An 829,292-nucleotide genomic window follows, 5' to 3' on the forward strand; every position below is an offset into this window, starting at 1 on the left:
GAGTGATAGGTTCCTCTGGACCATCCTCCAGACTTTGGTTTTCTAACAACCTTTCTATTAGCTCTATTTTCTTTCCTTTAGTCATGAGATTCTTATGCTTACAGAGAAGTCTTAGACAATCAGCAGTTTTTGTAGCAAGGGACTCTTGACTATAACTTTCCATAGTAGACAGGTTAAAAATGACTTTTTCTTTCTTGTGCTTAAGCTTTGTGGTTAGTTGCACTAAGGTATCTCAAAAGTACTCTAAAGTGTATACTCAATACAGATCCCACCGCTGTACACCAGTGTTAGGCAGAAACCTGTGCAGTTCCCTCTGGGACCACTGCAAAAGATTTAAGACTACAGGTGTTGGCAGCAAACCCACTTGGTAGCAGTCTGCACCGCACAGATTCACTGTGGTAGCTGTGGCTGAGCAGTCAGACTTCCCTCAAGAAGAGTTAGGCAGTATACAGAGGATACATAATAGGTACAGAGGTACAATAGCACAAGCAAACACTGACCAGAGCTAGGTGTAAAAGTATAAACTTATTTATTAAAGGTACACTCATAAATTACACTAGCACATTAGAAAAGATAAGAAAGTCAAACACAGTTACTATCACTCATATGTACATCCCTAATCGTTTGTTGGACAATTCTAAGTTAACACCACTTATTTCCAACCAGAGGTGAGCGCTTAACGTTAGATGGTACTCCAACAAGTATTACCAAAAGGGACGGAAAAGGCAGAAATAAAGAGAGCAATAAGGTAAAACACTTTTCACATAAGGCTAGAAAAGACAGTCAATAGTGGAACAAGGAGAATTAGTTCGGGGCCCGCATTAGTGGGAGCCAGGCGAAAATGTGCCCAAGATCACACAATGTCACAAGTCTTTGCAGGTGAGTAGAAAACGGTTTTACTATGGTTCTGAAAAGTTTAGTTAGGGTGTCCCAGGCTTACCCGGGTTCGAGAGCCGAGGGCTAAATCTACCCCGTACAATCGGTGGCAAGGGAGGCCGGGCGGAACACAGTACCTTTAAAAGTGGAAAGATTCCTCCAGCGGTGGTAGTCGTTCCTGGTAGTGGGTGCAAGTCACGGCGTCGTCCCGAGGAAGAGGTGATCTCGACGGGGAGGAAGGCTGCAGGTCGTTGCACTACCAGGGATGAGGCCAGCCGTGGAGTTCTCCGGTCACAAAGGATTTTTACCCCTCTTTCGCGGTTGAGGTAAAAAGTGGTATCCCGGTTGCCGGGGTGCTTGGCACAGGCAAGGCGGCCACGAGATGCTTCGGGATGGCGAAAAGAAGGCAGCAACTGGTTGTCCCCACCAGTTAAGGGAAGAAGACTCTCCGGCGGGAGATCTCCTCTGTCGTCGGGAAAAGTGGTGAGACGATTCTGCAGGGCTTCACCGGTGGTGTCGTCTTGGCAGGTCGGCTCGGCTTCTCCCTCTTCGGCTTCTTAGGTCCTGTGGCGACTTCTGAAGAACCAGTCCCAAAAACCCTGCTTTTATGCAGCAAACCCCCATTCATACAGCCTAGCTGTCACTCAAACATGCTAAGTGGTGAGCGGGGTGGCTCACCACTGGGGCCAATCACACTAGAGTGTGACCTGAGTTGGCAAGGCAACTCGGTCCAGGGTGCCTAAACCCCCTCCCACACCCCCTGTGGTACCCAGACAGAATGGCACCACTTTGGAGGGCTTCTGTGCAGAAGCCCGCCAAAAGTGGAACAAAGGCTCGACTCGGGTTCAGGGTTACTGCAGTGAACCTAGACGCCATTTTGGCGGCGAGTTCCGGCAAAAAATCCCAACCGGTGGATTTATATTAAATAAATAAACCGGCGGTATCTTTAACATTGCACCAAAAAGTGGTGCATCAAAAACCAATGGGAAATCCCATTGGGAAATATTCCGGTGGAATATTTCCGTGGTATCCACTGCCACCAGCCAGAACTCGGCGAGGGGGGACGGGACAGTACCCCCTCGACAACAGACCCAGGGGCAATCTAATTGCCCCTACCAGTACTTCCACAGTAAGATGGTCTGTACTGGTTAAGTTCCCAAGTTAAGACTAGTAAAGTCAATGGTAACTTTACAGACCCAGGGAGACAGTAGTCAGTCCCAGGGTGTGGAGTCTATGTTTGGGGGTCTCTAAGACACCCCTGTGCTACTGCACTGAGGGTGCTGTGTAACACACATTCAAAAACCAATGATGGCCTATGGGGAAAATTACCCCCTAGCCCATAAGCACATAGCAAGTCACAGAGAACACTCTCAAGTCATGTCCAAGAGTGAGGATAAAAGAGTCTCACTCTTGGCAGGAGAAAAAAATAAACCCCACAAAATCCAGCAAAGCTGCTGGGGGACTCACTAGGTTAGGAAATGCAGCCTAAACAGAGAATTCTTCCTAACACAAGCTGAGAACATTTGCCAGCCTCCGCTGCTCTCTTGGGGGCCCAGAAAGAGCAGGGCCCTCACACCTCTCCAGCAGGATCAGTCACCGCCTCCATGGAGGCCCTGCTCAGCTTGCGCGGGTGCCACATGGGGACCTCTCCCCTCCCTCTCAACTAGGCGCAGGGGCATCCCATCTGCTTTTGCCCCGGAGGCCCCCAGCCTCCTCCAAGAGCCGCCCAACCACAATCTGACTCCCCCCGGGGGACCAGGCCGCGTTGGGACAGGGTCGGGTCTTTCAGGGCCCACAAGACCTGCCCCCCGTTCCCCCAGAGCCTCAAATACCCCTGCCCCGGAATTCTGGACCTTCACAGCAGCGTCGGCTGCCATTGACTCCTCCCTCAGTGTCCTAAGGCACCCCTGCCCACCCCCCACCACCAACAGAACAGAGAGGCCTGACCCCTCCACCTCCACTCCGGGAGCATGCAGCAATCGGTGAGTAGCGCACCATTGGCCATCATATGCATAGGAGCCCCTCACGCCTCCCTACTCAGGTGTTAACCGCTACCTCACCGCAGCAAAGGACCTGTCTAGCCTATCCTGCCTGCCCACTTCCTGGGACGCCCCAGCCCACTCTACCCTCCACTGCTACCACACTTAGACAGCGTGGCCCCTTGGCTGGCAGCTTGGGACCTTCAACGGGTAAATTAACACCATACCCGCCAGTAATACCGTGACCTTGTGTAAAACCGGCTGGGAGTCGTCCTGCACCCTGGAACTATGGTCAAGTTGCTGAAACCTCCTAAATCAGCAGACATCTCCACCATGCTGTTGGCCTCGGAGAAAGGGAAGAAAGCAGACCCTCCAAAATTCACGCCACAAAAAGCGTCAGATGATAGATGGACCCTCGCAACCAAAGAAGACCTTCAAGCCTTCATGTCCGATATTAAAGCAGAATTCAGATCCTGCATGTCGGAACTTACCACAAAGCTAAAACAAACAGAACAAAGGATCGGCGAGGTTGAACACAGGATGGGGGAATATGAAGACTTGGCCCAAGAACACTCCAACGCGCTGGCGGAAGTGCAACACACCGTCAGGTCCTTAATGGACAGAGCCGAGATTCTCGAGCACAAACTGGAGGATCTGGAAAATCGCTCCCGCTGCAATAACCTGCGCATCCGAGGTGTGCCCACTTTCATCCCTGACAAGGACCTCCCCGAATACGTGAGCAATTTCTTTCAGACACTGCTGCCGAACCTAGAGAAATCCCAACTTCTACTTGATCGCACCCACAGACTGCGCCCACGACGAGGATCCGACTCAGACCCCCCCCAGATGTACACTAAAATTCTCACACAAGGGCACCCCACACACCATCAGCCACCTCGATGATGCAGTGTCAATCCTAGACCCAGACTCCCCGGGATGCACAGGATCTCCTTCTACAGGCCGAAAGAGTCCCGACCCAGGCATAGCTTCTCCTAAGCCTGGACGTGCCCCCTGGACAAGGGTCCAGAGATGCCGTAAACCCAAATGAAGTCCAGTGAAATACCCGAGGAACACATAGCATTGGAATTATGCTTCCCAGTGCCTGCTGCGGGCCCCATGTGGTCCATACCCTCCTCCAGGGCGGATGTCACCACTTTACCCTTGAGTGAACCTCGACAACATTGACAGCCTGGGTGGCTAGGGGAGGCACCGACAGTTCAAATTCGGTCCCCCTGGTCACAGTTTGGGCCTCCCTCATCTCAGCCTACGCCCCGAACAAGCACCAAGAAGGGTTTTATCAAGACCTAGAAGAATCCATCCTTCCATTCATTCATTGAGGGGCAAGTTGTCATAGGAGGAGACTTCAACGGGGCCCCGGACCCCCTCAAAGATAGATCCCACCCCCCAACATCCAGGGACCTGAAGTTGTCAAAGGTCTTGTTTCATCTTTTCCGTACGCTGAATTTTGTTGACACCTGGAGAGTGCTATCTCTGGAAGAGAAAGACTTCACCTTCTATTTGTATGTGCACCGCACCTTCCCTAGAATCGACTTGCTGCTGGCCTCCCCCCAGATCCTGGCCTTCACGGACGCGTTAATATTGGCCCCCGGGTCCTCTCGGACCGCGCTCCAGTCTCACTCACCCTGCGATCCTACAACCCAGACCCTCCTCCCCGCCGCCGATGGAACTTATATGACGCTATTTTGGGTGATATGGCAGTAAGAGACTCGATCGCCAGAACAATAAAGAACTTGATTGCCCAAGGCGCAGCTTTCCACAAACAAAAGTAGGTGACCCGCGCTACTTTGGAAGCAGAAGTCTGTGAAGCCGAGGCCACTCACAAATGGAAGGGCTGGTCGCCGAAATCCTACAGGGTCGTACAGATGGCAAGAAAGAGGCTTGACGCACACTATGCCTACGCCACAGCAAACCTACTAACCAGAACCAAGCAATGGTAGTATGTCCATAACAACAAAGCTAACAAGCTGCTGGTAAACAAGCTAGCCAAGGAGAAGAAAAGGAACACCATCCTAGGTCTCTGTGACTCACAGGGGGTGGTCCATTATGCGGATCATGAGAAGCTATGCCTAGCGGTAGCCCACCAGTCGGAGATAATGATGGCAGTCCCGAGGGACCTAAACGAGCAGCGGTCCTACATCCAGGAGGCGGCTCTCCCACTCCTGACACCCACGGCGAGAGAAGAACTTGAAGCGCCCATCACAAATGAGGAAGTGGAGGTAGCCATAAAAAGCTTGAAACCTAGAGCTCCAGGCCCAGATGGGTTCTCCACCCAATTCTATAAACTCTTCCGCCCCAAATTAGTGGCCCCTCTAACTCATCTCTTCAACTCATTTGCAGCCACTGGAACTAGCACTCCAACTATGCAGGAGTCCATCACAATCCTCATTCTCAAGCCTGGAAAGGATCCCCAAGACAATAGCTTGTACAGACCCATCTCCCTATTGAACTTGGATGCCAATATATACTCCAAGATTCTGGCCAATCGCCTTGCACCTATTCTCCCGAGCATTATAGACCTGGATCAAACTCGGTTCATAAACCACAGGTTGACAAAAGACAACATTCGCAGAGCACTAGACCTAATAGAGGTCGCCAGCCAGGACACCCAACAACTTGCCTTGCTGGCGCTAGATGCAACCAAAGCTTTTGACAAAGTGGACTGGTCTTATCTGCGCCTCACCCTCGATGCTTTCAGCTTTTGCCCGAACTTTAAGAAAAGGGTCCAAGCGAACTATCAAGCCCCTAAGACCCGGCTGAGAGTTAACTGCCACCTGTCGGACCCAATCCCCCTCACGTGTGGAACGAGACAGGGATGCCCACTATCCCCCTTGCTCTTTGCCCTGGCCATGGAATCCTTGGCTCAACGAATCAGCCGAAACCCTCGGATCATTGGCCCGCAGATAAGCCCTGCTCAACTCTCTACGCAGACAATGTGCTGTTAACTATCACAAACATTAAGGCTTCCATGAGTGCGGCCCTGACCGTAATCCTGAGTTTCGGGAGTGAAGCAGGATTCACCATTAATTTCCAGAAATCAATGGCCCTCGGAGTGGGCCTGGGCCCAGGCGAGAAGGAAGCTCTGGAGAAGCAAAGTCAGTTCCAATGGAGCACCCAATATATTCCATACTTGGGGGTCCAGATCCATGCCCACCCAACCAAAAGTTACCAGGCAAACTTTTCCCCCTCTGAGGAATTGGAAAAGGAACTTACACGTTGGCAGACGCAGGAGATCTCTCTGCTGGGCTGCATTTCTACATGCAAAATGAACCTCCTCCCCCGGTTCCTTTATGCCTGCTCCTCCCTCCCAACCTTAATCCCACCCCCCCCTACAGCGGCTCCAAAGGAAAATGATTGACTTTATCTGGAGGGGCAAGAAAGTGCGAATCCCTCGGAGAACTATGATGGCCAGCACGAAACTGGGAGGACTAGGGGTGCCAGACCTCCGCAAATACCAAATAGCAGCGCAGCTGGCCCACTTTCAAGCATGGGGAATCGCCATAGGGTGCCCAAAGTGGGTAGAGATCGAACAATCCCGCCTTCCTCTCCCCCTACGCTTCCTTCCGATTATCGCAGCCGGACTACATGGCGTGGGACATAGGCTCACCAAAGCATCATCCATAGTATTACAGTGCTGGTAGTTGGCACATATTTTGATGTCTATGAGTTTTAAAATACCCCTCTATATATGTATTAGGTGCATACCATAAGTACATGTCCATATTGACTCGCTCTCACTACCGTAATTATGTCTGCTGTGTAGCATGGAACATGGACTCACTTCAGCATCATCTATAATTTTATGGCGCTCATTGCTGACAAATATTTTCATACCCCTCTATATGTATGCACTATGCGCATCCCCTGGGCACACGTCCATATTGACTCACTTCCGTGGTGATATCTGCTGCATGGGATGGCTACCATAGTCCCTCCACTATAGATATTTATTGCAGAACCAGTCAACTCCTGTGCAATATATAGTTAGTATTTTGAGTATTGTCAGTGTTTTAGTTTCGAGTTTTAATTAAAAATATTTTTAGAGTCAGCACGGCCTGTTGCCTGTGTCTTGTTGACATCGCCATATCGGCTCATGGTGTTATTACTCATGGAATATCGTACGTTCTCTGCACCCCGGAAGTGCCTGCAATTGCTGTTTGGCTGGGCTTATCCTGAGGACCCTTTTGCTCCTGCTCCAGAAACAGTCTATTGAAGCGGCGTCGGCAAGAGGAAGCTATTCTGCAAATTTGCCACCATGCCGTAACTTGGAGGGTCTCACTAGCTCCTGCGCATAAGTAAATATTCCTAGACTTTAGCGCTGGGATTTGTGCTGGGACACTGTTATGGTCTTGCGCTGAGGCGCCTTTGTCCAATTACACCCGAATCCTTTCTTCTCTTTCCCTAGTTCAACGTTCACGACTCGCCCAGTCCATTTCCCGCGCCCGACTGCCTACATAACAGCACGGGACGCGCACCGGTGCGCGCACCCCAGCAGTGCCTGCAAGTGCTGTTTGGCTATTCAGGTGGCGAGTGAGTGAACGTATCCTACGGTCTTTGCTCGATTATAGCATTATGCAGTAAAAATGCTCAGAGTCCGGAACATTATAATATGGTAAAAAGAGATACCTTGTGACCATTTAGCTGGGTCGACAAGTTGGTGATTCTTTGATTAGGACGCTGCATGGAAATAGGAAGCCTAATGTGGGTCAGATTTTGTATCTGATCAGTGGATTGCCCTACTGTCTAGTCAAATATTTACTGCAAGTACAGTCACTAACGTTTTTACCGGCTTTTTTTTCCCCCTTTTCTATAATTCTGTTATATTGTGTTCTATTGTAATGCCTATTGTCTTCCTGTATCATCTCTATACAGGGTATATAATCACTGTGGGTAATTACCTCTTTTGTGGAGTTAACGATTGTGTGTTATTGGAAAGACAGATACAGTGTTTAATCTCACTTCATTAGTATGGCCAGTGGCCTAAGAAGTGGAAAGTGTACTGTCATGGCGACCTCCCCATGTGTGCCAAACAATAGTACAAATAACCCTATTAGTGATCTTGAAGCTTTGCCAAAAAACATCGACGGCTTTGCTAATGATGGGAAACCCATCGACCAAAGGCTAAAAATCTCTAATGACCTTCCGAAGTATCAGGATGAGAATGGCACTGTAACAATTACAGAGTCCTTGTCTACATCCAATGAATCTCCCTCGTCAAGTGGTGACTTTGATATTAATGCAATGGCAGACCTCGATTCCCGCATTAGATTCTCTAATGGTCTATTAATCCCACTGATACCTGAAATACGGGACTCAAGTGAACTCGGCTATGGGAATGGATTTTTCAACCCGCCCAGTCCAGCTCTGTTTATGTTGCAAACAATACACCGAAATGTACAGAACCTGATAATGATCCTATCCAGGACCCAGAGATAAGTGTTCCCTCCTCTCAGATTATTGGTAGGGGTGTACATTCACCATCTACACCAAAAGAACAGGACCCATTTACCTTTCCTGTTATAATTAGGATTTTGGACTTACTCGACAAAGGTCATGATATTACCCATTCGGAATTACGAGATATTAAACATACCATGATTGATATCATGTCTAAGCTAAATAGGTTAGAAGGCTTTATATTTGCACATGAAGGGACACAGTATGGTTTAAAGAATGCAGAAGTGGCAAAAGTCAAAATCACTCATGAACAAGGAACCCAATCGATTGAGGCATATATTGTCAATACATCTGGACATGAGACCCTACCATTAAAAGGGATTTACATGTTGTTACTAGAGCTAGGGACCATAAACTCTTCTCTAGCTGATTTTAGGAATAATCTATGCCACTCCATGGCCAATGAGCCGACCCCAAAGAGGGAGGTTCTTGCAGCTAGCCCTACAGTTCTAACCACTATTATTGAACAACAAATGAATGGGGAACTGTCTGAGGATTATGTCATGAAATACGCAGGTTATACCTCCAAATGATATTGTAAAAAACCAAAAACACATGATAAAACGTGCAAAAAAAAAAGAAGATCCGTCAATGAAAAAAGCTAAAAAATAGATATCGGCGGTCTCTGATAGTGGAGGGGGAGGATGTGATCGATGTTGCCCAACCCTCCAAGGAAAGTCAGGTGCATCTTGGAACAAAACGCAACAGGGAACCAGCGTCAAATGACAATAAAATAAAGTCAATATCTTGCAGTGATGAAGATATAGCTATTGTGGAGATCCACTCAGTGTGTACTAATCCACAATTTAAGTGTGAATCTAAAAAGGCTTCCATTATTGTGATTGAATCTGAAGGAGATGTAGCAAAGTACAAAAATTCCTTCCAAATTATTTTCAAAGTGATGGGAGGAAATGTACCTCTAACAGGTCTTTACTGTCTTTTAATCCTACCACTGATACACCCAACCTATGTATTCCTCACTCTTCTCTGATCAACACCATAAAGGGATTACCATTGCTATATTCTGAAACTTGTAGCCTCCCAATAAAACCCGACAGAAAACTTCAGAAGAACATGGATAACAATTCCATTGTTCTTAACGGGGGTGGGAAATGTAATCAACTACCCCACGAAACGATAAAAGCAAACCATACTCCCCTTACAAATTTGGATGCTAACGGTCCGGTGCCTCCTGCCCAAATCCCATGGAGACTGGGAATGCCGAGCCCAAATCATGACTTATTAAATGCAGCAAATGGTGCAGATGTCTCCAGGACCGATGTACCTGCTCGCGGTTTAGAGCATAACGGTTTACAAATAAAGAGCTTCGACCAAGATTCCTTGGTGAACGCTCTAAAGGCTGGTCCTCTATCGTTGGAAATTGTTAAACAACTACTAAACCCCGTAGCAACAGGGACTGTGACAACTGAGCTCCAAAGAACTACACAACCCCTAGTTAGACGCCACAATGAAGCATTAGCTAATTTGAAGAATGTTCTAAATTTAGACGAGACAATAGCTAGCAGGAGTAACTCTGTAATGTATCCTCAAGGTGTTAGAAAGACAGAGGAATCTTATAATAGCGCTGGTGAAAACTATGAGCAGATAAATACAAGTCTCAAGAAAGGTATAAACATGATGGGGGTGGAAGGCCAAAGGGAAATTCTAGGAAGCTTGTGAATTAATCGCAGGTACTTACTTGACCTCCTATATGCAATTCCTCCCTTAAGAATTTTGGCTTCTAATGATATTGACAAGATCGCACTTGCCCCAATGAATAACTATCAGATGACATGTCATTTGTTCTCGGAACAAGTATTGAAGCTAATATGGTCCTATAGAAAGGAGTTAGCTGAAATGGGATTTTCATTATTCACCTTTAATGATATAAAGACAGCAGAGGAGTTTCTATATGCCAATCAGATCTCCAAGCACCCAGTCAATGGAACGAAGGAGGACATGGCAGCTAGCGCAAACAATGAAAGATTCTGTATCTCTCAATTATTGATGATTGCTCGTAACAACGACAAAATGGCATGGATTGAACCACCATTGAAAACAATATACAATTGTTACACCTCGCCCTCGGCCGCGCCATGTTTCCAGGGTTCTGCCTCGTTGCTCTCGTATGAGCAAGAACAATTGGGGAATTTCGGTTAACACTAAAATAAGGGACAGGAAAGTGATCGCCCTTCATAAAGGGTTACGGCGCCGGCATGCGCCCTTCCTATCGCGCTGGCAGCTGCCATGGCAAATTTCTACACGAACTACAGCATCCAGAAAACCTGCTACGTTGTAGTGCTCGGCGTTGAGAGGGGAGCCTCATTTTCAAACGATACGCCTCTTGTCGTTATTTATTCCACCGCGGCATACAGAACGCTGCTTCTGTTTAAAGTTACAACCGGCATACTTTCCGAAGTGCTCTCCCTGTATCTTGAATTGTGAAGTCCTTGTTTTTCCCGTGTACCGACCCTGCCTGCACACGGACTCCTTCTTCTGAATCTCCGATTGAACTGTTTTCTGACCACCCGTGTACCAGACCCCTTGCCTGCTTTCCGGAACTCTTGGACACTGATTCTGCTGTGTTTTGTGACCGCCTGTGTACCAGACCCCTGCCTGCTTCCTGGACTCTGAGATAGGAACTTCTCCGGTAAGAAAGACTCTAATTGGAATCCCTTAATCTGTGGAATTCGACTTCATTCCTAAGTGCATCTTTTGAACGCTTTGCTGTGGTGCACCATCCCGAAACCAGTGCGACCCTCGTTCCGTTCGGGGATAGTTACCCTACTAACCTCCCTATTTTTTATTTTATACTTTCGTTGGTTCCCAGGACTCTTTACGTCAATCCTATTTCCATCAGGGGTAAAGTATAGTTTTTCTTGGTTTTTCCATACTACAGAATATTACATTAGTCATATACTAAGAACTCTCTACTTTATAGGTTACTCCGGTTCCTTTGGCTTAAGGGGAGAATAAACCAGGTACTACTAAAGGGGAATAGTCTTGGGAATAACCCAGTTTCATTATTGGCAGATTATTAACTTGTTATCCTTTCCTTTACAGCCTGGGTTTGAGACGGTCTGTTCTCCCCGCTTTTTTGATCGATCGGTCCCCTTGTCTGTACAGTTCAGCAGGTGGTCATATCGGTTTAAAGAGCTCATTCCCTCACAGAGAGGAGGCTTGGGTAGGAGGCTCCAACCCTAGCTCCTTCAAGCAACTCCCCAGCAATAGAGGTCCGGCCTGTTTACGTATTCTCCATTTCGGTGAGTAACAACAATTCATCCACCTTATAAATCAATGTGAAGCCCGTACTTGACATATACTCATGGAATTCTTGTGGCTTTAGTATCATTCCAATATGGTTATCAACTCATGATAAGAATAAACTTCCATCCATTATTCTCTTTCAGGAAACAATGAAAACCGAGCCATTAATTATTCCTGATTATTGCACACATTGCTCTTTTGCCACCAAAGGTGTGGAGGGTAGGCCATATGGAGGACTTGCAAGTTCTATTAATAATGCTTTAGATTGCAATTTAATACGGGTGTATTCATCTACTCATGTGTTGGCTGTCCTCTTGACTATGAATAAGTGGTGCGAAATCTAAAACAATTCACCTAAACAACAATTTAAGACTATGATTCAGGCAGAAACATGGATAGCCTATATTAAGAATAAATATGCACTGCCGACACAATTTGCTCAAATGCATGAGTTTGTAGATTTGTCTGCACCGTCAAAGCTATTTGCTTGGACATTACGTGGGCTATTAAGAAATTATCAAACGCTCATGCACCAGGCCCAGACGGTATTCCATCTTGTGTCTACAAGGCCGATCCTATATTTTGGAGCATGATTCTAAAAATCAAGTTTGATAATATCATAGCCATGGGGACTATCCCTAAGTCCTGGGTGACTTCTATTCTGATCCCAATTTACACAAAAGGGGATCCCGGTTTGCCGGAGAATTACAGACCAATCTCTCTAACAGACGCAGCAGCCAAAATTTTCTCAATCCTAGTTATCTTTGAGCTCGATAAACATTTGGATACATATAAGATCTACTCCAAATTTCAAGTTGGATTTAGACGTAGGATGCGCACTACTCTAAATGCGACAATTATTTTGCATTTGCTAGATGGCATAAAAAAGAAAGAACTCAGCACATTATATATTGCATCGATTGATATGTCATCAGCATTTGATACAGTGGTTAGTAATGTGATATGGTAAAAAATGTATAAACTAGGTATCCCAGAACACCTTATCTATTGGATTATAACATTTCTCACCAACACATCCTATAGAATCCGGATTACCCAAGGTATAGCAATCACAGACCCAGTATAATCATTCATAGGGCTAAAGCAAGGATGCAACTTTGCAGCATTATTGTTTAATATATATCTATCCGACATGGACAAACTTTGGTAATCATCATAATTTTGCGGCAAGGCTATGCTCATTAAGATTGCATTGGCTAGCCTTTGCTGATGATATTATTTGATTTGATTTGACCCCGATTGGTTTGCAATCAAAATGTAATTTGTTCTCTGAATTTGCCTATCAGCACAATCTCAAACCTAATCCCTCTAAAACCAACATTATGATTTTTAAGGCTGGCAACAAACCCAAGAAATTTATTTGGAATATTGATGGCGAAATTATACATCTATTGCAAGAAACTATTTACTTGGATATCGGCTAAGTAATGTGATAACAATTAAATCATGGGTTGACTAGTAAAGCAGAAAGTAAGACCTTTAAAAAGTCAAATGAAATTCATTTTTGCAAAATATTGCACATTTTCCGTGATTCCACTTACCTTAAAGGTGGAACCGGTACTTCTTTATGCCTTGGATATTTGCGTATGTGATTGGCATAAAAAACTTGATTCTATGCAGGGCAGTTTGTTGAAAGTCACCCTACATATATCTCTGTCAAACCCGAACTGTATTATTAGGCATGAAATGGGTCTGATCTCTCTATCAACTAGATGGGCATGACGGACACTATCAAATTACAGTAAAATACTTAATTTTCCTGGTAACTCTTTATATCAAGATTTTTTTGAATTTACAAAAGGATGCTCCTCCAGCTCTTTCACCCCCTACTATCTAAGAATGGCTAAAATCTTGAGGGATTTGGGAGTGGATCATGACAATCTGTATATTCGTCCGGGTTATGTAAAACAGAAACTTTTTGAACTGGACTGGAGTAAAACCATAGATGAAATAATTGCATTGAGTACTTATAAAGAATATGCTAAATTTCGACACAAAAGAGATGGTTGTTGTGCATATCTCGACATATTCCTGTGTAACAATGCTAGAATGCATTATCTTAGATTTAGATTTAGAGGCCGATTCATGGAATAATTAGCGCGGCGCAAGTGGCCAAAAACGTGCGATTCGCAGTGGAATAGCGAAAATCGCAGTGCAAGTGCGAAATTCGCACGAAAAGCAGCGCACATCGATTCATGGAAGGCCGTGCGCGAGAAAACCATCTGATGTGCGCTAAAAAAGTATGCGGCGCACGTTGGCGCACAGGCCATCTAACGGCGTGCGCCAGGTCACAGCGAAAATCGCACAGGCCACAGCGAAAATCGCACATAGCGCGGCGCACACAACAAAAGTAGGCGGAACACGGGGCGTAACACTCGGAATGGAGAACAACTTGCCAAAATGTGGGCGTCACGGGGGAAGTACAGGGTGCAAGGGCGCGGAACGCCCACACGCTTGCCTACAACACGTATTCATGGAATCGAATAGGGCAAAACAGCGCACGGTCAAACCAGCGCACAGGCACAAACACACGACCGCCACAAGAAAGCAGGCGGTAGCGTCCCTGCGCCTGTAATAAATGTGCGCAAAAAGGTGCGCCAACAAATAGCACCTATATACAGCTATGATGAATGTCCTATACTGTGGCCCTCCAGGACAAATGACGTGCAAATGTGTACCCACAAACACGGACACCCGCTGACTGAAAAATAACGTGTGCGTGTATTTCGGGGTGCGCGGGAAGTTTCACACGCGATTTGGCTGGGTACGTGGATTCCAAGGGTGTGCGGGAAGTTTCACACGCGATTTGGCTGGGTACGTGGATTTCAGGGGTGCGCGGGAAGTTCCAAACGCGATTTGGCCGGGTACGTGGATTTCAGGGGTGCGGGGGAAGTTTAACACGTGATTTGGCTGGGTACGTGGATTTCAGGGGTGCGCGCGAAGTTTCACACGCGATTTGGCAGGGTACGTGGATTTCAGGGGTGCGCGTGAAGTTCCACACGCGATTGGCCTGGGTAGGTGTACTACGGGGTGCGCGGGAAGTTCCACACGCGATTGGCCTGGGCACGTGTACTACGGGGTGCGCGGGAAGTTCCACACGCGATTGGCCTGGGTACGTGTACTACGGGGTGCGCGGGAAGTTCCACACGCGATTGGCCTGGCTAGGTGGGGTGCGCGGGAAGTTCCACACGCGATTGGCCTGGGTACGTGTATTCCGATGTGCGTGGAAGATTCACACGCGATTTCTGCAGGGTACGTGTATTTCGGTGGTGCCGGGGAATGCTACACGTGATTTGGCCATGTGGGTCCCCCCAGGTGTTCCCTCTACACCCTCCACGGCCCCTGCAGGCAGCCCACACCACAGGGTACTACCCTGCACCCCTGCTCATGTCCCACAGGCAACCCATCCACCATGGCCATGCCCACCAGCCAACCCACATGTCACCTTGCACCACTGATCACCAACACATGTCTCCCACCACCCCCACCCCCCAGCAGTGCAGGGGCAGCCTCCACCAGGCCCCCACTCATGTCTCCCACCACCCCCACCCCCCAGCCACCAGGGGCAGCCTCCACCAGGCCCCCACTCATGTCCCCTATTACCCGCACCCCCCGCAGTGCAGGGGCAGCCTCCACCAGGCCCCCACTCATGTCCCCTATTACCCCCAGCCACCAGGGGCAGCCTCCACCAGGCCCCCACTCATGTCTCCCACCACCCCCATCCCACAGCCACCAGGGGCAGCCTCCACCAGGCCCCCACTCATGTCTCCCACCACCCCCACCCCCCAGCCACCAGGGGCAGCCTCCACCAGGTCCCCACTCATGTCCCCTATTACCCGCACCCCCCCGCAGTGCAGGGGCAGCCTCCACCAGGCCCCCACTCATGTCTCCCACCACCCCCACCCCCCAGCCACCAGGGGCAGCCTCCACCAGGCCCCCACTCATGTCACCCACCACCCCCACCCCCCAGCAGTGCAGGGGCAGCCTCCACCAGGCCCCCACTCATGTCTCCCACCACCCCCAGCCACCAGGGGCAGCCTCCACCAGGCCCCCACTCATGTCACCCACTACCCCCACCCCCCAGCAGTGCAGGGGCAGCCTCCACCAGGCCCCCACTCATGTCTCCCACCACCCCCAGCCACCAGGGGCAGCCTCCACCAAGCCCCCACTCATGTCCCCTATTACCCCCACCCCCCGCAGTGCAGGGGCAGCCTCCACCAGGCCCCCACTCATGTCCCCTATTACCCCCACCCTGCACCCACCAGGGGCAGCCTCCACCAGGCCCCCACTCATGTCTCCCACCACCCCCACCCCCCAGCCACCAGGGGCAGCCTCCACCAGGCCCCCACTCATGTCCCCTATTACCCCCACCCCCCCCGCAGTGCAGGGGCAGCCTCCACCATGCCCCCACTCATGTCTCCCACCACCCCCATCCCACAGCCACCAGGGGCAGCCTCCACCAGGCCCCCACTCATGTCTCCCACCACCCCCACCCCCCAGCCACCAGGGGCAGCCTCCACCAGGCCCCCACTCATGTCCCCTATTACCCCCACCCCCCAGCCACCAGGGGCAGCCTCCACCAGGCCCCCACTCATGTCTCCCACCACCCCCATCCCACAACCACCAGGAGCAGCCTCCACCAGGCCCCCACTCATGTCTCCCACCACCCCCACCCCCCAGCCACCAGGGGCAGCCTCCACCAGGCCCCCACTCATGTCCCCTATTACCCGCACCCCCCGCAGTGCAGGGGCAGCCTCCACCAGGCCCCCACTCATGTCTCCCACCACCCCACCCCCCCAGCCACCAGGGGCAGCCTCCACCAGGCCCCCACTCATGTCACCCACCACCCCCATCCCCCAGCAATGCAGGGGCAGCCTCCACCAGGCCCCCACTCATGTCTCCCACTACCCCCACCCCCCAGCCACCAGGGGCAGCCTCCACCAGGCCCCCACTCATGTCCCCTATTACCCCCACACCCCCGCAGTGCAGGGGCAGCCTCCACCAGGCCCCCACTCATGTCTACCACCACCCCCACCCCCCAGCAGTGCAATTTGCCTGGGTACGTGTACTTCGGGGTGTGCGTGAACTTCCACACGCGATTTGCCTGGGTACGTGTACTACGGGGTGCGCGGGAAGTTCCACACGCGATTGTACGTGTACTTCGGGGTGCGCGGGAAGTCCCACACGCGATTGGCCTGGGTACGTGTACTTCAGGGTGCGCGTGAACTTCCACACGCGATTGGGGCTGTGAGAGTGGGTACATGTATTCCAGGGGTGGGCGGGAATATTTACCCGCGACTGTGCCTGTGAGAGCATGTTACGTGTATTCCTGGGGTGGGCGGGAAGATTCACACGTTCGCCTACGACGTGCCGAAAAATGGTCCAATCCTGAGACACGTACGCCAGCATGAAGCAGGCGTACGTCGACCCGCGCAGCATAAAAGTGCGCGCAAACAACAAACAAGCTCATACGCCAGGATGAATATACCATTCCTAGCAGCAGTGGCCGTGGGTTACCAAAGGAGGAGGAGGAGGATAGTGAGGGCCTGAATTTTCACTCCCAGAACCAGCCTGTTTGGGATGCCTGATGACCAGGTGTATGGGAGGTACAGGTTTCCCCCACACATAATAGTGGACCTGGTCAGTGAGTGGGAGGATGACCTCACATCACCCACCCTGTGCTCCCAAGCACTCAGCCCCCTGGAGAAGGTCCTCAATGTACTGCACTTCTTGGCCACAGGATCATTTCAGCGGACAAGTGCCATAGTGGGTGGGGTGTCACAGGCCACGCAGTCACGCTGCCTACTCCAGGTCTTGAACATCATCACTGCACGCCCATCAGTCCGTAGGCACATATACCTGCCCAGGACACCTGCAGAAAGGCAGGCTGCCACCCTCGATTTCTACGGTGTGGCACAATTTCCAAAAGTGCTAGGTGCCATTGACTGCACCCATGTGGCACTACGTCCCCCCAGGGCATCAGAGCACATCTATAGGAACCGCAAGCACTGGCATTCCATCAACGTGCAGGTAGTATGTAATGCTAAGGGAATCATCACCTCAGTATATGCCAACTATCCAGGGTCCACCCACGACAGCTTCATTTACCGAATGTCTACCCTAAGCCGGGACCTAGAAGCTGGCCGGCATGGCGATACATGGCTGCTTGGTGAGTATGAATGCCACTGCACATGCATGCATGTCAGATGCAGAGTTATGTCACTACCCCACTAATGATACCCATCACCTCCTCACCAGGGGACAGTGCCTACCCTCTGAGCACCCACATGATGACGCCAATTCGGAACCCCATCACGCCTCCAGAGGTAAGATACAACACAGCCCATATTGCAACCCGGGGCATAGTGGAGCGCACATTCGGAGTGCTCAAGTCACGCTTTCGCTCCCTTGACCGTTCTGGCGGGCAGCTGTTATATGCGCCCCCAGTAGTGTGCAGGATCATAGTGGCAGCATGTGTCCTGCACAATGTTGCAACACGCCGGGGCCTGACCGTGGACATGGTGGTGCCCCCACATCCCCAACCACATGCACGCCTGCTGCGCATGGGAGGGGAGAGGGCACGGGGTGCGGCAGCCTGTACGCAGCTGGTGGCTAATTACTTCACATAGAAATCACACCCCAGTGGAGTGCACACAGGCCTGGCACATACCATCTGATAAGCAATGATGACTCAACCTGACAATTAAGACGAACAAAGGGACTGTCAACTGTCAGAACCATAGCAGCCTGAGATTGTTCATGTGGAAGTGTCACAATGTGTGCATCCCTACCTACACAAACACCACCAATGCAGTGTCATGAAAAGACACTTCCATGCTGCAGAAATGAATACCCACTTGCAAAATACTACATGAAAACAGTGCCATGTCACCCACCCCCTCCCCGGCACGGCCACACAACACACCATGGCATGTCATGCAATGTGAGAGGAAATAAATTAATCCCCACAACATGCCCCAAGTGTCAGCAGCTACAGTGTCCCTAATGGAAACCTGTCCACACATGAAATGCTCACAGTAATGCAGGACCTACAACCCACATTACCAAGTACTTACCAAGAATACCAATCACCTACACAACCTCCAACCTACCTTAAACATGACATTACAGACTTAAAAATTAGCTAGCCTCACCAGCTGATGATGACAGCCCTCCGAACACTTGCAAGTATACAGTGTTAGCGCCACGCAAGAGTGTAGGTGCACTGCTTACAACATGGACTCCAGTTCCAAGGTGGACCGCATTGTGAAGACATGAGAAATGGACCTGCAAATATGGAGGATGAGTTGGATGCAGAGGCACATATCAATACACCACGCAGTGTACAATACAACAACAATATGCACTATGAATGTATACACAGTATTGACTACAGACTGCCCACACAGCTCATGGGAGTCCAATGTCACCATGTACGTCAATGTCACTTGGGCACACCCTTTGCAAGCCCATGGAAACGGGAAGCAGGAGGGGTGTGTGTGACAAAAACCCAAGCATCTGAACCAAATCCATGACAAGCCTGCATGTGCCCAGCCACAATGCAGCGTATGCCCACGGGAGCCACACAAGGCAACACACTGTGCCCAAAAAATAAATAAATAAATAAATAAATAAATAAAAATCTAAAATGGCCATTAATGGGCCTGGGGGGGTTGGGGAGGCCACCCAGGAGGTCCGAGGACAGGGTGCACACCAAAACCCACCTATGTGGATCTTGCGAAAAACAAAACACCTCCATGGGCTCATGGCCTACACGGCTACCCTATTGTGGGAGTATCACTGCTGTCGCTATTCTCACCCTCTGCAGCTGCATCCGGAGGTGGTGGCACTATGGGAGGCAGCCCACGCAAAGCCCTAGTCTGTTCCTCCATGGCTGCAAGCATGCGGGTGTGGTAGGTCTCGTTCTGGAGGATGAGTGTGCGGAGGTCCCCATGCAACAACTCACGGGATGCCCGGACCTCCGCCCTAGTTGCCTGCATCTCAGCTGAGAGCGTACGGGTGAGACGCTCCAGCTGCTGTTCTGTCCTTCGGTTTGTTGAAGCCTCAAGCTCAACAAGAGTCGTCCTGAGGTGAAGGAGTTCCAGCCTCAGGGCTTCCCTGTGGCCCTGGGACTCTATGGAGATGGCTTCCTGCAGAGTCGCCAGTGCCGCCCGCCTGTCCCTGTCAGACGCCAACATGTCCTCCCTGTGTGACTGGCAGATGGAGTCGGTTGCCTGCTGTAGTCGCTCCATCAGCCTTTCGGGGGGGACAATGGAAGTGGCCACCCTATCCATGGCCTGAGCCATCATCTCTGATGATGCTGCCTGTTGGGTTGCCATACCGTAAATGGATTGCTCCCATGTGGTATTGCCAGGTGGCGTACGGCCACCACGTCGGCGGGCACCACACCTGTCTGGGGCAAGGCGAACTGCGCCTTGCTGTGCCGGCACTGCCTGAGACTGCAGGACTGCATTCCCCCTCTGATCTGCTGGCCCAGGAACAGGATCAGATGTCGCAGAGTGTGACCCTGCATCCGTAACCACCAAAGGCGTACCTGCCAACACTGACATCCCCATTGAGGGTTCTAACCCTGGTGCAGGTGGGTCGGACAGAACAGAATCCCTCCCAGGAACACTCACCTGCGACGGCACATAGGTCTCATCATCCGAATCAACACCTGAGTACAGCTCGGGGGAGGTGCAGCCAGAGACACCCCTTGAGAGCACGACCTGCAGCAGTTGTGGGTTCTCACCCACCACCACACCACGTCCCTCACTGGTGGTCGGTCGGCCCTCAGACCCCTCCTGGGTCTGCACCATCTCCACAGCCCCAGCAGTATCAGGTGTGTCTTCCCCTGCAAAGACATAAAAGAAAACAAATGGAAACAGTCATTAGCACTATGGCACACAATGAGGGCTGAGAGGCTACAGAAACAGTACTTGATTGACACATGTCCCACATGACTAAAACACTCCCATGCATGCACTGTCACTGCGTGTGATGGGGAGGCAGATGGCACACATTGATGACACCAAGATGGAAGATGAACACATTTGCTGCATGCTGCCTAGCAGTGGCATCACACATTGGCCAGTGATTGGCAGGTCAAATACACATGCCATCACACAGATGGCATGTACCCTAGCCATGAAGTGAAGAGGGAGAGGTCACCAATTGTTCATTCAGTCCAGTCTGTTCATATGATTGATTATTTTCATTGTAATGTTTCTAATGTTTAACATGCAGCTGCCAGTCAAAAATGGTCCTATAGCACAGGGACATGTCCAAACTAATCATGTACACGAAACTGAGCCAGTCCACTGTACCATAGCCATGTCAGACATGTGACAATAGGACTGAGAAATCCCGAGTAAAAGTGGTGGTATGCAAACAATCTGCCTGAATAAACAGAGGTAAATAAGCAACAGTGTAGTGGCAAGATGACACTCCAAGGGCAACTGGCGTGGTGTTGGGCTGGATGTCTAATGTTAGCTGAAGGGATGCTGCTATACCCAAATGCTGTTGCCAAGAATGTTTAGGAAGAGGCACATGGGTGAGCCGAACCACTCAGGCACACACACCCTCCCCTGGCACCCAAACAGAAGCCCTCCCACACACACCATGCACATGGATGACACACACGTGCATGTGCACTCACCGGACAATGCCTCGTAATCTGCCACTTCTCCCACGCCTTGGATCTGTTCCTCCGTGACGTAGGTCCCAGCAACCTGCTCATGTGGAGTGAGTTCTATGTCGTCTGCTGGAGACCCACCTCCAGTCACTAGAGTTGCGGCATGACTTGAGGCCAGCTTATTCTTTGCCCTGCGCTTCAGGTCATTCCAGCGCTTGTAGCATTCATTAGCTGTGCACCTCACGATTCCAAGGGCACTTATGATGTCCGCAATGGTCTGCCAGTGTGCCTGACGTTGTGCAGGTGTGGTCTTGGATCCTGCAACAATCACCATTTCGCGGTCATGTGCTGACACATACTCTACAAGTGCATTCAGTTCGGCCTCATTGAAGCTGGGCTTCCTTGACGGGCCGGACTGTGTAGCCATGTCTGGGGCATCAGCCTCTACTGGACGAGCACTCTTCCTCTTCCGCTTGGAAGGTGGTGGGGATCCGGAGTGTCCTGCGCCGCTCTGGACACTAGGGGCAGGAGCGTGGGATTGCACACTCAGCATGGGAGTTGGTGCAGGCATTATCTCAAGTGTGATGGTGTCAGGGCGAATGTCAGCATGATGGACTTGGACCGACACTGTCCTGGATGGGTGTGTGAGAGGTGGGGTGGATGGAGCCGCAGCTGCCCCTGCAGCCTCCCCAGCCTGCCTACGCGGGGCAGCAGATGACCTAGCTGCCCCTGATCCACGTGGCCTGATGACACCAACGTTCACCGGCGCACGTGGCCTAGACCTGCTGACCTGGAAGTCAGCCATGGAGTCACCCTGTGCCAGGTCTGGTTCCACAGTGGGCTGGTCCAACAAGGGCTGAGCATGGATGGTGTCAGCCACGGTAACCTCAACCAGGGGGGGGGGCATGGGTGTCCCTGACTGCTCCTCCACATATGGGGGGCTAGGGGCACCCTGCAAGTCACGGCCACGTCCCCTACCAGATCCAGCACGGCCACCACTTGGGGCTCGGCCACCTTTGCCACCCTTACGGCTTGTTTGCCTCCCAGCCATGGCACTGATGTTATTGTGCGTATGGGAGTTGATGTGAACTATTGTCCTGGGCAATTGGGGGTCAAAGGGGTTGGGTACCAGATGGTAATCGTACCCTAGTGCTCTAGCAAGGCTGTATGTCACCCCTGGGGAAAGATGACGGGTCACGCAACGCACAGGCACCCCAAAAAAGCAAAGTAAGGTGCACGCAACCCCTCCTAGACCACGTGCGTAGAAAAATAAACCTGCACTACGCTGTGGCACCCAGGAACACAAGAATGAACGTATGCGTGTCACACGCAGCCTAGAATGACCTCTGAAGGGGTACGTGACACACAGGGCAAGCACAGATGTTAGATACGTGCGCGACTCACCGTCCGCCAGGAACAAAAGCGTGAAAAATATGCACGTGTGCGCGTTGGCAACACCCCCGCCAAAAGAAGAATTGTACGCTGTCTGAGGAGACAGGACAACAGTAGTAGGGAAGCTGTTTGAGGAAACAGGCCCAGGAAAAAGAGGAAAAGAGAAAAAGCTGTCAGAGGTAACAGGGAGTACGAACTGGAAACGCTGTGAAGTAAATCGCGTGTGAACAGACAAGAAGTACAGATTTCACCCACTCGCTCTCCACGAAAAGCACGTACAAGGAAATGGCGTTCTACACGTACCTTTTATACACACGTCACAGACGCGCATACGCAATGAGGCCATTTCCACCAATTACGCGCTTTGACCCTCGGACGTGTATCTCTTCATTTTTACACGCGCCATTCTCTACGGCCATGCGCGTGACGTCACAGCTGCGCATGGTGGCCTTTGGGCCAATGAAATCGCATATGCGAGCACACGTGGTAAAACTGCACGTCCGAGTGTCATCGCGTGTAATCGGAGGGAAGTGAGCGTACACGCGATTGACCTGGGTACGTGTATTACTGGGGTGCGCAGGAAGTTCCACACGCGATTGGTGGAAATCCACGTGTGCTCTGTCATCACGTGTAATGAGGGAAACACCCGCGCGCCTCACGTCACAGACACGTTCACGCGCTAAGGGCCTTTGGTCCAATGAAATCGCATATGCGTGCTGACGTGCATACGCACTTAGGGCCTTTCCTCGATTTACACGCAGACGTGCAGGATTTTCATGTGCCAAATCACTCTGTATCAAGCTGGCCACGCGTAAGCACACGGAAGACCACGCTCCTGCCCAGAAGGCCGAACTACTGCCCCCCAGAGCCCCGAGCACGCTCCCACCTGACATCTGCTGCTGCCTGACTGCCTGCTGCCCACGTGCCCTGCCATTTGCTGCCTGCACATCAGCCAGGGGTGCTGTTGCTGTGACCACCCCTGCTGGAACCGAAGACTCCCGACTGGGATTCCATCGCTCCACAGCCCAGCCCCAGGACCCAGTTGCCCACCCACTCCTGCCTCTGGGGTTGTCATGTCGGGGCAAACACCATCTGAGACCACTGACAACCCCCGGCCAGAGAGGCAGAGGGGCACCAGCTTCAGTGCCACCGAAGTTGGTGTCCTGGTGGAGCAAGTCCTGGGGCAGTATGATGCCCTCTTCGGAAGTTCCCGCGCCGACAAGGAAGGACGGACTCGGATCTGGACTGACATCGTGACTGCCATCAACGCGGAGGGGGTGGCAGTCCGCGACTTCCAACATGTCAAGAAGCGCTGGGAGGACTTCAGGTCCAGGACCCTGAACAAGGCCCGGCGCCTCTTGAAGGCAGCGGATGCCAAGGGGCGCCGGGGCCACTTGTCGGAAGAACAGATGAGGGTCCTGGAACGCATATCCCCAGCGCTCCACGTCCAGGTCCTTGAGAGGCTGACCCGTCTGGAGTCGAGCGGTAAGTGTACATGCATCCTGATTGTGAGCTGTGCGTGTGGTGATTTTTCAGTAGTGTGCAGGTTGCACATCTGTTTGTATGGGGTCGAGTATGGGTGGGGGTGTACAGGGCCGTGGGGCTAACACATGCGAGGGCTGGAATGTGTGAGACATGGATGGTGCTTGTGTGTGTAGGCTTGCATGCCAAATGCAGTTGTGTGGGCAGACATGTTTGGATGAATGTGTATGTAAGTAAACATGTCCGTGATGTCACGCATGTATGTTGTTTTCAGCTGCATGAATCAGCACTGTGTACATGTGCATGTGTGTGTATTTGACAAGGGTGCAACAGTGATGCAACATGGATGCATGTGACAGCGGTATGTGGAAGCCTGATGGGCAGATGTGACATGGATGCCCATCTGAACACTGCGACACTTGGCAGAGGTGTACACATGCATGCAAGTGTGGTGGTGTGTGTACATGTGTGGTGCACTTCCTGTGTTGCATGTGATGTCTGGCTCAGCTTTGCCTGCTCATGCTGTTGTATGTGTATGGATGGTGCTGGCAGTTGCGATATGGCTGTGGTATGGCTCATGTGTGCGAGTTGAAATGACATGTGTGTTGGGGATTGTGATGACATGTCTGAGGTTTGCCAATGCCACTCATGTACAACTGTCATGTGTGTATGTGTCCATTGTACAGTGCCCTGATGCCTGTGTTTTATTTCTCCCTGTCTGCAGCGTCAACTGATGAAGAGGGCGGAGAAGGTGCTGTGGAGCACAGCGGCGGGGATCCCACCGCCAGCTGGAGACGCAAGGCCCGGCTCCCCTCCCATGTTGTCATCTCGTCGGGGAGTAAGGAGTCGGGTGCCGCGTCCCAGCCGCAGCTGCCGGGGGGAGGTCCAAGAGGCGGAGGTTGGAGTTGGACTCCTCGGCAGCAGAAGGGGCAGCTGGGACCCCACAGGGCCCAACGGGGGAAGATGGCACGGAGTCATCCAGGTTGGTGGGGGGTTTGGTGGAGGAGGAGGCCGTGCAAGCAACAGAGACGGGGTCTGGAAGTGGGGATCCCACTGGTGCTAGTGGTGCAGTGCAGGACCAGGGACAGGAGGCAGCACAGGCCGCCGCGGAGGTGCCTGTGTGCAATCCTGTCCCTGATCCTGTCCCTGCGTCATCTTGCACCAGCAGGGATGCCTACGCCCAGACCCGTTTTCAGGCAGGGGATGAGCTCACGACAACTGGCCTTCCTCTGCCTGCGGACGTGGCTATCCGGGTCCGGGTTGAGCCTGTTCTGAGTGGTGTGGCGTTGCGTCAACGGGCCATGCGAGGTGACCTGCAGTCTTTTCATGAGGAGACTGCACGTCATCTGGAATGGCTCGTTGACCACGTCAGCCTGCTGGGACAGGTCACCCAGGCCGGATTCCTCCGTATGATGGGGCTTGCTACGACCCCCTCCTCAACTGAACCCCCTACCGCCAGTCGTCCTCCGTGCCATCTTCCCACCCATCAGTCACCTGGGTGCCCTGTGGAGCTGCCTCTGACGGTGCGGCCAGGCTGGGGGAGGAGGCATCGCTGCCACAGTCAGGAGTCGGACGTCCAGCAGGGGTGGCCACGTGCACCCCAGCCGGCGGAGGATGTGCAGGCAGCAGGAGGCAGTGCACAGGCAGAGGCACAGCAGCAGCAGCAACGTGGTGGGAGCCATGAAGGCTCGGGGCCTTCAACATCGGAGGGGCAGGCATCGGCCGGAGGGCAGGAGGACCCAGGACAGAGAGTGTCTTGCGTGTGGCAGCGGTTGGGCCACGCCGTAGATGCGGAGCGGCAGCGGGCGGAAGAGGCACGACTCACAATGGTCAGGGCGGAGAACTCCATGCGGAGGGCCCTGAGGCGGGCCGAGTGCCTCGAGGCAATCCGCAGGGCTTTGGAGGTGGACACGTCGACGGCCCTGCGGACCCTCGGGGCCATGGAGGAGGACCGCCTCCGGGACATTGAGCAGGAGTTCGATGATGCCCTGGCCCGGGACATCCACAAGTGAGCCGTCAAACTAGCCCGCTGCCCTTGTACATAGTTATGTAGGTAGTGTTAGGTTTCATTTTTTTTGGATTTATTTTGGACCTTTCGGACATTGGCCACATTTTTGTATATAGTTTATTTTATTAGTCAGTGTAGTTTGATAGGTTTCCTTTCTTTTGTTGGGATAATGGACCCTGGCTTGTTCGTATGTACATAGTTCACTGTTGGATTGTATTTTTCTTTCACATTTTCACCATGGAGCAATGGCTTTCTATTTTATTTCCCATTGGATTTTGTTTTCTGGACAGTGACTTTGGACACCATTACTTTGGATTTTGATTTTTGGTTTTGCTTTTTTTCACGGACATGCATCTTTTCATTTTTGTACATTCCCATTTCTGTTTCTTTATTTTTGATTCTATTTATGTTTCCTTCAATACATATTTTTTTTATCAAACTTCAATGTGTAGTATCATCTCATTGGTTTAATGCATATCATGATATGGCTTTTGAGATTCACTGACACCCATTGGGTGTATGTGAGGGAAATGTGTTTGTTTCGGAACTTGCAATTGGTGTTCTGTCATGTAATTGCCAATTATGAGTGGGTGGATGCAATACTCGGGTGGGTGTTTTGCATTTGGAGGCTGACCATAGGGACCAGGGATCTAGATTGTGATGACATGTTGGCTGGGGAACATGAGTTGGACATGGGTGGGGGCCTGCTGGCAGGTGCCCCACAGTGCTGGGGGTGGGGGTGGGGGTGCAGGGGGACATGAGTTGGACATGAGTGGGGGCCTGCTGGCAGGTGCCCCACAGTGCTGGGGGGTGGGGGTGCAGGGTTACATGAGTTGGACATGAGTGGGGGCCTGCTGGCAGGTGCCCCACAGTGCTGGGGGGTGGGGGAGCAGGGGTACATGAGTTGGACATGAGTGGGGGCCTGCTGGAGGCTGCCCCTGGTGGCTGGGGGTTGGGGGTGGTGGGAGACATGAGTGGGGGCCTGGTGGAGGCTGCCCCTGGTGGCTGGGGGGTGGGGGTGGTGGGAGACATGAGTGGGGGCCTGGTGGAGGCTGCCCCTGCACTGCTGGGGGGTGGGGGCGGTGGGAGACATGGGTGGGGGCCTGGTGGAGGCTGCCCTTGCACTGCTGGGGGGTGGGGGTGGTGGTAGACATGGGTGGGGGCCTGGTGGAGGCTGCCCCTGCACTGCTGGGGGGTGGGGGTGGTGGGAGACATGAGTGGGGGCCTGGTGGAGGCTGCCCCTGGTGGCTGGGGGGTGGGGGTGGTGGTAGACATGGGTGGGGGCCTGTTGGAGGCTGCCCCTGCACTGCTGGGGGGTGGGGGTAATAGGAGACATGAGTGGGGGCTTGGTGGAGGCTGCCCCTGGTGGCTGGAGGGTGAGGGTGGTGCGAGACATGAGTTGGACATGGGTGGGGGCCTGGTGGAGGCTGCCCCTGCACTGCTGGGGGGTGGGGGTGGTGGGAGACATGAGTGGGGGCCTGGTGGAGGCTGCCCCGGGGGGGTGGGGGTGGGAGACATGGGTGGGGGCCTGGTGGAGGCTGCCCCTGCACTGCTGGGGGGGGTGGTGGGAGACATGAGTGGGGGCCTGGTGGAGGCGCCCCTGCACTGCGGGGGGGTGGGGGTAATAGGGGACATGAGTGGGGGCTTGGTGGAGGCTGCCCCTGCACTGCTGGGGGGTGGGGGTGCTGGGAGACATGAGTGGGGGCCTGGTGGAGGCTGCCCCTGCACTGCTGGGGGTTGGGGGTGGTGGGAGACATGGGTGGGGGCCTGGTGGCGGCTGCCCCTGCACTGCTGGGGGGTGGGGGTGGTGGTAGACATGGGTAGGGGCCTGGTGGAGGCTGCCCCTGCACTGCAGGGGGTGGGGGTGGTGGGAGACATGAGTGGGGGCCTGGTGGAGGCTGACCCTGGTGGATGGGGGGTGGGGGTGGTGGTAGACATGGGTGGGGGCCTGGTGGAGGCTGCCCCTGCACTGCTGGGGGTGGGGGTAATAGGGGACATGAGTGGGGGCTTGGTGGAGGCTGCCCCTGGTGGCTGGGGGGTGAGGGTGGTGGGAGACATGAGTTGGACATGGGTGGGGGCCTGGTGGAGGCTGCCCCTGCACTGCTGGGGGGTGGGGGTGGTGGGAGACATGAGTGGGGGCCTGGTGGAGGCTGCCCCTGCACTGCTGGGGGGTTGGGGTGGTGGTAGACATGGGTGGGGGCCTGGTGGAGGCTGCCCCTGCACTGCTGGGGGGTGGGGGTGGTGGTAGACATGGGTGGGGGCCTGGTGGAGGCTGCCCCTGCACTGCTGGGGGGTGGGGGTGGTGGGAGACATGTGTGGGGGCCTGGTGGAGGCTGCCCCTGGTGGGTGGGGGTGGGGGTGGTGGGAGACATGAGTGGGGGCCTGGTGGAGGCTGCCCCTGGTGGCTGGGGGTGGGGGTGGTGGTAGACATGAGTGGGGGCCTGGTGGAGGCTGACCTGCACTGCTGGGGGGTGGGGGTGCAGGGGGACATGAGTGGGGGCCTGGTGGAGGCTGCCCCTGGTGGCTGGGGGGTGGGGGTGGTGGGAGACATGAGTGGGGGCCTGGTGGAGGCTGCCCCTGCACTGCTGGGGGGTGGGGGTGGTGGGAGACATGAGTGGGGGCCTGGTGGAGGCTGCCCCTGGTGGCTGTGGGATGGGGGTGGTGGGAGACGTGAGTGGGGGCCTGGTGGAGGCTGCCCCTGGTGGCTGGGGGGTGGGGGTGGTGGGAGACATGAGTGGGGGCCTGGTGGAGGCTGCCCCTGCACTGCTGGGGGGTGGGGGTGGTGGGAGACATGAGTGGGGGCCTGGTGGAGGCTGCCCCTGGTGGCTGTGGGATGGGGGTGGTGGGAGACATGAGTGGGGGCCTGGCGGAGGCTGCCCCTGCACTGCGGGGGGTGGGGGTAATAGGGGACATGAGTGGGGGCTTGGTGGAGGCTGCCCCTGGTGGCTGGTGGGTGGGGGTGGTGGTAGAAATGGGTGGGGGCCTGGTGGAGGCTGCCCCTGCACTGCAGGGGGTGGGGTGGTGGGAGACATGAGTGGGGGCCTGGTGGAGGCTGCCCCTGGTGGCTGGGGGGTGGGGGTGGTGGTAGACATGGGTGGGGGCCTGGTGGAGGCTGCCCCTGCACTGCTGGGGGGTGGGGGTAATAGGGGACATGAGTGGGGGCTTGGTGGAGGCTGCCCCTGGTGGCTGGGGGGTGGGGGTGGTGGGAGACATGAGTGGGGCCTGGTGGAGGCTGCCCCTGCACTGCGGGGGGTGGGGGTAATAGGGGACATGAGTGGGGGCTTGGTGGAGGCTGCCCCTGGTGGCTGGGGGGTGGGGGAGGTGGGAGACATGAGTGGGGGCCTGGTGGAGGCTGCCCCTGCACTGCTGGGTAAGACATGAGTGGGGGCCTGGTGGAGGCTGCCCCTGGTGGCTGTGGGATGGGGGTGGTGGGAGACATGAGTGGGGGCCTGGTGGAGGCTGCCCCTGGTGGCTGGGGGTGGGGGTGGTGGGAGACATGAGTGGGGGCCTGGTGGAGGCTGGCCCTGCACTGCTGGGGGTGGGGTGGTGGGAGACATGAGTGGGGGCCTGGTGGAGGCTGCCCCTGATTGCTGTGGGATGGGGGTGGTGGGAGACATGAATGGGGGTCTGGTGGAGGCTGCCCCTGCACTGCGGGGGGTGGGGGTAATAGGGGACATGAGTGGGGGCTTGGTGGAGGCTGCCCCTGGTGGCTGGGGGTGGGGGTGGTGGGAGACATGAGTGGGGGCCTGGTGGAGGCTGCCCCTGCACTGCTGGGGGGTCGGGGTGGTGGGAGACATGAGTGGGGGCCTGGTGGAGGCTGCCCCTGGTGGCTGTGGGATGGGGGTGGTGGGAGACATGAGTGGGGGCCTGGTGGAGGCTGCCCCTGGTGGCTGGGGTGTGGGGGTGGTGGGAGACATGAGTGGGGGCCTGGTGGAGGCTGCCCCTGGTGGCTGGGGGTGGTGGGAGACATGAGTGGGGGCCTGGTGGAGGCTGCCCCTGGTGGCTGGGGGGTGGGGGTGGTGGTAGACATGGGTGGGGGCCTGGTGGAGGCTGCCCCTGCACTGCTGGGGGGTGGGGGTGGTGGGAGACATGGGTGGGGGCCTGGTGGAGGGTGCCCCTGCACTGCTGGGGGGTGGGGGTGCAGGGGGACATGAGTGGGGGCCTGGTGGAGGCTGCCCCTGCACTGCTGGGGTGTGGGGGTGGTGGGAGACATGCATTGTTGATCAGTGGTGCAAGGTGACATGTGGGTTGGCTGGGGGGCATGCCCATGGTGGATGGGCTGCCTGCGGGACATGAGCAGGGGTGCAGGGTAGTCCGCCGTGGTGTGGGCTGCCTGCAGGGGCCGTGGAGGTTGTAGAGCGAACACCTGGGAGGACCCACACGGCCAATTCACGTGTAGTACTCCCCAGAACCCCTGAAATACACGCACCCTGCTGGAATCGCGTGTGGAACTTCCCGCGCACCCCCGCAATACACGTACCCTGCTGAAATCGCGTGTGGAACTTCCGGCGCACCCCTGGAATACACGTACCCTGCTCGCACGGGGCCAATCGCGTGTGGAACTTCCCGCGCACCCCTGAAATACACGTACCCTGATGGAATCGCGTGTGGAACTTCCGGCGCACCCCTGGAATACACGTACCCTGCTCGCACGGGGCCAATCGCGTGTGGAACTTCCCGCGCACCCCTGAAATACACGTACCCTGATGGAATCGCGTGTGGAACTTCCCGCGCACCCCTGAAATACACGTACCCTGCTCGCACGGGGCCAATCGCGTGTGGAACTTCCCGCGCACCCCTGAAATACACGTACCCTGATGGAATCGCGTGTGGAACTTCCCGCGTACCCCTGAAATACACGTACCCTGCTCGCACGGGGCCAATCGCGTGTGGAACTTCCTGCGCACCCCTGAAATACATGTACCCTGCTGAAATCGCGTGTGGAACTTCCCGCGCACCCCTGAAATACACGTACCCCGCTGAATTTGCGTGTGATACTTCCCGCGCACCCCTGATGCACACGTACACAGGACAATCGCATGTGGAACTTCACGCGAACCACTGAAATACACGTTCCCCGCTTGGCGTTTGCTGTTTGCCAGCCCTGTGAACTGGTCCAGGGTTAGCGCAGCCCTTTGCGATTATTTGGGGATTATGAAGGCTTTTCCTTGCGCGAGGGCGTTCTTGGGGGCGTAACTGGCGCTGCTGCAGGGTCGCTGCGCCATGCTGCGCCACAGCTGGTTTTGGATGCGAAAATCCATGAATACGCTGTGTGCGGAAATCGATTTTAGCGCACGCGGCTGGCGCAGACATTCGCACGGGCATGCTGTGCGCCAGTCGCGTGCGCCAGTCGCGTGCGCCACTTTTGTGCGAATTTCTATGAATTACCCTGTCAATCAGTTCCATACTATGGAAAGAATAAAGCATTGGAGAAATTCCTGTTACAATAATGGTGTTACAAAATGTCGATTTCCAAAATGCACAGAATCCAATGAAACACTAAAACATTTGATTTTAGAATTATCACATTTTAGAGATGTCAGAATGAAACTCCTAAAGCGATTTGTAAACTTGAACTATGAAGATTGCATGGAATCTCTTTGGAATCAGCTAATACAAGGATATGATACAGTGTTAATTTTTGCATTAGTGGCATTTTTAAGAATAATTAAAAAAGAGATTTTAGAACTTTAGCAAATCTTATAATTGAAGATGTGATTGATTGTTGTTGGTATATTTTGTTTACCATCTACTTTTAATTTGAACTGTGTTTGTATTTGTTATATGTAAATTTATGATAGATGACTATTTTTTATAAAGGTTTGTTTGAACCATAAATAAATTTAAAAAAAACAAATTTAAAAAATAGGATTTTCGCTTTACAGGTGAGACCTGAGACTTGAGGTCGAACCCTGAAGGCGACTGTGGATATATCCCTGGATCGAGACTACCTGCCATCAAATTGAATGTGTAGGTGAGTCAGATCAGATGACTAGTGAAAAGTCATTGTGCAAAACATTAACTGGATTGTATAACAAGATAAGGGATGACATATTGGATTTTATTTCTGTTTTTATAGGCAGTGTGGCTCACCCTACCATTGGGAATAGGAAGAATTATTCCTGTTCACGGTCCTGATGAAGGTTGCGTTATTTAAAGGGACATTACTGTTTTGGAGTCCATGTTGACAACGGAAACACATGTAGACTACAAAAATCTATGAGAACATCTACATACAGATTGTGTCACCTGATAACTGAAATAGGGTACCAGACTTTGTGAAATATTCGAGCATGTCAATTGGTGACTAATATAGACAGTCACATTTTTTATGTAGTGTGGTGAATATATGGGGAAAGAATGAGAGTTAATGAATGACTGGTAGTGAATAGAGGTGTGTGAGCAAACCAGTAATTGATGATTTTGTCTATTAATGATGTAATGTATTATTGCAAATTGATTCAAAGAAATTGATTTTTATAAAAAATACAGAATAAATACTTGTAAAATTATTGTGAAAGAATAGTTTATCAATATAATTAAAATGATAAACTAAATGTAATGCATCAGCCATGGAAGATATGGAGCCGATGGAGACACACCTAATATGGAGTATGAAGTGCCATTCAGCGGTCTATGATACAGTTCCAATATGGCCGCTGCGACCTATATACGTCACACGCACCAGAGTACCAATGCGTTGTATCGTCGTTTTTCTTGCAAGAACTTCTAACGCTAGTTCCCTGTGTTTTATTTCTACTTTTAACTACTTTCCTTCCTCCCTTATAGCTTGGATTCTGTAACTTTCCATTTACTCTCGAGGTGATGTCTCATTTCTAGGGTGTGGTTATATCAAGCGCTGTTTAGATTTCACCGAGGAGGTAAGAGTTTATTTTTTTCTCTCTTGTTTACTTACCTTTCTCTTTTATTTACCTGTCCTATACTCTATACCAGCCTCTGCTTAATTTCCGCTTCGATTCAAGTTTGTTCTATTTACTTCATTCTTACCTTTCTTTGCTGTTGCCTTGCCGATTCAATCAGGCAACGTCCGCTCGTTCCATGAGCACTTCGTCTCTTTCCCAGTATTCCGCAAGACACCTTACCTTTACACCTGGCAGTCCTCCACTTTTGGCCAGGCAGCGGATTCCCACGGCTGAACTTCTCCTTCATCCAAAGACTCCTGCGGCATAGTTTCACTGTTCCTGTCTACCAGCCCTCCGATATCTGCATTCAGGATCTTAATTTGGACCCTTATTCAGAGGGCAATATCGAACAACTCTTGGAACTTATACTTACCAACGTTCGGATCTCAGCCAAATCATAATAAAGAACATTCCCAGCACTCAGAGTTTTCTGCCAACCGGCTTTTTCCCTGAATTAGGGCTGGCTCCTTGGGGGTCCCCGGGACTTGGTTCCTTCCGGTCACGACGGCCTCTGAGGAGTCACACCCCTATTTGCATCACAAAAAGGAAAGAAAGGAGAAGAAGACAAGGAAACCCCGCAGAAAGAAAGAGACTGAACATTCTACAGATTCAACAGAAGAAAGAGGTGAAGAGGAGTTAAGGGAAGGGATCAGAAGTGTTGACCAGCTTGACACTAAATGTGAAGGGTCGTCCGTGGTGCTCTGGTTCATGTTACTGTTTTTGCAGAGGGTAAAAAGGCAGCTAGGGGAAAAAAGGCACTGTTTTAGTCAAGTTCTTACTAGACCGCCATTCTGGGTTTAAGGAGGAAACCCCATAGTCAAGCATGGCCGGGGCTGTCATAGAGACTACCACGTAGTCCCCCTCCGCCCATTTGGTTTCCTTTCCCACCCATGCTAGCCTTCTAGCCATCAACAAGATGCCTCTTGGATTAACCTTCATCCCTGGAAGTCAGGTATTTATCCATTGTGCAGTTTTGTTTAAGAGGGAGATCGTAGTTTCTACCGTGCCATGATCTGGTCGAGGGAGACCTGTGATTACTCCCACCAAAGGTGCAGCTTCTGGGGGCAGATTAAGAGCCACATGTTCTGTAGGGTTTCCATGGTACTTTGAAAACATGTGGGACCCTACTGCAGAGACCACACTTGGGCCCCTGGTGCCCCTCCCTGCACGCCCCTCGGTAGAGAGCACACTCTGGCAAGCAAGGGCAGGAGTTAGATGTGCGGATACATGAGGCTACAATTCGACTTGCCCTTTCACAGGGAGGGTGTTAGCAATGGTTGACAGTGGGTGGGCTGTGCATGTTGCCACCATTCTATTTACAGGGGGATTATTTTGTTCTACAACCAGACTTTTAATTTCCAAAATGTCTTTTTTTAGGCCTCTGATTAGGTCATCTATGATACAAAGTGAGGTGCTCAATGTATTTTTGAAGGCCCCTATTCTAGAGAGGACTGGTGCCAGTTTGTTATCCAGTACCTCATCCAGTATTTTAAAATCACTAGAGGCTAAGTCCAAGGAGTCGTTCACAGAAATAGTAGCAGGTGAGTTCTGTTCTATGTCCCCCAGACCACCTACAGCGATTCCGCAATCCGCAGGGTTGGGTTCCCTACCCACAGGTCCATCCCCCTCAGTACAGTCCCTTTCAACAACACTGACATTGGGGCTATTATCTAGACATTGTGATAGGTTTGGCGTGAGATGTCTGGGGATGGGAGCAGGGGAATTATATTTTCACAGTCTTTACTAGAGTGGAGAATGGCAACCTCTATAACCCTTTCTGTATGCTGGAGACGCTCTTCTATTTTGCCAGCCATTTGTTTAAGATACTCATTTAGGGTTGGTTGGCCCATGGGCACCTGCCCACTTTTGGCCCTTCTTGGATTAATTTGGGGGCGTTGATGCTACCATCAGGGCCACAGGGACCAGAGGCTAATCTAGACTTGCTTTTTTTGTTTTATTAGCCACCAAAAGTGCAGCTTTAGCTTTACGTTTAGACATGGTAGAGCGTATCAAACCGCTAGGATTCCTATGAAAGTACAAGTGTAATACCAAATAGTGGTAATAAAGTGCAGGTGCAAATGTGCAAGATTGTCAGCCAGTAGGGAACAGTGCAAATATATAAGCACAACAACCGATAGAGCACAGTCAAGGGGCTTAGCTTCAAAAGCACTAAGGCAACAATAGAATAAAAGAACACATGCCCTTTAAAAAAAAAATCACATTTCAATTTATCAAGTATTAATGGAGACAAGACTGTAATATATGAAAGCGGTGCACCAATACAACAGAAACGTGCCCAAATAAGACTACTTAAAACACATGGCCCACCAGCATGGGCCCCCCCAATCAAGTGGAAGGGGGAGAGGGCAGAGAAATACTCACAGCCCCTTCCCCTAGCTACAGTACAAGCTGACCACTTTCCAGGCCCAGCTACCCAAATAGGAGAGTGGGCTAAATCTCAAGGAGTAATTACACAAAAGTCATAGGGCACCAATGACCCAGAAAGCATAAGTGCCCAAATGAATCAGATGCACGTATAGAGACAGACTGAGGACAGGGCACGCCTGACCGCTCGAGGAGCTGCCTTAGTCAGACTCTCCCACCTGTCCCTCGGGCTGCAGGATTGCACAGAAGTCTTGTGAGGCAGATGTTAGGCAAATATCGGACACTGTGTAATGCGTGGAGCCCCCAAAGACCCGCATATGAGGGGAGAAACACCTCGCAACCCCTCAGCCAAAATGCAGTCCCCGGCACAAGACCTAGGCTCACTGTTTTTTTTGTGTTTTTTTGGCTGAAGAAAAGTTAAACTTCCCCAGTAACATTCCCGTAATGCAGGGTCTAAAATGCAGCTCCGAGGACAGGGCACACCCGACAGCTTGGGGAGCTCGGCCTGCTAACAAAACAAAATAAAGACTGTGCGGGAAGAGCAGCCAAATACAATGGCACAAAGGCACAATAACCGCAGTTTAAAGTTCCTGGGGAGAGGAGGGATCCAGGCAGTAGGTGATTGCTCAGGCTCACAGGCATACCAAACAAGACCCCAGTTGACTGATATATGTTAGCATGGTTTTGGGACAGCACTGGGGACAAGTAGCAGGGGACACTTACAGTTCAGGAGTTTCCCGCGTTCCCCTGCGCAGCTGAGCAGACTCTTAGTGAGCCCAAAGGCACCCAGGGGTGCAGGCTCGGATTATAGAAGCACACTGCACTATGGATTAGCGATGAACCGCTGAACCGCGATTCTTCTGCGGACTGCCGCAAACTGCAGGATGACTCTGATTTGACTCTGCCATACTCTGCTGTGAGCAGGAGAGTTAGTAGTGTACCTCAACCTCCAAACAAACAACATGGTAGAGAGACTCCCAGGGACTGCCGCAGACTGCAGGATGACTCTGCCTTGACTGTAATCGATCAATAGCCTCAAAGATATCTCTGGATCTCTGCTGCCACCCATTTTCTGAAGCTTGAATCTTGGTGTGGCGAGAAGGTGCGTGTAGGCTGCTCTAGTAGGCCTTTCAATATGGGGTTTTGATATTTTGTCTGACAGGTATGCAGGGGCCGACCGGTGAAGATATTTATGTGATAAGGTGAGTGTTCTGAACATGATCCGTTCTTGTACCGGTAGCCAATGGACATTCTGTCTAGTTGGGGAAATTTGTGTGGCTCTAGGGATGTTAAGTGTGGCTCTTAGGGTGTTGTTTTGCAGAACCTGTAGTATTCGGATGTTATGGATCTTAGTGCCGGAATAGAGGGTGTTGCAGTAGTCCATTCGAGTCAGGATGAGGGCTCTAGCCAGAGTAATGCAGCTGTCAGGTGACAAGAATGGTCTGCAGGGATTGATGAGTTTGCAAGTGTAAGCTGTAGCTGATGCAGTGGCATTTACTTGTTTTGATAGTATGAGCGACGAGTCCAGGTAAAATCCAAGGGTTTTTACCTTGTTGGAGACTTTTATGGTGTTACCATCGATGTTAAAGTATTTGAAGGCGTCATTTAGTTTGGATAGCTGGAATTGTGATCCTGTAAGGAGCAACTCGGTCTTTTCATCATTCAGGCCTGGACCGTGATGAGCCATCCATGCTTGGATGGTTAGGTAGATGATATTGAGTGTGGCAGTGTCAGGGGCATGGTCTCCAGTGATAGGGATGAGGATTTGGGTGTCGTCTGCATAATTCGTATAGGTGACACCCAAGTCATCGAGGCGGTCGAATAGGGGTTTAGTAAAGATGTTATGTAATGTTGGAGATATGCACGATCCTTGAGATACACCACATATTTAAGCAGTGGGTGGTGCCTCAGCCGTGGGGGAGAAGACGCTCATTGTTCTGTCTGTTAGGAATTATTTTATCCATTGAGTGGCGTTTGGGGAGAAATGTACTGCTGAGGCCAAATGTTTGCAAAGGATATTGTGGTCAACGAGATCCAAAGCAGCCGAGCGGTCGAGGAGGAGAAGTAAGGCTAACATCCGGATCATCCATTTGGATTTTGAAATCCAGGAGGGCTGTTTCCGTCACATGTCTCAGGCGGAATCCTGACTGTTGTAATGCAAGGAGGTTATTAGCTTCCAAATAGTTCTGTATTTTACAGTATGCTACCATGTCTAGTATTTTCAGTAGAAAGGGCACTGTTGTGACTGGGCGGTAGTTGGTAGGTATGTTTGGGTCAAGCGTTTTGTTTTTTCTGTAGAGGTAGCACCCATACGTTTTTGAGGTCAGTCGGGACGCAGTTATTTTGAAATGAGGCTTTGATAAGGTTCGTGATGAATGGGATGAGTAGAGGGGCGCAGACTTGAGATGATTTGGAAGACTTCTGTATTAGTGACCTTTGTAAATTCGAATTGTTGCACTTCCTTGTTAGCTAAGGTGTTAGGGTACTTGCTGGAAGGTACGGTAGGCCGGACTAAGGTTTTTTTTGCTTCAATTTTCGACTGAAGTCGTGTGATTTTGTCTTGGAGAGCATTCCGGATGTTCAAACACCAGTTTGCATCCTTGTTGCAGCTTTCTGCTGGGGGAACCAGGGATTCTAATTCTCTGAGGATAGAAAAGAGTTCCTTTGTTTTTTAATTGGTCTTGGTGAACTTTTTGTCAGGAGGTTTGTATTCAAGGGCGGCTATGGAGAATTCTAGTTTATTTGGAGCATTAGGATGTTTTTTCCAATGAGATTCAGCTTTTCTCTTAGCATTTCTTTTTTTTTTTTTTTTTTAAACTTTATTTAACAATCGTGGTGGTACACTTACTACACAACATAACATACCATAGCATTTCACATTACGTTTCTCCAATATCGGAACTTGGTTACAGTGGAACGATTTTACACACTTGGCACAGTAACAGTTCCCCCGGGGCTGTTTCCAGCCGACCCCAATTCACACAAGTATACCCTGAATGGGCCCCATATGTCCTTGGGTTTGCATGTACCTGGCAAGGACATTATGTAATGTTCTTCACATTCGTTGACATAGGCCAGCTCTTTAAGGAAGTGGTTTGCACTCGGGGCGTTCGTGCTTTTCCATTGTTGCAATATACATTTTTTGGCCACTGCGCACGCAACGTTGAATAATCGCCGGGCCACTACTGAGATCTTACCAATGTCACCAAATATATATTTCTGAGGAGCTAGGTCCGCTGGAATCTGTGTAATATCTTCTAGGATGGATGCCACTTCACCCCAGAACTTGTATATGAGTGGGCACCTCCAATACATGTGGAATGAGTCGGCCTGTTCGTCTCCACATTTCAGGCACCTGCTCGATCCATCTCGTGTAAATTTCGCTACCTTCTGAGGGGTATAATGTAACTTATTTAACACCTTAAATTGGATTTGGCGGAGACCCGCGTTGATGGAGACTCCTTTTGTCAGAGCACAATATTTCTCCCATTTCTCGTTCGGGATCGTGATCCCCAGGTCAGATTCCCATGTCAGTCTGATCCTGTTTGTTGTGGGTGTGTTTGCCTGCATAACTGCATATAGCCCCGAGACACTAACTCTTTTAACACCTTAAATTGGATTTGGCGGAGACCCGCGTTGATGGAGACTCCTTTTGTCAGAGCACAATATTTCTCCCATTTCTCGTTCGGGATCGTGATCCCCAGGTCAGATTCCCATGTCAGTCTGATCCTGTTTGTTGTGGGTGTGTTTGCCTGCATAACTGCATATAGCCCCGAGACACTAACTCCCCCTTGGGCAGTCAACACATCCAGGCATGGATGGGTGGGTGGTTCCTCCGGGAACAGAGGCCATCTAGCTTTAAAAGATAGTCGCATGCGATGGTATTGCAATATTTTCAGCGGATCTCTTCCCATCCCTACTTTAAATTCCTCTAAAGTTATGAACTTGCCATTAGGGTATATGTCCCGGAGTTTAAACTCACCATCTGGGTCCCAGTTTGTGCGGATACCCGGATCGTAGGACGGTGCTATACCGGGAAAGTTCCAGAAGGGTGCTTCCGGGCAGTAAGGGGCTACTATTCCAAGCCTGCCGAAGAGTCTAGACCACGCGTGTACTGTAACGCTAACCGGGTGGAATGGGCAGTCATCCTTATGTTTCTTATTAAAGATTATGGACCTTATATCGGTAGGGAGAGCGGCGTGCTTTTCGATAACAACATGTGGGGAGGTGTCCAGGTCGTCGTACCAGTATTTGATAAATTGGGCCTGTGCTACAAGGTAATATAATTCGAAATCCGGGGCAGCTATTCCCCCCTTGTCATAAGGTTCCACCATCTTTTCCCATTTCATCCTGGCCGTGTTCCCTCCCCAGACAAATTCCACCGCCAGTGATCGGAGGGTTGCAAAAAACTGTGCCCCCGGCCACAGCGGAATGTTGGTGAATATGTATAGCAATTTCGGGAGTATTACCATTTTTAGTATGGCCACTCGACCAACGAGAGAAATGGGGAGCCGTGTCCACAACTTAAGTTTAGTAGATATGTTGTCTAATAGCTGATCATGGTTGTCAGCATAAAGAGAGGCTGCTCCAGTGGACACCACTATTCCCAGATATCTCAGCTTGGCGGGGGACCATTGCAAACCATATGTGTTGGTTGGGCATCTCGTGGCGGGGGTTAAGGGGAATATCTCGGATTTAGACCTGTTGGTTCTGTAGCCCGAGTACTCGGCAAACTCATGTATTGTCTCTATCGCAGGGCCTAAATGTACATCTGGTTCTCTAATATATAACAGTGTGTCGTCTGCATATAAGGATATGGATTGAGTCAGACCTGCCATTTTTATGCCCCTCTGCCCCTGATGCTCCCTGATTGCTGCTGCAACCGGTTCCATCGTGAGGGCGAACAATATAGGGGAAAATGGACATCCCTGTCGCGTGCCCCTGCCCAGCTTAAACCAGTCAGACAGCACGCGGTTGGTTAGCACTCTGGCGCCCGGGTCCGAGTATAACAGCCCAACACATCTTAGAAAGTAGGGACCTATACCAAATTTATTTAGCACCTTGAACAGGTAAAGCCATGACACCGTGTCAAACGCCTTTTCAGCGTCTAGTGAGACTGCCACTGCCTGGGCCTCCGGTTTTATCTGGGCCATTATACCAAACAGCCTCCTAAGGTTGAGGGCCGTCGATCTGGTAGGGATGAAGCCGCACTGATCAGGGTGTATCAACGTGGGCATGTGTGGGAGAAGTCTAGTGGCCAGGATTTTAGCAAAAATTTTTGCATCACAATTAAGTAAAGAAAGGGGGCGGTAAGAGGACATCTCACTGGATGGTCGCCTGGGTTTCAGCAATACTGTGATTATGGCTTCTCTCATTGATGGCGGGAGAGTACCCACCTCCACAGCCTCCTCCCACACCGACAGCAACACCGGGGTTAGTTCCTCACTAAGCTCCTTGTAGAATTCTGCACCAAGCCCGTCCGAGCCCGGCGCCTTCCCGTTGGCCAAAGATTTTATCGCATCGGCGATTTCCTCAGTAGTCAAGGGTTGGTCCATTGCCAGCTTGTATTCGGAGGGTAGCGACGGGAGGGTGATGCCACGGAGGTATGCCTCCACCTCCTCGGGCGTTTTCGAGTCGTGATTAGAATATAGATTAGAGTAGAACCGGGTGAATTCCCTATTTATCCCCTCCTCACTAGTGACCACTGAACCGTCCTCCAACAGTATGCTGGAAATCGGTGTGTGTTGCCTCTCAGCTTTCAACAAGTTGGCTAGAGTGCGTCCCGCTCTGTTGCCCTCACCATATCTACGTGCTCTGTTGGGGGTTGACATGTACAATAATTCTCTGTTAGCCAGTTTGTTGAATTCTAGCAGGTTACGATTGATGTCCGAAAGGGTTTCTCTATCGTGTTTTTTAGTGTATCTAGCCTCCAGGTTCGTCAGGCGTTTCTCCACTTCCTCGAGCTCTATCCGAACCGCCTTCAACATACCCGAGGACTTAGAAAGCAGTATACCTCTCACCCAAGCCTTAAAGGCCTCCCATAGAGTGTGGCAGCTATTCACTGAACCCCTGTTGGTGTCGAGGAAATGCCCCACCTCTATATGTAAAGACTCCACTACCTCTGGGTCGCTGAGGATATTTGGTGGCATCCTCCATCTTCTGGCGGGGGGTGTTATGTTTTCTAGCGTGATTGTCATCATAACAGGGGAGTGGTCTGAAAAAGTACGGGGAAGTATTTCGCAGCTGTCTAACTGGTGTATGAGGCTTAGAGAAACCAGCCAATAATCTATCCTGGACTCTGAATCATGTACCGACGAATAAAATGTGTATTGTCTCCTACATGGATGCAGTGTTCTCCAGGAGTCAACCAGTGCCATTTGTGACAAGATCTGCGACAGCATCTCTGCCGCTCTGGAGGGTGTCCGGCGTTTTGTGCTGGAGCGATCCAGCGTGGTGTCAAGGATGGTGTTGAAGTCTCCCCCCCACAAAATGTGTTCATTACCCGTGCATCCTATTTCAAGTGCCACAGTTACATAGAAGTCGGGATCGTCCAGATTTGGCCCATACGTGTTCACCAGCACCACCTCCCTTCCCGCTATACTCCCCCATACTATGACAAAACGGCCCAACATGTCCACTTTACTTTTCCCACATCGAAACCCAACCGAGGGATGTATGAGGGTTAGGACCCCTCTCGCCTGTGTGGAGTATTCCGTATAGTATCGGTTATGACCCCAGTTCTTCAAGAAGGCCGTGTTAACTTTGCGAAGTGCATGAGTTTCTTGCAGCATGATCACTTGTGGGCAGTGTCTAGTAATATAGGCTCCCAACTTTCTTGATTTAGCTAGATTGTTCAGGCCCCTAACGTTCCAAGTAAGTAGCCTCAACTTCAATCTCTTATCTTTTACTCCGTTACATGCCATCTCTGTGTGTTAGACTCATCATATTCGTTCCGATCGTCCCAGAACGGATGTCCTGTGTAGCGTTGTGTCCACCACTTTTAACTTGAAACACCCTCCCAACTGAGCTCCCCCAACTCCCCAAGCTCCTTACATGAGTCCCGTATATCCCAACATAAATGGTTTTATCCCACCCTGTTGGATCCCTCCCCACATCATCCACCCCAACTTGACGATGTTGCCCAATAACATTCGGGACTTCCCCGATGGGCATACCCCTGAAATAACCTTGGAGCTTTCCTGAGGGTAGCTGCCGTCGCTGTCCGACCACCCTGTCGGGGGCTCACGGCCCGGTCCTACCTTAAGTTTGTGTCCAGGCCATTCTTTGTGTTGAGACATGTTTCCCGGCGGCATAGTACGACAGTGCAGGCCTTTCAGTCTGCCGCATCCAGTCCCTCTGCCCGTGGCTGGTTTCCGGCGTTTTTATCGTGTGTTCTGTCCCTGGGAGGGAGAGGGATAGAGGCCTCCACGTATGCCATGGCTTCTTTGGGGTTTTCGAAGAAATGGGCCCTACCTCCATGTTGAATTCTGATCTTCGCGGGAAAAATCAGGGCATAGGGCACATTCCGCATCCGGAGTTGTCTTTTTACCGGCTCATAGGATCTGCGTTGAGCCTGCACTCCAGCGGAGAAGTCAGGGTAAATGTGGATCCTGTCATGCTCGAAGTGCAACGTGCCTTTCTCCCTGGAGAGCCGGAGGATTGCGTCTCTATCTCGATAGTTGAGGATGCGTGCTATAATGGTACGCGGTGGTGCTCCGGGCTTCGGCGGTGGCGCCAGGATGCGGTGGGCCCTTTCGACCAGAAAATGTTCCGAGAGAGAGTCAGAACCAAGGATAGTTTTCAAAAGGTGTTCCACCTGCCGCTCCATGTCCCCTTTGCCGAAGGTCTCCGCTACTCCGACGATTCGTATGTTGTTCCTGCGGGATCTGGATTCCAAATCGTCGCACTTACTCTGGGTTCTCCGCAGTTCAGATTGGAGTAGGGCTATATCTCGGCCATGTTGGGATATCGTATCTTCGCTTGCACTGATTCTGTTTTCTGTATCCGTTATTCGCGCACTCTCCTTCTCTACTCTGGCCTTCAAGGATCCGATCGTTGCCACTATGTCATCCAGCTTGACATTGACGGCCATGAACCCGTTCTGGACCATCGTCGCCAGGCGTTCCAAGGGGTCCTCTTCCTGCCTGTCCGGGGGGTGCTGCGACCCACCAGACACCCCGCATGCTTGAGAATTAGCAAAGGAGTCCATTGGGCCCACCTTTTTGCCTCCTGCCCCCTTCCTTTCAGTGCGGCCCATATAGGATGGTGAGCGACCCTAAAGTGGGTTATGTCCTCCCCTGGAGGCCAGTTGCACTACGAGTTGTTTTCTGCGACGCGTGGCTACTTCCGTGTATTTTGAGCCACGTAATGTGCCTGTAGAGGATGAGGGAGGCGATGGGGGCCCGTACTCATTTACGTCGCCGGAACGGCGGTATTATCGGCCGCGCTCCTCACGACTCCGGAAGAGGCCGCTAGGCAGAAGGTCCGGGTCTCGTGCCGCTGTGCTCACCAGCACTCCAACGGCGTGCCCCCAGTCGTGCCCCCCTCCTCCCTTGAGCACCGATCAGCAAAACCGGGCCGTCGTTGGTTCTTCCAGGAGGTTCCGCGCCTCTCTTCCCTCTCCGCCGTGCCCCTCCCCCACTGCGGCCTGTCCCTCCTGCGGCCTCTAGTGGTTCTGCCGCGGAGCCGTCGGCCGGCGACGCCGCCTCTTCCCAGCCGGTGCTTCTTTCGATTCAGGATTTCTCGGCCGAACAGCTGCGATTTTGTCCAATTTTTGGAGGGTGTCTGCAGGAGATCTCTCGCCACTGGAAACTTCAACTTCTTCGTGTGTAGAACGGTTCAGGAAGGATATTTATTCAAAGGATTTTCTGGCCGAGCCGGAGCTCTCCCTTCAGGCGGCCATTTGCTTTGCGCGCAAGCCACGCCTCCTCTCTTAGCATTTCTTAATGCTTTTAGGTTAGGAATGAACAACCCGTTTAGGTGTGTGGTTTGTTTGGCTTTGCGTAAGGAGAGAGGAGCTAATTTGTCTATAGCTGCAAGTACAGTTTCATTGTACTGTTTAGTCATTTTTGTAGGGTCATTATTTCCAGTGTTTTGTAGTGCTAAAATCGTTTGCATAAGGGGAGGTAGATTATTAGTAGTGATATTTTGTTTGTTTCTTGACAGAGCAGCCGGAGCCAGCAGTGGGATGTTAGTATGGCTTAGCTTGGTGTCGATATTAAATATTATGAGATGGTGGTCAGACCATGGACAGGCAGAGTTTTAGATTATGGCAGACTTGCAGTTGAGATTGGCAAGCCAGTCTAGGATACAGCCTTTTGCATCTGTAGTGTTCTGTATACGGTGCGAGAAGCCAAGTGCTGAAATAGTATTGGCAAGGGATAGTGCTTTTTTTTACTTGGTTTTTATTGGCATTTATAACAAGAGACAGACATTTTCAACTTAATCGAATCATGGGTGTAATCCAAATTAATACAAATAGTCTAATTCTCCCAACTCCTTCCTCCCCTGCCCCCCCGGAAATCACCCCCATCCCCTCGTCCAGCTCCACTGTTATCCAATGGTGTATTTTCTCTCTGCTATTGTCTCAGGTGTGAAGGTGCTCATGTTGTCTGTACACATTCTGTATCTGCTCCTCTCCGAGGCCCTTTCTCTACCTCCCCATTCCCCCCTTCCTTCTCTCATTCCGAACCCATCCCGGGTGGATCTAATGGCTATTTCCCTCCAGCCCCCATTTAAGGAATAGGGCAGCCCACTCCATATGGAATCCCTCCAGTTTATCATTCACCACCGCTGTCAGATTTTCCATGACCATCATGCTTTGCACTTTCCCTTCCCATACCTCTTTCGTGGGGAGCGTCTCGTTTTTCCAACTTTGGTCGATGGTCAGATCTTCCCTAATATGCTCCAGCATCCCCCTAATTTGTGCCGCCTTATAATAGAGGCGGATATCCGGGACCCCGAATCCCCCCTTATCCCATGGGAGGGCAAGGGTTGCCATCTTCACCCTCTGGGTTTTATTGCCCCATATAAATCTACGAAGTTCCCCTGTGACTTCCAGAAAAAACTTTTCCGGGAGCTGGCTCGGGATGGATGACAACAGATATAGCAGCCTGGGGAGGACATTCATTTTTATGGAGGTCATCCTTCCATACCAGGTCAGTATCAGCAGGAGCCACCTCTTTAAATCAGCCTTGAGTTGGGCGCGAAAGGGGTCATAATTAGCCGCCACCATCTCACCTAAGTTCATTGTGACCATAATTCCCAGGTAGCGTATGCCTCTCTGATTAACCTTCATACCCTGGTAGCTTCCCACGTCAATGAGGGGGCTCCCTGTCATTAGTGGTAAGATTGCTGACTTCCCCACATTAATTTAAAGGCCCAATTGGCGGCCATATTCCCCTATTTGAGCCATGAGCGCTGGGAGGGAGGTTGTTACATTCGTCAGGTGTGCCAGTATCTCATCGGCAAACAGTGAGATTTTACATTCAAGCTCACCCACCACTATGCCCTTAACACATTCATTAACCCGAATTGCAATCGCCAGTGGCTCCATGGCGAGGGCATACAGAAGCGGGGAGAGAGGACATCCCTGGCTGGTCCCTCTCGAAAGTTCGAAAGCTCTGTGAGTCCACCATTTATCCGGACCCTTGCCCTGGGTTTATTACACAGTGCCGACACCCCCTTCAGAAAATTTGCTCCTAGCCCCATCCACCCCAGCACCTTCATCATGAGAAGTCCACTCGCCCTATCAAAGGCCTTCTCCGAGTCCAACGCCACCAAACATGCATCCAGCCCGTTCATCTGCGCCCCATTGATCAGGTTGATAGTCTTCCTAATGTTGTCCGACCCCTGCCTTCCCCTAATGAATCTCACCTGATCCACGTGCACCAGAAGTGGCATACCCCCCTCCAGTCTCGTCCCGAGGACTTCCACCAGTATTTTCACCTCACTATTGAGGAGAGAAATAGGTCTATATGAAGAGCATCTAGTGGGTCCTTCCCTTCCTTCGGGATTACAGCTATAATCGCTGCCATCATCATTTGGGGGAGTGATTTGTCCTCCAGGTAAGCATTGAATACCTTCACCAAGTGCTGGGCTAACAGTGATTTGAATCATTTGTAGAATTTTACTGTGAATCCATCCTCCCCTGGGCTGTCCCTGACTTCATTCCGGCAATGGCCCGCTTGACTTCATCTATGATTATGGGTTCCCAAAGGTTCCTGCTATATCTTCGGGAAGTCCTAGAACCGGTAGCCTATTTAAACATTTGTCAATCTGGGCCTCATCTCGTGCCCATTCCGACGAGTAGAGGGTCCTATAGAACTCCACAAATTCCTTCCCTATACCCGTGCCGTTGTGTAAGCACCTGTTATCCTCGGTCCTAATCACCCTGATTTTCTTCCTCTTTTTCTCCTCCCTCAACCTCCCCGCCAAGATCTTATCCGCTCTGTCCACCTTCTCATGGTATTTCTGTTTCAGGAACAGGAGTTTCTTTTCCATATCCTGGATTAGTATAGCTTTCAATTCTGTACTGTATCGTCGAAGCTCCACCGCTTTGGCGGGTGAGATATATTGCCTGTGTACTCCCCCCGGTTGGATCTCCTTTATTTTCCTACATAGGTTCACCTACTTCTCCTCCCGCTCCCTCTTTTGCTTGGAACCTGTTCTTGTCAGGTTCCCCCTTATGGTAGCCTTAAAGCCGTCCCAAACCGATTGGATCCCCACCTCATGTGTATCGTTGAAGAGGAAATACTCTTTTATTTCTCTAGGTAGTTTCTGTTGCACCTCTTTTTCTTTCAGGAGGAAGTTGTTACATTTCCAACTTCCCCGCTGACCTCTATGCCCCCCCCGTCAACATGTATCATTTCCATTCGGTGGCCGACCACGTGATCGGCAATACTCAGGATTCAAGGACATGATGTTTTAGAGTCTCATTCACCAGAACCAAATCCATGCGGGAGAAGGAGTCATGGACCGCAGAGTAGTAGGTAAATGGAATATCGCTCGCTGAGACCGGGGGAGGGAGTCACACAAACCCAGAACCTTGTTTACTTCTTTAAACCGCTCTGAATTGCCTGGATTAACCCTCCTCGTTTGCTCCTCCCCCATCTTCTTACGATCTCTCAGTGTGTCTAATACCATACTGAAGTCCCCCCCACCACCTGTTGCCCTTCCACAAATTGTATGAGTTTATCTCTCACCCGTCTCCCAAAATTCACATTGTTGCACATTCGGGGCATATATCGAGTCGACCGTTAGCTTCACCCCCAGCGAGTGGCCCTTCACAAACACATACCTCCCTTTGGGGTCGGTTGGTACCTTTTCTTTTTCAAAGCTCATTCGGGCTGAGACCAAAACCGCCACCCCCGTCTCTTTTTTACGTCGGGTGCCACAATCACTTCCCCCACCTCCAGGGATCTCATTCTGCCCCCCCACCCCCCTGCTTCCAGTGCGTTTCTTGTAGGCTCAGGCAGTCAAGATTGGACCTCCTGAACTCCCGTAGCACCATAGATCATTTGGAGGGCGAGTTCAGGCCCCGGACATTTAGGGAGCCTATCAGTTCACCCTGGCCATCTCCCTGAGTCTGAAAGAGCACTCCACCACCCCTTCCTCTGAGACTGTACCGGGACTGCGGCCCTCCTACCGGATCCCTACCCCACACGATTGCTTTATCACTTTCACACTCTGGACACAGCTCGTCTTCCCCTCTTCCCCATCCCCACTCCCCTCCCATCCTGTTCCCTCCCCTCAGCAACCAACCCCACCCGGAGTCATTTCCTTTGACGAGATTGAATCACCAGTGGTCATTCCCCATCGGCTCAACCAAGCACACTAAACCGAGCCCCTGTCATGATCTCTGCTTCCAAAAGATCAGGACTTGCCCGACTCCCTTGGAAGCAGACCCATAACCCCGGTTCCGAGTGCCAGCCAGTCCCAATTGGGACCTTTTGGACCCTGTCCTGGCGCCAGTGGCACCAGGCTCATAAAGATGCCCAGTCCCAGCGCTGGAAGCGCCGGGCTCATAATGCTTGGGTGGACTTACCTGCAGCAGACCATGCTGCTTACTTACCTGCCAGTTGTACCCCTGATCCTCTTCTGTTTGGGACTACTTTTCCTGTTGGGTGGGGCAGGAGCCACTCCCTAGGTTCAGAACACTGGAACTCTTCTGGAAAGCAGGAACTCTTTTCTTACCTAGGCGTGGCTGTGGAAGGAGACACCTAAGCACTACAGGAGGCTATTTAAACCACACCCGATGGATGAATCTTGCTTTGCGTTATTCTGCATTCTCTGCAGCAGAACGCTCATCGTGTCTTCTGCTTCTGATCCTGGGCCTAAGGGAACAAAGGCTTACCATCCTGGAATCCAGTCTTCAGCAGCACCTGTAAAGACAAAGAAAGAAAAGGTTAGCACTACGGTCTTCAGTGGCAGCGCATCTCTTACCTGGTCCATCGGCTGTCACCAACGCCTCGCGCTGCATTCCGGCATCTGAAAGACAAAGGCTTACCTACTCTTCCCATGCTCCGGAGGTCTTCGCACTGCATTCCGGCATCTGAAAGACAAAAGCTTACCAGCTCTTCGCACGCTCCGGAGGCCTTCGGCGATGCATCCCGCATCTGAAAGACAAAAGAAGGTGCGTTTAAAGACATTGGGCAACTTTATTACTCACGTGCCATTATTCCTTCCCACGCTGAATCCAGTGGGTATTCCAGCACCCTTCAGCTTCTCTAAAGCTCCGAACTTGTACCTGCAAGATAAAAGGGACAGTTAGTGCGCATCGTGAAGCAGGCTACAAGCGCTTACTTACGTGCTTCCAGGTGCTGCTATTCCTCACGCGGGTTCGATCCTCAACTCTCATCAGCCCGCCATCCGCCATCGCCGGAACCCTGCAAAACAAGAGATATCATTACAAAAGACTTTTAAGACATTTGAAGTGCCCAGAACTTACCGTTCGTGCAGTTAACGACGGACAGCAGTCCTCTGAGGTCAAGAGGCCTGCACCCTTATCCAGTGAAGAAACTGGTTACGGCACCCTGCCCCGAGGCAGATGGAGAGCTTGGCGTTCCCTTACCTAAGACATCTTACTCTTCGAGTCAGACATACAGTGCACAGAGGTCCAGCCCAAAGAGCCAACCGTGTGTTACACATCACCTTTGAAGATACGGCATTCACCCAGTCAAGACCGGCGCCTCTGCGGGAATCAGGTGAGCGTTACAGAACGCAAAGCCTATCGCAAAACTCCCACCCAGGCGCTATGGAAACCTCGGATACCGACCAGCTAGCCCAGTTACTTGGGGAACTAAGAGCAGAAGTGCATGCAGCCCGTCAGGAAACGAATGCTCTAAGAAGGGAACTGATTATTTCCAAGGAGCGAACAGACGATCTCGCTAGACAATTGCTACAGTCACAAGCCGGACAAACTCCGTTACCCGCATCAGGGGCAAATCTTCCTTCAACATCCTCTACGAACCCAGTGCAGATCAACCTACCTGGGAATGTACCTCTGGCTCCGCCCGAACGATTTTCTGGTGACTCAAAGAGGTTTGCAGTATTTATTAATCAGTGCCGGTTGCACTTCTTATGCCGGCCAGCAGCCTTTCCAACTGATCAAGCTAAGGTAGCTTTCGTGCTTTCGTACCTTAGTGGCAATGCGGCAGACTGGTCGATCCCTCTAGTTAATCAAGATGATCCGGTTCTCCATGATTTTCAAGCTTTTCAGCTCAGTATGGAAAAACTGTTTGCAAGACATTCACAGGGGCAGGCCTTGGACAATGAGCTCCTTTCATTGCGACAGGGTAATCAAGACCTTTTGGCTTATATTGCGTCTTTCAACAGACTGATAGTGGAAACTCGATGGCCTGAGGACAAAAGGATTACGCTGTTTTATAGAGGTCTACGTGGAGAGCTCAAAGATGTGTTAGCCCAAGTAGTGAATCCCCCGCAAGACTGTTCGGACTATATTGACTTAGTCGTTCAAATTGACCACAGACTGCAGAACAGGAAGGCCGATCGTTCCAAGTTTGATGCTCGAGTATTTTCCAAACCACCAACTCCTACCAAAGGAGTAGACTCCGGGGAACCCATGCAAATAGGGGGCCTGAAAGGACCACTAACACAAAAGGAGCGGGAAAGGAGAAAACAGCTGCAATTATGCCTCTATTGCGGAAACTCGGGGCACTTTCTTCGAGACTGTCCGGTGAAACCAGCCAAGAAGGCAGTAGGAGCTGCAGTTACCAGGGTCACAAACTCTGAGCAGGGAAACGACCTCGCCCGACAAGAATAGAGGTCCTCTTGCCGAGCGTTAAAACCAGTTCCGTGACCTCGCATTTCGTGATACCTATGGTCCTCATTAGCCCTGAACATCCGGATCGATTACATGCGATTGAAGCTTACGTCGACAGCGGTGCCATCGGCAATTATGTGGATCATGAAATGGTTTTGAGGATGAATCTGACTCTTTGTCCAAAGGCTGTAAAGGACGTCATTACTACGGTGGATGGTACGGAGATAGCCTCCGGACCAGTAACGCATACCACCCAAGAAGTGACGCTAGTAAGTCAAGATGGACACCATGAGAAGATCGTGTTCGATGTGATCAAGGCCCCTCAGTTCCAGATTATTCTAGGAATTCCTTGGTTAGAGAAGCACAATCCTCAGATCGATTGGCGAGCAAGAACGGTTCAGTTTCCAGAATGTGTCTCTACTTGTCACCCTCGACCTGGTGTTGCACTGGCAGCAATTTCCTCAGAGGCTCCCCAGTTACCTCCTGAATACCTAGAATTCCAAGATGTTTTCCGGAAGGATCAGGCTAACTCTCTACCTCCTCATAGGTCTTATGACTGCCAGATAGACCTGATACCTGGATCTACTCCTCCTTGTAGTAGAATTTATGCCCTCGCCGAGCCTGAGAATCTTCACCTCCGACAATACCTGGATCAATACCTAGCGAATGGGTTTATTCGTCCTTCCAAGTCCCCTGCTTCCTCAGCTTTGTTCTTCGTTCCAAAAAAAGAAGGGGACCTTAGAACTTGTATAGATTATCGCGCCCTGAACCAGATCACTGTTAAGAATAGATATCCGTTACCTTTGATCCCTGAACTCCTGGAACAAGTCAGAAAAGCATGCATATATACAAAGCTGGATCTTAGAGGAGCCTACCACTTGGTACGAGTAAAATAGGGCGATGAATGGAAGACGGCCTTCCGCACCAAGTATGGGCTATTTGAATATCAGGTCATGCCCTTCGGACTTTGCAATGCCCCGGCCGCCTTTCAATATTTTATGAACGATGTCCTCAGAGAGCTCATAGATGTGTGTGTTGTTGTTTACATTGACGACATCCTCGTTTATTCTTCATCGGAAACTGAACATCGGAAACACGTGAAAATGGTCCTCGAGAGATTGCGTCAACACAAACTTTTCGCTAAGTTGGAAAAATGTGTTTTCAACGTGACTGAAGTTGAATTATTGGGATTCATATTATCACCTAGCGGAGTGCGTATGGATTCAAAGAAGGTCGATGCAATTCTCAAATGGCCATCGCCATCCTCCGTAAAAGGTGTTCAAAGCATGTTAGGCTTCGCTAACTTTTACCGCAGGTTTATCCCCGAATTCTCTCGAATAGTCCAGCCCATCACCGCCTTGTTAAAGAAAAACAAACGTTTTGAATGGTCTACCGAGGCGGAACAAGCTTTCCAGAATTTGAAGACTTGATTTATCTCTGCACCGATCTTAAAACATCCTCGCCCAGAACTCCCCTACATCGTTGAAACTGATGCTTCGAGCCTTGCCATGGGGGCAGTTCTATCACAAAAGGACCCAGTAACCAATCAGTTGCATCCCGTGGCATTTTGGTCCCGCAAATTCTCGCCTCCTGAAATCAATTACACTATTACTGATAAGGAACTTCTAGCTATCAAGTCCGCCTTTAAGGCTTGGCGGCATTATCTTCTGGGGGCCCGACACACCGTTACTGTGATTACAGATCACCGAAACCTGCAATATTTGAAAACCGCAAAAGCTCAATCCTCTAGGCAACTCCGTTGGGCACTATTCTTTGCCGAGTTTGACTTCATAATTACCTATCGACCTGGTACAAAAAACGGTAAAGCTGATGCCCTTTCTCGGGTGGGAGTGGAAGAACATTTGATCAATCCTAAACCTGTACCTATCATTCCCGAACAAAGAATTCTAGGTGTAATCGCCACACAATCCATAGAGGAAGTTAAGGATAAAGCCAGGCTACTGGTAACTCCAGCAGACATACAGAATTGGCATCTGCAGGGAAAGGACTTTACGGTGAAGGACAACCTATTATATTTCCAAGAACGGTTATACCTGCCCAGCACAGATTTACAGAAAAAGGTAATCTCTTGTTATCACGATTCTTTTTTTTTTTTTTTTAATTTCTTTATTGGTTTTTCAACACATATAAACAGTGGTTAGACAATGCAACATGTGTGGATCAAAAACAACATGTCTTAACGTACCCAACCTTCCCGCCCCACCCCCCTCCCACCGAGACCGCAGTAAAGTCCTCAGATATCCTTTGGCACGAGCCGGGCCGGGACTGGCAGTGCTGTTCGAGGCGCCGTCCTGCGTTACTGGGTGGAGAAGTGGCACCGTTAGCGCCACCCATCGGAGTAAGTCTGCGCTGGAGTCCAGCCTTTGTGTTTGGATCGCCGTTTCCCAAGCCGCAGTCTCGGCAGCTATCCATCTCTTGAGGTCGTCCCACCAAAGGGCTTCGCTTGGCCCTCCTGCGCTCTTCCAACCCATGGCTATGCGCCTTTTTGCTGTTATATATATCAAGTCAGTGAGTCTGTTTAGGGGCTTATTCTTGCTGTTTCGCTTGTAACTCCCCAATATGCAGGCTGCTGGTTCATGGATCATCACCTCAATTTCAGCAGTCGCTACTTTTTCTTGTACTCGGGCCCAGAACCTCTGGACTATCGGGCAGCTCCAGAACATGTGGGTCATACCCGCCTCTGGCTCGTGGCATTTGGGACAAGTCTGGATCGTGGCTCCCTTGAACTTTGATATGGCTTGGGGCGTGAGGTAGGCTCTGTTGGTGATGTACAATTGAATAAGTTGGAGGCGAGCATTTCTGGAGACTCTTTTATGGTAATGGGTTATTTCCTCCCATGCTTTGTCCTCAAATTCGAGGCCCATTTCACTCTCCCATCTGCTTTTGTATTTCAGTGTGTCCTTTGTCGTGCTCTGCAGCAGGGCTTCATATATTCTGGAGGTTTCATGGCCTCCTTCGGCAGTGTCCAGTAATGTTTCGATGGTTTCGGTCTGCGTGAGTTGGTTGACGGCCTCCGGCCATCTCTTCATCAGGGCCTTCATTACTGCTCTGTGGAGCAAGAACTGGCCCGTGGGCAGGCCCGTGGACTCGCTGAGGTCAGTAAACGTCATGAGCTCCTGTTCGTGGGTGAGGTCTCCGAGTACCGCCACCCCATAGGGTTCCCACTGAGTGCGCGTGTCTACATGACCCCATGAAGTTTTCACCATGACGGCCGCAATGGGGATCTGCGGGGAATATGGGTCTGTTACCCCCACTGCCTTGCAGGCTCGCCTCCAGAGCTGAGTTCCAAGTTTGGCTAGGTAAGGGTGATGTTGTAGAGCCCCTTTCTCGACCCAAAGGAGGTCTCGAAGTAGCAATCGCGGCAGGGCCGGTTGGAGGAGTCGGGTATCAGTGGTGGCTTCATCCGCCATCCAGTGCGTTACGTGCCTCAGTTGACTAGCCAGATAATACAGTTCGAAATTGGGGACTTTCAATCCCCCCTTCTCATAGGGTCTTTGGAGAATGTCTAGTGCCACTCTGTGCCTGCCCCCCTGCCACAGGAATCCTCTACAGAGCTTGTTTAGGTCTCTAAAAAAAGCAGGGGGGATGTTGAAGGGGACGTTAGTAAAGCAGTGTAGTAGGCGTGGAAGCGCTACCATTTTGAGGAGTCCCGCCCGCCCAGCTACAGAGAGAGGGAGCTTCCCCCAAAACTCCATGGATTTTGCGAGAGCGTCCTTTGCCCTCACCGTGTTAAGAATGTGTTCGGTGCTCGGGTTACGGTGTATGGTAACGCCAAGGTATTTAAAGGATGTTGCTTGCCACTGGAGGTCTAGAGGGGGAAGGGATCCGTACTCCCCGCTATGCAGTGCAGCGAGGGGGTAGAGGCAGGACTTATCCCTATTAATCTGTATGCCTGTGTGCGTGTGGAAGCAATCCAATGTCTCCAGGATGTAGGGCAGACGGAGCTCGGGGTCATGTAGGTAGAGCAGCATGTCGTCTGCGTACATGGAGATAAGATGTGACACCCCGTCTAGCTCAATGCCTCCGTCGCCATATTCCTGTCGGAGATATGCGGCCACCGGCTCTGCAGCTATGATATAGAGCATGGGGGATAGGGGGCATCCCTGTCGTGTGCCTCTGTGGAGGGGCCATTTGTCAGAATAAGTCTTGTTGGTGCGCACCCTGGCAGTGGGATTGGTGTAGATCAATTGAGTCCATTTAAGGAAGGCGGGTCCGATCCCCATCCTGGTCATGGTGGCATACAACCATTCCCATCTAACCGAATCGAAGGCCTTGGTGGCGTCAAGTGATGCTACGGCGTATTTCTGGGATTTCCCCTCGGTACTATATATGATGTGGTGTAATCTACGTAGGTTTTCAGTGATAGAACGCCCGGGCACGTAGCCCGTTTGGTCCTGATGGATTAGAAGGGGGATCACTCTGCGTAGTCTATTGGCAAGCAGAGCTGACAGTATTTTGCTGTCTACGTTTAACATAGAGAGAGGTCTATACGACCCGCAATCTGTCCCATCTTTACCAGGCTTTAGTATGGGGATTATTATTGCTTCACTCATGGAGTTCGGGAGGGAGCCCCGCTCGAAAGCCTCGTTATATACTTGTGCAAGCAGGGGGGCGAGGGTCTCCTCATATGTCTTATAGAATTCCCCAGGGAGGCCATCCATGCCCGGCACCTTTCCGGAGGGAAGTGATCTAATTATTGCCTTCACGTCATCAGGGGTAATCGGTTCGTCGAGGGCTTCGGCCAGTTGTGGGTCTAACCTGGGTAACTTAATGCAGTCTAGGGCGTCGTCGATCCCAGTGTCGGATGAGGGAGGGGTCTGGGAATAGAGGTCCCGGTAGAACTCAGAAAAAACTCGGTTAATCTCTGCTTGCGTGTACGCGGTGGTGCCGTCGGGTTTGCGTATGTGGCAAATGGGGGTGCTAGGGGTCTCCCTTTTGTATAGCCAAGCTAAGAGTTTGCCGGGTTTATCTCCCAGGGCGTGTGACCTCTCTCTATGTTTGGCGAAATTTAATTTCCCCAGCATCTCCCAGTGGGATAGACAGGCTTGTCGCAGTTTAATTATTTCCTGTAGACTCTCGGGGGTCACGTCTACCCTGTTCTCCCGCTCCCCCAGCATCTTTTCTGCGTCCACCAGGGAGTTCACAATGGATCTCAGGGCCCCTCCCCCCGATGCTATCATGTCCCCTCTCATGACCACTTTATATGCCTCCCATGCGGTGCCAATACAATCTACACTGCCTAGATTGTCTTGCCAGTATTCGTCTGTGCTGTCTTGGATGTGATCCCGGAAGGCAGCATCCAGCAGGGCCTCGGCTCGCAGTCTCCACGTGGGGACCGGGGCTCTGGGTGGATATACCTCCCATGTGACTATCAAGGGGGAATGGTCTGATAGTACTCTAGGTAAATACTGTGCATCACGAAAGGTGGCTTGCTGCTCTTGACTGACCAGCATGTAGTCCAGCCTGGTGTGGACTTTATGCGGTGGGGAGAAGAAGGAGTATTCTCGTCGCTCTGGGTCTAGTTCCCTCCACAGATCACAGAGTGATAGTTGGGTCATTAGTTTGGACAATATCTTGGCTGGGGGGGATGGGCGGGAGTGTCTGGCATCGGATCTGTCTTTGAGAGGGTCAAGGGTGCAGTTGTGGTCGCCGCCCCAAATCACAGCACAATTTACATATGGGCCTAGTCTGGGATAAAGGGAATGGAAGAAGGGAGTGGCATCGTGATTGGGTGCATAAGTGCTAACCAGGCACAGGTCTTTCCCCTCTATCGTACCTTGCACAACTGCCATCCTGCCCTCGTCATCCGTCTTGGTGCTTGTTATCTTGAAGGGGACAGCTGGGTCGATCCAAATCAGGACCCCTCTTGCGTATGAGGAATAGGCGGATCCGATCATGGTCCCTCGCCATGTTTTGGCTAGCGCCTTCAGTTTCTCCTCCATTAGGTGTGTCTCTTGGAGCATAGCGATCCCGACCTTGCAGCGACGCAGGTATGTGTGGATCCGGCGTTGTTTTACGTAACTGTTCATGCCTCTGACGTTCCACGTCATTATTTTTATCGTTTCAGCCATGAGCGTGGTCGTGCCCAATGTTCCCCCACTGACTCAATCGGGGTCCTATTAAAGGTGCATCTGTAGTGAGGTCATTCTGAGGTCTCGGTATTTCTTGTTGAAAAGTCCCAACGTGGGTGTAACTCCCCAGTATCCCCCTCCCCCCTGATAAACTTCCCCAACATAGAACTGGTCCAACGGGGGGATCCCCGTCATGACTGTCCCGTTTCCGCTCCTTGGGACCAAGCATGGTCTTCGGGTGCCCTACGGGCGGGTAATTGTACCCTGAGAAGAGAAAAGAAGACTCCTGGGGGTTGAGGGAGCTGTTGCTTCGGTGTTCCGCGTATTAAGATCAATTCAGCTGCTCAAAGGGCTCAATTTATGTTGCTGCGCGCTTGGGGTAAGAGCCGTTCCTCTGTAGTCGTGGAGAGTGGTTCAATGCGGCTTGCGTCTTTTATCTTCGATGTCCGGTAATTGCTGCTCGTCCATCCAGTCCCGAGCCAGCGCCGGGGTGTCAAATAGCAGGGTTCTATTTTTATATATCACCTTCAACCTAGAAGGGTACAGAAGCATGTACTTCACTCCGGCAGCTTTCAATCTAGCCTTGGTGTGTATGAACTGAGCTCTGTCCATCTGTACTTGGAAGGTATAATCAGGGTAGATCGCTATCTTGGCAGAGTTCCTCAGGATCTGGCCCCCAGAGCGCGAAAATGCTAGAATGATCTCTCGGTCTCTGTAGTTTAATACTTTAGCTATCATAGGCCTGGGTGGGCCGCCTGGTGGGGGTTTCTTAGCGAGAGATCTATGTGCCCTTTCGATGGAGAAACCCTGTGATAGCTTCTCTGCTCCAATCTCCTGTAGCAGGAGGTTCTCTACGTAGTTGGTGGGGTCTGGGCCCTCGATGCCCTCAGGTACGCCAAGCAGTCGGATGTTATTCCGGCGAGCCCTCCCCTCCGCCTCCTCAGCCCTGTCCTCCAGGTTCTTGACCCTCTGCCGCAGGCCATCCACGTCGTGCAGGAGCTGGGTTTTCGCTTCGGTGTTTTCTCGTACCTGGGTCTCAAGTGCCTCGGTCCTGCCTGCCAGGGAGCGGACGTCCTGGCGTAGGAGGCCCAGGTCTATGGCCACCGCATCAATTTTGTTTACCATTGTCGCCTGGAATAACGTGATAGCCTCCAGAAGTTGGGTGTTGCTGGGTTCGGTTGGTGCTCCAGTAGGGTCCGTCCCCCCACCAGCCGCCGCCGTGCCCGGGCACCCGGGGTCAGGGGATTCGTTGGCTGTATAAGCATCCAGGGTGGTCTGTCGCTGCTTGGACTTAGCTCCCCTTCCCGATGATCTATCCTGGCCAGACATTCCTGTGGTTTGTGGGCTTCAGGCTCCGGGGCGGGTTCCACGGTAGAGGCCTCAGGACGTGGCCCTGGGTGTGGTCTCGGCCTCAATATGTGAGGGCGATAGGTGCGCCCAGTTCCCGGTTGGTGTGCGGTTCTGCACCGCGGGGGGACAGTCGCCAGCTCCCCCAGTCTCCTCGGGGCACTTCCAATCCGCCTCAATGCCAGCGCCGTCTGAAATATAGATGTATTGCGCGGAGAGGGGTGCGGTGTTTGGCCTGGCCCGGGGCAGCACTCTGCTACGTGTGGGGGGGGCTTCTTTCCTAATGTCTGGCGATGAGGATATGTCCCAGTCGACCCCCTCCTCTCCGGTCAGCGGCCGCGGTCTCACTCGGGTCCCCAGGCAGGCGGAGGGGCCAGGCCCCCAGACAGACCGCTCCGGTCTCCGGTCGGGCCCGCTCGCCTCCGGGTCGTCAGCTCGGAGGGCGGACGGCCCCAGTGGGTCCTCCGGTGGGACAAGTCCAGGAGCAGGCGTCCGCACCTCCACTCTCCTCTCTCACCCCAGCGGGCAGGGCCAGTCCGGTCTCCAATCTCGCCGGTCACCGCTGCGGGATCAGCGGATGCCCCCAGCTGCTCCGGCCGATGGCGCAGGCCCGGCAGGGCAGGCAGCGCCGATGAACCCCTCCGGCGGGGCTAGTCCGGGTGTGGGGTAGCCAGCGTCCGGTCCCCCGAACTCCACTGGTCTCCGCTGCGGGCCTCTTCAGCCGTCGGTGCGCCCCAGCGGCGCAGGCAGTGCCTCTGCTGCATCCGCTTCCCGCGGGGCTCCTCAACCGCTCTTCGATACTCCTCCGCTTCAGGCGCTGTGAAGGTTCGCCGCCTCTGCGGGTCGCCGGGCCAGCGCAGGCCTCTCTGGGCTTAGCAAGGGGAGGCCGCCATCTTGGCTTCGTGTTACGCGGTTTTTTCCGCAGCCGCGTTCAAGTCTCACGGACTGCAACCTTCGTGTGTGGGGGGTCCCAGAGCCTCCTCCAGGCTTCAGCAATACTCGTGATGCCCCGGCGGGCTCGGATGAGACTTCGGTGTCCCGTATGGCAGCTTATCGATGTTCATCGAGCGGAGCTCACCGAAGATGCATCCACTCTACATGGCGGTTAGCCACGCCCCCGTTATCACGATTCTTTAATGGAAGGACATCCCGGTATGACCAAGACCTCGGAAAAAATCAAGCGCTACTTCTGGTGGCCGTCTTGGAAAAAAGATATCAGAGACTTTATAATGTCCTGTGGAGTATGCGCCCAAAACAAGAGTCAAAAGGAAAAACCAGCCGGCCTCTTACGCCCTATTGACATCCCGCCTCGCCCTTGGCATACACTTTCTATGGACTTCATCACCGATCTACCTCCATGCTCCGGATACAATACGATCCTAGTAATCGTGGACCTATTCTCCAAGATGGCGCATTTCATTCCACTCAAAGGCTTACCAACAGCAGCAACTCTGGCCCGAGAATTTCTCTAAAACATCGTCCGACTGCACGGTTTTCCTTCAGTTCTAATTTCGGATCGAGGTAGTCAATTTATTTCTCATTTTTGGCGAAGCTGCTGTCGGTCGGCTCAAATTGATGTGAGACTTTCGACCAGCCACCACCCTCAAACCGACGGACAAACCGAGAGGACCAATCAAACTCTGGAACAGTATTTGCGCTGCATGCTACAACAAACTGAAAAAACTTGGAAAGATATCCTTTGGATAGCCGAATATGCCTACAATAACTCTGTCCACTCGGGAACTGGGAAGACCCCGTTTTTTCTTTTATACGGTAGTCACCCTCGAACCTTGGAGTTGGATCCACTCCAAGATCTTGGAACACCAGCAGTAGACCACCTGCATTCTACAATCACCCAAGCCTTTAAGGAAGCCGTTTCTCACCTTCAAAGGGCTAAAGAACAATACAAGAAAGGAGCAGACCAACATCGGAAGGAAGCCCCCCAATATCAAGTAGGAGATCAAGTCTGGTTATCCACCAAATATCTACCTCTAAAAGGACCACGCACATTCAACCCAAGATACCTTGGTCCCTATTCCATCACTACCATAGTAAATCCAGTAGCGGTCAAGTTGGACTTGCCCCCTCACATGAAGATACATCCGGTCTTCCACTTCTCTCTATTAAAACCCGTGCAACCTCAAACCCGACTAACTACATCTCCAAAACCTATTCTAGTTGATGGAGAACTCGAGTTTGAAGTCAAAAGCATCCTGGATTCCAAGATCTCCAAATCTAAACTATTTTACCTGATTGACTGGAAAGGCTACGGTCCCCAAGAAAGATCCTGGGAACCTGCAGAATATGTCCACGCGCCTCGTCTAATCAAAAGATTTCATCGAACATTTCCTAACAAGCCCAAACCCCCGGAGAAGCCCGGTTTGGGAGGGGCCTTGAGGGGGGGTGCTGTCATGATCTCTGCTTCCAAAAGATCAGGACTTGCCCGACTCCCTTGGAAGCAGACCCATAACCCCGGTTCCGAGTGCCAGCCAGTCCCAATTGGGACCTTTTGGACCCTGTCCTGGCGCCAGTGGCACCAGGCTCATAAAGATGCCCAGTCCCAGCGCTGGAAGCGCCGGGCTCATAATGCTTGGGTGGACTTACCTGCAGCAGACCATGCTGCTTACTTACCTGCCAGTTGAACCCCTGATCCTCTTCTGTTTGGGACTACTTTTCCTGTTGGGTGGGGCAGGAGCCACTCCCTAGGTTCAGAACACTGGAACTCTTCTGGAAAGCAGGAACTCTTTTCTTACCTAGGCGTGGCTGTGGAAGGAGACACCTAAGCACTACAGGAGGCTATTTAAACCACACCCGATGGATGAATCTTGCTTTGCGTTATTCTGCATTCTCTGCAGCAGAACGCTCATCGTGTCTTCTGCTTCTGATCCTGGGCCTAAGGGAACAAAGGCTTACCATCCTGGAATCCAGTCTTCAGCAGCACCTGTAAAGACAAAGAAAGAACAGGTTAGCACTACGGTCTTCAGTGGCAGCGCATCTCTTATCTGGTCCATCGGCTGTCACCAACGCCTCGCGCTGCATTCCGCCATCTGAAAGACAAAGGCTTACCTACTCTTCGCATGCTCCGGAGGTCTTCGCACTGCATTCCGGCATCTGAAAGACAAAAGCTTACCAGTTCTTCGCACGCTCCGGAGGCCTTCGGCGCTGCATCCCGCATCTGAAAGACAAAAGAAGGTGCGTTTAAAGACATTGGGCAACTTTATTACTCACGTGCCATTACTCCCCACGCCGAATCCAGTGGGTATTCCAGCACCCTTCAGCTTCTCTAAAGCTCTGAACTTGTACCTGCAAGATAAAAGGGACAGTTAGTGCGCATCGTGAAGCAGGCTACAAGCGCTTACTTACGTGCTTCCAGGCGCTGCTATTCCTCACGCGGGTTCGATCCTCAACTCTCATCAGCCCGCCATCCGCCATCGCCGGAACCCTGCAAAACAAGAGATATCATTACAAAAGACTTTTAAGACATTTGAAGTGCCCAGAACTTACCGTTCGTGCAGTTAACGACGGACAGCAGTCCTCTGAGGTCAAGAGGCCTGCACCCTTATCCAGTGAAGAAACTGGTTACGGCACCCTGCCCCGAGGCAGATGGAGAGCTCGGCGTTCACTTACCTAAGACATCTTACTCTTCGAGTCAGACATACAGTGCACAGAGGTCCAGCCCAAAGAGCCAACCGTGTGTTACACATCACCTTTGAAGATACGGCATTCACCCAGTCAAGACCGGCGCCTCTGCGGGAATCAGGTGAGCGTTACAGCCCCCCCTCCATTCCCTCACACAACAGCTCCTAGTTCCCCAATAAGAACGCCCATCTGCATCTAGGGTGCATACGGACAAAAGGTACTACAAATAACTGAAATAGGGGTCAAAGTGGTGGCCCATCTAAGAGCAGTATGTGTAATTAACTGTAATTCCTCATCCGACACACAAGATTCTGTACAATTTTGTGACGATAGCGGGCTGTTGGACATATTCAGAAGTATTAGTTGCAGCTTCTAATTCCAATCGAGCTTTCTCTAGTCCTTTTATTTAATCAAATATCTCCCAAAATCCTTTAACATGTGAAAAAGCATCCTTCTCCGTATGACAAGAGAAGGCAGCTAAATCTAAATCTTGCAATTCCCTAGGAACTGCTGAAGGCAATTTTTGTTCCCACTGGATTCGAATCTTGTCACCCAAACATTCTAATAAAAATTAGTCGCTCAGGACCTTGAGTTTCAAGTACTTCCTCAACCACATTCTGTCTGACTCAGCTCAATACTAACTGAATAGCCTACTCCATCAATTTCCTTCGTTGGGTAGGCATTAAAGTGGCTCATGTATTCCTAATAAAGGGTTCTAGTTTCCTTGCCTTTTCTTTAGTAAATGGGCCATCTATATATTCACTGGGAGGATCTATGCTGGCATCTGATATGTCATCTTCTTCTAGGGGGGGAGATTTTGTGGATTGGGAAGAGTGTGAGGGAGTTTAGGACCTGGGGGCCCTAATACTAATGAGATCTGTGGTTGACCACACGGAGGAGGGAGTGCAGAGGGAAGAAGATGTTGGCGAGGGTTATTGAGAATCTGTTCTATTACAGGATCTTGGGTAGTAGTAGGTATAATGGGGTAAATTCCTGTTCTTTGTAACTGTCATTCTCTGTCTATCTCTCTAGTATTTTGTTGGTGTTTTTGCTGATCATGGACTAAAGCTTTATCAGCCTGTGACATATGTCTGTCATCAAGCAAATGTCTGTTCACGTTTCATCTTCTGCAGAGCTTCCTTGCTCCAATCGTGGCTAACATCAAAGGTGTCTAGGTCTAGCCTTATTCTTTACTAACACAGTTTCTAAATGCTGAATTACAGATACATCAAAATAACCGTGTTCTGGTCATCTAAAACTAGGTGCATTTTTAGTCTGTTTGTGCCATGTACTGTTGAATACTATCACCCCTAACCCATATTTGACATACAGCTCGTATGCCGGTGTACCTTCTTGGGGTGCAGGCTGAGCAAATTCTAAATTGTTCGCTGCACGAACACAACAAAGTCCGGACCAACAAATTCAAAGCTTACTGGGTCCAGGCATCATAAAGTTTGATCCTGGCAAAGAGGATATCTGCTAAATACCGCCAATTTGACCCAACCAATCAAGTCTTACCTGCCAAGACAGCTATACTTACTAACAAAGTTCTGTCTCAGTTGCTCTGGGTGAAATATTGCATGTAGTTCAAAGGGCCCCAGCTAGGAGAGGGCGTCTATGGAGAGAAGACTGCTGAGGGAGGACAGTGGCAGTTGCGAGAAATCAAATCTCCATAATAGTAGGGATCCCTGAAACCAAGCGATCAGTCGGCTTATTCCTTTCCTTCACGTCTAGAAATAGAGGTGCCCTCATCCTCGGTGGGGCCCCACATTCCCGGGCATCATTTGAGACTTCTAAGCACTATAATTCAAACAAAATAGAACATCTAAGACATGGTTTCAAGATTGCAGGTCAAATTTAATATACAATCTACATAAAAATAAAAAACACTCAAGCAAACTTCAGTTCAAACCACTACCATTGCATAGCTGTCAGGAAGGGCCTGAGGGTAGAGGCGTGCCAACTAAGCCAAAGGGAGAAAGGCACACAAGAAGCTGGACTACAAGGAGTCCTGTAGACAAGAAAGGATAGGCAACAGATGCTCTGAACAAAAAGGAGCAGGGAATACAAAGATACAAACACGCTGGGTTCCCTCTTGGGGTGTACGCAGAATGGGGAAAGAGTGTTCCACAGACCTTGGGAAACTCCAGCCTTCTGCACAGATTGCTATTACAGGGGCCCACTGTGAATGCTCATGGCTGGGAGCAACAGCAGTGGGTGTCTGTACCTGAACCCTAAGGCACGAAGAAGGTAACAGTACTCACAAGACTGATGCCTGTACAGGTCCAGCAGGAACCGAACAATGACTGCTTCCTGAAATAGGAACCAGTACACTGTAAACAATGGCACGAAGTACAACACTGAAACGCGACAAGGGAAGGGGCAGAGATTGCCTGCTGGAATCCAACAGTCAAACTGTGTACATAGGATTTACATAAAACACAGGTGAAGACAAGAACAGAAATATCCAGGGAAAAGGAATTCAAAGAGAGCAAGGTTCAGAACAGAGAACCGGAAGAAAGGAAGGGCAGAAACCTAGTATCTAAATGCAGGGAATGGCAAACGGAAACTGTACACGGGAATCAAGAACAGTAACTCAGGGCTGGAAAGACAAGAGGAAGCTAGCAGAGGGAATTTAAGGAAACAGTATAACTGAAGTGGATAACCAAAGGGGAGGACTGAAGACTCAAGGAAGTCAAGGACAGGAATCATGAACAGAGGGCTGCAGGCAAGGAAGAGAGCAAGGGAGCAGTAGCCAGGAAACAGAGGGCTTTAAATAAGAAAGGGAGCAAGTGGGCTGTAGCCAGGGAACAGAGGGCTGCAAACAAGGAAGCAGGGCTGCAGTATGTAAGGCACAGAGGTTCAGGCAAAAGGCAGGGGAGAGAGGGCTGAGAAGCAGGGCAGCAAGGCAGGAAGCACAGGGCTCTGGAACAAGAGCAGGAACTGGAAGCCAAAGGACACGGCAAATATCCAAGGAACAGGGCAACAAAGGGCTGGTAGAAAGCTCAATGCAAGAGACCTGTGCTCCTGCAGGCGGCTGCTTAAATACTGAGCTGCCCTGTGCTGAAGTAGGCTAATTAGCAGCACCTGGAGCAGCACACCTGATTGTAATTGGCCTCCGCCCTCTCTAGTCCTGGGAAAGTGAAAGCTGCACTGTTCTCTAAGGCTTCTGGGGATTGTAGTGCTACAACTGCTGTATAGGAATAGCCAGGAAATGGGAACTGCCACAAGGTGCATTATGGGACATGTAGTTTGTAAAAGTAAATACAAAAGTTCCAAAGCCTTGCAAACAGAAAGTAAAGACAATAATATGAATAGGTGTTGTCCAAGGAGTATTATGGAAACAATGAGTCCCAAATAGTCCACAATGGGTGCCAATTGGTGCGCCAGTGGCACAATCGTGACAATGGCGAGTGCAGAAGTGAAGTACCTGAATGGTACATCGTCTCTCCATTTATACAATTTGAGCATGCACCAACACAGTTGGTTCATCATTCATTTACAAAAGATGATAAAATACAAACATGTTCAGCATACATACTCCGCAATTTGACCAATGCTTATCCAATCTCAAGTGGGTATGACAAACTAGGTTTTTCGCAGATGTTCCTGCTATGTCAAGAATCTTCAATTTACTCATGGCTCAATTGTATATTCTTTACACCAGTTTTAAGTCATTGAAACATAACCCCATCTGCCTTTTGCATCAATACCAGTAATCCTTTTCAAGCAGGCTTCAAGGGCTGTATTTCATGGATTTAATAAGACAGAGCACTACAATTCAGTGTTTTAACTAAACTTGGTTTAACCCGGTCAGCCTTTACATAGCATTAACCCACAGCATGGGCTATGTTGAAACAAGGTATTTCTTTCCCTGCTAGATGAGAGGACACACCTTTATCTTATTTAACCTAGGTTGTATCAACAAGGGACAAGAGACCAGAAACACACCTTTCTGTACAGATCCAGTTTTTTCAACACCAACATGTTTTGCAATGACTAGAGCGAAAAAGGCCATGAGTACATTTCTATTTTGATTCATTTGGTGAAATTGACAAATGTACTCCTTTTAAACCTTGCAGGAAAACAGGGTTTTGTTCACAGAAATGGATTAGTTTAGGGCTAATTAACTACATATATTTATTATTATATTCTAACACTCTCAGCTATGGAGAAGCAATACTCACAGATTTTGCGAGAGAGGCATTGGCGGTTCTTTGGGGTTCTCGCCGCTACCATCTGTTCATCTACGGGAAGCCAGTGTCCATCGTCACTGACCACAAGCTGCTTGTACCAATAATGCCATGATCATCGGCAAGGCCCCTAGCCAGAATTGAAAAGTGGTTGTTAGAGCTGCACGAATACGACGTAACTCTGATTTATCAGCCAGGGAGCGATAATGCGGCAGATTACTTGTCCAGAGACCAGTCGCCAGGTGATACCCAGTCAGTGGAGGAAGAATGCAACACTGAAGAATACATCTGTTTGGTGACAAAACCGTCAGTTCTGAACTCAATGTCAATAGACAAGGTTAAAAAGGCTTTGGAGGAGGAGAGGAGTTTCAGTATCATGCACCAGGCGATTTCCAGTGGGAAATGGAGGCAAGTCCTCACCAACCTGGACAAACACACTGATCAGGCAAAGGTGGCTTTGGAACAGCTGTGGAAGGTAATACATGAGCTGAAGTTTACTGCGGATGGGCTTCTGTTACGAGGTTCAAGAATGGTAATTCTCACCAAGCTGATTCCAAAAGTGATCAATCTGGCACACCATGGTCCCCAGAGGACAGCCAAAACAAAGGTGAGAATCAGGCAGAAGGTGTGGTACCCTGGCCTGGACGAGCATGTGGAAGAGTTTGTGAAGTTGTGTGTGGTGTCAGGCTGCCATACCAATACAGAGGGCACCTGTGATCCAGTCCATGGAACGAAGTGTCATGATGCCTACCCCCGGGGACCCAGACCAAGTCCAGCAACCCCGGCAGCAGGCATCAAGTTACCCCAAGCAAGCCCAACAACCCCTGCTAGGGGCAATTTGGGTGCAGTCCTGGTGCCTATGGCGCCAGGCTCATATGGAGAGTCAGTCCTGGTGCCATAGGCGCCAGGCTCATGGATTAAAATTCACCCGATGCAGACCATGCTGCAAACTTACCTGATGTAGACCATGCTGCAAGAGCTCCAAGCCACACGAGGCTTGGAAGGGACTATTTTACCTAGGGACTATTTTTTTATTCGGATGGGGCTGGGGAGGAATACTTACCTGGGACTACTTTGGAGGCTATTTAAACCACGCCCGAAGAGCAGCACACGCATCGTGTTATTCTGCATCCAGCAGCGTAACGCTCACCGTGCCTGCAAGTCTGCATCCAGTCTTCTGCCACGCCCGCCTCGAGTTTGGAGCTCCTAGAAAAAGGGAGAAAGAAGGAGAAAAGGTTAGAACAAGAGCAATACCTTTGATCCTTACCTGAATTCCCGATCCATCGCGCCTTCGAGCTGGAAGAAAGAAGTTATTTTATGCGCATCGCCTCGCCTGCTGCAGCGCCACGCTGAACTCACCGGCCTTCGCAGCATCTTCACATTTCACCGCATCCTCCTGCATGTTCCCGCCGCACTCCGGCACCTAAGGAGAAGACAAGAAGAGCAAGGTGAGCCAAGGGAATACACAGAGGAATACAACCCATAGACTTACCTGATTTTACCACCAGCAGTACTATTCTTCTTCACGGGTCGGCGCAGCTTCCACTGCATCCTAGCCGAACCCCGGCCCCTAAGGGGAAACAAAAGGACAGCAAGGTGAAACAAGGGACTAACCAGGGGAACCCTCCTCACCACAAAAGACTTACCTGATTTTACCGCCGGAGGTATTATTCCCCGAGACTTCATACTTTCTCTCAGCGCCTGAATAAGGGAGAAAGCAACAGGTTACATATCGACATTATTTTATCGAACTGTGTTGGATAATACTAATCCTTACCAGAACATTACCGGTTGCCACGAGGAACTCTTCAGTAGGGTCAAGCTGCAACCTGCAAGGAATCGGACAAGAGTGAAAGTCAGGCATTTGAACTCTTATGAACTACATACTTACGGCGTCTTGCCGGGAATATCGGAGTCAATATTGTCCTGGAACTCACCAATTCCTTCGAGCCAGTGAAGCAACTGGTTATCTACGCGCCGCTGCGCTCAATGCAGGATGAGAGCTCATCTTTTCAAATCATCAGCTGAGACTATAAGAGGGGACATCCAAGGTGATCAGTGGGGAGAACAGCGGGGTGGGGGGATTCACGCTCAACTCCACGGGTGGTTAATTCCCTTTCTCCATTTGCAGAAGAATATTCCTATGGGCCAAGCAAACGAAGCTAGGTGGCCCAGTCCAGTCCGTCATCTCAGCCCTACGCGTCACATTGGTGGAGACCGCAGCAGTCCAGTCCAGATCGACGCCTCTGTGGGAGCCAGGTGAGCGTAACACGAAGCTGCAAGCCATGGGACTAAGTGCACCTGTACTTTGGATCTACGGGGAGGGACTGCCACTTCCTTGTGATGATTGACCAGTGGTCCCGATATCCCAAAGTAGAATTTGTAAGGTCATTGGCGTTGGATGATGTAGTACCAGTGATGGAGAAAATGTTTGCAACACATGGGTACCCTGAGGAGATTTGCACGGACAATGGGCCACCATTTCAAGGGGAAGGGTTTTGCACGTTGCTGCCAGAGAGTGGGATCCGACATTGGAAAATAATGCCTCTTTGGCTGAGATCAAACAGGGAGGCTGAAAGCTTCATGAGAACTTTGAAAAAGGCATTCAGGATTACCAGTAGGCCAGGTAAATGACTGCGCAGAGCTCCATATCAGTTTCTATTTAATTACTGCCTCACCCTCTTACGACCACCCACAAAGGCGGAAGAACTAACCTGTTTCCTGGTGAGGAAGGTCCACAGACCGGATTAATGGTAGGAGTGGAACTGTTCCCAGTGAGCCCTGTAGTGTAAAAGGGCAACAGAGGAAACCGTAAGGGCAGAGCCACTAAAATGGGAAAAACCCTGTAAAAGGGAAAAAAACCCACAGATGTAGTTGAAGGTTTCCTCGGTAGGAGAGTGCTGTATCCAGATAGTGGCACAGATGAGGAAGATCCAGTTGGCATTGAGTGCAAGACAAATGGAGACGATTTGAGCTGTGTTAAAGCGGATGCTGGTGTCACTGCAGTCTTGAGACAGTAACAGACACAAGCGGCGGCCGTAGCCATGGCACAGCTGATCGAGTGTCGGAAGCAAGCTGCAGCCGAGGAAGGCAGCAGGCTAAAAAGGGAGTCGGGAGTGTAAGGAGAACAAAGCGGCAAAGCCGCAATTTAAGAAATGCTTTCGTGCGAGCTGCGAGGAAGGCTGAGGCGGCAGTGCTGCAAGGAAAAATGCAGAAGTGGCCGAGCCGCAAGGTAGATGGAAGAGGAGGAGGGGGAGCTAGGACTGGTGCGGTAGCCGCAAAAGTATGAAATGAAGTCTGTAGCCTGAGCAAGCAGATAAGGGCAACCCCAGAGATGGCGGCCAGATCTGCAAGCGGGAACAAGGAAGGAGGAATAGACAAGGGGAACTAGCATCATGCTTCGGGTAGCAAGAAGCAACGTAGTGGGTTTACCGATGTTGAGTCATTAAGTATAGGAAGTGATGATGAAGCATCAGGTAAGCAGGCGCCATCTTGGAAGACTGCTGGGGCGTTGACTGCAGTTCTACAAAGGGTGCAAACTCGTGGCTATCTTGGGCGACTAGCAATACCATAGGATGGGTCTTTCTCCACTTGTGCCAAATGGACCAGGAGTTGACCGTGGTGGTCCGAACACACCCCTCATTGCTTCACTGTCGTGGCATCGGCAGAGGCCCTGTTTCATGTCCAAGGTGGCTGATTCCAGCACATGAATAGAGAGCAACTGTGAGGATTGATGACCAGGCAGTAATGGAAGAAAGGAAAAGAGCGAATGAGAAGGAGATCAAGAGAAGGAACTTGTAGAGCAGTCAGCTGATGCTGGGTGACTCAGTACAGGTGCGAACAAGAAACCACATATGGAAGATATCCCTAACATAAGAACCCCAGCCATTTTGTGTGGTAAATCAAAAAGGATCAATTGTCACCATTTCTAATAGGAATGATACACTGACAAAGAATTTGTCTTTCTCCCAGAAATGTGAGAGTGTGGATAAGGAAGGGCCGTTTGTTGGAAGAGGCGACAGGGTGTGCCCACTTGAGGATCCAGCGAGAAGTACCAGTGAGGGAGACAGCAAGAGGTTGAAGATGAAGGAGTGAGGAGGAGAGCCCACGCTGACGGTGCTGACGGGATGATAACAGCAGGTGCCCACTGCGCACGTCAAGAAGTCAGCCAGCGCATGTGAAAGTTTGCTTAGTGGATGGATGATCCTCGTTTATGAACATTAGTGGGAGGGGGTGATGTAAAGTCATTTATTACATATTTTGTTGTTATGAAAAAGGAGTGTTATGATGCCTTTAAGAGGATGTGCTGATACGCCAGCACATCCAGTGAATAGATAGGTGTCACGCAAGGCATGCAATCAGTAACAAGTGGACCCCGTTACTAGCATACTGGTATCCCGTGTCTGTGTTCGGGTGGTGGGGACTCAGGCCTGCATTGGGGACTCGCCAAGCACGCAACAAATATCAAACATTGCTAAGATCTACCATACAATATCAACCACTTGTGAAACTGTGACATGTCTCTCGGGTTTGATGGTTTTCATAGTATAGTGGGATTGGGCATTGGTCTAACAATTGGCATGCACGGTAATGCATCATAGACATGTTTACCAAAAGTGCATGTCATCTGCATGAGATTGCATGTTCACTATTGTGCATGTTTTTGTATGTGAATTGTTGCAGAGCCCTCAACTCTTGGCAGTTGCCCTTGAGATTATTCTCGCTTCTTCTCGCTTCCTACTCCTATGCAACTGCCACTTTTGGCGGGTGTCACCCGCATGGTGAGTTCACTCACCTGCCAATCCCCTCGCTTGTCCCTAGGCATCATCGGAGCTCGCACCCACAAAACCGAAACCCTGTTATGACCCGCCGTGGCAACTCAAAAGGTTGACAGGTATGCATTCCATATTTTTAGCGCAGCGCCCCATAGAATACGGCTGAGCCCCCCTGACCCCCCCAAAAATATCTGTCCAACAGTAACGTATTCCCTGACACAGCAATCCACGCTTGTTTCGTACACTATACATACTACAGCTAACAAAATGTCTATATGCTATGTATCTCTGTTAACATTGGTCATTCTATGGTCGCATGCAATGTAGTTGCTCTGTTTATTTTCATGTATATTCACCTATGACCTGCTTGTGGGGCTGCCCCTTTAAGGGCACATGCACGTGGTGGAATGACGTTGCACTCCGCCGGGTGCAGTATAAATAAAGTAGGCGTTCCCGGTCGAGGTAGTGCGATCGGGAGCCCGACCCAGCAACAAGTGTATGTGCGTGGCCTTTGTTGGTGGGGGGAGGGGCTCACGGCACTCCAGTAAGAGAGACCCATCACAGTGGTGACGAAGCATGCGATTTGACGAACACGGGCACGGCGGTGAACTTCTTTTGTTTATTTTTATCATTATTTCACAGTTCTGAATGCTGTCGAGAGGTGAAGAGCCACGCGGTTTGGCTGCCATTTTGGGACACAAGTTCAGGATGGTTGCGGCTCTTTATTAGAGAGCCAGTGCGCCATCCGGGCAAACCTTTTGGATACTTCATCAGCGGGACAGCTGATGATACACATGCTGTGCTATTGAAGTCATTTTTCTTAATTTTCACATCCAGTATGAGGTGAGGAGATGGGGGTGGGCCTGCAATTTTCTTTGTCTGTTTCACTAGGCCCACCATGCTCAATTTTCGGAGCCACTGGAGTGGCTAGGAGGTCCCTGGCAGCAACATCTGCCCAATCTGCGCACTGCTGGACTAAGTGCATGCCAGGTGCCCCAATCTATTATCATTTTGGCCATTTTTTCCAGGGTGCCTGGAAGGCAGTACATGCCTGCTTGTTGCACGGTGGTGGTGGAGTCATCAGAAGTTTACAGGAGCTGGGTATCATTAACATTGTCACACTCATCTGTGTGCTGCAACATCAGTGCCTGACGGGCATTGTCACACATCTTCTGAGTGCAGTGTGGTGAGTTGCAGCCCCGCCTAATTTGGGTGGGGTGCCTGTGCGCTCGCCATCATGCAGGATGGTCAAGGTGCGGGGGTGGCTCTGGTACCCCAGACTCCGGTGCTCCAAGCACCGCTTGTGATGAGACAGCAAGGGGCGCTCCAACCTATGCCCAAATTTGACATTTCCGGTGCTCCGTCCAGTCTGGGGCCAAGGTGAAAGATGTGGATCGACAGACTGGACATGTACTTTAGAGCCACTGGGGAGACCAATGATGACAGCAAGGTGGCGACACTGCTATATTCTGCGGGGCCAGCCGTGCATGAGGTTTTTCAGTCCCTGCAGCCTCCCAATACCTCTTATGATGCTGCCAAGGCCGCCCTGAAGGAATACTTCTTGCCTTTGGTGAAACTATGAGCGCTTTGTCATGGGCTCCACTGGCCAGAAGGATGATGAGACTTGGGACACTTTCTATGGCAGGTTGTGCCGGTTGGCTCTGCCATGTGCGTGGGACAATCCGGACACTATGGGGGTCATTACAACCCTGGTGGTAGGGGGTTAACGGGGCCGAAAGAGCTGCTGGCCCCGTTAACCCCCTACCGCCTCATTACGAGTTCCGCTCGCGGGACCCGCTAAGGACGCCTGGTTTTACCAGACGTTCTTAGCAGGTCCCGCGAGCGCTCCAGCATGCTAACAACAGGCCCGTTATTAACGTGCCCGTTGTTAGCATGCTCCACATTCCCATTGAGCCCTATGGGGGCTTGAATGGGAATGGGGGTGGGTTCCTGGAATGGGGAAATACCGGGCCCTCCAAGGTCGGAATGGCCCGGTATTTCCCCATTTCTGGAACCCAGACCCTGTACCTGGAATGAGGGTAGCCATGCCGCAAATAGCAGCATGGCTACCACCATGGTCATAATGACCGCCTATGATCCGCAACCAACTTATCCAAGGGTGCATGTCAGGCAAGTTGCGCAGGCAGGTGCTGCATGAACCAGGAATTCTGCTGCCTCGCATTTTGGAACTGTGCCGGTGTCAGGAAGTGCCTGAGGTGAGAGCATCCAGAATCGGAGGAAGTCTGTGCAGTGGCCCGTGGCCAGGGCGGCAGAGGTGCTAGATGTCGAGGTGGGAACCAACATGACCGCGGCACAAGAACAATGGACTAATGCATGAAGTGTCGATATGACCTCCCACCAGGGGCGTTGCTAGTGGGGGGCTAAAGGGGCTATAGCCCCTGATCTTTTGGTTGTAGTCCCGGATAGAATCTCAGGCGCTACAGCCAAAAGACTAGCTAGCCCCCAGTCCCAACAGTACCGACATCAGCTTAGCCCCGGGTCTTTTCCAGACCTAGCAACTCCCCTGCCTCCCACAGCCCGCAGAGTGCCCTGCGCAGGGGAAATCATGTGGCCGCTGTGGGGCGGCAGACCACTACGCCAGAATGTACAGAGCTCCACTGCCGGTCATGGACCCGAGGGGCCCGTTAGAGCAGGCTTCTTCCGGCAACAACGTCCGCCCAATGTTGCCCAAGTCGATCAAGGGGAGGAAGGTGCCCCTCTGGATGACGGTGACGAGGAGGAGGAGAACGTGTTCTTCGTGTCAAGCGTGGGAGTTCTGCGGTCCAAGAACAGGCGACAGCCATGGTGCATGGTGCAGGCTAACGGGTCATCAGTTCCGGTGTTGGTAGACACAGGGGCATCAGTGAATGTCATGGCGCGGGAGCACTATGGCGCCATGGAAAGCCTGCCGAAACTAGTGACTCCCAGGGAACGCATCTTCACGTTCGGTGGGGCACAGCCCATCTCTTTGGATGGTGCATTTGTAGCCAGTGTGGGACATGGTGATGGATCGATCAGAGCATATGTTACGACTGTCAGTAGTAATACCATACTGAGCTGTGCAGCGGCAGAGGCGCTTGGCATTGTCTGCTTTGCCTACTCTGTCTACAAGGAGGATGTACAGGAGCTCCTGGCGAAATACGATCACCTGTTTGAGGGAATTGCGTGCATGGCAGGTGACCCGTTGAGGCTCTACATCGATGAGTCCATCCAACCGATTGCGCTGAAGCATTGCCGGGTCCCGTTTCATCTGTGGTACTTGGTTGACAAAGAGCTGGACAGTCTTGTCAAACTGGACATCATTGAGAAGGTGGAAGGCCCGACACCCTGGGTCTCCCCTATTGTCATCACTCGGAAACCAAAGCAGCCGGACTCAGTGCGAATATGTGTGTAGATGCGGCTTACAAAGCCATTAAAAGGGAACGCCATCTTACCCCCACCATAGATTACATCATCGCTGAACTGCAAGGAGCCTGGTTCTTCTCAAAACTGGACTTGAGGGCTGGATATCATCAGGTAGTGCTGCACCCAGAGTCGCGGTACATAACAACGTTCACCACTCACTGTGGTCTCTACCGCTACAACCGCCTGAGCTTTGGGGTGTTGTCAGCAGCGGAGGCCTTCCAGAATAGCATCCAAGGGGGCCCTCGCTGAACTGGATGGAGTATTGAACATTAGTGATGACTTCTTGGTGTTTGCACGATTGGAGGTGGAACACCTGGGCAGGTTGGCGAAGACCCTTGAGTGACTTCAACCTCTTGATCTGACACTACACAGGGACAAGTGTGAGTTCCTGAAAACTAAGATTGAGTTCTTTGGTTTTGTCTTCCAAGAAGGGGGCGTGTCACCAGACCCTAGGAAGGTGAAAGACATTGTAGAGGCGCGACCTCCGGAGAACGTGTTCGAAGTTTTCTGGGAATGGTCAAGTATTGTGGCCGGTTCATCAAGAACCTTGCATCCCGGTCGGAGCTGCTGTGGGTGCTGACTAAGAAAGATGTCACCTGGCAGTGGGGGCCCCTGGAGCAGGCCGCTTTTGAGGACATAAAGGGGGCCCTGACGGCAGAGGACACCATACCCTTCTTTGATACGTGACTTCAATCTGAGATTGTGGTTGATGCCAGCCCATTTGGCCTGGGTACGCCCACTCTAAGGTCCGGCCAGTCGCGTATGCCAGCAAGGCCCTGTCTGAAACAGAGCAGAGGTACTCTCAGATTGAGACCGAGGCCTTGGCAGTCCTGTGGGGCTGTCGTCATTTCCGGCTGTACTTCCTGGAGAGGCCAGTGATGGTGGTCACCGATCATAAGCCCCTTTTGCCCATACTGGCAGGGTCATCCTTGAAGTCGCTGGCAAGGATCGAGCGGTGGATGCCGGCCCTGCTGGAGTACAGGGTGTCCCTCGAGTACCGGCACGGTAATAACAATGCGGCCGACTACCTGTCAGACACCTGAGCGAGGAACCAGAAGGGCCTCAGTGCGGAGGAGGCCGATGAACATGTCCGGCTGGTGGTGAAGGTGGCCACCCCAAACTCAGTGCCGATCAGTGAACTGGAACAGGGGGCAGTGGAGGATGAGTGCTTCATCATCCTGAAAGCGGCCCTGCAATAGGGCTTGTGGAGGTCCGTGGTGGACACGTTGGCAGTGAGGACCCAGGTAGCGAAGGCGGCGTTGGAACAGCTATAGAGGGATGAGCTGGGATTCTCCGAGTCTGGACTGTTGCTCATGGGTGACCAGACTGTGATCCCTCAAGTGAACATCTCGCAGGTGATTGAGCTGGCACAGCAAGGACATCAGGGCACCGCCAAGATAAAGTCCCGCCAGCGAAAGAAGGTGTGGTTTCCGGATCTGGAGAGGCGGGTCGAAGAGTTTGTGGTAGCCTGTGTGTGGTGTCTGGAGGCGTCCCCCACTCAGAGAGAACCCATCATAGAGACCATGCCGCGAGGCGCCAAGCCATGGGAAGTTGTCCGCTCTGACTTCAGGTCTACTGGCCGGGACACACAGTTTCTCGTGGTCGTGGATGAGTTGTCCAGGTACCTGGAGGTAGAGTTTGTGGAGGCGGTGTGACTGTGTAAGCTGCAGAACCCCTTCTTCTTCCCGTCCCTCCACACTCTCCTCACCTAAGTCTTCAGAGTCGTCTGCGTTCCGTAGATTCCGCCGACTCAGGTAGTCCCGTTCTTTTTTAGGTAGCACTTGCCTGTCTCGGTGAGAAGCCACAGTGACAACTGAATAGACAGCCGTCCTGGGGCCCCGTTACCGGGAACAGGCCGGAATAAAGGGAAAAAACCCACACGTGGGAAAAACCCTTAGGATACTGGCAATGAGGTAGGTGAAGATCCAAGCGTGTATCCAGAAGGACTGGAAGCCGATGCGAGGTCCACAGGGTCGAACACAGGAGAGAAAACAACGGACAGAGAAAACAAGGGAAAACTGGAGAGCCGCGAGTGAAAAGAGCGGCAAAGAGGAGAGAAAAAACACGCCTGCCGCCGAAGCGGCGAGACTAGAAGGAAAAAGCGAAGTAGTGCCGAGGGATCGGCAAGGAAGAGGCTGCAGAAAAGAAGGCCACAGCTGAAACTTAAACGGCTGTCAGGTAAGTAGAAGGAACTTATCCCTAGGAGAAGGGAAAAGCAAGCAGAGAAAACCCGCCACACGCCGAGGCGAGCAGAGGGCAAACGCTGGGAGCGCAAAAACCAGAGCCGCTGGTGCGAGAACCAGCAAAGGGTTGAAACGCAGCGACTGCCGGGCTAGAAGGGCAGATAAGCACCCGGCAGTGCTGTGATTGGCCATGACTTGTTGCCAGACACAAAAAAGGGACTAAAACCTCTCTACCTGCCGGTTAGCCTCCAACGTGGAAGGAGCCGCCACCCGCGGTAGCGATTGCGGATGACAGTATGACCCCCTCCCCACCTAACCGCCCCAGGCTTCCCTGGATAGCGGCGGTGAAAAGTAGCCAACAATCTTGGTGCATGAACCTGAGAAGCCGTTTCCCATGAGTCCTCCGAATCAGGGTATCCCTTCCAAGACAGCAGGTACTCAAGACGTCCGCGATAATACCTGGAATCACGGACCTTAGATACCTCATATTCATCAGGCTCCGAGGACCGTGCTAGGATCGATCTGGGAATGATTCTATGGTGAAGATCGGGACAGTAAGGTTTGAGAAGAGAGGAATGAAAAACCAGGTGAATGCGGCGAAGAGAGGAGGGAAGCCGAAGGCGAAAAACCACAGGATTGACTTTAGAGAGAATAGTGAAAGGTCCAATAAAGCGAGGAGACAGCTTAGAAGGCCTTGTCCATCTGGGCAGAAACTGGGTGGATAACCACACCTGATCTCCTGGCTTCCATACTGGACATTCTTTCCGATGCTGATCGGCACATGATTTTGTCCGTTTTCTGCTGACCTCTAAACTCCGCATGGCTGAAGTCCGGGCTTCCTTAATATTCCCTAATACCTCTTCTACCGTCGGGGAGTTGGTGTAGCTGGGAACCTCTGGAAACACGGCACGAGGGTGAACCCCGTAAGTGCAAAAGAAAGGAGAGAGTCCTGTAGCGGAATGCCTGGTATTGTTGTACGAGTACTCTGCCGTGGGAAGCAGCGAGACCCAGTTGTCTTGATGTTGAGATATATAACACCGTAGGTATTGTTCCAGGGTCGCATTCAGGCGTTCCGTTTGACCATTGGTCTCCGGGTGAAACCCCGAAGACAGAGCTCTTTCAATGCCCAAACGGTTGCAGAAGGCAGTCCAGAACTTCGAGATATACTGACTTCCCCGATCCGAGATTATCTTGTCGGGGAGACCGTGTAGCTTGAATATATCTCGAGAGAAGACCTCCGCCATCTTAGCCGCAGTGGGCAGACCTGGAAGAGGAGAGAAATGTGCCAACTTAGAAAAGGCGTCTACCGTGACCATAATGCAGGTACAGGATTCCGATACCGGCAGATCGACTATGAAATCGGTAGATATGAGACCCCAGGGGCGCGTTGGGAGTTCGACCTGAGTGAGTAGACCCAACGGTTTTCCCAGGCGATATTTGGCTCTGGCACAAATTGGACAAGCCTTGACATACTCGTATGTCTCCTTTCTAGCGTTTGGCCAAAGAAACGTTCTAGAGAGGAGCTCAAAGGTATTCTCGGCCCCTCTATGTCCGGCCGAGCGAGAGTCGTGACTCCACTTCAGGATTCTAGAACGAAGAGGACCCTTGGGAATGTACATTTTCTGTTTGTAGAAAAGCCAGTCACCTCTTTGTTGAAATGGAGAGGTAATACGTAGGGATAGTAGAAACTGAGCTTTCCTTATTCCTTTTCTCCCTCTCACCTTTGTTCTTGTCTTTTTTCCTCTAGGCGCCGGGGCGTAGCTGAATCCGGAAGATCGCTGCTGAAGATGGAAGCGCCTTGCAAAGGTGAGTAAAATGCAGCGCTGCAGCGATCGAAACAAAATGCCTTTAAAATGATGTCTTCCTTTTCAGGGCCGTTGGAGAAATGACTCCGGGATGCAGATTTAGCAGGTAAGGGCCTATTCTCTTCCTTTCTCCCCTTGCAGGTGTTCCAGGGTGCTGGCAGGCGTGGCTGAAGTCAGGATGCAGGAGCTGACACGGTGAGCGTCCAGCTGCTAGGTGCAGAACAACGCGAAGCATGTGTGGCTGTTCGGGTGGGGTTTAAATAGCCTTGGAAGAAATTCCTGGTATGCATCCTTCCACCAATCAGGTATGTATCCTTCCCCGACCACACCCGGGTGGTGAAGTAGTCCTACAGGTTAAGTAGTCCCATTCAGGCCTCAAGAGGGCCTGGATGAAGCAGCAAGGTCTGCATCAGGTAAGTGTGCACCCAAGCACTTAAACACATATCCTCTTCTATGAGCCTGGCGCCTAAGGCGCCAGGACTGGGGTCCGCTATGAGCCTGGCGCCTAAGGCGCCAGGACTGAGTCCAAAGGGCCCCGACTTGGGCCCGCTGAGACTTCCCTGGGGAAAATGATGTCTGCCTCTGGGGTTGCTGGGCCCGGCCTGGCTCCTTAGAGGTAGGCATCATGACAGTACCCCCCCCTCAAGGCCCCTCCCAAGGTCTTTTCCTCCGGGGGTTTTGGTTTGTGCGGGAATCTTCGATGGAATCTTTGAATTAATCGTGGTGCGTGAACATAGTTACTGGGTTCCCAAGATCTTTCCTGAGGTCCATATCCTTTCCAATCAACAAGATAGAAGGGTTTCGACTTAACTATCTTGGAATCTAAAATGTCTTTCACTTCGAATTCTAATTCTCCATCAATTTGGACAGGGCCTGGGGGCTCAGACAGTCTGGTTCCAGGTTGTACTGGTTTTAGAAGAGATGCGTGAAAAACGGGATGAATCCGCATGTTGGATGGTAAATCGAGTTTAAAGGCCACTGTGTTGATAATAGCTTTGATGGGGTAAGGCCCAATGAATCTGGGATTAAAAGTTTGCTGACCCTTGAGGGGTAGATGTTTAGTTGCTAGCCATACCTGATCTCCTACTTGGTAAGGAGGAGTTTTACTTCGGTGCAAATCAGCGTTTTCTTTATACTTTTTCTTGGCTTGCTGTAAGTGGGTTATAGCTTCTTTGAAGGCTTGGGTTATTGTGGAATGTAGGTGATTTACTGCAGGCATCTCCAGGGTCAGAGGTGGATCTAGGTCAGAGGTCCGAGGATGGTGACCATACAGGGTATAAAAAGGAGTCTGTCCGGTTCCAGAATGCACTGAATTGTTCTATGCATATTCTGCAATCCAAAGGATGTCCTTCCAATTCAACTCGGATTGGTGTAACATGCACCGCAGATATTGCTCGAGAGTCTGATTGGTTCTCTCGGTTTGTCCGTCGGTCTGGGGGTGGTGGCTGGTGGATAACCGCACGTCTATTTGTGCTAGTTGGCAACATTTCTTCCAAAAGTGGGAGATAAATTGACTTCCACGGTCTGAGACTAATATGGAAGGGAAACCATGTAACCGCACTATATTTTCCATAAATTCCTTGGCCAAGGTGGAAGCTGACGTCAATCCTTTTAAAGGGATAAAATGGGCCATTTTGGAGAATAGATCCACTATTACGAGAATCGTGTTGTAACCACCACAAGGAGGCAGGTCAGTTATAAAGTCCATTGACAAGGTGTGCCAAGGTGCTGGTGGAATGTCCAAAGGTTGAAGTAGGCCGGCTGGCCTTTTCTTTTGACTCTTATTTTGGGCACAGATTCCGCAAGACAACACAAATGACTTTATGTCTTTTCTCCAAGAAGGCCACCAGAAGTGGCGTTTGATCTTTTCTTCTGTTTTCGCGATACCGGGGTGCCCTTCCATTAATGATTCATGATGACGGGTAATGACAAGTTCCTGCAATTCTTTACTTGGCAGAAATAACCGCTCTTGGAAGTAGGGTAAATCATCCTTAACGGTGTAGTGAGGACCCTTTTGACTCCATTCCAGTAAGGCAGAAGAGTCAAAAAGCTGTTTTACTTGAGCTTGGATGTCCTCAATGGTTTGCAATGAAGTCAAGCCCAGAATTCTTTGTTCCGGTATGATTGGCACAGGTTCTAAACTCGAATTGGGTTCTTCCATGCCTATCCGGGATAAGGCATCTGCCTTACCATTCTTGCAGCCAGGGCGATAGGTAATTACAAAATCAAATTCCGCAAAGAATAAAGCCCATCGGAGTTGTCGCGAAGATTGAGCTTTGGCCGTCTTTAAATACTGCAAATTTCTGTGGTCCGTAATTACGGTGATGGTGTGTCTTGCACCGAAAAGATAGTGACGCCAAGCCTTGAAAGCTGATTTAATAGCCAGTAGTTCTTTGTCGGTAATTGCGTAATTGAGTTCAGGTGGAGAGAATTTTCTGGACCAAAAGGCTACAGGGTGTAGTTGGTTAGTTTCTGGGTCTCTTTGCGACAGGACAGCTCCCATGGCCGAACTGGATGCATCGGTTTCCACGATGTAAGGGAGATCTGGGCGCGGGTGCTTCAATACAGGTGCAGAGGTGAATTTGGTTTTCAGGTCCTGAAAGGCTTGTTCAGCCTCAAGAGTCCATTCAAAGCGTTTATTTTTCTTTAGGAGAGCTGTGATGGGTTGAACAGTTCGAGAAAATTCCGGGATGAACCTTCGATAGAAATTGGCAAAGCCAAGCATGCTTTGCACTCCCTTCACAGAGCTAGGAGATGGCCATTTGAGAATGGCGTCCACTTTCCGCGAGTCCATTCGGATTCCTTGAGGTGTCAGGATGAATCCGAGAAACTCCACTTCTGTGGTATGAAAAACACATTTTTCGAGCTTGGCAAATAATTTGTGCTGGCGCAATTTCTCAAGAACTGCCCTAACATGGTTTCTGTGATCAGATTCTGAGGAGGAATACACCAGGATGTCGTCAATATAAACGATGACACAAACATCGATAAGTTCCCGAAGAACATCATTCATGAAGTACTGAAAGGCGGCAGGTGCGTTGCACAAACCGAAGGGCATTACTTGATATTCGAAGAGCCCAAATTTGGTGCGGAATGCAGTCTTCCACTCGTCGCCCTCTTTTATACGTACCAGGTGGTAAGCTCCTCGGAGATCTAGCTTGGTGTACACACGAGCATCTTTTACTTGGTCGATAAGCTCAGGTATCAGGGGCAAAGGGTAACGATTCTTAATCGTTATCTGATTTAGGGCGCGGTAGTCAATACAGGCCCTAAGGTCTCCTTCCTTTTTAGGTACGAAGAACAAAGCGGAAGAGACTGGTGACTTTGATGGGCGAATGAAACCATTGGCCAGGTATTGATCCAAATACTGGTGCAAATGCAGGTTCTCAGGTTCAGTAAGAGCATAAATCCTACTACAAGGTAGTTGTGCATTGGGTACCAAGTCGATTTGGCAATCGTAAGATCGATGGGGAGGTAAGGTGTTAGCCTGCTCTTTCTGAAAAACGTCTTGGAATTCTTGGTATTCAGATGGTAGCTGTACAGGGGTGGAAGTTACAGAGGCTAGACCCATAGCTGGATTCCTTGGGTAACAGGTTGGTTCACAATCAGGAAAAGTTATCTTCTTTGCTCGCCAGTCTATACTCGGATTATGTGTTTCTAACCAAGGGATTCCAAGAAGTACTTGAAATTGTGGGGCCTTGATCACATCAAACACGATTGCTTCCCGATGTCCGTCCTGACCCACCAGAGTGATTTCAACTGTGGAATGCGTTACAGGCCCTGAGGCTATTTCGGTTCCATCAACTGTAGTAATTACATCTTGGGTTACTTTCGGGCGGAGAGGAAGCTTAATCCTGGAAGCCAATTCACGGTCTATGTAATTTCCAATAGCTCCACTGTCTATGTATGCTTTTATAGCATGCAACTGCTGAGGCTGTTTTGGGTTCACAAGCACCATTGGCATGACAAAATGCGAGGTCAAAGAGTTTGTTTTCAAGCTCGGCAAGCGGACCCCTACGCTTGTCGGGCTAGGTCGTTTCCCGAACCAGGTGTCAATAACTCGTTATCAGTGGCTCCAACCACCTTCTTGGGTGGTTTAACCGGACAACTTTGAAGAAAGTGACCGAAAGTTCCGCACTACAGACAAAGTTGCATTTGTCGCCTTCTCTCTCGTTCCTTCTGCGTTAATGGTCCTTTAACACTGCCAATTTGCATAGGTTCGGAAACGCCAGTACTCTTGGAGTTAACGTGGGTCTTGATAGGTACTCTGGTTTCATACTTGAGCCGATCTGCTTTTCTATTTTGAAGTCTGTGATCAAGTTGAACCACTAAGTCTATGTAGTCTACGCAGGCCTGGGGTGGATCTACTATCTGAGCTATAACATCTTTAAGCTCTCCGCGCAGGCCTCGATGAAACAATGTGATCCTTTTATTTTCAGTCCATCCGGTTTCCACAACTAGTCTATTAAAGGTGGCGATATAGGACAAAAGATCCTGATTACCTTGTCGTAAGGATAGCACTTCGTTGTCAAGGGCCTGTCCCTGCGAGTGTTGAGCGAACAATCTTTCCATGCTGGCCTGGAAGCCCTGGAAATCCCGGAGAATGGGATCATCCTGATTTACCAATGGAATAGACCAATCGGCAGCACAGCCACTGAGGTAAGATAGTACAAAGGCTACTTTGGTCCGGTCGTTGGGGAAGGCCCCGGGCCTGCATAAAAAGTGTAAACGGCATTGGTTCATAAAAACGGCATATTTCTTGGGATCCCCCGCAAAACGTTCCGGCGGGGCCAAAGGCATGTGTCCAGGTAGATTGATTTGTACCGGGTTATTCGAACCCATTGTTGTAGAAATATCTCCGGAAACAGGTAAAGGAGTGTGCTCTGCCTGGCCCTGCAATAACCTTTTGGCCAGATCATCAGTTCTTTCCTTGGATAGGATTAGTTCCCTTCTGAGAGCATTAGTCTCCTGGCGGGCTGAGTGCACTTCTGCCCGTAATTCCCCTAAAAGATGGGCCAGCTGATCTGTCTCGGAAGTCTCCATAGCGCCCAGGTGGGAAATTGTGGTAAGGCTTTGCGTTCTGTAACGCTCACCTGGTTCCCACGGAGGCACGGCGTCGAAGGCGCAGAACTCTGAAGATGGACAGGAAGGGCCCCTCTATTCTGGCTTCCCTGGCTCGTTGGATACCCTCCTATGCGTGAAAAGGGAGTATTACCAACTGTGGAACAATGCTCAAGCCTCCCACTCCCTTCCAACCCTCCACGATACCTCCTCCACGATTCCCCGTGAAGCCTCACCTTAGGGTTTGGAAGGATGAGCTCTCCATCCTGCTTCTGATGCAGGGGCGCGTTGAAACCCAGTTACTTCACTGGATTGAGGATTGATGGGAGTTCAGGTAAGCTTGACTGTTCAGGTAAGGCGCTGTAAAAGTTCTGTTCAAAAGTTCAAGCTTAATAATAATGTTCGTTGTCTAATTGCAGCAAGCGCTAATGCTTATGTCTTTTTCCCCTTAGGGGCCGGGGTTCGGAGTGCCGGAGATATGGCGCCGACCCGAAGTGAAACAGTTCTGGATGAGCGCTCAGGTAATGTCTTTGCATTCGCTCATTCAATGTCTTTGTCTTTTTTCCCCATAGGGGCCGGGGTCCGGAGATGCCAGGAAGCGGCAGGACCCGAAATGCAGTGGGAATAATCCAACAGGTAAGACTTAAAAGGAAACTGAGCTTTCCTTATTCCTTTTCTCCCTCTCACCTTTGTTCTTGTCTTTTTTCCTCTAGGCGCCGGGGCGTAGCTGAATCCGGAAGATCGCTGCTGAAGATGGAAGCGCCTTGCAAAGGTGGGTAAAATGCAGCGCTGCAGCTATCGAAACGAAATGCCTTTAAAATGATGTCTTCCTTTTCAGGGCCGTTGGAGAAATGACTCCGGGATGCAGATTTAGCAGGTAAGGGCTTTTCTTCTCCTATTCTCTTCCTTTCTCCCCTTGCAGGTGTTCCAGGGTGCTGGCAGGCGTGGCTGAAGTCAGGATGCAGGAGCTGACACGGTGAGCGTCCAGCTGCTAGGTGCAGAACAACGCGAAGCATGTGTGGCTGTTCGGGTGGGGTTTAAATAGCCTTGGAAGAAGTTCCTGGTATGTATCCTTCCACCAATCAGGTATGTATCCTTCCCCGACCACACCCGGGTGGTGAAGTAGTCCTACAGGTTAAGTAGTCCCATTCAGGCCTCAAGAGGGCCTGGATGAAACAGCAAGGTCTGCATCAGGTAAGTGTGCACCCAAGCACTTAAACACATATCCTCTTCTATGAGCCTGGCGCCTAAGGCGCCAGGACTGGGGTCCGCTATGAGCCTGGCGCCTAAGGCGCCAGGACTGAGTCCAAAGGGCCCCGACTTGGGCCCGCTGAGACTTCCCTGGGGAAAATGATGTCTGCCTCTGGGGTTGCTGGGCCTGGCCTGGCTCCTTAGAGGTAGGCATCATGACAGGTAATACGTAGGGATAGTTGGGGCTTTTCCTGAATGAGGGCAGTTTTCACCTCTTTAAGGAAAGAGCCAACAAAGGCTAGGATTTGGTTGCGTTTGAACATGGACTCCCTCTTGATTTCCAGGCGTTCCTTGTTGGAGTCTTTGCGGGATAAGGCATCCGCTAGACTATTCTGCGATCCCGGGATATACGAGACTTGGAATTCAAACTGTGCAAAATGATGGGCCCATCTGGCCTGCCTGGAATTCGAACACTCCAACTCTTGTAGTAACTTGAGGTTCTTATGGTCGGTCCTAATCAGAAATGGATGTCTGGCTCCTAGTAGGAGATGGCGCCACTCTTCACAGGCAAGTTTCATGGCCAGGAGTTCTTTCTCCAGTACCGAATAGTTGAGCTGGCTAGGAGAAAGAGTTTTTGACATGTATGCCATGGGGTGTTCTACTCCTAGGATGATCTGGAGCAATACCGCTCCTACAGCTACCGCAGAAGCGTCGGTCTCCAAAACAAATGGTTGTGATTGATCAGGATGCTGGAGAATGGGGGCAGTACAGAACAATCTCTTGAGAAAGTCGAAACTCTTCTCTGCCTCATCAGACCAAAAAAATGGAACGGCCTCCTTCTTGAGTAGGCGCGTAATCGGGTATACTACCTCCGAAAAGTTTGAGATAAATCTGCGGTAGTAATTCGCTAATCCCAAGAATCTCTGGACCTCTCGGACTGAAGTAGGAGCTGGCCAATCAAGAATGGCATCAACCTTGGTTTGGTCCATGGCCACCCCTTCTTCGGAAAGAATGAATCCGAGATAGTGAACCGAGGGTACTGCAAATTTGCACTTCCCGCCCTTGACCAGCAACTGATTTTCCTGAAGACGAGACAGAACCTGTGTGACGTGTTGAATATGTTCCTCCATGTTAGGGGAGAAAATCAGAATGTCGTCGAGGTATATTATAACCGAGACCGACAGCAGATCTGAAAATAGCCTGTCCATGAACCTCTGGAATGCAGCCGGTGCGTTCACTAAACCGAACGGCATCACTCTGTACTCAAAAAGACCGTATGGCGTTCGAAAAGCCGTCTTCCATTCGTCCCCTTCAGTGATGCGAAGCAGATGATATGCGTTCCTGAGATCCAATTTGGTGAAGATTCGAGCCCCTTGTACCGCCTCAATAATGTCGGTTATGAGTGGCATGGGATACCGATCACGGATGGTAACCTTATTGAGGCCCCGGTAATCGATACATGGTCTGAGATCAGTCGTGTCTCTTTTCTTGATGAAGAACAGGGAGGCGCCAGCTGGTGACTTCGAAGGTCGAATAAGACCATTCTCCAAGTTGGTATCCAGATAGACTTTTAATACCTTCTTTTCGGCCTGAGAGAGAGAGAACATGCGCCCAAATGGAACCAGTGCATTAGGTTCGAGATCGATAGAGCAGTCTTCTGGCCGATGAGGAGGTAGCCGAGCGTGAAGATTCTCTTGGAATACCCCAGAGAATTGTGCACAAAAATGAGGAAGCGCGTGAATACCTACAAGATCTTTGGAGAGAACTCTAACTGACTGTTGATCTTCCCTGGTATTGGGAGGAAGACAATTGACCGAACAGTACGTAGAACAAAAACTTAGTCGATTTTCCATCCAGTTGATATACGGGTTATGCCTGCGCAGCCAAGGAATGCCTAGGATTATGGGGAAATGTGCGGCTCTAATAATGTCGAACTGCAGGGCCTCTGTGTGTTGGTTGATGACCACAGAGAGTTGTTCGGTGGTATGTGTGATTAGTCCAGACGACAAAGGTGTACCGTCCACTCCTTCCACTTTCTGACCCACCTTCCGAACTATCCGAGTGAGGCCCATCTTGTCAGCCCACAGTGTCCACAAAATTCCCTGCCACTCCACAATCCAATAAGGCTAATGTTTCCACCAGTCTTCCGCTTAGATTCAAGGTAACAGATAGTACCATCAGTCTGGTATCCTCTTGGGATTCTGAAGCCGACACCGAGAGTGTGACATAGGGACGCTGAAAAAGATCGGAGTACCCCCGGCTGCCCGTCCCTATTGACGCCGAGGGTATTCGTTTCCCGCCTTCCTCTCCGGAACCTCAGAGCAATCCTTCAGTACATGTTGATCAGAACCACAATAGGCGCACAATCCTTTTTCTCTTCTTCGCCTTCTCTCTGCTGATGACAGAGGTGCTCTGGTAGCTCAGATTTGCATCGGTTCTTCGCTCTGAGTAGAGGAGAAACGTCCAGAGGGAGAGTGTGAAGGAGGGTTAATGGGATTTCCTGATCCTCTTTGCTTTCTGCGTTCTGTCCTTCTCTCTTGGAGACGGTACTCGATGTGGAGAGCGGCAGCCAGTAAGTCCGGAAATGTGGGAGAGCGTGGGGATCTGGCTAGCTCATCCTTGATCTCATCTCTCAACCCTCTCCGGAATACCGCATATTGTGCTTGTTCGGACCATCCCGCTCCTGCTGCCAGAGTCTTAAAGGAGGAGATGTACGACAGCACATCTAGAGCACCCTGTCGTGCATCCAGCAGGTCCTCACCTGCAGTAAAAGATAGTTCGGGTCGCTCGAAAGTCTGTTTCAGTAGGTTCTGAAAACCCGAGAAATCTTGTAGAACAGCATTACTGTTAGTAACTAGCGGAGTAGCCCAGGCTAGAGCATTCCCTGTCATATTTGAGACCATAAACCCTACTCTGGCTTGGTCCGTGGAGAAGGTGTGTGGTCTGAAGGTAAAGTACACATTGCAGGCCTCCAGGAATTCCTTTACCCTCTTAGGAGAGCCATCAAATCTGCCTGACGAAAGAGCCATAGGAGGCAATTCCGGGGGATGTGAGGGTTCCCGGACCGCTACCATCTGTTTTAGCAGGGCATTCTCCGTCTTGACCCCCTGTAATTCCAGAGACATGGCCTGAAAAGCCTTCCATAACTCCTGAACTTGTTCTTCGGCTGACATCTTGGTCCTTAATGGCGTTTCAATCTGTGACTGTGTAAGCTGCAGAACCCCTTCTTCTTCCTGTCCCTCCACACTCTCCTCACCTAAGTCTTCAGAGTCGTCTGCGTTCCGTAGATTCCGCCGACTCAGGTAGTCCCGTTCTTTTTTAGGTAGCACTTGCCTGTCTCGGTGAGAAGCCACAGTGACAACTGAATAGACAGCCGTCCTGGGGCCCCGTTACCGGGAACAGGCCGGAATAAAGGGAAAAAACCCACACGTGGGAAAAACCCTTAGGATACTGGCAATGAGGTAGGTGAAGATCCAAGCGTGTATCCAGTAGGACTGGAAGCCGATGCGAGGTCCACAGGGTCGAACACAGGAGAGAAAACAACAGGCAGAGAAAACAAGGGAAAACTGGAGAGCCGCGAGTGAAAAGAGCGGCAAAGAGGAGAGAAAAAACACGCCTGCCGCCGAAGCGGCGAGACTAGAAGGAAAAAGCGAAGTAGTGCCGAGGGATCGGCAAGGAAGAGGCTGCAGAAAAGAAGGCCACCGCTGAAACTTGAACGGCCGTCAGGTAAGTAGAAGGAACTTATCCCTAGGAGAAGGGAAAAGCAAGCAGAGAAAACCCGCCACACGCCGAGGCGAGCAGAGGGCAAACGCTGGGAGTGCAAAAACCAGAGCCGCTGGTGCGAGAACCAGCAAAGGGTTGAAACGCAGCGACTGCCGGGCTAGAAGGGCAGATAAGCACCCGGCAGTGCTGTGATTGGCCGTGACTTGTTGCCAGACACAAAAAAGGGACTAAAACCTCTCTACCTGCCGGTTAGCCTCCAACGTGGAAGGAGCCGCCACCCGCGGTAGCGATTGCGGATGACAGGCGGGGGCTTCTGAGAACGTGTCTGTCGCAATGTAAAAGATCTTTGCCACCCACGGACTGCCTCAGGTACTGTGCTCGGATAATGGTCCGCCCTTTCAAGGTGAGAGCTTTGCCCACATGATGGAGGAATATGGGGTCCACCACCAAAAGGTCACGCCATTGTGGCCCCAGGCAAACGGTGAGGCGGAACGGTTGATGAGGACTTTGAATAAGGTCTTTCGCATTGCTCAGGGCCAGGGTCAAAGTCTGCAGAGGTCCATCTATAAATTCCTACCGGAGTACCGTGCCACCCAACACACATCCACGGGTGTGGCGCCGGCTGAGGCGATGTTCAAGCGATGCCTGAGGGGCGTCATTCCTGAAGTGGGTGAGCATGAGCCAGCAGTCCTCAATGATGAGCAGGTGGAAAGGAAGAGGATAGTCAGGACAGAGTGGGAGAACATCCAAAGAGGGCTTCGCCCCCAGCAGTTCGCCCCAGGCAATGAAGTGCTGGCCAGGAATCGTCATCCACAAGGAAAACTGTCTTTGACTTACTAGCCTGGTCCATTGGACGTGGTGGCAGTGTACGGCTCGATGGTAACGGCGTCGGATGGGACTGCTTCTGTAACTCGCAACGCTAGCTTCTTTAAGAAGCTGGGAGAATCCAGGCCGGAAGTGGCGCTGAGAAGGGACATGACTGATGTACCAGACGAGGGCGGTGACTTGGTCCACCCGCCAAGCTCCCCGGCCCGGGAGGGCACAGGTGAGGAGGGCCCGATCCAGGAGGTGGGCAGGAGGTATCCACAAAGGGTCGGGAGCTGGAAGCCTGCTCACCTGAGTGACAATGTTTTGGACCTCTGAACTGGCGGGAACACTGTGTGGACTGGAATTTACATGCGGGGCGGGGTGGCTGTGATTAAAGGGGTTTGTTATTCTGTGTGCAATGTGTTCTTATAACTTGTAGGTAGCAATTTGCGTTGTTCTTTGTTTTGTTATGAAAAAGGAGAGGTGAGGTGCTGCCCCTTTAAGGGCACATGCACGTGGCGGAGTGACGTTACACTCTGCCAGGTGCAGTATAAATAAAGTGGGCGTTCCCGGCCGTGCGACCGTGGAGCTGAACCAGCAACACGTGTATGAGTGTGTGGCCTTTGATGATGGGGAGGGGCTCATGGCACTACGGTAATGGAGACCCATCACACTGAAGGCCACATCCGCCAAAGAGCTTTGAAGCCTTAACAGTGTCAAAGTAGTAGGTGCTATACAAGGATACATTAGAAACAGTGATTTCAGTACAAGGGACCCTGCCAGTTGCATCCGCAAAAACTTTGCTGTCAAAAGAGTGCACATGTTGCAGGACATTTTACATACACAGAATATCATGACATGTACTAAAGTTCAATACGCAAAACAAGCAAAAGTATCAGTCAAAAGGCCGTAACAAGCCTCGCCCACAAAGAGACAAATACAATGTAAATATTGAAAAAAAAACGGATCTTCTAGCAGCACGCTTATTGGAGGAAACACCAAAACACAAGTTCAACCAATGTTAACGGAGCTCTTTTTGATTACGTGAGTCGCCTAGCTAAAACCATGCCTCTGATTGGAGGAATATGTACCAATCAATAGAAAAAAGCCAGCCCTAATTTTGATTGTCTGGCCCTTATTAATTAATAAAGACGGCTGAATTGTATGTTCGCCAGGCTAAAAGTAAAAAGCCGAAAACAAAATCCAGCGGCCAACAAAACGATAATAGCAGAAAGAAGCCCAACGTATTGTATTTTAAGTTCGCTATCTCGAATATTGTGTGCCTACGATCTTGTACCGAACATGCGTTAGAGAGTGTTTCTTTCCTCTGAGCATGCGCACTCTATATGGGCTAGCTAGCGGGTTTATGAGTGTTTATAGGCTAGAATAACGGCTCATTAAACTTATCGTCTTTTTCTGGGGTGCTGGAGGTTGCTAAATTTTCTAATTACAACACTATCATTAAGCAGGGATCTTTTTGCCAGGCCCGCGCCCGGTTGCAGCCCAGAAACCAAACTTTGAACTGAAATATTACAATGAAAATTAGAAAACCAATGTCCCAGCAGAATATAAATAAGGTGAGTAGGGCGGTGTGTTGTTCCGTTTTATTCAAGATAGCTACTACACAAAATATGTAATCCTCTCACTTTGTGTAATGTTTCCATTGCTAACTGATTTCCATCATATTTTTATAAAAACGGAGCTAATCTGAATATGCCACTAGCTTCTTAAACAGTCTTGTTCCTTCAGAATTTGACGTCAGTTTTGTAGATGAATATTATTAATGCCCGGAGATGTAATGCACGGAGAAGGTTTTGGGTACATTTGATTTTGTTTTTGGTTTGATTACATGTCTAAACCTGTTACCGTTATGTTCAGGTTCGTTTTTTTAATTTCGACGACTCTAGGCTTTTGCATAGGAAATGTTAAGATAGCACTTAAACAAGGGAGCACATCATGATTACAATTGCACATTTTTGTATTTGTATTTCTGATTAAAAACTTGAAGGGACAGTGATGACATGGTGTGCCAGCAAGGGACCAGTAGCACACACATGGAAAAGGACACTTCAAAGTATTTTTGCTGATTACTTACTGGAAATCTTTTTTTACTCCTGCTATTCCTCCCAGTACCTACGAGTGAGGAGACTGACCTTACAAGCAGATACTAGGACGAGGAAAAGGGTCGCGGAGGTAATGCTTGGCTTACTTATCTGTAATCTTCATTATTCCAATGTATTATCTTCCTCGTCCTAGTACTTATGTGTGAGGTTAACCACCTTACACGTAAGTGCTGAGACGAGGAAGAGGAACGTGGAGGTAATGGGCCTCCGAGACATTCCCAGTTGCTGCGATGCTTGGCCAATAAAATTGGGGAGAGAGGATTGTAATAATTTGGTACCTGGAGTAACACCCGGACCAGCAGGTAAGTTATTTGTAGGTTTGTGCCAGGAAGACACCGGCACGTCCCTTCATGCCAGCTTAGGTCTCCAACTGTAAAATGATAGCACCTGCATTCAGAACATAACATGCCAACACTCCACACACACTGACATCACTACATTCCACCATCAGTGATGTCACCCACTCTCAGAGACACATTACAACAAGGATCTTGGATCTTGAGTTTTTCCCAACAACCTATACAGCGTACCTAACTAGAAAGGATAGAGTGACTAGTTGGTAACTGACACGTTATTGGCTACTTTTACTGGGGACTATAGCTTATATATAACTGTGATGGCCGTGTCTTCAGATCGTTTTTTGTAATGGTTTGTATTTGCAGGATGTATCTTAGTCTTATCACATCCTTTCATGTCCACTATACAACATTATTTGCACATCCTACTCCTCTATTATTAGCTTCGTCATATCATGTTTTCACTTATTTTATGAGGCTAGAATGATGGCCCCGAATTGTTATAGCTATGGGTGACAAGAGACACTTCAACCTGTGGAATGCACTTTATAGAGTTTATTATTATTCTATATAGTGCAACAGTGCAGTCTGTTAAACCATCCATGTGTCTCTCTGTCGTGCATACCGTAAGAATCGCTTCAAGGAAATACAAATTTTGTCAGATAAGGAAACTAAAGCCTACTGCTGTAAACTCATTTGGCCAGAATCACATACCTGGTCAATTGGAGAAGCTGGTATTTTAGGCCAGCTTTCCCAGTTCCATAATTTGTAACTCAGATACAAGATTATGGGGTTCATTAAAAGTAAGATTGTACAGCAAAAACAGTTCTGGTAACAATCCCACCACATTTACAGCACTGCCATAATGAGTTCGCAGGTGAAGGGTATTTTCTCCACTATACCTTCAACAAATGGGAGCCTTGCTGCAGGTGGAATTGCCACCTGATGTAATTCCACAAGTCGGCAATGGTGTCCTGTGGAACTGCCTAAATGGGGACCAACACCATGTTACCACCGTTCGTAATCAGGCAAATTTACTGTTGCTTTGAGTGACAATAACGGTAGACTACTATGTCAGTATATCTGTGGGAAATATTGTCATTCTCTTAATGACCCTCAGTATCTCCTCCCATCAATGTTTAATGCTTTCTGCATAGTACTATGCATTTAATAAAGCTGATTTGCAATGTACACATGATTAATCGACCTGCCAAAAATGTATGATTGCCTTTAAAAGGGCACAACAGAGGATATGTATTTTCAAAACGATCACAAGGCAGTCCATCAGAGAAGCTGGATTAAAAATGTATGTGTTGGATACTACAGTACAAAGGAGGGAAACAACTGTGTACGTTTTAAATTCAGTGACCCACACAGTTTTGCCATGAGTAACGATTTAAGAAGCTGACAATCTTGGAAAAAAACATATTTTATTTAGTGATTTATTAGTGTGGTGTGTTTGGTTATATGCACCAGTGTAAATCTATTTTAAAAAATGTTTTATTTTTTTTGGTTTATAGGGACATTTTTACAAAACTTATTTTTATCAGAAAACACTACATTACGATAAAAATTAATAATTGCAATCCAAAATCAGGAAACTAAATTTTTGCAATCCGTGTCGAAACTAAAAAGAGAGAGAGCAGTGATTCATGCAGTTTTGCCACTCAGTACATTGATCACTCTCAAAAATTGGATGATTTGAAAAGTTAGTGGTTTATCTTCTCCGCTTAAGATTCGTGACCAACGCTGTTTGGCATCAAGTTCAATTTTCGTGGTCGGAATCCTATCGCTGAATAAGATTTGCTTTTCAGAGCTTGCTGGGCAGATCATGAATATATGTTCAATCGACTCGAGTTGGTCCTTTAGTAAACAAAACCTATAATATGCCATGGTTTCTGCTAGTTGTTTAGTCTTTGTCACTACCTCTTAGGTTGGTAAAAGATTGAGGCGAAGTCGCAAAAAGCTGTTTCTTATCGATTTGTCTGGACATTTTTGTAGGAATTGGTGTGGTTGATGGAGGACACGCACATCCGTTACACATTTCTGATCGAGTTTATATTTTGCTTTTTTTTCCATAGTTGAAATCCAATCATTATTTTGTAGTCTTTTCTTTGCATGCTGTGGGCTGTGAACTAGCATGTCTTCGGAGATGCCTTCAGACTCCATTATTTGTTTGCATGAGGTCTTCCACATGTTCAGGACAAATTGCTTTGAGGATGATTCTTTTTGACGCAAGATGTCAATTGCAGGGATGTCCTTTTTGGACAGGGTCTTCCTGTAAAGCATTAATGACGTCCATTTCTTGATGGATTGAAGCGATTGAAGAGCAAGCTCAAAGCGTATTCTTGCTACCGGGAAGGCAGGGGGCAGGGATAGAATCTTGCGCCATAGCAAACCTTCTAAATAGTGCCATAGATCATCTGAGGTGTTCAACATGGTTTCACAGCCACAGGTTAAGATCGCTGTTATCTTATGCCTGTAAAAGGTGATGATGGGACTCATTGAATACGATCCACATTTTTTGTGTAGGACCCTACCCTGCCGAGCTAAGGAAAGTGCTTTTGATTTCATTTGCTCTACCCATTCATTTTCAACCTGTGATTGATTCAACAGCACCCCCAAGATATTTGACTGTTTTGACTAGTGCCAGTTTTTTCCCTTCTAGAAAAATTGAAAGGGAGGATTGCTTCTTGGTTGATAAGCGTGTTAATGACATTATTTGTGTTTTAGATGCATTAAACTGCAAATCGTTATCTAATGCATACATTTCCACTTGTCTCAATCTTTTTTGTAGCCCAATTTGGCTATGGTCAAAGATGGCTAAGTCATCAGCATACATCACATATGCAATTGTGGAGTTGTTCAATTTCGGTGGATTAGCTATAATGTTTCTTTGATTTTCTGCAAAGTCCACTGTATAAAGGTTGAATAGGGTAGCGGCAAGAGGGCAGCCTTGTTTGTCCTTTCCAAGTATGGATTTTTTCACATGGATAACCTTCTTGGAATAATCTAATTCTTATTGTTGTATTAGTCTATAATTATTTTATTGGCTCAAGTATTTCAATACAATTTTCACCATAGTTTACCTCTGTTAACCAAATCATAGATTTCAAACTCGAGTTTGAACGCAGCATAGATTGTTGACTTGTCTTTATATGCTTTGTGTTTCAATTTAAGGATGATCAGGTTAATATTTGTACCAGTATTTTTAACGAACCCGGTTTGTCTCGGCCCGATCTTCCTGCTGCTTTTGTCCATTTGTTTAGGTTTCTGAGAAGGAAGGAAGCAAATACCTTGCCCAGAAGATCAAGCAGTGCAATGGAGCGATAGTTTATTGGTAGCTTTCTATCGCCCTGCTTGAAGATTGGGACTAGAATGGCCATCTTCCAAGTCTTCGGGATTGTTCGATTCTTTTCAATTATCGCCAAGATTTGTAAGACGAACTCTGTCCATGCTTCTGGGTTCAGTTGTTTTATCTGTTTTAGGATGTCCTCGGGATCGCTACGGATGTTCAATTGTGTAATTATGTCTGTGTTTGTATGGTTTTGGTGATTATTCATCTTCTGCAAAATAGTTGTAAAGTGTAGGATCCACATGGCTTCCGGGACATCTTATATCAGTTTCTCATTCTGTCAATAATTTTCATTCAATAGGCTTCATAGGTGTCTACTGTTCTCATTTCGGAGTGCCGTAAACAGGTTTTCAGCATCATTCTGCATTAGTATGGCCTGGATAGATTTATGCCAGTTTCTATATTGTTGTTTGAGATGTTTAATTAACGTCCAGCCGTCTTCTAGCTTCTAGCTTTGCCTTGGTAATTTTTCTTATGTTCTTAAGTAGCTCCGTTTTTTTAATTGCAATTTGGGTGTTATATATATGATGGTGTTTAATTTTCTCTTTCCTTATTAGAGGTAAATGTGTAGTCCAGATGGGCCGCAGTCAATCCTCTCAACCAAATTGGTTTTGAATGGATATCCTCGGGCATGTACCCATTCATTAGTGTTAGGCCTCTTTTTTCCATTTCTTTGGACCAGATTTGGGCCCTCACTGGGAGATTCCCCATTTCCGTCTTTTGCCCTTTTTTATCAAATAGAGGGAAGTTGAGGTCTCCACATACTATTAGATCTATTTTGATGTAATTGTTATAGATATCATCAATAGCTGTTAAAACTGAGTCGATGAGTAGATGAGCATTAATCGCAATCGGGTTCCAATAGATGTTAAGTATCCCTAATAGATTTCTTTAATGTTCCTCTCTGGGTCTTTTCCTCGTTGTCTTCCGAGGGGTGCACTAGGTTCTTGTATTCAATTATGGTATATTGTGTCCATGCATTTGGATTTTATGTTTTGCAGAACTTTCTTGATGCCATATATCTTGGCCAGCGTTAAGAGACCTGCCGAGTTTCATCCATTAGTCTATTTTACAGCTGGGTAATATACAAACTGTATATCCATCACATGTAGGTGCCTCCATGAGCCAAGTTTCTTGTAGACAGATAATTTGATGTTGGGTTAGTGCATTATTTTCCCATCTTAGTAGATGTCCAACACCTCTACCAGTGTATATCTACATGTAAGACTATGATGGCAACATAGCTCAGTTGGGTGAGGGCCTACTGCAGAGATGTATGTGTGATCTTGAAGTCGCTGATACAAATCTTAGTAGGAATGACATGTATCAAGCTCCTGAGGCCAATAAAACAATTATCATATCAAGCAGTCATAGCACCTATTAATGACATGGAGAGAGAATTACACTTTGGACCTGTTTATAATGTGTACACATTCTGGCACTATACTCCTGCAAAAGGCTTACTTTCCATAAACTGCCATCTCCTAGATCCAATCATATTTGCTCCTGGTGAAGCAAAGGAGCATAGATCCCAGTCTAATGAGAGGGGCATACCTTAATTTAGAGGTGTAACTATGCTGAGATTTCCCGCTAGCCAACGTATGGAAGTGGTATAAATTAAATTGTTTAGCCGCATAATGGTAGTCTACATGAAAAGTAACTTCTGAGTAAGAGTATTGTGAAGGCCAGTAATGTTGACAAACTAATGGCCACTTTTTTTGTCCGCTAACTTCATTCACTAATCTCTGAAAACTATGCAGAACTAGAGCTACTGTTTTGCCCAATGGAAGATATGTGATTTTCTGCCAGTCTTATGTTTTTGTAGTTTTTACCATTTTGCTCTCTAAACAATATTCAAGTTTATATAAATGCTGATCGACAAGAAGCATGTTTTCAGGGTGAAGCAGGACTAGTATATAACACTTGACATTGCGATAACTTGAACGTACCTCTCAACTCGCCTGTGTTTTGTGGGTATCGCCCACTCTGGACTCATTTCACAGTCACAGGCAGACCCATACGCCCCATAGACGTTAGTGGGCTCTCACAAATAATGTATTTCACCTGCCTTGGGGTCTGAATACTTTGAGAGGCAGGAGATCCACAGAGGGGGATCTCCATTCCAACAAAGCTTTAAGTATTGCTAAGTGGCCCAATGGCATGTCTGCCCCATCCGCCCGGCCCTGGCTGATCGGTCAACAGCAGTGTGCATTCTCAGACTTGAAGTTACTTTCCCACCACTACTTACTTACTCCATAGGGTGTTTTTGCAGAAGAGATATGTATTTCTTTGAATGTTTGTACCAGAGGGGTTTGTATGCATACACTATGCTTAATAAGTTCCGACCTACAGCAACCTGAATTCAAAGAAAACACAACATATGGATAGTATGGACTGCCCACAAGTGACGTTGGGCAACTTGAGTTTTCTATAAGATTTGTACAAAAAGGTGCAGAGAAAAAGGAAAATTATTGTGTCTGCAGTTTGATTTATATGACGCTGTACACAACACTCTCTTGGAGCGCATAGAGCTCTAGAGTGTAACTACCTAACCTTCAAGTCGTGTGTGAGTTGTGCATCTTCTGCTGTGTGTTTATCTGCATTTTGGTTCCCATACTTTTGCTTTTTAATTATAAATGGAGTGCTGCAAGTGATAGAATACAAGAAGAGGAAGGGATCGTTGTCTTAATCGGCTGTGACAGTTGTAGATGACAATATAGCCTGCTGTGGGTTTGTTATATTATAAATTGAGGTTGTTTGTTTTATTCATTGGTTGTGCTCGACAGACATGTTTTGCGTTGTGTGGCTACAAAGTGCAGCTGTGCAAATAATCCTTTATGCCAAACAACATTTTTCAAATTATTCAATTGATGCTTTCTTTCACAGTTAAAACGTTTAACTTCTGTAAACTGTGGTGGGGACTTGGCTTTAAAATGCATACAGCTTTTCACAATCCCAAAATTGGCACCTTTCCTGGAGAATTGGAATTTTGCATTTGAAAGGGTTGCCAAAGATGAACGTACCCCCATGTCTTATTTTGCAAAAATTGGTTTCTGCTGGGCAGCACTTATCTGACAATAAAGCTGTAAATCACAGCTCCCCGTAAGAAAACTGTACTTGGTATTGTGAGAAACCAGAGGGTGTCTCACCCGCTGGTCCCCAGTGATCGATCTCTCCCTCTCTCCCTGGGCACGGTCATCGTCTTTGGATCCAGACCCTGGGGGTGGACCAGTGTGGCAGGATCACCTGGGGAGGGGTCTTCAGGGAGTGGGGGTGAGCTAGCCAATGGTGAGACGTGGTATTCCCCCCCTTTTGTTCATCTACCTCATCCTATTGCTTAGGAATTTCCTAAGTCCCAACTCGCCCACCCCTCTCTTTTTACACAAACACTGGGCAGAGGAAGAGGGTGACGGAGAGTAACCAGTCTAACTCTCTCACATCATACTGGATATGTCCTGTTCGGGTCAGGAAAAGTCGGGCACTTTACCCTAAGTGCATACACCTGATGCCACTTATCTCCCCTGCTGGAGCAGAGCAATGGACCAAGGAACGAGAGTTGAGGGCTGAAAACCCCAAGGCTTACCTACTGGAAGTCATTGCCTCCGACAGACCGCAAAAGACATGTGGAGAAGGCCAGATCTCACAAGTGAAGATTGCATTGTGTTTCAAGGACGCCAGCATCCATCCCAGGTGAACGGCAAAGTTGTGGAAACGAGGACAAGCCTGTGGTGCTAACCTTGACTCGAAAATCGGAAAACGCAAAACAAGAGACAATCGCACACAGCTGATGAGTTGGCAAGCGACCTGAGAGACCGGTGTATGTTAAAGGGAACGAAGTAGCAACATCATGTCACAAATGAAGGCTGCACGTGTGTGGATGAGACGCGAAAAAAGGCAGACCTGTGAATGAGCTTTAAAGTAAAATACAGCTGCAAGATCAGCGAGTAACGGAGTGGTCCGGTGAAAGAAAGTAGCCCATTTGAAAGGTGCAGTGTTTGAAGCTAAAGGGCGAACAAACAACAAGAGTGAAAGTACATGGTGAACTTTGAGTCGAAGTGGTCCTGTGGTGGTCTGTAACAAAAGCCATGCACACACATTCGAAATACTTCGACATCTGAAAGTGGTCTGCAGCTGGTTGAGGGAGATCAAAAATATGTTATGCTTGGGGAAGGGAGCCTCTTGCAACTTTGTGTGAACTGTATCGTGAGAGGTCTGTGCCCGGAAGAGGGGGTGGGGGGGGGGGCGGCTATGAGAACTGTGTGAAAGGTCTGAGCCCGGCAGAGGGGAACTTTTTTTTTTTTTTTTCAAATTGAATTTTATTGGGTTTTTACATCAAAAGTGAATAGTCAGGCGAACACATAACTGAGCAAACTTGGTTATATCACAAGATCATCGCGATCTACTTCAATAACAAACCGATAGTAACATACATGTCCACTCTCGATGGATGTACAGTACGAACCCCCACACCCCCCCTCCCCATGTCCAATCTTTGACGACTTCCGGCTATCGGCGTTAACTGTAATTGTCTTAAGTGGCGGTGTGACATTGATCTCTGTCGGTGTCATAGGTTCTATGCGAAGGTTGTGACAGGGATGGCTATTAAGCAGTACGTAGATCGCTATTCGTTTTACGGATATGGGCCGTTGAGTGGCGTTATGGTTAGAGCTGTGAGTCGGTATCGGCCGTACTTGTAATATATTGTTCAGTGAAGTCCATCCAGGCTTCCTCCTGCCGGGCGGCCTTGTCATGAAGGGCCGCGGTTATTTTCTCCATTGTATATATATTTATAGTGATTTGCAGCCAGTCTTATTTGTCAGGTAGGCACGGGGACTTCCATTTGATGACTAGGGCAGCTCTTGCCGCCAACAGGAGGGGAGATATCAATCCTTCTACACGTACCACTCTGCCTTCTTCTTCTTCAAGGCCAAATAAGATCAGGAGAGGGGATAGGACTCTTTCTATGCCATCTAATTGCTTAATCCATCCCAGGACCTCTTGCCAATAGATGTGTACCTTGGGGCACTTCCACCACATGTGCCAGTAATCAGCGTCTATGTCAGTGTCTCCAGCATTTTGGGCTAGATGTTTGGAACATTTTCGAGAGTCTGCAAGGATCATGCTGCCAGCGATGGAGCAGTTTCAGAGCATGTAATTTGTACTGGGTGGCGATTGATACTTTGGCTGGTGTTTCGCAGATTTTCTCCCACGTGTTTTGTTCAAATTTTCTGTTAAAGTCCTTTTTCTATCGCTCTTTGAGGTGAAGACTTGGAGTTTGATCTCTGGTGATGAGGGCCTTGTACATGCGCGCTATTAAACCTTTCGATGAGTTGGTCGTGTCCAGTATCGATTCGAACAGTGTCAGCTCTCGTCGTGTGGTTTTCTTCCATTCCTTCTTTGACATGACCCCTTTTAATTGTAGATACATGAAGATTGGAATTGGATGGATTTGAGGGGCCTCCTGCAGTTCTGAGGTAGAGATGAAGTTCCCGTTTCTCCACAGTTGGCCTACTCTCTCCAGGCCGGCATCAAACCAGGTCTGGTATCTGGCGTGTTCGGGGAGGGATTTCCTCTCGGATCCCGGGGAACCAGAGATGACTTAGTGGAGTAGGCCATGTCGTGATTCCGGTCATCCCTTTCCCCTTCCTCCAGATGTTCCACATGGTGCCCAGTATTGGGTGGTCACGTAAGCGTTTCGTGAGTTTTGCTCTGGGCACCCATAGCCACTCCGCAAAGGTAACATGGAGCAGGACATCATTATCTAGTTGGACCCATTGGAGGTCCTTTCTATTGCGCAGGTGTGGGATCAGGATCCTAAATTGGGTCGCCTGGTAATATCGTTCGATGTCCGGGAGGCCCACTCCGCCCATCTCCTTCGGGAGTATCAGGATATCATATGGTATCCGGGGTTTCTTTCCGTCCCACAAGAATTCCAGTATGGCTTTCTTGGTCTGTTTGAAGAAGTGGTCCGGGATAGCGATGGGGAGGACCTGGAAGGGATATAGGAAGCGTGGGAGGGTCACCATCTTCATTGCGTTCAAGCGGCAAACCTTTTTGAACGTTTTGGATGAAACATTATTTTGAAAGTCAGAGAGAGGAACATTAAACTTGGAAGGCCAGGCAGGCCTCGATTCTCCATTGGAAGCCGAGCAAGAGTGTGTCATCCTGCCTACAAGGATCGCCTTACGCCGTGGGGCCTAATGTGGGGCGGGGAGCTCATTCTGCCACATTATCATGTGACTTTTCCTTTTGCATACATTTTCTCCTTTTTACACTTTTTGTACAAGAGATGGGGCATGCATTAGGTTTTTGTTAGCATAGGCCATTTTGATTTGACTGAGTCCACTAGGACTGTTTTGTTTATTGTTTGATGGTTGAGACTACTGCCATCTTAGTTATAGGGCAGAGTAGGAGTTTCTCCAACCCCAACATTTTCAATAAAGCATTACAAACTGTATCCATTGTGTCGGTGTCAATACTTGTGATACTTTGCCTTCCCTAGAGTATGCAGACGGGAAGCTTGTTCATGACTGCTCTGGTTTCAAATCCAACAAAGGATTTAAACATTGAAGGGAAGGGGTGGACCACCCCATACAACCAGTCCTGAAGCTAAGCCCCTGGATGCCCCCACTGCACTGCTCTGGTTCCCACCTCAGGGCTCCCAAATCATGCCGAGGAGCCTGCTGAAGAACTGTGCTATCTCCCAGTCCTTCCAGCGCTCTGCATTCTCATTGCCTGGTCTGATAGCACAGCACGTAGAGCGCTCGCTTTGACATATGTGCAGAGCCTGCTGACGCAGGTTCGAATCCCGGCAGGGCCAAACTCAGCCTTTCATCCTTCCGAGGTCGATAAATGAGCACCACACACCTTGGGTAATAATAAGCAGCGCTCAGATGCCTGAGGGTTCGTAGCGCTATATAAATGCTAAATTATTATTATTATTAAGCAATCTATGCCCCAGTGCCCTAGGTTGATTTTGGTGCCTGGGCAGGGACAGAAGTCTCCTGAGGGAGAGCCAGAATTCTAAATTATTCGGGGTCCATCGTACCTGGTGAATATTTTTCATGGAAGGGCACAAATATTTCCCCACATTAGCCATAGATGTCAACTGACCCGTGAATCTAGGGTTTGCATGCAATAAAACACCAAACCCTTAAGGCGCCAAAGGTGTCGGGGAAACCCGCGAGCATGGCAGGCTGAGTAACAAGGTCATCGCGTTATTAAAGTGCTGACCCTTTTAGATGCAAAACGAAGAACTATGAACACTTAACTGATGTCTGCTTTAGTCAGACAGCCACAACGTATTGACCTTCTGTGACCTTCCAGGATGTCACAGGAGGGAGTTTTCCTAGCCCAGAAGTGTACAGCCTTACTGTCTCCTCTCCCAAATAAGTGCTTTTGGGCACAAAAGTTTTTGGTGGGGCTAGGTTGAAAATTATGCATCGAGGAGCCCGATATACACGTGTTTGACGATTTGTTTAATTTTAAGTCCACATAATTATGTTGGCGCTATCTAAATGTATTAATTACGGCTTGCAATATGACAACAAAGTCACTGATGGAGAGCACATATTCACAGAACAGTTTTGCCCAAGTTTTAAAAGGCAATCCCGTGCCATCAGCCACTTCTGAATGCCTATTAAAGGTTAACTCCATGCAGTACACACTTACTGAGTGATGCAAATAAGAAGTGTGTCAAACTAATCACAGCTCATTAACAAAGTCACCTTTATTGGGACAAATACGTTTTCCACTATTACAAATGGTTAAACGTAAGTGAACTGTGCTGGTTTCTGATTCTAATGCAATTGTCAGCAATGTGGTGGGTTACCTGAACATTTTGTCCTTTTAGTGAGGGGCAGCGCTATGCAAATTATATTTTTGGAGTGTGAGCTTGGAAGCATGGGGAATGCAAAAGTGACCCCCGAGCCCACTGTGAAAAGTTGCCATTAATGACATTGGTGTAAGCAACCAAGCCTAGAAAGGGAGCAAAAAACAATAGAGCGGGTTTCGTTCGGGATTTTCCCTCAAGAAGTTATTTTTTAATAATGTTTTGACATGGTGCATTTGACAGCACAATGTTTAAGAAAAAATGGGTAAAAGGGTCATACAATTTCTCGGGTAACAGATGAAAAAATCCATTAGAAGCCGTTGAGGGACAATGTGATTGTATAAGCGATCCCATTGGCCGCAGCCGAGTCCTTCCTTGCCTGACAAAGCCTTTCTCCCAGTGATGTTCATGTTCGAATGGCTGCATAGAAAGGGAGAAGAGATTACATGTAGTCCCTTCTCCCGTTCCCTGGTGGCCATCTTCTTTGTTGACCTTTTTTTCATCCCTTTTAATGCCCTCCATGGAAAGGGAGAAGGGACTACGAACGGTCCCTTCTCCCCGTTCCATGGTGGCTATTTCTTTTTTGTTCTGTTATTCAGTTACTAAATGCCGAAGGCGTCTTGCAACTTAAAAAAAGACACTATTAGTACCCCGGTTTTACGGGCCGGCATACTAATAGCAATAAGCCCCTCGCTGGGGGGTGGCATTTTTAACTAGAATTGTAACAATTGCATTCTTCTTTCTGCTGACATTGTTTCAAAGGCACTAACTGGCCTTAAAAAACTGCTGGTTATGTTTTGTAGTCAAGGTGGAACATTTCAATTTGAAAGCCACCAGCCTCACAAGTCACTTGCCCCCACTTGTTAACGAGGATCAGTGCATTAGGTGACCAAACGCAAACCAAACAGGCCTTCAGCAATAATGTGCAAGCGTATACTGCATCGAACCAGACAATTACATACCTCTAATTGCAAACTAATAATAAAACCGAACAAAGAAAGATGAAAGTATGTTGCATCCTGTCCCAAGGTTGAACAAATATAATATTGTCAGTCTTTTTAACTAGTGCACAACAAATATATTTGGGTAAGGGGGCTGTCTGGTAAGTCAGACTTCGGAGATGGACAAGCCGTCATGTTTACAACTTAGAATTTTTATTAAAAGAAAATCAGGCCTGTAGGCAACATAGAAGTAGACCTGTCCCTAATTCTATGATGATTTGTTACCCTAACGATAGAAAATAATAAAAGGGTGCTTGTCAGGATGTCTTAAAACAGAAAAAAGTATTTTGTCCAAACCCTAATCTACGTACCACTACTGTATAAGGTTAACATAATCTTGAGCCATAAAACTCTACAAGGACATTTCACATATTCTTGGTAATGGTGGTTGGTTTCTGACCCCTGCCCAATGTCTCTCTGGATTCTCTCAGGCCATGTACCTGATTAGTTCATTCAAGGGTCTTTGTTCTTGTCTTTCTCTTTTCCAGCTGATGCTTGCTCTCCACAAAAATAACTTGTCCCCAAGCGGTCCGCCTGGTGGGTGTGAGAAACTGAAGGTGTCTCACCGCTAGTCCCTGGAGACCTATCATCCAGGTAGCCAATACATGTCAATCGCTTTTGGATCCAGTTTGTGGGGGTGGACCAGTGCGGGAGGATCACGTGGGTGGGGGTTCTTCGGGGAGTGGAGGTGGGACAACCGGATGGCGAGACGCAGTATCTCGTTCCCTGTAACACCATTACCCCTTTATACCAGGTAGGATACTTAGGAACTCAAACCCCCATGCCACTTTCACAAAACAAACACTTTCTCACGGACAGCCCGCTGTGAGAGAAAACGGACTAACACCCAATCCGTATACCTGACATGTCCCAATACAATGGTCAGACAGGGTCAGGCGATCCCTGACCATTACACACACGACTTCCATCACACTTCCCCACACGGATAAAAGGCGGAGCACGAAAGCACACTCTGAGCAAGGAAAAGCATACGAGGAAGCAGCGGTTCCAAGATGGCAGTTTAATACAAGGCGAAAGATGACCAAACCTCAGAGGATTGCAGGGAGGGAAGTGCCCTTTAACTTTTAAACGAAAGACTGTTGCTTTCAGGAATCTTCGAGAATAGGAAATCTAAGACTAGGAATCGAGGCTGAAGAACGCTTCATTGTGTGTCAGAGGTACCCAGGGTTCTCCCGTATCGATGGTAAAGGCGGGGATAATCATGTCCCACCATGGTACTGTCCTTGGCTCCTACAACAAAACAGTGCCAGTGAAGTCAGCACAGTCAGTGAGTTGGGGAGACTGATACCAGATCGGTCTGTGTTGAAGCCAAGGTTACAAGCAGCAACCTTGTATAATGAAACTGAAGAGAACAGTATATGAAGCGTATGTGGCAAGAGAACGATTCTGTAAACTGAGTGGTATGGCACCACATGGGTGCTCATTCGAAAGTCCCTTTTAGGTAACCAGCTGAAAGGTGGCAAATGTGAAAAGTGTTAATTGTGAAATCAAAGTGGTCCTGCAGTGTGTCAAACAAAACCCCTGTGCACATTCGAAAGTCTTTTGATAGTTGATGAAATCGGATAGAAAGTTGGTCTGAGACCAGCAGAGGGAGACCAGCTAAAAGCTTTTGGTTAAAGCAAGTTTGTGTAAAGTTATCAACATTGTGCTAAAAGGGATCTGAGCCTGACTGGGGGGGGGGGGGGGGGGATCCGGGAATCCGAGCCTGACTGGGGGGGATCCAGGATCTGAGCCCAACTGAGGGGATCCGAGATCTAAGCCCAACCTGAGATCTGAGCCTGACTGAGGGGGATCCGGGGTGAACCGTGCATCACCCGAGAAAGAATACCCTATGAGGAATTAGATGCATAAATAATGTACGAACATTGTGGTGAAAGGATCTGAGCCTGCTCGGGGGGGGGGGGGGAGGAGATCCGAACTGAATAGCGACTCACCTAAGAACTTGAGTACTTGTGATAATCTTGGAAAGGCAACCGGTTGTTCGTCGCATCAGGGCCACTGAATGAAGAGACTTTGAAAGGAAAAGAGACTTGTGCACGGAAGGCACTGATAATGATTGAACTGTATCCTCGTGCTGGAGAAGCCAGAGACTGTGCTAATCTCGAGTATAACGCCTTGTCCAATGCGGAAAACATGGGTAAGGGAGGCCAACGTCCTGAACATCCTGACATATCATTTTGTGAACACTTCTTTCTTTTACGTAACATTATTTACCACCTTATTTGTATTTAGAAGTAGGAATTGGCAATAGGTTTATTAGTATAGGCCCTTTATTTTGACAAGACCCTACGAGGACTGCATTATTAGTTGATGGTTTTAGCTTGCTCCCATCTGTAGATTTAGGATTAGATAGGCATTTTTCAAACCCTTTTTGAAGTTCAATAAACACCCTTGAACTGTGGTAACTTGTCTGTCTTACTGTTGATACCATGCCTTCCTTACATGGGGCAGTTAAAGTCTTCGGGTTACCCAATGTTTCAGTATTCTTTCTCGCCACCTAGGATGGCAGTCTGTAGGCATTTGGGTCCGCCTTGGTTCTGTACGACAGTATTTCTCATCCTTGCTTAGGGGTACCCATCTCCCTGCCTAGGAGACATGTGATTTGCATCTTGCCTTGGAGTCCAGATTATCACACCCCGCCTAGTGCTATTTTGCATTTCACTCCGTCTGGGGATAGTGTGTAACGTATCCCTTCTGGGATGTTCAGCTATCTCACCCCCTCTTACCTTGTCTGTTATCTCACCCCGGTCTGGTCTTCTGGCTTTCTCACCCTTTGTTTGCTCATCTGATGTCTCGCTTCGCTCTGAGCTTCTGGCTTTCTCACCCTTTCTCAGTATCTTGCCCTGTTCGGGGCTTCTGGATTTCCTTATTTTTTATTTTATTTATTTTTTTATTTTTTTTACTTTTATTTATTTGTAAACATATCAGAGTACAGCGGGTTATATGTGGTTATCAAAGCAATCGGGAAGACGGGCAAAATATTTTTACAATAGATTTTGGTTGTGGGGCATCTAGCATACATACAGTACTTTCACCATGGAAACATTTGATTAATGGCATTACCTTTCATCAATTGTACAATTACACTCACTGGGGGAGGTTAGACAGGTATGTTTGAAACTCATACTGTATGTTCCTGGGGCGGGATGTGGGGTTTAGTGAGTTAACATGCTGTTCCTCATAGCCCTGGGCCCAGGTTAGTGCAGCCTTCGATACTTTGTTGTTGGGCAGAGATGCAGGTTTCCATTTCTGTAGCAAACATCTCTTAGCAATGATACAACCTACTTTTACGAATGCACGTGTTTTCTTGTTCGGGATATTGTTCCAGACACCGAACAGAACTCCCATTAGGGAGCGGTCGAGAGGGATGTTCGCTACGTCACAGAAATTTTTTAACACATTGTCCCAGAAGGACTCTAGTTGAACACAATACCAAAACATGTGCATATGGTCAGCTGAGTTAGACGGGCATCTGGGGCAGAGGTGCTCTGTGCCCTGGGAGATTCTGGTGAGCTTTTGAGGGGTGTAATACAGTCTGTTCAACAATTTATATTGCATACATGCGTTCATCGGAACCTAAAGTTCAAAGACACCTGCTTATATAGGCTATTTGGACGATGCAACATCCTTATGCAAATGACTACCTTGGTCAGAGTATGCTTCTGATAGGTCCTCTTAGTCCGAGGAAAAATCCTCAGCTTAATATCATTTGATGGCTTATCTGGTGTACACCAAGCCCACATTAGCATAGCTGGCATCCACAATTTTCTCTGACACAAATCTGATAAGCTTATTTTAGACTTGGCTGGACACATTTATGACAATTCGCAACTCCTGCCAAAACACCTTCATCACATCAATGTCTACTCTTTATCTGATTTTTGAGGTCCTGCCAAGTTAGTTAGTGCCTTATACTGTAGAGAAATAGATCAACTCTATTATTTGTTGCCAAATATTATAGCTGGTCTCTCAAATGGTCTGCATGAAGCACATTGGTCTATATTCTTAATGAGAAGAGCACATTGTATCCAAGTTTCCCTTGCTTTTATTTGGCTTCAACATTAATCTTTATTATTAATTAATCTCGGAAAGAAAATCCAGAGAGTACAATTTAAAGATACAGTGTCAAAGGATTTTATTAAACCTGATACATTTTCTAATATGAGTTGAATCGCGATTTAATCTGAACTTGGGCAATCGTTTACATAGCAGGAAAGTTAAGATCACATCAATTAAGTAAAATTCATACTATTAAATCATTCAACCATTCATCCACATACATCCATCATACATCAATCCACTCATACCAAAAACAATGGTTATAAGATAAAAGCCTATAAAAATCATAACAAGCAATTCATCATCAATGTAATTGTTAGAGAAAAAGTGTGCAATCAAAACGCATGGCCACAGTAGATTATATAAGTGGTCAACAGTTGAGATGGGTCCCAGAAGTCTTCAAATGCGACCTCATCTCAGGTTTCTCTATCGGTTTCGACGTGTTTACGTTATTTAAGTAACGTCTTCATCAGGAGATAAAGATGACATTCTTAGCACAAAAGAAGGGGAGCAATCCATAGCTCCTTTTATGGTGGTCTGGAACCACTGACGTAGGAGTTGACAGCGTCCAGGTATAACTTCCTGCACAGCTGCTTGCTGAGCTAGCAATAGAACTCCAATCCAATATGTCCAATTGTTGAAAGAATGGAAGGGAGGATGTTCTAACTCCTCCGAAGATCTTCTGACCAACCGTGATACAATCACAGGGTTACCCGGGTGTATTGCGTCTCTGCAACAGATGCTCGAGGTAGCTCGCTGAGCGGCCCGCAGATGGAAACCTTCAAGCGGACAGACTCGTGTAGAACTGATTAGCTTATTTTAGACTTGGCTGGACACATTTATGACAATTCGCAACTACTGCCAAAACAACTTAATCACATAAATGTCTACTGTTTATCTGATTTTTGAGGTCCTGCCAAGTTAGTTAGTGCCTTATACTGTAGAGAAATAGATCAACTCTATTATTTGTTGCCAAATATTATAGCTGGTCTCTCAAATGGTCTGCATGAAGCACATTGGTCTATATTCTTAATGAGAAGAGCACATTGTATCCAAGTTTCCCTTGCTTTTATTTGGCTTCAAAATTAATCTTTATTATTAATTAATCTCGCAAAGAAAATCCAGAGAGTACAATTTAAAGATACAGTGTCAAAGGATTTTATTAAACCTGATACATTTTCTAATATGAGTTGAATCGCGATTTAATCTGAACTTGGGCAATCGTTTACATAGCAGGAAAGAAAGTTAAGATCACATCAATTAAGTAAAATTCATACTATTAAATCATTCAACCATTCATCCACATACATCCATCATACATCAATCCACTCATACCAAAAAACAATGGTTATAAGATAAAAGCCTATAAAAATCATGACAAGCAATTCATCATCAATGTAATTGTTAGAGAAAAAGTGTGCAATCAAAACGCATGGCCACAGTAGATTATATAAGTGGTCAACAGTTGAGATGGGTCCCAGAAGTCTTCAAATGCGACCTCATCTCAGGTTTCTCTATCGGTTTCGACGTGTTTACATTATTTAAGTAACGTCTTCATCAGGAGATAAAGATGACATTCTTAGCACAAAAGAAGGGGAGCAATCCATAGCTCCTTTTATGGTGGTCTGGAACCACTATAGCTGGTCTCTCAAATGGTCTGCAGAAAGCACATTGGTCTATGTTCTTAATGAGAAGAGCACAATGTATCCAAGTCTCCCTTGCTTTTATCTGGCTTCATCATTAATCCTGCCTGTTTTCTGTCAAGTTCCATTTTAAACCTACCAAACCAAATTAGCTCACTGCGAGTTGCTGCCAAAGACTATCTCTTACGTATCAGCCTCTGTTGCTTGTCTAAAAACTCTTGGAACGAGTCATAGTTTTTCACACCTGGCTTAGAAGTGCAAACCATTTTGTACTTTCCATTTTGAAATATATTGTTGTCTGACACAGTATTCATTCTTCATGGAGCCATTATTTATTTAAGCATTTCTCACTTTGTATCCCTTATTCATGATATATCTTTATTCTTTAAACACTTATGTTCCGTGTGTGATATTTAAAGCACTATTCGCTTCCTGGGTCATTCTAACCCATTGCCATATGCACGTTTTACCTTAAATAAAGGCACTATAATCCTGATTTCTGCAATAATAGAACAATTTGATCTGCCTATCACGTTATCTATATTCAGTTGAGGGGGGAGGGGTTGGCACCACCTATACATTTCTCCCCTCTGGTTGATATTCAACCAGTGTTTAATATTCAACCACTACACCCAGTGTCCACCCTCCCCCATATGCAGTGTACCTATGCATCCCTATCTCAGTCACCCCCTCAATGTAATGCTTTATCTCAACATGGGAGGTATCATAAGATACTTCTAAACAATCAACAATGTCTTCAACCATATTGTATTCTCCTAATCTATATTTTTCTTTCTCTCAAAAGACCATTGCATATGTTTCACCCTCTTTTAATCTTCGTATGTATGTGTCCCCTAACAATAACATTGTTTGCTTCTGTCTGGTTCCCACCCCTGTTACCCAATTAAATATTAAAATAACATGCACAAGTGATTTCAGCCACCACAAGAATCCAGAGAGATCATTTAGGACATTTAGTCATTCCTGAGGGAACCCACAAGCCCATTTTCTACTGTCCTTTCCACATGCAACTTTTTATTAATGTAATACAACCTCTTCCTCCCACCCCACAACATTTCCTTGGTCCCTGCCCTCTCCCCATGCACATTTAGTTTTGTCTTCATCTTATTTGTCTTCCATCTGCACATCTTCCACCCGATTCTTTATTCTCCTTATTCCAAGTCCGAAGACTTTCTCAATTCAGTCCATACTTTATTATATTTGTCTTTTGGGCTGCTTTGCAGCAAGTTCAAGTGCCCCTTAACTCATAGGCCAGTCTTTTTGGATTCACTGTTTTGTGACCACAGAGGACTCGAACTCTCCATCTTCTGATTTGCATAAAATAGTCAGTTGGGGGGCATTAGATTGTTTCTGAGGAATACAAGGATAGGGGAGTTTCATAAAGAAAAGTCTTCAATTTTAGTTGCAGCTGGGCATCTGGCTGGGTCCCTCACAATCCTTTTGACGACAATATGGGTTTTTCTCTCTGCTCACAGAATCGGTTGCCATAAATCACCTGGAGTGCAGGTACCCCTCGTCCATCTGTAATATAAAAACTGCATTTGTTTCTTGAAGAATAAGTACATTTTTATCATCAGTACTGCCTCCTCAAGCCTAAACCTTCAAATAACCGTGTCCTTTTCCTTGAAGCACTCCTACCTACTACTGAATTTTCTCTTTTTCTAATATAGAATGGCTGCTTCTTTCACCCTTTCCTGCATGTCTTAGTCACCTATGCTTCATAAATGCTGGCTGATACCTGGGTGTGGCTATGCCATGAGACCATAAAGCACATGTATATGTGCTTTCTCCTTTAATTGCCCAATTTTTTCATTTGCTTAAATTCCATTCTTTTTTTTTTATTAAGTGTTTATTTTCTAAGTGACAAAGGAAACATTTTCTCTGTGGTTGTCATTCTTCCCATTTGTGGAGTTTACATGTGCTCCTTCTTTATGATAAAAATAATAAAAGACAAAAAAACAAATGAAAAATGAAAAATAAAGAAAAGGATGTGGTCTTCAGCCGCTCCCTTTCTTTCTTCTTGGTGTATCCGTAGGTGATAAGGTTTCTTGCTGCCTGTAGAAACCAAAAATAGAGGCACAGTCATGAAAGCTAGCCAAGCGATCAGCCTTAAAATAGGCCTTTGTTTTTTCTTTAACATGATGTTGCTGAGGTCATCTCTTGGTATCCTCAGGGGTACATGTTTAAAAGTGCAAGCAGTAGTGTATGTAGGCTTCCTGCTGCCATATTGTCCCCCCGCCCCCAAGTCCCTACAAAGTGAAGGCAACCCCACGCCCTCCCACATCCAACTTTACTCTGCCTCTTGGCCAAGCTCCTTCCTTTCCTTACTTATCATAAAGACGTGGAAGCATGAACCTCAAATTCGAAGTGGAAAAGCATTGTATCCCCTTCATTGTTTCTTTGCATGTGTTTCTCACCACTGTGAATAAGCCCTCATCTGAGAGTGAAAGGTCTGGCACTGCATTCTGGGAAATTCTAGGGAAGAAAATGAAAGTAGCAACACACCCAACAGTCAATGTAAGAGAGAGAGCAGTCATCATATTGATAAAGTGCATTCTGGGATATGGAGTGCATTTTCCCATAGAAGCACAATACACTATGACCAGAAACACCATTCTGACAATTCTGTTTCTGTTATAGAAAGTCCATTCTGAAAAATTAAGGTTACATTCATAGAAAATTGCAACAAGTATGTGGATCCTAAATGGTAAATAAAGTAAATGAAGAGTGCTCTTTTCTGTCACAAAACAGCTCCAGTTACCTACTTAAATCGGTCATCTCTCAGTGCAGTTAAGAGTCAGAAATGATACTTCACTTTTGAAACCATACCTTTTTCATTAGTGCGTACTGGTTGGCGCAACCAAAAAAGGTTTTCTTCACCTTTAACAGCGATGCATGCCTGTGCAAAACAATAACTACAATCAAGTAACCTTTAAGACTGCTTGTTGGTCTGGTTGGTACACATATGCACTTCTCTATTTGGTTCAGTACGTCATTTCTGTACAGTGTTCGTGTTAGCTCTTTTATATGCATTCTTGATATATGGTAAATTGTCAAAACTTAGACAGGCTTAAAACCCAGGCTTCGCTATTTAACTAACGGGTGTGATCCTTGGCAAAGTGTTCTATTTCACTGTGCCTTATCTTGGAGGTACGAATAGATAGAGTGGATACACATATAATAAAAACAGTGATAATTTATTGCACATTAGATTAATATTTGTCTCTTGGCAACTTCTTGTAATACAATATCCCATGATACCTTCTAGTATCAAAGAATGATGTCACTGTCTGTGAAGCGACTTCCAGTGATGTCAATACCCATGCAAGTTAGGCAGCCACACATGTCTTTCACGGAACAGGCCTGCGCCAATCCTAGAACTGGTCCTGGAGCCCAAACAAGGTACATGTTTCCATGAAGAACGAAAGGAAGAGCTTCATTACTTGCATACATGCATGCATGCTTCGACGGATGGAATGCAGCAGAATGCACTCAGCAAGATATTGCTGTCCCTTTCACATCCTCATATGGACAAATGATGAATTGCATTTGGGGAAAAAGCTGAAATGCAGAGACTTTGAAAAGGGCAAGTGGATGGATGGTGGGAGGGGAGTTTAAAAATAAAAAATGTTAAAGTTGTGAAATGTACTAGGGTATTTTGAAGCTCTAAATTGTGCCTGGGCTTTTCCCCATGCCGATGGCAAACTGCCATACAGAGCTATTTCTCTGGCGTAAAACAAAACCTGCTATGATTTCCAGTGCCTAACCAGCACACACTCCAGTTCTGACCTCCCATGAGCAGAGGGAAAGATAGAAAGCAACTCTGTCGACATTTCAATGTTGCAAGCAGAGGCGTTGCTAGGGGGGGGGGCTAAGGGGGCTATAGCCTCTAGTCTTTCGGTTGTGGCCCCAGATAGAATCTCAGAAGCTACAACCAAAAGGCTAGCTAGCCCCAATAATCTGTTCATCTCGGGCAAAATGCTAATATGAGATATTCTACACAAACCTGCATCACATTTCCATGTGGTCCTGTGGGTAAGTGTCTTTCTTGCTCGAGAACCAGATCACCTAGCCACGAATCTTGTCTTAACCCAACTCGAGAAATGATACAAGACTTTCAGTTTAAACGCATTCAACTGATGACAAACAAACATACCGATATGAAATTAACTTTGCTATTTCGGGATAATCTGTAAATGAACATTAGGACACATCTATATGGCATTAAGGGCATAAGAGGTCATTAATAATGGGCAAAATGTTAAGTTTGCATTTTATGTGGAAGGTTTTCTTTATATATGTGTTTATGCAAAATCAATAACCAAACAGAGCACTCAGTTACTTTTACATGTGCAATGTTCTATATGGTGTCAATCAACAGCCACTTACTATCCACGGATACACAGAAATATTCCAAACATCAGCAGCAGATGCTTAAGTCGAGGCTGACTACATGTATTTTACATAAGGGCCCCATACGTCTGGGGGGCAGGCATGCAACATTATAATCCGGATGAACGCTACATCTTAAGTCATAACAATATGCAATATCTTCTAGCCACATTTCCCTTTTCGGCAATGGTCCCTTCCTTTTATGTGGAAGTTAGATTTGTGGAACACTATCTAGTAGCTCGCCGTTCCCCAGTGGTAGCTTCTGCTATCTGGTTAACGTTGGATACCGAGGAGCTGCTTTTAGCTCCCGCTTATCCAATCTTCATTTTGATCCCTGTTTCTAGCCATTGGTTATGCTCCTGGTGCCAACACTGCTCTGTGTATTCTTCTTTACAAGTGTTTGTTTCTGTGTGTGTTTATATCTAATTGGACAAAATGTTTGCAAGAAAATGAAAGACTGAGTGATTGTAATTGTTTCAGTGGACGTGCCATCTCTTCGGATGTGGAGCTATATGGAGCCTACTCAGTGCCCACCTGTTTGTGGTGCTGGAATGTGGGGTAGTTCTGTTAGGGAGAATTCTCTCTTTAGGCTGAATTTCCTAACCTAGTGAGTCCCCCAGCAGCTTTGCTGGATTTCTGGAGTTTGTTTTTTTCTCCTGCCAAGAGTGAGACTCTTTTTCTCCCACTCTTGGACATGATTTATGGTGTTCCTTTGACTGTTAATGTGTTTTATGGGCTATGGGGTCTTTTACTCGATAGGGTCTCGTGTTTTTACTATGTGTGTTACACAGCACCCTCCGTGCAGTAACAGAGGGGTGTCATAGTGACACCCCACCATAGACTCCGTACCCTGGGACTGAATACTGTCTCCCAGGGCATGTAAAGTCACCATTGACTTTACTAGTCCCAAATTATTAACAGAAACCAGTACAAACCATCATATTGTGGACGTACTGGTCGGGGCAATTCGATTGCCCCGGTGTCTGTTAGCCGAGGGGGCACGTCTCCATCCCCCCTGATCGAGTTTTGGCTGGTGGCAGTGGATACTACTTTTTATATTCGACCGCGAATATTTCCCTATGGGATTTTCCCATTGTTCGAGGCTACCAACTTTAATTATTTAATTCTCATAGCCTTGAACATACCGCCGGTATATTTATTTAATATTAAATCGCTGGTTGGCATTTTTTGCCAGGACTCGATTCTAAAATGGCGTTTGTGTTCTCTTCTGTGACTCCAACCTAAGTCGAGCCCTTTGTTATACTTTTTGGCAGGCTTCTCCACAGAAGCCTCCAAAAGTGGTGCCACTCTGTCTGGGTACCACAGGGGGTGTGGGAGGGGGTTTAGGCACCCTGAACTGAGTCACTCTTGTGGGATTGGCCCTTAGCATGTTTGATTGAGAGCTAGGCTGAGTGAATGGGGGTATGCTGCATAAAAGCAGGGCTTTTGGGACTGGAACTTCAGAAGTCGCCACAGGACCTGAGAATCCAACGAGGGAGAAGCTGAGCCGACCTACCACAACGACACCACCGGTGGAACCCTGCGTAACCGACTCGCCACTTCCCGGCGACAGAGAAGATCTCCCGGCTGGAGAGGCTTCTTCCCCTGCATGGGGGTCACAACCAGTTTACCTTCTTCTTTTCTTCGCACCCCAGACCGGTTTGTGGTCGAACTGCCCGTGCCAAGTACCCCGGCAGCCGGATAGCCACTTACCACTGAACCGCAAATCAACGGACCGCGCCTTGTACCTGAGAAACTCTGCAGCTGGTTTCTTCCCTGGCAGTGCAACGGACTCCTGTCTTCCTCCCCGACGAGATCCTCTCTTCCCCTGGACGAAGCACCGACTTGCATCCGCTGCCAGGAACAACTGCCCCCGCTGGCGTGTTCTCACCACTTTAAGGTACCGTGTCCGCCAGGCCTCCCTTTCTAAAGATTGCTACAAGGTAATAATAACCCCTTAACCTTCTGGACTGGGCTGGCCGTCTTAACCCTCTAACTGGTCCCTTTCTTTGATCCAACTCCTTTTTGAACTGTTACAAGACATTTGTGCACTGAAACCGTGTGACCTTGGACACATTTCGTTTTGATCCTCTTAAAGCGGATCCGGCCTACTGACTCTGAATTCATGGTGATACTTTGCCTTCCTCTCTTGTTGTGTTCGTGAAAAAGTGTTGGGATCTATTTCAATTTATTCTCTGCTTTTCTGTCCCTTCTTAAAACGAATTATTAGAGTGCCATCTACGTTTAGTGCTCACCGCTGTCTGAACATAAGTGGGGCTTTACTTAAGACTTGTCTAATATTCTTTTAAGGGAGTGTATATCTTTTAGTGGCCGTGTTTTTGAATTGCTTACTATTAGTGCCTGTGTGTTTTTCTAGATGTGGTTTTAAATAAATAATTATCTCTTTTACACCAAGCCCTGGTCAGTGTTTACTTATTCTATTGTTTTCTCTGGACCTATTGTGAATACTCTGTATACTGCCTAACTCTTCTTGAGGGAAGTCTGACTGCTCAGCCACAGCTACCAAGTGAATCTGTGTAGTACAGACTGCTACCAAGTGGGTTTACTGTCAAACACTTGTAGTCTTAAATCTTTTGCAGTGGTCCCAGAGGGAACTGCACAGGTTTCTGCCTAACAAGTTCCAACACTGGACGTTTGGCTTTTACAGAAAACGAGTTGTTTAAAGAGTATTGGGCTGACCGTCAAGCTTCCCGAACATTCTTGTGGCCATGGATTTGGGGTGGAATCTCATTCTAGCTGCTGCTGATGTAAAACCTCTCCTGTACTGGGGCTTGTTGCTTCTTGTTTAATATAAAGAGGAATTGGGATTTTTAGAACTGCACTCCTGCTTTTGTCGATGTGACTCTCTCAGGTTTGTTTCTGGTCTTCTCCTGCAACCAATAGAAAATGATCATAAGGGTGGGTTCTCCTTAAATATGTGACATACACTGTCACAAAGCATATGCATATTTCCTGTTATGTATTCAACATTACGTATCCCTGGGCGGGATATAATGCTTGCCTCCTTGTCTTTAATAGAATCAAGACTGTCCAGCGCTCTCAGCATGGGCAGTCTTCATTCTATGTCGGGGGAAAGGAGGCGAGCATTATGCTTGTTCAAAGCTGTCAATCACTGTATTCTCTATCTGGGAGATAGGTTTAAAATAAAAGTTTCTGAATGTGGATTCATTCGACCAATCGGCCGCTTTCATAATATGTTGCAATGGGACCACTACTGAAAACGCTCTAGAAGCCATCGCGCCCCTTACAGAATGAGCTCCAAACTGAGATAAATCAATGCCAGCCCAGTGCATCACTTCTCGAACTTCTCGAACCCATTTGGCGATCGCGGCCGTCGCTACTGCGTGAAATGGTTTCCTACGTGCAATCAACAACTGTGTAACCCCTCTGGGCCTAATCTGCCCTGTAGCTGCTTCGTAATCTTTAATGCATTGTGCCACGCTTAACTTGTTATTATTGGGAAAATACGGGTACGATCTTATTGACGAATCTGACTTTGTCCTATTTGCTACATTAAATGCCACTCCTTCCGGGTAGAATATCTTTCTGTCCACCTCTAAGGCTTTCACGTCTGAGACTCTCCTGCAATCTATGAGGAAAAGAATCCTAGCTAGTTTCCCCGATAGTTGTAATCGGGAAAGATCCTTATTATGTGGCCATGATAGGAACAGCTTAATAACTGACTGTACGTCCCAAAGCGCCGAATACTTGAGCTCCGGTGGTTTGCGCACCTTAATACCTTTTTAGGAGCTGTAAAATATTCAGTGTTCTACTGGTTTATCTTCCACTTTGCCATGTCCCGCTGAAATAGCGGACCTGTACACGCCAATCGTCCTATATGCTGCTCCTTCAGCAAAGCGCTGCGCTAGGAAGTTCAGTATTTGCACTATAAGGGTGAAACGAGATCAGTATTAACTTGTGCGCAGAATGCGTTCCACCGCTTCCACGTTGCACCATAGCTCCTGATGGTCGACGGCGCCCATGCGTCTCTAATACACTCGGAAGCGAGTTGTGAAATTCCTGGCAGCTGCCATCTCCGCCTGAAACCCTGCAAGCCATCAGGTGCAGTGTGTCTCCCAGGACTGGTGGATGAAGCTGCCCGTTTGTTCTGCTCAATTTATGCTTGGTTTAAAATGGCGCGGGCGCGCAATGCATTCTGGGAGCGCTCGCAGCCATGTTGGATATTTACTTCACTCCGCAGTGAAAGGCTGCACACATTTTGCTGAAGTGTTAGATTCACAGTGCTGAGATAAACAAGCTTTTTCAAACTTGGTATGCAGTCAAGGCCATTTCTGCTGGGAAAAGCTAACGTTGTTATGACTTGCTACTGTTCTCCATGGAGCATGTTTTTAGAGCAGGGAGGCCCTGCGTTCCTTGGGGAGAGCTCTCGATTGACCCAGCTGGCAACCGACGGCTGTTCCTCAACTGCGCAGGTGCAATTCCAGAAGGTTTGAGAATTAACTCCTTTTTTTGGAGTGCCTATATAGGCGGAAACCTGGAGGGGTCAGGTGAGACTTCAGCCAGAAAAGGACGCTCTGTCTGGCCTTCCTGTGAGCTGTGGCACTCTCGTCCTGGCTGTCCCCGGGGTCTTCCAGCCGCAAATGGGCGAGATGAGGAATGATAATACGCTCACGGTGTTGTATACTTTTTTTGACTTCTTTACTTTTTCTGCGATCTATGTCCATGTTAGTTTTAGGAGTTATTTCTATGTACTTGTAATCTTTGAATAAATAGCCAGAAAGAGCTGATTATCTTCTAAAGAGCGCGTGGCTGTGAGTTATTGTCTGTCTGTTTTTGGGTTGAAGTATTTGCTCTATAATTGCATTGGTGATTTATGGTAGTTCCGTGCACTTTTCAGAGGAGAGCAATACACCATTCGGACTCCGAAGGATGTTGGCCCTGTGAGGAATCACTCTCTGGAAATCCGTAGGAAGTTCCATCACTACTGGAAACCATGGCTGCGACTTCCATATCGGGACTACTAACACCAACTCTGCTTGCTCCCTGCAAACCTTTGCTAGTACTCTTGTTAACATCACAAACGGGGAAAGGCGTAGTGGACTGCTCCCTTCCACTGTTGCAAAATCGTGTCCGTCCCCGCTGCCACGGGGTCTGTCCTCCAGATGAAAAACTTGGGCATCTGTGCGTTTAGCCTGGATGCAAACATGCCGGTATCTAGGGGACCCCATACATTTTGGAACCACTGGATAATGTCTGGTGGGAGACTCCAGTCGCTGGAGTCTACCAAATACCACACATTCCAGTCTGCTATCGTATTCTCAATCCCTGGCAAATATTCTGCTGACACAGATATTTGTTGTCTCAGACAATAATGGCAAAAATATTTTGCTAATTTGGCCAACATCTTGGAGGAGGTCCCTCCCAGTTTGTTGATATAGCGGACTGCCGAAATATTGTCCATCTTGAGAAGGACGCAGCATTTGGCACGGTCATTGGTAAATGCTTGCACCGCGAAGGAGCCTGCTAGAAGTTCTAAGCAGTTTATGTGCAGAGACAGCTCTTCCTCCGACCATTTCCCTGCTGTTTCCAAGGAGCTGCATCGTGCTCCCCACCCGGCTCTGCTCGCGTCTGATTCTATCACGAGGTCCGGGGTGTCTTCAAAAATGGCCCTGCCATTCCAGGCTTCCATGTTTTGTAACCACCAGTGGAGTTTGGTGACGGCTTCTTGGTCTAGTGTCACCAATTGATGATACCCTAGACCCCCTCTGAGGTGTCTTATTTTCTGCCTCTGAAGAGCTCTGCAGTGCAGAGGGCTGGGAAAAAAAGCTTCTATGGAGGCTGCTAGCAGCCCGACCATCCGCGCTAGACTGTGACACAACTTTCTTCGATACTACCGCTCTCATCTCCTTTTTTATGGCTTTTATCTTTGCCGCTGGGAGCTCTAATGTAGCCTTCCTGGTGTCCACTACGAAGCCCAGAAACTCCATCCTCTGAGATGGGTGTAGCTCGGATTTTTCTTCGTTCACGACGAAGCCGAGAAAGGATATGAGCTTGCACACCCAAGCTGCCTGTTCTTGGAAGCTTACGGCGCTCTGTCCTAGGATGAGGATGTCGTCCAGGTACAGGATAATCCTGATTTCCCCCCCACCCCCACCCCTCTCTGGAATGGCTGCTGCCACTGGGCACATGATTTTGGTGAACGCTCATGGCACGGATACTAGCCCGAACGGCAGGCATGTGAACCTCCAAATGTCCATCCCCCATCTGAACCGAAGATACCTCTGATGATGTACTGCTATCGGGATGGTAAGATAGGCGTCCTTGAGATCTAATCTGACCAGCCAGTCTCCTGCTCTGAGCAGGTCTCGTAGAAGGTGAATACCTTCCATCTTGCAATATCTGTACACCACCCACTTGTTCAAGCCCTTTAAGTTGATGACTGCCCTGACTTTCTCTCCTCTGTGTACCAAAAACATGTTGCTGAGGAAACACTGGTCTTCTGACCTCTCTCTCTCGCCCCTTGTCTGCTAAGCTGCGCAGTTTGCTGCATAGTAGCTGTTGCTCCTCTAAGGGCATATGTATCTGCGCTGGCTCTCGCGCTTGCGTGGGGGTGCCTCCAAATTCTAACTGTATGCCTGAAACTGCTTGCAATACCCATGCATCACTGGACAATTCTCCCCATGCACTCAAGAATCAACGTGTTCTGCCTCCGACTATCGGAAGAGTGGTGTGTTCATCTGTCTGTAGGTGCCTCTCCCTCTGTGGTTCCTGGGGAACCGGGCTCTGGTCGGGAAAAAGTTGTCTTGTTGGCGATTCTCCCAGTATTGGTCTCTGTGTCCTTGAGGTCTTCTGAATTGCCCAACCGGACGCCCAACCTCTTTGCCTCCCGGTCCCTGCAAAAAGTCGCCCCGGAAAGATTCGTCAGATGGAGCTTTGCGCTTTCTCAAGTGACGAATATGTCCCAACAAACTGGGACATTTCTTTTTGCTAAAGTGTCCCCAAATAATAGGCCTTTTGCCTCTCTGCCTGCCTTATAAGAGGACAGATCGCTCAATTTACCATCGATCTAGAGCAACACTCCATGTGTCCTCTCCACCGAGAGGGCGCAGTTAGCGTTGCCCAATAGGCACACCGCTCTCTGGGCCCAATTTCCCAGGGCCACGACGTCTACTGGTTCGCCAGTGTCTGAGGCTTTTCCTGCCAGGTCCATTATTGTGGCGAGCGGGCCTGCCAGGTCCAGAACTCTGTATTAGCATCCCTGGCACGCTCTATCCACTCCTTTCCTTATGTCCTTCGTCGCCTTTGTGACGAATGCCATTTTAGGATCCAACTCTGGGGTATCCGTGACTTTCCCTGGCTGCAGCGGTCTGGGGCATTCCGCTGTCATTTTTGCTCTGACTTCCTTGTCTACCGGCTTTCGCAGTTGTTGTGCCATATATTGGGCCACTCTGGCCGAAGGCACCCATTTTGAGGATCTCAGATGTGCTATCGCCTCGGGGTGAAACATCTCTAGAAGCCCTTCATCATCCTCATCACGAGGCTCTTGTCGGCTTGGGTTGAGGCATAACAATGTCTCCCTCGCCCTCATCATCTGGCAAATATCCTGCACCCTCCTCCTCCTTATAATTCTACGCCCCTGGGGCAGGGGGTCGAGTCCGGCACTGCCGCCCTCATCATAAAGGCTTTCTTTAGCCTACTTACTGGGTCGGCTGACTCTTGGGGTGTTAAGGCCACCCCTTCAGTGGTGCTCGGGGGCGTTAAAGAGGTGGTCCTCTTCCGAGCTTCTTTACAGCCCTGGTCAACCCCTGCATCGGGGTGTTTCGCTAATGTCCCCTCCACCAGGCTCCATGCCCTTTTCCTTTTGGGTACCTCATCATCTGCCTTTTGTATAAAGCATGGCCTCCAGGTGGTCTAGCCTTTGGGCTAGGGGCATCATGCCCTCTGTTACTGCCTGAGACAGGGAGTCTCCCAGGACCCTCTTGAAGCTGAGGGAGAGATCCTCCTCCTCTGTAGCAGGTTGGTCTCCCCATTCTTCAGCACTCCATTCTGGGGACATGCTCTCAGAGGCTGTGTGGCTCTAATAATGTGCAATTGTACTCAATAAGCTACTGTGAGCTGTTGAAGGGGACTTCAGCAGTTGAGCCACAGGGAGCGTTATTCTCTTATTTTTCTTTTTAAAAAAAATAAAATTATGTTTGCCGGGATCTGAATTGTTTGGGAAGTCAGCCGCTTGACATGCACTTTCGAAATCTCTTTCCGGAGACTCTTTGTGCTAAGCAGGACGGGAGGGAAAAGCCTCCTTGTTTGCTGGCGCCCACGGGGTCCTAGAGACCACCGTGCGCCGATCCCTATGCTGTGAAGTAGGAGGCGGGGCCGGTTGCCTAACGTGGGTGCGTTTGCCTGCGGCTCTGAAGGCTTGCTGAGAAAATATCCTCTAATCTGAGGTAAAAGTAAGTGCGCTTGCGCGTATTGTCGACAATTATTCCCTGCGCGTGTTACCCTGAACAGTTCTATGACCACTCGTATTTCGTTACACTTATTAAACATGCGCTTTAACGTCTGTCAGCCTTCATACATTTTAACTCCTTTTAACTCCTTACCACAAAAGGGTGCTGACAATCTGTAAACTGTAAGCATTCATACGCTTTAAGCAATCATGTTATGGTATGTTATCTTATATAAACTTAGTAAAACACACGTACATCCAAAGGCATCTTGGTGCTGGCTCCTAGAAGGGAACCAATGTCAGAAACCAATAGCAGAGAGAAGAAAAAGCAGCCTAAAAAAGAGTGCTTTTCAGCAGCCTGCAGAATGTGAGGTGATCTTCAGTAGCACGGAGAGCAGTAGGAAGCTCATTCCATGCTCTGGCATCGGCCACAGAGCAGGCACGACCTCCCTTGCATGGCAGGCGATGGCGGGGAACTACGACAAGAAACGCAGACTGAGATCTCAACAAACGAGTAGGGACATAGTGAATAAACTTGGCTTGAAGGTACTCGGCGCCCATGCCGTAGAAGGCACGGTGCACCAGACACAGAGATTTAAACAAAATCCGGCTGGCCACAGGAAGCCAGTGCAATTCTTAAGCAGAGGGGAAAGGTGAGATCCAAAAGGAGGGCGAAGTATGGAACGAGCGGCAGCATTTTGCAACAGTTGAAGCCTTTGGATCAAATAACGAGGCTGGGCCAAATAAAGAGAGTTACAGTAATCAAGAGTGCTGAGAACCAGGGCTGCCACTACCAGAGCTTGACATTCAGCAGGAATAAAGGGCAGGACTTTCCGCAGAATGCAAAGTTTGAAGTGCCGGCACTTGTCAGTCCAGTCGTGACAAAAGGTACTTTATCTTCTCATGCAACAACAAAGAAAGAGGAGGATTGGTAGAAGAGAGGACTACATATAGTAAGGAGCAGAGCCTGATTGGACATTTACAAGAAAGCAGAGACTCATGGGGATTAGTAGCCCTTAAAGAAACATTTTAAAGGGGACACAAACTAACAACCCTTTTTTAGTTCCAAGCAAAAAATGTTTTATCAGTTTGAAAATGTTAAAATGTTTACATTTGAAATTGCTGATTATGCAGTAATGAAGAAAGAAAAGCATAATGCTCGCCTCCTGTCTTGACATGGAATAAAGAACTCAACGCGTTTTGAGATTTCATCTCTTCATTGGGGGTATAAATCAATCATATTTCTGAAAATAATCAAGACAGAAAATTCCATAAGTATGTTGACAAAATATCAGGTAAACATAATTTGTACCGTAAGCATGATAATTTACCTCCAAAAAGTTCTTGGTCCAATCGGCACCAATGAGTGAAATAAAGCTAGGCAAAAGTAGTCGGTGGAGATCATTTCACTGGGATTAGTTTATCCGCTTTTGGGAAATGAAAATAGAAGAAGATATGTGAGAAGTATATCCCACTGTGGCTTCTTAGAAGAAGTGGGGTCAATGTTCGTGGTAAGAGGTCTTTCCTTGTACACGTGATGACAATGGTAAGCACAAACTTGTAAGGCCGAAAATCCTATTGTGGAGCACTGTTCCAGACACTGAAACCTAAGGGTTCGAACCAGTGTGTAAATGGAGTATGTAAAAATGTATTTATTTATTTATTTGTGTTTAATTGTATTAACAATTTTTACAAATTCTGTCCAGATTTTCTTGCGTTTTTCACAGTTTCCCATTGTGGATATCGTGCAGTTTTCTGTTTGCTTGGACTACCAAGGAAATATTCTTTTATAGATTAATTTCCTCCAGCTTCAGTTTTTCCAAAATATTCGCTGTAGCCACTGTCCAAGATGTGGAATTACCACACATTAGCATATTCCACCAAGTTTCTTCATTTGTGGTTAGGTTCCGAACTCTGTGTGGATTGAGATAGGTGGTTCGCAGGTTTTCCGTTCCTGAGCAATGAAGGAGGAGATGGCGTAGTGTTTCGGTTTCCACCTTCTTACAATAGCGACAGTTTTTGGTAGTTGACTGTTTTCTACGAAAGAGAATCTCATTGGTTTTCAATAAGTTTAACCTTGCTCTTAAAAAGGTTGTTCTCAGTCGTTTATCTGGAAACTTTTTTAGATAGTTTCTGACTTCGTCTATTTTTTGCATGTTCATTGTATGGTGTGTGGAGACTGTGAGATCTTCTGCTTTGTCTAGAGTCTCAATCCAATCTTGTATTTTAAGTTTTTTCTTTATTTTTCCCGGGATCCGTTCTATGTCCCATTCTGAACATCCGATTTTGTCCGCTTGTTCCAGTAGTCTACTGTACCAGCTTGTTATTGTTGGTTTTTTTTTCACTCTTCAACTCTTGAAGTATGATGTCCAGGATTTTTGGTCGTGGGTTCCTTATGATTTTACCCAGGAATAATAGGCTGTTTCTCGTGCCCACAGATTCCAATGATTGTAGACTCAGTTCGCGTCGAATGATTGCAATGGGAGTGGAGTTTGGAAGTCGTAGTGCTCTGCGTCAAAATATACCTTCAAGTTTAGCCCACAGTGTCTTCGGCAGATGTGGCATGGCTTCGGCTCCGTAGGTCAGAGTTGGACAGACCTTTGCTCTATAAAAGTTTATGAGTGGAAGAATTGAGAATTTCCTATCCAAAGACACTGCCTGTGCTGCTAAAGGTTTTGTTTTGGAAAACAGATGTACTTGCATCGTTTTATCAATTTTACTGGACGAGAGTTTCACCCCTAGGTAAGTTCAGCTTTTGACTATTTCTAGTTTCTTCGAATTTGCGAACCATTGCGATCTTGTGTTCGATCTCGTCAGTTTTTCTAAGACCAAAATGTTAGTTTTTGATGTATTAAGCTCCAGGTCATTTTTCTTCGGATAGGCTGTGAGACTGTCTATTTGTCGGTGGAGTCCAATTGCTGTTTGATCTATTTGTAGAATGTCATCTGCATACAGCAATCTTGTCACTTTTGAATCGCCTATATGCGGAGGAAATGATCAAGTGTTGTTTTCGGAATCTGCTATGTCAGCCATTAGGCCTTATACAGCGCCAAGGGCAGCTTTGTTTCACACCTCTGGCCGTTTTTATGCTTTCAGACATCAAGCCTACTTCGTTGAGCCGGATTTTGATGGACGTTTCGCTATATAGGGCTTTCACTGGATCAAGAATGGATGGTGGACATTTTTGTTTCTCCAGTTTTCTCCACAGTTTTTCCCTATTCACGCGGTCAAAAGCTTGGACCAGATCAATTGAGGCAATGAATATTGATGGTTGCCCCTCAAACACTTTTGATTTTAGGATGCTAATCGGCATAATGTTGACTGATGTTCCCAAATTATTTTCGAACCCTGATTGGAAGGGGTCCCTTGTTTTTGCCTCTTTCTGCCATATCTGGGGTTCGTCCAACAGCAGTAATCCGAAAAGTTTGCCGAGAACATCTAATAGTGTGATCGGCCTATAATTTCTCGGGTCGTCCCTCGGGCCCTTCTTATAAATTGGGACGATGTTTGCTGTCTTCCACGTATCAGGGATGGATCTCGAAATCCTCGATCTTCTGAAGATTTCTGATATTAGTGGAGCCCAAATTTCTGCATCCTGTTTCAAGTGGGCATTGGAGATGCCATCTGGACCTGGGGCACGGGAGTTGTTCAGATTCTTGATCTTTATCAGAATATTCTTCTCTGAGCATACTATCCATTTGGAGTGGTCTTGAGTGGTTGATGTTGTTTCCCCTGGGGTAGGATCTTTGTATATGTCAGTGTAGTGCTCACTCCATTTTTCTTCTGGGACACTGTTTATGGTTCTTATGTCCGTGGGTGCGATTTTGTGCTTTGATTGTCCAGAACTCTCGTGAGTTTTTTTTTTGCACACTGCTCTTAGCATGTTCTCTGCATCCACTTGATATAGTTTCCATTGTATCCACGTCTTTTGTTTTTGGTTGCCGAATCTATATTTGTTTGTGTTGGATTTGTTCGTGCAAGCCGAGTAGCCTTTCTTAGGTTTGATTTCTTTATCCTCAGTTCTTCGTTATGAGTATGTAAATGAGTTTTGTCATAAGTTCTATTGCGTCGTGGATGTAGGTAAGGGATCAAAAGAGGACGGTAATCCAGTTTTTCTTTCGAAGTGTTTCGGTTTTTTTGTCCGTTGTAAGCTGCCGTGATACAGACTATGCCTTCTGTCGTAATTTTCAATCGGTTTCCTTGTTGGTTTATTTCCAGATTTTTCGGCATTATCACTGGCGTCTTTTTTTTTTTTTTTGCTGGCCACTTTGCAGTTAGTAAATTGTGATCGCTGGCTGTGGTCTTCACTACCTTGAAACTTTTGGTTTGGAGATATAGCTCTTTTGAGGCAAAGATGTAATCAATTGTGCTTCTTCTGCCAGCACTTTCCCATGTTGGAATTCTGTATTTGGCTGATTTGAGGGAATTTAAGTTGTACAGATCCCGGGATTCCATCAGTTTTGCCCATGCTGTACCTCTCGCTATTGATTGTGCACTACCCATGTAATGAGGAGTCGTTTCCATCTCGAGTGCAGGACAGGTGGCATTAAAGTCACCGCATATCAAGATGTGATCCATGTCATACATTTCTGTTGCGTCTGTTAGAATTTTTTCCACGTTATTTAGGAATCCCTTGGTCTTTGTTATCAGTGGATTCCAGTAGATATTTAATAATAGGATAAGATCCTGCCTGGATTTTCTTTGCCTAGAGTCCTCTTTCTTCCATTCTAGCAATGTTGCCTGAATTGCCAGAGATGATATGATACCAGATTGTGGACTATACTGAGAGCTCCGCCAGTTCTTACGGCTGTCAGCAGGCCTGAAGTAGGACGTCCTCTATCTCCATAGGCCAAGATTCACCTCTCCTGGTTGCGTCAGGTGAATGTGGCCTCTTGTGTTCCAAGAGCCAAGGATGATGTTTTGCTCTGGTTCTTGGGCTGCGTGTTGCTCCTTTAACGTCTCTCCTTCTAGGTTGTCAGAGGGACGATTTGGTTGCTATTTCCTAACATATCTTGTCAACGCCGAAGGAATCCATGTCCATTTGTTAGGGTTCTTTTCTGTCTCTTTCGTCTGATTCTGCGTCGAGGTGTTTTCACGAATGGTACGTTTTTCTTTTTCTCTGGTGATCTGGGAAAGAAAAGGACCTTTAGGCTTTCTTGGAGATGTTCTTTGTGATTTCTTGTTGTTGTGTGTCCAGCTATCTTGGGAGAAGAGCTTTTCTCTGGTCTTTACTCTTTCCTTGTCACTTTTCATCTTTGAATCGCTTTGATCCAATAATTCTCGTGATTTTCGACGTTGATCTTCTTCTTTTCGGTCATCTATCTCTGATATTGAATTGAATTTCCTCTTTGTTCTAGTTAGTCTTTCAGTTACAGGTGTTATTATTAAATTATTATCTGTGTGGTTTTCCTTATTTCTTTTTCGTTTGTTTCATAATTACGTTTTTCTCTCGTTTTGTGTGAATCATCTCTTCTGTACCCTCTTTCCTCTGTTGTAGTCTCTCTTAAGGTATATCCTCTTTTGGCTAGGTCTCCTGCCACTGATAACAGGAGTTTTTTCACTGTTTGAGATGTAATATGCAGGAAGATACTATCCGTCCGAGCTTTGTGTGCGAACTCTACTATGTTTAAGTCCATACTTCTAATTTGGTGGTCTTTATGAACTTTTTGTAGAAGTCTCATGGTTGCTCTTCTGTTTAGTAAGATCTTTTCTCCCTTTTTGTCACTTCTTTCTAATTTCAAGGTGCGTGATGAGTTACTCTTGTGAGTAAAAATTGCTGATGTCCGAGTGGGGTTTGGCTGCATGGAATAGTCTGAGTGTCTTCTGTTTGATCTAGTTCTTCTTTCTGAGTGTCTGTCACTTTGACTAGTTTTTTCTCTTCTTTGGTTATTATTTCGCTTATCTGCTATATCTGACTTTTCTATATGGAGATGTTTCTGGTTTGTTTTGTCGTGCTCTTTGGTTATGTTGATGATATTGTTTGTGACGAGTTCCACTATTCGGTGTGTTATCAAGCCTTTCGCCCTCATGTTTTTCCTTTGCACTCTGTGCGGGGCGGTCTTTTGGGCTTTCATGTTTGGTTTTATTTATCTTTGTTAGCCAATCGAAACAAAGTTTTCCTTTCTGGAGTTATCCGACTTCTTCTGTAGTTTAAATCGTCTATTTTATTTTTCTCTTTTTCTGGTGCCTTTGTTTGTTTCTGCTTGTATTTGTCCCAATGCTGTGTTCTTGAGGAGTTATCCTCCGCAAAGGACACCTTTCTTTTCTTTCCACTCGGTCGAGGTATTTCCGACTCTGAGTTTTCAAACGAATATGTACTTAGGTCCGATAAGTCAAGCGAGCTCTCCTCCACAAGTTTATGCGTTGCTTTCGTCTTTGTCTCTTGTAATTCACTTTCTACGACTTTTATTTTTTGGTCCATCCCAGATATCCACTTGGACATGAACAAGTTTGCATTTTTTTCCATACGTTGTTTATCCTGTGCAGTGGATGCCTTTGTGCTCAATTGTTCTTTCTGAGTTGAGCTATTTTTTGCGATCTTTTTTCTCTGAAGTTGGTGATTATTCTTGGGTTGGACCCTCGTCGACTGGTTTTCTTTTTTGATCCTCTTTCAAGCCTTTTTTTAGTTTCACCTAGGTTCGTATCTATTTTATCTTTAATTGATGACGGTCTCCAGTTAATTTTTGCTGTGGTTGCTATTTGTTCATCTTCGTGTCTGGTTTCCTTATACTCAATCTGTTCGGTTTGAGAACTGTTGGATACTGATTTCTTTTTTTTAAACTGGAACACCTCCATTTTATCCATCATAGTACCTTGTTCCTTTGTGGATGCATTCCATGCCTCTAAAGCTGTTATATACCCTTCCAAGTGGGTTAATTTCATGTTGCACGCTGCTAATAGTGAAGTATGGTCTTTTAATGTTTTGTTTATTGTTTCATATAATTTCCCAAAAGGTGCCAGTGCGATGGTCACAGCTGACATGACGGGTAGTATGTCCACGTTTTTAACAGGTGAGTTTTTTTTCTTTTTTCTTTGGGGATTCACTTTCTATTTTTGCTTTTTGTGGCGTGGAGAACAATAGTCGTAAGGCATCCGTCGAGACATCTGGCTTTTTATGTTGCGGCGACTGTTTCCAACCCGGTTTGTTCTCTCTGTGTTAGCATTTTTTTATAGTTCAATATTGCCTCTGCCAGTTTTATTTCTTCTTGGTTCCACTGGTAGCTTGCTTTAGGTTGTGCCAAGCTGTCTATTTTTTTTCCCTCCTTCTCGGCTTTACTTTCGTTGAGTGAAGTCTCGCTATTATTTTTCCCTAATATATCTGGTTGTATAAGCAATGGTTTTTGATTTGCGTTGTCTATTGCCTTTGTTGTTTCTTTGTTTTTGTTTTTTCCCCCCATCTGGTCAGAGTTTAGTTTACTTTCTTGTTGTTTTCCTTTGTTCTCTCCTGATATTACTGTTTTCAATATTGAATTATTCTTCCCATCCTCATAGCACTGAGATCTGTTTTCTGTGATTTCGTTGTCTGTACCAGTTTTGGTTATTTCTGACTTTTGGCGTGAGGAAGGTTGGCTTGGGTGCCAGCGTATTTGCGCTTGTAGGCCTCCCCCCTCAAAAGTCTTTTCTGGCTTTGGTGAAATGTTTAGGTTTCTTTGAGGGGATGGTGGGATTCCTGCCAGAATTTCTAAGTCGGAAAGTTCAAAACGATTCACTGTGGGAGTCTTCCCTAGTTTTTCAAAAAATCTTCCAATCGGGTTGTTAGATGGGAGTGTCGATTTACCCGTTTTTTTCGTTTGTAGTTTTGGTGGTGCTCTGTTATTGGTGGTCGATGAATCAGTTGGGTTGTGTTTTTGAATTCCTTGTCTTTTTGGTTGTTGATCCAGTATAGATTCATTTACTTTATATCCAGGCATTGTTTGTCCTCCTTCTTCATTTTCTTTGGTCCTCAAATAGGTGTTTTAATTCTGTTTGGTGAGGCTCCTCTTCTTGGTTTTCTGATTGTGAGTAGGTGTGTATTTTAGCCCAATTGTGTTTTCTCAGAATGTTTAATTCCTCTATTTCTCCCATTTCCTGGTCATCCGAGTATGATAGGGTAATGTTCTGACAACTAGTGTCTTTTAAACTGTTTGGTTCCATTCCGGGCTGGGTAAGTCAGATCACACTGTCACTGGATGAGAATCACTTTCGCATTTTTGTGTGTCGTTTAGAGCAAGCCTCTTGTTTATTTTTGTCAAAATTTTGCCCGGGAGCTCTATTGAGCCCTTTATAGAACTTTGTATGTAGTCTTTTTCATTGGTTTTCTCCGTGACTTTGTACTTTTTCGTTGGACCACCAGGGGGCGTCTCCTCTGCCTGCACGGCGGCGGGCCCGCGGGCTCCGTTCCCCAAGAGCTCCGCGCTCAGCCCCGAAACCGCTCGCGCAGGATCTGTGACTGGGTCCGTGTCCTTGTTCGCTTTCGTTGTGCCACCGTGGGTCGGCTCCTCAGCCTGCACGGTGTCAGGCCCGTGGGCTCCGTTCCCCAAGAGCTCCGCGCTCAGCCCAGAAACCACTCGTGCAGGGTCCGCCCCTCTTCCTCTCACCTTCTCCATCTTCCTACAGAGATCGCTTGTTCGGTCGCCGCCGGCCCTACCGACCGAGCCCGGCCCCTCAGGAGCAGGAGGCAGCAGAGCCGGCCTCGATCTCTCCGGGAGATCCCCCCCCACCTCCCTCGTCGCCGGGCCCCCTCCGCAGAGACCGAGGCGGGGCATACCCATCTAGGGATGCACACCCTCCCAGGCTCTGCGATCGTACACAGCCGACGGACTCAGGCTCCGGGTCCATTTCCTCTCTCCAAGGTGAGTCGTGCTGGTGGGGGGATGTAAGGGGGGGTATTGGAGGAGAGAGTGTACCCTTTCCCGGGTTCAGGGTCTCTGTTGCTTTGTTTGTTGGTTTCTTTCGTGCTTCACTCAACAGTGGTACTTTTATAGTTTGTACGCCGCTCCTTAGCATGCGGCCCATGTCTTCATAGTCGTTTGGCTGAGGCTTACTGGCCCCCGTAGCGTCCTCCATTATGCCGAAATCACCGGCACTTTAGGTGTTTTATTTTTTTTTGTTTTTTTTAGACGGTGAATCAGTTGTGATGAGTTAAGGTTGGTAGGATAGTGCACAGTGCGCCAGCAACCAGACTGCCAGACTGCACCTCCTCGCAGCTCTCCGCAGCCGCTCCGCGGCCAAAATGGGTTTTTAAACCCAGTGTAGCAATGGACACTGTAGACAGACTTCTGAACGGGTTTATGATTCATGCGGCAGGTTTGCCTCGTACGTGCTGCTGCTGGCAAATTATTTATTTATGGCATTTGTTACACGCCCAAACCCTTTGGTATCACGGAGAGGTTACAGACAGTTTAATTAAATATTTGTCAAAAGACCATTTCAGTGTAGATACAGCGGTAATAGGGCAAAATCAGTAATACAAGTATAGAGGTATTTGCAACAATGCAGAGATATAATACAGGTATATAAGCAGATTACAAACTGTTTACTACAGCAGGATTGCAACACAGGTACAAAGTTATTTACAGGAACTGGGTGGCAGCTTTATTGGTATTGGTTAAATAACCAAGTTTTTAGCAGTTTTTCTAAAGCACATAAAGGATTGGGATGTTTGGGGGCTAGATATTGGAAGCTACTACCACCTGCTCTGGTATTTTTGTAGCGGGGCGTTGCTAGGAGCAAGTGGTTGTTCGATCTTAGTGATCTATAGTATTCTTTTTTGGCAATGGTGTTGTTCAAGTAGATGGGGGCAATTTGATGGAGGCATTTAAAGGTGATGCATAGAGTTTTGAAGATGACTCTAGCTTTAATAGACAGCCAGTGGTGTTCCTTTATGGTCTGGGAGATAAGATCCGATTTTCTTATTCCAAGGGTTGCACGTAGGGCTTTGTTTTGTAATAGTTGTACTTTATTGAGGTTGGCCGCGGATGTACCGAGTAGTATTGCGTTGCAGTAGTCGGGTTTTGATAAAATCAAAGCCCTGGCCAGAGTAATGCAGTTAGTGGGAGTCAAGAACTGGCGGCTTAGTGCGATTTAGTTTGGCAGTATAGGAGGAGGTGGAAGATGAGTGAATTGATGTTTCACCAGTGTGAGGTTCGTGTCCAAGTAAACTCCTAGAGTTTTTACTTGTTTCAACACAGGTATCGTAGTGCCGTCAATGTTGATGGCAGTGTAATCTGGATGAAGTGCCCCAATTTTGGCCTGGGACCCTACGATGAGAATCTGTCTTCTCATCGGCATAAAGTATTTAGTGCAATCCAGTTTTGATAATGGCATAGATTTTGTTAATAGTCTGTGTATCTTGAGTATAGTTCCCTGAGAGTGGGATGAGGATCTGGGTGCAAAATTGGTATAGATGACACCCTTATCACCTAGGGCTGAAAAAAGTAGTTTAGTGTATGCGTTATAGAGGGTGGGTGAGAGACAAGAACCTTGGGGTACTCCTACGGGGACTGGGATGGGATCTGCGGCTTCTTTGCCTATAGAAACTCTTGAAGTTTGTTCCGCTAGAAAGGATTTTATCCACATGGTGGCGTCGGTCGAGAAATTGAAGTCTTTAGCTAGGGTGGCACAGAGTTTGTTGTGGTCCACAAGGTCGAACGCTGCGGAGAGGTGTAATAGCAGGAGAATGCAGAGTTTTCCTCTGTACCTGATAGTATCCATCTGGATTTTCAGGTCCAAGAGGGCCGTTTCCGTACTTTGGTTCGGTCTGAAACCGAATTGTCTGGTGCCAAGCAGCTGGTTGTGTTCCAGGTGAGCTTGGACTTGATTATAAGCTATTTTGTCAAGTATTTTAGTAAAAACGGTACAGTTGTTATTGGCCTGTAATTGGTGGGAACCGAGGGGTCTAGAGTAGGTTTTTTTAAGAGGGTTGTGAACCAGGCTGCAACCAGTTTGGCGCTGAAAGAGGCATTAACAAAATTAGTTACGATTGGTGTGAGTGTGTGGTCACATGACTTAACTATCTGTGCTGGGACAGAGTCTCCTTTGCAGTTCGAGGCTTTGAGTTTGGATATGGTGTCGAACACTAGTTCTTGGGAGACAGGGGTAAAGTGGAAGAGGGGGTTAGTGTTTTTGGATGCGATTGAGAAGTGGTCACTTGTGGCGGATTTGTCAGCTAGTAGTAGCCTTTTAGTTGTAATTTTGTTTTGTAGCAGCTCAATCTTAGCAGCTAGGGCATCTTGAATAGTGGTACACCACTCTTTACTAGAATTGGTAGATCTTGTGGCTGGGGTGGGATTTTCCAATTCTTTTAGGATTGAGAAAAGTTCTTTTGAGTCAGATGCAGCATTTCTGATCCCGGTATTATAGGCATTAGCTTAATAGGTGATAATAGCTGTTTTGTATGATTTGTTAGACTCCTGTAAGGCTTTGGCATTCTCTTTGGTGGGGTGTTGTCTGAAGACAGGTTCGAGGGAACGTTTAGTTATTCTGAGAATGACTAGGTCATCATTGAACCAAAAACATGACCGTTTGTCGGTACGTTTCGTTTTGGTGGAAAGAGGAGCTACGGCGTTGATGGTAGAAGTGACAATTATGGTAGGCATCTGCTAGGATGCAATGAAACCTAAACCCAAAATGATTTGCAATTTTACAAGAATTCACCTCCTATTAGGCATGTTCTTAATATAGTCAGTGGCCAAGGAGGTCCTGAGATGATCAAGAGCTCGGGAAGTTCATGTTCTGGCCCATGTGGTCCCCAGCAATACAATGGATGTGGTTGCTCTGGAAACAGATATATAAAGGAAATAAAATACATCCTGTAAGAATATGTCTAAGGGACAACAGTTGTGTCACATTATAATCTTAACTAAAATGTCTGCCTAGTCATGCTGAATACTCACAAAGTAGAATAAGTGGATGCTGACATCCTATGTAGTGACGTCCCGCATTGCGGGTAAATTTGAAGCAGCTAGATTACCGGCTTGCCAAAATGGCAGCTACTTGATATGGCGTGCATGGCGACATGATGATGTCACATCGCCTGATGGCGCTGACCTCATAAAGCTAAATATAAATGTTGCTGGATGTGCAAATATACCATGCATCTATCGTCACAGATTTAGCATTAAAGGTAGTCTGGGCAATCGGCGTTAGTACCAAAAGCTCTCCACTTATCAACGGGAGGTGATTTAAGAGACAATAAAATATATGTAATCAATGTATACACTCAGTCGAATGGCAAATATTCTCAATTTTGGTGGATGCTTGCGGTTGTGGTACGACAGCTGTTCTATAAAATAGGAAGTGTACAGCGTAGTGCAGGCATAATGCCTGTGCTAAGCAGACCTAATACTAATGTAATGAAGGTGATGCTCATAATATGTATTACAAATGAATAAAGCAAGAAAAATAGGGGCTTTGCCTGTCTCTAAGGAAAAGAAACGGTGCAGTCCTAAGGAACTGCTAGAGCTGTCTAAATCAGCGGTACATTAAGAATGTATGCTCTGGGAGTAAGGAATACAAGTCTTCACAGAGAGTCAATTGACATTTTATTAACGTTGTATTAGATACAACCACATTATATGATCGATACTGTGAAGTAGACGCAAACAACCTAAGTGAAGTTTGGGATTCAAACTTTTATTAAACGTAAAAAGGGTTGGAAAAAGGCCTATCTTGCCCTATGCTAAGGTGGGATTTCCCTACCTAACTGAAACTAAGGATAGTCTGTCAGGAAGTCCAAAGTAAATGTCTGTCTGTGTCCAGTACCTACACTTGCCCTCACATCTGCTTGTACATAAAGTGTAGGGATGTCGGCGTCAAAATGAAAAGTGTTCACCTCCAAGTTCAGAGATTCTTCCACCTCTGGGTTGGAAAGGGATTCTCCTGTCCCCCAAGATTCAGGACAGTTCTCTTTATAATTCACAATAACTGTTCAGAGCTTCTTCCAGCACCTGACTTGCAACAGGGTTCCCCAAGCGTCAAAACAGTTCACAATGCACAAAGGAGTTCCCTTCCCCAAGCTTCAAGACAGTTCACAAAATAAGTTATTTTCACTTGAAACACAAAAATTCCAATATCTTTGATTTGGCGGTTTCTTGTAGTACAAACTTCCTTTTTTTTTCAATAGACCTGTGTCCTTGGTTTAGGCACAATTGTCGGAGGGCACAGTCCTCCCATTACAGGTCATGCAACCGATACGCATTATTTGGTGCTCCTCATCAGTTCCTTTAAGCACATGATGCCAGTGGAACCTGTTTTTTTCACCTTCCAGTTTAAAAGATTTCTCGTATCCCACTTTCACATATAGTTTCTCCATAGGTGGTGGGCCACCTTTCATCTGTTACGGTTTTCCTTCACCCACAAAATTTGCATCAATATTAATTTTCAACTTTTTCTCAATCTGGCCATTGTTTGCGTTACGATGTTGCTTTGGGCCACGTTTATAAGAGTTCAATGTCTTTCAAACACATTCCGTACTTTAACTTTCTTCTTTACTGAGTTTTCAATCTTTCATGTCGGTATTCAAAATTACTTAAAGTTCAACAACTCGTACCGGCTTAACTGCCCCCTCGCCGTGCCCGAGCACCCTTCTCTAGGCGGACTCACCAGATTATCATCATCAAGTTTATTCGGATTTGCATATAAAATCCATAACACCATTATAAAATACATAAAATTAGATCACAATAAAAAACATACCATGTCAAGAACACAGGAGAACGATCAACAAAAGGGAAAGTAAAAAAAATTACAGATTCAGTTCATTAGACCGTATATAAAAATGCATTAACAAAGTAATGTATCAAACAATCGTTACCTCTGAGAGAGTGCTATTTTTAAATACGAAAGCAGGGACCAGCCAACTTGTGGAGAGTTTACCCATAACAACTACGTTAGAGCTGGCCTATAATGCACAACACCCATTTCACACAGTAGTGGCAGTACGATCTGTTTTCTCGCATGTGCATATGCAGGGTAAAAAAGAATTCGGTGTGAGAAGTCCTTGTATGGAGCTTTACAGGTTGGGCAAGATCTATCTGGCCTTCTCACCCCCCGACCCCCCAGTTCCCCTCGTTGAACTCCCGGAGAAACGATGGTCATCAACCCTCGATTTTATTGGCTTCCTGATTTCACTGCCTTCTCTATCCAACTGCACAGTCTCATAGAAACGAGCAGTCCAATGATTGATTTCTCGTCTAGACAAAGCACTGGGGGGTGGGTACAGGTGAGTGCAGTTTATCCACCTCATTTGTTTCCTGATGTTGGCCAACCACTGGATCTTACCTCCTGTGTCCTTGGCTATTAGGAAATTAATAATTTCCTTAGCTAGTGTCGCCCTACTATTCCCCCACAGTCTGAGCCAGTGTAATACTGGCTGTAGGGAAATCATATCACCAATTGGAGTACAACCCAATTCCATCATCATTCCAAAGTTGCGGGCAGAGGTCGGGAGCCCCAACAAATTCTTCAAAAATTGATTCTCCTGTGTCTGTACCGCACTGATGGTAGAATAACCCCACAACTGCATCCCGAATTTAGCAACCGATGCTGCTTTCCCTTAATACAACTGGAGCATGGGGGGGGCTGTTGGCTTTTCTTTAAACATGTGAATAGCCCTATAAACCCCACCCAAAGCCGGCTTGAACTTCAATGCCTGTTTGTTTACATGGGCCATCACCTCCATATTTGCAGGGAATCTGACGCCTAGGTAATCGAAGTGGTCAACCCTGGGAATGTCATTATTCCTGCAATACATGACCCTAAGGATTATCCTTCCACTCCCCTTCCAACAAGACATCACCGTTGACCTGGCAGCATTTACAACCAGGTCTAGATCCTCCATAAAAGCAGCTGACTCCGATATGAGTGCCTACAAGGCTCTTGGAGAATGGGCCATCAATACGGAATCACTTGCATATACCGCCAGTGGCCGGCCAACCAGCTTTGGAACATCGGGGACGGAGTTTAGTAGGTGCTTATAAAGGCCATTTATGTATAAACAAAATAAGAGGGGCCAGGACACATCCCTGGGGCACCCCAAATTCTACTTTGAAAGAGCTTGTGCAGCGCCCATTAATCCAACTCCATGGAGCCTCGCCATAAGGTTCGCTAATGCAATGCATGCGGGCAATGCATGGACATGAGCATTCCCCAAAGCTTGGTACGGTTGATATTGTCAAATGCTGTGCTCCGGTCCATAAATGCCAAATATATTGGTTCCTTCTTCAAAAGAAGTGAGTGTGTCAATACCAGATAAAGGTTAAGTGCCTGCTCTGCTGAACCCAGCCCTGGCCTGAATCCCAGCTGAACCTGAGAAAGCACTCTTACTCACCACCCAGTCCTCCAGTCGGGCCAGAATGGCACGGCCCAATATTTTAAAGGTTGAGTCCAGGAGTGAGATGGGTCAGTCTGAGGTAGTTGAAGCCCGGGATCCCTTCTTGTAAATAGGCTGAATTACCGTCATAGACCATGATAATGGAATAGCTCCTCCCGCACATATAGCATTAAACCCTTGGGTGAGCACTGGTGCCCAAAGATCTGGCTCCGTGATGAATAGGGCTGCAGGGATGTTATCAGGCCCCACGGCTCGATTGCCCCGTTGGCTACCAATGGCCTTCCTTATTTCATCCACTGAGAATGATACTAGCCTCAGTGCCCCACTCATCACTATGTTCCGGCCTGCCCCTTTCTGGATGACCATCTCCCACCTCCCTACTCTCCACACTAAAGAGTGAAGAGAAGTGGTCCAACCAGGCCTTATCTGTAACATTATTCATTGGAGATTCCATATTCGATTTATAATGAGGGTCCTCTGGGGCTATTTCCCAGAACAATTTAGAATAATTGTCCCTTTAATCTATTTCTTTTTTTCTAACGGCCAGAACCTTCTTATAGTGTGCTCTGGAATTTACAGTGGTAGCTTTGGATGCACTAGTATTACACAAAGCACATAATAGGTTCTTCTTGGCTCTGATGCAGTCAGAGTCAACCCAGCCTCGCCTGCTTTTCCCTCCTTGCTTAACTGCAGGACAGGAAAACACCCAAGAGAGCTGGCTTAGCATACTTTTGAGCTCCTCCAGTATGCCTTCTTTCTCGAGGTTTCCAGAAAGCAAATTTTCTAGCTCACACGCTACTGCCTGTTTTATAAGTTCATCCTTCCTGTCCTCCCTCCATTTGAGTCTACGCCGAGTTGCATCAAGAGATACCTCTGGCGGATAAGCTTGGATCAACATGTCTACCCCTACATCTGACTTGATCAGGAGTTTAATGGGAAAATCATTGCTGCAAATATCTACCAATACCTCAAACCCCATTATAGGTCCCCAGTGCATAACCGGCATAGAAAAAAAATAATCTATTTTAGAGCTACCTAATGCTGAAGAAATAGTAGCTCTATGGGAAATATCCCTGGCAGACCGCCCATTTATGGACTGTAATCCCCACTTGTAAAGATAGTGCCAAAGGCTCAAGCCTTCTGCACAAAGCCTATTGCCCATCATGACGGGAGGAGATATCCCTGCTACCGCATCTTCTGTGTTAAATGATCCATCGCCCCCAACTTTGCGTTGAAATCACCTCCTAGTATATAACACTTGTTGCCCCTGGGTAACTTTGCAGCGAGTTCCTCCAACGCAAGGGCTGGAACACCCAGACAGTTTTCTCGTAAAGTTTGTGGGAACTATAAAAATTCACCACTAAGAGATCCACTAGGCTTGGACTATGAATCCGGAACATCAATATGAAGGTCACCGGAGTTGTCGAAGCCACCTACGCACTCTCCAAGTGTGTTTTTAACCAATATGCATAGCCCCCCATAATTTCATTCTCTCATTTTTCTCTGCCACCCACTGATATGAAACAAAGCCTTCTACACCGATCTCATCCCTGGACCGTGTTTCCTGCAGTAGCTCAATGTCTGTTTCACTAAATACCCTCTGTGACACTGTGCACACTAATTTATTTTTTATTCCAGACACTTTCCATGACAGTGTATCTCCCCCATCCATGTACTCCACACTGGGGATGCCCTGTGTCGCCTCTTGTAGCCGCTTTTGGTCCACCCACGGGCACAAACATCATTCAATATCGTCCATATCAGTGAGACAAGCAAACTGGTTTCTGTACAGTACCAGGTCTGACGCTCTCTCCTCCCGGTCAGTCAACCCCCTTTCACCAGGCAACACACCATATGGGTTTTGAACCCCTTAGAGGGGGGATCCGACGAGGACCTAAGGACCTGTTTGGTATGCCTCTATGTCCTACCCCTTGCTTCAGCCTATCTTGGGGATAGAAAATTGTAGCATGATAAAGTTACCACAAGTGATAGAAAAGTAACCACAAGTAGCAACATAGTAACGCGACTAAGGGAAACAGTTTCCCAGTACTGATAGCCTTAAGGACATATCAGTTTCCCCCCCATAACATGTGAGCAAAGGCCAGTGCAGTGAAGCTTAAGGCATTTCTAATTAAAAATCTAGTGCAGCTTTACCATTGGGCACTCCTTTTTAGATGTATGCAAAACTTCTTTTGGCCATTAGGCTTGGAATTATAGAGTTATAGGTTTGTCTAACCAGATGAAGCACTTGCTTGAATGCAAATGCGTTACCAACACTGTATGCCATTACAAGAGCCCATATGAGCTGTGTGTTCTGAGCCATTACAAGTATAGCAGTCCAGATGAGATGTGTTGGTTAGCCATTACATGTATAACAGTCCTCGTGGGACGTGCTGCTTCTGAGCCATTACAGGTATAGCAGCCCCGATGAGGTGTGTTCTGAGCCATTACAAGCATAGCGGCCCTGAAGAGTTGTCTCCTGAGCAATCACAGGTATAGCAGCCGTGATGTGTTCTGAGCCATTACAACTAGGGCATCCCGGGATGAAATGTGTGTTCCGAATCACTGAACATTTACTGGTCCTTTTGATAAGTTTAAAGTTAAGTCCACTCTTATAATTGAATGTTACCTGCCTCTTAAATGCGTATCTCTGATGCAGACTCATTAACTCGCCTATCGACGGGATTTAAACTAGAAGGTTACACAATAATCTCTGCAGCAGTGTTATTAACCCACTGAGTTGCCTTTCCCAACAGGCTGTTAACATTGAAAGGCACATAGGGTTAGGGAATTGACAGTTGGACGTGAGGCTTGCCTGACATAAATGGCTTGTGAAAATCTCTAAACCTGTATGGACTTTCCTACATTAGTCGGGAGATTCATAATGAGGCTTTGAAATGTGATAGATTTTTGGCAGTGGGACTGAGGTAATCTGACATGGGAGAAGCAGAGGTTTTGAAAAGCACAAGACCGAATAGAAGGGATTGAAGTATATGACAGCAATGCCATCTTCTCACACTGCGGGAGTTTGGTGGGAAGAGCTCAGGCATTGTTCTTGCTCAGTAATTTAGCTTGTTGCAGAAAATGCCAACACAAGTTCATGCTTTCTTAACGGCAGCTCTGTTAAGAAATTCAGGTACTGTCCCAAAACATAGCAGTCCTGCTCAGCCCTGCTGTGCATATTTACCATTGTGCCATGACATGCGTATATCAGCTCTGTTGATAAATTAAGCTACTTTGCCTGAATATATAGCAGTCCTGTTGAGTTGTACCATACAGTCTGTAGTCACACTTAGCAACACACAGTTTCTTTGCTCGGGTGGGTTAAGGCAGTGTGTATCTTGATCTTGGCCCACAAGTACATGTGGGTGCATTGTGGCATGCTAATAAACACAAGTTCAGCCACTCGGGGCTGTCCAAGTGTCTGCTGCTTTTCGGTTGAAACAATTCTTAGGATTTTAATGGGTGTTCTCCGTCTGGCAGGTGCAGATATGTTTTAAAATTCTGGAGGGTAGACACTTTCTTCTCCAGTGGATTCCTCTTTTTCAAATTCACATTCAATACAAATTGCAGAGTTATCTTGGGCCCTTAATGTTCAATAGTAAAGGGTCCTAGTTCGGAAGAGCAATGCCTGTGCTTGATCCGTACGCACTAGGTCAGGTCTTCCAGTAGCCGACCGGTTTCTGTGGTAAGAAGTATTAACACCACATTCCTCAGGGCTTATTAGAGGCAGCTATGTGGGTGCCTCCTGAGTTACAATAGCAGCGTGGTCTGCATAATTCAATAACCTCTCCCTGTAAGGATGACGGGAGGGGTGGGGGGGGAAAACAAGAGGGGGAGGGCAAACGAGTGAATACAATAGTGCCCGCCTTTCTGGTTTTGACTTGTGGTTACTATTAAACACACTGCACATGAGTGATAAAAAGTAAATGGAAGGGCTCTTACCCTATCCATGTAGCTAGTAGATCTGTGCACAGGAAGGAGAGGCAGCCTGAGACCTAGGGGCCAAACATAGTTGTCAATATCAGCTTAAAGTGCGTACACTAGCATTTGTAGGCATAGGCATGATGCATATTGGCATCCTGACATCTTATTGAAAGTACTTCATTAACCAAGATTGCGAGTTATTTGCCGTGGAGAGATGGCCGTACACTAACGTGCCATCTCTAACAGCAAATATACCAAAAAGACTGGTCCCGAACGTGCGGTCCCGTCTGTGTCTCTATGAAAAATATATGCGCAAGTCGGTCTCCCCCCTTCGGCAGATTTCTACGGCCAAGGGCTTACCTCTTGTTTGCATCTGAAAGGGGTCTGGCAGGCCACGCGCGAGCTGTTCTATGCGTTGCGGCCCTCCAGCCCTCTTTGTTTGTAGTTTCCATGGCGCCGCTGCGCGCGTGGCGAGCAATGGCCGACCTGGGGTGACCCATGGGCGGCCATTTTAGGGTCAGGTTGCTGCATAATTTAGGCAGGCGCATTACTACTGGGTTGCCATTCTCTGTTTATCGTTGGCATGGTAGCTGCCAATATGCATCATGCCTATGCCTACAAATGCGAGTGTACGCACTTTAAGCTGATATTGACAACTGTTTGGCCCCTAGGTCTCAGGCTGCCTCTCCCTCCTGTGCACAGATCTACTAGCTACATGGATAGGTAGGGTAAGAGCCCTTCCATTTACTTTTTATCACTCATGTGCAGTGTGTTTAATAGTAACCACAAGTCAAAACCAGAAAGGTGGGCACTATTGTATTCATTAATTTGCCCTCCCCCCCTCTTGTTTTCCCCCCCTACCCCTCCTGTCATCCTTACAGGGAGATGTTATTGAATTATGCAGACCACGCTGCTATTGTAACTCAGGAGGCACCCACATAGCTGCCTCCAATAAGCCCTGAGGAATGTGGTGTTAATACTTCTTACCACAGAAACCGGTCGGCTACTGGAAGACCTGACGTAGTGCGTACGGATCAAGCACAGGCATTGCTCTTCCGAACTAGGACCCTTTACTATTGAACATTAAGGGCCCAAGATAACTCTGCAATTTGTATTAAATGCGAATTTGAAAAAGAGGAATCCACTGGAGAAGAAAGTGTCTACCCTCCAGAATTTTAAAACATATCTGCACCTGCCTGACAGAGAACACCCATTAAAATCCTAAGAATTGTTTCATCCGAAAAGCAGCAGAGACCGTGGTCGGACAGAAGTGATTGTCGGATCGCAGGCAACGCGAATGGCGGAGGCACATGCTGCAGTTTAGAGAAGCTTCATCCCTTCCCCCAAATAGCCCAGGAAGGATCGGAACTTGCCCACGCCTTCTGGCTCAGAGTGGCGCTCCCAAGATGGCGGGCGGAAAAGGCTGATCCCGCCGGGCAGAGAGGGACGTGAAGGGAGTCCCTGCCCGAAAGGCATCAAGACGGATACATAGCCCGGAATGAGCCTGCAGTGCCGGCGGTGTTGTGGGGGTGAGCCTCCTGCTTCTTGAGGCGGGGAGAGGGTGAACGTCGGGACGGGGCGGCAGAAGGCCCCCTCCCCCTCTCTGATCCGGTGTGAGGGCCGCTGCTCAGCCCTGAGGAGCCGTAATTACACCACTACAAAGCGACGATAGTGAGGGGGAGAGCCCGCCGATCGGGAGAAACGGACCAGCTGGGGGGGGGGGGTGGCGATCTCCACTTCTGCTTCTCGGATCCGGCTGGCGCCCCCGGGGCTGGTCCTGGCTCGGAGCTCCGGAAGCCTGCTGCAGAGCCTCCTGTGACCGGCTGCGAGCCGGTTCCCCCAGTTTTCCTCCAGCTGCGGCCTGGAGGCCCCGACGAAGGGAAGGTGAGGGCTCTGCAGTGGGATCTGCACCCAGATCCCAGGCTCCCCTAGTCAGCGTGTGCCTGGAGCCTGCACCCCGCGGGGCTCGCTGGGGCGGAGAGGCGGTGGGTGAGAGCCCTGCAGCGGGACCTGCGTCCAAACCCTGGATATAGCGGCAACACTGAGGGAGAGCTCCAAGGGTGGCCGGAGCGGTGGGAAGAGTTTAACCCACAGCCGCCTGCTGATCGGTGGATCCTTCAAGTGGCAGACGCGGCCAGGAGCGTCGAGCGGCACGGTCACCACTTCGGCGCGGAGCTCATTGAGACCCTCTGACCCGACTACCTCCTGGGGCGCCCCGGCCCAATTCCCCTGAACTAAAGACAAACTAAGACTTACCATCAGTGGCAGTATCTTCGGAGCCTTCCTCCGGGGCACTCCCCAAAAGCCTCTACCTCGCCTCCACCACCCAGCCAGCGCTTCGCTGGAGTGCCTGCACCGTGACTCTTCGACTCCAGCACTACCCCAGCCCGCTGATCGGGCCTTCTCACGCTGCTCCTGGTCAGTTGACCCTTTAGGTGGCTGAACTACCCAGAGCGTCTAACGGCACGGTCACCTTTTGGCGCTGAGCACATTAGGCCCTCCAACCCGACTGCCTCATGGGGCGCCCCGGCCCACGTCCCCTAGAACACAGACAATTCAAGGCCCACCATCAGCCGCAGAACCTTAAGTGCCTTCCTCCGGGGCCCTCTCAAAAGACTGTAGCTGGCCTGCACTACCCAAACAGTGCTTCACCGGAGTGCCGGCACCGGCGACACGACGGCTCCAGCGTGACCCCAGCCTCGCTGAGGCCCGGGGTGTGAGCTCCCACTAAGCCTTACAACCCGGCTGCTTCCTGGGGTGCCCCGGCCCACTCTTCTCTCCTCCCCAGCTCATATAAAGGGGTCCTCAGGGTCCGGCTGGCCTCCCCAGCGGAGTCAAAACAGACGCAAGAATCCCAGAGTCATACATTAAGCACTATGTCGAAGCTCGTTAAAGCAACCAAGAGCTCGGACATTTCCACCATGCTGCTGGCGGCGGACAAGACAAAGAAACCACCCCCTCCCCCCCCACTAAACTAACCCCACAAAAGACTCCCGAGGAGCAGGGAAAGCTGGCTACCAAAGAAGACATCCAGGCGTTCATGCGAGACATTAAAGCGGAGTTTAGATCCTGCATGGCAGAGCTCTCTACGAAGATGCAACAAACGGACCAAAGGCTCACAGAGACTGGGAGAGGTCGAGGACCTGACCCAGAGTCATGATGCAACACTAAAAGAAATGCGGCGCGAGATCCAGGCGCTGCAAAACAGGAGCAAAGTGTTGGAGTTCAAGCAGGAGGACCTGGAAAACAGGGCGCAGCGAAATAACCTGCGCCTCCGAGGAGTCCCATCATCCATTCAAGACAAAGAGATGCCAGAATATATAGGCAACTTCTTCCAGGCCCTGCTTCCGCTCACGGACAAGGCCCATCTTATCCTAGATCGCACCCACAGGCTGCGCCCGAGGCGAGGGGTAGATTCGGATGTGATCACTAGGGTCCATTTCTATGCCACTAAGGAGGCCATCTCAGCAATAAGCCGCTCCAGGGAGGAGCTGTCATTCATGGGTACCCCGCTCCAGATATTCCAGGACCTCTTCCTGATAACCTTGCAAAAAAGAAGAGCCCTCAAACCCTTAACCGTATTCCTGCAGAACCAGCAGATCCGTTACCGGTGGCTGTTCCCCACTACTCTCCAATTCACCTACCAGGGAACCCAGCGCGGAATAAGCCATCTGGAAGACGCACAGTCCATTTTGCACCCTGTCTCTCCGGGGAGTTCGCCCACTCCCAGCCCTCACCGCCCGCCGGAGGAACCAGACCAGCTCCCCCAGAAACAGCTACAACTGTCCTGGTCCAAGGCGCAGAGATGCCGAAAGATGAGATAGTCCTACCACGACCAACGGTCGCGAAACGACCGACACCGGAGTGGGCACCGAGCGGCCCATCCCCCACTCCAAGGAGTAGTCATCAATCCACCCTTGGAGGCGAACCCAGTTATATTGTTTGGTCCTAGCCCCGTTGGCTGGGAAAACCGATATGGCCATGTTGGCCACGGGAGAGGCCGAGCTGGAAAAAACGGCTCCCCCCACATTCTCACAAGTTTACCCTCACGTTGGAGAGGATACGAAATGCAGCCACAGGGAAACGGCGCCGACGCTAAGCCTTTAGATGATGACTGAGAACCAACACCCTCGCCCTCGAGCGGCTCCGCATGCCGGAGGATGCCCGGGAGACCCCCCTCCTCACCAAAAACGGAACTTCTTGACGGTAAACATCAGAGGCCTGAACGCCCTGCAGAAGAGGAAATCTACACTGCAGCGCTTACAGAACGAGGAGGCCTCTGTGGTCTTCCTCCAAGACACTCACTTGATCCCGGCGGACTTTACTCGGCTCCGCGATAGACCGTTTCGGCTACAATTTTTGGCATCAAACGGCACAAAGAAGGGTGGGGCGGTGATTCTATTTGCCAAGGACCTCAGACCGCAAATCCTAGACTCCTTGCTTTGCCCGGAGGGCCGCTTCGTAGCAATAAAATGCCGGATCTATGGCCAACTCTACACTCTTATCTCGGTTTATGCTCCAAATGACAAGCAAGAGGAGTTCTATTTAAACGTAGATGGGGTCCTCCCACAATTTGCTGCGGGCCAGACTATTATCGGGGGAGATTTCAACGGAGTCTCTGATCCACTGAAAGACAAATCGCACCCTCCGGCTCGTAGAGATTTCTGCTTGGCAACAGCTTTACTTCAATTATTCAGAACCCTAGATGTGGAGGTCGAGACTATTCGTTCTATTCATATGTGCATAGAACGTATTCACGCATTGACCTCCTACTGGCCTCTCCGCAAATCTTAGCATTCACAGATGAAGCAGTCATTGGCCCCAGGATCCTCTCAGATCATGCCCCAATAACGCTAACGCTCGGAGCCCACGACCCTGACCCCGCCCCGAGACGCAGGTGGTCCCTCTATGATCCGATCCTGGGAGATATGTCACTGAGAGATGCGGTGGCGAAATCGATATGAGTTCTTTAAGGAAAACAAAAATGAAGATGCCTCCCCAGCCAACACTTGGGACGCGATGAAGGCGGTGGTGAGAGGGGTGTTAATCTCCCAAGGAGCAGCCTGCCATAAACAAATGCGACAAGTCCGCCAGGGCCTGCTAGACAAGGTACAGGAGGTGGAAGCAGTGTGTAAAGCCAGAAACTGGACCCCGAGAGCCCACCGAGCCCTGCAGGCAGCCCGAAAGAAATTGGAGGCCCACTATGCGGAGGACACAGCTGAGCTCCTAGCCAAAACAAAACAAAGCTATTACGCTAAAGGTAATAAGGCAAACAAATTCCTGGTCGAGAAATTAGTGAAGGTCAAGAAGCGGAATACCATCCTAGGCCTGCGTGACCATTTAGGTAGAGTTCAGTTTGCGGATCGTGATAAACTACAAATTGCAGTGGCCCACCTCACAGACACTATGTCGGTGGCTCCAAGATCCAGCGAAGAGCAGCAAGCCTACTTGCAAGGCGCAGCCCTACCGCATATCGCTACCGTGATGAGAGAAGAACTAGAAGCCCCGATCACATGCGAGGAGGTCGATGCGGCCATCAAGAGTCGGAAACCAAGAGCCCCCGGACCAGACTGGTTTTCGACCTGATTTTATAAAATCTTCCGGCCCAGCTGCTGACCCCCATGACGACGCTCTTCAATTCCTTCGCCACCTCTGGGTCTATCAACCCGTCAATGCAGGAATCGATCACAGTTCTTGCCCTCAATCCGGGGAAAGACCCCAGAGACAGCGTGGCATATAGACCCATCTCGCTGCTAAACCTGGACGCTAACATCTACTCGAAGGTCCTGGCAAACCGGCTTGCGAGAATCCTGCCGGACATCGTAGATCCAGACCAGACAGGATTCATATTGAATAGAGCAACCGCAGACAACACACGCAGGGTCCTCAATTTGATTGAGATTGCTTAACGGGACTCACGAAAATTAGCCCTGCTAGCCCTGGATGCGACCAAGGCCTTTGATAAAGTGGACTGGTCGTTTCTCCGACTCAACTTAGAATCCTTCCATTTTGGGCCTTCCTTTGTAAAACTCGTCCTGGCGGACTACCAAGCCCCAAAAACTCTCCTCCGGGTTAATGGCCTGCTATCCAGCCCAATCCCTCTAACATGTGGCACCAGACAGGGATGTCCCCTCTCCCCCCTGCTCTTTGCCCTAGTGATGGAACCCTTGGCCCAACGAATCTGCCTTAACCCCAGAATTAAAGTAGGCCCCTACCAACACAAGATCGCGTTGTACGCAGACGACGTGATGCTGACCATAACGGACACTTCCCAGTCACTGACAGCTGCTCTCGCAGAAATTCTGATTCAGAAGGGTTTCGGGATTTTCCATTAACTTTGCAAAATCAACAGCCTTGGGGGTAGGATTGGATCTAGAAGACAGTCCTTCAGATCCCATTGCTTGATGGAACTAAGTGAGCAATCAATCCCTTACATCGGGGTCCAGATCCTCGACCTCCCGGAAGATACCTACCGGATAAACTTCCCACTGCTATTCAAGAGCTTGGAGAGAGACCTCGACCGCTGGCAGGCACAGGAGATTTCACTACTGGGTCGCATCGCGGCCTGCAAGATGAACCTCCTTCCTCGATTCCTGTACGCTTGCTCAGCCCTCCCCATCATGATCCCACACCCCCCCCCCACTCCAGCGCCTCCAAAGGAAGGTATTCCGCTTTATCTGGAAAGGCAAAAAGTAGCGGATCCCACAGAGAACTATGCTGAGCGCCCCAAATATGGGAGGTCTGGGGCTCCCGAATCTCCAGAGATACCAGATAGTGGCGCAGATAGCTCACACCCGAGCTTGGACCATCGCATCGAGGTGCCCTAAATGGGCAGAGATTGCACAGTCTCGACTGCCCCTCCCCCTCCGCTTTCTATTGCACCTGCCGGCCTCCCTGCGAAGGACATGGCCTGCTACCTTGTCGTCAACTAAACATACATTAAGAGCATGGGATTGGGCGTGTAAACATAGAGGCATCCCGAAGGACTTGAGCCCGTCAGCCCCAGTGTTCCATAACCCGGCCTTCTCACCCGGAGCCTGCCCCTTGAACTTTAAAAATTGGATCGCCGGGGGTCTTAACTCCCTAAGTCAGTTATTCGAAGGGACCCAACCGCTGACCTTTGAACAATGTAAGAGCGCCTTCGGCCTGGCGGAGACCGATAGGTTCTCATATGCTCAAATTTGACATTGGTGCTTGCACCCCCAGACCCGCTTGGCGGCCACTCGGGAACTAGATCCCCTCAAGCTGACAGCAGCAGATCCACCGAGCCGAGGGAGAATCTCGACGCTATATAGACTATTGCAGACAAACCCTCTCGTCGCTAAAGCAACCTATATGTAACAGTGGGAAACAGACTTAGGACACCCGATACAAGACTAGTCCTGGGCAGACAGTTGGTCCCGAACTCACTTGTCGTCCTTCTGCATTACCAATCGGGAATGTGCGCATAAACTCCTGTTAAGGTGGTACTATCCGCCGCTCTGGCTACACCATTTCAACCAGTCCCTGGACCCCCTATGTTGGCGCCGCTGCGGCCTTCCGGGCTCCTACGTGCATATGTGGTGGACATGCCCGGTGGTGGCGAACTTCTGGTCCCAATGTATAGCCACAATAGCAGACATAACCCAGATAACGCTGCCACTGGAGCCAGAACCTATTCTGCTAGGAGCCCCGATCCCAGGCATATACCCGAGATCTGGAAAGCAGGCGGCCCTCATAACACGGCTGCTCCCTGGCTGCTAAGATCACAGTGGCGCGAACCTGGTCTTATAACCTCTGTGATCCGATGGGGTACTCACGGCTCTTCAGGTTACGACAGATGTGAAGAGGTAAGAGGCGTCCCCCCAGAGGTTCAGAGGCCAGACAATCTGTGCTCTGTGCTCCCAGGGGGCCGCCCCCTGGGAAACCCTCTTGGGGAAGAAAACCCAGATCCTGCAGGTCTTGAGTAGGATGGAACTCCCAGTTCGTGGTGGCAGGTAGAATGATGGAGAATTCCCCGACAGAAGCAAAAGGGGGAAGAGGTACTGAAATAGCAGTCGAAAGCAATCAGTGAGTACCAAGGGGTAAGGAGAGAGGAGACGAAGAGAAAGAGCAGAGGACCGTCGGAACCAGGAAAAAGAGGAGGGGTAAGTAAAGGCTAGAAAGAGTGAAATGAAGGCGTAGCAGAGCCGCGAGCGGCTGCTAGTATCAGAAGCTGCTGGCTTAGGAAGACCGAAGCCGGAAGGAAAGAAAAGGCCGAGGACGGCAGAGAAGGTAAGCAGAAGAAGAAGCCGCAAGCGGCAGAAAATAAATAAGCCGCGGATGCGGAAAAGGAAGGAGGGAGCGCTCCTAGAGGAGAAAAAACTGGCGAAGGCAAGTTTTACGAGCGAGCAGCTACAAGGGAAAAGCTGAAGAGCAGAGTAGCAACGCAGTTTACCTGTAAGTTCGCGGTGTATAAGTACGAACAAACGGTGGAAAGAGAGGAAGGACTAAGGTGGAAGAAAAAGACTAGACCTGCATTGTTAGTTGATAGAAACATTATCAAGGAGCCGCCGTCTTGGATTCCACTGATTGTATCGTGGTTGATGTAGCTTCCATTGTCTCCATAGGTTTCTACGCGTTCTTGTAACACCTGGAAATCCCCGGAGGCCCCCTGCTGATCCTCTGGTGGCTAAAACTCTGGGACATCTTCATAGTGGAAAAAAATCACGGCGGCAACCAGGGGGTCACCTTCACCGCTTCACAAACACTTGGTTGCCCGTGATAGACTATGACCAGAGCTACCCAGCACTAACATATAAAGCACGCTCAGTGGTGAACGCTGTTAGGGAGAATTCTCTGTTTAGGCTGAATTTCCTAATCTAGTGAGTCCCCCAACAGCTTTGCTGGATTTCTGGAGTTTGTTTTTTCTCCTGCCAAGAGTGAGACTCTTTTTCTCCCACTCTTGGACATGATTTATGGTGTTCCTTTGACTGTTAATGTGTTTTATGGGCTATGGGGTCCTTTACTCCATAGGGTCTCGTGTGTTTTTACTATGTGTGTTATACAGCACCCTCCGTGCAGTGACACAGGGGTGTCGTAGTGACACCCCACCATAGACTCCATACCCTGGGACTGACTACTGTCTCCCAGGGCATGTAAAGTCACCATTGGCTTTACTAGTCCCAAATTATGAACAGAAACCAGTACAAACCATCATATTGTGGACGTACTGGTCGGGGCAATTCGATTGCCCCGGGGTCTGTTAGTCGAGGGGGCACGTCTCCGTCCCCCGTGATCGAGTTTTGGCTGGTGGCAGTGGATACTACTTTTTATATTCAACCGCGAATATATCCCTATGGGATTTTCCTATTGTTCGAGGCTACCAACTTTAATTATTTAATTCTCATAGCCTCGAACATGCCGCCGGTTTATTTATTTAATATTAATTCGCCGGTTGGTATTTTTTGCCAGGACTCTATTCTAAAATGGCGTTTGTGTTGTCTTCTGTGACTCCAACCCAAGTCGAGCCCTTTGTTCCACTTTTTGGCGGGCTTCTCCAGAGAAGCCTCCAAAAGCGGTGCCACTCTGTCTGGATACCACAGGGGGTGTGGGAGGGGGTTTAGGCACCCTGGACTGAGTTACCTTGGTAACTCAAGTCGCACTCTTGTGTGATTGGCACCACTTAGCATGTTTGATTGACAGCTAGGCTGAGTGAATGGGGGTGTGCTGAATAAAAGCAGGGCTTTGAGGACTGGAACTTCAGAAGTCGCCACAGGACCTGAGAATCCGACGAGGGAGAAGCTGAGCCGACCTACCACGACGACACCACCGGTGGAGCCCTGCGGAACCGACTCACCACTTCCCGACGACAGAGAAGATCTCCCGGCTGGAGAGGCTTCTTCCCCTGACTGGTGGGCACAACCAGTTTACCTTCTTTTCCTCCCATCCCAGGACGTCTTGTGGTCAAATTGCCCGTGCCAAGCACCCCGGCAACCGGATAGCCACTTACCACTGGACCGCGAATAAAAGGACCGCTCCTTTTACCTGAGAACTCTGCGGCTGGTTTCTTCCCTGGCAGTGCAACGGACTCCTGTCTTCCTCCCCAACGAGATCCTCTCTTCCCCCAGACGAAGCACCGACTTGCATCCGCTGCCAGGAACAACTGCCCCCGCTGGAGTATTCTCACCACTTTTAAGGTACTGTTTCCGCCAGGCCTCCCTTTCTAAAGATTGCTACAAGGTAATAATAATCCCTTAACCTTCTGGACTGGGCTGGCCGCCTTGACCATCTAACTGGTCCCTTTGTTTGGTCCAACTCTTTCTGAACCTTCTCAAGACTTTTTGTGCACTTCAACCGTGTGACCTTGGACACATTTCGTTCTGATCCTCTTAAAGTGGATCCGGCCTTCTGAACTCTAACTTCACGGTTTTACTTTGCCTTCCTCTCTTGTTGTGTTCTAGTGAAAGTGTTGGGATCTGTTTCAAATTATACTCTGCTTTTCTCTCCCTTTTTAAAACTAATTATTAGAGTGCCCTCTGCGTTAAGCGCTCACTGCTGTCTGAAAATAAGTGGGGCTTTACTTAAGAATTGTCTAATATTCTTTTAAGGGAGTGTATATCTTTTAGTGACCGTGTTTTTGAACTGCTTAACTTTAGTGCCTGTGTGTTTTACTAGATGTGGTTTTAAATAAATAATTATATCTCTTTTACACCAAGCTCTGGTCAGTGTTTACTTGTTCTACTGTGTTCTTTTGACCTATTGTGAATACTCTGTATACTGCCTAACTCTTCTTGAGGGAAGTCTGACTGCTCAGCCACAGCTACCAAGTGAATCTGTGTGGTACAGACTGCTACCAAGTGGGTTTACTGCCAAACGCCTGTAGTCTTAAATCTTTTGCAGTGGTCCCAGAGGGAACTGCACAGGTTTCTCCCTAACAAACGCCCTACTGGCAGTGGATAGGGAACCGGTTCTACCATCAAAAGAGCAAGGACTGGAAGGCGGTCAAGGGGTACAGGGAAGGGGGAAAGCTTAAGGAAATGTGTATACATGGCTTAATATGCAGCTTTTTCTGAAATATCTGTAATGCAATGTTCTCCTGTGTGCTGATCAAAAAATAAACAAGTTTAAAAAAAAAAAATAATAATAATTAAACAGACCAGAGCTCATCCCAGTTGCTTCTTTCAGGGAACTGTGTGGATTGCTAAAGTAAAGAGTGAATTTGCAAAGTGCTGCTGGCCAGGCTGTCACTAGTGAGTTCCATGATTTATGGGGGTGCTGCCATAAATAGCCTGTGTAAGTGTTACGCAAGGAAGAATTAAAAGGGCCGTATTTACAAGGTTTCTGTGCGTCATATGCACCTTATCTGGAGGGCTGGTTGAGAGACCTCAGAAATGGATGCCATACGAATGAATCCTACGTAGCGAGGGAAAAACAAATTGAATATAGCTTCAAACATTATCTTAGGAGTACTAAACTGAGCCGCCTAAATAGGGATAATCGGGGTATGCTGGAAATATAAAAATCACCTAATGCAGTGTCCTTTTGGCATACCATCAATGCAAAGATGGGTATGTGTGAGCCTGAGCTAGCATCGTCAATTGTAGAAGAAACCTGGGTTGAGCAATTTTTATTGAAGTACTCCGCCCCGGTTGGTTCCCCAAGTTGGGACCCGGATATCGGGGAAATACAAGATTGCCATCCCATATCCCTGGACAGAGGAGGAAATAGTTTGGGCTATTAACAGGACAAAGGCCTTGTGTGCGCGGGACCCAGATGGCCTTGCACCTGTGGTATTCAAAGTTGATCCTCAACTCTGGGCTACTGTCTTGAGCCCCTTATTCAAGTCTATCTGGGTTTCCTGTATCATACTGGCTTCTTGGTGAGAATCGCACATTATCCTATCTTCAGGAAAGGCAGAGCTGAAGACCCCAACTACTATCGCTCCATAGCTTTGCTTGACGCCTCAAGTAAAATCTTTGTGACGCTCTTGATGAGAGAGGTCAATAAGGTCTTCTTGAGGCATGTAGTGCTTTCTCGCTTTCAAGTGGGTTTTCAAGTCGGGTTGGGTACTTCTTTGATCACAACGGTACTGGCACATTTAAGGGCATTGATAAAGAAGGGTCAACTGGGTAGCGCATGTATGGCTTCTGTGGATATGTGTTCTGCCTTTGAAGCAGTCGATCACAGTTTATTGTGGAAGAAGCTGGAGAATTGGCAAATGCCTCAAGTTAATCATACTTTACACATTGGACCGCACCAGTAAATGGAAGGATAATGTAGGGAGGGCTCTAAACTGTTGTTTGTGTAAACGTCCTTCCTCTTTTGAAACACTGAAACATCTTATTCTCTTTTGTCCTAGTTTGAGGGAACGCAGAACAATCTATTTTGAGAGGTATAGGGGCTTAGAACTTGGGGCGGATCTGGTTTTATTTATGGATGATGTAAGGATAATTGAGTTATATATTTTATGTATTACCTTTTTGTGTCTTCTTTTAGCATTATGTGAAAGGCTTGTAATATTCGTGTGAATTGTTCCAGTGCTGTAACACAATTAAAAAAAAAAAAAACTAGTTGAAATAAAAAAAATGATTACAGAAACGTTTCTGTTTCCCAGTTTAAACATATGTTTACTCGCTTAGAAAATACTCCCTTTGGGAATTGGGTATACATTTTTACTGCCTAAAAAATAATTTTATTCCAAATCTTATAAAATATGGAGTAAAATACACCCACTTCAAATTCTTATCTGTAAGACTGGCTCCAGAAATTAAAAGGTCGTCCATCCAGAAATGGGAGTCAGGAAGAGGCTTTAAGGTGAATTCCCTCCGTTTGGGGTGTAGTAACCACCATGGGTCCTCTAGATCTAGAGATTTCTTCAATTCTTTTTTTATTGGCCTTTCAAATTTTTTATAAACAATAAACTTACCCCCATATCACTTTTATCCCACTCCCTTCCCATGTCCTTCCCCTCCCACCTCCCTTAACCGCAGATCAAAGAAGAAAACAGAATGTTCTCAAAGTAATCAAGTCTATGCAATGCCAAGTATTCTCAGTTTGTGCGGGCAAAGTGTCACATCATAGTCTTCTTGTTGGAATCTCAATACCATTCTCCAGTCTTTCAAAAATGCTGAATGCATCCCCTGAATACCGTACGTCAGCCATTCTAAAGCAACAAAATTACACATTTTTAAAAACCAATCATGTACATCTGGGGGTTCTTTATCCTTCCAATGTTGAGTGATTACTACCAAAGCTGCCACCCTTAACACCGTCTGTGCCTTACGTTTAGATTTTGCCATTTACTCTCTTCCAAAGGGCCAATCCTTAGCAAAGTGTCTTTTGCTTCTGGCAGCTAGGTTTACCCAAAGAGTTCTTGGATATGCTTGTTGATTATTCCCCAATAGTTCGCCAGTTTGGGACAGTTCAGCCACGTGTGCATCCAATCGCCTGTGCCCTTAGTCTCTCCCACCATTTATCTGTGTTGATTAATTTCATTTTATAGAGTCTGTGTGGAGTGTAATGCCATTGCAACATAGCTTTATGCCAGGCTTCCCTGATCTGCAAAGAGCGTGCTAGTTTAGGAATTTCCTTCCAGAGAGTCTGCCATTCTTCGTTGGATATTGTTATCCCCAAAGTTCGTTGCCAGGTCTGGACATACCTCAATCTACCTATTATGTGCTCCTCTTGTATTAACTGGTAAACATTAGAGATTTCTCTCCCGGGTTCAATATTAGAAACTTCCGAGAGCTGTCTAGTGGCCGCAGTCCTACATGTGTAGGAGGGGTTGTTAACTGGTAAACATTAGAGATTTCTCTCCCGGGTTCAATATTAGAAACTTCCGAGAGCTGTCTAGTGGCCGCAGTCCTACATGTGTAGGAGGGGTTGGGGGGGCTAACAACCAGTGTCGAACTATATTAAAAATCTCTCTGATTCCTTAAGCCTCAGTTCTTTTTTACATTGATCAAACAATTTGAAGTGCATTCCCTGAAACAAGTCCCTAATTTCATTACAATTCGCTTTTTTCCCATTAGTTAAAGAGCCTTTCTCCAGGCCTGGCATGAACTGTGGGTTATCAAAAATCGGCTTTGGAGCACCACCTTATCCCATATATTTTCAACTAGCTGCGCAATCTTGCTGGCATGCATTTTATTTGCGCGGTCCTGTTTAGGAAGCCATAAAAGTTCTGCAATATTGTGCTGCAAGTCGCCCATTCCATTATAACCCATATTTTTTCCGACTCTGAGGACACCCATTCTTTCACCACGCGAAGATGCGCTGCTTGATAATAATATTTTACAAAATTTGGAAGTCCTAAACCCCCTTTAGAAGTTGGCTCCATTAGTATCTTCATTGCTAAATGGGGGGTTTTATTGTTCAAATACATTTTGATACCAAGCCCATTAATTCCATAAAGAAGATGTGCGGTACGTGTATTGGAAGAGCCTGGAAAAGATATAGGATTTTAGGGAGAACTGTCATTTTTACTGCGTTAATCCGGCCCAACCAAGATATCGTTAATGGGCCCCAACACTGCATTAAGCATCGAAGTTCTATCAGAATCGGAGGAAAATGTACTGCATACATTGATTGCAACGATTTCGTTAGATAGACACCCAGGAATTTAAATTTCCCTCCCGCCCATGTAAATTGTGTTTTTTGAAAGACCTGGTCAACCAACCCTGGAGTAAGGGATGATTTCTTCAATTCTAATACGTCCATTGACCACCTGCCGATTTCCCTCCCAGCAGAGGTTCTGTCCAGTGTGGCGACATGTACTATACTGTAATCTCCTTCCAAGCAGGTTGTATTGTTTATTTATAAAGCACTTATACACAAAATGAGTGCTTCGAAGAGCTCCAAGACGGGAGGGGAACTTGGGATACAGTCATTCATATGGGCCTGGTCATTTCAGAATGATATACAATAATAATAGGCATACTAGGCCTGACAACATTTCTGCTCATTCAAGTGCGTCACCAGGTGGTCGGGGGCAGGGCGGGCGGGGAGCATAGGGGGGTACAAGCATAACAACTGACAATAATGCAAGTGGGTGACTAGCAGTTAGGATAGGAGGGGATTTGAACAGGTAATTGTGCCTTTTATAATGTGCCCCTAACACAAGTGTTTCAGGTGCACAATGCAAAGGGGGGGGCGAGGGGAGGCAAAGGAACAGGCAGACAACGAACTTACTGGGTAAGGTGCATTCAGATTGTGTAAGTGCCAGACAGGAAGTGCGAGTGATGCGCGAAGGATTGCGCTCGTCCATGAGGCCTGGTTAGTTCAGAGGGTTATCTCTTAGGGAAGTGCGTAATGCTGCAAGTAGTGCGGGGGCCTGGAGGCAAGTGCAGGGAATGATGGTTACCCTTCAATATCTGGAGGTCCCCAATACATTAGTTCACAATGACTTACAATAGCAGTCGGGTGCATGTTTATTCTCCCACCCACCACTGATCTACTAGGAGAGGGATCTGTAACCTTTGGCTCTCCAGATGATTTGGACTACAGCTCGCCTCATTCCTAACCAGCATAGTCAATAGGCAGATATTATGGGAATAGTAGTCTGAAACATCTGCAGAGCCAAAGGTTGCAGACCTCTTTACTAGGACACACTTTTCCCCCTCTGTATCCCTAATGACCAGTCCAACTGAATAACAATTTTCTTAAAGTGCCTTTATACAAATTCCCAATCCAAACACACAAAGTGAATGCCACATAGATCTATCTGCATTGCACTAGTTGGCATGAGGAGTTGAAAGCATTCCTGGCAGTATTGGATGTTAAGCTAACCAGGCTCTACTAGGCTAGAACCAGGAGCTAAATAGCCCTCAGCAATTTTGATTAATGAAGTGGTAAGATTTAAGGATGGCAGTGCATAAACGGCTGCAGTCATGGTTAAGCAGAATGTCGTCAGGTTGCAAGCCTTATCCCGACATGAGTCTCTAATCCTCTGGCATAAATGCCAGTTCGCCACATTCACACAGCCCGCTAATTCACACTGGCCAGGAGTGAATTATTACTTTCCAATGGCTGTTGGTGAGGGCAAATATTGTGGCATGGTTAAGCAATAATAATGTTTCGAGGGGATTGGGTCCTCCGACGTATTCCATATCTATGACATGTAATCACCACAGCTGTGCTGCTTCGGAAACTTTTTCTGCGCCCTGCGTCGATGACGTCGATGCGCCGTCGTCGAGGACCTCCTCCGACGTCATCCGATGTGATAAGTAGGACGCACGACGCCCATAGCCTCAGTTCCGTTTTTTCCGCGAACGTGTTGCTTCGTGTTTCTCGGTTCTAAGCCTCGACTCTTTGGAGTTCTGTTCTTTCTGGTTCTTCGAACCTGTTCGTTTGTGAATTTCCTTCGGCGATGTCTTCCACTTCGTCTTCAACCCCGCGTCCGGGCTTTAAGAAGTGCGGGGAGTGTGGGTCCAAGATGTCGGTGACTGACTCGCACGACGCCTGCCTCTGGTGCCTCGGGGAGGCCCACGACACGGATGACTGTATCGACTGCCAGTCGCTCACGTCCAAAGCCTTACGCGAACGTAAGAAGAAGTTGTCGGTAGGTCGGGTGTCCAAGCCCCGGAAGTCGAAGTCGGCGGGGCTTTCGACGGATGATTCGAGGGGTGACTCTCCGCGTCATCGTCGGAAGTCTCGTCGGTCTTCTTCTAGGAGTGGGTCTCGCCACTCCTCAGCCTCTTCGAGGCATTCCCGGAAGCGCCGTCACCGGTCGCCTTCCAGGTCCTCTTCCGAGGATTCTGCACGGCACGTCGGTTACCCCACCAGCCGTGCGACGCCGGAGGAATGGGCTTCCTTCGGGAAGAAAATGTTGGCGATTCTTGAGTCGCAGGGTACTCAGCCGTCCGCGCCCCCGAGTGGGGTCGGCCGTGTGAGGTCGAGAGACGCCGCTCGCAAGAGAGGTCGGCACGAGTCACGGGAGCGGTCCCGTTCGGACAAGGAGGCTCGTTCTCGCCGTACCCGTTCCAGGTCCCGGTCCTCGACGCGTTCGAGACCGTGTGCTCCTGTGCAGTCTTCGAGGAAGACATCGACGTCTGAGGCGTCGAGGGCGTCGACAGGCTTTCTCGAGGCTCCGGCTTCGAGGACGTCGTCGAGGCCGTCGACGATCAGGTCGTCGAGGGACACGCTCGGGGCTCCGGCTTCGAGGGCTGTGTCGACGCCGCCGATACTGGAGGCGCTGCATCTGACGTCGACGCCGATTTCGTCGACGCCGATCCTCTCGGCGCCGTTGCCGGTTTTCTCGGCGTCGGCGCCGATCCGCTCGAAGCCATCGACGCCTTTCGTGTCGGAGGTGCCCCGTGTCACAGGTGTACCCCCTAGGAAGGCTCTGGTTAAGAGCAAGCACTCTCGGGTGCCTTTTCGCCACCTGGAATATATTTCGGAGGCGGATGAGGATTCTGATGGCCTGGTTCCTAGTCAGGTGCCAGATGAAATTGTCTCGGGCCATAGTCAGTTTGACGATTTGAGGCAGTCACTGCATGATGCCAGTGGACTGGACACCTCTCCGGAGGTGGAATTTTGTAGGCCTGAGCCTGGCTCCCATGCCGATTCCTCGTACCGGCGCCTTATGGCTAGGGTGTCTGAGTATCTGGGATGGTCTGCTCCCCCAGGGGAGTTTGTGCAGGATGATCTGACGGACATCCTTGATGTTGGTCCCCCAACTGACCCGGTACTGCCGTTCCATATGGCTTTACAGAGAAGGGTGGCGGCGGCTTGGACTGCTCCGGAGAGTCTCCCGGCGGTGGGCAGATCCTTGTCGCGTAAATACCGTCCAGCCAGTAGCGACCCCTGCTACTTGACCAGGCACCCCACTCCGGAAAGTTTGGTGGTGCAGGCGGCCACGGCCCCGGCAAAGCAGGCGTCGTACCCTACCATCCCTCCTGATAGGGACGACAAACGTTTTGATGGCTGGGCGAAGAAAGTGTTTTCTTCTGGTGGTATGGCGCTTCAGGCGGCCAACTCCATTTGTGCCCTGTCTCGTTTCACACACACTCTGTGGAACTGTGTTGCGTTAGCGGCTGAACATATTCCCGAAGGGGATGAACGGGATGGTTTCCTTGCTATGGTCCAGGATGGTAAGGATGCCATGTGTGAGTCCGTTCAGTCGGGTCTGGACTTGGCTGAATGCGTCAGTAGGTCCATGGCGGCGAGCACCGTGATACGCAGGTTTGCGTGGTTGCGGAAGTCGGGGTTTGCTCCTGATGTGCAGTCCCGGCTCCTCAACATGCCCTTTGATGGTGAACACCTTTTTGGCAGCAAGGCTGACGAGAGCCTTGAGAGGTTGCAGACCTCAAAAGCTGCAGCGAAGTCGTTGGGCGCTGCAGTTCGCCAACCTCCGCCTTTTCGTCCTAGGGGACAGCAGTGGAGGGGTGGTTCCTTTCGCTATTACTCATCCTTCAGTAAAGCGAGAGGAGCTGGCAGTCAAAGAGGCCAACGCAGGGGTACCAGAGGTGGACGACAGGGTACCCGTGGTGCCAAGGCCGCTCGGGCAGTTGCCTCTTTGCCCTCAGGTAACGCCGCAGCCGCTCCCACTCAGTCGTGAGGCCATGTCCCATGGTTCGCCGGTTGGGGGAAGGCTGGCGCAGCATCTTGTAGAGTGGCAAGCCATTACTTCAGATGTGTGGGTTCTGGAGATCATAACCCACGGCTACTGGCTTCCTTTTCGGCACAGGCCTCGCGACAATCCACCGGGGAACCTCTCTTTGCAGAGTCCGGATCCGCTCCTTGCGCAGGAAATTCAAGCCCTGCTGGAGAAAGGCGCCATAGAACTGGTGCCTGTAGCGGAGAGGAACAAGGGATGGTATTCCCCCAATTTTTTGGTTTCGAAGAAAGACGGGGGATTGAGACCCATCATGGACTTGCGCGGTTTGAACAAACTCCTCAGGAAGGACAAGTTCAAGATGGTTACTCTCTCTCAAGTCCTCCAGGCCCTTCAGCTTCAGGACTGGTTGGTGTCACTCGACCTCAAGGATGCTTACTTCCATGTGCCGATCCATCCCAAGCACAAGAAGTACCTGAGGTTCGCGGTTGGCGACTCGCACTTTCAGTTTCGGGTCCTGCCGTTCGGATTGACCTCCGCCCGAGGGTTTTCACCAAGCTCATGGTGGTGGTGGCAGCGCATCTCAGGCAAGGGGGGATTCACGTCTACCCCTACCTGGACGATTGGTTGATCAGGGGGAGCTCTCCCGAGCAAGTCCTGGATCATCTATCGATCACCTGTCGCTCCCTTCACAGGCTGGGCTTCTCCCTCAATTTAAAGAAGTCCCATTTGACACCAACACAGCGGCTCCAGTACATCGGAGCAGTGCTCGACACTTCCCTGGGGCAGTGTTTTCCTCCCCAGGTGAGGGCTCTTCACATTCAGCAGATGGTGCACAAGTTTCAGCATGCCCAGACGCTCCCAGCGTTCGAGTTCTTGAGGTTGCTCGGCCTCATGGCATCCTGCATTCTTCTGGTGCCAGAGGCTCGCCTGCGGATGAGATCTTTGCAGTGGGCACTCAAGACGCAATGGTCGCAGTCCTCCGGCAGGATGTCGGACTCGATTCAGGTGCCGTCCTCGGTCGCCCGGGACCTTCTGTGGTGGGCCGTCGAAGGCAACTTGATGAAGGGGGCTCCATTTTGGCTTCCCTGGCCGGAGGTGACGATCGTGACGGATGCATCCCTCACGGGATGGGGAGCTCATGCCAACGGGCTGACAGTCAGCGGTCGTTGGTCTCCGTCGGAGTCCAGACTCCATATCAATCTGTTGGAGCTGAGGGCCGTCAGGCTAGCCCTGAAGGCTTTTCTGTCGTCTGTGCGAGGGAAGAATGTCCTGATCCCGACGGACAACACAGTGGCCATGCACTACCTCAACAAAAAGGGGGGGGCAGGGTCACTTCCTCTGTGTAGAGAGGCGATGCAGCTCGAGTTCTGGGCCATCCAGCAGGAAGTTTCGATCTCGGCAGTTCATCTGGCCGGAGCCGAAAACGTGACGGCGGATGCTCTGAGCAGGCAGAGCGCAATCTCTCACGAGTGGGAGTTGGCTCAGGAGATTCTCCTGGAGATCTTCGCCCTTTGGGGGACCCCTCAAGTGGATCTCTTCGCCTCCAGTGTCAACCGGAAGTGCGAAAGGTTTTGCTCGCGGGAATTTCCTCCAGAAGGAGCCTTAGGAGACGCGTTCGTGGTGGAGTGGTCATTCCCGCTGCTGTACGCGTTTCCTCCAGTCCCCGTCATCCCGCAAGTGCTGCGGAGGTTACGGAAGTTCGGTTCCCGGATGATCCTCATTGCCCCAGCGTGGGCTCGGAGGACGTGGTACCCGGACCTTCTCGACTTATCCATCTGCCCTCCACGTCGTCTTCCCTACCGAGACGATCTGCTCTCACGGGAGGGGGGGTCAGGTTCTCCATCCAGAGGTCAGATCCCTCAACCTTCACGCTTGGCTTCTGAAAGGTTGAGGTATAAGGATTGGGACCTCCCTGAGGACGTGATGGAGGTGTTGCTTTCGGCCCGAAGGCCGGCAACAAAGTCTCTGTACCGTTGCCGTTGGCGTAAGTTCTGCGACTGGTGCAGAGTTCAGAATGTGGATCCTTTTGCATGTGACATCCCCATGGTTCTGTCCTTTTTACTTTCTTTGGCCCACAGGGGCTTGCAAGTGGGTACCGTTAAGGGTTACCTGGCGGTGCTGTCCATCTTTAAGCGCTCGCCTGAAGAGTGTTCTTACTTTAAAATCCCTTTGATTTCACAGTTCCTGAAAGGGCTCACTAATGTGTTCCCTCCGTCACCTTTCCTGGTGCCCGGTTGGGATTTAAACCTGGTTCTTAAGTTTCTTATGGGTGCTCCGTTTGAGCCTTTACATTCTTGCCCTTTGAGGCTGTTAACTCTGAAAACTGTGTTTTTAGTTGCGGTTACTTCCGCTCGCAGAGTGAGTGAGTTACAGGCACTTTCAGTTAAGCCTCCCTTCACTGTATTTCACAAGGACAGGGTTGTCCTTAGAGTTCGTCCTTCTTTTCTTCCGAAGGTAGTGACGGAATTTCATTTGGCCCAGAAGGTTGTTCTTCCGGCATTCTATCCTCCTCCGCATCCTGGTAAGGAAGAGGAGAGGCTCCATAGGCTTGATCCTAGGAGAGCTTTAAGCTTTTATGTTTCACGCATGTCCCGGGTCAGAGTGGATGATCAACTCTTTGTTGGTTACGCTGGAAAGCATTTGGGGCAAGCTGTGACGAAACAGACTTTGTCTCGCTGGATTATTTTGGCCATCTCGGAGTGCTACCGTTTGGCGGGTAAGGACCCACCGGCTGGCTTGCGGGCCCATTCTACCAGGGGTGTGGCTGCGTCTACTGCCCTGCAGAGGGGTGTTCCTATTCGCAACATCTGTGATGCAGCCACCTGGGCTTCAGTGCATACATTTGTACGTCACTATTCCCTTGATTCCATCCGAGCACAGGATCTGGCCTTTGGCAAGGCGGTCCTTTGCTCTGCTATTTGATTGGCTATTCTACATTTTGATTCTAAATTCTTTCCCTCCTCCTTGCTTTGGTACTGCTTTGGGAGTCTGTCATAGATATGGAATACGTCGGAGGACCCAATCCCCTCGAAGAACAAGTTACTTTCTTACCTGGTAACGTTCTTTCGATGGGATGGTCCGACGACGTATTCCATATCGCTCCCGCCCGGCCTTCCCCGCTGCAGAATTTCTTTTGCGATTGCAGCTTACGTTCCGCAAGGCTTTGTGTCTGACTGGCAGTTGACTTATGTCACACGTTCTGGGGGAAAAAACTACAACTGAGGCTATGGGCGTCGTGCGTCCTACTTATCACATCGGATGACGTCGGAGGAGGTCCTCGACGACGGCGCATCGACGTCATCGACGCAGGACGCAGACGCCGAAAAAGTTTCCGAAGCAGCACAGCTGTGGTGATTACATGTCATAGATATGGAATACGTCGTCGGACCATCCCATCGAAAGAACGTTACCAGGTAAGAAAGTAACTTGTTCTTTGTTTAGAAATTATTTTTCTAAAATGGCAGATGAATTGATTGATTTCATGTGGCAATGGCATTCCCATACTTTAAGTTGACAGTTTTGCTAAAGAAAGCAGAAAAACTCCTTGCAGAAACCGTGATATGAATTATGAAACAAAATTGCATTTTATTTCACTGTTAGGTGATCTGAATTATATAAAGGGTGCAGTGTTTTTTTGGTAGAAGCTGTGTCACTGGCATTTTGCAGGGAATTGTTACCTTGCCTAGCAAGCCACAGGATCCATGGCAATGCGGGCAATAGAGAACATTTGGAGAGAAAAATACTCCCATTGAGAAAGGAATGTATTGTTTGACTCCCTAAGAATAGTTTTACACTCGACTACAAAACATATTGAGTAAAATACTCCTACATCAAAAACATGTCTGCAGTAATTGCGAGAGTAAACCATCCTTCCTGCCCCATCTTTTACAGTGAATGCATACCCTTTTTAAACGATGTAGCATAACTTTCTCATGTCCTTCAACATGCTGCAATTGTAAATGCATAAAGATGCATTAAGATGTTCAATTGTCTGTTGCAGGTACCAGTCTCGTTTCGTGATGTTGCTGCCTGTTTCTCCGAAGAGGAATGGAGCCTTTTACACGTGTGGCAGAAGGAACTTTATAGGACGGTGATGAATGAAATTCACCAAGCCTTAATCTCTCTCGGTATTATGCTGCCTTTATTTATTTCATGATGGCATAAGCAATTGTTTAATAATGCCTTTATATTTCATCCCTCCATCCACTGGTTTTGCTTGGAGTGTATAATGCTTTCATGTTCCCTTGCAGTTCAATCGTTTCTTTTCCAAACATATGAACATTGTTTAAATCTCACAAAAAAATGAATACAAAATTATCTCCATTTGACTTTTCTTAAAATCGCTCCACAAAATAGCCTGCCCACATTTCCTTAGTCCGGTGGGCTAGGCACTGCTGGCGTAGCCTCGTCCTGGATGAGCTCGTGGGCGGGCTACTGCTTCACTCTACCCCACCTACTCATCCTAGCCCACTCAGGTATTGCGATTATGCAACGAAAAGGCGCCGAGCCACACACGGGTCAGGGAACCTACAGCCACCCATGTTGACACTCAGAACAGAAAGACACAGTCAACTATAATTAAAGAGTTGGTGCTCGAAGTTGTTTTCCTTCATTAGTTGCATTGAACCTTGGCAGTTGGGCAGTTCTCTTCCTCACCAGCAGGAAACGCTGTGCTCGTCTTTGATTTACTGGCAGCACATGTTAAAGGTATTTGTACCGCGCACAGTCACCAACTGAATTGGTCCTCATGCCCTCACATGCTGGATCCTTTTAATCATACTGCCAATTTAATTTTGTGACGCCCAAAACAAGTTGTCCAAAGGGATGGATGTAATCATTGTCAAGATAGTTGTATCTTGAAGAAATGAAAGATTCTCCATATTATTTCTAGTTCTTAAATACACTCTCTGGTAGGGGAAACGCAGTGTAGCTTTTGATGTTGCTATCAAAATAAATCTCTCCTCTTGTGGCCCAAAATACAAGTCTTTGTTTTAAATAAAGTGTGTTTGCACTTCAATGGAGAGAAGGAAATGTTCTAGCCTCGAGTTAAGCAAACCTAAGAACAGTTCTATAAGCATTTGGAAAGAGCCCTAATGGCATCCGGCTGAAGAGGCATTTGCAGTCTTTAAAATGAATTCACTATAACATCCATTATTCTTGTCTCATTGATTTAATAAATGTAATATAGGTAAATTCATGTGCGTGGATCTGCTCCACACCACAGCCACTTTTTTTATTTTTCCAATTAACACCCGGAAGGGGGTGTCATTGGGCCTCCCAGCCAATCAGGAAGCTTGGAAGGTGGACTATACATCATAGTATTGCCACTTTCTGAGCCTTCTCAGCATGTGGAGTCTGCTATCTTCCCTCCAGGACAGTTAATCCTTGCTTCCCCATGCCCTTTTACCCTCCGCATTTCCACCTCTGCCACCTACTTCCATCCCCATTTACCTGCAGCCACCTCGCCGGCTCCAGGAACACCCACTGTTCGGCCCTTCCCCATTACAGCAATGGCCACCACGGAAACGGAGAATGGACGACATGTAGTCCCTTCTCCCTACATTCGTGGTGGCTATTTTATTTAGTAGTTTTTCTGTAAGTTGGGCTCTGGGCCGTTAACCCTCGTTCCAGCCTTTGGAACGGGGGCTTAAGGCTATTAGCATTGCCAATATTGGGTTGCCAAAGCAGTAACCCGGTGGTCTAAAAAGGAGGATTTTCCTTCGTTCAACAGGAAGCCGCGCCCATCCCATTGAACGAAGGAAAATACTTTACAATGATGGCCGCCGTGGAAAGGGAAGGCGGGGCTCCTTTCCATGGCAGCCATTTGGTGCAGAGCGGATGGTACAGCAGCAGTTTCCAGTGTCGCGGTATACGAAATAAGGTAAGTTGGGGGGCATGGGGAGGCAGAATAAAAGAAAAACGGGCGGAGGGTGGGGGGAAGAAAGCCACAGGGGTTCAAGCCCAAGTTCCTAGCCACCTGATTGACTGACTGGCACCCCCCCCCCCCAACCCCACCACGGTGCTAATAGATGTATAAACCTCGGTAGGGGTCATTGATTTGGATAATAACACGCCTCCCACCCCCCACATCCCTGACTCTTAGCCCTCAGCTTCACCTTGGGCAATAATTTAAGGGTGGGTCACTACCCGCAATGTAATCACTCCTACGGTTTATAAGGCTTAATTAAAACCATGATCCCACTCCTATCACTGCACGATTCATGGACTCTTTATTGAGCCCAACACATCACAAAGGGGTCTTGTCGACCACCATTTTGTATCCTTGACTTGTGTACGTGCAGCAGCCACATTTGTCTGGCAATGAATCTACTGGTTGAATTTATTTATTTATTTTTGCATTTGTAGCAGCACGCTGAACCCTCGGGTATCTAGGCGCTAGTTACATTTGGGAAAGGGGAAGGTGTGTACAGGTAAAAGTAAACGGGGAAGTAGGAAGCATATGTTCTCGACGTTCAGCAGTAATATAGTGTCTTGGATCTGAGGAGCTTAGGAGAAAAGCCAGGTTTTCAAGTTTCTCCTAAATGACCAATAGGAGGGTTCCATTCTCCAGAACAAGGGGAGATTGGCGATGACGACAGGGAAGTTTGAGCCTCCTGCAGATTGGCGATTGAAGCTGGACACTTGAGCAAGGGTTCGTGTGAGGATCTTAGTGGGCGAGAGGGGGTGTACTTTTTCACATGCTGAGAAAGGTAGGCAGGCGCCGTTTCGGAGAGGCACTTTTAAAGAACTCATGGTGGCAACAGTAAATACAGACACTAGTGATCACAGTTCAAGGGTGTTTATTGAACTTTATAACGGGTGAGATAAACACCTAATCTAGACCTAAATCTAAGTTGGGAGCAAGCTACGATCATCAAATAATAATAAGGCAGTCCTTGTCAAATAAAAAGGGCCTATACTAAAAAATCTATTGCCAATCCTTACTGCTAAATTACAAAAAGAGTGTGGGATAATGTTCACCAGAAAAGAACGTTTTTTCACAAAATGAAAGTCAGGATGGTATGGCTGGGTCTCCCTTCCCCACGTTTGAAGCATGGTACAAGGCGGGGCTCTCGAGCACAGCACACTCCTTGGCACGAGGTTCACAGTTCAGTTCAACGATATCAAAAACCTCCAGAGGTTAAGTCTTCTTCTTGCAAAAGTCTCTTGCCTTTAGAAGGCTGGCTGATTCAAAGAAAGAAACAGACAAAGCAAAAAAGTTCCCTAGATACTCTTGTACCTTGGGCGATTGCTTTTCGCCCCTTGGATCTGCCTCCGCCGGGCTCAGATCCCTCTTGCAATTCTTGCAATGTGGGCCTCCCTCTGTCGTGTTCACTACGGCCTTTCAAATATTGTTTGTCATGTTCAAATGTCCTTTTTAAACAACTTCCCACTGTGGACAACCCTTGACCGGGTTCACTCTTGTCGGCGCACTGTTCACAGGGTTAACACTCTTATTCACAAACAATCTAACAAACAAAAGTTCTCTTGGTGGTCTTGCACCTTGAGCGATTGCCTTTTGCCCCTAGGATTTCCCTCTGTCGGGCTCAGATCCTCCTTGCAAAAATGGGCCTCCCTCCATCGGGTTCACTACGGCCTTTCTTTAACACAGTTCATGTATTGCTCATTTACATCAGAAAGCAGGGTTTTCCTTCTCCCAGCTTTCTTTCAGCATCCCTCTGTCGGGTTCACACCTGCCTTTTCTACAGTCCCCAATCCTATTGGAAAGCAGGGTTACCTTCCCCTAGCTTTCCTCTGGCAACGGGGTCAGAGACTTTCTAACTCTTGTAGGATCACTCTGACGTCTCAAGCCAGCCTTTCCTATAGCTTTTGGTTTTTGTAGTTTCAAAGAATAGGTCCTGGTCAGGGTCTTTCGAATGAGCACCAACGTGGCGCCGGACCCCTCTGCACCCCTCTGCACCTGGACCTCAACTGGGCTTTCTTTAAAGCTCAAACACATAAACAAGTTCTTTCTCTTTTGGATTCCTTGCGTTCAAAATGTTGCCACTTGCAACCTTGGGCTCAACACAGTTCGATTTACTATCAGCTTCCTACGACTCACCGGCTGTGCTGAACCCCTTGGCTTTTTTGTTCTCTGGAGTCAAGGATAGTACCACGGTGGGGCGTGGCCAACTGCCAAACGATGTGCAGGTGAAGTCCTGGAGCTCCCAGGCAGCCGCTGAAATCCGGTCGAAATCCTGTGTAAAACTCCCATGGATGGCGTAGAAGCTACTGGGGAACGAAGTTGGAAGTGCTGGGGTAAAGTACAGTTGGCTTCAGGAGGGATAAGGAGCGAGGTGCAACCCCTGACACTTCCCGAAAAGTCTGGCGCCTCGGCGGGAAGAGACGTTTAAGATGGCCCTTGTGGTGCTGTGAGATAGAAGAGCGGGGGCCGTGAGGAGCTTGTGGACACTGATGACATATTGAGCCCTCCGGCAGTAGTAGAGGTCCTGGTGAGCGTGGAGGTGTCCCTGGCAGGGGTGGAGATCCGGATCCTGCCTGGTGAGACACGGAGAAGAGCGGTCTGTGAGCGGTCTGTGTGGAGGACAGTGGGACGAGCTGCCGTTGGGAGCCGCGCTCCAACTCAGTGTGCGGCGTGGGACGGCTCATGAAGACAATGGCGGGAGGAGGCTCAGCAGGGTGCCGAGTGCCGTTGTCCGAAGAAGAGTGGCCAGGTGTGCACGCCGGAGCGGTGCCGGCGGACCCGGCGGTTGGATTCGCCAGAGCGGATCGGCAGAGTGGTGCCGCGAGGAGGGAGCCTGCAGAGCCAGGTGTCCGGACTGGGGCACTGCAGGTGTGGCCGCAGGGGTGGGGATTGTGGGGCTGTACTCCCGGACGAAGGAGTGAGCGGGGGCCCACGCGGTAGGGCCAGCGTGGGGGTGTCGGCCCGCGGGCAGAGGCATTAGCAGCTGCGCGGATCTGGAAGGAGGAGGGGCCCAGTGACTGAGCCTGCTGAGAGATCACGGATGCTTTGGAGGACATTTTCCCTTTGTCAGTGGGGAAGATAGGACGGAGCGGTCACTCCCCCCCAGCGGAACGCTTGGAGGCGGTCTTTGGAGACAGTGGAAGCACCAGTGAAGGAAGCCTCTGGGGTGGAAGGTAGGGGGTGTGATCTCCGACTCCCCACCCTCCCCCCCGCCTCCCCTCCCTCCCTTGCTGGGCGACTCTGGGGGTCAGCGTGCCTCCCTCCAGGTGGCCTGAACATTCTGCTCCGGCTGGAGTTTACCAAGTGCAGTGAGGGGAAGAGGGGCCCTGGGAGTGGGGTACCCCCCTGGAGCTGCTGAGCGCAGTGAACAGAAGGGTCCTTGGAGACTGGACCCCTGGGTGAGAAATAGGGCTGGCACTGGGGACTGCTGCGAAAGAGGGGGGCGCCGGCTGGAAGATTCAGGTGGAATCGGACATTTTGGGCACGGGGGCGGCAGCTGAGGACACAATCAGCGGGAACTGAGGACTTTGGAGAAAGAGGTGGGCTCCTGCAGGAAGATTCAGGCAGAATAAGTGATTTTGGGCACGGGGGTGCCAGCTGAGGACAGTTTGCAAGATTCGCGCCTGAGGGTGAGCCATTAAGAGCTGGTTTACCATGGGCAAAAACCAACAGCGGATGGAAAAATATACAGAGGTAAAGGACAGACCCCAGAGACAAGAAGGACCAGACCGACAGGGGGGACCCCCCGGGGAGGAAGGACACTCTGTGACCATCGATGCGCTAATGGAGGCGATACAGGTCTCCAGAGATACTCTTCAGGAGAGCATCAAAGAGGTAAGAGTGGATTTCTCACTGGTGAGAGTGGACCTCTGCAAGGTGTGTGAGAGAGTTACAGAGATGGAGCAAAGGGTCATTACGGTGGAGGACGATGTTCAAAAGCTTAAGAATCAGGTGGCGGGCCCGATAGGCGCAACTGGAACACTGGAAGTTAGAGCTGAGGATGCCGAGGGGCACTCCAGGTGCTGTAACATCCGTCTGGTGGGGGTCCCGGAAAGGGAGGAAGGGCCTTGTGCGGAGCTCTTCGTGGAAAACTTGATCCTAAAAGTCCTGGGGATGAAGGGCCTGTCCAACCTCTTCACTGTGGGAAGGGCGCATAGGGTCCGGGGAAGATCTCCGCCGCCAGGTGCCCCGCCGAGAGTGCTGGTGGCCAAGATAATGAACTTCCGAGACCGAGATGCCATTCTACAGGATGCTCGCAGGGTGGGTCATTATGCGATTGGAAATGCAAAGGTGCAGCGTCAGAGGAGATCTTACGATGCGGTGGGGAGCCGTCTGCGGGAACTGAATCTAAAATACATGATGTTTTTTCCCGGCGAAGTTGAAAGTGCTGTCGTGGGGGGAAGTTGTGGTTTTTCACCTGTCCGAGAGAGGTATGGGACTGTTTGGACACGAGGCAACATAAAGTGGATCCCTCTCCGGATGGTCCTAAAGTGGGGGCGGCTCGGGAGGCGGATGAGTGTGGGTAATTGATGAAGGAGACTCAGGAAGAAATTGGTTTCCTGGGAATGTGGTGACACAGGGGAAGAAGGGGGGGGGAATGTAGGCGGGGCTGCATGGGGCAGATGATGACGCCCCTAATTTAAACAACGCTACTAACTACCAACCCCAAGGGAGGGGAGGAAGAAGGGTGGAGTAGTTTAGTGGGTCTGCTGTCATGGTGGAAGAAGGGGACGGAGGGGTGGAGGAATGGGTCAGGGGGGAGGAGAAGTGGGAGGGGGGAAGGGTCTGGGAGGAAAGCACCAAGTTGGGGTTCGGTGCGGGAGGGGGAGGTAGTTGGATAAGACAAGTGGGTGTGAGATTTGGCACAGTAGCTAAGTGTTGGGGGAGGGAGACGGGGATGGTGACTGATATATGGGAGCAGGGCTGATGTGGGAGAGAATTCTGATATATTGAATTAGTAAGTCAGGAAGTTTAAAAATTGGGACATGGAATGTGAACTATCAGAAGAGGAGGAGGGTGGGGGAATATTTGAAAAGGCAGGGGATACAAGTGGCCCTGTTACAGGAGACACATGCAAATGCTGAGGTACTGGGGAGGCTGGAGCAGTTGTGGGGAGGCCAGGTACGCGGCACAACATACTCAACCCAGGCGAGGGGTGTTCTTATCTGGGTGGCAAGGGGGGGGTGCCCTTGAAGTTGGAACGGGTGATGAAGGATAGGGAGGGTAGGACAGTCCTTGTGTGCTGTTTGTGGGAGAATAGGTCACTGTGTTTGGTTAACTCGTATGCGCCAAATGCAGATGACAGGGAATATTTCCCCTCGGTGCTGCGCATGATGGGGGCCTATAGAGGGGAAATGATAATATGGGGGGGGGGAGACTTTAACTGTCACTTGGATGAACGGTTGGACGGGTGGGGAACCAGAGGGGGGGGGCCAAAGAAATATATGGCGGGGTCACTACAGGAGGTAATGCGGAAATTGGATCTGGTAGAAATTTGGAGGCAGAAACACTGGGAGGAAAGGGGTTACTCCTATCATTTGAGTGTGCACGGTTCATACTCTCGTTTACACTATATGGTATCAGGAAGGGAATATTGTCACTACTTTGGAGAGACGATGTACTTGGAGCGCATTCTATCGGACCACTCCCCCCTGGGGACGATGCTGTGCGGGTCAAGTGAGAACCCCCCCCCCACGGCGCTTATGGCGGATGCGGAGGGAGGCGTTGCGAGACGAGGCCTTTGTGGTGGAGCTTAGAGAGGGGATCAGGTCGTACTTTGAATTGAACGAAGGCACAGTGAGTACTAGGAGTGTTATGGTAGGCCTTCAAGGCGACTATGAGAGGGAAATGCTTGGCCATGACAGTTGGGACGCGGAAGCGTCTCCTAGAGACGTTGCAACGGACAGAGACCCAGGTTGCGGAATTGGACAGGGAGGCGGCAGGTGGGGGTGGAGGTGGGAGAGACCCTGGCGCGAGCACTGGAGCTCCATCAGAAGACCCTGTCGGAGCTGTCACACTTTGATGACAACAGGCGGGATGTGAGACTCCACGGGGAAGGGGACAAGGCGGGCAAACTTTTGGCTTGGCTAGTTAGTAGGGAAAGTCAGAGTCGAGTCATAACTCAGCTTCGGTCCAATACAGGGTAGGAAGTTGGGATGCAAAAGGAGATCAATGCGGCCTTTGTAACATATTTTAAGGAGCTTTATACGAGTGAGAGGGATATGTAGAGGTGGAGGTGGAAGATCTTATGGAGATGCTCCAGTTGCCGAGGCTGGATGAAGACCGCCGGGAAGAGCTAGAGGCCCACATAGGGGAAGAGGACATTCAATGGACGATGCGTACTATGAGGAGGGGAACAGCGCCGGGCAGCGACGGGCTCCCGGTACAGTTTTACGAGGAGTTTGCTGATCTTCTGGTCCCGCAACTTCATAAGGTTTATGAGGAGGCATTCCAGGGGAGGTGCCTCCCAGAGTCAATGAGGGAAGCGGTGATCCTAAAAGAGGGGAAAGATCTGAGGGACTGCACAGCATATCGGCCCATCTTGTTATTAAATGTAGATGGGAAAATCCTGGGGAAGATTTTGGCGGCTAGGCTGGCGGCGGTTGCACCGAATCTGGTACACCCTGATCAATGTGCGTTTATAGGAGGCTGGAATACGTCGGGCAATATCTCCCGGTTACATCATGTGATGGATCAGGTGAAGTCACAAGGGCGAGACATGGCGATGATGTCATTTGTTGCCATGAAGGCGTTGGATTCCCTGGAGTGGAAGTGGCTGTTTCGGGTGCTGCAGGAATTTGGGTTTGGGGAGAATATCCGTAGGTGGTTGGCCTTGCTGTACACTAAACCTCTAGCGATGGTGAAGACTAACAACTGGGTGTCGGAGACATGGGAGTTGGGAAGGGGGACAAGGTAGGGGTGCACGGCTTCCCCAATTTTATTTGCGTTGGCCTTAGAACCACTGGTGGCGTTTTTGCGGCAGGAAATGGGGGAGGCTGGAATTGAGGTGGATGGGCAGAGACATATTGTTTTCCTCTACGCGGATGATATGTTATTATATGTAGGGGACCCCAAGATATTTCTTCCAGACCTTTTAGAAATATTGCGCAACTTTAGAGCTATGTCGGGGTTCTGTATAAATCCGGAGAAGCCGGTTTTGTTTCCGCTGGGGGGGCTACAGGAATACCCGGTGGAGGAACTGCCAGAGTTGGGGATCAAGTGGGAGAAGGAGTCATTCCGATACCTGGGGGTGCGGGTGTTTCATGAGGTGGTAGACAAGTTTGTGCATAATACAGGGAGGGCATTACCTAAAATAGGTGACTCCATCCAGTTCTGGAGGGTCCTTCCCCTTTCGCTGATGGGCAGGGTGGCGTTATGTAAAATGGTGATCCTCCCACGCTTGCTCTACTTTTTTACGAATATACCAAATGTGGCAAAGAAAGTGTTTTTTAAAATGCTGGACATTAAGATAGGGAATTGTTGTGGGATGCAGGGAGGAGACGGGTGTCCTTACAAACTTTGCGAAGGACTAGGGAAGGCAGGGGTCTGGGCCTTCCGGACTATGAGAAGTACTTTGTGGCGGCACAATTACAGTCGGTACTGGTGTGGGATCAACCGCAGGCAGAACTTCTTAAGAGACTGGTAGGGCCCCTGCAGTTGGGTTGTAGGGTGGTGGAGCTCCTGTGGCGCCCGCTGGGTGACACAGGGACATCGGTGATCTTTGAAGCAGTGAGGAAGACATGGAGGAAGTAAGGGGGTTAAGGGGGTTAAGGGTCGTTATGAGAGTAGTCTCCCATGGGGGGCCGACCAGAAACTCTGCCAGGCAATTGGGAGGGTGGGGATACGGAGATTACGGAAGAAGTGATGTGAAAAGATGGGGGATCTTTTTGGGGGTGGGAAGATCCTTACTTGCAGGGAGTGGTGTGACAAGTTTGACTTGCCACAGGGAGCTTTTCTGGCATATGGGGCGGTAGTTCGGAGGATGGCGGAGCTATGGGAGGGAATCCCTGAGGAACCGCAACCATGCCCAGTGCTTCAAGTACTACTTGACCAGACGGGGGGTAGGGCGCGTATCTCGCAGATATATGTGGCTCTTGGGGAGGGGACAGCAGAGAGGGAGTTGAAGGTCAAGGAGAAGTGGGAAGTGGATACAGGGCGCTTGATATTGAGTGAGGCATGGAAGCAGATCTGGGACTTTGTCCGGAAGTCATCGAGGAAAGCCCGCTTCCAGTTGGTCCAATTTAACATTTTGCATAGGGTATATGTTACCCCGTTGGCACTTAAGGCGATGAATGGGGATCAGCCGGGCCAATGTCCCAGGTGTGGGTCTGAGGAGGCGGGGTTCTGGCACATGGTGTGGGAATGCGGAGTAATAATAGAATACTGGGACAAGGTGCTTAAGGGAGTGAATGAGCTACTGGGAACCAACCTGGAAAGACGCCCAGAGATCAGTTTGTGGGGGAACCTGGCGGGCGGGAAGCCTAATAAATTACGGAACAGAATGGGCCGGTTTCTACTCATATTGGCAAAACGCCGAATGGCGATAGCGTGGAAATCGCCCCTGGGTCCGACAATCAAGTCGTGGCGGAAGGATGTGCGAAGGTGGGGATTAGCGGAGTTAACGGTGCTGCAGAATATGGAGGTGGGGGAGGACAGGGGGGAGGTGACGATCCATTGGTCCCAACTGCTGAACGATCTGGCAAAGGACAATGATTTGCGTCCGCCGTGAAGTAACATGTGCAAGGGGGAAGACGTGAACGAGTCACGAGGGAGGGGGGAGTTTGGAGATGTGGGTGGAAGGTGGATCGGCCTAAATCTCATCGAACAGTGGACACTAAAGTTGGAGTGCTGTGACCAATGGAGAAAGGAGGAATTAGATGGGACATTGGGAGGGAGGGAAAGAAGGGTGGGGGGGCAGGAGTGGATATTGGTTGCATTGTTGGGCAAATCCCGATAACGTGTGTGTGGGGGGGTTAGGGAGGGTGTGGGGGAAGTTGTGGGATTGTTCTATGAAAATACTAAAAAAAGGATGGTACCACGGTAGCCAGCTTGCATCTCCGCCTACGTTATCAAAGCGGGTGTCCCCTGTGTACCGTTGACATCTACTTCGCACGCCAGCTGTAGCTCCCGGTTTTATGATTTCCCTTTCGGAGGCTTTGCAGGCCTGAGCGGAAAAGGGCAAGGGCAACTCCCCCTTCGTCGTCATTCCAGGTCTCGCTGCCTTTCTTCTCTGTTTGAACTGCCGGTTTGGTGTAGCTGTCTCTTTGTGCGTTTGCCCTTGCTCGAAGTGTGCTTTCGTGCTCTGCCTTTTATCCCTGTGGGGAAGGTAAAGGCCATCAGGTGTGCGTGATTATTGTATTGGGACATGTCAGGTAAACGGCTCTGGTGTTAGTCCGTTGTCTGTTACCGTGTAAGGAAGTGTTCGTGTGGGAAAAGGGGGCGGGGTAGAGCTTCTAAATATCCTACAGGGTAGGATGGGGAAAAGGTGTTCAGGGAAGAGGATACTGCGTCTCAACCCTGTGTGTCCCACTTGCACTCCTAAAAGACCCCTCGCCCAGGTGATCCTCCCCCACTAGTCCACCCCCAGGAACTGGATCCAATAGCGATGGCCATGTCCTGGCCACCTGGACGACAGATCCCTAAGGACTACTAAGTGAGACACCTTTGGGTTTCTCACACACTTGTGAACGTTGGATAGGATCTTGAAGTGGATCTGCTCTCTGATGGGCAGCCAATGGGCGTCTTTTATGGCTTCTGAGACGTGGGCATTTTTGGTAAGTCCGAGGGCAGCTTGGAGGGCATTGTTTTGGATGATTTGTAACCTTTTCAGTTTGTGTTCCAAGGTGTTGCAGTAGTCCAACTTGGCCCCGGTGATGGCTCTGGCAATTCTGAGGCAATTGGGTATGGAGAGGAAAGGCTTACTGGCGTTGATTAGTTTGGCTGTGTAGGCGTCAACGGAGGAGATGGCGTTAACCTAATGTGAGAGGTCGAGTGAGGCATCTAAATAGACACTCAAGTGTTTTGGCAGCAGGTGAGATGGGGATAAGGTTGCCGTTGATGCTGAAGAAATTGTAGGCCGGATCCAAGTTGTGGAGAGTGGTGGGGGAGCCAACAATGAGAAGCTCGGTTTTATCGTCGTTTAGGCATAGCACATGTGTTGCCATCCAGTTTTGGACGATGTTGTAGACTGAGTTGATGGTGATGGTGTCTTGGTGGTAAGAGCCTGAAAGGAGGAGGAGAATTTGGGTATCAGCGAAGTTCGTGTAGGAGATGCCGAAGACATTGGTCCTACTGTTATTTTATCTCACATGTAATAAAAGAGGTCAGAACTTTAAATGAACATGAAGCACAAATGCACATTCTAGGACTACGGGTACCGTGCTATTCCAGAATGGTTAAGTAAATGATCAGAGACTTCAGAAATTGTGTGGTGGTGTGTTGTGAGCGAATCTGCAATTATTGGGCGTACCAGAACAGAGTTTTTTAATTCCATGAATAATTGTTGCTTGGAGTAATATAAAGGCAGTCTGCGAAGCAAAATCAATAACTAAAACAATCAAGGAAGGTTCCAGTAAAGTAGAGCGCAGCTTCACTTTAAGAGGGATAAAACTAGAAAGCCTCCTCCCCGAGATGTCAGAAAAAAGACAGGTGGAGACTTTGGGCCTCATCAGGGATTGGGCGAAGCAGTACAAATGCGGCGGTAATGCTGTTACCCCCACATTACCTCTCCGCCCAATCCAGAGTTTGGCCAGAAAGCTGGAGATTTACCTCTGCTTTAAGCTGGAGGTAAATCTCCAGATTTCCGCCAATTTGTGGCGCTGTTACCGCCGGCAGTAATGGCATTGAAAAGCCCCATAGAGTCCTATGGAATCAAAATAAATGGGGATTAACAGCGCCACATTGTGCTGGACCGAGTTGCGGTAACGCTAGTAGCATTGGGCAGTATCCCGACGCATTAACCCCCAGGATACTGCCCAACTCGTGATGAGGCCCTTTGACTTTTGTGTGAGCAAAGAGAAAAGCAGATTTTTTGCTCCAGCTATATACCTTCTGTGGTGTCTAAACATTGTAACGGATCTGATGCATGTTGACTATTCGTCCCTTTCTCCCCTGAGAGGAGCCTCCCCCTTTGATGCTAGGGAGGTGAGCCCGATCAGCAAGACCCTCCCTATGGGTCTGGGAAAGTGGGACCTCCTATGGAGTGACTCCCCTCTAGGGGACAAGGACTCCCATTCCTATGAGGTTTTGGATTCAAATAGCGTGGCATTACTTTAATCTAGGTAATGCTGGATTCCCCCTGAAAGTCAGAGGAACAACACACACCTTTCGTAATTGGTATAGAACATACAGATACGAAGAACCTAATGGAGGAGAGAGAATCATACGCAGAAGCAAGCCTCTGACAGGGAGACGTACTTTAGGGGCTGAGCCACGCTAGACCACAATGCCGGCGGTAGCGTTGAGAGCAAGCTGACCACTAGCAAGATGCCGAAATCCTGGCATCCCGAGTGGCAACTAAGCCAGAGTTGCGAACGAGATGGAGGCGGTGGAAAAACCATCTTGTCTGGTGTTGCGAGCACACCAGAGCTGTGCTGGGCCTGGGGCCCATTAACTGATGCCGAGACCAGACCGCTGCTGAGGGATTGGATCACCAACCTCTGCATTAGAAGTGTGCCGACTGCTGAGATGGGCAGGAAAAGTGAAGCGGGTGCTCCCAAGAAGGTAACACCGGGGAGAAGGGCGAGTAGATGTGTCCCCGAGAGTTGGAAAAGCCCAAAGGATAACGGTAGCCCAAAAAATCCAAACGCTAAACATCGGCATACGGCCAACTGTGGCCACGCTGCATTAAATTTATCGGAGGGCCAGAGGGCTTTGGGGAGCCCTTGAGAACTAAGTGAACTTTACTTCTGAGGCTGGGGAAGCCTAGAGGGCTACAGGAGCCTGAGAAACCCGAACGCTAGGCATGGGCTGAGGCCCAATAAACTCCCTGTTGAAACAAGCATGCCAAAGGGCAAGAGGGCTTCGGGGAGCCCTACTGTCATGCTGCCCAGGTCCAAGGCGCAGGAGCGATGCAGAACCAACCACCCCCTCAATGGTCTCGGTGTCTGCAAGTCGAGGCTTACACAGACCTCCTCGACCAGAGTGGGGAAGGAGGGTTAGGGTCTCGATGTTTGGATAGGTAGGGGGATTGTAGGGTAACCAGATTGAGGGATAGGGAGAGGTTATGGATGGGACTGGGGATTTTAGGATAAATGTGATGATTGCACACTTTTGTAAAACCAGTGTTTTGGCTAGCACATTTAGAGGGGCTAATGATCCATCACCTTTACATGTAAAGGTGTTCCCTTTCACACACGATTACAGAATCTAACATGAACCTGTTAACCTCAACATATGGGTTCACTTTACTGACACGGTTGAGTATCAACCACAGTTTTTGAGCCCATATATATTGGCACAAGAATTAGTTAACATGCACTTGCACACTTAGCTTTTTTCAGTGTTCAAGTCCTGTCCTGCAAGAGCTGTCGAGTCCTGTGCCACATCTCTGAAGTCTTTGGGTCCAGTTCAAACTAAAACAAAAACAAAAACAAGCATTAGCTTAGGCCTTCGAGTTTGGTGGTCACTCACTCCTCACAACACTTTCAACATACACACATCCTCCACTCGACGTGCGTTAGGCTCCCAGATTCCATTGGTGTGCGCTGCCGCACGTGGCTTGTGACCCCTAATAATGGCTGTTTCCCAACACGGTCTTCCTTCAGACCAACTGTACATAAACAACGTGCTTTCGTTTCATGCGCCCACTTGGTGTAAAGTTTCACTAGACGAAAACACGCGGAGCTTCAATCATCACCAAGTTGTCTTGGTTTCACTTATCCTGAGCTCAAGCAACAATCTCCCGAAACATCCCGCCCACTTAGCTGTGCTCGGCTGCGCAGGGGCTCTGGATAGGCTGGTACATGCCCCCTGCGCTTTTCCCCTCTCTCCCACAGACTCCCAGGGCCAAGCGGTACTTCTCTTTCATCTGCGAGGGGCCGGATCGCTGCTCCGGAGGCTCTGTGCCCCTCGCGTGTGATTTTCCTGGAGCTGCTGGGCGCACGTCTTCTCCCTCTGGTTTCTCGAGCACAAGCCCCGTGCCTCGGGACTTGCGCATGCGCGTTTGCGTGCCACACCCGACCCGGCTTCCCATTGGCTTGCAGGCCCGCAGGGCACGCTGGGTAATGTAGTCCTGGTGTGCCTTTTGCTGGATCTTGTAGTTTTTAAGTGCCTTCCGTCTGCAAATAGGGCACAGCAGCCGCCTATAAGGCTGTAAGCCCTCAAACAAAGGTCTCTAACGGTTCACGCCCCACAATCCCAATAGTCCCTGGTCCATGCCCAATCCTACCCCTGACGCCTACAAACACAAACAATAAGGAAAAAGACTGTGACCAGAGAGAGAACCTGGAGGGTTCCATGGCATACACTCTAAACAAGAACACTATCAAATGGAAGAGAAAAATCCCTTTTCCCTTTAAAGAATGGAAGGTGTTAGAGGTGTGCGTGAAGATTTACGACTTGCCCTGAAAAACCTTCAAAGAGGCCAGAGAACTGTACTTTGAACTTTGTACATTTTGAAAAAAAAACCTTCTTTGGAAGTAAACCCAAAGAGTTTGCCTAAGCAAGGCTGGAGTGGAGAGGCGATTGCGCTGGCCTATTTTTGCTATGTTTTTTCTCAATGATAGGACCAGATGGCAAGTGGTTTTGGACAGAGGACTATATTGACGTGCACCCATAGTTTAGTTTATTAGGTAGGAAATTACCCTCCTAGCAATAGGGCTAGATAGGCGTTTTTCTTTTTATTTCAATAAAACCTTTTTAACATGTTAAGTGCTAGTCCGACTCCTTCTTCTGGTCCCCCACACTGAATATTATGAACATTTGATGGAAGGGTGTTTTAAGATGCACATGTTGGAGGAGTGCAGGGAGCAAGAGCAGAGTCTGGTTATCTATTTGCATATGTCTGAGTTTAAGACACTGCAAAATCATGTACTTCCTTCTGTGATGAATCCTCACAAAATCCTTGCCTAAAGTCTCCTCCCAGGTGGCCAGGGGAAGGCAGCCGCTACTTGATCCTAACCCTGGGAGTGGTATTAGCTGGGTGGATCACCTGGCAGGAGAAGGCTCCCAAAAGAACAGGAGGATTCCGTTGGGAGAGATGCAGTATTTGTCTTCTTCAGAGAGAGAAATTTCTACAGTGCCTGAATATTTAATGGCTTGTTGCCAAAGCCAGACTCCACTTCATACAGTTCCCCCATTGATGGTAGTGAAAGCTCTTGTAGGCAACAAGAGAACAATACATGTGGAAATCGGAAATTTAATGTTCAGACTTCAGATTAACATAACTCTCCCTTAAATCGGGGCCAACCCTTGATCCCTCTGACCCCCTTCTTTAGAGGTCCATTCAACCCAAAGTAAATCCAGTAAAGTCGAAATTTGCATTCATAAAGGAAAAGGTAATCAGAACATTGGGGACTTCAAGTCCCACAATGCCCCCAAGTACTGCAACGTGGAAGAGAGACTCAGCAGCGCTAAACTGCAAGATGTAGTCTAGTGGTTCTAATGACCCACACTGGAGTGGGACTTTTGACTATATAAGTCCCTCCTCAGGTGCAGGCCTTTTGAACAGCAAGGAGGAGTTGTAGAGGTCGCCAGCAGCAGTGGCAGGAAAGGAAGAAGGTAGCCGCTGGAGCCGCTGTGGTTTATGCGGCTGTCAGTCCTGAGAGGGTCTCCAAAGCTAAGGGCCTTGAATGCAGAGGCTGTGCAAAAGGTAGGGGCATGGTAGCAAACTTTCCCCCTGGAGAGAGAGGCTCTTTTAATTGCGCACTGTGTCCTGGTGGCTGGCAAGCACCGGCGTGCGCTGGGAGCAAGGGAAGCTCCTTTCCTGGTCAGTGTGGACCGCAGGAAACCCAAAGCAGTCTGCAGTGTGAAAGGCAGAAGAAGCAGAACAAAGCGTGGTGGCGGATCGAGCGGATGTGTTTGCAGACACCAGTGCGTTTACCATTGACAGTTAATCCCGATACGCTTGGTGATTGACCGCTGGCCACTGAAAGCATTTTTGAATACTGAACGAATAGAAGGAAGTCACACTGGCATATGGAGAACTTGTTAAACAGACAAGAAAGGAAAGGTTATAATCAATGCAATCTAACCCAATACTATTTCCAAGACAAAGAGGGGGCAATACTTAAGCCAGCTAAATATAAAACCCATTGCCAAAGTAAAAAAGTGGCAATAATGAAGCCTGCCAGTTACAACCACCATTGCCAAAGTAAAGCGGGGTTAATACTTCAAACCGTTAGTAGACCATATTGGCTAACAACAAAACAGCATTGTTACAAAGGGATTATAACCATTGTCGAGTGAGGAGGAGGCAGTAGTAGAAAAAAAAGCATTGCCAAAGCCAGTGAAGGGCATGTGTGCCAGAGAAATATTGTCAGCAGTTATTTGATGTAAAAGTGGGAAAACGAGTGGCAGGAGAGGCACCCTCTGGATAGAGATTATCAAGGAGGAGAGGAGCATAACCTGCATTGCATGTGGCAAATACAACGATAGAATAAACAGCAGCAATGCGTCTCATGTCCTCCCAGAAGAAGTTGTGAATTTTGCTGCTCTTGAAAGTTAGACTGTTTTCTAAAAGGTTTGAAAACCCACCACAGAGTACTTGTAGTAGTGTTACATTAATGTTAATTTAATTCATTGGGTTTTTATAATGCGCCTATACACAATGTATTTCAAGGCACAACAAGACAAGGGGGTGGGGGGGCGGGGGCAGGGATGACAAAACAAAAACGGTCCTACTTGGCCTTGTGACATTCGGATCGTGCAAGTGCAGTAAACGGAAGGGGAGAGGGGAGGGGGCATGAGTGCCGGTGGAAGGCGAGTGCCAGGGGAAGCCAGGTGGATAGAGCCCAGTGAGAAGAGTGCATGGGCAGAAGGTCCACGTGCTAAGTGTGAGGAAGGGGCTGGAAGGGCTCAATGGGTGCAGGCCCAGCCAGGCTAGTGTGGGGGGGGGAGCCCAGAGGGGAAAGTGGTTTGGGGTGGGGTGGGGTGTAGGGGTCAGAGGATACCCAGTACAGGGGTAGAAGAAGGCCTGGTGCCCTGTAAGACTCTGAAGGAACCAGGCAGCCAGTCAAGAGGCAGAGGGGGAACATTAGCAGGGGAGGGGGAGAGGGAAGGCAGAAGAAAAAAAGGGGGTCTGGAGAAGCTTCCGGAATCTTAAGGAGATCAGCCCGTCCAGAGCCAGGTCCCTGATGCCAAGGGTATCCTGGAGCCGATTTATAAAGGTGGCATGATTGACTGGATCAAAGGAAGAGGAAAGGTCAAGAAGGATGAGAACGGAAGGAGAGTTTGAATCGAGATTAGAGAGCAAGTCTTCACGGGTGTTCAGCAGTTTCCGTGCCTCTGGCAGCTCTGAAGCCAGACTGGTGGTCGTGGAGACAACCAACAGATTCAGTGTGGTTGATAATCTGGGAGATGGCCTGCTTCTCCAAGAGTTTGCCCAGGAAGGGGGTAATGGAGTTAGGGCAGTAGTTAGCCAGACAGGAAGGATCGGCATAAGGCTTTTTGAGGAGAGAGTTCCCAAGGGAGTTCTTGAGTGACAAGAAGGATCCAGTGCCAAAGGAGTGATTGCAGAAATCAGCCAAGGCTGGGGCAAGGGACAAGGGAGACAATGTTGTCCTTGATAGTTCTGTTAGGAGCTGTTAGTCCTGGCAGGCGAGTATACCAGGGCAGGAACCTTCTAGTAGTAGTCCTGGCATACTTTTGGAACACGTTTATAATCCAAACTTGGCTACAAAGAGGCGCTTGTTTATCTAAACTTTTGAGTAAAAATCCTGCTTTGAATCTGGGGGAGGGGAGACGACCCAGGTTACAAGGATATACAGTTAATAGGTCTATGTTGAACTTAACTGTTATTTCTGTTACATTTGAATTTATATATATTTCCTTTATAAGTTTGTATAAGTGTGAGGGACGGATTCCTTTTGTTAGTGTTTTCCTTTAGTTTATTTGATAGGCATGGAAAATTCTTGTTGGTTCAGGATAGTAATGCATTTGTACAACCCTTTTGAGTTAATAAAATGGCTTCTTGTGAAAAACCTTTACCAAGTTGTCCACCTTATGTTTCTGACCCCTCACACTTCTTAGCAGCTATACAAAGGCATATGCTTTGTTACCCAGTGCATTGGATTGTGGATACGTTGTTTTGCTGATTTGGCCCATTCCTAACAGTGAGTCCTTGTGAGAATAGGCACTGTGGTTGTACCTATATTCTTTTTAAGGCTGTAGGAAACTGATTCTTTACAGGTACTGTTTGTAGTTGGGATTAGAACATGCAAATATTTTCTGATCTGTCTTTCCAACACTTTTGCCGCTCGCAACCTTCTTTTGACACAGACCGGTATCGCACAGTTTCTTCTGGCTGTATTGAAGGCTTTGTCTGTGGCCTCAATCGTGGAGCCAAGGACAATACTCCGGTGGCTGCAGCTCCTTCCTGGCTGGGTTAGCCGTGCAGGAGGGCCCCGGACATTGTGCACGGTCTATGTAACAATTCCTGGTATCCCGCTTCAACCAGACTTGCGCTACTTGCCACGCTCTCTGAGACTTATGATCAGCCGGGATACGGGGCAAAGGCTTCACCCTCCTTGCATGCCGCCTTGGTTCCGCTGTCTCTCTCTATGGGCTCAGCTGCTGCCTTGGAAACCTTGCTGCACTGTGTGCTCTGCCTCGCTCCTGCTCCCTGAGTGCTTGGGTCTGAGGTAGGGATCCTCTGCCGGACTCTGCCATGCTGCCTCCCCCCTGACTTCCCAAGAGCTACTGATTTCTCTCTCCTTGCAGGCTCCTTTTAAGCACCTGTGTGATGTTAACAGTCTGCAGGTGTGTGGTTAGGGTTGGGCCTTCCTGAGTCTGCCTAGCCTTGTTAGTGTGACAAAATGACAGTCGTCCATAGGAGTCAATGGTGAGGATTATGGGAGTGGTTTGTATAATGGAGTGGAAAATGAGCTTGAAATGGTTTCAAATAGAATGAACCTTTCGGATAATGTTTCTTAAGGTTCTGACTTGGAGTGGGGGGGATTGGGAATAGTGAGTGGGGGACTTCGTTTGGATGTATGTGGGAACGGTTCTGCATCGAAAAGGACATGTTCGGGATGAGGTAGAATTACAAACTCCTACGAAAGCTGAGGGGATTTCGGGTGAGGGCATTGGAAGTGCGGAGGGGGAATACCATGTCTCGCCTAATGGTGTTCTCCCTAATGTCCCCAGAGGTCCTCCACCCAGATGATCCTCCCTTGCGTTTCATCCATGAGGGTTGGAATCCAACAGCGATGGTCTGCCCCTGGCCACCTGGGTGTTGGATCCCCGGGGTTTCAAAGGGAGGAACACCCCTCAGTTTCTGAAAGGGGAAACGGGCAGAGCCTCCCTGTTGCCTCCCCGCAATGGGGGGAAAAATATGATGCCACCCGGGAAAGGGCCTCGGGTGGCTGGGACAGCGGGCGGTGATTGTGTAATCCCGCCCGCTGTTCCAGTCACCTGATTGGTTGATCGCCCTTCCCTGGGCGAATGAGATTTGTTGTCTAAGTCAAGGAAAGACTGATGTTAAAGAAAGATTTGTGTTTCCTAATACAAGGAGAAAGAGGCATTGACGAAAGACGGTTCCAGAATTTGTTGCACAAACAGGAGTATTGCGAAACCACGCAAGGAGCAAAAGAACTGTTGAGCAAGAGACTATTTCATTTCGCTTAAGAATCCAGGGGAAGGGAGCAACCATCTGGAGCCAAGGTCTTCCACCTTGGAGAACAATTTTGTTGGAATTATTCTTGCCTTAGTTGTGAACACTTGTTGCCAGTTACCAATTGAAGATATTTTTCCTTAGACATTTTTACTATTTTTGTTTTGTAGTGAGAGGGTCCGGATAGGACGTTTTGGATACAAGGGTTGCTTTTCAGTTATTGACATCCTGACACAGACAGATCCTTAGTTTTTACTTTATAGGTGGGGAAACTCCTCTTTAGCATAGGTTCATGGAGGCATTTCCTAACCCCTTTTTCATTTAATAAATGTATTTGGTAAAAACATGACAACCTTGCGTCCGGCTCTCATTTCTGACTCCTCACAAGCCCCAATAACATGTGTTGCTTTGGCTGGTATAGCATACCATTTTTATTTGTAGTTGGATATGTATTGTTGGTATATGGTGTTGATGAGTTGGACAAACACTTTAATTCACTTGTTATCATATTACATCAATACTTTTATTTCCTACGACTATAAAAGTGTAAAGATTGTTAACATTTAATAAAAGACTTGTGCATTCATAAATGCAATGAAATGTAGAGTTTGTGAAACAAAGAATTTGTTTAGAAAAGACAAGAATAAGAAATGCATGCCCCTCCATAGAATGCAAGTACTGAGTACTTGGGATTGTGACTTTAGGGTTTTTGCCTTGTTGTTGGGAAACATATAAAAACAACTTGAAACTCTTTACGTGGGTTAACATTAAAAGTAAAAACTTGAGATGAAATGCACAAACTTGAAATTATTAGAAAGTAAACTATTCTAAGTTCATATATTTTTAATGAAATTAACATTTTTTTGATAAAATATTTTATTCTTTTATAGATACAAACAAGACGAAACAAAACGCATTAACACTCAGTCAATACTTTGTAACATACAGGTATACAATTCTTCCCGGCTTTGGATCTTTTCCGCACAGTCTGTGAATATTGTTGCGCTATGCGGGGTTCTAGGCTCATCACAGTCGTCGGGATTAGCCACTTCCAGCAGTCCAGCAGGTTTTCAGTCCTTTGCCACATTTCTTCAGCTATCCTTCCATGTTTGCCATATCTTGGTCGCCTTCCCTGGGCACCCCCTTGTGGTATACACTCTCCTTTCCATTGGTATGCTCATGTCTACATCCATTACCCATTTTTCGTATTGTGGGGATGAGGCCGAGCCCCACAGTTGGGCTATGTTCCTTTTTACACGACCTGTGGATGTTGCAAACATAAGCTTTTCAAATCTGGATAACTCAATATCTTCATCTATCCCCAGTATTAGCAGTTTGGGGTCCATTGATATCTCTCGGCCAATCACTATTGCTAACCTTTCGCAGCATTTCTGCCAGAATATTTGGATTGGTGGGCATTCCCAGAGGATGTGGAAAAAGGTCCCTCTCGTTTGGCGACATCGTAAACAATTGGGATCCGTTGCTCTTCCCCATTGATGCAAGGTCTATCTGGGATAGTATATCCTGTGCAGGATTTTCAGTTGGATCAACCTAATTCTAGCAGAGATTGCGGTTTCCCTGGAATACATGAGGGCTGTAGTCCATTCCTCTGGTTGGATTGGGCCCATGTCTCTTTCCCATTTCTCTTTCAGCCCTGTGAGTTCCGTTGTGGCAAACAAGCAGATTGCATTGTACATTGTAGAGGTTATTTTATGGTCAATTCGCTCAGTCACTATGTTCCTTTCAACCGGGGAGCACTCTGGCAAGTTGGGGAGGTCTACTTCACTTGTGGCAAGTGCATGTCTCATTTGCCTATAGTGAAAGTGTTCTGTAGCGGGAAGATCGAACTCGTCCCTTACGGCCTGGAAATTCTTTATTTCTCCGTTCTTTATCATGTCTTCCAGCCTTCCTATTCCAGCTTCCTCCCAGGCCGCCCATTTGGGGAGCTCTCTATGTTGTGGAAGATGCTTGCTACGCTACAGGGGTTGTTTCAGTGTAACCTTGCCTTCCCAACCCAGGTGTCTATGCACATCTATCCAGATCCGTGTTCTCTGTGCATCCATTGTAGGTGGGAATGGACGCGTTTCTTTTTGATAAAGCCTTTCTTTCGGCGTGATCCCCTGCTCTACTTGAGTGTCTGCTCTGTTGTGCGGTAGCGATGGGTCGTTTTGTAGGATATCATTTATCACTGACATTTGGGCTGCCCAATAGTATGTTTGTAGGTGTGGGAGACTAATCCCTCCTTCCCATACTGAGCGCTGTAGAGTTTTAAGTGTGATTCGAGGGTGTCCTCCACTCCACAGGAGTTTCCTAAGCATTTCATCTAGTTTACGGAATTCTATTTTGGGAATATACTCTGGTGCATTCTGCAGGATATATAGGAACCTGGGTAATGTCAGCATTTTGAACAGGGCAGCCCTACCTAGGAGAGTGAGCGGGAGGGACATCCAGTGTTTCACATCATTAACAAATCTATCTCTTATTGGATGCAGGGTTTTTTCTACATATTGCGTTAGGTCTGTCGTGATCTGTATCCCAAGGTATATAAACTGCTCTTGCACAATTTTATATGGGGAGTCGTCTAGCGCCGCTGTTTCGATTCCTTTGAACAATAAGGATTTAGTATAATTAACTCTTAGTCCGCTAAAGGACCCATAGTTATGTAATATATTTGTGACAATGGGGCATGAAGCTACTGGATCGCTTAGATAGATCAAGAGGTCGTCCGCGTATAGGGACACTTTGTCCTCCCAGTTCTGTGACCATTGAAATCCCCTCCAAGCCCGTGACTCTCTCAGCATAATCGCTAGCGGTTCAATTGCCAGTGCGAATAGCATCGCAGAAAGGGGGCATCCCTGTCTGGTTCCCTTCCCAAGCTTTATACTGCGTGAGGACCAGCCATTTACCCTGATTTCTGCAGTCAGGGCATTGTACAGTAGTTTGACCCAATTTATGAAGTGGACCCCGAATCCCATTTTACCCATTATGTGCCATAGAGCCTCCCAGTGGAACGAATCAAAAGCTTTCTCAAAGTCAATAGTGAGGAGTGCCAGTGAGTCCTGTAAGGATGGAGCTTTCTCAATGGCAGCTTGGAGTCTGTGAATGTTCATTCGCGTGGATCTCTGTGACATAAAGCCGCATTGATCTGGATGGACCAGGGAGGTTATCACTGTCTGCAGCCTGTTGGCCAGTATTTTTGCCAGTATTTTCGCTTCAGTGTTTATGAGCGAGATTGGTCGGTAGGAGCAGCATGCGTCCGGCGGCTTGCCTTCCTTGTGTATCACCACTATACTAGCCTTCCTTAAGTCTGGCGGAAGAATTACTTTTTCCTTTGCGAACAAGAACATTTTTAGCATGTGAGGTGCCACCTCTCCAGTGCCAATTTTCTTCCACACCTCCACTGGGAAGCCATTGGGTCCTGGGGTTTTCCCATTTTGGAGCTGCGAAATGGCTGTTGTCAGCTCTTCTTCAGTTAATTCGGCTTCGAGTTTCGTTCTCTGTGTTGCATTTAACATTGGGATGGTTAGTGAGTCCAGTATGCTGGGATCCGTTGGTGTCGTAGGCGGGGCGTATAGTGTTTCATAGTAGGTTGCGAATGCCTCCGCGATGTCTGGGTCTGTTGAGGCCCACTCAGTGCCTGTGGTGCTTATGCGGCGCACTTGATGGTGTCCCTCTCTTCTTTCCAACCAGGCCAGCATTCGTCCAGCTTTATCTCCTGTCTCATAAAGTCTGGCACGCATGGTTCTATGCGCCTGTTTCGCACATGTCAGCGCGACATTATGTAGTTTCTTTTGTGCAATTTGCAGAGACGTATTGTCTACCTCCGCTCCCGTATTTGTGTATTTCGTCTCGGCGCGTTTCATCTCTGCCTCGTCCACATCCTTCTTATGCGCTTTTTTATGTGCATTCGTCCAGCTCAGTATTTTGCCTTTTAGAGTCGCCTTGTATGCTTCCCATACTATCCCCTTGTCGGCCACTGATTCTTGGTTCAGATCGAAATAGTTTGTTGTCGCCTCCCTGATCTTTTCTGTTAGTTCCGGAAATCTTAGATAGTATGTGTTCAATCGCCACCTCAGCGGAGGCTGGGGTCTCTCTGTTTCTAGAAGCATCGTAAGTGGGGAATGATCTGAGATCCCGCGGGGATGTAGAGTTGCCTCCGTTTCCTTGTGTATGTTTTTTGCCGGGGAGGAAGAAATAGTCTAATCTACACATCGACGCGTGTGCGCCTGAATGGAACGAGAATTCTCTCCGTTGGGTGCAGGTCTCTCCACGCATCTTTTAGGCCTAGTGCTGACGTGAAGGTGGCAAGTTTGGTAGGAATCGACTGATTTCTCCCTCTTATGTGTACGATCAACTGTAATGTCCATTACCTCATTGAAGTCTCCGCCCACCACAAATGTATCTGCCGGATTATTGGCTATTAACAGAGTAATTTCTTCCAGCAAGGCTGTCATGAGTGCCGGAGGCGAGTAAATCGCCATTATGGCTAAGGTTTGATTCCATAGTGTGCCTTGCATGAAGACAAATCTGCCGCCAGGATCTTGGATTATATTGGCTATGTCGATTGGGGTTCTTTTGTTTATCAAGATTAATACTCCTCTCGAACCCATGGAAAAGCCTGCGTGGACTGCCATCCTGTACTTAGCACTCTTAAACAAGTGGCATTCGGTGCCTGCCTAGTGTGTTTTCGGTGAGCAGCACTATATCTGGATCATGCCGATTCATATACTGTACTACTAGCCTTTTCTTTATGCTGTTCCCTAGGCCATTTACGTTCCATGTCATGAAGGCTAGTTTCCTTTGTAGTTAGTCTTATGTGAGGATAGACATCTCTCGCGATCTTGATGTGTACTGAGCTGGCTATACTCCCGCTGCGCCAAGAGTCAATTGAATACCTGTGTAACACTCAACTCCCCCTCCCCATACTCCATCCCCAACTGAAGCATCGAAGCATCTGTCGCCCATTGAACAAAATGTTTTTTTTTTTTTTGCTTTTATCAATTTTATGATTTTCCAAAGTGGTTTATTTCATTTCTCTTCAATTCTGTGTTTTTTTAGTTTCAGTTTATCATTTCGCCACCATTACTTTAGGCGGTCGAGTTTGCTGTTAGGAGTTCTGTCTCCTTTTTTGCGCATTCGTCCAAGGCGGCTTTCAGTATTTTTGCCGTGGCTATGGACCACAAAGTCCTTGACCCACTCATTAAGCGGGACCACCACACTTCTTCGTCATACTGAGGGAAAGGTTCCAGTAGAGGGCCGAGAAAAGCTCTTCTCCATTTGATGGTCATTGGGCAGTTTAAGAGGAGATGTTTCACTGACTCCTTTTCAGATTGAATTTGGCACAGACGACAATGGTTTATGGCAGAAAGGCCCCTTATGGCCCGGACTTCGTTGGTTTGCAGTAAGTTCAGCCTAGCCCTGAGGAGGGTTGAACGTAGAGCTCTGTCCGGAAATCTTTTAATTATTTCGGGCGTAGCATCCAATTCTTTTGGTTGAGAGGACAGGTGTTTTAGGAGTTTGTTTTTTTCCGCAGTTGTTTGGGTTTCAATCCAGTTCTCCTGGTCCATTTTCTTTTTTACTTTGGTTGGATTACCGATCAGTGTCTCTTCTGTGCATGCGATGCGATGTTATCTAGGGTAGTTCTTTGTTTGTATGCCCATATGGTCAGCATCTTGCAGGTGTCGTTGTTCATTTCTGTATTTATCAGGTTGTAGAGCTGGGGCGATTCAGGCATAAGTAAAAAACATTTAACTAGACAAACTAATACTAAGGGCTAAAGTCTCTTTGGTATTAGGAATACCTCAGTATGCACTTCGTGTTGTGGGGGGTTGTACTATGCTGGATTGTGGGCCGCCAGCATTCATTTTGCCAGTTGCTATAGTTGTATAGGTGATTGTTGCTTAATCTTATGCCTTGCAAATTTTCATCTTTTGTCCGCTCTTGCATTTAATCATCTTGTCCTTGTGGTATCGCTTCCATGGCTTGGTGTGGTAGTTCTCGTGGCGGCTCATTTAGCCTCGGTGTGTTTCCTCTCGCTTCTCGTCTTTTGCGAGGGCCCCAGTCTCCTTTCAGATTGGTCTCCGACCAGGTCCATGCTTCCTTAGGATCTGTGAAGTGCGTTGTCGTACCGTTGTGGTATATTTTTAGCTGTGCTGGGAACAGGAGGCCATATTTCACGTTCAATGTCTGTAGGCGCTTTTTAAGGGGATCAAAAGATTGCCTCATTTTCTGCACTTCCCTAGTGAAGTCTGGGAAGAAGCCTATTCTGGAACCGTTATGTTATTTCACCCTTTGTCCTGGCCATGCGCAGCACCGCATCTCGGTCTCTGTAATTTAGGATCTTTGCAACCACAGTTTGCGGCGGTCCGCCAGGCGTTGGCCTGCCGGTTGGGACTCGGTGTACCCTTTCTATCGAGGAGAGTTTCGACAGGGTCTTGGGAGCAAATAGATTGGTAATCCATTGCTCCAGGAACAGTTCCATACTCTCCCCTTCAGCCTTCTCAGGCAGGCCAAGTATACGATGTTGTTCCTCCTTGACCTTTCTTCTTCTTCCTCCACCCTGCTCTCCAATATCTTAATGCGTTCCAGTGCTCTGTTCATCTGCCGGCCCACATTTCTCAGTTCATCCTCTGCAACAGATATTCCGGTTTCAGCCTCTCCAGTACAGGATGAGAGTTTCTGAAGGTCATGTCGCAGTAGGGAGACTTCTGTAGATATGCCATCCATTTCCACTTCCATAGATGTTCGTGAGTTGGAGATGGCGTTCATCACATCTCTTAGGGAAAGGTTCTCTTTAGGAGTTTGTGAGTCTTCAGACCTGCCTGATTCTGCTGTCGGGGGTAGCGTGGCATTTGTATATTGTTCCATTGTGCTTTGGTTGGTCACCTTTTTGGTCTTATCTTTGCCCATTGTAACAGGTGTTTGTTGGCTTGGTATTGCTGTGATTGGTGTATAGTTTGTTGATGGGGCTCGCCGTGCGAGGGTGGTTCGCTACGTGGAGTTTGTGTCTAGAGGGGGGATTAGTATCCTGGCCGTATCCCTCGTCTGTATGGCTCCCTGCTTAGCTAGCTCGATTCTTCCCTTATTGTTTTTTGCGGATGTTGTTTTAGTGCGTTACGCGCTATGTGGGATTCTATGTAAGTGGGCTAGCCGCTGCCGCTGTTCAGTTTTACTTTAGTGGTTGTGTGGGTTGTTGCAGTCTGTATTTTGAATGCTCCTTCGGAGTGTCCTGTACCTCCTTTATAGGTGGGTGAAGGATTCCCCTTGCCTCTCGCTTCCATGTCTGTTGGCAGTTCGTTCAGAGTTTCTGCTGCCTGCGAGTTCAAAAGTGGGGGCACCTTCAGTAGTTTCACCACCACATGCGGGGACAGCAAGGAGGGGACGGTCAATGCCTTGTCTCTGACTCTAGAATTCCAGCACCCTCTACCCTCCACTCCTTACCGCTATGTATCCTCGTCGACAGCAGAGCAACAGGAGCGCTACTTCAGGATCTATGAGGCCATAGCGTGCGCTCCCCGCCTTCCGGAGCGCTGGGGATCTCGATGCAAAGCGGCACTGCCACAGGAGCGGGCGACGGCAGCCCTGTCGCCCCAACCAGCGCAGAAGGAGGTACGCTGATGGGGATCTGCACGTAGCACATTCACCGCGGAGAACAGTTGTTGCTCACTTCTCTGCTCACTCTGGATGGCATCAGCGTCTCTCAGTCATTCTCTTCGAGTGACGCATTTCTGTAGTGCCCATTTTGCGAGTTGGATGCAGGGTAGCATGACAGCAGTTTACCATTAGATCACATATTGGCCCATAGGATTTGCGAGCTGGATGCAGCACAATAACAGCTTAACGTTAGATTTCAGGCAGGCCCACAGGATTGGGCAGGAGATACTTTGTGGTCGTACATGGAGCCCTTTCCGGAGATGCAGTGCACTAGTTACCTCCCTTCCCGTTACTCGCAATTTGTTTTGGACAGTCGGATGACCTGCAGGGCAAACGGGAAGGAGATCCGCCCGGCAAACTCCGATCCTTCATCGGGCCCTTGTCTTTGGGTATGAGCGCGTCCGCACCAGTTCCAATCCCGCCCCGGGACGCAGCGCCAGAGTGCACCTCGTGCTCCGCACACCCCGGGCGTCGCGGTTCCTCCGAGGTCAGGTTCCCCCGGCAATCAGCTCGGCACCCCACCAGGAGGTCCCGCTGTGTGTGGGGAGGCTGGGTCTCGCCCTCGCCCCGCTCGCCTCCAAGTTCGCTGTCGCCGGTGCCCTCAGGCTGGATCGGGCACGCTGCAGTGGATCGGAGGTCGCCAGCGGGCGTCCGCATCCGTGTCCCTCCTCGCTCAGCTCTATCTTCTCCCAGCTGCAGTGCCCAGCAATCGGGCCGAGCCACAGGCGACCACCGCTGTGGCGCGTCAGCCCACTCGCGTCGCTTCCCTCTTCTCCTCAGTAGTGGTGGCCATTTTGGGCTTGGGCAGCCCGCGCACGCCGTCTCCTTGAGCAGGGCTTTGCTCACTACTCGTGCTCCGGTTCAGTCTGCTAGCACAGTGCTTCGAACGAGCAAGGTTTCACCACCCAGGAGGTGTCGTTCTGGTTTGATAACTGCCCAATTACACAGGATTAATGCAGGATGTAGCTGGCGGCCCCGGGAGCTCAGAGGAGTCACGTCCTCATCGTAAGCTCGCTGGCCACGCCCCCGAAATTAACATATTTTAATAAAAACAGCATCTTTAAAAATAATGTGAATGTAAAACAAGCTACAGGTTATATTGTAGAGGGATTGGTAGTGCCTGTATAAATGCAGTGTATTGCATTCTTCACTGATGGATCTTACGACAGTCGTGCATTACACGGTGAACGCGGTGTCCCAGTATTTCATGACTCCCAACATGTAAACGCATTATAGGCAACCCGCTTGTACCATCTGTGTATACGATAGATAAATAATTTTGTTGAATCAATTGAATAATTGTATTTATCTTTTTTGGCATATCTGTGAAAAAATAAGGCACATATAGAAACTCAAAAACATACTTTGTGAGTTCACAGTCAAATATTTTTCAAATATAATCTAAAAATGTTACATGCTTAGAAAGCAAAAAACTAGACGGATGATCATTTTATCATAGCTTGTAATTGAACTTTTTTTTTTTTTTATTGACTCTCAAAATAGTATGGAATCGTCTAGCATGACCAAAGAGCAATACATTTTTCATTCTATCTAAGTCTATAGCATGAGTGAACCCATGAAATCACATTGGACTTGGAAACCAATATAAAAGGCTATATATAGTGCAAGGTTGGCACAAATAAAAGGGATGGACACAAACTTGTTCATTGCTAAGAACACCATGGTGAACAGTTTCAATAAGTTGGTGCATCAGCACCATCATCATTCTCAACACTGATCGTGTAAGACAGGCTGCCCTGAAGTCTTGCTGCTGGTCCACGCATAGTGGTGGAGGTTCTTATACAGGTATGTAGACCAAGCAGCCAGAGTTTTCTCGGCAGCAAGTGTGCACCACCAAAGTGAGCATTACTTCACATCAATGGCACGTACACCAAGTGGAAATGTCTATCATGCGGCGAGGGGCAGGATCCTGCGATTGATCGTCACCACTTTCACTTGTTTCATCATCTTTTTGCTAACTTAGTCTCTCATGCATTTCCTCATTCTGTACTCCGGCTCATACAGGAAATGTTGAATTCCGGCCATAATGTTTGAGGATTGAAGGTGGACAAAATGAACTGTGTGAGAAAAAAATTATATTTAGATGTTTAAATAAACGAATGCATTGATGGTTCTGTTTAAAATGGTATTTGTAAGAAAAGTGAGATAAGAAGCCAAAGTCATGTTACCAACAACCATAGTGCAAAGGCAACTGAAGTAGGCCTAAAGATGGAAAGTATGTACAGGGCATGAGGGCAGAGGCGTGCCCACAAAGCCAAGGGGCGAAAAGTGCACAAGATACAGTAGTGTAAAAGTCCTGCAGACAAGAAAGGATAGGCAATAACTACTGACTGGCAACAAAGGCAGTGAACAGAAAAGGGCAGGGAGTACAAGTAAGATAAACACGTTGGGTTCCCACTTAGGGTGTACACAGAATAGGCTCTAGCCTTCTGAGATGGTTACTAGTACAGGGCCCACTCTGAATGCTCATGAAAAGGAGCAGAAGGAGTGGATGTCTGTGTCTGGACCCTAAGGCACGAACAAGGAAACAGTGCTCACAAGACTGAAGCCTGTATGGGTCCAGCAGGAACAATGACTGCCTCCTGAAAAAGGAACCAGCACACTGTCAACAACATGGCACAAGGTACAATACTGAAATGCGACAAAGGAAAGGGGCAGAGATTCACTGCTAGGAAGCCAAACTCTGAACATAGGAATTACACAAGCACAACTGAGGACATGAACAGTAACAGAAATACTCGGGGAAAGAATAGGAAGTCAAAGTGAGCAAGGTTCAGGACAGAGAACAAGAAGAAAACTGAAAAGCAAGAATACAAGAATCTAAGTGCAAGGAGAACTGGAACTGCAGACTAGAAACTAAGGACCGGAGTCAAGGAACAAGTAAACCAGGACGGAAACTCTGGACTAGGATAACATGGACTGCACTGCAGCCTCGTAACAAGGTCCTTTAACTCTGTACTGGAATAACAAGGGCAGGACTGCAGAAAGATAACAAGGAATCTCAGGACTGGAATCTAGAAAACTAAAGCCAGGTAACATGGACTATGGGCACAGAACAAGGAACTGCACACGGGGAACAAGCACATTGCTGGTAGAGAGCAAGGGGCTGAAGAGGGTTGCAAGTGCAGGAAGCACACAGTTGCACAACGCAGGGGAGTGAAGGCAGAGTAGCAGGGGTGCAGGACAGGGAGCCAAGGGCTCAACAAAAGGAGCAGGACACAGCAGAAATGCAAGGATCAGTGAATGCAATGCAAGAGCCAGGTGCTCCTGCAGGCCGCTGCCTAAATACTGACTTACCCTGTGCTGAAGCAGGCTCATTAGCAGCACCTGGAGCACCACACCTCAAAGTAATCTGCCTCTTCCCTCTCAGTCCTGGGAAAGTGAACGCAGGACTGAACTCTAAGACTCCTGGGGATTGTAGTTCTAAGACTGCTGCATAAGAATAGCCAGGGAATGAGCACTGCCACAAGGTGCATTATGGGATTTGTAGTTTGTGAAATGATATAAGGAAGTACCAAAGTCTTGCAAACAGAAAGTAAAGACAAAACTATGAATAGGTATTGTCCGGAAAGGATTATGGGCATGAGAGTCCCAAGTAGTCCACAATGGGCGCCAATTGGTACTCTGTGGCACAGTTGTGACAAAGTAATCATTTTCACATGAAACAGTCGACTGATCTAAGAATACAATTTTTATATCTGGTTTAACAAAGGCATTTGTCAATTAAGTAATAGAAACACAAAGGGCTTGTAGAGAAAAGTTATTGGAGCTAGTGCAAGTACCTTTTTGTGTTCTGTACACCGCAGTTAGCTGAACAGAGCAAAACGGAGTCGTGGAATCTCAGAAATAAAATAGACTGACACGAAGACAGGATAAAATTCAATTTTGTCTGATCAGAAAGGGTTGGTTGATATTAATAAAGCAATGATGCATCTTGCGTTTTCCATGGAGACACGTGAATAGATTCTGCACAGAGATTGTTCTAAAATGTGCACTGGCATGGTGACAGGGGGGTGAGATTAAAGTTAGCGTCTGCTGATGTCAATTACAGGGGCATGTGTTATGATGTATTGCCGCCAGATATCTTGAAATTAGGCAATTGATCAACTGATGGCGGTTTCCGACTTGTGCAGTACAAATTCCTATATGTCAGAAAATTGAAGGTAAGATGAATTGGGAAAACAATGTGATTGATCGATATAATCTCAAAATTACTTTCCCTATTGAATGCGCCAGAACTTCTCCTTTAACATGGAAAGCAAAGCACTTGTCGCTCCCAAGAAATGAGTGTATCATGACTGAGGAAAATCAAGCCTTCATGCAAGAAGTTTAATATCTTAAAGATGCTGGATTGTAGTGCATAGTTCAATCTTCATTTGTTTCTTTAACTTTAATAAGGGTTGTATTCGTATACACTACTGAGTTTATAAATTCTAGTAATCTGAATACCTGTATTTTAAAGGTGTAATGAAATCAAAATATCCTTTGATCCAACACTGCGTTTGATTTATCCACATCTGCTGGCATGGACGTCATTCGAAAGTAGATGGGCATATCGATTACTACCTATAAATTGATGCTTGCTACCCCTATAAACTGGGTTTTAATCCATTTGGATTAATTTCTCTCAACACAGATGTATAACATGTAATAATGTGCATTTGAGTAAGTGCTTTGTGCAGGGGCTGTTTGCTGTCCTTGCTGCTCCTGCTGCCATGCTAGAAGAAAGGGTAACTGGAACAAAGAAAGACTTTGTGGGCTCCCTAATTATCTAAATCGTTGTCACCGGCCTGCACAACTGGCGTTTGTGGAGGAGCTGGAACATCCTCCATTAAAAGTTCCATCACGTACATCATGAACATGCATGCCCGTGCTAGACTTTTTCCTTCAAGCCGGCTTAAGAGCAAGCTCCGCCCCCTTCCCAGCACATTGCAACCTTGTTACTTTTTGTCCCACTCGGTTTGCACACGCTAGTTATGGCTTGCCTTTCTGCCCTTTGCTTGGCCTTTCTCCCCGAGACACTCTCGTCTCCTCCCCTTTCTGCAGGCACTCCCTGTCTCTCATTCTCAGTTTCACGTCTCCTCCGTAATTATCCCTTCCTGCATTTTCACGGCTCCACCATGATTTAGTGCGCCCATTGATTCCCAGCTGCTCCAAGTTGTATCGGCTACGCTGCGGCTCCTCCTCCCTCCGAATCTCGGCAGCCGGTTACTGTTTGTTTGCGCACAGTGTGCTTCCCACGGTCTTACCGCACGTGGCTTTACGTCATAAGCCTTTCAGAAACACTGCTACACATTGGAAAGTGTTGTCCTTTGGGGGCTCTGCTGCATTCTCCAGTTATAGCCACATTCCTTATGTGGCAGAGATACCGCCCTCATTATCCCGCACACCACTTCCACTCCTTGCCTTTCCACCATGCGGCTCCTCCACGTTCATCTATATTCTTCCCGACTGTTTGGAAAGGCTGTTTTCAAGTCGGTCCTGTGTCCAGCCACTATTCTCTTGTCCCTCTGGTACATGCTCTGTCATACAGCTGCCCAAATTCAAGGATTCAGCTTCCTTCCCTTGTCAAAAATACCCCTTTTAGTGCTCCTCCTGGCGTCTCTTTTACCTACCTTCTCTTTGGTACTTTGGGCTCAGACCACCATGCACCGGATCCAAGGACGCCATCTTCCACAAAAGGTTTTTTATGTCTCCAGCTTTTTCCCTTTAGTGATTCTGGGAAGGTTGGCCCTTTGTCTAGTCTGTTCTTTCAGCGGACATAGTGGCTTTCTCCTGGGGTCGGCCGTATCTTTTCAAGGAGAGGAAGACTTCGAAGAAGAAGGGAACCAAGACTCCATCAGATGAAGAGGAACTTTCTACAGAGGATGAATCGGGTGAGGACGGGGGTACTAGCCATCACCGGTGTCAATCATGGTCAACTTGTTATATAAGATATTTCTGATGCTTGCATATGGTCCGACATCCAGTGGTAACCGCAGAGTATTGCATCTGGTCTTTCGGGGACCGAAAAGGGACGTCGGCATAGGCGTGTCGGTAACACTATCCCTATCATGACGTGTAGTGTACCCAAAATCCCTCACGCGCCGAGGTCCCTCAGATTGTTTTTTTCCACCCAGATTACTGGTCACCCTATTGCAGAGCTCTTTCATAAGAGACACTGTTATCACCTTGTTTATCGACTTTGTAGATTATCCCCAAAGTCATTTTGACGGTGCTTCCTGTACTACACCGAAGGCTGCAGTGGACTTTCAACGCCTCTGATTCGACGGCAGAGCCGTCCACGTGGCCGGGCCCTCTGGCCAGCATAGACAGTAGGGAGAGTGGGGTCAGAGTGGCCATATCCTTTCAGCTATGTCTCTCCTCTTTGCCCCTCTTTTTCCCTCTAGGTCTGGTCATCGCCTTTATTGCCTTTCGCTATGGAAAGGACACCATTTAGGTTTTGCTTCTCTTGCAGGGCCAAATACCCTTGGAAGGACGAGCACTCTAAGTGCCCAATTGTCTACACCTTGACCACGACGAAGTGCAGTGCGTGGCCTGTAAACTCCTGCACCCTAAGACGCTTAAGGAGCGCCGTGTTAAGCGGTGGGAGGCCTACGGCATGTCGCGGGCTGTATCTTCTTCCCTCACCGCCGCACCCGCCGAAACTGACGAGGGTACTAGTGATGACCAAGCATCCGTGTCGGATGCCATCAACCTCACGACGCACACTCCTAGGTCCGCCATGCCCATCCCCGACCCCGCTAAGCATGACGCAAGTCACGCTATGGGGATAACACCCGGTGACAGGGGCGTACAAGATCGCTACACTAAACGCACAACCCCAGCCCCGGTTTCAGGGGTACCGTCGAAACGGGCAAAAGCGCCAACAGGACCGCCGAAAATGTCGACGGGATCCTCAAGATCACAGCCTTCCCTGCATCCGCAGCAGCGTCTTGCGACTGGGCCTTCTAAGCAAAGGGCGCTACCTCCAAAACACATTTGACCGTCGAAGCGCACTTATTTGACGCTCCGACGCCCCCTAAGGTCCCGGTAGGAGAAAAAGCTACCACTAGGCCTCTTAGTCAACCGGCATATCGCCCAGTTTCACCGAACATCTCCAATAGCATCGCTAGGATTGCTTCGGCAGTGGGGCTGAAGGAGAGGTCTAAAGAGACGTCGAAGCGCAAGGAGCGGCCCGCGGACGCGCCGAAAGACATGTCACAGCGCCCCGATGCTCGCGAGGACTACATAGAGAGTCCTGTGCCTTTTTGTCTAGCTCTATTGGAGACAAATTTCAGCGCCAGAGGGAGGAAGATGAACATTTTCCACCCCTAGCCCCTTCTGGTTCGTCTAGATCGACTAGAGAAAAATTCAAAGGGTGTATGGATAGATTGGAGAAGTTTGTCTCAGAGCACCCTACCCCCAAGAGACCTTGGGAGGACCCTCCCTCTGTGCCTGCTTCTAAATTTCAAAGAACTTAGGACCTTCTCAGGAAGATTACACTTCCATTCTCCCTGAGGACGAGATCCAGATGGACACGCATCAGGACATTTATGATCAGGAGGATATCACCTTCCTACAAGACTACACTGTGGATGACTAGGAAGATACCACAGGAGACTGGGAGGACAGTCACCAGGTTGAGGCTGAACCATGGGCGCTCCCTTCTCACTACCAGGACCAGGATGTCCTATGTTTGGATTCCCCTCCCTCCACTGGACTGGACTGGTGCTGTAGTGAATGCTAGTTTCAACTTCTGGAAGGCTTCTTTAGCTTCTGTCTACCAATGGAACTTTTGATTTTTCTTTAACAAGGAGGTAATTGGATGTACGATTTGTGAAAACCCAGGTATAAACCGACGGTAAAAGGTGGCGAATCCGAGCACGCTTTGTGCTCCTTTCGTGGATGTTGGTGAGGACCATTGGAGGATTGCATCCACCTTTCGTGTATCCATATGTACGCCTTGTGGTGTGGGCAGGAAACCGAGAAACTCGGCCTCGGTTACCTGGAAAAAACATTTTTCCAACTTGGCATACAATTGGTGTTGTCGAAGCTTCTCTAAGACTGCCCGGACATGGCCTACATGTTCCTCCATGGAATTTGAGTAGATAAGAATGTCATCAATGTAAACAAGAGCGCAAACGTCCAGTAGTTCAAGGAGTACATAATTCATAAAGAATTGGATAGCTGCTGGGGCATTGCATAGCCCGAAGGGCATGACCTGGTATTCAAAGAGGCCGTACTTCGTGCGGAAGGTCGTTTTCCACTCGTGTCCCTCTTTTACTCTTACGAGATGGTATGCTCCTCTTAAATCCAATTTTGTGTAGATTTGAGCATCTTTCACTTGGTCCAGGAGCTCTGGTATAAGTGGTAAAGGATATCGATTTTTTTGTAAACATTTTTTTTTTACTGTGATCTGATTGATGGCTCTATAGACGATACAGGTTCTTGAGTCCCCCTCCTTTTTAGGCACGAAGAATAAGGGCGAGGAGGCAGGGGACTTGGACGGGCTAATGAAACCGTTGGCCAGGTTCTGATCCAGGTAAGTTCTAAGATGCTGATTTTCCTGTTCTGTCAGAGTGTAAATTCGGCTGCAAGGGATCTGGGCTCCGGGTACAAGATCTATTTGACAATCGTAGGGTCTGTGCAGGGGCAGAACGTTGGCTTGCTCTTTTTTGAAGACATCCTGGTAATCTTGGTATTCAAGCGGTAAGGAGCTGATGAGGCCCAACACGATTCCTTTCTTTGGTTTCAGATTGGTGTCCTCTTTTTTTGTAACATGTGTCGGCACAATCATGAGGAAATGTCGGAACTCCTTTTCGCCAGTCGATCCTAGGATTGTGGGTCTCCAGCCAGGGCATTCCCAATATCATCTGGAACTGAGGAGCACCAATGAGATCGAAGGTGATGTCCTCTTGATGCCCGTCCTGACACAGAAGCTTGACTTTCTCTGTGTATTATGTCACCGGGCCAGATGATAGCTGAGAACCATCCACAGCAGTGACGTTTTCTGATTTCTGCTTCTGTCGGAGAGGAAGGCCTATTTGGAGAGCCAAATCTTGGTCAATGTAGTTACCCACAGCTCCACAATTAATATATGCCGCCAAGGCATGTATTTTTGATGGCTGCTTGTGATTTACCAAAAGCACTGGAAGGGGTAGATGTGAGGTCTGTAGGATTCCTTTTTCATGCTCGACAAGATGACCCCTACACTTGCCGTGCATTGGCGTTTCCTGGGTTTTGTTCTTCATCAGTTTTGTCGGTTGCCCCAACCGTTTTCTTGGGTGATTTTACCAGGCAGTCACGGAGGAAGTGACCTGCTTGTCCAAAATATAAGCAAAGCTGTTGTTGTCTTCTTTTTCCCTTTCTGCTTTGGTAAGGGGACTTCGTAATCCACCAATTTGCATTGGCTCAGACTGTTCATGTGGTTTAGTCTGATTCTCACAAGGTTGTATGTAAACTGACCGTCCCTCTGATCTAGCTTGATCCATTTTCCGATTCTGTAACCCATGATAGAGTTGCACCGTCAGGTCTATGTAGTCCGCACACCTCTCAGTGGGATTCACCACTTGCGCCAACACATCCTTAAGTTCTCCACGTAACCCTCAGTAAAAATGTAATCCTTCTCTTCTGGCCAGTTGGTCTGGGCTATGAGACGATTGAAGGTTGCAATATATGTTAATAGATCTTGACTCCCTTGTCTGAGTGACAACTCGTTGTCAAGAGCTTGTCCATGAGTATGACGGGCAAACAATTTCTCCATCTCATGTTGGAAAATCCCAATGTTCCGGAGTAAAGGGTCATCTTGATTTACCAAAGGTATAGATCAGTCTGCCGCACTGCCTCCTAAATGCGAGAGTACATACGCCACTTTGGCTTGGTCATTAGGAAAAGCTCCTGGTCTGCACAAGAAATGAAGGCGACCGTGGTTCATAGATACAGCAAACTTGTTTGGGTCGCTGATGAAGCGTTCGGGAGGGGCTAGAGGCCCTGCTCCTGGAAGAACCACCTGAACGGTGTTGATTGTTGTGGTGTGGAAGAATGAGAAGAATGGGTCACTCCAGGCAGTGGAACCTGTCCGGCTTGTGCTTGTAGCATTTGTCTTGCCAATTCATCGGTTCTTTCTCGAGTTACAATAAGATCCCTCTGTGTAAGGCATTGGTTTCCTGTCTTGAAGCATGTACTTCAGTCCGTAATTCCCCTAGTAAGAGGGCTAACTGATCTGTTTCTGAAGTTTCCTTAATGCCCAGGCAGAGAGTATTCGAGGCTTCGCGTTCTGTTACGCTCACCTGGTCTCTGCGGAGGCGTTTGGGCATGATTGCAGCCCTCCCTGAACTTGAATCACCCCCCTTTAGGCCTCTCCCTCAGTAGAAAAGCTGTGAGTGGTGGTACGTGGTGATACTGCACCTGCATGGAGATAACGGTGTGTGATTGCGCCAATCTGTGATTGTTGTACCTCTCGAACCCTTCACCCCAAAGTACGGTTCTGTGAGCATATGTCAGCCCATAAAGCTCACCTGTGAATTATGGAAGATAAGCTCTCCGTCCTGCTACTTCTGGCAGGGGCGCGTCGAATGGGATATAGTTCCTTTACTGATTCCGGATAAGGATTAGTCCAGTCCAGCTGCGACTATGCTTCTCCTTATGATTGTTAAGTCTTTCTTGAGCTCTTGTGATGCTGTTCGTTCTGTATAATGTTCGTTCTGTATAATGTCTTTATATGTTGCTCCTATTTATGTCCATGTCTCTCTCTGTTTTCTTCCCTTAGATGGAAATGTGGCCTCAATGCAGCTGTGAGACGCGAGACGTGGCCGGATGGAAGATGGATGCTACCGCAATGTTCGACGCGGGTAAGTGATGGTTTAAGGGAAAGCGCGTGAAGTATGGCGAAGCGCAACCTTAAACTGACTGTTTTTTCGATGTCTAACATTGTCTTCTGTTTTTCCTTGCAGGCGCTGCTGTCGACGATGAATCGTGTCGTGCTGCTGTGCCAAGAGGAAGATTGTGGCGCTCCCGAAAATGTAAAGATGAAAACTTGGTTCGCAGAAGAGATGTACAGGTAAGAATAGCTTCCCCCAGTAGGTAAATATGTTGGCAGGAAGCAGGACGTCCAGGAAGCAGGATCTTCAAAGGTAAGTCTGACCTCAGACGACAGTGAGCGTTACGCTGCTTGCAAGTGCAGAATAAAGCGAAGCGTCTGTCTTGAGGATCGGGGTAGCTTATAAAGCTGAGACTGTGGGCACACCCATTAGGGCCGGCTTACCAGCCACACCCTGCCACTCCTAGAGAGTGAGCACGTGCAAAGGCAATCCATTAGCAGCCACACCCAAGAATACACTTGGTGCCGCTTAATGGATGGAATGTTCAAGGTTAATGCATCCTGCTTAATGGATAGAATGTTCAAGGTTAATGCATCTGAAGGGCTATGGCCACAATAAAGGCTTTTTGGTGTTAAATGGATGTTCTTGTTTACTTTGCTTCATGCGCCTGGCACCAAAGGTGCCAGGACAGTGTCCACCCAGGTCTCCTGTGCATGCGACCCCTGCATGCCTGTGCCCCTGACTTCATGACCATGACAGTATCGCCCCATTACTTCCAGGATATATTGTAGGTTCTCCTCAGGATATCTCCGATACAACAGCAGATCATCGGCATACATTGATATCAGGTGTTGCCCCCTCGTGCTGATCCCCACCTCTCCATATTGTTGCCTTAAATATATCGCATGGGGTTCCAGTGCTAGAATAAACAGCATCGGGGACCACGGGCATCCCTGTCTAGTACCCTTACTGACTTGCCATCGATCTGAGATGGTCGCTCCCGTCCTAACCCGAGCCAGTGGTGTACTGTATGGCAGTTGGACCCACCTCGTACGTGGGCCGACCCCATATTCCTTCAAGGCCGCTATCAACCAAGGCCATTTGACGGAAGTCGAAAGGCCTCTACTGGATCTAATTAAATTATTGCCACCTGCTGGGGGGTCCTTTTTCCATTTGTTCTACAACATGATGGAGCCTTCTAAGATTGTCAGATATGCTTCTGTGTGGAACATACACGGTCTGATCGAGATGTACAAGTTTATTGATAACCGGTCTCAGCCTATTTGCCAGCACTGCCGCAAGTATCTTGCTATCTTGATTAAGCATGGATAGCGGTCTATACGATCCGCAGTCCATGCATGGTTTGTTAGGCTTAAGAAGCGGGATGATAATTGCCTCCCTCAGAGATTCCGGCAGCCTCCCTGTGTTAAACGCTTCATTTAACATTGCTAGTAGCGGGGGGGGGGGCAAGTCCTCCTTGTATGTCTTGTAGAACTCGCTAGGGAGTCCATCTGCCCCTGGAGCCTTACTGATAGCTAAAAGCGTTATCACTGCTTCTAATTCCTCTAACATAATTGGGACCTCCAGGTTCTCCCTCTCCACTGCTCCCAGTTTGGGAAGGCCAATATCCTTCAATGTTTCCATCACCTCAATCTCTTCCCCCTCTTTAACCTCCCTATACAGTTGCTGGTAAAACTCCAAAAAGCATTTGTTCACTCCTTCTTGGGTATCCAGTATTTGTCCATCCATCCCCTGTACTGCTCTAATAGTTTGTCTGGGTGTCTCACTCTTATATAACCAGGCTAACAGCCTGCCTGGCTTATCTCCCCCCCCCCCCCCGTGCTGTCTTTCCGCATATTTTTTATAGTTATGTTGCATAACCTCTCCCAATACTCCCTACAATCCTGTTGTAATTATTTTATGCTTCCGGCCTCCTCAGGGGATTGGTCATCCTTGCGCATTATTGTCTCTAATTTCTTTTCTGCTTCGTGCAACTTGTGCGTTATTCCACTTTGTAGACCTTTAGATTTAGATATTGCTGCTCCCCTCACCACTACTTAAAATGCCTCCCACAATGTTCCAGCCGATTCTACGCTCCCGGTGTTGTGTTCAAAATATTCTACTATTTCTTACTATTTCTTTCTTCAGGTTCTCCCTGAACACTATCTTTCAAAGCTTCGGCCCTAAGTCTCCATGTCGGGATCCGTGTTCTGGGTGGCGAGTATTGCCATGCTAGAATTAGTGGCGAGTGGTCTGAGAGGACTCTTGCTTTATATTCTGAGTGCACTAGTTCCCCTGTCAACTCTTGTGCAGCAAATATATAGTCTAGCGCGTGTGCAGGTTTTGTGGGGCCGAATAGTGGGAATTGTGCCTATCCTGTGGGTGGTGTATCCTCCACACGTCCACTAGACGGAAATCACTCAGTAGGGTCCTCCGGGCTTTAGCTTCTGGGGTAGGCTTTCCCATCTGATCTATCAACTCTGGGATCCAGCATGCAATTAAAGTCCCCTCCCCATATGACTGCCTCCCCCCCAATATATGGGCTGATCTTATTGTATAAAGTCCTGAAATAGCCTGTAGCATCTTGGTTCGGGATATAGGTGTTAAGAGGATTCTTATTAGCACCATCCTCCCATCTGGCTCTATGGTAAACTGTAATAACTTAAACGGGACATGTGGTGCTATCCATGTAATAACCCCTCTGGTGTACGCCGAATATGTTGCTCCTATGCTAGTCCCTCTCCATTTCCTCCCCACCACTTCCTGCTTTTCTTTTGTCAGGTGAGTTTCCTGTAGTAGAGCAATGTCAATTCTTAGTCTCTTCAAATACATCATGACCTTATTCCTTTCCAAATGATTATTGAGCCCTCTGACCATTCCAGGTCGCTATCTTGAGGTCCCCCATCTTATCCATACCCTGTTCCGCCCCTGTCCCGCTTCTCCTCTGTTTCATGCACAGTGGTGTATAGGTGTAAGCTTGTTCCCCAACTGTTAACACCCCTCCCAACTCCCCAACTCCCTCCCCTCCTACCCATCCCCTACTGATACTCCCCTCCCCCGCCACTCACCAACATGAACTGTTTCAACTCCTAATCCTACTCCCACACTCCTTAACCCCAACTGAGGCCGAGCTCAATCTCTGGATCTCAGGCTAACCTGCATCTAGCTCTTTCTCAGTAACGCCGATGCTCGGGGCGCTGCAGGGAGATACTGATCTAATGGTATCTTGTACAATCTATCTATCTATGGGGGCGATAGTGTGTTACTCGATGCTGCTGTGTCAATGCAGCTCCTGTATCTCCTGTTCAAAGCTCACATTTAACCGCTCAGCCATCTCTTCCCTCCACCCACCACACCCATCATCATTATCTAGTCTTATGTTGCAGTATATTCCAGTCCCAAAGGTTACCATTCCCAATCTCGGCAACCATAGGTTCACTTATCCGACTCGTACTCCATCTGGTCATCCGCTCCCGCCGGGCAGTTGTGTGCATCCAACCCTTCCACTACGTTCTCCGAGTCTCAAAAAATAGGGCTTTGCCCTTATGGAACACCTTCAGTTTCGCTGGGTACATCAACATATATTTGTAACCTGCTGCGCGCAGCCTTCTTTTGATTGCCCCGTAGTGCAGTCTCTGTACCTGGAAGGTGTAGTCCAGATAGGCTGTGATCTGCGCAGATGCTCTTTGTATTGTTGCTCCCTTGCGGAAGTGCTCCAGAATCTTCTCCGTGTCCCTGTAATTCAATATGTTAGCGATGATCGGCCTCGGGGGAGCTCCTGGTGGTGGCCTCTGCACTTGTGCTCTGTGCGCATTCTCCACTGCGAAACTCTGGGTGAGTGCACCTACTTTGATTTCCTGTAGCAGCATAGTTTCAACGTAATTAGTCTGGTCCCTCCACCTTCAGGGAGCCCCACAATACGTATATTATTTCTGCGCGCCTGCCCTTCTGCATCTTCAGCTTGGCTTTCGAGATTTCACACTTGCTGTCGCAGTGCATGTACTTCAGTGGCGTTCGTTGTGCATGTGACTGTATTGGCCTTCACCTCTTCTAGTACACTTGTGCGGCCTGCTAGCGCTCTCACATCTTGCCGCAGCAGATTGACGTCCACCTGCACTGCATCGATCTTAAACTCCAGTGATGATTTTAGTTCGGCCATTGCAGTGTCCAGCTTAGCCTCCCCGGATGCCTTCAAGTCTGCTATCGCTTCCAGGATCTTCTGGTTGTCCCTCATTTGGGCTGCTTCATTCTGCGCATTCTGTCCATTAATGTGCACCACTTCTGCTGTTTGTGGGGATTTAGCAAACTCTTCCAATGTGGACTGCTTCCCTTTACCTCTCAACAGTTTATTGGCCATTATCCTCACAAGGGCTGCTCCTCACTCCTCCAGTGTCCCTACGCCCTGGCGCAGTTACTCGTGGCACCCAGGACTGCTTCGTCTTTTAGTCCTCAGAGGGGCGTATGGCTGTGACTTGATTGGTATAGGCGTGTCCATTCCGTCCCTCCTTTATGTCTCTTTCCACTGTTATTGCCCCGGCTGCCGGTCATGACTCCTGCCCCGTCACTGTAGCTATTGTTGGCCACTGTCGGAGCTTTACACTTGTCTCTCTGACTAGTCGGTTACGCGGGCGGTCTCCACGTCCCACCAGTGTCCAGGGTGTTGCTGTGCTTCTTTTTCCCGGCCTTGCACCTCTTTGACGTCTGTGGGTCCACCTCAGCAACTCCTGCCCATGCAGCATTATCTCTGTCTCGGTGGACCTGCTGCGAACTGTATCGTGTGTGTGTGCGCCCCTTCTGCAGCTGGTTGTCGCACCTGCAGGTGCACCTCAGGCTGAATGGTCCATAAACTGTGTCCGTCCAGCCAGTGCTCCAGATAAGATTTTGAGGTGGGAGTATTTTATCCCTATTTTTAAACTCTGAGAGTAAATGTGATTTTAAGAGAGTAAAAATGACTTTTCTCCTTTGAAAGAGAGTAAAATGCATGTGATATCCAGTCGATGTGTGCAAAAATTGTATGGAAATCATTACTATGCTGCAGCTTTCTGCTTTGTGACAGAATAAACCTTTCAATATTTCTTTAAGGTCTGGCCATTTGATCTCTCCTGGATATATTTATATGTTGAAATCACAAAAACCTAGCCAATTACATAGTAAAGCAAACATGAATTGCATTGTGTGTTTTGAGGTTCGATGGCAGAATTGGCTTTTGATGTTTAATGAAAGTCCTCATTTCCTGGAGCTATTACTACCTAATGGTATGCCAATATTATGATACAACAGTGCAGAGAGGCAAGGACTCCATGCTAATTTCTATATCTAATCTAATAGTCAAATGGTTATTTATATAGTTCTTTTGGCAAAGCGTTGTACATAGAAAATATTTATCACAATTATCACCAAACCAAATTCAGTACTCCTTTATCGACCTCGAAAAGGATGAAAGGCTGAGTTGGCCTTGCCAGTATTCGAACCTGCAACCTACAGATTGCAGCAACGAGTACTCCCCTGCTGATCTGTTCTCTCTTGGCACCGTGCACCTGGCCACCCTCTGTCTTTTGGGCCCAGGTACCTGGTCATCCTGTCACCCTCCCTCACTGCCTTCGGGCCACCCCTTGCACAGGGGTCTGTATCTGTACCCATACAGCCCCGTGCTTTTTCTTCCTGCACTTATCAGACCTACCCTGTCTGCTGCCTTAAACCTAGCACTTGCAAATTGCTGGCTGTATTACCACTGTTTGTTGCCTTCATTATTTATTTATTGTTATTTATCTGTTTCTCCTCTGCTTCGCACTTTCCACCTCTCCCCCCTTCCATACACTTTTCCCCTCCCCCCTCTCCCACGCACTTGCGCGTTCTCAATGTCACTGGGCCTAGTAAGACCGCTGTTTTGTTCTCCCCTGTTCCCCTCCCTTGCCTTGTCGCGCTCTGAAACTTGTGTACGAGCGCGATAGAAATAAAATATCAATCAATCAATCAACCGGCTGAGCTATCTTACTGGCTAACATCCTTCAGAGGTCGGTTAACTGAGTATCGACTGAGGTATAATAATCGCACTACCTAGATGTGGGACGAACCATTTATGAAGTGCTACATAAAGTTAAATACCTATCTGGATTATCACAGGGACAGGTTTTGCTGAGTTTCTAGTTCAATTACCAATGTAACTTTAATTTGTTTGTTTTTTTTAACAGCACTTGCACTTCCTGGAGAGTCAGGTTTTGGATGTTTTAATTGTAGTCTTGAAGATTTGAGAGGCTAGAACACCTGTGATTGGTGTAATGACAATCACTCACCCTTGAGCAAAGACTCTGCTGCCACTGACCATTTTAGACTGTGCATAGTCATCATTTTATACACTGTTTTTATAATTAGTGTGTAAATTAAATTATAATTAAACATGATGTACCTCCAAATTATTATACACACAGCACCGGAACTCTGAAATATTCTGCAATACTGGTTTGCTTTCACTGGAAAAAAGAATAATTTGTTACAAAATATGAATTCTCAATTGCAACTTAGTTTTCCATCTTATTAATTATACAATACTCAAATTCTAAGAAAATAAATATGCACAGTGCTTCTGTTTTACTCCACGAGCATCAATACAGCAGAAGCTGAATGGAAAGAAATCCTTCCTTTTATCACAGTGTGCAATTTCTTTTTTTGAAAGGCTTCAGAGAAATCCATTCTGTTTCAGAGGTGGCTTGCAATTACATCCACGTATATAAAAATCAAAAGAAGCCTTCTGTCAAGTAATCTGACCTTTGCACTGCCCTCTGCTCTAAACCTTTTTGTAAATGTACACAGGAAAATAATAAAGCTGTCGTATTTACAAGATTTTCATGCGTAAAAAGGCCTAGTACGCACCTTATCTGGAGGCCTGCGTCCAGCTTATGCTTAGTAATCCTTCTCCTATGCACAAGGATATGCCCTCTCCTCCTTTGGCCATTTCAGGGCACCTGATTTTGGCTGCTGGTTCCCTGCACAACTGGGTGGAGACCCCAGTGCAGGATCTCCCTCAGGGTCTGGTCACCGTGCGACTTGACACTTCCATGTCTGAATGTGGGCCGATGCTCACAGGCCCCCAGCTTCCCTCTTAGTGCTCTTAGTGTTCGTCTCTCTGGGAACCACTGCACTTTTAGATGCATCATCCCAGCCAGCGCCAACCTCATTGCGCTGCCACAGCGCAGGCCATCCGAGTGACCAGGGGACCGAACAATAGTGTTAGCCCACACGTGGTTATTACAAACGCACACAGCATCGCTCCAAGCATCTCACAAGTGCCTTGGGCAGAAAGAACTCCCTTTACGGTGCACCACCGTCGTGATCTTGATCACTATGTCCAAGCGAAGTCCCGTGTGTATGTCTGTGTCCTGAGACGCAGTGCAAGTTCACCGAACTTTGGATCCTTTGTTCACTGAGGGCGGCCATCTTGCCCTTCGTATCTCGGGGCTTCAGCAAGTTTATCTAGCCGATAACTTGCTCCTTATGCGTTGGAATGAGCAACCTCTTGATATAACGCATGCTGCTTACGTTCACACACATGAGGGTCTGCTTAAAAGTCATAAGCGCTTTCTTCTTTCTGCAAGCGTTTAAGGATAATGTCGGATCCATGGGAGACGGCGAGAGAACACAGCCTATCGCATGGCTTGTTAGCCACGTCCCCCAAGTGATCACAGTTCAATGGTGTTTATTAAACTGTGAATGCAGGGTGAAAAACGCCTAAATCTAAACCTAAATCTAAACCTGAAAAATAAGGCAGTGGTGGCATTGTTACACAATTATAAGGGGGTAGAATCAACAGGCTTCCCTAGCCAGTAGCGTGATGGGTGGTCGGTAGGACCTTGCAGAAAAAATACTGTGTCGGTAATTGGTTGGCGGAGCGCAGGGCTGGTAGAGGCGTCTGCGCTCCTCGCGGCAATGGATACACAGGCATCGGTGTCCTAAGGCAGCGCATGGTTACACCTTTATACAGATAAATCGAACAGAGGGATAGATTCCACAATCAAGCCACCACCCGCTGAATACACAGTGGAGACTCGAGCGCCTGATTTATGCAGTTCCGCCCCAGCCGCATCTTAAGCAGCTGCCCCCACTTACGGACTACAGCCAGAGCGTTTATTCTTTGCCTGGATGACGCCATATTTTGACCACTGATGCACACGTCCTGAAGACAGTTCGGTATCCATCTTGCAGCGCTGTCTCATGTCTACCAGCCCTGCGCTCCGCCAACCAATTACCGAACCAGAAACACACATCTAAGTGTCGACACTGTTTGGTATATTGTGACCTTGAACAATATACATAAGAGATTGTCATCAACTTGTGACACTGTTTGATACATTGTGACCTTGAACAATATGTATGAGACTGTTATCAACTTAATAGTGTTCACTGTACAATGGCGATACACTGAATGTTATGTAACCACCTTTTACTAACCCACCACCGTGCAGAGTATACATGCACTTTTATATGTACTTGTGTTGTGCCACGGCACATAAGAATTCCTTCAGACAAAACTTCTTCTCTTTTCTTTGAAAATAAATGCTGATCATTGTTTAATGCACATTGTGGTGATTTTTGTCTATGGTTAACTACCGACACAGTATTTTTTCTGCAAGGTCCTACCGACCACCCATCACGCTACTGGCTAGGGAAGCCTGTTGACTCTACCCCCTTATAATTGTGTATCTTTTCTACCCTCAAGAGTCAGGCCCCCTAAAAAAGAGGGTTCCTTTGCCCATATTTTTTCTTCCTAGTGGTGGCCTTGTGTCAAAATAAAAAGGCCTATACTAAAAAAAAAAAACAATTGCCAATTGCTTACAACTAATTACAGAAAGAGTGTGGGATAGGGTTTCAACAAGTGTTCACAAATAATAAGTCAGGATATGATTGCCAGGGTCGTCCCTTCACCACGATGTGAGCACGTGACAAGGTCGATCTCCTGAGCACAGCACACACTCGAGCCTTCCCAGCACGAGTCGACAGTTCCGTACCAGCTATCATATTCTCTGATGGATAAGTCTCTTTTCAATGCAAGTCTCTTGCCTTCAAACGTCTGATATGTTCAACTAAACAAACAAAAGTTCTGTTCCACGTATACTGTGGGTGAAGGCTTCACCCCTGGGTCCCCCTGTTCTGGGCGTAGACCTCTAACAAATCCTATTCAACAAATCAACTAAACAGTTCCTTTTTCAATGAACACTGGGCAATGACGTTTCACCCCTGGATCTCCCTCAGTCGGACTCGGACCACAAATGACAAGGGGGACAGTTCACGTCTATTTGTCTTGCAAAACTCTTTGTTTTCACAAATCTTAATGTCTTTTCAAACAATCCAGTGTAAACATACTTTGATTGAGGTCACTCTTCCCAACCTTTGCAACACACTGTTAAAACGCTCACTTCACCAAGCAGGATTAATTTTGCTTAGCTTGCCAATCATCTGTCGGTCAAAAACGTTCAACGTTGGAGGATTTTACAAGACCCCTGTATGACCACTTTGACCTCTTCCACCTTACGGTAGTCTCTACCATCGGGTATCAGCCAGAGTTTCCTGTGTGTGCACCCACGTGGTGCTGGACTCCTCTGTTGCTGGTTTTCCCCTTCTTTCCTCAATAATATCTTTATGCTTTTCAAAGTTCAATTTAGACATTGGCACTTTTCGTTTAACACAGTTTGGTTTCTTATAGATACTCCCCTTGTCTCACCGGCTGCGATGAACTGCTTTCTTTCTTCTTGGAGTCAAGGTTGGTACCACAGAGACAAGCGTCTCTCCCAGGCTTGGCAATCAGTGGAGGAGGGACTTGTGTACCGTTTGGTGCAAGACACACTGGGCCTCATTCCGAGTACGGCGCTAACCAATGGCGCTATTAACGCCTTGGTTGACGCCGTACCCGGACCGGCAGCGCCTTGGTGGATGGCGGAATTACCGCCCCATTCCAAGGTTGGCGGGGCGGTAATTCCCCAATCCCCATTTACCCTTCCCCATTCCCATTCTTGCCCCATAGGGCATAATGGGAGTGGGGAAGGCGTTAATTACGCCACCGTAAATTACGGTGGCGTAATTAACATCAAGGTCCCTTAGCGCCATGGATTTTAACACCTGCTAAAAGCAGGTGTTAAAACCTCCATGGCGCAAAGGGAACTCGGAGTATGGCGGTAAGGGATTACCGCCACCGCTCTCGTTAGCGGTGGCCGCTATCCCTTACCGCCATACTCGGAATGAGGCCCACTGGCTATGTTCGTGGACTTATTCCCTCTGCTAAGGTTTCACGGGCCTTGGTTGGAAAGGGCAAGGTCGACTCTCTCCTTGTCACCTTCTCGGTCTGCGCCATCTTTCGCCTCCTCTTGAACTGCTGTGCTGAGTTAGCTGTTACGTTGTGCTGTCTGCCTTGCTCGTAGGGTACTGTCATGCTCCACTATTTATCCCTGCGGGGAAGTGAAAGGGTCGTCGGGTGGGTTTCTCACAGTATAGCAAATAAATAAATAAGGCCTTATTGTTGGTTTCAGCAGAGTGGTGTGTGTCTGCTAGAAAACGGTTTGTTAATATTTTGTAATTTTGTTGCATTAATAAAGGTTCAAAATAGAGTGACCAATGATCTAGGTCAAAGATGACGCAACTGCACTTTGTGTGAAGTGAGAGGAGTCAAAAATTGTGTGATGTCTTCCTTTACCCATATGATTTTGGTGAATTGACTCCTCTTTCAGAAGCGGCTGTGTGATTGTGAGTGGTGTGAGGCGGTAGCAGTGCGGCTTGACACGTTCCTAGTGCCTTTCCTCTAACTGCTTCTACGGGCCCACTACAGTGGTCCAGTGCTACAGCTTCTGTGATGGCAGCAAATTTGTGGTGAGGTTTGCCATGACAAGCAGTGAGCTGCGACCTGCTTTGCACTGGGCCCAGAGCCGGGGCAGTGTTGGTATCATTCTGGTACCATCCGTGGCTCACACTGTAAACCTGAGACACACACAAGGAGAGCCGTGGATGGAATAAGGTGCGATCTCTGTTGCAGTGTAAGTGATTTCAATCAGGCACACACCCAAGTAATGAACACAAAAAGAATGCAGCAAAGAAAATAATACTTTTGGGTTGGTTTGGAACAGATAGCACTATGGTTAGAGGTTCCCCCTGCAACAGCCCTCAACCCACCAATAGGCAATTTAAATAGATGTGAGGAGAGAGAGCAGGTACTCAGGAATAACACAGACCAAACCAAATATCACTCCCACCTTCCCCCTTTTAAACACAAGAGAAATACGGATTTGACTTTTCAACTGTCAGCATGGCTTTAAAAGTGGCTGAGCAAAAACACAAAATATGTTCAAAAATGCTTAAATTATTATAAATTCCTACAGGAGCCACTTTGAACAGATGCAAGCAAACACAAGCAATGATTTAATCAAAAGGAAACAGTTGGGATCTCAAAGGCCAAGTGGGAAATAATTTAAATGTAATTCACACGTGTAAAACCTTTCCAAATGTCAATTCGCTGCAAACTTTTACTTATGCGATTTTTGATAAACACTGGTCAACCACACTGTTTCGCAATGAGGGAGTTATAGAGGTTTTAGTGAGAGGTGTTTTTCGAAAATAAAGACATGACTTTGGACAAGGACTTCAGTTTAGAATCAGAAAATATGGCTTATGCTTTCATTCAAGGCTAGAGTGTTCAGGCTAGGCAACCAAGTCGGGACAAAGTAAGCTCTGAGACTGATTCATGACTTCAGTAACAGAGCCCCATCACCTTCCCCGGTGGCACCAGTCCAAACACTCAAAGTGGGATTTATGGATCAGAGTTACACAAGTAAAGAAGACTATGAAAATGGCGCTTTAGCAACTAGACAGAATAAGATAGCACTAAAGATTTTGACAATGTTACTGGTTATGAAAGTAGGGATAGTTCAGAGATTAGAGTGGAACAAGATAAGCAAGGTATACAATAGTTCTCTAGCGTCCTGTTAATACTCTCAATCCACTGGGATTTAAGATTTTTGGACAGTCGCGGTTCTGGTCAATGGATTGGGACTATCAAGTAAAGACAGCACATTAGGCGAGGGACTGGATCAGCTAGGCTGGTCACCGGAACTGCACAGGATCTGCCCTTCTTGTTTCTGGGTATTTCAAATCAGCAAGTTCATCAGGCAAGCATTATGGTAGCAAACCAGATGGTTTCAGGATGCTAGTTTCAGGATGCTTTCTCACACCACAGCGCTTCACTGGGTTGTAAGAATTAGTTTGAGGATTGAGACATTGCTGAATGGTTCAGCTACTGCTTGGCCTGGTCCTTGGCATCTGGATCTGGAAGGGTGTTGAATGCTGGATGTTGAACGCTGGATCAGTGTGCTTCGCTGGAATCAGAAGAGTGAGTTTCTATGTGTTGTCAGCTGTCTCTATTTATCCTTTCAAATGACATCACAAAAATGGGTGCATGGGCCGGCTTAACTAAACTCGCCCCTGTGGACTCGGATTGGATCAGAGTCTCATCTCCGCCTTGCATCTAAGTGATTGGCTCAAACACAGGTGATGTCAAGTTTATGGTTTGGTTTTTACAATCCTTAGAAACCTCCCCTAGCCACTAGTATCAAAATCAAATTTTGTCCCAAATACATATTTATAACTTTGTAACCTCTACAAAAATCACACACACGGATTCCATATGTTATGTAGTATCTGTTCATCAAAATCCCGCAGCTGTGAGATCTTGTTTTGTCTTTTGGCAGCATTTTGTCCATTTCTCCATGAACATATTTTTCAAACTTTCTCCAAATTTCCACAACTATGTGTGTTTACCCTAGGAAGGTGTGTGCAAAGTTTAACAATTCTAGCATAAACGCAGTTCACATAAAACCACATATATTGCCATTCCTGTTCCGATTATGTTTCACAATTCCACTACATCTTGAAATGTAAAGCCCAAAATTTGACTAACAAATCTGTCCTTTTTGTATTTTTCACCATTTCTGATAGCAAGTTATAAGTCTTTAAAGAAATGTTCATTATATATTCTTTGCAACAAATGGTCATCCTTTTTTCTGTCTCTGGAGCAAAGAGTAGCCCCCACCTTTTTTTTTTATTCTTTTTTTTTATTTATTGTTCGGCTGTATAAAACAACCTTTCAATAATTACAATAAAAAAAAATGAATAAAAACATATAAACATATTACAAATCAATTCATCAGTCTATAACAACATCTCACAATTGATAAAACCAATGTATGTACAACTTAATAGCAGCATTTTTTTAAATTTTTTTTTTTTTATCACCTTCCCCTCATAAGATCATTCACAATTACTTTGGGTATAATTCATTTAAAAAACCTGTTGTTGCTAATCTAATTGAAATTCTCTTTGCACCAAAGATCAGTAGCCATAATTCTTCCATATCGGTTATCATTTGCGCTTTAAAACAATGAAAATAATATTTACGACGTATAGCATATAATGCAGGACAGTAAGCGATGACATGTTTCAAGGTTTCTATGGTATCAGGCTCCTTACAAAATCGACAGATATTCTCACTGACGTCTATTAGTTTTCGCCTAAATAGTATATCTTTTATATAGCCCCCACCTTTTGGGAACCTTCTGCAAGCCAAGTTTATGACCTCTTCACACGTCCATTTCCTGGCCTGGAGAATCTGCCATTGTTCATTCTCTGGCTGTAGACAAAAGTCTGTCCTATCCCACAATTATCATATGCCAGTGAGTTTCTGCTGAGAGGAATGCCCTCCCCTTGGGGAAAACCTGTTTTTCCACTTTTTGCAGCCAGCCAGGCTAATTTATTCTTAATTTCTTGATTTAAAATTCAGCAGAAAACAAACATGTTGCATCAAATGACATCGATAAATTACTTCCTTAGATTTGAACCTGTGTGATCAAAAACAACTGAAATCTGTGTTTCTTTCAGCAACAATCCTTTTATATTTGCTAATCCGGCAGGCTTTTAGTTTAGATAACTTTAAAGTCTAATCGGGAGAGCCATTTGACAGGAACTGTCATTCACAGGCAATCCCAGTTTTACTGACTGAAAAATGTTTTGCTCTTAACCTTTCAGGACTTTGTACATTCACAGTGCTTCATTAGGTTAAATGGATTTTGGCACCAAGCAAGATTTTGAGTGTTGGGAAGTGTTGTGTACAGGCATTTTGGAGTTTTAGCAGCAAAGTAAATGTCATTTACGGCGAATTTTGAAGTTTCACTTGCAAAGTGCTGCTTTTCCCCTCTGCACTCTGTTTCTTGTCATGGAGCCCACTGGCACTTTTTCTGCAGCGTGTGCTCTGTTCCACCACACATGCACCATGGGTGGCAGGTTGTGCAGCCATCTTTTTGTGTTTTGAAAAACGCGGTTTTGGAAGTTTTGGTGCGCACAAAGGTTTTTTGCCGTCATTTCTTGAACCATAAATAGCAGAGTGAGACCATATAGTATAGCAAAGTGGGTCAATACATCCCACAAATGCACCCATACTAGGAAGCGCGGTGGTGAGTGCATTCTGCACCCCTCTGCAGTACCTGTTAGTTGGAATAGGGTTGCTTATCACAAACATACAGGTCTCCTATAAAATATTGGCGTTTGCAAAGATGTTGTTACATCTATCTCCTCCCCGCAGGTATGGGCGACTTGCCGCTTCGTTCCTGCAGTGTTGGCAGTTGCTGTGGAGACAGCGTTTCCCGGGCCAGGATTCGAATGGGTCATGTGCCCAGTCAGCTGATCGGATCGCAGCGAGGCAGACTCCACCCCTTAACAAATAAACATAAGCATTCGCTTCCCGAAAGACGCTGCTTCTAATTAGCTTTCTTCCATCCTGCTTCGTTTTGGACTGATTCATTGTATTTTGGACTTTTTGCTTGCCTGCTCGACTTGCTACTGCCTGCCCCTTCTGTGTTTTGGCGAACCGGACTCGCGTCTTTGACGCATTCGAGCTTTCGCTCACTTTTCTTTTCTCGGGATGCTCTGATCTTGGTTCCTCCTGATCCCTCTGGCGTTTGGCTCTCTACTCCACTCTTGGGGACAAGATCCTGCTACCTGGGAAACCTTTCCACTTCGCTACCTCTAGATCTCACAGTAAGTCAGTATACAACTTACCTTCCATTTAACTTACTGTCATCCGCTCCAACCAATTCTTGTCTCTTGCCTTGACATCCTCTTCTGTGGTACTGCCTGTCATAGGACCCAACCCTTCTTCAGCCCTGTTTGGATACCTACAACTTTGGAACTGCACTATACTTAGTTTGGATTGTGCTGTTTGATAAAGACACTCTTGGAACCAACGTGCACTCCTGGACGCTACCCTGTTTTGTGCACCATCCCGACACTAGTTGGTGTCCCTCGTGCCGTCCGGGAAGTGGTACCCTTACTAACCCCCTCTTTATTATTTTGTACCTCTGTTGTTTCTTTAAGTCCATTTACTCCTCTACATTGGGTAAGCTGATTCAGTGTTGATTGCTATCTTTCTGACTTATTAGATAGACAACCTTACCCACCTTCCTTTCTCTTTTATTTGCAGTTCTTCTAAAATACACTATCCCTACTGTTGTTCTTGTCCAACCCTACCAGGTAGAGTCACTCTTTTAGGGCATCCTATTGAAGAGATTGTATCATCCCGATATCTAATATCTCATATTTTTCTTACAGCATTGGTTCTGCGGTGTGGACATCCCCGCTCTTTTGAGGAATCAACTCCTCTGTCTCAGTTTCTTAAGACAGAGGGGCGTATTGCCTAAAAGAGCTCCTCAAGTTGAGGAGGCCTGGTGCTGGGAAACCTCTAGTGGGATCACCCCAGCTTGGGCTGAACTATTCAACTTAGCTCCCTCTTATCTGTTGATTCGAGGTGGGAGCAACGGCCTGGCCAACTCAACCGTGAGTAACAGAATTGGAAGCCTATGGATCCTTCACAGGCAATGGACCAGATACTGCAGTTGGTGGCAGATCTGAGAGCCGAAATGTCTTCCATGAAGGATAGTCTACAACAGCGTATATACGCTATACAAACCATGGTTACCTCTGGTCCACCAGGGTTAGGGGCTTTGGGCGCTACCGCGTCAGGAACGGGTTTTCCGCCACCTGGACAGGAAGCAACTCCAATCGTGCTTTCAGCACAATTCCCTCTAGCTCTACCGGAGCGTTTCATGGGTGACCCGAAACAATATAGAACTTTCATCAACCATTGCAAGTTGCACTTCTTGTGCCGCCCTTCCTCATTTCCTACTTCCACCACCAAGGCGGCATTTATCTTGTCACATTTGGGGGGGGGGTACAGCTGCTGCTTGGGCTAACCCTCTATTAGAAACCAACAGTCACGTGTTGTACATTTGTGATGCCTTTTTGGCTGCCATGAGCAGGGTCTTTGACACTCGATACACCTCGCAGGCTTCGGATCTCGAATTACTTAAACTCAAGCAGGGATCCACATCACTGCTTACTTACCTAGCCCGTTTCAATCAGTTGGCAGCAGAGACGGATTTGCCCGAGGACAAGAAATCAGCTGTTTTCTGTCAGGGTTTGTCTGAAGAATTGAGACACCCTGTCAACAGTACCTATAGTTCCAACAGCATTTGGTGAACTACTTGATATGGTACTTCAGATAGATGCCCGCAGGGCAGAACGGAAGGGAGAGAAAAGACCCAACATTCCGCCTTCGCTTACAGAAGCTCCCATGGCTTCAGTATCCACACCAGAACCTATGCAGATTGGAGCGGTTCAAGGACCCCTGACTCCTGCCCAACGGGAATATCGCCGCACCCATAATCTATGTATGTATTGTGGTTCTGCTGACCATCTCCTGCCTGACTGCACCAAAAAACCGAACAAAAAGAAGGCGGGAAACGCCAAATCCCGACAGTAGAGGGAGTCCCTACGTCGGGAAAGTTGGCTTTGGAATCCCGTGATCATGATCAAACTGTTCTGTTTCATCTACCTGTCTCCTTTTCGGTGGCATCCGGTGTTTCTTTTCCGGTTTCGGTGGTCATCGATTCCGGCGCCACCGGGAATTACATTGATCAACGTTTTGCTGGGCTCTCTGGCATCACTTTTTAACGGAAAAACCTCAACCCGAATCAGTCAATGCCGTTGATGGGACAGCACTTGTCTCAGGCCTGGTTACTCAATAGACCATTCCTATTACTATGAGTACTCTGGAGGGCCATTCTGAAACTATAATCTTTGATGTTATCCAGGCTCCTGCCTACCGAGTCATTCTCGGGCTTCCATGGCTTCGCCTCCACAATCCCGTTATTGACTGGGCCTTGGGGTTGATTCAGTTTCCTTCCGTACATTGCAACAGTACGTGTTTTTCCGCTTTGGGTATCGCTTCAGTGGTTCCCAGTCAGGTTTTGTCCTCTATACCTGCAAGTATAGGTGCTATCTCATCCAAGTCTGTTCCTCGTATCCTTCCTGAATACACACAGTATTGTGACGTGTTCGACACGGGTAAGGCAGAAGTGCTTCTGCCCCATCGAGTCTGACTGTCCTATAGACCTGGCTCCTGGGGCAAAGATACCCTCAGGGCGTGTATGCTCTCTCTCTCTCTGAAAGTAGACCGGGTTCTGAAGGACTACTTGGACAATGCTCTTGCTATGGGCTTCATGCGACCATCCAAATCACCGGCAGCTTCTCCTTTGTTTTTTGTGCCTAAGAAGGAGGGTGACCTACGTCCATGCATCGATTATTGGGCATTAAATGAGGTTACCATTAAGAACCAATACCCCTTACCTCTCATTTCGGTATTAGTAGATCAGTTGGGTGATTCACAGGTGTTTACCAAATTGGATCTCCGTGGGGCATATAATCTCGTTCGCATCCGAAGAGGTGACGAATGGAAAACGGCTTTTAAAACCCGATTCGGTCTTTTCGAGTTTCTGGTAATGCCGTTCGGCCTGTGTAACGCCCCTGCTATGTTTCAGGCGTTCATGAATGATGTGTTTCACGATATCCAAGACCGATACGTAGTGGTTTACTTGGACGATATACTCGTCTATTCTGCCTCCTTGTCCGATCATGTTCAACACGTTTCAACTGTACTACAGCATCTACGGGACAATCATTTGTTTGCAAAAGCAGTGAAGTGTGTGTTTCACGCAACTGAAGTGGAATTCCTAGGCTTTGACAACACCGATCGAGGCATCAGGATGAGTTCCTAGAAGGTGAAAGCGGTTATGGAATGGCCTGTCCCCAAGACAGTCAAAGCTCTCCAGTCCTTTTTAGGATTTGCAAACTTTTATCGCAAATTCATCCACTCCTTTTCTGCCATCTCAGCCCCTCTCACTGCTCTCACAAGTCCCAAAACTCATTTTGTTTGGAATACTGTGGCCCAAGAGTCTTTAGACAGGTTAAAAGGGGCATTCACCTCCGCTCCAGTGTTGCAACATCCTAACCCGGATCAACCTTATTTTGTGGAAGCTGATGCTTCAGGGTATGCCGTCGGGACAGTTCTTTCTCAGTCTTGTCCGCAATCAGGAGAGGTACATCCTGTTGCGTTCTATTCTCGGAAGCCATCCCAGTACGAGAGGAATTATACCATTACGGAAAGAGAATTGTTGGCCGTCAAGGAGGCATTCATGGAATGGAGGAATCACCTCTTGGGGGCCAGACATATCGTTACAGTGTATTCCGACCATAGAAGTCTGCTTGCCTTCAAGTCAATGAAGTGCCTCACGGCACAGCAATCCAGGTGGCACTTGTTTTTCTCGCAATTCCAGTTTATCATCACCTATCGGCCGGCAAGGCTGCACATTCCAGCAGATGCCCTGTCTAGGCAAAATCCCATAGTTCCACGGGAAACCAGAGATCCTGTTCCACTTTTGTCCAATAACATTGTGTGCGGGTGCACCGTCCAGTCTTCACTGCGTTCCCTCGTTGAGGACTGGGTCGTTGTGAACCCAGAGGAGGTGGCCGCACTCAACCTCGATGTTCATGGTGGGTTGCCCTTTATCCAAGGTCTTGTTTTCATACCTCCTGGGAGGGCACGGTTACAAGCTTTGAATTAGGCCCATGACTCGATCTTTGCAGCACACACGGTACAACAAAAGACACTCCTATTGCTGCGGCGTTGGTCATGGTGGCCCTCGAGGTCACGGGACGTTACAGACCACGTCTCTACCTGTGCAGTCTGTGCTCAAAGCAAACCATCTAGAACCAAACCTATGGGTCTTCTGCAGCCTCTTCCGGTTCCTTATAAGCCCTGGCAGATGCTATCCATGGACTTTGTTGTGGAATTACCACCGGTCAATGGTAAAGATACAGTCCTGGTGGTGATTGATTATTTCACAAAATAGACCATATTTGTCCCTTGTTCTGGTATCCCGTCGGCACCTGCCTTGGCCGATCTCTTCCTCTTACATGTGTTCAGAAGATTCGGACTGCCCTCTGTCATTGTAACAGACAGGGGGTCCCAATTCACATCACGGTTTTGGAGGGCTCTCACTTTCTCTTTTCAGATTGAGGATAGGTACTCGACCGCTTTCCATCCTCAGACTGATGGGCAGACCGAACGTCTGAATGCCACCATGGAGCAGTATCTACGATGTTTGTGTTTACAACTCCAGAGCACCTGGTTACAGCCCTGCCACAGGCCGAGTTTGCCTATAACAACTCTCTGCACCCAACTACGGGCTCATCGCCATTCTTTGCTCTTCATGGTTTTCACCATCGTTCTCTGCCCTTGGATCCTTCACTACCTACGGATAATCTGGCAGCTCTCGCTTGTGTGTGTGATATGGATCACGTACACGGGGACATACGATCGCACCTTTTACGGGCTCAAATCCGAGCCAAGAAGTATGCTCATGCGCACCGGTCCCCGGCTCCCATTTGCCGTCCTGGCATGAAGGTCTGGCTGTCCACTCGGAACCTGAAAATACCCGGGAAGAAAGTGTTAGCTCCTAGGTTTGTGGGGCCCTATCTCATTCAGTCAGTTGTTAATCCTCCTGCCATCCGTCTCTCCTTGCCTGCCTTGTGGCATATCCACCCGGTTTTCCACATTTCCTTGTTGAAGCCCTGCCCGGCTGGTGCCCGCCTGCCCCGCCGCCCAGCCCCGATCATGGTTGAAGGGGAAGAGGAGTTTGAGGTGTCAGCTATCTTGGACGTCAAGGTCTCCAGGGGAAAGTTATTCTACTTGGTGGATTGGAAGGGTTACGGCCTGGAGGACCGTACATGGGAGCCTTTGCCCCACATTCACTCACCTGCCTAGTTGCAAGCTTTCCATGCTGCCAGGGGGTTGCCCTGGCCTTTGCGGGAGGATACTGTTACTTCTCTGTCTCCTCCCCGCAGGTATGGGTGACTTGCCGCTTCGTTCCAGCAGCGTTGGCAGTTGCCGTGGAGACATAGCGTTTCCCGGGCCAGGATTCGAACGGGTCACATGCCCAGTCAGCTGATCGGATTGCAGCGAGGCAGACTTCACCCCTTAACAAACACACATAAGCGTTCACTTCCCGGAAGACGCCGCTTCTAATTAGCGTTCTTCCATCCTGCTTCGTTTTGGACTCATTCATTGCTACTGCCTGCCCCTTCTGTGTTTTGGCGAACCGGACTCGCGTCTTTGACGCATTTGAGCTTTCGCTCACTTTTCGTTACCTGCGTCTCTCGGGACGCTCTGATCTTGGTTCCTCGTGATCCCTCTGGCGGTTGGCTCTCTACTCGACTCTTGGGGACAAGATCCTGCTACTCGGGAAACCTTTCCACTTCGCTACCTCTAGATCTCGCAGTAAGTCAGTTTCTGATGTTTGTTAATCTGCTTAGAATCACATGCTGTGCATAGGTCCGACATCCAGTGGTCACTGCGGAGTATTGCATTTTGTTTTTCGTAGTCGAAAAGGGGACGTCGACAAGGCGTGTCTGTAACACTATCCCTATAGTGACGTGCGTTGTACCCACAATCCCTCACGCGTCGAGGTCCCTCAGATTGTTTTTTTCCGCCCAGCTACTGGTCGCCTTTATGCGGAGCTCCTCGAGAGACATTGCCAAATAGTTTCTTCGACCTTTGGTCGTTTGTTATTAATATCAATAACGTAGATCCCTCCCTCTACGCAGAGCTGTTTCTCCGCCGAGCAAGATCTTCGACAGAAGGACGAGCGGAGGGGATCCTTCGGCGCTGCCGAACACGTGGCCAGGCCTCGCCGGCCATACACAGTAGGGAGAGTGGGGTTTTGTGGCCTTTCTTTCTTCTCTTTAAGAATGCCTTTCTCTTTCCCCTCCCTCTCTTTCGAGGTCGTAGTCACACTTATTGCCCTCAGCTATAGAGAGGACGCCACTTAGGTTTTGCCCGCTTTGCAAGGGTAAATATACCTGGAAGGATAAGCACAAACGGTGCAACCGTTGCTTACCCCTCGATCACCAGGAGGACGGCTATGCGGTCTGTAAATTAATAAAGGCCAAAACTCTAAAAGACCGCAGGGTCAAAAGGTGGGCGGCCTACGCCATGTCTAGGCCTGACTCCTCGCCCGCTGCCGAGTGTGACGAGGACAGTGACTACACGGCCCCCGTAACGGAGGCTGTAGACCTTTCAAAGGAGCGTTCACGCTCCTCGTCGTCCGTCCCCGGCCCCGACAAGCCCGGCTCACGCCCAGTTTATGGGGATGAACACCCCGGCGACAAGGACGCACACGGAAAAACACCAAAGCACATACCCCCCGGCACGCATTCGTCGAAGACGAAGGCAGCCCTAGTGCCAACGGGGACGCCGGGCCCACCGGCGTCTTCCGCCGACCGGAAGGGTCGTCAGCCCTCCCCGCCACCGCTTCCGCGACAGGCGTCTTGGCATTCTAAAAATAAGGGCGCTAACACCAAAACCTCCGGCGACGCGCATCGCAAGTGTGCTCACGTTGCCAACAAGGACTCGACGGGCAAGGACTCGACGGGCAAGGACTCGACGAGCAAGGACTCGACGAGCAAGGACTCGACGAGCAAAGGCTCGACGCTACATAGCGCGACGGCGACCGATCCCTCGGAAGAGAGAATGATCGCCGAAAGCCTCGCGCGCATAGCATCTAAGGACGGCCAGAGACGCACGGCGAGTGAGATGCCGAAAACTGCGCACAAGGCCAAAGATACGCCGAAAGCGCCGGAAAACAGATCAGGCCAGTTCCCGACGCCGACAGAAGGCCCTAGCCAGCGAGAAGGCTACTCAGAAGGCGAAGGCTCTCTTTCTTCGACGTTATGGGACAGAACCAGACAATTACAGGAGGAAGAAACTCCTTTTTCATTCCCAGACCGTCCTGGCCGACCTCAGTGGACCTTTGAAAGGTTCCAGACCTATATGGATAAACTAGACCGGTTCATGTCCATCCCAGAAGACAGGACACCCAAGAGACCAAGGGAGGCACCCATGGAGAGTCCAAGGGCTAAATACCAGAAGTTTTATAACCCCATACAGGAGGACCCCATACAGGAGGACATATACTCTCACAATCCCACTGAGGAAGATACCTTCTTCCAGGAGGAAGATGAGTTCACCTATGTTGAAGACCAACAAGAAGAGGAAGGTTTTCACGAGGAAACTAACCTATGTGAGGAGGGATTCCAGGAGGACACAGGCGAGGGCGACCCAAATCCCTGGCAGTCACCGGCTAGGTCGACAGACACAGGCAGTAGCAGTATAGTCTACTGAAACTACACCAGTCAGGAACCCTTCGCCTGTCGAAGATCAACCCACCTTCAATGCACTGCTGAAGAAGGCAGCAGCACATTTCGAAATTGAAACTGGGGAAGTCACACCAGACACCGATTTTGTGGAGAGGATTATCCAGGAAAAACCCCCACTAGCCAAATTATACCCATCCTCGCCTCAGTTAAGAGACGTATAACACCTTCTCTTTCCACTCCTGCATTGGTGAGAGGGGTCAATCCGAGGATTGAGAAACTGTTCTCTCCCTCTCAATCAGACCCATTATATATTAAGGGTCACTCAATTCCGGACTCCCTGGTCGTGACCAACACCAGGAAAAGGGCAGGAGTCCCACTATCTACCAGCGAGGCACCCCCAGATAAAGAGGGGAAGAAGCTGTACGCCCTAGCCAAGAGAATCACCACCTCTGCAGCATTCTCTACCAGAATCTCCAATAATAATACCCTATTGGCAAGCTACGCCGATGCTCAATGGGCTAAGCTCAAACAGGACATCGAAGAAGTTCCCGAACCCCTAAGGACTTGTTTGCTAGCTACAGTTAACGAGGGCTCTCTGGTCAATCAAAGCATCGTCAAGAATACCCTTGATGCAGCAGAGACGGCTGGCCGCACTTTGGTGCAAGGAATTTTACTGAAGCGTCACGTCTGGCTTCGCAATTCCAGATTTAAGGCGGAAACACAAGCATCCCTTATTAATAAACCCATAGAGGAGTCCAACCTCTTTGGGAGAGCAGTGGATGATGCGCTGGAGAATGCGAAGAAAGAATTTGACACAATAAAGACCTTAGACCAAATTTCAAAACCCCCTAACAGGCGGGGATTTGGTAATGAGCGCTTTTTTCGTGGACAACGCCAGCAACAAAACCAACAACAGTATTCTGCCAGCAACTACCAGGGTAATAGCGGCCAGTACAATCAGAGGGGTCAATGCCGTGGCAAAGGAAGAGGCCGGGGTTCCACCCCCAGAGGCTCCCAAGCCACCAACACCACCAAGTGACGCAAAGATTCGCGTCCCCTCCCATGCAACGCCGGTCGGGGGCCGGTTAACATCCTTTCTTCCAGCATGGGAGGGAATAACTTCAGACCGCTGGGTACTTTCCACCGTAGCCCGCGGCTACTGTATAGAGTTCAACAGTTCCCCAACATACAGACCCCCGAGGGGACGCCGCATGACACCAGAACACCTCGCCATCCTTCTCCAAGAAGTGGACCAACTGCTGGAAAAAGGAGCCATAGAGGTTGTGCCTCTATCTCAGGTAATGGAAGGTATTTATTCAGTGTACTTCCTTGTACCCAAAAAGGATCTAACCATGCGCCCTGTATTAGATCTGCGCCCAGCGAACAAGTTTGTCAAACCCCAAAAGTTTTGCATGTTGACCTTACAGGAAGTGATCCCACTGCTATCACAGGGAGATTACATGACAACATTGGACATGAAAGATGCATACTTTCATATTTTAATGTTGCCAGCGCACAGAAGATACCTCAGGTTCATGATAGAGGGCAAACACTACCAGTTCAGAGTGCTACCCTTCGGCATAGCATCTGCACCAAGGGTATTCACGAAAGTACTGGCAGTGGCAGCGGCCCACCTGCGCAGGTTATCCATCCCAGTATACCCTTACCTCGACGACTGGCTCATAACAGGGGATTCTTACGAGACATGCTTCTCAAACACCCAAAAGACTGTAGACCTTTTGTTCCAACTGTGCTTCTCCATCAACGAGAAGAAGTCCAGCTTAGACCCCAGCCAAGTCAAACAATTTCTAGGGGCTCTAATTCGAACAAAGGACGGCCTCGTCTTCCCCTCCAACGAGAGGGTCCAAAACGTGCTGTTTCAGATCCCCCAATATGTGGCAGGTCGAGAGGTGACGGTGCGCAAAGCGATGCGCTTGCTAGGAATGATGGCATCGTGTATTTACTTGGTACCTCACGCGCGCCTGCGCCCAATGCAAGAGTGGCTCAACAGCCAGTGGTGTCAGGCCAGCGGACAATGGGACGATCTAGTGGTGGTCTCGCAGGCCTTGGTTCTCTTGCTACGGTGGTGGACAAAGGAAAACTGATAATAGGAAAACCCTTTGCCACACCCGCGGTGGAGGTCACTCTAACCACGGACGCATCCCTCACAGGATGGGGGGCTCACCTATCCCATCAGACTGCTCACGGAGTGTGGACTCCGAGCGTAGCATCCAAGCACATAAACCTACTGGAGCTACTGGCGGTGTTCAAAGCACTAAAAGCCTTCCAGGAACACCTGCAAGGGAAGACAGTGATGGTCCTTACAGACAGCACCACAGCCATGTACTACATCAACAAGCAGGGGGGGCACCCACTCTCCAGGACTGTCCAAGCTGTCCCAGAATATATGGAAGTGGGCTCTCAGACACAACATGTTCCTACTGTCACAACACATACCAGGGGAACTCAATTTGCTAGCAGACGAACTCAGCAGAGACTTCCCCCTGCCCGAAGAGTACGAATGGCGATTGCACGAAGACATCGTCTTAGACGTCTTCACGCAATGGGGATTCCCGGAAATAGACCTGTTTGCAACTCTGGAGAACTCACAATGCCAAAGTTACGCCTCTAGGTACCCCCAGAACCAGTCCAAGGGGAACGGTCTGTCGATTCAATGGTCAGGGAAATTTGTCTACGCCTTTCCCCCGACTCCCCTTCTCAACAAAGTTGTGCACAAGATGCACCAGGAACAAGTTACCATGATACTAGTGGCCCCAATGTGGGCATGGCAGCCATGGTTCGCGCACTTGATGGAGATGTCCCTATCTCCCTCAGTGAAACTTCCCTGCCCGTACAACATGCTGTCACAGGACAAGGGCAGGACACTGCATCCATGCCCTCAGACCATGAACTTAGCAGTCTGGCTCCTGAGATCGTAGAATTTGGACATCTACAGCTTCCGCAGAGATGTATGGACATCCTCAGGGACGCCAGAAAACCTAATACTCGCCACTGCTGTTCTAGCAAGTGGAGAAGATTTGTCATCTGGTGTAGAGGTAAGAGCATCAACCCGGTTGACTGCTCTCCCACACAGATTGTTCTGTACTTGACCCATTTACTGGATTCAGGTCTAGTGTTCAATTCCATTAAAGTCCACCTGGCGGCACTTTCTGCATACACCACTTGCCAACTTAAAGTGTCGTGGTGGAAGATACCAGTTATCAAGGCCTTCATGGAGGGGGGAAAGAGAATATAGCTAACCCAGCTCCCGGATGGGACTTAAATGTGGTACTTTCCAGACTCATGGGCTCACCATTTGAACCCATGCACCAGGCAACTCTTAAAGACCTCACTCTTAAGACTGCTTTCCTAATAGCTATCACCTCCATTAGGAGAGTAAGTGAACTACAGGCTCTTTCTGTTCTAGACCCCTTCGTAACAGTTCACACAGATAAGGTGGTTCTACGCACACACCCAAGGTTTGCACCGAAATTCATCTTGAAATTCCATGTAAACCAGTCAATAGAACTACCAACGTTCTTTCAAAACCCTTCCAACTTGGGAGAAAAAAGTCTGCATACACTGGATGTACGCAGATCTGTCATGTTCTACATGGAAAGAACCAGGCCACTGAGAAAGACTAATCAGTTCTTTGTCTCTGTGGCAGCAGGAAGAGAAGGAGATGCAGTCTCAAAGTCCACTATATCTAGATGGATTGTTCAATGCATCACTCTGTTTCTCTCTTGCTAAGAGAGAACTACCCTTCAAGCCAAGAGCACATTCTACTCGAGGCACTGGAGCTTCCATAGCTTTCATTGCAAATGTTCCCCTTGAGTCCATCTGCAAAGCGGCTACCTGGAGTTCTGTGCACACCTTTACAAAACACTACTGTCTAGATGCACACTCTAGATATGACTCCCAGGTGGGACAGGCAGTATTAAGACATCTTTTCTCTACTGTTCCTTCTCATAACCCACCGCCAACTCCGGGTACTGCTCGCTAGTCTATGCACAGCATGTGATTCTAAGCAGATTAACAAACATCAGAAGACCATGCATTACTTACCGTAAAAGCATTTCTGATGGTTGTATCTGCTTAGATTCACATGCGCCCACCCTTCCTCCCTGCTCGGATGGAAGGAACATAAACATCTTTCTACATCTCTCTCTTTTCTGTACTCACTCACGTATAGAAGGCTCCCTCAGGGCAGAAAAAATACAAATAGAGGGACCTCGACACGTGAGGGATTGTGGGTACAACGCACGTCACTATAGGGATAGTGTTACAGACACGCCTTGTCGACGTCCCCTTTTCGACTACGAAAAACAAAATGCAATACTCCGCAGTGACCACTGGATGTCAGACCTATGCACAGCATGTGAATCTAAGCAGATACAACCATCAGAAATGCTTTTACGGTAAGTAATGCATTGTCATACAACTTACCTTCCATTTAACTTACTGTCATCCGCTCCAACCAATTCTTCTCTCCTGCCTTGACATCCTCTTCTGTGGTATTGCTGTCATACAACCCAACCCTTCTTCAGCCCTGTTTGGATACCTACAACTTCGGTGAGGTACTATACTTTATTTGGATTGTGCTGTTTGATAAAGACACTCGTGGAACCAACGTGCACTCCTGGACGCTACCCTGTTTTGTGCACCATCCCGACACTAATTGGCGTCCCTCGTGCCGACCGGGAAGTAGTACCCTTACTAAACCCTCTCTTTATTATTTTGTACCTCCGTTGTTTCTTTAAGTCCATTTACTCCTCTACATCGGGTAAGCTGATTCAGTGTTGATTGCTATCTTTCTGACATTAGATGGACGACCTTACCCACCTTCCTTTCTCTCTTAGTTGCAGTTCTTCTTTCTTCTAAAATACACTATCCCTACTGTTGTTCTTGTCCAACCCTACCAGGTAGAGTCACTCTTTTAGGGCATCCTATTGAAGAGATTGTATCATCCCGATATCTAATATCTCATATTTTTCTTACAGCATTGGTCCTGCGGTGTGGACATCCCCGCTCTTTTGAGGAATCAACTCCTCTGTCTGGGTTTCTTTAGGCAGAGGGGCGTATTGCCTAAAAGAGCTCCTCAAGTTGAGGCCTGGTTCTGGGAAACCCCTAGTGGGATCACCCCAGCTTGGGCTGAACTATTCAACTTCGCTCCCTCTTATCTGTTGATTCGAGGTGGGAGCAACGCCCCGGCTTGGCCAACTCAACCGTGAGTAACAGATGTGCCTGTTGGCACTGTTGTGGCCCCGTTGTGGCACCTAGGTATTTGAGACAGAGTGTTGTGGGAGTGTTCCCTGTGCTTCCCATGGCTTCCTTTAGTTCCGGGTGGAAAGCATTGTGCCTCGAATTTTTGACCCCCTTGAGTGGTCTGATGGTTGCCAAAACACAGACTACTTATGGACAATACGTTTTGAGTTAACTACTTTCCACTCCCTCCCCTAAAAATGGAGAAAAAAAAACCTTGTTAGCTGTGTGCACAGGTCAGCAATCCAGTCCGAGGGTGTAGTTAGATCTATCCCACCAGCATTGATAATCGATAATTGGGCACAAAACTGAGAGAAGTCTAGCACGATGCAGAAAATCTATAACCTGCACAGTGGTTTATTGCAGGATGACCTACGGGCGCCAGAGTTTGAGGAACCCCCATTGCGAGAGGTAGGGATCACCAGCTTATAAAAACACCATTGAACACTGGAGGGCATGTGGTTACCACCTACGTTCATGGAAATGGGTCCAATGGAGTAACACATGAGACAGTGAATTTAGATAGCAGCAGGATGGCTTTTAATTCTTTCAAAGCATTACAGCACCTCAAGGCTTCCTGAGAAAATGGCTTGGAGTATACCCTAACAGCGACAACAATGAAAAGGAAAATACATTATTTTTTTGCCCCCAAAAAGTGTAGGCGACACATATCAATTTGAGGTAATTGAGTGTGGTGACTCTTTTCGGACTGGCGAGCCCGGGCACGGTTAGCCATGTGGCCCCTTATCCATTAGTTCTTCGGGTAGGGGTCCTCTCCCTCCCAAGGTATCGAGTCCCTCTACTCCAGCCCGGTTTATAATCCCACCTCAGATCCCATATTACAGCCCCAATTTGAAGTAAGTTCCCCTCGACTTTGCTCAGATTATGAGCCTATACACTACCCACAAGCCAACATCCAGGGGGGTCAAAGGTATGAATGAAGTCACCCTGTTAGCCTTGATTTTTGTCCTCAACTCAATCAAGGGAGAAGTCCAGTTCCACTCTGGCATTTTGATGGAATTTACCAAAGATGTTGGAGCCTGTGATTCGTCCCTTGTTGGTCTAAAGACTGCATTAAATACTGCAGTAATGGATGCTCTTCAAGAGCTCAAGACGGAAGTAGAAAGGCAGGCAGCATGATTAAATGACGTCCACAGACAGTCAGCATAATCCAGCCAAAAGATTGATAGATTAAGTCATGGCGTTTTCACTGTGATTGAAAACATCCAAAAGGACGCCACTGGGGTGGACGGTGGCCATGTACAGCAAATAGTGCAATGTCATTTCATTGTTTGATGACACACCACTGTTGGAATTAGTGTTGGAAGAATCAGGCGCCTGGCCGAAGTGGCTGAGGTCATCGAGTTAGATGGAGGCAAGGAAGAGGCGAATGAGGTGATGGAGCAAATTGAGACTCCAGAAATCTTGGAGCTTGAAGGGCAAACACTGAATCGATTGAGAGTTTGTGTGAGGACAAAGGGTAAAAGGGAGAAGAAATCCAAAACGGGGCGTAGAGCCGTACACCCATTGGACTAACCCAAATCAAAGAACCAAAAAGCGTGAAAAATTAAGAACTCGTGAAATCAAACTTTCTCCGCACATTACCTAAACTGTATATAGGTCCACACAGAAGGGGTGAAACATGGGCCCAAAATTCCAAGGACATTTAACAGCAAACTAGAATTTTGACAGCGCTCCAAGTACACCGAGTAATAACAGTCTATGCACCGGCGCTAACAGAAAAAAGGAAACTCTGCAAGCCCCTAAATTCAATATGGGAGTAAACATTAACAAGGCCCAAGCACAAAAAACAATGGGAGCCAATCTTTTATCAGGGGGCGGGGGAAAGAAAAGTGGGGATGCAGCCCTCAGTTTGCAAATACCCCCAAAGTGTAATATTGGGGTGCAAACAGATAATGCTCCGGAACCAATAAAATGAGAGCTATTTATCGGTGGACGAAACATTGGTCTGGGGCTGCTGAAAATGACCAAACGGGCAGTAATTCCAGTCCCAGAGGATGCCGGGCCCGATAAGGGCCCACCTTCATCAAGACCTCTGGAAAGGGCGGCATCAGATGTAGCTCCTTCCGGATTAGTCTGTCCAGGCATTCCGGGACTGCTGGTTGGTTCCAACACAGCCAGGTCCGACCCTGGAGGACTCAGAGATCCATCCCTTTTCCATTCTAAGAGTGTGGAAGAATATTACCAAAGGACAGATCTAGGATGCCCTCAACCGCAGCGCAATTTTTAGCTATCTTCAAGGAAATCCCAGAGTTATATCTTTTTCTCTTCTAATGAGATTGAACATGTTTTGTTCCCGTGTGATTGTGTTTTAATAGTTGAAATGGGTTTGAAAATCAAATTGGGGGCCATGCAGGCTTGGCGGTTAGCGCTGGGCTGAGTCGGTTGGGTTTTGTGATCTTGCATGTACTGATGTATCAGCTGGTTTGATCTTAGCAGGGGATTTACATTCTCAATGCATTTCTTCACGCCCCCCCTGCATGAATAGAATCACAAAACAGGCCAACAATAAATGGGAAGAAATGGTTATCTTTTATGTCTGAATGGAACCTGATGTTGGTTAATGGAAATGAATACAATAGATTACCTGTTTCTTTCCCAAGACTTGTTTGTCAGGGTAATAGTTTTCAGGTCTTTGAAGAGGGGTAGCAGTGATCATAAGTCAATGGTGGGGAGTTTTTCCTGGGAATTGCCCAGATTACAAAAGGGGTTTTGTTCTGACCTGTTGGTTTACAACGGAAAGAATAGGATTCCAAAATGTAGAAAGGACGGTGAACGTTTGAATGTAAGTTTGCAAAGATCAGTGAATAGTATTTCTGATTCAGAATTTGCAAAAGCGTGTGATCCTATGAAACAGCAGTGTAACGCTACCTACGCCTCGGCTCACATAACCTGTGAAACCCAAAGAAAAGAAATGTCAATAGGTTGAAGAATCGACAGAATATCTATCGACCGCAGACAAGAGTTACATGACCGCACTTTTCCTTCGTCGCAGATTTCCAGTTAAAGATTTCCTTTCATCACAGTTCCTCTTCTGTCAGCAGCCTTCGCTCGTAACTGCGTCCTCTTCCGAGGGTTATCTCCGTATTCCAAAGTCCTGCAAACAAAGGTACATGATTAAATGCATGAACATTAACAGTTAAGAGAAAAGATAATTTCTAAAGCATACGTACCCTGAAGTGTTAGGGAGAATTCTCTTATAAGGCTAATTTCCCAAACCTAGTGAGTCCCCCAGCAGCTTGGCTGGATTTTTTTTTTTTTTCCTCCTGCTAAGACTCTCTTCCTCCCACTCTTAGGCATGATTTGAGGTATGTCTTTGACTCTTTGTGTGCTTATGGGCTATGGGGTTTTCTTTTTTGCTCCATAGGGTAACATCTATTTTTTATGTGTGTGTTACACAGCACCCTCAGTGCAGTAACACAGGGGTGTCATGGTGACCCCCAAACATAGACTCCATACCCTGGGACTGACTACTGTCTCCCAGGGCATGTAAAGTCACCATTGACTTTACTAGTCCTAAATTGTGAACAGAACCAGTACAACCATCATATTGTGGAAGTACTGGAAGGGGTTAATTATCTTGCCCCTGGGTCTGTTTTCAAGGGGGCACTGTCCAGTCCCCCCTTGTCGAGTTTCTGACTGGTGGCAGTGGTTACCACGCAAAATATTCCACCGGAATATTCTCTATGGGATGTTCCCATTGATTTTAAACGCACCACTTTTTGGTGCAATGTTAAAGATACCGCTGGTTTATTTATTTAATATTAAATTAACGGTTGGGTCTTTTTGCCAGAACTCTTTTCTAAAATGGCATTCGTGTCCGTCTCTGTAACTCTGACAAAGGTCGAGCCCTTTGTTCCACTTTTTGGCGGGCTTCTCCACAGAAGCCCTCCAAATGGTGCCACTCTGTCTGGGTTCCACAGGATGGGTGGGGAGGGGAATTGGCACCCTGGACGGCGTTGCCTTAGCAACTCAAGTCGCACTCTGTTCTGATTGGGCCAGTGATGAGCCGCCCGGCTCACCACTTAGCATGTTTGAGTGACAGCTAGGCTGTTGAATGGGTGTTTTTCTGCATAAAAGCAGGGCCTTTGGGACTGGAACTTCAGAAGTCGCCACAGGACCTAAGAATCCGAAGAGGGGAGAAGCTGAGCCACCGGTGAAGCCCTGCTGCAACTACCTCACCACTTTCCCGACGACAAGAGAAGATCTTCTGCTGGAGGAGTCTTCTTCCTCTGAGCTGGTGGCACCAACTAGTTCACCCCTTTCGCCTTCCAAAGACGTCTCTTGATCGAATCGCCCGTGCCAAGCACCCCGGCGGCCGGATAGCCAAGCTTCACCACTTAGACCGCGAATAAAAGGAACGCACCTTTTACCGATGAAACTGCACGGCTGGTTTCATCCCTGTGCAGTGCAACGACTCCACGTTTCCTCCTCGACGAGATCCTCTCTTCCCCTGGTCGGAACAACGAACTGCAACCACTGCCAGGAACAACTGCCACCGCTGGAGCTTCCTCTCTTTAAGGTACTGTGTCCTGCCTGGCCTCCCTTTCTTCGGTTTGCCCAAGGTGACCCTTAAATCTTTGGCTTTCCAACTGGGTTGGCCCCAGACCTTCTAAATTTACGTTCTTGAATCGCCCCAACCTCTTTTGAACATTCTGCAAAGACTTTTAGTGCATTTTAAACCGTGATCCTGGGCACATTTCACTTTGCTCCATTTAAAGTGGGCCTGTCCTATGAACTTTGGCTCTACAGTATATACTGCCTTTATTCCCTTGCTGAGAACTCCTAAAAGTGTTGGGACCTGTTTTATTTCTATGCTCTGCCTTTTTCTCTCCCTTTAACTGAACTATTGGAGTGCTATCAAGTTACGCGCTCAGATCTGTTTAACAAATCGTGGTGTTTTAACTCTGACTTGTCTAATAGTTATCAAGGGAAGTGTGTATACTTTACCTGACTGTGTTTTTAACTTGATTTTGATTTAGAGTGCTAGTATATTGCCTAAAGTGTGTTTTAAATAAATAATTATATACTTTTTATACAAAGCTCTGGTCAGTGTTTGTTTGCTCTACTGTGTTTTTAGCCCTTTTGTGTATATTCTATATACTGCCCTACTCTTCTTGAGAGAAGTCTGACTGCTCAGCCACAGTTACCAGGTAAATCTGTTTGGTGCGGACTGCTACCAATTGGGTTTACTGCTTACTCCTGAAGTCTTAATCTTTTTGCAGTGTTCCCCAAGGGAACTGCACAGGATTCTGCCTAACACTGAAGCTCCTCAGAGTTGATTTTCCTCACAGTTTTAACCGCGCTTTTAAGTAGAAGGTTGTAGCGGTTTCCTCTGCTAAGACGAACTTAAGCTAGTTACCGCTCTCTCGCAAAATTCATTTCTACGCTACAGTAACCTCTGCATTTACTGTGCGCTTCATTCTGGAAGTTAGCGAGCCAACTCTCATTGTTAAAAGGTGTTAAAATTATTTTCCTTATACTACAAACTCTTCAGTTGAAGACTTCTTTCTTCAAGAATCTCCCTAAGAAAGAAGAAATATTTAGTTAGCACAAGAGATCTCTCCAACATAGAAAGAGCGTTCATTTTTCAAAGAAAAAGCAACATAACAGCTTGCTCAATGGTTCCTTCCAAGAGACTCATGATCTTTTAAAGAACATTTACCTCAGTCTTCCTGAGTCTACGCCATCCAGTCTTCAGAGCCAAATATATCTATGGACCCCTGTATGATGGCAGGATGGAGAGCTATCAAAAAATAAAACACAGGTGAAGATATTTTGGGTTTCAGTTTTAGGGAGAAGATAGACATAGAATCCTTACAGTCCTAATATCCTCTCATTTTATAGCAGCTCCTTTCTTGTATTTCTTTCCTGACAGAACTGGAATTTCCAAAGCTCCTATCAGCAGACAAAAAGGGGGTCGGTAGTCATTACGCTTTTGTGGAGTTCAGGTAAGCGTTACACCGGGTCACCTGCTGTTCCCGTTACCTGGATTGTTCACGGATGGTTTTATAACAGCCACCTGGGACCCCCTTCTTTGCTTGTCAGGTTGGCTTCTCGTTTCACCAATCCTTCGTTTGTTTCACTCTGCGATACCTTACTGGAAGTGGTATCAGTGTTGTTCATGGATCTCCAGGTCAATCACGACTTGCCCGTGGTCACGCCACCACTTATCTCTTGCTCGGGCTCAAGATGCCTTGCATCCACCTTGGTCTCTCACGTCTCCTCTCTTTTCTGATACCACACGTCGCAAGCTTCCCTTATCGGATGCAGCACGTCCAGATTTCCTTCAGCAGTCTTCTCCCAGCTGATTTTAAAACTCGCAGGTTCTCTCCCTCCCAAGGTCTCTGCCTCCAATATTTATGAAGCTGCCATGGGACTTCCCCAGGGTAGTGTCAAAGTCCTTCTTCTCTATTTGACTTATACTCTGTTTTCTTCCAGTAGTTTTCTTCATCTCAGTTCCATATAAGTGTTCCTTCAGTACAATCAGAGTGTTTGGTTGACAATAACAGAATCTAGTTTGTTTTTCCGCATCTTATTTCACTAGATGTTTTTGAAGATGGGTTAGTGGTATATTGTTTAGGGAGTTCCTTATAAGAATGGGAGTTTCTGTCCCCAGAAAGGGATAGCAGGCTCACCTCCCTAGCTTCACAGGGAAAGGGAAAGGAAAGGCTCCCCGCTTGGGAGAAGTGACAGAATCCTGTGATGCAGAGAGCAAAGCAGAGTTAGAAAGAAATAAATTGACAGTATGCACTGCCAATGGACTCAAAACCTAGTCTTTAATAGCCATACCACTTCACTACACGTACATTATGACCAAATGATATCATTTAATGAGAGTGCGTGACAGTCCCCTGACTGCCCTTAAGACAGTCAGCTGGGGCTGGTTCCACCAACTGCGGTGTGAGGTCAGGTCTGGGGGCCGCCTGGGGAGGATCCCCTGGCAGCCCCACCATGCCCTGGTAATGAGACTGGGCTTGCTGCATGAAGTCACAAGATGCTTATTTTCCATGAAGATACCCTGAGCACACTCCATATTGAAGCCCCTGTGAGATGCATACATGCAGTGTACTTGCTGGCCCCTCCACACATGCCAGATGAAAAACTAAGATGGCAGCAAAAGTCTATTGGCTTGTCGGCCGAGTGCTGCAACAAGGGAGTAGGGTGGAGAACGTGGACTTTAGCCTGTGGTCGAATCCTTCTACCAATCACATGGTAGTAAACACCAATGCATACATGCGACTACTGTTAAAAAAGGATAGCACAGAGAGATGGGGTTAGGAATACTTGAGGGAGGATTTAGACAGCTGTGTGGGAGGAGAGGATGAAGATCAACTAGACGGAGGAGGAGCGGGGGGTGCTGTTGGACGTTATCCAAGATGGCTGCTTAGACATCGAGCTCTGCCGCAACATAGATCTGAGAGTTAAAAACCTGCAGTTTTGAGGCTTTCAATGTGGGGAAAAAGGCAGCAATAAGCACGGAATACCCACGGCAGCAGACTGCAAAGTCTCGTTCCGAATCGGCGAGCTGCTCTGTAGAAAACAGACGGAGAGAAAGCGTGCCTAAACTCCCCGCCGCTGGCTCAGTGCTCGAGTGATGAATGTAGGGCGTTGATCCGGACCGAGCCAGCCTAACGAGTAACTGCGGGGAAAAGACGAGGTGCGGCTGGAGGAGAGGGAAGGTGATCGAGCCAGAACCCATCTGTGGGAGTGGCTCCATAAACGCTGGACGGAGGCTCCGCAGCATCGGGATACTGCCAGCCTCACTGGGTGACACTGGGATTGCACCCCGTTGTTGGCGCAGCGAGGCGAGGTACGAAACAGCTGGTTGTACGGAGCAGCGAGGGACGGATCGGAGATCGCCATCTGGTCCCCAGTCATAGGAAAATCCTGAACCTGAGCCGAGGAGGCGGTCGCTGTCAGGGAGAATTCTCTGTTTAGGCTGAATTTCCTAACCTAGTGAGTCCCCCAGCAGCTTTGCTGGATTTCTGGAGTTTGTTTTTTTCTCTCCTGCCAAGAGTGAGACTCTTTTTCCCACTCTTGGACATGATTCATGGTGTTCCTTTGACTGTAGTGTTTTATGGGCTATGGGGTCCTCTACTCCATAGGGTCTCATGTGTTTTTTTTCTATATGTTACACAGCACCCTCCGTGCAGTGACACAGGGGTGTCATAGTGACACCCCACCATAGACTCCATACCCTGGGACTGACTACTGTCTCCCAGGGCATGTAAAGTCACCATTGGCTTTACTAGTCCCAAATTATGAACAGAAACCAGTACAAACCAGCATATTGTGGACATACTGGTCCGGGCAATTCGATTGCCCCGGGGTCTGTTAGTCGAGGGGGCACGTCTCTGTCCCCCCTGATCGAGTTTTGGCCGGTGGCAGTGGATACTACTTTTTATATTCGACCGCAAATATATCCCTATTGGATTTTCCCATTGTTCGAGGCTACCAACTTTAATTATTTAATTCTCATAGCCTCAAAAATACTGCTGGTTTATTTAATTAATATTAATTCTCCGGTTGGTATTTTTTTGCCAAGACTCTATTCTAAAATGGCGTTTGTGTTCTCTTCTGTGACTCCAACCCAAGTCGAGCCTTTGTTCCACTTTTTGGCGGGCTTCTCCACAGAAGCCTCCAAAAGTGGTGCTACTCTGTCTGGGTACCACAGGGGGCGTGGGAGGGGGTTTAGGCACCCTGGACCGAGTTACCTTGGTAACTCAGGTCGCACTCTTGTGTGATTGGCCCAAGTGGTGAGCCGGCTGGCTCACCACTTAGCATGTTTGAGTGACAGCTAGGCTGAGTGAATGGGGGTTTTCTGCATAAAAGCAGGGCTTTGGGGACTGGAACTTCAGAAGTCGCCACAGGACCTGAGAATCCGACGAGGGAGAAGCTCAGCCGACCTACCACGACGACACTACGGGTGGAGCCCTGCAGAACCAACTTGCCACTTCCCGATGACAGAGAAGATCTCCCGGCTGGAGAGGCTTCTTCCCCTGACTGGTGGGCACAACCAGTTTACCTTTCTTTCTTCGCACCCCAGCCCGGTTTGTGGTCGAACTGCCCGTGCCAAGCACCCCGGCAGCGGGATAGCCACTCACCACTGAACCGCAAATCACCGGACCGCTCCTTATACCTGAGAAACTCCGTGGCTGGTTTCCTCCCTGGCAGTGGAACCGACTCCTGTCTTCCTCCACAACGAGATCCTCTCTTCCCCCGGACGAAGCATCGACTTGCACCCACTGCCAGGAACAACTGCCCCCGCTCGAGCGTTCTCACCACTTTAAGGTACCGTGTCCGCCAGGCCTCCCTTTCTAAAGATTGCTACAAGGTTATAATAACCCCTTAACCTTCTGGACTGGGCTGGCCACCTTGACCCTCTAACTGGTCCCTTTCTTTGGTCCAACTCCTTTTTGAACCTTTACAAGACTTTTGTGCACTGCAACCGTGTGACCCTGGACACATTTCGTTTGGATCCTCTGAAAGTGGATCCGGCCTCTTGAACTCTAACTTCACGGTTTTACTTTGCCTTCCTCTCTTGTTATGTTCTGATAAGTGTTGGGATCTGTTTCAACTTGTTCTCTGCTCTTCTCTCCCTTTTTAAAACGAGCTATTAGAGTGCCATCTACATTAAGCGCTCACCGCTGTCTGAAAATAAGTGGGGCTTTACTTAAGACTTGTCTATTCTTTTAAGGGAGTGTATATCTTTTAGTGACCGTGTTTTTGAATTGCTTACTATTAGTGCCTGTGTGTTTTTCTAGATGTGGTTTTAAAATAAATAATTATCTCTTTTACACCAAGCCCTGGTCAGTGGTTACTCGTTCTACTGTGTTCTCTTGACCTATTGTGTATACTCTGTATACTGCCTAACTCTTCTTGAGGGAAGTCTGACTGCTCAGCCACAGCTACCAAGTGAATCTGGGTGGTACAGACTGCTACCAAGTGGGTTTACTGCCAAACACCTGTAGTCCTAAATCTTTTGCAGTGGTCCCAGAGGGAACTGCACAGGTTTCTGCCAAACAGTCGCAACGAGGATCCGGGCTGCAAGCCCTGAAACTTTTCGCCAGGAGCCCAAAAACACACAGAGGAGGAGGAGACAGACGCACGCGAGACTCGTGGCTCGTGCCTAGGGGGAAACCTAGCATACGAGAGACTGATCGGGTGAGGCTGAGCAGAAGCAATACGAAGGTGAGAGGGTGCTGGGGGTTCATAGACTGAGGGGTTCTTGGATCCCATACTGCACGGGAGTGGCAGAGAACCCCATCCAATATCCGGGAGTGTCATCTCTAGTCCCAATTTAATAAATTGCAAGTCACAATGCGCTAGACCACCGGAGCAGACACTAAGAACGTTGAGGCACTTTATCTTGGCCGGAGGTCTACCAAAAAGTGGATAATAAGCAGACCAGACACTATAGTGTATCACGCCCAGGAGTAGCCCAAACCTGCAAACAATGCACTCTGGCCACCAGTAGATTGAGGAGGCGAAAGATAAGCAGCACATCTCTCCAACAGTTTGGAGTGAGGACTGGCAACCACCACAGAGCACATTTGAAAAAGGGTGAAGGCACATAGACCCTGCTGCAGGCACATTACTACTGGAAGCATACCAATACAGCCCACAGGCACAGGAATGACGCGAGGGGCCAAAGGCACCAAGAAAGGGCCCCATGGACGTGTATACCAGTGGTCGGGGTGCAGAGGATGGCCCGGGATCCCCGACCCCAACGCAGGCAACCGCTCGGGTGCAGCCCGAGAACCCTATGGACCCATATATGGCTGCGATGCAGGCCGGATTTGCAACCGTGAATAATAGACTGGATGAAATAGGCTGCAACATCGCCTCTATCCGAGCGGACATGCAGAAGATTACCACCAGGGTCACAGAAGCGGAGACAAGGGTCAGTATACTAGAAGACCCCACCGCAACTCATGGCAAGGAGATTGAAAGCATTAAAAGATCAGTGAAAGGTCTCCAATCCAAATGCGACAACCTAGAATCTAGGTAGTGCAGAAATGACATCCGAGTGGTGGGACTTGCCATAAACACCCCTAATAAGTCAATGGAAATTTTCATGGAAGAGACACTCCGAACGCTGTTTCCGGATGCTGAGTTTTCACAGCAGTTCCTGGTGGAGAGGGCTCATAGATCGCTTGCCCCTCCGCCCAAGCCAGGGTACCCACCACGCACGATCATAGCGCGGCTCCTGAATTATAGAGCTAGTTCTCTGATCCTGCACCTGGCACGCGAGAAGGGTACTCTGACAGTGGACTCAATGCGGGTACATATATATCCGGACTTCTCGAGCGGAGTCCAGGCAGCTAAACGAACATTTGACTAAGTCAAAAGGGCACTAAAGGCTAGAGCAATTCCATACTCCGATGTTTCTGGCAAAACTCTGCCTGCAACATTCGGGGAAAGCCCATTCTTTAGAGTACATTGAGCACTATATCCTGGCCCCACCAAAAACGAAGCACAACCACTCTCGGACCCCAGATGCCAGCTGATATGACCTGAAAAGCAGGCTAACCCCAGCTCTCTGAACACAGCTCAAACCACATAGAATTCAAGCGGCGGCACTCTAACGCAGTCTGGCACGCCAGGTTTGGATATGGTGGAGGGTTGCCACCCCAAGTTGCAAAAGTTGCATGACAGAAATGGGTATACACTGTCAAGTTGGGGGGGACGGTGAGGGTGGGATAAAGGAGAGTGGGAGGTCCTGTTGCCCTTTTAGTGGAATAGCGGTTAATAAGGGGGGGGGGAAGATGTTTACTTAAAAAGGCTGACGGGGCATGCATAAGGAGATAGACTACAATTAACATATAACAGATAAAGTGGGAACGTGGACACGCAATGACCAAACCAGGGCAAAGCCAGTTGCTTAGGCTCCTAACGTGGAACATTAGGGGTTTAGCCAACCTTATCAAAGGGAGGGAAGTGTTGGCTTACGCCAACAGGCATAAAGCGGATATCCTACTGCTACAAGAAACGCATGCAACACACAGGGTAGCTGCCTCCTTTGCCCGAGACTGTTGACCGACCAGAGTTGGAACCAACTATTCCTCACAATACAGGGGAGTCCTGAACGCCGGGTGGGGTTCCAACTCACTAAATCTGAAATAGATGAGGAAAGTCGATATGTAATCCTTTGGGGCTCAATCGAGAATCCGGAGTGGATCCTAGTGAACACATACAGCCCAAACCTAGACTCCCCAGACTTCTACCTCATGCTAATTGCTTGTATCATACTGATGGGGGAGGCCAAAGTAGTGGGGGGGGGGGTGATTTGAACACTATTCTTGATACATATAAAGACAGAACAGCACTGGGGCAAAGGAGTCACACCAAGGCCGCACTGACCATGATCCTCCCCCTCATAGATATATGGCGGGAGACCCACCCAACTCAGGAAGAATACACGTTCCACTCCCATGTCCATAACTCAAACTTATTGGCTATGTTCCCCAGAACTGGGCCCTCAGACGCAAGAATGTTTTATACTCCCACGCACGCGGTGGGATCATTCCGGTCCTCTTGCATTTGACAATAGCAAGGGTGGAGTCGGCTCGATTCGGCGATGTAAAAGGACAACTCTGCAATCGAGCCACTGAGGAGGGAAATTGAGGAATTCTTTGAACGAAACATAGACTCGATGGGGTCCGTGACCTTGGTTTGGGAGTCGTTTAAAGTGTGGCTGAGGGGATACTTGATGTCGTTAACTGTGGGAGTAATGCGCAACCTTCAGAGAGAACTGGGGCAGACGGAAGACACGTTGAAGGCCCTCGAATTGGCATACACACAAACACTTGAAACCGGAAACCTGGGGGAATTGCACGCCCAACTTACAAAATGTAGAGAGCTCGCGGAGCGAGAGGTACTGTACACCATGCACCCTATCCTGGCTCGGAGATACGGGGAGGGAAACAAGGCTGGCAAACCGATGGCGAACCTAATTAAGGCAGAACATGAAGCCAAGCCAATATTGGGGATTATGGGACCGGAGGGGGTGTTGCACACAGATCCACTAGTGGTGAATGAGGTATTTAGAAACTTTTATTCTACGTTATATGCTAAAAGGGACGAAGCTACATTGGAGGATGTAGACCACTTCCTAGACTCATTGCCACTCCCCCGTTTGGAGGCAGAGGAAAGGGAATTGCTAGACCTCCCCCTCACTCCGGACGTAATAAAGCAAGCGATAAAAGACCTAGCGGTAAGTAAAGCGCCGGGACCAGACGGGCTTCCGACAGACCTATATAAAAAATGCAGTGCTGAAATATCCCCCACCCTGGCGGCTATGTGGGAGGACTCTTGAGTGGCTGCAGGAGTGCTCCCGGGCTCCATGAGAGAAGCCATGATTTTGGTGCTCCTAAAACCGCAGAAACCACCGCAAGACCCAGAGTCATATCGCCCCTTATCACTAATAAATTCAGACACAAAAATATTTTCCAAAGGTATAGCCAACCGATTATTGTTCAAACTAATACACCCCGATCAATCCGGTTTTGTCCCCATGCGCTCCACGGCCCTAAATTTGCGCAGATTCTTTGCCATAACATCACAACTTGACCCAAAGGCAAAAACCATCACACTCTCCATAGACACCAAAAAGGCCTTTGACTCTGTCTCCTGGAGATACATTTACGCCATTTTACACAGGTTTGGTTTCAGACCAGGTTTTCTCAAGTTCATCCAAGTATTATACAGAAATCCCACAGCCAGAATCAAGACCAACAAAAGAATATTGCAAGAGTTCTCTCTGCACAGAGGTACCCGTCAGGGCTGCCCCTTGTCCCCTCTCGTTTTGCTCTAACCATTGAGGTTATGGCAGCGTGCCTGTGGCATAAACACTCCCGATGAGGCATATGCATTAGGGGAGCTCCCCAGATCCCCCCAGGTTATCTCCCTATATGCTGACGACACCATGTTATACCTCAGGGATCCCGAGCGAAACCTCCCCCCAGTAATACAGGAAATCCAGCAATTTGCGAAGGTTTCGGGATACCACATTAACCAATCCAAATCAGAGATAATTCCACTAATGCAGGGCACAACACAGTCTGGTGCCACTGCACAATTCTGTTGGTCCCCGAAGTCAGCCAGATACCTGGGAATAATATTGGCTACCGACAAGCAGACACTATACGACTCAAACTGTGCGCCTTACTTGTCACTCTTTGAATCTAAGTTAGGGGTCTGGAATAAATTACCCATCTCCCTATACGGTCGCATTGCCTTGCTCAAAATGGCCATGGTGCCCAAATTGTTGCACTTGTTCTGTAATATCCCGATCTGGCCTGGTGCCCCTTTTTTGACACAATCCAAAGGCTATCCTCTGTGTTCATATGGGCAGGGGGAATGGTTAGAATGAGCTGGCTTCAAATAACGGAGCAATATGAAACGGGCGGCCTGGCCGCCCCAGACTATATTATCATGCGGCGCAGGCACACTTCGCTAAATACTGGTTCCCTAATTTGTAACTTTATGCTCACATTCAAGCAAAAAGGTTTGCAGCAGCCCCTTCAAATCTACAGTCCTTGATATTCAGCAGCCACAAAGTAGGTAAGGACGACATAGACCCGGTTGCAAGCAAGCTACGGGCATGGAATGCGTTGTTCAAGAGAGTGGGTGTACCGGACGCACGCACGCGCACGCACGCACACACGCACGCACGCACGCACGCACGCACGCATGCACGCACGCACGCACGCACTCTTACACACACACTCTTAGACATTCTTACACACTCTTACACACTCTTACACACTCTTACTTACACACTTACACACTTACTTTTTGCACCATCCGGATATGGAACCCTCCTTAGATACATCCTTGCAGAAAAGGTGGGACCCGGGTATGGAGATGCGGGTGGGAGGAGTTTGTGAAACTGGAGGAGGTACAGATGAAGGTAGGAACTCGCCACACCACAGCACTGCAACATCACAGCATAAAGGCAGCCTGCAAACACAAATGGGCTTCATTTCCAGTTGCCCCGATCACACACCCATTCCTATCCACAGTCATGCAACAAGATAGGTTCAGGGGAGGTATCTATACTACAAGGCGGCCCAAATGCACACCCCCACCCATAACACAATGAGGAGGTAAAATGGGCAAAGTAGTGCCAGTTCATTAAGGCAATCTCACTGAGCTCCAACCTCCAGGTTAATACAGTTTAAACTCCTAAACCATTTACATATAAGGGGGGGCATGGCTACATGGCCACGGACTAAGACGTGTATTCAGAGTGCTCCTGGAGATCCGACAATGATCCAGCTCAAAATAGGTGTTTACAGTTTGCAGTAAAGAGTGGATCTGAAGCTGCTGCATTATGAACATTACGGGCATGCAGCGGTGAAAAGCCTGATGCGAAACGCTCTTGCAGGAAAGAATTTGGAGTCGGAGTAATTTGTAAGATCCCGCGGACAAAGGAAGCAAAATGGTACCTACCCTGAATAAGATAAAGGCTCATAGAAGCACTGGCGAAATGAAACGGAGCCCTGCTCTTCATGGAAAGCAGGCACGGTGCACCAGATAAAGGTCGGAAGGAAGTAGCAACTACAAGGACACAAAGTAACTGATGCGCGAGAGGCTGCCAGAAAAGCGAAGAACACAATCGATCGGTGGATACATTGTGTCACCTGACAAAGGCAAGGACATGGACAGACAGCTGTGAGGTGAATACTCAGTAAGCTGACTGCATCGCGGGCGAGTGAGCGGAGGAACTCAACGCCGCTGCAAATGATTACAGGAAGGCGAAACACACGAGAGGCTGGCGGAGACTGGTGTTAAAACGCAACTCAATCGGGACACAAAAGAGTAACGGTGACGGAACCAACAATAAAGGAAAGTGCCTGGACAGTAGTAAGACAGTAGTAAGACTGGATCAGCAAGATCTCTGATAAGCAGTGTCGTCCGAGCCACATACAAACTGAAGCATGGAGAAGGGGAGAGCACCTCCGGCGAAGAGGCCCACCAACCTCGGGATAGAGAAGGCACCCAGACAATAAGCACAGGCCGTCATACATGCAAAAAGATTGAAGCGGCACATAAGGGACACAGGCAGCAGACAGCGGTTTTGGTGTTCTCCAAGCACCACAAGGCAATCAGAGGAGATGAGTTATAGGAGGGGTGATCATCCCGTACAGCAAACGAATAAACGAGACGCAGGCACGTAAGAAACATTAAATGCCGGTCGAAGCAATTGGCACCGGAGGTTAGTGAAGAAGCAGTGAGGGGTAAACCAGCTTGAATTTCGAGAATTGAAGCAGGTTCCTCCTCAGCAAGCGAATAAAGGCTAAACAGCGGCACACATACCCACTATCAGACTATCAGCCAACAGACACCATCTCCAAGCACCAGGGGGTCCAAGAATAGTGATAATAGCGAGCAGGAGGGCTAATAACATCTGGAAGAGGCACAGAGCCGCACGCACCGATTAAAGGCATTAAAGAAGACACACGTGCCCCAGCTGTTTGCCCAAGGAAAATCAAAGGTGCTGACGGGAGCACAGAAAGCTCTGTGTGCGCTCGGATGTACATGAGGCACGACTAGGGTCCTGGAGGTGCAAAAGTGTTGGTCCGAATGTGCGAGTGACTGAGGCGGAAGCAGAGCCGCTGCCACTAAAGGACTTTACCACCGTGTTGTGCCAGTGTCAACACGCGCACTACCAAACAGCTGGTGCGCGACCACATACTGCTGGCAGGAGCGCATCTGTACGGACGTGCGCATATGAGCACTGTGCTGAACTACTACCACAGGCCAGCTAACATAAGGTGCCCCAGCACCCTGAAAAAGGCTTGGCGAAGTATACAAGAACGAAACCTCACCGAAAGAAACTCCCCACTGGGTGAACTGTGCCATTGTACGTCTACATGGCATGAAGCGCACCAAAAGGCCCGTGGCCAAGCAAATGGGCTAGTGGGTAGAACAAAAATCTCAGCACTGCCAAGAACGTGTAATCTAGAGAAGGAACTGAGGAGAACAATGTGAGAGGGGGGAAAGCGAAGGCCAAACAACCAACAGTGGACATATTCGCTAAGTCACAGCAGACCCCGACCACCCCTGCGCACGCCCTGACGAGGACACCTGCAGATGTTGTCCCCCCGAGAGATGACCATGCAATCCTTGCGGCTATCGCGGAACTAAAATCCTCATGGGGATCAGCGATGGTGGACCTGAAAGCGGCACTGGAAACTAAAATGGACGCAGTGGGAATAGAGTTCAACCTATTGTGACGAGGGCGCTCTCAGAGAGGACGACTAGCCTCGAAAGCGCAGTGAAAAGTAATCCGGACACCAGCACTAGCAATGTTAAGGAGGTCCACATACTAAAGCAACAAGTGTCCAACTTGGAGAATTGAGCGGAAGAGGCCGAAGGGAGAGCGCAACGCAATAACATTTGCCTGGTTGGCCTACTGGAGGGAGGGCCAAGATCCAACGGACTACGTGGAGAACATGATTATCCAAGAAATGGGAGCCGGCAGGCTATCCCAGGGGTTCGCGATTGAACTCGCACATAGAGCCCTGACGAGAAGGCCGTAATCCGGGACCCCGCCCTGGGCGATTATAGCGAAGATCCTGAATTACAGGGATTGGGAGAAGATCCTTGTTTTTTTAGGAAAGGAGGAACGATAACAGGGGCGTCGGCGACCATCACAGTATACCCTGATTACACCATGCAGGTGCAGAGACAACGCTACGGACATGTAGCGATAAAAATGAGACTGAGCACAGCCGGAGTTAAATATAGGCTCTTGTACTCTGTAAAACTCAAGATATTGCATAAAGGCAAAACATACTTTTTTGACACCCCGGAAGACGGGACGAACTGGCTCGACGCCCAGGGCTACCCGGAGGGTGAAGAACACAGACGAGATGAACATAAGTGACACAAAGTCACGTCACAGGTAGTCTGGTATTAGAGAATTGTGGGTGAGACACTCAAATAATGGGTGCCTACTTGTATGATTGTATTCATTGATCATGATGTGTAAAAATTGGACATACTGAACTGGAATATAGACTGCACAGTTGAAGTTATCAACGGTGCACCTAATGCGATGGTTAATGCATGAGACACACAGGAGGGTTACGTCCTACCCCCAGTAGATGGAGTGAGGAGAGGAGCCATTAGGGCGTTTTTCACCCCGCTGAGCCCTGAGTGCGGGCAATTGCTGTGTAAAGGGCTAGATGCGGGGGTGTCTGCGATCCAGGGATGGAGCTGGGCAACAGTTGGGAGGGGCGGGGAGTAGTAGTGGGGTGGATATTCAGTTGGGGCAAGTTGGGAAAGGGGAGGGGACGGGAAGGGAGTTTGGCAGGGTGTGGGGGAGCTGGGTGTGACATTATTAGTTTGGGACCAAGCCTACATGGGCCTACACGCGGAAAGGAACATTTTGGACAGAGACTGCGCTTGCAGGAGGGGGAGCGGGATACTACCAGATGATGGGGGACCTTAAAATTATCAAGTGCAATGTTAGAGGGCTCAATAGCTACTTGAAGAGGAATAAGGCAATGATGTATTTGCGCAGACAGAAAATAGACATAGCCCTGATACAAGAGACTCACCTCACGCAAGAAAGGTTAGAGGTGATCCGGAAGAAATGGAAAGGGACTGTTGTAGGCGCTACATATTCAGCTTATGCTAGAGGTGTGATTACCTGGGTTGCACCGCATGTCCCATTCCAGCTGCTGCAATCCACGGTGGAAGCAGATGGAAGGCTGGTCATAAGAGGGCTGGTGGAAAACAAAGAAATAAGCATTATTAATACATATGCCCCGAACCAAGACACAGCGGCATACGTTACATCCCTGTACAGTAAACTTGGAAGGGGCTTGGGGGGAGGGGTAATCTGGGGGGAGACTTCAGATGTGCGCTAAACCCGAGAATTGACAGATCAGACAGCAAAATAGACAGGCCCACTCCTGCGGCCAGAGCGTTGCAGACACTACTGACGGACTTTGGGTTCGAGGATGCATGGAGGGCGCGTCACATGCAGGAGAGACAATATTCACATTACTCGACCCCACAAAATTTGCATACTAGGCTGGATTTTATGTTTGTCACACAAGAGCTGATGGCGGAAGTAGCACAAACGGAATATAAAGCGAGGGTCCTATCGGACCACTCAACGCTGGTACTGGAATGGCAATACAAACCCCCAAGAGCAAGGATACCGACTTGGCGCCTCCGAGCTGAGACGTCGAAAGATACAATGTTCAGGGAGGATCTGAGAGACGAAATAATAAGCTACTTTGAGGTCAATACTGGCAGTGTAGACAGCTGGTGCGCTATGGGAAGCCTTTAAAATGGTGGTAAGGGGGATAGCCATAGCTAAGTCCAAAGTACTGCAAAAAGGGATATTAATTGAACTACAGGAAGCAGAAAAAAGAAGTAGAAACGGTGCTGGGAAGGGGAGGCACCACCAAGGAAGAGAATGAAACGATACTCAGATTGCAGCAAAAATGTGTTGGATGTTGGGAGAGATTGTGTAATCTGAACTATAAAAAGTACATAGAGCGGCAGCATGCTGGAGGTGGTAAACCAGGAAGAACATTGGCAGACTCCCAGACTCAAAATCAGAACAATAACGAAGGACAACGGGTGCACAGTGGACACCCAAGAAGGCGTTAATCGAGAGTTCGTAGACTATTACCAAACCCTATATGGAGATAAAGAGGGAAGTGATTGTAGGAAAATAAATGAAACGCTGGAAGATATAGGCTTGCCACAAATTAGTGCAGAAGAGCGGGAGGAGCTAGATGCCCTGATTACCCTAGAAGAACTAGAGGAGGTAGTAGTGCAACTACCCACCAGCAAGACCCCGGGGGCCGATGGACTTCCGAGTGAATTTTATAAAATGTACAGAAATTAGGTGCTCCCCCTGCTTTTAGCGATGTTAAATGAGGCTTATGAAATGGGAAAGCTGCCAGAGACCCTACGAGAGGCAATAATCATACCTCTCCCGAAACCCAATAAGCCTGCCAAGGATTGTGGATCATTTAGACCACTGTCAATGCTAAATCAGAATAGCAAAATACTTACAGCGGTCCTAGCAAACAGGATGAGGAAAGTTATCACCAAACTAATACACCCAACCAGACCGGGTATGTCCCCGAACAGGAACATAACCAACAATCACAGACGACTCCATCGAGTGATGGAACATGCAAATGGAGAGGCGGGCGAGATGGCAATTGTATCATTAGACACAATAAAACCCTTTGACTCAGTCAAATGGTCTTGGCTGATTGCATCCCTGACCAATCATGGGATAGGGCCTGGGTATCTTAAATGGGTCCAACTATTATATACCGCACCGCTAGCTAGGGTTAAAACGGGAGCAATAATATCGGAGAGATGGCAACTTAGTAGTGGTACTAGGCAGGGATGCCCGTGGTCCCCCATGCTTTATATCTTAGCCCTAGAGCCCCTGGCGATATACTTAAGGCAGCAGTACAATGTAATAGGAATCGCCATAAAAGGGGAGCCGCATTTAATCTCCCTGTATGCAAACGATATACTGTTGCATTTATGTTACTCCGAGGAAAACCTCCAATATGTGCTAGAGGTGATGGAGCAATTTGCGTTGCTGTCCGGTATAGCAGTGAATCCCAAAAAATCATGTATATTTACGCTGGGCAGATACAAAGGAACCTCGCTAGAACAATTACCTGTCCTACAAATACCGTGGGAGGTCAACACGTTTAGGTATCTTGGGATAGATATTTACCATACGGTGGTGGCAGAGCACCTGCATAATATTGAGAAAGCGGTAAAGAGCATTGAAAATAGCATGACGTTCTGGGCAAAGCTTCCCTTGGCGATGATGGGGAGAGGGGCAATGCTGAAAATGGTGGTCCTGCCAAGACTACTGCATTACTTTAGCAATATACCACACTTGATACCAAGGCGATTCTTTGCTCAACTACATAGCATATGTAGGGATTTCCTATGGAGTGGGATGAGGAATAGAAAAGCCCTTTGGGAGCTACACAATTCACATGATAAAGGAGGGATAAAACTGCCAAACTACGAAATTTACTATCTAGCAAGCCAACTACAATACGTGGCAAAATGGCTATCGGAAGATCCAACCTCGGAATCTAGGTTGTTTAGACTGGAATGTGCCCCATTCTTCTCACAAGAAATGATGTGGCTGCCCAAAGCAGATATGAAAGAGCACCCGAAGATGATATTGGGATGGGAAATATGGCACAGGGTCTGTCGGGTAATGGAGAACTCATCCCCATGTTCCCCCGCAAGTGCCACTAGTCGCGCTGGTGGGAAAAGAAAGCCAACTAATGAAGATGATCAGGAAGTATTGGGAACCAGTAGGGATAGCAACTATGGGAGATATATGGCAAGAGGGGAAGATAAAAGAATTTGGGAGGCTGGTGGAGGAAACGGGGTTACATACGGGACAATACATCATGTACCGTGGGGTGGTGCGGCAGATCAGTGAGACATGGTCCGAGATGGTACCAGAAGATCAACCGGACGCCACCTTAGACATAATATATGACATAGCAGAAGGAGGGCATGAGATATCTAGGATGGTGATGTCCAAAGTGGGGAAAGAACTGGTACAACTGAGGCAGGACTGGGAGGAAGAGGTGGGTGCCCCTATGACTGAAGGGATGTGGGAGCGGGCCCAAAGGTACCATAATGAAGTCTCAAGGATTGCAAGGTTGCAGCAAATACAATTATATGTAACCCGTAGAGCTTATATGACACCCCAGAGGATAGCTAAATTTAAATATGCAGGACGACAATCATGCCCTAAATGTGACGAAGAGAACGCCAGAATGGTGCACATGTTTTGGGCGTGTCCAGTCATTGAGAGATTTTGGGGAGAAGTAGCACATAGGCTGGAAGTAAATGGGGTTAAGATAACTGTAGAAGCAGCGTGGGCATGCCTGATAGGAGGGTTTCCCAGACCACGTAAACTTAAGCATGTTAGCAAATTAAAAGATCTGGCATACATACTTGCGAAGCGCAGAGTTGCTATGGGATGGAAAGCATGCCACAGTCCGAGAATAGAAGTGTGGTGGAAAGACCTCCAGAAATGGGCAGAAGCTGAAACTGCAGTATGCCAAGAGGCTAGCAACTCCGGTGGGGAGGAGGAAGTAGAAACCTTGACAGCCTGGAAACATTTACTAGCCACGTTATTTGGACCCACGCAAGACTGGTCGAGCGACCGGGACCCAGTAGAGAACACGGGAGAAGGACTCCAGTTGCAAGATGAAGAAACAGAATTTGTAGGAGAGTAGGCTTTTTATCTTTTTATTGGGGAAGCAGTAGACATTGTTTGAGTGATGTAAATTTGAAATGATATAATATGTACTGCAAGTTTGGTTGGTGTTGGAAAATTAATAAAAATTGTTTTTAAAAAAAATTAAAAAACCATTTACATAGAACACCAAGCAAAAAGGCTAAATATGATCAAACCGATCAGACCGGCTGCCCCAAGTGTAACGCCCCTGAGGCAGACACGATCCATATGTTCTGGGAATGCCCCCACATCAAAGAATTCTGGGAGGAAGTGGCTGACAGACTTTCGGACATCATGGACCTGCACATACCAGCCCCCTCTGAAATATCTATTGGGCGACATTGGAAAAATCTCGATCAAGGAACGGCGGCTATTCTCGGTTGCCGGGGCAGTTGCTAAACGAAACATTCTCCAATGTTGGAAGGCAAAGAAACCCCCTACAATTCACATGTGGCTCAGAGATCTTGTAATGTACATATGAATCTGAGGAGAGCTTTGTGAAGGGGATACCTGCAAGCTGCAGACCTAAAGACATATAGGCCCCACTTTGAAGATATTTGTCTGAAAGGAACGACAAGGAGAGTGATGAAGAGGGGTAGCATATTACCGTATGTTCACAGAATGGGATCAAATGATCTAATGCTCGTCATAATCTGCTATTTACGTGTTTCATTGTATCAAAATACTGTATTTGCAAGCATGTTACCGTCAGATTGAAAAATAAAGTTTAAAAAAAAAAAAGAGGGAGGAGGAGGAAGATCAACTTGGGAAGAGGAGAGGAGAAACACTGGGCAAAACTGGAGAGAGGAGGGTAAAAGGCGTGGCGAGGAGGATCAACTGGAGAGAGGAGGCGTGTGAGAGGAGTTGAGAGGAGGAAGAACTGGAGTGAGGCAAAGGGGGAAAGGAGACGAGGGCCATCAAGAGGCAAGAGGAAGATGACAGAAGAGGTGGAGAGGAAAAATACAATGAGGTAAAAGGACAGACATTGAAGTGGTGGATGGTGGTGTTCAGGAATGAGCAAATGAGAGATCTAAAGAGAAGATTAGAGGAGCAGTGTGTCGGGCCCAAAGAGCATTAATACGACAGAGCTTAGTAAGATAAGCCCTGGGCCTGTGAACGGGGAGCATGGAAGTGGTGAAGGAATAAGCATGTTGCATAGAGTCAAGGAGATGCCTTTAAGGGCTATTATGACGTGCTGCCCTATAATCTGAACAGGTTCTTTATAAAACACCACTCTAGTACTAGGATGAGGAAGAGGGCTGCAAAGACATGTCCACGGAACAGCCAGACATGTCCGACAACAAGAAACCACTCACAGCGGATCGCTCCAAAACTGAAAGGTACACACGCAAGTGGGTTATGAACGCTGATGCAAGCTTTTCTAATTACCGAACCCAGTTGAAAGTTAAAGCAAAGCTTTTGAATAATTGAATCAGTGAAAGCTATACAAGAAATATATATACAAGGAAAAGATGTGAACATGGATTGTGCAGTAAAGCAATGCTGGAAAAGGAAAATACAGTGTGACATAAAGAACGGTGGTGATGAGAGTGAAATACAGCCGAGGTGGCATGTTGAAAACTGCAAGCCTGAAAGGAGAAACCTATAGGCAGTGTTACTAGCAGGAGAGTGTATTGGGAATCTGCAGTGACTTGTACGTGAATTGAATGAAAGAAGAACAAGAAACCAAGATGCCTCTCGGTTGCGTGACCTGTGATGGGTGAACCGTGTGGTCCGACAGCTGCGCCTAGACCAAGGAGACATCCTTGTGAAAAGGAATAATCAAGAACTTTTGTGTTTTTTAAGACCCAGGAACTTTTGTGTTTGAATTGACCCCAAACATAGGGGCTGAGATGCACCTCCTGCCTGTTGGGAACTGACCTTTGGGGGGAAAAGACATGTGAACTGCATTGGGGAAAACAAGAAAAACCTCTTTTGTCTAATGAACAGTTTGGATCATGGGGAAGTGAAAAAATCCTGATTATGGCTCACTGACATGGATGAAGCCTACTACAATTATTATTTTTGAACACTTTTCAGTTGAGATTAAGATCTTTGCACATTGTAGAACTTAGAGGTATAGGTTTTGGACACACACATATTTATGACGCACATATATTTATTTTGGACTTCCTGACACAGACTATCCTTAGTTTTGGTTAGGTAGGGAAATCCCACCTTAGCATAGGGCATGCGAGGCATTTTCCCAACCCCTCATAATCTTTAATAAAAGTTTATAGCCAAAATTGTACTTTTTGTTTGTGTCTGATTATTGGTGCCTTCACAGGGGGTTGATTCTCCTATCTGAAAGTAAGGGAAAAATACCTTTAATCTGGGGAAGATGGGTTATTTGATTCATGTAACTGCCCAACTCGATGTGCAGCTTTTTTCGAGATGCAATCATCCTCTTCGGTTTTTCTCCAAAAGGCCCTTTTCATGCTCTTGAATCCATCCACAATACTTCTCACAATATTAAATGTACCTTCTTCTCAATTCTATTGCAACCACCTGAGATTGAACATGCCTAAAGTAACTCAGATTGGCACTGTATTTAGCATTACAGCTCCCTTTATGTGGAACTTAGGACAAAGTGGGCTGAGTGCCACCCATAGCTAGCAGAACATGGGCTCAGGATCCCCTGTTCACCCCCACATATTCCCTGTCTGAATGTGGGGGAACATAGACACTCATGCCCCTTTAACTGAATTAAGGAGCAGCATTGCTGCATAACTGAAAGCGTTGCACACTCAGTGTGGATGGGGAACCCTTTTCAACCTGGAGTGGAGGTCTACTAGGAGGTAAGCCAGAGCCAGTCCTACCCCAGAGGGGGAAGGTGGCAGTTCAGAGGGCCCCCGACCCTGCCCCTTTCCTATGTGCCATTTCTTTATCACCCCATGCATCTGTTTACAAATGCAAGCCACTTTTTCTCTTCTTCCTCCTTTTCCTATTTCTAATGCCAATACCAGCCGCCCCAGCAGTGGACCAAGAGTAAACCACCCACAAGAACCGCTTGAGAGATGCCGACTACCAGCTCACCCCGGCTGGCAGTTTTACGTCAGAGAACCGCTGCAAGACAGGTGTTAAGTGATCAAAAAGTGTATGTAATACTGCTATCCACCCCTTGCAACTGCTGCGCTCACCTGCACAAAAGCCGTGGAGTAGCTTTTCGAAACTGAAAGGCTACAGTTTCCGCCAGAGCATCTACCCCCTGGTGACAGAGCCTTGGATCATCTCATTTACAAATACTGCAGTACCAGTAACTTGGGCAGTCAAACAAACCGGAACTTTGATGGTGCGGCCCACCATGAACGATCTGCAGTGGACACGCATAAGAGAAAGGGGTAGGGCTTGGACCCCCTTGTGTGTGCTTTACTTTCTGTAACACCTCCCAGGCAGGGAAGGCAGGGAAAGATTGGCTTGGGGCACCAGGAAGGGATACCCCTTCTATTCATCAGGCCTTAATGGCATATTGTGATCCCCCTTCCCCAACCTTTTAAACCTGCTGCCAGTTTTCCTCAGTACTCTGCAACCAACAGAATAAGAAAAACTGAGAGGAGGAAGAGGGGCAGAGTAATGCTGAATACTCAGCAGAATCAGAAGGAGCAGTCTAGTGTTTGGGGTAAGCAGAGTATCTCCAAGCAACTCATTTCCTGGAAATGAGTTAAAAGATGGTACAGCTGAAGGTAACAGAGTTTCAGCCAACTAGTCACTGCCGGGGAAGCTGACCAGAAAAATCTACAGAGGAGCGGGGAGAAGGCGAGAGAAAGGAGGACTATAGGAGCTGGTTCCCTGTACTGGGATTGCAGCAGGAAGAGCAGAGCATCCTTCCTGGCGACAGCGTTAGCTGAGCCGCAGTGCCTATGCCGCCTGAACACTGAGAAGGGCTCAGGAGCAAAAAGGGAGCCACGAAGGATGTGGAAGGCGCCAGACGTAGCCGGTAAGCCCAGTGGTGTCACGGGAGACCCAAAGAATGCCACAGAAAGCCGGTGCTGAGCCTGGGGAAGGAAAGCTGGGTCACTGGGGTGCTTCAGCAAGTCCACCAAGTACTGACAAGTGTCTGGTATGAGTCGAGTGACCCCAGACAAGGAGTTTGTGCCACTGGTTCATAAACCAGAGAAAGTGAATGAAAGAGGGCTTTTAAACCAATACTGAATATTGGAACTGTGTTAACACGAGAAATTTCAGAATAAACAGTGAACCTGGCAGGGGAGTATACCAGGTGTTTGGACATTTAACAAAGGAAGAAAACAAACGTGGTTTTTTGACCCAGTGTTTTGGTGAAAACCTTATCGAAAAGTGAAACTGTGTGGTGTGAATGCCAGAAATATTGGAAGAATGAGAGACCGTGGCAGTAGAGTATACCAGGTGTCTGGAAACTCACACCCAAATTGTTTAAAGAGCTACATGAGAGAGCCTGGCAGGGGAGTATACAAGGTGTTTCGCAAGTGTGGGACCTGCACCCAAAATTGTGTTACTTGGAAAAGAGAATGCCAAGGAAGAGCCATGCCCGTGTGGCTTGTGAAATGGTGTTTTCTGGAAAAGTCCCGGGGAAGGGAGTTATTTCCCCTGGGGTGGATTGTAATACCAAGAAGAGAGGCATCCATTTTGGCCTTAAAGAACTTGCTTATTCTTGGAAATTTTTGTTTGCAGTGGAAAGAAACCTGGAGAAGAACTGTGATTTTCATCCAGTTGGATCTTGTGTTTTATTTTGAACCTGGACCTTTTGTGCACTTTTCAAACCAGAGACAATACCCTTATCACCTTAGAGTTCGTTTTAGAATGTGAGGGCTAGGATAAGATTTCTGACACAGGATGTTTTGTTTTGGACATCTTGACGCAGAACAGATTCTTAGTTTTGGTTGAGGTAGGGAAATACCTCCTAGATTAGGTACAGTGAGGCATTTCCCAACCCCTTTATTGTTAAATTAGTCTTTAGCCAATACCATGAGCTCTGTGTCTCTCATTCCTGGCTCCTCACAAAGGACACACCCTGTTTATGATGACACATATAAAACCAAAGGGAACTTTGAACTGAAGAGAAACTGCTACGCTGTGGGAGGAGAGAATCTTAGGCAAAGATGATCCTTTGCTGGGAAGACTTCATGGAGGGGCAAAGCCACGCTAGACTGCAGAGCCAGCGGTAGTGTGGAGAGTGAAAAAAAAGCTTAAAAGACGCTGGAAGTCTTGCGTCCTGACCTACCGAGAAGCTAAGGTCAGGAGAAGGATGGCGCCAGAGAAGCAACCGTCTCATCTGGGGGCACGACCACAAGGAAGCCGGGGTGGGCCTGAGGCCTGACAACGGAGACCAGACTGCAAGGGGAGCCTGGATCCCTGAGTTCCGCACAAGAAGGGTAGTTACTGATGAGACGAGCAGCACAATGGAAGCAAGGAGACAACACAAGTGAAAGGTACGAATATTGGTGGTCAAGGCGCAGGAAGCCGACAAGGTTACGGGAGCCTGATAAACCCGATCAGAGAGAAAGCAAGCATATCAGAGGGCCCTAGGGATTTAGAGAGCCCTAAGAAATTGTGAAACTTTAATATCCAAGGCTGGGAAAGCCACAAAGGTTATGGGAGGCCAGATAAAACCTGAACAGCGATTTAGCAAGGCTACCAGAGGGCTTTGTAGACCCCTAAGAAATTGAGAAACCCAAGAAGTCTGAACTCTAAGATACAGAATTAGGAGGAGAGCGAGTCCGGAGGGTTCGAACCTGTAAAAGTTCAAACAAGCTTGCTGTCCATCACCAAGAGGGAAATGGCATAGCCCTGTTATAGAAATACTGTTTTTTTTCAGAGACGGAAACCTTATGATAATGATATGATAGGTTATTTATCACGCGCTTAATACCCAGAGGTTTCTAAGTGCGGAGCCGGGGATCGAACCTGTGTTGCTCCATGTCGTCTTGCTTCCAAGGGGAGTAAGTTGTCCCCAAGCTATCCTGCTGAGACATGAAAAGTTGATATCTAGAGCCTATGGAGAGACGTGCATTGTACGAAAGTGTTGAATTCTGCTAAGCTTTACCAAGAACCTTTGATAAACCTTGAACTTTGTGGAACTTTATAAAAAATCTTCTTCCTGAGAAAAGAAAGAAGAACTTGTAAAACCTGATTGGAAGAAGAATCCAAGTGTTGGGCCAGGTAGAAATCACAGGCAGAGGCCTTGTCCTGGTCTCATTCTTTTTTTTTTGTCTTCCTAAAGTGGGAGGGCCAGTTATTTGGTTAGGATTTCTTACTTTGAACTTTAATGTGCACCCTTAGCTTTAGTTTATTAGGTAGCGATAGCTAGGAATTTTTCTTTTAATTTAAATAAAACCATTGAACTTGTCAGTTACTCCTCCAACGACTCCTTCTAGTTTGTCACAGTGTGTTCTTGAGGCCATCTGTGACCGAAAGCAATCTCAACAATCAGCCAGCCATGGATTGCTCAAGGCCTTGACTCTGTTAAGAGGCTAAGGGAGTCAACGCGGGGTACGATCAGTGTGACTACCAGAGACAACCCTGCCCAAGAGGAAGGACTAGCTAGCCCAAAGTCCTTCCTCAAAACAAGAAGCCATAATTTGGGGTGGGGGCTATTCGCTAAATCCAGAACCAGCTGCCTGAAGAGACACCTGTGTTCCCGGTAATTCCCACTTTGTTTGACTACTGGTCGAATCCCACTTTGCCACAATGTTGTTTAACTTTTTCTACAGCAAAAAAAAAGGTATATAGGGGTCTGATCATTTACATTAGATCATATCTCATAGATCAGATAATACAGCCCAGTCCCCTTTTCCCAGATACAGGTTGGAAGAGGAGCCAAAGTCCTAAAGTAGCCCACAAGCTCAGTCTAGCACTAAAGCTGATAGGAACACAAATAAATGGTCCTGTGCACAGTAAAAAATAATCTTTTGTAAGCCTATAGCATTTTGAATTAATTGAAAATGCATTTTTTTAACAAAATATTGTATTCATTTAATGTATCAGCATGCGGTTTTTCAGTAACCTTTCCAACCATATGATATGTCATTTATAACGTGCCTATACACAAGTGTTTCTAGGCGCGACCATACTATCATATGCAATGACAATTATTAAAAATCAAACATTTAAATTTTTTTTCATGATTCATACATTCATCCTCTCTCACAAAACACATACCACAAAAGACAATATGGGCAACGTATAAACCATTCTTACACTACATATAATGTGCAAAACACTGCAATGTGGGAAATTTAGACAAAAGCTTTTGGACCACTACTAATTATGGTGCAACACTCTAAATATATTCAACCATGTACCACTATTTCAATGGGTGCCCGGTGGCTAATCACTTGGCCCCTAGAGCTAAAAGTTAATTTGACAGCATCATATTAGTGGTAAAATTCATCAACCACTTTTTCTCATAGCTTACTCTTTCGGCCTTGTGGGTGATTATTCACAGTAACCCCACCTTTATCAGGGCTAAACTCCATTCATCGAAAGGGAGTACTTTAAATGGCCTGAAAAACAAACAATAGGGAGCCAACTTCATTCAATTTATTTTGAATATTTATTGCAAAACCACACCCCATCAAATGCTTACTGTAAGTTTCATCCTTCACAAGAAACTATGTTCGAATGGATTGTGTCCTCCAACGTATTCCTCATCTTTGACATGTAGTGTCAACAGCTCGGCTGCTTCGGAAATTTTTTGGCAGAGTGCGCCCAGCTTTGATGTCATTGTGTCGATGTCCCTCGAAGGCCTCCGTGGAGGGTGACGTCATCGGATGTTATAAGTAGCACGCACTGCGCCTGTAGCCTCATTTCCGTTTTTTCCGAAAACTTGTTTGCTTCGTGAAACTCGGCGCGCCTCGTACTTTCTATTATTTGCTGTGAAGATTTTCTTAGATATGTCCTCGTCTTCTACTCCGACGACACCTCGGTCCGGGTTCAAGAAATGCCGGGACTGCGGATACAAGATGTCCATCATGGATCCGCATCGTCTCTACCTATGGTGCCTCGGCGGGGGCCATGATACGGATACATGCTCCAAGTGCCAGTCAATGACTGGAAAGGCCTTTCAGGAACAAAAGGGGAAACTCAAGGTAGGCAAGGTGTCCAAGCCCCATAAGTCCCGACCAGCTGGGCCTTCGACCGATGAGTCGAGAGGTGACTCCTCAGAGGAAGAAGGCCAAGCGTTCAAGGTCCAGGAGTGGTTCGCGCCACTCGTCCTCGTTGAAGCGCTCGAGGAGAAGGCACCGCCAGCCGCCTTCCTCGTCGTGTTCTTCAGGCAGCACCCCCGAGAGGGTGAGTTGCCTGTCCAAACATTCGACGACCGCTGAGTGGGAAGCTTGACATTTTCAAAAAGCAGGGCGGCCCGTCCGCGCCTTCTGTTAAAGCTGGCAGGGAATGGTCTCTGCCAGATACTTGCACGCCCTCGAGCCCAGGTAAACAGCGCAATCCTGAATGGGAGCCTTAAATGCCTCGTTCGGACAAAGTACATAAGGATTGCTCAAGACGTGAAGCAAGGTCACGGTCTTTTTCTTCATCGAAACTGTCCAAACCCTCGATGCCATCGACGCCACGCCAGTCGATGGTGCCTTTTGTGTCCTCCACCCCGATCAAGCCCTCAATGCCTTCGGAGCTGTTGCAGAAGCCAACGGCACCAAATTGTAACGCTCACCTGATTCCCGCAGAGGCGCCGGTCTTGACTGGGTGAATGCCGTATCTTCAAAGGTGATGTGTAACACACGGTTGGCTCTTTGGGCTGGACCTCTGTGCACTGTATGTCTGACTCGAAGAGTAAGATGTCTGCAGATAGAAAATATGGGATTAATGAACTGGGGTTATTGGGTGCCTCTCTCCTTCCCTTTCTCTTCTCCTGTAGAACCCCAAAGGTTAACACCCTCACCTTAGGTAAGTGAACGCCGAGCTCTCCATCTGCCTCGGGGTAGGGTGCCGTAACCAGTTTCTTTACTGGATAAGGGTGCAGGCCTCTTGACCTCAGAGGACTGCTGTCCGTCGTTAACTGCACGAACGGTAAGTTCTGGGCACTTCAAATGTCTTAAGTCTTTTGTAATGATATCTCTTGTTTTGCAGGGTTCCGGCGATGGCGGATGGCGGGCTGATGAGAGTTGAGGATCGAACCCGCGTGAGGAATAGAAGCGCCTGGAAGCACGTAAGTAAGCGCTTGTAGCCTGCTTCACGATGCGCACTAACTGTCCCTTTTATCTTGCAGGTACAAGTTCGGAGCTTTAGAGAAGCTGAAGGGTGCTGGAATACCCACTGGATTCGGCGTGGGAAGGAGTAATGGCACGTGAGTAATAAAGTTGCCCAATGTCTTTAAACGCACCTTCTTTTGTCTTTCAGATGCGGGATGCAACGCCGAAGGCCTCCGGAGCGTGCGAAGAGCTGGTAAGCTTTTGTCTTTCAGATGCCGGAATGCAGTGCGAAGACCTCCGGAGCATGCGAAGAGTAGGTAAGCCTTTGTCTTTCAGATGCCGGAATGCAGCGCAAGGCGTTGGTGACAGCCGATGGACCAGGTAAGAGATGCGCTGCCACTGAAGACCGTAGTGCTAACCTGTTCTTTCTTTGTCTTTACAGGTACTGCTGAAGACTGGATTCCAGGATGGTAAGCCTTTGTTCCCTTAGGCCCAGGATCAGAAGCAGAAGACACGATGAGCGTTCTGCTGCAGAGAATGCAGACTAACGCAAAGCAAGATTCATCCATCGGGTGTGGTTTAAATAGCCTCCTGTAGTGCTTAGGTGTCTCCTTCCACAGCCACGCCTAGGTAAGAAAAGAGTTCCTGCTTTCCAGAAGAGTTCCAGTGTTCTGAACCTAGGGAGTGGCTCCTGCCCCACCCAACTGGAAAAGTAGTCCCAAACAGAAGAGGATCAGGGGTTCAACTGGCAGGTAAGTAAGCAGCATGGTCTGCTGCAGGTAAGTCCACCCAAGCATTATGAGCCCGGCGCTTCCAGCGCTGGGACTGGGCATCTTTATGAGCCTGGTGCCACTGGCGCCAGGACAGGGTCCAAAAGGTCCCAATTGGGACTGGCTGGCACTCGGAACCGGGGTTATGCGTCTGCTTCCAAGGGAGTCGGACAAGTCCTGATCCCTTGGAAGCAGAGATCATGACACAAATTTACCGGCATAGCCCCTTGCAACGGTGGAACCACCTAAAAAGGCGATGTCTAAGTCCAAGTCGTCGACTTTGAAGTCTCTGGCTGTGATTCCTGAGAAAAGGTGTACTCCTCTGCCAAAGAAAGACTTTTTAAAGTCCCTCACCTCCATTTTTGAGGAGGAGGAACATTCTGATGAAGGTGAGGCTCCTTTTGGTCTCCAGTTTGGGACCCCTAACGTACCAGAATGCCTCATCTCGGAGGAGAGTAGGATGCAGGATCTTTGTGATACCTTGCATAATGCAAGTGGTATATACATTTTTCCTGAGCTGGAGTTTGGCAGACCAGACCCTGGTGAGCATTCCGACTCCTCTTATTGACGTCTTATGTGGAGAGTGGTGGAGTATTTGGGCTGGGCCAGGCCTACTGCCCACTATGATCAGGATGATCTTATGGACATTTTGGATCAGGGTCCTCCTACAGATCCCCTATTACCATTTCATGTGGCACTGCGGAACTGGGTGGCTAAAAATTGGGAAACACCGGAGACTAATCCAGCGGCGAACAAGTCTCTGACAAGAAAATACCACCCCTCCAGTAGCGATCCCAGCTATCTGTCATCTCGCCCCACTCCTGAGAGTCTGGTGTTCCAGGCAGCCATGGCTACCTCAAAACAGGCTGTGTACAGTACCATCCCTCCGGATAAGGACGATAAGCGCGTGGATGAATGGGCACGCAAGGCGTTTTCAGCTGGGAGTATGGCGTTGAAGGCGGCAACCTCCTCTTGTGCCTTGACAAGATTTTTATACACTCTGTGGGATTGCAGATCTATGGCGGCTGAGCATTTTTGCGAAGGGGAAGAAAGGGAGGGCTTCCAAGCTCTTGTTAAGGACGGCAAGGAAACTGTCTGTCAGTCTGGGTTGGATGTTGCTGACTGTGTCAGCAGGTCCATGTCTACAAGCACCGTAATGCGCAGATTTGTGTGGTTGCGGAAGTCGTGTTTTGCACATGTGCAGGCTAGACTTCTGAACATGCCATTTGACGGGTCTCGCCTTTTTGGCAGCAAGACTGACAAGAGCCTTGAGAAGCTGCAGACCTCTAAAGCAGCTGCCAAGTCTTTGGGCACCGCTGTTAGGCAGCCTCAGCCTTTTTCGTTCTAGCAGACTGCAATGGATGGGTAGACCCTTACGTTACTACTCCTCATTTGGAAGGGTGAGAGGAATGGCTAGTCATAGAAGCCAACGTAAGTTTCCTCATGGTGGACGAGGTAGAGGTGCCAAAGCCGCTCAAGCAGCAGCCTCTTTGCCATCAGGCTCTGCTACTGCCGCTCAAAACTGCTCTGAGGCCTTCGGTCACAGCTCACCGGCAGAGGGCAGGCTGTCTCAGCATCTGGTAGAATGGCGAGCCATTACTTCGGATGCTTGGGCTCTGGAAACAATAGCACACGGGACTGCCTTCCTTTTCTGCAGAAGCCTCACGACAATCCACCGGGAGTACACTCTTTGAGGGTTCCAGATCTGCTCCTTGTGCGGGAAAGATTAACCCTGCTAGAGAAAGGCACGATAGAACCAGTGCCTGTAGCGGAGAGGAACAAGGGCTGTTGCTCCCCTTATGTTTTGATTCCCAAAAAGGACGGGGGACTGAGACCCATCTTGGATTTGAGATACTTGAACAAGTTCCTCAGGAAGGACACATTCAAGATGGTCACTCTTTCTCAGATCCTTCAGGCCCTCCAACTTCATGATTGGTTGGTGTCATTGGACCTTCAGGATGCTTATTTTCATGTGCCGATCCATCTCAAGCACAGGAAATACCAGATGTTTGCCGTTGGCATCTCGAACTATCAATTTCGAGTCCTGCAATTTGGGTTGACCTCTGCCCGAAGGTATTCACCAAACTGATGGTGGTAGTGGCTGCACATCTCAGGAGAGGGGGGGGGATTCACATCTACCCCTACCTGGACGATTGGCTGATTAGGGCGTGATCTCCCGAACAAGCCTTGGATCATTTCAACGTTACCTATCACTCCCTTCACATACTGGGCTTCTCCCTCAATTTCAAGAAGTCCCATATGACACCTTCTCAACAGCTCCAGTACATCGGGGCTGTCTTAGACACGTCCCTGGGGAAGTGCTCGCCACTTAAGGTGAGGGCTCACAACATTCTCCAGATGATAACCAAAATTCTACTGCCCAGAGTCTTCCGGCCTTCGAATTCTTGAGGTTGCTCGGCCTCATGGCATCCTGCATTTTCCTGGTGCCAGAGGCCCGTCTGAGAATTAAGTCCCTGCAATGGGCACTGAGGGCTCAATGGTCCCAATTCTCAGGCAGGATGTCGGATCACCTTCAGGTTCCAGTTAGGGTATCACAGGATCTTGTGTGGTGGGCCTGCAAGGAAAAGGTAATGAAGGTAGAACCTTTTTGGCAACCATGGCCAGAGGTGACCGTAGTGACGGACGCTTCCCTCACAGGGTGGAGTTCTCATGCCAACGATCTGACCATCAGTGGTTGTTGGTCTCCATCGGAGTCCAAACTACACATTAATCTTTTGTAGCTGAGAGCAATCAGGCTAGCAAGGAAGGCTTTCCTGCTGTCTGTATGGGGGAAGAATGTCCTCATAATGATGGACAACACGGTGGCCATGCATTACTTCAACAAGAGAGGAGGTGTATGGTTACTACCACTGTGCAGAGAGGCGATGCAGCTCTGGTTCTGGGCAATTCAAGAAGGAATCTCCCTAGCAGCACTTAATCTGGCCACAGAGGAGAACACGGTGGCGGATATTTTGAGCAGACAGGGTGCAGTCTCCCAAGAGTGGGAAATAGCTCAGGAAGTCCTTCAAGAGGTCTTCGCCCTTTGGGGAACCCTGCATGTGGATCTGTTGATGACCGGTGCCAACCGGAAGTGCGAGCAGTACTAGTCAAGGGAATTTCCTCAGAGAGGAGCTCTAGGAGACGCGGCTATGATGGATTGGGAATTCCCGCTACTGTACGCGTTTCCTCCAGTCCCTGTCATTCCTCAAGTTCTTAGGAGGTTAAGACGGTTCGGGGTCCTGCATGATCCTAGTTGCTCTGGATTGGGCCAGGCGATCATGGTACCCGTATCTTCTGGAAATGTCCATCTGTTTACCGATGTGTCTTCCCCAAAGAGGATCTTATCTCGCGAGATGGAGGTCAGGTTCTCCATCCAGAGGTCAAGGCCCTCAACCTTCACGCATGGTTTCTAAAAGGTTGAGATAAAAGGATTGGGACCTCCCGGATGACGTAATGGAGGTGTTGCTTTTGGCCAGGCGGCCGACGACGAAGTCTCTGTGCCATTGGAATAAGTTCTGCGACTGTTGCAGAGTAAAGAATTTTAATCCTTTTCAGTGTTCAACTCCGGATGTTCTATCCTTTTTGCTTTCTTTAACCCACAAGTGTCTTCAGGTGGGGACCAATAAAGGTTACCTAGCAGCGCTCTCAATCTTTAAGCGTTCATTCAAGGAATGCTATTATTTTAAGATTCCTTTGGTTACTCAATTTCTAAAAGGGCTCACAAATGTGTTCCCGCCTTCACCATTTTAGGTTCTGGTTTTGGACCTTAGTTTGGTCTTAAGGTTTCTGATGGGTGCTCCATTTGAACCATTGCACTCATGCCCATTGAGGCCATTAACCTTTAAGACTATTATGTTGGTTGCTCTTACATCTGCTCGTAGAGTGAGCGAGTTGCAGGCACTTTTCTTCCAAGCCACCCTTTACTTTATTCCACAAGGACAGGGTTGTGTTGAGTCAGACCCTCCTGTATACCTAAGGTAGTTTCGGATTTTAATTTGAGTCCAAATAATGTGCTACCTGCCTTCCATCCTCCTCCGCATCCTAGTAAGGAAGAGGAAAGGCTTCATAGGTTGGACCCTAGGAGAGCTTTGAGCTTTTATATTTCCAGAATGTCCAAGGTGACAGTGGATGACCAGCTCTTTGTGGGGTATACCGGGCACAAACTAGGCCAGGCTGTGTCTAAACAGACCATGTCTAGGTGGATCATCCTCACTATTTCTGAATGCTTTGATATGGCATTTATAACACGCCTATACACAAGTGTTTCATGGCGCGACGTTGCAAGGGAGGGGAAACAGAGGGAAGACCGCGACAACGATCCTACTATGCCAGGTGACATTGAGATTGCGCATGCAGGGGAGTGGGGAGGAAGGGGAATAGTGCAGGGGGAAAGGCGAGGGGGCAGTGCATTACATAGGATAACAGTAAAATAAATAAATAAAAATAATACATTTAAGAGCAGCCAGCTGGTAGCAAGTGCAAGGGTAAGTGCAGACATCCAGTGTCAAGTGCTGGTAGGGGCTGTGAGGATACAGAAACAGTCCCCGAGTGCAAGGGTTGCCAGGGGGCTGTGCAGGTGTGCAACTGGCGCGGGGGGGCCTGGGCCCGAGATCAGAGGGTAGACAGGTAACCAGTGCAGTATCAGAATCAGCCAAGAGATCAGCAGTGGAGAGGAGGAGAGAAAGCAGAAGCAAAGAGGAAGGTCTTGAGGTACTTCCGGAACCGGAGATGGTTCTCCTCAAGTTTCAGAGAGGCAGGGAAATTGTTCCAGAGGGAGGCCCCAGCAGAAGAAAGATCTACCACCAACACAACGCTTGGAGAAGCGACTAACCCTGAGGGAGTTGGAGGCGGATGAGCAAAGAGCTTGAGAAGGAATATATTTAGGAAGAGAGAGTTGGAAGGTATTGAGATCCCAGGCCCCAGAAGGCCTTGTGGACAATGCAGAGGGTTTTGAACTTAATCCTTGCCGCAACTGGTAGCCAGTGCAGAGATTTCAGTCCTGGAGAGATACAATCCCTGGGCTTGAGGCCAAGGATAAGTCTCACCGTCCTGTTGTGGATGAGTTGCAGAGGGCGGAGAGTAGAGGCAGGCAGATTTAGAAAGAGGCTGTTGCGGTAGTCCAGCCTAGAAGGAACCAGAGCTCTGGAGACGGTGAGCTTCTGGGGGAAGGAGAGGAAAGGAAGAATACCTCTGAGGAGGTGCAGCTGTTTGTGTGACTTCTTAGAGACGTCAGATGTGTGGAGGGAAGGAAAGTGTGGAGTCGAAGATGACCCCGATGACTTACTTTGGCGGGCAAGGTCCCTCCTGAGGGCTTGCATGCTCATTCAACCAGAGGCATGGCTTCGTCGACAGCCCTACAAAGAGGTGTCCCTATAAAGAACATATGTGATGCTGCAACGTGGTCTTCGATACACGTTTACCAAGCATTATTCCCTGGATATTTCCCATGCTCACGATGTGGCGTTTGGAAAGGCAGTCCTTTTATTCATCCCTTTAATTTCAAATCTTACTAAATTCTTCACCCTCCTCCAGTTATGGATACTGCTTTGGGAGTCTGTCAAAGATGAGGAATACGTTGGAGGACACAATCCATTCGAAGAACAAGTTACTTATCCCTGGTAACGTTTTTTCGACTGGATGTTCCTCCAACGTATTCCTCATCGCCCTCCCAACCTACTTCCCATGCTATTACAGCTTTCATTCCAACAAGGCTGTGTACGGTCAGGCCCGATTTGTGGCAGCTTCTGCTACACGAGGAGGGGGGAAAAACAAGAACTGAGGCTACAGGCGCCGTGCGTTCTACTCATAACAGCTGATGACGTCGCACTCGATGGTGGCCTTCGATGGACATCGACTCGATGCAGGGCGCGCTCTGCCTAAACATTTCCGAAGCAGACGAGCTGTGGACACTACTTGTCATAGATGAGGAATACGTTGGAGGAACATTGTCGAAAGAACGTTACCAGGGGTAAGTAACTTGTTCTTCTAACCTGATGGGCACTTTTGATGGCCACGCCTATTGACTATAGTAGACCATTCGAAAACTCAAGGTCCTGACAATCAATGGGTCTCGTTTCTCGCCCTTGGGTGCACCACTGCCAGAAAAAAAACACAAGGAAGCAGAACAAACTCAAATCCACTCTTACTTGTTTAACGGGCCGTCACCTCAAGACACCTCTAAGATAAATCGTCCTTACCCTGGGACTCATGAAATGCTGTACATGCCATTAGAGGTTAAACATAAAGCATGATGTGCCATTCAAATCATCCGCTAGAATAGTAAGGTAAACGTTTGGTGAATGAAAGTGGAACTATTTGAGCGGGTGATTTGAAGGACACATCTTATTTGATGTTTAACCTCTATTGGTGTGTATAGCGTTTCAGGAGTCCCACAGTAAGGACTGTTTAGCTTTAATTTTTAAGAGGTGTCTTCAGAGTAAATCTAGCATACAAAAACACTTGAAATTCTGTTAAAAAGCTTTAGTTAGACGGAGTTAAGATTATCCGATTAAGTGCAGCAAAACTAAGGATATTCAGCAGGTGTCGGAAATGACGACCATGTTAACTTAGTGTGTCCCCTCTCTGTTGCTTAGCAGAGATCAACAAGGAGATCAAAATGACATCACAGGTTGACATCTATGGGGAAGGACTTTGATATAAGATGGTCATCCCTTCCCACACCCGCTGAATTTCCTGGTGTTTTTGCAAAGATTCAGGTAATCTTAACTGCATATACCCACAGGACTGTCAAACTGTCATTACCAAAAAATGTTAGCTGATGCTAATAATTACTTAGGTAGCTGTTTTGAGAGTCAATCTTTATAACCCCTCACTGTCCTCCAGGGTATCACTGCTTGAATTCAGCCATTATTTGATCCCTTTTTAATTATACTTTTTGTTTCTTCTCACAAACAGGTCCTCTTATTGCCTCCTCCATCTTTTCTTTAAAAGCTAATGAAAATGAAGATCTGTGTCCTATGAAACATCAGAGCTCTGTGGCAAGGCATGGCATTGATAAAACAGGTGTGTAAGAAGTGAAAAGTGCTGTATTGTCAGAAATATTTTTTCGGACAGTGTTCATTCTTTGGGGTTTTGTTTGTCTGTAATTATGATGTTTCCTGGTGACAAATCATCTGAGTATACATTACAAGCGTTTTCACCAGTGTCTATAATATATGAATTTAAACAGAGATAATAGTGACACATTTTCCTTAAACATCCCTTCTCCCCCAACCCGTTATATTCAAACAACACTTCCACAACTTCAATTTCTATCACATACGCCATATTGGTCAATTTAAATTTACTGAGACAATGCTTTTGATTAGAACCATACAATCTTAAGACATCATCATTTTAGCATTGGTGAATGCTTGTGTTTTTAGGTTGGTTTGTCATTAGACAGGAAGAAAAGAACCTGTGTCTGGGAGATCTGTGCCATCAGCATGTCAATTGGATCTTCTCTCTCTCTCTATGCATACGTTTAACATTGTATCGCTATCTGCCAACACTCTTCTTTTTAAATCCATGGGCCAGGATTCTACGTTTTTGCCGTTTTTGTCTTTCAAAGTCATAGCAATTTAGTGTTTGCTCTCTGTAATAGGGCACAGGACAAATGGGACACAAGACAATAGGATAAATGCTAACATTCACTCATTTAAGATTGTACTGACCCTTCAGAGAAATGGATAACTACACCGAAGATCACATACATACAAGCTACTCTATATTTATTGTATTACTAAAAATATTTTACTTTAACTTTTCAAAAATCCCAAACCTCAGTACAATTCTTTGCACTTGTACATTCAACATAATATCCCTTCCCACCCCACACACCTCCCCTCATTATTGCTCCCATAGACAAAGACAAGGTAACCATCAATTGATAAACTCTTTCAACCAGAATGACTTGTGTTCCAATGACATATAGGACAAGTCATAATATAATTCCAAAACTCTGCAAGGGATGTGTGCATCATTCTGCAGTCCAATTCAACCACGTTTACCCATCTAGCAGTTTGCATCAGTGTTTGAATAGCCCTGATGCGCTCAAGCGGTTCAGGCAAGTAAACTCTTTATTGTGCTGCTTCACATGTTCCTGGAAGCTCCTCTACATCTGAAGGAAAATCAGCAAGTTCTCCCTTATTGCATACATCAGTTTCGAGGGGATTGGGTCCTCCGACGTATTCCATATATTTGACAGTAATCACCACAGCTGTGCTGCTTCGAAACATTTTCTGCGTCCTGCGTCGATGCACCGTCCCCGAGGACCTCCTCCGAAGGCCAACATCACCTGATGTGATAAGTAGGATGCACGACGCCCGTAGCCTCAGTTCCGTTTTTTTACGCTAACGTGTTCGCTTCGTGAATCTCGGTACGCCTCGACTCTCAAGTCCTCCAGGCCCTTCAACTTCAGGACTGGTTGGTGTCGCTCGACCTCAAGGATGCTTACTTCCATGTGCTGATCCATCCCAAGCACAAGAAGTACCTGAGGTTCACTTCATAAACCTATCTCCGGGTCATTGGGTAGCGGGTGACCACAGATCTACTAATCTCTTAAAATATTTGCTCCCAAAGTGTATTCAACTTTGGACGCTGCCACCATGTGTGTATAAATGTGTCTGCCACCGCACAGCGCCGCCAGCACCAGCCTATATGCCCCCTCACATAATGCTTTAAAGATTCTGGGACCTGATACCGATGGAAAATCATTTTAAAGTACTGTTCTTCATTTCATGTGCCGGTAGATGACAACGCTGCCCTCCCTAGTCCAAATCTTAATCCAATTCTCTCTATCCCTACTAACCTCCAGCCTTCATGCCATGCTTTCATATATCCCAGGATCTTGTCCCTTTTTCTTGTACTAATTCCAATTTATAGTTGAGAAATAAGACATTTCCCTAAGATATCACTGCATATATGTGGCTTGTATTCAAGAAATGCATTTGCTTAGGGCCCTCTTGAGGAGACTCTCATCCAAATACTTTCCACTCCAATACTTTTCCTACTGTGGAGAGAAGAAAAGAGGAGAGAGCATATTGTTTTCTTAGTATTTTCTCTTTGTGGTTGAAGAGCAAATAGATTCAGATGGTCGATATCTTGTATTACATGAGACAATCGTTGGTGATAGATTGTTGTCACGTTATATGTATAAAATTCAGGACATAATGCCTTTTTTTAGTGTTTCTGCCTCTGATACAAAGGGTGGACTTTAAATCGTAGTTGGATGGAGACATAGATGGGTCTACAGGAGGGAGATTGAATGCTGATCCACTGTCTGAGGAGTTCTTAAAGCTGTAGGAGAGAAGGGTTTGAAAGACTCCAGCTCAATAGCCGGCTTACCTGAGACTTCAGTATCCACCCTAAAAGCCTCCACGAGTCCCAGTCACCATCCAAGGAATCCACCCAGACTAAATGCCCGTTCCATGGTAGCCCACGCAACGGAAATTGTTGACCTGCTTCACCCAGACTAAATGCCCGTTCCATGGTAGCCCACGCAACGGAAATTGTTGACCTGCTCCAGACAAAAAAAAAGGTCTTCCTTGCTATCACTGAATCCTGGCTTCATTCAGCAGCAGGCCCGGCAATCATGCTAGCCATACCTGAGGACTGCACTCTTCTTAGAATAGATTGCACTAAGTTCTGATGTGGAGGCCTTGCCATAATCTCCAAAACTAGTCTGTCCTTTAGACTCTCCACACCCCAAAACCTTGACTCTTGCGAATCTCTCACGGCCAAGTTACCCATCTCGGACTCCCTGACACTGTCTATCCACCTTAGATACAGACCTCCTGCCCCCCTAGGCTCCTTTGAAGAAGACCCAACTAACATTTTATCTGATAATCTCATAAACGCCTCACACTGTCTCCTCCTAGGAGATCTTAACTTAGGTTTCAATGACCCATCTGACACCAACGCCATGCACATCAATGACTCGCTTGAGGAATTGGGCTTCATCCAAAAAGTGATGGGTGCCACCCATATCAAAGGAAGAACCCTTGACTGGGTAGCAGAATACAACTGCCAGACCTCCATTACGTCCATCAATCCTCAACCCTGGTCTGACCACCACCTGATCTCCTTCTCTCTAGAGGCTACGCCTCTATTACCCGCCACTAACATGGCCCCAGCCATCCCCACTAGAAACAAAAGAAACATTACGGCTGAAAAACTCACCCCATTGATTCTTCCACCTTAAATTTGCTCACCGCCAACACTGACCCCCTCACTATGGTAGAGGAATATAACAAAATAATGTTATCATCAGGACACCATCGCACCACTGAAAAATAGAAAGCGCAAACCTAAAAAACATGTGAACACCTGGTTCACCCCTCACTTGAAAACTATGAGACTAGAAAAACGCAAAAGTGAACACATCTGGAGACAAGACCCTTCCGAGACTAACAAAAACAATCTTAGTAAAATAGCCTCCCTCTACAAAAAATAAATTGTACTCACCAAACAATCTTCTTTCAATCTGCGCATTACGGAAGCCAATTCTACGACTAAAGAATTGTTCACAATCCTTAAAGAAATGGAATCGCCCATCATGGCACCAGATACCTGTCACAAAGACAAATTATGGTGTACGAGTATTCAGAGTGCCCTACCGAATAAGGTAGCGACTCTCCAAGCTAAGATCAATAATAAAAAATAAAAAAACCCTTCTACTGGCCCCTAAGCCCAACACAATTTCCAAGCCTCTGCCCCAACTACTGCCACCACCTCCTGATCAACATACCCCCGCTTCAATTTTAATACAGTACCAATCTTAGAAGTCGAAAAAATCATCCTCGGACTCAAACCCTCTAACTGCCACAATGACCCGTGCCCAGCCCAAATTATAAAAGACGCTGCACGTGACCTCTCACCTTTCATCTCCAAACTCATAAATGCCTCCTTCTCCACCAGTACCATACCTAACAATTTGAAACAGTCTTGGGTTCTCGCTTTACTTAAAAAGCAAACCCTCGACCCGTCCATACCCACCAACTACCGCCCTATCACCACAGTCCCGTTCCTGCTTAAAATCCTGGACAAGGTGGCTTACCTCCAAATCCAACAATTTCTGGAATGCAACAAACTATTAAGAGTACGGCAGTCAGGATTTAGACCACAACATGGAACTGAAACGGCGCTAATAGACCTCAAGGCACAGATCGACGCGCTGAGAGACAATGGTAAGGCAGCACTACTGCTACTACTTGATCTCTCAGCGGCGTTCGACCTAGTAGACCACAAGATCCTGTGCAACCACTTGGATTCTGCCGCCCACTTCTCACTAGAAGCGATAGGATGGATCCAATGTGAATAGAGTGTACCTCATCATCCAGGCATGGATGGCCTCTCACGGTCTATGCCTGAATGATGACAAGACGGAACTCCTCATCCTAGGCACCCCTGCGAATCTCAACAAATTAGGCCATAATTACTCCAACTTCATAATTGATGATAATAACATCACAGTAGCCAAGGAAGTCAAAACCCTTGGCTTCTATTTAGACTCTACACTAAGTTTTAAAAAGCAAATCAACTCCATGGCCTCCTCAATAGCCTACACCTGCAAACTAATTAGAGCAGCTAAGCCCTTCCTTTCCCCCAACAACTGCATTACCTTGGCAAGAGCCCTTGTTCTGTCCAAACTGGATTATTGTAATGCCCTATACCTAGGGAGTAATAAATACATTACCAATAAGATCCAGATTTTGCAAAACAATGCCTAAAGAGCAGCCCTATGTATTCCTAAAACCACGGAAGATCTAATAACTGGCTATCTACGAATGATAAAATCTTTCTCAAAACAGTGTCCCTCACACACAAATGCCTTCACCAAGTTGCCCCAAATTATCTCGTAGAAGGATTTACGAGACAACTCGCCAACCGACTGACGAGAACTACTAAGGCCAACCTTCTTACAGTGCCCAGGTATAAACGCAGGAAGATTGGCGGGAGTAGCTTCCCGGTTAAAGCTGCCCAATCTTGGAACTCCCTCCCCCCACCCCTGAGGCTGACCTACCCTACCCATGCTTTAGATCTCACGTCATCCGCTGGTTCAAGGAGAATTACCTCTAACCTCCCATTATGTATTCACTGGAATCTTTGCTTCTTTTTGTACACATTGTATATACTACTTATTGTCTTTTGTGGTTTTATTGTGTAACCAACCAGTTTTCATGCCTTCCTGTACAAACTGTCCTTATCACCACTGACTGTATATAAATGTACAGCACTGTAACCTAAACTGATCAACGCTCTTGATGTCTATTGCGCCCTGATACCCCCCGGTTCTGGCGTGCATTACAAATATTAAAAGAAACAAACAAACTTGGAGGGCTAAACCTTCTTTTCCCATTTTCATCAGAGCTATCCTCGTATGGGTATGGTGCTAGTGGATGAAAGGCTATCCTTTGAGTCTGGAAGTCCAACTACAGGACGAATTACATTTTTGGATCATGCCTCAATATTTTGTAAGGTAGAATCAGTGATGGGGAGAAAAATACTCCATCCCTCCCTCTGTCGGAATTGGACGCCTTTCTCTATCAAATCTGTGCTCTTCTTCCTTCCCTGGGGCACATATGTGTAGAAAATAATTGTCAAGAGGGGGCTAAACCCTGCCCAAAGTCTCTGCACATGCTTGCCACATAACACAATGGCGGCATAGACATCTCAATGTTCCAATTCGTGATGCATTTCTGAGGAGCAGTTTGGCAAGTTTCGATAAGGGGTTTCTTTTTCCCTTCTCTATGCCTGGTGGTCTAGAGGACTTTTATCTCATGGTGCAAGCAGGCCAATGGATGCCACTGTGCTTGCAATGCTGGTTTCCGTGCTGTTCCAGTGTATGGCATTCAGTGGCTTAATCTCCCTTTGATAGGTGCACAACTGTGCTCGGGTCTCTTTGGGGGCTGCTGGGGCTCCTCTTGGCTTCTATATGTTACACACAGCAAGTTGCTCTGGTGTTGATTCGCTCGCTTGGGCTTCATTGATGCTTCTCCACATCTCACTTGGATATTCCTACTGATGAATATCTGAACCAGGAGCAAGGTTGGAGATGGGGGGGGGGGGGGGCCTGCAAAGATGCATATGGGTACAAAGGAGGATAGGAATTTGGTCCCTCGTTGCTGCCACTGCCCCCCCTCATGGGTTGGATTGGTTCTAGATTCCTCCCTAGTAGGCCTCCCACCCACGGCTGAGAGGAGTTTCCTCCCCTCGTGACAGGGCCAGTCTACTGGCCTTCTCGCCACAAAAACTTCCCAATTGGGTCCGATTTTTCAAAACCCCAGTTTTTACACCAGGCATGAATGACCAAGCCTTTATTAGATGGAGTGGTGGAGGTCTTCACAGATTAGGCCATTTATATGAAGAATGCATACCACTGACATTTGAACAGTGTAAAACAGCCTTCTCCTGTCTAGTAACTGTGATGCTGGAAATGCATCGGAGGGATAGGGCCTCCGTATCCGTATCCTTATCCTTTACTGTTTTTATCGTGTTCTGTCGTGTTTTCCACGCAGGAGTTCATGTGGGAGTCCTGGCGGTGCAGCTCTCTCTTGGTTTGGTGAACAGACCCATGGGATACCCGTATGGCACCCATGGATAGGGGTGCAACCCTGTGCCCCTAGTGTATGTTTTTGGGCACCTGTGGGTGGCCCACAGAGCAGGGTACGGGCTGGTGGCAGCTCCGTGCTGAAATGACTGGTGCCCTGAGCGTCCTCCATTTTGGGATGCCCAGCCGCTGTCATTGGAATCGGTAGATTCCTGATGGAGACAAAATGGCCCCCATGGCCTCTTGCCTTCCATCACCTGTTACCTTGATCTTCCCGAAGTCCTGGGAAGCCCTGACTCTGTCCCTTCCCCCCGACTGGCTGTTGGGTGGAAGTTCCATATATGGTAGTGTGGGGAAGTGCTGACCAGACTGGCTGGAGCCTTCCCAACAACCGTATGTTATGGGTACGCCTCTGGGTGGGACCTGGGTAAATGGAGTGTGTGACGAATACGCATTCTATGTTGTGGGTGTCTAGTATCTGGTGGTTGACACAATGACTGAGACAGCCCTGCCCGAAACCGGTATGAATGCAGTATGAAGTGTTGAATGGCTCGGTACTTGTCCCAACACACATAACTTGTTGTGAGTGTCTGGAGGTAAGTGAATGGCCTGAATGCACTGTGTGCCTCATTGGTTGCCTGCCTGCATGAATGCCCTTCGTAGTGATTGGATGCTTCAGTGTGTCCCAGAGGAATGAATGGGAGTTCAACAGTATATCTGGGGACCTCTCACTGCTAAGAATCGTGTTCAGAAGTGTTCAGAGCTGAAGTCCAAACTACAAAGAGTAACTGGAGTGAAACTGACGATTGACCTTGAAGCCTTGCTGGAAGAGAAGAATTGCTGTTGCTCTCCTTCACAATCTGAAAGCTGCTGTGGCTCCAAGGACTGACCCAGAGAGGACCTGGTAAGGCACCCTCTTCTCGAGCTACGAGGGACCATCGTGCACCAGCTGACCTTTGCCAAAACTCCCTGACAGACAGACCTTCGACAGGCTGCCGACCCGATACGGAGACTGCTGCGGAACTCCAAAGAGAAGCGCCTGGACGGTTGTCCGCCACTGTTGACGACCGCCGTCGCCGACCGGAGCTGCCGTGCTCCCATTTGCCTAAGAAGAACTTCATTTGATCCAAGGACGCTCTTGTCCGCATCGCCGCCGCTGTATCCTGCTGGAGAAGGCCTGACCGTCGACGCGCTGAGGAGCATCTGCCGGTGGGTTTCCCGCCACCCAAAAGAATACAGATGCCGACGACTCAACGCCCTTGCTGGGCCACAGTTCTTCAAACTCTGCGGTCCAGAACTATTGACACCGAGGCGCCCCGCATGCCTCTTCCCTGCAGGACGTTTACGCTTCCCCGTCAAAGAGCACCGCTAGGAACGACGTTCTAGCTCGACCTGTTCTCCGTCGGACGTTCGACGACCCGTGACTCCTGCCTTAAAGGGAGGGCACTCAAGAAGGGCTGTCGATTCCACGACGAGGAACGCTACAACACCAAGGTACTTTGGGGTTGCAGAACTATTGGAAAGTCTAGTGTGAACAATATATGGACGGGGCTTGTATCTTTCTTCTACAGGTTGCCCAGGTGGGGGGGTATCTCCACACAGAACTGTGTCTAGTGGTACGGGGCCAGTATTCTGCCAAGTGTTCAACCAACTTCCTTTCCTTCCTCTCTCTACTGCTGGTTTCCTCTTTATTCTGATCACCCCCCACTGGCGTCTTTACAGTAACCGAAAGATATTATTATAAGACCATGGATATCCCAACCAAATAACAGAAGTGGGGCAGGAAGAGAATTAACCTATGAAAAATATCTCGCAAACTCTCACTGCATAAGATCTCCAATATATATAAGTTGTTAGCTAACCATATCAATGAGAAGCTGACCTATGTGGATCGTTGTGAAAAAGAACTTGAATGCACTATTTCACCTTCCTCCTGAGAAATTCTATGGCACAGACCTATGAAAATATCTGTGTTGCCCTCACTGAAAACAATTGTACGGTCATCTATCATTGGTATCTCACCCCAATAGACTTCATTAAATGTATATGCTTTGTTGGAGAGAGTTCGACAGGATTGGCTCGAAGGCAAACATTTGGTGGCATTGCCCACAAATTAAACCCTTTTGGGCAGAAACTGTTCATGTGATTTGCCTAACTGTAGGTATTGAGTTACCTTAGTTGGTTGAAGGTGTTCTGGACCTTGGAGTTCAATGCAACAATGTTAGAATGGTCCTTTTTAGTTTGTCTGTGCAGTCAACCAGGTCCAGAAAACCCTGTATGTCCTTCTTTGTGACAAGACAAAGAGTGTTTTGGACTGCAACGATCTTGGCTCTCTGAGGTAGGACCTAGCCGTTTACTACCTGAAATCCAAATATGTAACTGAAGACTGGGTGATATGACATTTTGTCGGGTTGGTGGTTAGATATGCCTTCCTTAGTATGTTACTTATGGTTATGAGGTGTTGTAAATGCTCTTTTCACGTGTAACTGTAGAGCACAATATCATTCAAGTAGGATCTAGCGAAGGCCTGGAAGGGAGCCAGGACGAGGTCCAACAATCTTTGAAAGATCACAGGAGCCTACTTGGAATCCAGAGGGTAGAACCATGCACTGAAACAGGTCCTCTGCAGTGAAGAAGGCCTCCTCATCTAGAGGCAAAACCAAAAGTTGATGGCTGGAAGGTTTTGAATAAATCATGACCACAGGCACAGCTCTGGGCAAACCTCCAGACCATCATTTTTCAGCCTGCCAAGCCATTACATAAGGGGAAAGACCATATGCAAATGATGATTGGTCCCACCCCCAAAAAGGACAGTTCAGCCCAAATTGCTGGGTCACGTCCATTCTGCACAAGACTACAAGCATCCACAGACATGTTTCGACCTTGTTGGACATCATCAGTGAAGAGTAGCTTGGGTGTTTTGGCCCTGCCGGCTTGGCACCCACGTCTGGGCATACCCATCCACTTGGTGTGACTAAAGCAAAAGCAAAAGGCTTGGTCCCACCCCAAGGGCACCTGCCAGTAGCCTTTTGTTAAATGGAGTGTGGGTATATATTTCTCAAGGGCCAGTCTTTCCACCAACTCATCTATTCATCAGCATGGGGTACGCACCAAATTCAGAGATCTCATTGTGGCGTTGAATGTCAATACAGAAATGCCATGTATTTGTGGGCTTCGGGACAAGCCCAATCGGTAAGGTCCAATTGTACTCACATTTTTCAATAACTCTTAGGTTAAGCCCCTTTTTGAGTTGTTCTCTTATTATTTATTTCTGGGCTTTGGTAACGGATAAAGCTTCAGATGTATTATCCTTTCAGGCGGGGTAAGTATTTGTGGTTTATCCCTTTTATTTGCCTAGTTTTGGTGAAAACACATCGGCATACCCCTCAATCTAACTCTTGATCTGTTGTCATTTCTACCGGGATGGTTACTACCATTACTTAGGTGGGTAATGATGTCCTTCTTGTAGTGTGCGCATGTAACAGGAGTCTTTGCGTGTTACGTCCCACCACCACTCCATTTCTATCTTATTAATATGGTAAAGTTCAAAGGGTTTGCGGCAATCCACTTGTTGCACTTTATAGGTAAACGAGGAGACCCCTTTGGTTAGAGCATAAGGTCCATGCCATCTAGCTAGCATTTTGTTTTGTGTAGTAGGACCATTACCTGCTCTCCCACTTTGAAAGTGCGTAACCTGGCATCTTGATTTCTCTTGTCGCTGATGCTCTTATTGCAGATGGATTGTTTACCAGTAGCCAGACCGTTTCCACGTATTCCTCTGTTCCTAATCAAAATGTGGTCGCTGGTTGACTGCCTGTTGTATGCCTCCCATTCTTTTCTCAGAATTTCAAGTACATCTGGGGATTCCGTCCACAGACCAACTCAAAAGGAGAAAATCCAGGTGATGATTGTAGCGTCTTTTATACTGCAAGTAGAGCCCAAGGAATCAGGTTGTCCCAATTCCTTCCATCTTTGGAAACTAGCTTCCTGAGGTTTGTTTACAGGTCTTGTTAAATCGTTCCACTAAGCCAGGATCTGCTACCTGTGGCTCTCTCAGTGTTTTGGACTATGACTCACATGATCCCTCACCATTGACTTCTGACTTGGGCTGATGGTAGTTGCAGTCCAAAATATCTGAAGAGCCAAAGGCTGCAGACCCCTGCGCTAAGCCATCTTTATGGGGCTGATGGACATTTCCAGAGTGCAGATTTTCATGTGGGTCTTCATTTCGCTCATTTTGTTTCGACATGAAATTGCTCTCCTGGTCGATAAGTATTTCTGTGGGAAAGCCTTGTGAAGCAAATCATCATCACCTTCAGTATGGCTTTTGTGGTCTTGCTTTTCATTGGAAAGCCTCTGGATATCGAGTCACATAGCCGACAATCACCAATATATATCGGTTGTCGATGGTTCCTAGGGCCTGAGTAAATCCATGCTGATCCATCAGAAGGGTACCTCTATGATGGGCAGCAGTTGCAGTGGAGCTCAAATCACATAACAAGGAGAGATCGCCTGACAGTTGAGACAGTATGTGCAGAATGTTTATCTTGGCATATACCCCTGACCAGTAATACTGATTGGCGTAACAGAAGGGAGAAACTCAAAGGCATAGAGTGGACAAATGAGTTATAAAGATAGCACAAAAAAAAGGGGTGGTCCCCTCAATGAACCAATTGGAAAACCAATTCTAAAGAGCCACACTCTGATAAAAGACAGGTGGCTATTATAGACTTTATCAAAATGAATCTGATAGAAAGCACGCACATAAATGAAAAATTGACAAATAATAAATGTTTTCATTTATGTGTGTGCTTTCTATCAGATTCATTTTTGATAAAGTCTATGATGGCCACCTGTCTTACACAAGAGTGTGGCTCTTTAGAATTGGTTTTCCAATTGGTTCATTCAGGGGACCACCCACGGTTTTAGTAATACTGGTAGAGCACTGCCTTGTGAGTTTTTCTAGCCCAAAAGGTCCTGCTGTTAGGTTGGGGTGGGCTAATTCCATGACCGCTTTCTGGAACGACTTTGGATCAGTAGCTGGTGGTAATTGACACAATCCCCTCTTGGGTGTATATTAACTCGATAGGTCCTCCCTTTTATATGAAGTGTGGGATCTTCAGTGTTCTACTCTCAACTTCCGAAACCAAAGTCTTGTGACCTGATCTTGGAGCAGATCTGTTCACTGAGCTTCTGCGAAATCAACGAAGCAAGTTTGGTCTTCTAGGTCTCTAACTTCAGTCATCCCACCAAGCCATGCTTTGGCTCTTTTTGACTCTAGGGTTTCAACTTTCTCTATGTGTGGAATATATATTCTCGCATATTAGATGGGCTAAAGGTTGACCTTGTTTCCACTCAGGATTGCCCCAACTTCACCTCAGTAATCCCGGTCGATTGCTCTGACCTCCAAGGAATTCTAATGGGCCAGCCCAGACTTCGAGGTCACTCTTGCATAGCTTCTGTCCGGTATCTACATTTTCAACCTGGTTTGAACCAGGTCTTGTCCACTGTGAGGGATGTTACCTCTTTATCCCCATATAGGCCACAGCCTGCTGTGACTCTGGGGAGGGAGGGCGGTCTTGCTGTACTTGTCACTTGCACACCCTCATTTTGCACTACAATGTGTGACCTCTGTATCGGAGTGTATTGCACCATTTGTCACAGATGGAACAAGAATCCGTCCAATTCTCAGAGATGTTTTCTTGAAGAATCGATGGGCTCTAAGGCCATCCCTCTCTCTAGGCTCCAAGCACCTCCTCCCTAAACCAGAAAGCCTTATACCCTGGTTAGTATATACCGATTGTTTCAACCTCTGTATGCTAAAAGCGAAATAAGCTTTGGTGTTCAGCCTAAACGCCGTTGACCTTATCATTGTAATCTCCCTCTGGGACTAGAAGGATGGGGATAGTACCTTGCAGGTACCTTGCTTCTCCTCTCCCTTGTCTTGTCCTGCCCCCCCTACTCACTCCTCCCACCGTTCCCCTGTGCCTTCAACCTCTCTCACTCTTCTAGTTCCCACCTCCACTCTTAGATGTTATTACCTACTCTCTGCTATCACTACGCTTTCCTGTACACTACTACTCCTACCTCCTACATACCTCTACTCCCCCTCCAACTGCCACTCCTCCCACCAACTACTACTACCCAAACGCCCTCCTTTCACTCAGTAACCACTTACTTCATAGTCCCTCCCTACACTATTTACTCTACTAACGCTTGTACCTAACACGTACACTCACATTGCAGTCCCACTTACACTCACTACCCACCTCACCATCTCCAGAAATCACATCCACAATCTGCCGCTCCTTCCTTCCTGCTGTTGGTCTCTTGATCCACCACCTTCACTAACCTCACCCGAACAACCCACACTTCTCACTTGCTTTTCTGTCCTTTTAACCTCCTTCCCCCTTCCTGGATTTGGTCTTTGTGCCTGGGCCATTTGGCCCTGTTTGCTCCTCCCCGTATGTGGCAGAAGCAGGAAATGTTTACAATTAAGGGGCTAAACCCTGCCCGATTGCCCCATGTTGACCCACCGCGGAACTGCAATGGCGGCCTGGGAGGGGGAAATCTTAGTGTTTGTTTTATGGGGCTTTGGTCCTGTGACCCCACAGGTAAAAACTGGTGTAGGGAGGGTCTGAGTCCCCCTCAGTGTGTCCCTGGTGCTCTAGGGTGGCTCGTGCCAGTGGTGGTGTTTCTGCCAGCTTGGTAGGAGGCTGCAGGGCTCAGTTGCCTACTGCGTGATGTCAGCTCGATCTGTGCCCTCTCTCTTCCGGCATGATACGCCAGTCCACCGTGTTGTTTGTCTCAATGCGGTTCCGGATTTGCTGCCATTTCTGGGGCACAGATACCAGTGAAGGGTGTCTCGCTCTCTGTAGCTATTCCGGAAGGTTATCTTTGTGATTTCTGAAACAGAAAAAGATCTGACAATCATTTTTTGCATGAGGCATGGTGTGAGACAATTATGGACTGCACAAGACGTACTGGCACAAGCTGTGTGGGGGGCAGGAATTCGGGCCCTCTGAGCATCCACCGTCCACCAGAGGGGGTTAGGACTGGCTCTGGATTTCTCCCTGGTAGGCCTACCACTTGTCGCAGTGATGAGGTTTGAGTTGTGGTCAGGGAATTTACGATAAGTGTATAGAGGCAGGAAAGGAGAGGCCAGAAGAGTAATCATATCCCAGAGGCCCCGCTTTAGCTCACTGCGAGCTAGTCCCACTGACAAGAATGTAGGATAGAGTGAGTCATTGAGTAGAGGTCCCCAGAAAGCCAGCATATAGTTTAGGCCAAGATGAAGAAAAAGAAGGGTCGAGTCACTCGAGAGCCCACAATGCCAGGAAGGGTGAGGCAACCACTTTGGAACTGTTTGAACCACAACGTTTTCTCCTCAGGCTGAGAGGGTGTGGTTATCCAGAAACTGCAGCAGAGATATTGAGAACGATATTGGGTTCCTGATAAGGCAAGAACCAAAGCAAAGGGAAATGCTATCCTGACATCTGTTTTGTTTGGGGTAGACCCCCATTTGTTTTAAGTTGTCCAACTTTGTAATTGGCCCTTTGTTTAAATTCTTGGTATAGCGCCAAATCGCTCGCAGGCCTCACAGCGCACATAGAACAAAACAAGAACAGACAGAAAAAAAAAAACAATCAGAAGTAGAGAAAGATTGAGATCAGAGAGCATAGAGCTATGGCGAGGTAAAAAGGAAGGTCTTCAGGTTCTTTTTGAAGATGACCAAAGTGGGGGAAGACTTAGATGAATTGGAATCAAATTCCATAGTGCTGGAGCAACAACATCAAAGTTTGTTTTACCATATTTAGCAAGATGGATACGAGGCTGGCAAAGTCTTGCCTGTTCAGCGGACCTAAGAGACCGTTCTGGAATATAGCGATGAATCTGTGCTGAAAGGTAGCTGGGTGCAGTGGCATTCAGGCATTTGAAGGTAAGTGTGAGAATCTTGAATGAAACCCTGTGCCTGATAGGAAGCCAATGTGGACTTTTCTGGGCTTCAGTGATGGAATGCCGTCTTGAGAGACCAAATACAGCACGAACAGCGCCATTTTGAGTAGTCTGAAGAGCTGCGATGTTGGTAGAGGCTGTACCGGCCAAAAGGCTGTTCTAATAATCCAACCGGTTGACAGTCCAAGGGTTGACAAGAGCGGTGGCCAAGAGACATGTTGCTTACAGATAGAAAGGGCTGTAATGAGCCGAGCTGCTTGTTAATCCAACCACATGTGACTTGTTTGTTTATTATTTGTAATGCACGCCAGACCCAAGGGTATCGGGGCGCAGCAGGTACAAGAATATGCAAAGCTTAGTTGCGGTGAGTCACAGGGTTACAGGCAGTCATACAAAGCAACGTTACTATACATTATTATACAAGCAGGATATGCAGATATTTACAGAATATTACAGGTATTGCACATAGAAGTGAGGTTAGCGCCAAGGGATTATCAGGCAGGTGTTGTGAGTTGCAATTCAGTTGCATAGTCGTGCGGTTAGTGGTCAGTGGATTTTAGCAATAGGATGGTATTGTTTCTGAAATTCTGATGGGGCTGGTCTGCTCTTAGGGAGGGAGACATGGCGTTCCATAGTTTGACCGCTTTAACAGGGAAGCTGTTGCCACCCATCGTCGATCGTTTGAATTTGGGAATGGACAAGCAGTCCAGGTTTATTGATCTAGTTGGTCTTGAGGATGTCCGTTTGTGGAATCTCTCAGAGAGGTAGATGGGTGCGGTGGTGTTAAGAGATTTGTGAGTGAGTGACGCAGTTTTTAATAGGATTTTGTCATTGGTCCGCAGCCAGTTGTTTTGTCTACTCTCGGAGATGTGCTCTCTTCTGGAGAGAAGAGAGCACAAGGCTGCTCTAAGGGCATTGTTTTGTAGGGTTTGGATTCTGGTAATGATGGATTTGTTGGAGCCTATGTATAGGGCGTTACAGTAGTCCAGACGGGACAGGATGAGGGCTCTGGCCAGGATGGTACAGCTATTATTCGAGAGAAATGGCTTGCCGGTTCTAATGAGTTTGCACGTGTACGCTGTGGAGGACGCTAGCGTGTTGACCTGTTTAGAGGATGATAATGTGGAGGCGAGGTAAAAACGTAATGTTTTTACTTCTTGTGCTACCTTAATGAGGTTGCCGTCAATTAAGAAGGTGTAGTCGGGTCCTAATTTTGTTAGGTTAGTGGGGGTACCCAGGATGATGAGTTCTGTTTTATCATCATTCAGGCATAGACCATGCATGGCCATCCATGCATGGATGATGATGTACACTCTATTTACCAAGGCTAAATCCTTGTCGTAATCCCCTGTAAGTGGGAGGAGGATCTGAGTAGTAGTGTAGGTGATACCAAGATGGTCCAGATCATCGAAGAGGGGCTTGGTAAAGATATTGTACAGTGTGGGCGAGACGCAGGACCCCTGTGGCACCACGCAGGTGATAGGAATGAGACCTGCCGCTGCTGAGTGCGAGAAGGCCCTCATTGTTCTGCCGCTTAGGAAAGATCTAATCCAGGTTATGGCATATTTGGAGAAGTGTGCTGCTTTGTCGAGATGGTTGCATAGGATTGTATCATCTACCAAATCAAAAGCAGCTGAGTGGTCTAGGAGTAACAGTAGAGCTAATTTTCTGCTGTCTCTGAGCTCGTCGATGAGGGCGGTCTCAGTTCCATGTTGCGGGCGGAAGCCTGACTGTCTGGCTCCTAGCAGGTGGTGTAGTTGCAGGTATTTTTGAATTTGCATGTAGGCCACTTTATCTAGTATTTTTAGAAGGAACGGGACTGTTGCGATTAGCCTATATTTGGTGGGAGTTAATGGATCAAGAGTTTTTTTTTTTTGTTTTTTTTTAGTAGTGGGAGTACCCACGATTCTTTGAGGTTAGTGGGGATGGTGCCGGTGCCAAAGGACACGTTGATGAGCTTGGGTATGAAAGGTGACAGGTCTCGAGCTGCATCCTTGATGAGTTGTGCTGGACAGGGATCACCCGGGCAGTTGGTTGGTTTGAGAGATAGGATGATTCTTTACACCTCTATGATAGATACTTTAGAGAAATTAAAATGGATGGGGTGGTTTTCTGCTCTGCTCACAGATAATTTAGGAATGGGTGGAACATTTAAAGATGCTTTTTTTTGTGTTTCGTGTTTTAGCTACGTGGGCATGCATGGAAAGTTTGGTGTCAATGGTGACCCCAAGCGTCTTAACGCTTTGAACCACAGGGATACAGACATTGGCAATAGAAAATGAAGCGTAATCAGCAGGAAGGTTCTTTTAACATATGACTAGAGGCGGCAATAAGAAGTTCAGTCTTATCCGCGTTCATTGCCATAAAATTCAGAGCCATCCAAGAATGAATGAATGATTGAGTAGATGGCCGAGATGGCATTAGAGTCGGTAGAGTAAGAGCCAGAAAGTTCGAGGATGACCGGAGTGTCATCGGCATAATTGCTATAAAGGACACCCAGGTCATCAAGCAACAAAAGAAGGGGGAGTATGTAAATGTTGAAGAGGGTGGGAGAAAGAGAAGAACCCTGAGGCACACCTCACGTCAACAAAGATGGAATGGATGAGAAATTGTGTATAGCCACACGAGCATTGTGTGGGCCCAGAAAATAGACTAGCTATTGTGTGGTTAGCTCAGTACAACCTACAAGTGATTGCAACCTGGAAGCCATGAGATCGTGGTCGACCAAGTCGAACGTGGTGGAAATATCTAAAAGCATAAGAAGAGAAGGGTGGACGGGATCGATAATGGAGGACAGATTAGACTTCAGATCAAGCATGGCTGTCTCCGTGCCGTGAACAGATAGAAAATATAGAAACACTACCACCCAGTATTTGTGCCCTCCTGGTCCCAGGTGCAATTTTGTGTTGCCTCTCTGTTTTAACCTCACTCTTTTCCTCATATCTGGCTTCTGCCATATCTCACTCCTCCCCTACCTGTGGGCAGCCACACTATCCCCTTAGCACCCACTCCTCCCCTTGGTATCTACGCCACTTCCTCAATTCTCCTTACCTTCCAATCTGAGCGTACTGACTCCCTTCTCCGAATGTATTACCAGACCTTTCTGAGGTATTCAGGTGTAAAACTGCATTTAATTCTGGGTTCTATTTTATGAATGGGCTGTTTTTGTGTGTTTGTCCGGGCGGGCATTTCTCTCTCTTCCTGTGTTTCCAGCAGTATGGGCTTCACAGGTGGAGATGGTACACTCACCCAGCAGGGGGAGTGGGCGTGTGTGTGAGGTGATTTCACCTCATCACTGACGGGAGCTCCCCTGCGTTGTAATGCAGGTGGAAGGTCCCGTGGGGAAATGAAACCATTAAGGAATCCCCGTGACAGGGCAACGGGGAACTCGGAGGAACAGGGAGGGCAGCAACGCCTTCACTGTGAAGGTACTTCCTCTGAGGCTGTTCGGTTTCCAGGCCGGTATTTCCCTCTCCATTACCCCAGGGTTGAGAAGGAGAGCCGTGTCGTGATCGAGGGAGAGAGTGGGCTGGTGCTTTTTTTTCTAGTGCTGCCATCAGCTCGGTGAGGGACAGATCCTTCCGCTTTCTCCCATTGTCGGATCGCGGCTGAGAGGTAGGAGTGGGAAAGTGTGGAGAAGGGGCATATGATACAGCGTGGGCTGTGTAATGATAACACATGGTTTTTACCGACAAGCCTGAATGAGTTTGCATAAGACCTGTCATAGGGAACGCAGAGTGGCATTACTTTAGATGTAATCTCACAAGGTGTGTTGCTGAGGTATTTCACCTCCAGGCAAGCATCGGTTGCCCCTTCAGGGGACCAGGTGAAAGGCCCCAGGAGTATCTAGAGGGTGTCACTGACCCTGTTTGGAGGTATTCCTCCACTCTGCAGTGGCCCAGTTTGGCACTGGGTTGTTTGTTATTATTGGTCTGCCCTTCCCCCCAAAGTTCTTTTTTATACTGTGTGGCGCTTCCCTTTCGGGTGCGGGTCTAGTGCAGAGGTATGGGAAGGGAAACCTGACGTCGGAAAAGGACGGTTCGCCCAAGCAGCACCGGTTTCGAGCTGACACAGAACTTTTTCTTTTCTCTGTTTATGTCCAGCCAGTTTGTCGGTAATCTACCTGTTTCTGAACTAAGAACATAGGCAGTACTTTGGGAAATTGTAGATTCCCTTTAGGACAGGTTATGGAGCTCGCCTGTCAAAGGGTAGTGGTTGGGTACTTCGGCTGTTCTGTCTGGTGTTGATTGGTGGGTCTGTATCCAAGGTGTTGTGCGTCCATGTGGTGGTCTGCAGCTACCAAGAGTTTAGGGAGTCTGGTGTTGACTCTGGTGATTGCCAATGTGATGGGAGGCTAGTACTTGTAAAAGCTGCCATATTGATGTTAGGCACTAGATTACGACCGGTAATGTGACCCATTACAGTCAGTAATTTATTTAATGTATGAACTATACCCATTCAAACACCCCTCTGCCCAGGTGACTGAATTGATGCTATTTAATTATTTATAATCAGATGTCGATGAACACATGTTACCTGGCTACTTATTTATTTAAGGTATGAAATATACCCATCATTTAAGTATTTTTTTATTCCATGTATTAACTGGGAGTGCCACACTCTAGGGGCCCAGAGGTGTAAAGTCGCTGATGTTGTGACATTTTATACACCTTCCTTCATATAAAAAGGCTGTTCTAGCATTGCCAAATACATAAGGCTATGTGTGGTTATTTAACCAGGTTATTCGAAGCAACGGGCAGTCATCAGGGCTGACCGAACATAGGACAGGACCATATCTCCCTGTAGTGCACTCTGCATTTACTAGAGGTCTGCAATAGGCCTGTACCAGATGGGTCACATTTCATCCCCCTGGTTTTCATTTTCACATGTCCATGGTTTCGGCTTCCTCTGACAGCAGCAGTAGTGAGTGTTGATATTATTATGGTTGGCACATTTAATTACTGAAACAATTATACATCTGAGAGACATGGATTACAAATTAATAAGGTGAAAGTATCCCTACTCAGGTCCCATACAAGTTGCTGCTCACACCTTCCTACAGAATCAAGGGGAGAAACACCTCACACTTTGGAGGCACTGCTGAGATCGAACAAAGTGTGAGGTGTTTCTCCCCTGTTAAATGCGGTTTACACAAGGTTGTATCTTGGTTAAAGCATGTACAGGTTATTGCTGGGCGAGATTACATAATGACAGTTGTTTATTGTCTGTGGCTTGTGTAGAGTCATGGGTATAGGAACACGTGAACGTGCATTGACCATCTCCTGCCTTTCCTTTGGACTTCTCTTTGGTGATAAGTGATGGGAATCCCTTGACCAGAAGCTATGCACTGCATATTGTTAATTGCTTTAAAATATATTCTGCACCATAGTTCAATGGAATAATTACTCCAGTACCAGAAGCTGCTTTTACGTGTGGGGATTACCTGAATGCATTTTCGTGAAAAATACGTTTTTCAAATCATTTTTATTAAAATAAGAAATAACACAGTAAGGCAAAGCACATTTTTCTAATATGAGAGTATGGATTATGCTTTTCTGTCTTTATCTTGCAGTTGAAATGTTTACCAAGACTGATATTTTATGTGGGATAAACCGAGAGGAACATCTCTGTATGAACTTGGGTCCTCCAGACACAGACAGAAGGGATCATGAGTGCCTCAACACAGGTCAGAAATAATCTAGGAACACCTTGAATATTTTGTGTTAGAACAGAAAGGACTACCTCTGACTCTTCTCTTTCTCATATATATGGGGGTTCACAGGACATAGGCACAGTTCCTAAATTCCTACAAAAAGTTACTTTTACAATACTACAGGATTACCCAACTACTGATTTTCAATAGTTCGTTTTAACCCCAAATAGGAGGTTTATTGCATGGGAACCTTTTTCTACTCTCCACGGTTTCTGCTTCTTCTGACAGTAACACTAGTGAGTGTTGATATTCATATGGTTGGCACATTTCATTACTGAAACAATTATACATCTGTAAAACAGGGATTACAAATTAATTGATTCTGGGTGAACTCAATTAGGTTTGGGCAGTCAAGAATACATGGTCTAATTAACATTTCTACAAGACTCAGATGGTCAAACATTAACTTGAACTATGTCACGGATGACCTCAAGAACACAACTCTCAATGGTCTGAGGGTTATTATTCTGAACTTTAACAGGGTCCAACTAAGGGCTGGCACCCTTTCTCTCATCTCCCCCCGGCCTCCCTCCACCTAAGCTCGACTTCCCAAAATCCCAAGGTGGTCACTAGAGATCAGTAACCCCTACTGTATAGAGTCTTGTTGACTAGGGATTAAGGCTTAACGACAACCACCTTCTCTTTCTTACTCCTTAAAAGGTCTTCTAGGTGGGTCATAACCTGGCATCCCCAAGAAAAATGATCAGATCCCCCCCAAGTCTCATTCAACATGTTTCCTCTCACTGCCTTCTTCTCCTCACTGTGATGTTCTTACCTTCCTTCACCTTCCTTCTAATCTCCTCCCTTTGCTTCCTTCTCTTTGTCTCTTCCACCTACTCCTACTCTCCTTCACTGTACTACTCTTCACTCCCTTCTCCACTCCCACGTCTCTTCTCTCCAGGCCCACTCCTCTCCTCCAACTGCTCTCTACTCCCACCACTCTCTACTCTCCACTCCAACCACTGCCTTCTCCCCTCCCCGCTACTTCACCAATGTACTAGAGTGTCCCATAGTCACCCTCTTTTCACTTTTTCAATCACCTTTTCACTTAGCCTCGCTCACTCCCCTACTTTCCCACTTAGCCTCACTCCTGTATCAGACGTGCACCCAAGCACCACTTTGTCTCACCAACCAGTACCTCACCTGCACACACTCTGTAATTCTCTTCCACGCTCTGCTCCACCGTCCTTCCTCCACATCTAGAGAAACACGTCTGCCTTCTCCACCCTTGACCTCACCAGAACAACCCACACCTGCTTGTTGTTCCTGTCCTCTTATCCTTGATAGGTAGCCCAACTTACAAGTATACGGGTACCCCTAATCACGCTCACACCAGATTAAAGTTCACCCCTCTATGGAGTTGCGGCCAAGAGTCTTTATCTTGCAAGGATAACACGTTTAATGTGTACAGGTGCAAAGGAGGAGCCTTATATACTTTTTAACTTGGAGACTGGATGCTGGCATGGCTCATCCAAAACTGTGCTCCTTCCCTTACAAGGGATGCTGCAGTCTTCCTTCCTGCATGGCCTGGTTGCCATTTAGGACAAACTACTTAGCATATTGCTAGTTATGCAAAAATACATTGTAGCTCATTTTTATCATCCTTTTTCTATATTATAAACATTTATATATAAACACATTTTCCTGTCATACTCTCCATACTCCACTCAATATACCCACATTTTATCTGGTCCAGTAATTCCCCTTAAAACCTTATTTTCACATAATGTTGCATTGTGTGCATGAACATGTACATTCCCCTATTCTTAGTGTGCATGGGCTTTTGATGGATAGGAAACAGCTGCTCAGCCACTCCGTGTGCTCTGCCAGAGCTAGCAAACACCAGGCAATGCCTGTAGTCTATTTTTAGCACAGGCTGCATTCCTTTTGGGACAGAGCATTCTGCTCTTTACCGTGCTTTGAGAAAAACTAAATACAATTTAACATTTTTACAAATTCATTCAGCTAGTATTTAAATATAAGGTGTAAATAACTATTATCTTTATTCAGTGCCTGGCCACGTCTCTGTGTGATTATTTTTGCATAAAAAAAGCTTTCTCTGTGCTCTAGTGCGTACAGAAGTTTTGCCTAGTTGTAAAGCTCTTGGGGGGGGTGGGGGGGGGTTCAGGAAGGCACTAGCTCCTTCCCAACATTCCCCCCTTTCATTACTTCTACAGTAACAAACTCATCCCCACCCGACATATCTACAACCCCAGAAATATTAGTTTGAGTTTCGCTCTTTATTGTATGGCAAGGTGTTTTAGATCCCCCCAATTGATACCATCATCTTTGCACTATTAGGGATTATATGAACACAGCATCGGAGACCCACTTGGCACCTGCAGAAGAGGACCAAGAAAAATACGATAACGGGAACCAGAATTTTTACTGCTGCCTCCAGCCATGACCGGACCCAATCAAAGGCAATCAATAGGCAATCCGTTTTCTGAACTCCACCTTCTTTCTTCATTTGAACACCTAGATTGTGCACCGCCTCGTTAACGTGGGATAGTGACCCATTCTCAGCATCCTACGGGGGTATAGAAGTGCAGCGGCTGCACCCCAGGAGCCAAAAAAGATGAAAAAGTCTCTGCTGAGCTAAAAAGTCGATACTAGGTAGGTATTCCTCTGAGCAGTGTGGAAGAGTATTTTGAGACAGTTTGAGCTCTTCTTTCTTCCCCACCATTGAAATCGTCCTTTTTCTGGCAGCATACCAAATTCTTGTGTGATCTGCAAGCTTATTTCTGCTTCTTTAGGTGCCAGAGTGGCTTTTGGCACCTCGACAGCCATTTCTCCTCCCTTCAGGTGTTCTTCCAGGATTACTAGTGGCAAGGAGTGCAGGGTGGCCAGTGAACGCTTGCCCCTCCATGAGACTGAGAGGTCCAAGTAGGCTTGGTGGCCACAAACCCAGTAGTAATCCATCATTGCTACCATACCTTTCGTCTCATCAGGGATCACAAGAGTGTGGTTGCACTGTGTGTTTGCGCCAACAGGAACTGTTCCTTCTTTGAGTTTATGGCTCTGTGTTCTCATTGGCTTCTTCATTGTTGATGTGTCGGGACCATATTTGCGCACACATAGTCTCTACTTGGGCTATTGCTTCTCTGCTGTACTTGATCAGTCCATCTGCCGGGCACGTCACTGTGGTGCCCTGCCATTTGTCATTGACATGTGAGTAACCTCCCAAGGAAAAATATGGTACTTGAAGACACTGGCGGTATTTCATGTTGCCATTGCATAACGCTGGGTCTAGATCAATGTTCCTCAACTGCACGCTGTGTGCCTGGAATGTGTCCATTATCCTACATAGTGCAAGATGTACCAGGCATTATGCCTCTGATTGGGACTGGATGTGGAACTAAAACCTTAGGAGCCCCTGATGCATGCGGGATAAGTGCACACACGTAACAGCTTTCATTGATTACATTCCTTCCTGCAGTGCGCATAACGGAGTACCAGCTTTTGGAGGATTCTGGATACTCAATATCAGAAATGGCGTCAAAGCCCAACCCCTTATATAAATCATACGTCATTCGTACTTCCCGTTTCATTCGTCTAAGAAAACTTGTAGGGGTGGCCTGCAAAAAGTGAGACATTTTGAGATTGTGTTTTTGTGTCATAGATATATTTATACTAGCATTATTTTCCAACTGTCCACCCCCCCATTTATATGGCCACCACATAACAGACATACCTTCATCCACTCCAACAACCACGACCAGTGTCATACAAAACAACATAATACTTTGTTACATATATACCACGCACCATTGACCCGTAGGCATGAGGGCACAAGACAGACAACAAGAACAAAGAAATACAATAATGCATAAAAGAAGAAACAACAAAAACCCCTACTAGAAGTGTTCAGCCCGGTACTGGGCCAATTTAGCATTCACAAGATAGTTAGTCCTTAACCTAAAAAAGATCAATTACAAATTAATCAAGGTATTAAAATAAGATGGGGGCATCAGAGAATTAAGTTACAATTTGTGTAGCCCCTGGGAAGATAGCCACACATATTTAAATACATAGGTAGATTACTGGACCCACAACCCACGAGGACACAGTCTCTATTTGGCTGAGAACACCAGTCACTCAGTATTTTCAGATCAGATGATCTGACAACTCCCGGCCCTGTTCTTTGTCGCAGCCTGGCCAGCACCTAGTTGTGAAGCGCTTCCCTGGGCTCTTTTGAAGTAACATTTGTTATATTTGTGATAACTAGATTCCTTTGATCCATAACAAAGACTTGTAATCTTTTGTCTTTAATTATTGGCATTTGTGTCTTTCTGATGCTCCATCTCCGGGAGGTCCCTTGATTCAGTTGAACACTCGCCTCCAACGGTTGCTTGGCAATATTTAGACAAGATTTATGGTCTGGTACAGGGAAGAGTAGACTGCGGTTCGTGGATTTGCATGCTAATATCAAGTTCCGGTGAAATGTCATTTTCATTATTGGAAGGAGTTGCCCCAAGAGGGCCTGGAAGGTCACCCTACAACAGTATAGTTTGTGAGGCCTGATCCACCCTTTCCAATTGTATAGAGACTTGAGAGGCATTGTCAGTTTTTACGTGTTGAAAAGGTGCAGCTGTGAAACGGGTTGTTTGTCTATTCACTTTGGCAGGGCACAGATCGAACTCGCCAACATCTAACCGGTCAACCAATAGGCGAAAATTGGGAAGAGAGTTACATAATTGGAGCTCTTTAATTATAATGACCTTGATATAAGACCACTGTGTGTGGGCAGTATAATCTACTAAAGAGCTAATGGGCCCAGTGTTCCATTGAGAATTGGAGGATGGCACAGTTTTGTAATCTGCATCGTTCTCGTTCTCTCCCAACAGTAAAGTGGCTCAGAGGGTATAATTTATAGCAGAATGATCCATTCCCTGAATGGATTTCTCAGAACCTTCAATGGACACGGAGACGGTGGATCCTGTACAATCAAAAATCAGAGACTGGTAATCCAGATCCTTGATTAAACACTTGCTAGGAGTATCCTGAACGATGATCTTACCCAACTCAGGAGGAATATTTAAACCCTCTCCTTGCAACCTCTGTCTCCTATGCAATCTGTAGGCCAAGACCTCAGATACACGGTTTCTGTTGAGAGAGGAGGGCATGGCCGCTGAAACAACTTCAGCCGAGATCAACTCTGATATTATGCTTAGCCCTGAGGTGGAATTTTTAGCACCACATTTCCTGGGGGTGGAACTCTTGAAGGCACATTTTTTTCCTATGGGCATAATACAATCCAGAATACTCAAGGTAGAGCAAATACAGCGCTATGTATTTATTTTGACCCAAGGTCCGATAAGCATTTGTTTCAATACTTCACCCTCCAGGCTTCGAACCCAGCACTGTATCCCCAGTGACGGAAGCCGCGCCTGTTCTTACCCCCTTGGATAACGAGGGTGCTTCTGAGTGGCACCAGCGCTTGGGCGAATACTTACTCCCTCTGCCGTGTGGTGCCGCACCGTGCCACCGACTCGGACTCCGCAGCACACCATCAAAAACACTATGGCCGTGTTGAAGCACCAGCAATGGTCGGAACAGTTCGAATCCGTTCGAAAGCAGCTCCCGCTACTGGAAAGCGCTGACTGCTAGCCGCGAAAGGAAAAATATCTGAGGAAACGACCCACTGAACGTCAGGCCGCACCGCAACAGAGGGTTGCAGCTGCCTCTAATGCTGTGGTTTTCCTAAAAAGACACCCTGCATAATTTCTAGAATAAATGCAATTTAACTTAACTTTATCCCTGCATAACAGGAAGGTTGGAATACGTTGGTCAGGCATCCTTGCTTATTCTGGAGAGGAGAGAAAAAAGGTTATCAAGAAAGAGAGAAAGCGAGAGAGAAAGAGAAAAGGGAGAGAGGGAGAGAGAGAGAGAGAGAACTACAGATACAGTGACCCTTTTTCCACCAGGGCCTACCGGTTTCTGGACTCTCAAAAAATTGAAATAAATTAACAGAAAAATTGAAAAAAGATCGAAAAATCAGGCGTGTGCCACTGCACACCACCCTGGCATGGATCCTTTATCCTACTCTGTTGTTTGAGCTTTGCCTTGTCTCAGGTGCTCTTCAGACATCCAAGAGATGCACCCAATATCTAACTCCTTCATACGGACGGCGAGAGAGTACAGAACACCACCTCATATGGACCTTCAAACCTGGGGCTGATCAGTTCCCCAGGCAATAATGGTCCAGTTGTAATGTGGGCATTGCTGTGTATGAAACCATGGTCTCGCTTTCTACAGGGGTGGTCACTATTTCTCCCTCCCCTTTACCTCACGCCACTAGAGCCCTTGTGTGCCTCCGTCCCGTCCCCTGGTCAATTATTTATAACGCATCAACATATGGTATGTCTCCTTCCGTCAATGCATGAGCCTTTCATCAGAGTGGGAAAATAAATAAACTCCTGTATATAATCCAGAGTTGCTAAAACAGGGGGCGTGCAAATAGCTTCTTTTAAGTCCTCAAATTGTCTAGTCATTTCGTCAGTCCATTCCAATTTACTTTCCTTCCCTGAGACTTTGTAACAGCGGCCTTGTGTGTACTGTGTAGTCTACAATCCATGCCCTACAATAATTACATAAGCCCAAAAAACAGTTACATTTCCTTAACAGTACCGGGCCTTGGGGCGGCGCATACTGCCGCCGTCCTACCTGGTAATATTTTGTTCCCGTTTGCAAAAATGAGTTTTTCCAAGTATAGTACCTCCTGTTGGCGGTATTGTAGCATTTTTTTTATCTACCTTGTACCCTCTGTGAGCCAGCAATTGCAATAATGCAACAGAACTGTTGATCCTGCACTGTTGATCATTTTCTCTAGATACCAACCGATCATCCACATACTGGATGATTGTGCTAAGCACCTGACTTGGGCCACCACTGCCATCAGGGTGCACTGTACCCTCCTATACTGCACCATGATATCACAGGGGATGCAGATTTCCAAAATAATCTTTTTGCTCACGGTCCACAAATAACTCCTCATCAGTCATTTCCTTCAATTGTACTGTCGGGTCTATACATAATACTGTGCGCCACTCGCACCCGTCCTCGTCTGTTCCAATCAGGACTACTCTTTTGTCTGACACTACTAGTCCTTGCAAATCTAATGACAATATTGTTCCTGCCACCACCTCGGTGGCACCATGGGTCAGAACATGAAATCTGGGGGCACTCGCCAACATTTTGTTCCAATTTGAGGCACTGCTTCTGCTAATACCTTGATATTGTAGACAAATATGTCTAGGATCACAGGAACTCCACGGACTACTGCCTCCCTTGCCATTGCATTGTTTTATTTCCATTGCTCGAGCTACATACATCCCTGGAGTGGAACACACTACCCCTTGATCTGTGAATGATATAGTTATATTAATTTACTGAGCAGATCCCTCCCCAACAAGTTAACAGGGTAATTCTCTGAATATAACAAGAGGGCTCATACTACCTTCCCTCCCACTTTTATATCCAGCTCCTCAGTGTATGGAACTGTACAAATGGCCCCAGAGAATCCCTGCGTGTGAAGAGTTTTACCTGATCATGGAAAGTTCCCCTCCATGATGCATGATTTAGTTGCATCTGAATCTACCATAAATATAAATTGCTTGTTTCCCATTTCCGCCTCCACCAAGGGCTCCCCTTCAGGATGTGCGGTTGCCAATAGGATGGACACGCAAGTGCTCTCTGTAGGTTTTCCTAATCCGAATATGTATTTGTCCCAGGAAATGAAAAGGGACGCCTCCTGCCATTGCCCCTCCTTTGCAACACTACAAGATACAATATGATTGAAAGATGTACTTTATTTAGGAATAACTTTTACAAGGATTTGGGATGGGGAATAACTGAAGGGTATCCTCTACCACGGGTTAAACACAACTACACAGGAGAGTTTCTGTTGTCTAGCTCCTCTTTTTCGTACCAAGTGCTTTACTAATGAAGCCCTCTTCCCCCCGGGCACGAAAAGTCTGTTGTCAGGAAGCCGAGGTCACTGATGGCTGTCTTCTAATTCTTCTCTGGACACAGTAGCTATACTTTGCTTTTCCTTGGATGCCTACTAGCGCATTGTCAAATGAAATGTGTTAACCTCAGTTCTTTCTTGCTACACAAATTGTCACAACTCTGTCTTTTTGTCTCTGGGTTGCGCTGTCTGCTGGCTCGCTGAACATTTTCAACCATAAAAAGGCATGACCCAAAAACCTCATTCAACATCTCCTGGCACACATCTCTATTTTCAGAAAAATTGACTACAACACCCACAATGCACCTGAAAGATACCTGGAAACACCAGCAGCCTATCCCATAAAATCTTTTGGACTTGCACACAGAGGTTGCTTCATGAACAATAGAAGGAAACCGCTTTTGGACTGCAACACTGAAAATGCCATGGCAATTACTGTTTTTGTTTCTATACAACTGCTGGCGTTTGTCGGCACTGGCTCCTCTCCCTAGTTCCATGCCAAGGATTTCCATTAACCCCACCTGTGGCTGTGTGCAGCCCAATCCTACAGCTCCACCCTGGCTTCGGTCTCTGCTGGCACTTCTTAAAAGCTGCCATGCCCTAAAAGTTTGTGCATTGAAGGCTGGACCCATTTGGAATCTCTGCTTTGCTGGCCATTCTGCTTGTTCTTTTCCTGTTACTTATCCCTGCTCCTGTGTTTTCTTTCTCCAGTTTCCACAGCCCTGCCTGGCAGACAATGTCCTTCACTCTCTGCCTGCTGCCAGTGTGTTTTGCCCTTTTCGTTATGCTGATTTCCTGCAGCTCTCATAGCCGTATTATTGTGCTGTCTCCCTGCAGCTTCAAGCCTCTGTTACACATGCTGCTTCCCTTCAGTAGCCTACGCTTCTTCCTGCTCTGCCGGTAGCCTGCTTGTTCAGGTCTTTATAGTCTCAAGCATTTTACCCTGTTTAGTCATACTTTTTTCTCTTGCTTCTGTTTGTATATTTCCGCTTAGTTCTAGTCCTGGGTTCTGTGCCCCTGCTATCTATAATTCTGTTTTTTCCAGTCCAGTTGTTCACAGCCTGCTTCAGTTACCTTGTTCCAGTCCCTTGCTAGCGTTAGCTTATTGAAGTCGTTTGCTATACATTACCTCGTTTTAGTCTCAAGCTACTTGTTCTAGTACATGCTACAGTTTCCTGAATCCCTACTTCCGGTTATGAATTCTTTCCCCTTTTGGTTTTTAATGTCTGGTAAGCGTGCTATATTCACACCTGTGCCTCTGTCTATTCCTTTGTATAGAGATTGGGTCCTAGACCTTTCTTTGTCTTGTTTTACCTGTATTTCACGTATAAGTAAACTCCTTGTTTGTGCATTAGGGTCCAGAAACAGGTGCCACTCTTGCTGCCCCTTTCCCATGGGTTTGCAGTGTGACGTGACCATCTGTTAGAGTAACTTAAGCAGAGGTATTCTGTTTCCCATATATCTGTGGGCAGTCTCAAGTCCAACCTAAGTACAACCCCTAGTGGGATTCTACATTGTTTATCCAGTATATTGGTCCCATCTCCACTTGTTCACCATTGTGGTCTGCCTTTTCTTCCTGTTCCATTGTTCTTATTTGCCTTGGCTACTTTACCTTCTTGGTAACCCTCCTGCTGCATGTTCTTCCCTGCCCCTTCACATTAGCAGTTCCCAAACCTACACAGGGTGCCCTGTGCTAATCCCGGCACAAATAATGTCCCAATTGAAATAATCTCTATCCAGATCTTCCTAGCGTCAACAGTACACTGTGTAAAGTTGCCTCAGTGATTTCAGTCTTTGAGTGATTGACCTTTTAAGGTGGCACTGCACCACCAAGATGCTGTAGATCCAGGATGTTTAGGAGCAGATCCCTCAGGATTCAATCATACCCAGAGGATGCTCTCTCACTTCTGAGTACAAAGCCTCTGAAAGGACAGTTGCCCTCTTGGTTGTGAAGGAATCGCACACTGCAGATCTCAATTTTTGGGAAAGATTTTCTTTTTGCAACTTTCCCTCCATGGATTTCTGTGGGACACCCTTTCTTTTAGCGTTTTTTTTAATTCAATTCTTTTTATTGATCATTTCAAAGGAAAGGAAATAACATAAACGAAGTTGAGTCGTATCACTCAACTTTACAACGTGCACAATTGTTGTCTCAGAATATACACTTCAGATTAGCTGATTAGCCTTTGGGTTTACAGCAACACCCCCCATGCCCCTCCGCACCCTCCTCCATGTAACCCCCTTCTCCCTCCCTTCCCCTTGGCCATAGCACATTTCACTATTAGTTCATGAATGATGGTTCTCCTGCCTTTTAGCAATAATGGGTGGTTATTCTTATGACAAGTTGAAGATAACAAGTTTAAGAGCCCTAGAACCCTTAGTCTGGGAGGGCAAGTGCAGTCCTTATTTGAGTCCTTAATGTATTGTAGAAATACTCCCCGTTTTTGAAAATTGACACTGTTGCGCTGTGCAGGGTGTAAGTCATGTTTTCACGAATGAGTAATCTCCACGTGCCACTTACCCAGTCATCTAATGTAGGTATTTGTGTGGACTTCCATCAAGCTGCGATTGCATTTCTGGCAATGAGTAGTATCAATCTGATCAGCCGCCACGACCGTCCTTGGTTGCTTGTTGTCTTAACTTGACGAGGGGACCACCAGCTCAGTAGGCAGAGCTCGGCAGAGCATTGTAGTGGGATGCCTATTATCAACCTTAGTGTGTCGGCCACTCTTTCCCAGTAGGGTTGCAGCTTGGGACAGTTCCACCAAATATGTATGTATGTACCCGCAGCTCCACAGCCACGCCAACACAACCCAGAATCTCTGGAACCCATGTGCACCTCCCACACCAGGCAGATATACCACCTCGCCAGCATTTGTAATTCTGCTCTGCATACTGAGCACTGTCATCTTCGATGTTCCATGCCATATCGTGGCCCATAGTCCAAAGTCCACCTCCAAACCTGGATCTTTATGCCATCCTTTAGCGTGGGGGGGGGGGAAGCCTAGCAGTTGTCTGTTCGCTAAGGCAACGGTATAGCTGCGATATCAGGCCAGCTGATCCTCCCTGAGTGAAGATCAATTTTTCAAAAGCAGCGAGAGCTCTTGTCGCTCCTTTTGTTGTTTCCTTGTAACACCCAGTGACGTAGCTGCATGTATGTAAAAGTGCTCCTTCCGAGACCCCAAAGGTGTCTTTGCAGTCTGGGAAAGACCTAATGTTGCCTCCCTCAAACACATGTGCAATGTATTCACAGCCTCCCTCCTGCCAGGACCGGAAGGTGTGTTGTTCCCATATCCCGGTGTAAAGCTATTGTTGTTGTATATTGGGGTTGCTGGGCCTCGGAAAGAAGTTAAATCTAACCATTGCGCAACTGCATCCCATATTTTAAAAGTTGTGGATGGTAATTCATATAGACAGATGGGGTGATCCCGGCAGGGGATCCACAATATGTATCGCAGCGGCCGGCCCGCTACATGCTCCTCAACCTGTTTCCATGGTTTAGTTAATTAACTGCTTTGCCTGAAAATATTTCCATAGGTTGGGGAGCGCTAACCCTCCCTCCTGTCTTGGCCTACAAAGTGTTGCAGCAGCAAACCTGGCCAGCTGGTTGTTCCATTGAAGGTGCCAAATCCTTTTGGATGTTTTCTAATGTTTTCCTAGGGACATCTATGGGTACTGTCTGAAACAGATTTTGGCAGGATAGTCATTTTGATCGCTGCTATTCTGCCCACCATTTTAATAGGGTGCTCTTGATCTCTCTGAGAGTCTGCGGGTAGTTTGCCTAGTATAGGCCACTTGCTCACGCTGTGAGGTGTATCCCTAGATACTGAATGTTTCTCGGTACCCACTTAAATGGGAAGATCCTAGTGATGTCTCGACGCTCCGTGACCCCTAGAGAGATGTTCAGTGCTTCACATTGATCGTGATTTACTTTGAACCTGAACCCAGAGGCGGCTCTATACCTATTGGGGAGCTTGAGTATCTGAAGGAGTGAGTCCTTTGGGTTCGATAGCGCTAAAAGGATGCCATCTGCGTACAGCACTATCTTTTGTGATCGGCCCCCCATATTTGATCCCCTCGATTTCTTTCTTGCTCCTGACTAGCTCTGCTAGAGGTTCAACTGACAGTGGGATAGCGGCATCCCTGCTGCATCCCCCTGCACACTTGAAAGCCCTGTGAGAGCTGTCCATTCACCGAAACCTTTCCTGTTAGGGTATTATATAATACGAATACACCTTTTTTATAAATTGATCGACCACCTCAAATTTATGTAGCACCTCCTGGAGATATCCCCATTGCACCTGATCGAATGCCCTTTCGGCGTCTAGGGCTACCAGCATGGCGTGGGGTTTTGGTTTTATGTGCAATATCAATAAGGTTCACGACTCGGGCGGGGGGGGTTGGGGTTGTTGGTGAGGGGGGTTGTTGGAGGGGGGGGGTTGGCTGCTGCTTGTCTCCCTGCCATGAATCGAGATTGGTCTGTTGGTACCAGAGCGGGAAGAACCTGGTCTAGCCTAGTCACGAGGATCTTTGCATACAATTTCCTGTCGGTGTTTAGTACCACTATGGAACGATAAGAGGAACATTGGGATGGATATTTGCCTTCCTTGGGAATCACTGTAATTCTGGCTTCCTCCCTCATTTTCGGTACTGAGCCCTCCCTCCATATCACATTAAATAACACGTGGAGTGGCCCCAGAAATGCTCCTGCATATGCCTTATAAAAATGTGGTGAAAACCCATTGGGGCCCGGTGCTTTACGTAGTTAAAGGGAACTGATGGCCTTGAGAATCTCTTCCTTTGTTTGTTCCCCATTTAACCCCTCTCTCTGCGCTGCTGTCAATTTTGGTAGACTGCAGTTATTTAAGAAAGATTCAATATTCTCCGTTTTGGGGGAGTCGGACGTAAAGAGCTTTTTATAAAAGTCATCAAATATCTTCTGCTTCTCTTGCTCTGTGCCTACCAGATCCCCCCAGCATTATGCAGTTTCCCCACCATTCCCTTGCTGGAGCGGGCTTTGAGCTTCCAGGCTAACACTGTGCTTGCTTTATTTCCATACTCATAGTAAAGCTGCTTTGTTTTTAAGAGGGTGAATTCTGTTTTGTTCCCTTCGATCAGGTTGACCTGATTTTTGGCTGCCTGTATATTCCTATAGACCTTCCGCAAACTCGATTCCCTGTACAATTCCTTCAATTGCACTAGCAGGGTCTGTAGTTCTATCGCTCGTGTCTTCTGGAGACCCCCTTTCAAGATTGTCACGCCTCTAATAAAAGCCTTGAACGCCTCCCAACGTGTCATCTTGCTAATCTCCTGCTTGCACACTGGGGCATTAAGGACGGAGGTGTTAAGCCTCCATTAGTAGGTCATTTGTTCTCTTGGTTGCAGGTCCCACTCTATTATGACCGGGGCATGGTCTGAGTATGTAATTGTACCAATCTCTGCTAACTTCACCCTGGTTGAATTGTGCCACCCCACCATTATATATTAGAAGTCGGGCCCGTGGGATTCATCTGCTGCGAGCTGTCCACTAGCCCCGCCTCTTCTAATACTCTAAGGAGTGCTTTAGATGGTTGTCCCCTGTATGTGCCTTTTGAGATGTTGGGGTCAAAGGTCAGATTGAGGTCCCCGGTTAACAGTATCTCCTCCGATGCAAACCCTACCAATTCATTTAATGCCGCACACCAGAATTCATTTTGGCCTGAGTTTGGGGTGTATATCGAGGCTATAGTGAGAAGCGCTCCATCGAACCACCCTTCTATGAAGAGGTACCTCCCATGCTTGTCAGATTTGGTTTTTACTAACTGGAATTGGACCCGCTTGTGCACTAGTATGCAGGTCCCCTTAGTCTTATTCTTGGCGCAGGTGAAGAACTGGGGCTGGAAGTCCTTCAAGCGGAGTCCTCGTATGTCTTTATGAACTAGGTGTGTTTCCTGCAGACATGCTAGGTCTATGTTTAGGTGAGATAGCTCTAGAAACAGCCTTTCGAGTGGATTGTGTCCTCCAACGTATTCCTCATCTTAGATATGTATTCCATCCAGCTTTGTTGCACTTCGGAAATTTTTTCGGCAGAGGGCGCCGTGCGTCGATGTCGTTGAGTCGATGGTCCCTTGAAGGCCTCCGTCGAGGGTGACGTCATCGGGTGTATAAGTAGCACGCGCGGCGCCCGTTGGCCTCAGTTCCGTTTTTCCGCAGTTACGTTGCTTCGGACGTTCGGCGCGCCTCGAGTTCTGTCAAGAAATATAATATAACGAGAAGTAATTATGTCCTCGTCATAGACGCCGACCACGACCCCGAGATCAGGTTTTAAGAAATGCAAGTCATGCGGCTCAAAAATGTCGATCACGGACCCGCACCGCAAGGGTTTGTGGTGTCTCGGGGAAGGCCACGACATGGAGGCCTGTTCGAAATTTCAGGCGATGACGGGGAAGGCCTTCCGAGAAAGAAGAGGAAAGCTACAGGTAGGTCAGAAGGATCAAAAAGCCTCTAGCGTCGAGTCGAGACCCCATGGGGAAAAATCTCCTCGACGCGAAAGGCATCGGTCTAGATCCCGAAGCGATTCTCATCGCTCGTCGTCTTCGTCGAAAAAAAGTCGAAGAAACGACGCCATAGGTCTCCCTCCACCTCGTCGTCAGACGAGTCTCCGAAAATGAAATGCCCCACAAAACATTTGTCTACCGAAGAGTGGGAAGCATTCAGGGTCAAAATGATGGAGGTGTTTGAGAAGGCGAAGCCTCGGTCTGCGCCTTCTTCGGAAGCCGGCCAGGAGCGTCATCGCTCCGACACTCGCGCGCCCTCAAGCCCGGGTGATCGTAAAAGGAAGGATAGGGAACCTTCCAGGACGCCGAGCGATAAACGCTCGAGTCGAGTCGACTGCTCGAGGTCACCGACGCCGTCCGAGACCTACCACACCTCGAAGGGGAAACCGTCGAAAGGCCACCTCGGCGCCCTCGAAGCAGACCCTGTCGACGACCACTATGTCATCGACGCCGTCGACGCCTTTATCGACGCTGAAACCCTTGGTGCAAAAGGCTCCAACCAAGCCAGGGCAGCCAGAAAAAGAGAAGGGAAAAAGTTAAACATGTAATTCCTTCAGAGCCTGATACTACACCTCTTCCTCCTCCTCTCCCAGAGAAGGTTTTCAAGCCTCTCCCTAGAAAGGAGTTTTTCAAATCCTTGACCTCAATTTTTGAGGAACAGGAGAGATCCGAGGAGGAAAATGTACCTTTTGGATTGGAGTATGGCACCCCAAATGTCCCAGAATGCTTGTTCTCAGAGGAAAGCAGAATGAGGGATTTGGTGGAGTCTTTGCACAATGCAAGTGGCATTGACACCTCCTGAGAATTACTTCGGTAGACCAGATCCAGGAGAGCATGCCAGTCCATCTTACCGTCAGTTAATGACCAGGTGGTAGATTACTTGGGATGGGCTAGACCACCAGCCCAATTCGTCCAGGACGATTTAAGACATATTGGACCATGGTCCCACTGAAGACCCAGTACTACCTTTTCATGTAGCCTTACAAAACAGGGTGGCCACGAATTGGGAAACTCCGGATTCTATTCCTCCGGTAAATAAATCCCTTGCATCAAAATACCGCCCAGCCAGTAGCGACCCCAGCTATCTGTCAAAACATCCAACTCCCGAGAGTTTGGTCATACAGGCAGCCACAGCTTCCAACAAACTTGCATACCCGTCTATCCCTCCAGACAGGGATGATAAGCGTGTGGATAGTTGGGCACGGAAGGTATTTTCAGCCGGGAGCATGGCATTAAAATCTGCCAACTCCACATGTGCCTTGGCAACATTTTCGAACACTCTATGGGAGTGCATTGCAATGGCGGCGGAGCACATACCAGAAGGGGAAGAAAGGGATGGTTTCCTAGCCACCGTTAGAGATGGAAAGGAGGCCATGCAGGAATCCCTTCAATCTGGATTGGACACTGCGGATAGTGTAAGCAGGTCCATGGGCACTAGCACGGTAATGCACAGGTTTGCGTGGTTACGGAAGTCGGGTTTTGCACCGGACGTACAGAACCGCCTCCTAAACATGCCTTTTGACGGGTCTCACCTTTTTGGCAACAAGGCTGACGGGAGCCTTGAGAGGTTGCAGACCTCAAAAGCAGCGGCAAAATCCTTAGGAGCTGCCATTAGGCAGCCTCAGCCTTTTCGTGCGCAAGGGCAATCATGGAGGAGACGATCCTATCGTTATTACACCTCGTACGGGAAGACGAGAGGAATGGCCAGTCAAAGGGGCCAAAGAAAGGCCACTCGTGGTGGACAAGGAAAACGTGCTAAGCCAGCTCCAGCTGCAGCCTCTTTGCCATCAGCAGCTGCAACATCCGCCACAAAACCACTTTGAGGACTTGCACCACAAAACACCTTTAGGAGGCAGGCTGTCGCAGCATCTGCAAGAATGGCGAGCCATTACTTCAAATGTTTGGGCTCTAGAAATAATAGCCCAAGGCTATTGCCTTTTCTAAAGCAACCTCAAAGCAATCCACCAGGGAGACACCCGTTGAAACTTTCAAACCCGCTCCTACAGCAGGAAGTTCTAACCCTGCTGGAGAAAGGTGCTATAGAACCAGTACCTGCAGCGGAGAGGAATAAGGGTTGGTACTCCCTGTATTTTTTGATCCTCAAAAAGGATGGAGGACGGAGACCCATCTTGGATTTAAGAAACTTGAACAAGTTCCTCAGGAAGGCCAAGTTCAAGATGGTTACCCTTTCTCAGATCCTTCAGGCCCTTCAACTCCAGGACTGGTTGGTGTCATTGGACCTCCAGGATGCTTATTTTCATGTGCCGATTCATCTCAAACACAGAAAATACCTGAGGTTCGTATTTGGCGACTCACACTATCCGTTTAGAGTCCTGCCATTTGGGTTGACCTCCGCCCCGAGGGTCTTCAACAAGTTAATGGTAGTGGTGGCAGCGCACCTCAGGAGAGGGGGGATTCATGTCTACCCCTACCTGGACGATTGGTTGATCAGAGCGCGCTCTGCCGAGCAAGCACTAGATCATCTGAAAGTCACCTGCCACTTCCTCCACAAACTGGGCTTCTCCCCCGATTTCAAGAAGTCACAGATGACACCTTCCCTTCAGCTTCAGTACATAGGAGCTGTATTAGACACGTCCTTGGGAAAGAGCTCGCCTCCCAAGTCGAGGGCTCGAGACATTCTTCAGATGGTTTCCAAATTCCAAAATGCCCAAAATCTCCAGGCTTACGACTTTTTAAGGTTGCTCGGCCTCATGGCATCCTGCATTTTTCTGGTGCCAGAGGCACGCTTGAGGATGAGATCCCTTCAATGGGCCCTAAAGACTCAGTGGTCCCAGTTCTCGGGTCAAATGACGGATCTTCTTCAGATTCCGAGCAAGGTCAGACAAGACCTTTAATGGTGGACCTGTACAGAGAACATCCTAAAAGGAGAACCCTTTTGGCAACCATGGCCGGAGATCACAGTAGTGACGGACACCTCACTCCTGGGGTGGGGAGCTCATGCCAACGATTTGACAATCAGCGGTCGTTGGTCTCCATCGGAGTCCAAACTACATATCAACCTTTTAGAGCTGAGGGCAATCAGACTAGCGCTGAAGGCCTTCCTGCCATCTGTCAGGGGAAAGAATGTCCTGATAATGACAGACAACACAGTAGCCATGCACTACCTAAACAAAAGAGGAGGCGTGGGGTCACTACCCCTGTGCAGAGAGGCAATGCAGCTCTGGTATTGGGCGATTCAGGAGGGAATCTCTTTAACGGCAATTCATCTAGCCAGGGAAGAGAATATGATGGCAGATGCTCTCAGCAGGCAGAGCACGGTATCCCACGAATGGGAACTGGCTCAGGAAGTCATTCAAGAGATCTTCGCCCTTTGGGGAACCCCTCAAGTAGACCTGTTTGCAACCGGAATCAACCGAAAATGCGAAAGGTATTGCTCAAGGGAATTTCCCCCGAGAGGAGCCCTAGGGGACGCGTTCGTGGTGGAGTGGAATTTCCCACCATTGTACGCGTTCCCTCCGATTCCCGTCATTCCTCGGGTCATCAGGAGGCTGAGAAGGTTTCGGAGCCGCATGATCCTAATTGCCCCGGATTGGGCCAGAAGAACGTGGTACCCGGACCTTCTAGACATGTCCATCTGTCCTCCAGTACGTCTTCCTCCGAGAGAGAACCTTCTCTCTCAAGTGGAAGGTCAGGTTCTCCATCCAGAGGTCAAAACGCTCAACCTTCATGCTTGGTATCTGAAAGGCTGAGATACAGGGATTGGAACCTTCCAGATGACGTTATGGAGGTGTTGCTTTCGGCAAGAAGGCCAGCAACAAAGTCTCTATACCGTTGCCGTTGGAAAAAGTTTTGCAACTGGTGCAGAGAAAAGAATGTCGATCCTTTTCTATGTTCTATTCCGGAAGTATTCTCTTTCCTTCTGACCCTAGCACATAGAGGGCTGACTATTGGAACAATAAAAGGTTACCTCGCGGCGCTTTCCATTTTCAAGCACTCATCGGAAGAATGCTCCTACTTCAAAATTCCTTTGACAATACAATTCTTAAAAGGACTCGCTAATGGGTTTCCTCCTCACCCATTTCAAGTACCGATCTGGGATCTAAATTTAGTCCTAAAATTCTTAATGTGTGCTCCTTTTGAGCCTATGCACACGTGTCCATTAAGATTACTAACGTGGAAAACAACCTTCTTGGTTGCTCTAACATCATCAAGAAGAGTGAGCGAATTGCAGGCACTCTCTTCTGGGCCACCCTATACTGTGTTCCATAAGGACAGAGTTGTGTTGAGGGTAAAACCATCATTTTTACCGAAAGTAATATCTGATTTTCATTTAAATCAGAAAATGGTCTTACCCGCATTCTATCCTCCACCCCATCCTTCGAAGGAGGAGTAAAGATTACACAGGTTGGATCCGAAAAGAGCTTTAAGCTTTTACATCTCTAGACTTTCCAGACTTAGAGTGGACAACCAGCTGTTTATAGGTTACACAGGAAGGAAACTGGGTCAATCAGTGACAAAACAGACAATTTCACGCTGGATTGTGCTTTGCATTTTAGAATGCTACAGACTAGCTCAAAAAGACCCTCCGGAAGGGTTGAGTGCTCATTCCACCAGAGGCATCGCCTCCTCCATGGCCATTCAAATAGGTGTTCCAATGAGATCCATTTGCGAAGCAGCAACTTGGTCTTCGCTACACACCTTCTCAAAATTCTATAACCTGGATGCTTCCCAGTCTAGGGAACTAACTTTTGAAAAAGCAGTACTATACTCAGCTATCTAAGAGTATCGAAAAATCTACCCCCTCCTCCAGAGGAATTGTCCATACCGCTTTGGGAGTCTATCTAAGATGTGGAATACGTTGGAGGACACAATCCACTCGAAGAACAAGTTACTTACAAACTGGTAATGTTCTTTCGATTGGATGTTCCTCCAACATATTCCTCATCGCCCTCCCAGCCTACCCCTCTGTAGATTTTTCCGGATTATTGCCATCTCAAATCTCGCAAGGCTCATACCTGTCTGCCGGCACAATCTACACAGTACAAGATCAAAGATAAAAAGGGGGAAAAACAGAACTGAGGCCAACGGGCGCCACGCGTGCTACTTATACACCCGATGACGTCACCCTCGAAGGAGGCCTTCGAGGGACCATCGACTCGACGACATCGACGCACGGCGCCCTCTGCCGAAAAAATTTCCGAAGAGCAGCAAAGCTGGATGGAATACATATCTGAGATGAGGAATACGTTGGAGGAACATCCAATCGAAAGAACGTTACCAGTTGGTAAGTAACTTGTTCGTCTCTCTTATGAGGGGTGTTCAGGCCCCTCACATTATAAGTCAGGTCTTTGAATGGCATTTCCCCGTTTGTTGGTGCTCTCGGCCCGGCTGTGATTCATCCTCCTGCTCTCCTTCATCACCCTTCCCATGAAAAGGTTCTGTCTATGGACTGTTCTCCCCCCCCGCCCCCTAACCCACCCATCCTTGTCCCCGATTACCCTTCCTCGCCCTACCACCCCTTTAACAAAGCCGAAAATTTGAGGTGATCCAGACCCCCATCTCTCCGAATCTCCCTGACGATAGATGGAATCAAAGCCCCCAATTCATCCTAGATGGGAAGAGCATTAGTTGTTACCAACCACTTCCTGCATTGTTTTCATCCTGCTTCCGGAGATCGTGAATGCCGCAGTCACGCCCTGAGTTCTGCTCCTGGGCCTGGTGGGTCACAAGGGCACCTCGGCCGAGCTTTGCCCGTGTTCCAGCTGTAGCCCCAAAACGTGCGCTACCTCCTCGGGTGTCTTGCATCCCGTTTCCTGGGGGAGTTCCAGGTGAAAACCAGCCAGAAGGGGAAGGTCCATCTATAATAACGGACCACATCTTTCTGCAGTTTTGCGGTGATCTGTCGAAAGGCTTGTCTCTTCTGAAATGGTAAGAGCTGCTGTTAACAGGGGCACACCTTGAAAATGGAAGGTTCCTATTTTCCTTGAGGCACGCACGTCGAATCTCCTCTTTCGTCGCGTATGAGTGGAATTTTGTTGTTCTTTGTGGGCCTACCTGATGAACGCGGTGCAAGCTTATTATCCTTCTGGTGGCAGGAACTTTGTGCTCCAGCTAGGCTCCTTAAATTTGAGGTGGTACCCAAATTCCCATATTTTGCATAGTTTCCCGTTGTTTTCACATCGTGGTAATTTACTTAGTGACAATTACTTTGAATTACTTCAAATGTATATATGTATTTGTGGGTTAAGCGGTAAAAGGTGCTGGGGAGGGGTTTGGTTTAGGGGTTGTAGTGAAGGCGGGAGAGAGGGGATCCCCATAAAAAAAGTAAACATTCGAAGTAAATAATTATAGACGTAATGCATTTCGTTGAAATGACATGGAACCATTTTTAATGCATTTCAAAGAGCTTTATTGTCTCCACACCTGTGCTTTAAGATTAGGCTTATGTGATCCAGCACTTTCAAGAACCCAGTGGCGACGTGCATGAGCTTCAATTTTGTATTCAGTGATGAATAAATGCAATCCTACTTTAGCATTTGTTCGTTTTTCTACAACCAAGCCTTGCTGGGCACCCTCTTTTGGCAGTTCACAAACAGGACTAATAATGTAAACGTTTTCTGTCCACCAGGTGAGCCAGTTTTCAATGTTGACAGTGGTATGCGGACAGAAGAAGAATTTGAGTCAAGATTGGTGGAAAACTGTGGCACAAAAGACGACAGCTGCACTGACCCCAGCTCAGGTAAAATACAGAACAGTTGCCCCAGCAAAACTAATTACAACAGGGAAATGGTTGGAAGATCCCACTGTATGGAAAAGAGCATCACAGAAAATTGAGGTTTATGCAACAAATTCTACAAGCAAAGTGCCAATGTGTCTAGACTGCTTAATGTTTAGTCTGGTCTATTCGGTGGCAGAGCCACCTATAAACCGAAACTATTGCATTAGAGTACAAATATGGAGGAATAGCATATGAGGAGAGACACACAACTATTTACCCACCCATTGACTGCCCATGGTTCTGCTAATCCCTATGCCATTCCCAACCAGTTTCTACCCCTCCCCGCCTAAAACACCACCTCCTGGAAACTCTTTCAGCCTGCTTTAATGAAGCCCTACAATCAAACTTTGCACTCAAAATGCCTGTCAGTGTTTTTTCAAAGGAGTCTTCTGAGACTCGATGACTTCATTGGAGTTGTAAACCTGCCACTGGTGTAATAGAAATCTCTAAACCAGACCTGCCTTCAGCCACTCGATGTGTAAGCACTATGCGTGTCCTTGACTGAATTCCTGTTAAAAACAAGCATTGGCAAAGCCAACAGGTTTGGCTTGTGTATACGTGTTAGGCATTTGCCAGGCGCTGCTATTAGATGCCAGGGTACTCGCCCCATTTGCATCTGCTACCATCAATGGCCAGTTAATACCACTACAGCAGTGGCCGGTAAGTGCCTTTCCCATGCCTACACAAAAGCCCAAACTATTGCGATTGCCAATGCTTGCTTTCTTTGTCACAGAAGTTTCTGCTGTGGTTAGTGTCATTGTACAGACTAGTGGTCAACAATTATACGCTAACTGGCCTTTTAGGCAGCCTGGTCTTTGATGGTATCATGAATGCAAGTTGCATGACTCCTTAGAAAGGGGAGGACTGAGGGGCAACTTGGTATTGTTTGCTGGTGGTATGTGTTATGACGTTAAATCGCCAACACTGTTTCGACTAGCTGACATGATTAGAAGGAATAAAAGGGGATGCACCCTTCTGGGGCGGCCCCAGTTCCAATTAGCCAGTGTATGCTTAGTTATTGCATCTTAACACAGCGTGGCCTTCCTGCACAACACAACTGCCGTTAAGACTGGACTCGCTGCTCTAGCGCCTCAGAACGCGGCCACACATTCTCACTGCAGAGCCATCTAGCATACACTAGATCTGCTTCACATCTCCCAATGAAAACAGCCTCACACAACTTAGGAGGGACACCGGTTGTTTTTCTCTTCCCTTTCCCACGTGATTGGAGATGTCTGACTCAAAGAAGCACAGCACATAAGTTCAGCGCACCCCTAAACATGGGAATAAGTGTGCTATGTGGTCAGCAGCCCTGTGATCCCAGGGTGCTTGTGTTGCACGTCTCCATTTCATCGATAATTACCTATGGAGTTGGGGCTCACCTATCTCCCTATGGAAGGCGCCACCAACTACAGGGAGAGGATGATGTGTCCTCCTCATGCAGCCCATGGGCCCACAACAGGGGCACGGTCAGGCCATGCAGTCAACAACAACATGCACCCCTCAAGCTGCATCAACTGTTAAACTCCTGTCTGGTAGAGGAATTTTTTTTTTTAACGTGCTTATTTTAAGAAGGCAGGTTATCACAGTACATAACTTAAACATTCGCGACATGATGCACAGTACAATACACTACGATATCACTCCCCATCCCTCCCCCAGTCTCAGGTTCCTTCCCCCCGCTCCCGCTGGGGCTCCCCAGCTTGCCTTGTTCTCCTGGCCAATTGGGGCTTAAATGTCAAAGCCGGGAACTTTTGGTCATAATCGAGGCCCGGGCCCCAGATGTTATGAAATCGATGTAGAAGGCCTGCCCCGGCGGCCGTCACCCTCTCAGCTATCAGGATGTCCCAGATCTTCACCCACCAGAACGGCATGAGGGGGCCTTCCGCCGCCTTCCAGGTGCGGGCTATCACGTTCCGGCCTGCCAATAGGCATTGGGATAATAGTTTGGCCCTGGGCCCTGACCTTGGGAAAATTCCAGAAATTGGGGCTCCCAGGAGAATGGATTCAGGCTCCAGGGGCAGTTGCACCTGAGTGATGTCCGCAATCGTTGTCAGGCAAAGTTCCCAGAAAGCCTGGGCCTTGGGGCAGGACCACCGCATATGAAAGAAGGAGCCTACTTGGCCGCATTGTCTCCAGCAGTGAGGGTCGAGAGTGGTATGCATGTGATGGAGTCGTAATGGCAGGAGATACCACCAGAGGAGAATCTTATAGGCGCATTCCCTATTTGTGATACATGATGAAGAGGTGTGGGCTCGAGACCATATGTCAGCCCAGAGTTGGTCTTCAATAGGGTGGCCCAGGTCCGCTTCCCATTGGGCCATGTATCGGGGCTTGGAAATTAGGAAGTCCGGTTGGAGGCGTTTGTACAGAGTGGAGATTCTCCCTCGGGGTGGCAGCTCGGTAAGGGTCACTTCAATGGCCGTTGGGGCGGGTGGCTGCCTGACGTGTCTGCGGATGAGTGCACCAGTGGTGTAGCTGGATGTACGTGAAACGGTCCCGCTCCTGAATCTTGAAGAGTTCTTTGCATCGCTTGAAGGTGCACGGTTGACCCCCCTCAAAGAGTTGTCCCAGGGTCTCCAGGCCTCCCGTGATCCAGGGCCCAAAGTTTCGAATTGACAGGCTGGGTGAAAAAGACGGGTTCATGAACACTGGGGCGAGGGGGCTAAGTCCCACTGGAATCTTCTTTAGTCTCAGGGCTTTGTCCCAGACTGAAATGGTATGTTTGGTGGACGCCAAGAGTTCCCGCCATCGCCGCCGCTCTGGAGGATGGACGTGTGGGAGAAAGCGTAGAGGCAGGGGTAGCTGCGCCTGTTCGAGGTCCACCCATCTAGGGCGATTAGTAAGTATTTGCCATGATTGAATACAGGCCAGCTGGGACGCCATCTGGTACTTTTGTAGGTCTGGAACCCCGAGACCGCTGAGCCTTGCGTTGCCCAACATCGTGGATTTAGGGATCCTGGCTTTTATCCCCTTCCAAATGAACTGCAACATTTTCTTCTGTAGGTTTTGGAGGGCTGGGGCCGGAATCGGGACCGGGAGAGAGGAGCAGCCGTAAAGGACCTCAGTAGCAAGTTCATTTTACATGCCGTGATACGGCCCATCAGCGAGATCTCCTGTGCAGCCCACCGTTTGAGGTCTGCCTCCAAGGCTGTAAATAATGGAGTGAAATTAGCCCGGTAAACCTCACCTGGGTTAGCTGGGATCTGGACCCCCAGGTAACTAATTTTGGTGGTCATCCACTATACTGGGCACAGCGAGATTAGGGCTTCTCGGTCTGTCGAGGAAAGGCCCACCGCCAGGGCCGCTGACTTCCGAAAATTGATGGCAAAGCCCGTAACCCTTCCATAGCTTGCTATCTCTGCCAGGGCTTGAGGGAGGGAAGAGCGAGGCTTTGTAATGGTTAGGACATCATCCCCATAGAGGGCCAGTTTATGATGGGCTGAACCCGATTGGAAGCCATTGATTGCAGGATTCAGCCTGATCCGCTGGGCGAACGGCTCCATAATGAGTGTGAAAAGGAGCGGCGACAGCGGACATCCCTGTCTGGTTCCACAAGTTAAGGCCATGGGGGAGGAGAGGGTGCCATTGACTCTGAGAAGGGTTTTGGGCGCTTTATAGTTAGCTAGGGTCATGGTGCAGAATTCCAGGCCGAAACCAAACGCTTCGAGGGTGAGCCTCATGAAGGTCCAATCTACTTTATCAGATGCCTTAATTGCGTCCAGGGCCAGCAGCACCGACTCCCGGGAGTCTCGGGAGGCCAGCTCCACCAGGTCTAAGGTCCTGCGGATGTTGTAGGCGGTGGAATGATGTTTGAGGAAGCCAGTTTGGTCGGCGCTGATTATCTCCGGTAAGACCTGGGAGAGGCATGTTGCAAGAATTTTAGAATATATGTTAGCGTCGATATTAAGTAGAGCGATAGGTCTATATGACGCGGGATTCTTCGGATCGCCTCCCGGTTTTGGCAGTAGGACAGTGATTGATTCCTGCATGGATGGGGTTATTGTGCCTGAGGTTCTGAATGAGTTAGCTGCACCAGAGGCGCCAACAATTGAGGCTTGAAAATCTTATAGAACCTGGCCGTAAATCCATCCGGGCCGGGGGCCCGGGACTTGAGGGCTTTTATCGCCACGTCCACTTCCTCATCGGTGATCGGTGTCTCCAGAGAGTCATAGGCTGTCTTCTTTAGTCGGGGTAGCGCTGCTTGCCGGAGGTATTCCTTTTTGTTCTCCCACATCTCGCACAGGAGCGGTCATCACCTGGGTCAGGTGGGCCGTTGCAAACCGAAGTTTGTCCTGATCGGCATATTGGATTTTGCCATGTTGATCCCGTAGACCCACAATCGTATTGTTTCTTCTTGTCCTGGCTAGTTTGCCCACCAATAGTCTATTTGCTTTGTTGTTCCTGGCATAGTAAAACTGCTTAGCCTTCGCCATTTGGTGGGCAGTATGTTCAGTATAGTGGGCCTCAATCTTCTTCTGCGCTATCAGGATAGCCTGCTGTGTTTTAGGGGTCCAGCCCTTCTCTTTATGGAGCTTTTCAGCTTAATCCAATTCCTCCTCGAGGCTCTGACGAGTTTGTCGTCGATGTCTGTGGTAGGCCACTCCTTGCGCAATCAATTGCCCCCTCACCACTGCCTTCACTGCGTCCCATTTGTTGGCAGGGGAGGTGTCTTCGCTGGGATTCTCCTTGAAGAAATTGGTGATCGTGGTTGCGACTGTGTTTCTGGGAGGCATTTCGTTCAGGATCGGATCATATAGTGTCCATCTACGCTGTAGGGGATTAAGTGGTTCCTGCACTCGGATCTCTAGGATCACCGGGGCGTGATCAGACAGGATTCTGGAGCCTATTGTCACATCGTCGGTGAATGTAAAGATTTGCGGGGATACCAAGAGAAGGTCTATCCTGGAGAACGTTCTATGGACATACGAGTAAAAAGAGAAGTCTGTTTCAGACAGATGGAATACCCTCCACGAGTCCACCACCCCTAAAGTTCTGAACAATTTCAGGAGAGCCAAAGTTGTAGCGAAGTCCCCAGCAGAGGGCGGGTGCGACTTATCCTTGATGGGGTCCGGGACCCCATTGAAATCACCCCCAATCACAATCTGGCCCTCCAGGAAGGGAGAGAGAGCTGAACTTAGCGACTCGTAGAAGAGCGCCTGGCCTGAATTGGGCGCATACACTGAAACTATGGAGTACAATTGTCCCCGCATCAGACATTTTACCGCCATGTATCGCCCCTCCGGGCAGCTCATGGAGTCTTGGATCTGAGGGTTCAGCCCCTTCCCAAACAGGATTGCTGTGCCGCGTCGCTTAGAATTTCCAGATGCGAAGAGTTGCTTTGGGAAGTACCGAGAGTGTAGGCGCCTGTGGTCTGCCGGCAGTAGGTGAGTCTTCTGTAGCATCTCCACCGCTGCTTTATCATTCTGGAGTTTCTGTGGGATGGATTTGCGTTTTGGAGGTGAGTTCAGTCCCCTAACATTCAGGGAGACAAAGCGGAGAGACTGATATTACGGGACCAGCTCCGGGGGCTCTGACGAGCACCGCGGGGGGGGGGGGGGGGGGAAATGCAGAGGAATTAGCCATCACGTTGCGGAGGGTGCAGCCGTAGGTACCCTTGCCTTCAGGGTATTTTGCTCGGGCCTCCAACGGGAGGACCGAGATTTAACTGGGGGAGGCAGACCGGTTGTGGGTCGGGAGCCCCCCCCTGGCCAACAGGGCCAACGAATACTGAAAGGCCAACATGGCTAGGTTCATCAATAGTCTTTGTGGATCGCTCCATGGACTCATTGGTGGAAAGTGCCTTGGAGCTGGGCATGAGCCGTGGAATGGTGCCCGCTGCGTTAGGAAGTAAGCTCATCTGTGTTCCTGCGGGCGTTGCTTGGGTCCAGAATGCAGGACCGGCAAACTGGGAGTGTGAGGGCCGGTGTCCTCATCACGCGACCCTGCTAGGCTATTTCCTCTTCCGGAATCTCGGGACCTTCGACCAGGAGTTTTGTGTGCGAATATGAGCCGCCACAGGGTCCGAGCCTGCTGACGCTTCTATGGGCGGCGAAGGAGAGGGGCTGGAAGCGTCCGGGTTTAAGATGTTTTTAGCATCTTCGAAGTGGCTAATTCTCCTTACAGAGCCTTTGTAGGAGAATTGCAAAGCGGTGGGGTGAAGCCATCTGTAGCAGACTTTTTGGGCTTGAAGAAAGGTAGTCAACGGGCAGAGGGCTCGCCTCCTCTGGAGCGTGAGGGGATAGGTCTTGAAAAATCTGGAGGGGGGGTCCCCTGGAAGGTGATGTCATCCTTGGAGCGGCTAATCGCCGAGATGGCTTCCTTTGTGGTGAAGAAGTGCACCCTGGTGATAATGTCAGGTGGGCCAACCGATTCCACTCCGCGACGAGGGTTCAGCCTGTGAGTGCGGTCTAGGAGCAGCTGCGAGTCATCAAGGTCCGGGAGGAGGGATTGAAAGAAGAGGCCCACGTATTCCGCCAGTCCCCTGTCAGGGGTCGAGGCAGGAACCCCTCGGATGCAGAGGTTGTTGCGCCGGGCCCTATTTTCCAGGTCCTCCTGTTTGTATTCCAGAATATCGCATTTGTCCTGCAGGAATCTGATTGAACGCTGGACCTCGGCTAAGGCGGAGGAATAATCCCGGGAGCGATCCTCAACCTCCCCCAATCTCTGTTCTGCTTCCGAGACCCTTTTGTCTGTGCTCTCGAGCTTGGCAGAGAGTTCCGTCATGCAGGACCTGAATTCTGCTTTGATAGCAGCCATAAATTCTCGGATGTCTTCTCTGGTTGCCAGTGGTCCCTTGTTATCCAGGGATTCCCACGAGGCAGAGGGGCAGGAGTCCAGTTTCTTCGTTTTGTCAGAGGACATCAACATGGCTGCTATGTCTGAGGACTTGGAGGGTTTCTGTGATCTGGACATTGTGTCGCTTGTCGGCGGCGACTCAAAGGCCAACAAGAGCTCCGCAGTCTCGCAAGAAGCCAAGGAGAGTCACTTCACTCGTGCAGGTTATAGCCTTGTCTGAAGGGGAACAAGGTCGGGGGCAGGGGCGCACCAGGAGGAGTTCAGAAGGCTGGCTGCGGTTCAAGCCTACCACCAACGTGGGTCGGAAACTCTTGGGGGGTGCAGAGTGTCCAGGCACCGAGGCCGCGGGGCACGATGAGGAGTCCACTAAGGGCGGGCCGCCGCGGAAGCTCTCCAGCGTCTCCCTGGAACCCCCACCCGGGAGTTGTGGCCTCTACCTCTTTCTGGCTGTAGGAGGGCTACCAGGCTTAGTTCCGGAGCGGGACCCTCCTGGGGATGACACAGGGGTGGGCAGGGGGACCCCACTGCATGCCGATCGCCTCAATCGCCTCTGCCGCGGCCTCCGGTGCCAGGGACTCCCCACTTAGATTCAGGCTCCGGCGCTTCGGGGGGGAGGGACAAGCCGCTCCCCGCAGACAGATGGTGCCAGTCCGCTCGCTACGCTATGGGCGATCAACACCCCCCGCTTGTATGCTGCGTCCGGGTTCGCCTCCATGTCCCTGTGACGAGTGCGCACAGCCGCGCGTCCCCCATCTTGGTTTTCTCGGCGGGAGAGGGGGCCGGGTTCTGTACTGCGATTTGGAGTGTAAAGCTCCGATATCAGCCCCTCATCTCAGGACAGCTTGTTCTCCAGCGGCTCCTACATCTGTGGCCGGTGTTGCTGGATCGATTAGGGCCCAGGAACCGCATACATTCAAGCACGGCAGCGGGCCATCCACGGGCGGCTTCAGAGGAGCGACCTCATCGAGTCGGCTCCAAGCCACGCCCCCCTGGTACAGGAATTTTAAATTCACAGCTCACCAGCCACACTTGGCCCCCGATGGGTTAGGTGGATGGGAACACCTGGAAATCTTCAAGGTGTCCTGTGAGGAGGAAGACAAGTATGCAAATCAATACTCCTGTTTTATGTAAGCTGTGAAGTGCACAGTTTTACCAAAGCACTACCATCAGGTGATGGATCCTACCAAGCAACTCGAGACGTTCTCACAAAATATTTTACACAGATGGTTAACGTCGGCTATAAGAGATTCCAGCTTCACCAGACAAGCCAAAGCGCGACTTAATCCTTGTATGCTTTTTACATGCGCTTGAGAAACCTTGCTACCCCCTGTGCTCTACCCCATGAAGGAGAAATTAAAGCGCAAATCATTCAAAAGTACCTCTCATTACACCTAAGAAAACAAGTAGTATAGGAATTTGCAAAGAATCCCGGAACTAGGGATGCCACACAAACTGGCAACATCTCGTTCTGCTCACATGGAAGAAGCCATGGAAGACCTCAAGGTTGAAGGAGCACATCATGTGCAAACCTAGTCACAACCAACATAACAAGTCTGAGGACGCAGCCATGCTAGAGGCTGCCAATTCCCATTCACCGGGTCCAAGATGCAGCCTACTTTTTCCTTCAAAATGCGTCATAGATTCCTTCGTAACTTTCCCCTGCTTCATGAAATCACATTACCATGTCTGCTCCAGTGAGCTGCATTTGCTACAACACACTATCCTTTACCAGGGTTGCCAGTAATAAGGTGCTCACACAGAAGTAACCTTGGTGCTCTCACCCCATGGCAGTGGTGGGTCACTACATAAGCTTAAAGGCTGCAGTATGATTTGGTGATCACTGTGTAATTTCAAGCTTTGGTCACATTCACATAGCCAACATATTATAATTTCTTCCATGGTGGTTTGTCTTAATGTAGTTGTAATAATGCCACCTTTCAGCTGTTGAATGGTCTCTCACCTATGCTCTGATCCCCTGCTTTGTATCTTGGCTTCTGTTCATCCTTTGAACCTTTGTTATCTTTCATTGTCATTGAAGTATAATAGTTGTATGTGTGTCTCCTCTTCCTGTGCTCTTTACGCTGCAGGTTCCATCCAGCTCCAGTCATATACCCCAGACTAATTCTTACTGCATTTCTGGCTTGAGGTATTGTCCTCCATCCTGGCCATTGCCTTATTGCTCTGCCACTACGAACCACGGTCTGGAACATGCTGAAATATCTCACCTCCTTAATTCCTTTCTTAAAGCTCTTCGGGGAGGCCTCTCTGACCCGGTTTTGTTCTTAGGGGCTGACACTTGAATGATGAGAATCAAATAAGATTGAGCTGTTGTGAACTGCAACATTAACGTTTGTTATTGGTAAGGAGCTAACGTATAATGATGTTTTCGTTCTATTTTATTTTTATTTAACAGAGCATGTATATGAAACACCAGTTTTGTTACGCATTAAAGAAGAGGTTGAACCCTATAGCATGATACATGAAGATGTGGAGAGAGGAGAAAGCATCAGGAGTCCCACAAGTGAGTGAATAATCCATACTATATTAAGAATGAATCAGCTGAGCAGGTAATTACTCTACGAAGATGCCTTAATTGGCATCCGCCTTCACTATGTGAGATGTTGGTGCTCATCCAAAGAGTGATGTTTCATAGAGACTTGCCCATAGTACATACCCTTTGTTACACCCTCTTCCATCTCACATCTCACTGTCAATTTCCTTTCGAATAAGAGGGCAGATCATTGACCTTTACATTAAAGCTGTCATTACCCTTCCTGCCAAAGACTGAGACGATAGAGGCAAGTAATATGGCTTAGCTAAATATACATTAGCCTTTGATATTTGTATTTGTTTCCAATGGACGCATCATATATTAACATAATACAATCCGGGCCTGGAATTAGGAAAAGATCAAGAAAAAAATTCTATCTAGGTTTATATTTATGAAGTATATGTCTTCTCTGATGAGAAATGACAGATGGTATGATCATGTCCTGAACGTAGTCATCCTATAATGGGCTGGTTGTTCATTTTTATTCCTTCAAGATTAGTTTCTTTTGCCATAAGCAAGACACAATATATCCAAATTTCCATTGGTAGTTTTGTTCCCTTGTGGCAAGGCAGATAACCATAGAACATAAGTTAAGATATAGGCAATACATAAACCTCATGTAAGTTCTGTATGTGGCAGAATCAACAAACACAGGAATCCTAAAGCAAAGTTCAAAACCCTTTATTAACATGATCAAGATGGGTGGGATTATTTCCGTGAGGGTCTAGGGAATTTAACTTAAATAATAAGGACCACTAAGCACCACATCAATGCCTTGCAACACTATCTCACCAGAAAGTATGTCTTCCCTCTTTCTTGGGGGTTTATTCCAAGCTGCGCTACCACTCTTTATCCATGGGTTGCCCTCCTGGGCCTGTTGGTTCTCTCAGAATGTTCTTCTTGGTATGCTTCCAGTCATTGTCCACACCCTTTTGCAGCCACAGCCAAACATGGTATAAGGATCTGGCCTGTGCTTTCCCAGCAACACCTGTCCTGGCCAGTTTTTTCTCATATTTGCTTCTGCTCTCCACTCTTGTTCTTTCTCTCCTTGATCTGCTACCTGGTCTATTTCCCTAAGTTCTTTAATAGCACTCTTGACTTGTTTATTATGGTTTTGATTGTTTATTCCTCGGAATGTCTTTACTCTGTGTGAATGGATGTTCCCCGTTCTCACATGTTCCCTTTCAAACGTTTTCTCTATTCTACTGGAGCTGATCAACCCCAGCTGACCATTCTGCCTCTTTTGCTAATTTAACTTAATTATTGCTGGTGCAGTAACAGTTGAGGACTTATAGGCCCAGTCCCTCATGTTGAGATCAGACAGCAGTGAAGTGGCGGCTTAGCAGCTCTGTAGCCTTAAGCTTTGTCTCCTGCGCAGCTCCGGCTCTGAAGCATTACTGTTGTATTTGCTACTGCACCTCTATACAGAACAGACGAATCCCGGGTTCAGGGCACGCCAAGGTGGATGGCGGCAGCAGCAGTGCTCAAACAGTTCTCTTTAGGGGAATTGGATATGAATCACAAATCGGTGCTGGGTTTGAACATGAGTTTGGAAATATTACTCTTTTCCTGAGTAGTAACTGGCAGTGTTTTTGTTTTTATATTTTTTATTTTTTCCATTTTGTTATAACGTAACAGTAAACCAACACCATTAGCATACATTATAGAAATCTCAGTATAACCACCTGGACAAAGATAGAATTTATTGCATTATGAAATTCACACAATTTGTCACAGTTGAATGGATACTGTCTGTTCATGCACCCTTATTACCTGCAAGATAAATGATTTGCCTAAATGTAATTGTCCAGCATTTAAGTATTGGATGCATCAGCCGATTTGTTAGCAGACTGTAAATCATCCCTCTCTGTAATGTAGGACCTCATATTCAGCCATATGTCCTTTGGTTAGGGTGAAGGCGGCAATATCGAACAATAAGCCTCTTCATTAGTATTACAATACTCATATTTCGAAGGGATTGTGTCCTCCGACGTATTCCTTATCTTTGATAATACGTTTCCAGCTTGCTGGCCTCGGAAATATTTTCTGTAGAGGGCGTTGCGCGTCGACGTCCGCCGAGTCGATGCCCCTCGACAGCCACCGTATCGGCGCCGACGTCACCATGCCCATAAATAGCCACGCGCTGCGTCCGTTGCTCAGTTCAATTTTTCCGCGCTTCGTGGGGCCTCGGAACGTCGTTGCTCAGTTCAGTCAGGTTTACTATCTATTTTGACTAGAATATTCCTTATCGTTGTCGATGGCTTCTTCATCAGAACCGACGACGCCACGATCCGGCTTCAAGAAATGTCGAGACTGCAGTAAAAAAATGTCAATAACGGATCCACACAGGGTCTGTTTATGGTGCTTGTGGTCCGAGCACCATTGTTCGGAGTGTGAGGACTGCATGTCCATGACGGCGAAAGCCGTGAAGGAGCGAAAGGGGAAGCTCGAGAGAGGTAAGTCAACCAAATCCTCCTCGAAGGTTTCGTCGGCTGAGTCGAGGCATTTGTCTCTTCGCCGTCGAAAACAAACATTCCCATTCTAGATCTCGAAGCAGCTCCCACCATTCGTCGAGATCTAGACACTCAAAAAAGAGACGTCGAAGGTCCCATTCCTCGTCGTCTTCTGTGTCCCCAGAAAGAGTCTCCTGTCCCACCAAACACAGTTCTCAAGCTGAGTGGGAGGAATTCAGAAAGAAAATGTTAAGCGTCTTCGAGAACGCGGCCTCGACCCCCTCGAAGACAGCTGAGGGTGATACCCTGGGTGAAAAACCCAAAAAATCAAAACGCCGCGAGTCGCAGCACCCGGCGAAACATTCCACCCGAGAGCGCCATGAGCCATCGGGTAAGAAGGCACCGTCTTCGAAGGGTTCCTCGACGCATCGGTCGATCGACTCGACTCCATCGTCGACGCCGATGAAAGAGAGGACCAAGGCTCCACAGCCGAGACCGTCGTCGATGCCCTCGAGTAGGATCCCGATCCTCTCGAGTTCTTAGAGACCCCTTCCAGTTTTTTCGACGCAGTTTTCGGCACCTTCGAAGCCTGTTACATCGGCATCGACGACATCAACATTTTCTCGTCCAATAACGACGAGTTTGGCTCCTTCGGCCCTAGAGATGGGCTTTACTTCATTTCAGAGGTCAGAATACCCTGGTCTTTCTTCGATTTATGAAGAAGGGGAAGATTCTGACCAGGAAACATTTAGTTTACAGAGAACCACACTGCCTACTGCAGAGGATTTCACCTCTGAAGAAAGAAGGCTGAAGGAACTACAGGAGTCACTTCATGAGGCAAGTGGACTGGACACTTCCCCAGAAGTGGAATTTGTAAAGCCAGACCCAGGGGAGCATGCCGAAACACCATATAGAACCCTGATGGCTAGAATAATTGAGTTTATGGGTTGGTCTGCGCCTTCACCTGTTTTCCAACAGGATGATCTAACAGATATATTGGACAAAGGCCCACAGGAGGACCCGGTGGTCCCCTTCCATGCAGCCCTACAAAGAAATATTTCATCTAATTGGGAAACTCCCGAAGTTATCCCAGCAGTCAATAAAAGATTGTCGACAAAGTATAGGGTAGTGGCTGCTGACCCTGAATACCTGTCAAAACACCCGACCCCAGAGAGCCTGGTGGTTCAAGCGGCAACTTCATCCAGCAGTAGGACTGCTTACCCTACTGTCCCACAGGATAGGGATGATAAGAGGTACGACTCTATGGCAAAGAAAGTCTTCTCTGCCTGTAGTATGGCGTTGAAGTCCATCAACGCCACCTGTACGCTCGCCAGGTTCAGTCACACGCTATGGGAGTGTGCTTCATCAGCGGCTGACTGCATACCCGAAGGAGAGGAAAAGGAAGCCTTCCTTAACATCATTAAAGATGGCAAAGATGCCATGTGCAAATCACTTCAAACGGGCATCGATTCCGCTGACATTATCAGCAGGGCCATGGCGGCAAGTACAACAATCCGCAGGCATGCGTGGTTGCGAAAGTCGGGCTTTGCCCCTGATGTACAGGCCAGACTTTTGAATATGCCCTTTGACGGCTCTTCATTATTCGGGAAAAAGGCTGATGACAGTCTGGAAAAGTTACAGACTTCTAAAGCAGCAGCAAAATCCTTAGGAGCTGCTATCCGCCAAACTCCTTTTCGCCCCTCTGGAACCTCTGGGAGAGGAAAGTCCTTTTGCTATTATTCCGCATTCGGGAAAGGCAGAGGACAGCCGGCTGAAAGAGGCCAAAGGAGATCCACCCGAGGTGGACGGGTCAAGAGTACTAAGACCGCAGCAGCAGCAGGTGCCTCTTTACCCTCGGCATCTGCATCAGCCGCCCCCAAACCACTCTGAGGCCTTCACACACAAGACGCCTGTAGGGGGCAGGTTAACTCACCATCTGAGGGAATGGCAGGCTATAACGTCAGATGCTTGGGCGTTGGAGACAGTTGCCCAAGGTTACTGCCTACCCTTTCTACACATCCCTCAGAGTCATCCACCGGGGAACAGCTCCCTGAAAGTTCCAGATCCGCTCCTCTTGCAGGAAATTATGGACCTGCTAGAGAAAGGTGCCATAGAACCGGTACCTGTAGCGGACAGGAACAAGGGCTGGTACTCCCCCCTACTTTCTCATACCAAAGAAGGACGGAGGACTGAGACCCATCCTGGACTTACGAGAATTGAACAAGTTCCTCAGGAAGGACAAGTTCAAGATGGTAACTCTCTCTCAGATCCTTCAGGCCCTCCAGCTCCAGGACTGGCTAGTATCTCTGGACCTTCAGGGTGCTTATTTCCATGTGCCAATCCATCTCAAGCACAGGAAATACCTGAGGTTCGCAATTGGCAACTCTCATTATCAATTTCGAGTTCTGCCATTTGGGCTGACCTCCGCCCGAGGGTCTTCACCAAGCTGATGTCGGTAGTGGCGACGAGTCTAAGGAGGGAAGGGATCCACGTCTATCCCTACCTGGACGATTGGCTGATCAGGGCCGTATCTTCGGAACAGGCCCAGACCCAGCTAGATTATGTCTGCCTCTTCCTTCACAGACTGGGCTTCTCCCTCAATTTAAAGAAGTCACAGATGATACCATCTCAGAGACTCCAGTTCATTGGAGCGGTCCTGGACACTTCCCTGGGAAAAGCATCGCCACCAGAGGTGTGAGGGCTCAAGATATTCTACAGATGGTCACCAAGTTTCAAAATGCCCAATGTCTCCCAGCCTTCGACTTTTTGAGGTTGCTAGGCCTCATGGCATCCTGCATCTTCCTTGTGCCAGAGGCTCACCTGAGAATGAGATCTCTTCAGTGGGCACTGAGAAGTCAGTGGTCACAATTCTCAGGGAGAATGACAGATCTCCTCCGGATTCCGTACAAGGTACCCTGCGACCTTCAATGGTGGGCCTATCCAGAGAACGTCTTGAAAGGAGAACTGTTTTGGCAACCATGGCCGGAGATAACAGTAGTCACAGACACCTTGCTCACAGGGTGGGGAGCCCATGCCAACGACTTGACCATCAGCGGTCGTTGGTCTCCATCGGAGTCCAGACTACACATCAACCTATTAGAGCTGAGAGCGATCAGACTAGCGCTGAAAGCTTTCCTGCCATCAGTACAGGGGAGAAATGTCCTGATAATGACGGACAATACGGTGGCCATGCACTACCTCAACAAAAGAGGAGGCGTAGGATCACTGCCACTGTGCAGAGAGGCAATGCAGCTCTGGTTTTGGGCAATTCGGGAAGGAATCTCTCTAATGGCAGTCCACCTAGCCAGAGAGAAGAATTTGACAGCGGACGCTCTGAGCAGGCAGAGCACAGTCTCCCACGAGTGGGAGCTAGCTCAGGAAATCCTTAAAGAGATCTTCGCCCTTTGGGGAACCCCTCAGGTGGATATGTTCGCCACAAGCACCAACAGGAAGTGCGATCTGTTCTGTTCAAGGGAATTTGCCCCGAGAGGAGCTCTAGGAGATGCGTTCGTAGTGGACTGAGAGTTTCCACTCCTTTACGCGTTCCCACCAGTCCCTGTTATTCCTCAAATGATCAGGAGGTTGAGAAGATTCCGGAAAACCATGATCCTAATTGCCCCGGATTGGGCCAGGAGAACGTGGTACCTGGACCTTCTAGATATGTCCATCTGCCCTCCAATCCGTTTTCCACTCTAAGAGAATCTTCTCTCACAGAAGGGAGGTCAGGTTCTCCATCCAGACACCAGAACCCTCAACCTTCATGCTTGGCTTCTGAAAGGTTGAGGTACAAGGATTGGGATCTCCCTGATGACGTCATGGAGGTGTTGCTTTCGGCCAGAAGACCAGCAACAAAGTCTTTATCCCGCTGCCGTTGGAACAAGTTTTGCAGCTGGTGTAGGGAAGAGAATATCGACCCTTTTTCATGCAGTACACCAACGGTGTTATCGTTTCTACTCTACTTGGCTAACTCGGGCCTTCAAGTGGGCACTGTAAAAGGCTATCTCGCAGCGCTTTCTATCTTCAAGCGCAATGCGGAGGAACCATCGTATTTCAAAATTCCCCTAGTGGTACAATTTCTCAAGGGTCTAACGAATGTTTACCCTCCAAAACCATTCCAGGTTCCATTATGGGATTTAAATTTAGTTTTAAACTTCTTAATGGGCACTCCTTTCGAACCTCTTCACTCTTGCGCGTTGAGATTTCTCATGCTTAAAACTGTCCTATTGGTAGCACTAACATCTGCTAGGAGGGTGAGTGAGCTACAAGCTCTCTCCTGTAAACCCCCACATACAATCTTCCACAAGGACAAGGTTGTCCTACAGGTGAAGCCTAATTTCCTCCCAAAGGTGGTTTCTGAATTCCATATTACTCAGAAAATTACCTTGCCTTCATCCTACCCTCCTCCCCATCCGGGGAAAGAGGAGGAAAGGCTACACAGGCTGGACCCTAGGCGAGCTCTCAGCTTTTACATCAGCAGAATGGCTAGGATCAGGCAAGCAGACCAACTGTTTGTAGGATACTCGGGTCACAAGTTGGAACTACCCATAACAAAACAAACCATCTCCAGGTGGATTATTTTGGCCATCCTGCAATGTTATAGACTAGCAGGGAAAGAGCCACCCCAAAATCTCAGGGCTCCTTCAATCAGGGGTATCGCAGCCTCTTCGGCTCTCCAGAGAGGGGTACCGGTCCGGGACGTATGTGCGGCTGCCACATGGTCGTCCGCACATACATTCACAAAATTTTACAATCTGGATTCCTCCACTGCTCAAGAGACCAGATTTGGCAAGGCCGTATTACATTCGGTCCATCCCTAAAGGGATACATAACACTATCACTCCCTCCTCCAATTACATACCACTGCTATGTGAGTCTATCAAAGATAAGGAATACGTCGGAGGACACAATCCCTTCGAAGAACAAGTTACTTCTTACCTGGTAAAGTTCTTTAGACGGGATGTCCCTCCGACGTATTCCTTATCGCCGCTCCCATCCATCCCCGCAGTGATAACGTCCCTTGTGGTTGCAGCTTTCAGTCCTTCAAGGTTACTAACCGATTCAGGCATGTCTTTTCTTATGCTACAAAACGGAACTGAGCAACGGACGCAGCGCGTGGCTATTTATGGGCATGGTGACGTCGGCGCCGATATGGTGGCCGTCGAGGGACGTCGACGCGCAGCGCCCTCTACAGAAAACATTTCCGAGGCCAGCGAGCTGGATACTTATTATCAAAGATAAGGAATACGTCGGAGGAACATCCCGTCGAAAGAACGTTACCAGGTAAGAAGTAACTTGTTCTTCTACCTCCGTTCCCTGCCATCAAACATTTAGCTATCACTGAAGCGATACTTAAAAATGCATTTTAACAACTTACTTTATTGAGAATATCCCCAGTAGCCAAGCATGTTGGGTAAAAGTGATGTATCAATCTGTGACCTCTCGGACCATTCCCAATAGGCCAATATCTTACTGCAGTTCCAGGCCAGGTGTGAAAATATCCCGGGCCGTTGCATCTATAGCATATATCCAATAAACTAGTTTGATAGGAGTGAAGCCTTTTAGGTGTATAATACATTTGCCATATAGGAATTTAGTGTATTAGTTTAAATTGAGAGTTTATGGATATTGGTTTAATTTGACCACAGGTCCTCCTGCGAAAGACAATTCCCACAGATACCTCCGATCTGCTCAGGGCGAGTGATGTCTGTTAAGCCTGCGTCCCAATACCTTCATATATAGCATAGTGACAAAATAAATTTGTAGGAGAGTATGGAAACATATAATGTATTGAAATATCACTGCAACAGGAGGTTGCAGGGACGGGGGCCTGCTCTCCTGGAAAACATGCCCTGAAAGCATGCAAGAGATGAAAAACATGATTCAGCGTTGACCTGCCCCTTTCAGACTACCTAAATTAACAGAAAAAAGTATCTCTAAAATGGTCTCCCATTTGATTGACCCTTAATTGCTGAAAGTGTGGACAGAACTGTTTTTTTAGCATCGCATCACAGGAAGTCTAGGTATATAGCATGTTGGTAGTTTAGGTGAATAAATATACCATAGTAATTTTCTGTGTCGCCAACCAGGTAGTATTCCAAATTTGAAATTCTCCCTTTGTCATCATTTTGTGCACATCTCCAGGGAGGGCATTTAGAGATATAGAGAACACAGAGGCCTTTTCAATACAAATATGATGCAATATTTGTTTCTCAATGAACCACCATACTGCAAATTGTGGCTGCGCCACCTCCTAGTATAATTATATTTCCGGAACAGCCAGGCCTCCATGGACCTAAGGTTTCATTAAAGTTTCCAATGCTAGGCGTGGCAGCCCAAATTACTTCAACAATTAACTGACTGATTTCTTTGAAGTAGCAGCCCGAAGGTCTGACGACAACATTCTGAAATGTATAATGTAAAGTAATATATAGTGTAATTTTGGCACCTACACCATTTTGATCGATGATAATCTGTCTATCATGGCTATTTGTGATTTAATCCCTCTTGATTTTCTTTTCCATGGCTTCCAATACCTTTATATAATTATCAATGAATATTCTTTGTCTTTACAGCTACCTCAAAACTTAAGTATTGTTTAATATTTAACTGTGGTTTCAGGTAGCATGACCTTATATTTTAATGAGCTATGGCACTGTGATGGATTAATTCTGAAAGGGACCTATTTCCTGCTCCACCCATCCAAAAACTATTTCATCCCATCTATAGTAGGTTGCAAATGAAGTGTTAATGGTCTCACCATTAATGCACCTTTTTACACCTTGTATATTTCTAAAACATTTTCCTTGCCTGGTCATCCACTCGAGTAAGCTTCCAGACCTATACCTTTCTCCATATTGTATAGCAGCACATCTATACTACTTCTGTTTGAACACTCTCTCTCTCGGCTCTGTCCCTGAACTGCTCTATTGTATCCATTATTTCTCTGAGCAGTGACCAATGATTTTGTCTGTGCCTATCTTATCTCTAAATCCTTCAAATCCAATTGACCCAAGTCCCTTCTAAAATATCATAAGGTTCCAGCCCCGCATGCAATGCATGATTCTCTGAAGCAGCAGAGTATCCCATCTTCTATAACTGAAGCTTAATTCTTCTGAAAAGATATTATGCCTCATTCCGGGTTTGGAGCTAACCATGGAGTAATTAGCTCCATGGTTACCTCCGAAACCGTCCCAAATCTGGCATGGTGAATGGAGTAATTACCGGTCCATTCCAGGGTTGGAGGGACTGGTAATTCCCCATTCACCTTTTGCCCTTTCCCATTTCTGCCCCATAGGGCTCAATGGGAATGGGGAAGGAGGTAATTACGGCACCATAAATTACGGTACCGTAATTGCCTCCGAAGTACCTTTGCCGGTCCCGTACTTAACTCCTGCTAAAAACAGGAGGTAAGGAAGGACCCGCAAAGGGACCTCGGAATACGGAGGTAAGGGATTACCGGCATCGGCACCCTTACCGGTGCCGGTAATTCCTTACCTCCAACCTCGGAATGACCCCCAATGTCATCAGCGGCACCCGGCTTGAACAAGGGACCTTTATAATGCACCATGGTTAAAACGCCATCTGCTATGACTCTGCGGTCTCTAGGGGACGTCCTACAGCAGAGCGGCAAGTGAGGGATCAGATAATGTTCGAGGGAGTATTTTACATTATTGAACATTTTCTAACAATCCTGTAGTGATCATTATGTAATCGATGCACGAAAGTAGATTGTTTACATAGGAATAAAATATATACTCTTTGGTACTGGATGTAAGCAGCACCATAAATCTGTTTGAAATAAATGTTGTGCAGTATCACACTAAAACCAGGTTTGCTTGTGAGGTGATGGTGGTCTTGGATCTTTCAAGTTGAAGATCCAAAGCCATGTTGAAATCTAATGCCCAAATTATAACCTGGTCCAGATATTGATGTTAAAATAAAATTTAGGATCATCTAAAATTGGAGCATATATTAACAGTCACCAATACTCCAGAGATCAAGAGTAGATGACCCTCATGATCTTGTTCCACTTCTTGTAGCGCCTGCGATGTATGAAGACTAATATCTATGCTCACTCCTGCTATGTGCAATGGTAATTTTAATATTAACATGCATATGTCAAGGGTTGGAACGGGAGGTAACGGCCCTCCAGCCCAAGTTATCAGCCTGAGCGAAACCTATGACTATGGCGGCCAGAAATGGAAAGCTGCTGCGGCGGCGGCAGGTTGCACGGCTGCCTCAATCAGGTAGGGGGTTTGGGGCGGAGGGTTCTGATTTTTGGGACAAAAAAAAAAGATAAGGGGGCCCTAGGGGGAGGGGAGAGATGGCTGCCCGTAGCGACGGAAACGGCCTGCGGGTTCCGTGGAACGCAGGCTGAGATTACACGTTTCAGAATCTGATTGGCTGTGCCCACATGCCCCAGTTGCTAATAGGTTTACAATTCCATCAGGTAACTGTTAATGGGTGTTTATACAACCTGGTGGCACAGTGTTTCAGCATCAGGCCAGAAATGACTTAAACTAAAGTATATATATTCCTGAAATTCATGTGCTGCCCAAGCAAAATCCTTAAACGGGTCCTTGTACAAATCTGCAGTCGTGCATTGAAATATATGTTGTGTCCTACAAAGAGAAAACCAACTTCCTTTTTCTACATCCTCAAACCTGTCTCCCACGCCAGCCCTCAGTCTGCTAGCCAAACCCAAACATACAAAATCGTTTCAACATGCTGTGGAGACATTCGGGAAACCGCCATTATTAGATTTTATGCCACAACTTGTCGCCCCTCCTTTCCTCCCTGCCCCACCCCATTGCCTATATTGTAAGTTATATCTAACCGCGCATGCCATTGTGCAGCGTCCTCTTCAAACCTCACCTTCTGCTTCGTGTTGAACTGATTTGAATTGGTCTGGGTAATTTCTTGGTTGATATGATCCCTTTCTGTGAAAATCTTCCAATGCAGCTGGGTCCATAAAGTATCACCTCCTATCTGTCATGTTCTTGAGCTTGGCTGGGAACATCATGATGGCGTACTTCAGGCATGAATCTCGCTGTTTCTTTTTAACCTGCATTAAGTCTGGGAATACCTAAATTCTAATATCTGAGCTCCTCTTTGTCTCTTGCAGCAGCTAGCAGGGAATTTCTGCCTTTAAAGTTTGAATATGATTAGATTTGATGGAGCCCCCGTAGGGGGTATGACGGCCAGCAACCTGTTACTCACCACTCCGTAGGAGGTCAAGGATGTGGATGTATGACCTTGGAGATGATGGGAGTACAGGAATAGATTTCAACCTTCACTTCCAGCTCCCCTGAGTACAAGACTCAGGCTTCCTCAAAAGAGGGGCTCTTTACTACAACGTACCTCTGCTGTTTCGATTGGAACAGGCAGAGGTGTCAATTGAATAAAAGAGCGGTGAGAAAATACACCGCCAATACCAATGCTGCAAAGGAATACAAAGATATTACACAGTGTTGAGAGAACGCAAACAATCAATCAGTATCATATAGTAAATACCTAGGCAGGTATTGGAGTGGAGCTTCCCCGGGATGGATCTACAAAAATAAGGAATTAACTTTAATGAGTGGAAAATAGTCTAAGGGATCAACCTACAGTATTAAAACAAAAACAGACCTGAATTGTGGGCAATGGTTGAGAAATGTCCAGGATTGGAGACAACGGCAGGAGAAAATAACAAACAGGAATATTAGTATAGGGAAATAAGCCCGGTTGGCACAAGTGTTGCACTAATGTCAGGTTGGTGCAGAATCAGGAAAGCCTTAATATGCACTTTGATGGTGAGTTCACAAAGTCTGAAATTCCAATTAGTGTCCCAGAATTCAGCAAAAGGAAATTCCCCACAGAGCAGTAAGTAAATGGTACATTAAAGACCAAGATGGCGTTGGCAGGGCTCACCCGAGGCACTGTTACATTGAGTTACATTGAGTTACCTGAGAACACAGTCATTCAGGCAGGATCGGAGTAGCTGAAGTGCTTCGGGTGGCTGGTAGCGGAGAACCTGCGAGAGGCAGCTGGAGCCGGAAGAATAACGTTACGCGTCTACTGACAGCAAGCCGGAGAGGTGCCGCGAGAGGCAGCAGGAAGCAGGAATAACAATCCAATAACGTTCCGCATCAAGAACCAGGAGAGCACGACAAGGACCAGGGGAAAGAGCGAGCAGGTCAGGAGCAGTCCGGGTCAATGCCGTAGCGGTCGGTAGACAGTGCCAGAAAAGGAGGCAGAGTTTCAATCCGGAAGCCAGGCGAGGGTCAGAACCAGGTAATCAGGTCAAGGTCTCGTGAGGAAGGTTTCACGAAGGAAAGAACGGATGTAACCGCAGTAGCTGTAACGCTAATTAGCAGCAACGAGCCCCTTGAAAGACAGCGGTTTTAAAGCCGTATGGGGGCGTGTCTTGCCGTACGTCTTCTACGTACAAGACGTGTCAGCTGACACGGATTCCACCGTAGTTTGTGCAGACGCCATGGCAACCTGTACCTGCTCCACAAAGGAGCTTGCAAATGAGTCGAATGCTGCAGGGGAGCCTGAAGTGTAACACAACCTATGTGCCCTTTCTATAATAAATTACTGAGAAACCTGTAGATTCTCCAGAATTTTTAGGAGCAATGATTCATTGAAAAGCTGCAGAAAAGCTACGTTTTGCCTTGTATTGAGGTAGATTCCGCAGAGCCAATTTGGCAAAGATTATTTCTTTTACACGTTCCTTCTAAATACTCATACTCCTATGTCCCGTCCCCTTCCTCCATACTTTTGGGACATTCCGTCCTATGGGACGGGACCTGAGCACTTTTTGTAAAAAAGCATAAAATTGAAAAATGTGTCCTTCTCTTTTTACGCGGGGTACCGCACGCGGCCGTAACCCCACCCTCCTTAGCTCTGCCCCGCACATCACCCTTCAGTCCTTTTCTCTGTGTGGTCGGGGCTGGACGCACTTGCATCACCGGGAAGATTTTTTCTTTTCCCGTTGTCCTTCTCTTCTGCTCCGGTTCTGCAGTCGCGTAGTCCTCCGTCTGTGCCGGATCGTTTGGGATTTGTCACTTGTTCCTCTTGCGAACGTTGCTTCGCTATGGCAGATCCCCATTCTCTCTGTTTGGAGTGTCTGGGACCGGATCACTGTTGGGACTCAGCGTCGTCTTTGTCGGTGGGAGGGGATCTTCCAGAATTCCTCTATCGCATTTTCCACTCTTCATCGACGGAAAGAAGAGACTCACGGTAAGTTCCTTACTTTTCAGGGCACCCCGGCCGGGGGACTTCTTCCCGGGCTCCAGGTCAGCAGGATCCTGACGTTCTGGACGACCCTCAGGTAGACCAGGATAAATAAGACCAGCCCCGCTCTATCAGAGCATTCCATGACCGGCTTCTGGACATGTCACTCCTTGACATACCAGTACCTGAGGCGCCCGCTCTGCAGGAAAGGGTGCTTTTAGGGGCACTCACCTTGTCTCTACAGGAGCGCACCGGCCTGTTCCTTCAGAAGGACGTTCTGGCCGAGGCCCGCAAAGTCTGGGATTATTTCCCACACTGGGCTACATATAAATAAGAGAATTGACGCCTGTTACAGGCTTCACAACTCGGAGGAAGTAGCCTTGGTGTCATGTCCGCTCCCTTCCTCAACGGTGGTTGCGGCCACCACTCTGCAATCCAAGCCGGCCTCTGTGACCTCTGCTGCCGCAGCTCAAGTTCTGGCTAAGGAAGACAAGTTGCTTGACTCCTTGGCCAAGAACGTTTTGGCCATCTCAGCGCTGCAATTGCGTCAGGCTAACGTAGAGCTCATTTTGGCAGTGGTGATTATGAAACTGTGGAGGGATTTGGCGGACTTCCAGGAGTTCATTCCTGAGGACAGGCTAGAAGACTGTAAGGGCGGTTTGTCAAATGCCACGGTATTGGCGTAGGATATGCTGGAGGCTACTGCGCACCATGTCGACACCTCAGCTTGAGCACTCATGTTGGGGGTGGACACCTCTCGGCAAGCTTGGCTTCATGCAACAAAGTTTTCAAAGGAGGTCTAAGATAAAGTTCTGGGCCTGCCTTTTGATGGCAAAGAGTTGTTTTATTCTTCAACGGATGAAGAGCTTACAAAGACTAAGGCGAGCATGCAAACTGCCAAGTATCTGTCGTGCTAGTGAAGCCTCCAGTCAATGCTCAGAGATCTGTATCCCAGTCTTGGTCCTCCTCTGGCTTCAGAGGGTTCCATGACCGCAGATCTTGTAGGGCTGATCCGCCGAGAGGTAACTCCCGTCAGAGACAGCAACAAGGTCGGTTTTTCTCTCGGTCTTCAGCCTCCTCTTCAGGGACAGGTAGTCTCTCCGCTGGAAAGTCTGCAAAAAATGTTTTACCGCTCGGACGAACTCCATGGGAGGACGAATCTTGTCTCATCTGGATGCGTGGCAAACCATCACCGAAGACCGGTGGGTTGTGGGCTTCCGCTTGCCCCTCCCCCCACCCCACCGCACCCTTCAATCCTCCCTTTCAGCAGTCGGGGACGCCCTCCCTCAGAGCCGAGGATCCAGAAGCTTCTAGACCTCAAGGCGGTGGCACCCGTTCCCCTAGTGGGACAAGGGGAAGGCTTCTACTCTCGTCAGTTTGCGGTGACAAGCCCAACCAGGCTGGCCTGCGCACCATTCTAGACCTTTCCCAGTTCAACCTTTCTCTTCCCCAAGAGAAATTCAAGATGATCACGCCCTGCCAAATAAAGTCCTCTCTTCAGAAGGGCGACTGGCTCAGCGTTGTGGACCTTCAGGATGCATACATGCATATCCTGATCTGGAGCCCGCATCGGAACTATCTGTGGTTCTCCCTGTGAGAGGAGCACTTCCAATTCCGGTCTTCATGAAGATGTCGGTCATCGCTGCTTTTCTACGGCTACAGGGTATTCATGTGTATCCATATTTGGACGACTGGCTTCTGCGCAGTCCTTGTCCAGTGAAAGCCTTGAGCAATCTTCAGTCTCTCCTTCAGCTCCTGTTTGGTCTTGGTGAACTGGTGGAAATCCTCCAGGACGATCTCTCAGGGCCTGATATTCCTGGGTTTCCATTGGAACACGATCGACTGCACAGTGTACCTGACTGTGGACAGGATGGCGGATCTGTTAACCACGTGTCAAGTTTTCATTCAGTCAGAGAGCTTGTCGGCCTGGTGGTTCCAGAGGCTTCTAGGCCTCATGGCCTTGTGCGTGCTTGCTCTTCTCCTTGCTCGTCTCAAGATGCGACTTACACAGATGGCTCTTCAGAGCTCCTGGCTTCAGGCAGTGGGCCCAGACACCAAAATGATCCCGGTTCCACCCTGCATGATGACAGATCTCCTATGGTGGTCATCTTCCAGCAATATGTCGGTGGGTGCTCCTTTTCAGGAACCCTCCCCTCAAACTACCATTACGACAGACTTCTCCCTTATCGGGTGGGGCGCGATGATGGATCATCTTCAGGTTTTCAAACTATGGTAGCCACAGGACAGACCATTTCACATAAATTATCTGGAGCTTCTGGCGATTTTCCTGACGCTCAAAGCTATCAAGCCAGTGATTGTGAACGAAGTGGTCCGCAACCGCATAGACAATACAGTATCCATGTTTTACATCAACAAGCAGCAGGGTACCAGGTCACCTCCCCTTGTAGATCTAGCCATTCAGATTTGGGAATGGGTCGTTCAGCACAGTGTTTAGATGCTGGCAGTGCACATTTCGGGCCAGCTGAATGTGACTGCAGACTCTCTCAGCCGACGAGCGGTGGTCAGCTACGAGTGGGAACTGAACATGGAGATCCTCTCTGACCCCTTTCGCCACGTCGTCAAACAGGAAACTTCCTCTTTATGCTTCCTGGAACGGGCTTGGAGCTTCTTCCCTGGGGGATGCTCTCGAGATTCCGTGGCACAACATGAGGGCCTACGCCTTCTCGCCTCTTCCTCTGATTCACCGGGCGCTATGCAAGCTCGGGAACACGACGAATTACACTCTCCTATTCATAGCCCCTTGGTGGCCAGCCAGATTCTGGTTTTTGGAGCTTCAGCATCTGTCAGTCTGCTCACTGATCAGGCATCCGCTGATTCCCGACCTGCTTCACCAGAGCGATCAGCAGATGTGGCACCCCTCCCAACAATCATTCAGCTTGGCAGCCTGCTGCCTGAGTTCAAATCCTTAGAACGTTTCAACTTGTCAGCCGATAATGTGTATTATCCAGGCGGCTAGGAATCCTTCGAGGTCTCGGTATAGGAGCAAATGGCTCAGTTTCTGTCACTGGTGTTTAGCTAAGCAGCTGGACCCAAGAGAACCTACTATCGACACGGTCCTGTCATTCGTTTCTCATTTGGCAACTTCAGGCATACATGTCTTGTCTTGTAGGACTTATTTGTCGGCTATCGCCGCTTACCTGTCCACGGACTCTTGCTCTTTTTCATTGACAAACCCTGTCATTGAGACACTTTGCAGGTCTTTTGCATCTTTATCCACCTGTGCGCAACCCGCATCCAAAGTGGGAATTGAATGTGGTCCTCAATATGCCATAAACCTTTTGAGCCCAAGGCTACGGTGGACTTGAAGTTCCTTTCGTGGAAAATGGCTTTTCTGATTGCGGTGACTTCTGCAAGGCATGTAAGTAAGCTTCAGGTCTTGTCTGTAGAACATCCATTCCTCAGCTTTCACAAGGATAAGGTTGTCCTTCGGACTAATTCTTCTTTCCTTCCAAAGGTGGTATCCGATTTATCTGAACCAGTCTATTTCCTTACCATTTTCTTTCCAGACCCGGCCTCGGATGTCGAGAGGGTATTGCATAATTTTGATGTCAGCCGCGCTTTAAAGTTTTATTTGGACAGAACATCTAAACTAAGCTTTTCGTGACCTTCGGAGACCCGAAAGGAAAGCCGGCCTCGAAAGCCACTATCTGCCGATGGATTGCTTCCTGTATTTCAGAGGCGTATACCATTCAGGGCCTTCAGCCGCCAAAGGGAATTCATGCCCATCTTGTGCGCGGCAAGGCAGCTGCCGTTGCCTTCCAGAAATATGTTCCCTGGAAACCATTGCCAGAGCAGCTACGTGGGCTTCACCATCCGCTTTTTGTAAGCATTACTGCTTAGACCTGAGCTCCAGTTCGGGCAGGCGTTTCTTAAAAACCTCTTTCAGTAAAGGACTTCCATCCACCTGTTTTCCTGTGAGGAGTGCTTGGTAATCTCCCAAAAGTATGGAGGAAAGGGGACGGGAGGTAGCAGTATAACAAAGTTACTCACCGTAGTGACTACCTTACTCCTAGTCCATAGCCCCCTTTCCTCCATACGCCTGCCCGCCGTCCCCTCTAATAAGTATCCTCTATTATTGCTTAAATGGTCTTAGACCTGGCGATAGAAAAGGACTGAAGGGCGATGCGCGGAGCGGAACTTGGGAGGGCGGGGTTACGGCCACGTGCGGTACCCAGCGTAAAAAGAGAAGGACACATTTTTCAATTTGATGCTTTTTTTTACAAAAAGTGCTCTGGTCCCGTCCCACAGGATGATGGGACCAGGGGACTATGGACTAGGAGTAAGGTATTCGCACAATAGAAGACTCGGGTTGATCGGTTCTGTGGGGGATATTGTAGTCAAATATCTAATTCAGAGCTTGAGTTCGCCCTCTTGTGAGGTATTTGAGATTGCTTTTAAAACTGCTTCATAGATGAAAAAATATTTTTTTATTAGATTTCTCTATCCACAGGGTATAAAAAGAGGATACATATATATGTATTTCTATTGGATACTTGTATTCATTTTTCAAAATTTCCTCAGAATTCAGGTCTCCCTTGTTATTTCTTCTGCTCTGGTCTTTTTCATAATTTTACCAGAGTCCTTTTAGGGATAATGGTGATTTGCATCTTTTTTGAGGGGGGAGTAAAAAAATGATGAGGAGGCCTGACGAGTTTCAGGAAAAAAATGTATATCTGCTGGTCTGGGTTTGTTCCTGGTAAAGAAGCCACAAAAAGCGTACCGGTTTCAGTGGCACAGGCTAGATAAAGGCCACATTCATCAGGGCTGGGCTGACACTTAAAGGTTGCTGTGCCGACAGATGGGTAAATGGTCGAATAATGCCAGGAGATCCTACCTACTTACAGGGGTCCCCACGAGTATCCGTGTAGAAGGGAAGATTAGGTAGTGCACTCCCCAATGAGACATGGAACATTTGGCATGCTCAAAAATCTTATCCGCATAAGTCGAACATTCACTAAGGCTCGGCTCGCAGGAGATGCTGGCCCGTGTAGAGTTGCTTAGGAGTAAGGTAGTCACTACAGTGAGTAACTTTATTTTCTTTCATCATTTTTTCCATTTCCTCTTTGGGTGTTGCTGCGTGGTTTTCAAGATGGGTTGTGCAAGCTTTCACATCTCTGATTCTACCCTTTTCCTGTGTGATCTGACCGCATAATTTGTGTAATTGGGCTGTGGAGCATTCCGCTTTCTGACCATCTAATTTCTGATGAATCGCTTTTCTGACCATCTAATTTCTGCCTGATTTAAGCCCATGTAGAGTCAAAGTGATATCTGGAATCTTGAGAGGACTAACGGACCAACCTCCCATAAGTGTTTCTTTTTGTGCATTGACACTGTGCTGCTTTGGTGTTTGCTGTGCATGGTCATCCAAGTTTCCCTGTTTCCTGTTATTCCTCATTGCTTCTGTTGGTGTAAAGGTCTCTGTGCTGCAAGTGGAGCGCAAGGCAGAGGTGGAGTGTACGATGTTTGAAGAGGCTTCCTTTCCAAAGACGGGTCTGAGATGGAACTCTTTACTTTTCTAAGCACAGTACACTTTCACCCGCCCGCCACAGCATGATATTACAAAGACCACAACAGTGGGGTGGTTTATTTAAAAAAGGACCAGCTAAGACTTCATTTCACACCATTCGCTCCTTCACCTGGTCACCACACTGTGCAGTAGTTACACAACCACCAGCTGTGTAAGATTCAGTAGTGTAGATGGTTTGTCCTTGCGACCCACAGCGTTTCAAGAGCCTTTGCATTCTCTTTACTTCCGACCCTCAGGGCTGCTATGTTTCCAGGTGCCAATTCTCCTTTAGGCACCCTTGGACATCTGCGGATCTTGCCTGACTGCAAAGGTCAACAGACCCTAGAGTGCTTCCCTTTTTTCTGCTCCGAGATCTCCTTGGCATCAACACCACTGCTCTGTTATCTGCTGCAGACGATCTTCCACAACGGGCTCAACCCGCAAACAGCCAACAACACTTCTAAAGCACTTCCGGATGCGTGCGCCGAGCTGTATTTGTAAGGCACTTCCTGGAGGCGGGGGCGGAGCGTGGGAGGGTCTACAAAAAAAACGATATTAGTATATTACTTCGTATAAATGCTGAAATGGCCCACTACACTAGTTTGTAGGTCAAGTCCACCTTTTAGATCTTTCCAAAAAGCACAGATTTCAATTTCCAGTGATAGGGTCAAAGCTCAGCGTCTCCAGCCAACAGCACTTTTGAAGCACTTCCGGATGCGTGCGCACTGATGCGCGCGGCTGGCTGTATTTGTAAGCTACTTCCTGGTGGGGGTGGAGCGTCGGAGGGTATTTTTTTTTTGTTAAACTTTATTTATTCGACCTGACAACACACCAACAGAAAAAAACAGTTCAGGGAAGGCACATTGTGACATCGATTTACAAACAACAGCAGGGAGACTCCACAATGCAATATTAACATGCGGATCGCGAGGAGCAGCCAGCAATGGGAGGGTTCCGGCCAGGGATCAAGGAGGATATAAATCATATAGGGGGAGACTGAGGAGAGTGGGAACGAGGGGATGTTTCTGAGTCTGAATTAGTGGCCAGGGCTGACATGTAGTCACGGAATCTGCACCAGATGTCCCTTGGTCTTGAGTGGGGGTGTTGCATTGCCCCCAGGCCTCCTCAGTGTCTTGCGCCCAGGTAACTGCCCGGAGCCACTGAGTGTATGTGGGAGCTTTGGGACGAAGCCAGCACAGTAGAATACAGCCCACTGCCAGCATCATAGAGAGACCTGCCAACTTCCTGGAGTCACGTTGCAGTCCAGGGAGGTCGTGAAAGAGGCAGCGCATAGGGGAAGGGTCAATGGTACAATCTAGTATGTCTGACATAGTGAAGCATATTTCTTGCCAGTATTGTTTCAAGTGTGAGCAGTGCCAGAGCATATGAATGTAATTAGCTTGTTCAGCGCCACATCTGGGACAATTAGGCGAGAGCTCCTGACTCATGCGATGCAATCTGGTTGGCGTGTGGTGATACCTGTGCAGTACCTTAAATTGTAGTAATTTGAACCTAGAATTGTAGGACACCTCCTGGGTACGCGCACACATTCGGGCCCAGCGCTCATCTGTAATCTCGACTCCGAGATCTTCCTCCCATTTAAGTCTAAGTGTAGCAAAAGTAGGAGCAGCTCTGGTCTGTAGCAGATAATAGAGTCTAGACACTTTCCCCCTGAAGGAGTCGGAAGAGCAGAGTTTGGCTATTATATGGTCATCAGGTGGAACCGTAGGAAACTCAGGGTATTTGGCTTTGAGATTCCTCCTAAGCAAGGAGTATTGTAGCCATAATGATGGTTTACGTCTAATGGCAAAAGGAAGATCCAACCACTCCAGGAAACTGCCCAGTTGGAAGACATCGCGAAGAGTCAAGAACCCCGCCTCCGACCAGCGGGCGGCAATGTGTTGAGGGATATATGGAACATCCGGGAAAAAGTTCCAGAGTGGGATGTCACCCTGAAATGGGTTAGTCATTGCAGCCCCTGCCCATATTTGGTAAGAGCAAGTGATGTACTAACCACAGGGTCTGGTGAATCAGGGTCAGGTGGGGCGGGCTTGAGGATGAGGGAGCCAATCGTTCGCTCGCTAACCTTCAATTTTTCAAGTCGTACATGAGGAGGGGGATTCGTAGTACCTGGGGAAGTAGGGGGCACCGAACCCGCCCAGTTCCTTGGGGGTGGTGAGTGTAGTCAGTTTGAGGCGGACTGCGCCGGAGTGCCAGAGGAAGGTGTTAGTAATGCCTCGTAGCGTCTTGAAGAATCCGGCGCCCGGCCATATTGGAATGTTCGTGAAGCGGTATAGGAGTTGGGGCAGTACAACCATTTTAAGAATGCCTATTCTACCAGCTAGGGAAATGGGGAGTCTGGCCCAACCTGTGGCTCTGGCGGTAAGGTTAGCTAGATAGTTCTGGTAGTTGTCGACGCACAACTTCTCAACGTTGCGGGAGACCGACACTCCCAGGTAGGTAAAGGTGGATTGGGACCAAGAGAACCCCCTCAGATCGGAGGGTGGTTGTGTGTCGTCTGTGAGTTGGGAATAAGGTCGACTTAGATCAGTTAACTTTAAGACCAGATATTTGCCCAAATCGGGTGACGTCCTTCAGGATTGGAGCGAGGTTTATCTCTGAGGAGCGAATGTAGAGCAAAGCATCGTCGGCATATAAGGAGACAATATCTGCCTGTCCCGCCGAGCGTAAGCCTCTGTGAAAATGTAATTGGCGCATCATGTCTGCGAAGGGTTCAATTGCTACCGCGAAGATTAACGGGGAGAAGGGACACCCCTGTCGCGTCCCCCTGGCTATCGGAAACAGGGTGGAACACCTATCCTCAGTATGGACCCTCGCCACTGGGTTAGTATATAGAAGCCGGACCCAGGACCGAAAGTTTGGGCCAAACTTACACTTTTCCATGACTCGCCACAGGTACTCCCAGGACACCGAGTCGAATGCCTTTTGCATGTCCAAAGTGGCTGCCACCACCTGCGTATTCGGGTTAATTCTACTGATCACATTGAAAAGTCGTCTAAGGTTTAGGGATGTGGACCTACCTGGGACGAAACCCGCCTGATCGGGGTGTATGATATCAGGCATTAATGGTGCTAGACGGTTAGCCAGTAGTTTAGCAAATATTTTAACATCACAGTTTATTAACGAAAGGGGGCGGTATGAACCACATTGGGTGGGAGATTTACCGGGTTTAAGAAGGACTGTGATCATGGCCTCGCGGAGCGAGGGGGGGGGGAGTGTACCCTTTTCGCATGCCTCCTCCCATAGTGCTAGTAATTGCGGAACCAGAATAGATTTATAACGTTTATAGAAGTCCATGGGGAGACCATCTGGGCCCAGACCCTTCCCTGCAGCGAGTGCCTCAATGGCCTCGGTTAGTTCTTCGGCGGTGAAGGGTCTGTCTAGGGAAGCAGCAGCGTCCATAGACAGAACCGCGAGAGGGAGTTCCTCCAGGTAGGAATCTATCTCAGAGATATGGGGCCCATCGACTCTCGAGTATAAGGTGGTATAGAATGTAAGGAATTCTGTGTTAATGTCTTGGGGTGAGGTGGCTAGTGTCCCGTCGGACCTTTCTCCAGCATGGGGTCTGGCATGGATTCACATACTCATGAATATTCCCCGTCGTCAGGCCGGGAATCCTCGGTATATAAAAAATCAGTATCAGTTTCGTTTCTGATCTGTCTTTCTCACTTATAACCAATCACTGGTCTCTGGGTCATACTGCCCCCAGCCAATGACTGCCCTCTCCCTAAGCCCCACCTCTGGCAGCCATCCTCAGATTTTTACCGCACGTTCAAGTGTTGGGAGTCCTCGTGCTTACCTCTCGAGCTTTTGCTGCGTTTTCGCTCTTTTTTCAGGAGATTTTCTCATTTGTTCGGTTAAAAGAGCCTCAAGCCTCACCGTTTCTACTTCCGATCAACGGGGATCCGTTTCAGAGTTTTCTACGCCTCTCAAGGGTGAAGATTTCGTCGAGTTACGCTTTTGGAGGATTCCAGAAGTTCCAAGGCCAACCCCGGACATGGCCCAGGAGAAAGGCAGCTCGACGCCCGGGAAGCTATTCAGGACCTGCCCTGGATGCCAGCTTCAGAATGTTTTCAAGGAGGACGAGCATTCGTTATGCCTCTACTGTCTCCATGAGGACAAGACGCACAAGGAAAAGGACTGCGCGTTTTGTGGAAACATGTCGGAGCGGACCATGAAGGATCGCCACCTCTGTCTCGCCAACTGGCTGCAAGGTAAGAGCCCGCCAGGCGAGAAGAAGAAAAAGAAGTCCGAGCGGTCTTCTAAGTCCTGTGAGGGTGCTCCGGCGACGGGGACCCAAAAAAAGGCTAAGCACCGCGAGTCCGCGGGCACCGGAAGCGCTGAACGGTCGGGCTCCTTGGCTGCCAGGCAGGGCGCACCCTCCCCGGCGTCATCGACCACGAGCCAACGCTCTGGCTCGGGTAAGAGGAAGTCCGAGAACCCGGCGAAGCTTCTGGAGAGGCCCCGGTCGATCTCGAAGACTCCGGCAGAGGGGGAGCGAGGCTCGGACCCTCCCCCGAAGGTGAAGGCCCCAGGCGTAGAGAAGGTGACGTTGGCCGTGATTCACCCTGCTAGGACCTCGATCGAGGATGTCGCTGCGGCCCTGGCTCAGCCTGTGGAGGCTACACCAGTGGAGGCGCCCTCAGGTACCAGAGTCTCCCTGCCACCGCGGAGGGAGTCGTCTTTCAGGCCCATCGAGAAGACCCCCACGAAGTCCTCGTTGGAAAGGGGGGAGAGGGTGGTGGCCGTCGTGGATACAGACACGACCTCTGAAGAGGAGCTCATCCAAGTCGTGGAGGAGACCCAGCCCATCGGGAGGGATCCCGACGAGAGCGACGACGAGGGCGACGGTGACGCAGACGAGGCTCCTCAAGAGCCCTCGCTCCCGTCGTTTCCGGTGCCGCAGGAAACCTCGGCGGCCATTTTGTCAGCCATCCAGTCCTTATGCTCGGAGATAAGGACTAGGTTGCCCCTTCCCCCGACAGAGGAGCCTGAGCCAGACCCGACGGAGGATCCGGAGCCAGGACCTTCGGGGAGCCCACCGCTTAAGAGGAGGACGACGCATCCTAGGCCTCATCTCCCGCCTCTGCGGCCTTCTCTGCCTTCCCCCTGGTCCACTACCCACGGGGATGATACAGGCATGGACACAACTCCGACGGGTACGGATGACAACGGGGGCGACGACGGGACGTGTCCCCCGTCGCCCCCTGCCCGGGTGTCCCCGCCCGACGAGATTGGATCCTTCCATGCAATGATCTCCAGGGCATCCGAGCTCTTCCAGCTCTGCCCCGAGGAAAAGGAGGGGTTACTTTACAAGCAGCGCAAGGCTAAAAGGAAGACGGTCCTCACCGTACCGCTTCTTGATGACATCTGGGATGAGGGGCTCGCCCTCCTCAAGAACCCTGCCACGGCTCCTGCGAAGAGGGACCGGTACGAGAAGAAGTACCTGGTCCCCGACGCTGCCCCCTTGTGCCTTAGGGCGCAACCTACCCCGGACTCGGTCGTTTCGGCGGCGGCCAAGAAGAAAGCGGGGGGGGGCATCGGCCTCGACTTCAACCTCCTCTCCGGACGGCGAGGGTAGGAAACTGGATGCGATGGGACGACGGGTCATCTCATCTGCAGCGACGACCATCAAGGCGGCCAACGCCCTGGCCATCGTAGCCGCTACGACAGGGAGTTGTGGTTCAAGATCGCCCCTCTGTTGGACTTCCTTCCGGATGCCAAGAGGGCTGAGGCCCTGGAAATCTTGCAAGAAGGTGAGATTGCCTCGGACCATGCCATTACGGTGGCTACGGACATCGCCGACACCGGTTTCCGTCAGTTGGGCAACAGCGTTTGCCTGAGACGACGAGGATGGCTCAGGGCGACGGATTTCCGCCAGGACGTTCAGACCAAGGTTTTGGACATGCCCTTCGATGGGAACAACCTTTTTGGCAAGGCGGTTGATGAATCCCTTCAGGCGATCGAGACGGACACGGAGACGGCCCGTGCACTGGATGTGCTCCAACAGCGACGGCCGTCCTTTCGGAGCTCCGGAGGCAGACAGGGTACCTCCAAGGGAGCCGGCAGCAGCTCCTCTACTTACCGTCAAGCGGCAAGGTCTTTGTCGCAGGAGGCCTACAGGGGACGCGGCAAGTCAGGTGGATCCCGCCGTTGTCGCCAAGGTGGTCAAGGAGGCAAAGCGGCCTCCAAGCAAGATTGAACCGTCAGTCGGGTCGGGCCCCCGCCGAAGCACCCCGGTGGGAGGCCTGCTGACGAAGTTCGTCGGCGTGTGGGAGTCCATCTCCACTGACCGTTGGGTGCTGGACGCCCTGGCCCTGGGGCACGCCCTCGAGTTCCAGAAGAGGTGCCCCCGCATTCCTCCCGTGGCCAGGAAGGAAAATCACGTACCTCAACTGCTGTTGGAAGTACGGGCGATGCTCAGGAAAGGTGCCATCGAGCTCGTCCCGAGGAGGCTTTGGGGCTCCGGAGTTTACTCAAGATACTTCTTTGTGAGGATAAAGACAGGAGGATGGCGTCCCATCCTGGACCTGCGACGACTAAACAAATACATCAAGGCACAGAAGCTCCGGATGGTCACCCTCCAGCACGTGCTGGGACAGCTGGAGGAGGGCGATTTCCTGCCGTCGTTGGACTTGGAGGATGCTTACTTCCACATACCCATTCTAAAGAGGCACCGAAAGTTCCTCAGGTTCGTGGTCAAAGGGCGGCACTACCAGTTCAAGGCCCTCCCGTTCGGATTAAAATCGGTGCCCAGGGTGTTCACCAAGTGCCTAGCACCGGTGGCGGCGCGGCTGCGCCTGCAGGGGATCCATGTCTACCCCTACCTGGACGACTGGCTCATACGGGCAAGGACAAGGGAGCTCGCCGTGGAACACACTGCGAAGTCCGTCCAGCTGCTCACGGACCTGGGGTTCTCCATCAACTTTCCAAAATCCCACCTAGTCCCGTCGCAAGTCGCCCTGTTTCTGGGAGCACAGCTCGACACAGTGGAGCGGCGGGCCTCACCATCGGAGGAAAGGATAAGGACCATCCTAGGAAAGGTACAACGCCTACTGGCCACGGACGTGGCCAGAGTGAGATCTATCAAGTCCCTCCTCGGAATGATGTCCTCCTACATTTATCTGGTGCCCCATTGCAGACTTCGGATGCGGCCCTTGCAAGAATTCCTCGACGCCCACTGCATCCAGATGACGGGCAGCTTCGAGGACAGGATCTCGCTCGATGAAACGTTCCGTCAGGCGATACGATGGTGGGGTGTCCGCGCTCATCTGACAGCGGGAACAGGCTTCCTAGCCCCGGCCCACCAGGTGACGGTGACGACGGATGCCTCCCTGGAAGGTTGGGGAGCGCACACCGGGGGTCTCCACGCGAGAGGCCTTTGGTGCTCGGAGGAGAAGACTCTCCACATCAACATCTTGGAGCTCCGCGCAGTGTTCTGGGCCCTCAGGCCCTTCCTTCCGTCCCTCAAGGGCAAGGTGGTGAGGATCTTCACCGACAACACCACCACGATGTTTTACATTCGGAAGCAGGGCGGAACCAGATCCCCTGCCCTGTCCAAGGAAGCCCAGGATCTGTGGCATTGGGCCATCGCCCAGGGGATGTTTCTGGTACCCTTTCTTCTGGCAGGCATAAAAAACACCATCGCCGACTCACTCAGCAGGGAGCTGCGCTCGTGCCACGAGTGGGAACTGCGCCAGGATCAAGTGGACCGACTCTTCCGACGATGGGGCGAACCCCAGATCGATCTCTTCGCGACGGCGGCAAACTCCAAGTGCCAGAGGTTCGCCAGCAGGTTTCCCCAACCGAGGAGCATGGGCGATGCTTTCTCTTTCCCCTGGGACGGCCTGTTCCTTTATGCATTCCCGCCGTTGCTACTCTGGCTCGTCAACCAGCTCAAGAGGTCCCGGTGCAGGATGATCCTCGTCGCACCGGCGTGGCCGAGGCAGATCTGTTTCCCGGACCTTCTGGACTTGTCAGCGTCCACACCAGTCAAGCTGCCGACGGACGCGGATCTTCTCTCCAGAGAAGGAGGCGCCATTCTTCATCACGAACCAGAGTCGCTGAACTTGCAGGCCTGGCTCCTGCAGCACTAGAGTTTGGAGGATACGACATCCCGGCCGACTGCAGAGAGGTTCTTGCAAAAAGGCCAGGGCATCCTCAACTCTCAAGTGCTACGGACACAAATGGAAGAGGTTCTCTGTCTGATGCCGAGCACAGAAGATTAACCCTCTGCGGATTACGGCCCCTCAAGTATTGCTGTACCTACTGTCTTTGGCCAAGGCTGGCCTATCTCACGCTTCCATCAAGGTACATCTGGCTGCCGTCTCACGTTACACCAGAACTACAGGACGGGCGTCCTTGTGGTCTCATCGTCTGGTGAAGGAATTTATGAAAGGGCTGTTCCGATCATTCCCGCTGGTGAAGGCCCCTGCCCCGGCGTGGGAGCTCAACGTGGTACTAACTAGGCTCATGGGGGCCCCATTCGAGCCTATGCATTCAGTGCCGTTGAAGTTTCTGTCGTGGAAGACAGCATTCCTCGTGGCCATCACCTCTGCACGAAGAGTGGGAGAGATCCAGGCTCTATCTTGCAAGCCTCCATACTTGACTTTTCACGACACGAGGGTGGTGCTGAGGACGCACCCCTCCTTCATGCCCAAGGTGCCGTCGGACTTCCACCTCAACGAGCCCTTGGTGTTGCCAGTTTTCTTCCCGTCGCCTTCGTCACGGCTGAGAGGACTCTGCACTCGCTAGATGTAGCTAGAGTGCTGAAGTTCTACGTGGACCGCACAAAGAGTTTCCGGAAGACATCACAGCTGTTTGTGAACTTTGGACCTGTGAATCAAGGGAAGGCTCTCTCGAAGGCTTCCATTTCCAGATGGCTCTCCGGCTGCATCATGCACTGTCACCGGTTGGCAAACCGTCCGCTGCCCGGCCGTCCGAGAGCCCATTCGACCAGAGCGATCGCTGCTACTACGGCGTTCCTGTCTGGTGTGCCCCTGCTCGACATCTGCAGGGCTGCTACGTGGAGGTCGATGCACACCTTCACGAGATTCTACTGCATCGACCGGGATTCCAGGGAGGAGTCCAGAGTCGGCCAGGCAGTGCTGCGCAACCTGTTCGCCTAAGGTGAGCCTGGTGAGGAGGTAAGAGTTGCTTAATGTTGGGTTGTTGTATTGCTTGATATTGAGCCTTTTGCCGCCTCCCGTGGTTGTGCATGTTTATACTGCTATGTATTCTTATATTCATGAGCATGTGAATCCATGCCAGACCCCATGCTGGAGAAGGAACAAGTTACTTACCTGTAACTGTAACTGTTGTTCTCCAGCATGGGTCTGGCATGGATTCACATGCAAACCCTCCCGCCTACCCCTCTGCGGCTCTTCACTTGGTCATACTGCCACTTCACGTGCTACCAAATCTGAGGATGGCTGCCAGGGGTGTGGCTTAGGGAGAGGGCAGTATGACCCAGACCAGTGATTGGTTACTACTGAGAAAGACAGATCAGAAACGAAACTGATACTGATTTTTTCTATACCGAGGATTCCCGGCCTGATGACGGGGAATATTCATGAGCATGTGAATCCATGCCAGACCCATGCTGGAGATCAACAGTTACAGGTAAGTAACTTGTTCCTTCACAAAGCGGCCAGAACAGTATGAGTCTGTACAGCTGTATTGTTGAGGATATTTTAAAGAGTATATGTTCTCGTGGTCCGGAGCTACACACTCAGGCGGCCATCTTGCTTCGGCGCAACAGCGCCCCCTGTGTGGGAGGGTATTTAAGATCTTTCCAAAAGCACAGATTGCAATTTCCAGTGATGGGGTCTCCAGCCAACAGCGCTGATGCACGCGGTCAGCTGTATTTGTAAGGCACTTCCTGGAAGGGGGCGCAGTGTGGGAGGGTTGAACTAAAAAGGACCACAGCAGACAACAGACCTCATCTGTTGTGACACATTTTGAATCATTCTGCCTTACTGAACATTCTGCCTTTTTGCTTTTCCTGTGACTCCTCCCTGCTCCTCTGCTTCCTTGCTCAAATTCCTACAGCCCTGCTTTGCAGGCTCAGTCCTAAACTCTCTGCCTGCTGCCAGTGTTTTATATTCTCATCGTGCTGTGGCACTGCAGCAATTGACCCCTGTTTTTGTGTCGATTTCCTGCAACTCTCAGCCCCTGTTTTTTGTGCTGTGCCACTGCTGCTTGTATCCTGTGTTACTTGCTCTGTTTCCATTCAGTCTTCTTCTATTCTCCCTGCTCTGCCCTTCCCTTGCCCTTTCATGTCTATTTCGTCTCAGGTTTTACAGTGCTTAATAAGACTCTGGTGCCTGTGCTTCTGTTTGTACCTTTTTCCTTAGTTCTAGTCTTGGGTTCCACAGCTTTGCCTTGCATAGTTTGTGCGTTTCCAGTCCAGTTTTCCAGTTTCCTTTTGTTACCTAGATTCAGTTACCTTGTACCAGTATTCTGCTGGTTCCTTGTACCAGTACCTCGCATCTGTTACCTTTCTATGAGTTCCTTGTCGGGGTTATCTTTTACCAGTTCCGTGCTACAGTTTTCTGCATTCCTAGATCCTGTTTTCCTGTTCTGAATTCTTATTTCCCCTTTGGGGCTCTTTGTGTCTAGTATGTGCTTTATGGTGTCCGCCCCTGTGCCTCTGTGTTTTCCTTTGTGCAAAGATTGGTTCCTACACCTAGGAGCCAATCACTGTCCTTTCCTTTGTCTTATCCTACCTGTAATATATAGTGTATTTCATGAAACAGTGAGTAGCTTTCTGTGCCCACAGAAGGCATCGGCTGAATGTTCGGGCTGAACCCATACAGGCTTGTCTCGTGTAAGTACTATAAGGAAGGCATGGTATCAACAGTAAGACGGACACAAGTGACCACAGTTCAAGGGTGTTTATTGAGCTTCAAAAAGGGTTTGAAATACGCCTATCTAATCCTAAATCTACAGATGGGACCAAGCTACAACCGTCAAAAAAAAATAAAAATGGATGTCCTTGTGGTGTCTTGACAAAGTAAAAGGGCCTTTATTAATAAACCTACTGCCATTACTTACCTCTAAATACAAATAGTGTGGGTAACAGTGTTACAAAAAAGAAAGAGCTATTCACAAAATGATATGTCAGGATGTTCTGGCCGTTGGCCTCCCTTCCCCACATTTTCAGCACGGGACAAGGGGGTACACTCTAGCTTAGCACAGTCTCTGGCTTCTCTAGTACGAGGATACAGTTCAATTGTTTGCATCAGGGCCTTCCATGCCCAAGTCACGTTGCTTTTCAAAGTCTCTTCTTTCAGAGGGCCTGATGCGACAAACAAATAATGGGGGTCATTACGAGTATTCCGGTCCGGTAACTACGGTACCGGTAAGCTTGCTGGTACTGTAGTTACCGGACCGGCATATTCTGAGTTCTGTGGGCAGGTGATCTCCCGCCCGCCAGGTCTGACCTGGCGGGCGCACCGGCACCCGAGAGCAAAGCATGTCGGATGCACCGGCACCATTCACGAATGAACGGCTTCCCCATTCCTGTTGAGCCCATTGGGGCTCAAATGGGAATGCAGAAGAATATTTTCTGGCAATTACCAGGTCTGCCAGGGTTGTAATACCCCAGTAATTGCCCATTCCCGGACCCCGGAAATATTTGCAAATTTGGCGGCAGCCTGCCGGTCCGCCAAACTTGTAATTAGGCCTTAATACGTTATTTTCCTTTTAGGATTTCACAAGTATTCAATTTCTCAGGTGCTTCTCTATTCACTTGGATCCCCCTCAGCCGGGCTCAGATCCTTTCAACACAATGCTCGTAGGATATTCATGCATCCAATTTCTCGTAGAATATTCCTTCTCAGGTGGAAGTGGAGGGGAAGTGTAATGGTCAGTAATTGTTTGGCCCTTCCTGACCATTGTATTGGGACATGTCCGGTATACGGCTCGAATGTTAGTCCTTTTTCTCTCATAGCAAGCTGTCTGTGGGAAAGTGTTTGTGTTGGTAGGATGGGGTAAAAGTGTTACAGGGAAGGGGATACTGCATATCACCTTCCGGTCTCCCACTCCCCGAAGACCCTTCACTCAGGTGATCCTCCCGCACTGGTCCACCCTCAGGAACTGTATCCAAAAGTGATGGCCGTTTCCTGGCAACCTGGATGACAGATCTCCGGGGACTAGCGGGTGAGACACCTTCAGGTTTCTCGCAGTACACTTGTGCCTTGGGGTCCAGAATCAGAAGTCACTTTTGCTGACACCTAGAGTTCTAAGCGAGCTACGTTAGGTGCAGTTAGAAGATCCGTAGGGAAACAGATAGCCATTGTCTTAGGGAAAACATCATTAGTCCCAGTCAAAAGACAACACCGATCAATACTACTAACACCCTTTAAGGGTGCCAGAGATAGGGAGGAGGGTAATGGCCCGGGTAGGTGAGAGAGAGGGACGGCCCTAGCTCCAATTCCCCAAGAACCTGATCAGGCCTGAGAACTACCAGAGAACCCCTGGCCCAAAGTGTTTGTAAATACCAAATAAAACATCCTTGGAGTTGCTACCAGAGTCAGCGTAGTTATCTGTGGCGGGCCACCCCATGTCATATATCATGTATGCCTAGTCACACAGGGGGCAGTGAGTACTAAGTAGATCACTAAGCCAAGACCATGTTGTTCGTTCACTGGTTTATTTGGTATTCTCTAAAGTGGACCAACTTCTCTATACAAAAGAAAACATAATAAGAACAAGGTAGTATGGATGGTCCTCTCCATGTAAGTGTCTTTCCCCTTCAGGAAACCATCAAAGTCCCAATCATTAAAGCTCTCAGGATGTTGCTACACCTCCCTCTGCTCTGGCGTTGTGGGCTCACAGGGTTTTCAGAAACCTCTTCCTTCCAAGTCCTTTTGTCAGCTGCTATAACTACCTTCTCTTTTTCAATGTGTGTATTGCCCCCTCCTTTCTTTCCACTTCTGTTCTGTTATCACCTCCTTCCAATCGCCTCCAGATCTTTTTTTAAAACGTTTATTCAGTAAAACAGGCAGACACGTTGCACTTGACAATATACAATTCACATTCTAAGACCAGTTTAGGTACATTGCACAGGCCCAGTTTCCTTTCTACCACCCAGTAGTTGACTCAGTAAACTCAGGAGGAGGTAGGGATGGGGCACCCAATCTGACTTACGGTGGCACACCATTAAATGTAATTCTACACTCTACATCTTTATGTCCTTGTAGGAGGTAGTTCTGGTAGTTTCCTCCTTCTTCTCATTAACATAAGCTAATTCTCTAAGACATTTGTTGCATGTGGGAGATACTGGAAATCTAAAGTATTTCAATATAATATTTTTTTGCAATGACATATCCAAGGTTAAAGAATTTACGTGCACTTATAGTTACTTTCCCTGTGTCTCCCAGAAGACATTAGTGTTGATCAAGTTGGGGGATGGCACAATCTTGTGTAATGCAACTGCAACCTCCTGCCAAAACCAACTCACACTCCGCTGCTGCTGTTCCGCATTTTGGACACTCCGCACACAGTTGGCAAAAACCTGGCAATTCTAGATGGTGTATAGTGCAATTGGTTGAGAACCTTAAACTGTATGAGGCGAAGTTGCACATTATGCAAGACTTCTTTTGTGAAAGACAGTATTTCTGCCATTGTGCGTCCTGTATTGCCACCCCCAGATCGCGTTCCCATTTGCTGCGCGCCGTGTTGCCAGAAGCTTGGCCGACTTGGACCAACGTATATAATTTAGACACCAATTTACCGGTACCCCCCACTCAATAGTGTTACTTCTATGCAATTTTGGATATCTGGCTCTTGTGGGAACGACAGGCATCTATGTCATACAGCCACCCTCATCCGAATGTATTGTAAAGTTTTAATGGGAGTATTACCCAATTTCTCCACAAATTCCTCCAGTGTCACAAATCTCCCACCCGGAAATAGATCCCCCAAACCCATCACCATCCCAGGACAATTGAATATCAGATTCATAAATAGGGGGAAGCCCTCGACAGTTCCACAAGCAAATCACACCTCTGTATGGGGCTCAGACACCCAACCTTTTAAATAGCCTAGACCACACATTGACGGTAGTGCAAACCGGATCGAAGGTACAGGAATCTACATGTCAGTCGCCAAATATGATCGACTTCAGCTCTGTAGGTGCCGCGCTATAGTGCTCCAATGCACTGTGTACCGGGCCAGGATTCGGAGCACAGTGAGCCTGTGCTACCACATAATACAGTTTGAAATCTAGTGCTACTAATATGATATGATAAGTCATTTATAACGCGCCTGTACACCAGTGTTTCTAGGCACAACAAGACAAGGGAGGGAAGACAGAGGTAGGACAAGACAAACAATCTTACTATGCCTTGTGTCATTCAGATCATGCAACTCCGAGACTGAGACGTGCAAGTGGAAAGGGAGGGGGGAGTGAGAGGGAGAGGGGAGGGGAAAACAGGGCAAAAATGCTCCGAGTTAGTGCAGCCAGGGCAGCGCGGCTCTGGGTAGTGCAAGGAGAACAATGGACTGTAGGGTTACAGTTAAAGCCCCTAAGTGCATGGTAGGCCCAGAGGCAGTGCAAGGGTGACTGATCAAGAAATAGCCTGGTACCCAGTGAGACTCTGAGAGTAGCTAAGCAACCAATCGGTACAGGAGACATGTAGGTTAGCAGGGCAGGGGGAGAGATGAAGCAGAGAAGAGTAAAGTTTTGAGCTGCTTCCGGAACTTCAGGTGGGCCAGCTCAAGTTTGAGAGAGGCAGGGAGGCCATTCCAGAGGAATGCACCAGCAGAGGAGAGATCTATCCCCCACTCTCTGCCTTGAGAAGCGTTTAATCCTTAAATAGTTGGAGGTAGCTGAGCGAAGGGCTCGAGAAGGAAGGTATTTTGGAAGAGAGCGCTGGCTGTAGTGTGGGCACCAGCCCCAGAAAGCCTTGTGGACAATGCAAAGGGTCTTGAACTTGATCCTTGAAGCCACTGGGAGCCAGTGGAGAGCTTTCCGGGCTGGAGAGATACGGTCCATGGGCTTGAGGCCAAGAATACGTTTTGCAGGAAGGCAGATTGAGAAAGAGGCTGTTGCAGTAGTCCAGCCTAGAGTGAACTAGGGCTCTGGAGACAGTGAGCTTCTGGGGGAAAGTGAGAAAGGGAAGAATCCCTTTCAGGAGGTGCAGCTTGTAGTGGGACTTCTTGGCAACGTCTGAGATGTGAGGAAAGAGAGTGGAGTCGAAGATGACACCAAGGTTTTTTGCCTCACAGGAAGGTGAAGGAAGAGGGCCCAAGGTGGGCGGCCAGAGTGAGAGAGGGAAAGCAGGGGGTCCCAATGAGAAGGATCTCGTCTTACTGATTTTAAGGCAAAGATTGTTGGAGGCTCACCAATCCTGAATCGCGGATAGATAGTCGGGAATGAGCGAGAGAAGAGGATGACGGGAGCCTGAAGGAAAGCTGAGTGTCATCTGCATAACACTGAAAGTTAGAGGAGAAGGTAGAGAACAGTTGGGCCAAAGGGGCCCAAGTAGAGGTTGAAAATCCAGGGTGAGAAGATAGAGCCCTGGGGAACACCACAGGTAGTGAGAGAGGTGGCGGAGAGAAAGGGACCAAGTTGGACCTTGGAGGGGTGGTCCAAGAGGAAGGAGGTCAGCCACTTCAGGGCCTGATCCGTGATGCCCAGGTTCTCACGCAGTCGATTGATCAGAATGGCGTGGTTCACCTTGTCGAAAGCAGAGGAAAGATCAAGGAGGATGAGGACAGAAGGAATGCTGGAATCAAGGTCAGCGAGCAGATCTTCACGGGTGTTGAGAGCAGTTTCTGTGCCTCTGGCAGCTCTAAAGCCAGACTGATGGTCATGGAGACAACCAACAGATTCAGTGTAGAGAGTAAGCTGGGGGTGACCAGCTTTACCAAGAGTTTGTCCAGGAAAGGGGCGATAGAGATTGGGCGATAGTTTGCCGGGCACGTAGGATCGCCAGACGGCTTCTTCAGGAGTGGGTGCAAAAGGTAGTGCTTAAGGGGAGAGGGCAAAGTGCCAGTGGTTAAAGAGTGATTACAGAAATCGGCCAAGGCTGGAACAAGGGTGTCATTATGGTCCTCGATGATTCTGGAGGAACATGGGAGCACCTGTTTGGACGACACTTTGATAGATCAGACTAGAAACCTCGTCAGGTGTTGTCAGAGAGAAAGAAGAGAAAGGAGGAGGAGAGGGAGAGCTGGCCAAAGGGGAGCGGGGGGCAAAAGAGGAAGAGGAGATGGGGGACAGGATGTCCTGAGTTTTAGCAGGGAAGTGTGGGGCCAGAGCCGTACAGAGAGCCTGGGAGTGAACAGGAGAGGTAGAGATGTAACAGGATTGCCAATTCCATGTTTCCACCAATTTTTCCCAGCTCATTTGAGCCACTCCCGCCCCCCCAAACGAAGTTGACCGCCAATGAACTTAGTGTGTTAAAAAATGCTTGTCCAGGCCATATTGGAATGGTATTGCAATAATATAGCAGTTTAGGAACCACTATAATTTTGATTAATGGCAGTCTTGCATACAGGGAGATTGGAAGTTTGGCCCAGAAACGAAGTTTAACTGCAAGAGTAGTCAAGTATGTCTCATGGCTACCTCTAAACAACGGGCGCTGTGATCGGGACACTAAAATCCTCAGATAATTAACCTACTGGGGAGACCATCGAAACCCCATCAGATCACTCGGACACAGCGTTCCCTCTGTTAGTGGGAAGAGTTCAGATTTGGTCCCGTTGATCCGATAGCCGGAGAAATATGTAAATGTATGCACCTCTTCCACTATAGGGCCCAGAAAACTCTGGATTCCAGATAAACAGTAGATAATTGTCGGCATATAGGGATATAATCTGCAGCGCCCCTGCTATTCTGATACCCTTTTGGCCATTTTGCAATCTCCTCGGACAGGCCAAAGGTTCTATCATAAGGGCAAACGGCAGCAGTGACGAGGGTCATCCCTGTCTCGTCCCCCGGTTTAGGTGTAAGGCGCATGACAGGACCCTGTTTGTTCGGACCCTCGCTGTTGGTGCAGCATACATCAGCTGTACACAATTTATGAAGTAGTCACCAAACTTAAAGTGGCGTAATACTGCAAAAAGGAATTTCCATGAAATAGAAGTGACGCAGCGACCACCTGAGCATGTGGATTCATTTGCGATATAATACGAAAGAGTCGTCGTCGATTTAATGCCGTGAATCGACTGGGAATGAAGCCCGATTGATCTGGATGCACCAACCCTTGCATGTATGGGAGCAACTAAGTAGCCAATATTTTTGCAAATATTTTAACATCTGCGTTTATCAGTGAGAGCGGGCTGTACGAACCGATTTCATGGGGTGGCCTACCTGGCTTTGCCCATACAGTAATAATGGCTTTGGAAAGTGTTGACGAGAGGCCACCGTGTTCCAGTGATTCCTCCCAAACTTTAAGCAGTCTCAGCATAAGAGTTTGCCCAAATTCTTTATACAGCTCAATACCCAAGCCGTCCCAACCGAGGGCCTTCCCCGATGCCAGTGCTGAAATTGCTGCTGTGATCTCTTCCCCCATTATTGGCTGATCTAGGTACACACGGGCCTCCTCAGTCAGGCATGGGAGTTCAATATCTCCCATATATCTGCTCAACTCATCGTCACTGCAGGTATCCGCGCTTCAATATAAGGACTCCTAATAGTGGAATAACTCTCCGTTAATTCCCTCATCAGTGGTCAGCACCTCTCCCGCCTAACAGGTGAATGATCCCACAGAGTCCTCGCATATATTGTACATTGGCGCACCCGTGGCGCCCAATTAGAGGATATTAACCAGAGGTCAATGCAAGACATAGTGTCATGAACCCTTGAGTAATAAGTATATTCCTCCGTCCCAGGATGTTCATTCCTCCAGACATCGACCACTCATCTGAGACATAACCTGCTTGATCATCTGCGCCCCACCCGAGAGGACATGCTGGGTTAACCTGGAGCGGTCCAACACAGTATCAAGGACGGTATTAAAATCCCCCCTCGCTTCGCCCCACACGATAGGGGCTTCTGATGTATTCAGTAGCAATTCTGACAAGTGGCAGTAAAAATCTGGCTCCTCTATATTTGGACCATATGTGTTCACCAAACCAAGTTTTAATCCCAGAATGCTCCCCCACACAATTACATAGCGCCCCTCAGGGTTGATACAGCTCTTATCCATCTGAAAACATAGACCAGTGTATCAGAGTGAGCACCCCTCTAGCCTGAGATGAGTAATTTGTGTAAAAGCGCTGTTGCCCCTATTTAGGCACAACCCCCTCATGTAGAGACTCCATCGTATGCGTTTCCTGCAACATCACAATCTTAGTTTGTTTGTTTTATTACTTGCATTGTGCGCCAGACCCAAGGGTATCTGTGCGCGTTGCATAAGACAGCTTACAGCTTGGTTACATATCAACTTGAACACATACATAATACAATAAATCTACATATCAGAGCAAATCAAATACATACATGTTATTACAGGATGGACACAGAAAGTACCCTACAGATGCAGAAAAGGTATGTACAAATATACAACGTTGGCCAGGCGAAGGTGGACGGGAATAGTCAGTCATTAGCAGTTAGGTTGCAGGACCTTATTTGTCAGAGTCTTTGATCTACCTTAAATTCCGACAGAACCTCATAAGGTAAGGTTGATCTGTTCGCAGAGGGAGATGTAGGGAGTTCCAGAGTTGAGCTGCTTTGACCTGGAAGCTGCATCCTCCGACTCTGGAGAGTTTAAATCTAGGTAATGTAATGCAGTTGGTGTTGGAAGATCTGGTGAGTCTTGTAAGACTTATTCTAGTAAGTCTCTCAGAGAGATAGCAAGTTGCGACGTTGTTTAGACATTTATATACAAGTGAAGCAACTTTTAACTGGATTTTCTCATGAGTTGAAAGCCAATTATTTGCTCTTCTGGTTTCAAAAATGTGGTCTCTCCTGGAGATTCCTAGTGCTGGTCTGAGAGCATTGTTCTGAAGGAGTTGGATTTTCTTGATGGTTTCCTTGTTGGCCCCAATGTAAAGAGAGTTACAATAATCCAACTTCGATAGAATGAGTGCTCTAGCAAGGGTGATGCAGCTGTTGTTGGACAGGAAAGGTTTACCTGCCCTTATCAGTTTGCAGGTGTATGCAGTGGCAGAAGCCATCGCATTGACCTGTTTATTAAAGGAAAGTGTAGAGTCAAGATAAAAGCCCAAGGTTTTCACCTCATGAGCGGTAGTAATAGGGTTATTATCTATGTTGAAAGTAGAATAGTTGGGATAGTTGGGTCCCAGTTTTTTAAGGGTGAAGGAGGTGCCCAGGATGATAATCTCAGTCTCATCATTCAGGCATAGTCCATGGGTGGCCATCCATGCCTGAATGATGAGATACACCCTATTCACCAAGGCCAAATCCTTGTCTTAATCACCAGTAAGTTGTAGGAGAATCTGAGCATCATCTGCATAGTTGGTGTAGGCGATACCAAGAAGGCCCAGATCATCGAAAAGGGGCTTTGTGAAAATATTATATAGGGTGGGAGAAACACATGAACCCTGGGGCACTCTGCATGTAATGGGGATGGGGGTCTGCTGCCGCAGTGGGGGAAAAGACTCTCATGGTCCTATTGTTGAGAAAGGATTGTATCCATGCTATGGCTTCTTCAGAGAAGTGAGCAGCCGAGTCTAGATGCCTGCAAAGGACCTTATGGCCCACAAGGTCGAATGCAGCTGATAAATCCAAGAGGAGGAGTAGGGCTGATTTCCCTTTATCCCTGAGCTCGTCGATCTGGGCCTTTAGGTCTATTAAGGCTGTTTCAGTCCCGTGCTGGGGTCCGAAACTAGACTTGCGTGCTCCTAACAGTTAGTTGGCTTCTAGGTGTTTCTGTATTTGTAAATGCGCCATTTTATCTATGATTTTTAGAAGAAAGGGCACTGTTGTAATTGGGCAGTAGTTCGTAGGTATGGCAGGGTCTAGCGCCTGTTTTTTAAGTAAGATGAGCACCCAAGATTCTTTTAGGTTACTTGGTATGGATCCCGTGGCAAATGAAGCATTAATACGTTTCGAGATAAAGGATGCAGCCAGAGACCTGGCTCCCTTCATCAATTGGGCTGGGCATTGGTCTCCCTGACAGTTGGAGGGTTTGAGCGATAGTATAATTTTTTCTGTCTCGATAATAGACACTTTAGAAAACTTGAAGTGGGGGGGGCATGTAGTGATTTTAGGAGGTGTGATGAGAATTTTGGGCGAGTTAGTTGGGATAAGGGACGCTTTTCTCTTGGCAATTGTAGCCTGAAATGTTGTGACTTTGTTGGCAAGTGCTTGCTGTATGTTGGAGCACCAGGATTTATCTTTTACACAGTTATCTAGCGTTGGGATGGGAGATTCTATTTCGTTCAAGATGACAAAAAGTTCCTTCATGCTTGAGTTGGCTTGGGATATTCTGGTGTTATAAGTTTCCAATTTCGCCAACTGTATTTCCTTTTTATAGAGGGTAGTTATATCCCTAAGGTTGATTTTGTTTTCTTCGGAAGGTCGTATTCTCCATGCGACATCGCATTGTCTTTTTTTAGTATGTAGTGTTTTCATGTGAGGTGCGTACCAGGAGTTAAGATGGGCTTTAGGTTTGCTTTGTCTCATTTTAGGCAGTGCGATGGAGTCGAGTGCGGTGGACATAATTGTATTGTACTCATTCACCAGAGCTTCAGGGCCTAAGTTTTCTTGCAGAGTTTAGGGAGAATCGGGGGGAGAAGATTGTCCGGGGTGTTGTTTTTTTATTCCTTGTCGGAAATGGGCAGAGCCAGCTGAGTGGGAGTGGAGGTAGGTCTATTAGCTGCTAGCGCAAATGTTATGAGGTGATGGTCTGTCCAGATCTGGGGGGAGATCGATGAGATTGAGGTGTTAGTTATAATCCGCCACCCAGTCAAGTATTCTCCCTTTGTCGGTGGGGTGGAGCACTGTTGGGATTGGCCTAGTTTTGTTACAATATTGGCCACACTGGTTCCATGAGGGTCATTAGGGTCATTGAAGCCCAGGTTTAAGTCCCGTAGGAGAATAACTTGTGAAGAATTTTTTAATTGTTGGACATGATAGTGGAGATATCTTGGGACGATGGCGGTCCAAATACACCAGTACCTTCCTGGCTTTAATCGGATTATTAAGACCACGGACATTCCAGGTGATCAGTGTAAGCGGGTCACCCATTTACTAGCATCAAGCCAATCTCATCTCCCATATGATGATCTGGTCCCACCTATTAGTCAAGACACAACATGCCTGCCAACTTTCGTAGTCAAACCCCCACCACACTCCCCCACCCTCATCTAACCTTCCCCCACCATGCCCCTCCCCCTACCCTGACCCAACTGCCCTTCTTCACCCTTCCTCCAACCCTCACCATCTCCCCCAACTTGATGATGTATCCCCCACATTCCAGTGGAACCCTCCTGGGTGCCACTGCAAACAGAAGCAATGCTCCCGGTGCAGCTCCCTACCCAGCAATGATAGTGTTGCATGCCATCGGATTGTGCCATTATAGGCCAGGATTTATGAGCCTGCGCCTGACCTTCATTATTCCGTGTTCAGTACCACATGCTTTGCCTCCCAGCTTGGCTTACCATAGATCAGTGTACAGCAGCTCCTGTGGCAGCATCGCGGCGAAGGTCGCAATGCAAATGTTAAAACCCCTCAGTATTCCGACAACTACCAGCCAAACTGTCGCACTTCAGACACACTGTCATGCGTTTCGGGTGTAACCCATGAGTGCAGTGTGTGCCCTGCTGTTGTTTCCTATTGCAAGTAGGCGCGACCATCAGTATGCCCTGTCAGTCCCCTGCATCAATCTGAGCAACCTCGGCAGCTGGATTCTGGCCTCAATTATTGTTCATGTGCTCTCTAGGGAGAAGTGGGATCGATGCCTCAACGTATGCAGTGGCATCCGAAGGAGTCTCAAAGAAGTGTGCACGGCCTCTGTACTGGATTCGTAGTTTAACAGGAAACATGAGGGCGTACGAAATTTGGCGAGCTCGCAGCATCCTCTTAACCGGGTTGTATGATTGACGTAGAGCCTGAAGTCCGGCAGCAAAATCAGGGTAAATGTGTACATTGTTAGCTTTATATTGTAGTGTCCCTTGCTCTTTGGACTTATTTGCTGCCTCGGGCACACACTGACAATGCGCACATTGTTGGGCCGGGATCGCAACTCCAGGTCATCACATTTTACATGGATGGTGGTCAATTAAAATTTCAAGTCTGCGATAGCACGGTTGTGCTGATCCACCTCACCTTCCATTTCCCCAATCCTGGTTTCGACTTCGTTGATACGGCCACTTTCTTTGTCCAGTTTAGATTTTAGTGAACTGATGGTTGTGACTATGTCGTCAAGTTTAACGTTAACTGACATGAAGCCATTCTGCATTGCTGTCATCAGTTGGTAATCCCGTGTTTCACCAGGCATCATGCTTGAGCCACGGACTTGCTCCGGAGTATGTGTACTATGGGTCCTCACAGGGGCATTGCTGAAAGAGTCCATGGGGCCCTGCTTCTTTCCAGCCCCCTTTGTCATGTTGCTTTCCTAACTCCAAGTATGAGCCACTGTTCCAGTGCAACCAGACCTTGAGGCCACACTTGCCCCACAATCCCTGTAACCCTCAATAGTATTGGCCAATAGTACTGGTCTCCACCTTCCTTTCTGACCTCTACCAGGCCTCAGAGGTTCCTTGGAGACCGTAGTCAACCAGAGATCGCAAGGACTTTAATCTGGATCACCTTGGGTCATCAGGCGCTGTGGATGAATGCATTCCGATGAGCAGGTCTCCCTCTGTCCTCTACCCACACACTGCCTTCAGCGTTGCAGCAGCCAGCTGCCAAGTCCAACCGACCGGGCCCTTTATGGATTCGGGTGAGACCCCAGCAATCCAGGCTAACCCCCTGGTGCAGGAACTGTGCACCACCTGACTAGGGGTGTCACGGTATTAGTTTTATGACGGTACAATAACCTTCTTGCCAAATGACGGTATATCATGGTTATCGTGGTATAGCAAGTGGAGTTAACTAATCTTAACAAATATTTTCTAAAAGGTCAAATTGTCAGATTTATCATCACAAACAAACCCAGGCACCCAGAGCCAGAATTGGGCTTTTCAACATACTTTCCACTGAAATGCCACCCCTTGCTTCCACCAAACACAAACACACGTGTGGAGAGGAGGGGGGGGGGAGAGCCCTGCTGTGACTGGCAAAGCGAACTGAATAGCTTTTCTTAGGTTGTCATTTAGGCTTTTAGCTCCCCCACTGGCTACTGGTGAAGATGAACATGTTGCCATCTTGATAACCTGGATGCCACAGATCAATGGAGTCTGATGGTAGTATACGCTTGTGCGCATACACACACCCACACACACACACGCACTCTCTCTTTACGTTGCAGCCTTTAGTTTACTTCCGGGCCAAAAGGTGTTCAGTAATCACAGACATGTTACCCTTTGGTATGGCAGCAGGGAATACCCACAGAGATGAGTACATTTCGCAGTGTGATTTATTATATGTAAATTCAATGATAGAACCAGGGAAATCCCCCATTGTCATCTGTTTAGAAAACATTATCCATTATAAATATATAAACCCCAAAGCCGCCAAACCAAAGTCCCGGGAGGATAGCTTAGCGGCAACGTGCGCGCATTGGAAGAAAGACGACACGAAGCAACACAGGTTCGATCCCCGGGTCCGCGCTTAGAAACCTCTGGGTGTTTAAGTGTGTTATAAATAAGCAACTAAGACAAAAACAATTTCTTTAACAGCGCCTCGATGCCCGCGGGCTGTGTGAGCGCTTTAAAAGAAAAATGTAAATAAAAAAAAAAGTAAACCCTTTTCCTTCTTGGCACTGTATTTATTCTTCCTATTGCTAACATACTGATTTTGTGTCAGGCACGTGTGGTTTATGGAATGGCATTAAAAACTGCTCAAACTGAAACTACTTGGCAGACGGCACATCCAACAGTGCAAGACCAAGACTGCGCAGCACTTGCTTACTGCAGCCTTTCTAAATCAGATTGAAAAGCACACTTAACGGTATGAGCGGTATACCGGTATAAACAATGTGACGGTTATTATTGTTCAATTAAGTGGTTCACGGTATCTTTAACGGTATACCGTAATACCGTTACATCCCTACACCTGACAATGGCTGAGTCTGCTTATTATTTTCTTTTGTTTCAACTTTTTGCAGGGGACTTGGGGGGGAGGGGGAGGGTACACAGCACTGAAAACTCCCATCCAGGGCTGCACCACACTGACCTTGTCCAATTACAATGGTTCCAGTCGGCCCACAGCGCCCCTGCACCATACGACCTCCACACAAATGAGCAGGCACCTCAACACTGCTGCGCCGCAGCTCAGAGCCACTTTCAGGCAGGCCCGATCAGCCAGCCACAGCATGTGCACTGGATCACTGACCTCCTCTATGTAAGGAGGAGTTGAAACAATGCTCTGGTGGCTGGCTGAACTAACTCCTACTGAAGGCAGGAGGCAGCCGCCGATTTCCCCTCATGGCCTCCAGTGGAGCCTTGGTACGTTGCGCTCACACGCTTTTGGAAATGGAAACCGACTTGCTAGTCCGCCCACACCTGGCTCCCTCCACCGGTCTGTGCTCTCACCTCTCGGTCCCTCACCAAGTCAATGATATTCGTTGGGAGGCAGCACCGCAGTTGCCGCTCACCAAGCGACCGGCTCCTCCGCTCCCATCAGAGACGGCCCTCAGCCGTCAGAGAAATGCAGCTGCAGTCGGCTCCAGCAATGCCATGGCCCCGCAGGCAGTCTCAGCAGCTTTTTCCTGCCTCTGCTCTCGCTGGATCGGGGTGAGATTGAATATTGGGAGTTCACACCCTCCGGGGCCCGTGTAGTTGCGGTCTTAACAGAAATCTGGCACAAAATAGTATTATTCGTTACACAGGATAATGCCGGGGCTGGAGCTCACATTCAAGCAGCCATCTTGCTAATCGCTCAGCAGCGCCCCCAATCGCCTCCAGATTTTACCTCTGTCCCTTCTTTTTCTCTTCTTTACCGCCTCTCTTTTCCTCTTCTATTGCGACCTCCTCCTTTCAGTGGCGGAGGCAACTGTTGGTGCCAGGTGCTCGGATGGCTCCTGAGATTGCACACGATTCAAAAAGATTCAGTCAGTCATGGCTAGTGAATATTTTCAGTGTAGGGGCCTAAATATTTCCCTAAATTAGCACAAGCGACCAAGTGTAGTGAGGGAGCACAAAATAATTTGGGATTTTCTGAAGTGGGTGTAGGGTTCTCCCACCGAAATCATTTTTAAAATGTATGAAACAGTGTTTTAGCACACTATTTGAGAAAAATGGGCTAAAAAGTAATATAATTTACATTTGGTTCCCTCGGGTAATTCATTAAAAACCTCAGTAAATACCATATCTCCATCAGTACACAGGAAGATTTTACAGCAATCTTATGAGGCTGCTGCCCCAATAGATCTATGCCAGTAATTGTCGCTGTAAATCACTTTCATGAAGCTAAGCCCACAATTTCAGTATACCAAGTATTGTTACAGTTCGTTTCCCCCTCCATACAAACACATATATACTGTGGTAGGTCAGAAGTAGAAGACGGACAAAGAGGTGGCATTTCTAGCAATGATTTTATTCAAATAATAAACAAAAGGCCCATCTATCCCTGCCAAAGGGGGTTCTCCCCTATCTAATTGAAAACTAACTAGGGTGCTGGTAATCAGTCAGGTAGTCCAAATCAAATAGTCTGTCCTCTGTCCAAAAGCTACCCTACGCAGACCCCACCACTAAAGGTTGTGCCAACCAACAAAACCAAACAAAAAGGTGTTCCAGGAGAATGGCTCTCTTTCCTGGAAAGGCCTTCTCAGCCTTAATAGTCTATCTTGAGATAGTTCCTTGTAAGGTAGTTAATTGATTCCTTTCATTTCTCAAGGGGACTGTGACAAATCTTCAGATGTCCCTTCTACCCTTGGGGGAAGCCCCTCCCCATGATGCCAGGGAGGTGGGGCCGCTAACCGATGGTCAGCGGGAGCATCTCAGGGGGAGGGATCCCCCTATAGGACTAAGGACAACTGTCTGAAAAGAATGCGGTATTCACACCAATCATTTGACCCTAGATCCTCTTCCTACAACCCTAACAACCCCTTCCTTAATAGGGTCATGAGTTATTGTCACCATAGCATTTCTATACAAAGTACTGGGGCGAGGAAGAATAGGAATTACCGAAGTGAAGATCCCTTTCCCAGTACTGTGACCAAGAAGAACTCCATTGATTCACAAGAGGACTGCAAGATCAGTACTGTGATGAGGGAGAAGTGCTGAGGCATGACGATTACCTATAGAAATCACATTGAGCAGTCTAGTCAATATGGACTTGATCTGTGTATAAAAACTGAGGAAGGACTCAGACTAATGTTGAGCCCTCCCTGGAGGAACCAGTAGTCCAAAGAAGCAAAAACTGGAGAGAAGGCAGACCAGGACACCACAAAGGTAGCACGCCGCCACAAGAAGGGTCAAGGGTTGAGGGACCGCTCCACGAAGGCGGAAGAAGTAGCTCCTGGTGCCCCGTTGAGATGGCGAATGTGCGGAGCAGGAAGCACGATCTCCAGAACGAAAATTTCCCTTGCAGAGCCACTGCAAGCAGAAGGGGACCGCTGGCCAGGCTAGGAAACACTGGGGTGGGCCAGAAGCAACACCAAAGCCCTGAGAGCATTGCAGATCGTAGAGACAGGTACGCGAGTCCAAGGGGAGGTGAAAGGGGCCCAAAGCAATGGTGTAGAAGCTGGGAACCAGGAGGTTCTGGGACCCCAACCATAAGAATATAAGCAGTTGTTAAAGTATCCAAACCAATCGTCACAATCTCAGTACCCAGCAGACTTGTAATAGTAAGCCAGGTGGCCTGAACGGTGAGAGAAGAAGGTTGAGTCTGGGATCCAGACCCACAAAGGCAATCGACTCCTCTTGTGAAGAATCCTACGGATCCCTTACTGAAACCCTGCCTGAAGTCTCCTCCCAGGTGGCACGGGGAAGGCAGACGCTTCCTTATACCACCCTTGGGGGTGGTGTACTGCAGGCGGATGACCTGGGAGGAACCCAAGCCCAGGGTGGTGAGGAGATTCCGTGGGAAGAGAAACATTATTTTTCCTCCGACAGGAAGATTCATACCACTGTGCCTGAAGAGGTTATAGCTTATTGTCATTTTAATGTGTCTCAACTTCATATTAGATCTAAGGTTGTGAACCCCAAGGTTATAAAAATCAGAGCAGACTATACCGAAAGAAAGATCCTTTGCCGTATCTCAAACTAAATACCTTCCTCAAATCAAGGGTGCAATGTAAAGGATTATGGGAATATCTTCATTAATCATCTTCCTCAATATTAGCCAATTCTCATAGCCCCTCTGTAAAAAGCCTTTAGGGAATAAAATATACATGTATAAATAATGTAGAAGTTGAAAAACCTACCTTTAGTTTAAGAAACTACTAGTCTCAGAATCCTAGAGGTGCGGAGACGAGGAAGAGGGCTGAAGATGCATGTAGACTTAGTAGTCAGGCAATTAATCCCAGTAGGCAGGCAATTAAGGCTACTGGCCCACACCTGAAGTTTTTTGAACCTGTGAGGCATAAACGGCCCCAGCAGGAGAGGAGGAGTAGAAGGAGCTGGAACGAGAACTGGAAGGCTTACAGTAGTAGCAGTAGCAGAGGAGAAGCACAAGGCTGGCAAGTCATGAGGAAGTGGAAGAAGAAAAAAGGATGCCATAACGTGGAGGCAACAGATTTCACCTGCAAGTTCTGAGAGAGTCATGTTCTTCCAAAACCTGAATTGCAGAGGCTGCGCAGCAGACGACATGCAAGAGACAGAGTTTTCCCCATGTGAGCCGTATTACAGTGATTGCAAAGCCGTTACTGTGCAGGATACTAAGGCCAGAAGCAGAAGGCAAGCTGAGGGTCTCTGGAGAAAAAGAAACTCCCAAATTAAGTGGCCGGATCGGAGACACCTATGTTGGAGACGGGTGTGCATCCCCAGCGAGCCAGAAAAAGCAGAAGAGGTAGAAGAAGCCGGGAAAGCAGTGCAACCCGCAAAGCCAGTGTACCTGAAGCCATTGAGTGAAGCACAGCGTTCAAACGCACTGCGTGAGGCTTGCTGATAACTGTAGCCAGCTCCTAAATAGCTTGCGTATTACTGAATGCGAGAGAAAGCTGTTAATTTTACCTGAAATGTTATTCACAATGGAATTGTAACAGTTGCATATAACTTTAAAGATCCATAATTTTGTGAGAAGTAAAAGTGCTTAAAAACCCATTGTTGAAGACTTTAAAGACTCTTGCTGTATCACTGAGTGGTCGTGTGTCCCTAATTGAAGAGAAGGAACGTTTCTCAACCATTACCGAATACTTAACATTGCTGGTAGAGGAGTTACAAAGAGTGAAAACTACTTCAAAAGGAGGTTGCGTGTACCTAATTATAATACCAGAAGGAAGTCAGAACTTCATCCTTTGTTACATGGGAATATAATTCTTTATTTGACTTTAAATCTTAAAATCTTCTTGGAGAGGTCACGTGTGCCTAATTTTGTTTTTTCCACTTGAGAGACTGCACTCTAAACTATATCTAGAAGTGACAATTGTTCTAATTCAAAGAAGTAAAGTCTAAAAGCCTTGAAGAAAACAACTAGCATTACCCCAAGCCAAGAGGCATTCCCATTGTATATTGAAACCGTCTTGCCACAAGCCGTCCAACTGCAAAGTTAAGTTGTTAATAGGCTGCATAAGAAACAAGTACCCTATTGTTACCTGAAGCTGAGAGAGTGACACATAAGCCTCTGGGTAATTATTTGGGCTGATTGCTGGCAGAAAGGTGGGAACAAAACTGGGGAAGGGGAATTCATTGCTTATGAAGAATACTCTGAAGTAGAATACAACCTGTGGTGCGAAAGACTGCTGACGTTTGAAAGGGGAGATTCATATGGGCAAAAGGAGGTTGTTCTTGTAGTAGTAAGACAGATGGATGAGGCAAAGAGGCTGCCCCTTTTAAGAAAGCCGTTAAAAGGAAGAGTGCCTTGCCTACATGAAGGGGTTGACGTGTCTGAACAAAGGCTACTTAATAATTCAACAGTACTGAGCAGTAGTAGTAAGAACTGTGATGGTATATTAAGCTGATCAGCAGATGGCAATTTGAAGCGGTTTGAAGCAGCAACGTACTGTGGGACAAAGGTAACTGTTCTTATAGTACCAACAGTAGAAGTGTGGTTGTTGGAAATAGAAACAGCAGCACAGAGGAAGCATCCTGACAAATATACCCAATAAAAAGTTGTAATTGAAGAAGCCCTACAAAATTGTGTATTATTGACAGTTGGAGATTATTACACATTCTTTTGAACTGTGGCAGATAATCTTGAAGATTACCATTTGTGCCATTTCTTTTTCTGGAAGTTGGAAGGGGATCTTTTCATCCAGTGTTAGGGAGAATTCTCTGTTTAGGCTGAATTTCCTAACCTCGTGAGTCCCCCAGCAGCTTTGCTGGATTTTTGGGGTGTTTTTTTTTCTCCTGCCAAGAGTTAGACTCTTTTACCCTCACTCTTGGGCATGATTTGAGTGTGTTTCTTTGAATCTAGATGTGTTTAATGGGCTATGGGGTCTTTTAATCCATAGGGCTTCATGTGTTTTTGGGACCCTCAGTGCAGTGACACAGGGGTGTCATAGTGACCCCCCAGTATACACTTCATACCCTGGGACTGACTACTGTCTCCCAGGGCATGTAAAGTCACCATTGACTTTACTAGTCTTAAATTCTGAACAGAACCAGTACAAACCATCATATTGTGGACGTACTGGCTGGGGCAATTCAATTGCCCCGGGGTCTGTTAGTCGAGGGGGCACGTCTCCGTCCCCCCTGATCGAGTTTTGGCTGGTGGCAGTGGATACTACTTTTTATATTCAACCGCAAATATTTTCCTATGGGATTTCCCATTGTTTTAAACTACTACCTTTATTTAATTATTTACGGTAGCCTCGAACATACCGCCGGTTTATTTAATTAATATTAATTCTCCGGTTGGTATTTTTTGCCAAAACTTGATTATAAAATGGCGTTTGTGTTCTCTTCTGTGACTCCAACCCAAGTCGAGCCCTTTGTTCCACTTTTTGGCGGGCTTCTCCACAGAAGCCCTCCACAGTGGTGCCACTCTGTCTGGGGTACTTAGGAGGGGGTGGAGGGGAATTTAGGCACCCTGGACTGAGTTGCCTAGGCAACTCAAGTCTCACTCCATCCTGATTGGCCGGCTCACCACTTGGCATGTTTGAGTGACAGCTAGGATGAGTGAATGGGGGTTTGCTGCATAAAAGCAGGGCTTTGGGGACTGGAACTTCAGAAGTCGCCACAGGACCTAAGAATCCGACGAGGGAGAAGCTGAGCCGACCTGCCACGACACCACCACCGGTGGAGCCCTGCTGGACTGCCTCACCACTTTTCCCAACGACAGAGGAGATCTCCCGCCGGAGAGTCTTCTTCCTTTAACTGGTGGGGATAACCAGTTTCACCGTCTTTTCGCTTTCCCGACGTACCTCGTGGCCGCCTTGCCCGTGCCAAGCACCCCGGCAACCGGGATACCACGTTTTACCACGACCGCGAAACAAAGGAACCAACTTTAACCGGAAAACTCTGCGGCTGGTTTCTTCCCTGGTAGTGCAACGACCTTCATCTTTCCTCCAAGTCGAGATCTTCTCTTCCCCTGGACGACGACGCAACTTGCACCCACTACCAGGAACAACTGCCACCGCTGGAGGATCCTTCCCACTTAAGGTACCATGTCCCGCCTGGCTTCCCTTGCTACCGACTGTACGGGGTAGATTTAGCCCCCGGCTATCAAACCTGGGCTAGCCTGGGACACCCTGGCTAAACTTTCCTAAGCCTCTCTAAACTCTTTTTGAACCCTCTGCAAGACTTTCAAAGCCTAGTGTAACTGTGTGATCTTGGGTGCATTTGTGCTCTGCTCTCTCTAAGAGTGGGCCCAGCCTTTGGACTTTGGCTCACCAGTGACTTTTTTCTCTTCTGCCTTGCTAACAGTGTTCCTGAATCCTAGAGTGGTGTACCTTTCCATATTCTGTCTTTCCCCCTCCCTTTTTCACAAACTTATTGGAGTGCCATCTAGTTAAGCGCTCACCTCTGTATGAAAATAAGTGGTGTTTTACTGTGAGTTATCTGATAAGGGAAAAGGGGTGTATATATTACAATAGTAACTGTGTTTAGAATATTTTACAACACGAGTGCTGGAGTGTTTCAAACCGTGTGTTTTTAAATAAATAATTATATACTTTGATACCAAAGCTCTGGTCAATGTTTGTTTGTATTATTGTATCTGAGTGCCTATTGTGTATACTTTGCATACTGCCTAACTCTTCTTGAGGGAAGTCTGACTGCTCAGCCACAGCTACCAGGTAAATCTGGGTGGTGCAGACTGCTACCAAGTGGGTTTACTGCAACACCTGTAGTCTTAAATCTTTTGCAGTGGTCCCTAAGGGAACTGCACAGGTTTCTGCCTAACATCCAAGAACAAAAGAGTTGTTACCAGTGGAATTTATACTTGTTGAGCTTTTTGCTTTGACTTTGAACTTTCAAGAACTGGTCAAAACCTTTCTTTTGTTTGGTTGAATGTTTTGGAGTTGACTTTGAATCCTGGGGAAGGGATCGGACAGGAGAAGGCCATTCAGATATTGTGTTGATATTGTTTATTATATTGCGTTGCTGTATAATATTTGTTTAGTGTGAGGGCCAGTTTACCATTGATAGAGAATGTTTCAGTAGCCTCTAGACTAGGTAGGGAATTCCTCTGTAGAGTAGGGCAAGCAAGGTATTTTCTTTATATCATTTCTTTAATAAAATGGCATATTTTGAGAAATCTACAAGCAGTTGTCCGCCTCCCATTACTGACACCTCACACTCTTGACTTATCATAGTTACAGTACCTGGCATGGGAGTGTCCAAGGTGGACTGTATCTGTCAGTCCGGGCCCGCACCCATAAGAGCATCTTTGTTGATCCTCACAATAATAGTGCATGGCACAAGAGTACATTAGGTGGATTGTGCATGCAAGTCTGGGACCTGCACCGATGGAAGTATCCTCATCAATCTTGATAGTCGCAGTGCCTGGCGGCGAAGGGAGCCAGATTGACTGTGAGACTAAGAGCAAAAACAAGGGAAAGGAAGCATTAACATTGACACAGTTTGGGAACATTGGAATGGTAATACAAGTGGAAAGCCAGGTTGGTGTTGAAACCAAGTCCGAAACCACGGGAAGGGAGTTATACCCCTGGGTGTGTTGTGAACACTCAACAACCAGCGAAGAGAAGGGAGTCAGTCTCTTGGCACCATAAGAAGTCTGAAACCAGCGGAAGGAAGTCCTACCCACTGGTGTGTTGTGGCAAATTGTGAAAGCCTGAAAAATGGCACGGGAAGCAAAGCATTCCCACTGGCAACAAAAATTGTGTTATATCATTTTGTGAAAGTCTAAAAGGTCAGAGGAAGGGAGACATTCCCCCCTGGCACTGAGACTTTGGCAGTACGACCTGGTGAGAAGCTGAGAAAGACTAGGGGAAGGGAGACTTTCCCATTGGCAGTAAGAACTGTATGTTTTGTGGTTAAACACCTGAGGAGAGCCAGGAAAAGGGAGGCCTTCCCTCTGGGCTTAAGGACTTTTTGTTCTGCTTTGAGGAGCTGTGTAAGAAGGCTGGAAGGAAGGAGACCTTTTAGGTTTAAGTCAAGAACTTTGCCTCGGGGAAATATCTGATCTTGCAAGTTGGGTTGGAAACATATTATGTTTTAAATAAACTAAGAATTGGACATTCTGAACCATTGAACATCTCTGGCGAGAGACACCTCTGCCTGCTGGAGGGAGTCATTCACGCAGGTCGATGAAGAACCATTCTGCCTATTTCCAGCAGAAGGGAGTCACTCTTCAGGACCGACAACCCTTTTTGGTTAGAGAAGTATTGGATGTAAGGGACAGAGCGAGGTTTTTACACACAGGACCTTGGACTTTTATTATTTCGGACATCCAGACAAGACCCTTAGTATTTACTTTGAGTTAGGGAAACCCCTATTAGAATTGGGGATAGGTAGGTTTTCCTTTTTTTTTGAAAGCTGAAATACAGCTGGGTGTTACAAACATGCCACACCTCTGTGTCGATCTCCTACTTCTGCACCCTTACAGGACTCTACCTCCTCTCAGGTATCCCCTGTCTTCGCTTGTTTACAGTTCCTTTTTTCACTGAGACCAGTGTCCCTGATCCCTTTTACCACCTTATCTTCCAAGCACCTCCACTTATGGGAACCACTATGTGGGTACTTCTGTTTCTCTTGCTATTGTCTTGGTCTTCCCAACCACTGAGACAAATATTACCAGTCTTTTGACTCTCTTCAGTATCTTTCCTACTTTTGTAACCACGGGATGAGTGTGATGAGTCCCTCTGTCTTCTATATATACTTTGCTGCGTTCACGTTTGCGACGAGTATGATGAGTACCTTGGTATTCGTTATGGGTTCTGCTTCTTGCACAGTTACTGGGACGAGTATGATAAATCCCTTTGCATTCGTTATACTATTAGCTGCTTTTACTGTTGGTGAGACGAGTATGAGGAGTCTCTCAGTATTTGTTATCCTCTTGACTGCTTTTACCATTACTGGGACGAGTATGATGAACCTCTGTATTCATGATACTCTGTTTAGCGCCTGCCCGTGGCCCCTCCCGGGTCTCCTGCCATTCCCGTTACCACTAGCTTTTCAGGTTGGCATTACATGTGGGGTCGGGGTCATGCTGTCTCGATACAGGGTTCAAGCGCCTTCCTTTTCTTCTCTGCTTCAGTCTCCACTGCTCCATGGAGCATTCTGTTATATGGTCTCTGTGTCATTGTTGGACCAGCCGGTCCACCTCCTTGAGGTCATGCCACCACCTGGTACTGCTTGTCACACACATGAGGCGGCTCCCTGCCGGCTTCTGCACCACTGGAGTTCCTCATCGCTCTCCACGTCCTCTCGACTGAGTACCTCCCGGAATGCCCTGGCTTCTCTCTCCCAGGTTCGAACTTCCTGGGTTTCACCTGCTCGGTGAACGCGTGCACCAAATGCATGTCCTTCTTTGCTTTTTATGTGCCTGAGCTGGGTGCTCCACAGCGCAGGATCTTTGTCTTTCTCTTTCTGTGGGGTATTCCTTCTTACTCCATAGTTCCCACTCCTCACGGTACTCTCCGTTTGACATGAAAGAGTGATCAGCATTACTCTGCCACTCTTCTTCTCAGTGGATCTGTGTTGTGTTTTAATACTGGAAGTTGTATTACAATAGCAGATGGTGGTTTGTTCAGAAAGTGACTTCTCAGGCATGATGGTCTGAAGGGTTCATGGGAAAGTGGGACAGGGAGTTCCTTTGCAGAACAGAAGTTTGTGTCCCCAAAAGGGGAGTCTCTCCCTGTGAGGTCCCGCTCACCGCCCGCCACCCCCAGGGGGAGTGTTGTATAGCGGGCTCACCCCCTAGCCTCACAGGGAAGGGGTGCCCTCTGGGGCGAAAAGATGAGATCCTGTGAATCATCACAATACGTTCTGCGTTCATGCTCCTATTCCTCTCCAGAAACACACACTCATTCAAAACTCTTGCATACACATGATCTCCACGAATTACATTCAAGCACACATGCATAGAGTACAAGCTCTTACTTTAAGTGTAGGTCTTCTGCTCTTTCTGCAGTGCTAAATATTCTCTTTGGACATGAAAAAATTAAAGCACTTTGGGAGGTGACGGAGGCACAGGATGAGGTCACCGGGCTGATAACTTGGTAACTAAGCACCCTGAGGGCCATTGTGCATGTACCATGCCTCACACACAACTGCATGCTTTTTAAACATTTAATATAAGTAAAGTATGAGCGCCATCACTGCCCTATGGGAATCAGGAGGTTGCACCAGGTACTGACTGCCACTGACGCCGTCCAATCCACTACAGGGTTTTCCTCCTTCATTTTCTCTTCTGTTGTTGGCACCTCCATGCCCCCTCCTTCCTCTCCACTCCTGATTGGTCCTCCTGTTCCCTTCCCACGTCTTCAGCTCTCCCCACCTCTTCCTACTTGCCTTTGCTGCCACCTCTCACGTTTCCTGTTCTTCTTCCTCTTTCCAGCCTTCAACAAATGTGACCCATACTGCCAGACCGAACTTCCTATTTTACATACATCTCCCTGCCCTTGGGTGGAAGTGTCAGTGATGTTCTGCACCTGTAAGTGGTAATAGGCTGATGGCTGAAATTGGCTGTGGTCCTTAACTTCCTGTGGGCCACAATGAGGCTGAGGGATCTGACTTAAGTCTACAAGAACCTTGATGGCACTAAAGGAAGCCCAATGTGTATATGGTGAATCAAGAAGAGCGGTCTGTGCCTGGCACAAGCCTGTAGTGGAGGGCTTGGGCTGGTAAGTTAATTTTGGGAGGGCTTGTAGTGTTTATAGCTCTTCTTCCCCAGACTGGGTCATGTGGTGGCCCTGTCACTCGATCTCCAGGACCCTTTCCGATCTGGGTTAGGTGGAGTTAAGGAGTGTGAAAGTGAGGGAGAGAGAAGGAAACGGAGAGAGAGGTTGCTTGTAAGGGAGTGAAAGAGAAGGAACTTGGGGTGAGTCAGACCATAAGTAAGGAGACTGATGGAGAGAAAGAACATTAGAGGAAGACTTGAGAGAGACAATTTCAGAGGGAGACTGAGAGAGATGGTGAGAGAGAAAGAGGGTAGGAGAAAAAACGTTTCTTGTTGTACTGCAATACACTGGGACCCACCACTAGAGTTTAGTGTAGAGTGAGGATCATTAAAGGTTTCCAGAGGGAGTCAGAGAGAGAAGGCCACTGCCTGTATGCCTCTCCCAGCAGTAGCTTAGAGTAGACAGTGGGGCAACCCTTACTGTAAGGAACCATCATTTTGGGGAACAGGAAGTCCTGGGCTGGCTTGACCGATTGCCCCACAAGGTTGAGTTGTATCGTGAGTGTATATCTTTTTGACTGGAGTCTTGAGATCTGTAGCTGAAACCGACAGAAACTGTATTATTTCTGTAATAAAGGACAACAAAACGACCATCCTGTTATATGCATAGTTATGGCCAAATCGCACTCCTTTTCCCCATAGTTTTGCCGCTGAACCTCTACGTTGGCAGACTTTGTGGTCATGCAAAATGTTTAGACACTGTGAAAAAGACCAAGAACCAATCAATATTCCCTTTCGGCTATTGGGGGAAACATAGGGCCTTGTGATGTCTGGAGGGAGAGACCGGGACCTATACCGGACGAAGCAGGATGAAGAGCTGTGTAACTACGCAGCCACGCCACAGAGGAGGTGTTGGGCTGGTGAAAGGCAGAGTCTGCCATCAATCCTGTGCATCCACCGAGAATTGTGGTGCAGCTGACAGACCCGCTCCCTGGAGTCAGGCCTTGAACTGGAGGAACTCGGCCCTACTGGCACAGGAACAGTGACTACTGGAGTGACAAACCACCGCTGAAGTCTGGAGCCAACGCCGGACCACCAGAGGAGAAACGCAGATGGCTGCACATCCACACGGTGTCTACCCAAGAAGTCTGCGCCACCTTGGCCGAGGGAAGCCTAAGCAAAGAAGGTACACGGGCTGTAGCAGGAATCAGAAGGCAGGTGGACATAGCAGTGGAACCCCACACTGGGCGAGAACTTGGGACTAGCCCTGAGAACTGTTTGAATCTGAGTAACAATCCCCATTCTCCAAACTGGGCTGAGAAAGCAGAAAGCCCACAAGGAGATCCTATTGAGAACTGTGTGAACCGGGTTAGCATCTCCATACCCAATGCCGGGGTGAAAAGGAGGAAATCCCATGAGGGGCTGACAGAGAATACCCCATGAGGGGGTGAAAACAACCTGTGACTCAGATAGCTTGGGAGGCCAAAAAGCCCACGAGGGACTGATACAGGGTTGATAGCCCATGAGGGGCTGAGACACAGAGTACTCCACAAGGGGGTGGATGCTATCCAGTACAGAGACTCCTGGAGTGCTAGACAGCCCATGTGAAGCTAAAAGACAACCAGTAGAAACTTTGCACAACTAAATATAAGACAAACCTTTTGGCCCTGATACACTTACTCAGGGATCCTGAGCTACATGCTCCAGTAAAAGACCAAATTATAGGACCCAGATTTTAAACTCTATCAGCAGGCTGGGACCTGAGAAATAAAACCAAAGGCGTAAGTGGGTGGGGGTCAGAAACCAGCCACCCTAGGCCTGGTATAGTGGGAACCAACTTATTGAGGCAGAGTTTTATGCAATTAATGTTGTTATTGGTAGAGATAGAACATAAGATAGCATGGGCTTGGACAGAATTTTTGTGAAACATCCTGATTTTGAGGTTTTTTTTGGTTGTTTTTGATTCTATCACACAGATTTCCTCACTATGAGGAAAGCCGGACAGAGACTCATCTGTGCGCAGATGTCTGTTGAAGAAGAGAAACGAGTAGGCGCATGATTTATAAAATAGATGTTTTGAGCTTCTTCCGAAATAAAAACGGGGAGTCGAGCTTCCGGAGATCAGAAGGGTGTGAGTTCCAGGCACGAGGACCAAGCACAGAAAAGCACCTATCGCCTCTACGTACAAAGTGAGATGTAGGTACTGCTAGCATGTTTTGAGCAGATGAATGAAGAAGTATTTATTGCTGGATGATATCAAGTGATTTTAGTACCAAGGTAGGTGGGAGCCAGCCCATGAAGGCACTTAAATACAAGACTCAGGATCTTTAAAAGGATGGTAGCCAGTGAAATGATATACGATAAAAGGAAACGGAAGTGGATTTCGGCAGATGAAAGAGAAGCCCGATGGCTGCATTTTGGACAACTTGCAGGCAATGGATTTGATTGACTGGAATCCAGTGAGAGTAGCATTACAATAATCAGGTTTAGAGTTGATCTGTGATCCAATGACTACTGATTGATCTTTTTCTGGAATCAGAGGAAGAATGGGTCGCAGAGGTTTGTGCCACTAGTAAGTAGACTTTACTGTCTCACTGACCTGCAGGTTGCAGCTCAGATTAGACTGCCAGATGCAGCCAAGATTGTTTTACTTTGTGTTTATAAGAAATGGGGAGATCAAATGGGGCACAAAGGGGGTCTTCTAGCTGGCAGCATCTACAAAGTGGAATGCACTGCCTATAGAATTGAGAAACTGCTAATCTTTGGAAGGATTCAAGAAGCAACTTAAAACCTATGTGTTTAAATAATCGGGGATGATCTGCCGCTGATGCCTCCCTGATTCTTCCTGTTATCCGTTCCCTGGCTTTGTCTGGAAGGATCCTAGTAATAATCTTAAATACATCTATATACTCAATGTATTGTAGCCCTCTTATTTGCTTTTCTCACAGAGTTTTTGTTTCCTCTCGGTGCCCGTATGCCTCCTGGCCACTTTGGTTGCACCTTATAAATAATCTAAAGTAAAGTAAAAGTAAAGCAGGACTGGAAGGGGGGGGCAGTGTGAGTCAGCCAAAAAATGTTTAGGGCCAAATAAATTAACCTTTTTTTTGGTGGGGTTAAGCTGCAACCTTTATGAGAAAATCCAGCCTTTCATTTCTTATGAACAGTCAACTATTCGTTTGATTGAGTCTGATGTGTTCTTAATACTAACATAAATCATAAATCTGAGCCTCATCGACGTAAGAATGGTGACATAGGCAGAATTTGGAAAAAATGTACAATTGTGATCAGATATAGATATTAAACCTCAACGGTGAGGGGGAGGAACCCTGTGGAACACTACAAGGAACAGGAAGAAGGCTGGAGTAACGCACTCCGATTTTGACCCTTTGAGTCCAATCAGACAGGAAAGATGAGAACCATTTTAGGGAATTCTCCGACACCTGGGCGAATTTGATCCACTTAGTTTTAAGTATGTCAAAGTTGACTGTGTCAAATGCCGCTGAAAGGTCCGGTATGACCACCAATCTGAGGTTACCCTCATCCTATGATCTCAGGATTTCATTTCAGACAGCAAGAAGTGATGTCTGTTCTGTGACAGGGCCTAAAACCTGATTGAAACAGTTCAATAAGATGATAATCTTCCAAAAACCTTTTGTAGTCGAGAGGCAACAACCTTTTCAAAGATTTTCGCGGGCCATATTGGGCCTGCGATTGGGCGATAGTTCTAAAATACATTGTGATCCGACGATGGTTTCTTTAATAGAGGGGTCAGAAAGGATCTCTTGAGCTTCCTTGGGCGAAAAAAGAATGTATGAATCAGGAGATGAATTCACTAGGATCCGAAGCATGGTGTTTAGCTAAGCATGCAGGAATTAAGTCATAGTTGTGATTGAAATTAGTATTTCCTCAGGAGTTACTGGGGTAAAATTGAGGATATTTGTGGGAGAAGATGTTATAGGGTCAGTATCAAGTAAGGAGGATTGGAGGGTACAAATGTGTGTATAAATATTTGATCGAATTATATTTATTTTGTTCATAAAGAACTAATTTGCTAGTTTGGGAAACGGGGATAGGGTAGATGATATACATGAGATATTTATTTGAAAAGCTTTTTATGACCTCAAAAGGCTCTTTGGGCTTGTTGATTGCTGTATCACTCTGGCTTTGTATGAAACTAGATTTGGAATAAAGGATAGCTTTTTGTAGGTGCTGAGAGCTATAGTTGCAGCTTGGCGATGAGATGGATTATTAGATTTATACCAGAATTTTTCTTTCTTAAGGTAGTCCTGCTTAAGTGCCCTAAGAGATGCCGAGTACTATTTATTTATTTTATTTTTTAAAATTTTCTTTATTGGCATTTGGTTAATATATCAACACATACTCGAACATACCATTCGAGTGGAAAATGAAAAAACAATGAAAACGATGCAAGCCAGTCACATGTGCCATCTGGCATCTTCCCCTCCCAATCCCCCCTCTCTCCCTCCCCGTCCTCCCATCTGGCCAGCAGTTGGCGCCTGGTTGGAAGGTCCTATATATGTGATCACAGTTTTTGTAGGTCTTAACTCTGATATGGGATCTTGACTATTTGACTGGGATGGTGCTTGTGAGTCTGCCTCATCCACGGATGATATTAAGTAAGCGACATATGGTCCCCAGATGTCCGGGGGTCGCGCATGAAGAGGTAGGGTTTTTATATAGCTGGTTTCTGTGTCTTGGTAGTACGTTCTTTTAACCAGCATTGTAAGCTTGGTGGTGGGCCCTTCCCCCAGCTGCATGCAATCCTTCTTCTGGCAAGCATTAGTTTCCGGGTAATGGCTGGGAGGTCTTTGGTCAATCCTAACATTGTCAGCTTCGGGTCAGGGGGCGACACCACATCGATTATTGCGGATGTTTTTTCTAAGACTGCATTCCAGAATGTAGTGACTGCGGGGCAGTTCCATGCCAGATGTAAAAAGTTAGCTTCCGGGTGTTTGCATAGGCTGCATTCAGCTGAGACCGATTCGTGTATGGAATTAAGTTTGGCTGGTGTGTGGTATAATTGATGTAGGTAGTTAAAGTGAGTTTATTTAAATTTGGTATTGATCGCCACTCTTTGGGTAAGATTCAGTATATAGTTCCAATCATCTTCAGTAAGCTCGGTGTTTAGCGACTTTTCCTATCTTATTTTGGCTTTCGTGGTATAGGAGTCTGAAGTTGATAGTAGCGATTTATAGATATTGGCTGTTAGGCGCCCTTTGCCTTGGGGCCTGAATCGTGTTGTCTAAGAGTGGCCATACTGGGGGTTGCTGTGGGAACGTTGGAAAGAAGACTTGTAATGTGTGCCTTGTCCTGAAGTAGATAAATGTATCTAGTGCATTGTTGCCGCCCATGGCCTTCGCCAGTTGTAATGAGAGAAATTTTCCTTCTCCAGCATGGGGTCTGGCATGGATTCACATGCTCATGAATATTCCCCGTCGTCAGGCTGGGAATCCTCGGTAAAGAAAAAACCAGTATCAGTTTCGTTTCTGATCTGTCTTTCGTAGTAATAACCAATCACTGGTCTCTGCGTCATACTGACCACAGCCAATGACTGCCCTCTACCTATGCACCGCCTCTGGCAGCCATCTTCAGATTTTTACCGCACGTTCATGTGTTGGGATCCTCGTGCTATTGCTCTCGAGCGTTAGTGCTATTTTTTCACGTTTTTTCTCAAAACCAGTTGGGCAACGGCGTTTGCCTTAGGCGGCGTGGATGGCTCAAGGCTACGGACTTCCGTCAAGACGTTCAGACCAGAGTCCTGGACATGCCCTTCGATGGGAACAACCTGTTTGGGAAAACAGTGGACGATTCCCTTCAGGCCATTAAAGCGGACACCGAGACGGCCCGGGCCCTTGGAGTTCTGCAACAACGACGGACGCCCTTTCGGAGCAGCGGAGGCAAGGGCGCCTCCAAAAGTTCAGGCGGCGGTTTCTCCACCTACCGTCAAGCGGCCCGCTCGTCGGCTCAGGAGGCCTACAGAGGACGAGGCAAGTCTGGCGGACCCCGCCGTCGTCGCCAAGGAGGTCAAGGCGGCAAAGCCTCGTCGAAGCAGGATTGAACCGACCGTGGGGTCGGGCCCCCACCGAAGCACCCCGGTGGGAGGCCGGCTGGCGAGCTTCGTCAGCGTGTGGGAGTCCATCTCCACCGACCGTTGGGTGCTGGACGCCTTGGCCCGGGGCCACGCGCTCGAGTTTCAAAGAAGGTGTCCGCGCGTCCCCCCCGTGGCCAGGAAAGAACTTCACGTCCCTCAACTTCTCCTGGAGGTAAAGGCGATGCTGAGGAAGGGCGCCATCGAACTCGTCTCAAAGAGACTTCGGGGCTCCGGAGTTTACTCGAGATACTTCCTCGTGAAGAAGAAGACGGGGGGATGGCGCCCCATCCTGGACCTGCGACGTCTGAACAAGTTCATCAAGGCGCAAAAGTTCCGGATGGTCACCCTCCAGCACGTCCTGGGTCAGCTGGAGGAAGGAGACTTCCTGTCGTCGTTGGATTTGGAGGATGCCTACTTCCATATTCCCATCCTAAAGGGGCACCGAAAATTCCTCCGGTTTGTGGTCCAAGGGCGTCACTACCAGTTCAAAGCCCTCCCCTTCGGACTACGGTCGGCCCCCAGGGTATTCACCAAGTGCCTTGCACCGGTGGCGGCGCAGCTGCGCCGCGAGGGGATCCACGTCTACCCCTACCTGGACGACTGGCTCATCCGAGCCAAGACGAGGGAGCTCGCCCTGGATCACACGGCAAGGACCGTCCGACTTCTCACGGACCTGGGATTCTCCGTGAACTACGCCAAGTCTCACCTGGTACCCGCGCAAAACGCACTGTTTCTGGGAGCGAAGCTCGACACAGTGTCTCTTCTGGCCTCCCCGTCGGAGGAAAGGACCAGGTCCATTCTGGGCAAGGTACAGCGGATGTTGGTTTCCGACGCGGCCAAGGTGAGGTCCATCAAGTCCCTCCTCGGAATGATGTCTTCCTGCATCTACCTCATTCCCATGTGCAGGCTCCGGATGCGCCCGTTGCAGGAGTTCCTGGACGCGCGCTGGATCCAAACGACGGGCAGCTTCGAGGAGAGGATCACACTCGACGAGAGTTTCCGCCGAGCGGTCCGGTGGTGGGGCAACCGCACGCATCTGACGGCGGGCATGGACTTCCAGACCCCAGACCACCAGGAGACAGTGACCACCGATGCCTCCCTGGAAGGGTGGGGAGCGCACACCGAAAATCTGCACGCGAGAGGCCTTTGGCTCCCGACGGAGAAGTCCCTCCATATCAACGTCCTGGAGCTCCGTGCAGTGTTCTGGGCCCTCAGGTCCTTCCTTCCGTCCCTCAAGGGCAAGGTGGTGAGGATCTTCACCGACAACACCACCACCATGTTTTACATCAGGAAACAGGGCGGAACCAGGTCCCCAGCGCTGTCCAAGGAGGCGCAGGACCTGTGGCATTGGGCCGTCGCCCAAAGGATGTTTCTGGTGCCGTTTCATCTGGCAGGGATAAAAAACACCATCGCCGACTCACTCAGCAGGGAGCTGCGCTCGTGCCACGAGTGGGAACTACGGCAGGATCTAGTGGACCGCCTCTTCCGACGGTGGGGCACACCCCAGATCGACCTGTTCGCGACGGCGACGAACTCCAAGTGCCGGAGGTTCGCCAGCAGGTTTCCCCAGGCGAGGAGCATGGGCGATGCCTTCTCGTTCCCCTGGGAGGGCCTGTTCCTCTACGCGTTCCCTCCTTTGCCACTGCTAATCCGGCTCGTCAACCGGCTCAAGAGGTCACGGTGCAGGATGATCCTCGTCGCACCTGCGTGGCCGAGGCAGATATGGTTCCCGGACCTTCTGGACTTGTCAGCGTCCCCGCCAATCAAGCTGCCGGTGGACGCGGATCTACTCTCCAGGGAAGGAGGCGCCATCCTCCACCACGACCCGAAATCGCTGAACTTGCAGGCCTGGCTCCTGCAGCGCTAGAGTTTGGAGGATACGACATACCGGCCGACTGCAGAGAGGTTCTTGCAAAGGCCAGGGCGTCCTCGACTCTTAAATGCTACGGACACAAATGGAAGAGGTTCTCTGTCTGGTGCCACGCACAGAAGATTAACCCTCTACGGATTACGGCTCCCCAGGTACTGCCGTACCTGCTGACGCTGGCCAAAGCTGGACTGGCACACGCGTCCATCAAGATTCATCTTGCTGCGATCTCCCGATACACCAGAACCACGGGCCGGACGTCCTTGTGGTCGTCTGGTGAAAGAGTTCATGAAGGGACTGTTCAGATCGTTCCCGCCGGTGAAGGCTCCGGCCCCGGCGTGGGAGCTCAACGTGGTGCTGACCAAGCTCATGGGACCTCCGTTCGAGCCTCTGCACTCGGCCCCGTTGAAGTTTCTGTCGTGGAAAACAGCGTTTCTTGTGGCCATCACCTCCGCACGACGGGTGGGAGAGATCCAGGCCCTTTCATGCAAGGCCCCGTACTTGACTTTTCACGACACGAGGGTAGTGCTCAGGACGCAACCCTCCTTCATGCCCAAGGTACCGTCGGACTTCCATCTCAACGAACCCTTGGTGTTACCTGTGTTCTTCCCGTCGCCTTCGTCGCCGGCTGAGAGGACTTTGCACTCGCTGGATGTGGCTAGAGCGCTGAAGTTCTACGTGGACCGCACGAAGTGTTTTCGGAAGACGTCACAACTCTTTGTGAATTTTGGACCTGTCAATCAGGGGAAGGCTCTCTCGAAGGCTTCCATTTCCAGATGGCTCTCCGGCTGTATCATGTACTGTCATCGGTTGGCAAACCGACCGCTGCCTGGCCGTCCGAGAGCCCATTCCACCAGAGCGATCGCAGCTACCACGGCGTTCCTTTCTGGTGTGCCCCTGCTGGACATATGCAGGGCTGCTACGTGGAGGTCGACGCACACCTTCACGAAATTCTACTGCGTCGATCGGGATTCCAGGGAGGAGTCCAAGGTCGGCCAAGCAGTGCTGCGCAACCTGTTCGCCTGAGGTGAGCCTGGTGAGGAGGTAAGATGCTTAATATTGAGTTTGATGTACTGCTTAATGTTGAGCCGTTGCCACCTCCCGTGGTTGTGCATGTGTGTACTGCTATGTATTCTTTATTCATGAGCATGTGAATCCATGCCAGACCCCATGCTGGAGAAGGAACAAGTTACTTACCTGTAACTGTTGTTCTCCAGCATGGGTCTGGCATGGATTCACATGCGAACCCTCCCGCCTACCCCTCTGCGGCTCTTCACTTGGTCATACTGCCACTTCACGTGCTTCCAAATCTGAAGATGGCTGCCAGAGGCGGTGCTTAGGTAGAGGGCAGTCATTGGCTGTGGTCAGTATGACGCAGAGACCAGTGATTGGTTATTACTACGAAAGACAGATCAGAAACGAAACTGATACTGGTTTTTTCTTTACCGAGGATTCCCAGCCTGACGACGGGGAATATTCATGAGCATGTGAATCCATGCCAGACCCATGCTGGAGAACAACAGTTACAGGTAAGTAACTTGTTCCTTCTGGGAATAGGTTGTGCATCGATTGGATGCGTAGTTTTTCTGTCCATTGTTGGTAGACTTTTTCCCCTGTGATGGGGATTCCTGGGATGAACTTCGCAGGTAAGAGTGGGGAGTATCTGGTCTGTATTGCTCCTACTTTCGCCATTTTCTTCCAGATGGAAAGTGTCGCATACACCACATTCAGCTGTGTTCGGAGCGTTGGGAACGTGCCCAGGATGACAGCCCGCAGTAAGTGTGGGGTTGCTAAAGCCCTTTCAATTTGGACATGTGGCCTGACAAAGTCTTTGGTGTACCAGTGGCTAAGAAATTGAGCCTGGGTGGCCCAGTAGTAGTGTTCCATGTCTGGTAGTGCCAGGCCTCCCCGTCTCACCGGAAGGGTTAGGATGTTGTAGGCTACCCTTGCCACCTTTCCCGTCCAGATTAGGTCAAGTATCATGCTCTTGAAGCGTCGCAGGAATCTCTGCTTCACAATCAGAGTGATATTTGTGAAGTGATACAATAGTTAGGGCAGGATGACCATCTTAACAAGTGACACTCTCCCCCAGAGTGTAAGCGGGAGTGATTTCCATCTGTTTATTTTGTGTTGTAGTGTGTCAATGACTTTTTCATAGTTGTCACGTAGGATGTCCCTGCTGGATCTTGACATAAAGATGCCCAGGTACCCGACTCTCGTGCGCTGCCAACGAAAGCCAAAATCATCATCATCAAACTCTTTGGTTGAGGCGGTTAGGGTGAATATTATTGATTTGGAGTTATTCATTTTCAGTCCTGAGTAGTGACCAAATTTTAGTACCGCGCGCATCACTGGGTTTAGGGTTTCACTGGGATCTCGGAGGAAGAGTGCAACATCATCAGCGTAGAGCGATATGATCAGTTTGTGGGGGCCGAAGGTCAGGCCTCGGGGGGGGGGGGGGGGATGCAGTCTGAGGTCTGACGCGAGGGCTTCCATCACCAGGGCGAACAAAAGGGCAGATAGCGGGCACCCCTGCCGCGTTCCTCTATGCAAGTGTATATTCGTCGAGAGGTTGGCTCCCAGGAGAATATTAGACATGGGGGCTTTGTATAGTATGGAGACTAGTTTTATAATTCTTTTGCCTAGGCCCACGCGTTCGAGGATTGCATAGAGGAAGGGCCATTCGACTGAGGCTTCGAAATTTCTCCTTATTCCAAAGGTGGTGTTTCTTCCTGGGATGAACCCTGCCTGGTCTGCTAGGACCAAGGCAGGCATTAGCGGGATTAGATGTTTGGTTAATATTTTGGCCAGAATTTTATTGTCAAGGTTTATTAGTGATATTGGTCTATATGATGCGCACTCGTCCTTGGGTTTATCTGTTTTATGAAGGAGAATTATGTTGGCAATGTACAGTGTGGATGGTAGCTGTTCTTTTTCCAGAGCTTCATCATACACTTGTAGTAGTATTGGGGCAAGAATGTTTGCAAAGTGCTTAGAGAATTCTCCTGTTAGTCCATCTGGGCCTGATGCTTTTGTAGTGGGGAGTTCTTTGATCGCCTCAAGGATTTCTTTAAGAGTAATGGGTGCATTAAGTGGTTCCCTAAGTCCTGCATCCACCCAGTGCAGCTCAATTGAATGTAAATAGTGCTTCAGTTCCATGGGATCTGCTGTGAAGTATGAGTTATACAGTTTCTGGTAGTATTGACGGAATGTTTCAACAATCTCTTTGGATTCGTAGACTGGTCTGCCCGCGTGGCCCTTGATCGACTCAACCGCTGTAGGTTTTCTGTCTGCAGATATAAATCTGGCTAAGAGTGAGCCAGGCTTTTGCCCCTCTCCATAGTGTCGGATTCAGTAGTTGTTAGTAAGGAATTTAATTTCCCTCTCGGCGGCTGCCCTGAATGTTCCCTATTCTTCTTTTACTTTTGCATGTGTGTGAGGGTCATCTGCAAGAGTGAGTGAATGTTCAAGATCCTTGAGCCGTGTTTCACTTGAGTCCAGTTCTCTCCGTATTAGCTTAAGAATGCCATTTTCTTTAGTTAAGCAGACCCCTCTTGTGAAGCACTTTAGGGTCTCCCAAAGCTTTCCTGTCGAGGCTACCGATCCTTGATTGGTCTCTATGAAGGATGTTAGTTCTTCCAATAGTTCATCTGCGAAAACTTGATCTTGTAACGCTCTAGGCTTGAATTTCCATTTTGGTCTGTCCTTAGTTGTTTGAGTCGGAATGTATTCCAGGGTCACGGCCGAGTGATCAGAGAGGGATCTGGGAAGAATTCGGCAATCTCCCCATTATGAACGAGCTTCGTTTGACACCAGGACATAGTCCAATCTCAAGCTTGATTTATGGACCCAAGAATAGAAAGTATAGTCGTGGGTGTCTTGATGTTTTTCTCTCCATATATCCGTGAGGTGATATGCTCTACATATTTCTTTAATTTGCTGACTAGCTTTGGAGCATGGGAGTCCGTTGTTGTGCGATTTCTTTGTTGGGGTCGAATTGAGATCACCTCCCCATATGATCGTGGGCCGTCGTCCTGTATCCAGATGTGTTGTTTCCCAGTCAAAACTGTTGGTGCCATCGACATTGGGTCCATATGAGTTTACAAGGAGTACTTCTGCTCCGTTGACCATTCCATGCACTAGTAAAGATCTTTCTTCTGAGTCTTTCTGTGTTAAGATAAGTTTGAAGTGTGCCGTTTTACTAATTAGGATCGCTACCACTCTAGCGTAGGACAAGAAGGATGCAAAGTATCTATGGCATCCCCAGTCTTTGGGCCAGCGATTTTCAGAGGTGGGTTGCAAATGCGTTTCTTGGATAAGGGCTATGTCGACTTTGTGGCGGTGCAGGTATTGTCCCGGGAGGATAGCTCAGCGGCAACGTGTGGGCCTTGGAAGCAAGACGACACGAAGCAACGCAGGTTCGATCCCCGAGTCCGCGCTTAGAAACCTCTGGGTGTTTAAGCGCATTATAAATAAGCAACTAAGATAAAGAAAATAAGAACGAACAATTCCTGTAACAGCGCCACGATGTCCACGTGCTGTGTGAGCACTTTTTAAATGCAAAATAAATAAATTGCGTCATCTGCCACACTTTGACTGGTCGATTGCCACCTTTGATATTCCACGTAGCTACTTCGAACTTACATTCGTCGTGGTTCTATGTTTACTGGATTTAAGGCGGACTTTCCAGCTCCTAGCCCTGTGGTGTCGGCTAGGCTTCCGACTTGAGAGTTTTGGTGAGGAGGCAGGGTCCTGTGCGGGTCGGTATGGCCACAGCCGGGACATGTGTAAGGTGGTGGGCTTCTCTTGGCTTGACGTCAAACAACATCGGAATACCATTTATTAATTTCGTTATTTCGGGTATTTCGAAGTTTAATGGGGCAGTAATGTTACAGACTTTTCGTAAATTAGTTATATTGAAATGAAAATAGTCTTGACATTTTGAAAATAAACTGCAAGGTAACAGTACTGAGGATAGTTCCATGCTTGACATTTTGTTAAGATCTTTTAAACTATGTGAAGAAATACCAACAAATTGATGAGCTTTTTGAGATACAAAGGAATCTTAATTTGGAAAAGTCCTAGCATAGTGATCGGACCATGCAATGGGTATAGTCTCCTGAAATGACAATCCCTGACCATTACATATTAAGTCAAGGCAGTGTCCTTGGCTGGGAGAATGGTAGGAAAGATCATGTGACATGAACTGTGGCTGGGTCATCTGGGATGTCATACCAGATATTAAAATATCTAAGGATAATGCATTTGAATATGAATATTGTAAGGCATTTGTTCCAAAAAAATACAGATTTTCTAAAAACAGACTGAGTAGTCCAGGGGCTTGATAGCAGATAATTATATGAAAGGAGTGAGAAAGTGATGCAAGAAGATTGCAAGCATAGATCTGAGATACCTCATCCCATGAGAGGTATTGAAAATGGGTTAAAATCAAGAAGGATTTAAAAATAATTGCAACCCTTCCCACTCTTTGGGACTCCGCGTTCACCCATTTAATCTGAAAGTCAGATTATAATTATAATTATATTTTTTTATGTTGGGGAAACCAATCGCCATAGTTGTGTTAGTTGAAGTTTTCTTTTCTTTAATAAAACTCATTGAACCATGTCTTCCTGTCTGTCTCCTATGTCTGATATTAAATTAAATTATATTTTATTTATATTGTGCTCGTACACAAGTGTTTCAGAGCACGATAATGCCACTCCTAATGCCACAAGTGGTATTAGAAGTGGATTCAAACAACCTGAGACAACGTTAGGACCCATGTTAGTCTGACAGCCGAGCCGCTCAGCCAGGATACCATAAAAAGCCACGCCCCTAATCTATTGGCTTTGATGTCTTTAGCGCTCAAAAAATACTGAGCCAGGAAAGACTGCTGATTCCCACCGGTATTAGAATATCCCCTCCCCAAGGAAGCCATCTTAGGCTTGTGGCCAAGTCAGGTTTGGTTTGGCTGTATTGTCTGGATGTAGCTGCAGGAGTTATAGACCCAGACTACTAAGGGGAGATTCAAATGGTACTACACAATTCAGGGGTCCAGAGTTATACTGTCAAAGAAGGGGAACCCGTTGCCCAGGGAATTCTGAAAAACCTCTCATACCAAATACAGGAGGTTGATAATCTAGCCCAAACATCTCAAGGCTCCTGACAGTTTGGGTAAGCTGATAGAAACGTAATCCCACCTCTACCAAATGAAGGGGACGATACCATCACATTGCCAGATATCGCCTTTGCCCAAAGCAACGATCACAACTTGGCAGAGGTCTTTGAAAGAGCTGTCCCGGAAGATCAAGGGCTCGGTCATAATGGACCCTTCTTCTTTAAGAAAAAGGGCCTATCGTATCGAGGATGTCGAGGGCGAGATGTACCAGGAAGAACCAACTTGTCATTCCTCTGAGCTGTCGGAGGGTTAGTGGTGGAGCTAAGCCATTCACACTCAACTGCCGGTTGCCAGAGTGTGACCAAGACCAAAGATCAGGCCTTCAATAGGTTTTACTGACGTTATGGCCTGTTTCTGATATTTGCCAAAAGACCTCTGCTGTCCTGGTATCCAAAGCCCCACAACAACCAGTACCCATTATTGAGGTGCCTTTCTGAAAAGTAGCAATGGAGTTTGGTAGTCAATATATATCCTTGTTATTTTGGATTATGGCACCTGTTATCCTGAAGCATTCCTATTGAGAAACAACAGCAGCCAACAGATCCTCATCCTCCTTGTTCCTTTCCTCTCCCGGTGGGCTTCCCGGAGGAAATCCTCACATATTAGGGTACCACGTTTAAGTCTCCCCTCATTCAGGAGGTGAAGGAGGTTTTCAACATAAAAACAGTAAGAACTTCTGTATACCACCCCCAGATAAAAGGCCTGGTAGAAAGTTTCAACCAGATATTGAAACAGATTCTAAGCAAACTGGTGATACCCTAACCCCCTTTTGCCAATATAAAGACTCCCAAATTCTCTTTGGGATACTCCTCCTTCGAACTCTTATATGGGCGAGAGTCCAGAGATGCCGTGGATGTGTTGTTTGAAGGAGACTTGGGAAGAGACGGAAGAGGCCACATTACCAATATCCAAGCTGCCCATAAAATAAAATCTCATATGAAAGCAGTCAGGGAGATTGTTAATATCGCTTCAGGACACAAGAACACCAGAAAGACACTTACGACTGTCCGGCCGTGGCAAGATCTTTCTCGGTTGGTGTCCAGGTGTTGGTCCTCTTACCCACCTCCGAGAACAACATGGTGTCAAAATGGTATGGCCCTTACAAGAAAGAAAAGGACCACTCAATGACCTAGTTTCCAACTCGAGAGGTGACAGAAAACCCAGATATTCCACATCAACCTCCAAAAGATCTGGAGACAGACCCAGTTCAGTACCATCACGATGGCCACCCTCTTAGTTGAGAATGAGCAGAGCCTAAACCTTATCACAGAAAATCTAACCCCCATCCAGAAAAGGGATCTCCAGGATCTGCTAAATCAATTCCCAGAGTTTTTTTTCTGAAGAGCCAGGGAAGGTCAGAAAGTTCTTCCATTATATCTGCACCCCTCATGGACAGACGGTAACCATTTCTGCATCCCTGAAATGCATAGAAAGATCATAGAGCAAGAAACCACTAACATGTTAACACTGGGAGTGATCAAACCCTCTGACAGTTCATTGTCTTGCCCAATTGGCCTCGTCGCCTAGCTGGATGGGTCTTGTCGATTTTGCATTGACTTCATAAGACTGAATTCCATCTTGTTCTTCGACAACTATCCAATGCCTAGGATTAACAAGTTGATTGAAAGACTGGTAAATGGCAAATACATCTCAATCTTGGATCTCACCAAGGGGTATTGGCAAGTCGCCCTAAACCTCTCCGACAAAGAAAAAAGGGCCTTTTCCAACCCTCGGGTTGTTTCAATTTACTGTCCTTCCTCCAGCCTTCATGAGGCTCCAGACAAGGCACTAAGACCTTCCTCTGCCTTTGCCGGAGCGTATCTTGATGACAACACGATTCACAGCAATAGTTGGGAGGAACATAAACCATCTCTATGAAATAACTAGAGCTTTAAGGAAGGTGAGGTTTTGCGCAAATCCAAATAAATGCCACTTAGCCCAAAATGGTGTCAAATATCTTAGTTATTCTGTGGGCAATGGTCTTATTGAACCTAAGAATGAAAAAGTAAATGCAGTGGCATTGACACCTTCCACTAAGACCAAACGAGAATTCACGGCCTTTCTGGGGATAGCCGTGTACCAGTGAAGGTTCATCTCCAACACTCTGGGCCAATCTCAAGCTTAAAAGCTCACACCAGAATAAGCTTGTCTGGAATCGCCACAATTGGGAACATTTTGACTGGTTGAAACCGATACCCTGTGATGAACCCATACTGAAAATGTTGATTTAAATCGGGAGTTCATCTTAGAGACTGATGCTTCCAAAGTTGGCCTGGGAGCAGTAGTCTCACAGTTGCATGATGGGTGAGAACATCCAGTCCTACATGCCACCAGGAAATTGAGTATTACATGACAGGACGAAAATTTCCATTGATCGCTGACAATTCTCCCATAACATGGATGTGTTTAAGAAAGCACTCCAACGCCTGGGTCAATAGAACAGGAGAATGTTGATTTTTCTCAGTTGCTTTCCGTTAAAGCGTTTAGTGGAGAGTTCCAAATGAATACAGGGAATTCATCCTTTCTTCCCAAGAGGGAGCCACCCCATTTGGTAGTAGGGATGTGAGCCTGCAATGCAATAACCTCGCTAGAGGACAAGGCAAGTGGGACCCCACTGCGGATGCACCCCCCCTTCCCCCATTTGGGGACAGGAGACCCCTGACATGGATTTAACTTTACCTCCCTCTAACCCCACTCGCACATTGTTAACGGCATACCTAGGGACTGGCCAAGATAGTAATGCGCAGGTCACTTTAAGACAGGCTGGGGTTGTTTCTGACCTACAACTGTTCCCTTTATTGTATGAGACCAAGAACCAATCAATTCTTCCTTTCTGCTATGGGGGAAACATTAGGGCCTTATGATCGCTAGAGAAAAAGAGAGAGAGAGAAAAGAGGCAGAAGCCTGTACCAGATGAAGTAGGGCAAAGACCTGTGCAACCGCAGAGCCACAGCACATACACGAGGTGCCGCGCTGGTGGAAGGCGGAGTCAGTCATCAAGCATGTACATCTGGCGGGTACCGCAGTGCAGCTGACCGACCCATGGAACGCAGCTCCCTTGAGTCACGGTTGAAGCTGGAGGAGCTCAGCCCTATCGGCACAATTACAGCAACTACCTGAGTCACAAACCACTTGCGTAGGCTGGAACCAATGCTGGACCACCAGACTGGGAACGCTGAACACCTCACATCCATGTGGAGTCTACCGAAAGATTTCGAACCGCGCTGCTGCATCGGCCGTTGGAAGCCCAAGAAAAGAAGATACCAGGGTCATTTAAGGAACCAGGAGGCGAGCAGGCAGAGCAGCATATACCCCACCATGGGGTGAGAAAGCCAAAAGCATAAGAGGGACTAATACTGAACTACCTGAACCGGGATAACACTCCCCATATCCAGTGCCGGTGTGAGAAAGCCAAAAGCCCATGAGTGGCTCATATTGAGAAATGTTTGAACCGAGGTGACAATCCCCATTCTCCATACCGGGGTGACAGATAGCCCACAAGGGCCTGACGCAGCGAATACCCCACAAGGGGGTTAAAACAACCTGAGGCTGGAGGATCCAAGATGGCTGCCGGAGGGAGGACTCTGTGCTAGACGTGCTCCCTTAACCCCCAGCACAAAAAGGTGGATAAAACGCAGAAATCCCCTCCTCGGGTGCGTTTCTTCAAAAGATTCCGCTGGCTCCATCCCATCGGCAGCTGAGGAGCCACCAGGGTGCAATTTCAGCCCCTCCAGAGGGTGAGACACCACCAAAGTAATTAGGAAGGTGGTCGAGGTGGGAAGCCTGGCAGAGGAGCAGCGCGTCCCAACACGGGAAGACGCCGGCGGTGAGGAGGAAGTGAGAGCAACCTCGGACAGGGGGGTGCCCTCACGTGCACCCACAGCTGGCACCGGAGGACCCCAAAGAGAATACTGAAGAGGAGGAGAGGGGTCGAGGCAGCCCGCATGGACTGGGATCGCTCTGCTTGACCGTGTCTGTGACCTGTTCGTAGCGGGGGAGAGGGCCAAGTTCGGAGGACCTGTGGAGGGAGACGAGGCCCCTTGCAGGCGGCCCCAGGGTGAGACTGGGCCCGGCGAACTCGGTCACTGCCGTGCAGCAGGAGAGGAGGGGCTGGGGAGGCTTGGTGTAACGCTCACTTGGTATCCACGGGGACGTCACTCAGCCGGTCCTGACCTCTTACGACCTTGAACCCTTCCCTGGAGGCTATTCGACTGGCGACTGGGCCTGAAACACAGGATTGGTAGAGTTTAACTCCCTATTGTCTCTGTGTGCTTGAACCCCTTCCTCCCCGGGGTCCAACCCTTCGATCCACTGCTCACCTTGTTTTCTTGGATGGTGTGCTCTCCGTCCTGCTTTCAGCACAGGGGTGCGTTGATTGATGCGGGCTTGTTGGTGCCTAGTTACTTCACTGGCGAGAGTCCGACTGGTAAGTATAATGAGTCTTTGAACAGTTCTCTAACTTCGTTCCTTTCCTTCTTAGATGATGGCCGGCGTCCGGGGATGGCGGCGTGCTGCTGAGATGAGTGGCGCTGAAGGTGAGTGAGAGCGTGATGCGCGATGCACCATTTTCGTATTTGTATTGAACTGAGTTCTTTTTCTGTGTCTTTTAGGTGCTGCGATGTTGTCAGCGTGGATGCCGGTTATGAAGAACAAATGCGGTGAGTAAGCGCGGTATGCGGCACCTCTAGATGTTTCCACGCTAACCTGGAGTGTCTTTTCCCCTTTGCAGATGGATGAGAAGTTCCGGAGACACAGTTCCCCCAGAGCGGCTGGGATTCAGGTAAGCGTTTGAAGCTCGTACTGTATTTGAAAAAAATAAACAAAGAGCTGTAGAATGCTTACTAATGCCTTTTCTCTGTTCTTTTCCTCTTCTTTAGGAAGCAGCGTGGCGGGATGGGAATGACAGCGCCGAAGATGCCCGCAGAACAGAAGGTGCGTTGAAGGATGGGCAGAAGGGCTGCAAGGTAAGGCTGTTCCTAACGGTGTTCTTGTTCTTGCAGGAGCTGAGCGCAGAAGAAAGATGCAGGCCCACTGGAGACCGATCCGAACACGCTGAGTGTCACGCTGCAGGTGCAGAAAACACAAAGCATGCTTCTCAGCCTGGGTGTGGCTTAAATAGTCTCTGGGTATCCCAGGTCCCCCTAGGCTGAACCACACCCAAAAGACTAGACCGCACATGCAGTTCTGGGAACCGAAATATGTGAGGGCATCCATCTTGTCCCCATCAATGCATTACAAGTCCAATCCCCAATGTTATCCTATGGGAGTGAGTGAGTCTCGTGCCACAAGCGCCAAGTCTGACTCCAAGTGAGTCTTTGGGGGGATGGAGAGGCCCTTGAGGGCCATGTAGGTGATCGTGGCCTGGCTCCAGCCTGACATCTTGGAGGGCTGGGGACAAGAGGGGCAGGAATCGTGACACTCGGCCCGGGATCACGGGTGGAGCCCTAACGGCCCGTGCTGTGCTATGCCCCAGGGCTAGGTCTGCCTCAGCGGGAGGAGTGCCACCAGAGAACATACAGGTTGTGCGGCTGTGAGGGTGGACTCCAAGCCCTGTGGAGTTGAGGAGGGAGCCAGAGAAACTGGGGGTGCACACTGTGGGCCGCCCCTTCAACAGGGGGGCCTCAATACACACTCCAAACAGCGTTCTGTAAAGTCGGTGAGTGATCTACACAACATTCAGCCCCCAGCCCCCCACTCCCAGGGACAATCTGACAACGGGGACACAAAGGGGACCCAGAGGAACCATCACTAGTTGGCCACTAGCTGTTTGTCACGTCCAGGGACAGAAGAGAACTCGCCCTGGGGTCGGATTAGTACCTGCTCCACCTGCGAAGACTCCTAAGGGTCACTTGGGGCGTGCCTGTTAACCCCCTGGGCGGCCCCCACAGGACAAACCATTAAGCCACACCGCTGACCCGCCAGGAGCCGACACCCACCTTGGAGCGGCGGCCCGAGGGAAGCACACAGGGACAGCAGGAGGACAACGGAAAAAGAGCACCCTGTCCTGCAGGGTCTGGAGCATGCCTGCGGTCCAGCCCTAGGCCCGGGAGGGGCAGTGCTTGCCCCCAGCGGCTGCCACCAGGAGGGCTAAGGTGCGGGGAGAGTGGGCTACCAGGAGGCACCCGGCATCCCCACAGAGCTGATCACCCTCCCTTGGGGGTGATCTCATGCAACAGCCCTTGCAGCTGGGACACTGCGCAACGTAGACCCACTGGGAACAGAGAAGGGGCTCGAATCACGGTGGGGCACACAGGGACTGTCAAAGGGGCCCGCCCACGACCCACCATGTCAAAGAACAGAGGGAAGGCTCCCGGGACCCCAGCGAAGGGGGATAAGCAGTGTCCAGACAGGGTGCTTCAGAAATTGTGGAGGAAGGACGAAGGTGCCCAGTCAGAAGAGGGGAGGGAGACAGGATCGAAGAGGAGCCCCCCCCCCAGGGAGAAGACCACAAGGATAAAGACGGCACAAAGAAGTTACTAGAGGAACGTTTTCAAAATGTTGGTGACACAATGGGCAACGTGATGCAATCGCAACTCAATAAAATGAGGGAGGATCTGACTGGGACGCTCTGTGAGGTTAAGAGCGACATACAGAGCCTCGGGACGAGAGTGGACACCAATGAGAGGGCACTGCAGGAATTGGCAGAGGATGCCCACAAGGTACAAGACTTGGTTGAAAACCTTGCCAGGGCCCCTCATAATTTAGAACTTCAGACTGAGGACCTTGAAAACAGGTCGAGAAGGGCCAATATAAGAGTAAAATCATTACCTGCGACAGTCGGGGATTCAGATCCGGAAGAGGTCCTGGTGGACAGAGTGCATAGAGTGGGTCCCAATAGGGACGAACCAGGGGCCAGGCCATGAGATGTGCTTGTGTTAGTACATGAGTACATGCAAAAGGAGAAGATTCTATGGGCCGTGAGGCGTTCGGACAACCTGAACTTCAACGGGTCCTCTATCCAGCTATACCAGGACCTCTCCCAAATCACCCTTTAACAAGAGAAGGCAGATGCGCCCGATAACGCATGAGTTACAGAAAAGGGGCCTCGGATATAAATGGCCTTTCCCGTTCGGCCTGGTGTTTATGCTGGACAAAAGGCAGAGGAGGATCACCACCTTGGGGGAGGGCGCAAACCTCCTCGAGATAGAGGTGGATCAGTCCCTGAAAGAGTCCCCGGATAGAAGGGACTGCAGCCCTAAAAGGAAGGCATGGGAGTGGACAACGCAAGCATCAAGAATGAGGGCAAGGAGAAGAAGGGGCCCGTCGGGCCCGATTCCTCAAGTTATAGTCCCCACCCGGGAAGTGGAAGCCCAGGGCACATTGCCCACTTGAAGAATCAGCCACGTCCACGGATCCACAGTAAGAGCACCCGGGAGAGGTACTTGGCATAAGTGGTTTCAGCTGGGGAAGAGGTGGGTTTTTTGTTTGATCACCAAATGGGCCAGGGTAGACCCTCCAGAGGGGCCAGTGGGGATGGAATGCCACACTTCACCTGAAGAAGAGGTTCGGAGGGGGTGGGGGGGGCTAAAGGCCAGTGGTGCCAACCCGGTGAAGGGGAGGTGCGGAGGGCAGGGGGGTGGAGGCATTGCCCTGTAGCGGACGTAGCCAAGGGGATATACCAGTACCTACCGACAGTGGGTAGACCGTTGAAAATCTTGTTGCTTAATATTAAGGGACTGAACTCGCCAGTAAAGAGGAAAAAATTGGAGTTGTTCCTAGCAAAATAAAACCCTGACATTATCGCCTTACAGGAGATGCATATACAAGGGAAAGATAGGCAGAGGCTGAGACTAGAAGGGTTCAGTCGACTTCACCAATCTAATGATCATGGAAAGAAAGGGGGTGGGGGTTTTCATAGGCCTAAAAAAGTTTAGACCTGACCATCATGGGTATTTACCGCGATACTATAGGCAGATTCCTAGCACTGAACCTCCAAAGGGGAAGGGAGTTAATAACACTACCAACCATCTACGCTCCAAATACAGGACAAGACCACTTCATACAAGCTATGCTACACAAACTAGAAGGGGTCGACAAGGGCAATATAATACTCACTGGAGATTTCAATCTTGCTTGGGATCCAGCAAGGGACAGGAGTGCAAGAATCTTTCACGCTCAAACCAAACCATCGAGGGAGCTGCAGGGCAAACTAGATAACATCTCACTGGTGGATGCCTGGAGAGGGAAGAGGGGAGAGGCCAGGGGTTACACCTTCTATTCCCATGCCCATAGGTGCACCTCAAGAATAGATTGTTTGGATCTCATGCCTCCTGTTAGGCATACTCAGGGAGGTTGAGGTGGGTGCAATTATGGGTTCTACGTTATTTCGCCGAATGATTTTACATCGTGGGACTTTTCATCTCCATCCTTTCATTGCCCAAAACTCATTTTTTTTTTTATTTATATTTATGAGGGGGCCTCACCCCCGATATCCCCCCTTACTTAATCATACGCCAAACCGCACCAAACACCCCCCCCATAAGAAAGTTTAAAAAAAAAGTTTTTGGCGATGAAAGGGTTGGCGATGAAAAGTCCCACGATGTAAAATCATTCGACGAAATGCGTGTATACCAGAATTATGATCTCGGACCACGCACCAATCGAGGTGACACTCACACAACCATCACAAGCGGCGGGGCTATGGAGATGGAAATACCCGGCACACATCTTTAAGGACGAGACATTGCAAGGGGATCTGCGAGAGCAGATAATACAATATTTTCAGATGAATGACACTATGGGTATGGAGCCGGGCATAGTTTGGGACACCTTCAAGGCTACCATTAGAGGGAAGATAATTGGGATAAAGGCACGAAGGGATAAGGAGGTCAGGAGGCTAGAGGAGGACCTGGAAGCCAAGTTGAAGATATTAACGCAGGAACTGGATAGCAGACCCTCAGGGGGGACCAGAAGGCAATGTAGGGCAATCAAGGGCCAACTGGATACAATAGTCTCGACTAAAGCAGAGAGGGCCCTGATGCATCTCAAGCAGAAGCACTATGTCAAGGCCAACAGGGCGGATAGGTTGCTCGCAAGGATGCCAAGAAAAGAGGAGAAGGATAGAATGATTCTAAAAATCAAGACTGTAAGGGGGGGGATGAGGTCACTGATCTCCAGGCGATTAAAAGCAAATTTGCGAGGTATTATGGGGAGATCTACCGGACAGATAGCCTGGCAGAAGTGGATCAGGTGGATTGTCTGGAGGGGCTTAACTTGCCTGGGATAACTGCGGCAGAGCGGGAGGAACTAGAGAAGGAGCTAACCAAAGAAGAAGTCCTCAGGATTATCGCCACACTCCCACCTAATAAAGCCCAGGGCCCAACGGCTTTACGTCGGATTTCTGTAAGACAGACACGAGAGACACGCTCGGGGCTCCACCCTCAAGGCCTGTGTCGCCGCCGAAGCTGGCGGCGCCGCTCTTGATGCCGATTCCATCGATGCCCTTGACGCATGGTAACCCTATTTAATGACTTTGGGGCGGGGAGAGGGATAACACAATGAATGGAGGAGGTGAAAGTTGTATTAATTCCCAATCAAGGGAAGGACTGCACAATATGTGGTGCATATAGACCGATTGCTCTAATAAACTTGGATGCAAAGATTTATACCAAAATCTTGGCGACCAGACTAGACCCCCTTCTCCTATCTCTGGTTCAGACGGATCAGTCCGGATTGGTGCGAGGCAGACACACGACAATACAAGGAGAATTGTCCATATATTGGAAAAAGTGAACTAGTCCAGAACCAAGGCCATACTGGTCGCCCTCGATGCTGAGAAAGCGTTTGATAGGGTAGAATGGGGTTTTCTTTTTTTCGACCATGCGCAAAATGGGTTTCGGGGAGAAGTTTGTGACTAAGATAGAGGCTAACTAACGCAACCGCTACGCTATGCCTGATGGTCAATGGCGAGGCCTCAGATCCGGTGGCAGTGCCTAGAGGCACTAAACAAGGTTGCCCTCTGTCGCCGTTACTCTATGCTTTTTACCTGGAACCGCTCCTGTGTAAAAGTAGGTCCTCCCACGTGATCTGGGGGTTAACCTTTGAAGGATGGGTCCATAAAGTGGCTGCTTTCGCAGACGATATGTTGCTGACCCTAACAAGCCCCTGGGAGTCATTAGAGGCAGTTGATAGCACCATGGCTGAATTCGGTCAGGTTGCAGGGTTGAACATTTTCAAGAGGGATCGAAAGTTCGAGGGGATTGGGTCCTCCGACGTATTCCATATCTATGACCGTAATCACCACAGCTGTGCTGCTTCGGAAAATCTTTCGGCTCCTGCGTAGATGGCGTCGATATGCCGTCCTCGAGGGCCTCCATCGAGCCGACGTCACCAGATTTTATAAGTAGGACGCGCGATGCCGTAGCCTCAGTTCTGTTTTTTCCGCGAACGTGTTCGCTTCGGAGATCTCGGCGCCCCTCGATTGTACTGAATCCTGTTCTTTCGGTTCTTCGAACCTGTTTCTTCATAGAATATTGTATGATGTCTATGGTTTCTTCCACCCCGCGGTCCGGGTTTAAGAAGTGTCGGGTGTGCGGGTCCAAGATGTCGCTGACGGACACGCACAACGCTTGCCTCTGGTGCCTCGGGGAGGACCATGATACGAATGACTGTGTCGACCGCCAATCGCTCACATCGAAGGCCTTGCGGGAGCGTAAGAAGAAGCTGTCGGTCGCTAAGGTGGCCAAGCCCCGGAAGTCGCATTCCACTGGTCTTTCGACGGATGATTCGAGGGGCGACTCTCCGCATCGTTGTCGTGAGTCCGGGGGTTCGCGGTCTGGGAGTTGGTCCCGCCATTCCTCTGCCTCTTTGAGGCGCACTCCAGGAAGCGCCGTCACAGGTCGCCTTCCCCATCCTCGTCTGAGGACTCCGCCCGTCGGCGGGTTGCTTGTCCCAACAAGCATTCCACTCCTGAGGAATGGGATTCCTTCCGAAAGGAGATGTTGGCGATTTTTCAATCGCAGGGCTCCGGTCTGTCCGCGCCGTCTGAGGATGCCGGCCGTGGCCGTACTAGAGACACCGCTCGTCCGCCTTCGGGCTCGATCAGTCGTCGAGACCAACGGGCGCCTTCGAGGACCTGGGTCGGATAAGGATGGTCGCTCTAGGCATGCCCGTTTCAGGTCCCGGTCCTCGACGCCCTTCAGACCGGGAGAACCTGGGAAGTCTTTGAAGAAGACATCGACGCCGGCGGCGCGCAGGTCGTCGACGGACTCTCTTGAGGCTCTGCCTCTGAGGAAGTAGTCGATGCCATCGGCGCCCATGCTGTCGAGAGACACGCTCGGGGCTCCGCCCTCAAGGCCTGTGTCGCCGCCGAAGCTGGCGGCGCCGCTCTCGATGCCGATTCCATCGATGCCCTTGATGCCTTTCGAGGCGGCTTTGTCGGGGGTACCCCGTGGCACGGTGGAACCCCCCCCAGAAAGGCTCTGGCCAAGGCTAAACATGTCTTTGTTCCTTTTTCTGTACCCTCTTTCCAGCCTTTGGATTATATTTCTGAGGTGGATGAGGGGTCTGAGGAAGGGGAGGTTCCTGCAGAGGTTCCTGATGGCCTCCTTTGTGGTCACAGCCAACTTGAGGACCTGCGCCAGTCGTTGCACGACACCAGTGGGCTGGACACCTCTCCGGAGGTGTAGTTTGGTAGGCCTGAGCCTGGCACGCATGCCAACTCCTCTTACCGGCGCCTGCTGTCGAGGGTCACGGATTACCTGGGGTGGACTGCCCCCCCTGGGGATTGTCAGCGGGATGATCTGACTGATATCCTCGACCAAGGTCCACCAACTGACCCGGTACTGCCATTCTATATGGCCTTGCAGAGAAGGGTGGCTGCGGCTTGGACTTCTCCGGAGAGTCTCCCGGCAGTGAGCAAGTCCTTGCCGAAGAAATATCGCCCAGCCAGTGGCGACCCCTGCTACTTGACCACGCACCCCACTCCGGAGAGTTTGGTGGTGCAGGCGGCTACGGCCCCCGCAAAGCAGGTGTCGTACCCTACCATCTCTCCTGATAGGGATGACAAAAGTTTTGACGGGTGGGTGAAGAAGGTGTTTTCTTCTGGGGGTATGGCGCTTCAGGCTGCCAACTCCGTTTGTGCCTTGTCTCGTTTCACACACACTCTGTGGAACTGTATCTCCTTAGCGGCTGATCATATTTCGAAGGGGAGGAACGGGATGGTTTTCTTGCTATCGTGCAGGATGGCCAGGACGCCATGTGTGAGTTCGTTCAGTTGGGTCTGGACATGGTTGATTGCGTCAGCCGGTCCATGGCGGCGAGCACCGTAATACGCAGGTTTGCGTGGTTGCGGAAGTCGGGGTTTGCTCCTGATGTGCAGGCTTGGCTCCTCAACATGCCCTTTGATGGTGAACATCTTTTTGGCAGCAAGGCTCTCGAGAGCCTTGAGAGGTTGCAGGCCTCCAGAGCTGCAGCGAAGTCGTTGGGCGCTGCAGTTCGCCAACCTCCGCCTTTTCGTCCTAGGGGACCACAATGGAGGGGAGGTGCCTTTCGATATTACTCGTCCTTTAGTAAATCGAGAGGAGCTGCTAGTCAAAGGGGCCACTGTAGGAGTGCCAGAGGTGGAAAACAGGGTACTCGAGGTGCCAAGACCGCTCGGGCAGTTGCCTCTTTGCCCTCAGGCACTGCCGCAGCCGCTTCAGCTCAGTCATGAGACCATGTCCCATGGTTCGCCAGTTGGGGGAAGGCTGGCGCAGCATCTTGTAGAGTGGCGTGCCATTACTTCAGATGTGTGGGTTCTCGAGATCATAGCCCACGGCTACTGTCTTCCTTTCCGGCAGAGGCCTCACGACAATCCACCAGGGAATCTCTCTTTGAAGAGTCTGGATCCGCTCCTTGCGCAGGAAATTCAATCCCTGCTGGAGAAAGGTGCCATAGAACTGGTGCCTGTAGCGGAGAGGAACAAGGGATGGTATTCCCCTTATTTTTTGATTTCGAAGAAAGACTGGGGATGGAGACCCATCATGGACTTGCACTGTTTGAACAAACTCCTCAGGAAGGACAAGTTCAAGATGGTTACTCTTTCTCAAGTCCTCCAGGCCCTTCAACTTCAGGACTGGTTGGTGTCTCTCGACCTCAAGGACGCTTATTTTCATGTGCCGATCCACCCAAAGCACAAGAAATACCTGAGGTTCGCGGTTGGCGACTCGCACTTTCAGTTTCGGGTCCTGCCGTTCGGATTGACCTCCGCCCGAGGGTCTTCACCAAGCTCATGGTGGTGGTGGCAGCGTATCTCAGGAAAGGGGGATTCACGTCTACCCCTACCTGGACGATCGGTTGATCAGAGCGTGCTCATCCGAGCAGGTCCTGGATCATCCATCTGTCACCTGCCACTCCCTTCACAAGCTGGGCTTCTCCCTCAACTTAAAGAAGTCCCACTTGACGCCAACACAGCAGCTCCAGTACATCGGAGCAGTGCTTGACACATCCTTGGGGCAGTGTTTCCCTCCCCAGGCGAGGGCTCTTCACATTTAGCAGATGGTGCACAAGTTTCAATTTGCCCAGACGCTCCCGGCGTTCGAGTTCTTGAGGTTGCTCGGTCTCATGGCATCCTGCATTCTTCTGCTGCCAGAGGCAAGGTTGCGGATGAGATCTCTGCAATGGGCCCTCAAGCTCCAGTGGTCACAGTCCTCCGGCAGGATGTCGGACTCGGTTCAGGTGCCGCCCTCGGTCGCCCAGGACCTTCTGTGGTGGGCCGTCGAAGGCTATCTGATGAGGGGGGCTCCATTTTGGCTGCCCTGGCCGGAGATGACGATCGTGACGGACGCATCCCTCACAGGATGGGGAGCTCATGCCAACCAGTTGACAGTCAGCGGTCGTTCGTCTCCGTCGGAGTCCAGACTCCATATCAATCTGTTGGAGCTGCGGGCCATCAGGCTTGTCCTGAAGGCTTTTCTGCCAACTGTGCGAGGGAAGAATGTCCTGATTCTGACGGACAACACAGTGGCCATGACCTACTTCAACAAAAAGGGGAGGGAGGGTCACTTCCTCTTTGCAGGGAGGCGATGCAGCTCGGTTTCTGGGCCAACCAGCAGGAAGTTTCGATCTCGGCAGTTCATCTGGCCGGAGACGAAAACGAGACAGCGGACGCTCTGAGCAGGCAGAGCACAATCTCTCACGAGTGGGAGCTGGCTCAGGAGTTTCTCTTGGAGATCTTCGCCCTTTGGGGGACCCCTCAAGTGGATCTCTTTGCCTCCAGTGTCAACCGGAAGTGTGAAAGGTTCTGCTCGCTGGAATTTCCTCCAAAAGGAGCCTTGGGAGACGTGTTCGTGGTGGAGTGGTCCTTCCCACTGCTGTACGAGTTTCCTCCAGTCCCCGTCATCCCGCAAGTGCTGCGGAGGCTACGGAGGTTCGTTTCCCAGATGATCCTCATTGCTCCGGCATGGGCCCGGAGGACGTGGTACTCGGACCTTCTCGACTTGTCCATCTGCCCTCCACGTCGTCTTCCCTACCGAGACGATCTGCTCAGCACCCTTTGACAATGATTACATCTGGCAGTACTTTACTTCAGGTTAAGTTTCACTAACAAAAATGTGGAATTAACAAGATGCTACTATGCGTTTTTGTGCCAAAAATATTGAATAATGTCAAAATTCTAAACACGACATGGCAAACAATTGTATATGTAAAACAAAGAGTGATTGAGTAAACAAGGTTTGTAACTAAGTGCCATGACGATGTTGCATTGTACGTCACGAATAGAGCTTCCATCGCCTACTACTACTTGATCTACGTGTTGTTAATTTCCACTAACAAAATGTGGAAATAACAAGATGCTACTATGTGGTTTAAGATGTGCCAAGAAATATTGAATAATGCTAGACGTTAAATTCGACATGACCAATTATTGCAGATGTAAAACAAAATGTGATTGTGTAAACCATGTATATAACTAAGTGCCATGACGTTTGTACATCGGACGTAACTTATAGAGCTTCCACAACCACGACACAACGTCCCGTAATGCGCACCCTGCCATGCCTCCAGTTGACACTAATCCTGTCTCTCAGCCGCCCGTAGACACTGATCCAACGCACATGCGCGCTGTAGTCTCAGACGCGCACCCCACTCTGACGCGCATACAAATGCCACACGCATGCGCCTAGCTACAGACAGCGCCATTGCCACGGCGAGCTGTAGCAGAGCGTAAAGGGTAAGCTAGATACTGCCACACTAGGTGGCCTACGATGCACACGGCAACCTCGCCGGTTTAGCATTATAATTTATACTCTGTATACCACTGCAAGTACCTATATGGGCACTCACGATTCTAGGCACCTACACGATTCAATCTAGAAGCACAGAGGCACCCGTGTAAAGACACCTCTTGATGCATGAGGGCCACGTTACTTCACAACAGGTCACAGAGCATACGTAGCTCATCAGTCAGCAGGGTGAATACCTTTCACATCCGCTCTACATGCCCCTGCACATAATGTTCCACCAATGCACAGGGCACCTGGTTAATAGCTGGTCCCCAGCACTGCACCATAGCCTACCCTATATACCTCAAATTAGCACATAAAACAGCCAGAAATGGTGGCACCTGCACTCTAAATGCTAGTGCACCCAATTGTTTTTAATTTACCACCTTACTAGATATTCACTATCGTGTCCTACAGTTACCCAGCTGCGGACCCAATCCTAGACACACAGGATTCAATTCAACAAAAGCGCATTGAAGGCGCTTGGAGTGAAGAACTCGGACCTTTTTCTTCACTACCTGCGACTCTGTAAAGAAACGCCTCAGGTAGGATATAGCTCAGCACACTCCCAGGCACCTTGGTCCCTCAAGAGATACACCCAGTTCCTAATTTGTACCTCCTTACCTTTAGATGTCCCACCACTGTGACACACCGCGGACACTTCAGAGTCCCCACATTTGTCCTGAAGACGGCACCTGAATACCAGCTACCTACAGGGTGCCAGAAACACCACTGAGTACTGACTAGAGAAATGTGAAGAAAATAATACCACATTTAAAAAGTCACCAGATGTACTAACGCACCCCGCATAAACTGTATGCAAATTTCCATTTTATGAGGTTGATGTGAGAAGCCTTCAACAGTGTATTACTACCCAGTAATTAAGGGCAAACAAAAGGTTTTGGATAATAGCTTTGTAACGCTATTTTTAAGCCACAGAGATTTTTATTAGTCACATGAATAAAATTGTTATTGTATGTAAAGTAATCTTGGTGTTCTCTTATGCACAAACCACCGATAGGGATTTGTACAAAGTGTGCTGAAACCATTCCAGGCCAGAGTCAGACAGGTGGGGTAGCCTAAGTCCCTGTTGTTACTACGTTAGACTCCCTCATGATTTAGGCCCCCCTCATCAAAAAAGAGGGCCACACTACCCCTGTTATTCTAAAAGTCTCACGCGAGGGAGGTCAGGTTCTCCATCCAGAGGTCAAGTCCCTCAACCTTCACGCTTGGCTTCTGAAAGGTTGAGGTACAAGGATTGGGCCCTCCCTGAAGACGTGATGGAGGTGTTGCTTTCGGCCAGACGGCCGGCGACTAAGTCCCTGTACCGTTGGAGAAAGTTCTGCGACTGGTGCAGGGGTCAGAATGTGGATCCTTTTTCATGTGACATTCCTGTGGTTCTGTCTTTTTTTCTTTTGTTGGCCCACAGGGGCCTGCAAGTGGGTACTGTTAAAGGTTACCTGGCGGCGCTGTCTATATTTAAGCGCTCGTCTGAGGAGTGTTCCCATTTCAAAATTCCTTTAATTTCTCAGTTTCTCAAAGGACTCACTAATGTGTTTCCGCCGTCACCTTTCCAGGTGCCTGGTTGGGATTTGAACCTTGTTCTGAAATTCCTTATGGGTGCTCAGTTTGAGCCTTTACATTCTTGTCCTTTGAGGCTGTTAACCCTTAACACTGTGTTTTTAGTTGCGGTCACTTCCACTCGCAGAGTGAGTGAGTTGCAGTGCACTTTGTTAAGCCACCCTTCACTGTGTTTCATAAGGACAGGGTTGTCCTTAGAATTCGTCCTTCCTTTCTTCCGAAGGTGGTGTCGGAATTTCATTTAAGCCAGAAGGTTGTTCTTCCGGCATTTTATCCTCCTCCTCCTCATCCTGGTAAGGAAGAGGAGAGGCTCCATAGGTTGGATCCTAGGAGAGCTTAAGTTTCTACATTTTACGCATGTCCCGTGTAGGAGTGGACGATCAGCTCTTTATTGGTTACGCTGGAAGGCGTTTGGGACAAGGTGTGACTAAGCAGACTTTGTCTAGATGGATTATCTTGGCAATTTCTGAATGTTACCGCCTGGCGGGTAAGGACCCTCCGGTAGGCTTACGGGCCCATTCTACTAGGGTTATGGCTGCCTCTACTGCCCTGCCCAGGGGTGTTCCTATTCGTAACATCTGTGAAGCAGCCACATGGGCTTCGGTCCATACTTTTGTACGACACTACTCCCTGGATTCTATCCATGGGCAGGATCTGGCCTTTGGCAAGGCGGTCCTTTACTCTCCAATTTGATTGGGCATTCTAAATTTCTATATTCTAAATTCTTTTTCCCTCCTCCATACGTTGGTACTGCTTTGGGAGTCTGTCATAGATATGGAATACGTCACAGGACCCAATCCCCCCCGAAGAACAAGTTACTCTCTTACCTGGTAACGTTCTTTCGATGGGATAGTCTGACGACATATTCCATATTGCTCCCTCCCTACCTGCCCCGCTACAGAATTTCTTATGCGATTGCAGCTTACGTTTCCGCAAGGCTTTCTGTGGTCATACTGGCAGTGGTTTGGTGCCACATGTTCTGGGGGAAAAAACTACAACTGAGGCTACGGGCGTTGTGTGTCTTACTTAAAACATCCGGTGATGTCGACTCAACGGAGGCCCTCGAGGACGGCGTACCGACGTCATCAACGCAGGATGCAAACGTCGAAATATTTTCCGAAGCAGCACAACTGTGGTGATTACTGTCATAGATATGGAATACGTCGTCGGACCATCCCATCGAAAGAACGTTACCAGGTAAGAGAGTAACTTGTTCTTTTGTGCCTGCAAATGTCCCCGGGGAACGAAAGGGAGTGTATCCGCTTTCGCGTGCGCCCCAGGCAAGTTAAAGTACTTGGGGATTTACATAACGAAATCCATTGAACAACTGTATGAGGCGAACTACCCCCTGCTCCTGGGAAAGATCAAGGGGTTGTGTTAGGGTTGGAGCCCATTGGCTATTTCCTGGATGGGCAGAATGAATGCCGTCAAAATGGTTATTCTTCCAAAACTATTGTATGCGTTCATGGCATTACCGGCCAAGGTGCCGGCTCCCTTTTTTAGGAAGTTAAGCAAATTCACGCAGGCCTACATCTGGGACAACAGGAAACCTACAATATCCTGCAAGCTGATGCAGCAGCCGAGGCATAGAGAAGGGATGGGCGAACCTGACCCGATAAACTACTATCGTGCAGCACAGATTAGGGTCTTACGGGATAGGGTGAAAGATGACCGAGGGAAGAAATGGAGGGAGATGGACAGGGCGGTAGTGGGTGCTGACCTGGAAAAAGTTTTGTGGCTCCCTCGGGAAGACCGGCCTCGAAAGATGCACTGCAGCGGAATAGAGGCGCTGGTAGGTCGCTTGTGGGACGAAGTGGTGAACAGATCTAAGATTACCACCTTTCCATCCCCTCTCACGCCCATGGTTGACAACGCTCAGTGTGCCCCTGGGGGGGGGGCTAACTCAGGTTTCGATGTTTGGCAGGAAGGGGGCTGTAGGCTCCTAGGGGACTTATATGAAGGAGGGCAGATGAAATCCTTTCCCCAATGCAAGAGCGATTTTGGTGTGGGGGAAATGGGGCCCTTTCGATTCATACAATTTAGGCACTGGGCCTTACATCCTAAAATAAAGGAGGCAGCAACCAGGGACTTGACCCTATTTGAGAAAGATGTGTCATCTAACTCAGGGGGCAGACACCTTGTGGGGGAACTGTACAGACTGCTTAAGGAGGGGGAGGAAGTGGGGGAAAAGACATTCATGTCCAACTGGGAAAGGGAGACAAAGCAATCAATTGACCTAGATAAGCTGCAGTCCCTGTGGGCAAACATTCCCAATCTATTGACCTCACTACAAATCCAAAAATTCTGGAAAAAGATGTACCAATAGCATCTCGCCCCATGCAAATTGGCAAAAATATATCGTCGGCGACCTCCCTGTGCTGGAGGGGATGTGGTGGAGTGGGCTCCTGGGTACATACTTGGTGGCACAGCCCGAAGATAGCACCTTTCTGGGAGACGGTTTGGAAAGCAATTAGGGACATGTTGGGCCTAGACATGGGGGCTGACACAGGTCTGGTTATCATGGGATTGGATGGTACCCTGGACAAGTTGCTCACGAAAGCCTAACAGAAGATATATGTGACCCTAGTGATGGCAAGGAGAGAACATCAGAAGTTTCTCATGGACTGGGATTTGGTCCCACAATTTCTCAAGAGGGACTCCAAGAGGGCCTGGTGTCCACAGACCATAAAGCTTCTGGGCCTGGGTTAAGGGGGGTCCTGGATAGGAGTGAGAGAAGAGATGGAGACGGACAATTGAAAGGAAGAGGGGAGGTCTATGTGGGTTGGACTCTAGAATGTTTGGGCGCAGACCAACTCTGAGGAATCGGCAAACTGAGAGGAGATATGATGTTGAACAATCCATGGACAAGATTGCAGAGGGGAAGAACCTTGACCTGGGGCGGGGGGGTGAGGTGTTGGGGGGTGAGGGGAGGAGTTGGGGGAGACTGGTCTCTTGCTTCACCACAGTTGGTTTAAAAATGGCAATAAAAACTTATATGGAAAAAAAAAAAAACCTGAGGCTCAAGCAACCTGGGAGGCGGGATAGCCCACGAGGGGCTGAAACATCGAGTACCCCATGAGAGGATGGACACTATTCAGTACAGAGATGGCCTGGCGGGCCAGAAAGCCCATGTGTGGCTCAAAGGAAACCAGATGAAAGTTTGCACAACCAAATACAAGATGAACCTTTTGGAGTTCATACAAACACTTACCCAGGGGCCCGCAGTTACATACTCTAGGAAAAGAGACTGACTTAAATTACCCAGAATTTGAACTGTATCAGCAGGCCCAAGGCCTAAGCGAGAACACCGAAGACGCAGGTGGGGGTCTGGGTACCAACTTACTGAGGCAGCAGTTTGTGCAATTTATGTTATTAATGGTAGGGAAAGAACATAGAATAGCATAGGTTTGGATAGAGAACAGAATTTTTGTGAGACATCTTGACCAGCATCCTTTTTATTCTTTTTTATTTTATTTATTTTTTTGATGTTGGGGAAACCCACACCATAGTTATGAGAGTAGTTGAGCTTTTCTTTTCTTTTATAAAACCTGTTGAACCATGTCGTCTTGTCCGTCTCCTAGATCTGACTTGCCACAGCCCATTGAGGTATCTTATTGGAAAATGGAAAATAAAGGAGATAGAAATAGTGGTTTGGTAGCCGACTCTGGAACAGAACATGCTCTTGTCCTAATTTTAAATTCAACCACACACCTCTGTCATCCTGGTAAAATATGTTGTTTTTCCTGTGCTTCAGTTCCCCTATTTTATTTATTTATATTTTATTTGCATTGTGATTTAGCCGATACTATCGACTTTTCACAAGCAAACAATTAAACAAAGTACATACTTGTAACATTTCCCAAAACACAGATTGAACTCAATATATAAAATTGAGATTTAAAACAAACACTTAGAAATAAAGTTCATTAACATCATTTAAAAAAAAAACACACAAAACAAAGATAAAAAGAAAAAGTAACAGGTCTCTGTACAAGAAAAGATCAAGAAAATGTAAGAATCACCAGCATCTTGGTTCCTTTCACTTAGGAAGCCCAGAGATCTCAAAACATCCACAACTTGAATTGTCAACCCTGTTTCATGGCCTGAAACCTGCGTTTCCCAGAAGGAATTAGTACAAGCCAATCGGGTTTATCAACAAACCTACCTAATATTCTTCACCTTGTTTCATAGGTATTCCTACATTTTAGAAGAATGTGCTTTAGTGTTTGAGGAACCTTTTCGTTACATTTGTTGTCTCTGGGTTAAGCGCTATTCTTGATGATTTTAATTTCCCCTGTATTCATTCACGCAGATAAATCGCACGTCGAGGCGGCCTGCGTATTCTGCAAGAACATGTCCTCCCGTACCATGAAAGACCGTCACAAGCGACTCGCTGGCTGGCTGGCGTCGAAGATCCCGGCGGCAGGCGAGCCCCTACAACATACTACTCCCAAGAGAAAATCTGAGCGGTCTTCTAAGACCTTTGCGGGCGCTCTGGCGACGGGTGCCCAACATAAGGCAAAGCACTGCAAGTCCTCGGGCACCGGGAGCGCCATTGGTATGGGCTCCTCGGCTGCCAGGCCAGGCACAGCATCGCCGACGCTGTCAACCATGAGCTAATGCTCCGGCTCGATGAAAAGGAAGTCGTACAACCCGGGTAAGCTTCTGGAGAAGGCCCGGTCGGTTCCAACGGAGAAAGCCAAGGGGGGGAGCGAGGCGGTGGTCCTCCCCCTACGGGGAAGGCCTCAGATGCGCCGACGGTCGCGAAGGCCCGGGTTCACCAGGCTAAGGCCTCGATTGAGGGAGTGGTAGCATCCCTGGTGAAGACCGTGGAGCTGACTCCAGCGGAGACGACCCCCAAGCCAAGAGTTTCCCTGCCCAGTCGGATGGAATCTTCTTTCACGCCCATCGATAAGACCCCCGTGAAGCCCCTGGGCGAGAAGGGGTGGGGCACGATAGTCCTACCGGACTCGGATATCTCCTCCGAGTATGAGCTTTCGGGCCTCAAGTCAGTTCTTGACAAGAAGTTTGTCGAGGCCAGATCCTATGGGAAGGGCCCGACGAGGCGGACGTGGAGAGTGACGAGGGAGACGAGGAACGGCAGATCGACGAGGAGCCAGAGGACACTACACCGCTGCCGACGCTCCGTTGCAACCGCTGCCACCACCGACGGACAGGTCGGAGGACATCTTACTAGCCTTGCACACACTATGCACAGAAATTAGGACAATGATGCCTTTGCCTCCGGCGGACGATCCAGCGGCGCTTGGACCAGCGGGGAGCCCTCCATCCAAGCGGAGGCACATCCATCCACCCCTGTCCTTCCATCCTTCACCTCCATCGAGGGACGAGACGGAGACTGACGACGGGGACGGACGACGACGGCGGCAATGACGGCGGCGATGACGGAACTGATTTCCCTTCGCCCCCACCCCCGGCTTCTCCTCCTGACGAAATTGACTCCTTTCACACCATGATCGCTAGGGCCTCGGAGATTTTTCAGCTATGCCCCGAAGAGCAGAAGGAGGGATTCCTTTACAGCGACGAGAGGCCAAGAGGAAGACCGTGCTCTCCGTCCCGCTGTTGGATGACATCTGGGACGAAGAGCTGGCCCCCCTGAAGAACCCATCCTCGGCCACGGCGAAGAGAGGTAGGTACGAGAAGAAGTAACGGGTTCCAGACTCTGCTCCTATGTGCCTCAGAGCACAGCCATCCCCGGACTCCATGGTCTCCGTGGAGGCCAAGAAGAAATCTGCTTGGTGCGACGGCATCGACTTCCACTTCCCCGCTGGATGGCAAGGGGATGAAGCTGGACACCATGGGACGTCTGGTCATCTCGTTGGCGGCGTCGACCATTAAGGTGGCCAACGCTCTCGCTATCGTGGCCCGCTACGATAGGGGGCTGTGGTTTAAAATCGCCCCCCTCCTGGACTTCCTCCTAGATGATTAGAGGGCGGAAGCCCTTGAAATCTTGCAAGAAGGCGAGGTGGCTTCGGACCATGCCATCACGGTGGCCACGGACATCGCCGACAACGGCTTCCACCAGATGGGCAACAGCGTTTGCCTTCGCCGGCGTGGGTGGCTCAGGGCCACCGACTTCCGTCAGGACGTACAGGCAAGGGTACTTGACATACCCTTCGACAGGAACAACCTGTTCGGCAAGGCAGTGGACGAGTCACTGCAAGCCATCAAGGCAGACACTGAGACGGCCCGTCTCTCCATCGACGACTGCTGTCGTTTCGGCCCTCCGGAGGCAAGTCACAAGGTGGTGTCTCCAAGGATTCAGTGGCAGCTCTTCCTCATACTGTCAGGCGGCCCGTTCTTTGTCCCAGGAAGTCTACAGAGGCTGCAACAAGGCTGGAGGACATCGTCGTCGCCAAAGGGCCCACAGCGGTAAATCCTCGGCGAAACAGGACTGAACCGGCGGTGATGTTGGGCCCCCACCTGAGCACCCCGGTGGGAGGCCAGCTGACGAACTTCGTCAGCGTGTGGAAGTCCATCTCCACCGTCGTTTGGGTACTGGATGCCCTGGCCCATGCACACACTCTGGCGTTCCAAGGGAAGTGTCCCCGTTTCCCACCTGTGGCCAGGAAGGAAAACCACATGCCGCAGCTTCTGCTGGAGATGCGAGCAATGCTAAAAAAAAGGGCGCAATAGACCTCGTCCCAAAGAGGCTCCGGGGCTCCAGAGTATACTCACGGTACTTCCTCGTCCAAAAGACCAGCAGTTGGCAGCCCATTCTAGATCTTCGCCGCCTCAACAAATAAATAAAATCCCAGAAGTTCAGGATGGTCACCCTCCATCACGTGCTGGGACAGCTGGAGGAAGGGGACTTCCTGTCGTCGCTGGACTTGGAGATGCCCATTTCCACATCCCCATTCACAAAGGACATCGAAGGTTTCTGCGCTTCGTGGTCCAATGGCGGCACAACCAATTCAAGGCCCTCCCCTTCGGTTTGGAGTCGGCCCCAAGGGTCTTCACCAAGTGCCTGGCACTGGTGGCGGCGCGTCTGCGCCTGCAGGGGATCCACGTCTACCCCTATCTGGACGATTGGCTCATCCACGCGAAGTCAAAGGAACTCGCCGTCGGACACACAGCGAGGACCATCCGCCTGCTCACGGTACTGGGGTTCTCGATAAACTATGCGAAGTCCTGCTTGGAGCCATATCAGGACGCTCAGTTCCTGGGAGCCAGACTCAACACGGTTGCGTGCCTAGCTGCACCGTCGGAGGACAGGACAAGGGCCATCCTGGGCAAGGTACAATGGCTGTTGATCATGAAGGTTGCCAGGGTGTGGTCCAAGTCCCTGCTCGGCATGATGTCGTCATGCATCTACCTCGTTCGGCTGGGCAGACAGCGGATGCGGCTGCTGCAGGAGTTCCTCGACGCCTGGTGGATGCAAGTGACGGGAGATTTCGAGGACAAGATCGCCCTCAACGAGACGTTCCTCCATCGAGCGATTCGATGGTGGGGGGCTCCGCGTGCATCTAGCCAGAGGGTCTCTCCAAGGAAGCGCAGGACCTATGGCACTGGGCCGTCGGCCAAAGGATGTCCCTGGTACCCTTTCATCTGGCCGAAGTGAAGAACACTGTTGCCGACTCACTCAGCAGGGAGCTGCGCTCTTGCCACGAGTGGGAGCTTCGGCAGGATCAGGAGGACCTGCTGTTTCAATGATGGGGCAATCCCCAGATCAATCTGTTTGCGATAGCGACGAACACCAAGTGCCAGAGGTTTGCCAGCAGGTTTCCCCAGCCGGGGAGTATGGGGGGTTGCGTTCTCATTCCCCTGGGACGGCCTGTTTCTCTACACATTCCCACCGCTGCCGTTGCTTCTGCGACTCATCAGTCAACTCAGACGGTCCCCGTGCAGGATGATCCTCGTCGCGCCGGCGTGGCCGAGGCAGATTTGGTACCCGGACCTTCTGGACATGTCGGCGTCCCCTCGGGTCAAGCTTCCGACGGACGCAGATCTTCTCGCCAGGGAAGGAGGTGAGATTCTGCACCATGACCCGGGGTCGCTGAACCTGCAGTCCTAGCTCCTGCAGCGCTAGAGTTCAGAGGATACGAGATCCCGGCGGACTGCAAGGAGGTGCTTGCCAAGGCCAGGGCTTCTTCGACTCTCAAGTGCTATGGACATAAATGGAAGAGGTACACCGTCTGGTGCCGTGCACAGAAGATAAACCCTCTACGGATTACGGCCCCTCAAGTGCTGCTGTACTTGCTGTCGCGGGCCAAGGCGGGGCTGGCGCACGCTTCTATCAAGATCCATCTGGCGGCTATCTCCCGCTACACCAGAATTCTGGGGTGATCGTTGCTGTGGTCACATCGCTTGGTTAAGGAGTTCATGAAAGGACTTTTCCACTCGTTCCTGCCAGTGAAGGCTCCGGCTTGGCGTGGGAGCTCCATGTGGTGCTGACTAGGCTCATGGGTCCTCCGTTCGTGCCTCTGCATTCTGCACCTCTGAAATTCCTATTGTGGAAGACGGCGTTCCTGGTGGCCATTACCTCTGCACGACGAGTGGGCGAGATCCAGGCCCTCTCCTGTAAGCCTCCGTACTTGGCTTTCCACGCAGCGAGGGTTGTGCTGAGGACGCATCCCTCCTTCATGCCCAAGGTGCCGTTGGACTTCCATCTCAACGAGCCCTTGGTGTTACCTGTTTTCTTCCCGTCGCCTTTGTCGCCGGCTGAGAGCACTTTGCACTCGCTGGATGTGGCTAGAGTGCTGAAGTGCTACATGGACAGCACAAAGTTTTCAGAAGACATCACAGCTGTTTGTGAACTTTGGCCCTGTGAACCAAGGGAAGGCCCTCTCCAAGGCTTCCATCTCCAGGTGGTTCTACGGCTGCATCACTCATTGTCACTGGTTGGCAAACCGACCATTTACTGGCTGTCGAAGAGCCCATTCCACTAGAGCCATTGCTGCGACAACGGTGTTCTTGTCTGGTGTGCCCCTTCTGGACATCTGCAGGGCTGCTACATGGAGGTCGATGCACACCTTCACGAAATTCTACTGTGTAGACGGGGATTCCAGAGAGGAGTTCAGCGGTCGGCCAAGCAGTGCTGCGCAACCTGTACGCTTGAAGGTGAGCTTGGTGAGGAGGTAAGAGTATTGCTTCTGTTGAGCCTTGCCACCTCTCGTGGTTGTGTATGTATGTATTGCTGTGTATTCTGTATTCATGAGCATGTGAATCCATGCCAGACCCCATGCTGGAGAAGGAACAAGTTACTTACCTGTAACTGTTGTTCTCCAGCATGAATCTGGCATGGATTCACATGTGAACCCTCCCTCCTGCCTCTCTGCGGCTCTTCTTGGTCATACTGCCACTTTACGTGCTACCAAATCTGAAGATGGCTGCCAGAGGAGGGACTTAGGGAGAGGGCAGTCATGGGCTGGGGGCAGTATGACTCAGAGCTCAGTGACGGGGAATATTCATGTGCATGTGAATCCATGCCAGACCCATGCTGGAGAACAACAGTTAAAGGTAAGTAACTTGTTCCTTCTGGCTTCCTCGACACAAGGATACCGTTCAGTTTCCAGGAACAGGGCCTTCTGTTCCCAAGAGTCTTTTCTCATCAATCTCTTGTTTCAGACGGCCTGATGTACACAAAATTAATATACACAATTCTTTTCACAGTTGAAGTATTCAACTCGGGTGCTTCACCCTGGATCCCCCTCAGCTGGGCTAAGATCCCTGTTATTACAAAGTGTAGAGTTCATTCGTTTTCTCTGGTGACTCACAGTTCACCCCGGAACCCCCTCAGCCGGGCTCAGATCCTTCCCTTTATTGAAGACTTTCGAATGTGCACAGGATTTAGCTTGACCCGTTGCAGGACCACTTCGATACAAACTTCCGTTTCACAATACAGTCGCCATTCCTTGGATACCTAACAGAGACCTTCGAATGAGCATCCACGTGGCGCCGGGTCACTCTGTATACTGTATCTCACTTGGCCTACCAAAGTTCATTCACTCCTTTAGTTTCCAATTATATTTGCGTCGCTCATCACATGCGTTTCACACACTGTCGTCTTTGGATTTCTTCATACAATGTTGCAACCTTCATTCAAACACAAGCTGGTTTGGTATCAGTCTTTCCGACTCACTGGCTGTGCTGTTTTTACGGATGCTGCTTTGTTGGAGGCGCCAAGGACAGTACCACAGCAGCAATTGCTCCTCCCTGCCTTGATTATCGACGTGGGAGAGCCCCGGGTACCGTCGATGCACAGTGTAGGTTTGTTCAGCTTTAGTTCTCGCTCTTAGGCTTCTTACTTTCCAAGGTTCGCGAAATTAAAGGCCGTTAGAGGAAAAGGGTACTTCCCTCCTTGCAACCCTCTCTGGTCTCACGGTCTTTCTCCTTGCATTAAATTGCCATCTTAGAACTGCTATTTGCTTGTGGGTCTTTCCTCGCTCAGAGTGTGCTTTCGTGCTCCGCCTCTTATCCGGGTGGGCAAGTGTGATGGAAGTCAGGTGTGCATAATGATAAGTAATTGCCTGGCCTTGGCTAACCATGGTTTTGGGACATGTCAGGTATACGGCTCTGGTGTTAGTCTGTTGTCGCTCACAGTGAACTGTCTGTGAGAAAATGTTTGTGTTGGGAAAGGAGGGGGGGGGTTGAGTTCCTGGTAGGATGGGGAAAAGGGGTTACAGGGAAGGGGATACCGAATCTCACCATCCGGTTTCCCACTTTCACTCCATGAAAACCCCTCATCCAGGTGATCCTCCCACACTGGTCCACCCCCAGGAACTGGATCCAAGTGATGGCTGTGTCCTGGCCACCTGGATAGTTGGAACAAGATACACGTGATTAAAGGCTACCCTACCCTTTAACACAATCTGGTACAGGTAGCAACCACGAGTGGGGCAGAAGTGAGGATCAAAATGTCATTAGAAAACAGGAAATAGTATAAATCTGATAAAACAAAATGTATTTTATTTTTATTTTTTTATTTGTTTTTGGTAGTAAAATTAAATTTTTACACCTTTACAAAAAGTAATCATCACAAAATCATATCTCAATCAATCAAAACATTCTTATATAAAAACACATGTTATAAAACATAGTAAAAACCCACATATATCACAGACATAAAATAACGACATAAATTACACTCAATTAGGTGTCACATATTATAAACAAAATTTCAATTCCAACTCTTCCTAGAGAAAGAAATTACTCATTGGTCTAATAGAGTTTAGATATAGCTAGCTTGAGGGCACGTGACTAGGTCAAACTATCATCCCGTGGGCAACAATTAGTCAAAGAAATACCAGACCCTATATACATTAAACTGTCAGGTGCCAAGTGTATTCCAATTGTTGGTGTGTAGCTGTATAGATACCTATGGGCCACCTAAGGCCTTCCCAATAAACATAGCATTATTTAATATAGAGAGATGTTCCTCAATAATCCTCACAAGTCTAACAGTTGCTAAAAAAAATGTATTCATAATTCAACAAAACACTGAAATTAAAATAACACATGGATCAGAAACCAACAGTATTTCTAGTAGGTTCAAAACTATTACACACAGTAAGGCAAAGTACACTGTAATGTGGTGAGGTTAGTAGTTGAGGTGACTTTGTGTTGTGTTTAATAACAGCACACTTCACGGGTCGGGCTGTATGCTCCATGGTAGGGACTATTGGAGGGACTCGATGGATAAACCTGAAATGGGAGATGGCACCTGTATGTTCTAGGTAGCTGGAGAGCAAGAATGGCTGAGAGTGGTGGGCTCTCTACCGTGCAGCTGTTTAATACAATACATGGTGGGTCCTAAATGGTAATAGTCTAATTGCCAATGAATCGTAATGTAGCTTAATTAAAAAATAAATTCCATTCCATTGCCACATTGAGTCCTTTCTTAGGCGATAGATCCATTTTTGTTCAGTTTTTCTCAGTGCCAAATCCCGGTCTCCCCCTTGAGGTGGATTTGTTACTCTCTGGATAATAAACCAAAACATGGCCGTGTTTTTATGGTTCTTTGCTTTGAAATGTGCCACCATGGGCTTGTCGGCCAATTGATTTTTTTTAGACAAGATCTATGCTTGCAGATGCGCTGTCTGAGTTCTCTCTTGCATTTTCAGACATAGAGTAGACGGCAGGGGCACTTGATGCCGTAACTGGATCGCTTGCTGTTACGGTTTGTGAAAGACTTGTACTTCCATTTCAATCCATAGAGGTCTATCTCTTTAGGATCTTTTCTAAGTCCACAGACCGAGCATTTCCTGCATTTGAAATGTCCCACCACAGGTGGTAGGTTCCAAAGGTTCGACTGGAGACCTTTTTTCGCTCGAGGTGCTTAATATGTTATGTACAAGGCAGTATTTTAGGTTCTTGCTCCGTTTTAATGCGAACCGTGGTTTCGCTGGTTGAAACGTATTTGTTTTGAGGATGTCCCAGTGGCGTGGAATGGTTCTTCTCAGATGATTGCTTATCGGTGAGAAGGTTGTGACGCATGTCATTTTGTCTACTTGTTGGACACAAGGCTGTTTTGAGAGGCATGTTTGTCTATTTGTATTGCAGGCCCTTTTGCGTGCCCTGTGTATGACTTGTGACGAGTAGCCTTGTGCTGCTAGGCGGTTGCTTAAATCTTTGCTGTTGATGTCAGTCTGTTAGTCTGGTACAGTTTCTGCATAGTCTCAAAAATTGACTGTATGGAAGATTTTCTCGCAGAGCCAAGGGGTGAAAACGGTTAAAGGCCAATAGGATGTTTTTATCGGAAGGCTTCCTGTATAGAGTAGTGGCAGTCGAGTTTTGCTCAGTTTTATATATTTCCAAGTCTAAAAAGGCGATGTGAGCCCGATTATGATGCATAGTACATTTTATAGATTGCTTCTGTGTGTTTAGCCACGTTAGGAAGTGCTGTAGTTGTTCCAGTGAGCCATGCCAAATGAGGAAAATGTCATTGATATAGCCATGCCAGCACCTGAGGTGGCTGGTAAATGGGTTATTGTTGCTTTAAATTGAGTTTACCTCCAAATAATCCATGAAGAGGTTGGCCACGTCTGGTGCGATGGTGGCCCCCATCTGGTCCCATGGCATTGTTTGTAGAACTTGTCTTGGTAGAGGAAAAAGTTCTCACTAAGAGCAAGACGTGTGCATTCAAGAATGAAAGCTGTGGATACTGTCTTGCTATCCCTTTTATCTAGGTTTGTTTTAAGTACCTCAATGCATTCTGCTTGGGGTATACTCGTATAGAGAGACTCAACATCCAAGGTGACACAGATGTCCTCTTTCTCCAGGTTGAGGGTGGCTAGTATCTGTATCATGGATGTCGTATCTTGGACATATGATTTCATTAGGCTCACAAAGGGGCGGAGGAGCACATCTTTATAAATAGACAGACTCTAGAATGGATCCAATACTGGACACGATGGGTCTGCCGGGTGGACATGTTTCATTTTTGTGGATCTTGAGTATACAATAGAAGGCTGGTGTGGTGGGGTGTTCCTTGACTAAGAAGGCCTTCTCATCATCATTCCAGCCTTCCATCCACGCATGGGACCATTAGGCTTTCGATTTCTACTAGAAGCCATGTGGTGGGTTGGTTGACAGTCTCTTGTAGAAATGTTCATTACTGAGATGTTTTTGGATATCTTCCTTGTATAATGATCTGGACCACAGTACGATGCCACCGCCCTTATCTGCCAGTTTTATGACCAGCAAATCAGCACCATTTTTCTACCAAAAATCAGTATGCAGACAACCTGACTAAACGAGAAAGACTAGCACTCAAAAACCTAGAAGGCCAATATGACTTGGTCATAAAAACCTTTGTTGAATTATGAATACATTTTGTTTGATCAGATTTATACTATTACCTGTTTTTCAATGACGGAGTGATCCTCACTTCTGCCCCACTGGTGGTTGCGACCTCTACCATATTGTGTTTACTACCTGTACCATATTGTGTTAAAGGGTCGGGTAGCCTGTACTCACTTATATCTTGTTCTAACTGAATAGGCCCTCACAAGTCAGGCCTCCCGATAACAAAAAAGAGGGTCATCACCCGCATCACTACCTACCTGGCCATCTGGATGACTGATCCCCGGCGACTAGTGGGTGAGGCACTGTCAGGTTTCTCACAAAGCCCAGAAGCAGCGAGAATGATTGATTATTTGAGTGCTCATCATTAGTTCGGCATCTTGGTGTAGTAGTAAATATCTTTTAGAACAAGACCACCCTCGATAGCTATTCCGCAATCTTCCAGACTCCAGATTATATTCAATTTGGGTGTTGCATGTGAATTTCACATTTCTAAGATTCTTTCTCAGCTCTTTTCTTTTTTGCTTGAGGTCTTCATTATATCCATGTCTATGTCTAATATAATTAGGATTATTTAATTGGCCTGGGGGATCCAGATCCCATAAATAGTCGATGAAATTCAATGGACAACATATGGTCTTGTATTCCTCCTCAGAGAGTCTGTGTGGCCCTGTAAGGAACTCATGGTGACGACTGTAAAGACGGACACAAGTGATCACAGTTCAAGGGTGTTTATTGAACAATAAATGCAGGTTGGAAAAACGCCTAAACTAAATCTAAGATGGGAGCAAGCGTCGACCATCAAATGAAAATGAAGGCAGCCCTAGTGTCATTGTGTCAAAATAAAAGAGCATTTACTAACAAAAACCTATTGCCAAATCCTTACAACTAATCACTGAAAGAGTGTGGGATAAGGTATCAAAACAAAGGAAACCGTGTTCAAATAATAAGTCAGGATGTGATTGCCTTGAGGTCTCCCTGCCCCACGTTTTTAGCACGGGACAAGATGGGACTTTAGAGCACAGCACACGCGCGAGCCTTTGCAGCACACGCTAGAGCTTTTCCATCACGAGCTAACAGTTCCGTATTAGCTATCAGGTTCTTCGATGGTTAAGTCTTGTTTCAATAAAAGTCTCTCGCCCTCGAGGCCTGATGCTCTCAACAAACAAACACAAAAGTTTGGTTCTACAAACACTTTTTTTAAAAAACTTTATTTTTGGTATTTATGCCACAACACAAATTCACACCCACATTAGGGCGGACTTTAAACCTTGCGCCACGACCCCGGACCCTCCCGGTAACCCTCCCCTGCCCCTCTAAAACCATGTCTCTTAGATAGTGATTCTGCTCTAGCCGATTATGTGTCATTTCCCGCTCCCATTCCGCGGGTATTGTCCCCACAATTGTTAGCCCTCATCTGGGGGCATTCTCCGAGTCGGAGGAGTCAGAGGGGTGCTCTGCTGCCTCACCCAACAGGAACAATGTCAGTGGTCCCCATACGTCTGGAGGACGGGCGTGCAAGGGAAGGAGTTTAATGAAATCCGATTTAACGTCTTGGTAATAAAGCAAGTCCTTGCGCCAAGCGGTGAATGCTGGAGGGGGGCCCCGGCCCCAGGCAATGGCAACTCTCCTCCGAGCCAAAGTCAGCAGGATCCCAGCTAGTTTCCTTATCGGGGGTGAAAGCAGCCTGGTCATGCCCAATAGGGATGCTGTGGCACTTGGCTGAATTGGTTCCCCCACAATTGCTGCAGTCGTCTCTAATACCCGTTTCCAGAAGGGGGCCACCTCGGGGCATTCCCACGCCAGGTGAACAAAACCTGCTGAAGTTGTCCCGCACCTGATGCATTTCGCTTCTGCGTCAGGGTGGTGTATGTTGGATTTTGCTGGAGTATGGTAAGTCTGGTGAAGGAAGTTGAAGTGGATGAGTTTTAGGCGTGAGTTAAGCGCCACTTTTTTAGTCTGTTTCAGGCAGTAGTTCCAGTCCTCATCTGTTATATTCGTATGCAGTGCTTCTTCCCATCTAGCTTTGGCCCTAGTGATGGCCGGGGTTGTGGCAGGAGTGAGAGCTTTGTAAATCTGTGATACCAGCCTACCCTCGCCTTGGGCTTGAATGACATTATGTAACAGTTGCCAAGTTGGTGGTTGACGAGGGAAGTCTGGCAGCAAGGCCTGGAGGGTGTAGCGAGTCCTGAAGTAAAGGAATATGTCCAGAGCCGTGTTGCCCCCTCTATTTCTGGCTTGTTCTGGAGTTAGGAAGCCTTCTTCTGAGAAAAGATCCCCTAGGGTTTGAATGTTTAGTTTGTCAACCCAGTGGTGGAACACAGTCTCTGAGGTGAGTGGGACTCCGGGAATAAACTTGACAGGTAAGAGTGGGGAGTACCGTGTTATCACTTCTAGTCTTTGGGCCAGGGTCCTCCAGACCTTGTACGTCGTGAGCATCACGTTCATCGTGGAACTGGGAACCGGTGTGTGGCTCAGGATGATTGCGGTCAGAAAGTTTGGTGTTGCAAGGGCTCTTTCCACCTGTACATGTGGCCGGACCGCCTGGGGGGTGTACCAGTGGCTGAGGTACTGTGCCTGAGCTGCCCAAAAGTATCTTTCGAGATCAGGTAGTGCCAAGCCTCCATTTGTGACCGGTAGCGTGAGTGTAGTGTACGCTATTCTGGCTGGTTTGTTTGCCCAGAGTAGCTCGAGGACCATGCTCTTTAATTTTTTTAAAAAGGCTTGTTGCAGCAGCAGAGGGATATTGATGAATAAGTAAAGTAATTTTGGTAGGATCACCATCTTCACCAGAGAGACCCTTCCCCAGAGTGTCAATGGTAATGACTTCCATCGAGAAATCTTCTCTTGAATCGACTTGACCACCACTTCGTAATTGTCTCGAAACACTTCCTGACAGTTTAATGATAGCTGTATTCCGAGGTATCGGACTCTGGAGGATTTCCATGCGAGTTGGAAGTCGTCTGGAAACTGTTTTGTGTTTGGGGTCAATGGGAAAACGATGGATTTTGACTGATTAATTTTTAGCCCCGAGGCGGCTCCAAATTTGATGACCTCCCTCATGACTGGATTCAGGTTGTCTACTGGGTCACGGATAAATAGGGCTACGTCATCAGCATAAAGAGAGATGATGAGTTTGTGAGGGCCTATGATGAGACCTCTCTGTTGTCGCTGTTCCCTGAGTTTGGAGGCTAGTGGTTCCATCACCAGGGCGAAAATCAGGGCTGAGAGCGGGCAACCCTGCCTCGTGCCTCTTTGCAGGTCGATTGGAGCTGACTTGGTTGTGCCGACGATGATACTTGCACGTGGTCTGGAGTACAGGAGTGAGACCAGGTTGATGAAACGGGCGCCCAGGCCCATCCTAGTAAGCACTGCAAACAGAAACGGCCACTCCACCGAGTCAAAGGCCTTTTCGGCATCGAGTAGGACCGCCACCGCCTGCAACGAGGGGTCCAATGCGGCAATGACACCGAACATTCTTCTAATTCCGAAAGTCGTGTTGCGGCCTGGTATGAAGCCGGCTTGATCCGCCAGCACGAGGGTAGGCATCAAAGGCATTAATCTTCCCGCTAGCACCTTGGCGAGTATTTTATTATCGAGATTGAGGAGGGATATTGGTCTGTAGGATGAGCATTCCTCTGGTGGTTTATCTGGTTTGTACAGCAGAATAACGTTGGCATCACAAGTGGTGGGAGGGAGGTGACCCCTCTCTAGTGCTTCTTCATATACCGCCGCTAGGAGGGGGGCCAGTGTGCCCGCAAAGGACTTGTAGAATTCGCCCGTCAGACCGTCCGGGCCTGGCGCCTTAGAGCTGGGGAGGGATTTTATGGCCTCCAGAATCTCCTCTTGGGTGATCAGTTTGTTCAAAGGTTCACGGAGGGAGTGTTCAACCCAATACAGCTCTGTGTCCTCGAGGTACTCCCGTGGGGCGGTCGAGGACTTGCACAATTTGGCGCTGTAGAGTTCTTGGTAGAAGATCCTGAATTCCTCAGCTATCTCCTTGTCAGTATGTACTATATTGCCTTGCTTGGTCCGAATGCGTTCTATTTGGGTCTGTTTGGTGTCAGCTTTGATTAGGTTTGCCAAGAGGGCGCCGGGTTTCTGGCCTTCTCCATACTGCCGGACTTGGCTATTGCGGTTCAGGAATTTGATCTCTCGGTCCGCCGCTTGATTGAATATCAGTAATTCCTCCTTCAGTGCCTTCGCAGTTAGGGGATCCATCCCGTTTGTGGCTTGTCGTTCCAGGTCCTTTAACTTCCCCTCGCTGGTTGTGAGCTTGCGTCTGATGAGCTTGAGGATGCCATTTTCCTTGGCGTGACACACTCCTCTGATATAGCATTTTAGGGATTCCCAGAGTGTACTTGCTGAGGGGACTGATCCGGAGTTGGCTTCTAGGAACACGCTAATCTCTTCCTTCAGTTCGCTGGCGAACACCTCGTCTCTCAACGAACCTGTCTTGAAACGCCATCGTAGTAGTGGCGGAGAAGGGGTGGAGTGTGCAACTTCAAGAAAGAGAGGAGAGTGGTCGGAGAGCGTTCTTGGGTATATACTGCAGCGTCTACTTGACAATGGACCACTCGCTGAGATGAAGAAGTAGTCAATTCGGGAGCTTGTATTGTGAACCGCAGAGTGGAAGGTGAATTCCCGTGATTCACCATTCGTGACCCTCCAGATGTCTAGCAGATTGAAGGCATTGCAGATTTCTTTTATTTGGAGTCCTGCTTTAGTTGGAGGGAGTTGCTGAGCTTTCGATCTGTCTCTTGATGAATCAAGTACAGTGTTCATATCCCCTCCCCAGATTATGGTTGCTGGGTCTAACTTGGAGAGCTGGGACAGCACCCAACCGAAATTATCCGGGCCGTCCGTGTTCGGAGCGTAGGAGTTAATGAGGGTCACCTTCTGGCCTGCTATGACTCCACTCACCATAATCGCTCTCCCCTCTGAATCTCTCGTTGTGTGGATCAAACGGAAGCTCAGCCTCCTATGTATAAGAATAGCGACTCCTCTGGCGTAGGATGAATAAGAAGAGTAGTATCTGTGGCAGCCCCAGCTCTTGGCCCACTGATGGTTCTTGCCCGGGAGAAGGTGTGTCTCTTGAATCATGGCCACGTCTACGTTGTGACGTCTCAGGTATTGGAGTATTTTCCTAGTTTTAGCGGGAATATTGCCTCCTCTTATGTTCCATGTCAGAACATTGAATGTGGCGGGGTAAATTTTCTGTGTCGCAGCGTTACGGTGGATGCGGTTGGCCGTATCATGGCATCAGGGTGAGATTTGCAAGAATAGTCGCATCGGGAGAGGACCCCTGTTGGATAAGGTGGCGCTGGTTTTTGATTGGGAGATGGCGAGCTGGGATATGGTTGTGGGCTAGAGACGCCTAGTCTATTTTTTGATGAACACTGAGGGAACCATCCACGGGCTAACCCCAACTGGCCCGTGGAATTCCTTTCTTTTGGGTGAGCAACCCCCAACAAGCCCACCGAGAGGACCCTCAATAACCAACTAGAACGAACTGCGGACACGTGGAAACCATGTCGCTGTGTAAATTGTGCTCCAACTGAACTTGGCGTGAAGACCAACTGGTTGCCGAGATAACTTTGGAGACTAAACTGGAGCTGTGCTAGGGGCGTCAGGGGCCCTCCAAGTTTCCCAGCCCCGTGTCGTACTCATAATAAATTGAGCCTGTACTTATGACAATCTGTCGTATGGTTGTGGGTCTGCTTAGGACATGCTGATTTACGGTGGATTTCTGCGGATTCCGTCTCTTTGGGGCCTTGGTCGGTTGGGGTCCGGATCGGGACAGCCCATCCGATCAAGGAACATGCCCGCCTCGTCTGGAGATTGGAAGAAGTGAACCCTCTCCCCCTGTTGTACTCTGAGTCGTGCAGGAAAGAGCATTGAGTAGGGTAGTTGGTTGGCTCGGAGTCTTTGCTTGATGGCGGTGAAGGATTTCCTCTGGGTTTGAACAGTGGGTGAGAAGTCTGGATAGAAGTGGATTTTATCACCCTCATGAAGAAGTTCGCCCTTCTCCCTGGCCAGTCGTAGGATGGTGTCACGATCTCTGTAGTTGAGCAGCCGTGCGATGATTGGCCTTGGCGGTGCTCCGGGGACTGGTCTGTTGGATGGGACCCTGTGTGCTCTTTCCACTATGAAGACTGGGGACATAGATTCTCTGCTGAAGAGTGATGTGCAGAGGGATTCTACGAACTCCTCCATTTTACCTTGTAGCCGTTGTTCCCTCACGCCTATAATTCTTATGTTGTTCCTCCTTGAGCGACCCTCCAAATCCTCGCATTTGGCAATTGTTGTTTTCATTTGGGATTCCAGTAGTGAGACCTTGGTTATAAGGGACTCTGTGCTATCATCTAGGTTCGACACTCTTTGCTCAACCTCATTCAGACGTTCTGAGTGTGTGTCTATGCGGTGTTGTAGGAGGTCGACCTTGGAGGCGAGGCCATCCATTTTATTGTTAAGATTTCCTATGCCGGCTTTCAGTTCCAGAAGGAGTTCTTTGATTTCGGACGGGTTAACCTCCGGTTCCAGCTGAGGCGGGGGGACCGGGGCCGCCGCGTGGACCTCGCTTTGAGAGGGGGCTTTAGGAGTCGCGCCGCCCTCAAACGTCAGTTTCCTCTGCGATTTATCGTTCTTCCCCATTTCTGCGGTGGACCCACTGCTAGACAGTTGAGGGAAGCAGGGTTATAGAGTTATATTAGTGTTTTATTATGGCAGGATTGTTCTGAGAACTCGCTCAGGGATGCCGGTATGGTGGGGTTTGCAGCTGTGATGCAAAGTTATTAGGCGTTGTGGAGCTGCATTTTTGTGAACTACTGGGGCAGCCCTCGGATGACCAGGAGGGAGAGGATGGCGCTCCACTGCAGCGATCAGCTGTGCAGGTGGCTTCCCTCGTGAGTGGCACCGAACTGAGGGGGGGGGGAGGACACTCCACCGTGTTCTCGCTTGACCTCCTGGTGCTGGTGCCCCTGTGGCTTGATAAGGGCACCAGAATGATGACTTCCGGGGGGCCCAGGGTCTTTGCCTCCGCGGTGGGGGGGAGGGTGAGATCCCTCCAAGATGGCGCCAGCTGTCGCGCTGGGGGGGGGGGAAGAGCCCCCTGCTGGTTATGGGCACTCCCCCTGGTGATGGGCGCTGGGGGCTGTTCTCTCCCTCGACCCGCGCCGGGTCCCAAAGTCCCCCTCAGCGGCGGCTGGATTCGATCAGCGCTGATGCCCCCTCGGCGATGGGGAGGGGGGGGGGGGGCGGCCGCTCAGGGGGCGCCCAGTATCACCACAAGGCTCGACCCCTCCCCACCCCCGTACCTTATCCTCCCGGCGTTCCGTCCGCTCCTCACCGCCGAAGTCCGCAGCTGGGCTGGGAGTCCCACGGCGGCCCCGGTTCCTTCAGGCGCTGGTGGGCCCCGTTGGGCGGGTGGTGGGTGGGGGGGGGGAGGCTCCGGCTGCAGCGACGTCTCGGGCGCCCGAGCGCCAGCTCCACCTACCCTCCGAGTCCCCACGGGACCTCGTTACGCCGGAGGGCGGCGGGCCGGACCTGGATCTGGATCTTGGGGGGAAAGGAGCGCCCGAACGCCGCCTCCTCGCCGATTGATCCTCCCGGGCTGCGCCGCGAGCCTGCCTCCCAAGCCACGGGCCGGCCAGGCAATGCACCGGTTCAGGCCGCGTCGGTCTTCTCAGCACAGGATGGCTGATTTTCATCCAGTTTTCACTGGCAGGCTGCTGGAACAGACGGGAGACCAGGGGTCTAGGATTCGGGCTGCGAAAGTACAGGCAGAAGGAGGATTATGCAGGATTAATACGGGCTGTGCTGGGAGCTCAGGTCAGTGCGGCCATCTTGGATGGCCCTCTAGCGCCCTCTCTTCTTCTACAAACACTTTAGGTGATGGCTTCACCTCTGGGACCCCCTCTTCTGGGCGCAGACCCTTGTGAATTTGTTGAATACAATTTCTCAAGACAGTTCCCATCTCAGTGAACTTTGGGTGGTAGCTTTCCACCCCTGGATCTCCCTCGGCTGGGCTCGGATCCCAAATGACAAGGGGGACACTTCGCTTCCCCTTTTAATATCTTTTTAAACAGGTTTTTTTCAGGATTTGCCCCTAATTGTCGGTTTCCCTCTGCCGGGCTCACTCTCGCCAACTTTTCGGATAAACAGTTCATGTACACATTTTCACCATGCAGGATTCACTTCTTCCTTTAGCTTTCCCAATCATCTGCCTGTCAAAGACTTTCGCCCGTACAGAGGATTTTACAAGACCACTTTGACACCTTCCTAAGGCATTCTGGTTAAGTTGTCTTTCTACCATGGGGTAATCGCCCAGAGTTTCCTGCTTGAGCACCCATGTGATGCTGGCCTCCTCAGCTGCTGGTTTTCCCCCTTGTTTCTCAATCGTATCTTTAAAAGTTAAAATTAGCCTTTGGCTACTTTTCATTTAACAGTTTGGTTTCTTATCGACACTTCCCTCGACTCACCAGCTGTGATGAACTGCTTGGCTTTGGAGTCAAGGTTGGTACTACTGAGACAAGCGTCTCTCCCCGCTTGTTTATCAGTGGTGGAGGTTCTTGCCAACCATAGATATCCGCTGCAACACACGTTGGCCTTTGTTTGCGGTCTTATGATTCCATCTGTAGAGGTTTCACGGCCCTGGACCGTAAAGGGCAAGGTCACTTCTCTCCTTGTTACCCTGTCAGTATTCGCCATCTTTCGCCTCCTCTTGATCTGCCGTGCTGAGTTAGCCTTCACGTCATGCGGTCTGCCTTGCTCGTTCTGGGCTCTCGTGCTGCACCTTTTATCCCTGTGGGGAAGAGAAAGGGCCATCAGGTGTGTGTCATTCTGGTCAATTACCTGACTTTGCCTGACCTGAATATTGGGACACGTCAGGTAAATGGCACTGGTGTTAGTTAGATGTCATTCGTGTTGTGCAAAAGTTTTTGTGTGGGGGTGGTAGTGTTTTATAAAATATCCTACGTGGTAAGCTGGGGAAAAGGTGTTGAAAGAAGAAGGGGATACCACGTCTCGCCCAACGGTGTCCCACTCCCCAAAGACCCCCCCCCATCCAGGTGATCCTCCCTCACTGGTCCACCCCCAGGAACTGGATCCAACAGCGATGGTCGTATCCTGGCCACCCGGATGACAGAACCCTGGGGACTAGCTAGGGAGACACCTTCAGGCTTCTCACAGGCCCTCATCAGTTTATCATTTAAGCAGGTTCCAGTACGTCTAAATTTCGCAACTCTATTCCTTGCTTGATTTACTGCTAGCTTTTCTTCATAAACTTCCTCCCCATTGCCATCCGAGATGTTAAAAGAACCAAGCAGAATTTCCTGATCACTGGAGCCCTTACTTAGGACTCGAAATTTAGTGCACTCGGCAAATGGATTTCTGTAAAGTGGTAAATAATCAGTTGTAGACCCAGAGTTACTTCAAGACCATGTAAAAGCAGGCGGAATATCTCACAAACATTACCATTCGCCATCAGTCCCAACTTGTCAAAAATGTTAACCACCTCTCTCCATTGCAGTTGGGATTTTTATAATGCGCCGAAGAATTCGCTTAAACTGACCTGATGCATTGTGAGTTTAGATCCCCGGCTAATATGATTTCTGCAGGGCCATACATTGTTTTAATTCCTGTAAGCAAATCAGACAGGAAGGCTGCTAGATTGGACGAGGTGGGGTTCCAATAAACATTTACGATAACCAAAGACCCAAGTAAGATAGCACCTCCCAGGGTGACCCTGGCAGCCAATATCCCTTCTACCGCTGTTGGTATAATTTCAAAGTTAGAGGTTATTGCTGATTTAATTGCTATTAGAAGTCCTCCAGCTGGACGACCACTAATTACTTTGATGGCTAATTGTTGTGCGGTCATAAATCCATCAAGATTGAACTGTTGGATCAGCCATGTATTTTGAAATAGAATTAGGTCATGGGTACCAATCATGAAATCCCTCATATCCTCTTTGGCGAAGGCAGCAGAACCCAGCGTATTACAATTCAGCAATTTTAAATCACTACATATTGAAGTACATTTTCACATGCTCACAACTTCACCACTACCTGAGTGATAATTTCAAGTAACATATTTCATATTTTGTTTTTTTGGATCAATTGTTGCAGAACTTTGCCTCCCCTAAAGAAAATGGAGGCCCATTTTGATCTGTCATTGGGGCTACTTAGTTGTGTTTGCGAGCTCACAAGGATTTGGGCTGTATGTTTTTTCTTGGGCAAGGTTTGCTGTTGCCCTTTTCCCAGAGGGGATTTCCTTCTCAACACACACTGTTTTTGAAACACTGGAGGAATTGATATAGATCGCATACATTGAGACTTTACTGTGTTTTTTATTCTTTGCGCCCTGTGATTCTTAGATTTGGCAACTTGGTTAGGAATTGGACCCAAATCGCCTTCCATGTTCTTGTTCCTCTTATTACTTTGTCAGGCCTTTCGGCCTCTCTGCTCAATATCAGGATGAGCTGAAACCTCATAACAGTCTAGTGCAACCATCTCTGTGTGATCCGGCTAGAAACTTCATCTATAGAGCATCATTGGCAGTCTGAGCCAATCTCATGAACTCTTCCAGGACACACTCTGAGAGTGGGGTGTCATTCATGTCAAGGGCATCCAAAACCCTATGATCATCTTCGAAATGGATTAAGTTGGAGACTTCTCTTTGATTTAGAGCATCAGAGCCCTTAGCTCTAGAGCCTTATCCTTGTGATGGGCCTTGATGTTCATTTTTGCAGTAGTATTATCCTTTATTAATTCTCTGATGCTTTAATCTTGTTGCGCAATGACGACTTGTCGTTCTTTCAGTGCATCCAAGAGTGTAATATTTATAGCTGTTTTTAGATCAACCAGCATTGATTCGGTATTGGAGACATCCTTCATGAGTTCCAAAAGGATGCCCGAATGAACCTGCACCTCACTTATTTCAGCATTTCAAAAATGTTTGCAAGTGATGTGTGCACAAAATCAAGGGCTTGCAAGGTAGCTGTAATTTCGGGTTTGTTACCTGGGCTCGAGGTATTCTGGGGACCCCGTTGACCGGGGGAGGTTTGAGCTTGGCCCAAAGAAGTGTTGGAAACACTCAGATTTATTATTGGAGGTTTAATAAAGGGTGGCATGGAGGTTGTTCAGGGACCCAAGGTAGTTCCCAGAATAGATTTATCCAACCAAAGGATCCCTCTCTCTACCAAAACCTTGCCTTGTAACAATAAGCTGGAGTTAGTGGTTGGTTCAAAGCATTCTGCGTCCCCCAGACTCCTTGACAGAAAACAGTTGTTGATTTATTTTTGGATGTTAGTAGTTGTAATAGTGCACTCCAAACCACCAAACAAAGCCTTATTTAAGTCATATGTTGGGTTGGAGGGAGTGTGAGGTGGAGACTGAGCTGATATGCCCAATAATAACTTTGGTTGAATATTTTCGATTTTACTATGAATTTGACCAACTGTTTTTTTTGAGGGAATAATTAATCCACTTTCCTGTGATCTAGCAGACACTCCCTAATGATTTTGAGTTTCCCCTTCACAAACAAAGACGCTGTCTAACTCAGGTGCTCTTAAGTCGTCTGTGAGTGCCCGCTTCGTAGATAGTAGATTTTAGACATTTTTGTTTTAAAAGTCGAAGAGGTGATTTATTCTGATCTGACATGGTCAATGGAAACTTTCCTTTCTCATTTGCTGCCGAACCAGCTTTGATTTACACGCGGTTGCAAAGAGGAACTTGCACTTAATAGTTTATAGTGTATAAGTGGTATTGGGTAATAATGTCCCTATATATATGGTCATCGTACATAATGTTGCTGTGAAAAGTTTGTGGCAACATTATATAGGTGACCATATATATATAGGGACAGGGGGAGTAGGAGTTGCAGGGGTGTCCCCTGCTCCCATAGAGAGAAAAACATTGTTTGGGTTTGCTGGGGTGTTTCCCTGCATGGTCCATGTAATAATGTCTCCGCAAAAAACTGCAATTTTTTTGCGCATTTTTTGCATGCCGACATTTTTGCGGGGACATTATCACATGGAACCATATAAGTGACAGCTATGAGATACAGCCCAAACTGGTTGTCCCCTTGGTAGTAACAAGGAAGCACTTATAGGGCGGAAGGTGCGCTTCAGAAAGACTTCAGGACAGTTTTATTTTCATCGCCACCTTCTTCTGAAAAGTAGGTGCCGTAGACTCACCCTACTCAAATCCTCTGCTTATAGGGCTGCAAACTAGATCCTCGAGCAGACCACCATGTTGGAAAAACGATGGCCAAGTTGCGAAACAGCGGGAAACGCAGTAAACACACTTGCAGCACTCTGCTACGCTTCACTGGGAAATTTATGTGTGTCCTAAGATCTTCCTCCCCCTTCAAAGGCACTGCAGAAAGACTCGTTCAAAATGTCTGACGCAGAGCTCCCAGACGGTAAACACACTTGCCTATCTGCAACTGTAGGGAGAATGTGGGAACAAGCTAACTGTTGGCACAGCTCAGCATAGAAATATCCAGGAAATGTACCTATAAAAGTAGGTTTTACACAATATTGATCTGCATTAATTACTGGAATGATATATTCTATTTATATCGTGCCCATGCACAAGTGTTTCAGAGCGCAAATACCTCTGCCATTCGGTTAAAAAAATACTCACGGTTTTGTCTGTCTTTCCTTCTGACTCTGTGTAAAGACGAGCGAACAACACATGTTCCACAAAAGAACAACAAAGATATTGGTGATCTTGTATTCCACCAACCAGATCTGGGTGTAAAATGTTAAACTTAGAAACAAATAAGGAATTGGGTCTAAGATTTTATTTTGGTTTCTATTTTCTTTTATGTTTGGATTTGACAAAGCCCAATTTGTTCACTTAACAGTAAATGTAGAAGACTCATCTACATAGTGGGCATCATTACGAGTCTGCTGGTCTGGCAATAAGGGTGCCAGTGGCACCGTACCAGCACCCTTTCTGGACCGGCAAACTACAACTCTGCTTTCCTGGGCCTGTGCGCCCGGCAGGTCTGACCTGCTGGTTGCAACAGCCCCGGAAAGCAGAGTTGTCACGGAAGCACGGGCACCGTTAGCAACGGTGCCAGTGTTTCGTGTCCCCACTCCCATTTGATGCAGTGGTTCGTACTCTCCAGCATTTTTGATACCAGGAAAGAGAGGAATGCATGCCAGGGGGTGCTTTGTTAATCAATTCCTTGGGCTGCGCTATTTTTTACAAAGGGAACCTCTGATGTTTTTGGCTTTACGATTCAGTATTTTAGGTCTAGTCTACCATGCAGTTCTGCTGCAAGGATGTGAATGTACTAACCTTTAAACATCGCAGCTGTGGTAGCCTTTAATAAAGGGCATTGCAGTAGTCCGATTTTGAAGATATTAGATCATTAATGACCGCAGGACAAATATTTTGGGCTTCTTGAAGTAGCCGCAGGTGGTATCATTCCATTTTAGCTACTTGCGACATCTGTTCGGACAGTGTCAGAGCTGCATCTATCTTTACACCCAGATTCTTTACAACGGGCACGGACATGGCCCATGGCGGGGACACACGTTCAGTGGCATGACATTTTCTTGCCTTTGGTCAGCAGTATCTTTGTTTTTCCACCAATCAACTACTAATAATTGAGAGCTATTGTTTATGATGTTTAAATGCCCATCAGGCTTGACCACAATGTGTGTGTCGTCATTGTACATATAAATCCCTAATCCATACAGCTAAACAATTTCTAGTAAGGGGGGGGGGGGGCATATAGGAATTGAAAAGTAGGGGCGAAAATGCTAAAGGCTCTGCACTTTCACCACACACCAAAAGGGTTGGAAGGACACTATTGCAGTCAGGGCTAGCAACTCAGATCAATCCGAGTAGTAGGATGTTAGCCACTCCATATTTTGTCATACTTAAAAACACATTAACACTTAACAATATTATTTTGTCCAACAGGATTTCCGTACCTCAATTCAGAGTTGGTGAAGAGTTTCGAGGAGCATCACACTGCAGAAGAAGGAGAAAGCAGCAGCAGCCCTCACTCTGGTAAATATACACATGCAGAGTAGATATTGCAGATTCCTCCTCTCCCCAAATGAGTTCTGGTTGTCTCCGAAGATTTGCATTGCTATTATTTGGATAGTGAGTAACCTTTATACTATGTTCATTCATATCATCCTTTCAATTTAAATTTAGTTGCACACTTTTATTTTTAAATAGACACTACCTGATCCTTTCTCATCTGCGAACAGTCCTAAATGGTCATGAGATTTTGAAAACATGGGCCTAATTCTGAGTTTGGGGGTAACCTGCCGTTGCTACTGGCGGGTTGCCGCCGAACTTGTAACAGCGTTAAACCGCCAGTTATCCCGGTGCCACCATGACATTACAAGTCCCGGCGACCTGGGATTAGGCAGCGAAAATGTAAATCCCCATTCCCTCTGGGTATGGGGACACAGAAGCACCGGCACCATTACTAACGGTGCCGGTACCGCCATGAAAACCATGCCTGCAGGGACTGGTGCCCCCGGCAGGTCATACCTGCCGGAGCAATGGTCCCTGTCTGGCGGTCTGGAAAGGGTGCCGGTATGTTGCAACAGGCACCCTTTTTCCGACTGCCAGGCTCGTAATGAGGCCCATTGTGTTCTGCAGCAGGCTACACCAGGGATTGACTTAAGGGTGCGAGACAGAATTTAGGGTGTATAACTAGAGCATCAGGCCCATAGCAGGGTGAGGGGCTGTAATGCCATTTGCACTCAGCCGCTGCTTCTCTTTTTCTTTTGTTTTCCATTCAGTGAACGAAGAAGACAGGTTTAAGCGCAAAGAGGAAATGCCCACTCAAGAATGGCCAGCAAGAAACATACTCTTGGCTTCTGTGTGTGCAGTCCTTTTTTTATTTTGAATGAAGGTCATTGGGACTGTGAGCAATGTGTTGGGCCCCTGGATGCTGGCAGAGGCAAAAATGAGTTTAGCTTGCGAGTTAGGGGAGAAGAATCGGGTAAATGCTAAACCAGGGGTGGGAAAAGGGTGTAGCACGAGTTGCATACACAGTAGTTGGTGTGATCCTCACAGCCATCCGGATCTGTGGCCATACCATGTATTATGCATTGGATTTTGGACTGGCCTAGATTCCCTTTGGATTGTTGCTTGGTTTAGTTTGTCTTTTGGTATTGATATGAACTGCTGCATTGGATTTTGGACTGGCCTGGATTTCCCCCGTGGTTCACCTGATCTTCTGGTGATTTCCTGGACCCACACACATCACCTCAGGTATTCCATTTGATTGGTCCATTGAACTGGTTAAGAGATAGGTCTTTACATATTGTGTATAACCTGTGTCTTTGCCTTCTTTTTCAGTTTTTGGGAACCTTCCAGTTCCCTTCCACATCTTCCAATCAAACCAGTGACCCCTTTTGGTGATTTGTCAGATGGAGTTGCTTTATGTAGAGTAAGATTAAATCCCATCTGCATGGGCTTTGCTCCGAAACCTGACAATCACCCCAGAGCCTCACCACCAACCTCCCCAAGAACCTCATTCCAGTGCTACACCACACAAACTCCTCAGTACCTAACCCCAGTGCCCCACCAACCAATGCCATACCACCAACTAACTATATCCAAGCACCCCATGACATCGAAACTCACTGCAGCACACAAACTTACCACCAAACTCACCAATAAACTTCAACCTATCCTCTCAGCCCAGTACACCCAAAGCTAAACCTCAGCCCACTGTCCCTACCATCGCAGCACCCCAGCACCTCACCCTATTACCCCACCACCAAAACTCTCCCCAGCACCTTACCTCAGCCAGGTTTTCCACAAAAGTACTACATTAAGATCAGGAAGGAGATCGCTTGAAAAGCTGCCTGCATCATTGAACTCGCATCTGCAATAACCAAAGATATGTCTTGTCTAAGAGCATAGTGTATTTTACTTTATGTATTTTATTCTTTCATTTGTTATAGGCCCAAACCCTGAGGTATCACGTCGTAGGTTACAGGAAGCTTAAGCTTTTGTTTACAGGGAGAAAGTAATTACAGATCATAGAGTCAACAGTGTAAACAATGCATAGTTACATGAACAATTCTCCGGTTACAGGGGAGAATCCGAAAATTACTAAGGTTACTTTTAGTATTTGTTGAACAGCCAGGTTTTTAGTAATTTCTTGAATTTCTGGTGGGAGGGTTTGTTTCTTATATTAGAGGGAAGGGAGTTGCATATTTTAGGGGCCAGTACCGGAAAGCTGTCCCACCCTTGAGAGTTGGTAACGTGGGGCAAAGAGTTGAGTGGTGTTGCTAGATCTAAACTCTAGTGTTCTTCTTATAGGCTATAGCATTGTTCAGATATATGGGAGCTGTTTTGTGAGGCACTTAGGGGTAATACAAAGTGTTTTAAAGATTCTGGCTTTAATTGGTAGCCAGTGAGCTTCCCTTCTAGTCTTTGATATGTGGTCGGATTGTTTTATGCCCAGGGCTGCTCGCAATGCCTTATTTTGCAAGAGTTGGAGTTTAGCCAGGTTGGTCTTAGAAGCACCTAGTAATAGTACATTACAAAAGTCTAATTTAGACAAGACGAGGGCCCTGTCTAGAGTAATACAGTTTTGAGGGGTCAAGAATTGACGACTTAGAGCAATAAGCTTAGAGGTGTAAAATGTGGTTGATGAAAGTGAATTCACATGTTTGCTAAGTGTTAGGTTAGTATCTAGGTGTACGCCTAAAGTTTTAACTTGGTTGAGAATCGGAATGGTAGTACCGTCGATTGTGATTGAGGAGTAGTCTGCATGGAGTGCTTTGATTTTGGCTGGCGACCCCACAATGGGGATCTGCGTCTTTTCGTTGTTTAGACTGTTGTTTGCCATCCAATTTTGGATAATGGCATAGATTTTGTTTACCGTGATTGTGTCTTGCTTATGGTTGGCAGTAATGGGGATAAGTATCCGAGTATCATCCGTGAAATTTGTATAATTCTCACCCTTTGCATCTAATGCTGCAAAAAGTAACTTTGTATAGGTGTTATAGAGAGTTGGCGAAAGGCGGCGAAAGGCAGGAGCCTTGTGGCACTCCTATAGGGACTGGAATGGGGTCGGCAGCATCCTTGCCGATAGTGACTCTTGAGGTACGTTCAGAGAGAAACGATTTGACCCAGAGTGTAGCTTCCTGTGAACATTTAAAGTTAGTTCGCGGTGTATTACATAGTTTGTCATGGTCCACCAAATCGAAAGCGGCTGACAAGTCTAATAGAAGTAGAATACACAAGTTACCAGAATCTCCTATAGAATCCATTTGGATTTTTAGGTCTAAAAGTGCGGTTTCGGTACTGTGACTTGGTCCAGATAGTTTTGTATTTGGGAATAGGCAATTTTATCGATTATGTTAGGCAAAAAGGGAACTGTGGTTATAAGGCGGTAGTTTGTGGTACCGTGGGGGTCTAGTGGCGGTCTAGTGATGGTTTTTTAAACAACTTGGTGTACCTCATTGGAACAGAAGGAGGCATTAACAAATTTAGCGATGAGCGGTGATAGCATGGGTGCGCATAGTTTAACTAACTAATTTAGCCGGGAAGCAATCTCCTTTGCAATTTGAGGCTATAAGTTTGGAAATGGTTTCTAAAACCTGCTCTTGGCTGACCTGGGAAAATTTGAATGATGTCTCAAAATGTCCATGTTCTGGGTCCTGCAATGGAGTGGGAGAGTTTTTGCTATCTAGCAGTTTTTTTCTTTTTTTTTAGCTAGAATTTTGCTTTGGAGAGTGCACTTTGTATGGTGGTGCACCATGCTTTGCTGGTACTTACTGGGGCGGCCACTGGTATAGGGCTTTCCAATTCTTTCAGGATGGCAAAGAGCTCTTTGGAGTTCGAGGCTCCATTATTGTGTGTATTAAAGGAATTAGCTTTGTGTTCTATTAAGGTGGATTTGTATAGTTTGTTGGCTTTATAAATGAATCTGCTGAATCTATAGCAAGGGTTCTTTTGTAGATGTGAGACGTGTTCCAGAGACCTTTTGTTACTTTGTAACGCTACAAGTTCCTCGTTGAACCAAAAGTTAGAACATTTGGCTAGCCGTGGTATTTTAGTTTTAAGTGGCGCTAATCCATTAATGGTGGATTTGAAACGGGTATGGTAGGTGTGTGCAAGACAGCTAGGTTCGGTGTCCGTACTGGATTGGTGTCATGATGCCTACCCCCGGAGCACCAGGCCAGGCCCAGCACCCCCGGGAGCAGGCATCACACCCCCGGGTAAAAGCCCAGCGGCCCTTTATAGGGGCTCTTTGGACTTTGTCCTGGCGCCGTTGGCGCCAGGCTCAAGTTGGACATCAGTCCTGGCGCCATAGGCGCCAGGCTCATAAGGGGAAGTGTTTGGTGCACTTACCTGAAGCAGACCATGCTGCACACTCACCTGATGCAGACCATGCTGCATGAAGAACCAAGCCCAATGAGGCTTAGGAGGGACTATTTTTCTGAAGGAACTATTTTGTTACTTGGGTGGGGCTGTGGAAGAATACTCACCTGGAACTTCTTCCAAGGCTATTTAAGCCACACCCGGACAGCCACACGTGCTTCGCGTTGTTCTGCATCCCAGCAGCTGAACACTCACGTGTCTGCTCCTGCACCTGGACTCCAGCCACGCCCGCCTCGTACCTGGAACACCTGTAAGGGAATAAGAGAAGAGAAAGGTGAAAACCAAGAACTATTTCAACCTTCTTACCTGCATCCGGAATCCTCACGCCAGCATTCCTGAAGGAAGACTTCCATTTAAAAGCACTGCGTTGCTCGCTGCAGCGCCGCGCTTCACTCACCTGTTCCCGAGACGCCGTCCGGCTCCATCGCGGCTCTCAGTGCCGGTCGCCACATCTCTGCACCGCACCTAAGGGAGAGAAGAAGAGACAAAAGGTGAGCAAGGGAACACAAGAGGAAAGCCGGATTTTCAGCCATATTACTTAACGGCTATTCTTGGTGAGCCATTCCACATCTTGGGTCGGCGCCACATCTCTGGCGGGTACCGCACCCCGGCCCCTATGGGGAAAGGACAAAAGACATTACTGGGGAATTATAAAGACATTTAGAGGGGCGCCCTCATCACCAACTCACCTGATTTTACCCCGGCAATTTAACCCCTCAACGCATCGCCTTTGTTCTGCACCTGAAATAAAGGACAGAAAAAGACAACATAAAAGGAGGCTCACACTTGAACTTTTGCATCTTCATACTTACGGCGTATCGCTCGGTAAAGTCAAGTGGATTTGCCAGCGCCATTCTGAAAACCAGTGAAGTAACTGGAGGAACGCGCGCCCCTGCACCAGAAGCAGGATGGAGAGTTCATCCTTCCAAACCATAAGGTGAGCTTAAACCGGGGGTTTTGGAGGAAGTCAGAGGAGAACGAAGGGGGGAAGGGGGGAGCAAGCACATTATTCAGCAGACAGTTAATCCCCTTTCTCATCTGCAGAAGGATATTCCTACGGGCCAGACAAGCAAGATTTGGGGGTCCTGTTCAATCGGTGGTCCGAATTCTGCGCATCACGCTTGAAGAGGCCACAGCAACCCAGACCAGACCAGCGCCTCCGTGGGAGCCAGGTGAGCGTTACAATTGGGCTGCAAATGCCTCTAGCAGTACAGGGTTGATATTATCAACTGTTAGGTTCTTAGTATTTCTTATTTCAATGGGACTAAGCGATGTATTAGAAGTGGATACTATTCCTTGTGTTTGTGACTTGGGAGCAAATAAGGTTGTGGACGGACCAGTTGATTGCTGAGATGGAATCGATAGATAGACATACATTTAATGTAAGTATCCAATCTAACATCCTATCCTTGTCATGAGTGGGTGCAGTCAATAGTTGAGTGAAATTTATGTCGGTGAGGGATATGTGGAGGGCACTGGCTTTGTGGTCAAGGGCATCATTAAAACCTACGTTGATATCGCCAAGAATGGTGAATTTGGTCTTAGGCTTAATATAAGGTGTAATGAGTAATGGGATATCGGTTTCTTGGTGATTGAGAGCGCTGTACATGATGAGGAAGTTAATGGTCGTTTTGGGGTTGTTTGTCAGTTTAGTTTGATGAAAAGCAGTTTGTAGTCTTCCAGACTATCTATAGGGCATGCTCTAAATTGAAGATTGCTTTTTGTAATGATTGCAACATCTCCTCCCGCTGAATCAGGACGGTGGGTCATGATTATAGTAAAATCGGGGGGAATGGCCAGTGTAAGCAATGGGCCAGATGCTTGGTGCAGCCAGGTTTCCGTCATTACTATGAAATCTAGTTTTATCTCAATGGCATGGGCACCTAGGGAGCGCACATTGAGGAGGGCACCATTGAGCGTGGGTGAATGCGCAGGTAGGGGGGGTTAAGGTTTGAGGTAAGAGTGGTGTGGATTGTAAAGGGTGGTTGTTGGACTTATTGTTTTGTAAGTTTCGAGTGGTTGCAGTTTTTCTCTCCGCTGGTGAAGCTATAGAGGTGTGGTGTACTTTGGTTTGCTGTTTTTGCGTATGGGCATGGCGGGGGCGGTGACCGAGACGTGAATCAAGTCTAGTGCGCCTCATGTGTCCTGTGCAGGGGTGCGTGGAGGTGGAGAGCATAAGGGGCAGTCTGGACTTTAGACGGATTGCGCGTTGTGGGCCAGTGCAGGGGATGGTGGGATGGCTACTGGTATGGGTGCTGTTCATCGGGACTGTTTCGTATTTAGTTACAGTTCTGGTGCTACTACATCTAAGAGTGCTGGATGTGGTCTGAGAGGGTGAGTTATCTGGGAAAAGGGATGTTTTGGTTAGGAAGGGAGTTGGTCATGGAAAGGGGTGATGGCGAGAGCAACCAATTTTAGCTAGGCCGTTGCCCATGGGAGTGAATGTTCCTCCTGAGCAAAGTGGGGAATCATCTTTAAGTGTGTAGCAGAGTGTAGCATTTGTCGTTACGATCTGGAGTGGTCAGGGTGATGGCCTGGTGGTAACACCTGGTAATTAAATCTCAGCGGGCAACTAGGGCCAAATTCAAAACCTCCGAATTACAGTGGGACTCCTCTAGCATGTTGTACCAAACTAGACCCCCTTGGGAGACACCCCGCAACTTCATGCTATGTTTCTATGGGGATGCTTCCATAAAGGTTGTGCCTCGATATGCAATTCTTAAATGGAAATTTAGTGCGGTGTGAGGTGCCTTTTATGTGTTTGACGTCCTGCATTAGTATGTAGTGAGTTGCCTTGGGTTCAGTGCCATCATTTGAGTTGGATCTTAACGACGGGGCAGTGGCTGGTTAAGGTTTGTTGAACAGCCAGGTGTTTTGTGTATAGATGAACACAAGCTGACCTTGAATAGTGCGAACTTTACCTTGGTAGTTAGATCCAGAGTTTGTCTGTAATTTTGGAGAAGGCTGCACCTCAGTCCCTCTTTCTGCTGTTTCACATGATTGTTAGGAGTACATATTTACTCTATCTCAGAGGTCTGCTCTGGTGGTATGAGATGATCTTCTCTCGGATACACCTAACACCACGGTCCGGAAGCACCTGTGGGTGGAGTGCTTTGAAAATGTATTCATTTCTTTACTGGTAGTCAGTGGATGGTTCTTAGAGCTGGTGTGATGTGAGCTCTCCTGTCGGGCCTGGGCACGAGTCTTGCAGCTGTGTTCTGGATGCGTTGTAGTTTCTTTAGTATCGGGGTGCTGAGGTGGGAGGACTGTTTCTGTCCAGTGGTTAGTTGGTTTACTGTATTATAACTGTATCACTTGTGCTACAGCCAGTCTGACTGCCTCTGGGAGGGTCGACTGGTGTCTGGGCTGAAGCGCCTTCCTGGAACAGAGAGGGTCAGAATTGGGTGATTTTTCAAATAGAGGATTGCTATTGAGAGGTTGTTTCTTGTTTTGTTAAGGTATGTTGCAAGGGGGTTGTGGATGTCTGACTTAACAAGAACAAGGGCGTGGGGTGCTGCGGTTGGATATCGTGTTTGGCACTCGATCATAGCAGAATATCTGTTGGATGGCATGGTGGCTGGCAGAAAAGTGTAGTTGTGACTGCTGATGATCGGGGTTAACTTACGGATGGTGATGTGCAATATTAAACCGAACAGGGTGTACAGTTACCTCAGGAGGAAATGGGTCTCGATTGCCATACTGCAGGAAACACACTTGAATAAATCCTGCCAGGAGACCATGCTGAAGAGCTGGGCTGGGGTTTGGGTTTGGTTTGACCTACTCCAGGTGTGCTCATATTGACCTCAAATGAGGTTCCATTTAGAGTTATCAAGGTGGTACGAGCGATGGAGGGTAGGTTGATACTCCAAAGGGGATTGATTGAGGGGAAACCCCTCTGCTTAATAAAAACATATGCACCTAACTATGACCCTGCAAGGTTTTTTCAGGAGGCACTTGGAACCTTGGTAGCCCATAGGGACATCCCTTGTGTGTGGGGAGGAAACTTCAACTTTACACTTGACACGTCATGAGACTGATCGGATGGAGGGTGGAGACATAAATCACTATCCATGCTGGCACTGGAGGAGGTTGCATTGATACTTAGACTGAGGGAAATATGGAGGCAACATAACCCCGATACTCAAGGATTGTCTCGCTACTCGACCCTCCCATGATGTGCACACAAGAATTGATTTTGTATTTACGAGGGAGGACCATGTGCAGCTCTTTGTGGATGCACATAATATTGGTAGAACGTGATCGGCTCATTCTCCCTTGATGACCACGCTCATATGGTCGTAAACCAAGGCGAGCGTGTTAGGCAGAAACCTGTGCAGTTCCCTCTGGGACCACTGCAAAAGATTTAGGACTACAGGTGTTTGGCAGTAAACCCACTTGGTAGCAGTCTGTACCACACAGATTCACTTGGTAGCTGTGGCTGAGCAGTCAGACTTCCCTCAAGAAGAGTTAGGCAGTATACAGAGTATTCACAATAGGTCAAGAGAACACAGTAGAACAAGTAAACACTGACCAGGGCTTGGTGTAAAAGAGATATAATTATTTATTTTAAAACCACATCTAGAAAAACACTTAGGCACTAATAGTAAGCAATTGAAAAACATGGTCACTAAAAGATATACACTCCCTAAAAAGAATAATTAGACAAGTTTCAGTAAAGCCCCACTTATTTTCAGACAGCGGTGAGCGCTTAACGTAGATGGCACTCTAATAGTTCATTTTAAAAAGGGAAAGAAGAGCAGAGAACAAGTTGAAACGGATCCCAACACTTTTATCAGAACATAACAAGAGAGGAAGGCAAAGTAAAACCGTGAAGTTAGAGTTCAAGAGGCCGGATCCACTTTCGGAGGATCCAAACGAAATGTGTCCAGGGTCACACGGTTGCAGTGCACAAAAGTCTTGTAAAGGTTCAAAAAGGAGTTGGACCAAAGAAAGGGACCAGTTAGAGGGTCAAGGCGGCCAGCCCAGTCCAGAAGGTTAAGGGGTTATTACCTTGTTGCAATCTTTAGAAAGGGAGGCCTGGCTGACACGGTACCTTAAAGTGGTGAGAACGCTCCAGCGGGGGCAGTTGTTCCTGGCAGCGGGTGCAAGTTGGTGATTCGTCCGGGGGAAGAGAGGATCTCGTCGTGGAGGAAGACAGGAGTCCGTTGCACTGCCAGGGAAGAAACCAGCCGCAGAGTTTCTCGGGTACAAGGAGCGGTCCAGTGATTCGCGGTTCAGTGGAGAGTGGCTATCCGGCTGCCGGGGTGCTTGGCACGGGCAGTTCGACCACAAACCGGGCTGGGGTGCGAAGAAAGAAAGGTAAACTGGTTGTGCCCACCAGTCAGGGGAAGAAGCCTCTCCAGCCGGGAGATCTTCTCTGTTGTCGGGAAGTGGTGAGTCGGTTCTGCAGGGCTCCACCGGTGGTGTCGTCATGGTAGGTCGGCTCAGCTTCTCCCTCGCCGGATTCTCAGGTCCTGTGGCGACTTCTGAAGTTCCAGTCCCCAAAGCCCTACTTTTATGCAGAAAACCCCCATTCACTCAGCCTAGCTGTCACTCAAACATTCTAACCACTTGGGCCAATCACACAAGAGTGCGACCTGAGTTACCAAGGTAACTCAGTCCAGGGTGCCTAAACCCCCTCCCACACTCCCTGTGGTACCCAGACAGAGTGGCACCACTTTTGGAGGCTTCTTTGGAGAAGCCCGCCAAAAAGTGGAACAAAGGGCTCGACTTGGGTTGGAGTCACAGAAGAGAACACAAACGCCATTTTAGAATCGAGTCTTGGCAAAAAATACCAACCGGAGAATATACATTAATTAAATAAACCGGCGGTATGTTCGAGGGTATGAGAATTAAATAATTAAAGTTGGTAGCCTCGAACAATGGGAAAATCCCATAGGAAAATATTTGCGGTCGAATATAAAAAGTAGTTTCCACTGCCACCAGCCAAAACTCGATCAGGGGGGGACGGAGACGTGCCCCCTCGACTAACAGACCCCGGGGCAATCGAATTGCCCTACCAGTACGTCCACAATATGATGGTTTGTACTGGTTTCTGTTAATAATTTGGGACTAGTAAAGCCAATGGTGACTTTACATGCCCTGGGAGACAGTAGTCAGTCCCAGGGTATGGAGTCTATGGTGGGGTGTCACTATGACACCCCTGTGTTACTGCACGGAGGGTGCTGTGTAACACACATAGGAAAGACACATGAGACCCTATGGAGTAAAGGACCCCATAGCCCATAAAACACATTACCAGTCAAAGGAATACCATAAATCATGTCCAAGAGTGGGAGAAAAAGAGTCTCACTCTTGGCAGGAGAAAAAAACAAACTCCAGAAATCCGGCAAAGCTCCTGGGGGACTCACTAGGTTAGGAAATTCAGCCTAAAGAGAGAATTCTCCCTAACAGAGGGTCCCCACCTGGAGGGTTAGGGTGGAGGAGTTGACAAATCTGGCGTTTTTACGAAAAGTATTGGAGAAGCTGTTCAGAGCTACTTTGAGGAGAATGAGCAAAGCGTAGAAGACTATCAAGTAGTGTGGGAGGCCTTTAAAGTGGTGATACAGGGAAAGTCTGTATAGATACCTCCACTGGGATTAGAGCCGCAATGACATGGTCACTGCAGAAGGTAGAAGGGATGTCAAGGGAGGAATTGGCTTTGGCCGAGGGGAGGGGATGTGAATTTGGGTTGCTACTGAGGAGGCAGGAATGCATGGCAGCGTGGGACAGACTGGGTAATGTGAGGAGCCAGGAATAAGACACAGACATGGAGGACTCATGGGTTTTGTTTATAAAATTTTATTGAAACAAGTGGGGGGGTTGGAAAATGCCTCACTATCCCTAATCTAAGAGCTATTTCCCTACCTCAACCAAAACAAATGGGTCTGTCTTTTGTCAAGATGTCCAAAGCAAAAATATGTCCTGTGTCCGGAATCCTATTATGGCCCTCACACGCTAAAACTAACTCTAAGGTGAAAAGGGTATGTTCCAATCCAACACAAACGTTCAAATCCAATGGAAAGGTTTCAAATGGACAATGTTGACAGTTCCAGGGAATGGCTTCCTTCCCCAGATCCCTTGTACTAATATGTACAATCCCAAAAAATAAAGCTATCCTCCTTGTCCCAGGAGGATAGCTCAGCGGCAGCGTGCTCGACTTGGAAACAAGATGACATGGAGCAACACAGGTTCGATCCCTGGATCCGCGCTTAGAAACCTCTAGGTATTAAGCGCGTTATAAATAACCTATCATATCAAGAATAAGTTCCTTAGAACCCAAGAGGATCACTTGCTTCTCTTGCCGTGTTCACAGTTCATGGGGGAAATAGCTCCCTTCCCCAAGTTTCTCTTTACCTTTAATATAATTCCGATCCTAAGAGAATGTTTCTTCATAGAGATTCTCCTTTTACTTTAATACAATGTTTAAATGCAGGTCCCAGACTCGGAGACCACCTGGTATCTTCCCTTGCCAGGCTCTTCTTGTCAGTTTACAATAGTTTACAATCTCCAGGGCATGGGACTTCCTTGAGATGCTCCTTTCCAGATTTATAACAGTTCACGCTTCTCAAGGGCATAAACCTTCCTTGAGATTCCTTTTATTCTATACACACTTGAGTTCGCCTGGTGTAATCCCGTGCAAGGACTTTCATTCTTTCTTTCAAACACTTCTCTTCACCTGGAGTACTCCCCCGCCAACCAAGACTTTATTTTATGAACACTCAACTTCACCAGGTATACTCTTCTGTCAGGGCTTTATTTTATGACTTTTCCTTTTTATCCACTTAACAACATTAGCCCACTTCTGGCTTATCCAACCTTGTTTCACACAGTTCTTTCCAACATTCGCTTCCTCTTTCATCAAAGGGTTCTCTGCCCTTTTTCCAAGAACATTCCCTTTTACTTTGCTATTGCCTTTCAGATATGGGTTCAACAACCCATTCGTAGTTTGCTTAAAAAATAGGTTAGCCTCCCTTTGTCTTTTGCTTTATTCTTATGAAGCAATACACTTTGTCAATTAACCTGTCGTTCTTCCCTGGGCTTACCGGTTGCTCCTTGCGTACCTTTTGCTCTGGGTCGTCTCAACTTATAGGCTGGGCGTGCCTCCCGACATCGCTGCAGTCAACGTGTTCCTTTCTCTGGTGCGTGGTTCCTGCTGCCTTCTGTTCTCGGACAGAGAACCATCTGCACCTGGGCTTCTCTCTCACACATTTGGGCTCGCTTCTACACTGTCTTCTACATCGTGGTTACCTTTAGTGTGGTTCTTGGCATCGGCACAGGTCGCGGTGCAGCCCAGCGTCTGCAGTTCTCTCCGTTCCTTCTCCCAGCAACTGTAGTGGACACCGCTTTAAACTTCCCAGCACGGCTGCATAGTCTCTAAAGACTAGACTGTTGCGTTGCTTTACTGGTCTTAGTCATCTTTATTGTTCCACTGTTTTTTCTTGTCTCAGTATTTACAAGACTGTTATTTGAATGACGTTGAGGAAGCTGATACTAGTCCTCAATGGCAGTGATCATTACTAATCCCTTTTTCTTCCTCATCCCAGTTGTTAGCATATTGTTCTTTGTGGGATGCTGGAGAATAGTAACAGTAGATCTAGTAAGAGGTGGAGGGAGAGTGCTACAATATGACATTATGGCATGTGGAATAGAGGAAACATCCTAAAAAAGTGAATGGGGTATGGTCTTTCCTCCAACGATGTCATGTCATCTCCCCGAGGGTCTCCTCCCCCAGGTGGTCCTCCCTCGCATAGCCTCACCCAGGGTCAGGATCAGTTAGCGGCTACTGTCCCCATGCCACATAAGGATAGGCTACCTAAGGGAAAGGAGTGATAACGTCATCATATTCATCACAGTAAGCATAATTATGCTGCTTATTCAGAGGAACTATATGATTTGATGAGTCATTTGTAAACACGCCTGTACACAAGTGTTTCTACAGGGTGATATGCCTGGCAGGCTGCTGGCTTGGCTGCTCTGGCGTGAGAACCCGAGGACTAGCATAGTAGAGATAATTGAACCTGGGACGAAATGGAGGGCTGGGTCGGAATTTAATAATGTATTTGCTGGCTTCTACAAAACTTTATATGGAAGAGATGCACGTGTAGACGAGGGGGACATAGATTTTAAGTTAAGGAGTATTGCTGGCTAGGCTGGGGAGTTGAATATGTCTACTACTGAGCAAGAAATCGCTGCCATTATAGCTCGGCTTGCACAACAGAAGACCCCTGGTGGGGATGGACTCCCTACCAAATACTAAAGAATGTATCAACAGCAATTGGCAGGGGAGTTGCTGGCGATGCTGAACGTGTCCTATATGCCGGTAAGATAGCTCAGTGGGTTGAGCGCTCGCTGCTGCGATCTGAGCGTGATCTGCAGGTTACAGGTTCGAATCCCAGCAAGGTCAACTCGGCCTTTTATCCTTCAGAGGTCGATAAATGAGTACCAATTTCGGTTGGGTGATATTGTATGTAATATGTGCTCTGCAAAGTGTTTTGGAATTAAGGCGCTATATAAATAACACATCATTATCATGAGAGGGGTAGCCTTCCGAAGTCTATGCGGGAAATGGTGATAGTGCCAATCCTGAAAGAAGGGAAGGATCCTGCCCACTGCAAATCTTATAGACCATTGTTGATGTTAAATGTGGATATTTTGACAAATCTGGAGACTTTGACCTTTCTTCCTTGGGGCTAGGGGAGTGAGCCCACTCAGAGAAAACCTTCCACCAGGGTTTGGAAAAGCGGGACGTCACTGGGAGTGACTAGTCCCTAAACCTAGAGTATTATCTGCCTACATGGGATCAAGAGAAACTGATAGTGCATGAATATGTTGGACTCAAAACAACCCTGACATTACCTCTATGTGTATGGCTTTAGGTAATGCTGAACTCTATATAGGCTGGATAGCTGATAGGAACACTACGCTCCTTTGAACCTTTGAAGTTGCACAGTGAGAATAAAGGCCCAACAACCCTTCAATGGAGATGGAGAAACCAAACGCAGAGTCGAGCTTCTGACATGGGGAAGTCGGTGAGGGACTGAGCCTTGCTGAACAGCGGTGCTGGCTGTGGCGCGTAGGGAGATGCCGCCAGCCCGACCCAGAAACGTGTATGGCCTGAGAAGCAAAGGCCGCACAAAGCAAAACTTAACTGGAGGTGTGACATTGGCATGGACGTGGTGCGCCCTGCGAACGTACGCCGACACCAGGAACAGAGGGAAGAGCGAATCCTCCACTCTCAACGCGAGAGCACAAGGGCGAGAGAACACCAAGATTACCGGAACCAGAGAAAACACTTGTACCCAATCCGGGTACCTCCCTGATTGCAACACTGAAGGTATGCAGGTTGCCCAGGTCGGAGGGAGGCGGAGAGAGACCAAAGCAAGTGGGGAAGAAGGAATGATTGCCCTAACCCTGTACCAGATTCAAAGAGGCCCAGAGGGAGAGAAAGCATGATGGAAGGAGAAGGGTTACAGATGCCCGAGCAACCAGAGTAGCATCAACCTCCAAAAGGGTCACAGGAACCCATAAGAATAAAGAGAGCCCCAAGGGGAAAGGAGTTACCAATACCCCAGAGTGTTACATGAAACATTAGGACAGTTAAACCAAAGGGGCTTAGTAAACAAAGCAAAGAGCAGATATGAGGGGAGCACAGACACACCCAACACCAGAAGTAAGTGGGGAGAGACCCACCCAAGTGGTGGAGAGGGATCATGGAAATATCCCTCCATTTACAGAAATGTGTACAGTTTGTTTTTTCCAGGAACCTAAGGCTTTTTATTGTTGAACTTGAGCTTCTGATAATTTGTCATGAACTCCTAAATAAAGGGAACTGTTGGTTAAAGATAGCTAGCTAATTGTCTTTTACATTTTTTGTAAGTGGTAGGGTCAGTTTATTGGATATGTTTGGACAGGGGACTATTTTTCTTTTGGCGAGCTCCTCAGTTTAATTTTGATGCAAAGGGAATTCCCCTTTAGCAGTAGGGTTAGTGAAGCGTTTTCTTTTAATTTAGATATGGTTACTTGGAAACCATGTCCTCTGGTCCTAGTCCTTCTTCTGGCTTGCCACAATACTAAGATTCTTAGTTCTATATTGGCAAACCGTCTGCACTTGATACACCCTGACCAGGCAGGGTTTGTGCTGCATAGGAACACCTGGTGGAATTGCTGAATTCGATTAAGGCATTAGACTCGGTGGGGTGGGAGTTGGATGTTTGTGGTTTTGCATAAATTCAGTATAAGGGAGGGTTGCTTGAAATGGGGTTGTTTGTTGTACACTGACCCGGTGGCGAGGGTCAGAACAGGGTGGGTTATTTCCAGAGAGGACCCACTTTACCACAGGAAAGTTGTGCCCACTTTCACTGATACTGTTCACATTGACTTGGAACCTTGGGCAGCATTTCTACGAAGGGAATTTCTGGATGCTGCCATACAGATCTGGGGAGATTGGCACCTGATCTCCATGTACACTGATGATCTACTTATATATCAGTAACCTGGGTACTTATATACTGGAGGAGGTGAACGGCTTTGGTGAGTTGTCAGGGATTAAGATACACTTGAGTAAGTTGCGCCCGTTTCCCTTGGCAGACTTGAAGATGCAGGAGTGGCAGCCGGGGGCAGGACTGCCCCTGGCTTGGATCGGTCCCACCTTTAGATACCTTGGGATTGAGATTCACATGGACGCACAAGAAACTTGCCTGCATAATACGGAGAGGACCCTGCAACGGATGGTCACTACTTTGGAGCTTTAGAAGAAACTGCCGCTCTCCCTAGTGTGTAGGATTGCGCTGGTGAAGATGGTCCTGCTGCCGAGGATTTTCTATCATTACATGAATGTGGCATTTGCAGTGCCGAGCCAGCACTTCGCACTCCTACACCAGATACCTAGGGACCTCCTCTGGGCGAACTCTAGGAGGAAAATTACGCTGGCAACCTTGCAAAGATCCTATTAGAAAGGGGGTCTGCAGCTCCCTGACTTCGAGCTCTATTAACCTGTGACCCAATTACAATTTGTGACACAGTGGGTAGCAGATGGAGTGAATCCAGAAATCTATATGCTAGCCCTTCTAGTGAAACCATATCTCCTGAAGGAAATCCTGTCGGTGGGCCATAAAAAATGTGTTAGTTGTCCCACCTTAATGATGCTAATGAGTACAGTATGGAGGCGCGCACTCAGGAGGCTGGCGGTAAGTCATGGGGGTATGGGTTTGAAAATGGTACCCTAATGCCATTTGGGGAACATGGCGAAAGATGCTCCCTGCCGAAGGGGCAGCTCATGGCATATGCGGCTGTGACGAATTTGGCCAGGAAGCAATGGTTGATGCTCCAGTTGGAACCTGAAACGGACAGGCTTTTGGTTAGGCTATATGAGGTTGCTGAGATTCACAGAATGGTGTCGTATTTATACAAAACAATGAGCCTCATTACAAGGTTGCCGGTCCGGTAATAGCGGTACCGGTAAACTTGCCGGTGCCATTGTTACCGGACCGGCAAACTAAGAGGCCTGCTCGAGGGTGCCTTCCTGCCAGCCAGGTCTGACCTGGCGGGCGTACCGGCACCCGCGAGGTGACACCGCCGGTAGCACCGGCACCATACTAAATGGTGCCGGTGCTACTGTCCTCCCCATTCCCATTGAGTCCTATTGGACTCAATGGGAAGTGAATCATTTCGGCGCTTGGTAATGGGGAAATACAGGGTCCGCCAGGGTTGTAATGGCCATGTATTTCCCCATTCCCAGGTGCTGGAAAAAGTGCACGTTCGGCGGCAGCCTGCCGGTTTTACCGGCAAGGCTACCGCCAAACTTGTAATGAGGCCCCATGTCTTGTATGCAGTGTGTGGGGAGGAGCGCCGACTCTTGAGTGGCCTGTGAGACCAACCTGAATATTACGATTGATGACACCTGTGATGGAACACTGCACTGCCCAGGAATGCTAGATTCAAATTGATGCAATACCCCTACTGCATAGGGTATATCTGACCCCTGCAAGGTTGGCCAAAATGTTCCTGAACCATTCCTCCAATTGCTGAAGATGCATGCGGACAGGGGCGGGTGTGCTTCATATATTTTGGAGCTGCTCTGGGCTTCAAATATTTTAGACAGTAATATTTAACAAGGTGATTGAACAGAAAATATGACTCGTATTTGCCCCAAGTGTGCCTTCTGGGAATGTACCCTAGATAGTTGTCGACAGTCCTCAAAGATGTATTAAAGTTTGTGGACCTGGCATTTTTGCTGGCTAAGCACAGGATCCCCTTGGCGTGGGAGGGTGAGAAAGGCCCACATATTGACAGATGATTAGCGTAGCTTAAGGGATGGTCACTTGCTGAATCAGCAATTTGGTTCAAAGGAAGTGGTAGCGGTGCATAGGAGGCTGCTGATGTACTAATGGCCTGGAATTGGCGAAGTCGGTTGTTCTGCTACCCCTCTGATGATAAACCCCAGTGAAGGAAGGGGGGGTGGAGATCGAGAATGGGAGCAGGAAGGGTATACGTTATGTTTTAATGGCAGGTGGTGGGTAGATCCATGGTTGACGCTGTGATTGCATTAGAACTCTGCGTTGGGACTTGGCGACTAAACGTTGTCAGCTTCTTTTGTTTTGTTATTTCAGGTGGTAATTGAGTTAGACAGGCACACGGGAGCGGTTGACGTTTGGGTGGAAGGGGTGGTAGGGACGTTTTTGGGCAAATGGTGGAAATTGATATGTTATATGTGGAACAATGACAAACATAACATGTGAGAACTATTGTAAATTGGAAAATGCAATAAAGAAATTAAAAATCAAATGCTACCATATATGCAAAAATAGATTTTTACTTTGTTTGCAAATGAAGTTACCCACATGTGGTACTTTATCAGATGCCTTTACAAACGCCAGGTGTACAAAATCTACCCTGTTTTCCCTACTTAGTTGACTAATGGAAACGATAATCTGTCGACTGTTATTGGAATAATCAAAATTTTGCTTCACAAACATCTATCACTTCCATCTAAACAGTCTAAATGAGACAGCCTGAAAGGTCTGAGAAAAACACATAGGAACACGGTTCAGTTTGTTTGGAAGAATACTTACACTAACGGGTGCATTTGCCTAACAGGACTTCCAGTCATTAAGTCAGTTGCAGCTATCGTCATTAAAGAAGAGCAAGAAATCTGTTCAGTAGATGAACTTGACCTAACCAGAAGCACCAGTCATCCAAATTGTGAGTAGTTTTCTTCTATGAGTTTTAAGAAACAGTATTATGATATTTCTTCAGTCGATGTAATTCTAATTGTTTGTGAACACTGTTAATATTCTAAAGCTTTTTGCACCTATTGTGTTATATGTCAGTGTTGTTGTTACTTAAGAAAGCATACCCCTTTTAAACAATATATAGTGAAAAAGGAGATCGCTGTTTGTATGTATGTAACTTAGTCATGAGAAATGTTTACATAACACACCCACAACAATACTGAACTTAAGGTGCTACATTTTCAGAGGGTTCTATGTGTTCTTTTCAAAATCACTGTCCTAATTTACACTTTAATCGTGCAGTTTTCCTTGTTTTTTCCTCAAATGTATTTTAATGATTAAATAGGGGGTCCCACCCCCTCCACTCTAACCCACCCCCCACACACCTTACCCCCTCCACACACAAACACATAACATAAAGAAAAACTGCATAAATAAAGTGCAAACGAGAACTGTGACCTCAAACAACACGTCTTACGGTTTAGAGATCATCCTAGCACCTATAAAAATAACCAGCAACATCCAAGGCGTTGACCCCGCCCTATAAGGCCAGCTTCAGCCGGTCTCAACTCTTCAGAAGAGTTTCCATTGCTTTCAGCACCAGGTCCAGGTTGCCCTTTACCAGTGTCTTTGTTTCCCAAAGAATGATAATCCCCAAATACTTCTCAGGCTCCCGTTTCAGCCCCCCGTGGAGACCCCTAAAGCCGTTTTTGGAAAGTGTGGAAGCAGCTGTGACAAATCTGGACAATCCGTCCCTTCTTCCCAGGGGGATCCACCCCCTTTGAGGCTAGGGAGGAGAGGTCGCTAAGCAAGATCCTCCCTAGGGGTCAGGGAAAGTGATAGCTCACTGGGAGTGACTCCCCTTTAGGGGACAAGGACTACCATTGTGTAGTTTCTTTATTTTTATCTGTATTCCTTTGCTCTGCACTTTTTGCACCCCCCTTCCATGCACTTTTCTCCTTTTTCCCTCTCCCATGCACTTGTGCATTCTCAATGTCACTGGGCCTAGTAAGATCGTTGTTTTGTTCTCCCTTGTTCCCCTCGCTTGCCTTGCCACGCTCTGAAACACTTGTGTACGAGCGCGATACAAATAAAATATATCATACCATTCCTACAAGGAACTCCCTGTGAAGAATACCATTTCAGCATATGACTATAGAATAGACTGAAGTTACTTCTGTTTCACATCCAACAAATACTAATAATGCGTTTATGTCATTGGCTCAAGGTAATACTGGCATTTCTTTTGAACTCGGCAACAACGAAAAAAGCAACATGCCCCTTTGAACTATGATATCTAGATTAAAGGGATGAGGAACTTTGAGTGGAAGAATCCCACGCAGAGGCGAGCCTCTTACGTACAGAAGTCCTGGAGGGGGGGGGGGGGGGGCTTCCCTACACCATGGCCCCAGCCGTAACGTGGGGAGACACAGAAAGAAAGCATATACACAGGAAGTGTGGTACTGAGAAAGGTGATGCAGCCAACTAAGAGACTGGGACGGAAGGACCGTCTTACCTGGTGGTGTGACCACGCTGCAGCCTTGGTGGGTCTGGGACCCGGTGAACTACGCTGAGGCCAGGATAGACCAGAGGGACGAATCCTCCTATTGGAACATGAGGACCGTGCAGAAGAAGAGGAGCTGAAACTTACGTGCTGGCGACGCCGTGGAGAAAGGCGAACAGCAACATCCCTGCTAGACTCCATCCTGCTGGAGTGCACCCGAAGGTACCAAGGTGGCCCATGGTGGAGGGAGGCGAGTGGAAACCAATAGAGGGAAAGAAACTGATGAGGAGGGTTACGGGAGCCATAGAAGCGGAGTAGTGAATCTTGGCTAGAAACAGAAATACAACTGAGAGGGTAAGGAAACTTGAAAGCCAGAGGGGCCCGGAGAGTCCTTGAGAAATAAGTGACATTGGTACAATCAAAAGGACGCTGGAACCTGGAGGGTTCGACCAACCAGTTGAAGATATAGAACCAATAGATAAAAAGTGGTCAAGGTGGTGTAAAAGGAATAAGGGAAGCCTTCTTCCACAAAAAGTTGATACCTTGGATAGGAACTGGTGAAGGGGGTGGCAAAGGATTAAAAGAAGATATGCATACATGTAACTAACTTGAGACATTTGATTTGCATGGAAACTTTCAAGGTCATCTGAGGAGGGTAACAGGAGAACATTTATTTTTTGAACTATTTTTGTATGAACTGAAAACTATCTCCAGAGAGAGATCCAAAAGACAATTGGCTGGACATAGCCTAAGCTCAGAGGCTATTGCTTTGGCTTATATTTTTGTTTTTTCCACAGTGGGAGGGCCACATAGTAATTCGGTTTGGACTGAGTACTGCTTTTGAATTTGACGACGGAGGAACACCCTTAGCTTAGTTTTGTGGGTAGGTAAAATCCCTATTAGCAGTAGGGATAGACATACCTTTTCTTTTTAGTTTAATAAGCACCCTTGAAATTGTCATCCCCGAATCCGGCTCCTTCATCTGGTTCACCACATGTGGTATCAGAAGGGGTATAAGAGTGATCTGTGATAGCCACGCCCCCTTCCCCCCCGATCGTATGGCCAAACCCTTCGATCATTAGTCTGGAGGACTAGTCAGTTTCCCCATAACAAGTGAGCAAAAGGCCAGTGGAGTGAAGCTGAAGGTAACATCCATGGCAAAACACAAAACAGAAATATATGACCTCATAAGCAAGAGCAGCACAGACGCACTCTTCTACACTGAAACATGGCTATAAGACCACTACAAGTCAATCGCCACAAAGCCATACCAGACAATTTCAAACTTATACACGCCAACAGAGAAAACTGAGAGTTGGAATCACAATGGCACACAAATACCATATCTGTGCCACTCAACTCACCTCAATGGCATAGAAGACTGCAAATTCCTCCTTATCAAGATCAAACTCAACAGCGAAACCAACATAGTTTACCTTCTAATCTACAGACCACCATCCTACAACCCGAACTTTGAAATGAGGCTCACGGACCCCAGCGCCAGCCTTTCAACCACCGTTTTTGCGCCGCAGTCCATGTAAAACATGCGGGGGACACCCCCGCAACCCCCGGACCCATTATACCATTTAAGGGGAGCAGGGGACACACCTGCAACCCCCGCTCCCCTTAAATGGTATAATGGGGCACACTTTTACCGGGTCAAACGGCGGCATTCTTGCCGCAATATTTTTTTACCGCGACATTTTTGCTGCAATTATATTACCTGATACCAGGAAAACCTAATTGTACCGCGAGATTTCAACATCTGGTTCGAAAGAGAGAACGAAACCGCAGAAAACACACACTGCGCCCTCCTAGAAACACTCCACTTCAAGCAAATAATTAACGGATCATCCCACAATTCTTGACACACCCTAGGCACAATCTTCTGGAGAGATGGACTCTCTACCAGCGCCCCAACTGTACCAATGATATAGAGGGACCACTACCGGATACCATTCTCTGTCAAACCTCTGACCCGCATACCACCTGGAAACGCAATACTGCACACTACAAATAAAAAACTGGAAGAACCTGGAACTGGAATCCTTAATGGAATTGCTGGAAGCAATTTAACCAAACATTGCCGAGCTGAACAGAACGACCCCTGACTCATCAGAGAAAATACTCAGTGCCTGGATCACCGAGGCCCCAGACCAATTAGCAACAGCAACACCTTTCAAAGCCAATGCACAGAAAATGGCAGCATGGTGGTTCATACACGAGATGAAAGAACTCAGGAAAACAAACCGCAAACTGGAAACAGTGTGGAGAAACCATTACAATCAATATGACAATATAAAGTGCCAAAGACAACTCAGAATATACAAATCAGCAGTCCTCGAGGAAAATAAAACCATAATAAGCCACAAGAATCCAAGCAACAACGAACCCTCAAAAAACTCTTCAAAATCATCAAAGAAATCAAAAACCCTACATCATGCAACAAAGGCATCATCCCATCGCAAGCACTATGTGACAATATCACCAACTGCCTAAGAACAAAAATAGGAATAATTCAACGGGCCATTGAAGCAAACCGGCAACTATAAACACAAATATAACCATGGGACCACACAACAACTGGCAATCCACCAACCGCAGCAACACTCAACGTATTCAAACCCATAAATTAAAACATTTTCTCCACACTAATAAAAGACACCAACCTTGCCGGATTTCCAAGCGATCCATGTCCCCCAAGCATTTATAAAGAAATCCACAACCACAGCACAATGGTTAGTGTTGAACCTATCCCTAATCACAGGATTAGTACCAAAATCTTCCAATTCAGCGAACATCAAGCCCCTCCTGAAAAATGAAATTGGAAGCACGGAAGACTCCACGAACTACAGACCTAGATCTAATCTACCCTACCTGGCAAAACTTCTGGAGAACTACGTATACAAATTCCTTCTCAGCCACGTAGAAATTAACAGAATACTCGACCATTCGCAAGTCGGCTTCAGACCTATGAGAGGAACAGATTCGGCACTCCTATCCATATGGGATGATCTAAAAATAAATGCAGGCAACAACGCTCAATCTGCCCTCATACTTTTACATGCCAGCCACTTTCGACACAATCGGACACTGAACGCTAATTGAGAGACTGCAGGAATGCGGTGTAAAAGAATCTGCTCTACAATGGCTAAAAACTTTCCTCACCGACCGATCCGAAAGAACTTACCTACCACCATTTACCTCCTAAACCAAAAACATCTTCTCTTCTGTGGCGTGCCACAAGGCTCTAGCCTCTCCCCACTCCTATTCAACATCTACATGTCTTTCTTAATGAAAATCATTTGAAACCACGGACTGACCACCTACAACAGATGATACCCAACTCATCGTCAAGATAGCCATAGCCCAAGACCCAAACAGCACCCTCAACAACACCGACATATACAGCTGGATGACAACCAGCAATCTCAAGCTAAACCCAACCAAAACAGAAATTATTATTTCACCCCCAGAGGACAACGCAACAGACCCACAATTAGACTGGTGCATGGCATGGGAACAACGTTGGTAAAAAATCTGGAAATACCCATGGACAGCAGACTTTCTCTGGAACCATAAGTCCACGCTTTAGCAAAGAAATACTTCTACATCCGGAGACTACTCAGAGATCCTTCCCTATCTGTCCTTCTCACACAGAACCCTTGCAACCACATCCCTAGTATTATCAAGAATCGACTACGCAAACAGCTTCTACATTGGAATGCCAGAACAACTCACTAAAAATATTCAACAAATCCAAAGCACTGAAGCAAGGATACTCGTGACAGTAAACGGAAGAGATCACATCACACCAGCCCTAAGAAGTCTACACTGGCTGCCAGTAAAATAAATGCCTTAACTTCAAAGCGTTCTGCATCGTCCACAAATGATTGCATGGACAAGGAGCTGGATTCCTCCACGCTAAAATCAACCACTACCAACCTGTAAGACACCTAAGATCAAGTGACGACCTTCAAAACGAAACAATACGAAAAAAGGAAATTCAGAGGAACTGCATTCTCACGTTAAATTGCCAATCTTTTGAACACAATTCTGACAGCAAATAAGAAAGACCGAAGACCACCTCACCTTCATAAAACGACTAAAAACCTGGCTATTCAACTCACAATGATTAACATAAAACGGGCACCGCCAGTGATAGCATGCAAGACCCAAGATAACCCAATTGCATACCCCACACTTACTCACATGATCTAACGGGTCAGCCTAATTACACAAAAGCACATCTCCACCCACCCACCATGAAAATAACTGTTGCAATCAAACCTCCAAATCGCAGGACGTTGCTCTTCCAGACACAATCTGCACAATCCAAACACTCCTACAAAGCAGACTTGTACAAGACGCCAGTTCCTCCTGGTTCTAAAAGCACCAAATGGAAAGCACAACCTCTATCCTACTCCCTATTCCCTCACTTACCTACCCACCCCACTTTCTTGCAGAACCACGTGAGAGCCTGGAGACTATGCCAGTGGTAACGGTGCGTGGTATAAGACAACTTAACAAAACATCTTCCTCCAATAGGATACTGGGGCATAAAACCCTCTTTGGGGGCAAAACCCCCATCAGCAATGCTAGAGACACAAATAGGGTCTACAACCCTCGACACCAAACACCCAGTGGGTTCAGAGAATGAGGGAGAACACAAATCTCGTCCCTCTGAAAAAAAAATTCCAATACTTCTAAGCCCGGAATCAAAATGATGTCACTTGAGACTCTCTTGGAGAGGATCATTGAGAATCAAGCAAGGGCCGACTAATGCCAGCAGGAGAACCTCGACTGGATAGGGGCAGGCAATAGTACTCCGGTCCTCCCTCATTGGGTCTTACCACTGTATCATGAGGGAGAGACTTAGCTGCCTTTATTACCGACTTCTAGAGGCTAACTGCCCAGTTCCAGTGGCACGAGAGTCTTAAAGTCTCTTATCTGGGACCTCTATTGAAGGGAGACCTCCAACTGTCCTACCAGAATATTAATCCCCAGGGAACGGACAAACAAAACATTTTTAGACTGAAGTTCGGCAACCTGCAATTACTTCCTAACGAGGGTCCAATGGAGTGGGCCGGCCAAGTACAGAATACCCTTGGCCAATGTTTAGGCAGGAAGACCCGACCAGAGATATTGGAGGCTCGGCGCTGGAGCTATTTCTAAATGCTCTCCCTCCATCTCTCCAGAGAGCTGTTACAACAGCCCCACCATTCCCTAGATACAGCTATTCAAATAGCCCAGGCCCACTCCCATGCATTTAAATACTTTTTAAAATGCAGGAAAGCCACTAGATCCTACAAGGGAGGTTAAGCCGTCCAATAGGATCTCTTCTATTAAATCATATAGTAGATCACCCTCTTATAAAAATCCAACCTGAAAAAAGCAACTATGCAGAGACCCTTATTTCTACTGGTGGTGAAAACCAAAAATAACCCCAGGGGAAAATGTAACACTTGAGAAACCTCTTATATACCACGCCTACCTGTTTTTCCTATGGGGAAAAAGGGTCATTTCACCGGAGTCTGTCCCAGAAGCCTCCTAGAGGAACCCATGGAATAAGATGAGTAGGGGCAACAGACTAGGTAGGAGAGGGAGAAGAAAGGGAAGATCATCTGGAAGAGGCAGCAGTTTGCTACTGCAACCCTTCCAAACCCAGGAGACTGTCCGATTTAATGACATCTGGGCTAAAGCTTGAGTTGATTCAGGGAACAAGCAAACCGCTGTACGCTCTGATTTTAGTCTATCCCAAAGATCTGAAAAGGGAGGGAGCAGTAAAAATCACCAGCATCAACATCTTGGGAATCCTCTGGGGACAGGAGGACACAGCTGTGTGGATCTGGAAGTAGGGTAACCTCATAGAAACAAATCTCCTAAAATGGGTGCTCCGGTTCCTCAACAGGAATATCGGACGCAATCGGAGAAGTCCTCGCCTCTTCCCTAGGGGGAGCCTCTCACTTAATGGGAGGCATATGTGATGAATGTGGACAAATCGTCCCTTCTTCTCGTGGGGGAAGCAAGACCCTCCCTAAGGGTGATGGAAAGCCAGAGCTCATTGGGAGTGAATCCCCTCTGGGGGCCAACGACTGCCATTCCTGCAAGAAACTCCCTATGAAGAATACTCTGTCCGCATATGAGTATAGAAGAGACAGAAGTTACTTCTGTTTTGCTTTTACATCATTGGCTCAAAGTAATATTGGCATTTCTTTGAACTCAGCAACTGAAGAAAAGCTATACGCCCCTTTGAACTATGATGGCGAGAATAAAGGGACAAGGAACCTTGAATAGAGGAGGAAGAATCCTACGCAGAGGTGAGCCTCTAATGTACAGATGTCCTGGAGGGGCGGAGCTGCACTACACCTTCGAGTCAGTGGTGGTGTGGGGAGATGGTGAGAGAAGGCAGAGACACCGGAAGGCCGGCGCAGAGGAAGATGATACAGCCAAGTAAAAGACGGGGATGGATGGACTGTTTTACCTGGAGGCATGACACTGCAGCCGTGGTGGGTTCGAGTTTGAGGAAACTACCCTGAGGCCAGGACCAACTGCAGGGACGAATCCTCCACTTGGAACACAAGGACCAACGAAATTGCTGAACCGGGTAGAAGAAAAGAAGCTAAAGCTGACATGCCGGTGATGCTATGGAGAAAGGCGAACGTCAACGTCCCTGCTAGGATGCCATCCCACTGAGCACACCCGAAGGCATAGAAGATGCCAAGGTGGCCTTCCTTCGTTTTGTATCACTGTCAAAAGTGCTTGTCACTGGGAAGGGTGTATGTTTCACCTTTCTCTATATTCTACTTGGACACCTCCAAGAGCAGTGTTGGTATCGGCAATCAAAACTGCTTATAACATTTTGCAATAATACTGCCTAAACCTGGCAATTTCATATTGGGTATGCCTTTCGGCACCGATTCAGTTTCCTTTCAATTTGGCCATTGAGTTCCAGAGACTATTCAGTCTCTTGTCATGGGTGTGATGAATCCTGCAGAGTCATCACTAAACCCCAGCCTAAAGTCTCTTCCCATGTGACCAGGGGAATGCAGCCGCAACCTGATCCTAACCCTGGGGGTGGTATCATGAGGGAGGATCACATGGTACGAGATGGATGTCAAGGGGAAGTGATGACTCTCTTGGAGGGACGCAGTATTCATTTTATGAGGAAGAGATTCCTGAATATTTAATGGCATGCCATTGTTGTACAAGTCCCACCTATGAAAATACCCAAAGAACATGTTGTGAAAAGTCAGCTAATCAGAATAAGGTGTATACTTTGGGGGTTCAATAATTAAATGCAACATTGTCTAATTGTCACAAGCAGGTCTTAAATAGACATTCAAAACCCAATGTTGAAACACAAACCGTTTGTACACATTTCCCTAACTCTAACAATGCTAAATTCAAAAGCCATCCAAAATAATTGACCATGACATCAACATCCCCAAAACATTATGGACTTCAGGATCCATAATGCCCTTGGTACTAGGATGAAGAAGAGGGGGCCAGAGTTAGCAACGATCATCAGTGCCATTAACCAGAATGCACAGTCTAGTTGTTATAGACCACAACACTGAAGCGGGACATTTTAACTCAGGAATGGGTTGTAGCTGAGAGAAGGAGACGCGAACGCTGAAGAAGTAGCTGAGGCAGAGACAGACCTGAATGCTGGTTCGGTCGCAGAAGCAGACCAAAAAATCCACCAGCTGACGTGAAATGTGAAGGCCAGTGGCATGGCAGAGTAAATGCAGCAGAAAGCGTTATTGGGAAGAAGAGCCCATCCGAGAGGGAGACGTGCTCCCAACCCAACGAGCAGTGCTTCAGTGTGCAGGAGGACTGCCAGAGCCATCAGGGCTCTGGGAAGAAGCTGTGCAGACCGCAGGAGTTATGTGGGAGACGGCCCAAAAGCAGAAAGAAGATAGACGGTCCACCGTAGCACCGTCAAGGGAAAAGCAGACCCAAAAGAAGACTGCTGAATTGGCCTAAAGGTAACCCTGGTGCGCTGTCATAACGAACATTTAGCAGAAACCACTACTTTTTAATACCGAACAAATAAAGCAAAACAAGGGTCCAATCTCCCTTAAATAGGACACTTATTGGGGGAAACCTGTAACCCACATTGCCAACAGCAGCCAAGATGTTGTAAAGGAGTAAAAAGGCAACAAGGGCGCAATTGCTCTTATATGGGACACCAATTGGGGGAAACCTGCCACCTGCATTGCCAACAGCCAAGATGACGTAAAAGAGTAGAAGAAAGGCAACAAGGGCGCAATTGCTCTTATATGGGACACCGTTTGGGGGGAACCTGTAACCTGCATTGCCAACTTCCAAGAGGTTGTGATGGATTAGAAGAAACACAACAAGGGCGCAACTTCCCTTTTTAGGGACACCAACTGGGGGAAATATATAACCCACATTGCCAACAGCCCAGAGATTTCAAAGGAGAACTACTAAAACAAGGACGCAACTCCCCTTATCCACACCAACTGGGGGAGACCTGTAATCAGCATTACTCAGTCAAGAGACTATAAGGAGAAGCAGGCATTGTTCAACCCTCTCCACAATGGATACTGGTGTGGAGGATCTTGGAACAAATATTGCCACAAAGCATAAGTATAGTTGTTGGAGTTTACATCCGGGCAGGCAAGTAAACCAGGAAATGAACCAATAGTAGTTAGTCCTGGCAGGTGAGTGGACCAGGAAAGATGATGTTGTTTTTGTGGCAAAGTGCTGCAATGAAAAGAGCTTGTTAACAGTGCTTCATTTGAAGAATAAGTGCGGCATTACTAGAAGTAGTTGCTGTGCTAATCCTGAGAAAGGTATTTTCATTGTGGAGAACAAGTGTGGCATTCATTGCTTTATCTTCACAAAAGCATTCCATTTGAAGGAGAAATGTGATATGCTGATAATTGTCTTGCTTTCTGAACTTATGTTTTGAGGGAAAGACCTATTTCTGCTTTACCAAGAAGAATACTGGAAAAGATACCCATTGTTGTGATTTGTGCAACAAGTGTTTATAAAAGAGAAATGTTTGCTTTATCAAGAAGGCTCATGGGAAAGACACCCATTGCTTTGATTCGTGGAACAAGTGTTTATGAAAGAGACATTTACTTTAACAAGTGGAAAGTCGCATTTGAACTAAAAGATCTTTTGTGTTGACTGAACAGAACTTTAGAACTTCTCCAAAGGTATTCCTGCATTTATCCAGGTGAAGGGAATCTCATCCTGGCCACGAGTACTTTAAAAACCCTATATGTTTGAACTCTTATTTTATTGTATTGAATTGAACACTACCAAATATTCTGTGTGGTTATGCGTGTTAATAGAAACTTATCCGTTCAATTAATAGAAATGGCAAACCTTGAGCAAACTTTACCTTTGTGTTCGTCTCGCATTTCTGACCCCTCACATATGGTGTCATAGTGGGATTGGATTCAATTGATAAAATTGGGGATTCCACATGGTAGCTACTAGCCCCACTTATGTTAGGTCAGAGGAAGAATGGCATGGACACACTCCCTCCCTCAAAAGGTCCTATGCTCAATCACCAGACCGTGGCTCTATAACTGGGGAAGAGAAATCCTCAGACCCCTTTGCCATCAAGCGAATGGGAACATCGAGGGAAGACTGTGGACATTGCTGGTCTTCCTACAATTGTGTATGTGTGACTTTTCAAAAACTGTCTAGCCAAGCCATTGCCCCTGTTAGGAAGTCATCTGTAGAGGGCAACTTATATCACCTTTTTTGTCTTTAGGATTATGTAATCGAAGGAAAGGACAAAACTTGAATTTCGCAACAGTTATACATTATCCCATCCCAAGAGATGGATTGAAAATATTTCCTCATTTCCTGTGGAAATTAATTGAAGCTTAAGTTCCTAAACACTTCCCAAGACTTCCCCAGACTCATGTAAAATCCATAGGGCTGATAGGATAGGAAAATGAGTATATAATATGGTATATGATATTGTGTGGGAGATTTGGAGCAGCAACAAACCTAAAAATTATGGGAAAAACAGCCTAGCAGAAAAGGTTTTTGCTCATCACCTGAAAGTGAAAATGTATTCTAAAATCCCCAGTGAAAAGGGGGGATCCCACTACTAATATGTTGCCCTTGTTGAAAAACCTTTTTCAGAGTCCAAGGATTTTGCCCATCAAGAAACCCATGAGTTGAACTTTGGTAATTTGGTGTCATCCTGGGAGTCAAGTAAACCTGCATGTTATTTAACGGGTAAAATTCCGGAAGAGAGTGTTTTTCGTGGAAAGTGTGAGAAACCTAAGGGTATTCTCACATGTAAACCCTGGGAATCCTCTATTCAGGTGGCCAGTGGAGAGCCATTGCTCTTGGAGCCCAACCCTGAGGGTGTACGAGCGAGGGAGGATCACCTGAGTTGTGGAGCCCAGGGGTTGTTCTCATGGGAGTACCTCAGGCGAGGAGGCGGAAGTCCTGTAAGCCCTCATGCAATATTCAGTTACCATGGTCCCTAAACCAAGAGGGAGGTGGAAATATCATGTTAAAACAAAAACAGACAAGGCCAGATAAGACAAACACCTAGTTTTAACCTCAACACCGATTTGCCGTCCTCTGGTTTAGGCCATACAGAAAGGAAATCATGACGGGTATACACAAACGGGGCCAGGGGACTCCCCCCTTTCCTCTGTCAATCACGTTATAATGGTTTGGCCCCTAAAGATCAATTTCCATCTTGCCTTGTCTCTCCATCCCCATTTCCAACATGTTTTGGGACGAGGAAGAGGTGACCAAGAGGGTTCTAGGTCATTTGGTCGAAAATAAATGGTCGACAGGAGAAAAAAGGTCGACACCAAAAGGTCGACCGGTTAAAAGGTTGAATTTTTTTTTCACTTTTTTTTTGCTAAAAACCCCTTTTTTTCCTAAAGGAAACCTAAGAAATATATATATAATTAAAAAAAAAATTCGACCATTTGACCCGTCGACCAAATTGTGTCGACCATTTGACTGGACACCGACCAAGAGCAATGAGGATTACCCTTAGGAACAGCATGGCAGCCTGTAGGATCCTCAGTCCATAGCTGCCTTATCAGGTTTAAGTAGGAGAAGTATTAGGCTTTGCGTATCGTATCGGGCAGCACCCCTTTTGAACTGCCTCTTCCCAAAGGTACAACAAATGCGGGGACAACAGGTCTGAGTATTTGTTGTAAAACTCTGCCCCGAACGCGTCTGAGCCTGGAGCCTTACCACTCAGCAAATCTGCTATAACTGCTTGAATCTCTTCAGACGACAGGGCGCTTCAAGCACATCCTGCATTTCCCGGGAGAGCAGAGTGGTTGGTATCCCATTTAGATGCTTCTAATTTTCGTTCCGGGAAGCACTGCCCTTGGGCTGATCTTAGGCCGAGTTGAAGTCATAAAAAACCTTATTAATATCTGCGTCAGTATGAACTGTCGAGCCATCATCCTTCCTTATATAAGGTATATGTGTACTCCCAGACGGTAGTTTGATCAAGCATGCCAGCGTCCGGCCCAGTCTGTCCAACTGCCCAAATTTCCACGCCATAAACCAAGAATTTCAGCTCCCTCCTTGCCATGTCCCTGTATGCATTCCAAGGCAGTTTTGATCTCGAGGTGGATCCTAGGAGAGGAGGACTGTTCACACTTCTGCTGCAAAGCCTTCAGCTCCACTTCTTTCGCAGCTAAATCGCTTCTCGGGCATTTAAGGACCCCGAATTCAACTGACATAGCGACTCCCCTCAGATACACCTTGAACACCTGCCAGAGAGTTGCCACAGTCGAGACGAGTCCTACGTTATTGTTAAAGAAGGTAGTTACTTGGTCACGCAAGTTCAGAGAAAATGCAGTATCTAAAAGCACAGGCGATTTAAACCACCAGCGTGGGTGGGGCATCCCGTCTGCCGACAAAAACGCAGTGACAGAAGCGCCGGGAGTGGTCTGAGGGTACGAGGCAGCCTGGAGCACTGCATTACCATGCTAAGCAATGGAGTCGAAACCAGCCACGTATCAATACATGAGTGCATGTCGTGAACAGAGGAGAAATCGAATACCCCCTGTCCTCACTGTGCAGCGTCCGACAGACATCTAAAAGGCCCAGCGATTGCATTTACGCATATTACGCAATATTCCTTGCGCCGCCCTGGTCACTTGAAAGAGTGATAGTAGAGAGACCTGTGATTCCCAGGGTGTCACAGACGTGCAACCATGATGTTGTGGTTTACCGTGTCAAAGGCAGAGGAGAGGTCAAGAAGAATGAGGACAGAAGAAGTGTTAGTGCCCAGATTTGTGAGCAGGTCTTCACAGGTGTTTAGAAGAGCGGTTTCTGTGCCTCTGCATGCTCCAAAGCCAGACTGATGGTCGTGGAGGCAACCAGCAGATTCAGTGTGGAAGGTGAGCTGAGAGATAGCCAGCTTCTCCTGGAGATTGCCCAGAAAAGGGGTGATGGAGACAGGGCGGTAGTTAGCCGGAATGCAGGGATTGACAGAGGGCTTTTTAAGCAAAAGTGCACAAGGGAGTGCTTAAGAGAAGTTGGGAAAACTCCAGTGGCAAAAGAGAGATTGCAGAGGTCAGCCAAGGCTGGAGCGAGAGAGTCACTGTTGTCCTTAATGGTTTTGGAAGGGCAGGGGTCCACCTGTTTGGACGAGGCCTTCATAGACCGGACTTGTCTGGCGACCTCATCATGTGTGGTGGGAGTGAGGGAAGAGAGGAGGAGGAGGAGGAGGAGGAGTGGTGGAGGGGCCAAGGGAGGCTCCAGAGGTGTTGGTGTATGATGTGGTGTGGAAGTGAGAGAGCAAAGGATGTCTTGGGTTTTTCCGGTGAAGTGTGGAGCTAGGGCCGAGCAGAGGGTCCTGGCTGTGTGTGATACAGAAGAGGATGCTACAGCAGAATTGTCCAGTTCCTTACAGACTTTTAAAAGTTTGGACGGTTTGATGCCGCGGAGATGCAGGGTTCAATAAAGACTCTTTTCTTGGTGTGCAGAGTCGATATTGCCTTTGAAGGAAGCGGCATGCCAGTTTGTCCGAGGGTCCGCCTAACGAATTCCATTTCCACACAGCTGCCCTACACTTGTGTTTAAGGGCAGTCAGATCAGTGTTGTACCAAGAGTTGCACTTTTGGACAGGGCCTAGAAAGTGGGCCTTTGTGGAGGAGGCTGGCTAAAGCCTGTCGGTTCCCCGAAAGGCCAAGTGACAGCAAAGGCAGCCTATCACAGATCAGTGGAGGCAGAGATGCTGGATTCCTGAGGCCTTCGAATTCATGAAGAAGGCTGTGGCCATCTTCCAGTTGCTGTTTGGTGCCATGAACAGAAAGGCACTTGGTGTAATGAATAAGCCCCAGCCACAATGCCACTGCCCCAATGCAACGCAGTGATCAGCGTGCATAAAGGGCATTGGATAAATAAAAGCGCATTCACGTTCTTTTTCTTTAGAGTAATTTGAAATTGTTTTTCTATTTTTTTAAAAAATTTTAAAAAAGATAATTCGCTTTTTAAAAAAATCTTAAACGCTCCTACCTATGAGAGCTTGGTGGAATGACGGCAGGCAGGCAGGCAAGTTGGGGCATCAGGGCGAGGTGCAGCTTCAATGGACAGACATGGCTAGTAGGAGTCTACATCCTGGTGGCTCCGACTGCATGAAGAAGTAGGTGTAAAGTGAGGCAGTTCAAAGTCCTGGTAGCATAGTTAATGATCTTGTCGAGAGGACAGAAAGCAAGGTTGGGGAGACCAAAAAGGATGCTGGAATAGCATTCTAGTTTAGAGAAGACAAGACTGGTCAACTGCGTAATTTAGGAGGTTGAGGAAAGCCGCCATCAAAGTTTTGGAGATGAAAGTAGAGAAGGTGTGAGAAGGGCCATATAAGATGTGGAGGTTTCTAGCTGAAGAAGCGCAGGGTAGTGTCAGGTGAGAACTGCATCGGCAGGGGTAAAGATGAGAGTATTTGGCAGGGAAGAATAGCACCTCTGTATTGGTAGAGTTTAACCAAATCCATCCAATATTGAATGGCAGAGAGACAGTTGAAAATGTTGATAAGGAGGTCAGGGGAACGTTCAGGAAAAGAGAAGATATGGGTGTTGTCTGCAAAGAGTTGGTACAAAATGCCAAAAGAGGAGATTAGTGCCCCAACAGCAGAGGTGTAGCATGTAAAGAGGTGAGGACCCAAGACGGAGCCTTGTAGATTACCAAAGTTAGAGGAGGGATTTGAGAGGTGTTGTTGTTGCATCAGACAGCGAATTGGAGAGGTGCCAGGTAGGGTTTAGTCCAGGTAAGGGCTTGATCGTGAAACCCAAGAAGAGTGAGAGTATTGAGAAGATCAGAGTGATCGATAGTGTCAAAATAGGGGAACGCAAGCAGAGTCGAAGGATCTGTTGAAAAGTTGAGCAAGGTAGGAGGCTACTACAGGGGGCAATAGGCTTGACTAGCTGAGGAGCAAGAGGGCGTGATGGGGCACAGGAGAGGCTTGCCATTATCAGTAGATATAGGACGTCTTTGGTATTAGTGTGACTAAAGTGGGAGATATGATATGATACAAGTCATTTATAACGAGCCTGGAAGCAAGGAGGGGGGAAACAGAAGGAGGACAAACAATCTTACTAGGCCTTGTGTTTATCAGATCGCGCAAGTGCGTGGAAGAGGGGTGGGGAGAAGTGCCAATGGGGATTGGGAGGTGAGAAGTGCAGGTGGCTCAATAAGTGAGGCCAGAGGGTGGCTGTTAAGTGCAAAGAGAAGGGACTGTAGGGTTACAGATACAGACCCTTAAGTACTGAGCGAGCCCGGTGAAGTGCAAGGGCAACTGGACATGCAGGAGCCTGGGCTCGAGTTCAGGGGTGGCCAGGTGACGAGTGTGCGGAGCTATGAGGGACATTAGCAGGGGAGAGGAAGAGAGAAAGCACAAGCGAAAAGGAAGGTGCTGAGTTGCTTCCGGAACCGGAGGTGGTTCTGCTCAAGTTTGAGAGGCAGGGAGGCTGTTCCAGAGGGAGGCCCCAGCCGAGGAAAGAGGGCTGCCTCCCATTCTCTGCTTGGAAAAGTGTCTGACCCTCAGAAAATTGGTGGATGAGCGGAGAGCTCGAGAAGGAAGATGTTTTGGAAGAGAAAGTTGGAGGTAGAGCGGTCCCAGGCCCCAGAAAGCCTTGTGGACAATGCAGAGGGACTTGAAGTTGATCCTTGCAGCCACGGTAGCCAGTGAAGAGATTTCAGAGCTGGAGAGATACGGTCCCTGGGCTTGAGGCCAAGGACAAGTCTAGCAGTCCTGTTCTGGATAAGTTGTAAAGGTCGAACTGTAGAGGCGGGAAGATTTAGAAAGAGGCTGTTGAAAGTTCAGCCTAGAGAGGACCAGAACTCTGGAGACTGTGAGCGTCTGGGGGAAAGTGAGTAAAGGAAGAATACATCTGAGGAGTTGCGGCTTATAGTTTGACTTCTTAGAGACATCAGAGATGTGAGGAGAGGAGGAGAGGGTAGAGTCGAAGATTACACCAATGTTCTTAGCCTCACAGGAAGGAGCAGGAAGAAGGCCCAGAGTGGGCAGCCAGAGAGAGGGGGAGAGGGGAAAGGAGGGAGCGGGGGTAACAATGAGGAGGATCTCAGTCTTGCATTAAGGCAGAGATCACTGGCGCCACACCATTCCTGAATTGTGGCCAGACAGTCTGGTATGAGAGAAGAAGCAGAGGTGGCTGAGGAGAGCCTGAAAGAGAGCCGAGTGTCATCCGCATAATATTGAAAAGTGTAGCAGAAAGTAGCGATGCAGTGGACAAGAGGTGCCAGGTGTTGGTTAAAGAGCCAGGGAGAGAGGTTAGACCCCTGGGGAACACCACAAGTAGAGAGAGAGAGATGGGAGAGAAGAAAGACCCCAGTTGGGCCTGAGAGGGTTGGTCAGTGAGAAAGGAGGTCAACCAGGCCAGGGCCTGATGAGTAATACTAAGGTTGTCCCAGAGACGATTGAGCAGGATGGCATGGTTGACCATGTCAAAAGCAGAGGATAGATAAAGGAGAACGAGGACAGAAGGGAGATTAGAGTCAAGATTGGAGAGCAAGACTTCACAAGAGTTCAGGGGAGCAGTTTCCATGCTCCTGGCAGCTCTGAAGCCAGACTGGTGGTCATAGAGTCAACCAACAGATTCAGTATGTAGCTTAAACTGGGAGATGGCCAGCTTTTCCAAAAGTTTGCCCAGGAAAGGAGTGATGGAGTTCGGGCGATAGTTAGCCATAGAGGAAGAATCGGCCAAGGGAAAGTGGTGTTGGGTGAGAGAATGCGTGGTTTGTTTCAATGTTGTGAAGTGCGTGCGGTTTGTTGTGCGTAGAGGTAGGTATGTTGTGTTTAGTTCAGAGTTTGAGAAGGTGTATGTAGAAGAGTTTATTTTTTTTATTTATTTTTTAAAACTTGTTTTTATTGCATTGTTCAGAAACATCAACAATGGGTTGTTCCCCTCTCCCCCCCCTTGCTTTCGAGCATATCCCCTACCTTTGTGCAGTCGGCCTTCTCCCACATTTGGAATGCTCCTTTCTCCATTCCGGGCTGGGATTGTGGGTTCCTAGATAGTGGCATGAAGGGGGCCGGGTCTATTGTCAGTATTTCTTTTCTGGTTGTTCGGTTCCAAATCTCCAACGATGCTTTCATTACCTCACTGATGCGCACATTCGGGTCCCTGTGTTCGGTGTTTGTCCATAGTAGATGTCTTTGCCACTGCCGTGTCTTGAACTTCCGATAGCTTCTGGGAGGTGTCTGGGATCTATTCCTTCAGAACCCATAATTGGGCTGCCTCGTAATATTTTCAGAAGTGTGGGAGTGCCATGCCTCCCGTTTCCTTTTGCGCTGTGAGTGTCAGGCTAGAGAGTCTCTGAGGTTTTTTCTGCCAAATGTACTCTGAGACTGCTTTGGTGAGAGTTTTAAAGGAGGAGGCTGGGAGTTGTATGCGGAGCGCCTGGAATGAGTATAATAGCCTGGGTAGGACTGTCATTTTGATCACGGTCATCCCGCCCCACCATGAGACCGACCGCGGGTTCAGCTTCTCCAGGTCTCTTGCTCCTCTCCAAAAGGCGTGGAAAGTTTCCTGCGTAGAGGTCTTTGATTTTACTCGTCGGGACAACTCCAAGGTACTTGACCCCTCCCTCTTCCACTTTTAATTGAAGCTCCTCTGCTTGTCTGTAGATCTCCTCTCTGTTTCCGGCTAAAATTAGAAAATCGGACTTCTGTTTGTTGATTTTCAGCCCTGACATGGCACCAAAGCTCTCCATTTCATGTATTAGGCGTGGAAAGGACCTCGTCGGCTCCGTCAGGGCCATCAGCATGTCATCTACGTATGCCGCCGATTTGTGGTTAATCCCTCCCATGCCTATGCCCTTGATGTCTTGGGCCTCTCTGATCCGCACCAGGAGTGGCTCCAGAAAAATTGCATGTAAGAGTGGAGAGAGGGGACACCCCTGTTTGGTTCCCCTTCCGATCCTGAACATATCTGATAGTTCTCCGTTTACTGCTATCCGTGCTGAGGGTGAGTTATAGTTTGCGCAAATCATCCTAATAAAATCATCTCCCATGTCCATTTTCCCCAGGATTCGGAGCAGCATTGAACACTCCACGTGGTCAAACGCCTTCTCCGCATCTATCGCCAGTAGTATGGCCGGGGTGTGTGTGAGTCCAATTTTATTCGATCAGGTGGATTATCCGTCTGATGTTGTCATGGGCCTTTCTGTTGGATATGAACCCTGATTGGTCTTGATGTATTAACTTGGGCAGTACCATTGTGAGTCTATTGGCCAGGATTTTGGTATACAGTTTAGCATCCAGATTTATTAATGCAATGGGGCGGTATGAACTCAGGGATTCCTGTTTTTTCCCTTGTTTATAAAAGATCAAGATTTTCGCCTCATTCATGGATTGCGTGATATTGGCTGTGTCTTTAAATGTATTGAAGAGATCCGATAGGATCGGGCCAGGTCACCTGCGTAGGATTTTTAAAATGATGCCGTTGTATTGCTCGCCAATAGTGCACGGACAGTAATTTATCACCAGTACAGCCGCAGAGCCAATAAATGTATTGCTCGCCAATAGTGCACGGACAGTAATTTATCACCAGTACAGCCGCAGAGCCAATACTTTGAACGCAGGTAGACAACGCAATGACTTACAACCACACGCACGCTTAGAGAGTAAGTAGCACTTATACGGCTATTTATTCATAGTTAGACATATATACAATACAAGCATAGTTCAGATAAATCATAGGAAAGACAGTAAATTAGCAAGAATACATCACCATGGGCGTAACTTGACGAAACCTCATCTCGCCAGAAGCGGCTGAAAGACCCCGATAACAGCCAGGCCAAGAGCACAACAGCCCACAGGTATATCAGACCAGGGCGTCCCCCCTCCGACTGAGGTCTTTGTGCTTATCCCATCTGACCGTTGAGGGTTTCTGCATATATGCCCTCCTCAACAAGGGGTGGCAACTTCTCGAACCTTCTGGCAATGCGCTTGCGCATTGATGGGTGACCGTTGGTTGCCAGCTGGGTCAACCGACAGTAACCTCAAGGAGCAAAGCGCTTCCCTCTCCTAAACGCCCCAGAAAACAATTCCATAACTCATCTCAAAACCTTGGCGCAAGCATAGCAAACCAAAACAAACCTCGTTATCAGGTACCAGCCGGCACCTGCGGATCTTAGCTTTCCCAGCGCCGTGTCCTTGGCTGAGAAGGCCTGCATTTCAAACCCACCAGCGAATAACGTTGAAAACATGTTGTTTCGCAAAGCAAGTGCAGCTTTCCACTGAGGCATGGATAAATATCCATTATGGCTCTGAGTTCCCCCAGAATACACTGCGCACCAGCGCCATGTTTTTTAGCTCGAACACCACAGCTGTAAAGCCATCCGGCCCCAAGGCTTCATTCTTCTGTAGTTACCGAATTGCTCTGACTACTTCCTCCTCTGTAATGGGCCGATCTAATTGTTGTTTCTCCTTCTGCGTCACTGATGGGAGGGCGATGCTTCTTAGATAGGAGGATTGGTCTTCTTCGCTCGGCTCGTCTGACGTATATAGTTTCTGGTAATGCTCTTTGAAAATTGCTTCCATCTCCGTTGACAGAGTTCCCGTCTGGCCGTTATCATCTAACAGTGCTTTTATTGTTTGGTTTTGTTGTTTCCCTTTTAACTGTCTTGCCAGCAGTCTGTCGGCTTTGTTTGCTTTCACGAAGCACCAGTGTTTGAGGTGTAGTAGGTGTCTCTCTGCGTGTTTGGTCCGGAAGGAGTCCAATTGTCCCTGTACATGTCTATAGGCTCTCTTGAATTTCGAGGAATGGTCACGGGTCATTTCCTCCCTTATTTCCGCCACCTTGGCTTCTAGCTCAGCTTTGTATTTGTTGTTCTGTTTGTCTCTTTTTGCTTTGAGTGCTATTATGTGTCCGCGGATCACTGCATTGAAGGCCTCCCACAGGGTTGCCTTGGTTGTTCCCGGCGACTCATTATCCCTGAAGTATTCTACTATACGCTCTCCGATTGTCTCTCGCATAACAGGGTCTTCAATTATTTCCCCCGGTAGTTTCCATCGCCATAGACCAGATTGCTTGCGTAGTGCAGGGAGTGATAACCACAGAGGGGCGTGATCTGAGAGTGAGATGGTGCCCACTTCCGTATGTTGGATCTTCCCCAGCAGTCCTGTGGAGGTCCATATATAGTCGATCCTGGAGCTTGTGCCGTGTACGTGTGAGTAGTATGTATAACCCGGGGTCGAGCCCTGGATTTTCTACCAGACATCTTCCAGGGCTAGCTTTTCCATGGACTTCATTAGGGCCCTCGACGGCGTACCCTGCCCCAAGGATTTGGGATTCGATCTGTCCATATTGGGCTCCCATGCTAAGTTGAAATCTCCGGAAAGTATCACTTTCGCTTTTGCAAAGATTTCCAGTTTATCCATGCTGTCTCTTATGAAGCAGTCCTGCCCTGTGTTGGGGGCATATATAGTCGCCAAAGTCAGGGGGAAGCCTTTGATTTGCACATTCGCGAATAGGAATCTGCCTGGTTTATCTCATATGTTAATATTTTCAGCCCCATTTTCTGATGAGAGAGTTGTGGAATATGTTTACCCATGCCAATGCACCCTACTACACCCTTTTGCCAATGGGAGAAAGAAACTGCCAAAAATGGAGGCGATAACCCCCGTGCGCGCCAAATATGCAAGACTGCGCATAAACCACAAAAGAGCTGCACATCCTGCCCCACACAGGCAAAATTGGTGTAAAAACAGGAATCACTGAATGTCACCTGTCAACTGTCAACTGTCACCTGTCGCAAGGCCACAGAAGGGCTAAAATCCGAAAATGCCCTTAGAAATTCAGTCATTTTCCCAGTGAATTATTGAAAGGAAAAGTGTGCTGAAATCACAGATTCTCCAGGCAGTCGGAGGAATCCAGGCCTCACTGCCTGACAGCTGCTTAAGAAAATTATATGTCAAACCCACTTTAAAAGTGTTTGTTTCCTGATTAAAATTGCAAAATTCACCTCTTTAAAGCGTGTTTGTGAAGGGCTAATTCTTTTAAATGTCTAAATCCCTTATAAACTGTGCTTATATATTATATGTGTGAAATGAAAAGACTTTAATTTAAAGCAACCCAGTATTGGAGCTAAGTAATTGCTTAATTCTGATTGGACAGTAGCCTGACAGTGCTAGCCTGGGAAAGATTCACATCTCAGCTTGACACTCAACTGCTACAGGTGGCCTTAATGGTTCCCACATATTGACAACAAAGAAAGCATCAGACATTCGTAGCTGGCTGAGCCAAGAACAATGGCAAGCTGCCCAACTGATCTCTACAAGGAAGCTTCCCTCTCCAGGAAGGGGACACACCTCCCTGATCAAAGGGATCTGACAGCTGTTTGTTAAAAGGAGAGAAAAAAACTGCTCAAAGCAATCTGTTGTTTAAAATGCATAATTGTGATTAAGTTTGAAACTCTTTAACTGTGCAGTCTGAAGGAGTATAAATCTAAAAATTGGTAGATGTTAACCTAATTTTAGGCCAATGCTTTGAAGACATTGATAAAACCTGTACCACTTAAGGAAGCAAAGTTACGAAAAAATCCTTATTGTAGTCGAACTATTAATGTTGCAAGCCTAAGATTGTATGTACATGATCCACTGATAACAGAGATTACTGAATTAGACATTATTAATCCCAACTGTTATGATTAAAATTGATAATTCTATAGAATGAGGAAGACAGCTCGCACAGAGATGGGGATTGAATGTGAATATAGACAATCAAATATGAAATGTAGGTGTCCAATTTCGTTAGGGTACATCATTTTAGAAATGTACATTTGTGCAAAAGTTGTTTTGTTTTGAAATTTTGCCCACATCATAGAGCTGGGTGAGGTAATTTAATAGTATAAATATAGGAACTTCACTCCACATAGGGACTCTGCTTCCAGAACCCATCCAGATTTCCGCGCTGCACCTTGTTCCAGAACTCCATCTTGCAGCTAACTCCAGATTTATTTGCAGAATCCAGACTTTAGCATTGCTGAACTCTTTCTAGCTAGACCCAATTTCAAACATCCCAATCTTGAAGGGATACTTAATACTGATCCAGCTTGGCTTGCTACCATTAAGGCTTGCCTGCTGAAACTGGCATCCTGCTATCTGCCGGGTCAGTTGACTAGAAGGGCCCATCCAAATCCAGTCTGAGGTGCAGTCCAAAATTGACCAGAACCGCACCGCTTTTCCAGTCCCTCCAGAAGTCCCCTGCTGCGGTTAGACCTGACCGATCTGATGTCCAGAACTTTGACGTTGCAATTTTAATTACATGGGACTGTAAGTATTAATAGGAAGAACAGTGACCCATAGTATATTTGCATTGTCTTCTCCCATCTCAAACCCATCCCATCTTTAAATTCAGAACCCTAGTATCGTTAGAATCCTTCTTGCGCTTTTTTTTTCTCATCTGTGTTTCAAAACCATAACTCCTTAGTGATTTTGAGTAACTAAAGTAAATCCCAGAACGAAAAAGAGTATCCACCACGTGAATGGTTATGCTGGCCACGTAGCTGGGAAGATTCATGTGTGGCCTCCTCTTTTTAATTAATATAGTGTAATAAAACTTATGTCATTTTGAAAATCGAATTCCTGTTTCATTTTCGCGCCTATTTTGCAAAAACGTCTCTCACTAAAACCTCTATAACTTCTTCAAATTTAAAGATAGAAACGAAATTTCAACTTTCACTGATACCTAAGACCCTTAGCTACATCCACAACTAAATACGGCATCGTGGAACAGTGTATTTGACCCGTTTTTCTCCAATATTCCATAGTAAAAATTTGAGGCTAACAACCAACAAAACCGCCTAAAATTATCGGTGGCTTCCATTTTGAAGATCAAGTATCACTACCAAAGAAAAGGAAATGAGCTCCGTCAGCAGAAAGCTCCACAACTACCAGATTACCAACCTGTCTTGGTACCATTTATATCACAATCCAACAGTTCTAGATGCAGAAACAAGCCCTTCACGCAAGAGTACAGCGGAGAATTGGTTGAGAAAAGGCATCTAGTGAGGAAAGCGAGAAGAAAACTGCGCACTTATCCCTCGCCAGAAAACCAAGCCAGCTTCAACAGGGTCCAGCTAACCTACAAATCTTGGATCAGACAACATCGGACACATCTATACCAACAAGATGCGGAAGCCATGTTGAAGTTGGTTTGTGGCCACCCTTTGCGAGAGTTCTGGTCCCTCTTAAGATCCACATCCGCCCCCCTGGAGGTATTACAAAAACAAACCCAATCAGCGAGGTGGACTGGACAAACTTCTACAAAAACTTGTTCCAGACACCCTCGGCCTCAAATTCTTTGGAGACCAGCACCAAACTGGAGCCCTGGGCATATCTGAGCGATGAAGCAGAGATGATTAAGTTTCTTCAAATGCTCAAACCATCGAGAGCCCCTGGTCCTGACGGAATTACCAACTTCGACCTCAAACAAAACTCAAAAGAATGATCTACGCTGATCAGCGAAATCTTTAAACGATGCAAACAATCTAGGCAAATCTCGTCTTCATGGACCTCATCAATCGTGGTGTCCATATTTAAAAAAGGGCGCAAAGAAGATCCGAAGAACTATCGTCCAATAGCCCTGCTTGACACTATTGGCAAAGTCTTTGGGGCACTGCTTCTACAACATCTTCAGCGATGGGCAAGACACGCTGTGTGTGCCGACCCGTTTCAAACAGGGTTTACTAAAAACAACGGCACAGCGACAAACCTCATGTTCCTCAGCGCTTTAAAAAGTAAAGTCCTCAGAGGAGGGCCAAGAGTCTTCCTGGCATTCGTAGAGCTGGTGCAAGCCTTTGACCAGGTAAACGGAGTGAAATTGTGGGAAAAGTTGAGACTTTGGAATTGTCCCACAGAAATTCTTCAAGCGCTCCATCAAGACACCAAGCTGCGTGTGAGGCTGAACCAAGCCGGTTTGTTATCCTCAGAAATCCCACTAGGTAGAGGAGTGAAGCAGGGCTGCCCATTAGCCCCGCCCTCTTTATTGCTTAACTTGGCGATTTCAAGGACTCCGAACTATCCATTCGCTCTTTACCCCCGTCAATGGGGAAGCAGAAAACCACAAGGCTACTATATGCAGATGACCTAATCTTAATGGACATGACCCCGATCGGCCTTCAGCGCCAGCTGGACAATCTGGCCGCCTATACTCAAGCAAATGATCTAACCATTAACGTATCCAAAACCAAGATACTGGTTCTGGAAAAAATGAAACGGCCACAAGATTAACTGTCTTGGTATCTGGAGGGGGTCGCACTAGAAAAAGTTCACAGCTTCAAATATTTGGGAGTAACTCTGGACTGCTCAAGTATCAATGTAACCCTGCAGAGTTCCCTAATGGATAAAGTTAAAAAAAACTAGCGGCACAAGCTTGTGCGCTGGACAAGAAATTTGGATGTTTTTCTCTGCTACCAACGATCCGATTTTACCATGCAAAGGTGGTTCCGTCCCTCACTTACGCAGCGGAAGCCCTCCCACACACGCCTGCGCATCTGTGGTTGAAGTTAGAGGGTTACTTCTGGCGCACGGTATTAGGCCTTCCTAAGTCAACATCCATGCCGCTAATCGGAAGAGAGCTAGGTCTTCTCTCTTTGGGAGGGACCACGTAAATAAAAACTATGATGCTATACAGGAAAACGCTGCTTCCGGATTGTCCGCACCCATTAGCCGCAATACGTGCTGAGACTTTGGCTGCACGCTGCAGCGTGTTAAAATCTTGGGAAGCAGCGTGCAACTATCGGAAATTCACTCTTCAGAGGTCGATCTCGTCCGCTATCCTAAAAAAATAAAAAGAATGGCCAGCTTGACTGGATTAAAACCCTGGACAATGCAGCTAAGGCCAAATCAGTCAGTCAGTCAGTCAGTCAGTCATCTTCCGCCTTATCAAAGTAAACTGAACTTGGTTCCAAATTACCTGAGTAAGTTCCCCAACAAATCAGCCAGAAATCTTTCTGAGAGCACGTCTAAATCTGCTGGAAACCAACGAGATGTTAAACCTAAGAGGACAAAGCAACTCAGACACATGTCGCTTTTGTAAGAACGAAACAAAGGTGGAAACCATACGCCATCTGCTACTAAATTGCCCAGGAACAAAAGAAATAGGCGTGAAATTCCTGTTACCGCACCTTTCGGCTTCATACACTAAGGAAGAGGAATTGTGGTGAGACCGCTTAATGAGCGGAGAAAGAAACACTTGGACAATTGCCACAACACACTCTTAAATGTATTCTTTCTCAAGTCAGCCTCCTACACAAATCAAGCCCCTACAGCGATGCTAGCCGGAAAGGCTTTGCAGCAACGCTTTTCCTCTTCTTTTCTCTCTTCTTCCTCCTCTTTGGACTGTCTTCTTGGACTGTCTCTTATACAGACTTTTTCTGATGTACAGTTTCTTCTTCTACAATGTTTGTAAAAATCATTATTTTGATTAAATCAAATAAATAAATAAAAATAAAATAGTAAAAGTTTGCTGCGAATTTGCAGTTTTCAAAAGTTTACACGTGTCTTTTTCCCATTTCAAAGTGCTTCTTCCATCCCATCCTGATTTAAAGTTTGTACTTTTGTTTATCTTGTAGCTCATGTGTTTTAGAACTTGTTTAGAGTTGCTTTCCTAAGAATTTTTCTCCATTTAAGCATTTTTGACCATTTTGCATTATTTCACAAAGCGATTTTTCACCGGTCATTTTTAAGAGTCCATTTCCAAAAACTTCTTTCTTGTTTGTGGAGGGAAGATTGCCTATAAACTCTAGACCGTGTCTTTCATTCCTGAATACCTGCTGATTAATTACCTTTGTGTAGGATTGCTCATTTGTACTTGAAGAACTTTGTAGGGGGAAATAGTAACCTAAACGCTATCTGTTCACAAACCAAAACTGTTCTTTTTCCTGTGTTTTCTATTCTGCATCATTATCAATGAAATCAATTACTTTGCTTTTTTCTGAATTTTATTGTCACCTTTAGGTGATTGCTGTCCCATGCATAGATATATTTAACTTGTGTGTGATTTGAATATTAAATAAATAAAATAAATATTTCCATTTACAAACCAGCCTGATTCCTGGTTCAGTGTGACCTGGGGTGTATTTTGAGACGGGTGTGATATGAGTGGTATATCATTCAGAATATTGAACTTATAGACACAAATAAATAAGGGTTTAATTGCGCACTACATGCTAGGCAAGACCTGGGTGCGTGCCTGATTGAAATTCTTTACAGCTTGGGGGCTTGTCCGGGATTCTGAATTTGAAATGCCACCTGTGACAGTCTAACTCAGCATACTAGCCTGCAGGGTACAGACACCTTGCTGGGTTGGGGTACTGTGCTACACTGTACAAGCACCTCTCAAAATAAATACTCAAAAAATCGGACCTGTTTGCAAATGTAAATTAACCCTGAAATAAGTTAGACGGAAATTGATATTTCTGAAATGGCGATCCCAGTAGAGATTAACATTGCTAGGGAACACTTCCTGCACAAACTGTTTGTCAGGGGTGAGTGGCCCAAACAGGATGAACAGGTATGGCTACAGGAAATAAAACAACAAGTCACTGCCATAGACCTAGATATATGGCAGGACAAGGGTCAATTACACCATGCGCTTAGCGAACTTATATGGCCCCAAAAATAAGAGGAGCAGTGTAAAATTGCCAAAATAGCGGTCTACCTGTACCTCCACATAGGAATAATACAGGAAAAGCATGCAAACAACATAGACCTGGCAAAGACGCAAGGGGAAACGCTGCAGAAAATCCAAACTAATCTGGACTCTGCAGAACAAAGGCTCCAGAAGAGCCAAGAATTAGAAACGGAGGCTAGGCAGTATATTACCACCCCAAAGGAAGATCTAGCTCTCTTACAGCAAAAGAATGCAGAACAAGATACCAAATTACACACACTAAAAGATGAGTATCAGGAAAGGGTTGACTCTTTAAAACAGAGTCAACAGAAACTGTTGCATCAATTGAATTATAATAGTCTACGCAGAACAGATAGACACATTACAAAACCACATAGAATCCTTGAAAGGGGAAAATAATAAATGTATTATTAAAGACACCACACTTAAGAGGAATTTGATGAGGAGTGCCAGAAATCTAGTGCACTTAAAAAACGGAGGGACGACCTGGCTGAAAAGAGGGGCACTCTTAAGTCAGGAGAGGGACGCCTTAGACCAGGAAGTCAGCCAATTAAAAACTAAGAGGAAAGAAAGCTGGCCCTTCAGGAGTTTAGTGAAGTTAAAACTGAATATGAGAAGGATGCTCTGGAAAAGAACACTCAGACCAATAATGATAAAACTCGGGAGGTGAGTCTCCTGCAGCAAAAATTGGCCCAGTATTTCCAAACCAGGCAGGAAGCACAGAGAGACCATGAGGCACTCTTTGAAAAGGAGGCGCTCTTTGACAAACATATAGCCATGCAAGAGCAAATCATTGAGACCAGTAAGGCCTTAATAGAGGAGCAAAAGAGCCAGATTTCGGCATGGCACCAGGGAATAGGGGCTGAAAGAGATGAGGTAGGAAGGGACAGAGAACCCCCGAGCATAACATCAGGACCCCTGTCATCAGGGACTTTAACCCCTTCAGTACCATGGACTCTGCCGCCCTCATGTCCACTGGCTCATATGAACCAAGGGCCACGGGGATGGTAGACTTCAGTGGAATTAGCAACATGGGACTGACAGATGAGCGCCTCCCAGAAATTGATGGGCGGGCATCGCTGTACAGATTCCCAAATGTTAGGGCTAGCCTCTCTGACCAGGAAGACTCTAGTGAGGGGAGAATCAGGGAACTGGATCCTCAAAAATACTGCCTAACAAAGGATCAGTCTGCAAAATTTGGTGGGGAACTCCATAAAACTAGGCCCACAAAGAGTATCTTAAAGACCTCTTCCCAGCTAGGGCAGTGGTGGGGGGGGGTACTCAGCCAATCCTGGGAGCAAGGGAGAGTCAGAAGACTCTTCTGAGCTCCACAGGTCTCAAGAAACTAGGCCCCCACATTCTGCAAGCTATTCCCAAGCTCACAGAATCGGGGAGAGCCTAGAGGATCAGATAGCCACCTCCTGTAGCAGTGCCTCTGAGTCAGAGGATGAGTGCACACGGGTGACTAAGACTAAAAAGACCAACAAAATTAAGAGGGCCCTACTGAAAGATCCCCTGAAACAGATCAAGGCCATTAGGAGCGTCATAACTCCTATCTGTCACAGGTTTCTCCCTTCTCACCTGTCTGTATTCTTTATTGGAGTTCTTTGAAGGAGTCTTCTTGCGCACAGTTCGGGTCTTGTATAACCCTGTGCGAACGTCCTCGGGTTCCAGCGTGAGTTCAGTGTTTCGACTCCTGGAACGTTCAGAATGTCCGGGAAGTCCTGGGAAACAATGAAGAGTGTACTCTGAGACGGGTACACAGAGATCCAGGATGCAAGAGGTAATAAAGAGGAAGGGAATGAATGAGGAGGGAAAATTAGGGGCCAGGAACCAGGAATCGAAGAAGGTAGCGAGAGCGAACTACGGCAGCACACGTCTAGCCACTGCAAGCGGTAGCGTTGAGACGGCGTGGGGCCGCGGGGGCGTGTCTTCTTTATAGAACGTGCTGCGTCCGACGCAGAAGCTGGTAAACAACGTTCCGTGTTTGACTGCCATGTTGGGAGTACTGCTGAGTGCAAGCCCATATGTGTCAGGGACCAGGAAGTCCAAAAGGGACGCGTCCGATGGTTCAGGACAGCAGGCCTCCTCCGAAGGCCTGTCCCTCCGGGTTCGCCCGGGTGTATAAGATGATACCTTCTGAGTTACCTGGGGGCATTTAGGTTTGAGATTGGTTCCCAGGTGCGTTCACTAGGAGGGTACCCTTTCCACTCAACCAGGTACTGTAGCGGACCACTTCTGTACCTGGAGTCACATATTCTGGACACTTTGTATTCCAAGTGGTGATCGACAATTACAGGGGTAGACCTTGGGGCAGTCCGGGAGGACTGGACGTACGGTTTCATTAGAGACGTGTGAAACACTGGATGGATCCTCTTCCAGGAGTCTGGTAGTTTTGAGTCGGAAGGCCACTGGCTTTATGATTTCCTTTATGGAAAAGGAGCCATAGTACCGGGGAGCCAACTTATTCGGTCGTAAATGTAGAGGCAGTAGTTTCGAGGATAGCCAGACCTTATCACCCACTGCATAGGAAGGTCCTGGTCTTCTTTTGGAGTCCGCATAATGCATGGTTTTAGTTTGGGCCCTTTCTAAGTGTTCTTTGGCTTCCTTGTGTATGTTGATGAGAGTTTCAATCCAGGACCCGACTGTAGGTACTGGTGTAGGATGTGGGAGAATGGAAGGTAGAACCGAAGGGTGGAATCCTTGGCTGCAAAAAAAAGGGGCTGGTATTGACAGCCGAGTGATCCGAATTGTTGTAGGTGAATTCAGCCACAGATATTAAGAGTGACCAATCGTCCTGTACCTTGGTGGTGAAACAACGAAGATATTGCTCTAGGGTTTGGTTCACAAGTTCAGTAGCTCCGTTAGTCTGTGGATGATAACCTGAGGAGAGGGCACGTTGGCCTCCTAGTATACGGCATAAGTGTTTCCAAAATTGAGAGATGTATTGAGGTCCTCTGTCTGATATGATCTTGGAAGGAAGTCCATGAAGTCGAAATATGTGTTCCAGGAAGATTCCAGCGAGTTCTGAGGAAGATGGTCGTTTATACAATGGTGTAAAATGAGCCATATGAGTGAGTAAATCAGTAGTGACCATGATAGTCGTGTATCCCCTGGAAGGTGGCAATTCCACAATAAAGTCTGTAGCAATGAATTCCCAGGGCCTTGTTGCTAGCGTAGGTTGAAGTAGGAGACCCTCCGGTCTCTTGTTATCATGTTTGTTTTGATTGCGGACTGAACAGGCTTGGATGTAGAGTTGGATGTCAACTTTCATCTTTGGCCACCAAAATTGTCTTTGTATTAGATGGAGGGTGTTGGTGATGCCACGATGTCCTGAGTGAAGGGTATCGTGACAGAGGTTAATAATCTTTTGTTTTAGTCTGTGTGTGTGAATGACCAGGCCATTATCCTTGAACAGATACCCGTCCTTTGTTCTAAGATTCCATCGATTCTTCCCTGTAAATTCCTTCCAGATCTCAGAGGACTGGGTTTGCATCGGAATGTCTTCCAGGAGGCTGATTGCTTGGGCTACAAAAATTGTGTGGGGGAACGTCTTTGGGAAGGACCGATCTTCAAGAGTTTCGTAGTCGGGACGTCGGGATAAGGCGTCAGCAATTATGTTCTGTGTTCTATGGACATGATGGATCTGGAACTGGGTAAAGAAGGCCCAATGGGCTTGACGGCTATTCCTACATTCCAGAGATTGCAAAACTTGAAGATTCCGATGGTCAGTGCGGACCTGAACAGGATGTTTTGCTCCCAAAAGTAGATAACGCCAGTCTGTGAAGGCTTGATGGATGGCTAACAGTTCCTTTTCCAATACAGAATAATGAGTCTCGCTGGGAGTTAGAGTTTGTGAAAGATAAGCAATGGGATGTTCTAAGTTATCCTCGAATTCCTGCTTTAGAACTGCTCCTATGGAGTAGTAAGAGGCATCCGTCTCCACTAGAAAAGGTCGATTGATGTCAGGTTGAGCCAGGATGGGGGCTTGTGTAAACTCTGCCTTTAATCGTTGGAACGCTTCATCTTGGGCTGCTGTCCAGAGTAAGGGAGTATCTTTTTTCAACAATGTAATAATCGGTTGAACTATCTCAGAAAAGGAAGGTATGAATTTCCGGTAAAAGTTGGCAAGTCCCAGGAAGGATTGAATCTGTTTCACAGTAGTTGGAACAGGCCAGGATAGTATGGCTTTTACTTTTGAGTGATCCATTCCAATTCCTTCTGGACTAAGGACAAATCCTAGATAGTGAAGAGTAGAGACCTGGAAAAGGCATTGCTCGGGTTTAGCCAGGAGCTTGTGTTCACGTAGCCGCTGTAAAACTGCTTTAACATGCTCTTCATGCTTAAGATGGTCCTTGCAGTTTATCAGGATATCGTCCAGGTAAACTATGACGAAGAGGAACAGCGTATCGGAAGACATCCGGTCCATGAAATGTTGGAAGACCGCTGGGGCATAGCCGAGTCCGAAGGGCATGACCAGGTATTCAAAGTGACCAAAGGGTGCTCTAAAGGCTGTTTTCCATTCGTCACCCTCCCTAATACGGATCAGCTGGTAGGCAGCTCTGAGATCCAATTTCGTGAAGACTGCAGCTCCTCTCACCGCTTCCAGGATATCTGAGATTAAGGGCAATGGGTAGCGGTCCTTGAGGGTGCATTGATTTTAAACCACAATAATCAAGACAAGGCCTAAGCTCTTTAGTATCTTTCTTGGGAACAAAAAACAACAAAGCTCCCACTGGAGATTTGGAAGGTCGTATGGTGCCATTTTCAAGGTTTGTATCCAAGTATTCTCAGAGGGCCTTTTCTCTGGTTCGTATAAAATGAATGTCCTTCCAAAAGGAATCAATGCTGAGGGTTCAGTATCAATAGCGCAGTCTTCAGGCCTGTGAGGGGGTAGGGCCTGAACTATGGCAGTTGAAAACGCATCAGTGTAATCCTGATAGGCCCTAGGAACCTGGATGATATTTGAGACCATGAATGGGCCTTGCTGGTATGATATGATATGGCATTTGTAACGCGCCTATACACAAGTGTTTCAAGGCGCGACGAGGCAGGGAGGGGGGAACAAAGGGAAGACAGACAACGATCCTACTAGGCCAGGTGTCATTCAATCGCGCAAGTGCAAGGATAGAGGGGAAGGGAAAAGTGCAAGGGGAAAGTGCAGTACAGGGGACAGGGGTAGAAGAATAACAAGATAAATAATACGGGCCAGCTAGTGGCAAGTGCAAGGTAAGTGCAGACAAGTGCTGGGAAGGGGGGCTGTAGGGATACAGAGACAGTCCCGCAGTGCAGGGTTGCCAGGGAGGCAGTGCAAGGGGAGAGTGGCTGGGCCAAGGACAGAGATCGGTGAGAGTGGCCCCGTTGCAGAATCAGTGCAGTTTCAGTAAGGAATTTAGCAGGGGAGAGGGGGAGAGAAAGCAGAAGCAAAGAGGAAGGTTTTGAGGTGCTTCCGGAACCGGAGATGGTTCTCATGTTTCAGGGATGCAGGAAGGCTGTTCCAGGGGGAGGCCCCTGCCGCGGAGAGAGATCTACCCCCAACTCGTTGCTTGGAGAAGCGGCTGACACTGAGGGAGTTGGAGGCGGATGAGCGAAGAGCTCGAGAAGGAAGATATTTAGGAAGAGAGAGTTGAAGGTATTTTGGCCCCAGGCCCCAGAAGGCCTTGTGGACATTGCAGAGGGTCTTGAACTTAATCCTCGCAGCCACTGGGAGCCAGTGTAGAGATTTCAGCCCTGGAGAGATACGGTCCCTGGGCTTGAGGCCAAGGACAAGTCTCGCAGTCCTGTTCTGGATGAGTTGCAGAGGGCGGAGAGTAGAGGCAGGCAGATTTGGATAGAGGCTGTTAAAGTAGTCCAGCTTGGAGAGAACCAGGACTCTGGAGACAGTGAGCTTCTGGGGGAAGCAGAGGAAAGGAAGAATACCTCTGAGGAGGTGCAGCTGGTAGTGTGACTTCTTAGAGACGTCAGATATGTGAGGAGAGAAGGAGGGTGTGGAGTCGAAGATGACCCAGAGGTTTTTTGCCTTGCAGGAAGAGGGCCAAGAGAGGCCGGCCAGAGAGCTGCAGGGAAGGAGGGAGTGGGTGTGCCGACGAGTAGAATCTCAGTCTGTTAGTCGAGGGGGCACGTCGCCGTCCCCCCTGATCGAGTTTTGGCTGGTGGCAGTGGATACTACTTTTTATATTCTACCGCGAATATTTTCCTGTGGGATTTCCCATTGTTTTAGGCTACTATCTTTATTTAATTATTTACGGTAGCCTTGAACATACCGCCGGTTTATTTAATTAATATTAATTCTCCGGTTGGTATTTTTTGCCAAAACTTGATTCTAAAATGGCGTTTGTGTTCTCTTCTGTGACTCCAACCCAAGTCGAGCCCTTTGTCCCACTTTTTGGCGGGCTTCTCCACAGAAGCCCTCCAAAGTGGTGCCACTCTGTCTGGGGTACTTAGGAGGGGTGGAGGGGGATTTAGGCACCCTGGACCGAGTTGCCTAGGCAACTCAAGTCGCACTCCGTCCTGATTGGCCCAAGTGGTGAGCTCAGCATGTTTGAGTGACAGCTAGCTGAGTGAATGGGGGTTTTCTGCATAAAAGCAGGGCTTTGGGGGCTGGAACTTCAGAAGTCGCCACAGGACCTAAGAATCCGACGAGGGAGAAGCTGAGCCGACCTGCCACGATGCCACCACCGGTGGAGCCCTGCTGGACCGTCTCACCACTTTTCCCAACGACAGAGGAGATCTTCCGCCGGAGAGTCTTCTTCCTTTAACTGGTGGGGATAACCAGTTGCACCGTCTTTTCGCCTTCCCGACGTACCTCGTGGCCGCCTTGCCTGTGCCAAGCACCCCGGCAACCGGGATACCACGTTTTAGCATGATCGCGAACAAAGGTACCACCTTTAAACGGAAACCTCCGCGGCTGGTTTCTTCCCTGGTAGTGCAACGACCTTCATCTTTCCTCCAAGTCGAGATTTTCTCTTCCCCTGGACGACGACACGACTTGCACCCACTGCCAGGAACAACTGTCACCGCTGGAGGATCCTTCCCACTTAAGGTACCATGCCCCACCTGGCTTCCCTTGCTACCGACTGTACGGGGTAGATTTAGCCCCCGGCTTTCGAACCTGGGTTAGCCTGGGACACCCTGGCTAAACTTTCCTAAAGCCTCTCTAAACTCTTTTTGAACCCTCTGCAAGACTTTCTAAGCCAAGTGTAACTGTGTGTTCTCCAGCATGGGGTCTGGCATGGATTCACATGCTCATGAATATTCCCCGTCGTCAGGCTCCGTATCAGTTTCGTTTCTGATCTGTCTTTCGTAGTAGTAACTAATCACTGATCTCTGCGTCATACTGACCCCAGCCAATGACTGCCATCTCCCTAAGCCCCGCCTCTGGCAGCCATCTTCAGATTTTTACCGCACGTTCATGTGTTGGGATCCTCGTGCTATTGCTCTCGAGCTGTAGTGCGTTTTCGCGCTTTTTCATAGGAAAATGTTCTCTTTTTTCGGTCAAAAGAGCCTCAAGCTCCACCGTTTCTTTATCCGATCAACGGGGACCCGTGTCGGATTCCTCTACGCCCCTCAAGGGTGAAGATTTCGTCGAGCCACGCTTTTGGAGGACTCCAGAAGTTTCTCAGGCCCATCTCGGACATGGCCCAGGAGAAGGGAAGCTCGACGCCCGGAAAGCTGTTCAGAGTCTGCCCTGGATGCCAGCTTCAGAATGTCTTTAAGGAGGACGAACACTCCCTTTGCCTCTACTGCCTGCATGAGGACAAGACGCACGTGGAGAAGGACTGTGCGTTTTGCGGAAATATACTGGCTGGAAGGGAAGAGCCGTCAGGCGAGAAGAAGAAGTCCGAGCGGTCTTCTAAGACCTTTGAGGGCGTCCCGGCGACGGGGGCCCAACAGAAGGCCGAGCACCGCGAGTCCGCTGGCACCGGGAGCGCCGAACGGTCGGGCTCTACGGTTGCCAGGCAGGGCGCATCCTCCCCGGCGCCATCAACCACGAGCCAACGCTCTGGCTCGGGTAAGAGGAAGGCCGGGCACCCGGTGAAGCTCCTGGAGAGACCCCGGTTGATCTCGAAGGCCCCATCGGAGGGGGAGCGAGGCGGTGACCCTCCCCCCAAGGAGAAGGCGGTGAGCGCACCTAAGGTGGTGAAAGCCTTGATCCACCCTGCCAAGGCCTCTATCGAGACAGTCGCGGCGGCCCTGGCTCAGCCTGTGGAGGCTACACCAGTGGAGGCGACTTCGGGGCTCAGAGTCTCCCTGCCACCGCGGAGGGAGTCCTCTTTCAAGCCCATCGACAGGACCCCCGTGAAACCTCCGACGGAGAAGAAAAAGGGGGGGCAGGAGGTCATCGTGGATTCGGCCTCAACCTCTGAAGAAGAGCTGATCGAAGCCTTAAGCCACGGCATTGGCGTGGAAGATTACCAGCCCGTCGGGAGGGATCCCGACGTAGGAGACGACGAGAACATCGAGGGTGCCGACGAGGCTCCTGACCGCCCGTCGGAATCCCCTCAACCAGTGCCGCAAGACAACTCGGCGGCCATTTTGTTGGCTATACAGTCCTTATGCTCGGAGATAAGGACGAGATTGCCGTTACCACCGACGGAGGAACCGCTCCCGACGGGGGACCCAGAGCCAGGCCCTTCTGGGAGCCCTCCTCCGAAGAGAAGAAGGATTCATCCTCCACCTCCTTTTCAACCATCGCACCCTGCTCAACCCTCCTCCCCGTCCACGATCTGTGGGGATGATACGGGGACGGACACGGCCGCGACGGGTACAGACGACGAGGTTTACGACGAGGATCTTCCGTTGTCACCTCCTCCCCGGGCTTCCCCGCCCGACGAGATTGGATCGTTTCATGCCATGATCGCCAGGGCATCCGAGCTTTTCCAGCTCTGCCCGGAAGAGAAGAAGGAGGAAGGTTTCCTTCATCAACGGCGCGAGACCAAGAGGAAGACGGTCCTCGCTGTACCTCTACTGGACGATATCTGGGATGAGGGTCTCGCCCTCCTCAAGAACCCATCCACAACGCCTGCGAGAAGAGATCGGTACGAGAAGAAGTACCGGGTCCCGGACGCGGCCTCCTTGTGCCTTCGGGCACAGCCGACCCCAGACTCGGTCGTCTCCGCGGCGGCCAGGAAGAAAGCGGGGGGGGGGCTTCGGCCTCTACGTCAACCTCCCCACCGGACGGCGAGGGAAAGAAATAGGACACGATGGGACGCAGAGTATTCTCATCGGCAGCAACGACGATTAAGGCTGCAAACGCCTTAGCCAACGTAGCCCGCTACGACAGGGAGTTGTGGTACAAGATCGCCCCCCTGCTGGACTTCCTACCAGATGACAAGAGGGCGGAGGCCCTAGAGATCTTGCAGGAAGGAGAAGTGGCGTCGGACCACACCATTACGATAGCGACGGACATCGCTCACACTGGTTTTCGCCAGTTGGGCAACGGCGTGTGCCTTAGACAGCGTGGATGGCTCAAGGCAACGGACTTCCGGCAGGACGTGCAGACCAGAGTTTTGGACATGCCATTCGACGGGAGCAACCTGTTTGGGAAAACAGTGGACGATTCCCTACAAGCCATCAAGACGGACACAGAGAAGGCCCGGGCTCTTGGTGTTCTCCAGCAACGACGGCCGCCCTTTCGGAGCGCCGGAGGCAAGCAGGGTGCCTCCAAAGGTTCCGGCGGCGGATATTCCACCTACCGTCAAGCGGCCCGTTCGTCGTCACAGGAAGCCTACAGGGGACGAGGCAAGTCGGGCGGATCGCGCCGTCGTCACCAGGGAGGACAAGGCGGCAAAGCCTCGTCGAAGCAGGACTGAACCGGCCGTGGGGTCGGGCCCCCACCGAAGCATCCTGGTGGGAGGCCGGCTGGCGAACTTCGTCAGTGTGTGGGAGTCCATCTCCACCGACCGTTGGGTGCTGGACGCCCTGGCCCAGGGTCACGCGCTCGAGTTTCTAAAGAAGTGCCCGCGTGTCCCCCCGTGGCCAGTAAGGAACATCACGTCCCTCAACTTCTCTTGGAGGTAAAGGCGATGCTCAAGAAAGGCGCCATCGAGCTCGTCCCAAAGAGGCTTCGGGGCTCCGGAGTTTACTCAAGATACTTCCTCGTGATGAAGAAGACGGGAGGATGGCGTCCCATCCTGGACCTACGACGACTGAACAAATTCATCAAGGCACAGAAGTTCCGGATGGTCACCCTCCAGCACGTCCTGGGTCAGCTGGAGGAGGGCGATTTCCTGTCGTCATTGGATTTGGAGGATGCCTACTTCCATATCCCCATCCTAAAGGGACACCGAAAGTTTCTCAGATTCGTGGTCCAAGGGCGTCACTACCAGTTCAGAGCCCTTCCCTTCGGATTGAGGTCGGCACCCAGGGTGTTCACCAAGTGCCTCGCACCGGTGGCGGCGCGGCTGCGCCTGGAGGGGATCCACGTCTACCCCTACCTGGACGACTGGCTCATCCGAACAAAGACAAGGGAGCTCGCCGCGGAGCACACGGCGAGGACCGTCCAACTACTCACGGACCTGGGATTCTCCATCAACTATACCAAGTCCCACCTGGTGCCCGCGCAAGACGCACTGTTTCTGGGAGCGAAACTCGACACAGTGGCGCTTCTGGCCTCCCCGTCGGAGGAAAGGACGAGGGCCATCTTGGGCAAGGTGCAGCGGATGCTGGTTGCGGACGCGGCCAGGGTGAGGTCCATCAAATCCCTCCTCGGGAATGATGTCTTCTTGCATTTATCTCATCCGCCTGTGCATGCTTTGGATGCGCCCGTTACAGGAGTTCCTGGACGCTCGTTGGATCCAGACGACGGGCAGCTTCGAGGACAGGATCACGCTTGACGAGAGCTTCGGTGGTGGGGCACCCGCGCGCATCTGACGGCGGGCATGGACTTCCAGACCCCGGGCCACCAGAAGACAGTGACCAAGGATGCCTCCCTGGAAGGGTGGGGAGCGCACACCAAAAATCTGCACGCGAGGGGCCTTTGGCTGCCGACGGAGAAGTCCCTCCATATCAACGTCCTGGAACTCCGTGCAGTGTTTTGGGCCCTCAGGTCCTTTCTTCCGTCCCTCAAGGGCAAGGTGGTGAGGATCTTCACCGACAACACCACCACCATGTTCTACATCAGGAAGCAGGGCGGTACCAGATCCCCAGCCCTGTCCAAGGAGGCGCAGGATCTGTGGCATTGGGCCGTCGCCCAAGGGATATTTCTGGTGCCGTTTCATCTGGCAGGAATAAAAAACACTGTCGCCGACTCTCTCAGCAGAGAGCTGCGCTCGTGCCACGAGTGGGAACTACGACAGGATCTAGTGGACCGCCTCTTCCGACGGTGGGGCACACCCCAGATCAATCTGTTCGGGACGGCGACGAACTCCAAGTGCCGGAGGTTCGCCAGCAGGTTTCCCCAGCCGAGGAGCATGGGCGATGCTTTCTCGTTCCCCTGGGAGGGCCTGTTCCTGTATGCGTTCCCTCCATTGCCGCTGCTGATCCGGCTCATCAACCAGCTCAAGAGGTCACGGTGCAGGATGATCCTCGTCGCACCTGCGTGGCCGAGGCAGATATGGTTCCCGGACCTTCTGGACTTGTCAGCGTCCCCGTCAATCAAGCTGCCAGTGAACGCGGATCTTCTCTCCAGGGAAGGAGGCGCCATCCTCCATCACGACCCGAAGTCGCTGAACTTGCAGGCCTGGCTCCTGCAGCGTTAGAGTTTGGAGGTTACGACATACCGGCCGACTGCAGAGAGGTTCTTGCAAAGGCCAGGGCGTCCTCAACTCTTAAATGCTACGGACACAAATGGAAGAGGTTCTCTGTCTGGTGCCACGCACAGAAGATTAACCCTCTACGGATTACGGCTCCTCAAGTGCTGCCGTACCTGCTGACGGTGGCCAAGGCTGGACTGGCGCACGCTTCCATCAAGATTCATCTTGCTGCGATCTCCCAATACACCAGAACCACGGGACGCACGTCTTTGTGGTCTCATCGTCTGGTGAAATAATTCATGAAGGGACTGTTCAGATCGTTCCCGCCGGTGAAGGCTCCGGCTCCGGCCCCGGCGTGGGAGCTCAACGTGGTGCTGACCAAGCTCATGGGACCTCCGTTCGAGCCTCTGCACTCAGCTCCGTTGAAGTTCTTGTCGTGGAAAACAGCGTTTCTTGTGGCCATCACCTCCGCAAGACGGGTGGGAGAGATCCAGGCCCTTTCTTGCAAGCCCCCGTACTTGACTTTTCTCGACACGAGGGTAGTGCTCAGGGCGCACCCCACCTTCATGCCCAAGGTGCCGTCGGACTTCCACCTCAACGAACCCTTGGTGTTGCCTGTTTTCTTCCCGTCGCCTTCGTCGCCGACTGAAAGGACTTTGCACTCGCTGGATGTGGCTAGAGCGCTGAAGTTGTACGTGGACCGCACGAAGATTTTTCAGAAGACGTCACAACTTTTTGTGAACTTTGGACCTGTCAATCAGGGGAAGGCTCTCTCAAAGGCTTCCATTTCCAGATGGCTCTCCGGCTGTATCATGTACTGTCATCGGTTGGCAAACCGACCTCTGCCCGGCCGTCCGAGAGCCCATTCCACCAGAGCGATCGCAGCTACCACGGTGTTCCTATCTGGTGTGCCCTTGCTGGACATCTGCAGGGCTGCTACGTGGAGGTCGACGCACACCTTCACGAAATTCTACTGCGTCGACCAGGATTCCATGGTCGGCCAAGCAGTGCTGCGCAACCTGTTCGCCTAAGGTGAGCCTGGTGAGGAGGTAAGAATTGCTTAATGTTGAGTTTTGGATGTAATGCTTAATGTTGAGCCTGTTGCCACCTCCCGTGGTTGTGCATGTGTGTACTGCTATGTATTCTTTTATTCATGAGCATGTTAATCCATGCCAGACCCCATGCTGGAGAAGGAACAAGTTACTTACCTGTAACTGTTGTTCTCCAGCATGGGTCTGGCATGGATTCACATGCGAACCCTCCAGCCTACCCCTCTGCGGCTCTTCACTTGGTCATACTGCCACTTCATGTGCTACCAAATGTGAAGATGGCTGCCCGAGGCGGGTTTTAGGGAGATGGCAGTCATTGGCTGTGGTCAGTATGACGCAGAGATCAGTGATTGGTTATTACTACGAAAGACAGATCAGAAACGAAACTTATACTGTTTTTTCTTTACCGAGGATTACCAGCCTGACGACGGGGAATATTCATGAGCATGTGAATCCATGACAGTCCCATGCTGGAGAACAACAGTTACAGGTAAGTAACGTGTTCCCTTTCCCCTAAATACGCCAGCTTCTTTGCAGGGCTGGAGGATCAGACCCACTCGATGGTCCACCTATAGGGAGGCCATCTTAAAACATTTTTCTGTACATAGGAACCCCCAAGAGGCCCGCAAGGCGGCCTACAACCTGCAATGTGGGGAAAACCAGGCCCCACAAGAATTTGTTCAAGAATTAAAACGTGCCTTTGCGCAGACCACTAGGAGGGTGCGCACAGACAGTAGGGAGTTCATTAATACCTTCTTTCATGCACTCCCTAAATACATCATGACCCAGCTGGTGAGGGACTTTCACAAGAAGAGGTCACTAGACTGCGTCATTGAACAGGTGACTCGTATTTATGAAGTGCAGAAACGGGAAGAGAATACAAATTCAAATAAAAACCCCAAACCAGCCAACACCCCTGCTGCTGCTAAGGTGGCAGAGGTGAAGGTTGCCCCCATCTTGGATTTGGATATGGGGGGGGGGCTGAAAATATTCCTGTGCAAAATCCTTCTAACCAAAGAACATGAAGGCCCTCGGGTCCATCCCTAATTCAGGGAGGTAATCCCCCAAATGGTACCCCTAACTCCCCTGATTATATAAGCCCCCGTTACAAGGGCAACAGACCCATCCTGGGCTATGTGTGGACTCCCCCAGCCCAATGGGGAGGAATCCAACCAGGTAGCTACCAACCCAGGAAACTTCCCTCCTAACTTTCCCGCAGGAGGGCAGTAATTCCCCAAATGCCGGGTTGAGCTTCTTTCCCCGGTACCTGCCAAACTTCAACCCCCAAAACAACCTTTCTTTCTTTCCCCACTTTCCTGAGCCCAGACAGCCCAATCCAGGCGAGGGGAGGCCAAGGGTGGAGGGTTACCAGAACTATCCCAACCAAGAGTATTATGGGAGAAGGGACAGTTACACTTCCTGTGATCCATCTAGGATGGACCAGAGACCCCCCGTACCAGCCAGAGCAGGTGTCCCAACTGGAGTGCAAGGTCCAGAACTTGTCACAGGATCTGGGTCACATGTTGAGGGCTCAGCAGAACCGTCAGATGAACATGGCAGCTCAGTACCCCTCAAATCAAGGGTCTGGTACTCCAAAGCAATGACGAGGAGATAACCCCGACAAACCACCGGTTCCAAATGGGGAGGCACTGAGGGAAGAGGGCTGTAAAGCCTTAGAGGAAGTTTCCTTTCCCACTTGTGAAAAGCCCCTGGAAACCCAGGAACCGGAACCAGAATCTCCTGCCACCGAAAGTCTGAAACCTAAGGAACAGAGGGGGAGGGGGGTAGGAGAAATAAAGGACCTAAAAAGACCCATTTTGTGGAGGATGTTAGAGGCTTTCAATTTGAAGGAGATGGGTCCTCGGAGGACTCCGGGAAAAGTATCTTCTCCTTCAGGGATGGGGGAATTCCTCCCAAAGAAAAATGGGTCCCGAGAGATCCTAATCCAGACTGGGTAAATGTGGGGACTGAGTTAAAACCGCCCATCATTGAATCCCAGAATGACAAACCAGAAAATCACCTTGCCCAAACCAATTCTGGTGACTGCCTCTAAAAGGGGGAGGGGCAGCCCAAAATCAGAACCAGGGGAGCCCATAACTCCCCCAATATCCAACTGTCCTATTTTCTTTTTGCAGATCCCCAAGCTCCCACACAGGATCATGCCCAAACCTTTTCTGGGGACTGCCTCCAAAAATGGGGGGACAGCCCCAAATCAGAAAAGGAGCAACCCGATACTCCTCGAATCACTGAGTGTGAAACTTTCGGTTGAGATTCCCAAACCATCCAACTTCATTCTGGGGACCGCCTCCTAGAAGGGGGGCAGCCCAGAACCAGCACAAGAGTAACCCCAAACCTCACCAACCACTTCTGTTGACTGCCTCCAGAAGGGGGGGGGGCAGCCCAGAACCAGAACAAGGGGAGCCCGGAACTACCCAAGTAGCGGTGTGTCAAAATTCTTTGCCAGATTCCCCAACTGCAACACCGTCTCTTGACCAAACTACCCCGGTGTCAGAGTCATAAATAAGCCAATTGACCATCCAGCTTACCAAGAACACCCATTACCTTTGCCCATTGGAGGACAAGGAAGGTAGATTCTACGCCTCCATCCAAGTGCAAGGGCAATGTGCAATTCCAGTACTGGCGGACACTGGATCCCAAGCAACTTTGCTGTCAAAGAGGATCTTTGAGCAGCTAAATTCAGGAAGGGGAGAAAGATATCAGATCCCTCTCATTCCTCTTCCTGCACAGCTCCAGAACTTTGACAGGAAGGAAATTCCTGTCGAGGGGTCTGCAGAGCTGGAAATTAAAATTGGGTGACACAAAATGAAGCACCCAGTCCTAGTCGTTGTGCCAGAGGGAACCCCCTGTCTATTAGCGAATGACATCCTCCGTAGGCTGTCTCCCCTAATAGATTGTGTGAATAATGTACTCTGGTCCCAGACTCATAGGCCAATTAAACTAAAACAAAGTGTCAACCATGATAGTCTAAATGGCACATGCCACATGGTTTACCAAAAACAGGACCAAATGAAGTTCTACCTTCAAAATAATGACATACCCAATGTCATCATCATAGCTGTGGGACAACAAACTGGTGATGAACAGCCAAAATTGATATCAAACCAGCACGAAACTTAGCTGGCATTCTGAAGAAGGGTGAACAGCTCTTCCTCCCGATTCAGTTAAATGACGGGAAGGAGTCTGTCCTCGCCCGAGTTGACTTGAATAGCGAAGAAAGCTTCATTAGCTAAGTATTATTCAAGAAACTCCCAAAAGACAAGACCTTACCCGCCGTAGAGTTGTTGCAGCCATGGGTACGGGACCTGGAAACACCCTGCTCCAAATATCATCTCTTTAGCAGTTGCATGATCAAAATTTCTAGAGATAAGAAAAGCATAGTACATAATTGTTGGGTCGTGCGAGGTGTTCCTTCTGCCTTTTATATGAGCCGTCACCTCCTCAACCAACTCGAAATTTATTTGGACCCCAGTTATTGCCAAGCCCTGCCCTGACTGGAGAGTACATCTCAGGATTCTGGCGGTCCTAAGGAAAGCCTTCCGGTCAGCACTAGTGCTACGGCAGGAAATGGAATTTCAGAAATGGAGGAGAGGTCATCATCCTAGGCCTCACCTACAGAATCCGCATCCCCAAGGGCAATTTTACAGAAGGGGAAGACAAGTGGGTCCACATAAACCAGCTAAAGAGTTGTCATCCCAGGCATACTTTGCGGCAAAAAGAAGATCCTTCCGTAAACCCAGAGGGGGAAAATACAGAGATCTAAAAAGAATTATTAATTGTCCATTGAGTACGTGCGAGGAAAGTGTTAAGACCATTATTAAATATAAGCGGGGAATATTATAAATTGTATTCAATTCATGCATCCGCCCCACTGCACCCTTCGGGGAACAGTAGTGGGGAAATTTCCATAACCGTGCTATGTTCTGTTTTCTAGTACTGGAACTAAAACCACCTAATCACCAAGGAGAACCTCCTCGGGGACCGGGAGGAAAAAGCCCAAGAGGTCCGCAGTGTCGCTCCACACTTCCAACCAGAACCAGCGAGGAGAGCAGGTTGCATCCACCGCTGATGGGAGAAGCAACCAGATTTCTTCAAATGGACCAAAGGAAAAATAATCCCACTTGCCCGACTCCCCCACGACTGGACGTCACACTGGAGTCGGGGGGCAAAGGGGGATGTGTGGTATATTTTTACCCATGCCAATGCACCCTACTACACCCCTTTGCCAATGGGGGAAAGAAACTGACAAAAATGGAGGCGATAACCCCCATGCATGCCAAATCTGCAAGACTGTGCATGGTTCATAAATCACAAAAGAGCTGCACACCCTGCCACACACAAGCGAAATTGGTGTAAAAACAGGAATCGCTGAATGTCACCTGTCACCTGTCAGCTGTCACCTGTAGCAAGGCCACAAAAGGGCTAAAATCTGAAAATGCCCTTAGAAATTCAGTCATTTTCCCAGTGAATTATTGAAAGGAAAAGTGTGCTGAAATCACAGATTCTCCAGGCAGTCGGAGGAATCTAGGCCTCACTGCCTGACAGCTGCTTAAGGAAATTATATGTCAAACCCAGTTTAAAAGTGTTTCTGTTTCCTGATTAAAATTGCAAAATTCACCTCTTTAAAGCATGTTTGTGAAGGGCTAATTCTTTTAAATGTCTAAATGTAAACTGTGCTTATATTTTATGTGTGCGAAATGAAAAGACTTTCATTTAAAGCAACCCAGTATTGGAGTTAAGTAACTGCTTAATTCAGATTGGACAGTGGCCTGACTGTGCTAGCCTGGGAAAGATTCACATCTCAGCTTGACACTCAACTGCTGTAGGAGGCCTTAATGGTCCCCGCATATTGACAACAAAGAGAGCATCAGACGTTCGCCTCTGGCTGAGCCAAGAACAATGGCAAGCTGCCCAACTCGACCCAGGTGGCCCGAGATCAGTCCTTGCCCGATTTCACCGCTTCCAAGACAAGACCAGGGTACTCGAGAAAGCAAGAAGAAGCGAGTCATCCCTCTAGGAGGGGCCCAAATCTCAATATACCAAGACCTCGCCTCCATGATGCTGGCCCTAAGGCGGTTGGGCGGCCCCCTCACGAAAAAATTGAAGGAAAAGAATATTCGATAGGTGGGGCTATCCCTTCTGTCTCCTTTGAATATGAAGGGTCCAAGATCAGATTGAGATCCGAAAAAGAAATAAAAGCCTGCATCACCGACCTAATCGGCCTGCAAGAGGAAGAAGAACACAATCGAGGCGAACCAAGGTTAGAAGACCGAGAATGGCGTATCCAAGGACCAAGAAGAAAACGTGTGAAAGGTTCAATGAACTACCGAAGAGGTAATCTCTCCCCAGAGGCGGACAATTGAACACTCACGAAATGGGTAAGACAGACCTTAACACACTGATGATAAAGTGTTTTTCTAAAAAATAGAGGTCCAAATTCAGGACACCACTAAGCACTTGACACGATCACTCAAGGGGGGGACACTGGGAAAGCTCAATGAAGACTGTGATGACACATCAGAACAAGAGGCGTGAAGAAACGGCCCCCACAGGTGGTTCGATGCAGAGCGGGTGCTTGCAACCTGGCTCGATCGAACGCCGTCATCTGGGAAGGGACGGACGGACGGACGGACGGAGAGAGGGAAGGTAAGGTTAAGAAAAGGGTCGGAGCAGCACCTTTAGCAACCCGAGACATTCAATACAGTGTGGAAACTATGGTAAAAACACAACAGTCCTCTCACAGAAGCCAATCCTTCAAACGAACAAACGATGACATTGAACGCTGAAGCAAGAAGGAGGGATTCTCTAAGGGTGGGGACACTTAATGTAAAAGGGCTCAACTCACCAACCAAAAGATAGCTTGTGGCTAGAGAATTCCGAAGAGCCGAGCTGGACATTTTCTTATTACAAGAAACAAAATACGCGAAGGGAGAAGAAAGGCATATCCTTGGAAAGCGCAAGGGGATGGAATTCTGGGGAGCAGGACTGCTCAGAAGGGGAGGAATTGGAATCCTTATCAGGAAAGATATAGATTTTTCCGAAACTAAAACATGGTCCGACAAAGATGGTCGAGCCCTGTTAGTAACAGGACACATAGGCAGGGTGAACGTCACGATAGCAACACTTTACTCACCCAACGCAGGTCAGACCAGGTTTCTTACCAAAACAATGTCCAAGATATTACTGGAAGCCTTGGGCCATGTTATCCTGGGAGGTGACTTCAACCAATGGGCTGATCCGGTCAAAGACAGAAAAACTGTCAACCCTGACAAAAGAAATCAAGTTGGGGGCGACCGCACAGATCTGGCAGGAGTGATGGAAACATATGGAATGATAGATGTGTGGAGGGCCATGCACTTAAACGACCAAGGCTACACCTTCTTCTCTGCCCCCATAACACTTATACCCGAATTGATTACATATACCTATCCAAAGATCTAGCCGACACCAGAACACACTCACACATATCCCCAATCACATGGTCAGATCATGACATGGTAACGGCAGACATCCAATGGGAAAAAGTACCGACCTGGGGAGGGAAATGGCGATGCATCGAAAGTCTTTGGAAAGATGCAGTGTTCAAAGTAGAAATGGAGACTGAAATCAACGAATTCCTCCAAATAAATAGTACTGTGGAAGTGCCCAAGCAAACAGTCTGGCAGGCGGGGAAGGCCACATGGAGATGGATCCTGATACGGGAGGGAACGACCAAGAAGAGGGAGCGCAGAATTATAGAACACAGACTAAGAACTGAACTCTGTCAATTGGAGGAAGACAGTAGGAGATGTACAGGGTGTGACCAGACTAAGATTGACGAAGCTAAAAGGAAGAGGGAATAATTTAAACTGTTAGAACATGAACAGGTAGTGAGCAAGCTTAGGCTCCTGAAACATAATTTCTATGAAAAGGGGGACGAGGCTGACGCACTACTTGCTGCTAGACTCTGACAAGAGAGAACTTAGAGAAAAGTAGTAGAAATAATAGAAGATACCCCTTCCACTACTGACACGCTTCCCACCATCCCAGAATGCTTTGCCAAATTCTATCAGGCCCTATACGACTCAGAAATAAACTCTGACCAACCCGAGACAGAGGCTCATCTATCCTCGATCAACATGCCCAAGATATCAAGACAAGGCTCTGAACTCCTTGAATCCCCTATAACTGAACAAGAAGCAAAAGACGCAATAAAGAGGTTAACCATAGGCAAATCCCCAGGACAAGACGGCTATACAGCCGGATTCTACAAAACCTTCACTATGCAACTAACGCACTTTATGGTGGAACTCTTCTACGAAATACTAGAGACAGGGAAAGCCCCAGACTTTCACTCGGGCATTGAACACAGTGATCCCTAAAGAGGGAACAGACCCCAAAAAATGCGGCCGATACCGTCCCATCTCCTTACCTAATCTGGACGCGAAAATCTATACAAGAATCCTTGCTGCCAGACTAGAAGCATTAATGCCACAAATCATACACCCTGATCAGGTTGGATTCATACTGGGGAGACAAGGAGTAGATACAGTGCTCAAAACACTTCACCTCATACATGCAGCCAAGACCATGCCTAGTGGCCCAGTCCCCCTCTCGATCGATGCAGAGAAAGCCTTTGACAGAGTAGAATGGCGTTTCCTTATTTCCTTATTGCAGTCCTACGCAAGATAGGAATAGTCCCCAGGTTTAGAAAGGGAATACATGCAGTCTACACGTACCCTGAGGCATCCATATTTGTAAATGGAGAATACTCCAGATGGTTCAAATTAGAGCACGGAACCCGACAAGGATGCCCCCTCTCCGCAATCCTTTTTGCACTCTTCCCTAGAACCCCTGGCACTGACAATGAGAGCTGACCCCTTAGTAGAAGGCATTCACCTAGGAGAAATAGAGTACAAAGTAGCTCTTTATGCAGATGATATATTCTTACATGTTACCAATCCCATGACATCCATTCCCCGAGCGCTCTCCCTACTAGAAAAAAATGGTCACACCTCCGGGTTCAAAGTAAATAAAACAAAATCCACACACTTTCCCCTGCAAGGACAAACGGAGGAGAACGAAAATAAGTTTTCTCCACTGGACCTTACGATCGGGCATTCCAAACTAAAATACCCAGGCATACAAATTACCAAAGACATTGCGGATTTATATGAGGCCAACTTTCCCCCCGCTCCTCCAGCTATTCCGTGCTGACTTAGCGAGATGGAACAAATGAATGATATCCTGGCTTGGGAGACTATACGCCGTAAAAATGGTATCACTTCCCGGTTCTTGTACCCCTTCCAAATGTTACCCATTAAGATGCCAAACAGTTTTTTTTCTGAGATCAAGAACACCATTTTGAAATTCCTCTGGCAATGGCAGAAGGCAAGAATTTCCTATGATACCCTGACACTACCCAAAGAGAAAGGGGAGGGCCTACCAGATCTAAAAAAAAACCAATGAAGCGGCCCAGCTGCGAGTCCTGATCCCTCACCTGCGCAATTACAAAGACCCCCAGTGGGTCCACATGGATAATCACTACCTGTCACCAGCTATAGTCTCGGAATGGCTGTGGACCCCAAAAAAAAACTCCTGAGAAGACCACACAATATTGAGTACCATCTGGGACATCTGGAGGGAGGGAAAAGACACCCATGCCGTTACCACATGGCCATCCCCTATGAGCCACTTATGGTCCCCTGGCATCAACGATCAAATCCCCATTGTAGAGCGCTACCAAGCCTGGTACGAGGCTGGCTTAGAGAGGGTGGGGCAATTGCGGAAAAAGGACCACTTTATACCCCTTCCCGAACTAACTGAGGCTCTGGGAATGGGTCCCCTGTCCACCTTTCAATATATTCAAATAAAAGGCATCCTAACAAAACCAAAGTGGGAAACCAAATTGAACAGGGACCTTACCCCTTTTGAGAAGATAATCAACACCAAAACAGAAATGAAGGGGCTAATAATGTACAAAGAACTGATAGAAGCGGGAAAGGGGACCACGGAGCCCTTACAGGGTAGATGGGAGAGATATCTGGGTGCACAGATTAGCCCGGACCTATGGGGAACTATGTGTGCAGCTGCAACACAAATATCCATTTCCAATCAATATAAATTACATGCAATGAAACTCTTACATAGGTGGCAATACGACCCCCTCAGACTCTCCAAGATGTTCCAAACGGCAAACCCAAAATGTTGGAGGGGATGCGGGGAAAATGCTGACTACTGGCACATGTGGTGGAGCTGCACCCGTTTAAGGATGTTTTGGGACGAGGTACTTGGATGGATCAAAGACACAGATGGAATCACCAGAGTCACCGACCCCTGCTCATACTATTTGGTCTTGAAAAAGAGGAAGACGATTGGGACAGGGTCAGAGTGTTGGGACCCCAGCTTTTATTAGCTGCCCGAGCCACACTAGTAATGAACTGGAAATCCAAATCGACCCCCAGGAAAAGAGAATGGATCAATGTCGCCTCCAACATATGCGTGATGGAAAGAATAACGGCAACATTGCATGGAAAATTGGCTCAATACGAGGCATTATGGATGGACTTTATAAATAAATACCTCTCAAGCGAATCACATCCCCAGGATGATTAGTCACCTAAGCAGGCATAATGCACTGACAGCCTTCATTCACAACGTGAATCCCTTACACCCCAAATTATCCAAAGCCGATGACTCTCTATTGTCACACACTGTAAAGACTCTGTAAATGCTTGCTCAACCCATGGAGGGAGGGAGGGAAGAGGGGGGGAAGTCATGTGACACAGTAGTGTGGGATCAGAACAAAGTAGAAGAAGTAACCAATTGAAAAAACTCAAATTTCTGACCCAACTCTGTATTTTGAAGTTTGAAATGTTTTTTTATGTAATGTGACTCATAATGAACAAAACTCAATAAAGTCAAATTTACAAAATGCATAATTGTGATTAAGTTTGAAACTATTTACCTGTGCTACCTGAAGGAGTATAAATCTAAAAATTGGTAGATATTAACCTAATTTAAGGCCATTGCTTTGAAGACATTGATGAAACCTGTACCACTTAAGGAAGCAAAGTTACGAAAAAATCCTTATTGTAGCCGAACTATTAATGTTGCAAGCCTAGGATTGTATGTACATGATCCACTGATAAGTGCCCAGAGATGTACCGAATTAGAAATTATTAATCCAAACTGTTATGATTAAAATTGAGAAAATTCTATAGAATGAGGAAGACGGTTCACACAGAGATGGGGATTGAACGTGAATATAGACAATCAAATATGAAATGTATGTGTCCAATTTCATTAGGGTACATCATTTTAGAAATGTACATTTGTGCAAAAGTGTCATGACCCTTACCCCTGACCCTCACTGGCAAGTCAACCTCCCAGCTAAGGCCAGGTTCCGGGCCTCCACTATGGCCTCAAGGGCCTTTGCACCTCATCCAAGACTCTCTTTGAGACAGTCCTGGCGCCACTGGCGCCAGGCTCATAATCATTACGGAGACCAACATTAGGATGGGACTATTTTACATGGGACTATTTTATTCGGGAACTTCAGCCAACACAGAAGCACTCACATAGCTCAGGTGCTAAAAACTGAGCTATGCTGTATAGTGTTTAGGGTGGGGCTGGGCCTGGGACTACTTTATTTGGACTACTTTACCTGAGACTATTTAAACCACACCCAAACAGCAGAACACGCTTCGCGTTATTCTGCTGTTTGCAGCGTGTCGCTCACCAAGACTCCAGTGTTCCTTGATGCCCGCTTATCCTGACACCATGAACCTGAAGAGAAAGAGAACTTTATCATAATCTTACCCGTGAGTAGCCTCCTGTCTTGGACTCCTCGCCGGTAGCAGATCCTGCTTACTGTTAGGGAGAATTCTCTGTTTAGGCTGAATTTCCTAACCTAGTGAGTCCCCCAGCAGCTTTGCTGGATTTTTAGGGTTTATTTTTTTCTCCTGAGTTTCAAGAAGACCAAGGAAAGGCTCTCTCTCTACTTTTATTGGCCAAAGATGGGGGCTGAAGTAGATAGATATTGCAGGAGCTGCCACACCTGCCAGACTTCTGGTAAGGTGGGTTCCAAGAATGTGGCACCTTTAGTGCCTCTCCCAGTTGTGGGAGTCCCATTTGAGAGGGTAGGGATTGACATTGTTGGTCCCCTTGATCCCCCAACCTCCTCAGGCAACAGGTTTATCCTTGTTGTAGTAGACCATGCTACTAGGTACCCTGAGGCAATTCCTATGAGGACTGTTACAGCTCCGGCTGTAGCTAAGGCCCTCCTTGTTATTTTTACCTGGGTTGGGTTTCCTAAGGAGGTGATCTCCGACAGGGGGTCAAATTTTATGTCCCACTACATGAAAGCCATGTGGAAAACCTGCGGAGTTACCTACAAGTTCTCAACCGCATACCACCCTCAGACAAACGGGTTGGTAGAAAGGTTTAACAGAACCATGAAGATCATGATAGGTGCTTTAGAAGAACCCCTTAAGAAGAAGTGGGACCTTCTATTGCCATGCCTTCTCTTTGCTTATAGAGAAGTCCCTCAGGAGGGAGTAGGTTACTCTCCCTTTGAACTTCTCTATGGCCATCCAGTCAGAGGCCCCTTGGCCCTGATTAAGGAGGGATTGGAGAGTGCTCCTTCCCCCAAGCCAGTCAGAGTGACTGACTATGTGATAGGTCTCCGAAGGAGAATGTCGCACATGATGGCAGAAGCAAGTGACAACTTGAAAGCTGGACAAGCTCTGATCAAACATTGGCATGATCAGAAGGCTAACATGGTTGAGTTTACTCAAGACCAGCTAGTTCTAGTTATGCTCCCAACAAGGCAGAAGGCCTTGCAAGACAAATGGATGGGACCCTTCAAGGTTGTGGGGAAACTTGGAGAGGTCAACTATCTGGTGGATCTGGGCAAACCCAGGGAAGCTCCCAGAGTCTTCCACACCAACCGCCTCAAAGCCTACGTTTAGTTTAGTTTAGTTAGTTTATTATTTGTAGGGCGCGCCAAGCCCTGGAGCATCAGGGCGCACAAGACAAGAATATGCTCAACTTTGTTACAGGTACATCTACATAATCATAGTACATTCTGCAATAAATAAAATATATACAGGTACATGTGCATGGTCATAATGCAGTATACAATAAGCATGAATGAACAGGGCTGTAGCTAGGTCCAGACAAGAGGTGATAAGGGTACAGGAATATTTAACAATGTGGAGGTGATATACAGTGGAATAAGTACAGTAATATACAATGGTGTAAAATACAAAACGTGGTATCAGAGCTGGGGCATGCAGGTGGATCGCTAGTAGGGACAGTCAGGTCAAGCAGGTTGGATTAGTTAGATGTCATTAGCTCTCAGCCACTTGGTCAAATTCTGCCTGAATTTCGCAAAGGGCTGGGGTTCTCTTATGTCATGTGGTAGGGAGTTCCAAAGCTGTGCTGCTTTGACTGCGAAGCTATGTCCTCCAATAGTGGCACGTTTAAAGCGAGGGACATAGAGGCAATTCGCATTGACCATTCTTGATGGTCTAGGTGAGGTTCTTAAGTGTAGCCTGTCCATGAGGTAGGGTGGTGCCATGTTATTGAGGCACTTGTGAGTAAGGGAGGCAATTTTGAGTTGGATTTTGTCCTGAGTGGATAGCCATTTATATTCTCTTCTTATAGAGGAGATATGCTCTTTCCTGTTGATCTTAAGCGCGGCTCTCAGGGCATTATTCTGTAGGACCTGGATTTTTTGGATAGTCTGTTTGTTAGCCCCAATGTAGAGACCATTACAGTAGTCCAGTTTGGACAGTATAAGGGCTCTGGCAAGCGTGACGCAGCTGTCTGTAGAGAGGAATTGCTTGCTGGCTCTAATGAGTTTGCAAGTATATGCTGTAGAAGAGGCTAGGGAGTTGACTTGTTTGCCAAAGTTTAAGGTGGCGTCAAGGTAAAAGCCTAGGGTCTTGACTTCTTTTGCTACTTTGATATTGTTCCCATCGATAATGAAGCTGGCATAGTCAGTGTTAAGTTTAGTTATGTATGTCGGGGTGCCTAGGATTATGAGCTCAGTTTTGTCGTCGTTCAGGCATAAGCCGTGTGTGGCCATCCATGCCTGAACGATGCTGTAAATTTTATTCACTAAAGCCAGATCCACGACGTAATCTCCTGAAAGCGGAAGGAGGATCTGGGTATCGTCTGCATAGTTGGTGTAGGCAATACCCAGATGATCCATTTTGTCAAAGAGCGGCTTTGTGAATATGTTATAGAGGGTTGGTGATACACAAGATCCCTGGGGTACACCGCACGTTATAGGGATCGGGTCAGCTGAGGCTGATGGAGAGAAGACTCTCATGGTGCGGTTATTCAGGAAGGATTTGATCCATAATATGGCCTCTTTAGAGAAGTGAGCAGCAGAGTCTAGGTGGCTGCATAAGACTGTATGGTCGACTAAATCGAACGCTGCTGAGAGGTCTAGCAAGAGGAGTAAGGCTGCTTGGCCATTGTCCCTACATTGATCTATTTGGGCCTTGAAATCGATAAGGGCAGTCTCTGTTCCATGCTGGGGACGGAATCCAGATTGGCGGGTTCCGAGCAGGTGGTTGGATTCAAGGAAATTTTGTATTTGCATGTATGCCACTTTGTCTAAAATTTTTAGAAGAAAGGGCACAGTCGTGATAGGCCTAAAATTGGTGGGAATGGCAGGGTCGAGGGTTTGCTTCTTTAGGAGTGGCAGGACCCACGACTCTTTAAGATTTTTCGGTACAATGCCGGTAGTGAAGGATAAGTTGATGAGTTTAGTTATGAATGGCGATAGTTCTCTCGCAGCATCCTTAATTAATTGGGCAGGGCATTGGTCACCTTTACAGTAGGATGGTTTAAGTCCCAGGATCACTTTTTCGACTCTAGACCAGAAGTAGGAGCCTTGCTTCTAGCTTCATCAGAAGAGGAGGAGGAGAGTGAAGCTCTACCTGAACTCCTGAGAGGCTTACCTTTGGATGAAAAGGTTGAAGGAGTTAATCTCTCTTCAGATCTGACCCCTGAGCAACAGGAGGAGTGCAAAGCTATGTTAAATCAGTTTGCCCCCCGTTCTCACTTTCACCAGGCTTGACCCCTTGGGGACAGCATGATATACTCACTGGTGACTGTCTGCCAGTCAAAAGCAGAGGATACAGGATGTCAGAACATGTCAGAACCCACATCAAAGGTGAGGTCAAGAAGATGCTTGATCTCGGGGTAATAGAGCCCTCTACTAGTCCATGGTCTAGCCCAGTGGTATTAGTACCAAAAGCAGGAACCAAAGAGTTGAGATTCTGTGTGGACTATAGAGCTCTTAATGCAGTCACCAAGACTGATGCCCACCCTTTGCCAAGGACAGATGAGTTGGTGGATAAACTTGGTGCAGCCAAGTACCTCAGCACACTGGACCTTACGTCAGGCTATTGGCAAATAGCCCTGACAGACCATGCCAAGGAGAAAACTGCATTTTCTACCCCAGTTGGCCTATACCAATTCAAGGTTATGCCTTTTGGACTAAAAAATGCACCTGCAACATTCCAAAGGATGGTGAACCAAGTTCTAGCTGGGATGGAGGACTTCTGCATGGCATACTTGGATGACATTGCAGTCTTCAGCCACTCCTGGGAGGACCATGTGAACCACTTAGGACATGTTTTGCAGGCTCTTGAGCAGGCCAATCTGACCATAAAGGCAAGCAAATGCCAAATTGGACAGAGTAAAGTGGTCTACCTTGGACATGAGGTAGGAGGTGGTGAGATAAGGCCTTTGCTCAGCAAGATTGAAGCTGTGCAAAATTGGACAACACCTACTACTCAGACCCAGGTGAAAGCCTTCTTAGGCCTCACTGGGTACTACAGGAATTTCATTGAGAACTATGGGACCATAGCTTCTCCTCTGAATGTGATATCCTCTCCAAAATTCCCCAAGAAGGTCAAATGGAATGAGGAATGCAATCAGGCCTTTGAAAACCTGAAGAAAGCTCTTTGCCAAGCTCTAGTACTCCGAGCTCCTGACTACCACCAACCTTTCATTGTACGAACTGATGCTTCCAATGTAGGTATAGGTGCAGTTCTTAGCCAACTGGATGAGAAGGGTAGGGAACACCCCATTTGCTTCATCAGTAGAAAACTGAAGGATCCTGAAACAAGGTGGGCAACAATAGAAAAAGAATGCTTTGCTATTGTGTGGGCACTGAAGAAGTTTAGGCCATACTTGTATGGTTCTACTTTTGTCATTCAGACTGACCACCAACCCTTGAGATGGTTAATGCAAATGAAAGGGGAAAATCCAAAACTATTGAGATGGTCAATCAGCCTCCAGGGGTTTGATTTCACCATTGAGCACAGGTCAGGGTTTATTTTTTTCTCCTGCCAAGAGTGAGACTCTTTTACCCTCACTCTTGGGCATGACTTGAGTGTTTCTGTGACTTGCTATGCGCTTATGGGCTATGGGGTATTTTTTCCCCATAGGCTATCATTGGTTTTTGAATGTGTTACACAGCACCCTCAGTGCAGTAACATAGGGGTGTCATTGAGACCCCCAAACATAGACTCCACACCCTGGGACTGACTACTGTCTCCCTGGGTCCGTAAAGTCCCCATTGACTTTACTAGTCTTAACTTAGGAACTTAACCAGTACAAACCATCATACTGTGGAAGTACTGGTAGGGGCAATTAGATTGCCCCTGGGTTTGTTGTCGAGGGGGTACTGTCCCGTCCCCCCTCGCCGAGTTTCTGGCTGGTGGCAGTGGATACCACGGAAATATTCCACCGGAATATTTCCCAATGGGATTTCCCATTGATTTTAATGCACCACTTTTTGGTGCAATGTTAAAGATACCGCCCGTTTATTTATTTAATATAAATTCACCGGTTGGGATTTTTTGCCAGGACTCGCCGCCAAAATAGCGTCTAGGTTCACTTCAGTAACCCTGAACCCGAGTCGAGCCTTTGTTCCACTTTTGGCGGGCTTCTGCACAGAAGCCCTCCAAAGTGGTGCCATTCTGTCTGGGTACCACAGGGGGTGTGGGAGGGGGTTTAGGCACCCTGGACTGAGTTGCCTTGCCAACTCATGTCGCACTCTGGTGTGATTGGCCCAAGTGGTGAGCCACCCCGCTCACCACTTAGCATGTTTGAGTGACAGCTAGGCTGTATGAATGGCGGTTTGCTGCATAAAAGCAGGGTTTTTGGGACTGGTTCTGGAGAAGTCGCCACAGGACCTAAGAAGCCGAAGAGGGAGAAGCCGAGCCGACCTGCTAAGACGACACCACCGGTGGACCCTGCGGAACCGTCTCACCACTTTTCCCGACGACAGAGGAGATCTCCCGCCGGAGAGTCTTCTTCCCTTGACTGGTGGGGACAACCAGTTTCTGCCTTCTTCTCGCCGCCCTGAAGCACCTCGTGGCCGCCTTGCCTGTGCCAAGCACCCCGGCAACCGGGATACCACTTTTTACCTCAACCGCGAAAGAGGGGTAACGTCCTTTTAACCGGAAAAACTCCACGGCTGGTTTCTTCCCTGGTAGTGCAACAACCTTCAACTTTCCTCCACGACGAGATCTTCTCCTCCTCTGGACGATGCCGCGACTTGCACCCACTACCAGGAACAACTGCCCCCACTGGAGGATCCTTTCCATTTTAAAGGTACTGTGTTCCGCCCGGCTTCCCTTGCCACCGATTGTACGGGGTAGATTTAGCCCCCAGCTCTCGACCCTGGGTAACCCTGGGGCACCCTAACTAAACTTTTCTTAACTGGGAAAAACCTTTTCTACTCACCTGTAAAGACTTGTGACATTGTGTGATCTTGGGCATCTTTTGCCTGGCTTTCCCTAGAGTGGGCCTGGCAACCGAACTTCCTTGCTCCAAAATAGACTGCCTTTCTACACTCACTGTGAATCTCTGAAAAGTGTTCTGCCTTGCTGTTTTCACTTCTTTTGCCTTTTCCCTCCCTTTTAACTAACTTGTTGGAGTGCCATCTAACGGTAAGCGCTCACCTCTGTTTGGAAATAAGTGGTGTTAACTTAGACTTGTCCAACAAATAACTAGGGATGTACATATGAGTAATAGTTACTGTGTTTTGACTTACTTACCTTTTCTGTGCTAGTGTAATTTATGAGTGTGTCTTTTAAATAAATAATTATATACTTTTACACCTAGCTCTGGTCAGTGTTTGCTTGTAGTATTGTGCCTCTGTACCTATTATGTATGCTCTGTATACTGCCTAACTCTTCTTGAGGGAAGTCTGACTGCTCAGCCACAGCTACCAGGTAAACCTGGGTGGTACAGACTGCTACCAAGTGAGTTTACTGCCAAACACCTGTAGTCTTAAATCTTTTGCAGTGGTCCCAGAGGGAACTGCACAGGTTTCTGTCTAACACTTACCTGAAGAAACTCGACCCAGTGAACTCCATCATTCCGGCGCCGCGTGTCTTCTAAACACAATCACCTGGAAAGAAGAGAGAACAAGACAGCATTAGAGAGCATCTAATTACATTCGCTTTCGAACGACGAAAACCACAAGATCCTTACCTGGTGAGTCGTCTCCTGGTCAGCACCATTTCGGAACTTCACACCGCTTGACGAAGAACACAGCAGCCTGTGAAGAAAGGAGAAAAAACACAGGTTAGCAAAAAGGACAAAACAGCGCTGCGCATCATGCATTACTCATTTGACAGCATCGCGCCTTCACTAGTTGGCTCGTGCTCATCACCAATCTGCACGCCAACGCCGAAACATCTTCCATACCTAAAGAGAAGAGAAAGAAACAGACATTATTCTCTATATACAGAAGGACAAGAAACAAAGCACTAATTACAAAGACTGTAAAGCAGCAAACCTACCTTGTCAAAATGGAGTCGCAGCAGGCTAGGACTCCGGCAGGGCTCGCACCAGTGAAGCAACTTGGTCGCTGCACGCCCTCCACAACTATGCGTCCCTGCCACGAGGAGCAGGACGGAGAACGCACCTTATAAAGAATCAAGGTGAGGAGCAGACCCCGGGGGAGGTTTCGAATCCAAGGAAGGTGGGAAGACACACTACAGGAGACAGTCAAGTCTTGAACCCAGTTCTCCTGTATTTCAGGCCTCACCTTCATCTAAGACATTACCCAGGGATCGGGAGGAGGGTTTGGGTGCCAATCATCCCACCAGAGGTTTTCTAGGTCCTCACATTGGACCTCTCAATCGGTCCTGTATCTCCGCATATTGCTGTGTTTCCTCGTCAAGGTTCTGGGCGGTTTTCTCCAGTATGTCGGTTCTCTCTTCTATATTCCCTATTTCCACCTTCAGTTCTTGGACTGCCCGTTTCATCTCGCCCTTCATTGTTTCGAATAGGGTGTGCATGGAGCTCATAAATTGTTCTTGAAATTCCCTGAACCAGGTTTTCATATCCTATTTGGTGGCCATTTCGGCTTTCTCCGTCCCCTTTGTGCGTTCTCCTCCTTGCCCTTGTGCGTAGTGGCCTTTGGGTTCAGCGGCATGTCTACCCCCCAGAGCTGTGCGAGATTCTGGTCCTGCCTCGCTTTAGTGGTTGAATCCTGTGTCACCGATTGTGTTTGGCATCCCCTGGATTTGGACATGTGTGCTTATCTGGCTCTGGTTGTGGCCTATGTACTATCCGGTCAGGCCCCGGCCCCCTATATTGGGTACCGTTTAGCGAGGTACGTTTGTTCGTTCTGGTGGATCTTGGTTTTGCCTCAGGCGGTATCCACCGACCCTCCCCCCGCAAGCTCCTGCATCCAGATTAGCTCTGTTTTGTGAGTCCGCAGCGGGTGCTAGAGTGTCTCTCGTGCTCTGGTCGCTCTTTGCTTGTGATAACCTTCTGGCCTCCAGTGGTTTACTGCTTTGTGTCTTTTTGTGCTTTCTATTGTTCTTTCAGTATGTCCCTTCTGTTTATTCTGCTTCCCTTTGGGGTTCTATGGTTCACTTCTGTGGCGGTAGAGCCGCCTCTTATATCTCCTTGTTGTCTCTTTGTGTCACTTTTGGGGGGCCCTTATCAAAGCTCTAGGGAGTACTCTTCTTATGCTGTCTCGGGGGGTTCCTCTTGTGATCGTGTGTGGGGCCGTTATGGGGGGGTGCAATACTCTCAACTTTGGTGTTCCCACGATGAGCCGCCAGGCCTTGTGACCCAGAGACGCTGCTCTTGTCTCTCTGCCCAATCTCGTGAAAAGGACAAGGCCGCAGGGCCGTGAGGATAACAAGAGTTTGCTGAAACACAAACGTAGGCAGCGCCAGGAAGAATGCCCGGCTCCCTCCCGAACGTAGCCTTGAAGCAGAGCTGCAGGGCATTTAATCATTTCACAGCTGCCAGCCAGTCTCGTTATATGGTAGAATATGTTAGAATAATACCGCTAAAGGCTTGAATTATTCTGTTCTAACGGCCCCCCTTTGCTGAGCCCGCTAGAGCATGTCAGCTCCCGGGACGCGAATAGCACCTGATAGCAAGGTCCGGAATGCAACTCCCCCCGTATGTAGTTCGCTTCCAAGAACAGAAGCACCGTGTTCTATTCAATAACCAAAAGATGCCTTCGCACTCACAAATTGCAAATCGTTACTAGAATAGATGTTTGAAGGCGTCATAGTGGTCAGAGATGTCCATCATCACACCAAGTTCAAAGAAACCCAATAAAGGGGGGGTGTTAAACATGTCATAGCTGATTGTTTGATATGCATTTTGTATATATGTAACTGATGTACGTAATTCACTCTCTTGCGTCCCTCAATGTCTAGAGATGCACGTCGCGGGGCGTGAGACCGAGTTGGCCAACTGAGACTTTTGCTTTGCAATAAAACCCTAGCTTTGGGAATACAACCTCGTGTCTGGCGTCTCTATCGTGTGTGGTGACCCGCCTTGTTTCCATAGACGTCAGGGTCCCCTAGGGGCCCCTTTCAAGATGGCGCCCGAATAGAGACCCTCCCCCACTTGTTCCTTCGCGTAACGTTGTAATTGAGAAAGGCAGAGAACGGCGAGGACGGGACGATCGAGCCGGGATCAAGAGGTGTTTGGGGCGCCCTGTAAAAGTGATGAGAGACTCCTTTGCAGATCTGCACACATCTGATCCCTGATCGACGTGCCTGGCTAGAGAACAAGGAGGCGAGGATCCTGAAACGAGGCGGAAGCCAAGAAACGCAGACACGACGTCCTTTGGTGCGTCAGTATACAGACGACTTGATTTATCAGGTGAGTCATTCCCCGATTCAAAATATCCTGATATTGGTTGAGAGTTGACTTTGCAAAATCAAACACCCTAGGTAAGGTTGATTAACCAGGGGGAAGGTTGAAATATGCCTGGGGTATTGTCCACCCTAGCAGGGTTTTTCCACTGTGGTAGACAATCTTTGGAAGATGGCCAAATTGTACCACCTAGGGGAACGCCAGCATATGAGATGTATGTGAAGTATGGAGTGGGTGCGATAACATTCTGTGAGACTTGGCATAGTCAAACCAGAAAGCAACAAGACCATCAGTGGCCGATTAATGGTAGTTTTGAGATGGCGAGGATAGATAACTTGGAAAGGGTGTTGATAAGAAAGAAAGCGCGTCCTGCAGCATTTGAGACTATTAAAGACTGGAGAAAGGAAGCAATGCTCCGATTTAAAAGCAGAGCAAAGCATGCGCGCAGGCATAAATCAAAAAGTGAGGTAGCGGAAGAAAAAGGAGGAGTGGACTGAGAGTCTAAGAAGGGAAGGCAGGCGTGACCAGTTGAATATAGAAAAGATATACCCACAGCGAGAATTACACATAGCAGATGAATTGATAGAAAATATATTGACCCATACAAAACGAGGCCCAAGATCAGAAGTAAGACCAGACACGTCAGTAGCTATTGCCCAGACCCCGCCTGTAGCCCAAGCTCCCCCTCCGGTAGCTCAAGCCCTCCCACAGCCACAGACTGCCCATATAACACTTCCTATTAGCCAACCAGGCCCACAACAGGCACTCCCTGTTCCCATTGTCCCATCCGCACCTCCCGCCTTATACACAGACTCGGTACCGTCCGTTCCTTCCGGGGTTGAAGTTGAAACCGTGGGGGCAAGAGGCGGGACTGACCAAAGGGAGTGCACGAGGGTAACCTGCAGCGCAATCAGCAAAGTAAGGAAGGTGGAATTGCAGCAACAGGCAGAGATGTATATAGACGGGAATCATGGGACGGCAACATTGGCTTCAATTCGTAGAAGCAACGAAAGACAGGTAGTGTTGGAATGCATGGGTGAATATTTGGTGGAGAAATGGAAACAGCTAATTGGGAAATTACCACTGCAGCGATTGTTAGATTTGAATGCATTAGCACGCTTTAGGGAGAGGGATGAAGAAGTGAGAGAGCATGTGTATAGACTTTTTTAGCTTAAAGATGAATTAGATAATGACTATGCCGAAATGTTTACTGCACCTGGGTACAGGAGTAGAGATATCGGGAGAAATAAGAAGGAAACTGTAGAGCCATATATACAACGACGACATTCAATGTCGTCAGTACAAAGGGGCGACAAGTTAAAAGTATGTATGCGAGAAGCGTTTAGATGGATGTCAGATCCTAGTATTCCCATGTTAGGCAGAAACCTGTGCAGTTCCCTCTGGGACCACTGCAAAAGATTTAAGACTACAGGTGTTGGCAGTAAACCCACTTGGTAGCAGTCCGCACCGCACAGATTCACTGTGGTAGCTGTGGCTGAGCAGTCAGACTTCCCTCAAGAAGAGTTAGGCAGTATACAGAGGATACACAATAGGTACAGAGGCACAGTAGCACAAGCAAACACTGACCAGAGCTAGGTGTAAAAGTATAAACTTATTTATTAAAGGTACACTCATAAATTACACTAGCACATTAGAAAAGGTAAGAAAGTCAAACACAGTTACTATTACTCATATGTACATCCCTAATCATTTGTTGGACAATTCTAAGTTAACCCCACTTATTTCCAACCAGAGGTGAGCGCTTAACGTTAGATGGTACTCCAACAAGTATTACCAAAAGGGAGGGAAAAGGCAGAAATAAAGAGAGCAGTACGGTAAAACACTTTTCACATAAGGTTAGCAACGACAGTCAATGGTGGAACAAGGAGAATTAGTTCGGGGCCCGCTTTAGAGGGAGCCAGGCGAAAAATGTGCCCAAGATCACACAATGTCACAAGCCTTTGCAGGTGAGAAGAAAAGGTTTTACTACGGTTCTGAAAAGTTTAGTTAGGGTGTCCCAGACCTACCCAGGTTTGAGAGCCGAGGGCTAAATCTACCCCGTACAATCGGTGGCAAGGGAGGCCGGGCGAAACACAGTACCTTTAAAAGTGGAAAGATTCCTCCAGCGGTGGTAGTCGTTCCTGGTAGTGGGTGCAAGTCGCGGCGTCGTCCCGAGGAAGAGGTGATCTCGAAGTAGAGGAAAGCTGCAGGTCGTTGCACTACCAGGGATGAGGCCAGCCGTGGAGTTTTCCGGTCACAAAGGATTTTTCCCCTCTTTCGCGGTTGAGGTAAAAAGTGGTATCCCGGTTGCCAGGGTGCTTGGCAAAGGCAAGGCGGCCACGAGATGCTTCGGGACGGCGAAAAGAAGGCAGCAACTGGTTGTCCCCACCAGTTAAGGGAAGAAGACTCTCCGGCGGGAGATCTCCTCTGTCGTCGGGAAAAGTGGTGAGACGGTTCTGCAGGGCTTCACCGGTGGTGTCGTCTTGGCAGGTCGGCTCGGCTTCTCCCTCTTCGGCTTCTTAGGTCCTGTGGCGACTTCTGAAGAACCAGTCCCAAAAACCCTGCTTTTATGCAGCAAACCCCCATTCATACAGCCTAGCTGTCACTCAAACATGCTAAGTGGTGAGCGGGGTGGCTCACCACTTGGGCCAATCACACTAGAGTGCGACATGAGTTGGCAAGGCAACTCAGTCCAGGGTGCCTAAACCCCCTCCCACACCCCCTGTGGTACCCAGACAGAATGGCACCACTTTGGAGGGCTTCTGTGCAGAAGCCCGCCAAAAGTGGAACAAAGGCTCGACTCGGGTTCAGGGTTACTGAAGTGAACCTAGACGCCATTTTGGCGGCGAGTTCTGGCAAAAAATCCCAACCGGTGAATTTATATTAAATAAATAAACCGGCGGTATCTTTAACATTGCACCAAAAAGTGGTGCATCAAAAACAATGGGAAATCCCATTGGGAAATATTCCGGTGGAATATTTCCGTGGTATCCACTGCCACCAGCCAGAACTCGGTGAGGGGGGACGGGACAGTACCCCCTCGACAACAGACCCAGGGGCAATCTAATTGCCCCTACCAGTACTTCCACAGTAAGATGGTTTGTACTGGTTAAGTTCCTAAGTTAAGACTAGTAAAGTCAATGGCAACTTTACAGACCCAGGGAGACAGTAGTCAGTCCCAGGCTGTGGAGTCTATGTTTGGGGGTCTCTAGGACACCCCTGTGCTACTGCACTGAGGGTGCTGTGTAACACACATTCAAAAACCAATGATGGCCTATGGGGAAAATTACCCCCTAGCCCATAAGCACATAGCAAGTCACAGAAACACTCTCAAGTCATGTCCAAGAGTGAGGGTAAAAGAGTCTCACTCTTGGCAGGAGAAAAAAATAAACCCCAAAAAATCCAGCAAAGCTGCTGGGGGACTCACTAGGTTAGGAAATTCAGCCTAAACAGAGAATTCTTCCTAACACTCGCCCCCCCCAGACTAAGGGACAGGAGGATTTAATCCACTCCTGGATGAACCTCATACCTCTAGTCGATGACATACATCCTAGAGAGTCCATCAGCATTTTGATGGTGACACCCTGACCTGTGCTCAATGGTGAAATCAAACCCTTGGAGGCAGATTGACCATCTCAATAGTTTTGGATTTTCCCCTTTCATTTGCATTAACCATCTCAAGGGTTGGTGGTCAGTCTGAATGACAAAAGTAGAACCATACAAGTATGACCTAAACTTCTTCAGTGCCCACACAATAGCAAAGCATTCTCTTTCGATTGTTGCCCACCTTGTTTCAGGATCCTTCAGTTTTCTACTGATGAAGCAAATGGGGTGTTCCCTACCCTTCTCATCCAGTTGGCTAAGAACTGCACCTATACCTACATTGGAAGCATCAGTTTGTACAATGGAAGTTTGGTGGTAGTCAGGAGCTCTGAGTACTGGAGCTTGGCAGAGAGCTTTCTTCAGGTTTTCAAAGGCCTGATTGCATTCCTCATTCCATTTGACCTTCTTAGGGAATTTCGGAGAGGAGATCACATTCAGAGGAGAAGCTATGGTCCCATAGTTCTCAATGAAATTCCTGTAGTACCCAGTGAGGCCTAAGAAGGCTCTCACCTGGGTCTGAGTAGTAGGTGTTTTCCAATTTTGCACAGCTTCAATCTTGCTGAGCAAAGGCCTTATTTCTCCACCTCCTACCTCATGTCCAAGGTAGACCACTTTACTCTGACCAATTTGGCACTTGCTTGCTTTTATGGTCAGATTGGCCTGCTCAAGAGCCTGCAAAACATGTCCTAAGTGGGTCACATGTTCTTCCCAGGAGTGGCTGAAGACTGCAATGTCATCCAAGTATGCCATGCAGAAGTCCTCCATCCCAGTTAGAACTTGGTTCACCATCCTCTGGAATGTTGCAGGTGCATTTTTCAGTCCAAAAGGCATAACCTTGAATTGGTATAGGCCAACTGGGGTAGAAAATGCAGTTTTCTCCTTGGCATGGTCTGTCAGGGCTATTTGCCAGTAGCCTGACGTAAGGTCCAGTGTGCTGAGGTACTTGGCTGCACCAAGTTTATCCACCAACTCATCTGTCCTTGGCAAAGGGTGGGCATCAGTCTTGGTGACTGCATTAAGAGCTCTATAGTCCACACAGAATCTCAACTCTTTGGATCCTGCCTTTGGAACTAACACTACTGGGCTAGACCATGGACTAGTAGAGGGCTCTATTACCCCGAGATCAAGCATCTTCTTGACCTCTCCTTTGATGTGGGTTCTGACATGTTCTGACATTCTATATCCCCTGCTTTTGACTGGCAGACAGTCACCAGTTAGTATCTCATGCTGTCCCCAAGGGGTCAAGCCTGGTGAAAGTGAGAACAGGGGGGCAAACTGATTTAACATAGCTTTGCACTCCTCCTGTTGCTCAGGGGTCAGATCTGAAGAGAGATTAACTCCTTCAACCTTTTCGTCCAAAGGTAAGCCTCTCAGGAGGTCAGGTAGAGCGTCACTCTCCTCCTCCTCTTCCGATGAAGCTAGAAGCAATGCTCCTACTTCTGGTCTAGAGACATAGGCTTTGAGGCGGTTGGTGTGGAAGACTCTGGGAGCTTCCCTGGGTTTGCCCAGATCCACCAGATAGTTGACCTCTCCAAGTTTTCCCACAACCTTGAAGGGTCCCATCCATTTGTCTTGCAAGGCCCTCTGCCTTGTTGGGAGCATAACTAGAACTAGCTGGTCTTGAGTAAACTCAACCATGTTAGCCTTCTGATCATGCCAATGTTTGATCAGAGCTTGGCCAGCTTTCAAGTTGTCACTTGCTTCTGCCATCATGTGTGACATTCTCCTTCGGAGACCTATCACATAGTCAGTCACTCTGACTGGCTTGGGGGAAGGAGCACTCTCCAACCCCTCCTTAATCAGGGCCAAGGGGCCTCTGACGGGATGGCCATAGAGAAGTTCAAAGGGAGAATAACCCACTCCCTCCTGAGGGACTTCCCTATAAGCAAATAGAAGGCATGGCAGTAGAAGGTCCCACTTCTTCTTAAGGGGTTCTTCTAAGGCACCTATCATGCTCTTCATGGTTCTGATAAATCTTTCTACCAACCCGTTTGTCTGAGGGTGGTAGGCGGTTGAGAACTTGTAGGTGACTCCGCAGGTTTTCCACATGGCTTTCATGTAGTTGGACATAAAATTTGTCCCCCCGTCAGAGATCACCTCCTTAGGAAACCCAACCCTGGTAAAGATACCAAGGAGGGCCTTAGCCACAGCCTGAGCTGTAACAGTCCTCATAGGAATTGCCTCAGGGTACCTAGTAGCATGGTCTACTACAACAAGGATAAACCTGTTGCCTGAGGAGGTTGGGGGGTCAAGGGGACCAACAATGTCAATCCCTACCCTCTCAAATGGGACTCCCACGACTGGGAGAGGCACTAAAGGTGCCACATTCTTGGAACCAACCTTACCAGAAGTCTGGCAGGTATGGCAGCTCCTGCAATACCTATCTACTTCAGCCCCCATTTTTGGCCAATAGAAGTAGAGAGAGAGCCTTTCCTTGGTCTTCTTGAAACTCAAGTGACCAGCCAAAGGAATCTCGTGGGCTAGTTGCAAGAACTGTTGTCTGTTCTCTTGGGGCACTACCAGGCGTTGGTATGCTCCAGGTTCAGATTCGGTTGGTTCACTGTAGAAGAGGCCATCTTCCCAGTGTAACCTATACTTCCCAGGCTCTTGCCCATCAGCCTGAGAAGCTGCCTGCTGGCAGAGACCCTCCAGAGTTGGACATTCTCTTTGTCCCTTACGGAAAGCTGTCCTGCTGGGTCCACCTTCTGCCAGTAAAGACTGCAGCTCAGGATGGTCAGCCGGGTCCAGGTCTCCAATAAGTTCTGGGCCTCCTACTAGCTCTTCTTCAGAGTCTAGTTCAACCAAACAGGGTTGTACCTCCCTCTCAGCCTCAGCTGGAGGTGGAGTTACAGGTGTAACTTTGGACAACCTCGGGGAAGTCCTCGTTGGAAGCACTGGGGTGCTTGCTGTAGGCTTTTTCCTAGGAGTCTTGGGTTGCCCCTTTGCTCCTGATCTGGTAGTTACTGCAGTAAGTTGTTCCAGTGGGAGAGGAGTGATTTCTGTCATCATCTCCTGAGATAAACCTCGCAGGGTTTTCTCTCTTGCAGATTTGGTGAGCTCCTGTAACCTTTTACTAGGAGGTCTGGGGGTATGTGACACAACTCCCAGAGCTTTCAGGTCATTTCCTAGCAGAACTCTTCCTGGCACTTCACATTGTATACTGACATGTATCTTCACAGCCATATCATTACACTGGATGAGAACTGGTAACTGGGGACACATCTGCACAGGCCCTCCAGCTAACTTGGTGAGGCATTTGGGTGCCTTAGCAACATCCTCTGCCTTGAAAAATGATTCATCCACCACAGTTATGCTGGCCCCAGTGTCCCTGATGGCAGGAGTCTCCTGACCATTCACGTGGACACTGTCCTTGTAATACTCTTTAGTATTATCTTGGATAGAATTATATACATCTAAATTCTGCTGTTCCCACAACCCCAGAGAGACTAAAGAAACACTGGCGGAGACTCCAGTGGGTTCATCAGCCAGTAGTAGAAAGTTTCCACTTGCCATAGTGACTTCCTCCTCTGGAGCGAAGGCTAAGGAGACAAGTTGGACCTCTGAAGGTTTACCCTTACATCTGGGATCTCCTTTCACATGGTCAGTAGCCTTACAAACATAACAGGCCCTTTGGAATGGAGGCTTGTTCTGACCTCCTTCTGGTTTAGCACCAGAAGGTATACTACTCTGCTGTGGTTTCCCAGGTGGCTTACCCTTATGGTTTTGTTTGGGGCCCTCTTTGGAATTAGGATTATTAGAATTCTCTTTGGAGTCTTTCTTAGGCTGTCTTCCCTCATCCTTCTTCTGAGTTACCCCAGAATCCTTGTGAGTAGCCCTGTTGGCAACCCACAAGTCAGCAGCCTTAGCTAGTTTCCTAGGATCTAATTCCTGTGAATCAGCCAAATGCTGTCTGAGCTCAGGAGAGCAGGCATCATAAATTGACTCCATCATTACCAGATTTCTCATTCCTTCATAAGTGTTCACCTTGTAACCCTTAATCCATCCCTCTAAGTTTTTCAACCCTTCACACACCCAGGTAGCCCAAGGGGTACCATCATGCTTTTTGAGGCTCCTAAACCTCTTAAGATACTGGGAAGGGGTCTTCCCAAACCTAGCTATCAAAGCTAGTTTCACACATTCATACTCTTTCCTATCCTCCTCCCCCAACTCCATTACCACATCAGTTGCAACAGGGGGAAGCCTAGAGAACAACCAGGTGAGTAACTCATTACCTGTGATGTTCTGGAGCCCATGATTATACTCCAACATAGACAACCAATCCAACACATCCAACTTAGGCTCATACATACCAATCAATTCCTTAGGCATCCGGGGTCTTTTAGGACTGGAACTTCTAGAGGAGCCAGAGAGAGAAGCATTTTCAACAGACAATTTCTTCATTTCTAGCTCATACTTGAGCTCCATTTCCCTTAGCCTTAGTTCTTTGTCAGTTTGAGCATTAAGTTTCTTGTACTCTAATTCAAGTTTCATTTTCTCTAGTTCAAAGTATTGAGGGCTAAATGTGGGACCTGGCAAAGGTCCAGTAGGTACAGCTGGTAGAGCAGACAGAGGCCTAGAGGGACTATCTACAACAGTTTCATCCTCCTCTTCTGGTTCTGACCCAAGATCATCAATACTTTGTGCCATATCAAGATCATTGCTGCTTTCTACATTTGCTGGAGTGATAGGTTCCTCTGGACCAAGGTTGTCCAACATACGGCCCGCGGGCCACAATGCGGCCCTCCAAGCCATTTCATGTGGCCCGCGAGGCTGTACAGACAACATTGAACAAATAAAGAAATACACCGGGCCGTGGTGGAGGACTGTTACTGCCTCTGGTGCCCCCTAAAAGGGGGGGGGGGCACCAGAGGCAGTAACAGGCCACGGCCCAGTTTATTTATTTATTTGTTCAATGTTTGTCGGGTCCGTGGACCCGATTAATTTATTTATTTCTGCAATGTTGGGCGGACCCAACATTGCAGAAATAAATAAATTAATCGGGTCCACGGACCCGGCAAACATTGAACAAATAAATAAATAAACCAGGCCGTCTCGGAGGACTGTTACTGCCTCTGCCACGGCCTGGTTTATTTATTTATTTGTTCAATGTTTGTCGGATCCATGGACCCGATTAATTTATTTATTTCTGCAAATAAATAAATTAATCGGGTCCAAGGACCCGACAAACATTGAACAAATAAATAAATAAACCAGGCCGTGGCGGAGGACTGTTACTGCCTCTGCCACGGCCCGGTTTATTTATTTATTTGTTCAATGTTTGTCGGGTCCGTGGACCCAAATCAATCGGGTCCACTGACCCGACAAACATTGAACAAATAAATAAATAAACCGGGCCGTGGTCTGTAACTGCCTCTGGTGCCCCCAGCACCAGAGGCAGTTACAGGCCACGGCCCAGTTTCAGGGGCGCAGAGTATGCGGGTGCCCCGGCCCCCCAGGCCGGAGAGAAGAGACGCAGTATGGATGGTCCTTTGTTCCATCCATACTGTGTCTCTCTCTGGCGGCCCGGGTAAAAAACAATGTTTAAAAATTGTGGGACGGATGCAAAGCAAGATGCTTTTGCTTTGCATCTGTCCCTCAATTTCTAAAAATCGTTTTGGTTCGGGTATACTTCTACATCTGTGTGCACGGATGTAGAAGTACACCCAACCCAAAACGATTTTTAGAAATGGAGGCACAGATGCAAAACAAGTCTGTCCCTCAATTTCTAAAAATCGTTTTGGGTTGGATGTATTTGTACATCTGTGCACCCCGCTTGGCAAGAGGGGTGCACAGATGTAGATGTACACCCAACCCAAAACGATTTTTAGAAATGGAGGCACAGATGCAAAGCAAGTCTGTCCCCCAATTTCTAAAAAATCGTTTTGGGTTGGGTGTATTTGTACATCTGTGCACCCCTCTTGGCAAGAGGGGTGCACGGATGTAGAGGTACACCCAACCCAAAACGATTTTTAGAAATGGAGGCACAGATGCAAAGCAAGTCTGTCCCTCAATTTCTAAAAATCGTTTTGGGTTGGATGTATTTGTACATCTGTGCACCCCGCTTGGCAAGAGGGGTGCACGGATGTAGAGGTAAACCCAACCCAAAACGATTTTTAGAAATGGAGGCACAGATGCAAATTAAGTCTGTCCCCCAATTTCTAAAAAATCGTTTTGGGTTGGGTGTATTTGTACATCTGTGCACCCTGCTTGGCAAGAGGGGTGCACAGATGTAGAAGTAACCCAACCCAAAACGATTTTTAGAAATGGAGGCACAGATGCAAAGCTAGTCTGTCCCCCAATTTCTAAAAAATCGTTTTGGGTTGGGTGTAGTTGTACATCCGTGCACCCCTCTTGGCAAGACGGGTGCACGGATGGAGAGGTACACCCAACCAAAACGATTTTTAGAAATGGAGGCACAGATGCAAAGCAAGTCTGTCCCCCAATTTCTAAAAAATCGTTTTGGGTTGGGTGTATTTGTACATCTGTGCACCCCTCTTGGTAAGAGGGGTGCACCGATGTAGAGGTAAAATGTACCCAGCGGGATCAAACCTGTGTTGCTCCTGAGCTATCCTCCCGAGACTCCGAAGATCTGAAGTACATTTAATGATACAGAACCAGAACTATTGAGCAAGTCTAACATCATCTTCATCATCATCAGAATAAATCAACACTGTTGTGGTTATACAAGAGCTAATATATTTAAAGGGATGGAATTACTCCGAATGTAGCAGCACTATTCAATAACCCAAAGTGCTTAAGCATAGTTAATGTGAAAATATGACACTTCTCACCATTGGGACAGTACTGCCTTGGACAGAGTTTCACAGTGAAGAAGTGAGCAAGTGATCCGTGGTCTGCAGCCCACACACACGCATGGCATTCCCATGCACCCACTTGCGCGAATTGCAGCAAATTAGTGAGATTGTGCTCCAAGGCACACGCACAGTCTTTGAGGTTTGACACACTCACAGGATGGGATGGCATTTCGTTCTCCTATCCTAGTTGTGTTGCTCTGCCTTTTGAGGGCTACTACAACCTGGATGATTATAGAGGGGTGGAGTAGGGGCAGTATTGGCCTACTGGGATGCAACTGGAAGGCTTAAACCTCCTTCTTACTTGCCTTCAGTATATGCAATACATGCAAGCCAATGTTTCCACTGTTCTGCACTCCCCCTTGCCCCTCGCACCAAGTTGGCGACTATGTGCAAATGCGGTAATATAAGTGCTGGTTATGTCACTTCCTATATTTGGGCACCACCCGGGAAATTCATAAGTCGGCTCCCCTGCCCGATTTATTTATTCAATGTTTGTCGGGTCCGTGGACACGTGCAATGTTGGGTCCGACCAATAAACCGGGCCGTGGCGGAGGACTTTTACTGCCCCATGTGCCCCCTGGAATTGGATTATGCTTCTTTCATTACCACAGAAGTAATGAATGTGTATTAAAGAGATAAGCCGGTATATGTATTGGGCACACTGCACATGCTCAGGCAGCATCAATCATGCTTTGTAGAGGACAATGCTGGCCTAAATTGGTAACAGCCAGCACAGACATGTTGCTACAGAGGCATATTTTGGGCACAACCAGCATGTCAATGTTTTACATCAGTGACAGTGCTGTTTTACACTGTGGACACAGTGATCATTAAAATGTGTTGTGTTCTACAATGTTCTTGTCTGCTGTTGGTGACATGGAATGTACATGTTCCCCTTTAAAACTGATTGTAAACATATGGCTTTTTGGTCACTTTTCCTGCTGTAAAATGCACAATTTCAGCCCCATATTTGGAAAAAAAAATCTTGGGGGGGGGGGGCCCAAACCCTCCCTATATTGTTATAGCTCCCTCGCTACGCTCGGTCGCCCCCACTATTTCCGAGAAATATCAACACATACACACTGGAAGAAATCACAAGAAACTAACCTTTCATCACTGCCCCCGACACCAAAAGCTATCTTTGGGACTGCATGGCTATGCCCTTGATGCTATTGTGTGAAAGGTCACACACCATCGCTTTTGAATATACTGCTTTGGGTCAGGGTGTTCACTTTTGGCTCGCCGGCCCTCCGGGTGACAAAAAGTGAATGCTTCGGCCCCACATTCAAAAAGGTTGGACAAGCCTGCTCTGGACCATCCTCCAGACTTTGGTTTTCTAACAACCTTTCTATTAGCTCTATTTTCTTTCCTTTAGTCATGAGATTCTTATGCTTACAGAGAAGTCTTAGACAATCAGCAGTTTTTGTAGCAAGGGACTCTTGACTATAACTTTCCATAGTAGACAGGTTAAAAATGACTTTTTCTTTCTTGTGCTTAAGCTTTGTGGTTAGTTGCACTAAGGTATCTCAAAAGTACTCTAAAGTGTATACTCAATACAGATCCCACCGCTGTACACCAGTGTTAGGCAGAAACCTGTGCAGTTCCCTCTGGGACCACTGCAAAAGATTTAAGACTACAGGTGTTGGCAGTAAACCCACTTGGTAGCAGTCCGCACCGCACAGATTCACTGTGGTAGCTGTGGCTGAGCAGTCAGACTTCCCTCAAGAAGAGTTAGGCAGTATACAGAGGATACACAATAGGTACAGAGGCACAGTAGCACAAGCAAACACTGACCAGAGCTAGGTGTAAAAGTATAAACTTATTTATTAAAGGTACACTCATAAATTACACTAGCACATTAGAAAAGGTAAGAAAGTCAAACACAGTTACTATTACTCATATGTACATCCCTAATCATTTGTTGGACAATTCTAAGTTAACCCCACTTATTTCCAACCAGAGGTGAGCGCTTAACGTTAGATGGTACTCCAACAAGTATTACCAAAAGGGAGGGAAAAGGCAGAAATAAAGAGAGCAGTACGGTAAAACACTTTTCACATAAGGTTAGCAACGACAGTCAATGGTGGAACAAGGGGAATTAGTTCGGGGCCCGCTTTAGAGGGAGCCAGGCGAAAAATGTGCCCAAGATCACACAATGTCACAAGTCTTTGCAGGTGAGAAGAAAAGGTTTTACTACGGTTCTGAAAAGTTTAGTTAGGGTGTCCCAGACCTACCCAGGTTCGAGAGCCGAGGGCTAAATCTACCCCGTACAATCGGTGGCAAGGGAGGCCGGGCGGAACACAGTACCTTTAAAAGTGGAAAGATTCCTCCAGCGGTGGTAGTCGTTCCTGGTAGTGGGTGCAAGTCGCGGCGTCGTCCCGAGGAAGAGGTGATCTCGAAGTAGAGGAAAGCTGCAGGTCGTTGCACTACCAGGGATGAGGCCAGCCGTGGAGTTTTCCGGTCACAAAGGATTTTTCCCCTCTTTCGCGGTTGAGGTAAAAAGTGGTATCCCGGTTGCCAGGGTGCTTGGCACAGGCAAGGTGGCCACGAGATGCTTCGGGACGGCGAAAAGAAGGCAGCAACTGGTTGTCCCCACCAGTTAAGGGAAGAAGACTCTCCGGCGGGAGATCTCCTCTGTCGTCGGGAAAAGTGGTGAGACGGTTCTGCAGGGCTTCACCGGTGGTGTCGTCTTGGCAGGTCGGCTCGGCTTCTCCCTCTTCGGCTTCTTAGGTCCTGTGGCGACTTCTGAAGAACCAGTCCCAAAAACCCGGCTTTTATGCAGCAAACCCCCATTCATACAGCCTAGCTGTCACTCAAACATGCTAAGTGGTGAGCGGGGTGGCTCACCACTTGGGCCAATCACACTAGAGTGCGACATGAGTTGGCAAGGCAACTCAGTCCAGGGTGCCTAAACCCCCTCCCACACCCCCTGTGGTACCCAGACAGAATGGCACCACTTTGGAGGGCTTCTGTGCAGAAGCCCGCCAAAAGTGGAACAAAGGCTCGACTCGGGTTCAGGGTTACTGAAGTGAACCTAGACGCCATTTTGGCGGCGAGTTCCGGCAAAAAATCCCAACCGGTGAATTTATATTAAATAAATAAACCGGCGGTATCTTTAACATTGCACCAAAAAGTGGTGCATCAAAAACAATGGGAAATCCCATTGGGAAATATTCCGGTGGAATATTTCCGTGGTATCCACTGCCACCAGCCAGAACTCGGCGAGGGGGGACGGGACAGTACCCCCTCGACAACAGACCCAGGGGCAATCTAATTGCCCCTACCAGTACTTCCACAGTAAGATGGTTTGTACTGGTTAAGTTCCTAAGTTAAGACTAGTAAAGTCAATGGCAACTTTACAGACCCAGGGAGACAGTAGTCAGTCCCAGGGTGTGGAGTCTATGTTTGGGGGTCTCTAGGACACCCCTGTGCTACTGCACTGAGGGTGCTGTGTAACACACATTCAAAAACCAATGATGGCCTATGGGGAAAATTACCCCCTAGCCCATAAGCACATAGCAAGTCACAGAAACACTCTCAAGTCATGTCCAAGAGTGAGGGTAAAAGAGTCTCACTCTTGGCAGGAGAAAAAAATAAACCCCAAAAAATCCAGCAAAGCTGCTGGGGGACTCACTAGGTTAGGAAATTCAGCCTAAACAGAGAATTCTTCCTAACATCCCACAATGGAGATAAACGAGATATTTGATGAATATTCCATGCCTATGAAAAGAAAAGCGTTACAATCGATGGTTGAACATTTATTAGATAAAGATATAAAAAACGATAAGGCCAGCCCGCCCGAAATAATGGCAGTATATAGAAGAGCACTAGAGCGAGGGACAGGAGAAACAGCCCTATCATTGGATCTGGGAATATTGTTACATCTAAGAGAAGGGGGAGGGACGGTAAGTGGGGCATTTCCTATGAGAGAGGTCCCACCTACCTTTGTGCCCAAAGTGGAGGTTCCCGCAGTGGGCGGTGCAGCAGCGCAGGTGAAACCAGCCCATTACACCGCCCATTATGTGCATGTCCCCTTTTCCAGACAGGAGGTGAACAACATAAAGCAGGCGATTCCTGATATAAGAAATAATCCTGCAGGGTTTTACAAGGAAGTAGAGTCCTTCCTACAATCATCCGTGCTTACCATGGGTTATATAAACCTAATATTCCCGTTGATCCTGCCAGCAGACATATGGAAACAAACAAGGAAGGTAGATGACACAACGGCCTTTGGCGCCACATGGGCGGACTTGATAATAGAAGATAGAAATAAAGCGGTTGGAGGGACACCAGGAGCGAACCTGGCGGCATTACCAGCACGTATAGTACAGAAGTTAAAAACAATTGTCCCAGAGAAAAGAATCCAATGGGACAAATTGACTGCATGTGTACAAGGCAAAGATGAGTTGGCTACAGATTATTTTAATAGATTTGAAGAAGTATTCAGACTTCAGCGGGCAGGATGTGGGTTCAGAAGCAGGAAAGAGGTTATTTGTTGACAAATATGTGAGGGGGTTAAAACTTCCAATTCAGGATCTAATAATGACATCAGAGAATGCATGGCAAGCAAAAACGTTGGGCGAAGTACTGCATGTGGCCCAATATTATGAGCGCAGAGTGACTGCAGGAAAAGAAAAAGATGAGAGGGATAGGGTAAATCTAAAGACACGAGTATTAATGCAGCAAGTAGTAGGACATAATAGAGGGCGAGGGAACGCACAAGGAAGGAGTAGTTCGAATATGCATGGGGGAACAGTGGGGCCGAATCAGTGTGCATATTGTAAAGAGGAAGGACATTGGCGAGCGCAATGCCCGCATTTACAGAATAGAAATGGGTCTGGTCAGAGGAGACAGCATAGAGGACACCCAGGAGCGTATGGACCAAATAGGAATAGTATGCAGCAGCATCATAATAACGGAGGTAATCAAAACCAAGGCCAAAACCAAATGCCCCAAATCAGAATCGGGGACAGCAAAATCAACAATATGGAAATCAGAGTGGGGGAAATAGAGGGAAGAGTGGAAATGTTTTCGATACACAGCCAAACACATATTACAGTAATAGTAATGATTACACATTGGACGATGTGTTATTTCCCCAATAGGACAGCCCAGGACAGGGGTCGGAACCAGTGTCTATTCCCGTGAATCAGCGAGGACCCTACGTAGAAATGAGAGTCTGGAATGAGGAGCACCGCTTTCTTGTAGATACAGGAGCACGGAAGTGTTCAATAGACCATCACTTGGTTCCGAATATACCACTGTCGGGGCAAAAGAATATTTCCGTAGGGTTCGCAGGTACACCAGTCATAAACCCAGTGTCCAAACCAGTCCCAGTTACCATAGGACCATTAAACGAACATTGTCCTTTCCTTCCAACAGAAAATTGTGAAGAAAATTTGTTGAGATTAAATTTGTTGAAAAAACTAGGTTCTGTTATGCATTGCACGGCAGACGAAGTGTTTCTAACAATATGGCCACACGATGCCCCTGTGTCAGAATTCATGTCCGAAGTGTTACCAGGGGAACAAAGTAAAGTATCAACCTGTATATGGGCAATGCATGACAACGATGTGGGATGTTTAAAGATAGAGCCAGTAAAGATTATTTTAAAAGAAGGTGTTACCCTACCGCGAATACCCCAATACAAAATTTCGGTTGAAGGTGAGAAAGGATTGAAGAGTATTGTTACCGATTTGGTGAAATTGGGGGTAATAGAGGAAATCACAGGCAGTACATGCAACAGCCTGATTCTCCCGGTTTATAAAAAAGGAGGTAATGAGGTACCATACCCTTTCATAATTGATCTATGCGCATTGAATAAGGTAGTAGATCCGCAATTTCCTCTAGTGCCAGACGCCACTACAATATTGACAATGATACCTGTTTCAGCAGAATATTTTAGTGTAATAGATTTGAAAAACGCATTCTTTAGTATTCCAGTGGACAAGGACAGTAGATATTTGTTCGCGTTCACATTAGGACGATAATCATTTACATTTACGCGGATTCGTCAAGGTTATACGGAAAGTCCAAGTATTTACAGTAGAGCTGTCATAAATCACCAATGTATCAATTGAAAAGGATACGGTAACCAAAAAAGGATACAATTGGTAGGGCTCTTCCGGATCCTTTTTCACACGACTTGATTGTAGATAAGTCAAATTAGACCTTCCAAATGATACAACTCTCTGACTGATGAAACAGGCAGAGAGATGGCTCACTGGAAAGGGTGTGGGTATTGTATCGGAAGTCAGCCTACGATAGATAAAGTATCATAAGAGACTGTCCCAAACTCAACTCACTATGGTAGCATAGTATTCGCATTAATTCAAAACACTGACCTTATGGCAAAAACTGAAGTATTCAACAAAAGTCTCTTGAAGAAAACCAGGAATTGAACCAACGACAAAGGAGGGGAAGATTAGTAAGGGAGACTTATCCCGAACGGCACAAGGCTCACGCTAGATACCGGGTTGGTGCACCACAGGATAGCGTCCAAAGTACTTTGCACAATCACCTTCCAATCGTTCATGAAATACTTCCTTTCCCACAAGAACAAAAAATAGAAGTTCACCTGTTAACTATTACAGGTACCAAAGGTTCGAAGTAGTTCAGAAAACCACGTGCAGGATTGCACGCGACAGTGTACACACAGCCAGGACAGCTGCCCTTGGAGACAGCGTTTCCGCGTGGAGATTTGGCACGCGAACAGGATACACGCAGCCCAGGACAGCCGCGCTTGAAGACAGCGTCCGCATGTGGCGATTTGGCATGCGAACAGGATACACGCAGCCCAGGACAGCCGCGCTTGGAGACAGCGTCCGCGTGGAGATTTGGCACGCGAACAGGATACACGCAGCTCAGGACAGCCGCGCTTGGAGACAGCGTCCGTGTGGAGATTTGGCACGCGAACAGGATACACGCAGCTCAGGACAGCCGCGCTTGAAGACAGCATCCGTGTGGAGATTTGGCACGCGAACAGGATACACGCAGCCCAGGACAGCCGCGCTTGAAGACAGCATCCGCGTGTGGCGATTTGGCATGCGAACAGGATACACGTAGCCCAGGACAGCCGCGCTTGGAGACAGCGTCCGCGTGGAGATTTGGCACGCGAACAGGATACACGCAGTTCAGGACAGCCGCGCTTGGAGACAGCGTCCGTGTGGAGATTTGGCACGCGAACAGGATACACGCAGCTCAGGACAGCCGCGCTTGAAGACAGCGTCCGTGTGGAGATTTGGCACACGAACAGGATACACGCAGCTCAGGACAGCCGCGCTTGGAGACAACATCCGTGTGGAGATTTGGCACGCGAACAGGATACACGCAGCCCAGGACAGCCGCGCTTGGAGACAGCGTCCGCGTGGATATTTGGCACACAAACAGGATACACGGCTCCAGGAATTAGCGTGTGGAGGAAAACACGCTACAAATGGCCAGAGAAGTTGCTGAAGGGAATGCGAGGACGCAGGTCCAGAGTTCAGCTATAAAACGCCAAAAAATGAATTAATCAGAAGTAGCGATCGACGTTTCCATGCTGCTTATGTACGTACTGCCGTGACACACGTGACGGAACTAAGTCACGTGAATTTAACGACGTGAAAAATGCAGACGTAGTTTTCCTGGCAATGCATCGAACAACCTCCATTTCGAATAGAACGGTCTAGCGGTTCTATGGGCGTAACTCATTTTGTATGGAGAGGTTGTTCCCGGTCCAGAGATATGTCCAGCAGGCATGACAAGAGCATTAAAAGAACAGACACGCTGGAATTACCCGTGGGTTGTGTACTTTTGCAATACAAAGACGATTTATTGCTAGCTGCAGACACAGAGGAGATTTGTAAAGAAAGCACTGTATTACTACTGTCACACCTAGCGGCACATGGCCATAAAGCTAGTTTGAAGAAATTTCAGTATAATCGAAAGGAGGTGGCTTATTTGGGCTACCTACTTTCGAAAGGAGGGAGAAGACTAACGCCAGAACGCATAGAAAGTATTTCTTGTATGCCTATTCCAAAGACGCAAAAAGGAGTCAGAGCCATAATAGGCATGGCTTCATATTGCCGACAATGGATTGGTAATTTTGCGTTAATTGTGAAACCATTAGTGAATTTAACTAGAAAAGATGCGGTTATGCCTTTGCAGTGGGATGAGGAATGTCAGAGAGCATTTGATGGATTGAAAACTGCATTATGCTTGGCTCCAGTTTTAGGTACGCCGAACTATGAGAACATTTTTAGACTGTGTGTGAAAGTGAAGGATGTGCATTGGCGGTTTTGACACAGGAACAAGGTGGAAGAAATAGGCTCTGCGGCTATTTTTTTTCTGCGCTGGACCCTGTAGCGCGCGCACTACCACTATGTTTGCGATCTGTCGCAGCGGCTGCTGCGTCAGTGAAACAAACGGAAGGGATGGTATTGCGGCACACTTTAATTCTGATGGTGCCACATGCCATAGACGTTCTATTAAATAGGACACAGACGCAACACCTCACCTCTGCTAGATTGACAAGATATGAGATTATCTTGTTCGCGGCCGATATCCAAATTGAGGTGTAGCGCTTTGAATCCTGCAGAATTAATGCCACTAACCATAAAAGAAATTGGGAAGAATGAATCACCCCCCCACGATTGCTTAATGGTCACTGAGGAAAAAACCAAGGGAAGAGTTGATTTAAGTGATATTCCACAGAAAGAGCCAGATGGAGAGTTATTTTGTGACGGCTCATGTTTTAAATTACCAGATGGCACGACAACTGCCGCATATGCTATCACTACCCTAGAGAGTGTTGTAGAAAGTAAAAGAATCCCCTATAATTCAGCACAAGCCGCAAAAATAATAGCAGTAACCAGAGCCTGCGAGATTTCTGAAAATTTGAATGTGAATATATATATACTGATAGTCAGTATACTTTTGAGTGGTTCATAACTTTGGTCGACTCTGGACTGAGAGAGGGTTTCTGACATCACATGGTGCCAGAATTCAACATGGCCCTTTTGATTGTACGATTGCTGTCTGCACTCACGTTTCCAAAACGCCTAGCAATAGTGAAATGTGAGGCACATAAAAAAGTAACATGCAAAATAGGAGAGGGAAACGCGTTTGCAGACAGAATTGCGAAACAAACTGCCACTGATTTGAATACCAAGATGATGACGGTTCAGACAGAGGAAGTACCCTGTATGATAGAAGATGGAGTTGCGACTGTCAAAGAAATGCAGGCCGAGGCTACGGCCGATGAAATACAGGGATGGGCAGAGGGATCTGCTGAGTTGGATTTGAAGGGTTGTTGGGTGGACAAGGGAATTAGAAACTGGATGTTGCCAAATTTCATATGTGACTGCAATGGTCACAATGGCCCACAGCCTTACGCACATCTGTGCCAAGAAAATGATACAGCACCTTTCTACAGTATGGCAGAATGTAAACATAAAAAAGAATGCAGAGAGGTTGGTGCAGAACTGTATCACGTGTTTACAACACAATGTAGGAAAGGGAACAGTGACTCCAACAGGCAGTTTTGGCCCGCCCTCCATGCCGTTTGAGGTAGTTCATTTTGATTTCATAGAGATGGAGAGGTGCCAAAACTTAAAATACGTCTTGGTGGTAATCTGTGCATTCAGTAGGTGGTTGGAGGCATATCCTTTGAAAGATTGCACAGCAATGAGTACGGCAAAAGTAATGTTGAAGGAGTATTTTTCCAGATTTGGCTTGCACCGGGTCCTATGGTCTGATAATGGACCGCATTTTGTGGGTGCAGTGGTATTACAGATATGTGCTGGTCTCCAGATTGATAAGAGATTCCATAGTTCAAGGCATCCGAGTTCTGCCGGTCTTGTGGAGAGGCACAACGGGATTCTTAAATCAAAGATTAGCAAGATTTGTGCGGGAAGCAAGTTGAGTTGGGTGGATGCATTACCAATAGCACTATTATGCATGCGTACGTCTGTACAGGCTAAAACTGGGCTCTCCCCGTACGAAATCGTAATGGGGAGGCCGGCAAATGTTTGGTGCGCACCTCAGCCAAAACGACTTAGTGAGATAGAACATCCTGTGCTTAGTGCTTATTGTGGTTTGATTCATCAGCAGGTGCAGGAGGCATTACCAGTACGGTACACCGGTCCGGGGCACGCGCTGGAGCCAGGAGACTGGGTGCTGCTAAAAAACTTTGAAAGAAAGTCATCATTAGCACCCATGTGGCGCGGGCCCCATCAAGTACTTTTGGCGACGCAGACGACAATACGGGTGGATGGAAGGAAGTCGTGGATCCATGCCACCCATGCCAAAAAGATTCCAACTGCACTGAAAGTCTTGCCCGACACTGATGACCGGAAAGAGACAGCGGTCCCAGAAACGAAAGAAACTATTGCCAGTGAACAGCCACCTAATCTGCCAAAACGAGAAGTGAAACTCGAAACAAAGCCTGAGACAATTGCCAAAAAGGGGGAAGGGCAAAGAGTGCCCCAACGTTGCACAGCAGAATCGACATCACTGCTGACATACGTGAAATCTGCCTTGCAGATACCAGCAAAACCAAATCGTGTACCCCATTGGCGCCCACCAGCACTTGCCAGCACGCCAAAAAACAGATCTGCATCATTGGCCGCACACACCAGCACCTGCAGTAGCGCCACAGGCTGACTTCAAGCCTGAATCTGAAAGTGCACCGGCACTGTTCACGGATCATACGATACCAGGAGCAAGGCGATACAACCTGCGGCCTCGGAAGACAAAGTGATCCGCATTCTTTTTTTTTGGTGTTTATGTCAACCTCTGGTTCAGCTCATGGATTGAGAAGGAACCAGGGGTGTAGAGGAGAGAAGCGTGAGAATTGTGCAAATCGGACAATTCAAGACTCGCGGCTCCTCGGTGCGATCATAAAAAGTACATGTGTCCGGAACCAGAGCAGACAAGCTGGGCGCACATGGTACTATGGCAAGTGAGATAATTGATTAACAGTACATGTGTCCAGAACCAGAACGGACAAGCTGGGCGCACATGATACTGAGGCGATAACTGATCAAAGGTCCTCTGAGCGGTATAAGAAGGGACAAGTGATCTCGCCTAAAAACGAATAATCGAATCCAGGCTAAAAAGGACAGGCAAAACTGAACTGTGAGAATTCCATTGAACTTATAGACATTAGAGCAAGCGCGACGAAGAGAGATATCCACAACGAACTGTGATAAGGAAGAAGGACGACGAGAAACATGCCGGGACCGGTTCCAGCCTCCTCCTGCACCACCACCGCTGAGAATGAGTCAGTTATAAAGACTATAAGTTTAAGAAAAACGCATGGTAAAACAAATTGTATGCTGGCACTAACAATAATAATGTGCTTTATGAGCGTGGTAGCACCAATATAGACAGCCCTAATATTATGGTGGGTAGAAACAATACACCCATTAGAAATGTTTTTACCAATCATTAATATATCCACTACTGAAAGCCTGGTTCAGGTGATCACTTATACCCTACCCCCAATGGAAGAAAAACACAGGGAAGGTTTTGGAAACAACACCTTACTGCTAATAATGAACATGACACATGCAATCCTAAAGAAAACAAACTGCTGGGTATGTGCCCATTTACCACAGCATGCCGGAAAAGGAATAGGGTGGTATGTGGAGCCATTACCACTAAGTTCTGCATGTAGTGCATCTTTAGGTGCAATGTTCTATGGAAAATGGAATGAGAGTAATAAGGGTCAATTAGACAGAACCAACATGAATGAGTTTGAGGAGATAATAATGAAGCCTGTGGGTTGTTCCATTTTCCATAAAGCACAAGTAATAGCCCCAGAGCCCACGACGAAAAGTACACGGAAGATAACACGACAAAATAGACGAGATAGATTGTCCCCGCCAGAAAAAACATCTGTAATGACGTTTCGTGTAAGAACAGAAGGGGACAAAGATGCAATTCCCCCATCTTACACAGTGAATTATAGCCCAAGAACTGTCCCTTTTTGTCTAAAAAAGAAAGGCTCTTTTTCAGTCGGAACATATACTGGTTGTATGAATACAGTGGTACTAAAATGGGAAATAGAACTAGTATACGTAGGTGATCCAGTTTATTTTATATGTGGAGAGAAAGTATACCCTTGGTTGCCCAGAAACTGGGGAGGTACATGTTACCTAGGGCTACTGTTCCCAGGAGTATTCCTCTTAGAAACAGCAGCCATGGCCAGATTATCCAGAACTAGAGTCAAAAGGACTGACAAAGGTGTTTTAATAGCAACTGATGTAGAGAAATCATTCATTCCATTCTTATGACAGATAGTGAACTCCTATAATATAAGGCAACTGTCCAGAATCCTAAAGAATACAACAAACACAACAACAGATATATTATTTAACATGACGTTGGAAGAAAGAGGAATAAGGTTAATGACGCTGCTAAATAGAATGGCTCTCGATGTAATCCTGGTTGATCGTGGGGGAATTTGCAAAATAATGGGATCAGCATGTTGCGTTTATGTCGATGACTATTCCCCCACGATCTTTGAAGCAATAAAGAAAATGCACGTTCTAAGCTCTGAACTCCCCACGGGAGAAGGGAGCTGGGGAATAGGATCTTGGTTTTGGGGAATACTACGATCTTGGGGATGGAAGTTGATCTCAATATTAGTAGTGGTGTTCGGAATATTCCTAACGTGCTGTTGTTGTATACATTGTTTACCCATAGTTTGCGAAGAGGTAACTGAGGGATGTACGGAAGGATGCATGCATATGATAACAAAGAAAAAACAGCCTCATGTTCTCCTGCATGGGGTCTGGCATGGATTCACATGCTCATGAATATTCCCCGTCGTCAGGCTGGGAATCCTCGGTAAAGAAAAATCAGTATCAGTTTTGTTTCTGATCTGTCTTTAGTAGTAGTAACCAATCACTGATCTCTGCGTCATACTGACCACAGCCAATGACTGCCATCTCCCTAAGCCCCGCCTCTGGCAGCCATCTTCAGATTATTACCGCACGTTCAAGTGTTGGGATCCTCGTGCTATTGCTCTCGAGCTTTAGTGCGTTTTCGCGCTTTTTCATAGGAAAATTCTCTTTTTTTGGTCAAAAGAGCCTCAAGCTCCACCGTTACTTTATCTGATCAACGCCCGGAAAGCTGTTCAGAGTATGCCCTGGATGCCAGCTTCAGAATGTCTTCAAGGAGGACGAACACTCCCTTTGCCTCTACTGCCTGCATGAGGACAAGACGCACGTGGAGAAGGACAGTGCGTTTTGCAGCAACATGTCGGAGCGGACCATGAAGGGCCGCCATCTGCGTCTCGCCAACTGGCTGGAAGAGAAGAGCCCGTCAGGCGAGAAAAAGAAGTCGTCGTCCGAGCGGTCTTCGAAGACCTTTGAGGGCGCCACGGCGACGGGGGCCCAACAGAAGGCCAAGCACCGCGAGTCCGCTGGCACCTGGAGCGCCGAACGGTCGGGCTCTTCGGTTGCCAGGCAGGGCGCAACCTCCCCGGCGCCATCAACCACGAGCCAACGCTCTGGCTCGGGTAAGAGGAAGTCCGAGCACCCGGCGAAGCTTCTGGAGAGGCCCCGGTCGAGCTCGAAGGCCCCATAGGAGGGGCAGTGAGGCGGTGACCCTCCCCCCAAGGAGAAGGCGGTGAGCGCACCGAAGGTGGTGAAAGCCTTGATCCACCCTGCCAAGGCCTCTATCGAGACAGTCGCAGCGGCTCTGGCTCAGCCTGTGGAGGCTACTCCAGTGGAGGCGACCTCGGGGCCCAGAGTCTCCCTGCCACCGCGGAGGGAGTCCTCTTTCAAGCCCATCGACATGACCCCCGTGAAACCTCCGGAGAAGAAAAAGGGGGGGCAGGAGACCATCGTGGATTCGGCCTCAACCTCTTAAGAGGAGCTGATCAAAGTCTTAAGCCACGGCATTGGCGTGGAAGAAGACCAGCCCGTCGGGAGGGACCCAGACGAAGGAGACGACGAGAACGTCGAGGGTGCCGACGAGGTTCCTGACCCCCCGTCGGAATCCCCTCAACCAGTTCCGCAAGACAACTCAGCGGCCATTTTGTTGGCTATACAGTCCTTATGCACGGAGATAAGGACGAGATTGCTGTTACCACCAACGGAGGAACCGCTCCCGACGGGGGACCCGGAGCCAGGCCCTTCTGGGAGCCCTCCTCCTAAGAGAAGAAAGATTCATCCTCCACCTCCTTTTCAACCATCGCCCCCTGCTCAGCCTTCCTCTCCGTCCACGACCCGTGGGGATGATACGGGGACGGACACGGCCGCGACGGGTACAGACGACGAAGTTTACGACGAGGATCTTCCGTCGTCACCTCCTCCCCGGGCTTCCCCGCCCAACGAGATTGGATCGTTTCATGCCATGATCGCCAGGGCATCCGAGCTTTTCCAGCTCTGCCCGGAAGAGAAGAAGGAAGGTTTCCTTTATCAACGGCGCGAGACCAAGAGGAAGACTGTCCTCTACTGGACGATATCTGGGATGAGGGTCTCGCCCTCCTCAAGAACCCATCCACAGCGAGAAGGGATCGGTACGAGAAGAAGTACCGGGTCCTGGACGCGGCCCCCTTGTGCCTTCGGGCACAGCCCACCCCGGACTCGGTCGTCTCCGCGGCGGCCAGGAAGAAAGCGGGGGGGGCTTCGGCCTCTACGCCAAACTCCTCCCGGGACGGCGAGGGAAAGAAATTGGACACGATGGGACGCAGAGTCATCTCATCGGCAGCGACGACGATTAAGGCTGCCAACGCCTTGGCTATCGTAGCCCGCTACGACAGGGAGTTGTGGTACAAGATCGCCCCCCTGCTGGACTTCCTACCGGATCTTGCAGGAAGGAGAAGTGGCGTCGGACCACGCCATTACGATAGCGACGGACATCGCTGACACTGGGTTTCGCCAGTTGGGCAACGGCGTGTGCCTTAGATGGCGTGGATGGCTCAAGGCAACGGACTTCCGGCAGGACGTGCAGACCAGAGTTTTGGACATGCCGTTCGACGGGAGCAACCTGTTTGGGAAAACAGTGGACGATTCCCTACAAGCCATCAAGACGGACACGGAGACGGCCCGGGCTCTTGGTGTTCTCCAGCAACGACGGCCGCCCTTTCGGAGCACCGGAGGCAAGCAGGGTGCCTCCAAAGGTTCCGGCGGCGGATATTCCACCTACTGTCAAGCGGCCCGTTCGTCGTCACAGGAAGCGTACAGGGGACGAGGCAAGTCGGGCGGACCCCGCCGTCGTCGCCAGGGAGGAAAAGGCGGCAAAGCCTCATCGAAGCAGGACTGAACCGGCCGTGGGGTCGGGCCCCCACCGAAGCGTCCCGGTGGGAGGCCGGCTGGCGAACTTCGTCAGCGTGTGGGAGTCAATCTCTACCGATCGTTGGGTGCTGGACGCCCCGGCCCAGGGTCACGCGCTCGAGTTTCTAAAGAAGTGCCCGCGCGTCCCCCCCGTGGCCAGGAAGGAACATCACGTCCCTCAATTTCTCTTGGCGGTAAAGGCGATGCTCAAGAAAGGCGCCATCGAGCTCTTCCCAAAGAGGCTTCGGGGCTCCGGAGTTTACTCAAGATACTTCCTCGTGAAGAAGAAGAAGACGGGAGGATGGCGTCCCATCCTGGACCTACGACGACTGAACAAATTCATCAAGGCACAGAAGTTCCGGATGGTCACCCTCCAGCACGTCCTGGGTCAGCTGGAGGAGGGCGATTTCCTGTCGTCGTTGGATTTGGAGGATGCCTACTTCCATATCCCCATCTCAAGGGACACCAAAAGTTTCTCAGATTCGTGGTCCAAGGGCGGCACTACCAGTTCAGAGCCCTTCCCTTCGGATTGAGGTCGGCACCCAGGGTGTTCACCAAGTGCCTCGCACCGGTGGCGGCGCGGCTGCGCCTGGAGGGGATCCACGTCTACCCCTACCTGGACGACTGGCTCATCCGAGCAAAGACAAGGGAGCTTGCCGCGGAGCACACGGCGAGGACCGTCCAACTACTCACGGACCTGGGATTCTCCATAAACTACGCCAAGTCCCACCTGGTGCCCGCGCAAGACGCACTGTTTCTGGGAGCGAAACTCGACACAGTAGCGCTTCTGGCCTCTCCGTCAGAGGAAAGGACGAGGGCCATCTTGGGCAAGGTGCAGCGGATGCTGGTTGCGGACGCGGCCAGGGTGAGGTCCATCAAATCCCTCCTCGGAATGATGTCTTCTTGCATTTATCTCATCCGCCTGTGCAGGCTTCGGATGCGCCCGTTACAGGAGTTCCTGGACACTCGCTGGATACAGACGACCGGCAGCTTCGAGGACAGGATCACACTCGACGAGAGCTTCCGCCGAGCGATCCGGTGGTGGGGCACCCGGGCGCATCTGACGGCGGGCATGGACTTCCAGACCCCGGGCCACCAGAAGATAGTGACCACTGATGCATCCCTGGAAGGGTGGGGAGCGCACACCGAAAATCTGCACGCGAGAGGCCTTTGGCTTCCGACGGAGAAGTCCCTCCATATCAACGTCCTGGAGCTCCGTGCAGTGTTTTGGGCCCTCGGGTCCTTTCTTCCGTCCCTCAAGGGCAAGGTGGTGAGGATCTTCACCGACAACACCACCACCATGTTCTACATCAGGAAGCAGGGCGGTACCAGATCCCCAGCCCTGTCCAAGGAGGCGCAGGATCTGTGGCATTGGGCCATCGCCCAAGGGATATTTCTGGTGCCGTTTCATCTGGCAGGAATAAAAAACACCATCGCCGACTCGCTCAGCAGAGAGCTGCGCTCGTGCCACGAGTGGGAACTACGACAGGATCTAGTGGACCGCCTCTTCTGACGGTGGGGCACACCCCAGATCGATCTGTTCGGGACGGCGACGAACTCCAAGTGCCGGAGGTTCGCCAGCAGGTTTCCCCAGCCGAGGAGCATGGGCGATGCTTTCTCGTTCCCCTGGGAGGGCCTGTTTCTATACGCGTTCCCTCCATTGCCGTTGCTGATCCGGCTCATCAACAAACTCAAGAGGTTACGGTGCAAGATGATCCTCGTCGCACCTGCGTGGCCGAGGCAGATATGGTTCCCGGACCTTCTGGACTTGTCAGCGTCCCCGTCAATCAAGCTGCCAGTGGACGCGGATCTTCTCTCCAGGGATGGAGGCGCCATCCTCCATCACGACCCGAAGTCGCTGACCTTGCAGGCCTGGCTCCTGCAGCGTTAGAGTTTGGAGGTTACGACATACCGGCCGACTGCAGAGAAGTTCTTGCAAAGGCCAGGGCGTCCTCAACTCTTAAATGCTACGGACACAAATGGAAGAGGTTCTCTGTCTGGTGCCACGCACAGAAGATTAACCCTCTACGAATTACGGCTCCTCAAGTGCTGCCGTACATGCTGACGGTGGCCAAGGCTGGACTGGCGCACGCTTCCATCAAGATTCATCTTGCTGCGATCTCCCGATACACCAGAACCACGGGACGGACGTCTTTGTGGTCTCATCATCTGGTGAAAGAATTCATGAAGGGACTGTTCAGATCGTTCCCGCCGGTGAAGGCTCCGGCTCCGGCGTGGGAGCTCAACGTGGTGCTGACCAAGCTCATGGGACCTCCGTTCGAGCCTCTGCACTCAGCTCCGTTGAAGTTCTTGTCGTGGAAAACAGCGTTTCTTGTGGCCATCACCTCCGCAAGACGGGTGGGAGAGATCCAGGCCTTTTCCTGCAAGCCCCCGTACTTGACTTTTTACGACACGAAGGTAGTGCTCAGGACGCACCCCACCTTCATGCCCAAGGTGCCGTCGGACTTCCACCTCAACGAACCCTTGGTGTTGCCTATTTTCTTCCCGTCGCCTTCGTTGCCGGCTGAAAGGACTTTGCACTCGCTGGATGTGGCTAGAGCGCTGAAGTTCTACTTGGATCGCACAAAGAGTTTTCGGAAGACGTCACAACTTTTTGTGAACTTTGGACCTGTCAATCAGGGGAAGGCTCTCTCAAAGGCTTCCATTTCCGGATGGCTCTCCGGCTGTATCATGTACTGTCATCGGTTGGCAAACCGACCGCTGCCCGGCCGTCCGAGAGCCCATTCCACCAGAGCGATTGCAGCTACCACGGCGTTCCTATCTGGTGTGCCCCTGCTGAACATCTGCAGGGCTGCTACGTGGAGGTCGACGCACACCTTCAGGAAATTCTACTGCGTCGACCGGGATTCCAGGGAGGAGTCCAGGGATCGGCCAAGCAGTGCTGCGCAACCTGTTCGCCTAAGGTGAGCCTGGTGAGAAGGTAAGAGATGCTTAATGTTGAGTTGTTGTATTGCTTAATGTTGAGCCTGTTGCCACCTCCCGTGGTTGTGCATGTGTGTACTGCTATGTATTCTTTTATTCATGAGCATGTGAATCCATGCCAGACCCCATGCTGCAGAAGGAACAAGTTACTTACCTGTAACTGTTGTTCTCCAGCATGGGTCTGGCATGGATTCACATGCGAACCCTCCCGCCTACCCCTCTGCGGCTCTTCACTTGGTCATACTGCCACTTCACGTGCTACCAAATCTGAAGATGGCTGCCAGAGGCGGGGCTTAGGGAGATGGCAGTCATTGGCTGTGGTCAGTATGATGCAGAGATCAGTGATTGGTTACTACTACGAAAGACAGATCAGAAACGAAACTGATACTAATTTTTCTTTACCGAGGATTCCCAGCCTGACGACGGGGAATATTCATGAGCATGTGAATCCATGCCAGACAAATGCTGGAGAACAACAGTTACAGGTAAGTAATTTGTTCCATCGAACTAGCCCAGACCCAAATGAGATGAGAGCAGTAAAAGAGTTGATGGCAATAGATATTGATGAAGACAATGATGTCCACGATAGCATGCAAGACTCAGACGTAAGTACTTCAGATTCATCATCACTAAAGGAGGTTTGAATAAATAGATGAGACGTTTGGCATACGGCCAAAGGAGGGTTTGTCAGTCTAGAAATATGGATACCTCTACTTTGAGACCGCAAACGCATTTTGGTGACCGTGGAGCAACCGTCTCATGCATGATACGACAGAATATAGGTTTTCGAGTTTGCCAATGAACGGCCATTTTGATGTAGCAAGAATCGTCATTTTGTTTTCTAACCATTGCTCATTGCTTTCTGTTCCTATTGCTTCGCAGTATATTTTCCGCTTACACTGCTCGACTGAGGGACATTGTTATCTGTATGTGAAAAGGACAAGGCCGCAGGGCCGTGAGGATAACAAGAGTTCGCTGAAACACAAACGTAGGCAGCGCCAGGACGAATCCCCGACACCCTCCCGAATGTAGCCTTGAAGCAGAGCTGCAGGGCATTTAATCATTTCACAGCTGCCAGCCAGTCTCGTTATATGGTAGAATATGTTAGAATAATAACGATAAAGGCTTGAATTATGCTGTTCTAACGGCCCCCCTTTGCTGAGCCCGCTAGAGCATGTCTGCTCCCAGGACGCGAATAGCACCTGATAGATAGCAAGGTCCAGAATGCAACTCCCCCCCGTATGTAGTTCGCTTCCAAGAACAGAAGCGCCGTGTTCTATTCAATAACCAAAAGATGCCTTCGCACTCACAAATTGCAAATCGTTACTAGAATAGATGTTGAAGGTGTCATAGTGGTCGGAGATATCCATCACAACACCAAGTTCAAAGAAACCCAATAAAGGGGAGGGGGGTGTTAAACATGTCATAGCTGATTGTTTGATATGCATTTTGTATATATGTAACTGATGTACGTAATTCACTCTCTTGCGTCCCTGAGGTCTAGAGATACACGTCGCGGGCGTGAGACCGAGTTGGCCAACTGAGACTTTTGCTTTGCAATAAAACCCTAGCTTTGGGAATACAACCTTGTGTCTGGCGTCTCTATCGTGTGTGGTGACCCGCCTTGTTTCCATAGACGTCATGGTCCCCTAGGGGCCCCTTTCATGCGCACCTCCCTGGCGGGGAGCCAACGCCTCTGGGAGGGAAGTCTATGCGGGCCCGGGCCTTCCTGCATGCCCCGCGTCTTCCCTTGTCATCCGTTTGGGGTTTGCCACCCTCTGCTGTTTTGGGCGGGTTTCACAGGGACTATACACCCCTTCTGCTACCCCGGGCAGTCCGATGATCTAGTGCGCGTTTGGTCCCCTGTTTGCCACTCCCCTTGTCCAGAAGGGGGTGGGCGGCATGTTTTTTCTTTCTCCCAGCGAGTGTCACCTCGATGCCTGGCCCCCGTTTCTTCGCTGTGCTCCTCCGACGTTCTAGGTAGTCAAGGTGAGCGTGCCTCTTTGCTTGTGCCTACCCTCTCGTTCGCCGGGCGTGTGTCTGCCAGCGTTGTCAGCTCGAGTGACGGACCTCTCTCCTCTCTAGCTGCTTTCACCCACTTCTGCGTATGATGGCCTCTGCGGGTCCACTCCCAGTCCTTTTCTCTGCGGGGCAGTCTCCCTTCTCTCTCATTGTGGACTTCCTGCTCGAGCGGACTGCTGGCAGGAAGCTCTGATGTCATCCTATGGCCCCTTGCCGTTTTCCGGACTTCTCTTGTCTCTTTCTCGTCCACCAGGGATTCAGCTTCCCGTGGAACCGAAGAGATGCTTATTGTCCTTTATTGTTTTGGCCCCGAGCTGGGTGACAGAGCTCCGCTCACGCACGTCTAACCGCCATCTTGGAATCTCGAAGAGTTGAGTTTTTAGTAGGCTAAGTTAGTGGCAGTACCTTACCGTCCCCCGCTGTTCTGACTAAATGCTGCCCATATTGCTTCCGCTGTCGTACATGCTGGTGTGCAGCAATTACCACCCCATGGGTTCCTCCAGGTGTGATGTGTTCCCTGTACCCTGCTGTCTGTCCATGCGAGATAAGGCTCACTAAAACAGATGGGCTAAATGTGAGATACAGCTCATAAAGATTGGGATAACTGCAAGAAATGACAGACTGACAGAAATGATATATATTCTAGTAGGTAATATACCACAGGAGAAAGAAAAACCACAAGAGACAGAAGTCAAGATAGCTTCTCTAAACTAAGGATAAAATACCCTGGAAAGGGGGACAAAAACATAGTTGGCAAAGAAAGGGGAGAAATAAAATCAGACGGAAGGGCGAATCTTTAAAGCACTGCTAACTGTGTGCTTCTCCTGTGGACAGTCTAGGCACTTGGCTAGACCGTGCCCATTAAAAAGGAAGAGCCCATGAAAATTGGCTATATGACTGGGAAAGAGTTGGAAGAAGTACATTTCCCTGAGGAAGAATTCCCTAGAGACCAGAAGGAACTATTACTATGGGGCCACCCCTTTCAAAGCTCATAAGTCTGCAATTCTAAATGGATTACTGGTTAGAGCTTTAATTGATTCTGGTAGTAGACAAACAGCAGTGAGAGCGGACTTGATTCCAACTGGGAAATTAAGAAAGGAAAACCCTGTGAAAATAACTTGTGTATATGGATGAGGAGGTATATCATCAGACCCCAGTAACCATCCCGGTTCAGGGCAAAACAACTCAGATGAACTCAGCTGTTATCCCAGGGCTACCAGAAGTGCATTTAGCCCACCGCTTAGTATTTTCTTTTTTGAAACTTAGTATAACCAAGTCCGTAAGGTATGGCTGAGCATAAGAGCGGCATATGTAGCACTCCCAAGGGGAATATGCAGTCCAAGGTCTTGGCTGTTAGTGCCCATAGAAGAAGGCGGCTCCAAGAGAACAAACCATACTCTCTTTCTAATATTGATTTGGAATTAGCAAAAGAGGGCCAATCTAAACATGAAGCTCACAACTCTCAACAGGATGAGGCCAGTCCTATGCAGTGCAACAGCCCCAATCATCTGGTCCCATTGAGGATATGTCTCGATTCGCCCCCACAGTTGGATGAGTACAGAGAGGGGAAGGAAGACGCCGCTCTTATCGGCTGGTATGCTAAAACCCGTGGAGGACTCTGGAGAAGTATATTGTGGATCCTGACAACATTGAACACATTTGGCAGTTATTTACGGATAGGGTCATCGCTGACTTTCAGAAATGTAAAAATGTTCATGACTGGCATGTGGCTTGATCTGATTCTGGATAAAACTGAACAATTTGTGATGCCTGTCAAGATAGATGGATCTTGTCCAACTATTGCGTGTCCAGATATGAGAAGGGAGGAGAAGAGCTGCCGAACCTGATCGATGGATTTTGATAAATTGGTTTGTACATCTACCTTTGAACCCCAGTCAGTAGACGTTACTAAGCATCGGAAAGGGACAGAGGATACAAATTGTCTGACTGAGATGAATGTAACAGATTTGGCTAGTTTTGAGGATTCAGCAAAAGATGGGCAGAAGCACGCTCATAGCAAGACTCCTACCACTATTCACTAGAAGGACCTACTGTTACGCTCACCTGGTATCCACGGGGACGCCACCCAGCCGTATGGATGCTGGTATCCTTCTCAGCGGTTCCCATATGTGGCCAGTGGGGAAGGTTCTGCCTGTAATACAGGAGGGCTATGTTCAAGATTGGCCAACTGGGGAAATTAGCCTCCCACCACCCTGTATGCCTTCAGCCACTCTGGGGCCTCTCCTCACCTTATTGTTGATTCAGGTGTGCTCGCCGTCCTGCCTTCTTGACAGGGGCGCGTTGTCCTTTGTGGGCGGATGCGATCTAGTTACTTCACTGATGCCAGCCCGTTAGAAGTCTTTCAGGTAGGTCTTATAGCTGTTGTATAGTGCTGTTATTCCTGCATGCCTTTCTTGGTTTAATAATGTCTCTTTATTTTCCTTAGATATGCGGAGGTTCAGTGTGGTGCATTGGCTGAATTGGGTCTCGCCGGTAAATGATGGCGCGTAATGAGCGCTATGATGCGGTAAGTAGGCGCTATGCGCAGCGCAGTGATGCCTTGCCTTTGCTAACCTGTTTTCTTTTCTTTTCCCATAAATCGCGGTGTTCACCCAGTGTGTGAAATTCTGAGGCGATGCTGGTCGAGGGGCGACCTGCCAGGTAAGCCTTTCGGCACAGTTCGTAATGTTGTAATGTCTCTAATACCTTGTTTCTTTCCTTTTTTCAGATCCGTCGGTCCGGGAGATGTGCTGATCCTAGGAAGCTGTTCATAAGAGCTGTGGGCAGCTAAAGATGAAAATTGCAGGTAAGATGCTGCTGCTAACAATGTTCTTTTTATCTCCTTACAGGTGCTGCTTCTCCGAGGTTCGTGGGTATAGCTGGACACGGTGAACGTCACGTTGCAAGATTGCAAAGTAACACGAAGCGTGTTATCCAATTTAAATAGTTTCAAGAAAGTAGTCCAGGTAAAGTAGTCCCTAGGCTACCAAACCCAAAACACTATACCGCATAGCTTGGTTCCTAGGAGCTAAGCTATGTGGATGCCTCCATGTTGGCTGGCAGCTTCAAAATAAAGTAGTTCCCCAAGCACATGTCTTCACTGTGTATGAGCCTGGCGCAATATGCGCCAGGACTGACTCCAAGGGGGCCTAGGAAGTGGATGCCAAGGTTTATTGGAGACCCGAGCCAAGACCTCTCCTGGCCCATGGGCTTGCCAGAGGGGTTTTCGGATGTGGGTCGTGAGAGCACTCCACCCCCCCCCCCCCTTCCTATCCCCCCAAAGGCCCCTCTCATGGCGTTTCTTCTGTCCGGCCCTGGTTTAGTTGGGAAGCTTCGATGTTTTTTGATCAGACGTGGTGCATGAATGTTCTCACAGGGTTCCCAGGATCTATCTTGGGGTCCAAATCCCTTCCAATCGATTAGATAGTATAGCTTGCCCGTAGAATACTTAGAATCCAGGATACTTCTGACTTCGAATTCTGGTTCTCCGTCAACAAGTATGGGCTTTGGTGGTGTCCCAATCCGTGTACCGGGCTGCATTGGCTTTAAAAGGGACACATGAAATACCGGATGGATTTGTAGGTTAGGTGGTAAATCTAGTTTGATGGCCGCTTGGTTGATAATTGCCTTGATGGTATAAGGCCCTAAGTATCTGTGTTGAAAGGTCCGAGTTCCTTTGATGGGTACAAATCTAGCGGCCAACCAAACCTTGTCTCCTACCTGATAGTCAGGGGCTTTCTTCCGGTGATGATCAGCAAATTTCTTTTGCTTTTCTTTGGCAAGAATAAGATGTTCTTTGGCCTTTTTGAAAGCCTGAGTGATGGTGGTGTGAAGAGTTTTCACTGCTGGCATTTCCAAACTGGCTGGGAGATCCAGCTCACAGGTACGGGGGTGTCTACCATAAAGGGTATAAAAGGGTGTTTGTCCCGTACATGAATGCAAGGAATTTTTTTTTTTTTTTAAACAATTTTATTTATTTATTCAAACAAAAAAAACAATACAAACCAAACATGCAGTGCATATATCAACAGCACAATTGTTCATTACTTAATTTCGGTCACTGCTCCCCTTATCCCACCCTCCCTTGCGAGCCTATTTGTTCCACACACTCTGTATCTGCCTCGCGTGGTGGGGTCTCACGTTCCGTGGATTCTGTCAGATCTTGTATCGTTCCAAACAATTCCGCTATTAATGATCTCCATGCCATCAGGGTTCCCGCCTCCTCTCCCCCTACAGTGCTCGCCTCTTGCCATACCATGGTTTCTGCCTCTGCCCATTTCTGCAACTCCTTCCACCACACCTCCACCCGTGGCCTGTGACATGTCTTCCATCCCATGGCAATCCTTTTTTTAAGCACATATGCTAGATCTTTCAATTTACTAACATGCTTAAGTTTCTGCGATCTGGGGAACCCTCCCAGCAAGCAAGCCCAGGCTGTATCTATAATGATCGTGACCCCTTTTTCTGCTAGTTTATGTGCCACCTCTCCCCAAAAGCTCAATTACTGGGCATGACCAAAACATGTGTACCATGCCAGCCTTTTCTTCGTCAAATTTGGGACATGCTTGTCTCCCAGCATTTTCAAACCTAGATATCCTTTCGGGTGTCATATGCCCTGTGCTTAATATATAGTTGTATCTGTTTTAGTCTTGCATTTCTTGACACATTCTTGTGGTACCCCAGGGCACGTTCCCACATCCCGTCTTCTATCGAGGCTCCTACTTCCGCTTCCCAGTCTAGTCTTATTTGTGTTAACTCCTTCCCGACTTTAGACATCATCATCTCATACAGTCTAGAGATCTCATGCCCCCCCTACCTTATATCATATATTGCATCTATAGTAGCATCTGGTTCTCCCAGTATCGTTTCGGGCCATGTTCTCCTAATTCTCTGCACCATTCTGTGATATGTGATATATTGGCCCGTGTGTAACCCCATTTCCTCCCCGAGCACTTCAAAATCTATGATAGTCCACTCTCGCCAGATATCTCCCATCCTCACTAACCCCACCGACTCTCAGTGGTTCCTAATTATCATCCTCAGCTGCTTCTCGCCCCCTGCCAGTGCAGCTAGTGGTACCTGCGGGGAGCATGGGAATGGGTTCTCAATCATCTGGCATGCCCGGCGCCACATCTTCCAACCAAGCATCATCATCTTAGGGCGCTCTTCCATTTCTGTCTTGGGCAGCCAGATCATCTCTTTTAGATAAAATTGGGCACAATCATGTCCAAACAACCTGGATTCGGGGGTCAGTTCATCTGAGAGCCATTTGGCAATATATTGCAGTTGGCTCGCTACATAATAGACCTCATAATTAGGCAGTTTTATTCCCCCTTTTTCATAAAAGTTCAGCAGCTTCCATAGTGCCACCCTATTCCGGGTACCATGCCACAGGAAATCCCTACACATGCTATTCAGTTTAGTAAAGAACTTCTTGGGTATCAGGTATGGAATATTCCCGAAATAATGCAGGAGCCTAGGTAGGACCACCATCTTAAGCATTGCCCCTCGTCCCATCATTGCTAGGGGCAACTTCACCCGGAATTTCATACTCTTCTCGATTTTCTCAATGGCTACCTCGGTATTGTGCCTGTGCTCCTCTTCCACCGTGTGGTACACGTATATCCCAAGATACTGAAATGTATTAACCACCCATGATATCTGTAACACCGGTAACCGTCCCACAGGGATTCCCTTATAACTACCTAGCGGGAAAATACTAGATTTTTGGGGATTCACCGAATGCAAGGAATTGTTATATGTATACTCGGCTATCCATAGTAAGTCTTTCCAGTTTCTTTGTTCATGGTGCAACATGCACTGTAAATACTGCTCGAGAGTCTGATTGGTCCTCTCGGTTTGACCGTCCGTTTGGGGATGATGACTGGTAGATAGCCGGATGTCAATCTGCGCCATTGCACAACACTTTCTCCAGAAGTTGGAGACAAACTGGCTACCTCGATCGGAGACCAGCACTGATGGGAAGCCATGTAGTTTAACAATACCTTCCAGGAACACTTTGGCTAAAGTGGATGCGTCTGGGAGGCCTTTGAGCGGAATAAAGTGTGCCATCTTTGAGAATAAGTCCACAACTACAAGAATGGTGTTAAACCCTTGACTGGGAGGTAGGTCGGTGATGAAGTTGAGGGAAAGAGTGTGCCACGGAGTGGGAGGAATGTCTAATGGCTGTAGAAGACCAGATGGTTTTTGTTTTTGTGACTTATTTTTAGCGCAGACTCTGCAGGACTGAATATATTGGATGATGTCCTTACGCCAGGCAGGCCACCAGAAGTTCTCTTTTACCTTAGCTAGAGTCTTGGCGATCCCAGGGTGCCCTTCGATCAGTGATTCGTGATAACCTGAAATTATATGTTGTTGTAACTCCTTTGTGGGTACATACAGACGATCCTTAAAAAAGTGTAAGTGGTCTTTGATGGAATATTGTTCTCCTTGCGCTTGCCATGCAAGGAAAGTATCAGGATTCATGGTCCGTTGAATCTCGTTTCTCAGTTCTGCTTGAGTTAAGGCTGTCGTGAGGCCCAAGAGTTTGTCTTCAGGTATAATGGGTACTGGGGTCTGGAATTGTATATACTATGTCATCATTGCCCATACAAGATAGTGCATCAGCTTTTCCATTCCTGACCACATGGTCGAAACGTGATGACATAATCATATTTGGAGAAGAAAAGGGCCCACCGTAATTGGCGTAAGGACTGGGCTTTAGATGTTTTAAGATATTGCAGGTTTCGGTGGTCCGTGATAACTGTAATGGTGTGTCTGGCCCCCAGAAGGTTAGTGCCGCCAGGCCTTAAAGGCGGACTTGATAGCCAAGAGTTCTTTGTCAGTGATGGCGTAATTAATTTCTGGAGATGAGAATTGTTTTGACCAGAAGGCCACTGGGTGTAGCTGGCCGGTTTCTGGGTCTTTCTGGGAGAGGACAGCCCCCATTGCCATACTGGAAGCATCAGTTTCCACGATATAAGGGAGATCTGGACGAGGTTGTCGCAGGATTGGCGCGGAGGTGAACCTTTCCTTGAGTTGCTGAAAAGCTTTTTCTGCTTCTTTGGTCCAGGCAAACTTTTAGTTTTTTTGTAACAATACGGTGATTGGGTGTACAACCTGAGAGAAGTATGGTATTAACCGGCGATAGAAGTTCGCAAAGCCCAACATGCTTTGTACCCCTTTCAATGACGTTGGTGATGGCCATTTCAAAATGGCATCTACTTTGTGCACGTCCATCCTGATGCCTCCTGGAGTAAGGATAAAACCAAGAAACTCAACTTCGGTGACGTGAAAAAACACTTTTCAAGCTTTGCATATAAACTATGTTCACGGAGCTTGGTGAGGACTGAACGAACGTGCTTGATATGATCTTGTTCCGAGGTTGAGTACACTAAGATATCATCTATGTACACTAGGGCGCAGACATCAATTATTTCTCTGAAGACGTCATTCATGAAATATTGAAATGCTGCAGGGGCGTTGCATAACCCAAAGGGCATGACTTGATATTCATACAAACCGTATTTGGTACGGAAAGCAGTTTTCCATTCATCTCAGCTTCTGACTCGGACCAGGTGGTACGCTCCTTCGAAGGTCCAATTTGGTATAAATATGGGCATCTTTGACCTGGTATAGCATTTCAGGGATAAGTGGCAAGGGGTAACGGTTCTTCACGGTGATCTGGTTTAATGCGCGGTAGTCAATACAGGTCCTCAAGTCCCCTTCTTTTTTCGGTACGAAGAACAAAGGACTGGCTGCAGAGGACTTCGATGACGGATGAATCCGTTTGCAAGGTACTGGTCTAAATAAGACTTCAGATGAAGATTTTCAGGTTTCGTAAGAGCATAAATTCTGCCGCAAGAGATTTGTGCACCTGGAACAAGGTCAATGTGACAGTTATAGGGCCTGTGCGGCGGAAGCGTGTTTGCTTGGTCCTTCTGGAATACATCCTGGAAATCGTGGTATTCCTTAGGCAAGGTATTAGTTACTCCCACGGTTGATGCCGTCGCTCCGGGAGTCGTAGAGATACTGAAGGCAGGTTTCTGTTCTTGATAATAACAGGCTGGGGAGTAGTCGCTGGGGAAGGTTAATTTCTGTGCCTGCCAGTCAATCAAAGGGTTTTGAGCAACTAACCATGGCATTTCTAGTATTATCCGGAATTGAGGTGCCTTGATGAGATTGAACAAAATAAATTTTCGATGTCCGTCCTGGCACAGCAAGATTACCCCGGCTGTGCATTGGGTTACGGGTCCGGAAGCAATTTCTGTCCCATCCACCGTGGTTGCCTTGTCCGTAGTTGGCTTGGAACATAAGGGAAGCCCCATCTTTGCTGCCAGGTCTTGATCTATGTAATTCCCAACTGCTCCGCTGTCGATGTATGCTTCAACGGCATGCATTCTTGACGACCGTTGGTTGTTAATTAAGATCACTGGTATTGCAAAGTGTGAGGTCAGTGACTCTTTCCTCTCACTCGACAAACTGACCTCTGTTTGCCGAGCTGGGTAGTTTTCTGATTTCGATTCCTTAACTTCATCTTTTTCTGTGGCCCCGACGATCTTCCTTGGGGGTTTTACTGGGCAGTCCTTCAGGAAATGTCCTGGTTTTCCGCAATACAGACATAGTTGTTGTCTTTTATCTCGCTCTTGTTTTGTTAGTGGAGGTCGTACCCCTCCCATCTCTATGGGCTCCACAGTGTTTTCTTGCACTCTAGTTGCGTTGTCTCTTGGTCGAACATACACAGCCCGAGGGTCCATTTTGGAACAGTCTGCTTTTCGGTCTTGCAACCGGTGGTCTATTTGCACGACCAAATTTATGAATTCAGAACAGTCTCTGAGAGGATCAACCACCTGGGCTAGAATGTCTTTTAATTCGCCTTGTAAGCCCCGATGAAACAACGTGGTTCTTTTGTTTTCAGGCCACCTAGCTTCGGCAACCAATCTGTTGAAAGTAGCAATTTACGTTAACAAGTCCTGATTCCCCTGTCGGAGGGAAAGGAGTTCATTGTCTACTACCTGTTCTCGGGTATGACGAGCAAAAAGCTTTTCCATTTCTCTCTGAAACCCCCCAAAGTCATGTAACAAAGGATCATCATGGGTCACCAACGGCACCGACCAATCTGCTGCAGTACCACTGAGGTATGATAAAACAAAGGCTACCTGAGCTTGGTCATTTGGGAATGCTCCAGGCCTGCAAAGAAAGTGAAGGCGACACTGATTCATGAAAGCTGCGTACTTCCATGGGTCGCCTGCAAACCTCTCCGGTGGTGCCAGAGGAACTGTTCCCGGTAACATGATCTGTACCGGAGTGGAGGTAGTGGATGGTATGGTGGGGTTTTGCATTGTTGGATTGCTTGCAGGTAGAGGCGTATGTCCTGCCTGTGATTGCAAGTATTGCCTGCTAATCTCTTCAGTGCACTCTTTGGTCACTATTAGGTCTCTCCGGAGGGCATTAGTCTCTTGTCGGGCAGAATGAACCTCGGCACGAAGTTCCCCTAACAATTGGTCTGATTCTGATGTCTCCATGGCACCCAGGTGGATTGGTTTTGGCTGGCTTCGCGTTCTGTTACGCTCACCTGGTATCCACGGGGATGCCACCCAGCCGTATGGACGCTTGTATCCTTCTTAGCGGTTCCCAGATGTGGCCAGTGGGGAAGATTCTGCCTGTAATACAGGAGGGCTATGTTCAAGACTGGCCAACTGGGGAAATTAGCCTCCCACCACCCCGTATCCCTTCAGCCCCTCTGTGGCCTCTCCTCACCTGATTGTTGATTCAGGTGTGCTCTCCGTCCTGCCTTCTTGACAGGGGTGCGTTGTCCATTGTGGGCGGATTGCGATCTAGTTACTTCACTGATGCCGGCTCGTTTGAAGTCTTGCAGGTAGGTCATATTGCTGTTGTATAGTGCTGTTATTCATGCATGCCTTTCTTGGTTTAATAATGTCTCTTTCTCTTCCTTAGATATGCGGAAGTTCAGGGTGGTGCATTGGCTGAATTGGGTCTCGCCGGTAAATGATGGTGCGTAATGAGCACTATGATGCAGTAAGTAGGCGCTATGCGCAGCACAGTGATGCCTTGCCTTTGCTAACCTGTTTTCTTTTCCCATAGATCGCAGTGTCGAGGGGCGACCTGCCAGGTAAGCCTTTCAGCACAGTTCGTAATGGTGTAATATCTCTAATACCTTGTTTCTTTCCTTTTTTCAGATCCATCAGTCCGGGAGACGTGCTGATCCTAGGAAGCTGTTCGTAGGAGCTGTGGGCAGCTAAAGATGAAAATTGTAAGATGCTGCTGCTAACAATGTTCCTTTTGTCTCCTTACAGGTGCTGCTTCTCCAAGGTTTGCGGGCATAGCTGGACACGGTGAACGTCACGTTGCAAGATTGCAAAGTAACGCAAAGCGTGTTATCCAAGTTGGGTGCGGTTTTAAATAGTTTCAAGAAAGTAGTCCAGGTAAAGTAGTCCCTAGGCTACCATACCCAAAACACTATACCGCATAGCTTGGTTCCTAGGAGCCAAGCTATGTGGATGCCTCCATGTTGGCTGGCAGCTTCAAAATAAAGTAGTTCCCCAAGCACATGGCTTCACTGTGTATGAGCCTGGCGCCATAGGCGCCAGTACTGGCTCCAAGAGGGCCTAGGAAGTGGATGCCAAGGTTTATTGGAGACCCGAGCCAAGACCTCTCCTGGCCTATGGGCTTGCCAAAGGGGTTTTCGGATTTGGGTCGTGACACATACTCAATTTCTGGTTGGGTCTTATAATGTGGCTGAGGTCTCAAGTTGTTCATGCTGTTGGCAACTCAGAGTAGGACTAAGAATGCTAAACTTCATCCAAAATGAACTAGCAAATAACTACATTCCAGATGTCTTGTATCCAGGATAAGTCTTTGAAAGATTTTGTTTTTGATCAGAGAAATGTTATTATCTCAGATGTTGGAACACCAGTAGGGTTTGGATAAAAAGAATCTCTGTGGAACAAGGTCATGGCATGGTTGGGATTAAGGACTAGCCCAGGGATTATAAGAACTACTGACTTTAAAGTTCTTCGAAGAATCAAAATTGACCAATGGAGTTCATCTGAAAATAGAGACTGTATATTAGTTGGCTGTAGTAGCAGCAACCCCCCTCTGTATCTATCTCGTAGTAACAATTTGATTAATGTGCCAGCAGAGCTGAACTTGATTGTGAATTTTTGTCTAGGGCCACATCTTTTTCATCATAGACTTTTGGGTTGTTTACCTATTCTATTTATTTTGTCTGCATGTCTTGATTGCATACTGCTTTAGTTAGTTCTTGCTTTGCAATGTAGATTTTATGTTTTATTATTTGTATATGTTTTCTATCCATTGTTTTTGTGTTGCGCCCGCACGCCTCTAGGTCTTTTGGTGTGCATTATAAATGCAATAAAGTAAAGAAGGAACTATAATTGGTACTGATTTTCCAGAATTCAAAGCCGTTTTGCGAAAGGTTAGTACCTCTTCTATTGCTCACTACCCCTTTGATCCCTGGGATGAAGAGGGGTTTGTACCAGAAAGCCCTATCTGGGAGTGGGAAACTAATGTTGAATCAGAAACCATTTTCCCAGGGGAAACCCCAAGTCATCACCAAAAAGGAACCCTCGGGTGGGAAAGCAAAGCATTAGGGGAAGTGTATGTAAGGAATCTGATGATGTCATAACTCCTTTCCCAGAGGTAGCTTCTCCCCATGTGGCCAGGGGACAGCAGCTGCTACCTGATCCTAACCCTGTGGGTGGCTATATGAGGTAGGACGACATGGGGGGAGGCGACCCTCTGGGAGATAACACAAGATCGTTGGGGAAAGTCACATACCCCCATTCCCTTTAAGGGATGTTTTCTGCATTCCTCATGCCCTGATGGCATATTGTAACACTCTCCCTCAACCACTTGCTAGGTCTACTTCAAGTATTCTCCAATATCACACCAATAGTGTGTCAACAACTGAGATGAGGAAGAGGCAAGGAGCAGTGATGACCAATGAGTTAAAACATCAGCTTCCTCAAATCACACAAGGAACAGCATGGTAACAACTGAGACGAGAAAGAGGGATGGAGCAATGAAGTTGACTAAGACCGGTAAACGAACACATCGGTCTAGTCTTTGGAGTTGTTGAATTATGCCTGGAAATTTAAATCTGCCGAAGCTGACGGCCAGGAGGAAGAGCTGCAGAGCCTGAGTTGTGTCGCAACCTCTGCTGACACCGGTCAGAACGCTGAGAGAAAGCACGAAGTGTAGAGGCGAATCCAGACGGTAGAAAGAGATGCCGGAATGCAGAAAGCCTGCCGCCCGAGAATGCGAGACAGTGGTAACCGGATACAGTAGAATGGAACTCAGCGAAGGCCACGGGGCTAACGGGACACCCGTTCAGACAGCAAATTGAAAAGAACAGAAGCGGAGAAACATGAGAGACAATTAAAGTACCTGGTAAGCCAAGGGAAGACAGACAGGTTACTGAGTTGCCTGAAAGTGTGCGCTGTTTCATGAAATTAACACGAGAGACGCAAAGTGAAGCCTCTGAAGAAATTAATGTTTTTGTGAACCATGCTACGAGAGGGCCGCTGAACCCATATCGCAGCAGAGAAAGAAAAGTAAATGTGAATGGTCTTGGGAAAGGGGCAGAAACCCAATGTGCAAGAGAAGGAGTGAATATTAAACTTTAGCATACAGGGATCGATAAGCAAACATTGTGCAAATTTGATTTCATGGATCAAAGGAAAAGTAACTGCATACATGTCCTGGCAGGAGAGTATACCAGGCAACGCCAAGTGTTTGAAAGAAACTGCAAGACAAGAGCTTGAAAGACTGTATAGAAGTCCTGGCAGGAGAGTATATCTGGAAAAGTCAAGTGTGTTTAATATGTTACAGTAAGAGGAGACTCTGAAGGAAGATTCATGCCCTTGAGACTTTGGATTGACGTAAATGTAGAAAAGAGCCTGGTAGGGGAGTATACCAGGTGACCTGCGAATCTGGGACCCACACCCAAATAACAATACAGTAGAAAAGAATCCCAAGGAAGACACATGCCCTTAGGATAGTTCAAGTATCTTGAATGTCAAGAGAAACCTGAGGAAAAGATCAATTTCCTTGGGAACCATGAACAATCGGGTGACCTGCGAGTCCAGGGAGTCATTTCACCAAAATGCCAGGGGTAGTGGTAGTGACATCACATGACCGTTGCCCTCTGATGACATCACAGGAAGTGATGTCATTTGACCCCCCCTCGTCGCCAGACCCCCCCCCACCTCGACGTGACATCACGGGAAGCGATGGAACACAACCTTTCACCCGTGACAAAACAGGAAGGGACATCACATATTGTCCCTCAGTACACTACAAAAAATATGGTTGCAATATCACTGTTATATACATTTCCTACAAGAATGGATCACCATATGTATCATTAATATCAGTGTTTATAGGACCATATAAAGAGCCACATGACACTGGCCACAGTCCAGGAGCTTACATTTAAAAAAAAAAAAAGTTACAAATAAAAGTTTTTTAAAAATCTTTTTTTTCTAGGGGTAGCAAGGGAGACCATAGGGGTAGCAAGGGAGACATCGGGAGTCGCAACTGCGACCCCTGGCAACCCCCAAATGACGTCCCTGTGCGAGTCTTTGTGATAAAGTGAAAAGAGAATCCCAAGGGGGACACATGCCCTTGATTTTGAACTGTCTTAAATGTGAAGAGAAACCTTGGGAAGGTAGCCATTTCCCTGAGCACTGTGAACGCACCAGAAGGAGGGAGTTATCCTCTTGGGTTACAAGAAATGTGGTTATTCTTTGAACTTTTCGAATTGGTAAAAAGGAATCTGGGGAATGGAGCCATTGCCTGGAAATGTGAACATTATCCACTTGCAACTTTTTGGTTGTATTTATACCTTTGTGTTGGATTTGAACATTTGTACACTTTCAAAATCGGAGGCAATATCGTTTGCACCTTAGAGTTAGTTTTAGAATGCGAGGGACAGGATAGGATTTCGGACACAGGACATATTTTTGCTTTGGACATCTTGACAAAGGACAGTTTTGGGTGAGGTAGGAAAATACCTCCTAGATGGGGTTAGTGAGGCATTTTCCAACCCCTTTTTGATTTAATAAACGTTTATGCCCCCAATCATAAGTTCTGTGTCCGTGTCTCATTCCTGACTCTTCACACACCAAAATGAGCTGCTGCTTCTGCTCAGGGTACACCAGAATGCAAGAAGAGAAAGCCTGACTCCAAGCTTGGTACCAGGCCTGACTTATCCATACCAGAGTTGATTTGTTCCAAAATGAGTTGGAACAGAGTCCAGCAGGAGCACAAGCGATGGCTCCCCATATCCTTAATAGGGTCAAATAAAACCATGTTTTTATTGATCAGCATCCAGATGCTATTACAATCAAAATACATTATACAGTAAAATTAAATAAAAACAATACAACAATAACACTACTAACCTATCCAGTTCCCCATCACAGCTCCAAGAGGAAGGGGAACCAATGCAAAACCTAATATACATAGAGCCAACATTTCAGGCTTAAACATTGTCAAGGTAGCATTCCGGTCCCCTTACAGGCTTTAGTTAATAATATTCAAAGTAGCTATGGTTTGGGAAAGCTGTCTCTATAACTTCATCATCTCTCGTCCCTCAATACCTCTCATTCAGTACTCCTTGATTGTATTTTGTGGTCTGGTCTGGGAAATCTCAAAGGGCCTAATCCCAATTTTTCAAAGCCATTCCTAATGGCTATGAACCAGGGATGGTCTTCGTCTTCGATCTTGCATCATCATCATCAAGTGAACCTTATAAACTGTAGTTTCCTAATAGGGTCAGGTTCTGATCCAAATGGTCAGAGGTTTTAGGGCCAGTTCTTTACTAAGTGGTCTGATTCCTCATCAATTGAGTCTACTATTATCCAACACTGGATCTGGTAGCAGAGGAGATGGATTTTCTAGCTAATAAGGAGTGTCAACAAGATTCAGGAATAGATTCCTAACAAAGGGATGGAATAATTTCTGACGACTCATTAAACCTCTATGTTTGCAATTGATTTTTCTCCAGTACTGAAGATCCCTCCTTCTCGTCCTACAATAGCAAATGTGTTTTGACCAATACCCAGTACCCTTGACTTGTGGTTTTCAATATCCACCAGCTGCCAGGCTCTTACTTAATGGGTCAGCTACCTCCAGCTTGAAACAGGCTTAATCTTGTCTTTGTTGACTGAGCTTGTTCACTAGTTTCCTTCTATTGTTATTCAGAGGAAGAGGAAAGGAGATAAATCATTTGTTTTGGATTCTTGGATTTGGGCCAACAGGTATCTATACATATCTGTGTGTTGTGTGGTGTTCACTTGGCTTCATGGCAATGGACTACCACCTATTTTGTTTTTGTTTGCAATTGCCCAGCACAAAAACAGAATTGCTATCATGCACATTGATTGGGTGAAGGTGTCTTCCTGCATGTTCCCATAAAAACAAAGGCTTTTATGGCCGAAAGGATGGCCTTCAGCTCCAAAGGGTTTGTGTGACCCCTCTTCACTTATGCTAGCCACCTGCAGAGTTTTGCATTATTACTTCAATATAAACTCTTAGGTATCTGTTGTTAAAGAAATCTATGGGAAATGTCTCTGAAAGGTGACTCCAAGAAGTACTTCCTAATTCATTCTTTTCTTCCCTTCCCCGCTTTCATCCTCTCCTCTGTCTCTCACCTCGGGTGACTTCTGGCTAATGTGGTGCACAGGGAATCAAGAATTGCTCATCATTGGGGATTGGTGGTAAGCTGCTATGTGCCCTCTTCCTCACCTGACCTCCCTGCTGTGACTTACCTTGCATATATGAGGAAGGTTCTGAATCTTTGATTCCAGTTCCTTACGTATGCGTGGAACCACGCACATAAAGGAGAGAGCATAGTCCGCAGTGGGTCATGGGTTTGATACCCCAGTCGGGCTGAGTGTGTAATAAAGATGACAGATAGATTACCGCTCTTAGAAACTGCAAGAATCTGGTATGACACCCTACATAAAGTGCGAAAAGATATCTGCTGAGAGGCATCCATCAGAAAGAGTTGATCAGGCAAGTTCCTCTACCACTTCCCACTGGTGTGGTCTATTCACAAGGTTCTGCAGACGTTCACTCCACATGAACTCAACAATGATTCTGATTGCTCTCAACTGTCCCCTCCATTGTTGGTACTGTTGAAAACCAAAGGATCAATAAACTACTGCAGGAGCTGTCTTCCCAACAAATTGGTAGAGGTAGAGACTAAGGGTACATAAACCATCATAAAGGTTTTTTTCTAATAGAACTACAGGTCATGTATGGTTTTAAGTCTTACGGGGTGAAAGACTCAGCAGTTACATTTTCTTCATAAAGGATAGAAGATGCATGGAACAACCTTCCTAGAAAGGTTATAGAGACAAAAAAGTAAATTACCTTAAAAAGACCTGGGAGAGAAACATGGGAACACTGGTTTGGAATAAGCCTGAAAAAATCTGGAAACAAGGTGGAAACTGTGAGTAAAGAGCATTAAAGAAATGGGCTGAATCGGTGGATCTCAAGAGCCTTACTACTGTTTAATTCGATGTTCATATGTAGGTCTTGCTTGAGTTTTAGATGATCACAAGCTATGTCCTAAAAGGCCTACAGCTAGAACCGCAAGATCAATTTAGCACACTGCGCATCTATTTTAAGATGTTCATGCGACAAATGTTTAATTTCCACTCAGTGCATTGTGGTACTACTATAAGGTACAATGTGTGTTCTCAAATGTACCACAAAAATCCTTTAATGATTTTCATCCAGTTTAGCTGACTTGATTTCTGAATCCTTGGTGAACATGGATAGTTTGCTTTAATACGAGCACTCGCTCAAATAAATGAATAGAATTAAATTATGTTTATATTTTCTGCACAGAACAAAATGAAACCTGGGCTCTCATTTTATTCCAGTGGGCGATGGAAACATGAACAGAAACATCAAGAATGGAGATTCTGTAAAATACACAGAAAGAACATCTTGCAAATCTTTATCTGGAACAACAAAGGTTCTGCTGATGTCCAAGAAAGAAAGAAACTCTAAAGGTTGCCCATGGTCTGAACGCAGTGAGGACCTGCAAGGAGAGAACACCACTGAATTTGAAAGTGATTTTGCTTATTCACCGCATCACAGTTCATATCAACTACCACCCTACAGGGAGATATCAGATGAATATAGGGTGTGCCATGGAAGTCTTGATAATCCTAAGCTTCTTGCATATCAGCAAAACAGCAGAACCAATATGTCTGCTGAAAATGATCAAAACCTTAGTCCATGCTTAGATCCATTTCGGCCTCAAACAGTGCACAATGATTACAGACCATACAAATGCTTTAAATGCGAGAAGAGCTTCAGTCGGAAAGGAACTCTTAGCAGACACCTGAAAACACATTCTGGAGACAAGCCGTATAAATGTACTGAATGTCCGAAAAGGTTCAGTCGGAAGGGAGACCTTATCATACACCAGAGAAAACATACAGGAGAGAGACCTTTTCAGTGTACCCTGTGCAAGAAAGGCTTCAATCAAAAGAGAAGCCTAACAAGTCACCAGAGAACTCACTTGGCAGTGTTACCCCCAAGTGAAATTCCCTTCAGCGCATGTGGAAGTAGCTACCCTCATAACGTAGCTATTAGTAGAAATGAAAGGAACGCCAGGTAGAAATGTCTCAGACTCTCCTCTGGAGCCAATATTGCAGAATATAGAATACTGAAAACACTTTGTACAATAAAGTAACATACAAGAATGTAACACAACTTGGAGATGCTCACAGTGGTGAAGCTATTATTAAACTACATAACCGGACAATACATTTATTTAAACATATATGCGAGTCTTCGTAATTGAAACTATGCAGAGTGTAGACTGTATATATCATGTACTGTTCACTCCTGGTAAGTGTGCATTCTAAACCATTACCCACATTTCAATGATGTAATAACAAATAAAACGCTATGTGCAAGGTCTAATTTGGTGTTCAACATTGATTGACTTCTTCAGAGAAATGCAAAAAAATGTCATCTCTTAACGCACTAGTACCATGTTCAGAGTGTGCCCCTCGCTCTCTTCCATTCACCTACTCCCTACTTGAATTTCCAGGTCTGCCAAAAGGAAACTCCACTAGTGTTTGGATGTCCAATTGCTGAACTAGTGGATGTGTTTCACCTTCATTCCTTCCTCTACCAATTTTGTGCGTGTACAGCAATGTTGCCAGTATATAGCGAAGCAGTTTGCTGACCAGGACTCTCGTAGTCAGTGGATCAGCAGTAGGCAAAACGTTTGAATTTAGCTGTGTGGCGCTATTGTCGAATTCTGGGCACAATTCCCTTGCTTGGCCACAGTTGCCCACAAAGAGAAATTAGCCATTTCATGCAATTTTTGCCTGAAATTTCAGCCAGTTAGGGGGCTGCAAAACATGTTGGCTCCCTAATTGCCCGAATTTCAGGCAAAGAATACAGAATTTCCGTCAAAAAGCAAAATTCCCTCAAAAGTGGCAAATCGGGGATAATAATATTAGCTGACGAAGGCGAATTTTGCCAATTGCAGTTCCGCCTGAGATAATTTAGCCAGCCCCTAATTGGCAGTCTACCTCTACCTATAAGCCTGTTTTCCTCGCTTGGGAAGTGTGTACAGAACAGTTGCCTACCCGATCTAAAACTGCCACACATAGGTTTCTGCTTCTCGCTTCATCTGCATTCAGTGGAATTTGTGACTAACTGGTTCTGGTAAAGGGATAGTGTAGCAAGTCTCCTCATGGCTATCTCAGGGCAGGGTAGCTCTGTGTGAAATGCATCCCCATAGGGAAAAACGCTGCTTGCATCAACATTAGCAGAGGAGGATTTATAAGCAGACCGATATAGTTTCTAAAGGAATTGGCATGGCAGCCATCTGTCTACTGCACCAAAACCATATTCCCTGTGTTGAATGGTGAAATAAAATGGAACAAACCCATGTATTGCACACCCAGGATACATATCTGTGTACATTGTTGGTCCACAGCATGATGTGTGCAGGTCAGCGACAGGTGGTCTGAAAAGTAGAGACAGTTCATTCTGATTACACAATGGCAAGCAGTAATGAATGTCTTAATGGCGAATTTATTGACATATCGAAAATGAACACTTGGAAATCTAAGTGGAGATAAAACCAGCACAGGTGGTGCAGCTTGACCCAGACAACCAGAGACCTACTTGGTAGTTTCAAAGGACATAACCTAGGCACTGCGACCTGCATAATAAAGTATCTAGTTAATTGATCACCTGAGGTCATAATCGGAGCTCCCATTTCAGTCTTAGCACATCAGAAGCTGCTTGTCATTTTAAATCGTGGCTGTAGATCTGGCGGTGTATGATTTATGGCACTGGGGTGGTCAAATTGCTTCCAAAGGAGGCAAGGCTTGAGTAGCAAGTAACAAGCAAATATTGACCACCTCACTCAATGACACTTAGAACAACCATGTCCTTTTCAGAGAAATGAAGGCTTGCCAGTTGCTTCCTGTGTTGTGATGTGCTGATCCAGGCCTTACTGAGTGTGTGACTGGCTTCAAGATTGATAATGAATGAAGGCGACTGAAATGTATGTAGTGATTTTTACGAAATTAAAGTAACTAATCCCATTATAACTAATGCGGCCAGACAATCCTCTCAAATCAATCTAAGACTATTACATTTAACCATTTTCTTAACTTTTCTATGGCTGCTTGGATACAAGGTGCAGCTTCAAAAACAGTAAAAGACAAGGGGGCACTCGAGAGCCCGAGCAAGATGGCTGCTCTGAGGCGAACGGACAGGCTTGTTCGAAATATGCCTATTGCAGATTGCCATCAAATACTATAAACCCAGCTGGGGCTTATGCTTGCCCCAGAGCACACACTAGTCGTTTTGCAAGAGCGAAGGCCAAGTGGTTCACCTGCTGCAGCCTCCGAAAATTGTGGCGGTTTGAGGTGCGGTGCCCCGTCTGAGGCGGGCAGAGCAGCTGCGACTCCTGTGCTCTTCTCCAATGAATTGCCTGCCAGGGAAACGGCTGAGGCCTGCATGTGATCCCCGAACAGCAGCGGCTAATAGACCTGGTACCCCCTGCTGCAGTGAAAAGCCTGCTGTCTGCACCGTGAGTGGTCGCTTGGCTGACCTGGCAGACGCTGAGCTTCTGCTTAATGGGACATGTGAAGTCGCTTTCTCAGCGCGGGATCCCCGACCCGCCAGCAGTGGCTTGCTCTGAGCCCCAAGGAGTTCCAATTAAATTATCCGCCATGGAATTTTACAACCATCTTCAATAATGGCGCACATGGCACCAGGAGCCTCTTGGAGCATTACTCCATAACGCGATGTGCGCCTAGGGACGGGCAGACGTGGTATGCGGACCGGACTGATTTAGATCCTCACAATCCTTCTGCCACACATACTTGGCCATGCGCACTCCGCTGCCCGCTCATGAATGCTTGTTTTAGTGTACTGGACAACATGCTCACCTTCATGGCCTAGGGACCAACACATTGAGTGGTGATTGATACGCAGGACATTGCGGCTGGCCCCACACCATGCCGCTGTGGGTGGGCAATGGCAGTTGGCCATTTAACAATGTGATGAATGCCCACAAACCAACGTCATCCATATCTACATTTTAAAGTGCCCCTCATGTGGTGAACGCCAAAGCCTATGCTCCAACCAAGGGGCTAGAATGATTAGAGGCAGGGATTGTGGACAAAGTTGATGTCTCTGCTGTTGACCTGCCCGTTGGCTACTCTACGTGATCACTGATCGCACGAGCTGACGCCGGAGGGGCTAGCCGTGACACTCTTTGGACCTATCAGCAGACGATAACCCCTTACCCCCGCCAAGGCCACCAATTTAACGCTCATGCCGTACTATCCGGTTACATACGGGTGCACCTGCCTGCAGATGGCAGGGGAACTGGGTGGAACACAGAGGCACTGCACTAGCGCTGTTGCTGTAAGTACTGACGTGTATGTACAGCACCTGACCATACGTGATGGCCCTGGCAGGCAATGTTCTGGTTGTCGTCAGATTCAGAGACGGAGTCTGCGCAGTCCAGCTGCATTCACACCTCCGTGCCAGCACCCCCATTCCGGTCCATGAGACGCAAAGAGACTATGGACGTCCCAACACAACTACAGGCCATCCTGGCCAAAATGAGGAACATTGGATAGCGCATGCAAGAAACCCATGGCACAGTGCAAGCGATACGGAGATAATTCGAGGACATCAATAGCCGCCTTGACCTCCAAATCAAATAGGCCGCAGACAGCGAGAGGCACATAACTGCGCTCAAAGGCAGCTACGAAACGACCTCAACAGATGTCGACACACTTATTAAAGAGGTCCAGCGCCTCGGCTTAAAGGTTGAAGACCAGGAAAATAGGTTCCACCGGAATAACTTGTGCTTGGTCGGTGTTCCTGAAAACATGGACGTTATGGACATCGAAAACTTTCTGTATGGCTTCTTCAGTGACAAACTGAATCTGGCTGAACCACATACTTCCACCATAGACTGAGCCCATCAAGCTCCCGTTCCTAAGCTACAATTTGGGGAAAGGCCCTGGGTTATCACATTTCGTCTCTTGAAATTTCAGCACAAAGTGGCCATTCTGAGAGCATATTAGGCGATGGGCACCATACAAATTGATAAGGCTATCGTGCAGACCTTTAATGACTACTCATTGGAAGTCTCGACGCTAAGGCTTCAAACCGATCTTCACCTGTGCTGCAGGACTCGGACCACCACCACTACCTAAAGTTCCTAGTGGTATGGACCATTCAAATTGATAATGGCACCCCTCCGGCGATCCCAGGGAAGCCTGGAAATTCCTAAAATAACACAACTTGGTCTCTGCTGGCACCATTCCAGAGGAGCCAGAGCACAACATCGCCCACACTTCTGAATCAGTGGTCCCAGGGAATAATGCCATGCACACTCGCTGGAAGAAAGGTGACAGGCGCCCGGGGGGATTAGGGTGAGACCGGGGGAATTCACATTGGCTGACAACTTGACAGGGTGGCTGGCCTATCCAGGGATGCCGAATGGGCGGCAGCGACCGGGCCTAGTCAACTATTGGCTACAGAAATGCACCTTGTATGGCTCTGCGATGATACTCATGGTGCCAGAAGGTCGTGCTGCGCTATACGTAACCACCCTACTCTTCGGCGTGTTGGTCCTGTAGACCCATACTGGCTCCAGAGGGAAGGGTGCCCCCAAGGCCTCGGCCTCTTGGGGGAAGTGCATCCCCCCCACTATGGAACTCTACAGAACACGTTGATGTGCGATCACAGATGCTATTAAGCAGGGCGTTGCCCAGACAATGCCTTTCTACCCCCTATTTCCCCTGTATGTCAATACCATCATGGGGTAGAATGGCTGCTGTGGGCCTGTGACGGATCCCGCTGGCTTCGCCCAACACTCCCTTCAATGGCTCTTACCATGTTATATTGGGTCCTCGGTTATAGGCCCTAATGTTGCCCTCCTGGGGCTGTTACCTGATGTATTGATTTTTGTTTGTTCTTGGTTATGCTTTTATGAAGATTGTTTGTATCACGTGTGCACCACTTGCAGATCAGATACCCTCCCTCTGCTGCTGACGCTCAACTACTCCCTCCTCCCTCCAGGTACCTCACTATATAGCGTCAGTGGGGATTGACGCATCGAACTAAAGGCCTTTATGGCACGGAGCAGCCCATAGGTAATGGTGCACGCTGTAGCTTTGCTATGTTTGTGTCTGAAATTGGTTTTTTTTTTGCTTCCGTATATTGATATATTCCTGCTCCATAGCTCTGTTACTGCAATGCGCTACATACTCTAGAACTATGGTGTCACTTAAGTGCATTACTATTAATATTCAGGGACTAGGTCATCCTATCAAGCGTAGCAGGCTCCTTAATTTTGTCAGAGATCTCAACAGGGATGTCTTATTCTTCCAGGAAACGCACTTGAACGCTACTTTATCTGCTAAATTTGGTAGGGTTTAGGTGGGTGTGGCGATTCACTCTACTTTCAATGGGAAACGAGGCATATCCATCCTTATCCACAAAAGGGTCCCATGGGACTAAAACGGACAGAGGGCAGATACGTCCTGATCATGGCGCTCTCTATTACCAACGTATCACTCTCACTCTCATGTATGCTCCAACCACAGATACCCTGGGATTTTTCACCCATACACTAGCTGTTGGTATCCGCTTCTTAGGCATCTAACGCTAATCGGAGGTGACCTTAACGTCGCCCTGGACCCTACACTGGATAGGAAAAGTACACCAAACATGTCATCACAGCCGGCGAAAAAAGCACAAGCACTCCTTTCACTGATGGCCGAGCTTTGGCTGACTGACGCTTGGCGACAGACACATGCATGGAAAAAAGACTGCATATTTCTCACACCATCATCACAGTTACTCCTGACTAGATTATGGGCTCCTTCCCTGCAAGGTCATGCACATGGTAGAGGCATGCAACGTTCTCCCGATGACCCTTTATGACCATGCACCTGTTCTACTACGCATTACGCTGCCTAATGAATTACAGTGCACTCCATCTTGGCACCTTAACCCGATGGCGCCAACCCACACCGACTTTGTTCAACACCTGACGGAGGATGCATAGGGATTCTGGAGGGACAGTGTCTCTGAAGAGTTTCCTGTACTAAGATGCTGGGATGCATTTAAGGCATACTGTTACAACGCAGGTTGAGGGGTTGCAATGATATGCTAGGAGACCAGGTTGGGTTAAGAGACTTTAGTGGGTTCGTGGTACATAAGTCACAGGTAATAAGTTACAGGCAGGATAAGCACATAAGGGAGGGAAGCATCCACCGGTCCCCCCTCTGTTCAGCTCATTTTCCAACTGAACAGGGAGAACCTTGGCACTCACACCAAAACATTCTAGATGGAACACTATAATACAAGCATTCCAGGCACAGGCTCACATATACTTAGGAAACAGCTAATGAACCAGGATACGTAAGGCATAACACATACCTACGGGTTCAGTGCATTTCGCAGTGGGCAATGGGCATTCAAACTGCGCCCATGGAAATCACAAGAAAAGTCGCTTACCGACACCTTGCTTTTGGACGAACGACAGCACAAGGCAATGTGAGACCATATTTATTTATACCTGCGTTGTCCGCACTAGGTCGGAATTATCATGGCTCTCAGCGCTGAGAGCACAAAAAGCGTTCAGTAAATGGGCCCACACACTATATACCGAAGGGGACAGGCTTCTCCGGCCACTAGTGCTGGCGCTGCCTAGAAAGCAGCGCACACATGTTGACGCCATAAAGGGCAATGCAGGGAATGTGCTGGTTGTTGATAAAACCAGTGCTATTAGAGGATTGGCCGCGGGTACGTGTTCGGCCCAGAAGGCCTGCCGTTAGACATATATAAGCGATTGGGTGATGTCATCGCCCCCAAGCTGGGGCAGATTTTTAGAGAGGTAGTCTAGACACGACACCTTGCGCCCATTCTGTTCACAGCCGTTATAATCGTCTTTCACAAAAAAGGGCGAGGCCCAATGCAATGCACCGCATTTAGGCCGATATATCTGCTAAACGCTGATGCAAACATTCAAGGCGCTTTCCAAGGCATTTTTAAGGAGAGTCTTATGCCCACCCCGATCTACTCGGATCAGACTGGCTTCATACTTCACTGTCACTCTGCTGATAACGTGCAGCTACACATAATTGAGGGCCGTCGCACCCAGATGAAGTCATCCTATCATCAGAATGCCGAAAAGGCGTTCAACCAGGTGCAGTGGGATTATATGTTTGCGGTTCTCCGGGGGTTTGGCTTCTCGGGACAGATCCTACTCATGAATCACCTGCTCTACGATGCGCCATACGCTGCAGTTGTCACCAACGTTCACACCTCCGAGCTCTTTCCACTGCACACTGGTACACGACAGGGATGCCCCTTGTCACCCCTGCTGGCTGTCGAACCATTGGCGATTAAGCTGCGTATGGATGTGGGGTGGTCTAGAATTGTGAAAGGAAATGTGGAGCATAGTCTCCCGCTACGCAGATAATATCTTGTTGTATATTACTAGCTACATACACTCTCTGCCCAGAATCCGGGCTATCCTGTTGGCATATAGGCCAGTAGCAGGCTATTGTGTTAAATGGGGCAAGTCCGAGGACATGCCCCTACGGCCAGCGGTGTCGCACCATTTTGGTTGCAGGCCCAGTATTTTAAATATTTAGGGATCAATGTAAGCGTACATCTTACCTCACTGGGTGATCTCAACTATCCTTCAATAATGCAGAAAATAAAGGCCGACCTGGACACATGGCACACACTTTCACTTTCGCTCACCGACAGGATTAATGCATTAAAAATGAATTTGATGCCCAAACTCCTGTACCTTGCCACCATGATCCCTACACCGCCTCTGCGGCGGCTGTACGCTGACCTGGATAAGGCAGTGGCGAAATGTATCTGGCGGGGCAAAAAAGCGCACCTAAGGTCTATTCTCCAGGCCTCTAAAGCTAATGGGGGTCTAGCCCTCCCGTCGTGGAGTACATACTACTTAGCTGCACAAGTTTCCTGGCCCAAATGTTGGCGAAATGCCTCTGACATGACTAGCTAGGGAGAGAGAGTTGCGGGTGATGAGCCCGTTTATGCCACGGGAAATACTAGCCTTTCTGCCCGGTCGGGCTCCCACGCTGGCTTAAGACTCATCCCATTAGAGGCTCCACCATGCCGCAGAGGCACCATATGCGTGCCCTAAATCGGTCATAAACCCAGGAAATCCTGTCCTGGATTAGCCTGAGAGCTCTACTAACATTTGGGTCTCCCACACAGTTACACAGTCAATAAAATACTGCTTGCTGCTAGGTAAGGGTAATGGATCTTTGCAATGAGCTGTTCTGAGCCGCCAAGGGCGTAGGCCTGGCAGCCTCAGACTGGATGGTGTACCGCTCCGTACGCTCGATCGTGTCAAAGCTAACTATGGCAGAATCTAGGGACAGAACCAACAGCATGTGAGGCAGAATTTGGGCGCAGTACATCTCCCTAGGCTCTGGACTTTAGATGACTTTTGTGTACCGCAGGACCTCAGTAGAAATGTTACGCTGGCACAGATGTGGGCTGACGAACTCGACACGCCATTATGCACAGAGGACATTTATGATGCCTTTAACGCAATTAAAAGTGTGTCCTGCAATCTGAGGCATAGGGCAAGGCAGTGCAAGATTATACAGAGAGCATATTACACGCCCTCTAAATTACATTCCACGTGTCTCTCCCCTTTGCTGGAGGAAGTGCAGGTCTGTGGGCTCTGTTGGACATATCCTTTGGAAAAATTAAAATGAAAGAATATTTAAAATCTGCACAGTTCACGCAGACTGGGTTAGAATTCTGCTAAAACCTTACAGGGCTGTCCCAACCCTCAGAAAATAAGTTGTCTTGGCAACACAATTTGATATCCCATGCTTTTCTATTTTCATTAGAATTTCAGGGGTCAACCTAGATGTGAGCTGCAGCAATTGACTTTGCCTCCCATGCCTTAGGCCTCTGGTTTTGTAGGCAGGACCATGGGATCCACCCGTACTTTTACCATTTCCCACATAAAAAGTAGTGGGTTTTTGGGCCCTCCACCCTAAATCGGCCCCTGAGGATGGAGGGTATGAGTGTGAGCTTTGCTTGCTATTTAAAATCAGATGGAACATTAATATGCAATGTTCTACATGAACATTTAAAGATATAATAAACATATAGTAAAAAGGGAACTGCCTGATAACAGTGCCAGTCATATTTATTGGCAGCATACACACCGTCAACAATATTAATGTCACCCTCCAGCGACAGGGGTAATGCCACCCTAAATTGCTGAAAGCCAAGTTGTATTATGAATGATTTTACCCACGAGGTAGCTTGTTCGTACAGGCCCACATTTTGGTGTGCTCTGTATACATTACTAGCACACAGAATGCTCTGTGTTACATCAACATTTTACCAGTGTTCTAATGAGACATCCCAGGATCTCAATGCTTTTCTTAGTGTGCACCATGCCGCAAACCTTTCATTGTCACAGATTTTGGCCTCCGTAGCAACCCCGGGCGTATGGCATATAGTGTCCCTTATTGGCATGCCTCCTGCCAACTAAGGTTGTCTTGCATTACTGACCCAGAAATAGGAAACGACCACCTACATCTCTCTCTACCTACATCTCTCTGTAAAGGCAAAATTTTATTTTAGGGGGTTGTGAAGTCTCATTGTATGGCACTCTTTTTTTCATTTTTCACAGTTTACTTTTTTGGGGTTTCTAATTTATTGCAGTGGGCAGAGGAATTCTGCTGAAGTACCACTGCCCCTACATCCCCTTTTCATATGATCCCGGGTCGACTGGTAGAAGCTAATATTTTAGTTTTGGCTTCACTAGTGTTACAAGCCCATTTGCCCCATTCGTAACCCAATATACCTGTTACGATAGCTATTTGGGGTACTTATGGGTTTTTTAACCCCTACTCTTGGCCCTGTTGTTAGGGGCTTTCTTTGTTCTGGCGAATCAGAGGGCACACTTAAAATGGCTGTCATGCACATGTGGGCCATTTTTGAGCCCAGCATGGCACCCCCTATAGTGGTTGAATTGGTCTAGACCAGTTTCTGGGCAGGCAACTACACTTACTTTGGGGCTGAGGGTAGTTGTTTGGCAGTTTTTGCAGTCACCCTGATAGTCTGGCTGCCCAAACCTTTGTTTTTAATAACCTATTGGGATTGGTGAGATGGCAGAGGCCAGTCCCTGTGAGTGAAGGTGCATATAGGGGAACTTTAACCCTACACCCAGTTCTGCCAGATTTTTAGAAGGTATGCAGGTTTGCTTTCCTACTGGAAGATTTTGCTGCCTAAAAACCGTTGCAGCTGTCTGTGGCCCTACTGGTGTGGGACAGGTGTAGTTGCTTGTGCTCCAATTTGTATTTTTGGGTGCAGGTTGTCCTTCCTGCGTCTCCCTCATCCTGCTACTGGGCCTCCTCGTTTGCTTTGGTAAGGCCTTCCATCCTGGAACTGCTTTCCAGGCCGTTTTATCGCTGCTTACTAGAGTTTACCACCAGGTTCTCCCACCTTGGCGCTGGAAGCTGCCAATACCTGAAATGGTGTTGGGACCCAAACAACCCACCAGATCTGGTTCTTCCGGGCAGTACTGGGTCACCACCACCATTGTCGTTTTGCAGGGGATGTTTTTGATGAGTGCCATCCACATTTATCTGCTGAGAAGCTGGGATCTGCTTTGCGCCGGTTCTTCCATCCTCGTGGAGCCATCTCTGTGACTGATTCTAATTCTGGATGGTGGTTCCCACTAATGTGAAGAACGGTTGTTCATCTTTCGTGCCGCCGTAGTCCTCATTGGCTTAGGGTTCAAGTCCCTGGGTGATCAGATTCTTCATTTCTCCCGGTAGAAGGAAGTGTTTGCTTACCGGGTTGTGCTGCCTTCCTACAATGGTGTTCTCAGAAACCAATCCCATTTGTACTTACCTCTGGCTTGTACCTGATACTCAATCTCTGGGGTCGCTGTGGTCTGTGGAAGAAGATCCATGCAGACGGACAACTGCATTACTCCATTGACTTGCATTGGCGGCTGTGTTCTGCTTGGCTGCATTGTGTCCTGGGTTGCTGGGATTTGAACCTGGCTATAAATCTCTCCTTATCTTGGGGGTCTTCTATTTGCAGGCCAACCGTTGCCTTGCAAGATTGAGCTGGGACCTACTCTGCAATGACCATGCCCACTACTAGTTTCTGAATTGCTGAGTCCTCTCAGCCAGTGAGGTTCCCAGTATGTGTTTCCAGTTATGCATGTGAACTCATGAACTGTCAGCTGTTTGACAGATGCATTCACTGTATGTGTTAAACCCTTTTTATGCTTACTTGTCTATTTCTGCTCTGTTATGTATTCGATGGGGGAGCTGTGGCAGGAACGACTTGGGTTTTGGCCATGTAATGCACATACAGGTTGTCCATTGGGGCGGCAGGGGGGGCTTGCCTTAAGGGGTATTCTCAGGGCTAACTGTTGTTTGGGGAGACTCTGTGGATTGTGTGAGATCCCACATGTGCCACCTCCAGGGATAAATCACTTGGCGGGTGGCTTCCCCTAGCCTCCAGAGTTCCCTGTCCTCCGCACTGGCAACCAGTCAAATACATTTATCTCCGCCCTCAAATCAACTAAGTGTCCCCAGGCAGTGTGGGGTCCTACATTCTTTTGCATACTGTTTTGTTCTTGATGTCCTGTTTGAACTGTTGGTACATGCATGTCATTTGTGTTGGCACATGTGTGAGCAGCGGGTGAGGTTATGATTTTCTAAGTAAAGTGTAGGCTGAGTTTCAATTGCTTTAGGGACAATATGTTTTTTAAAAAGTCAAATGTAACCATAAAGGCCCTTTGTTATTTAATACATTTTAATAGTTTTAGTGATGCACCCTATTTCTCCAGCATGGGGTCTGGCATGGATTCACATGCTCATGAATATTCCCCGTCGTCAGGCTGGGAATCCTCGGTAAAGAAAAAATCAGTATCAGTTTCGTTTCTGATCTGTCTTTCTTAGTAATAACCAATCACTGGTCTCTGGGTCATACTGCCCCCAGCCAATGACTGCCCTCTCCCTAAGCCCCTCCCCTGGCAGCCATCCTCAGATTTTTACCGCACGTTCAAGTGTTGGGAGTCCTCTTGCTATAGCTCTTGAGCTTTTACTGCGTTTTCACGCTTTTTTCAGAGATTTTTCTCATTTTTCGGTTAAATCGAGCCTCAAGCTCCACCGTTCTACTTCCGATCAACAGGGACCCGTTTCGGAATTTTCTACACCCCTCATGGGTGAAGTTTTCGTCGAGTACGCTTCTTGGAGGAGTCCAGAAGATCTGAGGCCACCATGGACATGGCCCAGGACAAGGGAAGCTGGACGCCCGGATCCAAGCTGTTCAGGAACTGCCCTGGATGCGGGTTACAGAATGTTTTCAAGGAGGACGAGCATACAAGATTTTTCTACTGCCTTCATGAGGACAAGACGCACGTGGAGAAGGACTGTGCGTTCTGCAAGAACCTATCGTAACGGACCATGAGGGATCGTCGTTCCCGCCTCGCCAGCTGGCTGGAGAAGGGCCCATCAGGTGAGAAGAAGAAAAGGTCCGAGCGGTCTTCTAAGTCCTGTGATGGCACCCCGGCGACGGGGGCCCAACAGAAGGCTAAGCACTGCGAGTCCGCGGGCACTGGGAGCGCCGAATGGTCGGGCTCTTCGACTGCCAGGCAGGGCGCGCCTTCCCCGGCACCATCAACCAAGAGCCAATGCTCTGGTTCGGGGAAGAGGAAATACGAGAACCCGGGTAAGCTTCTGGAGAGGCCCCGGTCGATCTCGAAGGATTCGGTCGAGGGGGAGCGAGGCGGCGACCCTCCCCCCAAGGTGAAGGCCTCAAGCGCGCCCATGGTGGTGAAGGCCTTGATTCACCCGGCTAAGGCCTCTATCGAGGGAGTCGCGGCGGCCCTGGCGAAGCCTGGGGAGGCTGCACCAGTGGAGGCGATCTCGGGGCCCAGAGTTTCCCTGCCACCGCGGAGGGAATCCTCTTTCCAGCCCATCGACAAGACCCCCGTGAAGACCCCGGTGGAAAAAGAGGGGGGGCGGTGGCCATTACGGGCACAGATTCAGCCTCTGAGGAGGAGCTGGTGGAAACCGTGAAGAACCTCAACGAGAGGTTCGAGAAGGTACGATCCCATGGGAGGGATCCCAAAGAGGTGGTCGAAGAAAGCGACGGTGGTGCCGACGAGGCCCCAGTGGAGGAGCAGCCATCCCTTCCGTTGCAGCCATTGGCCAAGCCTCAGGACAACTCGGCGGCCATTTTGATGGCAATCCAAACCTTATGCACGGAGATAAGGACGAGATTACCATGAACCCCGTCAGATGATCCAGAACCGGGCCCATCGGGAAGCCCTCCGAACAAGCGGAGGAGAGCTCACCCCCCCCTTCATGCCCTCACGACCCGTGGAGCCCTCATCCCCCCTCACCAGACCCCAGGGATGACACGGCGACGGATACGACGACGGGGACGGATGACGACATTTGTGACGACGGGACAGACCTTCTATCACCACTCCCTTGGGCCTCCCCGCCCGACGAAATTGGCTCCTTTCACGCCATGATCGCCAGGGCATCCGAGCTCTTCCAGCTCTACCCCGAGGAACAGAAGGAGGGTTTCCTCGATCAATGGCGAGAGGCCAAGAGAAAGACGGTCCTCGCGGTACCGTTACTCGACGATATCTGGGACGAGGGACTTGCGATCCTGAAGAACCCATCCACGATGCCTGCCAAGAGGGACAGGTATGAGAAGAAGTACCGGGACCCGACGCCGCTCCCTTGTGCCTCAGGGCTCAACCTACGCCGGATTCGGTCGTCACAGCAGCAGCCAAGAAGAAGGCGGCGGGGGCGACAGCCTCAACCTCTACTTCCCCACCTAACGGCGAGGGTAAGAAATTGGACGCCATGGGGCGATGGGTCATCTCGTCGGCGACGACAATTAAGGCGGCCAACGCCTTAGCGATTGTGGCCCGTTACGACAGGGAGCTATGGTACAAAATAGCTCCCCTACTGGACTTTCTACCAAACGACAAGAGGGCGGCGGCCCTGGAGATTCTGCAGGAAGGTGAGGTGGCGTCGGACCACGCCATAATGGTGGCAACGGACATTGCCGACACCGGTTTTCGCCATTTAGGCAACAGTGTTTGCCTTCGACGACGTGGCTGGCTCAAGGCGACAGACTTCCGTCAGGACGTGCAGACCATGGTTTTGGACATGCCGTTCAACGGCAACAACCTGTTTGGGGAAAACGGTGGATGAGTCGCTGCAGGCCATCAAGGCCGACACAGAGACGGCCCGAGCCCTGGGAGTCCTTCAGCAACGACGGCACTTTCGGAGCGCCGGAGGCAGACAGGGGGCCTCCAAGAGATCAGGCGGTGGCTCCTCTACATACCGCCAGGCGGCTCGCTCCTCGTCCCAGGAGGCTTACAGAGGTTGCAGCAAGCAAGGAGGATCTCCGCGTCGTCACCAAGGAGGCCAAGGCGGCAAGGCCGCCTCCAAGCAAGATTGAACGGCCGTAGCGTCGGGCCCCCACCGAAGCGCCTCGGTGGGAGGCCGGCTGGCGAAGTCCGTCAGCGTGTGGGAGTCCTTCTCCACCAACCGTTGGGTGCTGGATGGCCTGGCCAACGGGCACACTCTCGAATTCCAAAAGAAGTGTCCCCGCATTCCTCCCGTGGCCAGGAAGGAAAATCATGTCCCCCAACTGGTGTTGGAGGTAAAGGCGATGCTCAAGAAAGGGGCTATCAAGCTCGTCCTCAAGTGGCTCCGGGGCTCCGGAGTATACTCAAGATACTTCCTCGTCAGAAAGAAGACGGGCGGTTGGCGCCCCATCCTGGACCTACGTCGGTTGAACAAATGCATCAAGGCACAGAAGTTCAGGATGGTCACTCTCCAGCACGTGCCGGGACAGCTGGAGGAGGGCGACTTCCTATCGTCGTTGGACTTGGAGGATGCTTACTTCCACATCCCCATCCTAAAAGGACACCGAAAGTTCCTCAGATTCGTAGTCCAAGGACGCCACTACCAATTCAGAGCTCTGCCATTGGGATTGAAGTCGGCACCCAGGGTGTTCACCAAGTGCCTAGCACCAGTGGCGGCGCGGCTGCGCCTGCAGGGAATCCACGTCTACCCCTATCTGGACGACTGGCTCATCCGTGCAAGGACAAAAGAACTCACTGTCGAGCACACTGCGAAGACCGTCCCCTTACTCACGGAGCACGGTTTCTCCATCAACTACCCGAAAACCCATTTGGTTCCGTCGCAGGTGGCATTGTTTCTGGGAGCAAAGCTCGATACAGTGGATTGATTGGCGTCTCCATCGGAGGAAAGGACGAAGGCCATCTTAGGCAAGGTGCAGCGCCTGCTAGCCACGGACGTGACCAGGGTGAGATCCATCAAGTCCCTCATCGGAATGATGTCCTCATGCATCTATCTAGTGCGCCTGTGCAGGCTACGGATGCGTCCCCTACAGGCGTTCCTCGACGCCCGCTTGATGCAAGCAGCGGGCAGCTTCGAAGACAAGATCCCGCTCAACAAGGTTTTCCGTCGGACGATTCAGTGGTGGGGCACCCGTGCACACCTCACGGCGGGCACAGACTTCCAGACCCCGGCACATCAGGAGACGGTGACGACGGACGCCTCCGTGGAGGGATGGGGTGCGCACACCAGAGATCTCCACGCAAGAGGCCTTTGGCTCCTGGAGGAGAGGTCTCTCCACATCAACATCTTGGAGCTCCGCACCGTGTTCTGTGCGCTCAAGTCGTTCCTCCTGTCCCGTGAGGATCTTCACCGACAACACCACCACAATGTTCTACAACTGGAAGCAGGGAGGCACCAGATCCCCAGCCCTATCCAATGAGGCCCAGGATCTGTGGCACTGGGCCGTCGCCCAGGGGATGTTTCTGGTTCCCTTCCATCTGGCAGGAATAAAAAACACCATCGCCGACTCACTCAACAGAGAGCTGCGCTCGTGCCACGAGTGGGAACTACACCAGGATCAAGTGGATCGGCTCTTCCAACGATGGGGCAAATCCCAGATCGACCTGTTTGCGACGGCGACGAACTCCAAGTGCCAGAGGTTCGCCAGCAAGTTTCCCCAGCCGAGGAGCATGGCTGATGCTTTCTCATTCCCCTGGGACGGCCTGTTCCTGTATGCGTTTCCTCCGTTGCCGCTGCTGCTTCGACTCATCAGCCACTTCAAGAGGTCCCAGTGCTGGATGATCCTCGTCGCACCGGTGTGGCCAAGACAGATGGTTCCCGGACCTTCTGGACCTCTCAGCGTCCCCACTAGTCAAGCTGTCGACGGACACAGATCTTCTCTCCAGGGAGGGAGGTGCCATTCTTCATCACAAACCGGAGTCGCTGAACTTGCAGGCCTGGCTCCTGCAGCACTAGAGTTCGGAGGGTACGATATCCCGGCTGACTGCAGAGAGGTTCTTGCAAAGGCCAGGGTGTCCTCAACTTTCAAGTGCTACGGACATAAGTGGAAGAGGTTCTCTGTCTGGTGCTGTGCCCAGAAGATCAACCCTCTACGGATTACGGCACCTCAAGTACTACCATACCTACTGTCGCTGGCCAAAGCTGGACTAGCTCACGCTTCCATCATGATACATCTGGCAGCGATCTCCCGATACACCAGAACTGCAGGACGGCCGTCCTTGTGGTCTCATCGACTGGTGAAGGAATTTATGAAGGGACTGTTACGATAGTTCCCGCCGGTGAAGGATCCAGCCCCGGCGTGGGAGCTCAACGTAGTGCTGACCAGGCTCATGGGGCTGCCATTCGAGCCTTTGCATTTGGCTCAGTTGAAGTTCCTGTCGTGGAAGACGGCGTTCCTTGTGGCCATCACCTCCGCACGACACGTGGGAGAGATTCAGGCCCTATCCTGCAAGCCTCCATACTTGACTTTTCACAATACGAGGGTGGTGCTGAGGACGCACCCCTCTTTCATGCCCAAGATGCCGTCGGACTTCCATGTTAACGAGCCCTTGGTGTTGCCAGTTTTCTTTCCGTCGCCTTCATCACTCGCCGAGAGGACTTTGCACTCGCTGGATGTAGCTAGAGCGCTTAAGTTCTACGTGGACGGAACGAAGAGTTTTCGGAAGACATCACAGCTGTTTGTGAACTTTGCACCTGTAAACAAAGGGAAGGCTGTCTCGAAGGCTTCCATTTCCAGATGGCTCTCCGGCTGCATCATGCACCGTCATCGGTTGGCCAACCGGCCGTCCGAGAGCCCATTCGACCAGAGCGATCGCTGCTATTACGGCATTCTTGTCTGGTGTACCCCTGCTGGACATCTGCAGGGCTGCTACGTGGAGGTCGACGCACACCTTCACGAGATTCTACTGTGTCGACTGTGATTCCAGGGAGGAGTTCAGAGTTTGCCAAGCAGTGCTGCGCAACCTGTTCGCCTGAAGGTGGGCCTGGTGAGGAGGTAAGAGTTGCTTAATGTTGAGTTTATGTAATGCTTAATGTTGAGCCTTTTGCCACCTCCCGTTGGTTGTGCATGTGTGTACTGCTATGTATTCTTATATTTATGAGCATGTGAATCCATGCCAGACCCCATGCTGGAGAAGGAACAAGTTACTTACCTGTAACTGTTGTTCTCCAGCATGGGTCTGGTATGGATTCACATGCAAACCCTCCCTCCTTCCCCTCTGCGGCTCTTCACTTGGTCATACTGCCACTTTACGTGCTACCAAATCTGAGGATGGCTGCCTGGGAGGGGCTTAGGGAAAGGGCAGTCATTGGCTGGGGGCAATATGACCCAGAGACCAGTGATTGGTTACTACTAAGAAAGACAGATCAAAAATGAAAATTATACTGATTTTTTCTTTACCGAGGATTCCCAGCCTGACGACGGGGAATATTCATGAGCATGTGAATCCATGCCAGACCCATGCTGGAGAACAACAGTTACAGGTAAGTAACTTGTTCCTTATTTGTATTTTGTAAAGTGGCAACTACAGACACAGCTGCTTCGTATGCTCCAGGTGGAAATGGAGCTACAGACAGGGGGCAGGTGAGGGGAAGAGAAAGAGGTTATGCAATTCTTAGAAGTCTTGGAATGAGAAGGTAAGTGCTTTTGAAGGGGCAGGTGAGAAGTGCAATACAGCAAATTAATTGGCATTATAATAAACCATAAACGAAATGAGTACAACAGGTCAAGAATTGCATTGTCGGCAGGTAGCCTGGCTTACAGTCGTAACTGAATCCAAATATCTAAATTTAACTTCATCTGGATTATCAAACGTGTAGTTGAACTGTACTGTCTTTAATCGTTTCCTCACCAGGAGATGATTATCCAGAGACCTCAAAGTCAAGTGATGGGTACCATTTGCATAAAGCAGCACCTGAGAATTTCAAGCGATGACCACCAAATTCAGTGGTGGAAAAGGAGCATAGCCCTGGTCACCGCCACCTTGCGATATGCTGAAAAAAGATAGGATCCATTTCAGCATTTGGAAGTAATGAGTAGATCTCCTTGTGATGTTCACTATCTGTGGAGAAAAGGGAAGGAGGCCATCAAAGATTATATCCAGATTTCTAGGAGCTGGCCTGTAGTCTTGGGCCACATGAAAGGTAGAACAGGCGGGATGGCAGAATCAAGCTAGATTTCAGAGTGGTCTATCATTCATTTAGTGGTCAATAGACAGGTTGAAATGGCAACAGTGTCAGAAGAGGAGTTGCCCAGGTGGAAGGCCGTTTGGGCGAGTGACTAAGTTGTCAATAAGTAATGTGACAATGTAAATAGGTTTTCAACTTTTGTTCTCAAAAGCTGTACAGAAAGTGAGAATTGGGGTTCCCCGGCTTGGGGCGATCCCCCTTTCCCTCAACCATGAAGGGGGCTCCCATCTTCCTAGCCCAGGCACCCTATTACAAAAATGCTTGCTCCAGCATTGGTTTACTATAGCAAGGGTGCTGGTACTGTGTAATTTCCCCTGATCTTGGGAAGTCTAAAGTCTCTAGCCTTTTTTATCTGACTGCCCGTCCTCAGGGACTTCCTAGGTGACCTACATAGAGTAGCTTGACTGCCCTGTCTTGCCTTTAATCTGTATAACTGTCTTTCAACCATTAAGCTCTTTTCCCATGCCGGTCTTCTCCACCCCCCTCTGTCAGTCTCTGCACCCTGGCTCCTGACCTTACCACTTCTCTCCCTTCTATCTCTCCACCTCCCTCCTAACCCTGTAATTCTATCACTACTCCTGTCTACTCCCCACAAACAATCTCTAGGGATATGGTACCCTGCTCACCTTCCAGTAATATAATGCCCTGCTCACTCATTGTAATGACCAAAGGCATATAGTACCCTGCTCACTGAAACCACACCCATGGTTATAGTGCTCTAACCAGTAAAATCCTTCTCCCCCTGCTCTTACCTATCTCCCACACATACAGAGAACAACAATTAGTACCACTCTCTCAATCCCAACACCTTTTCTTCACTCTCTCCAAAAACAGCAAAAGTATTTTCCAAGTCCTCCTCCACACTCCTCTCGATTGTCTTGATACTCCTTTCCCTTCTTTCTGACTGCAACAGATCACCTCACACTGCCGTCTGACTACTGGCTTTTTATATAGTTCCCATTTCTGTCTCCAAGATTCCCTCCTGCTCTGCTTCGGTACTCGGGTCGGCTGATTCTAACTTCTCTTATCCTAACTCCTCCCATTTCCTTCTGTTTTGGCTTGGAATTTCCCAATGTAAGGAACTCATGGTGGCAACAGTAAAGACAGACACAAGTGATCACGATTCAAGGATGTTTAATTAAACAATATGTAGGTTGAAAAAACGCCTAACCTAAATCTAAGATGGGAGCAAGCATCGACCATCATATGAAAAATAAGGCAGTCCTCGTGGCGTCTTGTCAAAGTAAAAAGGCCTATATTAACAAAAACCTATTGCCAAATCCTTACAACGAATTATAGAAAGAGTGTGGGACAGCGGTTTCAATAAATACAGAAGTGTTCACAAATAATAAGTCAGGATGTGATTGCCAGGGGTCTCCCTTCCCCACGTTTTCAGCCCGGAATAAGGTGGGTCTCCTGAGCATAGCACACACTCAAGCTTTCCTAGCATGAGCCGACAGTTAAATTCCAGCTATCAGGTTCTTTAATGGATGACTCTCTTTTCAATAAGAAAGTCTCTTCCTTTCGAGGGCCCAGTTCTTTTCCAAATATGGCTTTGGGTGACAGCATCACCCCTTGGTGCCCCTTTTCTGGGCGCAGACCCTCTCACTGTCGTATTCGGCAACTCAATTAAACAGTTCCTTTCTCAACAAACTTTGGGTGGTAACTTTCCACCCCTGAATCTCCCTCTTTCGGGTTCAGACCCCTTTTTGACCAGGGACACTTCACTTCCCCCTTGTCTTGCAGTGCTTCTTGCTTTCACAAATCTTAATGTCTTCTTTTTCAACAGTTGCTCAGGATTCACCCCTATCCGTCGTCCTCCTTCTGCAGAGTTATCTCTGGCCACCTTTTGCAGAACAGTTCACTGTTGACATCCCTCGGTAGGGTTCACTGCCGTCAACACTCTGTTTATAGGGGCTTTAGACTTCGCCACTTTCCGTTAGCATCCCTCTGCCAGTTTCACTCTTGCCAACCTTTACGAAACAGTTCACTATGTGTCTTTTAGACGTTGCCCCTTCTTGTTAGCATCCCTCTGCCGGGTTCATTCTTGCCAACCTTTACAAAACAGTTCACTGTTTATCACTTTAATTTCACCATGCAGGATTAATTTCCCTCAGTTTCCCAATCATCTCTCGGTCAAAGACTTTCAACGGTACAGAGGATTTTATAAGACCCCTGTATGACCACTTTGACCTCTCTATTCGCCTCTTTCTCCCAAGGCCTTCTGGTAACTGTAATTCAATAGTGGGGTAATCACCTAGCGTTTCTCGAGTGAACACCCATGTGTTGTTTGATTCTGCTATGCTGGCTTTCCCCTTTTCTTTTATCAACAGTTCTTTGTTTCTCCAAAGTTCAATTAGCCTCTTGCTACCTTCGTTCAATACAGTTCAGTTTCTTTATCAGCTCTCCCCTCGACTCACAGGCTGTGATGAACTGCTTTGCTTTCTTCTCTGTAGAGTCAAGGCCGGTACCATTGGGCCATGCGTCTCTCCCCGGCTAGGCTGTCAGCGGAGGAGGCACCCGGGCACCGTTGACATCTGCTGCAACACACGCTGGATATTGTTTGCATACTTACGATTCCTGCCCTTGAGGCTTCATGGGTCTCTGTTGATAAGGGCAAGGTCGCTTCTCCCCTTGGTATCCTCTCGATGTGCGCCATCTTTCTCCTCCTTTTCAATTGCCGGGCTGAGTTGGCTCTCACGTCGTGCTGTCTGCCTTGCTCATCCTCTGCTCTTGTGCGCCACCTTTTATCCCTGTGGGGGAAAGGAAAGGGCCGTCGGGTATGTGTGATTCTCGTCAATTGCCTGACTTTGCCTGACCCTTGGGTGTGGACATGTTAGGTAAATAGTTCTCATATTAGTCCTTTGTTTTCCAGTGAGTGGGAAAGTGTTCCTGTTGGAAAAGGAGGGTGATGGAGTTTCCAAGTATCCTACAGGGTCGGAAGGGAAAACAGTGTGTCATGGAATTCTAACCCTAATACTCTGGCTTTTGATGAAATCAGAAGGGTGAGATAGATGGGGTTTGTGAGACAGACCGGAATGACCGAGGTTGTTATCGTGAACGGAACAGGGGGGATTGTGGGTACGGTAGTGTTTAATCCAAATAGGCTGGGTGTTTGGAAAAGAATAATCAGGGGGATGAGCAGAAGAATGGTTAGGAGTGTTAAGATAGAAAAGGGGGAAACGGGGGTTCTGAGAGAAATGGTGTTCGGGTCTAATGGGGTTTTTACCAGATGCGGAGAGGTTGGTAGATTATAATAAGGGAGATATTTCACAAGGAAGGGAGGTTGATTTGGAGTAGCCCATACCGGTCTCTGATAGCTCGTCTTCCTCCCTGGTACAATACTATGTTGCTCCTGGGGTGTTTCCCAGAGCACAGCCCTGGGCTCCCCAACTCAGGTGATCCTCCCTCGCTCGTCCACCCCCATGGTTGGGATATGAGAGCGCCAGCCCTTTCCTGGCCTCCTGAATAAGGGATTCCTGAGGTCTATGTGGGAGAATACCCTCAGGTTTCTCACATCAGTGAGTCTTCCTAGTCTGTCCCCTTTTAAGCCTCAATTCTCTTCTGGCTTGCCATGCCGACACTTTCATTGTTTGTTCTCTCTTCCCCTCCTGGATCAAGTAAGTAACTGTCCAAATGGGGTTTTGGGAGTGTTCGCTGCACTCCCCTATCACCAAACATTTTCCCATGTAAACCAGTTCCGTTGTTCCCCTGTAGTGATTCTTTGAACCCTGTGGTGGGCGTTTTCTCATTTGGCTCCTGAATGGGAAACCCTAGTCCATTTCCATTTGACCATTTCTCCTGTTCTGGACCTGGTCATGTCTGTTGGGTCCATGTGCATTATCATATTTGTAATCCCAGTTTTTATTTACATTGTTCTGTTTCCTTGGATCCAAGAACCATCTAAAGTTTGGTGCATGACATTTGCTGTAGTCTCTAGGTTTTGTGTTACATCATGCTGCTCTGTACTCCATGACTCTGGGAAACGACTAGGTATCTGGTCAAAGGCTGACGTCCCATTTCACATAAACGGCTATACCCATACAAGTGAGCGGGAGACAGTGGTCCCCCTCAACTCTCCAATTCCACCGCTAGGGCATTTCTAGCTCTGGTGTTTCCCCAATAGACTGCTTAACTCAGGTTGAGCAGGGTCCTTGGCCTTGCCTGAAAGGTTCAGACCCATCACTCTGTCACAGGTATCACCAGCATAGGTCTGAAAGGATTTAGAAAACAGAGAAAGCAAGTTAGCAAGAGGTCTGAGATGAGTGCCGAGATACGATGGCGAGAGTACAGCGCCCTCTACAATACAAAAACTCAGAATGCAGTGCTCAGAGACAAAGGCACCAGACTTGACTTGCAGCCCTCTACCTTGGAGAAATTAAACAATCCACTTAAGGGCCTGATATTTGATATCAAACGAGACCTTGAGGCAGTTGAGAACCATGAAGTGTTTCGCTGGATTAAATGCTGCCAAAACGTCTAGGAGGATGGGAATTGCTGAGTGTCGTTTTCCAAGGAATGCAGCACTTTATCTCGCATGTAGTACAATGCAGGGGCCAAAAACCCAATTGCTGATCGTGTCAGGTTTTTGGACTTGCTGTGACACAGTAACTGTTGGTTGGCTACTTTCTAAATCATTTTTCCAAGGAAAGGCGTATTAGCAACAGGTCTGTAATTGGAAAGCAGCCAGAGTTAACTGATCTGTTAATCTGAGCACAAGGCTGGGTGGCAGAGTCTCAACATTGCATCTGATTGTGGTTGAAGGGCAAGGGATGAGCTGCTCAGGTGATGCTCTCATTTTGTGTAAAGTTTTGATGGTTTCAAAGGGGATCACAATGGTAAAGATTACATGGGAACAAACACTGGCAACAGAGGCGCAGAGCGGAGGTGATGGGCGATGTTGGATCCAATAGATATTACCGTTTCCTGCAGAAGGAGGACAGATTGTCAACCAGCTCCTGAGAAGCAGGAGGGATGGAAGAGCATTCTATGGGAGGGTTAGTTCCTTCAAGATTTTAAATGCTCCCATAGATCTATTTGGAGCCTGCAACGTACTGGTTCAAAAAGGTTTTCTTTTTCTTTATATTGGGAATGCAGCCTCTTGCAAGGTTCAAGAAGTTCATGTTGTCTTCATAGAGGCAAGTATTCCGCCAAACTCGCTTAAGGGCTTGTTTCTTTTTTTTGTAACCGCTAACTCATTGTCAAAACAACTGTTCCTTTTATGAGATGGCTTTTAACTTTTATGTTGATGGGAGCAAGGACATGTAGCGATCTGGTGATCGCTAGGTGAGAAGAACATCTGTATCGCCGGGTGAGATAGCAGACCTGTTAAAGGTTTTAGTGAAATTGGTGATGGCATCTTTGATTGTTCAGACTTGGATAAGTGACCTGTGCCTGTTGTAGATTTGGAACTTTGCCAGGTGCAGAGATCTGACTGCGGTAGAGGTGATGTTAGACAATGGTAAGAGTTGCCACATGCGAGCACCATCCCAAGGTATGGCCACCAGAGTGGGAAGGTGCAGGGGCATACCAGAAATCGTAAGTGCCCCACAGAGTTTTATTAATCAAACAGTGAATGTGTTTTCAGTGCTGTTAAGCCAGTTGTTGAAATTGCCTATAATCATGCTCCCAAGCTGAAATGCTACGTCATATCCCTTTTTTCTTCAAACCACAAGCAACCCCCCAGATATGTTTCAGCCTCATTTGGCATTGTCACTGAGGTGCAGCTTGTGTATTTAGCCACAGCAAGCTCAGGCCACATGTCTGGGCATGCCAATACTGCTACGAGCGACCTAAGCAAAGTTGTGTTGGTTGGAAGGTTATGAATCAATTAGAAGGGGTCCCTCTGTACCTCCCCTGTGTCACTGTGGAGAGTGCAGATGTAGGGAAATTGCCTGGCTGAGCTGAATGAGCTGCCCTTCGGAGAAATAATAGTGAAAAGCAATAAGGTGATGTTGGTCCTGGCATTATTTTATTACACCATTCCTTTATAGAGTAACATCCACCTTTACGAAAAAGTGAGAAACCAGATTAACCTTCCACCTGGTACCCCCATTGATCTCTTCAGGTTCAGTGGGAGAAAGCAATGAGATTGTTTGGGAATGCCACAACTCTGGGCTGTGGATAAAGAGCAAAGTATCTATGATCAGCTATCATCCCTACAGTAACCCATGGCATTTGGTCATGTAATTCCACGGGCACCCCTGAACCATCAATTTCTCTAAACATATGGGACATTACTCGCTGAAAAACTGCTGCTCCAGATATCGTGTACTTCCTCGAATCTTGGTGTAACTGGATCTAGTGATCTGCTACAGGCAAATCTATGGTAGAAAACATATCTGCCTTCCCCACCTGATGTGCCCACTGGGCATGGTGGGCTGCACCAAAGTGGAAAAAAAGAAAAGGACTAAGAAGCCTTATAAGAATGGTCAAATCGGGTCCCATTTATTAGACTTCCAAGTCAGCAGACGGCATCCCTTCATGCCCAAACACCCGAGCCAACCCCACCTGCCCTCCTACTCACCTACCCTTATTACCCCATGGGTAGACCCCATCCAGAACAGGTCACTTCCGTTTAACCTTTCCCACCCCTCAACACAACAATGGGCACCTGCATTTTTAGGTCCCCTTTCAAACAGTGGTGGATGGGCATGCCAACATCAGCGTGGGCTGGATGAGGCTGCAGGCATCAATATGTGTAAACACAGTTCGACTCCCTTGTAGATGTTTTTGATGCCTTTTGGCTATCTTGTGTGTCTCCCTCAGTTGACTATCTCTAGATACTATTCATCCCTTCCCCAACCCTATTCTTGTTTCCAGTCTGGCCCCCGCTCTTACGTTTAGTCCTGTATTCCCAGTGTAGAATTGTCCCCTCTCTCTGCACTGTCACCATCTCTGTCCTTGCTCGGACGCTAGCTTCCCAGGCTCGCTGTATTATCTCGCTCTCTCTCTCTCTCTCTCTCTCTCTCTAGCCCTAGTTATGCTCTTCCCTTTCTTTCTCCCCCTAGTCCCAGGTCCTTCTTCCCTTGTTCTCTCTCTAGTCCTAGGTACACTCTTCACTTGGGTTCTCTCTCTCTGACCATTCCTAGTCTATCCCTGTCGTCTGGCTCTTTGCATTTAAACTAGTCTGCATCCTTCAATGTGTGGATGTTCCGTCTGTCCTCCATCTGCATTCTCAATCTGTGACTACTCTTTCTCTCTAACCTGTTTACTCTAGTCCATCGCCATCCCCTCAGGTGTTCTCTTCACTTTGTTTCTTCTGGCTCTTTCTCTTCTTAACTTCACCCCTCTTTGTCTCCAAAACCATGCCCTTTCACTCTCAATCCAATTTAACATTATCCCCTCTGTCATGATCAATTCATACTGTCTCTACTTACACTACGCTCTCTTTCCCTCGCCATCCACTTTCCCTTTGTCCACATCCATTCTCTCCTCCCGCTCTGTTTACTCATTCTCCTTCAATACCTACCTCCCCTGAACTCCTTTCTCCTTGTCCTCTACTTCTATGTTGAGTAGATACATTAAGTTACTAGATCTACTAGGTTCGGTAGATTTTAAAAGCTTTTTGAGGCCTGAAATATAATCCACACAAACAGTAATATAGAGGAAAGACTGGTTGTGCGACGATCCCTCTCTAGAGGAAACCATAGCGATTTGCAAAAAAAAGTTGTTCAAAAGTGATTAAAGCGAAAGAAAAAGGCTCAATATAAACAGCACAGATTGCTGGAGTTAAACAAAAGGAAATAAAAGGAGTGACTACATTAAAAAAAGGAAATGAAAGAAAAATCAAACAAAACTTGTGAGGAGTGGAAGAATGTCCAAAGACCAGATTGTGGGGAATCAAAGGCAGATTTTTAAAGAGGAAAGTGTATTGTTGTGGGAAGGAAGGGTACTGTACAAATTCTAAGAGTTGCCCGGACTGGGATGAAACATTTTTCAATTATGGAATGAAAGGACATTTTGCGATGGTATGTAGGAACAAAAAACAGGGAAGCCATTACAATCTTAATAGAGCAAGATAAAATGGGTGCGAGGAAGAGGAGGAGGAACTATGTTGTATAAGGCAACTGGAATAAAGTTTCTAAAAGTGTATTCATGATAGATGGAATATCCTCAGAACTAATGGTGGATTCAGAATCTCTGTACACCATATTCATCAAGGACAAATGGATAGAAATGTGTAAGGGCGGTTACAGCCCTGTATTAAGGAAATCAGATATTAGGAATCCTGGAGCTTTTGAGGGTTCAGTGATTGAAATGATTGCAAAGAAGGTGGCTTCAGTTGAATTTAAAGAAAGGATGGCAGAAGTCAAAACATATGTAGCTAAGAGAGGAGTTAATGTCTTGGGAGGATCAAGCTAAACTCAAGATTAAACTTAATCCAGGTAGCGATGAACCTGTGTCAGTTGTAGTAGCCAACAGAACAAAATGAATTACATACATTTTACAAGGAAAGGAGAAGTATTTATTTCTGACTGTGTTCAGGGAGGGTATAGAGCAGCTCAGAGATATTGCCACAAGATTGAACTCAAGTGAGGAGCTAAACCTATATCACATTCAGAGAGGCATATTCCCATCTCTTTGAGGGAAGAAGTGAAGATGGATTTGGAGAGACTTAAGAAGGAAGGGGATAATTGAGTCAGATGAAGTTTGAGTGGGTCTTCCCAATTGTGGCTGCTAAAAAATCAAATGGGAAAGTGAGACTGTGTAATTCTGAGAGTTTTTTTTTAAATTATTTTGTTTGTAGCACCAAGGTACTGCACAAAAATAGAAACAATGAGAAAAGAAGAGAAAAAAATCATTGAATAAAATCCCCACACTTATTCAAATTATTCGATCCTAAACTATCATTCTAAAATCAACTGTTTGGTTAGAAGCACATAACAGTAATTCATTAATAGATTTCAATAAAAGGCATCAATAAAAGAATATGCATATCCAAAACATTTATCAAAATAGCAGTAATAACCTGTTAATCTAAACTCTCGAGGAGTGCTTCCCCAAAGTCGACTACCAATTGTAGTTCTGCAAAGATTTTTCCAAAAATGTGGACAAAACTAAATTAAGAGATACTTGGGAGCCTGTCATTAATCTAGTCCAGAGGCACGTTGGTAACACCTCGGATGTAATGTGCGCGTAGGGTCCAAGAAATGTCAGTCTATACTTTAGAAGCTGAGGGCATTCAATAACATGATATAAGGACTCCAGACTCTGTCTTGCGTTACCTACAATTTCTAAGTTATCTGGGAATCTCTAATTTTGGCTCGAGAACTTCTAGAGTAGGTAAACAGTTAAGTTTAAACTCCTTAGCGGACTCCCTTTCACTGGGCTATGGCACTTGACAGTTTACCTAGAGTGTTTAGCCTGACCCACGCCTTGTTGTTTGAGTAGAATAGCAGAAGCATACGTAACAGTCCTGGATTGAGCCCCAACTCCAACAACGTATTCCACAAAAGGCAAAGATTAACGTTGTCAAAATCCGAGGGCAAATCCAGGACAGCCACGTAAAGAGTTCTGCTTGGGAGATACATGACACCAGTGCTAAACCACTTTCTATAGGGCCAACACCCTGTCTGTAGCCGATCTAAAGATGACTAAGACAATTTATACTCTGTGCCCACTTAATTAGACCTTTTAGTCCGATGAATGCTAACATTTTAGAGGAAGTATCTATTAATGAGATGGGGCGATAGCTTAAAGGTTCCTCTCTAAATGCCATTTTTAAAGATTGAAACAGTTGTAGATTGTTTCCAGGAAGCAGGAAAAACAGAATAGTTTTTCCATAACCCATTTGCCATCCCATCGAGACCACAAGATCGCGATTTCTTCAGCTTTATGATTATATTCTTAATCTCATCAGTCTCAAATTCATAAGACCATTTTTACTCGGCTACGAGATCAAAGATTTCATTACTGAGTTGGTCAACATCAATACTGAATTTAGCAGAAACATAATTGATCCGATCAGCCTATGCGACACAGGATGACTGTTGTTTAGGTTGGGCCTCATCTTTATTATTCACTGTCCACCATGTGTCAAGCATCCTTCTTTAAAATATCTACAAGAAAGTCGTGGTTGGCCTTAATATACCTTAGAATTCTATGGTGTCTTAAACAGGTTTTAAATATTTGCTTCAGGGTACAAATTTCATTGTATGTGTGTTTCAATCCTTAAGTTTGGATTGAATTACTCTTTTTTTTTTTATATCCAAACGTAATATACCCTTCTTAGAGTTTATTACAATGTCAAAGTTCAGGCCTTTATTATCAGCTGTAACCTGTTGCTTCCATCTTTCTTGACCGAGGTTACAACCTTGATAACAAATGGTGGAATTCAGCAGGAGCAGAGCAGCAATCATTCTCCACCTCTGTTAAGTTATCTCACCATTTTGCCAAACCCAGGTTGACTTTATCACTATTTGTACTTAGCAGGAGAACTCTGTTTACTTAGGCGCTGGTCACTAAATTGTGACAATACGAGGATTTTACCTCCCCTCCACTAGATAAATACTAAAGGACAGGTCCAACATAGCGTAATCACTAGGGTTCATCCTTATGGTCTTAAAATGGCTTATCTCATTATATTCTACGTTGGTTAAGTAGATGTAATCAATAACAGAGGTTAATGCAATTCCAAACCAAGTGGGTGCCAATTTAGGGACTATCTTGAAAATGGAATTCATTTGAATGAAGCCGCATCTAGCAGGAAATTTTGCCCAAATTAGCCCATCTCGCTGCTTTTTCCCCTGAATTTTAATAGCTTCAGTCGCACTGGTCTCAGTATACAGATCCTCAAAGGATACAACAACGGATGGACATAGAGTTAAAGTCCCTGCCAATAATTATGGGACTCAACTCATTGACACATGTCCAGTGTCATTGATGGCTTCTTCTACATTAACTAGTGTTGAATTATAATATATGTTTAGCACTAACATAGTTGTCTCCTTGCCATTTAGTTTTTCAACTACCTCAGAGGCTAACACTGCCTCAGTTAGCATGTACATTGTTCTATAGTGCAACCATGCCTGTTTCTTATGGCAGTAAGTAAGCCCCCAAAGGGCCTCGCTTTCTCTCCTTTTTTTGCCTTTATATAATTTAAATATCCACTGATGACAGGAGGCAGATTAATCCACGTGTCTTGAATTAAGATAATATCATATTGATTAAAGGTGTCCCACATTTGTAGATCCACAAATGTGTTGTGCCCACGTGAATTCCAGCTCAAGACTCTACGATCTCTCTTTCCCAAAGCCTGGCCTAAGACATCTGGGCAATGGAAGAGAGGTAACCAGCCATGCCCAGCTGATGGGGTCTTTTTCAAAAGAAACCTGCTTGTCATTCACTATTTATGGAGCATTTTTTGTTCATATTAGCATAATCAGCTTTTAATGGATTAGTAACTCATTTCTCCTCAACCTCCATTTGTGGGGTACGATAACTTTCATATCCTCTTTTCGGAATGCTGTCCTATTTATCACAAACTAAATTTGCTATGATCTTAGAATAGAAATGCACAGCACATTTATCAACATTGCAATCATTAAATAATTGCATGAAATGAATTTCAGAGATCGATATAATCATTAGATCCGAGATTATTGCAAATATTGACATTATTCTCGCCCTGTTGAGGGGGAGGTCTTCCTCCCTCTCAAACACTGTTTCAAATATAACAGGTAATAATGTTTCCCGGCTGGCTCTGGTTGAGTGTTTTTATAGGCGTTCCCTCTTTCCTTCCCACAGCAGGATGCAATAATGATATAGATTTCTCCAGAGTGCTACTGCCGTCCTACCTTGCATGTACTACAGTGAATTTGACCATGCTTTCCTTTTCCAGTGTGAGGGTGCTGTTTACAGACTTATTGATCAAAACACTGCACCCCATTGGGAAAACGCTCCTTCATTGGAGGCAACTCCTAGATCACTGCAGTTATTGCGTTCTTCACATACTCGCTTAAAAAAATCTCTGAATTCCACCCTTTAACTTCTTTTCTTTTTCTTTTTCTTTGATGGCTTGTCCACCAAACATATTTGCAAGTCAGTTACCTCTTCAACGTCACCTTGTAAAGCATCCCTATTAGATGTTTCATGTGGAGTGTTCTGAACAGTTGTATGTACACCGTTGTGTGTCATAAATGATTATGGTATCCCGGCTGTGGTCAATCCCTTCGTTCTTCATGACAGCAGATTGTTCCCTTCTGGTCGTTGCCCTAAGTAAGTTTCTGAGAACTTTTCTCGACCCCTTGTTCTTCAGTTTTGTACCTCCCTTTAATATTCTTGGATTTACTTATGTTGTTGGTTGCACTGTTGACCCTTTCGGATTCCCTTGTGTTTCTAAAGGTGCTCACGCTTCCTTTTATTTCATCGTTGTCATGTGAATCACTGTTTCCTCTTTGAATTGCAGTAGTTTCGCCACACAAAATTTAATCAGACGTGTTAGAACATAGATGATTATTTGCTAATTCGTTTACAATCAGTCACCCCCTATGTTCCTTTAAAATAGATGAGTTTTCTCTTACTTCCAACATCACTGTGTCAAACAGTTGTGTAAGGGATTGTAGAACTAGATTTAGTGCACTATTTCCACCCTTTATGGAATCCTGAGATAACTGTGTGTCTTCCTGTAGCGGGAATAAAGATCGATCTCCCACACTGGAGACCTTGTGCATATTGTCATCTACCTGTCTGAAATGACCTACTTCGTCCTGCTCTTTGGGTGTTACAAATAGTTTGGGAAAGACACTCAGTCTCCAAGAAGGACCCCCGAAGGCATCAATTTCCTCCTCGAGAATAATGCACACATCCATTAACGAAATGTTAGCACGTCTTTCCACGTCTCGCGGCACTGGGCCTGATATTTCGATGCCCTCATTAAAGTCTGTTCCTGTTCCAATCATTAAGAAATCCGAAATCGATGGAGCAATTTGTCGCACCTGACTATATGTTCTGTTTGGCTTTTGAGGACAAAAATGTGATTTTACCTTGGTTGGCAGATTTCGACTTTGTACTAGCTGCCTGTAATTTCGATGCCATTTCCTCATCCAGTGAGGTCTGATCTGTGCTTCGGAGGTTATATTTGTTTCATTTTTTTCTTGCGTTTTCACCAGCCCTGCTCATCTCTGTGCTTGCTGGGGCAGATGAGCAGAGTACAAGGTTAAGTGTTGAAGCAGATGTCTAACCTCGGCACAGTTCAGCACAAATGGGACACACACAAAAGAACGCCCCACACTACTTTCAAGTGGAAATACACAACTAATCCCTAGTGTGACCTCCACACAGTCCCTTCTCACCACACAGTCCTCGTTTCGTTTATAAAGAGTAACAGCTAGACTAAGACCACTCCTCGAGCGGCCTCCAGCATACAGCAGACTGCAGGCTGCCGACAGCCAAACACTTGTCAGACACTTAAGCAAAATAGGATTTATCTTAATTAGGGGATACTTCCTTCCGACATCCATTACAGGGAACGCTAGTAGCACAACAGTCCATGCCGCTCAGCAGTTATCGAGTCAGCTGCGTTTTTTGCGAACAGGTAAGCAAGCAGCACAGGCAGTCACCCGCCTGCAATGCCTCTCACCTCCCTCCACACACAGGCTTCGCACAAGCTCCCGATAGCTAAAAGCAATCGGAGCTAGCAATGAGGCCAATCAGTTCAGGAGGAATATCCCTGTTATCGTTTGTGCAATATCAGTACTCAGACTGAGCAGAATGTGTGTATATGATATATGATGCTGATTCGAGGTTGCAGATATCACTCGCAACCACCTCTATCACCACTGCTTTAGGATATCAGCCAACATGTAAACCGGCAGCACACCCCACCTTACCATCAACCCGCTGGAGGACTGAGGGGACTCAGCACCTCCCCGGCGCCAATCTCAGAGGACTGCGAACCCGGCTCTGTACACCAAGCACTGAACACTCCCCAGGGTACCTGACTCCCTGGGCTGGCTTGCTGAAGCCGCCGCTTCCGTGTCAGCCTCAGCGCAGTTCAGTGCCGCCGCTGCCTGACAGACGAGGTCCAAGAGATTCAAAGAAAGGACTTGGCAGCGTTCAAAACGTTTGTCAATTATTTTAACATCTTTTTATTGGCATTTATACATTATGCTTGTTTCCAATTAACATTACCATCATTGCAGCATATTTATACATATGCTATTCCAATACAGTAAGACAACTTGTAACATAACAATAACAACAAAAACATTCCTCACACAGTGGGTCTGATCGCCCTTGTCTCTTCAAGTCAGGCTTGTAGGGGTAACATTCTGAGTGATAGTACATCCCCTTTAGGTGTATCAAATATAACAGTGTATCAATTATCAGACAATGGGTGCCACTTTGGCCTCACATTTCCATCCAGTTAAGTCATTAGTACTACAGTGTATGGTAATTCTTCACCTTCAAGGTGGTTTATCGTCCGCGGGGTGAAACATGTCGCAAATAACCCCTTTCCAGGACTTATATATGCAGCACCAGCCCATTTACTGCACCAGCCCATACTGTTACTACTTCAGACGAGAACTCAAACTCCCTGTGCCAGCATGTCTATTCCCACTTGGCCTTCAACTCAGTGCTCCTAGGATTGGGTCTGTCTGCCAAGTTACTATATAGCCTGGACACTGATTTCCAACCATCTTCTAGTGTATGCATCACGGTCCACAGTGATGTCACCTCTGGCTCCTCTGCCCAATTCGTCAATTTCTGCTTGGCCACGCCCTCACCCGCAAGTACCATAAGAACTGGCCTCTAGGTAGCCCCACCTGCTCCGTTAAGGACTCCATTCCTTGAATATACCATTCCCAAACATGTCTCTCCATGTTGAGAGCCCCCAACGCTCCCAGAGCATAGCCACCATTAGTATGTTTTTATTTCTACAAACATTTACTGCTATTGGGACCTTAGGTAAGTATGGATTCTCTATTTTTAGCAATTTGTGTTCTGCGCCACACCCGCCTGCCCAGCGTAAATAGTGCAGGCTCACTACCCAAGCAGCTTGATGGCAGCCGTATAATTTCCTTCAGATATGCTGGGGCCACCAGCTGACGTAGCAGCATCGATTCCGATGTGGGGTCATCCTAAAGCAATTTGTTGACAAAGCTAAGCTGTGCAGCTAGATAGTACCTTTCTAGGTCTGGCATTTGCACCCCCCTTCCCTGTAGGGCAGACACAGTGTTGTTAGCACAAATGTAAGTCCCAACGCAAGAGTAGCTCCTTTCCTAAGGTTGAGTTTCTCTCCACAAATCTACCAGATCTAAGTTTGTTAGTGCCATGTTCAGCGCTAAGGATGCAGGTCCCGTATTATTCGGAGGTGGGTTTGATTGGTCCAGAAGTGGATCCCTAGCACAGTCAAAATACCCCTCCATATGACAAAATATTCCCTGTGTTTTGCTATTTTAGCACTAATCATATTGATGTGTGATGAGATGCCGTGATTAGGAAAATAGGAGTTAATTATGCATACTTCAACCTGATATGTGACCCCACAATATTAAGTATGCCACCCCGTACCCTTGCCCACCCCATCTTTCTTTAACATTTGCAAGATCCTCTGTCGCGAGGTGGGTCTCTTGCAGTAATGCAATGGATACCTTTTTTCTGTCTAAAAGGACTTTACACAATTCCTGCGTAGGTATGTGTCTAGCACCCGCACATTCCACGTCAGTACCCTAATGTTGGATGCCATATATGTACCTAGTTCGTGCCCTCATCTCACCCCATCCCGCCCCCCATCTGTACACTGTGTTCTTCTCCATATACCAGTGTTCCTTTCGCTTCCCAATCACTCCACCCCCAACCCTCCTATCAGACCCATAGTTACTCTTGTGCGACCATCTGCGTGAGGACCTTATAAACAACAACCTAACAAACAAAACCATAAACATTCGCCCAACGCCTGCAATTCGCAGGCAGCGCTCAGGCGCACCCGCACCTTTGGAGCCCATCCAGGCCACTGGGTGCAGTGTAACGAGTGTTAGCAACATGCCAAAACCAACCTCTGCGTGGGGTAGACCTTAGGACCCAAGGTAGGTGGTCAAACATCGCCCCTGTCATAATTGGACAAAAGCCAGCTTGGTAACATTTACACTTTGCAAACACCTGCAGGACACCTGCAACACTACTGACCAATCTCATAGCTACCCCTACTTGTTGCTCCTGTGGCCCTTCCCCTTACCACCCACCAGTATCTTATGTGACAGGCAATGCAGACCAAACTTGGCTGCACCCCGAGTCATGCAACAGAGCCCTGCAAATTAGTCTTGGCTCAGCGAAGCAGCAACACTCCAATTCGGGCTCTTTACGCACTTTGCTGTAGTCCTGTGTGATCTACCACTAACCGCTCATCCTCTGCAGTCTCTAACCAGCCATTGCTTCCTGTGTAGTTCTTAAATTGTGGCAGTGCTTCATAGGTAAATTATCAGTGTTCTCTGCGCTCTTGTTGTACCACCAAGCACTCGGGGATCTGCTTGCCGGCAGGTAACTGTTCCGGTGTGCTGCTTTTAGAGTCCCCAGCCTGTGCAACACTCGCGTGTATGCTCTGTCAGGGAGCCGCTTCCACGCGCCTCCTGAAGCGTCCATCCTCGTTTCACTTTGCAGCTTCTCCTGTTGCTTGCCGTGTCCCCAGGAGGCCTGCGCGCTGCCACACGATTCCCTTCTAGCTTATCTCCAGATTCCAGATCCAGTGGCACAACAGATATCGCTCCTCTGCTCCCCACTGTTCTCCACTCGCGCACTTTGCAGTTCAGGCATCCACAGTTTATCAGGTCCGCCTTTCTATGTGTTCAGGGCAGCCGCCAACCCACCTTGATTCACTATCGGGGCTGCTCGCCAGTGCCCAAGCCTTGCTAGCGCCAGTCCGCATGCATTTCTGCTGCTATCACTTGCAATCCGGGGAATCATAAACAAATTCTATGGGGGTCCGTAACGGACATCTTCGAGCTGCAGTCACTGCATTTCTTAAAACCCGACTTGGGAGTGGAAGATGCCGAAGACTAAGCCATTCTATCAAATGCTCAAAGAGTTTACTTGAAGAATTTACTTGAAGATTTTCTCACAAGGAACGAAGCGTCCCGTATCCGAAGCGTAAGCGTGGAAAAATTGAACTGATGCCAACAGGCGCTGCACGTGCTACATATACCTCTGAGGGATATCGAGTCGACAGGCATCGACGCACAGCGCCCCTGCTGAAATGTTTTTTTCCGAAGCAACAAAGCTGGTTATTGGAAATATCAAAAGATGAGGAATACATGGGAGGACACAATCTATTCGAAATTTGGTTTGGTTGGCCCCTAGCACGGTCTTCTTCGGGGTTGATGTCCAATCCTGCCTCTCCTAGTGTTTTCACCACTTCCGTAAGATGTTTCAGATGCGATTTCCATGTTTTGCTGAAGACTATGATGTCATCCAGATACGCCGAAGCACAGGACATGTGTGGCTGGTGTCAGGAGATGGTCCATCAAGGACTGAAACGTAGCTGGGGCTCCATGTAGGCCAAAAGGAAGTACTGTGAGCTGGTATAGACCTCGGGTACTGGCAAAGGCTGGTTTGTTTTCTCTTCCCAAGGCATAAAATAAGCAGTGTTGCATAGCAATTTGCTATACAATTATGGAAGTTTGCAAATTAAATTGATTCTTGTGTAGCAAAGCCAGCTATTTAAGTTACCCGTTCAATGAAAACACAGCTCACCCTGCATTCCTCTCTTGCCCCCAGTCTCTTGCCGCCCTCTTTTCTGTGTTCACTGCAAGCTCAAAGGGGCTAATGGAGAGAGAGTGCAGCACTATCCCTCTCCTTCAATCTAAAGTACCAAAGGCCTCTGCCGGAGCGATAGACAAGATTTTTCTTTTTCAAATAATTAACTAGATGTAATTGGAGATGATACTTTTATTATGCTAACTATATCTTGTCTGGCAAATACTAGTATGTGCTAACTTTACTTTTATTTTTAAAAGACAGTCATGTTAATTCCATCCCTATTAATGTAAGTTGTTACATAATGCATAATTACAGTATTGCTACTGTAAAACACTGGTTTGTCTCCAAGCGTTACAGTAAAATGGAGGTTAGTGCATCTAAATATCATAGATTGAACTATATTTCATTTAATTGGGGAAGATGCATCACATTGATGAGTGAACACTTTTGAAAATGTACATGATCACACAGCCAAATGCTTTGATGGAAAACCTAGGTCTTTGACATGCCCAACGCAACTGGTGCTCAACCCATGAGCTGATTCCATATCTGCTGACATTCTATCTTATCGCCCTGTTTTATACCAGCCCCTGAAAGTGAGGTGGCCGAAAACAGCAATATTCCACCTAATTTCCCTAGTTCTCTGCCTGCTACCCATCCACTCTGCTTAGTCTTACTTTCTCTTCTCTTAAATAATGAATAGACAAAGCTAACTAGATGTTTACGCAAAGTGGTGATCAAAAGTTCCAGCCAGTCTGTAAATCTACAGATCTGCTGCAATACCATATAATGCAGTTATCCACCAGAGCTCGCTTCGTTCTATGATTGATTGAATTATATATTCTCACCTGCGTTAAAGTGATGACCAAACTGTTTTCTCCTGTATTGGCCCACATTTTCTGATTTACATCTTCCGATACACCAGTTCCATCTTTCCACTTTGTGCACATGGACAGTGCGTCTGCACATTTGTTAGATGTCATCCACATCCATTTCTCATTTTCCTACCTCAATGTGTTTGGACCTCACTCACGGTACCTTTCTACATTCCATCACACATGTTCTCTAGTGTTCACCTTGCCAAACATGCACCCTCTTCACTTTGCTCTTTCTACAGGACTCGCCCTGGCGCACATTCCGGCGCAGGTTTGCTGACCTGTACAGTCGGATATTGACAGAACCTCTAAATCATTCTAGGCTGAACCACTGCACTCTTTCAACTGTAAGATAACCTCTAAGAACACATCAACATATACTCTCTGTACAATCACTTTACTTCACCATTTCTACATTGGTCACCTCTATTGGCAAATCTATTTGCATTCCAATAGATTGTCTCTGCTCTTTTCAGCAGTTCACTTTGCTGGGAACCACAGACTATCAATTTGATCTTTCAGCATGTCTGCTCTGCTGCCTAAATTTGTTTCCCTTTTGAGGGCTTGGCCCATTTGTTATACATTGTGGACAATTTCCCTAATGTGAAACTCAAGTTCTTGAGTCGACGATACAACCCTCTGGGTTACCATCTCACCTATTTCACCAAGACGATTTACAATTCTAAACAGATGTGCTGTAACTTTTCATTTTGTAGACAGATGTCACTATTTGAGTATGTTATATTTTACAGCATACTATATAAATCAAACGCTGTACCATTTGTGTATTTTTATTTGTGTGTTAGGATCGTGTTCGTTTCAAGTTGTTGTTTTTTTTTTTAATGTTCTTATGATTTTTTTTCACTTATGAAGTCACAGGGCAGCACAACAGTATGTTATAACACCTCAACATACCTTGGTGGCTATAAATGGATTTATGATAATTTTGTATCTCTGTTTTTGTCTCCTTTGTGCTAGATCATAACATTTGATGTGCAGAAGCATCTTACCACTACTACATTTGTATTTATTAAACCTATATTAAGTCAACACTTCTGCATTGATTTTGCACCTTCATCCGATTTGCCCAGTGGTGTTATTTGCATTGATGCTTAAGCTTCAATATATTAGTTTGAACATTGCTTTGCTTGACCGTTCCACATTTGTACTTGCATGAATTACGCTTTTTCTCTTGCTAGTGCAAACTGTTTTCAGAGCCTTTTTATCTTATGTACTCATTTGTGTCCATTCATGCAGCTAACCTTTTACATTGTACACACTCATCAGGGCGTGCAAAGTCTACGCGCCCACTCAAGTACATTTTGTGAAGGGCGATCACCATTTGCTGAGGATGTTTGACATTTTTATTTAACATTTACTTTGTTTGCAGAAAATGTCAAATAAAAGTTTCACAGTGAATGGCTGGCCTCTGGGTAGTAGCAGTGTGACAAACAGAGTCGATTTTTGGTGTCATGCACAATTTGATACTTTTTGTTATCCGTTGCTATGGGTCTGTTGCATTTCTCTTAGGTCAAGTAGATAAACTCAGTTATTCGACCTGCAGGTCTAGCAGAATTTTTAAGAATCTGCCAGGCCTGACTCCTCTCACTAATGTCTTACTTCAGCAGTAGACAAAAATGCTTTATTGATGCTCATTTTATGTTTTGGGTACAAATAACATCTGTTGACATAAAAAATATAGTACTAGATTGCTGACCAAATGGGTTCAGTTTGCAAATAAAAAAAGGTTTAATTAGAAAACTCTGCTAATCCATTTTTAAAAAAAAATCTTTTTATTAGCATTTTTTTAAACATAGTACATTGCAGTAGTGAGCACTCTGCGTTTGTCTTGCGTACTTGGAGCGTAGTTCTTGTTGCATACAAACCATTTAACTTAAGTTGATGACTGTAAACACTTAACGCACTTCTCTGTCCAACTCTCCACCCGCCCGCCTCTTAACTCCCACTACCCTAAATCATCAACAAAAATTCCCACTGCACTCCCTTCCGAACTGTGAGTTGCTCCCTAGCCTTTCTGGCGAACGTAGCAAGGTGTTTGGTGTGCAGTTTGCTCCTGTCCCCTTACTGAATTATCCCTAGTTAGGTTGCAAGCCATGTCTTTATGATAAGTTGTCACCTTCCCCACTTTACCTCTTATGTATGGATCAGTTAGCTCTTGGAATTTTATTGCTCTTGTGGGGTTATGTGACTGTTGTCTCGTCATCGCCACTCGTTCCATTTTGCACGTTTTCGAGAGGAGTGCGGCTTGCTCGGCCAAGGAGAAGGAGGCACATGCCTTCCAATGGATGATCAGGAGTTACCTTGCTGTGAATAATATCAGGCCTATGAGTTTGCGGGTTAGCATGTCCTCATGCCAGTCGTCCGCTTCAGCCCCCGTTAGCATTACCTCGGGTATGAATGCAACAGTAGCTCCGCCCTGTTGATGTCACGTATGTACCTGTGAATGTCCCTCCAGTAGGGAGAGATCGTGGGGCATTGCCATAGCATTCCCTCCAACATTCGTCTGATTGGGTGATCCCCATCCAGTGTAGTGTGGTAGGGGTGAAATGTAGTCGTTGTAGGATATTATATTGTATCTCTCTGTTTTTAAGGTTGGTGGAGATTAGTGGTATGGCCGTGTAGTATTCCAGGATGTCTGAAATCCCGATTTGGACCCCAAGGTCCTCGGACCAGGTGTACGCTAGTGTGTGGTTCCGTCTCAGGTTGCTTGGTATAGCCATTTGGTAGAAGGTATGTAGGTGTTGCTCCATCTCCATCTCGTACGGGGCCGGGGTCGGTGGGGAGTCTGTGCCGTGTGGTGACGTATCGTAGTATATATTGTGTGGTATGTGAGCCAGTCCCCTATATTCAGACCCAGTTTTGTGCATGTGTCTTGGAATATCTGTAGTTTCCCCTCTTAGCTTATGGCCATCAGTGATATATTGCCCCATTACTGATCCTGTTTATGGTGCATTTTATGTGCTAGCCCGTAGATCAATATTGCCATGATGCTGGACCATGGTGGTGCGTACCGAGTTTGGAACCCTTGCGCGGCCCTAACTCAGTGCGATTGGGTGATTGTGGGCCCTGTTATAGGGTGTTTCTTTGTTTTATGGGAGCATGTTTGGGGGGTGGCCATGATTTCGATTGGGTTAAATGGTTTCATCAGCGCTACCTCCATTGCGTTCCAGCTGGAGTCGTCTGTTGTGTCAAGCCAGCGTTTTATCTAGCAAACCTGGGCCACTTGGTAGTATGCCTTTAGGGATGGGCCCACCAATCCGCTGTTGCCTTGGTGGCCTGTAGGACTGAGAGGGGGATTCTCGCTTTCTTCCCTTTCCAGATAAACTTAGCAATTGCTTTGTCTAGTTCTTTCATTGACTTGGATGTTGGACTGACTGGGATCATCATTGCGATGTACTTGAGCTTGGGGAACAAATTCATTTTCAGGGCGTTTATCCGTCCCGTCAGGGAGAGGGTTAGGGTATCCCATCTGCTTAGATCCTGACATATAGCCATTATTTTCTGTGGATAGTTTAGATCCCTGATGTTATCGAATGAGGCGCCTATTTATGCCAAGATATTTGATATGGTGCGTTTGCAGAGAGAATGGGGCTACCAGCCCTCCCGGGATCCCACAGGAGGATTATCTTCATGCAGTGGCATGACCTCAGATTTGCTCCAGTTGATTTTATAGCCCGCCATCGGGCCTATCTTAAATAGAAGCGCTTGGATGTGTGGGAAGGATGCAGGACCTTTGCTTATGTAATAGAGCATGTCATCTGCGTAAAGGGACACGCAGTGCTCCTCTTCCCCCCCTATCTGCCCAGAGCTTGATCACTATCGGCTCTATCGAGAGAGGATACAGCAAGGGCGACAGTGGGCACCCTTGACGTGTGCCTGATTGCAGTTTGAACGCGGGGGAGGTGATGCCATTAGTTACAACAATGGCGGTAGGGCCTGTATAAAGTAGTTTAATCATATGGACAAGGTGAGGGGGGAAGCCGTATCGTGGAAGAACTTTAAATATGAACTCCCACTGCACCTTGTCAAACGCCTTCTACACCCAGTATTATGTCTTCTGGGTATCTGTCCCCTGCTACCATTTGCAGCAGTCTTCTAATGTTGTCACTCGAGTGTCTGTTACGAATAAATCCCATTTGATCTTTATGGATAATGAATGGGAGACTGTTTTCAATACATCTGGCCAGGCACTTCACTAGAATTTTGGCATCCGTATTTATAAGAGATATGGGCCTATAGGAGCCGCATATTTTGGGGTCCTTCCCCCCCTTGTGAAAAACTATTATGTTTGCCGCAAGCATAGATTGAAGGAGACGTCCCCGGGAGACTGCTTCATTACATACCTCCTCTAGCCGTGGTGCTATTTCTTCTATGTTTTTACAGAGATCTATGGGGAGCCCGTCGAGGCCCACTGCTTTCCCTGCAGACAATGCAGCTATGGCGCTTGATATTTCTGCCGCCGTGATGTGAGCATCTAGGGCGGTTTTGTGATCCGGGGGGCTCCGGGGGATCTTTGGGATCTGTATGGAGTCTAGGAAGATTTCAATGTCTTGGGTTGTGGACGCATTTGATGCCATATATAGCTCTTCGTAGAATTCTGCGAATCGTGAATTGATTTGGGCGTCGCCCACCAGCACCTCTCCCTCCTTATCCCGAATAGTGACGAATGTTTGCGCGGCTTGCCTTTGTTTCAGGGACAGGGCCATTAACGTCAGGGGCTTGTCGCTTTCAATATAGTATGATTGAGACAAGCTGGTGTACGAATTTTGGGCCCTGTCTGCTGTAACCTGTCCAATTTCGGCGTGGAGTTTGTTCAGTATTGCCCTTAGTTTGTTTCTGGATTGTTTGTGGTCCCGCTCTGTTTTGTCTAGTTCCGCCATTAGGTGGGCAATGCCTCCACCCCCATGTTTTAAGCTTGTACGCCCAGTGCAAAATACATTGTCCCCTTATGTAGGTGTTGAAGGCGCCCGAGCATGTATGGGCTGTGTAGCCTTGCACTAGGTTGAGATCTCAGAACCGCTCTGTGTCTGCGACAAGCTTCTCTATGAGGTTGGGGTAATGGAGCATACGCAGGTTTAGTCTCCATGGGGGTGTTTTGCAGGCTTCGTCTGGGAGGGGGATGCATAGGAGGAACGGGGCGTGGTCTGACAGGGTGGTCGGGATGGCTGTGCATTCTGTTACCAGATGGAGTGTGTTAGCTGGGGTTAGCCAGTAGTCCAGATGGGAGTAGCTATCATGCGGATGGGAGTAGAACGTAAAGTCCTGGCTTTGCTCATGTGTACCTCTCCAGATGTATGACCTTCGCCTAATTGACATTAATGATTGGAGGGCTGCCTGCTTTTTTAATGAGGTGGGGCCCCCTGTGGGCGTGCCTTGGCGATCTAGTAGGGGGTCCAGGGCGAAATTGAGGACTCCTCCTATATATGTAATATTACCCATGAACTGTGCACAGGTCATGTACATATTGTGAAGAAGGATAGTGTCTGTGGTGGGGGTATAGACATTGAGGAGCGTGATGGGTTGTTGGTGCAATAGGCCCTGAGCGAGTACATATCTGCCCTCTGTATCTGCGATTGTATGTTTGACCTGGAATGGGACCCGCTTGTTAATGAGTATGGATATGCCCCTTTTCTGATGATGTGGAGAGTGGATCGCCGTATCGACCCATCCCCTGCTGCAGTTTCTCCGGCACTGTGATTCCTAAGTGAGTTTCTTGAAGAAATATTATGTCCCCTTGAAGATCCTGCATGTTGTTGAGCATTCTTCTGCGTTTGATGGGGTGACCCAAGCTCTGGATGTTGGGGGGGGGGGGGGGGGGGGGGGGTGTGTGTGTGTGTGTGTGTGTGTGTGTGTGTGTGTGTGTGTGTGTGTGTGTGTGTGTGTGTGTGTGTGTGTGTGTGTGTGTGTGTGTGTGTGTGTGTGTGTGTGTGTGTGTGTGTGTGTGTGTGTGTGTGTGTGTGTGTGTGTGTGTGTGTGTGTGTGTGTGTACTGCCGTTTGCAGGCTGATTTTGCCATATGTTTGTGTTTAAGCTAGCAGTTTGGTAACACCGCTGCTGTCTTATGCTTGGAGTTTGCAACTCAATCGGGCTCCAACATGAGCCCTTAACACCCCTTAACCAAACAACTTGATTCCAACATTGGGTTGGCCTAACCCCAAAAAATGCCACATGTGCCCAGGCAAGAGGTTTGGTGGAGCCAGTGTTCGAGGTGGCCCCCTTCCCCTCATGCTGCACCCGATGTCGGGTGCTTTTCGCCGTCACGCGTTCCTGTCGAGACAGCGGCCTGCCTCAGTTGGCCAGGTACGGTTGCTGCAGAGTCAAGTTCGTGTTTGCTCGACTGTCTAATCGAGATATGTTTGTTGCATCATACACATGAATCCAGGGATTTCGAGCGGGTCTGTCCCAGCACGGGGCCTATCTGAGTATTTGATGAGTGGGGGTATTGTGCGGCCTATTGTTCTCAGTGGTTTGGCCCCCATCCTTTCAGGTGTCGGCCACTTTTGTGCCGCTTTCCGCTTGTCTGTGTTCTTTCTAGATTGAAGGGAGGGCATTGATCTGGCCGCTGGGTCTCCGGTGGTGGCTTTTCAGTCTGTGGTGACTAGGTTGCGCTGTTGGAGGAATCACCATGCTGTTTCCGGGTCCTCAAAGTTGTGCCATTGTTTGTCCAATTGGACACACCATATTGCTGGGAATTTCAAGTAATGTCGATAGTCCGAGGCCTTCAGCGCTTCAAAGATCAGGTTGAACCCTTTATGTCTCCTGGAGACTTCCATCAAGTAGTCATTATAGATTCAAATGTCTGCTGTTTCTACTCATGGGGCATACCGCTCTGTAGGCTTTCAAGATCACCATCTTATGTTGAAAGTTGAGGAGGCACATGGTTATGATCATGGGGCGTTCATTAGGTGGTGGTTCCGGTATTGGTGCCCTGTGTATCCTCTCTATGATTGGTTCTCCATTTTCAAAGTGTCATGTAGGAAGTCGTAGATGTATGTCTCGAGGTTCGCTCTTTCTGCGTTCTCTGGGAGGCCCACTACCCGTAAGATGTTCCATCGGGATCGATTTTCTTGATGATCGATTTTTTTCACCCAGTCTTTGGACCTCCCTGATGACCCCGTCTAACTCGGTTTCCATTGTAGTCTGGTTGTCTTCTATTGTGCTGATCTGCTGTTCATTGTCAGTGGTTCGCTCTGCTTGAGCAGCCAGGCGAGTTTGAATGTCTTGTAGATCACGCTTACTGTCCAGCACAGCGTTATTTGTTTCTTGGGTCTGTTGTCCAATGATCCGCATTTCTGCCAGGATGGTCTGTAGCTGCGTCTGGACGTCCATCGCAGACTTGTTCCAGTTGGACCTCTGCAGCTGGCTGGATGCAGTGGGGTCTGTTGATTCTTCTGGCTTTGGGGCACGTTTTTCTTTTTGCATGCCCGTTCGGCCTGTTCCTTGTCTTCTTTGAAGTGCCTTGCCACGTAGGTGGGACGTGACGCCTTGTGTCTGCGCTCTCCGTGGGCACCCCACCCGCTTTTTTGTTCTGTTTTAGTGGGTCTGGTTTAACCAGTCCGGGGAAGGGTTCGCCCCGGCCCCCGGGACAATAATAGCGCTTGTAGCCTCTTATGCCTCCCCCTGCGTCTCCCTTGATCTGTTGGTGAAGAAGTTCTGGGGGTGCAATGCGGCTTGTGTGCACCAGCTGATCTGCTGAGTGTCCCCAGTGTGTTGCTTTGTTCAAATGCGCAGCTTTGAAGGCAGTGGTCCCCTGGGTTATGTGGGGGGAGGTTATTCGTGGCATCTGCCGCGGGGGTGCAGCGTGTTATAGTGGCTGTGCGCCCTATGCAGTGTGGGGTTGTGGTCTGTGGGCTGGCTTGTTCCCCAGTTGCAGGCGCTCTTTGTTTTGGTTGGTGCCGGTGCTGGAGGGTTCTGCACTGGATCTGGGCAGGTGCATTTGTGGTTGCGCACCTGCCTATGTGCGGGGGACCTGCCCTCCGTCAACCTACCGTGAGGAGGTTGGACTTCTCTCTGCCTGGGGTGCTTCCTTACTGCTGTTTCCGCCCCTCCCGGTCGTGCGTTGAGTGTTTCTTGCGAGGGGTCCTCTGGTGATGATCTTGGTTAGTAGCCCCCAATTGGGGAGGGTTGGCCTGTCTGTTCCCCGTCCCACCCTTGCGTTGCGTGGGGTCGAGCACGCTGTCTTGAGGTGCTTTTTGGTGTCTGTTGCAGTGCTTTTTGGTGTCTGTTGCAGTGCTTGGTGTCTGGGTGGCTGCTGTGGGAGCAGCTATCGTGAAGGGTACGCGTTCACTGGGTGCGTTGCCCCCTTGGGTTCCCCCACAAAGCTGTGCTCATCCTCGTGCAGGGAGGAAGGGGGGGGAGCGTGTTGCGCTTGATCTATGCACACTTTTACTGCGCCCTCCTGTGATTGGGAGTAGATGTGTCCCCCTCCAGTCGGCTCCAATCCGAACACCCCCCCCTTCTCCCCGCTTACTTGAGATTCGATTTCGCTGCCTCTGTGTACTGCTCCATCTGGCCTGGGCACCTGGTTGCGGTGCACTTCAGCTGGTGCCCGCTGCACCCCCGCAGGGGCTGCAAGGTGTCGGGTGGCGGTGTTCTACTTCCTGCTCTGGCCATGGCAGGTCAGGGAGGTTTCCCCAATGCGACAGCGCTGTAGTCGATGCCTCTGTATCCCCCAGGCTTCCCGCAGCGGGTTGTCGCTGACGTTCTCCTTCCCTGTTTTGCGGCTGCCTTTTTGCTGTTGGGGGCTGCTCACTCTTCGTGAGGGTGTGCTATGGGGTCTGATGTGCCCCGGTCTGTATGGGAGGTGGGGTTTGGTTGTCTGCTCCTCTATCGATCCCACCACAAGCGTGTCCTGCTATGGCAGCTTGCGGCTGCTGGCCCTGTTGCCCATTAGTTGGGTCAAGTAGATTTGGTGGGCTTCTGCTAGAGCCTCATACAGGGTGAGGCCACCTCTTGCTTGCTTCGGTTTCCATGCACCGATTTTTATGTGTTTTGTTTCCTATAGATCCTGTTCAGTAGCGCTTCGTTATTCCTCCATTTGTGGTGTTGTCATTATGTTGTTTTGAGCATATTTTTCGGCTCCGCCCCGTGCCGGCAGGAGCTCCGTTAACCTGCGGCCATTTGTGCTGCGCCCCGTAGCGGTCTCCCTGCTAATCCATTTAAAAAAAATAATGTATGCCTTGCTTCCTCCCGTATGAGTATTTGCCAATATCCCTTAGTCAGATCTATAGTACTTAGAAAATGTATGCTGAGCCCAGCCTTTCTAGCATTTCGTCTTTCCTAGGCATGGGGTATGCTACGTAGGATGAGAGTGAGTTAAGTTGCCTAAAGTCCATACAGAACCTTGTTGATCTGTCTGGTTTGATACCAGGACAACTGGGGAACACCATGGGCTTTTGGAGGGCTCGATGATATTCAATTTCAGCATCTTTTCTATCTCCCTTTTTACTTCTCTCTCTTCGCCTCCGGTTGTCATGACCCTTACCCCTGGCCCTCACTGGCAAGTCAGCCTTCCAGTTAGGGCCAGGTCAAAGGCCTTAAAACCTCATCCAAGACTCTCTTGGAGTCAGTCCTGGCACCTTTGGCGCTAGGCGCATAACCATCATGAAGACCAACATTAGAATGGGACTATTTACTTGGGACTATTCAACTTGGGGGGGTTCAGCCAACAATGAGGCACACACATAGCTCAGTTACAAGGAACTGAGCTATGCGGTCTAGTCTTTGGGGTGTGGCAGACCTGGGACTACTTTACCTGGATTACTTTGGGTGTGGCAGGCCTGGGACTATTTTACCTGGACTACTTTACCTGAGACTATTTAAACCGCACCCAAACAGCAGAACATGTTTTGCGTTATTCTACTGTGGGCAGCGTAACGCTCACCTTGTCCAGTTCTTTGATGCCAGTAAAGAACACTACGAAATTTACCTGGAACAGTATCCTGTCTTCAATCCATCGCCGACTTCAGTTCCACTCACCTGAAGGTACGAACTCCATCATCCGGCACTGCATGCATCCTGGAATACAATAACCTGGAAAGAAGAGAAAGAAAAACAGCATTAGTAAGCGTTTGCTCACGTTTCCTCCCGAACAAGAAAGCCACACAATTCTTACCTGGGTAGTCATCTCCTGGTCAGTATCATCACTGGAACAATACGGCGCTCGGCGAGGAACATCGTGACCTGCAAGGAGAGAAGACACAGGTTAGCAATACAAAAGGCGAAACAGCACAGCGCATCGCGCATTACTCACCGGACAGCATCGCGCGCACCGTGCTTTCGTCTACCGGCCCAAGCTCATCTTCAAACTGCATGACAACACCAAAATACCTTTCCATACCTAAAAGGAAAGAAGCAAGACATTATTATTCGAACTAAGAGGAACATAAGAACTGCATATAAAGACTGTAAAGCAGCAAACCTACGGTGTCTCAGCAGGCCTGGATTCCCACAGGGGGGCTTGCACCAGTGAAGTAACTTGGTCGCTGCTCGCCCCCACATCTACGCGCCGCTGCCACAAGGAGCAGGACGGAGAATCCACCTTTTACAATATTAAGGTGAGGAGAAGGCCCAAGGGGGAGGAAGGAGTTGAGGCCAAGGGAGGTGGGAAAACATAAAGACAATCTGGTATTGAATCCAGCTCTCCTATATTGCAGACCCTTCTTTAACCAGAGGCCACCCAGAAGGGGTGTTAAGGCCTTACCAAGGGACCGGGAGAGGGTTCGAGAGTGCAAATCATCCAACCAGGGTTGGGTGGCGTCCCCGTGGATACCAGGTGAGCATAACACCGGTATGCGAATATGGATCACTTTTCCAGGTGTCATTTAAATGGAATGTTCCACTAGATTGCTTTTGCTCGGTAGATTAGAGAAAACGTTTATGAGCCACTTGAGTCATTAATACTTCTTGTTAAGTTTTTTCCCCATTGCATGTCTTGTATGCTTGCATCTTCACCTCGATGGAACTGGAAGCATTCTCCACGTTTGTGATCATGGCCACAGAGACTGCTGGCTCATTCAATTTTGTTTATTTATGTTTTGTAGGTTGATGTGGTAATTCTTTTCTTTCTGTAGTCTGTCTGGTTGGCGTATTAGATAGTTGACGGGCCCCAAGACTTTTTTGACTTGGAATGGACCCCTCCATCTCGCCAACATTTTATTTAAACTGGCTGGTATCAGGACTAGAACCTTATCGTCAACCTGGAAGGTCCTCATTCAACTATTTTCTGTTGTAATTTCCTCTTGTTTTTGTTGTGCACGTCCCAAGTTGGTTACTGCCAAGTCCCTCAGGTGTCCTATGTGTTCCTGTAAGTTGTCCACATACTTGGACATTGGTTTCTCCTCGTAACTTTCCCAGTTTTCTTTTACCATATCCAATATGCACCTAGTGTGTCTTCCAAAAATTAACTCGAACAGGGAAAAGCCTGTAAATGATTGTGGGGGTCTCGTAATACCATCAGTACCCACAGTAATGCTCTGTCCCAATTCTTTTCCGTTAGCTCTGTTACCTTCTTTAGCATTTGTTTAATTGTCTTTTTATACCTCTCAACAAGTCTGTCTGCCTGTGGGTGATATACGCAAATGTGTAGTTTTATATTCATCTGTTGGCATACCCGCTTCATTACTGAGGACATGAAGTTGCTGGCCTGATCAGTGATCACCTCCCTGGGTAGGTCCACTCTTGCAAAATAAGGAACGAGGAGGTTGCATATTTGTTTAGCAGAGGTACCTCTCATAGGGAACTCTTCTGGATACCTAGTGGCACAGTCCATAATCACCAGCCAATATCAATATCCACGGCTTCTGCGGTCCAAAGTTCCTACTTTATCCATGCCAATACATTGAAATGGCTCCTTTATTAGATGCAGTCATTGAAGAGGGACTTATGGTGGAATATATGGATTGTTTTGTTGACATGTAGGACACTCCCGACAATACTTTCTAACTTCACTGTAGATGCCTGGCCAATCAAACCACTTCAATATCGTTTGTTGTGTCTTCTCAGCGGCCAAGTGTCTGCCTGTAGCGTGGTCACGAGCCAGCTTAATTACAATACATCTTTGGGACCAACAACTGCTCCCTTTTCTTTCTGGTCAGCATCCAGAGACATCCAGTAATACAACCCGTTCTTTCTTTTGACGCAAGGGCCTCTGATCATTGCGGGTCCCAAATTGGCGTCTGCTTGTTCCCATGCTTTCTGGAGGGTTATATCAGTTTGGCTCTCTGCCTGAAAAGAGAGTCACTGGCTGTCAATATTACAGTCCGTTCTACACATGATGGGCTCTGAATGTCTGAGAAAACAGTGCTTCTCTTAACCATTCATTTTCTGTAAGATTTTCTTAAGTCTGGCAGATCTGACTCAATGGGGACAGGGGAAGGCAATGACAGCATTATGGCAGCCCGGATGTCTCTGGCCATATTCTTAATACTTAGATTAATTACTGTGAAGGCATCATAAAGTAAGACACGGACAACAGATTAAAGTTTTCTAAAAATCAATGATTTCTTTCATAAATGTCAGGATGGAGTAGAGCCTAAATTGCCCTATACTAAGGTGGGATTCCCCTACCTAAAGAAACTAAGGATAGTCTGTGTCGTAAGGTTCAACTCAAAAGTATGTCTGTCTCCAAAACCTATACTTGCCCTCACAACTAAAGACATACAATGTGTAGGAATATCAGCAACCAAAGAAACCGTTTTCAAACTAAGGTTCTAAGCTTCTTCCAGCTCCTAGCTTGCTTGCAGCTTCCTTTCTCCAAGTTCAAGACAATTCCACAAAAAGGCCTCCGGGTTCCCAAGTTCAGCATAATTCCAAATTCTTGGGCTTGCCTTCACTAAGAAAGCAGCTCGCTGGCTTCAAATTCAGTCAATTCAACTTGCTTAATTCTCAATACTGATTTCAAATCCACTTTGCAATATTTTAGGCTTTTCAACACTTCCTGTTGCCTTTTCTTTCAGTCACTTGAACACTTGTTGGGCAAGACAGTATCAGCCTCTTGACTTTCCTTGGCTCACTCCAAGTAGGGGTTACTCTGTCTAGGCGCAGTTGTCGAACCACACGGTCCACCCACTACAGGACACGCAACCGATAATCCATAGCAGTGCAAAGAGAGTTAGGTGAATTACTGCACCAGTGTTTGTAGAGAGTCAAAGCAAGATTGTTTTATGTAAAAAGTTTAGAATGTATTAATGGTCCATTTAGAATCATTAGGTACTGTATCCCAGTCCTAAGTGTTGTCTAGGCCTTATTAGAAACCTCTAAATTTGAGCCAGTACTGGCGCAGTACTTCACCTAACTGTCTTTGCACTGCTCGTATATCCAGACTGACTAAAGTGAAAATCACTCTGTTAGGCTACTGCAACAAGGACGCATTTGTAACTTTTAGACACATCTAATTTACTAACAAAGTGACACACAGGCAAAATATTCACTTTACCTTCAGATAACCATTAGAACTTTACAAAGTTCATTACTTCTCATTGGATCTCCTTGCCAACACAGCTTTTCCTTTCTCTATCTGTGTCATAAATCCATATGCACTTCTGTTTCACTTTGGCAGTCTTTTGCCTCTGTCGATATGTGACTGTCGCACACTTCACTTCGTGGTATTTTTAATTGGTACCACCTTGCTTTTTCACTATCCAATAGTGCTCATCATGAGCTTTTCACTTGCTTCACAAGCACTCATTACTGGTTTTGTCTTGGTTTTCCAATTTCACAATGTTCATAAATGCTTTTCCTTCAAATTCACTTCTTAAATGCACATCACTTTCTTTCCACTCGTGCAGCATTTTCATATCTTTTCTTCAGTTCGGTATTCAATAACTCATTGGGTACTTCCTTTGCCCATACTAAGCCCCTGGAGCGCCCTGTCATGAGTGGTCTCTCTCTATCACTCACCCGTGTACGGCAGCTGCTCCGGGTGCTTTCGTTTTCCACTCTAGCTCTCACCTGCTCCCCTCTCTCTCTCGTTGGGCGCTCCGGTGAGCAGCGCTTACCTATTCCGAACCTTCCTGCTGTTTTCAGCGGCTTCCTGGAGGCTTCCGTGTTCCCCAGCTCTAGCAAGGAACACACAGCTCTGGGCTCTGCAGCATTCTCGACCCTCTCGAGATACGTCCTAGCCTCAGCGTCTTCCTGCAGTTGTCAGCGTCCTTTTCACTGGTCCCTTCGCCAGCCTGCTCCACATCGGGTAGCCAAGTTCTCCTTCCCAGGTGGACTTCTCTCTCTACACGGCTCTCTTCTCCATTTATGTACCTGTAGCGGCTTAACTGGCTACAGGTGCAAGTCCTTTGCCTGAATAAAAGTACTTCTGTCAATGGGACATGCCTGACCCTTAGAGTGGTGTTCTACAGTCCTCTTCCTCGTCCCAGTACCAAAGTGGTGTTCACAGGGGGAAGTGTGCATTACTCTTAGTTGCCTCCCAGTCTCAAAGAAGTTTGGATATGGGACAGTTGGTGTTTTTAACAGTTAGGAAGATTGGTAATAACCTACAAAGGTCGGGTGAGGGCAGGGTGAATTCTGGTAATGGAAACGGGGCTACCATGCCTCACCTAAAGGCACCTTTCCTCCACTCAGGTGATTTCTCCCTCGCATATCAACTACCAGGGACGGGATCCAAGAGCGATGGCCCTTCCCTGGCCACCTGAGAGGAATACCCAAAGGGATTAGATGGAAGGATGACGTCGGGTTCCTCACATTACCCTAGATGGATAAGTCTTTACATCACCATGTACACATTTAATAGGTATGGGACTGTCTGTACATTTCCCGGGTTCCACTTGTGCTGTTATGGCCATTTGCTTGCACCCGCTGTCCAGCATGGCTTGGGTGGGTCTCCCATCAACCGTCACCTCTATCGTATACGGGTACCTTCTCCCTCTGTACTCTTGCGTTTGTAAAGTGCCAATTTCCATGGGTTCAGGTTTACTTCTTCGGGGGCAGAAAAATGCTATATGCCCCCATTCCCCACATTCAAAACACTGGGGTTGCCTTGGGGTCATTGGCAACAGTGAAGTTTTGGGATCCACTCTTCCGTTCTTTGGTTCTATAGCCGTCCACCGAGTAACACCAGGTTTATGATTGGATGTCTCAAGACTTGGTCTGGGGCTGTTCCCGGGTGCTCGTGAGAAGCCAGCCTTTTGATAGGCTGTTGCTATATTAATGGCTTCTGACAGGGTAGGACGGTGGTGTACACATCTTTGGATTCGGGGTGAAAGGGCGTCCACATATTGCTCAAGCTGTATCGTCTCTGTGATCTGGGCTACTGTTGTTGTAGTAGGCTCTAGCCATTTTTTTCCGGTCAGGTTCTGTATGCAATAGAATAACTGCTGCAATGTCTCGCCCACCTTCAGTTTGGTTTCTCCAAGTTTCATTCCCAGTTGTTCCAGAATCACTTTCTTTATCTCAGCATATTGAGTGTCTCTCGCTGGATTTGCTGCTTGGTAGGCCCCTTGCATGGAACCCGTGAGAAGGGTGGCAACATAATGGGGGACAACACAATGTCCCCATCGTTTGGGTGGCCACTGTGCATTTCTAGCAATGTGTTCGAAATTGGTGACAAAGAAGCTCGGGTCCTCGTCTGTTTGTTACTTTTGTAGAATGGCTGGAGGTATCACGGGATAGACCCGGGCAGTGGCCACAACATCGCTCAACTGTTTTAAGGCTTCCTGGTTTTTCTCTTGTGTGGTGCCTTGTCTGTCGCTCTGTAACTGGATGACTTGCTAAAAGGCTTGTCTATCGGGCTGCGCCTGGTGACTTTGGAGTTGCAGCATCTGCTGCTGCTGTCCTTCTGCCAGGGTTTTAATCAGAGCCTCCATGGAGTTCTCCTTATCCCACTGTTGCCACCACTTGTGTGATAAGGAGAGGCTGAGGCAGGGGCTTTGCTCAAGATGAAAGATTTATTGAGAAAAAAACAAAACAAAATAAAGCCCAGCGCCCTATAGTCAGTTACTTTGTACGTGGCCGCTATGATGCCTCCGCTCCTACGATGTCCCAGTAATCCCTTGGTATTCCTGGATACTCATGCATGGGCCCATGCCTGGCTTTCTGAAGTGAAGCACCGACTTTCTCGGGTAAGCGACATGTCCTCTCATAACTGGGTTCCCGCGATTTTCCCGGTGCCTCAAGCGGTAGAGGGCATCTTGCTTTGCTCCCCATCGGAGGTCCACTCTGCGCACAGGTCAGCCATCACTCCTGTGGGAATCAGTGCCGGTCTCGACATCCCTGAACACCTCGAACAGCAAACGATATGTTGAACCTCCACCGCGGTCATTCCCCGTCTTGGGACGCTTTCCATGCACTGCCGGTCTGTAGATGTGCTGCCATACCTTCGCGATTAGGGGTGACTCTGTGTTGCAACCTCACCGGGAGACGAATATTACCTAGGTCACGCTTTATCTAGGGGAGGGTATAAACCCAAAGAGAAGGTGATGAGTGCAATAGAGGATGCCCCACCAACCCCTAAGGAGAAGCTAGATTCCTTTTTGGGTCCAGCCGAATATTACAATAAGTTTATCAAAGGGCTTGCAGAAATCATGCAAGCATTAAGAGAGCTTATGAAGAGAAATGCTAAATTTAAGTGGACAGAGGCTCAGGATCAGGCAATGACGGAAGTAAAATTTGGGAATAATTGAGGCGTCCTTACTAGGAAGGTTTGTACCTGGAAGAAAGTCAGTAATTACAGTGGATGCGGGCTGTAAGGGTTTAGGTCCAATTCCAACACAGAAAGAAGGGCACTGTGAAAGAATGATAATGTTTGCATCCAGAGCTGTTATAGATGCAAGCTATTCTGTTGTAGAGAGAGAACGCTTATCATGTTGTTGGGGAGCAGAACACTTTAGACAGTACATTTGGGGAGAAAAATGTATTTTGCAAGCCCACCACAGGTCGCTGATAGGTGTCTTGACAGTGCGAGGAATGTCCAAAGCCACTCCTAGCGGGGAGTACAATCGTCAAGTGGAATACTTACCAGGGAAAATACATTGTGTAGCTGATTTCCTGTCCTGGATGCCTTTACCAGGATCTGAACCAACCGAAGGGGAATTTGAAGAAATGGAAAAACAAGTGTATGTATTAGAGAAGCCATAACTAGTGAAAACTGGGAGGAATGTAGTACGAGCGGTGAGGTGGTAAACAGAGTGGGGAATGGATTAGAAAGGGGTGGCCAGAGAAAAGCACTTTGGAATAAAAATATAAAGGATATTTTGTAGTTGAGAAGAGTTAACTGTTGAAAGGGGTTGGCTTTGGGGAGGGTGCAAAATGACACCTCCTGAGGTCCTAAGAGAACAAATGATTCAATTGGCTCATGAAGGACACCCTGGTATTACCATAACCAAGAAGAAGGTACAAGAAAGTTACTGGTGGCCAGTGATAGACATGCAAGTGCAAAGGGTTGTGAGATTTTGTGTACTGTGCGCTAACTGTGACAAAAACTTGTTGCCAACAAGTTTACCACCAAATCCTCTTCCAGTGCCCAAGGCGCCCCAAATGGAATTGGGAATCGATATTTGAGGTCCGTATCCGGGTCTGGGGCAATAGATTTCTGTTTGATTTAGTAGATCAATACTAGCGTTGGCCTGCATTTGGACAGGGTAGCTTCAAATAATATTGGTATTTTTTATTAAGATTTTCAGAATAGAAGCAAGTCCTAAATCTGTGCTTTGTGGAATTTGCAACAATATAGCACACTGAAACCAAATGTCATGGTGGAAAGGATGACAAGGGTGATAGGGGATTGTGTTCAGTAAGCTCTAGCCAATGGATTGGAGTGGAAGGGAGCTTTAAATGACTTTGTGTGGAGTATGAGTGATGCCACATAGTGCTACAGGGTTCTCTCCAGCTTGGCTAAATGTTAAAGTAGGGATTAAAAGAATAGGTGAAGGTTTTATTGCTCACAATTTTGACAGCACACAGAAAGTGCAAGGAATACCATGATATAAAGTTAATTAAGAGTGTTAAGGTGAATGATTCTGAGATTGAAGTTGGAGATTGTTACAGTGAGATGGGGAAGACAAAGGATGAAGGGGTTATCGAAATATTCTGGTCCCATGAGTGATCAAATGCTTTAAAAACGATGTATATACATTTTGTGAACAATTTGTGTTTTAAAATGGAAATGTGTTGAACTATGAAAACAAAACACTAAGGGCTCAATTCATGGAATAATCTGCACTGAAAATAGGGTGCTTGCGCGTGAAATCACGTGAAAGTCCCCGTTCGTCGATTCATGGAACACAATGTGCGGGGTTTACATTGCGACGCCCATACACGCGCAAAACAAACCTATTCATGGAATTAAATACGGAACGCCGGCTCGCGAAAAAGCATGCGCAAATCCAGCATGCCGCTCAACAAAGGCACGGATACAGCCACAATGAATGCACCATTTGTTGCAGCAATCATCCAGGGACACAGCAGGAGGAAGAGGGTGGCCAGGGCCAGGATCTTCCACCCAAGGTTTAGCCTTTTTGGGATGCCCGATGGCCAGGTCTATGGCAGGTATAGGTCCCCCGCCCCATATCCTAGATCTTGCACAGAGTGGGAAGATGACCTCACATCACCCACCATGTGCTCCCAAGCACTGGGCCCCTTGCAAAAGGTGCTCACTGCTCTGCATTTTTTGGCCACTGGCTCATTCCAGCGGACCACCGCCATAGTAGGTGGCATCTCCCAGGCCACACAGTCTCACTGCTTACACCAGGTGTTGGCAATCATAACTGCACATCCAAGCAGTGGTCCAGGATTTGTATGGGGTGGTGCACTTCCCAAAAGTACTAGGTACCATTGATTGAACCCATGTTGCTCTACGTCCACCTAGAGCAACAGAGCACATTTACCGCAACCGGAAACATTGGCACTCCATCAATGTTCAGGTTGTGTGTGCCAACTATCCTGGTAGCACACATGATAGTTACATCTTCAGGATGTCCCCGCTACACCAGGCCCTGGAAGCTGGCAAGTATGGCAACACATGGCTCATTGGTGAGTATGAATGGCCATGCACATGCACGCATGTTGCACCCAGACCAATAGACACGGTCAGCAAATGACAATGACAACCATTCTCACCTCTACAGGGGCCATTGCATACCCTCTGAGCACATACATGATGATGCCCATATGCAACCCCAACACACCTGCCGAAGTAAGGTACAACACTGCCCATATTGTAACTTTGGGCATAGTGGAGCCCACATTCGGAGTGCTCAAGTCACGTTTCTGCTCCATTAACCACTATATGCACCACCAGTAGTCTGCAGGATCATTGTGGCAACATGTGTCCTGCACAATGTTGCAACACGTCGTGGCGTCCGGGTGGACATGGTGGTGGCATACCATCCACACCCACAGGCACACTGCTCGCGTATGGCTGGGTAAAGGGCACTTGGAGAGGCTGCACGTACCCAACTTGTGCAATCTTTTGTCACCTAAAATCATTCCCCTGTGAAGTGCACACGATCCTGCCAAATACCAGGTGCCTTTCTGTGATGATAATGGGCCATTTCACTGTGCCCACAACACCACCCTGATAAGAGCCCTTGGAAGTGCACATTTGTGTGCATCCCTCAGAACTAAAAAGACATTTCATTTTGTGTTTTCCAAAGAAACACATTGAAGAGGGAGGACACCACTACCACCATGTCAACCATTTAATGAAATCACCCCATACATACCTGTCAAATGCGTAAGGAGCGATAAATCCTGAAAAATGTCTGAGCTGCAAGCCATACATGGCTTCAAAAATTAATATGGACACTAAATACAACCGGCTCAATGGCATATTGATGCACACATGTCCTAGAATGTGCATGATGCTCACAAACATGTCCCTATTGTGGGGTGCGTAAAAGCAGTGCAGTATCGATCCGCATGTGACACAATCTGGCAACATGACCACAATAATCCCCATTCAAAAAACACTTATTAACAGAGGTAATTGACAATTGTGACAAAGAGGGCGACACTCTGAAATGGCCACATCCACACATGCAGCAACTAATGTAGCCATTCGATAACGATCAGGATAAATGCACATCTTACATGTCCCTTGCAATGTCATCGACAGTCAAATTTCATCCCATAAAATAGCCCTCATTCCCTGACGGAAGGCTCTGCAGACAATGAACAAAATAAAACAGTGCAGCTAACATAGCCATGCACCCAAAAACTCAAGACTTCTGTGACATACAACACATGCAAACAACAACACACAAGACAACCATCAACATGTGTCCCAGCACACATGCAGCAACACCTGCACACTGCATGCAAATCGAACACACACATTGACAAACAACCCCCCCACACTGCCTGTCCCCCTGAATGACATGCAGCAAATGTGCATGTCACATATCCCCATTCACAAGACGATGGCACATACACAATACACGTCGACATTCTGCATGAAAATGAGAAAACATCACATATGCAGATAATTGAGCCCCCAAAAAATCAGGGACACCCCTGGAAGACTATCAATGACATGACAAGGCATGCCATCACATGTGTTATATTGGGACAGTGCACTGAACACAGGTTGGGGGCCCATGATGCAAAGCACAAGAAGGCAAGTACTCAAATAGCACTGCAGGCAGGATCTTGCTTGACACAGCAATTCACAGAGGCCAATGTCAGACTAGAAGGCTGGCCACCGAGGCAACTGCCAAGCTATGTGAAACTGCAAGCAAGGTTAAATGCATGCTAAACGAGGATGTAAATTAAAAGTGCAAGGTCCAGGCAGATTTCATTGTGACCGCATGCAATTGTGCATTGAATTGAATTCAGCAGTACCATGCACCCAGCTGAGGTCAACTAAGAAGTTGCAAACACCATGGTGCAGTAAGCATGGGACATGCATGTGAAAACACCAACAACGCACAACGTAAAGTGCTAGTTCACAACATAGCATCCCAAAAATGTGCATCAATGGTTCCATGGTTGTAGCTCGTAACGGGCTGCACACCATAATTGGGGAACCCTAAGCAAGAGAGGCCAAATGTGCTGTAGAACCATTACCTCACAAACATTGCAGGGGATGTGAAGTGTCCCTCAGTACAAGTGCAATGAGACACACAGCAGCACAACCATCAACACCTGTCACAGGCCACAAACAGCCGCCCTGCCACTCACTCCCAACAACCCAAGAAAGGCCCACACAGTTGGAACTCCCACAATTTTGAATATGAAACCAGTGGCCCAACCAATCCATAGAACCAACACCATGCCCAGACCTAGCACCAGAACCACACGCTGTGTAACTTGCACCATTGAGGTAGTACTGGTGCCCCACAAGACAAGTCAATCCAAAGTGATCACACACAGTGCAAGACTCCCAGCCAAACACCACACAAGCGCCTACAAATGCCCTTCACTTACCTGCTTAGGGTACCCACCGGCCTTGCATACGATACAACCCATCAGGAGATGCAGCCCCTAAATGCAATGACATGCATAATGACAACAGAAAGAACATGCACATCCATGACAACACATGAATGGATCCTGAAAATATGCAGAGAGCACCCACTGCAGAAGCACCACAGGGTGCAACAGGGTGACAGGACATAGATTGTGATCTGCCCATGAGTGCTGCGTAGCACAACAGAGAGGGAGAGATGGTGACAGTGAGAGGGAAGGCCAAATTAAACGCACAAAAAGGAGTACACTGCCTGGATTGGAGATTGCCAATGACATGCACTACACCACAGTAGGTGCGGACATAGATGAGTTGACCGAGGGAGGTAACACAGTGACAGGAGTATCATTTAAAAAACCATCCTGGCATGGTAGCATGCAAAGCACATATAAGTAAAGTTACACATGCAGCAAACATGGGGAAGAATGACTCATGCTCCTCATGCAAGACAGTGCTCATGCTTACCCGCTGACTGCGCCGGCATGGTGTGGATCCCGCATCACCTTCTCCAGGAACTGTGTCTCCAAATAAGTGCACCCAGGAGGGGGTGGGGCAGGGTGCATGTCAACGTCCACCTGGGTGGAAGCCCCCCAAAAATGGAAAAAAAAATTCCCCTCCATGGGTTCACGGACTGCACAGCCACAGTGGACCGGGAGGCATGTCTGTGCTGGCACCACCATCCTTCGTTGAATTTGAAGTTGGAAGTGGTGCTGGAGGCTCACCATGCAGTGCCATGGCCTGGTCATCAGTGGCAGCCGCCATGCGTGGCACTGATGAATACACCAGCAGACTGAGGGCTTGGAGGTCACTATGCACAGAGTTACTCTGAGATTGTCTGCCTCAAGGATAACATCTTCTGGCAGAACAGTCTTCTGCTGGCTGCCTCTTCCTCACGGATTGCAGCTCTGTGGGCCAACAACTCACGCCTCAGGGTTGCCCTGTGTGCCCATATGAAAGCAAGGATGCCTGCAGACACCGCAGATCTGCCTGTCGTTCCCTGATGTTGGCCTCCATGCACAGCCTGTGTGAGCGGCATGTGGACCGCATGACCTGCAGCTGTTGCTCCACCTGTGTTGCTGGGGGGATCATGGATGTGGCCACACTATCCATGCCCTCAGCCAAACTCTAATATGCAGCACACTGTTGGTGTGCGGAACGCAACATCTGCTGCTCCCACTCTGTCTGCACAGCCTGCACATGTCCCCCACATGTGCAGGGCCCACACCTGCCTGATTCAAGGGAGCATGGCCCTTGCTGTGATGCCCCTGTCCGTGGACGCCAGACTGCAACACTCCCTTGGACATTTGTCCCAGGACCAGAAACCAATACATGGGCGCGTGGCCTTGCAGCCGTAACCACCACAAATGGCCGCGCCACCACTGACTGGCCTTGTGAAGGCACCTGGCCCCTTGCAGACTCACATGCCGAACTGCTCCACCCATTGGTGCACTCACCTTGGCCAGCATTGAGGACCACACCTCCGATTCAGCATCAGAGCCAGTTGAGTCCAAAGAGTCAGAAGTGTCTGCAGCATGGCTCAGGATGATCTGTAGCACCAGTGGGTTTTCACGGCCTGCCATGCCACGTCCTCCACTGGTGGTCTGAAGCACCACAGACTCTTCGTCATCCTCTTCCTCCTCTGCATCTGTTGCCGCCTCACTTGCACACGGACAGAAAACGACATGTGGAGTCATGTGCAACGTGTCTACAGTAAACGTGTATCACATTGCTGTCATGCAGATAAATGCAGGGCATGCCGCCATAAGAAATACAGTATCCACACACTATGGACAACAAGCTATCTGAGCATGGCATATGCAGAGTGGCAACAAAATTCCCTGCTCAGGGCCATGCTGCCAGTAGAAACATTGCCAACCAACAGGGTCGTTAAGACGCACATTATGTCCCATGCACCGCAAACTGTTGACTAATACCAGTGAAATGGGCATGAACATGTGGCTCTGTGTCATGCAATTACATCATATGGCAACAAGTAGACACAAATCCGCATACAAGTCTGCATCCATCACATGCCACACCAGTGTTGTCTTGGTACAGGGACTGAGACAATAGGAACATGCCATTAGTCTGTGAAAAAGGGAACAGTCCCAGTTGATGTATGGCTGTAAGAGTTCCACCTAGGCAAGTTCCGTGAAGTGGAGAGAGTAAGTCAATGGAGTTGTAGATAGGAACAAGGTACAGTGATCCACAAGAGGGAGAGGGGCATGGACCCATGGAGTGTGGACTGAGTATAGGAGGGTAACGGATCACTCGTTTGTCCAGATGCTGGACCACAAGTGGCCTGGGGCATGGAATTACCCCCTGGGGCTGGGACAGCTGCTTCCACAGCATGTCCCTGACCCCAGCCCTGTCTTCCCCCTTTCCCTCTTGGGGCCTTTCCACTCATGTTCCAGGTTTAATAGAGATATGGAAGGCACAACAAGTAATTGTCCTGGGCAATTTGAATGAGGGGGCAGTCTACCTGATGGAAGACGTCGTTCTGTGGTCCAGCAAGACTCATTTGTACCCCAAGGGTGCAAAATACAGTATGCGTAACGCGCAGGCACCCCAAAATAAAAATAAATGCCTACGCGATACCAGGATAGCTGCAGAAGAAAGCGGTACATGATACGCAGTGGCACTCAGTAACACAAAAAATGCGTACTCGAACCCCGGAAAACTACCAGAAAGGTAAGAATAGTGGTACGCGATACACAGGGGCACCCAGAGTTGAAATAAATGCGTATGCGACTCACAGTTAGCCTTGCAAAAATCAGAAGTAGATGCCCGTATGCACATCCCCCACCAAAATAAGTTTGTACGATCCCTGAAGTGAACGGTTTGCGGGGTACCCCAAAATATGCAGTACTCCACCCGTCCGTCTCCTCCCCTTAGGACACACGTTCGGAGCAGCTTCTACACGTGCTAATGTATGCCCGACTATGGAGTGCTGAACGCCTGTGCGCAGCACGTAAGTTACGCACTGAGGGCCTTTCCTTGGATTTCACGTGTCAACGCTTTTCTAATTTTTTATGTGCAAAGTCCCTTCACTCTGTTTCCGGCTGCCTGCATTGCGAGACACGGAACACCCACGCTCCTGCCTCCGTGCCATTTTACTTGCCTCCTATTGCCCTGTACTGCCTCCAACTTTGCCATCTGCTGCTGCCTGTACAGTGTGTGTCCCTGCTGCCCACCTGCACTGTGTTTGGAGTGCCTGCTGTCAAGCCATTGCCTATGATCCTGTCACCACCTCAGCTGCTTCATTGGACTTACACTGTGCCATTCCACCACCACTGAACCACAGCCCAGCTCCAGGACCACCTTGCCCACCCACACCTGCCTTGGGTTGCAATTTCAGCACCACCATCCTCTGACCAAAGTGGCAATCCCATGGCAGCGAGGCAGAGGGCTGTCATCTTCACCGCCACAGAAGTTGACATCCTGGTGGAGTAGGTCCTAGAGCATTATGATGCCCTCTTCAACCATGTGATGCAACGCAGCAAGGAAGGACGTCAGCAGATCTGGGACGGGATCACGAATGCCATCAACACAGAGGGGTTGGCACTCTGCACCTTAAAGACCGTGCATAAGTGCTGGAAGGACCTGACATCCAAGACCTCACAGCAAGGCCCTGCCACCGCAGAGGTACACCGTGCGCACAGGTGTTGGATGTCGACTAACAACGTGCGGGTCCTAGAGAAGTTCTACCCAGCGCTGCACTCCCAGGTCTGCAAGTTACGCCAACGTCCGGAGTCGACTGGTGAGTAGCCATGTAGTGCAATGCTCTGCGGTGCATGCGCTCTGCATGTACCAGCATGTTGATAGTGACCCTGTTGGGCTTGCAGCAAGTATGTTTCTGAGACTGATGTCTCCATGCATTCCCCAGACATTGCTCTCCATGTGTGCATTCAGACATATATGTGCTATCACTTGCATTGTGTGTTTTAGTGCTGGCTAGCAGACTGTGCGCATGCAATGTTACTTGTGTCTGAGAAGTGCCAGGCTGACAAGTGTGCCAGTTGAGGTAGTGTTGCCCGCGTCATGTGCATGCTTGATGCTCATGTATATGTGCCAAAAATTGGAATGTGTGACTGGGCATCACTCACGCCTGGATGCAACACGTGCATTTGGATGCCTGGTTTAGTCACTTAGAGGCATTGAAGTTCACTGGACTCTGATGTGATTGGTCATCGCACTGTTTGGGACCTCTCAGTTAATGTATGTGCATGACATATGTATGTGCTTGTTGCTATGGCATGCCCACATGTGCATGTGCAAATGATGCATGTGTGTATAGCATACGCAATTGATTGGTTGTGACAGTGGCAAGTAGCTTGATGCGATTGTGTGGAGTGAGGATCAGGCAGGTGTCTGCATGGATGTGGATTGCATGTCCATGTGTGTGGAGGTTGATGGTTGTTCCCTTGACAAGTCATGGTCATGTGAATGTTGGGGATGCCACGCTGGATTTGGTGCAGTACACTGTTTATGTTCTGTCTCCTTTTCCACACTTGCATCTGATGAAGAGGGATGAAGCAGTGCTGTGGAGCATGGCTGCAGGGATGCCTCCACCAAGCAGAGACGTAGGCCCCAGCCACGCCCCTTGTGACAGCTCTTCTTCGGGAAGTGATGTGGATGTGTGACTTCGCCAGTGACATTGGGCATGGCTGCTCGGGATGAGTCCAAGAAGGTGAAGGAGGGAGGGGACTCCTCAGCAACAGCGGGGCCAGGTGATGCCACACAGGTGCCATACATGGCGGAAGACGCCCCAGAGTTGACAAAGGTGTAGGAGGTGGCCGTTGCAACCCAGCCCATGGGGTCAGGTGGGGGTGATGAGGTGAGCGTGCCTACTGTATTCCTGTCCCAGGGGCATGAGACTGTGCAGGCCACCGTGGAGGTGCCTGTGCAAAATCTCGTCCCAGGGCCATCAGATGCAGCAGTGTGTGCCTGCCAGGATGTCTCACCCAGACCGACACCCCCTTACCATCTGGTGTGTCCATCCAGGATTATGTGCAACACCTGCTGGCCGGGTTGACGAGGCGGACAGGTGTCATTCGTAATGATGGGCAGGCTACTTGTTGTCTGCTTGCCCATCATCACAGTGAGCTATACCGCCTCGTCGGTTGACTTGCAGCATGCCTGTTCCGTGGTGTCCTCCATGCGATGTTCACTGCTGCAACCACCTGCTGGTCTTCCTCCCCTGTGCGCCAGTCGTCCTCCAGGGTGCCTTCCAGCCCAGATACCAGCAGGGCCCCCTGTGTACCATTGCCGCCCACAGTGCCCCATCTGGTGGAGACCACATCCCTGCCAGAGTTGGGAGTCCAAGGCACAACAGCTGAGGTGGTCACTGTGCCTACCCAGGCACTGACAGCGTCACCGGTAATGGAGGGGACAGCAGGTACCCATGAGCAGTGCAGGTGCCGTACGCTCCCGGGTATCGTCATCAGCTCGGAAGGTGTACCCACATAGGCACTGTGGCAGCAGGTGGCAACCAAGAGGAGGCTATTTGTTGCAGGGCAGACCACCGAAAAGAGGCAGGTGGGAAGTGTGAGGCAGGAGGCACATGTGGATCTGAGGCACAGGATGTCTTCTGTGTTCTGAGGGTATGAATAGCGGATCGTGGCAGAGAGGCAGCGGGCTCGGAAAGCAAGGGTAGTGATGGCCTGGGCTGAGATTGCGCTGCGTCAGGCAAGTAGGCGAGCTGCCATCCTGGAGGGTACTTGCAGGGACGCCTGAGTGACACAGACACAGATGCTGGAGAACCTGCAAACCCTCCAGGCAACAATGGAGGGGGAAAGACGTGGCACTGGACTCGGCCCTGGTGGAACGGCTCAGTGAGATTGGAGAGGAGCACTAGCCCGCTGCCTTTGTACATAATGATTTAGGTGTAAGTGTCCTTTTTTTTTATTTTCCCCAGACTTTGCAGACTTTTTTTCCCAGTTTTTATTGTATGTAGTTCTTTAAGCATGTGATATTAGTTTTATTTCATATTTCATCGGGACTGCTTCGAGTTTGATTCCCAGTTTATTTTTGTACATATTTATATCCAATACATTGTTCTGTTTGTTACGTTCAATGCTTCATACAGTTCATTTGTGTGTCGGCCTCTTCGTGCATCTTTCCATTGCAAGTCATGTGTCTTGTGGCGTGCATGCTTGTGTGTTGTTGCTGGGATGGTTGCGGATGGAAGGATGCACATGTGGCTCACATGTGGCGGTGGGTCCATCATACGAATGGGCCTGCACTGTATGTTTTTGTTTGCATTTACCTGTGCAGCATCACTGTGTTTGGCATCAGTGTGGCTGAGGTGGAAGGAGGTGGGCTCTATGTGGAGGAGTTCCATGGTCACATTAATAGCACATTTGTTTGACATTGCTGTGTAAAACCCATGTCGTGCAGACACGCCCACCAACATGTGCAGTCACACACTGCCTTCTCTCACGTGTCGCTCAACCTCTGCCACTGGAATGCAGTAGTAAGCCATGTTTGCTCTTCCAGAGTGGCACCACAATTCTCCAGTCTCTCTGACTCGTGCTCTCTCTGACTGCCCTACCATCACCCATGCATGACCTTGTCATGTGATTGTTCCCTGACCGTTATTTTGCCACCCATTCCACCCAGTTCACTGATGCTCAGGCTATGACACACCTGGCCATTGTTTGTGGATCTTGCAATATCTTTTGGTAGGTTTGCTTCTGTCGTGGGCACACATTCAGTTACTATGCATTGATGCCTTGACAATGTTCCATGGACAACATGCTCATGGATTTGCATTCACTTGTCACATGTGAATGGGGGGGCTGATTAAGACCTGGAAGGGTGTGTGAGCAGATGCGCCACTCATGAATGGACCTCCGGTGCTTCCACCTGGTCGTATTTGCGGTGTACATGTTGGTGTTGCACTTCATGGTGCTGCCAGAGCTGCAGACATGCATTGCACTGGTATTGTGAGAGACTGTCAGGAGACTTCCTAGTGGAGGTGTCACCGGTGAGTGGGCCTGGTGTCCAGTCTGGAGGGGGATGCCTGGGTGGGTTTCACAGGTGAGGGGGGCTTGTGGGTGGTGTACAGTCTGGAGGGGTCTGCCTTGTGGGTGAGGGTGGTGTCACAGGTGAGGGGGGCTGGTGGATGGTGTCCAGTCTGGAAGGGGCTGCCTGGGGAAGGTCACAGGTGAGGGGGGTTGGTGGGTGGTGTCCAGTCTGGAGGGGGGTGTAACAGGTGAGGGGGCTGGTGGGTGTTGTACAGTCTGGAGGGGCTGCTTGGGGGTGTCACATGTGAGGGGGCTGGTGGGTGGTATCCAGTCTGAAGGAGGATGCCTGGGGGTGTCACAGGTGAGGGGGGCTGGTGGGTGGTGTCCAGTTTGGAAGGGGGTTGGTGGGTCCAGTCTGGAGGGTGATACCTGGGGGATTGTTACAGGGGGTGGTGTCCAGTCTGGAGGGGGTTGCCTGGGAGGGTGTCACAGGTGAGGGGGGCTGGTGGGTGGTGTCCTTTCTGGAGGTAACTGCCTGGGGTGGGTGTCACAGGTGAGGGGTGCTTGTGGGTGGTGTCCATTCTGACGGGGGGTCACAGGTGAGGGGGGGCTGGTGTCCAGTCTGGAGGGGGGCTGGTGGGTGTTGTCCACTCTGGAGGGGGCTGCCTGGGGGTGGGGTGGTGTCACAAGTGAGGAGGTCTGGGGGGATGTTATCTGGGTTAGAGTGGTTGATGTGCAGTAGGGGGTATGTGGCTAGGATGGGTGCCGAGGTTGTTGGGTGGGGGGGGGGGGGAATGCACATTTTGGTAAGGGGCGTAGCCTCCACTTACGAAGGCCTTATCGCTGTGGTGCGGCCTGGTCTTGCGAGGGAAAGCACGCGTTTTCGCTGGGGAGCAGCCTGGCCTTGTGAGGTGAGGTGTGCGATTTCGCTGGGGTGCAGCCTGGGCTTGCGAGGTGAGACATGCGATTTCGCTAGGGGTGCAGCCTGGGCTTGCGAGATGAGACGTGCGATTTCGCAAGGGTACTGGATGGTGGGCCAGGGGTGGTGCGGAGGCTTATGCCATGTTTGTCCCTTTGCTTGCTGTTTGGTGTGCTTGGGGGCGTGTTGTGGCCGTTCCTCGCGCAGCTTGTTTTTTACTTGCGCAACGGCTAGTAATGCATCTTTAAATCCATGAATACATGTGGCGCCGGGTCCTTCTCGGCGGGTGGACCTTGCACCATTTATGCGCCCCATTCCATGAATCGGGCCCTTAGAGTAGAAGATGGAGCTGTGTGGAATCTCAATTGAGTGATCAGGAACAGAAGTAAAGCAAATGTCATGAGAAGAGATGAGACTATGATTAATTGTAGAGTGTGGGATTATGTGGGAGATGTATGTGGTGCGAGAATTGTTGGACAAGAAATGAGTAAGGCAATGGTGGGAGAAATTATTCGGGAAGCAGAGGATTGCAGACAGTGAGTGTGGGTCGAGATGATGTAGGTGTGATGAGTGTAAGGAGTCAGAGGATTCCCAACAAGTTAGGAGAGGATGAAGTATATAAGTAAATCTGTTTCTTCAATTAAAGAAAATCAATTTTGTTGACAAACGTAAAAGTAAAAATATTTTGTGTGTTTCTTTTGTGTTGTGCTTTTAATTATAGGGGAGGGGATGTGTACTATGTAGCATAGATATGCCAGTGGAATGTTGGGGTTAGAACAGGAGTGTTGCGGGAGGTAGGATTTAATATTGGGGCGGTTGGTGAACTTAAAGAGGAGTGATCGGTTTGTTCCACAGAGAGAGCTGTCAGAGTTGTGTCCGCCGGAAATATACATTGAAAATAAACTGAGGAAGCAACTTTTCCATGTGTGTCGACGCCATACTTCAATTACCCTACCAAATGTCTGCTACGATTGAAAGATAAATGAACACTCTGGCTCATGTCATACTAATTAGGATTCAGGCATTCAGTGAATGAGCCTATAGTCCATAATGGACAAGACTTCCCCTCCCAACATAGTCATTTACCCAAAGGTCAAAACTGCACATCACTGATCCTCCCCCCCCTTCCTTCGGGGACTGCCAGTGTTAACAGCTACCATGCCCAGTGGCAACTGTTCCTGGGCTACAGCCTGTGATTGTGACCCCAGGCCTTGCCAGTGACCACTTTGGGGGACTCTGTGGGTCCAAAAGCCGGGCGATTTGCCAACTGGGCAAGGCTGCATAGGTTGCCTGCTATGCACTTCGCCTGAGTGTACCCTTTGGCCATGCCCAAGGCACCCCCAAGTCGCCCAGTGTAGCAACAGGGGATGGCTTGGTGGCATTGCCAGTGATCACTTTGCCCAGCACTTGGCTGTTGGACATAACAGGGCCCCACTCAAGCCACCTAAAATGGCATTTGGCCACACCCCAGAGCCAGCCAATCCACTCATGGTCCAGCCCAATGGCCACTTTGCTCCCATTGTGGACCCAAGGACCCCCAGCCATGGTCTGTGGCCATTACCAGAGCAACAGGTACAGCTCTGTGGCCTCCTGGGTTTTATTTTATTTAATTATATTTTGATTATTCTCCAGTTGTCGTCACTTCTCTCCTAGCCGGTGGGGGGGCCTTCCCATGAGGGCAGGGAGGTGAGGCCACAACCCGATAGTCCCCCTGGGGGGTGATACTCAGTGTGGGTGATCTCATGAGGAGGGAAACCTCCTATGAGACTAGTGTGAGAACATGGTATTCCCAACACACACACACCTCCTTCCCACCTTCTTCCTTACCTTCCTCTAATCAAGTATCCTCTCCTATGTATGTTTGTAAGACCAGTGAAAACCCTGTTACTGTGATGTGATGAGGAAGAGTTTGCTTGACTCCAGTGACTGCCCATTGCAATATACTGAGATGAGGAGGAGGCGTGGAGCCAGCATGAATCATCAGAATTGGATTGAATGTTCTAGCTTTCAAAAACCAAGTGGCTTAAAGATGGAGGAAGGACTGACACAGTTGTCAGACCCTCCTGCGAAGCACCCATACTGCAAATGGAGAAGCTGAAGTTGCTGATTGTGAAGCACACAGAGGAAATACAGCATCCCTTTTTGTTCTGCCGTGCACCGGCACACCGAGAAAAGAGGAAGAAGAAAGCTCAGGTGCGAGAAGCCTCTGAACCACGCAGTCGAGCATAGACGCGTAGCCCTGCTCCAGTAAAGTGCTGCAGAGCCGCGGGAGGCAGCACAAGGACTGAAGAACTAGAGAGGAAGCCTCGGGGAAGACCGAAACTGACAAATAGGACCGGGAGCTGCTGTTGAAGGTATGGGGGCTGCCCGGGTCCACAGAAGGAACACAAGAGACCATTTTAAGTCTGGCACCCACAACTAAAATATAAGAAAGTTTGAGCAAAATACTATACCTGGCAGTATAGTAAAACGGGTATAGTACAAGTCGAACAGAATAAAAGAGGCCGGGTCAAGGACCCACAGGTGAACGAGGAAGAGTTCCTCAACTGTGCATCTTCTTCGTGACAGTACCTGGCAGGGAAGTGTACCAGGTCTGCCTACCAGAGGCACATGAGAGGCTCACAACAAATATAAAGCCTGATAAAGGCCAGGGGAATTGAGACATATCCCCAAACTTCAACTGTGATAAAGAGCCTGAAAAGGGCATGGGGATGGGAGTCATTCCCCCAACGTCCGTGGAAGTGTCACAAAAGCCTGAGAGAGATGAGGGGAAGGAAGCCATACCCCCTGGTGTTGTGTACCATGAAACCAAGTAGAAGAAAGCCTGGGGATGGGAGTCATTCCCCTGGCACGGCAAAAGTATTGAGAACAAGAGACCTGGAGGAGGGAGGGATTCTCCAGTAACCCAATAGTGAGGAAAACTATGGGCAATAAGGAATGATGTTTACGTTGAAACTAAGAACTTTACAGCACCTCAAGCTGGCAATTTTGTGTTATATCCTGGAAAGGAATTGAGACCTGAAGAAGGGAATCATTCTCTCAGGCACAGTTCCCACCAGCCAATTCGAACTATAATCTAGTGTCCAGAAGAAAGGAGACATTCTTCTGGGCCAAGAAGATCCAATATATCGTTAGTTTACTTAATAGTGTAAGAGATAGAAGTAGGCATTTTGACACACGACAGTGGACTTTTTTTTTTTTTCATTTACTTGGACATTCTGACAGATTCCTTATTTCCTTATTTGAGGCAAGGAAACCCCTCTTAGAGTTAGGGAGGGATGGGTTTCTTCTTTGTTGAAACGTGGCTCAGTGACTCATCTGGTCCAGCAATCTAACAGGCTCTCCCTGACAATTAAACCATACTTTGCCTTGATCAGACTTCTGTGCATCCGGGTAGTAGTATTGCTGTGATCTATAACAGTCAGTTAACAGCAATTCTGCTACCTTTTACCCATGACTTTAAGATGGAGGACCCTCTTGGTTCGTTTGACCGTTTCTGCTTCCATGAAGTTATACATGCTTATATATGCGGTTTACCGCCTCCCACGTGCTGACCCACTCTTCTACAATATGTTTGTGGATTTAGCAGCTAATCTTCAAATGAAATATCCTAATTTGGACGTAGTTGGTGAATTTTAATCTTAAATGTAACTCTCCCTCTGATCTACCCACAACGCGCTTGTTTGATTTTATGACGGGTCTAGGCCCCAAACAGCGTGTTCTATAACCTACACACCAGCTGGGTAATACTTTGGATCTTGTCTTTTTCTACCAACTCATTGAGAAATATTTTCCCACCTTTTCCAGTAACTTGGTCTGATCATCTGATTGTTCCGTTCAGGACTACCAGCCTTCCTTTACTCCGCAGAACGTCACCAAACGCAACTGACGTTTGGCCAGTAAGATTGACACTATTTCATCGATTGTTGAGTACTCTAACAATGGCCAGGCTATTTTTCTTATTCAGGCGTTTACCTCTTCAGCCGACAGCCTTGCTCGTATTCGATCTTCTAGGCATTGTGGTCGACCTACAGAACCTTGGTTCAATGAAGGTCTTGGGTCTCTTCGTCTGGATCATAGGCAAGCTGAACACACACAAGTGGCCTTCTACCTACTGCCAGAACGATAAGGCCCTGCTCAAACAAATCACTGTATATTATCATAAGGCCATTCGTGAAGCTAAAAGCACCTTCTACGTGGCAAAAGGTGCCCTTACTCAACCTAAGGAATTGTTCTCCCTTGTACATTTGCTCTCATCTAACTCTATTCCATTGGCAGGTGTTGTCCCCTCGCAAGTGCTCTGCAACTCCTTATCAGATTTCTTTGTACTCAAAATTACTGACGTGCACCATAAAATGTCATCTTCTGGATTATTTGAGAAACCTGAGGGTATCATCACTCCTACTCCCTCTGGATCCTCTTCTCAGGTGACCAGGGAAAGGCCATCGCTTTTGGATCCTGTCCTTGGGGGTGGAGAAGTGAGGGAGGATCACCTGGGTGGATGGTCCTTGGGGATTGGGAGTAGGGTACCCACAGGAGAGACCTGGTATCCCCCTTTCCCTTATGAGAACCAACCTAACCCTCCCCTGGCCTTTATGGGCTATTGTAAAACAACTCCCCTCATTCACCTTACTACAGTACTGGGACCTGGAAGAGGCGACTAGGAGCAATAAACACCAGTGACTAGGAACAGTGAACACCAGTGAATCATTTCACCACTCTAGTACTGAGACAAGGAAGATGCCTGCAGAGGACTTTAAAGGTCAGGCATGTCCCTCTAATTGTGGTCCGGTAATTCCATTTGGGAACTTACACCTGCAACCTGTCAAGTGGTTGCACGTGTATAAGAAGGGAGTAAACTATCAACACTCAGATGAGCATAGAATCCTGAGTGTGAGAGAGCAGGAGGGAATCCTGAGTGCGAAAGACTAGCAGGGATTCATGTTTGAGAGGTGGCAGTCGTGGTGGGTCCGGCAGGGAAGCCAGGATGGCGACAGACTATTCCAAGGAACTGTGGAGCCCAGGAGAAGGCAAGCCGTAAGAACACCACAATCTTTGGAGCCTCTGTGGTTGCAAATACGCAGCCGGAGCTGCGGGCGAAGAAAACAAAATGAAATCCAAGTCGCCGCCAGCATCTGCAGAAGCGGAGCAGAGCTGCCGGCGAGGACAGAAGAGCAGCAGAAGAGCGAGCAGGATTCACGGTTAAAAGAAAGCCAGCAGGCGGAGCTGAGACCAAACAGCACAGCTGCCTGGAGGGAATGCCAGGGACCGTGAGTCAAGGGAGAAAGTCACTCTAACAGGAACGCTGTGGCGGCTGTTGGGGGGGGGGGGGGTGAGGGGGAAGCAAGGCGAATGCCAAACAAACCAGCATCCTACTAATGAAATGAACCCAAAGCTGCGGCAAAGCAAATATGAAATGCCAAACTGAATGAAACCTTAATGGGCAAAGTTATGATCAAGATGACAAGTGAATCAGAAGTGCAAGTATTGCCTGTTTGAAAGCAAAGTAAGAGGCAAGAAAATATTGCCTTTTTGAAAGCAAAGTAAGAGGCAAGAGAGCGCAAGATTGTGAGAGAGCCTGGCAATCACCACGAATTGAACTTCATGCGTAAAATACATTGGGACAAGGAGGAGCCAAGTGAGGGTAAACATTCACACAGGGGGCATATGCAGAAGAACCTGTGTGGGCCAAAGAGCCTAAGGTTCCTGGTTTTGCGACCTTTAGTGGGTGGACCCTGTGGTCTGACAACTGCGCCTAGACCAGGGAATCCTCAAGAGTGAAAGCCAACGACGACCTATCCAGAAGAAGTGTTAAGTTGATCTGAAGTTGTTTTTGAACATTGAAAGACTGAAAACAAGTATAAGTTGGTGAGTTCAAGTCTCTGGAAAGCGAACCATGAGACTTGATAAACTTTAATGTTGTCTTGAGGACGGAACCCTCAAGACCCTTTTCTTCGGAACTGTTAGCTTGAACTTGGGGGAGGGATCCCAGAGGATCTGCAGAACTGTTTCCTTGGGGAAGTGAACACCAAGGATTTGTAGAACTGTTGTGAACTTGAGAACAGCAATCCCAAGACTTTTGGGGAAGGGGAGTTGAAAAGGAAGCTAGGAGCTGGAAGAGGCTCAGAACTTTGTTTTGAACCCCATTTCTTTATTGTTAACATCCCTATACATTGTTTAGCTTTAGTTGTGAGGGCAAGAATAGGTTTTGGACACAGACTTTTCGGTTGAACTTACTGACTCAGACTTTCCTTAGTTTTGTTCAGGTAGGGAAATCCCACCTTAGCATAGGGCAAGTTAGGCCTTGAACCATCCTGACATTTGAGTTAATAAACCATTTTATTTTGAACTTTTAATGTGTTGTTGGTGTTTTGCTTCATGATGCCTTCACAATTAAGAAAGTCATTTTGATGGTTAGGCCTGCTCACTCATGGTCCACCTTCTGTTTGTTTACCCCAGATGATAACTTAGTTGCCACTCTGAAATTAAAGTCTGCTTCTCTGTTGGACCTGATCCCCTTAGGTGTCCTTAAAGATATTATGCCTACTATTGCTCAGGCGGTGAATTGTTCTTGTTAATCTGGTGTTTTCCTACATGTTAGGGAGAATTCTCTGTTTAGGCTGAATTTCCCTACCTAATGAGTCCCCCAGCAGCTTTGCTGGATTTCTGGGGTTTCTTTTTTTCTCCTGCCAAGAGTGAGACTCTTTTAGCCTCACTCTTGGACATATTGAAGTGTGTTTTCTTGGTTAAACCTTGTGTTGAATGGGCTATGGGGTCTTTTACTCCATAGGGCCTCATGTATTTTTGTGATGTGGGTTACACAGCACCCTCTGTGCCGTGACCCAGGGGTGTCCTAGGGACTCCCCAACATAGACTCCATACCCTGGGACTGACTACTGTCTCCCAGGGCATGTAAAGTCACCAAAGACTTTGCTAGTCTTGAATCCTGAACAGAACCAGTACAAACCATCATATTGTGGACGTACTGGCTGGGGCAATTCAATTGCCCCAGGGTCTGTTAGTCGAGGGGGCACGTCTCCGTCCCCCCCTGATCGAGTTTTGGCTGGTGGCAGTGGAAACTACTCTTTATATTCGACCGCGAATATTTCCCTATGGGATTTCCCATTGTTTTAGGCTAACACATTTAATTATTTATTTACGGTAGCCTTAAACATACCGCCGGTTTATATATTTATTATTATAACTCCGGTTGGGACTTTTTGCCAAAACTTGATTCTAAAATGGCGTTGGCGTTCGCCTCTGTAACTCTGACCCAAAGTGGAGCCCTTTGTTCCACTTTTGGCGGGCTTCTCCACAGAAGCCCTCCAAAGTGGTGCCACTCTGTCTGGGGTACTTAGGAGGGGTGGAGGGGGATTTAGGCACCCTGGACTGAGTTACCTTGGTAACTCAAGTCGCACTCCGTCCTGATTGGCCCAAGTGGTGAGCCGGCCGGCTCACCACTTAGCATGTTTGAGTGACAGCTAGGCTGGGTGAATGGGGGTTTGCTGCATAAAAGCAGGGCTTTGGGGACTGGAACTTCAGAAGTCGCCACAGGACCAAGAATCCGACGAGGGAAGAGCTGAGCCGACCTGCTTCGACGACACCACCCGGTGGAGCCCTGCTGAACCGTCTCACCACTTTTCCCGACGACCGAGGAGAACTCTTAACAGAGTGACTCCTTCCCTTGACTGGTGGGGACAACCAGTTTTTCGCCTTCTTTTCGCTTCTCGAGGTATCTCGTGGCCGCCTTGCCAGTGCCAAGCACCCCGGCAACCGGAACCCCACCACCTTTTACCCCAACCACGAAAGTCGGTACAACCCTTTAACCGGAGGACTCCGCGGCTGGTTTCTTCCCGGGCAGTGCAACGACCTTCTTCTTCTGCTCTTCAGCGAGAACTTCTTCTCCCCTGACCGACGTCGAGCCTTGCTGCCACTGCCGGGAACAACTGCCACCGCTGGAGGATCCTTTCCACTTAAGGTACCGTGTTCCGCCTGGCTTCCCTTGCCACCGACTGTACGGGGTAGATTTAGCCCCCGGCTTTCGAACCTGGGAGTGCCTGGGACACCCTGGCTAAACTTTTTAAGCCACTCTAAACTCTTTCTAACTCTTTGCAAGACTTTGAATCCTTCACAACAGTGTGATCTTGGGCACATTTTCGCTCCGGCTACTCTAAGAGTGGGCCCTGCCTAGTGACTTTTGCTCACCTGTGACTTTGTGCTTCTTTGAGTCTATTGCAAGTGTTCTGGACCTTAGAGTGGTGTGTTTAACCCATTCCTGTTCTTTTTTACCCCTTTCTTGAACCTACTAGAGTGTCATCTAACGTTAAGCGCTCACCTCTGTTTTAATTATGTGGTGTTAACTTAGAGTTGTCTAGATAGGAGTAAGGGTTGGAACTGCTTTCATTATAACTGTGTTTGAAGTGTTTTTACTATAGTTTGCTAGAGTGATTTCAACTTATGTGTGTTTTATAAATAAACAACTATATACTTTTGAAACCAAGCTCTGGTCAGTGTTTGCTTGTGCTATTGTGTCTGAGTACATATTGTGTATACTTTGCATACTGCCTAACTCTTCTTGAGGGAAGTCTGACTGCTCAGCCACAGCTACCAGGTAAATCTGGGTGGTGCAGACTGCTACCAAGTGGGTTTACTGCTATACCTGTAGTCTTAAATCTTTTGCAGTGTTCCCCAAGGGAACTGCACAGGTTTCTGCCTAACACTACAGACTTAAAGCAGGCTCTGGTAATCGTCCTTTTAAAAGAACGTCCCTCAACCGTACCATCCCAGCAAATTTTCACCCAATCTCCCTTCTTCCCTTTTTTATGGAGCTGCTAGAATCCTTAATTTCCCTTTTGCTTAGTTAATTCCTAGAAGATTCATGCTTTTCTGATCCCTTCCAATCTGTGTTCCATCCCAACCGCGGCACAGTGTGTCCTGGTCTCAGTGCTGGATGACTTGGCCAGATGTCTGATCAGGGTGGTACTGCTGGTTTCATTTTATTAGATCTGTCAGCAGCGTTTGATACGATCAACTACACCTTTCTGCTTGATCTCCTGACCCTGGCTGGACTCTCTGGCTCAGTCTTATCCTGGTTTAAATATTTTCTGTCTGACAGAAGTCAAATTCTTTCTCACCATTTTCAGTCTGAATCTGTTGATGTTTTCTGTGGGTTGCCGCAAGGCTCCACCGTGTCTCCAACCTTATATTCAGCCTTTAGTCAAGGTTATCCACTCACATGGCCTTCATTGCTACTGCTATGCGGATGATACTCAAATTAATACACGGGTTAACCTTTCTTTACCCGTTACGCCTGCTCAGGTTTCTTGGAGGCTACGAGTTGTTGGATGAGCGATAATTGGCTTAAGTTGAATGGAGACAAGACAGAGGTCCTGCTGATGGGCCCTCCTTCAGCAGCTGCCTTATGGACCCCTTCATGCTGGCCCCCTGCACTGGGCCCTTTAACAACAGGGACAGGTTTTGGAAAAAATTGAGGCTTGGGTCAGTGTGATTTGTCATGCTGGCCATTTCCAACGGAGGGTTCTCCGGAAGGTTCTGCCCTTTCTTTGCTCCCACTTTCATGCCCTTGTGGTTGCCTCTTTTGTCCTGAGTCATCTGGACTACTGCATCTCTCTTCTTTTGGCTCAACCGTTGTATCTCATTCATTGTCTGCAACTCGTTCAGAATTTGTAGAGAAAAGGTGGTGAGGAGTGCACTCTAGTTCCCAGTGTTGTATACCTGCTGCAGTTCAGTTGCTCTTCTCCTCCAAGCACTTTCATGTCTCTAACAATCTTCAGGGAAGCAGTCTTTTCAGGTGTTACAGATTAGTTTCAATTTAAGTCTCAGGGAATTCTGGTAGCTGTAGTAAAAGCACAATTCTTTCAAATTTGGTGACCAGGAACCAAGGCCCCTCCAATAGCACACATTTTACCCATAATTGGGGGAGGGGGTGAAACCATCCTAAGCTCTTCAGAATTTGGCTGCCAGAGTGGCCCTTATAGGTCTCATATTTCCCCATACCTTGCCCTGGCTCCCGGTGTCAACGTGGATTGAATTTAAATCCCTGTGCTTAGTCCATCGAGCTGTTTTATGGACAGGGAGCTGAATACTTGGAAGCCAGGTTTCGGCTATACATCCCTGGGCAATCCTTGTGCTCTCAGGATGCCTGTCTATTTCCATTCCTCGTTTTAGTCTTTCGAGAATGGGTGGTTGGCCGTTTTCTATAGCCTCAGCCAAACTTTGAAATTCACTGCCGCTATTGCTCAGGATGGTTGAGAACCATCTTCTGTTTAGACGCTTCTTAACAACTTTTCTATTATAGACAGTGAATTCGTCACAAGTCCTACCTGTTGTGTTCTAGCGCCAATATGCCCATGGGTGTACGTGATCTTTACAAATGTAAATAAAATAACATAAGGTTTTAGACCGCAACACGGAACGGAAACTGCACTGATTGACCTTAAAGCACAATAGACCCCCTGAGAGACAATGGTAACACAGCACTACTTCTGCTGCTCGACCTCTCAGCTGCGTTTGACTTGGTTGACCATAAGACTCTCTGCCACCACTTAGACTCGGCCACCCACTTCTCACAAGAAGCCATAGGCTGGATTCAATCCTTCTTAGACAATAGAACTATGCGGGTCTTCGCACCTTCAGCAGCCGCAGACCCTATTCCTATCACTTGCGGTCTGCCTCAGGGCTCATGTGTTTCACTCACTCTGTACAACATCTTCACAAAGCCCCTTTTTGATGATCTAGACGGCCTGGGTATCACCTACACTAACTATGCAGATGATACACAGATCCTCACCGTTGACGGGAGATTACGACAAGGATTTGGCCTTTGTGAACAAAGTATATCTCATCATCCAGGCATGGATGGCCTCTCATGGACTATGCCTGAATGATGACAAAACGGAACTCCTCATTTTGGGTACTACAATGAATATCAATAAATTAGGCCATCTATATTCTAACTTCACCATAGACAATAACAATATCCCAGTAGCCAAGGAAGTGAAAACTCTTGGCTTCTACCTTGACTCTACTCTCAACTTCAAAAAACAAGTGAACTCCATGGCCTCGGCCACCGCCTACACGTGTAAGCTAATTAGAGCAGCTAAGCCTTTCCTTACACCCAACAATTGCATCACTCTAGCGAGAGCCTTGGTATTATCTAAACTACATTATTGGAGCGCCCTATACATAGGTTGCAACAAATACATTACCAATAAGATACAGATTTTACAAAACAATGCTTTAAGAGCAGCCCTCAACATTCCCAAGAGAGCTCACATATCTTGACTTCAGAAGATCTAACAACTGGCTCTCCACCAAAGATAAAATCTTCCTCAAATCTGCCTCCCTAATTCATAAATGCTTACACATGGCCGCCCCCCAGTACCTTACTTACAGATTCTGGAGACAATCCACTAATCGACCCTCTAGAACAGCTAATACTAATCTACTACTTGTGCCTAGATACAAACGTATAAAGACTGGTGGTAGTAGCTTCCCAGTCAAAGCTGCCCAAAATTGGAACTCACTCCCACCCTCCTTAAGAGAAGACATGCCCTACTCACGCTTCAGATCTAACCTCACCCAATGGATTAAGGAGCATGACATCTGACCATCCACCACACCGCCACACCACTGTCCACTACTGCGTATAACTGTATATATATATATCTTTATAATTGTATATATTGTATGTAACTGTGGCGTGATGCTCTTCATTAGCCCATGCCCTCTTGTATGATACAAGCCAACACTGTTTATTATTATTTTGTACTGTAACGCACAGCAATGTAACCTAAGCTGAACAACCCTCTTTTCCTTCTTCTGCGCCCTAATACCTTCGGGTCTGGTGCGCATAATAAATAAATAAACAAACAAACATAACACTTAGGCCAGTGCATGGCCCACAGCTGTGCCATGGGCCCCACCAAATCATCTGAAGTGGCCACTGGGTCTCGTATGTGGCGAGGCTTAATAGCCAATTTTCCCCCATCGCATTGCAGTAAGGCATGCCCTTTGGTCATAGCCGGTGACCACCTTGCTCGTGCATGGTCTTCTATCAAGCCCTATCGGCCTTCATGCCACCAGCAATGGTCAATTGGCCTGGCCTGGCCCAGTGATCCGTTTTCCCCACTGTGGTGCCAAAGGCCAATTTACCCTGGGTACTGGCAAGCCCCCTGAAGGGGTTGCTGGACCTGCCCTGCCACTATGCATTTCTCTCTGCCACTGCCCATGACCGGTGGCCAAAGGCCACTTTTCTGATCGCCTTGCATTTGGTCATGGCCAGGGATTGTCAAGTCATGTGGGGTGGATATTTGCTTGGCCACAGGCCAAGACCAGTTGCCACTTTGCCACCAATGCAAGTCTACTAGCACTTTGTCCCCCCATGCCACTCTAAGTAGTCACTGGGCCTGCTACTGAGCCACTTTACTTAGGCTCATTGCAGGTATGCAAGTCACTGTCCATGGCCAGTGGTCATTCTGTGTGCATTACTTTTGTTCCAAACCAGGCCTTCGGGCCCTGGGAGAAAAGTTTTACATTTTTGCAGGCACATTGCACACCTCTTTGACTGCCCCAAATCTTGTCTAGGGTGGGGGCAGCCATTGGCCTGCAATACACCCTTGTTTAAATAATTTGCAGAGCAAGATCCACCGGACCCCAGAACAGTCGGGAGCACAAAGGTAGCCCAGGCAGAAGGAGCTACTTCGTCCACTCCCCGAGCATTCCAAAGTCCAGGCAGCTGCGGGAAAGAACTGCAGCCGAAGAAGGAACCAGCGACTGACTGAGCAACCGCTGACAAAGAGAAGAGCTACCCGAACACGGATGGAGAGACGGAAAAGCACAGCCCTAGAAAGGAGGAGTGACCGGCGTGAACCACACAAACAGGAACGTGGGCAGACCGAGAGGTGGTAGAGTTCCGAGAGGAATCTGCGAACGACTGCTGAGTGCCTGATGAGAGGGACTGAGTCTCTGGGAATAACAGAGAGAGAAAGAAACAAGTATATGCTTCGCAGAAGAGTAAACCAAGCAGGCCAGAAACATTATTGCAAATCTGGAACCTGTACCTATATGATATCCAGAGCTGAAGAGGGTCTGAGAACTTGAGAGAAACAAACAGTCCAGAAAGGCATATATGCTTGGCAGGAGAGTAAACTATACTATTGTGAAACAGCCTTGCGAGTCTGTGACCCGCACCAATATGAGAGCCTGAGAATAAGAGGATCTAGGACCCTGAAAGCAAAAGAGATAAACAAGAAGAAACCATATGCTTGCCAGGAGAGTACACAAGCTGGTGTAATTCATCATTGCGAGTCTGGGGCTTGCATCCATATGAAGGTCTAAAAGTAAAGTGAAGTGCATTCAAGTCAGTACAGGGTCTGGGACCCAAGAAGAGGAAAAGAGAAGTTTAACAGTCACTATCTGTTATGAATTCCTGTGGTATGTTTGGCAGGAGAGTGATCCAGACATAAGCCCTCTGTGAACAAAGAAGGGCTGTTCACGGGAAAAGCTGGAAACTTTTATTGTGCATCTAAAGTAAAGGAAATTACATAAGAGGGAGACCAGCTCCTAGCTTGCCAAGTAGGATAAGAGGAAATCGAGGGGAAAGGAGCTAATCCCTAATCATTGGAATTTTACACTGTGAAAAAGTATTATTTGGTTTGTTTGACAACCCGCGACATGGGAACGTTCTGTTGACAAGAACTGTCTTCATCACTTTAGTTCTGACTATAGCATCCTTGCATATTATATTTGAGTTACTAGTGTTAGGGTCAGAAGTAGGGTTAATTGGACACCACAGTGACTATTTATTTGACATCCTGACATTTAATTTCCACAGTCTCTGGAGGATATCTCAGGGGCAAAGTGATCGCCTTGGTAGCAAGATGACGCGGAGCAACACAGGTTCGATTCCCGGGTCTGCGCTTTGAAACCTCTGGGTATTAAGCCTGTTATAAATAACCAATTACAAATAGATTTCTTTGAGGCAGGGAAACCCCTCTTAGCTTTAGGGATAGAGAAGCTGTTTTTCCAACCCTTTTACTGGTTAATAAAAGTTTATAACCAAACCTATGTCACCTTTGTGTCCAAGCCTTAGTTCTGCACCCTTGCAGTATGCCGCGATGTCAGATCACTTTTGGCTAGATTTAAAGACAACCGCTAGATGGATTTGCACCAATCAAGCAAAAGCACTCTTATGGCACCCAATGCCAATACGTCACAAATGTTTGCCGCAAGGTTGTCGAACAGTTTGTACTTCAAGTGAGAGCAAACTTTTAACCCAAAAGAATGAGGTTCACGTTGTCGGTGAATGCCAATCCATGATGATTTAGATAGTGTTTAAAGTAATAGTTTAGCTTATGAAATTCTCCTTGTCTGAGGTCAGAAACTAATCCAAAAATAATATGTTCTGCTATTATTTAATTCTCTTGTCATTTCATTGAAATTAACATGTTGCCTGCCTCTACACTTCTCCATCTAGTGGTGTTTCCAACTCTCATTTAATGGCATCTGTTTTTTGTTATAAAGTGTCTCGATGAGTAAGAAACATATTAATTGGAAGCTCAAAGATAGTATATGTTAATGTTAAAGGACATTTGTACCGCGCACTATCACCACCGGAGTGGTCCCCTGGCGCTCTGGAGGCTCTGCAAAGGAGGGGAGGATGAGTTAGTGGGACGAAGCAGGAAAAGTGCAAGAGAGCAGTGATGTGCTGTTGACAGCCTCAGCCCGGTGGGTCCATTGGCTGGGCCTGGGGTGTTTGCGGCCGGTAGACGTCGTGCACTGTTGTGCACGACTATGTGTGTTTTTGTTTTGTTGTTGCAGTGTAGTGAAGTTTGTGCGGTTTGTTGTGCTGTAGGTTTGGTTGTTTGGTTTGGAGTTTGAGAGGTGTATGCAGAAAGGGAAATTGTTAGTAGGGTTGGTTAGTTTGGGTTTCTATCCCGAGTTGAGGCGCTCGTTTTGCGAGGTCTCCCCTGATGCAGCTCTGTCCAGATCTGGGTCCAACTGGCATATAAGGTTCCTTACTCTTCAGGCCCCCACCTCTAACATGCTCTCTCAGTGCTGCCCTTATTCTCCTTTAATACCCCTGTGGCAAGTGCATCTGCCAATGTCAACCTCTTAGGTAGTGTGGTGATTGTCAATATCTCGTCAATTCCATACCACTATGGTACCTGGCGGTAACTAAGGGCAGGCAAGGTGTTGGTGGGATTGTCTGGGGTAGTTGACTCAGTCTCCGTGCGGGCTGTCTGTGTTCCAGTCTGTCCGGTGTCACCCATCCAGGTGTCGTGTGAGTTACCCTCTCGGTCGGGGATGTCTGTCTCCTTTCCGGTTTAGTCACCTTTTTATTTTTTTTTTATTTTTTTTTTTCAGATTTAGTCTGTGGTGTTGAAGAGCCAGGTTTTTAGCGATTTCATGAATTTTAGGTGATCTTCAGTGTTTCTTATTTCTTTTGGGATGTTGTTCCAGGTTTTTGCGGCTAAGTGGTAGAAGGAGGTGCCTCCAAGTTTTTTCTTAAGCTATGGTTTCAGTTCCAGGCGGATTTCGTTGCTTGATCGGAGGGGTCTCGTTGGCTTGTAGACTGTTATTTTCTTTTGTAGGAATTCTGCTCCTTGTCCGCTGATTGCCCTGTGCGTTATGCACATTGTTTTGAAGGTGATGCAATGTTTTACTGGGAGCCGGTGTAGTGTTTTTAGCGCTGGAGTGATGTGTTCTCTTCTGGATAGTTTGAGCAGTAGACTTGCTGCTGCGTTTGGATCCGTTGCAGTTTCTTCAGGAGGTATTCTGGTATTCCGAGGTAGAGGCTGTTTGCGTAGTCGATTTTTGACATGATTAGGGCGACGATAGTGAGTGTTTTGTGCGTGAAGGAGAGGAAAGGTAGAATTTTTCTCGCCGTGTGGAGGAGGAAATAGCATCTCTTCACTGTTGCATTTATTTGTGGTTCCAGGGTTAGAGTGTTGTCCATTAGGACTCCCAGATTTTTTACTACCTTCGATGGTGTTGGTGCGTTTCCCATTTCCGTGGGCCATGGGATGGTAGTTTCGTTCTCTTGGTCTGTGGATATGATCATGATTTCTGTCTTTCCTGGGTTGATTTTCAGGTTGTTGGCATCCATCCAGTTGAAGACTTCTTTTACACAGTCGGTTAGGGTTGAGTGGTCGGCATCGGTGTCTTTGATTTTGTAGATGATCTGAGTGTCATCTGCGTAATTGTAACATGTAATGTTGTATTTTTTGAAGATTCTGATGACCGGAGTCTGATAGATGTTGAAATATGGTGGAGATAGTGAGGATCCTTGTGGGACTCCACAGTCGTTAACTCGTGGGGTTGATTTAAAAAGGTTTTATCCATACCGTTTCTGTTCTGTCTGCTAGGAATGGTTTGGTCCAGCGTAGTGCTGTGTCTGTTATGCCTATGTCTTCTAGTCTTTTGGTCAGGGTGTCGTGGTTAACTGTGTCAAAGGCTGCGGAGAGGTTGAGCAGAATAATGGCTGAGGTAGTGTTTGAGTCTGCGTTAGTTTTGAGATCGTCCCAGATGGATAGTAATGCTGTTTCCGTTCCTCTCCTGGTCTGAAACCGATTTGAGCTTGGTCCAGCAGGTGGTGTTTTTCTACATGTTATTAGTTTATATACGTAGGTTTCTAGAAGTTTTGCTGGGTAGGAGATGTTAGAGATCGGCCTGTAGTTGGAAAGGTCATCTACGTCACCACTTGTGTTTTTCAAGAGTGGCCTGATGTATGCTGATTTGAAGATTTTCAGCACAGTCCCTGTTGATAGTGAAAGATTTAGAAGGTTTCTGTAGTGTTCTGCTGGCGATCCTTGCGCGAGGATTGATTTGTATATGTCTGGGAGACAGGGGTCCATGGGTGATCCCGCTTTCTTGCTTCGTTTTACCAGCATTGCGAATGCCTCTGCTGATATTTCAGGGAAGCTTTGGAGTTTGTGCTTTGGTTCCGTGTTAGGTCCGTTGGGTTGTGTGTTGTGGTTGGTTGGTCGCTTTTGTATGGTTTGTTGGATGTCATTGATTATTTATTTTGAAGTCGTCTGCCAGGTCGTTGCAGAGTTTTTCTGAAGGCGTTGGGGTGTTATCGCAGCCTGGTGGGTTTCTCATTTCTTTAATGATGCTAAACATTTCTTTTTGTGTGTTGGTGGCATTGTTGATTCTGTCATCGTAGTGTCTTCTCTTTGCTTTTTGAATTTCCTTCTTGTATGCGCGGATTTGTTTCTGGTAGTGTTTTTTCCTTGGGTTGTATTCTTTCCTCCATTCCAATTCCCTCTTTTTGTTTTCCTTTTTCATGTCGTTTAATAGTGGGGTGAACCATTTTGCCATTGGTCTTTTTTTTGATGGGGTGAATGGTTTTTCTGGGGCGATCTTGTCTATTGTATTTGCGATCCATTTGTGCAGTATCTCTGCTTTCCCGTCTAGGTCCACTAGCTCCAATTCTGTATTTGAGGGTTTCGTTAATTCCAGTTGTTCGAATAGGTTGCTTTCTTTGACGTGTTTCCAGTTTCTTTTGGTGGTGGTAGTGAGTTTTGGATGTTGGATGTAGGCTTGGGTAGGCAGAGTGATCACAAATGGGATGATGAGATGGTCGCACCACAGTATTTGTATCGGTGGTGCCGTGGTAATGAGTTTTTTGCGTCTATGGTATGTCCTGCCGAGTGTATTGCTCCTTTGACTAGTTGTCGTAGTTTCATGTTGCTGAGTTGTTCAATTAGTGAGTTTTGGGAGTTGGCGTGGCTGTCTTCAAACCAGATGTTGAAGTCCCCCAGGATGATTAGGTGTTCGTGGTTGATGGCTAAGTTGGTGATGGCTTCTATGAAGTTATCGATGAATGTTGCATCGTATGTTGGCGGTCTGTATACCAGGATGAATGTGATGTTGGTTTTTGGGCTCTCTGTTAGGTGTGTTACCATGGCTTCGCAGTTGAGGATGTTGAGTGGTTCGTCAGTTTTTATTTTCAGGTGTTCTTTGAATGCTATAGCGATGCCTCCTCCTCTTTTGTTTTGACTGTTTATTTGAAGTCGGTCGGAAGGCAGTTTTGGAGTGTGATTTTGTAGTTGTCGTCCAGCCATATTTCTGTGATGAACAGGATGTCAATGCCGTTGTTGTTGAGTAGGTCAAAGATTTCTGTTGAGTGTTTTGACATGGATCTTGCGTTTATTAGATTGCAGTGTAGTTTGGAGGTGTTGTTTGGTTTGGTCTTTGTCGAGGTCGCCTTCTGTTCGGTGTTGAGGTTTCCTTCCAGGTCGGTCAATTGTTGGACTGTGGGATTCGGGGTGTCAGCGTCTTCGAAGAATTCTTCTCGATTTTGTCTTAGGTTTTTTGTGTTTCATCGCGTTCGTCTTTGGGGAGTTGTGGTTGTTGATTGGAGGTTCCTCTTGTTTTGGCGATATAGGGAGTTATTGCGTCAGTCGTCTGTTCGCTGTTTTTGTTGGTTGTCCTCCTTCTGCTTGCTTGTGTTAGGTTGTTTGAAGTTGCTGCTTCTAGTGTTGAGTTGGATTGCTGTGGTGGCCTGCTGTCTGTGAGGTATGGAGTTAGGTAGAGGGATTTTTCTCTTCTCTCAGAGTTGCCTCGGTTTGTGTTCCTGACTTTGGGGGTCCAGTCCATCGTTGATCTGCTAAAATGCTGTTCTGGAGTGTTTGTTCTTTCGTCTTTGTCTTTTCCTTGGAACGGGTCGTTTGCGCGGCATTGTAAGATTGATAGTTTGTTTAGTCTTTGTTAGGTGACGTCTAGTTGGTCCTGCTTTTGGTTGGGTTGTCTTGTGGTGTAGTGGAAGGGGGTGGTACGGGTTATTAAGTTGGGTGTTATCGGTGGGTCTCTTTACTGTCCGTCTCCCTGAGCGCAGTTCACTGTGGTGAGCAGGCTGCGTGGGTTGGGGAGGCTATCTGTTGGTTGGAGGGTGGCTTGGACTTTCGCCTTGTGATGCGAGAGGCCCTAGTTAGAGTGACCCCCCACCATAATTCACTAGAGACTTGAGAGTTAGCTAAATTTGAGAGTGAGCTAGATTTGAAGTACCTGTATAGTGGGAGAGAGGCCTATCAATGCAATTTGGAGAACACACAATGCAATTTGGGCACAGAGGCCCTGCTAAATTTCAGGCACCTATATCGTGGGAGAGAGGCCTATCAATGCAATTTGGAGAACACACAATGCAATTTGGGCACAGAGGCCCTGCCAAGTTTGAGGCACCTATATAGTGGGAGAGATGCCTACCAACGCAGTCTAGAGATCAGACAATGCAATTTAGGCACAATGGCCCTGCTATCAATGCAGTTTGGAGAACACACAGTGCAATTTGGGCATAGAGGCTCTGCTGTCAATGCAATTTGGAGAACACACAATGCAATTTTGGCACAGGGCCCTGCTATCAATGCAATTTGGAGAACACCCAGTGCAATTTGAGCACAGGGGCCCTGCTAAGTCTGAGGCACCTATATAGTGGGAGAGAGGCCTGTCAATGCAGATTGGTGAACACACAATGCAATTTGGGCATAGAGGCCCTGCTGTCAATTTAATTTGGAGAACACACAATGCAATTTGGGCACAGAGGCCCTGCTAAGTCTGAGACACCTGTATAGTTGGAGAGAGGCCCATCAATGCAGTCTGGAGAACACACAATGCAATTTGGGCACAGAGGCCCTGCTAAATTTGGGACACCTGTATAGTGGGAGAGAGGCCTATCAATGCAGTTTGGAGAACACACAATGCAATTTGGGCACAGAGGCCCTGCTAAGTTTGAGACACCTATATAGTGGGAGAGAGGCCTATAAATGCAGTTTGGAGCAGACACAATGCAATTTGGGCCCAGAGACCCCGCTATCAATGCAATTTGGAGAACACACAATGCAATTTGGGCATAGAGGCCCTGCTGTCAATGCAATTTGGGGCGACGGGGGGTGATCACAATGGTGAACATTGGTTTAGCCTAGTGGCCAGGTATCTAGGGTAGAGCTGTACCTCTCCCCAACCCAAGCCACCCTATCTTATTGGTCCTTGTAGTTGCTGGTTGACGGCTGGCCACTGGCTTCCCCTGAGGACACCTGCTGACACTTCCTGGAGCCGCCTCTGTTGGAGCCGCCCTTGGCCTTGGGCCCTTAGCCGCAGGGGGCTGCACGGGCAGAGGGCTGCCCTGATAGGGTCAGTTAAGATCAGTAGGGAGAACCAATCAGGGAGGGAGAGCGTTTACCAGGAAGTGGGATCAGGCTGGAGAGGGAGGCTTCAGCTCGTGTGCACGGGGCGGAGGGGTCCTGGTAAATTACACCAATGCCCCAAAATGGAGGCCCAGGTGGTCAGGAGGCCACAACACTCACCGGGGTCTCTGCAGGTCAAATGCACGCAGCGCGAGTGGAGCGGCTCTGTGGCCTGGCTGCTTTTCCTCCGTTAGCCAATCACAAGTGCAGGGAGGTCTGGGAGGCGGGAGGAGGAGCGTTTACCAGGAAGTGGGATCGGGGCTGGAGAGGGAGGGAGGGAGGCTGCAGCTTGTGTGCGCAGGCCGGAGGGGGCCTGGTAAATTACACCAATGCCCCAAAATGGAGGCCCAGGTGGTCAGGAGGCCACAACACTCACCGGGGTCTCTGCAGGTCAAATACATCAAATATATAAATACATCATTTGGGATTCAAAAGAAGCGATAGTTTGTAAAAGTAAGGTCTCAACACAAAATGAATAGGCCTACTTAGTTGGGCGAAGGTGGTAACATAAGTAGTGAAAGCATGACGATTAGTATCAGCCCAATATCAGTCCCTTTCTGCTAAGGGTCTCCCTTTATAGAATACAGGTAAATGGGACAGTCCCAGGCTCACTGGACTGGTGTCCGGGGCTAGTGTAGCCCCAGAGCTCAAGTTATCCTTTTCCTGAACTTTAGGATAGTAGTAGGATCGAGAACACCTATGAGATGTGGGTCCAACTCAAAAAGAGGCTTCAAGAAAATAGTGGCAGGAGGGATTAAAGAGGTTTTGTTAAGGTTTGTTCTAAAGGACCCAATGTTCTGAGTCTGATCCTTTACCAACTTCCAAACTCCTAGGAGTCTGCCAAGAATATAGGGTTTTAAAATCACAGTCGCTGGGAGTTTTTTGTCAGTCTCAGGGATTACGTATCATGGACAAGGGTAGCAACGAGAAAACGGGCCCATGAATCAGAACATTTATTAAATCAGTCAATCAACTGTATAAAAAGAAGCGAAAGCCTCCTGACTTGGTGGATATTAAGACGGCATTCCAGAGAGGGAGTTGATCTAGTAAGAGGAGAAAGAGAAGTCAGAATCTTTCTTGGCCAAGCCAAAACATCCAATTAGGCAGAAGCAGACAGAATAAACGGTAGTTGTGCCAATTAAGCCGCACCATAAACCAAGCCAGGATGAAGGGGAAATCTAGACTAGACAGTCTGTTAATAAAGTGGGCAAAGAGCATGGCAGGAGCTAGTCCCTGAGATGAGCAGTAAGGAGAAGCCAGCTGGGGCTCCAACCCAGATCCTGGTGGCAGATGAAAGACCAGCAGCACAGTCAAAGATGCCCTGGTGACACATTAGAGAAAGCCCTAGGACAAGAAGAGTCCAATACAAGGATTTCCCTGGCTGCAGTTTCATGGCCAAGTCAGCAAAAAAAATGAAGCAGACGCCAAGGAAAAGACCAAGAACACTCTTCTTGTCCTAGGGTTTTCTCCAGTCTGTCACCAGTGAAATTCCTAGAACTCCCCATGCGTCCTCCCTGTCCTGAGGCTTCTTCTTTAGAGTTACAGGATGGAATTCTCCCCTTTCCCACCTGGGTACTTGTGGGTAGGACCCCTGGACCACAAACCCTGATCCAAATATTTACAACACTTGTCCTGGGGCAGATTTCCCTTTTGGTTTCTTCCGCCCAGACAATTCTGGACCCATTATTACCTGCCTGACTTGCACAGTATATTTCTCATTGGCGTGTCTGAGGGTTTTGTGCTGACTTGGACAGTTGTGACCCTTTGAAATCGGTTCCATGTAATAATGTCGCCACAAAAATCTTGTCATGCAAAAATATCGCCGAAAAATGGCTGTTTTTTGGAGCGACATTATTGCATTGAACATGCGGGGGACACCTCCGCAACCCCAACTTTTTTTTTTATTTTAATTTTTTTTTTTTTGCCCCTGTCCCCATATATATGGTCACCCAAATAATATCGCCACGACATTTTCCCGGCGATATTATTTACGGCGACCATATATATGGGGATATTATTACCTGATACCTTGAAATCACCCAAGGTAATGCTTTGGAGGTTCTGGGGATTACCCATGTATCTCTTCCACGGGTTGCTTCAGAGTTGGTGGCTCCACTGGCCCAAACCTTACATGTCAACCCCGTTGAAGATTCTAAAGCTATTTACTCTGCTGCCCATGTACTGAAGCCTGTAAAGCCATTATTTTGTTGGTGCTGAATTCTTATGAAAACCAAAAGCTAGGATAACATTAGATGAACATTTTAGTCACATGTGGTGTGACAAATCCTCCTGCATTGTTTTGGAGACCTCTAGTGGGGTGTCGAAGGGGGTATGGTACCTCTTCAACCTAGAAGATGATGGGCCGAAAGGCAATAGGTGGAGGATCCCCTGATCACCCCCACTTAGTCCCTGACAATGGGCTGGGGCCGGCCACTTGCATCAATAAAGAGGAAGTATCAGGCAGTCCCCTAATGTAGTTAAGTAATGCCCTCTGAGGCGATGTCCATGGGTTTTAGAAAGACACGTTATGATAATATTTCCATGATTGGTGGGCTGCGAACACTTAATCAGAGGTAAGCAGGCGTGGCTCTGCTTCCAGAGCCGAAATAAACTCTTGCTCACTCCAAGATCGGGGGGGGGGAGCTTTCAAAGCCGCAATCCACTGACACTCCAGAAAAACCTCTACAACACCTCTGGGTAGGAGTATGGTGGGTGAGGACCAATTATCGATAGCAAATCAAAATAGGAACAAAACACTCAAGCAAATCTCATCATTGGGAGAGAGTGTAGTGGGGTTTCTGAATCTATGTGTGGACTGGCTTTGTGGGTGTTTGTAGAATGGAGTGTGGCTCAACCTGGCGATTTTTAGCAGAGACGTCTGAGAAGGAGTTTGGCGGCAGAGAGGAAGAAGTGTGGAGAATGAAGGTGAGAGAGGTAGTAGGGAGAATATCCACTGGTGACAAGAGTAGAGTTTCATGTGGTGAGTCTAAGGAAGTGGCAGGAGGAGAACATTAGGTTGTGGCAGGAGAAGAGTCTAAAGAGGAGAATACAAGGGGATTTGGCAGGAGGACAGTTTCAGGTGGTGGCAGGAGCAGGCTACAAGGGGATGGAAGAACAATATCATCTGTGGTGGCAGGAGGGAAGCAGCAGGAAGCACCCAACACCAGTCAGCCCAGAAATAATCAGAATAGGAAGGAATGAGAGGGCACAAGGAAGGAGCCAGGAGTGAGGCCCCTTATTTGAAGGGGTTGAACCCATGCTGGCAGGAGAGACAAGGAGGTGGCTTGGCGTGGCACAGCATGGAGGAAGGCCAGAACCAGAAGAGAGTAGGAAACAGATGCAGAGGGTAGAATTCAGGACTTCCATGGAAATCAGGTGATCCGACCTTCAAGAGCTTCTCTCAGTAAACTCAGTCTGCAAGTCCTGGGTGGTTCTGTCTACTACTTAAAGCAATATTCTGCCCCATTCACACCTTATAGTGGAGACTTGGACATCTGCAGACCCCGCAAGAGGCACTGGAAGTGGTTGCATTTCAACTACAACATTAGACAAGCCAAAGGCGATACTTTCTGGAACAGACACTGAAAACACTGAGTGTTGAGGGAAGTACTCCAAATCCTTCTAAACTTTTGAGAGACCTTTTGAACTGATATAACTGGGGAAGGGACGACTTTGCTAATAGATTTGCTTGATTTGCCAAGGAGAACTTCTTTAATGGGAATGGTGATGTGGAGTCAGCCAGGCCAAATCTTTAGACCAGGTTAAGTTCTGTGGAAAAAGAGCAGGCATGAAGGGGGCAGAGTGAATACACCTAGCGATAGTGACAAATTGAGGGAATATGTCCCTTCTCCCCAAGGGAGAGCACCCTTGTGAGGCTAGGGAGGTGAGCCCACTCCGCAACACCCACTCTAGGGGTCGAGGCATGTGGGACCTCACTGGGAGAGACTCCCCCTTCGGGGACAAGGCTCCCGTTCCGTGAGAAACTCCCTGATGCCCTCCAAGTGATGGCTTATATGGACTTGTGTAAAACATCAGAATCTTATCAGTTTCATGAAGATAAAGTGAACCTGCATTATCAATGACAAGAAACTGAGGCTATCCCCTAAAATCAAAGTCTCCAATGGACTGATCCATGGATAATGAAAAGGGATCATATGCCAAAGGACAAGAGAGGGTGGAAAGAGGAGAGAGAACAAGAGGCCCCTGTACGTAGCAGGATGGAAGGAGGTGGGCGGTCGCAGAACGCAGAGCCCGCGTAAACCATAGCAGCTCTGATGCAGAGCGAGAAACCAGCATGTGGAAGCAGAGGAAATCTAAACATGGTGGAACAGAGAGTTTGATGGTGGCGTGACTACAAATCAATTGTGGTGTGCAGCCCGCCCACACAACGACGCTGACACCACCAGCAGGAGAAGGAACTCTGAGTCATGACACCAGCGCTATCCAGAAGGCAAGATCGGGTGGCAGAGGAGAGGGACACCACAGAAAGTAAGCCGCAGAGCTACAAAAAAAGCAAGAAAGAGTCCAACGTATTACAGGTACCGACGTTGTAACCCCTGAACACAGAAGGGAATGGGAATACCGAAAGGTCAAGGGGGGGGCTCATTATAAGTTAAACAAAACTCGTCCCAGTACTAAGGAAAACTTATTACCCTGGGAAAAGGGAAAAGTCACCCCATATCCTGACGATAAGAAAGCGAACATATTGGAGAAAGACAATTGGGGAATAGAGATCTGAAAACTCATGAAGATAAGCCTCATACATGAAACAACACCCTGGGAAGAGGTGGATTATCATTGGAAGTTGAACAACCAAAATATTCAAGAAGAGAGCAATTTCTTAGAGGGTCTCAAACACTAAGAGACAGAGAAGGAACGTGAACAGAACTAAGACAATCCCTAAGAAAGAGGGAGGGGGAAATACCAGACCCCTAAAAGAACTGCAGAACTTAATCCAGAGGATAACCAGAGATTATTTATAAATTGTCTACTGATTAAAACAATGGAATCAAAAAAACTTGTGATGAAGCAAAGCAACCAGGAGAAGTGAGTCATTCTCCTGACCTTAGTTAGTTGTGTTAGTGGTAGGGTTAGATAGGTTAGATTTGGATGGTGGACTGACTTGTTTTGGACATTCACACTGACTGACAAGAACCTTAGTTAGCAACATGGGTAGGGAACACCCCATAGACATAGGGAAGGGACAGGCTGCCTTTTACTTCAAATAACCGATATAGTGAAAATGTCTTTACAGCGTCCGCCTCCTTCTACTGATCCTCCACACGATCTTTCACTGTTCAACTGTATTTTCCATAAATGTGCTTTATCACTTGGACATGATCCCCAATTGCTTTCCTTGTCTTCTGTAAAGCCTTTCACTAGAATTGAAAGATGAGTTCAAAAGGTGTATGCAACCAATGTTCCTTTAAAGACATTGGGCCTCATTCCGAGTACGGCGCTAACCAATGGCGCTATTAACGCCTTGGTTGACGCCGTACCCGGACCGGCAGCGCCTTGGTGGATGGCGGAATCACCGCCCCATTCCAAGGTTGGCGGGGCGGTAATTCCCCATTCACCAAGGCTCTTCCCCATTCCCAAATGAGCCCCCATAGGGCTCAATGGGAATGGGGAAGATGCAAATAACGGTGACCGTTCATTACGGTCACCGTTATTGGCTTGGAGGCCCCTTTGCGCCCTCGACTTTAACACCTGCTCAAAGCAGGCGTTAAGGGCGAGGGCGCAGAGGGAACTCGGAGTATGGCGGTAAGGGAATACCGCCACCGGTCTCGTTACCGGTGGCCGCTATCCCTTACCGCCATACTCGGAATGAGGCCCATTGAACTGTATACTAGATGCAATGGGTTTTCTCCGAAGTAGCGGTGCTTGCAAAATCTCCTAACCTACTCTCATTGGTGAGTAGATTTTATGAAGTGCAGTTACCATTTGAATGATACTTAACCTTGCTGGTGAGCTTGGGGATGTTTGAAACTTATTTGATATTTAATGCAAACAAACTTCGTTTGCATTAATGGCAAATACGTTTCACTATGCATGGCTGGCCTTTGGGTGGTAGAATTGCACCAAATATAAAGTGTACTTATGGTGACATGCACCATTTTACAGAATACACTGCTAAACATTTTGTTACCCATCACCACGGGGCACGTGCATTTTTCTTAGGTCGAGTATGTAAACTAAGGAACTCGCCCTGCATGTCTAGTGGGATTGTTAAGAATGTGCAAGGGCTGAGTCTGAATTCATGCCATTTATCGAAGCTGATTTCTTAAACCTTGATGAACATGTGCAGTATGAATTTTAGCTCCTCGATTGGTACAATTTAGATGCATCTGAATCATGTTTTTATTTGCATGTACACAAAATCTGAAACCTGGGCTCTCATTTTATTCCAGCGTGCAACGGACCCGTGAACAGAAATGTCAACAAAGGAGATTCTGCTGAATGCACAGAAAGAACATCTTGCAAACCTTTATCAGGAACAATGAAGGTCCTGCTCACCTCTGAAAAGGAAACAAACTTTCAAAGTTGCTCATGGTCTCAACGCAATGAGGAACTGGAAGGCGAGAACACTACTGACTCTGAAAGCGTTTTTGTTTTTTCAGCACAATCCAATTTGCATCCTGTACTACCCAACATGGAGATGTCCAATGAATATAATGTGTGCCACAGTAGTCTTGGCAATCCAATGCTTCTTAGATACCAGCCAAGCACGCAACCAACTCACAGTGTTGATATGTCTGCCCGATTTAATGAAAGCTTCGGTGAAGCCAGAGGTCTTGTTGGGCCTCAATCAAGACACAGTGGTCCCAGACCATACACGTGCATGAAATGTGGGAAGAGCTTCAGCCAGAAGGGGACCCTTAGTAGACACCTGAAAACACACTCTGGAGACAAGCCGTATAAATGTACCGAATGCCCAAAGAGGTTCAGTAGGAATGGAGATCTTATTATACACCAGAGAAAACATACAGGAGAGAGACCTTTTCAGTGTACCCTTTGCAAGAAAAGCTTCAATCAAAAGAGAAGCCTAATAAGTCACCAGAGAAATCACTCGGCAGTGTTACCCCCAAGTGAAATGCCCTACAGCGCATGTGGAACTAGCTACAATCAAAATGTGGATATTATCAGACAAAAGGGCCCACATTTCCGATAGACTTGAAGATAACTTGGCAGCATGTAGCACTCTATTATTTAATTTAATTGTTAATTTATAAAACGCTTAATAACAGCGTTGTGGTTTCAAAGCGCAGGATTCCGATCTGTGTGGCGCTGCATTGTCTTGCTTCCAATACAAACGCGTTGCTCCTGGGCTAACCTTCCTTACTCTATTAGCACTTCAACACAAAAAAAAATCATCAGTCAACAGTATAAATATAATTTTCCAGTTTTGATTTACCAACTCACTTCGATCAGGGCGAGCGCTCTACACCATTCCTCATGATTCAATGTGACCAAAACACATTTTTATAAAAATAAAAACAATGAAGTGAAGGTGGTACATAACTTTGTGATTACTTGTTTAGGCAAATTAGAAATACTCAGATCACTTGCATTAAATTGATTTCAAAAAGATTCTTCCGTTAGATATATTGTCTTCGACTAGCCAACACTTTTCATGCTTCAGTTGTGAAAAGCGAACTACAGGATCGGCAAGAATCCAGTATTCCAAGAGCAATCCAAAGTGATTTTGCAAACAATTTAGACAAAATCAAATGGTGTGTGCCAAATGTCTTGTCATTCATAGCGCTACAAAGCAGTCTGAACCCAAAGCAAGGAAAGGGAAAGTAGGACATGAAATCTCCCCCAAACTCTCAAATGGTATTATGAGAGTAATACAGATTTGCTTTATAGCCCCTATGTACATCTCTCTGCTGCTTCTTAAATTCCATATGTAGCAAATGGGTGAGTGGTTGCTGCTCTCAAGTTTAAAGAAATGTGAAGATAAAAGTACAGCGCATGTGGGCATCCAAAACCTACTTCAGCATAAAGTGCCATTGAATCATTTCAGATTGCAAAGATGGATGCATTCGAATGGAAATGGGAACAGTTGTGTTTGTGAATTGGTAAACATTTGTTCATTAAGAATGTATTTGCACTGAATGCTAATAATCCATTATCACATCGATCAGCAGTACTTGGTATATTGCACGGTTGTTGAAACTGTACTTGTGGGTTCCTTCCACGCCGCTGCAAACGATGACAAGTCTGAATCCTTGCGAGTTTGTAATCTTGTGGTGAAGATAGACATGGGCAGCAGTGTAACCTCCAACTCTGTGATTCTACCCACATGAAATGGGATCACCTAAGGACACAGTTAATTATGAATAAGATAGGACCAAATGCACGCAATAAATCCCAAGCCTGGCCTCTAGCAGACAGAGGGGTTCTTGATAAGCCAACTGAGCACAGCTTTTCTTTTGTTGAAAAACAAATGGTAGTCAAACCAATCACCTAAATATTTTGATAACTTTACTAATAGTTATAGCAGACATATCTGGTATAATGGTGCCATTATTTTTACACATCAGTATACACTGTTCAATAAGAAACCTTTTAAAATGGATACGCTGATAAGCCATGCCATACAAGGGTAATAAGCCACCCTTGGCTGCATTATCGTATCGCAAGCATCAATTCAAAAGTTACTGATTTATTTGACTTTCTTAAATAATTCAATTGAAATAGTATCTCAAAAGGTGGATTTCCACAGCTCTTCAGTCTCCTCATTGCCCAAGTGAGAAGTGTATTGATGGTCAACTGCGGAGAACTCTACGTGCAGCCTGCAGTGCACAGGTTCGAATCGTACAGGCTTCTTTTCTCAATCTTCTGAAGTCAATAAAATGAGTTCCCTCAAGGTGAGTGCGCTGTGAAAATCAATTTTGCGATGTGTACATTATGACTATGTAGTCCACACTAGAGACTGAAACAGCTTAAGCGTCCGTCCATATTCACCATTAGCCAATCTTACATAGATACATCCAGCTTACAGCGTGTTTACCTTCACAACAAAAACACATACATTTGTCATTTTCAAATGTGCCACAGAATTTTGAAAAAGCTGGTGAAAAGGCCAAAAAACGTAGCATGTTGCCCAACTTCCAACCATTGTAATCAGTCTGAAGGGCAAATCAATGTAATATCTAATGTCGACAGTGTCCGTCTTCCTGTAAGGGCTTCTTTCCAGTTAGGATCTATATAATATGGGTATCAGTAATGGAATCCTGTACGGATTTGGACATTTCACCAGTTTGCTTGATTTGCGTTTTAAGAGCTGGTCTCATGTATAATAAAGATTTTCCATAATAACTTACTAGAAATTCTTGATTCTATTAAAGACACTGAGGCGAGCATTATGCTTCTCTTTCTTTTATTAATATATAAATAGAAAGCTCAGCAGCAAGTGTTAATGCACCTTATTGAAAGCGCAGGAGTGCGTGGCAGACAAAAGGTGCATGAAAAAACACAAAGAACTTAGTAAATATTAACAAAAACAGTGTAAGTCCAAGAAAAAACTCCATTTCCCAAGATGCTTCAGGAAAAGGTCCAGCAAAGGGTCACTAACACGTGACTTAGTCCACCAATGAATAACTGGCTGTCCATATAAACAGTCATACAAATTATGTCACTTCCTCTTTCGAAAGCTGCGAACTTGAAAAAACGGTGAAAAGAAGAACTGTAGCTGAGGTCATCTCGAGACTGCAGCCGAAGCAGAGCTGATTAGGCGATCAGGAGGGCTTGTCTGAAGCCGCTGTCAGAGAAAAGAAAGTAACTAGAATTAGTTCATGCATCAGAGAACCCTAGTTCCCCTTACGGGGGTGGGAGAGAAATAGTGTGTTAACTTGACATACATAAGTCAGACCAATAAGCAGTAACATTCCCAAACAAGTCGCATAATTATTACCCAAAGGTGGTAGCGCTGTTATTTTTCTTGCTGGGCGGGATAATGCTCGCCTCCGTGTCTTTAATAGAATCAAGAATTTCTAGTAAGTTATTATGGAAAATCTTTATTCTATGTCAAGACCGGAGGCTCCCATTATGCTTGTTTAAAGCTTACTTACCACGATAGAAGCTGGTTGTTCTAGCGGTTTCAGGTAGAATTCCTTGAATATTGATTCACCTGACCAATCCGCCATTCTCATGATATCTTCTAGGCGTACTCCGACCTGAAATGCTTTGGAAGCCATGGCTCCTCTAACGGAGTGGGCTCCGAAATGCAGGGTATCTATTCCTGCTTGAGTCAGAGTCCAGCGCACCCAGCGTGCTAGGGTTGGAGACGAAACTGCCTTGTGCGGTTTACGCAGGGCTATTAGCAGTTGCCCGTTAGGGGAAGTCCTAAGCGGGGCAGTCTGCTCCTCGTAAACTTTTAAGCATTTAACTAGGCAAAGCTTAGGTTGATCTTTGAAAGCGGGGTACGAAATAACCCTCGAGTTACATTTCGTTCTCCTGTGCAAATGGAATACCACCCCATCAGGAGAAAAGGTCCTGCCCGCCAAATCAAGAGCTCTAACGTCCGAGACCCTCCTGCAGGAGACTAAGCAGAGCAGTGTAGTAAGTTTGCCTGACAAGGCAGTCCGAGACAGGTCCTTGTTATGCGGCCATGACAGAAAAAGATTCAGAACCTTGTTGACGTCCCAAAGCTTATCATAGCGAGACAGGGGAGGAATTGTAAGTCTTATTCCTTTAAGGAGTCTGCAGACGAGCTGATGCTCTCCAGCTGGAAGCCCCTGAATGAGATCATGCCCGGCGGAAATAGCTGAGCGGTAGGCGTTAACCGTCCTATAGGCGAGGCCTCTTTCAACTAATGAAGCCAGGAAATTTAGGATTTCCTCTATAGGTGCTGAAACTGGATGTGAACCGTTCCTACGGCACCAGTTACTCCAGGCGTTCCAGGAGTTAGAATATCTCTTGAGGGTAGCAGGGGCCCAGCTCTCCTCAATGAGGTTGATTGCCGTGGCTGATATGCCAGGAATCCTCCACCTTGACCTGAAATCCTCCAGGCTGCTAGGTTCAGTGATCCGTTGAGGAGAAGGGGGTGACGCTGTCCTGACGGATCCAGAAGGAGATCTGGAAATTGGGGTAGAAGGATTGGAAAATCCGAAGAAAGTTCCAGAAGAACTGGATACCAGGTCTGAGAGGTCCAGACCGGGGCTATGAGGACCAGGTCCGTATGCTCCTGATGGGCCTTCGCCAGGGTCCTCGCTATCATTGTAAATGGAGGAAAGGCATAGTGAATCCCCTGGGTCCACTGCTGTAGGAATGCATCGGTCGCAGCTGCTGCTGGGTCCGGTCTCCAACTGTAAAAGATGGGTAGCTGGGAGTTGAGACGGGGTGCAAATAGATCTACGGACATGGGGCCCCATGTTCGCTGGAGGCGGAGAAAGACTTCTCTGTCGAGCCTCCAGTCGCTGAAATCTGTGGAGTGACGGGAGTGCCAGTCCGCCACTACGTTTGTGAGCCCTGGGAGATATTCCGCTGTCACCGAGATCTGGTGTTCCAGACAGAAATGCCAAAAATCCTTCGCTAATTCCGCTAGAGGTCTTGACTTGGTCCCTCCCAGGTGATTGATGTACCGTACTGCGGAGATTTTGTCCATCTTTAGTAAGATGCAACAACTCGCTTTGCCTCAGGCAAAGGAGCGCACAGCGAATGAGCCGGCGAGAAGCTCCAGACAGTTTATATGCATTTTCAGCTCCTGAGGAGACCAGAACCCTCCTGTGGCTACAGAGCCGCATCTCGCTCCCCAACCGGAGCGACTGGCGTCTGATTCTATGATAATGTCGGGGGTGGATCCGAAAATGGCTCTGCTGTTCCAAGCTTCCATATGAGTGAGCCACCAATTGAGCTCCGTGCGCGCAGAGGTCGACAGTGTCAGACGTTGAGAGTAGGAGAGGCTCCGTCTCAGATGCTGACCCTTGAGCCTTTGCAATTCTCTGTAATGAAGAGGACCGGGAAAAATCGCTTGAATGGAAGACGACAGGAGACCGATTACTCTTGCCAACTCTCGAAGAGATATGAGGTCTCTCTGTAGAAGTCTGCGGATCTCCCTCCGTGTCGCATGTATCTTGGCCACGGGAAGATGAAGTTGCGAGTTCAAGGTGTCCACCAAGAATCTGAGAAATTCTAGATTCTGGGATGGACGGAGTACAGATTTCTCCCAGTTTATGAGGAAACCAAGACTGTGCAGTAGGTCGATGGCTATTCTGGCCTGATGCACTACTAGGGCTTGAGAATGAGCCATGAAGATAATGTCGTCTAGATAGACTATCAATCTTACTCCCAGTTCTCTCAAGCGAGCTACTACGGGTCGCAGAAGTTTGGTAAAGGCCCAAGGTGCTGAGGAGAGCCCGAAGGGTAAACTCGTGCACTCCCAGTCTTGGTTTTTCCAGGAAAATCTGAGATAGCTTATGTGGGCCTGGTGAATAGGAACTGCTAGGTAGGGGTCCTTCAAGTCCAGGCGCACAAGCCAATCGTTTGGCCTCAGGATGTCCCTGAGCATGTGTATCCCTTCCATCTTGAAGTGATGGTAGATAATGAAGTCGGTGAGAGCTCTCAAATTTATAACTGGGCGTACTTTTTGCTTCCTGCGAACCAAGAATATGGGACTGAAGAATCCGCCTTGGCTTGAGCAGGGGCGAATCGCTTGTTTTAGATGTAGATTGCGTATTTCGCCATCTAACGCTTCCTCGTCTGCTATGGACATAACTAATGGTGTAGGACGAGTGGTTTGATGAGGTTGAGCGAAAAACTCTTAAGCGCAGGCCGCGCGCTGCGTCCCTGATCCATGCATCTCCTGATAAGGAGTCCCATGCCTGTGCAAAAAGAGCTAACCTCCCCCCTACGGGTGTCTGTGGCGCAGGCGCTGCTATGGGGACACTGACCTGTAGTTTGCTGTTGGGCTGGATATCTTGCACTTCTTCTCCATCCACGACCTCTTCCCCGCCCTCTTGAGGGGAAGAAAGTGTCTGAGCGGTCCTGCCAAGAATTGTATTGGTCCCGGGATTGCTGAGGTCTTCGATCAAAGGCGAAGCGGCCGGAGGAACGACCTCTGCCTCGTCCGGCCCTGGAGAAAACCTTAGTAGCAAAAACCCTTCTGATGGAGGCTTGGGCCTTATCCAAGGCTGTAAAGGTGCCGACGAATTTCGACATTTCTTTCATGAATGGGTCTCTGAAAAGCAGACCTTGGGCTGCTGCTCCTGATTCTGTATCTGCTAGCTCAGTTAGTTTGCCGTCAATTTTGTATAAAATACCTTTACGGCGTTCAGCCGAGATGGCGCAACTGGCATTACCCAGTAGACAGAGGGCTCTTTGCGCCCAACCTGAAAGGATTGTTGGATCGATGGGATCACTGGAATCAATGGCCGCCTCGGCCAGGTCCATAATCTTGGCTAGAGGACCAGTAATGCCCAGGACTCTGTCCTGACAGGACCTCCAAGCGCGGTCGATACCCTTTCTCGGGTCTTTCACATTCTTTCCTAGAAATGTGATCATCTTGGAGTCTAGCTCCGGGGTGAGTGCTATTTTTCCAGGAATATTGGGACGGGGGCATTCTGCCTTTAATCTGGCCCTTACTTCCTTATCTAGAGGCTTGCGCAGTCTGTTCATGATGTAATTGGTTGTTCTGGACGAAGGTTCCCAGTCAGAGGATCTGGGGTGCACAAGATCTTCTGGAGCAAACATCCCGCTGGAAGTGAGGGGTTCCTCCGTTACCTTCTTGGGGATGGGGACTGCCACAATCCCAGAGGTAGAGGGTCGCGACCCTATAGTTTGAGAATCCTCATCAGAGGATGAAAGGGGATGGTAGTTATCATAGACCCCTCTATCTTCGTCATCAGTGCCCTGTTGTTCTCCCTCCGGGCTTGAGGGTCTAATACCCCTGTTGTCTTCCTCGGGGTAAGAGGGTCTTTCGAGGGAAGGGGTGTCCTTCCTGTCCATGAAGGCTTTTTTAAGCCTGGAGAAGGTGTCTGAGACGGCAGCGGTGGCAGGAGTAGGCTGGCTCGGGGGGGGTCATGGAGTCTTTGCTCCTACGAGCCGGAGTACATCCCCCATCTATAAGGTGCTTTCTTTTGCGGGTTTTCTTTCTCCCTGTTGGGGAGGTCTCCTGAAGATGCTCCTCCATGCTGTCTAGGCGCTGCTGGATAGGCAGGAGCATCTCAGATACTGCCTTCTTGATGGTGGTCTCCACTGAGGATCCCAGCACCTTTTTGAGGCTGTCTGCCATTGCCACCTCATCTATGTGATACTCTTCCTCCTCATGATCAGACCAATCCTGATCTGCCTGGGGAAAGTACTGAGCTGCCATAATCAATTTCAAATGCACCTCTTCTTTTTTTTTTTTTTTTTTAAATATAAATGCTCTTTGTGGGCAACAGACAGCCTTCTCTCAGCCCACTCAATTACAGACAAGGAAAATGTGGAGCACGATACCTTGCTGCAAAGGAAAAACAATCTGTTTCTGTGGAAGTTATCTGTGAAACTTCCTTCGATTTCGTTTTATTTCCTTTTTTTTATGCCGTTGAAACGTGGAAAGGAAAGGGGCTCGTAATTGCAGCTGGCGCTCGCTTTCAAATTCCGTTGTAAAAGCAACGGAAATGACAAGCGAGCGCCAGCTGCTTGAGGAAAGGACTCAGGGAGCAGAGGCTCCCTCTAGTGGCCACGGAAGGCCACCGCGAGCGAAATGCTCTCCGTGTGCGGCCTTCCCGGGCTCTGTGGCAGTGAAGAGCGAGCCGGAGGCCGCGCACGGAGGGGTGAATAAATTAACAGGGCCGCTCGCGAACGCGAGGGCTCCTGTCAGCTGCAGAGATCCTCTCGCGGCAGCGAAGCTGCTAATGCGGAGGATCGAGTAAAACTGACAGACGATGAAGTGCGTTACGCGCGCGTATGCCGATTATAGTAACGAACGCTAAATAAATTATGTAAACATCATTCACCTTATTAAAATATATTTAAATTTAAATTTCTAAAAATTCTTTTTTTTTTTTTTTATAAACAAGGAGATAAAAAATGGGTACTTATCTTTGGTGTGAGCAGCAAGAAAGAGGGAGTGACATAATTTGTATGACTGTTTATATGGACAGCCAGTTATTCATTGGTGGACTAAGTCACATGTTAGTGACCCTTTGCTGGACCTTTTCCTGAAGCATCTTGCGAAATGGAGTTTTTTCTTGGATTTACACTGTTTTTGTTAATATTTACTAAGTTCTTTGTGTTTTTTCATGCACCTTTTGTCTGCCACGCACTCCTGCGCTTTCAATAAGGTGCATTAACACTTGCTGCTGAGCTTTCTATTTATATATTAATAAAAGAAAGAGAAGCATAATGGGAGCCTCCGGTCTTGACATAGAATTGACCTCCTCCTAGCAAATAAAATTTTCGGAATGCAGTGAATAAACGTTTGTATTGACTGCCTTCTGAATTCAGATGCAGACAAGGCAAAAGAAAGCATTACTTCAACTATCCTGCATGCAAAATAAGAGCCTCTTCTCTGTAAAGATCTTTTTCTAACCGAGTCTTCAGCATTACAGGCAAAGACAATTAATACTCCAAAGAGAAAGCTTAAACGTGGAGAAAAAAAAGGCATTCACGTTCTCATACTGAAATCCTTCACTTTTGTATTGCATCTAATGCATACTCAATTTAAACCAGATCATCCAATTTTACAATTAAAATACTTTAAACTAATGTTTTATTTAAGCACCACAAATCCAAAACCTATAATGTTGTTAGAATTGTGTGCTAACAGTCATATAGACCTTGACCAGGGTCATTATCGCTTGGGGATAATGGCCCTTCCCCAACATATGGCCATCAGTTTCACCTCACGCCGGAACTCTAAGGAGGGGGTGGGGATTATTATCCTGCAATAATGACTTTCCCTCTGTCAATAACGCTATAGTATCACCCTGAGATGGTGTAACTCGGTTGTGTAAAGATTTTACTGAAACACCATCCTTTGCATTCAGAAAGTTCTGAAAACCCAGTTACAGGGTGAGACGTTAGGGACTCGGTTGGTCTAGCCACCAGCCGATGTGCTACCCAAAGAGAGAAAGTCGTGGGATCCTGCAGGCTTGCCACCCCCTCTAAGGCATGGTATTGCATTCTCAGAGGTGTTGAAGATCCCTATCTTAAAACCGCTACAAAACATATCAGATATTTATAGAAAGCCCCTGGTTAAAAACTCTAATGCACACTCCTTTGAGGAGGGTGAATCTTCAACATCCAGTCTTTGGAAAAGACTGTAAGACAAGCTCCTCACAGTAAGGCATCACTGGCAAATTGGCGAATCAGGCCGTGTCAAACCGGCACTGCTTTGGGAAACCAAGTGTGAAGTCTATGCAATATATTCAAAAGAAGTTCCCGAACTCCCCCAATGAGGGGACAAAACTTCTGTGATTCCCCACAGCTGGATGGAGATAGTGAAGACTCAAGACTGTATTCCCTCTGTTATGGAATGCCACAAACGCACAAACATGGGCAGGAAGGATTACAAGATAGAGAAATCTGCTTATTATCCAACGTGGAGAGAATCATTCAGGCAGATTTGAAAATCCGCTAGGGGAAGTGCAAATCGGGCACAAATCCCAGTCCCTGATACAAACACATAGCAGCAACAGTCAATCACAAGGGCACAGAAAAGTACCAAGAGACCTGTGGGATTATAAGAGTCACGTATAACCCAAGGGTCATCAATAGTGTGGCTGGACCTGTGAAGACATAGCTGTCTTCTGATCCAAGTGCTTTTAGTGGCTGATGGGAGCCAGAGTCCTGTGAAAGGCACTGAGGCGGTGACGTTTCGTGTACCCCTCAGGCCTCCCCTATACCTTTTTGCTAAGAGCAGCCACCCTGAGTGAGTAGCCTTTGGCATTGCTGCGTCGTTGTATGTGTTGGACCTTCACACTGCTAATCTTTTGTGTGTAATTTCACGTTTCTTGGGGCACTCCAGAAATTTGTCAGGAAGGACTGATTTTCCTTGATGGGTACGTTTGGCAAACAGTGGATCTGCATTTGTGCCCTCATGACATGTTCTGCCAACTGAATGTGTGTGTGTAAAGTGTGTATTTTTTTCCCCTTGCTGGATGCCCTCCTACTTGAATCACTCTCTAAAGCATTAGTGCCTGGTATGAGCAGCTTGCAGTGCAATCAGTTCCTTTGACAACTTGGCCCCTGCAAATGCCTAGGATGGGATGCCTATTGCATCATAGAGCTGCTATCTAAATATTAACCATAAATGAGTGACAACCAAAGTCACTGGACATATGATTAGGTTGTAAGGCCCTACATAGCAAACCCTCTGCGCTCCTGAGAAAATGTGGCGGCAACATTTACAGTGCTCATAAAACCTCTCTGTATCTGCATAATGACCATAACACACATGGACTATTAACAAACTAGGAACCTAAACAAGTCAATCAATGTGTGCTATACCCAGGGTGTAAAATGTGCACTCACCACTAGCCATTGCCTAGTGTTAATTGACTTTTGGTGAGTAAGAAATGGTGTGCTCTTTATACATGTAGGATTGAGGGGAAAGTGACTTTTTATAGCTGGCTAGTAGCTTGGAACTTTAATTTTGCATCACTGCCATGCCGCTGGGTAGCCCCAGGCCAGCCAGAGGTCAACTGAAAAATTGATTAACAGAGACGGTTAGCGGGGAGCAGTACACTGGCAAGCAGTAATTGATGCCCCAATGGCACATTCTTGAGAGCACTGATAAGCCAGCACGACTGGCTTTCTTGCGTAGCAGTTTTAATGCGATATATGTAGAGGATTTGTCCATTATCGTTAGGCATCCAGGTAATCAGTTGCCAAGGCTCACAATCACATCACATCATGCCCCTTGGAAGTCCTCACAACCGAAGCTGCAAGACAAAATAAATGACAGGCATAGCTCTTAGAGACCGATATCTGATCTTCTGCTGTTTGGATATCCAGGCTACATTCAGAGGGAATATTCTTGGGTAATCCAGTTTACCTATAGAATAAATAGCAAGCAACCTGAAAAACCACACATGCACTGTAGCAACAAAGACCAATCCGTTCACTCTGCTGACATGTGCATAGCGTGATCCAGGCTCAAAGGATGTGGTGACTGGCTTTAAGGTTGGACTTTGAGGTACAAACAGTGTAGAGAGGGGACCTCTGCATAAGCTCTAGAAGTATACATTAGAAAGGAAGGACATTATTATACCTGTGCTACCCTTTGAAAACACTATTGTGCAGACTCTACAGCAGTTGTGAAATGTATACATCTGATCACGTAGGGGCTTTGGAGTAAAAGAAAAGAGCCTTGCTCCTAACAGTTCAGAAAGATACAGCCTTTAACAAAAATATACACTGCAGGAGATTTCTGTCACTGTGACTTATGCAATTCAGTTGGAAAATATAATCGGAAAAAACACGTAAAACCTATACCTCACACTAGCAACTATCAGACCAGATGTACACCTATTGGAATTTTGGTTGTGGTTTTGGCAATATACCTGCAAGGATCATGATGCATTGTTCAGTGCACTGAGAAGACTGGGTTGAGTCGTATGCCTTATAATCGAAACATGTCATGTAGGCCAAGTGACCCTACAAAGTGTTGACTAACCAGATTGTATTAGGACAATTGCAAAAAAATTAATAGTTCTTGTGAATTTGCAAAACCAGCAACATTTTTACTTTTGATTTGCTTGTTGTGTATGACTACGATATGAATAAGCCAGAGTGAAAGATTTAACATATTTATTTGTGATGCTTCTTTTTTGTATATTCTATTCAGCATTCAGGGTGTCATTTGTAATTTACTTTTTAGATATTTAAAATAAATATGTATATACTAATCATGTGTTGTGGGAGGTCCTTTGTGCCCCGGAAAGCATATGAAAACTAACTTTTTGGATTAATTAAAGATTTGTGGTAAAGTCATCCATCCAAATTGTGCATTCAAAGTAAACACATTTCCTAGTACTGTGAGAAAGAGTGGGACAATAAGTGTACCAGAAAACTGAACTGCCACTGTGAGACACAATACCACAATTACAAGACTACCAGAAGTTTGGTCAAAGGGACAAAGGGTGCTTTGGCAGTAGGAGAAAGAATTGGAGAGATGAACTGGGCGAAAAAGAATCTCTGTAGAGTCAGTGAAAACTGGAAACATGGAAAGGTTTGTCTGAAGGTTCATGGTAAAATTCCTGGTTCGTTTTAGGGCCACCCATGTGTTAAAGCAACACAATTCTTATAAAAGACTGCTTAAATGCTTACAATAAAATTCTATGTATATTAATAACAAATCTAATTTTCTTTTACTGATAGTTCTCTCCTGCCCATTATGTACTTGGGTCAAGACTGTCCCTAGGCCTGAATCACTGGCGTCACACTAAATGACAGTCTTACAGTTGAAACTCAACCTAGTCCAAATTGTCGAGTTCATGATCTCGCTCCTTACTTGGTCAACTCCCTTTCACACCCTATGGACCAAAGAAATTGACTGCTTTTTCTAAGTCGTAGTCTCATGTGCTATGTTTTATCTGTAAAGTGGCAAACAAATTTGGAATAACTTTTTAAAAGCCCCCTTACTGACATAAGATTTTGTTGCTTAGTAGGTGCTTTTAGATCTTAAATGGCTGCCAATAGGTTTACTTTTGGTTTATGCCCTTCTTATTTGGCACATGACCCAACCCAGACAGTCTACTTCCTTCCTAGAGAACTTACATTTCTCACATTGTATTCCTAACCCTGCATTGCCCAACACCAAAAACACTTTATTCATCCTTTTTTCATGTTGCTGATTATCATGTTCAAATATTGCTAGTTCATCCTGATGGGCAATAATTCTGCTTTTTGTACAACAAACTTGTACAACAACTTTTGAAAAATACTAGCAGTAGAAACAAGCCTGAATTGCATGCACTTGAGTTGAAAAAAGCCAAGCGGGTCGATAAACACCATCATATAGTTAAAAGTGTCATACAATCTGACCTAATGGTAGGCTGAGGACAAATAGATTGTAGAAAATACCCTACATTTGCCAGCTGTGCATAATAATTCTAACATGTTTGATGGGGTAAACTGCTCTTCTACTGCCTAACAGATTATAATCCTCAAGTGTACACACAATCTTACAACATCACCAGGCTTGCGAACTGCCACAATTGCAAAATCCCCTCTGCGCATTTATCGGCTCTATGATACCTCCCATTGCAAGTGTCCTAACTTCATTTGAACCTGTTCCCTCAGACTCAAGGGAATGCTCCTAACCCTTGATGCTGTTGATTTTACATTTTCCTTTAATCATATTTCATGACAAAATCCTGTCAACATCCATGTTTCTTTTCAATTAACTCAGGACACCACACCTTGATTTCATTGTCCCAGTCATACACAGAGAGGCTCAGAAGCTGCATCTTCCACCAGCAATATGTGCTCTGTGTTTTTAGGATTGACAAAAATTCCCATGTCCCTTTGTTGCAATGACCCCAGGAGGTTTAAAAATAAACAAATTTGGCAATCTAAAATGGCTTTATTAAACATAGCATATACAAATTCGAGATATTAACTTTGCAGGCGCTTAAACAAATTCTTCCTTATAGCTGCTTCCATTCATCAGTACAATCTAGAAGTCTTCTGAAGGGAGCATACAGGAGTTATCTACAACGTGATCTAAAGAATTAAATCAATTCTCCTGTGTTTTTTTTTTTAACATTCTGTTATTATGCATTATAGACACTCTAATTCATTTAGATCTTTGCATGATCTACAAATTCTATTTGCTCTCACCATGTCCTGTTTAGTCTCGGGAGGATAGCTCGGGGGCAACGTGCTCGCCTTGGAAGCAAGACGACGCAGAGCAACACAGGTTCGATTCCCGAGTCCGTGTTTAGAAACCTCTGGGTAAGTGCATTATAAATAACCAATTATATCATATACCAACATTGCCTTGGTTTCAAGCAGAGTATAATGGAAAAAAAAAGAAATAGGCTGTTGTCCTTGTCTGGCAGCTTTGTTGTGTAGTGTAGCAAGCTACTATGTAGGAAATACCTTTTATATATTCTCTCAACCAGTGCCTGTTCTCCATACAAGACTATTTGGAGAACCAGTGCCAAACTGAAGCATAACTTTTACTGCCACACATTGTTATTGTCAAAGGTGGGGGGTCAACTTGATATTGAATTGCTTCCGGAAACCCCTCACAATCCCTGGTATATGCAAACAACACTTTTCAATAATCCAAAAGTTGGATTACAAAACAAGAAACAAAAGTGTCTACTAGCCAACTTCATTTTGAGCATCAGAGAGGTTTCCTCAGCTTAAGCATTCTTGACAAAGACATCAACCCTAATTTAGCACTAATAAGTTGAACAGGGCAGTGCCTTGGGGCAGACCCAAACCCGGATCCCAGATCCGGCCCTCTGGTGTATTAAACCTAATATCTGTAGAGGTTCATCTCATTTCAAATGCCATGCATAATCATTGGAATTGTCTTTTGTTTGTGGCCTTTAATCAAAGGAGAAATAGAGCATCCACCTTGTCCTTTTATCAAATTGTCTAGATCTTATTTATAATGTAGTGGATGTTCACTGTTAGAATTAGTTAAATTAAAAGCAAGATAACTAAATCCTGTAACTACCTTTTTAGGTAACAACCCTAATTTCAAAGTAAAATAGTTTTACCCTTTTCTTAATTGTAAAATTAATTTTAGCCCTGGAAATATTGATTTCAAGTTATGTTAGTGTAGTTTTATAGAGCACAGCAAATACCCGAGGGTGTCAAAGCGTTATAGGAACCAGAAAGTGAGTTTTCCTTGGGATAGTTGGAGATAGTCATGGCTTCTCTGTAAACCAATCTGCAAAACATCCTACAGTAACACACTAGCTGCATAGGCAATTCAGTTTATGTGATGTTTAGAAATTTAGGGTGGAAAATTCCTTGTTGCCTTAAAGGCCCCCTCCAAGTCAATCATGCAGAAGATTAAAAAGGAAATGGGGCAAAACACAAACCTGTTTTAAATCACTGTAAAAATACCAAATGCTGTCAGTAGCACCCATATCCGTTTTAACCTTACTGTAGTATCATCATGAAACAAGATTAATAATTTGAAGAGCCCTTCATCCATACGCCAAGTATTGAGTTTCCTCCACAAAATTCTCCTATCCACCCTAAGGTGGCCACATCTAAAAAGTCCACAGAAAGTGGAGGATGACCAGCCATTTGCTCAAAATACTTATAATAATTCCATTATGTATAGTCAGCATTAACCTTGACACTTGGCTTGAGATGCCTAGAATTGCATAAAGCTGATAAGTATGGGATTGTCTCATTTACCTTTTTTAAATATGAAGATAAAAGACTCGCTCCAGGAAGTGACCAATTCTGAACTATCTGTAATATTTGTTTTGGGTCAAGAGGGCTTACATCCCTTTGACCATGTGCCTAGATGCGGGCATCCATCTAAACCAATAATCACCAAGCTTCTTAAATGCAAAGTTAACTAAAATGTCAATTTTAGGAAATGTTAAACTGGTTGGGAGGGTGAGCTTGCCCCTCCAATCTGGCCTTATCCAGGTTGGAAGCCTTTTCGTGAAAAAACATGCCCAAACTTGCAGCAAGTATACTCTCAACATTGCATATTGACCAGAACTTACTAGTGACCCAATAGATGTTTAAGCTTAAAATGTGGAAATAAATGTTGCAGTTGAAAAAAACATAATGCAGAACGGTCCAATGCTCTTTGTTTAGTTCTTGTTGCAATAACACCCAGAAGCAGGCCATCCACAATCTTTCAAATTACCTGTGACATCATTGAGAAGCCTGTTGGCTCAGTGTTCTAGACAAGGGTTCTAGGATGTTAAGGGAACGGCCAGTTGAGACTGTGAGCTTGTGAGGGTAGCCCTGTCTCTAGGAACTGCTATCTATTTACATATAAACTGATTTAAAGCTAATAGAGCTTGTTGTAAGTCAAACTCAGGAGGCGGACAAGAGGTCATGGCAAAAACTGTGTTTTATTAAATAAAGGGAAGTCCTATTCTATTCTTTCTCGATCTCTAATGTGGATCTTGGCCCAATTTAAAAGGAAAGAATAAATGGTGCTCGTCAGTAAGTCTTACAAACATTACAGTACCCAGTCCCAAAGCCTAATCTAACCTATGTTCTGACCCTATCACAAAAAAAGGACTAACATAAATTTGACCAGGACAGGGTTCTTAAAGAGTCTATTTCTTAATGTCTGAAACGGTGGTTGGCTTCTGGCCCCTGTGAGAAAACCGGAGGGTATTCTCTCAAGTAGATCCATGGAATCCCTTATTCAGGTGGCCAGGGAAGAACTGGCCTTCTGTTATCCCAACCTTGAAGGCAGAAGAGCAGGGAAAGATCAGCTGGGTAGGGGAGCCCGGGGTTATGCACAGGGGAATACCCAAAGGGAGGCGCAGTATCATACCAGGGAAGAAGGCGAGGAGGTTGAGATCCCTGAGATCTTTGTGGGCTGTACCACATCTACCCCCCTTTCATCCATAGAATCTCTCCTACCCAAATCTGCCATCCCCTCCGTATATAACCAATCCCCTAGGATCCCAAACCCTGTTGCATTTAGAAACCATCTCTCTCCGAATCCCTGCTCTAGTTCCCTATCTGAACACTCCCAATCATTTTTCTCCATGCCCCTCTGATCATTTTGTCCTGAACACCCAGTCTACTTGGACTAAAAACTACCATTCCAACAATCCCCCCTGGTTAGTTTCGCAATAACAATCCTGGTAATTTCTATCAACTTCCCCCTTCTAAGGTCATCAACCCCCCTGATACGAGGGTTGTAATTCCCTTTAACACCTTTTCCCCATCCTACCGCGTAGGATACTCTGACACACCAACCCTTCCTTCTCCCGACCTAAACACTTATTCGTACCATAGAAAGCACCAGACTAACCCTAAAGCGGTTTATCTGACATGTCACGACATGGGGGTCAGGCAATTAACCTAATCACATACACCTGACAGCCCTTTCCTTTCCCCAGAGAGATAAAAGGTGGAGCAAGAGAGCACAGTACTAGCAAGGCAGACCGCACAACGAGACAGCTATCCAGACCCGGCAGTTCAAGAGGAGGAGAAAGGCAGCAAACATTGAGAGGCTGATGAGGAGAGACACAACCTTGCCCTCTTTGACAAAACCCTGCGAACCCTCTGCTGAAATAATCTTAAGGCTGAGGACAATAGCCCAAGTGTGCTGCAGCAGATGTCAATGGTACACAGACCGTGTTGACGCTGATAAGCGGGAGCAAGGGAAACTCCTGCTACAGTGGTACCGGCCTTGACTCTGGTTATAAGGAAAGCCAAGCGGTTCATCACAGCCGGTGAGTCGAGGGGAGAGCCGATAAGAGCTGGGCTTAGGTGAAAGAAAGACGCAAAGTGGCAAGTTGAACCAAGCTCAAAGAACTGTAAAAGTGTTGAGGGGAGACCAACCGTAGAGTGAACCGGAACAACGTGGGTGCTAACCCGTGAGACTCTGGTCAATCTCTGAGTAAAACTACAGAAACCAGAAGGCCGCAGGAGAGTCGCCAAGATAGGTCTAATAGGAGATCTAAAAGCAACAAGTCCAATGATAGACAACATGTATCGGGAAAAGGGCTAAAACAAAAAACATCCAATTGATGAAGCAGAAAGGCAACTATGATTGAATCAGGTGTGTGGAAAATGGACGGGAAGATAAGTCAGATAGAGACGGGAGACTGCCCTATACTCTCCAAACATAAAACATCAGGTAGAAAAACAGATGCAGATAGCACTATGCACTTTATGGTAGAATACCTGTCAGACAGTATTAAGTGTTGTTCAGATTAGAACTAATGACGAGACACTGTAAAACATGATGGGGTTTTTTTATATTGTATTTATTGAGGAGGCACTATGCACTTTATATACAATGTACCTTAGAGTTTGGGACGTTGGGGAAACTTTTCAAACAACGTCAGGGATCAAGCACCTTAACAATCATAGACACTGCCCAGTAAAATCATGCTGCTTGCACTATGCACTTTATTGTTGGCCTTTTCAGAAATAGAAGGATAGTAAAATAAATGCTTGTCTGCTATGGTATAATATAGATGGAATGTTGCTAATATCAAGGTTTCTATAGGTGATCCAATTGTGTGGCACTATGCACTTTACATAATATGGTCGAAGGAAACGCCATAATGAAGCCCGGCACACAGCACTTTATCATCGCTACATATGAAGTAGAAACCTAAAACACTTTTGTGATTGTCTGCATTTGTGGCAACAAATTGGATATGTCGTAATGAAAAGAGTAAAATAGTGGACACGGTTTCCCGTAGATGTGAGCAAACAGCAGATGTGTAAAAATATCAGTGACTGTCATAGCCTACTTAGACTATTGAATCATGGGCAACACTATGTTGTTTGGTAAGCATGTGTGGAAGAAATGCCCAATTTAAGAAGGCCGCCACTGTCTAAAGGAACACAAGTCCTCTTTTCATTACTATGTGCTCTGTATTTCAGTCAAGGGGGTGTCAGAGACAAGGTGTTGTGAGCAAGCGACAAGGTTGCAATGAAACGCGTTAACTTTCTTGGGAGAGCCGGGATTAATGGCGGCTGTACATTGTTGTGTCGTGATGTGTTGCACAAATTTTGAAATTAAATAAAGAAGAAATGGGAAACAAACTTGTGTCCTGACGTGAGTGAATAAGATACTGGATGGAGAGTGCTCCTCGATGACTTGCGGTCTGTCAGTTTTGGAAAATTAAAAAAAAAAAATATATATATATATATACACACAACACCAGATAAACATATAGTTAGTTATACAAGATCATGGAAAGAAAAAGCATCACCGTTATTACTGCCACAGAAGACACCTTCATCTTGGCCACTACGACACTGCTTAGTCCCAGAGCAGGTAGGCAAAGAGATCACTCTATAACGGGGTCTGGAGCGCAGCGTCCTCCCAACCAGTGAGACTACATCACCCGGGGATCCAAGTTCTGACTGACTTTTTTGGTGGACAAGCCTCTTCTATTTTATGGGGGCATATCAACGCTTCTTTCAGTTATGGCTGCCCTCGGCCGAAGAGCAGATCACCAGTAGAAGGGGCAAAGAGTGGAAAAAAACAGCCAGAAGTGGAAAAACCCAGCTTCCCTCCTCGCATTCATTCCCAGGACCCCAAATCACTGCACCTGCAGAGTGCTCCGACTCACTTGTCAGTTCGTCCTTCAGCAGACAATACCATAACTATTCTCCACAGTAAGTCCATTCGGCAACAATATTTGTTACCTTTCTTTGCCTTCGCTGCCGAGATGCATGTCTACTCTGCTGAGCTCACGGAAAACATAGGCTTTATTACCGTGATGGAAGGTGAATGTCCAAGATGGCTGTGCACTGGCGCCATGTTGTTTTAGCTCGAATCTCGCATAAACATTACAACTGTTTAAAAAGACATGAAGTTTAGTTTATTTATATTGCACACCTCACCCAGGGGTATCTGGGCGCAGCACAATATAATGCAGTTTCTTGGTTACACAGAATATAGGAAAAATAAAGGCACACACAATTTGACATGTATACATATGCAGGTAAGAGGGTTCTTCATAGTTACAGGCTTATTAAGGCACACAAAGTTGAAAATAAATACAAATAGGTGGCACATTTGTTCACAGTTACAGGCAGATATAAGTCTAAGATATGTACAACAATATTAAAGTTATTCGTTGTTATAACAAGGAGGGTGGTATACAGAAGATCACATTATAGTATCGGTGCATGTGATATTTACATACATACATACATAGAAGAGGCAGGTGTATTACTGAGGGGCATCGTTGGTGATAAGCCAGGGGGTGTGGCTTGATGGCTGCGTAAGGAGACGTGCCCTGGCGGAGCTCCCGCGGATCCGTAAATGATATTTGGGGAAAACAATGGTTTTCTGAAAAATGTGCATTCCCACAGCGTGCCTGAGGACATATGAATGTTGGGGGCATGGATCGAGAGTAACTACAGCCCGATCGACGGCGAGATAGTGAAGCTGGAGCTGCCGGAAGAAACGAAGTGCCCGGGACTTGGGAGTCCACAAGATGGACAAAGGGTCATAAAATAACTGCAATCCTGCAGTGGATCGGGCAGGCCAGCGAGGTGTAAATCACGCCAGCAGCAAATGCCCAGCACATTGCGCGTCCAGTTCGGGAGCCGCCCGGGGAACCTGAGCGGAGGAGGGCCACGCTGAATAGGAGGTGAAGACCACGGCCCGTGGCAGAGTGACTGGGAAGTTCGGCCTGGGCAGCTGTATGGCGACGCGCAGGGCCGGGGAGGATCGCCCCCCAAAGGTATAATGAACCGCAGAGCGGAGCGCATTAAAATAATAAACGCTCAGTGCACCACATGGTGACACCTGTCCCTGAGATTCGGGAAGAGCGGGGGCACCCGCAGCCTCCAAGCCGGGGAGAGGGCTGGACGGAGCGGGTGGCGCTGCATTGCTGTAGTGGTGGCAGGTTTGCGCAGGAGCGAGCCAGGCCGAGTTCTGAGACACCCGGGACTCGCTGTGCCACGAAGTCCCTATGGTAGTGCTTTACCGGGAGGCGAGGGATTTGGCAATACGCGGCGCAGCTCCGAACATTGCACAGAGTGGGCCCCCTGCACATGAATGCGAGTCTGCAGCATGAGGCCACAGGAGAGGGCATAGACCCACGTAATATTATATCGGCGGCGATCAAGTGAAAGTTGTCATGGACATTGGCTGAAAGAGGAGACTTGAGCGCTGGGACTGAGAACGAAACAGAGAGGTTCCGGGGCCAGCGACGCTACGTACTGTATGCTGGGATATACTTGAGAGCCCAACCCCACACAGGAGACACAGACATTTCCAACGCAGCGTCAGTGCCCCCACATATTCAGAGGCACGCCCGAAGCAGCCTGCACCTGCAGGAAATGCAGAGAAATTGCCGCGGGCATCACGACCGGATGAGTAGCTGGAGGGCCTAGTCGGGGCCCGGAGCTGCCGCAAGTGAGGCCATCTAAGCATCTGGGCACAAGTAGCTGGAAGAGCGGATCAAAGCCCAAGTGAACCAACTAAGCCCGCACTAACACGCGGGTGGACACAGCCCACCCCGTGAGGGCCACAGGCAATCAGTACATACCCCCGACACGGCCGAATTGGCCCTAAACACCGGGAACCGCTCAACACGGAGCAAGATTGCAAAAGAAAGGCTGTTGTGTCGGCCCACACCTGGTCGGCACAGCGCGATGTCTAACAAGACCGTCAGACCAAAGAGCAAGCAGCCCACACTAGATGACTATGCCAAGACATCGCCAGGGGCAGAAGGGGCCAGGAGTAAAGATAAGCTGGCCGCAGGGAATGCTGAGGCGCCAGGCACGATCCAAGAGGTGCTTGCCGCGATTGCGGACCTGAAAGTTGCCTGGGAAACTAAATTGGGACTGGCCATGAACGAGCTTAAGGTGGCCCTGGACCTTAAGGTAGGGGCGGTCCAGGAAGAAGTAAACCTCCATAGGCAACATGTTAGGACACTGGCAGAGCGCACCGAGGACCTGGAAAAGGAGGTGGCCCCGAATACAGCAGATTGCGCCGCCCACAAATTGGAGCTTCATGCCCTGGTGCAGCGAGTGGGCAACCTACAATGCAGGGCTGAGGAGGCAGAAGGACGAGCCAGACGGAACAACATCCGCATTGTAGGCTTGCCTGAGGGAACCGAAGGGCCGGACCCAACGGAATACGTTGAAACTATGTTACTGCAGGAAATAACCAGAGGGGTTCTGTCCCAAGGGTTTGCTGTTGAGAGGGCGCATAGGGCCCTGATGAGGAAACCGCCACCAGGGACCCCTCCCAGGCCAATGATTGCGAAGATCCTGAATTATCGGGATCGGGAAAGGATCCTCGAATTCTTCCGGAAGGACGGAACAATCGAAAAGGGGGCAGCAAAGATAACAGCATACCCAGACTACACCTTGCAAGTGCAGCACAGCAGGATGAACTTTGGGGCAGTGAAAAGAAGACTGCGAGAAACAGGCCACAAATACATGCTGCTTTACCCAGCCAAACTGAAGGTGTTCCACAAGAACAAAACCCTATTTTTTGAAACCCCGGAGGATGCCATGGGGTGGCTGGATATGCAGAGCAGCCCCCAAGAATCGGGTATCCAGACTGGAGGCGAAGGAGATAAGTAATATGCAGCAGTGGCACCTAGGGTGGCATCACGCAAGACACTGGGACTGGAATATAGTCAGGGAAGGCGTTGATTGGGATGTACACGCACGTAAGATCCGGTTGAACTGAATAATCCTACATATATACGCAGGAGCTCCAGGGAGCCAACCCTTACACCCCCATAGCATTAAGCTTAGTTAGGTCGCCAGTAGTCCGGTGACACCCTGCTGGGTTCTTGTCCTCGGATATTCCAAGGAGGGACCAAACGCGGGTGGGCCTGAGATCCAGGGATGGAGCTGGGCATTTGTTGGGGCTGGGAGGGGAGGGTGGAGGGTCAGGGTTGTGTGCATTGGGGGGTAGTTGGGGATGGGAGGGACAGGGAGGTTGTTGGGGCTGGGAGGGTAAAGAGCTACACTCAGTGTTATCAGGGGCGAAACGGGAAGCTTAGAGGAGAGGCAGGATACCATGTCAATGGCGTTGGGTAATCTCAGGGTGGTGACCTGGAATGTGCGGGGCCTCAATAATTACCTTAAACGGAATAAAGTGATGATGTATCTAAGAAGGATGAGGGTCGACATTGCATTACTACAGGAAACCCACCTCACCAATGCGAAATTTGAGATAGTTTAGAGAAAATGGAGGGGAAGCGTCACGGGAGCCACATACTCAGCGTATGCGAGAGGAGTTGTTATATGGGTGGCACCGCAAGTGCCGTTTCAGCTACTTAGGTCCACTATAGACCCGGAAGGTAGAATGGTGGTGGCGGAGGGGCTCATGGAGAATCGAGAAGTGAACATCATAAACCTATATGCCCCTAACCAATACACAGCGGCTTACTTTAGGTCTTTATATGGTAAAATCAGCCCCCTGCTAGGTGGGGTGATACTGTGGGGAGGTGATTTCAACTGCACCCTGAACCCCAAGATGGATAGGTCAGACAGTAAGCTGGATAAACCGACCCCAGCGGCTAGGACGCTTGGGGCACTGTTGTCAGACCTCAAACTGGTGGATGTATGGAGAAGGTTGCACCCAACAGATAGGCATTATTCACATTACGCAGCGCCACACGACCTGCACGCTAGGCTGGATTATGTGTTCGCCCCCGAAGAGGTAGCAGGAGAAATAAATGGTGGGAGCAGAATATAAGGCCAGGGTGCTTTCGGACCACTCTCCTCTGGTCCTGGAGTGGCGATACCACCCCCTCAGGGCACGTATCCCGACATGGAGACTTAGAGCTGAGGCCTTACAGGACCCAGGATTCCGAGAGGACCTGAGAGAGGCCATCACGGAATACTTTTGACATTAATACTGGTAGCGTGCAATCGGTGGGAACGGTATGGGAGGCATTCAAAGTTGTGGTGCGAGGGGTTGCCATATCCAAGTCCAAGGGGCTCCAAGGGGGCATAGAACGGGAGTTGCAGGTCACGGAAAAGGAGCTAGAGGATTTGACGCGTCAGGGGGGGACCACCTGAGAAGACTTGGCAAGGATAGGGGAGCTGCAGGACGCTAGCGTTGAGCTATGGGACAGGCTATGCAAGTTGAATTACAGGAAATATGTGGAAAGACAGCATGCGGGCGCGGACAAGCCAGGCAGATTGCTGGCCTGGTTATATAAAAATGAGACACCCTGATCAGTGATTAGAGTAATTAAGGGGGAGATGACAAGATTCATGATACCCAGGACGGTGTGAATGAAGAGTTCCTCAGGTACAACAAACACCTGTACGAGGATACAGGCGGAGACATGGGCCAAGAAATAGCGGAAACACCAGAGGATATGGACCTGCCTACTCTGGACGACCTGGAACGAGCAGACCTAGCGGCCCCAATCACCGCGGACGAACTGGACGCAGTGATCCAGCATCTGCCTACGTGTAAGGCGCCAGGGTCAGACTACCCAGCTAATTTTACAAAGCGGATAGGCAGGAGTTGCTCCAGCCGCTGCTGGCCACGTTCAACGAGGCCTATGAATGGGGGGAGCTGCCAGAGACCTTGCGAGAAGCAGTGATTATTCCGCTCTTGAAACCAGGCAAACCGGAGGCAGACTGTGGGTCATATAGGCCCTTATCGATGCTCAACCAGGATAGCAAAATACTCACAGCGGTGCTTGCTAACAGACTTAAGAGAGTAATTGGCAGATTGATACACCCAGATCAAACGATTTACGTTCCCGGCAGAAATATTACTGACAACCATAGGAGGCTACATCATATTATAGACCAAACAGAGAGGGTCCCGAGTGAACTGGCTATTGTGTCATTGGATGCGGTCAAGGCCTTCGACTCAGTTAGGTGGCCTTGGCTGATAGCAACCCTGAGTGGGTTCGGTATAGGGCTGGGGTATATGAGATGGGTCAAGATGTTCTATAGCTCCCCAATCGCTAGGGTCAAAACAGGCGCCATAATTTCAGACAAATGGCAGCTTAATAGAGGGACCAGACAGGGATGCCCATGGTCGCCCATGTTATATATTCTTGCGCTGGAGCCGCTGGCAATTTGCCTTAGGCAACAATATGGGGAGATGGGGATTCAAGCGGCAGGAAGCACACATTCGATATCGTTATATGCCGATGACATGCTCCTTTACCTGCACTTCCCAGAAGAGAACCTGCAGTATGTCCTGGAGGTGATGGAACGTTATGCCACCCTCTTGGGCATATCGGTAAACCCAGGGAAGTCCAGCATGTTCCCCTTGGGGAGATATAGGGGCATTCCACCAGATAAGTTGCCCATTTTGCAGATACCCTGGCAGACCGAAACATTCCGATACCTGGGCATATATCATAGTATAGAGGCAGAGCATAAATGCAACATGCAGAGGGCGATGGAAGGCATTAGAAACAGTATGGCGTTTTGGTCTAGACTGCCCCTAGCCATGATGGGAAGAGCAGCTTTACTTAAGATGGTTGTGTTGCCCAGACTGCTACACTTTTTTGTGAATGTCCCGTACTTGATCCCCAAACGCTTTTTTGTCAAACTACATAGCATGTGCAGGGGCTTCATATGGCACAACTCCAGGAACAGGGTGGCCCTTTGGAAATTACAAAACTCATGTGAAAAGGTGGGTATTAACTTGCCGAACTTCGAACTGTATTACCTGGTGGGACAGCTACTATACGTGGCCAGGTGGCTGTCGGAAAATGAGTTGGCGGAAGCCAGGCTTCTGTGGGGGGACTTGGCTCCGTATTTTCTTAGAGAGACAGTGTGGTTGCCTAAAACGAAAGAGGTGGGGAAGGGAAGGCTGCTGGTGCTGGGCTGGGAGGTCTGGCGTAGAGCATGGCGAACCGTGGGTGACCCAGACCCGCTTTCTCAACAGGTCCCGCTGGTGGCGCTGTGTGGGGGAGACTCCCAGCTGATAAAAGGAGTACGTAGATACTGGGAACAGGTGGGCCTGGCCACCTTGGGTGACGTGTGGCAGGAGGGGGAGGCTGTAGGGTTCCAGAGGCTGATGGAGGAGACGGGGGTGCACAAAGGCCAACATATAACGTACTCCAGAATTATGAAACGGGTGAGAGATAGGTGGCCCGAAACAAAACTGGCAGAAAAACCTGATGCCACCATAGAAATGATGTATGATGTCTCAGAAGGCGGGCATGAAATATCCCGAATATATGAGCTAATGAGCATGAAGGCGGGAAGGGAACTGTTCCAGCTGAGGCATGATTGGGAGGAGGAGGCGGGGGAACCCATGACAGACGGCCAATGGGACAGGACCCAAAGGTACCATAAGAAGGTCTCCCGGAATGCGAGACTCCAGCAGATCCAGCTATAAGTCACACATAGGGTGTACTTGACCCCGGCAGAATAGCCAGATTTGGGGGCTCGGCTGCACAGCTATGCCCCAGGTGCGGGGAGGTGGAGGCTGGGCTGCTTCATATGTTCTGGGCCTGCCCAGAGGTAGGCAGATTCTGGATAGAACTGAAAACAAGACTAGCTGGCAGTGGGGTGGTGCTTGATGTGGTTTCTGCTTGGGCATGCATGCTAGGGATTTTCCCCAGGCCACGTAACCTAAAGCATATTAGCAAGATGAAGGATCTGGCTTATATCTTGGCCAAGCGCAGAATTGCTTTGGGCTGGAAGGCAGCTCACCGGCCCAGAGTGGAGATGTGGTGGGCGGACCTCCTAAAATGGGCAGAGGCAGAATCGGTGGCCTGGTATGAAGCAGCCACTAGAGGCGGGGAGGAGGAGGTGGGTTCCCTGATGGCCTGGAGGCAAATGGTGGCTTCAATGGTAAACCCGCACCAGGCCGACTGTGAAACAGATGACATGGATGAGATGAGGACAGAGATACAAGGAGAGGCTCAGGTGGATGACACAGATGGAACGGCTCAAGTTAATGGGGGGGAGGGTGGAGGACAGTAAAGTGCATTTAATAATGGAACACTTTAATATTGATTGTGAATGTCCTAAATGTTTGTATTGTTGTTTGTTTTAAAAAATTGTTTAAAAAAAAAAGAATCGCTGGTGATAAGCCAATTTTGCATATAATTTCTAAAGAAATGGAAAGATTGCTTAGTTCTAAAATTGGGAGGGAGTGAGTTCCAGAGTTGGGCGGCAAGGGCCGGGAAGCTATTGCCTCCAACTTTTTTGAGTTGTATCTGGGAATGTGTAGATGGCCTAAGTTAGTAGATCTAGTTACGCGAGCGTATTGTTTCAAGGTGAATTTATCAGAGAGGTATTGTGGGGCTGTGTTGTTAAGGCATCTGTAGGTTAGGGATGCAGTTGAATTCTTTCTTTGATAGAGGGCCAATTCTGGTCCCTTCTTATGGCAGAGATATGTTGTCTGCGATGGATACTCAGGGCTGTCCTGAGGGCGTTATTCTGCAAGATCTGCAGTTTTTAATTATGTTTTTGTTGGCTCCAAGATATAATCCATTGCAATAGTCGATTTTTGAGAGGGCTAGGGCTCTAGCCAAGGTGATGCAGCTTTTTGTCGAGAGTAATGGTTTGCATGCTCGAATGAGCTTGCAGGTGTAAGCATTTGCCGAGGCAGCGGTGCTGACCTGTTTCTTAAGATTGAGGGAGGAGTCTAAGTAAAAACCCAGTGTTTTTACTTTGCTAGCAACTTTAATGGTGTTGCAATTGATGTTAAAAGATTGGTATTGATCGCCAAGTTTAGAGATATTACTGGGCGTGGCAAGGAGGAGGAGTTCAGTTTTTTCATCATTCAGGCAGAGACCGTGTGTGTCCATCCATGCCTGAATGAGGAGGTACATTTTGTTAATCAGGGCTAGGTCGTTGGCGTAGTCACCTGTCAATGGGATGAGGATTTGGGTGTCATCTGCATAGTTAGTGTAGGTGACACCAAAGTGAACCAGGTCATCAAACATTGTTTTGGTAAATGCGTTGTACATAGTCAGTGATACACACGATCCTTGTGGGACTTTTCGCGCCTTGAAACATTTGTATATAGGTGCATTATAAATGCCATGTCATATCATATCACATGTGATTGGGATCGGTATTGCAACCGCTGATGTCGAGAACACTCATCGGCCTGTTACTTAGAAAGGAATTGATCCAAGCAGTGGCTTCTGATGAAAAGTGTGAGGTGTGAGGTAGAGGAGAGGTGGTTACAAAGGATCTCATGGTCAACCAAGTCAAACGCCGCAGATCGATCCAACAGCAGCAGGAGGGCTGAGTTTCCTTTGTCTGTAAGGTCATCTATTTGTGTCTTTAAGTCAATCAAGGCAGTTTCGGTGCCATGTTGTGGCCTGAAGCCTGATTGACGGAGGCCTAATAGCTTGTTGGATTCTAAGAATTTTTGTATTTGGTTGTAGGCGGCTTTGTCTACGATCTTCAACAGGAAAGCGACAGTAGTAATGGGTCTAAAGTTTGTGGGTATGTTAGGGTCGAGAGAGGGTTTCTTTAGGAGCGGTAACACCCACGAGTTCTTCAGGTTGGTAGGTACAGTGTGGAAAGAGGCATTGATAAGAGATGTGATAAAGGGAGCAAGGAGGTTTGCTGCGTCCTAAATGACAATGGCTGGACAGGAGTCTCCCTGGCAGTTAGACGATTTAAGAGATGCTATGATTTTAAGTACCTCTTGGGTTGTTACTGGGGTGAATTGAAATCATTGAGTTGAGATGGGAATTTTAGGGCATTGTTTTTGGGGATTGTCTTGCAGTGGCAAGGAGAGTTTTTTATTGGTAATTTGCTTCTGGAGCAGTGTGATTTTGTTGGCCAAAGCATCCTGTATTTTAGTGCACCAAGTTTGATCCTTGACACAGAGATCTGTGGGCGGAGTGGCTGATCCAAGTTCTCTGAGGATGGTGAAGAGTTCTCGGGTGCTAGAACTGGCTTTATCAATCCTTTCATTATAGGAGTTACTTTTTGCTGTAAGGATTTCATTTTTGTAGGTGGCGGTAATTTTTAGAAGGGTTTCTCTATTGGTAGCGGATGGGTTATTTTTCCATATGGCTTCATGTTTACTTTTATCTTTCCTGAGGTCTTTAAGTTTCGGGGTGAACCAGGTGTTTAGATGTGCACTTGCACTTGGTTTGCTTTTGCGCATTTTTAAAGGTGCGATGGAATTTATGGCATTGTCGAGAGTTTTGTTATATAGTTCTACTAAGTCCTCATGGTTAGATGGTAACGATGATGGTACCTGCAGCGGTTTGAGATACGGTCTAAGGTTGTCGACCGTGATATTTTTGTTTCTGATTAGAACGGATGAAGCAACGATCTTTGTCATTGTCGGAGAAGTGCAATTTTGGAGGGTAAATGACAGTAAGCAATGGTCTGTTTGTTGAGAGTTGTGAAGAAAGGAAAAGCCATGGTGAATCTGCTGGAGGGATGCTAACTGTCGAGAGGGGTCCAAACCCCAGCGAGGGAGATCTTGGGGTGAAACTATCACCCAAAGTCCATTAAGAGAAGGAACTGTTATTTGATTTGTGAAGTACAATTTGTGAAGGGTAAGCGGCCAGAATAGGGGGACCCATGGTGAAACCATCCCCCGAGAAATATGTTGAACAGAACTTTGTGCTTGTTTGTTGTGTTTCTTGAGAATCCCATCAGGCCTGCGAGACCAGGAAACCATAACCCCAAAGGCCTTGATATCGATAAGAACTGTTATAGGATCTAAACCCGGAAGAGGGAGATCCAAAGGGTGAAAAACAATCACCAAAGACACCAAGGGACAGCGCCCAGTAGAGGGGGAGCCAGGGGTGGAAAATTCTCACCCTAAGTAAAACCAGAAGACAAACGTTCATTTTGTTGAAGTAACTTCCATTTTGTCAGTCAGGCCCTCGAAGGAAAGAGACTTTCAAGAGAAACAAAACTTGGCCATCAACGGTCCTGATAGCTGCAAGTGGAACTGTCGACTTGTGCTGGGAAAGCTCGAGTGTGTACTGTGCTCCAGGATCCCATTTTACCCTGTGCTCAAAACGTGGGTAAGGGAGACCCAAGCCACCGCATCCTGACATATTATTTGTGAAAACTTCTTTGTTTTCTTGACAACCATCCCACACCCTTTTTGTATTCGTTGTAAGGTCTGGCGATAGGTTTCTTAGTATAGGCCCTTTTATTTGACACCACTCCACAAGGACGGTCTTGTTTTCATTTGATGGTCGACGCTTGCTCCCATCTTAGATGTAGGTTTAGATTAGGCGTTTTTCTAACCTGCATACACTTTAATAAACACTCTTTAACTGTGATCACTTGTGTCAGTCTTTACTGTTGCCACCATGGGTTCCTTAGACTCCCCCCACACCCCCGTATTCCACCCAAATATCTCTCTGCATGCTTCCAGGCCCGCGTGCCTGGTTGCACATTTCAGAGTTCATATAAAAATGTCGTTTTAGTCTTCCTTATCTTCTGGTATAACAGCCATTGATTATGGCAGTCAAGCCATGATTCCTATGCCCTGGAGTATGGTTTCTCTCAGTGGACCTTGGGGTCATATGCTTCTCTCTCCACTTTTGTGTATTGCTTCTTTCACTCCTTTTTGGGGTTTTGTTTCTTCCACCCCCTATTGGGGTCCAGACACTTTTGTCCCGCTGTGTGATATTTTCTTTCTTACCCCTTCTTGAAGTTGTCTGGCTTTCACCCTGCCTAGGGCTCTTTGGTTTCTCATCCCAAGGAAGGGGTTTTTCACCCAAACTTGGGTTTATATAGCTATACCCCCAGCTTGGAGTCCTTTGGCTTTCACCCCACCTAGGGCTCTTTGGTCACTCATCCCGCTGTGGGGTTTCTGATTTCTCATCCCAGCTTGGGGTTCTTTGGTTTTCACCCTGCCTAGGGCTCTCTGGTCTCTCCCCAAGACTGATATGCAAATGGATATTTCGAATGGATTGTGTCCTCCCACGTATTCCTCATCTTGTGATAATTCGTTATCGCCAGCTTTGCTGCTTCGGAAAAAGAATTTCAGCAGAGGGCGCTGTGCTCAAGGTCGTGGCGTCGACTGTCCCTCGACAGGCTCAGTACCGTGTCGACGTGACTGATGGTATAAGTAGCTCGAGCCGCGCCCGTTGGCTTCAGTTCCGTTTTTCCGATTGCTTCGCTCTCGTGAACGGCGCGCTTTGAGATTTTCTGTCAAGAAAATGTCTTCATCAACCGCTTTGACTCCCAAAACTAGGTTTAAGAGGTGTATCGACTGTGGGTCGAAGATGTCTATCACCGATCCTCATCGTATCTGTCTTTGGTGTCTGGGCTCAGACCATCGTACCGGCGACTGTGGCTCCTGTCAGTCAATGTCGGAGAAGGCCCTCCGTGAGAGGAAAAGTAAGTTAGCGGTGGGGCGGAAGACGAAGGGCTCTTCGAAAGCCTTGTCAAAAAAACATAAGAAATCGTCCGATTCAAAAGAATCAGAACGTCATAAAAAATATGCAAAGAGATCCCGATCTCGTAGCAGGTCGAGACGATCTTCTTGTAAAAAGCTAAAAAGGAGACACGGGCGAGTACCGGATTGAGTACCGCTTACCCGCACTGTTTCCTGCTTGTGCTTACTCGCACTGTTCCAAGTGCCGGACTATTGGACTGTTAGACACTGATCCTTGCAGCCGATGATTCTACTTGGAGGTGATGTGAGGAACTGGTCAGAATTGAAAAAGAAAAACTTTATTGCAACTGATGTGAACAAAACTGAAGTGACACTGTGTTGTTTGTTTGCTATTTCAGTTGAATCGGCATTTGGCGCCAGAATTGCGTGAGCATTTTTTCGGCTCCACCCCAGCTTGCAGCGATTGGCTGTACTGCGACCCTGCCTAGCCTTCAAATCTATTGCGCACGCGCACAGCGCGCGCGCACACGGAGAGTACCGGATTGAGTACCGCTTACCCGCTTTGCCGCGTTGTCGGTTGAGGGGGCCGCTTTTACATCATGACTTATGAGTAAGTGCTCTTTTTAGCCCCCCCTCAGACCTCAATTTATAAACAGCTCTGAAGACTTAGCATTGGTGTTATCTTGCCGTTTTATTTTGTTATTTTTCAGTCTTCTTGAAATGTTGAAGCGGGGTCGGCTTTACTCACTAAAAACCGACATGCCATCAATGGTACATGCTGACAATAGTTTTAATGATAACCAAAATAATTTACACAAAAAAAAAACGTCTTCGAACAAATCTATTGTTTTGATTCCTTGCCCCATGACCCCAAAAGGGCCCAGTACTACCATGTTTGATCCTGTGTGTCTGTCAACTCCTAATCAAAGTGTTCAGTTGCACACCCAATTTCCACGGTCACTTAAGTCTCCTAAGTCTAATAATAATTATGACCTACCACATCAGCGACCACTCATTAGAACAGTGGCTGATCTAAAGACACCATGTGAACTCTCGGATAACACTATGTTAAACTCACCCTGTCACGTTCAACCAGCTATAGTAGACCGAACCATTCATTCACCTGTGTCTACCAATTACAGTGCAGACTCTATTGACCCTAATGAGAATCAAGAGGTCTCTCTCTATGCGAGTCAATGTGATTCCCCAATACCGATCCTCAACTCGCAGATTTCTCACCAAATATCTAATGTGTCACTACCAGCTCAATCCGTGTCTGCGATATCATATGTACACCCTACACCGCGCCGTCCCTGTGCACCTCCCCAAGGTGATTCTGCAGTGGCTCAATCTCTGTTGTTACAAACTACATTGACAGCCATCAATACCACTCTAATGTCTCTGTTTAAATTATTTGAAGTATTGAACTCTAAAATAACAAACCAAGAATCTAAGTTAGATGGTTTGCTGTTATGGACACAGCAAGTAAAACTGGCATCTCCGCTTCATTCATGCCCAACAGAAGGGACACAGTGTGGTGATTCCTCTGGCACTCGGATGGTAGCTGACCTAGTCTCTTTTAACACCATTGCCCACGCCTTACCCGGCGTTGCCCTCTATTGCGCAGATTATTACAGTAAGTCCTCAAAAACCGGCTGTTCCCCTAGTTCCCTCTAATCAATCGTGGGTGAGTGTGCAAGACTCACCAATTCCTAACTCTATGTTGGAAAACGTCCTGCCTGTAATGAATCCTACAGCCCCGGATGCATGTCCCTCTGTAGTCTCTTCGAAAGTTAAGAAGATTGTCAAAACCAATGCCAAAAAAAAGACCAAGAACATGCCTGCTGCACGAATGTCCAAAGCCTCAATACATGCTTTTTTAAAAAAAATTACTATGGACCGTCCTGCAGCTGCAGAAATAGTAAAACCCCCTCTAGCCTGTCCTGTATCTATTAATCTTGATGAACATGCTCCACCTAAAGTACCTGTGACTTATGACCCATTAGACTCTCTAGTTGAGGCTCTTGAAGCTGATCATACCGATAACATCGATGTTCCGATCTGGACTGACACTCGGGCTACATCTTCTGCTCAACAGTTACCAACTTCTAGCAATCAGGATTCTGAATCACAACGGTCTGTTATATTGAGTGAAATGCGTCGCGCTTTGGACGCCTATATGGATGAGCGTTGTCTGTCAGTGAATGACCATGCTTCAAAGCCAGCAGTGGATTCCCAAACTAAATCAGTCTCTTGGACTTCCCCGGTGGTTCAATCTAAAATTCCTCTACACGACCTAATAATAGAGGTCTGTCTTTATCTAAACACATTTCATGTCAGTCCCTAGAACATCAAAAATACACCGTGGAAAGAAATAATGTCTCATTCAATAATCTTGAGACGAAAAATGTCAGCAATAGGCAATCTCGCCACCTTACTACTACTGCGCCCGCCTGCCACACGCTAATTTTGAAATGTCGCGATGGCCCCTACCCTAAATTCAATCTAAACAGGCAAAGTGTCTTGAATATTTTTGGCGATGTACTTGAACTAGAAGACCTAACATCACACGATATAGCTCAAGTCGAATATATTTCTGACACTACTACAGCAATTGTGAGACTATGGATCCCCTCAGGTTTAGTCTTAAATACTATATGGCTTGCCAAAATGTCTCTATTTGAAATGGGTTTCTTGGTGACGCAAGACCCGGAGCGTATCACAAAACACGTAGATGCCCCTTTAGTTCATCAACCTCAAATTTACATGAGTTCCCGAGATGACATGCAGACATCTAGATATTAACCATCATCCACATTACAGCCTCATGTCATTAAAATAGCTTCCTGGAATACTCGTGGCCACTCGCATTTACACACCTCATTAAAAATTCTAGCAGACTATGCCATAATTGTTCTGCAAGAGACTTGGTATTTAGAACCTCCAACCTGGGACAATTTTGATGTCATTTTATTATCTGCAAAGTTGGGAGCACGTGGTCGACCCTCGTCAGGGCTATTGGTGGCCGCTAATAAGAAATTGGGTTTTAAAGTTGAAGCCTGGAAGCATGTCAGCGACTATATGCAATTGGTGAAAATTACCTGTAAAAATCATATAATAGCCCTTGTCAACATCTACCGTAATCCGGTTGGAATATCAGACGTGGCTTTCTTTGAGGGTCTAACAGGACTCATTGATTTGATAGCAGTCACGCCCGGCATCACTGATTCCCTTATTATGGGCGATTTAAACATGGATTGTTTATCCCTGGCTAATAGAAATAAGACGAGGGCCGTTACCACGTGGTCCCACATCATGTCTGACTGCAATATGTGTATGGTAAATGGTTCTGTAGATAGTGACATTCCACCGAATCCAACATGGCAGCGAGGCATTAGTCAAAGCATCATTGATTATATATATGTTGAGCGAACCATGCTTACCCGCATTCGTCTGTTTGAGATAATACAGGGGTCTGTAAGTGATCACAACCTTCTCTCCCTTCAGTTAGCTTGGACGCCTATGGATCCTTCTAGACAATGGCTTGACCAGCACTTTATGGTCAATAATACCAAAAATCGGCTTAGATGGACGCATGGAAATCTTATGAAGTTCACGAATGCAATTCATCAACACGATAAATCATCTAAACTGATTGAGTATACTGTTTTTCTTGATCCGTTTCGGCACACAATTGTCCCAAATCCAAATATAAAAACTCATAAGCATACATTTGACTCTGCAATTAAAGCTCGCAAGGCCGAATATCGCAAGGAAAAAAGAGTAATACTTATGACAAATAACGCTAACATTAATGTCAACCTAAAAACAGCTAAATGCAAATACATGAATTGGATTCGAGGACACCGAGCCAAGCTCTTTCAACAAGACAGTGAAGCGATGCTATCTGCAATTTGCTCTAAAAACTCAGCAGAAATATGGCGATATCTTAACCAAAAACCAAATGTAGCTCAAGCCCATGTGCAATCAAATCCTGTAACAGAGGCCGCTTGGGTATCACATTTTTCTGATCTCTATAGCGATCCAGAATTTGATCCGAACGATCACCAGATCCAGTCCTCTAAACCCTGGGACATTCATTGCTCCCCTTATCTTCTTGAAGCAATGATTAAAAAATTAAGCACATCACGAGCTGCCGGTCTGGATGGCCTCCATAATGTCATCTTGAAGGATAATCCAAGACTTTGGGCTTCAAACCTTCATGCAATCTTTGTACAAGTGTTGACTAATCGCAGACTTCCAGCCTCCTGGCTAAATTCTGTGATAGTCCCTATCTATAAGAAGGGTGACCGCTCTGATCCTCGTAATTACCGGCCAATCGCCCTGCTGGATACCCCAGGCAAACTGTTTGCAAAACTAGTATTGTTAGAGTTCAATCAATGGACCGAAACTTGTGGTAAACGTGATCTTTATCAAACGGGTTTTGTTGGGGGCATGGGCACTTGTGTCAATCTCTTTACGTTGAACACAATTAAAGCCCTCTGTCAGTCTCATAAACAGTCAGTTTATTTCGCGTTTATTGATTTGCATGCTGCATTTGACTCTGTTTCTCGTCCATTATTATTGGCGAAACTAATAAGAGATAATTGTCCATCAGATCTCTTTGATATCATCCATGCATTTCATGGTGCAACCTCTATTCGCGTAAGGCTTACTTTGGAGGGGTTGCTATCTGCTCCTATTAAGACTGCGCGAGGCTTAAAACAAGGTTGCCTATTAGCGGAAGCAATCTTTAACTATTTCATACACGATCTGAGTACTTCCTTCCTACAGATATGTTCGGATGCCCCTGTCTTGAAAGGGTTTAAAATCACTAACTTGAACTATGCTGATGACATTGTCCTAATTTCTAAAACACCGACAGGCCTACAGAATCTTTTAGATGCGTTTAACCTGTACCTACGTAAGAACCAACTGGTGGTCAACACTAAAAAAACACAGATTGTAGTCTACCAAGCTAATAAACTTAGTAGGTCTAGGCTAGTGTGGTCAATAAATAATACACCATTAGATGTAGTACCAACTTACACCTACCTAGGCGTTGTTTTTGATGGCCTAACCAATTCACGCAGCCAGGTAGAGCGCATGGAGGCAAAGCTGACCGCGGCCATTTCGCAAACTAAAATAATATTGCATAAATTTGGAAAATTTTCCATTAAATCGGCAATAGTCTACTGGACTGTTAAAGCCATCCCATCGATTATATATGGAGCGGAATCCATCCTGAATTGTCAAAATCTTAGAAAGTCTATTTTTGATAGATTCGAGGGTAAATATTGGCGAGCGGTGCTATCATTGCCGAACTGTGTTCCCGGTCCCTGGCTGTGTTATGAATTGGGTCTTGTCTCAATGCATGCTATCTATACATGGCGTTGCTGTATGTTTCTGCGTAAATGCATAATGGCTTCTCAAAAAGTTACTATTCTGTCGATCCTCTCTGGCTATATATTAAAACCAGATAAATTGTTTGTAAAACTATGGATTGACTTCTGTTTAGAAGCTCTTGCGGCCGCAAGCATACCAATAGCCTTGTTAATATCTAATCCAACAAAGGCAAAAAACCTTTTATACCAATTAGACTGGATTAAGACCATAGAGAAATGCCAAAAATACCACCAACCATGCAAGTATCGATTCTGGCCTAAACCGGTTAAAAGTCCAGAGTCTTATCTGCTAAAATTTCCATCAGTAGCATTAAGATCAGGAATAATAAGGGCACGATTTGATCTATGGCCCACTCATCAAGTCCTAGTGAGACGCAATTTGAGGCCTCGAGCTCTTATGTCATGCAGATTCTGTAATGATTCTACAACGATTGAATCTCTCGAACACTTGGTTTGCAATTGTGCCCAACTATCTATCTTAAGATCAAAACATTTTTCAAAGGTGATGAGTACGTTAACAACCATTGCTTATTGTCATGATCTCTGCTTCCAAAAGGTCAGGGTTTTCCCAACTCCCTTGGAAGCAGATCCATAACCCAGGTTCCGAGTGCCAACCAGTCCCAATTGGGACCTTTTGGACCCAGTCCTGGCGCCAGTGGCACCAGGCTCATAAATATGCCCAGTCCCAGCGCTGGAAGCGCCGGGCTCATAATGCTTGGGTGGACTTACCTTCAGCAGACCATGCTGCTTACTTGCCTGCCAGTTGAGCCTCTGATCCTCTTCTGTTTGGAACTACTTTTCCTGTTGGGTGGGGCTGGAGCCACTCCCTAGATTCAGAACACTGGAACTCTTCTGGAAGGCAGGAACTCTTTTCTTACCAGGAACTCTTTTCTTTCTTAGGCGTGGCTGCTGTGGAAGGAGACACCTAAGCACTACAGGAGGCTATTTAAACCACACCCGGTGGATGAATCTTGCTTTGCGTTATTCTGCAACCTCTGCAGCAGAACGCTCATCGGTGTCTTCTGCATCCGGTCCTGGGCCTAAGGAAAAAGGCTTACCATCCTGAATCCAGTCTTCAGCAACACCTATAAAGACAAGAAAGAACAGGTTAGCATTCCGGCATCTGAAAGGCAAAGGCTTACCTACTCTTCGTGCGCTCCGGAGGTCTTCACACTGCATTCCGGCATCTGAAAGACAAAAGTTTACCAACTCTTCGCATGCTCCGGAGGCCTTCGGCGCTGCATCCCGCATCTGAAAGACAAAACAAGGTGCGTTTAAAGACATTGGGGAACTTTAATACTCACGTGCCATTACTCCTTTCCACATCTAATCCAATGGGTATTCCGGCACCCTGCAGCCGCTCCGAACTCGTACCTGCAAAATAAAAAGACAGTTAGAGCGCATAGTGAAGCAGGCAACAAGCGCTTACTTACGTGCTTCCAGGCGCTTCTATTCATCACACGGGCTCCATCTTCAACTCACTTCAGCCCGTCATCCGCCATCGCCGGAACCCTGCAAAACAAGAGACATCATTACTAAAGACTTTAAAGACATTTGAATGACTCGAAACTTACCGTTCGTGCAGTAAACGACGGACAGCAGTCCTCTGAAGTCAAGAGGCCTGCGCTACCTATCCAGTGAAGAAACTGGTTACAGCACCCTGCCCCAAGGCAGATGGAGAGCTCGGCATTCACTTACCTAAGGTGAGATCGTTAACCTTTGGGGGTCTACAGGAGAGGAGAAGAGGAAAGAGATAGGGACACCCCAATAACCCCAGTTCATTAACCCCATATTTTCTATCTGCAGACATCTTACTCTACACGTCAGGCATACAGTGCACAGAGGTCCAGCCCAAAAAGCCAACCGGGTGCTACACATCACCTTTGAAGATACGGTAGTCGCCCAGTCAAGACCGGCGCCTCTGCGAGAATCAGGTGAGCGTTACAGAACGCAAAGCCTACCGCAAAACTCTCGCCCAGGCGCTATGGAAACCTCGGATACTGACCCCCTAGCCCGGTTACTTGGGGAACTAAGGGTAGAAGTGCATGCAGCTCGTCAGGAAACGAATGCTCTAAGAAGGGAACTAATTATTTCCAAGGAGAGAACAGACAATCTTGCTAGACAAGTACTACAGTCACAAGCCGGACAGACCCCGTTACCCGCATCAGGGGCAAATCTTCCTTCAACATCCTCTATGAATCCAGTGCAGATCAACCTACCTGGGAATGTACCTCTGGCTCCGCCCGAACGATTTTCTGGTGACCCAAAGAGGTTTGCAGTATTTATCAATCAGTGCCGGTTGCACTTCTTATGCCAGCCAGCAGCCTTTCCAACTGATCAAGCAAAAGTAGCTTTTGTACTTTCGTACCTTAGTGGCAATGCGGCAGACTGGTCGATCCCTCTAGTTAATCAAGATGATCCGGTTCTCCATGATTTTCAAGCCTTTCAGCTTAGTATGGAAAAACTGTTCGCAAGACATTCACAGGGGCAGGCCTTGGACAATGAGCTTCTTTCGTTGCGACAGGGTAATCAAGACCTTTTGGCTTATATTGCATCTTTCAATAGACTAATAGTGGAAACTCAATGGCCTGAGGACAAAAGGATTACGCTGTTTTATAGAGGTCTACGTGGAGAGCTCAAAGACGTTTTAGCCCAAGTAGTGAATCCCCCACAAGACTGTTCGGATTACATAGACTTGGTTGTTCAAATAGATCACAGGCTGCAGAACAGGAAGGCCGATCGTTCCAAGTTTGATGCTCGAGTATTTTCCAAACCGCCAACTCCTTCCAAAGGAGTAGACTCCGGGGAACCCATGCAAATAGGGGGTCTGAAAGGTCCTCTAACACAAAGGGAGCGGGAAAGGAGGAAACAGTTGCAATTATGCCTATATTGCGGAAACTCAGGGCACTTTCTTCGAGACTGTCCGGTGAAACCTGCCAAGAAGGCAGTAGGAGCTGCAGTTACCAAAGTTACAAACTCTGAGCAGGGAAACGACCTCGCCCGACAAGAATAGAGGTCCTCTTGCCGAGCGTGAAAACCAGTTCCGTGACCTCGCATTTCGTGATACCTATGGTCCTCATTAGCCCTGATAATCCGGATCGATTACATGCAATTGAAGCTTACGTCGACAGCGGTGCCATCGGCAATTATGTGGATCATGAAATGGTTTTGAGGATGAATCTAACTCTTTGTCCCAAGGCTGTAAAGGACGTCATTACTACGGTGGATGGTACGGAGATAGCCTCCGGGCCAGTAACGCATACCACTCAAGAGGTGACGCTAGTAAGTCAAGATGGACACCATGAGAAGATCGTGTTCGATGTGATCAAGGCCCCTCAGTTTCAGATTATTCTAGGAATACCTTGGTTAGAGAAACACAATCGTCTGATCGATTGGCGAGCAAGAACGGTCCAGTTTCCAGAATGTGTCTCTACTTGTCACCCTCCACCTGGTGTTGCACTGGCCGCAATTTCTTCAGAGACTCCCCAGTTACCTCCCGAATACCTAGAATACCAAGATGTTTTCCGGAAGGATCAGGCTAACTCTCTACCTCCTCATAGGTCTTATGACTGCCAGATAGACCTGATACCTGGATCTACTCCTCCTTGTAGTAGAATTTATGCCCTCACCGAGCCTGAGAACCTTCACCTTCGACAATACCTGGATCAATACCTGGCAAATGGGTTTATTCGTCCTTCCAAGTCCCCTGCTTCTTCAGCTTTGTTCTTCGTTCCAAAAAAGGAAGGAGACCTTAGAACTTGTATCGATTATCGCTCCCTGAACCAGATCACCGTTAAGAATAGATATCCGTTACCTTTGATCCCTGAACTCCTGGACCAAGTCAGAAAAGCATGCATATATACAAAGCTGGATCTTAGAGGAGCTTACCACTTGGTACGAGTAAAAGAGGGCGATGAATGGAAGACGGCCTTCCGCACCAAGTATGGGCTATTTGAATATCAGGTCATGCCCTTCGGACTTTGCAATGCCCCGGCCGCCTTTCAATATTTTATGAACGATGTCCTCAGAGAGCTCATAGATGTATGTGTAGTTGTTTACATTGACGACATCCTCGTTTATTCTTCATCGGAATCTGAACATCGGAAACACGTGAAAATGGTCCTCGAAAGATTGCGTCAACACAAACTTTTCGCTAAGTTGGAAAAATGTGTTTTCAACGTGACTGAAGTTGAATTCTTGGGATTCATATTATCACCTGGCGGAGTGCGTATGGATTCAAAGAAGGTCGATGCAGTTCTCAAATGGCCATCACCATCCTCCGTAAAAGGTGTGCAAAGCATGTTAGGCTTCGCTAACTTTTACCGCAGGTTTATCCCCGAATTCTCTCGAATAGTCCAGCCCATCACTGCCTTGTTAAAGAAAAACAAACGTTTTGAATGGTCTACCGAGGCGGAACAAGCGTTCCAGGATTTGAAGACTAAATTTATCTCTGCACCAATCTTAAAACACCCTCGCCCCGAACTCCCCTACATCGTGGAAACTGATGCTTCAAGCCTTGCCATGGGGGCAGTTCTATCACAAAAGGACCCGGTAACCAATCAGTTGCATCCCGTGGCATTTTGGTCCCGCAAATTCTCGCCTCCTGAAATCAATTACACGATTACTGACAAGGAACTTCTGGCTATCAAGTCTGCCTTTAAGGCTTGGCGGCATTATCTGCTGGGGGCCCGACACACCGTTACTGTGATTACGGATCACCGAAACCTGCAATATTTGAAGACCGCAAAAGCCCAATCCTCTAGACAACTCCGTTGGGCATTATTCTTTGCCGAGTTTGACTTCATAATTACCTATCGACCTGGTACAAAGAACGGTAAAGCCGATACCCTTTCTCGGATGGGAGTGGAAGAACACTTGGTCAACCCTAAACCTGTACCAATCATTCCCGAACAAAGAATTCTGGGTGTAATCGCCACAGAATCCATAGAGGAAGTTAAGGATAAAGCCAGGCAACTTGTAACTCCAGCAGACATACAGAATTGGCATCTGCAGGGAAAGGACTTTGCAGTAAAGGACAACTTATTGTATTTCCAAGAACGATTATACCTACCCAGCACAGATTTACAGAAAAAAGTAATCTCTTGTTATCACGACTCTTTAATGGAAGGTCATCCCGGTATAGCCAAGACCTCAGAAAAGATCAAGCGCTACTTCTGGTGGCCGTCTTGGAAAAAAGATATCAGAGACTTTATAATGTCCTGTGGAGTATGCGCCCAAAACAAGAGTCAAAAGGAAAGACCAGCAGGCCTCTTACGCCCTATTGACATCCCACCTCGCCCTTGGCATACGCTTTCTATGGACTTCATCACCGATCTACCTCCATGCTCCGGATACAATACGATTCTAGTAATCGTTGCCTTATTCTCCAAGATGGCGCATTTCATTCCGCTCAAAGGCTTGCCAACAGCAGCAACTCTGGCCCGAGAATTTCTCGAAAACATCGTCCGACTGCACGGTTTTCCTTCGGTTCTAATTTCGGATCGAGGTAGTCAATTTATTTCTCATTTTTGGCGAAGTTGCTGTCGGTCGGCTCAAATTGATATGAGACTATCGACCAGTCACCACCCTCAGACCGACGGACAAACCGAGAGGACCAATCAAACTCTGGAACAGTATTTACGCTGCATGCTGCAACAAACTGAAAAAACTTGGAAAGATATCCTTTGGATAGCCGAGTATGCCTACAATAACTCTGTTCATTCGGGAACTGGGAAAACCCTGTTTTTTCTTTTGTACGGCAGTCACCCTCGAACCTCGGAGTTGGATCCCCTCCAAGATCTTGAAACACCAGCAGTAGACTACCTGCATTCTACAATCACCCAAGCCTTTAAGGAAGCTGTTTCTCACCTTTAAAGGGCTAAAGAACAATACAAGAAAGGAGCAGATCAACATCGGAAGGAAGCCCCTCACTATCAAGTAGGGGATCAAGTCTGGTTATCCACCAAATATCTATCTCTAAAAGGGTCACGCACATTCAACCCAAGATACCTTGGTCCCTATTCCATCACTACCATAGTAAACCCAGTAGCGGTCAAGTTGGACTTGCCCCCGCACATGAAGATACATCCGGTCTTCCACGTCTCTCTATTAAAACCCGTGCAACCTCAAACCCGACTAACCAAATCTCCAAAACCTATCCTAGTGGATGGAGAACTCGAGTTTGAAGTCAAAAGCATTCTGGACTCCAAGATCTCCAAATCTAAACTATTCTACCTAATTGACTGGAAAGGCTACGGCCCCCAAGAGAGATCCTGGGAACCTGCTGAATATGTCCACGCTCCTCGCCTAATCAAAAGATTTCACCGAACATTTCCTGACAAGCCAAAACCCCCGGAGAAGCCCGGTTTGGGAGGGGCCTTGAGGGGGGGTACTGTCATGATCTCTGCTTCCAAAAGGTCAGGGTTTTCCCAACTCCCTTGGAAGCAGATCCATAACCCAGGTTCCGAGTGCCAACCAGTCCCAATTGGGACCTTATGGACCCAGTCCTGGCGCCAGTGGCACCAGGCTCATAAATATGCCCAGTCCCAGCGCTGGAAGCGCCGGGCTCATAATGCTTGGGTGGACTTACCTTCAGCAGACCATGCTGCTTACTTGCCTGCCAGTTGAGCCTCTGATCCTCTTCTGTTTGGAACTACTTTTCCTGTTGGGTGGGGCTGGAGCCACTCCCTAGATTCAGAACACTGGAACTCTTCTGGAAGGCAGGAACTCTTTTCTTACCAGGAACTCTTTTCTTACTTAGGCGTGGCTGCTGTGGAAGGAGACACCTAAGCACTACAGGAGGCTATTTAAACCACACCCGGTGGATGAATCTTGCTTTGCGTTATTCTGCAACCTCTGCAGCAGAACGCTCATCGGTGTCTTCTGCATCCGGTCCTGGGCCTAAGGAAAAAGGCTTACCATCCTGAATCCAGTCTTCAGCAACACCTATAAAGACAAGAAAGAACAGGTTAGCATTCCGGCATCTGAAAGGCAAAGGCTTACCATCCTGAATCCAGTCTTCAGCAACACCTATAAAGACAAGAAAGAACAGGTTAGCATTCCGGCATCTGAAAGGCAAAGGCTTACCTACTCTTCGTGCGCTCCGGAGGTCTTCACACTGCATTCCGGCATCTGAAAGACAAAAGTTTACCAACTCTTCGCACGCTCCGGAGGCCTTCGGCGCTGCATCCCGCATCTGAAAGACAAAACAAGGTGCGTTTAAAGACATTGGGGAACTTTAATACTCACGTGCCATTACTCCTTTCCACATCTAATCCAATGGGTATTCCGGCACCCTGCAGCCGCTCCGAACTCGTACCTGCAAAATAAAAAGACAGTTAGAGCGCATAGTGAAGCAGGCAACAAGCGCTTACTTACGTGCTTCCAGGCGCTTCTATTCATCACACGGGCTCCATCTTCAACTCACTTCAGCCCGTCATCCGCCATCGCCGGAACCCTGCAAAACAAGAGACATCATTACTAAAGACTTTAAAGACATTTGAATGACTCGAAACTTACCGTTCGTGCAGTAAACGACGGACAGCAGTCCTCTGAAGTCAAGAGGCCTGCGCTACCTATCCAGTGAAGAAACTGGTTACAGCACCCTGCCCCGAGGCAGATGGAGAGCTCGGCATTCACTTACCTAAGGTGAGATCGTTAACCTTTGGGGGTCTACAGGAGAGGAGAAGAGGAAAGAGATAGGGACACCCCAATAACCCCAGTTCATTAACCCCATATTTTCTATCTGCAGACATCTTACTCTACACGTCAGGCATACAGTGCACAGAGGTCCAGCCCAAAGAGCCAACCGGGTGCTACACATCACCTTTGAAGATACGGTAGTCGCCCAGTCAAGACCGGCGCCTCTGCGAGAATCAGGTGAGCGTTACACTTATGATATGCGCTGGTCTTTTCTATTGTGTTCTAACAATCACTCTGTCAAGGTGGCCTTAAGTAATTTTTTGATGGCCATAAACTGGGACATTACTACCTGAGAGGCGGTTCCAATCTCAAGCAGCGATCGATTTAAAAAAAGGGTAACTGTCTGATAAATTATCTATTAGATAAACTGTGTATATGAATGTCCTAATTGTGATGTTATAGCTACCGGAGGGGTGTAAACTGTAAACTGAATGATATGTATCAATTTGTTTTTGTGATGTTAAAACAATAACTGTACTGTTGTTGTTTGAGATTGTCTGAGTTTGTATGAGTTTGTCTGAGTTTGCATAGCCTAAATGAATTCTAAATTTTAAATTTTAAACTTTAAATGAAAATGATTGTTAGGTTTTAAAAATGCTAAAATGTTTGAATTTTGTATATTGAAAAGTTGTTTTTAACAGCTAAATCAATAAAAAAAAAAAAAAAAAGGAGACATAGATCTCCATCGTCATCATCCGATACATTGACGGAATTGGTTCGATGTCCAACAAGATCGGATTCCCCTTCAAAATGGGAGAGCTTTAGAAGAAAAATGACGCAGGTCTCTGAGAACGCGGCCTCAACCCCCTCAAAGAAACCTCAGAAAAGCCAGACCCCGGTCACTCCATAGGATGACGCAGGGGAGTCGGGAACTACGGCGGTAAAGCCCAGTAGTACCCATAAAACTCGAGTCGACAAATCGTCAAGAGATCCTCGAGGATAGAGTGTTTCTCCGATCCCTCATAAAAGGCAGAAATTGTTGATGCCATCGGCACCGACCGCTTCGACAACAAAGCCTATATTATCCTCAACGCCTTTATCAAAGGCTTCGTCGAGTGTGTCGAAGGTTCCTTCGACCCCTTCCAAGAAAACACCTATTCCTTCGACGAAAAATCAGGAGGAAGAGAGAAGGTTTACACCTTTACCCAAATCGGATTTTTTTAGGTCCATGTCTTCAATTTTTGAAGAATCTGGCTCAGAGGATGAAGATGTCACTCCTTTTGGAGTAAAATATGGCACTAGACAAGTTCCAGAGGAACTTATAAACCCTGAAACAAAAATGAGAGACCTATGTGAAACTCTGCATTCTGCTAGTGGTGTGGACACATCACCTGAATTGGAGTTTGCTGCACCTGATCCTGCAGAACATGCAGACTCAGGGTATAGGAATTTGATGAGTTGGGTGATTGAAAATATGGGTTGGGGAAGAGCCTCCCCTACGTTTGAGCAAGACGATATGATGGACATTATAGTCCGGCGACCCCGGAAAGACCCAGTTCTCCCTTTCCATAGGGCGCTCCAAAGGACAGTTGAAAGGAACTGGGAAAAACCTGATAGCATTGCTGCAGTAGACAGCAATCTTCCAAAGAAGTACAGAACTTCTACTTCTGATCCAGAATATCTGCATAGACACCCTACGCCAGAAAGTCTGGTTATTCAGGCCACTACTACTTCCAGGCAGACAGCATACCCAACCATACCTCCGGACAGGGAGGATAGATAAAAAGGTTGATGCCTGGGCTTGTAAAGTTTTTACTTCGGGTAGCATGGCCTTGAAATCGACCAATGTCACCTGTACCCTGGCCAGGTTCACACATACCCTGTGGGAATGCATTTCGGCGGCGGCTGAACATATTCCGGAAGGCGAGGAAAGGGAAGGCTTCCTGAATATAGTCGATGACTGGAAGAAGGCAATGGGGGAATGTCACCAGTCTGGACTGGATACTGCTGATAGTATTAGCAAGTCCATGGCATCAAGCACAGTGCTACGTGGTTGAAAAAGTCCTGGTTTGCACCAGATATGCAGACCAGACTTCTCAACATGCCCTTTGATGGCTCGAGGCTGTTTGGTAGTAAGGCTGATGAGAGCCTAGAAAAACTACAGACCTCGAAAGCAGCAGCTAAATCCCTTAGTGCCTCCATGCGACAGCCTCAGAAACCCTATTCAGGCTCATTTTCCTGTAGGGGTCATGATACTACTGCTCTGTTGGTAGAGGAAGAGGACAGGCTTTTCAAAGGGGCAAAAGGAATGTCACTCGTGGTGGACGAGGAAAGACTACAAAGCCATCTTCAGGAACGGCATCTATGCCCTCAGCCACTCCTGCAGCTGCCTCCAAATCTCTCTGAGGTCTTATCATACAAAACACCAGTGGGAGGCAGAATCTCTCAGCATCTGAAAGAATGGTGAGGCATTACTTCAGATGCTTGGGCACTGGAAACAGTAGCCCAAGGTTACTGCCTTCCCTTCCTAAAAAGACCTCACGATCATCCACCAGGAGCCAGCTCTACCAAAATTCCAGACCCGCTCCTTTGGCAGGAAATTATAACCCTGCTAGAGAAAGATGCAATAGAACATGTACCTGTAGCGGAGAGGAACAAGGGCTGGTACTCTCCCTATTTTCTCATCCCCAAAAAGGACGGAGGATTGAGACCCATGTTGGACTTGAGAAATTTGAAGGAATTCCTCAGAAAGGACAAGTTCAAGATGGTAACCCTTTCTCAGATCCTTCAGGCTCTCCAACTCCAAGACTGGTTGGTATCATTGGACCTTCAGTATGCTTATTTTCATGTCATGTCATGCCAATCCATCCCAAGCACAGAAAATACCTGAGGTTCGCAGTTGGCGGTTCTCACTATCAGTTTCGAGTTCTGCCATTCGGGCTGACCTCCGCTCTGAGGGTTTTCACCAAACTGATGGCGGTAGTGGCAGCGAGTCTCAGGAGAGGGGGGATTTGCGTCTACCCCTACCTCGACGATTGGCTAATCAGAGCATGTTCTCCAGAACAAGCTCAGGAACATCTGTCGATCACATGCCACTTCCTCCACAACCTGGGCTTCTTCCTCAATTTCAAGAAGTCTCACATGATACCATCCCAACAACTCCAGTTTATCGGAGCAGTCTTCGACACTTCCTCGGGCAAAGCCTCGCCGCCCAAGGTGAGAGCTCTCCACATCCAGCAGATGGTAACAAAACTCCAGAAAGCCCAGCATCTGCCGGCCTTCTATTTCCTGAGGTTGCTCGGCCTCATGGCATCCTGCATTTTTCTGGTGCCAGAGGCCAGACTGAGAATGAGATCCCTCCAATGGGCTCTCAGAACTCAGTGGTCCCAATTCTCGGGGAATATGTCAGATCTTCTGCAAGTTCCGAGCGCAGTTGCAAGTTCCGAGCGCAGTTGCTCAGGATCTATCATGGTGGACTTGCAACAACAACATCCTCAAGGGAGAATCTTTTTGGCAACCATGGCGGAGATAACAGTAGTGACGGACGCCTCACTCACGGGTGGGGAGCTCACACCAACGATCTGACAATCAGCGGACGTTGGTCTCCATCGGAATCCAAACTACACATCAACCTATTGGAGCTGAGGGCATTCAGACTAGCGCTGAAGGCCTTCCTGCCCTCCTTACAGAGAAAGAATGTCCTGATAATGATGGACAACACAGTAGCCATGTACTACCTCAACAAAAGAGGAGGCGTAGGATCACTACCTCTGTGCAGAGAGGCAATGCAGCTCTGGTTCTGGGTGATACAAGAGGGAATCTCTCTATCAGCAGTTCACCTAGCAGGAGAGCAGAACACGGCGGCAGACGCTCTGAGCAGGCAGAGCACAGTCTCCCACGAGTGGGAGTTAGCTCAGGAAGTCCTTCTGGAGATCTATGCCCTTTGGGGAACCCCTCAAGTGGATCTGTTCACAACCACGGTAAACCGGAAGTGCGATCAGTATTGCTCAAGGGAATTTCACCCGAGAGGAGCTCTAGGAGATGCGTTCGTAGTGGATTGGCATTTTCCCCTGCTGTATGCGTTTCCTCCAGTCCCCGTGATTCCTCAAGTAATCAGGAGGTTGAGAAAGTTCACGAAAACCATGATCCGAATTGCCCCGGACTGGGCCAGGAGGACATGGTACCCGGACCTTCTGGACAGGTCTATCTGCCCTCCAGTACGTCTTCCACAAAGAGAGGATCTTCTCTCGCAAGAGGAAAGTCGGGTTCTCCATCCAGAGGTCAACATACTCAACCTTCATGCATGGTTTCTGAGAGGTTGAGATACAAGGATTGGGATCTTCCGGATGACATAATGGAGATTTTGCTTTCGGCCAGGAGGCCAGCAACAAAATCCTTGTACCGGTGTTGTTGGAATAAGTTCAGTAACTGGTGCAAACATAGGGATGTGGACCCTTTCCAATGTAGCACACCAATGGTGCTTTCTTTTCTATTACATCTAGCCAATCTGGGGCTCCAGATCGGAACAATCAAAGGATATCTTGCTGCGCTCTCCATTTTTAAGCGCTTCTCGGAAGAGGTTTCATACTTTAAAATACTATTAATAATACAGTTGAGGGGGCCACCAGGGTGCGCACAGGCGATGGCTGCCTGAAGACGCCGCTCCCGCCGTAACTGGGCCGTGTTGAGGGATTGAGCCCCCCCCGCAACCCCCTACAAAATAGCTGTGTTTCTCAGTGGCGGTGAACCTCGGGGGACCCCCCTGGGCGAAAGAACGACACCGAAAGACCCTCGGATGCCCAAGAACGAGGCCCCGCGGCCCAACGAGAGAACCCGTGGGAGGCCCCGCCCGCCTCCAGAGCTGCGCGGGGAGTCGTGGAACGCAGTAGCCGTTGAGGCCTGTAAGTGCGCCTGGTCCCTCCACCCTGCCCCGGTCACGGAGCACGCCGGCGCTTCGGCGGGGACTCCACCGTCAGGGCCCCGCGGCACAGGAGGACCGACCAGCCCAGAGCAGAAGCCCCTGGTGGCGGCGACTCGAGCCGCGATCCCAGATCCGCTAGAGGAGAGGCAGCCCGCTTAACCCGAGCTCCCGATCACGGAGTCGAACAACAGGGGCGTCGGGACCCCGACCAACGGACCCTGGTGAGGGCCATCAGAGCGGTGTACTGCGGACAACAGCAGGGCACGGCCGGTGAAGAAGGTGAGTGGCCCCTGGGCTCCGTCGCAGGGCGAGTGCCCGCCTGGAGATGAACTCAGAAGAAAACATGGCCGATAGTACCTAACCAGCACGCCTAGCCTGGACCACAATTTGATACTCATCGTCGCCACCCCCCAACACAGGGACAGACGACCACAAGCAGCGGGAAAAGGGTGTGTAGAGAGTGTGAGGCCCCCGCCGGAGACTGAAAGATAGCTCCACGCGGAGCGGTTTTGCCCGGAGGAATGAGGGCGGTCTCCCAGCAGGATCTTCGCTCTTGGCCCCCGAAGACCACCGGCCGGAGGGAGAGATAGGGAGATCGGATGAGCTGGCGCCAAACCCTCCAGGAGTATCGCTACCAGGACACCAGAAGGGAGATTAGCGGCCTGGATCGGACGACTAGAATGTCCCAGCCCGAGACCTCGCCCCCGCCCACCCTTACAATGGAAAAGGGCTTTGCCTCGGTCCTGCAGGAGATTAGAGACATGCGGGCGGACATTGCCCAGAAAATGGAGAACATGGACCGCAGGGTGGACAAGGTCGAGGACAGACTGTTGCAGCTGGAGACCAACCAGTCCTAAACAATGACCCAAGAGATGGACATGTCCATGAGAATAGCTGCTCTAGAAAAAAGAGACGAGGAGAGGGCCAGGCAAATGGACGACTTCGAAAATAGTGAACGGAGGAACAACTTCAGAATTTTTGGGGCCCCGGAGTCGGAGGGAGAAACGGAAAGAGAACTGAACCGGGTGGTGAGAGACATCATCACCCTCCTTTTCTCAGACGAGATGACGACCGAACCAACGTTCGACCGGGTCCGCAGAGCTGGGGGTCCCCGGTCGATCCTGGTCCGCTTTCATTACTACACCGAGAAGGCGAAGGTTCTGGAGGAGGCCAGAAAGACACGGGAGATAACCTATAACGACGCACAAGTGTCCATTTTCCAGGACCTCTCTTCATACACGCTGGCCAAACGCAGGATGTGCCGCCCTCTGACACAAATGCTAAAAGAGAGGGGGTGCGCTATAGATCCGGGTATCCCTTCTACCTCTCGTTCGAGTACGAGGGTCAACGGTCGACCCTGATTACAGAGGAGGACATAAGGGGAGCCATCCAAGAGTATGTGTCGGACCCGGCCCCTCGGAGAGAACCCACGGGATTCGCAGCGGAAGGAGCCAGGGAACACAGGTCACAAGGAGAGAGGAGAAAGAAGACGGGTCCACGGAAATTTAAGAAACTGAACCCGCCGTCCCCGACGACGGACAGGGAAGATGCCGACCCCGGTCATGGAGGAGCGGGCCGGTCGAGCCCGGGGTAGCCTGGTAGCTGGAAAACCGATCTGGAAGTGCAAAAGGGTACGGGGAAACCGGGCAAAGAACTCAATGCACGATCACAACGTCCGGCCCGGCACAAGGACGAGTAGACTTCCAGGACTACGCGGTCCAAGGACGTAAGGGGCCTCGCAGAACAGCAAGTATATTGGTTGCTTGGGGGCGGGGGCCTGGTGGGGGGGTAAGGGGGGACAAAGGGGGGGGCTCAAGGAGGAGTGATTTTCGACATCAGCCCAGCCGGAGGCGGTAGGCTGGTGGTCCGGCCAATTACCAGCAATGGTGAAACTATTTGGCTGGACGCCGGGGTGGGGGTGGGGGTTGAAGGAACAGTTGGGGTTGTTCAGTTCGGAGGAGGGACCAGGGGGCAGTTGGGGACAGGTTTAAGGCCCACCTGCGGGGAGGGGAGAGGGGGAAAGGGAGATCAGGTTTTAACACAAAAAGGAGCTGGAAAGGAAAAGTGCCACGAGTCAGCTACCCAGTAAGATGTCGATTCTAGACAATGGCTGAGGATCTGCCTGCCCTGGGCGTGGGTTCCCTTAACGTGCGGGGGTTGAACACCCCAACCAAGAGATCCCTGATCTGCAGGGAATTTAGGAGGGCAAAGCTTGACCTGCTCTTTCTTCAGGAAACACACTGGGCCCGGGGGAAGGAACCGAAATTGCGAGGGGGCAGGATCGGGGAGGTCCTTAGCGCATCCCACAGAACCAAGAAAAGGGGGGTAGCCATACTGCTAGCAAGGGATGTTGGCTTTGAAGTGGAAGCCATGGTGAAGGACCCAGAGGGCCGTTATCTGCTGGCAAAGGGCTCTTTGCGGGGTTCCCCTCTGACTCTGGCAGTCGTGTACGACCCTAACGAAGGCCAGGCACAATTCTGGGAGGGAGTGAAGGACAAATTGAAATTGTTTGTTCACGGGATGTTGGTGGTGGGGGGGACTTCAATATGGTCCTAGACCCAACCGCTGATAGAAAACGCCTGGGGCCTCAGCTCACTAGGGCCGCAGATGAAACCATGGCCCGTACATTCCAGAGGGTCAACGCGGAGCTGGGCGTAGTGGACACCATCCCAACTCCCAGGACAGGCCTCCCCTCCTTCACATACTACTCAGCAATCCACACATCATACTCCCGTATAGACTATATCCTGGTAGACTAACCCCTTCTTCCACATGTCTCTGGCCACAGGGTTGACCCGGTTCCTTGGTCCGACCACGACTTGGTCCGCACCACCATAGTAGGGTTATGGCGGAGTGGCAGTAGAGGGCGCTGGAAGTGTAATGACTCCCTGCTGAAGGACGAAGTTCTAGTACAGGATGCCGTCTCGGAGTACTTCGAGTTGAACGACAATGGCGAGGTGGGCGCACATGTGCTGTGGGACACCTTTAAGGCGACCTTACGCGGTGTCCTCATTAGAATGGGAGCCCAGAAAAAGAGGGAGAGGGAGGCCCAGGAAAAGTCCCTGAGGGAAAAGATAGCCCAACTCCAGCCGGGTGACCTCCCGCAGGCTCCCCTGGATAGAGATCAGATTGCTTCCCTGAGAAACTACAAACTCCAGTTGAAAGACCTCCTGTTACATAAGACCGAGCGGAGCCTCCAGCTAGTGAAACAGAAATATTATGAGAAGGGCGACAGTGCTGACAAAATCCTGGCCTGGAAACTCAGAGAGATTCAAAGGAACAGAACGGTGAAGGCAGTGAAGAATGATCGGGGATCATTAGATCATGACACCTCTAACATTGGAGCAGCCTTTCGCCGTTATTATGAGAAGTTATACTCGTTAGAATATGACGGGGATGACACTCAGATTGAGGGTTTCCTGGACTCCATCCAGATCCCGTCCTTGACAGGTGAGATGGCGGAGGGTCTAGAGTGCCAGGTGACGGAAGAGGAGGTCGAGCACGCGATCAGTGGGATGAAGGTGGGAACGTCTGCGGGGGAAGACGGCTTCTCCGTGTACTTCTACAAAAGGTTCCCGGCTATCCTAGCCCCATATCTGGTGAGGGTGTTTAACAGGGTGTTAGAGGGGGGCTCCCTGCCGGATACCAGGATGAGGGCCATAATCGTGGTCCTGCCCAAAGAGGGCAAAGACCCCACTGAATGCTCCTCCTATCGCCCAATCTCCCTCCTCAATATAGATGTCAAGATCCTGGCCAAGGTGATAGGCAAATGGATGGAGGGGATAATGCCCAAGCTGGTTCACAGGGATCAAGTGGGTTTCATAGGGAGCAGGCAAGGCTCTGATAACATCAGGAAGACGATAGACTTAATCCACCATGCCCAAGAATCAGACCTCGAAGCAAGTCTGCTTTCCCTGGACTCTGAGAAAGCTTTTGACAGGGTGGAGTGGAGGTACATGCAACTCCTCCTCCGTCGAATGGGCTTCTGGGCTCACATCAGGAACTGGGTTTCCGCCCTATACGGGGCCCCAACGGCGAGAGTACAGGTGAATGGAGAACTTTCTGACTCATTCCCTCTCACGCGGGGGACGCGGCAGGGATGCCCACTCTCCCCTTTATTATATGTCCTGACGATGGAGCCCCTGGCCATAGCGGTCCGAGCTCACCCCAACATCCAAGGGATTAAAAGAGGAGACGTGGAGTTCAAGCTCTCCCTGTTTGCTGACGATATTCTAGCATACCTGGTGGAGCCCAGCACCTCGCTCCCCCCCCTCCTGTCCCTGATGACGACCTTCGGGCAATTCTCAGGGCTAAAAATAAACACATCAAAATGAGTGTTACTCCCTATGAGGGCTCGGGACCCGGGGCTGGACCACCGGGATAGGTGTGCGGTGTTTGTGGTGGGGGGGGACTCCATCAGGTACTTGGGTGTACTCCTCACGGGGGATCTCTCAAAACTTGGTTCGGCGAATTATGGGCCCATTATGGCGGAGATAAAATCAGACCTGAGGAGGTCGGGAGGTATGATCCTGTCCTGGTACGGGCGCATGCCAGCGGTGAAGATGAACATCCTCCCAAGACTGCTGTATCTTTTCACGGCACTCCCAACGGGCGTCCCCGACCAGATGTTTCGAGACCTACAGAGGGCAGTCCGAGAGTTTGTTTGGCAAGGGCGGAACCCGAGGATAGGGAAGGCCATTCTAACGTTGCATAGGGAGGAGGGGGGTTTCGGGCTGCCGGACTTCCTTCTCTACCACCGGGCAGCCCAACTAAGGGTCCTGTTGGAACATATGAGGGAGGGGATGGGCACCTATTGGTCTTATCTGGAGGACATGGATGCTAACCCTCTGAAAGTATGCGACCTCCTGTGGCTGCCGCGTAAACACATCCCAAATAGACTGCAGACCCACCCAACCCTCGGAATACTCTGGTCGATCTGGAAAGAAGGACCCACAACCGCGCACCTTACTTCTTGGCCTCCCCGATGTCTTCGCTCTGGGGCCACCCGCTCAAAATAGGTAGCAGAGGATTTAGGAATGCCCAGTCCTGGTCGGATGGGGGGCTGGAATGGGCGGGGCAGCTGTTCAAGGAGGGCGAGTTCCTTGAATACGAGGAGCTGCGAGATGCGCTTGGGCGGGGTTCTTTCAGTCTTTGAATATCTGCGCCTGAAGGGCATCCTCTGTGAGCAGACCTGCGGCCTGAATCTGCGGAGACAGCTGACCCCCTTTGAAAAGTTATTAGACACGGCCACAACGAGGAAGGGGGTAGTATCTAAAATGTACCAAATATTGAACACTGTTAACTTGGAGGGAGGAGAGGGTTTTGTGGGTTCTGGAATGATCTGGCAGGAGAGGCTCTCTCAGAGGACGCATGGTCCAGGCTGTTTAAAATAGCTTTCCATGGGAACCTGTTCACGTCGGACATGGAGCACAACTTTAAGATTTTACAGATTTTACAGGGATGGCATAGAGACCCATTGAAGTTATCCAAGATGTTCTCGGGGGTGTCCCCCAGATGCCCAAGAGGATGCAGCCAAGTGGGGACGAGGGGTCACATGTGGTGGTTCTGCCCTAAGGTACAGGGGTTTTGAGAGAAGGTATGGGGATGGATGGCAGAGGTCATCGAGGAACTACCCCCACTCAATCCACTGACGATGTTATTGGGCCTCCCACCGGAGGAGGCGGAAATATATAGGTACCCAAGAATGTGGGAGACCATGTTGCGAGCAGGAAGGGTGGCCCTAACGCAAAGGTGGAAAAGCCCGGAGACTGGCTAAAAAAACTGAAGAACATGTTCCTCATGGACAAACTGACGGCCATGGTAAACAATGAATCGAGCACCTTCCAGGCAAATTGGTACGGGTTTACCAGGCATGGGGGTGGGAGGCTCACTGACATTATACACCCGGCGTTGTCATTGTTTCTTTTTCTGAAAAATTACCAATAAAACCAAAGTTTAAATAATACAGTTCCTGAAAGGACTTACAAATGTATAGTCACCGATACCATTTCATGTTCCAACTTGGGATTTGAATTTTGTTCTTAAATTCCTAACATGTATACCATTTGAGCCTCTGCACTCCTGTCCATTGAGGCTTTTAACACTAAAGACTGTTCTTCTTGTGGCATTAACATCAGCCAGCAGGGTTAGTGAACTACAGGCTCTCTCATGTAAACCTCCATACACCACATTTTACAAGGACACGGTCGCTCTGAAAGTTAAACCATCTTTCTTACCGTAAGTAGTTTCCGACTTCTATTTGTTGCAGAAAATTGTTTTACCAACATTCTATCCTCCTCCTCATTTGGGAAAAGAAGAGGAGAGATTACATAGGCTGGACCCCAAGAGGGCCCTCCGCTTTTATATTTCAAGAATGACAAAATTACGTCAAGACGACCAGCTCTTTGTGGGTTACACAGGTCGTAAATTGGGGTTAGCAGTGACAAAACAAACTATATCCCGGTGGATCATTCTAGCTATATTGTAATGCTACAGATTACCAGGAAAAGCCATACCGGATGGGCTACGTGCTCACTCCACTAGGGGAATGGCTACTTCTGCAGCTTTGAAGAGGGGAGTCCCTGCAAAAGATATTTGCTCGGCTGCAACATGGGCATCAGTGCATACTTTTATCAAGCATTACTTCTTAGATGCCTCTTCCTCCAATGAGGGACTATTTGCCAGAGCGGTACTTCACTCTGTCCATGAAAACAAAAACTAGCACTCCCACCTCCAAATTGATCACTGCTATGGGAGTCTATCACAAGATGAGGAATACGTGGGAGGACGCAATCCATTTGAAGAACAAGTTACTTACCAACTGTAACGTTCTTTCGACTGGATGTTCCTCCCACGGATTCCTCATCGACCCTCCCAGCCTACCCGGCAGTACAGTTTGGGCCTATCAGTCACAGCATATGCCAGATGTTCCACGAGTATTTCCTCGAAAAAAAAGAACTGAAGCCAACGGGCGCGGCTCGAGCTACTTATACCATCAGTGACGTCGACACGGAACGGAGCCCGTCGATGGACAGTCGACGCCACAACCTCGAGCATAACGCCCTCTGCCGAAAAGAAAAATTCTGAAGCAGCGAAGCTGGCGATGACGAATTATCACAAGATGAGGAATACGTGGGAGGAACATCCAGTCGAAAGAACTTAACAGTTGGTAAGTAACTTGTTCTTCTCCACTGTGAAGGGTGCAGTGAGCTCAAACATGGTTGTAGACCCTTCTGAGTGCAAGAATGTCCATAGAACAGGGTATTTGACCCATGTTCATTCTCAGTAGAGGGGCTCCCACACTCTTTTGTAATGCTATACAACAACAAGCAGAAGCATTGTCAACCTTAAGCACTTAATACAGGCATGACCAAAACATCCCCACTGCCCATCCACAGGGCCCCATACCACCCACCCACTGGGCCCCATGCCACCCACCCCTAGGCATACTCCCCAACACCCACAATACTGAAGAGATCATACAGTAACACACATACCATCTTGCATTGCAACTGGCAGTTCAACCATTAAAAGAACACACTCCCCACCAACAAGGTTATCCACGCAAGAGGGGGACTGACCCGCAGAACATACATACTCCCCCCCTCCCCCTTCCATGGCACCTCCTACCACACACCATATTTACCTGCGACCCCATCCGCTTATCAGCACCATCCTCTTCAACTTTAGTCCACGAATCGTCGGAATAGAGGGCAGGAGCCGCATGGTGACACAAGCCTTATGGTAACGCCATCCGGCGACAGCAAGTCTTAGGGAGCAGCGTCCATCCTGGAGAGACGCCGACGTGCAGACCAGTGTGGGAGCAATGTAGTAAGACAGCCTGCACCTGGTAGTTAAGTGAGTACCCCTGTGCAACTGTTGGCTGTCCTATTACCTTACCGCCTCTGCATACTGTTTCTCAGGTCCTCATAGTGCACATCGACTTTGCCCACCGTGATTTACTATGCAATCCATGGCTCCCTGCCTCCACACTACACCGTGCTCTAGGCCTTCCCAGCAAAAGCGAATCTCCCTAATGAGATTCATTGTGTTATCTACTGTGTTTTAGGCCCTCTCAGTGAAAATTTGGATCTGCCTACTGTGATTTAGTGTGTGATCTACTGTGTTTTGGGCCCTGCCAGTGAAAATTCGAATCTGCCTACAGTGATTTATTGTGTGATCTACTGTGTTTAGGCCCTCCCAGTGAAAATGCGAATCTGCCTACTGTGATATATTGTGTGATCTACTGTGTTTTAGGCCCTCCCAGTGAAAATTTGAATCTGCCTATTGTGATCTATTGTGTGATCCATTGCGCCTGCTCCCCTGCATACCGTGTTTTAGGCCTTCTTAACACAAATCAAATCTGCCCAGTTTTACTTCTATGATCAGGGCACCCTGACTACTGTGCTTTAGGGCACTTGTTAACGCTGCATACTATGCGCCTAAGCCTACCCAACCAATAATGAATCCGCCCATCATGATTGACTAATCCTTTGACACCACTCACCTGCCTTACCGTGTCTAAGAGCGCCAACAAACTATCATACATCTTGACACACGACTAAATATGTTAGGCCAAAGTACCTCGCACCTTATCCTGTCACTAGTTGCCTTACAACTCCTTGCATCCTGCATCTTCACATTTTATCTCGAAACCATCCCAGAAAAGAATAGATTACACATCTTCAACCCGTTATCCATGGCCACTAATCATAGCAGCCCGCCACCCTCCAATTACACCTCTTATAAAATCCTAGGGGACTACACCACGCTCCCATGTACTACAACCAATAGAAATCTTAAACTATGCGCCAGACTTCCCACACTATACGAGCCGCTGACCAGGTCTCTACCTCCTACTAACAAGAAAACCAGCTTTCACCGTACCATGACACCTAATGCTGCCAAATGGTTTATCACACCACACGCTCCTGGTGCCATTGCTACTCAGACCACAACACACCTGCACAAGGCTACTGCTCGTACCAACCCCTCTCCATGCCTAACTCCAGTTAAAATAGATAATCAGCCTCTCAGAGGAGCACTCCTCAACGCTAGGTCCCTGGTGGCTCACGCGATTGACATAGCCGACCTAATTTCAGAAGACAACCTGGACTTCCTAGCCATAACGGAATCCTGGTTACACGATGCCGCTGGAACCGCACTGATGCTAGCCATCCCGGAAGGATACACCCACCATTTCCAGACAAGACAGAGATGGATCCCGAGGCGGTGGCATAGCCATCATCTCTAGAGGGAGCTTATCTATGAGAATAGCCTCTACCCAAACCTTGCCATCCTGTGAATTAATCTCCATTAAACTTCCTCTAAATGACTCCCAATCACTTACCATACATGTAGTTTACAGATCTCCTGGGTCCATTGGATCATTTGAGGAGGACCTGCATAATACACTTGCCAACAACCTTAAGAGTACCTCCCAAGTATTGCTCATGGGGGCGATTTCAACCTAGGTCTTAACGACCCCTCGGATAAACAGGCCCTACAAATTGCCAACTCCCTTAATGCATTAGGAATAAAGAAAAAAGTAAATGAACCTACTCATATCAAGGGAAGAACTCTGGACTGGGTGGCCGAGTACAATTGCACAGCTACCATAACATCCATTTCGAAGGGATTGTGTCCTCCGACGTATTCCTTATCTTAGATCTCTCCTTCCAGCTTTGCTGGCCTCGGAAAATTTTTCTCTAGAGGGCGCTGCGCGTCGACGTCCGCCGAGTCGATGTCCCTCGACAGCCGCAGTATCGACGTCGACGTCATCCTGCCTATAAAGGCCGCGCACAGCGTCGGTTGTTCAGTTCCGTTTTTTCCGCGCTTACTCAGTGCCTCGGAATATCGTTGCTCAGTTTCGTAGCAAATTTATCCTATTTACCTCGAGATATTCGATCCATACTCGATGGCTTCCTCGTCGTAACCGACGACCCCTCGGTCCGGCTTCAAAAAATGCCGAGACTGTGGGAAAAAGATGTCGCTGACTGACCCTCACAGAGTTTGTCTGTGGTGTTTGGGAGCTGAACACCATTGTTCGGAGTGCGAGGACTGTATGTCCATGACAGCTAAGTTCCTGAAGGAGCGTAGGGGGAAGCTGGAGAAAGGTAAGACTTCAAAAGCTTCTTCTTCCTCGACAAAGTCGAGACATTTGTCTCCTCGTCACCATTCGCGCTCCAGGTCTCGGAGTAGGTCCCATCACTCCTCGAGATCGAAGCACTCGAAGAGGAGATGTCGAAGATCCCCTTCTCTGTCCTCCTCTTCCTCTGTTTCTCCTAAGAGAATCCCTTGCCCCACGAAACATAGTTCCCGGGCTGAATGGGAGGAATTCGGCAAAAATATGATGAGCGTCTTCGAGAAAGCAGCCTCGACCCCCTCGAAGACTGCCGAGAGCGATGCTCTGGTCGAAAGACCCAAAGGTCAAAAACGCTGCGAGTCGCAGTATTCGGCGAAGGAAGCTTCTCGAGCGGGTCACGAACCCTCAAGTAAAGCTATGGCCTCGAAACCTTCTTCGAAGGTTCCGTCGACGCCGTCGACGAAGGTTCCGTCGACGCCGAGGTCGGTGTCTTTGACGCCGTTGTCAAAGGGACCTTCGACACACAGGTCTGTCGACTCGACGCCATCTTCGACACTGGCATCGACACCAAGGAAAGTCACGGTTGCGGCGCACCCAGTGGCTATCCCCAGGTCCTCGATGACGATGGCGTCGAGATTGTCGACTTCCTCGAGCAGAATCACAATTTTATCGAGGACCTCGAGGCCTCCGCCTTTGTTTTCGACGCCACGCCCGAAGCCTTCGACGTTGGCGTCGACGACATCGACGTTTTCGAGGCCGATTACAACAAGTTTGGCACCCTCTGCCTTGGAGATGGGTTTCACACCCTTTGTGAGTTCAGAACAATTGAGAACTATGTCCTCAATTATGGAAGAGGGAGAACTATCTGACCAAGAAGAGACACTTGAGTTGCAGGGACCTGCAACCCCAGTTCAAGAGGAGTTATCCTCAGAAGAACGCAGGTTAAAGGATCTCCATGATTCCTTACATGAGGCAAGTGGGTTATACACTTCCCCTGAGGTGGAGTTCGCTAGACCAGACCCGGGGGAGCATGCTGAAACCCCCTATAGAGCCTTAATGGCCAGGATCACAGAATTTATGGGGTGGCCCACACCTTCACAGGCTTTCCAACAAGATGACCTCACGGATATTCTTGACAAAGGCCCACAAGAGGATCCTGTGGTGCCCTTTCATAAAGCTCTTCAGAGGAAAATCATGACGAACTGGGAAACCCCAGATGTCGTCCCGGCAGTAAATAAAAAACTGTCTACTAAATACAGGGTATCTTCTGCAGACCCGGAGTTTTTGTCAAAACACCCATCCCCAGAAAGTCTGGTGGTACAGGCAGCATCTTCTACTGATGTCAAGACTGCTTACCCTACCGTCCCACAGGACAGGGACGATAAGAAATATGATGCTATGGCAAAGAACGTTTTTTCGGCTTGTAGCATGGCGTTAAAATCTGTTAATGCTACTTGCACCCTTGCTAGATTCAGCCATACACTTTGGGAGTGTGCTTCTACAGCGGTTGACTGCATCCCGGAGGGAGAAGAAAGGGAGGCGTTCCTAAATATCATACAGGATGGCAAAGACGCTATGTGCGAATCCCTCCAGACGGGCATTGATTCGGCTGACAGTATCAGCAGAGCAATGGCGGCAAGTACAACAACCAGGAGATTCGCTTGGTTGAGAAAGTCTGGTTTTGCCCCAGATGTGCAAGCCAGGCTCTTGAACATGCCATTCGATGGCTCTTCTTTGTTTGGGAAAAAGGCGGATGACAGTTTAGAAAAAATGCAAACATCAAAGGCAGCAGCAAAATCCCTAGGCGCTGCAATCCGTCAGACACCTTTTCGTCCCACAGGAACCTCTGCGAGGGGCAAGTCCTTTCGCTTCTACTCCGCATTCGGAAGAGGTAGAGGACGACCGGCTCAAAGGGGACAAAGAAGAACTACCTGAGGTGGACGGGGTAGATATTCAAAAGCCGCAGCAACAGCAGGTGCCTCTTTACCATCGGCATCTGCATCAGCCGCCCCAAAACCACTCTGAGGACTTCCCTCACAAGACATCTGGCGGAATGGCAGGCTATCACGTCAGATCAGATGCTTGGGCATTGGAAACAGTTGCCCAAGGTTACTGCCTGCCTCTCCTACGCATACCTCAGAGTCATCCACCGGAGATCAGCTCTCAAAAAGCTCCAGATCCGCTCCTCTTGCAGGAAATTTTAGACTTGCTAGAGAAAGGTGCCATACAAGCGGTACCTGTAGCGGAGAGGAACAAGGGCTGGTACTCCCCTTACTTTCTCATTCCAAAGAAAGACAGAGGACTGAGACCCATCTTGGACTTGCGAGAATTGAACAAATTCCTCAGGAAAGACAAATTCAAGATGGTAACTCTTTCTCAGATCCTTCGGGCCCTTCAGTTCCAGGACTGGTTGGTATCTCTGGACCTTCAGGACGCTTATTTCCATGTGCCTATCCATCTCAAACACAGGAAATACCTGAGGTTCGCAATTGGCAACTCTCATTATCAATTTCGAGTGCTGCCATTTGGGCTGACCTCCGCCCCGAGGGTCTTCACCAAGTTAATGTCGGTAGTGGCTGCAAGTCTAAGGAGGGAAGGGATTCACGTCTACCCCTACCTGGACGATTGGTTGATCAGGGCTGTATCTTTGGAACAAGCTCAGATCCAGCTAAATCACGTTTGCCACTCCCTTCACAGACTGGGCTTCTCCCTCAATTTAAATAAGTCACAAATGATACCATCGCAGAGACACCAGTTCATCGGAGCGATCCTGGACACTTCCCTGGGAAAAGCCTTGCCACCAGAGGTGAGGGCTCAAGATATTCTACAGATGGTTACCAAGTTCCAAAATGCCCAACGTCTCCCAGCCTTCGACTTTTTGAGGTTGCTAGGCCTCATGGCATCCTGCATTTTCCTAGTGCCAGAGGCTCGCCTGAGAATGAGATCCCTCCAGTGGGCACTGAGGACTCAGTGGTCACAATTCTCAGGAAGAATGACAGATCTTCTTCAGGTTCCCGACAGGGTGGCTCGAGACCTTCAGTGGTGGGCCTGTCAGGAGAACATTCTGAAAGGAGAACAGTTTTGGCAACCCTGGCCGGAGATAACAGTAGTCACGGATGCCTCACTCACGGGGTGGGGAGCCCACGCCAACGACTTGACCATCAGCGGTCGTTGGTCTCCATCGGAGTCCAGACTACATATCAACCTGTTAGAGCTGAGGGCCATCAGACTTGCGCTGAAGGCGTTCCTGCCAGCTGTACAAGGGAAGAATGTCCTGATAATGACGGGCAACACAGTGGCCATGCATTACCTCAACAAAAGAGGAGGCGTAGGATCACTACCTCTGTGCAGAGAGGCGATGCAGCTCTGGTTTTGGGCAATCCAAGAAGGAATCTCTCTATCGGCAGTTCACCTAGCCGGAGAGAAGAACTTGACAGCGGACGCTCTGAGCAGTCAGAGCACAGTCTCCCACGAGTGGGAACTAGCTCAGGAAGTCCTTCAAGAGATCTTCGCCCTTTGGGGAACCCCTCAGGTGGATCTGTTCGCCACCAGTGTCAACAGGAAGTGCGATCTGTTCTGTTCAAGGGAATTTCCCCCGAGAGGAGCTCTGGGAGACGCGTTCATAGTGGACTGGGAGTTTCCGCTTCTGTACGCGTTCCCACCGGTCCCTGTCATTCCTCAAATGATCAGGAGGTTGAGAAGATGCCGGAAAACCATGATCCTAATTGCCCCGGATTGGGCCAGGAGAACGTGGTACCCGGACCTTCTAGACTTGTCCATCTGCCCTCCAATTCGACTTCCACTCAGAGAGAATCTACTCTCACAGAAGGGAGGTCAGGCTCTCCATCCAGACATCAAAACCCTCAACCTTCACGCTTGGCTTCTGAAAGGCTGAGGTACAAGGATTGGTCCTCCCTGATGATGTTATGGAGGAGTTGCTTTCGGCAAGGAGGCCAGCAACAAAGTCTTTATACCGCTGCCGTTGGAACAGATTTTGCAGCTGGTGTAGAGAACAGAATATCGAACCCTTTTCATGTGGTACACCAATGGTTTTGTCCTTCCTACTCTATTTGGAGAATTCAGGCCTTCAAGTTGGCACCATTAAGGGCTATCTCGCAGCGCTATCCATCTTTAAGCGCACTGCGGAAGAACCATCCTATTTCAAGTTACCCTTGGTAATACAGTTTCTAAAGGGGTTAACTAACGTTTATCCCCCAAGACCATTCCAGGTTCCCCTATGGGATTTAAACTTAGTCCTAACTTTCCTGATAGGCACACCTTTCGAACCACTCCATTCTTGTTCGTTAAGATTTCTTACCCTTAAAACTGTTTTATTAATAGCACTTACATCTGCTAGAAGGGTGAGCGAGTTACAAGCTCTTTCTTGTAAACCCCCTCATACAATCTTTCACAAAGACGAAGTTGTCCTGCAAGTAAAGCCTAATTTCCTCCCAAAGGTGGTTTCTGAATTCCATATCACTCAGAAGATTACCCTGCCATCTTTCTATCCTCCTCCTCATCCGGGGAAAGAGGAAGAGAGGTTACACAGGCTGGACCCAAGAAGGGCTTTAAGTTTTTACATCAGTAGACTGGCTAGGATAAGACAAGCAGACCAGCTGTTTGTAGGCTACGCAGGGCACAAGCTGGGGTTACTGATAACTAAGCAGACCATTTCCAGATGGATCATTCTAGCCATTTTGGAATGTTATAAACTGGCAGGAAAAGAGCCCCCTCAAAATCTTAGGGCTCATTCGACCAGAGGTATTGCAGCTTCATCGGCCCTCAAAAGAGGAGTGCCGGTTAAAGACATATGTGCGGCTGCCACATGGTCGTCCGTCCATACCTTTACACGATTTTACAACTTGGATTCCTCCTCCAGTCAAGAGACTAGGTTTGGAAGGGCAGTATTGCACTCTAATCATCAATAAAAGGAAGCATGAAGTCAGTACTCCCACCTCCAATAACAGAATACTGCTATGGGAGCCTATCTAAGATAAGGAATACGTCGGAGGACACAATCCCTTCGAAGAACAAGTTACTTCTTACCTTGTAACGTTCTTTCGATGGGATGTTCCTCCGACGTATTCCTCATCGACCCTCCCATCCATCCCCGCAGTACTACTTCCCTTGTTGTTGCAGCTTACGCTCCTTCAGGGTGTTTAGTCTAGTCCAGAAAGAAAAATTGTGGGCTACAAAACGGAACTGAGCAACGGACGCTGCGCGCGGCCTTTATAGGCAGGATGACGTCGACGTCGATACGGCGGCTGTCGAGGGACATCGACTCGGCGGACGTCGACGCGCAGCGCCCTCTAGAGAAACATTTTCCGAGGCCAGCAAAGCTGGAAGGAGATATCTAAGATAAGGAATACGTCGGAGGAACATCCCATCGAAAGAACGTTACAAGGTAAGAAGTAACTTGTTCTTCTCCTCTATTTTGGACTGACCACTAGCTTGTGTCCATGAGCCTATCCACTACCAGACCAACTACCATAGCTCCACAAATAGCACCACCGTGTCTAACTAGAATGAAAAAGAACATCACAATCGATAGCGTAATTCCTAATATTCTACCCACTCTAAACTCTCTGCCGGATAACCTCGACCCTAGCACCCTAGTGCAGGAATATAACAAGATCATGCTCTCCACATTGGACAAGGTTGCCCCTCTAAAACTGAGACCAAGCAAGCCCAAAGCACACCTGAACAAGTGGTTCACCCCTCAACTAAAGGACTTGTGGTTACTAAAAAGAAAATGTGAAACAGCCTGGCGGCTTTGTCCCTCCAGCGAAAATAAAATGAAGCTAATATCCTCGGCCTCACAATAAAAAAAGGAAATTTGTCTGGCAAAACGCAATTCGTACATCGAACGCATTGCCAACTCTAACTCTAGTATGAAAGAACTATTCATAATAATAAGAGAATTAGAGTCTCCTATCTCCTTACAGGATATCTGCATCAAAAACAAGACCTGGTGTTCGGAGATCCAACAAGCCTTAACTAACCAAATAAACACCCTACAAACCAAAATAAAAAAACAAGAAAGATACCCTGAACTTATCACAGACAATTATCCCTATCCCACCTAATACTAGAACCATTGGTCTTAATAATAGATTCCATTTCATGAAAACTTACGTCTAGAAGTTGAAAAAACTATCCTATCATTAAAACCTTCGAACTGTAAAGGAGATGTCTGCCCTGCACACATCATAAAAGATGCCACAAGAGACCTCTCTCCATTCATTTCTAAATTGCTCAACGCTTCCTTTGCCTCGAGCACCGTCCCAGTCAACCTCAAACAATCATGGGTCCTCCCACTTCTAAAGAAGCAAACCTTAGACCCACTCATCGCCAAACTACCGCCCTATCACAACGGTACAATTTTTACTTAAAATCTTGGATAGGGTTGCGTACTCGCAGATCCAAAAACATCTTGAGCTACACAAACTACTAGGGGTCAGAAAATCTGGTTTCCGCCCGCTACATGGGACGTAAACTGCATTGATAGACTTGAAAACACAGAAAGATGAGCTGAGAAACAAAGGGAGGACAGCACTACTGCTGTTACTTGATCTCTCAGCTGCATTCGATCTGGTGGATCACAAGGTCCTCTGCAAACATCTTGACTCAGCAGCCCACTTCTCCTCAGATGTGGTTAAATGGATAGAATCTTTCCTGAGCGACAGAACCATCAGAGTATTCTCCCCATAAGGGCGGCCGATCCTACACCGATCCTGTGCGGAGTCCCTCGGGGCTCTTGCGTGTCCCCAACACTGTACAACATATTCACCAAGCCATTGTTCGAAGATTTGGACCTTCTGGGTATCACCTACACTAACTATGCAGATGATACACAGATTCTCCTCCCACTTTCCGGGGATTATGGCAAGGACTTGGCACTGGTGAATAGGATCTACCTCATCATTCAGGCATGGATGGCCACACACGGCTTATGCCTGAATGATGACAAGACAGAGCTGATAATTCTTGGCACCCCCTCTAACATATCCAAACTAAGTCACAAATATTCTTCTTTCATCATTGATGACAATAACATCACTGTCTCTAAGGAGGTGAAAACCCTAGGCTTTTACCTGGACGCCACTATGTCCTTCAACAAGCAATTGAAATCCCTAGCCTCCACCACAGCTTACACATGCAAGCTTATTAGAGCTGCGTTAGGCAGAAACCTGTGCAGTTCCCTTAGGGACCACTGCAAAAGATTTAAGACTACAGGTGTTGGCAGTAAACCCACTTGGTAGCAGTCTGTACCACCCAGATTTACCTGGTAGCTGTGGCTGAGCAGTCAGACTTCCCTCAAGAAGAGTTAGGCAGTATACAAAGTATACTCAATAGGCACTCAGATACAATAATACAAGCAAACACTGACCAGAGCTTTGGTATCAAAGTATATAATTATTTATTTAAAAACACACAGTTGAAACACTCTTATTGAAAAATATTCTAAACGCAGTTACTATTGTAATATATACACCCCTTTTTCCCTATCAGATAAATCACAGTAAAACACCACTTATTTTCATATAGAGGTGAGCGCTTAACTAGATTAAGTTTGTGAGAAAGGGAGGGAAAAAGACAGAATATGAAGAGGTACACCACTCTACGATTCAGGAACACTGTAAGCAAGGCAGAGAGCAAAAAGTCACTGGTGAGCCAAAGTCCAAAGGCTGGGCCCACTCTTAGAGAGAGCAGAGCACAAATGCGTCCAAGATCACACAGTTACACTAGGCTTAGAAAGTCTTGCAGAGGGTTCAAAAAGAGTTTAGAGAGGCTTAGAAAAGTTTAGCCAGGGTGTCCCAGACTAACTGAGGTTTGAAAGCCGGGGGCTAAATCTACCCAGTACAGTCGGTAGCAAGGGAAGCCAGGCGGGACACGGTACCTTAAGTGGGAAGGATCCTCCAGCGGTGGCAGTTGTTCCTGGTAGTGGGTGCAAGTTGCGTCGTCGTCCAGGGGAAGAGAAGATCTCGACTTGGAGGAAAGATGAAGGTCGTTGCACTACCAGGGAAGAAACCAGCCGCGGAGTTTTCTGGTTAAAGGTGGTACCTTTGTTTCGCCTGTCGTGGTAAAATGTGGTATCCCGGTTGCCTGGGTGCTTGGCACGGGCAAGGCGGCCACCAGGTACGTCGGGAAAGCGAAAAGACGGTGAAACTGGTTATCCCCACCAGTCAAAGGAAGAAGACTCTCCGGCGGGAGATCTCCTCTGTCGTTGGGAAAAGTGGTGAGGCAGTCCAGCAGGGCTCCACCGGTGGTGGTGTCGTGGCAGGTCGGCTCAGCTTCTCCCTCGTCGGATTCTTAGGTCCTGTGGCGACTTCTGAAGTTCCAGCCCCCAAAGCCCTGCTTTTATGCAGCAAACCCCCATTCACTCAGCCTAGCTGTCACTCAAACATGCTAAGTGGTGAGCCGGCCGGCTCACCACTTGGGCCAATCAGGATGGAGTGCGACTTGAGTTGCCTAGGCAACTCAGTCCAGGGTGCCTAAATTCCCCTCCACCCCCTCCTAAGTACCCCAGACAGAGTGGCACCACTTTGGAGGGCTTCTGTGGAGAAGCCCGCCAAAAAGTGGAACAAAGGGCTCGACTTGGGTTGGAGTCACAGACGAGAACACAAACGTCATTTTAGAATCAGGTTTTGGCAAAAAATACCAACCAGAGAATTAATATTAATTAAATAAACCGGCGGTATGTTTGAGGCTACTATAAATAATTAAATAAAGATAGTAGCCTAAAACAATGGGAAATCCCATAGGAAAATATTCGCGGTAGAATATAAAAAGTAGTATCCACTGCCACCAGCCAAAACTCGATCAGGGGGGACGGAGACGTGCCCCCTCGACTAACAGACCCTGGGGCAATCAAATTGCCCCAGCCAGTACGTCCACAATATGATGGTTTGTACTGGTTCTGTTCAGAATTTAAGACTAGTAAAGTCAATGGTGACTTTACATGCCCTGGGAGGCATTAGTCAGTTCCAGGGTATGGAGTCTATACTGGGGGGTCACTAAGACACCCCTATGTCACTGCACGGAGGGTGCTGTGTAACACACATCACAAAAACACATGAAACCCTATGGAGTAAAAGACCCCATAGCCCATTAAACACTTCTAGATTCAAAGAAACACACTCAAATCATGTCCAAGAGTGAGGGTAAAAGAGTCTCACTCTTGGCAGGAGAAAAACATAAACCCCAAAAATCCAGCAAAGCTGCTGGGGGACTCACTAGGTTAGGAAATTCAGCCTAAACAGAGAATTCTCCCTAACACTCGCCCCCCCCAGACTAAGGGACAGGAGGATTTAATCCACTCCTGGATGAACCTCATACCTCTGGTCGATGACATACATCCTAGAGAGTCCATCAGCATTTTGATGGTGACACCCTGACCTGTGCTCAATGGTGAAATCAAACCCTTGCAGGCAGATTGACCATCTCAATAGTTTTGGATTTCCCCCCTTCATTTGCATTAACCATCTCAAGGGTTGGTGGTCAGTCTGAATGAGAAAAGTAGAACCATACAAGTATGGCCTAAACTTCTTCAGTGCCCACACAATAGCAAAGCATTCTCTTTCTATTGTTGCCCACCTTGTCTCAGGATCCTTCAGCTTACGACTGATGAAGCAAATGGGGTGCTCCCTACCCTTCTCATCCAGTTGGCTTAGAACTGCCCCTATTCCTACATTGGAAGCATCAGTTTGTACAATGAAAGTTTGGTGGTAGACAGGAGCTCTCAATACTGCAGCTTGGCAAAGAGCTTTCTTCAGTTTTTCAAAGGCCTGATTGCACTCCTCATTCCATTTGACCTTTTTAGGGAATTTTGGAGAGGCGATTACATTCAGTGGAGAAGCTATGGTCCCATATTTCTCAATGAAATTCCTGTAGTACCCAGTGAGGCCTAGGGAGGCTCTCACTTGGGTTTGAGTAGTAGGTGTTGTCCAATTTTGCACAGCTTCAATCTTGCTGAGCAAAGGCCTTATTTCTCCACCTCCTACCTCATGCCCAAGGTAGACCACCTTACTTTGACCTATCTGGCATTTACTTGCCTTGATAGTCAAATTGGCCTGTCCAGGAGCCTGCAAAACATGTCCTAGGTGGTTCACATGATCCTCCCAGGTGTGGCTGAAGACTGCAATGTCATCCAAGTATGCCATGCAGAAGTCCTCCATCCCAGCCAGAACTTGGTTCACCATCCTTTGGAATGTAGCAGGTGCATTTCTTAATCCAAAAGGCATGACCTTAAACTGGTACAAGCCAACTGGGGTGGAAAATGCAGTTTTCTCCTTGGCATGGTCTGTCAAGGCTATTTGCCAATAGCCTGACGTAAGGTCAAATGTGCTGAGGTACTTGGCTGCACCAAGTTTATCCACCAACTCATCTGTCCTGGGTAAAGGGTGGGCATCAGTCTTGGTGACTGCATTAAGAGCTCTATAGTCCACACAGAATCTCAAGTCTTTGGATCCTGCCTTTGGTACTAACACAACTGGGCTAGACCATGGACTAGTAGAGGGTTCTATTACCCCGAGATCAAGCATCCTCTTGACCTCCCCCTTGATATGGGTTCTCACATTTTCTGACATTCGGTATCCTCTGCTTGTGACTGGCAGTCACCAGTGAGTATTTCGTGCTGTCCCCAAGGGGTCAACCCTGGTGAGAGTGAGAACAGGGAGGCAAACTGATTTAACATAGATTTGCACTCCTCTTGTTGCTCAGGTGTCAGATCTGAAGAGAGATTGACTCCTTCAATTTTTTCATCTAAAGGTACACCTCTGAGGAGATCAGGGAGAGACTCACTCTCTTCTTCCTCTGCTGCTGAAGCTAGAAGCAAGGCTCCTACTTCAGGTCTGGAGATGTACGCGTTCAGTCGGTTGGTGTGGAAGACTCTAGGAGCTTCCCTGGGTCTGCCCAGATCCACCAGATAGTTGACCCTCCAAGTTTTCCCACAACTTTGAAGGGTCCCATCCATTTGTCTTGCAAGGCCCTCTGCCTTGTTGGGAGCATAACGAGAACTAGCTGGTCTTGAGTGAACTCAACCATGTTAGCCTTTTGATCATGCCAATGCTTGACCAAAGCTTGTCCAGCTTTCAGGTTATCACTAGCTTCTGCCATCATGTGTGATATTCTCCTTCGGAGACCTATCACATAGTCAGTCACTCTGACTGGCTTGAGGGGAGGAGCGCCTTCCAACCCCTCCTTAATCAGGGCCAATGGACCTCTGACCGGATGGCCATAGAGAAGTTCAAAGGGAGAATAACCTACTCCCTCCTGAGGGACTTCTCTATAACAAAGAGAAGGCATGGCAGTAGAAGGTCCCACTTTCTTTTCAGAGGTTCCTCTAAAGCACCTATCATGCTCTTCATGGTTCTGTTAAATCTTTCTACCAGTCCATTGGTTTGGGGGTGGTAGGCGGTCGAGAACTTGTAAGTAACTCCACAGGTTTTCCACATTGCTGTCATGCAGTGGGACATAAATTTTGACCCCCTGTCGGATATTACTTCCTTAGGAAACCCAACCCTGGTAAAAATACCAAGGAGGGCCTTAGCCGGAGCTGTAACAGTTCTCATAGGTATTGCCTCAGGGTATCTAGTAGCATGGTCCACTACAGCAAGGATAAACCTGTTGCCTGAGGAGGTAGGGGGATCAAGGGGACCAACAATGTCAATCCCTACCCTCTCAAATGGGACTCCCACAACTGGGAGAGGCACTAATGGTGCCACATTCTTGGCGTCAACCTTACCAGAAGTTTGGCAGGTATGGCAGCTCTTGCAGAACTTATCTACTTCGGCCCCCATTTTCGGCCAGTAGAAGTAGAGTGAGAGCCTTTCCTTGGTCTTCTTGAAACTCAAGTGACCAGCCAAAGGAATCTCGTGGGCTAAGTGCAAGAACTGTTGTCTGTTTTCTTGAGGTACTACAAGGCGTTTGTAGTCTCCAGGTTCAGACTCAGTTGGTTCACTGTAGAAGAGGCCATCTTCCCAGTGCAACCTATACTTCCCAGGCTCTTGCCCATCAGCCTGAGCAGCTGCCTGTTGGCGGAGGCCCTCCAGAGTTGGACATTCTCTTTGTCCCTTACGGAAAGCTGCCCTGCTGGGTCCACCTTCTGCCAGTAAAGACTGCAGCTCAGGGTGGTCCTCAGGGTCTAGATCAGAATAAGTTCTTGGCCTCCCACTAGCTCTTCTTCAGAGTCTAGTTCAACCATACAGGGTTGTACCTCCCTCTCAGCCTCAGCTGGAGGTTGAGTTACAGGTGTAACTGTTGGAAGCACTGGAGTGCTTGCTGCTGACTTCTTCCTAGGAGTCCTGGGTTGCCCCTTTGCTCCTGATCTGGTAGTTACTGCAGTGAGTTGCTCCAGTGGTAAAGGAGTGATCTCTGTCATCATCTCCTGAGATAACCCTCACAGGGTTTTCTCTCTTGCAGGTTTTGAGAGCTCCTGTAATCTTTTACTAGGTGGTCTGGGGGTATGTGACACAACTCCAAGAGCTTTTGGGTCATTACCCAACAGAACCCTACCTGGCACTTCACATTGTACACTGACAGGTATTTTTACAGCCATGTCATTACACTGGATGAGAACTGGTAACTGGGGACACATCTGCACAGGCCCTCCAGCTAACTTGGTGAGGCATTTGGGTGCCTTAGCAACATCGTCTGCCTTGAAAAATGATTCATCCACCACAGTTATGCTGGCCTAGTGTCTCTAATGGCAGGAGTCTCCTGACCATTCACCTGGACACTGTCTTTATAATACTCTTTAGTATTATCTGGGATAGAATTATACACATCTAAATTCTGTTGTTCCCACGACCCCAGAGAGACTAAAGAAACACTGGCTGAGACTCCAATGGGTTCATCAGCCAGCAGTAGAAAGTTTCCACTTGCCATTGGGACTTCCTCTTCTGGAGCGAAGGCTAAGGAGGCAAGTTGGATCCCTGAAGGTTTACCCTTGCATCTGGGATCTCCTTTCACATGATCAGTAGAGCCACAAACAAAGCATTTACCAAATGCCTTCTGCAATGGAAGCTTGTTCTGACCTCCCTCTGGTTTGGCACCAGAGGAGACACTATTCTGCTGTGGTTTCCCTGGTGGCTTACCCTTCTGGTTTTGTTTGGGGCCCTCTTTGGGATTTGCAGTATTAGAATTCTCTTTGGAGTCCTTTTTAGGCTGTTTCCCCTCATCCTTTTTCTGAGTTACCCCAGAATCCTTGTGAGTGGCCCTGTTGGCAACCCACAAGTCAGCAGCCTTAGCTAGTTTTCGGGAATCTAATTCCTTTGAATCAGCCAAGTGCTGTCTGAGCTCAGGAGAGCAGGCATCATAAATTGACTCCAACATAAAAAGATTCTTCATACCTTCATAAGTGTTCACCTTGTAACCCTTAATCCATCCCTCTAAGTTTTTCAACCCTTCACTCACCCAGGTAGCCCAAGGGGTACCATCATGCTTTTTGAGGGTTCTAAACCTCTTAAGATACGGGGAAGGGGTCTTCCCAAACTTAGCTATCAGAGCTAGTTTTACACATTCATACTCTTTCCTATCCTCCTCCCCCAACTCCATTACCACATCAGTTGCAACAGGGGGAAGCCTAGAGAACAACCAGGTGAGTATGTCATTTCCTGTGATGTTCTGGAGCCCATGATTATATTCAAACAGAGACAACCAATCCAACACATCCAACTTAGGCTCATACATACCAACCAATTCTTTAGGCATCCGGGGTCTTTTAGGACTGGAACTTCTAGAGGAGCCAGAGAGAGAAGCATTTTCGACAGATAATTTCTTAATTTCTAGCTCATGCTTGAGCTCCATTTCCCTTAGCCTTAGTTCTTGATTCATTTCCTGATGTATCTGTTCAGCCAGAGTATTCAGTCTCTTGAACTCTAGTTCAAGTTTAATTTTCTCTAATTCGAGATATTGAGGACTTAGTGTGGGACTTGGTAAAGGCCCAGTAGGTACAGCAGGTAGAGCAGGCAGAGGCCTAGGGGGGACAGTCACAGCAGCCTCACCCTCCTCTTCTGACTCTTCCTCAAGATTATCAACATTTTGATCAATATCAATTTCTATACTGTTATCTACATTTTCTGGCATGGTAGGTTCCTCAGACCCATCATCCAGACTTTGGTTAGCTAACAACCTTTCTATTAACTCCATTTTCTTGCCTGTCAGGAGGTTCTTATGCTTACATAATACTCTTAAACAATCAGCAGTTTTTGTAGCAAGGGACTCTTGACTATAAGTTTCCATAGTTGACATGTTAGAAAGATTACTTTTTCAGTGCTAAGCTTTGTGGTTAGTTGTACTAAGGTATCCTCAAGCACTCTAAAGTGTATAATCAATACAAATCCCACCGCTGTACACCAGTGTTAGGCAGAAACCTGTGCAGTTCCCTTAGGGGCCACTGCAAAAGATTTAAGACTACAGGTGTTGGCAGTAAACCCACTTGGTAGCAGTCTGTACCACCCAGATTTACCTGGTAGCTGTGGCTGAGCAGTCAGACTTCCCTCAAGAAGAGTTAGGCAGTATGCAAAGTATACTCAATAGGCACTCAGATACAATAATACAAGCAAACACTGACCAGAGCTTTGGTATCAAAGTATATAATTATTTATTTAAAAACACACAGTTGAAACACTCCAGCACTCTTATTGAAAAATATTCTAAACGCAGTTACTATTGTAATATATACACCCTTTTTTCCCTATCAGATAAATCACAGTAAAACACCACTTATTTTCATACAGAGGTGAGCGCTTAACTAGATTGCACTCTAATAAGTTTGTGAGAAACGGAGGGAAAAAGACAGAATATGAAGAGGTACACCACTCTATGATTCAGGAACACTGTTAGCAAGGCAGAGAGCAAAAAGTCACTGGTGAGCCAAAGTCCAAAGGCTGGGCCCACTCTTAGAGAGAGCAGAGCACAAATGCGTCCAAGATCACACAGTTACACTAGACTTAGAAAGTCTTGCAGAGGGTTCAAAAAGAGTTTAGAGAGGCTTAGAAAAGTTTAGCCAGGGTGTCCCAGACTAACCCAGGTTCGAAAGCTGGGGGCTAAATCTACCCCGTACAGTCGGTAGCAAGGGAAGCCAGGTGGGACATGGTACCTTAAGTGGGAAGGATCCTCCAGCGGTGGCAGTTGTTCCTGGTAGTGGGTGCAAGTTGCGTCGTCGTCCAGGGGAAGAGAAGATCTCGACTTGGAGGAAAGATGAAGGTCGTTGCACTACCAGGGAAGAAACCAGCTGTGGAGTTTTCCGGTTAAAGGTGATACCTTTGTTTCGCGGTCGTGGTAAAACGTGGTATCCCGGTTGCCGGGGTGCTTGGCACGGGCAAGGCGGCCACGAGGTACGTCGGGAAAGCGAAAAGACGGTGAAACTGGTTATCCCCACCAGTCAAAGGAAGAATACTCTCCGGCGGGAGATCTCCTATGTCGTTGGGAAAAGTGGTGAGGCAGTCCAGCAGGGCTCCACCGGTGGTGGTGTCGTGGCAGATCGGCTCAGCTTCTCCCTCGTCGGATTCTTAGGTCCTGTGGCGACTTCTGAAGTTACAGTCCCCAAAGCCCTGCTTTTATGCAGCAAACCCCCATTCACTCAGCCTAGCTGTCACTCAAACATGCTAAGTGGTGAGCCAGCCGGCTCACCACTTGGGCCAATCAGGATGGAGTGCGACTTGAGTTGCCTAGGCAACTCAGTCCAGGGTGCCTAAATTCCCCTCCGCCCCTCCTAAGTACCCCAGACAGAGTGGCACCACTTTGGAGGGCTTCTGTGGAGAAGCCCGCCAAAAAGTGGAACAAAGGGCTCGACTTGGGTTGGAGTCACAGAAGAGAACACAAACGCCATTTTAGAATCAAGTTTTGGCAAAAAATACCAACTGGAGAATTAATATTAATTAAATAAACCGGCGGTATGTTCGAGGCTACCGTAAATAATTAAATAAAGATAGTAGCCTAAAACAATGGGAAATCCCATAGGAAAATATTCGCGGTAGAATATAAAAAGTAGTATCCACTGCCACCAGCCAAAACTCGATCAGGGGGGACGGAGACGTGCCCCCTCGACTAACAGACCCTGTGGCAATCGAATTGCCCCAGCCAGTACGTCCACAATATGGTGGTTTGTACTGGTTCTGTTCAGAATTTAAGACTAGTAAAGTCAATGGTGACTTTACATGCCCTGGGAGACAGTAGTCAGTCCCAGGGTATGGGGTCTATACTGGGGGGTCACTAAGACACCCCTGTGTCACTGCACGGAGGGTGCTGTGTAACACACATCACAAAAACTCATGAAACCCTATGGAGTAAAAGGCCCCATAGCCCATTAAACACTTCTAGTTTCAAAGAAACACACTCAAATCTTGTCCAAGAGTGAGGGTAAAAGAGTCTCACTCTTGGCAGGAGAAAAAAATAAACCCCAAAAATCCAGCAAAGCTGCTGGGGGACTCACTAGGTTAGGAAATTCAGCCTAAACAGAGAATTCTCCCTAACAAGGTGGCAAGCCTTTCCTCTCCAACGATAGATGTATTATACTGGCCAGAGCATTAATTCTATCCAGATTAGATTACTGTAATGCTCTATACAGTAGCGCTAACAAAGCCACTATCCAAAAACCTCAAATTTTACAAAACAGCGCTCTTAGAGCTGCACTAGGCATTAACAAAAGAGCACACATGACTGCAATCAGAAGCCAGTACAAATTAAAAATCGCTTCCTTGACACACAAAGCACTTCACAATGCTGCCCTAGCTACCTAATCAACAAATTGTCTATTAAAACCTCCAGCAGGCCCACCAGAGCTATCAATTCTAACTGCCTGATGGTACCAAGATTCAAGTCCTCCAAGATCGGCAGCAACAGCTTCCCTGTGAAGGCCGCTAAACTTTGGAATTCACTGCCACACCAGCTGAGAGCTGATCAACCCTATCCACTTTTCAGAAAGAACCTCATTACCCATCTTAATCTGACCGAAGACTAGTCCCAACACTAACCATGGCACATCAGAACTCCTCACCTCCTAGCATGTAAACTTCGGTATATTATGATGTACATAACTATTTTTGAAATCTACTTTATATGTATACCATTGCATTTCTCTGTATTTTATTATGTAAATATCTTTGTTGAATTTATGACAGGCACAATCCGAGCCCTACCTATTCTGTATCTCACGTGTCAATGTATTTTGTTCACCAAAATGTAACTTGTAAGCTTTGCATATCCTTTCTGCGCCCTGCTACCTCAGGGTCTGGTGCACATTAGAAATTCAATAAACAAACAAACAAACTAACTTGCTAAAATCCCTCAGCCAGTTACAAAACAAAGGTTCCCCTGACATCTTCCAAGCAATTGCAATGGCACACTTAGCAAGGATCCACCGTAGGGACAAAACTTGAATTAGCTTTTTATGTCTCCTCCCACTTTTACAAGGGAGTCAACCCAATATGCACTGCCGGACCATAGCCTGGACTGGAATTCCAGTGATTTCCACCAATTGTCCAATCGCTTGCTCCCAGAATATATAAACCACATCACAACCCCACCACATGTGCAAGTAGGTATCACTTCTCTGTTACATCTCCTACAACTAGAATCCAAACCATTTTGGCAACCACCACAGGTGCACACACAGTTGCACACATAATGCACTTATATAGTATCCATTGGGACCATGCATTCCTAGATAGCTGCTTTATGTGAGCCAGGATCTTAACCTATTCACCATCCGTCAGTGGTTCCCCTAAGTCATCTCCCCATCTAATCCTCGCCCTGTTGTACCCGCTTGCCTAGCAGAAATTATATTAATCGCATGCATCTCAGGATGCACCGGGAACCTCTCCCAAAGGCCCCCTGACCTTCACCATCATCCTGTCAAACTTCAAATAATTAAGCCGTACTTCAGAATGTGCTTCTCTGAACTCTGGGTAAGTGGTGGCACTATCACCCATGTACAAATACTCAATCTGTCCTACCTATCCGGACGTGCAACATACTCATCCCTCCCCTACCCAAGACATGCCCCACCCTACCATAAGACGGTTTAGATCTGCCAGAAAAGGTAATTTCTGTCCCACCCCTTTTGTCACCCGTTTCCATACTCGTATCAGCATGGCCACTGAAGAAGGAAGTGACTTGAACCCCCCCTCCAGTGGACCAATCCAATTAAACAGTTGAAGTGGCCTACACTTAAAGGCAATCATATTAGTAACCGTGTCCGCGTGTGGGTACTGTAAAGAATTCATGGTGGCAACAGTTAAGACAGACACAAGTGATCACAGTTCAAGGTTGTTTATTAAACTGTAAATGCAGGGTGGGAAAATGCCTAACCTAAATCTAAGATGGGAGCAACCTTTGACCATCAAATGAAAAATACGGCAGTCTTTGTGGCGTCTTGTCAAAGTGAAAGGCCTATGCTAAAAAAACAACTATTGCTAAATCCATACAACTAATTACAGAAAGAGTGTGGGATAGGGTTTTCAATAAAGAAAGACGTTTTCACAAATAATAAGACCGGATCTGATTGCCGGGGTCTCCCTTACCCACGTTTTGAACACGGGACAAAGTGGATCTCCTGTACATGGTACACGCGCAAGCTTTCCCAGCACGAGGCTACAGTTCCGTTCCAGCTATCAGGTTCTTCGATGGTTAAGTCTCCTTTCAATGAAAAGTCTCTTTCCTTCGAGGGCCTGATGTGTTCAACAAAACAAACTAATGTGCCTTTCCAAGTGTACTTTGGGTGATGATCTCCCTCGATCCGGCTCGGATCCAAATGCGAAGGGGGATAATCCACTTCCCCTGGTCTTACAATCCTCCTTGCATTCACAAATCTTAATGTCTTTTCAAACAATTCACTGTGGACATCCCTCGATCGGGTTCACTCCTGTCAGCACACTGTTCATGGGACTTCAGGCTTCATCCCTTCTTGTTAGCATCCCTTTGCCGGGTTAACTCTTGCCAAATTGTCATGCGGCACTCACTTCCCTTTGCTTCACACAAATCCGTCGGCAAAAGACTTTCGACTGTACAGAGGATTTTACAAGACCCCCTTATGACCACTTTGATCCCCTTTCGTCTTTTCCTAAGGCCTTCTGTTATAGTAGTTTCTACCATTGGGTAATCGCCCAGAGTTTTCTGCGTAAGCACTCACATGGTGCCGGACTCCTCTGTTGCTGGTTATCGCCCTTTGCTATCAATAGCTCTTTAAGCCTTTCACAATTCAAATAAGCCGGTTGCTTCTTTTTGTGCAAAACAGTTTGGTTTCTTATCGACTCTCTCCTCGACTCACCGGCTGTGATGAACTGCTCGGCTTTCTCTCTTTGGAGTCAAGGTTGGTGCCACAGAGACAAGCGTCTCTCCCAGGCTTGGTAATCAGTGGAGGTGGGTCTCGTGTACTGTTGACATCTGCTGCAAGAGACGCTGGCTATTGTTTGCAGTCTTATGATTCTTTCTTCAGAGGTTTCACAGGCCTTGATTGAAAAGGGCAATGTCGCTTCTCTCCTTGTCACCCTCTCGGTATGCGCTGTCTTTCTCCTCCTCTTGAACTGCCATGCTGAGTTAGCTCTCACGTTGTGCGGTCTGCCTTGCTCAAACTGTGCTCTCGTGCTCCACCTTTTATCCCTGTGGGAAGGGAAAGGGCCTTCAGGTGTGTGTGTGATTCTGGTCAATTGCCTGACTTTGCCTGACTCTTGTATCGGGACATGTCAGATAAACTGCTCTGGTGTTAGTCCGTTGTCTTTCGTGCTGTGCCAAAGTGTTTGTGTTGGAAAAGGGGGGGCAGTGTTTTGGAATATCCTACGTGGTTGGATGGGGCAAAGGTGTTGAAATAAGGGGGATACCGCATCTCACCCCACTCTCCAAGGATTCCCCATCCAGTTGATCCTCCCTCACTGTTCCACCCCCAGGAACTGGATCCAATAGTGATGGCTGTGTCTTGGCCACCTTGATGACACCTGGATAATGGCCCACTTGATGGCAAGGGCCTCCAGTGCCACAAGGAGTAATTGTTTTCACGTGGGAACAGCTTGCGGCTGGTGAATAATATGGGATGTTCCAATCCATCGCAAACCTGAGACAGGATGGCTCCTAACCCTGTAGGGGAGGCATCTGACTGTAAGACAAACTCCTTGGAGAAGTCCTACCAGTTTTCGTAGAATGAGTTTTAGGGTTTCATTCAATCTTTCTACTAAGCCATCGGTTTGGGGATGGTACACAGAAGTTCACAAGGTGGTAATGTGGAGTAGCTCTTTGACGTCCGCCATAAGCTTACTCATAAAATTCAAGCCCTGGTCCGTTAGTATTTCTTTGGGAAAACCGATCCTGGAGAAATACGGTAGATGATGTTTAAAGATCTGCTGGGTGGTATTATTTCGCATTGGGGTTGCCTCGGGATATCGGGTTGCATAATCCACGATCACAAGGACCTATTTATTACCCCATCTGGATGTTTCAAGTGCTCCAATTATGTCCATATCAATTCTTGAAAAGGGGCTTTCTATGATCGGCAACAGGTTCAGAGGGACAGGTGACGGGATGTGCGTGCTGGTCTTTTGATAATTTTACACTTGCGTGTGAAGGTTTTTGCATCCGCATGGATACCTGGCCAGTAAAACTTTCCACTAATATGGGCCTGAGTTTTATACTGTCCTAAATGCCCCTGAGTAAAATGGGAATGCGTGATTTCCAATACAACCTTTCAGTGGCTTTTGTGTATTACCAATTGTGTTTTTACCATACCTTCTGGGGAGGTTTCAATGAAGCTTTCAATGAAAAGTCTCTTGTCTTCGAGTGCCTGATGTGTTCAACAAAACAAACAAAAAGTACTTTTTCCAAATGGACTTTGAGTAATGTCTTTTCACCCCCGGTTGGGCTTGGATCCAAATGCCAAGGGGGACAATCCACTTCCCATGGTCTTACAATAGACCTTGCATTCATGAATCGTAATGTCTTTTCAAATAATTCACTGTGGACATCCCTCAATCGTGTTCACTCCTGTGAACACACTATTCATGGGATTTCAGGCTTTGTCCCTTCTTGTTAGCATCCCTGTGCCGGGTTCACTCTTGCCAACTTGTCATGCCGGTTTTACTTCCCTTTGCTTCACACAAATCTGTCGGCCAAAGACTTTCGACTGTACAGAGGATTTTACAAGACCCCTGTATGACTACTTTGACCTCCTTTTGCCTTTTCCTAAGGCCTTCTGATTACAGTAGTTTCTATCATCGGGTAATCGCCCAGAGTTTCCTGCGTAAGCACCCATGTGGTGCCAGACTCCTCTGTTGCTGATTTTCCCCCTTTTCCATCAATAGCTCTTTAAGCCTTTCACAATTCAAATTAGCCATTTGCTACTTTTCGTTCAACACAGTGCGGTTTCTTACCGACTCTCTCCTCGACTCACGGGCTGTGATGAACCGCTTGGCTTTCTTTCTCTTTGGAGTCAAGGTTGGTACCCGAGAGACAAGCGTCTCTCCCTGGCTTGGTAATCCAAGGAGGAGGGTCTCTTGTACCATTGACATCTGCTGCAACACACGCTGGCTATTCGTGGTCTAATGATTCTTTCTGCAGAGGTTTCACAGGCCTTGATCGGAAAGGGCAAAGTTGCGTCTCTCCTTGTCACCCTCTCGACCTGTGCTCTTGTGCTCCACCTTTTATCCCTGTGGGGAAGGGAAAGGGCTGTCAGGTGTGTGTGATTCTGGTCAATTGCCTGACTTTGCCTGACCCTTGTATTGGGACATGTCAGGCAAATGGCTCTGGTGTTAATCCGTTGTCTTGCCTGTTGTGCGAAAGTATTCGTGTCGGAAAAAGGGGGGGCAGTGTTTTGGAATATCCTATGTGGTAGAATGGGAAAAAAGGTGTTGAAAGAAGGGGGACACTGCATCTCACCCATCGGTGTCCCACTCCCCAAGGACCCCCAATCCATGTGATCCTCACTGGTACACCCCCAGGAACTGGACCTAATAGCGATGGCCGTGGCCTGGCCACCTGGATGACAGGTCCCCGGGGACTAGCTAGGGAGACAACATCCTGTTTATCACAGTAAACAAACCAGTCAACCATGTGCTGGAGGACATCTACCCATTAGTATAATTGGAAATCCGGGGCACCCACACATCCCTTCGCTGCCGGGAACTGCAAAGTCCTCCTCAAGGTCACGCTGGGACTTTTGGCTTTACATAAAAACTTCCCCTGGATCATGTGGAACTGCTGTCAAAATTCACTCCGTAGAGACATGGGCATAGCCTGGAAAATATACAGCAGATGCAGAAATGCCTTCATTTTTACAAGCGCCCCACAACCGAAATAGGAACTTTCACCTAAAAGTCAATCAATTTGCTGAATGCCATTGTACTGTCCTCCACATTGCGCTGGTACACCCATTCCAAGTCAGCTCCCACAGTGAGCCCAAGTATTTATAACCACCCCTCAGAATCTCCATACCTGAATGCTGCAGGCTGTCACCCACACTCTCAGGTAAGGTATAAATGACAGACATATAGCTGTCATGCTCACCAACAGAATCAGCCCGCACCTGTACACCTTTCCATCAAAACAATTCAGGCCTTCCCCTCATTCACACACATACAGCTCTTCTTGGGCCAAGAAAGCTGGAGAAGGGACAAGTTGGACTCATTTATGGCGCGCCTGGCACTCATTGCAATCAAAACCCTGATCTAATGAAAGGGTTGTGGTGGACTTCCTGGTTCTACCAATGTGGCCATAGGAATCCCTTGGAAGGGGCACATCTAGCTGACATGGGTGGCTGCCTAAAAAAGCCACACCCAGGCGTGCAGCTTTGCTTCGCGTTATCCTGCATCAGCAGCAGAACCATTACCGGCGATCTCAAGCTCCCGACCTGCAAGGAAAGGAATATAGATTAGTAAAGCGGGTTGCAGCAAACAGAGATTCAGCATTCTTGAAACCTACCAGCTACAGCATCTCGTTCCATCGACACGCGCAGGTCCTCTTGGATTTCTCTTCAGCTCTGGTACTCATCCCACAGCAGCACCGTAATCCATCCCTCACTACACGCGGCTGTATCCGCTCCGGAGCTGCTCCATGGGCCAGTACCTGCACGGAGAAACAGACAGCAGTTAACAAAAGGCCAACACGCAGTGCATGGGATACAGCAGCAGTATATTTACACACAGTTCGAAGCACGTGTGTCCTGATCCCCAAAGGACAGCGTAAAAGCAGCACTGGTGTCTTGATTCCCTCAGAACACTGTAAAAATCCACAAGAACTGTGCAAAGGCCATTGATGGGACCCTCGGGACTTATTGGCCACTGTGGAAGATTATAGGGCATATTGGCCACTCTGAGAAGGCAGCTGGACAGAAGAAACTTCAGAAACCATAGCCACAAATAGCATCAACTGGCCACAGCTGGTCTGGGCCTGAAAACCAGTGAAGAAACTGGTGGTGCACACCGCATACAGTAGAATAAGCGCCCTTGTGATTGACAGCAGGACGGAGAGACCAACATCACTAACACTCAGATGAGCCTAACACCCACAAGAAAGACATCAAGAAGGGTCCAGGGCGGCTAGGGAGGGATCTTGGAGGCCATGTAGAAGCTCTATAGGTAATGTTCATAATCTCCTGTTAGGCATAAACCCTAGCAGCCCAAGCCCAGCAGCCCACGCCCAGCAGTCCAAGCAGCATCCGATAACCAGAGGATCTAGGCGCTCCCGCAGAGACAAGGTAAGCGTTACAATAATGATTGACCACCAATCTGGAGTGGTCACCAAACCCACTAACTGTTCCTAAAACTTCTTCCAAATTATTGACTGGGTCCCAAATATATAACAGTACATCGTCAGCATACAGAGAAATGCAAAGAGGTACTCTGCCCATAGCTAACCCAACAGCCTCATGCCTCTTACGTACCACCCTTGCCAGTGGCTCAATCACCAGGGCAAAGATCATCTGTGAAAGAGAACAGCCTTGGCAGGTGCCCCTTTGAACCAGCCATGTTGAGGATACAACACCATTCACCTGCAACCCGGAAGTCAACCCTTCACCCTGCTCATACACTGGGAACCCAATCCCATCCTTTCTAAAAACCAACCATTGAAACTCCCAACAGAATCAAACACCTTATATAAATCCAAGCTGACTATCACCACCTCCTCTGCGTGGACTCTGTACCTATCAAGGATAAGGAAGAGCCTCTGGAGATTGAGTGGTGCTCCTGCCCAGGATGAATCATGTCTGCTCCGGGTGCACCAGCTCCAGAACCACCCACCTAAGAAGATGAGCTAGTATGGTACAAAGAATCTTAATATCCACATTTATCATGGACAGCGGCTTATACAAGCCACAATCTGTGCCATCCCTGCCTGCTTTAGGAAGCACAACTACCAAAGCACCAAGCATAGAAACCGGTAATCTTCCCATGGCCAACATTTCCAAATAAACCACCAGACGTTTTGGTGAAAGGAGATCCTTATACACTCTGTAAACATCCACAGTGAGGCCATCAATTCCCAGTGTTTTACCCAAGTTCAAACTATCAATTGGACCCCATCCTACAACACTATTGGGGCACCAAGCTCATCCACCTGTTCAACCGTTAGTCTGTTTATTCCCTCCTCATCCAACAGCATGATTATAGCATCATCTTTGCCCTTCCTGCAGTACAGCCTCTCATACAATTCCCTGAACTCTTTGCAAATACAGTCCTGATCAATGACCATGGCACCATCAGCATCTCTTATCCCCTAACATGACCTCTTAACACCCTCCCTCCGGCCTGCCTATCACCCCCAGAGTGTTACTGCCCCACATATCTGGCATTATTCAAAAGCATTCAAGCTATGCTGGGGCTCAGTTAAATCTCTTCCCACCTGTGCCGTAGAAGTCTGCACATTCCCCCCCCCCCTTATCCCCCCCAACCCTGTGGCTGCTCCAAACCCATCATGTCACCTTCCAGCCTCCGGACTATATCAGTAAGCACTCTGCACCCCCACCCTGGCCAAAAGACAGAGGCCACTAATAAGCACCTTCAGTTTTTCCCATTCGGTATATCTATGGTCAGTGGTTCTCCAATTACCAGCAAGAAATTGAGTAATCTCTTCTTTAAGGGACCATGTAAATGCTACATCCTGCAGCATATTGTTATTGAATCTCCACATTGGGATTGGGGGCACACAAGGCCTCTTCGAGATGTCCAAACTCAGACAGTGTTCTATCAAGGAATTCAGTCCCCCTCACCAACGTAGCCTCCTCCTCCCCACAGAATGCATAGTCAATACGCAAAAAAAAGCTGTGCACCCCAGAATAAAAGAAATAACAGTGCTCAGACCCATGTTGCAATCACCATACATCAGTAAGTAGCAGGTCAGATATAAGCCAAAAGAGCATTTCAGTAACCCGGTTCAGCGGCCTTGCACACCTACTCAGAGTATCCAACTCCTTGCTTAACACACAGTTAAAGTCCCCAAACCACCACACCCAGTATTCCCTGTGCTGTACAATAAATGCACTCATACATTCAAAATAAATATGCTTGGTCCACATTAGGAGCATAGGTACCCAGCAGCAGCACCTCTGATCTACCCATGGATCTGCCCACTATCTCCACATATCTCCCTTCTGGGTCAATCAGTGTATCATGTATTGATAAAGACACAGAATCCCTAACCCATACAAGTACACCCCACACATAGGAGAATGGTGAACCTACCACCTGACCCTTCCACTTCGCAGCCACTTTAACTCCACACCCATCAGCCGAGTCTCTTGCTGTACGACCACATCAGCTTTGTTCCTAGTCAGATACAAATATATTTTATTTCTCTTCCGTTATTAATCCCTTGCAAATTCCAGCTAACTATTCTTAGTGTGGCCATGTGCCCATTACCAGTAAGTCTCTCTCCCCCACCCTGTGATGGCCCCAATACAAAGGCCAACTTGCCCCATAATCATCACAATAATGACTCAGAGAACATAAAAAAATGATTGAGCAGGATGAACTACAGGCCATTTGTGGTAAAAACCGATCATAAGCCATTGTTTGCAATTTTTTATAAGAGCGGTTTGGATGGGGTCTACAGAAGAATCACCAAGTAGGTAACAAAATTGCAGGGGTTGGATGTTGTCGCTGATCATGTGTCAAGAAAATAATGACATTAAAGACCTTTTTAGCATGGAAATTTGTCTCCAGGAGGAAGATTGGAACAAGGCGTGTGGACAATATATATCAAGAGGTCAAGACGTAGGTCAGAACGAAATGTGGTGAAAATGGTGAAGGAGGCAAATTTGTGCAGGATATAAAAACGTTTGGGACAGTCAAGGATGAGTTGTGTGTGCAAAGATAGTACATGTGTACAGGTGAACGTGTGTTGGTCCCAGAAGAAATGAGATGCGGTAGTGATGTTAGGATATGAAGCACATATGGGGGTATCCAGAACCAAATCTGTCATTACAGCAGAATTTGGGTGGCCAGAAATTGATGCATTTATTGAGCAACAGGAAAAGGATTGTAGAGCTTGCAAAGATAGTGACAAAGTGTTGGAAACTAGAGTTCCTTCCATGGAGGTACCAAGAGCACCGGAGATTCCATGGGAGACCATAGCTTTTTAAAAAATATATATTTATACATTATTTGCTGTAACAACAAGCAATAACAAAACAACAGAATGCTGTACATTATCGTCTTACAGTATTTGTTCCAATATTTCCTCCGAAAACTACTCAAACCCCCCCAAACATGCCTGTGCATAGTGTCATTAATATCTATTTATCGGATTACAGTGCATCTGCATCTGCTTCTGCATCTGCTTTTTTTGTTGCATCTTGCATAGCAACTTCCCCTTTATCACTAGTGAACAAAGTCACTGTCAGACCGATCCATCGTTGTATGTATGTCCATCACTAATTCTAGCTTTTGTTCTCCTAGCACCTTTTCCCATACTCCAGTTTCTGCTGTTACCCATTTTTCCAGCTCTTCCTCCATCTAGCAATGCTTGGTTCCTTCGTAACTTTCCACCTCATGGCTATGCTGCGCTTGGATAGTATGTACATCAAATCCTTGATCTTGTTCAATGGTTTATTCTTCGCACTCCTCTTATAACGGCCAAGCGTGCAAGCCTCCGGGGTTTGTATTTCAAGTTTGATACCTCCTCGAGCCGCTTTGTGTGCGACTCTCCTCCAGAACACGTGCACTATTGGGAATCGACCAGAGCATGTGTATAGGGCCTGCCTCCTCCTCCCTGCATATAGAACATTCTTGTGTGCCCGCTCCCTTGAATTTCGCAATGGCAGCTGGTGTGAGGTATGCTCTATCTGTGATGTAAAGTTGTATCAGTTGAAGTCTGGCATTTCTGGAGACCTTCTTATGGTATAATAATATATATTTCCACTCTTTATCTTCAAACATTTTTCCTAATTCCCTTTCCCATCTCTCCCTACACTTCAGTCGTACCATCGAGTGATGTTCTATCAATATCGCATGAATTCTTGAGATGGTGTGTCCACCCTCCGCTACGGTAAGCAATGTCTCTATTTCTTCACTCCCTATGGTCTTCTCCATTGCTGTTCAGCCACCTGCCCTTTAACACACTTATCACCGGGTTATCTAATTAAAATTGGCCAGTGTGTATACCCATAACTTCCTGCAACTCAGCAAATCTCATCAGCCCCTGTTCGTTATGCAGATTTCCAACCATAGCTATGCTGCATATTTCCCATTGTGATTGCACCATTGCACCATTGCCCCACTGTCTGGCGTGTCTGCCATTATAGCTGCTATAGGGGTCTGTGGGGAGAGTGGGTCTTCAAGTCCCATGACTTTACAGGTCCTTTCCCATATTTGTATGCCCATTTTCACCAGGGATAACTATTTTGTACTCTAGTGGGAATCCAAAATAGGTACCTGAGGTATCTCTTCTTTATGGCTGGTTGTAAGAGAGCAGTTTCTGTCGTGGGCTCATCTGCCATCCATTTCACTACATACTGTAGCTGACATGCCAGAAGGTACAATTCGAAGTTTGGTAGTTTGGTATCTTCAACCCCTCATGCTCATAGGGTATTTGCAGTATATTCAGCGCAACTCTGTGTCTCCCCCCTTGCCAAAGGAAGCCCCTACATAGTTTTTTTAGATCTTCGAAGAATTGCTGTGGAATATTATACAGGACATTTTGACTGCTAAAGGGAAAACCTAATGTTTTTTCCCCTGTCACTAATGCATATTTTGACTCACTGTTATGCACAAAGCTGTTTAAGTTGTAGTATTCCCCTGTTAGAATAGATGAATGATGACTGAATGTTTTAATTGAAAATGTATTAAGTTTGCTATGTTTTGTTAAGCTTGTAACGTTTTTAGGTATTCTTGTGACTATTAAAAAGATAGAATTTTTTGTACCTAGCAGCATTTTTTTGCAATTCTTCCCAAAAAGGCGATAACCTTACTAACAAATTGTACAGGTTAACCTTCATCTTCACCTGTGACCCATACAGGACTTAAAGAGAGGGGTAGTCGATCTGTTTTTTCACAAACTTTTTCTCCATAGAAAATCCCTTCTTACAGTTTTGACCCCCCGTTAACAAAAAATAGGGATTACCCATTTATATATACCATTTCCAAAACAGTGCATGAGTCACATTTCCAAAACAGTGCATGGGTTTTGGCAGTGCCACAATTTTTAGCAATACCGCCCTCCCCTTCATGGACAGGAGTAACTTACTCCAAAACTCCATAGATTTCACCAAACCATTTTTAGCCTGTTGTGTGTTAAATTCATGTTCCTCTTTAGGATCAGCAGTGACAGTGGTCTGTAGGATCCACAATCCGTATCTGCCTTATTTTGTTTAAGTAGAAGGATTATCAGGGCTTCCCTCATGCTATCAAGGAGGATGTCCTCTTCATACGCCTCGTTATATACCCTGGCAAGAAGTGGCGTCAACGTGTCTGGATAGGCCTTATAAAATTCTCCTGCAACTCCATCGGAAACGTTCTGATGTTGGCTACGACCTCCTCTGGGGTTATGGGCACCTCCAGTGCATCAGATTGGTGTGCTTCTAGATGTGGCAAGGAAATAAGATCTAGAGCATCTACCGGGTTTGTTACCCTGTGCGTGACTCCTTTCTGGGTATCTTGCATAATTAAACCTCCCCAGCCTGTCCCACTGCACTAGGCATGCTTGTTTCAATCTATTTGCCTCTTCTACATGTTCTTTGGTTATGTTGGCATTCCTCATAAATACCAGCAATTTCTCTTCCTTGTTTTTCAGGTCATTTCATGGGAGGCCATAGCTATTGGGTCCGCTGAACTTTTCAGGTGTGTGTGATCATTACGTTATTGTGGTCATAGATCTTTTGTCCAAGTGGCTAGAGGTGGGAATTCTTCGAGAAGTTAGGTCTGTCAACGTAATCAAATTTTTGGAAGGTGTGTTTTGGCGGGAAGGGCTTTCCTCTATGATTGTAAGTGACAATGGGTCTCAGTCCACCTCTAGAGAATTTCAGAGTTCGATGAATAGTCTGGGCATTAAGAATAAGGGAACTGATCTTTATCATCCACGGAGTAATGCTTCTGTTGAGTGATTTAATAGGACGATAATAGATGGAATTCGAATGCCAGCGAGTATGAATGAAAATTGGAAGAGTACTTGATACGAAGAGTATTTCAGTGTAGGACTACTCCCTTCAGCACAAATGTGGTGTCCCCATTCGAAGTGTCCAGGGGACACAAGCCAAACACATTATTGACACCAGGTTGCTGTGTATGTCGAGAATGGTGTCTTTCAATATACATCAAATTAGGAACCAGATTAACAGGCACAGAGTGTTGGCAAAAGTGCAATATGATGTCAATCATGGATGCAAAGGTAGCATGTATGTTCAGCGTGACATTCAACATTTTATTGCCAAGGAAGGCAAAGAAGTGCGAGTCGAAGTACTCGAGGGTGAAGATTGTGGAGAGAGATTATGGTAATGCGGTCAGAGGGAGTGGAGGTGAACTGCGGAACAAGGAGAGGGTGACACCCATGACGTAATGTTACTCCAATCCCATAGTGATCATTTCCGTTGAATGCTTTGGTATGCTGGTCAAATATACTGAGTTTTTCCTAATGATTCTGTTTTGTAATTTTTGTAAAGTTTGTAGAGGGAAGGAGGTGTGTTGTAAAGTCATTTTACTTTCAGCATAGGCATATAAATTAGTCCATGTTCATATGTGTACATAGTTGCTTTGTTCTAATTTAATCTTAGTATTCTAATACAGAACCATGCCTGCATGTGAGCAGGCTGTAGGTCTGCAATCGGTTTGTACATGTTAACTTAATAAAGAAGAAAAAAAAAGAGTACTGCCTGATTATACTCCCCATGCCTTATAAGGTGAGGCTGACTCCCACAGGGCCTTTCACGACTTCCAGAGACCAGCAGCCACTCGCATCACTGGCAAATAAGGCAGTCACTTGGCACGCCACAATACTTTAAGGTCATCTCAATTGAAAGGCACACCAAGACTCTTCCTCCCATTCCATCTTTGTAGAACGCTATATTAAGTCCTGTCTGCCTGATCCTACAGGGTGCTCATGCGGCACACTGTGTCAGCGCGGACTACACACTTGGGCCTCATTACGAGTTGGGCGGTGTGGTTTAAATACGGTGGTATCACCATCGCCACTGAAAGTTGCAGGATTCACCTCCATCTATGAGCTGGAGTTAAATCTGCAAACTTTCCGCCCAAATTCAGCTGAATTACTGCAGCGGTAATTCCACCAAAATCCCCCATTGAGTACAATGGATTTAAGTAAATGGGGACTAACACCACCTACCACCACTTTTAATGCAGCGGTAATGCCGCCGGACCAAGTGGCAGTAACAGTTAAACCATTTGTTGGTATGTGCATGGATTTACTGCCCAGATACCACCACACTCGTAATGAGGCCGACAGTGCTGTTTTCTGTGCCACCTATTGTTTCTGTTAAAGTCCACATTAAGATTGAGCTCTGACACATCTAAAATGACCTTCCCCATTTCCAGACAAGTCATGGATGGGACAATTAATGCTGAGGATGATTACGATGTGTCATCGTCTACGGCCAAGGGACAGAGTTACAAGGCCAAGAGATAGCAGGTATGGTGTGCCACCCCTTTTAGAGAGCAACAGTCCCTTGCAGGGCGCATGCTCATGTCACATGTCAGGGACCATTTCAATAAAAGGGATGAGCGGTTTCCGCTCATCAGTTGAGACCAACTGACTCCTGTCCGCTCTGTCATTCTTTAGGCAGTGCGATGCTGGCACTGCGTAGCAGGCAGATTGGCCTTCCATGCATGGTGCTCTACCAAGACAGTGCCCCTGCTGGGCAACGCTGTCCCTGATGTCTCCCCATGTTAGCAGAGCCGCTGCCGGGCAACTCTGCATCCGTGTTCTGGAGCCCCTGCTGGGCAACTCTGACTGCTGTGTATGGTGGTGGTCTGGATGCCCCAGGCCCTTGTCAGACTATGTGCCCATGGTCCAACAGGTACCCCCGGTGACAGTGTGTGTCGGCTGGGTGACCCCCAGCAAATGTGTGCCTGGACCCTGTGCCCTGGGTCCAGGACACAACAATGGCGACGAGTGATCTGTTCCCGCGGTGTTTAGCCTCCAGCTGTGGCCCATGATTTGTGTGCCCAGCTGGGCAAAAGGAGAGGATTAGAGAAATGATTTGTGCCACAGGAGCGAAAGGAGAGCTACAGCCTCTGCCGTGTTGGTGAGAGAGTGAGCGCAATGTTAGCGCAGTGCCAAAATGAATAAACGGCACACTGAATGAAGAGTGAGGCTCGCTCCGTGGTGGAGCTGTCAAGAAGATGAGTGCCCGGCCTCATGTCAACTGCCATGGTGGCACAGTGTTTGCTGTGCTCCTGGTGCCCCCGGAGTGTACCCGGGTGCCCGGCAGTGAAATAAGAAACTGCCCCATGATCGGATCTTGAGGAAAAGAAGGCAGAATGGGTTTTAGGTCTACCGTCGGAGCTGCGGGAGAGGAAGAAGAGGACCCGCCTGCTGATCACTGGAGGTACCCGTGCACACCGGCAGTAAGTGTGAAAAGTGCTCCGGGGTTTGAGTGTTAAAAATAAGACCACCAGGGGGCGCACGGATGTGTCCTATCTCCGTGTGAGCTCTGTTGGCAGTGTCCAAGCACTGCCGTCCATGAGCCCCCCACCCCCCATGATACATAGACACGGAGACAGAGATGTTTCTCGTGTGGGCTCCCCGGTGGTTGTGACGCCACCGGACACACCCCGTTTATTTAACAGGGCACGCGACGGAGTGAACGTCACCCGCCGCGTGCGCGCCCTTAAAGGTCCAGCGCCACACTCCTCCTTTTCCATAACAACAAATTGGATAAAAAGAGGATCTAACTATCAAACATCTACACATCACACCAAATACACACACAGTGAACCCCCGTTTATTAGCAGCCACCCTGGAGCCCCCCGAGGGTACTTGCCACGGCCTGACCATGTCCCCAGGTCAGCCTCCCAGCTCAGTCTGTCACATAGTCCGTGAGACAGACAGGTTTCCCACGCCCTGTTCTCAGGGGGTACCTCCTGCCAACGTCTCTGGCCGGCGTGTTTTGCCCTGGCCCGCCCCGAGCAGGAGAGTCCACAGCGGGGCCTTCACCTCCGCCTTCATCCAGCGCCTCCTCACCTCCTCGGTTGTCCGGGCTATCCACTCTCGGCTCACCGATTTTCTTGAAGAAGCAGGCATTTCTCGTCACAGAAGACGTTCCATCAGATGCAGTCACCATAGAGCCCTTCACCGCCACGACATCCAGAGGGGCCGGTTCGTATGTGAGGGACAGCTTGCCCTGTGGGTGGCGATTCTTCACCAGCACCTCATCCCCCAGAGCAATGTGTGGGGGTCTCAGCCCTCTCTTGATGTTTTCCATCTGCGTCCGCGTTCGTCTGTCCTCCTCGACCTGTTCATTGTCAATCACGGCGGGCTCCGTGTCGCTCAGCTCCGGTATCACGTCCCTCGGGCATCGTTGGAAGAGAGCCTCTGCCGGTGCCACCCCCGTTGACGAGTGGGGTGTGGTTCGATATCCCCGCAGGAACACATATATTGCCCTCTGCAAGCACTCGCCCTTCCCTTGGGCGATCCTGAAGACTTTGTTGAGTGTGCGCATCATGCGCTCCGCCTCACTGTTGGCCCGGGGCCAGAGTGTGGTAACTCTTCGGTGCTGGATACCATAGTCCTTCATGAGCTCAGCGAAACTCTCGCACTGGAATGGTGCCCCATTGTCGGAGCACAGCACGGAGGGCAGGCCATGGGTGGCGAAAATCTTCACCACCACCACCACGTTCTCAAATGCGACGGACTCTATGAACTCGACCTCCGGATACCGAGAACACTCGTCCACCACCACCAGGAAGTGCGTACCTCTTGACGTGGACCCAGAGTCCGCATGCACGACCTCCCATGGCCTGGTCCCTCTTGGCATAGTTTCAATGGACGGTTCTCGCTGGGCCGGTGCCGCGGCCTGGCACCACACGCACAATGCCACGAACGCCTCCACCTTCTGCTCTAGCTCCGGGAACCACACCTTCTGGCGGAGGCGAGCCTTGGTCTTGGGGGCCCCTTGGTGGCCCTGGTGCGCCAGGGCGATGACCTGCGTGACTTTGGCCTGGGGCACCACGATCCTTTCACCCCTTAGTAACAGCCCCGACTCCGAGAACGTCAGTTCTTCTTTCACTCGCCATAACTGCTCCAAGGTCACCCTGGCTTCACATGTTCGGCGTTCCACCGCCTCCAACACCGTCTTCCAGGCACCTCGCTGCATGGCCTCCCTCAGGATGGCAAAACACTTGTCGCTTTTTGACGCCAGCTCGAGCTCCTCCACCTGCATGGAGTTTGGGGTGGCTGTTTCCACGACCAGGCGAACATATTCGTCGGCCTCATCCGCCGCCGTGGCCTCCTGTGAGCCCCCTCTTGGGTGTCGGGAGAGGTAGTCCGCCGCATTGTTAGCCCCAGGGCGATATATCAGCGATACACCATACTCGAGCAGTGCGAGCATCCAGCGCTCTATCCTCACTGGTGGTCGGGATGATGAGCCAGCCATGATCGGCAACAGCGGTTTGTGGTCCGTGACGACGTCACGGGGCGCCCCAGGATGTAGAGGCGAAAATGCCTGCAGCCCCACAACACTGACAAGGCTTCCATCTCAATCTGAGAGTATCTTTGCTCGGTGTCAGAGAGCGCCTTGCTGGCGTATGCTATGGGCCGAATCTCTTGGTCGCTCCCCACTTGAGTCAGCACTGCCCCCAGGCCATAGGGGCTGGCATCCACTACGATCTCCGTCTGCAGGCTCGGATCGAAAAACGCCATGGTGTCGTCCGCCGCCAAGGCACTCTTGATATCGTCGAACGCCGCTTGCTCAAGGGGGCCCCACTGCCAGACGGTGTCTTTTTTTTTGTTAGAGATCTCAGCGGCTCTGAGCGGTACGCCAGGTTCCGGATGAAGCGGCCACAGTAAGTGACCATGCCCAAAAAGGTCCTCACCTCCGCCACATTTTCTGGCGGACGCGCCTCTTTTATGTCTCTCACTTTGCGGGGGTCAGGCGACACTCCATCCGCCTTAAATACGAACACGAAGAATTCTATGGTGGTCTTCAGGAACTCACACTTGTCTTCGTGTAGGGTAAGTCCCAGCGAGCGGAGGCGCTCAAAGGTCTTGGCCAGTCGTGCCAGGTGCTCTGTTTCTGACTTGGCGTACACCAGGATGTTGTCGCTAATGTTAAGAACTCCAGGGAGTCTCCTGACGCGGTCTCAAATGCCACCAATCTTCAGGTGTGCCCCTCGTAGATGCACCGCTCCGGCCAGCATGCAGGAAAATGAAGAGTCCAAAAATTGAGCAAGGCAGGCCTCCACGTGGATTTGGCAGGCTTCCTATGGAGTCTCACCCATTCACTCGGTGACAGTGAAAATGTCAATGGTTCTTTTGAAAATTGACACGTGCTGTTTCCAGTGGCTATCCGCCACAGGATGGTCCAACAATTGTGGCCAGATGGCTCACAGAGGCTTCGTTATGAAGCAGTGAGCATCCAAGGCCTATTCATCAAAATGGCCGCCGGCCGCATGTGCCTCTCCCCTCTCCGCGGTCAGATTTCACTGCAGCGCTCACGTGAGATCATCTGCACTGCACGCGATAATCTCCGCCTGTCCCAGGGAGTGGTCCGGTCCTCGTCGACACTGTTGGCAGTGTCCAAGCACTGCCGTCCGTGAGTCCCCCACCCCCCGTGATACACACACACAGAGACAGAGATGTTTCTCGTGTTGGCTCCCCGGTGGTTGTGACGCCACCGGACACGCCCCGTTTATTTAACAGGGCACGCAACGGAGTGAACGTCACCCCATCGCGTGCGTGCCCTTAAAGGGCCAGCGCCACAAGCTCCGTCACCAAGGTCTGAAAAGTGGTCTTGAGCCCCCACTTCCGGCCACACCCCCAGAACTGAAGTGTGGACTGGTTGATGTATGAGAGTTGCCCCCCCCCCCACACCGGCTAAAAACCCAAGGAAAATCAAGCCCATATTGGTGGAGAAATCGCTGAGTATTCACGGCGGCCTCGAGAACCTCAGCCGAATGAAAGTGAAACTAATAATAATGCACGCCTGTTCTTGATGAGCGGCGGGCTGGCCCTCCAGTTTCCCCGAGGAACCTTGCCGCATTGTCCTGCAGGATCAAACCCCACTGCTGTACCAACGTGTGGGATACGGAAAATACAGCGACCCCTGATTGCGTGGAACAAACGAGAATCCAACTGTATGGCAGGGTGACTTGCCTGCAACCCCAGTGGACCCCATGAAAATCATTTATTTTGCCCCACGCTGCCACGGCTGAGCGAGCTGTTTAACGCTTCACCCGGCTGCAGGTGAGCGTGCAATACCCATGGACTGGCGGTCCCCCGTTGCAGACCTGTGGGCTCCATGAAACCCTATGCAACTATCACAGCCACCTAAAAGTGCCGAGCGCCACGTCCCCAGGACACACAGAGGCCCCGTGGGAGACGTGGTAAACACAGCGACCCCGTTATATTGCATCGCCGACTTCACTGCCGCCTCTGAAAGCCCTCACTAAGATGCCCATGGTCACATTAAGTAATGAGATACTACCCCTGTTCAACATCGGAAATTGTGTCAACCACATATGTGCTCTCCGAACGCACTAGTCAGGCTGTGTCCCCCAAGTGACACATACGCGGGGGGAAGATCAGCAATAGTAGGAAATGGGACATGCGCTCCCGTTCGTATCTTTCCACAAATTTCACTCTATTTCTGCATTGGGGGGAGACAGGCTGCGGGTGCACACGAGGTTGTCAATTGTGATCAATAGCCACGAGGATCCTGCTATCAGTGTACCAACGCTGGACGGTACATCCTGGACATTTCATCCAGTCCCCTGGCCTGACGCATACACAGACAATGGTTCACCTGCGCCTGAGGAGAAGAGGTAAGAAACCGTGTAATAATAATTCAGCATTACTCCCACTGGCGCTCCCGTCAATGAAAAGCCACCCCACTGGGTCGCACAGTACCACCTAAATAACTCCACAATCACATAACCGTCACAGCTCCGGGTGAATGGTGCACTGTGTATCACGCTGACTGAACTCATTAATGACCACCGAGGGTGACCTAATGCTTGCAACACATGGACTTCTTCAGTACCTTCCATTATAATAACGGATCTCGCGTGATGCAACCGTGAAACACACGTGATAGAGGCACCCCTAGCCCTCCAACACACGAGCACCTTGCTGCAGACCTGACTCTTGGTCGCGGATACATCTGCCATCCTCTGAGAAGAAGGTACAACCGGATCACCACTCCCACCTTAGTAGGGGAAAAAATAGGTACAGAAGTGCGCACAACAATACGCTGCACGCGAGGTGCCGCCTTGAAGGCCCACAAATAATTGTCCTCACACAGAGGCGGAGCGATGTACACCCAAACTACTGAGGTCACACAGGGACTTTGCCTTGGAATCTGGCAGATTACCCCAATACGCTGGCCGCTCCTCTCTGCCCTGCCTGAACCCATATAAACTGAAATCACGAACAGATCACCACCTCCCTTGGACCCGCGGGACCCCCGCTTCTCTGTGCCTGCCAAGCTCTAAGAGACCCCTCCACCTGGAATCAATCTAGAAGCATACGGTCCCAAGCAGAGCGGGAACATATGACAGAGAACTAGAACAGAGAAGGGCAGAACGGTCACCCTGCACTACCAGTGTACCAGAGGCTGTACAAAGTGAACTGAAGGAACCCATACATCGTTGACTGGCCTTCCACCCCATAGGGGTTCAGTGAGGCTACTCTCTCCTGGAATCATACTGAAGTCATCAGTGACGCGTTCTGAAATGGAGGGTTGGGCCCCCGATATCAGGCCGAGTGCCTCCCGCTCCACAGCAGACACTTTATGGACATCAAAGGAAAATTAGCCCAGTACGCTTACCCCCTATCATCACCAGCCACATATAGCACAAATAAAGTGAACAGGGATACACATGCGTCAGAGGCGACGGTGACGAAAGGGGACATTGCTGCTCTCCTTACTGAAATAAAGACAATGGGAGCCAACATAGGTGGCAAAATAGACAAGATAACACACCGAATAGATAAGATCGAGGAAAGACTTGAAGAGGTCGAAAGCAATCAAGCCTCCATAGATACCCTTGAAACTCAGATGGACTCCCGAATAAGAGAGATCAAACAAAGGGAGGAGGAATTCTGACTAAAAATGGATGACTTCGAAAATCGAGAGGAGAAACACCTATGCTTATTCGGCATCGGAACACGAGGGCGAGACAGAAGGGGACCTCAGGAAAACAATCCATGACATCATCAAAATATTGGTGGCGGGTGATGACATCGATGAGCCCAAAACAGAGAGGATACAAAGGGCCGGTGGACCTATGGGTGGCCCAAGATCCATCCTAGCCAAGTTCCACAGGAGGATAAAACGAGGATTCTTGAGAAAGTCAGGAGTGGAGGCCTGCTCACCCTCGGAGGAGCACAGACTACCATCTTTCAGGATCTATCATCACTGACTCTGGCACAGAGGTGAATGTGTGGCCCCCTCACGAAATGACTCGAGGAACGAGGAACTCGATACAGGTGGGGATATCCCTTCTCCCTATCTTTTGAACATGAGGGCAGGAAAATAACGACTGAAATCTGAAAGGGAGATTCACGACTGCACTGATGATCTTTTGGCAACACAACGAGAAAGTGGTGAACAGCAAGAAGAGGACAGTGTGCGAGACGTTGGGGACTCCAAGGGCCAAGGAGGAAAAGAGTTAAGGGATCGAGAAAATACAGGCGAGGCAATGTCTCACCCGACAGCGGTAAGTGAAGAGGACGGCCTGTTAGAACGTAACCCATACATCGGACACCAAGAAGCGAGATCAGACAGACCACGAAGATCTGGGTGTTCCAAACCACCTGGAACTTGAATGGAGAGAGTAGACGTTTTGTCTGGGTACTCTTCCCTGAAAGAAGAGCGGACAACTCGCTGATAACAGGCGATGAAGTCACGTGGGACACCACATATCCTTTTACAGAGTTAATGTTGGGTTTTGAATGGCGGGAGGGGGGACGGGAAGGGGGCTCAAATCTAATTGAGAATGTTCTTTGAATACGGACCGTGAGGTAATGGTTCCCACTGGTGGTCCGACGTCAGGCCGACTTTTTCAACCGACCCAGATCGGATGCCACCGCCGAGAAATGGGGGATGGAGTGGAGAGGAGATGGAGGGGAGTGGGTTGGGAAGAGATCTTGCACTGAGACTTGCATGGATACACACATGGTTCACCGACACACTGACGAGGTGTCAATCAATGCTGAAGGGTCCTTTCGAAAAGTATGAAAACAAATGGGAGTTGAAACAGACCGAAGGGTGGGAGACCTCCTCAGGGTGGGGACATTAAACGTTAAAGGCCTTAACTCCCAGACAAAGAGATCCCTAGTAAACCGTGAATTTCGCAGGGGACAACTAGATATTCTCTTCTTCCAGGAAACGAAATACGCCAAAGGGGAGGAACGGAAGCTACTGGGGGTACAAACAGGGATAGAATTCTGGGGGTCTGGATCTCTGAGAAGGGGGGATACTCATCCGAAAGGGACTAGGTTTCGTGATGTCCAAGACATGGGGGGACATGGAAGGGCGGGCTCTATTGGGAAACGTAAACATTACTCTCACAACCATTTATGCCCCCAACACGGGACAAGTAAGATTCCTAGCCAAAACAATCCCTAAAATAATGCTAGAAGCAAATGGACATGTCCTCCTGGGAGGTGACTTCAACCTGTGGGCGGACCCCAAATTGGATAGGAAGACAGGTAAAAAGGAAGCGAGGGACCCCACCGAAGGAGGGCGGCAGTGAAGTTGCAAATATGTTTGATATATATGACCTAAGAGACGCATGGCGGCAACTCCACCCAGGTGATCAAGGGTTTACCTTCCACTCTGCCCCACACAACACCCTGACTAGAATTGATTACATATATCTAACGGGTGAAATATGCAATGCCACGGAAAGGTCTGATATTGTACCAGTCACCTGGTCTGATCATGACATGGTCACGGCCGACATTGACTGGGAGGCAGAAAAGGCGGACGGTGGCGGTGCAACGAAACGCTCTGGAAAGACCCAGTATTAAAAACTGAGATGGGAACTGAAATTACAGAATAGATAAAGATGAATAACACCAGGGAAGTCTCCAAATTAATAGTATGGGAAGCGGGGAAGGCGACCTGGCGCGGAGTCCTAATTAGAGAAGGTGCTAGGAAGAAAAGGGAAAGACAACTCATCGAAAACAGACTTAGGAAAGAGATCTATCACCTAGACAGGGAGGTGAGGGAGGATGAATCTGGGAAGGCAGACACGCTTTTGGAGGCAAAGAAAAAGAGGGAAGAACTTTGCCTTCTAGAACACAGAATGATAGCCTGTAAATTACAACTTCTAAGACAGAAGTTCTATGAAAAAGGGAATAAGGCAGACTCACTGCTGGCCGCCAGGTTATGTGCCCAACTGACAGAGCGGAAGGTGCTGGAAATACAAAACCAGGACGCCCACAGCATCGCAACCAATGCAGATATCCCAAGGCTTTTGCCACCTTCTACGAGGTCCTATATAGATCTGAAACTCGCCTCGAAGAGTCAGATACTGATCAATACCGATCCTCTGTAAATATTCAGCAAATAACATATGAAGAAAGCTAGGCACTAGAGGGTCTGATAACGGAAGAAGAGGTAAAAAATGCGATCAAGAGACTGTCATTGGGCAAATACCCCGGGGAAGATGGCTTCTCCGCTGGATTCTATAAAACCTTCCTCTCCTCCCTTCTTCCTTTTATGGTATAACTATTCATTGAGATCCTGGACACTAGAAGAGCCCCAGAATCATTTTTCCGAGCTTTAGTCTCAGTGATCCCTAAACACGGTCGGGACCCTAAACAATGTGGCTCGTATCACCCAATATCCCTATTGAACATCGATGCAAAACTATACACCAGAATCCTGGCCGCCCGACTAGAGAGGTATATGCCACGTCTGATACACCCAGATCAGGTTGGCTTCATACTTGGTAGACAGGGTGCTGACACTATGAGGAAGACCCTGCACTTAATTAACGAGTCTCATGACAAATGACCCAGCTCTCCTCTCAGTCAATGCAGAGAAAGCTTTTGACATGGTGGAGTGGGGCTTCTTAATGGCAGTCCTCCGCAAAGTGGGGGTAGGTTTAAAACTTAGAGGAGGAATCCAAGCAGTATACACATCACCGAAGGCCTCTGTCTTTGTCAACGGCGGATACTCTCGCTGGTTTGGATTAGGCATAGGAACACAACAGGGATGCCCACTCTCAGCAATCCTCTTTGCTCTCTCAGTGGAACCCCTAGACCAGAAACTCAGAGACGACCCTCAGGCCGAAGGTCTCAAACTGGGATCCACAGTGTATAAAGTTACTTTATATGCAGACGACTTGCTATTACATGTTTCAAACCCCATGTCCTCAATCGCCAGAGCAATCCAGCTAATTAAAGAGTATGGTAACCTCTCGGGTTTCAAACTCAATGAGGCCAAATCAATCTTAGTCCCTCTGCACAAAACTACACCGGCAGACGTAGACAGATTCTCCCCTCTCAGCCTTATCCTCAAAAATGTCAAGTTTAAATACCTGGGCATACAGGTCACCAGGGACATAACTAAACTTTATGAAACCAATTTCCCACCCCTCCTCCTACAATTCCAAGCATATCTAACCAAATGGAGGTAACTCATAATATCTTGGATGGGCAGACTTAATGCAATAAAAATGGTATGTCTCCCTCGCTTCCTATACCCCTTCAAAATGCCCCCCATAACAATACCTTATGCCTTCTTCGAAGAGGCCAAAAGGACCATTGTGAAGTTCCTATGGGATGGCAAGAGAGCCAGGGTAGCCTATAACACCTTAACGTTACCTAAAGATAAGGGTGGAACAGGATTACCGGACCTGAAAAAATATTATATAGCGCCCCAACTTCGAATTTTAATTCCAAATTTACGAAATTGTAAAGTACCTCAATGGGTGGCGATGGATAATCACTACCTGTCACCAGCAACAGTCTCTAAGTGGTTATGGGTCCCGAGAAATAAATTAGTACGAGACTAAGAGATCACCCAATACTGGGGACCATTTGGGAAATATGGAGGGAAAGAAGGGAAATGGTGGGTATAACTTCATGACCGTCCCCCTCTGAGTCATCTATGGGCACCTGGCATCAGAGAGAAAATTCCTAATTTAGACAGATTTCAAACTTGGTTTGAAGCGGGCCTGGAGAGGGCGGGTCAGCTTTGGAAACAGGGGTCATTTATTACAATTGTGGAACCAGGCAAGCACCTTGGGCTGGGCCACCTCCCCGTCTTTCACTTTTTGCAGATCAAGTGAGTTCTGACAAGGGTCGAGTGGAAAGACAAAGTCGATAGAGAACTCACCCACTTCGAGAAGCTCCTGAATTCTAGAACAGAAATGAAGAGCTTAATATCGGCTATTTATAGGGAATTAGTTGAGGCGGGAAGGGGATCCACATGTCATCTGAAGAGTTGATGGGAGAGGGATCTTGGAGAAGTGATTGAACCGGACATGTGGGCTAGGATGTGTAGGGCTGCTCCCCAGGTCTCAATAGCATGTCAAAACAAACTTCATGCAATAAAATGATTACATAGAATGCAATATGACCCCCTCAGGTTCTCCAAAATGCTTCAGTCGCTAAGCCCACTATGCTGGCGTAAGTGTGGGGGAAAAGCAGTCTACTGGCACATGTGGTGGGACTGCCCTAGAATTAAGACCTATTGGAGTGAGGTCTTGGGATGGATCAAGGACCTCGACGGAATCTCGAGGTCTGCAGATCCCTTTTTAGTTCTCTTTGGATTTGAGGAATGTGAAGACGAAAGGGAGAGAATCAAGGGCCTAGTGGCCCACCTACTACTAGCAGCTCGCGCTACTTTAGTTACTAAATGGAAGTTCGATCAAACCCAGAGCAGGAGCGAATGAATTAATGTTGATTCAAACATGTGCGTCATGGAAAAGATCACTGCAACCCTACATGGAAAATCGACCCAATGTGACATAATGTGGGGAGACCTTGTAAGTAAATACATGCCGGGAATCAATCAGTAAACCAAGTCCTGTAGTCGGAAAATCGCACCCCCCCCCCCCCAGGAGAATACCCTACCCTGTATTGCTGGGAAAGACAAACAACCAGATCCAGAGGACTTCTTACTTAATAATACCCATGTCAGTGTGATAAATATGTCATGATGAATACCAAACAAGTCGCTACTGTCTATCCCTTGAATATGTATGTTAATGATTGTTGGGAGATGGGAATAGACTGTTCTGGGAGTGAGGGCGTTGGAGGGGTGAAAAAGGGGAAGTTAGTTTTTGAATAAAGTACAGGCCGTTTCCTGTTTGTTTTTGGGGATGGAGAAGTGACACACACAGATATGTTTTATTGGACCTATCCGTTCTTTGAACAATGTTATGTAAATGTACCTTTATATGACTTTGAAAATTTCAATAAACTCAAATTAAAAAATAAATAAAAAATAAGTGGCCTGCACTGTGCGGGGGTGCCTCTGCCTGCAGGTCGAGGGCCAGCCAGCAATGAATGTTGGTGTGCTCCGTGTCAGAGCAAAATGAATATGTAAAGAGCTCCACGCCGGTGTCCCATTGTGTTCCCGGGCTGATAATATACAAGTGCTCCAAGTTTCGGAGCTTTAACAGTGGGAAAAAAAGAGATGTGAGGTGACATGGATTCCCCGTTTTGTGTGCCCCGCCTGCAATCCCGGGCCACTGCGGTGACATCTAAAGAGCTCCAGGTCAGAGCCATAAGAAAATGAATGGCGGGCTGCTAGCGCTCTTCCTGCAGAAGATCTTCCGGTGAAAAAGGAAGCACCCGATGTAGGCGAAGGGCCAACACATAGAAAAACTAGATGGCCATCTGAAAATCCTGGGCCCTTGGGCGGTGATAGTAAAAAAATAAAAAAAATGGAAAGGAGAAAGGAGAGAGCAGAAGAGAGTTGCAGCTCTTGCGAGTGCTTGTGCACCCTCTGCCATGAGCAGCATCCTGCTAATTATTTCTGCCTGGGGGAGACCTACAAGTCCACATGACTGCACCCACCATTAATGGACCACGCTGATGAGGCACCTGGTACTCCCAGGTGCGGCTTTACCGGCTCCTGAACTGTGGTACAGACTGTCCTGAACAGATAGTAATGCACATTGAACTGGTCTCCTGCAGCCCCGCAAATGCTTAAAGTGGACTCAGGAACCAACCATTCAAATGCTGTGAGCCCGCAGACTCTGGATAGGCTTAAAGTGGCCTTGGTTAGACAGTATGTAAAGCTGGGCTGCTGCAGTGTCTGCCTGCTTTATATGCTGCCAGAAACTAACAGTGGTGTCATTCAGTGGTTTAAGTTCCACTCACCTTTTTTAATGTGGAATTTCCAACAGTCCAACAACCCTGTCGCCCTCAAATGTTTACCAATGCTGAGTATGTTTTATGTTTCAAATGACAAATTATGCTTGTAAGTGGCGATTGTCCCAACCCGTGATTCCAAGCAATACTGTTTGTGACCGTTAATTCATTTGATGTCCAGTGAAGCTTGTGTGGGCTCCTGCTATGTTCCATGTCAGTGACCATGTGGCCACGCAGGCAGATGTGCCTTCCATGCAAGGCCCTCTGTCAAGACAGTGCCCCTGCTGGGCAACGCTGTCCCTGATGTCTTACCATGTTAGCAGAGCACCTGCCAGGCAACTCTGCGTCCGTGTTCTGGAGCCCCTGCTGGGCAAGTCTGACTGCTGTGTATGGTGGTGGTGCGGGTGTCCCCATGCCCTTGGTCCAACAGGATGCCCCCGGTGACTGCGTGTGGCATAGGGTGGCACCTGTGCCGTATTTTGTGGGATTGTACCGCAATTAGGGACTTGCAAAGTGGCTGTGAGGGACACAGGTTGTCCCAACTTCAGTCAGGAAGGACAACCTGCCTCCAGCACAGCCACTCTGCAAACTGAAGTGGCCATTTACACAGTATGGCGCTGCCGCCTGCTGCTTTCTTTCTCCAGGCAGCTCTGCAGCCCTGGCTTCTTTTGACCCTGCAGGTCCAGCTGTAACTCTCTGACACCTGGCTTCATTCAAATGTTAATGCTGTGTTCAGGGGGTCTTGATGGTCATGTTTGCAGTTAAAAACGTGACCACCATCACCTCCCAAGGACAGACCATTTGCATTTCAATTAAGCCAGGAATTAAGAGCCATTAACACATGTTAATTACAAAAAGGGGCGGGACAAACGTGAATTACGTTGTGACCTCATCACAGCCTTGTTGGCAAGTGTCCCGCAAAAAACTATCAAAGTGTTGGCCACCCTAGTGCGGCAGTGTCAGCTTGGTGACCCCCAGCAAACGTGTGCCTCGACCCTGTTCCTGGGACACAACAGCAGGGACGTAAGTGACATTAACGGGTATGTAACAAAACAATTTCACAGCTGCCCTGTGTCGGAGTTTAACATATAGGGGTCCGGAGTTTGACACATATCATGGTCCCCGACTAGGGCCAGTGGACGTTGTGAAATAAGCACCTTGTGGTTATAAACGAATTTGCTGTCAAAAAACATAAAAGCGATACCTACCGGCAGTTTTATAACTGGATTAGCTCTAAACGCGCATGCGTTCAATGAAGATACTACTTCCTAGTGCATGCTCATTTAAAGCTTCTAGTTCTATAGATACTATACTCTTGCATACGCGCACATGTTATATTGTTAGATTGCTATCAATGTCTTAAACAAATGCTTTCATCAGAGACAAAACGTAGGCTCTTTGTTGTCCTGACAGCTAAGCAGTGGAAGCAATCTCGCGCGTGGCCGCTCGCTCTCTGTGGGCGATTATGCCATTTTAGGTAATTTCTGTTGAATTTATCTCCGAGATTTCCAACGATTAGTGTCTCAGGTTTGAGCATGTGTAGTCCTGCTACTTTCGCCCCAAATGTAGTGCGCGCAATTCCATATGGTCTCATTTGCATTTTGGTCACATTAGTGGCAGATGGCATTTTAACACAACAAAAAAATATAAAACTGCAGAATCATTACAGATGCAGGGAACTCATCTATTAGAGCTCTGCTCGCCGCTCTGGTGCAAACTACAATACAAACCCCCTAATTTGCATATGGATTGCACCAACCGAAATGACTTCCCAGTAGATGACATTGCAAGGAGCATCACCAGTCTTTGATACTTGGAGGCGCCATGGAAGTGACTTTAGAATAAGTTGCCATAAGTAAGCAAAGTGGCAAATAACTTTGTGGTGCAAAATACCTAAATTGTAATATTGTTATATATGGAACAACTCTATAGTCAGGCTTTTAAAAAAAAATAACAGCATGAAATATTAACATAAGCTCTGGAGTGAATCACTTACAAAGCTGCAGGTGTGATTAAATGATCTGCCCAGGATCAGACACTTTGGTTAAATGGTGAAACCGGGATATGGACAATTTAAGCAACCAAGCATACTTCACAGGTTTAGTTGATATAGCTTTTTATTAAGGTTTCCCTTTGCATTTTATGTGCTCAAATAGTACTTTATTAATAGCAATGCATTGGAAGCAAAGCACATTACATAATAAACTACCCTTTCATAATTAACTTAACACTATAGACATCATCATAGAAATATTTTAAGCAATAAGAGGATGGCTTTAGTTGTATTCTCCCCATCCTGCATGCAAAGTCACAATAGCATTGTGCAGATATATGTGAGCCTAACAAACCCCCCTTGGGTAAATCCATAGTCATTATTTCATAAAGCCTGCAGCATTATGCACCCTTCTCACTGCTGATCACATGCACATATCTAAATGGACAAAAGCACCTGCTAATACTCCCCCTGCCCCCCATCAGTGCCTAATGGCTCACATTCTAATGCTCGGCTTACACAGAGCAACGTGAGAGCCCCTCTGCTGCCCGGAGCTCCATGGGGCATTGTCCTGGCAGTGGGACACTTTTCCCGTTCGGAAAGGGTAAGGTGCCCTGCTGCCAGGACAATGTGCGTGTATTGTCATCGCAGCAGGACACCTTTCCTATTGGGCACCCTCATTGAGGTGCCGAACGAGAGAGGTGTCCCACTAGCAAAAGTCCCTCTCAGGCTCTCAAAAGAGCCTGTGGGGGGCAGCTTGCTCTCCTCCCTGGCTTGGTATGCCACTGTGTGTAGCCTGTCCGCTGAAAAGCACCATAATCCAAGGCTTTTTTCTAAGAGGGACCCATTATCTGGTGTCTGCCTGTCAATCACTCTCGGTTTGGGGGTCTCTGCGCAGCTTTTGACACTGCTGGAAATGAAAGAAACACATTGAGAGAAAGGCCTCTGCTGGACTTGAAAAGGGTGAGTGAATTCTGGTCCAGAATTAGGCGTTCGTTTTAGAAGGATGCTTGCAAAACCAGTGGTCTAACACAAAATGCGGGGGCCCCCTACGAGAGCTCCTGATGCGGCCCTGAGCTACTGCCCACAAAATTAGACCACACCTACCACCATATGCCCCACCCATACACATTTGCTCCACTCTTACATTTAAGCTCCTCTCATAGCCGTTCTTCCCACTCATACCTTGACCAGCACCTGCACTCAAGTACAAGATAGTCACTTATATTTTGTAAACATTGCTACCAATTAATGTACAATGTCTTGTACCTAATACATAATACAATCAGAATATAATGCAATACTTATGTTATAGTCCCAGCCCTAAATAAAGTCACATCTCCTTAGAATTCTAAGGTAGCCCATTGGTTTTCCGGGCTTGTCATTATCTTATAGTTCCCGGGGACACTTGTCACTTCCGGATTGCAGAGTACCAGACGTCTTCGCTTCTGATTATAAACTGCCAAGCAGTAATTTTTCGGGACCACTGAATCTTGTTGACGAGGAGTCTCAACTGTCCATAAATGACTTGGTGCCCGACGTCCGAATTTGGCTCTAGTGCAGCCATCGGGAAACAGCCCACGGCCGAAACCGTAGCGTCAAACTCACTCTTCCCCGCCCCGTAATTCCACCTGTGACAGAAAAGAAAATGTTAGCAACAGTACACAACTCGTAAACAAAACATTCTCGCAAACGTACACCCTGCGCAGTCCGCTAGAAAAGAAAAAGCACTCAACAAAATCTTTAATTACATATAAATTAACCAATCCTTATAACAAGCAGTCAACCTCTTTAATGACATATAACTGAAACAATACCCATAACCTACTTGGTAAATTTCCACTTCATGCCCATGCTATACTGCCTAAAGGGAGAGCGAGGGTGGGACTTCAGGCGGGGGGCTGTAAAAGAGGATGAGCGTCGTCAGGCTAGGAATCCTCGGTATAGAAAAAAATCAGTATCAGTTTCATTTCTGATCTGTCTTTCTTAGTAGTAACCAATCACTGGTCTCTGGGTCATACTGCCCCCAGCCAATGACTGCCCTCTCCCTAAGCCCCGCCTCTGGCAGCCATCCTCAGATTTTTACCGCACGTTCAAGTGTTGGGAGTCCTCGTGCTTTAGCTCTCGAGCTTTTGCTGCATTTTCGCGCTTTTTCAGGAGATTTTTCTCATTTTCCGGTTAAATAGAGCTCAAGCTCCACCGTTTCTACATCCGATCAACGGGGATCCTTTTCAGAGTTTTCTACACCCCTCAAGGGTGAAGTTTTCGTCGAGCTACGCTTTTGGAGGATTCCAGAAGCTCCGAGGCCTAACCCGGACATGGCCCAGGAGAAAGGAAGCGCGACGCCCGGGAAGCTGTTCAGGACCTGCCCTGGATGCCAGCTTCATAATGTTTTCAAGGAGGACGAGCATTCGTTATGCCTCTACTGTCTCCATGAGGACAAGACGCACACGGAGAAGGACTGTGTGTTTTGTGGGAACATGTCGGAGCGGACCATGAAGGATCGCCACCTCCGTCTTGCCAACTGGCTGGAAGGGAAGAGCCCATCAGGCGAGAAGAAGAAAAAGAAGTCTGAGCGGTCTTCTAAGTCCTGTGAAGGCCCCCCGACGACGGGGGCCCAACAAAAGGCTAAACACCGCAAGTCCGCGGGCACCGGGAGCGCCGAACGGTCGGGCTCCTTGGCTGCTAGGCAGGGCGCACCCTCCCCGGCGCCATCAACCACGAGCCAACGCTCTGGCTCGGGTAAGAGGAAGTCCGAGAACCCGGCAAAGCTTCTGGAGAGGCCCCGGTCGATCTCGAAGATTCCGGCAGAGGGGGAGCGAGGCTCGGACCCTCCCCCCAAGGTGAAGGCCCCAGGCGTCCAGAAGGTGGCGATGGCCTTAATTCACCCTGCTAAGACCTCGATTGAGGATGTCGCCGCGGCCCTGGCTCAGCCTGTGGAGGCTACACCAGTGGAGGCGCCCTCAGGACCCAGAGTCTCCCTGCCACCGCGGAGGGAGTCGTCTTTCAGGCCCATTGAGAAGACCCCCACGAAGTCCTCGTTGGAAAAGGTGAGGAAGGGGCTGGTGGCCATCGTGGATACGGACACAACCTCTGAAGAAGAGCTCATCGAAGTCGTGGAAGAGGCCCAGCCCATCGGGAGGGATCCCGACGAGGGCGACGATGAGAGCGACGGTGTCGCCGACAAGGCTCCTCAAGAGCCCTCGCGCCTGTCGTTTCCGGCGCCGCAGGACACTTCGGCGGCCATTTTGTCAGCGATTCAGTCCTTATGCTCGGAGATAAGGACAAGGTTGCCCCTTCCCCCGACGGAGGTACCTGAGCCAGACCCGACGGGGGAACCGGAGCCAGGACCTTCGGAGAGTCCACCGCATAAGAGGAGGAGGACGCATCCTACGCCACCTCTCCCACCTCTGCGGCCTGCTCTGCCTTCCCCCCGGTCTACTACCCATGGGGATGATACAGGCACGGACACGGCTACGACAGGTACAGATGACGACAGAGGCGACGACGGGACGTGTCCCCCGTCGCCCCCTGCTCGGGCGTCCCCGCCTGACGAGATCGGATCCTTTCATGCCATGATTTCCAGGGCATCCGAGCTTTTCCAGCTCTGCCCAGAAGAAAAGAAGAAGGGTTCCTTTACCAACGGCGCAAGGCTAAAAGGAAGATAGTCCTCGCCGTACCGCTTCTTGATGACATCTGGGATGAGGGGCTCGCCCTCCTCAAGAACCCTGCCACGGCGCTGGCAAAGAGGGACCGGTACGAGAAGAAGTACCGGGTCCCCGACGCTGCCCCCTTGTGCCTTCGGGCACAACCTACCCCGGATTCAGTTGTCTCGGCGGTGGCAAAGAAGAAAGCTGGGGGTGCATCGGCCTCGACATCAACTTCCCCGCCGGACGGCGAGGGCAGGAAGTTGGACACGATGGGACGATGGATCATCTCATCCGCAGCGACGACTATCAAGGCGGCCAACGCCCTGGCTATTGTAGCCCGCTACGAAAGGGAGCTGTGGTTCAAAATCGCCCCTCTGTTAGACTTCCTTCCGGACGCCAAAAGGGCTGAGGCCCTTGAAATCCTACAAGAGGGGGAGATTGCTTCGGACCACGCCATCACGGTGGCAACGGACATCGCCGACACCGGTTTCCATCAGTTGGGCAACAGCGTTTGCTTGAGACGACGAGGATGGCTCAAGGCCACGGATTTCCGCCAGGACGTACAAACCAAGGTTTTGGACATGCCCTTCGACGGGAACAACCTTTTTGGGAAGGCGGTTGATGAGTCCCTTCAGGCCATCAAGACGGACACAGAGACTGCCCGGGCACTGGGAGTGCTCCAACAACGACGGTCGTCCTTTCGGAGCTCCGAAGGCAGACAAGGTGCCTCCAAGGGATACGGCAGTGGCTCCTCCACTTACCGCCAAGCGGCAAGATCTTCGTCCCAGGAAGCCTACAGGGGACGCGGCAAGTCAGGTGGTGTCCGTCGTCGTCGACAGGGAGGTCAAGGAGGCAAGGCGGCTTCCAAACAAGATTGAACCGACCGTGGGGTCGGGCCCCCGCCGAAGCACCCCGGTGGGAGGCCGGCTGGCGAGGTTCGTCAGCGTGTGGGAGTCCATCTCCACCGACCGCTGGGTGCTGAACGCCTTGGCCCAAGGGCATGCCCTCGAGTTTCAGAAGAAGTGCCCTCGCGTTCCACCCGTGGCCAGGAAGGAAAATCACGTCCCTCAACTACTGTTGGAAGTAAGGGTGATGCTCAAGAAGGGTGCCATCAAGCTCATCCCAAAGAGGCTTCGGGGCTCCGGAGTTTACTCAAGGTACTTCCTCGTAAAAAAGAAGACAGGAGGATGGCGCCCCATCCTGGACCTATGACGACTGAACAAGTACATCAAGGCGCAGAAGTTCCATATGGTCACCCTCCAGCACATGCTGAGACAGCTGGAGGAGGGCGATTTCCTGTCGTCGTTGGACTTGGAGGATGCGTACTTCCACAGCCCCATTCTAAAAAGACACCGAAAGTTCCTCAGGTTCGTGGTCCAAGGGCAGCACTACCAGTTCAAGGTCCTCCCGTTCGGATTGAAGTCGGCACCCAGGGTGTTCACCAAGTGCCTCGCACCAGTGGCGGCGCGGCTGCGCCTACAGGGGATCCACGTCTACCCCTACCTGGATGACTGGCTCATCTGGGCAAGGACGAGGGAACTCGCCGTGGAGCACACTGCGAAGACCGTCCAGCTGCTCACGTACCTGGGATTCTCCATCAACTTTCCAAAATCCCACCTGGTTCCGTCGCAAGTCGCCCTGTTTCTGGGAGCCAAGCTCGACACAGTGGCGCGGCTGGCCTCGCCGTCGGAGGAAAGGACCAGGACCATTCTGGGAAAGGTGCAGCGTCTGCTGGCCACGGGCATGGCCAGGGTAAGATCTATCAAGTCCCTCCTCGGGATGATGTCCTCCTGCATTTATCTGGTGCGCCTTTGCAGGCTTCGGATGCGCCCCTTACAAGAGTTCCTCGATGCCCGCTGGGTCCAGTCGACGGGCAGCTTCGAGGACAGGATCCCTCTCAACGAGACGTTCCGTCAGGCGATCCGGTGGTGGGGTACCCCCTCCCATCTGGCAGCAGGCACGGACTTTCAGATCCCAGCTCATTAGGTGACAGTGACGACGGACGCCTCCCTGGAAGGTTGGGGAGGGCACTCCGGAGATCTTCACGCAAGAGGTCTTTGACTCCCGGAGGAGAAGTCACTCCACATCAACATTTTGGAGCTCTGCGCAGTGTTATGGGCCTTCAGGTCTTTTCTTCCGTCCCTCAAGGGCAAGGTGGTGAGGATCTTCTCCGACAACACCACCACGATGTTCTACATCCGGAAGCAGGGCGGGACCAGGTCCCCGGCCCTATCCAAGGAAGCCCAGGATCTGTGGCATTGGGCCGTCGCCCAACGGATGTTTCTGGTGCCTCTTCATCTGGCAGGGATAAAAAACACGATCGCCGACTCACTCAGCAGGGAGCTGCACTCTTGCCACGAGTGGGAGCTACGCCAGGATCAAGTGGATCGACTCTTCCGACGATGGGGCGAACCCAAAATCGATCTCTTTACGACGGCGACGAATTCCAAGTGCCGGAGGTTCGCCAGAAGGTTCCCCCAGCCGAGGAGCATGGGCGATGCTTTCGCGTTCCCCTGGGACGGCCTATTTCTTTATGCATTCCCTCCGCTGCCGTTGCTGCTCCGGCTCATCAACCATCTCAAGAGGTCCCGGTGCAGGATGATCCTCGTCGCACTGGCGTGGCCGAGACAGATCTGGTTCCCGGACCTTCTGGACTTGTCAATGTCCACACCAGTCAAGCTGCCGACGGACGCAGACCTTCTCTCCAGAGAAGGAGGTGCCATTCTTCACCACAACCCGGAGTCGCTGAACTTGCAGGCCTGGCTCCTGCAGCACTAGAGTTTGGAGGGTACGACATCCCGGCCGACTACAGAGAGGTTCTTGCAAAGGCCAGGGCGTCCTCAACTCTCAAGTGCTATGGACATAAATGGAAGAGGTTCTCTGTCTGGTGCCGTGCACAGAAGATTAACCCTCTGCGGATTACGGCCCCTAAAGTACTGCCGTACCTACTGTCGCTGGCCAAAGCTGGACTGGCTCACGCCTCCATCAAAATACATCTGGCTGCAATCTCCCGATATACCAGGACTGCGGGACGGGCATCCTTGTGGTCTCATCCCCTGGCGAAAGAATTCATGAAGGGACTATTCCGATCATTTCCGCCGGTGAAGGCTCCTGCCCCGGCGTGGGAGCTTAATGTGGTGCTGACCAGGCTCATGGGGGCCCCATTCGAGCCTATGCATTCAGCGCCTCTGAAGTTTTTGTCATGGAAGACAGCTTTCCTCGTGAGTGGGAGAGATCCAGGCCCTATCTTGCAAGCCTCCATACTTGACTTTTCATGACACGAGGGTGATGCTGAGGACGCACCCCTCCTTAATGCCCAAGGTGCCGTCGGACTTCCACCTCAACAAGCCCTTGGTGTTGCCAGTTATCTTCCCGTCGCCTTCGTCGCCGGCCGAGTGGACTTTGCACTCGCTGGATGTAGCTAGAGCGCTGAAGTTCTACGTGGACCGCACAAAGAGTTTTCGGAAGACGTCACAGTTGTTTGTGAACTTTGGGACTGTGAATCAAGGGAAGGCTCTCTCGGAGACTTCCATTTCCAGATGGCTCTCCGGCTGTATCATGCACTGTCACTGGTTGACAAACCGACTGCTGCCCGGCCGTCCGACAGCCCATTCGACCAGAGCGATCGCTGCTACCACGGCGTTCCTGTCTGGTGTGCCCCTGCTAGACATCTGCAGGGCTGCAACGTGGAGGTCGACGCACACCTTCACAATTTTCTACTGCGTCGATCGGGACTCCATGGAGGAGTCCAGGGTCGGCCAAGCAGTGCTGCGCAACCTGTTCGCCTAAGGTGAGCCTGGTGAGGAGGTAAGAGTTGCTTAATGTTGTGTTGTTGTTTTGCTTAATGTTGAGCCTGTTGCCACCTCCCGTGGTTGTGCATGTGTGTACTGCTATGTATTCTCTTATTCATGAGCATGTGAATCCATGCCAGACCCCATGCTGGAGAAGGAACAAGTTACTTACCTGTAACTGTTGTTCTCCAGCATGGGTCTGGCATGGATTCACATGCGAACCCTCCGCCTACCCCTCTGCGGCTCTTCACTTGGTCATACTTCCACTTTACGTGCTACCAAATCTGAGGATGGCTGCCAGAGGCGGGGCTTAGGGAGATGGCAGTCATTGGCTGGGGGCAGTATGACCCAGAGACCAGTGATTGGTTACTACTAAGAAAGACAGATCATAAACGAAACTGATACTAATTTTTTTCTATACCGAGGATTCCCGGCCTGACGACGGGGAATATTCATGAGCATGTGAATCCATGCCAGACCCATGTTGGAGAACAACAGTTACAGGTAAGTAACTTGTTCCTTATCTTATAGTTCCCGGGGACACTTGTCACTTTCGGTTTGCAGAGTAGCGGACGTCTCCATGTCTGATTATAAACTGCCAAGCAGTAATTCTTCAGGACCACTGAATCTCGTTGACGAGGGGTCTCAACTGTCCATAAAGGACTCAGTGGCCGTTGTCCGAATTTGGCTCTAGTGCAGCCATCGGGAAACCGCCCTCTCCTACACTGGTGCCCTTGCCACCCACTGCCGATGCATCTAGGGCTCCCTTGCCCCCTGTGGCCCTTCCTTCACTGGCTCCCTTGCCATTTACCACTGTCCCTCCCGGCCCCCTTGCCTGCACCCCCTTTGGCCCCTCTGCCTTCTCTTGCCTCTATCTCTAAGGTACCCTTGCCGCTTACGGTGGGGACCTCTGTCCCTTGCACCCCCACCCCGTAAGTCTTTCATTAATGGCAATCTGCTCCATGTTGCCACACTTAACTCTCGCTCAGCAGTCAAGCACTCCGCCCACATCTGCCACCTCATTGAACACCTGGACCTTGATGTTCTTGCTCTCACTGAGACCTGGTTTAAGAACAGCTCTGTCACGTGTCATGACACACTTCTCCCTGAAGGCTACAGTATCCTCTGTAAACCCAGGCTCAACAGGCCAGGCGAGGGAGTTGCCCTGATCTTTCCATAGTGGATCCTTGTCTCCACCATTCCCACTCAGGCCTATTCCTCTTTCGAATGCCTGGTCTGAAGGCTCTCTCTCTCTCTCTTGTCTCATCTCTTGCTCTGGCAACCTTCTATCAGCCGCCGCGCCAGTCCACTCTTTTCCTCTCGGAATGGGCTAACCTGGCATCTTCTCTCCTTTCCTCCTCCTCCCAACTACTCCTGCTGGGAGATCTTAACATCCATCTTGACTCTCCTGACTCTGCAGGAGCTTTCCCCAATCTATGCGACTCTCTCTCTCTCTCTCTCTCTCTCTCTCTCTCTTCATTCTACCCTCTGGTCCGACGCACACTGCTGGCCCCACCTTGGATGCTCTCATTTCTACAGACATCCCTCTCCTCTTCTCTCTATCCCTCTCACTACCTCACTCTCATGGACCGATCACTCTCTTCTTTCCTCTCACTTGAAGCTCTCTTCTCCTTAAGCACTGGCACACCCTGAACTGTCTCCCACCTTAATGGTCACCCGACCCATGAAAAAAGTATCAGTGGCTGCCTTTGCTTCCCCCTACTTTCCTCCTTCTACTCTTGCGGCTGACTCCCACCCTGACAAAGCCCTCTCAAACCTTCACCTTTCCATCTCCAATGCTCTGGACATCCTTGGCCCTGTCATGAGGGTCTGACTGAAGCCTGCCAAAAAGTGCAACTCGTGGTATGATCCTGACTTGGCTGACCTTAAAAGCTCACCTGGCACCTTCTGCAAAGGCAATACACACTCTGCATCCGGTCTAAGAAAAGAGTCCATATTCAAGCCTGCATCTCGGCAGCATCCAACAACACAGCCAAACTTTTCAAAGTCTGCAAGGAACTGGCCAACCCTACTGCAGCCACATCCTCTATTGCACCCACCCAGGCCCATTGTGAACCCCTGGCTGCACACTTCACTGCCAAAACACATGACATCCTATGTTCTCTCTCCTCTGCACCCACTTGTGCACCATCATCACTTGGGCCCCCCTTGGCTGCTCCCACCACGCTCCTTCTCAGCTCCTCGCTTTCCCCTGTCACACCTGCAAGGAACCCGTGATGGCAACAGTAAAGACAGACACAAGTGATCACAATTCAAGGGTGTTTATTAAACTGTATGTAGGTGGGAAAAATGCCTAATCTAAACCTAAATCTAAGATGGGAGCAAGTGTCGACTATCAAATGAAAATAAGTCAGTCCTTGTGGCGTTGTCAAAATAAAAAGGGCCTATACTAAGAAATATATTGCCACACCTTACAACTAATACAAAAAAGGGTGTGGGATGGTTTTCAAGAAAAGAAAGAAGTGTCCACAAATAATATGTCAATATGCGGTAACCTGGACCTCCCTTCCCCACGTTTTGAACACAGGGTAAGGTGGGATCTTGGAGCACAGTACACACTTAGCTTTCCCAGCACGAGTCGACAGTTCCACTTGCAGCTATCGGACCGTCGATGGCCAAGGCACGTTCCTCTTGAAAGTCTCTTGCCTTTGAGGACCTGATGTTTTTAATAACAAACAAAAAGTTCCTTCAAAACAATTAAAGTTTGTTTCATTATTTTACATTGGGTGAGTATTGTTCATCCCTGGGTCCCCCTCTTCCAGGCGTTGACCCCTCTTTACTTTCAGTCTTATGGCGTTTCCTTTGCTCACAAATCTCAATGTCTTTTTAAACAGTTCCAGTGAGCATCCCTCGACCAGGTTCACTCTTGCCAACTTCACATTCACACTTGTTTGCGGGATTCACTTCCCTTGCTTTCTCAAGTTCGTAGGTCAAAGGTTTTCCACTGTATGGGGATTTTGTTTGACCTCTTGTATGACCACTTTGACCTAACTTGGCGGCTCTCTGATTTCTGTAGTTTTACTCAGATGGTGATCGACCAGTGTTTCTCAGAGCGGCACCCACATGGTGCCGGTCCCCCTTTGCAGCTGGTCTCCCCTTTACCCTTTTACAGTTCTTTGAACTTTCTCACTTTGCCACTTCACGTCTTTCATTCACCACAGCCCGGTTCTTATCGGCTCTCCCATTGACTCACCAGCTGTGATGAACCGCTTGGCTTTCTTCTTCACTGGAGTCAAGGCCAGTATCACGGTAGCAGGAGTTTCCCTTGCTCCCGCTTATCAGCGTCAACATGCTCCGTGTAACGTTGACATTTGTTGCAGCACACTTGGGCTATTGTCCTCGGTCTTACGATTCCCTCTGTGGAGGTTTTGTGGGTCTGCATTGGAAAGGGCAAGGTCGTGTCCCTCCTTGTCAGTCTCTCGATATTCGCTGCCTTTCTCCTCCCCTTGAACTGCTGGACCTGGATAGCGGTCTTGTCATGCGGTCAGCCTTGCTCGTACTGTGCTCTCTTGCTCCACCTTTTACCCTTGTCGGGAAGGGTAAGGGGCATCAGGTGTGTGTGTGAATCTGATCAATTTCCTGACTTTGTCTGACCCGTGTGACATGTCAGGTAAACAGCTCTGGTGTTAGTCCGTTCTCTGGTCTGTCGTGTGAAAGTGGTTGTGTCGGAAAAGTGGGGGGTGGGGGGAGGCAGTAGTTTCGAGTGTCCCACGTGGTAGGATGGGGAAAAGGTGTTGAAAGAAGGGGATACTGCATCTCACCCGTCGGTGGCCCCCTGCCCAAGGACTCCCCCATCCAGGTGTTCCTCCCTCACTGGACCACCGCCAGGAACTGGATCCAATAGCGATGTCCGTGTCCTGACCACCTGGATGACAGATCCCCAGGGACTAGCTTGGGAGACACCTTCAGGTTTCTCACATGCCCTTCCTCCATGCGATGTAGCCACATTTGCATCACAGGGGAACCAGGAAATAAAATCCACTTTTCCCTTCCGGTGTTCCACCGTGAAACTATCTTTTAGTTCTATTGACCTGTATGCTCCTCTCCTTACCCCTCTTTCTCCCTCACTCTGTGTCAAGCACTTCACAAGTATATATGCCTCTGGCCTAGCATGCTAGCTATTGCTGTAAATCATTTGAATCTTCAAGACCTAAGAATGACGACTGTGCTCACTTGTTCCCTTCCCATCTTGAAGCATTTTGAAGCACTTCACTTGTGTATAAGCGCTCTACAAATAAACAATTACAAGTAAATAACAATTTTCTCTGTCAAGATGATTTGCTACAAACTTTGACTTCCAAAGAAACAGTGTGTTCCAACTCCTGCTGGAGTAAGAACAGGTTTAAACACACACAAGGGAAACTGCCTGCCGTGAACACGCGGATAGCGCCGGAGCACTCTGGAGTCACTTGTAAGCTGTGAACTCATCGGGTAAGTTGCTTGCTCACGCTCTACTTGGTGTTTGCAGGTCTTCTGTTGTGGCTCCTCGCAATCAGGTGGACAGCCCCCTCTGGTCCACCTCTGCTCACGCCACTTGAAAATGGAGCTTCCTCCGCTACGGAGAGCCTCAGGTGCAACCCAGCCACCTGAAGCCTCTAACAAGGGCACACTTCCCTCGCTGCTTCTGCTTCCCGCTGCGTGACCTCTGTATAACGAGCTTTCAATGGGCAAGCATCTTTTCCTAACACTTCCTGTTCCGCGACCTCTGCAACAGGGATAGCTCGAGGCAAAAACTCTCTCAGGACCTGCCACCGCTTTTGGATTTTCCGTTGTCCCCGCGTCTTCTCTAGCCTCCAGCTTCACTTTCCTCTGCATACATGGCCCACACTGCTTTCTCCTCTCCTGCTTCTCTTGCTGCTCTACTTCCTTCACCTGAGGGGGCTTTTTAAGCCTTTCAGTCTCCCTCAGGTGTAGGTCATCTACACTAATTAGTGGCCACTCCTATAGCAGTATTCCTCTGCATCCCTCTTCCACATCCCAGTAGTGGGGGAATCATGGGACTTGAAGTCACTGCCAAAAAAGTTAGTTTTTCTTCTTTTTTTTCTACTTTATTTACTATTTTACACAAAAACATTAAAACATACATACAAGAGTGAGTCTGCAATAAGTATACAATATCAGGTATAACAGATCAAAATTCTTTTCAAAGTATCTTATCATATCTCTACACAAGAAACCCCTCCCCATAGCATATCTTTATTACGATCAGGTGGACAGCCCCCTCTGGTCCACCTCTGCTCACGCCACTTGAAAATGGAGCTTCCTCCGCTACGGAGAGCCTCAGGTGCAACCCAGCCACCTGAAGCCTCTAACAAGGGCACACTTCCCCTGCACTGATTCTGCAACTGGACCACTCTTAACGGCCTCGGTCCTGGGCCCAGCCACTCTCCACTTGCACTGATGCCCTGGAACCCCTCTGCACTGCGGGACTGTCTCTGTATCCCTACAGCCCCCCCCTTTTCCAGCACTTGTTCTGCACTTACCTTGCACTTGCCACCAGCTGGCCCTATTTATTTATTACTTTACGCCACTTACCTTGTACTGCACTTCCCCCCCCTCCCCTTCCCCTTGCACTTTTCCCCCTCCCCCCACCCCTGCACTTGCGCGATCTGAATGACACCTGGCCTAGTAGGATCATTGTCTGTCTCCCCTTGTTCCTCCCCTCCCTGCCTCGTCGCGCCTTGAAACACCTGTGTATAGGCGCGTTACAAATGCCATATCATATCATATCATTACAAATACAATCAAACAGCACAATAGACAAACTACCACCCACCACCCACCCCAATAACATTTACACATTTATAAAACCAGTTCTACATTTCAATCAAACAGACTATTGAATGAACCCCACATCTCAGTATAATCAGCCTCCCGATCGCGCTTTGAGGCCTGTGCCTTTTCATACCACGATAGTGTTCGCATGTCCAATAACCAATTTTCATAGTGAGGCTTCTTCCTAGATTTCCACACCTTCATAATATGCTTGATAGCCATCAACAATGCTCTATCAACCCAATCCAACGAATCACAGATATCTCCACTCCTATCATCAACCAAAAGAAAAATAACCGATTGTTAGGCAGAAACCTGTGCAGTTCCCTTAGGGACCACTGCAAAAGATTTAAGACTACAGGTGTTGGCAGCAAACCCACTTGGTAGCAGTCTGTACCTCCCTGTCACGCACTCGACTCCCTCTGGGGGTCCCATTCCTCATCCCCGTGCCCCGAACACCCCTCGCCCTCTTGCCCGGTTCCGGGACTCACAGGTTGTCTCTTCACCCAAATTGCCACGGCGCCGACTGCCACAAAGCTTGGGTCGGCATGCTCTTTGCACGTGGAGACGTCGACCTCCCTGGCGTCTTCCGTGGCAGCTGCTAGACCGACTTCTTCCGCGTCACATGACTGCCGCCTTCCGCTCACGTGTTTCTGGACTACACTCACGTGATGCGCTCGCGGGTCATGTGACTGGGAGGAATTAGAAGCGCCAGTATTTAAACGGCTCTGTTTGCGGGGCTTCGGTGCTTCACAGCTGTTTCTTCAGATTCCTGTACGGCGCTACATACCCTTTGTTTCACACCTTTTGGATCTTGACCTCGGATTTGATTCACAGACTGGCAACGGATAACCCTTGGCTTTGATACTTGCTTTTGGATCATTATTATGACCACGGACTGCTTCACGGACTCCTTCTACGTTCCGCCCTGCTTGTGCGGATTCTGGCATCAGGTGGGCCTGGCATTTGCAACCTTGCTGGGATACTTACATTCTGGAAGAACAGCTTTGCTGGGTCTCGGAACCTTCCCATAGGTTAAACCGCCACTCCACAGAACACCACACGGTTGGACTGGTCTCCACACTCATTCCGGCCCAATATCAAGACTATCTAGAAGTGTTCGACCATGGTTCATCAGAAGTTTTACCGCCACATCGCCCATACGACTGCCCAATAGATCTGTTTCCGGACAGCACTATCCCCACAGGTCGTATCTACTCCTTGTCTCCTACTGAAGATCTAGCCTTCAAAGAGCACATTCAAAAGTCCCTCCGTCTGGGCCAGATACGTCCTTCTACATCTCCGGCGGCGAGTCCCATTTTCTTTGTCCCCAAGAAGGAGGGTGACTTACGGCCATGTGTGGACTACCGCAGACTCAATGCCATCACCAAGAAAGACCGCTACCCCATTCCACTAATCACACCCCTATTGGACCGTCTCACACATGCCACTGTCTTTACCAAATTAGACCTCCGCGGTGCCTACAATCTGGTCCGTGTGCGTTCCGGGGACGAAAGGAAGACCGCCTTTTGTACTCGCTATGGCTTGTATGAGTATACGGTCATGCCGTTCGGTTTGTGCAACGCTCCGGCCACATTCCAGAGGTTCATGAACGATATCTTTTCTGACATCCTGGACGTTTTTGTGGTGGTCTACTTGGATGACATCCTGATATTCTCCCAGACCATGAAGGACCACGTACAGCACGTCAGGGAAGTATTGTCTCGCCTACGGACGCACTCCCTGTTTTCCAAACCCGAGAAGTGCCAGTTCCATGCCGATTCCGTAGAGTTTCTTGGTTTTCACATCTCGTCGGGAGGACTAGCCATGAACAATTCCAAGGTTCGCGCAGTGCTGGATTGGCCGGTCCCCGATTCATTGAAGGCACTCCAGTCTTTCCTTGGTTTCGCTAACTTTTACAGGCGATTTATCTCCGGGTTTTCTTCTTTGGTGGCTCCCCTCACTTCTCTGACTAGCCCTCGAACACCTTTTCTATGGACGGACACACATCAACAGGCCTTCGAGGCTTTAAAGACAGCATTCACTATTGCTCCCATTTTACAGCACCCAGACCCAGAACTGCCATTCATAGTGGAAGCTGATGCTTCATCCTTTGCCTTAGGTGCTGTATTGTCACAGACTTGCCCTACCTCAGGTCGCCTTCACCCTGTGGCCTTCCATTCCCGTAAATTCACAGATGCCGAATCCCACTATACCGTGACTGAAAAGGAACTATTGGCGGTCATGGATGCCTTCCGCGTTTGGAGGCATCACCTCTTGGGTGCTAAGCACCGTGTCACGGTTTATTCTGATCACCAGAACTTACAAGACCTGGCTTCTCTGAAGTGTATCAACAGCAGGCAGGTCAGGTGGCATCTCTTCTTTGCGACCTTCGACTTTGTGATCAAACATCGCCCGGGTAATACCCATGGTAAAGCCGATGCCTTAACGCGTTCCCCTGGGGGGGTGGCCTTGCCGACGTTTCCAGACACCCTTCTGGACGTCGGCAAAGTGGTTTGTTTGTGTACTCCAACTCTGCCCTTACTTGACGCGATACGGGGCTGGGTTACTTCACACCCAGGCCAGTTGTCCGATTGGGATTTGGTGGTTCACGATGGTCTCCCCTTTGTTTCTGATCGTTTATTCATGCCTACGGTAGACACCCGCAACATGGCCTTGGAATGGTCCCACGACGCCCCGGTTCATGGTCATCCTGGGCAGAAACGCACTTTGGCGCTGCTGAGAAGGTGGTGCTGGTGGCCGTCGATGAGAAAGGATGTTGAATCTTACGTCAACGCATGTGCAGTTTGCGCACAGTGTAAGCACCGTAGGGGTCGCCCTATGGGTCTCTTACTTTCTTTACCTGTTCCTCCCAAACCGTGGTACACCTTGACCATGGATTTTGTCACTGACCTACCCCGGATCCGGGGCTTCGATACCTTGTGGGTGGTCATCGATTCCTTTTCCAAGATGGCTCGTTTTATCCCTTGTAAGGGCATTCCCTCGGCGCCTACACAGGCCCGGTTGTTCTTTGAGAATGTCTTTTGTCTTTTTGGGCTTCCCTCGGTTCTCATCTCGGACAGGGGTTCACAATTCACTCCACGTTTCTGGCGGGCCCTGACTAGGTTGCTCGGGATGGACGTCCGTTTCTCCTCAGCATATCACCCTGAGACGGACAGTCAGACCGAGCGACTGAACCAGACGCTGGAGCAGTACTTACGTTGTCTGACCCTACAGCTGCAGTCTTCCTGGTTGAGCGTACTGCATCTTGCGGAATTCGCGTACAACAATGCTGTCCATTCTTCCACTGGTTTCTCCCTGTTCTACGTGCTTTATGGTCAGCACCCTCGTGTTTTGCCCTTCACGGATTTGCCTACTTCTGCCAATCCACCTGCCCTTGCATGTGTTAGGGACCTGGCCTCCGTTCACGCTCGGGTGTCGACTCATCTTGTCGAAGCCCAGGTGTCCATGAAGGCGCAGGCGGACAAGAAACGGGTGATGGCCCCATTGTATACTGTGGGATCCCGCGTTTGGTTATCCACTCGACATCTGCACTTGGTGGGTTGTCGCAAGCTTCTACCTCGCTTTGTGGGTCCCTATACGATTACTCGTGTTATCAACCCTGTGTCTTATCGACTTGCTCTCCCAGGTTCCTGGCGGCTTCACCCTGTTTTCCATGTTTCTCTGCTCAAGCCCTGTCCCGCTCCCACACGGCTTCGCTCTCCTGGGGCCCCGGTGTCTCTATCCACTCTGGATGTTTTTGAGGTCTCTGCCATTCTGGGTTCCCATATCTCTAGGGGGCGTCTCCAGTACCTTGTTGATTGGTCCGGGTATGGCCCCGAGGAGCGGTCCTGGGTCCCGGCTACTGATGTCCAGGCTCCCCGTTTGGTGGCACGGTTTCATAAGGATCATCCCTCGTGCCCACGGGACCGTGGGCCTTTGGGGGGGGCTCTGTCACGCACTCCACTCCCTCTGGGGGTCCCATTCCTCATCCCCGTGCCCCGAACACCCCTCGCCCGGTTCCGGGACTCACAGGTTGTCTCTTCACCCAAATTGCCACGGCGCCGACTGCCACAAAGCTTGGGTCGGCATGCTCTTTGCACGTGGAGACGTCGACCTCCCTGGCGTCTTCCGTGGCGGCTGCTAGACCGACTTCTTCCGCGTCATATGACTGCCGCCTTCCGCTCACGTGTTTCTTGACTACACTCACGGGATGCGCTCGCGGGTCATGTGACTGGGAGGAATTAGCAGCGCCAGTATTTAAACGGCTCTGTTGCGGGGCTTCGGTGCTTCACAGCTGTTTCTTCTGATTCCTGTATGGCGCTACATACCCTTGGTTTCACACCTTTTGGATCTTGACCTCAGATTTGATTCACGGACTGGCAACGGATAACCCTTGGCTTTGATACTTGCTTTTGGATCATTATTACGACCACGGACTGCTTCACAGACTCCTTCTACGTTCCGCCCTGCTTGTGCGGATTCTGGCATCAGGTGGGCCTGGCATTTGCAACCTTGCTGGGATACTTACATTCTGGAAGAACAGCTTTGCTGGGTCTCAGAACCTTCCCATAGGTTAAACCGCCACTCCACAGACACCTTTTGGTAAGACCGTTCCACTTACTTGTTGATTGGTTGTTGATACTGTTTTGGCTTGACACTTAACCGGTGTTTCCTTTACAGTGGTTCGGGGTTCCACGAGTACCACAGTTCCGGAAAGAACATCTCCCACCTGTGGCCTCAAAGGCGGCACAGAGAGTGACTCTGATTCTCTCTGTGCGGCACTTGTGGACAGAGGACTCTTCGGCTACACGACAGTCAAGACACAACACACCCAGATTTACCTGGTAGCTGTGGCTGAGCAGTCAGACTTCCCTCAAGAAGAGTTAGGCAGTATGCAAAGTATACACAATAGGCACTCAGATACAATAATACAAGCAAACACTGACCAGAGCTTTGGTATCAAAGTATATAATTATTTATTTAAAAACACACAGTTGAAACACTCCAGCACTCTTATTGTAAAATATTCTAAACACAGTTACTATTGTAATATATACACCCCTTTTTCTTTATCAGATAAGTCACAGTAAAACACCACTTATTTTCATACAGAGGTGAGCGCTTAACTAGATTGCACTCTAATAAGTTTGTGAAAAAGGGAGGGAAAAAGACATAATATGGAAAGGTACACCACTCTAAGATTCAGGAACACTGTTAGCAAGGCAGAAGAGCAAAAGTCACTGGTGAGCCAAAGTCCAAAGGCTGGGCCCACTCTTAGAGAGAGCAGAGCACAAATGCGCCCAAGATCACACAGTTACACTAGGCTTAGAAAGTCTTGCAGAGGGTTCAAAAAGAGTTTAGAGAGGCCTTAGAACGTTTAGCCAGGGTGTCCCAGACTAACCCAGGTTCGAAAGCTGGGGGCTAAATCTACCCTGTACAGTCGGTAGCAAGGGAAGCCAGGCGGGACACGGTACCTTAAGTGGGAAGGATCCTCCAGAGGTGGCAGTTGTTCCTGGTAGTGGGTGCAAGTTGAGTCGTCGTCCAGGGGAAGAGAAGATCTCGATTTGGAGGAAAGATGAAGGTCGTTGCACTACCAGGGAAGAAACCAGCCACGGAGTTTTCTGGTTAAAGGTGGTACTTTTGTTTCGCGGTCGTGGTAAAACGTGGTATCCCGGTTGCCGGGGTGCTTGGCACGGGCAAGGCGGCCACAAGGTACGTCGGGAAAGCGGAAAGACGGTGAAACTGGTTATCCCCACCAGTCAAAGGAAGAAGACTCTCCGGCGGGAGATCTCCTCTGTCGTTGGGAAAAGTGGTGAGGCAGTCCAGCAGGGCTCCACCGGTGGTGGTGTCGTGGCAGGTCGGCTCAGCTTCTCCCTCGTCGGATTCTTAGGTCCTGTGGCGACTTCTGAAGTTCCAGTCCCCAAAGCCCTGCTTTTATGCAGCAAACCCCCATTCACTCAGCCTAGCTGTCACTCAAACATGCTAAGTGGTGAGCCGGCCGGCTCACCACTTGGGCCAATCAGGATGGAGTGTGACTTGAGTTGCCTAGGCAACTCAGTCCAGGGTGCCTAAATTTCCCTCCACCCCTCCTAAGTACCCCAGACAGAGTGGCACCACTTTGGAGGGCTTCTGTGGAGAAGCCCGCCAAAAAGTGGAACAAAGGGCTCGACTTGGGTTGGAGTCACAGAAGAGAACACAAACGCCATTTTAGAATCAAGTTTTGGCAAAAAATACCAACCGGAGAATTAATATTAATTAAATAAACCGGCGGTATGTTCGAGGCTACCGTATATAATTAAATAAAGATAGTAGCCTAAAACAATGGGAAATCCCATAGGAAAATATTTGCGGTTGAATATAAAAAGTAGTATCCACTGCCACTAGCCAAAACTTGATCAGGGGGGACGGAGACGTGCCCCCTCGACTAACAGACCCCGGGGCAATTGAATTGCCCCAGCCAGTACGTCCACAATATGATGGTTTGTACTGGTTCTGTTCAGAATTTAACACTAGTAAAGTCAATGGTGACTTTACATGCCCTGGGAGACAGTAGTCAGTCCCAGGGTATGGAGTCTATACTGGGGGGTCACTATGACACCCCTGTGTCACTGCACTGAGGGTGCTGTGTAACACACATCACAAAAACATATGACGCCCTATGGATTAAAAGACCCCATAGCCCATTAAACACATCTAGATTCAAAGAAACAAACTCAAATCATGCCCAAGAGTGAGGGTAAAAGAGTCTCACTCTTGGCAGGAGAAAAAAATAAACCCCAAAAATCCAGCAAAGCTGCTGGGGGACTCACTAGGTTAGAAAATTCAGCCTAAACAGAGAATTCTCCCTAACACTTGCCCCCCCCCAGACTAAGGGACAGGAGGATTTAATCCACTCCTGGATTAAACTCATACCTCTAGTCGATGACATACATCCTAGAGAGTCCATCAGCATTTTGATGGTGACACCCTGACCTGTGCTCAATGCTGAAATCAAACCCTTGCAGGCAGATTGACCATCTCAATAGTTTTGGATTTTCCCCCTTCATTTGCATTAACCATCTCAAGGGTTGGTGGTCAGTCTGAATGACAAAAGTAGAACCATACAAGTATGGCCTAAACTTCTTCAATGCCCACACAATAGCAAAGCATTCTCTTTCTATTGTTGCCCACCTTGTCTCAGGATCCTTCAGCTTACGGCTGATGAAGCAAATGGGGTGCTCCCTACCCTTCTCATCCAGTTGGCTTAGAACTGCACCTATACCTACATTGGAAGCATCAGTTTGTACAATGAAAGTTTGGTGGTAGTCAGGAGCTCTCAATACTGGAACTTGGCAAAGAGCTTTCTTCAGTTTTTCAAAGGCCTGATTGCACTCCTCATTCCATTTGACCTTTTTAGGGAATTTTGGAGAGGAGATTACATTCAGTGGAGAAGCTATAATCCCATATTTCTCAATGAAATTCCTGTAGTACCCAGTGAGGCCTAGGAAGGCTCTCACCTGGGTTTGAGTAGTAGGTGTTGTCCAATTTTGCACAGCTTCAATCTTGCTGAGCAAAGGCCTTATTTCTCCACCTCCTACCTCATGCCCAAGGTAGACCACCTTACTTTGACCTATCTGGCATTTACTTGCCTTGATAGTCAAATTGGCCTGTCCAAGAGCCTGCAAAACATGTCCTAGGTGATTCACATGATCCTCCCAGGAGTGGCTGAAGACTGCAATGTCATCCAAGTATGCCATGCAGAAGTCCTCCATCCCAGCTAGAACTTGGTTCACCATCCTTTGGAATGTAGCAGGTGCATTTTTTTAGTCCAAAAGGCATGACCTTAAACTGGTACAAGCCAACTGGGGTGGAAAATGCAGTTTTCTCCTTGGCATGGTCTGTCAAGGCTATTTGCCAATAGCCTGACCTAAGGTCAAATGTGCTGAGGTACTTGGCTGCACCAAGTTTATCCACCAACTCATCTGTCCTTGGTAAAGGGTGGGCATCAGTCTTGGTGACTGCATTAAGAGCTCTATAGTCCACACAGAATCTCAAGTATTTGGACCCTGCCTTTGGTACTAACACAACTGGGCTAGACCATGGACTAGTAGAGGGTTCTATTACCCTGAGATCAAGCATCTTCTTGACCTCCCCCTTGATATGGGTTCTCACATTTTCTGACATTCGGTATACTCTGCTTTTGACTGGCAGACAGTCACCAGTGAGTATCTCGTGCTGTCCCCAAGGGGTCAAGCCTGGCGAGAGTGAGAACAGGGAGGCAAACTGATTTAACATAGATTTGCACTCCTCTTGTTGCTCAGGTGTCAGATCTGAAGAGAGATTGACTCCTTCAATTTTTTCATCTAAAGGTACACCTCTGAGGAGATCAGGGAGAGACTCACTCTCTTCTTCCTCTGCTGCTGAAGCTAGAAGCAAGGCTCCTACTTCAGGTCTGGAGATGTACGCTTTCAGTCGGTTGGTGTGGAAGACTCTAGGAGCTTCCCTGGGTCTGCCCAGATCCACCAGATAGTTGACCTCTCCAAGTTTTCCCACAACTTTGAAGGGTCCCATCCATTTGTCTTGCAAGGCCCTCTGCCTTGTTGGGAGCATAACGAGAACTAGCTGGTCTTGAGTGAACTCAACCATGTTAGCCTTTTGATCATGCCAATGCTTGACCAAAGCTTGTCCAGCTTTCAGGTTATCACTAGCTTCAGCCATCATGTGTGACATTCTCCTTCGGAGACCTATCACATAGTCAGTCACTCTGACTGGCTTGAGGGGAGGAGCGCCTTCCAACCCCTCCTTAATCAGGGCCAATGGACCTCTGACCGGATGGCCATAGAGAAGTTCAAAGGGAGAATAACCTACTCCCTCTTGAGGGACTTCTCTATAAGCAAAGAGAAGACATGGCAGTAGAAGGTCCCACTTTCTTTTCAGAGGTTCCTCTAAGGCACCTATCATGCTCTTCATGGTTCTGTTAAATCTTACTACCAGCCCATTGGTTTGGGGGTGGTAGGCGGTTGAGAACTTGTAAGTAACTCCACAGGTTTTCCACATGGCTTTCATGTAGTGGGACATAAAGTTTGACCCCCTGTCGGATATTACTTCCTTAGGAAACCCAACCCTGGTAAAAATACCAAGGAGGGCCTTAGCCACAGCCGGAGCTGTAACATTTCTCATAGGAATTGCCTCAGGGTATCTAGTAGCATGGTCTACTACAACAAGGATAAACCTGTTGCGTGAGGAGGTAGGGGGATCAAGGGGACCAACAATGTCAATCCCTACCCTCTCAAATGGGACTCCCACAACTGGGAGAGGCACTAAGGGTGCCACATTCTTGGCGCCAACCTTACCAGAAGTTTGGCAGGTATGGCAGCTCTTGCAAAACTTATCGACTTCGGGCCCCATTTTTGGCCAATAGAAGTAGAGGGAGAGCCTTTCTTGGTCTTCTTGAAGCTCAAGTGACCAGCTAAAGGAATCTTGTGGGCTAAGTGCAAGAACTGTTGTCTGTTTTCTTGAGGCACTACAAGGCGTTTGTAGTCTCCAGGTTCAGACTCGGTTGGTTCACTGTAGAAGAGGCCATCTTCCCAGTGCAACCTATACTTCCCAGGCTCTTGCCCATCAGCCTGAGCAGCTGCCTGTTGGCGGAGACCCTCCTGAGTTGGACATTCTCTTTGTCCGTTACGGAAAGCTGCCCTGCTGGGTCCACCTTCTGCCAGTAAAGACTGCAGCTCAGGAAGGTCCTCAGGGTCTAGATCTCCAATAAGTTCTTGGCCTCCCACTAGCTCTTCTTCAGAGTCTAGTTCAACCATACAGGGTTGTACCTCCCTCTCAGCCTCAGCTGGAGGTGGAGTTACAGGTGTAACTGTTGGAAGCACTGGAGTGCTTGCTGCTGACTTTTTCCTAGGAGTCTTGGGTTGCCCCTTTGCTCCTGATCTGGTAGTTACTGCAGTGAGTTGCTCCAGTGGTAAAGGAGTGATCTCTGTCATCATCTCCTGAGATAACCCTTGCAGGGCTTTCTCTCTTGCAGGGTTTGTGAGCTCCTGTAACCTTTTACTAGGTGGTCTGGGGGTATGTGACACAACTCCAAGGTCATTACCCAACAGAACCCTACCTGGCACTTCACATTGTACACTGACAGGTATTTTTACAGCCATGTCATTACACTGGATGAGAACTGGTAACTGGGGACACATCTGCACAGGCCCTCCAGCTAACTTGGTGAGGCATTTGGATGCCTTAGCAACATCGTCTGCCTTGAAAAATGATTCATCCACCACAGTTATGCTTGCCCCAGTGTCTCTAATGGCAGGAGTCTCCTGACCATTCACCTGGACACTGTCTTTATAATACTCTTTAGTATTATCTGGGATAGAATTATACACATCTAAATTCTGTTGTTCCCACAACCCCAGAGAGACTAAAGAAACACTGGCTGAGACTCCAATGGGTTCATCAGCCAGCAGTATAAAGTTTTCACTTGCCATTGGGGCTTCCTCTTCTGGAGCGAAGGCTAAGGAGGCAAGTTGGATCCCTGAAGGTTTACCCTTGCATCTGGGATCTCCTTTCACATGGTCAGTAGTGCCACAAACAAAGCATTTACCAAATGCCTTCTAGAATGGAGGCTTGTTCTGACCTCCCTCTGGTTTGGCACCAGAGGAGACACTATTCTGCTGTGGCTTCCCTGGTGGCTTACCCTTCTGGTTTTGTTTGGGGTCCTCTTTGGAATTTGCAGTATTAGAATTCTCTTTGGAGTCCTTTTTAGGCTGTTTCCCCTCATCCTTTTTCTGAGTTACCCCAGAATCCTTCTGAGTGGCCCTGTTGGCAACCCACAAGTCAGCAGCCTTAGCTAGCTTTCGGGAATCTAATTCCCTTGAATCAGCCAAGTGCTGTCTGAGCTCAGGAGAGCAGGCATCATAAATTGACTCCAACATAAAAAGATTCTTCATACCTTCATAAGTGTTCACTTTGTAACCCTTAATCCATCCCTCTACGTTTTACAACCCTTCACTCATCCAGGTAGCCCAAGGGGTGGGTACCATCATGCTTTTTGAGGGTTCTAAACCTCTTAAGATACTGGGAAGGGGTCTTCCCAAACCTAGCTATCAGAGCTAGTTTTACACATTCATACTCTTTCCTATCCTCCTCCCCCAACTCCATTACCACATCAGTTGCAACAGGGGGAAGCCTAGAGAACAACCAGGTGAGTGAGTCATTTCCTGTGATGTTCTGGAGCCCATGATTATATTCAAACAGAGACAACCAATCCAACACATCCAACTTAGGCTCATACATACCAACCAATTCTTTAGGCATCCGGGGTCTTTTAGGACTGGAACTTCTAGAGGAGCCAGAGAGAGAAGCATTTTCGACAGATAATTTCTTCATTTCTAGCTCATGCTTGAGCTCCATTTCCCTTAGCCTTAGTTCTTGATTCATTTCCTGATGTCTCTGTTCAGCCAGAGTATTCAGTCTCTTGAACTCTAGTTCAAGTTTCATTTTCTCTAATTCGAGATATTGAGGACTTAGTGTGGGACTTGGCAAAGGCCCAGTAGTTACAGCAGGTAGAGCAGACAGAGGCCTAGGGGGGACAGTCACAGCAGCCTCACCCTCCTCTTCTGACTCTTCCTCAAGATTATCAACATTTTGATCAATATCAATTTCTATACTGTTATCTACATTTTCTGGCATGGTAGGTTCCTCAGACCCATCATCCAGACTTTGGTTAGCTAACAACCTTTCTATTAATTCCATTTTCTTGCCTTTAGTCAGGAGGTTCTTATGCTTACATAATACTCTCAAACAATCAGCAGTTTTTGTAGCAAGGGACTCTTGACTATAAGTTTCCATAGTTGACATGTTAGAAAGATTACTTTTTCAGTGCTAAGCTTGGTGGTTAGTTGTACTAAGGTATCCTAAAGCACTCTAAAGTGTATACTCAATACAAATCCCACCACTGTACACCAGTGGTAGGCAGAAACCTGTGCAGTTCCCTTAGGGACCACTGCAAAAGATTTAAGACTACAGGTGTTGGCAGTAAGCCACTTGGTAGCAGTCTGTACCACCCAGATTTACCTGGTAGCTGTGGCTGAGCAGTCAGACTTCCCTCAAGAAGAGTTAGGCAGTATGCGAAGTATACACAATAGGCACTCAGATACAATAATACAAGCAAACACTGATCAGAGCTTTGGTATCAAAGTATATAATTATTTATTTAAAAACACACAGTTGAAACACTCCAGCACTCTTATTGTAAAATATTCTAAACACAGTTACTATTGTAATATATATACCCCTTTTTCCTTATCAGATAAGTCACAGTAAAACACCACTTATTTTCATACAGAGGTGAGCGCTTAACTAGATTGCACTCTAATACGTTTGTGAAAAAGGGAGGGAAAAGACAGAATATGGAAAGGTACACCACTCTAAGATTCAGGAACACTGTTAGCAAGGCAGAAGAGCAAAAGTCACTGGTGAGCCAAAGTCCAAAGGCTGGTCCCACTCTTAGAGAGAGCAGAGCACAAATGCGCCCAAGATCACACAGTTACACTAGGCTTAGAAAGTCTTGCAGAGGGTTCAAAAAGAGTTTAGAGAGGCCTTAGAAAGTTTAGCCAGGGTGTCCCAGACTAACCCAGGTTCGAAAGCTGGGGGCTAAATCTACCCCGTACAGTCGGTAGCAAGGGAAGCCAGGCGGGACACGGTACCTTAAGTGGGAAGGATCCTCCAGCGGTGGCAGTTGTTCCTGGTAGTGGGTGCAAGTTGCGTCGTCCAGGGGAAGAGAAGATCTCGACTTGGAGGAAAGAGGAAGGTCGTTGCACTACCAGGGAAGAAACCAGCCGCAGAGTTTTCCGTTTAAAGGTGGTACCTTTGTTTCGCGGTCGTGGTAAAACGTGGTATCCCGGTTGCCGGGGTGCTTGGCACGGGCAAGGTGCCCACGAGGTACGTCGGGAAAGCGAAAAGACGGTGAAACTTGTTATCCCCACCAGTCAAAGGAAGAAGACTCTCCGGCGGGAGATCTCCTCTGTCGTTGGGAAAAGTGGTGAGGCAGTCCAGCAGGGCTCCACCGGTGGTGGTGTCGTGGCAGGTCGGCTCAGCTTCTCCCTCGTCGGATTCTTAGGTCCTGTGGCGACTTCTGAAGTTCCAGTCCCCAAAGCCCTGCTTTTATGCAGCAAACCCCCATTCACTCAGCCTAGCTGTCACTCAAACATGCTAAGTGGTGAGCCGGCCGGCTCACCACTTGGGCCAATCAGGATGGAGTGCGACTTGAGTTGCCTAGGCAACTCAGTCCAGGGTGCCTAAATTTCCCTCCACACCTCCTAAGTACCCCAGACAGAGTGGTACCACTTTGGAGGGCTTCTGTGGAGAAGACCGCCAAAAAGTGGAACAAAGGGCTCGACTTGGGTTGGAGTCACAGAAGAGAACACAAACGCCATTTTAGAATCAAGTTTTGGCAAAAAATACCAACCGGAGAATTAATATTAATAAATAAACCGGCGGTGTGTTCGAGGCTACCGTAAATAATTAAATAAAGATAGTAGCCTAAAACAATGGGAAATCCCATAGGAAAATATTCGCGGTTGAATATAAAAAGTAGTATCCACTGCCACCAGCCAAAACTCGATCAGGGGGGACGGAGACGTGCCCCCTCGACTAACAGACCCCGGGGCAATTGAATTGCCCCAGCCAGTACATCCACAATATGATGGTTTGTACTGGTTATGTTCAGAATTTAAGACTAGTAAAGTCAATGGTGACTTTACATGCCCTGGGAGACAGTAGTCAGTCCCAGGGTATGGAGTCTAGACTGGGGGGTCACTATGACACCCCTGTGTCACTGCACTGAGGGTGCTGTGTAACACACATCACAAAAACACATGACGCCCTATGGAGTAAAAGACCCCATAGCCCATTAAACACATCTAGATTCAAAGAAACACACTCAAATCATGCCCAACAGTGAGGGTAAAAGAGTCTCACTCTTGGCAGGAGAAAAAAATAAACCCCAAAAAACCAGCAATGCTGCTGGGGGACTCACTAGGTTAGGAAATTCAGCCTAAACAGAGAATTCTCCCTAACACCGATTTAAAACTTCGAGGAAATAGACCATCTACCAATAAATCAACTCGATCCAGGACATCCTTCCAAAAATCTAATACTCTACTACACTTCCAAAGCATATGCTGAAAGCCTCCTCTTGAACAATTACACCCCCAACACAAATCTGTATCTGCTAATCCTCTCTTATTCATCCTCACAGGCGTCCAATAAATTCGTCCTAAAATGCATTGATGAATGTACCTCAGGTTCAGGTCAACTTTAGCTTTCACCGCTATCCTCCAGGCATAATTCCACGATTCCTCAGATAGCTCTATTCCCATTTCCGATTCCCATTCCAATCTCAACTTATCCCAAGAGTTCAACATACATTCCTGCATAGGCATCAATTTGATAAAGGTCGAGACAGCCCCTGGTGGTGTAGTAACAATTCACATATTTGAGGTCTATAATTCAAAGGCTCATCTAACATCTGTAACCTCACCCTTATCAACTGTTCCAAAGATCTATATCCCCTAAATTCTCTATTATTCCGGCCATAACAATTGACCAAATCATCAAAAGGAACCATCATTCCTTCTCTCCATCTTTCTTACCTTTTCTACTTTAATGATTTGATCTCCGCTTTCTACAGTATTTCTTGAAGGAGTATCACACAATTTGTCAGTTTTGTTTGGAAAGAGGAATAAGCCTTTCTGGACTTTTGGCGGTTATTGTTTACAAACATCCTTCCATTACCCCCTTTTGAGTTGATTGATTGATTTTTTATGTATTATGCGCTTATACAGCAAGTGTTTCAAAGCGCAACTATGCAAGGGAGGGGAAGGCAACAGAGAACAAGACAAGGAGCTTACTAGGCATGGTATATTCAGGTTGTGTGGTCTAAAAGGAAGTGCGTGGGGGGAGGGATATGGGAACATGTGCTCCCAGTCCACCAGGACATGGGTTAAGTGCTGGGCTGTAACCGAAAGTGCAGCAGTGCAGAAGTGCTTTGGTAGAGCAGGGCCAGGAGGTAAGTGCAGGAATACTGACGAGAAAGCTAGGGACCTGTGAGACTCTGAAAGTGCACCAAGCAGCCAGTCGTAATACTGAGCAGGGAGTGTAGAGGGAGCAAGAAGGCAGAAAGGAGGTAGTTAGCATGGGAGAGGAAGAGAGAAGGAGGAGGCGAAGAGGAAGGTCTTGAGGAGTTTCCGGAACTTTGGGTGCTCTGGTTCAAGACGGAGAGAGGCAGGGAGGCTGTTCCAGAGGGAGGCACCTGCTGAGGATAAGGATCTTCCTCCATATCTCTGCTTGGAGAAGCGGCTCACTCGCAGAGCATTGGAGGTAGATGAGCGGAGGGCTCGGGATGGAATGTATTTAGGAAGATAACGTTGCAGATAGAACCGACCCAGGCCCCAGAAGGCCTTGTGGACAATGCAAACAGCCTTGAACTTGATTCTTGCAGCCACAGGGAGCCAGTGGAGGGATTTCAGGGCCAGGGTGATGCGGTCCCTGGGCTTGAGGCCAAGGATACGTTTTGCGGTTCTATTCTGGATGAGTTGAAGAGAGCGAAGAGTAGAGATAGGGAGGTTGAGAAAGAGGCTGTTGCAGTAGTTCAGCCTGGAGAGGACCAGTGATCTGGAGATGGTGAGCCTCTGGCCGAAAGTGAGATAGGGTAGAACGTCTGCCTCTGAGAAGGTGCAGTTGGAAGTGAGGCTTTTTAAGATGTCTGAGATGTGAGAAGAGAAGGAGAGAGTGGAGTCGAAGATGACCCCCAGGTTTTTTGCCTCATTTGTGGGTGCAGGCGCAGGGCCAAGGGAGGTCGGCCAGAGGGAAAGAGGGAAGGTGAGAGAAGGGGTCCCAATGAGAACAATTCGGACCCCTGTCCCCGGAGGATAGCGTAACAGCAACGTGCGCGCCTTGGAAGCAAGATGACACGAAGCAACACAGGTTCGATCCCCGGGTCCGCGTTTAGAAACCTCTGGGCGTTTAAGCGCGTTATAAATACGCAACTAAGACAAAAAAACTAAAAAAAACTATTCCTGTAACAGCGCCTCGATGCCCGCGGGCTATGTGAGCGCTTTAAAAAAAATGCAAAATAAAAACAATTTCTGTTTTACTGGCATTGAGGCAGAGGTTGCTTGTAGCACACCATGACTGGAAGTTAGGGAAGTTTCTAGCTCTATAGGTTTGGCGGTTGAATATATTCCTTTTCATACCACAGAAGTTCTGGCTGATTTTATCCACATTAAGATGGTCAACATGTGCAACAGTTATGTTATTGTGGCAACAAGCAATTATATATCTTGGCATTTGTGACATGTCTTCCCTAGAGGAAGGCAAATACCCTGTCTCACCCCACGGGTTCCTCTCACTTCACTGAGCCTTTTCTTCTCCCAGGTAATCCTCCTACAGAACACCACCCCCAAGGTCAGGATCAGGAAGCATCTGCTTTTCCCTGGCCACCTGGGAGGAGGCTTTAGGCAGGGGTTCAGTGAGGGAGCTGTAGGATTCATCACAGCACCCAGTATACAAATATATAGTTGCCATGGGCACATGGTTGACACCAGTTGCCGGGGGCTCTCGGCTTCGAACTGTGCTGTGGTCGCACAGCGTGACAGTGGCCTGGGGTCTCCCACGTTACACATGCTGATCTGGGAGCACCTAGCTCAGTGGTGGCCGCAGTACTGTAGTCACACGGCGTCAGCCTGCAGGCCAGGGTAGCAGGGCTGTGATCACACAGCATCAACCTGCAGGCCCAATGAATGAGACACAAGGCAGAAGTGCCATTCATGGAGTCTGCCGCCGTTCTGGCGCACGTGCCGGGTGAGGCTCCTTTTATTGACAGCCATAGAACGACTTCTAATGATTCTTTATCCTTTAGCATCACATGTGGACCCACAGTGCCCCTGAGGAGAAATCCATATTGCATGGTCAATGAATTTCAGCTGAAAGCTCTTGGTCGATTTAGGTTCATCAGTCTCTACCATTATCCCTGCATCCAAGTACACACAAGCCTTTGAGGATCACATTAGTTCACTTCGTCTTCTTCCGGACTTTGCACAGCTCCCCGTTGAAGACCTTAAAATAAATCTGCTGTGCATCAATGGTGCTTTCTGTTCAAAGACTGCCAAGTAATGGAAAAGCTGTATGCTTCGAGACCAGGTCACCCCATCCTCGGTTGGGATGATCAGGGACACTTAAACATCAGCCTCGGTCCTGACTCTTCAGACATATGTTCTACTAAGTGATCCATCAGAGACATTCACCAGTTTTACAACCCATGTTTTGCATCCTCAAGAACTAGCTGCATGTGATAAAAAGGAAATCTTGTGCCATCTCCATAAAGTACAAAGTCCACCCCATATGTTGGATTGCTTGCAAGGAACTCTCCGACATCCTATTTACACTTATAGAGGATCTCATCATTGAGCCTTTTGAGGGACCACGATATCTCAAACCAGTGGTCCTCATTTGAAAAGGTCTGTGCCTCTGTTTCCTGTAGGAGTCTAAAATCCAAAATAGGCTTGCAAAGCCTTCCATTACCCTATATCAAGAGTAGGTTGTCCTATTTCAACAACACATAACCAGGGACTAATTCCATTGGAGGCACATACCAATGCACTGACCTCACAGTACTGCGCTACTGTTAAAAGATGCCAGCCCAAAGCGCTCCACTGTTCTCAAGCTAGGTCCAAGGCTTTGAACAATAAAATAAGTAATGCATAAAACTTTGAATGTTGCGACATTGTCCACCAAATTGGATTCAAAGAATGCTTATAACCAGGTTTGTTTTCACTTATCCTCAAAATCTTAGTGTTTGACACCACAGAAAGGGTCTTCCAGTATACCAGGATGATGTTTGGCTCATCTTCAGCGACATTAGTCTTTTAAAGACAGATCACTGACTTCCTTTCAAGGAGTTCCCAATGTCTTGTTCTTCCAGGACGATATCCTGGTGTTATGGTACTTTGTAAGTGTCTCACACTCTCCCCCTTGAAATTGGACTACAAAGAATTGAATCCAGCTCAATGACAATCTATGCAGAGAAATGACAATTATAGCAACAGAAAATCCGATATCTTGGATAGGATTTCACTGCGGACAAAGTTGCTCCAATCAATGCCATCAAACATGCCTCTTACAAATCATAGTGTCTTGGGGTAAGTCAGACATAATAGATGGATGAGTGGACATGTTCCACACAAATATTTATTCAAATAAAAAGAAAACCTTCTCTAGGCCCTACCACTACGAAGGGTCCTTTACTCTATAAAACAACAAACGGGTGCTCGTCTGGATGTCAAACAAGTTAAATAATATTCTCTGTCCAAACCTACAATAACCTGCCAACTATCCTACTGCTATACAAAAGAATGAAAGAGGAGGATTCTAAGCTACAGCTTAGGACAGAGTTACTTTCCCTCTTGGTTAACCTAAGCCGTGGCTGGTTTTCTGACCCCCACCAAAAAGAGTTCTTACTGTTTTATTCCAAAGTCTGCGCTTCTGGCAAAAGTTCCAAAACCAACAATGTCTCAAAGCATGGTCTCGCCAGATGCACAGTGTGTATCTTTATCACTTTATCCCTTCTACTTGGATGTAGTCTTCAACAGACGGGGAGTGCTTTGCACAACAAAAACACAGGTTGTTCTTTTTTTCTTCTGGAGTACCAGCTTCTCTAGCCCTCTGAGGCCTTCATGCCTGTTCGATCCTGAATTCTTGTCCACTTCTTCCACCGTGCCCTGGGGCATCTTATTGGGTTGCTTCTTCCACCCCACTCTGTGATCTTTGCTGTGTAAACCCTCCGTGGGCTTCGGGCCTTCTTAGACCTAGTATCGTGATTGTTTATGTCACCCCGCTAAAGGGTATTTGATGAGGAAGTCCGCTGTGGGCTTCGGTCTCACCTCACCGCCCTTCAATCACCCCTTATGGGCTGCCGCATACCTGGTTGCCAGCGATGCTGCTCAGGGAGGGAGGCAGTTGCTGTGGCTCCTGTGTGTCAGTGTCCTGGCCTATTCTTTGGTTCTCACAACTGGTTGCTGTGCGGTACCTCCTTCGCACTGGGCTCTGTCGTTGATGGAGGATGAAGTTCATACATCCTCAGTTGGCCAGTTCCTTCTGGTTCTCTCGTGGTGCCTAGTTCTTCAGGAGTCTTGGCTTCTCTGAAGCGGCAGCACTTCACAGGCTGGTTTTGCTTATATAGAAGCTGAACAGGTACAGGGGACCTTTAAGGTGGATGGCTTTATTTTTATGTTATTTTATTTATTTGTATTGCGCTGGTAGCTCGCAAGCTTCGGGGCGCAGAGACAGGAACACGAGAGACAAGTGACGGTTAACCTACACGAAGCACAAGACCGATATAAAGCAACCATCCTGGAGGGGTTTTGACATTAGGAGAAGCAGGGAGAGCATTTCTACTTGGGCATTCATTGTCCCCAAACAAAGGGGGGGTCACCCCCAGTCAGATCCCGCTATCTTAATAACTGTCAACAGCAGGGTCATGAGTGAGGCAAACTGAACAGACCCTCCAGTTTATAGCGATTTTGCAATCCCGCAATATGCACTTCAGTTTTTGCAAAAACACCTGCAAAAACTACCGTTTTAAAAAACAAATACTCAAGGGGAAAGGGTCTCAACCCTTTTTTTGACACAAGAAATGAAATGCACAATTACATCTCATCACTTGCGCCAAAAAAAGAGCAGGCAAATCAACAAAGGGCACCTGAATGGACACATTTTATATGCACGCCCATTCAGATGCCCTTTTTCACCTCCTTGCGCAAATCAGGGGGTGTTTCTGCCAATTTAAAGCGCATCTCAAATTTCCAATCAAGATGCACTTTTAATGTGCAGAAATTGTAGGCAACCCTACGCGCATAGGGGAGTGAGGGTGCCACTGCATGACAGTCTTTCCTGACCCTGGGATGTATTTTTTTAAGGTATGAACCGCTGCTGTGTCTCTTGCATTTCTGTTACTCAAACAGGATAGAAATGCTTTTTTTGCGTCGCACTTTACAGTGGCAGGCCCCTGAAGGGCCCATCATGTTGAAATGTGCTGGGAGCCTGCAGAACATTCTCGGGACAGCGATTCTATTCAAGGCAGCTGTCCAGCGCACAATTTGCACTACAGCTCAGCCCCGTGAATATGCGCAGGTCACCTTTGAGAATAAGGTGACCTGCTCATTTCCAAAAATGGGTTCAGCGGCGCGTGAAGCCAGGCGTTGGAAAATGTAACTCCTCATTCCCATTTGACTCCCATAGGACTCGATGAGAATGGGGAGGACGGTAGCACCAGCACCATTAAGAATGGTGCTGGTGCTACTGTCAAAGTCTGTGAGTGGGTGCCGTTCCGCCCACCAGGTAAGCTTACCGGCACCGTTGTTACTGGACCGGCAGGGTCGTAATGAGGCCCAATGTCTACAGGGAGTGTTCATGTCGGTCTTTTTATAGAAAAGGGCCCGTAATATCTGGGAGCCAATTTATTTGGTCAAAGATGTCGGGGAAGGAGCTTCAAGGATAACCAGACTTTATCGCCTACTGAATAGGAAGGCCCAGGCCTTCTTTTAGAGTCAGCATAATGTTTAACGTCTCTTCAGGCCTTTTCTAGGTGTTCGTTTGCTTCTTTGTGTACGGTAATAAGGGTTTCAATCCAGGAATCAACCGCAGGAACTGGGGTAGGGTGTGGAAGAATGGATGGTAGAACTGAAGGATGAAATCCTTGACTACAGAAGAAAGGCCTGGTTTTGATAGCTGAATGATCCGAATTGTTGTAAGCAAATTCAGCCACAGGTATTAAGAGTGACCAATCATCCTGGACCTTGGTGGCGAAGCAACAAAGATACTGTTCTAGAGTTTGGTTTACACGTTCAGTGGCTCCATTGGTCTGTGGGTGATAACCTGAGGACAAGGCACGTTGGATTCCCAGTATACGACATAATTGTTTCCAGAACTGGGATATGTACTGGGGTCTATGGACTGGGGTCCTCGGTCAGAAATGATCTTGGAGGGTAGCCCATGAAGCCGGAATATGTGTTCCAGGAAGATTCCGGCAAGTTCAGATGAGGATGGCAGTTTGTATAAAGGTGTAAAATGAGCCATATGAGTAAACAAATCAATGTTAACCATGATAGTTGTGTAGTCCCTGGAGGATGGTAGTTCCACGATAAAATCTGTGGTGATGATTTCCCAGGGTCTTGTTGGTATTGCTGGTTGGAGCAGGAGACCTGCCGGTTTCTTATTATCATGTTTGTTATGATTGCAGACTGCACATGTCTGGATATGGATCCTGATATCATCCGTCATCTTCGGCCACCAAAACTGTCTTTGTATTAGATGGAGGGTGTTGGTGATGCCACGGTGTCGTGAATGAAAAGTATCATGACATAGGCTTGTGATCCTTTGTCTTTGTCTCGGAGTGGGAATGACCGAGAGATTGTCCTTGAACAGATATCCGTCCTTTGTTTTCAGATTCCATCGTTTGTTTCTCTTAAACTCCTTCCAGGTTTCAGAGGACTGACTTTGAATTCGAATATCATCCAGGAGGGTGATTGCTTGGGCAACAAATATTGTGTGGGGAAACATCTTAGGAAAATTCTGATCTTCAAGAGGTTCGTAATCAGGACGTCTGGATAAGGCATCAGCTATTATGTTGTGTGTTCCCGGGACATGGTGAATTTGAAACTGCTATTGAGCAAAAAAGAAGGCCCAACGGGCTAGATGACTGTTTCTACATTCTAGGGATTGCAGGACTTGAAGATTCCGAAGGTCCGTGCGGACTTGCACCGGATGTTTGGCTCTCAGGAGGAGATGACGCCAGTCAGTGAAGGCTTGACGGATGGCTAGTAATTCCTTTTCCAGGATGGAATAATGAGTTTCACTAGGAAACAAGGTGCAAGAAAGATAGGCGATGGGGTGTTCTAGCTTGTCACCCAATTCTTGTTTTAGGACTGCCCCAATGGCGTAGTTGGAGGCATCAGTTTCAACAAGAAAAGGTTGATCAAAGTCGGGTGGAGATAGGATGGGAGCTTGTCTGAACTCCGACTTCAACTGTTGGAACGCCGTATCTTGGGCTGAGATCCACTGAAAGGGGGTATCCTTCTTTAACAATGTAATAATAGGATGCACATTCTCCGAAAAGGCTGGTATAAATTTCCGATAGAAGTTAGCAAGTCCCAGGAAGGACTGAATCTGTTTTACAGAAGTTGGAACGGGCCAGGATAGAATGGAGTCTACCTTCGATGAGTCCATACCAATCCCCTTTGGACAAAGAACGAATCCGAGATAGTGAACAGTTGATACATGGAAAAGGCACTTCTTGGGTTTGGCTAGGAGCTTATGTTCACGTAGATGTTGTAAGACTGCCTTTACGTGCTCTTCATGTTTTAGATGGTCCTTAGAGTATATCAGTATGTCGTCCAGATATACAATGACGAAGATGAACAGCATATCAGAAAACACCCGGTCCATAAAACGTTGGAAGACCGCTGGGGCATTAGCAAGTCCAAAGGGCATAACCAGGTATTCAAAAGGGCCAAAGGGTGTTCTGAAGGATGTTTTCCATTCGTCACCTTCCTTTATACGAATAAGATGGTAGGCACCCCTTAGATCTAATTTTGTGAAGACTACGGCACCTCTGACTGCTTCCAGGATATCCGAGATGAGAGGCAATGGGTAGCGGTCCTTGAGAGTACACTGGGTAAGGCCACGATAATCTAGACATGGTCTGAGCTCCTTGGTGTCTTTCTTGGGAACGAAAAATAATGAAGCACCCGCCAGGGACTTAGATGTTCGTATGGTGCCATTTTCCAAGTTAGTATGCAGATATTCCCAGAGGGCCCTTTTTTCAGGTTCTGATAAAATAATCATCCTCCCGAAAGGGATCACTGCTGAAGGTTCAGTATCGATGGCACAATCCTCAGTTCTGTGAGGAGGGAGAGCTTGAACTATGGTGGTTGTAAATACATCTGTGTAGGCCTGATAGGCCCTGGGAATCTGGATGATGTTAGAGACGGTGACCGGACTTTGCTGAATCACTTTCGAGTCTTCAGAGGACTTTGGTGAGGAATCTAGGGATAAGCAGTGGGACATACAGTGTTCAGAACCAAGAAACAAGGAGCCTGCTGCCCAATTGATGTAGGGGCTATGCTTCTGTAACCAGGGCATGCCTAGAACCATTGGATAGTGGGCAGATCCTATAATGTCAAATTTGATCCTCTCTTGATGGTGGTTTATAGAGAGTAAGATCTCTTTAGTTTGAAGGGTTATGGGTCCTGAAGACAGGGGTCTCCCATCAATAGCCTCTACAGGTTGCATAGTCTCTCGGGTTTCATGAGGAATGTTGTGAGTAGTGACTCAATCATGATCTATGAATATGCCCATGTGTCCGCAATACACTAATGCCAGGATGGGGTAAGATTCTTTCTTGGAAGGCGATAGAAAGGCCTGTAGAATCACAAGATTATTTTGTCCAGGAGAGTTCAAGAATGGAATTGATGTGGAGCAAACATCTCTCTCCCGAAACTGTGCCCCATCTAGGATCGGGAGTTGGCGTTTCCCGAACGCTGTGGAGGAGCAATAGAGCACTCTCTCACGAGGTGCTTGTCGGAGGCGCAATACATGCACAGACCAGTGTGAATCCGTCGCATCCTTTCTTGTGGGGTAATGGGTCCACAGAAGGCCCCCAGTTGCATGGGTTCTGGGTCCGAGGTAGGGGAAGCTGTGGGCTCTGGTCTAGATGGATGGTCTGAAGTGGCTCTTTGGGGAGTTGACTTGAACTTCTTTTTGTCCACTACTCCTCCCAATAACACGCTTTCCTTAGTTGCAGAGTCACATGACAACACTAGCTGTTTTAATGCAGCATTCTCAGCCTTAAGATTCTGGACTTCTGTGGTTAGTTCCTGCATGCCTCGCATGAGGTCTTGAACCGCGGCTTCCATCTCTGTATCAGTATCATTTTTTAGGCGTCTCAATCTGTCACAAATCTCTCCCCTTTTCACCTGTTTTTGTTGTTTGCTTGCAACCTTCTGTGGCGTCCTCTTTTTCACGGTCCGGGATTTGTATAACCCTGTGTGCTGGTCCTCGGATTCCAGCGTGATGTTCACAATCCAACTCCAGGATACGTTCAGATGACCAGGACGGAGACCAGGAAGAAATGATGCTTGCACTCGGAGGCACGGAACGCTGTGACCCGAGCGTGGGTGAAAATCCAGGAAGATTGGAGGTAAGGCAGAGGAAAGGGCGGAAGGAAGGGGAATTCAAGGAACCGGTAACCAAGAATCAGAAGAAAGCTCTGAGCGAACTCCGGCAACACACATCTAACTACAGCGAGCGGTAGAGTTTAGACGCACAGAGCAGCGGGGGCGTGTCTGTTTTGTAGAACGTAGAGTGTGGAGCGCAGAGACTGGCAAGCAGCGTTCCGTATCAAGCGGCCATGTTGGAAGGATTATTGCATTCAATCCCCTATGGGTCAGGGACAACGAAATCCAGAAGGGACGCAGACGACGATTCATGACATCCGAAGGGTAAGTAACAGAGTTACTTTCATTTAATCATGTGCAAACTTTGGCAGGTAAAAGTATGTTTTATTCAAAACAGCGGTTTTGGGAATATGGTGACAGAAATGGTAAACTATTGGCTAACAAGCTTAGAGGAATGATAACAGACACATGTATTTCTTTCATTCAAACAGAAGAAGGTTTTACTTTACATAAGAATAAAGAAATCTGTGAACACTTCTGAAATATTATGAGACATTATATAAAGAAGATCTCAGACCGAGTGAAGATAGCTTGAAAGGATTCTTTGATAAAATCTATTTCTAAATTAGCTTTCAAAATAAAGACCCAACTTAATTCTGTGATTGAGGTTTCTGAAGTATGTGCTGCTATCTCACAAATAAAAGATGGAAAATCTCTGGGACCAGATGGTATTGTTTCAGAGTTCTATAAGACATTTGATACTCAATTGGCACCGATTTTATGTGAGGTATATAATGAAATGATAAGATTGGGAGTAATGTGTGATTCGATGAAGGAGGCACTGATTATTATGATTCTGAAACCTAATATAGATTATAAGAAGTGTAGGAATTACAGACCAATTTCATTGCTAAATGTGGACCTAAAAGTATTTACTAAAATTTGGTCTAATAGATTAATGTCATGTGTAAGAGATCTGATTGATGAGTCTCAGGTGGGTTTCATTCCAGGACGGTATGGATACGACAATATAAGGACTGTATTAGATATGATTGGGGAGCATTACGGGAAAGAATCAAATAGTGTTATAGGTTTTTTCGACACTGAAAAGGCCTTTGACAGGGTCAATTGGAAATTTATGGAACATACACTAAAAGAATGGGTTTTGGGCCTGTATTTATGAAGATGGTACAGTGTATACATCATGATGTTAGAGCTCAAGTATTGGTAAATTGAGTGATTTCGGAAACATTTACATTGTCGAAAGGTACAAGACAAGGCTGCCCATTGTCACCTTTTTTGTTTAATTTGGCATTGGAGCCACTTTCTGCATACACTAGACAATGCAAAGTAATAAAGGGAATTGTTTTTGGGAATACTGAGGTCAAAATGTTATCATATACGGATGATATACTACTCTTGTTGTCAAACCCTGGGGTGTGTGGTAATAGGGTAAAAGAAATGTTTGAGGAGGTAGTTAGAATATCAGGACATAAAGTAAATTGGGAGAAAACAGAGATTTTTTCATTGTCTAGAACATGTGATAGTAGAATTTTGCAATCTTGGAATTGTAGATGGTCGCCAGGGTGCGTTACATATTTAGGGGATGAGTATTTGGAGTAATGGGGACCGTTCGAAGCTCTTTATGATTGATGTAGTTGTGTGAATGTGAGGATAAGGTAAGGTGATTCTGAGGGAGGTTAAGGTGGGGTGAGTTATCATAATTTGTTTTTCTTTTTTTTTTCTTTCGTTCTGTCTCTCTTCATTTCCTTTTCTCTATTCTTCCATATTTATGTTGTCCTATGTGCTGTTTTGTGTGTGTAAGTGAGTTAATTAGGTGATGATGACTCTTATGTTTCACATGGAATGATTATTATAATTGAGTTTATAATGTAAGATATGTAAGATTCTTTGAAACTTTAGATGTTATTGTAAAATATTGTTAAATATGTGTGAAGCCGTTACAATTTGTTGGAAATTTAATAGATTAAAAAAAAAAAACAAGTGCGTTCCATGCTTCGAAGTTAAGTGTACCCTCCCATGTCTTACCATTGACCTTCCCCATGCAGTGGTCTCCGCCTCACACCAGCGCTTAAATTCTTGTAGCCATATTTCAAACTGTGGACTCTTGCGAGATTTCCAGGTCATGTCTATGCTTCTCTTGGCCAGCATACAAGCTAAGTACATGTATTTGTAGACATGTCTGTGCTTACTCGATCTGGGGTATACACCTAGTAGGCATTCAAGTGGGTTCCACTGGGATCGCTTGATCCCATCCTCTTTGCAAGTCTAATTAATCTGAGACCAAAAGCATTGTATCACCCCACACTCCCAAAGCATATGCATTAATTGAGCATTGTCCTGTCCACATCTCGGGCAGTTGGATGGCGTGTCTTTTTTTAATTTGGCAACCCTGGCCGGAGTCATGTACGTGCAGTGAAGCATGTTCACCTCTATAAGTCTGAAGCTGGCATTGTGCAATACATTTTTTACAGAGCCCAGTGCCAGTGCTCACTGCTTATCTTCCATTTCTAGCCCTGAGCTAGCTTCCCAGCTCCTTTTTAGTTTAAGGAGCTTAACAATGGTACTGCCCAAGAGGCACTTGTATAGTCTGGACACTGGTCTGCAACCATCTTCTAGTTCAACATTAGTAAAGCTATACAGGAGCCTGGAAAGAATAATCATTTTCGCGATGGCTACCCTGCCTAGGAGGCAGAGAGGCAGTCGGGACCAGAATATCATTGATTTTTTGTCGCCATCCACAGCTCTCTGTGTGTTGAGCTCATGTGCTCCGCCGTGGAGTGTGTAGTTCGTATGACCAGATATCGGAAGGAATGCCTTTTTCATTTTAGGCTCGACTCTGGTAGGACTGTTATGTTTGTGTCCCGTAACCCTGCGGGGGGAAAGAGGCATGACTTATTGAAGGAGATTCTGGATAACTTAGCAAAGTCATCTAGGACCTCTAGTATTATGGGCAGGTTATGTTGCGGTTGGCACAGGTATAATAATACATCATCTGCGCACAGGGAAATCAGATGTGTAGTGCCCTGGATGTTAATGCCTGCCGCTACATACTCCTGTCTTAAATATGCAGCGAATGGTTCTAGTGCTAGGACATAGAGCATTGGTGAAAGCGGGCACCCCTGTTGCAGTCCTCTCTGTATATTCCACTTTTTCGATATTTGTCGACCGGTTCTTACTCTGGCCATGGGTGTGGTGTACAGTATCTTAACCCAGCGCTTGAAATTTGTGCCAAACCCAAAGCAGTGCAGTGCTGCATCTATCCACTCCCAAAACACAGAGTCAAAAGCCTTTACAGCATCTAGAGATGCCACTAGATATTGTTCCGTGCAGGTGTTAGTTTGGTTAATAATGTGCTGTAGTCCATGCAAATTCAAGGTGGTGTTACTCCCCAGTACGTATCCGCTCTGATCGGAGTGTATCAGTGCTGCGATTCACTGGCAGAGACGTGTGGCCAACATGGTGGTAAGCAGTTTTACATAATAATTTTGCATGGCCAAGGGGCGGTAAGAGTCGCATGTTGTAGCAGGTTTTCCGGGTTTGAGGATAGGGACCACCAGTGTTTCTCTCATAGTGCTCAGTAGTGAGCTAGTGTCAAAGGCTTCCTCAAAAACATTTAAGAGTATCGGAGCTAAGGTGGATTGGTATTTTTTTATCAAATTCAGCCGGGAGACCATCTCCTCCTGCTGTTTTGCATGAAGCTAGAGAGGCTATCGCCTCGCCTAGCTCTTGTAGTGTGAAGGTTTGGTCTAGGTGTTCTTGCTGGTTGGCGGTGAGCTTCGGGACTTGGATCATTGAAAATACCTCTGCAATTTCTCCGGGAGGTATTTGTATGTTGTGGCTATATAATGTAGCATAGGAGCTGGCAAATATCTCGTCAATTGCTCCCTGTGCTCGTCATTGGGCTCCGCATTCATCCTGTAGTAGCGTAATTGGTGTTTTAGGGTGTTCTTTTCTGCATAGCCAAGCTAGCAGTTTTCCGGACTTTTCTCCCTCTGCATGTGTTCTTGCCGTTCGAGTAGTGTAATCAAACTTTGACAGTCTGTCCCATGTGGCTCGGCACTGGGATTTTATCTCTTCAAGTTCTCTCTCTGGGGGCCGCACACCCAAGTGTGACCTCTCCAGGTCCTTTACTCTAGACTCCAGGGTCTCTAGTTCTCCTCTCAGCTTTTTTCTTATACCCCCTGCCCCGGCAATAATCACGCCTCTAGTCACTCCTTTTAAGGTTTCCCAGGCAGTTCCCCAGCTATTTATGTCATGCCTGTGCCACTGGCACACACATTGGCAACCATCATGGACTATTTGGTACTCATTTATCTTCATAATACTCTTTGAACAACCCCTATTCACACTTTGGTCCTTAATTTCCATTTGCACGACTTTGGTACTTTCTTATTTAATTCAGCTAACTACATTTACCATAATGCACCTTGCTACAGTTATCAATTCCTGGCTATTCCCATTCATCACTATTGGAACCACAATCCCCAGAAGCCCTAGCGATCAGTGCTGCTTCCACCATCTCAGGACCAGAGAGGGAGGAGGCAGATTACCTTCAGGTGTGCTGCTCCAGGTGCTGCCAATTAGCCTGCCTCAGTACAGGGCAGGGCTGTATTTAAGCAGCTCCTGCAGGAGCTCAGTCTCTTGCATTAAGAGTCCTTCAAGCACCTTTTTGCCTTGAGCCACGATTTGAATGCTGTTCCTGTTGCCGTTTCATCCTGCTTCTGATTCCAGCGCTCCCTGCTGCCCTGCTCCTCTGGGCTCCCTGCCTTGCAGCCTGCTACACTCCGCTGCCTTCAGCCCTAGTCCTCTGGGCTCCCCGCCTTGCAGCCTGCTACACTCCGCTGCCTTCAGCCCTAGTCCTCTGGGCTCCCTGCCTTCAACCCTGCTCCTCTGGGCTCCCTGCCTTGCAGCCTGCAACACTCCGCTGCCTTCAGCCCTGCTCCTCTGGGCTCCCTGCCTTGCAGCCTGCTACACTCCTCTGCCTTCAGCCCTAGTCCTCTGGGCTCCCTGCCGTGCAGCCTGCTACACTCCTCTGCCTTCAGCCCTAGTCCTCTGGGCTCCCTGCCTCACTGCCCTGCTCCTCTGGGCTTGCTCCTTGCTGCCCTGATCCTCTGGGATCTCTGTCCGCAGCCTACTACAGCTCTCTGTCCTGCTCCTCTGGACTCCCTGCCTTGCAGCCTACTACAGTCCTCTGCAGTCCTCAACAGTTTGCCTGCACCTTGTGCCATCTGTTACTCCAGCCCTGCTTCATTGTTTGCAGCCCCCCTGTTTCCTGACTAATGCTCCCTTACTCTCTTCCTTGTTTGCAACCCCCTGTTCTTGATCCCTGTGCTTCTCTTCCTTGAGTCTTTTTGTCCTCCCTTAGGTTTTCCATTTCAATTATACTGTTTCTGTACAGACACCCACAGCTGTTGTTCCCAGCTATGAGCATACAGAGTGGGCTCCTGTAATAGCAATATGTGTAGAAGGCTGGAGTTTCCAAAGGTCTGTGGAACACTCTTTCCCATGTTCTGCATACATACCACCTTGGTATTCTCTGCCCCTTTTTGTTCACAGCTACTGTTACCTATTCTTCTTTCTTGTTGAGCCTCCTGCTGTGTGTGCTTATCTGTCACCTTACATCAGCACAGCCACCCAAAACCTACCTGGGTGCCCGGTGCCACTCTTGACAGAGTGCCATCCTTGACAATTTATGCTAGCAATGTTATCTTGTATGAAGGAACTTAGCATGTGATGAAGTTGTTCTCTGAAGGCAAGGTCCAATAAAGCGTCTGTGGGCATATGCCATTTTGGGACAGGGGTCTTAGGTGCTCCATTGTCCCATGTGACAATCAAGGGGGAGTGGTCAGGTATGGTACAGCCTATGATTTCACCACCTAATAATTCAGATAGCTGACCGAAGCCTACAAAACCATCATCTATCCTGGTGTACAATTTGGGTGGTGATGAATAAAAGGTGTATTCCCTGTTCCCTGGGTGGAGCTCTCTCCAGACATCTACTAAATCTAGGGTGGTAACTATTGTGTTTAGCGCTGCCGTTGCTGGTGGTTGACCACCCCATACTGGAGTGGACCTGTCCAAAGTTACGTATCGCACGCAGTTGAAATCCCCCACCATATGAAAAGGGTATCTCTATATGGGGTGATGTGTGTGCATAAGGTCTGTATATATGTGGGTATCGCGTGGTTTGGGAAATAAGTGTTGACTATAGTTCTTTGTTGCCGAGGTAGCCCCGCAAAATAATGTGTCGGCCTGTCGCATCTTTGTCAAGATTCAATAACTAAAATAGGATTGAGTCAGCGATCCATTTGAGTACTCCTCTAGCAAACTTGGAGTATAGGGACCCATATACGGTTCCCCCCCCAGCATTTCGCCACTACTCTTGCTCTTTGGCTGTTAAACAGGTTTCTTGTAGGAGGATGTGTAGACACCTTTCTGTGCTGTAGGTACAATTTAACTCTGTTCCTACAGATGTAAGTACCAAGGCCCCTCATGTTCCATGTCAACATTTTAATGTGAGTCATGGCGGACTGACGTTATTGTTTTGTAGTATTGATTCGTGGTTACCCAAACATTTTCTGTGTATAGTGGGATACTTCTGACCGGTTCAGGCCTGTGCATGGCGCTTGCCATATCGCTAAAGTTGTAATACAGTAGGGAATTTCGTCTGACCCATATCTCTACATTGACGATGAGGTTCAAAGCAAACAATTTAATGCAATTTGGGATGTGAAACAAAATATAAACAACACGCCCCCTAACGTGGGGTACATACAGTGTCCAACAGGTCTTCCCCGTTCAGACTGCCCGCTGTCTCCTGGAGTTGGTGACGTTCCCAGGTACCGGTTTGTCTGGTCGACAAAATAATTGTGTTGACGGTCGATCTGGATCAGGGAGTAGTCCAGTCGTCCTTCGGTGGACCTCATAGTTTGCTCCAGCCTGTTAGCATCAGTTTCCATGGTGTGAAGTGAATCTTCCTCGGGTCTACACTAATAGTGCCCCGCTCTGTTCTAAATGTCATCTTATCTAGCCGTCGTCTTGAGCAGCGTGCTGTCAAGTGGATCTGCCCCTGGGTTCTTCTGGTGGTCCTGGTATAGTAGTATAATTTAGTGTTTATTCACCACTGTCTTTGGGAGGGGCACAGGCTCCTCCATCTTGCCCCAGGGCATCCTCCTGGACATCAATGTTGTTTTGTTCAATCCACATGGACACTGCCTCTGGGCTCTCAAAGAAATGCGACTTCCCGCCATACGGGACTTTCAGTCTGGCAGCGTATGTGAGCATATATCCTCTATCAAATGGTGAGCATCAGTGCAAGGAATTGATCTGACCTGTCCCATAAGAGCCCCCAGGCCTTGATCTACCATCTACACCAGTGCACTGCCAAGGGGGGAGACCTTCAGCTTTCACCCGATCTACAATATTAACGAACATTTGAGAGACGGGTGCAGATTGTTACTTGCGTAATTGTTGGGGACAAACACAACACTAATATTGCACGCAAGGGTCCCCTCCCATTGCCAGACAACGCGCACAGAGGCACAAATAGCAAGCATTGCCCCCAGATTAACAGACCCAGGGAGTGCTCAGGTGGTGCAACAGACAAGTGTTACATAACACTTACATGAGTGGACAGTCTAGAAAAGAACTTGCGCCTGAACACGTGTTGAGGATTGAGCACCAGATTGTTGGCCTGGTGTCCAGCAGCACTGTCAGAAATTGGCCAAAACTAGCGGTGGGACATTGCTAGCGGAAAGCGACCCCTCTGGAGCGAGACAGGCCACAGAAGCAGAACTTGAACATTACTAGAGTGCCCCAAGAAGGGCACCTACGCCACAGCCACCCACGTAAATAACCTCAAAACCAACAAAGCGGAATATGTCCCCAACAAAAAATAAACACAAGGGCACCATCATGGACTCCTTTGCGGGACTAGGAAAGCCCCTGATGCCAAATATAACACTGGGAGAGATGCAGGCTGAAGTCCAGACGTCTAAATCAGACTTGCAAGAAGATAAGGTGCTTGCAGCTATAGCAGCTTTAAGGTCCTCCTTGAAAACAAAATTGAGGAGGTGAAGATAGATGTCCAATTGCTCTGTCAAGACGTGAGAGCACTTTCGGAACGCGTGACGACCCAGGAAATACTCTTGAAGGACACTGTCACTGCTACAGATGATTTGGCCACCAGAATGAAATCATTGGAGTCCAGGAACCGCATATTAGAACAAAGGGCTGAAGATGCGGAGGGTCGCTCTCGCCAAAACAATGTTAGGGTACTCGGAGTTCCAGAAGGAACAGAGGGCAGAGACCCAGCGACCTACGCCGAGAATCTGTTTTTGCAAGAAGTCAGCCCTGGCAAATTATCACAAGGGTTCGCTGTTGAGCGGGCCCACAGGTCCCTACAAAAGAGACCACGCCCTGGATCCTACCCTCACCAAGTGATCGACAAAATCTTGAACTTCAGAGACTGGGAGGTGCTCTTACAATTTTCCAGAGAAGGAGGAAAGATATAAAGTGCATGGGGCCACATTTCTGCATTCATCATACTTAACTGAGTAGGGGTGTAATCTGGGTAGATGGCAATACTGGAATTATCTCTTTGTACTCCTAAAGCGAAAACCCAGCCTAATGTGATGTACGTGGCAAAGCACTCTATACAGAGTAGGAAGATCTAATCAATCTTCAACAAACATTATACTTACTTGTGATACGAGAGTTGAGCATCTGTTTCGTGAACCACTGGTCTGCGCTTATAAATGGAGCAGCAATTTGAGAGCTAGGCAGGTTTGTCCGATTCTTCGAAAACCTTGGTTAAGACTAATATATGTACTGGCACCTTTCCCTGTATGCATTGTACTAACTGCAACTTTGTTACCAAGGACAACATGGTGTATCACCACAGATCAGGTGAGAAGATATTGTGACGGCATTGTGCCACCCGTGATGGCGCTAACATAATTTATGCAATACGTTGTTCTTGCAGAATATATTATGTTGGACACTCCAGACATCTGTGCAAATTACGCTGAAATGAGCATCGCTCTGACATACGAACAAGGAATTTGAATTCTTCAGTAGCACAACATTCAGTGCTGGTCATTGGGCCGGCTCTCGCCGGATCCGAGATCCGGCACGAGATGTGAACCCGTATCTCGGGATCCGGCCAGAGTGAGATGCCCAAACACCAAACCCATGCTCTCCAGCTGGGTTTCGAGGAGAGAAAAAAAAAAAAAAAATCCCGCAATGGCATGGCCTAGGGGGGCGGAGCAGCTCATTGCCGCCATTAGCGCTCTTCTGGCTTCGCCCCCCTACGTATCCACAACAGCAGGACACCGGAACAGACCTTCTTAAGGAAGGCTGGCCTGCACTTTCACGAAGAGTTCTTCATGAAGGCACCACAGCCGGGCCCGCGAAGGTGGGGGCTGTGCTGCTCTGAGCAGTCTGCTCCGAGTAGCACAGCCCCCACCCTCGTGGGCCCAGCAGATCTAATCTGCCCTGTGCGAGGACAGTGCACACAGAGTAGATTACTCTTTGTGCTCAGTGCTCGCACAGGCCATTGCTTTGAATGCAAAATTCAGCATTCCCATGCTTTTATTTTAAACGAAACCGCTCCAGAACGGTTTCATTTTAAAATAGTGTAGGATGAAGTTCAAACTCGCACTTTTAGTGCACTGAACGTTTCCCTAAACTGCAGGCACTAAGGTGGCCAACTCTTTGATAGTCTTTCTCAGGACACTTGCCCACAAGGCAATAATGACATCAAGTCATTCACATTTGACCAGCTCCTTTTTGAATGTAAATATTTTTAATGGCTCTTAATTCCTGGCTTAATTGAAATGCAAATGTGTCCTTGGCAGGTGATGGTCACGTTTTTAACTGCAAATATGACCATCAGGACCCCAGGAATAAAGCATTGGCATTTGAATTAAGCCAGATTTCAAAGCTTTACAGCTCGACCTGCAGGCTCAAAAGGAGCCAGGGCTGCAGAGCCACCCTGAGAAAGAAAGCAGCAGACGGCAGCGCCGTGCTGTGTAAATGGCCACTTCAGTTTGCAGAGTGGCTGTGCTGGAGGCAGGTTGTCCTGACGAAAGTCGGGACAACCTGCGTCCTGCACAGCCACTCTGCAAACTGCAGGACAGAGTCCCTAAGTGCGGGACAATCCCGCGAAATCCGGTAATATTGGCCACCCTAGCAGGCACATGTGTTTTGGGGTTTGTATTGTGCGTGGGATGGTGCGGGGATGGCGGTGGGGTTTGTGGGGAGTGGTAATGATATCATATTTTGGGTGGACCAGCACCATGGAAGTGATTTAAAGTGGAATTGATATATAGCTTGAAAAAGAAGTAGCATGAAAGAAATTGTGCTGTTTTAAACTATTATTTTGTACATTTCCTTTGATCGGAGGTCACCTGCCAGCTCTGCCCTGCTAAACCCCGCCTCCTCAGACACTGCCCACCCCCAAAACTCCGCCCCCATCCCGGGCCTTGTGGGATCCCCCACCAGATTTTTTCCATTTCCAGCACTGACAACATTGGATGAATGAAGATTGGATTGGATTGAAGAGCAACATAATATTTGAAAGATTACATTTTAGAGAAAGTTCACAAATGGGGACTACATGGCGTGCCTAAAAGGGACCTGCCCCAAAGGCTCTGTGCCACAACACGCCGTACCGTGTGTGAACGAAGGCGTGAATATTTCAGTGTCATTGAGTTGAATGTTTTCCATCTAACTTCAGGGATGGGAGCAGGGCCTTGAACCAGACCTGCTAAGTGTAACTCCAGCTGATCTATCTATAGCCCTGCAAAGCTGCACAGTACAATTAGCCACAAACCTGTGCATTTACAACTGCGGTACGCTGTGTTTTGGCGCAGTGCTTTGGCCGAAGGCTGTTTCGCCACAGGGCTTTTGGCGCAGGTCCCTTTTAGGCACGCCGTGTTGCCCGCAGCCATCAGGGCACTGGGACCCCGAGATATTTATGTTTTACTTAAATATATTGGCCACTGTTGTGATGGAGTGGAATGGAATGTGTATGGGAAACCTGGAATGTGGGGTGGCTCGGGGAAGGCAGTTACGTTGAGACATTTAAAGAAGTAAGACCTACTCTATGGGCCTCATTACGAGTCCGGTGGTAACCGAGCCGGAAAAACCGGCAGGTTACCGCCGGACTCGTATTACCATTCCGCCTGCGTGATTCCCGGAATTACCGGGGCATTACGACCCCAGTGACCCGGGAATTTCCAGAGGCGGAATTCTGTAAGTCCCCATTCCCATGGACTCCATGGGGATGGGGACCATGGAAACACCGGCTCCGTCTATGACAGAGCCGGTGTTTCCATGTCCGCGTGCAGGCGGATGGTGTTAAACCCGCCAGGTCAGACCTGGCAGTTCTGACACCTCCCGCCTGCAGGACCCTTAATCAGCCGGTCCGGAAACAACGGTGGTGGCGGATTTACCACCACCGTTCTTTCCGGACCGGCAGGGTCGTAATGAGGCCCTATGTCTCAAGAGTCATCATTAATGTTGTGGATGATATGTTGGAACTTGGATCACAACAGCAACCAAAGCACGGGAATATGCATTTCTTCGGTTGACAGTATATTTAAGCAAACAGTAGCCACTCAACACAAGGAGCTACATTGTGAGTACACGCTCCATGCAGAGATAGGTTGCTGTGTCCTGCATATTATTGCTTGCAGGACACACCTATTTCTGCATGGAGCGTGCGCTCACAGTGCAGCTCCTTGTGCTGGGTGGCTACTGTTTGCTTAAATATACTGTCAACCAAAGCACTGCATTTTCCCGTGCTTTGATTGACAATATATTTAAGTAAAATATAAATATCTCCACTGCTCACTGATGGCCGCGGGCACGAGCCTAATTGGGCGCTCCTAAAAATGGCATGCGCCAAAAACGCCGCGCCGAAACGGACAGTCCGTTCACGCAAGGCTGGCCTTTTAAAAAAAAAAAAAGAAATAAGAAAAGTGCTGCAGCGCCATCTACTGGAAGAAAGAAGGTGCTTTGGTCAATCTGCGTAAATGATAGGAAAAGAAAAATGAAAGGTGACTATTTACAACATTTTACTGCGTAAAAATGCCTGATACCTCTTATCTGGACACCAAGAAACTCTTGTGATCCCAGGCAAATTACCTAATTTATTTTGTACCCCAGTCCACTTATGTGCAAAGCTATATCCCCGCTCATTTTTGTTGGGCCAGCAACTGAATGATTGTGTGCACAATTTTTCAAAGTCACGTTTGATACCCATTCATGCAGTGAGATCCCGTACACTCGCATTACTTTTTTTAAGAAGGTAAAATGCACTTCAACGATGATCAATTTATCAATCTCAAAAGGATGAAGGTCCTCATTGGCCCTGCCGAGAGTCAACTCCATGACCACAGTCTGACCATGGATGTTAGGCGAGCGTTTGCCTCACTGAGCCTTGTTTTTTTGCCAAGATAAGACTGTGACTAGAGTTCATCTTGCAGGTCGGATCCCTGTCTTTAATAAAAGCACCTTGAAGCTGTCACAGTGAAAGGCTGCAGGTAGGGGCACAATCTCCCTAGCAAGTGAAGAGTCCGGACTCCAGAGCTAAAGTTTAAATGCCCACGTGCAGTTATTTGTGAAATGATTACTCCCACGCATAGCTCTGCGGTATCTGTTGGGAGACCGCCCAATGCAGGCACCGATGTTCTTTCTGTGATAGTGTTTTGCATTCCACTGCATAGCAGTGTGAAGGTGCTGGGATGCCAGGATGATATGAGAGCCTCTTTTCTACAGGTTAAAAGGTGTCCCTGGCTCTGCTCTTCATGTGAGCTACAATTACCATAGAGCATTTCACCATGCTTGAATAATGGTGCAAGTATTTAGTACATGATGCGAGGTGAAGTAGCTGCACAGCCTTTGGCGGGTGACGGCGGGAGGGGCGGGTTAACCTGCACTGTTACATCTGCACTAAAAAGTGATACATTTTAGCCAGGAGCAAAGTTAGAACGTGGCTTTCCAGCCAACCGATAAATTCAGTAGAAACATATTTTTGGATTACATTTCAAGTTATCATGTGTCAGGGGGTGTCTCAGAGGTTCTACCAGTGCCATCGGGTTGTCTGCTTCCTGAAGACCCATCTAAAAACAGAACCACATGCAAGCTGTTAGGCTGCTTCTGCTTCCTCATGACTACTGCCAGGGGTGTTGCTGGGTCTGGAAAAGATCAGGGGCTAAGCTAATGTCAGGACTGGATGGACTCTGGCTGGACTCGTGGCTAGCTAGCATTTTGGTTGTAGCACCTAAGCTTCTATCCAGGGCTACAACCAAAACACCCGGGGCCATAGCACCCTCAGCCCCCCCCTAGCTACGCCTCTGACTCTACTGCACTTTGACTCCTAGCCCTGCTCTTGCAGGTAGCATGGCTATCTGTTATTGTCTAACAGCAGCCAAGGCCATGATGGGCTTGCCTGTGAAATTGTGGGAGACTATGCAGCCAATTTGATTGATATCCATATATGTACCCAATTCCACCCATTCACCAAATTCCTTCCAGCCATCCACCAATACCCATCCATTCACCCAACCACCAAAAGGCATCCTATCAACCACCCATCCACTAAAGGCTATACACTCATCCGCCAAATGCTGTCCACTAAACAACATCCACCAAAGGCTATCTATCCAGCAAAGGCCATCCTTCAAACTCATCCAACCACCAAACCCTATACACCCAGAGGCCAACCATCAATCCACCAAACTCCCTCCTTCCAGACACCAAAGGCAATCCGTACCTCCATCTATGAAAGACCATCATTTCCGTCTACCAAAAGCCACTCCATCTATCCAGCAGAGGCAATACTTTATTCACCAAACCCTAGCCACCTATCAAACTCTTCTCACATGCATCCAACTAATTTGTCACTCCCGGTCAAATCTCACCTAACCCCACTCTTTGTTTTTTTATGCCCTTTTATAGCCGGAATGCAAGTAGGTGGGAGTGCTTCCTTGCAGCTCTTACCCTGTAGAGTTCTACAGCCCCTACCAGTTCCTTAGAAGAGCCTGCTGTGGAGATGCAGCGCAACCATCTCACCCGGATTCCTTACCAGCTGCTTCCTGGCCTCCTGCTCTGCCTCTTAGCGTCTCTTCTGTGAATAATCAGGAGCCAGGAATCTCCATATAGGGCCAGCCATCATGCGGAGCTGCTGGAAAGTGCGCGCTGCCAGTGATCGGCCATACTTCACTCAGCGTGACGAGACACAAAATTGTGGTGGCGTATACACGTTTGGCCAAGAATAAAACACAGGCACCCCTTAGATGAAACAAAGCTTATCACGCGCAAACAATTGCTTACTCACCCCATTGCTATTGTTCTTCGCCAATCGCAAGTGATGATGAAGTACTTGGGTGGTAGATTAACCGGGAAAGATTATCAGACCCAAATAGCATGGAAGACCAAAGCTGCCATGACTGGCACTTGCCGAATCCATCAAAAGACATGGTGGCTTGACCTAATGACCTCTCATAGATCCATGATGGCAGAATGTACACAGTTGCTCTTTATTGCACTGAGGTTTGGGCCTTCGATGACACTAGACCTGGAGCATTGGGGGTAGATGCTGGAGGCAGGCTTGAGCTTACCGAAGCAAACTTCCATGGGATTCTTCTAGTTGGATCTCAGTCTAACATCATGAGCAGCTCGGCTAAATGCTGTGCAATTGATGTAATGCTAAGGATCTGGCAAACCAAGAGGAACTCTATATGGAATATAATTGAAGAAGAGTCGGAAGCGTGCCTAGGTGGTAAAAAGAAAGGGTGGACCTTAAAAACGGTGAATAGGGTGTGACATGTGCACTAGCCGTTGGCTAGTGATGATTGATTCTTGGCGAGTAATAAATTGTGTACTGTGAGTATGTTTAGAATTGAGGTGGTGAGTGACGTTTTATGGCTGGCTCGTAGCTTGCAACTTTACATTTGTACTCCTGATGTCACGTTGCTGAATGAACTTGACTTGGAGGTTAATTTGATGGGAGCATTTTAATATTGGGGCAACATCAAATTTGAAAAGGTGGGACCGATTTGAATCATGTGAAGCCCTGAATGTACAAAAAAGGGTATTAGCATAATTAACCTAAAAACAATTTGACCTAAAACATTTGATCGAATTTGTCTGACCTTTTTTTCGATCAAATGTAATTAAATATATATATGGGGGTGGGTGGGGGTATAGATTAGGTTGAGGGGAAGTTGGATGGGGTTGCGGGGAGGGGGTCTCCAAAAAGAGGGTTCAATGCGAAAATGTCACCAGGGAAATGTAGTCATGAGAAAAAGTCAGCAAACAGTAGTTCTCAAAATGTGTCCATTCTATACAAGCAATGTTAAATGTCAAAATGTTGAGGAATATTGTTAGTGGCCACACTCCCTAGTGTTTCTTCACGTAGTCCTTTGTTATGTTATTTAAACAGATTGGGCCTCATTACACGGTAGGCGGTGAGCAATGGCGCTATTAGCGCCATGGCTCATGCCGGTAAAATACCGGCACCGCCTTGGCGGAAAGGGGATTTACCGCCCCATTCCAAGGTTGGAGGGGCGGTAAATCCCCTTTCCGCCATTGCCCTTCCCCATTCCCATTTCTGCCCCATAGGGCTCTATGGAAATGGGGAAGGCGCTAATTACGCCACCGCAATTTTGCGGTGCCGTAATTAGCTCCGAGGTCCCTTAGCGGGTTGGATTTTAACGCCTGCAAGAAGCAGGCGTTAAATCCTCCAACCCGCAAAGGGACCTCGTAGTACGGCGGTAAGGGTTAACGGTCACCGTTGCCATTAACGGTGACCGTTAACCCTTACCGCCGTCCGTGTAATGAGGCCCATTGACTAGTTGGGTGCCAGTACTGACTGGACATGCACTACGTTCAATCTAAACACAATTCAAAATGCCCGCCAGATTCTTCTTGTGGACTAGTAATGGACTCCCCGTGGATTCAATCCATCAGTTGTTCAAAAGTGACTCTTAAATATACTTGTATGGCTTTAGAATAACTTAATCAGTTATCATACATAATTTTCATAAGAATATTCTAAATAAACTTTGTTAAGAATTATGTTGGATTTTATCAATTATGATTCAGTTACATTTTCATGCTAATAATCAAAGAAACTCTATAAACATAATTTTCATTATGGGCCTCGGTGCCGTTACTACTCAGTCCGGGCCACCAGCGAGGGTGTTATTGCTATAAGCACTGGGTTTTTAATCCTGGATGCTGAGAGCAATCTATTTTGTTTGAATGAATAGGTCGCGTGCTATTGGCGACCCGTTTATTCAATCAAATACTTACCTGAGATGGCTGCCATGGAGATGGAAGCTGCCAGAGGAATGGGTAAATGGGGTGTATGGGGAAAGGAAGGGTCGGGGACCAGAGGTGGGGGGGGGGGTAAAATGGCAGGGCTGACACTCGCAGTTCCAAGCTTGCTTGGAACAAGGGGTTGGATCTTGGCATTCAGCCCACAATCTGAGCAAACTGGTTGGCTGCAGCCCCCTCCACCCCCCTCCCCCAGGGTGCTAATAGTCCACCAGAAGATTCTAGGGGGCATTTTGGAAAGTGTAAACGTGTTGCGAGGGAGAGGGTTACAAAAAGCCATGTAAACACTCAAAAGTACAGAGTTGTATCCCTAATAATGACCCAAACCTCTAACAAAGCCAGGCAATCATCGGCCCTCCCAAATCACCCCAACACTAACTGCAACCCTTCTAGAAGCCCTAATTCTTCTGCTTTCATTAACCCTAACACTTCAGCACTCCAAAACATCTTATTTGCATGTGGCGCTATATAAAACGCCAAATAAATAAATAGAAAAGGAACAGTGAGTGACCTTAACTCCAACCCCATCATGGCACTTTACAAATTCCATAGCCCTTACTTGTCATCTTCAAGGTTCGCATGTAGTCCGAAACCATAACATTGATATTGACATACACCTTGAGATTTATGGATTTTTCTTTGTCAATTAGGTCTAAACTCATGCCCTTGAAATCAGCATTCTTTGATCCCCACGGGCCAGCACTAACTGGTGAAGTTGTTGGAAATCTAACGTGAACCTTGATGTTTCAGGTAGCAGTTACATTCTGTGACGTTGGCCTATTTCCCAGAGGATGGTTGGAAGCTTCTACGTGAATGGCAGAAAGAACTTTACACAACTGCGATGAAAGAAATTCACTAAGCCACGGCGCACGCTTTTACTGGCTTCTTTATCGAAATACGCACAAAGTGGTTTGTTTTTAAATGATTCTTGTTATTTTGGGTAAACAAGGCTGTCGTGTGGGCGAGTTCTGGCATTCCCACGTTTTGGTCGACCACTGCGCTCCTCTGATAATTGCCATATTATAAGCGGTTTAGATTGGTTCACTCATACCAGTTTGCCTGGTTTTTAAAATTCCCGTCAGGTCTGGTGGTTTATTTTCTTCTGTAAAGTGGTAGGCCAAAATTGCCTTTTTGGCGCTATTCAGCAGGCACTTGCTTCTTTGACAGCAGAGTCGAAATATAATTTCAAGCTTACAATGCTTATTATAAATGCTTAATGGCGCAACTGTTAAGCGGAGATGTATAGCTTGCCTGCTCCCAAGATAGAATGGAAACGTGGCGCGAGCGAGGGGTTGCAGTGCTAGTCTTACTCGAGGTGGTCAGTAAATGACGCAGCAACTTGAATGAGAGTCAAGTGGGATTGCGAGTGTAGTGTTCGTGGGAAGATCTGTGAGTATTGTCCATGGTGGATGATGGTAGCAGAAGACCTCCTTGCAGAAACAGGGGTTTGGGTGGAATCACTGTTAGAACTGTTCACAGCAGGATATTTTAAAAACCATTTTTATTGCAGTTTAGAATTGCTTGCTAGATTATATGCTGATTAAATGTATTCGGCCGAGATGTCACACAGATGGCCATGCCATTCAAGTCATAGGAAAAGAGGTGGCAAGCTTACTGGTCATGCTTGACCTCTCTAATGCCTTCGGCGCCTCAAACCGTAAGCCCCATCCTCCGCATTCTTGCCTTCATGGGGTAAGAAACAGTCCTGAGGGGGGTGCCTCCGACCCCACAGAGATCCCAATGCCGCCAGTGACCTTTGAAGTCTTGCAAGAATCTATCGTCTCGCCTGTCATTTTTTTAGCCTCCCTCTGCATACAACCTGTGAGGCAACTCCTTGCTGATCTCACCATCCTGATCCATCAATAGCAGATGACATTCAGTGCTACAAGAAGGTCATCTGTGTGAACCACATACATCGGTTGAGACACTGCTTCTCCATAATCCAGCCTTGTAATGTTTGCCCCAGTGCTAAAATTCAAGAAAATGCAGCTAGCCATGTTGCTGTGTAAAAGGTTTTGCAGTCTGATATTTATACTACGTTTTGCTGCATGACATAAAAAAGAAACAGATTTTGTCTCACATAAAAGGCCTCATCACGAGTTGGGCGGTAAGCGGGCACTGTTACCGTGAGTGAAAATAGCGTTACTGCCGCGAGCACCGTATCACAAAAATGCAGGCACACGTCCCAGGCGGTAACGCTAATTGCGTCCGACGTAAACAGTGCCGGAAAATTGGCTACCATCTGGCAATCCAGCGCTATTAGCGCTACCGCTGATCTCGGGCGAAATTAGCACCATCGGGAAATACGTTATCGCCGGAACGGGAAACACTACAGCGGCCATTTTGGAAATCACAATCCACTGAAAATCAGAGCCCCTGGCAGCCATCCACACTTGCAGACCATCAAACATGTCACCGGAGAGGGTAAGGGGCAAGGCAGCCCAAGATCGTCAGCGTAAACCAAAATTCACAGACTCAGAACTGATAGTACTGGTGGATGAGGTTGTGGCCCACCATGGCGAGCTATATGGAGCCAGGCAAAAGAAGGCCTCCTCTCAGCGCCGTAACCAGATCTGGCAGGCGGTGAGCCAGAAGGTGTCAGCAGTCAGCCGCGTCCCCCAGAACAGGGAAGATTGCCGCAAGCGATGGAATGAACTGCAGGTCCGTGTCCGGGGAATCCTGTCCCACCATTGACAGAAGAGCATGGCCACAGGGGGAGGCTCACTACCTGTACTGGACCTGACACCATGGGAGGGAAAAATGCAGCACTGCGATTGACATGGAGGGTATTGAGGTAGTTGGAGAATCCGAGGTGGGCGCTGGCACCCAGGAGGCTGAAGGTGAGTGACCCCCCCCCACTTTGCATGTAACTAGAACAGTTTGGCACAGAATCCTCCAGTGGAACAATCCATAAGCCGGGCACTGCGACTGGGTGAAGTACGCAGGAGCCACCACTGGCATCTACGGCAGCCCCTGTGTGCCAGTGCACCAAGGACAGACCTGTGAGCCAGAGCAGTGGAGTGGGCAGCCAATGGACACATCCAGGCACCAGTCACCACACAGCCTGCCAGGGGCATAGCAGTGCCCCATTGGGAGCTGGCAGTGACAAGTATCAGATACCCCTCATTCAGCATGCATAACAGGTAAGTTGGACGAGGATGCAGCAGGCCCACCTACACGTGTGAACCCCTGCGCCACTACCAGCAGCACCCCCCTCAAAGGGGATGCAAATCCACCACTAGGCGCAAAAGGCCTCCCCATCCTTCCGCAGCAGGGTCTCACCCACACCACCCTGCATGCCAGCCACACCCCGATACACAGTGAGGACGACAGTGTGGCAGTCCAGGCTGCCATGGAAGACACAGCCCCGACAGCCACCACCTAGGAGGGACAAGAGGCAAGCAGCAGCAGTGACAGTAGGATGCGGCAGAGGCCCGACACCTGGCCACAGTCGGCGCCCTCCACCACCCAACATGCCTGAAAGCCCAGATTGGCCAACTGCACGCACCCCAAGGCCACTGGTCCAAGCACACCGGCGGCACACACAGACCCCACAACAAAACACTGATACCAGCTCCTAAGGCTCCCCAGTTGCCATCCCCGCCAGGCGACGCCGCCTGTCCTCACCACTCCAGCTGACAGCTAACCTGGCCGCAGTCAGAGAGCGCCTAGGTGAGATGGAGGCACAACAGCAGCAGATGGAGGCTATTGCCACTGCGCATAGCCGGCATATGCAAATGATTAGTGACGCCATCCAAGTGGCCAACAGAAAGATTGCTTGCGACAATGCACGGACCAGGAGGGCTGTGGAAGCATGCACAACATCACTAACTAGGTTTGGTCAGATGGTGCGCAAGCTGTGTGAGGGCGTCTGCCCTAGCTGAGCAGCTGAGGGAGGGAAATGCACTACAGCACCATCAACTGCAGGCGGCAGCATCCATACCATCGACCTCCACCACCCCTATGGAGGAGTCACAACAGAGCACCCATAGGAGGAGGTCCCTGCGCCAGTTGCGCTCATGCTCCCTGGATGCTGCAGGGGGGGAGAAGAGGGCACGGCCATCATAAATGGCATGAACATTGGTTGCCTGATTGGACATGATATGGACACGGTGGTGGGTGGGGGTCAGGCGGACAGTGTGGCAGGGTGTTTGTCGTGGGTGTGGGCGGGGGCGATATTGTGCTGGTGTGTTGGTGGTGGGTGGGGGCAGTGGGATAGTGTTCTGGGGTGTTGGTGGTGCGTGGCTGGGGAATAGTGTGCTGGGGTGTTGGTGGTGGGTAGAGGGATGTGGATTTAAAAAGTTACATTAAAAAACGATTGAACAAAAGACATGTGAGGACATTCATGATTGTGTGCTTGTGCTCTTTATTTACACTGTCCAGGTTGTGTACTGGGACAGGTCAAGTAACTACTAACTAAAAGTAATTGTCTATTAGCGCCAGTCGGGCCATTTCCCTTTCCTCACTTCATCCCTATGCGTGTCTGCCCTGGCTCCTTCCACATGGTCATCATCTCCTTCTTCGACTGGGTGGGACCTGTCAGCGTCAGGGAGAGTAGAGGCACATTCCTCCTTAGGCAAATATTGTGGAGCATAACACACACCAAGACTATTTTCCCAACTTTGTCAGGGGCATACATCAGGGCCCCTCCAGTGCAGTCCAGGAGTCTGAATCGTGTCTTTAGGAGTCCAAATGTGTGCTGTATGCAAATGCGGGTCTGGCTGTGGGCATGGTTGTAGGCGGTCTCATGTTGTGTATGTGGATCATGCACAGGGGTCATCAGCCACGCCATCTGCGGACATCCAGAGTCACCTGCATGAGGTGTAACACAGTCATTTGTCTCATGCATGGGTCTGCGCTCTCAATGGATCCAGATATTGTTAGCTGTTGGCATTCTTTTGTGCATCCGACGCATGCAATTCTCTACAGGTGATGGGTTTGTATCATTTGTATATTAAGCCATTGATTAGTTGTCCTGTACATGCACACAGCAACTTTGTGGTGGGTGTTTTGTGGCATGTACACCTTTACTGCACATGGGCAGACAGTTGTGGTGCAGGTGGACATGATGTTGTATGCTGCTGTGTTGGACGGCGCAGTGGCACAATTAAGATGCTTTGTGGTACATGTGTTCTGATGTGTCAATAGGATGGCAGTGGTGTGTGTCCATCACCATATGTGTTTCCAGGTGTGTCAAACGTGAGCATGCACCCGTGGAGGCCCACCATTGATTTTGCAGGGGCTCCACAGGTGCTGCCAGTGCCTCCTATTGACATGCAATGCTTCCTGTGGCTACCCCCCTCCATTTTCTGATTTGTGCTTTAAGATGCATATGTGGCGGGGTTTGTACTCACCCACTACCCAGGTTCGTTGTCCTCTGTGCCTCTCCATGTGTTCCGGCAGGGTACTTTTCCATAGGACCATGGAGTTGTGGGTGGATCCTGGGTAGCGGGCACAGCAGTGGGTTATGGTGAGGTCGCTGCCACAGATCACCTGCACGTTCATGGAGTGGTAGTGCTTGCAGTTCCTGAACACTTCCACATGAGCCTGGGGAGCCACCCACGCAACATGGGTGCAGTCGAGGGTTACTATCACATTGGGGAGTTGTGCGTTGGCATAAAAGCATGCCTTCATGTCATTAACCTGGGCCTGGGTGGTGGGCAGTGAGATGTGTTGGTTGACATGGTGTAGAAGGGCATCCAGCACCTGGACAAGGACTGCGCTGAATGTTGACTGTGGCCATGCGATGCATCATGGCCACAGAGTGCTGTAAAGTGCCTGTCCCAAGGAACTGCCGGACTGCCACCAGCTTCACCAGGGAGGGCACGGCTGTGCAGATGTTAATCCTGCTCCCAATTTCGTGATGTATTGTGGCCAGCAGTTCAGTGATGGTCTCCCTTTCCATGCGGTACTCACTTACCAACTGGGTGTCACTGAGGGCCCAGGGTGATGGCCTGACCCTGAGGATGGATTACAAACAGTGTTTGGGCACTGGGTGGGTCTTATGTAGCCCACTGGTGTGCATTGTGTTCACCGCTGGCTTGATTTCTGGCACCTGTTTTCATTTACCTCCAGCTGGTGGCTGGAGGTATTTCTCGGCTGTATGTAGTGCCTATTTTCGGTGCTAATACTGCAGAGAATGCACTTGTGATACAGGTGTATTTAAGTTTGCTGTTGTCAGCGCTATTAGCGCCGGCTGTGATTGCGCTCACATTAATAGCACCGACTGTAATAGCGCTGGTGCCTTTTTGGGTACCTCGATATTAGGCACCCACTAGTGATCCGCCAGAGTGGTATTGGTAGCGCTAATACAGTTACCGGCGTATTTAAGGGTTACCGCCCAACTCGTGATGAGGCCCAAAATCTCATCTTTCACAATGGATGTGTGGTCGATGTTTATTTAATTTCTTAATGCGTAAATGGATCAAAGTGAACATTTAGGCGTTGGTTGATTACTGCGCATCCAAATTGGTTGCAGGAGAATTGGTCACAATTTGTATTGTGCATTTTGCCGCACATATATGTGGGCGGGTGGGTTTAGGGATATCATTAATGTATAGAGGTTATGGGGGGCTGCAGGGGTCTCCCTCTGCATAAATGTGTGTCAATATGTAGTTGTCCACAAAAGAAATTCGACCAATTCTCCTCCGAGCAAGCTGATTCGATGTAATCAACCTAAACCAACATTTTGTTTGTGTGCTCTGTTTTCTTGCTTTGGTTCATAATGTTGTGTGATGGAGTCACTGCTAAATTTCGATGAAGCCTTATTTGCTCTGTTCCCTATCACGCAAGCAGAAACAATAGGCAAAATCAATTTACTCCATTGCAGACTTCATTATTCTATGGATTGGAGCAAAACTGGATTGCTCCATTCCGTATTGCACAAGCATCAACACTCCTGGTAAGTGGTGCATTTGTTCAATGTTTAGCATTGGTGCAATTGTTTGATACTGTAGCCTCATGTTTATAAGCCCCTATTTGATGCTGAACTTCACACACACCGAATTCATCGTTCTGGGAAATTCTAGTAAGCATGCTGTAGTCCAGAAATTACTGAAGGAAATTAAATGGATTCTCACCTCAACTAACACCCTGCATGACGTCTCTGGGATACGCATTTGACTGCATGCCCTGTTAAGACTCACGTCGCCAAGAATATGCCAACAGACTGACACCTGCTACCACCCCTTCACAAATGTGATCCTGTCTCACTTGGGCAGTGGCAATGCCTCCCTTGCAGGTTACCAGCCTCCACCTTGGCAGCCCTAAGAGTAGTCCTACATGCCATAGCCTGTCTCATCACAGGTCAGAAGAAAACTCACCACAACACCCACCTTCTTAAGCACTTGCACTGGCTGCTTTTTCAGGCCTGCCTAATCTTTGTCAGCCTGCATTACCGTCAATGCCAGGATAAACAAGGTATCCTCCATGCATGACTGGAAAAGTCCCCAATCTCAGGAGGCCCACCAACTTTGCTATTGCTGGGAACCACTGTGTATCGTCTTTGATAAGACAGGGGCCCTCTCTCCTGCACCTCAAGAATTAACTGAAGCTCCTGCCCTACATGAGGCAAATTGTCCTCACCTGTCAAAATGGTGTTCTCAAAGTATGTTCACTGTGTATATGGGCAGGTGAGTGTTCTTGTAGGTAATGCAAAAAAATGACATTAGGGGGCAGTACATGGGCGAGTGGACGAGCAGGACTGATGATCAGTGCTATCAGTGAAGTGTCAAGCGCCTGCTTAAGTCCATGAAAGAGAGACCCAAGCTACTCCTAAATGATGACGCCCAATGAGGCCAACACATGTCTGGGTTGCTTGTGGTCTCGTGCAGAAGGGATGTGACCTAGCAGTTCGGGCTGGACTGCCCCTTTTAGGGTGGGACTAAGACTGATTTGAATATGGTCTTTCCCCTTTTGTAATGGCTTGGCAGGCTGAAGAACGATGGTCTGGAGGGATGCCCAGAGCAATGCCAGAGGTTAGGATTAATTCCAAACCTTCCAGCCATCACCTCTTTTGTTTTGCATGAGTCCATGAAAGAACCTGATGAACATTGTAGTCCAACAGTTGATGGGTCCCTGAGTTAGCAGGGAAAGCCTTGGGAAAATGTCTGGCTACTATATGGTACATCCCTGGTAGAGACTGGCTGAACAGTGTGAGCTACCTGGTGACAAGAACCTGCTAGAGTAGAAGAGAGTAGCTGACAGACGTTGTTGATTTGAAAGGGGAAGAGACCTGAGCAGAGCGAAGAAGCAGTGATTAAATGCTGGTGTAGAGTTGGGATGTTTCATCAAGGAGAACTCTGTAATGTGTGTCTGTCACAAACACACAGCGCTTATCGTCGCATCTCCGGTGGTGCCCCATGTCCAGTCGAGAAGGACAAAACACGATCAAAGCACAGTAGCCCATCCCAGTACCGTCTCGGGGCCCGTGTTCTCCCTGGAGGTTACCATGGCACCTGACAGAGGCTGCGTTGCATTGGCGACAGCCACTGCTCCTGCACAGAATCTTAGCTCTCACATGACTTACGGGAGTCACGTGATGCACACCAACAGGAAGCACCACATACTATCCGGTATTTAACGAGAGAACACTCAGGCAATGGTGCTTCTCAACGCGTGTGTGGCTCCCTCGTTTCTGGCTTTGTGTTTCTGCTTTATTGGATTACCATGCTGTTTTGAATCTCTGACTATGCTTACTGGATTGCTTCTGGATTTCTATTTTGGCTGTAGTGAACTGTTTTCTTGGACTTGGCTTTGCTTACTGGATTGCTTCTGGATTTCCTTCTTGGCACTGACAAACTGTTTTCTTGGACGTGGCTTTGCTCCCTGGACTGCCTCTGGGTTTCCCTTTTCCGGCACTGACAAACTGTTTTTCTTGGACCTGGCTCTGCTCAGTGGATTGCCCCTGGAACTTCTCCTGACATTGGTGAACTGAACATTTGCTCCTTGGATATGTGCACCTTTTGGATTTAGTAACAGGGTGTGTATAACAGTATAACACTGTTTGTAACCACATTGTTTCTCTTTCAGCTACAGAGGACCCAGCGCAGTGTTTTCAGTTTCACCTGTGCTCCTAATGACTGTCTGGGGAGTCCTTTTAACCTCTCTGGCTGGTACTTGGGAACGTAGGTATAAATTCACCTGGGATTACCGAACATGCTAATGAGAACTGTGAGACAAATTGCACTAGATCCTTGACCATGTAGTGAATCTTCTCATGCGTACAACAAATAGTAATAAGAGTTATAAGACTGAGAGACACCTGCACAGTTCTATACGTGCACAACAATAGTTTAACAATATCGGAAAAGAGAGCAAGAGGGTGTAGATTCTGGAACGTGGAGTGAGGTTCATGTTAGGCAGGAAAAGAGTAAGCGCTCTACATTTTGGAACTGAAAGGAAACGATTCCATAGGCACAGCAATAATTGCACTCATGTGAGATTGTTCTCGGGCTTCCTATTCTTGAACTTGAAGTGCAGTGGTCGAAGTGAAATTTAGTTTTACAGCTCCTATACTTTTATTTTAAAAAGAAACCGTTCCCCGGAACAGTTTCGTTTTAAAATAACAGTGTAGGAAGAATTTGAAACTTGCACTTTCAGTGAACTGCACATTCCCTTAAACAGCAAGCAAATGTGTTTGGGGGTTTGTATTGTGTTTGGGAGGGGTTGTGGCAATGGGGTTTGTGAGGAGCGGGGCAGGCCAGAAGGGAACATAGTTCCACTGCTTCTTTTCTTACACTTCGACCACTGTTGAAGTGGGGTTCTCACTAAGCAGAAGAACCACCTCCATCGCATGCTGCATTCTGGAATGAGGTGTTTAACACGTGCAACAATAGTCAATGAAAAAGTAAAATATTACCACTCGGAAAAACAAGAAAACAAAACCCACTGCCTTCAGCAGCCTGGTGTGAAAATCCACAAGTGCATAACATTAGGACTTAGACTGTGGGAGAAAGAGAGAGGCGAATGTCACATACTGGACATTGAAGTGAAGTTACTAAATCTCTAAACATATGCAACCACAGAAATCATGACTAACAGGAAGTCAAATAAATACAAACAAACATATTTAAAATTACATACATTTGTTTTTTGTGTATTTATTGATCAATGGTGTAATTTCGACCAGATATTACTTATATACTAGGTTTGCAGTTAGCTGAGGTGTGGTGCCTTAACCATAGACAATGGATTTGGGCTAAGAATACACCAGGTGATGGATGAGTGGTAATGCTAGGCAATGACCTGGGAACAGACAGAAATGGGCTATGCAAAGAGGCTTTGGTGCCATTTGCTATATAGGTTTTAACGAAAGGGATAGCCGCTACTGTGGAAGGAAAAAAAGGCTATAGTGCACTGGAGAACAAAAAAGGGCTCCAACCACAGATGCAATTTAAAGACACTCTCCTAATGTCGGAGTGTCCATATAATTCTATATGAAAACTTGAGGGTAGTGCTTCAAATAGTAAGCCAAATATCCTTTACATGCATTATTAGGTCAACAAACGTGATAGAAGAAGGTACACATCCCTCATTCTTAATTTTCGTTCAATTCAATTTATTGATTTTTGATATTAACCAAAAAATATATAGAAATAAGTAAACATAAGTCCACTAGTTGGAAAGGCAATTTCACAATGGATACTCTTGCTGTTCAATATTCACACAGTGAGTGGGTTAGTATCATCTAGTGGTGTAAGAAAACATATTAGTGCACAGTAAATGGAAAAAAAACCAGGGTATTTTCAGTTTTAACAGCAAGTTGTTTAGTTGTTCTGTGACACAATGGGAATAAATATGCTGGCCAATTATTTGGTCCCCATGTGCTAACAAAGGCTAGCTTGTAACTCTGTTTAAAGTTGGATGTCCAACGAGTACAGTTCCATAAATCAGAGAAACTTCAGTCAAAGGAGTTTTTGGACGCTTGTAAAGTGTACTTCACCTTCCGTCCTAATATGTTCACTACAGACAATTCCCGAGTCGGGTTTGTCATCTCAAACATGTCAGGAAATGCATTAGCCTGGGCTACCCCTTTAGCCACCAGAGCTGATCCTGCACTTCAAGATTATAATGCATTTCTGACTCTACTTAAGCAGAATTTTGAAAGATAGGAAATATCGTACACTGCTTGTACATCTCGACTTTTAAAAGACTGGCAACTGAGACAGGGTGGTCGGAGCAGGCCCAATTCGTCATCTTCAGACAAGGTCTTCGAGAAGACATAAAGTACGAGTTGGCAAGATCACCAAGACCGGCTACATTGTCTGACTTACAGGCCTCGGCCCTACAGATCGAGTACAGACTTCAGGAAAGAAAGCAGGAAAGACGTCGCCATCGCTCCTCTGCTTTTGCTACAGACCTTCTGCCTCCTCCCTCATCTGTCAATACACGCACAGAAGAACTTATGCAGATTGTAACCACCAGACCTTCACTCACTCCCGAAGAGCGGAAGAGAAGAAGGGAGAAGGGGCTATGTGCATACTGTGGCTCTGATCAGCATCAAATCCGAAATTGCACAGAGATTTCCTCTCGGAGATCGGGAAATGAACACCCTTCGTACTAGGAGGGACAGGACACCGAGGGATTTCATCTAGTGCCTATGCTTCGCTGTCTATAGCCCCAACTAATCAGTCAGAAGACTCAAGACTCATGATACTTAAGGTCACTCTTTGTGTGGATCAGCGTCAAGTGGAAGCACTGGCCCTTTTAGACTGTGGTGCTGCCGGAAATTTCATAGATACCATTTGGGCCAACAAGGTGGGGTTACAGCGAGTGGACAGAAAGGAAGACCAGAAGGTAGAAGGGGGAAGATGGTAGCCCGCTGAGCTCTGGGCCCATTACTCAAACCACTGAACGTCTTTGGCTCCTGATACACCAACAATCAGAGGAGATTCAGTTTGACATTATCAGAGCAGCACATTTTCCTGTGATTATTCGCATCACTTGGCTGCGAAAACACAACGCAGTAATTGACTGGTCTACTAATAGCTTGAGTTTTGAGTCTCTTTACTGCAAGAAGAATTGTCTGTGTAATCTCCTTTATCTGGAAGCAATAACTCACACTCCACCTTCTCCAGATACCATTGGGGTCCATTCACTTCCCATTGGGCTTGCTGAATTTGAAACAGTCTTTGCCGACACTACACCGATGGAGTTACCACCACATCGTCCAGAAGATTGCTCCATCGACCTAACTCCCAATGCTCTAGTGCCATTTGGTCGCATTTTTGCATTATCCCAACTGGAGAAGAAGGCCCTTCACTTATATCTGGACAAGAATCTACAAAATGGTCTCATTAGACCTTCTAAATCCCCAGCTGGGGCTCCGCTTTTTTTTCATTCCCAAGAGAGACTCCCAGGATCTCAGACCTTGCATAGACTACCGAGGGTTGAATAAGGTGACAATACGGGATCGATATCCCATGCCCCTCATATCTGACATCATTGAGGCAGTCCAGGGTGCTAAAATCTTCACTAAGTTAGACCTCCGCAGTGCCTATCATTTATTGAGAATCCGTTCCGGCGATGAATGGAAGACAGCATTCTGCACTCCATTAAGGCTATTTGAATATCATGTGATGCCTTTTGGGTTAGTCAATGCACCAGCAATTTTCCAGCGATTCATGGACAGGGTGTTCTCAGATCTAATGTGTGTCAGTTATCATCTATCTGAATGACATATTGGTGTTTTCTCGAGATTCCACAGAACACCAGATACACCTCACGGAGGTTCTACACCAGTTAAAGGCAAATCAACTTCTTGCCAAGAAAGAAAAGTGCATTTTCGGAGCAGACCAGGTTCCCTACCTGGGTTATATACTTTCTGCTCAAGGGGTACAGATGGACAAGAAGAAGACAAATGCCATTCTCCACTGGCCGTCACCCACCTCTGTCAAGGAAGTTCAAAGATTTTTGGGGGTAGCTAACTTCTACCAGCGCTTTATTCCAAATTTCTCAGAGGCAGTTCTTCCCATTACCAGACTGCTTAAGAAGTCCTCGGTTCCTTTTGCATGGGACTCTCTGGCGAAGAGAGCTTTAATCACCTCAAAGGTTTGTTTTGTAGTGCTCCATCCTACGTCACCCTATACAAGAGAAATCTTTCGGCCTGGAGACCGATGCTTCTGCAGCCGCAATAGGTGCCGTCCTGTTGCAAGAACAAGACTTAGAAGAATATCCCATAGCCTACCTATCAAGAACACTCACAGAGAGCCAACGGAATTACTCGGTAATAGAAAGGGAGCTTTTGGCCATGAAGTTGGCCTGTGAAGAGTGGAGGCACTTGCTGCAGGGAAGTTTGCACCCTTTTACCATAAGAACTTATCATAAGAACTTACAGGTTCTCCAGAATATGGATTGTGTAAACTCAAGACAGGCCCGCTGGGCTAATTTTTTTGCTCAATATGATTTTCGTATCACCTTTATCCCTGGTAGCCAAAATACTCTAGCAGACGCTCTGTCCCACAAAAGAGTCCACTCTGGTCCCTACTGTCCTCCCTTGGAGAAGCTTTTTCCAGGAACCAGAGTGATAAATCAGATCTCAACTTTCTTACAACAGGTCAAAGAAGCCACTGTATCTATGGCTCCCACTTCTCCCAGGGGAAGGATCGTTGAGAGAGAGGGTCTGCGGTGTAAAGGGCATCGATAGTACATACCTACGGAGTCCCTACGCCATCGGGTTTTGTTTTAATGTCATGACCATAAAATTGCAGGGCATCGCGGTCAAGCTGGTACGTTGGATCTCATTCGCCGTACTTTTTACTGGTCACAGATGAGGGCTGATGTCATTCGATACATTCAATCTTTCAGGGTGTGCAATCAGAGTAAGAATAGCACTTCCAAACCTTTGAGTCTATTAGAGCAGAGCCCTGTGCCGGATCGCCCTTGGAGTCAGATCTCCAGGGACTTTATTGTCGACCTAACCAAATCCCAGAACTGTACTTGTATAATGGTCACTGTCGACACTTTGAGTAAACTAGCTCATTTCTCCCCACTACCCGGAGTTCCTACTGCCAAAGAAATGGCAGTAGTTTTTGTCAGAGACATTTTCCGGTTACATGGGCTTCCAGAAAAGATCATTTCTGACAGAGGAAGTCAGTATATTTCAAAGTTTTGGTCTGCCCTGTGTCAAGATCTGGGAATTGAGCGCGCATTATCTTCTGGATTCCACCCACAAACCAATGGGAAGACAAAGAGACTTAATGGTTCTGTGGAACAATATCTTCGCAGTTACATCAATCGAGAACAAGATGATTGGGTTACTTTGCTTCCCACTGCAGAGTTCACCTATAACAACTCTCGTCACTCAGCCATTGGGCTCACTCCGTTTTTCTGTACCTATGGACTCCATCCTCTCACCTGTCTACGTAATTGGACCAGGCAATCAAATATACCTGTAGTGGAAGATTCCTTATCTAGAATCCAAGAAGCTCATCAAATGGCTAAGGCCAGTCTCGAAGACAGTCAACGGTCGTACAAATCCCAAGCTGACCGCCACCGCTTGCAGGTGCCGGAATGGAAGGTGGGCACTAGGGTATGGCTCTCCACAAAATTTTTGCCACGATGGACTCGCCCCTCTAAACTGTCACCTCGCTTTATTGGTCCCTATACCATTTTGACTAAGATCAATCCTGTAGCCTATCGTCTCAAACTTCCCCCTTGTTTACAATGAGTACATCCTGTATTCCACTCCTCCTTACTTAGGGAGGCTACATCTGCATTCCCTCTTTGCGCTACCCTGCTAAGGGCACCTTCTGCTGCTGATACCGAACCGGAATACGAGGTATCCCAAATCAGGGATTCTCGGTACCGGAGGGGTCGTCTTGATTATCTTGTACATTGAAAGGGGTACTCGGAAGTGGAAGATTCTTGGGAACCTTTCTCGTACATTAGAGCCACAGTCCTACTCAGTAGGTTCCACCGGGCTCACCCTGGCAAGCCAGGAGGCTCGCGATGCAGCGGGGGGCATACTGTCAAGCGCCTCACTTTGTGGCGCCTTCTTCCCTGGGTTAATTTACGTGGCGACCATTATGGGTGCCGCAACATATCTTCTGCACGAACTGCAGCGGTATAGTTGTTTTCTCGTAGCGTTCAGGGAGGCTTATATGCCACGCCCTCCTGCGCGCTATGCATTGCAACCGCTTCAGTTCCGGGTATCTTTCTGTGCCTGTAGCGTCTTTTGGTTTGCTGCACTAGTTTTTCACATTTTCTACCCACATAGGGTATTCCTCCCCTCTCTCTCACCAGTCGCTCTCTTTGC

At 48.1% G+C, this 829,292-nt stretch overlaps 1 protein-coding gene across 7 annotated transcripts; it reads left to right on the plus strand.

The window, feature by feature from the left end:
• Positions 1 to 90,115: 90,115 nt before the first annotated feature.
• ZNF124 (zinc finger protein 124) lies at positions 90,116 to 657,667 on the plus strand. Of its 7 annotated transcripts, none has more exons than XM_069607991.1 (9): positions 90,201 to 90,523; positions 163,871 to 163,997; positions 269,992 to 270,099; positions 290,154 to 290,267; positions 311,389 to 311,499; positions 320,750 to 320,857; positions 434,182 to 434,271; positions 452,722 to 452,826; positions 654,778 to 657,667. In XM_069607991.1, the coding sequence occupies exons 1-9, from the start codon at positions 90,482 to 90,484 to the stop codon at positions 655,536 to 655,538; spliced, it is 1,566 nt and encodes a 521-aa protein (XP_069464092.1). In that variant the 5' UTR covers positions 90,201 to 90,481; the 3' UTR covers positions 655,539 to 657,667. The 7 variants fall into 7 exon arrangements, with proteins under 7 accessions (XP_069464095.1, XP_069464092.1, XP_069464097.1 ...); XM_069607996.1 differs by lacking the exon at positions 654,778 to 657,667 and adding an exon at positions 599,820 to 600,260; XM_069607992.1 differs by lacking the exon at positions 654,778 to 657,667 and adding an exon at positions 561,004 to 562,057.
• Positions 657,668 to 829,292: the final 171,625 nt, after the last annotated feature.

Source organism: Ambystoma mexicanum, chromosome 4q (genome assembly GCF_040938575.1).
Source record: "Ambystoma mexicanum isolate Mex_15411 chromosome 4q, UKY_AmexF1_1, whole genome shotgun sequence".
Classification (NCBI taxonomy): Eukaryota; Metazoa; Chordata; class Amphibia; order Caudata; family Ambystomatidae; genus Ambystoma; species Ambystoma mexicanum.

Coding starts and splice junctions, on each gene's coding strand:
- ZNF124 (XM_069607991.1), top strand. CDS start 90,482: ATGAAAATTAGAAAACCAATGTCCCAGCAGAATATAAATAAG. Junction 311,500..320,749: donor CTGCACTGACCCCAGCTCAG/GTAAAATACAGA, acceptor TTTATTTAACAG/AGCATGTATATGAAACACCA. Junction 452,827..654,777: donor AAGCACCAGTCATCCAAATT/GTGAGTAGTTTT, acceptor ATTTTATTCCAG/CGTGCAACGGACCCGTGAAC.